Below are 944,206 nucleotides of genomic sequence, written 5' to 3' on the forward strand. Positions count from 1 at the left end.
AAGGCTATTGCTCTTGCTTTGTTCCCTGTTAAAATGCAAGAAACCCTGAGAAGGATCCCACATTGAGCTGTATTTGTCATTGACCGCCTCAGAGTGGACAGATTTCTCAAATTTTTCTTGAACACAGTACTTTTTGGAGAAAAGAAAACAAGACATTTTGGAGATCTGTGTGTCTAATAGAGAATATGTATGTTTGTGGGTTATGTGTGTCAGAACCTGCCTCCAGAAGACCCTTCTGGTCACCATTGCTTAGTTCTCTTGTACCTACAGAGACTGGTCTAACATCCACCCTACTTGATTTTATTTACTACTCAGCCCTTGCCTAAAGTGACAAGGTAGTTAGCATCCATCATAAATTTTCCAAGGAGTAGCAAAGCACAGAGGTCAGAGGGACAAGGGCATCTAGTGGATTAAAAGGAACCTGGAGGCCAGATCCCAATATGTGACTTGCTCATAGTCATATAGCCACGGTATAGCTAGAATTCTGACCTGCTGATTCACTATATGGTACTGGGTAACCCTCTGCCCTTTTCTGGATCTAGTTTTCTCATCCATGACATGATTATATGTGAAGATGTGCAGTAAGCCTAGATGAAATGGGAAGCACCTTCCAATATGGAAACCATGGTTATTACAAATTACTGTTACACCTTTCTTAATCATGACATAAAGGGGAAAGGAATGGGCTTTTTATTATCCCTAGAACACATAGTTTTGGAACTAAAATCCTATTTGTACTCAACAAAAATTTACTGAACACTTGGGAGAGCAGGGGATCAAAGCAACAATTGAGTCCTGTGTTGTGGATGCTATTGACCCCTTGATTGGTGGGGAAAGGGCTTGATTGGTGGGGAAAGTGAAATAATTTGTTTACCATTTAGATGATCTCATAAATAGCAGAGATAATTAGGAGTTAAGTAAGCCATGGTGCATGTTTTCAGCGAATTTACAGCCTATTAAATGCCTTCGGCCAGGACAGTCTGGGACTTTAACTTATCATATCCACCCCCAACCTTGTCACAACCATGTTTCAGACAAGATTAGGCTAATCTTTGATAATTTTTGAGCTACAAGGGATCTTAGAATCTAACCCAAACATTCTTCACATGAGGAAGCCAGGCAAAAAACTTTATAGATGTTATTGTGCATTAGGACTTATGGGCAAAGGACTGGCCCTAGATCACCCAGTTTATGGTCCCTTCATATGCCTGCAGGCAGCATACCAGTGTGGCACCTGAAAACTTTCACCATCCCTTTGCACACTGGTTCAGAGCCGTGGTGAGAGCTTCCACTTCTCATTTGTGTTTCTCATGTATACAGTTCAAGGATCTCTATTCCAACCACAGCACATACTTCACCTACCATCCACTCCAAGAGGTTTTCTTCATGCCACTGCAGGAGGTGATATGAGAGAAAAAGAGAATTATTGGAGCAGTAACTGCAGAAGCAATGAGAAACATTTAAACACACTGAAATATGAGAACATAGGTTTCTGAGTTAACAGATGCAGATGATTCAAATTCTCAGATTCTCCTGTCACCATTTTTTTTTTCAGGCCACAACTTCCCTGCTTCTCTCAACTAGTTTCCAGGGTACTTCAAACAAGGAGAAGGCCATTTGGAGAACTTGGAATGGCTGCCAACCAGGAAGACTACCAAAAAAAGCAGACTTAAGCCAGACTCTATGCAAATAACACCACCCCCAGGCCCATTGGGCACTTCAAATCTCATATCAGAAAATAGGCCAACAGAGCAGCAGATACTGTGAAAAGCACATCACCTGCCACCTGAGACACTTGTCCCCAAAGGAAATAAGCCCTTTTGATGCTTTTATATAGTTCTAAGAGTGGATAATGTCAGGATGAAATTTGGGAAAGAATCCCACCATCTCAAAAGACTCTTCACAGGGGCACAGTATCCAATTATTCCCTCATTCATTTGTTCTTTTATTTATTCACAAACTGTGTAACCATTATGTACCCCAAAGAGACATGGTCTCTGTCCACATGGAGCTTTCAGTATAGTAAGAGAGACAAACTAAGACACAGACAATTGTAATATAATGCAACGGGTACTATGGTGAGGAAAGTTCAAGGTTCTGTTGGAGTACAGAAGAATAATGCCTCACATAGACTAGTGGGAAACCTTCTTAGAACAGTCTAGGCTATGACCTAAATTTAAAGAAGATGGGAGTGAGGGCAGAGGAAGAGGAATTCTTCCTCCAGGAAGATACAACAAATAGTTTAGCCTGAGGGAAAAGTTGGAGAAGGGTGTGGGTGTGGGAGAAGAGGGTATAGAGGAGGCACAAGCAAAGCCAATGAGGGTCTTTGTGTCACAAAAGAGTTTTTGCCTTTATCCCAAGGTTAAAAGGGAGCCATAGAAATTCTTGCCAGCATTTCAATTCCCAGAACATATGATCTCATCTGAACCTCACAACGTTCTATAGAGGTAGGCATGTCAGAGATCAAACTCATTTTGCAGATAAGGAAACAGAGCCTCTACATGGTAAATAGTTGGCAAGGCTGCTCCTAAATAATTAAGGGCCCTAAGTATGAACTGAAAGAACTGAATCTTCTGATTTCCAGTCTCAGGCTTTTCACATTAGACCAATCTTCAGGAACTGATACAATCCTTAATGTGTTTAATCGTCTCTGTGGTGACAGTATGTGATACTATCTCACCTGTACCTACCATTGTTGTCCTCAGGTGACACTCATTGGCATAGGATTCCTATATAGCAGACAGGGCATCATCCCTGAGAGGATTGGTAGCAGCATTGTAAAGGGTAATGCAGGCTGTGGGAAGCCAGCCAAATTGGTGCTCTATGGGCATGGGGTGTCATTAATTCATCCAAAAAGGATTTCAGAAAAAAATTCTGAAGAAGATACAACATTCCACCTTCCTAGAGAAGATAGCATGTCCACACACGACTTGAACAATGAAAGGAAATTTTACAGGAGGGAAAGGTAGCTGAGCAGACAACTAAAGCAGAGGGAACCGCATAGGTAAATATCGAAGAGGCAGGGAAGAGTATGGCTTCTGCTTTGAGACAAAGCAAATAAGAAATTGCAGGGAGGGGCGCCTGTGTGGGTTAGTCTGTTGAGTCCTGACGCAATTTTGGCTCAGGTCATGATCTCACCGTTCATGAGATTGAGCCCAGTGTCTCCCTCTTCACTGACAGCCTGGAGCATCCCTGGAGGGAGAGCCTCTCTCCCCCTTTTTCTGCCCCTCCCCCACACTGGCACACACTCTCTAAAAATAAATAAATAAACATTAAAAAAAGAACTAGTGGGGAATAAGTGCTGGAGATGAGTCTGGGCTAGATGCCATTGTGTAAAGCCTATGTGTCCTGTCAACAAGTGGAACTTCTTCTGTAGGTCAGTCATTCTCAGTTGCCATGGGTGAAAGATAATGGCCACATGTGGCATACTCTCAAGGAAGCCTCCAGTGTTCTATGTCACTCCTCACACACAGCTATTGCTTAGCCCCTCCCTCCCAGTTTAGAAGGCAAATACAGTTAAGACTGACAGTATTAAAAGGAAAAATGTGAACATCCTATAGTATATTTTTAGGAAAATTATCCACCAACTTCAATGTTTAAGGTCTTAACAATTTTTTTTTCTGCCACATCTCACAACTGATTACAGAACATCACCTGAGATAAGGATTTTTTAACAAAAATGTAACATAATTAGTTTTGGGAGATGAAAGCCATGCTAAAATATATTGTATAAGAATATAATAAATGGTAAAAGAGATATTGATTCAAGGGAATAACACTAATAATAGAATGTACTTACCATGTGCCAAGAAATGCTAAGGCTAAACCTCTTATGCTGTGTCTTAGATAATCCTTACATCAAACCTATGAGTTGAGCATAGTTACTCTCATTATAAAAAGAACCCGAGGCTCTGACCCATTATTTCTGGGTCAGACCCAAGGTTATTTCTAAGTAGTAAAACTTGAACTCAAGCTAGAGTGTTTGTTGCCAAAGCCTAAAATTTTGACCACTGTACTATATTTTCTTTTTTGAAAGGTTGATTTATTTTTTACATCTTTACAAAGAGTCAGGGAACTCAAAACCATGCAGCATTATACATAGGAATAAAGAAGGTACTATATCACAATGAAATTGTCTTTACAACCACCCACTCCGAGAGAGTGACAGTGATGTCTGGTGTACACAAACCCATGATTTCCACAAAGCAACTACCTCTTCCCGAAACTTTAGATGAGTCCTTTTGGAGAAAAAATGGTCTTCTCCAGCCCCACTATCTCCCAAGTGTCTTGCCAAGTTTCTTGCTTTCCTTTCCTATCTCTACTTAGACGTACCTGGGCTACAGCAGTTTACTGAGTGTTCAGAGAATTTATGAACATATTTGTCCAGTAAAGGAAAAGATCACGGGATAAGGAAGCAGAATACCAACCTTTGCCACTAATCAGCAGGTAAACTCTAGCAGCCTCAGTGTCCCTATCTATAGAGGAAGGGAAATAAGGACTGGTCTAGTTTTCTTCTGTTCTAACATGCTTTCGTAGATTCTGTGAAACTTTTGGCTGAAACCAGAATTTTGTCAATCTCAGGAATTCCACCTTTATCTCACTCCAATGCCTATAATCTTACTTGTACATTTTAAGATCTGTATCATACAAAAATCCAATGATAGAGTTTGCTATACCTGCATCTTTCTACTCACCAGCCTCCTTGACAACACACCCAGTATTGCCTTGTCATTCCACAACAGCCTCCACTCCTACAGCATGCTGTCTTGCCTATCATTCACACACACCTGTCAGTCTTGGTGGGAGTATACTTTTAATGCTTCTTGAGTTATTCTGTACCTAGACAATTTTGATATAGGCCAAAGACATATCTTCTATCCAGAATGAATGTGGGCAACTGTGGCTGCTTGGGGAGTCTCTGAAGTCAGGGCATATGGATTCCATTAATGGTCTAAATCAGGGACCACTATATAGGCAGTACCCTTACATAAGCACTAATAGACAAGAGACCAGACATAAAGTCTCCCTTTGAGAATAGGGCACATTCTACTAGCTTTTGTTCATGTGGTGTCCTTCATATAAAATGCTCTCCTCCATTTAAGCCTAAGCAAATCTTTTTTAACAATTAAGGTTCAACTTAGAAGACAACTCCAGAATTTTCTTTCTGATTTCCTCAACTAGAAATGAACTCTCTCTATTTAACTTTGAATCCCCTCTCCTAAGCCCAAACCACTAGTTTGGCTTGCAGTTAGTTATAATAACAACCCACTGCCATTTAAGTTGTGCTTTATACCTTACAGCACTTTGATATCCACTATCTCATTGGGAACCCACAGGAAACCTATAAGTAAAGCAGGGCAGGAATTATTAATATCCCAGTTCAGGTCATGGTTCCAGGGGGCTTGAGGTCCGCATAGGGCTCCACACTGAGCATGGAGCCTGATTCGGATTCTCTTGCTCCCTCTCCCTCTGCCTCTCTTCCTGTCTCTCTCTCTCTATGTATATATATATATATATATATACACACACATATGTATATATATAGTATATATACTAGTATATATGTATATATATGTATATATGTATACTATATAGTATATATAGTATATACACAGTATATATATATATATATATATATATACACTAATTAATTAAATAAATAAAAGTTAGCTGGAGATTTCTATTTCTAGCAGTATGTCTACTAGCTACCCTGTATGACTCACCTAATGAAAACAAGATATAAGGTGAAATACAGTGTTGAATCACTACATTGTACACCTGAAACTAATATTAAACTATATGTTAACACTCTATATAGTGCTATATATATATATACACACACACACACACACACACACTATATATATATTTGAATTATCAAATTTGAATTAAAAACTTTAAGAAATAATAATATTTTAAAATTTGTTGCTGAACTAGTATGATAGGAAATAATCCACAACCAGAAAGTAAATGAAAGCAGAAACTCTGGAGGTAAATGATTGTCAAAGCCAAATGCCCTGAGAGACTGAATTTCTACATTGATGACTGTAAGAGGTGAGAGAAAAAATAAGATAAATACTAGGGCTTGCACAAGATGAGAAATCTTATGGGAAACTTCCACATAAGGCTGGTAAAGTTCTATACCCTTTAATGTAAGAGTAAGGAAGAATTAATTTGTCTCACAGGAGATAGCAAGGACAACTGCCTCAAACTTGGCACTGGGTGGAGAAGAAAATCAAATCTCTCATGAAATTTATAATCATAGATGGTCTTCATAGAATTTTGTAGTCCTAATTCAACATAGTTATGAGGTCTGAAAAAATAAAATATGAGATCTCAGATCAGCAGTCCCCACATGTGATGACAAAGGCAAATGCTTCAGGTAAGAATGCATGCAGGCCTCAAAAATTCCTATATAGAGAGGTCCAAAGAAAATGAGCATCTCACAGTCAAAAGTTGCAAAATACACACACACAAAATAAGATACTCTGACAGCTCACAGAAACAACAAACATCAGAATCAGACCCACAAACTAAAGAATGTAGAACTATCACACATAGAATATAAAATTAACTTTATTATTTTTAATGTTTATTTATTTTTGAGAGAGAGAGAGAATGAGCAGGAGAGGGGCAGAGAGAGAGGGAGACACAGAATCTGAAGCAGGTTCCAAGCTCCAAGCTGTCATCACAGAGCCTGATGGTGGGCTTGAACCCACAAACCCAGAGATCATGACCAGAGCCATGACATCATGACCTGAGGCTTAAGTCAAGACACTTAACTGACTGAGCCACCCAGGTGCCCCTAAAGTTAACTTTAAAGTGATTAAAGATATCTATAAAATGTTTGAAATATAAGCAAAGAACAAGAGACTATACTGGACAACCAAACCAAATTTTTCAAAATAAGAAAAGGAAAAGGAATAAAATAAAACTAAAACATAGATGATAGGATTAAATATAAATGAAAAGAGAATTAGGAAAATAAGATATATGCAAACAAATTATCCATAATGTAAAACAGAAAGACAATAAATGGAAATTATGAGAGATTAAGAGATATGAAGTTAGAACAGATCTAATATATACCTAACTTCCAGAGCACAGTCATGGAGCAGGAAAGAGGCATTACTCAAAAACACAATAGCTGAGAATTTTTTCAACATTGTTGAAAAACGTTTTTAAGACCTAGAATCCTGACAAGTCCAAAGGTAGTCAAATAAATCCACACTAGACACATCATAGTGATTTTACAGAACACTAAAGAAAAGATACAATAAAAGCAGTCAGTGAGGAGGGGAAAACAGGAACAAAACAGATCATCTATGAAAATATCCAGTTACACTTAAGATTAACTTGTTGAGGGAAACTGGGTGGCTCAGTTAAGCTTCTGAATTCGGCTCAGGTCATGATGTCATGATTCGTGAGTTTGAACCCCTGGGTTAGACTCCGTGCTGACAGCTCAGAGCCTGGAGCCTGCTTCAGATTTTGTGTCTCTCTCCCTCTCTGCCCTTCCTCATGCTCTGTCTCTCTCTCTCTCTTAAATGTTTAAATAAACATTTAAAAAAATAATAAAAAAGATTAACTTGTCGATAATAATAATGGCAATAGAAGACAGCAAAAAACTAACTGATGTATTAAGAGAATTTCCTACTTGGCAGAACTATATTTCAAGTTAAAATATATATATATTTTTTAAATTTTATTTTTTTAAATTTACATCCAAATTAGTTAGCATATAGTGCAACAATGATTTCAGGAGTAGATTCCTTAATGTCCCTTACCCATTTAGCCCATCCCCCCTCCCACAATCCCTCCAGGAACCCTCTGTTCTCCATTTTTAAAAGTCTCTTCTGTTTTGTCCCGCTCCCTGTTTTTATATTATTTTTGTTTCCCTTCCCTTATGTTCATCTGTTTTGTCTCTTAAAGTCCTCATATAAGTGAAGTCATATGATATTTGTCTTCCTTCTGACAGCCACTCTGGAAAACGGTATGGAGGTTCCTCAAAAAATTAAAAATAGAACTACCCTATGACCCAGCAATTGCACTACTAGGTATTTATCCAAGGGATACAGGTGTGCTGTTTCAAAGGGACATATGCACCCCAATGTTTATAGCAACACTATCGACAAAATAAAGATATTTTTAACCATATTCTCAATGAAAGAAATTCTAAGTAATATAATTCAGATAGATTGTAATGGATCTTGGATGGAAGGTCTGAGATGCAAGAGGTAGTAATAAGCAAAGATATTGATCAACATGCGAATAAATGTAAAAATACATTGACTATATTGACTAAAAAAGTAATATTTAATCTGTAAGAATATAAGAAAGTATTAAAGAATTTGACAACAGCTTTTATATTGAGAAAGTGTCATTGGAGTTACAAAAGTCCTTCAGCTGTTGAGGAAGAAGATAAAGGTTCTCATTAACTTTATTTTTTACCCAGTTGTTTTATTTTCCCCAGTTTTATTGAGATGCAATCAACATACAGCACTGTAAGTTTACAATGTGCAGCATAATGACTCAACTTTCAAATAATGTGAAATGATTACTGCAGTAAGTTTAGTTAGCACTCATCATCTCATATAGATGACAAAAAGAAAGGAAAAAATGGTTTCTTCTTTGTGATGATAACTCTTAAGGTCTACTCTCTTAACTACTTTCAAATATACCATACCACAATGTTAACTAGAATTATGTTTTACATTACATTTCCAGTACTTATTTATCTTATAATTGGAATTTTGTATTATTTGAATGCCTCCATCCTATTCCCCCATCTCTTGCCCACCACTTCTGGTAAATACAAATCTGATCTCATTTTCTATTATTTGGGTTTTGTTTTGTTTTGAGTTTCCACATATAAGTGAGGTCATACAATATTTGTCTTTCTCTGTCTGACTTTTTTCACTTAGCATAATGCCCCCGAGGTCCATTCATTTGTCACAAATGGCAGGATCTCTTTCTTTTTTTTATGTTTGAGTAATATTCTAACACATACATAGTCTATAACATCATTTTATCCATTAATCTATCAGTGGACACTTGTTTCCATGTCTTGACTATTATAATGTTGCTATGAATGTGGGGGTGATATCTCTCCAACATGGAGTTTTTGTTTCTTCAGATGTAGTTCCAGAAGTGCAATTGCTGGATCATGTTGTAGTTCCATTTTGATTTTTTTTTAATGTTTATTTATTTTTGGGAGAGAGAGAGAGCATGTTGGGGAGGGGCAGAGAGAGGGGACAGAGGATCTGAATTGGGCTCTGCACTGACAGCAGTGAGACCGATGTGGGGCTCGAACTCACAAACTGCAAAATCATATCCTGAGCTGAAGTCAGATGCTCAACCGACTGAGCCACCCACGCAGCCCAGTTCAATTTTGAATTTTTTGAAGAACCCCCATACTGCTTTCTGTAATGACTGCACCAACGTACAACCCCACCAACAATACATAAGGGTTCCCTTATCTCTGCATCCTTGTCAGCATTTGTTTTCTCTTGTCTTTGATGACAGATATTCTAATAGGTATGAGATGATACCTTATTGTGGTTTTGACTTGCATTTCCTTAAGGATTAATGTAGTTCAACACCTTTTCATGTACCTGTCGGACCTTTGTGTATTTTCTTTGGAAAAAAAAATGTTTATTCGGGTCATTTTACCATTTTGTAACGGATTATTTAGGGGTGGGTTGTTGTTTTTTGTTTGTTTATTTGTTGATATGGAGTTGTATGAATACTTTACGCATTTAGGTATCAGATATCAGATATATGGTTTGAAAATATTTTTTTCATTCCACAGGTTGCCTTTTCATTTTGTTCCTCATTTCTTCTGCTGTGCAGAAAGTGTTTTAGTTTGATGTAGGCCCACTTCTTTATTTTTTATTTTGTTGCTTGTGGTGTCATATCTAAAATATCATTGACCAAAGCCAACATCAAGGAGTTTTTCTTTTATGTTTTCCTCTAGGATTTTTATGGTTTTTAATCTTATGTTTAAGTTTTTAATCCATTTCTAGTTAATTTTTGTGAATGGTTTAACACAGTGATCTAATTTCATTCTTTTACATGTGACTATCCAATTATTACAGAACCATTTATTGAAGAGACAGTCTTCATCAAATGTCAGTTGACTATATATGCAGGTTTATTTCTGCACTCTCAATTCCTGTCCATTGGTCTATGTGTCTGTTTTTATGCCAATACAATCATTCCAGTTTTGATTAGGATAGCTTTATAATATAGCTTGAAATCAAGAAGTGTGATGCCTCCTTCATTGTTCTTCCTTCTCAGGATTTCTTTGGCTATTTTTTCGTCTTTTGTGATTTCATTTAAGTTTGAGGATTGTTTTTCTACTTATGTTTAAAAAAATCTTGAAATCTTGATAGGGATTGCACTGAATTGAATCTATAGAAGGCTTTGGGTATGGACATATAAACAATATTAATTCTTCCAACCCAATGAACATGAGATGGCTTTCAATTTATTTGTGTCTTCTTAAATTTCTTTCACTAATGTCTTATAGTTTTTAATTGTACAAATATTTCACCTCCTTGGTTATATTTATTGCTAAGTATTTTATTGTTTTGATACTATTATAAATGGGATAATTTTCTTTATTTATTTTCCACATAATTCATTGTTAGCATATAGACACACACATTTTTGTATGTTAATTTTCTACCCTGCAACTTTAATAAATTCATTGATTAGATGTAACAATTTTTTGGTGGAATCTTTAAGAATTTCTTTATATAAAATTGTATCACCTGCGAATAGAGATAATTCTACTTCTTTATTTCTAATTCAGATGCTTTTATTTCTTTTTCTTGCCTGATTGCTCTGGCTAGGACTTCTAGTATTATGTTGAATAAGAGTGGTGGCAGTGAGTACCCTTGTCTTGTTTCTGATCTTATAGGAAAGACTTTTAACCTTTCAGCATTGAGTATGATGTTAGCTGTGGACTTATCATACAGGCCTTTTACTATGTTCAGCTTCATTCCTTCTATACCTTCCATATACTTTTATATAATTTGTTAAAAGTTTTTGTCATGAATGAATGATGAATTTTTCTCATTAACTAAGTATCTACATAATATTTTTAAAATAACCAGAAGGTCAAACAATGGAAAAATATATACTAGGAAAATACCAACTAAAGAAAGCTTGTTTGTTTATATTAATAACAGACAAAATAAACTTATGATAGAAGCATTACTGTAAATAGATAATACATTTGTGATGATAAAATATCCAGTTTACTGGGAAGATAACATTATTTCAAATTTGTATGCCTCTCATAACAAAGTATCAAAATATATAATGCAAAATATGAAACTACAGCTGACTCCTGAACAATGCAGAGGTTAGGGGTACCGACCCTCCATACTATTGAAAATCCACATATAACTTTTGACTCCCCCAAAATTAGCTATTAATAGCCTACTATTGGCCAGAAGACTTACTGATAAAAATAAACAGTTGATTAACACATATATTTTATATTGTATGTATTATATACTGCATTCTTATAGTAAGCTAGAGAAAAGAAAATGCTAAGAAAATCATAAGGAAAGGAAAATATAGTTACACAATGATAATCCACATATAAATGGAGCTGTGCTGTTTGAACCCATGTTGTTTAAGGAAAGAGTTAACAGACTTAACATTATAGAAGGAAATTTTAACATATTACACTCAGGAATTTATTGAGACCAAAATAATAGTAAGGGTCTAGATTTGAACAGAAAACTTAAGCAAGTTTTTTTTTTTCTTCTTCATGTGTGGAACTTTAGACCCAGCATTGGAGAGTGCATATTTTTTCTTTCTTTTTTTTTTTTTGAATATGAATTTTATTTTTTTATTTTTTATTTATTTTTTTTAATATATGAAATTTATTGTCAAATTGGTTTCCATACAACACCCAGTGCTCATCCCAAAAGGTGCCCTCCTCAATACCCATCACCCACCCTCTCCTCCCTCCCACCCCCCATCAACCCTCAGTTTGTTCTCAGTTTTTAACAGTCTCTTATGCTTTGGCTCTCTCCGACTCTAACCTCTTTTTTTTTTCCTTCCCCTCCCCCATGGGTTCCTGTTAAGTTTCTCAGGATCCACATAAGAGTGAAACCATATGGTATCTGTCTTTCTCTGTATGGCTTATTTCACTTAGCATCACACTCTCCAGTTCCATCCACGTTGCTACAAAAGGCCATATTTCATTTTCTCTCATTGCCACGTAGTATTCCATTGTGTATATAAACCACAATTTCTTTATCCATTCATCAGTTGATGGACATTTAGGCTCTTTCCATAATTTGGCTATTGTTGAGAGTGCTGCTATGAACATTGGGGTACAAGTGCCCCTATGCATCAGTACTCCTGTATCCCTTGGATAAATTCTAGCAGTGCTATTGCTGGGTCTTAGGGTAGGTCTATTTTTAATTTTCTGAGGAACCTCCACACTGCTTTCCAGAGTGGCTGCACCAATTTGCATTCCCAACAGTGCAAGAGGGTTCCCGTTTCTCCACATCCTCTCCAGCATCTATAGTCTCCTGATTGGTTCATTTTGGCCACTCTGACTGGCGTGAGGTGATACCTGAGTGTGGTTTTGATTTGTATTTCCCTGATAAGGAGCGACGCTGAACATCTTTTCATGTGCCTGTTGGCCATCCGGATGGCTTCTTTAGAGAAGTGTCTATTCATGTTTTCTGCCCATTTCTTCACTGGGTTATTTGTTTTCCAGGTGTGGAGTTTGGTGAGCTCTTTACAGATTTTGGATACTAGCCCTTTGTCCGATATGTCATTTGCAAATATCTTTTCCCATTCCTTTGGTTGCCTTTTAGTTTTGTTGGTTGTTTCCTTTGCTGTGCAGAAGCTTTTTATCTTCATAAGGTCCCAGTAGTTCATTTTTGCTTTTAATTCCCTTGCCTTTGGGGATGTGTCGAGTAAGAGATTGCTATGGCTGAGGTCAGAGAGGTCTTTTCCTGCTTTCTCCTCTAAGGTTTTGATGGTTTCCTGTCTCACATTCAGGTCCTTTATCCATTTTGAGTTTATTTTTGTGAATGGTGTGAGAAAGTGGTCTAGTTTCAACCTTCTGCATGTTGCTGTCCAGTTCTCCCAGCACCATTTGTTAAAGAGACTGTCTTTTTTCCATTGGATGTTCTTTCCTGCTTTGTCAAAGATGAGTTGGCCATACGTTTGTGGGTCTAGTTCTGGGGTTTCTATTCTATTCCATTGGTCTGTGTGTCTGTTTTTGTGCCAATACCATGCTGTCTTGATGATGAGAGCTTTGTGGTAGAGGCTAAAGTCGGGGATTGTGATGCCTCCTGCTTTGGTCTTCTTCTTCAAAATTACTTTGGCTATCCGGGGCCTTTTGTGGTTCCATATGAATTTTAGGATTGCTTGTTCTAGTTTCGAGAAGAATGCTGGTGCAATTTTGATTGGGATTGCATTGAATGTGTAGATAGCTTTGGGTAGTATTGACATTTTGACAATATTTATTCTTCCAATCCATGAGCAGGGAATGTCTTTCCATTTCTTTAAATCTTCTTCAATTACCTTCATAAGCTTTCTATAGTTTTCAGCATACAGATCCTTTACATCTTTGGTTAGATTTATTCCTAGGTATTTTATGCTTCTTGGTGCAATTGTGAATGGGATCAGTTTCTTTATTTGTCTTTTTGTGGCTTCATTGTTAGTGTATAAGAATGCAACTGATTTCTGTACATTGATTTTGTATCCTGCAACTTTGCTGAATTCATGTATCAGTTCTAGCAGACTTTTGGTGGAGTCTATCGGATTTTCCATGTATAATATCATGTCATCTGCAAAAAGCAAAAGCTTGACTTCATCTTTGCCAATTTTGATGCCTTTGATTTCCTTTTGTTGTCTGATTGCTGATGCTAGAACTTCCAGCACTATGTTAAACAACAGCGGTGAGAGTGGGCATCCCTGTCGTGTTCCTGATCTCAGGGAAAAAGCTCTCAGTTTTTCCCTATTGAGGATGATGTTAGCTGTGGGTTTTTCATAATTGGCTTTTATGATCTTTAAGTATGTTCCTTCTATCCCGACTTTCTCAAGGGTTTTTATTAAGAAATGGTGCTGGATTTTGTCAAAGGCCTTTTCTGCATCGATTGACAGGATCATATGGTTCTTCTCTCTCTTTTTTTTTTTTTTTGTTAATGTGATGTATCACGTTGATTGATTTGTGAACGTTGAACCAGGCCTGCATCCCAGGAATGAATCCCACTTGATCATGGTGAATCATTCTTTTTATATGCTGTTGAATTCGATTTGCTAGTATCTTATTGAGAATTTTTGCATCCATATTCATCAGGGATATTGGCCTGTAGTTCTCTTTTTTTACTGGGTCTCTGTCTGGTTTAGGAATCAAAGTAATACTGGCTTCATAGAATGAGTCTGGAAGTTTTCCTTCCCTTTCTATTTCTTGGAATAGCTTGAGAAGGATAGGTATTATCTCTGCTTTAAACGTCTGGTAGAACTCCCCTGGGAAGCCATCTGGTCCTGGACTCTTAATTGTTGGGAGATTTTTGATAACCGATTCAATTTCTTCGCTGGTTATGGGTCTGTTCAAGCTTTCTATTTCCTCCTGATTGAGTTTTGGAAGAGTGTGGGTGTTCAGGAATGTGTCCATTTCTTCCAGGTTGTCCAATTTGTTGGCATATAATTTTTCATAGTATTCCCTGATAATTGTTTGTATCTCTGAGGGATTGGTTGTAATCATTCCATTTTCATTCATGATTTTATCTATTTGGGTCCTCTCCCTTTTCTTTTTGAGAAGCCTGGCTAGAGGTTTGTCAATTTTGTTTATTTTTTCAAAAAACCAACTCTTGGTTTCGTTGATCTGCTCTACAGTTTTTTTAGATTCTATATTGTTTATTTCTGCTCTGATCTTTATTATTTCTCTTCTTCTGCTGGGTTTAGGCTGCCTTTGCTGTTCTGCTTCTATTTCCTTTAGGTGTGCTGTTAGATTTTGTATTTGGGATTTTTCTTGTTTCTTGAGATAGGCCTGGATTGCAATGTATTTTCCTCTCAGGACTGCCTTCGCTGCGTCCCAAAGCGTTTGGATTGTTGTATTTTCATTTTCGTTTGTTTCCATATATTTTTTGATTTCTTCTCTAATTGCCTGGTTGACCCACTCATTCGTTAGTAGGGTGTTCTTTAACCTCCATGCTTTTGGAGGTTTTCCAGACTTTTTCCTGTGGTTTATTTCAAGCTTCATAGCATTGTGGTCTGAAAGTATGCATGGTATAATTTCAATTCTTGTAAACTTATGAAGGGCTGTTTTGTGACCCAGTATATGATCTATCTTGGAGAATGTTCCATGTGCACTGGAGAAGATAGTATATTCTGTTGCTTTGGGATGCAGAGTTCTAAATAGATCTGTCAAGTCCATTTGATCCAATGTCTCATTCAGGGCCCTTGTTTCTTCATTGACTGTGTGTCTAGATGATCTATCCATTTCTGTAAGTGGGGTGTTAAAGTCCCCTGCAATTACCACATTCTTATCAATAAGGTTGCTTCTGTTTATGAGTAATTGTTTTATATACTTGGGGGCTCCGGTATTCGGCGCATAGACATTTATAATTGTTAGCTCTTCCTGATGGATAGACCCTGTAACTATTATATAATGTCCTTCTTCATCTCTTGTTACAGCCTTGAATTTAAAGTCTAGTTTGTCTGATATAAGTATGGCTACTCCAGCTTTCTTTTGGCTTCCAGTAGCATGATAAATAGTTCTCCATCCCCTCACTCTGAATCTAAAGGTGTCCTCAGGTCTAAAATGAGTCTCTTGTAGACAGCAAATAGATGGGTCTTGTTTTTTTATCCATTCTGATACCCTATGTCTTTTGGTTGGCGCATTTAATCCATTTACATTCAGTGTGATTATAGAAAGATACGGGTTTAGAGTCATTGTGATGTCTGTATGTTTTATGCTTGTAGTGATGTCTCTGGTACTTTGTCTCACAGGGTCCCCCTTAGAATCTCTTGTAGGGCTGGTTTAGTGGTGACAAATTCCTTCAGTTTTTGTTTGGGAAGACCTTTATCTCTCCTTCTACTCTAAATGACAGTTTTGCTGGATAAAGGATTCTCGGCTGCATATTTTTTCTGTCTAGCACACTGAAAATCTCGTGCCAATTCTTTCTGGCCTGCCAAGTTTCAAAAGAGAGATCAGTCATGAGTCTTATAGGTCTCCCTTTATATGTGAGGGCATGTTTACCCCTTGGTGCTTTCAGAATTTTCTCTTTATCCTTGTATTTTGCCAGTTTCACTATGATATGTCGTGCAGAAGATCGATTCAAGTTACGTCTGAAGGGAGTTCTCTGTGCCTCTTGGATTTCAATGCCTTTTTCCTTCCCCAGTTCAGGGAAGTTCTCAGCTATAATTTCTTCAAGTACTCCTTCAGCACCTTTCCCTCTCTCTTCCTCCTCTGGGATGCCAATTATGCGTATATTATTTCTTTTTAGTGTATCACTTAATTCTCTAATTTTCCCCTCATACTCCTGGATTTTTTTATCTCTCTTTTTCTCAACTTCCTCTTTTTCCATAACTTTATCTTCTAGTTCACCTATTCTCTCCTCTGCCTCTTCAATCCGAGCCGTGGTGGTTTCCATTTTGTTTTGCATTTCGTTTAAAGCATTTTTCAGCTCCTCGTGACTGTTCCTTAGTCCCTTGATCTCTGTAGCAAGAGATTCTCTGCTGTCCTCTATACTGTTTTCAAGCCCAGCGATTAATTTTATGACTATTATTCTAAGTTCACTTTCTGTTATATTATTTAAAGCCTTTTTGATCAGCTCATTAGCTGTTGTTATTTCCTGGAGATTCTTCTGAGGGGAATTCTTCTGCTTGGTCATTTTGGATAGTCCCTGGCATGGTGAGGACCTGCAGGGCACTTCCCCTGTGCTGTGGTGTATAACTGGAGTTGGTGGGCGGGGCCACAGTCCGACCTGATGTCTGCCCCCAGCCCACCGCTGGGGCCACAGTCAGACTGGTGTGTGCCTTCTCTTCCCCTCTCCTAGGGGCGGGATTCACTGTGGGGTGGCATGGCCCATCTGGGCTACTTGCACACTGCCAGGCTTGTGATGCTGGGGATCTGGCGTATTAGCAGGGGTGGGTAGGCAAGGTGCACGGGGGCAAGAGGGGCAGGCTTAACTCGCTTCTCCTTAGGTGATCCACTTCAGGAGGGGTCCTGTGGCAGCGGGAGGGAGTCAGATCCGCTGCGGGAGGTTTGGCTCCGCAGAAGCACAGAGTTGGGTGTTTGCCCGGAGCGAGCAAGTTCCCTGGCAGGAACTGGTTCTCTTTTGGATTTTGGCTGGGGGATGGGCGGGGGAGATGGTGCTGGCGAGCGCCTTTGTTCCCCACTAAACTGAGCTCTGTCGTTTCAAGCACATATTTAACATTTTTGAAAATGTTACATGTGCTAGGCCAGGAGCCAGAAAAATTATAGCCCTTGGGCAAAATCCAGCCTGCTGCCTGAGTTTGGTTCTCCATTTTAAATATCTTTATTGAGATATAATTCACATACCACACATTTCACCCATTTAAAGAGTATAATTCAGTAGCTTTTAGTATATTTACTGAGTTGCACATCCATTAATAGCCAATTATAAAACACTTTACTCCAAAAGGAAAGCCCGCCCCTCTTAGTTATCACCCTCCCGATCTCTCCATATCCACTTCTTCCAGCCCTAAGCAACCATTAATCTACTTGTTTCCACAGATTTGCCTTTTCTGGACATTTCATATAAATGGAATTATAAAGTATTTTTCCCATGTGACTGGCTCTTTCACTTAGCCAAATGTCTTCAAGGTTCATCCACATTGTAGCCTGTGTCAGCAAGTCATTTTTTTTAATGTTTTTTTTTTTAGAGGGATAAACAGAGTGTGAGTGGGGGAGGGGCAGAAGGAGAGGGAGACACAGAATCTGAAGCAGGCTCCAGTCTCTCAGCTGTCAGTACAGAGCCCGACGTGGGGCTGGAACTCACAGATAGGAAAATCATGACCTGAGCTGAAGTCGGATGCTTAACCGACTGAGCCACTCAGGTGCCCCCACTAGTCATTTTTATTGCTAAATAATATTCCATTGCATGAACACACTGCATTTTGTTTATCCATTCATCATTTAATGAAAAATTGGGTTGTTTATACATTTTACCTATTATGAATAGAATTGCTATCAATATCCATGCACTAGATTTTGCCTGGACATCTGTTTTCATTTCTCTTAGGTGAATACCCAAGAGTGAAATTTCTGAGTCACGTGGCAACTGTACCCAAATGGTAACTTAATTCGGTTTATTCCAAGCCCTTGTTCATTTTCTTTATCTTTCTCTCTCATTCTTTTTCTCTCTTTATTTGTCTCTCTTTATCTCTGTCCCGTCTCTTGATCTTTTGGCCTCTTTCACTCCTGTTTCCTTTTTTAATCTTTCTATTCATCTTTTCTTTCTCTCTCTACTGCTTTCCTTTCCCTCTTCTCTTGATGCTTTTGTTATTTCTCTTTTCTACTTCCCCATTCTTTTCTCCATTTTTAGTCTCTTTCACTCTCTCCAATCTCAGACTCTCTCTCTCTCCCTTCCCCTACTCTTCAGCTCTGAGCTCTCCTAGGTCTTGTCTTTTAAGCTCTGACCAATTGCTGCTCAGTGCCAGTGCAAAACAATCCAAAAGATGCAGTTAGTTTTTTAAAATTATTTTACTTTATATTTTCTTTTAAATTCCAGTATAGTTAACATACAATATGATACTAGTTTCAGGTGTAGAAATTAGTGATTCAACACTTACAACACCAAGTACTCATCATGACAAGTGCACTCCTTAATCCCCATTGCCTAGTTTACCCATCCCCCCACCTCCCCTCTGGTAACCATCAGTTTGCTCTTTATGGCTAAGAGTCTGTTTGTTGGTTTTGTTTTTTTCTCTCTCTCTCCTTTTTTCCCCTTTGCTCATTTTCTTTTTGTTTGTTGTTGTCTCTCAAATTCCACATGTGAGTGAACTATGGAAAAAAGGTGAAAAATAGAATTACCCTGGATTACAATACAGTAATCCCACTACTGGGTATTTACCCCAAAACTACAAAAACACTAATTTAAAGGGATACATGCACCCATATGGTTATAACAACATTATTTATTTAAATTCCAGTTAGTAAATATATAGTGTAATATTATTTTCAGGTGTACAATTTAGTCATTCCATACTTTCATAATATAGAAGTATTATTTACAATAGCCAAAATATGGAAGCTGCCCGTGTCCATCGACTGATGCATGAATAAAGATGGGGTCCATATACACTATGGAATATTATTCAGCCATAAGAATGAAATTTTGTCATTTACACCAACATCGATGGAGCTAGAGATAATAATGCTAAGTAAAAGAAGTCAGTCAAAGAATGCAGTCAGTTTTGAATTATATTAAGGCCAATCTTTACATCAAATAAATCTCAGAATTTGCCTCAAATATTCCAATTCAAAAAATATTTATAGAGCAAGAACATGTATACACATTATGCTTGATTTCATTATGCATTATTTTTTTGACTCTTCACAACAGCTTTGCAAAGAAAAAAGGGGCTAGTATTCCCATTTTACAGATGAGGAAATTGAACGGAAAATTGAGGTTCAGGGAAAAAAAGGAGGCATGACTAAAATGGCTTACAAGGGAGATGTAGAATTAATATTTGTTTCTGGTTCCAAAATCCATGCTTTGGAACTGTATCAGGCTGGGAATGATTAACATCTACCCCTAGATCTTGAAATCAAGTGTAGAAGTGGAGGGTAGGTGTGAGAATAGGTTGGAAAGAAGAAAAATATCCTGGTAGTTGTAAGTCTTAGCTTTACCCTGGCTCAATTTTCCAACCCAAATTTGACCTCTTTCTCAGACCTTTTCCTGCCATAGATGCTAAGCCTGTCTTGTTCAAAGTGAAAGAATCTTAAAATTTTTGTACATTTCAATCAATGCAGTCTGGAAAGAAGTTATACTCCTCAGACCTGGAACCTGACATTTGGTTACTATATTGTGTCTACTGTTTTCCCCTGTCTTCTTTGTTTCTAATTGGATGACACTTGGTGAGTTAGGAGTGAGACATAAGCATCTATGTACCTTTAAGTTTCTGTATTCTGTTCCCTCACCTTATGTTTGTCCAGTGCATAAGCTTGGCTTCCTGCCTGGTTATCCTTTTTCATGTAGCTCTAGTCCTGGGGCTCATAGCCACCTCCCATTTCAGCCTTTCTCCTCTAGGAACAGGGTCCACTCCTGTGCTTCCCACTCCTTCCGTTACCCATAACCAGATCTCACTTCACCAACCGAGTGATAAAGTAGCCTACAGTTCTTCCCTGCTTTGCACTGCCTGGACTAACTACATTTACTGGACCTTAACACTACAGTCCGGATAGACTTCCCCAGGCTTTCTTCCCACCAGGCCCATGTTACAAAGTCTAGGGAACCTATAATTCTTGTAACTGAGTCATGAAGAAATTTGACTTTAGCCTTAAAATAAAGGCCTGAGCCTGGTCTCCTCCCCCATCACATTATCTTGCTTCCACAGCCATAATCCAGACTGGAATTAATTAGGTAGTACACATTTTTCAGGTACAGCATAACCTTTCCATGAGGAACTCTGACTGACAGATTCTAATTTATAAGCTTTATTCTGGTGAATAGACAAACACTGCAGTACTCAGACTGTATCTTTTGAAGGTTATAGCATTTAGACCCCAAAGCTCTTAATTTTATTGGAAATGAGAGGAAAATGTCATACAAATATTTCATTTTGAAGCATAATGATTCCAACACACACCTCTTACTGCAATAATTGCCACCCACCCACTTGCACCATGATCTGAGAGTCAGTCACAAGAGGACCCAGCTCCCTGCTATGTCTTTTTTCAGTGTCCCAGGACAGCAGAATTAGATTTCCTCTTCCCCCATGATGGTTTACATAATGAGCCCCTTTCAATGCAAGTTTAGTATTTCAGTATATTCAGTGTAAAGACAAAAGTGTCTTACAAATATAATGTCACCATTGAGCCTTATTTCTAGCCAAGAGTACCCCTCTGGCTGGCAGGCAGAAGCACCGTGATCATACCAGCCTATAAGGAGTAAATGCTGCTTAGAAGGAAAAGAAACCAACAAGCAGAGGAACACAAACATTTTGGTGTCAATAGAGCTAAGGGTAGACAACTGGGGATCCCAAGAGGGAAACTAAACAGACAGCTCTAGTCAGAAAGGCTGAAACTTAAGGGAAAAGACTATGTTGGTTAAAGCAGGAGTGAGATTAGAACAGAATGTGAATAGAATGGGGCAGATGTCTGGGAAACACATGAGTTGGGAGAAACACTGGACATGGAGAATAGAAAAGAGAGAATAGTGTACAAATCAGAGGTAGAAGAGCTGCCTGGGGGTGGGGGACAGTTGTAGCCAGAACTTTGGCTCTGGCATCCAAACATACCAGAAGGAGCCATGTTTCTTTGAAGATAAAAGGGGGAGAGTGAACAGACCTCAACAATGAACTTAATATAGAGGAAACGAGAAAGAAGACTTTAGTGTTTTTATAGCCACAAATTTGGTTTGAATTCTCTTCCAGAGTGAATACATGTGGGTCACCACAAGGAGATAATTTGTCTTTCTTGGCACAAGAGACCCTGGCTTTGCCTACCAAGACTCTAGTCAAAGGGGAGTTGGGCTCAAGGATTCAGGTGTTGAAGAGAAAAATGATGGGGAAGATTTTCTATATGGAGCCTTCTGTTTTAAGACTCCCCTATAAGTTTTCATCATAATCAGACATACCTTAGTTATCACCAGATGACTATTGATGAGTCACTTTATCTCTATGACCCTCAGTTTCCCCTTCTGTAACTGAGCATAATTTCACAATATTGCCATTGAGATTTCTCGATTTAAGTGTTAAGTGAATTAATGAAGTTCTGACTCTCTCCTTCTGGCCATGAAAGGGCAGACACAGTAAATCTCAAGACTATAGTACCAATTACCCTTTGCTACTGGGTGGTCTGGGCCATGGGCCAGCTGGCTCTTCCATTAGACAAGTGGAACAAGGGTCTGGTGACCCCTGCCAGGTTGAGGATAGGATGGATGAGAGGGTAATGGAAAATTACCAGAGTTAGACTATTCTCAAGTGGAAGTGGAGAGAAGATGGCAGCTAAAAGAATGCCCAATGCAGCTGAGAGATTACCTATTATCAGCTCCCCATATTTACTGCTTCCTACACTGAAGTAGAAAGTGTCCTTGATCTCTATTATTAGGTGGGAACTGTCCCTCTCTGAATTGTCTAGGTCTAACACTTGGCTCAAATCTCTCCACTGTTCTTTTCTCCCTCCCCTCCTTTCCTCTGCTTTTACTCCCACTCACTGGAATAGCTATGGGAACAATCCCCTATGGGGCTCTGCCAGGCCTCCAGATTTCCATTCTCTGTACCAACATTTATGGCTATGTTAGGGAGGATACCTGGTTTCAAACCTCTGCACTTGTCTTTTTATCCTAGACTTTAGTAAATGAAGGGGGTCATCAGGGACAGATTTGTTGAGTGCTAAGCGTTGAAAGGGTGGGCCTACGCCGGCCGACTCCATCTTGTTCTGTGTCCTTCACCTTGACCACACCTCCTCCCCTTGAGTAACCCCCCCCTCACCTGCCTAACAGGACTCGGACCCTTCCCCAGGACCCTTCCCCAGCCAATCGGCTGAGGCCATAGCCATTACCTCACCAACTGCCCCCAGGCCCCAATAAAACCTTTGTCCTTTTGAAACTCGCTCTCTCTCTGGTATCTCACCGCTGCGTCGTCGGTGCAGGTAGGGGATTGAGCTCGAGCTAGCTCGAATAAAGGCTCTTTGCTTTTGCATCGGACTCAGCTCCCTAGTGGTCTTTGGGGATCATGAATTCTGGGCATAACATTTGGGGGCTCGGCTCGGGATCCCCAAGACCCCCGAGGGACCCCCGACCTGGAGAGCCTGACTGGCCACGGTTAGTGTCTGTTTGTTCTGTCTTTTCTGTGTGAGCTCATTTCTGGAATTCTGGTAGTGCCCGACGCGGTCTAAGTGGACGCACTGGATGACCACGGGCCGGGAGTTTCGGAAGACGTTCCGATCCTCCCTTCTGGAGGGACGTGGAATCCCCTCAAAGGTCTGAGAAGAGGCGTGTCGCTCCCGCTGGTCAGCGTGAGGCCGTCGTCTTTGGAGGGACGTGGAATCCCCTCAAATGTCTAAGCTAGCTCTCAGTTTTGCTTCCATGGAGTTGGAAGACTTTCTAGGGGCCCTCTGTTTTTGTGTTTCTCTGTTTTGTTCTGTGGACTTACTGGACAGACGTTATGGGACAGACTCAGACTACTCCTCTAAGTATTATGATTGATCACTTTAAGGATGTGAGGGGAAGAGCTAACAACCTCAGTGTGGAAGTCCGAAAGGGTCGGTTGCAGTTTTTTTGTTCTAGCGAGTGGCCAACTTTCAATGTCGGATGGCCACCAGAGGGGACTTTCGACCTCCCTACCATCCACCGAGTCAGGAGTATCATCTCTCAGCCTAAGATGGGCCATCTTGATCAGCTCCCTTACATTATCACTTGGCAGGACCTTGTAGAAGACCCACCCTCTTGGCTTAAGCCCTTCCTAGCCCCGCTCCCTCTGGAGCCAAAACCCATTCTTGCTTTGCAGGAGACAGAGAAGAGGAAAAGTCTTACCCAGCCTTCAACACCCCTCTACCCTGTCCTACAGGGGGGTACTGAAGAAGAATTAATTTTTCCTCCCCTGTATAACCCCTCTAGGATGCCGGAAGAACACCATCCTCCCCCTCTGGGGGAGGCAGACGCTGTTCCGAGAGTGGGAGGCGGAAACGCTCCAGTGGGAAGCCTGCCCTTTACCAGACAAAGGGCTCAGAGGGAGCAATCCGCCTCCACTGCCCACTCCACTATTCTGCCCCCGCGAGCCACCGGACCCCCAGACACGGAGGGGAATCAACCCCATCACTATTGGCCTTTCGCCACTAGTGACCTCTACAATTGGAAAGCTCAGAATCCTAAGTTTTCCGAGAAACCGGCAGGGCTTATTGATTTATTAGACTCTGTTCTTTTTACCCATCAGCCCACGTGGGACGATTGCCAGCAGCTTTTGCAGGCCCTGTTCACGACTGAAGAAAGAGAAAGAATCCTCAATGGGGCCCGAAAACTAGTTCTGGGTGCAGACGGGAATCCCACCACCAACCAGGCTCAGATGCCTCCTTCCTCCTAACTTGGCCCCAGTGGGATTTCAACATGGCAGAAGGTAAGGAGAGGCTCCGGGTCTACCGCCAGACTCTAATGGGGGGTCTCCGAATGGCTGCTAGAAAGCCAACCAATTTGGCCAAGGTAGGAAATGTACAACAGGGAAAAGATGAATCTCTGGCTGCCTTTTTAGAACGGATCATGGAGGCATTCCGTACCTATACCCCCATGGATCCAGAGGCTCTGGAAAGCAAGGCAGCTGTTATCATGGCCTTTGTAAACCAATTGGCCATAGACATTAGGAGAAAATTACAGAAAATAGATAGACTAGGAGAAAAAAGTCTGCAGGACTTACTGGTGGTAGCCGAAAAGGTATATAATAACCAGGAGCCTCCTGAGGACAAGCAGGCTCGCGCCATGGCGGCTGCCAGTAGTAAGCAGACTCGAGACCTGGCCAGAATACTACTAGCTACCACTGCTGACTCCCCCAAGGAACGAGACTGCCATCTCCAGCAGCTGGCAGATGACACAAGAAAAGGTAAAGGAACCACCAAGCGGGGGAAGCAGAGGCTGCAGAAGGATCAGTGCGCATACTGCAAGGAGATAGGGCATTGGGCCCGAGATTGTCCAAAAAAGGCTGGTGGGAAGGGAAGCAAGACTGATCGAGTAAAAGTCCTAGAGCTGGATGAACTAAGTGATTAGGGGAGTCGGGGTTCGGACCCTCTCCCTGAACCCAGGGTAACTCTTAAAGTGGAGGGGACCCCTATTGACTTCCTTGTTGATACGGGAGCACAACATTCGGTCCTCCGCACCCCACAAGGAAAACTAGCCAGCAAGAAGTCCTGGGTACAAGGGGCAACTGGTATGAGCCAGTATTCATGGACTACCCAAAGAACAGTAGATTTGGGGACGGGCCGGGTATCCCACTCCTTTATGGTAATACCAGAATGCCCCTACCCACTGTTAGAACGGGACTTACCAAGATTGGAGCTCAGATAACTTTCAGACAAGGGGGGGCCTCAGGTCACCGATGGCAAGGGCCACCCCATCCAGGTCCTGACCATGAAACTGGAGGATGAATACCGCCTCCACCAGGAGGCGCTCCCGAGAGGATAATATAGACAGATGGCTACAAGAATTCCCCTCGGTTTGGGCAAAGACGGGGGGGATAGGACTAGCCGCTCACAGGACCCCGGTCCTGATAGAGCTCAAGCCAGGAGAGAGTCTGGTAAGGATCAAACAATACCCCATGTCTCAGGAGGTCTGGAAGGGGATCCAGCCACACATCCGGAGACTACGAAGCCTAGGGGTACTAGTTCCTTGCCAGTCTGCCTAGAACACCCCCTTACTGCCGGTCAAAAAGCCTCACACAAATGACTACCGACTGGTACAAGACCTCTGGGAAGTAAATAAGAGGGTCGCGGACATACACCCAACTGTTCCCAACCCATATACTCTCTTGAGCTCCTTGGCGCCCTCCAGGGTCTGGTATACTGTACTAGATTTAAAGGACGCCTTCTTCAGTCTGCCGCTGGCACCCTAACCCTTGTTCGCCTTCAAGTGGCATGATCCGGAGGAGGGCTACAGTGGGCAACTCACCTGGACACGGCTACCTCAGGGATTCAAAAATTCACCCACCATCTTCGACGAGGTACTACATGAGGACCTGGGTGAGTACAGAAGGGAGCACCCTGGCCTCACCCTTCTACAGTACGTAGATGACATCCTGATTGCTGCCGACATGGCCAAAGACTGTGAGTGAGGGACCCAGGACCTGCTGGCTACCCTGGGGGCCTTAGGGTACCGGGCATCCGCGAAGAAGGCTCAGATATCCAGGGAGAGGGTAAGTTACCTGGGATATATCCTGGAGGGCGGACAGCGGCAGTTATCAGATGCCAGACAAACTGACCCTAGGACAGGAGATCTGGATCACGACCCCACACGCCATTGAAGGGGTCCTGAAACAGCCTCCTGATATATGGATGAGCAACACACGTATGACTCATTACCAGAGCCTCCTACTCAACCCTCCACGAGTGCAGTTCCACCCCAGTGCAGCCCTCAATCCTGCAACCCTGCTGCCCGACCCTGACCTAGGTGCTCCACTACATGACTGTGAGGGAATCCTGGAACAAGTACATGGATTCCAGACGGACCTGACCGACCGGCCCCTCCCTGATGCCACTTGGTTCACTGATGGAAGCAGCTTTGTGCGGGATGGGCACAGGTATGCGGGTGCCGCAGTGGTCACCAAAAGGGACACGGTATGGGCGGAGACTCTACCCTCCAGAACATCAGCCCAGCGAGCAGAGTTCATAGCCCTCACCAAGGCGCTGATGCTGGGAGCTAGAAAACGGCTTAACAACTACCGGATTTGGGAGACCCAGTTTTACTAGACCAGCCCAAATACTCCCAGGAGGAGTTACAGCGGATCAAGAAACTCCCCATGGCCCAGGAGATAAAGGGATGGTGGTATACACCTAACAAGGGGCTCGTGCTGCCAGACCGGCTCGGAGTCTCAATATTAGAGCACATGCATCGGTCTACTCACATGGGGGCCCAAAAATTAAAAGACTTAATCCGACATGCCAGAATCAAGATTCACCAACAGGACACCAAAATAGAGCAAGGTGTATCTGCCTGCAAGACCTGCCAACTCACCAACGCGAGGGCTATGTCAAATAAAAAAGGAACCAGGCTGAGAGGCACCAGACCGGGAGCCCAATGGGAAGTCGACTTCGTTGAAGTCAAACCAGGAAAGTATGGTTTTAAATATCTTTTAGTATTTACAGACACCTTCTCTGGCTGGGTGGAGGCATACCCAACCAAGCATGAAACGGCTCAGACGGTGGCTAAGAAGCTACTAGAAGACATCTTACCCAGGTATGGTTTTCTTGCCATGGTAGGATCAATGGACCGGCTTTTATCTCGCAGGTAACACAGGCAGTAGCCAAGGCGGTGGGGGCAAACTGGAAATTACATTGTGCTTATAGGCCCCAGAGCTCAGGACAGGTAGAAAGAATGAATAGAACCCTAAAAGAGACCCTTACCAAATTAACCATGGAGACTGGCGGGGACTGGGTGACTCCTACCGTACGCCCTTTACTGGGTTAGAAACACTCCTTACACTCTGGGTTTTACTCCCTATGAGATCATGTTTGGCAGGCCACCCCCTGTTATTCCCAGCCTTCAAGCTGAACTTATTGCTGAGTTTAAAGATCAAGAACTTTTTCTTTCCTTGAGCGGGCTCCAGAGGGCGCACGAGGACATTTGGCCGCGCTTCCGTGCCATCTACGAGGCTGGCCCGATCCCGACACCTCATCAGTACAGGCTGGGAGACCGGGTCTACATCAAGAGGCACCACCGAGAGACTCTCGAGCCGCGCTGGAAGGGACCCTACATCGTGGTGTTGACAACCCCCACCGCTCTCAAAGTAGACGGCATCGCGACCTGGGTCCATCACACCCACGTTCGGCCAGCGGATCCCTCCTCGATCCGGAAGGACGTCGTCAGGCGATGGGCCATCAGTCGGGACCAACACAACCCGTTCAAGCTCAAGCTACAGCGCATTCGACCCACCTAATATTGGTAACTCTGTTAACTCTGCTTGCCATTGCTCATGCTGCCGGGAGTCCCCACGCCCCCCCAAACATCACCTGGCAGATCATAGACACCAGCTCGGGGACAATACTTAATCAGACCTCCCAGAGCCACCCCAGGGACACTTGCTTCCCAGAACTTTGTGTAAACCTCCAAACTCTGTTCCCCTTGTCACCATAAATGCAGCCGGTCCCATGATTGGGTCCCTAAGCTACATGACAAGGGGGGAATGAAAGGGCAGGCCTATGCCGGCCGACTCCATCTTGTTCTGTGTCCTTCACCTTGACCACACCTCCTCCCCTTGAGTAACCCCCCCTCACCTGCCTAACAGGACTCGGACCCTTCCCCAGGACCCTTCCCCAGCCAATCGGCTGAGGCCATAGCCATTACCTCACCAACTGCCCCCAGGCCCCAATGAAACCTTTGTCCTTTTGAAACTCACTCTCTCTCTGGTATCTCACCGCTGAGTCGGTGCAGGTAGGGGATTGAGCTCGAGCTAGCTCGAATAAAGGCTCTTTGCTTTTGCATCGGACTCGGCTCCCTAGTGGTCTTTGGGGATCACGAATTCTGGGCATAACAGCATATGCTAGATACACTACCAAATACATTACATTTGTTATCTCATGTAATCAGTGCAAAGGTCCTATAATCACTTTATAGATAAGAAACTTAAGGCTGAAAGTTATATACTGATGCAAAATCACAGTTAAGAAGTAACAGAGTTAGGACTTTGACTTTATGTCTCCAAATCCAATCCAATGCCCTTCCCACCATAAGCACCTCTTAGGAAAGCCTAACCCGCTGTCTCTATCTCAATCAGGTCTCCCCTTCTTGTATATGTAGGCCACCATGTGTGGTAGAGATGAGGAGACATCTATAAGTGACTTCCACTCATGCTCATACTAGGTATTCTTTTAGTTATCATGCCTCATCCAAGGTAATCAGGGAGTAGGTATTGATGACTCCTGTTTTCATTGCCACACTATGGATTGCTCAGCCTCTCAGCATCTTCGTGAATGTGGTACCTTCTTGGCCTAGACCAGCACCCCCTCTTCCCTTTTCCCATCCTGATGCCACTACTCCCTGGTAGAATCAGCTTGCACCCTTATTCTTAGCTGAGAGTATTCTGGTAGGCAGACTGGCAGAAGCACCCTGATTGTTCCAGCCTGGATAGAGTAAATGATTCTTGGAAGGAAAGCAACCTCAGCCCTGTACCCATGGATGCCATAAATAGAGCTTAAAGATGCACATCTCATGCCCCTCATTATTTTCCTTGTACAAAGCTAGTCAGGCCACCAAAGTCGACTAATTTTTGCTATCTGGCTATGGCTTGGCCCAAATATGCACCTTGAAAGGATGATGAGCCAGCCAGGCCTGAAAGCTTGGCCACAGCTGCTCTAGGAACCCACAACCTGTGCCTGGCCCTTTCCCTAGCCCTGCAGTTTTATTAGCTTCATTTTATGTGCTTTTTAACTCTCTGAATGAAGCCAAAACCAACATCAAATAACATCACGGAACACAAGGTCATGATTGCCCCAACCTCCAGTGTTCAGCCCCCCAAATCACTTAGGGGCGGGACAGGCAGAATGTGCTACAGTTTTCCTCCTGTTTGTCTTTCCAGAAGGTGGGGAAAGACTGCTGCTGCTCTGTAAGCTATTCTCAGACACTGCTGCCTCAAAATTCACTGTGAGACACATTTCAGGTCACCATAACCCAAGGAGGAGAAATGGGGGGGGGAAGGGAGGAAGAAAACCCAGCCAACAAACAATCTTCAAACCCCTACCTCTTTGAGGTCACAACTGCTGGGCCTAATGATTCTGGCCAGTACCTGCTGGGAGGGACAGTTGGAGAAACCACCTCCCTGTCTCTCTGCCTCCTTACCTCCTTCCTCTTTCCTTTCTTATTTCCTTCCAGGGCCAGCTAGGAGCAAGCATTCCAATAGGCCTCCCAGATGGGCTGCAAACCTGAGCCACCCCAAGGATTTCACCCATCCCTTCCCTTGAGCTCTTAGGGAAGCCAAGAGCTTCAGACAAATCTGGGAAGTTTCCCAGCACAGCAAGCTTGGCATTGAGCCTGAAACCAGATGCAGGAGTCAAACTGCCTGAATGGAAGGAGTTCCCCAGCCCACAGAAATTCAGAAAACAAGTTCAGATCATAGCTTTCCTGACCCATAGTGCTGGGAATAAGGACAGGACTCTAGGATTGACTAGACAGAGTCTTGTCCTTTCAGTCAGAAGTGTGTGTCCTTGAACAGTCTTTTTCCTCTCTTGGTCTCAGAATCTCCCAGAAGTATAGCAACCCCCTCCTGAATATATTCTCCTTAAGTGGAAGCTTTCTAATTTTTTAAAATAGATAATATGCTAACATTTTGTTTTCTAAGACTTTGATAAAGAGATCTTAAAGATAGCAATGTAAAGCAAGACCATGTGACAAAAGAAAGGTAATTCTAAAATTTTTGTTATATACTTTCTCCCTTAGCAAACAAGGGGTTGGGCACTGATGCTGTTTCCCACTCTGATAGAATCTGACTTTTTGGCATTCCCATCCATAATGTGGCTAGAGGGACACTAGGTGCCCTACCACCCTAACATTCTATTAACTAGCTTCTGAGTTTTTTCTCTGCCCTTCATAATGAGAATATTTAAAAGTTTAATATTTTCATATGTGTAAAATTATGAATATGTGTTTATAAAACCTCTATCTTTATCTCTATCTCTGTGTACCTGCCTATGTATCTATCTACCTACCTACCTATCTGTGTTAAGCATAGCATTTATTTTTTTAAGTTTGTTTATTGAGAGAGAGAGAGAAAAGAGAGAATGCACAAGAGGGGCAGAGGCAAAGAGAAAGGGAGAGAATCCTGAGTAGGTTCGGTGTTGTCAGCGCAGAGCTCAACGTGGGGCTCGAACTGATGAACCATGAAATCATGACCTGAGCCAAAATCAAGAGTCAGACATTGAACTGATTGAGCCACCCAGGGGCCCCTAAGCATAGTATTTAGAATATAAGTTCTTTATGCCAGTGAAGAATAAGATCAATTAACTACATGGCAATTCCTCTTCTGATTGTAATCTTTTTTATGGGCCTTTTGTTTTTTTTATGAAATGAGCTGAAAATGTAAGTTAATGAGTTCATTTTGTCCATTGGTAATAGGAACACATAAATAGCATTTCCTTCAAATGAGAAACTATGATGAATATAGAGTAGATAAAGCTAATTTACTATGGTCCATGAAAAATTCACCCCCAGTTGAGAAACTATAATAGATTCTTGGAGATCCAATCAAAAGCAATATTTCTTCCACAGATAGGCCAGGTATAGAAATGCTTGCTCAAGAGGCACCTGGGTGGCTCAGTCAGTTAACCAGCCGATTCTTGATTTCAGCTCAGCTCATGATCTCACAGTTCATGAATTTGAACCCCACATCAGGCTGTGTGCTGAAAAGGTGGAGCCTGCTTAGGACTCTCTCTCTCTCTCTCTCTCTCTCTCTGCCCTCTCCCGCTCTCTCATTCTCTCTGTCTCAAAATAAATAATGCTTGTTAAAGCTCCCTCCTGGGCCCCCAGGCAGTAAAGAGTTTAATACAGGGAAGGAAAAGTGGAACGAAGCTCTAGGCTGTCTTGGAGCCTATATCATAGAACACAGAGAAGGGTGGGTCATCTTCCCATCTATTTATTTTGGTTTATAAGGTTATATCAAAAGTTGTCAAATGTTCTTGGTTACCAATGCCCTTAGCTTGGTGAAAAAAAAGTTGTTAGAGTTGTCACAGCATCTCTGAGGCAAAATCAGTATCTAACAGTTCCATTTACTAAATTTTTAAGTTCAGACAACTCAATAAATATTTATACCTTGATTTAGTAGCTGCTTACAAAATAATACATATAAATAGAAAGAAAATATTAATAAACATATCAATATACAGTAGAATATTATTTTAATTTATCTTAGTCACATTTCAGGCAGTGCTAATTTCTCATATCTCTGAATCAGATTAAACATCACTATCCTCATTTCCTGTTCCATATGGATTTTCACACAGTACTTGCTTTTTATCGTGGCAACCATCAAAACAAATATGACCCAATATAATGCTGAAACTGTAAACTACGTGAAGCCAGTAGCTTGCAGGATGTCTGACAGATATTAAGTACTACAGTGTTTCACACAAAAAAATTAAAATATGCCACAAAGCCCCCGTGGCATGCTAAAGAACCTCAGCTCATTATTTAGGTCACAAATTCATGGACATTCTTAGTCATAACATTCACCTCTTCCCCTGCACTTGCTGAAATGCCTTTCCTTAGTTCTATTTTCCCAACACATTTTTTGTTGTAATAGCAGTCTAAAATAAGATGAGTATGTCAGCATCATCCATTAAAAATGTGTTCCTCTCACTCCATTCAATACATGCTTAACTTTGTAGCTGGGGAGATTCTTTTTTTTTCTTTTTTCCCCTTTTATTTATTTATTTTTGTTGAAGTATAATTAACATACAGTGCCTTATTAGCTTTAGGTATGCAATATAATAAATCAACAACCCTGTACATTACTCAGTGCTCATCAGGGTAAGTGTACTCCTGAACTCCTTTATTTCACCTATGCCCCACCCACCTCCCCTCTGGCAACCATCAGGTGGTTCTTTCTATTTAAGGGTCTGGATTTTTTTTTGTCTGTCTCTTTTTTCTTTGTTTCTTCATTTGCTTTGTTTTTTTAAATTAAAAATAAGAGTAAAATCATATGGTGTTTGTCTTTCTCTGACTAACTTATACCCTCTAGGTCCATCCATGTTGTTGCCAAAAAAGAACTCATTGTTTTTAATGCTAATATTTCATTAGTTGCTTTCATTATTTCAATATTTCATTATTTCATTGCTTCCATATTTTGGATATTATAAATAATTCTGCAATAAACATAAAGGTGTACATATTTTTTTGCATTAGTGTTTTTGCTTTCTTTGGGTAAATATCCAGCAATGGAATTACTGGATCATATGGTAATTCTATTTTTAATTTTTTGAGAAAACTGCATCCTGCTTTCCACAGTGGTTGCTCCAATTTGCATTCCCACTAACAGTGCATGAGGGTTCTTTGATAAATAAATTCATTAAAGTCACAGGATACAAAATTAATATACAAAAATTGGCTGCATTTCTTTACACTAATAATGAAGTAGCAGAAAGAGAAAATAAGAAAAAAAAATCTCATTTACAATTGTACCAAAATAATAAAATACCTAGAAATAAACTTAACCAAGGAGGTGAAAAAACTGTACTCTGAAAACTGAGACATTGATGAAAGATGAAGATGAAATTGAAGATGAAATAAACAAATGGAAAGATATTCCATACTCTTGATTGGAAGAACCAATATTGATAAAAATGTCCATAGCACCCAAAGCAACCTACAGAATTAGTGCAGTGTTTACAAATATACCAACATCTTTTTCACAGAGCTAGAACAAATAATATTAAAATTTGTATAGAACAACAAAAGATCTCAAATAGTCCAAGTAATCTTGAGAAAGAAAAACAAACCTAGAAGTATCACAATCCCAGATTTCAAGGTATACTACAAAGTAGTAGTGCTAGGCAGGAAACTAGGATGAGAAATATGAGGATGGACCTTAGGTGTCCTGATGGAGAGCCCCAACCGAGGACCACCCAGGAATCACCCCATTCCATCCATCTAGCAGTGGTGACAACATCCTGACAGAGGAAGAGTTAAGTTTGCTGTGCTTGCACTCATGTAGAAAGCAGCCACTTGTCCTTACTTGACTTGTATCTCTAGACTAGAAATAATGTTGGTTTCCTACCCTTTGCATGTATTTTGAGTACATTTTGGGAAAGGACATGGGTAGTTGGCTAATTATTTTAAAACACAGGCCTGTCACTGAAATGTTGCAACCCTAGGACTCACCCAAAAGAAAAAATTGATATAATCCCACACCCTGGAATTTCTGGGACCTTTGTCTCTCTTGATTGGCCATCTCCTCCCTTGGAATGTATTTCAATAAAACTTTCCTCTGCCTTTATTTAATTTTAGAGAAAAGGAGAGAGAGAGAGAGAGAGAGAGAGAGAGAGAGATTCTTAACCAGGTTCCACGCTCAGCACAGAGCCCCATGCAGGGCTTGATCTCAAGACCCTGGGAACACGACCTGAGCCAAAATCAAGAGTCACACAACCAACTGAGCTACCCAGGCGCCCCACTTTGCTCTGCTTTAATTTAATTTCACTGTCCTGTAATTCTTTACTGAGGTAATGAAAAGAACCAAGGCTTTTTTCCTTTTCCATCTCATTCTTGGTAATAGTAGTAATCAAAACAATATGGGGAAATCTTTTTAAAGAAGTGTATATGTAATATTCCCATCAGGTTGGAAAACATTTAGAAGCTTCACAATAGCAAATGGTGGTGATAGGAGCTCTCTTACATTGCTGGTGGTAGTGTGAATCGGTACAATCACTTTGGCAACATGCTTTTTTATTTACTAAGGACAGATATATGCATACTCCCATGTCCCAGATATTCCACAACTGGCATGACTTGAAAACTAATGTTTCTGTGCAACACGATACATATACCAGAATGGTCATGATAATATTGTTAATAATAACCAATAACCAATCTTGAATCAATCTAAACATTAATGTAGAGTAGAATGGATAGATTGTACTGTGTTTGTATGATGGAATATTATATGGTAATGGAAACAAAGAAACTATAGTTATATGCAACAACATGTATTGATCTCACAAGCATAACATTGAATGAAAGAAACCAAAGAATATTACTCAGGGATCAAAAATAATGAAATATTGCCATTTGCAACAACATGGATGAAATTAGAGGATATTACCCTAAGCAAAATAAGTCATTCAGAGAAAGACAAATATATTATTTCACTCATATGTGGAATTTGAGAAAACAGATGAACATAGGGGAAGGGAAGTAAAAATAAAATAAGATAAAAGAGAGAAGAGGAAAACTATAAGTGACTCTTTTTAAAAAAATATTTTAATGTTTATTTATTTTTGAGAAAGAGAGCATGAGTTGGGGAGGGGCAGAGAGAGAAGAGGACAGAGGATCCAAAGAAGGCTCTGCACTGACAGCAGAGAGCCCAATGTAGGGCTCGAACTCATGAACTATGAGATCATTACCTGAGCTGAAGTTGGACGCTTAATTGACTGAGCCAACCAGGTGCCCCCATAAGAGACTTAAAAACAGAGAACAAACTGAGGGTTGCTTAAGGGGAGGTGGGTGGGAGATGGACTAAATGGGTGATAGGCATTAAGGAAGGTACTTGTTAGGATGAGAACATGGTGTTACCTGTAAGTTATGAGTCATTAAATTTTACTCCTGAAACCAATACTACATTATATGTTAACTAACTTGAATTTAAATAAAAAATAATTTTTAAAAATGGAAAAAAAAACCAAAGAAGAATGAATATACACCATATGATTCCATTAATATAGTTTGTCAAAAGGCAAATATAGAGATATTTTAATGGATGTATATGCAGGTGGTAAAACTATATTTAAAAAGACATAATTATGGTTCTGCCAAAATAGAGTAGACTCACTCGGGCTGAGACTGAGCCTCCACACACACCTAGCAATAATGACTCTTTAAAAAAAAAAACGTTTATTGGGGCGCCTGGGTGGCTCAGTCGGTTGAGCGTCCGACTTCAGCTCAGGTCACGATCTCGCGGTCCGTGAGTTCGAGCCCCGCGTCGGGCTCTGGGCTGATGGCTCGGAGCCTGGAGCCTGCTTCCGATTCTGTGTCTCCCTCTCTCTCTGCCCCTCCCCTGTTCATGCTCTGTCTCTCTCTGTCTCAAAAATAAATAAAAGTAAAAAAAAAAATTAAAAAAAAAACGTTTATTTATTTTGAGAGAAAGTGTGTGAGTGGGGGAGGGACAGAGAGGGAGAGAGAGAGAATCCTTGAACTCATGAATCGTGAGATCATGACCTGAGACAAAATCAAGAGTTGGACACTCAACCAAGTGAGCCACTCAGGTGCCCCAACAATGACTCTTAAAGAAGCAATGCAAAGCAGTTAGGTTGCACTTCTGCCCCATTCCTGCACTTCCTTTTGTGCCAATAGGTTCTACTGGGAACTGAGCTTCCACCTCCATCCTGCAGCAATAGAGAAATTTTGATCAGCCCTCCATGAGGTTAGTGAATCAGGGGTTGATCTTACACCTCATTTAGAAGCAACAAATGTGTGCCCTGCTTTCACCAGGAAGATATCAGAGAGGTAAGTCTCTCCTCCACCCATAAGCAATGAAGCAGTATGAGTCATTGCATCACTTTTGCAGAGGTAGTGTCAGCAGGGCCCAGGAAGATGCTGAACATACACACCCTCCTGGCCCTTGCACTATACCTCAAAGGGGAGAGGAGTTGTCCACTTGAAAAAAAAGATGAAATGAAATAAAATATTTTAAAAAGACTCAGAATATCATCATATAATGCCCAAAACATCCAGAATCCAATAAAAAGTCACATATCATATCAACCAAGAACAATCACAATTGAATGAGAAAAACAAGCAGATGACACCTACATGGAGATGACTCAGATGTTGGAATTATCTAACAAGGATTTTAAAGTGGCCATCAAAAATATTTCAATAATCAATCAAAATTTCCCATGGATCAAATTTAAAAAAAAACACACAGAAAATCTCAACAAAGAAAAATAAGCTATAAAAATATTAAAGTTACAGAGAATGGAATCAGTAAAAGTGAGAATAAAACAATACAATTCACACCACATAAATAACAGAGAGAAAATAGACCAAAATAAAAATTAACAGAGCATTGGGAACCTGTGGAACAATAATAAAAGATCCAACATTTCTATCACTGGAGTCTATGAAATAAAGAATAAAAGAAACTGATTTTTTTTAATACTGAGAGAAAAGAACTATCAATGTAGATTTCTGTATCCACCTAAATTATACTTTATAATGCAAGAAAAATAAAGATATTCTCAAATAAAGAAAATTGAGAGAATTTGTCATCAGCACACCTACCTTAAAAGAAGAGCTAAAAGCAGTTCTCTTAATAGAGAGTAAATGCTAATGAAGAAAGGTTGAAACCATAGAAAGAAAGAAGAATATTAGAATGGGGGAAATATGGATGAGCATAATAGACTATCTTACCTGTAATTAGTTTCTTAAATCAATATTTGATAAGTGAACTAAAAATTATAAAATCTTATCGTGCCCAATGTATGTAGAAGAAATACTTAACAAATTATATTTTAAAAGTGAGGAGGGTGAGGGGACATAAAGAAAGTAAGGTTTCTTTACTTAAACCAAAATAGTTAAATGGCAATACCAGAAAATTGTGATAATTTATTTAGATATACTGTAATATCTAGAGCAAAACCCTAAGAAAAATGATACAAAGCAACATACTAAAAAAACCACAACAAATAGATCAAAATAGAATCCTTAAAAATGTTCAAATCACCCAGAAGAATTTAATAAAAGAATAGAAGAATAGGAAACAGAAAAATCAAACAGGAAAAAATGGCAAACTATCATATCAATAATTACCTTTTAAATATAAATGTCCCCAATATATTTAAAAGACAGAGATTCACAGAGTAGGAAAAAAATGATCCAACAAAATGCTTTCTATAAGACACTCATTTTAATACAATGACATTGCTAAGGTGAAAGACAAAGAAGAGTAGGATATGTCATGCAAACATTAGTTTAGAAAGCAGAAATATTTATATTAGTACAAAATATACTGCAGAGAAAAAAAAATGACTAGAGACAAAAAATTTCATTACATAATGATAAAAGGTTCAGTCCACTAGAAAGACATACTCCTAAATGTGTATGTATCAAACAAGTGTGCATCAGAACATAATTTGCAAAAAAATGAAAGAGCTAAAAGAATGCACAAAGTTACTACTGTAGTAGATAACTTCAACACCCTACTCTCAGAGCTTTATAGAACCACCAAGGAGAAAAGAAAATGAACAATACAATCAACCCAAATGATTATATATATACATATTACAGAGAATAATATCTATAAAGAACTCTCAAAGCTGGACAGTAAACAAACAATCCAACTAGAAAATGGGGGAAATACATGAGGTGGCATTTCACTGAAGAGCATATACAGATGGCAAATAAGCACATGAAAGGAGGTTCAATATAATTAGACATTTGGAAAATGCAAACTAAAACCACAATGAAACCACTGCAAATGTATCAGAATGGCTATACTAACAAATGGCATCAAATGTTAATGAGGATATGAACAAACTGGATAATTCATGCATTTCTGGTGAAAATGAAAATGATACAACTACTTTGAGAAAAAGTTTGGCAATATCTTAAAAAATTAAACATATACTGATCAGGGAAGATGGTGGCTTAGGAGGACGCTGGGCTCACAGAGTCCTGCTGGTCACTTAGATTCCACCTACACCTGCCTCAATAACCCAGAAAACAGCCAGAAGAATAGCAGAGCGGAGTCTCCGGAGCCAAGCACAGACAAGAGGCCACAAAAGAGGATAAGAAGGGCGGCAAGGCGGTGTGCAATAAACGGACTGGCGGGAGGGAGCCGGGGCGGAGGGGCAGCCCACCAGCCAAGCAGAGCCCCCAAGTCTGGCTTGCAAAAGTGGAAGGGCTGGACACAGTGTGTTTGGACAGCAAGCGGGACTTGACATCTGGAAGGTTATAAGCTAACAGCTCTGCTGGGAGAACGGGAGGGCTGGAGGACAACGGGAGGGAGACTTGTTGAGCCCCGGACTACAGAGCTCAGTTTGGCAGGGAACAAAGGCGCTCGCCAACGCCATCTCCCTCGCCCATCCCCCAGCCAAAATCCCAAAGGGAACCAGTTCCTGCCAGGGAACTTGCTTGCACCACACAAACACCCAATGCTGTACTTCTGCAGATCCATCCCTCCGCGGGTCTGACTCCCTCCCTGTGCCACAGGGCCCCTCCCAAAGCGGATCTCCGAAGGAAAAGTGAGCTGAGCCTGCCCCTCCCGCCCCTGGGCACCTTGCCTACCCACCCCAGCTAATACGCCAGATCCCAAGCACCACAAGCCTGGCAGTGTGCAAGTAGCCCAGATGGGCCATGCCACCCCACAGTGAATCCCACCCCTAGGAGAGGGGAAGAGAAGGCACACACCAGTCTGACTGTGGCCCCAGCGGTGGGCTGGGGGAAGACATCAGGTCTGACTGTGGCCCTGCCCACCAATGCAAGTTATTCAAGACAGCACAGGAGAATTGCCCTGCAGTTCCTCACCACTCCAGGGACTATCCAAAATGACCAAATGGAAGAATTCCCCTCAGAAAAACATCCAGGAAATAACAACAGCTAAAGAACTGATCAAATATGATCTAAACCATGTAACAGAAAGTGAATTTAGAATAATAGTCATAAAATTAATCTCTGGGCTTGAAAACAGTATAGAGGACAGCAGAAAATCTATTGTTACAGACATCAAGGGACTAAGGAACAGCCAGGAGGAGCTAAAAAATGCCATCAATGAGCTGCAAAATAAAATGGAGACAACCATGGCTCGGATTGAAGAGGCAGAGGAGAGAATAGGTGAACTAGAAAATAAAATTATGGAAAAAGAAGAAGCTGAGAAAAAGAGAGATAAAAAAAATCCAGGAGTATGAGGGGAAAATTAGAGAATTAAGTGATGCACTAGAGAAATAATCTATGCATAACTGGTATTCCAGAGGAGGAAGAGAGAGGGAAAGGTGCTGAAGGTGTACTTGAAGAAATAATAGCTGAGAACTTCCCAGATCTGGGGAAGGAAAAAGGCATTGAAATGCAAGAGGCACAGAGAACTCCCTTCAGACATAACTTGAATCTATCTTCTGTAGGACATATCATAGTGAAACTGGCAAAATACAAGGATAAAGAGAAAATTCTGAAAACAGCAAGGGATAAACATGCCCTAACATATAAAGGGAGACCTATAAGACTCGTGACTGATCTCTCTTCTGAAACTTGGCAGGCCAGAAAGGAATGGCAGGACAACTTCAATGTGATGAACAGAAAAAATATGCAGCCGAGAATCCTTTATCCAGCAAGTCTGTCATTTAGAATAGGAGAGATAAAGGTCTTCCCAAACAAAAACTGAAGGAATTCGTCACCACTAAACCAGCCCTACAAGAGAACCTAAAGGGGATCCTGTGAGACAAAGTACCAGAGACATCACTACAAGCATAAAACATACAGACATCACAATGACTCTAAACCCATATCTTTCTATAATAACACTGAATGTAAATGGACTAAATGCACCAACCAAAAGACATAGGGTATCAGAATGGATAAAAAAACAAGACCCATCTATTTGCTGTCTACAAGAGACTCATTTTAGACCTGAGGACACCTTTAGATTCAGAGTGAGGGGATGGAGAACTATTTATCATGCTACTGGAAGCCAAAAGAAAGCTGGAGTAGCCATACTTATATCAGACAACCTAGACTTTAAATTAAAAGCTGTAACAAGAGATGAAGAAGGGTGTCATATAATAATTACAGGGTCTATCCACCAAGAAGAGCGAACAATTGTAAATGTCTGTACGCCGAATAGTGGAGCACCTAAATATGTAAAACAATTACTCACAAACATAAGCAACCTTATTGATAAGAATGTGGTAATTGCAGGGGACTTTAACACTCCACTTACAGAAATGGATAGATCATCTAGACACACGGTGAATAAAGAAACAAGGGCCCTGAATGAGACATTGGATCAGATGGACTTGACAGATCTATTTAGAACTCTGCATCCCAAAGCAACAGAATATACTTTCTTCTAGAGTGCACATGGAACATTCTCCAAGATAGGTCACATATCGGGTCACAAAACAGCCCTTCATAAGTATACAAGAATTGAAATCATACCATGCATACTTTCATACCGCAATGCTATGAAGCTTGAAAGCAACCACAGGAAAAAGTCTGGAAAACCTCCAAAAGCATGGAGGTTAAAGAACATCCTACTAAAGAATGAATGGGTCAACCAGGCAATTAGAGAAGAAATTAAAAAGTATATGGAAACAAACGAAAATGAAAATACAATAGTCCAAACGCTTTGGGATACAGTGAAGGCAGTCCTGAGAGGAAAATACATTGCAATCCAGGCCTATCTCAAGAAACAAGAAAAATCCCAAATAAAAAATCTAACAGCACACCTAAAGGAAATAGCAGCAGAACAGCAAAGACAATCTAAACCGAGAAGAAGAAGAGAAATAATAAAGATCAGAGCAGAAATAAACAATATAGAATCTTTAAAAAAGGTAGAGGAGATCAAGGAAACCAAGAGTTGTTTTTTTGAAAAAATAAACAAAATTGATAAACCTCTAGCCAGGCTTCTCAAAAAGAAAAGGGAGATGACCCAAGTAGATAAAATCATGAATGAAAATGGAATTATTACAACCAATCCCTCAGAGATACAAGCAATTATCAGGGAATACTATGAAAAATTATATGCCAACAAACTGGACAACCTGGAAAAAATGGAAAATTCCAAACACCCACACGCTTCCAAAACTCAAACAGGAGTTAATAGAAAGCTTGAACAGACCCATAACCACTGAAGAACTTGAATCAGTCATCAAAAATCTCCCAAAAAATAAGAGTCCAGGACCAGATGGCTTCCAAGGGGGTTCTAACAGACGTTTAAAGCAGAGATAATACCTGTCCTTCTCAAGCTATTCCAAAAATAGAAAGGGAAGGAAAACTTCCAGACTCATTGTATGAAGCCAGTGTTACTTTGATTCCTAAAGCAGAGACCCAGTAAAAAAAGAGAACTACAGGCCAATATCCCTGATGAATATGGATGCAAAAATTCTCAACAAGATACTAGCAGATCGAATTCAACAGCATAAAAGAAGAATGATTCACCATGATCAAGTGGGATTCATTCCTGGGCTGCAAGGCTGCTTCAACATTCGCAAATCAATCAATGTGATACATCACATTAATAAAAGAAAAGATAAGAACCATATGATCCTGTCAATCAATGCAGAAAAGGCCTTTGACAAAATCCAGCACCATTTCTTAATAAAAACCCTTGAGAAAGTCGGGATAGAAGGAACATACTTAAAGATCATAAAAGCCAATTATGAAAAACCCACAGCTAACATCATCCTCAATAGGGAAAAACTGAGAGCTTTTTCCCTGAGATCAGGAACACAACAGGGATGTCCACTCTCACCACTGTTGTTTCACACAGTGTTGGAAGTTCTAGCATCAGCAATCAGACAACAAAAGGAAATCAAAGGCATCAAAATTGGCAAAGATGAAGTTAAGCTTTCACTTTTTGCAGATGACATGATATTCTACATGGAAAATGCAACAGACTCCACCAAAAGTCTGCCACAACTGATACATGAATTCAGCAAAGTTGCAGGATACAAAATCAATGTACAGAAATCAGTCGCATTCTTATACACCAATAATGAAGCAACAGAAAGACAAAGAAACTGATCCCATTCACAATTGCACCAAGAAGCATAAAATACCTAGGGATAAATCTAACCAAAGATGTAAAAGATCTGTATGCTGAAAACTATAGAAAGCTTATGGAGGAAATTGAAGAAGATATAAAGAAATGGAAAAAACATTCCGTGCTCATGGATTGGAAGAATAACTATTGTCAAAATGTCAATACTAACCAAAGCTATCTACACATTCAATGCAATCCCAATCAAAATTGCACCAGCATTCTTCTCGAAACTAGAACAAGCAGGGGCGCCTGGGTGGCGCAGTCGGTTAAGCGTCCGACTTCAGCCAGGTCACGATCTCGCGGTCCGTGAGTTCGAGCCCCACGTCGGGCTCTGGGCTGATGGCTCAGAGCCTGGAGCATGTTTCCGATTCTGTGTCTCCCTCTCTCTCTGCCCCTCCCCCGTTCATGCTCTGTCTCTCTCTGTCCCAAAAAATAAATAAACGTTGAAAAAAAAATTAAAAAAAAAAATAATAAAAAAAAAAAAAAAAAAGAAACTAGAACAAGCAATCCTAAAATTTGTGTGGAAACACAAAAGACCCCGAGTAGCCAAACTAATTTTGAAGAAGAGGACCAAAGCAGGAGGGATCACAATCCCAGACTTTAGCCTCTACTACAAAGCTGTAACCATCAAGACAACATGGTATTGGCACAAAAACAGACACATAGACCAATGGAATAGAATAGAAACCCCAGAACTAGACCCACAAACGTATGGCCAACTCATCTTTGACAAAGCAGGAAAGATCATCCAATGGAAAAAAGACAGTCTCTTTAACAAATGGTGCTGGGAGAACTGGACAGCAACATGAAGAAGGTTGAAACTAGACCACTTTCTCACACCATTCACAAAAATAAACTCAAAATGGATAAAGGACCTGAATGTGAGACAGGAAACCATCAAAACCTTAGAGGAGAAAGCAGGAAAAGACCTCTCTGACCTCAGCCGTAGCAATCTCTTACTTGACACATCCCCAAAGGCAAGGGAATTAAAAGCAAAAGTGAATTACTGGGACCTTATGAAGATAAAAAGCTTCTGCACAGCAAAGGAAACAACCAACACAACTAAAAGGCAACCAACGGGATGGGAAAAGATATTTGCAAATGACATATCGGACAAAGGGCTAGTATCTAAAATCTATAAAGAGCTCACCAAACTCCACACCTGGAAAACAAATAACCCAGTGAAGAAATGGGCAGAAAACATGAATAGACACTTCTCTAAAGAAGACATCCAGATGGCCAACAGGCACATGAAAAGATGTTCAGCGTCGCTCCTTATCAGGGAAATACAAATCAAAACCACACTCAGGTATCACCTCACGCCAGTCAGAGTGGCCAAAATGAACCAATCAGGAGACTATAGATGCTGGAGAGGATGTGGAGAAATGGGAACCCTCTTGCACTGTTGGTGGGAATGCAAATTGGTGCAGCCGCTCTGGAAAGCAGTGTGGAGGTTCCTCAGAAAATTAAAAATAGACCTACCCTATGACCCAGCAATAGCACTGCCAGGAATTTATCCAAGAGATACAGGAGTACTGATGCATAGGGGCACTTGTACCCCAATGTTCATAGCAGCACTCTCAACAATAGCCAAATTATGGAAAGAGCCTAAATGTCCATCAACTGACGAATGGATAAAGAAATTGTGGCTTATATACACAATGTAGTACTACGTGGCAATGAGAAAGAATGAAATATGGCCCTTTGTAGCCACGTGGATGAACTGGAGAGTGTTATGCTAAGTGAAATAAGCCATACAGAGAAAGACAGATACCATATGTTTTCACTCTTTTGTGGATCCTGAGAAACTTAACAGAAACCCATGGGGGAGGGTAAGGAAAAAAAGAGGAGGTTAGAGTGGGAGAGAGCCAAAGCATAAGAGACTCTTAAAAACTGAGAACAAACTGAGGGTTGATGGGTGGTGGGAGGGAGGGGAGGATGGGTGATGCATATTGAGGAGGGCACCTTTTGGGATGAGCACTGGGTGTTGTATGGAAACCAATTTGACAATAAATTTCATATATTGAAAAAAATAAAAATAAATAAATAAATAATTAAACATGTACTTACCATACATCCTAGAAATTGTGGGCATTTATCCCAAAGAAATTACAACTGTGCTAATTTGGATGTAAATTTTTAAAAAAATTAAATATAAAATTAAAAAATAAACATTAAAAAATAAACAAAAAAAAACTATGTTTACACAAAAACCTGTATACTACTGTGTATATTCTTAAAAACCCCAAACTAGAAACAACCTACATGTGTTTCAACGAGTGAATGGTTAAGCAAACTGTGCTATATCCATACCATGGAATCTAATAAAAAGAAGCAAACTATTGATACACTCAACAATTTGAACGTCTCCAGGGAATTATGCTGAGTGAAAATAGCTACTCCAAAAGGTCACATACTGTATGATTCCATTTATATAACATTCTTGAAATGGAAAAAAATTATAAAAATTGAGAACATAGAGAACAGATTAGTGGTTTCCAGGGTACAGGAATGGGTAGATCAGAGGGCAAGGAGGTAAGTGTGGTTATAAAAGGGGACCCTTGTAGTGACAGAACTATTCTGTATCTTGACTGTATAAATATGAATATCCTGGTTGTGACACTGTGTTTTATAAATTGCTATTTTTGAGGGAAATTTGGTACAGGTTTATCGCTATATCATTTCTTATAACTGCTTCTGAATCTACAATTACCATAAAATAGAAAGTTTAATTTTACAAAAAAAAGACATGGGTATCACAAAAGTCAGGATAGTAAATTACCTCTGGGGGAAGGGAGAGGATTATAAACAAGGAAGATTACATGGAAATATTTTTGTGGTTTTGGCAATGTGTAATTTATTGATTTGGGTGATGGTTATATGCATTTCACTTCATAAATATTCATTGAATTGTATAAGTTAGTTTTATGAAGTTTTCTGCATATATTCCATATATCATAATGGAAAAATATATTTTCAAAATATACATTAGATCATTTTACTTCCTTGCTTAAATTCTCCAATGGCTGGCTTCCTTTGTTCATAAGATAAAATCTAAACTCCTCATTGAGGACTACAGGGTCTTCACCAATTGTTCCCTTCATCCTGTTCTGTGCTCCTGACATAATGGATTTTTATGAGGTCTTACCATCATAGGATTTTTGCACAAACTCTTCCCTTGGCTTGGGATGATTTAGCACTCTCCCTACCATTCTTCAAGTACAGATTCAACTCAAACCTATCAGACTACATCAAAGCCCCCACTGATATGCTTTCCAAGCTCTCTGTATTTTCCTTTATCAATACTTCCATAATTTACAATAACATATTTTAAGTAATAATTTGAGTACTGCCAGTGTCCTCCTTAACTGCTTGGCCTCCAGACCATAAATTCCATGAGTACAAGAACCCCATCTACCTTACTTCTTTCAGTGCCAGAACAGGGCCTGGCACATAGAACACAACATATTTGTTGAATAAATGGAATAAAATTCCATTGTGTCATTCTATGTTATTTTTGGAGGCAACAGAGTATGTTGGAAAGGTTCTTTAGAATCAAATTGACCAAATCCTCATCAAATCTTAACTCTATCACTTACTAGCTATTGACCTCAGGCAGGATTTTTTACCTAATATTTATTTTTACCATCTTGAATATAGAACTAATAATTACTATAGGATTGTCACAAAGTCAAAAGGAAATAATTAATATCAAGATTTGTACCATAATGTAAAAACAGATGAATCATGCAGCAAAACTTTTCCTGCATAAATTCTTTTCCTATTTAATCCAGGAGAACCTTTGTTTCTCCAAAACAACTCACTTTATTTTCTCAAATATAGAAATTATATAGCCCATCATATTTCCCTTTTTGTCCCTCTAGCCTGGAGGAAGCTCAAGCACTACACTTCTCAGTGCAAGCAGTATACATGCCTCAGTTACACTAGATGATATTTAAGGACTCTTTCAGGGTTGTCTTTTCTGGTTCTTTCCATGATAGTGTTTGGTATAGATAGAAGAGCATACACTGAATGAACACCTATAGACTGCTTGCAGCTTTCAGTTAAAGGCTTTTGCATGCATGAAACAGTTGGTTGCCTATTTATTATGATCTGATAAGGCTAAGCAGGGTTGCAAATAGATATAACTTTTTCTTCCAATGCTTATCAATTGACAGAAGATGGTCCTGAAGCAGTATCTAATTTATGCAGAAGAAAATGGTATGATAAATTACTGATTTGTGCTCAAGCACAGAATGGAGGAATGGTGGTATTTTTACTCCATGATTATGATTCCATATCTTGTAATATATCTTCCCGCCACCTGACCCAAAGCCCAGAACTCCAGTATTGTTGTTTTATACCTCTGGGAGGGGCCAAGGGAATAACCTGAGGCTTGTTAGCAGGCCTAGACTGATAGCAGTAAATGATTGACAGACAGCTGGAACTCTATGGTAGTGGCACATAGGATAACACTGGTTGCCGAAAGTCCAGGGAATAGAAGAGAAATGAGGCTTCCATTCTGCAGGCCATGTTCATTGCTCCTCTGGTCCTTCTTGGGTCCCCAAACTCTTTAAAGTCACTTACAGACTCCAGTTCCATCCACGTTGCTACAAAAGGCCATATTTCATTTTTTCTCATTGCCACGTAGTATTCCATTGTGTATATATACCACAATTTCTTTATCCATTCATCAGTTGATGGACATTTAGGCTCTTTCCATAATTTGGCTATTGTTGAGAGTGCTGCTATGAACATTGGGGTACAAGTGCCCCTATGCATCAGTACTCCTGTATCCCTTGGATAAATTCCTAGCAGTGCTATTGCTGGGTCATAGGGTAGGTCTATTTTTAATTTTCTGAGGAACCTCCACACTGCTATAAGCCATACAGAGAAAGACAGATACCATATGGTTTCACTCTTATGTGGATCCTGAGAAACTTAACAGGAACCCATGGGGGAGGGGAAGGAAAAAAAAAAAGAGGTTAGAGTGGGAGAGAGCCAAAGCATAAGAGACTGTTAAAAACTGAGAACAAACTGAGGGTTGATGGGGGGTGGGAGGGAGGGGAGGGTGGGTGATGGGTATTGAGGAGGGCACCTTTTGGGATGAGCACTGGGTGTTGTATGGAAACCAATTTGTCAATAAATTTCATATATATATAAAAAAAACAAAACAATTAACTAAAAAAAAAAGTCACTTACAGAGAGGTGATATATTTGGAGTTAACTCTCACCTTGGTCCTTTAAATCATCTTATGTTCTCAGGTAAGTCACCTGATGCCTATGAGTATCAAAAACAAAATGACTGTGGAGAATATATAGACAACTCAGTTTCTACATACTAGCTAAGAAGACTTCCCTCCCTCTCTCCCCTATTCTTCCTTTCCCTCCTTCCTTTCTTTCCTACTATCCACCTTTCTCATCTCTTCCCTCCTGTATCCAGTTGTGTCTCTGACCTCTTTTATGCTGTCTCCTACCAAAACTCCCAACTATATCTCTTTTGTGGCATCAGGTTATGTCTCCAGTCCACCCTCCCCACCCTGGGTCCTTTTAAAAGCCTTGATTCAGTAGCTCTTATGGTTTGCAGATGCCAAGTGATTGTTCTCCAACTGTTTGAGACCCAGGGAAGGTTAGTGTGGTATTCCTGACCTTGATAAAGTGGGAGCTCTGTGAAAGAGAGATGGTGTCTTGATTATGTGGGGCCTGGCATTGAGTGACCATATTTGGATTCACTGAATGAATAAAGTGGAAGAAACTTGGAGTCAATATAGTTGAAACCCCTGGTCCATATCTCATTACATATTGTATTACGAATATGGAACCTGAAAGTAAGAAAAGGGAAGATTACTCAGTGACTTAACAGAAGAACTAGAGCTTAATTCTAATTCTTTAAATTATCAGACGAGACCTTGTTCTGCAAAAGAGAAACAGACATCATGAATTTAACCCTTGGTTCTACTGCTTCCTAACTGTGGTAATTTGGACCTTTCTCTATCCCTGTTCCTTCATATGTAAATGAAGGCTACAATAGTACTTAACTCACTGTACAAATGTGAAAATTAAATGAGCTCATACATGTTTAGCATGTAGAATACTCTTGGCTAACAGATAAATTCTTAATAAATGTTGGCTATTATTAAATTGCTTTCATTGTATATAACACATATTATTATATTGCTAAAATTCATCTTACTAGAACTGCCTTAATTCAATATGCTGTGGTCACAGCTGATAAAAGCATCTCTTTGGGGAAATTGGGAGACATTGAAAGGTCAAAAGTCAGGACGGAGCTCGGCTCAAGAGTTCCTTCTGAGACTCCTATGTGTAATTTAAGAAGCAAAACAAATGAACATAGCAGTGGCGGGGGGGGAGGCAAACCAAGAAACTTACTTATTTTTAACTGATAGTTAAACTGATAGTTACCAAAGGGGAGGTGGGTGGGGATGGGGCAGGGGGTTGGTTAAATAGATGATGGGAATTAAGTAGGGCACTTGTGACAAACACCAAGTGTTGTATGCAAGTGATGAATCACTAAATCTACACCTGAAACTAATATTGCACTATGTTAAGTAACTGGAATTTAAATAACAACTTAAAAAGAAAAGAGTTTCTTCTGAGAACCTACTTCCCATATTCCTTTTCAAGCACCTCTGCCCATCCAAATCCCCAGGAAACCCTGTAAACCAGATCCTTCAGGTGTACCCAGGGTATTAGAGGTGGGGGCAGAAAACCACACCCTTGTCCTAGAAGACTATCTTCCATATAGTACTGGATCAGACATATATATCCATGACCTCTGAACTTTTTCCACCATGTGAAATCTGCTGAACTCTTTCTATCACATGAAATCTGCAGAATGGTCGGGCTCTCTTGAGACAGTTCCGCTTTTGGGATGGAAACTTATACAGAGAATTTTTGGGTTGTCAGTCTAGCAATAGACTTATGGGGTAGACTGCCTTGTAATGTGTTGATGGTCTCACATTATGGTGTAGGAACAGGGACAGGAAGGCCCTTTGGCAGAGATATTGGAAAAGTGATTCTTGCTCCTTTCATCTCTGAGATTTGGTAAGTTTAAAAAACTTGGGGTGGCTGGATGGCTCGGCCGGTTGGGTATCCAACTTTGGTTCAGGTCTCCAGGATCTCATGGCTCCTGGGTTTAAGCCCCATGTCAGGCTCTGTGCTGACAGCTCAGAGCCTGGAGCCTGCTTCATATTTTTTGTCTCCCTCTCTTTCTGACCCTCCTCCACTCACATTCTGGGTCTCTCTCTCTAAAAAATAAACATTAAAAAAAGTTAACTCAATCTTCAGTGGACACTGCTGCCTAACTCAGTGTCTCTCAAAGTGTGGTTTATGAATCCTCTCCATTGCATAATGTGAGACACCTGTTAAACATTATGTTCCAAGCTCCACCCTATGCTACTGAATCATGATTGTTAGAAAATAGTCACCAGGAATTTGAATGTTTAATAAGTTACCTGGCTACTCCAGCTTGCTCCTACTTACTTGTTGGGCTTATTTGTAACCCCAAATCTATACCACTTTCCATTCCAATCACTGACTCCTTCCTTTCTGTATTTTCATAATTGTCCCTAACCTGTTGATGTCCTTTACTCTTCCCTTTAATTTTCTCTCAGGGGCTTATTCATCCTGTGATTTTGAGAAAGTTAACTCAATGTTTCAGAAACTAAGAAGCCTGTCATATGATAGGTACTCCTTAAATCTCGATTCCTTTCTGCCCTTTCATTCTTTCTTTAGCACTCTCTTCCATTCTGTACCCTTAGCTTTAAACTCTTTCTCCTCACTTGTTGTGATCTTCAGTACACTGATTCCCCACTTCTCCACCTTTATTAGCACATGTGCATTCATATATACATATCAAAAAAGAAAGAAAAATAATAGGGAAAAAACTTTAATCAATTATTTGGGTACTTACTATGTGGGAGACCTTCTGATAGGTACTGGATGAACATGGCATGGTCTGTATGTCAAAAGGATCACTTACTAGCAGAGGAGACGTTCATGTACACAACCTTTTAATCTCACATCCAGAATTTTATGGAAGCTGAGAAAAAAGGATCATGGATTCTGACCTGCATGTTGGAATAAAGGAGAATCAGGGAAGGCAATAAGGAGGTATATGTCAGAGTTGCAGGAAACAGTGCAGTGTGAGAGAAGATTGGAGATTACACCTGAGTAAGTAGAAAATGACCAGTGAAATTAAGGAATATTGACAGGTAGGTGGTTTGAAAAGTACTCTGAGATATCTGTGTATTCTCTAGGTGGAGATGGTAGGTAGACAGTTGGATCATACCTGTCTGAAGCTCAGGAGTGAAGTTAGGGCTGATGAACTAAATTAAGGACAGATCGACATATAGGTAAGACTTTGTGCCTTGAAGTAGAGGATGCCAGATGGTTACAGTGAGTTGGAAGGGAAGGCCTATTTCACAGAGGCCTCTCTTTTTGGAACTCTGATCATCCCAGAGGAATGTTTTAAATATTTCTTTCAAGAGGATATCTAGGGTCTCATCAGTGTTGCCCTGGACTATACAGTATGAATTAGAAAGAAAAATCTTCTTTGGGCAGACCCAGTACACAATGGTGTTACTTCTGGGTGCATGTAGCATTATGAGCAGAGTTTGATAAACAGGACAAGTGTAAGGCATAAATAGTACAACCATACAATGTGGCACTGAGTACCACCACCAGAAGGATGGGTATAAATGAAGTTCATTGGGTACCAGTCTAGCCTTTCCTGGAGGAGAGCTACCTAGATTCTCATAGAAGGAACAGGTTCAAGTCCTTTGCTTTGGCTGGAAGAAAAATGGAAGATTTCCTCGGAATCTCATGGTTCTTCTCTAAAGGCCACAGCCTTTAGCATTTGAGGTATTTCATCAGGGGGAAGCTTTCTGGAGGCAACTGTAGAATAATTGAACAAAAATGGTTGAGTTTTGGGTATTGATCTAAGAACTACCCATCAGAAGAGGCCTGTTTGATATGTTGCTCTTCTTTGAAGGTCCCAATACTAAGCCTCCAGCAGATACTTATGTGTTTCACTGAACCATTTGTGGCTGGGTGAAGGAACTTTATAGCAGCCCAGGAGCCCAAATACTCAGAGACAAATTCAGACCCCCTGGATCCAGTCATTATAAACATGCTGCCTAATCAGGCTCATAATCACCGAATAATGCCACTCCTAGGCTGGAGTCACAAGATAGGTGACCCAGGCAGGAAATTAAATGCCAGATTAGGAATCCCAAGATAGTAAGATAGCAGTAGAAAAAGGAAGGCAAGTAGCACTTATTTGGGGCTGGTACTAAAGTTTCAGTTCAAAACAGTCTGAGCTTACAGGTAGGGTCAAAGAGTCCTAACTACTCTTGGAGAATGGAGGCAGGGGCTGGAATCCAAGTAGGGTCTAATAAGAAAACTCCTGACAGCCAGTTTTCTATAGCTACTCCCATTAGTCCATGAGCCACCTCTTCCTTGCCCAAACCAGAGAGCTAGCTTGAGGGACAGTTATGCATGTGGGCTGCCTTCATCTTCCCTGTCCTTGCCTTAGCTAGGATGAGCATGTAACAGGACACTGGCTCTGCTGACAGGAGCTGTCAGCAGCAGAATAGGTTGCTGATGACAAGGCATGTCAAACAGGCTAGGGCTGATCCTCATGTACAGAATCCAACAGGAGAATGATTAAATCTTGACCATTGGCTCATGTGCTAGGACACAAATACTTGTGAATACTTAGTGCCAGCTCTGGCCTATGGAGATAGCTATGCCTGTGGGAATAAGCCCTGTATTGCCATGATTCCTCTTGGCAGGATGAAGCCCCAGACTTTAGGTCAAAAGCCTCAGATTCTACCCCTAGCTCTGCCTTTCCTGCTCTTTTCTCCCTCTCTCTCGTCTCTGATCTGCACATCCTCTGGAGGAACCTCTGGCCTTAACTTGTGGCATTATCTATCCCAAGGAAAATTCCTGTGTATTTTAAGAAAAGCCTTTAAGAGATAACATAGTAAACCAGTGTTTTTCAAACTATGATTCACAACAAACTAGTAAATTATGAAATCGATTTAGTGGGTAACAACTGGTATGTCTTGAAAATTAAATAGAACAAAATAGAAAATATCACAGTGATTACATACACCTAAGATCCTCATTGTTTAGTGAAACTTGTTTTTATTTTTGGACAATATGAAATTGCCAATGTTTACCAATTTTTGACATATAAGAACTACAATTCATATATACATGAAAATATATGTGAATATACACACAAATCCACACATAAGTGAAAGCATTTGCTGGTTCATATATTAAAATGTCTTCCTTACTATGGACCAATGGGTAAAAAATGTTTAAAGCCACTGCCTTAAACAGAGGAGATGGCCAGAGATAAGATATAGGCAGATCTCTGGGGGAAATAACTTTGGGCAGAGGTCTTTTGGGATTCAGCACTTCTCAAATAAAGGTAGCAACCTTCTTTGTTTACTGTAGAATCTTCTGATTTTATTTTTACATTATTTCTGGTGCATTTTAGGTAGTCCTAGCCTCCCCACCAAGACAATGAGTGTCTTCAGAGAGTCTTTTTCTGCAGAAACATACCTAGGAGGAGAAAAGAGCGATTAGGCCTTCTGGGATTGGTAAACAGGGGCTTTCATCTTTTGTCCTCAGTGTTTGCTTCTAGGATCCACTCACCCTGGTGTGCCACCAAGTTTCAATAAACCAGACAGGGCCTTCTAACACTTCCTGTATCTGCCTAGTTCCCAGAGCATAAATTCTTTTTTTTTTAATGAGGTATAATTGATATGTGACATTATATTAGTTTCAGGTGTACCACATAATGATTCAATATTTGTATGTATTGTGAAATTATCAAAATAAATCTTGTTAACATTCCTCACCAAACATAGATTACAAAAATTTTCTCTTATTATGAGGACTTTTAAGATCTACTCTCTTAGCAACTTTCAAATATACAATATATTAATTATATTCATCATGCTTTCTGTTAGATCCCTATGACTTACTTATTTCACAACTGGGAGTTTGTAACTTTTGACTACCTTCAAGCATTTCATGACAACCCCCCATGGCCTCTGTCAATTACCAACCTGTTCTCTGTATCTATGAGTTTGTTTTTATTTTTCAGATTGAATATATAAGTGAGATCATACCGTGTTTATCTTTCTTTGTCTGACTTATTTTACTTAGCCTAATGCTCTCAAAGTCCATCCATATTATTGCAAAGAACAAGATTTCATTCTTTATATGACTGAATGATATTCCATTGTATTCTTTATCCATTCATCAGTTGATGAACATGTAGGTTGTTTCCATATCTTGGCTATTGTAAATAATGCTGTAACAAACATGGGCTGAACATATATTTTTGAGTTAGATATTTCATTTTTCTTTGGATAAATACCCAGAAGAGGAATTTCTGATCATATGGTAGTTCTATTTTTAATTTTTCAAGGAATCTTCATACTGTTTTACATAGTGGCTTCACCAGTTTACATCAGCTCCAACACAAGGGAATTTTTACGTTCATAGGGGATTCCTTTCTCCATATCCTCAACACTTTTTCTTTTTCTTTTTTTCTTTGTCTTCTCTTTTTTTTATTTCCTTTATCTTTTCTTTCCTTCCTCCCTCCCTCCATTCCTCCTTCCTTCCTACCTTTCTTCTTTCCTTCACTCTCTGTCTTTTTTATAATTGTCATTTTAATAGGTATGAAGTGATAGCTCATTGTGGTTTTGATTTGCATCTGCCTGCTGGTTACTGATGTTGAGCATCTTATCATGTACCTCTTGACATCCATATGTCTTCTTTGGAAAAATGTCTATCCAGATAGTCTGCTCATTTTTAATTAGATTGACTTTTTGTTTTTTTTAATGTTTGTTTGTTTATTTTATTTTTTAATATGAAATTTATTGTCAAATTGGTTTCCATACAACACCCAGTGCTCATCCCAAAAGGTGCCCTCCTCAATACCCATCACCTACCCTCCCCTCCTTCCCACCCCCCATCAACCCTCAGTTTGTTCTCAGTTTTTAATAGTCTCTTATGTTTTGGCTCTCCCCCACTCTAACCTTTTTTTTTCCCGTCCCCTCCCCCATGGGTTTCTGTTAAGTTTCTCAGGATCCACATAAGAATGAAAACATATGGTATCTGTCTTTCTCTGTATAACTTATTTCACTTAGCATAACACTCTCCAGTTCCACCCATGTTGCTACAAAAGGCCATATTTCATTCTTTCTCATTGCCACGTAGTATTCCATTATGTATATAAACCACAATTTCTTTATCCATTCATCAGTTGATGGACATTTAGGCTCTTTCCATAATTTGGCTATTGTTGAGAGTGCTGCTATAAACATTGGGGTACAATTGCCCCTATGCGTCAACACTCCTGTATCCCTTGGGTAAATTCCTAGCAGTGCTATTGCTGGGTGGGAATGCAAACTGGATTTTTTTGTTATTGAGTTGTATGAGTTCTTTATATATTTTGGGTATTAACCCCTTATCAGATATATGATTTATAAATATTTTCTCCCATTCTGTAGGTTGCCTTTTCATTTTGTTGATGATTTTCTTTGTTGTGCAGAATATTTTAAGTTTGAGGTAGTCCCACTTGCTTGTTATGTTCTCTTTTGTTGTCTTTGCTTTTGGAGTCAGATCCAAAATATAAAAATAAAAAAAAAAACACATTACCACGACTAATGTCAAGGAACTTACTGCCTATGTTTTCTTCTAGGAGCTTTATAGTTTTACAACTTACATTCAAGTTTTGAATTGTTATGAATTGTGTAAGATAGTGGTGCAGTTTCATTCTTTTTCATGTAGTTGCCCAGTTTTCTCAACATCATTTATCTAAAAGACTATCCTTTCTACCTTGTATATTCTTGGTTCCTTTGTCACAAATTAATTGGCCATATATGTGTGGACTTATTACTGAACTTTCCCTTCTGCTCCATTGATATATGTATGTTTTTATGCCAATAGTATACTGTTTTTATTATTATAGCTTTGTAATGTAGTTTAAAATCAGGGAATGTGAGTAATTGCACTACCAAGTATTTACCAAAAGGATACAAATATACAGGTTTGAAGAGGTACACGCACCCCAATGTTTATAGCAACATTACCAATAATATCCAAACTATGGAAAGAGTCCAAATGTACATTGAATGATGAATGGATAAAGAAGATATGGTGTACATATGTATATACAGTGGAATATTACTCAGCCATCAAAAAGAATGAAATCTTGTCATTTGCAATGAAGTGGATGGAGCTAGAGTGTATTATGCTAAATGAAATAAGTTGGGCAGAGAAAGATAAATACCATATGATTTTACTCAAATGTGGAATTTAAGAAACAAAACAGATGAACATATGGGAAGGAAAGAAAGAGAGAGGGAATCAAACGATAAGAGAGTCTTTTAAAAAAAACATTTTTAATGTTTATTTTTGAGGGAGAGAGAGAGTGAGAGCATGAGTGGGGGGAGGGGCAGAGAGAGAGGGAGACAGAGGATCCAAAGTGGACTCAGTGCTGACAACAGACAGTCCGATGCAGGATTCAAACCCATGAACCATGAGATCATGACCTGAGCTGATGCCCAACTGGCTGAGCCACCCAGGTGCCCCAAAAAACTCTTAAGGATAGAGAACAAACTGAGGGTTGATGGAGGTAGGTGGGTGGGGGATGGGCTAAACTGGTGATGGGTACTAAGGGGGGCACTTGTGATGAGCACTGTTATATGTAAGTGATGAATCACTAAATTTTACTCCTGAAACCACTATTACACTATATGTTAACTAACTAGAATTTAAATGAAAATTTGAAAATTAAAAAAAATAATAATAAAAATAAAATTATGGAGAATGGTGCCTTTTACTTTGCTCTTTCTCAAGTTTGCTTTGGCTATATGGGGACTTTTGTGGCTCCATACAGAATTTAGGATTCTTTTTTTCTATTTCTGTGAAAAATGCCATTGTAATTTTTATAGGAATTGCATTAAATCTATAGATAGCTTTGGGAAGTATGGGCACTTTAATATTAATTTTTCCAAGTCATGAGCATGGAGTATGTTTCCATTTATTCGTTCTTTCTTTTTTCTTTCTTTCTTTCTTTCTTTCTTTCTTTCTTCTTTCTTCAATTTCTGTTATCAGTGTCTTATAGTTTTCAGTGTACAAGTCTTTCATGGATTCCTTTTTGGACAAGAAGAGGGAATCTTTCAATCCCAAGAATGAATAAAGAATCAACTCTGTATCCTGTATTATAAGAAGTGGGATTGTCATCAGCATCTCTGCAGGTGAGAGCATGCCAAGAACATGGTTATAAAGAAAAAAATAATGTTGTGGCATGAAAAGCTATCCTGAGGGGAGTGAGTAGAAGTGGCCATCTAGTTATTGCAGTTCCTAATCCTCACAAGACTTGATTCACTGGAAGTCATTTTCTCTTCTTGGCCTTCCCATGTGGAGAGGACACTGGTGACTGTTAGGAGGATAGGGCCTTTCTGGAATTGAGTCTGCTACTCTCCCTAACAATTCTCCAAGATGAAGCCTCTGAAGAAAATAAAACTAATCAAATCCCAGACACCTGACATATCATATTATCCCAGTGAAGGGGGATGACCAATAAGCTTTCACTTCTGTCAGGCTCTGAATGACATTATTTATTTCTTACCACAGAGGAAAAGTATATGCAATGGCTAGGCTAGAAATTATGGGACATTCAGGTAAGATAATCTTAATGTCTTGATATCATACTTCCCTGCCTCCATAGTTCAAGGCTTCTGTTCTGTTCTCCCCTTGGTTCAAAAATCTCAAGACCCACCTAGTTTCTATCTCATCTAATAAAATTTCCTTCCCCCATCCTGAAGTGACATCACCATTCTACATAGTGTCATAATACTTTCTCCGTCCCCTTATTATTCTCATCATTATCTGACTCATTTATTAGCTGGGTTTGCCAAGTCCTAACCAACAGAGTCAGCACTGAGTTCAAATCCAAGTTCCACTACTTATCGAATGATCTTGAACAAATTCTTTAACATTTCTGAGGCTCAATATCCTCATCTAGAAAATTGGCATGGCAATGAGGCAATTGAGCATGTGACTTTATCTCAGGTCATGATCTTGCAGTTCCTGAGTTCTAGCCCCACGTCAGGCTCTGTGATGACAGCTCAGAGCCTGGAGCATGCTTTGGATTCTGTGTCTCCCTCTCTCTCTCTAGCCCTCCCCTACTTGTGCTCTGCCTCTCTCATTCTCAAAAATAAATAAACATTAGAAAAATTAAAAAAAAGAAAATTGGCATGACAATAATAATATTCACCACAGAAGGCTGTTGTATGGGCCAAAATACACACTTAAAATGTTTTCCCAGACTTCTTGTTTCAGATGTTACATTGATCTCACCCTAACAATAGAAAAAGCTGAACAAACTGAATATCAGGGACTTTTCTTGGACCCATCAGAGAATTGATATTTCAACACAAACCACTATACCAAAATCTGGAAAAACACGTGATTCTACAGAATCACTGATCAGATCTAGAGCAACAGTCATTGGAGCCATAAACTTGTAAGAACACTTAAATGGTAACTTTGACAAATTGCTGGAATTTGAATGTGGATTAGTATGAGTTGGAACTTCAATGTTAGTAAGGAAACTCATAATTTTATAGTTTATCTCCAAGAATTCCATCATTTTCTCAGGGCATAAAGTCAATAAAAATCCCCTTTGTAGCTCTGGCAGGGTATGGCAAAAGTAAACATTTTAAGATGCACCTAGAGCATTTTCACAACAAAAAACTGTTCTCCATGGGAAAAGACTTTACTAGAGCCTTATCCTACTTATAGGGAAGGGCATTTACTCAACTCCAGTCCCTTCAAGTCTTTTTGTTTTGCATAAGGTTTTTTTAAGCTAAACAAAACAAAACAAAACAAAACAAAACAAAACAAAACAAAAAACACTTGTGAAGGGCATAGCCCAGTAACACAGGACCAATAAAAGATTGAAATGCAATCAAACAACTATAGAACACTACCCCTTCTCCATACCTTAGAACTACACCAACAGGGCTTCAGTATAATAACAGTGGATTACAGTAAAAAGAGTTGCTAGACACAGAGCCTATTTAAGGAGTAGGTCTTTGAGAAACCTAAAAACGGGATGGAAACGCAAGAAAACGAGGACTTTGAAGCCACTGGCACCTACTACTACAGAAAATATTAAACATAGCCCAACTTCTGGCCAGATAAATATAAAACCTCACACCAAAGCTCTGTTTATCTCCATTGCTGTTACCTGATACATCATTTCCTGCTTTCAGCAAAATATTACAAGGTACATTAATAAAAGACAGGGAAAAAAAACATGATCTAAAGAGACAAAGAAAGCATCAGACTAGGGTCAGATATAACAGATTTTTAATTATTAGGCAGGATATTTAAGATAACTGTGAATGATATGTAACAAATTCTAATGAAAAAAGTAGACAACATTCAAAAAGATAGTATTGGACGTATATAGATGGAAATTTTAATAAAGAAGCAAAAATAAATGTTATAAATAAGAACACTGCAACAGAAATTAAGAATCAGTAGAATGGACACAGCCAAGGAAAGATATAATGAGATAAAAAATATGTCAATAGAAACTTCCCACAGTGAAACACAAAGAGAAAAAGAAAAACAGAATATCCAAAAACTATGAGGTATTTCCAAAAGGTGGAAGATATGGTTACCTGGAATACCAGAAGAAGAAAGAAAGAATGGGACAGAAAAGTAATATTTGAAATATTAAAGGGTGAGAACTTTCCAAAATGATTAACAAACACTGAACCACAGACCTCAGAGGTACAAATGCCTTATACAACCAGGGTAAGTATTCCCTTATCAAGAGAAAATCTTGAAGGAAGCCATGAGTAATGATGGTGTGATATGGAAGATAACTTATCTATAGAGGAACAAGGGTCAGAATTACAACAGACTTCTCATCAGAAGCCATACAAGCAAGAAGAAAGTGAACAATTTAGGGGGTCAAAAGAAAAAAAATTCATGAACATAGAATTTTATATCCCATAAAATTATCTTTCAAAAGTAAAGGAGAAATAAAGACTCTTTTTAGACACACAATAACTGAGGGAATTTATTGCCAGCAGACCTTCCCTGCAGGAAATTTTGAAGAAGTTACTCAAGAAGTAAAACCATGTAGAACAGAAATTTGGATGCGCATAAAGAAATAAAGAGTATTGTAGAAAAAATAAATAAAAGTAAAATAAAATATTATTATTAATCTAAAGCTGTTTAGAGTGATATTAGTAACTGCATACTGTGTAATTTTAGCATATGGATAGATGAAATGAATGACAACAGTGTTATAAGGGATGGGAGGGAGGAATTGGGAATACTCTAAGATACACCAGCTTCACATGAAAGTCATATAGTGCTATTTGAAAGTGGACTTATATTAATTCTAAGTTAATTAAACTTAGATTAATTGAAAGTGGATTTAGTTGTACAGTCTAAAACACTATGTTAAAAAAGTGTAATTAATGTTTTAAGAGAGGAGATCAATTTTAATCATATAAAATGCTTAATGTAAAATGTTGAAATACAACCATAGAAGGCAGAAAAAGAGGGAAATAAAACAAAATAAATAAAAGGAAATAAAGAACAAGTGAAACAAATAGAAAACAGTTACAAACATTATAGATACTAATTCAACTATATCAATAATCACTTTAATTTTTTATTGTATAATTTTTTGGAAAAATAAATTTAATTTTAATTCCAGTATAGTTAACATAAAGGAGACAAACAAAACCAAAAAAAAAAAAAAAAACAGTCTCTTAACTACAGAGAACAAACTGATGGTTACTAGAGGGGAAGTAGGTGGGAAGATGGGTGAAATAGGTGATGGGGATTAAGGAGTGCACTTGTTGTGATGAGCATTGATTACTGTATAGACTTTTTGAATCTTAAGTTGCACACCTGAAACTAATATCAATAATTACTTTAAAGGTGGTCCAAATACACCAAATAAAATACAAAGGTAGTCAGAATGGATAAAAATAAATAAGCCCACCTTAAATATAATGACTCAAATTAAAATTAAAGGGATGGACCCAGAACTATATGCTCAACTAATCTTCAACAAAGCAGGAAAGCATATCCAATGGAAAAAAGACAGTCTCTTCAACAAATGGTGTTGGGAACACCAGATGCCAACATGCAAAAGAATGAAACCAGACCACTTTCTTACCCCATACACAAAAATAATTTCAAAATGGATGAAAGAACTAAATGTGAAACAGGAAACCATCAAAATCCTACAGAACACAGGCAGCAACCTCTTTGGCCTTGGTGGCGGCAACTTCTTACTAGACCTGTTGCTGAAGGGAAATGAAAGCAAACATGAACTATTGGGACTTCATCAAGATAAAAAGCTTCTGCACAGTGAAAGAAACAATCAACAAAACTAAAAGGCAACCAACAGAATGAGAGAGGATATTTGCAAACCACATATCTGATAAAGGGTTAGTAACCAAAATTTATAAAGAACCTACCAAATTCAACACCCAAAAAAGTAATAACCCATTAAGAAATGGACAGAATACACGAATAGACACTTTTTCAGAAGACCATGGGGAGGGGAAGGGGAAAAAAAATTTACAGAGAGGGAGGGAGGCAAACTATAAGAGACTCTTATACTGAGAACAAACTGAGGGTTGATGGGGTGTGGGAGAGAGGGGAAAGTGGGTGATGGGCACTGAGGAGGGCACCTGTTGGGACGAGCACTGGGTGTTGTATGGAAACCAATTTGACAATAAATTATATTTAATAATAAAAAAAATCCAGATGCCTAACAGGCACATGAAAATATTCTCAACATCACTCATCATCATGGAAATACAAACCAAAACCACAATGAGATAACCTCATACCTGTCAGAATGGCTGAAATTAACAACACAAGAAACATCAGGTATAGGCTATTATTGGGAGAAAGGGCAACCCTCTTGCATTGTTAATGGGAATGCAAACTGGTACAGCAACTCTGGAGAACAGTATGAAGTTTCCTCAAAAAACTAAAAATAGAACTTCTCTATGATCCAGCAATCGCACTATTAGGTATTTACCCAAAGGATACAAAAATACAAATTCAAAAGGGTACATGCACCCCAGTGTTTATAGCACCATTATCAACAATAATGAAACTATGGGGAGATCCCAAATGTCCATTGACTGATAACGGATAAAGAAGATGTGATATACATATACAATGGAATATTACTCATCCATCAAAAAGAATGAAAACTTGCCATTTACAAGGAAGTGAATAGACCTAGGATGTATTCTACTAAGGGAAATAAGTCAATCAGAGAGAGACAAATACCATATGACTTCACTCATATATGGAATTTAAGAAACAGAACAAATGAACATATGGGGGGTAAGAGGAGAGAGAGAAGGAAACCACAAGAGACTTTTTAAAATGTTTATTTATAGGGGTGCTTGGGTGGCTCAGTTGATTAAGTGTCCGACTTTGGCTCAGGTCATGATCTCGCAGTTTGTGAGTTCAAACCCTGCATCAGGATCTGTGCTGACAGCTTGCTCAGAGCTTGGAGGCTGCTCCAGATTCTGTCTCCCTTTCTCTCTGCCCCTCCCCGCTCACACTCTGTCTCTGTCTCTCTCAAAAATAAATAAACATTAAAAAAATAAAATATTTATTTATTTTTGAGAGAGAGAGAGAAGGAGAAAGAGGGAGAGCACACGTGCACATGAGCAGAGGAGGGGCAGAGAGAGAGGGAGTGAGAAAATCCCAAGCAGGCTCCACACTGTTAGCCCACAGCACAACTCGGGCTCGATCTCATTATGACCTGAGCCAAAATCAAGAGTTGGACACTTAACCGACTGAGCCACCCAGGTGCTCCACCACAAAGACTCTTAATGATAGAGAAGAAATTGAAGGTTGATGGAGGGAAGTGGTGGGAGATGGGCTAGATGGGTGATGGGTATTAAGGAGGGCACTTGTTTGATGAGCACTGGGTTTTGTATATAAGAGATGAATCATTGAATTCTACTCCTGAAACCAATATTGCATCGTATATTAACTAATTAAAATTTAAATAAAAACAATGTATGCAAAAAAATAAAAATTAAATTAAATTAAAGGGATGGTGTAAAAAGTAAATGATGGAGTAAGAATACAGGCACAGGCATACCTTGGAGATGTTGTGGGTTCAGCTCTAGATGACAACAATAAAGTGAATATCACAATAAAGTAGTTGAATAAAATTTTTGGTTTCCCAGTGCATATAAAAGTTATGCTTACACTATATTGTAGTCTATTAAGTGTTCAATAGCATTATGTCTATAAATGCAAGGTACATACCTTAATTTAAAAATACTCTACTAGGGCGCCTGGGTGATTCAGTCTGTTGAGTGTCCAACTTTTGATTTTGGCTCAGGTCATGATTACAGGGTCATGGGATCAAGCCCCATGTCAGGCTATGCACTGAGCATGGAGCCTGCTTAAGTTTCTCTCTCTTCCTCTGTGGTTCTTGCTCTAAAAACATACATACATACATACATACATACATACATAATTTATTGCTTAAAATGCTAACCATTATCTGAGCTTTCAGCGAGTCACCATCTTTATGATGGAGGAGGGTCTTGCCTCCATGTTGATGGCTGCAGACTGATCAGGAGCTTGGGGGTTTATAGAGAAGGGGAAGATATTGGTCAAAGGTACAAACTTTCATTTATAAAATGAACAATTTGTGGAGACCTACGGTAAAACATCATGTCCATAATTAATAATAATGTATATTTGAAATTTATTTAGAAAGTAGCCAAAAAAATTTATCACCACAAAAACAGTGGTAACTATGTGAAGTATGTAAAATGTTAATTAGCTTGATTGTGGCCATTGTTGCATGCATTAAAACATGTTGTACAACTCAAATACATAAAATTTTTATTTGTCAATCATACTTCAATAAAACTGGAACTTTTTTAAAAGAATTATCAAAATGTGATGCAGAGACACAAAATGAGTAAATCCTGTTGGAAAAAATGGACTTGATTGACTTGGTTGCCACAGTGTTGCCCCACACCTTCAGTTTGTAAAAATGCAGTATGTGTGAAGTGCAGTAAAATGAAATGCAACAAAAAAAGATATGCCTATATGTGAATATAATGGTATAATGCTTTCATGTAGTAAGAGCTCAATGAATGGTAGCTATGGTTATTTTGTTGCTGTTGCTGCTGTTGTTGTTACCAAATTTGTAGCTCCTAGAGGGCTGGGGCCTGATCTGCTATATTTCTGCCTCTCAAGTACCTGACCCAGAGAAAGTTGGAAGTAAGAGAAGTCGAATCAATGTATATAAAGCAGATTAAGTGACTACTCTGTGCCAGGCCTTGTTTGAGGATTAACGAAGTGATTTAGCCCCAGGTTTTGTCATTGAGTAGCTCACAGTCAAATGAAGAAAATGAACTTGCAGACCTTCAACATTTATCTGTAAATCAATAATGACAAGAACTATGTGGTAAATATTTCAAATTTTGACATGTTTGAGATTGTAAGGTATCTTGAGATTGACGGTGTCTTAGTAGTGTGTTGTGGTTTAACTGACAATATGTCTTTTCCCTCTGTGTTACATAAAATAATGGTGTGATTTCAACCAATGACATCTTAGATTTGATTAAATATGGCAATAGATTATGTGCAAGGCCTTCAACAACCTTAAGCCATTAGGTTTTATTTATGAGAAAACTGAGGTTTAGAGATGCTAAGTAATTTGATCAAGGTCACACAGATGATAAGTGGCATGTCATTGTGACTCTAAAACTCATTCTCTTTCTCTTCCAGTATAACTTTTTTTTTAAAGTTTTTATTTAAATTCTGGTTAGTTAACATACAGGGTTATATTAGTTTCAGGTTACAATTCAGTGATTCAACACTTCCATACAACACCTGGTAATCACCATAACAAGTGCACTCCTTAATCCCCATCACCTATTTCCCCCATCCCCCCACCCACCTCCCCTATGGTAACCATCAGTTTGTTCTCTATAGTTAAGAGTCTGTTTCTTGGTTTTCCTCTCTTTTCCCCGCAACTATGTTCATTTATTTTGTTTCTTAAATTTAACATCTGAGTGAAATCATATGGTATTTGTCTTTCACTGACTGACTTATTTCACTTAGCTCCATTCACTTAGCTACTTTCTAGCTCCATTCACATCATTGTAAATATAGTATTAAAATTAATTTTACTTTTTTTAACTTTAAGAAAACATGGCCACTAGAACATTTAAAATTATATGTGAGGCTTACATATGTATATTGGACAGCAATAAAATATCATCAAGCACTTTATTTAAAAGGCTGGCATTTACTGTTACTCATTTATTCTAATGCTCAAAATGATATTGATTGCCAAGTTAATTCTCTGTGTTTCGCTATAAGCCAAGGAACTCCCTGCCAATTAAAATCTCTATCTCATTTTTGGCAAGCCGAGAAACAGACTCTTAATGATAGAGAACAAGCTGAGGGTTTAGTGAGGGAGGTGGGGGTAGATGGGCTAAATAGGTGATGAAGATTAAGGAGGACACATGTGATGAGTACTGGGTGTTGCATGTAAGTGATGAAGCACAAAATTCTATACCTGAAACTAATATTACACTGTATGTTAACTAGAATTTAAATAAAAATTTGGAGAAAGAAAAAATAAAATAAAATCCCTACCTCATTTTTACAAGTGCTGCTACTGGGTCTTGACTTTCTGTCTTGTAATTGTACCTGTACTGTTATCCTCTAGCAAATCTTCCCCTTTATGCTGGGTCTTTATTACCTCATACTGAGATAGTTGTAAAGTCTCTTAACCAGTATCCCTGCCACCATTTTAGACTCCCTTCATTCTGCTGCCACTGAGTTTCCAAACTCTGAGAGAAGGGCCAACTGTTCATAAGCAGTCTCAGGGATATAGAATAGTCAGGGATAACTGTGAAAGGGCAGAGATGAGAGATAGTCACTTCTCCATCATAGGCATTTTATGGAGAAGGGACAAGCTCTGCTAACTGGTTTTCCTTCTTCCAGGTGTTCCCTTTCAACCAATCCTCTACCAGCCACAAGAGTGATCTTTGTAACAGAGATTCATATGTCATTCTCTTTCTCAAAACTTTGAGAGGTTTTCATTATCCTATAGAATAATGTTCAACTCCTGAACACAGCACTTAAGTCCCTCTAGGGTTTAGTCAAACCCTCTAGTGACTTCCCACCTCATTCAGAGTAAAAGTCAAAATTCCTATGGTCACCGATAAGATCCTACATTCTCTGCCCCCTCCCCTGCTTTATAACCCTGATCTCTTTGACCTCATGTCCAACAACTTGCCCTACCTCATTCTGCTTCAGGTATACCAGTTTCCCTACTTATTCCTTAAACATGAAAAGTGTGTTCCCATTTTGGAACTTTTGTACTTGTTACTCCTTCTGTCTGGAGCTCTCTATATCCAGATATTCACTGGCTCACTGAATTGGCTCACTCCCCAACTTCTTCCAGATGTTTATTCACATATTACCTCATCAGTGGTTACACCCTATTTGAAATTACATCCCTCATCACCATACATCTCATCTTTTATCTTGCTTTTTTTGCACCATAGCATTTAATATATACTATTTTTGTGTTTATTATCTGTCTCTCTCTTCTGGGATGTAAGTTACATGAAGGCAGTGATGTTTGTCCATTGTTCACTGCCATCCTTGACACTCCCTCAAACTTCCCATCTGGATGTAATCTTCCCCCATCTCAATGCAGTGCCTTGAAATTGTCTCTATGGTAGCACTTATCACACTGGAATATAATTTTCTATTTGTCTCCACCACTAATTATAGATCTCCTTGCAAGGTTTGCATTGTGTCAGTGTCTACTGTCTAATTGACTTTTACAGGCAGGTTTTGTACCTGAGGCGCAAGACTTTGCACTTGAATAAAAAAATGCATCTTGTTAGCTGTGCCCCAGAGCCTCAATTCATAAACAAAGTCCTTGGGCTGAGGATGCCTTCTGTGGTTCTTGTCTCCTGACTCCACCCTTTCCCAACTTCTTGACATTTGTGATTTTGATTGGCATGTTCTGTAGTTACTCAACAAAGTAATTTGTGAAATTATTGGACAGGATATTAAAGTCAGGTCACGGAAGGAATGTCTTGTGGCAAACCACCAAGGATATCATCTGGAAGGACTGTACTCTTTTCCCAAATGCTGTATGAATGTGCTCATTCAGTCACTCAAGGCATAACCTTCCTGAGCTAGTCTTTACATTTGTCTTGGATATTTCCTTAAATTGTCCACAGGGAGGCAAAACCCCCACATATGGATACAACTTCTGGCTTTCAACACTGATGTCTTAATCACTGGATGTTCGTAGGTCTGAGGAGCTGCAACAATAAGCACTTAACTTCAGCATATAGTGATGGAGACTACTGTGTCCCGGGACCTGTGAGGAGTAGCCTGGGAGCTTTTGAAGGGAAGTACCTTATCTTTTCCATCTTTGTATCCTTGAAATTTGGTAAGGCCATGGCACAAAATAAGCACTAATCTAGAGATGAATGATAAATGGATGAATGAAGGAATGAATGAATAAACCAATAAATGAAATTGTTCACAGTCTAGCATTTAAGAGGGTTAAAGAAAACTATTTCTTAGAAATAACTAACAGAATATATAAGAGGCTAGAAGCCAAAGACCAAAACTAGAAAATCATGTGAGGATTCTAACCAGCATGTGCTTTCCTTTTTTTTTTTTCAATATATGAAGTTTATTGTCAAATTGGTTTCCATACAACACCCAGTGCTCATCCCAAAAGGTGCCTTCCTCAATACACATCATCCACCCTCCCCTCCCTCCCACCACCCATCAACCCTCAGTTTGTTCTCAGTTTTTAAGAGTCTCTTATGCTTTGGCTCTCTCCCACTCTAACCACCTTTATTTTTTCCTTCCACTCCCCCATGGGTTTCTATTAAGTTTCTCAGGATCCACATAAGAGTGAAAACATATGGTATCTGTCTTTCTCTGTATGGCTTATTTCACTTAGCATAACACTCTCCAGTTCCATCTACGTGGCTACAAAGGGCAATATTTCATTCTTTCTCATTGCCACATAGTACTCCATTGTGTATATAAACCACAATTTCTTTATCTATTCCTCAGTTGATGGACATTTAGGCTCTTTCCATAATTTGGCTATTGTTGAGAGTGCTGCTATAAACATTGGGGTACAAGTGCCCCTATGCATCAGTACTCCTGTATCCCTTGGGTAAATTCCTAGCAGTGCTGTAGCTATGTCATAGGGTAGGTCTATTTTTAATTTTTTGAGGAACCTCCACACTGTTTTCCAGAGTGGCTGCACCAATTTGTATTCCCACCAACAGTGAAAGAGGGTTCCTGTTTCTCCACATCCTCTCCAGCATCTATAGTCTCCTGATTTGTTCATTTTGGCCACTCTGACTGGCGTGAGGTGATACCTGAGTGTGGTTTTGATTTATATTTCCCTGATGAGGAGCGACGTTGAGCATCTTTTCATGTGCCTGTTGGCCATCTGGATGTCTTCTTTAGAGAAGTGTCTATTCATGTTTCCTGCCCATTTCTTCACTGGGTTATTTGTTTTTCGGGTGTGGAGTTTGGTGAGCTCTTTATAGATTTTGGATACTAGCCCTTTGTCTGATATGTCATCTGCAAATATCTTTTCCCACTCCGTTGGTTGCCTTTTAGTTTTGTTGGTTGTTTCCTTTGCTGTGCAGAAGCTTTTTATCTTCATAAGGTCCCAGTAGTTCATTTTTGCTTTTAATTCCCTTGCCTTTGGGGATGGGTCAAGTAAGAGATTGCTACGGCTGAGGTCAGAGAGGTCTTTTCCTGCTTTCTTCTCTAAGGTTTTGATGGTTTCCTGTCTCACATTCAGGTCCTTTATCCATTTTGAGTTTATTTTTGTGAATGGTGTGAGAAAGTGGTCGAGTTTCAACCTTCTGCATGTTGCTGTCCAGTTCTCCCAGCACCATTTGTTAAAGAGACTGTCTTTTTTCCATTGGATGTTCTTTCCTGCTATGTCAAAGATGAGTTGGCCATACGTTTGTGGGTCTAGTTCTGGGGTTTCTATTCTATTCCATTGGTCTATGTGTCTGTTTTTGTGCCAATACCGTGCTGTCTTGATGAGTGCAGCTTTGTGGTAGAGGCTAACGTCTGGGATTGTGATGCCTCCCGCTTTGGTCTTCTTCTTCAAAATTACTTTGGCTATTCAAAGTCTTTTGTGGTTCCACACAAATTTTAGGATTGCTTGTTCTAGTTTCGAGAAGAATGCTGGTGCCATTTTGATTGGGATTGCATTGAATGTGTAGATAGCTTTGGGTAGTATTGACATTTTGACAATATTTATTCTTCCAATCCATGAGCATAGAATGTTTTTCCATTTCTTTATATCTTCTTCAATTTCCTTCATAAGCTTTCTATAGTTTTCAGCATACAGATCTTTTACATCTTTGGTTAGATTTATCCCTAGGTATTTTATGCTTCTTGGTGCAATTGTGAACGGGATCAGTTTCTTTATTTGTCTTTTTGTTGCTTCATTATTGGTGTATAAGAATGCGACTGATTTCTGTACATTGATTTTGTATCCTGCAACTTTGCTGAATTCATGTATCAGTTGTGGCAGACTTTTGGTGGAGTCTATCGCATTTTCCATGTATAATATCATGTCATCTGCAAAAAGTGAAAGCTTAACTTCATCTTTGCCAATTTTGATGCCTTTGATTTCCTTTTGTTGTGTGATTGCTGACGCTAGAACTTCCAACACTATGTTAAACAACAGTGGTGAGAGTGGGCATCCCTGTCCTGATTCCTGATCTCAGGGAAAAAGCTCTCAGTTTTTCCCTATTGAGAATGATGTTAGCTGTGGGTTTTTCATAATTGGCTTTTATGATATTTAAGTATGTTCCTTCTATCCCGACTTTCTCAAGGGTTTTTATTAAGAAGGATTTCTGAATTTTGTCAAATGCCTTTTCTGCATCGATTGACAGGATCATATGGTTCTTCTCTTTTCTTTTATTAATGTGATGTATCACGTTGATTGATATGTGAATGTTGAACCAGCCCTGCATCCCAGGAATGAATCCCACTTGATCACGGTTAATAATTCTTTTTATATGCTGTTGAATTCGATTTGCTAGTATCTTATTGAGAATTTTTGCATCCATACTCATCAGGGATATTGGCCTGTAGTTCTCTTTTTTTTACTGGGTCTCTGTCTGGTTTGGGAATCAAAGTAATACAGGCTTCATAGAATGAGTCTGGAAGTTTTCCTTCCCTTTCTATTTTTTGGAATAGCTTGAGAAGGATGGTATTATCTCTGCTTTAAACGTCTGGTAGAACTCCCCTGGGAAGCCATCTGGTCCTGGACTCTTATTTGCTGGGAGATTTTTGATGACTGATTCAAGTTCTTCGCTGGTTATGGGTCTGTTCAAGCTTTCCATTAACTCCTGATTAAGTTTTGGAAGTGTATGGGTGTTTGGAATTTGTCCATTTCTTCCAGGTTGTCCAGTTTTCTGGCATTTAATTTTTCATAGTATTCCCTGATAATTGCTTGTATCTCTGAGGGATTGGTTGTAATAATTCAATTTTCATTCATGATTTTATCTATTTGGGTCATCTCCCTTTTCTTTTTGCGAAGCCTGGCTAGAGGTTTGTCAATTTTGTTTATTTTTTCAAAAAACCAACTCTTGGTTTCGTTGATCTGCTCTACAGTTTTTTTAGATTATATATTGTTTATTTCTGTTAGATCTCTATTATTTCTCTTCTTCTGCTGGGTTTGAGGTGTGTTTGCTGTTCTGCTTCTTGTTCCTGTCGGTGTGCTGTTAGATTTTGTATTTGGGATTTTTCTTGTTTCTTGAGATAGGTCTGGATTGCATGTATGCTCCTCTCAGGACTGCCTTCTCTGCTTCCCACAGCGTTTGGATTGTTGTATTTTTATTTTCGTTTGTTTCCATATATTTTTAAATTTCTTCTCTAATTGCCTGGTTGACCCACTCATTCTTTTTTTTTTTTTTTTTTTTTTTTAATTTTTTTTTTCAACGTTTTTATTTATTTTTGGGACAGAGAGAGACAGAGCATGAACGGGGGAGGGGCAGAGAGAGAGGGAGACACAGAATCGGAAACAGGCTCCAGGCTCCGAGCCATCAGCCCAGAGCCCGACGCGGGGCTCGAACTCGCTGACGGCGAGATCGTGACCTGGCTGAAGTCGGACGCTTAACCGACTGTGCCACCCAGGCGCCCCGACCCACTCATTCTTTAGTAGGGTGTTCTTTAACCTCCATGCTTTTGGAGGTTTTCCAGACTTGTTCCTGTGGTTGATTTCAAGCTTCATTGCATTGTGGTCTGAAAGTATGCATGGTATGATTTCAATTCTTGTATACTTATGAAGGGCTGTTTTGTGACCCAGTCTGTGACCTATCTTGGAGAATGTTCCATGTGCACTTGAGAAGAAAGTATATTCTGTTGCTTTGGGATGCAGAGTTCTAAATAGAATTGTCAAGTCCATCTGATCCAATGTATCATTCAGGGCCCTTGTGTCTTTATTGACTGTGTGTCTAGATGATCTATCCATTTCTGTAAGTGGAGTGTTAAAGTCCCCTGCAATTACCACATTCTTATCAATAAGGTTGCTTATGTTTGTGAGTAATTGTTTTATATATTTGGGTGGCTCCTGTATTCGGTGCATAGACATTTATAATTGTTAGCTCTTCCTGATGGGTAGACCCCGTGATTGTTATATAATGCCCTTCTTCATCTCTTGTTACAGCCTTTAATTTAAAGTCTAGTTTGTCTGACTGGAGTATGGCTACTCCAGTTTTCTTTTGACTTCCAGTGGCATGATAAATAGTTCTACATCCCCTCACTCGCAATCTGAAGGTTTCCTCAGGTCTAAAATGAGTCTCTTGTAGACAGCAAATAGATGGGTCTTGTTTTTTTATCCATTCTGATACCCTATGTCTTTTGGTTGGTGCATTTAGTCCATTTACATTCAGTGTTATTATAGAAAGATATGGGTTTAGAGTCATTGTGATGTCTGTAGGTTTCATGCTTGTTGCGATGTCTCTGGTACTTTGTCTCACAGGATCCCCCTTAGGATCTCTTGTAGGGCTGGTTTAGTAGTGACGAATTCCTTCAGTTTTTGCTTGTTTGGGAAGACCTTTATCTCTCCTTCTATTCTAAGTGACAGACTTGCTGGATAAAGGATTATCGGCCGCATATTTTTCGTTTTATCACATTGAAGATCTCCTGCCATTCCTTTCTGGCCTGCCAAGTTTCAGTAGAGTGATCGGTCAGGAGTCTTATAGGCCTCCTTTTATATGTTAGAGCACGTTTATCCTTTGCTGCTTTCAGAATTTTCTCTTTATCCTTGTATTTTGCCAGTTTCACTATGATATGTCATGCAGATCGATTCAAGTTACGTCTGAAGGGATTTCTCTGTGCCTCTTGGATTTCAATACCTTTTTCCTTCCCCAGTTCAGGGAAGTTCTCAGCTATGATTTCTTCAATTACACCTTCAGCACATTTCTCTCTCTCTTCCTCTTCTGGAATACCAATTATGTGTATATTATTTCGCTTAATTGTGTCACTTAGTTCTCTAAGTCTCCCCTCATACTCCTGGATTTTTATTATCTCTCTTTTTCTCAGCTTCTTCTTTTTCCATAATTTTATCTTCTAGTTCACCTATTCTCTCCTCTGCCTCTTCAATCCAAGCCATGGTTGTCTCCATTTTATTTTGCAACTCATTGATTGCATTTTTTAGCTCCTCCTGGCTGTTCCTTAGTCTCTTGATCTCTGGAGCAAGAGATTCTCTGCTGTCCTTTATACTGTTTTCAAGCCCAGCGGTTAATTTTATGAGTATTATTCTAAATTCACTTTCTGTTATATTGTTTAAATCCTTTTTGATCAGTTCGTTAGCTTTTGTTATTTCTTGGAGATTCTTTTGAGGGGAATTCTTCCATTTGGTCATTTTGGATAGTCCCTGGAGTGGTGTGGACCTGCAGGGCACTTCCCCTGTGCTGTCTTGAATAACTTGTGTTGGTGGGCGGGGCTTCAGTCAGACCTGATGTGCCCCCAGCCCACCGCTGGGGCCACAGTCAGACTGGTGTGTGCCTTCTCCTCCCCTCTCTTAGGGGCAGGATTCACTGTGGGGTGGCGTGGCCCATCTGGGCTACTTGTACATTGCCAGGCTTGTGGTGCTGGGGATCTGGCATATTAGCTAGGGTGGACTGGCAAAGTGCACAGGGGCAGGAGGGGCAGGCTCAGCTAGCTTTTCCTTCAGAGATCTGCTTCAGGAGGGGCCCTGTGGCACCAGGAGGGAGTCAGACCCGCCACAGGGATGGATCCATAGAAGCACAGCATTGGGTGTTTGCGTGGTGCAAGCAAGTTCCCTGGCAGGAACTGGTTCCCTTTGTGATTTTGGCTGGGGGATGGGCGAGGGAGATGGCGCTGGCGAGCGCCTTTGTTCCCAGCCAAGCTGCACTCTGTTGTCCGGGGCTCAACAAGTCTCCCTCCCGTTGTCCTCCAGACCTCCCATTCTCCGAGCAGAGCTATTAGCTTATAACCTTCCAGATGTCAAGTCCCGCTTGCTGTCAGAACACACTCCGTCAGGTCCCTTCGCTTTTGCAAGCCAGACTTGGGGGCTTTACTTGGCCTATGGGCCGCCCCTCTGCCCCAGCTCCCTCCCGCCAGTCCGTGGAGCACGCACTGCCTCTCTGCCCTTCCTACCCTCTTTTGTGTGCCTCTCATCTGCACTTAGCTCCAGTGACTCTGTTCTGCTAGTCTTCTGGCGGTTTTCTGGGTTATTTAGGCAGGTGTAGGTGGAATCTAAGTGATCAGCAGGATGCATGGTGAGTCCAGTGTCCTCCTACGCCGCCATCTTCCCAGGATGCCTCCAGCATGTGCTTTCTTAACTCTTCTTTTAGTGGTTCCTCATTTCCAATTTCTTGATTAAATTATTAAGAAACAATTCAAAGCACAAAAGGAAACCTAATTTTGATGAAAATAGGAAAAATTAGCAGTCTCGTATTCTGTTGGAAACAGTGTAAATTGCTACATTATTTTTGGAAAGTAGTCTTGCCTCAGAAGTTTCATCTTTAGAAACTGAACCTAAAGAGACAGAATATTAGCCTACAACCTTCAAGATGACAGGAACTAGAGGTGTTTTGTACACCAGATTTTCCTACTAAGCATGATAAGTACCTATTAGTGTTCAACCAATATTAACTTGTTGAATAAATAAAAACTAGAAATCATGTATTTTATGCACAAAGATATTAAATATGTTGTTTATACTACTGAAAAATTAAAAGATACCTAAATATCCTCCCAAGAGTGGTACCTGTGGAATACAATGTAGTCATTAGTAGTGGTACTTTAGATCTATACATTTTTGTGTATATATATGCAAAACATATAGGTTTGGTATATATTATATGTAATATAATATATTAACGTATATAATACTGCTTCAAAGAAGTAGACTAAAAAGAATGTATAAAATGATCCATTTTATAAAAAATATTATATGTGTGTATGTGTACATGTCTGTCTGAAATATTTTCAAAATGTCAAAAAGTCAGTTATGTCTGGATGGTGAGGATGTAAGCATTTTGAACTTTCCTTTTTAAATGTTTTCAAATGTATGTATATTCTTTTAAAATGAGAAATTGACCCACAGCAAACGTTATACTCAATGGAAAAAAATTAAAACTCTTCCTCTAAAATCATCAAGTAGATAAGATGCCTACTCACACCACTCTTTTTTAATAAAGTACTGGAATACTGGATAGTACAGTAAGCAAGACAAAGACATAAAATGCATTCAAATAAAAAAGGAAGAAGTAAACTTGTCACTATTTTCACGTGATATGTTTTTGTATAGAAAAAATCACAAAGGTTCAACTAAAAAACTATTGTAACCAACCAGTGAATTCCAGAAAAGTCGCAGGATATAAAATCAACATACAGAAATCAGTTGCATTTCTACAAACAAAATAAAATGAATGAAAACTAACTAAATAAAACTCTTTTATTTACAATATCATAAAAAATAATAAAATATCTAAGAAAAAATTACCCAAAGAAGTGAAATATCTGTACAATGAAAACTGCAAGATTTTGTTGAAAGGATTCATAGACAACACAAACAAATTGAAAGACATCCCATGTTCATATATCAGAACTAATATTTTTAAAATGTCCATATTACCCAAAGCCATTTATAGATTCAATGTAATCATCATCAAAATACCAATAGCATTCTTCACAGAAATAGAAAATGCAGTCTTGTAGGTTATAGGGAAGAACAAAAGAACATAAATAGCCAAAACAAAATAGTTGGGAAAAAAACAATGCTAGAGGTATCACACTTCCTGACTTCAAACTATACTATAAGCTATAGTAACAAGAACGGTATGGTATTGGCATAAAAATAGACACGTAGACCAGTGGAACAGAATGGTGACCCAGAATTAAACCACTGCATGTATGGCCAGCTAATATTTGGAAAGGGAGCTGAGAACACCCAATGAGGAAATGATAGTCTCTTCAAAAAAAAGCTGCTAGGAAAACTGGTTAAACACATGCAAAACAATGAAATTGAGCCCCTACCTTACACCACTCACAATAATTAACTTGAAATGGATCAAAGACTTAAACATAAGACGTGACCCCATGAAACTCCTTGAAGAAAACAGGGAAGAAGCTCCTAGATGTTGGTCTTGACAGTGATTTTATGGATATGATACTAAAAACAAAAACAACAAAAATCAACAAATTAGTCTATATTAAAACTGAATTCTTCTGCACAGCAATGGAAACAATTAACAAATGAAAAGGCAACCAACATAATGGGATAACATTTTTGCAAACCATGTATCAGATAAGGGGTTAACATCCAAAATGTTAACAAACTTTACTCATCACCAGGAAAATTCAAATCAAAACTACAGTGAAATATCTATCACCTCACACCTGTCAGAATGGCTAAAATCAAAAACACAAGAAACAAGTGTTGGCAAGGATGTGGAGATAAAAGAACCCTCATGCACGTTCATAGGAATGCAAATTGATGGAGCCACTGTGGAAAACAGTATGGAGATTCCTCAAAACGTTAAAAATAGAACTACCTGTGATCCATTAATTGCACTACTGGGTATTTACCCAAAAAATACAAAAGCAAGAATTCAAAGAGATACATGCACCCCTATGTTTATAGCAGCATTCTTTACAATAGCCAAATTATGAAAGTAGCCCAAATGTCCATCAGCTGATGAATGCATAAAGAAGATGTAATTATATACACAATGTAATATTACTTAGCCATAAAAATAATAAAATCTTGCCATTTTCAATGGCATGTATGGAGCTAGACAGTATAATGCTAAGTGAAATAAGTTAGTTAGAGAAAGACAAATACCATATGATTTCACTCATATGTGGAAATTAAGAAACAAAGCAAAGGAGCAAACGGGAAAGTAGAGAGAGAGAGAGAGAAACCAAGAAACAGATGCTTAACTATAGAGAACAAACTGATGGTTACCAGAGGGGAGGTGGGTGTGGAGATGAGTGAAATATATGATGGATATTAAGGAGCGTACTTGCCATGATGAGATCTAGGTGATGTATGGAATTGTTGAATCACTATATTGTATGCCTGAAACTAATATAACACTGTATGTTAACTATACTGGAGTTAAAACAAAATAAAATAACAAAATACAAAAAAATCTATAAAGAATTCATACAACTCAACAGCAAAACAACCCAGTTAAAAATGGACAGAGGAACCAAATACACATATTTATTTATTTATTTATTTATTTATACTGTTTTTATTTTTGAGAGAGAGAGACAGAGGGAGACAGAGGGAGACCGAATCTGAAGTAGACTCCAGACTCTGAGCTGTCACACAGGGCTCGAACTCATGAAACACGAGATCATAACCTGAGCCAGAGTTGGACGCTTAACTGACTGAGTCACCCAGGCGCCCCTAAATAGACGGTTTTTAAAATAAGACACCCAACGTGCCAACAAGTATATGAAAAGGTCCTTAATATCACTAATCATCAGGAAAATTCAAAGCAAAACCACAATATTATGACTTCACGCCTGTTATAGTGCTTTCATCAAGAAGACACGAGATAGCAGGTGTGGGTGAGGATGTAGAGAAAAAAAGAACTCTCATATACTGCTAGTGGGAATGTATATTGGTGCAGCCACTATGGAAAACATTATGGAGATTCCTCAAAACATTAACAATTATTCTACCTTGGGGTGTCTGGGTGGCTCAGTCTGTTGATTTTGCCTCCAGTCATGATCTCACGGTTGGTGGGATTGAGCCCCACATGGGGCTCTAAACTGACTTTGCAGAGCATGCTTGGGATTCTCTCTTTCTCTCTTCCTGGGCCCCATCTCTCTCTCTCTCTCTCAAACAAAATTATTCTACCAAAAAAATGTTCTACCTTATGATCCAGCAATCTCACTTCTGAGTATATACCCAAATTAAATGAAAACAGTATATTGAAGAGATATTAGCACTCTCAAATTTTTTACAGCATTATTCACTATAGCCAAGATAGGGAAACAGCCTAAGTGCCCATCAATGGATAAATCAATAAAGAAAACATGATACACACACACACACACATACACACACACACTAGAATGTTATTCAGCCGTGAGAAAAAAGCACATCCTGTTATTTGCAACAACATGGATGGACCTTGAACACATTATGCTAAGTGAGATAAGTCAGACAGAAGAAGACACATCCTGTATATCATTTACACGTAAAATCTAAAAAACCCAAACTCAGGGGCATCTGGCTGGCTCAGTCAGTTGAACATGTGACTCTTGCCCTTGGGGTCTTGGGGTTGTTAGCTCAAGCCCTACATTGGCCATGGAGCCTACTTAAACATGATAAAACAATAATAATAATAAAAAATCCAAACTCATGAAAATAGGGAGTAAAATGGTGGTTATCAGAGGATGGGAGTGGGGTGGGAGGATATAACAAATGTTGTTTAAGGGTACAAACTTACAAAAAATAATAAATAAGTCCCAGAGATCTAATGCATAGTATATTTAATACAGACAATAATATTGTATTATAATCATCAAACATGGTAGAAACTAGTACTTAATTATTCCAACCACTAAAAAGAAATGATAATTATGTAACTTATGGAAATATAATTATATTACAATAAATAAATGTATTTAATTAACATGCTGTATACCTTAAATCTATACAATGTTACATTTCAAATGTCTCACAAAAGTTAAAATTAATATATTAACATGAAAGGAAATAAACTATTTAAGGGGCTAATAAGAGAGTGGTGTAGGATACCACATCCCTTGCTGTAGTCAGTTTTTGTCCAAGAGGTCATAAATAGGCCCATTTTTAAAGAGGGGATAAAACTAAGCTGTGCACTCAGCGCCAAGACTAGAGTTAGGCCAAGCCTTCTGGGAGAGAGAAGGGGTTGTAAACTTAGCTGATTGGAAGCCCATTAGACCTGACACCTTTTGAGCCATCAAAAGAGTCCTGTTGATGTGTTGGTCTGCCCTTGCTTGGCCTGAAATTCCAGAACCTACTCCCTGGCAGCCAACTGGAAATATTATTCTGTCCATTGCTGAATGAACCAGCTAATGCATGGGGTTCTCCCTGACAGAGACCCAGTTATACAGGGGAAAAGTCGTCATTACAGTTGCTTTTTCAGCTAATGCTGTACTGGTACTCACTGATCAAGGCCATTCCCATACTATAGTCCTTGAGAACTGTCCCCTAGAACACCTGGAGAAAGCGGCATCACCGTCCTAAAGGAATTAATGAGGGACTGGATGTTCCAACAAAATATCTAAATGGGCTTACATAGAGAGGGGAGAGATTACTGCTGAAATTTGAAAGCTGAAAGGAAGAGGCAGTATATTTCAAGCCATAGTGGCTTCAAAAAGATGTCAACAGCTTGAAACAAGTGGTTGAACCTGACTATATTATTGACAGTTACAAGTGGAAAGTCATGCACTTGATGCAGAAAACCAACTGGCTCTACACAGGATGGAAGAGACTGCCGTGTACCTAGTTAACAGGAAAGGGATTTGAGACTTTGCCTAACAAGCATCACTTTTAGGATGCTACAGCCAAAAAATTTAATCAGGACTTATGCTGCATTAAGACAAGTATAGTGTCTGGATCTTGAGAAGTAACAATCCCTTTTCACTCTGCCCTGGTTAGACTGACTCCTATTGAATGGCTGTATCAAGCTCTGAGTATCATACATTAATAGGTCATATGTGAAATGAGTCCCGAAGCAAGTGAGTGGTCAGGAGAGAGAGCTGAAACAGTTAGGACTGTGGTTGTTCATACTGGAGAAGATAATACTTAAGGGAAGTGGTCTCTGCATTCATACCTCTAAGGAGCTGTCATGGTCAGAGGGAGCAGATGGGGTCAGGAAACTTCAGAAAGCAGAGCTCATACCCATATAGGTACAAGCCACTAGGAGATAGATTTTAGCTCACCAGGAGGAAGAACTTTCTAACTGAAGGGATATAATTGTCATCACATGGAATGAGCTCCTTATCTGGGAGATTTTCAGGAAAGGCCTAGACAAGTGCTTTTCCAAGATGTTGCAGAGAAGTATGTGTCAGCTAGCAGGCATGGAAGTAGTCTAAGTGGCCTCTTAGCCTTCTCCTGGCCATGTATGTCTAGTTTTCTGGGCTCTGTTATGCTGGGAATTCTCTCTGAACAGGCCCAGCCATAGCCTCTGTGGTGGTATCTAGTAGCTGATAGAGATTTGGATACCAACTTCTCCCTGAGGAAATTCTGTGGCATACTCCACAGCCTTTTCTCTGGGAGTTAAGAAGCTTATGTACTGACATATCTACTGTTGAACCTGCTTTTCCATTCCTCATTACCAAAATAAAATCTACAAACTGTTTCTGAGGATGGGGACTGAAAACCAGAGGAAAAAAAAAAGAATTAGACAAATGTTATGATCAGGTCACCCAGAAAGGGCAGGTTGAGAGGAAACACATGTGGTGATCTGGAAGACAGGCAGACAGACAAGACACATACAACATGAAGCGGGTGAGGCAGATGAGAAGAGAGGTGGAGAGTGAACTGAAGAGGCCAGCCTGCTGAAATTGTGCATTAATTGATTTTCATTACAATGACAAAGCTGTCACCATTGTGTACTTAATAGTTAACCTCTTAATTTCTTTCTTTAAATATGAAATTTGTTGTCAAATTGGTTTCCAACCTCTTAATTTCTAAGAGCTTCATACCGATTACCTCTAAATTCATTCCACCAAAGGGGGCTCAATTGCCAACAAATCTGCCATAATTCTTCTTGGTGATTAATTTTTTTTAACAAGGAAAAGAACACAGCTACACCACCTCCACCCATGCAGGGATCTCATTATCCAGGGGAGGCAGATACCTGTCTAGCCTCCTGACCTCCTGCACCAGCTCCCAGCCTGCCCTCTGGACATGGCTACCAACCTTGCAACTGGAAATACCACTACCTCTCTTTGGCATGGGGTCGGGGGGGGGACAGTCAGCGGTTTTGAAGGCAAGTCAGTGAGAGGAACAGGTATTCAGCTACCCCACACATTTTCAAGCTCAGCGCATAAAAAGACCAAGAGAATTCTAAAGATAAGAATTTTCTGTAAACTGAGAACTCCCACTTATTCTCTTGTATAATTCTCATTTACTCATTTGACAGATTTTCATTGAAAACACACTATTGGTCAAACACTGTTTTAGGTGGTGGCATACAGAAGTTAATGAAGCAGCCAAAGATCACCCCTGCTTTTGATGGAGCTGACATTCCAAAGGGGAGTTGAGAAAACAATAAGCAAAGGAATTATAAAGTATGTAAAAAAGTGATAAAAGATATTAAAATGTAAAGCTGGGGAATAAAGGGAATTAAGAGTTGAGGTACTGTCCCCATTTCACAGATAAAATGTCTGAACTTTGAGAAGAGAGGTGATTTGTCTAAGGTCACTAAGCTGGTAAGTGTTGCATCTGGTATTGAAACCCAGTGTGTAGGAATTTTTCTATTTTGCCATACTGCATCCAAAGCACCTAAATAAGGAGTTAATAGCCAGAAGGTTGACCTGGTGGCCAGGGTGGGAGGTGTCCTGTACTCTAAGCACAAGATTGGGAAGAAGACTCTGGTGGGGCCTAAGAAACACCAGGCTAACAGTTTTGCTTGCTGACCAGACCTTCAAAATGAAAATTCTATCAGCACACCAGAGATGCCAAAAAGGCAATCAGGAGAAATGTAGCTTGCTAAAGAGATAGGATTCATATACACATGCTATACAGTTCTAGCTCCCTAAGTTTTTATGATGACAGTACATACCTTTTCTCTCTGAGCCATAGAATCCCATTTGTGTAATCAAAGAGTTGGAGTTAAGGAAGATTTTAAGTACCCTTCCTCCTTTGATGTTCTGTGGGTCATTTAGCTTAGTAACAATATGCAGCCAGTTACTCAGAAAATTCTGTAAACTTACCTACTTACTTATTGTGGCTCTCCAATGTCCTAGAAGTGAGTAGCACCAATAACTCAAGTTCCTTGATGATCACTTTTGAAGAAGGCAAACAAGGAAGAAGTTAAGGAGACAGTGTTTAAATCCACAGTTAAATTCCAACTGGTTACATGGGGGTAAAGCCAAAGGAAATTGAGTCAGTGAATGAAAAGAGAAGTAAGCAGATACAATCCTGGAGCCAGAGGAAGAGGAAGAGGAGTCCTCAGCCAGACATGGGTACTATGGAAACTTCCCCAGAAGGTTCTTGGATTCCCTGATAATATTCTCCTCACATTCTCCTCTCCAGCTCATCATACTACCTACAAATATAGTATGGGCTGCACTAGCTGCCCAGCTCTAGTTTACCACTCTCATCATCTTTTGTCCCTCTTCCTTGATGTGTCCAGGAAACCAAAGTTTGAAAGGAAAGTTTTAATTATTGCATAGTACAAGGAGTGTCTGCTTTTGTGTAGAAGCCCTGAAATCTAGTTCCAGCTTTGCTCCTGACTTACTCTGTGGCTTTGGCCAAGTCACCCCGACTCTCTTCTCAGGAACTCATCTGTAACTTAAAGGTTTGGTAATGCTTCTTAACTTTCTGTGGGATCACAGACTTCAAAGAATCTGATGAAATCTCTAATGCAAATGACATAATTTTGCATATAATTTCAGATGACTTATACCCTTAGGCTAAGAATTCTTGCCTGATACCTAAGGGCTCTTTCAGCTCTCAGTCTGTGCTTCTGTGATCTGAACATAAAGGCCAAGGTCTGCCTGCCCCTTCCAGAGAAAGCAGAGGAAGAATCCCACCTTCCAAATATATCCCTTGGCCTAAACTTCTAGTTGCTTTTGGCATTAAACCATGACACTTTCTGTGGCTATGGGGAGTTCTTGCTTCCCCACAAGGCCTGAAACTGAGTCACAAAGACAAAGGCAAGGTGTTAGAACTCTGTTTAAAACTCGGTTTCCCTAGGGGGCCTGGGTGGCTTAATAAGTTAAGCATCCAACTCTTGATTTTTACTTGGGCTCAGGTAACGATCTCAGGGTTTGTGAGTTTGAACCCTGCATCAGGTTCTGTGCTGACAGCATGTATCCTGCTTTGCATTTTCTCTCTCCCTCTCTCTCTCTCTCTCTCTGCCCCTCTACCCTGCTTATGTGCTCACTCTCTTTCCAAAAATAAATAAATAAATAAATAAATAAATAAATAAATATTTTTAAAAAGACACACACACACACACACAAAACAGTGCGTTTGAGATCCCTTCCTAGGCCACTAGGGTCCCAACATAAAATTAAAGGCAGTAAGAGGTGAGCCTCTAGTCCAGGCAGTAATTGACTCCAGGAACACTGGCTTGCATTGCTGCCTTGGAAGGCTTGTCCAGACTCTGCTGTCCTCTGGTGGCTGTGAACATGTATATAACCTTTGCTGGAGGCCGTAAGCTTTAATGGCAGTAAAAGAACAATGACCAGCTGATAGCAAACCCAAGGGGACTCCCACAAGATGCCTGTATTTGTTTTCCAGAGTTACTGCTATAAGTAAATCTCAGAATGTGGTCTGTGGGCAGTGAGAGGTGGGGACGGTACTACCAGCATATTCTGAGGTTAGCCTGAACAAGTAATGACTTTTGAACTTGGAAACATCATTACTGACTCTAATGAGTCCCTTCTTTTACAGATCCTTGTTATTCTTTCCTTGGAACCCTGAAAGAGAGTTCCCCTCTTATGACTCTGCCAATATATTAGGCATGAGAAAGGAGGGAGTGGTCAACAAATAGCCAAGGCTCTAACTACAAATGAGGATCAGGTCTCCTTCCCAAGTATCAAGAATAATCTCATATCTTCGTATGAGCTCAAACCTATATAGTCAACTGCCTGTTGGGTATCACAAACCTACATGTGCCACAGATATTTTCCCCAAATCACTATATCCTAACTTACCTCATCACTTTCTTTTCCTAAACTATTTGTATCACTTAGGAGGCTTTGAAGTGCAAGTTATGGAAACTTAAGAAAAATAGATTAAATTATGGTATAATGTATGAAAATTTATTGTCTTTAACAAATACTCTGAAGATAGTCAGTTATGATGTTCGTTGATTCAGTGGTTTAATAATATCAAGGATTCAGGTCCTTTCCATCTGTCTACTCTATTGTCCTCAGCGTGTCAGCTGACCATTTTATGGTCAAAAGATGGCTACAGCTGTGCCACACATCAAGTGTTTGTATAATGATGTCCATAGACTTAAAGACAGGATAATCCTTCCCCTTGATCTTTTTTAGAAGCAAAATATTTCCTAGGGACTCCACAGCCGACTTCTCCTCACATGTCATCCGTAAGAATTGCATCATATGACTTTATTCTTTAGAAGTCAGAATCAGGGTAAATTCTGGCCTAATATAATGTATTTGGAAGTCTTCCTTTCTTTTATCTTTTTTTGGAAAAGTTTGACCAGAATAGGTATTAACTCTTCTTCAAAATTTTTGGTAGAATTCACCTGTGAATCCATCTGGTTCTGGACATTTATTTTTTAATAGTTTTTTTTATTACCATTTCAATATTGTTACTTGTAATCAGTCTGTTAAGATTTTCCACTTATTCCTGCTTCAGTTTTGGAAGATTGTATGTTTCTAGGAATTTATCCATTTCCTCTATGCTGTTCAATTTGTTGCATATAAAATATTTAGTACTCTATTATGATTGTTCCCATTTTTTGTGGTATTATATTTACTTCTTTTTAATTTCTGATTTTATTTATTTGGATCCTTTCTCCTTTTTACTTCATGAGTCTGTCTAAATGTTTAAGAATTTTGTTTATCTTTCCTAAGAATCGGCTCTTGATTTCATTGATATTTTCTACTTTTTATTTTTTATATCATTTTTAAATTTTAAAGCTTTTATTTAAATTTCAGTTACTTAACATGGTGTGTAATATTACTTTCAGGTGTACAATACAGTGATTCGATGCTCATCACAATACAGTGACTCGATGCTCATCACAAGTGCACTCCTTAATCCCCATCCCCTATTTCACCCATCCCCCAACCCATATCCCCTCTCATAATGATTATTTTGTTCTCTATAGTTAAGAGTTCTGTTTCTTGTTTGACTCTCTCTCTCTCTTTTCCTTTTGCTCATTTGTTTTGGTTCTTAATTTCCACATGTAGTGAAATCATATGGTATTTATCTTTCTCTGACTGACTTATTTTGCTTAGCATAATACTCTCTAGCTCCTTCCATGTCATTGTAAATGGGAAGATTTAATTCTTTTTTATAGCTGAGTAATTTATAGATAGATAGATAAATAGATAGATAGATATAGCTATATATCCATTAATCAGTAAATAGATACCTGGGCTGTTTCCATAGTTCAGCTATTGCAGATAATGCTGCTATAAACATCAGGGTACATGTAACCCTTTGAATTCGTATTTTTGTATTCTTTGGGTAAATACTTAGTAGTGCAATTGCTGAATTGTAGGGTAGTTCTATTTTTCACCTTTTGAGGAACTTCCATACTGTTTTCCAGAGGGGCTTCACCAATTTGCATTCCCACCAACAGTGTAAGAGGGTTCCTTTTGCTCCACATTCTCAACAACATCTGTTGTTTCCTGTGTTGTTAATTTTAGGCATTCTGACAGGGGTAGGTGATATCTCATTGCAGTTTTGATTTGCATTTCCCTGGTCATCAGTGATGGTGAGCATCTTTTATGTGTCTGTTGACCTTCTACATGTCTTCTTTGGGAAAATGTCTATTCATGTCTTCTACCATTTTCAATTGGATTATTCATTTTTTGCATGTTGCATTTTATAAGTTCTTTATATAATTTGGATACTAACCCTTTATCAGATCTGTCATTTGCAAATATTTTCTACCTTTCCATTGGTTACCTTTTAGTTTTGTTGATTGTTTCCTTTGCTACGCAGAAACTTTTCATTTTGAGGAAGTCCCAATGGTATGTTTTTGTTTTTTTTTTCCCTTGCCTCAGGAGACATATCTAGAAAATACAGGCAATAGCTGATGTCAAAGTGATTACTACCTATGTTGTCCTCTAGTATTGTAATGGTTTCCTGTCTTACATTTAGGTCTTTAATCCAGTTTGGATTAATTTTTGTGTATGGTGGGCGTGGGCTTCTTGCTCCAGGGAGGGAGAGCAGGGCCACACCATTAGCACCCTGCCCATTAGCACTGACTGACTTTAGTGAGCAAAACAGTGTCACCAAGTGGTGGCCAGAGGTGCACAGACCAAACCCCGGCAACCTGCAGCCTGTAGGTGCATATCCACTGGGGCAAGTCCCCCTGAGAATCAGTGCAGCAGGCCCATTTCCAGATGACCAATATAAACTGCTTACATGAATGAAGTCTACTGATCATAGAGAGCTACAAAGCTTCAGCTCTTGGGAAAATATGATTTAGCTTTCTTTTTGTTGTTGTTGTTGTTGTTGTTGTTGTTGTTGTTTTTCTTTCTTGTGATACAGAAAAATAATTTTTTTTAATTTTATTATTTTTAAATTTTAATTTATTTTTTTTATTTTTGTTTTTTGGGGGTCTAGCATATTTTAACCAGAAGACCAAAACACACCTAGGATCTACCTTTTTTTTTTGAGTTTTACAATATGATAAGATGGAATAATTCATCCCAAAATAAAAACAGGAAGAAGTCACAACCAGGGATTTAATCAATACAGATATAAGCAATATGTCTGAACTAGAATTTAAAACAATAATTGTAAGAATACTACGTGAGCTGTACAAAAGCATACAAGACAGCAGAGAATTCCTTATTGCAGAGATAAAAGAAATAAAAACTAGTCAGAATTAATTTAAAAATACTATAACCCACATGAAAACCTGAATGGACGCTGTGAAAATGAGGATGGACAAAGAGAATTAGTGATATAAAAGATAAAATTATGGAAAATAATGAAGCTGAGAAGAAACGTATTGGATCACAAATATAGACTTAGGAAACTCAGCAACCCTTAAGGTATAATAACATTTGTATCATAGTAGACCCAGAAGATGAAGAGAGAGGAAAAAGGGACAGAAGGTTTATTTGAGCAAACTATACCTGAAAACTTCCCTAACCTGGGGAAGGAAATATATATCAAAACCCAGAAGCACAGAGAAATCTCATTAAATTCAACAAAAGTTGGCAATCACCAAGACAAATATTAGTGAAATTCACAAAATTCAGAGAAGGAAAGAATCCTGAAGGCATCAAGGCAAAAAAATTCCTTAACCTACAAGGGAAGACAAATCAAATTTGCAACAGATCTGTTCACAGAAAGTTGTCAGGCTAGAAGAAAGTGGCATGATATATTCAACATGCTGAGTGTGAAAAATATGCAACAAAAAATACTTTATCTAGCAAGGCTGTCATTCAGAATAGAAGGAGAGGTAAAGAGTTTTCCAGACAAACAAAAACTGAAAGAGGCCGTGATCAATACACCAGCTGTGCAAGAAATATTAAAGGGGACTCTTTGGGGGAAAGTAGACTAAAAGCAACAAAGTCTAGAAAGGAACAGAGAACCTCACGAGAAACAACAACTTTACAGGTAACACAAAGGCACTAAATTCATATATATCAATAATTACTCTGAAGTATATGGATTAAATGCTCTAATCAAAAGATATAGGGTATGAGAATGGATGGAAAAACAAGACAAATCTATATGGTGTCTACAAGAGACTTATTTTATAACTAAAGACACCTGCAGATTGAAAGTGATGGATGGAAGACAATATGTCATGCTAATTGATGCAAAAGGAAAGCCAGAGTAGCCACACTTATGTCTGACAAACTAGGTTTTAAACCAAATATTGTAACAACAGATGAAGAAGAGCATTATATCATAATTAAGGGTCGATCCATCAAGAAGATCTGACAATTGTAAATATTTATGCTGCCAACTTGGAAGAACGCAAATATATAAATCAATTAACAACAATAACATTGATAATAATAATAACATTGATAATCTCTTACAATAAGAGTAGGAGATTTAAACACCCCACTAACAGATCCACTAAGCAGAAAATCAACAAGGAAACAATGGCTTTAAATGACACAATGGGCCAGATAGACTTAACAGATATATTCAGAACATTTCCTCCTAAATCAGTTGAATATACATTCTTTTCAAGTGCATATGGAAAATTCTCCAAAGAGATCATACACTGAGTCACAAATCAGTCTTCCACAAGTACAAAAAATTGAGATCATACCATGAATATTTTTAGACTACAACGCTATGAAACATGAAGTCCACCACAAGAAAAAATATAGGAAGACCCCAAATACATGGAGGTTAAAGAACATCTTACTAAAGAATGAATGGATAAACCAGGAAATTAAATAAGACGTTAAAAAGTACACGGAAGCAAATGAAAATGAAAACACGACAGTTCAAAACCCTTGGGATTCAGCAAAGGCAGTTCTAAGAGGGAACTATTTTGCAATAAAGGCATACATGAAGAAACAATACAGTCTCAAATACACAACTTAACTTTACACCTACAGGAGATAGAAAAGGAACAGCAAATAAAGCCTAAAGCTAGCAGAAGGGAAATAATAAAGTTTAGAGCAGAAATAAATGATACAGAAAAAAAGAAAACAAAATCTTCAACAAAATGAAGATCTGTTTTTTTTAAAGAATTAATCAATTGATAATCCCCTAGCTAGACTTATCAAAAAGAAATGGGAAAGGACCCAAATTAATAAAATCACAAACGAAATAGGAGAGATCACAATCAATGGCACAGAAATACAAAAAATATAAAAAAATATTATGAAAAATTATATGCTAAGAAACTGGGTAATCTGGAGTTAATGGACAAATTCATAGAAACATAAGAACTACCAAAACTGAAATAGGAAGAAATAGAAACTTTGAACGGACTCAAAAACAGCAAAAAAATTGAATCAGTCACCAAAACTCTCCCAAAAAACAAAAGTCCTGGGCCAGATGGTTTCCCAGGGGAATTCTACTAGACATTTAAAGAAGATTTAATAGCTATTCTTTTCAAACTGTCCTAAAAAATTGAAATGGAAGGAAAACATTCAAACTCATTCTATGAGACAAGTATTACCTTGATTCCAAAACCAGACAATGACCCCACTAAAGAGGAGAATTACAGGCCAACATCCCTGATGAACCTGGATATAAAAATTCCCAACAAGATACCAGCAAATCAAATCCAACAGTACATTAAAAGAATTATTCACTATGATCAAGTGTGATTTATTCCTGGGCTTCAGGGTTGGTTCAATATTCAGAAATCAATCAATGTGATACACTACATTAATAAAGAAAGGATAACAATCATATGATCTTCTCAATTGTTGCGGGAAAGGCATTTGACAAAATACAGCATCCATTCTTGATCAAAACTCTCAACAAAGCAGGGATAGAGGGAACATATCTCAATATCATAAAGACCATATACAAAAGACCAACAGCTAATATCATTCTTGTGTGGAAAAACTGAGAGTTTTCCTCTAAGGTCAGGAAAAAGATATGGATGACCACTCTCACCATTACTATTTAACACAGCACTGGACTTCTTAGCCTCAGCAATCGAACAACAAAAAGAAATGTATAGAATTCAAAATGGCAAGGAAGGAGTCAAATTTTCATTTTTTGTAGATGAAATGATAATCTAGGTAGTAAACCCAAAACACTCCACCAAATAATTGCTAGAACTAATACATGAATTTGACAATGATGCAGGATATAAAATCAATGTACAGAAATCTGTTGCATTTCTATACACCAACAGTGAAGCTGCAGAAAAAGTGAGAAAGGAGAATTTAAAATGCTTTGAATTTAATGCAATTTCATATATGTATCTCTATGTGATTATTATTAAAGTAATTTGTGACTAATAAATGCTTATTGTTATATGATATTAAAATTCTATGATGGGGGAAAGGGAAGAGTAGAAGACCCTATCCTCTTCCTGTCCCACAAAAACAAATAGATAACTACCTAATCATCCTAAATACCCCAGAAATCAACCTGAAGACCAACAGAACAAACAGCCCAACTAAAGGGAGAGAAGAGGCAACATAATAGAAGGTAGGAAGGTCAGGGACATATTTTAGGGGAGAAAAGGATTGTGGCTGCTGAGGGAGCCATGGTGACAGAAAAGGATGAGTCAGAGGAGCACACAGGGGAACCCACAAGGAGAAGATTTTTCCCAAAACCATTGGATGGGAAAATGAGAGGGGATGGTTTTCATGAGTTCTTTCAACCAGTGGGGCTTTAATTAAGTAAGTAATTAATTTATTTATGTATATCTAACAAAATTTATTTATTTTTAATTTTTTTTGTTTTTTTAAACATAATTTATTGACAAATTGGTTTCCATACAACACCCAGTGCTCATCCCAACAAGTGCCCTCCTCCATGCCCATCACCCACTTTCCCCTCTCCCCCATCTCCATTAACCCTCAATTTGTTCTCAGTTCTTAAGAGTCTCTTATCGTTTGCCTCCCTCTCCCTCTGTAACTTTTTCCCCCTCCCCCTCCCCCAGGGTCTTGTGTTAGGTTTCCCAAGACCCACATATGAGTGAAAAAATATAGTATCTGTCTTTCCCTGCCTGACTTATTTCACTTACACTCCAGTTCCAGCATAATACACTCCAGTTCCATCCACATTGCTGCAAATGGCCAGATTTCATTTTTCTCATTGCCAAGTAGTGTTCCATTGTGTATATAAACTACAATTTCTTTATCCATTCATCAGTTGATGGACATGTAGGCTCCTTCCATAATTTGGCTATTGATGAAAGTGCTGCTATAAACATTGGGGTGCATGTGCCCCTATGCATCAGCATTCCTGTATCCCTTGGGTGAATTCCTAGCAATGCTAGCAATTGCTGGGTCATAGGGTGGTTCTATTTTTAATTTTTGAGGAACACCCACACTGTTTTCCAGAGCGGCGGTACAAGTTTTCATTCCCAACAGCAGTGCAAGAGGGTTCCCATTTCTCCACATCCTCTCCAGAATCTATAGTCTCCTGTTTTGTTCATTTTAGCCACTCTGACTGGTGTGTGGTGATATCTCTGTGTGGTTTTCATTTGTATTTCCCTGATGAGGAGTGACGTTGAGCATCTTTTCATGTGCCTGTTGGCCATCTGTATGTCTTCTTTAGAGAAGTGTCTATTCATGTCTTCTGCCCATTTCTTTAGTGGATTATTTGTTTTCCAAGTGTGGATTTTGGTGAGTTCTTTATAGATTTTGGATACCAGCCCTTTATCCAATATGTCATGTACAAATATCTTTTCCCATTCTGTCGGTTACCTTTTAGTTTTGTTTATTGTTTCCTGTGCAGTGCAGAAGATTTTTATCTTCATAAGGTCCCAATAGTTCATTTTTGCTTTTAATTCCCTTGCCTTTGGAGATGTGTCAAGTAAGAAATTGCTGCAATTGAGGTAAAAGAGGTTTTTTTTTTTTTCCTGCTCTCTCCTCTAGGGTTTTCATGGTTCCTTGTCTCACATTGGCATCCTTCATCCATTTTGAGTTTATTTTTGTGTATGGTGTAAGAAAGTAGTCTAGTTTCATTCTTCTGCATGTTGCTGTCCAGTTCTCCCCGCACCATTTGTTAAAGAGACTGTCTTTTTTCCATTGTATACTCTTTCCTGCTTTGTAAAAGATTAGTTGGCCATACTTTTGTGGGTCCACTTCTGGAGTCTCTATTCTATTCCACTGGTGTATGTGTCTGTTTTTGTGCCAATACCATGCTGTCTTGATGATTACAGCTTTATAGTAGAGGCTAAAGTCTGGGATTGTGATGCCTCCCGCTTTGGTCTTCTTCTTCAATATTACTTTGGCTATTTGGGGTCTTTTGTGGTCCCATACAAATGTTAGGATTGCTTCTTCTAGCTTAGAGAAGAATGCTGGTGCAATTTTGGTTGGGATTGCATTGAATGTGTAGATAGCTTTGGGTAGTATTGACATTTTGACAATATTTATTCTTCCAATCCATGAGTACAGAATGTTTTTCCATTTCTTTATATCTTCTTCAATTTCCTTCATAAGCTTTCTATAGTTTTCAGCATACATATCTTTTACATCATTGGTTAGGTTTATTCCTAGGCATTTTATGATTTTGGTGCCATTGTGAATGGGATCAGTTTCTTTATTTGTCTTTCTGTTGCTTCATTGTTAGTGTATAAGAATGCAATTGATTCCTGTACATTAATTTTGTATCCTGCGACTTTGCTGAATTCATGTATTAGTTATAGCAGATTTTGGTGGCGTCTATCGGGTTTTCCGTGTATAATAACATGTCACCTGCAAAAAGCGAAACACTGACTTCCTCTTTGCCAATTTTGATGCCTTTGATTTACTTTTGTTGTCTGATTGCTGATGCTAGCACTTCCAACACTGTGTTAAAAAAGAGTGGTGAGATTGGACATCCCTGTCATGTTCTTGATCTCAGGGAGAAAGCTCTCAGTTTTTCCCTGTTGAGGATGATATTAGCTGTGGGATTTTCATAAATGGCTTTATGATGTTTAATTATGTTCCTTCGATCATGACTTTCTCAAAGGTTTTGTTAAGAAAGCATGCTGAATTTTGTCAAATGCTTTTTCTGCATTGATTGACAGGATCATATGGTTCTTATCTTTTATTAATGTGATGTATCACACTGATTGATTTGCAAATGTTGAAACAGCCCTGCATCCCAGGAATGAATCACACTTGATCATGGTGAATAATTCTTTTTATATTAGCTGTCGAATTCAATTTGCTAGTATCTTGTTGAGAATTTTTGTGTCCATATTCATCAGGGATATTGGCTTGTAGCTCTCTTTTTTTACTTGGTCTCTGTCTGGTTTGGGAATCAAAGTAATGCTGGTTTCAAGGAATGATTCTGGAGGTTTAACTTCCCTTCCTATATTTTGGAACAGATTGAAGGGGATAGGTATGATCTCTGCTTTAAATGTCTGGGAGAATTCCCCTGGGAAGCCATCTGGTCCTGGACTCTTATTGGTTGGGAGATTTTGGTAACTGATTCAATTTCTTCGCTGGTCATGGGTCTGTTTAAGCTTTCTATTTCTTCCTGTTTGAGTTTTGTAAGTGTGTGGGTGCTGGAGAATTTGTCCATTTCTTCCAGGTTGTCCAGTTTGTTGGCATATAAGTTTTTATAGTATTCCCTGATAATTGCTTGTATTTCTGAGGGATTGGTTGTAATAATTCCATTTTCATTTGTGATTTTATCTATTTGCATCATCTCCCTTTTCTTTATGAGAAGCCTGGCTAGAGGTTTATCAATTTTGTTTATTTTTTCAAAAAAACAACTATTTGTTTCATTGATCTGCTCTACAGTTTTTTTTTTTAGATTCTATACTGTTTATTTCTGCTCTGATCTTTATTATTTCTCTTCTTCTGCTGGGTTTGGGGTGTCTTTGCTGTTCTGCTTCTACTTCCTTTAGGTGTGCTGTTAGATTTTGTACTTGGGATTTTTCTTATTTCTGGAGATAGACCTGGATTACAATGTATTTTACTCTCAGGACTACCTTCGCTGCATCCCAAAGGGTTTGGATTGTTGTATTTTCATTTTCATTTGTTTCCATATATTTTTTAATTCCTTCTCTAATTGCCTGGTTGACCCGCTCATTCTTTAGTAGGGTGTTCTTTAACCTCCATGTTTTTGGAGGTTTTCCAGACTTTTTCCTGTGGTTGATTTCAAGCTTCATAGCATTGTGGTCTGAAAGTGTGCATGGTATGATCTCAATTCTTGTATACTTATGAAGGGCTGTTTTGTGACCCAGTATGTGATCTATCTTGGAGAAGGTTCCATGTGTACTTGAGAAGAATGTACATTCTGCTGCTTTGGGATGTAGAGTTCTAAATATATCTGTCAAGTCCATCTGGTCCAATGTATCATTCAGGGCCATTGTTTCCTTAGTGATCCTGTGTCTAGATGATCTGTCCATTGCTGTAAGTGAATTTTTAAAGTCCCCTGCAATGACCACATTCTTATCAATAAGATTGCTTATGTTTGTGATCTATTGTTTTAAATATTTGGGTGCCACCAAATTTGATGCATAGACATTTATAATTGTTAGCTCTTCCTGATGGATAGACCCTGTAATTTTTATATAATGCCCTTCTTCATCTCTTGTTACAGGCTTTAATTTAAAGTCTAGTTTGTCTGATATAAGTATGGCTGCTCCAGCTTTTTCTGACTTCCAGTAGTATGATAGTTCTTCATCCCCTCACTTTCAATCTGAAGGTGTCCTCAGGTCTAAAATGAGTCTCTTGTAGACAGCAAATAGACGGGTCTTCTTTTCTTATCCATTTTGATTCTCTTTGTCTTTGGATTGCAGCATTTAGTCCATTTACATTCAGTGTTATTTTTGAAAGATATGGGTTTAGAGTCATTATGTTATCTGTAGGTTTCATGCTTGTAGTGATATCTCTGGTACTTTGTGGTCCTTGCCACATTTCACTCACAGAGTCCCCCTTAGGATCTCTTGTAGGGCTGCTTTAGTGGTGATTAATTCCTTCAGTTTTTGTTTGTTTGGGAAGACCTTTATCTCTCCTTCTATTTTGAATGACAGACTTGCTGGATAAAGGATTCTCAGCTGCATATTTTTTTCTGTTCATCACATTGAAGATTTCCTGCCATTCCTTTCTGGCCTGCCAAGTTTCAGTAGATAGGTCTGTCACTAGTCTCATCGGTCTCCCTTTATATGTTAGAGCGTGTTTATCCCTAGCTGCTTTCAGAATTTTCTCTTTATCCTTGTATTTTGCCAGTTTCACTGTGATATGTCATGCAGATGATCGATTCATTATGTCTGAAGGGAGTTCTCTGGGTCTCTTGGATTTCAGTGTCTGTTTCCTTCCCAACATTGGGAAAGTTCTCACCTATGATTTGTTCAAGTACACCTTTAGCCCCTTTCTGTCTCTCTTCTTCTGAAATTCCTGTGATGTGGATATTGTTTCATTTGATTGCATCAGTTAGTTCTGTAATTCTTCCCTCTTGATCTTGGAATTTTTTTTATCTCTCTTTTACTCAGCTTCCTCTTTTTCAATAATTTTATCTTCTAATTCACCTATTCTCCCCTCCATCTCTTCAATCCATGCTGTGGCTGCCTCCATTTTATTTTGCACGTCATTTATAGCATTTTTAATTACATCGTGACTATTTTTTAGTTCCTTGATCTCTGCAGTAGTAGATTCTCTGCTGTCTTGTATGCCTTTTTCAAGCCCAGCGATTACTCTTATGACTACTATTCTAAATTATTGTTCAGTTATATTTCTTATATCTGTTTTGATTAATTCTTTAGCTGTTACTTCTTCCTGGAATTTCTTTTGAGAAGAATTCTTCCCTTTCGTCATTTTGGCTAGTTTTCTGTTCCTTAATTTGTTTTAAAACTTGTTGTGTGCTCTGCACCTGCAAGCACTGGTATATTAAAAGGGGGTCATACACTGTCCAGGGCCTGGCCTTTCAGGAGATGTTTTGTGTATAGTGTTACTTGCTGTCTGTTGTTGTGACTTTGGTTAATTTATTTCTCTACTCGTAGTGATGTTTGGACCTTCCATGAGGTGTACTTTGATTTGTTCCTTGAAGTAGTCCTGGAAAAGAAAACAAACAGAGAAACAAACAGGAAACAAAGACACACAAACACAAAGACAAATAAAGCAAACAAATAGACACCCCCCCCAATACACACACAGCAGCAAAAGCAATCCCGAAGCAAAAAAAAAAAAAAAAAAAAAAAAAAAAAAAAAAAAAAAAAACAGAAACACCAGCTACAAATAAAGAACAGGGTGGAGGCAGTGCTGATGGAAGACCACATACAAAGAGAGAAGTGACAGGGGTGGGGACAAAGAGAAAGTAAACATTGACTGGGCAGAGAGACTAAATGGCTTAATTCAGAGAGAGAGAAAGGAAAATAAAGAAGGAGGCGGCAAAAACAATGAAGATGAAGTTAGGCAGAGAAACTATATGGCTTGATTATTCCAGAGAGAGAGAAAGGAAAATCAGAAGGAGGTGTAGAACATGTATCAAGAGAATGGATTAAATATGCCTGCTTAAACAAGCCAACAAGCAGAGTAACCAGCCTAGAGGAGGGAAGAGATAAGAAGGGAGAATATATCTAAATAACAAGAATTGTCCTGGAATTAATCCAGACTATGCAGCAGCACTGGTCTGGATGATGGAGCCGTCTGGTTCCACAGCCTCTATCCTGCACCAGCAGATACGTAGTTACCTGGTGTGGAGGGTCATGGTTTGGTGTAGGCTGGTCCCACCTCCACTATGGGACCTGGGGACCAATTCCGGAGTCCCTGCCTTGGTGATGGTGGTGGGGGGGGGAAATGGTGATCCCCCAGTCTCTTCTCCATGGGCCCAGTGGACTCCATTTGAGTCTTCCTCACTGTGCTGCAGGCACAGACAGGGTTGTCCTCATGCCACTGACTCCTCTGACCCGGTGCTTGGCTAGGATTCAATGTCCATCTCTGTGCACTCTGGTACAGGAGAAGCACCTCTCTGTGTGTTCCAATATGTGGTTCTACCTGGCTTTGTCTGTGTTGCAGCACTTCAGGGAGGACCACCTTTTCCTGCTGCGGACTGCTCCACTGACCTCGCTTCCCAACAGAGGGGTGGTGGATGCAGGAAGGCTTTGTCCTGCACCACAGCACTCCAGGAAGGAGGCCACTTTCTCCTACTGTGAACTACACCCTCGACCCAACCACTGAGCCCCAGGGATAGTGGACACAGGCAGGCTTTGTCCTATTGCTCAGCATTCCCAGAAGGAGACCGCTTTCTTCTACTGTGGACTGCACCCCTGACCTACCACAAACCGGGGGCTGCCTCCCCTCCACCCCAGGTGCACAAATGGGGCAGTGGCCCCAGTCAGAAGAAAACCCCACAATTAGATATCAGATCCCTCTCAGTCCCAGTCCAAGGTTTATCTTTTGTCCAGATACATTCCTATGCTTCCCCAGCTGCTCTTTCTCTTCCCTTTGTCTCTCTCCAAAAGGGGATCCCTCCCCTCCATGCCTTTGTGGCTCATTTTTTCTCCCCCATTTCGCAGTCACCCACCTATAGCCCATCAAGGATGTCCTGGTGTCTCCCTTTTAGACTCAGTCTTTTTTTCCTCCCAGATTCTTGGGTTAATGGTCCTTTGGCTTCAGCACTTCTTTATTTGAGAAATGAGGAAGTACAGATCCCCCTACTTCTCTGCCATGGTGGCCTGCCTATTTTATTTATTTTTGAGAGACAGAGACAAAGTGTGAGTGGGAGAGGGGCAGAGAGAGAGGGAGACACAGAATCCAAAGCAGGCTCTGATGCGGGGTTTGAACCCACAGTGAGATCATGACCTTGAGCTGACTGAGCCACCCAGGCACCATGTAGTTTTAAATCTCAGAAGGCTTTTCTGACGTCAGCTCAGGTCATGATCTCGAGGTCTGTGAGTTTGAGCCCCGCATTGGGCTCTGTGCTGACAGCTCAGAGCCTGGAGCCTGCTTTGGATTCTGTCTCTCTCTCTCTCTCTCTGCCCCTCCCCTGCTCATTCTCTGTCTCTCTCTGTCAAAACTAAATAAACATTAAAAAAAAAAAGCTCAGAAGGCTTTGCTTAAATAGAGTCATGGGGGCCAAGTGCTGCTCCTGGAGAGAAGGAAGGGAAACAACCCTGAGGCAGACACGTGGAAACCAATCTAAAAAACACCTGGGGCACACCAAGGGAGATTACTCACTATTCTAAGAGCACTTCCCTGACAAGCAGCATTTACAGAGATTCCTCTCTCTCAAAAAAGGAGCTGTCTGGTGCCATTTTGGTCCCTTGCCCCTGAGCATAAACACAGAGACACCTGAGGGAAGCTCAGTTTGGATACTGGATCTGTTACTTGCTTACAATAAGCCCCACCCCTGTGGGCTTAGGTAAGATTGACCTTTTCAGTCAAGCTTTCTTCAGTCCCACTTCATAAGACAAGCACAAACCTTTGCCCATACCACATCTCCTGACCAGCGAATTCTGCAAGACCTCAGTTTTGGTGGACTTGTCAGGTCTCATTTCAAATATAGACCACAGCACACCTAGTTAAAACTTGCCACAGTCAGGCCAGGGACCAAACACTTCACACAGCAAGCAAGGAGAGCCTCTGCATATAACTGGCCTGAAGGATAGAACAGCCAAAACACAAACGCAACAACAGAATTCATGCAGCATATACTAGAGGCAGTCCCTGAAGTGCCAGGCCCTGGGCACTACATGACTTTTTCATAAGGCCCTTACCTTCTGGAGCAGGAAACACAACTGGATTTTCTAATACACAGAGGAGGCAGAGTCAGACAAAATGCCAAGATGGAGGAAATTATCCCAAATGAAAGAACAAGATGAGGCCATGGCTAAAAATCTAATCAAAATAGATATAATTAACATGCCTAATGGAGAATTTAAATCAACAACCATAAGGATACATACTGGGCTTGAGAAAACAATAGAAGACATCAGAGAAACCCTTACCACAAAGATAAAATAGTTTAAAAAGATTGAATCAGAGATGAAGAATACAATAACTGAGATTGGAATCAGACTTGATGCAATGAACAGGAGACTGGAAGAAGCAAAAGAATGCATTAGTAACCTAGAAGACAAAATAATGGAAAATAATGAAGCTGAACAAAAAAGAAAAAGAAGAATCATGGAACATGAGAATAGACTTAGGGAACTCAGTGACTCCATTAAATTTAATAACATTCTTATTATAGGAATCCCAAAAGAAGAAGAGAGAAAAGGGGGCAGAAAATTGATTTTTATATATAAAAGCTGAAATCGACCCTAATCTGGGAAAGGAAACATACATCCAGATCCTGGAGGCACAGAGATCTCCCATCAAAATTAATAAAAGCAGAGCAACACTAATACATATTGTAATTAAATTTACAAAATAAGGAGATAGAGAAAAAGTCCTTAAAGCATCAAGACAAAATAAATCCTTACTTACAAGGGAAGACCCACATGGCAAGCTGGAGATTTCTCAACAGAAACATGGCAAGCCACAAGGGAGTGGCATGATATACTCAAAGTACTGAATGGAAACAATCTTAAGGCAGGCATATGATATCCAGCAAAGCTGTAATTCATAATAGGAGAGATAAAGAGTTTCCCAAACAAAACCTAAAGGAGTTTGTGACCACTAAACCAGCCTTGCAAGAAATATTAAAAGGGATCTTTGAGTGCATAGAAGAGACCAAAAGTGACAAAGACAGTAAAGGATCAGAGAAAATCTCCAGAAACAGTGACAAAACAAATAATTAAAGGGCAATAAATACACATCTATCAATAATTACTCTGAATGTACAATGGACTTAATGCTCCAATCAAAAGGCATAGAGTCAGGGCACCTGGGTGGCTCAGTTAGTTAAGCGTCCAACTTTGGCTCAGGTCATGATCTCACAGTTCATGAGTTTGAGCCCCACATTGGGTTCTGTGCTGATAGCTCAGAGCCTGGAGCCTGCTTCTGATTCTGTGTCTCCCCCTGTCTCTGCCCCTCCCCCATTCATGCTCAGTCTCTCTCTCTCTCTCTCTAAAAAATAAACATTTAAAAAAAATTTAAAGGCATAGAGTGTCAGAATGTATTAAAAAGCAAGACCCATCTAAATGCTGCCTATAACACACTCATTTTAAACCTAAAGCCACCTGTAGATTGAAAGTGAGGGGATGGAGAAACATTTATGACACAAATGGATGTCAAAAGAAAGCCAGAGTAACAATACTTATACAGTAAAACTTGTATTGTTTTTATCATGCTTTGGTACAAGAGTATTAGTGGCCACATAGAATGATTTAGAATGTGTTCCCATTATTTTATTATTTGGATGATTTTGATAAAGAATGTCATTAATTACTTTTTTAAATAATTTGGTAGTTTGGTAGAATTCACCAATGAAGCCATGTAGTCTTGGGCTTTTCTGTGCTGGGAGACTTTCAATTCCTAACTTTTTAATATTTTTAATGCTTATTTATTTTTGAGAGAGAAAGAAAGAATGAGCAGGGGAACAGCAGAAAGAGAGGGAGACACAGAATCTGAAGCAGGCTGCAGGCTCCAAGCTGTCAGCACAGAGCCTGACAAGGGGCTCAAACCCATCTTGTATTCACAATTCATGATCACTTGGTAATTTGCACATTGTTAGGAATTACGTGTTTTTATTTTTCTAAGTTATCAGACTTTTTAGTATATAATTGTTTATAATAATATCTTATTACGTTATGGATTCATGTGGTTATCTGTTGTATTATCTATTGTTTATTCCTCCGTTTCTCACTTTTTTTCATTTTTTCTTAGTTGATGTAGTTCAAGCATTGCCAATTTTGTATATTTTTTTGGAAAAATTGGTAATTATTTTCAATGTTATTGTTCATTCTGGCTCTATTTTATTTATTTCCACTTTTTCTTTGTTATTTCCTTCCTCTTCTAAATCTGACCTAAGTTTCTTTTTTTTCTAATCCTTTGTAGTGTAATGTTAAGTTGTTTATTTGATTTTTTTCTTAATACAAGCATTTATAGCTTAATTTTCACTTTAACATCTGCTTTTGCTGCATCTCATAGGCTTTGGAATACTGTGCTTTCTTTTTCTTTTGTTTGAGGCATACTTTGATTGGCTGTGTGATTTTTTATTTGGCCCATTGCTTGTGCAGCAGTATGTTGTTTAGTATTTACATATTAAATATTTAACATTTACATTGTAGATTTTCTAGCTTTGTTTTATTGTTTACCTTTAGCTTTGTACCATTGTGGTTGGAAAATATACTTGGCATGGAAGATCTAAGATGGCAGTGTAGTAGGAAGACACTAGGCTTGCCTTGTCCCTCAAACACAGATAATTAACTATTAAATCATTCTGAATACTAAAGAAATAAACCTAGGGACTGATAGAACAAACTGCACAACTAGAGGGAGAGAGGAGACCATTTCAAGGAAGGTAGGAAGTATGCAGAGGTGGTTTAGGGGAGATGCTGGAGAGAAGAAGGAGCCTTGGTCATGGAGAAAAGTGAGAGAGAGTTGAGCACACAGGGATATGTACAAAGAGAACACTTCTCCAAATCTATAGGCTGGGGAAATGAGAGGTACTGAACTTTGTGAGTTTTTGCAACCAGCGGGATTCAAAGACTGGAGTTTTAGAGGTCCACAACCTTGGCTGGAATAGAGACCTAAGGACGCTTCCCTACTCCTGTAGAGGACCCCTCTAGGGCCAACTGCATGATCTGAGGATTGCCTACGGGGGATGGGGAGAGACTGCTTGTACTTTTTGGAGTGCATCTGTAAGATGTAGCATTGCCTTTCTGGGTACAAAAGAACCTCAGGCACCATTTCCCTCCCCTGGCTCTCAGCAGAGGTGCAGAGATACCTGCTTAGGGTGGCTAACTAGGGCACTGGCTGTTGAGCTTGTTTGCTCTAAATCCCAGGACCCCGCGTTCTGGCATGACTGCCCTTTTGGGTCAAACTTGCATCAGTCCCAGTGCTTCAAGACCCCTTCCCAGAGTACCAGCACAGGTCCCTGCCACACCAGGTCCCTGAAGTTTGAAAGTTTAAAAATCAGCAGGCCTGGCAAAAGTAGAGCCCAAGGTACCCTGCATTGCTCCAGGCAAGCAAGTGGCCCAGAGACAGACAGTGTGAAATCATCAAACTAAATAACAACTGTGACACGCAAGGGGAATCATTCCCTCTTCTGAAAATGCATCCCTAAGAGCAGCAAGCATGGACTCACCTCTCTGGGGACAAAGGAGCAGACTGGAGCCATTTCCCTCCTCTGATCCTCAACATAAACCAACTTCAGTAAATAACACAGTGCTAACATTGGCTGACTAGCCTGTTTACATCAAGCCCCACTCCCCTGCTCCCCACTGGTACCAATTTTCTCAGGCAAGTGTGCCTAAAGACCAGTGAAGTTCCCCCCCCCCCAGAAGATCAGCACAAACCCTCACACGTGCCATGTTTGCTGATCATGGAGTTCAGAAAAGCTTTAGTCCTAGTGAAAATAGTATCATGTCTCTTACCGCAAACAAACCACAGAACACCTGGTTAAAATCACCACACTCCAGCCAAAGTTCAAACACCCCCCACTGCAGGCAAGGAGAAACTCTGCAAACCACTGACCTGACGGATAAAGCAGCAAAAACACAGCATCAGATTGCATGCAGCACACACCAGAGACACATCCTGAATCTCCAGGCCCTGGACACTATATGACCTCTTTTTCATAAAGCCATTACTCTCAGGAGTAGGAAACATAACACGATTTCCTAACACAGAGACACAGACAGAATGCAAAGGGAAAGAAATTCATCCCAAAAGAAAGAACAAGAAATGGTCACAGTCGAGGGAAAAAAAATCAAAACAGATATAAGTAATACACTTGATCCAGAATTTAAAGCAACAATCATAAGGAAACTATCTGGGCTTGAGAAAAGCATGGAAGACATCAGGGATATCCTTACCACAGAGATAAAAGAGCTAAAAAAGAATCAGGCCAAAATGAAAAATGCAATAACTGAGATTAGAAACTAATTGGATATAAGGACCACAAGGATAGAAGAAGCAGTTGAATGTATAAGTGATATACAAGATAGAATTATGGAAAATAATGAAGCTGAACAAAAGAGAGAAAGAAAAAGTTTGGATCACAAAAGTAGACTTTGTGAATACAGTGACCCCATCAAATGTGATAACATGGATATCATAGTCCCAGAAGAAGAAGAAGAGAGAGAAAAGAGGGTAGAAAATTTATTTGAGGAAATTATAGCTGAAAACTTCCTTAATCTGGGGAAAGAAACAGATATCCAGATCCAGGAGGCACAAAGAACTCCCATCAAAATCCACAAAAGCAGACCAATATCAAGACATATTGTAGTTAAATTTGCAAAAAATACTGATGAAGAAAAAATCCTAAAAGCTGCAAGACAGGGGTGCCTGGGTGGCTCAGTTGGTTGAGTGTCTGACTTCAGCTCAGGTCATGATCTCGTGGTCTGTGAGTTTGAGCCCTGCATTGGGCTCTGTGCTGACAGCTCAGAGCCTGGAGCCTGCTTCGGATTCTGTGTGTCTCTCTCTCTCTGCCCCTCCCCTGCTCATGCTCTGTCTCTCTCTGTCTGTCAAAAATAAATAAACATTTAATAAAAAGCAGCAAGACAAAGGAAGTCCCTAACACCAATAAGGTTAGTAGCAGATATCTCTGCAGAAACTGGGAAAGCCATAGGGGAGTGGCATGATATATTCAAAGTGCTGAATGGGAAAAACCTACAGCCAAGAATACTCTATCTAGCAAGGCTATCATTCACAATAAGAGAGATAGAGTTTCCCAGACAAACAAAAACTAAAGGAGTTAACGACCACTAAAGCATCCCTGCAAGAAATATTTAAGGGGACTCCTTGAGTGGGAAGAAAAGGCCAAAAGTGAGAAATACAAAAAAAAGAAAAGAGAAAATCTCCCGAAACAACAAGAAAACAAGTAATAAAGTGCCAATCAATACATATCTATCAATAATTACTCTGATTTTAAATAAATTAAATTCTCCAAACAAAAGACACAAGGTATCAGAATAAAAAAAAGAACACATCTATATGCTGCCTATGAGAGACACATTTTAGACCTAAGGGCACATTTAAATTGAAGGTGAGGGGATGGAGATACATTTACCATGAAAATGATGTCAAAAGAAAGCCAGAGTATCCATCTTATATCAAACAAACTAGATTTTAAACCAAAGTCTGTAATAAGAGATGAAGAATGGAACTATATCATAATAAAGGGTGCAACAAGATCTCACAATTGTAAATATCTATGCCCCAGATTTGAGAGCACCCAAATATATAAATCAATTAATAACAAACTTAAAGGAACTCATTGATAATAATACAATAATAAGAGGGGAATTAAACACCCCATTTGTATTAATGGACACATCATCTAAACAAAAAAACTCAACAAGGAAACAATGGCTTTGAATAACACATCAGACCATGTGGACTTAACAAATATATTCAGAACATTTCATCCTAAAGAAGCATAATACACATTCTTTTCAAGTGCACATGGGACATTCTCCCGAATAGATAACATACTGGGTCACAAATTAGGCCTCAACAAGTACAAAAATGTTGATATCATACCACGCACATTATCTGTCAACAATGCTGTGAAACTTGAAATGAACCATAAGGAAAAATAGGGAAAGACCACACATATATGGAGGTTAAGGAACATGCCACTAAACAATGAATGGGTCAGCCATGAAATCAAAGAAAAAATAAAAAATATACATGAAAACAAATGAAAATTAAAACATAACATTCCAAAACCTTTGGGATGCAGCAGAAAACAGTTCTGAGAGGGAAATGTATACCAATATAGGTCTGCCTCAAGAAGCAAGAAAAATCTCAAATAAACAACCTAATCTTACATTTGAAGGAGCTAGAAAAAACAACAAATTAAGCCTAAAGCCAGCAGACGAAGGGAAATAATAAAGATTAGAACATAAATATATAATATAGACTCTAAAAAAGTAGAATATATCAATGAAATCAAGAGCTTGTTCTTTGAAAACAAATAAAATTGATTATCCCCTAGCCAGACTTACCAACAAAAAAGAGAATGGGCACAATAAAAAATCACAAATGAGAGAGGAGAAATAGCAACCAACAACACAGAAATCCAAACAATTATAAAATAATAAGAAAAGGTATATGCCTAAAAATCGGATAATCTGGAAGTTGGAAAAATTCCTTGAAACCTATAAACTACCACAACTGAAACAGTAAGAAATAGAAAACTTGAGTAGGCCTGTAACTATCAAAGACATTGAGTCAGTAATAAAAAAATCTCCCAACAAACAAAAGTCCAGGGCCAAATGGCTTCACAACTGAATTATACCAAACATTTTTTAATTTTTTTAATGTTTATTTATTTTTGACAGAGAGACAGAGCCTGAGTGGGGGAGGGGCAGAGAGAGAGGGAGACACAGAATCTAAAGCAGGCTCCAGGCTCTGAGCTGTCAGCCCAGAGCCCAACACGGGGCTTGAACTCACAGACCGTGAGATCATGACTTGAGCCTAAGTCGGACACTCAACTGACTGAGCCACCCAGGCGCCCCTGAGTTATACCAAACATTTAAAGAAGAGTTAATACCTACTCTTCTCAATGTATTCCAAAAAATAGAAATGGAAGGAAAACTTCCAAATCCAGTCAATGAGACCATCATTGCTCTGATTCCAAAACCAGACAAAAACTAAACTAAAAAAAGAGAACTATAGGCCAATATCCCTGATGAACATGGATGCAAAAATTCCCAACAAAATATTAGCAAATCAATTACAACAGCACATTGGAAGAATCATACAGCACGTTCAAGTGGGATTTATTGCTGTGCTGCAAGGGTGGTTCAGTTTTTGAAAATCAGTGAATGTGATACACCACATTAATAAAACAAAGGATAAGAATGATATAATCCTATCAATAGATGCAGAAACATTTGACAAAATACAGCATCCATTAATGGTAAAGATACTCAACAAAGTAGAGAGAGAGGGAACATACCTCAATATCATAAAGGCCATATATGAAAACCCCACAGCTAATATCATCCTCAGTAGAGAATATCTGAGAGTTTTTCCTGTATGGTTAGGAACAAGACGGAGATATCCACCCTCACCGCTATTATTTAACAATAATGGAAGTCCTAGCCACAGCAAGAAGACAACAAAATAAGTAAAAAGTATTCAAATCAACAAGAAAGAAGTGAAACTCACTATTTGCAGATGACATGATACTTACTCTTTATCAAAAATCCAAAAGACTATGGCAAAAAACTGCTAGTACTTATGCATGAATTCAGCAATGTCACAGGATACAAAATCAATGTACATAAATCTGCTACATTTCTATATACCATAAGGAGGCAGAAGAAAAAGAGATCAAAGACTCAATCCCACTTACAATTGCACCACAAACCATAAAATATCTAGCAATAAGCCTAACAAAAGAGGAGAAAGATCTGTACTCTGAAGACTATAAAATATTGTTGACAGGGGCGCCTGGGTGGCACAGTCGGTTAAGCGTCCGACTTCAGCCAGGTCACGATCTCACGGTCCATGAGTTCGAGCCCCGCATCAGGCTCTGGGCTGATGGCTCAGAGCCTGGAGGCTGTTTCCGATTCTGTGTATCCCTCTCTCTCTGCCCCTCCCCCGTTCATGCTCTGTCTCTCTCTGTCCCAAAAATAAATAAACGTTGAAAAAAAAAATATTGTTGACAGAAATTGAAGATGACACAAAGAAATGGAAAACTACTCCATGCTCATAGATTGGAAGAACAAATATTGTCAAAATGTTTATACTACCTAATGCAATCTATACATTTAATACAATCCCTATCAAAATGCCAACAGGATTTTTCACAGAGCTAGACCAAGCAATCCTAAAATTTTTATGGAACCACAAAAAAAGGAATAACCAAAACAATCTTGGAAAAGCAAAGCAAAGGTGGAGTCATCACAATTCCAGACTTCAAGTTATATTACAAAGCTGTAGTGATGAAGACTGTATGGCACTGGCACACACACACACACACACACACACACAGAACAATGGAACAGAATATAAAATCCAGAAATGAAAGCAGAACTGTATGGTCAATGATCTTCAATAAAGCAGGAAAGAACACCCAATGGAAAAGGACAGTCTCTTCAACAAACGGTGCTGGGAAAACTGGACAGCAATATGCAAAATCATGAAACTGGGCTACTTTCTTACATCATACACAAAAATATATTCAAAATTGGAAAAAGACCTAAATTTGACACAGAAAACCATCAAAATGCTAGAGAAGAACACAGGCAGTAGCCACTCTGACCTAGCAAATTCTTACTCAATATGTCTCCTCAGGCAAGGGTAGCAAAAGCAAAAATAAACTATTGGGATTTCATCATTATAAAAAGCTTCTGCACAGTGAGGGAAACAATCAACAAAACTAAAGGGAAGGGCATCCTATGGAATAGGAGAAGATACTTGCAAATGACAGATCTGATAAAGGGTTATATAAAGAACTTATACAACTCAAACCCATAAAACAAATAATCCAGTTAAAAACTGAGCAGAAGACATGAATAGATATTTTTCCAAAGAAGACATACAGATGGTGAACAGACACATGAAAAGATGCTCAACATCACTGATCATCAAGGAAATACAAATCAAAACCATGATGAAATACCCTAATGGCTAAAATCAACAACACAGGAAATAACAGGTCTTGTCAAGGACGTGGTGAAGAGAGAACCCTCTTGTACTACTGGTATTGCAACTGGTGCAGCCACTCCGGAAAACAGTATAGAGTTTCCCCAAAACATTAAAAATAGAACTACCCTACGATCCAGCAACTGCACTACTATGTATTTACCCAAACTGATACAAAAGTACTAATTGAAGGGGTATATGCACCCCAATGCTTATAGCAGCATTATCAGCAATAGCCAAATTATTGAAGGAGCCCAAATATCCATTGGCCAATAAATGGACAAAGAAGATAAGGTGTGTGTGTGGAATATTGCTTAACCATAAAAAAATAATGAAATCTTGCCATTTGCAATGATGTGGATCGAGCTGGAGAGAGTTCTGATAAGAGAAATAAGTCAGAGAAAAACAAATACCATATGATTTTACTCGCATGTGAAGTTTAAGAAGCAAAACAAAAAACTTAAGGGCGAAAAAGAAGAGGAAAACAATAAAATAGACTTAACTATAAAGAACAAAATGAGGGTTACTGGAGCAGAGGTGGGCAGAGGGACAGGTTAAATGTGTGATGTGTATTAAGGAGGGCACTTGTGATGAACACTGGGTGTTGCATGGAAGTGATGAATCACTAGATTGTACACGGGTAACTAATGTTACACTGTATGTTAACTAACTGGAATTTAAAAAATTGAAAGATGAAAAAAACCCAAAAATATAATTGGGGTAATTTCATTCTTTTTAAATTTATAATATTTTTATGTCTATTTTTATGTGATTTAACCAGGGGATTTTTCTGTGTTTTTTTTAATATTTATTTATTTATTTATTTATTTAGAGAGATTGAGAGAGGAATCAGGGGAGGGTCAAGCCCAGTAATTAGTTTTATGACTATTATTCTAAATTTACTTTCTGTTATATTGTTTAAATCCTTTTTGATCAGTTCGTTACCTGTCGTTATTTCCTGGAGGTTTTTTTGAGGGGAATTCTTCCGTTTAGTCATTTTGGATAGTCCTTGGAGTGGTGTGGAACTGCGGGGCACTTCCCCTGTGCTGTCTTGAATAACTTGCTTGGTGGGTGGGGCCGCAGTCAGACCTGATGTCTGCCCCCAGCCCACCGCTGGGGCCACAGTCAGACTGGTGTGTGCCTTCTCTTTCCCTCTCCTAGGGGCAGGATTCACTGTGGGGTGGTGTGGCCCATCTGGGCTACTTGCACACTGCCAGGCTTGTGGTGCTGGGGATCTGGCGTATTAGCTGTGGTGGATTGGCAAGGTGCACAGGGGCGAGAGGGGTAGGCTCAGCTCGCTTTTCCTTTGGAGATCCGCTTTGGGAGGGGCCCTGTGGCACCGGGAGGGAGTCAGACCCACCAGAGGAATGGATCTGCAGAAGCACAGCATTGGGTGTTTGCGTGGTGCAAGCCAGTTCCCTAGCAGGAACTGGTTCCCTTTGGGATTTTGGCTGGGGGATGGGCGAGGGAGATGGCGCTGGCAAGCGCCTTTGTTCCCCACCAAGCTGAGCTCTGTCATTGGGGCTCAACAACTCTCCCTCCCATTGTCCTCCAGCCCTCCCGCTCTGGGAGCAGAGCTGGTAATTTATAACCTTCCAGATGTTAAGTCCCGCTTGCTGTCCGAACACACTCCGTCAGACCCCTCCGCTTTTGCCAGCCAGACTCAGGGGCTCTGCTTTGCTGGTGGGCTGGAATCAGGGGAGGGTCAGAGAGAAAGTGTGAGAGAGAATCCCAAGCAGGTTACACGGGGCTCAAACTCACAAACTATGAAATCATGACCTGAGCTGAAATCAAGAGTTGGACGCTTAACCAACTGAGCCACCCAGGCAACCCTGTTCTGTGTGCTCTTGAGGAAAATGTGTATTCTATTTTTCTTGGTTGGAATGTTTTATATATATATTTTAGAACCATGTATTATGAAATATGCTTCAAATACTAAGTGTTACTGTTAATTTTGCATCTGGATAATGAAATTTGTTGAAAATTAAAAAATAAAAAATGTTAATCAAATATACAATTTAGTGAAGAATAATTTACATTAAATACATTTTTCTTTTAATATTTTTAAAATAATTTTTAATTTGTTATTAAATTAAATATAGTAAGAAAACAAGATTCTGTGATTATTAGGCAGCATTAGTGTGGGCAGAAGCTGACTGCTAGACACCTCAACCCAACATTACCTAGATTCTGTTCATTTTACTGCCTAAATATCTTTCCTATCTTTTCCACTGACTCAGTTCTGACCTTCATAATGTTCTAACTGGTATCCCTGTTTCTATCCCTCCATTTTCCAGCCAATTCTTCACACTGCTTCCATAATTGTCATCTAAAACGTATCAAAACAACAAAAAAACCCACTATAATCCTGTTACTCCCCTGCTTAAAATTCTTTGATTGCTCTCCATTGCATCCAGAATAATATCCAAACCCCTTAGTTTGGCATTGCAGGCTTTTATTCTTTTCTTTTTCTTTTCTCCCTCTCTTTTTTTAAAAATGTGTATAGTTAACACAAAATGTTACATTAGTTTCAGGTGTGCAACATAGTGATTCAATATCTCTATACATTATTCTAAACTCACCACAAGTGTAGCTGCCATCTGCCTACTATGCAATGTGATTACAGTATCATTGACTATATTCCCTATGCTGTACCTTTTATTTCCATGACTTATTCATTCTATAACTGAAAACCTATTTATCCCACTCCCTTTCTCCCATTTTGCCCAATCTCCTACACCCTTTCCCTCTGGAAACCATCAGTTTGTGACCTTGGGTTGACCCTTTCTCCTCTACAGGCCTCTGCATCCGCATTTATAGCATGAGGGGGATTTAATAAGATATTTTACAAAGGTTTAGCTCCAGGACATGGTGTATCTATAATTCCATAACTACAAGGTGTGTTTGTGAGTGTGTATATATGTGTATGAATTTGGACATGGCTTTGTCCCTTGGGCTTCAGTTAATTTATAAAATGAGGATTTTGATCCAGATAATCTCTTTAAGGTCCTTCTAGTTTTTAAATGTCATAATCTCACAATTCTGAAGTCCAAGCCCTTTCCCTAAGTCAGATCCTAGGGTTCCTCCTCATATCATTTTTGGGGATATCTTTATCATACTCCTATACATTTGTTCATAGTCTAAGAACACTCCACATCCTGCTGCTCCCAGAATGAAATACAAAGTCTTCCAGGACTTGCCCCAGAGCTTGGGAGTCAAGTTCCCTTCTGGCCACACTCCTCTTAACTTCAAAGAACTATAAAAGATTCCAGCTGCTTAGAACTGTCTCCCACTGCTAAATTTTTTTTTCAGTTTCCTTGAGAAACGAAATTATTCTCCAAATAAGCTCTTGTTAGGTTTATAATAAATGTGATTTAAGTGAGAAAATTATTGCCTTCTCAGGCTGGAAAAACTACTCCAATCTCTCCAGAGAAGATATCCCTTCATTAACCAGGGCTTCTTCCAGAGTCTTCAAGGCAAGGACCTCACCTTGGTGTGGCACTCAGAGAAAAAAAGGCTATGGAGAGAGCTCACAATTATTCCCAGCCCTACTTGGGAACCCATATGAGAGAGAGAGAGAGAGAGAGAGAGAGAGAGAGAGAGAGAAACCAAGAAATAGACTCTTAACTATAGAGAACAAACTGATGGCTGTCAGAGGGGAAGTGGAGGGGGAGATGGGTAAAATAGGTGATGGGGATTAAGAAGTGCACTTGTGATGAGCACCAGGTGTTGTGTGGAAGTGTTGAATCACTGGCTTGTACACCAGAAACTAATATTACACTGTATGTTAACTAGAATTTAAATAAAACAAAAAGGGATAATAACTTGAGCCATACAAATATATAAAGCCCATCGGTAATGTGAATATGTGGACAAATATAAAAGTAAGTATGAAAAGACACTGAAGAACCAAAGCAATGTTGAAAAGGAAAACCAAAGCTGGAGGCACCACAATTCCAGACTTCAAGCTGTATTACAAAGCTGTAATCATCAAGACAGTATGGTACTGTCACAAAAACAGACACATAGACCAATGGAACAGAGTAGAGAACACACAAATGGACCCACAAATGTATGGCCAACTAATATTTGAAAAAGCAGGAAAGAGGGGCGCCTGGGTGGCGCAGTCGGTTAAGCGTCTGACTTCAGCCAGGTCACGATCTCGCGGTCCGTGAGTTCGAGCCCCGCGTCGGGCTCTGGGCTGATGGCTCAGAGCCTGGAGCCTGTTTCCGATTCTGTGTCTCCCTCTCTCTCTGCCCCTCCCCCGTTCATGCTCTGTCTCTCTCTGTCCCAAAAATAAATAAACGTTGAAAAAAAAAATTTAAAAAAAAAAAAAAAAAGAAAAAGCAGGAAAGAATATCACATGGAAAAAAGTCTCTTCAGCAAATGGTGCTGGGAAAACTGTACAACAACATGCAAAAGAATGAAACTGGACCATTTTCTTACACCACACACAAAAATAAACTCAAAATGGATGAAGGACCTAATGTGATACAAGAAACCAACAAAATCCTAGAGGAGAAAACAAAAGCAGCAACACCTCTTTAACCTTGGCCACAGAAACTTCTTACTAGATATCTCTCTGGAGGCAAGGGAAAGAAAATAAAAAATGGACTAATGTGACATCATCAATATAAAAAGCTTCTGCACAGTGAAGGAAACAATCAACAAAACTAAAAGGTAACCAACAGAATGGGAGCAGATATTTGCAAATGACATATCAGATAAATTCTCAGTATCCAAAATCTATAAATAACTCACCAAACTCAACACCCAAAAAACAAATAATCCAGTGAAGAAATGGGCCGAAGACATTTGTAGACACTTTTCCAAAGAAGACACCCAGATGGCTAACAGACACATGGAAAGATGCTCAACATCACTCAGCATCAGGAAAATACAAATCAAAAACATGATGAGATACCACCTCACACCTGTCAGAATGACTAAAATTAACAACTAAAGCAACAAAAGATGTTGGCTAGGATGCAGAGAAAGGGGAACCCTTTTTCACTGTTGGTGGTAATGCAAACTGGTGCAGTCACTCCAGAAAACAGTATGAAGATTTCTCAAAAAATTAAAAATAGAACTACCCTATGAGCCAACAATTGCACTCCTAGGTATTTATCCAAAGGATACAAAGGGTCACATGCACCCCAATGTTTGTAGTAGTGCTATCAACAATAACCAAATTATGGAAGGAGTTCAAATGTCCATTGACTGAGAAATGGATGAAGAAGATTTGGTATGTATTACAATAGAATATTACTCGGCAATGAAAAAGAATAAAATATTCCCTTTGCAACAATGTGGATGAAACGAGAGTATATTATGCTAGGTGAAATAAGGCAGTCAGAGAAAGATAAATATCAAATGTTTAGTCATATGTGGCATTTAAGAAACAAAACAGATGAACATAGAGGAAAGGATGGAAAAATAAAATAAGATTAAAAACAGAGGGAAGCAAACCATAAGAGACTGTTAAATATAGAGAACAAACTAAGTATGCTGGAGGGTAGGTGGGTGGAGGCATGGACTAAATAGGTGATGGGCAAAATGGGTGATGGCCGTTAGAAAGAGCCCTTGATGGGATGAACACTGGGTGTTATATGTAAGTGATGCATCACTAAATTCTACTCCTGAAACCAATACTACACTATATGCTAAATCCCTTGGATTTAAACAAACAAAAAAAATAATATAAGTATGATTATAACTTTGGTTTTTAACTGTACTTTTTAATTTTTCTTCAGATTTTGAAAGACAAATAATTATAAATTTATGTAGGGATACACAACATATACAGGAGTAACTTGTGACATTAACAGCAATATGGGAAAGGGTAGAGAATTAATAGAGTAGTATTTTTGTATGTGACTGAAATTAAGTTGATATCAGCTTAAAGTTGATTATTATCACTTTAGGACATGATATGTAATTACCTGGAAATCAGAAGGTAAATATCTTTAGAATATACATAAAAGTAAATACAAAAGGAATCAAAACTGCCACTATAAGAAAACAACTAACCACAAAGGAAATCAGTAATGGAGAAAATGAGACACAAAGAAGCTATAAGACTTAGATAAAACAAATAATTAAATAGTGAAAATAAGTCCATCCTTATCAGTAATTACTTTATTTTTAAGTTTATTTATTTATTTTGAGATAGAGAGCCAGCGAGAAGGAGAGGAGCAGAGAGAGAGAAAGGGAGAATCCCAAGCAGGCTCCATGCTGTCAGTACAGAGCTCAATGAAGGGCTCGAACTCATGCAACACAAGATCGAGACTTAAGCCAAAGTCAAGAGTCAAAGGCTTAATCAACTGAGCCACCCAGGTACTCCCTAATCAGTAATTATTTTAAACTGAAATGGATTGACATAGACCAATGGAATAGAATAGAAACCCCAGAACTAGACCCACAAACGTGTGGCCAACTCATCTTTGACAAAACAGGAAAGAATATCCAATGGAAAAAAGACAGTCTCTTTAACAAATGGTGCTGGGAGAACTGGACAGCAACATGCAGAAGATTAAAACTAGACCACTTTCTCACACCATTCACAAAAAATAAACTCAAAATGGATAAAGGAACTGAATGTGAGACAGGAAACCATCAAAACCCTAGAGGAGAAAGCAGAAAAAAGACCTCTCTGACCTCAGCCATAGCAATCTCTTACTTGACACGTCCCCAAGGGCAAGGGAATTAAAAGAAAAAATGAACTACTGGGACCTTATGAAGATAAAAAGCTTCTGCACAGCAAAGGAAACAACCAACAAAACTAAAAGGCAACCAACGGAATGGGAAAAGATATTTGCAAATGACATATCGGACAACGGGCTAGTATCCAAAATCTATAAAGAGCTCACCAAACTCCACATCCAAAAAACAAATAACCCAGTGAAGAAATGGGCAGAAAACATGAATAGACACTTCTCTAAAGAAGACATCCGGATGGCCAACAGGCACATGAAAAGATGTTCAACGTCGCTCCTCATCAGGGAAATACAAATCAAAACCACACTCAGATATCACCTCATGCCAGTCAGAGTGGCCAAAATGAACAAATCAGGAGACTATAGATGCTGGAGAGGATGTGGAGAAACAGGAGCCCTCTTGCACTGTTGGTGGGAATGCAAATTGGTGCAGCCACTCTGGAAAACAGTGTGGAGGTTCCTCAGAAAATTAAAAATAGACCTACTCTATGACCCAGCAATAGTACTGCTAGGAATTTACCCAAGGGATACAGGAGTATTGAGGCATAGGGGCACTTGTACCCCAATGTTTATAGCAACACTCTCAACAATAGCCAAATTATGGAAAGAGCCTAAATGTCCATCAACTGACGAATGGATAAAGAAATTGTGGCTTATATACACAATGGAATACTACGTGGCAATGAGAAAGAATGAAATATGGCCCTTTGTAGCAACATGGATGGAACTGGAGAGTGTTATGCTAAGTGAAATAAGCCATACAGAGAAAGACAGATACCATATGGTTTCACTCTTATGTAGATCCTGAGAAACTTAACAGAAACCCATGGGGGAGGGGAAGAAAAAAAAAGAGGTTAGAGTGGGAGAGAGCCAAAGCATAAGAGACTGTTAAAAACTGAGAACAAACTGAGGGTTGATGGGGGGTGGGAGGGAGGGGAGGGTGGGTGATGGGTATTGAGGAGGCCACCTTTTGGGATGAACACTGGGTGTTGTATGGAAACCAATTTGACAATAAACTTCATATATTGAAAAAATAAAAAATAAAAAAATAAAGCAAAAAAAAAATAAACCAAAAAAAATTTAAGAAAAAAAAAGGACTGAGAACAAACTGAGCGTTGATGGGGAGTGGAGGAGAGGGCAAAGTGGGTAATGGGCATGGAGGACGGCACTTGGGATGAGCACTGGGTGTTGTACGAAAACAAATTTGACAATAAATTATATTTAAAAAAGAAAATTAATAAAATCTTCACTTTAAAAATTAAAAAAAACTGAAATGGATTGGACTCTCCAATCAAAAGATATAAATTGGCAGAATTAATTTAAAAAACAGGATCAAATTATATACCGCTTACAAGAGAACTACTTTTGATCTAAGGGCACATATAAGTTGAAAATGAAAAGATGGACCAATATATTTTATGAAAATTATAACTGAAATAGCAGAAATAGCTACACTATTATCAGACAGAATAGACTTGAAGTCAAAAACTATTTCAAGAGTGAGTCGCCTGGGTTGTTCAGTCGGTTAAGGATGCAACTTCGGCTCAGGTCATGATCTCACGGTTCATGTGTTTGAGCCCTGTGTCAGGCTCTGTGCTGACAGCTCAGAGCTTGGAGCCTGCTTCAGTTTCTGTGTCTCCCTGTCTCTCTGTCCATCCCCTGCTTGTGCTCTATTTCAATAGATAAATATGGACTTTATATAATGTTACATGGATCACATCATCAAGAAAATGCAATAATTGTAAGTGTATTTGCATAAACATCAGAGGTTCTAAATGTATGAGGCAAATATTGAAAGAAATCATGGGAGAAATAAACACTACAATAGTAAAAGGAGTGTTCAATACCTCATGAATAATGGATAGAAGCAGACAGAAGACTACTAAAGGAACAGAGGACTTCAAAAACGCTATAGATCAATTGGATATAAAATACATATATAGAACATTTCATCCGAGAAAAGCAGAATTCACATGTTTCTCAAGTACACATAGAGCATTCTCCAGGATCAACCATATGTTAGCCACAAAATAAGTTTTAGTAAATTTTAAAAGTTTAATATACACAATATCTCTTCTCATAATAATGAAATGAAAGTAGAAATGTAATCACAAGTTCAAAAAACTCTCAAAGATGAGGTTCTAGGAAGTAAGATTCTATACTTAAAAATCCTAAAACATAGAAGGAAATAAGACACCATATATACAACCATCAGAAACAAGAAACTTAGGGTTAAGATTTTAAATAGTGGAATGATTAGATGCATAATACAAAATAAAAATTAGTGTTTTAAAATAATTTTTTAATGTTAATTTATTTTTGAGAGAGAGGAAGAGACAGAGCACAAGTGGGGGAGGGGCAGAGAGGGAGGGAGACAGAATCTGCAGCAGGCTCCAGGCTCCGAGCTGGAGCCCGAGGCGGGGCTTGAACCCACTAACCGCAATATCATGACCTGAGTTGAAGTCGGACACTTAACTTACTGAGCCACCCAGGCGCCCCTAAAATAATTTAAAAGACTGAAAGTAGTTCAAAAAATTATGGGGCGCCTGGGTGGCGCAGTCGGTTAAGAGTCCGACTTCAGCCAGGTCACGATCTCGCGGTCCGTGAGTTCGAGCCCCGCGTCAGGCTCTGGGCTGATGGCTCAGAGCCTGGAGCCTGTTTCCGATTCTGTGTCTCCCTCTCTCTCTGCCCCTCCCCCGTTCATGCTCTGTCTCTCTCTGTCCCAAAAATAAATAAACGTTGAAAAAAAATTATAAGAAGTTTTTAATGAACAAATTTTTAAAAATTTAATTAAAACTTCTGGAAATAAAAAATAATAATTAAATTAAAAATCTTTGGTAGGTTTAGCAGCAAATGAGGATTAGTGTCATAGATGATAAAATAGAAGAAATTATCCAGACAGCACAGAGAGAAAAAAGATGGAATTTCTTTTAAAGATTAAGAAGTAAATTAAGGAGACCCTGAGTGGGTCAGTTGGTTAAGTGTCTGACTCCTGATTTCAGCTGAGGTCATGATCTCACAGTTGTGTGATAAAGCCCCACATTAAGCTCCACACTGAGCGTGGAGTCTGCTTGGGATTCTCTCTGTCCTTCTCTCTCTGCCCCTCACCTGCTCAGGCACATGCTCGCACACTCTCTTTCTCTCTCTCCCTCTCTCAAAATAAATACATAAACATTAAAAATATATATATATTTTTTTCTTTGAAGAATTTTTTTTATTTTTTTATTTTTTTTTATATATGAAATTTATTGACAAATTGGTTTCCATTCAACACCCAGTGCTCATCCCAAAAGGTGCCCTACTCAATACCCATCACCCACCCTCCCCTCCCTCCCACCCCCCATCAACCCTCAGTTTGTTCTCAGTTTTTAACAGTCTCTTATGCTTTGGCTCTCTCCCACTCTAACGTCTTTTTTTTTTTTTTCCCTTCCCCTCCCCCATGGGTTCCTGTTAAGTTTCTCAGGATCCACATAAGAGTGAAACCATATGGTATCTGTCTTTCTCTGTATGGCTTATTTCACTTAGCATCACACTCTCCAGTTCCATCCACGTTGCTACAAAAGGCCATATTTCATTCTTTCTCATTGCCACGTAGTATTCCATTGTGTATATAAACCACAATTTCTTTATCCATTCATCAGTTGATGGACATTTAGGCTCTTTCCATAATTTGGCTATTGTTGAGAGTGCTGCTATGAACATTGGGGTACAAGTGCCCCTATGCATCAGTACTCCTGTATCCCTTGGGTAAATTCCTAGCAGTGCTATTGCTGGGTCATAGGGTAGGTCTATTTTTAATTTTCTGAGGAACCTCCACACTGCTTTCCAGAGCGGCTGCAACAATTTGCATTCCCACCAACAGTGCAAGAGGGTTCCCGTTTCTCCACATCCTCTCCAGCATCTATAGTCTCCTGATTTGTTCATTTTGGCCACTCTGACTGGCGTGAGGTGATACCTGAGTGTGGTTTTAATTTGTATTTCCCTGATAAGGAGCGACGCTGAACATCTTTTCATGTGCCTGTTGGCCATCTGGATGTCTTCTTTAGAGAAGTGTCTATTCATGTTTTCTGCCCATTTCTTCACTGGGTTATTTGTTTTTCGGGTGTGGAGTTTGGTGAGCTCTTTATAGATTTTAGATACTAGCCCTTTGTCCGATATGTCATTTGCAAATATCTTTTCCCATTCCGTTGGTTGCCTTTTAGTTTTGTTGGTTGTTTCCTTTGCTGTGCAGAAGCTTTTTATCTTCATAAGGTCCCAGTAATTCACTTTTGCTTTTAATTCCCTTGCCTTTGAGGATGTGTCGAGGAAGAGATTGCTACGGCTGAGGTCAGAGAGGTCTTTTCCTGCTTTCTCCTCTAAGGTTTTGATGGTTTCCTGTCTCACATTTAGGTCCTTTATCCATTTTGAGTTTATTTTTGTAAATGGTGTGAGAAAGTGGTCTAGTTTCAACCTTCTGCATGTTGCTGTCCAGTTCTCCCAGCACCATGTGTTAAAGAGGCTGTCTTTTTTCCATTGGATGTTCTTTCCTGCTTTGTCAAAGATGAGTTGGCCATACGTTTGTGGGTCTAGTTCTGGGGTTTCTATTCTATTCCATTGGTCTGTGTGTCTGTTTTTGTGCCAATACCATGCTGTCTTGATGATGACAGCTTTGTAGTAGAGGCTAAAGTCTGGGATTGTGATGCCTCCTGCTTTGGTCTTCTTCTTCAAAATTCCTTTGGCTATTCGGGGCCTTTTGTGGTTCCATATGAATTTTAGGATTGCTTGTTCTAGTTTCGAGAAGAATGCTGGTGCCATTTTGATTGGGATTGCATTGAATGTGTAGATAGCTTTGGGTAGTATTGACATTTTGACAATATTTATTTTTCCAATCCATGAGCAGGGAATGTCTTTCCATTTCTTTAAATCTTCTTCAGTTACCTTCATAAGCTTTCTATACTTTTCAGCATACAGATCCTTTACATCTTTGGTTAGATTTATTCCTAGGTATTTTATGCTTCTTGGTGCAATTGTGAATGGGATCAGTTTCTTTATTTGTCTTTCTGTTGCTTCATTGTTAGTGTATAAGAATGCAACTGATTTCTGGACATTGATTTTGTATCCTGCAACTTTGCTGAATTCATGTATCAGTTCTAGCAGACTTTTGGTGGAGTCTATCGGATTTTCCATGTATAATATCATGTCATCTGCAAAAAGCGAAAGCTTGACTTCATCTTTGCCAATTTTGATGCCTTTGATTTCCTTTTGTTGTCTGATTGCTGATGCTAGAACTTCCAGCACTATGTTAAACAACAACGGTGAGAGTGGGCATCCCTGTCGTGTTCCTGATCTCAGGGAAAAAGCTCTCAGTTTTTCCCCGTTGAGGATGATGTTAGCTGTGGGCTTTTCATAAATGGCTTTGATGATGTGTAAGTATGTTCCTTCTCTCCCGACTTTCTCAAGGGTTTTTATTAAGAAAGGGTGCTGGATTTTGTCAAAGGCCTTTTCTGCATCGATTGACAGGATCATATGGTTCTTCTCTTTTTTTTTGTTAATGTGATGTATCACGTTGATTGATTTGCGAATGTTGAACCAGCCCTGCATCCCAGGAATGAATCCCACTTGATCATGGTGAATCATTCTTTTTATATGCTGTTGAATTCGATTTGCTAGTATCTTATTGAGAATTTTGCATCCATATTCATCAGGGATATTGGCCTGTAGTTCTCTTTTTTTACTGGGTCTCTGTCTGGTTTAGGAATCAAAGTAATACTGGCTTCATAGAATGAGTCTGGAAGTTTTCCTTCCCTTTCTATTTCTTGGAATAGCTTGAGAAGGATAGGTATTATCTCTGCTTTAAACGTCTGGTAGAACTCCCCTGGGAAGCCATCTGGTCCTGGACTCTTATTTGTTGGGAGATTTTTGATAACCGATTCAATTTCTTCGCTGGTTATGGGTCTGTTCAAGCTTTCTATTTCCTCCTGATTGAGTTTTGGAAGAGTGTGGGTGTTCAGGAATTTGTCCATTTCTTCCAGGTTGTCCAATTTGTTGGCATATAATTTTTCATAGTATTCCCTGATAATTGTTTGTATCTCTGAGGGATTGGTTGTAATCATTCCATTTTCATTCATGATTTTATCTATTTGGGTCATCTCCCTTTTCTTTTTGAGAAGCCTGGCTAGAGGTTTGTCAATTTTGTTTATTTTTTCAAAAAACCAACTCTTGGTTTCGTTGATCTGCTCTACAGTTTTTTTAGATTCTATATTTTTTATTTCTGCTCTGATCTTTATTATTTCTCTTCTTCTGCTGGGTTTGGGGTGTCTTTGCTGTTCTGCTTCTATTTCCTTTAGGTGTGCTGTTAGATTTTGTATTTGGGATTTTTCTTGTTTCTTGAGATAGGCCTGGATTGCAATGTATTTTCCTCTCAGGACTGCCTTCGCTGCGTCCCAAAGCGTTTGGATTGTTGTATTTTCATTTTCGTTTGTTTCCATATATTTTTTGATTTCTTCTCTAATTGCCTGGTTGACCCACTCATTCGTTAGTAGGGTGTTCTTTAACCTCCATGCTTTTGGAGGTTTTCCAGACTTTTTCCTGTGGTTGATTTCAAGCTTCATAGCATTGTGGTCTGAAAGTATGCATGGTATAATTTCAATTCTTGTAAACTTATGAAGGGCTGTTTTGTGACCCAGTATATGATCTATCTTGGAGAATGTTCCATGTGCACTCGAGAAGAAAGTATATTCTGTTGCTTTGGGATGCAGAGTTCTAAATATATCTGTCAAGTCCATCTGATGCAGTGTCTCATTCAGGGCCCTTGTTTCTTTATTGACCGTGTGTCTAGATGATCTATCCATTTCTGTAAGTGGGGTGTTAAAGTCCCCAGCAATTACCACATTCTTATCAATAAGGTTGCTTCTGTTTATGAGTAATTGTTTTATATATTTGGGGGCTCCGGTATTCGGCGCATAGACATTTATAATTGTTAGCTCTTCCTGATGGATAGACCCTGTAACTATTATATAATGTCCTTCTTCATCTCTTGTTACAGCCTTTAATTTAAAGTCTAGTTTGTCAGATATAAGTATGGCTACTCCAGCTTTCTTTTGGCTTCCAGTAGCATGATAAATAGGTCTCCATCCCCTCACTCTGAATCTAAAGGTGTCCTCAGGTCTAAAATGAGTCTCTTGTAGACAGCAAATAGATGGGTCTTGTTTTTTTATCCATTCTGATACCCTATGTCTTTTGGTTGGCGCATTTAATCCATTTACATTCAGTGTGATTATAGAAAGATACGGGTTTAGAGTCATTGTGATGTCTGTATGTTTTATGCTTGTAGTGATGTCTCTGGTACTTTGTCTCACAGGGTCCCCCTTAGGATCTCTTGTAGGGCTGGTTTAGTGGTGACAAATTCCTTCAGTTTTTGTTTGTTTGGGAAGACCTTTATCTCTCCTTCTATTCTAAATGACAGACTTGCTGGATAAAGGATTCTCGGCTGCATATTTTTGCTGTCTAGCACCCTGAAAATCTCGTGCCAATTCTTTCTGGCCTGCCAAGTTTCAAAAGAGAGATCAGTCACGAGTCTTATAGGTCTCCCTTTATATGTGAGGGCACGTTTATCCCTTGCTGCTTTCAGAATTTTCTCTTTATCCTTGTATTTTGCCAGTTTCACTATGATATGTCGTGCAGAAGATCGATTCAAGTTACGTCTGAAGGGAGTTCTCTGTGCCTCTTGGATTTCAATGCCTTTTTCCTTCCCCAGTTCAGGGAAGTTCTCAGCTATTATTTCTTCAAGTACCCCTTCAGCACCTTTCCCTCTCTCTTCCTCCTCTGGGATACCAATTATGCGTATATTATTTCTTTTTAGTGTATCACTTAGTTCTCTAATTTTCCCCTCATACTCCTGGATTTTTTTATCTCTCTTTTTCTCAGCTTCCTCTTTTTCCATAACTTTATCTTCTTGTTCACCTATTCTCTCCTCTGCCTCTTCCATCCGAGCCGTGGTGGTTTGCATTTTGTTTTGCATTTCCTTTAAAGCGTTTTTCAGCTCCTCGTGACTGTTCCTTAGTCCCTTGATCTCTGTAGCAAGAGATTCTCTGCTGTCCTGTATACTGTTTTCCAGCCCAGCGATTAATTTTATGACTATTATTCTAAATTCACTTTCTGTTATATTATTTAAATCCTTTTTGATCAGCTCATTAGCTGTTGTTATTTCCTGGAGATTCTTCTGAGGGGAATTCTTCCGCTTGGTCATTTTGGATAGTCCCTGGTGTGGTGAGGACCTGCAGGGCACTTCCCCTGTGCTGTGGTGTATAACTGGAGTTGGTGGGCGGGGCCGCAGTCAGTCCTGATGTCTGCCCCCAGCCCACCGCTGGGGCCACAGTCAGACTGGTGTGTGCCTTCTCTTCCCCTCTCCTAGGGGCGGGATTCACTGTGGGGTGGCGTGGCCCGTCTGGGCTACTTGCACACTGCCAGGCTTGTGATGCTGGGGATCTGGCGTATTAGCTGGGGTAGGAAGGCAAGGTGCACGGCGGCAGGGGGGGCAGGCTTAGCTCCCTTCTCCTTAGGTGATCCACTTCAGGAGGGGCCCTGTGGCAGCCGGAGGGAGTCAGATCCGCTGACGGAGGTTTGGCTCCGCAGAAGCACAGAGTTGGGTGTTTGCGCGGAGCGAGCAATTTCCCTGGCCGGAACCGGTTCCCTTTGGGATTTTGGCTGGGGGATGGGCGGGGGAGATGGCGCTGGCGAGCGCCTTTGTTCCCCGCCAAACTGAGCTCTGTCGTCCGGGGGCTCCGCAGCTCACCCTCCCTTTGTCCTCCGGCCTTCCCGCTTTCCAAGCAGAGCTGTTAACTTATGACCTCCCAGACGCTAAGTCGCGCTTGCTGTCGGAACACAGTCCGTCAGGCCCCTCCGCTTTTGCCAGCCAGACTCGGGGGCTCTGCTTGGCTGGCGAGCCGCCCCTCCGCCCGGCTCCCTCCCGCCAGTCCGTGGAGGGCGCACCGCCTCGCCGCCCTTCCTACCCTCTTCCGTGGGCCTCTCGTCTGCACTTGGGTCCGGTGACTCCGTTCTGCTAATCCTCTGGCGGTTTTCTGGGTTATTTAGGCAGGTGTAGGTGGAATCTAAGTGATCAGCAGGACGCGCGGTGAGCCCAGCGTCCTCCTACGCCGCCATCTTCCCAGAATCTACAAAAATATATATTTAAAAAGGAAGTAAATTAAGAAGGACCAACATAGATCCAATTAGAGTCCCATAAGGGAGGAGGAAAAAATGGACAGGATAATATATAGAGATGATGGTTACAAAGTTTCAAAAATTATTAAAGACAAATTTGTACATTAAAAGACCAAGGAATATAAAGTAGGATAAATACAATAAAATCTTCACAAAGGCATACCACTTCTAGCAAATAAAATAAATAAAAAACAGTAAAAGCAGCCAGAAACAGTATATATCAATTATTCTTAGGAAAACTATAATTTCAGTGAAAGCCAACTTTTCAATTGTCAGGTGAGAATGGATTAATATCTTTGTTGTACTGAGAGAGCAACAACACAGAAAACAAATAATATCCATCAACTTAGTATTTTATATCTAGCAAATGAATCTTTGAAAATCAGAATAAAGATATTTTTAGCGAACAAAAAATGAGTTTGTCACCAATAGACCTATACTAAAGGAATATGTAAAGAAAATTCTTTAAGCATAAGTAAAATAATCCCATATAGAATGTGTGAGAAACAATAAGAAATGAGAATGAAAGAAGTCACAAATATATTGATAAATTACAATGAACAATAATGGTATAAAACAACAACCATAACAATGATAACAAAAGAACATTTTGTGTATTTAAAAGAGAGATAAATCTAATGAGAAAATTCAAATATGTCAGTAGAGGGGAATAAAACTTTGGTGTTCTAGGGTCCTCATATCTTTCAGGTGGATGGTAAAGATAATGATTAATCTTTCTAATGTCAAGACTAACTTTAAAATTCTCTGGTTTAGCAATGAATGAAATAAGAGATAATTTAACTTCCTAGCGGAGTGACAAAATGCACGGGGAAAATTATAATAATCTAAAAGAAAAAGGAAAGGAAATGAAAAGAAACTGAAAAAGTAAAAAAATTAGAAAGCATAAGATGTGTAAACTCCAAAAATATCAGTAATTACAATAAAAATAACTTGACATAATAGTCCATGTAATTTGAAAAACAATCTAAGGTTAAATTTTAATACTAATTATAGGCTGTTTATAAGATACATATAAACAGCATAAGGAAAAAATACATTCCAGACAAATGTTAACCAACAAGAATATCGTACAGCTATAATCATACCAAACAAAAAATAGACAAAAGCATTGCTGAACATAAAGATCACTCTATATTGAAAGAAGTTTCAGTTCACAATAATGATACACTATATTTCCATTAAATCAAGAATTACACAAGTTGTAGGATACATAGAAATGTGCCAAATTAAAAGAATGAAGCTAATAATTATTGTAAGATGCCATCAATTATCAGACACATTGATTTCAAAAATGTGAAAATAAGGAAGGATTGTGAATCTTAGAATGGTGAAATAAGGTAAAACCTTTTAATTTTTTATTTAGTTTTTAAATAATTTGTTGTCAAGTTATCTAACATACAGTGTATACAATGTTCTCTTGGCTTTGGGAGTAGATTCCCATCATTCATCGCTTACATACAACTCACAGTGCTCATCCCAACAAGTTCCCTCCTCATTGCCCATCAGACATTTACCCTCCCTTCCACCACCCCCATCAACCCTCAGTTTGTTCTCTGTATTTAAGAGTCTCTTATGGTTTGCCTCCTTCCCAGTTTGAAACTATTTTTTCTCCTTCCCTTCCCGCATGGTCTTCTGTTAAGTTTCTCACATTCTACATATAAGTGAAAACATATGATATCTTTCTCTTACTGACTTATTTCACTTAGCATAATACCCTCCAGTTCCATCCATGTTGTGGCAAATGGCAACATTTCATTCTTTGTCATTACCAAATAGTATTCCATATATATATATATATATATATATATATATATATATATATGCCACATCTTTATCCATTCATCAATCGATGGACATTTAGCTCTTCAGATGATTTGGCTATTGTTGAAAGTGCTGCTATAAACATTAGGCTGCATGTGTCCCTATGAATCAGCACTGCTGTATCTTTTGGATAAATTCCTAGTAGTGCTATTGTTCGGTTGTAGGGTAATTCTATTTTTAATTTTTTGAGAAACTTCCACACTGTTTTCCAGAATGGCTGAACCAGTCTGCATTCCCACTAGCAGTGCAAGAGGGTTCCTGTTTCTCCACATCCTCGCCAATACTGGTTGTTTCCTGAGTTTTTCATTTTAGCCACTCTGACCAGTGTGAGGTGGTATCTTAAAGTGGTTTGGAAATGTATTTCCCTGATGATGAGTGATGTTGAGCATCTTTTCATGTGTCTCTTGGCCATATGTATATCTTTTTTGGAAATGTGTCTACAAATGTCTTCTGCCCATTTTTTCACTGGATTATTTGTTTTTAGGATGTTGATTTTGGTAAGTTCTTTATAGATTTTTTACAGTAACCCTTTATCTGATATGTCATTTGCAAATATCTTCTCCTATTCCATCGGTTGCCTTTTAGTTTTGCTGATAAAAGTCAGCAAGACTTTTATCTTGATGAGGTCCCAATAGGTCATTTTTGCTTTTGTTTTCCTTGCCTTTGGAGATGTGTCTAGTAAGAAGTTGCTGTGACCAACATCAAAGAGGTTGTTGCCTGTTTTGTTTTGTTTTTTTCTAGGATTTTGATAGTTTCCTGTCTCAAACTTAAGTCTTTCATCTATTTTGAGTTTATTTTTGTGTATGGCATAAGAAAGTCGTCCAATTAATCTTCTGCTTGTTGCAGTTCTCCCAGCAACAATTTGCTAAAGGGACTGTCTTTTTTCCATTTGATACTCTTTCCTGCTTTGCCAAAGATTAGTTGGCCATACATTTGTCGGTCCATTTCTGGGTTCACTATTCTGTTCCATTGGTCTATGTGTCTGTTTTTTTTTTCTTTTTTGCCAATACCATACTGTCTTGATGATTACAACTTTGTAGTACAGGCTGAAGTCCAGGATTGTGATGGCCTCCCACTTTGGTTTTCTTTTTCAGCATTGCTCTGACTATTCAGGGTCTTTTGTGGTTACATAAAAATTTTAGAACTGTTTCTTCTAGGTCTGTGAAGAATTCTGGTGCTATTTTGATTGGGATTACATTGAATGTGTAGATTTCTTTGAGTAGTATAGACATTTAGCTATATTTGTTCTTCCAATCCATGAGCATGGAATGTTTTTCCATTTCTTTGTGTCTTCTTCAATTTCTTTCATAAGTTTTCTATAATTTTCAGCATACATATTTTTTACCTATTTGGTTAGGTTTATCACTAGGTATTTTATGGTCCTTTGTGCAATTGTAAATGGGATAGATTCCTTGATATCTTTTTGTTTTGCTTCATTATTGGTGTATAGAAATGCAACCAATTAGTGTACATTGATTTAATATCCTGTGATTTTCCTGAATTTATGTATCTGTTCTAGCAGGTTTTTGGTGGAATCTTTCAGGTTTTCAATGTAGAGTATCATGGCATCTATGAAAAGTGAAAGTTTGGCTTTTTCTTTGTCAATTTGGATGACTTTTATTTTATTTTGTTGTCTGATTGCTGAGATTAGGACTTCCAACCCTATGTTCAACAAGAGTGGTGAGAGTGGACATCCCTGTCATGTTCTTGATCTCAGAGGTAAAGCTCTCAGTTTTTTCCCATTGAAGATGATATTAGCTGTGGGCCTTTAATGTATGGCTTTTGTGATGTTAAGGTATATTCCTTCTATCCTGACATTCTTGAGAGTTTTTATTAAGAAAGGAGGCTGTATTTTGTCAAATGTTTTCTCTGCATCTATTCATAGGATCATATGGTTCTTATCTTTTCACCTATTAATGTGACATATCACATTGATTGATTTGTGAATATTGAACCAGCCCTGCAGCCCAGGAATTAATCCCACTTGATCACAGTCATTAATTCTTTTCATATACTATTGAATTAAATTTGATAGTATCTTGCTTTGCATCCGTGTTCATCAGAGATATTGTCCTGTAATTCTCCTTTTTAGTGGGGTCTTTGTCTAGTTTTGGAATCTAGGTAATACTGGCTCCACAGAATGAGTCTGAAAGCTTTCCTTCCATTTCTATTTTTTGGAAAAGTTTGTGAAGACTAGGTATTAACTCTGATTTAAATGTCTGGTAGAATTTCCCTGGGAAGCCATTTGGTCAAGGATTCTTATTTGTTGGGAGATTTTTGATAACTGATTCAATTTCTTCACTGGTTATGTGTCTGTTCAAATTTTCTATTTCTTCATGTTTGAGTTTTGGTGGTGTGTGGGTGTCTAGGAATTTTTCCATTTCTTCCAGATTGTTCAGTTTGTTGGCATATGATTTTTCATAGTATTCTATAATATTTTCTGTGGTGTTGGTTGTGATCTCTTTTCTTTGGTTCATGATTTTATCTATTTGGTCCTCTTTCTTTTCTTTTTGAGAAGTCTGACTAGGTTTTTATCAATTTATTTATTCTTTCAAAAACCCAGCTCCTATATTCATTGGTCTGTTCTACTGGGTTTTTTTTTTATTCTATATTGTTTCTTTCTGCTTTAATCTTTATTATTTTTCTTCTGCTGCTGGATTTGGGGTTTCTTTGCTATTCTATTTCTAGTTCCTTTAGGTGTGAAGTTAGGTTCTGTATTTGGGATTTCTTGTTTCTTGAGAAAGATCTGGGTTGCAATGTATTTTCCTCTTAGGACTGCCTTTGCTGCATCCCAAAGGGTGCAGTCTGTTGTGTTTTCATTTTTCTTTGCTTCCATATATTTTATAATTTCTTCTTTAATTTCTTGATTGACCCATTCATTCTTTAGTAGGATGTTCTTTAACCTCCATGTATTTGGAGGCTTTCCAGATTTTTTTCTTGTGGTTGATTTCAAGTTTCATAGTGTTGTGATCTGAATATATGCATGGTATGGTCTCAATCCTTTTACATTTGTTGAGGACTCTTTTGTTATCCAGTATGTGATCTATTTTGGAGAATGTTCCAAGTACACTAGAGAAGAATGTGTATTCTGATGCTTTTATTTATTTATTTTTTTGATGAAAATTTATAAATTTATCTGTTAAGTCCATCTGGTCTAATGTATCATTCAAAGCCATTGTTTCTTTATTGCTTTTCTGCCTAGATTATCTGCCCATTGTTATCAGTGGACTACTGAAGTCTCCTACAATTACCACATTATTGTCAATAAGATTGCTTATGTTTGTGATTAATTGATTTATATATTTGGGTGTTTAAATTGGGGGCATAAACATTTACAATTGTTAGCTCTTCTTGATGGATAGACCCCTTAATTATGATATAATGCGCTTCTTCATCTTTTGTTACAGTCTTTAAAATCTAGTTTGTCTGATATACGTATGACTGCTCCAGCTTTCTTTTGACTTCCAGTAGCATGATTGTTACCCATACCCTGCAGGTGTCCTCAGGTCTAAAATGAGTCTCTTGTAGATAGTATATAGATGGGTCATGGTTTTTTATCCATTATGATACCATATGTCTCCTGATTTGGGCATTTAGTACATTTACATTCAGAGTAATTATTGAAAGATATGAATTTAGTGTCATTGTGTTATCTGTAGATTTCATGGTTGTGTTGATGTCTCTGGTCCTTTGTTGTCTTTGCTGCTTTCCACTCACAGAGTCCCCCTTAGGATATCCTGCAGGGTTGGTTTAGTGGTCATGAACTCCTTTAATTTTTGTTTGTCTGGGAAAGCCTTTATCTCTCCTTCTATTCTGAATCACAGTCTTGTCAGGTAAAAGATTCTTGGTTGCATATTTTTCCTATTAAGGACATTGAAAATTTCCTGCCACTCCCTTCTGGCCTGCTAAGTTTCAGTGGACTGGTCTGCTACTACCCTTATGTGTCTATGCTTATAGGTAAGGCCGGTTTGTTCCTAGCTGCTTTCAGAATTCTCTCCTTATCTTAGTATTTTGCCAGTTTCATTATGACTTGTTGTGGTGTTGACCTGTTTTTGTTGATTTTGAAGGGAGTTCTCTGTGCTTTCTAGACTTGGATATCTGCTTCCTTTCCCAGATTAGAGAAGTTTTCAGCTACATTTTGTTCAAATAAACCTTCTGTGGACACATGCATCACAATGGTTATAACAACACTATCAACAATAGTCAAAGTATGGAAAAAGCCCAAATGTCCATCGATGAATGAATGGATAAAGAAGATGTAGTATATATATACAATGGAGTATTACTCAGCAATCAAAAAGAATGAAATCTTGCCATTTGCAACTACATGGATGGAACTGGATGGTATTATGCTAAGCGAAATTAGTCAGTCAGAGAAAGACAAATATCATATGACTTCACTCATATAAGGACTTTAAGAGACAAAACAGATGAACACAGGGAAGGGAAACAAAACTAATATAAAAACAGGGAGGGGGACAAAACATAAGAGACTCATAAATATGGAGACAAACAGAGGGTAACTGGAAGGGGTGTGAGAGGGGGGAGGGGCTAAATGGGTAAAGGGCATCAAGGAATCTACTCCTGAAATCATTATTGCACTATATGCTAATTTGGATGTAAATTTTAAAAATAAAATAAAATTAAACAACAACAACAACAACTAACTAAACTTTCTGCCCCTTCTCTCTCTTCTTCTGGAATTCTTACAATACGGATATTACTACATTTTATTGAATCACTTATGTCTCTAATTCTCCCCTTGTGGTGTAGTAATTTCCTATCCCTCTTTTTCCCAGCTTCATCATTTTCCATAATTTTATCTCCTATTTGAACTATTCTCCTCTCTGTTTCTTCCATCCTTGCTGTCACTGTATCTAGTCTATTTTGCATTACATTTACAATATTACTTAATTCATCATGACTATTTCTTAGGTCTTTGGTCTCTGCAACAATAGATTCTCTGCTGTCTTCTATGATTTTTCAAGCCCAGCAGTAAGTCTTATGACTACTATTCTAAATTCATGTTCAGATATATTGCTTACATCTGTTTTAAGCAATTCTCTGGCTGTTATTTCCTCCTGGAATTTTTTTTTTGAGAATTCTTTCGTTTCATCATTTTGGCCAGTTTTTTTTTTTTGTCTTTTACATGTTTTAATAGCTTGTTATGTCCTGCACCTGCAAGTACTACTATATTAAAGAGGGTTCATACACTGTCCAGGTCTTGGCACTTCAGAAAATGTTTTTAGAGTGTGTTGCATGCACTCTGTGGTTGTGTCTATGGTTGCTTTATGTCACTGCTTGCAGTGGTGGTTTGGACCTTCCACCAGTTGAGCTTGGATTTCTTCATTGAAGTAACCTTGGAAAAAAGGGAAAGGGGGTGGTGGAAGAAGCCTTAATCCATACAAAGAGAGAAATGACATGAGTGGAAAAAAATATCATGCTGAGAATCAAAAAACTATAAGGCTTAATCCAGAAAGAGAGAGAGAGAGGAAAATAAAGAAGGAGATACAGAAAAGGTGTAAAAAGAATAGAGTAAAAATGTCTGATTAAACAAACAACCAGAACACAGAAAGAAAGAAGAAGAAAAGAAAAGATATATACATATATGTGTATATGTGTATATATATATATAGGAGGAGAGGCCCTCTGGTTCTGTCAGTGTCAATCTCATTCAGAAGCAATTACCAGGTATGGAGGGGCGGAGTTTGGTGTAAACGAGTCCTACCTCCACTGGGGACAATGTCCTGATCCCTGAAGCCCCATCATGTTGATGATGGGGAAAAATGGCATCACCCCAATATCTTCTCCCCACACCAGGTTTCTAAAACCACATTGTTCAGGCAGCCCTCACAGAGTATGACAGATGGGCCAGCTTGTCCTGATCCACAGTCTTCCACACTTCCTAGGCACTCTGCTGGGATTCAAAACCCGATGACTTAAAAGATCCTGCTCCACATGGGCTTGGTTCTGGGATAGTGCCTCTCTGACCAGCTGACAAAGGGCCTCTGGCTGGCACCTGCAGAATCTTTTGCCCTTGAGCAGGGGGGAATAAACCCTCTTTCCAAAGTACTCAAGAGAGGGGACTGGTCTCTCCCAGTGCACCCCAGTGATTGCTACCCAGCCCTTGAGCTGGCTCCTCTCCCCCCAAGACACAAGCACCAGCAGCTACTTTAGTCCAGAGCAAGTTGCACAAGCCTGAGAACTCAGATCTTCACTCCTAAGGCTGTTTGCAAAGTGGAAACTGGCTCTCTGTATTTTTTGTTTCCTAGTCCGTGGTCCAGAGAGGTTTTTCTCTTGTCTAAATTCAAACCCACACTTCCACAGTTTCTCTTTCTCTTCCTTTTGTGTCTTCACTGAAGGGGTTCTGTTCCTCTGTGCCTATGCTGCCCATTTTATATCTCTCAATTCGCAAACAGTGCCTCTGTCCCACCAAGCTGTGTCCATACACCTGTAGAGATGTTTCTCTCATTCTGTAGCCTGGATTCCTAGAATTCCAAGTGTTCTGACCTCAATACTGCTGTGTTTGAGGGATGAGGGAAATTCCAGCTCTCCTACTTCTCTGCCATCTTGTCTCTCCCCAGTCAATGAAAACTTTTAAATCATATCCAAACATGTACAATAAACATTGAAAAATATAAAGAATAATAAACCCATCATCATTGTGAGTGATTTCAACTTATCTCACAATAACATAGAAAAAGCAGGCAAAATATCAGTAATGATACATAAGGACTGATCACTACAATTGACAAGCATGTGCAAAAAGATGTATATGTCAATTTATTTATACCTACATCTATATCTGCACTGATATATAAAACAATGCAAATATATGTCCACTTATATATGTGTGTATATATGTTTATATATATCTAATGTATATGTGTACATATTTATACACATATCTGTCATTATATATATATGTGTGTGTGTATATATATATATATATATATATGTAATTGCAGAGTATACATTCTTTCCGAGACTGCACAGAATATTTCTTTCTTTCTTTTTTTTTAAGTTTATTTATTTTTGAGAGAGAGTGCATACACATGCATGTGCAGGTGGGAAGGGGCAGAGGGAGAGAGAGAACCCCAAGCTCTGATGAGGTGCTTGATCCCACGAACCAAGAGATCATGATCTGAGCTGAAATTAAGAGTTGGATGCTCAACTAAGCCACCCAGGTGTCCAAAGACCACATAGAATATTTCTTAAAAATGATTACACATTGGTAAATTTTAAAGCATTGATGCCATTACAGGCCACACTTTTAACCCCAACAAAATTTAATGTTTATAATATATCTTTAAAAATCATAATTATATATATGCTAGAAAATTCCTCATGAATCTAGAAATCAAGAATCATAATTCTAAGTAAGTCATTGGTGGCACACCTGGGTTGTTCGGTCACTTAAGCATCCAACTTTGGCTCAGGTCACGATCTCACAGTGGTTCATGGATTTAAGCCCCACACCAGGCTCTGTGCTGTTAGCACTTCAGATCCTCTGTCCTCCTTTCTCTCTACCCTTCCCCTTCTGGTTTTCTCTCTCTCAATCTCTCTAACCAAATAAATTTAAAACATGTTTTAAATTTTAAAAATTATTTATTAAAAAAAAGGAATGCCTGGGTGGCTCAGTAGGTTAAGCATCCAACTTCAGCTCTGGTCATGATCTCACCATGGTTCGTGGGTTTGAGCCCCCCATCAGGCTTTGTGCTGACAGCTCAGAGACTAGAGCCTTTTTCCAATTATGTGTCTCCCTCTTTCTCTCTCTCTGCCCTTCCCCCACTCATGCTCTGTCTCTCTCAAAAATAAATAAACATTAAAAACTTATTAAATAAATCTTTGGTAAAAGAACATAATATAATGGATAATATAAGGTATTTAGATCTTGACAATGATAACAATGTTACACATAAAAATTGTGAGATGTATTTAAAGAAATAATTAGAGTAAATTTTATAGCCTTAAATGCTTTTATTACAGGGATGCCTGGGGGCTCGAAGGTTAATTGCCTGACTTTGGCTCGGGTCACAATCTTGCAGTTCGTGAGCTTGAACCTGAGTTCATGGCTCTCTGAGTTCATGAATTGGGCTCTGTGCTGACAGCTCATAGCCTGGAGCCTGCTTTGGATTCTGTGTTCCCTTCTTTCTCTACTCCTCCCCCGCTCATGTTCTCTCTCTCTCTCTCTCTCTGTCTCAAAAATAAATAAACATTAAAAAATGCTTATATTAAAAAAGGAAGGTTAAAATTTAATTAACTAACCCTTAAATTTAAGAAGTTAGAAAAGAGCAACAGAATAAAGTCAAAGTAGAAGAAAGAAAAAATAAAGATAATTACATTAATAAAATAAACTAAATACATAAAGAGTGTCAACAAACTCAAAGATTATTGAAAAGACTAATAATCTTAACAAATCTCTGGCAAGATACATAAAAGGAATAACATAAAGAAACAATTGTAAGAATGAAAAAGTGTACTAGTTACAGATTCAGAACATTAAAAGATAACAGGATATTGAGTTTATGCTAAAATTTGAAAATTTAGATTACATGAACAAATTCTTAAAAAAATATATAACTTACTGAAATGGAATAAACTAGAAACATAATATCTAAACAGTTTTATAACAATTATAGATATTGAATCTATTGTTTAAATTGTCCTTCCCCACCACACACAAATACCCTAGATCCAGACAATTTTACTGGGAAGTTCTAATAAACATTTGAGGAAAAAAATGTATATAATTTGAGACAACTATATTCTTGTAGTATGATAAGAAATATATTTAGTCTTTATCTTCTAATCCTGACACAGAGCTTCTAAAACTTTTGGAATTTCCTGAGTGACAGGAATATCTTTTGTTATTCATAATGAGTCTTTTAAAAAACACATCTGAGTATATGCCAATAAGGTGACTTAGAGTGGGACCCTTAGCCTCAAGATGGGGCTGGTCACCAGAAAGACCAAGTGATTATGTTACCAAAACCCAAGTTTGGCTGCCTGTGTTTCAAAAGGCCAGTATTCAAGAGATGAGTTTTGATTGGAAAAGAATATGAGCTTCATTCAGGAGTCTGGCCAAAAGGGGAGAAGTAGACTCTTGCCTAAAAGCCAACTCCCAGGTTTCTAATTTTTAAAAAGGTTTAATCAGTTAAGGGAGTGCAGTTGTCTGTGACATTTCTTGATTACATGTAGACTCAATGATGTCAGCTAAAGAGTTATCTTGGTGCTCAGAGGTTGTGCAAGAAGTTCTAGCTCCTTGGTGCCTGGAGCAAGGGGAGGGGTGGTTGTACAAGAGTACTCTGTTCTGAGGAGGACAAGGTCTACAGATGCGCAAAGGGAGGTCAGTAAAGTCACTTGTGTGACCTTAAAAAAGAAAAATATTTTGCTAAAAATTTGCTTGGCTAATCAGAAAGCTAAAGGGGCTTCATACAGAATTGCTGGTCTCTGTGGCCTGGGGACATTCTGGACCTTCATTCCCCAAGGCCAGTGGTTTGCAAATCTCAAAAAAGTAAATTAGTTCTGTTACAGTTCAAGGGCTTTAAGTCAGCAAGCAAGGAGTGTGTTAACTTGAAGAAAGTTAACCCTTAGGTCCAGCTAGAGTACTGTTATAATTAGAGGCTTGGAAATTTTGTCCCAACCCACCAACCTTCAGGGAAAAGACGGAGAAGCTGGAGAGGCAGGAGAAAAAAGGAGCTCTGCAGAAACTTTTGAACAAGATTTGATGAGTTTTGCATTAGTGAGCACACTGATGTTATGGAAAGATAACATGTCAGAAAGGGCATGGATGTTCTTGGCCCCTTCTCCTATACATTGCTCTAATCACCTCTTCCATTTAGCTCTTCATAAATTGCATCCTTCATCATAAACTAGTAATAGCAAACTGTTTTCCCTGAGTTCCATGAGACTTTACCAAATTATCAAACCTGAGAAAGTGGGTGTGGGAACCCCAATTTGTAACTAAGTTTAACAGAAATGCAAGTAATCTGGAGACCCACTACTTGCAACTGGCATCTGAAGTGGGGAGGGTCACCCTTGAGACTGAGTGCTCAAACTGTGGGATCTGCACTATCTCCAAGTAGATAGTATCAGAATATAGTTGACTTGTAGGACACTCAGTGTCTGGTGATAATTTGAGAATTGCTTGATGTAGAAAACCCACACATTTGGTGTCTGAAGTGTTGGTATGAGTAGAAACAACACTTTATATCTCTCCAATTCTATTAAGGGTAGGATAGCCTCAATTCCAAAATATGACAAAGAGACACGTGGGTGTCTCAGTTGGTTAAGAGTCTGACTTTGGCTCAGGTCATGATATCACAGTTCGTGGGTTCAAGCCCCATTTCAGGCTCTGTGCTGACAGCTCAGAGCCTGGAGCCTGCTTCAGATTCTGTGTCTCCCCCTCTCTCTGACCCCCCTTCTTGCACTATTTCTCTCTCTTTCTCAAAAATAAACATTTAAAAAATTTTTCAAAAACATGACGAGGAAAGGATGAAAAACAAAATTTCTGGTAATACTACTAATGAGTATAGATGAAAACTTCTAAACGAAGTATTTGCAAATAAAATTCCGCAATGTGTAAGAAAAGATAGTCCTCATCAATTTAGTTTATTCAGGAAAATACAGTTGGTTTAATTATTATTATTACCTACATTAACAGATTAGAGAAGAATAGTCATAACAGCATCTCAATAAATCTAGAAACAGTTTAGTTGAAGGAAAAGCTTTTGACAGACGCCTGGGTGTCTCAGTCGGTTAAGTGACTGACTTCGACTCAGGTCATGATTTGGTGGTTCATGAGTTTGAGCCCATGATTTCAGTCTCCGTTCTGACAGCTCAGAACCTGGAGCCTGTTTCTGATTCTGTGTCTCCCTCTCTCTCTGCCCCCCTGTTTCAAAAATGAATAAACGTTAAAAATTTTTATTTAAATTATTTTATAATTGACATCCAAGTTAGGATATAGTGTAACAATAATTACTGAAGTAGATTTCTAAATGCCCCTTACCCATTTAGCCCATCCCACCCCACAACCTCTCCAGCAACCCTTCGTTTGTTCTCCATGTTTAAGAGACTCTTATGTTTTTGTCTACCTTATTGTTTTTATAATATTTTTGCTTCCCTTCCCTTATGTTCATCTGTTTTGTATCTTAAAGTCCTCATGTGAGAAACGTCATATGATATTTGTGTTTCTATAGTTTTGCGCAACATAATACCCTCCAGTTCCATCCAGGTAGCTGAAAATGGCAAGATTTAATTCTTTTTGATTGCCAAGTAATACTCTATTGTATATATATACCACATCTTCTTTATCCATTCATCCATCAATGGACATTTGGGCTCTTTCCATACTTGAGCTATTATTGATAGTGCTGTTATAAACACTGGGGGGCGTGTGCCCCTTCAAGACAGCATACCTGAATCCCTTGTATAAACACCCAGTAGTACAATTGCTGGAATGTAGGGTAGCTCTATTTTCAATTTGTTGAGGAACCTCCATACTGTTTTCAATAGTGGCTGTACAACTTTGCATTCCCACCAGCAGTGTAAAAGAGATCCTTTTTTTCTCTGTATCTTCATCAACATCTGTTGTTCCTTACTTGTTAATGTTAGCCATTCTGACAGGTGTGATGTGGTATCTCATTGTGGTTTTGATTTGTATTTTCTTGATGATGAGTGATGTTGAGCATTTTTTCATGTGTCAGTTGGCCATCTGGATGTCTTCTTTGGAGAAGTGTATATCCCTGTCTTTTTCCCATTTCTTCACTAGATTATTTGTTTTTTGGGTGTTGACTTTGATAAGTTCTTTATAGATTTTGGATACTAGCCCTTTATCTGCTATGTCATTTGCAAATATCTTCTCCCATTCCATCGGTTGCCTTTTAGTTTTGATGATCGTTTCCTTCACTGTGCAGAAGATTTTATTTTGATGAGGGCCCAATAGTTCATTTTTGCTTTTGCTTTCCTTGCCTTTGGAGACATGTCAAGTTAATAAGTTGCTGTGGCTAAGGTCAAAGAGGTTTTTGCCTGCTTTTTCCTCGAGGATTTTGTTGGCTCCCTGTCTTACATTGAGGTCTTTCATCCATTTTGAGTTTATTTTTGTGTATGGTGTAAGAAAGTGTTCCAGGTTCATTTTTCTGCATGACGCTGTCCACTTTTCCCAGCACCACTTCCTAAAGAGACTGTCTTTATTCCATTGGATATTCAGTCCTGCTTTGTCAAAGATTAGTTGGCCATATGCTTGTGGGTCCATTTCTGGGTTCTCCCTTCTGTTCCATTGATCTGAGAATCTGTTCTTGTGCCAGTACCATACTGTCTTTATGATTACAGCTTTGTAATACAGCTTGAACTCTGGGATTGTGATGCCTTCTGTTTTGGTTATGTTTTTCATGACTGCTTTGGCTACTCAGGGTCTTTTCTGGTTCCACACAAATTTTAGGATTATTTGTTCTAGCTCTGTGAAGAATGCTGATGTTATTTTGATAGGGATTGCATTGAATACGTAGATTGCTTTGGGTAGTATTGACATTTTAACAATATTTGTTCTTCCTATCCAGGAGCATGAAATATTTTTCCATTTTTTTTTGTCTTCTTCAATTTCTTTCATAAGCTTTCTATAGTTTTCATTATATAGATTTTTCACCTCTTTGGTTAGATTTATTCCTAGGTATTTTATGGGTTTTGGTGCAATTGTAAATGGGATCGATTCCTTGATTTCTCTTTCTGTCGCTTCATTGTTGGTACATAGGAATGCAACCGATTTCTGTGCATTGATTTCATATTCTGCCACTTTGCTGAATTCATGAATCAGTTCTAGCAGTTTTTTGGTGGAATCTTTTGGGTTTTCCACATAGAGTATCATGTCATCTGCAAAGAGTGAACGTTTCATCTCCTCCTGGCCGATATGGATGCCTTTTATTTCTTTGTGTTGTCTGATTGCAGAGCCTAAGACTTCCAAAACTATGTTGAATAACAGTGGGAAGAGTGGGTATCCATGTCTTGTTCGTGACCTTAGAGGGAAAGCTCTCAGTTTTTCCCCATTGAGGATCATATTAGTGTTGGGTCTTTCATATATGACTTTTATGATCTTGAGGTATGATCCTTTTATGCCTACTTTCTTGAGGGTTTTTATCAAGAAAGGATGCTGTATTTTGTCAAATGCTTTCTCTGCATCTATTGAGAGGATCATGTGGTTCTTGTCCTTTCTTTTATTGATGTGATGAATCACATTGATTGTTTTCCAGATATTGAACAGCCCTGCAATCCCAGGTATAAATCCCACTTGGCCGTGGTGAATAATTTTTTTAATGTATTGTTGGATCTGGTTGGCTAATATCTTGTTGAGGATTTTTGCATCCATGTTCATCAGGGAAATTGGTCTATAGTTCTCCTTTTTAGTGGGGTCTCTTTCTGGTTTTGGAATCAAGTTAATGCTGGCTTCATAGAAAGAGTTTGGAAGTTTTCCTTCCATTTCTATTTTTTGGAACAGCTTCAAGAGAATAGGTGTTAACTCTTCCTTAAATGTTTAGTAGAATTCCCCTGGAAAGCCATCTGGCCCTGAACTCTTGTGTTCTGGGAGATTTTTGATTACTAATTTGATTTTTTACAGGTTATGGGTCTGTTCAAATTTTCTATTTCTTCCTGTTTCAGTTTTGGTAGTGTATATATTTCTAGGAATTTGTGCATTTCTTCCAGATTGCCTATTTTATGGCATATAATTGCTCATAATATTGTCTTATTTTTGTTTTTATTTCTTCTGTGTTGGTTGTGATCTCTCCTTTTTCATTCTTAATTTTACTTATTTATGTCCTTCCTTTTTTCTTTTTGATCAATCTGGCTAGTGGTTTATCAATTTTGTTAATTCTTTCAAAGAACCAGCTTCTGGTTTCATTGATATGTTCTACAGTTTTTTGTTTTGTTTTGTCTTTGTTTTTGTTTTTGTTTTGTTGTTGTTTTTTAGTTTCTATAACATCGATTTCTGCTCTAATCTTTATTATTTCCTGTCTTCTGCTGGTTTTGGGTTTTATTTGCTGTTCTTTTTCCAGCTCTTTAAGGCATAAGGTTAGGTTGTGTATCTGAGACATTTCTTCTTTAAGATGGCCTAGATTGCTATATACTTCCCTCTTGTGACTGCCTTTGCTGTGTCCCACTGGCTTTGGGCTGTGGTGTTATCATTTTCATTGGATTCTATGTACTTTGTAATTTTCTATTTAACTTCTGGTTTAGCTCATTCATTCTTTAGTAGGATGTTCTTTAGCCTCAAAGTATTTACTACCTTTCCAAATTTTTTCTTGTGGTTGATTTCGAGTTTCATAGCTTGTGGTCTGAAAATATGCATGGTATGATTTCGATCTTTTTGTACTTTTTTAGGGCTAATTTGTTTCCTGGTATGTGATATATTCTGGAGAACATTTCATGTGCACTGGAGAAGAATGTGTATTCCACTGCTTTAGAATGAAGTGTTCTGAATATATGTTAAGTCTATGTCCCAGTGTGTCATTCAAAGCTATTGTTTCCTTGTTGGTTTTCTGTTTAGATGATCTGTCCATTGTTGTAAGTGGGTGTTGAAGTCCTCTACTATTATGGTATTATTATCAATGAGTTTCTTTATGTTTTTGATTAATTTATTTATATATTTGGGTGCTCTCACATTTGGAGCATAAATGTTTACAATTGTTAGGTCTTCTTGGTAGATAGACCCCTAAACATTAATTTAAAAAAAGAAGAAATGCTTTTGATAAAGTTCAACCTTCACTTATAAGCATTAAGCAAAAGAAAACCTATTTGCAGACTAGGAATAGGAACAAACTTTCAAAACTAATAAACAGGTGTAAAAACCTGCAAAGGCCAAAACCTAAAACAAAACCCTAGAACAAAATAACTATGGTAAAACTATATGTAATGACAAATTATGTGTAATTATTCCTTTTAAGATAAGAAAAAAGTGTTCCAAATCCTGCCTATTTAATTACAGTTAATAGAATATGTCCTACTAAAAGCAGTAAAGTAATAAGAAGTGAAAAGCCAAAGGATTAAAAGTAAAGAAAACTGCAGTTATTTAAACATGATTGATTATATAAAATAAAATAAAATAAAAGTATCTAAGACAAATCATTGGAATTAGTAAAATAGCGTACCAAGTTTGCTGGATACAAAATGAATATGTGCAAGTCAACTGTATCTCTATTCTCCAATGACAAGCAGTTTGAAATTTTAATTTTAAAATGTACCATTTTCAAGATCATCAAAGCAAGCATTATAAACCAGATACTATAATAAATCTATAGGAATTACAATGTTGTATTAACATAGGAATAACAAACTATTCAATAGAAGAGAATACCTTTCCTGCACAGCTTTCATTAGATGGATCCCACATATATATCTCATAGGTAACTGATTCATGACAGAGAATACATTGCATATCAATAGAGAAAAGGATGGACTTTTCAATAAATTGTGCCGGGAAAATTATTCATATGTAAAAATTATGAAATTTGACCTCATAAAAACAAATTCTAAGTAGATTAAAAATATAAATGAGAATTGCAAAGTATACAACTTTTGAAGGCTCTATAGCAGAATAAATTTATGACTCGTGGGTAAAGAAGTGTTTCTTAAACATGACTACACTCTAGAGTAGTTCAAGATTGTGGCATAGGAAGATCCTGAACTTACCTCCTCCCATAAACACACTAAATCTACAGCCACACATAAATTCCTTATGAAAAGACCTGAAAACTAGTTGAAAAACTCCACAACAGAGAATAAAAAGGCCACATTGATACAGGTAGGAGAGGAAGAGCTGTATCTTACCCAAAACCCCACCCCAGCAATGCAACCCACAATAAGGTAGAATCTCACAGAGTTTCTCCCTGAAGAGTGAGAAATTATTACTCCATATCAGGCACCCCAACCTTTGGGTCCTACACTGGAGAAATGAGTTCTCTCCCCCCCAAAAAAAATTTCTGGCTCTGAAAACCAATGAGGCTTACTTTCTGGAGACCTAAAAGAATGTTGGTAATGGAAAGTCAGCTATTAAAGGCCCCACTACAGACTGACTTACCCAAGGATTCAGCAACAAAAGCAATAGTTTGAAAAGCACCTAGACCATACACAAAGAAGATTCATTGGTTAGTCTTCAAGATTCTGGCAGAGATGCAAGAGTATAGTGCATCCTGGGAAGGATGCATTGGTGGATGCAATTTTTATTCTCCAATCTACCTTGGTTGGGGTCAACCAAGACCCTGTGATCTCCCACAACCCCCATGAAGCCAGTGGACCTTGTCCTACCCCCAGTGTCCTACCCCCAGGCACAGCTTTAGCCCTGCTGCCACTGGCATGCTCATTCTGGCTCAGGCTCTCCTGTGGACCTGCTGCAGCTGGTGGGCTTGCAACTGACCCAGGTTTCCCCAAATCGCTGTTGAAGCTGATTGGGTTGGCCTGCCCCCACATACTCCCACAGCCTTGCTGCAGCCAGCAGGACTCTCTTGCCCTCAGCTCCCCTGCAGTTCCACTGAAGTCAGGAGGCCTGCCTGGGCCCAGGCTCTCCCATGGCCCTGCTGAAGCTTGTAGGCCTGCCCTGGACCCAGGCTCCCTGGTGTCCCTGCTGAAGCTGGCAGGCCTGATCCAGCCCTGGGCTCTGGACAGGCTGGTGAATTCCACAAAGGGGTCACCACTGAAACACCTCGCTCCAGTGGCCAGGGGCACTTAGCTTGCTGAGCCCCAGGGGAAACAATTGGTGAAGCAGTTCTTGGCAGGCTATCTACCAGGGCACAACACAGCACATTGAAACACACCTCCAGTCTTCCTGTGAAAAAGGTCTATTTACTTGTCCTGGAGCTCAGCCCAAGAAACAGGTTTCAAGTTAACCGTGTCTAGATGCTACAGAGGAGCTTTTAGAGAATGTAGGCCAAGGGACACCTGTTTTGCACTCTCCCTAGGCCTTACTACAGCTTGCTGGTACCTTTCAGAAAAGAGCTTATACACTCATCTGGAGCCCCAGTTTCTGCAACTGTTGCCAAAGGGCCACCTTTAAATTATCTGGTCTGAAGATAACTTCAAAAGCTGCTGCTGGTGAGCCTGCTTCAAATCAGCCTGAAATTACATGCTGTTATCCCTCCATTTGGAACACTGACTTGTTTGAGCACAACCTCAACAAGTGAAACCTATCAAGAATAAATCAAGCAACTGAGAAACATGAGGATATGAAAAATAGTGAGGAAAAGGAGTACTGAGGTGCCACACATAGGTGAAGAAGTCATCTTGGAAGGAGTCCTCCAGTCTCAGGTATCATAGCAGACATTGGGTAGATCAGAAATTACCCAACCCAAGTCCTTCCAAAATTCTGACCTAGAAAATCATGAGATATAATAAAAAATAGTTGTTTAAAGGGAACCTGAGTGGCTCAGTCAGTTGAGCATCTGACTTCAACTCAGGTCATGATCTCACAGTTCATGAGTTCAAGCCTGACATCGGGCTTGTTGCTGTCAATGCAGAGCCCACTTGGGATCCTCTGTCTCACTCTCTCTGCCCCTCCCCTGCTTGCACTCTCTCTTACAAAAATAAATTTTAAAAAAGATTATTTAAAGTCATTAAATTTTGGGGTGACTTAAGATACAATAATTGTCCACTTATTCCAACAATAACATAATTTATCCTTTAGTATGTCAAACTCACTTTATTTTTATTATTTTTAAAGTTATTTTTGAGAGAGAGAGAGACAGAGACAGTCACACTGATAGACATAATCCAAAGCAGGATCCAGGCTCTGAGCTCTCAGCACAGAGCCGGATGCCGGGCTTGAATTCACAGACCACAAGATCATGACCTGAGCCAAAGTTGGACGCTTAACTGACTGAGCCACCCAGGTGGCTTAAACCTTCTTTATCCTCAAATTCTCTTTTTCATACTTTTTTAGATGTATTTCCCATAAGCAGCATAGTTTGTGTCTTAAGCCAATATTACAGATTCTCTTTTGCTTGGAGAATTCAGAGTGCTTAGATTTATTTTGATAACTGAGACTTGGCTAATACTTCTACCTTATTTAATATTTGTCATATTTTATTGTCATTTCCTCTTTTCTGACTTTCTAACTGTCTCTGGCTAACTCATTTTTTACCATTCCTTATTTTTTCTGGTGTTGACAACTTTCATTTATTCCCATTTTCCCCATTGTTATTTTGAAATACAGTGTATTATTTTTTAATACAGTGTTGATAAAGGATTCATTTTCATGTCTCAAACCTTAAGTTTCTTGATTACTGTTAATTGATACTGAATAACTATATTTTTTCCAAGATGCTTTTCTTGCCCATAACTCTTCTCTCACCCACAGATTAAGTTGAGACCTTTGCTCACTTAAACTTCCATACTACCCAAGATTCATCTCTCTCTGCACTCTGACACAAACTTCCATCAGCTACATTCACCACCAATACCAATGAGAACAACAAAAGTAACTATTACAGTATTTGCAAAGACACTTAGACATTTTTATTCCAGGTAATCATTATGTTTCCCTTATATTATTTTCATTACTCTTCTGTTTGAACAATCTTTAATTAACATTTAAATATTTTTGGCAGTATAGTATCATTACTCACATAACATTAATTGTATACACACACGTTACAAGATTAATTGCTAACTACCCTTTTCTTATATTTTTCATCATAGACTAGCTTAAGAACACTGTTACAATTCCATTGGCATTTGTTGAGGGTACTTCCTCCAATATTTTCCTCAAACAGATATGTAAGTGGCACTCTGTGTCATAGTATATATGTACACTTTTTTTCATTTTCTCCATCAGATTAATGACATTTTAGCTTATTTCAGGATTCATTGTTCTTTTTCTTTTAATCATCTAAATATCTAAATATATTGGTTGTTTCACTGTCTTCTGGCTTTCTGTGTATAATAGGTAGGAAACAGATTAGATTGTTGTAATAAAGGGAACATACAGTTATCTAGACAAGATATAAGTTTATTTTTCTTTCATGTAAAAGTCAAGGTAGGTGATCTAATGTAGGTATGGCAGTTCAACAGTGCAAGGGATCATCCTTCTTGCATTTTACTGCTCTGTTATTCTCAAAGCAAGGCTTAAATCTCATGGTACAAGTCGGAATCACCAGCTTTCACTATCATATTAAATTCTAGGCAACAAAAAGGAAGAATAGAAAAGGGGAGAGCTTGTTTATTCCCTCTATAGGTATGACCCAGACTTTTCACAAGTTATCTCCATTCTCTCCAAAATAGTCACAATTTACTTTTATTACTGTTTACTAAGAAGGGTTAAAATGGATATTGGTGAACTTGCAGTTTTTTCAACATTTCACCCTACTGACCATCTAAATGTGTACTCCTATCACACATCAATATGTTCAACCCTGTCCTCAAGAGACACACTTGCATCAAGCTCAGAATATCTGAATAATAAGAAGTTATCTCCATCTTGTCTGGATGTGGCTTCCTGTAGCAGTGACTAATATATTAACAGACAAGCTATTGGGGTACCTGGGTGGCTTAGTCAGTTAAGTGTCTGATTCTTGATTTCAGCTCAGGTTATGATCTCACATTGGTGGGATCCTGTTCCACATCAGGTTCCACACTGAGCATGGAGCTTGCTTGAGATTCTCTCTCTCTCTCTCTCTCTCTCTCTCAGTCTCTCTCACTCTCACTCTCTCTCTTCTGCCCCTTTCCTGTTCATGCTCATTCTCTCTCTCTCTCCTCTCTAAAAAAACTAGACAAGTTAACTGTACCCACACAATATAAAGTGGAGAATAAGATACAATATGCCTGCAATAAAACACCAATGTGGAAGAGAAAAAGTAAACAGGAAATACGCAGAAGTCACTGGCCCATAAAAATTTATAAGACCCTACTGAGTAGAAATTGTAAAAATTCTCTTTCCTAATTGTTAAATAATCTTGGTTAACCCATGTTTCTTCAATCTTAGAGGCATTCATTCCCTTGTCCATCGCCTTTCTTTCTGCCTGGCTTTTCTTTTTGGAAGGTTCTCACATCAGTTATCTTCTCATGGGCATTATTGAGGATGTTTTCGTTTCCACTTCTAGAATATTGTCTCTCTACTGGTAGCATGGAAGAGTAAATCCCACACCAGCTCTTTCTTCCATAAATCTCAGAAGAACTTGCAGCCTCAAATGTATACTACAAGACCAGCCAACATGCCAATTGATAGTTGTGCTACTGCCAATAAATTACAGGGGAAATGTGCCCAGGGGTCATAACTTTCCAGAATCCTTATTAGCACTATTGTTTGTATTGTAAAAACCTTGAATTAATGAAATGCTCCGCAATATGGAAATGGTTAAATTGCAGTATATCCACTTTATGGATAAGCAGCCATTAAATAGAATGATACCAACCTATATGGGCTAGCATGAAAAAATGACTCATATACTATTAAGTAAAAATCATAAGTTTCAGAGGCATATGCATTGTATTTTTTCATTTATATTAAGAAAACTGTGTTCCCATACATATGTTAAAAGGCATAGGAAAGTATAAGAAATATACCAGAATAGTTAACAGTGGTTACCTCTGGTGAGGAGGAAAGAATAAGGTGGAAGTCAGGGTAGTAATAAGGTGGAAGTCAGGGTAGTAAAGGGGGAATATTCCATTTTTTAAGTATTCATATTATGGCAATATTTTAATATTAGACAACTCAGTTTTAGTCCTTTTAATTCCTGTTGTCCTACACTCTTCTTTTTAGATAATGTTTGGGAAATATTATCTTACTATCTGAAAAAGAGGCCACAGAAGAATAACAAACGACAAGAGTTAATTTTTAGATTCTGATTTTCAAAATTGGCTTTTGAATACCAACAAAGTATATTCAATAGTTTATAGATTAAGAAGAATTAATGAAGATATAAGAGCTGGTTATCCCACTCTAGTGATGGGAGTTTTCTATCTAGAGATAGAGATCCAGAGAAGGTAGTAAGAGAAACAGACTGGTGAGGGTCACTAAAAAAATGGACGCTAAAGTCAACCTGGTCTCTCTAAGAAATGGAGCATCAGAAACTTCCAGATGGGTTTGTGCAGCTGAGAAAATTATATTTATATTTTGCTTCTCACTGTTTTGTTAGGAGGTACTTGAGAGAGTAGAATTGGTGGCATGGTGTGCTTAGTACAAATGGGCCTAAAGTAGGCTCGTGGAGTCCTACTTTCTGTGTTCAAGGACTAAAAAGTTTGTACTGGATACAAATAAATTGAGGCAAGTCTCAGAGGCATTAAGGTCAGGATGAGAATTCCATAGATTTGTTAAAACTAATGAAAAGAGGTTGGTTGAGGTTCCACACTTTTTAGTAGAAGTCAATTGGCATAGATGTCAACTACTGAGGACAGATAGCTCCTCCCACATGAAATTTATCCCCTTGTTAATTTCCTGGAATTTAAAACCAACCCAAGAAAGATGGGAGAAAAATAGCCTTAAATTACCTTGGACTTAACTGAAAAAAAAAAAAAGCAACCCTAATTTGATAGGATTTTGATCTAGACATTAATCTCAGTTTTAGAAAATAATGTCATCATTTGCAACCAGAGTTTGTAGCCTGTAAGAACTACTTTCTTCATACTTCTACATTGTTTAATTTATTAAAAATATAGATTTGTTAACAATAAAACAAAATTTATTAACAATAAATATTAACAAGGAGAATACAAGACTATTTTAATTTTAAAACAATTAACAACAGAAAAAACTAACATAATTCTCTAACCAGAAAAAAAAAAAACAACAGAAATCTTATTATGATATCTAGGAGTCTAATAGTGTGGTGTTTAACAAAATAAATATTTTAACAAATCAACAGTTTTTTTCCACACTAGCAATAACCAACTAAAAAAGTAACAAAAATGACCTATTAATAATATCAATGAACAATAGAAAACATGAGGGTAAGGGCACCTGAGTGGCTCAAACGTCCGACTTCAGCTCAGGTCATGATTTCACGGTCTGTGAGTTTGAGCCCCGCGTCAGGCTCTGTGCTGACTGTTCGGAGCCTAGAGCCTGCTTTGGATTCTGTGTCTCCTTCTCTCTCTGCTCCTCTCCTGCTCATGATCTGTCTCTCTCTGTCTCAAAAATAAATAAAAACATTAATTTTTTTTTTAAAAAAGAAAACATGAGGGTATAAACTTAATCTGTCATATGTAGGAACTACATGAAAAAGCTACAAAACTTTGTAAAGGGATAAAGGCAAAATTGAATAAAGATGCACATAATGTTTCTGGATGAAAATAGAATGAAGATATTTCTTATCAGAAATGAAAAATATATTGTAATGTGACAGTATCAAGACCATGTGGTACTAGTGCACTCTCAATAGGATGGAGTATAAACTCAAAGTGAGATTAAAAATATATATTGTAAAAAAACAAAAAAGATGAAGAAGAAAATATGGTAGAGGAGTGACATTATCAAGATGGCAACATAGGTCATTTCCAACTTCAGCCTTCCCCACAAGAAGACCAACTAGCATAAATAAGACACCATTGTGAAAATCTCAGAACACAAGTTTGAGGATGAAAACAAAACCTCCAAGAACCACAAAGACTGATAAAGATCACATTCGAAGGGTAAAAAAAAAATAGCTATACTCTGACCTCCTAGGCCAGCATAGCACCACACCAACAGGACCCCCTGCAGTTTTTTTCTGTGGAAAAAAGCCCAAATTTGACATCTAGCTCCCATGGCATTGCGGGGTTCTTCTCAGGAGGCCAACCTGAATCTCACATCACAGGGATCATGGAAGGAAATCTGGAACTTGACTAGTGGAGATCACACTGGCATGGAGAAGTGGGACAGGACTTACAGCAACCAGTACTTGGATTTTGGCAGACCACATTCCTCCTCAAAGAAGGACCAGAGTATATATCCTGGGCAGCAGCTATGTATCCACCTGCAGAGCTGCACAAGTAATTCCATCTGGCTGGGGACTTGATGCATAATACTGCCCGATTCAAGTTTCCATCCTATAAGCTGTATAGGCCTTGGAGCTTGGTCTATTTCCCTGCCAACCAAGAAAGAAAATTTGTAGCTCCACCTATTGCTGAATACCACCTTAAGTCTTGCCCAACCAAAAAGCATACAGAGAGCACCTAAGAAGTTGCATAACCTATCTTACATTCCTACTTAAACCACACCATTCTAGAAAGTAGCCAAGACAGTGTCTCTGTCCACCTACAGAGCCAAGCCAGTGTCTCTTTTTTTCCAGAGAGTTTGGTGGGAAGTTCTGCCTGATTTGGGTCCCCAACCAAGGATCCATATCAATGTAGAACCTGTTCTGTGGCCTTGCCTGAAGAGGAAAGTGGATTAAAAGCCCCATATAAAGCTGAATGTAGCCTATAATCCAGCCTGTCTATGTGGCCTGACTGGAGTACCAGGTAGGCTGTGTGACCCATATTCCAGCCTTGCTTACAGAGGTGCCTAAGAAAAGAAGCCATTCAGCAGTTCTGTCTACAAACAGGACCAAAGAACTAAACATTGCCTGTCCAGGGAATTCAGTGGGAAGCTCTTCATGATTTTGGTGCCCAGCCAAATAGCCATACCAGCTGTGAAGTCTGTTATATGGCTGCACCTAGGCTGGTAAGCGAATTCAAAGCCTCATTTATGGCTAAATATAACCTTAAGCCCCACTTGACCAAGAAGTCAAACCAGAACATGTGGGAAACTGTGCAGTCCTCTTACACTTACATGGAATTCAAGAAGAGAGTCCACTTAGTGCCACCACCCATATCCAGAGCTGAACTGGTGGTTCTGTCTGGCCAGAGAGCATTGTGGACAATTATGTCTCATTCAGGAACCCAATCATTGAGTCATATTAGCCATTGAGTTAATTTTATTACACTTCCAAGGAAGGAAGCAAATTTAGACCCCTGTCAAATACTGAGTATAGCATCCAGTCCCTCCCAAGTAACAATTTTGACCAGTGAATCCAGGCAACTATGGATAAGGAGCCAAATCAGCAGTTTTATCGACCTTTTTTCAGCAAGCAGCACCCCTTAACCTCAAAACTTGGTCAGTGGCCTTGCCAAAATAAATACACCACCTTCCCAAAGATGCAAAAAGGCTACACATTGAGAACCCTAGTCTGAGCTGACAAATGAAGGCGTGCTCTGCCAGAGTAAACCTGTAAAGTCTGGAAGAGAAGACTGCTTACTCAAATGCAGAGACACCATGAATGGAATCAAGTAACATAAAAAAAATATCAGGTAAACATGACACCATTAAAAGAAGCTGATAAAGCTCTACTAACAGACCCAAAGAAATGGAGATCCATGAAATATCTGAAAAATAATTCATAAAAATCCTCCTAAAGGAGTTTAGTAAGCTACAAGAAAACAAACAACTAAATGAAATTAGGAAAATATTTTTGCTTTTAATTCCCTTGCCTTTGGGGATGTGTGAAGTAAGAAATTGCTGAAGCTGAGGCCACAGAGATTTTTTTCCTTCTTTCTCCTCTAGGGTTTTGGTGGTTTCCTGTCTCACATTCAGGTCCTTTATCCATTTTGAGTTTATTTTTGTGAATGGTGTAAGAAAGTGGTCTAGTTTCATCCTTCTGCATATTGCTGTCCAGTTCTCCCAGCACCATTTGTTAAAGAAACTGTCTTTTTTTCATTGGATATTCTTTCCTCTTTGTCAAAGATTAGTTGGCCATATGTTAGTGGGTCTAATTCTGGGGTTTCTATTCTATTCCATTGGTCTATGTGTCTGTTTTTGTGCCAATACCATGCTGTCTTGATGATGACAGCTTTGTAGTAGAGGCTAAAGTCTGGGATTGTGATGCCTCCTGCTTTGGTCTTCTTCTTCAAAATTACTTTGGCTATTCAGGGTATTTTGTGGTTCCATACAAATTTTAGGATTGCTTTTTCTAGTTTCGAGAAGAATGCTGGTACAATTTTGATTGGGATTGTATTGGATGTGTAGATAGCTTTGGGTAGTGTTGATATTTTGACAATATTTATTCTTCCAATCCATGAGCACGGAATGTTTTTCCATTTCCTTCTATCTTCTTCAATTTCCTTCATAAGCTTTCTATAGTTTTCAGCATATAGATCCTTTACATCTTTGGTTAGATTTATTCCTAGGTATTTTATGCTTCTTGGTGCAATTGTGAATGGGATCAGTTTCTTTATTTGTCTTTTTGTTGCTTCATAGTAGTGTACAAGAAGGCAACCGATTTCTGTACATTGATTTTGTATCCTGCGACTTTGCTGAATTCATGTATCTGTTCTAGTAGACTTTTGGTGGAGTCTATCGGGTTTGCCATGTATAATATCATGTCATCTGCAAAAAGTGAAATCTTAACTAAATCTTTGCCAATTTTGATGACTTTGATTTCCTTTTGATGTCTGATTGCTGATGATAGCACTTCCAACACTATGTGAAACAACAGGGGTGAGAGTGGACATCCTTGTCCTGTCCCTGACCTCAGGGAGAAACCTCTCAGTTTTTCCCCATTGAGGATGATATTAGCTGTGGGCTTTTCATAAATGGCTTTTATGATGTTTAAGTGTGTTCCTTCGATCCCAACTTTCTCGAGGGCTTTTGTTAAGAAGCATGCCGAATTTTGTCAAATGCTTTTTCTTCATCGATTGACATGATCATATGGTTCTTATCTTTTCTTTCATTGTGATGTATCACATTGATTGATTTGCGAATGTTGAACCAGCCCTGCAGCCCAGGAATGAATCCCATTTGATCATGGTGAATAATCTTTTTATATGCTGTTCAATTTGATTTGCTAGTATCTTATTGAGAATTTTTGCATCCATATTCATCAAGAGATATTGGCCTGTAGTTCTCTTTTTTTACTGGGTCTCTGTCTGGTTTATGAATCAAAGTAATGCTGGCTTCATAGATTGAGTTTGGAAGTTTTCCTTCCCTTTTAATTTTTTGGAATAGCTTGAGAAGGATAGGTATTATTTCTGCTTTAAATGTCTGGGACTTCATGAAGATACAAAGCTTCTGCACTGCAAAGGAAACAATCAACAAAACTAAAAGCAAACCAAAGGAATGGGAAAAGATATTTTCAAATGACATATTGGACAAAGGGCTAGTATCCAAAATGTATAAAGAGCTCACCAAACTCCACATCCAAAAAGCAAATAATCCAGTGAAGAAATGGGCAGCAAACATGAATTGACACTTCTCTAAAGAAGACATCCAGATGCACGTTGCTACAAAAGGCCATATTTCATTTTTTCTCATTGCCACGTAGTATTCCATGGAACTGGAGAGTGTGATGCTAAGTGAAATAAGCCATACAGAGAAAGACAGATACCATATGGTTTCACTCTTATGTGGATCCTGAGAAACTTAACAGGAACCCATGGGGGAGGGGAAGGAAAAAAAAAAAAAAAAAGGACGTTAGAGTGGGAGAGAGCCAAAGCATAAGAGACTGTTAAAAACAGAACAAACTGAGGGTTGATGGGGGGTGGGAGGGAGGGGAGGGTGGGTGATGGGTATTGAGTAGGGCACCTTTTGGGATGAGCACTGGGTGTTGAATGGAAACCAATTTGTCAATAAATTTCATATATATATAAAAAAAAAACAAAAAAAAAACAAAAAAAAAAACAAAAAAAAAAAAAAAAAAGACATCCAGATGGCCAACAGGCACATGAAAAGATGTTCAATGTCGTTCCTCATCAGGGAAATACAAATCAATACCACACTCAAATATCACCTCACGCCAGTCAGAGTGGCTAAAATAAACAAATCAGGAGATGATAGATGCTGGAGAGGTGTGGAGAAATGGGAACCCTCTTGCACTGTTGGTGGGAATGCAAACTGGTGCAGCCTCTCTGGAAAACAGTGTGAAGGTTCCCCAAAAAATTAAAAATAGACCTACCTTATGACCCAGCAATAGCACTGCTAGGAATTTTCCCAAGGGATACAGGAGTGCTGATGCATAGGGGCACTTGTACCCCAATGTTTATAGCAGCAATTTCAACAAGAGCCAAATTATGGAAGGAGCCTAAATGTCTATCAACTGATGAATGGATAAAGAAATTGTGGTTTATATACACAATGGAATACTACATGGCAATGAGAAAGAATGAAATATGGCCTTTTGTAGCAACGTGGATGGAACTGGAGAGTGTGATGCTAAGTGAAATAAGTCATACAGAGAAAGACAGATACCATATGTTTTCACTCTTATGTGGATCCTGAGAAACTTAACAAAAGTCCATGGGGGAAGGAAAGAAAAAAAAAGAGGTTAGAGAGGGAGAGAGCCAAAGCATAAGAGACTCTTAAAAACAGAACAAACTGCGGGTTGATGGGGGTGGGAGGAAGGGGAGGGTGGGTGATGGGTATTGGGGAGGGCACCTTTTGGGATGAGCACTGGGCATTGTATGGAAACCAATTTGACAATAAATTTCATATTTAAAAAAAGAAATTAGGAAAACAATGCATGAACAAAACAAGAAGCTCAATGAAGAAATAGAAACTGTAACAAATAGAAATCATACAGCTGAAGAATACAATAACTAAACTGAAGATTTCAATCGATAACTTCAACATCAGATTCTATCAAGCAGAAGAAATAGTCCATGAGCTAGAAGATAAGTAATTTGAAATTATCTAGTGAGAGGAGCAAAACAAAAAATGAAAGAGTAAAGAAAGCATGTACTTATGAAATATGATTAAAAGAAAAAAACGTAAGAATTATAGAATCCCAGAAGGCAAAGAACAAGAGAAGGGGACAGAAAATACATTAAAGTAATAATGGCAGAAGACTTCCCAAACATGAGCAGAAAAGTGGACATTCAAATTCATGAGACCCAAAAGATCTCAAACAGGTTGAGAGTCAAAAAGGGATATTCCAATAAATATTGTCATTAGCAAAAAGTCAAAAACAGAGAATTTTGAAACTAGCAGGGAAAAAGTGACAACACATATAAGGAAACTTCTGTAAAATTATAAGGAAATTTTTCAATATAAACTGTAGGCTAAGAGAGTAATGTATGATATATTCAAAATATTGAAATAAAAAACTGAATCAATTTTAGTATATTTGTCAAAACTGTTTTTCAGAAATATAGAAGAGATAGGGACGCCTTGCTGGTTCAGTCAGTTAAACGTCTGAGTCTTGATTTTGGCTCAGGTCATGATCTCATGATTATGAGATTGAGCCCCTCCTCACCTAATGCGGAGCCTGCTTAAGATTCTCTCTCTCCTTCTCCCTCTGCCCCTCCTCCGTGTTCGCTCTCTCTCTCTCAGGAAAAGAAAAAGAAAAAGAATAAAAGAAATGTAGGAGAAAGACTTCTCCAAACAAACAAAAGCTGAAGGAGTTTATCACTTACTTAAAAGAAAATGCTAATGGGCATTCTTTAAGGAGGCGCCTGGGTGCCTCATTCGGTCAAGCGCTCCACTTCACTCAGGTCATGATCTCATGGTTCATGGGTTTGGGCCCTGCGTCTGGCTCTGCCCTGATGGCTTGGAGCCTGGAGCCTGCTTCAGATTCTGTGTCTTCCTCTCTCTGCCCCTCACCCACTCACGCTCTGTCTCTCTCTCTCAAAAATAAGTAAACATTAAATAAATTTTAAAACAATAAAAAAGAGCATTATTCAAGCACAAATAGAAGAATGCTACTTAATATAAAAGTGTATCAACATATGTGTAAAACTTGCTGATGATGGTAAATATATAGTTAAAATCAGATTCTCTAATATTTCAATGGTAGGGCATAGTTCACTTAAAACTCTAGATTTAAAACTCTATAACAAACATATTCAATATAACTATGACACAATTTGTCAGTGGATCCACAATATAGAAAATATATAAATTGTAGTATCAATAACATAAAATGTGAGGGCTAGAAGTTAAACCATAAGGTTTGTGTATGCTAATGAAATTATCAGCTTAAAATGGGATGTTATAAGATATTTTTTGTAAGCCTCATGGTTACCACAAAGGAAAAATCTGTAGAAAATACACAATTTTGATTGGGATTGCATTGAATGTGTAGATAGCTTTGGGTAGTATTGACATTTTGACAATATTTATTTTTCCAATCCATGAGCAGGGAATGTCTTTCCATTTCTTTAAATCTTCTTCAATTACCTTCATAAGCTTTCTATAGTTTTCAGCATACAGATCCTTTACATCTTTGGTTAGATTTATTCCTAGGTATTTTATGCTTCTTGGTGCAATTGTGAATGGGATCAGTTTCTTTATTTGTCTTTCTGTTGCTTCATTGTTAGTGTATAAGAATGCAACTGATTTCTGTACATTGATTTTGTATCCTGCAACTTTGCTGAATTCATGTATCAGTTCTAGCAGACTTTTGGTGGAGTCTATCGGATTTTCCATGTATAATATCATGTCGTCTGCAAAAAGCGAAAGCTTGACTTCATCTTTGCCAATTTTGATGCCTTTGATTTCCTTTTGTTGTCTCTCTGGAAAGCAGTGTGGAGGTTCCTCAGAAAATTAAAAATAGACCTACCCTATGACCCAGCAATAGCACTGCTAGGAATTTACCCAAGGGATACAGGAGTACTGATGCATAGGGGCACTTGTACCCCAATGTTCATAGCAGCACTCTCAACAATAGCCAAATTATGGAAAGAGCCTAAATGTCCATCAACTGATGAATGGATAAAGAAATTGTGGTATATATACACAATGGAATACTACGTGGCAATGAGAAAAAATGAAATATGGCCTTTTGTAGCAACGTGGATGGAACTGGAGAGTGTGATGCTAAGTGAAATAAGCCATACAGAGAAAGACAGATACCATATGGTTTCACTCTTATGTGGATCCTGAGAAACTTAACAGGAACCCATGGGGGAGGGGAAGGAAAAAAAAAAAAAAGAGGTTAGAGTGGGAGAGAGCCAAAGCATAAGAGACTGTTAAAAACTGAGAACAAACTGAGGGTTGATGGGGGGTGGGAGGGAGGGGAGGGTGGGTGATGGGTATTGAGGAGGGCACCTTTTGGGATGAGCACTGGGTGTTGAATGGAAACCAATTTGTCAATAAATTTCATATAAAAAAAAAAGAAATAAAAAAAAAAGAAAATACACAAAATATTATGCTAAAGGAGTTAAAGCATACTGTTACAAATTGTCATCTAATCACAAAAGAATTTAGCAAGATTAGAAGCAAGGAAGAAATGATCTACAAAAGAGTCAGAAGACAATAAAAAATGGCAATAAGTCTTTACCTCCGAAAAAGTGGTTTAAATTAAATGGATTAATATATCTAATTAAAGCACATGGAGAGCCTTAATGGATTAAAAAACAAGATTCAATGATTTACTACTTACAGGTGACATTTTAATTTTAAAGACACACATAGAGTGAAATAATGGAAAAATATATTTTAAGCAAATTGTAGCCAAAAGAAAACAGGGATAGATATACTTAGATAAAATAGACTTCAAACTAAAAATGGTCAAAAGAGATTTTTTTTAAAAAAAGGTCATTGTTTCATGTTAAATAGATCAATTACCAAGAAGAAATAATGTTGGAAATATTTATGCTGTAACATCAGGGCAAATAAAAATATAAAGCAAATATTAAAAAACTAAAAAGAGAAGGGATATAAGAATAGTTAGGGAATTTCAATACCCCACTCAAAGCAATGGATGGATTATCCAAACAGAGAATCAATAATTTTTAAAAGATTTGTACAATACTATAGAGCATATGGACATAACTGGCATATACCAAGCATTCCACTCAAAAACACTAGGGTAGAAATTCCTCTAAAGTCTACATAGAATATGTTCTATAATAGATTACATGTTTTGCAAAAAAACAGAGAAAATTTAAGAAATTTGAAATCTTACCAAATATCTTTTAAGGCTACAGTATTATGAAATGAGAAATAAACAACAGAATGAAATATGGAAAATTCACAAATATGTAGAAATTAAACATACTCTGAGCAATCAATGGGTCAAAATAAAAATGAAAAGGGAAATAAAAAATATCTTGAGACAAATGAAAATGGAAATAAAATATAATATAATGTATGGGGTGCAGCAAAAGCAATTCTAAGAGGATGTCTTTTCCTCCTGTTTATTTTTTATTGATATATGATTGGTATATAACATTATATTATATTTGATATTTGTATATACAGGTAGATAATTGATCACTACAATAAGTTTAGTCAATATCGATCACTATACATAATTACAGTTGTATCCTTGTGGTGAGAACATTTAAGACTATATTCTCAGCACTTTTCACATATAGAATTCAGTATTATTAATGAATGTCACCATGTTGTATATTGTATCTCCATGATTTATTAATTTTAAAAATAGAAGTTTGTTCCTTTTGCCCACCTTTATGCATTTCTCCCACACACTACACCCACACCTGTGGCAACTACCAATCTGTCCTCTATATCTATAACATTTTTAAAAAGAAATTTTAAGACTATTTTTTGAACTTTATTTATTGCTTTAATTCCAGTATAATTAATATACAGGTTTATATTAGTTTCAGGCATACAATATAGTGATTCAATAATTGTATACATTACTCAGTGCTCATCAAGATAAGTGTACTCTTAATCCCCTTCATCTATTTCACCCATTCCCCCATCCACCTTCCCTCTGGCAACTACATTTGCTACCTATATTTAAAAATTTGTGGGTTTTTTGTCTTTTTTTCTCTGCTTTGTTTATTAAAATGCACATATGAATGAAATCATATAGTGTTTGTCTTTCTGTGACTGACTTATTTCATTTAGCATTATATTATCCAGATCCACTCATGTTGTTGCAAATGTCCATTGATAGATGAACTAATAAAGAAGATATATATTATATGTATATATGTAATACATATAATATATATACATATGTATAATGGAATATTACTTAGCCATAAAAAGGATGAAATCTTTTAATTTAAAAAAAAATTATTCCACATGTGAGATCATATGGTATTTGTCTTTCTCTGACTCATTTCACTTAACATAATACCCTCAATGTTCATTCATGTTGTCATAAATGGTAAGATTTCTTCCTTTTAATGGCTGAGTAATATTCTATAGTAAATAAACTACATTTTCATTATCCATTCATCAGCTGATGGACACTTGGGTTGCCTATATGTATTTGCTATCATAAATAAAGCTACTATGAATATGTTGCTGCATATGTATTTTCAAGTTAACATTTTCCTTCCCTTCAGGAAATGGACAGAGATAGAATTGCTGTAGCATATGATAGTTTTATTTTTTATTTTTTGAGGAATCTCCATACGGTTTTCCATAGTGGCTATACTAATTTAAGATTTTCACCAATAGTGCACAAGGATTATATGTTCTCCACAGCCTCATTATAAGAGGTCTGAGGTGATATTTCACTGTGATTCTGATTTACAATCCCTTGATGATTAGTAATGCTGTGCAACTTTTCATGTACCTGTTGGACATCTCTATGTCTTTTTGGAAAATTTCTGATTTCTTGCCCAAGTTTTAATTGAGTTGTTTTTATTTTCTATGTATATGTATGTATGTATGTATGTTATTGAGTTGTATGAGTTCTTTATATATTTTGGATATTAACCCCAAACAGATAAATTATTTTTAAATATTTTCTCCCATTAAGTAAGTAGTCTTTTCATATTTCTGATTGCTTCCTTTGCTGTGCATATGTGTTTTATTTTTTTTTAATTAAAGAATAATGAACATAGTGTTATAATAGTTTCAGGTGTATATATAATGATTCAACAATTGTATACATAATTCTATGCTCATCAGGATAAGTATACTCTTAATCCTCTTTATCTATTTTACTCATCCCCCAATCCACTTCCCCTCTGGTAACCACGAGTTTGTTCTTTATATTTCAGAGTCTGGGTTTTTTGTTTGTATCTTTTCTACTTTGTTCATTTGTTTTGTTTCTTAAATTCCACATATGTGTGAAATCATGTTTTTGTCTTTCTCTGACTGACTTATTTCACTAAGTATTATATCCTCTAGGTCCATCCGTGTATACACACACACACACACACACACACACACCACATCTATATCCACTTATCTATGGATGGGAATTAGTATTGCTTCCATATCTTGGTTATTGCAAACAATGTTGCAATAAACATAAAGGTGTGAATATCTTTTTGAATTATTGGTTTCATTTTATTTGGGTAAATACTCAATAGTGAAATTACTAAATACTATGGTAATTTTATTTTTAATTTTTAAAAATTAAAAACCATACTGTTTTCCATAGTGGCTGTCAAATTTGCATTCCCACCAACAGTTCCTGAGGGTTCCTTTTTATCCACACCCTCACCAACACAGTATTCTCTTTTCAATTCTAGCCATTCTGACAGGTGAGGGTGATATCTCGTGGTTTTGATTTCCCTAATGATCAGTGATGTTGAGCATCTTTTCATGTGTCTGTTTGTCATTTCTATGTCTTCTTGGAAGAAAATGTCCACTCACATACTCTGCCCATGTTTTAATCAGGAAAAACCTTTTTAGTTTGATATAGTCCCCACTTATTTATCTGTATTTTTATTGCCTTTGGTTTTTATGTTAAATTAAAAAAAATCATCTCTAAGACGAATGTCAAGGTTTACCTACTGGTTATGTTTTCTTCTAGGAGTTTTATGTATTCAGGTCTCACATGCTAGTCTTAGTTCATTTTGAGGTCATTTTTATAGAGGGCATTAGAAGTGGTCCAGTTTCATTCCTTAGCATGTAAGTCACCCAGTTTATTGAAGGGACTGCCTTTCCCAGGATGTATATTCTTAGATCCTTTGTCATAAATTAATTTAACATATTTGTGTGGGTTTGTTTCAGAGATATCTGTGTTGATCCATTTAATATGTGTTTGTTTTTATGCCAATACCATATTGTTTTTGATAACTATAGCTTTGTAATATATTATCAAATCATGGAGCATGATTCCCCCTATTTTGTTCTTTCTTAAGATTGTTTTGTCTATTGAGGGTCTTTTGTGTTTTTTTGGGGGGGGGTCTTTTGTGTTTTTATACAAATGTTACAATTGTTCTCTTTCTATGAAAAATACCACTGTAATTTTGATTAATATTGCATTGAATCTGTATATTTCTTTGGGTATTATGAAAATTTTTAGCAATATTAATTTTTCCAAACCATAAGCACAAAATATGCTTTATTTTTGTCTTCTTCAACATTTTTTAAATTTTTTTTTAACATTTATTCATGTTTAGAGTGAGAGAGAGAGAGAGAACATAAGCGGGGGAGGGTCAGAGAGAGAGGGAGACACAGAATCAGAAGCAGGCTCCCGGCTCCGTGTTGTCAGCACAGGGTCCGAAGCGGGATTCAAACTCACAGACTGTGAGATCATGACCTGAGCCAAGTTGGACACTCAACCGACTGAGCCACGCAGGCGCCCCTGTCTTCTTCAATTTTTTAATCAATGTCATAGTTTTCAGTGTATAGGTATTTCATCTCCTTGTTTAAATTTATTTCTAGGTATTTTAATATTATTGATGCAATTATGAAATGGGATTTTCATAATTTGTTCTGAAAATTCATTATTATATTATAGAATCACAAAAGATTTTTGAATATTGATTTTGTACCCAGCAACATTACTGAATGCATTCCTTAGTTCTAACAGATTTTTGGTAGAGACTTTTTTGTATTTTCTACATAATATCATGTAATCTGCAAATAGTGAGAATTTTACTTCTTTTCCAATTTGGATGTATTTTATTTTATTTTATTTTATTTTATTTTACTTTATTTTATTCTAATTATTATTTTTTGCCTAACTGTTGTGGATAGGACTTCCAATACTGAGTTGAGTAAAACCAAAAAGAGTGATCATCTTTGTCATGCTTTATCTTAAAAGAAAATCTTTCAGGTTTTCATTGTTTAACATGATGTTTGCTGTGGGCTTGCCATACATGGCCTTTATTATGTTGAGGTACATTCCCTTTATACATACTTTGTTGAGAGGTTGTACTATTAATGGATGCTGAGGTTTGTCAAATGCTTTTTCTACATGTATTGGGATGATCATATGATTTCTGACTTTCATTTTGTTGATGTGATAATTTTCACATTGATTGATTTGTGGAGGTTGAAACTTCCTTGCTTCCCTGATATGAATCACAGCTGATCATGGTGTATAATCTTTTTAATGTATTGATGAATTTGGTTTGATATTTTGTTGAGGATATTTACACCTAAGTTCATCAAGGATATTGACCTATAAGTTTTGTCTCTTGTGGCATCCTTGCTTGGTTTTCTTAATCAGGGTACTGCTGGCTTGAGAAATAAGGTGTTTTTTTTTAATGTTTATTTATTTTTAGAGAGAGAGAGAGAGAAAGAGAGTTGCAGAACATGTGTGCAAGTCAGGGTAGGGACAGAGAGAGAGAGGGAGAGAAAGAAACCCAAACAGGCTCTAGGCTGTCAGCATGGAACCCAACCAAGGGCTTGATCTTACAAACCATGAGATGATGACCTGAGCCAAAATCAAGAGTGAGACATTTAACAAACTGAGCCACCCAGGAACTCCTTGAAAATGAATTTTTAAGTGTTCCCTTCTTTCGTATTTTTAGAAGAGTTTAAGAAATATAGGCATTAATTATTCTTTAAATATTTTGTAGAATTCATCAGTGAAGCCATTTCATCCTGAACTTTTTTGTTTGTTAGGTGAATTTGGATTACTTATTTTATCTCCTTACTAGTAATTTGTGTGTTCAGCTTTTCTATTTTTTCATGATCCAGTCTTTGTAGTTTGTATGTTTCTAGGAATTTATCAATTTCTTCTAGGTTGTCCAATTTGTAGGTGTATGCTTTTTCATTATAGCCTTTTATAATCATTTGCAATTCTGTAATATCAATTGTAATGTCTCCTCTTCCATTTCTGATTTTATTTGAGCATTCTCTTTTGTTTTGTTAAGGCTAATTAAGATTTATGAATTTTATCTTTTCAAAAATCCAGATCCTACTCTCATTGATCTTTTCTATTGTTCTTTTTAGTCTCTTTTTCACTTATCTATTCTATTCTTCGTTATTTCCTTCGTGCTACTCACTTTGGGTTCCATGTGTTTTTTTTTTTCTCTAGTTTCTTGGGTATAAAGTTAGGTTAGAAATCTGAGATTTTTCTTGTTTCTTAAAGTAGGCACTTATTACTATAAACTTTACATTTAGAACTGATATTTCTGCATCCCATTATTTATGCTATGTACTATTTACAGATCCACATATTTCATCATTTTTTATCTTTTTATTTCTTTTTTGACTTATTGGTTGTTCAGTAACATGTTGTGTAAACTTGACTTATTTATAAACTCCACGTTTCCTTCTCATAATTTATTTTTAGTTTTATACCATTGTGGTTGGCATAGCTGCTTTAAAAAAAAGTTTATTTATTTTGAGAGAGTGTGTGTTTGAGCAGGGAAAGGGGCAGAGATAGGAGAGAGAGAATCCCAAGCAGACTCCATGCTGTCATTTTGGAGCCCAATGTGGGGTTCAATCCCACAAACTGTGAGATCGTGACCTGAGTTGAAGCCAAAAGTCATACACTTAACCTACTGAGCCACGCAGGCAACCCAGGATAGCTGCTTTATATGATTTCAATCTTAATTAATTTATTAAGAGTTGTTTTGTGGCCTGACATATGATTGTTCCTGGAGACTGCTTCATGTGCACTTGAGAAGAATGCACTTTTGGATAAAAAGTTTTGTGCATGTTTTTTAAGTCTTTGGTCTAACATGTCACTTAGGACTAATGTGTCCATATAGATCTGTCTGGATGCATTCATGGGGTTTTAAAGTTCCCTAATATTATTTTTTCATTGTCTATTTCTCTACTTAGGTCTATTAATATTTGATTAACATGTTTAATTTCTCCTATGTGAGTGCATAAACATTTATAAATATTATATTCTCTTTTTTGGATTGTTATTATTTGGATTATTATTATATAATGATTTTTTCTTGTATTACACTCGGGTTTTTTTTTAAGTTTTTGTATAAATTACAGTTAGTTAACATACAGTGTAATATTAGTTTCAGGTATAAAATTTAGTGATCCAACACTTACAATATCTGGTGTTCATCACAATAAGTGTACTCCTTAATCCCCATAAGACAGTGGTTAACCCACTGTTAACCATCAGTTTGTTCTCTATAGTTAAGAGTCTCTTTATTGGTTTGCCTCTGTCTCTTTTTTCCCCTTTGTTCATTTGTTGTTTATTCAATTCTACATATTAGTGAAACCATATTGTATTTGTCTTTCTTTGACTGACTTATTTCTCTTGGCATAATACTCTTTAGCTCTGTCCACATCATTGCAAATGGCAAGATTTCATTCATTTTTATGGCTGAATAATGTGCCATTGTGTGTCTGTATATAACACACCTTCTTTATCCATTCATCAGTTGATGGGTACTTGGGCTGTTTCATAATTTGTCTATTGTAGATAATACTGCTATGAACATCAGGGTGCATGTATCCCTTTGAATTACTGTTTTTGTATTCGTTGGGTAAATACCTAGTAGTGCAATTGCTGAATTGTAGGGTAGTTCTATTTTTAACTTTCTGAGGAACATCCATACTGTTTTCCAGAGTGGCTGCATCAGTTTGCATTTCCACCATCAGTGCAGAAGGGTTCCCTTTTCTCCACATCCTTGCCAACACCTGTTTCTTATGTTGTTGATTTTAGCCATTCTTACAGGTGGGAAGTGTTATTTCATTGTGGTTTCCATTTGTATTTACCTAATGATGAGTGACGTCGAGCATCTTTTCATGTGTCTGTTGGACATCTCTAAGTCCTAAAGTCTAATTTTCTCATATAAACATAGCTACCTTAGCTTTCTTTCAATTTCAATTTGTATAGCATATGTTTTTCCACCCACCACTTTTAATACATGTATATCTTTACATCGGAAGTAAATCTCTTGCAGGCAACATATAGCTAAGTGGGTCTTTTTAAATCCATTCAGTCACTCTAGGCGTTTTTATTGGAGAATATATTCCACTTATTCTAAAAGTAATTATCAATAAAAATTAATTATCTATAAATAATCATTGCCTGTTAATTGCTGGTAATTTTGTACTTAATCTGTCCTTTTCTTCTACTGTTTTCTTCCTCTTGTGGTTTGATAATTTTCTGTAGTAGTATGCTTAGATTCCTTTCTCTTGATTTTTTGTGTATCTATTAGTAGATGTTGCTTTCTGGTTATCATGAGGTTACATAAAATAACATATCTATAGTGGTGTGTTTCAAGTTAATAATAATGTAAAATTCATTTTGAACCTCTGTATTTTTACTTCCTTAATAAAGTCAACAGTATTGTAATAATATTGTATGGTGATAGGTGGTGACTACATGTATCATGGTGAGCATTGAGTAATGTATAGAATTGTCAAATCAATATATACCTGAAATTCATGTAACGGTGTATGTCAATTATACTTCAATTTTTGTAAAAAAAAAAAAAAGCTGTTGAGAGTCTTATTGGAGTTTATTTGAATGTTACAAGTTGTTTTTCTCTTGCTGCTTTTGAGATTCTTGCCCTGTTTTTAACTGTAATACTTTGATTACACTGTATCATGGTGTGTGTATTTTTGGGTTCTTCCAATTTGGAACTCTATAGGTCTTCTGGACATGGATGTCTGTTTCCAACCCCAGGTAAGGGAAAGTTTCAACAATATTTCTTCAGATAAATCCCCCCTCCTTTATCTCTCTCTTCTCCTTCTGGTACTTTTATAATGAGAATGTTGGTCTGCTAGATGTTGTCTCAGAAGTTTCCTAAGCTCTATTCACTCTTTTCATTCTTTTTTTTTCTTTTTGCTGTCTTGAGTTCCACTACCTTCTCTTTGAGTTCACTAATTTTTTCCTCTGCTTCACCTAATATCCTGCTTTAACTTTTTACTGTATATTCCAGTTCAGTTATTGAATTCTTCAGGTCTATGACTGCTAATTTATATTTTCTTATACTTTCACTTTGTTGGAATTTTCACTTCTTCATCCATTCTTATTCCAAACTCAGTAAGCATCTGTATGATTGTTATTTTGTACTCTTTGAAAGTAAACCACTTATTTCTGTTCCATTGATGTCTTTCTGTGGGTTTGTATTTATGATTAATTTGGAACACATTTCTCTGTTTCTTCATATCCCTTGACTCACTGTCCCTTGATGCATTATATAAAGCAGCCACCGCTTTTCCAGTCTTGAAGGAGTGGCCTCCTGTAGAAGCTGAATCATACTGTTCAATCCAGCCCTTGGTCTCTCAAATCTTTGTGATTCTACAAGGAGACTACTTTAATTTTTAGTGGCTCCCTGTAACTGAAAATGTGCTACATCTGTGAATGTCCCAATGGGGAGAGTCTTAGCACCTAGATTCAGGTTAATTGAAAGCCAGATCCTCAGACAGGCAGTTTTTAAAGTATGCAAATATATGTAGTCTTGTGGGACTTGAACATAAGCCCTGCTGTCCACCATATCCTGGAGATGTAGAGTTGTTCCCTGGGCATGAGCCACAAAAATCAGTGTGCAAGGTGAGGTTAGAAGTTCCTTTTCAGAAGATATCAGTGATCTTAAGTGAGGCAGAAGGATAGAAAAAAATGAGATCTACCAGCCACTTTCCCAAGAAAGCATCTCAGGAGGGTCCGAGATGTGTGCCAATCCAGTATTGTGCCCTTTAGGCCAAAGATCCAAATCCCACCTCCCCATAAAAAAATAAGCATTTTTCGCAGAAAAAGCAGGTGTGTGTTTCAGTCTGCTATTTGTGTTGTGCCTACGGGAAATGTCTCTCCATGTGTTCAACTCCCATGGAATACATGAACACAAGTCTTATTTATCACCAAGAATGAGATAAAGGGACATCCACTGTGTGACAGACACGAAAAACAAAGTATCAGACATAAAAACAAGGGCACAAGATGTGTGTGCAAGTTCCCCTCGAGGTGATAATAAAGGAATTTTATAGCAATAAATGCATGCATCAAGAAAAAAAGAAAGATCCCAAATAAGATATTTAAATGTATTCCTCAGGAGCTATAGAAAAAGAAGAAATTTAGCACAGAGTTAGCAGAAACAAGAAAATAGCAAATATAAGAGCAGAAGTAGATGAAGTAGAAGCAGAAAAATACAAAGTTCCATAAAAATTAGAGTTCTGTTTTTTAAAAAGATAAGTAAAGTTTAAAAACCTTTAGCTGAGCAGAGAAAAAGAAAACATGTAAATAAAAAAACACAGAAAAGAAAGATGAGTAATTACAACTGATACCACAGAAATACAAAGACTCATGGAAGTTTGCTTTGAATAATTATATATTTACAAAATAGAAAGCCAAGAAGAAATAGATAAATTCCTGGAACCATGAAATTTAAACTCTGAACAGACTAATAACGTGTAAGGATATTAAATATGTAACCAAAAACTTCCCATTACAGAAAACATGAAGGCTAGGTGGTTTCAGTGGTTACAAATGCACCAAAAAAATAATAAAATAGCCAGGTTTAAACTTAAGCAAAGAAGTAAAAGACCTGTACTCTGAAAGCTATAAAATATTCATTAACAAAACTGAAGATGAAACAATAAAAATATACACCATGCCCATGGATTGAAAAAATTAATATTGTTAAATTGTCCATATTAGACAAAGCAATATACAGATTCAGTAAAATCTCTGTCAAAACACCAACAGCATTTTTCACAAAACTAGAACTAATACTAAATTTGTATGGAACCACAAATGACCCAAAGCAACCTTGAGAAATAAAAACAAAACTGGAGATACCACAATGCAAGATTTCAAAATATACTATAAATCTGTAGTAATCAAAATATTATGGTAAAATTCCAGGGAAGATGGCAGCATAGGAAGATCCTAAGTTCTCCTTTTCAAATGAATACAACTAGATAACACCAATATCAATGTAAATAACCCAGAAAATTACCCAAAGACTAGAAAAACAGTTTTCCACAGCTAAATGTAGAGAAGAGGCTACAATAAAGAGGGTAGCAAAGTTGGAGACACAGAAGATAAATGGACAAATGTAACTGTCTGTGGGAAAGAAGGACTCCTCAGGCACTGAAAGGGGGGAAAATATATGATAACACCAGCACTTCAGGCACAGGGAACTCACATGGGGAAGACAAATCCACATAACATCTGGATTTGAATACCAGAGGGGCTAAATTTTGTGAGTTCCTATAACCAGATGGGCTTAACACCTGGAAACTCAAAAATTAACAGGCTCCACTCAGGGAAAGCCAGGAGGGTGAGAGGAAACGGAGTCCTCACCCTTAAAGAGAACACAGGAAACAGCCCCACAGAGATACAACATAAAAGCAGTAGTTTGAAAAACACCTGGGGTATACAAGAGAAAGATTTGCTTACTAATCTAAGATCATGGGCGGGAGGGGCAAGGATCATTGGGAAACTTCTCCATCAACAAAGGATATGGTGGGCACCATTTCCCTCCCCTGCCTCTCCAGCCTGGACACACAGACACTGAAGAAAGCAGCTATGCCCCAATACTCATTACCTAACTTGCTAAAAATCCACCCCACCTTTGCATTGTCCTTCAGAGATACCACTTCCAGCCAGACCTCTGCTTGAGGTCTACTACCATAGTACACAAATACAAACGTTGCTAACACTATGTGCCTGCCCCCCATATTTGTACTCCTGTGTATCTGCATGCTGCAATATACCCTTGGCCAGAGCCCATACAAAGAGATGCCACAAGACTGTCACTGTGCAAGCAGCCCCAACAGGGACAGCACCACTCTAAATTGACTTTTGCCCCAAGAAGAGGGGAAGATAACCACACACCAAAGTCCAACTCTGGCCCCAGGAGTCAGCTGGGGGAACAAAGATGGTCTAACAGAAGGCACCACCTACCAACAAAATCTTCTCAGGGGACAACACAGGAAAAGTGCCTGGTACTTCAGTGCTACTGCATTTCTGGAAAATGCCTAGTCTGACTCCACTCAAGCACAAGGTGACCCCAGACTGGGCCAATAAGAACAGAGGGACCAAACCCTGCTCACAGGGCAGACATTGCAGAGAACTTGACTAAAGACAAAAGCTGTTCAGCCACAACAGCAGGGTGCATGCAACACACATGGGAGACACTGCTGAAGGGGCAGGGTCTGGTGAACAGGGGACATTGCACTGTAAGGCATTATGGGACCTCTTTTTCATGAGACCACTACTTTCTTTTTTAATGTTTATTTATCTTTGAGAGAGAGAGTGCACATGCAAGTAGGGTAGGGACGGAGAGAATTTTAAGCAGGCTCTGCACTGTCAGCACAGAGCCTGATATGGGGCTTGAATTCACAAACCATGAGACTATGACCTGAACCAAAATCAAGAGTCAGACACTCCAGGGACTGAGCTACCCAGGTGCCCCATGACCACTACTTTCAAGAGCAGGAGACATACCTGACTTTCCTAACATTTAGAAATAGACACAGAGAGTTACACAAAATGAGGAGACAGAAGAATACATACCAAATGAAAGAATAAGATAAAAATCACAGCAAGAGTAAAAGGGAAATAAATAATATGCCTAATAGAGAATTTAAAACAATGGTCATAAAGATACTTACTGGACTTGAGGAAAACAGTGGAGGACATCAGTGAGACCTTAAATTAAGAAATAGAAAACATAAAAAAGAACCAATCATAGATGAAGAACTCAATAACTGAAATTAAAATAGACTAGATGGAATAAATAGCAACCTAGAAGAAGCAGAAAAACGGATCAGCATCATGGAGAACAGACTAATGGAAAATAATGAAGCTTATAAGGAGAGAGAAAAAAAAAAGTGAAAATAGACTTAGGAAATTCAGTGTCACCATTGAGCATAACATTTGCACAATACTGTTCCCAAAAGAAGAAGACATAGGAAAGGGGGAAGAATATATAGTTGAAGAAATAATAGCTGAAAACGACTAAAATCTAGGAAAGGAAACAGAAATCCAGATCCAAGAGGAAAAGAGAATGTCCAACAAAATCAACCAAAGGGGGGGCCCACACCAAAATACATAATAATAAAAATGTGAAAAACGTGATAAAAAAGGAATTTTAAGAGCAACACATGAAAAGAAAGCATTTACACACAAAAGAGCCCCGTAAGTATATAAGGTGACTTTTCAGGAGAAACTTTGCAGGCTAGAAAGTAGTGTCATGATATAGTCAATGTACTAAAAGAGAAAAGAAAAAAAAAACCTGCAACCAGCTTACAAAGTCAACATACAGGAATATGTTTCATTTTATACACAAATAATGAAGCATCACAAAAAGAAGTCAAGGAATCGATTCCATTTATAAGTTGTACCAAAAACGATAAAATACCTAAGAATAAACGTAACAAAAGAAGCAAAAGATCTGTACGGAACAGCTTGGAAGTTTTTTTCCATCTCTTGTCCCTGATATACAGCCAGATCAACACTAAACCATCTTTTACACCTAGAAAACTTATTTGAGGATTAACACAACAATCTGCACAACCTGAACCACAAAACTTGGCAGGTACATAGCGTGGAAAGGTGAACCAGGGGAGAAAGAAGCTGTGGAGGGCAGGGAGTTGTTTTTGCTTGTGGAGAGAGGATAGAGACAGAGAGAGAGTATGGGAAAGGCACCCTCCCCCCATGAAAGCAGCTGGAGAGAAAAAGGAAGAATGGAAACAGCTGCAGGGACTGAACAAAAAAGGGAGAAAGGAGAAAGGAGAGAGTTTAAATTCCATTAAGATTCCTTAAACAGTGGGAGTGCAGAGTCCGAAATTCTGCAGCTTGATACCTTCCAGTGCTCTAGTGGGAAGGGCAAATCCCCAGGAGCAGAGAGCAAGATCCCAGGGGTCCTCAGGCCACACAGGGAGAGGCAGTTCCCCTGATGGGAGGACATTTGGTAGAGGTGGTGTGGCCTCCCCACAGGAAAAGGTCCAGCAGAACCTGGAAAACAGCCACATTACTGGTGTTGGAGAAAAGACTTTAGGGGTGAAACCTGGCGCCAGATGTGTGTTGTGATTTGCCATAATACCTGAAACACTGTTGCTACACGATTGAACAAACTTTTTCTAGGGCAGGCTAGCACCAAGCTGCAGTCTCTGGGCATAAGCAGTGGTATGGTCTTGCAAACTCTCCTGGGGATAAGTCGGCACCCTGCCATTGTTCAGCAAGAAACTCTCCCAGAGAGTCAGAATGGGATAAAGCCACAGTTCCTCAGAAATGAAGGGTTAGAAACACAGCCCCATCTGAGATAAAACCCAGGAGGGAGGTGCTACTTGGCAGACTGATGGCTTGGTCACAGTGTAGAAGCAAAGAGTGGATGGAAGCTGGAAACAAGGAGGGTTGCTTGATTGCTGATTGGGGAGAGCAAAGAGTTCTGCTACTAGACACTGGGTAACTGGGTGACACCATTTTCACCCCTCCTGTGCATTTGTGTACAAGCCTACAAATGCCACAATAATCCACCCCAGGAAGCTAAGCAGTGCCACCTAGTGGAGAATGGAGCCGTTACACTAAGCCTGGCCCAACTGGGCCACCAAACTCTTGAAGAGTACCACAAGTGTCTCTGCCTGCTTAGTTTACAGACTATAAAGGGCTTCATACTTTGACTTCTAGGGGAAACGATGTAATTTCAATCATATTTGTTTCTGTTCACTGGGGCATCTATTCAATTTTTTTCTTTTTCTTTTCTTTTCGTATTCTTGAATACAGAAAGCGACAAACTTTTTATTTTTCATTTTTATTAAAAATATTTTTCTTTAATTTTTCTACTTTTTTTTACTTTTTTGTAATTTTTTTATATTCTATTTTACTGCTGTCATTTCATTTTATTCTATTGTACTCTTTTTTTTCAAACTTTCAAACGTTTTCCTCCCCCCCTTTTTTCCTTATCTTTCCCTTTTTACTCTAATCTATCATGTTTCTTTCAACAACCAGACCAAAACATACCTAGGACCTAGCATCCTTTATTTTTTGTGTGTGTGTTGTTTTTAATTGTTTCATTTTCATTTGTTTTAACTTTATTACCTCCTTTTCTACCTTCAAAATGATGCAATGAAGGAATTCACCTCAACAGAAAAACAGGAAGAAATGACAGCCAGGGACTTAATCCACACATACAAGCAAGATGTCTGAACCAGAATTTGGAATCATGATGATAAGAATACTAGCTGGGGTTGAAAATAAATTATAAACCCTTTCTGCAGAGATAAAAGAAATAAAAGGTGGTCAGTATGAAATAAAAAAAATGCTATAACTGAGCTGCAATCTTGACTGGATGTCACGGTGGCACAGATGGAGGAAGCAGAGCAGCAAACCAGCAATATAGATGACAAACTTACGGAGAATAATGAAGCAGAAAAAAAAGAGGGAGACTAAAGCAAAGGAGCATGATATAAGAATTAGAGAACTCAGTGACTCATTGAAAGGCAATAGTATCAGAAATCATAGAGGTCCCAGAAGATGAAGAGAGAGAAAAAGGGGTAGTAGGTTTATGTCTCCAAATCATAGTGGAAAACTTTCCTAACCTGAGGAAAGACACAGACATCAAAATCCAGGAAGCACAGAGAACTCTCATTAGATTTTTAAAAACTGACCATCAAGAAGGCATATAATAGTAAAATTCACAAAATACTCAGGCAAGGAAAGAATCATGAAAGAAGCAAGGGGAAAAAATGTCCTTAACCTACAGGGAAAGATATATCAGGTTTGCAGCAGACCTATCCACAGAAACTTGTCAGGCCAGAAAGTAGTGGCAGTATATATTCAATGTGCTGAATAAGAAAAATATGCAGCCAAGAATTCTTTATCCAGCAAGGCTGTCACTCAAAATAGGAGAGATAAAAAGTTTCCCAAACAAAAATTAAAGGAGTCCATCACCACCAAACTAGCCCTGCAAGAAATTTTCAGGGGGACTCTATGAGAGGAGAAAGGACAAAAACAAAAAACAGAAAACAAACAAACAAAAAATACCAAAAGGACAAAGACCAGAAATAACCAGAAAACACCACCAGAAATTCCAACTCTACAGGCAACATAATGGCAATAAATTCATATCTTTCAGTACTCATTCTAAATATCAATGGAATAAGTGCTCAAATCAAAAAGCATAGGATAAGGGAAGATAAGAAAACACGATCCATCTATATGCTGTTTAGAAGAGACCCATTTTATTTATTTTTTTTCAATATATAAAATTTATTGTCAAATTGGTTTCCATACAACACCCAGTGCTCATCCAAAAAAGGTGCCCTCCTCAATACCCATCACCCACCCACCCACCCATCAACCCTCAGTTTGTTCTCAGTTTTTAAGAGTCTTAGAAGAGACCCATTTTAGATCTAACAACACATTTAGATTGAAAATATGGAGATGGAGAATCATCCCATGTTAATGGTCGCCAAAAGAAAGTCGGAGTGTCCATACATATATTGGACAAATGATATTTTAAAATAAAGACCATAACAAGAAATAAAGAAGGGTATTATATCATAATTAAGGGATCTATCCACCAAGAAGACCTAACAATTGTAAATATGTATGCTACAAACATGGAAGCACCCAAATATATAACTCAATCACAAACATAAAGAAACTCACTGATAAAAATATCATAATGGTAAGGGACTTCAATACCTCACTTACAGCAATGGGTGGGTGGATCATCTAAACAGAAAATCAAAAAGGAAACAATGGCTTTGAATGACACACTGGACCAGATGTACTTAACAGATATATACAGAATATGTCATCCTAAAGCAGCAGAATAAACAATCTTCTCCAGTGCACAGGGAACATTCTCCAGAATAGATCAAATTCTGGGACACAAATCAGCCCTCAACAAGCATAAGAACATCGAAATCATACTGTGAATATTTTCAGACCACAATTCTATGAAACTTGAAATCAACCACAAGAAAAAATTTGGAAAGGAAACAAATACTTGGAGACTAAATAACACCCTACTAAAGAATGAATGCACTACCCAAGAGGATAAAGAGGAAATTAAAAAGTACATGGAAGCCAATGAAAATGATAACACCACAGCCCCAAACCCCTGAGATGCAGCACAGGCGGCCATAAGAGGGAAATATATAGCAATCCAGGCCTTGAAGAAAGGTCTCAGATACACAACTTAACCTTGCACCATAAAGAGCTGGAAAAAGAACAGCAACTAAAACGTAAAACCAGCGGAAGGTAGCAAATAATAAAGATGAGAATGGAAATCAATGGTATGGAAACCAAAAAAAAAAAAAAAAAAGTAGAACAGATCAATGAAACCAGAAGATGGTTCCTTGAAAGAATCAACAAAATTGATAAACCCATAGCCAGTTAAATAAAAAAGAAAAAGGAAAGGACCCAAATAAATAAAATCAAGAATAAAAGAGGAGAAAACACCACCAACACAGCAGAAATAAAAACAAACATGAGAATATTATTAGCAATTATACTCCATTTAAATGGGCAATCTGGAAGAAATGGACAAATTCCTAGAAACTTATCAACTACTAAAACTTAAACAGGAAGTAGAAAATTTGATCAGACACATAACCAGTAAAGAAATTGAATTAGTAACCAAAAATCTAAAAAACAAGAGTCCAGGGCTGGATCACTTTCAAGGGGAATTCTACCAAACATTTAAGAAAACTTAACACCTATTCTTTCGAAGCTGTTCCAAAAAAATAGAAATGGAAGGAAAACTTCCAAACTCATTCTATGAAGCCAACATTACCTTCATTCCAAAACCAGACAAGGACCCCACAAAAAAAGGAAAACTGCAGACCAATTTCCCTGATAAACACAGATGCATAAATCTGTGATTTTATCTATTTGGGCCCTATCTCTTTTCTTTTTGGGAAATCTGGCTAGGGTTTTACCAATTTGTTTATTCTTTTAAAAAACCAGCCTTTATATTCATTGATCGGTTATGCTGTTTTTCTGAATTCTATACTGTCTCTTTCTGTTCTAATCTTTATTATTTTCTTCTGATGCTGGCTTTGGGGTTTCTTTGCTGTTCTATTTCTAGTTCCTTTAGGTGTGAGGTTAGGTTCTGTATTTGGGAGTTTTCTTCTTTCTTGATATAGGCCTGTGTTTCAATGTACTTTCCTCTTACGACTGCCTTTGCTGCATCCAAAAAGTTTTGGGCTATCATGTTTTCATTTTCATTTGCTTCCATATATTTTTAAATTACTTCTTTAATTCCTTGGTTGACACACTCATTCTTTAGTGGAATTTTTTTTCTAACTTCCATGCTTTTGGAGGCTTCCCAAATTTTTTCTTGTGGTTGATTTCAAGTTTCATAATATTGTGATCTGAAAATATGCATGGTATGACCTCAATCCTTTTATATTTATTGAGGGCTGTTTTATGACCCAGTATTTGATCTGTTTTGGAGAATGTTCCATATGCACCAGAGAAACATGTGTATTCTGCTGTTCTAGGATAAAAAGTTCTGAATTCATCTGTTAAATCCATCTGGTCCAGGGTATCATGCAAGGTCATTGTTTCTTTATTGATTTTCTGCCTAGATGATCTGTACATTGCTGTCATTGGACTGTTAAAGTCACCTAAATTACCACATTATTATCAATAAGACTGCTTATGTTTGTGATTAATTGATTTATATATTTGGGTGTTTAAGTTGGGAGCAAAACATTCACAATTGTTAGCTCTTCTTGATGCATAGACCCCTTAATTATGATATAATGCCCTTCTTCATTTCTTGTTACATTCTTTAGTTTAAAATCTAGGTTTTTTTGATATAAGTATGACCACTCCAGCTTTTTCTGACTTCCAGTAGCACGATAGATGGTTCTCCATCCCCTCAATTTCAATCTGCAGGTGTCCTCAGGTCTAAAATGAGTCTCTTGTAGACAGCATATACATGGATCATGGTTTTTTATCCATTCTGATACCATATGTATCCTGATTTGGGCATTTAGTACATTTGCACTCAGAGTAATTATTGAAAGGTATGGATTTAGTGTCATTGTGTTATCTGTAGGTTTCATGCTCATGGTGATGTCTCTGGTTTTTTACTCTTTGCTGCTTTCCACTCACAGAGTCCCCCTTAGGATATACTGCAGGACTGGTTTAGTGGTCATGAATACTTTAGTTTTTTTGGTTTTTTTTGGGGGGGGGTCTGGGAAAGCCTTTATCTCTCCCTCTATTCTGAAGGACAGCTTTGCCAGATAATAGATTCTTAGCTGCATATTTTGTCTATTCAGCACATTAAAAATTTCCTGCCACTCCCTTCCGGGCTGCCAAGTTTCAGCGACAGGTATGCTACTACCCTATGTGTCCATGCTTGTATGTTAAGGCCCATTTGTCTCTACCTGCATTCAGAATTCTCTTTACCTTTGTATTTTGCCAGTTTCACTGTGATACGCCATGGTGATGACCTGTTCTTGTCGATTCTGAAGAAAGTTCTCTATGCCTCCTGGACTTGGATGTTTGCTTCCTTTCCAGGTTAGGGAAGTTCTCAGCTATAATTTGTTCAAATAAACCTTCTATCCCATTCTCCCCAGCTTCTTCTTCTGGAACTCCTATGATATGGATTTTATTACTTTTCATTGAATCATTTAAGTCTCTAATTCTCCCCTATTGGTCTTGTATTTTCCTATCTCTATTTTTCAGCTTTATCATTTTCCATAATTTTATCTTCTATTTCATTTATTCTCCCCTCTGCTTCCTCCATCTTTGCATCCCTCCATCATTGTATTTTATTATTTGTATCTCTTTTATAGAATTTCTTTTTATTTTTCAATGTTTTTATTTATTATTGAGAGATATAGAGACAGAGCACAAGCAAGGTAGGGGCAGAGAGACAGAGGGAGACACAGAATCTGAGGTGGGCTCCAGGCTCTGAGCTGTTAGCACAGAGCCTGGCATGGAGCTCAAAGCCATGAAACATAAGATCATGACCTGAGCCAAAGTCAGACACTTAACCGTCAGATTCACCCAGGAACCCTGCTTTTATAGCATTTCTTAATTCTTTGTGACTATTTTTTAGGTCCTTGATCTCTGCAGCAATAGGTTGTCTGCTGTCATCTGTGCTTTTTTCTAGCCCAGCTATGATTATTATGACTATTATTATAAATTCTTATTCATATATATATATATATATATATATATATATAAATTATCTGTTTTGAGCAATTCTCTGGATGTCATTTATTCCTGGAATTTTTTTGAGCAGAATTCTTCTGTTTCCTCATTTTGGCTAGTTTTCTGTCTTTTATGTGTTTTAAGAGCTTGTTATTTGTCCTGCACCTGTGAATACTAATATATTAAAAAGGGGTCATACATTGTCCGGGGTTGGCCCTTAAGGAGGTGTCTTTGGAGTGTGTTGTATGCTCTCTGTTGTTGGGAGTCTGGTTGCTTTATCTCCCTACTCATGGTGGTGGTTTGGACCTTTCACCAGCTGTGCTTTGATTTTTTCATTGAAATAACTCTGGAAAAAAAATTAAAAATTGGGGGATGGTGGAAGAAACCTTTTCCAATACAAAGAGAGAAATGAGAAATGACAGGGGTGGGGAAAAATGAGCAGGCAGCGTTTCGGAGAAACTATACGGCTTAATCCAGAGTGAGAGAGTAAAATAAAGAAGAAGGAGATACAGAAGAGCTGTAAGAATAGATTAAAAATATCTGCTTAAATAAACCAACAACCAGAATACAGAAGGGAGGAAAGAAGAAGAAGACGACGAAAAGGAAAGAAGAAAAAATGTATATATATATAAGACTTGACCAAGAATTAAATCAGAAAATGCAAAACAGCTGGACTGTTGTCTGATGGTGCTTTGGAATCAGTAGCAGTGCTGATTTGGAGGAGGGGCCCTCTGGTTTGGTCAGTGTCAATCTCACTCTGGTAGATATGCAGTTGCCAGGCACAAAGGGGAGGGGTTTGGTGTGAGCAAGTTCTGCCTCCACTCAGAGCCATTGTCCTGTTCCCTGAAGCCCCCCCCCCATTGGTGACAGGGAGAAAAATAGTGACCCCAATCTTTCGGCCCCTGACCAGGTGTCCCAATCCACACTTTTCAAGCAGTCCTCACAACACCGCGTGGGCATGAGTGGGCTGGTTTGTTCCACTCCACAGTCTCCTGTGCCTCCCAGTTGCTAGGCTGGGACTCAAACCCCAATGTCTTAAAATATCCTGCTCTGTGGGGCTCCTTCTGGGGTAGTGCCACTCCGCCAACCTGACAAAGCGCCTCTGGCTGGCACCTGAAATGTTTGTCCTTGGAACAGCAATATACCTTCTTCCCACAGCATTGGAGGAAGAGGACTGCTCTCCCAATGTACCTCTGAGCTTGCTACTGAGTCTGGGGATGGCTCCCCTTCCCCACTGGACCTGGCACAAAGACTGGCAGCCAGCTCTTGTCCTGGTCCAAGCAAAGTCATGCAACCCTGCATCATTACTCTTAAGGCTGTTTGCAAGTTAGATTCTGGGTCTCTCTGATTTTTTCCATCCCCCTGTGAGTGGTCCAGAGATGTTTACTCTTGTCCAAATACAATCCCACATTTCCACAGCCTCTCTTCCTCTTCCTTTTGTCTCTCCACCAAAGGGGTTCCCCCTTCTGTCTGTGCCTATGCTGCCTGTTTTATATCTTCCAATTTGCAAGCATGCACCTCTGTCCCATTAAGCTTTCCCTGTGGGCCCCTGGAGATGTTTCTGTCACCGTGTAGCCCAGATTCCTGGAATTCCAAGTCTTTTGGCCTCAATACTGCTGTGTTTGAGAGATGAGGCAGCTTTGGGCCCACTATTTCTCTACCACATTGACTCCTCCATTTACTCCCTCTCATCTATTTAACTCATCTCCTGACCTATCTACACTCAGGTAACCATTAGTTTGTTCTTTATAGTTAAGAGTCTGTTTTTTGAAAAGAAAAAAAACATTCTGTTTCATAGTTTACCTCTCTCTCTTTTTTCCCCATTTGCTCCTTTCCTTTGTTTCTTAAATTCCACATATGAGTGTAATTGTGTTTTTGCCTTTCTCTGACTGACTTATTTTGCTTAGCATGATACTCTCTAGTTTATCCATGTTGTTCAAAATGCCAAGATTTCATACTTGTTTATAGCCAGCCAATATTTCATTATATATGTATATATATATATATATATAGGCTGGCTATATATTATATATATCATATATAATATAACATATATATATAATATATATCATATATATATGATATCTCTCTTTCTCCATATATATATATGTATATATATATTCATCAATCAATGGCTACTTGGGCTGTTTCCATAATTTCACTATTGTAGAAAATTCTTCTATAAACGTTAAGGTTCATGTATCCTTTTGAATTAGTATTTTTTACTCTTCGGGTAAATACCTGGTACTGCAATCCCTGGATCATAGAATAGTTTTATTCTTAACCTTTTGTGGAAACTCCGCACTGCTTTCCACAGTGACTTGCTTTGGTTTGCTTTCCTACCAATAGTGCAGAAATTTTCCCTTTTCTCCACATCTTGCCAAAACTTGTGTTTTTGATCATGTTGTTGCTTGTGTTGTTGATTTTAGCTATTCTGCCAAGTGTGAAGTGATATCATATTGTACTTTGGATTTGTATTTCCCTGATGATCAGTGATATTAAGCATCTTTTCATGTGTCTCTTGGTCATCTGCCTGTCTTCTATGGAAAAATGTCTATTCATGTCTTTTGCCCATCATTTAATTGGAGTATTCGTTTTGGGGGTGTTGAATTATAGAAGTTCTTTATATATCATTGATACTAACCCTTTATTACATATGTCATTTGCAAATATCTTTTTTCATTAAATATGTTGCCTTTAAGTTTTGTTGATTGTTTCCTTTGTTGTGCAGAAGCTTTTTATTTTAATGAAATCCCAGTGTTTATTTTTGTTTTTGCTACCCTTGCCTCAGGAGATATATCTGGAAAGAAGTTGTTACTACAGATTCCAAAGAGGTTACTCCCTCTGTTCTCCTCTAGAATTTTTATAGTTTCAGCTCTCACATTTAGGTATTTCATCCATCTTGAATTTATTTTATGTATGGTGTAAGAAAGTAGTAGCTGAGTTTAATTCTTTTTTATGATACTGTCCATTTTCATCATTAATGATTGTTGAAGAGACTGTCTGTATCCATTTGGATATTCCTTCCTGCTGTGTCAAAGATTTATTGACCATATAGTTGTGAGTTCATTTCTGGATTTTCTATTCTTTTGCATTGATCTCTATGTCTATTTTTGTACCAGTAACATATTCTTTTGACTATATCTTTGAAATATAACTTGGAGCCTGGAATTGTAATGCTTCAGCTTTGCTTTGCTTTTCCAAGCTTACTTTGTTCTCCAATGCCTTTTACGGTGCCATACAAATTTAAAGATTGTTTGTCATAGTTCTGTGAAAAATGTTCGTTACTTTTTATAGGGATCGCTTTAAATGTGTAGATTGCTTTGGGTAATATACACAATTTAACAACATTTATTCTTCCAATCCATGAGCATAGGATGCTTTTCCATTTCTTTCTGTAATCTTCAATTTCTTTCATCAGTATTTTAAGTTTTCAAGTCCAGGTATTTCACCACTTTGGTTTTTATTCCTAAGCATCTTACGGTTTTTGGTGCAATTGTAAATCAGATAGATTTCTAAATTTTTCTTTATGCTGCTTCATTATCAGTGTAATGAAATGCAACATATTTCTGTACATTGATTTTGTTTCCTGTGACTTTACTGAATTTGTGCATCAGTGTTTGATGGAGTCTTTCAGGTTTTCTATGTAAAGTACTATATCATTTGCAAATAGTGAAAGTTTAACTTCTTCCTTGTTGATTTTGAGGCTATTTATTTATTTATTTTTGTTGTGATTGCTGGGGCTATGACTTCCAGTATTATGTTAAATAACAGTGGTGAGAGTGGAATCCCTGTCTTATTCCTGAATGTTGAATAAATGCTCTCAGGTTTTTCCTATTCAGGTTGATATTTGTGTTTTTTTTTTCGTATGTGATTCAAACCACTTAGATGCAGCAAATGTGGTCCTAACTGGTAATTATATAGCAATACAGGCCTACCTAGAAGCAAGAAAAATCTCAATTAAGCAACCTAACCTTATATTTAAAGGAATTATATAGAAATAGAGCAATAAACAAAACATAAAGCCAGCAGTAGTAAATAAATAATAAAGATAAGACCAGAATAAATGATAGAGAAACTAAGAAAGCAACAGAAAAGATCAATGAAAACAGGACATAGATCTTTGAAAAAATAAATTAACTCACCAGACTCATCAAAAAGAAAAAGGACTCATATAAATAAAATCACAAATCAGAGAGGATAAATACAACCAACACCACAGAAATACAATTATAAGAGAATATAATCAAAAAATATATACTAACAAATTGGACAACCTCAAAGAAATGGGTAACTTCCTATAAATATACAAACTACCAAAAACAAAACAAGAAGAAATAGAAAACTTGAATGTATTGATAATTAGCAAAATTAAAACAGTAATGAAAAATCTCACAAGAAAAAAAAGTCAGCCAGAATGCTTTACATGTGAATTCTACCAAATATTTAAAGAAAAGTTAATACCTTTTCTTAAACTAATCCAAAAGTAGAAAAGGAAGGAAAACTTCCAAATTCATTCTATGAATCCATAATTACACTGATACTAAAACCAAATAAAGACCCCCCCTACAAAAGAGAACTACAAGCCAATATCCCTAATGAACATGGATACAGATATTCTGAATACAATACTAGCCAACCGAATCCAACAATACATTAAAAAAATCATTCACCACAATCACATGAGATTTATTCCTGGGTTGCAAAGATGGTTCAGTATTTGTAAATTAATCGATATGATATATCACATTAATAAAATAAAAGATAATAACTAAATGATTATTTCAGTAGAAGCAAAAAATCATGTGACAAAGGACAACATCCATTCATGATAACATCTCTCAACAAAGTAGGCTTGTAGGGATTATCCCTCAACATGATAAAAGTCATATATTAAAAACCCACAGGTCATATCATCATAAAAGAGGAAACACTGTTGCATATCTATATAGTAATAATAAAGGGGCATAAAAAGAAATAAGAAAATAATCTCATTTACAATTGTACAAAAAAAATAAATACTTAGGAATAAACTTAACCAAGGAGGTGAATGTCCTGTACTCTGAAAATTATAAAACATTGATGAAACAAATTGAAGATGACACAAATGGAAAGACATTCATGGATTGAAAGAACAAATATTGTTAAACTGTCTACAATACCCAGAACAATCTACACATTTAATGCAATCCCTGTCAAAACACCAATAGTATATTTCACAGAGCTAGAAACAAACAATCCTAAATTTTTTTTTAATTTTTTTCCCAACGTTTATTTATTTTTGGGAGAGAGACAGAGCATGAACAGGGGAGGGGCAGAGAGAGAGGGAGACACAGAATCGGAAACAGGCTCCATGGCACAAAAACAGACACACAGACCAATGGAATAGAATAGAAACCCCAGAACTAGACCCACAAACGTATGGCCAACTCATCTTTGACAAAGCAGGAAAGAACATCCAATGGAAAAAAGACAGCCTCTTTAACACATGGTGCTGGGAGAACTGGACAGCAACATGCAGAAGGTTGAAACTAGACCACTTTCTCACACCATTTACAAAAATAAACTCAAAATGGATAAAGGACCTAAATGTGAGACAGGAAACCATCAAAACCTTAGAGGAGAAAGCAGGAAAAGATCTCTCTGACCTCAGCCGTAGCAATCTCTTACTCGACACATCCCCAAAGGCAAGGGAATTAAAAGCAAAAGTGAATTACTGGGACCTTATGAAGATAAAAAGCTTCTGCACAGCAAAGGAAACAACCAACAAAACTAAAAGGCAACCAACGGAATGGGAAAAGATATTTGCAAATGACATATCGGACAAAGGGCTAGTATCTAAAATCTATAAAGAGCTCACCAAACTCCACACCCGAAAAACAAATAACCCAGTGAAGAAATGGGCAGAAAACATGAATAGACACTTCTCTAAAGAAGACATCCAGATGGCCAACAGGCACATGAAAAGATGTTCAGCGTCACTCCTTATCAGGGAAATACAAATCAAAACCACACTCAGGCATCACCTCACGCCAGTCAGAGTGGCCAAAATGAACAAATCAGGAGACTATAGATGCTGGAGAGGATGTGGAGAAACGGGAACCCTCTTGCACTGTTGGTGGGAATGCAAATTGGTGCAGCCGCTCTGGAAAGCAGTGTGGAGGTTCCTCAGAAAATTAAAAATAGACATACCCTATGACCCAGCAATAGCACTGCTAGGAATTTATCCAAGGGATACAGGAGTACTGATGCATAGGGGCACTTGTACCCCAATGTTCATAGCAGCACTCTCAACAATAGCCAAATTATGGAAAGAGCCTAAATGTCCATCAACTGATGAATGGATAAAGAAATTGTGGTATATATACACAATGGAGTACTATGTGGCAATGAGAAAAAATGAAATATGGCCCTTTGTAGCAACGTGGATGGAACTGGAGAGTGTAATGCTAAGTGAAATAAGCCATACAGAGAAAGACAGATACCACATGGTTTCACTCTTATGTGGATCCTGAGAAACTTAACAGGAACCCATGGGGGAGGGGAAGGAAAAAAAAAAAAAGAGGTTAGAGTGGGAGAGAGCCAAAGCATAAGAGACTGTTAAAAACTGAGAACAAACTGAGGGTTGATGGGGGGTGGGAGGGAGGGGAGGGTGGGTGATGGGTATTGAGGAGGGCACCTTTTGGGATGAGCACTGGGTGTTGTATGGAAACCAATTTGTCAATAAATTTCATAAAAAAAAAAAGAAAATAGAAAGGCAATAAAGATTATCCATCGTCTTCCTGTCAAAAAAAAAAAAAAAAAAGGAAACAGGCTCCAGGCTCTGAGCCATCAACCCAGAGCCTGACGCGGGGCTCGAACTCACGGACCGCGAGATCGTGACCTGGCTGAAGTCGGACACTTAACCGACTGCGCCACCCAGGCGCCCCAGCAATCCTAAGTTTTTTATAGAACCACAACAGACCCCAAATAGCCAAAGCAATCTTGAAGAAAAAAAAGCAAAACTGGAGACATTAAAATTCCAAATTTCAAGTTATACTACAAAGCTGTAGTAATCAACACTATGGTACTGACATAAAAATAGACACATAGATAAAATGGAACAGAATATAAATAGAACAGAAATAAACCCACAATTATACTAAATTAATCTTTACTAAGGAAGGAAGAATATCCAATGCGAAAAAGTATTTTAAAGAAAGGGTGTTGGGAAAATTGGACATCTACATGCAAAAGAATGAAACTAGACTACTTACACCAAACAAAACCAAACTAAAAAAGGATTAAAGACCTAAGTGTGAGAGTTGAAACCAAAAAAATCCTAGAACAAAGCATAGGCAGTAATTTTCTGAGGTTAGTTTTCTAGATTTTTCTAGATATGTCTTTTGAGGCAAAGGAAGTAAAAGCAAAAATAAACAATTGGGACTACATGAAAATGAACATGTTATCCTCTGCAAACGAAGTAAACAATCAACAAACTAAAAGACAACCTACTGAATAGAAGAAAATTTTTGTAAGTGACACCTTTAATAATATGTTATCATCCAAAAAAATATAAAGAAGTTACAAAACTCAACATGCCAAAAAAACCCCAAATAATCCAATAAAAATAGGTAGAAAACATGAGCAGTAATTTCTCTGAAGAAGACATGCAGAAAGCCAACTGACACACAAAAAGATGCTCAACATCACTCATCATCAGGGAAATACTAATCAAAATCAAAACCACAATAGATAACACCTCACATTCATAAAAATGTGTGCATGGCTAGATAAAAAAAGAAAAAAACAGAAAAATCAACAAGTTTTGGCGAGGAAGTGGAGAAAAAGGAATCATCTTGCACTTTTGGTGGGAATGCAAACAGATGCAGCCACTATGGCAAACATTGTTGAAAATCCTCAAAAGTTAAAAATAGAACTACCCAAAGACCCAGTAATCTCACTAGTAGGTATTTACTTAAAAATACAAAAACACTAATTCAAAGAGCTACATGCACCCCTACGTTTATTGCAGCATTATTTACTGTAGCCAAATTATGGAAGCATGCCAATTGTCCACTTATTGATGAATGGATAAAGAGTCACACACATGCACACACACACACACACACACACACACACAGAGGAATATTAATCAGCCATATAAATGAATTAAATCTTGCCATTTGAAACAAAATGGGTGGATATAGAGACTATAATGCTAAATGAAACAAGTTAGTCACAGAAAGACCAGTATCTTATGATTTTACTCATATGTGGAATTTCAACACAAAACAAATGAACAAAGTAAAAAAGAGACAAACCAAAAACAGACTCTTAGTTATTGATACCAAAATGATGGTTATCAGTGTAAGGGTGGGTGTGAGGAGAGGTGAAATAAGTGAAGGAAATTAAGAGTACATTTGTCATGATGAGCACTGATTAATTTATAAAATTGTTGAATCACTATATTGTACTCCTGAAACTAATATAACACTGTATGTTAAATATACTGGAGCCAAAATTTAAAAAAATTAAAAAGCAGTATGGCACTGACACAAATATAGACACATAGATTAATATAACAGAATAAAGAGCCCAGAAATAAATTCCTAATTACATGTTTATTTTACAAAGAAAAATATGCATAATATATTACATAATATAATACATAACATAATAATACTATGAAGTGCTAATTTTTAAATGCTTTCAAAATAATGAAGAGAAGAGGAAACCCCTACACTTATTTTTTGAGGCAAATATTACCCTGATACCAAAGCCAGATAAGACAATACAGGGAAAAAAAATCTATATAATATACCTGGTGATATAGATTGAATAATTGCTCACAAAATACTAGCAAACTGAATTCAATAGCACATTACTAGTATCTTGATCAAATAGGATGTATACATGGGATGAAAGGATGGTTCAATATACACAAATTAATAAATTTGATACTTCATATTAATAAAATTAAAGATAAAAATCAAATTATCTGAGTTCTTGCACTTTCCCTCTGTCCTGCTAAAGCTAGTGAGCATGACTCACCCCTGTGCTCTCCAGATGCCCTTTCAAAGCCAGCAGATCCTCACATTTCTTGGATGCTCCAGGTGCCGGTCAAAAGCTGGAGGGTGCATATGGTTTCTAAGCTCTCCCTCTGACCTCCCAAAATGAGTGGATGCATGTGCTTCATGCACTCTCTTGAGACCTTGCTAAAATCAGTGTGACTTACCACTGAACCCTGTAGTTGACTTACTAAAGCCAGTAGGAAAATTCAGAACACAGAGGGACTCTGTTTATTCACCCAGCTCTGGTGGCCAAGGTAGCTTGCACATCTGTGTCTCTTGGGAACGTAACAATCATGGAGAAAATTCTTAACAGTCTATCACTCCCAGAGAATGGCACAGAAAGCAAACAAAAATATATTTCTGGTTTTCCTGTGGTGAAAAAAAAAACTATTTATCCTGTAGCTTCAGTTTGAAGAGTAGGCTTCAGGTTTGCCACATGTACAGAGGTTAGGGTAGGTGTTCTCAAATAATGTGGCCTGTGGGACAACTTCTTTGTGCTCTACCTAGGCCTCACTACAGCTCACCAGTACTTTCCAAAAAGGAGCATATGCACTCAATTGCATCCACAACTTTTGCAGCTGTTTCCAGAGAGAGAACTGTAGCTTACCTGGTCTGGAGGCCAGTAGGGTCTATGGTAATAGTCTAACCCATAGGACAATATATATTTACATACTTTATAAGCTGTATCATGATAGTTCCCAATCATCCCAAAACTAGATGATGACTGAGATCACTCACTTTGGATCACTGAGAGATCTTGGCCAACCCTCAACACCTGGAACTTATGAAAAATAAATCAGGATACTTAAACAAACACAAAGATTTGATAGACAAGTGACAGCTACAACAGAGTTAAGTGACAAGCTTCAACACTTACGTATAAGATTAAAGACTCGGAGAGGTAACTGTTTTACCTAAGAGTAGGAAAAAATACAGAAAGAAAAATAAAGAAAGAGAAGAATGTGCTCCAGATGAAAAAGCATGAATAAAAAGAAACCAGAGGATCAGGGGAAGAAGATGGCGGAATAGGAGGACGCTGGGCTCACCACGAGTCCTGCTGATCACTGAGATTCCACCTACACCTGCCTAAATAACCCAGAAAACCGCCAGAGGATTAGCAGAACGGAGTCTCCGGAGCCAAGCGCAGACGAGAGGCCCACGGAAGAGGGTAGGAAGGGCGGCGAGGCGGTGCGCGCTCCACGGACTGGCAGGAGGGAGCTGGGGCAGAGGGGCGGCTCGCCGGCCAAGGAGAGCCCCCAAGTCTGGCTTGCAAAAGTGGAGGGGCCGGACAGACAGAGTGTGTTCCAACAGGAAGCGCGACTTAGCTTCTGGGAGGTCATAAGTTAACAGCTCTGCTCAGAAAGTGGGAAGGCTGGAGGACAAAGGAAGGGAGAGCTGCTGAGCCCCTGGACTACAGAGCTCAGTTTGGAGGGGAACAAAGGCGCTCGCCAGTGCCATCTCCCCCGCCCATCCCCCAGCCAAAATCCCAAAGGGAACCAGATCCTGCCAGGGAACTTGCTCGCTCTGCACACACACCCAACTCTGTGGTTCTGCGGAGCCAAACCTCTGGCAGCGGATCTGACTCACTCCCGCTGCCACAGGCCCCACCTGAAGTGGATCACCTAAGGAGAAGCAAGCTAAGCCTGCCCCTCCTGCCCCCATGCACCTTGCCTACCCACCCCACCTAATACGCCAGATCACCAACACCACAAGCCTGGCAGTGTGCAAGTAGCCCAGACGGGCCACGCCACCCCACAATGAATCCCGCCCCTAGGAGAGGGGAAGAGAAGGCACACACCAGTCTGACTGTGGCCCCAGCAGTGGACTGGGGGCAGACATCAGGACTGACTGTGGCCCCGCCCACCAACTCCAGTTATACACCACAGCACAGGGGAAGTGCCCTGCAGGTCCTCACCACTCCAGGGTATATCCAAAATGATCAAACAGAAGAATTCCCCTCAGAAGATTCTCCAGGAAATAACAACAGCTAATGAACTGATCAAAAAGGATTTAATAATATAACAGAAAGTGAATTTAGAATAATAGTCATAAAATTAATCGCTGGGCTTGAAAACACTATAGAGGACAGCAGAGAATCTCTTGCTACAAAGATCAAGGGACTAAGGAATAGTCAGGAGGAGCTGAAAAGCACTTTAAACGAAATGCAAAACAAAATGGAAACGACGATGGCTCGGATTGAAGAGGCAGAGGAGAGAATAGGTGAACTAGAAGATAAAGTTATGGAAAAAGAGGAAGCTGAGAGGAAGAGACATAAAAAAATCCAGGAGTATGAGGGGAAAATTAGAGAACTAAGTGATACACTAAAAGGAAATAATATATGCATAATTGGTATCCCAGAGGAGGAAGAGAGAGGGAAAGGTGCTGAAGGGGTACTTGAAGAAATAATAGCTGAGAACGTCCCTGAACTGGGGAAGGAAAAAGGCATTGAAATCCAAGAGGGACAGAGAACTCCCTTCAGACGTAACTTGAATCGATCTTCTGCAAGACATATCATAGTGAAACTGGCAAAATACAAGGATAAAGAGAAAATTCTGAAAGCAGCAAGAGATAAACGTGCCCTCACATATAAAGGGAGACCTATAAGACTCATGACTGATCTCTCTTTTGAATCTTGGCAGGACAGAAAGGATTGGCACGATATTTTCAGTGTGCTAAACAGGAAAAAAATGCAGCCGAGAATCCTTTATCCAGCAAGTCTGTCATTTAGAATAGAAGGAGAGATAAAGGTCTTCCCAAACAAACAAAAACTGAAGGAATTTGTCACCACTAAACCAGCCCTACAAGAGATCCTACGGGGGATCCTGTGAGACAAAGTACCAGAGACATCGCTACAAGCATGAAACCTATGGACATCACAATGACTCTAAACCCATATCTCTCTATAATACCACTGAATGTAAATGGACTAAATGCGCCAACCAAAAGACATAGGGTATCAGAATGGATAAAAAAACAAGACCCATCTATTTTCTGTCTACAAGAGACTCATTTTAGACCTGAGGACACCTTTAGATTCAGAGTGAGGGGATGGAGAACTGCTGGAAGCTACTGGAAGCCAAAAGAAATCTGGAGTAGCCATACTTATATCAGACAAACTAGACTTTAAATTCAAGGCTGTAACAAGAGATGAAGAAGGGCATTATATAATAATTACAGGGTCTATCCATCAGGAAGAGCTAACAATTATAAATGTCTATGCGCCGAATACAGGAGCCCCCAAATATATAAAACAATTACTCATAAACATAAGCAATCTTATTGATAAGAAGGTGGTAATTGCAGGGGACTTTAACACTCCACTTACAGAAATGGATAGATCATCTAGACACACGGTCAAGAAAGAAACAAGGGCCCTGAATGATACATTGGATCAGATGGACTTGACAGATCTATTTAGAACTCTGCATCCCAAAGCAACAGAATATACTTTTTTCTCGAGTGCACATGGAACATTCTCCAAGATAGATCATATACTGGGTCACAAAACAGCCCTTCATAAGTTTACAAGAATTGAAATTATACCATGCATACTTTCAGATCACAATGCTATGAAGCTTGAAATCAACCACAGGAAAAAGTCTGGAAAAACTCCAAAAGCATGGAGGTTAAAGAACACCCTCCTAACGAATGAGTGGGTCAACCAGGCAATTAGAGAAGAAATTAAAAAAAATATGGAAACAAACAAAAATGAAAAGACAACAATCCAAATGCTTTGGGACGCAGCGAAGGCAGTCCTGAGAGGAAAATACATTGCAATCCAGGCCTATCTCAAGAAACAAGAAAAATCCCACATACAAAATCAAACAGCACACCTACAGGAAATAGAAGCAGAACAGCAAAGGCAGCCTAAACCCAGCAGAAGAGAAATAATAAAGATCAGAGCAGAAATAAACAATATAGAATCTAAAATAACTGTAGAGCAGATCAACGAAACCAAGAGTTGTTTTTTTGAAAAAATAAACAAAATTGACAAACCTCTAGTCAGGCTTCTCAAAAAGAAAAGGGAGAGGACCCAAATAGATAAAATCATGAATGAAAATGGAATTATTACAACCAATCCCTCAGAGATACAAACAATTATCAGGGAATACTATGAAAAATTATATGCCAACAAATAGGACAACCTGGAAGAAATGGACAAATTCCTAAACACCCACACTCTTCTCAAACTCAATCAGGAGGAAACAGAAAGCTTGAACAGACCAATAACCAGCGAAGAAATTGAAACGGTTATCAAAAATCTCCCAACAACTAAGAGTCTGGGACCAGATGGCTTCCCAGAGGAGTTCTACCAGATGTTTAAAGCAGAGATATACCTATCCTTCTCAAGCTATTCCAAGAAATAGAAAGGGAAGGAAAACTTCCAGACTCATTCTATGAAGCCAGTATTACTTTGATTCCTAAACCAGACAGAGACCCAGTAAAAAAAGAGAACTACAGGCCAATATCCCTGATGAATATGGATGCAAAAATTCTCAGTAAGATAGTAGCAAATCGAATTCAATGCCATATAAAAACAATTATTCACCATGATCAAGTGGGATTCATTCCTGGGATGTAGGGCTGATTCAACATTCGCAAATCAATCAACACGATATGTCATATTAACAAAAAAAAAGAGAAGAACCATATGATCCTGTCAATCGATGCAGAAAAGGCCTTTGACAAAATCCAGCACCCTTTCTTAATAAAAACCCTTGAGAAAGTCGGGATAGAAGGAACATACTTAAGCATCATAAAAGCCATTTATGAAAAGCCCACAGCTAACATCATCCTCAACGGGGAAAAACTGAGAGCTTTTTCCCTGAGATCAGGAACACGACAGGGATGCCCACTCTCACCGCTGTTGTTTAACATAGTGCTGGAAGTTCTAGCATCAGCAATCAGACAACAAAAGGAAATCAAAGGCATCAAAATTGGCAAAGATGATGTCAAGCTTTCGCTTTTTGCAGATGACATGATATTATACATGGAAAATCCGATAGACTCCACCAAAAGTCTGCTAGAACTGATACATGAATTCAGCAAAGTTGCAGGATACAAAATCAATGTACAGAAATCAGTTGCATTCTTATACACTAACAACGAAGCCACAGAAAGACAAATAAAGAAACTGATCCCATTCACAATTGCACCAAGAAGCATAAAATACCTAGGAATAAATCTAACCAAAGATGTAAAGGATCTATATGCTGAAAACTATAGAAAGCGTATGAAGGATATTGAAGAAGATATAAAGAAATGGAAAGACATTCCCGGCTCATGGATTGGAAGAATAAATATTGTCAAAATGTCAATACTACCCAAAGCTATCTACACATTCAATGCAACCCCAATCAAAATTGCAACAGCATTCTTCTCGAAACTAGAACAAGCAATCCTAAAATTCCTATAGAACCACAAAAGGCCCCAAATAGCCAAAGTAATTTTGAAGAAGAAGACCAAAGCAGGAGGCATCACAATCCCAGACTTTAGCCTCTACTACAAAGCTGTCATCATCAAGACAGCATGGTATTGGCACAAAAACAGACACATAGACCAATGGAATAGATTAGAAACCCCAGAACTAGACCCACAAACGTATGGCCAACTCATCTTTGACAAAGCAGGAAAGAACATCCAATGGAAAAAAGACAGCCTCTTTAACAAATGGTGCTGGGAGAACTGGACAGCAACATGCAGAAGGTTGAAACTAGACCACTTTCTCACACCATTCACAAAAATAAACTCAAAATGGATAAAGGACCTGAATGTGAGGCAGGAAACCATCAAAACCTTAGAGGAGAAAGCAGGAAAAGACCTCTCTGACCTCAGCCATAGCAATCTCTTACTCGACACATCCCCAAAGGCAAGGGAATTAAAAGCAAAAGTGAATTACTGGGACCTTATGAAGATAAAAAGCTTCTGCACAGCAAAGGAAACAACCAACAAAACTAAAAGGCAACCAACGGAATGGGAAAAGATATTTGCAAATGACATATCGGACAAAGGGCTAATATCCAAAATCTATAAAGAGCTCACCAAACTCCACATCCGAAAAACAAATAACCCAGTGAAGAAATGGGCAGGAAACATGAATAGACACTTCTCTAAAGAAGACATCCGGATGGCCAACAGGCACATGTAAAGATGTTCAACGTCGCTCCTCATCAGGGAAATACAAATCAAAACCACACTCAGATATCACCTCACGCCAGTCAGAGTGACCAAAATGAACAAATCAGGAGACTATAGATGCTGGAGAGGATGTGGAGAAACAGGGACCCTCTTGCACTGTTGGTGGGAATGCAAATTGGTGCAGCCGCTCTGGAAAGCAGTGTGGAGGTTCCTCAGAAAATTAAAAATAGACCTACCCTATGACCCAGCAATAGCACTGCTAGGAATTTATCCAAGGGATACAGGAGTACTGATGCATAGGGGCACTTGTACCCCAGTGTTTATAGCAGCACTCTCAACAATAGCCAAATTATGGAAAGAGCCTAAATGTCCATCAACTGATGAATGGATAAAGAAATTGTGGTTTATATACACAATGGAATACTACTTGGCAAGGAGAAAGAATGAAATATGGCCTTTTGTAGCAACGTGGATGGAACTGGAGAGTGTGATGCTAAGTGAAATAAGCCATACAGAGAAAGACTGATACCATGTGGTTTCATTCTTATGTGGATCCAATGAAACTTAATAGAAACCCATGGAGGAAGGGAAGGAAAAAAAAAAAGAGGTTAGAGTGGGAGGGAGCCAAAACATAAGAGACTGTTAAATACTGAGAACAAACTGAGGGTTGATGGGGGGTGGGAGGGAGTGGAGGGTGGGTGATGGGTATTGAGGAGGGCACCTTTTGGGATGAGCACTGGGTGTTGTATGGAAACCAATTTGACAATAAATTTCATATATTAAAAAAATAATAATAAAGCACATACAATGAAAAAAAAAAAGAAAAAGAAACCAGAAAAAAATGAAACAGAGATAACTACTTCATCTTAAAAAGAGTTCAGAGGCGCCTAAGTGTCTCAGTCAGTTAAGTATCCAACTTCAACTCAGGTCATGATCTCACGGTTTGTGAGTTCAAGCCCCATGTGAGGCTCTGTGCTGACAGCTCAGAACCTGAAGCCTGCTTTGGATTCTGTCTCCTTCTCTTTCTGCCCCTCCCCACTTGTGCTCTGTCTCTCTTTCTCTCAAAAATAAATAAAAATGCAAAAAAAAATTCAAATTAATAGTCATAAAAAAGCTTACCAAAATAGGAGAAAATGAGTAAATTCAGTGAAAACTTTAACAAAGAGACATAAAATATTTGTAAAAATACAAAACAGAGCTAAATACAACTAGAACTAAACTGAAATATACCCTGGAGGGGTTCAACAGCAGACCAAATAAAGCAAAATAAAAGATCAGTAAGCTAGAAGACACGGAAGTGGGACTCAACCAAACAGAGAAGCTAAAACAAGAAAATAATGCAAAAACAGTGAGGCTACCTTAAGGGACTTATGGGCCAACATCAAGTAGATCAACATTTGCATTGCAGCAGTCCCAAAGGGAGAAGAGAAAAAGGGAAAAAATATTTGAAGAAATAATGGCTGAACACTTCTTTATCCTGGGAAAGGAAATAGACATCCAGTTCCATGAATCCCAGAAATTTCCAAATAAGAAAAAAACACATAATCATGTCAGTAGATGCATAAAAGCATTTGACAAAATTTAGCATGTATTTATGATAAAAACTCTCAAAAAAGTGGGTACAGAGAGAAGATACCTCAACATAATAAAGGCCATATATGACAAGACCACAGCTAATATCAATAAATACAAACTTTTCTTTGGATGTTCACTATTTCCACTTTAATTCAACATAGTATTGGGAATCCTAGCCAGGGCAATTTAGTAAGGAAAAAAAAAAGTCATCCAAATCGGAAAGAAAGAAGTATAACTCTCAGTATTTCTAGTTGATATGATTATATACATATATATATAAATCTCTAAAGGGGCACCTTGCTGGCTCAGTTGGTAGAGCATGTGACTCTACAAAAAATAAAAATAAATAAATATACAAACATTTAATAATGAACTATCACAAAAAGAAATTATAAAACAATCTAATTTATAATTGCATCAAAAAGAATGAAATACCGAGGTGCCTGGGTTGCTCAGTCAGTTAAGTGTCTGACTCTTGATTTAGTCTCAGGTCATGATCACATGATTTGTGAAATTGAACCCCACATTGGGCTCTGTGCTGACAGCATGGAGCCTGCTTGGAATTCTCTCTCTCCTTATGTCTCTGCCCCTCCCCCAGTCATGCTCTCTCTCTCAAATTTAATAAATAAACTTAAAAAATGAATGAAATACCTGAAAATAAACTCAGTGAAAGAGGTGAAGGACCTCTATATTGAAAACAAGACATTAATAAAAGAAATAAAAGACACAAATGAATGGAAAGGTATTCCATGTTCATGGATTGGAAAAATGTTAAAATTTCTATACTACCAAAAGCAATGAACAGACTCAATGCTATCCTTATCAAAATCTCAATGGCATTTTTCACAGAAGTAGCATAGACTATCTTAAAGTCCGTATGTAGCTGATAAAGATCATGAATACCCAATATAATATCAAGAAAAATGAACAAACCTGGTGGCATCATACTCCCTTATTCATAAATGCATTACAAGGTATAATAATTAAAACAGCATGGTATTGTCAAAGAAACACATGCAGAAATCAATGGAACAGAATATAAAGCTCATAAATAAACCCACTCATGTGGTCAATTAATTTATGACAAAGAATCCACACATATACAGTGGGGGGAGTATAGTCTCTTCAATAAATTTTGTTAGGTAAACTAAACAGATTCCTGCAAAAGAATGGAACTAGATAATTATCTTTCACCATACGCAAAAATGAACTCAAAAGGTGTTAGACTTAAAAGGAAGACCTAAAACCCAAAAACTCCTAGAATAAAACACACACAATAAGCTTCTTATCATTGGTCCTGGCAATTATTTCAAACTGAAAAGCTTCTTCTCAGGAAAGGAAACCATTAAGAAAATGATAAAGAAATCTTCTGAATGAAAAAAAAATTTGCAAGTTATATTTGGTAAGAGATTAATACTCATAATATATAAAGAATTCATATAACTCAATAGCAAAAGAAATATCTGTTTGTAAAATGGTCAGAGGACCTGAATATACTACTTTTTTTGCAAATAAGACATATAGATGGGCAATAGGACCATAAAAAGATGCTCTGTGTCATTAATTATGACAGAAATGCATATCAAAATCTCAGGATATCACCTCACATCTGTTAGAATGGCTAGTATCATAAAGACAAGAAATAACAAGTGTTAGCTAAATGTTCAGAAAAGGAGAATTTCATGTACTGTTGGTGGGAATTTAAATTGGTGCATCCACTATTTAAAACAATATGCAGTTTCTCCCCAAAATTAAATATCTAACTACCATCTTATCCAACAACTCCAGTATTGTGTATATTTATCTGAAAAAAACACCACTTATAACAGATACATCCATCTCTATGTCCATTGAAGTATTGTTTACAATATCCAAGATATGGAAATAATATAACTGTCCATTGATGTATGAATGGATAAATATGTGCTATATAAATGCAACGTAATGGTACTCACCCATTAAAAAAGAATGAAATTTTGCCATTTGTGACAACATTGATGGACCTTGATGGAATTATTCTAAGTGAAATAAGTCAGACAGAGAAAAACAAATATATTTCAATTATATGTGAAATTTAAATCATAACAAAACAAAACCCATAGATATAGAGAACAGAACTGTACATGCTGGAGTGGAGATGACTTTGCGTTGGTTTAAATGGGTAAAGGGAGAAAAAAAAGACATGGGTAAAGGGGGTCAAGAGGCAGAAACTTTCAAATATAAAATAAATGTTATGGAGATGTAATGTACAGCACAGTGACTATAGTCAATAACATTGTATTTGAAAGTTGCCAAGAGAGTAAATCCTAAAATTTCTCATCACAAAAAAATGTAGCTTTGTATGGTGAAAAATGATAACTAGACTTATTGTGGTCATTTAACAGTGTAGGCAGTTATTGAATTACTATGTTGTACACCTGAAACTAATATAATGTTGTATGTCAATTATACCTCAATTTTAAAAAGACCTTCAGGTCACAGCAAAAAAAAGAAATTAATTGTCACCTAAGTGGATAAAGAAAGAGCATTTGAGAAAATTCATCATCCATTCCTAATAAACTCTCAATAGGTTGGTATAGATTAAAGCTAAATATGACAAACCCACAGTTAACATAATACTTAAATGGTGAAAAGTTGAAAAGTTTTTCTCTTAAAAGATCAGAAGCAAGATGTGGGTGGCCACTTGCACCACTCTTATTTATCATAATACTGGATGTCCTGGCCAGAGCAATCAGGAAAAAACAAGAAATAAAAAGTATCTAAATTAGAAAGGAGGGGGGCGCCTGGGTGGCGCAGTCGGTTAAGCGTCCGACTTCGGCCAGGTCACGATCTCGCGGTCCGTGAGTTCGAGCCCCGCGTCGGGCTCTGGGCTGATGGCTCAGAGCCTGGAGCCTGTTTCCGATTCTGTGTCTCCCTCTCTCTCTGCCCCTCCCCTGTTCATGTTCTGTCTCTCTCTGTCCCAAAAATAAATAAACGATGAAAAAAAAAATTAAAAAAAAAATAAGTTAGAAAGGAGGAAGTAAAACTGTCTTTGTATGCAGATGACATTATTTATATATACATATATATACATATATATAATCCTAAAGATGCCACCAAAAAACTTTTATCTAATCATAAATGCCATAAAGTTGCAGGATATAAAATAAAAAATACAGAAATCAATGTTTCTATACACTAACAACAAAGTATATTACAAAGAAATAAAGGAAACAATACCATTTATAAAACTTTCAAAAAGAAAATAAAATACTTTAGGAATAAATTTAACCAAGGAGGTGAAATATCTTTACACATAAAACTATGAAATTAATGAAAGAAATTGAATAAGACATAAAAGATGTATCATGTCCATGGCTTGTAGAATTAATCTTGTTAAAATATCCATACTACCCAAAGTACATTGAATGCAATCCTTATGAGATTGAAGTGGAATTTTTATACAAATAGAAAAAAAAAACCTAAAATTTGAATGGAAAGGCAGAGGATTGTGAACAGAAGATTGAGAAAGAACAAAGCAGGTGACATCATACTTCCTGATTTTAAATTATACTACAAATCTATAGTAATCAAAAAAGTATACTATTTTCATAAAAATAGACCTATGGGGGGTGTCTGGGTCTCTCAGTTTGTTGAGCACCTGACTCTTGATTTTGGCTCAGTTCATGATCCCACAGTTCATGAGATTGAGTCCCATGTCGGGTTCTGCATTGACAGTGCACAGCTTGCTTGAGATTCTCTCCCATCTCTCTCTGTCCATCCCCTGCTCTCTCTCTCTCTCTCTCTTTCTCTCTCTCTCAAAACAAATAAACATTTAAAAAGATAGATGTACAGAAGAGAATCAAGACCCTCCAAATAAACCCATGCCCATCTGTTCAACTAATACTTGACAGGGGACTCATGAATATTTACTGGCAAAAGACTATTCCTTCAATAAATGGTACTGGGAAAATTGGATATTTATATGAAAAAAGAAACTGGACCAGTATTTACACCACTCAAAAATTAACTTGAACTATATTACATATTTTTACGTATGAATGAAAGAGCAGAGAAATAGGAAGATGCTGGCATAGGAGGATGCTGAGTTCACTGCGCATCCTGCTGATTACTTAGATTCCACCTACACCTGCCTAAATAATCCAGAAAACTGCCAGAAGACTAGCAGAAAGGAGTCCCTGGAGCTAAGCACAGACAAGAGGCCCACAGAAGAGGGTAAGAAGGGCTGCGAGGCGATGCACGCTAAACGGACTGGCGGGAGGGAGCCAGGGTGGAGGGGCAGCCCACTGGCCAAGCAGAGCCCCCAAGTCTGGCTTGCAAAAGCGGAGGGGCCAGATGGAGTGTGCTTGGACAGCAAGCGGGACTTGACATCTGGAAGGTTATAACCTAACAGCTCTCTTCAGAGAACGGGAGGACTGGAGGACAACGGGAGGGAGAATTGTTGAGCCCCGGACAACAGAGCTCGGTTTGGCAGGGAACAAAGGCGCTCGCCAGCGCCATCTCGCTCGTCCATCCCCCAGCCAAAATCCCAAAGGGAACCAGTTCCTGCCAGGGAACTTGCTTGAACCATGCAAACACCCACTGCTGTACTTCTGCAGATCCATCCCTCCACGAGTCTCACTCCCTCCCGGTGCCACAGGGCCCCTCCCAAAGCGGATCTCCGAAGGAAGAGTAAGCTGAGCCAGCCCCTCCTGCCCCTGTGTACCTTGCGGATCGAACCTATCTAATATGCCAGATCCCCAGCACCACAAGCCTGGAAGTGTGCAAGTAGCCCAGATGGGCCATGCCACCCCACCCCAAGGAGAAGGGAAGAGAAGGCACACACCAGTCTGACTGTGGCCCCAGCGGTGGGCTGGGGGAAGACATCAGGTCTGACTGCGGCCCCACCCACAAATGCAAGTTATTCAGGACAGCACAGGGGAAGTGCTCTGCAGTTCCTCACCACTCCAGGGACTATTCAAAATGACCAAATGGAAGAATTCCCCTCAGAAAAACATCCAGGATAACAATAGCTAACGAACTGATCAAAAATGATCTAAACAATATAACAGAAAGTGAATTTAGAATAATAGTCATAAAATTAATCTCTGGGCTTGAAAACAGTATAGAGAACAGCAGAGAAGCTATTGCTACAGACATCAAGGGACTAAGGAACAGCCAGCCGGAGCTAAAAAATGCCATAAATGAGCTGCAAAATAAAATACAGACAACCACGGCTCGGATTGAAGAGGCAGAGGAGAGAATAGGTGAACTAGAAGATAAAATTATGGAAAAAGAAGAAGCTGAGGAAAAAAGAGATAAAAAAATCCAGGAGTATAAGGGGAAAATTAGAGAATTAAGTGATGCACTAAAGAGAAATAATATACACATAATTGGTATTCCAGAGGAGGAAGAGAGAGGGAAAGGTCCTGAAAGTGTACTTGAAGAAATAATAGCTTTGAAATTCCCTGATCTGGGGAAGGAAAAAGGCATTGAAATCCAAGAGGCACAGAGAACTCCCTTCAGACGGAACGTGAATCGATCTTCTGCACAACATATCATAGTGAAACTGGCAAAATACAAGGATAAAGAGAAAATTCTGAAAGCAGCAAGGGATAAACATGCCCTAACATATAAAGGGAGACCTATAAGACTCGACCGATTTCTCTACTGAAACTTGGAAGGCCAGAAAGGAATGGCAGGAGATCTTCAATGTATGAACAGAAAAAATATTCAGCCGAGAATCCTTTATCCAGCAAGTCTGTCATTTAGAATAGAAGGAGAGATAAAGGTCTTCCCAAACAAACAAAAACTGAAGGAATTTGTCACCACTAAACCAGCCCTACAAGAGATCCTACGGGGGATCCTGTGAGACAAAGTACCAGAGACATCGCTACAAGCATGAAACCTACGGACATCACAATGACTCTAAACCCATATCTCTCTATAATACCACTGAATGTAAATGGATTAAATGCGCCAACCAAAAGACATAGGGTATCAGAATGGATAAAAAAACAAGACCCATCTATTTGCTGTCTACAAGAGACTCATTTTAGACCTGAGGACACCTTTAGATTCAGAGTGAGGGGATGGAGAACTGCTGGAAGCTACTGGAAGCCAAAGAAATCTGGAGTAGCCATACTTATATCAGACAAACTAGACTTTAAATTCAAGGCTGTAACAAGAGATGAAGAAGGGCATTATATAATAATTACAGGGTCTATCCATCAGGAAGAGCTAACAATTATAAATGTCTATGCGCCGAATACAGGAGCCCCCAAATATATAAAACAATTACTCATAAACATAAGCAATCTTATTGATAAGAAGGTGGTAATTGCAGGGGACTTTAACACTCCACTTACAGAAATGGATAGATCATCTAGACACACGGTCAAGAAAGAAACAAGGGCCCTGAATGATACATTGGATCAGATGGACTTGACAGATCTATTTAGAACTCTGCATCCCAAAGCAACAGAATATACTTTTTTCTCGAGTGCACATGGAACATTCTCCAAGATAGATCATATACTGGGTCACAAAACAGCCCTTCATAAGTTTACAAGAATTGAAATTATACCATGCATACTTTCAGATCACAATGCTATGAAGCTTGAAATCAACCACAGGAAAAAGTCTGGAAAAACTCCAAAAGCATGGAGGTTAAAGAACACCCTCCTAACGAATGAGTGGGTCAACCAGGCAATTAGAGAAGAAATTAAAAAAAATATGGAAACAAACAAAAATGAAAAGACAACAATCCAAATGCTTTGGGACGCAGCGAAGGCAGTCCTGAGAGGAAAATACATTGCAATCCAGGCCTATCTCAAGAAACAAGAAAAATCCCACATACAAAATCAAACAGCACACCTACAGGAAATAGAAGCAGAACAGCAAAGGCAGCCTAAACCCAGCAGAAGAGAAATAATAAAGATCAGAGCAGAAATAAACAATATAGAATCTAAAATAACTGTAGAGCAGATCAACGAAACCAAGAGTTGTTTTTTTGAAAAAATAAACAAAATTGACAAACCTCTAGTCAGGCTTCTCAAAAAGAAAAGGGAGAGGACCCAAATAGATAAAATCATGAATGAAAATGGAATTATTACAACCAATCCCTCAGAGATACAAACAATTATCAGGGAATACTATGAAAAATTATATGCCAACAAATAGGACAACCTGGAAGAAATGGACAAATTCCTAAACACCCACACTCTTCTCAAACTCAATCAGGAGGAAACAGAAAGCTTGAACAGACCAATAACCAGCGAAGAAATTGAAACGGTTATCAAAAATCTCCCAACAACTAAGAGTCTGGGACCAGATGGCTTCCCAGAGGAGTTCTACCAGATGTTTAAAGCAGAGATATACCTATCCTTCTCAAGCTATTCCAAGAAATAGAAAGGGAAGGAAAACTTCCAGACTCATTCTATGAAGCCAGTATTACTTTGATTCCTAAACCAGACAGAGACCCAGTAAAAAAAGAGAACTACAGGCCAATATCCCTGATGAATATGGATGCAAAAATTCTCAGTAAGATAGTAGCAAATCGAATTCAATGCCATATAAAAACAATTATTCACCATGATCAAGTGGGATTCATTCCTGGGATGTAGGGCTGATTCAACATTCGCAAATCAATCAACACGATATGTCATATTAACAAAAAAAAAGAGAAGAACCATATGATCCTGTCAATCGATGCAGAAAAGGCCTTTGACAAAATCCAGCACCCTTTCTTAATAAAAACCCTTGAGAAAGTCGGGATAGAAGGAACATACTTAAGCATCATAAAAGCCATTTATGAAAAGCCCACAGCTAACATCATCCTCAACGGGGAAAAACTGAGAGCTTTTTCCCTGAGATCAGGAACACGACAGGGATGCCCACTCTCACCGCTGTTGTTTAACATAGTGCTGGAAGTTCTAGCATCAGCAATCAGACAACAAAAGGAAATCAAAGGCATCAAAATTGGCAAAGATGATGTCAAGCTTTCGCTTTTTGCAGATGACATGATATTATACATGGAAAATCCGATAGACTCCACCAAAAGTCTGCTAGAACTGATACATGAATTCAGCAAAGTTGCAGGATACAAAATCAATGTACAGAAATCAGTTGCATTCTTATACACTAACAACGAAGCCACAGAAAGACAAATAAAGAAACTGATCCCATTCACAATTGCACCAAGAAGCATAAAATACCTAGGAATAAATCTAACCAAAGATGTAAAGGATCTATATGCTGAAAACTATAGAAAGCGTATGAAGGATATTGAAGAAGATATAAAGAAATGGAAAGACATTCCCGGCTCATGGATTGGAAGAATAAATATTGTCAAAATGTCAATACTACCCAAAGCTATCTACACATTCAATGCAATCCCAATCAAAATTGCACCAGTATTCTTCTCGAAGCTAGAACAAGCAATCCTAAAATTCATGTGGAACCACAAAAGGCCCCGAATAGCCAAAGGAATTTTGAAGAAGACCAAAGCAGGAGGCATCACAATCCCAGACTTTAGCCTCTACTACAAAGCTGTAATCATCAAGACAGCATGGTATTGGCACAAAAACAGACACATAGACCAATGGAATAGAATAGAAACCCCAGAACGAGACCCACAAACGTATGGCCAACTCATCTTTGACAAAGCAGGAAAGAACATCCAATGGAAAAAAGACAGTCTCTTTAACAAATGGTGCTGGGAGAACTGGACAGCAACATGCAGAAGGTTGAAACTAGACCACTTTCTCACACCATTCACAAAAATAAACTCAAAATGGATAAAGGACCTGAATGTGAGGCAGGAAACCATCACAACCCTGGAGGAGAAAGCAGGAAAAGACCTCTCTGACCTCAGCCGTATCAATCTCTTAGTCTACAAATCCCCAAAGGCAAGGGAATTAAAAGCAAAAATGAACTACTGGGACCTTATGAAGATAAAATGCTTCTGCACAGCAAAGGAAAAACCAACAAAACTAAAAGGCAACCAACAGAATGGGAAATGATATTTGCAAATGACATAGCAGACAAAGGGCTAGTATCCAAAAATCTATAAAAAGCTTACCAAACTCCACACACGAAAAACAAATAACCCCGTGAAGAAATGGGCAGAAAACATGAATAGACACTTCTCAATAGAAGACATCTGGATGGCCAACAGGCACATGAAAAGATGCTCAACGTCGCTCCTCATCAGGGAAATACAAATCAAAACCACACTCAGATATCTCCTCACGCCAGTCAGAATGGCCACAATGAACAAATCAGGAGACTATAGATGCTGGAGAGGATGTGGAGAAACGGGAACCCTCTTGCACTGTTGGTGGGAATGCAAACTGGTGCAGCCACTCTGGAAAACAGTGGAGGTTCCTCAAAAAATTAAAAATAGACCTACCCTAAGACCCAGGAATAGCACTGCTAGGAATTTACCCAAGGGATAGAGGAGTGCTGATGCATAGGGGCACTTGTACCCCAATGTTTATAGCAGCACTCTCAGCAATAGCCAAATTATGGAAAGAGCCTAATGTCCACCGACGGACAAATGGATAAAGAAATTGTGGTTTATATACACAATGGAGTACTACATGGCAATAAGAAAGAATGAAATATGGCCCTTTGTAGCAACATGGATGGAACTGGAGAGTGTTATGCTAAGTTAAATAAACCATAGAGAGAAAGACTGATACCATGTGGTTTCACTCTTATGTGGATCCTGAGAAACTTAACAGAAACCCATGGGGGAGGGGACGGGAAAAAAAAAAAAGGAGGTTAGAGTGGGAGAGAGCCAAAGCATAAGAGACTGTTAAAAACTGAGAACAAACTGAGGGTTGATCAGGGTGGGAAGGAGGGGCGGGTTGGTGATGGGTATTGAGGAAGCCACCTTTTGGGATGAGCACTGGGTGTTGTATGGAAACAAATTTGACAATAGACTTCATATTTGGAAATAAATAAATAAATAAATAAATAATTATATCATTTAAAAAACTTTTTAAAAATATGTGGACATAAACAAAGAGATCATAAAAAAAAAAAGAGCAGACCTTGGCAGGCTGACTCCATTTTGTTCTGTGTCCTCCATCTTGTTCTTTGTCTTCCATCTTGTTCTGTATCCTCCATTTTGAGTGACTATGTCCCCGACATGGCCGCAGAAAGAAATTCCCGCTCAAACCTCAGACCTCGCCTCCTCCCCTTGACTAATTCCCCGATCAAACCATGCCCGGCAACCTGTGTAATGGGACTCTGACCCTTCCCCAGCCAATTGGCTAAGGCCATGACCATTACCTCACCAACTACCCCTAGACCCCTGTAAAACCTTTGTGCTTTTGAAACTCACTCTCTCTCTGGTATCTCACCGCTGCGTTGGTGCAGGTAGGGGATTGAGCTCGAGCTAGCTCGAATAAAGGCTCTTTGCTTTTGCATTGGACTCGGCTCCCTGGTGGTCTTTGGGGATCACGAATTCTGGGCATAACATGACCTGAAATCATAAAAGTTCTAAGGAAAATAAAAAAAAACAGGGGAACAGCTCGTTGACATTGGTAATGGAAATTATTTTTTAGATATGACACTTAAAGGATAAGCAATAAAAGCAAAAATAATTAAGTAGGACTATGTCAAAATGGAAAGTTTCTTTGCACATCAAAAGAATCAGATTCAGGAAGATGGTGTTGGAGTAGGAGAACTGTAGGCCTGTCTCTTCCCATGAATTTAACTAGATAACTATAAAATCTTCCTAAATACCCCAGAAATCAATCTGACACTGACAGAACAAATTCCACAACTAAAGGGAGAGAGGAGGCTACATTGAAGAAAGTAGAACATGCGGGCATGGATTGCAGTTGCTGTACTGCAGAGGGGACAGGGACAAGAAGGAGAGAGACATGAGCACACAAGAGAATGCCCAAGAAGAATGTTTTTCCAAAGCAGTTGGCTTGGAAAATAGAGAGGGTCTGAATTTTGTGAATACTTAAAACCAGCAGGGCTTAAAACCTGGATTATTAAAGAACAGTGGACTTGGCTAGTATGAGCCTAGAGGGAATTGCACTGCTTCAGGAGAGAAGGCAGGCAGACAGCCTGGGGGCAGGGAGTGATAACCACAATCTGTATAATGCTTGAGGCACACAGCTAGGAGATTATTCACTCTTCTGGGAGTGCTTACCTGAGAGGCAGCATTCATGGGGACTCCTCTCCAGGGACAAAGGAGCTGGCTGGTGCCATTTCCTTCCCCTGCTCCTCAGCAAAAATACAGAGCTACCTGTGGGAAGCAGCTCAGGGCTGACACAGACTGTCTAATTTGGTTATATCAAGTCCCACACCCCTGCACTCTGGTGTGATTGTACTTTTCTGTCAATCTCACCTCAGTCCCAGTGCCATGAGCCACTCCCTCAGAAGACCAGTGTAAGCCTGTTCCCACACCATGTCCCCAAACCCTGGAGTTTTAAAGGTCTGCAAGCTTGGCTGGGATAGAGCCAGAGGGGTATTGGGATACTGCTGGAGAGAAGGCAGACAAAAACCTGAAGGCAGAGAGCTTAGAAAGAGCTATGTGAAAAAATGCCTGTGATTCATGGTGTGGGGGAGGGGTGGAGATTATTTGCTCTTCTCCAAATGCTTCCCTGAATGGCAACATTCAAGGACATACCTCTCTGGGGACAAAGGACCTGGTTCCAGGACACCATTCCCCCCCACCCCACAACATAAACACAGAACCTCTTGCTGGTAGCAGCACAGAGCTCACACTGGCTGCCTAATATGCTTACACCAAGCCCAAGCCCTGCTCTCTGGTGGGACTGCCCTTCTCAGTCAAGCTTTAATCAGTCCCAGTGTAGAAGACCCCTCCCACAGAAGACAAGCACAATATCCCACCCACACTACATCTCCTGACCAGAGTTCTTCAATGCTTCAGTTTTAGCAAATGATTATCAGGTGCCATTTCACAAGCAGACCAGAGTACATCTAGTTAAAACTCACCACATTCAGACCAAGGAATACAAACTTCCCACAGTGGGCAAGGAGTGTCTCTGCAGATGATTGGCTTGAAGGACAGAGTAGCCAAAACACAATAGCAGAGCACATTCAACACACACCAGAGACTCCATGAAGCCCCAGGTCCTGGACACTACATGACATCTTTTCATAAAGTAATTACTTTCAGGAGCAAGAAGCATAACAGGCTTTTCTAACATGTAAAAGAAGAAGGCAGAAACTTGGACACAATGCCAAGGCAAAGGAATTTATCCCAATTTAAAGAACAAATTAGTGCCATTTCCAGAAATCTAATCAAAATAAATGTATGCAGATGAAATGATAACATGCCTGATGGGGAATATAAGGCAACAATCATAAGGATACTTGCTAGGCTTGAGAAAATAATAGAAGACATCAAGGAGACACTTATCACAGAGATAAAAGAGTTTAAGATAATCAATCAGTGACAAAGATGCAATAAACAATATTGGAAGCAGGCTTGATGTAATGAACAGCGGGCTAAAAGGAGCAGAGGAATGAATTAGTGACCTAGAAGGCAAAATAGTGGAAAATAATGAAGGTGAACAAAGGAGGAAGAAGAAGAATTATGGAACATGAGAATAGACTTAAGGATCTTGATGACTCCATCAAACATAACAACATTTGTATTTTTAGCAGTCCAAGAAGAAGAATGAAAAGGGGTACAGATTTTTTTCAGAAGTAATATCTGAAATCTCCCCTAATCTGGGAAGGGAAAGAGACATCCAGATCATTCATATCCAAGAATCACAAAGAACCCCCATCAAAATCAACAAAAACAGGTCAACACCAAGATATATTGTAATTAAATTTGTAAAATATAGTGATAAGGCAAAAATCTTCACAGCACCAAGACAAAAGAAGTACTTTACTTACAAGGAAGACCCATAAGGCTAGCTGCAGATCTTTCAACAGAAACTTGGCAAGCCAGAAGGGAGTGGCATGATATATTCAAAGTGCTGAATGCAAAAAATATGTAGTCCAGAGTACTCTACACAGAAACACTATCATTCAGAGTACAAGGAGAGATATAGAGGTTCACAAACAAAAACTAAAGGTGTTCATTACCACTAAATCAGCCTTGAAAGAAATATTAAAGTGGACTCTTTGGAAAGGAAAGACCAAAAGTGACAAAAACAAGAAAGAATTGGAGAAAATCTCCAGAAACAATGACAAAACAAGTAATAAAATGGCATTAAATACATATGTATCAATAATTACTCAGAATGTACATGGACTTAGTGCTACAATCAAAAGACATAGAGTGTCAGAATGGGTAAAAAAAAAAAAAAAAAACAAGACTCATCTATATGCTGCCTACAAGAGACTCACTTTATGTCTAAAGACACCAGCACATTGAAAGTGAAGAGATGGAAGGGCACCTGGGTGGCTCAGTCAGTTAAGCGTTTGACTCTTAGAATCAGCTCAGGTCATGATCTTGTGGTTCTTGACTTCAACCCCTGTGTCTGATAGCGGAGAGCCTGCCTAGGATCCTCTCTCTCCCTCTCTCTTTTCCCCTCTTCTGCTTGTGATCTCTCTTTCTCTCTCTCAATATAAATGAATACACTATAAAAAATTTTTAAAAAGAAAGAAAGTGAGGAGATGAAGAAATATATATCACACAAAGGGGTGTCAAAAGAAAACCAAAGTAGTGATACTTATATCGAACAAAATAGACTTTAAAACAAACACAAGAGACAGAGAAGGGTACTATATCACAATGCAGGGGACAATCTTAAAAGAAGATATAAAAATTAAATACTTATGCCCCTAACATAAAAGCACCCAATTATATAAAACAATAGAAAATATAAAAAAAACTCACTGATAATAATACGATAATAGTAGAGGATTTAACACCCCATTTTCATCAATGGACAGATCATCTAAACAGAAAATCAACAAGGAAACTGGCTTTGAATGATATCTTGGACCAGATGGACTTAACAGATATGTTCAGAACATTTCATCCTAAAGCAGCAGAATACACATTCTTTTCAAGGGCACATGGGAAATTCACCAGAATAGATCACATACTAGGTCACAAATCAGGCCTTAACAAATACAAAACTATTGAAATCATACAATGTGGCATTTCTAACAACAATGCTATGAAACTTGAAATCAACCATAAGAAAAAATATGAAAACACCATGAGTTCATGGAGGATAAACAGCATGCTACGAAAGAATGAATGGGTTAACCAGGAAATCAAAGGAGAAATTAAAATTTCTCGTAAAAAATAAAAATGGACACACATTGGTCCAAAATCTTTGGGAAAAGCCATCCTAGGAGGGAAAGAGAGGGCAATACAGTCCTACTTCAAGATGCGAGAAAAATCTCAAATGACCAACCTAAAATTACATCTAAGGAGCTAGAAAAAAGAACAAATGAAGCCAGAAGCCAAAACAAGAAGGAAGTAAATAATAAAGATTAGAGCAGAAATAAATATTATAGAAACTAAAAAACACTTGAAAAGATCAATGCAACCAGGAGCTGGTTCTTTGAAAAAAATAATAAAATTTTATAAAACTCTTGCCAGACTCATCAAAGAGAAAAGAGAGAGGACCCAAATAAATAAAAATCACAAATGAGAGAGAAGAAATAACAACCGACACCATAGATACGCAGTTATCAGAGAGTATTATGAAAGAATATATGCCAACAAATAGAAAACCTGAAATAAATGGATATATTCTTAGAAACATATAAATTAGCAAAACCAAAACAGGAAAAATAGAAAACATGAACAGACCAATAACCAGCAAAGAAATGGAATTAGTTATCAAAATCTCCCAACAAACAAAAGTCCAGGGCCAGAATGCCTTACACACAAATTCTACCAAACATTTAAGGAAGAGTTAATACCTATACTTCTCAAACTATTCCAAAAATAAAAAAGGAAGGAAAACTTCCAAACTCATTCTATAAGGTCAGTATTACCCTTCTAGGAAAACCAGAGAAACACACCACAAAAAAAGAAGCCAATATCCCTGTTAAACACAATACTACATTAAAAAATCATTCACCATAATCAAGTGGGATTTATTCAATATTTTCGAATCAATCAACATGATACAGCACGTTAATAAAACTAAGAACCATATGTGATTTCAATAGATGCATAAAAAGCATTTGAAAAAGTACAACATCCATTTATGATAAAAACTCTCAACAAAGTAGGTTTACAGGGAACATACCTTAACATAATAAAGACCACATGTGGAAAACACAGAGGAAATATCATCTGTAACGGGGAAAAACTGAGAGCTTTTCCTCTACAGTCACAAAAAGGCAGGGATGTCCACTCTCACAACTCTTACTTAACATAGTAAGGAAAGTCCTAGTCTAAGCAATTAGGCAACAAAAAGAATGGAAAACATCCAAATTGGCAAGGAAGAAATAAAACTTTCACTATTTGTAGATGATATGATACTCTGTATTGAAAAACCAAAAGACTCTACAAAAAATTTGCTAGAACTGATACAAGAATTCAGTAAAGTCAAAGAAAAGAAAAATCAACATACAGAAATCTGTTGTATTTCTATACATTAGTAATGAAGCAGCAGAAACAGAAATTGAGGAATCAATTCCATTTACAATGGCACCAAAACCAATAATAGCTCACCTGGGAATAAACCTAACCAAAGAGGTGAAGACTTATATTTTGAAAATTATAAGACATTGATGAAAGAAATTGAAGAGGACACTAAGAAGTGGAAAGACATCTCATGTTCATGGATTATAAGGACAAATATTTTTTAAATGTCTACACTACTGAAATCACTCACATATTTAACGTAATCCCTATCAGAACAGCAAGAGCATTTTTCACAGAGCTAAACAGACAATGATGAAATTTGTATGGAACCACAAAAGACCCCAAACAACCACAGAAATCTTGAAAAAGAAAAGAGAAGCTAGAGGCATCACAAGTCCAGACTTCAAGTTATATTGTAAAGCTGAAGTGATCGAACAGTATGTTACAGACACAAAAATAGACACATAGATCAATTGAACAGAATAGAAAACACAGAAATGTATCCACCACTATATGACCAATTAATCTTCAACAAAGCAGAAACGAATATACACCGGGAAAATTTCAGTCTTTTCGAAAATTGGTTCTGGGAAAACTGAACAGCAACATGCAAAATAATGAAACTGGACCACTTTCTTATACCATACACAAAAATAAATTCAAAATGGATGAAAGATCTAACTGTGAGATAGGAAACAATCAAAATTTTAGAGGAGAACACAGGAAGTAACCTCTTTGACATTGTCCATAGCAAATTCTTTTGAGGAAAGGGAACAAAAAGCAAAAATAAATAATTGGTACTTAATCAAAGTAAAAAGTTTCTGCACAGTGAAAGAAACATCCACAAAACAAAAAGGCAACCGATGGGATGGGAGAAGATATTTGCAAGTGACATATGGGATAAAGGGTTAGTATCAAAAAATTACAAAGAACTTATAAAACTCAATAACCAAAAAACAAATAATGCAATTAAAAAATGGTCAGAAGACATGAATAGACATTTTTAAATTTTTATTATTTATTTATTTATTTATTTATTTCATATGAAATTTATTGTCAAATTGTTTTCCATACAAAACCCAGTGCTCATCCCAAAAGGTGCCCTCCTCAATACCCATCACCCACCCTCCTCTCCCTCCCACCCCCGATCAACCCTCACTTTGTTGTCAGTTTTTAAGGGTCTCTTATGCTTTGGCTCTCTCCCTCTTTAACCTGTTTTTTTTTTTCTTCCACTCCCCCATAGACTTCTGTTAAGTTTCTCAGGATCCACATAAGACTGAAAACATATGGTATCTGTCTTTCTCTGTATGACTTATTTCACTTAACATAACACTCTCCAGTTCCATCCACGTTGCTACAAAGGGCCATATTTCATTCTTTCTCATTGCCACGTAGTATTCCATTGTGTATATAATCGACATTTTCTTTATCTGTTCGTCAGATGATGGACATTTAGGCTCTTTCTATAATTTTGCTATTGTTGAGAGTGCTGCCATAAACACTGGGATACAAGTTCCCCTATGCATCAGCACTCCTGTATCCCTTGGGTAAATTCCTAGCAGTGCTATTGCTGTGTCTTAGGGTAGGTCTATTTTTTAATTTTTTGAGGAACCTCCACACTGTTTTCCAGAGCGGCTGCACCAGTTTGCATTCCCACCAACAATGGAAGAGGGTTCCCGTTTCTCCACATCCTCTCCAGCATCCATAGTCTCCTGATTTGTTCATTTTAGACACTCTGACTGGCGTGTGGTGATATCTGAGTGTGGTATTGATTTGTATTTCCCTGATGAGGAGCGACATTGAGCATCTTTTCATGTGCCTGTTGGCCATCTGGATGTCTTCTGTAGAGAAGTGTGTATTCATGTTTTCTGCTGATTTCTTCACTGGAGTATTTGTTTTTTGGGTGTGGAGTTTGGTGAGCTATTTACAGATTTTGGATACTAGCCCTTTGTCTAATATGTCATTTGCAAACATCTTTTTCCATTCCGTTGGTTGCCTTTTAGTTTTGTTGGTTGTTTCTTTTGCTGTGCAGAAGCTTTTTATTTTCATGAGGTTCCAATAGTTCATTTTTGCTTTTAATTCCCTTGCCCTTGAGGATGTGTCAAGTAAGAAATTTCTGCAGCTGAGGTCAGAGAGTTTTTTTCCTGCTTTCTCCTCTAGGGTTTTGATGGTTTCCTGTCTCACATTCAGGTCCTTTATCCATTTTGAGTTTGTTTTTGTGAATGGTGTAAGAAAGTGGTCTAGTTTCAACCTTCTGCATGTTGCTGTCCAGTTCTCCCAGCACCATTTGTTAAAGAGACTGTCTTTTTTCCATTGGATGTTCTTTCCTGCTTTGTCAAAGATGAGTTGGCCATATGTTTGTGGGTCTAGTTCTGGGGTTTCTATTCTATTCCATTGGTCTATGTGTCAGTTTTTGTGCCAATACCATGCTGTCTTGATGATTATAGCTTTGTAGTAGAGGCTAAAGTCTGGGATTGTGATGTCTTCTTCAAAATTACTTTGGCTATTCGGGGCCTTTTGTGGTTCCATACAAATTTTAGGATTACTTGTTCTAGTTTCGAGAAGAATGCTGGTGCCATTTTGATTGGGATTGCATTGAATGTGTAGATAGCTTTGGGTAGTATTGACATTTTGACAATATTTATTCTTCCAATCCATGAGCACGGAATGTTTTTCCATTTCTTTATATCTTCTTCAATTTCTTTCATAAGCTTTCTATAGTTTTCAGCATACAGATCTTTTACATACTTGGTTAGGTTTATTCCTAGGTATTTTATGCTTCTTGGTGCAATTGTGAATGGGATCAGTTTCTTTATTTGTCTTTCTGTTGCTTCATTATTAGTACATAAGAATGCAACTGATTTCTGTACATTGATTTTGTATCCTGCAACTTTGCTGAATTCAAGTATTTGTTCTAGCAGACTTTTGTTGGAGTCTATCAGGTTTTCCATGTATAATATCATGTCATCTGCAAAAAGTGAAAGCTTGACTTCATCTTTGCCAATTTTGATGCCTTTGATTTCCTTTTGTTGTCTGATTGCTGATGCTAGCACTTTCAACACTATGTGAAACAACAGCGGTGAGAGTGGTCATCCCTGTCGTGTTCCTGATCTCAGGGGGAAACTCTCAGTTTTTCCCCATTGAGGATGGCATTCCTTGTGGACTTTTCATAAATGGCTTTTATGAGGTTTAAGTATGTTCCTTCTACCCGAGTTTCTTGAGGATTTTCTTTAAGAAAGGATGCTGAATTTTGTCAAATGCTTTTTCTGCATCGATTGACAGGATCATATGGTTCTTATCTTTTCTTTTATTAATGTGATGTATCACCTTGATTGATTTGTGAATGGTGAACTAGCCTGGCATCCCAGGAATGAATCCCACTTGATCATGGTGAATAATTCTTTTTATATGCTGTTGAATTCTATTTGCTAGTGTCTTGTTGAGAATTTTTGCATCCATATTCATCAAGAGATATTGGCCTGTAGTTCTCTTTTTTTATTGGATCTCTGTCTGATTTAGGAATCAAAGTAATACTCGCTTCATAGAATTAGTCTGGAAGTTTTCCTTCCCTTTCTATTTTTTGGAATAGCTTGAGAAGGATAGGTATTTTTTTCTGCTATAAATGTCTGGTAGAATTCCACTGGGAAGCCATCTGGTCCTGGACTCTAATTTGTTGGGAGATTTTTGATGACTGATTCCATTTCTTCGCTAGTTATGGGTCTGTTCAAGCTTTCTATTTCTTCCTGTTTATGTTTTGGGAATCTGTGGGTGCTTAGGAATTTGTCCATGTCTTTCAGGTTGTCCAGTTTGTTGGCATATAATTTTTCATAGTATTCCCTGATACTTGCTTGTATCTCTGAGGGATTGGTTGTAATAATTCCATTTTCATTCATGATTTTATCTATTTGGGTCATCTCCCTTTTCTTTTTGAGAACCCTGGTTTATCAATTTTGTTTATTTTTTCAAAAAACCAACTCTTGGTTTCATTGATCTGCTCTACAGTTGATCTGCTCTACATTGATCTGCTCTGAGCTGTCATTACAGAGCTTAATGCAGGGCTCAGACTCATGACTGCAACATCATGACATGAGCTGAAGTCAAATGCTTAATCGACTCAGCCACCCATGACCTCCTCATTTATCATAATTTCTAATAAAACTTTTTGTTTAATCCCTAAGTCTGATAGTAGCACATCCACTCCAGTTTTCATGTGGCTGTTATTTGCATGATATATTTTTCAATCATTTTACTTTCAAAAGATGTGTCTCTATTTTTTTATTTAAACAAATTTTTAATGTTTTTATTTATTTTTGAGACAGAGAGAGACAGAGCATGAGCAGGGGAGTGGAAGAGAGAGAGGGAGACACAGAATCTGAAGCAGGCTCCAGGCTCTGAGCTGTCAGCACAGAGCCCGATGCAGGACTCAAACTCATGGAGGACGTTGGGCTTACCACATCCTGCTGACCACTTAGATTCCACCCAGATCTACCTAAATAACCCAGAAAACTGCCAGAAGACTGTACCTCCATCTGCCTCCAAAAGGACATTTTTTTTTTAAGTAAGACGTCCAGATAGCCAACAGACACATGAAAAGATTATTAAACACTGGCAAAGAAATGAGGAAAAGGATACTTTTGTATACTGTTATTGGAAATGTTAATTTGTACAGCTAAGATGGAAAACAGTACATAAAGGCTTGAAAAAATTAAAAATCATGCTATCATATGATCCAGCAATTCTACTTCTGAGTATATATACAAAGGAAATTAAACCACTATCTCTAAAAGATATCTGCATCTTCATTGACACTGCAGTATTATTTGCAATCACCATGTCATGAAAACCTTAGTGTTCATAAGCAGATATATGGATAAAGAAAATGTGGTATAGGTATAGTTATATATATATAGAATATTATCAGCCAGAAAGAAGGAAATCTTGCCATTTGTGACAACAGGAATGAATCTTGAGGGTGTGATACTAAGTGAAATCTGAAAGAGAAATACCAATTCTGCATAATCTCACTTATATGAAGAGTCAGAAATATTGAACTTATAGAAATAGATAACAGGTTGGTAGTTGCCAGCATGGGTGGATGGGATGAGAGAAATGGGTGAAGGTGGTGAAAATTTATGAACTTCCAAGTATAAGATAAGTTATGAAAATGTATTATACAGCATGATGACTATAGCTAACAATACTACGTTGTATATTTGAAAGTTTCTAAAAGAGTAGACCTAAAAGTTCTTGTCACGAGAAAAATAATGTAACTATGTGACATGATGGATGTTAACCACAGTTATTGTGGTAATCATTTTGCAATATTAAATATATTAAATCATTATGATGTATACCTTAAACTTATATAATGCTATATGCCAATTATATTTTAGCAAAACTGGGGAAAAGGAACAAGAATATTTGTAATTCAGTGTAGAATCAAATCAATAGGAAAAGTATAGATTACTGAAAAATGGTACTAATAAAATTTATCATTAACTATATTTTATTATCATTATTTTTATATCTATGTCTGTAAAAAAATAGCTATATTTTATAATAATCATGCAAGATAAGCATTATAATCACTGTTAAGTTAAAAAAGATTCGTAGACTTAAGGTGAGTTGCCCTAATGCAGAGAGCATGCCTACCCTGTTAACTACTGTGTATTCATTACCTAAAATAATACCTGGCACATAGTAGCTCCCCCAAAGTATTTTTGAATAATTGAGGCTTATAATTGTTGTGAAAATCATATTCCATCTATACAATAATCAGCTTTTTTATATAGTAAGAGAATTATGATTTTTGTATGTAACAATTCTGTCAATTTTAAAAAGATGTACAATTGCGTAGAAGACCATGAGATACCTAGGAGTAAAACTAACCAAAGAAGTAAAATATCTGTACACTAAAAGTTATAGAAAGCTTATAAAAGAAATTGAAGACATAAAGAAATGGATAAACATTCCATGCCCATGGATTGGAAGAATAAATATTGTTCAAATGTTTATAGTACTCAAAGAAATCTATACATTCAGTGAAATCCTTATCAAAATAATACCAGCATTCTTCACAGAGTTAAAACAAATAGCCTAAAATTTGTAAGTAACCAAAAAAGACTCTGAATAGTGAAGTAATGTTGAAAAAGAACCCAAAGCTGAAGGCATCACAATTCCAGCCTTAAAGCTGTGTTACAAAGTTGTAATCATTAATACAGTATGGTACTGGCACAAAAACATACACTTAGATCTATAGAACAGCATAGAGAACCCAGAAATGGACTCACAAATGTATGGCCAACTAATTTTTGCCAAAGCAGCAAAGAATATCTAATGGAAAAAAGTCTCTTCAGCAAATGTTGCTGGGAAACTGGACAGCAACATGGAGAAGAATGAACCTGGACCCCTTTCTTACACCATACACAAAAATAAACTCAAAATGGATGAAAGACCTAAATGTGAGTTAGGAAACCATCAAAACACTGGAGGAGAAAACAGGCAACAACATTTTTGACCTCAGCTTCAGCAACTTCTTACTAAACATGTCTCCAGAGGCAAGGAAAACAAGAGCAAAAATGAACTATTGGAACCTCATGAAGATAAAAAGCTTCTGCACAGTGAAGGAAACAATCAACAAGGCTAAAAGGCAACCGATGGAATGAGAGAAGATATGTGAAAATGACATATGGGACCAAGGCTTACTATCCAAAAGATATAAAGATCTTACCAAGCTCAACACCCAAAAAGAGAAATAATTCAGTGAAGGAATGTGTAGAAGACATGAATAGACACTTTTCCAAAGAAGACATCCAGATGGCTAACAGACTCATGAAAATATGCTCAATATCATTCATCATCAGAGAAGTACAAATCAAAACCACAATGAGATACCACCTCACACCTGTCAGAATGGCTAAAATTAAGAACTCAGGCAACAACAGGGGTTGGCAAATATGCAGAGAAAGGGGAACCTTCTTGCCCTGTTGGTGGGAAGGCAAACTGGTGCATCTACTCTGGAATATAGTGTGGGGATTCTTCAGAAAATTAAAAACAGAACTACCTTACAACCCAGAAAATGCTCTACTAGATATTTATCCAAAGGATAAAAAAAAATGTGATTATAAACATGTACCCCAATGTTTATAGCAGCTCTATCAATAATAGCCAAATTATGAAAAGATCCCAAATGTACATCAACCGATTAATGGATAAAGAAGATGTGGTATATGTATACAATGAAATACTATTTGGCAATTAAAAAATGAAATTTTGCCATTTTCAACAATGTGGATGGAACTATAGTGTATTTTGCTGAGCAAGATAAGCTAGTCAGAGAAAGGCAAATATCATATTTTTTCACTCATGTGGAATTAAAAACAACAGATGAATATATGAGAAGGGAAGGAAAAATAAGATAAAAACAGAGAGGGGGCAAACCATAAGAGAATCTTAAATACAGAAAACAAATTGAGGGTTGCTGTAGGGGAGGTGGGTGGGGGATGGGTTAAATGGGTGATGGGCATTAAGGAGGGCACTTGTTGGGATGAGTACTGGGTATTACATGTAAATGATGAATCACTGGGTTCTCCTTATGAAACCAATGCTACACTGTGTATTAACTAACTTGAATTTAAATAAATAAATTTTTAAAAAAGAATAAAGAGAAAAAGATATACATTTCTCAGGCTTCTATGCAATTAGGAGTGGGCATGTGACACAGTTCAGGTCCTTGAAATGTAATGAAAGTCTCCAGATTGAGCTTCTAGAAAAGTTCTTTAAGTCAGGATGACTTTTGTGTATGTCTTTTGTTCTCTGCCCTTCCCTTTCTTCTTATCTAGTATATGTACATGATACAGGAAGTAGACTGTCTTATTGTTGAGACATGATTAACCATAGCCAAACCTTATAGCTTTTTTTTGTGACAAAGAGAAGATGTTACCTCTAAACATAGGGTCAATTTCGTCTTTCACTTAACTTCTTATTGGGTACCATTGGACAGTGAAAATTGTTAGAACCGTATGTTGCAGTCTACACTGAATAGAAGACAAGAAAAGGCTTAGATTTCTAAGGGCATCATAGAGTCACATACCTCTGGATTTCTCATGTGAGAAATGTGAAGTCTCTAATAAAAACAACCATTTGGAGATTTCTGCTATTCACAGGTAAAGACAATGCTTAATTTATAAAACTATGGACAGGTCTCTTTGGGGAGGACCATCATTGCCAGGGCATGAAATCCATATCTTTCGGGGGACACTTGGTAAATATAGATTTCCCTAAAGGCTTGTGAAACCCCTGTTTGAAAATTGCAGAAAAGAGGGACGCCTGGGTGGCTCAGTCGGTTAAGTGTCCAACTTCATCTCAGGTCATGATCTCATGGTTCATGAGTTCGAGCCCCACATAGGGCTCTGTGCTGACAGCTCAGAGTCTGGAGCCTACTTCAGATTCTGTGTTCCCCCCTCTCTCTCTGCTCCTACCTTCTCACACTCTGTCTCTCTCTCTCTCAAAAATAAAATAAACATTAAAAAATAAAAAAAAAATAAAGTTGCAGGGATGAGTTATCAGGCCTAGTTGTGAAAAAAACTAAAATAAATTATTTCCAAGAAGTTTACTTATAAAATGCCTAACAAGGAAAGAGGTATTGCTGGAATTAGGAGCTCTGATAATGGCCCAAGAGGTATTTAAGCCGGGCATGTAAACAGAGTTTACATAAAACAGCAAGTTTGTGTTCCCTTTATCCTATCAAGTCTGTTCTGCCACAGGACTGGATACACACAAGCCATTAAATGCATAACGGATGTAGCTTTCCTACCCTCTGCACCCTGTAGTTACTCCCTTTCCCCCCAACATATGCCTCCTAAACAAAGCCCTAAGTACTAGTAGTGACTGGGTCATGAAGTCCTCAGAAATTATTCAGTATTCAAGAACACAGGCTTTCCTGGGGCACCTGGGTGGTTCAGTTGGTTAAGCATCTGACTTGGGCTCAGGTCATGATCTTGAGTTTGGCGGGTTCAAGCCCCCTGTCAGGCTCTGTGCTGACAGCTCGGAGCCTGGAACCTGCTTCAGATTCTGTATCTCCCTCTCTCTCTGCCCCTCCCCCCGCTCATGCTCTGTCTCTCTCTCTCTTACTCTCTTTCAAAAGTAAACAAACATCTAAAAAGTTTTTAAAAAAGAACACAGGCTGTTCCAAAGTGAGTGGGACAAGTAAGAGTGATGGGGCTTGATCCAAAAGTCAGTATTTTAAATAATCCAATCAAAGTCAAGTACACTCTGAAACCATTTATTCAAAGCAGCTTCTCCTTGTCAACAAATCTATACAGACCTACAGACCACATACTGCCACTCACAATCCTTCAACAACCCACAGTCTCATGGTATACAGTCATGGTACTTTCTCCCACCAAGCCCAGGTAGAGCCATAAAACCCTTTCTACTAGTTCAAAATTCCAGTGGTGTATATGTAGATTAAGCCCTCTGAAATAATAATAACACATGTATAAATAATAAAGCTTTTAAGGCACACATGCCCATGATTTATTTTAGTACTTCCTTCTGAAATAAGAAGATCAGAGGTTATTTTCTTCATTTTCAAAAAAAAAAAAGAAAAGAAAAGAAAAAAGAAAAAAAGAAAAGAAAAGAAAAGAAAACTGTTCCAGAAGGGGTTTTGACTTGTGCAAGGACACATTGTATGACTATGTAATTCCCTCCCACTCACTCTAGTATTCTTTCTGCTTTACCATGGGCCTCTGAATCAGGGTAGCTTTCACCCACAGTGTAATTAGCCTTCTCTTAACAAGCCTTTTACCACAGCGAAGGAGCTGGCAGCCTTAAAGCCCATCTGGTCTCCAGTGGATGAAACTTTCAGTGATTGGTGACAAGCCCCACCCTCCAGTCCACTCCACTAGGGAATGTTCTGTCTGAACTGCTGGAGACATGCAAAGTTCTGTGGCATGTGAATGTGCAGTGGAAATATGCTTTGCATCTGCAGACTGCAAACCCCAGAACATTGGCATGGGGCTCAAAAACATGAGAATGTTTGAATGTGTCCACACTTTAATAAAGGGCAACATTTCTAGTGCCAGATTCCTTGAAGAAGACAAGGAAGATGTATTTAAAACAGAAACTAAAGAGATGGAAGTAAGTGGGAAAGAAGTTCATTGAAGCCCAATTTATATCTTTTTCTAGATGAGGGAACACTGAGTCTCAGAAAGATGAAAGGACCTAGTTGAGGTTTTAGTATCAATACTTGACACTGGTGGGATGTGAACTCACTCTGTGTGTCTCCAAAGCTGGTAATCTGTCCACTGTACTGCACTGCCATGCTAGGTGCTCTCAAAGAAAAGGATTTTTATTATTATTATTTTTTATTCTGGTTCTCTTCCTTCTTCCCCTTGAGTCAAGGCCTGGGGTGCTCAACTTTCAAGTTCACAAGAGAACTTGGTGATGAGGAACAAGGGAGCAGTGGTAAAATGACTCTGCCTTACCCTGCATGTATGATGAGAAAAAATGAGGGCTCTTATTTCCAGCATGCTCATAAGGGACACAGTTACTGCCGGCTTTCAGGCTGGCTTAGTTTTTATCACTTTTAAAGCATTTAATAATTCATTAGAGGTGATTGATCATGTGCCTGACTCAGAGGGAGAGATGAATAAGGAGAGATTTCCAATAAATTCAATTTGTAAATGAAATAAAAAAACAACTGAGTCTCAGTAAGTTATTACCTGAGGCCTAAGCTAGAGAGCTATGTGACTGCTTGCAGCTAAATGTCTGGAAGAGGGTGTTCTAGCTGGGTTCAGATCCTGAATGGGCTTTCCACTTGCTTTGTGAATTCTGAACAATTATTGAAGTCTCTGTTGCCTCAGAGGAGGAGAAGATGCTCTCCATTATTCCAGTACAGAGTTATAAAGGATCAGGATTAGGTTACATTTGATTTTGAGATATAACATAAATCTCTACCTCACTCTTTGGAATTGGTGAGTATAGATGATTAGTGTGGAGCCTGACATAGGGCTTGATCTCGTGAATTGTGAGATCATGACCTGAGCCAAAATCAAGAGTTGTTGGGCCCTTAACCAACCTAGCCACCAAGGCACCCCTAAGTATTTTAATTCTATCAATTGGCATATGGTGTTAAACCACTTGCAGATGTACAGCACAATGATTCAACAATTCCATACAACACCCAGTACTCATCACAAGTGCACCCCTTAATCTGTATCACCCATTTAACCGATCAAACTACTTGCCTTCTGGTAAAATCATTTTGTTCTATATTGTTAAGAATCTGTTTCTTGGTTTGCCTCACTCTCTGGTATTTGTCTTTCTCTGACTGATTTATTTCAGTCAGCATAATACTCAAAGTTTCATCCATCCTGTTACAAATGGTAAGATTTCATCATTTTTATGGCTGAAAAATATTCGAACACACACACACACACACACACTATGCCTTCTTTATCCATTTATCAATCCATGGACACATGGACTATTTCCATTGCTTGTCTATTGTAAACAGTGCTGCTATAAACATAAGGGTGCATATATCCCTTTAAATTGGTAGTTTTGCATTCTTTGGGTAAATACCCAGTAGTACAGTTGCTGCTCATAGAAAATTTCTATTTAAATTTTTTAAATATTTATTTATTTTTGGGAGACAGAGAGGCAGAGTGAAAGCAGGGGGGGGTCAGAGAGAGGGAGACACAGAATCTGAAGCAGGCTCCAGGCTCTGAGTTCTGAGCTGTCAGCACAGAGCCTGATGCGGGGCTCAAACCCATGAACTGTGGGATCATGACCTAAGCCTAAGACAGAGGCTTAACCGATTGAGCCACCCAGGAGCCGCAAAATTTTCTATTTTTAAATTTTGAAGAATACCCATAATGCCTGCAATATTTTATATTCCCAAAAACAGTGCAAGAGGGTCACCCTTTCTCCACATTCTCACCAACACCTGTTGTTTCTTATGTTATTGATTTTAGACATTCTGACAGGTGTGAGATGATATATCTCATTGGAGCTTTGATTTGCATTTTTATGATGGTATGTGATAAACATATTTTCATGTGTCTGTTAACCATCTATACATCTTCTTTGGAGAAATGTATGTTCAAGCTTCTACCCATTTTTTAATGGGATTATTTGCTTTCTGGATATTGAGTTTTATATGTTCTTTATTTATTTTGGATATTAACCTACTATTGGAAATATCATTTGCAGATATCTTCTCCAATTCATCAGGTTGCCTTTTAGTGTTGATTGTTTCCTTCACTGTGCAGAAACTTTTTATTTGTATGAAGTCTGAATACTTTTTTTTGCTTTTGTTTCCCTTGCCTCAAGATACTTTTATAGAAAAAAATTGTCACAGCCAATGCCAAAGAGATTACTGCCTGTGTTCTCCTCCAGGATTTTAGTGGTTTCAGGTCTCAAACATAGGTCTCTAATACATTTTGGATTTATTTTTGTGTATGGTGTAAGAAATTCTCTAATACATAGAGACTCACACATAGGTCTCTAATACATTTTGAATTTATTTTTGTGTATGGTGTAAGAAAGTGGCCCTAGTTTAATTCTTTTGCATGTTGCTGTCCAGTTTTTCCAACACCATTTGTTGAATAGACTGTCTTTTTTCCATTGGATATTATTTCCTGCTTTGTTGAAGGTCAATTGGCCATTCAGTTATGGGTTCATTTCTGTGTTTCCTATTCTGCTCCATTGATCTATGTGTCTATTTTCATGCCAGTACCATACTTTTTTGATTACTACAGCTTTTCAGTATAGTGTGAAGTCCAGAATTGTGATGCCCCAGCTTTGCCTTGCTTTTTCAAGATTTCTCAGCTATCTGGGGTCTTTTGTGGTTCCATAGATATTTCAGGATTGTTTATTCCAGCTCTGTGAAAAATGCTCTTGGTATTTTGATAGGGTTTGCATTAAATGTATAGATTACTTTGGGTAGTATATTTAAAGAATATTTGTTCTTTCAATCCATGAGTATGGAATGTCTTTACATTTCTTTGTGTTATTTTCAATGTATTTCATTACTATTTCATAGTTTTCAGAGTACGGGTCTTTCACCCGTTTGGTTATATTTGTTGCTAAGTATGTTATTGTTTGGGTACAATTGTATGTAAATAGGACGTATTCCTTAATTCTCTTACAGCTGCTTCATCATTGTGTATAGAAATGCAACATATTTCTGTACATTTATTTTGTATCTTGTGACTTTACTGAATTTATGTATCAGTTATAGCAGCTTTTATGTGGAGTCTTTCAGGTTTTCGATATAAAGTCCCATGTAATTTGCAAAGAGTGAAAGTTTTACTTCTTCATTACCAATTTGGATGCCTCTGATATCTTTTTGTTGTCTGAAAGCTGTGGCTAGGACTTCCAGTACTATGTTCAATAAAAGTAGTGAGAGTGGACATCCCTGTCTTGTGCCTCTCCTTAGGGGAAAAGCTCTCAGTTTTTCACCATTGGGGAAGATACTGGCTGTGGTTTTTTCATATATGGCCTTTATTATGTTGAAGTATGTTCCCTGTAAACCTACTTTGTTGAATTTTATCATGAGTGGATGTTGTACTTTGTCAAAGCTTTCTGTATGTCTATTGAAATAATTGTATAGCTCTTATATTTTTCTTTTTGATCTGACTTATCACATTGATTTATTTGTGAATATTGAACCACACTTACAACCCAGAAATAAATCCCACTTGATGTGGTGAATGATTTTTTTTAACATATTGTTAAAATGGGTTTCCTAGTATTTTATTGAGGATTTTTGCATCTATGTACATCAGGGATATTGGCCTATAATTTTCTTTTTTAGTGATGCCTTTGTCTTTTTTTTGGAATAGTTTGAGATAATTAACTATTAACTCCTTAAATGTTTGGTAGAATTCACCTCTGAAGCCATCTGGCCCTGGACTTTTGTTTGTTGGGCGGTTTTTGATCACTCATTCAATTTATTTATTTATTGCTTGCCAGTGTGATAAATTTTTCTATTTCTTCCTGTTTCAGTTTTGGTAGTTTATAGGCTGTCTATTTTGTTGGCATATAGTTTTTCATAATATTATCATTTAATTGTTAGTATTTCTGTGGTGTTAGTTTTTATTTCTCCTCTCCCCTTTGTGATTTTATTTATTTGACTCCTTTCTATTTTATTGTTGATAAGTCTGCCTGGAGGTTTATCAATTTCATTAATTTTTTAAAGAACAAGCTCCTGAGGTTTCATTGATCTGTTTTATTTTTTTAGTTTCTATATAATTTATATCTGCTTTAATATTTATTATTTTCTTCCTTCTGCTGCCTTTAGGCTTCAATTGTTTTTCTTTTCCTAGATTCTTTAGGTGCAAGATTAGGTTGTTTATTTGAGATTTTTCTTGCTTCTCAAGAGGGAGGCCCCTTTGCTGTAAACTCTCTTACAACTTTTGCTGTATACCAAAGGTTTCGGATCATTTTGTTTTCATTTTCATTTGTTACCCTGTACTTTTTATTTCCTCTTTCATTTCTCATTTGACCCATTCATTGTTTAGTAGCCTGTTATTTAACCACCATGCATTTGTGAACCTTACTTTAATTTTCTTCTGCTTGACTTTTAGTTTCATAGTATTGTCATCAAAAAGATGCATTGTTGTGGTTTGTTTTGTGGTCTAATATGTGATCTTTTCTGTAGAAAGTTCCATGTGCGCTTAGACAGGATATGGATTCTGCTGTTTTAGGAATGAATGTTCTCAATATATGTTAAATCCATCTGGTCCAGGGTGTCATTCAAAGCTCTTGTTCCCCTGTTGATATTATATTTAGAAGATCTGTCTATTTATGTAAGTGGGATGTGAAAGTTCCCTACTATTTTAAAGTTATTATTGATTAATTTCTCTATATTTGTTATTAACTGTTTTGTGTATTTGTGTGCTCCTATGGCAGGTGCATGAATATTTTATATCTTCTTGTTTGACTGTCCCCTTTATGATTATATAGTGTTCTTTGTTGCTTACTGTTACAGTTACTGCTTTAAAGTCTAGTTTGTGCAATATAAGTATTGCTACTCCAGCTTTCTTTTGACATCTATTTCCATGATAGACATTTCTTCATCCCCTCACTCTCAATCTACAGTTGTCTTTAGGTTTATGAGTCTCTTAAAGGCGGCATAAAGACAGATCTTGCTTTTTTATCCATTCTGTCACCTTATGTCTTTTGATTGGAGCGTTTAGTTCATTTACATTGAAAGTTATTATATATATATAGTCAATTTATTACTTTTTTGTGGTTGGTTCTGAAGATTTTTCTCTGACAATTTCTTTCATTCATTCATTCATTCATTCATTCATATTTTGCTGATTTTCCTCAGTTACATATTTGGATTTATTTCTCTTTATTTTTTGCATATTTATTAGTGGTTATTCATATATGCTTACCAGTAGTTTTGTATATAACCTCTTCTGCATATAGCAGTTAATATTAAGGTGATGGTTGTTTAAGTTTGATCCATTCTTTTTTCCTCTCCTCACATTTTAGGCATATATTATTATATTTTAATCATTTTTGTGAATTTCTTGACAGATTCTTTATAAAAATATTTGTCTTTACTGCTTTTCTGTTTCTTATCTTCATACAGTCACTTTTGGCCTCTCCTTTACACTCACAGAGTCCCCGTTAATATTTCTTGCAGGGCTGTTTTAGTGTTTATGAAGTCCTTTACATTTTGTTCATCTGGAAACTATCTCTCTTTCCTTTCTGAATAATAGTCTCGCTGGATAGAGTATTCTTGACTCCAGATTTTTCACATTCACCACTTTGAATATATCATGTCATTCCTTTCTGCCTTGCAAAGTTTCTGTTGAAAAATCTCCTGCTAGCCTTATGGGTTTCCCTTTGTAAGTTAATGACCTTTTTTTTCCTTGCTGCTTTAATGTTTTTTCTTTATCACTATATTTTTTCCAATTAAATTACAATATGTCTCGGTCTGGGTTTGCTTTTATTGATTTTGATGGGGATTCTCTGTGCGTCTTAAATCTGGATATCTGTTTCCTTCCCTAGATTAGGGAAGTTTTCAGCTATTATTTAATCAAATAAATTTTCTGTCCCCTTTTCTCTCCCATAGTCTTCTGGCACTCTTGTAAAATGAATGCTATTATGTTTGATAGAGTCACTGAGTTCCTAAGTGTATTCTTATTTTTCATTTTTCTTTTTTCTCTATCTTGTTCAGTTTAATTACTTTCCATTACTCTGTCTTCTGGGTCATTAATGCATTCTTCTGTTTCTTCTATCTTGAAGTTCATTACATCAAGCATGTTTCTCATTTAATTTATTGAACACTTTATCTTTGCTATGTTATTCTTATCTCTGTGTTCAGGGCTTCACTCATGTCTTCCACTCTTTTCTCAAGTTCAGTGAGTATCCTTATGATCATTGCTTTATATCCTCTTTCAGGAATGTTACTTATATCTGTTTCACTTAGATAGCTGAACATGGCCTTGTGCTGATCTTTCATTTGAGATAAAACTTTCTTTCTTCTCATTTTGTTGGCCTTGCTGTATCTGTTTCTGTATGTTAAGAAAGTCAGCTGTACCTTCTGCTCTTGAAAGTAGTGACTTTGTGAGGACAGAAGTCCAGGAGTCCCCTGCATACAGTGCCCCCTATTCACCAGAACCTGGCACTTCAGGATAGCATCCTGTGTGTGTTGCTTATGCCTTGCTCTTTCTTTTGTCTGAGTCACTTTTCCTTTCAGTGCAGTCATTTGCACCAACTCTCTGCTTTTTTAGGGGCTGTGTTTGTTTTCTGTTATGTTAGTGGGACTCAGGAGGGGCAGCTCTGGGGGTGCATGCCTACTGAAGAACTTGGGAGCAGAGCAGAGGTGTTAGCAAAAGTTATCCAGGCCACTAGTCCTAAGCCAAGTACATCAAAGTCCTGTTGTGGCTGGAAGCTGTGCACTGGTTATGGCTGTGCATGAGGCTAGGTGCAATGTGTGGTCATGCCTCAACATAGTTTGGTCCAGTGCAGGATGGGGGCTGAGGTATCTGGCTGGGTGTAGTGGAGGGGCATGGTGCATGTGGGGCTTTAACAGAATTTGCCTTGAACCCAGGACTGAGGCTAGCAGTCTTGCAGTGGGGAATTTTGCAGGAAAACTCATATCCATGGTTTACTGCTAGCAGGTTAGGTAACAAGTGTCTGTGCAGCACCAACTCATGCAGATGGCTCTGTGTTTATGCTGGCGGTTGGGGGGAAGAACGTGGCCCCTGCCAGCTCCCTCATTTTCAGAGACATCCCCCAATATGCTCTTAAATCAGTATGAACAAATCTGTCTCCCGTTTGCCCCCTATATTATGTAAACTGCCCTTTTAATGTTGCATCTCCTCACAGGCTGTTGTCTAAGGGAAGTGAACCAGCTATCACTCACCTTTCCTGCTTGCCTAGTGCTGAGTTAGCTGACTTTTAAAGCTTCAGTCTCCAATACACAGTTGTTATACAAACTCATGGAATTCAGCCCCTCCAGTTTGTAAAAACAAATTTTATAGGGATTAGGCTTCCCCGTGTGAGCTCCTTGGTGGAAGGGTCTGTTTCTGTGTCCTCTCCATGCTTGCAGCTCTCTTTCTCCTGTGAGCAGCCTCCCTCAGGCTTTCTGACACTTGTAACCTTTCAGATGTAGTTTCTTCTCTATATTTAGTTTGTTCTGTCAGTCTTTGGATCACTATCTGGATTGTTGACTTGAATGTGGATGATACCTCACTGTAAACACGAGATGGGTTGAACTCATGGTCCTCTTAACACTGCAATCTTCCCAAGCTTTTAGAATAGTTATTAACATAGAAAAAAATTGGGGGTGACATATATACTGGTGGGCAAGGTTACATTGCTTAAAAAGTAGTATCCTTCTTTCCTTTCATTTCCAATGCCTATGCACATTGTTCTATGCACTTCTGGCCTTCCTCCACAGTCAGAACACTGTAAGATAAGAACATTAGGCAGAAAATCTAAACTTGCTCTTTATCTTTCCCACTCTCTTTTTTCTGCCTGTAATTGATTTATATGGCAGACTTTAATTTTCATACATAGAACTTGTTGGGTAAAGGTATCCAGACCAGTTTCAGATGCAAGAGAGTGTAAAATGCAGCAATTCAGCCTCAAACCTACACTACTTTCTCTAAACCATAGCTTTACACTGGGGGTATAACAATTTTGCCTAAGGGAATACAATTAGCATGTGTTTCTCATTTGGGTAGTGATATTCATGTGTGCTTTCCATTTGCCAGAAATCTGGAGAACAAAAAAGGTGAATGATATTCTGATATCTAAAAGTGATGATCTTTCAATAACTACATTTCTATATTGTCATTTAACCAGCCACAGGATATCTCATTGTAAAGATGTTTCATATTTACATAAACAATTCCCTATAAACTGTTTCTTTTTTCCCAGGCTATAGAATCTGTATGCTGAAAATTATAAAATTCTGATAAAAGAAAGCAAAGAAAACATAATAAATGGAAAGAAGTATCATGGTAATGGGTTGGAAGAATTAACACAATAAATATGCCAATTCTCCCCAATTTATATACAGGCTTAACATAATTCCTGTAAAAATCCGAGCAATATTTTTTGTGTATACAGAATATTCTAAATTGTGTATGAAAAGGTAAAGAAAATATAATACCTACAATTTTGAAAGAGAAACATAAAGTGGGAGTAATAACTTTATCAGATATGAACTCTTCATATATAGCTACAGTAATCAAGACTGTGTGGTATTGGAGGGTGGACCCAAGATGGCAGAACATCATGGATATATTTTTGCATCTCACATCCATGAAATACAGCCAGATGAACACTAAACCATTTTGCACACCTAGAAAAAGTAGTTGAAGATTAACACAACAATCTGCACAACCTGAAACACAGAATTCAGCAGGTACGTGGTGTGGAGAGGTGAACTGGAGGAGAGAGAAGACGTTGAGGGCAGGGAGCTATTTTTGCTTGTGGAGAGAGGATGGAGACAGGGAGAGAGTTCTGGAAAAGCACCCCCCTCCAAAAGCAGCTGGAGAGAAAGTGGAAAAGTGGAAACAGACACAGGGACTGAACTAAAAATGGAGAACGGAGAAAGGAGAGGGTTTAAATTCCATTAAGACTCTATAAACAGGGGGAGTGCAGAGTCTGAAACTCCACAAGTCAGTACCTGGTGGTGCTCTGGTGGGAAGGGCGAATCCCAATGAGCAGAGTGGGGTCTGGGAGGTTCTCAGGCCACACGGGGAAAAGCAGTCCACTGTTGGAAGGACATTTGTTAGAGGCTGTGAAGCCACCTAGTCCCAGCAGATCCCAGAGAACAGCCACATTCACTGGTGCTGGAAGATCATTAAGGTTGAAGCCTGGTGACAGATGTGTATTGTGATTTTCCATAATCCCTGAAATGCTGCTGCTATGTGATTGTGTGAACTTTTAATGGGGTGAGCTGGGAACCAGCCACAGTCTCTGGGAATTGGCAGAGCATGCTCCCTCGAACATTCCTGGGTGCTTCCAGGCCCAGCCATTGCTCCATGAGACCCTCCTCAAGAGGATCTGAACAGGTCAAAGCCACAGTCCCTCAGAAGAGAGGGGCTGGGAAACACAACATTTGAGATAAAATTCAGGAGGGAGGTGTTGCCTGACAACCTGACAACTTGGTCACAGACATCGTAAAAGACTGGAGTGGATAGAAGCTAGAGACAAAGGACAGGTGCATGATTGCTAGTTTAAGGAGAGCACAGAGTTTCTATACTAAAGACTGGGTAGCTGGGTGATGACATTTTCACTCCTTGCTCGCATGCACATACACACCTGCAAGAGCCACAATAATCCACCCCAGTAGGTGAAGCAGCACGATCTAGTGGAAAACGGAGCTGTTACACTAACCCCCGCCCAACGAGGCCAAGCAGGCTCTAAAAGAACACCAAAAATCTCTCCACCTGCTTAGTTTAAACACTATAAAGTGCTCCACAGTTTGACTTCTAGGGGAAACCTATATAATTTCTTTTTTTTTTAATATGAAATTTATTGTCAAATTGGTTTCCATACAACACCCAGTGCTCATCCCAAAAGGTGCCCTCCTCAATACCCATCACCCACCCTCCCTCCCTCCCACCCCCCATAAACCCTCAGTTTGTTCTCAGTTTTTAACAGTCTCTTATGCTTTGGCTCTCTCCCAATCTAACCTCTTTTTTTTTTTTTTTCCTTCTCCTCCCCCATGGGTTAAAAGGCAAAAGCTGAGGGGCCGGAAGAATGGCTAAAATTAACAACACATGAATGACCAGTTGTAAGTGAGGATGTAGAGAAAGAAGAACACTCTTAAAATGTTGGTGGGAGTGAAAACTGGTGTAGCCATTCCTATATAAACTAAAAATAGGATTACCCTACAAGCCAGCAATTTCACTATTAGTTATTTACCCAAAGGAGGAGTACATGCACCCAATGTTTACAGCAGCATTATGAACAATAACAAACGTATGGAGAGAACCCAAATGTCCATAGACTGATGAATGGATACAGAATATGTGGTATGTATGTATGTATGTATATATGTGTATGGATGTTTATATATACATGTATGTATATACATGTATATATACATGTATGTATATACATATGTATGTATATATACATATATCTATACATATGTATATACATATGTATATATGTATATATATATAACTCAGCCATCAAAAAGAATGAAATCTTGCCATTTGCAAGGAGGTGGATGGAACTAGAATGTATTATGCCAATCAAAATAAGTTAATCAAGAAAGAAAAATACCATATTATTTCACTCCTATGTAGAATTTAAGAGACAAATCAGATGTCATATGGGAAGGAGGGAAAGAGAAGAGAGGGTAACAAACCACAAGAAACTTAATGATAGAAAACTGTGGATTGATGGAAGGAGGTAGATGGGAGATGGGTTAGATAAGTTATGGGTATTAAGGAGGACACTTGTTGTGATGAGCACTGGGTGTTTTGTTTAAGGGATGAATCACTGAAATTCTACTCCTGAAACTAATATTGTGTTGTATGTTAACTAATATATAAATAAAAATTGCAACAAAATAAAATAAAATATCCAGTTCCCAAGGAAAAAAATATATAAGGAATGAAAAGAAACATGAAAATATGACCAACACACCAGAAAAGAGAGAAATCAACAGATAGGACATGTAACAGTGACGGTATGCCAAATTTAAGAGGAAAACATTTCAAACTATCCATTATAAATATGTTAATAGAACTAAAAAACACACAAGAAACACTTGTCTAAAGAAGTAAAGAAGGTATGACATTGTTGATCAAAAAGATAATAAATAGAATTAAAAAAACAATTTTATTTTTTATTGTTTTTTTTTTTAATTTTTGAGACATAGAGAGACAGAGAGTGAGCAGGGAAGGGGCAGAGAGTGAGCGGGACACAGAATCTGAAGCAGGTTCTGGGCTCTAAGCTCTCAGCACAGAGCCTGACACAGGGCTCAAACTCACAAACTGAGAGATCATGACCTGAGCCGAAGTCGAACATCCAACTAACTGAGCCACCCAGGTGCCCCCTAAAAAAACAAATTTTAAATGAACTTACTGTAAATTCTAGACTTGAAAAATACTATAACTGAAGTAAACTAGTTACTACAAGGGATCAAGAGTAGATTTATTACTGAAAAAAATAATTAGCAAACTTAAATATAAATTGATAGAGATTATGCAAACTGAGCAACAAAGAGAAAAAAATGAAGAGAAATAAAGTTTCAGAGAAATGCAAGACATCATTGAGAATGTCAAAATTCACCTAACAGAAATATCAGGAGAGAGAAAGAAGCTGAAGATAAATATTCAAAGATACAATAGCCAAAACTGTTTTAAATGTATTTTAAAAATGACAACACACATATCCCAGAAGTTCTGTGAAATCCTTGTATGATAAACTCAGAGACTCACAGACACATCAGAGTAAAAATGCTGAAAATCAGCAAGGAGAAAATCTTGAAAGCTTCAAGCTTCAAGCTTCAAGCTACATATCATTTATAAGGGAACTCCAGTAAGATTAAGAGCTGATGTGTCAAGAGAAATAGTGGAGGTCAGAGTCAGTGAGATAGCACACTTAAATTTCTCAAGGAAAAACACTGTCAAACAAGAATTTTGTATCCAGCAAAGATAATGTGTAAAAAATAAGGCAAAATAAACACTTTCAGATAAAAATTAAGAAAATCCAAATTTCTGGAAAGAAGTCAGAGTAGGAGGATCCTGAGCTCACCTCCACCCATAGACACACTGAGATAGCTACATTAGAGAAACTAACTCTGAAATGAGATAAAGAGTAGAACAGACTTTTCACAGTTAATCAGAGAAAGGAGGCAACATTGAAAAGGATAGGAGGGATAGAGACTCAGGAACCAAATGCCCAATGACACCAACTACAAATGGAAGGGATACCACAAGCACAGAGAAGCAACAAGATCAGACCCCACAGCAGGTACCACAGGCACAAGGGACATGCATTAAGAAGACAAGCCACCATAACATCTGGCTTTGAAAAACAGTGGGGCTTAACATTGTGACTTTGTACAATCACAGAGGCTTAGCTCCAAGTAAATTCAAATCAGTGACATTCGCTCCAGGAGAACCAGAGGGCAGCAGGAGACAGAGTTCCCACACTTAAAGAGTCAGCATAACAAATAACCTGACTCAGACATGACAGAGAAACCTTAGGTTGAAAATTATTTGGAGTAGTGAAGGAGATATATTCACTAGTCCCATAACATGTGCTGGAGGGCCAGGAATCTTTAGGAGACTTCACCAAGAAGAAAAGTGCTGGTGGGTGCCATGTATCTCAACCCCCTTACCCCAGCCTAGATAGCCAAACAGTTATAGGAAACAGTGCTAGCACTTCCCACCTATCTTGCTAGCACATCATGCCCTGACACATGTTCCTCTGAAAATTCAACACATCTAACTCTTCCTACTCCACAGTCATTCCTCCAAAGCAACACAGAAAGGAAGATGATTCCTCATAGGAAATGGCTTGGGAAAGTGAGATAGGCCAAATTTTATGAGTTCATGCAAACAGTGGACCTTGAGTTGAAAAGGTCATTAGTCTTGTCTCAGTGATAACCTGGAGGGCATTGTGCAGCTCTTGGGAGGGAAGGTATGGAAAACATCCCATTGACATACAGCATGCAAACAACAATCTGAAGAGTGATTGGGGCACACAGTGGGGAAGTAATTTACTTTTTTATCAGCATGTTCCAGAGAGAGATATTCACCGAGAGACCCCTCTGGGAACAAAGACACTGCCCAGCACCATTTCTGTACCTAACTCCTCAGCATAAGCACTGGGCCACCTGTGGGAATCAGCACAGCATTGACACTCACAATCTAACTTGCTTACACCAACCTCCAACTCTCCATGTTCAGATGGAACTGCTCTTTCCAGTCACATTTGCTTCATTCCCAGTGTGGCAGACATCCTCTTCCAGAACACCAGCTTAAACTCCTGCCAACACTGAATCTCTTGAACTGGGACTTTTGCAGGGCCTCAGTTCTAGCAGCAATGACAATGGGTTTCATTTCAGAAGCAGACAAGAACACACCTAGTCACACCTGGCCATGAAAATTCATGCCAGCGACAAAACACTGCCCACAACAGGCAAAGAGAATCACTGCAGAGAACTAGTCTGAATGATAAAGTAGCTAGGACACAACAGCAAAGTACATGCAGCACATATTGGAGATACTCCTAGAAGAGCAAGGTCCAGGGGAACAAAGGGACACTACACAGAAGGGTACTGTAGGACCTCTTCTTCATAATGCATTTCCCCTCAAGAATAAAAGATGTAGCTTAATTTCCTAACACATAGACACAGGCACAGACACAGACACTTAGAAAAAATGAGAAGACTGGGGAATTTGCCTCAAATGAAAAAACAGGACAAGGCCACAGCCTTGTGAAGACCTAAGTGAAACAGATATTACTAACATGCCTGAAGAAAATTTAAAGATATGATCATAGAGATACTCACTGAAATTGAGAAAGAGGGGAAGGCATCAGTGAGAACCTTAACATAGAGATAAGGAATAACATGTCAGAGATAAGGAATAACATATCAGAGATAAAGGGTACAATAAAGTGAAATAAGAAACACACCTGATGCAATGAGTAGCAGACCGGAAGAAGTAGATTAACTAATGACCTAGAAGACAGTAATAATACATAATACATAATGGAAAGTAATAATTATGAACAAAAGGGAAAAAAAGAAATATGCAAAATGAGAATAGACTTAGGGAACGTGGTGACTCCATCAAATGTAATAACATTCATATTATAGGAGTCTCAAATAAGAGAGAAAAAAGAAAGAGATAGAAAATTCATTTGAATAAATAATAGCTGAAAATATCCCTAAACAGATATCCAGATCCAGTATGCACAATGAAACCAAAACAAAATTAGCAAAGGTCTGAACCAAGATATATTGCAATTGAAATGGTAAAATATAGTGATACAGACAAATCTTGAAGGCAGCAATAGAAAATAAGAGTTGTATACAAGGGAAACTTGAAACTTCATAAGGCTATCAATGGATTTGTCAGCAGAAACTTTCTAAATCAGAAGGGATAATATACTCAAAGTGCTGAATGTTAAAAATCTGCATCCAAGAATATTGTATCCAGCAAGTCTATCATTCAGAATAGAGAGAAAAAGCGTTTCCCAAACAAAAACTAAAGGAATTCATGACCACTAAATCATTTGTGCAAGAAATATTAAAGGGGACTATATGAGGGGAAAGGAAGATAAAAAAGTGACTGTATGAAGGTAAGAGACAGAAAAGCAGTTAAGAAGAATACTTTCATAAAAAAATCAGTGAAGGAACTCACAAAATTAAAGGATGTAAAATATGACACCGTATACCTAAAATGTGGTGGGTGGAGGAGTAAAGAAGTGGTTCAAGAGTCATCTGGCTGGCTTAGGTGGTTAAGTGTCTGACTCTGGCTCGGGTCATGATCTCATGCTTTGTGGGTTTGAGCCCCACATCAGGCTCTGTTCTGACAGCTTGGAGCCTGGACTCTGTTTTGGATTCTGTGATTCTGTGTCTCCCTCTCTCTCTGCTCCTCCCCTGCTCAAGCTTGCTCTCTCTCTCTATCTCTCTCTCCGTCTCTCTTTCCTCTCTCTCTAACATAAATAAAAAAATTATAAAAACAAGAATTGGTTCAAATTTAAGCATTCATCAACTTAAAATTGACTGCTGTATACAGAATATATATACAAACCTAATGGTAACCACAAAACAAAAACCATTGATAAATACACAAAGAATAAAGAGGAAGAAATCCACATATATAAATAAAGAAAACAAGCAAACTATGAAAGAAAGACAAGAAAGGATGAGAGAAAATATTCACAAACAACAACAAAGTAATAAAATGGCAATAAATACATGTTTATTAATAATTATTTAAATGTAAATGGAATAAATGATCCAATAAAAAGACATAGGAAAACAGAATGTTAAAGAAACAACTATCTCCATGCTGCCTACAAGAGACTCAATTTAGACATACAGACATCTGCAATTTGAAAGTGAAATATGGAGAAATATCTATCACGCAAATAGATGTCAAAAGAAAGCTGGAGTAGTAATACTAATATGGGATAAAATACTTTAAAACAAGGACTGTAATGACAGACAAAGAAGGGCATTATGTGATAATGAAAGGGACAATCCAAAAAGAAGATATAACAATTTTAAATATTTATACAGCCTACATGGGAGCAGTCTAACACATAAAACAGTTAATAACAAAGGAAGTAATCAATAATAATACAATAGTAGCAGGGGTCTTTAACACCTCACTCAAATCAATGGACATATCATCTAAACAGAACATCAGAGGGTCACCTGGGTGGCTCAGTTAAGCATCCAACTTAGGCTCAGGTCATGATCTCATGGTTCATGGGTTTGAGCCCCGCGTCAGGCTCTGTGCTGACAGCTCAGAGCCTGGAGCCTGCTTAGGGTTCTGTGTCTCCCTCTCTCTGCCCCTCTCTGCCCCTCTCTGCTTGTGCTCTGTCTCTCTCTGTCTCAAAAATAAACATTAAAAATTAAAAAAACAAACAGAACATCAGAAAGGAAACAAAGGCTTTGAATGACATACTAGGCCAGATGGATTTAACACATATATTTAGAACATTCCATCCAAAAACAGCCAAAAACACATTCTTTCCAAGTGCACATGGAACATTCTCCAGAAGAGATCACATATTAGGCCACAAAATGAGTTTCAACAAATACAAAAAGATTAATGTCATACCATGCTTCTTTTCTGAATACAATGCTGTGAAGCTAGACGTCAACCACAAGAAAAAATCTGGAAATATCACAAACACATGGAAGTTAAATAACATGCTACTAAATAAAGAATGGGTCAACCATATAATGAAATAATTAAAAATAAACATGAAAATAAAACAGAATGGTTCAAAACATTTAGGATGCAGCAAAATCTGTTCCAAGATGGAGGTATATAGCAATTCATCAAAAAACAAGAAAAATCTCAAATAAACAACTTAACCCTACACCTACAGAAGCTAGAAAAAAGAAGAAACAAAGCCAAATCAGGAGATGGAAGTAAGCAATAAAGATTTGATAAAAAATAAATGATATAGAAAGTAGAAGCACAATAGAACAGATTAATGAAATCAGGAGCTTGTTCTTTGAAAAATCAATTAAATTGATCAACTTCTAGCCAGTCATATCAAAAAGTGTGAGAGAGAGAAGAGAGAAGAGAGAAAAGAGAAGAGAGAGAGAGAGAGAGAGAGGTGGAAAGGACTCAAATAAATAAAATAACAAAGGAGAAAGGAGAAATAACAACCAACACCACAGAAATACAAGCAATTTTAAGAGAATATTATTAAAAAGTATATGTCAACAAATTGGACAACATAGAAGAAATGTATAAATTACAAAAAAATATATAACCGACCAAAACCGAAACAGAAAGAAATAGAAAATTTAAACACACTAATTACCACCAAAAAATTAAATCAGTAATCAAAAAATGAAAACAAAAACAAAAAAACCTCAAAACAAACAAAACTCATGTACCAGCTGGCTTTACAGGAAATGTCTGCAAAACATTTAAAGGAGAGTTAATATTTATTCTTCTCCTACGTTTGCAAGAAATAGAAAAGGAAGGAAAACTTCCAAATTCATTCCATGAGGCCAGCATTACCTTATACCAACATCATATAAAGACACCACAAAAAAGAGAAATACAGGCCAATATCCCTGATGAACATGTGCAAAAATCTTCAACAAAATACTAGCAAGCTGAATCTAATAACAAATTTGAGAAATTATTCACCATGTTCAAGGGGCTTTTATTCCCATGTGGCAAGGGTAGTACAATATTCACAAATCAATCAACGTGTTACATCACATTAATATGAGAAAGTATATGAACTATATGATCATTGCAATAGATGCAGAAAAAGCACTTGACAAAATATAATATCAATTGATGATAAAAACCTTGAAAAATGTAGGCTTAGTGAGAACATACCTCAACATAATAAAGGTCATTTATAAAAAACCCACACCTAACATTAATGAGGAAAAACTAAGAACTTTTCCCCTAAGGTTAGAAATAAGACAAGGACATCCACTCTCACCATTTTTATTAAACATAGTACTGGAAGTCCTAACCACAGCAATCAGACAACAAAACGAAACAAAAGGCATCCAAAACAGTAAAGACGAAGTAAAATTTCACTCTTTGTAGATAACATCATACTCTAGATAGAAAACTCAAAGACCCCACTAAAAAACTGCTAGAAATTATAAATTAATTCGGTAAGGTTGCAGGATGCAAAATCAATGTACAGAAATCTGTTGCATTTCTATACACAATGATGGAGCAGCAGAAAGAGAAATTAAGAATACATGCCCATTTACAATTGCATCAAAAATAATAAAATACTTAGGAATACACCTAACCAAAGAGGTGAAAGACCTATGCTCTGAAAACTATAAAACACTGGTGAAAAAAATTAAAGATGACACAAAGAAATGTAAAGACATTTCATACTCGTGGGTGAGAAGAACCAATATTTCTAAAATGTCTATACTACCCAAAGCAATCTACACATTTAATACAATCCTTATCAAAATACCAGCAGCATTTTTCAGACCTAGATAAAATCATCCTAAAGTATGTATGCAGATAAAAATGGCACCAAATATCCAAATCAATCTTGAAAAGAAAAAGTAAAACTGGAGGCATCACAATTCAGGACTTTAAGTTATATTACAAAGCTGTAGGGATTAAAGCAGTATAATGCTGGCACAAACATAGTCACATAGATCAATAGAACAAAATAGAAAACCCATAAATTAATCCAAAACTATATGGTCAATTAATCTTTCACAAAGCAGGAAAGAATATCCAATGGACAAATTTAAATTGATGAAACACTTAAATGTGAGACAGGAAACCATCAAAATCCTAGAAGAGAACACAGGAAGTAACCTCTTTGACATTGCCAGTAACAACTTCTTTCTAGGTGTGTCTCTTGAAGCAAGGGAAACAAAAGCAAAATTAAAGTATTGGGACTTCATCAAAATAAAAACTTCTGCACAGTGAAATAAACAATCAACAAAACTAAAGGACAACCTATGGAATGGGAGAACATAATTTCAAAATAAAGTTCTGCTAAAGGGATACTATACAAAATATATAAAGAACTTAGAAAACTCAATACCACAAAAATGAATAATCCAATTAAATATTGGCAGAAGACATGAATAGACATTTTTCCAAAGAAAACATAAACATATCAAACAGAAACATGAGAACATGCTCAGCATAAGTGATTATCAGGTAAATCCAAATCAAAACTATAATTTGATATCATCTTACTCCAGTCATAATAGCTAAAATCAGCAACACAAGGAAAAATGAGTATTGGTAAGGATGCAGAGAAAAGGGAACCCTCCTTTACTGTTGATGGGAATGATAAGTGTTACACCCACTCTGGAAAACATTACAGGTGTTCCTCAAAACTTTTAAAATAAAACTACCTTACAACCCAGCAAATGCATTACCAGGTATTTACCCAAAGAATACAAAAACCAGTAATTCAAAGAGATACATGAACCTTATTTCTATAGCAGCATTGTTTACAGTATCCAAGATATGAAAGTAGCCCAAGTGTCTATCCAAAAATGAGTGGAGACAAAGAATATTATGTGATATATATGTGTGTGTATATATATATATATATATGCCATAAAAATGGCTAATAAAAAGGCTATATATATATATATATTAGCCATAAAAAAGAATGAGAACCTGCCATTTGCAACCACTTGGATGGACCTAGATAGTATAATGATAAGTAAATTAAGTGAGACAAAGAAATACAAATGCTATGTGATTTCATTCCTATGTGGAATTTTGGAAACAAAACAAAGAAGCAAAAAAACAAAAAGAGGCAAATAAAGAAAATGGACTCTTAAATTCAGAGGACAACCTGGTGGTTTCCAGAAGGGATATGGGTGGGAATGGGTGAAAATACATAAAGGGGTTTCTTTAAAACACTTAATATGATGAGCACTGAGTAATACATAAATTGTTTGAATTATTTTATTGTGTACCTAGAATTAATGTAGCACTATATACTAATCATACTTCATTTTTTAAAAGAAAATTATGTAGCTTGAGAAGGATGTCTACATAGTAGAGAAATATTGAGAATTTTCTCAAGGAAAACTGTCACCACATTCTGTTACTTCCTTTACTGATGTTATGCTCAGAAAATTATTTTATCTTTTGGAACAATTACCTCATTTGAAAAATGGGAAAAACAACAGAAGAGGGTGTTATGAGGAATCAATGAAATAAATTATGTGACAAAGAATATGAAAATAAAAAAATTAAAAGGACTAATTGCTACCAGACCTGCCTTACAAGAAATATAAGAAACCATTTTTTAAGATGAAATGGATGTGACTCTAGATGGTAATATTATAAGTTGAATTCACATAAAAAAGAGAAGATCCCTACGAATGTACTTTTGTAATTATAGTAGACAGTACTAACACATAGTTTACTCCTTTTTTCTTATGTTATATATCAATAGTATAAAGTTACATATAATATGTTATTGTCTAAAACTATATATTATAGATATTGAATGCATTTATATATATTATAATACAAATTGTATACATTGTAAAAATACATAATTTATATGTATTCTTTTAGATAATTGCTGTATTACTGAGTTCAGAAAAAAAGGGGTATGGGTGCCTGGGTGACTCGGTTAAGCTTCTTACTGTAGATTTCAGTTCAGGTCATGATTTCATGATTTATGAGATCAAGCCCTGAATCAGACTCTGTGCTGACAGTGAGGGGCCTGCTTACGATTCTCTCTCCCTCTTTCTCTACACCTCCCCCACTCACATGGTGCAAGCACTTTCTCTCTCTCTCTCAAAATAGATAAACTTCATTTTAAAAAGGAAAGAAAAAAGGAGTAAACATAGGCATATACGCATATAGAATTTATATTAATATAAATATTTATAAATATAATTATGTAATGTATTTCTAGGACTGTAATATACAGAAATTCAAATATTGGTGATGTATTTTCCGTTAACAGGATAAAAAAAGAGGTTGGAGCAAAGATATAATGGGCTAAAAATGAGAAAATATGGTAAATTAAGAGTAATTTTAAAACATAAAAATGTATTAATAAAATTAAAATTCTACATTAGAAAATGTTCACTCATTATAAATAAGTCAGCAAAGGATGAATAATGTAAATGGGAAGATATGAGACATGTGGAAAACAGAAAGATGGCAGAGATAAATACAACAATATTTATAATAAAAATTAAATTTAAATGTAAGAAACCATCCAAAGAAAGATAGACGTTGTCACACTGGATTAAAAAATATGATCCAATTTTTTATTGTCTATAGGAGTCACACTTTTGATTTAAAGACAAAGATACTTTTTAGGGGTGCCTGGGTGGCTCATTCAGTTGAGCGTCTGACTTCAGATCAGGTCATGATCTCACACTCCATGAGTTTGAGACCCGCATCGGGCTCTGTGCTGACAGCTCCGAGCCTGGAGCCTGCTTCAGATTCTGTGTCTCCCTCTCTCTCTTCCACTCCCCTGCTCATGCTCTGTCTCTCTCTGTCTCAAAAATAAATAAAAACATTAAAAATTTGTTTAAATAAAAAAATAGAGACACATCTTTTGAGAGTAAAATGATTGAAAAATATATCATGCAAATAACAGCCACATGAAAACTGGAGTGGATGTGCTATCAGACTTAGGGATTAAACAAAAAGTTTTATTAGAAATTATGATAAATGTGGAGGTCATGGGTGGCTGAGTCGGGAAAGCATTTGACTTCAGCTCAGGTCATGATGTTGCCGTCATGAGTCTGAGCCCTGCATCAAGCTCTGTGCTGACAGCTCAGAGCCTGGAGCCTGCTTCGGATTCTGTGTCTCCCTCACTCTCTGCCCTTCCACAGATCATTTATATTCTCTCTCTCTCTATCTCTCTCTCTCTCTCTTTTTCAAAAATAAATAAGCATTTAATAATTTAAAGAAATTCATGGAAGATGTCAGTGTAGGAGGACGCTGGGCTCACCTCGTCCTGCTGATCACTTAGGTTCCACCCACATCTGCCTAAGCAATCCAGAAAACCACCAGAAGACTACAGGACAGACTCTGTAGAGCCAAGCATAGACAAGAGGCCCACGGAAGAGGGTAGGAAGGGTGGAGAAATTATGGGCACTACACAGATTGGCAGGAGGGAGCCCGGGTGGTGGAGGGGCAGCCCACTGGGCAAGGCAGAGCCCCTGAAGACTGGCTTGCAAAAGTAGAGGGGACAGACTCCATGAGTTCTGACAGCCAGTGGGACTTAATATCTGGAATGTTAAAAGTCAACAGCTCTGCTCTCAGAGAGCAGAGACAGCGAGAGGACACCAGGAGGGAGAGTTGCTGAGCCCCAGAAGACAGAGCTCAAATCAGCAGGGACTAAGGCTCTGGCAAGTGCCATCTCCCTCTCCCATCCCCCAGGCTAAATCCCAAAGGGAACCAGTTCCCGTCACTGAACTTGCTTGCACCGTGAAAACACAACTTTGTGCTTCTGTGGATCCATCCCCCTGACAGGCCTGCCCCCTATCCAGTGCTGCAGTGACCCTCCCGCATGGGACCACTTAAGGCAAAGTGAGCTAAGCCTGCCCCTCCCACCCCTGTGCACCCTGCGGATCAATCCCAGCTAATACGCCAGATCCCATTGAAGCAGCACCACAAGCCTGGCACTCTGCAAGCAGCGCAGACAGGGACCACACCACTCCACAGTGAGTCCTGCCCCTGGGAGAGGGGAAGATAAGGTACACACCAGTCTGACTGTGGCCCCAGCAGTGGGCTGGGGGCAAACATTGGGTCCGACTGTGGCCCCACCCACCAATACAAGTTATTCTAGACAGTATAGGGGAAGTGCCCTGCAGTTTGGAGCCACCCCAGGGACTATCCAAAATGATGAAATGGAAGAACTCTCCTCAAAAGAAACTCCAGGAAGTAGCGACAGGTAACACATTGATCAAAAACGATTTAAGCAATATAAGAGAACGAGAATTTAGAAAAAGGAGTCATAAAATTAATTGCTGGGCTTGAAAAAAGCATACAAGACTGTGGACAATCTATTACTACAGAGATCAAGGGACTAAAAAATACTCGTGAGGAGCTAAAAAATGCTATAAATGAGGTGCAAAATAAAATGGAGCCAGCCATAGCACAGATTTAAGAGGCAGAGGAGAGACTAGGTGAATTAAAAGATAAAATTATGAAAAAGGAGGAAGCTGAGAAAAAGAGAGATACAAAAAAATCCAAGAGCATGAGGGAAGAATTAGAGAACTAAGTGATGCAATCAAATGGAACAATATCCATATCATAGGAATTCCAGAAGAGGAAGAGAGAGAGAAAGGGGCTGAAGGTGTACTTGAACAAATCATAGTTGAGATCTTCCCTGATCTGGGGAAGGAAAAAGACATGGAAATCCAAAGGCACAGAGAACTCCCTTCAGATGTAAGTTGAATCGATCTTCTGCATGACATATCATAGTCGAACTGGCAAAATACAAGGATAAAGAGAAAATTCTGAAAGCAACAAGGGATAAACATGCTTTAACATGTAAAGGGAGACCGATAAGACTAGACTATCTACTGAAACATGCCAGGCCAGAAAGGAATGTCAGGAAATCTTCAACGTGGTGAACAGAAAAAATATGCAGCCAACAATCCTTTATCCAGCAAGTCTGTCATTTAGAATAGAAGGAGAGATAAAGGTCTTCCCAAACAAACAAAAACTGAAGGAATTCATCACCACTAAACCAACCCTACAAGAGATCCTAAGGGGGATCCTGTGAGACAAAGTACCAGAGACATCAGTACAACCATGAAACCTACAGACATCACAATAACTCTAAACCCATATCTTTCTATAATAACACTGAATATAAATGGACTAAATGCTACAACCAAAAGACATAGAGTATCCGAATGGATAAAAAAAAACCAAGACCCATCTATTCGCTGTCCACAAGAGACTCATGATAGACCTGAGGACACCTTCAGATTGAAAGTGAGGGGATGGAGAACTATCTATCATGCTACTGGAAGTCAAAAGAAAGCTGGAGTAGCCATACTTATATCAGACAAACTAGATTTTAAATTAAAGGCTTTAACAAGAAATGAAGAAGGGCATTATATAATAATTACACGGTCTATCCATCAGGAAGAGCTAACAATTATAAATGTCTATGCGCCAAATACAAGAGCCCCCAAATATTTAAAACAATTAATCACAAACAAAAGCAAATTTATTGTTAAGAATGTGGTAATTGCAGGGGACTTTAATACCCAACTTACAACAATGAATAGGTCATCTCGACACGGGATCAATAAAGAAACAAGGGCCCTCCCTGAATGATACATTGGATCAGATGGACTTGACAGATATATGTAGAACTCTGCATCCCAAAGCAACAGAATGCACTTTCTTCTCGAGTGTACATGGAACTTTCTCCAAGAGAGATCACATACTGGGTCACCAAACAGCCCTCATAAGTATACAAATATTGAGATCTTACCATGCACACTTTCAGACCACAATGCTATGAAGCTTGAAATCAACCACAGGAAAAAGTCTGGAAAAACTCCAAAAGCATGGAAGTTAAGGAACACCCTACTAAAGAATGAATGGGTAAACCAGGCAACTAGGGAAGAAATTAAAAAATACATGGAAACAAATGAAAATAAAAAGACAACAATCCAAATGCATTGGGATGCAGCAAAGGCAGTCCTGAGAGGAAAATACATTGCAATTCAGGCCTATCTCAAGAAACAAGAAAAATCCCAAATACAAAATCTAACAGCAGATCTAAAGTAAACAGAAGCAGAACAGCAAAGACACCCCAAACGCAGCAGAAGAGAAACAATAAAGATCAGAGCAGAAATAAACAATATAGAATCTAAAAAAACTGTACAGCAGATCAATGAAACCAAGAGTTGTTTTTGTGAAAAAGTAAACAAAATTGATAAACCTCTAGCCAGGCTAATCAAAAAGAAAAAGGAGATGACCCAAATAGATAAAGTCATGAATCAAAGTGGAATTATTACAACGAATCCCTCAGAAACATAAGCAATTATCAGCGAATACTATGAAAAATTATATGCCAACACTGGACAACCTGGAAGAAATGGACAAATTCCTAAACACCCACACACTTCCAAAACTCAAACAGGAAGAAATAGACAGCTTGAACAGATCCATAACCAGCGAAGAAATTGAATCAGTCATCAAAAATCTCCCAAAAAATAAGAGTCTATGACCACATGGCTTTCCTGGGGAATTCTACCAGACATTTAAAGCAGAGATAATGCCTATCCTTCTCAAGCTATTCCAAAAAAATATAAAGGGAAGGAAAGCTTCCAGACTCATTCTATGAAGCCAGCATTACTTTGATTCCCAAACCAGACAGAGACCCAGTAAAAAAGAGAACTACAGGCCAATATCTCTGATGAATATGGATGCAAAAATCCTCAACAAGACACTAGCAAATCGAATTTAACAGCATATAAAAAGAATTATACACCAAGATAAAGTGTGATTCATTCCTGGGCTGCAGGGCTAGTTCAACATTTGCAAATCAATGTGATGCATCATATTAATTAAAGAAAAGAAAAGAAAGAAAAGAAAAGAAAAGAAAAGAGAAGAAAAGAACCTTATGATCCTGTCAATCGATGCAGAAAAAGGATTTGACAAAATTCAGCCTCCTTTCTTAATGAAAATCCTCAAGAAACTTGGGATAGAAGGAATATACTTAAACCTCATAAAAGCCATTTATGAAAAGTCCACAAGTAATATCATCCTCAATGGGGAAATACTGAGAGCTTTCCCCCTGTGATCAGGAACACGACAGCGATGTCCATTCTCACCACTGTTGTTTCACATAGTGTTGTCAGTGCTAGCATCAGCAGTCAGACAAAAAAGGGAAATCAAAGGCATCAAAATTGGCAAAGATGAAGTTAAGCTTTCACTTTTTGCAGATGACATGATATTATACATTGAAAACCTGAAGATTCCATCAAAAGTCTGCTAGAACTGATACATGATTCAGCAAAGTCGCAGATTACAAAATCAATGTACAGAAATCAGTTGCATTCTTACACACTAATAATGAAGCAACAGAAAGACAAATAAAGGAACTGACCCCATTCCCAATTGCATCAAGAATCATAAAATACCTACGAAAAAACCTAACCAAAGATGTAAAAGATCTGTATGCTGAAAACTATAGAAATCTGATGAAGGAAATTGAAGAAGATACCAAGACATGGAAAAACATGCCATGCTCATGGATTGGAAGAATAAATATTGTTAAAATGTCAATACTACCCAAAGCTATCTACACGTTCAATGCAATCACAATCAAAATTGCACCAGTATTCTTCTCGAAACTAGAACAAGCAATCCTAAAATTCATGTGGAACCACAAAAGGCCCCGAATAGCCAAAGGAATTTTGAAGAAGACCAAAGCAGGAGGCATCACAATCCCAGACTTTATCCTCTACTACAAAGCTGTCATCATCAACACAGCATGGTATTGGCACAAAAACAGACGCATAGACCAATGGAATAGAATAGAAACCCCACAACTAGACCCACAAACGTATGGCCAACTCATCTTTGACAAAGCAGGAAAGAATATCCAATGGAGAAAAGACAGTCTCTTTAACAAATGGTGCTGGGAGAACTGGACAGCAACATGCAGAAGATTGAAACTAGACCACTTTCTCACACCATTCACAAAAATAAACTCAAAATGGATAAAGGACCTGAATGTGAGACAGGAAACCATCAAAACCCTAGAGGAGAAAACAGGCAAAAACCTCTCTGACCTCAGCCGCAGAAATTTCTTACTTGACACATCCCCAAAGGCAAGGGAATTAAAAGCAAAATTGAATTACTGTGGCCTCATGAAGATAAAAAGCTTCTGCACTGCAAAGGAAACAATCATCAAAACTAAAAGGCAACCAACGGAATGGTAAAAGATATTTGCAAATGACATATCGGACAAAGGGCTAGTATCCAAAATCTATCAAGAACGCATCAAACTCCACATCCGAAAAACAAATAATCCAGTGAAGAAATGGGCAGAAAACATGAATCGACACTTCTCTAAAGAAGACATCCTGATGGCCAACAGGCACATGAAAAGATGCTCAACGTTGCTACTCATCAGGGAAATACAAATCAAAACCACACTCAGATATCACCTCACGTTGGTCAGAGTGGCTAAAATGAACAAATCAGGAGAGAATAGATGCTGGCGAGGATGTGGAGAAATGGGAGCCCTCTTGCACTGTTGGTGGGAATGCAAACTGGTGCAGCCGCTCTGGAAAACAGTGTGGAGGTTCCTCAAAAAATTAAAAAAAAAATGTACCCTATGACCCAGCAATAGCACTGCTAAGAAGGGGTACAGGAGTGCCGATGCATAGGGGCACTTTTACCCCAATGTTTATAGCAGCACTTTCAACAATAGCCAAATTATGGAAAGAGCCTAAATGTCTATCTACTGATGAGTGGATACAGAAATTGTCATTTATATACACAATGGAATACTATGTGGCAATGAGAAAGAATAAAATCTGGCCTTTTGTATCAATGTGGATGGAACTGGAAAGTGTTATACTAAGTGAAATAAGTCATACAGAGAAAGACAGATGCCATATGTTTTCACTCATATGTGGACCCTGAGAAACTTAACAGAAGACCTGGGGTGAAGGGAAAGAAAAAGAATAGGTTAGAGAGGGATGGAGCCAAAACCTAAGAGACTCTTAAAAACTGAGAACAAACTGAGGTTTGATGGGGGGTGGGAGGGAGTGGAGGGTGGGTAATGGGTATTGAGGAGGGCATCTGTTGGGATGAGCACTGGATGTTGTATGGAAACCAATTTGACATTAACTTTCATATTTAATAAAAAGAAAAATTCAACAGGGAAATAAAAACATCAGAACTAATGAAAGTGGAAAAACAATATACCAAATATAGTTGGGGAATTCCAATCAGTTCTGAAAGGAAATTTATAGAAATAAATGCAAATATTAAGAAATAAGAAGGGAGCTTGGGAAGATGACAAAGTAGGAGAATCTTAAGCCCACCTTGTCTCATGCATACAACTAGATAACAGACACATTAATGTAACTAACCCATAAAATGAACTAAAGCCTGGCAGAACATGCTCTCCACAGTTAATTTTATACAGAAGACCACATTAAAAATCATTAGAAGGGCAGAGAGCTGCTCAGTAACAAAAATAGCCTGTGAGACTAACCACAAATGGGAGAATCACCACAAGTACAGAGAAGGGAGAGGAACAGACCCACTAGGCATCCCAAAAGTAGGAAACCTACACTGGGAAGACAAGTACCCATAACATTTGGCTTTGAAAACCAGAGTGGCTTAACTTTGAGAGTTTTTTTTTCACTCAATGAAGCTTAACACTTAGCACTTTAAAAAGAAGTAAGGCTGGCTCTGGGATAGCTGAGGGCTATAGGAAACAGTCCCAGTCCTGAAAGACCCAGCGTAACAAACAAACCCATTAAGATACAGCATAGAAGCAGTAGTTCAAAAAGTGCCTGGGGTATATTGGAAGGAGATTTATTTACCAATCTCAGGACATGAACTGGTGGGGCAGGGACCTGTAGGAGACCTCTCCAAGAACAAAAGACCTGGTGGGCACCATTTCTCTCCCTCCCCCCTCAGGAGCCTAAATATCTGGACATCTTCTGGAACCAGTGCAAACACTCTGGTCCTAGCTTGATAACATTGTGGATCCCACCTCCATATTCTCTTGCAGGCTTGCCTCATCCAATCTGCTCCACTTAGCAGGAGTCTTCCCAAAGTGGTTTCAGTTCTCATCCTGCAGTCAGACCAGTGCATATCTGTCTAATACCACACTCCCTGCCACCATGCTCTTGTGGACTGCCCCATCCAACCCATTTCACTTGGCAGGAGCCCATCCAAAGCTACGCCAGACATGTCTCATCCTTAAATTGACCCCAACGGTTGCCAGGACCACTCCAATGTGACACTAGCCCCAAGAAGAGGGAGAAGACAGCCATGCACATCAGTGAGACTATAGCCCCAGCAGTGGGATGGGGGAAGGCATCTAATCTGACTTCTGGCTGCTCCATCAACAGAAACCTCACATGGGACAACACAAACAGACAGCTTTTTATTTCAGGGTCACAGCAACTCCAACAGATAGACTGGGGGCAAATATCTGCTCTGACTAAAGGCCCAGCCACCAATGAAAGCCTCATAGGAAAGAACATAGGAAGAGCACTCACTTGTTTGGTGTGTCCACAGTTACGGCAAATGGACTGAAGGCAGGCATCTGGTCTGACCCAACTCAAGCCCAAGGAAGCTCAAGACTGGCCCCTCAATAGGATAGTGACAAAACCCTGTCCACAACAGACAAAGAGGGCTATTCCAGCTGACTGGATTGAAGGCAAACATGAATAAACCACAGTAGTAGGTCACATGTAACACACATAGGAGACACACCTTAAGTGCCAGCTTCTGATGAACAGGGGACATTGACTAGAGGGCACTACAGGATCTCTTTCATGAAGCCACTACTTTCAAAATTGGGAGATGTACCTGAGTTTTGTAATACATAGAAATAGACACAGAGAGTTAGACAAAAGGAGGAAACCAAAGAATATGTCCCATATAAAATAACAATTAAAAATCATAGCAAAACAGCTAAATAAAATAGAAATAAGCTATATTCTTGTTAGGGAATTCAAATTAATGGCGATAAAGATACTTTTTGGACTTGAGAAAAGAGCACAGGATCTCAGTATGACCTTTCACAAAGAAGTAAAAAAATATGAAAAAAAAAACATCAGAGATGAAAAACTCAATGATTGATATCAAAAATACACTAGAGGGATTAAGTAGACTAGAGGAAGGAGGAAAACGGATTAGTAAAATGGAAGATAGAGTGATGGAAAGCAATCATGCACAACAGAAAATAGGAAAAAAAAAGAATAACAAAAGAGAATAGAGTAAGGGATCTCAGTGATACCATCAGGCAAAATATTTACATTATAATGATCCCAGAAAAGGAAGAGAAAGAAAAAGGGATAGAGAATTTATTTGAAGAGACAATAACTATAAACTTCCCTAATCTGGGAAAGGAAACAGAAATCCAGATGCAGAAGGCACAGACATTAACCTCTGGGACACAGCAAAGTCAGTCATAAGAGGAAAGTATATAGCAATCCAGGCCTTCCTAAAGAAGGAAGAAAGATCTCAGATACACAACCTAAACTTATGCCTTAAAGAGATGGAAAAAGAACAGCAAATTAAACCCCAAACCAGCAGAAAACAGAAAATAATAAAGATCATGGCAGAAATTAATCCTATCGAAACCAAAAACCAAAACCAAACCAAACCAAACCAAAACAAAACAAACAAACAAACAAACAAACAAAAAAAAACAAACAGTAGGACAGATCAATCAAACCAGAAGCTGGTTCTTTAAACGAATTAACAAAATTGATAAACCCATAGCCATTTTGATCAAAAAGAAAAAGGAAAGGAACAAAATAAATAAAATCAAGAATGGAAGAGGAGAGATCACAACCAACACAGCAGAAATTAAAAAAATAATACGACAATATTATGAGCAATTATATGCCAATAAAAAGGGCAATCTGGAAGAAATGACCAATTCCTAGAAACATATACATCACCAAAACTGAAACAGGAAGAAATAGAAAATTTGAACAGACCCATAACCAGTAAGGATATCGAATTAGTAATAAAAGATCTCTCAAAAAAACAAGAGTCCAGGGCCAGATGGCTTTCCAGGGGAATTCTACTAAACATTTAAGGAAGAGTTAACACCTATTCTCTTGAAGCTGTTCCAAAAAACAGAAATGGAAGGAAAACTTCCAAACTCTTTGTATGCAGCCAGCATTAACTTGATCCCAAAACCAGACAGACACCCCACTAAAAAGGAGAACTATAGACCAATTTCCCTGATGAACACGGATGCAAAAATCCTCAACAAGATATCAGCCAACTGGATCCAACAATACATTAAAAAAATTATTCACAACGACCAAGTGGGATTTATACCTGGGATGCAAGGCTGGTTCAGTCTCTACAAAACAATTAACGTGTTTCATCACATCAATAAAAAAAGGACAAGAACCACATGATCCTCTCATTAGATGCAGAGAAATTATTTGACAAAATATAGCATCCTTTCTTGATAAAAACCCTCAAGAAAGTAGGCATAGAAAGAACATACCTCAAGTTCATAAAAGCCTTATATGAATGACCCAATGTTTTTTTATATATATATATGAAATTTATTGACAAATTGGTTTCCATACAACACCCAGTGCTCATCCCAAAAGGTGCCCTCCTCAATACCCATCACCCACCCTCCCCTCCCTCCCACCCCCCATCAACCCTCAGTTTGTTCTCAGTTTTTAACAGTCTCTTATGCTTTGGCTCTCTCCCACTCTAACCTCTTTTTTTTTTTTTCCTTCCCCTCCCCCATGGGTTCCTGTTAAGTTTCTCAGGATCCACATAAGAGTGAAACCATATGGTATCTGTCTTTCTCTGTATGGCTTATTTCACTTAGCATCACACTCTCCAGTTCCATCCATGTTGCTACAAAAGGCCATATTTCATTTTTTCTCATTGCCACGTAGACCACTTTCTCACACCATTTACAAAAATAAACTCAAAATGGATAAAGGACCTAAATGTGAGACAGGAAACCATCAAAACCTTAGAGGAGAAAGCAGGAAAAGACCTCTCTGACCTCAGCTGTAGCAATCTCTTACTCGACACATCCCCAAAGGCAAGGGAATTAAAAGCAAAAGTGAATTACTGGGACCTTATGAAGATAAAAAGCTTCTGCACAGCAAAGGAAACAACCAACAAAACTAAAAGGCAACCAACGGAATGGGAAAAGATATTTGCAAATGACATATCGGACAAAGGGCTAGTATCTAAAATCTGTAAAGAGCTCACCAAACTCCACACCCGAAAAACAAATAACCCAGTGAAGAAATGGGCAGAAAACATGAATAGACACTTCTCTAAAGAAGACATCCAGATGGCCAACAGGCACATGAAAAGATGTTCAGCGTCGCTCCTTATCAGGGAAATACAAATCAAAACCACACTTAGGTATCACCTCACGCCAGTCAGAGTGAATGACCCAATGTTAATATGATCCTCAGTGGGGAAAAACTGAGAGCTTTTCCCCTAAGGTCAGGAACAAGACAGGGATGTCCACTCTCACCACTATTATTCAACATAGTATTGGAAGTCTTAGGCTCTGTAATCAGACAACACAAAGAAATAAAAGGCATCCAAATCGGCCAGGAGGAGGTCAAACTTTCACTCTTCGCAGATGACATGATACTCTATATGGAAAACCCAAAGATTCCACAAAAAAATTGTTAGAACTGGTTCATGGATTCAGCAAACTTGCAGGATATAAAATCAATTCACAGAAATCGGTTGTATTTCTATACACCAACAATGAAGGGACAGAAAGAGAAATCAAGGAATTGATCCCATTTACAATTGCACCAAAATCCATAAAATACCTAGGAATAAATCTAACCAAAGAGGAGAAAAATGTATACACTAAAAACTACAGAAAGTTTATGAAAGAAATTGAAGATTTCTTCAATTTCCATAAAAAATGGAAAAAGATTCCATGCTCCTGGATAGGAAGAAAAAATATTGTCAAAATGTCAATACTACCCAAAGCAATCTACATATTCAATGCAATCCCTATCAAAATAACACCAGCGTTCTTCACAGAGCTAGAACAAATAATCCTAAAATTTCTATGGAACCAGAAAAGACCCTGAATAGCGAAAGCAATCTTGAAAAAGAAAACCGAAGCAGGAGGCATCACAATCCTGGACTTCAAGCTATATTACAAAGCTATAATCATGAAGACAGTATGATACTGGCACAAGAACAGATACTCAGATCAATGGAATAGAATAGAGAACCCAGAAATGGACGCACAAACGTATGGCCAACTAATCTTTGACAAAGCAGAAAAGAATATCCAATGGAATAAATACAGTCTCTTCAGCAAGTCGTGTTGGGAAACGTGGACAGCGACATGCAGAAGAATGAACCTGGACCATTTTCTTACACCATACACAAAAATAAACTCAAACTGGATGAAAGACCTCAATGTAAGACAGGAAACCATCAAAATCCTTAAGGAGAAAGCAGGCACAAACCTCTTAGATCTTGGCCACAGCAACTGCTTATTCAACACGTCTCTGGAGGCAAAGGAAACAAAAGCAAAAATGAACTACTGGGACCTCATCAAAATAAAAAGCTTCTGCCCAGCGAAGGAAACAATCAGCAAAACTAAAAGGCAACCAAGAGAATGGGAGAAGACATTTCCAAACCACATATCAGATGAAGGGCTAGTATCCAAAATCTATAAGGAACTTATCCAATTCAACACCCAAAAAACAAATAATCCAGTGAAGAAATGGGCAAAAGACATGAATAAACACTTCTCCAAAGAAGACATCCAGATGGCTAATCGACACATGAAAAAGTGTTCAACATCACTCACCATCAAGAAAATACAAGTCAAAACCACAATGAGATATCATCTTATACCTGTTCAAAATGGCTTACATTAACAACTAAGGAACAACAGATTTTGGCGAGGATGCGGAAAAAGAGATCTCTTTTATATTGTTTGTGGGAATGCAAGCTAGTGAAGCCACTCTGGAAAACAATATGTAGGTTCCTCAAAAAACGAAAAATAGAACTACCCTATGACCCAGGAATTGCACTATTAGGTATTTATCCAAGGGATACAGGAGTGCTGTTTCAAAGGGACATATACACCCTCATGTTTATAGCAGCACTATCAACAATAGCCAATGTATGGAAAGAGCCCAAATGTTCATTGATGGATGAATGGATAAAGAAGATGTGGTATATATATACAATGTAGTATTACTTGGCAATCAAAAAGAATGAAATCTTGCCATTTGCAACTACGTGGATGGAACTGGAGGGTATTATCCTAAGTGAAATTAGTCAGGGAAAGACAAAAATCATATGACTTCACTCATATGAGGACTTTAAGAGACAACAGACAAATATAAGGGAAGGGAAACAAAAATAATATAAAAACAGGGAGGGGGACAAAACATAAGTGACTCAAATATGGAGAACAAACAGAAGGTTACTGGACGGGTTGTGGGAGGGGGGATGTGCTAAATGGATAAGGGGCATTAAGGAATCTATTCCTGAAATCATTGTTGTACTATATCCTAACTAATTTGGATGAAAAAAATTTTAATTAAAAAAAAAAGAAGAAGAAAGCACAGACCCCCCCCCAAAATCAACCCAAGTGTGACCACACGGAGACATATAATAAAATGACAAAAAGTAGTGATAAAGCGAATTTTAAAAGCAGCAAGAGAAAAGAAAACAGTTACATACAAGGGAAACCCCATAAGGCTATTATCTAAGTTTCAGCAAAAACTTTGCATGTCAGAAGGGGTGGCATGATATTGTCAAAGTACTGAAAGGAAAAAAAAAAATCCCTGTAACCAATAATACTCTACCCAGTAAGGCGATAATTCAGAATTGAGGGACAGAAAAATGGTGTGTCATACAAACAAAAGTTGAAAGAATTCATTATTAATAAACTAGACCTACAATAAATGTTAAACAGAATTCTTTGAATGGAACAAAAAAGCCAGTAAATGAAAAAAAATTTCAAGGGTACATGCCAACATAATAAAAGTAGTATATTAAGCACCTATAAAACCAGTACAAAAGGTTAAAGCACAAAAGCAGTAAAATCAATTACATCTATAAAAATTAGTCAAGGCACTCACAAAATAAAAATATATAAAGTCTGACGTTGTATACATAAAAAAGGGAAAAGGAGTAAAAATTGAGTGCTTTTACAGTATGTTCAAACTTAACTGACCATCATCATAATATAGAATGTTATATGCATAGTATGTTATATATAAACCTTGCATAATATGTTACATATAAACCTAACGATACACACAAATCAAAAATATGTAATGACATGCAAAAAACAAACAGAAAATAATCCAAAAATATCACTAAAAAAACCCACTAAACCAGAAAGGAAGAGATAAAGGGAAAAAAGAAACAGGAATGAAGTACAAAAAAAAAATGATAAAACAAGTAACTAAATTGCAATAGAAACACACCTATCAATAATTATTTTGAATATGAATGGACAAAATACTCCAACCAAAAGACATAGTGTGGCTGACTGGATAAAAATGTAAGATACATCTATATGGTGCCTATAAGAGATTCATTTCATACCTAAAGACACATGCAGATTGAAGGTGAAAGAATGGAAAAACGTCATGTAAATGGAAGTGAGAGAAATAGAGTAGCAATACTTACATCAGAAAAAAATAGACTATAAAAAAGACTGTAACAAGAGACAAATAAGGACACAATAGGGGAAGTAAGAAAAAAGAAAGAGAGTGGGGAGACTATTAACTGTAGGGAACAGAGATACTGGAGGGGAGATGGGTGGGGGATGGGATAATGGGTGATGGGTATTAAAGAGGGCACTTGTGATGAGCCCTGGGTATTATATGTAAGTGATGAATCACTGAATTACTCCTGAAACCAGTATTACACTATATGTTAACTCACTAGAATTTAAATAAAAACTTGAAACATTAAAAAAAATAAAAATAAAATACATCCTAATACCCTTTAGCACCACATGGACTACCTCTATACCTTTTTCAGTTATTCCCTTGGGAATGGGAAGTAATAATAAAAATATCTAACATCTAAAAAAAGACAAAGGACACTATGTAATAATAAAGGGAGCAATCCAACAAGAAAATATAATAATTGTAAATATGTATGTAGCCAACATAGGAGCACACAAATACATAAAGCCACTGTTAACAGACATAAAGGAAAAAATTGATAGTAATAGAATAATAGTAGATGACTTTAACACCCACCTAACATCAATGGATAGAACATCAACAGAAAATCAACAATAAAACAGTGGCTTTGAGTGACACATTGGACCAGATGGATCTAACACATATATTCAGAACATTCTATCTTAAGACAGAAAAATACACTTTCTGTTCAAGTGCATATGAAACGTTCTTCAGATCAGATCACATGTTTGGTCACAAAACGTCTCAACAAATTAAAAAAATTGAAACTATATCATGGATCCTAGCTAGTCACAATGGTGTAAAACTAGAAATCAGCTGCAAGAAGTAAATCTGCAAAGAACACAATACATGCTACTAAACAATGAATTAATCAACCAAGAAATCAAAGAGGTAATAAAAAATACATGGAGACAAATGAAAATGGAAACACAATGGCCCAAGATCTTAGGATTCAGCAAAACCTGTTCTAAGAGAATAAACTATAGCATTACAGGTGTTCCTCGAGAAGAAAAAAAATTCTCAACAACTTAACATTACACCTAAAGGAGCTAGGAAACGAATAACAAACAAAGCCCCAAACCAAAAGAAGGAAGGGAATAATAAAGATTAGAATAGAAACAAATGAAATAGAGACTAAAACAACAACAACAACAACAACAACAATGTAACAGATCTATGAAAACAAGAGCTAATCCTTTGAAAAGATTGACAAAATTGATAAAATTTTGGCCAGATTTAACAAAAGAAAGAGAGGACTCAACAAATTACATCGGAAATGACAAAGAGAGATTTTATGGCTGGGAAAAAGCTTGCCTCCCCCAAGCATAAAACTAGATAACACTCACATTGGCATAAATAACCCAGAAAACAATCCAAAGACTGGCAGAACAAACCACAACTAAAGATAAAGAAGACACCACATCAAAGAAGAAAGGAAGGGTGGAGACATGGTTTGGTTGTGAAACAGACCATGAGTGTCCACAGTGTGGAGGGAGTAAGTGTAGCACAGAAGAGCAAAAAACAGCCTAGCACACTGGGGAGTCTGCAGAAGGAAAATGAATCCCCATAACACTTTGTTTTGAAAACAATAGGAGCTGAATCTCATGAGTTATTCCAACCAGTGGGATTAAAGCCTGGAATTTTAAAAATTGGTGAACTCTGTTCTCAGAAGGCCTGGAGGGCATTAGGAAGTTAAGTCCCTGCACTTAAAGAGACTGCAAGACAGCCAGTGGAGATGCAATCTGGAAGCAGCAGTTTCAAAAATACCAGGGACAGATAGGAGGGATACTTATTTATTCACCTCAGAGCATGGCCCAGGGAGGCAGGGATGATGGGGAGAGTCCCCCAGAAACAAAGGGGCAAGCTTGTGTCATTTATCTCCCTTGACCCCAGTATAAACATCTGGCCATCTGTGGAAACCAGCCCACATGGATGCTCCCTATCTAAATTGCATAAACCAAGGCCTGAACCCCCGCCATTCAGTTGATCTACCCTTCTCAGTCATGCTTGCCTCAATCCCAGCACTGTAGGCATCTGCTGCCAGAAGACCAGCAGAAACCCAATCAACACTTCATCTCCCAACCTCAGCATTTTGTGGGACCTCAGCTCCTATGACATCAGTGGCAGTGGCACTGACAGGTAATACTTCAGAAAGAAACAGCACACACCTTGTTAAAATGTGCCCCACCCATCCATGTACCAAACGCTGCCCCAAACAGATAAATGAACCAAAGAAAAAAGCAGTCAGGAATCAACAGCAAGACATACACAACACATGTAGGAGATGCTTTCTGAAGCACTAGGTCCTGGGGAAAGGGGGACAGTGCCCTGCAGGGCACTATAGGACCTCTTCTTCCTAAAATCATTACCTTCAACAGCAAGAGATGTAGTTGACTTTCCTAACCCACAGAAACAGACACAGAGAGTTAGACAAAATGATAAGAAGAATATGTCCCTAACAAAAGAACATGACAAAAAACCACAGCAAGAGAGCTAAGTGAAATGGATATAAGTAATATGCCTGATAAAGAATTTAAAGTAATGGTCATAAAGATACTCACCATACTTGAGAAAAAATTGGAGGACATCAGTGAGACCCTTTAGAAAGAGATAAAAAAAGAACCAATCGGAAATGAAGTACACAATAAATGAAATTAAAAATAAACCTGATGGAGTAAAGAGCAGGCTAGATGAAGCACAGAAACAAATTAATGACCTAGAAGACAGAGTAATGGAAATTGATCAAGTTCAGTAAATGAGAGAAAAAAGAATTTTGCAAAGAGAACAGACTTAAGGAACCCAGTGACTCCATCAAGCATAATAATGTTTACATTATAGAAATCCCAAAAAAGGAACAGAGAGGAAAACAGGCAGAAATTTTATTTGAAGAAATAATAGCTGAAAACTTTCTTAATCTGGGAAAGGAAACATATTTAGATCCAGGAGGCACAGACATCGTCCAACAAATTCAACCCAAGGAGGTCCACACCAATAAAGATACATAGTAATTAAAATGGCAAAAAGTAATGAAAAAAAATCAGCAAGAGAAAAAAGACATTTACATACAAAGGAAACCCCATCAGCTGATTTTTCAGCACAAATATTGCAGGCTGGAATAGAGTGGCACGATATAGTCAAAGTGCTGAAAGGAAAAAAATCTGCAGCCAAAAATATTCTATCCAGCAAGGCTACCTCTCAGAATATAAGGAGAGATAGAGTTTATCAGACAAGTAAAAGCAAGGGAGTTCATGAACAATAAACAAGCCCTGTATGAAATGTTAAAGGGGATTCATGTAGTGAAAAGGAAAGACCATCAGTGATAGTAAAAAAAAAAAAAAAAAAAAAAAAAAGTTGGAATGGAGGAGACTTGAGAATATGGTGGAATAAGGGGACCCTAAGCTCACCTCGTCCTATGCTTACAACTAGATATCACTTACATCCAAGTAAATAAGCCAGACAGCAATCCAAAGACTGGAAGTACACAGGCCACAAGTAAATGTAGAGAAGTCATATCATAAAAGTTAGGAAGGACAGAAACACTAGTCACAAGCTCCCCACAGGAGGGAGCTGTGGGTGCAAAGATGGGAAAGTACCAGGGAGTCCACCTGTGAAAAATGAATCCCCATAATATGTGCCCTTGAAAACCAGAGGGGCATAATTCCATGGGTTTGTATAACCAATGGGATGAGGTGCCTGGCGCTTTAAAAGTCAGCTGGCTCAGCACTGGGCAACCCAGAAGGGCAAGCGATAGCAGGGTTGCCTCTCTTAAAATGACAGCCCAAGGAGAGGCAACATAGAAGCGAGTTTACACAAAAGGAGGGAGATCTGTTTGTAGATCTTGGAGCATGTTGGGGGACTTTCCTGGAAACAAAGGAGCTGACAGTCAACATTTTCTTCCCCTACCCACAGAGTAAACACAGAGCCACCTGTGGGAGGCAGCTCTGCACAGACACTTACTACCTAGCCTTCTAGCAGTGGGCGCCACCCATGAGTTCTCCAGAGGACTCTCCCAGCCCAAGCTTGCTGGCCTAGGCCCTGGGTTAAGTGCAAGTTTTGTTAACTCCAAGTATGCCCCATGTAGGTGTGGCCTCCTCATACTAAACCCATGGCAGGTACAAGGCTTCAGAGGATCCAGCATAGGACTAATGGTTGGGTTTAATTTTACTAACTCTGTACATGCCCTACCCAGCCACCCTGCACACAGATGTCTTGAGCCCCTGCCACTGACATGCTCCATGACCAGCTTCCATGCACACAGACACCATGTGTGCCCAGCTGCCACACTCCACACACAGCCACCATGTTCAAAGATGTCCTGTGCCATTGGTCACTGCCAAGCCTTGGGGTATTTTGCCTAAGAATGGTAGCTCAGCACCAATTTTAGTAATGCTGCATGTGTGCCCTGCCCAAATAGATGACATACACTTCTGAAATGTCAACACCACCACCACATGCTGTACACCTGGCAGCCATCAGGCTGTGGGAGATCCAGCCTAGGACTAGTGGCTCAGTGCAAATTTTGCTAATAACATCACCCTGCCCTGAAGCCATTCAGAGTTCATAACCCCTCAGAGCCAGCCTGCCTGAATCTCACTAACCTCACAGAAAGTAAGCACTGACCTCACCAGGCAGCATCAGTGCAGTTATCTGGACTGAAAGGAAAGGTGACTCACACAATAGGATGCAAGCAACACACATAGGAGACTTCCCTGACATAATAGGTTCTGGTGAGCAGGGGATATTGCACTGCAGGCAGTAGGGACCTTTTATTCATAAAGCCACTACTTTCAAGAGCAGGAGACGTAGCTGACATTCCTAACACAGAGAAATACAGAGAGGTGCAAAAAATGAGGAGAGAGAGAAATATGACCCAAATTAAAGAACAGGACAAAATCACAGCAGAATAGAAATGCATGATATGCCTGATAGGGAATTTAAAGTAATGATCACAAATATACTCACAGGATTTCAGAAAAGGGCTGAGAACATCAGGGAAAAAATAACATATTACAGGTGAAGAACTCAAAAAATGAAATTAAAAATACAATAGATGGATAAATAATAGGGTACAGACAGAGGAACATATCACTGACCCAAAGGGGAGACTACTGGAAAGCAGTCAAGCTGAACAGGTGAGAGACAAATACTGCATAATGAGAATTTACTTAGAGAATTAAGGTAGTCCATCAAATGTAATAATATTCGCATTATAGGGATCTCAGAAAGAGAAGAGAAAAAAGGAGGAGGCAGAAAAGATATTTTAAGAAATAATAGCTGAAAACTTCCAACATCTGATGAGGGGGACAGAGATCAAGATTCAGGAGGTACAGGGATCCACCAACAAATTAAATCCCAGGAAGTCCACACCAAGACACATAGCAATTTAAAAAAACAAAACAAAACAAAAAAGTGATAAAGAAAGAATTTTAAAGGTTGCAAGAAAACAGTTATATACGAAGGAAAGCCCATAAGGCTATCAGCTTAATTTTCAACAGAAATTTTGCAGGCCAGAAGGGAATGGCATGATATATTTAAAGTGCTAAAATGGAAATCTCCTCAGCCAAGAATACTCTACCAAGGCTATCATTCAGAAAAGAACGAAGGTTAAAGAGTTTCCCAGACAAACAAAATTTTAAAGAAGTTCATGACCACCAAACCAGCCTTGCAAGAAATGTGAATGGGGACTGTGTGAGTTGGAAAGAAAAACCACAAGTAAGAGTAAGAAAAATAGGGGCGCCTGGGTGGCTCAGTCGGTTAAGTGACTGACGTCGGCTCAGGTCATGATCTTGTGGTTCATGAGTTCGGGCCCCACTTCTGGCTCTGTACTGACAGTGTGGAGCCTGGAGCCTGGATCCTGCTTTGGATTCTGTGTCTCCCTCGCTCGCTGCCCCTCCCCCACTCACATGCTGTGTGTCTTTCTCTCAAAAAAGTAAAGAAACATTAAAAATTTTTAAAAAGTAAAAAAAAATAAGAAGCACAAAAGCAAAGCAAATTAAGTATATCTGTAAAATAAATCAGTCAAGAAAAGAACAAAATAAAAGGATGTAAAATATGATAGCAAATATCAGAAAGGTGGAGGGCAGAAGAGAAAAGAATTTCAGTTCTAGCAACTTTTTGTTGGGTTCTTTCAGGTTTTCTACATAGAGTATCATGTCATCTGCAAATAATGAAAGTTTTCCTTATTTGCTGATTTGGATACCTTTTATTTATTTTTGTTGTTTGGTTGCTATGGCTAGGACGTCCAGTACAATGTTAAATAACAGTTGTGAGTGGACATTCCTGTCTTATTCCTGACCATAAATGAAAAGCTCTCAGTTATTCCCCATTGAGGACAATATTATATGTTTGTTTTTCAGAAATAGCCTTTATGATGCTGAGGTAAGTTCCCTCTAAACCTACTTTGTTGAGTTTTTTTTTTCTTATCATGAATGGATGTTGTACTTTGCTCAATGATTTCTGCATCTATTGAAATGATCATAGAGTTCTTATATTTCTTTTATAATGCTGTGTACCAAGAAGATTGGTTTGTTAATACTGAACCACCCTTGCAACTCTGGAATCAATCCCAATTGATTGTGGGGAATGATTTTCTAATGGATTGTTGAATTAGGTTTCCTACTATTTTATTGAGAATAACACAGGCAGTAACCATTTTGACATGGGCTGCAGAAACTTCTTTCTAGACATGCCTTCTGAGGCACGGGAAACAAAAGCAAACATAACATATTGGGACTTCATCAAAATAAAAATCTTCTTCAGAGCAAAGCAAACAATCAGCAAAACTAAAGGTCAGCCTGCTGAATGGGAGAAGATATTTGTAAATGACAGATCTGATAAAGGGATAGTATCCAAAATATATAAAGAACTTATAAAACTCAACATACAAAAACCAAATAATGCAATTAAAAACGGGAAGACAATATAAATAGACATCTTTCGAAAGATTTTCAAATGGCCAACAGGCATATGAAAAGATGCTCAACATCACTCATCATCAGGGAAATGCACATCAAATCTACAACGAAATATCACCTCACACCTGTCATAATGGCTAAAATCAACAACAAAATAAACATCAGGTATTGGTGAGGATGTGGAGAAAAGGGAACCCTCTTGTCTTGTTGATGGGAATGCAAACTGATGGAGCCACTCTGGAAAACAGTATGGAGTTTCCTCAAAAAGTTAAAAATAGAACTACCCTATGATCTAGCAATTGCACTAGTAGTTAATTACCCAGAGAATATAAATACAAACACACTAATTCAAAGGAATACAGGCACTCCAATGTTTATAGCATCATTATCAACAACAGCCAAGTTAAGAAAAGAGCTCACATGTCCATCAACAGATGAATGGATAAAGAAGATGCGGTATATATATGAGTTATTACTCAGCCATAAAAAAAAGAATCAAATTCTGCCATTTGCAACAATGTGGATAGAGCTAGAGAGTATTACGCGAAGTGAAATAAGTGAGACAAAGACAAATGACATATAGCTTCATCCATATATGGAAATTAAGTAACAGATAAAACAAGCATAGGGGGCCAAAGAGAAAGAGAGGTAAACCAAGAAACAGACTCTTATCATAGAGAACAAACTTATTGTTACCAGAGGGGGGGTGGGTGGGATTATGGGTGAAATAGGTGATGGGAATTAAGGAATGAACTTGTGCTTGTGATGAGCATTGTGTGTTGTATGTAAATGTTGAATCACTAAATTGTACACCAGAAGCTAATATTACGCTATATGTTAACTACCTGGAATTTTTTTTTTCAACGTTTATTTATTTTTGGGACAGAGAGAGACAGAGCATGAACGGGGGAGGGGCAGAGAGAGAGGGAGACACAGAATCAGAAACAGGCTCCAGGCTCTGAGCCATCAGCCCAGAGCCCGACGCGGGGCTCGAACTCACGGACCGCGAGATCGTGACCTGGCTGAAGTCGGACGCTTAACCGACTGCGCCACCCAGGCGCCCCATCTACCTGGAATTTAAATAATTAAAAAAAAACTACTTTGCCAAAGATTAGTTGATCATATGGTTGTGAATCCATTTCTAAGTTTTCTATTCTGTTTCTTTGATCTATGTGTCTGCTTTTGTGCCAGAATCTTACTGTGATGATGACGGCAACTTTGTAATATAGTTTGAAGTCCAGAACTGTGATGTCTCCAACATTGTTTTTTTTTTTTTTTTTTCCCAATTGCTTTGGCTGTTTGTGGTCTTTGTGGTTCCATACACATTTTAGTGTTGTTTGTTCTAGCTCTGTGAAAAATGCTAGTGGTATTTTGATACGGATTGCATTAAATGTGTAAATTGCTTTGGGTAATATGAACACTTTAACAATATTGGTTTTACCAATCCATGAGCATGGGATGCTTTTCCATTTCTTTGTTTCCTCTTTAATTTCTTTCATAAGTGTTCTATAGTTTTCAGAGTACAGGTCTTTCACCTCTTTGGCTAGCTTTATGCCTAGATATCTTATTGTCTTTGGTACACTTGTAAATGAGATTGATTCCTGATATCTCTTTCTGCTGCTTCATTATTGGTGTATAGAAATGCAACAAATTTCTGTATATTGATTTTGTATTTTGCCATGTTACTGAATTTGTGTATCAGTTCTAGCAATTTATTTTTTACTGGAGTCTTTCAAGTTTTCTACATAATCATGTTGTCCACAAATAGTGAAAGTTTAACTTCTTCCTTGCCAATTTGGATGCCTTTTATTTCTTTTTGTTGTCTGATTGCTGAAGCTAGGACTTCCAGTATTATATTAAGTAAGAATGGTGACAGGGGCCATCCCTGTCTTCTTCTTGACCGTAGAAGAAAAGCTCTCATTTTTTTCCACTAAGGATGATATTATCTGTGGGTCTTTTGTATATAGCCTTCATGATGTTGAGTTATATTCCCTGTATCCCTACATTCTTGAGGGTTTTTATTAAGAATGAATGCTGTACTTTGTTAAATGCCTTCTACATCTATTGAGAGGGTCCTATGGCTCTTATCCTGTCATAATGACTAATATTAACAATACAAGAGACAACAGATGTTGGTGAGGATGCAGACAAAGAGGAACCCTCTTACACTGTTGGTGGGAATGCAAACTCGTGCAGTCAATCTGAAGAATAGTATGGAGGTTCCTCCAAAAGTTAAAATAAAGCTACCCTGTGACCCAGCAATTGCACTATTAAGCATTTACCCAAAAGACACTAAAATACTAATTTGAAGGGGCACACGTACCCGAAATGTTTTAGCAGTGTTATCAACAAAAGTAAAATTATGGAAAGAGCCCATATGTCCATTGACTGATGAGTTGATATAGAAGATGTGGTGTATATAGACATAGATTATATAGATATAGATATAGATGATATAGATATAAACATTATAAAGATAAAAACATATAAATATATATAAATATATATATATATATTACAAATACCATATTACTTCACTTATATGTGGAATTTAAGAAACAAAACTGATGCACATAGGGGAAGGTAGGAAAAAAGAGAGGGAGGCAATCCATAACACTATTAACTATAGACAAGAAACTGAGGGTTGCTGGAGGGGACATGGTGGGGGGTGGTCTAAATGGATGGTGGGTGTTAAGGAGGGCACTTTGTGTTGAGCACCGGGTGTTATATGTAAGTGGTAAAACACAAAAGTATATTCCTGAAACCAATGCTGCACTATATGTTAACTAAGTAGAATTTAAATAAAAACTTGAAGGAAAAAAAGCATAAGAATCTACAATCAGATATTACTTCACACCTTTCAGAATTGCTAAAATCAAAAGCACAAGGAAAAACAAGTTTTATCAAAGATGTGGGTTAAAGGAACTCTCTTGTACTTTTGGTGAGAATGCAAACTTTTGCACTAACTGTGGCAACAGTATGGGGTTTCCTCAAATAATTGAAAATATATCTTCCCTACCATCCAGTAATCACACTAATGGGCATTTAACCAAAAAATGCAAAAACACTAATTCAAAGTGATACATGGACCCCATGTTAATTGTAGCATCATTTATAATAGCCAAATTATGCAAATGCCCATTGTTTGATGAATACATAAAGAAGGTATGAGGTTTATATACTAATATTGTTATTATTTATCTATAAAAACGAATGAAATCTTGCCATTTGCAGTTGCTAAGCAAAATAAGCCAGTCAGTGAAAGAAAAATACCATATTGTTTCACTTATATGTGACATTTAAGAAACAAAACAAATGAGCAAAGAAAAAAAATATAGAAGAACAAACTAAGAAACAAAATCTTAACTATAGAGAGTAAATTGATGGTTACCAGAGGAACGTGGATGGGAAATACATGTTAAATGTTAAATGTTTTAAATAGGTGATGGGTATTAAAGAGTACACCTATCATAATGAGCACTGAATAATGTGTAGAAAGTTTGAATCACTGTATTGTACACCTGAATCTACTATAACACTGTAAGTTAACTATACTAGAATTACAAAAACATAAAAAGCAGTGGCAGAGGAGAATTAACAACCAACACCACAGAAATGCAAAGGATTATAAGAGAATATAATGAAAAATTATATGCCAACAAATTTAACAACCTAGAAGAAATGGATAAATTTCTAGGATCATATAATTCCCAAAGCTGAATGTGGAAGAAATAAAAATTTTGAATAAACAAGTTACCAGCAATTAATTGAATCAATAATGAAAGAAAAAGAGAGACAGAGAGAGAGAGAAAGAAAGAAAGAAAGAAAGAAGAAAGAAAACCTCTGAACAAACAAAAGTATAAAACCAGATGATGTTGCAGGGGAACTTTAGCAAAAATTTATAGAAGAGTTAATACCTACTCTCAAACTTTTCCAAAAAATAGAATAGAAAAGAAAGCTTCCAAATTCATTTTCTGAGGTCAACATCACCCTGATAACACAACCAGATAACATTATATAAAAAAAGAAAACTACTTGCCAATATTCCTGATGAACTTAGATGCAAAATTCAACAAAATATTAGCAAAAAATGCAAAAATGCATTATATATATATAACTATATATAACTATATAACTATAACTATAACTATAACTATATATATAGTTATATATATAACTATAAGTATATATATATATATACTATAAGTATATATATATAAGTATATATATATAAGTATATATATATACTGTATATATAAAAATGCAAAAATGCATTATATATACATAACTATATATATAACTATATATATAACTATATAACTATAACTATATATATATATATATATTAGAATGACAGAGAGAGAGGAGGAGGTGCAGGGAGAGAAGGAGATAGAATCCCAAGCAGGCTCTATGCTGTCAGTGAGGAGAGCAATGTGGGGTTCAATACCACAAAACATGAGATCACGACCTGAACTGAAATCAAGAGTTGGACGCTTAACTGACCAAGTCACCTAGGCACCCTGATTAAAAAATTATTCAACACCATCAAGTGACATTAATTCCAGGGATGCAAGGGTGATCCAATCTTTGCAAATGAATCAACATGATACATCACATTAATAAGAGAAAGGATAAAAGACATGTGATCATTTCAATAGATACAGAAAAAGAATTTGACAAAGTATAACATGTACATGATTAAAAAAAAACTCCCAACAAAGTAGGTTTAGAGGAAACATACCTCAACCATACCTCAATATAATCGAGGCCATATATCAAAAATAGCTAACAGCTAAACTGAGAGCCTTTTTTTCTAAAATCAGGAACAGATATGATGTCCACACTCATCACTTTTATTCAACATACTACTGGAATTCTTAGCCACAGCAATCAGACAAGAAAATGAAATAAAAACCATCTAAATTGGTAAGAAAGAAGTAAAATGTGCACTATTTGCAGAAGACATGATACTATATACAGAAAACTCTAAATGCTCCACTAGAGACTATAATAACTGATAATTGAATTTAGTAATATTGCTGGATATAAAATAAATATACAGAAATCTGTTGCATTTCTATACACTAATAATGAGAGAGAAGAAAGAAAAATTAAAGAAATAAGCCAATTGACAATTGTATCAAAGAAAGTAAAATACCTAGGAATAAACTTAACCAGAAGATGAAAGACCTGTATTTTGAAAACAATAAAATATTGATGCAAGATGGTGAGGATGACACAAAGAAATATAAAGACATTCTATGCCTGGGAGGAGCTATTTCCTCATCTCTCAAATACAGCTATATTGAGACCAGATTATTTTCAACACCCAAGAAATTTATCTGCAGTGTGGCGAGAGGATCTCCCCTGTTGGAGAAGACAGCTTGGCAGGTGTGAGGTGCATGGAAGTGAATAGAGGTAGAGAAAAATGGTGGTGCTGTGGAGGGGAGGGAAGCATTTTTGTGAAGAGACCAGAGAGAAAGAGAGAGGGGTTGAAGTGTGGCATTGAATTATCACAAGAGGAAAACCTCTCTGGACCATGGACTGGGGATCAAGAAGTAATGAGGGTCCCAGTTCTTTTTTGCAAACAGCGTTTGGAGCTCAAAGTCTGAGGTTTTGGAAGTGCATTACTTTTTCCAGAGTGGAGCTGTGGCACACACCCCTGGGGAGGAGGGAGCTTGCCCCATAGGGTGGAGTAAAGATCTCCGGGGTGCACTGGGAGAGAACATTCTCCTCTGTGGAATACTTTTGGAAGAAGGATTATTGCTACCCCAAGGATAAAGACCCTGCAGGTGCCAGCCAAATGAAGGCCTTTCATCAGCAAGGTAGAGAGGCTGTACTTCAGAGTAGGGGAAAAGATCTATGCAGTGCAGAGGCACTTAAGACTTTGGGTTTTGTATCCCAACCATGTGCCAAATTAAAAATACAGGAGAGTTGTGGCACCAGGCAAGCTGACTGCCCTCACTATTCTGAAAAGGCTGCCTGAACTGTAGGGGGTATGAGATCCTTGGGGTGGGGATGAAAGATTGGGGTGGTGCCATTTTCCTCCCAACACCAAAAGGGTGGGACTTCAGAGAACAACACAGCAGTCCCCAGTGGATGTGGTACTCACACCAAACCCCATTTCATCCCTCCACCCATTGTGCCTGGAAACTGCTTATATACTAGGGAAATACTGACTCTGAACCGGTGCAGTGGGCTTCTCCTCCAAAAGACTAGCACAGCCATGCACCAAGTGCAATGAAAACTGAGTCCCTCAAAACGACACTGAGAGTTCTTCTTTACTATTGAAATCAGGCTCATAGTTTCTTGTTTCTTGGTTGGTTGGTTGGTTGGTTGGTTGATTTTCATTTCCTTGTCTCTTTTTGGGGGGATCAGAATTTTTTTCTTTTCTTTTTTTCCTTCTGTTTTCTTCCCTTCTTCTGTTTCTTCTTTTTTCTACTTTGTCTTTTTCTTTCTTTGGAATCAGCCTTATAGTTTTTTTTATATTTTCTTTTTGGCTTTTATTGGTCCCTTTCTTTTTCTTTTTCTTTTTCTTTTTTTTTTTTTTTTTTTTTTTTTTTTTTTTTCGATCAGGCTCCCCCCACACACACACCCTTATGCCCAGGGTTACTTCAACAAACAAATCAAAACACATCTATTTCAAGGTTCAAACACTTCACCACTGCAAGCAAAAAGGAGTTCTGCAGAGGACTGACCAGTTGGAAAGAGCAGCCAAAACGCAACAGTTGAGTACACACAACTTTCACCACAAACACTTTCTGAAGTGCCAGGCCCCAGACACTATATGATCCCTTGTTAATATAGCAGTACTCTTAGGCACAGGAAACATAACAAGATTTAAAAACACGCAAAAAATAGAAAGGTAGTCAAAATGACAAAACAGAGGAATTCTCCCCAAAAGAAAGGTCAAGAAGAAATCACAGCTAGGACCTTGCTCAAAACAGATATAAACAATATATTTGAACAATAATTTAGAGTATAAGTCATAAGAATAGTAGCTTGACTTGAAAAAAGCATAGAAGACACCAGAGAAACCACTGCTGCAGAGATCAAGGACCTAAGAACTAGTCAGGAAGAAATAAAAGATGCTATACTTGAGATGGAATACCAACTGGATACAGCGACAACAAGGATTGAAGAAGCAGAGGAGAGAATAGGTGAAATAGAAGATAAAATTACGGAAAATAATGAAGCAGAAAAAAGAGGGAAAGGAAATTACTATATAACAAGGGGAGACTTAGAGAACTAAGCAATCCCATGAAAAGAAACAATTATCTATATCATTGGAGTCCCAGAAGACATAGAGTGGGAAAAGGGGGCAGAAGGTTTATTTGAAGAAATTATACCTCAGTACTTCTTTAATCTGGAGAAGAAAACAGGCATCCAAGTCCAAAAGGCATAGAGAACTCCCCTCAAAATCAACAAAACAAGTCAACACTGTGACATATCATAGTGAAACTTGAAAAATACAAAGATAAAGAGAGAATTCTGAAAGAAGCTAATGAGAAAATGTCCTTAACTTACAAGGGTAGACACATAAGGTTAGTAGAAGACCTATCCACTGAGACTTGATAGGTCAGAAGGAATTGGAAGGAAATATTCAATGTACTGAATGAGAAAAATGTGCAGCCAAGAATCCTTTATCTAGAGAGGCTGTCATTCAGAATAGAAGGAGAGATAAAGAGTTTCTCAGACAAAAAATAAAAGGAATTCATGACCACAAAACCAGCCATGCAAGAAATTTTAAGGGGAACTCTCTGAAGGAGAAAAAACAGAAAACAGAAGAAGAAGAAGAAGAAGAAGAAGAAGAAGAAGAAGAAGAGGAAGAAGAGGAGAAGGAGGAGGAGGAGGAAGTGGAGGAGGAGGAAGAGGACCAGAGCAACAAAGGCCACAAAGGACAACAGAACATCGCTAGAAACACCAACTCTACAGGTAACACAGTGAAACTCATTTTGGATTGTAACAAGAGATGAGGAGGAGCATTATGTCATAATTAAGGGGTAGATCCATCAAGAATATCCATCAAGAATATCTAAAAATTGTAAATATTCATGCCCCCAAATTGTGGCACCTAAAGATATAAACAAATTAGTAACAAACATAAGAAAATTACTTATAATGCCACAATACCAGGAGATGTTAATACCTCACTTATAGGAATGGACAGATCATCTAAGCAGAAAATCATCAAGGAAACAATGGCTTTGAATGAGACACTGGACTAGATGGACTAAACAGATATATTCAGAACATTTTATCCTAAAACAGCAGAATACTCATCCTTCTTGAGTGCACATGGAACATTCTCCAGAATAGATCACATACTAGGTCACAAGTCATCCCTCAACAGATTACAAAAATATCAAGATCATATGATGCATATTTTCAGAACATAATATTATGAAACTTGAAACCAACCAGAAGAAAAAAAAAAGGAAAACCCTCATGGAGGTTAAAGAACATCTTACTAAAAAATGAATGGGTAAACCAGAAAATTACAGAAGAATTTGAAAAAATACATGGAAGCAAATGAAACTAAAAACACAACAGTCCAAAACTTTGGGATGCTGCAAAGACAGTCTTAAGATGAAAATACAGTGGAATTTAGGCATATCTTAAGAAGCACGAAAGGTCCTAAATACACAACTTAACCTTACACCTAAAGTAGATAGAAAAAGAAGAGCAAATAAATTCTGAAGCCAGCAGAAGAAGGGAAATAAAGATTAGAGCAGAAAAAATGGTATACAAAGAAACTAATAGCTGGTTCTTTGAAAGAATTAACAAAATTATTAAGCTCCTAGCCAGATTTATCAAAAAGAAAACAGACCCAGATAGGTAAAATCACAAATGAAAGAGTAAAGATAAGAACAAACAACACAGAAATGCATACAATAATGAGAGACTATTATACAAAAAAAAAAATCTATACACCAACAAACTGGGCAATCTGGAAGAAATGGAAAAATTCAAAGAAACTCGCACACTACCAAAACTGAAACAGATAGAGATAGAAATATGAACAGGCCTATAACCAGCAAATAAATTGAATCCATTATCAAAACCTCCCAATGAACAGGAGTCCTCGGCCAGATGGTTACCCATGGGAATTCTACCAGACATTTAAGGCAGAGATAATATCTAATTTTCAAATGTTCCAAAATATAGAAATGGAAGGAAAGCTTCCAAACTCATTCTATGAAGCCAGTATTACCTTGATTCCAAAACCAGATAAAGACCCCACTAAAAGGGAGAATTACAGGCCAACATCCCTGATGAACCAGGATGTAAAATTCTCAACAATATACTAACAAATTGAATTCAGCAGTATATTAAAAGAATTTTTCACCATGATCAAGTGGGATTTATTCCTGGGCTGCAGGGCTGGTTCAGTATTTGCAAATTAATTCACATAATGAACCACATTAATAAAAGATAGGATAAGAGCCATATGATCCTGTCAATAGATGCAGAAAAGTATTTGACAAAATGCAGCATCCTTAATAAAAATGCTCGACAAAGTAAGGAAAGAAGAACCGTACCTCAACATCATAAAGACTATATATGAAAGGCCCATAGCTAATATCATCCTCAACTGGGAAAATCTTAGAGCTTTCCCCCTAAGGTCAGGACCGTGACAGGGCTGTGCACTCTCACCACTGTTGTTCAACATAAAACTGTAAGTCCTAGCCTCAGCAATCAGGCAACAAAATGAAATAAAAGGTATATAAATTGGCAAAGAAGAAGTAAAACTTTCACTCTTCACAGATGACACGACACTCTACATGGAAAACCTGAAAGACTCCACCCAAAACCTCCTAATACTGATACATGAATTCAGCAAAGTCTCAACATATAAAATCAATGTACATAAATCAGTCGCATTTCCATACACCAATAATGAAGGAGAAGAAAGAGATATCAAGGAACTGATCCCATTTACAATTGCACCAAAAAACATAAGATATCTAGGAAAAAAACCTCACCAAAGAGGTAAAAAATCTGTATGCTGAAAACTATAGGAAGCTTATGAAACAAAATGAAGACATGAAAATATGGAAAAATATTCCATGCTCATGGATTGGAAGAACAAATATTGTTAAAATGTTGATACAACCAAAAGCAATCTACACATTCAATGCAATCCTTATCAAATAACACCAGCATTCTTCATAGAGCTAGAACAAACAATCTTAAAATTTGTATGGAACCACAAAAGGTCCTGAATAGCCAAAGTCATGTTGAAAGAAAAACTGAAGCTAGAGGCATCACAATTCCAGACTTCAAACTGTATTAGCTGTAATCATCAAGAGAGTACGACACTGGCACAAAAACAGACATGTAGATCAATTAAACAGAACAGAGAATCCAGAAATGGACCCACAATTGTATGGCCAACTAATCTTTGATGAAGCAGGAAAGAATATCCAATGGCAAAAAGTCTCTTTAGCTAATGGAATGAGGAAAACTAGATAGTGACATGCAGAAGAATGAAACTGGACAACTTTCTTACATGATACACAAAAATAAATTCAAAATGGATGAAAGACCTAAATGTGATACAGGAATCTATCAAAACCCTAGAGGAGAAAACAGGCAACAACCTCTTTGACCTCACCCGCAGAAACCTCTTACCAGACTTATCTCTGGAGGCAAGGAAAATAAAGCAAAAATAAACTATTCAGACCTCATCAAGATGAAAAGATTCTTCACAGTGAAGGAAAAAACCAACAAAACTAAAAGTCAACCTAAGGAATGGGAGAAGGTATTTGCAAATGACATAACGGATAAAGGGTTAGTATCTAAAATCTATTAAAAATACTTATCAAAGTCAACCCCCCAAAAAAACAAAGAGTCAAGTGAAGAAGTGGAAGAAGACATGAATAGACACTTTTCCAAAGAAGATATGCAGATGACTAACAGACACATGAAAAGCTGTTCAATATCACTCATCATTGGGGACATACAAATCAAAATCACAAAGAGATACCATCTCACACCTGTCAGATTGGCTGAAATTAACAACATGGAAAACAACAGATGTTGGTGAGGATGCAGAGAAAGAGGAACTCTTTTGCACAGTTGATGGGAATGCGAACTGGTACAACCACTCTGGAAATCAGTATGGAGGTTCCTCAAAAAATAAAAAATAGAACTAACCTATGACACAGAAATTGCACTACTAGGTATTTATCCAAAGAATACAAAAATGCTCATTTGAAGGGGCACATGCACCCCAATGGTTATAGCAACACTATGAACAATAGCCAAATTAAGGAAAGAGCACAAATGTCCATTGACTGATGAATGTATAAAGAATGTGTGGTGTATATATATATATATATATATATATATATATATATATATAATATTATTCAATGACCAAAAAGAATGAAATCTTGCCATTTACATCAATGTGGATGGAATAGAGTGTATTATGCTAAGTGAAATAAGTCAATCAGAGAAAGACAAATATCATATGGTTTCACTCATATGTGGAATTTAAGAAACAAAATAGATAAACACAGAGAAGGGAAGGAAGAATAAAATAACATAAAAACAAAGAGGGAGGCAAACAATCAAAGATTTTAAATACAGAGAATAACTGAGGGTTTCTGAGGGGGAGGTGGTGGGTGGATGGCCTAAATGGATGATGGGAATTAAGGAGGGCACTTAATGGAATGAGCACTGAGTGTTATAGGTAAGTAAGGAATCACTAAATTCTACTCCTGAAACCAATACTACACGTACATTAACTAACATCAATTAAAATACATACATACATACATACATACATTCTCTATGAAAAAAAATACATTCCATGCTTATGGCTGGAAGAACAAATACTGTTAAAATGTCTATGCTACCCAAAGGATTTTGCACATTTAATGCAATCAGTATAAAAATACCAACAGCATTTTCACAGACTAGAATAATACTGAAATTTGTATTAAACCACAAAAGATCCCAAATATCCAAAGAAATCTTGAAAAACAAGGACAAACTGGAGGTATCACAATCCCAGATTTCAAGATATACTCTAAAGCTGTCATAATCAAAACAGTATAGTACTGGCAAAAAAAAAAAATTGGAACTTAGGTAAATAGAACACAATACAGAGTCCTAAATATACTCAGATTATATGGTCAATTAATCCATGACAGAAGCAAGAATATACAATGAGAAAATTACAGTCTCTTCAACAAACTGTGTTGGGAAACTGGAAGCTACATGCAAAAGAATGAAATGGAAACCACTTTCTCTCACCCTATACAAAAACAAACTCAAAATGGATTGGGGACCTAAATGTGATAATTGAAACCATAAAATTCCTGGGAAATAAAGAGGCAGTAACTTCTTTAACATTGGCTGTAGCAACTTTTTTCCTAGACATGTCTCCTAAACAATGGAAACAATGGAAACAAATAAACAAAAAAATTAAACTATTGGGACTACACCATAATGAACATCTTTGTACAGCAAAGGAAATGTCAACAAAACAGAAAGACAATGTTTGAAATGGAGAAAGATATTTGCGAATGATATATGTGATTAGAGATTAATTTTCAAAATGTATTAAGAACTTATACAACTCAACATTATAAAAACACATAGTGCAATTTAAAACATGGGCAGTGGGGTGCCTGGGTGGCTCAATCAGTTAAGTGTTCAACACTTGGTTTTGGATCAGGTTATGATCTCATGGTTATGAATTTGAGCCCAACATCAGGCTCTGTGCTGACAATGCAGAGTCTGCTTTGGTTTCTCCCTCTCTCCCTCTCTCTGCCCCTCCCCCCTCTACCTCTGAATAAATAAATAAACTTTAAAAAATAGTATAAAACATGAGAAGACATGTGTCCCCAGTACACAACCTAACCCTACACCTAAAGGAGCTAGAAAAGGAAGAGCAAATAAAACCTAAAGCCAGCAGGTGAAGGGAAATAAAGATTAGAGAAGAAATAAATTATATACAAACAAACAACAACAACAACAACAACAAAAACCCACAGTAGAACAAATCAAATAAACTAAGAGTTGGTTCTTTGAAAGAATTAACATAATTGATAAACTCCTAGACAGACTTCTCAAAAAGAAAAGAGAAATGACCCAAATAGTTAAAATCATGAACAAAAGAGAAGGGATCACAACCAACATCACAGAATTACAATTTTAAAACAATACTATGAAAATTATATGCCAACAAATCGGGCAATCTAAACATGGGCAGAAGACATGAATAGACATTTTCCCAAACAGATAAATAGCCAACAAACACATGAAAAGATGCTCAACAGTAAAAATCATTAGGTAAATGCAAATCAAAACCACAATGAGATATGATCTCACACCTGTCAGAATAGCTAAAATGAAAAGCACAAGAATTAAACAGTCTTATATTGGTTTTCTGGTATACAATATAGTAATTCAACAATTTTATACAATACTCAGTGCTCATCATGGTAAATGCACTCTTTATCCCCTTCAACTATTTCACCATATATTAATTATACTGGAATTTAAAATATAAATAAAAAAATTTAGAAGGAACCTTTGTGCACTGTTGTTGGGAATGCAAGCTGGCACCACCATTGTTGAAAGAGTATGGAGGTTTCTCAAGAAATTACAAATTGAATTATTATATGGCCCCGTATTTCCACTACCAGATATTTACCGAAAGAAAATTAAGACACTAATTCAAAAAGATACATGCACCCCTATATTTGTTGAGCATTATTTACAAAATCCAAGATATGGAAACAACCCAAGTGTCTACCAATAGAGCAATAAATAAAGAACTGTATACACATACACACACACACAATGCACACACACACCACATATACATACACATACAGTGTAACATTACACAGCCATAGAAAAGAACAAAATATTGCCATTTACAACAACATGGATGGATCTAGGGGTTATAATGCTGAGTGAAATAAGTCAGAGAAAGATGAATACTATATAATTTTACTTATGTATGGAATTTACAAAATAAAACGAAGAAAGAAAAACAAACAAAACAAAAAACCCAGTCTCTTAAATATAAAGAACAAAATGGGGGTTGCCTGAAGGACATGGATGAGAGGATGGATGAAATAGGTGAAAGGGATTAAAAGAACACTTATGGTGTCAAACACTGGGAAATGTATAGAATTGTTGAATTGCTATATTGTACACCTACACTAATATAACTCTGTATGTTAATTATACTTGAATTTAAAAATAAATATATAAGATAAATAAAATAGAAAGATCTAAAATAAGCAACCCAACTTTACACCTCAAGAAACTAGAAAAAGAAGAACAAATTAAATACCAAGTTGGCTTAAAAAAGGAAATAAAAGGATCAGAGCAGAAAAAAATGAAATAGCTACCAGAAAAATAACAGAAAGGATCAATAAAACAAGAGGTGATTTTTGGATATTAGCAAAATTGACAGAGCTTAGCTAGATGAACTATAAAAAAGAAAGAAGACTGAATAATAAAATTATATTTAAAAGAGGGAGATATCACACAGATACTACCAAATACATAGGATCATAAAAAGCTACTATGAACATTACATGTCACAAAGTAGATAATCTAGAAGAAATGTGTGAATTCCTGGAAAGATACAATTTACTAAGACTGAATCAGGAAAAAATAGTAAGTTTAAATAGACCAATAACATGTAAAAAGGACTGAATCACTAATAAAAAAAATCTCCCAATACATAAATATTCAGGATCAGATGGATTTATTGGAAAATTATACCAAATTTAAGAATTAATGTCAATTACTTTCAAACTTTTTCAAAAAATTGAAGAGAAGGGACACTCCAAAAATCATTCTACAAGGTCAGCATTACCATGATATCAAAGCCAGTTAAGGACACTACAAGAAAAGAAAACTCTAATAGGCCACTACATTGATGAATATGGATGCAAAAATTATGAACAAAAAAATAGCAAACCGAATTCAATAACACATTAAAAGGCTTATAAACCATGAATATGTGGGATTTATCTCTGGGATGCAAACATGGTTCAACATATGCCAATCAATAATGTTATACATCACATTAATAGATGAAAAAAATCACATTACCATTGTAATAGATGCAGAAAAAACATTTGAGGAAAATAAATCTTTTCGTGTTAAAATCCTTAACAGATTGTTTATAGAAAGAACATATTCAAATAATAAGGCTATCCACAACAAACCCACAGGTAACATTATACACAATGGTAAAAGATGGAAATCCTTTTCTCTAAGAACAAAACAAGAATGCCCTCTCTCACCAGTCTTATTCCACATAGTATTGGAAGTCTTAGGTAGAGCAACAAACCAAGAGAAAGAAATAAAAGACATCAACTTAGAAAGGAAAAAGTAAAAAATGGTAACTATCTGCAGGTGATATGATTTGTATATAGAAAATCCCAAATACTCAACCGAAAACTGTTGGAACTAATCAACAAATTTCAGTGAAGTTGCAGATTTTAAGATCAATGCAGAATACAGTTGCAATTCTACACACTTAACAATGAAATATATGAAAAGGAAATAAAGAAAGCTTTTCTATTCACAGTAGCATTGAAAACAATAAAACATCTAATGATACTTTTAATCAAGGAGGTGAAAGATCTGTACAGTAAACGCTACAAGACTTTGCTGAAAGAAAAATAAGAAGACACCCAAATGGAAAGATATTCCATGTATTGGATTGAAAGAATTAATATTGTTTAAATGTTTATGCCACCCAATATCATCTATAGAGTCAATGAAATCCCCATCAAATACCAGTAATACTCTAGAAATAGAATAAACAATCCTATAATTTGTATGGAATCAAAGAAACCCCACAGATAGCTAAGCAATCCTGAGAAAAAAGAACAACGCCAGAGGTATCACACTTCCTTATTTCAAATTATATGATGAAGCTATAGTAATAAAATCAGTACAGTATTTTGATAAAAATAGACCATAGGTCAATGGAACAGACTATAGAGGCCAAATTAAAGGCTTGTACATATGGCCAACTAATATTTGGACAAGGAAGCCAAGAAAATGCAATGGGGAAGGATAGTCTCTTCAGCAAATGGTGCAGAACAAATGAAATTGATCCCTATCTTACCCCACTCACAACAATTACTTGAAATGGAATAAAGACTTGAACAAAAGACCTGAAACCATAAATTTCAAGAAGAAAATGTAGGAAAGAAGCTCCTTGACATTAGTCTTGGCAAAGATTATTTGATCAATACCAAAGCACAAACAACAAAAAGCAAAAATCAACAAATGATACTGCATCAAGCTTAAAGCTCTTAACAGCAAAAGAAGCAATTAACAAAAAAGGCGATCTACTGAATGGAAGAAAAATTTGCAAACCTTATATTGGATAAGGAGTTAATATCCAAAATGTATAAAGAACTAACACAACTCAATGACAACAAAAAATCTAATTAAAATAGGTAGAGGAACTAAATTGACATTTTCCCAAACATCCGAAGTGCCAACAGGTACATAAATAGATGCTCAACATCACTAATATCGGGAAATGCAAATGAAAACCAAAGATATCACCTCACACCTGTTAATATGGTTATTATCAATAAGACAAGAGATAACAAGTATTGCAGGAAGTGGGGAAAAGAGATCTCTTCTACACTGTTGTGTTAATATAAATTGGTTCAGCCATTACAAATGCAATATTAAGGTTCCTCAAAAAATTAAAATAGGTCAAGCACACGATCCAACAAACTCAACTTCTGGGTATATACCCAAAGGAAATGAAAACAATATTGAAGGAATATATTCACTCCCATGTTTATTGTAGCATTATTCATAAGAGCCAAAATATGAAACAACTTAAGTGCTTATCAGTAGATGAACAGATACAGAAGAAATGGCATATATATTATTATATAATATTATGACATCCAAAGGACCTCAACTGTTTGATGAATGACAAAGGAACTGCACATAATACAATGTGATACTACTCAACAATAAGCATGCAAAATGTAGATTACTTCATTATGTTAAGCAAGAGGAGTATATACAAAGACTGCATACTGTAATTCCATTTAGACATTCTGGATAAAGCAAGTATAGGAATGGTTTTCAGGGATTGGAGATGGGCAGATGTGACTACCAAGTGGCAACACAATTGTTTTTCAGTCTAAGAATTCTACATCTTTTTTTTTAAATGTTTATTTTGTATTTAAGAGAAAGACAGAGAGAGAACCATGGGGAGGGACAGAGAGAAAGGAGCAAGATAATCCAAGCAGGCTCCACACTGTCAGCACAGAGCCAGCGGCCGGGTCCATCCACGAAATGTGAGATATGACCTGAGCTGAAATCAAAGTCATGCATCTCTAACGAGCCACCCAATCTTTGGACCTCAATTTTATGACACAAAGGATGGATGAAAAGGATCAGAACCTATGTGAAATGATATGTATAATCATGCAATTAAATCAATCAAGATCTCCTTCTCACTTTGATAGTGTAACCATGACATTTAAATAGAGAAGGACCTAAGGAGAAATGGCGATTTTCTTTAGGGAGGATCTGGGCCATTGGAACTGTGGTTATATCTTGAATGATGCTGAGTCATTACTCTCATTCTCCTGAGGTCACACAATTCTGTCTTACCAACATGGCCTCCATATACTCCCAAGACACCTCTACAAAACAAGATATTATCCAGGTACTCATTTTCCTTGCAACTTAAAACTTCTGATAACTTTAACATGAAAGGAAAGTAAGTAATATTAAAGGTATCATTTACCTTCCAAAACTTATTCTATGATCACCTATGGTGATGGACCCTATCCCCACCTTGAGGCATCTACAGTTTTCTTTCTTATATTAAACTCAAATATGTTTAATCAAGCTCCCATCCATAGGTCTTATCCCTCTTCTAACTAGATGATGCTTTGAAGTGATGTATTAGACCTACATTTTAATTTTGGTTTTCTAGGACAAATTATTGGGATTTTCAAGTTATCTATTTGTGTATCCTTCTAACGAAGACATTAGCTATCATTTAATTAAGCAAAACTTTCAGACCAGCCAGAGATGATAAATATGTTACAAGGCATCAGAACAAGCACTCTTGTAGCCAGAGCCAAAACCCAGATTTGTGATGTACTCAGAGAAAACCCAGGAGTCCACTGGTGGGTTCCCATGTAAGTCTTACTTTTATCTGACAGAGTTTTGTGGCATGTGCTTTATGCATGGTATCTTTTGAAAGAGGTCTCAATCTTCTGCGCCCCTCTACCCTCCACTTTCTCCACTGTCAGGGACAACTGTGTAACTGAGTCACTTCATTTATCCTGTAATGCCCACTTGATTTTCAACATCTAAAAGCAAATGCTGGTAGAGTTTAGATATATTCAAGTCCCAATGTCTCATGTTGATTTGGGGAAATTGAAGTTTAGTGTGCTAGGAGTGTTTCCAGGACCACACAGATAGCCAATAGATCTCTCTCACCAGAGATGCTTATCCTTAGACTTCATAGATTACTTCTGGCTGTGACTCTAAGAGCTCCAACTTGGTCAAAATGAATCTCTAGATTATTTTTTATTCTCCATCTGTGTTTACTTTCACTCTTGTTCTCCTTGAAGTCTATTTATTCTGTTACTTAGCTTCCTTCCTTGCCCCTCCAACAGGCCATTGCATTCCTCACTTTTCTTTCTTCACAGGCAGGTTTTCTTCATGTATTCCTCTCTCAGCTTTCCCTACTCAGGACTACTTCCAAGCCATTTTCCTCTATGTGGGGGGCAGCAGTTCAAGAAGGAAGGGGTAGTGGTTTATCCTGGCATAGGGCAAGCCTCTGGCCAAATATCCTTCAGGAAGCATAGGGACCCTTTTGCTGAGATCATAGGGACAGTCAATATTGAATTCTGAGACCATTTTCTTTGACCCAAGTTAAAAATTATGCAAATATTGAGTATTCCAGAGACCCCTAGAGGTTTCATTATAACACTGTCATGAATTTGCCATCTGCTTTAGGCCAATCTTCCTCGCGAGGAAAGGCTATACCTTTTCATCATATATCAGGGTTTCAATATACTTAGGGATAACCCTCATGAGACCACTGGTTATTCCAAAGAAAAGAGAAATGGAAATGAAAATTAAGCATAGAAGAAGTCTCAGAGGTTGATCGTCTCCCACGGTTCCCTTAATTGAAGCAATTGCCATCTAAGGTATGGGAGAACTGGGCATTAGGTTTTGTTTTGTTTATATTATTACTGAAGTGTAGGGGAACTCACATTTCCAGAGCACCTTCTATGGGCCAGGTGCCAGGCATATTACATATATTGGGAATGTTCTTATTGGTAGCAACACCCACTTCCCAGACAAAAAAAGGAATGTAGAAGCCTTCCTGATTTCCTCCCTCACCATCACCCCCCACAGACAACCTATCAGTAATCCTCTTATTTTATCTCTAAAATATTTTTAAAAATTAATATTTATTATTTATTTTTGAGAGAGAGAGAGACAGAATGCTAGGTGGGGAAGGGGCAGAGAGAGGGAGACACAGAATCCAAAGCAGACTCCAGGCTCTGAGCTGTCAGCACAGAGCCCGATGTGGCTTTGAACCCACAGACCGTGAGCATGACCTGACCCAAAGTCAGACACTTAACTGACTGAGCCACCCATGTCCCTAAAATATTTTTATTCCATCTTCTTTCCTCCATACATTCAGTTAGGAATTCAGGCTAATTCACTATCATCTGGCTTAATGAAAAAGTCTCTTAATCAATCAGCTTATAACTGTTCTTATGCCCCTGCAATTCTTCACACATTAACCAAAATGATCTTTTAAAAGTGAAAATTTGATTGTATCTCTTCCTGCTTCAATGTCTTTCAAATGCTCATTGGAGAATGCCCCAAATACTTGACCCAAGAAGTTAAATTTTGTTGTCCAGCTTTATCTATCTCCACGTACAACCTTTTCTATTTCCACTCCAGTCATATTAGAACTCTCTCAGTTCCTTCAACATGAAATGCTCTCCTCCATCTTACAGCTTGAAAACATGATATTATTTCCATTTGAATATTCTCCCATCTTTTTTTCCCTAGTCAATTCCTACTTATCCTTAATATCAATTTAGGTATTATTCCTTAGGAATATCTACCCTATACTTACCCCCTAGCCTCATGCCGCTCCCATTTTCACCAAGAAAAGGTTGGATTTAACTGTAGTGTAGATGTATGAATATTTAGAAGTGTATAGTGAAATGGAAGTGTATAGAGAATTCCTGATACTAATTACACTTGTAATTATTGTTCAAATATATTTTCTATGCTTTGTTATAAATTTCAAGAGAGCAAAAGCAATGTCTTCAACATTCCATGTAGAATTAGTACAATTTCCTCTGTAAATATTTACTATAATGCTATAGTGAAACCATTTGAACATGAAGATTTTTTCCACATACTTTTACATTTTGGACTCAATTTTCTTCGGACTATTAACTTATCTATTTCATATTGGATGAGTGTTAGTAGTTTGTGGATTATGAGAAATTTGTCCGTTAAGCTGTTGAATTTATATGCATAGATCTCTTTATTCCTTTTTTTCACTTTAATGACAGCAATATCTGTAGTTATATACCCTGTTTCACTACTTATATTGGTAATTTTGTCATTTTCTTCTTTATCAGTTTTAGTGGATATTTGTCAATGCTATTGATATTTTCAAATAAGTACCTTTTTGTTTCAAAGATTTGCCCTCTTGTTTTTCAATTTCTATTTCATTGTTTTCTCTTTTTTTGGAGGTAACAGATACATTTATTATTTTGATTGTGACTATGGTTTCATGGGTACATACATATATCCAAGTTTATTACATTGTATACATCAAATCTATCCATTTTTTAATATCAATAATACCTTGAGGCACCTGGGTAGCTCAGTTAAGTGTTTGACTTCAGCTCAGGTCATGATCTCATGGTTCATTAGTTCAAGCCCCGCATCAGCATCTGTACTGACAGTGCAGATCCTATCTAATATTCTCCTTCTCTTCCTCTCTGTCTCTCTGTCTCTCAAAATAATAAACTTTTTAAAATACCTCAATAAAGTTATTTTAAAAATACAAATATTAGTAGGTCTATGCTGGAGTTTGGAATTATTTATTTATTTATTTACTTATGATATAATTGACATATAATATTGTTTAATTTCAAGGTGTTTTAACTTCAGCATTTTATTTTGTGTCTCTTTTTTTCCTTATACTCACTTGTTTTGTTTCTTATATTTCACATGTGTGTTTTTAATTGATACATTTATACATCTCAATATGATCACCACTGTAAGATTAGCTAACACTTCTATCACATCATGTATTATCATCTCTTTTTTGTGGTCAAAACATTTAATATCTAGTTTCTTAACAACTTTATACAACACAGTATTGTTTACCTAAATCACTATGCTGTGTGTTAGGTTTCCAAAACTTATTCATCTTCTAGTTGCAAGTTTTCACCTTTTGATCAACATCTCCCAATTCACCAACCCTCCAGCCCCTTATATCATATTTTACTCTCTGGTTTTACAAGTTTGGTTCTTTTAGATTTCACATATAAGTGATATCATACAGTATTTGTTTTTCTCTGACTTAACTAGCATAACCACCTCAAGGTCCATCAATGTAGTCACAAATGGCAGAATTTCCTTTTTTCTTATGGTTGAATAATTTTCCCCTGTAGAAATATATACCACAGCTTGAGGGAAGGTGAAGGTGGCAGTGTAGGAAGATCTTGAACTCACCTTCTCCCACAGACACACTGATTATTTACTTACATATAGATCAATTCCTCCTAAAGGATCACTAAAGGCTGATTAAAAACCTGTCACACAATGGGGAGCCTGGGTGGCTCAGTCGGTTAAGTGTCCAACTGACTCAGGTCATGATCTCATGGTTCATGAATTTGAGCCCTGTGTCAGGCTCCGTGCTGTCAGTTCAGAGCCTGGAGCCTGCTTTGGATTCTGTGTCTCCCTCTCTCTGCCTCTTCCTCAGCTCTCTCTCTCTCTCTCTCTCACTCTCTCTCTCAAAAATAAATAAACATTAAAAGTTAAAAAAAAACTTTCACACAACAAAAGATAGAGGGACCACATAAATAATTGCAAGAGAGATGGAGACATGGTAATGATGGGAACCCCACTCCCAATACTGTGAACTGCAGTGGGGATAGTACTGAAGGACTCTGTGCAGGTATGTTTGTGCTGGAGCACAGAAAAAAAAACACAATTTAAAGACAATACTACAAGTGAACTAATTTTGGAGTGTCTTCCAAACAGTGAGTAAATACTTTAATATCTTCAGGGTTAGATGTGTTGGTAAGTGTCATTATTTATGTGCCCCCTCCACCTTAATAGCACAGAAAGGAGTAGGGTCCTGGTGCTCTAGCTGGCCTGCTACCTCAGAAATCTCTAGATTCATAGCCCACACTAGTTCCAGGCACATTGGAGCATAGAAAAAAAAACCCTGTGATATAAAAGGTAGCTAGACTAGAATTTAACTAACCCTAAAGGATCTGCCAAATGGTGGGGTAAATGCTGGAAATCTTTCCAACATTAAAGGTGCTGACAACACCACTGTTTACATTTCCCATCCACATTTATGGCACAGACAGGAGCAGGATCTGGATGTCTAGCAAGCCTGTTGCTTCTGTGAGCACCAGGACCCTAGTCTATACCAGCCCCAGCAGTCCCCCTAAAGTGGCCCCCACACCCACATACATCTCCAGCTCCACTAAGTGACCACAGTGTGGTACACGCTGGGACACCTTCAGACTGCAACTAATACAACTTCAGACATCTTACAAAGTGACAAAGGTACAAAGCAATTCAGTAAACCACAGTCCCACACACACTGCACCTCCAGCCAATTTGCCAGAAAATCCCCTATTTGGAGCACCCCAAGACACCCTGGCCCACATCTACTTCATCTCCAGCTGTCTCTCATGGCACCTCCATGATCAAATGCCCTGGAAATCCCTGGCCCATACTTGTGCCTTCTTAAAATACACCAATCCCAGCAGGGTGCCTCCTGTAATAGAGCACACTGAGACCCCCCATCTGGTGCTTACTTCAACTCCAGTCATCCCACAAGGGAGAGCCAGCATAAAGTACCCAGCAAACTCCAGCTAGCACCAACTACAGCTCCAAACAGACTGCAAAAGCCACCAGGTACACACAGTATACTGAGGAAATGTTTTTCATAAGGTCATTTCTTCAAGATAGGGAGACGTAGCTTTCTACTGTAATTTATAGAAACAAACACAGGAGGTAAAAAAAATAAGCAGAGAGAGAATATGCTCCAAAAAAGAACAACACAAAACTTCAGAAACAGAAATAACGGACATGAAGATAAGCAATCAACTTGATGAGTTCAAGATGATCACCAAACTTGAGAGAAACGTGGAAGAACTCAGAGATAATTTCAACAAATAGATCAAAAATATTAAAAAGAACCAATCAAAGTTGAAGAATACAATAACTGAGAAATAAAATACAGTAGAATGAATCAATATCAGGTTACAGGATGCAGAAGAACAAATTAGCCATCTGCAAGACAGGGTTTAGCACACAAACTAACAGCAAAAAAGATAGAAAGAATTAAAAAGAGGATAGATTAAGGTATGGCTAGGACAACACCAAACATACTAGTATATAGATTATAGGGGTCCAAGAGAAAAAAAAGACAAGAGTCAAGAATTTTATTTGAAGAAATAATAGCTGAAAACTTCCCAAACCTGGGTAAGGAAACAGACATACAGGTCCAGTAATCACAGAGAGTACCAAATAAGTAGAACCCAATGAGATCCACACTAAGGGATATAATTAAAATGGTAAACTTTAAAATAGAGACTCTGAAAGAAACAAGAAAACAATGAATACTTAAGTACAAAGGAAAACCCATAAAACTACCAGATGATTTTTCATCAGAAACTTGGCAGGCCAGAAAGGAGTGGCATGATATATTCAAAACTTACAACCAAGAACACTCCGCCCAGCAAGGTTATCATTTGTTAATGAAGGAGAGATAAGTCTTTTTAGGTTTTTTATATAATACCAGTTAGCAAACATACACTGTAATATTAGTTTCAGGTGTAGAATTTAGTGATTGTGCTCATCACAAGTACCATCCTTAATATCAATCACCTGTTTAACCCATCTCCCACCCACCTACCCTGTAGTAATGAACAGTTCTCTAGGGTTAAGAGTTTGTTTCTTGGGGCACCTGGGTGGCTCAGTCATTTAAGCATCCAACTTTGGCTCAGGTCATGACCTCATGGTTCATTAGTTCGGGCCTTCATCAGATCCTCTGACCCCTCTCTCTCTGCCCCTCCCCGGCTCATTCTTTCCTCTCTCAAAAATAAATGAACATTAAAAAAATTAAAAAGCCTCTGTTTCTTGGTTTGCCTCTCTTTTTTTCCCCTCTGTGTTCATATGTTTTGTTTCTTAAATTCCACATATTGGTGAAATCATATGACATTTGGCTTTCTCTGACTTTCTTTTTAGCATAATACAATCTAGCTCAAACCATGTCATGGAAAATGGCAAGATTTCGTGAACTGAACCCACAGCAAGGGTGGGTCAGAGGGAAGGCAGCAAAGCCCAAAGGAGGAGAGGAAGATGGTGGCATAGGAGGACGCTGGGCTCACCGCGCAACCTGCTGATCACTTAGATTCCACCTACACCTGCCTAAATAACCCAGAAAACCACCAGAGGATTAGCAGAACGGAGTCTCTGGAGCCAAGCGCAGATGAGAGGCCCACGGAAGAGGGTAGGAAGGGCGGCGAGGCGGTGCGCACTCCATGGACTGGCAGGAGGGAGCCGGGGTGGAGGGGCAGCCTGCTGGCCAAGCAGAGCCCCGAGTCTGGCTTGCAAAAGTGGAGGGGCCGGACAGAGTGTCTTCCGAAAGCAAGCTGGACTTAGCATCTGGGAGGTCATAAGTTAACAGCTCTGCTCGGAAAGCGGGAAGGCTGGAGAGACAAAAGGGAGGATAGTGCGGACCCCGGACACAGAGCTCAGTGGAGGGGAACAAAGGCGCTCGCCAGCGCCATCCTCCCTCGCCCATCCCCCAGACAAATCCCAAAGGGAACCAGTTCCTGCCAGGGAACTTGCTCCCTCCTCGCAAACCCAACGCTGTGCTTCTGCGGAGCCACCCCTCCAGCAGCAGGTCTGACTCCCTCCCGCTGCCACAGGGCCCCTCCTGAAGTGGATCACTTAAGGACACAAGCAAGCCTGCCCCTCCTGCCCCCATGCACCTTGCCTACCCATCCCAGCTAATACACCAGATCCCCAGCACCACAAGCCTGGCAGTGTGCAAGTAGCCCAGACGGGCCACGCCACCCCACAGTGAATCCTGCCCCTAGGAGAGGGGAAGAGAAGACACACACCAGTCTGACTGTGGCCCCAGCAGTGGGCTGGGGCAGACATCAGGGCGGACTGCGGCCCTGCCCACCAACTCCAGTTATACAACAGCACAGGGGAAGTGCTCTGCAGGTCCACACCACCCAGGGACTATCCAAAATGACCAAATGGAAGAATTCCCTTCACAAGAATCTCCAGGAAATACAGCTAGTGAACTGATCAAAAGGATTTAAATGATATAACAGAAAGTGAATTTAGAATAATAGTCATAAAATTAATTGCTGGGGTTGAAAACAGTATAGAGGACAGCAGAGAATCTATTGCTACAGAGATCAAGGGACTAAGGAATAGTCAGGAGGAGCTGAAAAACGCTTTAAACGAGATGTAAAATAAAATGGAAACGACCACGGCTTGGATTGAACAGGCAGTGGAGAGAATAGGTGAACGAGAAGATAAAATAATGGAAAAAGAGGAAGCTGAGAAAAAGAGATAAAAAACAAATCCAGGCATAAGAGGGGAAAATTAGAGAACTAAGTGATACACTAAAAAGAAATAATATACGCATAATTGGTATCCCAGAGGAGGAAGAGAGAGGGAAAGGTGCTGAAGGTGTACTTCAAGAAATAATGGCTGAGAACTTCCCAGAAGTGGGGAAGGAAAAAGGCATTGAAATCCAAGAGGCACAGAGAACTCCCTTCAGACATTACTTGAATCGATCTTCTGCATGATATATCATAGTGAATCTGGCAAAATACAAGGATAAAGAGAAAATTCTGAAAGCAACAAGGGATAAACGTTCCCTAACTTATAAAGGGACCTATAAGACTCGTGACTGATCTCTCTTTTGAAACTTGGCAGGCCAGAAAGGCATGGCAGGAGACCTTCAATGTGATGAACAGAAAAAATATGCAGCCGAGAATCCTTTATCCAGCAAGTCTGTCATTCAGCATAGAAGGGAAGATAAAAGTCTTCCCAACAAACAAAAACTGAAGGAATTCATCACCACTAAACCAGCCCTACAAGAGATCATAAGGGGAATCCTGTGAGACAAAGTACCAGAGACATCGCTACAAGCATAAAATACAGACATCACAATGACTCTAAACCTGTATCTTTCTATAATAACACTGAATGTACATGGATTAAATGCGCCAACCAAAAGACATAGGGTATCAGAATGGATAAAAAAACAAGACCCATCTATTTGCTGTCTACAAGAGACTCATTTTAGACCTGAGGACACCTTTAGATTCAGAGTGAGGGGATGGAGAACTATTTATCATGCCACTGGAAGCCAAAGAAAGCTGGAGTAGCCATATTTATATCAGACAAACTAGACTTTAAATTCAAGGCTGTAACAAGAGATGAAGAAGGGCATTATATAATACTCACAGGGTCTTCCATCAGGACCTAACAATTATAAATGTCTATGCGCTGATACGGGAGCCCCCAATATATAAAACAATTACTCATAAACATAAGCAACCTTATTGATAAGAATGTGGTAATTGCAGGGGACTTTAACACCCCACTTACAGAAATGGATAGATCTTCTAGACACACTCAATAAAGAAACAAGGGCCATGAATGATACATTGGATCAGACGGACTTGACAGATATATTTAGAACACTGCATCCCAAAGCAACAGAATATACTTTCTTCTCCAGTGCACATGGAACATTCTTCAAGATAGATCATATACTGGGTCACAAAACAGCCCTTCATAAGTATACAAGAATTGAAATTATACCATGCATACTTTCAGACCACAATGCTATGAAGCTTGAAATCAACCACAGGAAAAAGTCTGGAAAACCTCCAAAAGCATGGAGGTTAAAGAACACCCTACTAAAGAATGAGTGGGTCAACCAGGCAATTAGAGAAGGAATTAAAAAATATATGGAAACAAACGAAAATGAAAATACAACAATCCAAACGCTTTGGGACGCAGAGAAGGCAGTCCTGAGAGGAAAATACATTGCAATCCAGGCCTATCTCCAGAAACAAGAAAATCCCAAATACAAAATCTAACAGCACACCTAAAGGAAATAGAAGCAGAACAGCAAGGATACCCCAAACCAGGCAGAAAAGAGAAATAATAAAGATCAGAGCAGAAATAACATATAGGATCTAAAAACTGTAGAGCAGATCAACGAAACCAAGAGTTGGTTTTTTGAAAAAATAAACAAAATTGACAAACCTCTAGCCAGGCTTCTCAAAAAGAAAAGGGAGATGACCCAAATAGATAAAATCATGAATGAAAATGTATTATGACAACCAATCCCTCAGAGATACAAGCAAGTATCAGGGAATACTATGAAAAATTATATGCCAACAAATTGGACAACCTGGAAGAAATGGAAAAATTCCAATACACCCACACTCTTAATCTCAATCAGGAGGAAACAGAAAGTTTGAACAGACCCATAACCAGCAAAGAAATTGGATCAGTTATCAAAAATCTCCCAACAAAAGAGTCCAGGACCAGATGGCTTCCCAGGGGAGTTCTACCAGACGTTTAAAGCAGAGATAATACCTATCCTTCTCAAGCTATTCCAAGAAATAGAAAGGGAAGGAAACTTCCAGAGTCATTGTATGAAGCCAGTATTACTTTGATTCCTAAACCAGACAGAGACCCAGTAAAAAAAGAGAACTACAGGCCAATATCCCTGATGAATATGGATGCAAAATTCTCAATAAGATACTAGCAAATCCAATTCAACAGCATATAAAAAATTATTCACCATGAGCAAGTGGGATTCATTCGTGGGCTTCAGGGCTGGTTCAACATTCACAAATCAATCAACGTGATACATCACATTAATAAAAGAAAAGAGAAGAACCATATGATCCTGTCAATCGATGCAGAAAAGGCCTTTGACAAAACTCAGCACACTTTACTAATAAAAACCCTTGAGAAAGTCGGGATAGAAGGAACATACTTAAACATCATAAAAGCCATTTATGAAAAGCCCACAGCTAACATCATCCTCAATGGGGAAAAACTGAGAGCTTTTTCCCTGAGATCAGGAACACGACAGGGATGCCCACTCTCACCGCTGGTGTTTAACATAGTGTTGGAAGTTCTAGCATCAGCAATCAGACAACAAAAGGAAATCAAGGCATCAAAATTGGCAAATGAAGTCAAGCTTTCCTTTTTGCAGATGACATGAAAAATCCGATAGACTCCACCGAAAGTCTGCTAGAAATGATACATGAATTTAGCAAAGTTGCAGGATACAAAATCCATGTACAGGAATCACTTGCATTCTTATACACTAACAATGAAGCCACAGAAAGACAAATAAAGAAACTGATCCCATTCACAATTGCACCAAGAAGCATAAAACCTAGGAATAAATCTAACCAAAGATGTAAGAGATCTGTATGCTGAAAACTATAGAAAGCTTATGAAGGTTATTGAAGAAGATATAAGATATGGAAAGACATTCCCTGCTCATGGATTGGAAGAATAAATATTGTCAAAATGTCAATACTACCCAAAGCTATCTACACATTCAATGCAATCCCAATCAAAATTGCACCAGCATTCTTCTCGAAACTAGAACAAGCAATCCTAAATTCCTATGGAACCACAAAAGGCCCCGAATAGCCAAAGTAATTTTGAAGAAGAAGACCAAAGCAAGAGGCATCACAATCCCAGACTTTAGCCTCTACTACAAAGCTGTACTCATCAAGACAGCATGGTATTGGCACAAAAACAGACGCATAGACCAATGGAATAGAATAGAAACCCCACAACTAGACCCACAAACGTATGGCCAACTCATCTTTGACAAAGCAGGAAGGAACATCCAATGGAAAAAAGACAGTCTCTTTAACAAATGGTGCTGGGAGAACTGGACAGCAACCTGCAGAAGGTTGAAACTAGACCACTTTCTCACACCATTAACAAAAATAAACTGAAAATGGATAAAGGACCTGAATATGAGACAGGAAACCATCAAAACCCTAGAGGAGAAAGCAGGAAAAGACCTCTCTGACCTCAGCCGTAGCAGTCTCTTACTCGACATATCCCCAAAGGCAAGGGAATTAAAAGTAAAAATGAAATACTGGGGGGGCGCCTGGGTGGCGCAGTCGGTTAAGCGTCCGACTTCAGCCAGGTCACGATCTCGCGGTCCGTGAGTTCGAGCCCCGCGTCAGGCTCTGGGCTGATGGCTCGGAGCCTGGAGCCTGTTTCTGATCCTGTGTCTCCCTCTCTCTCTGCCCCTCCCCCGTTCATGCTCTGTCTCTCTCTGTCCCAAAAATAAATAAAAAACGTTGAAAAAAATTAAAAATGAATTCCTGGGACCTTATGAAGATAAAAAGCTTCTGCACAGCAAAGGAAACAACCAACAAAACTAAAAGGCAACCAACAGAATGGGAAAAGGTATTTGAAAATGACATATCGGACAAAGGGCTAGTATCCAAAATCTATAAAGAGCTCACCAAACTCCACACCCGAAAAACAAATAAGCCAGTGAAGAAATGGGCAGAAAACATGAATAAACACTTCTCTAAAGAAGACATCCGGATGTCCAACAGGCACATGAAAAGATGCTCAATGTCGCTCCTTATCAGGGAAATACAAATCAAAACCACACTCAGATATCTCCTCACGCCAGTCAGAGTGGCCAAAATGAACAAATCAGGAGACTATAGATGCTGGAGAGGATGTGGAGAACAAGAACCCTCTTGCACTGTTGGTGGGAATGCAAATTGGTGCAGCCACTCTGGAAAACAGTGTAGAGGTTCCTCAGAAAATGAAAATAGACCTACCCTAAGACCCAGCAATAGCCCTGCTAGGAATTTACCCAAGGGATACAGGAGTACTGATGCATAGGGGCACTTGTACCCCAATGTTTATAGCAGCACTCTCAACGATAGCCAAATTATGGAAAGAGGCTAAATGTCCATCAACTGATGAATGGATAAAGAAATTGTGGTGTATATACACAATGGAGTACTACAGGGCAATGAGAAAGAATGAAATATGGCCCTTTGTAGCAACGTGGATGGAACTGGAGAGTGTGATGCTAAGTGAAATAAGCCATACAGAGAAAGACAAATACCATATGTTTTCACTCTTAGGTGGATTATGAGAAACTTAACAGAAACCCATGGGGGAGGGGAAGGAAAAAAAAGGTTAGAGTGGGAGAGAACCAAAGCATGAGAGACTCTTAAAAACTGAGAACAAACTGAGGGTTGATGGGGGGTGGGAGGGAGGGGAAGGTGGTTGATGGGTATTGGGGATGGCACCTTTTGGGATGAGCACAGGGTGTTGTATGGAATCCATTTTGAGAATAAATTTTACATATTAAAAAAAAAGAAAATGGAAGATTTCATTCTTTTTGATACCTGAGTAATACTCTAAATATATATATATACACATATATAAATATGTATATATGTATTATGTATATATGTACACATATGTATATATATGTGTGTATATATACACACACATATAATATATATATAATATGATACATATATAATGTGATATATATGTGTATATGTATATATATGTATACACATACACATTTACATTCACAACTTCTCTATCCGTTCACCAGTCAATGGACATTTGAGCTGTTTCTGTAATTTGTCTATTGTAGATAATGTTGTTATAAACATTGGTATTCATTAGAATCTGTATTTTTGTATCCTTTGGGTAAATACCTAGTAGTGCAATTGCTGGTTTGTAAGGTAGTACTTCTTTTTTAACTTTTAAGGAAAAAAGTTGTCCAGAGTGGCTGCCCCAGTTTGCATTCCCACCAACAGTTTAAGAGGGTTACGCTTTTTCCACATCCTCATCAACACTTGTTGTTTCCTTGTTGTTATTTTTAGCCATTCTGATGAGTGCGAGGTGATATTGTACTTTTGATTTGTATTTCCCTGATGATGAGTAATGTTTAGTTTGGTAGCCATCTGTATGTCTTCTTTGGACAAATGTCTATTCATGTCTTCTGCCCATTTTTTTTTAAATTTTTTTTAATGTTTTTTTATTTATTTTGAGACAGAGAGAGACAGAGCATGAACGGGGGAGGGGCAGAGAGAGAGGGAGACACAGAATCGGAAGCAGGCTCCAGGCTCTGAGCCATCAGCCCAGAGCCCGACGCGGGGCTCGAACTCACGGACCGTAAGATCGTGACCTGAGCCGAAGTCGGACGCTTAACCGACTGAGCCACCCAGGCGCCCTCTTCTGCCCATTTTTAAGTGGATTATTTGTTTTTGGGTGTTGAGTTTCATAAGTTCTTTATTACTTTGGATACAAACCCTGTATCAGATATGACATTTGTAAATACCGTTTCTCATTCTTTAGATTGCATTTTAGTTTTGTTGATTGTTCACTTTGCTGTGCAGAAGCCTATTATTTTGATGAAGTCCCAATAGTTTATTTTTGTTTTTGTTCCTCTTGCCTCAGGTGATATATCTAGTAAGAAACAACTATGGCAGATGTCAAAGAGGTTCTCCTCTAAGATTTTGATGGTATCTTCTCTCACATGTAGGTTTTCGATCCATATTGAATTTTTTTTGTGTAAGGTGTAAGAATGTGGTCCAGTTTCATTGTTTTGCATGTTGCTGTCAACTTTTCCCAACATCGTTTTTCCCATTGGGTATTCTTTTCTGCTTTGTCTAAGATTAATTGACTATTATTGTGGGTTCAGTTCTGGGGTCTCCATTCTCTTCCATTCATCTGTGTGTCTGTTTTTTTCCAATACCATACTGTCTTGACGACTACAGCTTTGTGATCCATCTTGAAGCCCAGAATTGTGAGGTCTCCAGCTTCAACTTTCCTTTTCCAGGCTTCTTTGGCTATTTGGGGAGTTTTGTGGTACCATACCAATTTTAGGATTGTTTTCTTTAGTCCTGTGAAAAATGCTGGTGATAATTTCTTTTTTTTATTTTATTTTTATTTTTTTATTTTTGGGACAGAGAGAGACAGAGCATGAACGGGGGAGGGGCAGAGAGAGAGGGAGACACAGAATCGGAAACAGACTCCAGGCTCTGAGCCAACAGCCCAGAGCCTGATGCGGGGCTCGAACTCACGGACCGCGAGATCGTGACCTGGCTGAAGTCGGACGCTTAACCGACTGCGCCACCCAGGCGCCCCGAAAAATGCTGGTGATAATTTCATAGGGAATGCATTAAATGTGCTGACAGCTCAGAGCCTGGAGCTTGCTTTGGATTCTGTGTCTCCAGTGCTCTCTGCTCCTCCTGCACTCTCTCTCTCTCTCTCCCTCTCTCAAAATAAAAAATAAAAATAAAAAAATAAAGTGTTATAGCATTCCTGAAAAGTGTGGTTTTATGTCTTACTGTAGTATCCCAACATTCTGAGCCATTATTTTTTCACATGATATTTCTGCTCTCTTTTGTCTCCCCTCCTTTTCTGGAAATTCATTTAGACCCACATTAGACCTTTTTATAGTTTCCTATACATCTCTTATCCTCTTCTTGCTATTCTGATCTTTCCATTATCCATGCTTTTGTTTATTTTCTACTGACCTATCTTAAAGTTCATTAATACTCTCATTAGCTATGCTTCTGGTCTGCTGTTAAATCCATATATTGAGTTGAATTTTATTATTGTAAGTTTAGTTCTAAACTGTCTATTTTAACTCTTTTTGTAGATTTCATTTCTCCACGGAAATTTTATTTTAAAGTCCAACTGTAATAACTGCAAAACATAGATCAAATGTAAGTGTTTTTTACTGCCATTTTCCTCTTAATTCTATCTCCTGTGTGTTGGTAATTTGTATTCAATACTCTGGAATTAAAAACTTATAGAAGCTATTAGTATTACTTTTGTGTCTAGCAGGCAGATAGAATAAAGGGTGGAAAATTTAATGTAACCTGGGATTGAACTGATTCAAAGTTGTATTTATGAAAGCTGGCCTATTTCCAGTTCACTTTTGCTCCTAAGGACCAGTCCTTCAAGTGTCACATCATAAAGTCTGAAAGTTTCATCAAGTCTCTCAATCTTAATAGGCTATTGAGGTAAAATGTTTCTCCTTTCTGCTCTGTGAGACTGTTTTAGCTCTGTTTATCTTTTCAACCTTGTGCTTAAATTTTCTGCTGAGCTTTTAACCTCTGAGTTTGTGCTAGTTATGAATGAGTAAAAACCCTGAAGGGGGGAAAAAGGGATACAAATGTCAGATTTACTTCTCTTTGCATCAGGTTTACTTTTTTGTCTTCCCAGTATCTTATCCATTCAAGTCATGGCTGCCTTGGCAGTTCTCCAATTCCATTAGGTTTATTTTTTCTGTAATCATGTTGTTTATTTTAGCACATTTATTTGATTTCTTTCTGAAAAGGTCAAATGTATATGATAAAACTGATATGTAGATAGACTTTTAAAATCATTTTAATATGAACATGAGTCTTTAATTTTTAAATATTAATCTTGATTGTATAATTGTAAAATTTTCGGATTAAAAATTGAGTCACTTGATAGTCACTTATTTTTCTTCTATTTCCTTGGCGTATTTTTTTTAATTATTGTGATTAAAAAACACATAACATGAGACCTACCATCGTAAAAAAATTGTAAGTGTATAGTACAGTATTATTAATATGCACATTTTTGTAACAGAGTTCTCTAGATTTTTTTATCCTTCACACTAAATCTGGTGTATTACATTGATTTGACTTTTATATTAAACCATTTCCACATCCCAGATATAAACCCCACTTGGTCATGGTATATGATGTGTCTAATGTGCTGTTGAATTTGGTTTGCTATTACTTTTCTGAGGATCTGAATCTATATTCTTCAGGAATGGCTTATAGTTTTCTTTTCTTACAGCACCTTTGCCTGGATTTGGTATCAGAGTGATATTGAGCTCATAAAAGGAGTTGGAAAGTATTCCTTCCTATTCAAATTTTTGGAAGCAATTGGGTAGACTAGACCTCGATTTTTCTCTAAACGTTTGATAGAATTCACAGTGAAGCCATCTGGACTATGGTTTTCTTTGTTATGAAGTTTTTTGGTTACTGATTAAATCTCTTCACTAGTCTATTCAAGTTTTCTGTTTATTCATGACTCAGTCTTGGTAGGTTTATGGTTGTAAGAATTTACCCATTTTTAAAGGCTATGTTGACAGTATTCTCGTATAATCCTTTTTATTTCCGTAGAATCAGTTGCAATATAACATTTCATCTTTCAATTTTATTTTTATTTGAGTCTTCTTTTTCTACTATACATAAAAATGCATTTTTAAATCATTTCCAAAAATAAATTTAGTTTTTATTTACTTTTCTATTGTTTTTCAATTCTCTATTTTATTTATTCCTGCTCTAATCTTTATTATTTTCTTCCTTCTGCTAACTTTTGGTTGTATTTCTTATTATTTTTCTAGTTCATGATGTTTACAATTATACTTTTTATTTGAGGTATTTCTTTTTTAAATATAGGCATTTACTGTAACAAACTTATTTTTTAATACTGCTTTTAGGGCGCCTGAGTGGTTCAGTCAGTTAAGGATCTGACTCTTGATCCTGGCTCAGGTCTTGATCTCATGACTTGTGAGTTCCAACCATGCATTGGGCACTGCACTGGCAGCATGGAGCCTGCTTGGGATTCTCTCTCTCCCCTCTCTCTTTACTCCAACCCCACTCATGTGCTCACTCTCTCTCTCTTAAAATAAATAAAAAACATTAAAAAATACTGCTTTTGCTGCATCCCATAAATTCGGATAAATTATGTTTTATTTTCATTGGTTTCATGATAATTTTTACTTTCTCATTTACTTCTTCTTTGACCAGTTGGTGGTTCAAGAGTGTGTTGTGTAATTTCAACATATCTGTGAATATTTCAGTTTCCTCCTTTTGAATTTCCCAGTTTTCTTTCCTACTGATTTCCAGCTTAATTTCATTGTGTTCAGGAAAGGTACTCAGTATGATCTCAATCTTTTAAAATTTTAAGCCAGTTTTATAGCTTAATACATATTTTATTCTGGAAAATATTCCATGTACACTTGAGAAGTGAGTATTCTACTGTTTCAGGTTAAACTATTCTATATATGTCAGTTATGTCTAGTTGGTACAGAATGTTGTTCAGGCCCACTGTTTCCTTATTTATCTTCTCTCTAAAGATTTCTGCATTATACAGAGTGGAGTATTAAAGTCTTCACTTTAATTTTTTAATTTTGTCTATACATAGAAGCTCTTTTTGTTGTTCCTGTATGTGCTTATAGTTTTTATATTATCATGATGTATTGATCCTTCTGTGAACATATGATACCCCTTTTTGTCTCTTGTAACAGTCTTTGACCTAAAGCCTATTTTATCAGATTTAGTACAGCTACTTCAGCTCTCTTTTGGTTATTATTTACATACAATAAGTTTTTTTGGTATTTTCATTTTAAATCTCTCAGTTTCTTTCAATATAGGTGTTTTTTTATTTTATTTTTTAAAATTTACATCCTAATTAGTTAGCATATAGTGCAACAATGATTTCAGGAGTAGATTCTTTAGTGCCCCTTACCTATTTAGCCCATCCCCTCTCCCCTAACCCCTCTAGTAACCGTCAGTTTGTTCTCAATATTTATGAGTCTCTTCTGTTTATAAGGTGAGTTTCTTTACACATGAAAAGATGCTCAAAACACTAATCATCAGGGAAATGCAAATCAAAACCAAAAATAAATATTATTTCATGCCTGTCACAATGGCTAAAATCAAAACACAATAAATAACAAGAATTGGAGATGTGGAGAAAAGGAAACCTTTGTACACTGTTGGTGGGTATGCAAATTGTTGCAACTACTCTAGGAAACCTTTTTGATGTTCCTCAAAAACTTAAAATAAAACTACTATGTGATCTTGTAATTCTGCAACTGGGTATTTATTTATATAAAGAAATGAAAAAAAACTAATTCCTGTAATATATGAATTATATATACATATATATATATTACAAAGCTTTAATAAATGAAATCTTGCCATTTACAACAACATAAATGGACTTGGAGGGTATAATACCAAGTGAAATAAGTCAGTCAAAGAAAGACAAATATTTGATTTCACTCATTTGTGGAATTTAAGAAACAAAACATGATAGGAGGGGAAGATAGTGGGAGGGTAGGAGGATCCCAGGCTTGCCTCATGCCACAAATACAAGATAACTATGAAATCATCTTAAATACTCCAGTAACTGACCTAAAGACTGGCAGGAAAACTCCACAACTAAAGGTAGAGAAAAGCCCTCACTGAAAAAGGTAGGAAATGTGCAGACATGGTTTGGGAGAGAAACAGATGGGCCACTGTGGTGGGGAAGAAGCCTTGGTCACAGAGAAGGGTGAAAGACAGACTAACACACAGGACAATGCATGAAGAAAGTAAATCCCTTGGAAAGAAAAAAGGGCAAATTTCTTGAGTTCTTGCAACCAGTGAAAGTTAGAGCTGGGTGTTTCAAAGGCCAGCAGGCTTAGCTTGGATAGACCCCAGAAGTATAGGGTTGCTCTTGGAGGGAAGGCAGGGCAAACAGCCCACAGGCACAAAGCATGGAAACAATGATCTGAAAAGCACCTGGGGCACACCATGGGGAGGTTATTTGTGTCAAATTGTGTCCCAGAGAAGCAGCATTCACAAAGAGACACCACTGGGAAAAAAGAAACTTACAGGCTCTATTTGCCACTCCTTTGCCTCAGCATAAGCACAGGGCCACCAGTGGCAACCAGCCTAGCACTGACACTCACAACCTAGCTTGCTTACACCAATCCCCACCCTCCTATGCTCAGATGGAACTATGTTTCCCAGTGACACTTGTTTCAGTCACACCACAGTTGGCCCCCTGCCTGAGAATACTGGCTCAGACCCCTGCTCAGAATGCATCTCCTGACTTGGGAGTTTTGTGGTGCCTTGAATCAGGCAGCAGTGGTGACGGGTTTCCTTTCTCAAGAAGACCAGAGCACATCTAGTTAAAATTCACATTCAGACCAGAGACCAAACACTGCTCACAACAGGCAAAGAGAACCTATACAGTAGACTGGCATGAAGAATAAAGCAGTAAGGACAAAAACAGCAGAACACATGTTAAAGACATTGGAAACAATCCTGGAAGCACCAGTGCCTGAGGAACAGGGCACACAACAGGGAACTACAGAATCTTATCTGCATAAGACCAATACCCTCAAGAACAGGAAACTTAGCTACTTTCCTAACACAGAGAAAGGCACAGAGACTAGGACAAAATGAGAAGACAGAGAAACTTCTCTGAAATGATAACACAGGACCAGCCCACAGCCAAATCTCTAGGCAAAACAGAGATAATTAACATGTTTGATGGAGTATTTAAAGCAATAATCATAAAGATACTCACTGGACTTGAGGATAAGTGGAAGACATCAGTGAAACCTTTAACACAGAGATTTAAAAAAGCCAATCAGAGATAAAGAATGCAGTAAATGAGATGAGAAACGTGCTAGATTTAATGAATAGCAGATTGGAAGAGGCAGAGGAATTAATAACCTAGAAGACAGAATAATGAAAATAATTGGTCTGAACAAAAGAGAGAAAAATAATTATGCAGAATGAGAATAGACTTAGGAAGTTCAGTCCCAGAAGAAGATGAAGAGAGAAACGAGAGCAGAAAATTTATTGTAGAAATAATAACTGAAACTTTCCTAATCTGGGAAAGGAAAAAGATATCCAGATACAAAAGGAACAGAGAACCCAAAGGAAAATCAAGAAAGGCAGATTCACACTAAGACATTTTGTAATAAAACTGAGCAAAAAATAGTGACAAAGAAAAAAAAAATTAAAGCAGCAAGATAAAACAGTAACACAAAAGGGAAACCTCATAAGACTCTCAAGGGATTTTTCACCAGAAAATTTCCAAGCCAAAATGGAGTAAAGTGATATATTCAAAGTGCTGAATGACAAAAATATGCAGCCAAGAATACTCTATCTGGCAAGGCTATCTTTCAGAACTGAAGGAGAGATAATGAGTTTCCCAACAAACAAAAACAAAAGGAGTTCTTGGCCACTAAACCAGCCTTGCAAGAAATATTAAAGAATACATTTTGAGTGGAAAGGAGAGACCAAAAGTGACAGTATGAAGATAGGAAACACAAAAGCAATGAAAAGGAGTATTTCTGTAACATATCAGTCAAGGAACTCACAAAATGGAAGAACGTAAATATGATAACATACCTAACATAGGAGGAGTAGAGGAGTAAAGAATGCATTCAGAGTGAAATCACCATCAACTTAATATAGATTGTTATATGCAGAGAATGGTATATACAAATCTAATGGTAGCCACAAATCAAAAACAACAAATAATATGAAAAAAAAAGAGACAGAGAGAGAGAGAGAGAGAAATAAATGCAAAGACATTACTAAAGAAAACCAGGAGGGAAGATGGTGGCATAGGAGGATGCTGGGCTCACCTTGTCCTGCTGATCACTTAGAGTGCACCCACATCTGCCTAAATAACCTAGAAAACCACCGGAAGACTAGCATGATGGACTCTCAGGAGCCAAGAGTAGACAAGAGGCCCACGGAAGGGAGTAGGAAGGGCAGAGAGGCAGTGTGTGCTACACAGACTGGTGGGAGGGAACCAGGGTGGTGGAGGGGCAGACCGCCAGGCAAGGCAGAGCCCCCAAAGTCTGACTTGCAAAAGCAGAGGGGCCATACTCTGTGAGTTCTGACAGCCAGTGGGACTTAACATCTGAAATGTTACAAGTCAACAGCTCTGCTCTCAGAGAGCAGCTGGGAGGGAGAGAGGACGTCAGGAGGGAGAGTTGTTGAGCCCCAGAAGACAGAGCTCAGCTCAGAAGGGGAACAAAGGTGCTGGCAAGTGCCATTTCCCTCTTCCATGCCTCAGCTGAAATTCCAAAGGGAACCAGTTCCTGTCATGGAACTTGCTTCACCATACAAATGTCCAACGCTGTGCTTCTGTGGATCCATCCCTCTGACAAGCCTTCCTCCCCTGGTGCTGTAGGGCCCCTCCCATATGGGTCCACCAAAGGCAAAGCCAGCTAAGCCTGCCCCTCCCGCCCCTATGCACCTTGAGGATCCACCCCTCTGATACGTCATTGGCTAGATCCCATTGAAGCAGAACCACAAACCTGGCAGTGTGCAAGTAGCCCAGACAGGGGCCACACTACTCCACAATGAGTTCTTCCCTTGGAGAGGGGAAGATAAGATACACACCAGTCTGACTGTGGCCATAGTGTGGGCTGGGGGCAGACATCGGGTCTGACTGTGGCCCTGCCCACCAATACAAGTTACTCCAGACAGTACAGGGGAAGTGCTCTGCAGTTTGGAGCTACTGCAGGGACTAGCCAAAATGACAAAATGGAAAATTCTCAAAAGAAACTCCAGGAAGAAGCGACAGCTAACAAATTGACCAAAACTGATTTAAGCAATAAACGGAACAAGAATTTAGAATAATAGCCATAAAATTAATCACTGGTGTGAAAAAAGCGTAGAGAACTGGAGAGAATCTATTGCTACAGATATCAAGGGACTAAGATATAGTCATGAGGAGCTAAAAAATGCTATAAATGAGGTGCAAAATAAAATGGAGGCGGCCATAGCACAGAATGAAGAGGCATAGGAGAAAATAGGTGAATTAGAAGATAAAATTATGGAAAAAAGATGAAGTTGAGAAAAAGAGAGATAAAAAATCGAGCATTATGAGGGAGAAATAGAGAACTAAGTGATGCAATCAAACGGAAAAATATCCGTACCATAGGAATTCCAGAAGAGGAATAGAGAGAGAAAGGGGCTGAAGGTGTACTGGAACAAATCATAGCTGAGAACTTCCCTGACCGGGGAAGGAAAAAGGCATGGAAATCCAAGGGCACAGAGAACTCCCTTCAGACTTAACTTGAATCAATCTTCTGCAGGGCATATCATAGTGAAACTGGCAAAATACAAGGATAAAGAGAAAATTCTGAAAGCAGATAGGGATAAATAGGCCCTATCTTACAAAGGTAGACACATAAGAGTAGTGGCAGACCTATCTACTGAAACTTGGCACGCCAGAAAGGAATGGCGGGAAATCTTCAATGTAATGAGCAGAAAAAAAAAATGCAGCCGAGAATCCTTTACCCAGCAAGTCTGTCATTCAGAATAGGAGGTGAGATAAAGGTCTTCCCAAACAAAAACTGAAGGAATTCATCACCACTAAACCAACCCTACAAGAGATCCTAAGGGGGATTCTGTGAGTGAAATGTTGCAAGGACCACAAAGAACCAGAGACACCACAAAGAACCAGAGACAAGCATGAAACCTACAGATATCACAACGACTCTAAACCTGTATCTTTCAATAATAACACTGAATGTAAATGCACTAAATGCTCCAACCAAAAACCTAGGGTATCAGAATTTATAAAAAAAAAAAAAAAAAGACCCATCTATTTGCTGTCTACAAGAGACTCATTTTAGACCTGATGAAACCTTCAGATTTAAAGTGAGGGGATGAAGAACTATCATACTACTGGAACTCAAAAAAGCTGGAGTAGCCATACATATACCAGACAAACTAGACTTTAAGTTAAAGTCTGTAACAAGAGATGAAGAAGGCATTATATAATAATTACAGTATCTATCCATCAAGAAGAGCTAACAATTATTAATGTCTATGCACTGAATATGTAAGCACCCAAAAATCAAACAATCACAAACATAAGCAACCTTATTGATAAGAATGTGGTAATTGCAGGGGACTTTAATACCCTACTTAAAACAATGGATGGATCATCTAGACACAGGATCAATAAAGACACAAGGGCCCTGAATGATACATTGGATCAGATGGACAGATCTATTTAGAACACTGCATCCCAAAGCAACAGAATATACTTTCTTCTTGAGTGCACATGGAACATTCTCCAAGATAGGTCACATATTGGGTCACAAAACAGCCCTTCATAAGTATACAAGAATTGAAATCATACCATGCATACTTTCAGACCACAATGTTATTAAGCTTGAAATCAACCACAGGAAAAAGTCTGGAAAACCTCCAAAAGCATGGAGATTAAGGAACACCCTACAAAAGAATGAATGGGTCAACCAGGCAATTAGAGAAGAAATTAAGAAATATATGCAAACAAACGAAAATGAAAATACAACAATCCAAATGCTTTGGGATGCAGGGAAGGCAGTCCTGAGAGGAAAATACATTGCAATCCAGGCCTATCTCCAGAAACAAGAAAAATCCCAAATACAAAATCTAACAGCACACCTAAAGGAAATAGAAGCAGAACAGCAAAGACACCCCAAACCCAGTAGAAGAAGAGAAATAATAAAAATCAGAGCAGAAATAAACAATATAGATTCTTAAAAAAGTTGTAAAGCAGGTCAACGAAACCAAGAGTTGGTTTTTTGAAAAAATAAACAAAATTGATAAACCTCTAGCCAGGCGTCTCAAAAAGAAAAGGGAGATGGCCCAAATAGATAAAATGAATGAAAATAGAATGATTACAACCAATCCCTCAGAAATACAAGCAATTATCAGGGAATACTATGAAAAATCATATGCCAACAAACTGGACAACCTGGAAGAAATGGACAAATTCCTAAACACCCACGCTCTTCCAAAACTCAAACAGGAAGAAATAGAAAACTTGAACAGACCCATAACCAGCGAACAAATTGAATCAGTTATCAAAAATCTCCCAACGAATAAGAGTCCAGGACCACATGGCTTCCCTGGGGAATTCTACCAGACATTTAAAGCAGAGATCATAGCTACCCTTCTCAAGCTATTCCAAAAAATAGAAAGGGAAGGAAAACTTCCAGACTCATTCTATGAAGCCAGCATTACGTTGATTCTGAAACCAGACAGAGACCCAGTAAAAAAAGAGAACTACAGCCCAATATCCCTGATGAATATAGATGCAAAAATTCTCAACGAGATACTAGCAAATTGAATTCAACAGCATATAAAAAGAATTACTCATGATCAAGTGGGATTCATTCCTGGGCTGCAGGGCTGGTTCAACATTTGCAGATCGATCAATGTGATACATCACATTAATAAAAGAAAAGAAAGGAACCATATGATCCTGTCAATTGATGCAGAAAAAGCATTTTGCAAAATTCAGCATCGTTTCTTAATAAAAACCTTCAAGAATCTCGGGTAGAAGGAACATACTTAAACATTGTAAAAGCCGTTTGTGAAAAGACCACAGCTAATATCATCCTCAATGGGAACAACTGAGAGCTTTCCTCCTGAGATCAGGAACATGACAGGGATGTCCACTCTCACCGCTGTTGTTTAACATAGTGTTGGAAGTTCTAGCATCATCAATCAGACAACAAAAGGAAATCAAAAGCATCAAAATTGGCAAATATGATGCCAAGCTTTCAGTTTTAGCAGATGACATGATATTATACATGGAAAACCTGATAGACTCCACCAAAATTCTGCTAGATGTCATACATGAATTCAGAAAATTTGCAGGACACAAAATTAATGTACAGAAATTAGTTGCATTCTTATACACTAATAATGAAGCAACAGAAAGAAACTGATCCCATTCACAATTGCACCAAGAATCATAAAATACGTAGGAATAAACCTAATCAATGTAAAAGATGTAAAAGATCTGTATGCTGAAAACTATAGAAAGCTGATGAAGGAAACTGAAGAAGATACAAAGAAATGGAAAAACATTCCGTGCTCATGGATTGGAAGAATAAATATTGTCAAAATGTCAATACTACCCAAAGCAATCTACACATTCAATGCAATCCCAACCAAAATTGCACCAGCATTCTTCTCAAAGCTAGAACAAGCAATCGTAAAATTTGTATGGAACCACAAAAGACCCTGAATAGTGAAAGTAATTTTGAAGAAGAAGACCAAAGCGGGAAGCATCACAATCCCAGACTTTAGCCTCTACCAGAAAGCTGTAATCATCAAGACAGCATGATATTGGCACAAAAACAGGCACATAGACCAATGGAATAGATCAGAGACTACAGAATTGGACCCACAAAGTATGGCCAACTAATCTTTGACAAAGCATCAAAGAATATCCCATGGAAAAAGATACAGTCTCTTTAACAAATGGTGCTGGGAGAACTGGACAGCAACATGCAGAAGAATGAAACTAGACCACTTTCATACACCACTCACAAAAATAAACTCAAAATGGATAAAGGACCTGAATGTGAGACAGGAAACCATCAAAACCCTAGAGGAAAGCAGGAAAAGACCTCTCTGACCTCAGCCGTAGCAATCTCTTACTTGACACATCTCCAAAGGCAAGGGAATTAAAAGCAAAAATGAACTATTGGGACCTTATGAAGATAAAAGCTTCTGCCCTGGAAAGGAAACAATCAACAAAACTAAAAGGCAACCAACAGAATGGGAAAAGATATTTACAAATGACATATCAGACAAAGGGCTAGTATCCAAAATCTATAAAGAGCTCACCAAACTCCACACCCGAAAAACAAATAACCCAGTGAATAAATGGGCAGAAAACGTGAATAGACACTTCTCTAAAGACATCCAGATGGCCAACGGGCACATGTAAAGATGCTCAACATCGCTCCTCATCAGGGAAATATAATTCAAAACCACACTCAGATACCACCTCATGGCAGAGTGGCTAAAATGATCAATCAGGAGACTATAGATGCTGGAGAGGATGTGGAGAACGAGAACCCTCTTGCATTGTTGGTGGGAATGCAAACTGGTGCAGCCTCTCCGGAAAACAGTGTGGAAGTTCTTCAAAAAATTTTTCAAAAAATCTACCCTATGACCCAGCAATATCACTGCTAGGAATTTACCCAAGGGATACAGGAGTGCTGATGCATAGCGGTCTTGTGCCCCAATGTTTATAGCAGCACTTTCAACAATAGCCAAATTATGGAAAGAGCCTAAATATCCATCAACGGATGAATGGATAAAGAAAGTGTGGTTTATATACACAATGGAATACTACATGGCAATGAGAAAGAATAAAATCTAGCCTGTTGTAGCAATGTGGATGGAACTGGAGAGTGTTAAGTGAAATAAGTCATACAGAGAAAGACAGATACTATATGTTTTCACTCTTAATGTGGATCCTGAGAAACTTAACAGAAGACCATGGGGGAAGGGAAGGAAAAAAAAGTTAGAGAGGGAGGGAGCCAAAGCATAAGAGAGTCTTACCTCCTGAGAATAAACTGAGGGTTGATGGGGTGTGGGAGGGAGGGGAAAGTGGGTTATGGGCTTTGAGGAGGGCACCTGTTGGGTGGGATGTGCACTGGGTGTTGTATGGAAACCAATTTGACAAAAATTTCACATTAAAAAAAGGCGTGGAAAAAATACTTGTAGAGCTTCATTTCCACATATCTCACATTAGGATAGCACTCTCTCTCCCAGAGCTTTTATAGTAATAAATGAGGAATTTAGTGTAAAAGTGCCTAGCAGAGGGTTTTTACCTCCTCCATTGCTTAATTCTTTCTCTTAGCTACAAGTCAGCCTTCTAAAGCTTTCAGAATTTCAACGTGAGTTAGTAATATAAACTTAAACCCTACTTTCCCTCTAACTAAGCTTCCATAATCCGTTTCTCCTTGGAATCATATAGGCTTTGATATATATAATAACCTTCTAGGTCTTAGATGGATCTGAGGCATGCTCTTAATGCCTCTGTTAGTTCCGTGTTTATTTCACCTTCTTTGTACTTTGGGTCACCTTCTTCCTAAGGCCAAATAATGCAGTTGTGATGGCCACATCTAGAGGTGCCTTTCACATTTCAATTGGCGATTTGTGTATTTATTAATATTTTCTGGCAGATGACCATAAAGTGTTTTGAGCAATGGGTGTTTTTTTTTGTTTGTTTGTTTTATTCACACAAAGCCTCCATATAAACTACAGTTTTGTACTTTCTTATCCCCAATTTCTTTCAGGTACTGGCTTTACACTTACTATTCCCCTGCCCCACCTTTTGCAGCACCATAAATAATAAGTTTCTTTTCCAGGTTGGAGCTCATCTGAGTTTGGAGGCCCTCAGCGTCAAAAAAAATTTTCAGTAATGAAAATATACCATCTGTATACAGGCTAATGAGTCCTACAGGTCTCCATTCCTATCTTGGCTTCTAATATTTAATCTCTGTGTGACTTTGAGCAAGCAGCAATTTTTCTGGATCTCTTTATTTGTAAAATGTGACTAAAATGAGTTATTCGTATGTGCATGTAATGTGCCTGCCAGGTGGTAGTACTGTTTGTTTGTTTGTTCGTTTTCACAGAGTTACCACCCTAATTCTTATCTCAGATCTCCTGAAAAGGACCTAGAATTCAAGTCTTTCCCATTTCATGCTTGGCACATGATAGATACTCCACAGTGTTTGTTTCCTTCCTTAGTTTCAGGAAACCCCCAACTCCATTGTGGGCTTTGTGTCAACTCCCAAGGACCTGAATTCTAGAAGCACAAATTATGCAAAAGCTCTGGATATGATTCTCATAACCTATCTGATTTGTGGTCAGGGCGGAGTCCTTTTCCCCCTTTGTCACAGTGGGATTGGCCTATTTGGCTGACAATGCTTCTTTCCCAGAGCTCTTCAAATTTATTTAAAGACTCTTTAGGCCCATTCCTAAGGCATTTTGTGATGCCTTCTTCGCTACAGGGAAGATAATGTGATATTTTTCTGGACATACATACACTCTGGACAGCCAAGACCCCAGGATTAATTTCCAATTAAGTGTGAATTCAGCCAGTAGTAGAATAGGGTTTCTTTCTATTTCCCCTGTAGGACTTTCCCACCCTTTCACGGAGTGTCTTTGAGGAAGTACCATAAGCACCATTGTAATTATAGTAGGAGTAAAAAATGTAAGAGGTAGGGAGAGTAAGGGAGTGTGAGAAAGATGGCTGCTCCCCAGAATAGCATAAGGTGTGCTCAAAAAGGTGAAGGTACCCAAGCCACATCACCAGGGGCTTGTCATGAGAAGAAAAAGCATCTGTCAGACCTCAAGACATATGAATCCTCCAGATTCCTCCTGCCCTGGCAACTTCACAGAGCAAAGTAGCTCAGACTCAGTGTTTGGCCTGAAGCTCTTTTATGAGATAAAAAGTATGAGTGGAACTGAGCCTATTATGGGAACAATGTACATAGGGTTATAGGAGTCACGATGGCTGGTCACAAGGCCAAAGGACATAACAGTTTCCAAACAAACAGGTTACACTGCATTGAAGAATCTAAAAATCAAGTTGCAGATAAAATTTGAGAAGATTTTAAATGACAGAGCATGATCCATGAGATCTGAATGGGTGTAGAGAAGATTCTATTCCTGAATAGCAACTGAGGCAGCTGCCGCCACCACCACCACCATCAGTATTTCTACTACTATGACTGGCTAATATTGATTGAGCATTTAGTAAGGGCTAACCACAGTTATTTGGGTGAAATAAGTTTCCAATGGTGACTGAGACATGAATATGGATAATAGTGTTTGAGTTCCTTCCACAAGAATTACAGGCCAGGGTCTTATCTGCAATGGCTAGCAAAAAAAGACACAGAGAACAAAAGAAGAAATCAGTCTTTATTTAATCCTTCTAGATCTTAGCCAAATAAAGGATATAGAATTCTGAGTCCTGCAGGATGATAGTAGGGGTGGAGAAAAGTTGAGGAACAGTTAGGACTGAGGTTGTTCCTACCCTACCTACCTCATATCTTAATAGCTCTGGGAACTACAATAGGTTGGTAGCATCATAAGACCCAGGTGGGAGTAGCTGAGGAAGCAAAATCCAGTTCTCACGGGCTTGCCAACTGCTAGGAAAGGGCCAGCATAGAGAACACTACTGCTTAGCTTTGTTTTCCAGGACCAGGAAAGCCCTCTTTTGCAGTCTTAATTTTAGGCACCTTCTTTTGGGCATTTTGAGGGCTTGGTCTTCAGGAAATGGGCTTCACAGAGAGTCAGATAAACTAATACAACTTCCATTCATACCAAAACAGGGAGATCTACTCATGCAGAGGCTACCAAGTGGAAATTCTGCTCTGGAGAGAGCATTCCTGGGGCCAACCTATCTTTGTCCCATTCACATGGACTGACAGTCTCCTTTTCTTCCAGCCTATGAAAAAGATTGGGACATTCACTGTGCAGTCCACTGGCCACATAAAATCCATTAAGTCTAAATTTAACCTACTCTTTCAGAAAGTTCACCTGTGCTGATTGGGTTTCAAGAATTCTGGAACCCTGAGAGCAAAGCTTAGAGAATCAAAGGTGCAAGGGAGTTTTAAATCAACTTGGCCTCAATGTCTCTTCTAGGAGATTTTTCTCTGTCTGGTGGAAGCCACTGGGGATTAGTTAAGAGAATAAATCCCGAATTCCCATTTCCAGGGCAAATGGCATAACCATCTGTGCCTCAGTTTTCTCAGCTATGAAATGGAGCTAATACCACTACTTACCTCAAAGAAATATTATCAGGATAAATTCAATAAAGCCATTCAAAAGCATACAGAAACACATTTGGCATAAAATATACTATATAAGTGTTACCTCTTCTGGTCAAGTTATATGGGGAGTACATATCTCATCTTGGATCTTTGGGGAAACTTCCTCTCCCCATTCCTAGATAGATGAGACTAGTTAAGGAATTGGTCACCAGCATCAAAGATGTCATCTAGGAGTACCATCAGCTTCCAAAGAGCCCCCTTTGCCTTCTAGCCACCACTTTCTTTGTTGTGCCACCCAATTGTGTCTGAGTGTAATTGAAAGATGGGAGAAATTTAATGGCACCAGAGTTTCTAGCTGCCATGTAAGTGGGATGCAAATGGTAAATTTTTTCTTCCCAGAATGAAGATCTTGACAACCATGTGTCTTGATGCCGAAAGGTTGGACTTCTGTAGGTAGCTGCTCCATGCCGTTGTAAGCAATATTATGACCTCCAAGAATATTTTATGTCATAATCATTAGAATTGTGATTATATGGCAAAAGAGATGTGAAGATGTGATTAAGGTTACTACTGACTTTTAAAACAGGAAGGCTATCCTGGATTATCTGTGTGGGCCCAATGAAATCACTGCAACAAAAAATAAGGCTGTAACAGCAGAGGCAAAAGAGGAAGTCAGAGAGATGCAAAGAGGGGAAGCAAAAGGATTTTACATGCCATTGTTAGCTTGAATATGGAGAGGGGCACATGTCAAAGAAATGATGACCTCACTCCTGCAATGAGGGACTAAATTCTGCCAACAACCATTGAGCTTGGAATAGGATTCTGTGCCCCAAATGACAACCACATGTCTAGCTTATATGTTGATTTCAGTTCAGTGAGCCCCTAGGAAGAGGATCCAGCCACACTATGCTGAATTTCTGACCTACAGAAACGGTGAGAGAATAAATGGATGTTGGTTTTAAGCTGCTAAATTTGTAGTCATCTGTTACAGCACCAACAGAAAACTAATACAATGCTTTGGGCCTCGATTTGTACATCTGTAAAATGCGGGCAAATACCTTCTCTTACCTACTTTTTGAGGCTGTTATGAGAACAAAATGATGGATCCTAGAGGACTCTGCAGTTTCAAGTTATAAAACTGTTAGGCTATTCTCCAACAGAAAAAAAAGTTCATCTGTTTTGAAGTAATTGGATTAAACCAATTGAGAGTTTAGAGCTGACATTTCTTAGAAGTTCTGAGGGTTTGGAGGGTTGCTTCTCCTCTCCTAGAGAAGCACTACAATATGGATGAAATCAGAAAACTTAGGTCCAAGTTTATTTTCTACTTGCATGTCCTTGGTCATGTTTTGTCACCTCTCTGAGCCTCAATAAAATGAGGGTAATCATCTCTGCCTAGATCATATGGTTGTCTGAGGCTTAACTGAAGCAATGACTGAAAACACGTGATGGAAACAAAATACCCAGATGTAAGGCCTATTAGTCATCCCCAATGTGTGCCCTGCTGCTGGAAGCAGATTTCTTGATTTGGGTAAACTAGTCACCCAAAGAAGTAGAATTGACTCTGAGCACCTATTTTCTGTTATTGTTTCTGGTACATGGCCTTAGACAAGTCCCTTCTCTATGGGTCTGATTTTGATTTTAAGAGTTTATATTATAGCCAGTTAATTGTCTTCAGCTAATAGGTATCAGAATCTGGAGAGTGGCAGAGGATAAGTAGAACTTTTCCCCTTTTAATATTCCCCTTCTACTCTCAAGAAACTATCCCCTAAAAGCCCAACTCAGAGGGAATTTACTGTATAAATCATGCAAAGTAAGCCCCATTTAGGATATAGGAATTGATTTCTAAGTATGTGGTTTGAAACAATTGATTCTAAAATTTCATATTTTTTAAAATTTAAAAATTGTCTAGCCAATTTCAAGCTGGTTAACTAGAGTCATGGCGCTCCCAGTTCCTTGCAGTGCCCATTAATGTTGCTTTGTCATGACTGTGAGATTTTCTCTCAGAATAACCCTTATTATGTGAACTGAAGATGTTAAACTAAGGCCTGACAAAACCCTATAGAGTTATCCATGTTTTAATTAAATGTAAGCTGTAGCAAAACCCATAGCTTAGAATAACAGAACATCAAAACTTAAAAGTACCTTTGAGACTACCTTGTTTAAAGACAATTTGAGACCTAGAGAGAGCAAGGTACTTGTTGAGCATTACAGAGAGTCAGTGACAGAGGCAAATCTGGATCCCCCTACCAGGGCTTCTGAAAGTAGGTCTTCCTACGGCCACATGTTGCCCTTTCTACTGCCTTTAATGGTCAGAAATTTGAAAATCAAGTGATTTTTCAGTCTTTTCCCCCAGGCTGGTTTCACTGTTCTTTGAAGTGGAGAAATTTCATTCACATGTCATCAAAGTACAAGGCCACGTACAAAGTAGTGCAAGAAGCAGGCAGCTATGGAGACAATCTTTTGTAAACACTCTCAACATACCAGAATGCTCTTATCCACCATTTTTGGTCTTTGCCTCACTAAAAAATCTCCTTTCTCAACCCTTTTTTGGTCTCAAATGCCTTATATCAGTGTTTCTCAAACTTTAATGTACACTGAAATATCAAGATCTTATTAAAATAAAAGTTATGATACAGTTGTCTGTGGTAGTACTCAAGAATCTGCATTTCTAACAAGCTCCCAGGTAATGATGATGCTGAGGCTGATGATGAACCACATTTGTAGTAGAAATACTTATAGATGTTGTTTCCATCAGTCTCATTTCTAAAGCATGTTCTCCCATTTACCATCAGGATTTCTTTACTCCTAAGGGGTAGTGTGATGTAGTAGAAACTGTAAGACCTCTGTAGTTTCCAGTCCTGTATTTTTATCAATCCTTAGCTGTGTGATCTTGGACAAAGTCATTTCTCATTTCCTTGAACCTCAAGTTTCCTTATCCATAAAATGGGGTTATTACCCATCCTGCAGTGATGTTGTAAGGCCTGAGGAGGAAATGACAAGGGCTTGGTGCAAAGTAGACTATAGCTGAGAATCTTGGTAATAAAGATTCTGTGCCTGTATGTCCTTAGAATTGCAAAAGACAACACGAGCAGTGCATGGCAGCTACAGCATCATGTCTAATATGCTCAAAGATTGTTTCCATGAAAAAAATGCAGATAGAGGACATCAATACTAGAGAGTCTGCATATTTTATTGAAAGTCACATGAATGGGCCCAAGGACCTCCTTCTTTTGTCTGTCACATATGTATTTCACATAGGCAGTCTTTCTAGCATCTATTAATGTCCTTGGCATCAAGTGCTTCATGAAAATGAAGGTTTCTTCTTCATGAGAAACATCTTTTCAAGGTATCTTGCTTCCGTCTGAAATTTTTAAATGCTTCTGAAGCTTTTGGGGATTGTAATGTGTCAAGGCCATTTGCTTGCAGCTACGTTAAAACTAATATCATTGATCTACGTTCTTTGAAAGCAATGTGTTTTCTGGCCACAGAGATACATCTTCTACTCTATTCTAGTTATTACATAATCAAGGAAGTTCTAGAAAGGGAAGAATCCTTTCCCACGAAACCAGTTATTTTATACTCTATATGACACAGTTTCATTACTGAAATCAGATGCTGAATTTTACATCCACACCCTGTAGCTGGACAACCTCCCCACATTTTTTAAGCAAAAACTTCAATAACATTTCTTATTCTACACTATCTCTTAATTTTGCGATCACCAGAGAAAACATTGTAACGATTTTACCCCAAGGTAATAAGTACCAGAGAGCCACAAATACCTTTTTTGATTCTTAAACGGTGTGATATCTCCAATCTCTTGGACTGAAAATACGCATGCTACAGCCTTGGTAAAGTACATAGACACATACAAGGATACTTTTTCCTTTGAAAAACAGCTAAGCCAAGGACTCAACAACTACCAACTAAAAGTAAACCATTCATTTCACAAGGTAAAATTGAATGATCCTTTTAAAAACATTACAGAATGCATAAATGGAAGGTGAGGAGAAAGCCCAACTCAGAAATCTCTTCGGCCCAGTTTTTGTTCCCCTGTAAACTAGACCTGCATCCCCAAATTCCCCTCAAATTCTGGCCTTCTAATATTTTATTAGGGAGAAAAGTCATAGAGTCATGCCAGTTCCAGTAATGTAGCTTCTGTGTGACAAAGGGAAACCAGCATGGAGTCAGAGAGGCTTGGATTTCAAGCCACGGTCCTGTCATTTACTTTCTGTGTGAATTTGAGCCAGTTACTTTAGCCTCCTGGGCCATAAATCTTTTATCTGTAAATGAGGAGAATAGCATCTCTGCATGATTGTTGTAAGGAGAAAGGAGATTATGTATATAAAGCACTTAGAACTTAGTAGGTGCTTAATAATTGTTATTACTGTCAGTTCAAGATTTACAGTTCATCCACTGACAGTTTATCTAACCTTCTGGCCAAGGTATGTAGGTAATTTCCCTATAGTTGTCACTCTTCAATTATCATCCCATTCCAATAGCCTCTTCTGAATAACTATTCATCCATTAAGCCTGAGCCAAGACAGTCTCATTCCATGATGGTGTGCCTCACCACAAAAGTTTTTGCTCTTTAAATCAGAGTGCAAAAGAGGAGGCTCTGAGGTTCATTTGGGGGCATTCTTTGGGTATAGACTAGGGCAGGGGCAGAGCTATCCAGTTACTGCTTCCTAACATCCAGCCATACTGGGGGTCCCAACTTTCTAGCTCAGGGTCTTGATCTATATATGTCCCAGAAAACACACAGCAATCTCATGGTCACATTTCTAGGACACCTATTCAACTGGGACTGCAGTGGCTTTCTCTGGTTATCAATAATCTTTCAATATGTGGCCAAAATCTACACACCCGCTTGCTTTAATCATTCATCTAATGGGGGCAGAGCAAAGACGCCACAGCTCTGAGACCAGGGCTCAACAAGAAACTTCCTGGGTGAGGCCAGTAGTCTCACAGAAAATTCCTTTGGGGGTGAGTAGCAGGTAGAATGATGGCTACTTGGCTTTCTTGCTACTGGTTCTTATTAACTTGGTCTTTGAGACTGGGTAGAGCTGAGAGAGTTTTATGTGGCTACTTAGGCATGTCTTTATTGGGAATGGCATCAAGTTTCCACTCAATAACTTCCACAAGGGCTCTCAGTGTGTTTAGCCTACATGTTACTAATTCACCAATAAACCATGTTGAGTTCAGTCTTGAAAGTGACTATCACCTTTCAGTAACACTGTTTCAAAGGCATCTCAGAGTCGGTTTGAGAATGTGTGTTTCTCTCTCTTCCCCTTCATCCATCTCCCTCTCCTTCCTTCTCTCCTTCCCTCTTCCCACCCATGTCTATGCTTCTCTCTCAGTTCCATAGTCAGGGTCTTGCTAGAAGGGTCCAAGTAGGAAAATCCTTTCTGTCACACTTGGTCACATTATAAATATACAGACTCTAAAGACAGGCTATGGTTTAGACACCTGCATGGGAACACAAGCAATGACACTTTCTCCAGCAGCCTCCCATCAACAAACAAGACTCAGAGATGTCTACTCAGATTTTTGACTACTCAATAAACCAGTTGTGTTTTAGTACTTTTCCAATGACTGAGATGGCAAATGGAACACCAGGAGCTTATGTCTTAAAGTTTTCCACTTGATGAAAAATATGTGGGATTCAGTAAAGAGGGTAAAAACCAAACACTCAAAATGATGACCACTAAAGCCACCAATCATAAAGCCTCTTATTAGACAAGTGTTGTAAAATGGAAAGAAACTTGCATGGGAACCCAGGTACCTAGGATCTTGTTTAGGCCTGGCTAATAACTTACATTGTTTCAGTTTCTCCAAAGGTAAATTAGGCAGTTAGAGTAAATAATTTTGGAAGGCTCTTCCAATCATATACTTATGGGTTGTAAATAGAATCTTTTATCTCAAGTGCTGTGGTTCTTAACCTTATTGGGTCACAGGTCCATCTGAAATTCAGTAGAATGCTATGGACCATCTCCCAGAAAAGGCACATTGTCTTGGAGTTCTGCATACCATTTCAGAAGCTTCGTGGAGTTTCTGAATCCACGGACACTGGGATAGGAGTTGTTTCTTGGAGGAGATAAAAGAGCTTGCTTATCTGCATAAGGCAAACATGAAGCAACAGTGCCAGCTGCCTGGACTCAATCCATCTTAACAATTTTTCCCAGTATTTGACCCAGGAATGGAACTCGTGCAGGACTAATACAGCCTGCATTTTTAAAAGAACTGTTTTTCAGCTTTTGTATCTTTCTTAATTGTTTGGAAATAAAGTTGTCAGAAAAAAAAAAACAGGAAAAATAACTCAAACAAACCTAGGCTTCAACATGCAAAATATTCTTTGTAGATTTGTCCTATGTGGCTATATGTAAAAACAGGAAGGCCACTTTTTGAGGTCCACATGAAGAGGTTGTGTTGTCACCACTCATGCTGTCTGGCCCAATAGGAGCAGACAGGTTCTTGGTAATATACTGCAGTGCCAGAACTCCAACCCTAGTACCAGCCTCCTTATCCTTAGTAAGAGACATGTTAATATTCTCCAATGTTCAGCAAACATTCCTACTCTTCTACAATGGGCAATGGCCCCCAACTCAAGTAGCTTCTACTTTAGGGTAAGACCTCTGAGATCAGTCTTTAGTCCAAAATCTTTCAGAGTTCCATGGTCTTCTGAGGAGGCAGGAAATTCAGAGAAGAGCTGAAAACTAAGCTCCTTTCTTCAACTCAGGTCAGTAGATAGCTTGGTTTCTGCAGTCTGGCTTGAGGGTGTTCAGCCATTCACAGTCATATAGTAGCTCAACATAGATCTTCAGAGGGAATGAAGACAGAATACATAGGAGAAATAAACCTGTGTCTAAGATATGTGCCCCTTATTTTATAGCATCCTAGAGCCTGAAGATGCAAGGCCAGGAAGAAGCTGCTCTCCTCAGCACAAAATGACTCAACACACAATGGGTTTGAAGAAGACCCTTCCAGAACCTGTGGAGGATCCTCTGAGACCAAGGATTTCAAAACCTAAAAAGGAAAGAAGAGAGTAGGTAATAGCTAGAACTGGTCAAGTACTTACCAGCCACTGAGGAGTGACACCTCTCTTGTTGGGTAGCTAAACATATAATTGGTAGCTAATCTTCTGAGCAACAGAGGCTGGCTAGGAAAAGGCCCTTACAACTCAGATCCTTTGAGACAGGCCTAAGATGGTGCTATAATCAGGACTGGAAACTGTGTCCATTTGACCTCAACCCTTATTCCCTAAAAGTCCACAGGAGATGAAGCCTGATACCTCTGAGGTTACCCACCTAGCGTAGCCATTGCATTTATGGTACTACAATAACTGAACTGATTTCTGGGACTTCACCTCCATGAGGGCTGCTAAGGAAAAGCTTATCAACCCATGGACCACATAGGACTGGCAGTGATAGGAAGAAAAAAGAAGGCTAGGAGACAAATGGAAAGTTCTTCTTCAGATACCCAGATCTCATTTATGTTTATATTGGTTAATGTCATGCCAGCAACCTGATAGCCAATTAGAACTCCTTGGTAGAGAAAAAAAAATTCCATGATCTCTGTGACTCTTGTGACCTTACCAAGTTACTTATCCCCTCTGAACCTCAGTTCCTTTTTTAAAGTTTACTTATTATTTTGAGAGAGAAAGAGAGAGCAGGGGAAGGACTAAGAGAGAGCCTCTCAAGTAGGTTCTGCACTGTCAGTAAGGAGACTGATGTGGGGCTCAAACTCATAAATCATGAGATCATGACCTGGGCTGAATTAACAGTCAGATGCTTAACTGACTGAGCCACCCAGTCGCCCCTGAACCTCAGTTCCTTTATGGCTGAGTTAAAATACAATTATTCTCCTTATTCTGGCATTTAATATGGATCAAATAAAATAATGGAAGTGAAAGTATTTTGCATAATGGAAGTGGAAGTATTTTGCATTAAATAAATACACAGGACTAAGGATAAAGGATTTGGGGGGTAGGACTTAAAATAGTGATTTGTTCTAAAGCTGCGAAGTCTCTACATGATACTGAAGTGGACTCATGGTACTTGCTATAATACCAAAGAGAGCTTACTGATTTCTTATAGATCGAAAGAATGTCAGAGTTAGACAGTTCCAAACTTTTCATTGTACAGATTGGGAAATTGAGGCTAAGAGAATGAAATGTACTTGCCCCAAATGTCACAGTCTAGGATTTCTAATGAACTTTATCCAAAGGCAACTTGTAAAACCATGCTGTAGTTTGGTTGGAGGAGAAAGGAAGGAAAGAGGAAGGAGACTTAAAAACACAGGGAACCTGAGAATTAGAAGGCAGTAAATATAAGGGTCATGAACTGAGACAGGGAGGGAGCTCCTACCCTCTGGACCCTCAAGACTAAAGTCCTCAAAAGTTCAAATTCCATAAAGAAGGCTTATATTTAATAAGGTTTTGTAATCAGGGGTGAAGAATACATACCTGAGGCCTCAACTCTCATCTCCAGGAAGTCTTCCTTGAGGACTGTGGGTAAAGGAGGAAAAATATTCACTAAGTCTCTAGAAATCAGAACTGGAAAGGCAAAGCAAGGGGATGGGTGACCCTTCCAGGCCAGTGTCAAAGAGTCCATTTGAAAAATGGGAAGTAATCCATCCAAATGTTTCAAAGCATCTAGATCTATGCTTATAAGTTGGGATGCCTCTCGGCAGTTTTAGAAAGCCCAGTAACCTAAATACAAAGACATCTCTCAGGTGTCAGAATAATCCTTTTAGTGTTTAGGCAATGGGAGGCTAGGGGAGCCCAGAGAAACTGGCCCAAGACCAAAACCTGTATTCTGTGATTGTCTCTCATAGGGATAAGGACAAGGTAGAATGGCAAATGCCATTCAAAACATTAATCACCCTTTGCCTTAAAGACCAAACCAACGTTCCCCAGCCCCTTAATATGCTTAGATCCATACTAAGTTAGCCTTGTCTGGGAAGAGCTGGAGGGAAGAGACAATCCTAAAGAATGAAGGCCTATATAGTTTTGCCAGAACATCCCAGACAATAGATAGAATGACAATAGGGCTAATTCCATAGCATTGTTTTTCTGTCCTTTCCTAAGTCTATTTATACCTACTTCCTGAGTGATCTTACTCCCATTCATGGTTTAAATCACCACCAAATACTGAGAACCCACCAAGGGGCCACTATTCACATCGTAGTATATGTAAATGTCCCGTGAAGTTGCACAGTGGCTGTATTCAACAGTTCTACCCCTAAATCTCTGTGGATTCAACCTCAACTACTAGTCTAAGTTGCAGTTACCTACTGGACATTTCTTTTTTTAATTTTTTTTAATTTTTTTTATTTTATATATGAAATTTATTGTCAAATTGGTTTCCATACAACACCCAGTGCTCATCCCAAAAGGTGCCCTCTTCAATACCCATCACCCACCCTCTCCTCCCTCCCACCCCCCATCAACCCTCAGTTTGTTCTCAGTTTTTAACAGTCTCTTATGCTTTGGCTCTCTCCCACTCTAACCTCTTTTTTTTTTTTTTTGTTCCTTCCCCTCCCCCATGGGTTCCTGTTAAGTTTCTCAGGATCCACATAACAGTGAAACCATATGGTATCTGTCTTTCTCTGTATGGCTTATTTCACTTAGCATCACACTCTCCAGTTCCATCCACGTTGCTACAAAAGGCTCTATTTCATTTTTTCTCATTGCCACGTAGTATTCCATTGTGTATATATACCACAATTTCTTTATCCATTCATCAGTTAATGGACATTTAGGCTCTTTCCATAATTTGGCTATTGTTGAGAGTGCTGCTATGAACATGGGGTACAAGTGCCCCTATGCATCAGTACTCCTGTATCCCTTGGATAAATTCCTAGCAGTGCTATTGCTGGGTCATAGGGTAGGTCTATTTTTAATTTTCTGAGGAACCTCCACACTGCTTTCCAGAGCGGCTGCACCAATTTGCATTCCCACCAACAGTGCAAGAGGGTTCCCGTTTCTCCACATCCTCTCCAGCATCTATAGTCTCCTGATTTGTTCATTTTGGCCACTCTGACTGGCGTGAGGTGATACCTGAGTGTGGTTTTGATTTGTATTTCCCTGATAAGGAGCGACGCTGAACATCTTTTCATGTGCCTGTTGGCCATCCGGATGTCTTCTTTAGAGAAGTGTCTATTCATGTTTTCTGCCCATTTCTTCACTGGGTTATTTGTTTTTCGGGTGTGGAGTTTGGTGAGCTCTTTATAGATTTGGATACTAGCCCTTTGTCCGATATGTCGTTTGCAAATATCTTTTCCCATTCCGTTGGTTGCCTTTTAGTTTTGTTGGTTGTTTCCTTTGCTGTGCAGAAGCTTTTTATCTTCATAAGGTCCCAGTAATTCACTTTTGCTTTTAATTCCCTTGCTTTGGGGATGTGTCGAGTAAGAGATTGCTACGGCTGAGGTCAGAGAGGTCTTTTCCTGCTTTCTCCTCTAGGTTTTTGATGGTTTCTTGTCTCACATATAGGTCCTTTATCCATTTTGAGTTTATTTTTGTAAATGGTGTGAGAAAGTGGTCTAGTTTCAACCTTCTGCATGTTGCTGTCCAGTTCTCCCAGCACCATTTGTTAAAGAGACTGTTTTTTTTTTTCCATTGGATGTTCTTTACTGCTTTGTCAAAGATGAGTTGGTCATACGTTTGTGGGTCTAGTTCTGGGGTTTCTATTCTATTCCATTGGTCTATGTGTCTGTTTTTTGTGCCAATACCATGCTGTCTTGATGAGTACAGCTTTGTAGTAGAGGCTAAAGTCTGGGATTGTGATGCCTCCTGCTTTGGTCTTCTTCTTCAAAATTACTTTGGCTATTCAGGGCCTTTTGTGGTTCCAAATGAATTTTAGGATTGCTTGTTCTAGTTTCGAGAAGAATGCTGGTGCAATTTTGATTGGGATTGCATTGAATGTGTAGATAGCTTTGGGTAGTATTGACATTTTGACAATATTTATTCTTCCAATCCATGAGCAGGAATGTCTTTCCATTTCTTTAAATCTTCTTCAATTACCTTCATAGCTTTCTATAGTTTTCAGCATACAGATCCTTTACATCTTTGGTTAGATTTATTCCTAGGTATTTTATGCTTCTTGGTGCAATTGTGAATGGGATCAGTTTCTTTATTTGTCTTTCTGTGGCTTCATGTTAGTGTATAAGAATGCAACTGATTCTGGACATTGATTTTGTCTCCTGCAACTTTGCTGAATTCATGTATCAGTTCTAGCAGACTTTTGGTGGAGTCTATCGGATTTTCCATGTATAATATCATGTCATCTGCAAAAAAGCGAAAGCTTGACATCATCTTTGCCAATTTTGATGCCTTTGATTTCCTTTTGTTGTCTGATTGCTGATGCTAGAACTTCCAGCACTATGTTAAACAACAGCGGTGAGAGTGGGCATCCCTGTCGTGTTCCTGATCTCAGGGAGAAAGCTCTCAGTTTTTCCCCGTTGAGGATGATGTTAGCTGTGGGCTTTTCATAAATGGCTTTTATGATCTTTAAGTATGTTCCTTCTATCCCGACTTTCTCAAGGGTTTTTTATTAAGAAAGGGTGCTGGATTTTGTCAAAGGCCTTTTCTGCATCGATTGACAGGATCATATGGTTCTTCTCTTTTTTTGTTAATGTGATGTATCACGTTGATTGATTTGCGAATGTTGAACCAGCCCTGCATCCCAGGAATGAATTCCACTTGATCATGGTGAATAATTCTTTTTATATGCCGTTGAATTCGATTTCCTAGTATCTTTTTTTTTTAATTTTTTTTTCAATGTTTTTTTTTTTATTTATTTTTGGGACAGAGAGAGACAGAGCATGAATGGGGGAGGTGCAGAGAGAGAGGGAGACACAGAATCGGAAACAGGCTCCAGGCTCCGAGCCATCAGCCCCGAGCCTGACGCGGGGCTCGAACTCACGGACCGCGAGATCGTGACCTGGCTGAAGTCGGACGCTTAACCGACTGCGCCACCCAGGCGCCCCAGCGATTTGCTAGTATCTTATTGAGAATTTTTGCATCCATATTCATCAGGGATATTGGCCTGTAGTTCTCTTTTTTTACTGGGTGTCTGTCTGGTTTAGGAATCAAAGTAATACTGGCTTCATACAATGACTCTGGAAGTTTTCCTTCCCTTTCTATTTCTTGGAATAGCTTGAGAAGGATAGGTATTATCTCTGCTTTAAACGTCTGGTAGAACTCCCCTGGGAAGCCATCTGGTCCTGGACTCTTATTTGTTGGGAGATTTTTGATAACCGGTTCAATTTCTTCGCTGGTTATGGGTCTGTTCAAGCTTTCTATTTCCTCCTGATTGAGTTTTGGAAGAGTGTGGGTGTTCAGGAATTTGTCCATTGCTTCCAGGTTGTCCAATTTGTTGGCATATAATTTTTCATAGTATTCCCTGATAATTGTTTGTATCTCTGAGGGATTGGTTGTAATCATTCCATTTTCATTCATGATTTTATCTATTTGGGTCATCTCCCTTTTCTTTTTGAGAAGCCTGGCTAGAGGTTTGTCAATTTTGTTTATTTTTTCAAAAAACCAACTCTTGTTTCGTTGATCTGCTCTACAGTTTTTTTAGATTCTATATTGTTTATTTCTGCTCTGATCTTTATTATTTCTCTCCTTCTGCTGGGTTTATGCTGCCTTTGCTGTTCTGCTTCTATTTCCTTTAGGTGTGCTGTTAGATTTTGTATTTGGGATTTTCTTGTTTCTGGAGATAGGCCTGGATTGCAATGTATTTTCCTCTCAGGACTGCCTTCGCTGAGTCCCAAAGCGTTTGGATTGTTGTATTTTCATTTTCGTTTGTTTCCATATATTGTTTAATTTCTTCTCTAATTGCCTGTTGACCCACTCATTCGTTAGGAGGGTGTTCTTTAACCTCCACGCTTTTGGAGGTTTTCCAGACTTTTTCCTGTGGTTGATTTCAAGCTTCATAGCATTGTGGTCTGAAAGTATGCATGGTATAATTTCAATTCTTGTAAACTTATGAAGGGCTGTTTTGTGACCCAGTATATGATCTATCTTGGAGAATGTTCCATGTGCACTCGAGAAGAAAGTATATTCTGTTGCTTTGGGATGCAGAGTTCTAAATAGATCTGTCAAGTCCATCTGATCCAATGTCTCATTCAGGGCCCTTGTTTCTTTATTGACCGTGTGTCTTGATGATCTATCCATTTCTGTAAGTGGGGTGTTAAAGTCCCCTGCAATTACCACATTCTTCTCAATAAGGTTGCTTATGTTTATGAGTAATTGTTTTATATATTTGGGGGCTCCGGTATTCGGCGCATAGACATTTATAATTGTTAGCTCTTCCTGATAGATAGACCCTGTAACTATTATATAATGTCCTTCTTCATCTCTTGTTACAGTCTCTTTTTTTTTTCAACGTTTATTTATTTTTTGGGACAGAGAGAGACAGAGCATGAACGGGGGAGGGGCAGAGAGAGATAGAGACACAGAATTGGAAACAGGCTCCAGGCTCTGAGCCATCAGCCCCGAGCCTGATGCAGGGCTCGAACTCACAGACCGCAAGATCATGACCTGGCTGAAGTCGGACGCTTAACCGACTGCGCCACCCAGGCGCCCCTCTTGTTACAGTCTTTAATTTAAAGTCTAGTTTGTCTGATATAAGTATGGCTGCTCCAGCTTTCTTTTGGCTTCCAGTAGCATGATAAATAATTCTCCATCCCCTCACTCTCAATCTAAAGGTGTCCTCAGGTCTAAAATGCGTCTCTTGTAGACAGCAAATAGATGGGTCTTGTTTTTTATCCATTCTGATACCCTATGTCTTTTGGTTGGCGCAATTAATCCGTTACATTCAGTGTTATTATAGAAAGATATGGGTTTAGAGTCATTGTGATGTCTGTATGTTTTATGCTTGTAGTGATGTCTCTGGTACTTTGTCTCACAGGGTCCCCCTTAGGATCTCTTGTAGGGCTGGTTTAGTGGTGACAAATTCCTTCAGTTTTTGTTTGTTTGGGAAGACCTTTATCTCTCCTTCTATTCTAAATGACAGACTTGCTGGGTAAAGGATTCTCGGCTGCATATTTTTGCTGTCTAGCACCCTGAAAATCTCGTGCCAATTCTTTCTGGCCTGCCAAGTTTCAAAAGAGAGATCAGTCACGAGTCTTATAGGTCTCCCTTTATATGTGAGGGCACGTTTACCCCTTGCTGCTTTCAGAATTTTCTCTTTATCCTTGTATTTTGCCAGATTCACTATGATATGTCGTGCAGAAGATCGATTCAAGTTACGTATGAAGGGAGTTCTCTGTGCCTCTTGGATTTCAGTGCCTTTTTCCTTCCCCAGTTCAGGGAAGTTCTCAGCTATTATTTCTTCAAGTACCCCTTCAGCACCTTTCCCTCTCTCTTCCTCCTCTGGGATACCAATTTTGCGTATATTATTTCTTTTTAGTGTATCACTTAGTTCTCTAATTTTCCCCTCATACTCCTGGATTTTTTTATCTCTCTTTTTCTCAGCTTCCTCTTTTTCCATAACTTTATCTTCTAGTTCACCTATTCTCTCCTCTGCCTCTTCCATCCGAGCCGTGGTGGTTTCCATTTTGTTATGCATTTCGTTTAAAGCGTTTTTCAGCTCCTCGTGACTGCTCCTTAGTCCCTTGATCTCTGTAGCAAGAGATTCTCTGCTGTCCTGTATACTGTTTTCAAGCCCAGCGATTAATTTTATGAATATTATTCTAAATTCACTTTCTGTTATATTATTTAAATCCTTTTTGATCAGCTCATTAGCTGTTGTTATTTCATGGAGATTCTTCTGAGGGGAATTCTTCTGGTTGGTCATTTTGGATAGTCCCTGGCGTGGTGAGGACCTGCAGGGCACTTCCCCTGTGCTGTGGTGTATAACTGGAGTTGGTGGGCGGAGCCGCAGTCAGACCTGATGTCTGCTCCCAGCCTACCGCTGGGGCCACAGTCAGACTGGTGTGTGCCTTCTCTTCCCCTCTCCTAGGGGTGGGATTCACTGTGGGGTGGCGTGGCCCATCTGGGCTACTTGCACACTGCCAGGCTTGTGATGCTGGGGATCTGGCGTATTAGCTGGGGTGGGTCAGCAAGGTGCACAGGGGCAGGAGGGGCAGGCTTAGCTCGCTTCTCCTTAGGTGATCCACTTCAGGAGGGGCCCTGTGGCAGCAGGAGGGAGTCAGATCCGCTGCAGGAGGTTTGGCTCTGCAGAGCGCAGAGTTGGGTGTTTGCGCGGAGCGAGCAAGTTCCCTGGCAGGAACTGGTTCTCTTTGGGATTTTGGCTGGGGGATGGGCAGGGGAGATGGCGCTGGCGAGCGCCTTTGTTCGCCACCAAACTGAGCTCTGTTGTCCGGGGGCTCAGCAGCTCTCCCTCCCTTTGTCCTCCAGCCTTCCCGCTTCCGAGCAGAGCTGTTAACTTATGACCTCGCAGACGCTAAGTCGCACTTGCTGTGGGAACACAGTCCGGCAGGCCCCTCCGCTTTTGCAAGCCAGACTCGGGGGCTCTGCTTGGCCGGCGAGCAGCCCCTCCACCGCGGCTCCCTCCCGCCAGTCCGTGGAGCGCGCACCGCCTCGCCGCCCTTCCTACCCTCTTCCGTGGGCCTCTCGTCTGCGCTTGTCTCTGGAGACTCCGTTCTGCTAATCCTCTGGCGGTTTTCTGGATTATTTAGGCAGGTGTGGGTGGAATCTAAGTGATCAGCAGGATGCGCGGTGAGCCCTGCGTCCTCCTACGCCGCCATCTTCCGGAAACCCTCTCTTTTTTATTTTTATTTAAATTCCAATTAGCTAACACACAGTATAATAATAATTTCAGGTGTACAATACAGTAATTAAACATTTCCATAAAACACCTGGTGCTCATCACAAGTGTTTCCTTAATCCCCACAATGTATTTACAACATCCCCTACCCCCTTCTCTTCTGGTAACCAGCAGTTTGTTCTCTATAATTAAGTCTGTTTCTTCCTTTGTCTATCTCCAATCTCCCCCCTTTGCTTGTTTTCTTAAATTCCACATATTAGTGAAATCATATGGTAGTTGTGTTTCCCTGACTTATTTCTCTTATCGTAATACTCTCCAGCTCCATCTATGTTGTTGCAAATGCCAAGATTTAATTCCTTTATATAGCTGAGTAATATGCCATTCTATATATACCATCTCTTCATTATCTATTCATCAGTTGAAGGACATTTGGGCTGTTTCCATAATTTGGCTATTGTTGATAATGCGGCCATAAACATTGGAGTGCATGTGCCGCTTCGAATCAGTATTTTTGTATCCTTTGGACAAATACCTAGTAGTGCATTTGCTGGATCATAGGGTAGTTCTATTCTTACCATTTGATGAACCTACATACTGTTTTCCAGAGTGGCTGTACCAGTTTGCATTCCCACCAAAATTGCATGAGGGTTCCCCTTTGTCCACATCTTCATCAACACCTGTTGTTTCTGGTGTTGTTGATTCAGACATGTGTGAGGTGATATCTCACTGCAGTTTTGATTTCCATTTGATGTTGAGTGATATTGAGCATATTTTTATGCATATGTTGACCATATGTGTGTCTTCTTTGGAAAAGTGTCTATTCCTATCTTCTGCCCACTTTTTTAAATGTATTATTCATTTTTTGGGTGTTGAATTTCATAAGTTTTTTAAAATATATTTTGGATACTAATTTTTATCAGATATGATATGTGCGAATATCTTCTCCCATTCAGTAGGCTCTTTTTCAGCCTTTTAGTTTTGTTTATTGTTTCCTTCACCGTGTAGGTTTTTATTTTGATGAAGTCCCAATAGTTTATTTTTTATTTCCCTTGCCTCAGGAGACATATCTAGTAAGAAGTTGCTATGGCTGATGCCAAAGGGGTTACTACCTGTGTTCTCCTCTAGGATTTTAATGGTTTCCTCTCTCACATTTAGGTCTTTGATCCATTTTGAATTTATTTTTGTGTATGGTGTAAGAAAGTGGTCTAGTTTCACTATTTTGCATGTTGCTGTCCAGTTTCCCCAACACTGATTGTTGAAGAGACTGTCTTTTTCACATTGGAAATTCTTTCCTGTTTTATTGACCATATAGTTGTGGGTTCATTTCTGAGGTTTCTATTCTGATCCCTGATCCATTGATCTATGTGTATATTTTTGTGCCAATACCATACTATCTTAATCACTACAGATTTGTAATATAACTTAAGCTCCAGAATTGTGATACTAGCAGATTTGCTTTTCTTTTTCAAGGTTGCTTTGGCCGTTCAGGGTCTTTTGTGGTTCCATGCAAATTTTAGGATTGTTTGTTCTGGCTCTCTGAAAAATGCTGGTGGTATTTAGATAGGAATTGCATTAAATGTGTAGATTGCTTTGGGTAATATAGACATTTTCACAATACTTGTTCCTCCAATCCATGGACATGGAATGTTTTTCCACTTCTTTGTGTCCTCAATTTCTTTCATCAGTGTTTTATAGTTTCAGAGTACAGACTGTTTACCTCTTTGGTTAAGTTTATTCCTATGTATCTTATGGTTTTTGGTGAAATTGTAAATGGGATTGATTCCTTGATTTCTCTCTCAGCTGCTTCATTATTGGTGCATATAAATTCAACAGATTTCTGTATGTTGAATTTGTATCCTGCATCTATATTGAATTTGTGTATCAGTCTTTTGAGTTTTCTATACAGAGTATCATGTCATCTGCAAAGAGTGGAAGTTTGGCTTCTTCTTTGATGATGATTTTGTTGCCTTTTATTTCTTTTTGCTGTGTGCTTGCTGTGGGTAGAACTTCCAGTACTATGTTAAATAACGGTGAGAGTGGAATCCCTAATTCTTCACCACAGAGGAAAAGCTCTCAGTTTTTCCGCATAGAGGATGATATTAGCTGTGGGTTTCTTGTATGGCCTTTATTATTTTTTTTTATTATTTTTTTTCAACGTTTATTTATTTTTGGGACAGAGAGAGACAGAGCATGAATGGGGGAGGGGCAGAGAGAGAGGGAGACACAGAACCGAAAACAGGCTCCAGGCTCTGAGCCATCAGCCCAGAGCCCGACGCGGGGCTCGAACTCACGGACCGTGAGATCGTGACCTGGCTGAAGTCGGACGCTTAACCGACTGCGCCACCCAGGCGCCCCTTGTATGGCCTTTATTATGTTGAGATATGTTCCCTGTAACCCAACTTTTCTTGAGGGTTTTTAATGAATGATGTTGTACATTGTGAAATGCTTTCCTTGCATCTATTGAAAAAATCATATAGTTCTTATTATTTCTTTTAATAATGTGGTATACAGTATTGATTGAATTGTGAATATTGAACTACCTTTGAAGCCCAGGAATGAATCCTACTTGATTGTGGTGAATGATTCTTTTAATGTAGTGTTAGATTTGGTTTGCTAGTATTTTATTGAGAATCTCTGCATCCATCTTCATCAAGGATAGTGGCCTGTACTTCTCTTTTAGTGGAGTCTTATTCTGGTTTTGGTATTCAGGTAATGTTGTGGCCCTATAGAATGACTTCCTAGGTTTTCCTTCTTTTTCTATTTTTTGGAACAGTTTGTGGAAAAATAGGTATTAATTCTTTCTTTAATGTTTGGTAGAATTTCTCCATGAAGCCATCTGGCCCTGGACTTTTGTTTGCTGGGAGATTTTTGATTACTGATTCAATGTCTTTGCTGATTATCAGTATGTTCAAGTTTTCTATTTCTTCCTGTTTCATTTTTGGTAGTTTATATGTTTCTAGGAATTTATCCATTTCTTCCAGTTTGTCCAATTTGTTGGCATATAGTTTTTCATAATATTCTAAGTGTTTGTATTTCTGTGGTGTTGGTTGTTATTTCTCCTCTATCATTTGTGATTTTATTTGTTTGTGTCTTTTCTCTTTTCTTTTTGGTAAGCCTGGCTAGAGGCTTACCAATTTTATTATTTAATAGGAGGAGTTAAGATGGCAGAGTAGTATGAGGATCTTATGCTTGCCTCATCCCTTGAACATAGATAGGTAATTATCAAATCATTCTGAACACCCAGGAAATCCATCTGAGGACTGAGAGAACAAACTACACAACTAGAGGGAGAAAAGAGGCAATATTATGGAAGGTAGGAGGTTTGGAGATGTGATTTGGGGCTAGAAAAGAATCGTGGGTGCTGCAGAGAGGAGGGAGCCCTGATCACAGAGAGAGAGAGGAGAGATAGACAAAGAGAAAGAGAGAGAGAGGACAAATGAAAGCAGTATGCAAGGGGGTTGCAGAAGAAAAACACTTCCCCAAAACCAGTGACTTGGGAATACAAGAGGAGCTGATTATAGCCAGTTTTTACAAGCAGCCAAGCTGATAGTCTGAAGTTTTAGAAGTCTGCACCATCACCAGGGTCAAGCCTGGTGGGTATAGTGTTGCTCCTGTGGAGAAGGAGGCCAAAAGCCAGAAAGTAGTCAGTGTTCTCTGAGGATCTCCTGGGTTAAACTGAGAGAGAAAGTTCTTCTTCTTGGACTGCATTTGGAAGAGGTGGCACTGCCTCTCAAGGGACAAAAGAGCCAGTGGGCACCATTGAGCTGTCCCATTCATTAACATAAAGGCTGCTGAGGGCACCTAACCTGGATGAGGGCTTTTTGTTGAATTTTACCATAAAATCCAAGCCCCTGTGTGATCATGTGACTATTTTTCTGGGAGAAACTGGTACCAGCAGAAAGCAGTGAGTCCCTCCTAGAGAATCAGTGTGGGTCCCTGCCACACCAAGTCCCTAAAATTTGCAGTTTTGAAACCCAGCTGTGCACCTGAGATAAAACACAGCAGCACTGCACTGCTGGGTGGACAGAAGGCCAGTAAATAGGATGAAGGTAGGGATCTGATGGAAGCCTGGGACACAAGAGGGGAGATTGTTCACTCTTCTGTGAGGGCTTCCTGAAAAGAAGTGGAAGCAAAGTCACCTCGCTGGGAAAGAGAGTGGGCTAACACCATTTTACATCCATCATATGAGCAATGAAGGAATCAGCTAGTGGCATAGCCCACACAGCAGAGGCTTGAGCTGCTTATACCAAGTCCTGCCTCCCTGAGATCTGCAGGTGTCTTTTTTTACTAGGGAAAGTATGACTGAAAGCCAGAGAAGCAGTGAGCTCTTGCTCCAGAAGTGAACACGAACCCCCCCTCCCTTCGCCCCACGCTGTCCATGGCCTGGAGCTTTACAGAGTGTCTCTTGTGTGTGCTGCATGTTTTCTGTTGTGTTTTAGGTGCTCCATCCTTCAGGCCAGTCCTCTGCAGACATTTTCCTTGCCTACATTGGACAGTGTTTGGTCCCTGGTCTTAATGTGGTGAGGTTTAACTAGGTGTGCTCTGGTGTGCTTGTGAAATGAGACATGATGCTACTTCCAATAGAAATGAAGCCCTGCAGAATGCTCTGGTCAGGAAATGCAAACTGGACAGGGGTTTCTGGTGGTCTTCTAGGGAAGGGCCTCACCATGCTGTGCCTGATACAAGCTTGACCTAGAAGGGCAGTACCTCCAGAGCACAGGGGTGAGGGACCTGGTGTAAGCAGGCTAGGAAGCTAGTGTTGGTGCTATGGTGCTTATTGCAGGTGGCTCTGTGTTTATGCTGAGGGGTGTGAATGGGAGAAATGGCACCAGCTATCTCCCTTGTCCTTGGAGAGGTGCCTCCATGCACACTGACTCTGAGGGAAGCACTCTGAGAGGAGCAAATAATCTTCCCCTATATGTCCCAGGTGTTTTTCAGATAGCTGTTTCCACACTATCAGACTTGGGGGTGTATACTGCCTTCTTTACAGGAGCAGCGCAGTGCCCCCCAGCCTCTATCACAGCAAAGTCCACTCTCCCTTAAAACTACATGCTTTAAGCCCCACTTGTTGCAAGAACTCAAAAAATTCAGCCATTTTCATTTTCCAAGACAACAACCCTGGGGAAATGTTCTCCTTGTGCATTCTTCTGTGATCCTCTATCTCTTGCCCTTCTCTGTGAGCACTGATCCCTCCCCTGCACATACCAGCGATCCATTTCTGCCCTAAACGCCCTCTCCACACTTCCTACCTTCTTCAGTGTGGACTATTTCCTACCTTTATTTGTAGAGTTTGTTCTGTCAGTCTTCCTGTCTATTTCTGGGGACATTTAGGATGATTTTTAGTTATCTAGTTGTGTTTGTGGGATGGGTGAGCCGCAGGTCCTCCTACTCTGCTCCTATCTTCCTCTCAACCCCCACTGGATATTTCTTTCTGGATATTCCACAGGGTCTTAAAATCACTGTGTCCAAAATCGAGGGGAGCAACATTTTCCCACAAAAGTTGTTCCTCCATGACTCATTATTGTTATCATACACTTAATTTTCTAGAATAGACTTTTACCCCCTTTTAATCGTTCTCCAATGCTCCATGTTTGAAAAATCAGCAAGGTCTCATTGTGTCTATCTCAAAACTGTCCATTTTATTCCATTGTATTGGCAATGTCATAGGTTAAGGCCTCATTAACTGTTGCCATGATGATTATCCTCCTAATTAGTCTCTCTATCTCCAGTCTTTACTCTCCCATCTATCTTTCTCAGTACTACTAGAATGATTTTTTTACAATTCAGTCATCTCAGACTATGCATTGTCATGTTTAAAAGTTCCATGACTCATCATAGAGGATAGTATAAAGACAAAAACCCTTTGTATGTCATATAAGGTCTTTAAAATCTGGCCCCAAAGTATCTTTCTGGCCTCACCTCCAAGTAAGTTTCCCTCTCCTCACCCCCACATTGTAGCCAAAGTGTAACACTAATGACTTACTGAACTTGTCTTGCATAAGCTGTCTGCCTTGGTGAACTATCTTCCCCTCCCTTCTCTTCTTGATGAACCACTTCTCTCTGTCATTTGAGATTTAATTTTTTTTTATTGGTTATGGAAAGGAGATGAATGAGGAAGTGAGGTGATTCAAATGTCAGGCTACAGTCAGGGGTACAAATGGGAAGCAAAAAGGAGGATAAACAAAGGATAAACAGATGATTATTTTCATCAGAGATGAGAGAAGAGCTTTTCAACAATGTCTATAGATGGTACTGATGTAGATGTACTAATACAAATGGGGGTTACAAGGTGGGAGCCTAGACAGAAGTGTTGTTTTTTCTACATGGATACTAAATGGGAGGAACCTGTGGATACAGAGTATGTCTCTATGGCTCATGACACACTGGAGGATAGGTGTATCCATTTTGGTGTTGCCCACACCTCTGCCAAGATGGTATCTGGAGGTAAAGTACAGAATTAAATCTAGGTTCCAGAAGCCTAAACATAGGATAAGTAGAGTTGTTCTCTAGCCTGAAATGCCTGGTTTGGCTACAGCCCTCTCATGTTGTAAGTTGGTCCAGGAATTCCCTGAGCAGTAGCTGACATAGCTGACATAGCTCAGCCAGTAGTGACAGTAGCTCAGACAATGTTTCCATACTCTCAACATCAGTTTGGCTATAATTTCCTTTTAGAAGCTGGCCTGCCTTCAAGATTCTACTGGACTTTGTTCATGCCTCTTACAAATTCTCTCTCATTGTCTCGGTTCCCTGTCCAAGGCTACCAATGAATTCTTTATATGTTTTGGTGTATTTCTACTCATCTTTTAAGCTCTAACTTAGATATCACTTCCTCTAAAAAAGTTTTCCTTTAAAAAATGTTTTAATGTTATTTTTGAGAGGGAGAGAGGCAGAGTGTGAGTAGAAAAGGGGCAGAGAGAGAGGGAGATACAGAATCCAAAGCAGACTCCAGGCTCTGAGCTGTCAGCACAGAGCCCAACATGGCACTTGAACCCAAGAACCTTGAGATAATGACCTGAGCCAAAGTTGGATGCTCAACCTGAGCCAAAGTTGGATGCCTAACCCACTGAATCATGCAAGTACCCTGTAAAAAAAGCTTTCCTTTAGATGTACCCATTTCATTCTGTTAATTCTAGTTTACTTCATTACATTTCCTTGGTAGTTATTTCTCATATAGCTTATTCTAGGGAGGGAGGAAGAATCACCAAGGAAATAGGATGTGATCCTGCTCATAGGCAGGTGCTATATTAAGAGTCTCTCTGTCTCTGTCTCTCTCTCTCTCTCTTATTTTTTTTTTTCAAGAGGGACATTTGACTAAGCCTGTTTTAAAAACATCCTAGGTAAAAATTTTATTGTATTGGAAGAGAAATCTGGGACTGTAACATCATTTTTATCTGTTATGGTAGAATAAATGGTAAATTATTGTCAAAGGAGAATTTGGCTTGGTCTAATGGCTGACTGCCAAGCAGAACGAGGGTGACTTGCTGTGCAGGGTCATGTCCTAGTGAGTTAGGTCTCACACCGTTGACTAGATAGTGTTAAGCATACCCCAGTTCCATTGTTGGTAAAGGCACATTTTTCTTTTAACTGACCACCTAGAAAAGCTATACTCTTATCACCCATCAGGAAGCACAATTTCAAACTCTCTGATAAGCAACATGGAGCAAGCTCACAAAAGAGTCCCTAAAGGCTATGCAGCCACTTCTCTAGATGTTATAGCCTAAAGGGTCTCAGATGCCAGACTCTGGACAATCTGTATCAATATCTTAGAAGTTTTAAAAACAAACTGGAAGGAAGGAAGGAAGGAAGGAAGGAAGGAAGGAAGGAAAAGAAAGAAAGAAAGAAAGAAAGAAAGAAAGAAAGAGGAAAGAAAGGAAGTAAAAGGAAAGGAAAGGAAAGGAAGAAAAGAGAAGAAAGAGGAAAGATAAGAGAAGAGAAGAGAAAAAAGAAATATACTCAGGTCTTACTCCTGGAGATTCTGTTTCAGTGGGTCTGGAGTCAAAGGCAAATCTATTTGTTTTTTGTTCCCTCAATTTTTTCCAGGTGATTTATATCATACCACCTAATGTTTGCTTATTCTAAGGCTGCTTATGTTAGAGTGTTACATTATGTGTATTCCTATCAGCTGCTCTTTTAGAATATAATAGAGTCTAAGTAAGTAAACTAACAAAAAAAAGACTTACGTTGAGTGTAATATTTTTTGTAGTGTTACTTAGTATGTGAGTACTGTTTGTATATCTGCGTCTGAGAGAGAGAGAGAGAAAACAAAAGAGAAGAAAAGAAGGGGAGGAGGTGGAGGAGGAGGAGGAGGAAGAAGAAATGGAAAACAGTGCCAGAGACTCAATGGCACAACAGATACGGAGATAGGCAAAGAAAGAAAGACATGAAGAAAGACAGAAAAAGAGTGAAATATACAGATAGGAGACAGAGAGACAAAGACAGAAACAGAGATATAAGTAGAAAAACACAAAGAGAGAAAGAGACTGAGAATGACAAAAACAGAGAGAAAGAAAGTGTGAGAGAGACAAATAGAGTAACAAAGAGAAACACACATGTATATAGACAAAGACAAATATACAGGGTGAGAGATGAGGAGACAGAGAGAACTAGGAGAGAGAAAGGGACACAGAGACAGAGACAGCTACAGAGAAACAGAAAAACAGAATGTAAGAGAGGAAATGAAATGCTCATGATCCATTAAATAAAAAGTAACTTGGTTCTTCTTCTGTCACTTATATGGCTTACCTTCCTGTTTTTCGGGAAGCTGTTTCAAAGAACCTGGTCCTGGAAGCCACCCTGCAAACAGAAGCCAATCAAGTCCCATGAGTTTCTCTGGAATACATATGAGAACCAATAGACAATGAGCAACACAAAAACTATAAACCAGATGGGCACCAAATGAAGGGTCTGCCTTAGCTTGCAAAGGACCTGGGTCTGAGAAGAAACCCAAGCATCAGAATGTGAAATGACTCAGAGACCGTAAGCTACTGCAAGGCTATGCCTAATGCCCTTTGCTTTCCCTTGGTTCAGAATGGTCTGAGTATGTTGTTGGTTCAGGCTATTCTTGTGAGAAATAAGTGAAACAAGTCTTTGGTTTCAAAGTATAAATTTTTGCCATTTTTGTAAATACACTTAGCTACTTAATTAACATGGTAGAGTCTTTCTTTTTCATATTTCCCCCATTTTACAATTATGGAAAACAAGAGACATGAGAAAAAGGAATACAGGAGGCAGTATATGAGAGGGATCCCAAGCACTGGCTGAAGAGAGACCAGTCAGGCTAACTGTGGCCATGAAAGGCTGATCTGTGAGAGCTGCTATGCTCCTACCTTAGCCACTCTATGCCTGGTTCCTTGGCTTCACAGTCCCACCTCAGGAAAAACTGCTAGAAATCAGCTCAGTTCCTACTTTGCAAGAGGTTCTCTGGAGAATCTGAGACATTTTGGAAGATTTTTAAAAATGTTTTATTTATTTTTGAGATAGAGAGAGACAGAGCATGAGCAGGGGAGGGGCATAGAGAGAGGAAGACACAGAATTCGAAGCAGGCTCCAGGCTCTGAGCTGTCAGCACAGAGCCTGACATGGGGCTTGAACTCACAAACTGCGAGATCACGACCTGAGCCGAAGTGGGACGCCCAGCCAACTGAGCCACCCAGGCGCCCCCATTTTGGAAGATTTTTAAAAATCATAACCTTGATATAAAAAAAAGCCTAAAGGCACAAGTACAATAAATAAATCTGTTCATTAAATTACTTTAAAAACCAGTAGCAATAACAAGAAAATACAAAAAAATTTCCAAAGGGAACATGAAAACAGAAGGTAATCTTATCACCCTACAGAGATCAGGGCAGCTTTAGTGAAATCTGTCAGCCTGGAGTGATGAGTGCAACACGCCAAACAGGACTTGTCTGTGACATTTCCCTAGACTATTAAGTGAACTAAGCCCTGGGGTCGTAGACTGTATACTCTTCATAATCATAATGGTGATCCTGAAAGAACTCCTGATGGCCTAACATGACCTTTAGGTCAAGGATGAGGAACAACACTACTTACACAGACGATGAGATTCCCCCTGCATTGCTAACCACAATATCTGGCTTTGGTTCTGGCTTTTGGGGAGTAGCTGCCCGGCACGGAGGATCTGGAGGCCTCACCGGAGGACGGACAATGGTTGGCTTTTCTCCTAGAGGCCGCACTTTGCTGAAACTGTCAGAGTCTCCTGAAAGAGAACACCACCAAGAACTTGAGTGGTTAGCCAATTGGAACACTATTCATGAACAGGCACCCAATATTGGAGTTATCTTGGCTACCTCCCTTGGCCCCCACTTACTTTTGGTCACTAACAACTATGCATTTGTTTTCCTTTCTTTCTATCTTTTTTTTTTTTTTTGGTTGGTTGATTTTGGTTTTGTTTTGTTTGTTTGTTTGTTTGTTTTTGTTTTGTTTTGCTTTTCATTCTTCCAGCAGCTTAATCCTTCAGAAAGTCTATGTTTGAAACCCAGCTCTAGAACTTCTATTTGTGTGACCTAGGGTATGTTACATCAACTTGATAATTCTTAGTTTCCTCATCTATATAATGAAGACCAATAATACTTTAACTTACAGAGATAAAAAAAAAATTAATTAGGTACTAGGGTGCCAGGTGGCTCAGTCAGTTAAGCATCTGACTCTCGATTTCGGCTCAGGTTATGACCTCACAGTTCAGCTATGCACTGACAGTGCGGAGCCTGCTTGGGATTCTCTCTCTGCCTGTCCCCCACTCATATGCATGTGTTATTGCTCCTCTCTCTTTCTGTCTCAAAGTAAATAAACTTAAAAAAAAATAAGCACTAATATATTTAGTACAGGCCTGGCACATAATAGGCACTTAGTCAATGTTTTATAATGAATTTGAATCTGTTAGTTTTGTAATTACCAAAACTCAGGTCTTTTTTACTTAGACCTTGACTATGGTAGCAGTATTCCAACTTGCCTCCCTGCCTCTATGTCTCTGGTTTCCAGGTCAGTCAGTACAAAATAAATATACATAATTATTTATGAAATGGTTCTGGCAGGAGTTTATGACATGGATGCACTTACACATTGCTAGTAGCACTGTACACCAGGCTAATTCTGTCTATATAGCCATAAAGAATTCTGGAAAATGTGGATGCAAAATCATACATAAGGCATAGTTTATACTTATTGATCCAATTGATCCACGTTGGGGAATAAGCCCAAGGGAATTAACCCCTCCCCAAAATAGGAAAAAACAATCATAACAAAAACATGCTTCTTAATAGCAAATACTCGGACCCAACACAAAGAATAAGCAAACCAATTTTTATAAGCACTTAACCAGTAAATATTACACATGAACTGACAAAGATTTGGGGCAGGTTAAAAAATATACATGCATTTAGAATAATATTAAGTAATGGGGCACCTGGGTGGCTCAGTTGGTTAAGCATCTGACTCTTGATTTCAGCTCAGATCATGATCTCATGGTTTGTGAGTTAGAGACCCACGTCAGGCTCTGAGTTGACAGTGCAGAACCTGTTTGGGATTCTCTTTCTCCTTCTCTCTCTGTTTTTCCTTCCCTATCTCTCTCTCTACCAAAAATAAATAAACTTTAAAAAATAATTTTAAAAATTAAAATTAAAATATTAAGTGGAAAAAAAAAACGCTAAAAGTACTTATGGCCTGCAGAACATTATAGGGAAATAGACACATGTGCAACTAAGGGTGTTATCATGGAGGAGCTAAGATGGCATTAGAATAGGAGGACTCTAGGCTCATCTCATCCCTCAAACACAGCTAGATAACTATCAAATCATTCTAAATACCCCAGAAATCAACCTGAAGACTGACAGAGCAAACTCCACAACTAAAGGCAGAGAAGAAGCCACATTGAGGAAGGTAGAGGTGCAGAGACATGGTTTGTGAGAAAAAAATAGATGGCAGGTGCTGCAGAGGGGAAGGGGCATGGTCATGAAGAAAGGCAAGAGAGAGAGAGGAGAGCACAGAGGAATGCACAAGGAGAACATTTCCCCAAAGCCATTGACTGGGAAAATTAGAGGAGCTGATTTTCATGAGTTCTTGCAAGTGGGGGGGGGGAGGGTTAAATGTTGGTGTGCTTGGCTATGATACAGACCTGAGTGTACTGCTCTAATTCTGGAGAGATGGCAGGCAAACAACCAAGGGGCAGATGGCATGGGAAAAGTGATCTGAAGAATGCTTGGGGCACACAGGGGGAGATTACTCCCTATTCCTGGAGTACCTCCATGAGAGTCAGAGTTCAGGAAGATGCCTCTCTGAGGACAGAGGAGCTGGCTATCAACATTTCCCTCATCTGCCACTCAGTACAAACACAGGGCCAACTACAGAGGGCACCTTGGCCCTACACTGGCTGCCTAACTTGCTTAAACCAGGTCCCACACTCTTGTGCTCTGGAGCAACTGACCTTCTCAATCAAACTTGCCTCAATTCCAGCTTGGTAGGCCCTTCACCAAGAAGACCAGTGCAGACCCCTGCCCACACCATATTCCTAAAGCCTGGAGTTATAAAAGTCAGCAAGCTTGGCTGGGATATAGCCCAGAAAGCACTGTGCTGCTCCTGGAAAGAAGGCAGTATACACCCCAGGGTCTGATAGTGTGGAAACAGCTATCTGAAAAGCACCTGGGACATATAGGGGAAGATTATTTGATCTTCTCAGAGTGCTTCCCTCACAGACATTATGCATGGAGGTACCTCTCCATGGACAAGGGAGATAGCTGGTGCCATTTCTCCCTACTCACACTCCTCAACATAAACACAGAACCACCTGCAATAAGCACCATAGCACCAACACTAGCTTCCTAGCCTGCTTACACCAGGTCCCTGTGCTCTGGAGGTACTGCCCTTCTAGGTCTAGCTTGTATCACTGACAGCATAGTGGGCCCCTTCCCTAGAGGACCAGCAGAAACCCCTGTCCACATTGCATCTCCTGGCCAGAGCATTCTGCAGGGCTTCATTTCTATTGAAAGTAGCATCATGTCTCATTTCACAAAGAGACCAGAGCACACCTAGTTAAACCTCACTACATTAAGATCAAACACTGACTAATGTAGGCAAGGAGAATGTCTGCAGAGGACTGGCCTGAATGATGGAGCACTTAAACACAACAGAAAACATTCAGCATATACCAGAGTCATTCCCTGATGCTTCAGGCCATGGATAGTATATGACCTCTTCTTCCCAAAGCCATTACTCTCAGGAACAGAAAACATGACTGGATTGTCTAACACAGCAAAGAAGACAGAGACTTATAAAAAACTGTGAAGATGGAGGGATTTATCCCAAATGAAACAACAAGATAAGGTCAAAGCCACAGATCTAAGTGAAACAGATATAAGTAACATGCCTGATGGAAAATTTAAAGCAACAATCATAAGGATACTTGCTGAGCTGGAGGAAAGAATAGGAGACTTCAGGGAGCCCCTTACCACAGAGATAAAAGAGTTAAAAAATAATCAGTCAGAAACGAAAAATGCAACACTGACATTGGAAACATGCTTGTGCAATAAACACAAGCTGGAAGAATTAGAGTAAAGAATAAGTAATATAAAGAATAAAATAATGGAAGATAATGAAGCTGAGCAAAAGAGAGAAAGAAGACTTATGGAACACAAGAATAGATTAAAGAACTCAGTGACTCCATCAAATGTAATAACATTTACATTATAAGCGTCACAGAAGAAGAAGAGAGAGAAGCGGGCAGAAAATGTATTTGAGGAAATCATAGCTTAAAACTCCCCTAATCTAGGAAACAAAACAGAAATCCAGATCCAGGAGGCACAGAGATGTCTTATCAAAATCAACAAAAGCTGGACAACACCAAGATATATTATAATTAAATTTGAAAAATAAAGTAATTAAAAAAATCTTAAAAGCATCAAGAGAAAAGAAGTTCCTAACTTTCAAGGGAAGACCCATAAGACTAGGTAAAGATTTCTAACAGAAACTTGGCAAGCCGGAAGGGAGTGACATGATTCATTCAAAATGCTGAATGGGAACAATATGTAGCCATGAATACTCTATCCAGCAAGGCTATCACACACAATTGAAGGAGAATTAAATAGTTCCCCAGACAAACAAAAACTAAAGGAGTTTGTGACCACTAAATCAGCATTGCAAGTATTAAAGAGGACTCTTTAGGTGGAAAGTAAAGACCCAAAGTGACAAAGACAAGAAAGGAACAGAGAGTATCTCCAGAAACAACAATAAAACAAATAATGAAATCACACTAAATACATATCTATCAATAATTACTCTGAATGTAAATGGACCAAACATGCCAAGAAAAAAACAGAGAGTGTCAGAATGAATTTAAAAAAACCCAAGACCCATGTAAATGCTCCCTACAAGAGCCTCATTTTAGACCAAAAGACACCTAAGATTGAAAGTGAGGGGATGGAGAAAATTTTATCATGCAAATGGATGTTAAAAGAAAGCTGGAGTAGCAATACTTATGTTGGACAAAGTAGATGTTAAACCAAAGACTGAAGAAAGGCACTATATTATAATAAAGGGGATAATCCAACAAGAAGATCTAACGATTGTAAATATTTATGCTCCCAACATGGAACAGTCAGATATATAAAACAACAACAAAAAAGGAACTCGTTGATACTACTACAATAATAGTAGAGGATTTTAACACCCATACTTACATCAATGGACACATCATCTGAGCTGATAATCAACAAGGAAATAATGGCTTTGAATGACACCCTGGATCAGATGGATTTAACAGATATATTCAAAACATTCCATTCTAAAACAGCAGAATGCACATTCTTTGGAAGTGCACATGGGACATTCTGCAGGTCATAGTTCAGGCCTCACCAAGTACCAAAAGATTGAGATCATATGCATATTTTCTGAACACAACGCTAGGAAACTTTAAGTCAACTATAAGAAAAATATTGGAAAGATACATGAGTGTTAAACAGCATGCTGTTTAAACTTCAGCATATACATGAGTGTTAAACTAAACAATGAATGGATCAACCAGGAAATCAAAGAAGATATAAAAAATACATGGAAACAAATGAAAATAAAAACACAATGGCCCAAAACCTTTCTGATGCAGCAAAAGCAGTCCTAAGAAGGAAAGAGATAGCACTACAGGTCCACTTCAAGAGGCAAGAAAAATCTCAAATAAACAGCTTAACTTTACACCTAAAGGAATTAGAAAAAGAACAAGAAACAAAACCTATAGCAAACAGAAGGGAGTAAATAATAAAGGCTAAAGCAGAAATAAATGATATAGAATCAAAGAAACCTAGTAGAACAGATCAATGAAAGCAGGAACTGGTTCTTTAAAAAAATATAATAAAATGAAAAACCTAGAGCCAGACTTACCAAAAAAGAAAGAACCCAAATAAATAAAGTCACAAATTGGAGAGGAAAAACAACAACCAACACCACAGAAATACAATTGGAATATCATGAAAAAAATATATGTCAACAAATTGGACAACCTAGAAAAATGGATGAATTCCTAGAAACATAAACTATGAAAACTGAAACAGGAAGAAAACAGAAAACTTGAATAGAGTGATAAACCAGCAAAGAAACTGAATCAGTAATCAAAAAATCTCCCAAAAAACAAAAGCCCAGAGCCAGATGGCTTCACAGGTAAATTCTACCAAATATTTAATGAGGAGTTAATACTCATTCTTCTCAAACTATTCCAAAAAATAGAAAAGGAAGGTAAACTTCCAAATTCATTGTATGAGGCTAGCATCACCCTGATACCAAAACCAGATAAAGACTGCACCAAAAAAGAGTATAGGCCAATATCCCTGATGAACATGTAGGCAGAAAGTCTCAATAAAATACTAGCAAACTGAATCAAACAGTACATTCACTATAATCAAATGGGATTTATTTCTGGGCTTCAAGGGTGTTTCAATATTTGCCAATCAATCTATGTTAATAAAAGATAGTATAAGAATCATATGATCCTTTCATTGGTGGAGAAAATGCATTTGACCAAGTACAACATACATTCATGATAGTTACCTGTAACAAAGTAGGGTTAGAGGAATCATACTTCAACATAATAAAGGCCACATATGAAAAACCTAAAGCTAATATCATCCTCAATGGGGAAGAACTGAGAGCTTTCCCTCTAAGGTCAGGAAGAAGACAGGGATGCCCATCTCACCATTATTATTTAACACAGTATGGCAAGTCCTAGCCACAGCAATCAGACAATAAAAAGAAATCAAAAGCATCCAAATTGACAATAAAAAAAGTAAAATGTTCATTATTTGCAGATAACATGATACTCTATATAGAAAACTTGAAAGATTCCACCAAAATATTGCAAGATGTTATACACAAATTCAGGAAAGATGCAGGATACAAATTCGATGACAGAAATCTGTTACATTTCTATACACCAATAATGAAACAGCTGAAAAGAGAAATTAAAAGAATAATCCAAATTGTAATTGCAAAACCATAAGATACCTAGGAACAAACCTAACCAAAGAGGTAAAATATCTGTAATCCAAAAACTATAAAACACTTATGAAAGAAATTGAAGATGACATAAAGAAATGAAAAAATATTCCATGTTCATGGATTGGAAGAACAAATATTGTTAAAATGTCTATTTTTCCCAAAGCAATCTAGACATTTAATGCAATCCCTATCAAAATACCACCAGCATTTTTCACAGAGCTAGAATAAACAATCCTAAAATTTGTATGGAACCACAAAAGACCCCAAATAGCTAAGCAAACCTTGAAAAACAAAAGCAGACTGGAGGCATGACAATTCCAGACTTCAAGTTATATTACAAAGCTGTAGTTATGAAGACATTATGGTACTGGCACAAAAATAGACATATAGATCAACAGAACAGAATAGAAAACCCAGAAATCAACTCACAAGTATATGGTAGATTAAACTTTGATACAGCAGGAGATAATATCCAATGGAAAAAAGACAGTCTCTTAATGATAATGGGAAAAGTGAACAGCAACGTGCAAAAGAGTGAAATTGGTCCTCTTTATTACACCATACACAAAAATAAATTCAAAATGGATGAAAGACCTAAATGTGAGACAGGAAACCATTAAAATCCTAGAGAAGAACACAGGCAGTGACCCCTATGACATCATCCACAGCAACGTCTTACTAGATATGTCTCCTGAGGCAAGGGAGACAAAAGCAAAAATGATATATTGGGATTTCATCAAAATAAAAAGCTTCCACACAGCAAAAGAATCAATCAAAACTAAAAGGCAATCTAAAGAATGGGAGTAGATATTTGCAAATGATGTATCTCATTAAAGGTTAGTATCCAAAATATATAAAGAACTTATAAAACTCAACACTCCAAAAACCAAAGAATCCAGTTATAAATGGACAGAAACATGAATACATTTTTTTTCTAAAGAAGACATCCATATGGTCAACATATGCATGAAAAGATGTTCAATATCACATATCATCATGGAAAGACTAATCAAAACCATGATGAGATACCACCTTACACCTGTGAGAATGGCTAAAATTAATGACACATGAAACAACATATGTTGGTGAGGATGTGGAAAGGGGAACACTTTTGCCCTGTGGTGGAAATGAGAACTGGTGCAGCCATGTTGGAGAACAGTATGGAGGTTCCCTAAAAACTCATAAATAGGGGCTGAGCCTGGGTGGCTCAGTTGGTTGAGCTTCCAACTTTGGCTCAGGTCATGATCTCATGGTCTCTGAGTTCGAGCCCCGCATCAGGCTCTGTGCTGGCAGCTCAGAGCCTGGAGCCTGCTTTAGATTCTGTGTCTCCCTCTCTCTCTGACCCTCCCCCATTCATGCTCTGTCTCTCTCTGTCTCAAAAATAAATAAACATTAAAAAAATTAAAACTAAATTAAAAAAAATATAAATAGAACTACCTGATTATGTAGCAATTGCACCCTTAGTTATTTACCCAAATTATACAAAAATGCTAATTTGAAAGGATACATTCACCCTGATATTTATAGCAGCATAAGAAAATGGCCAAATTATGGAAAGAGCCCAAATGTCCATACCCTGATGAATGGATAAAGAAGATGTGGAATGGATATATATATTACAATGGCATAATACTCATCAATAAGAAAGAATGAAATCTTGTAATTTGCAATCATGTGGATGGAGGTAGAGAGTATTATGATAAGTAAAATAAATCAGAGACAAAAACCATATTATTTCACACATATATGGAATTTAAGAAACAAAACAAATGAACATGGTGGGGGGGAGGAGAGGAAAAGCAAGAAAGAGACTCTTAATTTATACAGAACAAACTGACGGTTATTGAGTGGCAATGTGTTTGATAGGTGATGGAGATTAATGAGTGCATATGTTATGATGAGCACAGGGTGTCATATCTAAGTTTTGAATCACTAAATTGTACACCTGAAACTAATATCATACTGTATGTTAACTAATTGGAATTTAAAGAAAAATTTGGGAAAAAAAGAGGTTTTATATATATATATATATATATATATATATATATATATATATAATGAAATATTACTTAGTCATAAAAAAGAATGAAATCTTGCCATTTGCAATGATGTGGATGGAGCTACAGATTATTTTGCCAAGTGAAATAAGTCTGTCAGAGAAAGACAAATACCATACGATATCACTCATACATGGAATTTAAGAAACAAAACAAGTGATCATGGCAAGAAAATTGAGAGGTACACAAAGATACAGACTCTTAACCCTGAGAACAAATTTGAGGTTTTACTGGATGTGAGGTAGGTAGGGGGATGGGTGAAATGGGTGATGAAGATTAAGGAGTGTACTTGTTTTGGTGAGCACAGGGCATCATATATAAGTGTTGAATCACTAAGTTGTACACTTGAAACTAATATTACACTGTATGTTATATAAATGGAAGCTAAATAAAAGCTAAAAAAAGAGTAATAAAAAGTGTCAGTAGACCTTGATATATATTAATTTTTTAAAAGGACATCTTGATACTTTCAAGTTTTCTTCTATAAAACGTTAAGGTAGAGGAGGGGACAAGATGGCAGAACAGCATGGAAGCTTTTTTTTTTTTTTTAGTCTCTCATCCCTGAAATGCAGCTAGATCAATGCTAAACCACCTTGTACACCTAGAAAACTGATTTTAGGATTAACACAAAAATCTGCAAACCTGAACCACAGAATTCAGCAGGTATGTGGTGCAGAGAGGTGAACTGGGGGAGAGAGAAATCTCAGAGGTCAGGGAGCTGTTTTTGCTTGTGCAGAGAGGATGGAGACAGGGGGAGAATATTAGAAAAGCACTCCCCCCTCCCAAAAGCAGCTTCAGAGAAAAGTAAGAGTCAAAACAGCTTCAGGGGCTGAGCAAAAAAGGGAGAAAGGAGAAAGGAGAGGGTTTAAATTCTATTAAGATTCCATAACCAGGGGGAGCACAGAGTCTGAAACTCTGCAGCTCAATACCTGGAGGTGCTCTGGTGGGAAGGGCAAATCCCTGGAAGCAGAGAGCAAGGTCTAAAGGGTCCTCAGGCCACACGCAGACAGGATGTTCCCCTGTTGGGAGGACATTTAGTAGAGGCAGTGTGGCCTCCCCACTGTCAAAGGTCCCAGAAGACCCAGAGAATGGCCACATTGATTGGTGTTAGAGAGGAGGTTAAGGGTGAAGCCTGGCACCAGATGTGTGTTGTGATTTGCCATAATCCCTAAGACGCTGCTGGTACATGATCACAAGTACTTTTTCTGGGGAAGGCTGGCACCTGGCTGTAGTCTCTGGTCATAGGCAGTGGCACAGTCTTGTGAATATTCCTGAGGGCAGGCCGGGACACGGCCACTGCTTAGTGAGACCCTCTCCCAGAGAGTCATAAAGGGTCAAAGCTGCAGTCCCTCAGAAGTGAGGGGTTGAGAAACACAGCCCCATCTGAAATAAAACTCAGGAGGGAGGTGCAGCCTGGTAGCCTGACAGTTTGGTCATGGACAGTGTAGAAGTGAGGAGTGGACGGAAGCTGGAGACAAAATAGAGCTGCTTGATTGCCGGGTGGGGAGAGCACAGAGTTCCGATACTAGAGACTGGGTAGCTGGGTGACCACGCCTACACATGCCACAACAATCCACCACATTAAGCTAAGCAGCACCACCTAGTGGAGAACAGAGCTGTTACACTAAACCCCACCCAACTGGTCCACCACTATCTTGAGAAACACCACAAATGTCTTCGCCTGCTTAGTTTATGGACTATAAAGTGCTTCATACTTTGACTTCTAGGGGAAACCGGATGTAATTAAATCATATTTGTTTCTGTTTGCTGGGACATCTATTCGATTTTCTTTTCTTTTTCTTTTTTCTTTTTTATTCTTGAATACAGAAAGAAAAAAATTTATTTTTACTTTCCATTTTTACTAAAAAATTTTCTTTAAATTTTTTCTATTTTTTTTTACTTTTTTGAAATTTTTATGTTCTATTTTACTCCCATCATTTCATTTTATTCTATTTATTGCATTCATTTTTCCAAACTTTCAAACATTTCCCTTTCTCCACTCTTTTTTTATCTTTTCCTTTTTTCTCTAATCTATCAATTTTTTCAACAACCAGACCAAAACACACCCAGAATCCAGCCTCATTTATTTGATTTTTTGTATTGTTTTGTTTAATTTTTAGTTGTTTTTTTTACTTAAAAATTTTTTTCTTAATGTTTATTTATTATTGAGAGACAGAGAGAGACAGAGCATGAGCATGGGAGGGACAGAGAGAGGAGGGGACAGAGAACCTGAAGCAGGCTCCAGGATCTGAGCTCTCAGCACAGAGTCTGACATGGGGCTTGAACTCACAAACCATGAGATCATGACCTGAGCTGAAGTTGGATGCTCAACAGACTGAGCTACCCAGGCGCCCCTTTATTTTTTACTTTATTAATTACTTCTCTACCTTCAAAATGACTAAACGAAGGAAATTCACCCCAAAAGAAAGAACAGAAAGAAATGACAGCCAGGGACTTAATACACAGAGGTGCAAGCAAGATGACTGACCAAGAATTTAGAATCATGATAATAAGAATACTAGCTGTGGATGAAAATAGATTAGAATCCCTTTCTGCAGAGATAAAAGAAGTAAAAGCTAGTCAGATCCCGAATGGATGCCATGGTGGCAAGGGTGGATGAATCAGAGCAGAAAATCACTGATATAGATGACAAACTTATGGAGAATAATGAAGCAGGAAGAAAAAGAGGGAGACTAAGGCAAAGGAGCATGATATAAAAATTAGAGAACTCAGTGACACATTGAAAAGGAATATCAGAATCATATAGGTCCCAGAAGATGAAAAGAGAGGAAAAGGGGTAGAAGGTTTATGTGAGCAAATCATAGTGGAAAACTTTCCTAACTTGGGGAAAGACACAGACATCAAAATCCAGGGAGCACAAAGAACTCCCATTGGAGTCAACAAAAACCGACTATCAGCAAGGCATATCATAGTCAAATTCACAAAATACTCAGGCAAAGCAAGAATCATGAAAGCAGCAAGGGGAAAAAAAGTCCTTAACCTACAAGGGAAGACAGATAAGGTCTGCAACAGACCTATCCACAGAAAGCTGGCAGGCCAGAAAGGAGTGGCAGCATATATTCAATGTGCTGAATTGGAAAAATATGCAGCCAAGAATTCTTTATCCAGCAAGGCTGTCATTCAGAATAGAAAGAGAAATAAAAAGCTCCCAGACAAACAAAAATTAAAGGAGTTTATGACCACCAAACCAACCCTGCAAGAAATTTTAAGGGGTACTCTATGAATGGGAGAAAAGACGAAAAACAATCCCAAAAGACCAAAAGCAATAAAGACTAGAAGGGAACATAGAACACCATCAGAAACTCCAACTCTACAGATGACATAATGGCAGTAAATTCATATCTTTCAGTACTCACTCTAATCTATCTTTCAGTACTCACTGTAATCATCAATGGACTAAACGTTCCAATCAAAAGACATAGAGTAACAGAATGAATAAGAAAACAAGATCCATCTATATGCTGTTTATAAGAGACCCACTTTACACATAAAGACACATTCAGATTGAAAGTAAGGGGATGGAGAACCATCTACCATGCTAATGGTCCCCAAAATAAAGCTGGAGTAGCCATAATTATATTATCTAGATTTGAAAATAATGACTTTAACAAGGGATAAAGAAGGACATTATATCAAAATTAAGGGGTCTATCCACCAAGAAGATGTAACAATTGTAAACATTTATGCTCCAAACGTGACAGAGCCCAAATATATAAGTCAATTAATCACAAACATAAAGAAACTCATTGATAAAGTACCATAATAGTAGGGGACTTCAACACCTCACTTGCAGCAAAGGACAGATCATCTAAACAGAAAATCAACAAGGAAACACTGGCTTTGAATGAAACACTGGAATATATATATATATATATATATATATATATATATATATATATTATCCTAAAGCAGCAGAATACACAATCTTCTCCAGTGCACATGAAACATTCTCCAGCATAGACCAAGTACATAGCACTCCAGGCCTTCCTAAAGAAGGAGAAATGTCTCAGATACACAACCTAACCTTACACACCTTAAAGAGCTGTTAAAAGAACAGCAAATAAAACCAAAATCAGCAGAAGACAAGATAATAATAAAGATTAGAGCAGTAATTAATGCTATCTAAACCAGTAGAACAGATGAATAAAACCAGAAGCTGGTTCTTTGAAAGAATTAGCAAAATTGATAAACCACTAGCCAGTTTGATCAAAAAGAAAAAGGACCCAAATAAATAAAATCAAGAATGAAAGAGGAGAGATCACAACCAATACAGCAGAAATATAAGCAATAATAGAAGAATATTATGAGCAATTATAGGCTAATAAAATGGGCAATCTGGAAGAAATGGACAAATTCCTAGAAACATATAAACTACCAAAATGAAACAGGGAAGAAATATAAAATTTGAACAGACCCATAACCAGGAAAGAAATCGAATTAGTAATCAAAAATCTCCCAAAAAACAAGAGTCCAGGGCCAGATGGCTTTCCAGGAGAATTCTACCAAACATTTAAAGAAGAGTTAACACCTATTCTTTTGAAGCTCTTCCAAAAATAGAAATGGAAGGAAAACTTCCAAACTCATTCTATGAAGCCAGCATTACCTTGATTCCCAAGCCAGACAAAGACCCCACTAAAAAGAACTATAGACCAACTTCCCTGATAAACATGGATGCAAAAATCCTCAACAAGATAGTAGCCAATCGTATCCCACAATACAATAAAAAAAAATTATTCACCACGACCAAGTGGGATTTATGTCTGGGATGCAGGGCTGGTTCAATATCCACAAAACAGGCAATGTTATAGATACATCACATCAATAAAAGAAAGGAGAAGAACTAGAACAAGATCAAGAACAAGATCAAGAACAAGATCAAGAACAAGAACTGCATCCTCTCAATAGATGCAGAAAAAGCATTTGATAAAATATAGCATTCTTTCTTGATAAAAACCTTCAAGAAAGTAGGGATAGAAGGATGATACCTCAAGTCATAAAAGCCATATATGAAAGACCCACCGCTAATATCGCCCTCAATGGGGAAAAACTGAGAGCTTTCCCCTAAAGTCAGGAACACAAGAGGGATGTCCACTCTCCCCACTGTTATTCAACATAGTATTGGAAGTCTTAGCCTCAGAAAGCAGGCAAAACAACTGAATAAAAATATCCAAGTCAGCCAGGAGGAAGTCAAACTTTCACTCTTCAAAACAAACATGGTACAGTATACGGAAAACCGGAAAGAATTCACCAAAAAACTGCTAGAACTGATTCATTAACTCAGCAAAGTCACAGGATACAAAATCAATGCACAGAAATCGGTTGCATTTCTAAACACCAATAATGAAGTAACAGAGAACTCAAGGAATCAATCCCATTTACGATTGCACCAAAACCCATAAAATACCTAGGAATAAACCTAACCAAAGATGTAAAAGATCTGTATGCTGAAAACTATAGAAAGCTGATGAAGGAAATTGAAGAAGACACAAAAAAAATTTAAAAAAGTGTTCCATGCTCCTGGATAGGAATAACAAATATTGTTAAAATGTCAATACTACCCAAAGCAATCTACGTATTCAATGCAATCCCTATCAAAATAACCACAGAATTCTTCACAGAGCTAGAACAAACAATCCTAAAAGTTGTATGGAACCAGAAAAGACCCCAAATGTTCAAAGGAATCTTGAAAAAGGAAACCAAAGCTGGAGGCATCACAATCCCAGACTTCAAGATGTATTACAAAGCTGTAATCATCAAGACAGTATGGTACTGGAACAAAAACAGACATATAGATCAATGGAACAGGATATAGAACCCAGAAATGGACCCACAAATTTATGGCCAACTAATCTTCAACAAAGCAGGAAAGACTATCCAATGGAATAAAGACAGTCTCTTCAGCAAATGCTGCTGGGAAAACTGGACAGCGACATGCAGAAAAATGAACCTGGACTGCTTTCTTACACCATACACAAAAATAACTCAAAATGCATGAAAGACCTAAATGTAAGAAAGGAAGCCATCAAAATCCTCCAGGAGAAAGCAGGCAAAAACTTTCACCTTGGCTGCAGCAAATTCTTACTCAGCACATCTCCAGAGGCAAGGAAAACAAAAGCAAAAATGAACTATTGGGACCCCATTAAAATAAAAAAACTTCTGCACAGGGAAGTAAGCAATCAGCAAACCTAAAAGGCAATTGATGGAATGGGAGAAGATATTTGCACATGACACATCAGATAAAGGGTTAGTATCCAAAATCTAAAGAACTCATCAAACTCAACACCCAAAAAAACAAATAATCCAGTGAAGAAATGGGCAAAAGACATGAATAGACACTTCTCCAAAGACATCCAGATGGCTGACAGACATGAAAAAATGCTCAACGTCACTCAACATCAGGGAAATACAAATCAAAACCACAATGAGATACCACCTCAAACGTGTCAGAATGGCTAACATTAACAACTCAGGCAACAATGTTGATGTTGGTGATGGATGCAGAGAAAGAGGATCTCTTTTGCACTGCTGGTGGGAATTCAAACTGGTGCAGCTACTCTGGAAACCAGTATGGAGGTTCCTCAAAAAATTAAAAATTGAACTACCCTATGACCCAGCAATTTCAGTACTAGGTATTTATCCAAGTGATACAGGTGTGCTGTTTCAAAGGGGCACATGTACCCCAATGTTTAGAGCAGTGCTATCGACAATAGCCAAAGTATGGAAAGAGCTCAAGTGTCTATTGATGGATGACTGGATAAAGAATATATATGTATGTATATATATGTGTGTATATATATATATGTATATATATATATATCACATCTTCTTGTAATATGCCATTATATATACACATATGTATATGTATATGTATACATATGTATATGTATATATATACATATGTCTATGTATATGTGTGTGTATGTGTATATATATATATATATATATATATATATATATATAAAATGGCATATTACTCAGCAATCAAAAAGAATGAAATCTTGCCATTTGCAACTATGTGGATGGAACTAGAGGGTATTATGCTAAGCGAAATTAGTCAGAGAAAGACAAAATATGACTTCAATCATATGAGGAATTTAAGATACAAAACAGATGAATATAAGGGATGGGAAGCAAAAATAATATGAAAATAGGGAGGGGGACAAAACATAAAAGACTCTTAAATATGGAGAACAAACAGAGGGTTGCCAGAAGGATTGTGGGAAGGGTGATGGGCTAAATGGGTAAGAAGCATTAAGAAATCTACTCCTGAAATCATCGTTGCACTATATGCTAACTAACTTGGATATAAATTCAACAATAAATTAATCAATTAAAAAAATTAAGGCAAATATAAAAAATTATTAACTTAATCTATTACTTTAATTATTACTTTATTACTTACTGTTATAATTTTTAATACTGTTATATATTTTACCTTAAGTATTTTAACAGTTTTTTCTTCTTATAGTTCTTTTACATGGCTATAAAATGCACAGGACAAAGTTCAAATTCCTTAATATAAATTCAAGGCCCTCTATGAGCTAGTCCCAAATTATGAACCCAGGCAGCAACTCTGGACCTTATCTTCAAGCTCTACTCTAGTCAAACTGGACTACTCACTGCCCTATCAAATCAAGCCCTTGAGTCTTATTTCTGTGTGAGACAGTATGGTATAGTGGAAAGTACAAAAATCTGGAGTTGGGTAAGCCTGATTTTGAGACCTTGTTCTGCTACTTCCAAGCTATGGGACTCTGGAGAGTTATTTCACCCCTTTGACCATCAATGTCTTCACCTGGGAAGTGAGTCCAATAACCTCTCCTCAGCAGATGATTGTAAGGACTAAACTAGATAGTCTGTTTAGAATGCCTAGCATATAGTATGGATAAGTTAATGTTAGACTCTGTTTTGCTTCCTACCTGATACATGCCCCAGTTCTCATGTCTTATCTGTATTGTAACCATCCCTTAAAACTCAGTTCAAATCTCATCCCTCTGAACACTTCAGGTGGCATAGCAGATTTACATTCATGTAAACACTCATTAAGTGCTTATATATTGTCTTGTGGTTCTTTTTAAATTTACCCAGGTAGCCATTCTGGTGAGGGAGACATGGATGAAAAGAGCTAATGACAATACAGTGTGATTGGTGTTCTAATGGAGGAATTATTTGTGTATACACATACAAATTCTGTCTCCCCATATAGACTACATCTTACATTTCTGAACATGCCATTCCCCTTAACAGCAAGCTGGGCACAGAGAATTTCAGCTAAAAAAATGACCAAAATTATAATAATTGATTTTTCTAACACAGTTTATAGCATTCAAAGCATTCTTCCAGATAATTATTTGATGTTCACAATAAGCTTGGGAGGGAAGATGTTATGGGTCTTATCTTCTCCATTTCATAGAGAATAAAACTGAGGTTCAGAAAGGTGAACTAATTCACCCCAAGTCACATAGTTAGGTAAGTAATAGAGTGAGAATTGAAATTCCCATCTCTTTTTGCTGTACCCACTGTTCTTCTTAGTGTCTGCTGTTTGTAATTTAAGGCATATAAAATTATAAATGGCAAAAATAAAGTAATGGTAATAACTGTTAAAAATTTAGCCATCATTTATTGAACACCTGCTCCATTCTAGATATTGAGATCCTGTACTTAGTACTTTATGCATACATTCTCATTTAACACTGGTCATAACCTTCCAAGGTAGAAAGTATTATCCCTATTCTACAGTTGAGAAAACAGAGACACACAGATGAGACATAACTTCATGGGTAATTGGCAATAGAATCAGGTACATGTGATTTCTTAAGTCAATGTAGTACCAGTACCAGTGGTTTTCAACCCTGGCTACACACTGGGAACATTAAAATCATACAGTACCTGGGGTCCATCCCCCAAGCTTCTGGTTTAATTGATTGGGGTAGGACTAGGGTATAGGTATTTTTTTTATTTTAATTTTGCTTTATTTTTTTTGAGAGAAAAAATGAGCAGGGTAGAGGGACAGAGGGGGAGGGAAGGAGGGAGAGAGAGAGAGAGAGGGAGAGAAAGGATGAGAGCCTTAAGCAGGTTCCATTTTCAGCTCAGAGCCTGATGCAAGCCCAATCTCACGACTGCAAGATCATGACCTGAGCCAAAATCTAGAGTTGGTCGCTTAACCAACTGAGCCACACAGGAGTCCCAGGTATGGGTGTTTTAAAAAGCTCCTCAAGTGATGCTATGTGTAGTCAGAGTTAGGAATCAATAGGTCACATTGTGCTACTTGGTTATTGTAGATCAAAGATTACCAGAGTTGACAATGCCATACCATTTCTACTGTATAGTAGAGGTGGTGTTGGAAAAGAAGTGCATGTTGTAGTCTGTGCCAAAAAACACTTCTACCCAAAACTGTGTCCATTTTAGAGCTATCGCTTTTCTTGATGAGAGAACCAGATAATGCCCACTAAAATATGAATCCCATTCCTTTCCAACTAACAGCCACATCCAAATGGACATCACCCCAAGGCCTTAGAAAGGAAACATCATTAGGCTTGCATTCTTAGTCTCTTTCTTGATGATTCATTACAAATAAAACTTTGAAGTCACAGCAAAGGGATTTCTTGAGTGAAAAATTCCAACGTTCTCTCTTATCTCTAATTTGCCACAATAAAACTGCAATGTCAAACTGAGGAGGCAGAGATGGAAGAGTAATAAAATGGAGTCATTAGATCTAGATTCCAGTCTTAGTACTAAAACTACCTTGCTGTGTGACCTTGACAAGATCACTTCAGTACCTGTACAATGTGGACTTGGACTCTTTTACAGATCAATGTGTCTGTGATATAAGTCTACAGGCCTAGACCTCTCCTTACTGCCTTTTATTTATTATTATTTTTTAATATGAAAATTATTGTCAAGTTGGTTTCCATACAACACCAGGGCTCATTCCACCCAACAGGTACCCTCCTCAATGCCCATCACCCACTTTCCCTTCCCTCCCACACCCCATCAACCCTCAGTTTATTCTCAGTGTGTAAGGGTCACTTATGGTTTGGCTCCCTCCCTCTCTAACTTTTTTTTCCTTCCTCTCCCCCATGGTCTTCTGTTAAGTTTCTCAGGATCCACATAAGAGTGAAAACATATGGTATCTGTCTTTCTCTGTATGACTTATTTCACTTAGCATAACACTCTCCAGTCCCATCCACATTGCTACAAAAGGCCATATTTCATTCGTTCTCATTGCCAAGTAGTATTCCATTGTATATATAAACCACAATTTCTGTATCCATTCATCCGTTGATGGACATTTAGGCTGTTTCCATAGTTTGGCTATTGTTGAAAGTTCTGCTATAAACATTGGGGTACAAGTGCCCCTATGTATCAGCACTCCTCTATCCCTAGGATAAATTCCTAGCAGTGCTATTGATGAGTCATAGGGTACATTTTTTTAAAATTTTTTGAGGAACCTCCACACTGTTTTTCACCATGGCTACACCAGTTTGCATTCCCACCAAGAGTGCAAGAGGGTTCCCATTTCTCCACATCCTCTCCAGCATCTATAGTTTCCTGATATGTTCATTTGAGCCACTTTGGTGTGAGGTGGTATCTGAGTGTGGTTTTGATTTGTATTTCCTTGATGAGGAGTGACGTTGAGCATCTTCTCATATGCCTGTTGGCCATCTGGATGTCTTCTTTAGAGAAGTGTCTATTCACGTCTTCTGCCGATTTATTTACTGGATTATTTGCTTTTCCGGAGTGGAGTTTAGTGAGTTCTTTATAGATTTGGATACTAGCCCTTTGTCTGATATGTCATTTGCAAATATAGTTTCCCATTCCGTAGGTTGCCTTTTAGTTTTGTTGATTGTTTCCTTTGCAGTGCAGACGCTTTTTATCTTCATGATGTCTCAATAATTCATTTTTGCTTTTAATTCCCTTGTCTTTGGAGATGTGTCAAGTAAGAAATTGCTGCGGCTGAGGCCAGAGAGGTTTTTCCCTGCTTTCTCCTCTAGGGTTTTGATAGGTTCCTGTCTCACATTCAGGTCCTTTATCCATTTTGGGTTTATTTTTGTGAGTGGTGTAAGAAACTGGTCTACTTTCATTCTTCTGCATGTTGCTGTCCAGTTCTCCCAGCACCATTTGTTAAAGAGACTGTCTCTTTTCCATAAGATATTCTTTCCTGCTTTGCCAAAGATTAGTTGGCCATACTTTGGTGGGTCCAATTCTGGAGTCTCTATTCTATTCCACTGGTCTATATGTCTGTTTTTGTGCCAATACCATGTTGTCTTGATGATTACAGCTTTGTAGTAGAGGCTAAAGGCTGGGATTGTGATGCCTCCGACTTTGGTCTTCTTATTCAAAATTACTTTGACTATTCAGGGTCTTTTGTGGTTCCATACAAATTTTGCGATTGCTTGTTCTAGCTTTTAGAAGTATGCTGGTGCAATTTTGATTGCGATTGCATTGAATGTGTAGATTTCTTTGGGTAGTATTGACATTTTAACAATATTTATTCTTCCAATCTATGAGCACGGGATGTTTTTCCATTTCTTTATATGGTCTTCAATTTCCTTCATCAGCTTTCTATAGTTTTCAGCATATAGACTTTTTACATCTTTGGTTAGGTTTATTCCTAGGTATTGTACGATTCTTGGTGCAATTGTGCATGGGATCAGTTTCTTTCTGTTGCTTTATTATTAGTGTATAAGAATGCAACTGTTTTTTGTAGATTAACTTTGTATTCTGTGACTTTTCTGAATTCATGTATCAGTTCTAGCAGACCTTTGGTGGAGTCTATAGGGTTTTCCATGTATAATATCATGTCATCTGAAAAAAGTGAAAGTTTGACATCAATATTTGCCAATTTTGATGCCTCTGATTCCCTTGTGTTGTCTGATTGCTGAAGCTAGAAATTCCAACACTATCTTAAACAACAGCGGTGAGAGTGGACATGGCTGTCGTGTTCCTGATCTCAGGGAGAGAGCTCTCAGTTTTTCCCCATTGAGGATATTAGCTATCGGCTTTTCATAAATGGCTTTGAGGATGTTTAAGTATGTTCCTTCTATCCCGACTTTCTCAAGGGGTTTATTAGGAAAAGATGCTAAATTTTGTCAAATACTTTCTCGGAATCGATTGACAGAATCATGTTTCTTATCTTTTCTTTTATTAATGTGATGTATCACATTGATTGATTTGCGAATGTTGAACCAGCCCTGCATCCCAGGAATGAATCCCACTTGATCATGGTGAATAATTCTTTTTATATGCTGTTAAATTCGATTTGCCAGTGTCTTGTTGAGAATTTTTGCATCCATATTCATCAGGGATATTGGCCTGTAGTTCTCTTTTTTTACTGGGTCTCTGTCTGGTTTAGGAATCAAAGTAATACTGGCTTCATAGAATGAGTCTGGAAGTTTTCCTTCCCTTTCTATTTTTTGGAACAGGTTGAGAAGGATAGGTGTGATCTATGCTTTAAATGTCTGGTAGAATTCCCCAGGGAAGCCATCTGGTCCTGGACTCTTATTTGATAGGAGATTTTTGTAACTCATTGAATTTCTTTGCTGGTTATGGGTCTGTTCAAGTTTTCTATTTCTTCCTGTTTGAATTTTGGAATGGGTGGGTGTTTAGGAATTGTTCATTTCTTCCAGGTTGTCCAGTTTGTTGGCATATAATTTTTCATAGTATTCCCTGGTAATTGCTTGTATTTCTGAGGGACTGGGCATAATAATTCCATTTTCATTCATGACTTTATCTATTTGAGTCCTCTCCCTTTTCTTTTTGAGAAACCTGGCTAGAGGTTTACAATTTTTTTTTATTTTTTTCAAAAAAACAACTCTTGGTTTCATTGATCTGTTCTACAGATTTTTTAAATTCTGTATTATTTCTGCTCTGATCTTTATAATTTCTCTTCTTCTGCTGCATTTGGGGTGTCTTTGCTGTTCTGCTTCTATCTCCTTTAGGTGTGCTGTTAGATTTTGTATTTGGGATTTTTCTTGTTTCTTGAGATAGGCCTGGATTGCAATGTATTTTCCTCAGGACAGCCTTTGCTGCATCCCAAAGCATTTGGAATGTTGTATTTTCATTTTCATTTGTTTCCATATATTTTTAATTTTTTAATCTAATTGCCTGGTTGACCCATTCATTCTTTCATAGGGTGTTCTTTAACCTCCATGCTTTTGGAGATTTTCCAGACTTTTTCCTGTGGTTGATCTCAAGCTTCATAACATTGTGGTCTGAAAGTGTGCATGGTATGATCTCAATTCTTGTATACTTATGAAGGGCTGTTTTGTGACCCAGTGTGTGATTGATCTTGGAGAATGTTCCATGTGCACTCAAGAAAAAAGTATATTCTGTTGCTTTCGGATGCAGAGTTCTAAATATATCTGTCACATCCATCTGATCCAATGTATCATTCAGTGCCCTTGTTTCTTTATTGATCCTATGTCTAGATGATCTATCCATTGTTGTAAGTGGAGTATTAAAGTCTCCTGCAATTACCACATTCTTTTTTTTTTTTTTTAATTTTTTTTCCAACGTTTATTTATTTTTGGGACAGAGAGAGACAGAGCATGAACAGGGGAGGGGCAGAGAGAGAGGGAGACACAGAATCGGAAACAGGCTCCAGGCTCTGAGCCATCAGCCCAGAGCCCGACGCGGGGCTCGAACTCACGGACCGCGAGATCGTGACCTGGCTGAAGTCGGACGCTTAACCGACTGCGCCACCCAGGCGCCCCTGCAATTACCACATTCTTATCAATAATGTTGCTTAATGTTTCTGATTAATTGTTTTATATATTTGGGGACATCTGTATTTGGTGCATAGATATTTACAATTGTTAGCTCTTCCTGATGGATAGACCCTGTAATCATTATATAATGCCCTTCTTCATCTCTTGTTACAGCCTTTAATTTAAAGTCTAGTTTGTCTGATATAAGTATAGGTACTCCAGCATTTTTTGACTTCCAGTAGCATGATAGATAGTTATCCATCCCCCCACTTTCAATCTGAAGGTGTCCTCAGGTCTAAAATGAGTCTCTTGTAGACAGAAAATAGATAGGTTTTGTTTTCTTATCCATTCTGATGCCCTATGTCTTTTGGTTGGAGCATTTAGTCCATTTACATTCAGTGTTATAGAAAGATATGCATTTAAAGTCATTGTGATGTCTGTAGGTTTTATGCTTGTAGTGATGTCTCTGGTTCTTTGGGGTCCTTGCAACATTTCACTCACAGAATCCCCCTTAGGATCTCTTGTAGGGCTGCTTGAGTGGTGATGAATTCCTTCAGTTTTTGTTTGGGAGAACCTTTATCTCACCTCTTATTCTGAATGACAGACTTGCTGGGTAAAGGATTCTCGGCTGCATTTTTTTTTTTTTTTTTGTTCATCACATTGAAGATGTCCTGCCATTCCTTTCTGGCCTGCCAACTTTCAGTGGATATGTCTGCCATTACTCTTATGTGTTTACCTTTGTGATTTCGGGCCTGTTTATCCCTATCTTCTTTCAGAATTTTTTTTTATCCTTGTATTTTTCCAGTTTCACTATGATATGTCATGCAGAAGATCGATTCTAGTTATGTCTGAAGGGAGTTCTCTGTGCCTCTTGGATTTCAGTGCATTTTCCCTTCCCCAGATCAGGGAAGTTCTCAGGTATGATTTGTTCAAGTACACCTTCAGCCCTTCTCTCTTCTTCCTTCGGCATTCCTATGATACAGATATTGTTCCATTTGATGCATCACTTATTTCTCTAATTCTCCCCTCATACTCCTGGATATTTTTATCTCTCTTTTTCTCAGCTTCCTCTTTTCCATAATTTTAGCTTCTAATTCACCTATTCTCTCCTCTGGACCTTCAATCCGTTCTATGGCCGCCTCCATTTTATTTTGCACCTCATTGATAGCAATATTTTTTAGCTCCTCATGACTATTTTTTAGTCCCTTGATCTCTGTAGTAATAGACTGTCTGCAGTCCTCTATGCTTTTTGCAAGCCCAGCGATTAATTTTATGACTATTATTCTAAATTATTGTTCTGTTATATTGCTTAAATCGGTTTTGATCAATTCGTTAGCTGTCGCTACTTCCTGGAGTTTCTTTTGAGGAGAATTCTTCCATTTCATCATTTTGGATAGTCCCTGTGGTAGCTCCAAACTGCAGAGCACTTCCCCTGTGCTGTCCAGAGTAACTTGTGTTGGTGGGCAGGGCTGCAGTCAGACCCAATATCTGCCCCCAGCCCACCGCTGGGGCCACAGTCAGACTGGTGTGTACCTTATCTTCCCCTTTTCCAGGGGCAGGACTCACTGTGGAGTGGTGTGGCCCTTGTCTGGGCTACTTGCACACTGCCAGGCTTGTGGTGCTGCTTTGATGGGAAATGGCCAAGGGCATATCAGAGGGATGGATCCGCAAGGTGCACAAGGGTGGGAGGGGCAATCTTAGCTTGCTTTGCCCTTGGTGGTCCCCTGTAGGAGGGGCCCTGCAGCACCGGGAGGGAGGCAGGCCTGCTTCAGGGATGGATCCACAGACGCACAGCATTGGGCATTTACATGGTGCAAGCAAGTTCCGTGATGGGAACTGGTTCCCTTTGGAATTTCGGCTTGGGGATGGGAGAGAGAAATGGCACTTGCCAGTGCCTTTGTTCCCCTGCCTAGCTGAGCTCTGTCTTCTGGGGCTCAACAACTCTCCCTTCTGGCGTCCTCTCGCCCTCCCCGCTTTCCGACAGTAGAGCTGTTGACTTTTAACATTCCAGATATTAAGTCCCACTGGCTGTCAGAACTCACGGAGTCTGGCCCCTCCGCTTATGCAAGCCAGACTTTGGGGGCTCTGTCTTGCCTGGTGGGCTGCCCCTGCACTGCCCAGGTTCCCTCCTGCCAGTCCATGTAGCATGCAACCCCTCTCTGCCCTTCCTACCCCCTTCCATGGGCCTCTTGTCTACGCTTGGCTCCAGAGTGTCTGTTCTGCTAGTCTCCTGGCATTTTTCTGGGTTATTTAGGCAGATGTGGGTGGAAACTAAGTGATCAGCAGGAGGAGGTGCACCCAACCTCCTCCTACGCCACCATCTTCCACCCATATCCTGTGTTTCCCCCTGCTGGCTTTTAAATGATGCTTTTGGAGTACTCTAGAAATCTGTTCTGTTCATGTACTTAACAAACTTGAAAAAAATCTCTCTATAGATATAGATTTAGATTCCATAGTTTCCTGTTGCTTGAAAAAGAAACTGAAGTTGTTGTTTTTTTTTTAACCTAGAAGTTAGTATCCACTTCCATTTGGCTTCAACTGATATTTCCGATATACCTTTCCACTATTTATCTTCACATACCCTGCAGTCCACACAAACAGTACTATTTGTTGTTCCATATACATGTCTTACAATTAATCATATTTTCCCCACATTCCCTTTACCCTATTCCCATATGCCCAAATTTACATCATCCATCAAGACTCAGCTTAAGTGCTCCAAGCCTAAGATGCTCTAAATTCTTTTCTCTGACTCCTAACGCACTAATCATCTTGTACTATTAAACCACGTTCCTTGTTTTGGTGGCTCTATGTCTCCTATTAGAATGCAAGCAACTCGATAGCAACATACAGGTGGGATTCATCTCTGTATTCCCCAAAAGCCCAAGTAAATTTCTTTGCACATAACTGATATTCAATAAATATTTATTGAGTAAAGAAACACATAGTTCAGTCCATTAGAAAGACAATGTAAAGAGATTTTCTTTTTTAAGTTCCCAGTTGTGACCTCTTTGAGACACACACAAACAAACATGATATGTCCAAATTTTATGTCCAGATTTCAGGGCTATTCTTAAAGCTGAATGGAAAGGTTTTAAATATACTGAGTGTTTCTTGAGGGCTTTTGTGCCCAGCCTTATGTTCTTACAAGTGATCTGACAAAGACCTTGCCCTCCAGGGACTTAGAACAGAGGTGGACAATGAAGTCATACATATGGGAAATAAGTGTGAATACTGTACCTCAGGACCCACATTAAAGGGTCAAACTTGAATGTCAAAAAAAGTGAAGTATTGGAGATTTCCCTGAGGCAGAATTGTCAGAAGGTTTCAAGGAAGGAATAGTACTTGAGCTGGACCTCAAGATGGTTAAAAATCCTTCCTTGCCCCCTTCTCCTCAACAATAGTCTTCCTTTTTCTCAGTGTTTGGCAGGATCATAGAAAGTCTGAGGGTGGAAATAGTAGCTTTGAGCTCGATTATGACACCTACATTTGAGGCTTGAGGCTTCTCATAGGCTCCAAAATAGAGAAGAGTAAACACCTACTATCTTCTATGGATGCCATTTTCTGAGAGGTTGTTATCCATTTTGAACTTCTATTGTATTATAAAATGTTTTGTATACCTAATCTTAGTTTACAACCACAAAACATTTCCTATAATGTAGGCATTGTCTCCATTTATAGGTAAGAAAACTGGCTCAAATAAGTTAGATTTACCTAAGATTATGTAGCTAATAATTATCTTCCTGGAAAATCAAAACAACTGCTACCACTTACTGAGTATTCATTATGTGTCAAGCACATAGATACCTCAATTCATTGTTGTAGCAATCCTATGGGTACAATTATTATCTTCATTTTACAAATGAGAAAACTAAGGCTCAGAGAGGTTGTGACTTGATGAAGGTCCCACAGCTCTGAGGCAGAGCTAAGTTTCAAAATCACACCTGGGAGACTTTGGTGCCTGTCACATCTGAGACTTCACTAAGCCTTTTGAGGTTATGATCTTTATACCAAACTGTACTTCTCTTATTTTCTTTTTAACTTTCTCCACAACCTGACTTTTACTACAAATTTGACCTCCCTCTCCAGCCCAACCTCTTCTTTCCCTCCCCATTCTCTGTCAAATGACCATAACCAATCTTAGCACTTGTTGATTTCTCAGTACCTCATGACCATCAGTCCTCAACATTTAGCAACTTTCTTTCAGCTTTCCTTATATCTATATATACCCAACCAAAGGGTAAATAAGGAGAGATTCTTTCTTTTTGTAGATTCCCCAAGTTTTCTAGAATCATCTCTTACTTTCTATGAAATTCTGCCATGCTCACCTGAAAGCCTCTCTTCTCCTGTAGCCACCAATTACTCTTTTGGATCAATTGGGAGTTAGGCTCCAGGAAAGGCAGAGAAAGAAGATAAAACACAGTAGATTACTAAAGCATAATTAATCTAAACAAACAAATGTGGATAATGGCCAGCACAGCCAATTACTGAAAGAGCAAGTCTGTTTCTAATACTTCTAGAGCAGATACAAATGTCACTGACTGCATGTCTTAGCCCAGTGGAAAATTGGTGGACCTGTGGCTGAGCAAGACTTTACAAGCTCTCTTCTCCAAACTCTAGAACACATCACCAGAATGAAGTCTTTTATTTCTTGTCAAGACAGAGAAAAAGAGCTAAGAAGGGCTCTAAACACATGTATTGTATTTTACAGTATGGATGTATTCTTTACTTTTATCAAAGAACCTGAGGCAGAGTGAAGGTCTCTTTGCCCCATGCTCCTACAGGAATTTATTCACACCAGCTTTAGAACATGGATCACACTGGACTGGGACTGTTTTCTTACATGCCAGCCTCACCATGAACACTTGGAGGGCAGGTACCATGACCTTTCATCATTGTCCTCCCCGGTGCATAGCACTATACCTAAATAAATGAACAAATGCATGTAAGTAGATGTTTTATCCACCCCACTCTCCAAAGGAAAGTCCCAAGTCCTTTTGTAGAAACTATCCAGAGGAAAGTCCCAAGTCCTTTTCAAAGCCAGGCCTGATTAGAGGCAGTGAGATTAAAGGACAGTATATTGGCTTGTATATTTTTCTCTCCTACAAGTTAATGCTTCTTAGAAAATAGAAATAAGAAGGTAGCTAAAACCATTTAAGAAATTAAAATTTGGTACCCAAGAAGCCTAGGTTCAATCTCTGTCTCCACATCTTACAATGTGGGTGGCTCTGGGAAGTTGTTTCACTTTTATGAGCCTCAATTTTTCCTTAATGGGGAAATAAATGTGAAATGAGGGAGGAAACCTACTTCATAGGCCTATCATAATGATTAGATACAACAGAAAAAGAGAAAATATCCAGTTCTATGTCTGGAACAGAAAAGAGCCCTTGCCAAAATTATCTCAGAAAACAATATTGATTTTATGGTAAGTTGACTGCCATGGAACAAAGCAATTTAACATGCGCTTTGTGTTTGCTAGCTTTAATTGCCAAGGAAAAATGTAAAGAATATCAAGCCCACTCAATGTCAAATCCAAATGTTGGATTGATGCAAGGGGAGGACATCGGGGACAGGGAAATGGCATAGTTGGATCACTAAAGAAATGAGGACTGTGCATTGACCTTTGACATGGTAGGCAAAACTCTGAACAAAGAGCTGAAATGGGGTGACAACTGCAAAGTGCAGAGTGGGTCAGCTGAGGTGACTGTCATTAAGGCTGCTGGCCAGTACCTGGGGCCAACAACTCTTAATTATAGCTCAGGGTCAGAGGTGTTTGCAGCTTTTGCTTAGTTGATATCTGTTCTGATGCCTGGAATCTACTACTGGAGTGGTGGTCAAAATAGGGAGGAAGCGGGGGGGAATAAGAGGTGAGGAGGTGGGAGTGAGTGAAGTACAAACAGGCAACTATAGAGATGTAGTTAGTAAGAAGTTGCTATGGGCTGATGTCAAAGAGGTTGCTGCCTGTGTTCTCCTCTAAGATTTTGATGGTTATAGCAGCACCATCAACAATAGCCAAATTATGGAAAGAGGCCAAATGTGCCCACTGACTCATAAAAGAATAAAACAGTTTTGGGGCACCTGTGTGCCCCAGTTGGTTAAGTGCTGACTTCAGCTCAGGTCATGATCTTGTAGTTCATGAGTTCAAGCCCTGCGTCAGGCTCTATGCTGACAGCTCAGAGCCTAGAGACTGTTTTGTATTCTGTGTCTCCCTCTTTCTCTGTGCCCATCCCCCACTTGTGCTCTGTCTCTCTCAAAAATAAAACCTTTAAAAATTAAAAAAAAATAAAGGATAAAAAAAGTTTTGAAATATACACACACACAATGGAATATTACTCAGCCATAAAAAGAATGAAATCTTGCCATTTGAAACAACATGGGTGGAACTAAAGGGTATTATACTAAGAGAAATCAATCTGTCAGAGAAAGACAAATATCATATGATTTCACTCATATGTGGAATTTAAGAAACAACACAAATAAGCATAGGGGGAAGAAAGAGAGGCAAACCATAGAACAGACTCTTAACTATAGGAGAAACTGAGCGTTGTTGGAAGGAATGTAGGTAGGGAGATGGGTTAAATGGGTGATAGGTTATTAAGGAAGGCACTTGTGATGAGCACTGGGTGTTATATGTTAGTGATGAATTACTAAATTCTATTCCAGAAACTAATGTTACACTGTATGTTAAGTAACTGGAATTTAATTAAAAACTCCCCCCCTCCAAAAAAAGAGGCAACTACATCATAAATTTGGCTCATTTTTCACCAAGGCCAGGATTACAACCACAGTTCTGTTTTCTGTAGCTAAGGCTGGAGGCATGGATCTTTGAAAAAAGCTACATAACACTAGCCTGTTGCTGACTAATTTAAGGTAAAAAGCAAAAACCAAGCAATGATGTGGCCCAGATTTAGACAGTCTGACTGATAATGGACAGTAAGATCATTATATTAACTGAAACTATTAGATCAGAGCAGCTGTTGCCAGCAGCCTGGAGCAGGACTGTGGAGGAATGGGAAGGGGAAATGCCTCTAGATTTTACTCTACAGTAGGCAATAGTTAGGGAGGGCTAAATTGTGGTGTGCTGACCTTAGAGGATCTGGCTGACCTCAAGGCTTAGTAGCAGGCAAAACAAACTTCTCTGTGAATAATATATCTTGAATTACCCAACTCTACCAGATTGATGTGAAGGTCAATACATGACTTATAAATTGAAGCAGTGTCTACATAGAAGTCTGGTGTTAATTGGTTATTTCCCTAAATAGGCAAATCTTAGAAAGGGGAAGAGCAGGGTAGGGAATTAATAACATATTTTGAATATTGATTATATGGCAGAAATTTTGGTATTTCTTTTTTTTTTAACGTTTATTTATTTTTGAGATAGAGACAGAGCATGAATGGGGGAGGGTCAGAGAGAGAGGGAGACACAGAATCTGAAACAGGCTCCAGGCTCTGAGCGGTCAGCACAGAGCCCGACACGGGGCTCGAACTCACAGACCGTGAGATCATGACCTGAGCCGAAGTCGGACGCTTAACCGACTGAGCCACCCAGGCGCCCCTATATTTCTTCTAACCCTACCAATAATTCTGTTAGATGAGCTGTTTCTCCTATTTATAGATTTAGAAACCTAGGTGCGCAGAGGTTAAATAACTATTAATCATACAGACAGATGGATCAGTGGGCCAAGACAAATAATTCACAGAGTCAGTTACTTAGTGGAAATCTTACCAGATTCCCAAAGAATAGCTTTTACAGAATTGTGCTCTGAGACAATGCCATCAGCCCATGTTAAGGTTGTTATATGCAACAATTCTTGAGAGAAAATGCTTCTTAGAAGTATTCTCTTGCCTCAAAAATGGATGAGTTGTACTTTTACTTGAACAAGTGGCTTGTTGTTACCTTAAGAGCATAGACTTATATTACCATTAAGTTCCTCCTCTTTTCATTTTCTCTAGAAAGTTTGGAGACAAATATGTGACACTGCTCCAGCAAGTATGTAAGGCTTCACAGCAAACATTTTGTGTATGAACTCCATTATTTCCATATCCTTACTATACTACCTTTTTTTCTCTCTTGACCTCATTTTTTCTCACCTGTATTCTCTAGAATCTAAGGCAGAAGTCAGCAAACTTCTTCTGTAAAGTATCAGATAGCTAATATTTTAGGTCTTGTAGGCCATTGGAAGGTCTCTGTTGCTACTACTAGATTCTGCTGTTGTAGTATAAAAGCAGCTTTAGACACTATGTAAGTTAAGTGGTATATTATGGACGCAGAAATTTGAATTTCATATAATTTTCATGTGTCATGACATATTATTTTTCTTTTGATTTTTTTCAACCAGTTAAGGCCATAGTTTGCTAAGCCCTGATATAAGGCTCAAGAGAGTAGGGACCTTGTGTCTTATTCATTCTTGTGTCCTCAACACTTAGAATGAGGCCAGGCATACAGTAAGTATTACATAAATACTTGTTGAATAAATTATTCTTACTATTTTGAGTTCTTGTATTTTCTATATTGTGAAATGCCTTAAATCCTTTTTGGAATAGGACAAGATAAAAAAACAAGGCATATTTTTAAAAGGTCATCTATCAAGAAAATAAAATATCCACAATTTGGATCCAAGCCTTTGTGATATCAAAGTCTATATTCTGTCCAGTATACCATACTATCTTCATAGAATTATGTACCCTTCTCCAGATACCCTCTGGATTAGCTCCAACCTCCAAACATGAGTCTCCACATGTAGTAACCAATTAAATTTACAGAAGTCAGCCACATCTTGAATTTGTAATTTAAAAATCCTATAGTTTTGCAGAAGTTGTGCCCTTTTGTCCTTATTTTGATTAATCTGGCAAGTGAGAATGCAGTTCACCAATTTCAAAGTTTCTTATAGAAACATAAAGTGATAGTTCTGCCTTATTGGAAATAAAACAGGCTTTTGTGCCTGTCAGACTTGGTAAGATTGAGATCACAGCTCGGCTAGTTACTAGCTATGAACGTTTGTCAAGTCACTTAGCTCTAGGATCCTCAGTTCTAGTAGGAAAAAAAATAGTAATACATTCTCCATAGTAAGGCTGTGAAGATCAGAAATAATTTGTCAATACCTAGTACAGTGCCAAGGACATAGCAGATACTTAATGGCAACAGTAGCAGTAATAATATTTATAAAAAATATTATTATTAATTTATTATACAAGTAATAAGTGCCTACCTTGTGATAGTCAGGCAATGTTCTAAACACTTGGATATAGAAATAAATAAAACAGGCCCCAAATCACCACCCTCATTAAGTTTACATTCTAGTGATTATTGTGAATGGGTTTTATGTTCTTAACCATCATTCCAATATTAGTGGTAGTAAACTGGAACAGATTCCTATTTAAATATCTCCAACCTCAGAAAGATCTCAATGTACAAAAGAGTTGGTTTCAATTCTGGTTTCAATGGGATTCCCAAGCACTTACCCTCCTTGTGGTGAGTCAGGGGACGAGGAGCTGGTCTCTTTATTTGGAAAGAGGGTGCTTTGGTGGGCCCAGAGCCTGGCACAGGTCCATTGGTGGCCTTTGATATGGCCTTGGTTCCTCCATCTTGCAGCCTAGACACCAGCTTCCCCACATCCACTTCAGGACAGGACTCCAACTTGCCATCTGAAACAAGCCTGCTTGGGGACTGCCTCTCAGTATCAGCTTCCCCACTCCTCTGAATAGGCAGTTTGGGGTATTGTGGTAGCTTGGGGGGTTCTATACTGCTGGTGATAACACCATTGGGTGTTTGATGTTGGATTTCATCTAGGAAAAGTTGGTGCAAAGAGGGAAAATTAATAACTTTATTACCATTTCATTTTTATACACACATAATATTGAAATATTGTACACATTTTCAATGGGGTTATTATTGTGGAACAAATCACTGATATCTCACAAAATCAGTCTCTACCTACCCCAATTCATGTCGAGTCACAGATTCCAACAAATAGGGAATTCAGTTCAAGATCTGAGTATGATTTTCACCACCACAATTCAGTAACACCACAGTACACCAAGATGCTATATTCAAAGGGATATGTAATTTAAAAAGGACTTAAGAGTTTCCGATCAATTATAATTCTATTCTTTTTTAAAAATTTTTAAAATGTTTTTATTTCTTTTTGAAACAGAGAGAGAGCATGAGCAGGGGAGGGGCAGAGAGAGAGGGAGACCCAGAATCCAAAGCAGGCTCCAGGCTCTGAGCTGTCAGCACAGAGCTGGCGCGGGGTTCGAACTCATGGACTGTGAAATCATAACCCGAGCTGAAGGAGGATGCCTAACCGACTGGGCCACCCAGGCACCCCTATAATTCTATTCTCTTTAAAGTGACACCAATTAATCCTTAACTATTTATATTCCTCTCAAAAGTAATTTGTTAAATTCTCTTAAATTTCAAGTTAATACACTTAACAGAATTTAACTTCATTCTCCATCCTCATAAACTCCCAACTCTAATGAAAGCCAAGGGTATTCTCCTAAGACAAATTAACCAACACAAATACATGCAAAATTTTAACAACTAATTTTAAGAGATTCATAGCTTCCCTTAAAGCTGTTACTCCCTAATTTAGAACTCCTGCTCTAAGGAAAGTGGCACCTTTCTTCATAGTAGAAACCCTAGATCAGAGTGTAGTCATTAATAACAGGTTCTAGATGGCTAAATGAGACTTGAGAACTATGTCAAGCAGTTGTAATACATGCATCTTATTTATATCCTGATTTTTTTTTAAAAAAATGACAGGAAAATTTGAACACTGACTGGACAGTGATCTTAAGGAATTACTGTTTGCTTTTCTTTCAGGTACAATGATGGTATTGTAATTTTGGTTTAAAAAGGTCTTTATCTTTTAGAGATATATACTGAAACATTTATGGATAAAGTGACATGAGGCCTTGTTTGGGGATGTGGGTGGGGTATAGATGAAACAAGAATGGGCATATGGTGGTAAATGTTAAAGCTGTGTGATAAGCACCGGGGAGTATGTTATACTTTTTTTTTTTTAAGTTCAGTTTATGTTTTAAACTCTCCATAGTAAAATGTTAAAAGAAATGCAGGCTTTGGAATCAAGTGGCCAAGTCTGAATCTCAGTTCTGCTTCCTATCAACTGTAGGACATTTGGCAAGTCCATGATCTCTCTATACCTCAAGTTTTCTCCTCAGTATAATGGGAATAATAATAGTACCTACCTCATGAGGTAGTAGTCAGGGTTACATGAGATGGTATACTTATTTCAGTGTGTGGTACATAATAAATACTCTAATTGCTAGTCATTACTTATGCTATTATGCTCCAATTAGGCAGTGAGGCAAGAGTTTTTATGTGAGAAAGAAGGGCTAAGTTTTGCTGCAAAGACTTTTCCCTCCAGAGAGCTTTCTTCTATTTGAGAACCTGTTACCAATCACTCCTGTTACCATTATAGGGATCAGGGCCAAAAGGATTCCCTTTATAGTTTCCCTACTTTGTCCCAAGGTAGATAAATAGTCCCACTTTCATAAGCCTAGCACTAGGACATTAAAAAAAAATCAGATTAGAGCATTCAAACAAAAATTTACTGAAGGCTTACAACTAATAGGGACATAAGCACAAGAGAGACATGTAACTAGATCATATGCTTCTGGGACATGCCTTGTGGCAGAGGCTACCTGTACACCTCCAGCACTTAGGAGTAATCTTAAGCACATTTACCCTCTCAAAACAATGAAGTGAACAGTGACATGAATTTCTTCTTTCAGGTGCTTTAGGCCCAACATCTCATTTACATGTTTCTATTTGAATACTTTCTTCTAGTATAAAGACCCTAGGAAATTTCACCCCTGCTCTACTTTAGAAGACAACAGGGATGGACTGTGCCCTACAGGACATAACAGCATTATTGCCATCTTAATACAGTACAAGAGGTCCAATGTCATAAAGATGAGCCACATATACAGTCTCACAGAGGCCACTACCTTCTACATAGGAAAGGATATTTTTCTGATTCAAGGAAATAGGGGATAGAATGATAGTAGCAATGGGGACTTTGGAACTAGACCCTCCGCCAAGGGAAAATATTTCCAGGTTCTGGGATATGCTGAATAATAATGACAAAATGGTAGTGATGATAATAATGACTGTGATGGTAATGGTAACAGATACCATTATTTGGGCACTTTCTCTGCGCCAGACCCTGTTCTAAGTGCTTTACATGGATTATCTCACCATTATTTTCAAAACTGCTCTATAAAGTAGTGAACTCTTTATTAGTCCTACTTTACAGATAAGGAATCTAAGGCACTGGGAAGATCAGTGTCACAAAATTAACGTGGCAGAGCCAATTTTCAAAGCTAGAAGTTTGTTTCTAGAGTTCACACTCTTTCTGAAGAGAGAGTTTATTGCTCTCGTCAGGTAAAAAGTGTTCAGTATCATTCCCTTTCTTTAGCTAGTCATCTATTTCCACCAGAAAACACATAGCCCGCTTCATAAACTGCAGAAAACTGAGAGTGAATCAGGAAAGACAGGGAGGCCTCACAAATAGGCAAGTAGCCAACTGGGGCCCTCTCTTCTACGTGTGGGTAAGTGGTAGGGAGAAGCTTTGAGATGTATCATACTAGTATAGCAGGAGAAATATATCAATTATTATAATACAAGTAGAATCATGCAAATAAGTGCTATGAGGAGGACAGTGCTAATTCTACTTGGAGGGGCTGAAGAAGATCTTTCAAAAGGAGTAACATTTGAGTTGGGCCTTGAAGGATTACAATAGGTAGAAAACGAGGGAAAGGGAACTTCAGACAGAACACCTTAGAGGAGTGAAAGATCATAGTTTGCCTAAGAAAATGTAAACTAAGAGTAAAGTTTAGTGTGGTTTGAGCATAGGAACCAATTTTAGATAAGTGTGGGTAGTTGGAGATGAGGTTGTTAAGGTGGGTTGGGGCTGTATCATGAAGGCAATGAATGAATGCCATGAGTATGAACTTTATCACTGGGCTGAAGTGAGTATGACCACAGGGAAGTGGTATTATCAAATGCATTTTTAGAATATCCCTTTAGGTTTATTATTAAAAGTTGACTAGACTAGAGAGACTGAGGTAGGGAGACCAGATAGGATACTACTGATGAGAAGGATCTAAATTAGAATATCAGCAGCAAAGAGAGATAGATTCAAGAGATATTAAAGAGGGAGAACGGACAGTGCTTAGATATGGAGGTGCGAAGGAGTCCATGATGTTAGTGAGCAGACTCATTGAAATACTTTATACAAGAGGAATAACAAGTTTGGGGGTAAGATAATAGGGGTAAAGCACAGTGGTGAATAAAAGGATTTGGTGCCTTCTCAGAAGAGTGTTTAGACATTATACAGTAGACAAATGAGCTCTGGAATGAGATGGATGCAAATTGCTGCACTGTTGTTTAGAAGTAATGTGGATTGGGCAAAATACTTTCCCTCTGAGCATCCAAGGACCTCACTATAAAATGGATCTCAATTTACCAGCCTCAAATGGGAGGTGATAAGAATTAAAGGAGTATAAATTCATGTCTACTTATGATGGAAAGAATTAAAAAGATAACAAGATATGTAAGCTAAGTGTCTATTAAAGGATGAATGAATACAGAAAATGTGATATATATATATATATATATATATATATATATATATATTCACATATGTGAATACTATTCAGCCTTAAAAAAGAAAGATATCCTGGGGCTCCTGGATGGCTCAGTCGGTTGAGCATCCGACTTCAGCTCAGGTCATGATCTCGCAATTTGTGAGTTTGAGCCCCGCATCTGGCTCTGTGCTGACCGCTGAGAGCCTGTAGCCTGCTTTGGATTCTGTGTCTCCTTCTCTCTCTGCCCCTCCCCCACTTGTTCTCTGTCTATCAAAAAAATAAAATAAAAAAAGAAAGATATCCTGCCATTTGCAATGATATGGATAAACCTGGAAGATATTATGCTAAAGGGAATAAGGCAGACACAAAGAAAAAAACTGCATGATCTCATTTATATGTAGAATCTAAAAAACTCAAACGTATAGAATTGCATTGAGCCTGTAGATATCTATGGGTAGTATGGACATTTTAACAATATTAATGTTTTTAATACATAAACACAAAATATCTTTCCACTTATTTGTGTCTTCTTCAATTTATTTATCAATGTCTTCTAATTTTCAGTGCATAGGTCTTCAACTCCTTGGTTTAATTTTTTTATTAAGTATTTTTTGAGGCTACTGTAAATGGGAAGGTTTTTAAAATTTCTTGTTACTGAGTTTTAGGACTTCCTTATATATTTTGGATATTAACCCCTTAACAGATATATGGCTTGCAAATATCATTTATTATGTAGGTTCTCTTCACTCTGTTGTTTCTTTGCTGTGCATAAGCTTACACAGGTCTTCAACTCCTTGGTTAAACTTTTTCCTAAATATTTTTGATGCTATTGTAAACGGGATGGTTTTCTTAATTCTTTTTTACTTTTTTCTTTTTGGATAGTTAATTGTTAGTATGTAACACAAGTGAATTTTGTATACTGATTTTGTACGCTACACTTTACTGAATTTTCTTATTAGTTCTAACAATCTTTTGGTGGAGTGTTTAGACTTTTTTTCTATATAAAATCATATCATCCAGGGGCGCTTGGGTGGCTCAGTCAGTTAAGCGACTGACTTCAGCTCAAGTCATGATCTCACAGTTTGTGGGTTTGAGCCCTGCATCAGGCTCTGTGCTGACAGCTCAGATCCTGGAGCCTGCTTTGAATTCTGTGTCTCCCTCTCTCTCTGCCCCTCCCCAACTTGTGCTCTGTCTCTCTCTCTCTCTCTCTGTCTCTCTGTCTCTCTCAAAAATAAATAAACATTAAAATAAAATTTAAAATCATATCATCTACAGATAATTTTACTTCTTCCTTTCTTGTTTGGACACTTATATTTTTTCTTTTTCTTGACTAACTTCTCTGGCTAGAACTACAAGTATTATGCTGAATAAAAGTGGACACAGTAGACATCCTTGTTCCTGATCTTAGAAGAAAAGCTTCCAGCTTTTCAACTTTGAATATAATGTTAGCTGTGAGTTTGTCATATATGGCCTTTTTGATATTGAAGTACATTCTTTCTACACCTAATTTTTTGACAATCGTTATCATGAAATAATATTGATGAATATGCTTTTTCTGGATATATTGAAATTATCATATAATTTTTATCCTTCGGTCTATCAATGTGATGTGTCACATTTATGGTTTGTTATATAGAACTGTCCTTGTATCCATCCTAGGGATAAATCTCCATTGACCATGGTGTAAGATCCTTTTAATCTGTTGCTGAATTCAGTTTTCTAGTATTAATGTTGAGGATTTTTGCATCTATGTTCATCAGGGTTACTGACCTACAGTTTTCCTGTTTCATATTGTCCTCATTTGGCTTTGGTATCAATGTAATGCTGACCTCATAAAAAGAGATATGATTATTCCCTCTTCTTAAAGTTTTTGTAATGGTTTAAGAAGGATTGGTATTAATTCTTCATTAATGTTTGGTAGAATTTTCCAGTGAAGACATTTGACTGTGAAACTTTTCTTGGTTGGGAGGTTTTTGATTGCTGATTTAATTTTCTTACTCATTATTGGTCCGGTCAGATTTCTTATTTCTTCATACTTCAGTCTTGGTAGCTTGTATGTTTCTAGAAATTTAGCCATTTCTTCTAGGTTATCCAATTTGTTGGCATTTAATTATTCACAGGTATCTCTTTAGGATTCTTTAGATTTCTGTGGTATTAGTTATAATGACTCCTCTTTTATTTATAATTTTATTTGAGCCTACTCTTTTTTCTTAGTCTAAATAAATGTCAATTTTGTTTATCTTGTAAAAAAACACTTAATTTCTTTGAATTATTTTTCTATTTTTTTCTGGTCTTTATTCCCTTTATTTTCACTGTGATATTTACTTTCCCCTTTCTTCTGCCACCTTTGGCTTTATTTTGTCCTTTTTTCTAGTTCCTTGAAATTTAAAGCTAGGTTGTCTATTTGTGATTTTCTTTTTTCTTAATGTAGGCGTTTGACACTATAAACTTCCTTCTTAGAACAGCTTTCACTTTATCCCATAAGCTTTTGTATATGTATTTCTATTTTTATTTGTCTCATGATAATTTTTGTATTCCAATTTGATTTATTCTTTAATTGGTTTCCAAATATTTGTAATTTTATTCTATTTTTCCCCAGTTATTTATTTCTAGTTTCATACCATTTTGGTCAGAAAAGATACGTGGTACAACTTCAACCTTCTTAAATTTGTTAGGCTTTGTTTGGTGGCCCAACATATAATCTATCCTGGAGAATGTTCTGTGTGTGCTTTAAGAATGTGTATTCTTCTGCTGTTGAGTGGAATGTTAGGCATAGGTCTTTTAGGTCCATGTGGTCTATATTGTTGTTCAAGTCAACTACTTCCTTATTTTCCATATGAATGAGCATTTTTAAAAGTAAGTTATTAAAATCCCCTACTATTATTTTATTGTTCTATTTCCCTCTTTATTTCTGTTAATATTTGCTTTGCATTGGATATTGTGTATATATGTATTTACAATAGCTATATCCTTTGATAAATGACATAATAATTACTATATAATGACCATTTTTTTCTCTTTTGACAGTTTTTGACATATAGTTCATTTTTCCTTATATATAGGTATTGTCATTCTTACTCTTTTGTGATTAACACTTACATAGAATACCATTTCTAGTCCTTCATTTTTAGCCTATTTGTGTTCCTAATGCTAAAGTGAACCTCTTGTGGCCAAAATAGAGTTGAATCTTATTTTTTAATCTACTCAGACACTGTGTCTTTAATTGGAGAATGTAATCCATTTCCATTTAAAGTAACTACAGGCATAGCAGATATATTGCAGGTTTGGTTCCAGACCACTGAAATAAAGTGAATATTACAAGTAAAGCAAGTCAAATAAATATTTTGCTTCTCAGTACATAGAGAAGCTATGTTCATACTACACTACATTATATGCAATATACATATACATATGCACTACATTATGTGCAATGGCATTATGTCTAAAAAGACAATGTGCATACCTTAATTTAAAAAGATTTGATTGAAGGAGGAGGGGAAGATGGCGGCGTAGGAGGACGCTGGGCTCACCGCGCGTCCTGCTGATCACTTAGATTCCACCTACACCTGCCTAAATAACCCAGAAAACCGCCAGAGGATTAGCAGAACGGAGTCACCAGACCCAAGCGCAGACGAGAGGCCCACGGAAGAGGGTAGGAAGGGCGGCGAGGCGGTGCGCACTCCACGGACTGGCGGAAGGGAGCCGGGGCGGAGGGGCGGCTCGCCAGCCAAGCAGAGCCCCCGAGTCCGGCTTGCAAAAGCGGAGGGGCCTGATGGACTGTGTTCCGACAGCAAGCGCGACTTAGCGTCTGGGAGGTCATAAGTTAACAGCTCTGCTCGGAAAGCGGGAAGGCTGGAGGACAAAGGGAGGGTGAGCTGCGGAGCCCCCGGACGACAGAGCTCAGTTTGGCGGGGAACAAAGGCGCTCGCCAGCGCCATCTCCCTCGCCAAAATCCCAAAGGGAACCGGTTCCGGCCAGGGAAATTGCTCGCTCTGCTCAAACACCCAACTCTGTGCTTCTGTGGAGCCAAACCTCCTGCAGCGGATCTGACTCCCTCCGGCTGCCACAGGGCCCCTCCTGAAGTGGATCACCTAAGGAGAAGCAAGCAAAGCCTGCCCCCCCTGCCACCTTGCACCTTGCCTACCCACCCCAGCTAATACGCCAGATCCCCAGCATCACAAGCCTGGCAGTGTGCAAGTAGCCCAGAGAGGCCACGCCACCCCACAGTGAATCCCGCCCCTAGGAGAGGGGAAGAGAAGGCACACACCAGTCTGACTGTGGCCCCAGCGGTGGGCTGGGGGCAGACATCAGGTCGGACTGCGGCCCCGCCCACCAACTCCAGTTATACACCACAGCACAGGGGAAGTGCCCTGCAGGTCCTCACCACACCAGGGACTATCCAAAATGACCAAGTGGAAGAATTCCCCTCAGAAGAATCTCCAGGAAATAACAACAGCTAATGAGCTGATCAAAAAGGATTTAAATAATATAACAGAAAGTGAATTTAGAATAATAGTCATAAAATTAATCGCTGGGCTGGAAAACAGTATACAGGACAGCAGAGAATCTCTTCCTACAGACATCAAGGGACTAAGGAACAGTCACGAGGAGCTGAAAAACGCTTTAAATGAAATGCAAAACAAAATGCAAACCACCACGGCTCGGATGGAAGAGGCAGAGGAGAGAATAGGTGAACTAGAAGATAAAGTTATGGAAAAAGAGGAAGCTGAGAAAAAGAGAGATAAAAAAATCCAGGAGTATGAGGGGAAAATTAGAGAACTAAGTGATACACTAAAAAGAAATAATATACGCATAATTGGTATTCCAGAGGAGGAAGAGAGAGGGAAAGGTGCTGAAGGGGTACTTGAAGAAATTATAGCTGAGAACTTCCCTGAACTGGGGAAGGAAAAAGGCATTGAAATCCAAGAGGCACAGAGAACTCCCTTCAGACGTAACTTGAATCGATCTTCTGCACGACATATCATAGTGAAACTGGCAAAATACAAGGATAAAGAGAAAATTCTGAAAGCAGCAAGGGGTAAACGTGCCCTCACATATAAAGGGAGACCTATAAGACTCGTGACGGATCTCTCTTTTGAAACTTGGCAGGCCAGAAAGAATTGGCACGAGATTTTCAGTGTGCTAGACAGAAAAAATATGCAGCCGAGAATCCTTTATCCAGCAAGTCTGTCATTTAGAATAGAAGGAGAGATAAAGGTCTTCCCAAACAAACAAAAACTGAAGGAATTTGTCACCACTAAACCAGCCCTACAAGAGATCCTAAGGGGGACCCTGTGAGACAAAGTACCAGAGACATCACTACAAGCATAAAACATACAGACATCACAATGACTCTAAACCCGTATCTTTCTTTTTTTTTTTTTCAACGTTTTTTATTTATTTTTGGGACAGAGAGAGACAGAGCATGAACGGGGGAGGGGCAGAGAGAGAGGGAGACACAGAATCGGAAACAGGCTCCAGGCTCCGAGCCATCAGCCCAGAGCCTGACGCGGGGCTCGAACTCACAGACCGCGAGATCGTGACCTGGCTGAAGTCGGACGCTTAACCGACTGTGCCACCCAGGCGCCCCAACCCGTATCTTTCTATAATAACACTGATGTAAATGGATTAAATGCACCAACCAAAGACATAGGGTATCAGAATGGATAAAAAAACAAGACCCATCTATTTGCTGTCTACAAGAGACTCATTTTAGACCTGAGGACACCTTTAGATTCAGAGTGAGGGGATGGAGAACTATTTATCATGCTACTGGAAGCCAAAAGAAAGCTGGAGTAGCCATACTTATATCAGACAAACTAGACTTTAAATTCAAGGCTGTAACAAGAGATGAAGAAGGACATTATATAATAGTTACAGGGTCTATCCATCAGGAAGAGCTAACAATTATAAATGTCTATGCGCCGAATACCGGAGCCCCCAAATATATAAAACAATTACTCATAAACAGAAGCAACCTTATTGATAAGAATGTGGTAATTGCAGGGGACTTTAACACCCCACTTACAGAAATGGATAGATCATCTAGACACACGGTCAATAAAGAAACAAGGGCCCTGAATGAGACATTGGATCAGATGGACTTGACAGATATATTTAGAACTCTGCATCCCAAAGCAACAGAATATACTTTCTTCTCGAGTGCACATGGAACATTCTCCAAGATAGATCATATACTGGGTCACAAAACAGCCCTTCATAAGTTTACAAGAATTGAAATTATACCATGCATACTTTCAGACCACAATGCTATGAAACTTGAAATCAACCACAGGAAAAAGTCTGGAAAACCTCCAAAAGCATGGAGGTTAAACAACACCCTACTAACGAATGAGTGGGTCAACCAGACAATTAGAGAAGAAATCGAAAAATATATGGAAACAAACGAAAATGAAAAGACAACAATCCAAACGCTTTGGGACGCAGCGAAGGCAGTCCTGAGAGGAAAATACATTGCAATCCAGGCCTATCTCAAGAAACAAGAAAAATCCCAAATACAAAATCTAACAGCACACCTAAAGGAAATAGAAGCAGAACAGCAAAGGCAGCCTAAACCCAGCAGAAGAAGAGAAATAATAAAGATCAGAGCAGAAATAAACAATATAGAATCTAAAAAAAACTGTAGAGCAGATCAACGAAACCAAGAGTTGGTTTTTTGAAAAAATAAACAAAATTGACAAACCTCCAGCCAGGCTTCTCAAAAAGAAAAGGGAGATGACCCAAATAGATAAAATCATGAATGAAAATGGAATTATTACAACCAATCCCTCAGAGATACAAACAATTATCAGGGAATACTATGAAAAATTATATGCCAACAAATTGGACAACCTGGAAGAAATGGACAAATTCCTGAACACCCACACTCTTCCAAAACTCAATCAGGAGTAAATAGAAAACTTGAACAGACCCATAACCAGCGAAGAAATTGAATCGGTTATCAAAAATCTCCCAACAAATAAGAGTCCAGGACCAGATGGCTTCCCAGGGGAGTTCTACCAGACATTTACAGCAGAGATCATACCTATCCTTCTCAAGCTATTCCAAGAAATAGAAAGGGAAGGAAAACTTCCAGACTCATTCTATGAAGCCAGTATTCCTTTGATTCCTAAACCAGACAGAGACCCAGTAAAAAAAGAGAACTACAGGCCAATATCCCTGATGAATATGGATGCAAAAATTCTCAATAAGATACTAGCAAATCGAATTCAACAGCATATAAAAAGAATTATTCACCATGATCAAGTGGGATTCATTCCTGGGATGCAGGGCTGGTTCAACATTCGCAAATCAATCAACGTGATACATCACATTAACAAAAAAAAAGAGAAGAACCATATGATCCTGTCAATCGATGCAGAAAAGGCCTTTGACAAAATCCAGCACCCTTTCTTAATAAAAACCCTTGAGAAAGTCGGGAGAGAAGGAACATACTTAAAGATCATAAAAGCCATTTATGAAAAGCCCACAGCTAACATCATCCTCAACGGGGAAAAACTGAGAGCTTTTTCCCTGAGATCAGGAACACGACAGGGATGCCCACTCTCACCGCTGTTGTTTATCATAGTGCTGGAAGTTCTAGCATCAGCAATCAGACAACAAAAGGAAATCAAAGGCATCAAAATTGGCAAAGATGAAGTCAAGCTTTCGCTTTTTGCAGATGACATGATATTATACATGGAAAATCCGATAGACTCCACCAAAAGTCTGCTAGAACTGATACATGAATTCAGCAAAGTTGCAGGATACAAAATCAATGTCCAGAAATCAGTTGCATTCTTATACACTAACAATGAAGCCACAGAAAGACAAATAAAGAAACTGATCCCATTCACAATTGCACCAAGAAGCATAAAATACCTAGGAATAAATCTAACCAAAGATGTAAAGGATCTGTATGCTGAAAACTATAGAAAGCTTATGAAGGTAATTGAAGAAGATTTAAAGAAATGGAAAGACATTCCCTGCTCATGGATTGGAAAAATAAATATTGTCAAAATGTCAATACTACCCAAAGCTATCTACACATTCAATGCAATCCCAATCAAAATTGCACCAGCATTCTTCTCGAAATTAGAACAAGCAATCCTAAAATTCATATGGAACCACAAAAGGCCCCGAATAGCCAAAGGAATTTTGAAGAAGAAGACCAAAGCAGGAGGCATCACAATCCCAGACTTTAGCCTCTACTACAAAGCTGTCATCATCAAGACAGCATGGTATTGGCACAAAAACAGACACACAGACCAATGGAATAGAATAGAAACCCCAGAACTAGACCCACAAACGTACGGCCAACTCATCTTTGACAAAGCAGGAAAGAACATCCAATGGAAAAAAGACAGCCTCTTTAACAAATGGTGCTGGGAGAACTGGACAGCAACATGCAGAAGGTTGAAACTAGACCACTTTCTCACACCATTTACAAAAATAAACTCAAAATGGATAAAGGACCTAAATGTGAGACAGGAAACCATCAAAACCTTAGAGGAGAAAGCAGGAAAAGACCTCTCTGACCTCAGCCGTAGCAATCTCTTCCTCGACACATCCCCAAAGGCAAGGGAATTAAAAGCAAAAGTGAATTACTGGGACCTTATGAAGATAAAAAGCTTCTGCACAGCAAAGGAAACAACCAACAAAACTAAAAGGCAACCAACGGAATGGGAAAAGATATTTGCAAATGACATATCGGACAAAGGGCTAGTATCTAAAATCTATAAAGAGCTCACCAAACTCTACACCCGAAAAACAAATAATCCAGTGAAGAAATGGGCAGAAAACATGAATAGACACTTCTCTAAAGAAGACATCCAGATGGCCAACAGGCACATGAAAAGATGTTCAGCGTCGCTCCTTATCAGGGAATTACAAATCAAAACCACACTCAGGTATCACCTCACGCCAGTCAGAGTGGCCAAAATGAACAAATCAGGAGACTATAGATTCTGGAGAGGATGTGGAGAAACGGGAACCCTCTTGCACTGTTGGTGGGAATGCAAATTGGTGCAGCCGCTCTGGAAAGCAGTGTGGAGGTTCCTCAGAAAATTAAAAATAGACCTATCCTATGACCCAGCAATAGCACTGCTAGGAATTTATCCAAGGGATACAGGAGTACTGATGCATAGGGGCACTTGTACCCCAATGTTCATAGCGGCACTCTGAACAATAGCCAAATTATGGAAAGAGCCTAAATGTCCATCAACTGATGAATGGATAAAGAAATTGTGGTATATATACACAATGGAATACTATGTGGAAATGAGAAAGAATGAAATATGGCCCTTTGTAGCAACGTGGATGGAACTGGAGAGTGTGATGCTAAGTGAAATAAGCCATACAGAGAAAGACAGATACCATATGGTTTCACTGTTATGTGGATCCTGAGAAACTTAACAGGAACCCATGGGGGAGGGGAAGGAAACAAAAAAAAAAGAGGTTAGAGTGGGAGAGAGCCAAAGCATAAGAGACTGTTAAAAACTGAGAACAAACTGAGGGTTGATGGGGGGTGGGAGGGAGGGAGGGTGGGTGATGGGTATTGAGGAGGGCACCTTTTGGGATGAGCACTGGGTGTTGTATGGAAACCAATTTGTCAATAAATTTCATATATATATAAAAAAAATAAAATAAAAAAATAAAAAAATAAAAAAAAATAAAAAAAATAAAAATATTTTATTGAAGTGACTCACTGAGTAGAAGGGAAAGACCATAAATAAAAGTATGAAAAATTAGTATATCGGTAAAAATCAGTCAAGGGATTCACAAAATAATAGGATGTAAAATATGATACCAGATACCTAAAATGTTGGGAGGAGAGGAGTAAAGAATGGGTTCAAACTTAAGTGATGATCAAGTTAATATAGACTGCTATATGCAGAAGAGGTTATATATACAAAGGTAAGGTAAACATATATCAAAAACCACCAATAACTATGCACACAATAAAGAGAAGTGAACCCAAGTATATCACTAAAGGAAACCATGAAAGAGCAAAAGAAGAATGGATCAGAGAAATAACTCCAAAACAAGTTACAAAATGGCACTAAATACATATCTATCAATAATTACTTTGAATGTAAGTAGACTAAATGCTCCAATCAAAAGAAATAGTGTAGAAAAATGGATTAAAAAAACCAAGACCCATCTATATGCTGCCTACAAGAAATTCATTTCATACCTAAAGACATCTGTAGATTGAAAATGAGGGGATAGAGAAATATTTATCATTAAAATAGATGTCAAAAGGAAGCCATAGTAGCAGTACTTATATCAGACAAAATAGACTTTAAAAAAGACTGTAACAAGAGACAAACAAGGACACTAAATAATAATAAAGGGGACCATCCAACAAGAGGATATAACAATTACGAATATGCACCCAACATGAGAGGGACTAAATACTTGAAACAGTTAACAACAAAGGAACAAATCAATAGTATTACAATAATAGTAGGGTACTTTAAAACCACACTTATATCACTGGACAGATTATCCAATTAGAAAATCAACAAAGAAATCGTGGCTTTGAATGACACAGTGAATGAGATGGACATAACAGATATATTCAGAACATTCCACAAAAATAAAATACCAGAATACACATTCTTTTCAAGTGAACATGGGGCATTCTCCAGAATAAATCACATATTTTGCCAAGTGCATATAGAACATTCTCCAGAATAGATCACATATTATGCCACAAAACAAGTCTCAACAAATTAAAAATGATTTAAGTCATATGATGTATCTTTTCTGACAATGCTATGAAATTAAAAATCAATCAAAAGAGAAAATCTGGAAAGAGCACAAATACATGGAGGTTAAATAATATACTACTAACCAATAAATGGGTCAACCAATAGATCAAAAAAGAAATAAAAAATTACATGGAAACAAATGAAAATGAAACACAACAGTCCAAAAATCATTGGGATGTAGCAAAAGCAGTTCTAAGAGGGAAGTTTAGTGCAATACAGGCCTGTCTCTAAAAGACAAATACTCAAATAAACAACCTAACTCTACATATAAAGGGGCTAGAAAAAGAGGAAATAAAACCAAAACCCTAGCAGAAAGAAGGAAACAAAGATTAGAGCAGATACAAATGATATAGAAAAAAAAAAAACTAAAAAAAAAAAACCCTATAGAACAGATCAATGGTTCTTTGAAAAGAAAATCAAAAATTGGTGAACCTTTTGCCATACTCATCAGAAAAAAAGAGAGACAGAGAGAGAGAAAGGTCTCAAATAAATAAAACAATAAATGATGGAGGAGAAAGAGCAACCAACACCACAGAAATACCAACAAATGTCAGAGAATATTATGAGAAACTATATGCCAACAAATTGAACAACCTAGAGGAAATAGATAAATTCCTAGAAACATATAACCTACCAAAGCTGGATCAGGAAGAAATAGGAAACTGGAAGAGACCCATAACAAGCAAAGAAATTGAATCAGTAATAATAATGATAATAATAATAACCTCCCAAAAAACAGAAGTCCAGGACAAGACAACATTTAAAGAAGAGTTAATACCTATTCTCCAAATACTCCAACAAATAGAAAAGGAAGGTAAACTTCCAAATTCATTCTATGAAGCCAGCATTACCATGGTACCAAAACCAGATAAAGACAGCACAAAAAAGAGAACTACAAACTGATATCTCTGTTGAACATAAATGCAAACATTCTCAACAAAATACTAGCAAACTGAATCCAACAATACATTTAAATAATCATTGACCACTATCAAGGGGGATTTATTCCAAGGACGGTTCAATGGTTCAATATTAGCAAATTAATCAATGTGATACATCACATCAATAGAGGAAAGAACAAAAATCACATGATCATTTCAATAGATGCAGAAAAAAAAACATCTGACAAACTACACACCCATTTGTGAAAACAACAAGAACAACAAACCTCAACAAAGTAGGTCTAAAGGGAACAAACCTCAACATAAAGGTCTCATATGAAAAACTCACAGTGAATATCACACTCAATGGAGGGGGGGACTGAGAGAACTTTTCTCCTAAGATCATGAACAAGACAAGAATCTCCATTCTCACAAATTGTATTTAACATAGTACTAGAAGTCCTAGCCATAGCAGTCAGATGAGAAAAATAAATAAAAGGCATTCAAATTGGTAAGAAGTAAAATTTGCACTGTTTCAAGATGACATGATATTATATAGAGAAAAATCTGAAGACTCCACCAAAAAAACTGCTAGAACTGATAAATAAATTTAGTAAAGTTGCAGGATACAAAATCACTGTTCAGAAAAGTTGATACATTTCCACATAATAATAATGAAGCAGCAGAAGGAAAAATTAAGAAAACAATCCCATTTAAATTTGCGCTCAAAATAATAAAGTAGGTAGGAATAAACTTAGCAAAAGAGATGAAAGCCCTGTACTCTGAAAACTGTAAAACACTGATTAAAGCACTGTTCTTTAGATGACACAAAGAAATGGAAAGACATTCCATGCTTAAGGACTGGAAGAATAAATATTGTTAAAATGTCTATACCACCCAAAACAATCTAGACATTTAATGCAATCCCTAACAAAACATCAGTGGTATTTCTCAAAGAACTGGAACAACCCTAAAATTTATATGGAATCACAAAAGACCCTGAATAGCAGCTACATCCAAAATAATGAAACTGGACCAATTTCTTACACCATAAACAAAAATAAACTCAGCATATATTAAACACTTAATGTGAGACCTGAAATCCTAAAAATCCTAGAAGAGAGCACAGGTAGTAATTTCTCTGACATTGGTCAGTCACAGCATCATTTTTGTAAATATGTCTCCTGAAACAAGGAAAATAAAAGCAAAAATAAAGTATTGGGACTACATAAAAATAAAAGGTGCTGCACAGTGAAGGAAACAATCAGCAAAATTAAAAGGCAACCTGCTGAATGGGAGAAGATATTTGCAAATGACATATTCAAATAAGGGTTAGTATCCAAAATATATAAAGAACTAATACGATTCAACACCTAGAAAACAAATAATCCAATTAAAAATGGGCAGAATAAATGAATAGACATTTCTTCAAAGAAGACACCCAGATGGCCAACAGACACATGAAAAGATGCTCAACATCACTCATCAGGAAAATGCAAATCAAAATTACAATGAGATATCATCTCAAACCTGTCAGAATGGCTAAAATTAAAAATAAAAGAAAGGATTGGCAAGGATGTTCAGAAAAAGGAAACCTCATTCACTGCAGGTGGGAATGCAAACTTGTACAGCCACTGTGGAAAACAGTATGGAGGATCCTCAAAAAGCTAAAAATAGAACTATCCTATGGTCCAGTAATCACACTACTGGGTATTTGTCCAAAGAATACAAAAACACTAATTCAAAGATACATGCACCCTTAAGTTTGTAGCAGCATTATTACAAGAGCAAAATTGTGGAAGCAGCGTAAGTGTCCCTTGATAGATGCATGGATAAGGAAGATGTGGTATATATACACAATGGAATATTACTCAGCCATAAAAGAGAGTGAAATTTTGCCATCTGCAATGATATGGATAGAGCTAGAGAGTATTTTGCTAAGGGAAGTCGGAGTCAGTCGGAGAAAGAAAAATACTATGTGATTTCACTCATTTGTGTAATTTAAGAAACAAAACAATCCAGCAAAGGGAGGGGGAGAGAGAGAAAGAGAGAGAGAGAGGTGCAGGCAAACCAAGCAACAGACTCTTAACTGTAGAGAATAAACTGTTACCAGAGGAGAGGTAGATGGGGGGATGGGTGGAAAAGGTGATTAGGATTAAGGAGTGCACTTGTGATGAGCACCAGGTGTTGTATATAAGTGTTGAATCACTATATTGTACACCTGAAACTAATATAACACTTTATGTTAACTATTTTGGAATTTAAATAAAAACTTAATAAAAAATGCTTTATTGCTTAACAAATGTCAACCATCACATGAGATTTCAGCAAATCATAATCCTTATGCTGGAGGAGAGTCTGGGTTTATTGTTGATGGCTGCTGACTGATCAGGCTGGTGGTTGCTGAAGGTTGGGCTGGCTGTGGCAATTTGTTACTTTTTTTAATATAATTTATTGTCAAGTTAGCTAACATAAAGACTATACAGTAGTTATTGGCTTCGGGAGTAGGTTCCCATGATTCATCACTTACATACAACACAAAGTACTCATACCAACAAGTACCCTCCTCAAAGTCCACTGCCCATTCCCCTCCCCCCCCCGCACCCCCTCCATCAGTCATCAGTTTGTTCTCTATATTTAAGAGTCTCTTATGTTTTGACTCACTCTCAGTTTGTAACTGTTTTTTCCTTCCCTTCCCCCATGGTCTTCTGTTAAAATTCCTCAAATTCCACATATGAGTGAGAACATATGGTATCTGTCTTTCTCTGATTGACTTATTTCACGTAGCATAATACCCTCCAGTTCCATCCACGTTGTTGCAAGTGGCAAGATTTCATCCTTTTTCATTTCCAAGGAGTATTCCATTGTGTGTGTGTGTGTGTGTGTGTGTGTGTACCATACTAATTTTATCCATTCATCAGTTGATGGACATTTGGGCCCTTTCCATAATTTGGCTATTGTTGATAGCACATTGGGGCACCTGTGCCCCTATGAATCAGCACTCCTGTATCCTTTAGATAAATTCCTAGTAGTGCTGGGTCATACAGTAATTCTATATTTAATTTTTACTATTTATTTTTTATTATTTATTTTTAATACTTTGAGGAACCTCCATACTGTTTTCCAGAGTAGTTACACCAGTTTGCATTCCCACCAATAGTGTAAGAGAGTTCCCCTTTCTCCACCTCCTTGCCAACATTTTTTGTTTCATGTGTTCTTAATTTTAGCCATTCTGAAGAAGTGAGAGGTGATATATTTCATTGTAGTTTTGATTTATATTTCCCTGATGATGAGTGACATTGAACATCTTTTCATGTGTCTGTTAGCCATCTGGATGTCTTCTTTGGAAAGGTATCTGTTCATGTCTTCTGGCCATTTCTTCACTGGATTATTTGTTTTGTGGGTGTTGAGTTTGGTAAGTTTGTTATAGATTTTGGATACTAACCCTATATACAATATGTTATTTGCAAATATCTTATCCCATTCCGTTGGTTGCCTTTTAGTTTTGTTGTTTCCTCTGCTGTACAGCTTTGTATCTTGATGAGGTCCCAATAGTTCATTTTTGCTTTTAATTCCCTTGCCTTTGGAGACATGTCAAATAAGAAGCTGCTGTGGCTGGGATAAAGAGGTTGTTGCCTCCTTTCTCCTCCAGGATTTTGTGTTTTCCTGTCTCACATTTAGGTCTTTCATCCGTTTTGAGTTTATTCTTGTTTATGGTGTAAGAAGGTGGTCCAACTTCATTCTTCTGCATCTGCTGTCCCATTCTCCCAGCACCACTTGCTAAGGAGACTCTTTTCCATTGGATATTCTTTCCTGCTTTGTCAAAGATTAGTTGGCCATACATTTGTGGGTCCAATTTTGGGTTATCTATTCTGTTATAGTGGTCTATGAGTCTGTTTTGTGCCCATACCATGCTGTCTCGATGATTATGTCCTTGTAGTACAGGCTAAAGTCCAGGATTTTGATGCTTCTAGCTTTGGTTTCTTTTTCAACATTACTTTGGTGATTTGCGGGGTTTTTTTGGTGGTTCCATACAAATTTTATGATTGTTTGTTCTAGTTATGAGAAGAATGCTGGTGTTATTTTGATTGTGATTGCATTGAATGTGTATATTGCTTTGGGTAGTATTGATATTTTAACAATATTTGTTCTTCCAATCCATGAATGTGGAATGTTTTTCCATTTCTTTGTGTCTTTTTCAATTTCTTTCATAAGTTTTTCTATAATTTCCAGGATACATATCTTTTACCTCTTTGGATAAGTTTATTCCTACGTATTTTATGGTCCTTAGTGCAGTCGTAAATGGAATCAATTCCTTGATATCTCTTTCTGTTGCTTCATTATTGGTGTATAGAAATGCAACAAATTTCTGTAAATTGATTTTATATCCTGCAACTTTGCTGAATCCATGTATCAGTTCTAGTAGTTTTTTTGGTGGAGTCTTTTGAGTTTTCAATGAAGAGTATCATGTAATCTGCAAAAAGTGAAAGTTTGACTTCTTCTTTGACAATTTTGATGCTTTTTATTTCATTTTGTTGTCTGATTGCTGAGGGTAAGACTTCCAACACTATGTTAAACAACAATAGTGAGAGTGGACATCTCTGTCATGTTCCTGATCTCAGGGGGAAAGCTCTCAGTTTTTCCCCATTGAGGATGATATTAGTGGTGGGACTGTCACATATGGCTTTTATGATATTAAGGTATGTTCCTTCTATCCCGACTTTCTCAAGGTTTTTTTTTTTTTATCAAGAAAGGATGCTGTATTTTGTCAAATGCTTTTTATTGCATCTATTGACAGGATGTTTCTTATCTTTTCTTCTACTAATGTGATGCATCACATTGATTGATTTGCAGATATTGAACCATCCCTGCAGCCCAGGAATGAATCCCACATGACCATGGTGAATAATTCTTTTAATATACTGTTGAATTCGATTTGCTACTATCTTCTTCTGAATTTCTGCATCCATGTTCATCAGGGATATTGGCCTGTAATTCTCCTTTTTAGTGGGGTCTTTGTCTGCTTTTGGGAATCAAGGTAATGCTGGCTTCATAGAATGAGTCTGGAAGCTTTCCTTCCATTTCAAGTTTTTGGAACAGCATGAGAAGAACAGGTATTAACTCTGCTTTAAATGTCTGGTAGAATTCCCCTAGGAAGCCATCTGGCCCAGAACTCTTATTTGTTGGGAGACTTGATAACTGATTCAATTTTTTTTGCTGGTTATGGCTTTATTCAAATTTTCTATTTCTTCCCGTTTGAATTTTGTTAGTGTGTGGGTGTCAACGAATTTGTCCATTTCTTCCAGGTTGTCCAGTTTATTGGAATGTAATTTTTCATAGTATTCTCTAATATTTGTTTGTATTTTTGTGGTGTTGGTTGTGATCTCTCCCCTTTCATTAGTGATTTTACCTATTTGGGTTCTCTCTCTTTTCTTTTTGAGAAATCAGGCTAGGGGTTTATCAATTTTGTTTATTCTTTCAAAAAAACACTTATTAGATTCATTGATATGTTCTACTGTTTTCCTGAATTCTATATTGTTTCTGCTCTAATCTTTATTATTTCTCTTCTTCTGCTGGCTTTGGGGTTTCCTTGCTGCTCTGCTTCTAGTTCTTTAGGTGTAAGGTTAGGTTCTGTATCCAAATACAGATTTTTATTGCTTCTTGAGATAGATCTGAATTGTAACATATTTTATTCATAGAATGGCCTTTGCTGCATCCCAAAGTGTTTGGATTGTCATATTTTCATTTTTATTTGCTTCGGTATATGTTTTTAATTTCTTCTTTAATTTCCTGGTTCACCCATTCATTCTTTAATAGGGTGGTCGTTAACTTCCATGAATTTGGAGGCTTACCAAATTTTTTCTTGTTGTTGATTTCATGTTTCATAGTGTTGTGATGTTAAAATATGCATGGTATGATCTCAATCCTCTTATATTTTGTGACCCAGTATGTGATCTATTTTGGAGACTGTTCAATGTGCACTCAAGAAGAATGTATATTCTGCTGCTTTGGGATGAAAAGTTCTGAATATATCTGTCAAGTCCATGTGGTCCAGTTTATCATTCAAGGCCATTGTTTCTTTATTGATTTCCTGCCATATGATCTGTCCATTGTTGTAAGTGGAGTATTAAAGTCACTTACAATTACAGTATTATTATCAATAAGTTTGCTTAGGTTTGTGATTGACATATATTTGGGCTTAAAAGTTGGGGGCATAAACATTTACAGTTATTAGCTCTTATTGATGGATAGACCCCTTAATTATGATATAAGGCCCTTCTTCATCTCTTGTAACAGTCTTTAATTTAAAGTCTAGTTTGTCTGATATAAGTATGGCCATCCTGGCTTTCTTTTGACATCCATTAGCATGACAGATTGTTTTCCATCCCCTCACCTTCAATCTGCAGGTGTCCTCAAGTCTATAATGAGTCTTTTGTAGACTGGCTGTGGGAATTTCTCAAAATAAGACAATCATGAAGTTTGCTGCATTGATTGACATTTCCTTTCACAAACCATTTCTCTTTAACATGCAATGCTCTTTGATGGCATTTTACCCACAGTAGAGCTTATTTTTTTCCTGATAAATATGGAGTTTATTGGTATTGTTTGGTATAACTTTATCCCAATCTGGGCGTGTTAACAATCCTTTAAAAATCATGCTACATTACTTTGGAGGAAGATACCTCCAGCTTAACGTGTTTAATGTCAGATAATTGTAATCTTTTAAAACATTTTTCACTGCCTCTGATTTTTAACACAGTGAGCATCAGTCTAATGTCAATGTGAATGCACATTAACCAGGTAATGGCTTTCTAAAGTGATTCCTTCACAGATAGCAAATGGCATAATCCTGGAACTGTGTATGAGAGGCAAAAGGGAAGCTGCGTGTGCTGCCAATATTTTATGGATTACCTCCCTCTTGTAAGTAGTGCCCACTCTTTTTTTTATTAAAATTTTTTAACGTGTATTTATTTTTGACAGAGAGAGAGACAGAGCATGAGCATGGGAGAGGTAGAGAGAGAGGGAGACACAGAATCCGAAGCAGGTTACAGGCTCTGAGCTGTTAGCATAGAGCCCGACGTGGGGCTTGAGCTCACAGACCGTGAGATCATGACCTGAGCTGAAGTCAGATGCCCAACCGACTGAGCCACCCAGGCACCTCAAGCAGTGTCCACTCTTTGATTAACAATTGCAAATGACCCAACTGGAGAGAACACTCAAGAGAATAAGCAAAGAGAACTGGAAAGCTATGAAAATGCAATGCCTGGCTGAGCCCTGAGGGGCATCCTAGGTTGGATATGTTGATCACAATGACCATGATATTGTTGTACAGAGGCTGACACGGACACCAGGAAGGGGGGACATTGAAGGCAGATGAGAAACGGATGTGACTGCATCCTAGAAACCTCCCAAAACACACTTTGGGTGTTGGTGGGGTTATTTTGTGTGAAACTTGATCTCAATCTGTCTCACACTGAGCTAAGGAAATAAGTATAACAGGGAGTTTTCCTGTTTCTTGATTTCTCCTATATCTGGGTTTACAGTTAGGTGGAAGACAACTTTAAAGTGAACACAGTAAGCTTCCCTATGGTGGTGGTATTCAGAAAGGAAGAATGAAAGAATAAGCTGGCCTGAAACAGTGCACACTAACATGGTCAGGAGAACTTAGAACCCGTGTGAGCATTTTTTACCCAGGGAATGAATGTATTCCTGCTACTTTTCTCTGTTTCATAAATTTCCTGTGGCTTTGGCTCACCACTTTTACATAAGACCATATTGCAAGAGTTGCACGGGCAAACTAATTGCACATTCAGTTTATTACCATATGCAAGTACTGTGCCAATACATTTATGTGGTAAGTAGGAGGCTGAGAATATCCCAAAAGCCCAGGAAGCCATTGGCTGCCAGGTAAGACAATCTCTCAAGGAACTCAGCAGGAGTCATGCTCAGTAAGGGCCACTCACTTATTCAAGACTCCTTGATTAGATCCAATATGTGGAGGGCACCAAAGAAGTCAGTCTATCCTTCTAGTTGACACTCTTCTAGTTAATACAGTTCTTCATGATTTTTCAACCTGTGTCCCCCTGTCAGATACTTTCTTTAACATTAATGGTGACTTCTTTTGCAGACATTCACTTAGCATCTCTTTTAGTCTCTGTGATCTGAAGGCTATTATGTTTCTGGGTCAGAGAGCCTGAGTTGAGGCTCTGGGGATTCAAGCACTGGGTTCCACGGCTCATCTTCTTCTCTGGGGCCATAGATCAGGGCATACCATTGAAAGACAGTCCATCTTCCAACACATCTGAATGCAGGCCACTGACTTCATAGCCATTGTCAGTGGCAGAGACATCAGGTGGCACACCCAATTTGGTATAGGTAAGTCGGGTGGACTCAGACTCCCTGATCCAGCTCTTGTAGTAACAGGACTTGCTGGCATTGACCCAACTCCTACCACAGCTTATGCTCCCATGCTGCCAGTGCGCCCTGTGACTGGAGAGCTCAAGGCTCCGAAGGTGCTTAGCCCCTGTGGTGCATCCCAGGCCCCCAATCAGGTAGCAGTGGCTGTGACTTCAGGTCCCTGTGCCCGCCTGTGCAACAGTCAGGCACCCAGCTCCTCCTGCACTTGCTGCACCTCCCACAGAAGTTCCTTCAAAATTGGACTCAATCCTCTCAAACATTGTCACTACTTTATCAACTAAGTTTATTGATATTCAAAATCCTTTGTTGTCATTTCAAAATCTTTACAGCATCTTCACCATGAATAGATTATCAAGAAACCACTTTCTTTGCTCATCCATAAGAAGCAAATCCTCATCTATTGAAGTTTTTCTTTAAAAAAAAAAAGTTATAATGTTTTATTTATTTTTGAGAGAGAAAGACAGAGAATGAGCAAGGGAGGGGCTGAAACAGAGGGAGACACAGAATCTGAAGCAGGCTCCAGGCTCTGAGCTGTCAGCACAGAGCCCGATGCAGGGCTCAAACTTGTGAACCAAGAGATCATGACCTGAGCCAAAGTCAGGTGTTTAACTGACTGAGCCATCCAGGTGCCCCTCATCTGTTGAAGTTTTATCGTGAGATTGCAGCAATTCAGTCACTTCCAATTATAGTTCTCTTACTATCTCCACCACACCTGCAGTTACTTCCTCCACTGAAATTTTTTTTTTAAAAAATTTTTTTTTTCAACGTTTATTTATTTTTGGGACAGAGAGAGACAGAGCATGAACGGGGGAGGGGCAGAGAGAGAGAGGGAGACACAGAACCGGAAACAGGCTCCAGGCTCTGAGCCATCAGCCCAGAGCCCGACGCGGGGCTCGAACTCCCGGACCGCGAGATCGTGACCTGGCTGAAGTCGGACGCTTAACCGACTGCGCCACCCAGGCGCCCCCCTCCACTGAAATTTTGAACCCTGAAGGGGTTCAAATTGAAATGTCATCCATGAGGGTTGGAATCAACTTCTTTAAAACTCCTGTTAATGTTGACTTTTTGGCCTCTTCCCATGACCAAAAATGTTCTTAATGGCATCTAGAACAGTGTTTTCTTTCCAGAAAGTTTTCAATTTACTTTGCCCAGGTCCGTCAGAAGAATCACTCTGTATGACAGCTATAGCATTACAAATGTATATCTTAAAGAATAAGACTTGAAAGTTAGTATTACTCCTTGATCCAAGGGCTGCAGAATGGATGTCATGTTAGCAGGCATGAAAACAACATAAATCTTATTGTACATCTCTAATATACACAGCTTTTGGGTGACCACTGGATACTGACAATGAGCAGTAGTATTTTGATAGTATTCTTTTTCTCAGTGTATGTCTCAATTGTGGGCTTAAAATACTCAGTAAACCATCTGTTTATAAAAACAGATGTGTCATCCAGACTTTCTTGTTCCATTTATAGCGCACAGGCAGAGTAGATTTAGTGTAATACCGAAGACTGCCTTAGGATTTTTGGAATTGTAAATGAGCATTGGTCTCAACCTAATGGCACCAGCTATATTAGCCCATAACAAGAGTTAGCCTATCTTTTGAAGCCAAGCATTGATTTCTTCTCATCTAGCTATGCTACATGGCATCTCCTTCCAATATAAGGTTGTTTCATCTACACTGAAAATCTGTTGTTTAGTGTTGCCACCTTCACTAATTATCTTATCTAGATCTGGATGACTTGATGCAACTTCTACATCAGTGCTTGCTTCTTCACCTTCCTCTTTTATGTTATGGCAATGGCTTTTTTCTTTAAACCTCATAAACCAAAGAATATCCAATGGAATAAAGACAGTCTCTTCAGCAAATGGGAAAACTGGACAGTGACATGCAGAAGAATGAATCTGGAACACTTTCTTACACCATACACAAAAATAAATTCAAAATGGATGAAAGACCTAAATGTAAGACAGGATGCCATGAAAATCCTTGAGGAGAAAACAGGCAAAAACCTCTTTGACCTTGACTGTAGCAACTTCTTACTCAACACGTCTCCAGAGGCAGGGAAAACAAAAGCAAAACTGAACTACTGGGACCTCATCAAAATAAAAAGCTTCTGCACAGTGAAGGAAACAATCAGCAAAACTAAAAGGCAAGTGACAGAATGGGAGAAGATATTTGCACATGACACATCAGATAAAGGGTTAGTATACAAAATCTATAAAGAACTTACCAAACTCAACACCCAAAAAACAAATAATCCAGTGAAGAAATGGGCAAAAGACATGAATAGACACTTCTCCATAGAAGACATCCAGATGGTCAACCAACACATGAAAAAATGCTCAACATCACTCATCATCAGGGAAATACAAATGAAAACCACAATGAGATAGCACCTTACACCTGTCAGAATAGCTAACATGAACAACTCAGACAAAAACAGATGTTGGCAAGGATGCAGAGAAAGAGGATCTCTTTTGCATTTTTGGTGGGAATGCAAGCTGGTGCAGCCACTCTGGAAAACAGTATGGAGGTTCCTCAAAAAACTAAAAATAGAACTACCCTATGACTCAGCAATTGCACTACTAGGTATTTATCCAAGGGATACAGGTGTGCTGTTTTGAAGGGACACTTGCACCCCCAATGTTTATAGCAGCACTAGCAACAATAGCCAAAGTATGGAAAGAGCCCAAATGTCCATCGATTTTTGAATGGATAAAGAAGATGTGGTATATATATACAATGGAGTATTACTCGGCAATCAAAAAGAATGAAATCTTGCCATTTGCAACTACTTGGATGGAACTGGAGGGTATTATGCTAAATGAAATTAGTCAGTAAGAGAAAGACAAAAATCATATGACTTCACTCATATGAGGACTTTAAGAGATGAAACAGATGAACATAAGGGAAGAGAAGTAAAAATAATGTAAAAACAGGGAGAGGGACAAAACATAAGAGACTCTTAAATATGGAGAACAAAATAGAGGGTTTCTGGAGTGGTTGTGGGAGGGGGGATGGGCTAAATGGGTAAGGGGCATTAAGGAATCTACTCCTGAAATCATTGTTACACTTTATGGTAACTAATTTGGATGTAAATTTAAAAATAAATAAATAAATAAATAAATAAATAAATAAATAAATAAAATTAAAAACAAAACAAAAAAATCCTCATGAATGAACCTCTGATAGTTTCAAACTTTTCTTTTCAACTTCCTCGCTTCTCTTAGCCTTTATAGAATTGAAGAGAGAGTTAGGGCATTGCTCTTGATTAGGCTTTGGCTTAAGGGAATGTTATGGCTATTCTGATCTTCTATCCAAATGAATGAAACTGTCTCCATATCAGCAAGAAGGCTGTTTTGCTTTCTTATCATTCATTTATTCACTGGAGTAGCATTTTCTATTTCCTACGTTTTGTTTTGTTTTGTTTTTGCATTCAGAACATGGCTGTTTGGCACAAGAAGCCTAGCTTTCAGCCTATCTTAGCTTTCAACATGCTTTCCTCACTAAGCTTAATTATTTCTAGCTTTGATTTTAAATGAGAAATCTTCAACTCTTTCTTTCACTTAAATACTTGCAGGTTATTGTAGGGCTATTTAATTGGACTCATTTCAGTATTGCTGTGTCTCAGAGAAGAATGATGAGAGGAATAGATATGGGGGAATGGCCAGCTGATAAAGCAGTCAGAACACAACATTTATCAATTAAGTTTGCCATCTTATATAAAAACTATTAATGGTGCCTCAAAACAAATACAAGAGTAACATCAAAGATCACTGATCATATATCACTGTAACAAATATGAAAATAATTAAATAGTACAAAATATCGCAAAAATTACCAAAATGTGATACAGAGACATGAAGTGAGCAAATTCCATTGGGGAAAAAAATGATGCCAATAGAGTTGCTAAATACAGGGCTGCCACAAACCTTCTATTCATAAACAACAACAACAACAACAACAACAACAACAAAAACAACACAGTACTTGTGAAATGCAAATAAAGTGAAGCACAGTAAAATGAAGTATGCCTATATTGGTAGTTAAGAACTTACTATTGGCATTTTGTTAATTGTTTCTCATTCCTTTGTATTCCATTTCTCCTGTTTGCTATCTTTCCTGGTGATTTTTTTGTAGTGTATACTTTGACTCCTTTCTCCTTATCTTTTGCGTATCTACTACAGATTTTGTATTTGTGAGTAGCATAAAGTTTAAAACTTTGTACAGTTATAGCCATTGATTTAATCTAATAACAAAGTAACTTTGTTTACAAAATCTCTGCACTTGGATATAGAGAAGATGGAGGTGTAGGACGGTGGGCTCACCTCATTCCACTGACCACTTATATTCCACCCATAGCTGCCTAGAAATAACCCAGAAAACCGTCAGAAGACTAGCAGAACAGACTCTCTGGAGCCAAGCATAGACAAGAGGCCCACAGAAGAGGGTGGGAAGGGCAGAGAGGCGTGCGTGCTACACGGACTGGTGGGAGGACAGCCAGGGTGGTCGAGGGGCAGCCTGCCCAGCAAGGTGAATCCCTGAGTCTAGCTTGCAAAAGTGGAGGGGCCAGACTCCATGAGTTCTGACAGCTAGCGGGACTTAACACCTGGAATGTTATAAGTCAACAGCTCTGCTCAGATAGCGGGAGGGCAAGAGGACACTGGGAAAGAGAGGTGTTGAGCACTGGAAGACAGAGATCAGCTCACTGGGGAACAAAGACGCTGGCCAGCACCATCTCCCTCTCCCATCCCCCAAACTAAATCCCAAAGGGAACCAGTTCCCATCACCAAATGTGCTTGCACCTCACAAACACCCAATGCTGTGCTTCTGTTGATCCATCCCTCTGACGAGCCTACCTGCCTCCCTCACGGTGCTGCAGGGCACCTCCCTCAGGGGACCACTGAACACAAAGCAAGCTAAGCCTGAGCCTCCCGCCCCTGTGCACCTTGTAGATCCACACCAGATCCCATCAGAGCAGCACCACAAGCCTGGAAGTGTGCAAGTAGCCCAGACAGGGTCCACACCACTCCAGTGAGCCCTATCTCTGGGAGAGGGGAAGATAAGGTACACACCAGTCTAATTGTGGCCCCAGCGGTGGGCAGGGGGAAGACATCAGGTCTGACTGTGGCCCCGCCCACCAACACATGTTACACCAGACAGCACAGGGCAAGTGCCCTGCAGTTCCCCGCCACCCCAGGGATTGTCCAAAATGACGAAATGGAAGAATTCTCCTCAAAAGAAACTCCAGGAAGTAGCGACAGCTAACGAATTGATCAAAACCAAATTTAGCAATATAATGGAACAAGAATTTAGAAAAATAGTCATAAAATAAATCGCTGGGCTTGAAAAAAGTATAGAGGGCAGCAGAGAATCTATTGCTACAGAGATCAATGGACTCAGAAATAGTCATGAGGAGCTAAAAAATGCTATAAATAAGGTGCAAAATAAAATGGAGGCAACCACAGCCTGGATTGAAGAGACAGGGGAGAGAATAGGTGAATTAGAAGATAAAATTATGGAAAAAGAGGAAGCTGAGAAAAAGAGAGATAAAAAATATCCAGGAGTATGAGGCGAGAATTAGAGAACTAAGTGATGCATCAAAAGGAAAAAATATTCGTATAATAGGAATTACAGAAGAAGAGACAGAGAAAGGGGTTGAAGGTGTACCTGAACAAATCATAGCTGAGAACTTCCTGATCTGGGGAAGGAAAAAAGCATTGAATTCCAAGAGGCACAGAGAAGTCCCTTCAGACATAACTTGAATCGAACTTCTGCAAGACATATAGTGAAACTGGCAGAATACAAGGATAAAGAGAAAATTCTGGAAGCAGCTAGGGATAAACAGGCTCTAACATATAAAGGGACACCGATAATACTCGTGGCAGACCTATCTACAGACACTTGGCAGGCCGGAAAGGAATGGCAGGAAATCTTCAATGTGATGAACAGAAAAAATATGCAGCCGAGAATCCTTTATTCAGCAAGTCTGTCATTTAGACTAGAAGGAGAGATAAAGGTCTTCCCAAACAAACAAAAACTGAAGGAATTCATCACCACTAAACCATCCCTACAGGAGATCCTAAGGGGGATTCTATGAGTGAAATGTTGCAAGGACCACAAAGTACCAGGGACATCACTACAAGCATGAAACCTACAGACATCACAGTGACTCTAAACCCATATCTTTCTATAATAACACTGAATGTAAATGGACTAAATGCCCCAACCAAAAGACATAGGGCATCAGAATGGATTAAAAAAAACAAGACCCATCTATTTGCTTTCCACAAGAGACTCATTTTAGACCTGAGGACACCTTCAGATTGAAAGTGAAGGGATGTAAAACTATCTATCATGCTACTAGAAGTCAAAAGAAAGCTGTAGTAGCCATACTTATAACAGACAAACTAGAGTTTAAATTAAAAGCTGTAGCAAGAAATGAAGAAGGGCATTATATAATAATTACAGGGTCTATCCATCAGGAAGAGCTAAAAATTATAAATGTCTATTTGCTGAATATGGGAGCCCCCAACTATATAAAACAATTAATCACAAACATAAACAACCTTATTGTTAAGAATGCGATAATTGAAGGGGAATTTAATATCCTACTTACAACAATGGATAGATCATCTAGACACAGGATCAATAAAGAAACCAGGGTCCTGAATGATACATTGGATCAGATGGACTTGACAGATCTATTTAGAACTCTGCATCCCAAAGCAACAGAATATACTTTCTTCTTCAGTGCACATGCAATATTCTCCAAGATAGATCACATACTGGGTCACAAAACAGCCCTTCATAGGTATAAAAGAATTGGGATCATACCATGCACACTTTCAGACCACAATGCTATGAAGCTTGAAATCAACCACAGGAAAAAGTCTGGAAAACCTCCAAAAGCATGGAGGTTAAAGAATACACTGTGGAAGAATGAATGGGTCAACAAGGCAATTAGAGAAGAAATTTAAAAATATACAGAAACAAATGAAAATGAAAATACAACAATGCAAACATTTTCGATGTAGCAAAGGCAGTCTTAAGAGGAAAATACATTGCAATCCAGGCCTATCTCAACAAACAAGAAAAATCCTGCATACAAATCTAACAGCACACCTAAAGGAACTAGAAGCAGAAGGGCAAAGACACCCCAAATCCAGCAGAAGAATAGAAATAATAAAGAGCAGGGTAGAAATTAAAAATATAGAATTCAAAAAAAAAAAACAGTACAGCAGATCAAAGAAACCAAGAGTTTTTTTTTTTTTAAATAAACAAAATTGATAAACCTCTAGCCAGGCTTCTCAAAAAGAAGAGGGAGATGACCCAAATAGGTAAAATCATGAATGAAAGTGGAATTATTACAACCAATCCCTCAGAAATGCAAGCAATTATCAAGGAATACTATGAAAAATTATATGCCAACAAATTGGACAACCTGGAAGAAGTGGACAAATTCCTAAGCACCCCCACATTTCCAAAACTCAAACAGGAAGAAATAGAAAACTTGAACAGACCCATAACCAGCGAAGAAATTGAATCAGTTATCAAAAATCTCCTATCAAATAAGAGTCCAGGACCAGATGGCTTCCCAGGGGAATTCTACCAGACATTTAAAGCAGAGATAATCCCTGTCCTTCTCAAGCCGTTCCACAAAATAGAAAAGGAAGGAAAACTTCCAGACTCATTCTATGAAGCCAGCATTACTTTGATTCTTAAACCAGACAGAGACCCAGCAACAACAACAAAAAACCACAACTACAGGCCAATGCCCCTGATGAATATGGATGCAAAAATTCTCAACAAGACACTAGCAAATCGAATTCAACAGCATATAAAAAGAATTATTCACCATGATCAAGTGGGATTCAGTCCTGGGATGCAGGGCTGGTTCAACATTCACAAAAAAATCAATGTGATACATCACATTAATAAAAGAAAAGAAAGGAACCATATGATCCTGTCAATTGATGCAGAAAAATCATTGGACAAAATTCAGCATCCTTTCTTAATAAAAACCCTCGAGAAAGTCGGGAGAGAAGGAACATACTTAAACATCATCAAAGCCATTTATGAAAAGCCCACAGCTAATATGATCCTCAATGGGGAAAAACTGAGAGCTTTCCCCCTGAGATCAGGAACACGATATGGATGTCCACTCTCACCGCTGTTGTTTAACATAGTGTTGGAAGTTCTAGCATCAGCAATCAGACAAAAAAAAGGAAATCAAAGGCATCAACATTGGCAAAATGAAGTCAAGCTTTCACTTTTTCCAGACCACATGATATTACACATGGAACCCGATAAACTCCACCAAAAATCTGCTAGAACTGATACATGAATTCAGCACTCGCAGGATACAAAATCAATGTCCAGAAATCAGTTGCATTCTTATACACTAACAATGAAGCAACAGAAAGACAAATAAAGAAACTGACCCATTCACAATTGCACCAAGAATCATGCAATATCTAGGAATAAACCTATCCAAGATGTAAAAGATCTGTATGCTGAAAACTATAGAAAGCTTATGAAGGAAACTGAAGAAGATATAAAAAATAGAAAAACATATTCCATGCTCATGGATTGGAAGAGTAAATATTGTTAAAATGTCAACACTACCCAAAGCTATCTACACATTCAATGCAATCCCAACCAAAATCGCACCAGCATTCTTCTCAAAGCTAGAACAAGCAATCTTAATATTTGCATGGAACCACAAAAGACCCTGAATAGCCAAAGTAATTTTGTAGAAGAAGACCAAAGCAGGAAGCATCACAATCCCAGACTTTAGCCTCTACTACAAAGCTGTAATCATCAAGACAACATGGTATTGGCACAAAAACAGACACACAGACCAATGGAATAGAATAGGGACTGTAGAATTGGATGCACAAAAGTATGGCCAACTAATCTTTGACAAAGCAGGAGACAATATCCAATGGAAAAGAGACAGTCTCTTTAACAAATGGTGCTGGAAGAACTGGACAGCAACATGAAGAAGGATGAAACTAGACCCCTTTCTTACACCACTCACAAAAATAAACCTAACATTGATAAAGGACTTTAATGTGAGACAGTAAACCATCAAAACCCTAGAGGATAAAGCAGGAAAAAAATGTCTCTGACCTCAGCCGCAGCAATTTCTTACTTGACACATCCCCAAAGGCAAGGGAATTAAAAGCAAAAATGAACTATTAGGACCTCATGAAGATAAAAAGCTTCTGCACTGGAAAGGAAACAATCAACAAAACTAAAAGGCAACCAACGGAATGGGAAAAGATATTTGCAATTGATATATTGGACAAAGGGCTAGTATCCAAAATCTATCAAGAACTCATCAAACTCCACACCCGATAAACAAATAATCCAGTGAAGAAATGGACAGAAGACATGAATAGACACTTCTCTACAGAAGACATCCAGATGGCCAACAGGCACATGAAAAGATGCTCAAGGTCGCTCCTCATCAGGGAAATACAAATCAAAACCACACTGAGATGCCACCTCATGCCAGTCAGAGTGGCTCAAATGAACAAATCAGGAAACTATAGATTCTGGAGAGGATGTGGAGAAATGGGAACCTTCTTGCACTGTTGGTGGGAATGCAAACTGGTGCAGCCTCTCTGGAAAACAGTGCAGAGGTTCCTAAAGAAATTAAAAATAGATATATCCTATGACCCAGCAATAGCACTGCTAGGAATTTACCCAAGGGATACAGGAGTACTGATGCATAGGGGCACTTGTATCCCAATGTTTATAGCAGCACTTTCAACAATAGCCAAATTATGGAAAGAGCCTAAATGTCCATCAACGGATGAATGGATACAGAAATTGTGGTTTATATACACAATGGAATACTAGGTGGCAGTGAGAAAGAATGAAATATGGCCTTTTGTAGCAACGTGGATGGAACTAGAGAGTGTTATGCTAAGTGAAATAAGTCATACAGAGCAAAACAGATAACATATATTTTCACTCTTATGTGGATCCCGAGAAACTTAACAGAAGACCATGGGGGAGGGGAAGGGAAAAAAAAAGTTTAGAGAGGGAGGGAGCCAGAACATAAGAGAGTCTTAAAAACTGAGAACAGAGTGTTGATGGGGGTAGGAGGGAGGGGAAAGTGGTTGATGGGCATGGAGTAGGGCACCTGTTGGAATGAGCACTGGGTGTTGTATGGAAACCAATTTGACAATAAATTTCATATTAAAAAACAACAACAACAAAACAAAATCTCTGCACTTGACTACAGTTCAACTTCTTCTCCCTCTACATTTTATGTTATTGATGTCATACTTTATATCTTTTTAAATTTTGTATTTACTAAAAATTACTAGAGCTCTATTCATTTTTAATACTTCTGTATTTTAACTTTTGTACTAGAGTTAAAAGTGATATACACGTTAAGGAAAATGTCAGAGAAAGACAAATACCATATGATTTCACTCATGTGGAATTTAAGAAACAAAACAAGCAAAGGGAAAAAATTTAGAGACAGACAAATCAAGAAACATACTCTTAATTATAGAGAACAAACTGATGTTTACCAGAAGGGAGTGGGGGATGGGTTAAATAGGTGATGGGGTTTAGGGAGTGCATTTGTCACGATGAGCATGGAGTGATGTATGGAAGTATGTAATTACTATACTGTACATCAGAAACTATCATAACGCTGTATGTTAGCTAACTGGAAATAAAATAAAAACTTTTAAAAAGTTATTTACCCATCAGTATTATACTATTAGAGTATTCTCAATTTGACTATACTTCAATAATGAGTTTTATACTTTCATGTTTTCTTCTTGTTAGTCTTCATTTGTCTCAACTTGAATAATCTTTTTTTTAGCATTTCTTATAAATTAGGTCTAGTGGTGATGAGCTCCCTTAACTTTTGTATTTTTCTGGAAAAGTTTTCTCTCTCCTTCATTTCTGAAGGATTGTTTTGTCTGGTATATTATTTTTGGTTGGCAGGTTTTTAAAACTTCCTTTCAGTACTTTAAATATATCATCCCACTGTCCCCTGGCCTGCAAAGTTTGTGCTGAACAATTGCTCATAGTATTATGGGAGTTTGTTTTTTATTTACTTGTTTTTATTTCTATTTTTTTTTTTGAGAGAGAGAGGGAGAGAGACAGAGAGAGAGAGCAGGGGAGGGATAGAGGGAATGGGAGAGAGAATCTCAAGTGGATTCAACACTCAGTGCAGAGCCCAACATTGGGCTCAATCTCACGACTGTGAGATCATGACCTTAGCTAAAATGAAGAATCAGACACTTAACTGACTAAGCCACCCAGGCGCCCATGGGAGTTTCTTTGTATGTGATGACTCATTTTTCTCTTGTAGTGTTCAAAGTTCTCTGTCTTGGAATTTTGAGAATTTTATTATAATCTGTCTTGGTGAAAAATATGCTTAATCTATTTGGGTTTATTTGGGCTTTGATGATCTGGATGTTCATGTCCCTCTCTTATTTATGAAGTTTCTCATTATTTCTTTAAATAAGCTTTCTCTACCCTTCTTTCTTTGCTCCTTCCAGGACTCCCATGATACGTATATTCGTTTGTTAGACAATGTTCTATAAGTCTCAAGTTTTTTTCACTTTTTTTCAATTATTTTTCTTTTTGTTCCTTGACTGGGTAATTTCAAGTGACCCATCTTTGAGCTCGATGATCCTTTCTTCTTCTTAGTGATAAAGCACTCTATTGAATTTTTCAGTGCACTCATTTTTCAGCTCCAGGTTTTCTGTTTGTTTTTTTCCCTATGGTTTCTATCACTTTCTTGAACTTCTTGTGTATTGTTTTCTTGATTTTATTTAGTGGTCAATCTGCATTGTCTTTTAGTTCACTAGGCATCTTACAGACAATTATTTGGAATTCTTTGTCTGACAGTTAATAGATCTCTACTTCTTTTGGGTGAGTTTCTGATGCTTTATTTTGCTCCTTTATTGGTGCAAATATCCATTTCCCCTGGATATTCCTGATTCTTGTGTCTTGTGGTCTTGTGTCGGTGGTTGTCTATTTGAAGATGTAGGCACATCTCCCTGTCATTACAGATGATTGGAAAGGAAAGCCCTTTAGAGTCAGAGCAAACAGAGATTTTGGGTGGCCCAGCTGATGGGCTACACAGGTGGGATCAGTGTTGGAGTCCTTGGGTAGGCTGGTCTGGTGCCTGGATCAGTTGGCCAAACTTTCAGCCTGGATCTTCAGGGGCAAGCTTGCAGTCTGGGACCAGGGGGCTGGTCTGGCACTGGGGCAGACCTGTAGTGTGGATCTACAGGAGGTCTGCCTGGAGGCTGGGTCTGTGGTTGCATTCTATAAGATAGGGCTGCAGGGGCCAGGATGGGGCCACAGGGACATCCTGGTGCTGTGTTAGTCCTGAAGCTTGGGGTTCCAAGTAATAGCTGGGGCAGGCCTAGAGCCTAGGTCTGTGGGTGCCACCCTGGAGATGGATCAATGGAAGATGGGTAATTGGGTTCACTGGGGTGGGTCTGCTGCTGGGGTTGTGAAGTCAGGTGTTCACTTTACTCTCCTTCACCCATGCAGAGGTTGGCTATCTCTCTCTGTACTGTGCTGTGTGAGCTTAGGAGAGGGGTGATATGTTTAATATTAAAATGTCCTCCCTACCCTTTGCAATGCACTATTTCTTATTTCTGTGCTCCCCTCAGGTGCTGTAATCTCTCAGCTGGATTGTATAGTTCTTATGAAGGGATTTTCATGCATGAAAGTTTGCTCAAATTAATTTCACCATGGGGAAACAGCAAAGAAAACTCCTATTCAGTCAACTTGCTGAGATCACTCCTCCATGGAAACTAAACTTGAATTTAAAATCTGAGAGTATTCATGGTGCTTGGCTAGTTTAGTCGGTTAAGCGTCCAACTTTAGTTTAGGTCCTGATCTCAACATTTATGAGTTCAAGCCCCGCATCAGGTTCTCTACTGTCAGCGCAGAGCCTGCTTCAGTTCTGTCTTCCTTTTTCACTGCCCCTTGCCCATTCTCTCTCTCTCTCAAAAATAAAAATAAAACATTAAAAAAAATGTCAGAACATTCAGAACGCACATTGTCCACCCATTTCAATGCACTGAGGTACATATCTTAGAACACTTTGGATCTTCCACTGTCCTCCTTAGGGATCATGGTATCTGGCTTTACATGTTCATCTCTGTCCTATCCACTAACGATTTCTCAGTGGCACAAATTTTGCAAACCTTGCTTTGCCTGGCTCAGGTACTAGAAAAAGTCTATATTTATATTGAGAAATATGGCTCCACTTCTGCTCTTCGATATACTTTTTGTGTCTAATCACTATTAAGAAGCTCAGAGTGTACCTCAGTACCGACCTTCACTTTCATCCACAGAAGAAGTATAAAAAACTGTTCTTTCTCGCAACAAGCGCTTTGAAATTGTGATTGGTTTGTGCCTTCTTGCTGTCACTCGAGGTGGAGGCACTGGAGGTGTAGCACTTTCTTCAGGTGGACCTGAATAGATCTGTAAAAGGAGGACATTTTCAGGAAACAATTAGAAAGACTGAATTTTTGTCTCCCTAATGCTAACTAGCAACTGGTGCTCACTAGCATTACATCTAGAGTCTGCCATAGCAATTCTAATATGACTAAAGGAATTGGGGGGGATTTTTAAGAATCAATTTAGCTACCAGCAAGTGTTTAGAGGTCTTCCTTCCTGTTTACCACATAGGACTTGGCACTTTACAATGTGGAGGAAACAATGCAGACAAGAACTGCAATATCAGTCCTGGATTTTTCACTTAATTCCTGAAAAACCGTAGGCAAATTACCTCCTATCTCTAAGCTTTACATTTCTTATCTGTAACATGGGAAGACCACCTACCTCACAGTGTGACAAAAATAAGGTGAAAAGGGCAGTCAAGGTACATTGTATGGGTAGGGGTGGGTTGTGGAGGGTTACTAAATGCACCAAATATTTCGGAAAGAATACCAAATAAACTGGTTAAAGTATTCCTGCTTCAAGACAGGAATAATGAATGGCTGAGGAAGGGATGGAGGAAACCTATTTCTCACTCCTATATCATTTTGATCTTTTAAAATTTCATACCATGTATGCACTACTTATTCAAAAAGGAAAGGGGAAAACCAAAATGTCTTATATGATATAAAAAGTGCTGAACAAAAGAAGAGAAGCTATGATTACATTTTTATATAGTATCTCATATGTATTTGAGAATCTTTCTTGTCTCTGGGGAGACTGAGCTTTGGGCCAGAGTGGACCCACTTTGGGAGGACACACGTGTGGTGAGGGAAGAAGGGGACCATTGAATAATGCAATAATGAAATCAACCCCAATGATTAGTGCAAAGAGAAATGTCAGAGCCCAACATTTCATCAGGCTGCATAGTCACAGAAATTAAATGATTGGGAACACAAACGCTGGTAAAAGCTGGACAATAATAGAAAGCAGTGCAAGCACAAAGGCACTACATGTCTCAACATTTCATGACATAGGAAAGAGACAATATGACATAGTAGTAAGCAGAGGAGTTTTGAGGCCATACAGTTTCACAATGATTAGTAATAATATTTTAAATAGCTACAATTTTGTGAGCATAGGCTTAGGTACTGTAGAGTTTCTTAAGAATATTCTTTGCTAGACCTATCCACAGAAACTTGGCAGGCCAGAAAGGAGTGGCAGGATATACTAAATGTGCTGAATCAGAAAAATATGCAGCCAAGAATTCTTCATCCAGCAAGGCTGTCATTCAAAATAGAAGGAGAGATTAAAAGTTTCCCAGATGAACAAAAATTAAAGGAGTTCATGACCATTAAACAAGCCCTAGAAGAAATTTTCAGGGGGACTCTCTGAGGGGAAAAAGATGAAAATAAATAAATAAATACCAAAAGCAACAAAAACTAGAAAGGACCAGAGAACAACACCAGAAATTCCAACTCTGCAAGCAATATAATGGAAATGAATCCATATCTTTCAGTACTCACTCTAAATATCAATGGTCCAATAAAAAGACATAGGGTAACAGAATGGATAAGAAAACAAGATCCATCTGTATGTTGTTTACAAGAGACCCACTTTAGACCTAAAGACACATTCAGATTGAAAATACGGGGATGGAGAACCATCTATCATGCTAATGGTCAACAAAAGAAAGCCGGAGTAGCCATACTTATAACAATATAGACTTTAAAATAAAGACTGCATCAAGAGATGCAGAAGGGCATTATGTCATAATCAAGGGCTCTATCCACCAAGAAGACCTAGCAATTGTAAATATTTATGCTTCAAATGTGGTAGCACCCAAATATATAAATCACTTAATCACAAACATAAAGAAACTCATTGATTATAATGCCATAATAGTAGGGGGACATCAACATCCCACTTACAGCAATGGATGGATCATCTAATCAGAAAATCAACAAGGAAAAAATGGCTTTGAATGACATACTGAACCAGATGGACTTAACAGATATATTCAGAACATTTTATCCTAAAGCAGTGGAATATACATTCTTCTAGAGTGCACATGGAATGTTTTCCAGAATAGACCAAATACTGGGACACAAAGCAGCCCTCAACAAGTACAAAAAGATCGAGATCATACTGTGCATGTTTTCAGACCACAATGCTATGAAACTCAAAATCAACCACAAGAAAAAATTTAGAAAGGTGACAAATATTTGAAGACTAAAGAACATCCTACTAAAGAATGAATGGGCTAACAAAGGAGTTAAAGGGGAAAGGAAAAGTACATGGAAGCCAGTGAAAATGATAACACCAGAGCCCAAAACCTCTAGGACACAGGAAAGGCAGTCATAAGAGGGAAGTATATAGCACTCCAGGCCTTCCTAAAGAAGGTAGAAAGATCTCAGGTACACAACCTAACCTTACACCTTAAAGAGCTGGAAAAAGAAGAGCAAATAACACCCAAAACCAGCAGAAGAAAGGAAATAATAAAGATTAGAGCAGAAATTAATGCTATTGAAACAAACAAACAAACAAACAAACAAACAACCAGTAGAACATATCAATGAAATGAGAAGCTGGTTCTTTGAAAGAATTAACAAAATTGATAAACCACTAGCCAGTTTTATCAAAAAGAAAAAGGAAAGGACCCAAATGAATAAAATGAGGAAGGAAAGAGGAGAGATAACAACCAACACAGCAGAAATAAAAATGATAATGAGAATATTATGAGCATTGATACACCAATAAAATGGTCAATCTGGAAGAAATGGACAAATTCCTAGAAACATATAAACTACAAAAACTGAAACAGGAAGAAATAGAAGATTTGAATAGACCCATAAACTGTAAAAAAAATAGAATTAGTAATAAAAATCTCCCAAAAAACATGAATCCAGGGCCATATGGCTTTCCAGGGGAATTGTACCAAACATTTAAGGAAGAGTGAACACCTATTCTCTTGAAGCTGTTCCAAAAAGTAGAAATGGAAGCAAAACTGCTAAACTCTTTCTATGAAGCCAGCATTACCTTGATTCCCAAACCAGACAAAGACCCCACTAAAAAGGAGAACTATAGATCAATTTCCCTGACGAACATGGATCCAAAAATCCTCAACAAGATAACAGCCAACTGGAAACAACAATACATTAAAAAAATTATTCACCATGACCAAGTGGGATTTATACCTGGGATGCAGTGCTGGTTCAATACCTGCAAAACAATCAATATGATTCATCACATCATTAAAAGAAAGGACAAGAACCATATGATCCTCTCAATAGATGCAGAGAAAGCATTTGACAAAATACAGCATCATTTCTTGATAAAAGCCCTCAAGAATGTAGGAATATAAGGATCATACTTCAAGATCATAAAAGCCATATATGAAAGACCCACTGCTAATATCATCCTCAATGGAAAAAAGGTGACAGTTATCACCCAAAGGTCAGGAACAAGGATGTCCACTCTCACCACTGTTATTCAACATAGTATTGTGGAAGTCTTAGCCTCAGCCATCAGATAACACAAAGGAATAAAAGGCATCCAAATTGGCCAGGAGGAGGTCAAACTTACACTCTTTGCAGATGACATGATACCCTACATGGAAAACCCAAAAGATTCCACCAAAAAAACTGCTAGAACTGATTCATGAATCGGAAAAGTTGCAGGATATAAAATGAATGCACAGTGATCAGTTGCATTCCTATACACCAACAATGAAGCAACAGAATGTGAAATCAAGGAATCGATCCCACTTACAATTGCACTGAAAACCATAAAATACCTAGGAATAAATCTAACCAAAGAGGTGAAAAACCAATGTGCTGAAAACTATAGAAAGTTTATGAAAGAAATTGAAGAAATCACAAAAAAATGAAAAAGTATTCCATGCTCAAGATTGGAAGAACAAATAATGTTAAAATGTCAATACTACCCAAAGCATTCTACATATTCAATGCAATCCCTATCAAAATAACACCAGCATTCTTCACAGAGCTACAAAAAACAATCCTAAAATTTGTATGGAACCGGAAAAGACCCAGGATAGCCAAGTCAGTCTTGAAAAAAAAAACAAAGCAGGAGGCATCACAATCTCAGACTTCAAGCTATATTACAAAGCTATAATCATCAAAACAGTATGGCACTGGTACAAAAGCAGACACTCAGATCAATGGAACAGTACAGAGAACCCAGAAATGGACCCACAAGCATATGGCCAACTAATCTTTGACAAAGCAGGAAAGAATATCCAATGGAATAAAGACAGTCTCTTCAGCAAATGGTGCTGGGAAAACTGGACGGTGACATGCAGAAAAATGAACCTGGACCACTTTATTACACCATACACAAAAATAAACTCAAAATGGATGAAAGACCTAAATGTAAGACAGGAAGCCATGAAAATTCTTGAGCAGAAAGCATGCAAAACCTCTTTGATCTTGGCCGCAGCAACTTCTTACTCAACACGTCTCCAGAGGCAAGGGAAACAAAAGCAAAAATGAACCATTGGGACCTCATCAAAATAACAAGCTTCTGCACAGTGAAGGAAACAATCAGCAAAACTAAAAGGCAACTGACAGAATGGGAGAAGATATTTGCACATGACACATCAGATAAATTGTTAGTATCCAAAATCTATAAAGAACTTATCAAACTCAACACCCAAAAAACAAATAATCCAGTGAAGAAATGGGCAAAAGTGGGGCGCCTGGGTGGCTCAGTTGGTTAAGCGTCCGACTTCAGCTCAGGTCACGATCTCGCGGTCTGTGAGTTCGAGCCCCGCGTCGGGCTCTGGGCGGATGGCTCAGAGCCTGGAGCCTGCTTCCGATTCTGTGTCTCCCTCTCTCTCTGCCCCTCCCCCGTTCATGCTCTGTCTCTCTGTCTCAAAAATAAATAAAAAAAAAGTTAAAAAAAGAAATGGGCAAAAGACATGAATAGACACTTGTCCAAAGAAGACATCCAGATGGCTGACAGACACATGAAAAAATGCTCAACATCACTCATCATCAGGGAAATACAAATCAAAACCACAATGAGATACCACTTCACATCTGTCAGAATGGCTAACGTTAACAACGCAGGCAACAATGTTAATGTTGGTGATGGATACGGAGAAAGAGGATCTCTTTTGCACTGATGGTGGGAATGCAAACTGGTGCAGCCACTCTGGAAAACAGTGTGGAGGTTCCTCAAAAAATTGAAAATAGAACTACCCTACGACCTAGCAATTGCACTACTAGGAATTTATCCAAGTGATACAGGTGTGCTGTTTCGAAGGGACACTTGCACCCCAATGTTTATAGCAGCACTATCAACAATAGCCAAAGTATGGAAAGAGCCCAAATGTCCATCGATGGACGAGTGGATAAAGATGTGGTATGTTTGTATGTTTGTATGTGTACACACACACACACACACACACACATACATACATACAACACAGTGTTACTTGGCATTTAAAAAGAATGAAATCTTTCCATTTGCAACTACATGGATGGAACTGGATGGTATTATGCTAAGCAAAATTAGTCAATCAGGGAAAGACAAATATCATATGACAGTACTCATATGAGGACTTTAAGATACAGAACAGATGAACACAAGGGAATGGAAGCAAAAATAATATAAAAACAGGGAGGGGGACAAAACATAAGAGACTCTTAAATATGGAGAACAAACAGAGGGTTCCTGGAGGGGTTGTGGGAAGGGGTATGGGTTGAATGGGTAAGGGGCATAAAGGAATATGCTCCTGAAATCACTGTTGCTAACTATTTTGCATGCAAATTAAAAATAAATAAAAATTAAAAATAAAAAAAGAATATTCCTTGCTATTTATTACACACCAGGGTCTTTGCACTGAGTGTTTCATCTACCTGGAGTGTTCTTCCTCCAGATATCCGTATAGCTTGCTCTCTTGAATTCAGTAGGTTATGATAAAATATATTCCTCTCAGTGAGTCCCTCTATGTGAATGTATCTAAAATTTTGACACACCTCCCTGTATGCAGTGCCTCCTATCCCCCTTCCTTAAGTTTTTTTGTCCCTAGCATTTCTTATTACTTTCTATCAAGATAAATTGTAGTTACTTATTTTTTGTCTACTGCTGTAATCTATTGTAAGCTATTTGGAAGTACATTATAATGTTCACTGCTATATCTCCAGCAACTAGAACACTGAGTGAAATTGCTGACTGCCTGAAATTCAAACACTGACTGAAATTCAAAAGAAAAACCCATTTAAAACAGTGATATAAAAGGCCAGACTGTCCTCTGAAAAGACAAAACAGCTACTTCCATTTCCAGCCAAAATAGGACAAGAGGTATTAGGTTTACATCTTCAGCCAGGAATAATTTAAAAACTAGAAAAAATACATGTAACAATGTTATGTGCCTTTTTCAAGGCATTAGAAATCTGGCAATGAAAGTCAGTGATCCGTGAGAGACAGTAAAAAGAAAAGACAGTGATCCATGAAAGAGAGTAAAAAAAAAAAAAATGATCCCCATATTTCCAGCTTACAGCCTGGAGAAAGTCTGAAAGTCATAATATGTGGAGGGAAACTCGGGGGGTGGGCATCAGTCTGCTTAAGTTGAGGACACTGGGTTGCAAGTATGGAGAGAAGAAAGTGAATTTTCCAGGCAAAATATCAGAGAGGAGGTAGCTGCACAAAGAGCTCTAGAGAGCTGCAGGGATCTTCTTTAAGACTTTAGCTGAGTACTAGTCAATACTTATGTGTGAGGCAAGAACCACAGAATTGAATTAGAAGGACTAATTACCTAAAATCACACAGTGCCTTCAAGAGTTCCTTTTCTCACCACTCACACTGGAAAATCAAATAATTAAGTGCTGTGGTTGGTGGGCACTGAAGATGTGGAGCATGCAGGCAGCTGACCAACTCCAGCAGCACAAAGGCTGGGTGGGAGCTTGGGTGCCATTTTTCTTTTGTCTTAATGTAGGTGCTAACATAAAATTCCCTCTTAGAACTGCTTTTGCTGCATCCCATAAGTTTTGATACAGTTTTTTCACTGTAATTTGTTTCAAGATATGTTTTAATTTCCCTTTTGATGTCTTCCTTTGACCCCTTGGTTGTTCAGGAATGTGTTTGTTTAATTACCACATATTTGTGAATTTCCAGTTTTCCTCGTGTTATTGATTCCTAGTTTCATATAATTCTAGTCAGAAAGGAAACTTGATATAATTTCAGTTTTCATACATTTGTTAAGGATTGTTTTGTGACCTAGTATATCATCTATGCTTTGAGAAAGCTCCATGTGTACTTGAGAAGGTGTGTTCTGTTGCTGTTGGATGCAATGTTCTATAAACGTCTGTTAGGTTTACTTGGTCTAAGGTATAGTTCAAGTCCAATATTTCTTTATTAATTTTCTGTCTGGATGATCTATATGCATTGTTAAATGTGGCGTATTAAAAGTCCCCTACTATTTATTTATTTTTTCTATTTCTCCCTTCAGATCTCTTAGTATTTACTTAATATATTTCAGTGCTCTAATGTTGGGTGCATAATACTGATAATGGTTATATCCTCTTGGATACTAGACCACCCTATTATTATATAATGATCTTCTCTGTCTCTTGTTACAGTCTTTGGCTTAGAGTTGACCTTGTCTCATATAAGTATAGCTATCCTTGCTCGCTTTTAGTTTCCATTTGCATGGTATCATCTTTTTCCATCCCTTCACTTTGAGCTTATGTGTTCCCTTAAAGCTGAAGGGAGTCCCTTTTAGGAAGCGTATTGCTGGGTCTTATTTTTAATCCATTCAGCACTCTATGCTTTTTGATTGAAAATTTTAATCCATCTACATACTTGTTGATAGGTAAAGATTTACTAATTATCTCTTTATAATTGTTTTCTGGCTCATTTGTAATTCTGCTGTTCCTTTCTTCTTCTCTTGCTACCTTTGAGTGAACTGATCATTTTCTGTATGGGTATGTTTTGATACCTTGCACTTTATCCTTTGTGTATCTACTTTAGGTTTTTGTTTTGTGGTTACCACGAAGCTTCCATAAACAAAAATATCAATGTAACAATCTCTTTTAAGCTGATAACAATTTTGATCACTTACAAAACCTCTACAATTTTACATCTCCCTATATTTTGTTTTTGATGTCACAATTTACCTCTCTTTATATTGGTTACCTATTAATAAATTATTGTAGCTGAAATTATTTTAACACTTGTGTCCTTTAACTTTTGTATTAGAGTTACATGGTTAACACACCACCATATTACAGAATCCGAACATACCTAATTTGAGTATATACTTACCATTACCAGTAGATTTTATATTTTAATATATTTTTATATTACTAGTGTCCTTTCATTTCAGCTTGAGGAATTCCTTTCAGTATTTACTGTAAAGTAGATCTAGAGTTGATAAACTCCCTTAGCTTTTGTTTTTTTTTTTTTTGTTTTTTTTTTTTTTTATGTCTTTATCCTTCATTTCTGAAAGATGACTTTTTAGGTAACATATTCTTAGTTGGTATTTTATTCCTTCAGCATTTTGCAACATCAACCAACTCTCTCTTCGCCTGATAGGTATCTGTGGGAAATCTGTCCATAGCCTTATAGGTTCCCTTTATATGTGAATATTTTCTTCTCTTTTTCCTTTTTTAATTTTTTTAACATTTATTTGTTTCTGAGAGACAGAGAGAGGCAGAGCATGAGCAGGGGACAGGGAGAGAGAGGCACAGAATCTGAAGCAGGCTCCAGGCTCTGGGCTGTTTGTTAGCACAGAGCCCAACGCGGGGCACAAACCCACGAACTGTGAGACCACGACCTGAGCCGAAGTCGGACGTTCAACCAACTGAGCCACCCAGGTGCCCCTTTCTTCTCTTTTTCTTACTGCTTTGAAAATTCTTTTTTGTCTTTAATTTTAGACAGTGTCTTGGAGAAGATTGCATCGGGTTGAAATTTTGAAGTGCTTATTAGCTTCATTAAATCTCTCCCCAGATTTGAGAAGTTCTCAGCCATTATTTCTTTTTTTTAATTTTAATTCCAGTATAGTTAGCATACAGTGTTATATTAGTTTCAGGTATAAAATATAGTGATTCAACAATTCCATACATCACCCAGTGTTCATCATGACAAGTGCCCTCCTTAATTGCCATCACATATCTCACCCATCCCCCACCTACCCCCCTCTAGTAATCATCAGTTTGTTCTCTATTGTTAAGAGTCTGGAGGTGCCTGGGTGGCTCAGTCGGTTAAGCCTCCAACTTCGGCTCGAGTCATGATCACACGGTTCGTGGGTGTTAGCCCCGCGTCGGGCTCTGTGCTGACAGATTGGAGCCTGTAGCCTGTTTCAGATTCTGTGTCTTGCTCTCTCTCTGCCCCTCCTCCACTCATGCTCTGTCTCTTTCAAAAATACATAACACACTTTTTTTTTTAAAAGAGTTTGCTGTTTGATTTCTCCATTTTCCTTTGCTCATTTGTTTCTTAAATTCCACATATGAAAGAAATCATGTATTTTTCTAACTAACTTATTTTTTTGTCTTTTCAAATATTTATTCAAATTCTAGTTAGTTAACAATGCAATATTGGTTTCAGGAGAATTTTGTGATTCATCACTTACATACAACACCAATGCTCATCATTACACGTGTCCTCCTAAAACCTATCACCTATCTAGCAAATCTCACACCCACCTCCCTCCAGCAACCCTCACTCTGTTCTCCATCATTAAAAGTCTCTTATGGTTTGTTGCCCTCTCTCTTTTTCTTTCTTTCTCACTCCCTTATGTTTATCTGTTTTCTTAAATTCCACATATGAGTGAAATCACATGGCATTTTTCTTCCTCTGATTTATTTCACTTAGCATAATACATTCTAGCTCCATCCACATTGTTGCAAATGGCAAGATTTTATTCTTTTTGATGGCTGAGTAATATTTCTGTGTGTGTGTGTGTGTGTGTGTGTGTGTGTATGCACCACATCTTCTTTATCCATTCATCAGTTGATGGATATTTGAGCTTTTTCTGTAGTTTGGTTATTATTGATAATGCTGCTATAAACATTGGGGTGTGTGCACATCTTCGAATCTGTATTTTTGTATCTTTGAATAAATGCCTAGTAATGCAATGGCTGGATTGTAGGGTAGTTCTATTTTTAACCTTTTGAGGAAACTCCATACTGTTCTCCAGAGTGGCTGTATCAATTTGTATTCTTAGCAACAGTGAAAGAGGGTTCCCCTCCGCATCCCCACCAACACTGTTGTTTCTTGTGTTATTAATTTTAGCTATTCTGAAAAGTATGAGGTGATAGCTCATTGTGGTTTTGTTTTGTATTTATCTGGTGAGGAGTGATGATCTGATGTTGACCATCTTTTCATGTGTCTGTTAGACATCTGGATGTCTTCTTTGGAAAAATATCTGTTCATGCCTTCTGACCATTTCTTAACAGTTTATTTGTATTTGGAGATTTGGATTTGATAAGTTCTTTACAGATTTTGTATACTAACCCTTTATCAGACAGGTCATTTGCAAATATCTTCTCCCATTCCAATACACTGCCTTTTAGTTTTGTTGTTTGTTTCCTTCACTGTGCAAAAGTTTTTATCTTGATGAAGTCCCAAAAGTCCATTTTTGCTTTTGTTTCCCTGGCCTCTAGAGATGTGTCTATTAAGAATTTGCTATGGCCAAGGTCACAGAGGTTGCTGCCTGTGCTCTCCTCTAAGATTTTTCTGAGAGAGAGAGAGAGAACGAGCAAGCAAGCACACACAAGCAGGGGGAGAGGCAGAGGGAGAGAGAAGATCCCCAGAAGGCTTCCATTTTGTTAATTTGTATGTTTCTAGGAATTTATCCATTTCTTCCAGATTGCCCACTTTGCCAGCATATAATTTTTCATAATATTCTCTTATGATTATTTGTATTTCTGTGGTGTGGCTGTGATCTTTCTTATTTCATATGTTATTTTATTTTTTGGGGCCTTTATCTTTTCTTTTTGATAAATATGGCTAGGGGTTTATCAATTTTGGTAATTCTTTCAAAGAACCAGCCCTTAGTTTTGTTGATCTGTTATATTGGGTATTTTTTTGTTTCTATATAATTTATTTTTGCTCTAATCTTTATTATTTCCTTTCTTATGCTGGATTTAGGCTTTATTTGCTGTTCCTTTTCTAGCTCCTTTAGGTGTAATCGGAGGTTGTGTATTTGATACTTTTCATGCTTTTGAGGTAGGCCTGCATTGCTATATACTTCCCTTTTAGGACTGCCTTTGCTGCATCCCAAAGGTTTTGGACTGTTATATTTTCACTTTTAATTCCTTCCATGTACTGTTAAAATTTCTTCTTTAATTTCCTGGTTCACCCATTCACTTTTTAGTAGGATGTTCTGTAACTTCCACATATGTGTGGTCTTTTCAAATTTTTTCCTCATGATTGACTTCAAGTTTCATAGGGTTGTGGTCTGGAAATTTGCATGGTATGATTTCAGTCTTTTTGTACTTGTTGATTGGATTTGTGATCCAATATGGGATCTATTCTGGAGAATGTTCCATGTGCACGTGAAATGAATGTGCATTTTTCTTCTTTAGGATGGAATGTTCTGAATATATGTTAAGGCATCCAGTCCAGTGTGCCATTCAAAGCCATTGTTTCCTTGTTGATTTTCTGTTTAGATGATCTGTCCATTGTTGTAAATGGGGTGTTAAAGTCCCTTACTATTTTTGTATTATTATCAATGAGTTTCTTTATGTTTGTGATTAATTGATTTATAAATTTGGGTGCTTTCAAGTTGGGGGCATAAATATTACAATTGTTAGATCTGGTTGGATAGATGCCTTAATTATGATATAGTGCCCTTCTCCATCTATTGTTAGTCTTTGTTTTAAAATCTAGCTTGTCTGATATAAGTATGGCTACTCCAGCTTTCTTTTGACCATCATTAGCATGATAGATAGTTCTCCATCCCCTCACTTTCAATCTGCAGGTATCTTTAGGTCTAAAATGAGTCTCTTGTAGGAAGCATATAGATGGGACTTGTTTTTTTTTTTAATCCATTCTGATACTCTATGTCTTTTTATAGGAGCATTTAGCCCATTTATATTCAAAGTGAGTATTGAAAGTTATAAATTTAGTGCCATTGTGTTACCTGTAAAGCTGGTGTTTCTGGTGATGTTCTCTGTTACTTTCTAGTCTTTGTTGCTTTTGGTCTTTCTTCCCCCAAAGAGTCTCCTTTAAAAGTTCTTGCAGAGCTGGTTTAGTGGTCACAAACTCCTTTAGTTTTTGTTTGTCTTGGAAACTCTTTCTCTCTCTCCTTCCATTCTGAATGACAGCCTTGCTGGATAAAATATTCTTGGCCACATATTTTTCCATTTCAGCATGTTGAATGTATCCTGCCATTTCCTTCTAGCCTGCCAAGTTTCTGTGGACTGGTCTGTGAGCCTGTTCTGTCTTCCCTTGCAGGTTAAGGACTTTTTTTCCTTTGTTGCTTTCAGGATTCTTTCTTTATCTGTGTATTTTGTTAATTTGACTATGTTATGTCCAGGTGATGGGTGGCTTTTGTTGAATTTAATGTGAGTTATCTTTGGTTCTTGTACTTCTATGTTTGTGTCCTTCCCCAGCTTGGGGAAGTTTTTAGCTAAAATTTTCTCAAATAAACCTTCTGCCCCCTTTTCTCTCTCTTAATCTTCTGGGACTCCTATGATATAAAGATTATTATGTTTTAAGAAGTCACTGAGTTCCCTGAGTCTACCTTCATAATTCAATACCATTTTTTCCCTCTTCTTTTCAGCATCATTATTTTACATAATCTTATCTTCTATATCAGTGATTTGTTCCTCTGCTTCATTCATCCTCATTATGACATCCATTCAGGTTTACATCTTGGGTACCACATTTTTAATTTCAGCATGACTAGATCTTAGTTATTTTCTCTCTGAAGTATTGGATTCTCTAGTGTCTTCTATGCTTTTTTTCAAGCCTAGCTAGTATCCTTATAATTGTTTTAAATTCTAGTTCAGACATCTTACTTATATCCGTATTGATTAAATCCCTGGCCATTACTTCTATTTCCTGTTTTTCCCTTTGAGGTGAATTTCTCTCTCTTGTCATTTTGTCCAGAAAAAAAAAAATGCTATATCCTAGGTGTGTTTAGTCTGCTTATGAAAAGACGCTAGATCTAAAAAAAGTTTAAGTAAAAATTATATGTAAATAAAACAAAAAAATTAAAAATTGAAAAAAGAAACAGAAAAAATAAAATAGTAAAAAAAAAAAAAACTAAAAATATAAATGAAGTTAGTTCCTATTTCCCCTAGGGCTAAAGCTTTTCAGCACTCTGTGATCAGTAGACTTGGTGTGTGGGAGTGGTTTGTGCTAGTCGTCTGGGGGAAGGGCCTGTTACACTGATTCTCAGGCAAACCTGCCTTCATAGAGATGCACCTGCTGCACGCAGTGGGGCGGGGTTTAGTGTAAGTGGCTCTGGTCTCCACTTGGTGGCTCTCTTTAGCTCACCGAGGTTGGTCAGTGCTGATGGCAGAGAGGGGAAAAAATGGCTTTGCCCAGCTTTCTCCTCCTCAGAGTGAAGAGCTAATTCTATTCAGGAAGCCCTCACAGAAGAGCAAATAATCACCCTTCTTGTGTCCCCAGCTTCCATCAGATCCCTTCCTTTACCCTGTGTCCAAGCTGTTTTATCTCAGACTCATAGCTAGGTTTCTAAATTCCAAATTTTAAGGAATCATGCAGCTCAGACTGTGCTGATCCTCTGGGGGAGGGTCTTGCTCTGCTTTTGCTGTTTGCTGGCCCATCCCAGGAAAGCAGTTGCACAACTGCTCAGAAGTTTGGAGTTGCCACTGCCACTTCTAAAAGCACTTCAAGCCTGGTACTGTCTGGTTCCTGGGTCAGCAGATGGGCAGGCCTAATGATAGGTTCAAGAGGGTGGGCCTGTAGTCTGGATTCACTGGGGTGGGTATGGTGCTTCAGTCTGTGGTGATGGACCTCTAATCTCAGTTTGTGTGGGTGGACCTGAGCCTGGACCTGGGTCTATCGGGGTTCACTAGGCTCAGGGGATTACTGGGGTGGGCCTGGCATCTGGGTCAACAGGAACTGGCATGATGCTGGGTGGGCCAGGAGCATGGTTTCATAGGAACTAGCTTAAAGGCTAAGACCATAGGGGCTGGCCTGCCACTAAAGTACACCTGCAGCCTAAGGGCATGAAAGTTGACCTGTTACTTGGGGCCTTGGGGTCCATCTTGGAGATTGAGTCTATGAGGCCTGGACTGGTACTAGGGCAGACAAGGAGCCTGGGTCCATGAGAGCCTATAGGCTGAAGCTGCAGGTGCTGGCCCAGCACTGAGGCAGACCAGGAGGCTGGGTCCACAGGAGCCCACAGGGAGCCTGAGCCACAGGGGCAATCTGAGTGTTGAAGCAGGCCAGGGGTCTGGGTCTGTGGGAACTGGTCTAGGCGGCTAGTTCTGTAGATGCTGGCCAGTTATGGAATTAAACAGGAGTCTCTGTATACTGGAGCCCACCAGTAGACCAATGCCTTGGGAGCTTCCTGGGGACATGGGGTCTGCGTAATGCTAGTGTGGCTTGGGGGCTTGGGTTCACAAGAACCTGCTGAGCCTGATTCTGTGGGAAATTTCTGGGGCTGCAAGACATGCCTGGGGCCATGGAAGCTGGAAGTGTGTCAAAGGACTGGGTTTTCAGGAGCCCACCTGGAGACTAGGGCTATGGGAAACACCCAGGCTTGCAGGAATTGGCCTGGTCCTGGGGAGGCCAGAAATTGGATCTATGGTGAAGTCAGGTGCTCATTTTACTCTCCTCCCATGGGGAGGGTGTCCTTTTCTGCACTGGGCTGTGAAGTATTGGGGGGATGGTTAATAGGGATAACGTGATTATCTTTCCTCCTTGGTGTTTCTTTTCTTATTTCTGTGCTTCATCCAGGTGTTGCAATCCCTCATCAGGTGCACACAGTTGCTCAAATTTATGTTGCTGAAAAAAGACTTGTGCTAGAAATTCCTATGCTGACATCTGGCTGATGTCACTCCACAATCTTCTGGCCTCCACTTCATATCCCATTTCCTCTCAATCTGATCTCTGCTCATACCAATCTTCTGTACCTGTTTTAATAACGATCACCACTAACTTCCTAATTGACAAATCCAATGGGCCCTTCTCAATCTTTATTTTGACTTTGCTAAAGCATTTGACACAGCTGACATTCCTGTTCTAAAAATGCCTTACCTTTTACATTTCTGAATGAGCATATTCCTGTATCTCTAAACACTGCCAAGACTCTCTCACTGGCTCTTCCTAAATGTTGATCTTCCCCCAAATTGTGTTCTCAGTCCTCTAACGATCTCACTAATCGATACTCTCTCTCAACAGTTTCATCTCTCATGGCTTTTACTATTAGTTTTCTGTAATTATTTCTATACCAGTATATCTAACTGTCTGCTGAATACATGCCATTTGGATATCTTAATCTCAATATTATGAAAATTAAACATATTTAGTTCTATACTTATAATTTTATTACTCAAAATGATGCTAATGTCCAAGCCAGAGGGATTGACATTATTATCCTGGTATCCTCCCTCTCTCTTGCACCCCACATCCATTTAGTCACCAAGTTCTATCAATTATACTTCCTTGATTTCTCTAATATATCCTCTCTGTTTACAGCCACTGCCTTGGTTCCAAGTCTCATCATGTCTCTCAAATATTGCTACAATGGTCTTCTGTTTTCTGTGTGACTGAGTTTTAGCTGGGTACCCACGCCTACATTTTCTAGCCTCCTTTGACACTAGGTAAGACCATGTAGTTAAGCATACTTTTAGATAATAGATAATAGAATACAAGGGAAAACAATGTAGCTAAACTTCTGTGTCATGTTTTTATAAAGAACTTGTCTGTATTCTATTCTGTCTCATGTTTTTATAAAGAACTTGTCTGTATTCCATTCTGTCTCTTTTCGCCCTCTCTTTGGGTGGTAATGGAGACAAATGTCCAGGACCCAGAGATTGAGGCCAAGTGGTGAGGTTGGGAGGGCTGCCCCACAAATTTTGTACTGTATATCTATGGACTCCTCCATGACAGAAATGAATTTTTCTCTATCTTATTTATGTCACTGAATTTGTGGTCTTATTTGTTACAGAAAGTTAGCCTGTACCTTAATTAATCCACTCCTCTTTAACTTTCAGGACTCATCTCTTGCATTACCCAGTGTATGAAGCCTTTTCTAACTCCCAGAGATATATTCATCTTCCATGTGTTCCCATAGTGTCTGATATATATCTTCATCACAGTAGTTATACTGTATCCTGAGTGTTAGCTGGTCCAAAATCTCTGCCAGGATAATGAATCTCCTGACAATATAGATTTTTGTCTCATTCATCTTTAGAAGCAAGGGTGCTACTAGGGCACCATATAAAAGGTAGCAGCTTAGTGGCAGTTTTCGGAATTAATAAATGAATCTTGGCCACCAGGACCCTCAAGGTCTATTAAATCAAAGAGCCTATTGTCACTTATTCCTTCTCCAATTGCAATCAGGAAAAGAAAGCACAGCATAGAAATTAAAGTAAGCTTTGAATCAGAATCAGTTGTGTTGAGGATTTGCCACTTGCTAGCTGAGTGACTTCAGGGACAGTACTTAAAGTATATGAGCCTGACACTTGAGGCTCAATTTGAATTTTGCAAACAGTTGCAAAATGAGGATAAAAGTACCACCTACCTATTAAACACTCGAAAACTGATAGCGACTCTGTTAGCAATCCTAAGAAGGTCTTAAACCCATGTTTTCTTGGATATGGGTAATAAGGAGCTGGGGAAGGAGGGAAGTTGAGATTGGAGCAATAATGGAGTGAAGCAGTTATGTGATATGCAAATCAGGGGATGTGAACTTATTGGCTCTTTAAGGTCTCTGCCAGATTAAATAATCTTATTTCCCTCTTCCAGTTTCACAAATTACTCACTTCTCATTTACAAAGGTCCTTCCTCACAGCCTGCTCTTTAAGGAGTTATCCAGGCCCCAAGATAGATATGGGCTCACCAACTTCTAGGGTTTATAAGGAGAGATTCCAAATTTACTTGAACAGAGGTTGTCTACAGTCCCTGTCTCCTCCAAATAGACTGAGGCATTGGTTTGGAGCCTTTTGAGATCGCTTCTGCCAATGTGCCAGTAGGTAGAACTCAGAGAAGATGCTTGTTAGGCTTAAATTCAACATTTTCTCTCGAAATGAGAAAGGTCTAGAAAAACAGAAAGGACACTTCCTGTTGTGTATCATGTCTAAAATTAAAACATGGCCATTACAACCCCACAGTCAATGTGGATTGCAACATCCTCCCTAAAGCTGGCTGACACTTGTAAACCTTAGAGTGCGGTTTTAATGTGGAAATACTGGGAATTACTGTGGTAGGAAGAATCTACTTACCTCTTTCTGGACTGTGGGCGTTCCAAAGGTCTCATTTCACATCTTTTATTTAAAAGTTTATTAATTTATTTTGAGAAAGACAGAGACAGCAGAGGAACAGAATGAGGGGGAGAGGGGAAGAGAGAGAGAGAGAGAGAGAGAGAGAGAGAGAGAGAGAGAGAGAGAGGACTCCTAAGCAGGCTCCGTGCTGCCAGCACAAAGCCCGATGTGGGGCTCAAACTCATGAACCATGAGATCATGACCTTAGCTGAAACCGAGTTGGATGTGTAACTGACCAAGCCACCCAGGTGCCCCTCATATTTCTTTTTAAATGAGTTTAACCAGGGTCCCTGGCTGACTCAGTCGGTTATGCATCTGATTCTGTCAGTGCAAAGCCTGCTTGGGATTCTCTATTTCCCTCTCTCTCTGCCCCTCACCCCTCTCTCTTTCTCTCAAAAATAAGAAACAAACATTAAAAAAATAAATAAATGAGCTTTAACCTATGTGTTACTGTTATACACTTTAAAAAAAGAAATGGAGTAAATGGTCCTGCTTGCTCATTCAATTCTAGCCACTTTGGCCTCTTTGCTGTTCCACATGCCAAAAACTTCTGCCTCAGGGTCTTTGCACTTGGCTGTTCAATATTTTTGGAGCAGCTCTTCCCTAAGATATCCACCATGGCTTGTACCCTTAATTTAATCACTTTTTTACCTAAGTATTATGTTAACATCACCTTCTATAAGATGAAAATCCCTTATCTTGTGTTTATTTTTCTTCAGAGCACTTATCATCACCTGGCAAATATATCAAATTATCATTTATCTTTCCAAATAGAATATAAGATGCATGAAATAAGGACCTTTATTTTGTTTACACGTATATACAATAAAAATTTAGTAAGTATTTATTTAATTAATGGATATCATCAGCTCTTTGAAAATAGAGCTCTAACCTACAGACTAACCAGTGACCTTGGGAAGGAAATTGTGGAAAAATCTCCATAGTTCCTCTTAAGAGAGAAGAAAGGAGAGATGATAGGACCATGATCTCTGGACTTACTTTTGGCGGCCCAATTTTAATGAGGGAAAAACTTTTAAAGATGAAGAGAGTTAAGAAAGGAACAAGAAAAGAAACCCAGTCTGCCTATTCAATTCCCTATCAACTTCTTGAGTATCCATGAAAATATATTCTAACCATGTTCTGAGAAAGGAATAACAATATACCCTTTGAAGGAAGAAGAAATAAATCCTAAAGCAATAGGAAACACGTAGTCCATGGGGGTCTCCTAGGTGTTGATGGGGCCAAATACAAGGTGGCATAGGATACAAAAATACCTCCTCTATATCTCATGTAATCATGCAAAAGGGAAGTGATAGCAATGGCAGGAAAAAGCCTAAAGGATGGGACCAGCTGCTAACCTAGAAGACTGACAAAAAAATGGCTTTGGTGGAACAAACATTTTCCAAGTTCAAGCCATAGGTCAGAGCTGTTTTTAATGATCAACTCCTATACAGTGTTTACTATGTATCAAGCACAGTTTTAAATGTTTTACATATATTAACTTATTTACTGATTGTTTACAAATTCTTTCTCTGAACTTCCAAAGGGAATTTAGGGTGAAAAGACATTGATGATCAACTAGCACATTAGGGTAATCACAGAATAAATCCTCCTATCCACCCCTTTCATAGGACAAAAAAGGGGAGAATAATTGGCAATATAAATGGAAAGTTGAAGAACTATTACTAAAACTTGACAGGAAATAAGCCCTTGTTTTCCCCTCTTTGGACACTGGATAAGAGTCTTCTATAGGTGAAAAATCAAGCTGGAATTCTTAACTCGTTGATAGACTAGATCAATTAATTAGGGAGAAGACTAAAGAGAGGATCTGAGGCCAAAGAGTTGGATAGGAATAAAGAGTGTACATTTTCTAAGGTACCCGGATCGTAAATGACAGCACTATGATATGAACTCAGCTGTGTGTGACTTTAAGGTTAACATTCTTTCTACTATATAATATAGAAGGAAACATTTTAAGTTTGAAATATAATTCCTTGGTGGGGGGCGCCTGGGTGGCTCCTTGGTTAATCATCTGACTCTTGATTTCAGCTCAGGTCATGATCTCACAGTTCGTAAGATCTAGCCCCACTTGGGTTCTGTGCTGATAGCATGGAGCCTGCTTGGGATTCTCTCTCTCCCACTCTCTCTCTCTGCCCCTCCCCCCACTCACATGTGCTCTCTCTCTCAAAATAAATAAATGGGCTTAAAAAATTACAAAAAAATCCTTGGGTGGAAAGAGTATTAGCCAAAACTCAAGATAGAGAACATACTGATCTGGCTTTCTGTGGATTTGTTAAGAACTTAGGGTTTTGTGATCTTTGATAGTGACTTCAGGAAAAATCCTAGAGGGTAGCCAGAGCAGAGTCTTGGGCTAAACCTGTGCTTATTTGTTTGCTGGGCACATGGTTAGCACTGAATGAATGTTTGCTGAGTTGAATTCTGAAGGCCTGGTCTAATAAAACTCAATATTCAAGGGATGCTATTTCACACAATTGGGCCTTGTCCATTGTCTGGGGTTGTAGTCGAGAGTCCAACTGAGAATCCTTCTTCTGAAGTCTCCTAAAGGCTAACACTTGATGATAACATTTGTTGAGCTTTGAGGCACGGCCAGAAAGGAATCTCCTACAACTGGGAAGGGAGTTCATGAACTACTTGCCTAACTGGTCACATATTAACTGTCTTCTGGTTTCTTCTTTTTCATGTTTTTAGGAGTTAAATAAAGAATAAATGTAACATAAGGCAATTATTTTTCAATTGCTAAAAGCCATGAGGTCCAGACTCATTCAAACTGTTCAAAATTTTGGCAGAGCTGAACACCAATCCAGATTCTTCCCAGATGCTGCCTCAGGGCTACAAATATCAGATTGTACAAAAAGTATCTTGCCTTTCTATAAATCAAAGCTACAAGACTTGGACTTGATGAAATCCAGCTTTCCACTGAGTCTCCCTTTACACTCTGGCTCAGCCTGTGTTGGGCTTTCTTGGGTGTGGATATATTAGCAAAATCTGCACTCTGAACTTCGTTAGAAAAAAAAGATGGTGATGAGGTTAAAAATAATGAGCTCTTAGCATTTGGCAGACACCACTTTAAACATCAACTGTGTCACCAAGTCTTCTTAGAGTATGCACAGAAATTTGAAAATATCATGTCTGTTGTTATCAAGAGCCAACTATTTTTAAAGAGGGCTCTCATCAGCTATCTTTGGTCTCTTCAACACATAGTTTTAAGGCCCTTCTATATGGAATATTCTAGAATCCTATCTAGTCTTACCCATACATTATACTTATGTGAAAACTAATATCCAAATAGGGGAAGTGATTTGCCCAAGGCTCCAAAGCTAGTAGCTGGTAGAACTGAGAGAAGAACCCAAGAATACTATCCTCAAGCTATCCCCTTAAAACATGGTACTTCATATATAAACCAATTGTATTCTCCCACTGATTATATCTAATAGGTCTATAATCCATGTTCTGTCAGTCCACTCCCCTGTCCAGTTGACTTGGGAAGACAATACTGAGGGAGAGAAACAATAAAGTCAGATTCTGCTAAGGACACCTCCATCTACTTAGCATAGGTTATGTTTTCTACTAGGAATGAGATAGCATATTTCAAATGGAGTTTTCCTTTTAGATCTATTTAGAATGATTTTAAGCTGGATTTTAGATGTATTTAGAATGATTTTAAGTTTTTGTATCATTTAACAACCAATAATTAACAACAGTCTAAAGACATCTAAGGAAAGTCCCTTTCCTTATTAAAGACTTACTAGATACCAAGGAAAAAGGATTATGGAAGAAGGTCATCATGAAGATAAAGTTAATTTCTTGTCAATATAGTAAAGAGGTAGTAGTATATGGCAAAGGGAGGTATTAAAATTTGGTGGGCAATACTACATACAAAGAACTTGACATTTTATCTCACTGAATCCTGAAAACAACAGAGTGAGGAAGGTCTAATTCTTAGCCTAGTTTTAAAAATAAGGGTAACCAGGATCAGGGAGGTAGACTAGCTTGTTGAAGACCACCCAGCTAGCAAAGGATGGAGCTGGGATTCAACCTTAGGGCTGTCTTGTTCCAAAGCATTCTTTCCATTCTTTCCATAATACACTTACCTCTAGGGATATTTGGCAAGCCTACAGAGTTGGTATTGGCATTTTCAGGGTTATTTTAAGAAGTTTTAATCCAAGAAATTAGCAGTGACCCAGCCATCAGTTCCAAATAATCAGAACAAAGAAAAGTCCACCCAATCTCAATGCTCCTCCCCTGATTCCTGGTTTTTGAAATTTCCATAGGCAGTACCACCAGACTGAGGAAATTCAGTCTACTTCAAGTCTAGCTTGCCATTTAGCACACTGGTCCCAGTTTTACTGTATTATTTAGACTCTGATGTTCAAACCTGAGACTCAGACCACTCAAAGGAGCATATGAGAACATGACTGGCTATTGAGGGTAATGAACTATATCATCTTAGAGATCTTTTTAAACTCTCAACATTCTCTAATTCTATATTTCTCTTTCTCATACTTTCAACAAGCACACACATGCACAAACACAGACAAGCAAACTAGAAGCCTACAAAAATACAATAAAAACAGATATTTGATTTTGATAGTCCATAACAAATTTAGCCCTTGTAGGCCTCAGTTTGCCTGAAGTAAAATAAGGAAATACCTCATAAAAGTTGTAAAGATTCAATGAGATGTTGAATGTCAACTGTTTAGCATAGCACATGGAATATAGGAAGCTCTCAATAAATGCTATCATTTTTAATGTTGTAATTATTATTTCAATGCCAGCTGAAGAAAGAAAAAGGAAGGGGAAAGTATTTCCATCTTCTGCTGAATCTTGAAGATAATTCTCAGTGTGATCAGAATGAAAAGGGTGACTCATGGGCGATGTTTCAGCTCTCTGAATGTTGAAGGGTAAACCCCAGCTTACAGCTGCATCCTACACTTATCACACTATCTCATCAGGCTTAGACATGTTTATTCACTTCACTTCAAAGCTAAAACAAATAGGCTTTTGGAAATTGTGTGAAGATCTTCTTGATTTAGCCAGAATTGAAAACTTGAAGCTGTATTTTCAAAGATTCACTATGACTAATAAACACATCTGAATTTCTCAGTTTTAATAATTCTCTGTTCAAAGATGTTTTCCTTCAGGTTAAACTTTGCTCTTAATATTCACTACTTAAAGATATTTATTCTGAAGATTCATTTGAAAATGTTTGCCAAATCCCCAGATGACTACATATTAAACTGAAAATGTCTTCACACGTACAGGCTAACAAAAATGTTATTTTTGATGACTTTTAGGTTAACTTTATCATTTCAGAGATTAATGGTAATGAAGTAGAGACTTGGCTTAATTAGATTCTCTTGTCTCCATATGTATGTATGTGTGTGTGTACACATATATGTATATATGTACTTAGATACATAGAGTATATTTTTAAAATATATAAAAAATATGTAAAGTATAAATCGATATGTATATTTACTTATATTTTAAAATATTTATCTATCTACTTATTCCAGAAAGCAGAAGTGTAGAGAAACATTCATCTATTCTCTTGCTGCCCTCTGGTGGCAGACCAAAATTCACAGAAGTCACATTTCAGAGAGAAAGGAGGAACAAACTAGAAGAGTTTGTTTCCGCAGAGATGCTAGACTGGGTGTCTTAAAAATACATAAATCAGAGCTGTTCCTTAAAAGGGTATCTTTCTTGCTTTCCCAAATCCATTACATTGCTACAATTTTGAGTTTTTCCTGGACAAGGTCCTGTTTGGCCATTTATGGACATAGACAACATTTGAGTTCCCTCAAATTTCACTGAGAACAACCCAGCTTTCTCTGGCCAATTTACAGAAAGAACTGCCCTCAGCCATAGACATTTGTAGCAAAGACTGTGCTGTTTGGTTTCCTCTAAATAGTATGGCTTCTAACCATACATATTTAGAGATAAGAATAAAATCCATTTTTACATACATTGATAATAGATTTTCTAATTATCTTGAAAATAATTAATTATTTTCCCAGAAAATTATACTTAACACAGTAAAGCACGATTATGTGGGATTAAAAATCAGCTTCCGGGAGTCTCCGGAGCCAAGTGCAGATGAGAGGCCCACGGAAGAGTGTAGGAAGGGCAGCGAGACAATGCGCGCTCCACGGACTGGCAGGAGGGAGCTGGGGCGGAGGGGCAGCCTGCCAGCCAAGCAGAGCCCCCGAGTCTGGCTGGCAAAAGCTGAGGGGCCGGGTGGAATGTGTTCCGACAGCAAGCGTGACTTAGCATCTGGGAGGTCATAAGTTAACAGCTCTGCTCCCCGGAAGGCTGGAGGACAACGGGAGGGAGAGTTGCTGAGCCCCGGGATGACAGAGCTCAGTCTGGCGGGGAACAAAGATGCTCCCCAGCGCCAACTCCCTCGCCCATCCCCCAGCCAAAATCCCAAAGGGAACCAGTTCCTGCCAGGGAACTTGCTCGCTCCATGCAAACAACCAACACTATACTTCTAGGGGGCACCCCTCCGGAATCGGGTCTGACTCCCTCCCGCTGCCACAAGCCCCTCCTGAAGTGGATCACCTAAGGACAAGCGAGCTAAGCCTGCCCCTCCTGCCCCCCTGCACCTTGCCTACCCACCCCAGCTACTACTCCAGGTCCCCAGAACCACAAGCCTGGCAGTGTGCAAGTAGCCCAGACGGGCCACACAACCCCACAGTGAATCCTGCCCCTAGGATAGGGGAAGAGAAGGCACATACCAGTCTGACTGTGGCCCCAGCGGGGGGCTGGGGGCAGACAACAGGTCTGACTGCGGCTCCGCCCACCAGCTCCAGTTATACACCACAGCACAGGGGAAGTGCCCTGCAGGTCCACACCACTCCAGGGACTATCCAAAATGACCAAATGGAAGAATTCCCTTCAGAAGAATCTCCAGGAAATAACAACAGCTAATGAACTGATCAAAAAGGATTTAAATGATATAACACAAAGTGAATTTAGAATAATAGTCATAAAATTAATCACTGGGCTTGAAAAGAGTATAGAGGACAGCAGAGAATCTCTTGCTACAGACATCAAGGGACTAAGGAACAGTCAGGAGGAGCTGAAAAACGCTTTAAACGAGATGCAAAATAAAATGGAAATGACCACGGTTCGGATTGAAGAGGCAGAGGAGAGAATAGATGAACTAGAAGATAAAGTTATGGAAAAAGAGGAAGCTGAGAAAAAGAGAGATAAATCCAGGAGTATGAGGGGAAAATTACAGAACTAAGTGATACACTAAAACGAAATAATATATGCATAATTGGTATCCCAGAGGAGGAAGAGAGAGGGAAAGGTGCTGAAGGGGTACTTGAAGAAATAATAGCTGAGAACGTCCCTGAACTGGGGAAGGAAAAAGGCACTGAAATCCAAGAGGCACAGAGAACTCCCTTCAGACGGAACTTGAATCGATCTTCTGCATGACATATCATAGTGAAACTGGCAAAATACAAGGATAAAGAGAAAATTCTGTAAGCAGCAAGGGATAAATGTGCCCTAACATATAAAGGGAGACCTACAAGACTTGTGACTGATCTCTCTTTTGAAACTTGGCAGGCCAGAAAGGCATGGCAGGAGATCTTCAATTTGATGAACAGAAAAAATATGCAGCCGAGAATCCTTTATCCAGCAAGTCTGTCATTTAGAATAGAAGGAGAGATAAAGGTCTTCCCAAACAAACAACAACTGAAGGGATTCATCACCACTAAACCAGCCCTACAAGAGATCCTAAGGGGGTCTGTGAGACTTTTGTCCTGTGAGACAAAGTACCAGAGACATCGCTACAAGCACAATACATACAGACATCACAATGACTCTAAACCCATATCTTTCTATAATAACACTGAATGTAAATGGACTAAATGCACCAACCAAAAGACATAGGATATCAGAATGGATAAAAAAAAAAAAAACAAGACCCATCTATTTGCTGTCTACAAGAGACTCATTTTAGACCTGAGGACACCTTTAGATTGAGAGTGAGGGGATGGAGAACTATTTATCATGCTACTGGAAGCCAAAAGAAAGCTGGAGTAGCCATACTTATATCAGACAAACTAGACTTTAAATTAAAGATTATAACAAGAGATGAAGAAGGGCATTACATAATAATTACAGGGCCTATCCATCAGGAAGAGCGAACAGTTATAAATGTCTATGCGCTGAATACGGGAGCCCCCAAATATATAAAACAATTACTCATAAACAGAAGCAACCTTATTGATAAGAATGTGGTAATTGCAGGGGACTTTAACACTCCACTTACAGAAATGGATAGATCATCTAGACACACGGTCAATAAGAAACAAGGGCCTTGAATGATACATTGGATCAGATGGACTTGACAGATCTATTTAGAACTCTGCATCCCAAAGCAACATAATATACTTTCTTCTCGAGTGCACATGGAACATTCTCCAAGATAGATCATGTACTGGGTCAAAAAACAGCCCTTCATAAGTAAACAAGAATTGAAATCATACCATGCATACTTTCAGACCACAATGCTATGAAGCTTGAAATCAACCACAGGAAAAAGTCTGGAAAACCTCCAAAAGATTGGGGGTTAAAGAACACCCTACGAAAGAATGACTGGGTCAACCAGGCACTTAGAGAAGAAATTAAAAAATATATGGAAACAAACGAAAATGAAAATACAACAATCCAAACGATTTGGGATGCAGTGAAGGCAGTCCTGAGAGGAAAATACATTGCAATCCAGGCCTATCTCAAGAAACAAGAAAAATCCCACATACAAAATCTAACAGCACACCTAAAGGAAATAGAAGCAGAACAGCAAAGGCAGCTTAAACCCAGAAGAAGAGAAATAATAAAGATCAGAGCAGAAATAAACAATATAGAATCTAAAAAAACTGTAGAGCAGATCAACGAAACCAAGAGTTGGTTTTTTGAAAAAATAAACAAAATTGACAAACCTCTAGTCAGGCTTCTCAAAAAGAAAAGGGAGATGACCCAAATAGATAAAATCATGAATGAAAATGGAATTATTACAACCAATCCCTCAGAGATACCAACAATTATCAGGGAATACTATGAAAAATTATATGCCAACAAATTGGACAACTTGGAAGAAATGGACAAATTCCTGAACACCCACACTCTTCCAAAACTCAATCAGGAGGAAATAGAAAGCTTGAACAGACCCATAACCAGCGAAGAAATTGAATCGGTTATCAAAAATCTCCCAACAAAGAAGAGTCCAGGACCAGATGGCTTCCCAGGGGAGTTCTACCAGACATTTACAGCAGAGATCATACCTATCCTTCTCAAGCTATTCCAAGAAATAGAAAGGGAAGGAAAACTTCCAGACTCATTCTATGAAGCCAGTATTACTTTGATTCCCAAACCAGACAGAGACCCAGTAAAAAAAGAGAACTACAGGCCAATATCCCTGATGAATATGGATGCAAAAATTCTCAATAAGATACTAGCAAATCGAATTCAACAGCGTATAAAAAGAATTATTCACCATGATCAAGTGGGATTCATTCCTGGGATGCAGGGCTGGTTCAACATTCTCAAATCAATCCACGTGATACATCACATTAATAAAAGAAAAGATAAGAACCATAGGATCCTGTCAATCAATGCAGAAAAGGCCTTTGACAAAATTCAGCATCCTTATTTAATAAAAACCCTTGAGAAAGTCGGGATAGAAGGAACATACTTAAACATCAATAAAAACCATTTATGAAAAGCCCACAGCTAACATCATCCTCAATGGGGAAAAATGAGAGCTTTTTCCCTGAGATCAGGAACACGACAGGGATGGCCATTCTCACCGCTGTTGTTTAGCATAGTGTTGGAAGTTCTAGCATCAGCAATCAGACAACAAAAGGAAATCAAAGGTATCAAAATTGGCAAAGATGAAGTCAAGCTTTCACCTTTTGAAGATGACATGATACTATACATGGAAAATCCGATAGACTCCACCAAAAGTCTGCTAGAACTGATACATGAATTCAGCAAAGTTGCAGGATACAAAATCAATGTACAGAAATCAGTTGCATTCTTATACACTAACAATGAAGCAACAGAAAGACAAATAAAGAAAATGATCCCATTCACAATTGCACCAAGAAGCATAAAATACCTAGGAATAAACCTGACCAAAGATGTAAAAGATCTGTATGCTGAAAACTATAGAAAGCTTATGAAGGTAATCGAAGAAGATATAAAGAAATGGAAAGACATTCCCTGCTCATGGATTAGAAGAATAAATATTGTCAAAACGTCAATACTACCCAAAGCTATCTACACATTCAATGCAATCCCAATCAAAATTGCACCAGCATTCTTCTCGAAACTAGAACAAGCAATCCTAAAATTCATATGGAACCACAAAGGCCCCGAATAGCCAAAGGAATTTTGAAGAAGACCAAAGCAGGAGGCATCACAATCCCAGACTTTAGCCTCTACTACAAAGCTGTCATCATCAAGACAGCATGGTATTGGCACAAAAACAGACACATAGACCAATGGAATAGAATAGAAACCCCAGAACTAGACCCACAAACGTATGGCCAACTAAACATGAACAAAGCAGGAAAGAACATCCAATGGAAAAAAGACAGTCTCTTTAACAAATGGTGCTTGGAGAACTGGACAGCAACCTGCAGAAGGTTGAAACTAGACCACTTACTTTCTCACACCATTCACAAAAATAAACTCAAAATGGATAAAGGACCTGAATGTGAGACAGGAAACCATCAAAAACCCTAGAGGAGAAAGCAGGAAAAGACCTCTCTGACCTCAGCCGTAGCAATCTCTTACTCGACACATCCCCAAAGGCAAGGGAATTAAAAGCAAAAATGAATTACTGGGACCTTATGAAGATAAAAAGCTTCTGCACAGCAAAGGAAACAACCAACAAAACTAAAAGGCAACCAACGGAATGGGAAAAGATATTTGCAAATGACATATTGGACAAAGGGCTAGTATCCAAAATCTATAAAGAGCTCACCAAATTCCAGACCCGAAAAACAAATAACCCAGTGAAGATATGGGCAGAAAACATGAATAGACACTTCTCTAAAGAAGACATCCACATGGCCAACAGGCACATGAAAAGATGCTCAACATCGCTCCTTATAAGGGAAATACAAATCAAAACCACACTCAGGTATCACCTCACGCCAGTCAGAGTGGCCAAAATGAACAAATCAGGAGACTATAGACGCTGGCGAGGATGCGGAGAAATGGGAACCCTCTTGCACTGTTGGTGGGAATGCAAATTGGTGCAGCCACTCTGGAAAACAGTATGGAGGTTCCTCAGAAAATTAAAAATAGACCTACCCTATGACCCAGCAATAGCACTGCTAGGAATTTATCCAAGGGATACAGGAGTACTGATGCATAGGGGCACTTGTACCCCAGTGTTTATAGCAACACTCTCAACAATAGCCAAATTATGGAAAGAGCCTAAATGTCCATCAACTGATGAATGGATAAAGAAATTGTGGTTTATATACACAATGGAGTACTACAGGGCAATGAGAAAGAACAAAATATGGCCCTTTGTAGCAATGTGGATGGAACTGGAGAGTGTGATGCTAAGTGAAATAAGCCATACAGAGAAAGATAGATACCATATGGTTTCACTGTTATGTGGATCCTGAGAAACTTAACAGAAACCCATGGGGGAAGGGAAGAAAAAAAAAAGAGGTTAGAGTGGGAGAGAGCCAAAGCATAAGAGACTGTCAAAAACTGAGAACAAACTGAGGGTTGATGGGGGGTGGGAGGGAGGGGAGGGTGGGTGCTGGGTATAGAGGAGGGCACCTTTTGGGATGAGCACTGGGTGTTGTATGGAAACCAATTTGACAATAAATTTCATATATTAAAAAAAAATCAAGATGATTACTTCAAGAGTAAAAAAAGTAAAAAAAACAATTAAAAACCATGCATAATGGGACAATACAATCTATGGCAAACATATATACAATTTTATAACTGACAGTTTAAGGATGACATAATACTGATTTTTATACTATTGTTACTATCAAGCAAAAAACAGGTATGTGATGCACTTCTGTGTTTGTCATGGAAAATATTGTACATACATATGTCTATATATAAGTCTCAAGGCAAATAAAATCTCAATGTAGTACATAAAAAAAAAAAACTGAGAACAATGAGGGTCGATGGGGGGTGGGAGGGAGGGGAGGGTGGGTGATGGGTATTGAGGAGGGCACCTTTTGGGATGAGCACTGGGTGTTGTATGGAAACCAATTTGACAATAAATTTCATATATTGAAAAATAAATAAATAAATAAATAAATAAATAAATAAATAAAAATCAGCTTCCCACCAAGTAAAAGGAAAAGATTGGCGATGTGGAGGGAGCTCAAGGGAGGTTAGAAAAGCTAAGTCAAGGGGCGCCTGGGTGGCTCAGTCGGTTAAGCGGCCGACTTCGGCTCAGGTCACGATCTTGCACTCTGTGAGTTCGAGCCCCGCATCGGGCTCTGTGCTGACAGCTCAGAGCCTGGAGCCTGTTTCAGATTCTGTGTCTCCCTCTCTCTGACCCTCCCCCGTTCATGCTCTGTCTCTCCCTGTCTCAAAAATAAATAAATGTTAAAAAAAAAATTTAAAAAAAAAAAAAAAAAAAAGAAAAGCTAAGTCAACATCAGTGATACAAAGACAAGTACAACAACTCACTGTTGTTTTTAACATCTCACATAAAACAGATCCACATTCCCTGAGGTACAGGCTTACTCTGACAAATGTAGATTTTGGTCGCAGCTTTGTCACTGACCATAATCAATGCCTAATCCAAAAAATAGTAATATCCATTATTCACAGAGCTATAATAAGGAATAAATGAGACAAAAAGTACATTGCCCTACACTGGTCACATAGTCTGATTCCATGTTCCTTGAATACAAATCAAAATCTACAAAGGCCAAATTGCTGGTTCCTAGATTGAATATAATGATCTCAGTAGTAGTAAAAGGAAAATGCTAGCTTGTGTAACTGAGATGAGTTTGCAAAGCACAAATGGGAAAACTGGTAAGACTTTGGGGCTGGTACTTGATTTCTTTTATAAACTAGTTGGGAAGAACTGTGAGAGTAGGTGAGTGGGGGTGGGCTTAAATTCTAAAGAGTAAATGAGTGGGAATAGAGCTGGACAAATGCAAATTTGTTACCACTACTGCAGCCTGCAAAAAGGGACTTAATTTAAATGAAGCACGTGGAGCAGAAGGTATTCAAGATCTCTTTCCAAGTACTAATATTCAAATAGACCTATCCTATATTTTGTCACCTTAAGTGAAATAACTTGCTGTCCTCAAAACTAAATCGATAAGAGCTGATCTGCCTTCCTCTGTATTTCCTGGAAGTTTCCCAAAACAAAATGTTCAGAAAACTGAAGTCAACCTTCTTCTATCAGTCCAAATTGTCTGTGTCTCAAGGCAGCAGCATCAGCTTTGGGCACCTTGACACATACTGCTCAATGAAGTGGGTAGAGAGAGAACTTAAGAATGATTGATGCTGTTCTAGGGATCAGAGCAGAGGCAGGTATCTTCCCATCATTTACCTACCTACCAACTTAGAAAATAAATAATTTAGACAAGATGATTCAATTGCTTTAAAAATTCTTTAAAAAAGACTTCAGAATGGACTCCTTAAGTATCAATTTTTTGATGAATTTAAATTTTATTTACAAACCCTGGTTGTTCTTAAAAGAGAGGTTGAAGGAAGGGAATGACAGAGAAACTTAAAACCAACATGTATAAGCCCTTTTCTATTAAAGAGCAAGTATAAATGGAAAAAAAAACATATTACTGAAATTATAATATATGTCACCTGAAAAATCATATCCTATTAACTGAACAACTTGGCAGGAACATATAATCCCTGATATTTGTAGAGCAGTATCAGTTCTCATATATATTATCTCTTTTAATCCTTAGAACTGTCCTATGAGGGTACACCTACAGAATGTTCAGAATTTCTGAAACAATCTCACCCACACATCATTTTGCTCTTTTTTTCTAAAAAGGCAATCCAATATAAATGTATACAAAACTAGGACTTCATTTCATATCTCTAAAAAGATATTTCATGTGAAATAAATTTATACATCTGGAAAGATCCTTGGTTACCATGTCTTTGTTTGGAAAACATGGTGAGACTATATCTTTGGTATCACACAAAGGTCGGAACTTAAATCATTTAACACATATTTATAGGCTACAGGGGTATAACAACTTCACTCAAAAGCTGACCATTGCTTAGTAGAAATAATCTCTGATTGGATCCTGGAGATAACAGATTATCAGTACTTTCATTGTTCTTTAAATCACTCCACAGGATATGCCTTATGCCTGACCAAAAGCATACCAAAATCACACTTGAATACACTCAGCAGGGCTTGAGGTCATTCATTTAAAAAATGGACTTTATGGTAAACTGAAGTTGGCATTTTCCCTAAAAATTATATAGAATAACAACACAAGAGGCCCGATTTTGTTAGATTAATGATGAGAGACTAAGCACACTGTGTCAATCTTGTATCCGTTTGTTAATTTATTAGAACACTTAAGGGCGGGACAGCATGGAAGTTTTTTATGTGTCTCACGTCCATGAAGTACAACCAGACCAACACAAAACCATTCTACACACCTAGAAAACTGATTGGGGGATTAACATAACAATCTGCACAACCTGAACCACAGAGTTCAGCAGGTATGTGGTGCAGAGAGGTGAATTTTGGGAGCAAGAAGCCATGGGAAGGGAAGTGCTTTTGCGGATGGAGAGAGGATGGAGACGGGGTGGGGGAGAGAGAATACGGGAAAAGCACCCCTCCCCAAAAGCAGCTGGAGAGAAAGTGGAAAGTTGGAAACAGACGCAGGGACTAAACTAAATAGGGATAAAGGAAAGGGTTTAAATTCCATTAAGACTGTAAACAAGGGGAGTGCAAAGTCTGCAACTTCACAGATTGATACCTGGCAGTGCTCTGGTGGGAAGGGCAAATCCCCAGGAACAGAGTAGGGTCGGGGAGGGTCTCAGGCCACACAGGGAAAAGCGATTCCACTGCTGGATGGACTTGGTAGAGACTGTTGAAGCGACCTGGTCCCAGCATACCCCAGAAGGTGGCCATATTCGCTGGTGCTGGGGCAAGTTCATTAAGGGTGAAGCCTGGTGCCAGATGTGTGTTGTGATTTTCCATAATCACTGAAACGCTGCTGCTACACTGTCTAGCAAGCATTTTCTGGGACGGGCTGGCACCTGGCCACAGTCTCGGGGCACCAGCAACAGCAGGGTCCAGCCGGCATTCCAAGGTGCAGGCAACATTCAGCCATTGCTCATTCGGCCATTGCTTGGTGAGACCCTCCCACAGAGGGGCGGAACGGGTCAAAGCCGCAGTCCTTCAGAAGGGGCCAGGGAAAACAGCCGCATCTGGGACAAAACTCAGGAGAGAGGTACTGCCTGGGGCCTGGTCACAGACAGTGAAAAAGCAGGGAGTGGACAAAAGCTGAAGACAGAGGACGGGTGTGCAATTGCTGATCTGGGAGAACAGAGTTCCCATACTAGAGACTAGGTACCTGGGTGATGCCATTTTCACCACTCCCGTGCATGCACATATGCACATACCAAGGCCAAACACTCCACCCTAGTAGGCTAGCAGCGCCATCTAGTGAAGAACGGAGCCATTAAACTGAGCCCCGCCCAACTGGGCCAACCTCCCTCTTCAAGAACACAAGTCTCACTGCCTACTTAGTTTATGGACTATAAAACACTTCATAGTCTGACTTCTAAGGGAAAACGAAGTAATTTCAGTCCTATTTCAATATGTTAGCAGGTCCATCTATTCAATTTTCTTTTTTTTCCTTTTTCACTTTTCTTTTTCTTGAATACAGAAAAAGAAAAATCCATTTTTATTTTCAATTTTTATTAAAAACATTTTTTATTATTTTAGTATATTTGTTTTGCTTTTGTGTCATTTTTTTCAAATTCTATTTTACTTCCACCATTATATTTTAGTCTACTTCAGTATATTCACATTTTCAATTTTTCAAATGATTTCCTTTTTCTTTTTCGTTAATTTTCTTTTTCTTGAATGCAGAAAAAGAAAACCTTCACTTCTACTTTCAATTTCTATTAAAAATATTTTTATTTAATTTTTTCTATATTTTTTGCTTTTATGTAAATTTTTTCAAATTCTATTTTACTTCCATCGTTTTTTTAGTCTACTACAGTGTATTCACTTTTTCAAATTTTCAAACGATTTCCTTTTTTCTCCCTGTTTCTTTTTTTCATTTTTCTTTTTCTTGAATACAGAAAGAGAAAAAATTCATTTTTATTTTTAATTTTTATTAAAAATATTGTTCTTTAATTTTTTCTACTATATTCTTTACTTTTGTGTAATTTTTTTCAAATTCTATTTTACTCCCATCATCTCATTTTAGTCTACGTCAGTGTATTTATTTTTTAAAATTCTCAAACGATTTACAGTCCCCCCTTTTTTTTCTCTAATCTGTCAAACCACTTTCAATTCACAGACCAAAACCCACCTAGAATCTAGCATCATTTATTCGATTTTTTGTGTGTGCATGTGATTTTAATTTTTTATTTTTAATATTTTTTAAATTTTATATTTTTTAATTTTAATTTTTCTACCTCATTAATTCCTTTTCTCCCTTCAAAATGACAAAACGAAGGAATTCACCCCAAAAAAAGAGCAAACATCAATGACAGCCAGGGATTTAACCAACACAGATAGAAGCAAGATGTCTGAACCAGAATTTAGAATCATGATAATAAAAATACTAGTTGGAGTCGAAAATAGATTAGAATCTCTTTATGCAGAGATAAAAGATGTAAAAATTAGTCAGAATGAAATTAAAAATGCTATAACTGAGCTGCAATCATGGATGGATGCCTCAGTGGCAAGGATGGATGAGGCAGAACAGAGAATCAGTGATATAGAGGACAAACTAATATAGAATAATGAAGCAGAAAAAAAGAGGGAGATTAAGGCAAAAGAGCATGATTTAAGAATTAGAGAAGTCAGTGACTCATTAAAAAGGAACAATATCAGAATCATAGGAGTCCCAGAAGGGAAGAGCGAGAAATAGGGATAGAAGTGTTATGTGAGCAAATCATAGCAGAAAACTTTACTAACCTGGGGAAAGACACAGATATCAAAATCCAGGAACCACAGAGGACCCCCATTAGATTCAACAAAAACCGACCATCAACAAGGCATATCATAGTCAAATTCACAAAATACTCAGGCAAGGAGAGAATCATGAAAACAGCAAGGGAAAAAAAGTCCCTAACCTACAAGGGAAGACAGATCAAGTTTGCAGCAGACCTATCCACAGAAACTTGGCAGGCCAGAAAGGAGTGGCAGGATATATTCATTGTGCTGAATCAGAAAAATATGCACCCAAGAATTCTTTATCCAGCAAGGCTGCCATTCAATAGCAGGAAAGATAAAGTTTCCCAGACAAACAAAAATTAGAGTTTGTGACCACTAAACCAGCCCTGCAAGAAGTTTTAAGGGGGACTCTGAAGGGAGAAAATATGAAATATATATATATATATATATATATATATATATATATACACACACCAAAAGCAACAAAGACTAGAAAGGACCAGAGAACACCACCAGAAACTCCAACTCTACAAGCATCATAATGGCAAAAATTCATATCTTTCAGCACTCACTCTAAATGTCAATGGACTCAATACTGCAATAAAAAGACATAGGGTAACAGAATGAATAAGAAAACAAGATCCATGTATATGCTGTTTACAAGAGACCCACTTTAGACCTAAAGACACCTTCAGATTGAAAATAAGGGGATGGAGAACCATCTATCATGATAATGGTCAACAAAAGAAAACCGGAGTAGCCATACTTATATCAGACTATCTAGACATTAAAATAAAGACTGTATCAAGAGATGCAGAAGGGCATTATATCATAATCAAGGGGTCTATCCACCAAGAAGACCTAACAATGGTAAACATTTATGCACCAAATGTGAGAGCACCCAAATATATAAATCAATTAATCACAAACATAAAGAAACTAATCAATAGTTAATACCATTATAGTAGGAGACTTCAACACCCCACTCACAGCAGTGGATAGATCATCAAATCAAAAAATCAACAAGGAACAATGGCTTTGAATGACACACTGGACCAGATGGACTTAACAGATATATTCAGGACATTTCATCGTAAAGCAGCAGAATATACATTCTTCTCCAGTGCACATGGAATGTTCTCCAGAATAGACCATATACTGGGTCACAAATCATCACTAAGTAAGTACAAGAAGATTGAGATCATACCGTGCATATTTTCAGACCACAACATTATGAAACTCGAAATCAACCATAAGAAAAAATTTTGAAAGGTAACAAACTTGGAAACTGAAGAACATCCTACTAAAGAATGAATGGGTAACCTAGCACTTGAAGAGGAAATTAAAAAGTACATGGAAGTCAATGAAAGTGATAACACTACAACCCAAAACCTCTGGGACGCAGCAAAGGCGGTCATAAGAGGAAAGTATATAGCAATCCAGGCCTTCCTAAAGAAGGAAGAAAGATCTCAGATACACAACCTAAACTTACACCTTAAAGACCTGCAAAAAACCAGCAAATAAAACCCAAAAACAGCATAAGACAGGAAATAATAAAGATTAGAGAAGATATTAATGCTATGGAAGCCAAAAACAAAAACAAAAACAGTAGAACAGATCAATGAAACAAGAAGCTGGTTCTTTGAAAGAATTAACAAACTTGATAAACCACTAACCAGTTTCATCAAAAAGAAAAAGGAAAGGACCAAAATAAATAAAATCAAGAATGAAACAGGATAGACCACAATCAATACAGCAGAAATAAAAACAATATAATAGCAGTACTATCAACAATAGCCAAAGTATGGAAAGAGCCCAAATGTCCATCGATAGATTAATGGATAAAGAAGATGTGGTCGTTACTTTGGAGGGAATATTGCAGTGTAGGAGGACGCTGGACTCACCTCGTCCTGCTGATCACTTAGATTCCACCCACACCTGCCTAAATAACCCAGAAAACCACCAGAAGACTAGCAGAACAGACTCTCCAGAGCCAAGCGTAGACAAGAGGCCCATGGAAGAGGGTAGGAAGGGCAGAGAGGCGGTGCATGCTACACAGACTGGTGGGAGGGAGCTGGAGCAGTGGAGGGGCAGCCCAACAGCAAGGTGGAATCCCAGAGTCCGGCTTGCAAAAGCGGAGTGGCCTGAGTTCGTGAGTTCTGACAGCCAGCGGGAATTAACATCTGGAATGTTATAAGTCAACAGCTCTGCTCAGAGAATGGGAGGGCAAGAAGACACCGGGAGGGAGAGGTGTTGAGCCCTGGAAGACAGAGATCAGGTCAGCAGGGAACAAAGGCGCTGGCCAGCACCATCTCCCTCTCCCATCCCCCAGCCAAAATCCCAAAGGGATACAGTGCCCATCACTGAATGTGCTTGCACCTCGCAAGCACCCAATGTTGTGCTTCTGTGGATCCATCCCTCCTAGGGGTCTGCCTGCCTCCCTCCTGGTGCTGCAGGGCCCCTCCCGCAGGGGACCCCTGAAAGCAAAGCAAGCTAAGCCTGCACCTCCTGCCCCTCTGCACCTTGCAGATCCACCCCGGCTATATGCCAGACCCCATCAAAGCAGCACCACAAGCCTGGAAGTGTGCAAGTAGCCCAGACAGGGGCCACACAACTCCGCAGTGAGTTCTGCCCCTGGAAGAGGGGAAGATAATGTACACCCCAGTCTGACTGCGGCCCCAGTGGTGGACTGGGGACAGATATTAGGTCTGATGGCGGCCCCACCCACCAATACAAGTTACTCTGGACAGCACAGGGAAAGTGCCCTGCAGTTGGGAGCCACCTCAGGGACTACCCAAAATGACAAAACAGAAGAACTGTCCTCAAAAGAAACTCCAGGAAGTAGCGACAGCTAACGAATTGATCAAAAACGATTTAAGCAATATAATGGAACAAGAATTTAGAACAATAGTCATTGAATTAATCGCTGGGCTTGAAAAAAGTATAGAGGACAGCAGAAAATCTATTGCTACAGAGATCAAGGGACTAAGAAATAGTCATGAGGAGGTAAAAAATGCTACAAGGGAGGTGCAAAATAAAATGGAGGAAACCACAGCTCAGATTGAAGAGGCAGAGGAGAGAATAGGTGAATTAGAAGATAAAATTATGGAAAAAGAGGAAGCTGAGAAAGAGAGACAAAAAAATCCATGAGTATGAGGGGAGAATTAGAGAACTAAGTGATACAATCAAACAGAACAATATCCATATTATAGGAATTCTAGAAGAGGAAGAGAGGAAGTGGCTGAAGGTGTACTTGAACAAATCATAGCTGAGAACTTCCCAGATCTGGGGAAGGAAAAAGGCATTGAAATCCAAGAGGCAGAGAGAACTCCCTTGAGATGTAACTGGAATAGATCTTCTTCGTGACATATCATAGTGAAACTGGCAAAATACAAGGATAAAGAGAGAATTCGGAAAGTAGTTAGGGATAAACAGGCTCTAACTCATAAAGGGAGACCCTGCAGATCTATCTGCTGAAACTTGGCAGTCCAGAAAGGAATGGCAGGAAATCTTCAATGTGATGAACAGAACAAATATGGAGCTGAGAATCCTTTATCCAGCAAGTCTGTCGTTCAGAATAGAAGGAGAGATAAAGATCTTCCCAAACAAACAAAAACTGAAGTGAAAACATCACCACTAAACCAGCCCTACAAGAGATCCTAAGGGGGATTCTGCAGTGAAATGTTGCAAGGACCAAAAAGTACCACAGACATCACTATAAGCATGAAACCTACAGACATCACAATGACTCTAAACCCATATCTTTCTATAATAACACTGAATGTAAATGCACTAAATGCTCCAACCAAAAACCTAGGGTATCGGAATGGATAAAAAAAAACAAGACCCATCTATTTGCTGTCTACAAGAGACTCATTTTAGACCTGATGAAACCTTCAGATTGAAAGTGAGGGGATGGATAACTATCTATCATGCTACTGGAACTCAACAGAAAGCTGGAGGAGCCATACTTATATCAGACAAACTAGACTTTAAATTAAAGGCTGTAAGAAGAGATGAAGAAGGGCATTATATAATAATTACAGGGTCTATCCACCAAGAAGAGCTAACAATTATAAATGTCTATGCACCGAATACGGACACCCCTAAATATACAAAACAATCACAAACATAAGCAATCTTATTGATAAGAATGTGGTAACTGCAGGGGAATTTAATACCCTACTTACAACAATGGATAGATCATCTAGACACAGGATCAATAAAGAAACAAGGGCCCTGAATGATACATTGGATCAGATGGACTTGACAGATCTATTTAGAACTCTGCATCCCAAAGCAACAGAATATACTTTCTTCTCAAGTGCACATGGAACATTCTTCAAGATAGATCTACTGGGTCACAAAACAGCCCTTCAAAAGTATAAAAGAATTGAGATCATATCATGCATACTTTCAGACCACAGTGCTATGAAGCTTGAAATTCACCACAGGAAAAAGTCTGGAAAACCTCCAAAAGCATGGAGGTTAAAGAACACCCTACAGAAGAATGAATGGGTCAACCAGGCAATTAGAGAAGAAACTTAAAAATATATGAAAACAAATGAAAATGAAAAGACAACAATCCAAATGCTTTGGGATGCAGCGAAGGCAGTCCTGAGGGGAAAATACATTGCAATCCAGGCGTATCTCAAGGAACAAGAAAAATCCCAAATATAAAATCTGACAGCACACCTACAGGAACTAGAAGCAGAACAGCAAAGACACCCCAAGCCCAGTTGAAGAAGACAAATAGTACAGATCAGAGCAGAAATAAACAATATAGAATCTAAAAAACTGTAGAGCAGATCAATGAAACCAAGAGTTGGTTTCTTGCAAAAATAAACAAAATTGATAAACCTCTAGCCAGGCTTCTCAAAAAGAAAAGGGAGATGGGAGATGACCCAAATACATAAAATCATGAATGAAAGTGGAATTATTACAATGAATCCCTCAGAAATACAAGCAATTATCAGGGAATACTATAAAAAATTATATGCCAACAAACTGGACAACCTGGAAGAAATGGACAAATTTCTCAGCACACACACACTTCAAAAACTCAAACAGGAAGAAATAGAAAATTTGAACATACCCATAAGAAGCAAAGAAATTGAATCACTTATCAAAAATCTCCCAACAAATAAAAGTCCAGGAACAGAAGGCTTTCCAGGGGAATTCTACCAGACATTTACAGCAGAGATCATACCTATTCTTCTCAAGCTGTTCCAAAAAATAGAAAGGGAAGGAAAACTTCCAGACTCATTCTATGAAGCCAGCATTACTTTGATTACTTTGGACGTGAATTTAAAAAAAATAAAAAATAAAATAAAAAACCAAGGGTTCCTCTCCTTCCTTCTGGGCATTTGTTTATGGTTTTGCCATAACCTACTTGTCTGGGATTGTAATTCTCTGCTTTTTCCAAATAAACCCTTTTTTGCTGCTAAAAAAAAAAAAAAAGAACACTTAAAATGCAATGAATCATGCAATGAGCTTCCATGTCTCCCTACTACCTTCAAAATAAAGACTGACCACTTAGTCAAGCATACAAGATGCATGATCTGACTACCAAATGCTAAAATTAGAAGAATATCTTCTAATAAAACTTGTCATGGTCTGTGTAGGTGACCCTTAAGCAACTCTCGACTCAAAGTTCCTTGGTCTTTTGATCACCAATGACCTTCACTTCCAATTCAGGTACATATTTTCATGAATGTAACGAAGATCTTGAGGTGGTAACTGCCTGATCCTGATCTCAGGTTCTAAATCTGAATTCCAATACTCATTCTGTGACCATAGACAAGTCACAACTTCTCTGTGTCTGGGATTTTTCCTATGTGATATTAGGTGTAAATTTCCTAATATGTTTCAAGTGCTGCAAACAGCACTTGACAAAAATAGTAAGGGCCTTCTAAGTATTAGCTGATACCTTCTTGTCATCACCTGGAAATTTGCTTTATCTTTGACATTTAAATAGTAGTATTCAACTTTGATAACAAGTTATTCTTCTAGCAAACTCATGCTTTCACTTTCTCTATTCCTGGTCTTTAATACTGATATCTCTACTTCCTTGATAATTCCACTTTCTCTGAATTTACTAATTACCTCACTTCCTTCCCCTCATTGTCAGATTGGTCTAAATGTTGGATCATAAACAACTAACTCAACATTTTTGGGTCTTGTTCATTTTCTGCATTTCCTGTGTATTGAATTTTCTGCAATACACCAGTGCTGAAGGCACATAATTATTCTTTTCCAGATCTACACACTTGCTTTTGAGCAGTCCTGCGTGGGGAAGTGAAGACCCACCATGGATGGTACCACTGTAGATTTATAGTATATATAGTTGTTTTTTTTTTAATAACAGCCCTGTAACATGTCCTTGGTCAGCTCTTTCCATTCCCTAATAGACCGTTCTAAACTTTCTCTTACTCTTTTCAAGCCTCCACCTCACACCCATTTACCTTTGCTGTCAGAAGATAAGATAAACTTACATTTTACTTCAGAAAATAGAGTACAGTAATCATTATGTTTCTCAGTTTTCACAGACACTGCTTCCTCATGCCCCCAGCTTGCAAACTCATATGCATCTATTCCTATTTCCTTTATTTTGTAAAAGGTCATTCAAAGCAATCCTTCTTCAAGTAATCTGGTAGCCATGTGCTCAAAGCTCCTTAAGGACCTCCCTCCATCAATTATCTTCTCACTTGGATCTTCAATCACTTCCATCATACTAATTCTACTCCCCCTGGTTTATAAACATGTACAAATTTACCAGCCTTAAAAAGATTATCTCCTGAGCAAATATCTTTTAGCCATTGTTTCCAATTTTTCTCTCCTTTTACAACTAAGCTACTTGATGCTCATTTCCTCACCTACCACTAAATATTTAAAAATAATTTATTATTAAATATTTAAGATAGATAAGGGATTAAAAATATTATAACAAAACCTGTGTAACTACCACTCATTTTAAGATCAATAACCCTCACCAATTGCACTCCCTTTTTCCTCACAGCAGAAACCACTATAATGTAATGAAGTTTTTGGTGACTAAAGATTAAATAAGTGCACAAGGATAATACACGTACATTCAAATTTTAACCTAGTAAAAACAATCTGCCACCCATCTCTCAAATTAAATAGACACCTATTATGGACTAAAATGTGCTCCCATTCATATTTTGAAGCCTTTACCCCTAAGGTGACTGTATTTGGAGACAGAGCCTTTAAACAGTAATTAGGGTTAAATGAGGTCATAAAGGTGGAGCCCTAACCCAATATGACTGGTGTCTAAATAAGGGCACAGTGATAAGGCTACCATCTGAAAACCAAGGAGAAAGGCCTCAGAAGAACACAACTTCCTAGCACCTCAGCACCTTGATTTCAGACTTTCAGCCTTCAAACCTGTGAGAAAATAAATTTCTGTTGTTTAAGCCACTCAGTGTGTGGCATTTTGTTATTACAGCCCTAGCAAACTAACATAACCATGAAAAGATAACCAATCTCATTCATAATTTCAAAAATTGAGAACAATGAAATGTAATTATTCATTTATAATTCAGATAACATTAACATATTTGTTATTTGGTAAGTTTATTGAGAATGTGAAGAAATAGGCCAAATACTGATGGTGCCAATGTAAACGTGTTTTTTAACTTTTCATTTTCGAATGATTTTAGACTTACAGGAAATATGCAAAGATAGAACAGAGTTTATGTATAACTTTCATCCAGATTCCCCTAATGTTAACATATTTCATAATCATAATATAATTATCAAAAAGGAGATTAACACTGACATAAAAATATTAACCTACAGTTTTTATTTGAATTTTGTCAGTTTTCACATTAATATCTTTTTTTCATGGTTTAGAATGCAATCCAGGATCCCATGAAGCATTAAGCTATCATGTCACTTTAGTCTCTTCCTGTGATACTTACTTAATCTTTGTCTTTCTTGACCATAGCACTTTTGAAGAGCAGTGATGTGGTAGACATATTAATGATACCCAAGATGTTCATGTGTTAATCCCCAGAAACTGCTATTATGTTACCTTATGTGGCAAAAAAGACTTTGCAGATATGATTAAGGTCAGGATTTTGAGATGGGAAGATTATGTTGGATTATCTCCATAGGCCCAATATAATCACAAGGGTCTGGCAGGAGTGTCAGAGAGATAAGGTGATGTGATGACAGAGCAGAGGTGAGTTAGTGAAGGAGAGAGAGAGAGAGAGAGAGAGAGGGAGAGAGAGAGAAATTAATCTGAAGATGCTGTGCTTTGGAAATAAAGGAAGGAGCCACAAACCATGGAATGCAGACTTCTAAAAGCTGGAAAGGGCTAAGAGAGATGCAGCATTGCCAACTAATTTATATTTGTGACCTCCAGACCTGTTAAGACAATACATTTGATTTCTTTTAAGCCACAAAGTTTGTGGTTAATTTTTTACAGCAGTAATAAGAAATTAATATAAATTTTGGTACCTATAAACGATGTGATGTCACACAAAATACGTTAAAATTGTGGAAGTCAAAATTGTAATAAAATTGTCGAGGTGGCTTTGTAATCAGGCAGTGATCAGAATTGGTGGAGAGTATGATAGAAATAGTCTAGACTGCCTTGAACAAATTGTGAGAATGTTCATATTAACAATTCTGCTATTGAAGGCTCAGAAGGAAGTGAAGACCACAATATAGAAAATGTATATTGTCTTAGGGCACACTGAAATTCTTATAAACAGACTATTGGTAGAATTACAGATTTTAAAGATACTGCTGACAAGGGTTCAGAAAAAAAATGAACATTTTATTAGAAACTGAAGGAAAAAGGATCTTGCTATAACAATGGCAGAAAGCATAGCTGAGTTGTGTTCTACAATTATGTGGGAAGTAGAACTAATAAGCAGTGAACTTAGTTATTTAGCTGAAGAGATTTGCAAGCAAAGTATCAAAGGTATAGCCTGGTTTCCTCTTGCTGTTTATACTAAAACATGAGAACAAAGACACAAATTGAGTAAAGAACTGTTAAGCAAAAGGGGAGTATGTCTTCTAGAAGTAGATAATTTAGGAAAGCCTATACAGATTTCAAAAAAATTCTAAAATTAGGAGATTCATTGTAAGTAAAACATGTTCTGAAGAGAAAGCCAAGGATATGGCTAGATAGCCTTTTGCTAGTGACTCAGAAGGATCAAAAGATCACAGTAGTTACAAAGCGGGCTCTTAAAAGAGATTATACATGTGGCTCCTCAATCCCTTTATCTAGTTCAGTAAAAGCCAAAATTATAGATGGGATGGCTAAGGGGATTATTTAGGAAAGACTTTTGGAGAACCTTCTTGCCTAATGGAATGAATCTCAATGACATACCTGGGGTACCCACAGAATTTTGAGGATGTTATACCAACATTTATGTTGGCTTCAAAGGGACAGATAGTAGATGAAATGAAAGAAGGTGGTCAGACCTTCAAAATTCTACAAGCAGGAAACAGGCTGATATAGCTACTCAGCTTCAAACACATGCTACTTTTCAAGAAAAAGGAAGGCTGACTCAGAGGGTGGAGATACAAGCCCAAAGGATTGAGCCACACAATTCACAGAGAATTATTCCAGGCCTTGAAACCTAAAAAAAAAAAAAAAAAAAAAAAAAAAAAAAAAAAATGTGCCCATTTGATTTTCAAAATTGCTTGGTATTGGTGGCTCATTTTTCCTTCCATTTTCTCCCCTTTCTAATGGGAATATCTATAACTACTATCTTTTATCTGTCCTACCACTGTATTTTGGGAGCAAATTACTTGTTTTCTAGGTTCATAGGTGAACAGATGGTAAGAAATTCCAACCTAGGATGAATTATAACAAGAGATTCACCCATATCTAGTTTAGATTATTTAGATGATGAGATTTGTGACTTCTGAGCAGATAATAATTAGATGACATTTTGGACTTGAGTTTATGCTATTATCAGTTGAGACTGTGGGGGAACATGGAATAGTCTGGATGTATTTTATATGTGGGATGGATGTAAATATTTTGGGGCCAGAGGGTGAATTGCAGTGGACAGAATAATCATCCCCCAAAATGTTCCTATCCTAATCCCCAGAACCTGTAAATAGGTCACTTTACATGGAAAATGGGCACACAACTGGTCAGTTATTTTGTGTGATTCAGTCAACTTGGGGTTTTAAATGTCTTCTCATGGTTAGATTTAGGCAATGCACTTTTAGGAAGAAGTGATGCTGTACCCCCTCAGTGCATCATATTAATGGTACAAAATATTAATACATCTTATCACTGGTGATGTCAGACTTTTCCACCATAAAAACACTATTTTTCCCTGTCTCATTAATAAGTATCTTGCAGAGAGATATTTCGAGACTATGTAGATATTCTGATTCTTGCCATATTTTGATCAACTAATTTCAGTATTCTTTCATGATTCTTGCCTGCAAATACTGTGTTATTTACTGTAGTGATTTGCTATTTTTCTTATTCATCCTATTTTGTTAAATAAAATTCTATGATAAGAAAGAGCTGTTAATTCTTCCTCCCCTGTGTTTGTTTGTTTTATATCAGTATGAAATCATACATGTTTACTTTTTTTCTCTGGATTATAATTCAATACTATCATTATTTTTTTGCTCAAATATTCTCATTTTGACCATTGGGATCAATTTCATGTTGGCTCCTGTGTCCTTTCATTGTGTCCCTGCAATTTGTTAGTATTTCCTTACTTTCTGGCACCAAAAGACATTCTAATATCATTTCTTATTTCCCACGCTCCAGACCTGGCATCCGCTATTTCTCCAAACAGTTCTGGTTATTTTATTGGAGAATGGTATTTAGAAACCAAGATCTGGCTACTAAATGTGCTCATTATTACTGGAATGGCACTGCTTCTAGGCCCTCTTAGCAGACACAGATACATAATTATCTATATTTACTTCTATGTTTATCTGTATATTTCTAAAAAATGAGTTCCCATTCTTTCCATTCCAATCAAATACCACAGATATAATTGTAACCTTCACCCTTTGTTTATTTTTAATGTCTGTCTCCAGTAGCAATAAATCTAGTTTTTAATATTAATAATATTTATTTAATCCTAGAATATAAAAACATTAGTTTCAGAATTGCTAACCCATACCTGTTGACTTTGTTATCAGCATTCTGTAATTTTTCAGCATATAAATCCTATACATATTTTATTAGACTTACGCCTAAGTATTTCACTTGTTTTGAGAGTTTGTAAAATGGACTGTATTTTTAATTCATTTCCTACACATTCATTGCTAGTATATAAAAAATACAATTAATTTTTGCATGTTGGCCTTGTACCCTGTAACCTTGATAAATTCCTTTATTAGTTTGTAGGAGGTTTTCTTAATAGATTCCTTGTGATTTTCTATGTAGACAATCATCCCAGCAGCAAATAGAGAAAGTTATATTTCTTCTGTTCTGATATATATGTGTTTTATCTTCTTTTCCTGCCAAATTGCACTGGGTAAAAATTCTATTACTATGTTGAATAGCAGTGGTGAGAGAAATTGTTCATATGTATTCTAACTCTTAAAAGGAAAGCATTAATATTTCAACATAAAGTCTGATATTAGCTATAGGGTTTGTTTATTATCTATTTATTTATCTATTTATTTTTGTAGATGTTCTTTACCAAGTTGAGGACGTTATCTCTATTATTAATTTGCTGAGTTTTTGCTTGTGTGTTTGTGTGTGTGAATGTATGTTGATTTCTTCAAATACTCTGAATAAATAGGTATGTTCATGTGATTTTCCTTCTTTAACCTGTTAATTTGGTAGATTATATTGATTGATTTTCAAATCAATTCCGCTTCCTTGGCCATTATGTGTACACACACACACACACACACACATATATGTGCTAACATATTGTATGAATTTCTAAAAACGTATTTATTTAAATTCTAGTTAATATACAGTGTAGCATTGGTTTCAGGAGTAGAACCCATCAGTAGATTCATCACTTACATATAATAACCAGTGCTCACCCCAACAAGTGCCCTCCTTAATGCCCATCAGCCATTTAGCTCATCCCCCACCCACCTCCCCTCCAGCAACCCTGTTTGTTCTATTTAATGTTCTCTTATGGTTTGCTTCCATCTCTGTGTTTATCTTATATTTACATTCCTCCCCCTATGTTCATATGTTTTGTTTCTTAAATTGCAAATATGAGTGAAACCATATGATACTTGTCTTTCTCTGATAGACATATTTCGCTTAGCATAATACAATCTAGTTCAATCCACGTTGTTAAAATGTCAAGATTTCATTCTATTTGATTGCTGTGTAGTATTCCAGTGTGTGTGTGTGTGTGTGTGTGTGTGTGTGTGTGTGTGCCACATCTTCTTTATCCATTAATCAGCTGATGGACATTTGGGTTCTTTCCATGATTTGGCTATTGTTGATGAGCGTGCTGCTATAAACACTGGGGTGCATTGCCCTTTGAATCAGCATTTTTGCATCCTTTGGATAAATACCTAGTGGTGCAATTGCTGGGACATAGGGTAAGTTCTATTTTTAATTTTTGAGGAATCTCCATACTGTTTTCCAGAGTGGCTCCACCAGTTTTCCAAAGTGGCTGCACGAGTTAGCATTACCACCAACAGTGCAAAGCCCCTCTCTGCATCCTTACCAACATCTGCTGTTTCCTAAGTTGATAATTTTAGCCATTCTGACAGGTGTGAGGTGGCATATCATTGTGGTTTCGATTTAGATTTCCTGTGCTGTTAGCATCTTTTTATGTGTCTGTTAGCCATCTGGATGTCTTCTTTAGAAAAGTGTCTATTCATGTCTTCTGCCCATTTCTTCACTGGATTATTTATTTTTGGGGTGTTAAGTTTGATAATTTCTTTATAGATTTTGGATACTAACCCTTTATCCAATATGTCATTTGCAAATATCTTCTCCCATTCTGTCAGTTGCCTTTTAGTTCTGTTGATTCCTTCACTGTTTTTATCTTGATGAAGATTTTTATCTTGATGAGGTCCCAATAGTTCACTTTTAGCTTTTGTTTCCCTTGCCTCCAGAAACATATTTAGCAAGAAGTTGCTGTAGCCGAGGTCAAAGAGGTTGTTCTCTCTTTGTCTACTCCTCTAGGATTTTGATGGTTTGCTGTCTTACATTTAGGTCTTTCATCCATTTTGAATTTATTTTTGTGTATGGCATAAGAAAGTGGTCCTCATCCATTTTGAATTTATTTTTGTGTATGGCATAAGAAAGTGGTTCAGTTTCATTATTCTGCATGTCGCTGTCCAGTTTGCCCCACACCATTTGCTAAAGAGACTGTATTTTTTGCATTGGATACTCTTTCCTGCTTTGTTGAAGATTAGTTGGCCATAAATTTGTGGGTCCATTTCTGAGTTCTATATCCTGTTCCATTGATCTATGTCTGTTTTTGGGCCAGCACCGTACTGTCTTGAACATTATAGCTTTGTAATACAGCTGGAAGTCTGGGATTGTGATGCCTTCTGCTTTGGTTTACTTTTTGAACATTACTTTGGCTATTCAGGGTCTTTTATGGTGCCACAGAAATTTTAGAATTGTTTTTTCTAGCTCTGTGAAGAATACTGGTGTTTTTTTGATAGGGATTGCATTGAATAGATTGCTTTGGGTAATATAGATATTTTAACAATATTTGTTTTTTCAATCCATGAGCATGGAATGTTCTCCCTTTTCTTTGTGTCTTCTTCAATTTCTTTCAATAATCTTTCTATAGTTTTCAGCATACCAATCTCTACTTCTTTGGTTCCATTTATTCCCAGATATATTATGGGTTTTGGTGCAATTGTGAATACCCTCTGCTTTTCTTTCTTTTTCTTATACAGCTGTATACATCTCAGTTTTGCTCATCTGAGTGGGGTGAGATTGTAGTTAGATCTTCATAGTGCTCTGAGAGGATGGAGAAGCTGGTTGCTCACTTCATTCTTCCTTTCCTGGTGAGGGGAAGGTTTTCTAGCTGGGAAATTCCTTCTTGGCACTGAACAACACTATCTTGTAGAATGGGATGATGTAAGCAAAATGAAGTTAGTTTTCTTTCTCTTCTTATGCAGTTATTCTCAGATTTTTTAGTTCCATTGTGTTGCTAAAACTACCTATGTGAATTCTAGAGGTCTCCAAGAGCTATTTTTACTCACAGACATCTATACAATCATTGATAACATTGGAGGATGGGGTAGCTGGGTTCTTCAATCTTGCCATTATTCCCTCCAAGCCTTATGTTGCTTTTTTGTTAATGATTTTTAGTTTTATTCCATTGGGATCAGTAAAACACCATGCATACTTTTATTTTTTAAGGTTTTCGGTTTGTTTTATGGCCCAGGATATGGTCTATCTTGGTATGTGTCCCATGGCTACTTGAAAATAATGTATATTCTGCTGTTGGTGGCTGGAGCATTGTTTAAATCCTGTTGGTTGATAGTGTTTTTGAATTCTTCTAAATATTTTATGATTTTCTATCTAGTTGCTCTTTCAATTGTTGAGAGGGTTATTAAAGTCTTCAAGTATAATTGTGGATTTTTCTATTTTTCCTCTCAGCTCTACAAATTTTTGTTTCATGTAATTTGAAGGTTTATTGTTACTACATAAACATTTAGGATTGCTATGTCTTCTTGAACACTTTTTAGAATTCCAGTTTATCTACAGTGTTTCTGAGTGTACCTCTTTGTATAGATTTTTAGTGGTTGCATTAGGTATACATATATACTCATCACAGGTTACTGGTGTCAATATTTTACCTGTTTGGTTAAATGTACAAACCTTACCTCCTTTGATATTCTTTATGCTCCCTCTTTTATAAAACAATTGTCTTAAACACTTCTTTCACATACATTACACATCAGATCATACTGTAAATTTTATTTCAATAAAGCTGGAAAAATTGCTTTAACCATCAAACATAATTGAGAACACTCAAGAGGAAAAGGAAAGTCTATTAAATTTACCCATATTTTTGTTTTTTCTATTGTTTATTTTTCCTTCCTGATATTCCAAGATTCCTTCTTTTATTCTATCTTTTTTGTTTAGAGAACTCCCCTTAGCCATTTTTTATGATAGGACTGCTGGCTACATTTTCTCTTAGTCTTCTATTGTTCTAGCCTTAGTCTTCTGTTTTTTGGATTCTGTTATTTTAACAGTTCAGTTTCTTTCTTTCTCTTTCTTTCAGAGAAGAGAGAGAGAGAGAGAGCGAGAGAGCGAGCCAGGGAGGGCCAAAGAGAGGGAGATAATCTTCACACTGGGCGCGGAGCCTGATGTGGAGCTCAATCTCACGACCATGAGATCATGACCTGAGTTAAAATCAAGAACCACTGGGTTATTTGTTTTTCGGGTGTGGAGTTTGGTGAGCTCTTTATAGTGGATCCTGAGAAACTTAACAGGAACCCATGGGGGAGGGGAAGGAAAAAAAAAAAAAAGAGGTTAGAGTGGGAGAGAGCCAAAGCATAAGAGACTGTTAAAAACTGAGAACAAACTGAGGGTTGATGGGGGGTGGGAGGGAGGGGAGGGTGGGTGATGGGTATTGAGGAGGGCACCTTTTGGGATGAGCACTGGGTGTTGTATGGAAACCAATTTGTCAATAAATTTCATAAAAAAAATAAATAAATAAAAAAAAATAAAAAAAAAAATCAAGAACCAGACACTTAACCAACTGAGCCACTCAGACACCCCTTAGTTTCTTTCCCCTGTCCTCCCCCATTCTATTGTTAAGCCCATTCACTGGATTTTAAAATATCGTTTATTGTATTTTTCAGTTCTATAATTTTCACTTGGTTATTTTTTATATCTTTTATATCATTTTTATACCCTCTATTTAGTTGCTGAATCTGTATTTCTTTAAAGAAACTTTTTATTACTTTGCTGAGATTCTCTCTTTTTTTTCTTTCAAATGTATTCCTAATGGTTCATTAAAGCATTTTTATAATGGCTACCTTAAAATTCTTGTCAGATAATTAGCATCTGTGTCATCTTGGTGCTGATATCCATTGATGGTCTTTTCTCATTCATGTTGTAATCTTCCTGGTTCTTGGTATTATTTTGACAAATGATTTTCAACTGAAGCCTGCAGATTTGGGGTATTATGTGACTCTTGTTCTTACTTGTATCTTCTGTTATAGCCAGCTTCTTCTGACACTGGCACTATAGGGAAGGAGGAGCACTGCCTCATTACTGCCAGGACTGAGTGAAAGTCCAGGCTTCTATCGACATCCCAATGGAAGGGAAGAACTTCTTGTTACTGATAGGTAGGAGTTCAGACTTCCCACATAGGCCTCTGCTGATACCTCTCTGGCTGGAGGGAGAGGGATATCTCATTATTCTTCCCAAAATGGTATCCTCTACACTGACACTACAGTGTGGTAGCCATATTACCACTGGATGGTGGTTAAAATTCTGTATTTCTACCAGGCCTCCTCTGATGCTACTACAGTGCCAAATAGGTATGGTTGTCCAGGTGCTTCATGTGGTCTCCACCGACATGATTAGGAGTGTGGGAAGGTGTCTCATTACCACCAGGTGAGGATGAAATTCTGGCTCCTCACTTGGTCTTCTTGACACTACCACATGGAGTTGGGGGAGGGAGGCTCAGATGCCTTGTTACAGACTTGCAAAGGTAGAAGTCTACCTTCCCTGCGCAGTCTTTGCTGGAAGGGGTGGGAGTGGGGCCACAATTTTTCTGTGCTATTTTGCTGGAGTAGAGATGTTATTATCTAAACATTTTCTGTGTTGTGGGGCTCTCGCTTTCCTGGTCCTTTGGCTAGAGAGAGTAGGCTTTTGTTGATACCTTTTTTTGACTGCACCTGTTGGTGTTCTTAGGCTGTCAGCTTCTACACTACCCAATCTGGAAGACATGAGGCAAAAACAAAATCCAGATGACTCAAGGCCATGTCATTCCTCAGATCCTAAGGTTCTGCCTTCCTCCCTCCATATTTAGAGTATTCTTGTGATTGATTATGTGTGTGTGTGTGTGTGTGTGTGTGTGTGTGTTATTCTTTCTTTATGGTATTTTTTGGCATGTACATCTATTGCTTATATTTTTAAAAAATTAACAACTTTTAAAGCAGTAGATTCTTTTCAGTGCTTGTCCTACATAACATGTCTTGATAAATTGAGACTACTGTTCACTCTTTCCTTCCTAAGACTCTCCTTTCCAGGGGTCTGTGGCTACCTTATCTCCTCGTTCTTTCACTGACCATTCCTTCTCAATGTGTTTTATAATCTCTTCTATTGGCCCTTCAAACATTGGCACTCCTTACATTTCAATTCTTTGTCTAATATTTATTCTCTCACTACACGTATTCCATAGGCAAGAATATTTACTCACATTGTCTTAAACACCATCTCTATGCTGTTGACGTCAACACTATTTCTCTAATCCTTCTTCTCTGACCTCAGATGTTTCACAGGCATATCTATGTTAACTTGTTGTAAACTGAGTTTCTCCTCTCCCTCACCCTTATGTATCTCGGTAAATGGCAATCTCATCCTTCTAATTGCTCAAATTAAAAAAAAAATCTTGAAGTTACCCATGACTCCTCTCTCTCTACAACATTTCACATGTGATTTGTCAGCAAATCCTGTTGGCTCTGACTTCAAAATATGTTTAGAATGTGACCACTTCTTACCATCTCCACTATTACTACCCTCATGCAAGATACAACCATTTTTGATTGCATTACTGAAACAGCTTCCTAATCAGTCTCCTTCCTTCTACCCTTATATCCACACAGCATCCAGAATAGTCCTGTTAAACATAAGTCAAATAGTGTTATTTCTCTGGTCAAAAACCTCCTTATATCTTACTCAGAGCAAAGTCGCAAAGTACTTCCAATGGATTCTAAGGACATATTGGAATCTACTCAGCTTCCCTTCTCTATTTTCTTTCTGACTCCATCTTCTTGGGTTTTTTGTTTTTGTTTTTGTTTTGTTTGTTTTTGTTTTTGTTTTTGTTTAATCCTTTCTAGCTAATCAGGCCTCCTTTTTGTACTTTGAACATGATAGGCACACTTCTGCTTCAGGGATAATATACTTACCATTTCCTCAGTGTAAAATGCTTTTCCCTCAGATATCTGAATGAAATCACTCCTTTATTTCCTATGGATCTCTGCTCAAAAGTTGTCTTCTCAGTGAGGTCTTCCTGTATTTAGAATTGGAAAACCACTTTCCAACCCTTCCTATTCCCCTTCTCTGCTTTATTTTTCTTCTTAATGCCCATTACCATCTAACATACTATGTATTTTACTCATTTTAAATACTGTTTTTCTACTTCTTTTAGAATGTAAATTCCATGAGGGTTGTATCTCTAGGCCCAAAAATAGTAACTGGCAGGGGCACTTGGGTGGCTCAGTCTGTTAAGCATCTGACTCTTGATTTCGGCTCAGGTCATGATCTCATGGTTCATGAATTCAAGCCCCACATTGGGCTCTGCACTGATAGCATAGGGCCTGCTTGGGATTCTCGCTCTCCTTCTCTCTCTGCCCCTCCCCCACTTGCACTTGTTCTCTCTTTCTCTCTCTAAATAAATAAATAAAATAAATTTAAAAATAAAAAATAAAATAGTACCTGGCAAATAGTAGTTACTCAATACATATTGGTTGAATGAATATCAATTAGTCAATTAATTAATAAATTAAATTTGGGCTTTAGATCAAGAGTCAGGAAATTACAGCCCATAGGCCTGCTCCCTGTTTTGTAAATAGAGTTTTATTGGAATACTCATTTGTTTACATACTTTTCCAATACAAAGGTAGAATTGAACAGTTGTGAAAGATTTCTATGATCTGCGAAGCCTGAAACATTTACCATATTGTTCTTTAAGAAAAGTTTGTTACTCTTTATATAGTCAACTACTTCCTAGATAATGCCTTCTGGATATCCTTCAGGAATCTCAAGTCCAACCTGCCCCTAATTAAGTTTTTTTCCCCATCTTTCCCAAAACTTTAACATTCTGTATTTTTATATGTATGAAGGACAGTCCCATCCATCTAGTCAGCCACATCAGAAATCCATAATTCAGACATCTTCCTCTCCCACACCACAGTCAAGATAATGCCTTCCAAATGTAAGTCTGTCCATCATACTATTCTACTTTTATGAAATGCTTTCCCAAGCTTGCAGGAACAATTCCAAACATTCCAAACTCCTCAACTAGGCAGAGTTTAGTCCTCTTAGGACCTGGCCCCTGTCTGCCTCCAATTACATCTCTGGCCACTGCTATTTTCATTTCATGTTCCAACAATACCAAATTACTTGAAGTTTTAGGCCCTTGGGCCTTTGTTCACACTGGGTCATCTCCTCGAAAATTCCTTTTCCTATTTTCCTTTATTTCCACCTTCAGTATTAACATAAGCTGTACTTCTCTGAAAGTACCCATCCTTGACAATCCCAAAGTGCCCTCTATGCCCAACAATATCACTGTTCAAAAATTATGGGTGAGGCAGCACTGATTAAGGATTAAGTGATTAAGGATTTCTATGCTACTTGGATTTAAACCCCAGCTCTGTTATTAGCTAAATGACCTTGGACATGTGTCTGTCACATAGTACAGGTTTATTATCATCTTCACATTTTAGCTGAAAAAATGACTATCATAGAAGTTGTTTGATGTAACACAGATAATATAACAGAAAGTGCCAGCTGTTATCCAATATACATTCTCTCATTTTTCTTTTAGCACAAGAACTAAAGTCTTATCTTGGCATATGAGTGTCCAAAATAAAAACTACACTTCTCTAATTCACTTATAGCCAGATGTGACCAGGGAACTAAATTCTGAAATGGTAAATAAAAGTGGTATATGGGGCTTCCAGGTCATGGGCTTAATGGAAAGGTTTGAATCCTTCACTTGACTTTCTTTCAACCTTTTCAAATGATATAACACAGAAGGTATTTGGCCATGTAGATGAAGCAGCACATTAGAGATGGCAGAACAATAAGAAAGAAAGAAGGAACCTGAGTTTCTGCTCATGTCAAATCACCATACCAGCCCTGAAACACTTCACTGGACTATTCCACAATCAAATAATAAGTGTCTCTTTTGTTGGAGCCATTGTGTTTGTATGTGGAGTCTTAGAGGCCTACCTGTATCCCACCAAATACAGCTAGTAAGTGGCAGAGCTTGGATTTAAACTGTGGATGCTATCTGGGTTATATTATTAGCCCCCTCCCCTGCAAAAAGTTTTTATTGAATTATGTTTTTCTAGGATGGTACTGGCTGCTAGAAAGCTTAGAGGTTGATGATGGGCCATCTGTAACAAGTGTACAGGACTTGTCAATAAATATTTCTTGTCTAGCCTCATTCCTGGGTACATTTTCTGTCTCTATCCTTATTTCTCCTTTTCCATTTGACCTAATTATTATGTACAGTACTTCATATTTTACATGCCATATAAAATATACAACCCTAAATTTTTTTGAAATGAAATAAGGTTTAAATAAGTATTAGTATTGCTTTATTTATGGTTTCGTTGTACATGCACCACTTTTATATCTATCATTTTCATTTGTTTATATGGCTATCACCATATTACACTGTTAGTTCCATACAGGCATGAATAGTTTTTGTTTTTTCTTCTTCTATATCGTCTAGCCTGGTGCCTAATAATAATTATAGAATTGAGCAATATTTTCTAAATGAATGAATTTCACAGTGTGAGAAATGTTATTAAATGCAATTGTGTCAAAATGGAATTTCCTTCCATTATCAATTTGAGCCAGGGAGGGAGACACAACTCTAAAAGGTGCCTAGGGGAAAGTGTCACATGTTTGGAGAAGTGATGGTGAGAACAGGGAATGCATACCTTGACAAAGTGCTCAATTAGGATTTCCACCACGATGTTCTGGAATTTGATGTTCATCATGGCAGCAACAGTGTCCTCCTGAGCTCTCATCAGAGTGGGCCCAAAGATCACCCCCATGTTAGAGGGGGTCATAAGATTATCTTTGCTGTGCTCACATACACTGCCAAAAGAGAAAGAAAATGATTAATAAGACTTTCTCCAAGACCCCTTGTAACCAACCAAGACTGTGTTAGGTGATATAGGGGGTAAGAGAAATTAAATAGTAAGGAAAAAAAGGAGAGTCCAAAATATATATGAGAATAAAATACTACAAAAGAAGCAAGTAGCAAAGAATAAAAGTTAGTATATAATTAGGGGCCAAAGTGAGACACATCTAACTTAGTAGCACTGTACGAGTTAAGAGAAGGAGGGTGGGCAGCTATAGTTAGAAAGTATTTGGAAAGACAGGAGAAAAGCAAGACAGCATTCCAGGCAAGAAGTACAGCATGTATAAAGCACATATAAAAAACAATAAAGCACATAGATAAATGTATACCAGCTTCGCCAGCCAGGAATCTAGCATTTTCCCCACCCCTAGTTTGAAAGCAAAAAACTCTAAGGGCTGGAAGGGATACTTTTTTTTTTTTCCAGTATATGAAGTTTATTGTCAAATTGGTTTCCATACAACACCCAGTGCTCATCCCAAAAGGTGCCCTCCTCAATACCCATCACCCATCCTCCCCTCCCTCCCACCCCCCATCAACCCTCAGTTTGTTTTCAGTTTTTAAGAGTCTCTTATGCTTTGGCTCTCTTCCACTCTGACCTCTTTTTTTTTTCTTCCCTTCCCCCATGGGTTTCTGTTAAGTTTCTCAGGATCCACATAAGAGTGAAACCATATGGTATCTGTCTTTCTCTGTATGGCTTATTTCACTTAGCATTACACTCTCCAGTTCCATCCACGTTGCTACAAAGGGCCATATTTCATTCTTTCTCATTGCCACGTAGTACTCCATTGTGTATATAAACCACAATTTTTTTATCCATTCATCAGTTGATGGACATTTAGGCTCTTTCCATAATTTGGCTATTGTTGACAGTGCTGCTATAAACACTGGGGTACAAGTGCCCCTATGCATCAGCACTCTTGTATCCCTTGGGTAAATTCCTAGCAGTGCTATTGCTGGGTCATAGGGTAGGTCTATTTTTAATTTTCTGAGGAACCTCTACACTGTTTTCCAGAGTGGCTGCACCAATTTGCATCCCCACCAACAGTGCAAGAGGGTTACCGTTTCTCCACATCCTCTCCAGAATCTATAGTCTCCTGATTTGTTCATTTTGGCCACTCTGACTGGTGTGAGGTGATACCTGAGTGTGGTTTTGATTTATATTTCCCTGATGAGGAGCGACGTTGAGCATCTTTTCATGTGCCTGTTGGCCATCCGGATGTCTTCTTTAGAGTAGAGAAGTGTCTATTCATGTTTTCTGCCCATTTCTTCACTGGCTTATTTGTTTTTCGGGTGTGGAGTTTGGTGAGCTCTTTATAGATTTTGGATACTAGCCCTTTGTCTGATATGTCATTTGCAAATATCTTTTCCCATTCCGTTGGTTGCCTTTTAGTTTTGTTGGTTGTTTCCTTTGCTGTGCAGAAGCTTTTTATCGGAAGGGATACTTTAAACTAGCCCTTTATCACTGTCCTCATTTTACAGATGAAATCACACACACACACGCACACACACACACACACACACCAAAACAAACAAACAAAAGAAACAAAAACAAAAAGAAAACAAAACAAAGAGCTCCAAAGAAGGAAAGGGATTTCCCTGAAATCACCATCAGTCTCATCAGAGTAGAGCCTGTAATCACTAATGTTCTAATCCCTAGTCACTCTCCTTGCTTAAATTCTCTTTAGGGGTTTCCTATCATTTATAGGATAGGACCAACTCTTCAAAGTTGCAACTTGATGCCTGTTTCTAATCCCAATGCACAGCTTGGACTCTGAAGCTGATCTGGGTTTGAATCCTAACACTACCACATAGCTGTGCAACAGTGTTAGTAACCGAACCTCTCTGGGATTCAATTTTTCCACATGCAAAAATAGTATCCACCTTAGAGGGAAGTTGCATAGAGCTAAATTGCTTTAGCATGGTATCCTGAAATACTGCATCAGAAAGATCTGATGTTATTGTTACCTCTACAGGAGGCTCCATTCAGGCTGTGCTGACCTTTGACACTCTTGATATATTACACTGCTTAGATTAACAACATGGCTGTACCATTTGTTACATGCCACTCCTTCTGCTTAGAATGTCTCCTTCTTCCTGGATCTAAAGAATGTCTATCCTTTGAGATACACTTCAGATGACATATCCTTCAGAGCTGTCACAGCCCATTTTCTTCTTGATTGATACCATTGGCAAGCAAGTATGTTACGATTTTCTGTTTTTTTTTTTTATCTGCCTCCTTTACTAGGTGGTAAACAACTTCCAAGTGTGTGTGACTCATACACATCAGGTGCCAATTAATTATTTTTCATGGAAATGAATGCTTCTAGTGCTTTTTCAAATACTACTGGAGGAACCAAATGAAAGATGAACAGCTGTTTGGTCAGTTTGGCTGTGGGGTGGGGAGGTAAGGCTATGAGACAACCCACCACAAACACTAATTTTCAAAACTCCCTGCTCAGGTAAAGACCCCTGAGAGGTTGACCCCATCAACAGGTTCTTGTTACTAACTGGGTAATTGGGAGGGACAGAATCCTTAGACAAATCCTAATGTTAAGCCAATGACAAAGGCTGGTGAAATTCACATGATGATGAACAGCAACAATGCATAGGCATTTGTTATTGCTGGGCTGGCTATGGGTCCCTTTTAACAGTTTAAATATTTCTACAATTAACCCTTATTTTTTAATTTTTTTTTACATTTGTTTATTTTTGAGAGACAGAGAGAGAGACAGAGTGTAAGCAGGGAAGGGGCAGAGAGAGAGGGAGACACAGAATCAGAAGCAGGCTCCAGGCTCCGAGCTGTCAGCAAAGAGCCTGACGCAGGGCTCAAAACCACAAACTGTGAGATCATGACCTGAGCCGAAGTCGGACGCTTAACTGACTGAGCCACCCAGGTGCCCCAATTAACCCTTATTTAATGACAGAATTTTTTGAAATGTTAAAATGGAAAAACAACTCTATACAGCCACCAAGAGATACAGAATGGCTAAACCACTAGTAGCAAGGCAAGAACACTCCTGAGAAGATAGCCTCCAACATGTGTGAGTGCTTATCTCCTTATGTGAGCTTTGAAAGGAAATGACTTTGGTTGAAGGTGCCAAAGCTTGCTTAATCCTCCCAACTCCAAAAAAGGCAGAGTGTTTTATCTCTGAAGCCTAGGTTCATAGAGGGTAAAGCACTTAATCAAGATCACAGAGTTTGTGAATACATGAAAATACAGGGATTCAAACCTATATTTGTTTGGCCACAAGTCTTACAGTCATTCTATTGCCTCCCACTGCCTGCTTAATTCCTCTCAAGAAATCAAAACCCGTGTGGGGGCCCCTTTAAGCTAAAACCACCTTCTATGTCTCTAAGGGAGGTTGCTGGTGATGTGGGAAACAAAGGGAAATGAAAAATTAAATTTCCTTACTGCCTATTGACAAGTCCTTGAAACAGGCAGAGTGATATTCCTCTAGGAACTGAGCGGCTTCAATGATGATATGTTGCTCAGGGAAAAAGGCAATCTTAGCTTAACATTATCCTGACCCCCCAAGGACACTGTAAATCTACTTTAACATATAAAAATTCCTTTGGAATCTTCCTTTATCTCTACCCCCCAAGATATATGTTAGTAAACATCCTCCAAGCATATGGCCCACTGATATACATCTTAAGGGTCTCCTGACTGAATTTTTACTAAACAATAATGAATGACCTTTTCCTAACAGCAGCTAGCCCCTCAAGGTCCTGGAAACCTTGTTTCCAAAATACCTTAGAGACTTATGCTATCCTTGACCCCCCTCCCAACCTGAAGGTACATAATCACTCACTGTTCACAACCCCAGTGCAGCTATTTCTGTCCACAGGTCCTGTCCCTGTGCTTTAATAAAATCACCTTTTTCCACCAAAGACATCTTAAGAATTCTTTTTTTGCACCAAAGACATCTCAAGACTTCTTTGTGGTCATCAGATCCAGACTCCCACCACTCCAAAACCCCATCACTGGTATCCCATTTAGGACATTCTTTTACTTCTTGGCCTTCTTATGATAGGAAAAGATAGGATAAAATAGGCAGAGAGGGAAAGATTAGGACCTGAGGTCCCTGGGTGGGGAAAAACAAATTTTGGAACAATTCTAGGAATGTCTAACTGCAGCAAAACCCCTCGGATATAAGGTCCCTCTTAAGAATGTAACAGATACCACCTACTCCCTCTCATGTTCCCCCCAGGAATTTGACAATCAACATACATAACTAAAAAAAGTAAACCATAAAACTTATGTTATATGAGGGACAGTCTGACCAGTCTGACTCCTCACACAATAGAACTGAACCAATCAGGAATGGACAACCCAGCACCTAGAGTTGTCAAGCCAATAACGATGAGACCTGAGAAGAAAGGGGGAAGGGAAGGGAGGTGACCAGAACCCTATAAAACAAGGACATCCCCTCTCTATAAAGACAGTTTTAATAATATTCTTCTTTCCTAATGTTATACCCTAATAAACTTTGGCCTGCTGCTCATTTTGTGTTCACCTCTTCATTCTTCGAAGTGGCGAGACAATGAACCCTGGGTATTGACATAAAAAATCCCACAACACTATAAGATTTGGAAGATAACCTATTTCTGGGTAGATTTCTTTGCATTTGACATATTTCCTTTGATTATACATTTTGAGAACCATTAAGGGGCATAAGTCACACCCCAAACCATAAGATGAATAAAACCAAAAGGGCACTGTGAGTAGTGAATTAGGTAGGAGTTTGTGATATGATTTGACAGCAAATAAACCTTAAATTCTCTAGTCCACATGGACTAAAAACAATGGGTACAAATTCTTGAACATCAATATTTTTTTAAAAAGTGGATATCAGAGGGAAGTTGTAAGAAGCTTCCAGTTGAGGGAAAAATAATTTTGATTTGAGAGTCTATAAAATAGAACAACCTTATGATCCAGCAATCCCATTTCTGGAAATATATCCTGATGAGACAAAAACCCTCTAAAGGCCTATATACAAGGGAAGCCATTTTAGATTTCTTATTTAGCATGAATGTACATAAACTTTGTTAAAATCAGAAGCCTGATTTATGGCTTACCACACATACATTGTACACTTGCTTTCTGAATGAGTAGCATAAAGGAAAACCATCTTGTCCTTGAGATATTGGTCAATGTTCCTACTCCCTATGATGAGGAGAACAAAGGCAAGAAAAACATAGATAAAATTAAATTTTCTTACAACTTGCAGCCCATTGATAAATGCCTGAGACATGCAGAGTGTGAAATTCCTCAAGAAACTCAGGGCTGACTTAATCTTGGTGTTCTGCTAGAGACTAAAAGCAACCTTAGCTTGACAATAGTCAGACCTCCAGGATCCTGTAAGTCTTCTTTAACATATGGAAATCATTTTAGAGACTTCCCTTATTCCTACCGCCCAACTTGAAAGTATATAGCCAATCAATCCTCACAGTCACAGTGCATCTCTTCCTGCCTGGGGGTCTTGTCCCATGCTTTAATGAAAACATCTTTTTGTACTGAAAATGTCTCAAGAATTCTTTCTTGACCATTTGCTCAGTGGCCCTACATCACCTGTATTCATGATAAAACTCATGATTCCTGCCTATCTTCAAAATATATAATATTTTGAGCTTTTATAAGATGTAAAAAACTATATAGCCTTGTAAAAACTGTTAATTTCCTGGAGCACTTTCTTCCTTGTGAAGACTGTTTCCTGAGCAACTGTCCTTATCTTGGGCTCAAATAAAACTCTATTTCTACTTCTGGAGATTCCTTTTTTAAAGTTTATTTATTTATTTTGAGGGGGGGGTTACACACATAGTGGGGAGAGACAGAGAGAGAGAGGGAGAGAATCCCAAGCAGTTTCCATGCTTGTGCTGAGCCCAATGCAGGTCTCATGACCTGAGCTGAAACCAAGAGTCAGACGCTTACACTGACTGAGCCACCCAGGCGCCCCTACATTTAGAGATTCTAAAATGTTTGTTCATTTTGCATAGACAACCCAAATGAAATTAAATCATTATCTCAAAAAGATATCTGCACTCCCATTGCAGCATTATTCACAATAGCCAATATTTGGGAGCAACCTAAGTGTCCAACAATAGACAAATAGGTAAATACATACAATGGAATGTTTATCAGCCTTAAAAAGGAAGCAAATTCTGCCATTTGCTACAACATGGATGCACCTAGAAAACATGTTAAGTGAAATAATCCAGCCACAGAAAGACAAAATTATCTTGCTTATATGCGGAATCCAAAAATAGTCAAACATAGAAACAGAGAGTAGAATGGTGGTTTCCAGGAGCTGCGGGAGGGGGAAATGGGGACATGGTGGTCAAGAGGTGCAATGTTTCAGTTATATAAGATGATTAAGTTCTGGAGATCTAATGTATAGCAATGCGAATAGAATTAACAATACTGTATTGTACACTTGAAATTTGCTAAGAGGGTAAATCTTATGTGTTATCACTACAACAAGAAGAAAGTGAAATTATGTGAGTTGATAGATGTTGTTGTGGCAACCATTTCATAAGATATATATATATATATATATATATATATATATATATACATATATATATACACACACACACACCAACCATCAAGTTGTATATGTATCTTAAATATATATAATTTTATTTATAATTTCATATATAAATTTTATTTGTCAATTATATGTCAGTAAATATGGAAAACATAAAAACTGAAGAAGTTCATTAAAGCTGGTTTCATCACTTATGTGCTGTGTGAATTTTGGCATATCTTTTTCTATCCTTAGATATCTATTCTCTCATCTGTAAAATGAGCAAGTTATTAGGTGAACTAAAGAGGCTTCAAGATCTGCCATCTAATGAATCTAAGAAACCTGTCTCTTGAAAGTAATGGGGAAAAAAGAAAGCCACACATTATGTATCTACTGTTGGAAGAACACAGGACAATGTATAAAGTGTGCTTGTCTTCCCCACTCTAAACACCACCACCACCACCATCACCAAAAACCCAAAACAAAAAAAGCACACACAAAAGAAAACCCCAAAACCAAATATCTCAAAAAAAAATAAATAAATAAAAGAACTGGAATCAGAGCAAGCCTCTTGATCCAACCATAGCAAACTTTGAAAAACAAATGATCTGTTTCCATTAATCAAGAAATTACAAGAAAAAAAAGATGAAGAAACTTTTATATTGGGAACATGGTAAAAACATAGAAGCCCTATCCTATATTGTATTAAGATTTGGCCTCTGTGTTCATTAGCCCTCTAAGTGCTTATGATATACACAAAAGCTTCAGAACTACTGCTATAGATTGGGGGTCATCAAACTACGGCTGTTGAGCCAAATGTAACCTACCATCTGTTTTGGTAAATAAAGTTTTATTGGAGCATAGCTCTGCCCATTTGTTCACATATTATCAATGGATACTTTAGTACTGCAAAGGTAGAACTGAGTAGTTGTGACAGCATCTATATAATTCACAAAGCCTAAAATATGTACAATCTAATCCTTTGTGGAAAACATTTTCTGACCTCTGTTAAAGATTAAAATAGGTTTAAAAAACATTTCAATAGATACTATGTATGTATAATATTTGCATCCTGATTCAAGGAAAAACCACATGACATATTTGAGACTACTGGAAATTTGAACACAGAATAAATAATAATATTAAGTAATTATTACTAACTTATGTTTAGGCATGATAATTATATTGTATTTATATGTAAAAATAGTTTTTATTATTTCAATATACATGCTAAAATAGTTATGGATGAAATAATATGATGTCTTGGATTTACTTCAAAATAATACAGGGGAAGGTGGGTAGAGATATAGATGAAACAAGATTGGCCACATCAGTTGGCCACAAAAGTTGATAACTTTTGAAGCTGGGTGATAGACACATGAGGGTTCCTTACACTATTTATTCTATTTCTGTATACACTTGAAATTTTGCATAATAAAAAAGAATTTTTAAGAGACAAGATACTAATAGAGGGAGAGAGTGAGTCAGTGTCTGTCACAAAGTGAGCAGTTTCCATGGGTGCCCTTAAGGCTAGATAGGTTTGGTTTCCTGTATTGATGTTATATTACCTGTAAATTTTTTGCTTTACTTTACTTTTTATTTTCATTTCATTTCTTTTCATTTTTCAACTGTAATTTACTTTAAAAATACTTCAACACAGTGAGTGCAATGTCCTGAATTTCATCAATGTCATCAATTGCAACCGCATCATCATTTTATGGGTCACTAAGTATGAAAAACAATGTTTATTGTCAAATTATATAATATCGTAAAACATTTTAATAGAACCTAAACTCAACAATGAACATCATTTAACCAAAAGACTACAAAATGAGTGGCTATGACCAAATTCATGCATGTAAAGGTTACGACATTATATCAAAACTGCTCTGCTGCCTGACAACAGTAATTTTAAGAAACTATTGATTCTTTTTTAAAAATGTTTTTAAAATATTTTAATGTTTATTTTTTGTGTGTGAGAGAGAGAGAGAGAGAGAGAAAGAGACAGAGACAGACAGAATGAAAGTGGGGTGGGGCAGAGAGAGAGGGCGACACAGAATCCGAGGCAGGCTTTGAGCTGTCATCACAGAGCCCAATGCGGGGCTTGAACTCACGAAGTGCAAGATCATGACTTGAGCCAAAGTCAGATGCTTAACTGACTGAGTCACCCAAGTGCCCCAATAAACTATTGATTCTAAGATGCATTTGGAATTCAGGTTACAACTAGAAAAAAAGTGCCCCTTAGAATTGATAAAATTTGATATATGTTTGTTAGTTTTCATGCATACTCTAGGATAGGTTAGTGTAGTATTATAATTGTAAATACATGCTTACATACAGTAGGAGTGATTGATTACTATTTTAAAAACTCTAATCAGAAGGCAGAGGGATTACTATAAGCTTTAGACAACTGCACCTCCAATCAACACCAGAGGCTTTTTAAATTAGCATGATTGGGGGCGCCTGGGTGGCGCAGTCGGTTAAGCGTCCGACTTCAGCCAGGTCACGATCTCGCGGTCCGTGAGTTCGAGCCCCGCGTCGGGCTCTGGGCTGATGGCTCAGAGCCTGGAGCCTGTTTCCGATTCTGTGTCTCCCTCTCTCTCTGCCCCTCCCCCGTTCATGCTCTGTCTCTCTCTGTCCCAAAGATAAATAAACGTTGAAAAAAAAAATTTTAAATTAGCATGATTGATGGTAAAGTGATTTTTCATTGCTTAGATGTGTCAAGATACTATATATGGAGTGACTACAAATATTGTATGGACACTACCAAACTTGCATAGATAGGTTAGAAGAATAGAGCAATGGTCAATCATAACATCAGTAGGGTGGACCAACAAATATGCATCTTCAAATGTGATATACCATATGGGATACAACACTGCCTATTATATGTTCTAGTCAAAAAATAGTTAATTTGAATTCAACTAGTCTTTAAATATAATCTCTACTTTAGCAGAAATAAAGGAGATATGGGAATAAGCTGAACAATATGACACTAAAGAAAGTAGACACAAGTAGTAAGGCTCTGCAGGAAAAATGGTGGATCTAGTCTTATCAATAAGCCGAAGTCAATAAAAAAGGGACTGTGCTAGAATTTTTGAATATGAAAATAATATATGAGGTAGATATAATGTGTGGCACTCTATGGAGTACTAGATTGAACACACCATCTACACAGGGAATTTTTGGTTCAATGGGAAAATGCTAATATTTCTGAAAAGTAGAAATAGTTGAACTGAAAAAAATAAGTTGCAGAATACCATAATCTAATTTTGGTAAAAAAACGCAAATTGTGTGTGTGTGTGTGTGTGTGTGTGTGTGTGTGTGTATCAATACACATTCACAGAATGATCTGAAAAAATGCACTAATTATTAATAGCAGTGGTTTTGGATACTGGGGATAAAGAGATTTTACTTTTAATTTTTTTCTGTATTTTCTAATCTCTATAATGTACAGTATTGCTTCAGAAGTAACAGACGTGTTATTACAAAAATAAGAATCTAGTAAGCCAAAGAGCCACACCTTTTAGAATCATAGCCCAGGCCTATGATTACAAAGTAGTCTTTCATTTGAGCATAGATCACAGGATTTTATTGCCTGACTACAGTTGTGTTGCTATATTATTTATCTCCATCCAGTGAACATTTGATGCAAATGCAGTCAGAGCATCTGAAAGGAAAGAGAACTGGGACTTCATGGAGTTTATAGAAGAGGTTGTTTTTATGCATGAGTAGCAGAAAAAGGCCTGAGTATCACTTCCATTGTAATATTCCTCTGGTAGTGATGTTGTGGGGAAGGTAACCTGTAGCATTCTCCTACCTCTGATTAATAGTAACTGTAAGTATTATTCAAAAAGAACTGGATATTTGGGAACCTCATATTGGCTGAAGAGAGTTTGTGTCTTTCTGTTATTACCTTAGAAAATGGGTTGGCAGTGGGAATACTTTACAAAGGCAAAGATATAATTATATATAGATTAGCAAAGCAGCGGTTGGCAGGCAGAATAATTATGTGAATTTTAAAAGTACATGGATTTTCCTCTCATGTGTGTATTTCCCTATTAGAATGAAGCCTATTTTTTATTTGAATTTCCCCTACAACTTTTGGTTTATAATGTTTACAAACATACAAAATACTGAAACATTTGTATTATGAACATTCATACTGTCATACCTACATTCAAGAATTAGCATTTTACTACACGTGCTTTCTGTCTCTCTCGATATTTTTCTAAATCCTTTAAAAGTAAATTGATCAACTCCAAATACCTCAGTATTTATCTCCAAAGAAAAAGTACACAAAGGGCTACACAAAGAGCTAAGTACACAAAGAGCTAAGATGGCAGGGTGGTAGGAGGGCCTTAGGCTTGCCTGGTCCCCTGAACTCAGCTAGATAAATATCAAATCATTCTGAATATCCAAAAATAAATCTGAGTACTAAAAGAACAAACGGCACAATTAGAGGGAGAGAAGAGGACACAACATGAAAGGTAGGAAGTGCACAGACATGATTTGGGGGAGAAGAGGATCGCGGGTGCCCCAGAAGGGAGGGAGCCCTGGTCATGGAGAGAGGAGAGAGAGATGAATGCATAGGGTATCGCACAAGGAAAACATTTCCCCAAAGCTACTCACTGGGAAAATAAGAGGGGCTGATTTTTGTGAGGTTTTACAATCATGGGGCTCAAAGGCTAAAGTTTTAGAAGTGTGTGGCATGGCAAGTGTAGAGGCTAGAAGGCTCTGCAGTGCTACTGTAGAGAAGGAGAGCAAATAGCCTAGAAGGAAGACAGCCAGATGGGCAGATGGCATGATCTGAACATCACCTGGGATGCACTGCTAGAGATGGTTCCCTGTTTTTGGAGTGCATTTGAAAGAGGTGGCATTGCCTCTGCAGGGATAAAGGAGCCTGAAGGCACCATCTCTCTCATTCTCCTCAGCATAAACTGACTTCAGGAAGCAGCATAGTGCCAACACTAGCAGCATAAACCCCTTACACCAAGCCCCACCTTCTTATGCTCAACAGGTGCTGCTTTTTTCGGGTAAGTGTGCTGCTGAAGCAGCACAGCTGGCCCCTCCCCCAGAAGATCAGCACAACCCCCTCCCCCCACACACACACATACCATGTGTACAGACCATAGAGTTCTGCAAAGATTTAGCTCTAGTGGAAATAGCATTAGGTCTCTTTTAGCAGGCAGACCAGAGCAACCTAGTTAAAACTCACCACATTATGGCCATGGACCAAACACTCCCCACTGCAGGCAAGAGGAAACTCTGCAGAGGACTGACTTGAGGGGTAGAGCAGCTATAACACAGCAGCAGAGTGCAAAGCATACTCCAGAGACACTTCCTGAAGTGACAGACCATGGACGTTATATGACCTCTACTTCATAAAGCCATTACTCTAAGGATCAGGAAACATAGCAGGCTTTCTGAACATACAGAAGAAGACAGAGACTTAGACAAAATGCCAAGATGGAAGAATTCATCCCAAAAGAAAGACCAGAAAAGATCATGGCCAGTGATTTAATGCAAACAGATACAAGTAATACGCCTGCTATAGAATTTAAAGGAACAATAATAAGGATACTATCTGGGCTTGAGATAAACATAGAAGACACCAGGGAGTCCCTGACTTCAGAGTCAAAGACCTACAAACTAATCAGGCCAAAATTTAAAAAAAAATGCTAGGGAAGATGGCGGCGTAGGAGGACGCTGGGCTCACCACGCGTCCTGCTGATCACTTAGATTCCACCTACACCTGCCTAAATAACCCAGAAAACCGCCAGAGGATTAGCAGAACGGAGTCACCAGACCCAAGCGCAGACGAGAGGCCCACGGAAGAGGGTAGGAAGGGCGGCGAGGCGGTGCGCGCTCCACGGACTGGCGGGAGGGAGCCGGGGCTGAGGGGCGGCTCGCCAGCCAAGCAGAGCCCCTGAGTCCGGCTTGCAAAAGCGGAGGGGCCTGACAGACTGTGTTCCAACAGCAAGCTCGACTTAACGTCTGGGAGGTCATAAGTTAACAGCTCTGCTCGGAAAGCGGGAAGGCTGGAGGACAAAGGGAGGGAGAGCTGCGGAGCCCCCGGACGACAGAGCTCAGTTTGGAGGGGAACAAAGGCGCTCACCAGTGCCATCTCCCCCGCCCATCCCCCAGCCAAATCCCAAAGGGAACCGGTTCCGGCCAGGGAAATTGCTCGCTCCGCGCAAACACCTAACTCTGTGCTTCTGCAGAGCCAAACCTCCGGCAGCGGATCTGACTCCCTCCAGCTGCCACAGGGCCCCTCCTGAAGTGGATCACCTAAGGAGAAGCGAGCTAAGCCTGCCCCCCTGCCACCTTGCACCTTGCCTACCCACCCCAGCTAATACGCCAGATCCCCAGCATCACAAGCCTGGCAGTGTGCAAGTAGCCCAGACGGGCCACGCCACCCCACAGTGAAACCCGCCCCTAGGAGAGGGGAAGAGAAGGCACACACCAGTCTGACTGTGGCCCCAGCGGTGGGCTGGGGGCAGACATCAGGACTGACTGCGGCCCCGCCCACCAACTCCAGTTATACACCACAGCACAGGGGAAGTGCCCTGCAGGCCCTCACCACACCAGGGACTATCCAAAATGACCAAGCGGAAGAATTCCCCTCAGAAGAATCTCCAGGAAATAACAACAGCTAATGAGCTGATCAAAAAGGATTTAAATAATATAACAGAAAGTGAATTTAGAATAATAGTCATAAAATTAATCGCTGGGCTGGAAAACAGTATACAGGACAGCAGAGAATCTCTTGCTACAGAGATCAAGGGACTAAGGAACAGTCACGAGGAGCTGAAAAACGCTTTAAATGAAATGCAAAACAAAATGGAGACCACCACAGCTCGGATGGAAGAGGCAGAGGAGAGAATAGGTGAACTAGAAGATAAAGTTATGGAAAAAGAGGAAGCTGAGAAAAAGAGAGATAAAAAAATCCAGGAGTATGAGGGGAAAATTAGAGAACTAAGTGATACACTAAAAAGAAATAATATACGCATAATTGGTATTCCAGAGGAGGAAGAGAGAGGGAAAGGTGCTGAAGGGGTACTTGAAGAAATAATAGCTGAGAACGTCCCTGAACTGGGGAAGGAAAAAGGCATTGAAATCCAAGAGGCACAGAAAACTCCCTTCAGACGTAACTTGAATCGATCTTCTGCACGACATATCATAGTGAAACTGGCAAAATATAAGGATAAAGAGAAAATTCTGAAAGCAGCAAGGGATAAATGTGCCCTACCATATAAAGGGAGACCTATAAGACTCGTGACTGATCTCTCTTTTGAAACTTGGCAGGCCAGAAAGGATTGGCACGAGATCTTCAATGTGCTGAACAGAAAAAATATGCAGCCGAGAATCCTTTATCCAGCAAGTCTGTCATTTAGAATAGAAGGAGAGATAAAGGTCTTCCCAAACTAACAAAAACTGAAGGAATTCATGACCACTAAACCAGCCCTACAAGAGATCCTAAGGGAGATCCTGTGAGACAAAGTACCAGAGACATCACTACAAGCATAAATCATACAGACATCACAATGACTCTAAACCCGTATCTTTCTATAATAACACTGAATGTAAATGGATTAAATGCGCCAACCAAAAGACATAGGGTATCAGAATGGATAAAGAAAACAAGACCCATCTATTTGCTGTCTACAAGAGACTCATTTTAGATCTGAGGACACCTTTAGATTGAGAGTGAGGGGATGGAGAACTATTTATCATGCTACTGGAAGCCAAAAGAAAGCTGGAGTAGCCATACTTATATCAGACAAACTAGACTTTAATTTAAAGGCTGTAACAAGAGATGAAGAAGGGCATTATATAATAATTACAGGGTCTATCCACCAGGAAGAGCTAACAATTATAAATGTCTATGCGCTGAATACGGGAGCCCCCAAATATATAAAACAATTACTCATAAACAGAAGCAACCTTATTGATAAGAATGTGGTAATTGCAGGGCACTTTAACACTCCACTTACAGAAATGGATAGATCATCTAGACACATGGTCAATAAAGAAACAAGGGCCCTAAATGATACATTGGATCAGATGGACTTGACAGATCTATTTAGAACTCTGCATCCCAAAGCAACATAATATACTTTCTTCTCGAGTGCACATGGAACATTCTTCAAGATAGATCACATACTGGGTCACAAAACAGCCCTTCATAAGTATACAAGAATTGAAATCATACCATGCATACTTTCAGACCACAATGCTATGAAGCTTGAAATCAACCACAGGAAAAAGTCTGGAAAACCTCCAAAACCATGGAGGTTAAAGAACACCCTACTAACGAATGAGTGGGTCAACCAGGCAATTAGAGAAGAAATTAAAAAATATATGGAAACAAACGAAAATGAAAATACAGCAATCCAAATGCTTTGGGATGCAGTGAAGGCAGTCCTGAGAGGAAAATACATCGCAATCCAGGGCTATCTCAAGAAACAAGAACATCATACTAAAGAACAAATGGGTCAAACAGGAAATCAATGAAAAATAAAAAAAAAATGCATGGAAATAAATGATAATGAAAACATGATGGTCCAAATCTTTGAAATGCAGTAAAAGTGGTCATAAGAGGGAAGTATATAGCAATACAGGCTATACCAAGAAGCAAGAAAAATCTCAAATACACAACCTAATATTATATCTAAAGGAGATAGAAAAACAACAGCAAATGAAGTCTAAGGCCAGCAGAAAAAGGGAAATAATAAAGATTAGAGAAGAAACAAATGATATAGAAACTAAAGAAACAGAACAGATCAATGAAGCCAGGAGCTGGTTCTTTAAAAGAATTAATAAAATTTATAACCCCTAAGACAGACTTAACAGAGAGAGAGAGAGAGAGAGAGAGAGAGAAATGACCCAAATAAGTGAAATCAGGAATGTGATATGACAAATCACAGCTAACACCACAGAAATAAAAACAATTATGAGAATAGTATGAAAAATTATATACTGACAAATTGGGCAATCTGGAAGAAATGGACAAATTCCTAGAAACTCACAAACTATGAAAATGAAACAGGAAGAAATAGAAAACTTGAACAGACCGATAACCAGCAAAGAAATGGAATCAGTAATCAAAAAATTTCCAAAAAGCAAAAGTCCAGGGCCATATGACTTCCCAGGAAAATTCTACCAAATATTTAAAGAAAAGTTATTACCTTTCTTCTGAAACCATTCTAAAACTAGAAATGGAAATAAACTTCCAATCTCATTCTATAAGGCCAGCATAACCTCGATTCCAAAACCATACAAAGATCCCACTAAAAAAGAGAATCACAGGCCAATATCTCTGATAAACATGGATGCAAAAATTCTCAACAAAGTAGTAGCAAATCAAATCCAACAGTACATTAAAGGAATCATTCACCACAATCAAGTGAAATTTATTCCTAGGCTGCAAAGGTGGTTCAATATTCATAAGTCAATCAATGTGATATACCACATTAAGAAAAGAAAGGATAGGGGCACCTAGGTGTCTCAGTTGATTAAGCCTCCAACTTTGACTCAGGTCATGATCTCACAGTTCCTGAGTTCGAGTCCCATGTAGGCTCTGTGCTGACAGCTCAGAGCCTGGAGCCTACTTCAGATTCTATGTCTCCCTCTCTCTATGCTCCTCCCCCACTCATATTTCTCTCTCTCTCTTTCTCTCTCTCTCTCTCTCTCTCTCTCTCTGCCTCTCAAAAAATAAACACTAAAAAATTAAATTAATAAAAAAAGAAAAAAAGGATAAAAACCATATGATCCTCTCAATAGATGCAGAAAAAGCATTTGGCAAAGCACAACATCCATTCTTGATAAAAACCCTCAACAATCTAGGGACAAAGGGTACATATATCAACATCACAAGGCCATATATGAAAAAACCACAACTAATACAGTCTTCAATGAGGAAGAACTGAAAACTTTTGCTCTAAGGTCAGAAACAAGACAGGGATGTCACCTCTCACCATTGCTATTTAACATAGTAATGGAAGTCCTAGCCTCAGTAATCAGACAACTAAAATAAATACAAGTCATTCAAATCAGCAAGGAAGAATTCAAACTTTCAGTATTTGCAGATGACATGGTATTCTACATGGAATACTAAAAAGATTTCACCAAAAAATTACTAGAACTGGTAAACAAATTCAGTAAAGTCACAGGATATAAAATCAACGTACAGAATCTCTGGTATTTCTATGCACCAATAATGAAGCAGCTGAAAGAGAAATCAAGGAATTGGCCTCATTTACAGTTGCACCAAAAACCATAAGATACCTAGGAATGAACCTAACCAAAGAGATTAAAGATTTATACTCTGAAAACTACAGAACACATATGAAAGAAATTGAAGACTACACAAAGGAATGGAAAAACAGTCCACGCTCATGGAATGGAAGAATAGATATTGTTAAAATGCCTATATTACCCAAAGCAATCCACACATTTAATGCAATCCGTATCAAAATACCACCGGCATTTTTCACAGGCTAGAACAACCAATCCTAAAATTTGTATGGGAACACAAAAGACCCCAAATAGACAAAGCAATCTTGAAAAATAAAAGCATAGCTGGCGGCATCACAATTCTGGACGTCAAGTTATATTACAAAGCTGTAGTGAGTAAAACAGTATGGCACTGGCACAGAAACAGACACATAGATAAATGGAACAGAATAGAAAACTCAGAAATGAACAAAAAAACTACATGGCCAACTAATCTTCTTCGACAAAGCAGGAAAGAATATGCAATGAAAAAAACATAGTCTCTTTAACAAATGGTTTTGGGAAAAGTGGACAGAAATATGCAAAAGAATGAACCTAGACCATTTACACCACACAAAAAATAAATTTTAAATGGATTAAAGACCTAAATGTGAGACAGGAAACCATCAAAATCCTCAAGGAGAACACAGGCAGCAACGTCTTTGACATTGGCTGAAGCAATTTCTTATTAGATGTGTCTCCAGAGGCAGGAGAAACAAAAGCAAAATTCAACTATTGGGATTTCATCAAGATAAAAAGCTTCTTCACAGTGAAGGAAATCAACAAAACTAAACAGCAATCTGCAGAATGATAAAAGGTACTTGCAGATGACATATCTCATAAAGGGTCAGTACCAAAATCTATAAGGAACCCATCAAACTCAACACTCAAAAAACAAACAATCCATTTAAAAATTTGGCAGAAGACATTAATAGACACTTTTTCAAAGACATTCAGATGGGTAACAGACACATGAAAAGATGTTCAACACCACTCATCATGAGGGAAACACAAATCAAAACTACATACAACTATACAATGAAATATATCACCTCATACTTGTTCAGCACAGGTAAAATTAACAACATGGGAAACAACAAATGTTGGCAAGGAGGCAGAGAAAGGGGAACTTTCTTATACTATTGGTGGGAATGCAAACTGGTGCAGCCACTCTAGAAAACAGTATGGAGGTTCCTCGTACAGTTAAAAATAGGACTACTCTATAATCCAGCAATTGCACTACGATGTATTACACAAAGATACAAAAACACTGATTCCAAGGGACACATGCACCCCATTGTTTATAGTGGCATTATCAACAATAGCCAAAGTATAGAAAGAGCCCAAATGTCCTTCGACTGATGAGTGGATAAATAAAATGTAGTGTGTGATACACACACACACACACACACATATATATACAATGGAATATTACTCAGCCATCAAAAAGAATGAAACCTGGCCATTTGCAATGAAGTGGTTGGAGCTAGAGTATTTTATGCTAAGTGAAATAAGTCTGTCAGAGAAAAAAACACCATATGATTTCATTCATATGTGGAATTTAAGAAATGAAACAGATAAACATGGCTGGAAAAAAGAGGCAAACCAAAAGAACAGCCTGTGACTACAGAGGGTCGGTGTAGGGGAGGCGGGTGGAGGGATGAGTTAAATGGGTGATGAAGATTAAGGAAGGCACTTGTGATGAGCATCTGGTGTTGTATCTAAGTGATGAATTACAAAATTCTACTAGTTAGTAGAAATAGTTACACTATATGTTAACTAACTGGAATTTAAATAAAAAGTTAAAAAACACAGAAAAAGCACGTTGTTCTGCGAAATCACAAAATATTTTCATACCTAAGAAAATTTACAATATCATACAATAATTAGTTCATATTCAAATTTTCTGAAATGTATTGCAATAAAAATCATTTTATAGTCAGGCTTTTACAAATCTAGGTCCATAGTTCACACACTGCACTTATTTCTCTTTTGTTTCTTAATGTAAAACAGTACCCCTATCTCTGTTTCCCAGGATTTTGACTTTTTAAAAACTCCAAACTAGTTTCTTATAGAATGTCCAGAAGTCTGTATTTTTCTATACCCTATATTTTCTATAAACTGCAAAGGTCTAATTTGATTGAGGTTAAATATTTGTGGCAAAATTACTTAGGTTACATTGTGCACTTCTTTTTGTATCCTATCAGGAGGCACATAAAGTCAGTTTGTACCATTCTTAGTGATGCTAACTTTGATCAGTTAATTAAGGTGGTGTTTGTCAGATAGCTTCATTGTAAGATATATTTTTTCACTTATAATTAGTAAGCAATCTGTGGATGAAACATTGAAATTATTTCAATATTTTTTTGTGAACAATCTTTTATTCAATAGTATTGATGTATGCCTGAAACAGGACATTGAGATTACAAACTACTGGTTTGTCTAATTCTATTATTCCTCCTAACACTTATTAGCTGGCATTCTTCTGCAATGAAGGGCTTTCCTTAGTCTACCTATCTCCCATAAATTTTTATTTATTCAAAGTGTTGTATTCAATACAGTATTTATTGTTTTTGATTTTTATTTTGACTCTAGATTTAATCAGTGTCAGCCTTTTCAAGCAGGTTCCTGTGCCCTTGTGACATGACCATATTAGTACTTGAGGTCTTCTTTGCTTACAAAGGTAAAATTTTCCGAGGCTTACCTTGTATTTCCCTTGCTTAAGACCTGGAATCAACCATTTCTCTAAGAAGCCTTGGTAGTTTTGAAAAGTCAAGATACTGTAGAAACAAGGATCTGGGCATTATGTGTGTTCACTGCTTTTTTAGAGTAGAAGCACTTCAAGACTGGTTCAGTGAATAGAAGCTTTGTTGTTTTGTTTTTTAAATCATTAGCTCATATGGCATTAATTCAACTTAACTATTGTAGGCTTTTTATCTTAAATTTTATATCATCTCTTTTTCTTACACCATAAATTTTGTCTTCTGATAATATTATTTAATTTTTGTTTTATCCTTGTGATATACATTGCGGGGAATAACTTTAGAAATACCCTTAGCCTCTACTGATGGGTTAAGGCAAAAAGATTTACAAAGCCATAGGATGCTCACACCCAAGTTTGAGTAAACAAGATTAAGTAAATAAGTATAAGGAGGGTAGGGCCAAGGCCAAGAGGATAGAGAGGGTGGGGCAAAGGCCCCATTACAAAGGTACATGAGGTAAACAAGAATAGGTATTCAGGGTGAAAATACCCCCCAATTTAGTACTATAGCAGAAAGCTGCTTTCACAGAAGGAAGGACCAAATTAGGTAAATAGGTAAATAGGGCTATAGACCTCTGCAGGTGAAGATGCCCAGAGAGGAACTAATTAGCAAAAGAAAGGTGCCTTGTTAACCCTGAGGTTGAAGGCTCTGTCATATCCCCTAGGCTGGCTAAGATAAACAGACATGGGGCCTCCTGTCTGCTGTTAACATCCATCTGGCTGGTGCCAGGATTTTGGTTTATATTGATACAAACCCCTAACACCATATATCATCAAAACCCCTTCCCTCATGCCCATGAGTTAATGTTCATAGATTCATTGTCTCTTTGTGCATGCCCAATCACGTCTGTAAGCCTTCTGATCTTAATAAATACGGAGCAAGGACCCTTATTCAGGGTTACTGTCTTTTGCCAGACATTAACCATCTCTTGCATTTTAATCCTGTGTCCACTCTCTTGCTGGACAAGAGAGAACTTTAGATCCAGAGTTTATGACAATACATAAACACAAAATGGTTTCAAATTTATTTATATTATTAATAGTGTTAGTAAACCTACTGAGTGATGTTTACTACTTTTTTTGTAGCTTATCCTGTTTTCAGAATATATCTCATTAAGGATAAGTCAGAGGATCGTGTTTATAAGTTAGGTGAAATAACTTGTCCTTGTTTTATCAATTTGATAGACAGATTCATTTGCCTTTTTATCATCAACTTTAGGGTTTGTAATTCTTGACTCAATTTTACTTTTTAGGTATGTAAAACATTAATATGGCTCAAAAGTAAAAAGCATTCAAGGAGATGGACTTAGAGGAATGTAGCTTTCATCTATATCCCTTCTACTGTATTCACCACCCTGTAGTAATCATTTTCATTCTTTTTTTTTCTTTTGGACAGTTGTACCTCTTAATGCCCTTCATTCATCTCCCTCCCACCTTCCCTCTGACAAACACCAGTTTGTTCTCTGTATTTAAGAGTTTTTTTTGTTGTTGTTTTTTAGATTCCACATGAGTGAAATCATGTAGAATTTGGCTTTCTCTGATTGATTTATTTCACTTAGCATAATACCCTGTAGGTTCATCCATGTTGTTTCAAATGGCAGGATTTCATTTTTAGGGCTGAGTAATATTCCATTACACACACATATCCATCATATATAAATATCTATATCTATATAGCTATATCTATATCTATCTATCTATCTATACATACATGTATTCCATATATACATGTATTCCACATATACATGTATTTATATTCCACATATTTATATATTTCATATCTTTTTTTATCTATTCATCTATGGATAGCCCTTTGGGTTGCTCCCATACCTTGACTATTGTAAATAATGCTGCAATAAACATGGGGCTGCATGTATCTTTTTGAATCAGTATTTTCATATTGCTTGGTTAAATCCACAGTAGTGGAGTTACTGAATCATATGATAATTGTATTTTTACTTTTTCAAGGAACCTCCATAAGGTTTTCCACAGTGGATGCACCAATTTACATATCCACCAATAATGCATGAAAGTTATTTTCTTTCCACATCTTCACCAACATTTGTTATTTCTTGTCTGTTTGATACTAAACATTCTGAGAAGTGTGAGATGGTATTTCATTAGGGTTTTGACTTGTATCTCCCTGATGGTAAAAGTGATATTCAGCATCTTTTCATGTGTCTGTTGGCCATATGTATGTGTTCTTTGGAAAAATGTCTATTCAGGCCTACTGCCCATTTTTCAATCAGATTGAGGATTGTTAGTGTTGAGCTGTATGACTTCTTTATAAATTTCGGATATTAAATCCATATCAGATTAATATGTTCTCCCATTCGCTAGGTTGGCTTTTTGTTTTGTTGATAGTTTCTTTACTGTGCTTGTTTTAATAATACCTTTATTAAAATATATTTCACATTCCAGGGGCGCCTGGGTGGCGCAGTCGGTTAAGCGTCCGACTTCAGCCAGGTCACGATCTCGCGGTCCGTGAGTTCGAGCCCCGCGTCAGGCTCTGGGCTGATGGCTCGGAGCCTGGAGCCTGTTTCCGATTCTGTGTCTCCGTCTCTCTCTGCCCCTCCCCCGCTCATGCTCTGTCTCTCTCTGTCCCCCAAAAAATAAATAAACGTTCAAAAAAAAATTTTTAAAAATATATTTCACATTCCATACAATTAACCCTTTATTGTTGTTTTATGTTAGTATATTCACAGAGTTGTGTAACCATCATCACACTCTAATTTCAGATCATTTTCACTACTCCAAAAAGAAACCCCATAGTAGTCACTCCCCATTTCCTCCCATGTCTCCACATGCCAGCCCTAGGCAACCACTAATCTACTTTCCGTCTTTATAGACTTCTCTGTTCACATTTTATATAAATGGAATCATATAATATGTGGCTTTTTGTATCTGGCTTCTTTCACTTAGCATAATATTTTCAAAGTTCATATTTGTTGTAGCATGTATCAGTGCTTCATTTCTTTTTATCCCTGAATAATACCCCATTGTATGTTTATGCTACATTTAATTTTTTTCATTTATCAGTCGATGGTCTCTGGGTTGTTTCCACCTTTGGGCAACTATGAATAATAGTACTTTGGATATTTGTGTATATGTTTTCATTTCTCTTCAGTATATATATAAGAGTGGAATTTCTGGGTCATATGGTAAGTATATATATAAGAGTGGAATTTCTGGGTCATATGGTAAGTATATATATAAGAGTGGAATTTTTGGGTCATATGGTAAGTATATATATAAGAGTGGAATTTCTGGGTCATATGGTAAGTATATATATAAGAGTGGAATTTCTGGGTCATATGGTAACTCTATGTTTAACTTTCTGAGTCATTCGTTTTTTTTTTCTAATTAATTACTTAATTAATTAATTTTTAAATTTTCATCCAAGTTAGCATATAGTGCAACAATGATATTAGGAGTAGATTCCTTAATGCCCCTTACCCATTTAGCCCATCCCCCTTCCCACAACCCCTCCAGAAACCCTCTGTTTGTTCTCCATATTTGAATCTCTTATGATATGTCCCCCTCCCTGTTTTTATATTATTTTTGCTTCCCTTCCCTTGTGCTCATCTGTTCTGTGTTTTAAAGTCCTCATATGAGTGAAGTCGTATGATATTTGTCTTTCTCTGACTCACTAACTTTGCTTACCATAATAGCCTCTAGTTCCTATCCACGTAGTTGCAAATTACAAGATTTCATTATTTTTGATTGCCAAGTAACACTCCAGTGTGTGTGTGTGTGTGTGTGTGTGTGTGTGTGTGTGTACACACATATATATACATATACCATATCTTTATCCATTATTCCACTGATGGACATTAGGGCCCTTTCCATACTTTGGTTATTGTCAATAGTGTTGCTATAAACATTGGGGTATATGTGCCCCTTCGAAAGAGCACACCTGTATCCCTTGGATAAATACCTAGTAGTGCAATTGCTGGGTCGTAGGGTAGTTCTATTTTCAATTTTTTGAGGAACCTCCATACTGTTTTCCAGAGTGACCACACCAGTTTGCATTCCCACCAACAGTGCAAAAGAGGTCCTCTTTCTCCACATCCTTGCCAACATTTGTTGTTGCCTGAGTTGTTAATGTTAGCCATTCTGACAGGTGTGAGGTGGTATCTCATTGTGGTTTGATTTCTATTTTCCTGATAATGAGTGATGTTAAGCATTTTTTAATGTGTCTGTTAGCCATCTGGATATCTTCTTTGGAGAAGTATCTATTCATGTCTTTTACCCATTTCTTCACTGGATTAATTGTTTTTTGGGGTGTTGAGTTTTGTAAGTTCTTTACAGATTTTGGATACTAGACCTTTATCTGATATGTCATTTGCAGATATCTTCTCCCATTCCATCAGGTGACTCTTAGTTTTGCTGATTGTTTCCTTCACTGTGCAAAAGCTTTTTATTTTGATGAGGTCCCACTAGCTCATTTTTGCTTTGGATTCCCTTGCCTCCAGAGATGTGTTGAGTAAGAAGTTGCTGCAGCCAAGCTCAAAGAGTTTTTGCCTGCTTTCTCCTGTAGGATTTTGATGGCTTCCTGTCTTATATTTAGGTCTTTCATCCATTTTTAGTTTATTTTTGTGTATGGTGTAATAAAGTGGTCTAAGTTCATTTTTCTGCATGTCCCTCTCCAGTTTTCCCAGCACCATTTGTGAAGAGACTGTTTTTACTCCATTGTTGTTTATTTCCATTCCATTGATATTCTTTCCTGTTTTGCAAAGATCAGTCAGCCATATGATTGTGGGTCCATTTCTGGGTTCTCTATTCTGTTCCAATGATCTGAGTGTCTATTTTTGCACCAGTACCAAAGTATCTTGATGATTACAGCTTTGTAATACATCTTGATGTCCAGGATTGTGATGCCTCCAGCTTTGGTTTTCTTTTGCAAGATTGCTTTGTCTATTCAGGGTCTTTTCTGGTTCTGTACAAATTTTAGGATTGTTTGTTTTAGTTCTGTAAAGAATGCTGGTGTTATTTTGTTAGGGATTGAATTGAATATACAGAGTGGTTTGGGTAGCATAGACATTTTAACAATATTTGTTCTTTCAATCCAGGAGCATGGAATATTTTTCCATATTTTTTGTGTCTTCTTCAATTTCTTTCATAAGCTTTCTATAGTTTTCAGTGTATTGGTCTTTCACCTATTTGGTTAGGTTTATTCCTAGGTATTTTATGTTTTTTACTGCAATTGTAAATGGAACCTATTCCTTGATTTCTCTTTCTGTTGCTTTATTATTGGTGTATAGGAATGCAACAGATTTCTGTACATTGATTTTATATCTTGTGACTTTGCTGAATTCATGAATCAGTTCTAGCTGTTTTTTGGTGGAATCTGTTGGGTTTTCCATGTAGAGTATCATGTCATCTGCGAAGAGTGAACGTTTGACCTCCTCCTGAACGATGTGGATGCCTTTTATTTCTCTGTGTTGTCTGATTGCAGAGGCTAAGACTTCCAATGCTATGGTTGAATAACAGTGGCGAGAGTGGACATCCCTGTCTTGTTCCTGACCTTAGGGGGAAAGCTCTCAGTTTTTCCCCACTGAGGATGATATTAGCGTTGGGTCGTTCATATATGGCTTTTATGATCTCAGGGTATGCTCCTTCTATCCCTAGTTTCTTGAGGGCTTTTATCAAGAAAGGATGATGTATTTTGTCAAATGCTTTCTCTACATCTATTGAGAGGATCATGTGGTTCTTCTTGTTTCTTTAATAGATGTGATTTAACTCATTGATTGTTTTGTGGATGTTGAACCAGCTCTGCATCCCAGGTATAAATCCCAGTAGCTTGTGGTGAATAATTTTTTTAAATGTATTGTTGGATCTGGTTGGCTGCTATTTTGTTGAGAATTTTTGCATCCATGTTTATCAGGGAAATTGGTCTATAGTTCTCCTTTTTAGTGGCATCTCTGTCTGATTTTGGAATCAGGGTAATTCTGGCTGCATAGAAAGGGTTTGGAAGTTTTCCTTCCAGTTCTATTTTTGGAATGGCTTCAAAAGGATAGATGTTAATTCTTTATATGTTTGGTAGAATTCCCCTGGAAAGCCATCTGGCCCTGAACTCTTGTTTTTTGGGAGATTTTTGATTACTAATTTGACTTCTTTACTGGTAATGGGTCTGATGAAATTTTGTATTTCTTCCTGTTTCAGTTTTGGTAGTTTATATGTTTCTAGGAATTTGTCCATTTCTTCCAGCTTGCCCATTTCATTGGTGTATAATTGCTCATAATATTATCTTATTATTGTTTGTATTTCTCCTGTGGTGGTTGTGATCTCTTCTCCTTCATTCTTGAGTTTATTGATTTGGATCTTTTCCTTTTCCTTTTGGATCAAACTGGCTAGGGGTTTATCAACTTTGTTAATTCTTTCAAAGAACCAGCTCCTAGTTTCATTGATCTGTTCCATTGTTTTTTGTTTTTGTTTGTTTGTTTGTTTCAGTAGCTTGGATTTATTCTCTAATCTTTATATTTTCTGTCTTCTGCTGGTTTTGGGTTTTATCTGCTGTTCTTTTTCAGCTCTTTAAGGTGTAAGGTTAGGTTATGTATCTGAGACATTTCTTCCTTTTTCAGGAAGGCCTGGATTGCTATATACTTCCCTCTTATGGCCGCCTGTGCTGCATCCCAGAGGTTTTGGGCTGTGGTGTTATCACTTTCATTGGTTTCCATGTACTTTTTCATTTACTCTTTAACTTCGTGGTTAGCCCATTCATTCTTTAGTAGGATGTTCTTTAGTCTCCAAGTATTTGTTATCTTTCCAAAATTTTTCTTGTGGCTGACTTTGAGTTTCACAGCGTTGTGGTCTCAAAATATACACGGTACAATCTTGATCTTTTTGTACTTGTTGAGGGCTGATTTTTGTCACATTAATTGTTCTATTTGGAGAGTGTTCCATGTGCACTGGAGAAGAATGTGTATTCCACTGCTGTAGGAGGAAATGTTCTGTATATATCTGGTAAGTCCATCTGGTCCAGTGTGACATTCAAAGCCACTGTTTCCTTGTTGATTTTCTGTTTAGATGATCTGTCCACTGTTGTTAGTGGGATGTTTAAGTCCCCTACTATTATGGCATTATTATCAATGAGTTTCTGTATGTTTGTGATTAACTGATTTACATATTTGGGAGCTCCATGTTTGGAGCATAAATGTTTACAATTGGTAGACCTTCTTGGTAAATAGACCCCTTAATTATTATATAATGCCCTTCTTCATCTCTTGTTCTAGTCTTTATTTTAAAATCTAGATTATCTGATATAAGTATTGCTACTTTGGCTTTCTTTTGGTGACCGTTAGCATGACAGATAGTTCTCCATCCCCTTATTTTCGATCTGAAGGTGTCTTTACACCTAAAATGGGTCTTGTAAACAGCATATAGATGCATCTTGTTTTCTTATGCATTCGGTTACCCGATGTCTATTGATTGGAACATTTAGTCCACTGAGGTTTAGAGTTAGTACCAAAAGATATGAATTTATTGCCATTATGTTGCCTGTAGAGTTGGGAGTTTCTGGTGGTGTTCTCTGGTTCTTTCTAGTCTTTGTTACTTTTGGTCTTTTTGGTTTTGTTTTTCATCTTTTCTCCCCTCACAGAGTCCCCCTTAAAATTTCTTACAGGGATGGTTTAGTGGTCACAAACCCCTTTAGTTTTTGTTTGTCTGGGAAGTTTTTTCTCTCATTCTATTTTGAATGACAGCTTTGCAGCATAAGGAATTCTTGGCTGCATATTTTTCTGATCCAGCACATTGAATATATCCTGCCACTCCTTTCTGGCCTGCCAAGTTCCTGTGGATAGGTCTGTTGCAAACCTGATCTGTCTTCCCTTGAAGGTTAAGGACTTAAGTGATCATGTAGAAGCAGCATTTCAGGGATTATGGCAAATCACAACACACATCTGGCACCAGTCTTCACCCTTAGCATCCTTGTTCCAACACCAGTGACTATGGTTGTTCTTCAGGGTCTTTTGGGACTTTTGCCTGTCGGGAGGTGGCACAGCCTCTAACAAATGTTATCCTAGCAGGGGAACCGCCTCTCCCCATGTGGCCCAAGGACCCCTTGGACCTTGATCTCTGCTGCTGGGGACTTGTGCTTCCTACCAGTGCACCACCAGGTATTGAGCTAGAGAGTTTCAGACTCTGCACTCCCCCTGTTTATAGTCTTAGTGGAATTTAAACCCTCTCCTTTCTCCTTTCTCCCTTTTTTGATTTCCATCCCTTGCGGCTGTTTCCACTCTTCCTTTCTCTCCAGCTGCTTTTGGGGGGTGGGTTGCTTTTCCGATACTCTCCCCCTGTCTCCATCCTCTTTCCATAAGCAAAACAGCTCCCTGCCTTCCATGGCTTCTCTCTCTCTCAGTTCACCTCTCAATACCCTGTACCTGCTGAGTTCTATGGTTCAGGTTGTGCAGATTATTGTGCTAATCCTCAAATCAGTTTTCCAGGTGTACAAGATGGTTTAATGTTGATATGGTTGCATTTCATGGATGAGAGACACAAAAAAATCTTTCATGCTGTTCCACCATCTTGGTCACTCCTTGAATCATTAGTTTTTTATTTATCTTACTGTGTGTTTAATTTGACAGAAGAAAATATGTGTTTAATATTTTCACATATTCTTTTCTTAATGTTTATTTATTTATTTTGAGATAGAGAGTATGTGAGTGCATGAGACGGGGAGAGGCAGAGAGAGAGAGAGAGAGAGAGAGAGAGAGAATCTCAAGCAGGTGCCACACTATCAGCTCAGAGCTCAATTGGGTTGCTTAATCTCAGGAACCATGATATCATTACCTGAGCCAAAATCAAGAGTCAGGCACTTAACTCACTGAGCCAGCCAGGTGCCCCAATATTCTTATATATTCTTATTTCCCTCATTTTCTTTTTACATAAAAGTTATCATACTAATATAATGTTTTAAACTTTGGGTTTTGTTGCTGTTGTTGTCTGACATATAACCTCAAATTTTTTTTTTTTTTAAATTTTTTTTTTCAACGTTTATTTATTTTTGGGACAGAGAGAGACAGAGCACGAATGGGGGAGGGGCATAGAGAGAGGGAGACACAGAATCGGAAACAGGCTCCAGGCTCTGAGCCATCCGCCCAGAGCCCGACGCGGGGCTCGAACTCACGGACCGCGAGATCGTGACCTGGTTGAAGTCGGACGCTTAACCGACTGCGCCACCCAGGCGCCCCTAACCTCAAATTTTTAATGCATCTTGGAAATCACTACAAAAGAAGTTCACAGATATTTTCCTAATTATTTTTAGGTTGTAGAATGCTACATTATTTGAATAGACCATTATCGACTCAACTAGTCCCCTATTGTTGGACACTTTTGTGTTTCCAACCTTTTGTTATTAAAAAAATATGCTGCGATGATGAACCTTCTACATATGCTATTTGGTACTTGGGGAGGTGTGTCCTCAGAGTAAATGTCTAAAAGTAGAATTGCTTGGCACTGGGTAAATGAATATACAGATTTGTTAGATATTGTCAAATTCTCCTCCTGTCATATATATTGCATTAACACCAGCAATGTAGTACAGTATCCATTTGCCCCAATGTCTCATCAACAGAGAATACAGTCATGCCTTAGGTTTTTCCCAATAAATGGCATCTCAGTGTAGGTTTAATTCATATTTTTCTTATATGAGTGAACTTGAGCAGTTTTTCATATATCTAAGTGTATTTGTCTTTCTATTTCTCTTCCTTGCGTGTTTGTGTCTCTTGTTCCTTTTGTTCTAGAGTTTTGAAGGACGAAAATTCTTGAAATAAGGCAGCAGTCAGCGTTTGAGTGCATGGTAGCAGGTGCTTCTCACTAACTGCTGGTAGGATAATTCTCATCTGAGTCCCTGCCTCCCAAAACATACAAGACTCTTAGAATGTCAGAGCAGAAATAATCCCTTAAGATTAGCTAGTTCAGTCCCCTCATATTAGAGATGAATAAACTGATGTCCAGAGAGTGGGAGGGACTTTCTTTAGTTCAAACAAAATTAGTGTCAGTGTGGAACTTGAACTCAATTTCTCTTTCCCCCAGGGCAGCTTCAAATTAATATGCAAATGATTTATGTATTGATTGTTGTACTTTTACTGAGATTATCACAAACAACTATTTGGGAAGAAACTGCTCTTAATGTTCTGTATTAGCCCAAATTGGAAACATTGGCAATAAATGTAAAAGGCATCCTCTTGTTAATTCTGCCTATTTATCTTCCTTAGTGTATTTAATGCTCATTTGTTATAGAAGTATAAAAATACATAGACTGTCAGAGCTCCATTGAATCTTGGTGGGATCTCATTATGTCATTAGGGAAACCTGAGATCCAGTGATGCAGAATTTATCATAGGGGGAGACCAAGAGGATCATTTAGTCTGGAGCCTCAACTTTACTAGGGGCTTCAAGTTTAGGTATTTGAGATCCTCTTCAAATGAGGTTAAAATGTATAATTACTGTACTTTTGTAACTTTGATGATAGCTTTATTTTTTAATAGACACTCTTAAAATGCATCATGATTTTTCTAAGCTTGTCTCATTTCTGTACTTTTAAAAATATCAGGAGGAGCCTTGAGAGTGATCTGCTCATGATCATCAAGAAAGCCAGTAGCAAAACGGAGCACCTGTGTGGTTCAGTCAGTTAGGCAACAGACTCTTCAGCGGGCTCAGGTCAACATCTCATGGGTTAGTTCATGAGATTAAGCCCTGTGTTGGGCTCTGAGCTGACAGTGTGGAGCCTGCTTGGGATTCTCTCTCTCCTCTCTCTCTCTGACTCTCTCCAACTCACGCTTACACTGTCTCTCTCAAAATAAATAAATAAACTTTAAAAAAGGAAGCTAGGAGCAGAACTAACACCAGAACACAGGTTTGTTGACCCCTAGACAGAGTGCTTTCTGCTGCACCATACTGCTTCACAAGAGCTACTTGCTGTACTTTTACAAGGCACGTCAACTTACTTTTATTCCAATCATTAAGCTCTCTGGCCAAAAAGCACCACCACCCCATGCCACTTAAACCCACTATCTTGGAGCTCATCACCGGGCCTACTCTTTCAAATACTTGTCTTTCCTGCTTGCCATACTCAAGCAAAGAGTTGACCACAATCCTAATAATAACTCCCATTTCTTCAGAATCTTCTATGTGCCATGCACTTTACCTGTGTTCATTCAAATCCACAGAACAGTCTTGCATGGTGGGCAATACTATTCTCTTTTTAGAGATGACTAAACAGAGGTTAAGAGGTTTATCTAAGATCGTACAACTAAGTAAGTGGTAGCTGGTATTTGAAACCAAGTTTATCTGACTGCAAAGTCTGTGTTCAGTCCAATTCACCTCATGTTACCTCTTAACTGAGATGCATGATAAGCCTGAGAGGATATATACAAGGTTCAAGATAAAATCATCTTCATAGAGCACTCAGCCTTCCAGGATGAAACAGCTGGTGGCTGGGACTTAATGAGTTGATAAACAGTTCCTCTGAGGTACTACCCTATGGGCCAGTCCTTTAATAGCAACTCCTCCTGAAAATCCAGAAGTTACTTACTTGACCAAGTGTCTTATAATAAGTTCCAGCATCTCTCGGTTCTTTTCAGGTAGCTTATATACCAAGGAATGAATAGCTCCCAGCCGGTAATCCAGGTTGTCAGACTCTGAGATAGAACAGAGAGAGACAGTTTTGCCTTTTGGGCAACTGTATCAAGTAAACTCTCTCTCTCTCTCTCTCAATCTCTCTCTCTCTCTCTCTCACACACACACACACACACACACACACATGCACACAAAGACAATTAGAGACACAAAGAGACAAAAAGAGACACAGAGATACATAGGCACTATGAAATAATGGTAAAGAGAGACCAAGAAAAAAGACTGAGATGGAGAGCAAAAGACAAAGAGACCAAAAGGCAAAAAGAGAGATAAAAACAAAGAAATAGGCCTATAAAGTTGAAGTAGACGACAGAACAGAAAGATGAGAACATAAGACTATCTCTGAGGAAGTGTGAGTTCTAGGTACAGCAGGTTGTTCCCAAAGTTCTGCATGTAAACTTCCACTGGAAACCCTTGCCCACACATCTTCTTTTTTTTTTTTTAAATATATTTTTTTTCAACATTTATTTATTTTTGGGACAGAGAGAGAGACAGAGCATGAACGGGGGAGGGGCAGAGAGAGGGAGACACAGAATCGGAAACAGGCTCCAGGCTCCGAGCCATCAGCTCAGAGCCTGACGCGGGGCTCGAACTCACGGACCGCGAGATCGTGACCTGGCTGAAGTCGGACGCTTAACCGACTGCGCCACCCAGGCGCCCCCCCACACATCTTCTTATGGTGATGGGGATATGCTCTTTCTCCGGGTTCATGTGAAAATCACTGAGACATCTCAGAGTAAAGATCAAAGGTCCCTTGCCTCCACAAAAATTCATTATGAGGACGAGTCCTATGAATCTTTTTCCTGCACACCACAGAGGGTACCAAGCAAGAGAAAGGTCATGTAGAGATAGGGACAGATGCTCATACATACAGTGGCCTCAGCCAAAATTTTTAATACTTATTCAGCTGCCAAACATTTTAGGGTGATTCTTTATGTCTCATTTCCCATGCAATGTTTCACCTTAACCCTCAGGTTTATCATCTAGAAAATGTGATGCTAGCACTAACAGATTAGGAGTATTAATTCACAGCACAATTGAAAAGCATTTGAAAAGGAAAAGTGATGAAAAAAAGCTAAAACAGCAACTGTAAGGGAACAATTTTGTTGTCTCCTAGTAACATAAGCCAATGCTCTTGTTCTGATAGAAGAGGCATAGTCAGTAAAGCCCTCATACCTGTTACATTTCTCATATTAGCCAGTTTTGTCCAAACTACTCAACTTACATTGATTTATGAAAAATAATAGAACATTTGAGTTAGACAACAAGTAGGAAGACTCTCATTTAGCAGTGGACACAATCTGTGGATGTATTTTTGTTTTCTCCCCTCACTTTCCCTCAAGCAGTCTTCTAGGTTTATTGCTATGAACATTAAGAAGGCAAGACAACACAATTAACTAGTAACATAAATACTTACTGGCAGCAGAGACCAGCTCTTTGTGAAGTCTGTAGGTCATGACAGGTTCAGAAAGATTCCTGAAATAAAGGAACACTGTAAGTTCCTTTGGGGTGGGAATAGCCAGGCCTTGGATTCTCAGTTTTGTGGGCAGCAAGGCTTAAGTTTCTGAGCCCCATAGCTTAGTGTGACCATATACATTTCTCTCTTCACCTGAAACTTTGTCAGAGGAATCCTAGTTACTAGTAATTCAATGAAAAACCTGCAAAAGTATAGGCAAATTAGTCTAGTAAGGTCTCCCAATTAGTTCTCAAAAGTGAAAGGAGTTTCAAACCAGTTCTGAAAAATTCCAAAGTAGACCCACTCTGAATTCTGCTATAAAGTTCTTGCAGTTGGATAGTTCTTTAGTTTTCAAAGTGCTTCATATCTGTCCTACCATCTGATCCTTCCAATGATCCTGTGAGATGGAGCAGTTATTCCAGTCCCAGTTTAATGGAGGAGAAAATTGAGGCCCAATAGATTTCTTTATTTGGTAAAAAAAAAAAAAATGACTGAGCACCTATGGGTACCTAGCATTGTGCCAGATGTTGGGGATCCAGCGATGAGTAAGAGAGACCCCAAACCTCCAAGGAGCTAATAGTCTAGTTGAGAAGAGTGTCATATACAAAACTTTCAATGTAAAATGACCAGTGTGATGATAAAATAAAGGTAGGTGGTGGGTGGCTCAGAAGAAGTAATTCACTTATAATAATAATAGTAAAGTCTTCATTGTTCTAAGCGATGTGCATATATTTACTAATTTAATCCTCATACCAACTCTGTAAGGTGCATATTGTTATTATTTCCATTTGTATGAAATGGAGATTCCTCCATGTATGATGAGGAAACTGAGGTTCAGAGAAGTTTAATTTATCCAAGACTACACATGCCTAGTAAATGGCAGAACTAGTCAGTCTGTCCTGAGTCTATGCTCTTAATCACTGTTATACTTCCTCCCACTGTTATTATTGTAGTAATCCAGTTGAGAGTTAATAAAGGCCTAAACAAAATTAGTGGCATCAGGGATAGAAAGAAATGATGAGAATTATTTAAAAGACATTAAAGACAGAACTTCTTCAATCATTGGGTATACTGGTGAGGGAGAAAGTCATCTGGTTTGGAAGACTGGATAGAATAGAAATTTATTCAGAAGGAAGTGTAGATCTAAGCTAGAGGGACTTTTAGGATAGCCAAAGGGAGATGTCTATTAGGCAGATGGAAGGAGTTCCTTCTAAATTTGAGAAGTGGAAATCACAAACCTAGGTGAGTGACTAAAACCATGAGAACAGATACCACTGCTCAAGGAGAGAGGACCAAGTCACAGCCAATAGCTACATGAGGACTTTAATTTATTATTTGTCCAGAATAGTGTATAAAAAAGAAATGGAATTGAACCAGTCATCAGAATATAAAAAATTTGAGATATTTCACATAAAATCCATTATTTTCTAACACTACTGAAAAACTGAACGAGTTGGCTATATTGGGCCTATATGGTTATTTGTGGAAGTAAATAATATTGCTTATTATACATAAACAAAGGTATCACTATGCAAATACAGGTTCAATATGTAATGTGTTTAATATGAAAGGAGTCTGCTTCATTCATCTTCACATCCTGGCCCCTGTGGATATTTGAATTTTCCCTCCCTCCAGTATAGCAAAAAGAGGGGAGAGTCCTGGAATATATCAGGTAGAAAGTCCATAAAGGGAACTGCTAAAATGGTTGAAAAGGTGTGAGGAAAGCCAAAAGCAAGAGATACAGTAGAATCCAAAAGAAGATAATGTTTCAAGGAGGGCTTGGTAACACCTCCAAATGCTACAAAGAAATCAAGTAAGGTAAAGACTGACAATTGTCCATTGTGTTTAGCATTGAAGGAGTCACTAGTGACCTTGGCAAGAGCAGCTTCAGTGGAACAGAGTTGGTGGGAGGGAGACTGCAATGGGTTAAGGGGTAAACTAGGAGGTTAAGAAGTAGAGACACTGAGTGTATATTACATCATATACTGAAGCTTGAATAGGAAGACATGAAGTATCTCTCTTATTAGGCAATCTCATCCAAGATCCTGCCTCCAATTGTCATCTATATTGTCAATGATTCACAATTTTTAGCTCAAGCTCAGAACTCTTCTCTGAGTTTATTCCCATATATGCAATGCCTTGCTTAATACCTTGTTCTGATTTCTTCAAAGACACCCAAATGTGAAATATCTAAAACCCAACTTGCCATCTCCCTTACATTTAGTCTTTTTCTTGTGTTTCTCAAATCACTGAATGTATGACCACCATTTGGTTGTATGGGTCAGAACCATGGAAATCATTCTTTTATCTCCCTCTCCCCCATTCTCATATCTAAATTTACTCCCCAAATTTCTTTATTATGCTTATTTCTACAAATCGATATTCCTATTCCCTAATTCAAGAAGAAGCATCATCTTTTTCATGGACCACAGCAATAGCCTGCTAATTGGTTTCTACCTCAACGTATTTTGATTCCCTATAATCTGATCTCTATATATTTTTTTTCAAAATTCAAACCTCATCATGTAACTTGTTTAAAATCTCTCAATTTATTCCCATTCTTTTTAAAATAAATCCATACTCCAATTCTTAAAATGTCCCATACAGCCTTGCAATGTCTGGCTCCTACACATCTCTCCCTCCCTCTCTACACTCAGTACTCCACCTATACTAGTACATGTGGTTTCTTGAAGGGGTCATCCCCTCTTTTGCTTCAAGGCCTTTGCACATGCAGTTCTCTTTGTCTGCAACTGCCTCCTCCCAGTTGACTCCAAATTATAATTTAAACCTCAGTTCAAACGGACAACCAGAATACAACAGGTCTTCCTGTTGTAAGCCTTCATACCACCTTGTGCCTTCCCTTCAGAGTACTTATTATAGTTTATTATATTTGTTTGATTACCTGTTTTTTTTTTTTCTGCCCCTCACTGGATTATAACCTTTTTAAATTCAGAGATCACATCCATTCACAATTGTATGCCTCCTGCCTAGCACCATGCTAGACATAGACTAGCTATACAGGAAATGTTTACTGATCCAGTAAATGGTAAAATGAATAAATGAAAAAAGACACAAAGTCAAAGAGATGTGCTTTATGGTACCATATTTATATGCTGAGAAGAAACAGCCAGTCGAAAAAGAGACATTAAAAATATAAGAGAGAGAGGATAGTTTTTGGAGTACTTTTCTGAAAATGTTAGAGATAAGGGTTGAGCTAGGTACCTATAACACAGATGGAAGAGGCCCTCTTTGAAAATATTAATGTATTTGATAAACTTAATGGGTGTTGATTGGCTCATGCATATTAAAGGCCCATACATAAGTCTTAAGGAAAAATCTCTTACTAGGGGTATTGCTCATTCAGGCTTTAAGGCCTGACCCTCCCATCTTTCAAAAGGGCCACACTGGTTATTATGGGATGAGCTGGGAAACATATAATGTGTGGATGTATTTAACCTATATAAATCTTTGAAAAAACTTGACTCCTTTGAAGAAGGCTAAAGACAGAATCATTTACTCTCACTATTATCATCATCAGTATTCTAAAAACATACATAGTAGATTGCTCTCTATCGTCACTAAAATTACCCAAGTAACTCCAAGGAGGCCATAACCCCTGGGGGTAGGAAATAGAGGAAAAAGATGCTCCAATATAAGTGGCCTACAAGTCATAGATACTTAGGTTCAAGTAATATGAGCTGTGAGCATGGATAGTACTAAATGGGGAAGGGGATGCCTTTCAATTTTCTCATCTATAAAATAGTATGGTACTACCTACCTTATAAGGTTATTGTAAAAAAATGACATTGCCCATGTAAGCAACTAGAACACTGCTTAGCACTGAATAAACCCTCGGACAACAGTACCTTTCTTCTTTTGCAGATGCAGGAGAAATACTCCTGGAAAAAGCATCCATGTTTATATAAAGTTCTAAGATTATACTACAGCAGGAAGTCATTTAACAGCAATATCTGAGACCCAATTTATTTTGGATTAATGATATTCAAGTATCTATCTTAATGTCTGAAGAGTACAATAATTGAAAAAAAAGACATTTATTTAATAAAGTATGGTACATAATATTGCACATAAAGAATAGTAAGAAATGAGTGAGTTTAAATGTATATGTCCCAAATACTTTTACATAATATAAATTTATGGCAATTAACTAAATGATATATTCATTACCATCGCACATCCCCATATTTTGCTGATAAGGTAAATTTTGTTTTCCTACTTCTGTCAATTCATTCAGTTTTAACATTTTTATGGTTGTACTTTCTTGTTTTTTTTTATTTCTATTACATGGATTAAAGCATGGAATATGGCATATAAACATACAAACACATGTATTGTTTGTGTAAATGCAATTTAACGTTTCAAAATAGTTATTATTCACCAAAACATGTTAACAACCTTGAATTGTCATAAATCCTGATATTACTAATGAGCACATTGTGACAGCATTACATCTATGCACAATGGGCAAACTTCCATTATTTTAAGGGTATGAGTTTTAAAATAATCATTTCCCTAAGAAAAAGCAATTTTTCAATAACAATCCTATTATTTTGATCCTTCACTTGCGTAAATTCCCAGATTAAATGTCTTCTAATGCACATTCCTTGTTTTGACAGAAATCCTTTTCACTCTTTTTTTCTTTAGCATTCCTATCCAACCTCCAGAAACTATGACCACATAAGCTCCAATATCCACCCAGACAAATTTCATCAAGTGTGAAAAACAAAGTTCCAAATCATATCAGGCATACCTGAGGTAGAATTTCAAGGAGCTGGTAATTGTCTTAATGTCCCAGTCACTATAATGAAAATCAACATCTCCTGGACATTTAGGATCTATTTGAGAAAAAAAAAATATGAAAAAAGTTAATGTTCCAAAAGTTCTTACTTTTTACCCCTTTAAAAGAAAAGTAAAGTTCATTAATTAAAATATGATTATGTTACCCAGTTTTCAAGAGATGAAAACTTTGTACAACAAACGTCTTTGATGCCTCAAAAATTTCCTTGCATTCCAGTCAGTCATGTAAGAAGTGTGGAAGTCATCTCTTCTACCCACACAACAAGAAAAAAGGTGTAATAAACCAAAAATCAACTCCTCTTAGATCTATCAGAGAACTGAGGTCATTGAACTACTGTCCCCAAACTGAAGAAATAGACAGGCATATACAGAAAATCAAAACTTATTAGAGCAGGAGCCCAGGAGCAGAAAATTCCTTGGGAACCAGTACAAGTTTAGGAAAACCTAATCTACAATTGATGAATTGCTAGAGGTTCAGTGTGGACAGGTTTGAGAGTTAAAAATTCTCAGGGGGCCTGGTCCTATGGGGACTCCCACACTTTTGTGAATTTTACTTCCAGGAGCCCTATCAAGTTCTCATGGTGAAGATGTGAGAAAAATTTACTCATGTTTCTGTGCTTCTGAGAGGGCAAAAGAGGAAAAGTAGCTCTTTAAAAAATATGCACAGCACATTTCATTCTTCTTAGTGAAGCCTACCATTAAGAGAAACTATTTTACCAGATCCTAATGTGATGGGGTTTTACTAGAACTTAACTGAACTAGGAAAATGAAAATACCCAACTCCATACCTGGACTGCCTTCCTGTCTAAGGGGAAAAACCGAAATCATACTGAGAAGTACTTGTGAAGGTCACTGGCCATCGGCAGAGACTCACTAAAAGACATAATGATAGGATTATAGAATGTTACCCTCCCCCCCCCACAAATTACCACAACATCAATAGTCCTCCTGAATAGTAACAGGGGAATGCAATTAAAAGAACGGTGCTTCTTAGATAATATTTAAGAAGTCTCTAGGGAAAACCGAAGACAACAGAGGAAATAAAAACAAGGTCATCAGAGATAACTGTAGCCTCTGACACATATGGTTACAGCAAACATAAACACAGGCTAAATTCTAGCAGCTAAACAAAACCTCACAGGATAGGCTTATTCACTTCAGTTCTTTTTTATCATTACATCGTGTAAAGCTTACAACAAAAATTGTAAGACATACTAAAGACAAAAGACCAAAAAAAAAACAAAAAACAAAAAACAAAACCAAAAACACAGTTTGAAGAGACATAGCATACCAAGCATCAGAACCAGGCTCAGATATGGCAGAGATGTTGGAATTATCACACTGGGAATATTAAACAAGTATGATTAATATGCTATGGACTGTAATGGATAAATGGACAACATAAAAAAGGAGATAAACTAGGTAAGCAGAGAGATAGAAGCTTTAAGAACCAAAAGGAAATTCTAGAAATCAAAAACACCATAACATAAATGAAGAATTCCCTTAATGAGCTCATCTATGAACTGGACACAGTTGAGGAAATAATCAGTGAGTCTGAAGAAATGTCAATAGAAATTTTTTTTCAACGTTTATTTATTTTTGGGACAGAGAGAGACAGAGCATGAACGGGGGAGGGGCAGAGAGAGAGGGAGACACAGAATCAGAAACAGGCTCCAGGCTCCGAGCCATCAGCCCAGAGCCTGACGCGGGGCTCAAACTCACGGACCGCGAGATCGTGACCTGGCTGAAGTCGGACGCTTAACCGACTGCGCCACCCAGGCGCCCCAGAAATTTTGAAAAGAAAAGAGGAAAAAGAAAGAAAAAGAATATCCAAGAACTGTAACATAATAACAAAAGGTGTAACATACATGTAAGGGGAATATCAGAAGAAGAAAAAAAAAGGAATAGCAGAAATATCTGAAATAATAATGATTGAGAATTTCCCCAAACCAATGATAAACATGACAGCACAGATCCAGTAAGCTCAGAAAACACCAAGCAGGTTATACACCAAAACAATCCACACTTAGGTATAACATATTCAACTAAACAAAATCAAAGACAAAACATCTTGATAGAAGTCAGAATGAAAAAAAAAACAAAAACAAAAATGAACTTGCCAAAGTTGGAGAAGGATAAGAATTACATCATACTCATCTTTCAGAAACCATGCAAACAAGAAGAGAATGGAGTGAAATATTTAAAGTATTCAACGTTTATTTATTTTTGGGACAGAGAGAGACAGAGCATGAACGGGGGAGGGGCAGAGAGAGAGGGAGACACAGAATCGGAAACAGGCTCCAGGCTCCGAGCCATCAGCCCAGAGCCTGACGCGGGGCTCGAACTCCCGGACTGCGAGATCGTGACCTGGCTGAAGTCGGACGCTTAACCGACTGCGCCACCCAGGCGCCCCAATATTTAAAGTATTCAAAGTAAAGACCAGCCTGAATTCTGTACGCAGTAAAATTATCTTTTAAAAGTGAAGGAGAAATAAAGACTTTTTCAGATACAGAAATATGGAGGAACTCTGTCAACGGTAGACCTGCCTTGCAAAAGATATTTTTTTTTTATGAAATTTATTGACAAATTGGTATCCATACAACACCCAGTGCTCATCCCAAAAGGTGCCCTCCTCAATACCCATCACCCACCCTCCCCTCCCTCCCACCCCCCATCAACCCTCAGTTTGTTCTCAGTTTTTAACAGTCTCTTATGCTTTGGCTCTCTCCCACTCTAACCTCTTTTTTTTTTTTTCCTTCCCCTCCCCCATGGGTTCCTGTTAAGTTTCTCAGGATCCACATAAGAGTGAAACCATATGGTATCTGTCTTTCTCTGTATGGCTTATTTCACTTAGCATTACACTCTCCAGTTCCATCCACGTTGCTACAAAGGGCCATATTTCATTTTTTCTCATTGCCACATAGTATTCCATTGTGTATATAAACCACAATTTCTTTATCCATTCATCAGTTGATGGACATTTAGGCTCTTTCCATAATTTGGCTATTGTGGAGAGTGCTGCTATGAACATTGGGGTACAAGTGCCCCTATGCATCAGTACTCCTGTATCCCTTGGATAAATTCCTAGCAGTGCTATTGCTGGGTCATAGGGTAGGTCTATTTTTAATTTTCTGAGGAACCTCCACACTGCTTTCCAGAGCGGCTGCACCAATTTGCATTCCCACCAACAGTGCAAGAGGGTTCCCGTTTCTCCACATCCTCTCCAGCATCTATAGTCTCCTGATTTGTTCATAAAATCTATAAAGAGCTCACCAAACTCCACACCCGAAAAACAAATAACCCAGTGAAGAAATGGGCAGAAAACATGAATAGACACTTCTCTAAAGAAGACATCCAGATGGCCAACAGGCACATGAAAAGATGTTCAGCGTCGCTCCTTATCAGGGAAATGCAAAAGATATTAAAAGAAGTTCTTCACAAGAAAGTTGAGGTCAAAAACTCAGATCTATATGAAGAAAGAAAGAGCGTTAGAGGAGGAATTAATGATGGTAAATAAAACTTTGTATTTGACTTAATCTTTCTTGGCCTAACAGGTAAAGTTCAAAATAATATAAACAATGTATCCAGTAATTATAGCTTATGAAAAAGTGAAATGAATGATAATAATATTAATGAGGATTAGAGACAGTAATTAAGAATAATACTTTGTCATAAGGTACTGGCACTACTTGCGTAGTAGCATAGTGTTTTGAGAGAGAGGATCTGAATAACATGAATGTATATTAAAAATATAAGGGCAACCACTAAAAAAAGTTTTTAAAAGAATATAATTGATATGCTAACAGAAGAGAAATCATACAAAGTACTCAGTTAAACCCAGAGAAGGAAGAAAAAGGATGGGAGACAAAAAAGAAGCAAATAAGAAAGACAATGAATAGAAAACCGTAACAAATATGGTAGATACTAATCCAGCTATATCAATAATAACTTTATTTTTTTTTGTTGTTGAAGGAGCTTCTGCTGTTTATTTTTTTTTTTTGTATGAAATTTATTGACAAATTGGTTTCCATACAACACCCAGTGCTCATCCCAAAAGGTGCCCTCCTCAATACCCATCACCCACCCTCCCCTCCCTCCCACCCCCCATCAACCCTCAGTTTGTTCTCAGTTTTTAACAGTCTCTTATGCTTTGGCTCTCTCCCACTCTAACGTCCTTTTTTTTTTCCTTCCCCTCCCCCATGGGTTCCTGTTAAGTTTCTCAGGATCCACATAAGAGTGAAACCATATGGTATCTGTCTTTCTCTGTATGGCTTATTTCACTTAGCATTACACTCTCCAGTTCCATCCACGTTGCTACAAAGGGCCATATTTCATTTTTTCTCATTGCCACATAGTACTCCATTGTGTATATATACCACAATTTCTTTATCCATTCATCAGTTGATGGACATTTAGGCTCTTTCCATAATTTGGCTATTGTTGAGAGTGCTGCTATGAACATTGGGGTACAAGTGCCCCTATGCATCAGTACTCCTGCATCCCTTGGATAAATTCCTAGCAGTGCTATTGCTGGGTCATAGGGTAGGTCTATTTTTAATTTTCTGAGGAACCTCCACACTGCTTAATAATAACTTTAAATATAAGTGGTACAAATATGTTAATTACAAGATATAGACTGTCAAGAGTGTATTAAAAAACAAGAATCAATTATATATCGTCTACAAGAAACCAACTTTAAATATAAAGACACATATAGATTAAAAATTAATGGATAGAAACAGGTATGTCATACTAACAACAATCAAAAGAAAGCTGGAGTAGCTGTATTCATTTCAAACAATGCAGACTTTAGATCAAGAAAAATTATAAGGTATAAAGAGGGGCATAGCATAAAAAGGAGTGATTCTCAAGGAAGACTGAACATTTCTTAACAGGTATGCATCCAACAACAAAGTATCCAAATATGTGAGGCAAAAACTGATAAAACTGCAAGAAAATGAATCTACTATTATCGCTAAAGACTTCAACACACTTCCTTCAGACAGACGCAATAGGCAGAAAGTTGGAAAGTATACAATTGAACTAAATAAGACCACTGATCATTTGGACCTAATAGACATTTGTAGACTACTTCATCTAACAATAGCAGGATAAACATTCTTTTCAAGTCCATATAGAACATTCACCAAGACAGACCAAGTCAGGGCAAAAACACATACCTGAACATATTTAGAACAGAAATCACATAAAATATGCTCTCAGAAAATGAAATTAAACTAGAAATCAATAACAGTAAGATACCTGAAAAATCCCCAAATACATGGAGATTAAACAACACACTTCAAGTTATTTAGGTGAGTCAAAAAATAAATCTCAAGAGACATTTTAAAATATTTCAAGTGAAAGGAAAATAAAAATACAAGTTATAAAAATTTGTGGGGTGTAGCAAAAGCAATGTTTTAAAGGAAATACATAGCACTGAATGCATATATTTAAAAAAAGAGGGATGAGCTAAAATAAAATGAATCACCTCAACTTCCACCTTATGAAACTACAAAAAGAAAAGCAACCCCAAAGGAAGCAGAAGGAAAGAAATAATAAAAGTTAGAGTAAAAATCCATGAAATTGAAATAGGAAATCAATAGAGAAAATCAATAAAACCAAAAGATGGCTCTTTGAAAAAATCCAAAATAAAGATAAACGTCTAGCCAGTTTAATTAAGAAAAAAAAAGAGAAGACATAAATAACTAATATCAGAAGAGAGATAATCAACTACTGATCCTGTGGACATTGAAAGAAAAAATAGAGAAATATTATGAATAGTTCTATGCCTATAAATTTGATAATCTTGATGAAATGGACCAGTTCCTACAAAGATGAAATTTACCAAAATACAAACATAAGGATATAGACAATCTGAATAGATTGGTAGCTATTAAAAAACAAACAAAAAACTGAGTCCGAAATGAATTACATGCTAAAACAGAAACCACCGGGTCCAGAGGGATTCCCTGGTAAATCTGACAAAACATTTAATGAAAAAAAACCCCATATCATTCCTATATAATGTTTTCCAGAAAATAGAAGCAAAGGGAATATTTCCTAAATCATTCTTTGAGACCAGCATTACTTGAATACCAAAACCACAAAAGTCATTGTGATGAAGGAAAACAACAAATGAAATATCTCTCATGAAAATGCAAAATCCTGAATTAAATATTAACAAATAGAATACAACATAGTATAAAACCCATGAACAAGTGGGATTAATTGCAGGTATGTAACGCTGATTCAATTTTCAAAAATCAATTACTGTAATTCATCACATCAATAGGTTAGTTCTTCTTTAGAGTAAGCATATGATTGTATTAATAGATGCAGAAAAAGCATTTGAAAAATGCAATACTCATTCACAATAAAAAAAACCATCAGGAAACTAGTGATAGAAATGAACTCAATTTGATAAAGAGCATCTACAAAAAACAGGAAGCTAACATATACTTAACAGTGAAAGATAGAATGCTTTTCTCCAAAGATCAGGAACAAAGCAAAGATGTCCTCTCTCACCACTCCTATTAAACATCAAACTGGAAATCTTAGTTAATAAAATAAGAAAAGGGAGTATAAGGTATACAGTTTGAGAAGGAAAAATGAAAATTGCCTTTGTTACAGATATAATGACTGTCTATGCAGAACATCCCAAACAGTCAACAAGAACAACAAAAATCCAGGGAGAAGAGAAGATGGCGAAGAAGCATGGAAACCCTTACCTTGTCTCATACCTGAAACACAGCTAGATCAGCACCAAACCATTTTTGCACACCTTGGAAACTGATCTGAATATTAAACACAAAAATCTGCAAAACTTGAACCACAGAACTTGGCAGGTACAGAGTGCGGAGAGGAGAGTTGAACTAGGGGAGAGAAAAGCCTTGTAGTGTAGGGAACTGTTTTTGCAGAGAGACAACAGAGAAAGGGGGAGAGTGAAGCACATAAGGAGAGTGCAGGAAAAACACTCCCCTGAAAGCAGCTGAAGAGAAAGAGAGAGAAAGAGTGAAAACACAGGGGATGAAAACAAGAAATCTGTTCCCCAAAACCACTGACAGGAAGAAAGGAGAAGGTTTCAATACCACCAGGATTCTATAAACAGTGGAGGTCAGAGTCTGAAGTTCTGGAGCTCAGTGCCTGGCAGTACCCTAGTGAGGAAATAGGGCAAATCTCCAGGAACAGGAAGAGGGGTCTGAGAGGTCCGTGTGCCACATGGGGAGAACTGTTTCCCCTGCTTAGAGAACCCTTTGGTAGAAACCATACAACTTTACCACACGTAAAGGTCCCAGGAGACCCCGAGAGCATCCATGTTTGCTGGTACTGGGACATAGATGCCAGGATACTGTGAAACCTGGCACAACCTGTGTGTTGTGATTCACCACAGTCTCTGAATCTCTGCCACTGCGTGATTGCATGAACATTCTCTGGGGTAAGCCAGCATCACTGGCCATTGCTCAGTGAGACCCTCTGCCAGAGAGTCAGTGTGGGTCAAGCCGCAGGGGTCTCTGAAGTGTGGGGTTTGAAACACAGCCCCATCTAAGATAAAACTCTGGAGGGAGGTGCCACCTTGCAGGTGGATGGCTTGGACATGGACAGGGTAGAGACAGGGAGTGGACAGAGACCTGATACAAAGGAGGGATGGTAAATCATGGGTCGGTGAGAGCGTAAAGTCCCTGGGCCAGAGACTAGGGAATTGGGTGAAGACGTTTCCACCTTTCTGGAGCATGAGCATGCGCATGCATGCTCACTCATACGTGCACCACACTGATCCACCCCAGTAAGATATGCAGTGCCACCTAGTGGAGAACAGAGCCATTACACCAAACTCCACCCAACTGCACCCTCCAAGCACAATACCCTAGAAGACCAACATAAGTCCCTCCATCTGCTTAGGGTATGAACATGGACTATAGAGTGCTTGATAGTGTCAGTTCTAGGGGAAAGCGGATGTAACTTCATTCAAGTTTCATTCTGTTTACTGGCTCATTTTTTAGTATTTTGCTTCTGTTTTTGTTTAAGTTGTGTTTTTTTCCTTCCTTTATCTTGGATACAGAAAGAGAAAAAATTATTTTTTATTTTCTTTTTCTTAATTTTTAAAATTATCTTTTACTTTATTATATTTTTATTCTATTCATTTTATTTCATTTTATTCTCTTTTATCATATTTTTTTTTAATTTTTAAATTTTTCTTACCTTTTTTTCCTTTCTTTCCATTTTTTCTCTATTCTATCAAGCTTATTACAACAAGCAGAACAAAATACACCAATGATCTAGCTTTTATTTGATTTTGTGGTTGGTTTTTAATTTTAATTTTATTAATTTTTTTCTTCCTCCAAAGTGACAAAATGATGGAATTTACCCCAAAAAAGAACAGGAAGAAATGACAGCCAGGGTCTTAATCAACACAGATATAGGCAAGATGTTTGAACTACAATTTACAACCATGATAATAAGAATACTAGCTGGGGTTGAAAAAAGCCCTTTCTGTAAGGAAAAAAAGTAAGAACTCAAATAAATATAATCATGACTGAAAGAGGAGACATCACAATGAACCCCACAGAAACACAAACAATAATAAGAGAATATTATGAGCAATTATATGCCAACAAATTGGGCAATCGGGAAGAAATGGACAAATTACTAGAAACATATAAACTACCAAAACTGAAACTAGAAATAGAAATTTTGAACAGACTCATAACCAGTAAATAAATTGAATTAGTAATCAAAAATATCCCAACAAACAAGAGTTCATGTTGAGATGGCTTTCCAGAGGAATTCTACAAAACATTTAAAGAAGAGTTAACACCTATTCTTTTGAATATGTTCCAAAAAAATAAAAATGGAAGTAAAACTTCCAAACTGATTCTATGCGACCAGCATTACCTTGATTCCAATAACAAAGATATCACTAAAAAGGAGAACTAGAGACCAATTTCCTGTTGAACATGCAAAAATTCTCAACAAGGTATGAGCAAACTGGATCCAACAATACATTAAAATAATTATTCACCAGGATCAAGTGGGATTTATTCTTTTTTTTTTTTAATTTTTTTTTCAATGTTTATTTATTTTTGGGACAGAGAGAGACAGAGCATGAACGGGGGAGGGGCAGAGAGAGAGAGGGAGACACAGAATCGGAAACAGGCTCCAGGCTCTGAGCCATGAGCCCAGAGCCTGATGCGGGGCTCAAACTCACGGACCGCGAGATCGTGACCTGGCTGAAGTCGGACGCTTAACCGACTGCGCCACCCAGGCGCCCCAAGTGGGATTTATTCTTTGGACACAGGGCTGGTTCAATATCTGAAAATCAATCAATGTGATACATCACCTTAACAAAAGATAGGATAACAACCATATGATCCTCTCAATAGATGCAGAGAAAGGATCTGACAAAATACAGCATCCTTTCTTGATAAAAACCCTCAAGAAAGTAGGGATAGAAGGATCATACCTCAACATCCTAAAGGTCATATACGAAAGACCTACTGCTAATATCATTGTCAATGCGAAAAAAAAAAAAAAAAAACCAGAGAGGTTTCCTCTCAATGTCAGGAACACGACTAGGATGTCCACTCTGACCACTCTTATTCAGCATAATGTTGGAAGTCTCAGCCTCAGGAATTAGACAATACAAAGAAATAAAATGCATCAAAATTGGCAAGGAGGAAGTCAAACTTACACTCTTCATAGATGACAAGATACTCTTATGTGGAAAACCCAAAAGACTCCACCAAAAACTGCTATAACTGATACATGGATTCAGCAAAGTCACAGGATATAAAATCAATGTACAGAAATCGGTTGAATTCCTATACACCAACAGTGAAGCGACAGAAAGAGAAATCAAGGAAGCGATCCCATTTACAATTGCACTGAAAAACATAAAATGCCTAGGAATAAACCTAACCAAAGAGGTGAAAAATCTATACACTGAAAACTATAGAAAGTTTATGAAAGAAATTGAAGAAGACACACAAAAAATGTAAAAACATACCATGCTCATGAATTGGAAGAATATTGTTAAAATGTTGGTATTACCCAAAGCAATCTACACACTCAATGCAATCCTATCAAAATACCAGCATTCTTCACAGAGCTAGAACAAATAATGCTAAAATTTGTATGGAACCAGAAAAGACCCTGAATAGCCAAAGCAATCCTGGAAAAAAAAAAAAAAAACAAAGCTGGAGGTATCACATTTATGGACCTCAAGCTCTATTACAAAGCTGTAATCATCAAGACACTATGGTACTGGCACAAAAACAGACACACAGATCAATGGAACAGAATAGAGGAACCAGAAATAGACCCACAAATGTATAGCCAACTAATTTTGATAAAGCAGGAAAGAAAATTCAATGGAAAAAAGGCAAGTGTCTTCAGCAAATGGTGCTGGAAAACTTGGATAATGACATGCAGAAGAATGAATCTGGACCACTTTCTTAAACCATACACAAAATAAACTCAAAATGGATGAAAGACCAAAGTGGAAGACAAGAAGCCATCAAAATCCAAGAGGAGAAAACAGGCAACAACATCTTTGACATCAGCCACAGCAATTTCTTACTTGACATGTCTCCAAGGCAAGGTCAATAAAAGCAAAAAATGAACTATTGGGACCTCTTCAAGATAAAAAGCTTCTGCACAGCAAAGCAATCAGCAAAACTAAAAGGCAACCAATGGAATGGGAGAAGACAAATGACATATGACAAATAACATATCAGAAAAAGTGTTAGTACCCAAATCTATAATGAACTTATCAAACTCAACACCCCAAAAAAGCAAATAATCCAGTGAAGAAGGGGCAAAAGACTAAAATAGACACTTTTCCAAAGAAGACATCCAGATGCCTAACAGACACATGAAAAGATGCTCAACATCACTCATCAGCAGGGAAATCAAAACCACAATGAGATACCACCTCACACCTGTCAGAAGGGCTAACATTAACAACTCAAACAACAACAGATATTGGTGAGGATGTGGAGAAAGAGTAAACATTTCACACTGCTGGTGGGAATGCAAACTGGTGCAGCTACCCTGGAAAACAGTATAGAGATTCCTCAAAAAATTAAAAATAGAACTACCCTATGACCTAGCAATTACACTACTAGGTATTTATCCAAAGGTTATAGGACTGCTAGTTTGAAGAGCACATGCACCGCAGCATTTATAGCAGCACTATCAACAAGAATCAAAGTATGGAAAGGGCCCAAATTTCCATCGACTGATGAATGGATAAAGTAGATGTGGTATATATATACACAATGGAATTTGACTTGGCGATGACAAAGAATAAAATTTTGCCTTTAGCAACAATATGGATGGAAGTAGTGCATTATGCTAAGCAAAATAACTCAGAGAAAGACAAATACATAATTTCACTCATATGTGGAATTTAAAATACACAACAGATGAACATTAGGGAATGGAATCAAAAAAACAGAGAAGGAGGCAAACCATAAAAGACTGCTAAAAACAGAAGAGAGTACAGGAAGATGGCGGCGTAGGAGGACGCTGGGCTCACCACGCGTCCTGCTGATCACTTAGATTCCACCTACACCTGCCTAAATAACCCAGAAAACCGCCAGAGGATTAGCAGAACGGAGTCACCAGACCCAAGTGCAGACGAGAGGCTCACGGAAGAGGGTAGGAAGGGCGGCGAGGCGGTGCGCGCTCCACGGACTGGCGGAAGGGAGCCGGGGCGGAGGGGCGGCTCGCCAGCCAAGCAGAGCCCCCGAGTCCAGCTTGCAAAAGCGGAGGGGCCTGACGGACTGTGTTCCGACAGCAAGCGCGACTTAGCGTCTGGGAGGTCATAAGTTAACAGCTCTGCTCGGAAAGCGGGAAGGCTGGAGGACAAAGGGAGGGAGAGCTGCGGAGCCCCCGGACGACAGAGCTCAGTTTGGTGGGGAACAAAGGCGCTCGCCAGCGCCATCTCCCCCGCCCATCCCCAGCCAAAATCCCAAAGGGAACCGGTTCCTGCCAGGGAAATTGCTCCCTCCGCGCAAACACCCAACTCTGTGCTTCTGCGGAGCCAAACCTCCGGCAGCGGATCTGACTCCCTCCGGCTGCCACAGGGCCCCTCCTGAAGTGGATCACCTAAGGAGAAGCGAGCTAAGCCTGCCCCCCCTCCCGCTGTGCACCTTGCCTTCCCACCCCAGCTAATACGCCAGATCCCCAGCATCACAAGCCTGGCAGTGTGCAAGTAGCCCAGATGGGCCACGCCACCCCACAGTGAATCCTGCCCCTAGGAGAGGGGAAGAGAAGGCACACACCAGTCTGACTGTGGCCCCAGCGGTGGGCTGGGGCAGACATCAGGACTGACTGCGGCCCCGCCCACCAACTCCAGTTATACACCACAGCACAGGGGAAGTGCCCTGCAGGTCCTCACCACACCAGGGACTATCCAAAATGACCAAGCGGAAGAATTCCCCTCAGAAGAATCTCCAGGAAATAACAACAGCTAATGAGCTGATCAAAAAGGATTTAAATAATATAACAGAAAGTGAATTTAGAATAATAGTCATAAAATTAATCGCTGAGCTGGAAAACAGTATACAGGACAGCAGAGAATCTCTTGCTACAGAGATCAAGGGACTAAGGAACAGTCACGAGGAGCTGAAAAACGCTTTAAATGAAATGCAAAACAAAATGCAAACCACCACGGCTCGGATGGAAGAGGCAGAGGAGAGAATAGGTGAACTAGAAGATAAAGTTATGGAAAAAGAGGAAGCTGAGAAAAAGAGAGATAAAAAAATCCAGGAGTATGAGGGGAAAATTAGAGAACTAAGTGATACACTAAAAAGAAATAATATACGCATAATTGGTATTCCAGAGGAGGAAGAGAGAGGGAAAGGTGCTGAAGGGGTACTTGAAGAAATAATAGCTGAGAACGTCCCTGAACTGGGGAAGGAAAAAGGCATTGAAATCCAAGAGGCACAGAGAACTCCCTTCAGACGTAACTTGAATCGATCTTCTGCACGACATATCATAGTGAAACTGGCAAAATACAAGGATAAAGAGAAAATTCTGAAAGCAGCAAGGGGTAAACGTGCCCTCACATATAAAGGGAGACCTATAAGACTCGTGACTGATCTCTCTTTTGAAACTTGGCAGGCCAGAAAGAATTGGCACGAGATTTTCAGTGTGCTAGACAGAAAAAATATGCAGCCGAGAATCCTTTATCCAGCAAGTCTGTCATTTAGAATAGAAGGAGAGATAAAGGTCTTCCCAAAAAAGACTGCTAAAAACAGAGAACAAACTGAGGCTGCTAAAGGGGTTACAGATAGGGGGATGGGCTAAATGGACAAGGGGCATTAAGGAGGACACTTGTTGGATTGAGCACTGGGTGTTATATATGAAATGAATCAGTAAATTCTATTCTTAAAATAATTATTATACTATATGTTAACTAACCTGGATTTAAATTTAAAAAAAAATAATAAAGTGAAATGAATCTGAAAAAAAAAGGAACAACAAAAATCCTGGAAGTAATGAAAAATTATAGCAAAACTGCAGGATACAAGGTTAATAGAAGTCAACTACCTTCTCATATACCAACAATAAACAATTTGAATATGAAATTAAATACATAATACCATTTATATTAGCACCATAAAATGAAAAACTTAGGTGTAAATACAATAAGAGATGTGCAAGATCTATATGCAGACTGCAAAATCTTGATAAAATACAGATCTAAATAAATGGGCAGATAGTCCATATACATGGATAGGAAGACTCAATATGTCTTTCTTCCCAGCTTTCCAATTATTTTATTTATTAAATGAAATATAAATAAAATCCAAGCAAGTTAATTTATGGACATCAAGAAGTGACATGAAAGTTTATATGAAAACACAATAGATACAGAATAGGCAATGTAATAATGGGGGAGAAAAATAAAGTCTGAAGAGTGACACTATCCAACTTCAAACTTATTATAATTCTATAGTAATCAAGGAAGAAAATGAGTGTCTAGTTCAGGCTACTATAACAAATTACCATAGACTGGGTAGCTGATAAATGACATAAAGCTATTTTCACTGTTCTGGAGGCTGGAAGTCCAAAATCAGGATATATGGTCTGGTCAGGTCGATAAGACCCTCTTCTAAGCTGCAGCCCACAAACTATCCAATGTGCCCTCACATGGTGGAAGGGACAAGGATCTCTCTGGAGTCTCTTATAAGAGTACTAATCACCTCCCAAACGCTCACCTCCAAACACTATCACTTTGGGGGGTTAAGATTCAACATGAATTTTAGGGAGACATATTCAAACCATAGCATTCCACCTCTGGTTCCTCAGAATTTGTGTCCTTGTTACATGCAAAACACATTCATTCCATCACTAGAGCCCCCAAAATTAACTCTTTCCAGAATCAACTTAAAAGTCTAAGCCCATTTTTAATTTTTTTGAGAAATCTCCATACTATTTTCCACAGTGGCTGTACCAATTTGCATTCCCACCAACAGTGTATGAGGAGGGTTCCTTTGTCTCCACATCCTCACCAACATTTGTTATTTCTTGTCTTTTTTATTTTAGCCATTCTAACAGGTATAAGGTTATACCTTATTGTGGTATTTATTGGCATTTCCCTGATGATTAGTGGTGTGGAGCATCTTTTCGTGTCTGTTGGCCATCTGTATATCTTCTTTAGAAAAAAAAAATGTCTATTTAGTTCCTCTGCCCATTTTTAATTCCATAGTTTGTTCTTTTGGTGTTGAGTTGTATAAGTGCTCTATGGATAAGGAAGATGCTAAAGTTTCCTGGAACATGCTAAAGTTTACACAAGACAATGAACTAAGACAAATGACTAAAATAATTCCTTCAAAAAAGAATAAATGAGAATTTGTGTTACTTGATAAGAAAATGGTTAGTGGTGCTACAATTGTAGCAAGATCATACTAGTATAAGAACAGTCATACAAGTAGAAAAAATGAAAAGTCCAGGAGAAAAACCACATGTGAATATAACAACCTAACACACAATAAAAACAGAATTATAAATTAGTTAATAAGATGTGTTCAACACATGGAATTAAAAAAAAATAACTCTTTAGGGGAAAAGTTAGATCCCTATTTCATAATGGAACAATATACTTAGTTAGGGAATGACTTTTTGAGCATGCTAGAAAATAAAGTTTTGAATGCACCCTGGAACATACTATGGGTATATTGCAAAGGTGTCAAGTTCTAGAAACTGGAATAGAGATGACCACTTGAGACCTGTACTGGGGTCATGACTTGATGTGGAGCATGCACTAAAATGAAAGTATGCATTCTCAAAATGAGCCTATAGTAAGGTGCCAAACTGCAACAAATTTTATTGGGGAGCCTTGCAAAAATGTTGATCCCTGGATCTCAAGAGACCGAATCATTGAGTCTAGAATTAGACCTATGAATTTGTTTGTTCATTTGTTTGCTTAATAACAATTTCTCAAAGATGATTGTAGGCTGAGGCTGGTTTTCTGTCATGTAATGTGATAGATAATCAGATTGGGAGTAAGAATAATCATAGAAATATCTTGAACAAAGTTCTAACCAACACTTCAAATGAGTACCATGATCTTTTGTTACATGTAGAGGCAAAAAAAAAAAAAAAACAACCAACAAAAAAACAAAACCAAATCCAAAACAAAAACAAAAAACTCAACAACCCATAACAGCAAGAAAGTTACAATCGTTCTTCTGAAACACATGAGTTATGCCAGAGTGTCCCAATTAATTAAAAATAAAAGTTAATAATATATTACTGTGAAAATCCTGTTTGCATAAATAGTAAGATCAGTTTTGATGCTTTATAGTTGATAAAACTGATCAAGTGAGAAGATGCAACAGACGTGATTAATAGAAAGTATAGTCAGAAATAAGCCCATCAGGCTCTGATGCTAGCTGGAAAGCAGCAATTACTAATGTGAGAATTGATCAGTTTCATGAAGTTACAGTTTTGATAGCTGTATTTTAGGATCTTACTCATCCTCATATAAAACCCAGAAATGCCAGACTAAAGAATAGCTAAAAGAAAGGTCACTTGTTCTTTTATTGTTGCTGTATATAAGATGCGTGTGTCACCAGTGCAGTGATAAAAAGAAAATCCACCTGTAGAAGAACAAATGTTATATAAACTATGGCAGGGGAAGATGTTCAAATACTTAATAATTAGTAATGGCACAATTTCCATTAATTGGCAGAGATACTGGTTATAAACTCCAAAAATAGCCACACTGGTGCCTCCCAACTATTTCTGACCTGGATCCTGTTGTATATGTAGGAAAGAGGTGTGTGACCTCATAAAAAGGTGGAAACTACCTTATCAGCTTAAAGTAAATCCATCTGTGGCCTACTGGTTCTCTTAGATTCAAATTATAGAAAGATTATTAATAACATTTATAACCCTAGAGCAATAATTCTACTTCAGCAAATCTACCCAAAGTATACATTACAATTTATTCTACAAATATGTCATCACAAAAAAGGAAGCAAGTTAAATGCTCAAAAGGAAGGAAATGACTTGATAAACATTGGTTCTTTTATTTACCACAATATTATGTAGCCATTCAAATATTTACAAAGTATTTTTAACTATATGAGAAAATGCTTATGTCAAGGTAATGCTGGACATGTAAATCTACATCTCCCTACACATACCCCATAAAACAACATGCAACCACCAGAAAAAAACAGGGCTACACAAAGCCATGTACCCCACATAACAAATACATAGAGAATAGGCAAATTCCAAATCACCTGAAAGTAGAAAAATGGACACCAAATCCCAGGGAGCTATCGCTAATATTCCTTCTCCACAAACCATTGCAGGGAAAAAGTGCAATGCTGGAAAAAGTATGTTCATAAGAAAATAAGGGGTCTAGAGGCATAAAATTAATCTAAAACTAGCACCAGAAAGACAAAGTCTACACAAAGTATAAAAATACTGAAAAACACGGTAAATCAGAGCACTTTTGGAAGAGTGTTCTAAATGATCTTCAAAAGGAAGCCATGGAAATATATTGCTCCTAGGAAAGGAAAGCTCAAAACATAAGGGAGAGACATCAGCCAAAGGGAAGTAATGAAAAAGAGGAACATTTAGGAATGGGCAAAGATCTACTAGGCAAATGGAATCAATATCAGACAAAGGAAATTTCAAGCCCAAAAGCACTACATGAGAGTAAGAACACTTTTTAGTGCTAAAAGCCATGCTCAGAATGAAAATAAAATAGCTATGAGCATCTGCACATAAAATAACATAGCAACCAACATTCTAAAGCAAAAAAGGGTATAAAAGAAGCCATCAATAGGGACTTCAAGGAGATATGGTGGAGAAGGAAGACTCTAAACTCACCTCTTCCCAAGGATACAATTAGATAACACTTACACCAGAGCAAAAAACCCAGAAAAGGACCCAAAGACTAGCAAAATAACTCCACAACTAAATGTAGAGAAGAGGCCACATTAAAGAGGATAGGAAAGGCAAAGATTTGGTGAGAACCTAAACCCTGCAGGTCTGAATGCTGGATGGGCGGGGGGTGGGAGGAGCTGCATGCACAGAGAGGAGCAAGAAACAGACTAGCACACTGGGGCACCTAGAAAGGGAAGACAAATCACCACAGAATTTAGCTTTGAAAATCAGAGGGGCCAAATTTGGTGAGTGCTTACAACCAGCAGGAATTAAATCCTAGAACTATAAAAATCAGCAGGCTTGGCTCTGAGATGGCAATAGGAAGCTAAGCGCCTATCCTTAAAGAAACAGCACAAAAAACAGCCTGTGGAGATACATCTTGGAAGCAGCAGTTTGAAAAGCACTTGGGTTACAAGAGGGAGAGCTAGTTACTAATCTCAGAGTTCACTGAGGGACTTCACCAGGAACAAAGGAGCTGGCAGGCAATGTTTCCCTCCCTGGCCCAACATCATAAATGCACAGTCACCTGTGGGAACCAGAGCAGCACCAACACTCACTACCTAACTGACCTACACCAACAGCACAAATCACCAGCCAGACCTGCCTCAATCCTGGTGATATAGATGCCCACTGCAGAGGACTCATGCAAACTTTGCCAACATTGGGTCTATCGATATCCCACAGAGAATGAGCACACCTTGTTAAAATTACACCCCCTGACCACCATGTTGTGTTGAGCAACTGGCCCAGGTCTCTGTGGCAGATGTGAATCCCCAGTGGAAGAGGACCAGCACATATGGCACTGTGGCCTGTTCAATCTGCTTGAGTTTTGTGCAATGGTCCTGGCCATTCCCAGTCTCCACAGTGGCTGTGCATCCCTATGGAGGAGGACAAGTGCCACCTAGTTAAAAGTGCACATCCCGACCACTACTTTCAAGAGCAAGAGGTAAAACTGACTTTCCTAAAACACAGAAACAGACACAAAGAGATAGGCAAAATGAGGAGACAGAAGACTATGTCACAAATGAAAAAATAGGGCAAAACCACTGCAAGAAACCTAAGCAAAAAGGATATAAGTAACATGCCTGATAAAGAATTTGAAATAATGATCATAAAGATACTCACTGAACTTGAGAAAAGAGTGGAGGACATCAGTGAGACTCTTAACACAGAGATAAAAAAGAACCAATTAGAGATGAAGAAGACAATAAATGAAATTAAGAATACAACTGATGGAATAAATAGCGGCTGGAAGAAACAGAGGAATGAGTAAATGACCTAGAAGACAGAGTAATGGAAAGTAAATAAAGATAAACAAATAGAAAAATAATTATGCAAAATTAGAACAGTCTTAGGGAAGTCACTGACTCTATCAAACATAACATTCACATTATAGCATTCCCAGAAGGAAAGGACAGAGAAAAGGGGGCAAGGCATTTATTTCAAGAAATAATCACTGAAAATGTCCCTAATCTAAGGAAGTAAAAGGGTATTCAAATTCAAAGGAAACAGGGATCTACAAGACACACAGTAACTAAAATGGAAAAAGTAATGATAAAGAAAAAGTTTTGAAATTAGCAGAAGAAGACAGTTACATACTAAAGAAACTGCATAAGGCAACCAGCAATTTTTCATCAGAAACTTTACAAGTCAGAAGGGAGTGGCATGATATATTTAAAGTGTTGAAAGGGAAAAATATACAGCCAAGAATAGCTATCCAACAAGGCTATCATTGAGTAGGAGAGAAAAAGAATTTCTCAAACAAACACTAAAGGAGTTAATGACCACTAAACTGCCCCTACAAGAAATATTAAAAGGGATTCTTTGAGTGGAAAGGAAAGACCACAAGTGAGAGTATGAAAAGAAGGAAACATAGATGCAGTAACAATAAGTAATTCTGTAAAGGGATTCAAAAAAATAAAAGGATGTAAAATATAATGACATATACCTAAAATGGTGGGGGGTGGAGAGCCAGAGGAATTAAGAAAGTTTTCAAATGAAAGTGACCATCAACTAAATATACACTGCTCTAGACATATGTTATATACAATCATAATGGTAATCACAAATCAAAACCAATTAATCGTTATGCAAAGAATAAAGAAATCGAGGTTTATCACCATAGAAAACCAAGAAACCATGAAAGACAGAAAGAGAAGAAAGGATCAGAAAAACTACAAAAAAAAAAGACAAGTAACAAAATGGCAATAAGTACACATTTATCAAAAGTTATTTTGAATGTAAATGCATTATACTCCCCATTCAAAAGACACAGGGTGACAAAATGGATAAGGAAAACAAGATGGACTTATATGCTGCCCACAAAACATTCATTCCAGACCAAAGACATTTGCAAATTGACAGTGGGGGTTGGAGAAACATTTACCAGGCAAATGGATGTCAAAAGCCAGAGTAGCAGTACTTTGACAAAATAGACTTTAAAACAAAGTCTGTAAAGAGAAATAAATAAATAAATAAATAAATAAATAAATAAATAAATAGACAAGGATACTATATAATAATAAAGTGTACAATCCAAGAAGAAGACATAACCATTTTAAATAATTATGCACCCAACATAGGACCACCCAAATAAATAAATAAAACAGTTAATGACAAACCAAAAGGAACTAAACAACAGTAATACAATAATTGTAGGGGAATTTAACACCCAAGTACAACAATGGACAGATTAGCCAAACAGAAAATCAAGAAGGACACAGTGGCTTTGAATGACACACTGGACCAGATGGATTTAACAGATATATTCAGAACATTCCATTGTAAAGCAGAAGAATACACATTCTTTTCAAGAGCACAAGGAACGTTCTCCAGAATAGATCACATATTAAGTCACAAAACAGGACTCAAAAAATACAAAATGATTGAAATCATACCATGCGCCTTTTCTGACCACAATGGCTAGAGTCAACCACAGGAAAATTTTGAAAACACCACAAATACATGGAGGTTAAACAATCTGCTATGAAACAGTGAATGGTGAAACAGTGAAAGCAGGAAATCAAAGAAGAAATTTAAAAAATAGGTGAAAACAAATGAAAATGAGAACACACAGTTCAAAACCTTTGGAATGCATTGAAAGTATTGAAAGTGGTCCTAAAAGGGAAGGCTATAGCAATACAGGTCTGTATCAAGAGGGAAGAAAAATTGCAAATAAACAACCACATTACACCCAAAGGAGCAAGAAAAAAAAACACAAACCTCAAACCAGCAGAAGGAAAGAAACTATGAATATTAGAGCATAAATTGATTTGCAAATCAATCCATATGATGCATCAATCACATCAATAAGAGAAAGGATAAAAAACATATAATCATTTTAATAGATGCAGAAAAAGCATTTGACAAAGTACAGCATGCATTCATGATAAAAAAAAACCTCAATGAAATAGGTTTAGAGGGAACATACCTCAACATAAAAAAAACCATATATGAAAAACCCACAGCAAACATCATACTAAATGGAAAAAAACTGAGAGCTCTTACACCTAAAAAGTCAGAAAGACAAGGATGTCCACTCTCACCACTTTTACTCAACATAATACTTGAAGTCCTAGGCACAGTAATCACAAAACAAAAAGAAACAAAATATATCTGAATTGGCAAGGAAAATGTAAAACTTTCACTATTTGCATAATACAGGATACTCTATATAGAAAACACTAAAGACCCAACAAAAAGCTACTAGACTGACTGATAAATTCAGTATGGTCACAAAATACAAAATCAATGTGAAAAAATATGTTACATTGGCATACATTAATAATGAAGCAGCAGACATGGAAATTAAGAGAATAATTTCATTTACAATTGCAAGAAAAACAGTAATATGCCTAGGAATAAACCTACCAAAGAGGTGAAAGACCTGTACTCTGAAAACTATAAAGCACTGAGGAAAGAAACTGAAGATGACACAAATAAATGGAAAGATATTCCATGTTCATGAATTTGAAGAACAAATATTGTTAAAATTTCTATACTACCCCATACAATCTACACATTCAAAGCAATCTCTATCAAAATACCAACAGCATTACTCACAGAACTAGTACAAAAATCCTAAAATTTATACGGAAGAAGAAAAGACCCCAAATAGCCAAAACAAACTTGAAGAAGAATAGCAAAGCTGGAGGCATCACAATTTCAGACTTCAAGTTATATTAGAAAGCTATAGTAATAAAAACAGTAGGGTACTGGCACAAAAATAGATGCTTACTTCAATGGAATGGAATAGAAAAGTGGGAAATAACCCCACAAGTGTATGGTTAATTAATCTTCAACAAAGGAGAAAAAGATATCTAATGGAAAAAAGACAGTCTGTTTCACAAATTGTGTTAGGAGAACTGGACAGCTACAGGCAAAGAATGAAACTGGGCACTTTCAACATACACAAAAATAAATTCAAAGAAACACTGAACACACAAATGTGAGACCTGAAACAATAAAAATTCTAGAAGGGAGCACAGGCAATAATCTCTCTGACACTGGCTTTATTAACATTTTTCCTAGATATGTCTAGGAAAGGGAAATAAAAGCAAAAATAAACTATTGGGATTGCAACAAAATAAAAAGCTTCTGCATACCAAAGGAAAAAATAAACAAAACCAAAAGCAACCTTGGGAATGGGAGAAGATATTTGCAAATGACATATCTGATAAAGGGTTAGTATCCAAAATATAAAAAGAACTTATAGAACCCAATATGAAAAAAAAAATAATGCAATTAAAAATGGGCAGAAGACATGAAGACATTTCGCCAATGAACACATACAGATGGCTAAGAGACACATGAATAGATGCTCAAGATCATTCATCATCAGGGAAATTCAAATCAAAACTACAATGAGGGGGGTGACTGGATGGCTCAGTTGGTTAAGCATCCAACTTCGGCTGAAGTCATGATCTCACTGCTCATGAGTTCAAGCCCAGCATCACAGCTCAGAGCCTGGAGACTGCTTCAGATTCTGTCTCTCTTTGCTCCTCCCCTGCTCTCTCTCTCTTAAATATAAAATTAAAAAAATTAAAAAAAAATTAAAAAAACCTACAATGAGGTATCACCTTACACTTTCAGAATGACTAAAATAAAAACAAAACAAACAAACAAAAAACAAGCAAACAAAAAAAGCCAAGAAATGACAAGTGTTGGCAAGGATGTGGCGAAAAAGGAACCTTCTTACACTTTTGGTGGGAATGCAAACTGGTGCAGCTACTCTTGAAAGCACTATGGAAGTTCCTCAAAAAATTAAAAACAAAACTACCCTATGATCCAGTAATTGCAGTACTAGAAATTCATCCAAATAATATGAAAACAGTATTTCAAAGGGATACACGTATTCCTATGTTTATAACATAATTAATTACAATAGCCAAATTATGGAATACATTCAAGTATCAATTGATAAATGGTTAAAGAAGATTTGGTATATATATATAATGGAATATCATTCTGCCAAGAAAAAGAATGAAATACTGCCATTTGCAATGACATGGATGGAGCTAGAGTATAATGCTACTGACATAAGTAAGCGAGAAAAAGACAAATATCATATGATTTCACTCATATGTGGAATTTAAGAAACAAAACAAATAAGCAAAGGGAAAAAAGGGAGATAGGGACAAACCAAGAAACAGACTCTTTTTTTTAACGTTTATTTATTTTTGAGACAGAGAGAGACAGAGCATGAATGGGGGAGGATCAGAGAGAGGGAGACACAGAATCGGAAACAGGCTCCAGGCTCTGAGCTGTCAGCACAGAGCCTGACGGGGGCTTGAACTCACGGACTGTGAGATCATGACCTGAGCCGAAGTCGGACACTTAACCAACTGAGCCACCCAGGCGCCCCAAGAAACAGACTCTTAACTACAGAGAACAAATTGATGGTTACCAGAGGGGTGAGGAGTGGAAGCATGGGTTAAATAGGTGATTAGGATTAAGGAGTGCACTTGTGATAAGCGCCAGGTGATGTATATGTGTTCAATTACTACAATGTACACCTGAAACTAAAATGATAACTGAGATTAAAATAAAAACTTTAAAAAAAGCAATTGTAAGAAAATACCTGGAGAAAACAAAAACATGTGGAAGCTAAACTATATGCTACTAAACAACCAATACCTCAATGAAAAAAATCAAAGAGGAATTCTTAATATATATTATATATATACATTACATACTACATATTATATAATATGAACATACACACACAAATGAAAATAAAAACACAATGGTTCAAAATCTTTTGGACACAGCAAAAGCAGTTGTGAGAGGATAATTTATATCAGTACAGAACTATTTCAAGAAACAAAACTCAACAACATTCTAACATTACCTCCTAAGGAACTAGAAAAAGGAACAAAAAACAAAGCCCAATGTTAGTACAAGATAGGAAATAATAAAGATCAGAGTACCAGGGTGCCTGGGTGGCTCAGTCGCTTAAGTGTCTGACTTCAGCTAAGGTCTTGATCTAGTGGTTTGTGAGTTCAACCCCCACATCAGGCTCGCTGCTGTCACCATGTCAGTGCAAAGACTGCTTCAGATCCTCGGTCCCCCTCTCTCTGCCCCTCCATTTCTCACACTCTCCCTCTCAAAAAATAAAGAAAACATTGTAAAGAAAAGATCAGATTGGAAATAAATGAGATAGAGACTAAAGAAACATTAGAAAAGATCAATGAAACCAAAAGCTGATTCCTTGAAAAGGGAAACAATGTTAAACATTTAGCCAGACTCATCAAGAAAAATGGAAAAAGACCAAGTAAATAAAATAAAAAGGGAAATAGAAATAACAAACAATACTATAGAAATACAAAGGACTATACAGACTACTATAAGAAATTATATGTCAACTAAGTGAACAGCCTACAGGAAATGGATATATTTCTAGAAACATGCAATCTAACAAAATTGAATTAAGTGGAAATAGAAATTTTGTTACCAATTACTAGAAACAAAATTGAATCAGTAATATAAAATTCTAAACAAACAACAAAAAAAGTCCAGGAGAAGATGGTTGCACAAGTGAATTTTACCAAGTATTTAAAGAAGAGCTAAGGGGAGCCTGGCTGGCTCAGTCAGTGTTGCTTATGACTCTTGATCTTGGGGTTGTGGGTTCAAGCTCCACACTGTGTGTACAAATTGCTTAAAAATGAAATCCTAAAAAAGAAGAGTTAATACCTTTTCTCCTCAAATTACACCAAAAAAAAAAAAAAAAAAGAATAGAAAGGAAAGCTTCCAACTACAATCTATGAAACCAGAATCACCCTGTCACCAAATCCAAAGACACTACAAAAAAAGAAAACTAAAGGCCAATAACCCTGATGAACATAGATGAAAAAAAATCTTAAGAAAATATACGCAATCCAAATTTGGCAATATTTTAAAAGGATCATTCACCAAAATCAAGTGTGCTTTAACTTAGGGATGCAAGGATTATTCAATATCTATAATCAATCCACTAGGCACACCACATTAACAAAATGACAGATAAAAATCATATTAATATCTAAATAAATGCAAAGAAAACCCTTGACAAAATGTATTATCTGTTCATGATAATAATTCTCAACAAACTAAGTTGAGAGGTAATATAACTCACCATAAAAAGTCTATCTATGACAAACACACAACACACACCCCAGGGACTATCAAAAATGATGAAACTGAAGAATTCTCCTAAAAAGAAACTCCAGGAAGTAGTGACACCTAACAAATGGATCAAAATCGATTTAAGCAATATAATGGAACAAGAATTTAGAATAATAGTCATAAAATTAATCAGTGCACTTGAAAAAAGCATAGAGGATAGCAGAGAATCTATTGCTACAGAGGTCAAGGGATGAAGAAATAGTCATGAGGAGCTAAAAAATGCTATAAATGAGGTGCAAAATAAAATGGAAACGTCCACGGCTCGGATTGAAGAGGCAGAGGAAAGAATAGGTGAGTTAGAAGATAAAATTATGGAAAAAGAGGAAGCTGAGAAGAGAGATAAAAAAAATCCAGGAGTTTGAGAGGAGAATTAGAGAACTAAGTGATGCAATCAAACAGAACAATATCCATATCATAGGAATTCCAGGAGAAATGAGAGAGAGAAAGGGGCTGAAGGTGTACTTGAATAAGTCATAGCTGAGAACTACCCTGATCTGAAGAAGGAAAAAGGCATTGAAATCCAAGAGGCACAGAGAACTCCCTTCAGACGTAACTGGAATCAAACTTCTGCATGACATATCATAGTGAAACTGGCAAAATACAAGGATAAAGAGAAAATTCTGAAAACAGCCAGGGATAAACAGGCTCTAACTTACAAAGGTAGACACAAAAGAATAGTAGCAGACCTATGAACTGAAACTTGGCATGGCAGAAAGGAATGGCAGGAAATCTTCAATGTGGTGAACAGAAAAAATATGCAGCCGAGAATCCTTTATCCAGTAAGTCTGTCATTCAGAATAGAAGGAGAGATAAAGGTTTCCCCATACAAACAAAAACTGAAGGAATTCATCACCGTTAAACCAGCCCTACAAGAGATCCTAAGGGGGATTCTTTTAGTGAAATGTTGCAAGGACCACAGTACCAGAGACATCAGTACAAGCATGAAACCTACAGACATCACTATGACCCTAAACCCATATCTTTCTATAATAACACTGAATGTAAATGGACTAAATGCTCCAACCAAAAGACATAGGGTATCAGAATGGATAAAAAACAAGACCCATCTATTTGCTGTCTATAAGAGTTAGACCTGAGAACATCTTCAGATTGAAAGTGAGGCGATGGAGAACTATCTATCATGCTACTGGAATTCAAAAGAAAGCTGGAGGAGCCATACTTATATCAGACAAACTAGACTATAAATTAAAGGCTGAAACAAGAGATGAAGAAGAGCATTACATAATAATTACAGGGTCTATCCATCAGAGGAGGTAACAATTAAAAATGTCTATGTGCTGAATACAAGTGCCCCCAAATATATAAAACAATCACAATCATAAGCAACATTTTTGATAAGAATGTGGTAATTGCAGGGGACTTTAATACCCCACTTACAACAATGGATAGACCATCTAGACATAGGATCAATAAGGAAACAGGGGCCCTGAATGACACATTGGATCAGATGGACTTGACAGATATATTTAGAACTCTGCATCCCAAAGCGACAGAGTATAATTTCTTCTCAAGTGCACATGCAATATTCTCCAAGATAGATCCCATACTGGGTCATAAAACAGCCCTTCATAAGTATACAAGAATTGGGATCATACCACACACAATTTCAGACCACAATGCTATGAAACTTGAAATCGACCACAGGAAAAAGTCTGGAAAACCTCCAAAAGGATGCAGGTTAAAGAACACCATACTAAAGAATGAATGGGTCAACCAGGCAATTAGAGAAGAAATTTAAAAATATATGGAAACAAATGGAAATTAAAATACAACAATCCAAATGCTTTGGGATGCAGTGAAGGCAGTCCTGAGAGGAAAATACATTGCAATCCAGGCCTATCTCAAGAAACAACAAAAATCCCAAATACAAAATGGAACAGCACACCTAAAGGAAATAGAAGCAGAAAAGCAAAGAAACCCTTAAACCAGCAGAAGATAAATGATAAATATCAGTACAGAAATAAACAATATGGAATATAAAAAAAACAGTAGAACAGATCAATGAAACCAAAGAGTTGTTTTTTTGAAAAAAATAAACAAAATTGATAAACCTCTAGCAAGGCTTCTCAAAAAGAAAAGGGAGATGACCCAAATAGATAAAATCATGAATAAAATGGAATTATTACAACCAATCCCTCAGAGATACAAGCAATTATCAGGGAATACTATGAAAAATTATATGCCAACAAACTGGACAACCTGGAAGAAATGGACAAATTCCTAAGCACCCACACACCTCCAAAACTCAAACAGGAAGAAATAGAAAACTTGAACAGACCCATAACCAGCGAAGAAATTGAATCAGTTACAAAAATCTCCCAACAAATAAGAGTCCAGGACCAGACAGCTTCCCTGGGGATTTCTACCAGACATTTAAAGCAGAGATCATACCTATCATTCTCAATCTGTTCCAAAAAATAGAAAGGGAAGGAAAACTTCCAGACTCATTCTATGAACCCAGCATTACTTTGATTCTGAAACCCGACAGATACCCAGTAAAAAAAGAGAACTACAGGCCAATATCCCTGATGAATATGGATGCAAAAATTTTCAACGAGATACTAGCAAATCGAATTCAACAGCATATAAAAAGAATTATTCACCATGATCAAGTGGGATTCATTCCTGGGATGCAGGGCTGGTTCAACACTCGCAAATCAATCAGTGTGCTACATCACATTAATAAAAGAAAAGAAAAGAAGCATATGATCCTGTCAATCGATGCAGAAAAAGCATTTGACAAAATTCAGCATCATTTCTTAATAAGAACCCTCGAAAAAGTTGGGATACAAGGAATGTACTTAAACATCATAAAAGCCATTTATAAAAAGCCCACAGCTAATATTATACTCAATGGGGAAAAACTGAGAGCTTTTCCTCTGAGATCAGGAACATGACAGTGATGTCCACTTTCACCGCTGGTGTTTAACATAGTGTTGGAAGTTCTCGCATCAGCAATCAGACAACAAAAGGAAATCAAATGCATCAAAATTGGCAAAGATGATGTCTAGCTTTCAATTTTTGCAGATGACATGATATTATATATGGAAAACCCGACAGACTCCACCAAACGTCTGCTAGAACTGATAAATGCTTTCAGTAAAGTCACAAGACACAAAATCAATGTACAGAAATCAGTTGCATTCTTATACACTAACAATGAAGCAACAGAAAGACAAATAAAGAAACTGATCCCATTAACAATTGCACCAAGAAGCATAAAATACCTAGGAATAAACCTAACCAAAGATGTAAAAGATCTGTATGCTGAAAACTATAGAAAGCTAATGAAGGAAATTGAAGAAGATAGAAAGAAATGGAAAAACATTCCCTGCTCATGGATTGGAAGAATAAATATTGTCAAAATGTCAATACTACCCAAAGCTATCTACATATTCAATGCAATCCCAACCAAAATTGCACCAGCATTCTTCTCGAACCTAGAACAAGTAATCCTAAAATTTGTATGGAACCACAAAAGACCCTGGATAGCCAAAGTAATATTGAAGAAGAAGACCGAAGTGGGAGGCATCACAATCCCAGCCTTTAGCCTCTACTACAAAGCTGTAATCATCAAGACAGCATGGTATTGGCACAAAAACAGACACCCAGACGAAAGGAATAGAATAGGGACTCCAGAATTGGACCCACAAAAGTATGGCCAACTAATCTTTGACAAAGCAGAGAAGAATGTCCAATGGAAAAAAAGATAGTCTTTTTTTTTTTATGAAATTTATTGACAAATTGGTTTCCATACAACACCCAGTGCTCATCCCAAAAGGTGCCCTCCTCAATACCCATCACCCACCCTCCCCTCCCTCCCACCCCCCATCAACCCTCAGTTTGTTCTCAGTTTTTAACAGTCTCTTATGCTTTGGCTCTCTCCCACTCTAACCTCTTTTTTTTTTTTTCCTTCCCCTCCCCCATGGGTTCCTGTTAAGTTTCTCAGGATCGACATAAGAGTGAAACCATATGGTATCTGTCTTTCTCTGTATGGCTTATTTCACTTAGCATTACACTCTCCAGTTCCATCCACGTTGCTACAAAGGGCCATATTTCATTTTTTCTCATTGCCACATAGTACTCCATTGTGTATATATACCACAATTCCTTTATCCATTCATCAGTTGATGGACATTTAGGCTCTTTCCATAATTTGGCTATTGTTGAGAGTGCTGCTATGAACATTGGGGTACAAGTGCCCCTATGCATCAGTACTCCTGTATCCCTTGGATAAATTCCTAGCAGTGCTATTGCTGGGTCATAGGGTAGGTCTATTTTTAATTTTCTGAGGAACCTCCACACTGCTTTCCAGAGCGGCTGCACCAATTTGCATTCCCACCAACAGTGCAAGAGGGTTCCCGTTTCTCCACATCCTCTCCAGCATCTATAGTCTCCTGATTGGTTCATTTTGGCCACTCTGACTGGCGTGAGGTGATACCTGAGTGTGGTTTTGATTTGTATTTCCCTGATAAGGAGCGACGCTGAACATCTTTTCATGTGCCTGTTGGCCATCTGGATGTCTTCTTTAGAGAAGTGTCTATTCATGTTTTCTGCCCATTTCTTCACTGGGTTATTTGTTTTTCGGGTGTGGAGTTTGGTGAGCTCTTTGTAGATTTTGGATACTAGCCCTTTGTCTGATAGTCATTTGCAAATATCTTTTCCCATTCCGTTGGTTGCCTTTTAGTTTTGTTGGTTGTTTCCTTTGCTGTGCAGAAGCTTTTTATCTTAATAAGGTCCCAGTAATTCACTTTTGCTTTTAATTCCCTTGCCTTTGGGGATGTGTCGAGTAAGAGATTGCTACGGCTGAGGTCAGAGAGATCTTTTCCTGCTTTCTCCTCTAAGGTTTTGATGGTTTCCTGTCTCACATTTAGGTCCTTTATCCATTTTGAGTTTATTTTTGTAAATGGTGTGAGAAAGTGGTCTAGTTTCAACCTTCTGCATGTTGCTGTCCAGTTCTCCCAGCACCATTTGTTAAAGAGGCTGTCTTTTTTCCATTGGATGTTCTTTCCTGCTTTGTCAAAGATGAGTTGGCCATACGTTTGTGGGTCTAGTTCTGGGGTTTCTATTCTATTCCATTGGTCTGTGTGTCTGTTTTTGTGCCAATACCATGCTGTCTTGATGATGACAGCTTTGTAGTAGAGGCTAAAGTCTGGGATTGTGATGCCTCCTGCTTTGGTCTTCTTCTTCAAAATTCCTTTGGCTATTTGGGGCCTTTTGTGGTTCCATATGAATTTTAGGATTGCTTGTTCTAATTTCGAGAAGAATGCTGGTGCAATTTTGATTGGGATTGCATTGAATGTGTAGATAGCTTTGGGTAGTATTGACATTTTGACAATATTTATTTTTCCAATCCATGAGCAGGGAATGTCTTTCCATTTCATTAAGTCTTCTTCAATTACCTTCATAAGCTTTCTATAGTTTTCAGCATACAGATCCTTTACATCTTTGGTTAGATTTATTCCTAGGTATTTTATGCTTCTTGGTGCAATTGTGAATGGGATCAGTTTCTTTATTTGTCTTTCTGTGGCTTCATTGTTAGTGTATAAGAATGCAACTGATTTCTGGACATTGATTTTGTATCCTGCAACTTTGCTGAATTCATGTATCAGTTCTAGCAGACTTTTGGTGGAGTCTAACGGATTTTCCATGTATAATATCATGTCATCTGCAAAAAGCGAAAGCTTGACTTCATCTTTGCCAATTTTGATGCCTTTGATTTCCTTTTGTTGTCTGATTGCTGATGCTAGAACTTCCAGCACTATGTTAAACAACAGCGGTGAGAGTGGGCATCCCTGTCGTGTTCCTGATCTCAGGGAAAAAGGTCTCAGTTTTTCCCTGTTGAGGATGATGTTAGCTGTGGGCTTTTCATAAATGGCTTTTATGATCTTTAAGTATGTTCCTTCTATCCCGACTTTCTCAAGGGTTTTTATTAAGAAAGGGTGCTGGATTTTGTCAAAGGCCTTTTCTGCATCGATTGACAGGATCATATGGTTCTTCTCTTTTTTTTTGTTAATGTGATGTATCACGTTGATTGATTTGCGAATGTTGAACCAGCCCTGCATCCCAGGAATGAATCCCACTTGATCATGGTGAATAATTCTTTTTATATGCTGTTGAATTCGATTTGCTAGTATCTTATTGAGAATTTTTGCATCCATATTCATCAGGGATATTGGCCTGTAGTTCTCTTTTTTTACTGGTTCTCTGTCTGGTTTAGGAATCAAAGTAATACTGGCTTCATAGAATGAGTCTGGAAGTTTTCCTTCCCTTTCTATTTCTTGGAATAGCTTGAGAAGGATAGGTATTATCTCTGCTTTAAATGTCTGGTAGAACTCCCCTGGGAAGCCATCTGGTCCTGGACTCTTATTTGTTGGGAGATTTTTGATAACCGATTCCATTTCTTCGCTGGTTATGGGTCTGTTCAAGCTTTCTATTTCCTCCTGATTGAGTTTTGGAAGAGTGTGGGTGTTCAGGAATGTGTCCATTTCTTCCAGGTTGTCCAATTTGTTGGCATATAATTTTTCATAGTATTCCCTGATAATTGTTTGTATCTCTGAGGGATTGGTTGTAATCATTCCATTTTCATTCATGATTTTATCTATTTGGGTCATCTCCCTTTTCTTTTTGAGAAGCCTGGCTAGAGGTTTGTCAATTTTGTTTATTTTTTCAAAAAACCAACTCTTGGTTTCGTTGATCTGCTCTACAGTTTTTTTAGATTCTATATTGTTTATTTCTGCTCTGATCTTTATTATTTCTCTTCTTCTGCTGGGTTTAGGCTGCCTTTGCTGTTCTGCTTCTAGTTCCTTTAGGTGTGCTGTTAGATTTTGTATTTGGGATTTTTCTTGTTTCTTGAGATAGGCCTGGATTGCAATGTATTTTCCTCTCAGGACTGCCTTCGCTGCGTCCCAAAGCGTTTGGATTGTTGTATTTTCATTTTCGTTTGTTTCCATATATTTTTTGATTTCTTCTCTAATTGCCTGGTTGACCCACTCATTCGTTAGTAGGGTGTTCTTTAACCTCCACGCTTTTGGAGGTTTTCCAGACTTTTTCCTGTGGTTGATTTCAAGCTTCATAGCATTGTGGTCTGAAAGTATGCATGGTATAATTTCAATTCTTGTAAACTTATGAAGGGCTGTTTTGTGACCCAGTATATGATCTATCTTGGAGAATGTTCCATGTGCACTCGAGAAGAAAGTATATTCTGTTGCTTTGGGATGCAGAGTTCTAAATAGATCTGTCAAGTCCATCTGATCCAATGTCTCATTCAGGGCCCTTGTTTCTTTATTGACCGTGTGTCTAGATGATCTATCCATTTCTGTAAGTGGGGTGTTAAAGTCCCCTGCAATTACCACATTCTTATCAATAAGGTTGCTTCTGTTTATGAGTAATTGTTTTATATACTTGGGGGCTCCGGTATTCGGCGCATAGACATTTATAATTGTTAGCTCTTCCTGATGGGTAGACCCTGTAACTATTATATAATGTCCTTCTTCATCTCTTGTTACAGCCTTTAATTTAAAGTCTAGTTTGTCTGATATAAGTATGGCTACTCCAGCTTTCTTTTGGCTTCCAGTAGCATGATAAATAGTTCTCCATCCCCTCACTCTCAATCTAAAGGTGTCCTCAGGTCTAAAATGAGTCTCTTGTAGACAGCAAATAGATGGGTCTTGTTTTTTTATCCATTCTGATACCCTATGTCTTTTGGTTGGCGCATTTAATCCATTTACATTCAGTGTTATTATAGAAAGATACGGGTTTAGAGTCATTGTGATGTCTGTATGTTTTATGCTTGTAGTGATGTCTCTGGTACTTTGTCTCACAGGGTCCCCCTTAGGATCTCTTGTAGGGCTGGTTTAGTGGTGACAAATTCCTTCAGTTTTTGTTTGTTTGGGAAGACCTTTATCTCTCCTTCTATTCTAAATGACAGACTTGCTGGATAAAGGATTCTCGGCTGCATATTTTTGCTGTCTAGCACCCTGAAAATCTCGTGCCAATTCTTTCTGGACTGCCAAGTTTCAAAAGAGAGATCAGTCACGAGTCTTATAGGTCTCCCTTCATATGTGAGGGCACGTTTACCCCTTGCTGCTTTCAGAATTTTCTCTTTATCCTTGTATTTTGCCAGTTTCACTATGATATGTCGTGCAGAAGATCGATTCAAGTTACGTCTGAAGGGAGTTCTCTGTGCCTCTTGGATTTCAATGCCTTTTTCCTTCCCCAGTTCAGGGAAGTTCTCAGCTATTATTTCTTCAAGTACCCCTTCAGCACCTTTCCCTCTCTCTTCCTCCTCTGGAATACCAATTATGCGTATATTATTTCTTTTTAGTGTATCACTTAGTTCTCTAATTTTCCCCTCATACTCCTGGATTTTTTTATCTCTCTTTTTCTCAGCTTCCTCTTTTTCCATAACTTTATCTTCTAGTTCACCTATTCTCTCCTCTGCCTCTTCCATCCGAGCTGTGGTGGTTTGCATTTTGTTTTGCATTTCCTTTAAAGCGTTTTTCAGCTCCTCGTGACTGTTCCTTAGTCCCTTGATCTCTGTAGCAAGAGATTCTCTGCTGTCCTGTATACTGTTTTCCAGCCCAGCGATTAATTTTATGACTATTATTCTAAATTCACTTTGTGTTATATTATTTAAATCCTTTTTGATCAGCTCATTAGCTGTTGTTATTTCCTGGAGATTCTTCTGAGGGGAATTCTTCCGCTTGGTCATTTTGGATAGTCCCTGGTGTGGTGAGGACCTGCAGGGCACTTCCCCTGTGCTGTGGTGTATAACTGGAGTTGGTGGGCGGGGCCGCAGTCAGTCCTGATGTCTGCCCCCGGCCCACCGCTGGGGCCACAGTCAGACTGGTGTGTGCCTTCTCTTCCCCTCTCCTAGGGGTGGGATTCACTGTGGGGTGGCGTGGCCCATCTGGGCTACTTGCACACTGCCAGGCTTGTGATGCTGGGGATCTGGCGTATTAGCTGGGGTGGGAAGGCAAGGTGCATGGCGGGAGGGGGGGCAGGCTTAGCTCGCTTCTCCTTAGGTGATCCACTTCAGGAGGGGCCCTGTGGCAGCCGGAGGGAGTCAGATCCGCTGCCGGAGGTTTGGCTCCGCAGAAGCACAGAGTTGGGTGTTTGCGCGGAGTGAGCAATTTCCCTGGCCGGAACCGGTTCCCTTTGGGATTTTGGCTGGGGGATGGGCGGGGGAGATGGCGCTGGTGAGCGCCTTTGTTCCCCGCCAAACTGAGCTCTGTCGTCCGGGGGCTCCGCAGCTCACCCTCCCTTTGTCCTCCAGCCTTCCCGCTTTCCAAGCAGAGCTGTTAACTTATGACCTCCCAGACGCTAAGTCGCGCTTGCTGTTGGAACACAGTCCGTCAGGCCCCTCCGCTTTTGCCAGCCGGACTCGAGGGCTCTGCTTGGCTGGCGAGCCGCCCCTCCGCCCCGGCTCCCTCCCGCCAGTCTGTGGAGCGCGCACCGCCTCGCCGCCCTTCCTACCCTCTTCCGTGGGCCTCTCATCTGCACTTGGGTCCGGTGACTCCGTTCTCAAAAAAGATAGTCTTTTTAAGAAATGGTGCTGGGAGTACTAGACAGCAAGATGCAGAAGATTGAAACTAGACCACTTTCTTACACGACTCACAAAAATAAACTCAAAATGGATAATGGACCTGAATGTCAGACAGGAAACCATCAAAACCCTAGAGGAGAAAGCAGGGAAAAACCTCTCTGATCTCAGCTTCAGCAATTTCTTACTTGACACATCCCCAAAGGCAAGAGAATTAAAAGCAACAATGAACTACTGAGACCTCATGAAGATAAAAAAAATTTCTGCACTGGAAAGGAAACAATCAACAAAACTAAAAGACAACCAATGGAATGGGAAAAGATATTTGCAAATGACATATCAGACAAAGGGCTAGTATCCAAAATCTATAAAGAACTCACCAAACTCCACACCTGGAAAACAAATAACCCAGTGAAGAAATGGGCAGAAAACATGAATAGACACTTCTCTACAGAAGACATCCACATGGCCAACAGGCACATGAAAAGATGCTCAACATCACTCCTCATCAGGGAAATACAAATCAAAACCACACTGAAATACCACCTCACGCCAGTCAGAGTGGCTAAAATGAACAAAACAGGAGACTATAATGCTGGAGAGGATGTGGAGAAATGGGAACGCTCTTGCACTGTTGGTGGGAATTCAAACTTGTTCAGCCACTCTGGAAAACAGTGTGGAGGTTCCTCAAAAAATTAAAAATAGACCTACCCTATGACCCAGCAATAGCACTGCTAGGAATTTATCCAAGGGATACAGGAGTGCTGATTCACAGGGGCGCTTGTACCCCAATGTTTACAGCAGCACTTTCAACAACAGCAACTTATGGAAAGAGCGTAAATGTCCATCAACTGATGAATAGATAAAGAAATTGTGGTTTATATACACAATGGAGTACTATGTGGCAATGAGAAAGAATGAAATATGGCCTTTGTAGCAACATGGATGTAATTGGAGAGTGTCCTGCTATGTGAAATAAGTCATACAGAGAGGGACAGATACCATATGGTTTTACCCTTATGTGGATCCTAAGAAACTTAACAGAAGACCATGTGGGAGGGGAAGGAAAAAAAAGTTAGGGAGAGATCCAAACCAAAGAGACTCTTAAAACCTGAGAATAAACTGAGGGTTGATGGTGGGTGGGAGGGAGGGGAAAGTGGGTGATGGGCATTGAGGAGGGCACCTTTTGGGATGAGCACTGGGTGTTGTATGGAAACCAATTTGTCAATAAATTTCATAAAAAAAAAAAAAATTTCATCTTAGAAAAATAAAGAAAACAAAACAGCTAAGTACTGAATGGGAAAGGATATATGCAAATGATATATCTGATAAGGGATTAATATTCAAAATATATAAATACAGAATATATAAATTTATATATTTTTAAAATAAAATTTATATATATAAATAGTATTTGTAAATATATATAAACATACATACAAGTCAATACCAAAAAATCATAAATAATCACAATAAAAAATGGGCAGAGGGCCTGAATAGACATTTTTCCTAAAAAAAGACATACCAATGGCCAACAGACACAGGAAAAGATGCTCAACATCCCTAATAACCATGGAAATGTAAGTCAAAACACCAATGAGGTATCATCTTATGTCTGCCAGAATGGCTAGTATCAAAAAGATAAGTATAGTAATGTCACTTCCTAGTATATATCCAAAAAAATTGAAATCAGTATCTTGAAGAGATATCTGCACCCCCATGTTCATTTGAACACTATGTACAATAGCCAAGACTTAGGAACAGTCTTGTGTCTTAAGTGTCCTTAAACAGATGAATATGTAAATAAGATTATATATATATATGCATACACACACACACACACACACACACACACACACACACACTCATACATAAAGGTAAACTGTGTAAAGGAAGTCTGCTTCCACCCCTGGTTCTCAATCATCCAGTTTCCACCTCAAGAAGCAACCACAGTTACCATTTTCTTTACCATCTAGTTCTTTTTTTTTTTTTAATTGAAGTATAGTTGACACATAATGTTACGTTAGTTTCAGGTGTACAACACAGTGATTCAGCAAGTTTATACATTTTGCATTTTGCCTTTTTTACAAGTATAGCTAACATCTGTTACTACAGAATTCTATTATAATACTACTGACCATATTCCCTATGCTGTACTTTTCATCTTCATGACCTTTTCATTCCATAACTGGAAGCTTGTATCTTCCACTCCTCTTCACCCATTTTTGCCAATCTCCCCACCCCTCTCATTCCTGGAAACCACCAGTTTGGTCTCTGTATTTATAGGTCTGTTTCTTCCTTTTGATTTATTTGTTTGTTCTTTTGTTTTATTTAGTTTGCTTTTTAGATTCCAAATGTAAATGTTAAGATCTCATTTCTTATGGCTGAGTGATATTCCATTGTATGTATATGCCACATCTACTTTACCTATTTATCAATGACAGTTGTGCTACTTCTATATCGTGGCTATTGTAAATAATTTTGTAATAAATATAGGGATGCATATACATTTTCCAGTTGACGTTTTCATTTTCTTTGGGTAAATACCCAGTAGGTGAATTACTGGATCATATGTATTTCTATTTTTATTTTTTTGAGAAATACTCATAGTGTTTACCACAGTAGTTGCACTGATTTACATTCCCGCCAACAGTATACAAGGGTTACCTTTTTCTCCACATCCTCACCAAAATTTGTTATCTCATATTTTTGATAAAAGCCATCTTAAAAGGTATCTTAAAAAACTTAACTCATAAACATAGAGAGTAGAATGGTGGTTTACCAGGGGCTGAGGTTGGGGGAATTAGGAAAATGCTGTTTAAGGGAAAATCTTACAACTACAAGATAAATAAGTTTTGGAGCTTTTATGTACACCATAATGATTGTAGTCAACAATACTGTGCCATAAACTTTATGGTTGCTAAGAGGCTAAATCTTAACTTCCCAATGCAAAAAAAAAATGATAAATGTGTGACATGATAAAGGTGTTAGCCAATGTTACTTTAGTAATAATATCACAATATATACATGTATGAAACCAACTGTTGTATACCTTAAACTTATACACTATTATATGTAAATTATATCTCAATTTAAAAAAGAGGGGGGAGACAAAACCTCATCTTGGGCAAGGCCCTACCAAGAAAGTACATGTTGGCTACTTGCTCTCCCAAGAGGAGATGGTTACAGAAATCTCTATCCAGACACCAACCTTTTGAGGATAACTTAACTACGAGGGAAGAAATAACATGTTCTGTTTAGACCTAGCAAGGGTCAGCTGACACATTTTCAGTTGGAACTTTCCTTGAGCTATATAATTGCTATGTGTAAAGAGAAAGATAAACCCTGAGGCAAATCCACTGGACTTGCTACATATAGTTCCTTTAGAAACCTGACAAAGACAGATGCAACATATTAGATCCACACACTAGAAAGAAAACCTTAGAGGCCACTGACGAGGCCATGAAAGAGATGAATCAACTTGAAGCAGCCATCCCAAACAGGTTCATTGGGCATAGTACAAAATGATCATCCAGAGGGGCACCTGGATAGCTCAGTTGGTTAAGCATCTGACTCTTTGGTTTAGTCTCAGGTCATGATTTTGTAGTTTGTGTGTTCGAGCCCTGCATTGGGCTCTGTGCTGGCAGCATGAAGCCTACTTGGGATTCTCTCTCTCTCCCCCCCTTTTTCTGACCCTCCCCCACTCACACTGTCTCTGTCTCTCTCAAAATAAATACATAAAAAGAAACTTCAAACAAACAAAACAAACAAAAAAAGTAAGAGTTCTTTTTTTTTCAACATATGAAGTTTATTGCCAAATTGGTTTCCATACAACACCCAGTGCTCATCCCAAAAGGTGCCCTCCTCAATACCCATCACCCACCCTCCCCTCCCTCCCACCCCCCATCAACCCTCAGTTTGTTCTCAGTTTTTAAGAGTCTCTTATGCTTTGGCTCTCTTCCACTCTAACCACTTTTTTTTTCCTTCCCCTCCCCCATGGGTTTCTGTTAAGTTTCTCAGGATCCACATAAGAGTGAAACCACATGGTATCTGTCTTTCTCTGTATGGCTTATTTCACTTAGCATAACACTCTCCCTACGTGGCAATGAGAAAGAATGAAATATGGCCCTTTGTAGCAACATGGAAGAGTTCTTTAAAAAAAAAAGTAATCGCCCGGAATATTTCCTTCCATATGGAAGAGAAAAAGACTGAGGAAAAAAGATTGAGGAACCTAGATACCAGAGGAACAACTGCATGATCTGACCTATGATCAGTACAATTTATAATGCTAATGAATCACACTACCTTAAAAGAGTATATAATGAAAATAAGCAAGAAGTATGTCTGGTTTGCTCATATTTCTATCCTTAGCACTTATCACTATGTTTGGCACATAGAAGATATTCAAAACACATTTAATGGAAGGACTCAAGAAAGGCCTATAGAACAGGAAACACTCATAGGCCAGCATGAAGAATATCTACAGCATAAAGCAATGTGGTAAGGTCAGGGCAGAAACAAGGGATTACATGTAAACAAAATTTCTGTATGTGAAGGTTACCATTATGCCTTCGTATACTTTGTAAAATTACTGCTACTTCAAATCTAAGATACATTTAAATGTAATTTCTTCCATTATTGTTGTATTATTAACAAAGAAAAATACACCTGCCAGTTATACAGTGACATACCATCAAGTACGAGAAAAATCTCAATTTAATAAATGTGAAATGTGAAAAATGTGTGATTCTCAGAATCAATGAAATATGATATTTATGGTTGCTGGGACTGGCTCTTTCCCAATGGGGATACAACAGCTCATAAAGAAGGTCAATGGCTGAGACTTATGTTGACGTCAAGGGAGGTCCTAAAAGAAACCAGAGGTGCATTCTGGCCAGGAAAAGAAAAGCCAAAAGAGGGAAAGAAAATGAAGATAGTGACAACATGGTGTTGCTAAGAGAAAAGCAATTAGAGAGGTAAGGGCCCAGCTTGGAAGACTTACAAATGAAGACAAGTGCCCATGGATCTGGACAGTCCTTGAGATGATGACCACAACTGGGCCCTGGGCAAAGAGCCCCTCAGTCCTGACATTGTCCCTTTCCCCTAATGTTCCTACATGGTTTCCCAAATGTTGATGACATTTATTCAGCTGACTGAAGTATAAGAGTGCCTATTCCAGGAGCACCTGGGTGGCTCAGTCAGGTAAGTGTCCGACTTCGGCTCAGGTCATGATCTCGTGGTTTGTGAGTTCAAGCCCCGCGTCAGGCTCTGTGCTGATAGCTCAGAGCCTGGAGCCTGCTTCGGATTCTGTGTCTTGCTCTCTCTACCCCTCCCCTGCTCATGCTCTGTCTCTCTCTGTCTCAAAAATAAATAAAACATTAAAAAAGGAGTGCCTATTCCATGGTTTAGATGGTGCTGACACAGGACCTAGGACACAAACAACAATATTCCAGGCCATGATACCCCGAGGAATTCTTGTAAGAGCATGATGACATAGGTGTTATACAAATGTAGATGATAAAGGATTATTCAAATTCTTAAGAACATGTAGTGTAGTGTAGGAGTCAAACATGAAGATAAAGTATTACTATACAGTGGGCTAGGGACAAGTATGCAATTATTAGTTAAAAGGAATAAAATATTTTCCCCAGATGGTTTAATTTGGGGATAGATGGATATTTTATTGGTAAACAGAATCATTATTTTAGAAATTTATGATATAAAATCTTGAGATAAATTATCCATTCTCTACTTGATAATTTGTGGTGAAAAAATAAAAAACTGGAGAACAATTATGTAGTTGTAAAGTTATGTTTGATTTCAATTGATTAGTTTCTCCATATTAATAGTTGGGCATGGTTTGTGGCCTCTTACCTTCTATGTTAACCTTTCTAGAACAAGCATTCTCTGTGAGTTCTTTTATCCTGGATTAAGACTTGAAAACCTCTTTTGCTATGGAAATCTGGGCTCTCCATGAAGATTCTCCAAGCCCCCATGGTGCTTAGAGTAAACAAGAAGATACATTAATACCTTTTGGAATCATACCCTATCTCTAGCATATAACCAGACTGCAAGGAGAAATTGCCCAATGCTAGGCCTCAGTAGAAACTTAAAAAAGAAAAGAAAACATATTGTATGTGTAAAACTTTACTAAATATAAAATCAATAAGCTGCATTGTGGGATAGGAGGTAAGAAAAGGAACCTTCACATTAGTTAAAGAGTGAAGCTCATTACAAGAAGTATGATGCTATGCTTAGTGGTAAAGGCTTTTAACTGAAGATATCTGGGAGGGGAAAAAGACACCAAGTGACAACAAAATAAATTTGGATTTCTTCAACTTTGGGAAATTGGTGCTTGGTGATGGCAGGGGCCCATTTACATCTGAGACAGTGACTAAAAGAGAAGACAGTGAATACTAGAAATGGTACTATGGACTATTGCTGGGACCATATTGAGAACATCTCAATAGAACCTAGACTACCTATGCAAACACTGTGGCTTTTGCTGAACATTGCTTTCCTCTTGTAGTCTAAAATTTTGGTACGTCCTGGGCAGAGGATGCCTGCATGATCCGCCATCAGTAAAAACCTTAGTCACTTAGTCTGTAATGAGCTCCTATAGTAGACAACACTTCACACACGTGGTCAAAATTCCATAAGGGAAGAATTAGGTGTATCCTATGTGAATCCACTGGGAGAGGACTCTTAGAAACTTATGCCTGTTTTACTCCAGACTTCACTCAATGTACCTTTACCCTTTTCTAATTTTGCTTTGTATCCTTTGACTATAATAAATCATAGCCATGAAAATGACTATATGCTCAGTCCTATGAGTTATTCTAGCAAATGACCAAACCTAGAGGTAGTCTTGAAGATCTCCAACACATATGGGTAATACATTTTCAGAACTTTCAGGAAGAGAAACAATTTCTTTTTTTAGTCTTTCAATAACTCAACTGACAATGACTATGGTACTGTACCATAAAGAGTGACAATTATAGAGAGTAATGTACTAACACAACATTGAAATAATAACAGCATAGATATATGCATAAAAATTAAAAACAAAGTTTGCAAAATCCCACAAACAAGTTTCAATTAAGTAAAGAAACCAAAAAGGTGGCATGTAAATATAAAGGTTTATAAAACATATTTACACATGAAATTGGGTAAGGTAATAAAATAGCATATTACATAGAATCTGATACATGCATGTTGCATATGAAAAAAAAAATAAACAGGAAACAGGATATGATAAGTAAAATTATACTAAAGTAAGAAATAAAAAGGGAACCAGGGTGAAACTCCAAGCTAATCACAAACTCAGAGCTTTGAGTTTCCTCTCTGTCACTGTGGTATCTAAAGCTGCCTTTGGAATAATCCCACATCTCACCAGAAACCATGCAGAACTATGCCCTCTGAGAAGAATAGCATAATTCATTTATTTATTCAATACCTGCTTCTGAAGTAATTTTTCCATGCAAAACACTATATCAAGGTTCTAAGAATATAGCAGTAAATAAAGCAAAATTTCTGTCTTCATGGAGCTCAATATAGGGTTCGTTTCATAACTCACCAAGCAAGTTCAAGGTCAACAGAAAAGCATGCCAGCCTTGATCTTGCAACAAGAAAAACAATGGTTATGAAGCATCATATTATTTAAAAAGTCACAATATACGCCAGGTTTAATAGGATAGTTCTGATGTGGCCAGAGGCAAGTCTGAGTAAAGGCTTCCATGATGAGGAGAGGTGGTTAATTAGTTTATTAAATAACTAGATCTAACTGGAACAAACTGTACCTTTTTAAGAGTCCACAAAACCACAGAGGAAATAAAAATAAAATGAAATAGGCTAGAAAAAAAAGTTATAAATGTAATTTGTATATGTTGTCAAGGAGTTATGCAACAATTTTGTAAAGAATGAAATATTATACATTGACAAAAACCATCTTGATTAATATCCAGATGATCTATCATAAACTGCTATTACATTAAGTCTCCAGACATAAATGCAGTAGATTCTAATTTATTGACATAAAGATTTATCATTTTCCACCATGCTGATATTCCTTAACAATTCGTGCATGCATCAACAGCAGAGGTGGCAAAGTGACAGTATCTGAGTCAAATTCGCCTTGCAAACATGTATTGATTGGCTTATACAGTGTTTTTTTTAATGTTTACTTATTTATTTCAAGAGAAAGAGAGAGAGAGAGAGAGCAAGTAGGGGAGAGGCAGAGAGATATATAGAGAATCCCAAGCAGGCTCTGTGCTGACCATGCTGTCCACGCAGAGCCTGACGTGGGGCTCGATCTCATGAACCATGAGATCATGACCTGAGCCGAAATCAAGAGTCAGATGCTTAGCCAACTGAGTCACTCAGGCACCCCCCACAGTGTTCCCTAAATTGTAAAATGCTTCACACATAAAGACACAAAGAGAAAAAAATATAGCAAAAACCAATGTACTAATCATATCATATTATGCCATATGTCTATCAAATCACTTTTATAAAGAAATTAAACACTGTAATTACATTGATTCACTGTGTACCCATCCCTCCCTCTTCAGAGATAATCACTATCATGAGTACAATGCTTATCATTCCCATATGTACACATGTGCACACATACATGTCTATAAACATTATGTTGTTTTTTGCATCTTTAATCTTTATCCAAATGTTAATAAGACGTATGAATCTTTCTACAACTTAATTTGTTTATTCAAATTATTTTTCTGATATTTATACATGTTGATATATCCTACTTTAGATCAAGAGTCAGAAAATTATCATGCTTGGTCCCAAATCAATCTGCTGCCTGTTTTTATAAACACAGTTTTATTAGAACATAGCCATTGGAACATTCTCATTAGATGACATATTGTTTATGGCTGCTTTCTCACAATAGCAGTGGAGCTGAGACAGATGATGTGGCTCTCAACACTTCAACTATTTACCATCTGGTTCCTTACAGGAAAAGTTTACCAATTCTCGTAATAGTTAATTCATTGTAATTGTTTTGTGTAGCATTTCATTGTGTGAATTTATAACACACTGATAGACATTTTTATTTCTTCAATTTTTTCACTATTTAAAATGTCACTTGTGTGAAGTCTTCTTTATCAGCCCGTGTTCCTGTCTCCTCAATGCTACAAGTGGAGATCAAATGGACACTGACTTTAACCTTCTGAAACATACTGAGCCAAAAACTGTTATGCCAAGCCAAAGGCCTTATTTGAGAAAGGCTTTCCAATAGTGGAGAGCTCAAATGGTACCAAGCACAGTATGAAGTGGAAGATAAAAATAAAAAGGAACAAGGAGAAATTGTAAAGCCCATGATTAAATTGAGGCAAAAACACAAGTTTAATATAACCTGAGTTATATAAGACAGATATTTCAAAGTAGTTGTAGAGAGCTCATTTTTATCAGGAATTAATCACTGTAACTGTTAAGAAATCATATGCCAATGACAGTGAAAATCACAAAGGACTATATGATATCAGTAGGGATGTATCCAAATATCCAGGGCTGACATCCAGTGCACACGGTAAGCACAATGCCTAGGGCCCATTATACTTTCAGAGGCTCAAGAAATAATTTATTTTTTAAATCAAAAGAAAATATTAATATAATTCAGTCTCTATAATATTTGCCTTTATGCCAAAACAGTCATAAAATAGAACTTTTAAAATTTTAATGGAAAAGGTGTCCAATGAAAGAAAAAGTGCCTAGGACCCATGAAAACTGTAATGTGGCTCTGCAGATAGCTTTTAAGAATTCCCAAATTCATGAATATTATTATGAAGAATAACAAAGCCACAGCTTACATTTAGATGATTAATATTCTGCCAGACTCACTCGACTAAAAAATTCCTTGCCCCTGAGGCTTCAGCCTTGAAACCCATACCACAGAAACAACTAATTGAACCAAGCAAAAAATCACCACATACGCTGACTATTGCAAATTCCTTGGAAAGAATCAAAATAATTATTATTATATGCCTGAGTGGCAGGCTCTAATGAATATGGGAGAAAGCAATTTTAAAAAGTTATACCAAAGTTTTAGTCAACGTGCATTAAAATAACCTCTAAGTAACATTGTTCATGGCAAGTTGTAAAGCCACTGACATGAAAGCTCAGAATTTACTACCAGTATGATTTTTCTTATAATTACTGTATTTATATGCACCCCATTCCCTTCATTTGTGATAGAAAAGAAGAAATTTGTACAATACATCAGTAAAGACCACATACAAATGGCGAACAAGCACATGAAAAAAATACACAAATTATTAATCATTAGAGAAATGCAAATTAAAACCAAAATGAGATGTTATTTCAGACATAAAGTGATGACTATAATAATTAAAAAAAGAGAAAATTTCAAGTGTTGGCAAGGATGCAAAAAAGTCAGAACACTTGCATGTTGCTAGTGGGAATGGTTCAGCTACTGAAGAAAACAGTTTAGCTTTCCTCAAAAAGTTACAGAAGTACCATGTGACCCAGAAATTCTACTCCTAGTCATATAACCAAAGAATTGGAAACAGGTGTTCAAACAAGTACATGCACATGCATGTTTATAGCCACACTATTGACAACAGCTAAACGATAAAATCATCCCAAATATCCATCAAGAGAATATTAATCTGTCACAAAAAACATGAAAAATGTATATATGCTACAACATAGATGAAACTCAAAACCATGCTAAGAATCCAGACAAAAGATTATATATTATAAAGTTCCATAAATATAGAATTCCTAAATATATAATATGAAGAATAAGCAAACCCATACAGACAGAAAACATGTATGAGGGTACCAGGAGCAGAGAGAAGGGGGAAATGGGGAATAAGTGCTTAATGGGTATTGGGTTTCCTTTTAGGGTACTGAAATGTTTTAGAACCAGAAAAAGGCTGTGGTTACACAACATTGAAAAGTTACTAAATGCAACTAAACTGCTTACTTTTAAATGGTAAATTTTACATTAGGTGAATTTTGCCTCAATAATAAAAAAAAGAAGGCATTAAGTCACTTTGAAATGTTTAAGTCATTCTCTACATTCATTTTGAAGAGAGCACACAATGTGGGGGTAGAGTGGGCTAAAATGGAACAAAATAACAGAAAATTATAGCACAAATCTAACACATTCCTATTTTAGTAGTAAAGTACAACAACAAAGACATGTTCAGTAGTGACGAAGAAGACAATTACCAATAACAGCTGAATCTATAGCAGGGAGGTTTATAGAAAAGGAGAAAGAATTTACAAAAGACTGAGAACTTGAATTGTCATTTCTTTAGTTAAGACTAAAGAAGATGAAAACTCAATAGATTGATGACTGCCTTTGGACTTACCATAGATTGATTGATAAAATCAATTAGCAATGGTAAGTCAGTCAGTAGAGACAGCTAAGTAAAATGATTCTAGAACCATGAATGAATGGCTGCAAAAACAGAGTTTTTTAAGGCTTTAATTTTAAATCTAAACCACCCCTTGAAGGTGATACTACAAGTTGACACTCTGAAGAAAATGAAGTAACTAAGAAAAGTCTGGATAGAAGAATGGTTACATATTTGTGAATAAAATTCTATGATAAGAAATCACTTCAAAATTGGAATTCTATTATTATTCTTTTTTTTTTTATAAATTTTTTTTAACGTTTATTTATTTTTGAGACAGAGAGAGACAGAGCATGAACAGGGGAGGGGCACAGAGAGAGACACACAGAATCTGAAACAGGCTCCTGGCTCTGAGCTGTCAGCACAGAGCCAGACGCGGGGCTCGAACTCACGGATCGCAAGATCATGACCTGAGCTGAAGTCGGACGATTAACCGACTGAGCCACCCAGGTGCCCCTCTATTATTATTCTAACACATCCTATTTAAGACTTCACATTGGTATGACTTAGAAGGTAAAAATTTATATATATATATATATATATATATATATATATATATGTAACAGAGGAATTGAAAATATATGAATTATATCTAAATAAGAAAATGGATTATAAACCATAAATGGAGGACCATTATACCACCTGAGTGAAAGAATGGCAGCAAGTAACCTACAGCATAGCCGTGGCCTCTTGATTCAAACACCTGGTATCAGGAAAGGGTTCAGCAAAGTTTTTGTATAAAGGACTAGAGAACAATTACATTAGATTTTTCCAGCTACATAGTTTCTATTGCAGCAATTCAATTCTGCCACTGTAGGGCAAAAACAGCCAGAGACAGGGGCGCCTGGGTGACTCAGTTTGTTAAGCATCTGACCCTTGATTTCAGCTCAGGTCATTATCTCATGGCTTGTGGGATTGAGCCCTGCATCAGGCTGCACACTGACAGTGAGGAGCCTGCTTAAGATTCTACCCATCTCTCTCTGCCTTCCCCCACTCATTCACCTTTTCGCTCTCTCTCTCAAAATAAATTTAAAAAAGAATTATTTAAAAAAACAAGCCATATAAGGAAAATAATTGGTGAAGCTTTACTTCAATAAAATTTTATTTTCAATAACAAGCAGTAGACCATAGTTTGTCAAAGTGCCCAAAAGGTCAGCTATCTATAAAATAACTTTCTTGTCTCTTAGTAGGCATGAATCTACTGAGGTTGAAAGATTTATGTTGAAACCCATTCTCCACCAAACTATGATGAAAATAAAATGATTCTGAGTGAAAAGAGACCCTAAAATCCATAGGCAGTAACATTCACACCTATTATTACACTACACAGTTTTTAGGACACCACAATGGGGAAAGCCTAATAGTAATAGGTCTTCCCGATTGAGGTAAACCTAGCACTACGTAGTCCTGCACAGGAGCAGGTGCACTGCTTCACTTTTATCCATGAAGGAAACTGTGTAATTGGACATCTGGGGATAGCTAAGAACAAAGATAAAGGATGAGTTGCCTACTACAGCTGACTTGCATTTGCAAGACTGGGAGAAGGTACACAACCCTGAGGCATTTCTCCCAGGAGGAAGGGGGAAGAGTGAGGAACACACATCCATAGAAAACTTTAAGTTTTCCATGTATAAAATCATGTCATCTGCAAAAAGTGAAAGTTTGACTTCATCATTGCCAATTTTGATGCCTTTGATTTCTTCTGTTGCCTGATTGCTGATGCTAGAACTTCCAACACTATGTTAACCAACAGCGGTGAGAGTGGACATGCTCGAAATGATACAAAAATTCAATGAAGTCACAGGATACAAAATTAATGTACAGAAATCAGTTGCATTCTTATACACTAATAATGAAGCAACAGAAAGACAAATAAAGAAACTGATCCCATTCACAATTGCACCAAGAAGCATAAAATACCTAGGGATAAACCTAACCAAAGATGTAAAAGATCTGTATGCTGAAAACTATAGAAAGCTAATGAAGGAAATTGAAGATAGAAAGAAATGGAAAAACATTCCGTGCTCATGGATTGGAAGAATAAACGTTGTTAAAATGTCAATACTACCCAAAGCTATCTACACATTCAATGCAATCCCAACCAAAATTGCACCAGCATTCTTCTCGAAGCTAGAACAAGCAATTCTAAAATTTATATGGAACCCCAAAAGACCCTGGATAGCCAAAGTAATATTGAAGAAGAAGACCAAAGCGGGAGGCATCACAATCCCAGACATTAGCCTCTACTACAAAGCTATAGTCATCAACACAACACGGTATTGGCACAAAAACAGACACATAGACCAATGGAATAGAATAGGGACTCCAGAATTGGACCCACAAGTGTATAGCCAACTAATCTTTGACAAAGCAGGAAAGAATATCCAATGGAAAAAAAAGAGAGTCTTTTTAACAAATGGTGCTGGGAGAACTGGACAGCAACTTGCAGAAGAATGAAACTAGACCACTTTCTTACACCATTCACAAAAACAAAGTCAAAATGGATAAAGGACCTGAATGTCAGACAGGAAACCATCAAAACCCTAGAGGAGAAAGCAGGGAAAAACCTCTCTGATCTCAGCTTCAGCAATTTCTTACTTGACACATCCCCAAAGGCAAGAGAATTAAAAGCAAAAATGAACTACTGAGACCTCATGAAGATAAAAAATTTCTGCACTGGAAAGGAAACAATCAACAAAACTAAAAGACAACCAATGGAATGGGAAAAGATATTTGCAAATGACATATCAGACAAAGGGCTAGTATCCAAAATCTATAAAGAACTCACCAAACTCCACACCTGGAAAACAAATAATCCAGTGAAGAAATGGGCAGAAAACATGAATAGACACTTCTCTACAGAAGACATCCAGATGGCCAACAGGCACATGAAAAGATGCTCAACATCACTCCTCATCAGGGAAACACAAATCAAAACCACACTGAAATACCACCTCACGCCAGTCAGAGTGGCTAAAATGAACAAAACAGGAGACTATAGATGCTGGAGAGGATGTGGAGAAATGGGAACGCTCTTGCACTGTTGGTGGGAATTCAAACTTGTTCAGCCACTCTGGAAAACAGTGTGGAGGTTCCTCAAAAAATTAAAAATAGATCTACCCTATGACCCAGCAATAGCACTGCTAGGAATTTACCCAAGGGATACAGGAGTGTTGATGCATAGGGGCACTTGTACCCCAATGTTTATAGCAGCACTTTCAACAATAGCCAAATTATGGAAAGAGCCTAAATGTCCATCAACTGATGAATGCATAAAGAAATTGTGGTTTATACATACAATGGAATACTACTTGGCAATGAGAAAGAATGAAATCTGCCCATTGGTAGCAACGTGGATGGAACTGGAGAGTGTTATGCTGAGTGAAATAAGTTAGACAGAGAAGGACAGATTCCATATGTTTTCACTCCTATGTGGATCCTGAGAAACTTAAGAGAGGACCATGGGGGAAGGGAAGGAAAAAAATGGTTAGAGAGGGAGGGAGCCAAAACATAAGAGACTCCTAAAAACTGAGAACAAACTGAGGGTCTATGGGGTTTGGGAGGGGGTGGGTGGGCAATGGGTATTGAGGAGGGCACCTGTTGGGATGAGCACTGGGTATGGTATGGAAACCAATTTGACAATAAATTTCATAAAAACAATAGATCTACCCTATAACCCAGCAATAGCACTGATAGAAATTTACCCAAGGGATACAGGAGTGCTGATGCATAGGGGAACTTGTACCCCAATGTTTAAAGTAACACTTTCAACAATAGCCAAGCTATGGAAAAAGCTTAAATGTCCATCAATGGACGAATGGATACATAAATTGTGGTTTATATACACAATGGAATACTACGTGGCAATGAGAAAGAATGAAATCTGGCCTTTTGTAGCAACGTGGATGGAACTGGAGAGTGTGATGCTAAGTGAAATAAGCCATACAGAGAAAGACAGATACCATATGTTTTCACTCTTATGTGGATTCTGAGAAACTTAACAGAAGACAATGGGGGAGGGGAAGGAAAAAAAATGTTAGGGAGGGAGAGAGCCAAAGCATAAGAGACTGTTAAAAACTGAGAACAATCTGAGGGTTGATGGGGGTGGGAGGGAGGGAGGGGTGGGTGATGGGTATTGAGGAGTGCACCTATTGGCATGAGCAATGGGTGTTGTATGGAAACCAACTTGGCAATAAATTTCATATTAAAATAATAAATAAATAAGAAAAAAAAATAAGTGGGCCTTTACTCAGACAGCCAGAGGGCTACAGGAAACCAGACCACACTCTTAAAAAGACAGCACACTAATAATTTTGCCTGAGACACAACAAAGAAACATCAATTTAAAAAGCACCTGGAAACAGAGGAAGATGGTGGTAAGTAGGAAGACCCTAGGCCCACGAATACAACTAGATAATTACCAAGTCATCTTAAATAACCCAGAAATTGACCTAAAGACTGATAGAAAAAACTCCACAAGTAAAGGGAAGAAAGAGGCCACCTCAATGTAGGTAGGAAGTGCGGAGTCATGGTTTAAGGGACAAGGGGATCATGGGTACTATGGAGGAGAGGGAGCCATGGTCACAGAGATGGGCATGTGAGAGAGGAGCACACATGGGAATACATGAGAACATAATCCAAAGCGACTGGCTTGGTAAATGAGAGGGGCTGAATTTTGTGAGTTCTTGTAACCAGTGTGGCCTAAAGCCTAGAGTTTTAAATGACAGTGGGCTTGGCTAGTATGAGCCTGGAGGACATTGCACTGCTCCTGGAGTGAAGGAAGACAGCTGGCTGAGGGCAGAAAGCTTGGAAAGAATGATCTGAAAAACACCAGTGGCACACATGAAGGAGATTATTCAGAGTGCATCTCTCATAGGCAGCATTCACAGAGATGCCTATACTGGAACAGGGGAGCTGGCCAGCACCATTTTTCTCCCCTGCCCTCTCAGCATAAACATAGAGCCATCTGTAAGAAATAGTGCAGCACCAACACTAGCTCCCTAACTAGCTTACCTTGAGTGCCACCCCCCTGCACTCCAGTGGGACTGCATTTCTCAGTCATGTTTGCCTCAGTTCCAGTGTGGTGGGCCCCTCTTCAAGAATAGCAGCACAAAACCCTGACCACAGCATGACTCTGGATCTGAGAGTTCTCCAGGTTTTAAGTTCTAGTCCAAGTGGTGTCAGGTCTCATGTCACAAGGAGACCAGAGCACACCTAGTTAAAACTTGCCACATTCAAATAAAAAACTGTCCAGTGCAGGCAAAAAGAGCCTCTGCAAATGACTTTAATGAAGGATGGAGCAGCTAAACCACAATAGAACACATGCAGCACACAACAGAGACACTCCCTGAACCTCCAGGCCATGGATAGTATATGACCTCTGCTTCCCAAAGTCATTACTCCCAGGAGCAGGAAACATGACTGGCTCATCTAACACAGAGAAGAAGACAGAGACTTAGAAAAAATGTGAAGACAGAGGGATTTATCACAAATGAAACAGATAAGGCCATGTCAAGAGATCTAAGCAAAAAAAGATAAGTAACTTGCCTAGTGGAGATTTAATCATAAGGATACTCACTGGCCTTGAAAAAAGAATGGAAGCCTTCAGGGAGGCCTTTATTGCAGAGATAAAAGCATTAAAAAAGTGTCAGAAGAGAAAAATGCACTAACTAATATTGGAAACAGACTTGATGCAATGAACACAAAGTTGGAAGAACAAGAACAAATAAGTTATATACAGGACAAAATAATGGAAAATAATGAAGCTGAACAAAAGAGAGAGAGAATTATGAAATCAAGAATAGACATAGGAAACTCAGTGACTCCATCAAATGTAATAACATTTGTATTTTAGCAGTCCCAAAAGAAGGAGAAAAAAGGGGCAGAAAATTTATTTGAGGAAACCATAGCCAAAAACTGCCCTAATCTTGGGAAGGAAACAGACATCCAGATCCAGGAGGCACAGAGAATTCCCATCAAAATCAAGAAAATCAGACCAACACAAAGATATATTGTAATTACAGTGGCAAAATATAGTGACGAAAAAAACCTTAAAAAGCAATAAGACAAAAGAAGTTCTTAATTTACAAAGGAAGACCCATAAGGCTAGCTGCAGATTACTCAAAGGAAACTTGGCAAGCCAGAAGGGAGGGGCATGATATATTCAAAGTACTGAGTGGGAAAAATCTGCAGCAAAAAACACTATACACATCAAGGCTATCATTCAGAATAGGAGAGATAATGAGTTCCCCAGACAATCAGAAACGTTTGTGATCACTAAACCAGCCCTGTAAAATGTATTAAAGGGGACTCTGCAAGTGCAAAGGAGAGACAAAAAGGGACAAAGAAAATATCAGAGAAATCTCCAGACCTAGTGACAAACAAGTAATAAAATACAAAAAAATACATATCTATCAAGAATCACTTTGAATATTAATAGACTAAACTCTACAATCAAAAGACATAGTGTCAGAATTGATTAAAAAAAGACCATCTATATGCTGCCTACAAGATATTCAATTTATGTCTAAAGACACCTGCAAATTGAAAGTGAGTGATGGAGCAATATTTATTAAGCAAATGGATGTCAAAGTAAGCCAGAGTAGCAATACTTAAATCAGACAAAATAGACTTTAAAACAAAGACTGTAACAAGAGACAAAGAAGGGCACTATACAGTAATAAAGGGGAAAATCCACCAAGATATAACGACTGTAAATATTTATGCACCCAACAAGGAAGTTCACAAATTTGTATAACAATAACAAACATAAACTCACTGATAATAATACAATAATTGTAGGGGATTTTAACACCCCACTTCATTCTTTTTTTTTTAAATATGAAATTTATCATCAAATTTGTTTCCATACAACAACCCAGTGCTCATCCCAACAGGTGCCCTCCTCGATACCCAGCACCCGCCCTCCCCTCCCTCCCACTCCCCATCAATCCTCAGATTGTTCTCAGTTTTTAAGAGTCTCTTATGCTTTGGCTCCCTCCCTCTCTAACCTCTTTTTTTTTCCCTCTCCCCCATGGACTTCTGTTAAGTTTCTCAGAATCCACATAAGAGTGAAAACATATGGTATCTGTCCCTCTCTGTATGACTTATTTCACTTAGCAGAACACTCTCCAGTTCCATCCACGTTGCTACAAAAGGCCATACTTCATTCGTTCTCATTGCCACATAGTATTCCATTGTGGATATAAACCACAATTTCTTTATCCATTTATCAGTTGATGGATATTTAGGCTCTTTCCATAATTTGGCTATTGTTGAAAGTGCTGCCATAAACATTGGGGTACAAGTTCCCCTATGCATCAGCACTCCTGTATCCCTTGGGTAAATTCCTAGCAGTTAACACCCCACTTCAAAACAATAGATCATCTACATGGAAAATCAACAAGGAAACAATGGCTTTGAATGACACACTGCACCAGATTGATTTAACAGATATATACAGTACACATCATCCTAAACCAGCAGAATACACATTCTTTTCAAGTGCATATGGAACATTCTCCAGAATAGAGCACATATTAGTTCACAAAACAGGCCTCAACAAATACAAAATGATTGAAATCATACCATCATGTTTTCTGACTACAACAGTATGAAACCAGAAGTCAAGAACAAGAAAGTTTTGGAAATACCACAAATATGTGGAGGTTAAACAACCTGCTACTAAAGAATGAATTGGTCAACAAAGAAATCAAATAAGAAATAAGAGAATACATGGAAACAAATGAAAATGAAAACACAACATTCTAAAACATTTGGGATGCAGCAAAAGTGGTCCTAAGATGAAAGGATAAAGCAATACAGGCCCACCTCAAGAAGTAAGAAAAATCTAAAATACACAACCCACCATTACACCTAAATGAGCTAGAAAAAAGAAAAACAAATAAAGCCTAAATCCAGTGGAATGAAAGAAATAATAAAAATTACAACAGAAATAAATGATATAGAAACTAAAAAACAATAGAACAAATAAATGTATTATGAGATAGTTCTCTGAATAAACAAAATGATAAACCTCAAACCAGACTTACACAAAAGACCAGAGAAGGGTCCAAATAAATAATATCACAAATGACAGAGAAGAAATACAAACTAGCACCATGGAAATACAAACAATTATGAAAGAAAATTATTAAAAACTATATGCTAACAAATTGGACATCCTGGAAGAAATAAATTCCTAAAAATATATGTGTATATATATATATATATATATATATATATATATAATCAAATGGAAACAGACATAGAAAACTTGAATAAACCAATAACCAGAAATTGAATCAATAATGAAAAAGCTGCCAAAAAACTCCATGGCCAGATGGCTTCAGAGGAAAATTCTAAACATTTAAAGAAGAGTTACACTGATTCTTCTCAAAATATCCCAAAGAAAAAGTACAGAAATGGAAGAAAAACTTCCAAATTCTATGAGGCCAGCATTAGGGTGATACTAAAACCAGATAATGACTCCATTAAAAAAGAAAACGACAGGCCAATATCTCTGATGAACATAGATGCAAAATACTAGCAAATCAAGTCCAACAATATATTTAAAAAACTCATTCACTACCATCAAGTGGGATTTATTCCTAGGTTGCAAGGGTAGGTCTATATTTGCAAATCAATCAATGTGATACATCACGTTAATAAAAGAAAGGATAAGAACCATATGATCCTTTCAATAAATGCAGAAAAAGTGTTTTACATAGTACAACATTCATTCATGATAAAAACCCTCAACAAAGTAAGTTCAGATGGGATATACTTCAACATAATTAATGCCATATATGAAAAACCCACATCTAGTATCATCCTCAATGTGGAAAATCTGAGAGCTATTCCTCTACAGTCAGGAACAAGACAGGGATGTCCACTCTCATTACTGTTATTTAACATAATCCTGGAAGTCTCAGCAACAACAAACAGAAATAAATGGCATCCAAATGGGCCAGGAAGAAGTCAAATTCTCAGTATTTGCAGATGACATGATTCTCCAGGTAGAAAACCCAAAACACTCTCACAGAAAACTGCTAGAACTGATAAATTCAGTAAAGTCACAGGATACAAAATCAATGTACAGAAACCTACTGTATTTCTGTGTACCAATAATGAAACAGCAGAAAGAGACATTAGAAAACAATCATGTCATATAATCCCAGAAGTAATTACATCACAATAGGAAATGCACAATAATAGAAATTGTGTGAAGTATAGAACTAGTAGAGAAGAGGAAGTGATTACCTGTTTTGGGTAAGATGAGATTTGGCTTCAGTGGACACAGAACATAAATCTAATAGATGAACAAGAATTCAAAAGGTGGACAAATATGGAAGTATGGCCAAACTGCCTGAACTTAGAATGCACATATTTTTTTTTCTGAGATGACAGTTTCCCCAGTAGAGGGAGACCACAATATGCTCTAAAAAAGGAATGAATCAAGTGGGTGATGGGCATTGAGGAGGGCTCCTGTTGGGATGAGCACTGGGTGTTTTATGGAAACCAATTTGACAATAAATTTCAAATTAAAAAAAAAAGGAATGAATCAAAAAATAAATGGGGTGGGAAGAATAATAAAAATTGAACTACCTAACCAGGTAAGAATAGCCTGAAGAATAGCCAGAAGAGTGAAACATTTATTGCTTTACTTTAATTCTGAGCAATAAAAATGCTTATTGTTAAATGTTTCTATTATTTTTGGATTTCATGCTTTTAGTCATGATTTATTAGTTCTCTTGTCTGTATTCTATATAATTTTGAGTTATTAAGAATTTTAAGTTAGTAAGTCCATGTTAACAAAGTGAGACTTAATTACAGTTTTGGCTCTCAAAGAAATGGAATTTTTAAACAATCAGGAATTACCTTAACAGCACTAGTTAGGAAATTTGCCTAATAAACCTCTGTCATCCTTTAAAGTGAAGTAACCTTGTAATAGGAAATCTGCCTAATAAACCTCCACCATCCTTTAAAGGGAAGTAACCTTGTCATAACCAACATGCTTTTTTTGCCAATATAACTTCCTTGTTCCCACTTCCTTCTGCCCATGAATGTCTGTTATTTTGTACAGCTCCCCTGAGCTCCTTTCTATCTTCTAGATTGGATGATGTCTGATTTGAATTGACTTTTACTCAAATACACATAAAGTTATTAATATGCCTCAGTTTATCTTTTAACAGTTCTTGTGTCAGAAATGGGATTTGAAGAGGAAAGCCACCCCCAAAGACCTCCAGGAACAAGCAACCACACAAAGGTACCCACTGAGTCCCCTGAGCTTGCTGCTTTCTTGCTGCCTCTGGAGGTTGTGGGTAAGTTCTTCTTGGATCCTAGCTCTGCAGCCTTTGCATTGAGGGATTTCAGACTTTGAACATTTATTTTTCTGGACTGAGTCTAATGTAGAAACCAGCCTGGGTCCAGCATTAGACTGATACTGACTTGGAAACCAGACTAGATGGGGTCAGACTGAGGCTGACTTAAGCTGGACTGGGTCCAGTATTAGGCCTCAGATGAATGAAATTGTATTCAAAGGATGAACAAGTATGTTAAACTTAGTAAAATATTCTTGAATTTCAATGGCCACAATGGAGAACTTTTAACCTAACTAAGTTTATCCATGTAGGTAGGTGGTGTTCTAGAGAAAAATGGGATCTAGCCAAGCACACATCATAAACAGTGGAAGGAGAATTATTTTTCCCCCTCTACAGTTTGTGGCCATGATAACACCCACTGGGACACCCCACTCACTCCAGAGCCTGGAGCCCATCTCCAGATGGGATCCTAGAAAAATGGGCAGAAGCCAGAAAAGGGTGAGAATTCTTACCAAATTCAGCTCTCACAGAACTCTATCTGTAGTGTCTGGTTGAGAAAGAAAGGTAAACATTTACAGTGTCCCTTCATTATTAAATTTAGATTGGTAGTATTAAACATTTGTAAGAATTAAAATTGTGAATTGTGATTCATGACTTTGCTTTCAGATACTTTTGCCATTGGTTGTTGATCTTTAGCATGGACAGCCATTGCCTTCTTCTTTTGTGTTGTTTTGTGACCTGAGATCTTGGCTTGGCAATAGTCAGGTTGGGGATCTCCCAAATTTGGCCAGACAGAAATGTGGGCTGTACTCCATTTATGGCTAACTATGGCTGAAGAGAAATTCAGGTCACATTCCATTTGCATCTAGGGTCCTACCAACTATTACCTACTCTCAGGGGAATTGCCTGTTTCTTTCTTTTGGCAATTTTGAGAGTAGCTCTGGATTGTGGGAGGATAGTATCCTTTGCACCCTCTTTTAAGACACCTCTTATGCCTAAAGGGTTATTCAAGACTTCCAGGAATATTTGCTATTTGCCCCAGTTGAAGCCTGGCAAGATATTTGAAAGAATTTTTTTAACTCTATGGTCAGAAGGTGGCCAAATTGGAAGTTTATATTCAGAACCTAATAGAAAGGTTTTTTTTTTTTTTAGGCCTTCTCTCCTAAGCTAAAATGAAAGATGTAAGACCTCCTTTTGTGTCTGTCTTCACAGTTATGAATGTCTGTGTATATATGTTACAGATGTGTGATATTTTTTTGACCTCTAGGTGATATTGCCAAAATTAATTTATAAAGAGCTCTATTTAACTGGCTTAAAGACAAACAAGAATTTATATAAATCAAGTATACTCTCAGAAGTACAGAAGTAACCCAAATGTTTTTCAAGTTCATATGATCTAGGAAAATATTCAGTAAATAAAGCTCTTTTAAGTTTGGTTTAATTAAAATAGGAATGTCTTTAATATTATCAGCATTAAATATAATATTTTATTGCACTTAGGTTTACTAAAAGTCAAATAAACTCATGTTATTTCTGTTACAGAATCTATCAGCAAGAAAGAGAACTTAATATGATTGTTAGCTATGTAATAACTCACAAAATTTTCCATGACTGATTTAAACATAACTGTTAAGAACAAGTAAATTAAATAGATGTAAGGAAAAAGTTTATAAACAGGTTTCTAGTTATGGAATGAATAAGTCATAGGAATAAAAGGCGCAGCATAGGAAATATAGTCAATGATATTATAAATAGAGTATTATATGGTAAAATATGGTAGCTATAATGGTGAGAATAGCATAATGTATAGATATGAGAAATCACTATGTTATACATCTGAAACTAAGATAACATTGTGTATCAACTATACTCAAAAATAAATAAATAAATAAATAAATAAATAAATAAATAAGAAATTTAACAATAATTATACTTTATGGTATGTCTATTTAAAAACAGTTTCCTGGGGCGCCTGGGTGGCGCAGTCGGTTAAAGCGTCCGACTTCAGCCAGGTCACGATCTCGCGGTCCGTGAGTTCGAGCCCCGCGTCGGGCTCTGGGCTGATGGCTCGGAGCCTGGAGCCTGTTTCCGATTCTGTGTCTCCCTCTCTCTCTGCCCCTCCCCTGTTCATGCTCTGTCTCTCTCTGTCCCAAAAATAAATAAAAAAAAACGTTGAAAAAAAAATTTTTAAAACAGTTTCCTAAATCTTTTTGGTAAGATAAAACATTGAAGTTATACTGAGATAAGTTAAGTAATGGATATTCACTGAATATCCAGATCATTTCCAAATAAGATAAAACAGTGAAACTCAATTACTAAACATAGGTTTATCTACCTTTGGCTTGCTTCTATAGAGGAGCACATATATGAGTCTATAATTAAACATGTTTTATGCCAGTCTGGAAAATTCACTATGAGGAAGAAATCATGAAATGTATTTATAAATTTTCCAGTTTATTACTGTTTACATCTTGGTTTTTACTAGAAATTAAGAATTCTCAGGATTAAGAATTCTAATTAATATATGTAATTAAAACTACTAGAAATACTAAGGGTTTTAAAATTTTTTTTTTCAACGTTTATTTATTTTTGGGACAGAGAGAGACAGAGCATGAACGGGGGAGGGGCAGAGAGAGAGGGAGACACAGAATCGGAAGCAGGCTCCAGGCTCTGAGCCATCAGCCCAGAGCCCGACGCGGGGCTCGAACCCACGAACCGCGAGATCGTGACCTGGCTGAAGTCGGACGCTTAACCGACTGCGCCACCCAGGCGCCCCTTAAAAACAAGCTATTAGGGCACCTGGGTGGCTCAGTCACTTAAGCGTCTGACTTTGGCTCAGGTCATGATCTCATGGTTCATGGGTTTGAGCCCCGCATCGAGCTCTTTGCTGACAGCTCAGAGCCTGGAGCCTGCTTCAGATTCTTTGTCTCCCTCTTTCTCTGCTCCTCCCCTACCCATGCTTTTTCTCTGTCTCTCTCTCAACAATAACCATTAAAAAAATAAAAGAAGCTATTATATCAATAGTGTACTTATGTAAAACTAAAGCTAAAAATTTTCCTTCATATGCTAAAAGGACAAAATTTTCTTAGATTATTGGTCTGTTCTTGATAATAACTTATGAAAAGACTTTCTTTACCTTTTAATAAAGTACTTCACATGGAAAGCAAAGATTTTGTTTCTAATCAAAATAATTTACTATACTTCAAATTGTCTTTATCAGGGCTTTCATCAAGAAAACCTAGTCTTCTCAATATTAAGAAAGTTAAGTTTTATTCACAACTATGTAGCCTTCTGTGTTTGCTTTATTCATCTTCTATATCACTTTGGCTAAATATATAAAGTATTATTTCATAATGATCTTTGATCCTTTTTAATAAAATGTCTAAACCTTTGACATCTTCTCAAAATCAAATTCTAAATGGAGTCTTTTTGACCTCAAACTAACTTTGATATTTCTCTAAGGGTCCTTGGAAAAATCTCAAAGGATTTGTCTCTCACCTTGTATAAGAGAAATGTTTAACTAATTAGGCTTATTTGATATGTTAAATTATATGTGGAATATTGTTAAATGATGATAAACCTTCTTAGGGTATATTGTATGGATGCATGTTATTGATATAACTGATCTAGAAATCACGTGAAATTCTTAAAAATCTGATACATCTTGGTATAATGTCATCAGTCCTCATTGTAGTAATTATCATATAATGTTATATGTTACAGAAATAACCAAATTTCCTTGACAATTCTATTATAATGAACTATCATCAGATTGTTAACCATGGGCATTTGTAAGTCTTTTGCCATTTACAGACATTTATTCTGATGCTTTTGCAAAAGCACTTCATCTTGAGAAAGATTCATGGAAAGAACTCTGACAATTACTCTAGAATACAGGCTTCTGATAACTTTAACATAATAAAACTGAACTGTGCAAGAATGTCCAGAACAAATGGAAAAGCAGGATACAAGCAGAACAACAATAACATGAGGATGGATGAACTGATGAGGATGATTATAATTTTTAAAAACTTTTTCTTTAAAACATTGCTGATTGTTCCTTAATGTTGTTTTATCCAGATTTAAGGAAAACGTTTTCTCTTTTCTCTTAAGCTACCTATGACTTACAGTAGAGTAAGTCATTTTGTAGAGTATCAATTTTTAAGCAGAATTTAAACATTTACTTTTTCTCTCTACCTGATTTCTCCAGAATTTGGAAACTTAATGAATTTTCTTATTTGCAAGGCAATATAGTTATTTAAGTAATTTCAATAAGAATCTGTTCTCCTCCTGGGACTCCTGGGTGGTTCAGTTGGTTAAGCATCCTATTCTTGGTTTTAGCTCAGATCATGGTCTCAGCGTTCATGACTTTGAGGCCTGCATCAGGCTCTGTGCTGACAGCTGACAGTGCAGAGACTGCTTGGGATTATCTATCCCCCTCTTTCTCTGCCCCTCCCGTGCTCGCTCTCTCTCTCTCTCTCTCTCTCTCAATATAAATAAACTTAGAAACAAGAATCTGTTCTCTTCAGACACAACTGGAAGACATTGGTTATGTTACCAATGCTTTGACTAGAATGTTATATTTAAGAATATGCATAGAACCAAATATGAACAGACAGCTTTAAGAAACTAAGGTTGACTTTATGCAATCAATAAAGCCCTTGGGAAAAACCAGCCTGGGACCTTATTTACAGGATTCTTGCCAGTCTAACAAGGTGAGTAAAGAAGGTCACTTCCTGACAGGCCCAGGGACCTCAGGATCTCCTGGGGATTTCATGAAGAAAGGAATCCATCCAAATCTAAAGGTATTCCAGAAGTCTGATGGTGAGTGTTTGGCTTGGTTTCTTAGCCTGGAGAGGGTTTTAAAAGTCCAATCTAAGATTCTTTATGAAAAGTTCCAGCATAGCAGATTTAAAAAGAGCCTATACAGTCAATCACTATTTTTGCTGTACTTATGCAAATAACCAGGCCAGTGGAATGAGACTAAATTTATTTTGCAAACAAATTAGTCTTACTAGGATTATCTTTGATAGAAATGAGGGTGATTGTAGAGAAAAATAATGTTTCTGTAGAAAATTATGACAAAAGTCTGTAAATGTCAACTTATAGCCCTGCTCATTGCCATTGATATTTTGTTATATAATTCTACACTGGACTGGATTCTAAATTCTGCTAGTTTCCTCAATTATCCAGGCTACAAGCTACAATTTTCCAGACATTTATAATTTTCTCTAACTTTTCTAATTTGGAATCATTTAGAATAAAGAGTGCTCTTGAACCTCCTTGAAAGGGACTATACCAGGTCCTCCTCACTACCCAGACAGAAATAAAACTTCAGGAACCTGAACTTTAGGTCCAAAACTACCAATTAAAAAAAAAAATCCCCAAACTCTTGGAGCTGCATACCAGCTGCAGATATAAAATTAACACTGACTAGGGAGGTTCCCCCACAGAATCAGATTGCATCCTGAGGTAAACAGCTGTCCCAAGATTGCAGATCGAGATCTTCATCTCCAACAGTAAGCTTTTATTCCTTTTGCTTTTCACTTCTTACTTTTCTTCTCTGTTAATGCACAGGAAGGTAATGCTCCTTAACTCTGGTGACTATACCTGAATCTACTGCTCAAACAATAGCTGCCAAACAAAAATCCCTAGACTCTATGGCCAAAATTGCTTTTAATATCCCTTGATTATCTTTTAGCTGTAAAAAGAGGTGTTTGTGCTATGGCCAATACCAAATGCTGCAACTGGACTGACACTTCTGGGGAAGTTGAGATTCAGCTACAAAAGATTACTGAACAAGTTAGTTGGATTAAGAGATCAACTTCTTCAATGGGGTCTTTTTTGACTTATTTGATTCTGATGGGTTTGAGTCTTGGGAACCACGGCTCTGATGTACACTCCAGACCTTGGGAATTATCTTGCTTCTAATAATCATAGTAGTTTCCCTGTACACGTGTATTCTCTCAAAAGCTTTAAGTGCATGCTCACATCTGCTAATCACCAGGAAAATTACCTACCTAAGATCAGAATGTCAGAAAAGGAGTGAAGAGAATGACCAACTTAAAGCATGTGAACCTGATGTGACCTGTGAATACCAGATAGATTCAGCAAAAAAACAAAACAAAACAAAACAAAACTGTGAGCACTCCAAAGCAGTAGCTGGGAATAGCACTAATGCCTTAAATTTTGATCACATCCCTCAGTTAGGCTGAGAGTCTATTCAAAAGGGGGGGACTTGTTTAAGAAAATAAGACAACAGGCCAAAAATGAAGTCACTTGTGTTAATCACCACATTCTCAAAACTAAAACTTAATTATTATTTTGGCTTTCCCAGTAATGGAATCTTAAACAAGTCCATCAGGAATCACCTGATTAGCACTAGTTAGGTTATATGCCTGACAGACCCCTGTCATCCCCTAAAGGAAAGTAACCTTGCAATAAGCAACCTACTTTTACCCAATATAACTTCCTGTTGCTGCTCTCATCTGCCTATAAAAGTGTTTGATTTTGTACAGAGCCTTGCAGCTCTTTTCAATCTGCTAGACCGAATGATGCCCAATTCAAATTGATTTTTGCTCAAATTAGCTCTTAAAATTTTTAGTATGCCTCAGTTTATATCTTAGCAGTAGGTGTACTGACCATGGAATGTAATATTGTAAGTGCAAGTACAGGCTGATTAATCTGTGAAATCAATTTAGAATGTATACTCACACAACAATGGGACACACTGAGTATTTTTATTCTACAAATTTTGCTGATTTCTAATTTTTAATTTATTTGAAAAAGTATGTGGAACTCTGCTAAATGTAACTGACAATTAATTACTTGTACCACTACTAAAGGTACATGAAAATATATGAATATGGAACTATAGTTGGATTTTGCTGTGGCCAGTACTGTGTCATAAGCTATGTGTCTTTTAAGGTTATCATTATAGCATTCATTCATTCCACAAATATTTTCTCTATCAGCCATTGTGCAGGATACTAGATTCCTAGAGATCCAAGCATTTGGTTAAAAAAATACAGATAGAAAAATACTAGAGCATGTACTAGCTACCTGAGAATTCTGTAAATTCAGTTTTCCCAGATGACAGCTAGGTTTGATCCAGAGAAAACTAGTCTCTCACTTCTGATTGACTTGTTACTTGTAACTAAAAGGGTCTCCAATGTGAGGTAATGGGAGAAATTTTATGAAAGTAAATTGACAAAGTATATCAGAATGGAAGGCAAGGAATATGTGAAGAATGAGACACACACAAAAAAAACAAAGATAAAGCGAGGTAAACAGCAGCCATAAACACTAATGTCTATCATACAGTAGACATTCAATAAACACTGGATGAACCATTGAAAGAAATGGGGTGAACTGTAATACTGGTCTAAAATGAGAAAGGGGTTCATAAATCAAGATAGGAGGAGGCAGAAGACAAGCAAAAACAGTGGGAAGAAAATGAGAAGCAGTGGAGTTCAGATAGAGGAAACGAAGTATATACTCCACATCAGAAAAAAGAATACTTTTACATTACCTCAAAGTTAATATATTCTTCTTATGTGCTTCATATAAATAGTACAAAAGACATTGGTTCAAGAAGCAGTCTGTTTTTTCAAAAGGGAATTCAAAATATTCAAAAGGGAATACTGTGATTTCTCTTTTCCAATTGCCTGTAATGCTTTATGTGCTAGTGATGCCAAAACAAATATATTTGGAGCTTGATGTTAAATAGATGCAATATGCCAACCCTACCACTTTTCATGATATGTGAACCAAATTGTATTGCTATGTATGATTTGAGGGAACCATTTCAGGCCTCTTGAAGCCTGTAACAAAATCAGTAGGATACTGAGAATGGCATATTTTTTAGCTTATTATATATTAGGTAAAAGAACATAGTGATACTATACACAGAATTCTAAACAGTTAATAGTTATATTGCACACAGAATTCTAAACAGTTAATCTGAGTTCAATAGTTTTTCAGAGACTAAATATTCTAGGCCATGCTATAAACCCTTTTATATAAAAAAAAGTGTCCTTTGGCTTACAAAATAGGATGTAAATGGCTAGGAATAAGACAATGTGAATTTTTAAAAGTCAAGAATATAAAGAGATAAACACAAGCAAATATTGAGGCACTAATGATGTAATACGTAATGCAAAAACTCCATACTTGACATTACTAGATGTTGTAGCACTCTAAAATACTAACAGGGTTGGTTTGTCATGGCTACATGGTTATGGAAGGTAAGCTATGCATCAAAGACAAAAAATACATGCTTTATCCAAACTGCAGCTTTCCACACTCAATTTGTTTTCTGACTCTGCAAAAATTTTGCTTACCAGATAGTTCACTATAATTCACAAAAGAAAGAATAGCAAGTTTGCAGACAGATAAAAACAATTAAGTTTAATTTTGGACATGTAAAATACACATATCTTTGGAACATCTACATACAGAGAGAGTCTGCAACAATTCCAGTTCTGATTCCTTCAGCCCTTGGAGCCTTATTACCTCAGGCATGATGAGTTTTGTTAATTTATCAAAGTGTGCTATACAGATACGATCATTCCAATGTGTCATGACATAAATATGTTTGGGAAGCACAGATCCAGTGAGAAACTGAATAAATGACTTTAGAACTCATGAGATGATGTCTAGACTAGAGATTTTTGGGTGCTTCCAGCACAGAGGTGCTAGCAAACCCACACAGAAGGATTTCAACTCCAGGCCATGATGGAGTAACTGGTACTAGACTTGCTTTTCTACTTTAACAATTAGAACCCTGGACATAATATTAGAAAGAGTTGTTTGTAGTCATTTAGCTATGAAGCATAGAAGTATGACTCTCAAAAAAAGGGGAAACAAAGTCCTACCATTACCACAGGTTGCTACCTGAAAGCACTTTCTGAAGGATAGCACAGCAAATGAGAACTCAAGCTGACATAGAAGTCTTATTAAGTAGAAGAGACAAAGTTTAGAGTTCAGAGAGACATGGGCAGAAAGAATTTGCATGGCAGTGTACCAGAAAAGAGGGAGCTATATAGAGGAAGAATATTAAAAAAAAAAAAAGAAAGAAAATGAAAAACACCTTATTCTATGGGCCCTATGGATACTATCATTGAATACCAAGCCATGAATGGCCAAGATACAAATCTTCATAGATTTTATCAGGGAATTTAAACTGAACAATTCCAAGAAGCGACACAGAGTTGGGAGATGTTTAAGTTAAAATCAATAAGAATGAAGAGACAAAAGAAGTCAGGCCTTAGTAGTACACCTAACCTAGCCAGTAAAAGATACTTTATATTTGTACTAACAAGCTTAAAAAGAAGCCCCTAATGAACCAAGCTGATCTACAAATAGCTACCTATAAAAGAAAATTCAGTAGTCTTTAAAAGAAGTCAACAAAATCAGGACATGCAAAACCCATAATTTTATAATTTAATAAAAATTACTAGATATAGTCATAAGAGGAAAGTACATAGCAATAGAGGTCTACCTGAAGAAGCAAATTAAATGTCAAATAAACAGCCTAAATTTACACCTAAAGGAGCTAGAAAAAGAACAAATGAAACCTCAGCCCAGCAGAAGAAGGGAAATAATAAAGAGAAGAAATAAATTATAGAGAAACAACAACAACAACAACAAACAATAGAACAGATCAATGAAATAGATCTTTTAAAAAATTAATGAAATTGATAAACCCCAACCAGACTTATTAAAAACAAAAGACAAAAGACCCAAATAAATAAAATCACAAAAGAGAAAGGAGAAATAACAACCAACACCAAAGAAGAACAAACAATTATATGAGAATACTGTGAAAAACTATATGCTAACAAATTGGACAACCTGGAAGAAATGGATAAATTCCTAGAAACATACAAACTACCAAAACTGAAACAGGAAGAAAGAGAAAATTTGAACAGACCAATAAACACCAAAAAAATAGAATCAGTAATCAAATGTCTCCCAACAAACAAAAGTCCAGGGCCAAATGGCTTCACAGGTGAATTCTCCAAACATGTAAAGAAGAATTAATAACTATTCTTCTCAAACTCTTCCAAAAAACAGAAGTGGAAGGGAAACTTCCAAATTCATTCTTGAGGCCAGCATTACCTTGATACCAAAACAAGATAAAGACTCCACTAAAAAAAGAGAACTACAGGCCAATATCCCTGATGAACATGGATGCAAAAATTCTCAATAAAATACCATCAAGCCGAATTCAACAGTATATTAAAAGAATCATTCACCATGACCAAGTGCGATTTATTTATACCACATTAATAAAATAAAGGATAAGAAACATATGATCCTTTGAAAAGATGCAGAAAACGCATTTGACAAGGTACAATATTCATTCATGATAAAAACTCTCAAATAAGTAGGATTAGAGGAAACACTACTCAACATAAGAAAGGCCAGCCATGTAGGAAAAACCCACAGCTAATATCATCCTGAATGGGGCAAAACTGAGAGCTTTTCCTCTACAGTCAGGAACAAGAAAAGGATGTCCACTCTCACCACTGTCATTTAATATAGTACTGGAAGTCTCAGCCATACCAGTCAGACAACAAAAAGAAATAAAAGACCCAGATTGGCAAGGAAGAAGTCAAACTTTCACTATTTGCAGATCACATGACATTCTATGTAGAAAACCTGAAAGACTGTACCAAAAACTTTCTAGAACTGATACACGAATTCAGTAAAATCACAGGATATAAAATCAACATTCAGAAATCTGTTCCATTTCTATACACCAACAGTGAAGCAGAAGAAAGAGAAATCAAGGAATCAATCTTATTTACAACTGCATCCCAAACCACAAGATACCTAGGAATAAACCCAACCAAAGAGGTAAAAGATCTGTACTCTGAAAACTATAAAATACTGATGACAAAAATTAAAGATTACACAGAGAAACATTTTGTGCTCATGGATTGGAATAATAAATATTTTGAAAATGTCTATACTCCCCAAAGCAATCTACACATTTAATTCAATCCCTATCAAAATACCACTAGCACTTCTCACAAAGCTAGAACAAACAATCCTAAAACTTCTATGGAACCACAAAGACCTGGAATAGCCATAGCAACCTTGAAAAAGAAAACCAAAGCTAGAGGCATCAGAATTGTGGACTTCAAGTTATATTGCAAAGGTGTTGTGATCAAGACAGTATGGTACTGGCACAAAAAAATAGACACATCAATCAACAGAACAGAATAGAAACCCCAGAAATAAATCCACAACTATATGGTAAATTAATCTTTGACAAAGCAGGAAAGACTATCCAATGGAAAAAGGACAATCTCTTCACAAATGGTATTACAAAAACTGGTAATCTACATTCAAAAGAATAAGACTAGACCACTTTCTTACACCACACATAAAAATAAGTTCAAAATGGATGAAAGGCCTCAAAAAAAAAAAACATAAAAATCCTAGAGAACACACCTAGAGAACCACTTTGACATCAGCTGTAGCAACTTCTTACTAGAATGTCTCTTGAAGCAAGGGAAACAAACGCAAAAATAAACTACAAGGACTTCATGAAAATGAAAAGCTTCTGCACCGTGAAGGAAATAATCAACCAAACTAAAAGGTAACCTAGGGAATCAGAGAAAATATTTGTAAATGACATATTGGATAAAGGGTTAAAGAACTTATAAAACTCAACACCCAAAAAACAAATAATCCAGTTAAAAATGGGCAGAAGACAGGAACATTTTTCTTATTTCTTTAATTTTAAAACGTTTATTTATTTTCGAGAGAGAAAGAATGCAAGAGGGGAAGGGGCAGAGAAAGAGGGAGACGCAAAATCTGAAGCAGTCTCCAGGCTCTCAGCTGTTAGCAACAGAGCCTAACGTGGGGCTCGAACCCATGAACCAGGAGATCATGACTTGAGCCGAAGTCAGTCAGTCAACTGACTGAGCCACCCAGGCACCCAGAACAGACATTTTTCTAAAGAAGACATCCAGATAGCTAACAGAAACTTGAAAATATGTTCAACGTCACTCATCATCAGGGAAATACAAATCAAAACTACAATAAGATATCATATCACATTAGTCAAAATGGCTAAAATTAACAACACAAGAAACAACAAGTGTTGGCAAGGATGTGGAGAAAGGGGAACTCTCTTGCTGTTGGTGGTGATGCAAACTGGTGCAGCCACCATGGAAAACAGTATGGAGGTTCCTCAAAGAGGTACAGGTAGAAATATACTATGATCCAGCAATTGCACTATTAGGTACTTATCCAAAAAATATGAAAATACTAACACAAAGGGATACATGCACCCTGATGCTTATACCACCATTATGAACAATGGCCAAATTATGGAAACAGCCCAAATGTCCACTGACTGATAAATGGAGAAAGAAAAGGTGACACGCGCGCACGCGCGTGCGCGTGCACACACACACACACACACACACACACACACAGGAATATTACTCAGCCTTAAAAAGGAATGAAAACTTGCCATTTGCAACTATGTGGATGGAGCTAGGGAGTATTATGCTAAGCAAAGTAAGTCAGTCAGAGAAAGACAAATACCATATGTTGTCACTCATATGTGCAATTTAAGAAACCAAACAAAAGAGCATAGCGGGAAAACCAGAGAGGCAAACCAAGAAACAGACTCTTAACTATAGAAAACAAAGTAATGGTTTTTAGAAGGGAGGTGCGTGGGGGGATGGGTGAAATAGGTGATGGGATTAATGAGTACACTTGTGATTAATGAGTATACTTGTGTATGGAAGTGTTGAATCACTATATTATGCACGTGAAACTAATATTACACTGTATGTTAACTGGAATTTTGAAAGTTAAAAAAATTACTAGACATACAAAATTGAAAAAAATGTGACAGATAACCAGGTTAATATTTATTCATTAGGAAAACATGTAGAAGAAGTAAAGGGGGACAGAGATGGAATGCTTGAAAATACCCAGACAAGATTGAGAAGATGGGAAGAATAAAAAGATGCTGACAAGAGTCTCTTGAAAGGTTTCATAGAAGATTTTAGAAAAATCAAAAGATGTTGAGTCACAGAAGTCACTTAGGGAGAAAGCTACAAAAAGGAGGGAGTGGTCAACAAGGAGATCAAGCAAGATAGAAACTGAAAATTGTCCCCTAGATTTCACAGATGATACCTTCTAAGCCTGGTGAAAATATTTTCAGTGGAGAGGCTGGGGTAGAAGCCAGATTGCAAAGGCTTTGATGAGTGAGTATGATGTGGAGAAGAGATGCTAGTTGTTTCTTCAAGGCAAGATTGTCTCTGACAGAGGATTGGCAAATATGTGTACATTTCTCCTTTGAAAATATTTTTAAAACATTCTACAACCATTGCTAAAGCAATGTCTCATTTTTTTTATAGTCACATTTCTTTCAATACACAATTTCCAATGAGAATAATGAAATTAATTTGTTACCAAAAAAGGCATTCAGCAGCTTCTGAACCTGGATATTGCTGCCCACAGTACGGTACAATCCTTCTGTCTTGATCCCTAGGGAAAAGAAAATCAGGTCAGTTTTGTTTATACAGCTAGAGCTTTCATTTCCCTCTAGGTAGAAAAAATAGGTACTTTCACCCTGGCATCAGTTCAAACAAGAAAGGGTCTCCCTACTCTCTCCTAGCTTTCTAGCCCTCCCCTGCAATAGGGGGCCAGTTTTGAAGCAGCTCTCCAAATTATTCTCTCCATACTTTCATTTGGATTATACGGAGGTTTCATTAGTGTGAACAGAAGAGAATATACACTCTAGTAAATAGAAAAATATGCTTAGTTTGATAGCAGCAGATGGCTGAGAATAGTGCTGCCATCTTGGAAAGGAGCTAGAGTTTAACTGAAAAAGGAGGAAATACCAATCATCAAGCTGCCCATGAGCAGCAATATAAAGGAAGAAAGGCCTGAACTATGGCAAATGTGAAACAAAGGCTATTTTGTGTATGGGGAAAGATTAAAGCAACATTTCAAGGAAAAAAAGAGGCTTGGCTCATATACTACATGCCCACATTCTAAATATTTTCAGAGAGAATCTAGAGAGTATCATGAACATGGAAAAACACTGATTCCCCATTTGTCTGAGTTAAGCTTTGCACCCCATCAATTTTTTAAAATTTATTTATTGAAATTCAAGTTAGTTAACATAGAGTATAGTGTTGGTTTCAGGAATAGAACCTAGCGATTCACCACTTAACATATAACACTCAGTGCTCATCCCAACAAATGCCCTCCTTAATGCCCATCACCCATTTAGCCAGAAATTTTTAAATCAATATGTATTATGGCAGAAATTGAACTCTTATTTATTTGTGATGGAACCATCATAACACTACTTGAGGAGTGCCCATTAGTAGTTCAGAATACTTTAAAAGCCATTTGAAGCTCTTTGCCTTGTTTTCGAAATACAAGAAGCTGTACATATTTAATAGATATAACTTGGTGAGTTTGGAGATAAATGAAACCATCACCATAATCTATGCATAAACATATCTATCACCTCTAAAAGTTTTCTGCTGTCCTCTTTTTTCTTTAGTATTTTTTCCAATAAGAACTCAATACAAAATCTACCATCTTAGCACATTTAAGTCTGCAATACAGTATTATTTTTTTTAATGTTTATTTATTTATTTATTTATTTTAATTTTTTTTTAACGTTTATTTATTTTGGGGACAGAGAGAGACAGAGCATGAATGGGGGAGGGGCAGAGAGAGAGGGAGACACAGAATCGGAAGCAGGCTTCAGGCTCCGAGCCATCAGCCCAGAGCCCGACGCGGGGCTCGAACTCACGGTCTGTGAGATCGTGACCTGAGCTGAAGTCGGACGCTTAACCGACTGAGCCACCCAGGCGCCCCTAATGTTTATTTATTTTTGAGACAGAGAAAGACAGAGCATGAATGGGGGAGGGTCAGAGAGAGAGGAAGACACAGAATCTGAAGCAGGCTCCAGGCTCTGAGCTGTTGTACAGAGCCCCACGCAGGGCTAGAACTCACGGACTGTGAAATCATGACCTGAGCCGAAGTTGGACGCTTAACCGACTGAGCCACCCAGGCGCCCCTGCAATACAGTATTATTAACTATAGCTTTATGCTGTACAGCAGATCTCTTGTATAACTTAGAACTGTGTACCATTTGATTAATTAAGCTATTTCTCTTTAAAAGGAGGAAACCACAAATTATTCCAATATGCTTGGATACCACTGGTTTGGAACTTGCTGGAATTTTACAAATTTGTGTCTAGTGTTCAAGGTATATAGTCTTCATTCCTAAAATGAGTCCTGAACAATAAATGACATCATTGCTACCTTCAAGAAATTGACCCAGGATAAATTCAGAGTGACCAGATTCAAATACTGCCAATACTCCGGTTCAAATCTTACCTTTTGTCTCAATGACATTGATGCACTTTCTAACAAACTTGAACCCTATGTCATTCAGCTCCACTGTTTCAAATAAAGGAAAACAAAGTTAGATCCACTATAACAAGCTTTACCTACCAAGTATTTATTGATCATGTTAGGAGACTGCAGTGAGAGAATAAGGGGTATGGTTTTTCATCTCCAATACTCTTAAATGGAAAGGTCTTTGTATTCAGGGGGAACTTAGAGTTTTTACTCTTATTACACAAAATGCTTTAATTATCCCTTTGCATTATGTTTGTTTTAGGTAGTAGCAACATCAAACGTGAAATGGTAGGCTAGAAATGCACATAATTTCTATCATGTGTTTAGAACAAGAAAGAGATAATGTTCTTCTCTATATTAATATTACTGCCCACAACATGAGCCAAGATAAAGTGACTTCCTTATTTCAATAAGTAGACATATTTAAAAAAAAATAGGTCTGAATTCTACTCCACACAGTTGCATCCATAAACACACTTGAATCAATATTACATATCACAGATGATAGGAAAACTGGCAGTTTGTAATGTCAATAGATTGTAAATTTGACTCACTTTCTTCCTGTTTTGTTATGGGGCTGTGGTATATCTACAAAAGAAGAGAAAGAAAGAGCCATGTCTATTGTGAATCACTATAGGTAAGTACAGCAAATAATACTAACTCTCTTTCCCCAGAAAGTCCATCAAAACCATTAGTGACTCTAAGGCTTTAATGGAAAAGTGGGCTAAACAGAATCATCTTTGACTAGGTCCCTAGAAAACTGATTTAACAAATCTGAAGACTAAACTAGATTCCAAGTATCTCACTGTAGCTGAAGTTGTTGCCTACCTATTTTAGAGATTTACTTATGTAAAACTTGGAGAATTTTTCTGATAGAGCAAGAGAAACAGTCTTCTAATGGGACCTGGGTAGTGGGCATTGATGGTAAAATTTAAATGTGCCCAATACCAACCTCCTACCTCAAAGGCTAATTAATGGGTATTTCTCTGTAGAAAAGCAAGTGTCTGTCTGAAAGAGATCCACACACTGACCAAGATTTCTTTGAGTTATCGTGAAATACAAATCATGATAGCTATGTGAGAGGCCAAACAGGAGATCCTTGACTCTTGAAGTCTAGACTGGTTCTACCTTTAATTCATTATAAAATCTTGGGCATGTCCTTTTCATTCTCTATTCTTCAAACTTCATATCTCTAAAATGATTTGAGTTGGAGTAGATGTTCCTTAAAGTCCTAATCTTCTGTGATACTTTAAGCAAAGGCATGCATATCATGTATAAAATTAGTGAAATGGGGTGTTTAGCAAGGCAGCAACAATAACAATGTGAAACTGCAGGAAATAAACCTTCTGTATGGTATCTGTTAGAGTCCACTTTAACAATCTCTTCTTTTAAGAGAAAACTTTCTGCATATGTGTGTATACCCATGGATATTTCAATGAGAGAGATTTCTGTTCTGGGAAGCCCTTGCTGCCACTTTTATAAACAAGTTATTTGTGAAAAGTCTAGCATAATCGAGTTGTTAATGATCCACATTCAGTGGACCCATGTTCTAATATCATTCTCCACAAAAAGCCATCTGCATCCTTCAATCTTTAAAACTTAAAGCGAGAACAAGTTCCAATGACGGAATAAAAAATAAAATGTTTCACTGAGCCTGCTACCATCTTCCTCGAGAAACATCATAGGCATGCAATAGTTAAGCTGCAATCTTCTGGGAAGGAGGGAGGAGCAACAGGTCATGGGCTACTTCCTGTATGACAATCCTCATAACACCCCTTCTCTCTTTGCTACCTTCTTGGTTGCTATAAGTACATTCTGAAATCTGTGCACTTCTCTTTAGTTTCCAGGGCACCAAGGAGACACAGAAAGAAAACCTTGGAGTATTTCCCCTCTTAGCACATTTTTGCCTTGAACAAAACAAAGATATTAGACTGTACACAAATACTATGGAATCTCAGTAGCTTCACACTCATTCTTTATCCCACTTCCATTCATTCAATTTTTCAAAGCAACTCTGTGAGGTAGATAGAATGGAGATGATTCAACCCTTTTTACTGAAGAGAAGAAAACTGAGTCTCAGAGAGATAGAATACCTTGCCCAAAGTCACACCACCACTGATGGCACAACTGGGATCCAAATTCAGGCTTTTGTAAATCTAACAGTAGGAAGCTAATATTATATCATACACCACTAGAAGAAATTTACTTGGAAGATACTGAAGAAAAAAAAACTCTCTTCAGGAATTTCTGACTCTTCAGATTGGTCTTTCTATGACAATCACTAAACCCTTTAAGGTATTGCTTGTCCTCCTGTGTAACAATGTTCTAAATGGAGTGGTACATCTTGGGATATAGGATGGTAGCACCATCTTCTCCACCAGCTGTACCCTTAAAGAGAGTAAGCTGACATGGGAATGTAAAATAGGGGCAGCAAAACTGTTTTGAATAAAATCTTAATAAATCCTTATTCACAGTTATGAAAATTATTTTCCACCTTTCTATGTGAACACATTAATTTTATAAACTGACAAAAGGGCTTAATTTTCTTTAAGAAGATCTTGTAGGCACAGCTGCATAATCTAACACTGAAGCAAGCAGCTAAGAAACCTGGATTCTATCTAGGCCCAATTTTTATGTCTTTTCAGATAGTAATCCTAGAGAAGTCTCTCATCCTCTATGGAACTCAAATTGCCTTACTTTTTAAACAAAAAATGTTGAGTAAACAATTCCTTCTAACTCTAAAATTTTGAGTCTGAAGATCTGACTCTTTAAATGTCCTAGACCCACTAGTACCACTAAAGGTACTCATACATTGGACTATATTGCTAATTTTCTACAGTGTCCTCACGTAACTTACAGGTTCTTTTCCATCCATGGCTTCCATCCATAGCCTTCTGTTAGCTTCCGAAAGAGCTTGCAAAGTTATGGTTCCTGGCCTATAGAAAAAAATGACAAGTTTAAAGCAGAAAAGTCACCTAAAGAATGGAACCTGGTTCTACCAGGAACCTTATAAAGCAGCCTAGAGAGGCTGATCTAGGGTCCCTATCAGCCCTGGAAGGTGTCACACCGAGCAGACACATACAGAATTCCAATTTTTCAAAATCTCCTTTACTCAAAAAAACAATGGAACATTTACAAAACAGTATCTTTTGGAACCCTGGAGAAGGTGGTATCTTGGCAGCCTCATGCCAGAGTCAGGCAAGGAAATAGAGTCAGATGTCAAGACACCTCACCATTATACATACTTAAATTGGCTCTATTGCACTTGAGCCTAACTGTGGCTCTCTCTGCCTTTCTCTCTTGGAAGCTGGAAGTTTGTTCTGGGCACTAGGAATAAGCATGTTCAGCCACAAAAAAGATGTCTGTGCTACTTCCACCACCTATGATGTCCAAGGAGTATTTCTAGTGGGAAATAATTCAACAACATGCACACTGGCTCAGTACAGGGAGAAGGCCTTTTTGCTGACTTAAGCAATTTTATGACTAATAATAACTAACAGTTATTGAGTGCTCAATATGTACCACATTCTGTTCTAAGTACTTTATAGGTATTAATTCATGAAATCTACCAGGAACCTTATAAAACAGGTACTATATAGTAATCCCTATTTTACAGAAGGGGAAGCTGAAGCACAGAGCTCTTCCCTATGTTCACACAGTGGGTAAGTATAGAGCCAGAATTTGATTTTAGGAATTCTGGTCCAGCAGTCTTTCTTTTCTTTCCTTTTCTTTTTCTCTTTCTTTTTCTTTTCTTCCCTTCCCTTTCTCCTCCCCTTCTTTTCCTTTCCTTCCCTTTCCTTTCCTTTCCTTTCCTTTCCTTTCCTTTCCTTTCCTTTCTTTCTGCCATCTTCTTTCTTAACCACTATGCTACAAGGCTTCTCCTTCGAAGATGGCCTCAAAACCATTTTTTTGTATTTATTGTAGGCTACCTTTAACCAGAGATACTCCAAGTTGATATACTCTGTATGGCCTTTTTAGACCTTCATGACTAAACTGGGAATTGCAGATTGGCCATATCATTGCAAACATAAATCTTCCTCACATTATCTGTGTATCTGCACCATTATGAGAAACTGGTTCCTCTTGTTCCTTCTATGTTAAGACTCTCAGAGTCACAAAATGATAAGAATAATGTCAAGAGAGCTCAGAGAGCCTAGAAAAGTAACTGGGGCTCTATGGGCTTCAGTTTCTGTATCCATAAGGGTGTCGGACAAGATGAACTGGAAGGTCCTTTCCAGTTTTGATATCATAGGATTCCTATTCTATCTTGCATTCTTTTATTCCATTAAAGTACATTTTAAAAAGGAAAGTCTCCAAATCTTCTTTAAGTCAAATCAACTGAAAACCAGGACTTGGCGTTGGGAACTGGATTCTTTCAAGTTTACCTTTCTCTAACAAATAACCAACCTTCTGGATATATTACATGGGGATAGAAAGTTTAGAAATAGTTTTGGAAAGACAGGAGCGCAGCTGAATCCTGAAGGCAAAAAGAAGGAGAACAAGTAAATTGGGAACAGACTTAAAAGCAGACAGTGTAGATCAGGTATGATATTAATTCCATTCTGGAACTCAGCTTCCCTATCTGGGAAATCAAAAAGGCAGTGTGTGTCTTCCCTTAACTGTAAAGAGAAGCTGAAATAAATAACTATTTAAGAAGCATTTGAAGATTCTTAGGTGCTACAGAAAGTCAAATTCAAAGAATACTCATAAGAACAGGATGACAAAGTAGAAAGAACATTGACTTCTAGTCCAGGTTCTTCCATTGACTATCTTTATCATCTAAGACAAATCCCTTGCCCTCACCAAGGTCCCAGTCACTCAATCTGGAACAAAAAGGCATATACAGCATATGTGCAGTACAGTGTAATGGTTGAGTGTGGGCTTGGAAACTAAAATTCCTGGATTCCAATCCTGGCTCTACCGTTTGCTAGCAGTGTTACCTAAGTTGCTTAATTTCTCTCTGTCTCCTTGTCTTCCTTTGTGAAATTGTGAAATACAGTCACCTCATATGACTGTAGTGAGGAATAAAGTAAATTATACAATTTCAAGGGCTGAGAATGGTACCTAGCACATAGAAGTTACTCTGCAAATGTTAGCAGTTGTTGTTTGTTATTGTTATTATTATTATTGCACTTCAAGCTCTATGAGCTATAAGTTTGTGGTTTCAAATACTGGCAGCAAAGCTAATTAAAGAAAAAAGTTATCCTCTATTCCTTAGATAGAAAAAGGGACTCAAAGAGCTCTTTGCTCTCTGTGCTTCAGGGACATGAGTAGAGGTACCCAATGCCTGCTGGGAAGTCTGACTTTGTTTTTTATATCAGATTTACTAGCCAGTAAAGCAGATGTCACATCCCTCAGATAACTCCATGTACACACATGTATCTCATCACCTGTTCATTATTTTATTTGATCCTTTATTTCACAGCATATTTATTCTCATTCTAAGATGATGTAGCAAAATTAAAAAGAACATGGACTTTGTAAACCTCTAAAGAAGTGTTTGAGCTCAGCCTTGCCACTATGTGACTTTGGGCAAGTCACTTAATGTAGTCAAGTCTCAGTTTCCTCCACCTGTAAAATAGGGGAGGGATTCAATGACTGAATGTTTTCTATGTGCCCAATATGTGGTAACTTAAATCACAGACACATCAAAACTTTAATTCCTGGGTTCTAGTCTAAGAATTCCTTAGTGTTAGGAGGGGGAAAATACATTTAAAAATAAACACCAAATGTTGTACCTACCATGAGCCATGCATAGTACTAGGTACAAGATATATGAAGATAAACTGGTCCCAGCCCCTAACCTCAGGGCCAAACTGTCTGCAACTGCTTTGGGTATATGGGAATATTATTTGCAAGCAGCTTGCAAATTTAAGCTGAAAGGGGAATCAGAATGAAACTAGACACACATAAAAAAATTTAATTTCTTTTAAGCACCTTGATGTTGCTGAGCCAGAGACACTAAAAGTTCATGAAAGAGAAGCCACAGCCAACAGTCATTTTCCCCAATAAATAGTATAGTTCCCCCTTCCAACTAGGCCTGAAGTTATTGGAAAAATGAGTGACAGCCTTATGGTTACCAGTAACAATGTTTACTATCACAACCATCTTTGGTCAGGACCATCCATTTTTTTTTTAAATTTTTTTTTTCAACGTTTATTTATTTTTGGGACAGAGAGAGACAGAGCATGAACGGGGGAGGGGCAGAGAGAGAGGGAGACACAGAATCGGAAACAGGCTCCAGGCTCTGAGCAGTCAGCACAGAGCCCGACGCGGGGCTCGAACTCACGGACCGCGAGATCGTGACCTGGCTGAAGTCGGACGCTTAACCGACTGCGCCACCCAGGCGCCCCATGGGACCATCCATTTTTAAGAAAGAAATCACATAGATTAAAAAACAGAAATTTCAAATGGGGAAAAGGACTTCCTACTTTTTTCCAGACTGAAAAAAAGAGCCCTCATCTCTTAGTCTAATCTTTATGATTCCAGTCACTGATAATTTTGTTCATATGACACTGTAATTCAAACTTCAAGCCCCCTTATAGGAAACTGACCATTTTGTTAAATTCTATTCTATTAAACAGTAACAAAAACATAGAAATAATAGACTGAAATAACACATAGAAATATTTATTCACTGAATTTTAGATCAACTTCCCAACTATATAACATGCTTTTCTCCAAAATAACTCCAAATGCTCTCATTCTAAAATCTCAATATTAAATTTCCCTCTGATAAAACTACCAAGATCCAGAAAATGAAAAGAGGGTAATGGAGAAAAACAAATGAACAAAGTTTGAAAGCCTTACTGAAATCAGAAGGTTGATAATCAAACTATCTCCAGTTTACAAAAATATCTGCAAAGTAGGGAAAGTCTGTATTATGTTTGCACCAAGTATGGAGAAAAGACTCTTCAATACCACTACCATCCTGCATTCCTTCTATCTCTCATTAAAAATGTGTTCCAATTCACTTGTTCCTGTATGTTATATTAGGAGATAAAAGAATGAGTTTTGCTAAATGGGCTAAGACATTTGCAAATGATATATCTGATAAAGGATTAGTATCCAAATCTATAAAGAGCTTATCAAACTCAAAACCCAAAAAACAAATGCTCCAGTTAAAAAATGGGCAGAAGTCATGAATAGACATTTTTCTAAAGAAGACATCCAGATGGCTAACAGACACATGAAAAGATGCTCAACATCACTCATCAGGGAAATACTAATCAAAAGCACAATGAGATATCACCTCACACCTATTGGAATGGCTAAAATTAACAACATGGGAAACAACAAGTGTTGTCAAGGATGTGGAGAAATGGGAACCCTGTTGCCCTGTTGGTGGGAATGCAAACTGGTGCAGCCACTCTGGAAAACAGTATGGAAGTTCCTCAAAAAGTTAAAAATAGAGCTACCCTATCACCCAGAAATTGCACTACTAGGTATTTACCCAAAGTATACAAAAATACAGATTTGAAGGGATACATGCATCCCAATGTTTATAGCGGCATTATCTACAATAGCCAAAGTATGGAAAGAGCCCAAATGAATAAAGAGGTTATGGTGTGTGTGTGTGTGTGTGTGTGTGTGTGTGTGTGTGTATAATGTGGTATACACACACACACACACACACACACACACACACAATGAAATATTACTCAGCCACCAAAAAGAATGAAATCTTACTAACTGCAATAATATGAATGGAGCTAGATTGTATTATGCTAAGCAAGATAAGTCATTGAAAGACAAATACCACATGATTTCACTCATATGTGGAATATAAGAAACAAAACAAATGAACATATGGGATGGGGGAAAAGAGAGAGGCAAACCATAAAACAAGAATCTTAACTATAGACAACAAACTGAGGGTTGCTGGAGGGGAGGTGGGCACAGGGAATGGGTTAATTGGGTGATGGTATCAAGGAGGGTACTTGTTATGTTAAGCACTGGGTGTTGTATATAAGTGATGATGAATCACTAAATTATACTCCTGAAACTAATATTATACTATATGTTAACTAACTGGAATTTAAATAAAAACTTCAAACTACAAAAAAACTTTTAAAAAATGAATTTTTGTATGCTGTCCTTGCAGCATCACCAAATGTTGACCTCTGCATATCTGATAGCAAATTAAATCCTAGGAGTGATTTATTCTTCCTAGAGTAGGTGAGGTGAAGCTGATTGAAGTTTCCCCAGAGGGAAACAGCTCTGGGCCAGGTCTAACAGGGATTCCTCCGAATGGCAGCCAGAAGAGCCAAGACGATGATGTCATGAACAGATTTTCTCACTTTCATCAATAAGAGATGACAAAGGAAAATAAAAGATCTACTCAGTCTCAGTATCTGTCACATGGGGACATTGCCAATTCATACGATCACAGCTTACCTTTCATTAGTTTCTATATCAAAACAGAACCTTTTGTCGATAGACTCTGTCTTCCTCCTCACGCAGTACTTCAGCGTTAAGTCCAAGGGCCCCTGCTATAAGAGAAGGATTAATAGCCAATTTGAAAAAAAAATGCACAGAGGCTTCTTCTGCCTCCTTAATTATCCTCAGGGTCACTTGGAAGGCATCTGTCAGGGCAGCAGGAGCAATGTGTAGTCTCACTGAGAACAGTAGTTGCAGAAAGGTGGCAGATGGTTTCTTCCTGCTCCAATAATTAATGGCTGAGACCAGGAGAAAATGCTCAGGGTAGATGACTATTCTTTTCCAAGCATGGTAGATTAAATAGAAAGCTCATTACACATTAACATAAGGGGAGTATTGGAGAAATCGGCTGACCAAAAGGCATTAAGTGTACCAAATAAGGTAAGAAGTGGCTTTATGAAACCCTCCTTCCATTAAATTGGCAGATAGAGGAGAGAAGGCAAACATTTTCATTCCCCACCTCCAGACTCTTCAGGAAGACAGGAATCACGAAAGCAATCTCTCCAAAGATAGATCAGGGAGTAAGCAAATTTGAGTTATTTCTCAAAGTGCATTTGTTATTTCATACATGAAGAATAGTGTAGCCCCCTTAGTTTTATGGACACTTAATAAGGCCATTGAAATCCACTCTGTTCATAGATTAAAATCCCCCAGTCCCATATTGTTCAGTTTCCCTCTATTATCTCAATAGAGACAATGTAGTATAGGAAAGAGAAGTAACATTTATCCATTACCTACTATGTGCCACATATTATGCTAGGTGTCTTCAAACCAACTTTCCTCACAACAATCCTTAGAAAGAACTGAAGCTCAGAGAGATAAAATGACTTACCTAAAGTCACTTGAGTCGGTATAGTGATAGTGGAAATAGCAATAAACTAGGAAGTCCATCCCAGTTATACCATTTAGTAGCTTGCAACCCAGGGCAAATCATTTCTGTCACTGAATCTTAACTTCACAATCTATAAATAGGGATAATGCTAACTAACCACCTTGTTCCCACCAAGTCAGAAACACTTCCCAAATGCCAGGTCTGTGTTTAGGTACTCTGCCCTCCAAACTGGACCATAGAGTTGATCCAGCTGATCGAAAAAGAATTCTTTCTCACTGGCACACTCAACCCCCTTTCAGGCCTTTTTGCTGCTCCCACACTATAAAAACTCAACCCTGAATTCATCCTTCAATCTGCCTTCCTTGCCCCAGTACTGAGGGTATCAAACATTACTAGCCTTTCAAGAGGACAGTGATTAACAGTATCATATACTGACCCTCCCTCTTTAAACTCATCTCCCTCAGGTTCAGAGGCATCATGGCTCCTTGGCCTACACCCTGCTTACTACTTCAGGTTTACTTCTAGCCACCCCAATCTGTTTTATGCCCCATCCATGCATAAGTACTCTCATTTCACACATATGTCATAGTCTTTCATGGCTCCATAACTGCAAATAATGTTTCCTCCACCTGAAATGACTTTATCTATATTCTTTGCCTGGAAAAACTCTTAATTGTTCTACAAACTGCAGTTCAGCTTTCATTTCCTCCAAAATTCTTCCCAATCCCGCACACTGTTCACTATGTGTTTTCTGCATTATTTCTTTCCCCAATTGACTGAGAACTCAAGGGGATGGACATTTTATTTATCTTTATCTCTCTAGCACCTAGTGAAGAATTAGTGCTCCAGAAATTTTTATGAACTACAGTATTATTCTTGTCATTTTTCTGATGAGTAAAATTATATTAAGCAACATTATACAATTTACTTGGGGTCAAAAAGCTACTAGGCCACAGAGCTCAGATTTAAACCCAGTTTTTGAAACTCAAAATACAGCACTCTTTCCTCTTACCATAACTGCCTGACATGGAAATGATGGGGATCTTCTAAAATAGCATTTAGGGGGGCGCCTGGGTGGCGCAGTCGGTTAAACGTCCGACTTCAGCCAGGTCACGATCTTGCGGTCCGTGAGTTCGAGCCCCGCGTCAGGCTCTGGGCTGATGGCTCAGAGCCTGGAGCCTGTTTCCAATTCTGTGTCTCCCTCTCTCTCTGCCCCTCCCCCGTTCATGCTCTGTCTCTCTCTGTCCCAAAAATAAATAAACGTTGAAAAAAAATTAAAAAAAAATAGCATTTAGGAAGATAATTCATAAAGTGAACAGAACAACACAGGTGGAAGGTGATAGGCTGAACTAGCAGGGTTAATTCCTCTATCTTCAAATTGAACTAATAAAATTTCACAGGGCTGCTGAGAAAATAAATGAGGCACATGGCAAAAAGTGTCTAGCTCAGTGCCTGGTACACAGTAGACATTCAATAAATAGTGGATTATATGGTGTTATTATAGTCTCACTCGTATGATTTACCTTTCTAAAACACAAACCAGTAATAGGAACTAACAGAACTGACAAGAAGAAACCATTTTCAACTTCATTTTATGGAAATTCAAGTTACTACTTTACCTCCCTTTCCTTCTAAATAGAGAACCCAGTTCCTCTTCCCACTCCGTAAGGAATCCCATATTAAAACTGCTTAGGCTAACACTACTGCAAGTTTTGCAAGCAGCCTCTTAATGAAACGGGACGAGGAAAAAAGAACTAAAATGAGAGCTTGCACTCATCTGCTAGGAGGATATGAAAGTGGCATCTACTGCTTCTGTCTTGAGCTTTCCAGTATGTGCCTGAGCAAGAGAGAAAAGGCCTAAATGAGCTTACTGTCTAAGAGAGTAACGTTAAAGGCTGGGATCTGGAAAGTGATGTGTGTAGAAAAAGAAAAGGAAGAGACCACAGGACAATGCTTCTTATAAGCACTAGCCAGTCAGATACATCAGTTGCATTCTGACAGAAATGGAACAAATTATGTGATAGTGCACCAGATAAATTTATTGAAACCATACTGAAAGGTGCCTTGGCAGACTGGAAACTAAGGAGAGTTTTGGAATCATGAATGAGTAACTGGCCTACATAGAAGCATTGGATGAGGGTTCTGGAAATCCCATTTAGTACACTTCATTAGAGGTGATTTTCATCTCCAATACACATCCAAAGCAGAGTAACAAAATTTTTGGTTAAAGACACAAAAAAGCAGTTTTCAAGAGCCTGCCACCAAATCTCAGACCTCTCTAATTTTCTGTGGACAAGTAACACAAGAGAGATCTTCCATGGAAACCAGCAGCAGTGGAGAAAAATTGGCCCATTTTTTCTCCAAATTTCTGCCTACCTCAATTGGGTCTACTTATACCACCAAGGTCCAGCATTAGTAAATGAACCTTGTTTCATTTTTTAAACAATTTGTAAAGAACAGAAATCCTTAAAAACCCATGCATTAACACCCAGTTTGAGAGGCAGTTTAAAGGACACATTAAACTACTTTTAGAGTATGAAACGTTTGTCTATCAGCTTTTATCTTAATAAACCCTTGAGTGAGTGTGTGTGTGTGTGCGTGTGTGTGTGTGTGTGTGTGTGTGTGTGTGTGTATTTCAAAAGCCTCTACAAATACAGGCAAAAGTGAGATGACAGAATAAAAATTTTTGGCTGTGTGGTTATTATATTATATTATATTATATTATACAGTATAGTATGTAATATATAAGATTAAGTTCTTCCGGTAAGTAAATATCTTCTCAGTATGTTAAACTCATCTTGACATTTTAGGGAATAGAGGAAGGTTTGGAGGACAGAAGAAGAGGCATCGACTGCTTAAATATATCTGAACATTACATAGAATATGGGGTATAGGTTATTCCATTATTCCAACTTTAGGAAACAGACATATTTATCTAAAAAAGCAATTTTGGAAAATGATATTTAAACACTTGCTATTTAAAGGAATACTACAGTAGAAACTTATTAAAAGCAAGTAATAAATACTATCCTCCTCCAATTCATCCATATTCTTGCAAATTTTCTTGTACAATGTGACAGGCACTTTTAATAATTTAATAAATGATCTGAAAGAGTATAGGCACTTTCAGAAGGCTTGACATAATAGATATCATTTTACTCAACTGAGTAGTATCTGGTCCAATGCAAACTTAGGCCAAGAAGAACACACAGAGTCATGATTCACGTGACAGTGATGAACTTGATTCTTTGGCACTAAGTCAAGGTATACTCTTTTCTGAGATGCAGGCACAGATGCATTTCAAAAAATATGGCACACCAAAGAACTGACCTGCTTAGCACCTGGCTTCTGCTCCATAGGTGTCATGGTGAGCGTTTTGGTCTCTTTCTCATACTGGCAGTAATATTTGACCCAGGATATTCCCAAAGCCCCTACAATGATAGGCAAAAGTGAGCTGGCAGAATATATTTTTAGGCAGTATGGTCAATACACTCCTAAGATGGAAAGGCTGTACAGTCTGCTCTTCATAGTCATAGTGCTTCAGATCCAGCCCTAACCCTCCCCTGAACTCCAGCAGCCCTGCAGTGCCATCAACACACAGAACATATGGAGATCCTAAAACTCATCAACTACTTTCCACATTGGCTCTAGCTTGCTCCAAATCACTCTCCTTGCCATGTCCCCTATGAATGCTTCTACTACTTATCTTATTACTGTATGAGTTGGATACAACTGTAATCTTCTGCTCGTCTTTCCCTGTAACCTGCCATTTGACTGGTGGTTGGGTTCTGTCCATTCATTCCTTACATCTCTCTCTTCCAGCTGCTTCATCCTCTCCATCCCTTTTAGACCTGAATTAGTTCAGGACCCTATTGCTGAATTACTTTTAATGTTTTATGAAGTATTTCAGACAAAACAAAAATTCACTATTTCTCCACAATTAACCATGTCAGTGGTCTTCTCTCTGATTTCCCCTATCTCTGATCACTCTTTTCTAGTGCATTCTCCACTCTTTAGCTAAAGGAGTATTCTTAAAACACATATCTCTATATCATTTCTCTTATAAATCATGCATGGCTTTTCCACCATCTTTAAACTCAGGTTGGCCCACAAAATCCTTCATAATGTGATATTTACCTTTCCTACTTTGTCTTTTGCCACCCTCTATGGTCCTGTCTCATTGAATTACTTTCAGTTATCAAACAAAGAGTTGGTCATATATTTTTAGTCCAAATTTTCAAGACATATTTAAGACTGAATGGGTCACCATTAATAATTACAAAAGGATTACAGGTATAAACCAGGGTTATTCTTGGCAAACCAAGAACCTGAAAATAGATTACATCCTCACATACCTCTGTGCCTGAGTAACATGCAATGGTATATACACGGGAATTTCTTCCTCCTTTTTTTTTTTTTTTTTTTCCTATCAAACTCCCACTCATAATTCGAGTTCTAATTCAAACATTACTTCCTCAGTGAAGCCCTTAGATATATGCCCCAAATGCAATGCTCAGCACATTTCCTTATAATTCTTGACATAGTTGTCTATCTTCCTCCTCAGACTGTGAACTTGAAGGCAAAAATCAAGATTGATTCAGTTTTTAAAATCCCCCAGTGCACTGCATATTGTCTGGAAAAAAAAGGATGCTCAATAAATATTCAACTGAGTAGCAATGTCATATCCATTTGACAAATTAGAAAACTGGAGCTAGTTGATATTATAGCCAAGATTACAAACTCATTATTTCCACCTCTTTTATAATATAGCAGTAGTTCTCAACCAAGGGAAATTTTGCCTCCCAAGGGACATTTGGCAACATCTGGAGACATTTTAGGTTGTAGTACCTAGGGAGTGCTTTTAGAATAAAGTGAGGACAGGGCATAGCTGCTGCTAAACACCCTAAAATGTATATGATCCACCCCCCCCCGACAAAACAAAGAATTACCCAGCCCAAAATGTCAATAGCACTGAGATTGAGAAATACTGCAATATAGAGTTGAAGGGATACATCTGAAAAGTGGAAGAACACATCTTTGAAAAATATCAAAAGTTAATTTCTCAAAGAGAGGAAAAGCATGATAATATCAATGCTTAAATGCCATGTTTGGTGAATTGCAGTAGTTTTTTGCCACTGGTAACATCTGAGTAGCTTCTTCTTCCTACTTCTCAGGTACAATAATTATGGGCAGGGCTGAAATCACAGGTTTTGGGAGCACTGGGTCATAGTTCATAAGGAAAAGCAAACAGCACATGCAGGTTTTCATGATGTTATTTAGGAGGTAGGAAGGGTTGAATCTTCTGCAATATTCAGTGAGTGGATAAGTTAACTCATTTTCCTTGGTCAGCAATGAACAACTGTCATCTCATTGAAATCACAATGGTTGTTGTTTAGTGCTTTAAGAGCAACCATGTGCTCCTAAGGCAGTGAGAAGTATAGAGTATAGTGATACGAGCATAGGTTTTGGCATTTCACAGAATGGAGTTTACTCTTAGGGCTGTTACTTGATAGTTGGGTGACTTTCAACTAGTGATCTCTCTAAACCTCAGTGGCCTCAAGTAAAATGGGTATGATAAGTGGTTTTAATGATCAAATGAAATAATGTATTTAAAGTACTTAGCACCATGCCTGCCTGGCACATAGCAGGTGTAATAAATATTATTTTTCTGCCTCTTTTCCCTTACCACTTTTTCCCCCCATCAGAGCCATCAGAAGGATTAAACAATTAACAATCCCCATTTTGAATCACAGAGAAAAACCTTAAATCTTATCATCCCAGACCCTTTGTAAGACAAATTCCTAACCTCCCCCTCCAACTTCCCCTTCATTTTTTTTAATCCACTATTTCCAGACTGTTCTCCAAAGAGGTGTAGCTGTCAAGGGTCTGTGAACAATATAGGTGCCTGGAGTTTGGAGAGTGGCAAGTAGGTGACAGTCTACTGAAACCCAATGGGGATCCCTATATTCCCACACACATTTCTCTTGTGTATAGAGATAGCCTTCGATGGTTGGCTGTCCTGGAAGTTTGCATGTCTGGGGAGCTTCTTTCATCCTTTTCTTAAGTTCTTCCATCTCTTCCCGAGTACTGGAGAAATGATTTCTTGTCTGTTAAGACATTATCATCATAATTATTATCATTATCACCATTATGATATGATATTATGATATCACCATTATCACCATTATCATTATCACCATTATCACCTTATTAAAAAGCATTTATTGGTCAGAGATCCAGTGCAGAGTTTTCTTGGTTTTCATTATATGCTACAACACAGCAGAAAACAAATGTTGAACGGCATAGTGACGAGAAAACAATTTTATGGAGTGTAACAGTACTAAAGACTAAAAGGGAAACAGAAACATAAATAATATAACAATAAAACACATGTGGGAGACTTTTATTTTCTAATGGGAATGACATAAGGCTCCAATAAACAAGGGCTCTTAGAATTCTGAGCACCAGACTGACTTCCACTTTACAAGAAGGGAGACTATAAAGAAGGTTCCCAAAGATAATATTATCATGGCAACTTTTACGTTTTGCCTCAAGTAAAGTTACTGCCTATTTGACTCTGAATCAAATTCTAGCCATTAGGATAAAATACATGACAATGTGCTCTTTGAAGATAGATCAACTGAAAAGTTATGTTTTCATATTCATGAAAAACAAAAGCTAATGGTAAGAAATAATATATGTACAACTACACAACTAAACACAATAGCAAAACACTGTTTGAAATATGGGTAAGAAAATCACTAGAGATAGGTCCTTAGCATCTAGCCTCAAGATTGTTATGTCAGTCAAAATGGTGATCTGGGCTGCCCTATCTTTTTGGGCCTACTCTATTGATCATCCTGTGAATGAATTCATCATGTACATAGATACAAGGGGTTTTATTAAACTCATACTTCTCAATTTCTTTTTTGAGGAAGATTCAAATGATTAACCTGGTTATAGGGATATTTTATAAATCCAAAGACACGGGCTCTCACATTCTGGTGAAGGTGAGTACCCAGCAAGAAATTTAAAAAACTACTCTAAGTCAAGATCCTCCTAAACAACCAAGTGAAGTTTATGTCCACTACAACTTACCAACCTATTTAATATAAAAATACTCTGTAAATTTTATGCAATGTAACAACTAGTCCAAAATCACTATCTCAGTGATGCCTTCTCTAACTGCATGAGACAGTCAATGTTCTACTTTCTGTGCTGCTTTAAAAATTTTGGTCGTAACACTATTGAAACACTTATCACAAGGAATTATGATGTGTTCGTGTTTATGTCTCCTTCATGCAAGAAACTGTATGTACCCTGAGGAAAGAAAAACTAACATGCATCATTATGGTATGTCCAGTGTCTTGTAAAATGTCTGGCACAAAGTATATATTATATCCATAAGTATTCATTAAATGTAGTTAAATAAATGAATGAGAAAAAATATATATGTTACAAAGATGGGAAGACTGTGCCTATGCCATCTATAAGAACTAGCATTTGAAAGAAGGTGAATAAAACCTTTAGATATAATTTATTTAACTCTAGTATTTAATGAGAAAAGGAAGAGAGGGGAAAATGGACATTTGTGGTCATAAAACTCTTAAGTGTCTAGACTGACCAACACGGAAGTAGCATAAGACCTGTGCTTAAACAAGCCCATAGCTGGTTTCTGATCTGGAAGAGATGTGGTAAATTAGCAACATTTAATAAATATTGGATAGATAGAAGTATTAGTGGGTGGAGGGGTAGGTTTGAGCAACAATAAGCCTCAAAGACTGGGGAGAGTTGAAACTGAAAGAGCAAGAACAGTCTAGCACACAAAAATATTTGTGATCCATACCAGTATGTCCTGACAAATTGGCTAGACTGCAATAAACTGGGATTTCAAGGTTAAAGTTATTGGGGCTAAAATCCAACTGGAATGTGGGGGCAGGTGAAGAAACCCACATGGAAACTCACATTCTGCAAACTGAGCTGGAGCTGCTGTTTGTATGGGAGAAAATCCTGTGTGAGCTCTACAGTCAAGCTGTTGGAAATGAAGAGGCTATGAAGAAAGGCCAAGACCTAGGGAAAACATGTAAAAATAACTTTATCACCAGCATCTTCTCATTATCAAATAAAGGAAAAAGAAACACGGAAAATAAATTCCATAGCGTTACACAGTATAGTGTTAAAAGTAATCATGAAAACAAAAACAGGTGTACATAAATCCATTCTCTTATTAGGTTAAACATTTACACTGGAATTAGTTCCATAAAATAAGAACTAATAACAAATTTGTTCATTCAGATCATTTTCAGATAGCATATAAAACCATTCATAATTTGGATAATATGGGAATAGACTGTGTCTTTTCTCTTTATATCTTCAGAATTGTCACAGAGTAGGTGCTCAATTAATATTTGTTGAATAAACAGATAAGTGAATAAATGAATAAAGTAAGATTCTGTACCTTAATGAAGACTGTCATAATGCTAAAATATTCATGGAGTGTGAACCCATTTTTGAGTTAGAAATGTTTCAGGGAGGTTTCAGAATAAGACATACAAATGATCAATCAAACATTTTTAATGTTAAAAATATTCAACCTCAATAATCAAATACACACAAATAAAAACAAAGAAAATATGATTTCAGCTATCAAAAACCTTTAAAAAATAATACTCAATTCTGCCAATAGTAAAGCGTAATAAGAAGTAGTAATAATTGTTCTATTCTTTTTAGAAAATAAACAGGTAGGTGCATATAAATATGCACACAGTTAACACCATATGCATATAGACATGCATATATGTATAAATACAAAAACAAACTATATATGTATATATACATAAATACATATAAAAACTATGTACATATACACACGTATGTGCTGCATATATATGTGCATGTGTGTGTGTATAAACGTATATGGGTGTGTATACCACATACATTGTCATATACACAATCTTTCTGTTTCTCTCCCAAGCTTTCTCATCTCAGGAAATGACACTACTACCCACTCAGTCAAGCCAGAAAGTAAAGAATCATCCCTGATTTCTCTTCCACTCACATCTGAATCCAAATTGTGTCAGTTTTATCTCCAAAACATAGCTCTAATCCAGCCATTCTTTTCTGTTTGAACTTCCACCACCCTAACCGAAACCAACATCTTTTCTTGCCTAGACCACTGTAGTAGCCTCCTAACTGGTTTCCTCACTTTCACTGTTGGTCTCTTTTAAGCCATTCTCCACACAACAAAATCAGCTCATGTCATATTCTGTTTAACACTTATCAGTGGTTTTCCACTACACTTAGACTAATATCCAAACTTTTTACCATGCTTACAGGTCATGTGCCTTCCTATCATACATTAATTACTTCCTGCCCCTCTCCTTTTCTATTGCCAGTATCTAGAGGCACTAATCTTTTCATTCTTCAAGCACACCATTCTTTCCTAACTTAAGGACTGTGCACATGTGTTTTTCTGTGTCTGGAGTATTATTTCTCCATTATTCATGTGGCCTCATCCTCTCTTTCTTTAGATCTTACCATAAATGATACTTTCAGAGGTCTTCCTTGACCATCTACTCTAAAGTAGCTGCCCATTCTTGTTATTGTTTTAGCCGTTATCACAACTTACAATTAATTTTATTTATCTGTATCCTTGTTTCCCTTCTGTCTACCCAATATGAATGTAGTCCTCATAAAGACAGAAACAGAGTCCATCTTATTAATTATAGAATACCCAGTGTTTAGCACAGTGCCAGTCATAGAAGTTCAATTAATTTTTTTGTATAAATGAATACACACTTGATTGCATACATATATATACAGATACATACAAATGTGAGCACAGATACACGTGTATATAGATATACATGTTCATGTGCAAAACATACATGTGTACACACACCCACATAAGTACAAAGGCATACACAAATAGAGAAAGAAATACTGTAGATACACAGAAAACTTAGAAGGAAAATGCCACAATATTAACAGTGATTACCTCTGTTTTGGAAATTTATTCTTTTTGTTTTATTTTTCCTATAGTTATTTTTAGCTTTTCTGCAATAAAAGTACATTTTTTATGCTAGAAAATAAAAGTTGTTAAAATTCCACATAGTTGTCAAATCAAAGCACATCACTTTTATGCTCAAAGAGATGTAAGTAGAAAAAAATAAAGAAGATAGAAGTAAAAACAGTACATAAGTAAAAACAGTACAATAGGAAGTCATTGAGTGCAAGGGACATGAGCTTGTAGCACATTGACTGGTATCTGATAGGCCCTTTAGAAGCTTTATGAAAGCATGAGAGCAAGGAAGGGAGGAGAGCAAGATAAAATGAAGGGTGACCGAGAAATCAAAGGAGGGAGAGAAGGAAAGAGGAAGCAAAGAAAGAGAAAGAAAGGAAAATCATAGCTAGGGAGACAAAATGGAAAAGAAGGGATGCTTGGGTGGCTCAGTCGGTTGGGTGTCCAACTCTTGATTTCAGCTCCGGTCATTATATCCTGGTTTGTGGGATCAAGCCCCACATTGGGTCTATGCCAACAGCATGGAGCCTGCTCAGGATTCTCTCTCCTTCTCCCTCTCTTTCTCTGTCTCTCTCTCAAAATAAATACATGAACATTAAAAAAAAGAAAATGGAAAGAAAAGAAAGGCAGAAGGGGTGGTAAGGAAGAGAAAATGTTAGTAAGAAAGCAAGAACAACACAAGCTGGTGTGTCTATTTTCTTGACATTCATTATTAAGCATTAAATATCCTTCGCCATCTTTGAGATTTCAATTTTATGATCAAAGTTCTCTGCATTTACCGGGAATTTGGTAAATATTTTTAGACTATTCATCAACAGATAGAACTTACTGGCTCCACAATATTGAACTTCTTGGACTCCTGAACTTCCTGGATTTGATAAACATAATCAAGGGAGGACTCAAAGAAATTATGCCTCTCTTTGTCCACCTGGAGGTCTGCCTGTAGAAGAAGAGCAGCAAAAGTCACATAACAGCATAATCATTCACACAAGTCACTGCTTATGCACTCAACAGAATGCTAGAGCTAGGAAATAATTTAGCCACCAAGTAGTGATCTTACTCCTTTATTTTACAGATAGGAATTATAAGTCAAGAAATAAAAAGCGATCAATGGGAAACTTCTGGTTTCTGCTCGAACAATTAAAAAGCTTGCAAGTTATCATAACCATCCTCACAAAAAAACAATGCTGAACAAGTTGAAAATCAACATCTTCTCTTAGAAACAACAGAGAATTGAAATCAGAGGGAAAAGAGCTGCCTCAAATATTGGACAGACAGGTCAAAATGGAGAATCAGAGCTTATGAGAGCAAAAGCCCCGAAGCAGAAACCCGTTGCTATAGCCAGTATCAGACTATCAGTTATTTAAGAACAACTCTATAAGGAAATCCAAAGACAACAGGGAAGACAGAAACAAAAATACCACAGGAAATTTTGGCCTCTGAGAACAATATCTAGAATAAACCAAACATAGCCTAACAGCAAACTAAGTACAGCCTAACTCCTATCTATATAAACATAAGGCCTCATGTTAAAGATCTATTTACCTCAGTTCCTTTTACCCAGAACATTACACCTGGCTTTCAACAAAATATTATAAGTCATTCAAAAGGGGAAAAGACAACAACAACCAGTTTGAAGATAAAAAACAAACATAAAAACCAAACAGATAAGGCAGAGATACTGGATGGTGGAATTATTAGACAAGAAATTATAGTGAGGGCTCTAATGGAAAAGGAGGACAATACACAAGAACAGATGGGTAATACAAGTGGAGATATGAAAGGTAGGGGAAATAATCAAAAGGAAATGCTAGAAATAAAAAACATTAGCAGAAATGAAGAATGCCCTTAATGGGCTTATCAACAGACTGAACAAGGCTAAGGAAAGGATCAATGAACTTGAAGATATGTTAATAGAAACTTCAAAAACTGAAATGCAAAAAGAAAAAAAAAAGAATGAAAAAGATGGAGTAGTGTATTTAAAAGGTGTTGGACAATTATAGAAAGTGGAAGATACGCATACTAGGCTTTCTAAAAGGAGAAGAAAAAGAGGAACATAAATACTTAAAGTGATGACTAAAATTTTTCCAAAATTAGACAGATAAGAAACAAAAGATTGAGAAAGCTTAGAGAACAATAGTATAAATACAAAAAAATTACATGTAGGCATATCATATTCAAATTGCACAAAGTCAAAGGCACAGAGAAAATCTTGAGAGAAGCAGGAGAAAATCTACCTTATCTAAAGAGGAGCAAGAATAAGATTTCTCTTAAGAAACCATGCAAAAAGAAGAGAGTGGAGTGAGATGTTTAAGGTACTGAAATAAAATCACAAATTTATACTTCTGCATCCAGTAGTTATTTTTCAAAGGTGAAGAAAAATTAAAGATTTTCTCAAATAAAAATTTAAGGAATGTTTGAAGTAAACTTGTGACTGAAGAAATATTACAAGGAGTTCTTCAGACAGAAGGAAAACTATATAAATGAAAAATGTGTACCAAAAGAAAGAAAAGAAGAGTACTAGAGAAGGAATAAATGAAGGTAAAATAAAATCACATTTTTCTTATTTTTAACTAATCTTACAGATAAGAGTTTGTCCAAGATAATAATTGTAACAACGTATTTGGTGAATATAGATTATCAAATAGTGAAATGAATGACAATATTATAAGTGACTGAAGGGAGAAATAAGAAATATTCTGTTATAAGGTTCCTGTACCACCCATGAAGAAGCATAATGTTATATGAAAGCATAAATGGATTAATTGTAAATGTGTATGGGAAACCAGAGTAACCACTAAAAAAGTTTTAAAAAGTATAAATCATATATGCTAGAAGAGGACATAAAAGGGAATCATACAATTTTAAGTTAAAAAAAGAGAAGGCAGATAAAAAATAAAGACAAAAATAAGCAAAGGGTAGCCAACAGTAACAAACATGGTAGATATTTATCCAACTATATCAATCACTTCAAAGGTCAATGGCCTAATCACACCAATTAAAATGTAGAGACTGTGAGAGTGCATGAAAAATAAGAGCCAACTATATGCTATGTATAACATATCACTTGAAACATAAAAGACATAGACTAAAAGTAAAGGTATGGAGAAAAAAATTCCATGCCAACAAGAATCAAAAGAAAGCTGGAATAGCTATATTAATTTCAGAAAAAGGAGACTTTAGAGCAACAAAACCTGTCAGGGAAAAAGAGACATAACATAATGATAATGGTAAATTCTCTAAGAAGATATAACCACCCTTATTGTGTAATAGGACATCAAAACATGGGAGGCCAAAAACTGATAGAACACCAAGGAGAAATAGGTGAATCCACAATTAGAGTTGGAAATTTCAACCTTCCTGTCAGTAATTGAGGCAGAAAATCAGTAAAGACAATCGAATTGAACAGCACCATCAACCAACTGGATCTAATTAACACCTGTAGAACATTTCATCCAACAACAGCAGGATACACCTTATATTCAAGCTCACACAGATCACCATGATCAACCACGTTCTGGGACATACAATATACTGGAATAAATTTACAAGAACAGGAATCATGAAAAGTATGCTCTCAGACCACAAATAAATTACACTAGAAATCAATAACAAAAAATAGCTAGAACCTGCCAAAATACTTAGAGATTAAACAGCACATTTCTAAATGACACATGGGTCAAAGAAGAATTCTTATGAGAAATTAAAAAGTATTTTAGACTAAACAAAAATGAAAATATAACTTAGTATTTGTGGATGCTGTGAAGGCAATGCTTACAGGAATGTTTATAGCATTAAAACCATATATTAGAATAAAATAAATCTAAAATCAATAATTTAAGCTCCCACCTTAGAAAAATAAGAGCAAATTAAAACCAGAATAAGCAGAAGAAAAGAAATAATAACAATTTTTAAGGAAACCAATAATATTAACAATAGGAAATAAACAAAGAAAATCAACAAAATCAAAATCTGGTTAATTTAAAACATCAAAAAAATAGATAAGACTATAGCCAGATTAAGAAAGAAAAAGAAAACACATACATTTAAAATGTCAGAAATGAGGAGCGCCCATGTATCTCAATCAGTTAAGGATCCAACTCTTGATTTTCTCACAGGTCATGATCTCATGGTTTGTCAGATTGAGCCCCATGTCAGACTCAGTGCTGACAGCACGGATCCTGCTTTGACCCTCTCTCGTTCTCTCTCTGCCTCGCCCCCACTCACGCTCTTTCTGTCTCCTTCTCTGTTAAAAATAAATAGTAAATAGCCTTAAAGAATAAAAAAATGTCAGAAATGAAAGCAGAGTCATCACTATTGATCTCATGGATATTAAAAGGATAATAAAGGAGTATTAATAACAACTCCATGCCTTAAATTTTGATAACCTAAATGAACTAATTCCTTGAAAGACACAAGCTTCCAATACTCACACAAGATGAAATACACAATCTGAATAGATTTATATTTATTAAAGGAATTGAATCAATAATTAAAATCCTTCCAAAAAAGAATGCACTAGATGGGTTCACTGGTGAATTTTACTAGATATTTTAAAGAAGAAATGATACCAAATTTTTACACTCTCATCCAGAAAACAGAGGCAGAGGGAATATTTCCTAACTCATTCTCTGAGGCCAGCATTACCCTGATACTAAAACCAAAGACATTACAATAAAGGAAAAGTACAAACTAGCATCTCTCATAAACATAGATATAAAAATTCTCAATAAAATATTAGCAAATCAAATCCACTAGGGTAAAAAAAATATACACCAGGACTGCATGTGATTTATTTCATGTATGCAAGGCTGGTGCAACATTCAAAAATCAGTTGATATAATTCATCACATCAACACCTAAAGAATAAATATTAAATGACAATACCAACAGATATAGAAAAAAATATTTGACAAAATCCAACACCCATCCTTTGAGAAAAACTTTCAACAAGCTACAATTATAAGGGCACTTCATCAACTTGATAAAGAATATCTGTAAAAAAAACCTACAGCTAACACCATATTTAATTTTGAGAAACTAGATATATTCTCTCTAACACCAGGAACAATTCATATTCAAATCATAGTGGAATTCTAAGCAAATGCAATAAGATAAGAAAAGGAGATAAAAAGTATATAGATTGGAAAGGAAGAAATAAAACTATCTTTTTTTTCCACACATGACACAATTGTGTGTACAGGAATTCCCCCCAAAAGTCAACAAAAATCTGTTGGAAGTCATAAGTAACTAGATAGCACAACTGCAGGATACAAAGTTGATATAAAAAATCAATTGTTTTCTTACATGCTAACAGTGGACATTGAAATTGTAAATTAAAAACACCAAACTATATGGGTGCCTGGGTGGCTCAGTCAGTTAAGTGTCTGCCTTCAGTTCAGATTATGATCTCATAGTTCGTGGGTTCAATCCCCACGACGGGCTCTGTGCTGACAGCTCAGAGACTGGAGCTTGCTTCAGATTCTGTTTCACTCTCTGTCTGCCCCTCCCCTGCTTGAACTCTGTCTATCTCTCTCTCAAAATTAAATAAACATAAAAAAACACTGAAGTATTTGAATTAGAAGAAAATTTGAAATGCTTAGTCATAAATAAAAAAATTATAAGATCTATATGATGAAAATTATAAAACCAGTAAATCAAAGATCTAAATTTATGGAGAAATATTACATGTAGATGGATATAAAATATTATTAAGATGTCAGTTCTTCACAACTTGATCCATAGATTCAGTGTTATCCAATTCAAAATTAATGCAAGCTATTTTCTGGATATCAACAAAGTGACTCTAAAGTTTATATAGACAGGGAAAAAGGCAAGAAAAGCCAACACAATATTGGGAGAGAAGAACCAATTGAAGTATTTACACTATCTGATTTCAAAATTCCCATAAAGTTATCATAATCAAAACAATGTGGTACTGGTGAAAGAACAGACAAATAGATCAATGGAACAGAATAGAAAGTGTGAAAATTATATTTACACATAAATATAGTCAATTAATCTCTGACACAGTAGCAAAGACAATACAATAAAGCAAAGGTAAGTATGCATATACTAGGACATGATTTAAGATACTGTTCTGACTCACTATAGTAAAAAAAAAAAGAGTATTGTCAAGTTTAATAAAACACTACAGATGATGCACTAAGATTTTTCCTTTTTATTCTTTCATTTTACAAAATGTAGGGCATGAATCACTAAATTGATATCATGACCTACTAAATGAGTGGCAACCTGCAATTTAAAAATTACTGCTCCCATGAACAGTATTAGCAGATAGCTCACCAATCTTATCCCAGAAAATAACACAAAACAGATATTGTTTTCTAGTATCATATTTCTTGTATTCGAAGGACCTACTCTTGAGACATCTTTTTAAAGCATCACCTTTATTTTTGCCTCAACGATCCAGAGGTCAATGTAGATATTATATAAGAAAATCAGGATCATAATCTTCCTTCATTGTTTCTGACACCAGCCCTAGATTCTGAGCATCTACTTCATCCCCCCAAATACTTCCTAAGGTAAAGTCTTTATAAAAACTGGTTGGGGGTGCCTGAATGGCTCAGTTGGTTGAGTGTCCGACTACAACTCAGAACTCACGTCATGATCTCGTGGTTCACAAGTTCGAGACCCGCAGCAGGCTCTGTGCTAACAGCTCAGAGCCTGGAGCCTGTTTTGGATTCTGTGTCTCCCTCTCTCTCTCTGCCCCTCTGCTGCTCGCACTCTGTCTCTTTCTCAAAAACAAATAAACATTTAAAAATTAAAACAAAAACTGGTTGGGAATTTATCTAGCCTGGGCTATGACTCAGGTTGTTTACCTGCAGAGGATCTCATTGGACCAGAAACGGCTTGTGAAGTAATGAAAAAAAAAAAAAAGGGACTGTTTAAATATCTATGGAAGTTAATAAAATGAAATACAACACAACTATGGGGGAAAAATTTCAGTATGTGTGCTACGAACCAATATTCAAGGTATATTCTTAGGTTAAAAAGAGTAAGATAAGCACACTGTGTATAGTAGCCTTCTAGACTTCTGGAAAGTTTCACAAGCTATTAGTAATGGGAACTGCCTCTAAGGAAGAGAAGGAAAGGAACGGGAATCTTGAATGATAAGGATTTAATATTTTCTATACCTTTTTATAGTGTTTGAAGTTTTTATTTTGTGTATATACATACTTTATACTTTCAATTAAAAATAGATAAATTTAAATAATATACCAAGATAGTCTTTTAAACAAATGGTGCTTAAGCAACTGCACATTATCATGCAAAAAATTAATCTAGAGACAGACCTTAAACTTTTCCCAACAATTAATCCCAAATATATCATAGAGCTAAATGTAAAAATCAAGGCCCTAAAACTCCTAGAAGATAATATAAGAGAAAATTCAGGTGACCTTTGACTTGGTGATAACTTTTTGGATATAACATAAAAGCATAATCCACAAAAGAAAAACCTGATAAATTGGATTTCATAAGAATTAAAAATTTCTTCTCTGTGAAAATCTTGGTTAAGAGAATGAAAAAACAATCCATAGACTGGGAGAAAATCTTTGCAAAACATATCTGAGAAAGGGCTGGTATCTAAAATAGACAAACAAGCAGCATTATCAACAATAGCCAAATTATGAAAAGAGCCCAAGTGTCCCTCAACTGATGAATGGATAAAGATGTGGTGTATATGTATATATACAATGGAATATTACTCAGCTATCAAAAAGAATAATCTCTTGCCATTTGCAACGTCATGGATGGTGCTAAAAGGCATTATGCTAAGTGAAATAAGTCAGAGAAAGACAAATACCATGTGATTTCACGCATACGTGGAATTTAAGAAACAAAAACAGATGAATATAGGGGGAAAAAGACAGTGAGACAAACCATAAAACAGACTCTTAACTATAGAGAAGAAACTGAGGGTTGTTGGAGAGGAGGTGGGTGGGGGGATGGGCTAAATAGGTGATGAGTATTAAGGAGGGCATTTGTTGTGAAGAGCACTGGGTGTTGTTATATGTAAGTGATGAATCACTAAATTCTACTCCTGAAACTAATATTATACTGTATGTTAGCTAACTAGAACTTAAATAAAAACTTAAAACAATACAAATTCCAAGTTAAAATTTTATTTTTTACTCCTAGAAAGTTGAAATAAATATCTTTTACCCCAAGGGGCGTGGAGGGGGTGGGGATAAAACAAACAAAGAAGTAGTAGGGTATCTTTTTTTTTTTACATTTATTTATTTTTGATTGACAGAGAGAGACAGAGCACAAGTTGGGGGGTGGGGCGGCAGAGACAGAGGAGACACAGAATCCAAAGCAGACTCCAGGCTCTGAGCTGTCAGCACAGAGCCTGACACGGGGCTCCAACTCACAAACTGCAAGATCATGACCTGAGACGAAGTCGGATGCTTAACCGACTGAGCCACCCAGGTGCCCCTAGTAGGGTACCTTTTAAAAAAATAAAAATAAAATAGACAAACAGCTCTTAAAATGAAACGATAATAATCCAATTAAAAATGGCAAAATATATGAACAGATACCTTACCAAAAGAGATATACAGATGGCAAAAATGCATATGAAAAGATGTTCAACATAATATGTCATTACGGAAACGAGGATTACAATGAGAGATCACTACATACCTATTAGAATGCCTAAAATCCAAAACACAGACAACACCAAATGCTGACAAAGAGAGCAACAAGAGCAATAAGAACTTTCATTCATTGATGATAGAAATAAAAAAATGTAGTCACTTTTAAAGACAATATGGAAGTTTCTATAAAAAACTGTAAGAAACTAAATATACTTTTACCATACAATCCAGAAATTGTGCTTTTTGGTATTTACCAATATTATTTGCCAAGTTATGTACACAAAAACCTGCATTCAAATATTTACATAAGCTTTATTAATAATTCACAAAGTTGAGAGGAAGCCAAGATATCCTTCAATAGGTGAAAAGATAAACTGTGGTAAATACACACAATGGAGTATTATTCAGCACTAAAAATAAGCGAGTTATAAAGTCATAAAAAGACCCAGAAGAACCTTAAATGAATACTGCTAAATTAAATAAGCCAAAATGAAACTGCTACATGCTGTATAATTCCAACAATAAAACATTCTGGAATAGGCAAAATATGGAAACCATAAGAAGATCAACAGTTACTAGCAGTTTGGGGGGTGTGGCTGGATAGAGGGATGAACAGGTGGTGCCCACACATATTTTGGGCAGTGACATATTTTCTGCATGATAGTGTAATGGTGCATTTATGTCATTATACATTTGTCAAAACCCCCAGATGTATAATGCGTTGGCTCATCATTCATGCAAATGTTAATAGTAGGGGGAACTGTATGCTGGAAATTAGGGATATATGAGAACTCCGTACTTATAATTAATCTTTTCTGTAAACCTATAACTGCTCTAAAAATAAAGTCTCTTAATATTAAAAAAGTGACCCAAGGTCCCCCAGATTATTATTTTTTTATTTTTTTAATGTTTATTTATTTTTTAAATATGAAATTTATTGTCAAATTGGTTTCCATACAACCTCAGATTATTTTTAATTGAAGAAGTTCAAAGGCTGTATCCTTGCTCTTTAGTAAAGTCACCAGGGACCTCTACATACAGCAACCAAACTACTAGGACATTCCAGAAGCTTTCATTGTAAAAGTTTCCAAAAGAACAAAGTTTGGACTGTGCCAAGGGTCCCAACCCCCTAGAGAATTGGTAATTCACTAGGAGGACTCAAAGGACTCCAGCATAAAGTCATACTCATGGCTAAGATTTATTTTAGTGGAAGGATATAAAGCAAAATCAGCATAGGGAAAAATACATGGGATGAAGTGTAGAAGAAACTAGGTGAAAGCTTCCAAGAGTGTTCCTTTAGTACAGTCACAAAAGACACAGTTAATTCCTTCAGCAACAAGTTATAACAACACATGTGCAATATGGTCTACCAGGGAAGCTATTTAGACTCAGTGCCCTAGGTTTTTATTAGTGCCTGTACACAGGTACTGGCTGCTGAGCATATACCAAGACTCCAGACTCCCAGAAGAAAATAAGACATTCAACATAAACCATATTGTTTGTACAGGCAGTCTAGGCACAGTGAGTCATTCTTACCATTTAGGAAAAATTTTATATCTGTGTAAGAAACTGCCCACTAGCCTAGTTCCCAGATACCAGCCAAGAGTTAATCTTATAGTCAGATTTTCTTAATCAAAGTAGACTCAGGCCTTTTATGTTAACTATCTTTTACCTAGGAACCCAAAACAGAATAGATGGAAAAGGAAGAAAACAAAGGTATGCAGAAGAAAAAACGACAGAAGACCCCAGACTAGTACTTCATTCCAGTTTATGGAAGAAAAGTAGTCCTTCACTTTTTCAATACTAACTCTATCCACCACTGAGGCTCTGATTTATCACCTTGAAGCACCTTACATGATGTAATGGACACTCACCAAATCACATATCAGCTTTGCCACAATCTATATAACCTTGGACAAGATGATTTCTAAGAAATTTTACAGCTCATGTCTATGACCTTATTCAATTGAATATCTCTTTTTATACTTGAATCTACAATATATCTATCTTTTACTTGATCTATTATCCAACACACAGATCCATTCTTCCATTAAAAGCAGTTTTAATCAGTTAATTCCTTTCCTCCCTTCTCCAGGGCCACCCTTGTGACTTAGACCTTTTCCTCTAGATCATTGTACTACTTTCCTAAACTGATTTTTGTTTGTTTGTTTGTTTCCCAGTCTCTCCCAGGTCTAATTCATCTTATAACCTCATACAGTTTAAGATTTCTAAATCAGAATTCCACTCATATTGCTTATACAACCAAAAGGTCTTGTTAATCTCCCCAGAGCCAATAGAATTCAATACAAACTCCTGAGCCTATCACTCCATAATATAGCCTGAACTTTCCTGATCATATTTTGTCTTTCACTACTCTGCAATAGTAATGAAAATTCTGGTCATACTATTTCCCAAACGTACTCCATGTTTTCCATTCTTGGGGCCATTGCCCTCCCTGTGAAAGGTCCATTTCTCCATTTCTATCTGTCAAAGACTTCACTTTTTGTTGAATGACCACCTCAAATTGAATGGGCCCCATTATTTTACAAAGGCAAATCTCCACATCCAAATGTAAGTTTTTTATTCTCCAAACACCTCCCCACCCCTATAAGGATACCACATACAGATACATGTTACAGTATGTAAAAAATGCTACTTGTTTAAGTGTCATGTGTATTCTTATTTTAGCATTCCAATTATAAGGACAGGAAGGACAGGAAGGAAGGACAGGAAGTATGTCTCATTGTCTCTCTAGTCCTATTGAACCCAGCTTAATGCCTGACATGTGGTATGCATTCATGGAATAGTGATTTATTCGAACTAAAGTCCCTGAAAGCCCATACAAAAAAGTTAATGTTAGAATATCTTGGGGGAAAAAAGGAGAAGATCTGCTCCTGATCTACCAAATACAGTACTAGTCTAACTTTATCCTCATGTGGATTTTGGAATCAAAAACAGAACTGAAAGGGACTCTGGAGATCATTGCATATCACTCCTCCTTTGAAAGAAAAAAAATATGTTATCCAAAGTCACACCATGAAAATGTTGGAAATGTTATTTCTTGTAATAACAAGTGTTGGCAATGATGTGAAGAAAAAGAAACCCTCATGTATTATTGGTGGGATGCAAACTGGTGCAGCCACTGTGAAAAGCAGCATGAATATTCCTAAAACAATTAAAAATAGAATTACCACATGACCCAGTAATTCTACTACTGGGTATTTAGGCAAAGAAAATGATAACACTAATTCAAAAAGATACATGCATCCCTATCATAGTTGCAGTATTATTTTCAATAGCTAAGATAAGGAAGAAACCTAAGTATTCATTGATAGATGAATGGATAAGGAAGACGTGGATTTTGGTATAATATGCAGCCATGAAAAAGGATTACATCTTGCCCTTTGTGACAATATGGATAGCTCTGGAAGGTATTGTGCTAAGTGAAATAAGTCAAACTGAGAGAAATTAATACCATATAATTTTAGTCATATGTGTAATCTAAGAAACAAAACATGAGTAAACAAAAAGAATAAGACCTATAAATAAAGAGAACAAACTGATGGTTTTCAAAGTAAAGGAGGGTGAGAAGGATGGACAAATTGGGTGAAGGGGAGTTGAAGAGATAGAATTCTACTTATGGAATGAATAAGTCACAGGAATAAAAGGCAGAGCATAAGGAATATAGTCAGTGATACTATAACAGTGTTGTATGGTAAAATTTTATTTTCTCAAACTTGCATGTTATTGTTTACATAAAAATTATTTATATATTAAATTATTTATTTTAAAGTCCAAAAAACAAATGAACAACAACAACAAAAAAGTCACACAGTTAGTGAGTGGAGGAGCTAGTTTGGGAACTCAAGACTCCTCAGTCCCAGGCAAAAGGTTTTAACTGTAAGACTACTATTATAGTGGTTCCCTGCTGAGGCAGGGTATTAAGGAAAACCTTGTAATAGGAAGATACCAATGTTACCAAGGCATATCTGGCAGCAGAAGGTAGGAACAGGCTTTTTGAACATACCTCTTGTAACTGAGATTCTTTCTTTTTGGAAGACAGATGTAAATGCCGATCCAGCAAGGAATAAAATCTTTCACCATCCTTTTCAAATTTCTTTTTCCGTTCCTAGATATGAGAGAGAAAGCACAGATTAAGATGTCTATAGTTTTTAATTCACTCTGCTCAGAACTGAGAATGAAGGATGCAGTGTCACATTCTCCATATTTCTAGTCTCTGGAAAGAACAAATAAACAGAAAATTTACTTTTGCATTGGTCTCAGCAGTTTTGATTACCTCAAATATAACCCTAAACCATTCCACCTAAACACAAGGCAGTTCCTATTGGTACATTTGATGGCCCTGGGAGCTGCTGCTCAGAAAATGGCACTTAAAATGGCTCTGTACAGTTGTTACTTTTTCTTCCTTCCAATATCTTTCTTTTTTTTTATGTGCATTAACTACTCATTCATTTTTTAAAAATAGAAATAAGGAACAATGGTGAACCAAATATATGCCTTTAAAAGTCATATACAATGCATTTAGACAGCCTAATAAGCAAAACATTTCCAAGGCAATAGGAACCTTGGACTGCTTCTATAAATTATGAATTCTTTGGTATTGTTTAAATATTTTACTACTGCATGTTAAAAGATGATGTTTAAAATGAGGAAACAATCCTGGAAAGTGTGGCTTGGAAAGCAAGAATCAAAAACTTTACAGGAGGATGCGCCTGGGTGGCTCAGTAAGTTAAGTGCCTAACTCTTGATTTCGGCTCAGGTCGTGATCTCATGGTGTCATGAGGTCAAGCCTTGTGACAGACTCTTCAGTGCTGGACATGGAGCCTGATTAAGATTCTCTCTCCCTCTCTCTCTGCCCCTCCTCTGCTTGCATTCTAGTCCTCTCTATCTCTCTCTCTCAAAATAAAAGTATGAAATTTAATTAAGCTCTCTGCCTCAATACAACTTAATTAAGCTCTCTGCCTCAGCACAACTGGAAGTCACACAGCCCCAAAGGAGCACTAACAATGTCCATTTGTCACATACTAATGCTGACACTCTGCAATCCTCTGAACATCATGCTGGGAAATTCATGGAAACAGCTTGTACTGTGTCATGGTAAATCCAAATTCACTGAGCATCTACAGTGTGCCAGTTACTAGAAGAGGCACAGAAAGGGACACACAGGAAAAATAGAAAAAAAAACCTCATCCATGATTGATTTCTAGAGGCAATCTGTTCCTGGGCAAGAAGCTTAGACCATTTGTGACCTCTGACCTGTAAGAAACGTGCTTTTTTCCAAAGGTAAAGAAGCAGAGAGGAAGCTAACACTAACTGAGGATTACAATAGGCCAGGAAGTATGCTATATACTTATAATCCATTATTTCATTTAGTCTTCACAACCCTGAGTAGTAGATATTGTAAAGGAACTTAAGGATCAAAAAGAAGAATTAACTTATCCAAAGTCATATAATATACAGATCTACTTGATTTATTACATACAGTCTAATAAAGCCCAGATGATCATGAGAGGAATTGCACTCAGGAGGCCTGTAAATAACCAGGAAACCTTGTGAATAAAACTCAAGTAGGTCTACAGCCCTAGCCCAAACTCAGATACCAAAACACAATAGAAATATTCACACAAAACATATAGGTAGGACAAACTGTACCTCCAGCTGGTAAGTCTATTTAAAGTAGCAATTGTTTGAAGAGAGCATTAGATCCAGAAAATGTCAGTGACTTCTCCAGGAAAAGATAAAGATCTGTTGATCATTTACCCCTCCAATTCCATTTTTAAAATAAAAACTATGAAATATAATTCATATATCATAAAATTTACCCTTTTAAAGTAGACAATTCAGTGGTTTTTAATATATTTACAAAGATGTATATCCATCATTGCTGTTTAATTCCAGATTATTTGTCACCTAAGAAAAATCCTATAACTGTCAGTCATTTCCCCCTTCTCCCAAATCTGCCCCCCAAGAAGCCACAATTTTTTTTGTCTCTATGGATTTGTTTATTCTATAGATTTCATATAACTGGAAGCATGCAATATGTGACCATTTGTGACTGTCCTCTAACACTTAGCATAATGTTTTCAAGGTTCATCCATGTTATAACATGCATCAGTACTTCATTCTTTTTTCATGGCTGTATAATGTTTGTATGGATACACCACATTTTCTCTATAAATTCATCAGTTGATGGACATTTGAGTTACTTCCATTTCCTTGGCTGTTATGAATAGTGCTGCTCTGAACATTTATGTACAAAATTTTCTGCAGTCATGTTTTCAACTCTTTTAGGAATACACACACACACACACACACACACACACACACACACATATGCAGTGGACTTGCTGAGTCATATGGCAACTCTATGTTTAACTTGCTCAGAAACTGCCAAATTGTTTTCCAAAGCAGTTGTATCATTTTACATTGTCAACAGCAATGAGTGAGAGTTACAATTTCTACACATCCTCACCAACACTTACTTATCTTTTTGATTATAAACAACCTTGTGGGTGTTAATTTGCATTCACTGTGGTTTGACTTGCACTTCTCAAATGATTAATGATGTTTTTTCATGTATCTGTTGGCCCTTTGTGTATATATGTATATATATTTTTGAGTTAAAAATTTATTGTATAATTCTGAATACTAGCTATACTGTATTTTCTCCCATTCCTTGGATTGTTTTGGCACTTTGTTGATAGTGTCCTTTGAAGCAGGAACATTTTTAATTTTGTGAAGTCTAATCAGTCTATTTCCTTTGATTTCTTGTGTTTTTGCTGTCATATCTCAGAAACTGTTGCCTGATCTAAGGTCATGAAGATTTATACCTATGTTTTCTTCTAAGAGCTTTATATTTTTTGTTTTTATTTTTGAATATGGTGTAATATAGGGCTCCAACTTCATTCTTCTTCATATGGATGTCCAGTAGTCCCAGAACCATTTCTTCTTTCCCTATTGAATTGTTTTGGCATTCTCACAAAATATTGATTAGCTATAAATGTATAAATTTATTTCTGGACTCTCAATTCTATTATATTAATTTATATGTCTGTCTTCTTCATGTCATTACCACACTCTCTTGATTATTATAGCTTTGAAGTAAATTATGAAATTAAAGATTATGAGTCTTTTTTTCAATATTTCTTTTTCTATCTTGGTCTTCTATGTGGACTTTAGGATCACCTCATCAATCTGTTGAAAATGGCCAGCTGAAATTTTGGTACAGATGGCACTAAATCTGTAGATCAATTCTGTGACTATTATCATCAATAATATGAAGTCTTATAATTCATGTACATAAGACGTGTTTCCATTTATCCTTCTATTTATTTAGATCTTCTTTAGCTTATTCCATTAATGTTTTGTACTTTTCAATGTACAAGTGTTGGACTTTTTTTCTTCTTCTAATTTACAACTAAGGAGTTCCTGGATGGCTCAGTCAGAGGAGCAAGTGACTCTTGATCTCAGGGTCATGAGTTCAGGCCCCATGTTGGGGGTAGAGATTACTTAAATAAATAAAATGCTTTTAAAATTTAAACCTAAGTGCTTTAATCTTTTGATACTATTATAAATGGGAATTTCTTAATTTAATCTTGGGACACCTGGGTAGCTGAGTTGGTTCAGCATCTGATTCTTGATTTTGGCTCAGATCACGACCTCACGGTTCATGAGATCGAGCCCCATGTCATGTTCTGTGCTAAAAATGTGGAGCCTGATTGGGATTCTACCTCTCCCTCTCTCTCTCTCTGCCCCTCTTTTCCTCCCTCTCTCTCTTCTTCTCTCTCTCTCTCAAAATAAATAATTAAATATTAAAAAAAGAAATATAATTTATCATCAGCCATTATACCATGGCTCAAGTCCAAGCCCATGCCTACCATAGGTTATTCCATAGATAACATGAACTAAGTAATTCATGAGCATAGGTAGGATCTAACCCTTAAATATGCATTAACTAGATATGGGTTAGCTGTTTTCAGCATAGCCAGAAAGCAGTATAATCTGTTCCCTATAATCTCCTCAACCAGAAAATAGCTATTTGATTTCCCACATATTAGCCTTCCTCTCACCTCTCTTGACTTGTGGAGTCTTGAGTAATCCTCTTTGCCATCCTTAGCTTTGCTGGACAAAGCTGAAAGCCAAACCCACAACTAATGACCCTAACATGATAAGCTGAACCCACACAGAATCAGACACTGAATAGAGAAAATAGACCCAGGAAACTTTCCTGCAGCATTACACTCATAATGCTCAAGTGATCACTTAAAAACCATTCATGTGTAAGACTTTTAAAACTTCATTTATTCACATGATCATTTAGTTCCATGCAGTAAATTAAGAAATGCAGCTATCCCCAGTCACCTTTCTTCTATTTCCCCTTCTCCAGAAATAAACTTTTTCATCTCTAAGCCAATTATTCTAGTATTTGCTTTAATATTTCTAATATCTCAAAACAAAGGTTTACATTGCTATTACTAATTCTTAAGTTTTGTGCATTATCTATTAACTTCCAAAAAAAGATGAGGATTTAGCCTTTTCCTCTCCCTGTCTCATTATCACCACTATCTCTTTTGTCTCCCAACCCAAACTCATGTCCTGATACTCCTATTAAACTTATATTGCAATTTTGCTTTGATTCATATTCAATAATTAAATTATTATGACCATCTAAATATTAATTATAGATTAAACATGTAATACAATATTATTAATGTTATTTTCCTGTACAACTAGATAACCATCAAATCATCTTAAATACCCTAGAAATTGATATAAAGATGGACAGAACAAACTCCACAATTAAAAACAGAGAAGAGGCCACATGAAAGAAGGTAGAAAGAATGGAGATGTGGTTTGGGACAGAAACAGATCACAGCTGCTGCAGTCCAAGAGAAGGGTGAGAGACAGACTAGCAAATAAGGAAGCTCACAGGAAAAATGTATCCCTATAGCAATAGGCTTAGAAAACAAGAGGGGCCAAATTTCTTGCATTCTTACAACCAGCGAACCTTGAAGCCTGGAGTTTTAAAAGTCGGCAGGCTTGTCTGGGATAGAGCCCGGTAGGCATTGTTCTGCTAATGGAGAGAAGACAAGAAAACAACATAGGGATAAACAGCATGAAAACAGCAATCTGAAGACTTTGGGGCACACTGTGGGGGAGGTTATTTGTTCATCTTGGAGCACACCACAGAGAGACAGCATTCCAGGAGAGAACCCTCTGGGAACAAAGGAACTGGCCAGTACCATTTCCATGCCTTGCACCTCAGCATAGGCACAGGGCCATATGCAGGAACCAGTGCAGCACCAATACTCCCTACCTCACATGCTTACACCAAGCTCCCAAACTCTGGTGGAACCACTGTTCCCAGTGATGCTTACCTCAGTCCCAATGTTTTGGGACCTGCCCCCTGGAGGGTGGCCCAAATTCCTGCTCAAACCATGTCTTCCAACATGGGAGTTTAGCAGAGCTTCAGTTCCATGAGTGGGGGTGACAGGTCTCATTTCACAATCAGACCAGAGCACACCTAGTTAAAATGTACTACATTCAGGCCAGGGACTACATACTGCATGCATCAGGCAAAGAAAGTCCCTGCATACAACTGGCCTGAAGAATAAAGCAGACAGAACAAAACAGCAGAACACACGGAGAAAATATTAAAGACACTCCTGGAAGTGCCAGGCCCTAGGGAACGGGGGACACTACACAGTAGGGCACTACAGGACTTCTTCTTCATAAGGCCACTAACACAAAGAAATAGGCACAGAGACATAGAAAAAAGAGAAGACAGAGAAATTTATCCCAAATGAAAGAGGAAAAGGCCATTACTAGAAATGTAAAAAAAAAATTATAAATAACATATATTATAGATAACTTAAAGTAAAGATCATAAGAATAATCACTGTACTTCAGGAAAGAGTGGAAAACATGACTGATACTCTTAAAACATGGATAAGAAATAACATAGCAGAGATAAAAGGCTTACTAAACAAAATGAGGCACATGATTGATAGAATCAACACCAGGCTGAAAGAAGCAGAGCAATGACATAATGACCTAGAAGACAGAATAATGGAAGGCAATTGAGCCTAACAAAAGAGAGAAAACAGAATTATGCAAAATGAGAAGAGACTTAAGGAACTCAGTGACTCCAGTAAATGTAAAAACATTTATGTTACTGGGGTACCGGAAGAAAATGGGATACAAAAGGGGGCAGAATATTTATTTGAAGAAATAATAGCTGAAAACCTTCCTAATCTGGGGAAAGAAACAGACATCCAGATTTCGGAGGGACAGAGAACTGCCATCAAAATCAACAAAAGCAGATCCACATCAAGAAATATTCTAATTAAATTATAATAGTGATAAAGAACAAATTTTTGAAAGCAGCAAGACAAAAGAAGACAGTAACTTACAAGGAAAACCCCATAAGGCTATCATCAGCTTATTTTTCAGCAGAAACTTTCTAAGTCAGAAGGGAATGGCATGATATATTCAAAGTGCTAAATGGGAAAAATCTGCAGCCAAGAATACTCTGTCCAGTAAAGCTATCATCCAGAAGATAAGGAAAGATAAAGTCTCCCAGACAAACAAAAACTAAAGGAGTTTAGTACACTAGGAGTTTACTACACTAAAGGTGTAGTAAACTACACCAATCATAAAAGCAGTAAAAATGACTTTCTATTTTTAAAAATTCAAGGAAATCACAAAACAAAAGGATGTAATATGACAACATATACCTAAAATGTGGAGAGGGGAGGAGTAAAGAATAGGTTTAAACTTAACTGACCATCACATAATATAATTGCTATATGAAGAAGAGCTTATAAACAAACCTAATGGTAACCATATATCAAAATCGACTGATACATGTGCAAAGAATAAGGAGAAATAAGTCTAAATATAAAACTAAGGAAAATCAGCAAATCATAAATGAAAGATAATAAAGGATTAGAGGAAAGCTTTAGAAACAAACACAAAATAATAAAATGACAATAAATGCACATCGATCAATAATTACTTTGAATGTAAATGGACTTAAATGCTCGAACAAAAGACACAGGTGACAGCATGGATTAAAAAAAGAGAGACCCATCCATATGCTGCCCTCAAGAGACTCACTTTAGACCAAAAGATGCCATCAGAGTGAAAGTGAGGGGATGGAGAAACATCCATCATGCAAATGGAAGTCAAAAGAAAGCCAGGGTGGCAAGAATTGTACCAGCAAAATAGACTCTAAAACAAAGACTATAAAGGAGGAGTTAAGATATTTGAGAAGTAGGGGGATCCTAGGCTTTGCTCATCCCTCAAACACAGCTGTATTGAGGTCAGATCACTTGGAACACCCAGGATATCTATCTGCAGAGTGGCAGAAGTATCTCCACAGCTGGAGAGAGACAGTGTGGCAGGTGCAAGGTGCATGAATTGAATCAGGGGAGAAAAAAAAATGGCAGTGCCATGGAGGGGAGGCAATGTTTTCTCTGGAGAGACAAAAGGGACAGAGAGAGAGGGGTTGATAAAGTGGGGCATCAAGTTCACACAAGAGGAAAACCTCTTGAGACCAGGGACAGGGGCGTGAGAAGTATTAAGAGGAAAACCTCTTGAGACCACGGACAAGGGCATGAGAAGTATTGAGTGTTGTGGCTTTTCTTTGTTTGTATGTTTGTTTGTTTGAAAACAGCATTTGGAGCTCAAACTCTGAGGCTACGGAAGTATGCAACTTTCTCTAAGGTGGAGCTGTAGCACAATCTGGGGAGGAGGGAGATGACCCCACATTGCATAACAGGGTGTAGGGATCTCCATGGCTCATAGAGAGAATATTCCCCTTCCTGGAGTGCTTTTCAAAGAGGGTATATTACCTCCCCAAGGACAAAACACCCTACAGGCAACAGAAAAAAGGCCTTTCATCAGTAGAGGACATAGGTGCACCCAAAGGGAATATAACCTTTGCTGCTATCAGTGGCATTACGCTTTAGATTCCTTAAATTCCACAGACTGCACAGGTATGGGACTGTTTTTCAGGGCAAAGGATTACAGACACAACATGGAGAGGCTCTACTCCAGAGTAGGGGTGGGCGTGGATCCCAGTAGTGCCAGGCCCTTTAAGACTTTGGGTTTGGAATCCAAGCTGCATGCCAAAGAAAAAATGCAGGAGAGTTGTGGCACACAAAGAAGTGACTGCCCTCAATATTCTGTGAAGCCGTCTGAACAGATGAGGGGGGTCAGTTAGTTCCCCCATCTGGGGAAGAGAGATTGGAGTGGTGCCATTTTCCATCCAACAACACTGTAGGACTTTGGAGAGCAACATAGCAGCCCCCCAGGGGAGGCTGGAGGCACTTACACCAAACCCCACCATCTGTGCCTGGCAACTATTTATTTAGTGGAGCAGGACTGATTTTAAGCCAATGCAGCAAACCCCTTCTTCAGAAGACCAGCATAGGCAGCACCAAGCACACACCAAATGTACTGAAAATCTAGTGCTTCAAAATGACACCTGCAGTTCTGGTGGAAATAGGACTAGGCTTACTTTTTTTCTTTCTTTTTTTTAAATTTTTTTCTTTCGGAATCAAGCTCATATTCCCTTGTTTGTTTTTTTTCCATTTTCTTTTTGCTGTGTTTGGAGCAGACTTTTTTATTCTTTTTCTTTTGTCTTTTCTTCCTTTTTCTTCCTACCTTTTTCTTTGGAATCAGCCTTGTACTTTTTTTGAGTCTCTGTTTGGTTTTTATTGTTCCATTTTCTTTTCTCTTTTTGGGTATCAGGGTTCTCCCCCCTTTTTTGACAAACAAATCAAAGCACACCTAATTAAAGGTCCCAACACTAACCAGTGCAAGCAAGGAGGAGCTCAGCAGATACTGACCAGTGAGAAAGAGCAGCCAAAACGCAACGGTACAGTACACACAGCATACACTAGAAACAGCTCCTCAAATGACAGGCCCTAGACAATGTATAGCCCCTTTATAATGTAGAAGTACAATCAGGTGTAGGAAACAATACAAGCTTTTAAAATACACAAAATACAGAAACTTATTCAAAATGACAAGATGGAGGAATTCTCCCCAAAAAGAAAGATCAAGAAGAAATCACCACTAGGGACTTGCTCAAAACATGCAAGCAATATATCTGAACAAAAATTTGGAACAACAATCATAATACTATTACCTCTACTTGAAATAAGCATGGAAGACACCAGAGAAGCCCTTGCGGCAGAGATCAAAGACTTAAAAACTATTCAGGCTAAAATAAAAAAATGGCATACTGAGATGCAAAACTGACTGGATACAGTGACAACAAGGATTGAAGAAGCAAAGTAGAGAATAAGAGAGAATTCTGAAAGCAGCTAGGGACAAAAGGTCCTCAATCTAGAAGACTAGACACATAGGGTTGGCAACAGACCTGTCCACTGAAACTTGGCAGGCCAGAAGCAAGTGGCAGGAAATATTCAAAATACTGAAGTGGAAAAATATGCAGCCAGGAATCCCTTATCCAGCAAGGCTGTCATTCAGAATAGAAGAAGAGATACTTTCCCATAAAAACAAAACCTAAAGGAGTTTGTGACCACTAAACTGGCCCTGCAAGAAATTTTAAGGGGGCAGCTTTGAGTGGAGAGGAAAAAAAAAAGAAGACCAAAGTAACAAAGACAGCAAAGGACCAGAGAACATCATGATAAACACCGACTTTGCAGGTAATGCAATGGCACTAAATTCATACCTTTCAATAATTATTCTGAATGTAAATAGACTAAATTCTCCAATCGAAACACATAGGGTATCAGAATGGATAAAACAAAATAAGATCCTTCTATATACTGCCTACAAGAGACTCATTTTAGACCAAAACACACGTGCAGATTGAAAGTGAGGGGGCAGAGAACCATCTATCATGCTAATGGACATCAAAAGAAAGACAGCGTAGCCATACTTACATCAGACAAACTAGATTTAGAAAAAAGACTGCAACAAGAAATGAAGAAGGGCATGGTATAATAACTAAGGGGTCTATCCATCAAAAAGACATAACAATTGTAAATATTTATGCCCCCAATGTGACACCCCAAATATATAAATCAATTAATAACAAATATAAAGAAATTAATTGACAATAAAACCATAACAGTAGGAGACTTTAACACCTCACTTACTTCAATAGACAGATCATCTAAGCAGAAAATCAACAAGGAAACAATGGCTTTGAATGACATGCTGGAACTGACGTTCTTAACAGATATATTCCATTTTATCCTCAAGCAGCAGAATACACATCCTTCTCGAGTGTACATGTAACATTCTCCAGAACAGATCACATATTGGGTCACAAATCAGCTCTCAACAGATACAAAAAGAAAGATCATATGATGCATATTTTCAAAACACAACATTATGAAACTTGAAATCAACAGGAAGAAAAAAAAAATTGGAAAGCCCTCAAATACATGGAGGTTAAAAAACATCCAACTAAAAAAAGAATGGGTTAACCAGGAAATTGTGGAAGGTAAAAAAACAAAAACAAAACAAAAACAAAAAACAAAAACAAAACAAGGAAGCAAAGTGAAAACATGACAGTCCAAACTTTTTGGGATGCAGCAAAGATAGTCCTAAGAGGAAAGTACATTGCAATTCAAGTGCAGGCTCTGTGGTGCAATGGGTAGCACATTGGACTTCTAATGTGAGTACATTGCAATTCAGGTGTGTCTCTAAAAGGAAGAATGGTCTCAAATACACAATGTAACCTTGCACCTAAAGGAACTAGAAAAGGAACAGCAAATAACAACTAAAGCCTGAAGAAGATAAATAATAAGATTAGAACAGAAATAAATAATATATATAAAAAAACCCACAGTAGAATGGATCAATGAAACTAAATGCTTGTTCTTTGAAAGAATAACAAAATTGATAATACCCTTGCCAGACTTATCAAAAATAAAAGAGAAGGGACCCAAATAATAAAATCACAAATGAAAAAGGAAAGATCACAACCAACACCACAGAAATACAAATAATTATAAGAGAACACTATGAAAGATTATGGGCCAACAAACTATACAACCTGGAGGAAATGGACAAATTTCTAGAAATTCATGCACTACCAAACCTGAATCAGGAAGAAATAGAAAATTTGAACAGACCCATAACCAGCAAAGAAACTGAGCCATTTATCAAAAATCTCCCAACCAACAAGAGTCTTGGACCAGATGGCTTTCCAGGGGAATTCTACCAAACATTTAAAATAGAGTTAATATCTATTCTTCTTCAATGGTTTCAAAAAATAGAAATGGAAGGAAAGCTTCCAAATGCATTCTGTGAAGGCAGCATTACCTTGATTCTAAAACCCAAGAAAGACCCCACTAAAGAGGAGAATTACAGGTCAATATCCCTGATGGACATGGATGCAAAAATTTTCAAAAAATACTGGCAAATCGAAGTCAACAGTACACTAAACGAATTATTCATGATGATCAAGTGAGATTTCCTGGACTACAGGGCTAGTTCATTATTTGCAAATGAATCAATGTGAGTCACCACATTAATAAAAAGATAAGAACCATATGATCCTCTCAATAGATATAGAAAAAGCATTTGACAAAATACAGCATCCTTTCTTGATAAAAACCCTCAAAAAAGTAGGGATAGAAGGAACATACCCCAATACCATAAAGGCTCTATATGAAAGACCCATAGCTAATATCATCATCAATGAGGAAAAACTGGGTGGGGTTCCTCTTAAGATCAGAAATACAACAGGGTTGTCCACTCTCACCACTGTTGTTCAACATAGTACTGGAAGTATTAGCCTTAGCAATTAGACAGAAAGCAATTAAAAAGGCATCGAAATTTGTGAGGAAAACCTCAGACTTACACTCTTTGAAGATGACATGAAACTCTACATGGAAAACCCAAGACTCCACCAAAAAACTGCTAGAATTGATAAATCCATCAAAGTCACAAGATACAAAATCAATGTATAGAAATCAACTGCATGTCTATACAATAGTAACTTTAGGATATGTGCTGTAGGGGCAGCTTTTTCCAGGAACAAAAGTGGGGGTGGGTGACTTTTTTCTTTTCTTTCTTTTTTTTTTTTTTACTTTCCTTCTACCTAGCTGGCCCAGCATTGGAGAGCACAGTTTCTGAAAATTTCCATCTATTTTGCTGGCATCACTTACCCTGCCCCAGAATTCTCCTGGAAACCCAACACACTCAACCTGCCTTCCCTGGCAGATGCACCTCCAAAGCTGCACCTGCTGTAACACATCCTGTGGGCAAGTTTGCCTGCAACTGGCAATCCCTGAAAAGTTGCTCCTGACTCACCAAATCAGGCAGGTCACCACAACCAAACCTGGGGTCCCCTCAAAGTGCCTCTCATGCTGCCACACCCAGCAGGTGGACTTGGCCACAAAAAACACTCCTGCAAAGAAGCTCCTGTTTTATCATACCACATGAGTGGCCTCCACTTGGAACCATGCCAACCCAAAACATTCCGATCACTGGGGTGGGGCAACCCCACCCACCAGCATGCCTGCAACAGTCCTGGCCAGGCCATGCAGCTAGCTGCACCAGAGGGCTAACCCCACCCAAAATATGACATCAGCATCTACAGCCAAGGCTCTCAGCTAGCCTCATTGGAAGCCAACCCCACCCACCAATGCAACCATAGGCATAGTAGGAATTGCAGCCAGCCAGTTTGGGGGCCAGTCCTACACATCAGCACATCTACACTAAACATAATCCAACCACAAGAGAAAAGTGCATGAAGCCAAGAAAGGGAGCACCTCTGGAATTCCTGGTTCTTGTGACTGGGGGAAATTATATTTCTGTACTCCTCAGGACATGTTGTAAATATGCTCACTCCTTAAAGACTGGGAGATATAGTTGAACTACCTAATTCATAGAAATAAACACAGAGTCAGGAAAAATGGGGAGGCAGAATAATATGTTCCAAAAAAACCCAATACAAAACCTCAGAAAAAGAACTAAACAAAACAGGGATTAGCAATGAGCCTGATAAAGAGGTCAAAATAATGGTCATAAAGATGTGAAGGGAACTCTAGAGAAGAAAGAATAAAACAGTGAGAACTTCAACAAAGAGGAAGAAACTATATAAGAAAAAAAGCAAATCAGAGCTGAAGAGTACAATAATTGAAATGAAAAACTATATATAGTTAACGGAATCTATAGCAGATTAGATGATGCAAAACAATACATCAGTAATCTGGAAGACAGGTTAGTAGAAGTCACCCAAATAGAATAGCAAAAAAAAAAAAAAAAAAAAAATTAAAATAATGAGAATAGTTTAAGGGATTTCTGAGACAACTCTAAGTATAATGACATTTGCTTTCAGGGGTCTAAAAAGCAGAAGAGAGAAAAAAGTGGGGAAAGAAAGCATATTAGAAGAAATAGCTGCTGAAAATTTACCTAATCTGTAGAAGGAAACTGACATCCAGGTCCAGGAATACAGAGAGCCCCAAACAAGATGAAGCCAAAGAGGTCCACATTAAGACACATTATAACTCCAATGTCAAAATTTAAAAAGAGAATCTCAAAAGCAGCAAAAAATTAACTAGTTATGTATAAGAGAACCCTCATAAGACCATCAGCTAAACTTCCAGCAGAAATTTTGCAGGACAGAAGGGAACGGCAGTGATAGATTTGAAGTGGAGAAAGCGGGGCACCTGGGTAGATCAGTCTCATGTGCACTGTGTCAGGCTCTGTGCTGACAGCATGGAGACTGCCTGGTATTTTCTCTCTTTCTCTCTCTGCCCCTCCCTCTCTCATGCTCACTCTTGCTCTCTCAAAATAAATAAACAACAAAAAAAAAAGTGGAGAAAGGAAAAAAAAAACCCTACAACCAAGAATATTCTACCCAGAAAGGTTGTCAGTTTAAATTCAAGGAAAACTAGTTTCCTAGACAAACAAAAGTTGTTAAAGGACTTCAACAACTTTAAACCAGCCTTACAAGAAATGTTAAAAAAAAAGACTTCTTTGAGTGGAAAAGAAAGGCTATTACTGGAAGTAATAAAATTATGGAAAAAAAATCTCACTTGTAAAAGCAAACATGCCGGAAATGACAACCACTTACTTATAAGCTACTATGAAGGTCAAAATACAGAAGTAGAAAAATTAACTGTATCTACAATAATTAGTTCCCAGATATTCAAAATAAAGATTTAAAATATGGTTTCAAAAACAAAGTCTGGGATGGGGAGAAGGCAGTAAAACTTGGGTGCTTTTAGAATGCATTTAAACTTAAGCAACCATCAACATAAAATAGACTATTGTATACATAGATTGTTATATATAAACGTCATGGTAGCCAAAACCCAAAAATCTATAATACACACACACACACACACACACACACACACACACAGAAAGGAATACAAACACAACATTAAAATTTTTAATAACAAAGGAAGAGAACAAGAGAAGAAAGGAACATAGAACTACAAAAACATCCAGAAAACACTTAACAAAATGGCAATAAGTACATACTGATTAATAATTATTTTAAATACAAATGGACTAAATATTCCAACCAAAAGACACAGGGTGGCTGAATGGATAAAAAAACAAGACCCATTTATAGGCTGCCTATAAGAGACTCACTTCAGACCTAAAGACACACAGACTGAAACTGAAGGAATGAAAAAAGGTCTTCCATGCAAATGCATACAAAATGAAAGCTGGTGTAGTTATACTCATATCAGAGAAAAATACACTTTAAAACATACTGAAATTTGAATAAAAATGAAGAGCACTACATAGTGATAAATGGGTCAATTCAGCAAGATCTAACATTTATAAATACATATGCACCCCCAAATGGGCAGTAAATATATAGAGAGAATATTAACATACCTAAAGGGAGAGGTTGAGAGCAATACAATAATAATGAGGGATTTTAACATCTCACTTAAATCAATGCATATGTCATCCAGATAGAAAATCAATAAGGAAACATCAGTATTACATAACACATTAGACCAGATGGACTAGCAGATGTATACAAAGAATTCCATCCAAAAACAACAGTATACACATTCTTTTGAAGTGCACATAGAACATTCTCCAGGATAGATCACATGTCAAGGCACAAAACAAGTTTCAATTAATTTAAGAATATTGTAATCATATCAAGCAACTTTTATAACCATAATGGCATGATACCAGAAATTAATTACAAGGAAAAAACTGAAAGAAAAAACACGTGAAGGATAGACAACATGATACTAAACAATTGACCAATGAAGAAATTTTAAAAATGCCTTGAGGCAAATGAAAATGAAAACACAAAATTACAAAATCTAAGGGATACAACAAAAGCATGCCAAGAGGGAAGTTTATAGTGATACAAGTCTCTTTTAAGGAACAAGAAAAATCTCAAATAATCTAACCTTACACCTAAAAGAACTAAAAAAGGAAAAATAAACGAAGCCCAAAGTTAGCAGAAGGAAGGAAATAATAAAGCACAGAGTGAAAATAAATCAAATAGAATCTAAAAACACAACATAGAAGACCCATGGAGCTAAAAGCTGGTTCATTAAAAAGATAAATGAAACTTATAGCTGGAATAATCAAGAAAAAAAGAAAGAGGACTCAAATAAATAAAGCTAGAAATGAAAGAAGTTACAACTGACACCACAGAAATGCAAAAAATTAAAGAGACTAGTAGGAAAAATTATACACCAACAAATTGGACATCCTAGAAAAAAAATGAATACATTCCTAGAAATATACATCTTCTAAGATGGACTCAAGAAGACATAGAAAATATGATCAGACTTATTACTAGCAGTGAAATTGAATTAGTCATAAAAAAAAAACTCCCAAAAAACAAAAGTCAAGAACCAGATGTCTTCACAGGTGAATTTTACCAAACATTTAATTAAGAGTAAATATTCTTCTCAGACTAAAAATAATAAAATTGAAAAGTCAAGAATGCTTTCAAACTTATTCTATGGTGCCAACATTACCTTGACAACAAAACCAGATAGAGATGATAAAAAAAATTTAGAAACCAATTCCTTGATAAACATAGATGCAAATAATATTGAATAAAATATTAGAAAACTGAATTCAACAACACATTACAATGATCATATACTATGACCAAGTGGGATTTATTTCCAGGATGCAAGGGTGGTTCAATATCTGCAAACTAATCAAGGTGATGCAAAACATTAAAAAAATGAAGGTTAAAAATCATGTTGTCATCTCAATAGATGCAGAAAAAGCAATTGACAAAATTCAACATCTATTTATAATTAAAAACTTTTAACAAAGTGGCTCTAGAGGGAACACATCTCAACACAGTAAAGGTCATATATTACAAAGCCATAGCTAACATTGTATGCAATTTTAGAAAGTTGCAAATTTTTCCTCTATGATCAGGACCAAAACAAGGGTGATGTTCTCACCAGTTTTATTAAATATAGTATTGTAAGTTATAGCCACAGCAATTAGACAAGAAAAAGAAATAAAAGGCATCAAGACTGAAAAGAAGCAAAACTCACTATTTGCAGATGATATGATATTATATATAGAAAACCCTAAAGACTCTACAAAAAATTATTAGAATAAATGAATTGAGTAAAGTTGAAAGATACAAAATTAATATACAGAAACCTGTTGCATTTCTATATACCAAAAATGAGTTAACAGAAAACAATCCCATTTACAATTGCCTAAAAAAACCCAGGAATAAATTTAACCAAGGAGGTGAAAGACCTATACCCTTAAAAGTATAAGGCACTGATAAAAGAAAGATATACTGTGGTCATGGATTGGAGGGATTAATATTGTTAAAATGTCCATACCACCTAAGGCAATCTACACATTTAATGCAATCCCTATTAAAATACACAAAGCATTTTTTCACAGAACTAGAATAAACCTAAAACTTGTATAAAATCACACAAGATCCCAAATATCCAAAAATCTTAAAAAAAGAAAGGCGAAACTGGAGGTATCACAATCCTACATTTCAAGATATACTACAAAGCTATAGTAATCAAAACACTACAGTACTGGCACAAAACCAGGCATACAGATCATGGAACACAATAGAGACCCCAAAAATAAATCTGCACTTATATGGTCAATTAATCTATGGCAAAGGAGACAAAAATTTTACAATGAGGAAAAGACTGTCTCGTCATAAAATGGTGTGGAGGACTACATGCAAAAACAAACAAAAAAGAAACTGGACTACTTTCTTACACCATATACAAAAATAAACTCAAAATGGATTAAATAAATGAGACCCCAAACCATAAAATTATAAGGAAAACATAGATAGTATATTCTTAGGTATCAGTCTTAGCAATATGTGTTTTTGGATCTGTCTCCTCAGGTCAGGGTAATAAAAGCAGAAATAAACTATTGTGACTACAACAAACTAAAAAACTTTCACGTAGTGAGGGAACTGTCTACAAACAAAAAGCAACCTACTGAATAGAAGAGGGTATTTGTAAATCACATATCTGATATAAAGGGCTAATATTCAAAATAAAGAATTCATAAAACTCTACCTAAAAAATAATCTGATTTAAAAGTGGGAAGTGGGCATAGACATTTTTCCAAATAAGAAATACAGATGGTCAAAAGACACATAAAAAGATGCTCAACATCACTAATCATCAGGCAAATGCAAATCAAAACCACAATGAGATATCACTTCACACCAGTCAGAATGGCCTTTAATCAAAAAGAATAGAAATAACAAGTGTTGGCAAGGATGTAGAGGAAGAGGAATGCTTGTGCACAGTTGACGGGTGCAGCCATTGTGGAAAACATTATGGATTTTCCTCAAAAAATCAAAAATAGAACTGCAGTATGACCCAGCAACTCTTAGTATTTATCCAAAGAAAATAAAAACATTAATTCAAAAACATACGTGTAGCCCTTTCTACATTACAGCATTATGTACAATAGCCAAGATATGGAAGCAACCCGTGTCTATTGACAAATGAGTGGATAACAAAGAAGTTTTACACACACACACACACACACACACACACACACACAGGAATATTACTCAGCCATAAGAAGAACAAAATATTAGCATTTGTGAGAACATAATGTGCCTGGATGGTATTATGCTAAGTAAAGTAAGCCAGATACAGAAAGACAAACACTGTATGAATTCACTTATATGTGGAATCTGAAAAATAAAACAAATATAAACAAAACAAACAAACCAGAAACAGACTCATAAACACAAAGAACTGGTGATTGCCAGAGGGGAGGGTGAAATAGGTGAAGGGTATTAAGAAGTACAAAACTTCACTTACAAAATAAATAAATCACATGCATGTAAAGTACAGTACAGTATAGACAATAAAGACAGTGATATTGTAATAATACTTTATGGTGATAGATGGTAACTAGACTTATTGTGGTGATAATTTCATAATGTATATAAATGCCAACTCACTATATTGTACATTGAAATTAATATAATATTGTATGCCAAGTATATTTCAGTAAAAATATAAAATCAATGTAATATACCACATTAGTAAAATAAAGAAAAAACATTTTAATTGATGCAGAAAAGTCATCTGACAAAATTCAAAACCCTCTGATAATAAAAAACATTCAGCATTTAGGAACAGAAGGGAATTTCCTCAACATAATGAAGGGCATTCATTAAAAATGCACAGGTAGCATCATACTAAATGTCAAAAGGCTGAAAGCTATCCCTTTAAGGTCAAGAAATAAGATAAGGATGCTTAATTTCACAACTGCTATTCAACATTGTACTGGAAGAACTAAACAGGGCAATGAGGCAGGAAAAATAAATAAAATACATCTATATTGGAAGGGAAGAAGTGAAACTATGTCTCTTCAAAAATGACATGATTGTATATATACAAGTTTTTTAAAAAATCCACAGGAAAGCTACATGAGCTAATAAATGAATTCAGCAATGTTATAGGAGACATAATAAACACAAGAAAAACAGTTGTGTTTCTATACCCACCAACACACAACGTGAAAAAGAAAACTAATGAAACAATTCCATTTCCAATAGTATCCAAAAGAACTACCTAGAAATAAATTTAACAAAGGAGTTGACTTTTCCACTTAAAGTTGTAAAATGTTGTGAAATAAATTGAAGAAGACCTAAATAGATTACAGACTAATTATTGTTAACATGACAGTACTACCAAAACTGATCCACAGATTACAGTAATCTCTATCAAAATCCAAACTTTTTTGAAGAAATGTAGAAACTGATCCTCACATTCATAGGAAATTGTAAGTAGCCCTGAATAGCAAAATATTTTTGAAAAAGAACATAATTGGACTATGCAGTAATACAAACAGTGTGGTACTGGCATAGGATTATCATATGGAACAAATGAGAAGTAACAATCTAGAAATAAACTCAGACATCGGTGGCCAAATGATTTTTGACCAAGGGTATCAATATCATTCAATAGGGGAAGTAAATTATGTCTTCAATAAATGGTAGTGGGACAACTGGATTTCCATATGCCAAAGAATAAAATTGGATCCCTCATGTCATATACAAAAATTAACTCAAAATGGATCAATCGCCTAAATATGATACCTAACATCATAAAACTCTTGGGAAAAAACATAAAGGTAAATTTTCATGACCTTGGATATGGCAATGGATTATCAGATGTAACTCCAAAGTCATGAGCAACAAAAGAAAAATACAAACTAGATTTCACAAAACTTAAAAACTTCTGTGCATCAAAGGATATTGTCATGAAAGTAAAAAAACAATCTACAGAATGAAAAACTATATTTGCAAATTATACATCTGATAAGGATATAGTGTCCAAAATATATAAAGAACTCTCACAACTGAACACTCACACAAATCACTCAATTTTTAGAAAATATGGGCAAAAATATATAGGACAAATTTGAATAAACTTTTCTCCATGTCTTCAGATATACAAATGACAATAAAGCCAAGAAAAGATACTCAACATCATTACTCATTAAAAATGCAAATCAAAACCACAAGGTACTACTGCATACCTACTTGGACGGCTATAATAAAAAATATGGAAAATAACAAGTGTCAGCAAGGATGTGGAGAAATTGAAAACACTGTGCACTGCTGACAGGAATATAAAGTGTTACATTCACCTTTGAAAACATTTTGCCGTTTCCTTAAAAATTTAAACATACAATTCCTATGTGACCCAGCAATTCCCCTCCTAAGTATATATCCAAAAGAATTGAAAACAGGGACTCACACAGATACTTGGTTGCCATTGTTTATTAAAGAATCATTCACAATAGCCAAAAGCTGGAAACCATCCAAGCATTCAACAATGGATGAATGAATGAACAAAATGTGGTATATACATACAATGTAATATTCAACTATAAAAATGAAATTCTGATACATGCTACAACATGGATGAACCCTGAAAACATCACACTAAGTGAAGTCAGACACAAAAAGACAAGTATTGTATGATTCCACTTATATGAAGTATGTAGAATAGAAAAATTCATAGAGACAGAAAGTAGTTTAGAGTTTGTTAGGAGCTGAGGAGAGGATAGAAAGGTGAACTATTGCTTAATGTCTACAGTTTGTATGTGGGATGATGAAAGGGCTTTAGAACAATGTAGTGGTGGTGGTTGCACATAACTTTCAATGTAATCAATAGCACTCAACTGTATAGTTAAAAATGATTAAAATAGCAAATTTTGTTATAGATACATATTTCCTTTTAAATCACAATAAAAAAATAGTAGGTGCACGGATCAGACAGACCCGAACTCAAATTCTGGTTATATCAATTACTAATTTCATGACTTTTGAAAAGTTAACCTCCCTAAACTTCAGATTTCTTAATCATCAAAATAATTTTAAAAAACCATAATACCCTATTGGATTTGGATTATTTGAGGATTAAAATAAGGCAAATACATGTAATGTGCTTATCACTGTATCCAAAAAGCAAAAGCTATTATTATCAAAAAATAGAAATCCAGGGCGCCTGGTTGGCTTAGGTGGCTAAGCAACCGACTCTTGATTTCAGCTCAGGGCATGATCTCACAGTTCATGAATTCGAACTCCACATCAGGCTCTGCGCTGACAGTGCGAAACCTGCTTTGTGTTCCCTGTCTCCCTCTCTCTCTGCCCTGACCCCACTCACTATCTCTCTCTAAATAAATAAATATTTAAAAATAGAAATCAATCACATTACTTCCTTCAGCTTAAAACCTTCCACCATTCTCTGTTGTCCTTAGAATTAATTTAACATTTCTTACTATGACCTATAAAACGCTACATGATCTGATCCCTGTCTGCTTATCAAACTACGTCTTCTACCACTGTCCCCAGTGTCCACCCCAGCCACAATGAACTTCTTTCAGTTTCTTAAACATACCATCCAACTTGCTCTTATCTCAGAGACTGGAACTTATTGTTCTTCATGACTACAACATTCTTTCCCCAGCTCTACCCAAAGCTGGCTCTTTTTCAACATTTAGGTCATACCTACAATGTTACCTTTTTAGAGGGTTTCTAGCATAAACCCCTTTAAAGTTGCCCAGTAGTATCTCCAACCCCAGCAGTCAACTATTAACAAATTGCACATTTTATTGTCTTCATAGCATTTATCATTTTCTCAAGTTATTTATCTATTTTTTACCTAAAAGTAAATAATTTATCTAATTATCTGCCTCCCGCTCCCTGCCACACCACTATAATGTAAGCTATACATGGGCAGAGACTTCATCTGTCCTGTTCACTGTACATGAAACAGTCTCTGGTATATAGTGGGACCAAATAAATATCTGTTTAATGAATCAATGGAGCTTCTTGCAATTGCACCTGCAGAACAAGCATTACTTTGGATCCAAATACGACCACAGCATCAAACTTCTGGGCATGATTAGAAATAACTAATGTTAACTACCTCCCCATAAGTATATCATTACATCAACTCCTTTTAGTCAACTATTCTGGGCCACTTTTGCAAGTAAAATAACATTTTTATCTAAATTATATATAATACTATAAAGTTACCATTTATTGAGGACCATTTGCCAGTTGTTATATTATGCATTTTACATGCATTACTTCTTTAATTCCTCACAGAAGCCTCTGTTACTACTGTTATCTGCATTTTATAGATGAGGAATGAGCCTGAGGCTGAGAGAACTAACTTTCCCCAGGTTGCACAGCTAGAGATGAGGGAGACAAGATTCAAACCCAGATGTGACTCAAAAGTCCTTGCTTCTTTTTTTAAATTTTATTTAAATTCCAATTAGTTCACATAAAAGATAATATTAATTTCAGGTGTACAATTTACTGATTCAACACTTCCATACAACACCTGCTGCTAATCACAGTAAGTGCACTCCTTAATCCCCATCATCTATTTAATCCATCCCCCATCCACCTCCCCTATGGTAAGCATCAATTTGTTCTCTATAGTTAAGAGTCTCTTTTTTGGTTTGTCTCTCTTTTTTCCCCTTTACTCATTTGTTTTGTTTCTTAAATTCCACATATAAATGAAATCATATGGTATTTGTCTTTCTTTGACTTCTTTTTCTTAGCATAATATTGTCTAGCTCCATCTACATCATTGCAAATGGCAAGATTTCATACTGTACACACACACACACACACACACACACACACACATCCACATCTTCTTTATCTATTCGTCAGTCAATGGACATTTAGAATCTTTCCATAATTTGGCTATTGTTGATAATGTTGCTGTATGTCCTTGCTTCTAACTGAATACTATACTAGATTATGTTAAAGAAACTGAACCAGATTGAAATTCTGCCTTTTCAATTTACTACTTATTCTACCTTAAACAAAAAACTTCACTTCCTGGCTGCCAATTTTCTAATGTGAAAATAGACAATCTTGTGAAGCATCTATCATATATTTCATAAGAAAAAACAACAGCACACCACTGAATCACATCCCAAGACCCCAATTATGGGGTAGCAATCGTAGATTTAATTCAGTACCAAGTTACAAACTCTTTAGCCTGGCATTCAAGGCCCTCAGTCTCATCCCAATCTACTTTCTAGTCTCATATCCTGCACTCCTTGTATGAACCACTCATGCTCTAGCCATACCAGAGTATTCTATGTTCTTTGAATATCCCACACTTTTCATACTGTGCTTTTTCCTCATGTTATTTGCTCTACTTTTAACATTCTTCCTCCAACATCTCCTTATTGAAATTGCAAGACCTTAGCCAGTTGGTTCCTTCTCCTTCCGAGAGTGGGGGCTACTTGACATGCTCATATAGATCTAGTTGCCTCTCATTGATAAGAATAGATCTGCCGTGGGTAAGACAGATTGAGCATTATGGCCCCAAACACTGAACTCACCACTGCGGCAATGTGGCTACTAGCCTGACTTTGACTTTGTGTCTCGTTTGAGATATCATGATTTCCACCTGGTTCATAATACCCAGTTTCCACCTTGCATCTCAGTTGAGTCCCATACTAATTTACTATGCCTTAGTCCCTACATTGATAATCAGGTTTTCTAGAACTAGATCCTATTTGGTTCTTGACAATATTGACCACTACTATCACTCTCACACTCCTACCACCACTAAACTAGGCACCTTTCACCCTGCTAACAGATCATCCTGAAATCATCTATCTCCATTTCTAAATAATGCTGATTCCTGAGTCCCTCTTGCTACAAGGCTTTGACTAACACTAGATGGACCAACGCTGTTATGCTGTGGTCTCTCCAGGCCCTAGGAATAAGAATGGGGCTATATTTTTAATACAGGAAAGATTTAAGTATGTTTCTACATGGAGGGGGAAAGTGAGAAAAGACAAGTGAAGATGATAGATACCAAGCTTGTATGGAAAGATAATGGGTAGGAGAAGGGCTCAGATGTTGTCTGACAGATGAAGGAAGAAGGTAAAGATGGATGGGGATAGAGAGAAGTTTGAAGATGGCTAGAGAATGAGTTGGTTTCATAATGGCATAGAGGAGACAAGAAACCATGGTCTTTTGATTATTAGAGTAAGGTACATACCTCTGAGCTCCTTTAAGCCAAGGATTGTCTTATTTGACTATATCCCTAGGGCCTAGAACTGGAACTGGCTCAAGGTACACTTGTTAAACTACCATATAATGTCGGAAGTCACAGATGAGTACAAAGGAAAGAGAATAAAATAATTTGTGAGTAGCTCTAATACATCACGCATAGTCTGGGCATGTAGTTGACTCCATGTAATCATCAGAGTTACCTTATAATATACATGATGATTGTTGTTTTACAAATGAAGAAACCAAATGTTAGAGAAGTTAAATGGCTTGCCCAAGGCCACACAGACAGTAGGAAATGGAATGAACTATCTAAAATCTACCCAAATCCCCTGCCTAAAAGCTTTCAGTATTGGCTGCAAGTTTATACACCTTGACAGGACATACAAGATCCTTTGTGAGATGATCAGTGTGCACCTTGACAGCCTTCTGTCTTTGCACAAGCTATGCCCTTTCCTCACACTCCATTCACTAGCTAAATGTACTTCATCCTTCAAGATTCTATTCCTGTGTCATATTCTCCAAGGTTTCTTTTCTAAGTTTTCTTCCATGCCTCATAGCCTACTCTTGGTTTGGGATTCCTCCTGTGCTCCCTCAGCACTGTGTATATAATGACAGAATTGAATACAGTGTGCTGTAATTGTCTATTTGCTGGTCTAGATTGTGAGTTCTTTGAGAGCAGGAACTATATTTTATTTATCTCTGTACTCCCAGAGATATGTAAGTAGCAGAGGTTGTTCTAAAGAGCAGGCGCTCAGTAAATGTTCAGTGAGAAAGAGAGTGTGAGAATAAAAAAGAATGGGAAAAATAAAAGGAGATGGACAAATAAGACTTGTTATGAACAGAATTATATGTATTATATTAGTATTTTAGTCATTCTAGGACATCCAATTACTAGAAATATTGTCACTGTACCATTTTTAATAAGAGGATGCTATAATACCATTTACACACAAAACTGTTATAGAAGGAGAATAAATCATCATAGGAATTAAGTCCATAGGCAAACAACAGCTTTCTTTTTCTTCTCTAGTTTCATTTCTTAAGTATAATTTCAGCATTCCAGTCATAAAATTATTTTCTCTATTCCAGGCATAAACTTTGAAGAGGAAACCAGCCTTCAATACTCATATTTCCAGCAAGGACAAGAGAGTTACCCCAAAAGTCCAATATTTCTTTCAGTTGTAAAAGAAACGCTGAGGTTAACTAATGTGGTGGCAATATCTTTCATAAATAAACAGAGTTGGAGTAAATAAAGAATAAATCACTTATGGAGATTGCTATTTCTTATCTTTCTTTGAGGATTTTTTCAGACATATATATATATATATATATATATGTGTATATATACACACATATATACGTGTATATGTATATATGTGTGTATATATATGTGTGTGTATATATATATATATATATATATACACATAATTTAGTTTATGTGTATTTAGTTTATGTGTGATTGAAGGGGACACTGAGGCAAGAGTAACTGTCCAACCAGAAGTCTGAGTGTAATGTGGGCTTTGTACTCTTCCACCATGACAGCTTCCTATAGACAAACAACTAGATGAAGACCATACAAAATGCCTAGAGAACACCATGTCCAGACAGCCAGAGCCAACAAACATCTGTCTTAGCTAGAGGAAGTTAACATAAATTTCCAAAGGTTTAAGACATTGGATCTGGTTCAGCAAATCTCCCTGCTATGTGATGAGGAGGCTTTTTCTCTGGGATCATTTGGGCTGGCAAGACCAGCTGTGTAATTGACAGCTGTTGTCCTTCTCTTCCTTCCACTTAGATGGGAATATGAGCTTATATAACTCTTCCACCACTTGTACCATTCCCTGGGGATCCCAGCATGCAGCACATACAGGGGTGTGAGCTTTTTATAGATAGTGTATTATTATTTGTATAGGAGGATGATGCTTCTGTCTGCAGGACATGGGACTCTGGCATTTAGCAACATATTCAGACTCTTCTTAATAAAAGCAGCAGCAATGATTTAATAATTTCTTGTTGGTGGTACAGAGAACAAATAAAAAACATAATAAATTAGCAAACTCAAAGCCATAGTATAAGATTTACTCTCAACACTACATACAAAATTCAGATTCAGTACCATCTTTAAAGTAAAGATAAATTAGGAAAAAGGAGATGGCACAGCTCAGCAACTTTCCAGACAGCCGTAACATATGGGGTCAATGGTTTTCAATCTCTTCCCTGAGGGAAATTGCCTTACTGTTTTTTGCCTTTTGTCAAACAGAGATGGCAATACCACATGATCTTGCAGAGTTGAAGTCACTCATATAAATAAGACTAAGGTTATGAAGGGTTAAAAGAAATACTTACATAGACATTTTAAAAAGTGATAAAAGTGTACCTCAATAAAATGGAAGTAATGTTTCAGTCCCAAGCATGTTTTATACACTATCTCATTTAATGCTCATAACAACCCTGTTAGGTAAGTATAATGATCATCTAGGTTTTACAGATGAAACTGAGGCTCAGAGAGGTGAAATAATTTGTCCCATCTCACAGAACCAGTGAATGTAGCAGAGCTGATCTGTTTAGTTCTGAGTTCTGTGTGCCTTGATACTTGGTACTGCATATCACAATAGTTACAGACATGGACTATGAAACCAGACTACCTGTATTTACCTACCAGTTCTGTCCCTTTCTACCACGTGACTGTGGCATTTATGTAACCTCTCTGTGCCTGAGGCTTTGGTTTTTTCATATTTGTTATTGTTTGTTTTTTAATTTATTTTACTTATTTTTTTTCTTTTTTATTAAAGAATAATTAACATACAGTGTTATGTTAGTTTCGGGTGTTTAATATAATTCAACAATTCTATACATTTCTTAGTGCTCATCAGGATAAGTGTACTCTTAATTCCCTTTATCTACTTTACCCATTCCTCCTCCCACCCTCCCTCTGGCAACCACCAGTTTGTTTTCTGTATTTAAGAGTCTAGTTTTTGGTTTGTATTTTTTGTTTGTTTGCTCATTTATTTTCTCTCTTAAATTCCACATATGAGTGAAATAATATGTTATTTGTCTTTCTCTGACATATTTCACTTAGCATTAAACCCTCTAGGCCCAACTATGTTCTTACAAATGTTTATATTAATTTTTTAAAAAGGAATAACTAAGAGTCTCTACCTCATAGTTTTAAGAATTAAATGAAATAATATCTGTGAAGTACTTAGAAGAGTATCTGGCACAAAATAAGCACCATGTAAATGTTTAACAAATAAACAACTATACATACAGAGTTGAAGTACCATAAAGTTAGAAGAGGTCATGAATCCTATCAATAACTCCACTTAACATACAACATAGCAACAGATGTCTTTCTGAAAGATCTTTGAGGAAAGCAGTGTTGACATTTTCCCAAACAACACAGAGCATTTAAATACTATTCCGTTCAGGAAGTAACTATCTCAGCTTGAATTTCAATCCCTCCTATTATGATTTTGGACTACTTCCTCTTGTTCATCCCTTGGAAAAAATGGAAAACAGATGAGAATTGTAATGTGGGAAATGGAATCACAGCAAAACAACTTCAATTTTATGAGGAAAGGAGGCGGGCTGAAACCTCTCTCCACACCACTCCCAATTACCTCTTCTGTAATGATGAAGACAGGAATAGAAATAAAATCCTAGGTTTTAGTCCTGGTTCTGCTTCCACCTAGTTATTTGAAATAAGGCTAATTACTTCACCCCTCTTGCTTCAGCATTGTTATCTAGAAAATGAAAATAATTGATAAAGAGACCTCATCAATACTTAATGTTAAAATATCTTGAGAGAGTATGACTTCATTAAAGTCCTACAAGGTAGTGTAAAGGTTAGTACTCAAACCCAAATGTCTTGACCCCAAGGCTCTTCTTACCACACATCTTCATTTCCATCAAAAGATCTTTTTTTTATATATATATGAAATTTATTGACAAATTGGTTTACATACAACACCCAGTGCTCATCCCAAAAGGTGCCCTCCTCAATACCCATCACCCACCCTCCCCTCCCTCCCACCCCCCATCAACCCTCAGTTTGTTCTCAGTTTTTAACAGTCTCTTATGCGTTGGCTCTCTCCCACTCTGACGTCCTTTTTTTTTTTTCCTTCCCCTCCCCCATGGGTTCCTGTTGAGTTTCTCAGGATCCACATAAGAGTGAAACCATATGGTATCTGTCTTTCTCTGTATGGCTTATTTCACTTAGCATTACACTCTCCAGTTCCATCCACGTTGCTACAAAAGGCCATATTTCATTTTTTCTCATTGCCACATAGTATTCCACTGTGTATATATACCACAATTTCTTTATCCATTCATCAGTTCATGGACATTTAGGCTCTTTCCATAATTTGGCTATTGTTGAGAGTGCTGCTATGAACATTGGGGTACAAGTGTCCCTATGCATCAGTACTCCTGTATCCCTTGGGTAAATTCCTAGCAGTGCTATTGCTGGGTCATAGGGTAGGTCTATTTTTAATTTTCTGAGGAACCTCCACACTGCTTTCCAGAGCGGCTGCACCAATTTGCATTCCCACCAACAGTGCAAGAGGGTTCCCGTTTCTCCACATCCTTTCCAGCATCTATAGTCTCCTGATTTGTTCATTTTGGCCACTCTGACTGGCGTGAGGTGATACCTAAGTGTGGTTCTTATTTGTATTTCCCTGATAAGGAGCGACGCTGAACATCTTTTCATGTGCCTGTTGGCCATCTGGATGTCTTCTTTAGAGAAGTGTCTATTCATGTTTTCTGCCCATTTCTTCACTGGGTTATTTGTTTTTCGGGTGTGGAGTTTGGTGAGCTCTTTATAGATTTTAGATACTAGCCCTTTGTCCGATATGTCATTTGCAAATATCTTTTCCCATTCCGTTGGTTGCCTTTTAGTTTTGTTGGTTGTTTCCTTTGATGTGCAGAAGCTTTTTATCTTCATAAGGTCCCAGTAATTCACTTTTGCTTTTAATTCCCTTGCCTTTGGGGATGTGTCGAGTAAGAGATTGCTACGGCTAAGGTCAGAGAGGTCTTTTCCTGCTTTCTCCTCTAAGGTTCTGATGGTTTCCTGTCTCACATTTAGGTCCTTTATCCATTTTGAGTTTATTTTTGTAAATGGTGTGAGAAAGTGGTCTAGTTTCAACCTTCTGCATGTTGCTGTCCAGTTCTCCCAGCACCATTTGTTAAAGAGACTGTCTTTTTTCCATTGGATGATCTTTCCTGCTTTGTCAAAGATGAGTTGGCCATACGTTTGTGGGTCTAGTTCTGGGGTTTCTATTCTATTCCATTGGTCTGTGTGTCTGTTTTTGTGCCAATACCATGCTGTCTTGATGATGACAGCTTTGTAGTAGAGGCTAAAGTCTGGGATTGTGATGCCTCCTGCTTTGGTCTTCTTCTTCAAAATTCCTTTGGCTATTCGGGGCCTTTTGTGATTCCATATGAATTTTAGGATTGCTTGTTCTAGTTTTGAGAAGAATGCTGGTGCAATTTTGATTGGGATTGCATTGAATGTGTAGATAGCTTTGGGTAGTATTGACATTTTGACAATATTTATTTTTCCAATCCATGAGCAGGGAATGTCTTTCCATTTCTTTAAATCTTATTCAATTACCTTCATAAGCTTTCTATAGTTTTCAGCATACAGATCCTTTACATCTTTGGTTAGATTTATTCCTAGGTATTTTATGCTTCTTGGTGCAATTGTGAATGGGATCAGTTTCTTTATTTGTCTTTCTGTGGCTTCATTGTTAGTGTATAAGAATGCAACTGATTTCTGTACATTGATTTTGTATCCTACCACTTTGCTGAATTCATGTATCAGTTCTAGCAGACTTTTGGTGGAGTCTATCGGATTTTCCATGTATAATATCATGTCATCTGCAAAAAGCGAAAGCTTGACTTCATCTTTGTCAATTTTGATGTCTTTGATTTCCTTTTGTTGTCTGATTGCTGATGCTAGAACTTCCAGCACTATGTTAAACAACAGCGGTGAGAGTGTGCATCCCTGTCGTGTTCCTGATCTCAGGGAAAAAGCTCTCAGTTTTTCCCCGTTGAGGATGATGTTAGCTGTGGGCTTTTCATAAATGGCTTTTATGATCTTTAAGTATGTTCCTTCTATCCCGACTTTCTCAAGGGTTTTTATTAAGAAAGGGTGCTGGATTTTGTCAAAGGCCTTTTCTGCATCGACTGACAGGATCATATGGTTCTTCTCTTTTTTTTTGTTAATGTGATGTATCACGTTGATTGATTTGCGAATGTTGAACCAGCCCTGCATCCCAGGAATGAATCCCACTTGATCATGGTGAATAATTCTTTTTATATGCTGTTGAATTCGATTTGCTAGTATCTTATTGAGAATTTTTGCATCCATATTCATCAGGGATATTGGCCTGTAGTTCTCTTTTTTTACTGGGTCTCTGTCTGGTTTAGGAATCAAAGGAATACTGGCTTCATAGAATGAGTCTGGAAGTTTTCCTTCCCTTTCTATTTCTTGGAATAGCTTGAGAAGGATAGGTATTATCTCTGCTTTAAATGTCTGGTAGAACTCCCCTGGGAAGCCATCTGGTCCTGGACTCTTATTTGTTGGGAGATTTTTGATAACCAATTCAATTTCTTCGCTGGTTATGGGTGTGTTCAAGCTTTCTATTTCCTCCTGATTGAGTTTTGGAAGAGTGTGGGTGTTCAGGAATGTGTCCATTTCTTCCAGGTTGTCCAATTTGTTGGCATATAATTTTTCATAGTATTCCCTGATAATTGTTTGTATCTCTGAGGGATTGGTTGTAATCATTCCATTTTCATTCATGATTTTATCTATTTGGGTCATCTCCCTTTTCTTTTTGAGAAGCCTGGCTAGAGGTTTGTCAATTTTGTTTATTTTTTCAAAAAACCAACTCTTGGTTTCGTTGATCTGCTCTACAGTTTTTTTAGATTCTATATTGTTTATTTCTGCTCTGATCTTTATTATTTCTCTTCTTCTGCTGGGTTTAGGCTGCCTTTGCTGTTCTGCTTCTATTTCCTTTAGGTGTGCTGTTAGATTTTGTATTTGGGATTTTTCTTGTTTCTTGAGATAGGCCTGGATTGCAATGTATTTTCCTCTCAGGACTGCCTTCACTGCGTCCCAAAGCGTTTGGATTGTTGTATTTCCATTTTCGTTTGTTTCCATATATTTTTTGATTTCTTCTCTAATTGCCTGGTTGACCCACTCATTCGTTAGTAGGGTGTTCTTTAACCTCCATGCTTTTGGAGGTTTTCCAGACTTTTTCCTGTGGTTGATTTCAAGCTTCATAGCATTGTGGTCTGAAAGTATGCATGGTATAATTTCAATTCTTGTAAACTTATGAAGGGCTGTTTTGTGACCCAGTATATGATCTATCTTGGAGAATGTTCCATGTGCACTCGAGAAGAAAGTATATTCTGTTGCTTTGGGATGCAGAGTTCTAAATAGATCTGTCAAGTCCATCTGATCCAATGTCTCATTCAGGGCCCTTGTTTCTTTATTGACCATGTGTCTAGATGATCTATCCATTTCTGTAAGTGGGGTGTTAAGTCCCCTGGAATTACCACATTCTTATCAATAAGGTTGCTTCTGTTTATGAGTAATTGTTTTATATATTTGGGGGCTCTGGTATTTGGCGCATAGACATTTATAATTGTTAGCTCTTCCTGATGGATAGACCCTGTAACTATTATATAATGTCCTTCTTCATCTCTTGTTACAGCCTTTAATTTAAAGTCTAGTTTGTCTGATATAAGTATGGCTACTCCAGCTTTCTTTTGGCTTCCAGTAGCATGATAAATAGTTCTCCATCCCCTCACTCTCAATCTGAACGTGTCCTCAGGTCTAAAATGAGTCTCTTGTAGACAGCAAATAGATGGGTCTTGTTTTTTTATCCATTCTGATACCCTATGTCTTTTGGTTGGTGCATTTAATCCATTTACATTCAGTGTTATTATAGAAAGATACGGGTTTAGAGTCATTGTGATGTCTGTATGTTTTATGCTTGTAGTGATGTCTCTGGTACTTTGTCTCACAGGGTCCCCCTTAGGATCTCTTGTAGGGCTGGTTTAGTGGTGACAAATTCCTTCAGTTTTTGTTTGTTTGGGAAGACCTTTATCTCTCCTTCTATTCTAAATGACAGACTTGCTGGATAAAGGATTCTCGGCTGCATATTTTTGCTGTCTAGCACCCTGAAAATCTCGTGCCAATTCTTTCTGGCCTGCCAAGTTTCAAAAGAGAGATCAGTCACGAGTCTTATAGGTCTCCCTTTATATGTGAGGGCACGTTTACCTCTTGCTGCTTTCAGAATTTTCTCTTTATCCTTGTATTTTGCCAGTTTCACTATGATATGTCGTGCAGAAGATCGATTCAAGTTACGTCTGAAGGGAGTTCTCTGTGCCTCTTGGATTTCAATGCCTTTTTCCTTCCCCAGATCTGGTAAGTTCTCAGCTATGATTTCTTCAAGTACCCCTTCAGCACCTTTCCCTCTCTCTTCCTCCTCTGGGATACCAATTATGCGTATATTATTTCTTTTTAGTGTATCACTTAGTTCTCTAATTTTCCCCTCATACTCCTGGATTTTTTTATCTCTCTTTTTCTCAGCTTCCTCTTTTTCCATAACTTTATCTTCTAGTTCACCTATTCTCTCCTCTGCCTCTTCCATCCGAGCTGTGGTGGTTTCCATTTTGTTTTGCATTTCGTTTAAAGCGTTTTTCAGCTCCTCGTGACTGTTCCTTAGTCCCTTGATCTCTGTAGCAAGAGATTCTCTGCTGTCCTGTATACTGTTTTCCAGCCCAGCAATTAATTTTATGACTATTATTCTAAATTCACTTTCTGTTATATTATTTAAATCCTTTTTGATCAGCTCATTAGCTGTTGTTATTTCCTGGAGATTCTTCTGAGGGGAATTCTTCCGCTTGGTCATTTTGGATAGTCCCTGGTGTGGTGAGGACCTGCAGGGCACTTCCCCTGTGCTGTGGTGTATAACTGGAGTTGGTGGGCGGGGCCGCTGTCCGACCTGATGTCTGCCCCCAGCCCACCGCTGGGGCCACAGTCAGACTGGTGTGTGCCTTCTCTTCCCCTCTCCTAGGGGCGGGATTCACTGTGGGGTGGCGTGGCCCGTCTGGGCTACTTGCACACTGCCAGGCTTGTGATGCTGGGGATCTGGCGTATTAGCTGGGGTGGGTAGGCAAGGTGCACGGTGGCAGGGGAGCAGGCTTTGCTCGCTTCTCCTTAGGTGATCCACTTCAGGAGGGGCCCTGTGGCAGCGGGAGGGAGTCAGATCCGCTGCAGGAGGTTTGGCTCTGCAGAAGCGCAGAGTTGGGTGTTTGCGCAGAGCGAGCAATTTCCCTGGCAGGAACCGGTTCCCTTTGGGATTTTGGCTGGGGGATGGGCGGGGGAGATGGCGCTGGCGAGCGCCTTTGTTCCCCGCCAAACTGAGCTCTGTCGTCCGGGGGCTCAGCAGCTCTCCCTCCCTTTGTCCTCCAGCCTTCCCGCTTTCCGAGCAGAGCTGTTAACTTATGACCTCCCAGACGCTAAGTCGCGCTTGCTGTCGGAACACAGTCCGTCAGGCCCCTCCGCTTTTGCCAGCCACACTCGGGGGCTCTGCTTGGCCGGCGAGCCGCCCCTCCGCCCCGGCTCCCTCCCGCCAGTCCGTGGAGCGCGCACCGCCTCACCGCCCTTCCTACCCTCTTCCGTGGGCCTCTCGTCTGCGCTTGGGTCTGGCGACTCAGTTCTGCTAATCCTCTGGCTGTTTTCTGGGTTATTTAGGCAGGTGTAGGTGGAATCTAAGTGATCAGCAGGACGCGCGGTGAGCCCAGTGTCCTCCTATGCCACCATCTTCCCTCCCCTCCCTCCAAAGATCTTTTCTAACTCTCACCTTCTGACTATCACCACTAACACTCAGCCAGGTCACAGCAGGTTGAATTATTGTTCCCAAATCTTCCCCCTTCCCTGTGTCATTCTACTTAATCATGTGACTTTGCAGTCCTCCCACTAGAGACAGAAATTATTGTACTGCTTAACTGATGTTAGTCTTAGCCATATACTTTGTTTTGGCCAATGTAATTTGTGAGAACGTAACACTGTGAGAGTTTCAAACCATAAAAGACCTCACATGTCTCTTGCTTACTAACCAAGGACTTCTGTCCTCATCTTGAGAAGAATATGTCGCAGTAACCCCCTGATCTTTGAAAAATAGAGACACATAGAGCAGACTTAAATAGCATTTGTGGCCTGAGCCAAGCCATTTAAATCCATATGAGGTCAAGAGAACTACCACAATCAACACATAGACATGTGAGCTAGAAATAAATGCTTAATGCTGTGTTCCACTGAATTTGGGGATATTTTGTTATGCAGAATTATTAATGCAATAGCTAACCAATATGCAAAGTTCCAACAGCTCCCAGAAAAGAATTTGGTGACTATTATAAATTTCTTCAGGGGATAACAATCAGAGGCCAAATTAAATTGTCATTCATATCAGCAGGCAACTTTATCTGGCAAAAATTTCCCATTATTTCCTAGTATGAGAATTTACCCTTGAACTCAAACACCAGCTTACTGCAAACTGAGGCAGCCACTCTGGAAAACTGTGGAGGTTCCTCAAAAAACTAAAAATTATGCTATGACCCAGCAATAGCATTACTGGGAATTTATCCAAAGGATACAGGAGTGCTAATTCATAGGAGCACATGTACACCAATGTTTATAGCAGTGCTATCAACAATAGCCAAATTATGGAAAGATCCCAAATGTCCATCAACTTATGAATAGATAAAGAAGATGTACACACACACACACACACACACACACACACACACACACACACACTGGAATACTACTCAGTGATTAAAAAGAATGAAATCTCGCCATCTGCAACAACTTGGATGGAACTGGAGGGTATTATGCTAAGTGAAATAAGTCAGTCAGAGAAAGACAGATAATCATATGATTTTACTCATATGTGGGATCTGAGAAACTCAACAGAAGACCATAGGGGAAGGGAAGAAAAAATAAGTTACAAACAGAGAGGGAGACAAACCATAAGAGTCTCTTAAATATAGATAAACTGAGGACTGATGGGGGTAGGGGGTTTGGGGTGGGGGAGGGGGGTGATGGGCATTTAGGAGGGCATTTGTTGGGATGAGCACTGGGTATTGTATGTAAGTGATGAATCACAGGAATCTACTCCTGAAGCCAAGACTACACTGCATGTTAGCTAATTTGACAATAAATTTAAAAAAATGTTCTTTTTCTTAAATGGGTATCCTTGTACTGTTATTCTTTAAACTGTAGATAAACTAGGGGTGCCTGAGTGGTTCAGTCAGTTAAGTGGCTGACATCGGCTCAGGTCATGATCTCGCAGTCCATGAGTTCTAGCCCCGCGTCGGGCTCTGTGCTGACAGCTCAGAGCCTGGAGCCTGCTTCAGATTTTGTGTCTCCCTCTCTCTGCCCCTCCCCTGTTCATGCTCTGTCTCTCCCTGTCTCAAAAATAAATAAACGTTAAAAAAAAACTGTACATATACTACACTATAAATATTCTTTCATATGGATTAAATATTCAATGAAGAATGACATTACATGTGTTGGAAAAAAAAGAAACACCAGCTTACTTAAAGTTCTTATTTCCCTGCCTCTCAATTTCCTCATCTGCAAAATGAAGATAATAATACCACCTATATCAGAGTTATTGCAAAGCTCAAAAGAGACAATGTATAAAGTCCTAGTTTGGGCTTAAAGATTTTTCTTTTCTTTTACTGCCTCATAATGTCAACTCCTTGTATATAAGAGAGAAGTGTTTAAGAAGCAACTCAGAGGGCACCTGGGTGGCTCAGTCCATTAAGCATCTGACTCTTGATTTCGGCTCAGGTCATGATCTCGCAGTTCGTGGGTTCAAGCTCCACATTGGGCTCCATGCTGACAGCTCTAACAGTGTAGAGCCTGCTTGAGATTCCCCCTCTCTCACTCTCTCTGCCCTTTCCCTGCTCATGCTCCCTCTCTCTCTCTCTCAAAATAAATAAACTTTAAAAAAAGAAGCAACTCAGTACACTTTCTCTCTCATGCACAGAAGCTACACAAATAACTATGTTAAAGAAAAAATCTGTGGACATGCCATCCTGGGAGAGTATACTTTACTATGTGGAGATTTGTTTGCCAGGGAGTCTTCTTGGAGGACATCTGTCTTTGGAATATCGACTCCTCAAGAACCATTGTACTTGTTAGGACTGATGACATAATGCCTGTTAAAAGAATCCTTAGATATCTGCTTTAGTTACAACATAGGAAAACAGGGGGTGCCTGGCTGGCTCAGTCAGTAGAACATGCAGCTCTTGATCTCAGGGCTGTGAGTTCAATCCCAATGTTGGGTTTAGAGATTATCTTTAAAAATAATAAAATTGGTACCATGTTAAAAAGAAAACCATAGGAGAAGAAATGAAAAGTATTACTAATTAAGTTGTCTGGAAAGATACTGGCTTAAATTAAAAAGAGACTTCTTGATTTTAAGACAAGTAATCTACAGACCTAGCCACTGTTTCCAACCTTGGTTTGTATTATTCATAAAACTTCAGAAGTGAAATAAACTATGTCGCTCATTCCCCTAATTTTTTTTCCAAGTAAGGAATCTATAATGTACAGAGGTGCACCTGGTTCTGTATAAAAGGAAATGACTGAAGTAGGAAAGTGTTAAACAAAGGCCATGACTTTGGGCCTAGAAGGTTATCACAGCAGTATCCCCCTACATGAATTTTCAAAGATGTTGTTAAGATTATGAGTGATTTGGGTACACATAGTAGAGCTGAGCTCTGTCTAAAGTATCATAATTATTGAATATATATATTTTTTTACATTTATTTATTTTTGAGAGACAGAGAGAGACAGAGCACAAGTGGGGGAGGGGCAGAGACAGAAGGAGACACAGAATCTGAAGCAGGCTCCAGGCTCTGAGCTGTCAGCTCAGAGCCCGATGCAGGGCTTGAACCCACAAACCACGAGATCATGACCTGAGCTGAAGTCGGACGCTCAACTGACTGAGCCACCCAGGCGCCCCAATTATAGAGTATCTTTGAAAGAAAGGTGTTTACATCTGAATAAGAGTAGGGTGACTTGGTGGGGCGCCTGGGTGGCGCAGTCGGTTAAGCGTCCGACTTCAGCCAGGTCACGATCTCGCGGTCCGTGAGTTCGAGCCCCGCGTCAGGCTCTGGGCTGATGGCTCGGAGCCTGGAGCCTGTTTCTGATTCTGTGTCTCCCTCTCTCTCTGCCCCTCCCCCGTTCATGCTCTGTCTCTCTCTGTCCCAAAAATAAATAAACGTTGAAAAAAAAAATTAAAAAAAAAAAAAGAGTAGGGTGACTTGGGTTCTGGTCCCATTTTGCCCATTAACAAGCTCTGTTCCTGGGGATGGTCATTTAAGCCTCTGTTTCCTCATTTGTAAAGTGACATGAGACTAATACCATTGAAGGTCCCTTCTGCTACCAAATATAAACTACAGTGTGAATGAAGAAAAGCAAGTCAAACTAGGTTATTTATTTTAATGGAAAACCACAACATGGCTATTATGTATAGGCAGGAAAAACTCCATATAGTTTCTTTTCTTTTTTTTAACGTGTATTTATTTTTGAGACAGAGAGAGACAGAGCATGAACGGGGGAGGGTCAGAGAGAGAGGGAGACACAGAATCTGAAACAGGCTCCAGGCGCCGAGCGGTCAGCACAGAGCCCGACGCGGGGCTCGAACTCACGGACTGCGAGATCATGACCCGAGCCGAAGTCGGCCGCTCAACCGACTGAGCCACCCAGGCGCCCCTCCATGTCGTTTCTTAAAGTGATTAAGAGATTTTGCATCAGGACCAAATGTAATACAAAAAGCATGAAAGAGTCACAAGAATATGGGTTCTTTTTCTAGCTCTACCATTAGCTTACTGTGAGACCTTAGAGGAGTCACATTGCCTCTCTTGTTCTTTCATGTAGTCTTGCTTTGGAAGACAAGATACGATAAAAGTTCTACTGTGATTATTACATCAAAGTACTGTAGGCATACAACCAGAATTTTTCTATTTCCTGACCTTTGAGCATATTCCAGAGGTTTCTGGTTAGGACCCAAAATCTCTATTCCTAAAAGTCCATTTTGGAAGTTAACTGTAACCTAACAGCCATTCTTCTTCTTCCTTAGTAGTTTTTCAGATATCAGGCAGGTAGTAGTGTCCTCAGGGAAAGTAAGGCCAAGGGTGACTCCTTCTCTTCTTCAATTATTGCCTAGAATTTGGCTTATGACTCACTACTTGCCAATAAGAAATAAGGGGAAATCTGAGGGTGACTTTAGGAAGAAATATTTCTGTCTGGATAAAATACAAAATATGTCATATGAGAAAATCCTTCCTCTTAGTTCCTGCTTGAAATGTTAATATTTAAGGGCGTGATGTGTTGAGCTGTGTCAGCCATATTATGACCTTAAGACAAAGTCCAAGAGAATCACAGCAAGAATATCTAGAGGCCACTGATTGCAACATGGAACTGCCTAGCTCCAGAGTTCTTAAATCAACAACAAATAATGTTATGAGGTATGATGGTTAGTTTTATGTGTCAATTTGGCAAGACCATGGTACCTAGACATTTGGTCAAGCACTGGTCTAGACATTGCTGTGAAGGTAATTTTTAGATGCAACTGACATCTAAATCAGACTTTGAGTAAAGCAGACTACACCTTATAATGTGGATGGATTTCATCCAAGGTTTCAGGAGAAAAAAGTCTGAGGTTCCCCAAGGAAGAAGGAATGCCTTCAGACTCGAGCAGCAAATCAACTTTTCACTTATTTTCTGGGTTGCTGCCCTGTCCTACATATTTTGGATGTAACTGCCTGCACAATCACATTAAACAATTATTAATATAAGTCTCTCTCCACATAGACATGCATACAAATATGTATACATACATAGATACATCCTATTGTATCTATTTCTCTGTTTCTCATGAAAATTCTGACTGATATATAATCTAATTTGAGGAATGATGTTTTTTTTCATGATTAGAAACACGTATACTTTTTTATTCAAATTTAATATACATTTGTTAATTAACACAGGGTATAATATTAGATACTCATGTAGGATTTAGTGATTCATCACTTACATACAACATCCAGTGCTCATCACAACAAGTGCCTTCATTAAGACCCATCACACATTTAACCCATTCACCTGCCCACCTCCCCTCTGGCAACCCACAATTTGTTTTCAATAGTTAAGAGTCTGTTTTATGGTTTGCCTCTCTCTTTTATCTTCCTTGTATGTTCATCTATTTGGTTTCTTAAATTCCACATATAAGTAAAATCCTATGGTATTTGTATCTCTCTGAATGCCTTATTTCGATTAGCATAATACTCTCTAGCTCCATCCACATCCTTGCAAATGGCAAGTTTCATTTTTTATGGCTTAGTAATATTCCAGTCTGTGTGTGTGTGTGTGTGTGTGTGTGTGTGTGTGTACACACACACCACATCTTCTTTATCCATTCATCAGTCTACGGACATTTGGGCTCTTTCAATTATTTGGCTATTGTTGATAATATTGCTATAAACATCAGGGTGCATGTAGCCCTTCAAATCAGTATTTTTGTATCCTTTGGGAAAATATCCAGTAGTGCAATTTCTAGATCATAGGGTAGTTATATTTTTTTTAATTTTTGAGGAACCTCCATACTAATTTCCAGAGTGACTGCACCAGTTTGCATTCCAACCACTAGTATAAGAGGGTACCCCTTTTTCCGCATCCTCCCCATTTTGATTTATATTTGCCTGATGATCAGTGATGTTGAGTATCTTTTCATGTGTCTGTTAGCCATCTACATGTCTTCTTTGGATATATGTCTATTCATATCTTCTGCACATTTTTTAACTGGATTCTTGGTTTCAGGGTGTTGTTTTATAATTCTTTATAGACATTGGATAGTAACCCTTTACCAGAAAGGTCATTTGCAAATGCCTTCTTCCATTCCATACGTTGCCTAGTTTTGTTGATTGTTTCCTTTGCTGTGAAGGAGATTCTTTTTATCTTTTTTAATTTTTTTTAATTTTTACATTTATTCATTTTTGAGAGACAGAGAGAGACAGAGCATGAGCAGGGGAGGGACAGAGAGAGAGGGAGACGCAGAATCTGAAGCAGGCTCCAGGCCCTGAGCTATTAGCACAGAGCCTGACGCAGGGCTCGAACCCATGAACCGTGAGATCATGACCTGAGCCGAAGTCGGACACTCAACCAACTGAGCCACCCAGACACCCCAAGACTTTTTTATCTTAATGAAGTCCAAATGGTTTATTTTTGCTTTTGTTTCCTTACCTCAGGAGACACATCTAGTAAGAAGGTGCTACAGGCAATGTCAAAGAGGTTACTGCCTGTTTTCTCTTCTAGAATTCTTATGGTTTCTCATCTCACATTTAAGTCTTTAATCCACTTTCAGTTTATTCTTGTGTATGGTTTAAGAACGTGGTCCAGTTTCATTCTTTTCCATGTTGCTATCCAGTTTTTCCAATACCATTTGTTGAAGAGACTATTTCCATTGGATGTTCTTCCTTGCTTTGCCAAAGATTAGTTATCCATATAGTTGTGCATCTATTTCTGTGTTTTCTATTCTGTTCTATTAATCTATGTGTCTGTTTTTATGCCAGTGGTATGCTGTCTTGATCACTAAAGCTTTGCAATATAACTTGAAGTCTGGAATTGTGATGCCTACAGCTTTTCTTTTCAAGACTGCTTTGGGTATTCGGGGTCTTTTGTGGTTCCAGACAACTTTTTGGATTTTTTGTTCTAGCTCTGTGAAAAACACTGATGGTATTATAATAGATTTATAATAGATGTGTGGATTACTTTGGGTAATACAGACATTTTAACAATATTTATTCCTCATGAGTATAGAATGTTTTTCCATTTCTTTGTATAATCTTCAATTTCTCTCATAAGTGTTTTATATTTGGAGTAGAGATCTGTTACCTCTTTGGTTAGGGTTATTCCTCAGTATCTTATGGTTTTTGGTGCAATTGCAAATGGGATCAATTCCTTGATTTCTCTTTCTGCTGCTTCATTATTGGTGTATAAAATGTAATGGATTTCTGTACATTGATTTTGAATCCTGCAACATTAATGAATTTGCATATCAGTTCTAGTAGTGGTGAGAGATAACATCCTTGTCTTGTTCCTTACTGTAGGAGAAAGAATCTAAGTTTTTCCCCATTAAGGATTATATTAGCTATAACTCTTTAATATACGGCCTTGATGATGTTCAGGTATGTTCCTTCTAGCCCCACTTTCTTGAGATTTATTATCAAGAATATATGATGTAGTTTGTTAAATACTTTTTCTGCATCTATTAAGAGGATCACATGGTTCTTTTCCTTTCTAATGTAGTGAATCACATTAATTGATTTGGGAATATTTAACCACTTTTGCAACCCAGGAATGAATTCCACTTGATCATGGTGACTGAGTCTTTGAAAGTACTGTTAGATTCAACTTGTCAGTATTTTATTGGGAATTTTTGCATCCATGTTCATAAGGGATATTGGCATATAATTTTCTTTTTCAGTGGGGTCTTAGTCCCGTTTTGGAATCAAGGTAATATTGGCCTCAGAGAATGAGTTTGGAAGTTTTCCTTCCATTTCTATTTTTTTGAAACAATTTGAGAAGAATACGTATTAACTCTTCTTTAAATGTTTGGTAGAGTTCCCCTGGGAAGCCATCTGGTCTGGGAATTTCCTTTATTGGGAGATATTTGATTACTGGTTCACTTATTTTGGTGGTTATCTGTCTGTTCAAGTTTTCTATTTCTTCCTGTTTCAGTTTTCATGGTTTATAGGTTTCTGGCTATTTATCCATTTTTTCCAGGTGGCCCAATTTGTTGGCATACAATTTTTCATAATACTCTAACTGTTTGTATTTCTGTGGTGTTGGTTGTGATCTCTCCTATCTCATTTGTGATTTTATTGATTTGGGTCTTTTCTCTTTTGTTTTTGATAACTCTGCTAGGAATTTTTCAATTTTATTAATTTTTCCAAAGAACCAACTCCTGGTTTCATTGATAGGTTCTATTGTTCTTTTTGGTTCTGTATCATTTATTTTTTTAGACATTTATCTATTTTTGAGGGACAGAAAGAGACAGAGCAGGAGCAGGGGAGCAGAAGAGAGTGAGAAAGACACAGAATCCGAAGCAGGCTCCAGGTTCTGAGCTGTCAGCACAGAGCCCAACGCGGGGTCAAACCCACGAACTGTGAGATCATGACCTGAGCCGAAGCCGGACGCTCAACCGACTGAGCCACCCAGGCGCCCCAACTATATCACTTATTTCTACTTTAATCTTTATTATTTGCCATCTTCTGCTGGATTTAAATCTCATTTGTTGTTCTTTTTCTATCTCCTTTAGGTGTAAGGTTAGGTTGTGTATTTTCAGATTTTTCTTGAGGTAGGCCTGATATACTACATACTTCCCTCTTATGACCACTTTTGCTGCATCCCAGATGTTTTTCATTAGTTTCCATGCACTTGTTATTTCTTCTTTAACTTCTTGGTTAACCTATTCATTCTTTAGTAGCATATTCTTTAACCCCCATGTATTTGCAGTCTTTCCGAATACTTTCTTGTGGCTGAATTCAACTTTCATAGCATTGTGGTCTGAAAATACACATGGTATTATCTCAATCTTTTTGTACTTGTTGAGGCCTAATTTGTAAACTAGTGCATGATCTATAGTTTAAAATCTAGTTTGCCTGATATAATTATGGATACTCCAGGATTCTTTTGATGTCCATGTGCATGAAAAATATTTCTCCGTCTCTTCACTTTCACCTTCAGGTGTGTTTAGGTTTAAAATGAGTCTCTTGTAGGGGCGCCTAGGTGCCTCAGTTGGTTAAGTGTCCAACTTCAGCTAAGGTAATGATCTCATGGTTTGTGAGTTCAAGACCTGCATCAGGCTCTCTGCTGTCAGCAAGCAGCCTGATTCAGATCTTCTGTCTCCCTCTCTCTCTGCCCCTCCCCACTCACACGCACATGTGCTCTCTCTCTTTCTCTCTCAACAATAAACAAATACTTTAAAAAATAAATAAATGAGTATCTTATAGGCATCATATAGATGAGTCCTGTTTTGTTATCCATCTGACACCATATGTCTTTTGATTGGAGCATTTAGTCCATTCACATTCAGAGTAATTATTGATAGATAAAAATTTAGTGTCATTTTATTAGTTCTTTTTTCATTGTTTCTGGAGATTTTCTTTGTTCCTTTCTACTCTTCTTCACAATCAAAGAGTCCTTTTAGTGGATGTAAACTCCTTTAGTTTTAGTTTATCTGGCAAACTCTTTATCTCTCCTATTCTGAATGACAGCCTTGCTGGACAAAGTATTCTTGGCTGTATAATTTTCCCATTCAGCACATTGACGCCACTCCTTTCTGGCCTTCCAAGTTTTGGTAGAGAGTTCTGTTGCTAACCTTGTTTGTCTTCCCTTGTAAGTTAGGGACTTCTTTTTTCTTTCTGGTTTTAAGATTTTTTTCCTTATCTCTATTATTATGTCTTGCCAATTTATTTGCAGCACATTTTGTTGGTGGTCTGCTTTACTTGATTTTGATGGGAGTTCTCTGTACCTAATAGATTTGTATGTCTGTGTCCTTCCCAAAATTACAGAAGTTTTCAGCTTTAATTTCCTCTAAAAAAAATTCTGCCCCTTTTCTCACTTTGCCTTCCCCTTCCCCTTCAAGGAGTCCTATGATATAAATGCTATTACATTTCCATAAGTCTGGTTTCATGATCCAAGAATTTTCTTTCCATCTTGTGTTCATTATTTTACATAATTTTACAAAATTCTATTTTCTGTATCATTAATTCATTCCTCTGTTTCTTCCATCCTTGTGGGCATTGCATTCAGTTAGTTTTAAATTATGATTATTCAGTTTTCCATTTTGACCTGATTGGTTTTAAACTCTTTTATCTCTGAGATAAGGAACTCCCTGGTGTCTTCTATGATTTTCTTAAGCCCGGATAGTAAACTTATGATTGTTCCTTTAATTTCTATAGCAGATATATTATGTACATCTGTTTCCATTAGATCCCTGGCCATGACCTTTTCTTGTTCTTTCTTTTGGGATGAATTCCTCCATCTTGGCATTTTGTGTAAGTCTCTGCCTTCTTATGTGTGTTTGGAAAGCCTGTTATGTTTCCTCATCCTGAGAGTAATGGCTTTATGAAGGAGAGGACATATAATCTCCAGGGTCTGGTGCTTCAAGAAGTGTATCCTGGGTATGCTGCTGTGTGTACTCGGGTGCTGTGTTATGGCTGCTCCATCCCTTAAGTCAGTCCTCTGAAAACTTTATTCCTGCTTGCAGTGAGTAGTGTTTGGTCCTTGACCAGAGTGTGGTGAGTTTCAACTAGGTTGCTCTGGTCTGCCTGTTAAAAGACACCTGATGGTATTTCCACTAGAGTTGAAGCTTTACAGAACCCTATGGTCAGTAGATATAGTGTGTGTGGGGGGATTTGTGCTGGTCTTCTGAAGCTGTGCTGAAGAAGGACCCTGCTGTGCTGGTTCTCAGGCCCACCTAGGAGTTGGTGGAAGAAAGTCAGGCAGCCAGTGTTGGCACTGTGCTGTTTATTGAAGATAGCTTATGCTGAGGGGCTGGGAATGGAAAGGGTACCAGCCAGTTCCTTCGTCCTGGAGATGAGAGCTTATGCTTCTTGCTGTCAGGGAAGCCCTCCCAAAAGACTGAACAATTAAATCTGTGCATCTTAGCTTTATTTTATTTTTTTTCTTATACAGCTTTTTATTTGTGTACATTTATTTTACACAGTGCTTATTTTATACATTTGGTTTTCTAAATTTTATTTAAATCCAGGTTAATTAACATATAGTATAATAATGCTTTCAGGAGTAGAATTTAATGATTCATCTCTTACATATAACACCCAGGGCTCATCCCAACAAGTACCCTTCTTAATGCCCATCACCTATTTAGCCCAACACCCCACCCAAACCACTAAAGCAACCCTTAATTTGTTCTCTATATTTAAGAGTCTCTTATGCTTTGCCTTCCTGTTTTTATCTTATTATTCCTTCCCTTCCCCTATGCTCATCTGTTGTGTTTCTTAAATTCCACGTATAAATGAAATTATATGATATTTATCTTTATCTGACTTTTTCACTTAGAATAAATTCTAATTCCATCCACATTGTTGGAAATGGCAAGATTTCATTCCTTTTGATTGCCAAGTAATATTCCATTATACACACACACACACACACACACACACACACACATACACACAAAACTACATCTCTTTCCATTCTTCAGTTGACAGACATTGGGGCTCTTTCCATAATTTGGCTATTGCTGATAGTGCTGCTATAAACATTGGGGTTCATGTGCCCCTGAATCAGCATTTTTATATCCTTTGCATAAATACTTGGCATAATTGCTGAGCTGTAGGGTAGCTCTATTGTTATTATTTTTTTTTTATACTCAAGTTAGTTCAGATACAGTATAGTTTTGGCTTCAGGTGTAGAACCCAGCAATTCATCTTTTACATATGACATCCATTACACATCCTGAAAGTTGCCCTCTTTAATACCTGTCACCCATTTAACCCACCCACCCCCATCAACCCTCAGTTTGTTCTCTGTATTTAAGAGTCTTTTAAGGTTTGCCTCACTCTCTGTTTTTTATCTTATTTTTCCTTTCTTTCCCCTATGTTCATCTGTTAAGTTTCTCAAATTTTAGACAGGAGTGAAATCATATATCTGCCTTTCTCTGACTAATTTCACTTAGCATAATACATTCCAGTTCCATCCACGATGTTGCAAATGACAATATTTCATTCTTTTTCATCACCAAGTAGTATTCCACTGTGTGTGTGTGTGTGTGTGTGTGTGTGTGTGTGTGTACTCACATACATACACCACATCTTCTTAATACATTCATCAGTTGATGAACATTTGGGCTCTTTCCATAATTTGGCTATTGTTGGACATTTGGGCTCTTTCCATAAATTGGCTATTGTTGATAGCAATGGTATAAACATTGGGGAGCATGTGCCTTTTCTTAAGGAACCTCTATACTCTTTACTAGGGTGGCTGCAGCAGTTTGCATTCCCACCAACAGTGCAAAAGGGTTCCCCTTTCTCCACATCCTCACCAACATCTGTTTTTTCCAGAGTTGTTAATTTTCACCATTGTGACAGGCGTGTGGAGGAATCTCATTGTGGCTTTGATTTTTATTTCTCTGATGATGAGTGACGTTGAGCATCTTTTCATGTGTCTGTTAGCCATCTGGATGTCCTCTTTGGAAAAGTGTCTGTTCATGTCTTTAGCCCATTTCCTTACTGAATTGTTTTTTGGGCGTTGAGTTTGAAAAGTTCTTTATAGATTTTGGATACTAACCCTTTAATGGATATGTCATTTGCAAATATCTTCTCCCATTTTGTATATTGCCTTTTAGTTTTGTTGATTGTTTCCAAAACTGTGCAGAAGCTTTTTATATTTATGAGGTCCCAATAATTTATTTTTGCTTTTGTTTCCCGTGCCTCCAGAGACATGTCTAGTAAGATGTTGCTATGGCTAATGTGAAAGAGAGTTTTGCCTGTTTCTACTGTAAGATTTTGATGGTTTCCTGTCCTACATTTAGTCTTTCATCCATTTAGAATTTTGGTGTCTGTGTGTATGGTGTAAGAAAGTGATCCAGGTTCATTCTTCTAAACGTCGCTGTTCAGTTTTCTCAGTATCATTTGCTAAAGAGACTGTCTTTTTTCCCATTAGATATCATTTCCTGCTTTGTCCAAGATTAATTGGCTCATTTATGTGTTCTGGATTCTGTTCCATTGGTCTATGTGTCTGTTTTTGTGCTAGCACCATACTGTCTGAATGATTAGAGCTTTGTAATACAGCTTAAAGTCCAGAACTGTGATACCTTCAGCCTTGGTTTTCTTTTTCAACATCATTTTGGCTATTAGGGGTCTTTTCTGGTTCCATACCAGTTTTAGAATTGTTTGTTCTAGCTCTGTGAAGAATGCTGGTGTCATTTGAACATGGATTTCATTGAATGTATAGATTGCTTTGGGTATAATATACATTATAACAATATTTGTTCTTCCAATCCATAAGCATGGAATGTTTTTCCATTCCTTTGTGTCTTCTTCAAATTCTTTCATAAGTTTTCTACAGTTTTCAGTATACAGATCTTTTACTTCTTTGGTTAGGTTTATTCCTAGATATTTTATGGGTTTTGGTGAAATTATAAACAGGATTGATTCCTTAACTTCTTTTTCTGCTGCTTCATTATTGATGTATAGAAATGCAACCAAGGAGCACCATCTGGATGGTTCAGTTGGTTAAGCGTCCAACTTTGGCTCAGGTCATGATCTTGTGGTTCATGAGTTTGAGCCCTGTGTCAGGCTCTGCCTAGAACCTGCTTGGGATTCTGTGTCTCCCCCCCGCCCGCCTCTCCCCAACTCATTCTCTCTCTCTCTCTCTCTTTCTCTCTCTCAAAAATGAATAAACATTTTAAAAATTTTTTAAAAGAAATGCAACTGACTTTCTGTACATTGATTTCATATCCTGTGACTTTGATGAATTTATATATCAGTTCTAGCATTTCTTTGATGGAATCTTTTGGGTTTTCCATGTACAGTATCATGTCATCTGCCAAGATTGAACATTTGACTTCTTCCTTGCTGATTTGGATGCCTTTTATTTCTTTCTGTTGTCTGATTGCTGAGGCTAGGTCTTACAATACTATGTTGAGGAGGCACAGGAAGATGGCGGCATAGGAGGACGCTGGGCTCACCGCGCGTCCTGCTGATCACTTAGATTCCACCTACACCTGCCTAAATAACCCAGAAAACCGCCAGAGGATTAGCAGAACGGAGTCACCGGACCCAAGTGCCGATGAGAGGCCCACGGAAGAGGGTAGGAAGGGCGGCGAGGCGGTGCGCGCTCCACGGACTGGCGGGAGGGAGCCAGGGCGGAGAGGCGGCTCGCCAGCCAAGCAGAGCCCCCGAGTCCGGCTTGCAAAAGCGGAGGGGCCTGATGGACTGTGTTCCGACAGCAAGCGCGACTTAGCGTCTGGGAGGTCATAAGTTAACAGCTCTGCTCGGAAAGCGGGAAGGCTGGAGGACAAAGGGAGGGTGAGCTGCGGAGCCCCCGGACGACAGAGCTCAGTTTGGCGGGGAACAAAGGCGCTCGCCAGCGCCATCTCCCCCGCCCATCCCCCAGCCAAAATCCCAAAGGGAACCGGTTCCAGCCAGGGAAATTGCTCGCTCCGCGCAAACACCCAACTCTGTGCTTCTGCGGAGCCAAACCTCCGGCAGCGGATCTGACTCCCTCCGGCTGCCACAGGGCCCCTCCTGAAGTGGATCACCTAAGGAGAAGCGAGCTAAGCCTGCCCCCCCTCCCGCCGTGCACCTTGCCTTCCCACCCCAGCTAATACGCCAGATCCCCAGCATCACAAGCCTGGCAGTGTGCAAGTAGCCCAGACGGGCCACGCCACCCCACAGTGAATCCCGCCCCTAGGAGAGGGGAAGAGAAGGCACACACCAGTCTGACTGTGGCCCCAGCGGTGGGCTGGGGGCAGACATCAGGTCTGACTGCGGCCCTGCCCACCAACTCCAGTTATACACCACAGCACAGGGGAAGTGACCTGCAGGTCCTCACCACACCAGGGACTATCCAAAATGACCAAGCGGAAGAATTCCCCTCAGAAGAATCTCCAGGAAATAACAACAGCTAATGAGCTGATCGAAAAGGATTTAAATAATATAACAGAAAGTGAATTTAGAATAATAGTCATAAAATTAATCGCTGGGCTGGAAAACAGTATACAGGACAGCAGAGAATCTCTTGCTACAGAGATCAAGGGACTAAGGAACAGTCACGAGGAGCTGAAAAACGCTTTAAAGGAAATGCAAAACAAAATGCAAACCACCACAGCTCGGATGGAAGAGGCAGAGGAGAGAATAGGTGAACTAGAAGATAAAGTTATGGAAAAAGAGGAAGCTGAGAAAAAGAGAGATAAAAAAATCCAGGAGTATGAGGGGAAAATTAGAGAACTAAGTGATACACTAAAAAGAAATAATATACGCATAATTGGTATCCCAGAGGAGGAAGAGAGAGGGAAAGGTGCTGAAGGGGTACTTGAAGAAATAATAGCTGAGAACTTCCCTGAACTGGGGAAGGAAAAAGGCATTGAAATCCAAGAGGCACAGAGAACTCCCTTCAGACGTAACTTGAATCGATCTTCTGCACGACATATCATAGTGAAACTGGCAAAATACAAGGATAAAGAGAAAATTCTGAAAGCAGCAAGGGGTAAACGTGCCCTCACATATAAAGGGAGACCTATAAGACTCGTGACTGATCTCTCTTTTGAAACTTGGCAGGCCAGAAAGAATTGGCACGAGATTTTCAGGGTGCTAGACAGCAAAATTATGCAGCCGAGAATCCTTTATCCAGCAAGTCTGTCATTTAGAATAGAAGGAGAGATAAAGGTCTTCCCAAACAAACAAAAACTGAAGGAATTTGTCACCACTAAACCAGCCCTACAAGAGACCCTAAGGGGGACCCTGTGAGACAAAGTACCAGAGACATCACTACAAGCATAAAACATACAGACATCACAATGACTCTAAACCCGTATCTTTCTATAATAACACTGAATGTAAACGGATTAAATGCGCCAACCAAAAGACATAGGGTATCAGAATGGATAAAAAAACAAGACCCATCTATTTGCTGTCTACAAGAGACTCATTTTAGACCTGAGGACACCTTTAGATTCAGAGTGAGGGGATGGAGAACTATTTATCATGCTACTGGAAGCCAAAAGAAAGCTGGAGTAGCCATACTTATATCAGACAAACTAGACTTTAAATTAAAGGCTGTAACAAGAGATGAAGAAGGACATTATATAATAGTTACAGGGTCTATCCATCAGGAAGAGCTAACAATTATAAATGTCTATGCGCCGAATACCGGAGCCCCCAAGTATATAAAACAATTACTCATAAACATAAGCAACCTTATTGATAAGAATGTGGTAATTGCAGGGGACTTTAACACCCCACTTACAGAAATGGATAGATCATCTAGACACACGGTCAATAAAGAAACAAGGGCCCTGAATGAGACATTGGATCAGATGGACTTGACAGATCTATTTAGAACTCTGCATCCCAAAGCAACAGAATATACTTTCTTCTCGAGTGCACATGGAACATTCTCCAAGATAGATCATATACTGGGTCACAAAACAGCCCTTCATAAGTTTACAAGAATTGAAATTATACCATGCATACTTTCAGACCACAATGCTATGAAGCTTGAAATCAACCACAGGAAAAAGTCTGGAAAACCTCCAAAAGCGTGGAGGTTAAAGAACACCCTACTAACGAATGAGTGGGTCAACCAGGCAATTAGAGAAGAAATCAAAAAATATATGGAAACAAACGAAAATGAAAATACAACAACCCAAACGCTTTGGGACGCAGCGAAGGCAGTCCTGAGAGGAAAATACATTGCAATCCAGGCCTATCTCAAGAAACAAGAAAAATCCCAAATACAAAATCTAACAGCACAACTAAAGGAACTAGAAGCAGAACAGCAAAGGCAGCCTAAACCCAGCAGAAGAAGAGAAATAATAAAGATCAGAGCAGAAATAAACAATATAGAATCTAAAAAAGCTGTAGAGCAGATCAATGAAACCAAGAGTTGGTTTTTTGAAAAAATAAACAAAATTGACAAACCTCTAGCCAGGCTTCTCAAAAAGAAAAGGGAGATGACCCAAATAGATAAAATCATGAATGAAAATGGAATTATTACAACCAATCCCTCAGAGATACAAACAATTATCAGGGAATACTATGAAAAATTATATGCCAACAAATTGGACAACCTGGAAGAAATGGACACATTCCTGAACACCCACACTCTTCCAAAACTCAATCAGGAGGAAAGAGAAAGCTTGAACAGACCCATAACCAGTGAAGAAATGGAATCGGTTATCAAAAATCTCCCAACAAATAAGAGTCCAGGACCAGATGGCTTCCCAGGGGAGTTCTACCAGACGTTTAAAGCAGAGATAATACCTATCCTTCTCAAGCTATTCCAAGAAATTGAAAGGGAAGGAAAACTTCCAGACTCATTCTATGAAGCCAGTATTACTTTGATTCCTAAACCAGACAGAGACCCAGTAAAAAAAGAGAACTGCAGGCCAATATCCCTGATGAATATGGATGCAAAAATTCTCAATAAGATACTAGCAAATCGAATTCAACAGCATATAAAAAGAATTATTCACCATGATCAAGTGGGATTCATTCCTGGGATGCAGGGCTGGTTCAACATTCGCAAATCAATCAACGTGATACATCACATTAACAAAAAAAAAGAGAAGAACCATATGATCCTGTCAATCGATGCAGAAAAGGCCTTTGACAAAATCCAGCACCCTTTCTTAATAAAAACCCTTGAGAAAGTCGGGATAGAAGGAACATACTTAAAGATCATAAAAGCCATTTATGAAAAGCCCACAGCTAACATCATCCTCAACGGGGAAAAACTGAGAGCTTTTTCCCTGAGATCAGGAACACGACAGGGATGCCCACTCTCACCGCTGTTGTTTAACATAGTGCTGGAAGTCCTAGCATCAGCAATCAGACAACAAAAGGAAATCAAAGGCATCAAAATTGGCAAAGATGAAGTCAAGCTTTCGCTTTTTGCAGATGACATGATATTATACATGGAAAATCCGATAGACTCCACCAAAAGTCTGCTAGAACTGATACATGAATTCAGCAAAGTTGCGGGATACAAAATCAATGTCCAGAAATCAGTTGCATTCTTATACACTAACAATGAAGCCACAGAAAGACAAATAAAGAAACTGATCCCATTCACAATTGCACCAAGAAGCATAAAATACCTAGGAATAAATCTAACCAAAGACGTAAAGGATCTGTATGCTGAAAACTATAGAAAGCTTATGAAGGTAATTGAAGAAGACTTAAAGAAATGGAAAGACATTCCCTGCTCATGGATTGGAAAAATAAATATTGTCAAAATGTCAATACTACCCAAAGCTATCTACACATTCAATGCAATCCCAATCAAAATTGCACCAGCATTCTTCTCGAAATTAGAACAAGCAATCCTAAAATTCATATGGAACCACAAAAGGCCCCGAATAGCCAAAGGAATTTTGAAGAAGAAGACCAAAGCAGGAGGCATCACAATCCCAGACTTTAGCCTCTACTACAAAGCTGTCATCATCAAGACAGCATGGTATTGGCACAAAAACAGACACACAGACCAATGGAATAGAATAGAAACCCCAGAACTAGACCCACAAATGTATGGCCAACTCATCTTTGACAAAGCAGGAAAGAACATCCAATGGAAAAAAGACAGCCTCTTTAACAAATGGTGCTGGGAGAACTGGACAGCAACATGCAGAAGGTTGAAACTAGACCACTTTCTCACACCATTTACAAAAATAAACTCAAAATGGATAAAGGACCTAAATGTGAGACAGGAAACCATCAAAACCTTAGAGGAGAAAGCAGGAAAAGACCTCTCTGACCTCAGCCGTAGCAATCTCTTACTCGACACATCCCCAAAGGCAAGGGAATTAAAAGCAAAAGTGAATTACTGGGACCTTATGAAGATAAAAAGCTTCTGCACAGCAAAGGAAACAACCAACAAAACTAAAAGGCAACCAACGGAATGGGAAAAGATATTTGCAAATGACATATCGGACAAAGGGCTAGTATCTAAAATCTATAAAGAGCTCACCAAACTCCACACCCGAAAAAACAAATAACCCAGTGAAGAAATGGGCAGAAAACATGAATAGACACTTCTCTAAAGAAGACATCCAGATGGCCAACAGGCACATGAAAAGATGTTCAGCGTCGCTCCTTATCAGGGAAATACAAATCAAAACCACACTCAGGTATCACCTCACGCCAGTCAGAGTGGCCAAAATGAACAAATCAGGAGGCTATAGATGCTGGAGAGGATGTGGAGAAACGGGAACCCTCTTGCACTGTTGGTGGGAATGCAAATTGGTTCAGCCGCTCTGGAAAGCAGTGTGGAGGTTCCTCAGAAAATTAAAAATAGACCTACCCTATGACCCAGCAATAGCACTGCTAGGAATTTATCCAAGGGATACAGGAGTACTGATGCATAGGGGCACTTGTACCCCAATGTTCATAGCAGCACTCTCAACAATAGCCAAATTATGGAAAGAGCCTAAATGTCCATCAACTGATGAATGGATAAAGAAATTGTGGTATATATACACAATGGAATACTACGTGGCAATGAGAAAAAATGAAATATGGCCTTTTGTAGCAACGTGGATGGAACTGGAGAGTGTAATGCTAAGTGAAATAAGCCATACAGAGAAAGACAGATACCATATGGTTTCACTCTTATGTGGATCCTGAGAAACTTAACAGGAACCCATGGGGGAGGGGAAGGAAAAAAAAAAAGAGGTTAGAGTGGGAGAGAGCCAAAGCATAAGAGACTGTTAAAAACTGAGAACAAACTGAGGGTTGATGGGGGGTGGGAGGGAGGGGAGGGTGGGTGATGGGTATTGAGGAGGGCACCTTTTGGGATGAGCACTGGGTGTTGTATGGAAACCAATTTGTCAATAAATTTCATAAAAAAAAAAAAAAGAACAAGCAATCCTAAAATTCATATGGAACCACAAAAGGCCCTGAATAGCCAAAGGAATTTTGAAGAAGAAGACCAAAGCAGGAGGGATCACAATCCCAGACTTTAGCCTCTACTACAAAGCTGTAATCATCAAGACAGCATGGTATTGGCACAAAAACAGACACACAGACCAATGGAATAGAATAGAAACCCCAGAACTAGACCCACAAACGTATGGCCAACTCATCTTTGACAAAGCAGGAAAGAACATCCAATGGAAAAAAGACAGCCTCTTTAACAAATGGTGCTGGGAGAACTGGACAGCAACATGCAGAAGGTTGAAACTAGACCACTTTCTCACACCATTTACAAAAATAAACTCAAAATGGATAAAGGACCTAAATGTGAGACAGGAAACCATCAAAACCTTAGAGGAGAAAGCAGGAAAAGATCTCTCTGACCTCAGCCGTAGCAATCTCTTACTCGACACATCCCCAAAGGCAAGGGAATTAAAAGCAAAAGTGAATTACTGGGACCTTATGAAGATAAAAAGCTTCTGCACAGCAAAGGAAACAACCAACAAAACTAAAAGGCAACCAACGGAATGGGAAAAGATATTTGCAAATGACATATCGGACAAAGGGCTAGTATCTAAAATCTATAAAGAGCTCACCAAACTCCACACCCGAAAAACAAATAACCCAGTGAAGAAATGGGCAGAAAACATGAATAGACACTTCTCTAAAGAAGACATCCAGATGGCCAACAGGCACATGAAAAGATGTTCAGCGTCGCTCCTTATCAGGGAAATACAAATCAAAACCACACTCAGGTATCACCTCACGCCAGTCAGAGTGGCCAAAATGAACAAATCAGGAGGCTATAGATGCTGGAGAGGATGTGGAGAAACGGGAACCCTCTTGCACTGTTGGTGGGAATGCAAATTGGTGCAGCCGCTCTGGAAAGCAGTGTGGAGGTTCCTCAGAAAATTAAAAATAGACCTACCCTATCACCCAGCAATAGCACTGCTAGGAATTTATCCAAGGGATACAGGAGTACTGATGCATAGGGGCACTTGTACCCCAATGTTCATAGCAGCACTCTCAACAATAGCCAAATTATGGAAAGAGCCTAAATGTCCAACAACTGATGAATGGATAAAGAAATTGTGGTATATATACACAATGGAGTACTATGTGGCAATGAGAAAAAATGAAATATGGCCCTTTGTAGCAACGTGGATGGAACTGGAGAGTGTAATGCTAAGTGAAATAAGCCATACAGAGAAAGACAGATACCATATGGTTTCACTCTTATGTGGATCCTGAGAAACTTAACAGGAACCCATGGGGAGGGGAAGGAAAAGAAAAAAAAAAGAGGTTAGAGTGGGAGAGAGCCAAAGCATAAGAGACTGTTAAAAACTGAGAACAAACTGAGGGTTGATGGGTGGTGGGAGGGAGGGGAGGGTGGGTGATGGGTATTGAGGAGGGCACCTTTTGGGATGAGCACTGGGTGTTGTATGGAAACCAATTTGTCAATAAATTTCATAAAAAAAAAAAAAAAACAATACTATGTTGAACAACAGTGGTGAGAGTGGACATCACCGTCATGTTCCTGACCTTAGTGGGAAAGTTCTCAGTTTTTCCCCATTGAGGATATTAGCTATGGGTGTTTTGCATATGGCCTAGGTTTTTTTTTTTAATCACTGTTCTCATACTATCTGTGTCTGAGTTGCTTGCCTGCCATGAGAAGTGTAGTGAACTTTGGGCTCTACCCCAGCCAGGCTGGCTAACTTTTAAAATTCCAAACTTTAGGTACCCAGTGTGGCCGGGACCTCCACTGGTCTTTGGGGGGAGGGTCTTGCTGCACTGGGATTGATGCAGGTTTGACCCAGAAAGGCAGTTACACCAGAGCACAGGAATTAAGTTTGGAGCAAAGCCCACTTAAGAGACAGTGTCCAGGTTAGGCACCCTAAGCAGTCATCTCTGCACCCATGCTGTGGGGCAGGGGAGGGAAATGGTGCCCAGCAGCTACTTTATACCTGGAAAGGCAATGCCACCTCTCTCAGATGCTCTCCAAAACCGGGGGAACCATCTCTTCCAGTGTGTTTCAGGTGATCCACAGATCGTACCCTCTGACCCCAGGTTACCTGCCTGACTTCTCTACAGGATCACAGCACTGCTGTGAGGGCTCTATACCAGCCATGCTGCGGACCTCTGAAACTCCAGTTTTTGAGCCCCACTGGTTGCAAAAATCTCAGACCCTCTCATTTTCCCACTCAATCGCTTTAGGGAAATGTTTTCCTTGAGTGATTCCTTATGTGCTCCTCTCCCTCACCTCTTTCCAGTACCACCTCCCCCTCCCCTCTGGGACACCCTGAGATACATTTCTCTTCCAAACCAAGTTTCCTATACACACCTTCTACCTTTTGTGATGTGGCCTCCTTTCTCACTCTAATTGTGTAGTTTTTTCTGTCAGTCCTCAGATCAATCTCATGGGTAATCAGAATGATTTGTTATTTATCTATTCAAGGGATGTTATTTATCTGTTCAAGGGATGAAGCAAGCCTAAGGTCCTCCTAATACTCTGCCATCTTAGGTCACCAGGAATGATTTTTTGCTTCAAGTTAACAAGAAGCCTAATTGATTCATTCAGTCACTTTGTTCTTGGCTAGTTATTATTACTCTTGAACATCTTACTAAGGAAAAACATCTTCAACGCCCATGGAATTTAAAGTATCAACAAATCAAATTATTCATGCAAATTAGCAGTTAAGAATTTACCTGCTACCTGTGCTGCAAGGCATTCAATTTTAAGCTTTTCTGGTTAATAGCTAGAGCCAAACAGCAAGAACAGAACTGTACCCACACAATACAAGATGAGTAAAATGACTTTGGAATTGGAAGCCCAGACAAACCTGAGTATTAGTCTTGGCTGTACTATGTGTGACCTTGGACAAATCCTTACCCTCTCTGGTCCTTGGATTCTTCATCTGTAAAATAGGCATAATATAGTTTTCACAGGGTATTATGAGAACTAAATGCCAGTACAGACTGCAATGCATAGTACTACTGAACAAATGTTACCTCCCATACTTTCCCCTACACACAAAATTTTTTTTTATATTGAAGTTTATTTGGAACACAACATTACATTAGCTTCAGGTGTACAACTTACTTATCAAATCTATACATTATGCTATGCTCACCACAAGTGCAGCTAGCATCTGACACCATACAATGCTATTAAAATACCATTGACTATATTTCCTATGCTGTACATTTCATCCATATGACTTATTAATTCCATAACTGGAAGCAGTTTTCTGCCATTCCCCATCATTCACTTTACCCTTTTTCCTACCCCTTCCCCTCTAGCAATCACCAGTTTGTTCTCTGTATTATGTATTTGGTGTTTATATTATTTTTAAGATTCCAGATATAAGTGAAATCATATGGTTTTTGCCTTTCTCTGATTTCACTTATCACAATAAACTCTAGGTCCATCTATATTGTCACCAATATAAAAGCTCATTCTTATCATGGCTGAGTAGTATTCCACTATTCAACAATAGTTTATAGTTTTCAGAGTACAGGTCCTACAATTCTTTGGTTAGGTTTATTCCTAAGTATCTTATGGTATTTGGTACAATTGTAAATGGGATTGATTCCTTAATTTCTATTTCTACTGTTTCATTATTAGTGCATAGAGCTACAGCACATTTCTGCACATTGATTTTGTATCCTTCAACTTTACTGCATTCATTTATCAGTTCTAGTAGCTTTTTGGTGGATCTTTCAGGTTTTCTACATATAGCATCATGTCATCTGCAAACAGTGAAAGTTTTACTTCTTCCTTACCCATTTAGATGTCTATAGGACATGCAGTACTATGTTGAATAGAATTTGTAAGAGTGAACATTCTTGTCTCGCTCTCAATATTAGGAGAAAAGCTCTGTTTTACCCATTCATGATGATATTAGCTGTGAGTTTTTCATATATAGACTTTACTAAGTTGAGAGATCTTGAAAGCTTTTACCATGAATGGATATTATAATTTGTCAAATACTTTTTCTGCATCTATTAAGATGACCATATGGGTTTTATGCTTTCTTGCATTGATGTTATGTATCACATTGATTGATTTGAAAATATAGAACCACTCTTGCAATCTGGAAATAAATCTCACTTGATCAGGGTGAATAAATTTTTTCAATGTATTGTTGGATTCGGTTTGCTAGTGTTTTGTTGAGGAATTTTGCATCTATATTCATCAGAGAAATTGGCTAATTATTTTCATTTTGTGGTGTCTTTATCTGGTTTTGGTTTGGTATCATAGAATGAATTTGAAAGTCTCCCTTGTTCTATTTTTTGGAATGGTTAGAGAAGAATAGGTGTTAACTCTTCCTCAAATACTTTACATAAACCGCTAGTGAAGCCATCTGGTCCTGGATGTTGGTTTCTTGGGAGTTTTGTGATTACTGATTCAATATCCTTGTTGCTAATTGATCGATTTGAATTTTCTATTTCTTCCTGTATCAGTTTTGGTAGGTAATATGTTTCTAGGAGTTCATCCATTTCTTCTATGTTGTCTAATATGTTGGCATATTTTTTGTAATATTCTCTTACAGTTGTTTGCATTTCTGTATTTTTGATGCAATTTCTGCTCTTTCATTTTTTAACTTATTTGGTTTTCTCTCTCTCTCTCTCTCTCTCTCTCTCTCTCGATGAGTCTGTTAAGAGGTTTATCAATTTTGTTGGTATTTTTAAATAACCAGCTCCTGGGTTTTTTTTGACTATATATATACTTTGGTTTTGCAGTTTCTATATCATTTATTTATGGTGTAATCTTTACTATTTCCTTCCTTCTGCTGCTTTAGCATTTTTCTTTTCTAGCTCCTTTAGGGTTAAAGTTAGATCTTTTTGAGGATTCTTGTTTCTTGACATATGCCTGTATTGCTATGAACTTCCCTCTTAGAAATGTTTTTCCTGCATCCCGAAGGTAATGGACTATTTTGTTTTTATTTTCATTTGCTTCCATCTACTTTTGTTATTTTCTTTAATTCATTTAATCTTAAATCTACAATCTAATTCAAGGGGTTATGGGCTCTTGATTTTCCTCATTTCTTTTCCTCTCCAGGGGTAAGTTTGGAACCAGCTGCTATCAGGGACAGAGTTGCAAGCTCACTTAGGTCCAGTTCATTTGAACACAGTCCTGCTTGTAATTACATACATGCCTTTAAATAGTTCAAGTAGAAAGGTAACTAAGGTGAAAAGGATGGGAATATTCCTCTCATTTTGATTACAAAATGAAGGAAAAATCTTTAGATGTCACTCTCTTCTATGATGCAACTTCCTTCAGCTCTAGTGAATGATGGCAAGGAAGATGAAAAACAGATGTGATTGCCTTCTGAGATATAGTCCTTTCAACATCACAGACAGCTAAGATGATATTCCCCCTTTAATTCTCTCCTCTTCAACCTAAATGCAGACATTTTTCTATTTTGGGGGATAGGTTACCTTATAAAAATTTTTTATCAGTAACATTATCCTAAGAGAAGTAGGGGGATCCATACTTCCCACGTCTCTCAAACAAAGATGTACTGAAGCAAAAGGACTTTGAACACCAGACCCTGGGAGGAAAAGAGACTGAATCTACCAGGAAGAAAATAGGAAAACTGGAGGAAAGCTAGGTGGGTGACTGCAAACTGGGGTAGACAAAAAAGGTCCTGTGAGCACAGAGGGGAGGGACCCTCTTCTAAGGAAAGACAAATGGAAGCTAGGAAAGTGTAGGACTGTATCTGGACAGGATAAAGACCCTGGACTGGGACTGAGAGGGATCCTATCTCTAACTTCGGGGTTTTCTTAAGTCTGGGACTGGCTCCCTGTTCCTGCACCTGGGGAGGAGGTGAGCCAGGCCTGGGTGCAGTGGTAGCTCAGGGGCTCAGTATGCAGTTGGAGAAAGTAGTCCCCTCGCTGGAGGGCTGCACAATAGTACAAAGCTTGTGTCCACCACCCCCGGGGTCAGTGGCTGGGCCAAAGGCACAGTCCACAGTAGGAGAAAGCTGCCCCCTCCCTGGAGTGCTGTGGGAGAAGACAAAGCCAGCCTGTGTCTGCCTGGGTCTGCCATCCCCAGGGCTCCGTGGCTAGTTCTGCTGCACAGTCTGCTATATTAAAGGGGGGGGGGGTCATATACTGTCCAGGGCCTGGCCCTTCAGGAGGTATTTTTTAAGAGATTGTTACTTGCTCTCTATTGTCATGACTTTCATTATTTTATTACCCTACTCGTAGTGATATTTTGGACCCTCCACCAGGTGTGCTTTGATTTGTTGCTTGGAGTAGCCCTGTAAAGGAAAAACAGATAGACAAACAGAAGACAAAAACATGCATACACACATACAAATAACACAAACAAACAAATAACATAGTCAAAAAACTAAAAACAAAAAACCCCAAAACACTGATTACAAGTAAAGAACAGGGTAGAAGTGGGGCTGGTGATATAGCAAAATACAAGGATAAAGAGAGAATTCTGAAAGTAGCTAAGGATAAACGGGGCTTAACATACAAAACCAGACTGAAAACAACTAGAGACAAATGGGCCTCAACATACAAAGGGAGACACATAAGGGTAGAAACATACATGAGTAGACTGAAAACAACTAGGGATAAATGGACCTTAACATACAAAGGGAGACACATAAGGGTAGTAGCAGACCTATCTAATGAAACTTGGCAGGCTTGAAAGGCATGGCAGGAAATGTTAAATGTGATGAACAGGAAAAAATGTGCAGCCAAGAATCCTTTATCTAGTATATGTCATTCAGAATAGAAGGAGAAATAAAGGTTTTCCCAAACAAACAAAAACTGAAGGAATTCACCACTAAACCAAGAGAGATCCTAAGGGGGACTCTATGAGTGAAATGTTGCAAGGACCACAGTACCAGAGACATCACTACAAGCATGAAACCTACGGATATCACGACTCTAAATCATATATTTCAATAAACACTGAATGTAAATGGACTAAATGCTCCAATCAAAAGTCATAGGTTATCAGAATCAATAAAAAAAAAATGACCCATCTATTTGCTGTCTACAAGAGACTCATTTTAGACCTGAGGACACCTTCAGATTGAAAGTGAGGGGATGAAGAACTGTCTATCATGCTACTGGAACTCAAAAGAAAGCTGAAGTAGCTATACTTATATCAGACAAACTAGACTTTAAATTAAAGGCTGTAATAAGAGATGAAGGAGGGCATTATATGATAATTACAGGGTCTATCGATCAGGAAGAGTTAACAATTATAAATGTGTATGCACAAAAATTAGTAGCACCCAAATATATGAAGCAATTAATCACAAACATATGCAACCTTATTGATAAGAATGTGGTAATTGGAGAGGACTTTAATACTCCACTTATAACAATGGATAGATCATCTAGACAGAGAATCAATAAAGAAACAAAGGCCCTGAATGATACATTGGACCAGATGGACTTGATAGATATATTTAGAACTCTGCATCCCAAAGCAACAGAATATACCTTCTTCTCAAGTGCACATGGAACATTCTCCAAGATAGATCACATACTGGGTCACAAAACAGCCCTTTGTAAATATAAAAGAACTGAGATCATACCATGCACACTTTCAGATCACAATGCTATGAAGCTTGAAATCAACCACAGGAAAATGTCTGGAAAACCTCCAAAAGCATGGAGGTTAAAGAATACCCTGTGAAAGAATGAATGGGTCAACAAGGCAACTAGAAAAGAAATTTAAAAATATATGGAAACAAATGAAAATGAAAATACAACAATCCAAACGCTTTGGGATGCAGCAAAGGCAGTCTTAAGAGGAAAATACATTGCAATCCAGGCCTAGCTCAAGAAACAAGAAAAACCCCAAATACAAAATCTAACAGCACACCTAAAGGAACTAGAAGCAGAACAGCAAAGACACCCCAAACCCAGGGTAAGAAGAGAAATAATAAAGATCAGAGTAGAAATAAAAAATATAGAATTAAAAAAAAAAACAGTACAGCAGATCAATGAAACCAAGTGTTGATTTTTGAAAAAATAAACAAAATTGGCTACAAAACCTGTAGCCAGGCTTCTCAAAAAGAAAAGAGAGAGGAACCAGATAGAAAAAATCACGAATAAAAATGGAATTATTACAATGAATCCCTCAGAAATACAAGCAATTACCAGAGGAAACTATGAAAAATTATATGCCAAAAAACTGGACAACCTGGAAGAAATGGACAAATTCTGAAAAACAAACACACGTCCAAAACTCAAACGGGAAGAAATGGAAAATTTGAACAGACCCATAAATAGTGAAAAAATTGAATCAGTTTTCAATAATCTGGGTTCAAAGACCCCGAATAGCCAAAGTAATATTGAAGAAGAAGACCAAAATCGGAGGCATCACAATCCCAGACATTAGCCTCTACTACAAGGCTGTAATCATCAAGACAGCATGGTATTGGCACAAAAACAGACACATCGACCAATGGAATACAATAGAAACCTCAGAACTAGACCCACAAAAGTATGGCCAACTAATCTTCGACAAAGCAGGAAAGAATATCCAATGGAAAAAAAGACAGTCTCTTTAACAAATGGTGCTGGGAGAACTGGACAGCAACATGCAGAAGGATGAAACTAGACCACTTTCTTACACCATTCACAAAAACAAACTCAAAATGGACAAAGGACATGAATGTGAGACAGGAAACCATCAAAACCCTAGAGGAGAAAGCAGGAAAAAACCTCTCTGACCTCAGCTGCAGCAATTTGTTACTTGACATATCCCCAAAGGCAAGGGAATTAAAAGCAAAAATGAACTATTGGGACCTCATGAAGATAAGAAGTTTCTGCACTGCAAAGGAAACAATCACCAAAACTAAAAGGCAAACAATGGAATGAGAAAAGATATTTGCAAATGACATATCAGACAAAGGGCTAGTATCCGAAATCTATAAAGAACTCATCAAACTCCACACCTGGAAAACAAATAATCCAGTAAATAAATCGGCAGAAGACGTGAATAGACACTTCTCTACAGAAGACATCTAGATGGCCAACATGCACATGAACAGATGCTCAACATCGCTCCTCATCAGGGAAATACAAATCAAAACCATACTGAGATACCACCTCATGCCAGTCAGAGTGGCTAAAATTAACAAATCAGGACACTGTAGATGATGGAGAGGATGTGGAGAAACAGCAACCCTCTTGCACTGTTGGTGGGAATGCAAACTGGTGCAGCCACTCTGGAAAACAGTGAGGAGGTTCCTCAAAAAATTAAAAATAGACCTACCCTATGACCCAGCAATAGCACTGCTAGGAATTTACCCAAGGGATACAGGAGTGCTGATGCATAGGGGCACTTGTACCCCAATGTTTATAGCAGCACTTTCAACAATAGCCAAATTATGGAAAGAGCCTAAATGTCCATCAACGGATGAATGGATAAAGAAATTGTTGTTTATATACACAATGGAATACTATGTGGCAATGAGAAAGAATGAAATATGGCCTGTTGTAGCAATGTGGATGGAACTGGAGAGTGTTATGCTAAGTGAAATAAGCCATACAGAGAAAGAGAGATACCATGTTTTCACTCTTATGTGGATCCTGAGAAACTTAACAGAAGGCCATGGGGAAGGGGAAGGAAAAAAAAAGGCTAGAAAGGGAGGAAGCGAAACCATAAAAGACTCTTAAAACCTGAGAACAAACTGAGTGTGGATGGGGGGGTGGAAAGAAGGGGAGGGTGGGTGCTGGGTATTGAGGAGTGCACCTGTTGGGAGGAGCACTGGGTGTTGTATGGAAACCAATTTGACAATAAATTTCATATTAAAAATAAATGAATAAATAAATAAATTAATTAATTAATTAAATTTTTAAAAACTAACATTACCATATTAGCCTGTGTAGGTACATTCCTAAATTGATTGAGGAAAAGGGCCTACCGTATGCCAAATACTTTATGTACAGGATCTCATTTGGTATTAAGTAGAGTTGTTTTCTGTTTTTAAGACAGATTTGTTTCTAGGATAACTGTTTTTTTCCATACATGGGATAGAGACAAGTTTGCTGAAACAAACTTTCTTACATCTTTCTGAATCAGCCTACCTTTTGTTTTCCTTGGATGGGGAGCACTGAAAATTCATTAACACTGCTGGTCATACCTAAGTTGGTATAACCACTTTGGAGATCAATTCGGCAATATATCTAGGAAAGATGTACATGTCCTATAACCCAAAATTTCTATTTCTAAGCTTCTACTGTGGAAAAAAATGAACGTGCAAAAGACATGTACAACACTTTTTGTGGGAGTATTGTTTGTACTAGCATAAAAAAGAGAAGTAACTTTTTTATCAATCAACAAAAGAATGCTTAAAGAAATCACAGTATATTCTCACAATGGAATACCATATAGCAATAAAAATGAAGGAACTTATGTTAAATATATAAACACAGATGAATTTCACATACATAATATTGAGTGGAAAAACAGAGTACAAAAAGAATAAATGAATTATTTCTTTTTTATAAACATGGAAAGCAATAATAGCAAACACACATAATGCTTACTGTGTATCAGATACTGTTCTAAGCATTATATACAAATTAAAACTTATTCACAATAACTCTTTTAAGTTTGATACCATTATTCATGTCATACAGATAAGTAAATTAAAGCCCAATATAAGTGACTTGCTTAAGTGCAACAGATAGTATGTCGAAGAGCCAGGATGCAAACCCAGGTGGTCTGGCTCCACAGTCCAGTTCAACCACTATATTATGCAAAATAATACTATATATTGCTTAGGGATAGTCACATATGGAGGGGAAGGAAGGGAAAGTCCTAGAAAGGGATGAAACTCCTTACATAAATATAATCAGAAAAATAAACCCACAGATCTTCCCTCAACCACTGTATCCTTATATGTATGTACACATAAGACTTTCAGTGAAAGATATGACGAAAGGAAATTTTAGTATTTTAACATTGTTTTATGAATCTTTCCAAAATTGTAACATATAAAGAGGCTTGGGAAGATGGTGTAGTAAGAGAGCCCTAAGCATCTCTTGTCCCACAGATACAATTAGATAACATACACATGAGCAGAAATAACCCAGGAAACAACCTAAAAGCAGGCAGAACAAACTCCATAACTAAAAGGAAATAGGAGGCCACATAGAAGAAAGTAGAAAAGGTGAAGATGCAGTCTGGGAGCAAAATGGGCCTTGGTAATCTGCATTGGGGAGGGTGCTGGTGCTACACAGATGGGAAAAAACAGATTTTCATACCAGTGGGCACACTTGGGAAAGAAGAATCCCCATATTTGGCTTTGAAAGTGAGAGTAGCTGAATTTCATGAATTCCTACACGAGCAAAATGTAAAGCCTGGAATTTTAAAAATCAGTGGGCTCAGCTCTGGTAGCACTCTGAGGGCATGAGGATAGCCCCAGAAGGATAGCACCAAAATCAGCATGTACAGATGCTGCATTGAACCAGTAATTTGAAAAATGCTGGGGGCAGACGGGAGTGAGAGTGATTTACTCATTTCAGAGCAGAGCCTGGAGAGGCAGGGATCACAGAGAAACCAGTCCAAACACAATGGACCTATAAGTGATATTTTCCTCCCCTGCCCTGCAGCATAAATATAGTGCCACTAGTGGGGACTAGCATGACATTCATACTTACTACTTAACTTACCCCAAATCCCATCCTATCACATTTCAGCAAGATCTGCCCTTCCAGTCACACTTGCCTCAGACCTGGCACTTTGGGCCCTCACCCCCAGAATACTGGTGCAAACCCCACCAACAGCCATCTACCAACAAGAATGTTGTGGTGAAAGTTCTCATTTCCCAAGCAGACCAGCTCCAAGTTTCTAAAATGAGTGCCACCCCTTCTGGGGACCAAAAATAGCCCACAACATATAAAGACAGCCTCAGCAGTCAATTAGACAGAAGGAAAAAACAACACCAGCACTCAACAGTAGAGCACAACCAAAAGACACATAGGAGACAATCCATGAAGCACAAGGCCTTGGGGAACAAGGGACACTGCACTGCAGGGCAAGACAGGAACTATTCTTCATAAGGCCATTACCATGAAGATAAGGAGACATAGCCTTTCCAAACAGAGAAACACACACAGAGTTACACAAAATAAGGCACAGAGACATATGCACTGAATGAAAGAACAGAACAAAACCACAGCAAGAGATCTAAGCAAAACAGATATAAGTAAAATCCCTGACAGAGAATTTAAACTAATGATCTTGAAGACACTCAATGGACATGAGAAAAGAGTTAAGGACATAAGTGAGACCTTTAAAATAGAGATAAGAAAGAACCAATTAAAGATGAAGAACACAATAAATCAAATTAAGAATACAACTGGTGGAATAAATTGGTTGGAAGAAATACAGGAACAAATTAATAGCCTAGAAGACAGAGTAATGGGAAGTAATCAAGATGAACAAATGAGAGAAAAAAATTATGAAAAACTAGAATACACTTAGGGAACTCAGAGACTCCATCAAGGGAAATAACATTAGCATTATAGGGATTCCAGAAAAAGACAAGGAAAAGTGGCAGGATATTTACTTGAAGAAATAGTAGCTGAAAATCTCCCTATTCTGGAGAAGGAAACAGATATCCAAATTTCAGAGGCACAGAGATACTCCAACAAAATCAACCAAAGTGTGGGGAATAAGCTTAGGAATTCCCTGAGCCTGCACTGATGGGTTAATAAGGCATAAAGAATTACAAAGCCATAGGATGCTCACACCCAAGCTTGGGTGAACAAGATTAGGCAAATAAGGATAGAGAGTGGGGGGGGGGGGGCAAAAACCCCCAGGATAGAAGCGGGGGGGGGGAGGCCCCCAGAATATTGAGGGTGGAGCAAAGACCCCAAAACAAAGGTACATGAGGTAACAAGATTAGGTATTTAGGGTGAAAATGCCACACAATTTAGTACTATAGCAGAAAGCTGCTTTCACAGGAAGGAAGGACCAAATTAGATAAACAGGTAAATAGGGTAATAGACCTCTTCAGATGAAGCTTCCCAGAGTGGAGCTAATCAGCAAAAGAAAGGTGCCTTGTTAACCCTGAGGCAGCATGCTTTATCTGTCTTATCCCCTAGACTGGCTAAGATAAACATACAAGGTGCCTACTGTCTGCTGATAACATCCATCTGCCCAGCTCCAGGATTTTGGTTTATATTGATACAAACCACTAACACCATATATCTTCAAAACCCCCTTTCCCTCATGCCCATGAATTAATATTCACAGACTCATTGTCTCTTTGTACATACCCATCACAATTGTAAACCTTCTGATCTTAATAAATACTGAGCAAGGACCCTTATTTGGAGCTCTTGTCTTTTCCTGGACATTAGCCATCTCTTGCATTTTAATTCTGCATCCTCTCTCTTGCTGAACAAGAGAGTACTTTAGACCCAGAGTCTATGACACCAAAAGAGATCTAGAAGACAAATAGAATTCAAAATGGAAAAAGTAATGATACAGGAAAAATGTTTAAATAAGCAAGAGAAAAGAAGAGAGATACATAAAAGGGAAAACCCATTAGGCAGTCAATGGATTTTTCAACAGAAACTTTGCAAGCCAGAAGGGAACATAATATATTCAAAGTGTTGAAAGGGAAAAATCTAAACCCAAGAATACTCTACCATGCAAGGGTATCATTCAAAATAGAGGAAAGTTAAGACTTTCACAGACAAAAACTAAAGGAGACCATTACCACTAAACAAGACTTACAAGAAATGATGAAGGGACTTTTCAGTGGAAAGATTATAATTGAGAATATGAAGAGAAGGAATCACGGTGGCAATAAAAATAAGTATATCTTCAGAAAATTAGTCAAAGCATTAACAAAATAAAAGGACTCAAACTATGACAAACATACATATAAAACATGGCAGGGTGGGGGGAATAGAAATAAAGAAGGTATTGAATTTATGTGACCATCAACCTAATATAGACTGCTATATGCAGATGTTATATACAAACCTAATGGAAACTTCAAATCAAAAACCACTTATAGATATGGAAATAATAAAGAGAAAGGAATACAAGGTTATAACAAAATAAAACCAGCAAACCATGAAAGAGAAAAAGATATGAAAGGATCAGAGAAAAACTACAAAAACAACCACATAACAAACAACAGAATAGCAATAAATACATATTTATCAATGATTACTTTGACTGTAAATGGACTAAACTCTCCAATCAAAAGACATAGGGTAACACAGTAGATAAAACAAAACAAAACAAAACACAAGACCGACAGCCTACAAAAGACTCATTTCAAACTTAAAGACATCTGCAGATTAAAAATGAGAGGGCAGAAAAATATTTGTCATGCAAATGGTTGATAAAAGAAAGCTGGAGTAGCAATATTTATATTACACAAAATACACTTTACAACAAAGTCTATAACTAGAGACACAGACTATATAATAAGGGGACAAACCAACAAGAAGACATAACAATTATAAATATTTATGCACCCAACAGAAAGCGCCCAAATAACATAAAACTGTTAATACCAGGTAAAGAAATAATGAATAGTAATACAAAAACAGTATAGAACTTTAAAACCCCACACATATTGATAGGTCATCGAAACAGAAAATCAACAAGAGTGGCATTGAATAACACACCAGAACAGAAAGATCTAACAAATATATTCAGAACATTCTATCCTAAAACAGCACAGTATACATTTTGCTCAAAGTACACATGGAACACTCTCCAGCACAGATCACATATTAGGCCACAAAACAAACATCAAGAAATGCAAAAAAAAAAAATAAAAGGCATACCATGCATCCTTTATGACCACAATGGTATAAAATTTGTGAGTAACCACAAGAGAAAATATGGAAAAAGCACAAATATATGCAGGCCAAATAAACAATGAATGGGCCAAGAAGAAACAAAGGAAGAAATAAAAAATTACATGGAAACAAATGGAGATGAAAACACAATGTACAAAACCTTTGCAATTAAAATTTATATGGAAACAGAGATGAAAACACAACAGTCCAAATCCCGTAGAATACAGTTCTAAGAGGGAAGTTTACAGCAACACAGGCCTACCTAAAGAAGCAAGAAAAATCTCAAACAACCTAGAGCTAGAAAAAGAAAAGAAAGAACCTAAAGCCAGCACAAAGAGGGAAATAATAAAGGTTAGAGCAGGAATAAATGGTATAGAAACTAAAAAAGCAGAAGAAATCAATGAAATCAAGAGCTGGTTCCATGAAAGAGCAACAGAATTTATAAACGTCTAACCAGTTTCATTAAAAAAAAAAATGACTCAAATGAACACAACCACAAAGGAGACAAGAGAAATAAGGACCAACACCATAAAAATGCAAACAATTGTGGGGTGCCTGGGTGGCTCAGTAGGTTAGGCTTCTGACTCTTGATTTCCGCTCAGGTCATGATCTCATAGTTTTTGAGATAGAATCCCATGCTCTCAGTGTGGAGCCTGTTTGGGATTCTTCCTCTCCCCTTCTCTCTGCACCTTCCCTGCTCTCTTTCTCTCTCTCTCTCTCAAAATAAATAAACAAACATTTAAAAAATATAAACAATTAGGGGTGCCTGGGTGGCTCAGCTGGTTGAGCCACCAACCAGCTCAGGTCATGATCTCACTGCTCATAGGTTCGGGCCCCATGTCAGGCCCTGTGCTGATACCTCAGACCCTGGAACCTGATTTGAATTCTGTGTCTCCCTCTCTCTTTCTGCCCCTCTCCCACTCGTGCTCTATCTCTCTGTCTCTGTCTCTCTCAAAAACAAATAAACATCAAAAATATGCAAACAATTGTAAAAGAATATAATGAGGGGCACCTGGGTGGCTCAGTTGGTTAAGCATCCCACTCTTGATTTCAGCTCAGGTAATGATCTCACAGTTCATGAGATTGAGCCCTGTGCTGTCAGCATGGAGCCTGCTTGTGATTCTCTCTCTCTACCTCTCTCTCTGCCCCTCCCCTTCTCTCAAAATAAATAAACTTGGGGCGCCTGGGTGGCGCAGTCGGTTAAGCGTCCGACTTCAGCCAGGTCACGATCTCGCGGTCCGGGAGTTCGAGCCCCGCGTCGGGCTCTGGGCTGATGGCTCAGAGCCTGGAGCCTGTTTCCGATTCTGTGTCTCCCTCTCTCTCTGCCCCTCGCCCGTTCATGCTCTGTCTCTCTCTGTCCCAAAAATAAATAAACGTTGAAAAAAAAATTAAAAAAAAAATAAATAAATAAACTTAAAAAAAAGAGAATATAATGAAAAATTACATGCCAACAAATTGGTCAAGCAGGAAGGAAAGGTTAAATTCCTAGAAATATATAAAGCACCAAAACTAAAACAGGAAGAAACAGAAAACTTGAGTGGACCAATAATCAGCAATGAAATTAAATCAGTAATCAAAAAACTAACTAAAGTCCCAGGCCAGATGGCTTCACAGGTGAATTCTACCAAACATTAAGAAAATAATTAATACCTGTTACTCTCAAACATTTTGAAACAATAAAAAAGGAAGGAAAATTCACAAATTCATTCTTTGAAGCCAGCATTATCCTGATAACAAAACCAGATAAAGACTCCACTAAAAAGGAGAACTACATGCCAATATCTCTGATGATCATAGATGCAAAAATTCTGAATACACCAAAACCAAATCCAACAATAAATTAAATGAACCATTCACTATGATTAAGCGAAATTTCTTCCTGGGGTTCAAGGATCATATAATATTTGCAAATGAATCAATGTGATACATTACATTACATTACTAAAAGAAGAGATAAGAGCCATGTCATCATTTCAATAGATACATAAAAAGAATTTGAGAAAGTACAACATCCATTCATCATAAAAACCTTCAACAAAGTGGGGTTAGAGAGATCATAGCTCAACATAATAAAGGCCATAAATGAAAAAACCCACAGCTAATATCACCCTCAATGGGGAACAACAACGGCTTTTCCTCTTTGGTCAGGAATAAGATAGGAATTTCCATTCTCACCACTGTTATTTAATATAATACTAAAAGCCCTAGCCATGAAAATCAGGCAACAAAAAAGAAAAAGTCTTCTATATCAGCAAGGAAGATGTGAAAATGTCATTATTTGCAGATGGCATGATATTCTATATAGAAAACTCAAAAAAAAATCCATCCCAAACCTGCTAGAACTGATAAATGAATTCAGTAAAGTCACAGGATACAAAATCAACAGCAGAAATTTGTTGCCATTTGTATACACCAATGATGAAACAGCAGAAAGAGAAATTAAGGAATCAACACCATTTACAATTGCACCAAAAACAATAAAATACCTAGGAATAAATGTCACCAAAGAGGTGAAAGAGCTGTACTGTGAAAACTATAAAACACTGATGAAAGAAATTAAAGATGACAAAAAGAAATGGAAAAACATTCCATGCTCATGGACTGGAGAAATAAATATTGTTAAAATGTTTATGCTACCTATTCTACACCTCTAATGCAATTCCTAACAAAATACCACCAGCATTTTTCTGAGTTGAAACCAACAACCCCAAAATTTGTGTGGGACCACAAAAGACCCTAAACAGCTGAAGCAACCTTGAAAAAGAAAGGCAAAGCGGGAAGCATCACGATTTCTCACTTTACTTTATATTACAAAGCTGTGGTAATCAAAACAGTATGATACTGGCACAAAAAGAGACACATAGACCAATAGAATGGAATAGAAAACTCAGAAATGAACCCACAACTCTATGGTCAGTTAATATTTGATGAAGTAGGAAATAATATCTAATGGGAAAAAGACAGTCTCTTCAATAAATGGTGTTAGAAAAACTAAAGAGCAGCATGCAAAATAATGAAACTGAAAAACTTTCTTACAACAAACATAAAAATAAATTCAAAAATGAATTCAAAACTCAAAAATAAATTCAAAATTCAGAGACCTGAAACCATAAAAAATCCTAGAGGAGAACACAGGCTGTAAACTCTTTGACATGGGTCATAGCAACTTGTCATTAAATATGTCTCCTGAGGCAAGGGAAACAAAAGCAAAAATAAACGATTGGGAATTCATCAAAATAAAAAGTTGCTGCACAGCAAAGGAAACAATGAACAAAATTGAAGGGCAGTCTATGGAATGGGAGAAGATATTTGAAAATGGTACATCTGAAAACAAAAGAAAGAAAATGGTATATCTGATAAAGGGTTAGTATCCAAAATATATATAGAACTTATAAAAGTCAAAACTACAAAAATGAATAATCCAATTATAAAATGGGCAGAAGACATAAATAAACATTTTCAAAGGAAGACATACAGATGGCTAACGACACATGAAAAGATGCTCAACATCACTAATCATCAGGGAAATACAAATCAAAACTACAATGACATATCACCTCACACCTGGCAGAATGGCTAAATTCCACAACACAAGAAATAACAGGTGTTTGTGAGGATGTGGAATAAGGGGAAACTTGCAATGTTGGTGGGAATGCAAACTGGTGCAGCCACCCTGGAAAACAGTATGGATTCATCAAAAAGTGAAAAATAAAACTACCCTACTCAGCAATTGCCCTACTAGGTATTTACCCAAATAATACAAAAATACTAAATCAAATGGATACATACACTCAGATAATTTTAGCATTATCTATAATAGTCAAATTATTGAAAAAGCCAAGTGTCCACTGACTGATAAAGATGTGGTACACACACACACACACACACACACACACACACACAGAAAATGGAATCGAGAGAGAGAGAGAGAGAGAGAGAGAGAGAGAGAGAGAGAGAGAGAGAATGAACACAGGGGAATGCACAAGGAGAACAATTCCCCAAAGTCATTGACTGGGAAAAAAAGAGGGGCTGATTTTCATGAGTTCTTGCAAACAGCAGGGCTTAAAGACTGGAGTTTTAAAGGTCTACCAGCTTGGCAGTGCCCTTAGGGCTCTATCCCAGCCAAACCTGCAGACCTTTAAAACTCCAGCCAGTGGCTTTGTGGAATTGTTCTCCTTGTACATTCCCCTGTGTCCTCCTCCCTTTCCCTCTCCTCTCCCTCCCCGTCTCCCTCTCCCTCTCTAGCTCTTACCTTTCTCTGCAACCAGGGCTCCCTCCCCTCTGCAGCACCCATGATTCTTTTCTTCCCCAAACCAAGCCTCTGCACTTTCTACCTTCTTTCATGTGGCTTCTTGTCTCTCTTGCATTGTGGAGTGTGTTGTCAGTCTTTTGGTTTATTTCTGGGATGCTTAGAATGATTTGATAGTTATCTAGCTGTGCTCAAGAGAAGACAGGAAACTAGAGTCCCCCTACTCTAAAGCCATCTTAGCTACAATCTCCCAGACTCTACCTTTCTATTTGAATGACAATTAGGTTGAAAACAGGTTACTATGTTAGAATTCATTTCCATCAGAATTTTGAAGGCATTGTTCCATGGTCTCATAGCTTATTGAAATGTAAAGTCATTTTGATGTCTAACCCTTTGTTTGAGATCTGTTCTTTCTCTCTGAAATCTTTTAGATCCTTCCCTTGTTCTCCATGTTGTAAAATTTCACACTGCAGTTGTTTTTAATTCATTGTATTGTGCATTTGGTGGGCCATTTCAATCTAGAAAGTGATAACTTTCAGAACAGGTAAACATTTTTGAATTTTTTCTGTTGGTGATTTTCCTCCCACTTTATTTGTTCTGTGGATTTATTAGATTAATAAAACTGTAGATTTGTTAGGATTAATAATTTTTTAAAATTAGAATAATTTATTAGAATTAGATTAATACATTTGAATTTCCTTCAATGTGAATTTTTTCCTCATTTCTGCCATCTTATTAATTTCTAAGAGCTCTTTTCTTGTTTTCTGTTCTATGTCCTGGTTTTCTGGATGTGAATTCCCTTATCTCACTGAAGATATTAAAGTTTTTAAACTTTCTTCTTCCTGCATAGTATGTACCCTTCAAATCATTTTGCTGTGTTTTTTAGTCTCAGCCTTCCATGTTGCAGGATTCCCTCATATATCAGGTAATCCTTGGCTGTCTGTTCACAGGGAAGAAGGTCTAAAACAATGAAAGGAAACCGGGTGTGTGGATGAGTCTTGTTGACTTTAAGCTTCACTCAAGGGTGATCTAGGCAGGCCATCTAGTGAAAAATCTGATTCAGGATCTTTAAGTCTTTCCTTTTGGATTGGTCATGTTCCCCAGCATAGTCTTCTTGATGACTTCTTTGGAAGATGAGGGTCTGAAGCTGATAGGCCAGATCAGCCTGTGCTAGACAAGTGTTGACCTCTATGTCATATACAGCCTTCTTTAGCTCATAGTTTCTCTGCAATTTGGCCATCTTGATCCCACACAGGTACTGAGCAGACACCTTTTACTGCTTGGCATTGGCATCCTGGATCCCAGCCCTTCTTTTGGCATCTACTTGCCCAGTCCGAGCACCTTTTTGCATTTGAGCTATTTGACCATTTCCTAAGGAGTGCAAATAGTCCTGATCATTGTGAATATCCGTCAGACTATAGGTAACCACACTGATTCACATGTTTACCAAATCTGAGGAGTTCACTTTAAAAACTTGCTCCAAGAATTTCTGCCTGTCCTAGGGGCACCTGGGTGGCTCAGTCTGTTAAATGTCCCACTTTGGCTCAGGTCATGATCTTGCGGTCCATGGGTTCGAGCCCCGCGTCGGGCTCTGTGCTGACGGCTCAGAGCCTGGAGCCTGTTTTGGATTCTGTGTCTCCCTCTCTCTCTGACCTTCCCCCATTCATGCTCTGTCTCTCTGTCTTAAAAATAAACGTTAAAAAATATTTTAAAAAAGGCATTGCATTTAAGAATTTCTGCCTGTCCCAACAGATTTCCTCCATAGTCATGTATGCCATAATAGTCCTTTGTCTCCAGCGCAATGTGAGCAATCTCAGTTAACAGGGAAATTTATAGCAATACTGGCTTATCTCAGAAGAAAAATCCCAAATAAAAGTGAAATTACACCTAAAGGAGCTACAAAAAGAAAAAACAAAACAAAACTCCAAACCAGAGAATGAAGGAAATAATGAAGATAAGAACAGAAATAAATGCTATATAAACTAAAAAAAAAAAAAAATAGAATAAATGAATTAAAGCAAGAACCAGTGCTTTGAAAAGATCAATGAAATTGATAAACCCCTACCCAGACTCATGAAAGGAAAGAGAGAGAGAGAGAGAGAGAAACACAAATAAACAAAATCACAAATTAAAGAATAGAAATAACCAACACCAGATAAATAAAACAATTCTAAGAGAATATTATGAAAAATTATAAGCCAAAGAACTGAGCAACCTAGAAAAAATGAATAAATTCTACAAAAACTGAAGCAGAGAGAAATAGAAAATGTGAACAGACTGATTACCATCAATGTAACCTAATCAATAAAAACTCTCACCAAACAAAAATCAAGGACCAGATGGCTTCATAGGTCAATTCTTGAAAATATTTAAGGAAGAGTTAACACCTATTATTCTCAGACATTTCCACAAAATAGAAGAGGAAGGAAAACTCCCAAGTTTATTTATGAGGCCAGCTTTACATTGACACCAAAACCAAAGTCACCACAAAAAGAAAACTGAAATCCAGTATTTCAGTTGAATATACATGCAAAAATCCCAAACAAAACACTAACATAAAGAATCCCACAAAACATTTTTAAAATCATGCACCACAATCAATGTAATTTAATCCTGAGATGCAAGGGTGGTTCAATATTTGCAAATCAATCAACGTGATACATCACATCATTAAGACAAAGGATGAAAAATAGATCATTTCAATAGATACAGAAAAATCATTTGACAAAGTACAACATCCATTAATGACAAAAAAACAAAAAACAAAAAACAAAAAACCACACCTCAGCAAAGCAGGTCTATAGAGAACATATCTCAACATAATAAAGGCCTTATAGGGAAAACCCACAGCAAACATCATACTCGACTGGGAAAATGTAAAAGCTTTTCCTCTAAGGTCAAGAACAAGACAAGGATATCCACTCTCACCACTTTTATTCAACATAATACTGGAAGTCCTAGCCACATCAATTAGACAAGAAAAAGAAATAAAAGGCATTCAAATTGATAAGAAAGAAGTAAAACTTTCACTATTTGCAGATATGATACTATGTATAGAAAACCCTGAAGACACCACCAAAAAAACTACTAGAACTGATAAATGAATTCAGTAAAGTCGCAGGATACAAAATCAATGTACAGAAATCTGTTGCATTCCTATACACTAAAAATAAAGCAACAGAAAGTAAAATTAAGAAAACTATGCCATTTACAATTCAACAATATCAATAAAATATGTAGAAATAAACTTCACAAAAGAGGAGAAAAGACTTATACTCTACAAACTCTAAAACACTGATGAAAGAAAGTGAAGACAACACAAAGAAATGGAAAGACATTCCATACTCATGGGTTGAAAGAATAAATATTGTTAAAATATCTATACTACCAAAAACAATCTACAGATATAATGTAATCCCTATCAAAATACCAATAGCATTTTTCACATAACTAGAGAAAACCCAAAATTTCTATGGAACCACAAAAGACCCTGAATACCCAAAGCAATCTTGAAAAAGAAAAACAAAACTGGAGGTATTACAATTCCAGACTTTAATTTATATTACACAGTTCTAGCAATCAAAACAGTATGGTACTGGCATAAAAATAGACTCATAGTTAAGTGAAACAGAATAGAAAACCGAGAAATATACCCACAAATATATGGTTAATTTATCTTTGACAAAAGAGGAATGAATATCCAATGGGAAAAAGACAATCTCTTCAACAAATGGAGGTGGGAACACTGGACAGCAACGTGTAAAAGAATGAAAGAAACTGGACCACTTTCTTTCACCATATAAAAAAATAAATTCAAAATGCATTAAAGACCTAAATTTGAGACCTAAAACCATAAAAATCATAGAAGAGAGGGGAACCTGGGTGGCTCAGTCAATTAAGTGTCCGACTCTTGGTTTCTGCTCAGGTCATGATGTCAACATTTGTGAGTTCGAGCCCCAGGATAGGCTCTGTACTGACAGTGCAGAGCCTGTTTGGGTCTCTCTCTCTCTCTCTCTCTCTCTCTCTCTCTCTCTCTCTCCCTCTCTCTCTCTGCCCCTCCCCCATTCTCTTGCTCTCTCTCTCTCTCTCTCTCTCTCTCTCTCTCTCAAAATAAATAAATGAATATTTTTAAAAAATAAAATAAAATAAATCAAAGAAGAGACCACAGGCAGTAATTTCTGTGATATTGGCCATATCAATATTTTCCTAGTTATGTATCCTGAGGCAAGGGAAACAAAAGCAAAAATAAACTATTGGGACTTCATCAAAATAAAAAGCTTCTGCCCAGCGAAGGAAACAATCAACAAAACAGAAGGGCAATCTATAAAATGGGAGAAGATATTTGAAAATGGCATATCTGATAAAGGGTTAGTATCCAAAATGTATAAAGAACTTATAAAACTCAACACCAAAAATAAATAATCCCATTATAAAATGGGCAGAAGACATGTATAGACATTTTCCAAAGAAGACATACAGATGGCTAGCGACACATGAAAAGATGCTCAACATCACTGATCATCAGGGAAATACAAGTCAAAACTATAATTAGATATCACCTCACACCTGGAAAAATGTCTAAAATCAACAACACAAGAAACAACAGGTGTTGGCAAGTATGTGGAGAAAAAGGAACACTCCAGCACTGTTAGTGGGAATGCAAACTGATGCAGTCACTCTGGAAAACAGTATGGAGATTCCTCAAAAAGTGAAAAATAGAACTACCCTATGACCCAGGTATTGCACTACTGGGTATCTACCCAAAGAATACAAAAATGCTAATTCAAAGGGATACATACACCCCAATGTTTATAGCAGCATTATCTATAATAGCCAAATTATGGAAAGAGCCCAAGTGTCCATCAATTGATGAGTGGATAAGGAAGATGTGGTGTGTACACACACACACACACACACACACACACACACACACACACACACAGGAATATTATTCAGCCATAAAAAGTAATGAAATCTTGCCATTTGCAACAACATGGATTGAGCTGGAAAGTATAATGCTAAGTGAAATAAGTCAGTCGGAGAAAGACAAATACCATATAATTTCACTCAAATGTGGAATTTAGGAAAAAAACAAATACACACATCAAAAAAGAGAGGGAAAGAGAGAGAAAGCAAGAAAGAGACTCTTAACTATAGAGAACAAAATGATGATTGCCAGAGGGGAGGTGAGTGGGGGATTGGTCAAATAGGTGATGGGGATTAAGGAGTGCACTTGTTGTGATAAACACTGGGTAATGTATGAAATTGTTGAATCACTATATTATACACCTAAAACTAATTTAACACTATTGTTAACTATACTGGAGTTTAAATAAAAAAAACTTAATAAAAAATTGTAACATGTAACCTGAAAAATACTCTGCACAAGTTTCAATATTCACAAACTGAACATGCGTGTGCAATCAGCACTCATATAAAAAGCCAAAATATTACCAACTCCCTTAAAGTGACACTTGTGCCTGACTTTGTCACTAATACCTCATTGTGGGGTAACCAGTATACTGGCTTCTAACACCATCACTTATTTTTGCTTGTTTTTGAATTTTATAAAAATATGTACACACAGCAGGTAATCTTTTGTGACAAGCTTCTCCCCCCTTGACCTTATATTTGTCAGATTCATTCATGTTGTTGTATACAACAGGTCTAGTTCATTCATTCTCATTGCTGTAAAAGTACTGTGAATTTATTGTGAATTTGTTTACCCATTAAATTGTCAATAGGCATTATTAATCTATCTTTTTAATTTTTTTCATAACAAGCCCACAAAATCTGGGTTCAGAGTGCATAAAATGGAAAGAGTACAATTTCTGGAATTACGAAAATCTGGTTGAAGCTTACTTCTGTTAATAACTTTGTGTCCTTGGACAAGTTATTTGGCCATTATGGGTCTTGAATTCCTCATCCGTGGTATGTAGATAATAATGCTTAACTGAGTTAATATACAGCAATTACCTAGTATCTGGTAATTATTATAAATCATGTAAAATATTTAATATTGGCTTGGAAACCACTTATGGATTACTGTCACACAGCTTAGCTCTTGAGCACCTTGAGTATTTCACTCTTCTGGTTAATACATTATGGGGCCATTGAGATTCAAACAAGGATGAGTGGGTGTGATAATTCAAACTCTTTGTAGCTGTTGAAAGTTCTTTGCTCCTGTTTCCTTCCTTTCTGTCCCAGGGTATACTCTCATATTTGGAATGCAGGGCAGACTGATATACCCTTGGTTTCACCTATCCTATTAGGTTGCATTTTGTTCCATCCTCTTAATTTTTTCAACCTCATCTGCTTCCAGAACAGGATCTTTTCCTAAAGTTCTTCCTATGATCTCTGTTCATGGAGAAGAAACAGCAATAAGACTGGCAACTTCATACATTACTGTCAATGTCTCTTGCCTGACATCTGTTGGGTGAGAACACACTAATATCATAGCTTCCACAGAAGCTCTAACTCTCCAAAAAGTGAGTTAAATGCAGATTCAGATGTCTTAGGCAATTTGGCCCTATTATTTCCAGAGAATACACAAAGTCTCAATTCAGCGACAGTTCTTTGGCAAGGGAATCCTTGAAAAAGAACTGAAAACATAATACTGTGGACAATTCTGACAAGTCCAAAAAATATGAATCAAAGGGTACAAATACTTTCTCTGTCATGGGTCTACGGGAGATGACTAAGTCTTTATTCTGCCATCTCCAATGGACAGTCCAGCATTCTACACTGCTACATGAAAGACCCATTATGAACAGAATTGGACTGAGTTTTGTTTGTCCTTCCTTGACCTTGGTGCAGGATGTTGGGGGGGGTTGTTGCATGGTGGTTAGAAGGGGAATAGTGGTGGGAAGGCTTCTGTTAATCAAGTGATAGCTAAAATATACACATGGAAAATGACTCACAAAGTTTGCATGTACAGTTACTTTTAAGAGGTAAGAGGAATAGAAGGAGTTAACTAAACAGGAGTCTAGAGTAGGGTGCCCAAAAAAACTCTAAGCCTAGTAGACAAGAAATTAAGAGAAAAGGGTAAAGAAGGGGTCATCCTTGATCTATCCCATCCACCAGAAATTAATACTTATATTAATCCAATATAAGACATGTGAAAATTCATGGACTCAGAGCCAAGAAACTTGTGTTAAAATTCTGGAAATTTCACTTGCATTTGCCACTATAAAATGAGCCTAATAATAACCAAAAACAAGATTAAATTAAGGTTCCAGACTAGAATAGTACTGTTATCAACGTACCAGTGAAAAGTAAAGGTGTGTCTGACAGGAGTCGAGGCTTTTAGTAAAGCAAGACAGAAGTGTTAATACTTTCATCTTACAAAGTCAGTCAAAAGGTGATGGAGTAAGAAATATGGGTTAAGTATATTATTTAAACAGTGGTGAACAACAGAAGGTAAAAGTATGTTACAGTTATTAAAAATTATAAGTGTTAGAATAGGCAGTTAGGCTTTAACAGGATGCCTGGAGGCCAGCAAAGGGCATATCATGCTCCATTATCAGGAAAGTTAGAGACCTGTCCTGACAGCACTCCAAAAACAAAGCCACAAGAAGCCATATCAAAACTACACAGGCCCAAGGCAAAGAAGGCCTGAGACCCTCACCAAGTGAGGGAGAAAAGGCATGAAACCCTGCTCCCAAAGAAATCTCCTCCACAAATAATAAATATTCCATCCCTTAGTTAATAACTATCTATAAAATATAAAGACCCAAACCTGGGGCACAGAGTTCACTTGAGCTTGCCTGCTCTCAGATCTTAAGAGTGTACTCTCATTTTACTAAACTTTTCCACCAGCACTGCTCAACCACTGTGTCTGGTCCATCCTTGAATTCTTTCTGGTGATGAGAATAAGAGCCTCTGGCGACAACCATTCCCAGAGACAGGCTAGGTGGAGGCCTCAGGATCTGGGGATCTCCCCAGTCCACCCAACAACAGGAGGGGAGGAGAAGAAAGAGGTATGAGCCATGATCCCCTCTGTTTATAGCAAGACAAATTAAATAATTTCCCAAGTAGATAAATAATGCAATAGCAATACAAGCATATTTTTTTAAAAATATGAAAGTAACCACCAAATGGTGGAATATAAATGGTTAAAAATGAATGTCTTCTGAGGAGTAGGGAAAGAATGAAGACTATTAAGTTTTTAAATAGATTTGATTGCATTATTTTTTCAATTGCATATAAGTTCAATTTTACAGTAGAAAAAATAAAAGCTATTTTTGTCAAAACTTAAGGGTTGTAAAATGGGATTAGTCTGATTACATTGCAGATTACACACTAAAATCTGAAGAAAACAAATTTTCATCTAATTGCATATGTCCTAACTGCCATACAGAGATTAAAAGACATATCCTATTTAATTGGAAAAGGGAGACCAATAGAGTTTTAGCATAAAGAGTTGGTGTTCAAACTTTTTAGCCAATAGAATCCTATTATAAATGCAAGAGAAACTGTTCTGGCTTAAGTAGGGAGTTAGGAGCCCTACCAAGACAGTTTCTCCTAGGGAAAAAAATCCTCTGATGGAGACGATACCTGGGAAATCATCTGACCCATGATTCCATGCTTAGGAAGCCAACCATCTGAGACATTTAGAATCTATTGTATAACAAAAGATAGTATCCAAGGCATCACATCAGAGTGGCTAATCAGATAGAGAATCTGTTGTCTTTGTGAAATGACTCTGTTACAAAATGGCCTTTTGAGATTCTGATTATTGAAAGAGCCTTTCCACTAGGTCTTGGTTAGCCAAGCTGAACTTACAACAGAGTTCATTGGCCTGCAAATGGACTCTGCAAACAGAGTAACTTGCATTACCCAGGAAAGCCAACCCAGACCAATAGCTCAAAATCTATCACAGGAACCACAGGAGAAGAGTACCATTTGATTATCACACATCATTCCCCTCCATGCATGACCATTCACCTTTCCACAGATTTCACACAAGACATTTATTATTTCAAGAGGTAGTATCATCAGCATCATTTGAAGAGGCTAATCCTCTTTGAACAAGATGAGTTTATTCCGAATATGTCCCCTCTCAGTTCCCAGCACTCTCTTTTATTTACCCCGTTTGTTTGTTTGTTTGTTTTACTTTCTATGATAAGAAGACATCTCCCACATCCTGCAGAGCCAGAGACACAGATCTAGTGAAATGAAACTTCTCCATATACCAGTAGTCACTTGGGAAACATTCATTGACCCTATCCTTCTCTTCCTGCCTAACTCACTAACGTCTCTTCTTGTGATTTTTTAAAATTCTTTTTAAATGTTTATTCCCTTTTGAGAGATGTAGAGAGACAGAGTGCAAGCAGGGAAGGGGCAGAGAGAGAGGGAGACACAGAATTTGAAGCAGGCTCCAAGCTGTCAGCACAGAGCCCGGACGCAGGGCTTGAACCCATAACCGCAAGATCATGACCTGAGCCAAAGTCTGCTGCTTAATCAACCAAGCCACCCAGGTGCCACTTCTTGTGATTATTTTAATCAGAGTAAGACCATCACCAATTGGACAATTTCATGCAGAGTGTTCTATTCTCCCAGTTTTGCTGCCAATAACAATGATAATGATGATGATGATAACAAAACACTAACATATATTATTTGCCAGGTGCTATTTGAATAACTTTATGTGTGTGTGTGTGTGTGTGTGTGTGTGTGTTAACTAATTTAATTAATTATATATCTATGTGTATATGAATTTTCTTCAAATGCTGCCTTTCTGTTAATTCTGAATCCAGAAAATCCACGAAATGTCAGGACCTTTCTATCAAAAGCAATTACTTGGACCTAAATGTAAGACCTGAAACCAAAAGCCTCCTAGAAGAAATCATAGGCAGTAACCTCTTTGACGTCGGCCATAGCAACATTTTTCTAGATATGTCACCTTGGGAAAGGGAAACAAAAGAAATATTAAACTATTGGGACTTGATTAAAATAAACAAATTTTGCATAATAAAGGAAACTGTCAACAAAACTGTCACTGAACAAGAGAAGATATTTGTAAATGACATATCTGATAAGGGGTTAATATCCAAAATATATACAGAACTTGTAAAAGTTAGTACCAACAATTAAATAATCCAATTTAAAAATGGACAGTGAAGAGATATTTTTCCAAATAAGACATCTAGATGGTCAATAGTCACATGAAAAGATGCTCAACATCACTCACCATCAGGGAAATACAAATGAAAACCACAATGAGATATCACTTCCCACCTGTAAGAATGGCTAAAATCAACAACACAAGAAACAATAGGTGCTGGCGAGGATGCAGAGAAAGAAAAAGCAAATGCTGTTGCACTGTTGGTGAGAATGCAAGTTGGTACAGCCACTGTAGAAAACAGTATGGAGGTTCCTCAAAAAATCAAAAATAGAAATGCGATATGATCCAGTAATCCCACTGCTCGGTGTTTACCCAAAGGGGGGAAAAACAGTATTTCAAGAAGATATGCACCTCTATCTTTATAGCAACATTATTTACAATAACCAAGATATGGAAGCAACCAACCATTCATTGACAGATGAATGGGTAAATAAGATGTGATATATATTATCAGCATTAAAAAAGAAAGATCTTGCCATCTGTAACAACACAGATGGACCTGGAGGGTTATTATGCTAAGTGAAATAAGTCTGACAGAGAAAGACAAATACCATATAATTTCACTTACATGTGCAATCTAAAAAATAAAACAAATGAACAAACAAACCAAAATACAAAATCTTAAATACAGAGACCAAACTGGTGGTTGCCAGAGGGGGGTGGGGTGGGGGCATGGATAAAATGGATAAAGGGGAACAAGAGGTACAAACTTCCAGTTATAAAATAAATAATTCAACTGTAATTACTTTCTCTTGTTCAGTGCTACCAAATAGAAATGTAATGCAAGCCACATTTATAATTTTTAACTTTCTATAAGCATATTAAGAAAAGGAAAAAGATTCTCAGGATCCATAACAGAAACCCATGGGGGAGGGGAAGGAGAAAAAAAAGAGGTTAGAGTGGGAGAGAGCCAAAGCATAAGAGACTCTTAAAAACTGAGAACAAACTGAGGGTTGATGGGGGGTGGGTGATGGGTACTGAGGAGGGCACCTTTTGGGATGAGCACTGGGTGTTGTATGGAAACCATTTGACAATAAACTTCATATATTGAAAAAAATTAAAAAAAAAAGGAAAAAGAAACAGGTGAAATTTATCTCAACAATATATTTAACACACTATATCCAAAAGAGTACCACTTCAACATGTGATCAATATAAAATATTAGTGATATTTAAAATTTTCACACTACCTTCAAAATCTAGCACATATTTTACATTTATAGCACACTAAATTCTGACTAGTCAATTTCCACTACTGATAGATGCACATTTAATCACCCTTAGAATTTCACACAGAATATTAGATTAGGAATTATTTGCCCATCATTTTTTGTACATATGACAAAACTGAGGTCCAGAGAGAAGTGAGATCTCTCATAAAGTGAAATGAGCCCCAGACGTACAATCAAGAAAACTGAACTCAAACCCAAGCTCTGCCACTTCCTGGCTGAATGGCTTTTGACACTACACCTCACTGAGCCTTAGTATCTTCATCTGTAAAAAATGGATAGTAACTTCTACTTTACAAGGTTCTGAGGTTCAAATGAGAACACACACCCCTCTTTGTAACGGCCTGGCAAAGCACATACCACTACCAATTAAGTCACAGAGCCAACTAGCAGAAGTGCTGGGTGTATCAGTCTGGGCCCAGACAAAAGACAAAAACCACTACATAGAATTATTAAACTACAAACTTGTTACACTAAAAAGAAAGTAACTATAATATATAAGGAAACTCTTTACAGTACCCTGAGGCTGAGAGAAGGCACACAAGGAAGGGGAAATCTGGAAGGGGTTCCAAACTCATTGGAAAAGGTATAATTTAAGCAGAGAAATTAGTTTAAATTGGTTTGGCCTGGTGGTCCACACTTACTAGGTAAGCAGGAGGCAACTCTCCAGAGAGCAGGTAGTACTATAGAGAGAATGGGAACCTTCTAGGTTGCAGATAAGCATTGCAGGACCAGCCTGCCTCAGGAGGAACCTCCTAGAATTCAAATAGGCTGTGTGGGAGCTGGCAGAGAAATCATGGAGCAGCAACTCTGTTATGGACCTTCAGTCAGCTGGTGGGATAGGTGGGGACCCTACAGAGGGAAGCTAGGGGACAACATGAGTGGGGAAGCTTTCAGGGAGAGACCTAAACTGAGAGACCAGCAGGAAAGTTATCACCAGGCCAGGCAGAGAGGCTTCAAGGTCACTGAGGGACTATGTGTTTTGGATGTGTGAATGGTTCAGAGCCCCACCAGATAGCTCATTCCCTCTCTACTGACGCCCACTTGCAGCAGCTGAAAACTTCAGGAGAGTCCCTTCTCCCTGCAATATCCCTCCAGCACCCTCTACTGAGAAAGCTTAACAGCATGTATAAAGGAGCGATGCTTAAAGGAATTCTGTCCAATTTCATAGAACAGGTATTAAGAAGTGCTGGAACTGAGAGGCAATAATTGGAAAACACACAGAGGTAGACTGAAAGCTGTATTTTCTAGTCTTTAGTTCAGTGCTCTATTACCCCAAATTTTACTACTAGGATAATTCTAGACAGACTGAAAAACAACACTCATACTGAGAGTTGGTCACTTTCCTTTTAGGTGTGCAAGTTGACCCTACCAGTAAAGAAGTAGGAGAAAAAGACTGATAGGAATATAGGAATTTAAGCTTTCTGAGTCTCTGTTTCTTCATTGGGATAATGAATATTATACATCCCACCTCATAGATTTGCTGTAATAATTAAGGAAGAAGCATATGTAAAATCCTCAGCACAGGCCTGGGACATAGGAAATATATATTAGAAATTTGTTTCCCTCAGATGATATGGGGTCAACCAATGCAGCATATTTTTACTGTGCTTTTTCCTAATATCATTCAGGAGTGAAAGTAGACTGTGAAGATTCTCACATTGTCTATGCTTCTTCATACTCTTTATTCATTGTTATGTAACAACTGTCACATCACTTAGTCAGTGGTTAATTACTTCCATACCACACTTGTGATTTTAAAGGTTCTTCTCTCCTTCAATTATATACTTTCCCAATTAAGTATTTATGTTAATGAGATTCCAGGTAAACTGAGTGGAATCCAGAATTACTGGGCTATCCAGATAACTCATTTAGCCTTGATGTCAGTCACTCAAATAATGCCCATGTCAATCTGACTGATGATATCCAGCTATGGTATCACAGCCACTTAGTCTCCTCTGTTTTCCTACTTCCATATCTTCAATCCAAACTGCTTGTCACAATATTCTAGATAATAACCAGATGGTGTGTTCTTAGTCCTTTTTAGGACTACATGCTTGGTCAAGATGCTACATTTAGTTCTGGAAGACTATTTAGGTTACATGGCATACATATTGGAGTTCAGAAAATAGGTCTACACCTAGCTGAAAAAGAATAAATTTGACAATTTTTCATATCCCTTTATGAAACACTGGGGAATCAGATCCATGAGTAGTCAAGCTGGAAATAATCTCAGATTATCTGGCAAGGTGCTGTCCAGCAGAAATTTCTACAATGATGGAATGTTCTATATCTGTGCAATCCAATATAGTAGCTACTAGCCACATGTGGGTACTGACTACTTGAAATGTGACTAGCATGACTGAGAAGCTGAGTTGTTAATTTTAATTTATTTATATAGCTATAGCTATAGCTATAATATTGGACAGCAAAGATCTACATAGTATGGCTTAATGGAAAGAATGTGGGATTTGAAGCTAAAAAACCCTAAAGTCTAAATCCTGGTTACTGTCACTAACTATATAACTTTGATCAAGTTCTTTATCATGCCCAAACCTCAGTTGCCTCATTTGTAAAATGAGATACTACCAGAAACTCACACAATTGTTGTAATTACAGAATTAATGTAAAGCATGAAGCCCAATGCTTAGCAAACATAATAGTAATTACCCTTTAAATAATATTTGTTATTATTGAGCTCCTCATTTTCCAGATGGAGAAATGGAAGCTCCAAAACGAGAACTGACTTGTCAACAGTTGCACAGCTAGTTGGAAACATGACCAGGCACCAATTCCAGATTTTCTCACTTTTTTGAATGATTCTTATATATATATGAACCCTCCTCGCCCCTAAAGAATGAAGGGTGGTAGCCCAAACAACTACTCAACTGCCGTAAAAAATATCTTATGTGGAGAAAATGTACCTTGGTGAAGCCTATTTGCTCCTTCCGAAAATTTTCCAGGGGTTTAATCAGCAAATCACTAGCATTGTGTACCTAGAAAAAAAAAAAAGAAAACATATAAAACAACTTTCAGATTAGAAAAGATCAGATTCAAGTTTCCTTGTTACTAAGGCATTTCACTGTAATACATCAGCCTGCAAAATGTAAATTGATTTGCTGGGTTTTTTTTTCCCATTGTTGTTACTTTCCCCCCCCCCCATATTGGTCTCTTAAAATCAAATGATTTGAGAGGAAATGAGAGAAGGAACACTAGGGGCATTTCTCTGTATTTTTACTGGCAGTCTGATCTGAGTTTTTAATCGATAAATATCTATAGTCATGTCCAGAAACAGATATGGGGGCCTGAAGTATATGTGGAAAAGAGAAGATAAAGGGAATGGAAAATGCACGAAAATACCAATTGCATCAAGTGCAAATAATTTCATGAGAGGGAAATGAGTTAGCAATAATAGCATCAAGATAAATTGTTTCCAGTCCTGCCAGTGTGTGTCATAAAACCAGAACATTTCCTTCAGAACTTGGAGTGTATTACAGCATCACAGAGAACACTGGACTAGGCCTTCAAATTACCTAACTATAGATGCTCCAAAGCTGATAAAAACAGCCTGCCCAAATACTAAAACATTGACATTAATATGGTTCTAGAGGTATAAAAACCCCATTTACAAATTGGACCCCTTGCTTAGTGGTCAGGCAGAGATACACAAAGTTTTGTCTTCAATATTAACCTCTTGAAAAATTACACCTGTCCAAGGCAGCAAGTGGAGTTTGTTTTCTTCACTTGTGTGAATCAGCTGTATTTTAATGGAGGACCTAAAAGAATACATCTGAAGGGCTGGATTTTAGGATCCATTGCATTAATTTTGATATGTTATAAGACAGGAAAATGAGGGACTGCCTTCCTTGGCAAATGAGACATAAAGTGTCAGTAAGACAAGATATATATTCATACCAAAAATAGAAAACAGAGTAAAGAGCCAGTTTTGACCAGTCCTGTATTCTCCATATTAAGAAGCAGTTTTTAAACTACCCACCAAAATGCATGGCAAGTTGGGGCATTAGTACATATTTTTTAGCTATGTCCTGCAGGCACTTTGGGCCTCCTGTTTTGTGTCTAGGTATGATTCAAAGTTCAACTAAATGGGCAAACTCTCACCCAATCAAAGCTCTACCAGAAGCCCTAGCACCAAAAATAAAGACACCAGTGATTCTGCTTGATCAAAAACAAGAATTAGTCTATTAAAAGTACTAGCACATCTCTTTTGCCCAACACACTCTACAGTTATGAATTGTGAATTGTGTGACATCAACTTTGTGTACCTACCTGGAAACAAATTATGTCATTGGTATCATAGATCCAATACAGAGAGTCATTTTTCTTCTTTCCTTTTGTGGAACTTTTAAAACATGGCTACAAATTTTGTGACACTTCTCCTATTGAGGTGAGGCCTCTGCCCCCTCTACCTTTAATGAGAGTGAGTTCATTACTTCTTTGAACCAATAGAATACAGCAGAAGTGACACAATGTGACTTCTCAGACTAAGTCATAAAAGGCCAGCAACTTCCACCTGGTTCTCTTGGAACACTCCCACTGGGGAGCCCTGAGCCACTCTCTAAGAAGTTAGACTGCCCTGAGACTACCAAACTAGTGAGGCCAAACATACACATTCTGGTAAAAGTTATGTTCAGCCCAACCTTCCAGCCATCCCACTGAGGTGCAAGATGGGTAAGCAAAGCTGCTTTGGACTCTCCACATCAACCCACCTCCCAGGTGAACACCTCCATATGAAGCAGAAGAATCACCCAGCTGACCCCTGCCTGAATTCCTGAACCACAACATAATGAGATAAAATTAAATGGTTTTAGGTTAAGCCACTATGTTTTGAAATAGGTTTTTATGCAGCAATAGATAATTAGAAAAATTATTTCCACTTTCACCAAGGTAACACAAAAAAAGTGGTTACCTGGGACACACTGAAGAAGTTTGCTGTTGAATAAGAAGTGAACATGCCATTTCTAAGGAGAGTAATATGTGTCAAACCTCTATATGGATATTCAGCTGAGCCCTTGCATACACAGGCAACACAAGGATGGCACAGTACCAGTTTTCGTGATTCAAAGGGGATTTTCTTGCATAAGCAGGTGTACCAGCAACCTCTCACACAGGGTCCATAAGACCACTGCTTTTTGTATGTTTGGCCCTAGGAAACTAGCATATGATTCACTGAAATTGGAGACCATAGATTTCCCTTAATCACATTGGCAATATTGCTCCCAGTCTCCTACAACACAAATAGATACTCTGAGCCACTTCCTTTTTTTGACACTCATTGGTAATTATACTACTTTCTGCCAGAAAACAGAGCTAGAGATATAGGAAATGGTCACACTGAAGCTTGGCTTTTTTTTTTTTTTTCATTTTGTTTTATCCTTAAATCCCTTAGAAGTTCAGCATCTACTCAAAAAAAGCCCTTTTAATTAAATATGACCTTTATTCCCCTTTCTGATCACTGCATCCATTTCATAAATTCTCTAGGAGAAAAGCTCCTACCTTCTAACTCAGGGTAGAATACCCAGCATGATAACTGATATTCTAAACATCTTAGGGAGTTTAACTAATCGGATTCTTATTGCATGAATCCCAAATTAACATTAGATAAAACATTTAGCAGATTAGAGATGGTACACAATCCAGCAGTGTAGGATTGTTTGTGAATCTTTTATTGTTAACTAATTACCAAAAAAAGGATTTGAAGATACACTGTTTAAAATAGCATGGGTCTCTTTAGGTCATTCTTGGCAGTCCTCAAAGACAGACCTTGCATATTGCTAATATGGTCCCCTTTAGAGTCAGAAAGGCACATAGGCGAGACTCCTATCCTTAATCATACAGGAAGTCTTTTATCCAGACTTTTCAAGGCCAATTTCTGAGGTTAATACAACATCCCACAGGGTACTATTTAAGAACACCACAGTTGGGAAATGCTTCCCCTCAATTCTTTCCTCCATAATTCCTTCAACAGTTTAAGTTCATTACAAGAATGACTAGACATTTGCAATTATCAGATGCTAGGGCTGTGAACTTCCTTCCCGTTCTTCTAAAGCTTCGTTTGGTCTCTTCTTATAGAAAGGATAAAAAGCTGTTTAATACCTCAGATAACCCAGATTATCTATACTGGGGTAAGGAGTCCTTTTACCACAGTTCTAGGAAAAGGGAGAGGTGCAGTCAAACAATGAATTCCTGGCACGTTGTGAAAGGCCCTCATTGAGCTTAACCTTCACAGCATTCCTAGAATTAAACGGGAAGTGGGGAGCTAAAAGTCAATACATGATTGAAAAGTTGTGGGCACAAAAGGGCACAACAGTGAAAGACAGAAGAAAATGAGTCATTCCTGTGGAAAAGATCTAGCAAGAAGGGTGAGAAAAACAATATCTCAAAAGATGAGTCCTACTTTAATATTTTAGAGCTTTATAATTGGGTAAATAAAAGAGATAAACAACTAGGGTTGAAGGAAGTACAGTTGAGCTTTCTAGTGGTATCTGAATGAAAAGGAGTTGAATGCCTTTGAGATCAACATTGGCAATAGTCCACAAACTCTTCAGGCAGAAGAAAACAGTTAGTAGAGTGTAGATTAGCTAGTGGGGGAATATCTACCAGACTCCAGAGAAGCTACCGATATTGGTCCCTCCTTAGAATCCCTAGAAGCAATTCTCTTAAACTAAGAAAATTCCCAAGTCAAATTTCCACAAGCAGAATCTTGGGGGTAACAAAAGATAACTACAAACAAGACTTACTTAATAAGTGTTTTTTGCTACATATAGAACACCTCATTATATCATTTGGAGCTCTTACAACAACTGTGGGAGGTAGGGATTATTTTCCTCATTTTACATATGAAAAAAGAGAGACAGCAAAATACCATGATTAGTCTGAAATCAACAATTAGTGGCACTGCCATTATTGGAACCTAAGTCTGTACTTCCCCTACCTCCAAGCCCTGCAACCCCACTTCTCTAGGAGCCTAGATAAAATGGTAGCACTATTCTGAAAAGCCAGTACCACACTGCTGGGAAGGATGAGTAATGACAGATTGAAGAACTCTGGCTATTGGATAAATGGACTTCACAAAACTGAACTGCCCACAGGAAGACAACTTATCAAGAAAGGCAAATTACACCTCTCTTTGCTCTCTACAAAGTTCCAACTTTACCTTTACACCCCTAATCAAAATAAATATTGACCAACTTAGGTACGTTCACATTAGGTACAAATAGGTCTGGGTTGGGGCCAAGGACTTCCATTTCTAACAATTTGCCAGGTGACATTAGTGCTGCAGATCTAGGGTCCACACAAAATGATTACTTTTTAAGCTGCTAAAATAGAGCTCACAAAAAAAGAAAATACTTAGGAACATATCTAATAAAATGCATACAAGAGCTATGTAAAAAACTCTGATAACAGAAATCAAAGAAGGGCTTAATAAATGGAAATATAATCCATGTTCATAAATAAGAAAATACTTTTAAGATGTCAGTTTATCCCAACCTGTTCTATAGATTCAATGTAATCTTGATCAAATCCCAGCAATTCATTTGGTGGATGCTGACAAAATGGTTGTAAAGTTCACACCTAACATTAAGTCTTACTACAAAGCTATAGGAATCAAAATAGAAGAAAGGGATTATATGAAATCTCTGTTTCTATAAAACTAAAATTGCTCTAAAAATAAGTATATTATTTTAAAAAATAGACTTTAAATGTAAGGAAAGTTTTCACACAGATTTAAATAAAACAATTATATGTCAAATATAAATAAAACCCATATTATTTTTACAAACAGAGAAACAGATAAATAAATGGATAATATGTTTAAGAACACTAAAGGCCACAATTTCTTTGCACATGTTCAATAGCCTAGTTTAATGTCCTTTGAAACCCTTTCTCACTGATACGAAGAGGAATGGAATTTCTACAATAATCTAACTCTAGCTAATGTTAAATTCCCAGGGTAAAAGCTTGAGACAGAATAACCAGATCTAGTTCCTAAATATCTTTACTGTACTAAACAGCCATGAGACAAAATGGAAACAACAGAGTACCAATCCAATGAATAAGGTCATGGCCCAGTGTTAGAGACCTACCATCATCATCCTTTCATTTTCTACTTCATTGAGCAATTCAGCAAATTCCTTGAAGGATTCAGCTAGAAGGATAGAATAAAAGATAAGACAAATTAATCACAGTACTTGATAGGGAGGTGGGCATAGACCTGTGTGATATGAGGTAGGGGCCAGTGCTCTGAGCCTGCCTGGACACTAGAGGAAGGTACCAACCAAAGGCTAACAGAAGAATGTGTTCAGTGCCTGTTGAATATCTTTTTGTTTTCATTTTCTTTCTTCTTTTTTTTCCTTGCCAACCCCTACCAAAGAGATTTTTTTTCCTTCAGTTTTACTGAAATATAATTGATATACATACCACACAAGTTTAAGGATAGGATCTATTCTCTTAGCAACTTTCAAAATACCACATAGCCATACTAATTATAATTATCATGTTGTACACTACATACTCAGTTCTTATTTATTTTATAACTGTAAGTTTGTACCCTTTGATTGCCTTCATACAATTAAAACAACCCCCACTTCTGGCCAACCACAAGCCTGATTTCTTTTTCTATGAGTTTGTTTTTCAGGTTCCACATATAAGTGAGATCATACAGTATGATTTTGTCTGATTTATTTCACTTAGCATAATACCATAAAGATCCATTCATGTTGTGACAAGTGGCAAAATATCCAACTATTTTATGCCTGAATAATATTCTAATATACATATATATGTCAATATACATATATATGTATATCACAACTTTTTAATCCATTCATCTATCAATGGTCATTTGTTTCCCATGTCTTGGCTATTACAAATAATACTGCAACGAACACAGGAGTGCAGATATCTCTTCAACATAGTGATTTCATTTCCTTTGGATATATACTCAGATGTGGAATTGCTGCATCATAAGGTAATTCTATTTTTAATATTTTGAGGGACCTCCACTCTATTTTCCTGAGTGGTTGTACCAATTTACATTCCTATCAACAGTGTGCAAGGGTTCCCTTTTCTCCACATCCTCACCAGTATTTGTTATCTCTTGTCTTTTTGATGGCAGTTATTCTAACCACAGTGATATCTCATTGTGATTTTGAATTGCATTTCCCTTATGATTAGTGAAGTTAAGCAAGTTCCATGTACCTCTTGGGTATTTTAATATATTATTTGGAAAACTGTTGATTCAAATTGTTTGTTCATATTTAATTGAATTATTTGGAGGTTGTTTGTTTTGCTATTGAGTTATATGAATTGTTTATACGTTTTGGCTATTAGCCCTTTATCAGATATATGATTTGCAAATATTTTCTCCCATTCCATAGGTTGCCTTTACATTTTGTTGACTGTTTCTTTGGCTGTGCAAAAGAATTTTGGTTTGACATAGTCCCACTTGATTTTTTATGTTGTTGTGCTTTAGGTGTCATATCAAAAAAAAATATTTGCCAAGACCCATATCAAGAAGCTTTTCCTATATGTTTTCTTCTAGGAATTTTATGGTTTCAGGTCTTACATTTAAGTCTTTAATCCATTTCAAGTTAACTTTTATGAATAGTGTAAGATCAGAATCATACTTTTCCATGTGAATATCCAGTTTTCCCAGCACCATTTATTGAAGAGACAGTCTTTTCCCTATTGTATATTCTTGCCTCCTTTGTCTTAGATTAATGGACCATATAAATGCAGGTTTATTTCTGGGCTGTCTATTCTGTTCCACTGATCTATATGTCTGTTTCTGTGCTAGTACCATACTGTTTTGATTACAACTTTGTAATATAATTTGAAATCAGGGAGCATTAATGCCTCTAGCTTTGTTCTTCTTTCTCAAGACAAATTTTAGGATTATTTGTTGTAGTCTGTGAAAAATGCTATGATATTTTGTTAGGGATTAAATTCAATCTATAGATTGCCTTGGGTAGTGTGGATATTTTAATAATATTAATTCTTCCAATCCATGAGAACTATATCTTTCCATTTATTTGTTTCATCTTCAACTTCTTTCATCAATGTCTTATAGTTTTCACAGTATAAGTCTTTTAGCACCTTGGTTAAATTTATTCCTAAATACTTTGGTTATTATGCCCTTGCAAATGAAATCATTTTATTTATTTCTTTCTCACATAATTTATTTTTTGTTTTTTTTTTAAACTTATTATCCCCTTCACTCATTTCTTTCACCTCGTACCCCACATTTTTTTTTTTTTGGTGAAGTCTTTAGGATTTTGTCTAGTTAAAATCAAATAGAGATAATGTTATTTCTTTCTTTCCAATTCTGATGTCTTTTCTTTCTTTTTCTTACCAATTAATATGGCTAGGACTTCCACTACAATGTTGAACACTTGTCTTGTTCTTGATGTTAGAAAGAAAGCTTTGGAACTTTCACAACTGAATATGATGTTAGATGTGGGCTGTCACATACTGCCGTTATTATACTGAGGTACACTCCTTCTATATCTACTTTGTTGAGAGTTTTTACCATGAACACATATTAAATTTTGTCAAATATTTTTATCTATTATTTTTATTGATGATTAATCATAATGCAAATAGTTTTTATTTGTTATGTTTACTTTACCATTATGAAATATTCATTTCAGGATACCTTTAATTACTGAACTTTCCTAACAAATTTGAAGTGTTATTTGATTTGTACAAATTTCCAAACTTTCCAACTTTCCAAAACACATCAACTTTGTTGAGTAAGGTACTTCCAAAGCCCTGACTTATGACTAAACAATAACAATGAGATGATGACTGGCATTTATTTAGTCCTGATGACCTTAGTCCAGCATTTAGGTCCTATAGTGCAATTACTGTAAAATTAATCTCTTTACCCCACCTTTTTATCATTTTATTTTATTTTACTTTTTTTTCATGATGATGTGTATTATTTAATCCCCATATCCTATTTCACCAATCCCCCCCCCATAATCCTCCCCTCTGGTGACCCTCAGTTTGTTCTCTATAATTAAGAGACTGTTTCTTGGTTTGTCTCTTTTTTCCTTTGTTCATTTTTTTTTTGTTTCTTAAATTCCACATACAAGTGAGATCATATGGTATTTGTCTTTCTCTGACTGACTTGTTTCAATTACCAATATACTTTCTAGATCTACTCATTTCATGGCAAGATTTTCTTCTTTTTATGACTGAATAATATTTCATTACACACACACACACCCCACATCTTCTTTATCGACTTATCTATCAATGGACACTTGGACTGCTTTCATAATTTATCTATTGTAAATAATGCTCCAATAAATATAGGGGTGCATATATACCTTTGAATGAGTGTTTTTTTGTATTTTGGGGGGTAAGTACCAGTAGTGCAATTACTGGATAATTGGATAGTTCCAGTTTTAATTTTTTGAGGAAACTGAATACTATTTTCTACACTGGCTGAACCAGTCTGCTTTCCCACCAAGAGAGCAAGAGGATTCCTTTCTCCACATCTTCACCAAGACTTATGTCTTGTATTTTTCTATTGTAGCCATTTTAACAGGTGTGAGGTGATATCTCATTGTAGTTTTGATTTGCATTTTCCTGATGATGAGTGATGTTGAGCATCTTTTCATAAGTCTCTTGGCATTTGTATGTCTTATTTGGAAAAATGTCTATTCAAGTCTTCTGACCATTTATTACTATTTTTTAAATTTAAATTCAAGTTAGTTAACATACTATAGTCTTAGTTTCAGGAGTACAAGAATAGGTATTAGCTCTTCTTTAAATGTTAGGTAGAATTCACTTCATATATGAATTATGGTCCTGGACTTTAGCTTTTGGGAGTTGTCAAATGGCTTTTCTGCATTGATTGAGATGATCATTGACTTTTACCTTTCATTCTATGAATGTAATACATCAAATTTATTGATTTGCACTTATTCAACCATCTTTGCTTCCCAGGGATGAATCCTACTTGATCCTGATTATTCTCCTTTTAATGTGAGTCTGAATTTTGTTTTCTAATATTTTGTTGAGAATTTTTGCATCATCATGCATCAGTAATATTGGCCTATGGTTTTCTATGAATTCTTTCATAGTTAATATTTTATTAATCCTCACAGGCACCCTTAGGAGTAGCCAGGACTTCTCTCATTTCATAGACAAGCAAAATGATTAGCAAAGTGGGTTTTCCATGTAAATGGGTTTTCCGTGAAAAAAAAAAAAGTGGAACTAAAATCTTGAGATTTGAGTTTGAGTCCCTGCTCCACTACTTACCAACCTAGACAAATTTCTCAATTTAGTCTTTCTATGCCTCAATTTCGACATAAAAATGAGCATATTAGGAATTATTACATCAGAGTAGTTATGGAGATATAATTGATGAATGAGTTGTGTTTTTTTCTTGTTTTTTAGAAGCACTATGGTTGAGTAAAAAGCACATTTGATGTACTAACTGTGACCTTTGATAAGTTACTCAAATTCTCTGAGACTCACTTTCCTTACCTAGAAATAATAATTCCTATCTCACAGGGTTCTTTGATGAGTAAACAAGATAACATCAAATATAGCTCCCAGAACACATGATAGCCAATCAATAAATGTTAGTTGTGTTTCTTCCTTGGTATAAGGCAGTTATGCTTCACCCTGGCAACACGTTAGAATTATCTGGGAATCCAATAAAAAAAAACAATAGGGTATCAATATAATAAAAAAAAAGACTCAACTATATGCTGCCTACAAAAGATTCATTTTAGACCTAAAGACATCCTGAGGCTGAAAGTGAGGAGAGGGAGAACTATCTAACATGCTAACAGACACCAAAAGCCGAAGTAGCCATACTTATATCAGACAAGCTAGATTTTAAACCAAAGACTGTAACAAGAGATGAAGAAGGGCACTCTATCATAATTAAGGTCTATATTGATCAAGAAGATCTAGTGATTGTAAATATCTATGCCCCCAATTGGAAGCAGCCAAATATATAAATCAATCACAAACATAAAGGAAATCATTGAAAATAATAAAATAATAGGAGACTTTAACACCCCACTTAAAGCAATGTACAGATCATACATGCAGAAGATCAACAAGGAAACAATGGCTTTAAATGACACACTAGAGCAGATGGACTTAACAGATATATTCAGAACATTTCATTCTAAAGCAGTGGAATACACATTCTTTGCAAGTGCACATGGAGCATTCTCATGAATAGATCACATACTGGATCACAAATCAGTGCTCAACACGTACAAAAATACTGAGATCATACCATGTATATTTTCAAGCCACAACGATATGAAACTTGAAGTCAACCACAAGAAAAAATTTGGAAAGACCACAAATATATGGAGATTAAAGAACCTCCTACTAAAGAATGAATGAGTTAACCAGGAAATTAAAGAGGAAATAAAAAATATATGTGGAATCAAATGAAAAAGAAAACATGACAGTCCAAACTCTTTGATAGCAAAGGCAGTCAGAAGGAGGAAGTATATAGCAATACAGACTTAACTCAAGGAGCAAGAAATGTCTCTAACACACAACCTAACCTTACACTTTAAGGAGCTAGAAAAACAACAGCAAATAACGACTAAACCCAGGAGAAGAAGGGAAAAACTAAAGACAAGAGCATAAATAAATGATATATAAAAAAATAAGAGAACAGATCAATGTAACTAAAAGCTGGTTCTCTCAAAGAATTAATAAAATTGATAAACTCTAAGCCAGACTTATCAAAAGAAAAAGAGAAAGGACCCAAATAAAACCACAGATGAAAGGGGAGAGAATACCAACACCACAGAAATACAAACAATTATAAGAGAATATTATGAAATATTATATGCCAACAAACTGGGCAATCTGAGAGAAATGGACAAATTCCTAAAAACATACAAACTACTAAAACTAAAACAGGAATAAATAGAAAATTTGAACAGATTCATAACCAGCACAGAAATTTAATCATTAATCAAAAATCTCCCAACAAAGTCCAGGGACAGATTCCAAGGGGAATTCTACCAAACAGTTAAAGAAGGCTTAATACTTATTATTCTCAAACTGTTCCAAAAAATGGAAATGGGAAGTTTCCAAATTTATTCTAGGCCAATATTACTTTGATTCCAAAACCAAAGACCCCACTAAAATAGAGAATAACAGGCCAATATCCCTGATGAACCTGGATGTGAAAATTCTCAACATGATAATAGAAAATCGAATCCAACAGTACATTAATAGAATTAATGTAATAGAATTGACCACAATCAAGTGGGATTTACTACCTGGCTGCAGGGGTGGTTCAATATCTACAAATCAATCAACATGATACACCACATAATAAAATAACGGATAAGAACCTCTTTATATCCTCTCAATAGATGCAAAAAAAAAGCATTTGACAAAACACTTTCTTGATAAAAACCTTCAAGAAAGTAGGGATAGAGGAAACATAACTCAACATCATAAAGGCCATATACAAAAGGCTTACAGCTAATATCATCCTCAATGGGAAAAAACTGAGAGCTTTACCACTAAGGTCAGGAACATGACAGGGATGTCCACTCTCACCACTGTTATTCCACATACTACTGAAAGTCCTGGCCTCAGCAATCAGACAACTAAAAGAAATAAAAGGCATTCACATTGGCAAGGAAGATGTCAAACTTTCACTATTTCCAGATAACAAGATACTCTATGTAGATAATCTGACAGACCCCACCAAAAATTTGCTGGAACTAATACATGAATTGAACAAAGCTGCAGGACATAAAATTAATGTACAGAAATCAGTTGCATTTTTATACACCAATAATGAAGCATCAGAAAAAGAAATCAAGGAATCACCCCCAGTTACAATTGTACCAAAACCAATACGATATTTAGCAATAAACCAAACCACAGAAGTAAAAGATATGTACTCTGAAAACTATACAACACTTATGAGAGAAATTGAAGAGGACACAAAGATATTGGAAAAAATCCCATGCTCATGGATTGGAAGAACAAACATTATTAAAATGTCTATACTACCCAAAGCAATTTACACATTTAATGCAATCCTTATCAAAATACCACCAGCATTTTTTACAGAGCTGTAACAAACAATCCTAAAATTTCTATGGAACCATAAAAGTCTTTAAATAGCCAAAGAAATCCTGAAAAAGAAAAGTGAAGCTGGAGGCATCACAATTCCTGACTTCAAGCTATATTGTAAAGCTGAAGTCATCAAGACAGCTTGATACAGGCACAAAAACAGACATATATGTCAATGGAACAGAATAGAAAACCCAGATATGGACCCACAATAATATGGTCAACTCAGGGGCGCCTGGGTGGCGCAGTCGGTTAAGCGTCCGACTTCAGCCAGGTCACGATCTCGCGGTCCGTGAGTTCGAGCCCCGCGTCAGGCTCTGGGCTGATGGCTCAGAGCCTGGAGCCTGTTTCCGATTCTGTGTCTCCCTCTCTCTCTGCCCCTCCCCCGTTCATGCTCTGTCTCTCTCTGTCCCAAAAATAAATAAACGTTGAAAAAAAAAATTTAAAAATAAAAAAAAAAAATATGGTCAACTCACCTTCAACAAAGCAGGAAAGAGTATCCAATGGAAAAAGGCAGTTTCTTCAACAAATGATGTTAGGCCAACTGGACAGTAATATGCAGAAGAATGAAACTTAACCACTTTCTTACACCATACACAAAAAGAAATTTAAAATGGATGAAAGACCTAAATGTAAAACATGAAACCATCAAAATCCTAGAGGAAAACACAGGTAGTAAACTTTTTGACCTCAGCCAGAGCAAATTCTTACTAGACACGTTCTTGGAGGCAAAGGAAACACAAGCAAATATGAACTATTGGGACTTCATTAATATAAAAAGCTTCTGCACAGTGAAGGAAATAATCAACAAAAATAAAAGGCAGCCTATGGGATGGGAGAGGATATTTGCCAAAGACATATGTGATAAAGGGTTAGTATCTGAAATATATAGAAGACTTATCAAATTCAATACCCAAAGAACAAATAATCTAGTTAAGAAATTGACAGAAGACACAAATAGACACTTTTCCAAAGAGGACAAACAGATGGCTAACAGGCACATGAAAAGATGCTTAACATCACTCATCATCGGGAAAAACACAGCAAAACCATGAGATACCATTTCATACCTGTCAGAATGGCTAAAACTAACAACACAGGAAACAACAGATTTGGCAAGGATGTGGAGAAAACGGAACACTCTTACAATGTTGGTGAGAATGCAAACTGGTATAGCCACTCTGGAGAACAGTATGGACGTTCCTCAAACAGTAAAAATACAACTACTATATGATTCAGCAATTGCACTACTAGGTATTTACCCAAAGAATACAAAAATACAGATTCAAAGGGGTACATGCACCACAATGTTTATATTGTGTATAACAGCATTATCAACAATAGCCAAACTATGGAAACAGCCCAAGTGTCCATCCACTGATGAATGGATAAAGATATGCTGTGTATGTGCTTGTGTGTGTGTGTGTGTGTGTGTGTTAAGCTTTCATTACTTTTGAAGGCTGAGTAATATTCCATTGAAAGCTGAGAAATATTCCATATTGTATATGTGTTATATATGTAATATAATATATGGAATATTTTATATATATATATAATGGAATATTACTCAGCTATCAAAAATAATGGAAGCATACCATTTGCAACAACGTGGATGGAGCTGGAGTATATTATACTAAGTGAAATAAGTCACTCAGAGGAATACAAATACCATATGATTTCACTTGTATGTGGAATTTATGAAACAAAACAGAAGAATATATGCAAAGGGAAAAAAAGACAGAAAGGGAAGCAAACCATATGAGACTCTTAAGGATAGAAAACAAACGGAGGGTTGATGGATGGACATGTGTAAGGGATGGGCTAGATGGGTAATGGGTATTAAGAAGGGTACTTCTTATGATGAGCATTGGGTATTAAATGTAAGGGATGAATCACTGAATTCTACTCTTGAAACCAACATTACACCGTATGTTAACTAACTAGAATTAAATAAAATTTTGGAACAAAAAATAAATACATAAAATGTTTTAAAGAACAAAAAGAGCAAATAATCTGAAGTAAATACAAAACTTTAATTTTTGAATAGTAGGCATATGTGTATTAATTGTATCTTTGTAATTATATTTTATTTATATATTATCTTTCATTTTGTTTCCATATAATTACAAAAGAAATACAGCAAAGCAGGAGTTTAAAAGATAAACATAATAAAATCAAATAAGCAAAAAAACAAACCACTTGAAATAGAATATACAACTGTGTACTAGCCATTGTTGATTTATCCAAGAGGGGTATCTTCCAGTCATTAGAGGAGGGATCTTTCAGTGTCAACAACTCAGGTCTTCATTAGTCTACTTAGAATCCTAAGCTAGTGGTATACACTGCTAGGTGTCAGCAGATCTCCACTCAACCTGATAATACAAGGCCAGTCAATAGTACCATGCTTCACATCCTTGTAAATCTTATATAACATATTCTTATACCTATGAGGGTCTGTGCTTCCTCTCAACCACCTCCACAGTGATCCTTAAAACCCCTATTCATTACACAGAGATCTTCCCTTAACCTGATACTCTTCACAGAATTCTCCTTTCCTGTCCTTTCCTGAAGCTAAGACCTGACTTTTTCTTTTCTCCCTGAAGCTGTCTTAAGGGAAGGAGGATGTTCATTTTCCCATACTTTATGCACCTCTGCACAAAGAGATAATTTTGTTAGTATTACCTTAATGTTTCATGCCCACTTCCAGGTAATTTTTCCTTAAAAAAATAGCATGAAGTTAGTTAAGCTTAAAGACTCTGAGATCAGATTGCCTGATCTTGAAGTCTGGCTACACCATTTTCATAGCTATTTGATCTGGGGAAATTAGTAATTCTTTTGTATCTCAATGTCCTCATTTAAAAATCAGAGATTAGGGGCGCCTGGGTGGCTCAGTCGGTTAAGCAGCCGACTTCGGCTCAGGTCATGATCTCACGGTCGGGGAGTTCGAGCCCCGCGTCGGGCTCTATGCTGACCGCTCAGAGCCTGGAGCCTGTTTCGGATTCTGTGTCTCCCTCTCTCTCTGATCCTCCCCCATTCATGCTCTGTCTCTCTCTGTCTCAAAAATAAATAAACATTAAAAAAATTAAAAATAAATAAATAAATAAATAAATAAATAAATAAATAAATAAAAATAAAAATCAGAGATTAAAGGGGCGCCTGGATGACTCAGTCGGTTAAGTGTCCAACTTCAGTTCAGGTCATGATCTCACGGTTTGTGGGTTTGAGCCCTGTGTCGGCCTCTGTCCTGACAGCTCAGAGCCTGGAGTCTGCTTCCGATTCTGTGTCTCCCTATCTCTCTGCCCCTCCCCTGCTTGTGCTCTGTCTCTCTGTCTGTAAAATAAATAAACATTAAAAAATTTTTAAATAAAAATCAGAGATTAAAAGGATACTAAACTTCTAGACTTGTGAGAATTAAATTAATTGATACATAAAGCACATAGAAAGTATTTTTTTGAAACATACACTGATTGTAATTTTTTTCACATATATTCATTACTATAATGTTTACTAGAAGAGCCTAAACTGTATCTTTTTTTAAAATTTTAATATTTATTTATTTTTGAGACAGAGAGAGAGACAGAGAGAGACAGAGCATGAGTTCGGTAGGGTGACACAGAATCCGCATCAGGCTCCAGGCTCAGAGCTGTCAGCACAGAGCCCAACTCAGGGCTTGAACTCACGAACCACAAGATCATGACCTTAGCTGACGTCAAATGCTTAACCGACTAAGCCACCCAGGCACCCCTAAACAGTATCTTTTAATTCCCACTATTGGTTTCATATATGATCTCTGTAATAGCACAAAATCTCAAATATTTCAACATTTTTAAATAAAATTCTGGTATTTCCTTTAAAAAAAAAGTATCTGGCAAGCTTACATACCAATGCCAGCCCCCTTCCCAGACTAGTTAAAGCCCAAATTCACCTGCTAAGTATCAGACAGCTTGATTGGCACAACAATATAATTGCAGGGATGAACACTCAGAGGCTGTCAGAAAATGAATCATAACTACCTGAGAATATATTCTTATATTGAAATAAAACAAAAAGGAATGAACAAAACAACAACAATGAAACTATGTTCTAGTAGTACAGAGAAGTACTACTCTCTGTAAGAGAGTAAGACTCAAGTATTCCCTTGTTTCTATTTTGTGTTATTATATTTAACTTTCAGCCCTCTGACCTAATTTTATCAGAATTTGGACCTGAGCTCCAAAAACAAAAACAACAAGGTAAACATCTTATTTCACAGTAACAGAAGAATCTCAGATGGTCTTATGCAACTCTTCAAGTCTGAGGAACCATCAAATCTCTGCTCATACACCTCCAGTGAAAGGAGTGATGACCAACTTGTCTTGGTGTCCCCGGAACTATCACAGTTATAAAATTGGAAGCCCCTTGTTCAAGGAAAACCCCAAGTCCTGGTTTTCCCAGGACTGTTAGTCATCCTGCTTGCAGTGTCTCTATTAAAATCTCCTTCCTTAGTTGGGATGAGCAGTGGGTGCTCTACATAAGCCAACTTGACAATAAATTATATTTAAAAATAAACCTTTTTCCTTAATAGATAGATAAATTCCATTTCCCTGCATTCTACTTTTGTTTCTCCTCAGGTTCCTAATGAGTGTGGGAATGTAGGTAAGAAAGCCATGTGACATGTTAGAAAGAACATTAGGGTGACAGAAAATGAGGATTCTACTTTAGGGGATGAAATAAAAAAGCATGACTTTGAGAGAGGGCTAGACTTGCAGCCATATTTTGTCATCTTCTTGCTGTGAAACTTTTGATAAATGACTTACCCCCTATAAGTTTCAGTTGCCTCACTTGTCAAAGAGACATGATAATATATCTACCTGAGAGTGTTGTAAAAACTAAATCAGAAGGGGCGCCTGGGTGGCTCAGTTGGTTGAGCGTCCGACTTCGGCTCAGGTCATGATCTCACAGTCTGTGAGTTCGAGCCCCACGTCGGGCTCTGGGCTGACAGCCCAGAGCCTGGAGCCTGCTTCAGATTCTATATCTCCCTCTCTCTCTGCCCCTCCCCTGCTCACGCTCTCTCTGTCTCAAAAATAAATAAAAACATTTAAAAAAAAACTAAATCAGAAGATAAATGTAAAGTGCCAACACATAGTAGAAAATAAACCTTACCACTTCTCCCCCCCATCCCAACTTTCTACACTTTTAGTGCCAGTTCTGTGATCTACTGGTGAGGTGACTGGGCAAGTAACTTCTCCTTCCTAGACTTCATGGTCTCCAGATATTAAAAAAAGAGAAGTTAAATAGTATTAAGCGTCCCTTCAAATTCTGGTAACTACTAGTTTAAAGTTCAAAACTTCTCACCAGAAACAGGAAGAATATTATCAAATGGTATCTGATTTAAAGAAAACTTCTTGAAAGCCTAGAAAACAAATATAGTCATATTGATATTTTAAATCAAAAATAGATTTCCCTTCCCAAGAGAACTGGATAACTAATGAAGAATTCCTAGCACCAAAGAAACTAAGTGCTGGGTCAATATAGGACACCAGATAATGGCACTCTTTTCTTCTGAGGATCAAATTGCTCATATTCAAGGAAGTCACCTTTGGAAACACTGCAAATTAAAAGCTCAAGCTCAACATAAAGAAAAAAATAATTTAATCAGGAAGAGTAAATAGGAAAACACAGAAATGTTTGCAGAACTCCTGTCCCCAAATACTGTATGCTACTGAAAAAAATTAATAAAGGCAAACCTCATTAAAGTGGACTCAGGATTCTAGAAGGGGAGGCTGGAAAGGTGGGGGGAGGCATATTCAATGTCAATTACAGGAAATATCATCAGTTACAGACCTCATAACAGAAGAATCCTCAGTGGGAAAGAATCATCAATTACAGGCCTCAGCAGGGAAAGATGTATATTGCATCTACTACAAGAAATCAACTACACACGCAAATCGGCCAAGGGGAAACAGCTATCACCCACTTGCTTTTCTCCAGTGGACTTTAACAGCCCCTCCCAACTTCCTTCTTATCTATAAAATGTTTCTTTCCTTTGCTTGTTGAATTTGCTTATGGTTTTTCCATAACCTCCTTTTCCTGAATTGCAATTCTCTCTTATTCCCGAATAAATCCATTTTTGCTGGTAAAAAAAAATGGCTGTTTTATTGTTAAGGTTAACACTACAAAAGGAGTCAGATTGTTTCTTATTTGAGCATTTTTCCAGGCAAGATCAGTTTGACTCTAAAAGAAATGTGATGCATATAATATTGGAGCATTTAAAGGAAAAGGTTAATTTCATGAAACATAAATGGATAAAAGCCCTTTGGTTGACAGCTTAATACTCATAATAACTTTATGAGGGACATGTAATTATTCCTAAATTGAACATGAGAATACGAAGGTTCACAGAAGCTAAGCAACTTGTTCAAAACCATACAAGAAGTAAATGACAATGCTACATTACAAATTCAGACCTGCCTTGCTGCTAGAGTCTTGCCATTGTCACACTGCCCACAACTCTCCAGGTAGAGGTAACCAAAGATTAGGTTACTAAATATCATCTGAATAGATTATCAGAGATGGGGGAAGCTACTACCAGCAGGTATGTGTTTAAAATTAGTCAGGCTTAACAGGCACATGAAAAGATGCTCAACGTCGCTCCTCATCAGGGAAATACAAATCAAAACCACACTCAGATATCACCTCACACCAGTCAGAGTGGCCAAAATGAACAAATCAGGAGACTATAAATCAGGAGAGGATGTGGAGAAATGGGAACCCTCTTGCACTGTTGGTGGGAATGAAAATTGGTGCAGCCACTCTGGAAAAGTGTGGAGGTTCCTCAAAAAATTAAAAATAGACCTACCCTATGACCCAGCAATAGCACTGCTAGGAATTTACCCAAGGGATACAGGAGGACTGATGCATAGGGACACTTGTACCCCAATGTTTATAGCAGCACTCTCAACAATAGCCAAATTATGGAAAGAGCCTAAATGTCTATCAACGGATGAATGGATAAAGAAATTGTGTTTTATATGCACAATGGAATACTATGTGGCAATGAGAAAGAATGAAATATGGCCCTTTGTAGCAACATGTATGGAACTGGAGAGTGTGATGCTAAGTGAAATAAGCCATCCAGAGAAAGACAGATACCATATGGTTTCACTCTTATGTGGATCCTGAGAAACTTAACAGAAACCCATGGGGGAGGGGAAGGAAAAAAAAATGAGGTTAGAGTGGAAGAGAGCCAAAGCATAAGAGACTCTTAGAAACTAATAACAAACTGAGGGTTGATGGGGGGGTGGGAGGGAGGGGAGGGTTGATGATGGGTATTGAGGAGGGCACCTTTTGGATGAGCACTGGGTGTTGTATGGAAACCAATTTGACAATAAACTTCATATATTGAAAAAAAATAAAATAAAATTAGTCAGGCCTCATCATTCATGAGGAAAAAAATATTTGACAATATTTATATTTGGCTAAATAGTTACATAACTTTTTAAAATTGAGATATTATTTATATACCATAAAATGTACCATTTTAAAGTATACAACTCATTGGTTTTTAGTATATTCTCAAAGTTGTGCAACCACCATTGCTATTCCAGATCGTTTTATCACCCCTAAAAGAAGCATTAACTCATTAGCATCACTCCCCATTCCAATCTTCCTCCTGTATTCAGTCAACCACTCACCTACTTCCTATCTCCATGGATTTGCCTACTCTAGACATTTTACATAAATATGAAATCATACACTATGTGGTCTTTTGTGACTTTCTTTCACTTAGCATAATATTTTCAGGGCTATTCCATGTTGTACTATCAATACTTCATTTTTTATTGCCACATAACATTCCATTGTATGGCTATATCAGATTTATTCAACCATTTATCAACTGAAAGACACGGTGTTACCATTTATTGGCTATTATGAATAATGTATCCATGAATATGTATGTACAAATTTAGTGTGGATTTTTTTTGTTTTAGGGGCGTGCATAGCTAGGCATGGAATTGCTGAATCTTATGGTAACTCTATGTTGAACTTTTTGAAGAACTGACAAAATTGTTTTCAAAATCATCTACACAATTTTCTATGAACAAAGCAACGTATGAAGTTTCAAATTTCTCCATGTCCTAACCAAGATTTGTTATTACCTGTCTTTTTGTTGCCCACAATCCTAGTGGGTTTGAAGTGGTATCTCATTGTGGTTTTGTTTTACCCTAACTCCTAATGATACTGAGAATCTTTGTCTGTGCTTATTGGTCATTTAATTATCTCCTTTGTATGGAACTAGAGTGTATTATGCTAAGTGAAATAAGTGAGAGAAAGACAAATACCATATGATTTCATTGATATATGGAATTTAAGAAACAAAACAGATGAACATATGGGAAAGGGGAGAGAAATAGAGAGAGGGGAACAAGCCATAAGAGACTCTTAAAGATAGAGAACTAACAGGATTGATGGAGGGAGATGGGGGGGGTGTTAAGTAGATGATGGGCATTAAGGAGGGCACTTGTTGGGATAAGCACTGGGTGCTACATCTAAGTGATAAATCACTAAATTCTACTCCTGAAACCAATACTACTACACTATATGTTAACTAACTTGAATTTAAATAAAATATTGCAAGAAAAAACATTTATCCAATCACTTTGCCCATTTTGTAACTGGGCTAATTGTCTTTATTATTGAGTTGTAAGAGTACTTTATCTACTCTGGACAAAATGTCCCCCTTATCAGATAGATAATTTGCAAAATTTTGGGGCACTGTGTGTGTGACTTTCACTTTCATTATGGTGCCCTTTGAAGAACAAAAGTTTAAAATTTTGTTGAAATCCAATTTATCTACCTTTTCTTTTATTGCTTGTACTTTGTTGGTCTTATGTAAGAAACCACTGCTTAGTCAAGGTTGTGAAGACTTATATCTTTTTTTTCCTACTAAGAGATTTATAATTTTAGCTTTTACATTTAACTGTTTGATCCATTTTGAGTTAACTTTTGTATGCTATAAAGGTCCAACTTCGTTTTTTCACTTGTATTTATCCTATTATCTCAGCACCATTTATCAAAAAGACTATTCTTTCCCCTAATTAATTATCTTGACACTCTTGTCAAAAACCAATTGGCCATATAATAAGGGACTGTATTTGTACTCTTATTTTTATTCTATTGATCTCTGTATCTGTTCTTATGCCAATACCAAACAATTGTGGTAATAGTAAAGAACATACAAAGGAGTAATGAGTTTTCAAATGGGGAAGTATGAGTTATCCAATATTGTTCTTTTTCAAGATTATTTGGCTATTCTAGGCCCCTTGAATTTCCATATGAATTTTAGTACCACCTTGACAATTTCAGAAAAAATAGCTGCTGAGATTTTGATAGGTACTACACTGAATGTGTAGATGGATATGGGGATTGTTGCCAATTTAACAATATTAAGTCATCTGACACATGAACATGGGATGCTTTTGGTTTTTGTATCAGGGTAATGCTGGACCTACAGAATGAATTGTGGGATATTTTTCAATTAAAAATTAAATCGCTTTATTTGTTATAGGTCCAGTAACATTTTCTGTTTCACCAGTTTTAGTAGTTTGTATATTCCTAGGAATTTGATTTCACTAAGGTTATCTTATTTGTAGGTATAGACATGTTTATACTATTTCCTTATAATCAGTTTTACTTCTGTAAGGTCAATGGTAATGGCCTGTACTTCATTCCCAATTTTAGTAATTTAGTATTGCTCCTGGTTAGTCTAGCTAAGGGTTTGTCAATGTTGTTTAACTTTTCAATAAGCAAATGTTTGGTTTTGTTGTTATCTATTGTTTTCTTATTGTCTACTTCATTAATGTCTTCTCTATTCTAATTTCATTCATTCTGTTTGTGTTGGACTTTGCTCCTCATTTTTTTCAGTGACTTAAGATAAAATGTTCTGTTATTGATTTGGTACCTTTGTTCTTTCTTAAAGTAGGAAATTTGAAGCTACAAAATTCCTTCCATTCATTGTTTAGCTGAATTCCATAAGGTTAGATATACTATGTTTTTTTTTTTCTATTTGCAAAGTATTTTATCATTTCCTTTGTGATTACCTCTAAATTTAATCAATTGATTAATTTGGAGTATGCTGTTTAATTTCCACATATTTGTGACTTTTCTAACTTTCTGTTATTAATTTCTAAATTCCTTTCATTGTATTCAGCAAATTTATTTTGTATGATTTTCATTCATTTAAGTTTATTGAGGCTTGTTTTATGGCCTAACGTATGGTCTCTCCTGGACAATATTCCTTGCACACATGAAAAAATATATATTCTACTGCTCTTGGGTAGGGAAATGTGTTAGGTATAGTTGATTTATGGTATTGTTCATGTCTCCTATTCTTTTTCTTCCAAATTTGGCTGTAGTATGTTTAAGCATGTATTTGAGTTTTCCTTCCCTTGGTTTGTTGAATTTGTTATATGAGCAGACTAAAGTTTTTCATCAAATTTAGCAAGGTTTTTACCTTTGTTAACTCAAATATCTTTTCTATCTTTTCTCTCTATCCTCTTCTGAGACTGCCATTATGTATATTCTGTTATGGGTCTCTGAAGTTCTGTTCATTTTTTAATTTACTTTTTTCCACAGATTGTATGATCTCAATTCATCTATCTTAATATTTATTGATTCTATCTTCTACCAGTAAACATTTGAGGTTAAGCCCCTGTTGTGAATTTTCATTTCAGTTATCGTACTTTTCAACTGCACAGTTTTAAATGGCTCTTTTTTATTAAGTAAATATGTTTCTAATATTAGAAATACATCATTGAAACTCTTTTCCCAGGAAGTGCAATGATTTGTTTTCCTCAGGGACAGTTTCTATTGATTGTGGACTTTTTTCCCTTATTCATGGCCCATTTTCGTATTGCTTTTCTTAAAAATATTTATTTAATTTGAGAGAGAGAGAAAGAGAGAGAGAGCAGAGGAGGGGCAGAGAGAGAGAGAGAGAGGCAGAGATAGAACCCTGAGAAGGCTCTGTGCTGTCAGCACAGAGCTCAAAACAGGGCTCAATCTAAAATACCATGAGATCATGCCCCGAGAAAAGATAAAAAGTCGGACGCTTATCTGATTGAGCCACGTGCCCCAATTTTCTTATTTCTTGACACTTCTCATAATTTTGTTGAAAAGAGAACATTTTAAATGATGTAATGTGACAAATCAGAAATCAAAACCTGTCTTTTCCCCAAATTTGTTCTTGTTGTTGCTGTTTGTTTAGTGAGTTTGTGGCTAATGCTATAAAGTCTGTATTCTTTATCATATGAAGCCACTGACATCTCTGGTCAGTTAGCTTAGTGGTCAGCTAATGATTAGACAGAGATGTATTTAAATGCATTGAACCATTAAGTATCCCAGGCTTTGTTGAAGGGCTCTTGTGTGTGTTGGTGAGTGCCTTCAACACTCAGCCAATTAGTTTATAATTCTGCCTTAATCTTCCCTCCCAGAGCTTCAAGGTCAGCCAGAAGTAAGACAATATAGCCTTCTAAAATCTTTTCTAGACAGGCACAAAACAATACATATAAGCAAAGCCCTAAATGTGCATGTGATCTTCCATACTTATAGGAATATGTAGCAACTTTTCAAAGCTCTCTATGGACATTTCATTCTCCAGTTTTTCTTTTTAAGTTTATTGTTCAGCTTCTTGGTTGCTATCACAATTTATGCTGCCTAAGAGAACTGCAGTACTGAACAATCACTACTAATTGATTGTTTTGAAAAGGAAACTCTAAGGAAAAATCCATTTGCAGTAAGCCAGCTATGAGTCAATTCAAATAAGGCAACCCATAAGAGTAATATATTTCAGCTCTAGGGGAGCTACAATCCCCTTCTGCCCTCTGCAGTGGCTACTAAAATCATGATATTCACAGCTTCCAAAACTATCCAGCTCACAGTTTTCAAAGCTACTATGGAGCTGAAGAAAGGGGTATAGAATACAGGGCAAAAAACCACAAAGCTCACTGTTCTATTAATTACTCAGCTATTTTCCTTGAACAAGCACACCTTCTATTATTTCAAATTTTGGTTAATGTCCAGAGATCTTAAAAAGTTGATTTTGAAAATGTCTATTGGTGTTTCTATTGCTTTTATTAAAGAGCAGCATTTCAGAGGTCATTTCTCAACCATTCCACTGAAGTAATCTGGTCACCTCAATTAATAAATATTAATAAAATAATTAATAAAAATAAATTATTTAAAAATAAATTATATAAATAAAAATAAAATAAAAAATGAGTTACTCTCAATAAAAATTCTGTGATTGTTCAATATATTATTTTTATTTTATTTCATTTGAATCCAAGTTAATTAACATATAGTGTACTAATGGTTTCCAGAGTAGAATGTAGTGATTCATGACTTACATGTAACACCCAGTGTTCATCCCAAAAAGGGATCTCCTTAATGACCATCACCCATTCAGCCCATCCCCTACACCAACACCCCACAGCAATCCTCAGTTTGTTCTCTGTCTTTAAGAGTCTCTTATGGTTTGCCTCCCAGTTTTTATCTTATTTTTCCTTCTCTTTCCCTACGTTCAGCTGTTTTGCTTCCTAAATTCCAGGAGTGAAATCATATATTTGTCATTCTCTGACCGACTTATTTTGCTTAGCATAATATATTCTAGTTCTATCCATGTTATTCCAAATGCCAAGATATAAGTCTTTATAATCGCTGAGTTATATTCCATTGTATATATATACCACTCCTTCTTTATCCACTCATCAGTCAATGGACATTTGGGCATTTTTCCATAATTTGGTTATTGTTGGGAGTGCTGCTATAAATTTTGTGCATGTACCATTTCAAATTTTTATTTTTGTATCCTTTGGGTAAAAACATAGTAGTGCAATTGCTGGGATAAGGTAGTCCCATTTTTCATTTTTTGAGGAACCTCCATGATGCTTTCCAGAGTGGCTGCGCCAATTTTTATTCCCATGAACACTGTAAGAGGGCACCCCTTTCTCCACATCCTCACCAACATCTGTTGTTTCTTGAGTTGTTAATTTTACCTATTCTGATAGGTGTGAGGTGGTATCCCATTGTGGTTTTGATTGTATCCCATTGTATTTCCCTGATGATGAGTGATGTTGAGCATGTATTCATGTGTCTGTTACCTATCTGGATGTCTTCTTTGGAAAAGTATATGTTCATGTCTTTTGCCCATTTATTCGCTGGATTATTTGATTTTGGATGCTGAGTTTGATAAATGCTTTAGAGATTTTGGATACTAACTCTTTATCCAATATGTCACTTGCAAATATCTTCTCCCATTCTGTAGTTTTGTTGATTGTTTCCCTCACTGTGCAGAAGTTTTTATCTAGATTCCAATAGTTCATTTTTGCTTTTATTTCCCTTGCCTCCAGAGACACGTCTAGTAAGAAGTTGCTTCGGCTGAGGTCAAAGAGGTTGTTGCCTGTTTTCTCCTCTAGGATTTTGATGGCTTCCTATCTTACGTTTAGGTCTTTCATCCATTTTTAGTTTATTTTTCTGTATAGTGTCAGAAAGTGTCCATGGTTTTTCTTTATGATGGATTCTTGGAAGGTAGCAGCGTAGGAGGACGCTGGGCTCACCGCGTTCTGCTGATCACTTAGATTCCACCCACATCTGCCTAAATAACCCAGAAAACTGCCAGAAGAATAGCAGAATGGACTCTCCAGAGCCAAGCGTAGACAAAAGGCCCACAGAAGAGGGTAGGAAGGGCTGAGAGGTGGTGCGCACCACACGGACTGGTGGGAACGAGCAGGGGCAGTGGAGGAGCAGCCCGCCTGGCAGGGCAGAGCCCCCGACTCTGGCTTGCAAAAGCAGAAGGGCCAGACTCCGTGAGTTCTGACAACCAGCATGAATTCACTTCTGGAATGTTATAGGTCAAAAGCTCTGCTCAGAGAGCAGGAGGGCTAGAGGACAATGTAAGGGAGAGTTGTTGAAACCTAGAGGACAGAGCTCAGCTCGGTGGGGAACAAAGGCGCTGGACAGTGCCATCTCCCTCGCCAATTCCCCAGCCACAATCCCAAAGGGAACCAGTTCCTGTCATGGAACTTGCTTGCACTGCGCAAACACCCAGCGCTGTGCTTTTGTGGATCCATCCCTCTAATGGGTCTGCCTCCCTCCCGGTGCCTCAGGGCCCCTCCCACAGTGGACCATCGAAGGCAAAGTGAGCTGAGCCTTCCCTTCTGGCCCCTGTGCACCTTGCAGATCCACCAAGGCTAATATGCCAAATCCCATCTAATCAGCACCACAAGCCTGGCAGTGTGCAAGTAGCCCAGACAGGGGCCGCACCATTCAGCAGTGAGTCCAGCCCCTGGGAGAGGGGAAGGTAAGGTACACACCAGTCAGACTATGACCCCAGCGGTGGGCTGGGGGCAGACATCAGGTCGGACTGCGGCCCCACCCAGAAACAAAAGTTACTCCAGACAGAACAGAGGAAGAGCCCTGCAGTTCCGCGCCACTCAGGGACTATCCAAAATGACAAAACAGAAGAATTCTCCTCAAAAGAAACTCCAGGAAGTAGTGACAGCTAATGAACTGATCAAAAATGATTTAAGCAAAGTAACAGAACATGAATTTAAAATAATAGTCATAAAATTAATCACTGGGCTTGAAAAAAGCGTAGAGGACAGCAGAAAATCTATTGCTACTGAGATCAAGGGACAAAGAAATAGTTGTGAGGAGCTAAAAAATGCTATAAATGAGGTGCAAAATAAAATGGAGGCGACCACAGCTCAGATTGAAGAGGCAGAGGAGAGAATAGGTGAATTGGAAGATAAAATTATGGAAAAAGAGGAAGCTGAGAAAAAGAGAGATCAAAAAAATCCAGGAGTATGAGGAGAGAATTAGAGAATGAAGTGATGTGATGAAACCCAATAATGTATGCATCATTGGGATTCCAGAGGAGGAAGAGAGAGAGAAAGGTGCTGAAGGTGTACTTGAAGATTTCATAGCTGAGAACTTCCCTGAACTGGGGAAGGAAAAAGGCATTGAAATCCAAGAGGCACAGAGAACTTCCTTCAGACATGACTTGAATAGATCTTCTGCATGACATATCATAGTGAAACTGGCAAAATACAAGGATAAAGACAAAATTCTGAAAGTAGCTAGGGATAAACGTGCTGTAACATATAAAGGGAGACCGATAAGACTCGTGATGGATCTCTCTACTGAAACTTGGCAGGCCAGAAAGGAATGGCAGGAAATCTTCAATGTGATGAACAGAAAAAATATGCAACCGAGAATCCTTTATCCAGCAAGTCTGTCATTTAGAATAGGAGAGATAAAGGTCTTCCCAAACAAACAAAAACTGAAGGAATTCATCACCACTAAACCAGCCCAACAAGAGATCCTAAGGGGGATCCTGTGAGACAAAGTACCACAGACATCACTACAAGCATGAAACCTACAGACATCACAATGACTCTAAACCCATATCATTCTGTAATAACACTGAATGTAAATGGACTAAATGCTACAACCAAAAGACATAGGGTATCAGAATGGATATAAAAAAAAAAAAAAACAAGACCCATCTATTTGCTTTCTACAAGAGACTCATTTTAGACCTGAGGACACCTTCAGATTGAAAGTGAGGGGATGGAGAACTATCTATCATGCTACTGGAAGTCAAAAGAAAGCTGGAGGAGCCATACTTATATCAGACAAACTAGACTTTAAATTAAAGGATGTAACAAGAGATGAAGAAGGATATTATGTAATAATTACAGGGTCTATCCATCAGGAAGAGCTAACAATTATAAATGTCTATGCACCAAATACAGAGCCCCCAAATATATAAAACAACCACAAACAAAAGCAACCTTATTGATAAGAATGTGGTAACTGAAGGGGACTTTAATACTCCACTTACAACAATGACTACATCATCTAGACACAGAATCAATAAAGAAACAAGGGCCCAGAATGATACATTGGATCGGATGGACTTGACAGATCTTTTTAGAACTCTGCATCCCAAAGCAACAGAATATACTTTCTTCTCAGTACACATGGAACATTCTCCAAGATAGATCACATACTGGGTCAAAAAACAGCCCTTCATAAGTATACAAGAATTGTGATCACACCATGCACACTTCCGACCACAATGCTATGAAGCTTGAAATCAACCACAGGAAAAAGTCTAGAAATCCTCCAAAAGCATGGAGGTTAAAGAACACCCTACTAAAGAATGAATGGGTCAACCAGGCAATTAGAGAAGAAATTTAAAAATATATGGAAACAAATGAAAATGAAAAGACAACAATCTAAATGCTTTGGGATGCAGCAAAGGCAGTCCTGAGAGGAGGAAAATACATTGCAATCCAGGCCTATCTCAAGAAACAAGAAAAATCCCATTACAAAATCTAACAGCACACCTAAAGGAAATAGAAGCAGAGTAGCAAATAAACCCTCAAACCAAGCAGAAGAAGAGAAATGATAAATATCAGTGCAGAAATAAACAATATGGAATATAAAAAAAAAAACTAGAACAGATCAATGAAACTAAAAAGTTGGTTTTCTGAAAAAATAAACAAAATTGATAAGCCTCTAGCCAGGCTTCTCAGAAACAAAAGGGAGATGACCCAAACAGATAAAGTCATGAATGAAAACGGAATTATTACAACCAACCACTCAGAAATACAAGCAATTATCAGGGAATACTATGAAAAAGTATATGCCAACAAACTGGACAACCTGGAAGAAATGGACAAATTCCTAAGCACCCACAAACCTCCAAAACTCAAACAGGAAGAAATAGAAAGCTTGAACAGACACATAACCAGCAAAGAAATTGAATCAGTTATCAAACATCTCCCAACAAATAAGAGTCCAGGACCAGATGGCTTCCCAGGAGAATTCTACCAGATATTTAAAGTAGAGATAATACCTATCCTTCTCAAGCTATTCCAAAAAATAGAAAGGGAAGGATAACTTACAGATTCATTCTATGAAGCCAGCATTATTTTGGTTCCTAAACCAGACAGAGACCCAGTAAAAAAAGAGAACTACAGGCCAATATCCCTGATGAATATGGAGGCAAAAATTCTCAATAAGATACTAGCAAATCGAATTCAACAGCATATAAAAAGAATTATACACCATGATCAAGTGGGATTCATTTCTGAGCTGCAGGCTGGTTCAACATTCACAAATCAATGTAATACATCACATTAATAAAAGAAAAGAACAGACCTATATGAGCCTGTCAATGGATGCAGAAAAAGCATTTGACAAAAATCAGCATCTTTCTTAATAAAAACCCTCAAGAAAGTCGGGATAGAAGGAACATACTTAAACATCATAAAAGCCATTTATGAAAAGCCCGCAGCTAATATCATACTCAATGCGGAAAAACTGAGAGCTTTTTCCCTGAGATCAGGAACACAACAGGGATATCCACTCTCACCGCTGTTGTTTAACATAGTGTTGGAAGTTCTAGCATTAGCAATCACACAACAAAAGGAAATCAAAGGCATCAAAATTGGCAAAGATGAAGTTAAGCTTTCACTTTTTGCACATGACATGATATTATACATGGAAAATCCGATAGACTTCACCAAAAGTCTGCTAGAACTGATACATGAATTCAGCAAAGTCGCAGGATACAAAATCAATGTACAGAAATCAGTTGCATTCTTATACACTAATAATGAAGCAACAGAAAGACAAATAAAGAAACGGATCCCATTCACAATTGCACCAAGAAGCATAAAATACCTAGGAATAAACCTAACCAAACATGTAAAAGATCTGTATTCTGAAAAGTATAGAAAGCTTATGAAGGAAATTGAAGAAGATATAAAGAAAGGGAGAAATATTCCATGGTCATGGATTGGAAGAACAATTATTGTTAAAATGTCAATACTACCCAAAGCTATCTACACGTTCAATGCAATCCCAATCAAAATTGCACCAGCATTCTTCTCTAAGCTAGAACAAGCAATCCTAACATTTGTATGGAACCACAAAAGACCCCGAATAGCCAAAGTAATTTTGAAGAAGACCAAAGCAGGAGGCATCACAATCCCAGCCTTTAGCCTCTACTACAAAGATGTAATCATCAAGACAGCATGGTACAGGCACAAAAACAGACACATAGACCAATGGAACTCAATAGAAACCCCAGAACTAGACCCACAGAAGTATGGCCAACTAATCTTTGAAAAAGCAGGAAAGAATATCCAATGGAAAAAAGACAGTCTCTTTAACAAATAGTGCTGGGAGAACTGGACAGCAACATGCAGAAGAATGAAACAAGACCACTTTCTTACACTGTTCACAAAAATAAACTCAAAATGGACAAAGGACATGAATGTGAGACAGGAATCCATCAAAACCTTAGAGGAGAAAGCAGGAAAAAACCTCTGACCTCAGCCACATCAATTTCTTACTTGACACATCCCCAAAGGCAAAGGAATTAAAAGCCAAAATGAACTACCGGGACCTCCTGAAGATCAAAAGCTTCTGCACAGCAAAGGAAACAATCAACAAAACTAAAAGATAACCAACAGAATGGGAAAAAACATTTGCAAATAACATATCGGACAAAGGGCAAGTATCCAAAATCTATAAAGAGCTCAGCAAACTCCACACCCGAAAAACAAATAACCCAGTGAAGAAATGGGCAGAAAACATGAATAGACACTTCTCTACAGAAGACATCCAGATGGCCAACAGGCACATGAAAAGATGCTCAACGTCGCTCCTCATCAGGGAAATACAAATCCAAACCACACTCAGATATCATCTCACACCAGTCACAGTGGCTAAAATGAACAAAACAGTAAACTATAGATGCTGGCGAGGATGTGGAGAAATGGGAACCCTCTTGCACTGTTGGTGGGAATGCAAATTGGTGCAGCCTCTCTGGAAAACAGTGTGGAAGTTCCTCAAAAAATTAAAAATAGATCTACCCTATGACCCAGCAATAACACTGCTAGGAATTTACCCAAGGGATACAGGAGTGCTGGTGCATAGGGGCACTTGTACCCCAATGTTTATAGCAGCACTCTCAACAATAGCCAAATTATGGAAAGAGCCTAAATGTCTATCAACGGATGAATGGATGAAGAAATTGTGGTTTACATACACAATGGAATACTACGTGGCAATGAGAAAGAATGAAATATGGCCTTTTGTAGCAACGTGGATGGAACTGGAGAGTGTGATGCTAAGTGAAATAAGTCATCCAAAGAAAGACAGATACCATAAGATTTCACTCTTATGTGGATCCTGAGAAACTGAACAGAAGTCCATGGGGAGGGGAAGAAAAAAAAAAAGAGGTTAGAGTGGGAGAGAGCCAAAGCATAAGAGAGTCTTAAAAACTGAGAATAAACTGAGGGTTGATGGGTGGTGGGAGGGAGGGGAGGGTGGGTGATGGGTATTGAGGAGGGCACCTGTTGGCATGAACACTGGGTGTTGTATGGAAACCAATTTGACAATAAATTTCATATTTAAAAAAATAAAAAATTAAAAATAAAAAAATGAATTTGCAAAGAAAAAGTGTCCATGCTAATGTTTCTAGATGTTACTGCCCAGTTCTCCCAATACCATTTGCTGAAGAAACTGTCTTTTTTCCATTGGATACTTTTTCCAGCTTTGTTGAAGATAGTTGGCCATACATTTGTGGGTCCATTTCTGGGTTCTCAATCTGGTGCATAGATCTATGTGTCTGTTTTTTTTTTTTTTTTTTTTTTTTTGCTAGTACCATACTGTCTTAATGATTATAGCTTGAAATACAGCTTGGATTCCAGAATTGTGATGCTTCCAGCTTTGGTTTTCTTTTAACATTACTTTGGCTATTTAGGTTTTTTTCCGGTTCCTTAAAAATTTTACAATTATTTGTTCTAGCTCTGTGAAGAATTCTGGTGTTATTTTAATTGGGATTGCTTTGAATGTGTAGATAGCTTTGCATAGTATAGACATTTTAACAATATTCATTCTCCCAATCCATGAGAATAGAGTGTTTTCCATGTCTTTGTGTCTTCCTCAATTTCTTTCATAAGCTTTCTATAGTTTTCAGCCTACACATCTTTTACCTCTGTGGTTAGGTTTATTCCTAGATATTTCATGGGGTTTGTTGCAAATATAAATGGGATCAATTCCTTGACTTCTTTTTCTGCTACTTCATTAATGCTGTATAGAAATGCAACTGATTTCTACATTGATTTTATATCCTGTGACACTGTTGAATTAATGTAGCAGCGTTTCTAGCAGCGTTTTGGTGGTGTCTTTTGGGTTTTCTGCGTACAGTATCATGTTGTATGTGAAGAGCAAAAGTTTGACTTCTTCCTTGCCAATTTATATGCCTATTATTTCTTTTTGTTGTCTGAATGCTGAGGCCAGGACTTCCAGTAGAATGTTGAACAACAGTGGTGAGAGTGGAAGTTCGTGTCATGTTCCTGACCTTAGCAGTAAAGCTCTCTGTTTTTCCCCATTGAGGATGATTTTAGCTGTTGGTCCTTCATATATGGCCTTTATGATGTTGAGGTATGTTCCTTCTATCCCTACTTTCTTAAAGGTTTTTATCAAGAAATGATGTTGTGTTTTGTCAAAAGCTTTTTCTGCATCTATTGAGAGTATCATGAGGTTCTTATCCTTTCTTTTATTAATGTGATGTATCACATTGATTGATTTGGGGATAATGAACCACTCTTGCACCTGAGGAATAAATCCCACTTGATCATAGTGAAAAATTATTTTAATCTATTGTTGTATTCGATTTGCTAGTATCTTGCTGAGAATTTTTGCATCCATGTTCATCAAGGAAATTGGTCTATAATTCTCGTTTTTAGTGGGGTCTTTGTCTGGTTTTGGAATCAAGCTAAGGCTGGCCTCATAGAATGAGCTTGTAAATGTTCTGAATCAACCTAAAATTAAGTAACTGAATCAAGGAAAACCATTATATTCCATTACTGGCCTCTAAAAGACCTTATAAGTTTATTTATTAGGTGATCAAAATACTTTAAAAACACACCAAAGTATATGTCAACAGGCAAGAAGTAAAGATTTTTTTTTGTATCTGGTTACCCACCATCAAAAGCCTCAAACTTCTCCATATTATCTATCATAGTCCAACTACTTTCATTAAATCATAAGGAGAACAGAGTCCATAGAAGGGAACTGCCAAGGTCACAAAGCTAGCTACACAAAGAGGACATGAATTTAAAGCTCTGTCTAACCACTGTAAGATAATAATGTGACTCCTGTCACAGCCACAGTATCTATGTCACATATGTTTCTTTAATTGTCTCCCCCTCCTCAGAATGGTGTTTTCAGTTTTCAAATGGTCTCATATTCACCATTCTTTGCTCATGTCCATGGTAAGTTGGAAAATACATATGAAACGTTAAAACAAGAGGTTTGGGCAATGGTTATTTCTGGCTCTGAGATACGAAGTCCTATAAGGCTTCTTACTCCTACATTTTAACCAAATATTATGGATCATTACAGTACCTTCTAATAGCTAACCCTGCAAATGCTTGTTTAGGGTTAATTTTTATAAAAGCAAAAGACACAGTAAGGTGAGATTATCCACAATACTTAAAATGTCCAAGATTAAAGATAAAAACAGAATCTTCAACAAAAGAAAAGCTAACAGTTTCACACAAGAGAAACACCCAAAAGGTTATCAACTGATTTTTTCAGCAGAAACAGCACACACACAAAAAAAAAACTACATACACACAAAAAATAAAGACAAAGGAACATGAAAGAAAGCCATCAAACAACAGGGGATGCAGCAAAAGAAGAAAGGAACAGAGGAAGACTACAAAATCAACCAGAAAAAATTAACAAAATAACAGGAAGTACATACTTATAAAAAATTACTTTAGGTGTTTACACTAATAAAAGCCTACCTCAAAAAGCAAAACAAACTTCAAATAAACAATCTAACCTTATATCTAAAGGAACAGGAAAAAGAATAAGCAAAACACAAATTTATTAGAAGAAAGGAAATAATAATAAAGTAAAATGGAAATAAGTGAAATAAGGCTAAAACAATTTAAAAGAGCAATGAAACCAAAACTAGTTCTTTGAAAAGCTAAACAAAACTGACAAACCTTTAATGCACAATCAAGAAAAAATGAAAGGACTCAAATTAATAAAATCAGAAATGAAAGAGGAAAAAATGACAACTGACATCAAAAACAAAATGGATTATAAGACAATATTATGAAAAATTATATGCCAACAAACTGGACAGTCAAGAAGAAATGGATAAATTCCTAAAAACATACAATCTTCCAAAACTCAATTAAGACAGAGAAAATTTGAACAGACCAATTACTAGGAAGAAAATTTAACTACTAATCAAAAAACTCCCAATAAAGAAAAGTCTAAGACCAGGGGTTTTCATGGGGCAATTCTACCAAACATTCAAATGAGAGATAATGTTCACGCTTTTCAAACTATTCAAAAAAGGAAATGAAGCATAGAGAACTCCCAATAAATTCAACCAAGGCTGACCATTGCCAAGACATATCATAGAAACCTTTACAAAATACAAAAAGAAGGAAAGAATCCAGAAAGCAGCAAAGGGAATGAAGTCCTTACCCTACAAGGGAAAACAGATCAGGTTCACAGCTGATCTGTCTAAAGAAACTTGGTAGGCCAGAAGGGAGTGGCAGGATAAATTCAACATGCTACATGGGAATAATAAGCAGCCAAGAATACTATCTCCAGTAAGGATGTAACTCAGAAAAAAAGGAAAAATAAATACTTTCCCAGACAAACAAAAACTAAAGGAGGTTTGTGACTACACCAGCCCTGCAAGAAATATTAAGCGGGGGAGGAGGGTTCCTTGGTGTGGGACTTGAAAAAAAGCAACAAAGACTAGAAAGGACCAGACAACATCATCAGAAACACCAACATTACTGGTAACAGAATAGCACTAAACTCATATCTTTCAATAATCTCACTGAATGTAATTGGACTAAATGCTCCAATCAAAAGACATTGGGTATCAGAATGGATAAAGAAACTCATTTATATGTCTATATGCTGCCTACAAAAGACTCATTTTAGACCTAAAGACATTGACAGATTGAAAGTAAAAGGATGGAGAACCATCTATCATGCTAATGGATGTCAAAAGGAAGCTGGAGTGGCCATATTTATAGCACACAAATTAGATTTTATTTTATTTTATTTTATTTTATTTTATTTTATTTTATTTATTTTATTTTTGCAATTAAAATTTTTTTAATGTTCATTTATTTTTGAGAGAGAGACAGAGACAGAGTGTGAGCTGGGTAGGGGAAAATAGAGAGGGAGACACAGAATCCAAAGCGGGCTCCAGTCTCTGAGCTGTCAGCACAGAGCATGACACGGGGCTCAAACCTGTGAACTGTGAGCTCATGACCTGAGCTGAAGTCAGAAGCTTAACCAACTGAGCCACCCAGGTGCCCTGAGGCTATGCATTTTTGGCAAAATAACACAAAAGTGGTACCATAACCTTCCCAGTGTATCACAGTAAGGGATTCTTGGTATCAATATTCTTATTACTAGTGATATTTATCTTTTTTTTTTTAGATTTTAAATGAAAGACTGAAATAAGAGATAATGAAGGACATTATACCATAATTAAGTGGTCTACCCATTAAGAAGATCTAACAATTATAAATATTTATGCCCCCCCACTTGGAACACCCAAATATATGAACCAACCAATCACAAACATAAAGAAACTCGTTGACAATAATACAATAACAGTAGGGGACTTTAGCACCTCACTTACAGCAATGGACAGATCATCTAAGCAGAAAATCAAAAAGGAAATAATGGCTTTGACTGACACACTGGACCAAATGGACTTAACAGATTTATACAGAACATTCCATCCTAAATCAGCAGAATACACATTATTTTTTTTAGTGCATATGGAACATTCTCCAGAATAGATCACATACTGGGTCACAAATCAGCACTCAACAAGTACAAAAAGATCAAATTCATACCATGCATATTTTCACACCACGACACTATGAATCTTGAAGTCAACCACAAGAAAAAAAATGGAAAGAACATAAATACTTACAGGTAAAAGAACATCCTACTAAAGAATGAATGAGTTGGGGCGCCTGGGTGGCTCAGTCGGTTAAGCGTCCGACTTCGGCTCAGGTCATGATCTCGCAGTTCGTGAGTTCAAGCCCCGCGTCAGGCTCTGTGCTGATGGCTCAGAGCCTGGAGCCTGTTTCAGATTCTGTGTCTCGCTCTCTCTCTGACCCTCCCCTGTTCATGCTGTGTCTCTCTCTGTCTCAAAAATAAATAAACGTTAAAAAAAATTTAAAAAAAAAGAATGAATGAGTTAACCATGAAATTAAAGAGGAAATTAAAAATGCATAGAAGCAAAATAAAATGAAAACACTACAGTACAAAACCTTTATTATGCAACAGAGGCAATCTTAAGAGGGAAGTATATTGCAATACAAATCTACATCAAGAAGCAAGAATGGTCTCAAATACACAACCTAACCTTACCCCTGAAGGAACTAGAAAGGGAACAGTCAATAAAGCCTAAAGCTAGCCTAAAGTGAAATAATAAAGACTAGAGCAGAAATAAACAATATAGAAACAAACAAAACCAGTAGAAAAGATCAATGAAACTAAGAGCTGGTTCTACTAAAGAATTAATAAAATTCACAAACCCCTAGACAGACTTATAAAAAAGAAAAGAGAAAGAACCTAAAGAAATAAAATCATGAATGAAAGGGGAGAGATCATAAACAACACCACAGAAATACAAACAATTACAAGACAATATGATAAAACATTATATGCCAATAAACAGGGCACCCTGGAAGGAATGGGTAAATTCCTGGAAACCTAGAAACTACCAAAAACTGAAACAGGAAGAAATAGAGAATTTGAACAGACCCATTACCAGCAAAGAACTGAATCAGTAATAAAGTATCTCCCAAAAAACAAAATTCCAGGCCCAGATGGCTTCTCAGAGGAATTCTACCGGACACTGAAAGAAGAGTTAATACCTATTCTTCTCAAACTGTTGCAAAAAATATAAAAGGAAGGAAAACTTACAAACTCATTCTATAATCCAGCATTACCTTCATTCCAAAACCAGACAAAGACCCCACAAAAAGGAGAATTACAGGCTAATATCCCTGGTGAACATGGATGTACAAATTCTCAACAAGATACTAGCAAATCAAATTCAACAGTACGTTAAAAGAATTATTCACCATGATCAAGTAGGATTTATCCCTGGGATGCAGTTCTGGTTCAATATTCACAAATCAACCAATGTGATACATCATATTAATAATAGAAAGGATTATAATTATATGATCCTCTCAATAGATGCAGAAAAAGCATTTGGCAAAGTACAGCATCCATTCTTGATTAAAAACCCTCCACATCATAAAGGCCATATATCATCCTAAGGCTAATATCATCCTCAGTGGGGAGAAATTAAGAGCCTTTCATTTCCCCTATACTCAGGAACAAGACAAGGATGTCCACTCTCACCAGTATTATTTAACAAGGAAGTCTTAGCCTCAGCAATCAGACAACAAAGAAATTAAAGGCATCCAAATCAAAGAAAAAAGATAAACTTTCACTATTTACATACAACATGATACTCTATGTAGAAAACCTAAAAGACTCCATCAAAAAATTTCTAGAACGAATACAAGAATTCAGCAAAGTCACAGGATATAAAATCAACGTACAGAAATCAGTTGCATTTCTATGCACCAATAACAAAGCAGTAGAAAAAGAAATCAAGGAATTGATCCCATTTGCAATTGTACCAAAAACAATTAGAAACCTAGGAATAAACTTAACCAAACAGGTAAACGATCTTTACAGTGAAAACTATAGCACACTTATAAAACAAATTGAAGATAATACAAATAAATGGAAAAGTATTCCATTCTCATGGTTTGGAAGAACAAACATTGTTAAAATGTTTATACTACCCAAAGCAATCCACATTTAATGCAATCTCCATCAGCATACCACCAACATTTTTCACAGAGCTAGAACAAACAATCCTAAAATTTGTGTGGAAGCCCAAAAGACCCTGGATAGTCAAAGCAATATTGTAAAAGAAAAATAAAACTGGAGACATCATGATTCCATATTTCAAGTTATATTATTAAGCTATAATATTCAAGACAGTATGGTACTGGCACCAAAACAGACGCATGGACAAATGGAACAGAATAGAGAACCCAGCAATAGACCCAAAACTGTATCATCAAGTAATTTTTGACAAAGCAGGAAAAAGAATCCAATTGTAAAAAGACAGTCTCTTCAACAAATGGCATTGGGACAACTAGACAGCAACATTCAGAAGAATGAAACTGAACCACTTTCTTACACCATAAACAAAAATAAATTCAAAATTGATGAAAGACCTAAATGTGAGACAGAAAACCATCAAAACCCCAGAGAAGAATACAAGCAGCAACCTCTTTGACCTCAGTCATAGCAACTTCTTACTAGACACATCACCAGAGGCAAGGGAAACAAAAGCAAACATGAACTAGTGGGATTTCAAGAAGATAAAAAGCTTCTTTCTACACAGGGAACAAAATGATCAACAAAACTAAAAGGCAGGGTAAGTAATGGAAGAAAATATTTGCAAATGACATCTGATAAAGGGTTAATATCCAAAATCTTTATAGATCTTAGCAAATTCAACACCCAGAAAACAAATAATCCAGTTAAGAAATGGGCAGACAATATGAATAGGCACTTTTCCAAGAAAGACATCCAGATGGCTAACAGATGCATGACAAGATGCTCACTCATCATCAGAGACATACAAATCAAAACCACTGTGTCATACTACTGCATACCTGTTAGAATGGTTAAAATTAACACAAGAAACACATATTATCTGGTAAGGTCTACCAGATAATACTCAGAGTTTTTAAGGTTAAAGCAAATCTTTTGGGTATCTGCCTAGGTCTCCTGCTTGATCATTTGTCATTTGGATATTACTCCCCATAAGCTTCAGGATACAATCCAAAATATTTCATGAGGTATTCCAGGCCCCTTATTGTCTAACCCAGGCAACAGCATCACAAACCCATGCAGTGTGTTCGGCCAACAGGTATGCTTTGTTTGGTTTGCTGTGTTTTCAATTTTAATTTACTGGTGGCACTTAATACTAGGCATAAAATATATGGGTGTCACTTTCTGGAAAAAAATAAGAGATTATGGCAATGTAGACCCACATATTTTAGGTGGAAACAATCACTGGAGCCCAGTCAAAGATGCTGCTCTTAGATGGAGCATGTCTTTTTTTGTTCGCCACAGCCCTACCTCTCATTACCTAGTCACAGAGACAGAATATCAATTGCCATCCTATATCCAGCCTGCTTTGCTCACTTTTATTACCTGCCAAGACTCTAACTTAGCCTTTATGCAATCTCTAGGTCTTAATCTCTGACTCCTCCCTACTCTTTCCAGTCACATTCAATGTCCTCCATTATCAAGAGAGATAATCTCACTCCCCTCAACTGTGCCATTTTTATGTGTTTTCTCTCCCCTCTTTAATTCTCATTCATCCTTTAGAAATTCAACTCAGATCAGGACCAAAACAGAAAAGAGGCAGGTGAGGCACTTAGGGTACAAAATTTAAGGAGGCATTCACACTCTGGTGCCCACCTGTACTTTCCATGAATCTGAGAATAAGTGCTTTATTAAATGTTTGCCTTAGAAGCCTCACTTGCCTCACCCTAGCCCTGGATCTAACTTAGATATAATCTTTCTCAGAAGCCTTCCTTGTTTATTCTCCCCACCACTAATACAAGACATACAGACAGACACATGCACATACACACATGCACACACACACACGCGCACACGCACACACACACACACACACACACACACAGTGTGGAATAGGGGCTACTGTGTGCCTACCTCTACCACAATACTTACATTGTATTGCAATTGTCTGTTTATTCATCTGCCTCATTTTTTTTAAATATTATTTATTGTCAAATTGGCTAACATACAGTGTGTAAAGTGTGCTCTCAGTTTTTGGGGTAGATTCCCATGGTTCATTGCGTGCATACAATATCCAGTGCTCATCCCAACAAGTGCCCTCCTCAATGCCATCAGCCATTTTCCCCTCTCCCCTACCCCCCCATCAACCTTCAGATCCTTCTCTGTATTTAAGAGTCTCTTATGGTTTGCCTTCCTCCCTCTCTGTTTGTAACTATTTTTTCCCCTTCCCTTCCCCCCTGGTCTTCTGTTAAGTTTCTCAAGATCCACATATGAGTGAAAACATATCTGCCTCCTTTAATAGACTATGATATCCTGGAGGGCAGAGAGATACATTGTGTACCTGAAACCCCAGTCTATGGCATTTAGTGAACAATTTCTACCTATTTACTAATGAACAAACACATAGCAGTGTTCCTCAGAAAAGAGCAGGGAAGTTCTCTGAAGCCTATGTGGGAAGCATTCTTCTTTCTTGCTCCTAGTACTGCAATGATATAGGAAGTTATTTGCTTATACTTCTTCCTAAAACTTTTCTCTTAATTTTTTAAAGTTTATTTAGTTTTGAGAGAGAGAGAGAGAGAGAGAGAGAGAGAGAGAGAGAGCAGGGAAGGAGCAGAGAGAGAAGGAGACACATAATCTGAAGCAGGCTCCAGACTCTGAGCTGTCAGCACAGAGCCTGACACGGGGCTCAAACTTAACTGACTGAACCACCTAGGCACCTGTACTTCTTCCTAAAATTTAACTGAAGCTCCATGAAGGTAGAGTTCACAGCAGATGCTCAGTAAAAATTGGTTGAATAAATCAATTGGGCTTTAGGAGACCTTGGTTCCAGTAATAAACCTGGCACTACTTAACTGTGAGAGACCTTCAACAATCACTAGCCCACCTCTGGACATCAATTTCCCTATCTTTAGAATTGGCAGGAGTGGTGGTGGGGAGGTTGCTAAACTAGTCTAGTATATTCTCCTCTCTCCCTCTCTCTTTCCTTCTGTGTGTGTGTGTGTGTGTGTGTGTATGTGTGTGTGTGTGCGTGCGCGTGTGCACACACACACCTTTCAGTCACTGTCTTTCTGACTTTCTCTCATTAGTTTATGTAAAGTTCTTAGAATAAGACCTCTTACTCAGCACTCTGAAAATATCAGCTTATTTTTTAATCTGAAATTCGAATTTTCAAGTAAATTCTTGCATGCTTCATTTGAGCTTGGGTGGATAGGAGACATTGAAGATCCAAGGAACAGTTTGAAAATCCCTGACAACTAATGAGTTCCAAAATGCTCACTGATGTTATGATGACTGTACAGAAATCAGAGACCTGGGATCCACTACAGAGATTCTGATTCATTTGATCTAAGAGAGGTCCTGAGACAGGATCAGTAAGATCTTCAGGTGCCTCTGACATAGATTAGAAATAACTGAACTAGATATCCTCTAAGGTCCCTGGAACACTAACATTTTATTTTATATTTCTTGTAGTTATTCAGGAAATCAAATCACAAGCTGACATTCTCAAAAAATTGGGTTCTACTACCTTCCTGCTAAGATTAATAACGACCATGAGATATTGAGCACCAATCATATGCCAGACACTGAGCCAAATGATTTACATATACTCTCTGTTATATGTATTTATCTGATTTGCTCTTTACAGTCTTGTGAAATAGATTATACTTCCTACTTTCCAGATGAGGAAAACAGGCCCAACAAGTTTAGGTAATATTGCTAAGATCCTATAGCTGATAAATCTGAAGTATATACAAAACTACCTAAACACCTGAGATTTCCTTTAGTTATTGAGCTCTAGAGGTAGAGAAAAAGTCATACAATGCCAATTGAAGGCACAGATGTCTTACTCTAAGAGCAGGAACAAATGTCATCTTCAGGGCAGTGAGACACTTTCTCCCACTTGTTCCTGTTGTACGCAGACTGCTCAAGTTAGGTACTAGAGCTGATCATCAACGGAAGGGACTCTTCAGAGAAGCCTCAGGCTTTGCCTCACATCCTCTAGGAATCACTATCATTTCTGTTAGACAAATAGTATCTACAAGGGGCTTAATGGTACTGAGTCACCTTTTGCAGCCATCATGAAAAATGCATTATGGAAAGAACTGCAAGGCCCTCTTCACATGCAATGTGAAATCTAAATCTCAACCCAAAATTGTATTGCAACTGTCCTTCTACCAATATTTTCAGTTAAATGGAAGATCTACTGACTCAGGGCCAGTAGTATTGGCAACTGGAGGGCATGGCACACTCTGCTGTCTCAACTTCAAAGCAACTGTTCTTTCCCAACAATACTCTCCCAGTATGCTCTCTAATATTTCTTCTTAAAGCCTCCAAAAAGCCTCACCTTAAACTGTTGGAGCATTGGGTGTTACTGTCACTACCACCACACATCCCAGTTCTCAAAATGACAAATTCAACAAGGACAGTGAATATGACAGGCCAATTAAAATCTCAAAATCTTTTTTTAGTCCCCATCAATAAAGGTCAGTTCATGAGTCAACAGCCCTAAAAGCAACGATCAGTTGATAACCAAGAATATCTGGAGTTGGCAGGCAAATAGAAACTGAGTTAAGAGGTTGTTGTAAAGCATACATTAAGAAGCAAATATGTCCAGCTAACACCTTACATGGAGCTCACAGACACCCACAAGAACCTGACATATCAGGGGGTCATTTTTATTTTTGTTTATAAGCCATCATGCTCAACCTCACCCACTTTATTTTTCCTTAATGGCACTGGTTGACACTTATGGTAGGGTAGGTGTTATACCCTCAGTAGGCCCAATCCTACAGCTCCCTGGGTATTGGTCTTGCCCTTTCAAATCTAAGAGTAGGCCCCCAAAGCCTATGTACACTATGTATATGATAGGAGTGGCAGCCCTGATGATCTCAGAAGTGGCTTCAGAGGCCTTCTTCTCTTATCTTGAAGAATAGTGCATGTTCATAGCCAAATAGCTCTATGGTCTGGTCTAATAGGGTCTAAGAAGTCAACCAGTTTTTCTTCATTTTGTCACATTTTTTGTTTCCTATATTCCCAGCTGGTGGTATTTCTGCTCATATAATCCCATCTCTATTCCTGGCTTCTGCTGTGATAGTTGATTATATCCATGGTTACATCCATATTGAGCTCTTTATGCAATGGTCAGTCCACCACACCCTTGGTGTTCTCTTCCAAATACACTTTGCCATTTTTTGTAATATGGGCAAGCAGAGAAATGTCCAAATCTTGAAGTTCTGTTTCCATTTTGTTTAATAATTCCATCTCCAATTCATTCTCTCCTCTCAGCTTTTACTATAAACAAAGAGAACAAAGCCATTCTTCCAACACTTTGCTTAGAAATTTCCTCATCCAAATATTCCATTTTATCACTCACAAAATACTACTTCCCACAAAACACAAATACAATTCAGCCAAGTTCTTTGCCTACTTTGTAACAAGGATGGCTTTTCTCCATTGTCCATTCTTCATGGAAGCTTTCTCTATGGCTCTCCTTTTTTCTTTCTGAGCTCTCACCACAATTGCCTTTAAAATTCTATTCATGGCAATCTAGGCTTTTCCTAGCATGCAGCTCCAAATTCTTGTACTTTCTTCCCATTACTCAATTCCAAAGCTACCTCTACATTTTTAGGTATTTGGTACAGCAGTTCCCCCCACCTCTCAGTACTGATTTCCATCTTACGAAGTTTTGTTACAGGATTCTGTAACAAAATACCATAGACTGTGTGGCTTATAAACAACAGAAATGTATTTCTCACAATTCTGGAGGCTGGAAGTTTGAGATCAGGGTGTCGACATAGTTACATTCTGGTGAGAGCCCTCTTCCAGGTTGCAGACTGACAACTTGTTGTATTCTCACGTGATGGGAGGAAGGTAAAAGAGCCCTTTGAAGTCTCTTTTATGAGGGCACTAATCCCATTCATGAGGGGCTCCACCTTCATGACCTAATTATTTCCCAAAGGCTCCAGCTCTTAATACCATCATACCAGGGGTTAGGATTTTAACATATGGATTTTGGGAAGGACACAAAAATATCCAATCCATTGCAGAGTACAAATACATCAAATTTTATGTTAACAACAGTTACATAGATAAAATGTATTTAGGCACTGTGTACACTTGAAATTGATCACCTCATCCCCATTTCAAAGATGAGAAAAATTAACACTCAGGGAAAGTCACTTGCCAAGGTTACACTGATAATAAGGTCCAAAGCTAGAGTTCAAATTTGGCCTATCTGACTCTACAGCCCATGAAATTAACTTTTAAATAAGTCATGCCCTTTGACAAAAATAGATTTGCAAAAGTAAAGTGAAGTGGAATGAGTAAGTAAATAATCTAAATGCAAATGTGTGCCTCACTAGTTACACCACTACATTTACCAAAACAAATAGTCACCAATCATAATCTCATAAAAGCACTCATTGCAGTATTATTCATAATAGTGAAAAATTGGAAATAAGCTAAATAGTTGAATATTATGTACAGTATGGCTCCAATGATAATGAGATCTGAATGCATCCATTATTTAGTCAGTAAACATGAATCGAGTATCTACTACATCCTAGGCACTCCTCTACCTGCTGGGGAAATAGCAGTGAATAAAAACAATGTCCTTGCCCCCCATGAAACTTAAAAAGAATTTGAATTGATATCAGAAGATAATTATGATAAAAGGTAGGTTAAAAAGTTAAAATTATGTATATACTATGAACTAAATTGCATACATATAAAAGAGGTACATGTAGAAAAAAGAATTAAAAGATAACATGCCAATACCATCTAATACAAAGTTTCTGTGCTAGAGTATCCTATTATCATAGGTAATTTTATACTTTTATATATTATACTTACTACAAATGTCATTTAATAATAATAATAATAATAATAATAATACATTTTATATTTTAATGCTGGGGTTCATAAATAGAACTGTGTAACTAACTTGTTTCAGTGACATTAAATCATTTGCAACATTTCTGTGATTCAATGTTCTTGTCTAGCAAATGCTTTACACTAACTCTTCAATTCAGTGTTTACCAAACTTTTTCTTAAATGGCCAGAGAGCAAATATTTTAGGCTTTGAAAGCTATCCAGTCACTACTACTACTCAATGTTGTTTTCCTACCACAAAAGTACCTTTAGAAAATATTTAAACAAATAAATGTGGCTGTGTTCCAACAAAATTTTATTTACAAAAAGAAAAAAAAAGGTGGCAGGCAAGTTTGGCACAAGGGCCATGGTTTGCTGATACTACTTTAACTTCATTACAACTAACACAAACACAAAGTTCTTTACCCTCCACTGTTCGATCTCCTCATGGTAACAGTCTTGCTATTAATATTAACCACATTTTACAGAGGACAAGACTAAGGCTCAGAGAAAAGAAATATCTGTCCAAGATGACACAGCTGATAGAGTGAGTTGTTAAATTCAGTTCCAAGAGAGATGCCAAATGTCCTGTTGTCTGAAAAGCTGTACATATATAAATGCTAATTTTAAACTTTCTAGGGGAGTTTATTCCTTAGAGGACTCTTACTCTAAATCATTTTGGAAATTTTTTTAAAATCACTCTTTAATTTATCCCTTACACAAATACCTATTTTCATGTATTATATTCTTTAAAGAAAAATTCTCCTGCAGACTGATACAAAGGCTTCAGTGGAGGCTTCAGGGATATATTTTTATTGCTTTTGTGTGAGTGGGGAACAGGACTGACAAGCAGTGTTTCTTTATCCTTCATAAGCAGCTTCCCATGAGCTTGGCACAAGACCACAGAGGATAAAGGTGCCCAAGTTCTCTGTATCTACAAACCTAGGAGACTGAATGGTCTCCGAATCGCCTCAAGAGGCGCATGACCACATGTAGGTGAAGACTTACCAATGTTAATTTCATCATCAGTCAGAGTATCTCCAATGAAATCGAACTGAAAGGACTGAAGTGTCTGAGAAAATTTCTGAACAGCTGAAGAATAATCTGCAAAGTAAGAGAAACAGAAGAAATGGTCAAAATTTCTGTCCTTTAACTGATTTACTCATCTCTGTTAGGGCGAATAGGAGAAAAAGCAAAGTGCTCCTGGGAGTTAGCAACTTGCATTTAATAAAGTTAAACAAAAGATCTCACCCTCAGTAGAAGATTTGAGCAATGAAAATCATACATTAAGGAGGAAGGAAGGCATCTTAGTGAATCCTTTTAAGTTATGGGACATGTTTTAATCTCACTCCCTGTCCTTTCTGACTCGTTCTACCCAAAGCCTGTAAAGACCTAAAACTACTTAGTTTTACTTCTAAAAGAGGCTCTTTTGAGCACCAATTATGGGCAATGGACTAAATGCTTTCTCACCTCTCACCAAAGAAATATCCACAATCATTCTACAAAGAAAGATGTAGCTGAATTTTATAACTGTGGTAATCAAAGTCCCCAAGCTAGCCGGCAGAGCCAAAAGTAGAAGCCAGATGGCCTGTCTCTTCAGGGCCTTTTCCATGGCAACACAGGCACAACATGGAAATGTTACACATTAACCATATGGAATCCTGGGTTAGAATACTATCTGGCAGGAGAACAAATTTAAGTTGCTCACATAGTATTCACCGAGAGACCTGAACTACGAAGGCACTTAATAACAAACTTCAGGATGGTATGGCCAGACAAATGCTTTTACTTTGGGTGAACAGTTTTGAATTTTATTATATAAAAGATTAATGCAGGTATAAAACTAAATCACATTTAGCTAACCTTTTGACAAATTCTCTTTATGGATTTAGTTTAAATATGGCCTTCATCAAGTGGTCTGGCCAAACTCTCCAGCCTCGCTACTCTGAATGGTTCTCAGGTCAGCAGAATCATCATCATCTAGGAGCTCGATGGAAATACACATTTCCAGGTCACAACCTAGACTTCCTGAATAAGAAACTGCATTTTAATATAATCCCTAGGGGATTCATATGCCTTTGAAAGTTTGAGGGGCACTTCTCTCAACAACTCAAGTAACCCACTGGACAATCTTCTAGGAAAGCTCAAGCTTTAGGTTATCTTTGGCTCCCTTTTCCTATTTCTTCTCTAACTCCATAGTTTCATCATTCCCCACCTTCACATCTATCAGAAACACAGGGTTATGGGAGTTTTTGCTCTCAGACTAACAGAAAGGGAGACAATGCAAACAGCACCTATCCCTTTCAATGAAAAACTATCATGGTTAAGCACAAACACAATAAAACATGTTCAGACATTTGGTGGAAACAGATTAAACTGCCTAGAATTTTATTGCCATCTTATCTGTGTCCCATTTCCAGAAGAACTTATTTTCAGTATTTAGAGCCCTGACCCTTTGAATACATGATTAGTGAGTAGGACGGGGGAAGGAGAGGGAGGGGGAGGAGGAAGTGGAGGAGGAGAAAAGTTTTACAAAAATTGGAGGCTGCAGACCAGGTTACCATGCCTTCTCAAATCTCCACATTTTGGATAGCATTTTCTATTTCAAATCTGGTCCACATAAATGTGAGAGGAGCATGCCCACCCTGCTTTCCATATTCCATCAGCAAAGAAAATACAAAACCAGCTCCATGGCTGGAAAACAATCACTTTCCTCTGCCCTCCTTAGCCAGTAGCAGAAAAGGGCAAGCCCAGAATTCTGCCATGCACTTTCTGTTTCACTCAGAAAGATTAAATAAAAATATTTATTATATTCCCTTTTCACACATACCTGGATTTCTTCATTATTTTCTTGAGACAAGCAAGGTACAGTTATTAATAATTCCTCTTTTAGAATAATCTGAACTTTTCCGAAACAACCAATACTCTAATTTTTGACATTTATATTATTTTGTAAGTAAAAGCATAGAATAAGAAAGGAGTGGCATTTATTCCCTTTTTCACTATTCGCACCAATGTCTCTTCTCCAGACTTCTGATTTTCTTTTTTTTTTTAAACATTTATTTAGTTTTGAGAGACAGATAGAGACAGAGCATGAGCAGGGGAGGAACGGAGAGAAAGGGAGACACAGAATCCGAAGCAGGCTCCAGGCTCTGGGCTGTCAGCACAGAGCCCGACGCGGGGCTCGAATTCATGAACCGCGAGATCATGACCTGAGCCAAAATCAAGTCGGACACTTAACCAACTGAGCCACCCACGCACACCAGACTTCTGGTTTTCAAAACGCTACTTTACATTTGCATAGAACTTCAAAAAGTATATGAAGAACTTTCCACACTGTCACTGACTCCTCTCCAATACCCCAATGTAGGTATTACTATGTTCACCTTATAAACAAGCAAATAAAAAATGAGACAATGCAGACAAATCACATTTGCAAATATGAACAAGCACAAATTAACAGCTCTTCATTGAAACAAAGTCTCAATATTTAGACTCTGTACTAAGAGATGTACCAGGAATGAGTCATCTATTTCAGAAAAATGAGTTGGGTAACTTTTGGACTCCAAAGAATCAATAGATAACCTAGAAATGCTTGCAGTATATGGGGCACTTATTTCTTTATTACACTAAAATTTACTGCATCACTCTAAACCATGTAAAGTCATTATTTTATCCTTCCTAATACTTCTGCATCCCTGTCCAACAAGCCATTATCTCATAATTTTTCAAGCTATCTTTGAAGGTTCTCTCTATACCACCTTCTTATTTACCTTCTATAATGTTTTTCCCTCACCTTCCCCTTAAACGTAGCTAGATAGTGTTTTTAGGCAATTGAAGCTTTCTGAATAAGGTAGAATGTAAACAGAATTAATTAGTCAGGTAGTTAATTAATGTTGTATACACACCACTTTACTTTTATCACTATTATCTGACATGGAATCATATAGAATATACCCTGATGTCTACATTACTTTGGTCTGCACAATGTCTTAGAAATTCATCTATCTGTAATTCATTATTTTTGTTGCTGAGTAGATTGCATTGTATAAATACACCATAATTCATTCATTCACCTATTTATGGATATTGTGCTGTTTACAGTTTTTCACTATTGTGAAGAAAGTTACTTTAAACACTCATGTATGAGCCTGCCTAGAACATATATTTTCATTTCTCTTTGGTAAATACATAAGAGTCCAATAAATTGGTTATATGTTTAGTTGGAAAGTGTATATTAAAATATACAAGAAGAGGTCTAACTGCTTTCCAAATTCATTGTACTATTTTGTACACCTATCAACAATATATGAGAATTTCAGTTGATCCACATATCTTCCAACATCTGGTAATTTATTTTAAAATCTTTTTATTGCAGTATAGCTGACATACAATATTATATTACTTTCAAGTGTACAACATAGTGATCCAGCAACTCTATACATGATGATATGCTCACTACAAGTACAGCTACCCTCCGTCACCATACGATGCTATTACAGTGCCACTGACTATATTCTTTATGCTGTACCTTTCATCCCCATGACTTACTCATTCCGTACCTGAAAGCCTGTACCCCTACTTCCCTTCAGTCATTTTTTTTTCATCCTCTCATTCACTTACCCTCTGGTAACCATCAGTTTGTTCTCTGTATTTGTGGTTCTGTTTCTGCTATTTTTGTATCCACATTAAGTGATATCACATGGTATTTGTGTTTCTCTCACCTATTTCATTTAGCAAAATCCTCCCTAGGTCCATCCATATTGTTACAAATGGCAAGATTTCATTCTCTTTTATGACTAATAATGCACTGTATATATATACCACATCTTTTTTATCCATTCATCTACTGATGGACACTTAAGTTTCTTCCATATCTTGGCTATTGTGAATAAACATACAAGAAAAAGCTGGTAAGTTACTTTTTTATTTTAACTATTCAAATGGATGAGTACTAGTATCTCCTTGTAGTTTTAATTTGCATTTTCCTGATGACTAATGGCATTAAGTAGTTTATCATGTACTTATTAGACATTTATAGTATCTTTTTTTCCTGAAGTGTCTGTTCAAATTCTTGCCTGTTTTATAACTGGGTTTTTGTCTTCTTATTATTGAGTTATAAGATTTCCTTATATATTCTGGACACAAGTTTTTGTTATATATATATATATATATATATATATATATATATATATATATATTTTGAGAGAGAGAGAGAGAAATAGATACCAAATATTCTCTAAATAAACTAAAGGTGTAACAATCTAAGGTTCTCTCTTCAAGATAAAATACTGAATCTTGATAATACCAGTGTACTTTGTGATACATTAAGTAAACCTAATCAAACCACTCTCTCCCCGTCTCTACTGTAGCATTGAAAAACAACAGCTTTACAACTACAGTAGCTGTGAAAAACAATAGGTTAGCAGCCACCAGAGAGGGCAGAATGGGGTGGAGTTTTACAAGGCTGTGTTCTTAGACAATTATCACTATTTGCCCATTTTGAGAGGTCCTGAAAATTCCGTTATTTTTTTTTTATTTTAAAATTTTTTTCAATGTTTATTTATTTTTGGGACAGAGAGAGACAGAGCATGAACAGGGGAGGGGCAGAGAGAGAGGGAGACACAGAATCGGAAACAGGCTCCAGGCTCTGAGCCATCAGCCCAGAGCCCGACGCGGGGCTTGAACCCACGGACCGCGAGATCGTGACCTGGCTGAAGTCGGACGCTTAACCGACTGCGCCACCCAGGCGCCCCTGAAAATTCCATTATTAAGAATAGTCTCTCTCCTTACCCAAAGCTCATTCTGTGTAAACAGTGCTGCTATTGGGGCATTTGTCAAAAACAATTACCTGAAATTTTTAAAAATTGTGGTGGCCTTAAGCAATGTAAAAGTTGGAGTTATCAAGAGGTTGATCAAAGTATTTGGTGTGATATTGTGATTTATAAGAAATATATTTTGAGGGGCACCTGGGTGGCTCAGTCGGTTAAGCATCTGACTTCAGCTCAGGTCATGATCTTGTGGTTTGTGAGTTTGAGCCCCACATCGAGCTCTGTGCTGACAGCTCAGAGACTCAAGCCTGCTTCAGATTCTGTGTCTCCCTCTCTCTCTGCCACTCCCCTGCTCACATTTTCTCTCTCTCTCTCTCAAAAATAAATATATATATATATATATGTGTGTGTGTGTGTGTGTGTGTGTGTCTGTATTTGATCATTTAGATGACAAAAATACATTTCTCATATATATTTTGTCTTTATCCACAGTTCCTGGCTGACAACTCCCAAAACACTTGGAATACTGAAGTGATGACAGCCATAAAATTGTCTTTTGTTAGGTTATTAGAATGACTTTTGGACCACACCTAAAAATGGAGACTGATTTCCAGGATAACTAACTATGTGATTAGAGCATTGGAACTTTCAACGTTTATTTATTTTTGGGACAGAGAGAGAGAGAGAGCATGAACGGGGGAGGGGCAGAGAGAGAGGGAGACACAGAATCAGAAACAGGCTCCAGGCTCTGAGTCATCAGCCCAGAGCCTGACGCGGGGCTCGAACTCACGGACCGCGAGATCGTGACCTGGCTGAAGTCGGACGTTTAACCGACTGCGCCACCCAGGCGCCCCTAGAGCATTGGAACTTTCATTCTCACTCCCCTGACCCCTGGGTCCCTCTGACCTCTGGGAGGAGAGAGGGGCTGGAGGCTGAATCAATCACCAATGGCCAATGATTTAATCAATCATCCCTAGGTATCCATAAAAACCAAAAAGGATGGGGTTCTGGAAACTTCTAGGTTAGTAAATATATGGAGGAGAAGTGGGGAGAATGGTACACTCAGACAGGGCATGGAAGCCCCACACCCTCTTGCATAATATGCTCTATACATAATTTCCATATGGCTGTTCCTATGTTATATCCTTTTATAATAAACCAATAATCTAGAAAGTAAAATATTTTAGCTCTGTGAGCCACTCTAGTAAATTAATCAAACCTAAGAAGGGCATTGTGGAAACACTGGTTTATAATCAGTTGGTCAGAAGCATTGGACTTGTGACTGATACCTGAAAGTAGTAGTGTAGTCTTGTACGACTGAACCCTTAACCTGTAGAATCTGGTTTCCAGGTATATAGTGTTGTAATTGAGTTGAATGGTAGGACATCTAGCTGATGTCCAGAGAACTGCTTGTTACTGTGGGGAAACCACTCCCAAAAATAAATTGGAATTGGGTCCAGGAACCCAAAACCCTTCATAAAAAAATTAGAGAATGACAATTTGGAGAATGATATGCACAGGGCCTTTGCAAAAGTACAAACTATTCCTAAGAATCTAGAAAGACATGTGCATTCAAAGGAATGTGTGAACACCCCAGGCTGTATCTATGTCCATTAAAGATTTAAGAAGGCCCTAATCTCTCAGTTCTATCTGAACTTGAGGCCCTGAACAAGCAGGGAGAGAATGGCAGGCAGAGTTGTAAACTGACTGGCTGAATGTTGAGGTCATACCATAACACACACCAACAAAGCCCTTCACCAAAGGCTGAGAAACTTGCTGGCTCAAGATATTTTATGGAATCCTTGTCCACTCATTAGCTGGTCACAGAGGTAACCTACAAAAGACCTCAGCAGCTTCACACAACAAAAAATACAGACTTTAATACAGAATTAGCTCAGGAAACCAATAAATAAGCAAACAACAACAGACAGAGCAAACCATGGGCAAAGAGAGATGATCTTATTTCCAGAGTTGTCACATTATATAATATTAATGTACACTTCTCAACAAGAAATGAGGAAACACACAGAGACAGGAAAAATTAGCTTATACTCAAAAAATGTAGGGGCACCTGGGTGACTCAGTTGGATAAGCCTCCAACTGTAGCTCAGGTCATGATCTCACAGTTCATGGGTTCGAGTCCTGCATGGGGCTCTGTGCTGACAGTTCAGATATTTAGAGCCTGCTTCAGATTCTGTGTCTCCCTCTTTCTCTGCCCCTCCCCAGCTCATGCTCTGTCTCTCTCTCTCAAAAATTAATAAATATTTTAAAAAATTAAAAATGTAATCACCTGAACTGTCCATGATGAAGATATTGGACTTACTAGACAAAGATTTTAAGTTCGTTATTCTTATTTCTAAATGTTTTTATTATTTATTTTTCAGAGACAGAGTGTGAGTCAGGGAGGGGCAGAGACAGAAGGAGACACAGAATTCAAAGCAGGCTCCAGACTCTGAGGTGCACAGCGCCTGATGCAGTGTTCAAACCCACAAACCATGAGATCATGACCTGAGCCGAAGTCAGACACTTAACTGACTAAGCCACCCAGGTGCCCCTTAAGTTAGTTATTCTAAATATTTCAAAGAATTAAAGGGAACCATGTCTAAGAAAACTGAATGAGAGAATAAGAACAATGTCTCATCAAATGCAGATATCAACAGAGTTGGAAAATATTTTAAAAGAACCAACTAAAAATTCTATAATTAAAAAATACAATAATAAACATGAGAAATTTACTACAGAAGCTCAATATTTGATTTAGGCAGAATCACTGAAGTTAAAGACAGGTCAATTGAGATTACAAAGTTTATGTAACAGAAAGAAAAAAGAATGAAGAAATTATCAGAGCCTCAGAGACCTAAGAGGCACCATAAACATAACAAATACAGACAATGGGAATCCTACAATAGAAGAGGAAGAAGAAGAAACAATATTGTCACACTTGATAAAAATAAAACTCATCTTCACTACCAATAAGCTCAATATAGTTAAAAGAAGATAAAATCACATATATACACCTAAAAGCATCATAGTCAAGTATTGAAAGATAAAGGGAGAGAATCTTTTAAAAAGGAAAAAAAAGACTCACCATGAACAAGGAATTCTCAGTAAGATTAACTGCTGAATTTTTCATCAGGAATCATGAAGGATCAGACAGTAAAGGGAATGCTTGGGAGGAGGGAGTGTCTAGGGGACTCAGTTGGTTAAGTGATTGAATCTTGATTTTGGGTCATGTCATGATCTTGCACTTTGAGGGATTGAGTCCTACATTGGACTCTGTGCTGACAGTGCAGAGCCTACTTGGGATTCTCTCTCTCTGCCCCTCCCCCACTTGCACATGTGCACTCTCTCTCAAAATAAACTTTTTTAAAAAATGCTTGGGGTGGATTATAAAATATTCTACATCTACCAATATTAACCTCCTAAAAAATAAAGAGGAAATTAAGATAAACAAAAACTGAATTTGTTGCTGGCAAATTTGTCCTACAATCAATCAATCAATCAATCAGTCAGTCAATCAATCAATCAATAAAGGGAGTCTACCAGGCTAAAATCAAAGAAAACTAAATCAGGAGGGTGAAAGATGGTGTCAGAGTAGGAGGACCCTGGGCTAGTCTCAACCCATGAACACAATGATACAACTATCAAATTATCCCAAATACCCAAGGAATCAACCTGAAGACTGACAGAACAGACTCCAAAACTAAAGGGAGAGAATAAGCCACATGGAAGAAGGTAGGAAGTGTAAAGACATGGCTTCAGGGAGAAAAGGATTATGGGTGCTGTAGAGGGGAGTGAGCCATGGTCACAGAGAAGGGCAAGAGACAGAGAAGCACACAGGGGGACACAGAAGAAGAACATTTCTCCAAAGCCATTGACTGGGAAAATGAGAGGGGTTGACTTTCCTGAAATCCTGCAACCAGCAAGCCTCAAAGTCTGGAGTTTTAAATGTCATCAGTTTTGGTTGAGATAGAGCTGAGAGGGAACTGCACTGCTCCTAGAGAGAAGGTAGGCAAAAAGGGGGGAGGTAGACAGCATGGAAAGGCCAATATGAATAAACTCTTGGGATACACAGTGGGGAGATTACTCATTCTTCTCTGAAAGCTTCCCTGAGAGGCAGCACTCACACAGATGCCTCTCTGGTGACAAAGGAGCTAGCTGGTCCCATTTCCCTTCCTCCCCTCAAGATAAACACAGAGTCACGTGCAGAAAGCTGCACAGGGCCAAAACAAGCTGCCTAATTTGATTACAATTCCCACACCCCTGAATGCTGTAAGGAATACCCAGCTCAGTCAAGCTTGCTTCAGTCCCAGCATGGCAGTCCCAGCATGTGTCCCCTAGAAGTCCCACACAAGCCCCTGCCCACACCACATCCCTAAAGCATGCAGTTTTAAACATCAGCAGGCTTGGCAGAAATAGAGCCCAAAGGGAACTGGGCTGCTCCTGGTGAGAAGTCAGGCAAAAAAAACACAGAGACAGACAGCATGGAAACAACAATCTGAAAACACCTGAGTCACAGAGTGGGAAGATTATGTGCTGTTCTCTGAGTGCTTCCCTAAGAGGCAGCATTCATGGTGACACTTCTCCAGGAACAAAGATGCTGGCTGGAGCCATTTCCCTCCCCTGCACCTCAGGATAAACACAGAGACACATACAGGAGGCAGCTCAGGGCCAACACAGGCTACCTAACTTGCTTACACAAAATCTCAGACCGCTGCACTCTAGCAGGACTACCCTTCTCAGTCAAGCTAGACTTAGTCCCAGCATGATGGGCCCCTTCCCCAAAAGACCAGAAGAAACCCCTGCCCACACCATGTCTCCCGACCACAGAGTTCTGCAAAGCCTCAGTTCTAGTGGAAGAAGGATCCAGTCTCTTTTCACAAGCAGACCGGACCATACCTAGTTAAACCTTGCCACATTATGGTCAAGGACCAAACAATGCCCACTGTAGGCAAGGAGATCCTCTGAAGACAATTGGCCTGAAGGATAGAGCAGTCAAAACACAGAACAGAGTGCATGAGCACATGGCAGAAACACTCCCTGAAGCTCCAGGCTCTGCACACTACATCATCTCTACTTCATAAAGCCATTATTCTCAGAAACAGGAAACAGAACAGACTTTTGTAACACAGAAAAAGACAGAGACTTAGACAAAATGTCAAAATGAAGGAATTTACTGCAAATGAAAAACAAGATAAGGCCCTGGCCAGAGATCTAAGCAAAACAGATATAAGTAACATGACTGAGAATTTAAAGCAATAATCATAAAGATACTCACTGGTCTTGAGAAATGAATGGAAGCCATCAAGGAGAATTTTACCTCAGAGAAAAAAGGTTAAAAAAGAATCAATCAGAAATGAACAATGCAGTAACTGAGATTGGAAACAGGCTTGACACAATGAACAGAAGGCTTAAAGAAGAATTATAGAACACAAAAATAGACTTAGAGAACTCAGTGACTCCATCAAATGTAATAATATTCATATTACAGGAGCCCCTGAAGAAGAAGAGAGAGAAAAGGGGCAGAAAATTTACTAGAGAAAGTAATAAGTGAAAATGTCACTAAGCTGGGGAAGGAAACAGACATCTGGATCCTGGAGGCATAAAGAACTCCCATCAAAATCAACAAAGTCAGGCCAACACCAACACATAATGTAATTAAATTGACAAAATATAGTGATGGGGAAAAAGTCTTAAAAGGCAGAAAGACAAAGTAAGTCCCTAATTTACAAGGGAGGACACATGAGGTTAGCTGCAGCTCTCTCAACAGAAACTTGGCAAGCCGGAAGGCAGTGGCATGATATATTCAATGTGCTGAGTGGAAAAAATCTGCAGCCAAGAATACTCTATCCAGCAAGGCTATCATTCAGAATAGAAAGAGAGATAAAGAGTTTCCCAGAAAACCAAAAACTAAAGGAGTCCATGACCACTAAACCCAAACTGCAAGCAATATTACAGGAAATTATTTGAGAGGAATGAATAGAATAAAAGTGACAAAGACAAAAAAGGATCAGAGAAAATCTCTAGAAACAATGAAAAACAAGTAATAAAGTAGCACTAAATACAAATCTATCAACAATTACTCTGAATGTAAATAGACTAAATGCTCCAATCAAAACACACAGGGTGTCAGAAAGGAAAAAAAAAAAAACAACTAGATCCATTTATATGAGGCATACAGGACACTCACTAGAGATCTAATGACACCAGCAGATTGAAAGTAAGGAGATGGAGAAACATTCATCATTCAAATGGACATCAAAATAAAGCCAGTGTAGCAATATATATATCGGACCAGCTAGACTTTAAACAAAGAATGCAACAAGAGAAAAAAGGGCATGATATAGTCATAAAAGGAACAATGCAACAACAAAATCTAACAACTATAGATGTTCATACACTCAAAATGGGAGTGCCCAAATATATAAAACAATTACTAATAAACATAAAGGAACCAATTGATAATAATACATAACAGTAGGGAATGTTTACACACCATTTACATCAAGAGGAAAATCATCTAAACAAAATCAACAAGGAAACTGGCTTTGAATAACAGACTGGACCAGATGGACTTAACAGATACATTAAGAATATTCCAACCTAAAACAACAAAATACACATTCTTTTCAAGTGCACATGGGACATGCTCCAAAAGAGATTACATACTAAGTCACAAATCAATACACAACAAATACAAAAAGACTGAGATCACACCATGCATTTTTTTTTATGACAATGCCATAAAACTTGAAGTCAACCACAAGAAAAATTTTGGAAAGACCACAAATACATGGAAATTAAAAGATACTAAATAGAGGATGGGTCAACCAGAAAGTCAAAGAATAAACAAACAAACAAAAAACATGGAAAGAAATGTGTGAAAACACAATGGTCCAAAACCTTTGGTATGCAGCAAAAGGGGTCCTAAGAGGGAAGCATATAGCAATACATGCCTATCTCAAGGGGCAACAAAAATTTCAAATAAACAACCTAAGATAAACCTAAAGAAACTAGAAAAACAACAATAAATGAAGCCTAAAGCTAGCAGAAGGAAAGAAGTAATGAAGATTAGAGCAGAAACAAATGATATAGAAACTAAAAAAACAATAGGAAAAAATCAATAAAACCAAGAGTAGGTTCTTTGAAAAAAACTAATAAAATTGATAAACTGCTAGCCAGACTTACCAAAAAGCAAAAAGAAAGGACCCAAATAAAATCACAAATGGGAAAGGAAAATAACAACCAACATCACAGAAATACAAACAATTGTAATAGAATATTAAAAAAAAAACTATATAGTAAATAATTGGACTACCTGGAAGAAATGGATAACTTCGTAGAAATATATAGGGGCACTTGGGTGGCTCAGTCGGTTAAGCATCCAACTTTGGCTCAGGTTAGGATCTCACGGTTTGTGGGTTTGAGACCCGAGACACGCTCTGTGCTGACAGCTCAGAGCCTGGAGCCTGCTTCGGATTCTGTGTCTCCCTCTCTCGCTGCCCCTCCCCCACTTGCGCTCTCTTTCTCTCTCCCTCAAAAATAAAGCATTAAAAAACTTAAAAAAAATTTTAACGTTATTATTGAGAGAGAGAGAGAGAGAGATAGAAAGAGAGAGAGGGAACAAGTGGGGGAGGGGCAGCGAGAGAGGGAGACACAGAATCCGAAGCAGGCTCCAGGCTCTGAGCTGTCAGCACAGAGCCCAACGCGGGGCTCAAACTCTTGAACTGCAAGATCATGACCTGAGCTGAAGTCGGACGCCTAACCGACTGAGCCACCCGGGTGCCCCTAAAAAAACTTTTTAAAGAAATATATAAAGTAGCAAAACTGAAACAAGAAATAATAGAAAACGTGAAGAAATTGAATCAGTAATGAAAAATTTCCCAACAAACGAAAGTGCAAGGGCAGCTGGCTTAACAGGCAAATTCTACCAAACATTTAAAGAAGACTTAATAAAAAGAGACTGCGACCCCGCACCTCTGGCAACATGGCGCTATGAGCGGCGTAGAGCATACAGTCTGTGGCCTGCAGCCTGCCGAGGCCCTGGGGGCTGAGGGCGGGTGCCCTCTGGATGTTTCGCATGGGCTCCGCTCTGCTGTCTGTGCGAAAATTCACAGACAAACATGAGTGGATAATAACAGAAAATGGTATTGGAACAGTGGGAATCAGCAATTTTGCACAGGAAGCTTTGGGAGATGTTGTTTACTATAGTCTGCCTGAAGTTGGGACAAAATTGAACAAGCAAGAGGAGTTTGGCGCTTTGGAAAGTGTGAAAGCTGCTAGTGAACTCTATTCTCCTCTATCGGGAGAAGTAACTGAAATTAATGAAGCTCTTGCAGAAAATCCAGGACTTGTCAACAAATCTTGTTATGAAGATGGTTGGCTGATCAAGAAAACACTCAGTAATCCTTCAGAACTGGATGAATTGATGAGTGAAGAAGCATTTGAGAAATACATAAAATCTATTGAGGAGTAAAAATGGAACCCCTAAATAAACTATTATGAAACAACTTAATCTAGCATAGTTGTTTTAAATTAGTGGTGCACAGAGGATTTAAAATGGCAACTTTTAGCAATACCAGTGCAAAAAGAAACTACTTGCAACAATGTTAATGAAAGAAAACACCCCTTAACTTTCTAATGATTGCAGATAAACACAATATGGATCTTTTTTGCAACACCCTATGATTTTTAGGCTAGGCTCCAGTTATAATATTCAGAATCCTGAAATTATCTGTGGTTAAAAATTAGTTATAAAAACTATGTAATTCAAGGATAACACTGTCATCTTAAACTTTTGGGAATTTTCACTTGCTTACATCTATCCCTGGGTTGGGATCAAAATACTTAAATGATCTGTCCATTGGAAATAAATGGCAGTGGAGAAAGGTTGTTAGTTGTATAGTGTCAGATAAAGAGCAATATTATCTTAATTTTGTAATATACTGTGCTTGTTGGTGCTATTTTTATATGGTGAAGCAACAGCCTTGCAGGAAGATAAATAGTTTAATAATAAAACATTCAACTTAAAAAAAAAACAGAGAGGGAAGCAAACCATAAGAGACCCTTAAAAAAGAGAGAGAGAGAGAGAAAACTGAGGGTTGCTGGAAGAGAGGTAGGTGGGGGGATAGACTAAATAGGTAATGGACATTAAAGTGGGCGTTTGTTGGGATGAGCACTGGGTATTATATGTAAGTGATGAATCACTGAGTTCTACTCCTGAAACCAACACTATGTTAATTAATTTGTATTTTAAAAAATAAATAAAATAAATAAGGAAGACTTAATACTTTCCTTTTCAAACTATTCCAAAAAATAGAAAAGGAAGTAAATCTTCCAAATTCATAGTAAAAAGCAGGCATAATCCTCATACAAAAATCACATAGAGATTACACAAAAAAAGGAACTCCAAGCCAATACTTCTGATGAACATGGATGCAAAAATTCTCTATAAAATAGTAGCAAATCAAATCCAACAATATATTAAAAATAATCATTAACCATAATAATGTGGGTTTCAAGGGTGGTTCAATATTCACAAATAAATCACTGTGATACATGACATTAATAAAAGAAAGGACAAGAACCATATGATTGCTTCAATAGAAGGACAAATAGCATTTGAAAAAGTACAACATTCACTCATGAAAAAGACCCTCAACAATGTAGGTTTACAAGACACATACCTCAAAATAATAAAGGCCATATAAGAAAACCACAGCTAATATTATCAATGGGGAAAAACTGAGAGCTTTTCTTCTACAGTCAAGAACTAGACAGGGATGTCCAATATCACCACTGTCACTTAAAATAGTACTGGAATTCCTAGCAAGCAGGCAATAAAAAGAAAGAAAGGGCATCAAAATAGGCAAGGAAGAAATCCAACTTTCAGTATATGTAGATATGTAGATACATATGTAGTATAGGTAGACTCAGTCAAAAACTTGCAATATCTGATACACAAATTCAATAAGGTCACAAGATACAAAATTAAAAAAAAAACCTGTTGCATTTCTATTTATCAATAATGAAGAAGCAAAAAGAGAAATTCAGGAATCAATCACATTTACAACTGCACCAAAACCATAGGATACCTAGGAATAAACCTAACCAAAGAGGTGAAGGAAGTGTAATCTGAAAACTGTCAAACACTGATGAAAGAAATTGAAGAAGATACAAATAAATGGAAAAATCATTCCATGATTATGGACTGGAAGTACAAATATTATTAAATTTTCTATACTACCCAAAGGAATGTACACATTTAATGCAATCCCTATCAAAATACCACCAGTATTTTTCACAAAGGTAGAACAAACAATCTTAAAATTTATATAGAACTACAAAAGACTCCAAATACCCAAAGTTACCTTGAAAGGAAAAGCAATGCTGGAGCCATCACAAATCTAGACTTCAAATTATATTACAAAGCTGTAGAGATCAAGACACTGTGGTACTAGCACAATAAACGACACAATGGAACATAATAGATATCTCAGAAATAAACTCCAAACTCTATGGTCAATTAATCTCCAACAAAGCAGGAATGAATATCCAATGTGAAAAAGAGAGTCCCTTCAAAAATTAATTCTGGGAAAACTGGATAGAGACATGCAAAAGAATGAAGCTGGACCACTATCTTACACCATCTACAAAAATAAATTGAAAATGGATGAAAGACCTAAATGTGAGACAGGAAACAATCAAAATCCTAGAGGAAAACACAAGCAGTAAACTATTTGACATCAACCCTAGAAAGTTCTTTCTAGATACATCTCCTGAGGCAAGGGAAACAAAAGCAAGAATAAATTATTAGAACTTCATAAAAAAAAAAAAAACAAACTTCTGCACAGTGAAGGAAACAATCAACAAAACCAAAAAGCAACCTACAGAATGAGAGAAGATACCTGCAAATAACATCTGATAAAAGGTAAGTAACCGAAATATATAAGGAACTTATAAAACTCAACATACAAAAAACTAATAATCCAATTAAAAATCTGAAGAAGACATGAACAGACATTTTTCCAAAGAAGACACACAGATAGCCAAGAGACACATGAAAAGATGCTCAACATCGTTCATCATCAGGGATAGCACATCAAAACTACAATGAGATATCACCTTATACCTGCTGGAATGACTAAAATCAACAACACAAGAAACCAGACGTGTTGATGAGAATGTGGAGAAAGGGGAACCCTCTTGCACTCTAGGTGCCAATGCAAACTGCTGCAGCCACTCTAGAAAACAGTATGGAGGTTCTTTAAGAGGTTAAAAATAAAACTCCCCAAAGATCCAACAACTGCACTACTAGGTACCACCAAAGAATACACAAATACTAATTCAAAGGGATACATGTACCTCAATCTTTATGGCAGCATAATCTACACAGCCAATTATAAAAATAGTCCAAATGTCTATTGACTGATGAATGGATAAAGAGAAGAGGTGGTATATATATACAATGATATTACTTAGCCACCTAAAAGAATAAAATCTTGCCATTTGCAATGATGTGGATGGAGCTAGAGTATATTATGCAAAGCAAAATAAGTCAGAGAAAGACAAATACCATATGATTTCACACATATGTGTAATCTAAGAAAAACAACAACCATAGGGGAAATAAAAGAGGGAGAGAGTCAAACCAAGAAACAGAAACCTAACTATAGAGAACAAATTGATGGTTACCAGAGGGGAGGTGGGTGAGGGAATGGGTTAAAGAGTGATGGGGATTAATGAGTGCACTTATTGTGATGAGCACCAGGTTTATTGAATCACTAAATTTTACACATGAAACTAACATTTTACTGTATGCTAACTAGCTGAAGTTTAAATAAAAACTTAAAGAAAAAACAAAAAACACTAAATCATAACTCGATCCACACAAAGAAATAAACGGTACCAGGAAAGGAAATACACATGCAAATATAGAAGACAGAATAAATACATTTGATTTGAGCTCACCAAACTCCACACCCGAAAAACAAATAACCCAGTGAAGAAATGGGCAGAAAACATGAATAGACACTTCTCTAAAGAAGACATCCAGATGGCCAACAGGCACATGAAAAGATGTTCAGCGTCGCTCCTTATCAGGGAAATACAAATCAAAACCACACTCAGGTATCACCTCACACCAGTCAGAGTGGCCAAAATGAACAAATCAGGAGACTATAGATGCTGGAGAGGATGTGGAGAAACGGGAACCCTCTTGCACTGTTGGTGGGAATGCAAATTGGTGCAGCCGCTCTGGAAAGCAGTGTGGAGGTTCCTCAGAAAATTAAAAATAGACCTACCCTATGACCCAGCAATAGCACTGCTAGGAATTTACCCAAGGGATACAGGAGTACTGATGCATAGGGGCACTTGTACCCCAATGTTCATAGCAGCACTCTCAACAATAGCCAAATTATGGAAAGAGCCTAAATGTCCATCCACTGATGAATGGATAAAGAAATTGTGGTTTATATACACAATGGAGTACTACGTGGCAAAGAGAAAGAACGAAATATGGCACTTTGTAGCAATGTGCATGGAACTGGAGAGTGTGATGCTAAGTGAAATAAGCCATACAGAGAAAGACAGATACCATATGGTTTCACTCTTATGTGGATCCTGAGAAACTTAACAGGAACCCATGGGGGAGGGGAAGAAAAAAAAAAAAAAAAAGGACGTTAGAGTGGGAGAGAGCCAAAGCATAAGAGACTGTTAAAAACTGAGAACAAACTGAGGGTTGATGGGGGGTGGGAGGGAGGGGAGGGTGGGTGATGGGTATTGAGGAGGGCACCTTTTGGGATGAGCACTGGGTGTTGTATGGAAACCAATTTGTCAATAAATTTCATATATAAAAAAAAAAAAAGTTAAAAAAAAAATAAATAAATACATTTGATTTGTAGTTCATTTCCTCTTATATGTGTTCAAAAGAAAACTGTATATCAATAATTATAAAATTATATTTATGGAATTATAATGTATAAATTATAATTTGTATGAATATACAGATACAAAGGAAAGGGGAGGTAAGTTGCCTGTATTGGAGAAAAGATTTTTATACACAATTGGAACTGATATTAATCTGCTACACATTGTATCATTAAGATACTAATTGTAATTCTGATGACAACCACTAAGAAAATAGCTAAAAATATATAATAAATCGAACTAACCTAAGGAGTCTACTAGAAAATCAACTTTACACAAAGGAAAACAATAGTATTAGAACAGAGGAACAAAATATATATGAGGCATACAGAAAATAAATAGCAAATTGCCAGATGTAAATCCTAACTTGTCTGTATTAATTTAAACATGAATATAGTAAAAACCCCAATCAAAACCAGGGAGTGATAGAATGGATTTAAAAGTGATTACAGAGGAGGAGTTAAGATGGTGGAATAGTAAGGGGACTCTGGGCTTGTTTCATCCCTTGAACACAGCTAGATCAACATCAAACCATTATGAAAACCTAGGAAATTGATTTGAGGATTAGAACAATCTGCATAATTTGAGGGAGGGAATGCAGGTATGCAGGTATGCAGTGAGGATTGGTGAATTGCTGGGGAGATCTGTGGTACCACAGAGAGGAAGGAGCCATTGTCACTGAGAGAAGAAACACAGAGCTGGAGAGAGAACAGCACATGCAACTTGCACAAGAAAGCACTGCCCCAAAGGGCAGCTAGATAGAAAGAGTGAAAACATGCACTGGTGCCTGCACAAGAAAACTGTTCCCAATACCACTGACAGGGGAAAAAGGAGAGGGTTTCAATACTGCTTTTTTTTTTTTTTTTTAATAAACAGCAGAGCACAGAGTCGTAATTTTCAGAGGTCAGCCCCTGGTGGTGCTCCAGGGAAGAAACAGAGCAGAGCCCAGTAAAGAGACAGCATGGTCTGAGGATACCCTGGGTTGCACTGGGAGAAGCAGTTTCCCCTGCTTGGAGTGCATTTGGTAGAGGTGATACAGTGGCTCCATGGGCAAAAGACCTGGCAGGCACCATCAAACTGCCACATTCACCCATACAAAAAACAGAGTGGCTGAAGGCAGCAAACCCTGGCACTGGCTGTATGTTGTGAATTACTATAAATTCTAAGCCTGTGCTCACTGGTACCAGCGTTTCCTGGAACAAGTCTGTCTTGGCCACAGTGCAGTGAAACCCTCTCCCAGAAGATAACTATAGGTCAGAACCTTGGGGGTCTCTGAAGTGTGCGGTTTTGAAACACAGCCTCACATGAGATAAAACTCTAGAGGAAGGTTACACCTGGTAGGCAGACAGCTGGGTCACAGACAAAGGGAAAGTGGGGAGCTGATGAAGAGGGGGACACAAGAGGGATGATTGATCCCCCATCTGTGAGAGCATGAATTCCTGCTCTGGAGACTAGGGAGCAGAGTAAACACATTTTCGCCATTAACCCACAAACACTGATCAACCCCAGTCAGCTAAAGAGCGCCACCAAATGGAGAATGGAGATGTTACACGAATCCTGGCCCCCTGTGCCCTCCAGGCACATCTCCCTAGGGCAAGTTGGCCAGAGAAACAGAGCAGCAAGCCCCTCCAAGACCAGCACAAACCCCTTCAAAGAGCTTAGTCTACTGCCCATAGACGGTTGCAAAGTTTCAGCTCTACGGGAACCTGGATCTAGCTTCATTTCAGTTTTTTTGTTTGTTCTTTTGTTGTTGTTATTGCTTTTCTTTTCTTTTTAGTTGTTGTTACTGTTGTTTATCTTTTGTTTCATGGACACTGAAAGAGCAAAATATTTTATTTTATTTATTTTTTTCTTACATTTTATATTTTTAATTTTTATTTATTTTTCTCTCTTTTCTCTTTTCTCCTTTTTTTCTATCAAGATACTCCAAAAGAACACGGAACCACACCAAGGATCTAGCTTCCTTTATTTGATTTTTTTTTAACTTTTTTAAAAAATTTTTTTAATGTTTATTTAGTTTTGAGAGAGAAACAGAACCTGACTGGGTGAGGAGGAGAGAGAGAGGGAGACACAGAATCTGAAGCAGGCTCCAGGCTCTGAGCTGTCAGCACAGAGCCCAATGCAGGGCTCGAACCCACCAACCATGAGATCATGATCTGAGCCGAAGTCGGATGCTTAACCAACTGAGCCACCCAGGCACCCCTTTTTTTAACTTTTTAATTTTTATTTCATTCTATTATTATTGTTGATGTTGTTTCCTCCAAAATGACAAGATGGAGGAATTTACCTCTCAAGAAAGAACAGGGAGGGGCGCCTGGGTGGCTCAGTCAGTTAGTTGGGTGTCCAACTTTGGCTCAGGTCATAATCTGGAGGCTTGTGGTTTCGAGTCTCATGTGGGACTCTGTGGTGACAGCTCAGAGCCTGGAGCTTGCATCGGATTCTGTGTCTCTCTTGGACCCTCCCCCACTTATGCTCTGTCTCTTTCTCAAAAATAAACATTAAAATTTTGTGCCTTAAAAAAAAAAAAAACAAAGAACAGGGAGAAAGAAAGCCAGGGATTTAGTCAATGCAGATATAAGATATAAGATACCTGAAATTAGAATTTAAAACAGTGAGTATAAGGATACTAGCTGGCATTAAAAAGCATAGAACATGAGATTCAACATGGAAGATGGCAGTGTGGGAGGACTGGGCTCACCTCATCCTACTGATCACTTAGATTCCACCCACATCTGCCTAAATAACCCAGAAAACCGCCAGAAGACTAGCACAATGGACTCTCTGGAGCCAAGTGTAGACAAGAGGCCCATGGAAGAGGGTAGGAAGGGCTGAGAGGCGGTGCACGCTAAACATAACGGCGGGAGGGAAGCAGAGCGGTGGAGGGGCAGCCTGCCCAACAACACAGAGCCCCTGAAGTCTGGATTGCAAGAGTGGAGGGGCCAGACTCTACGAGTTCTGACAGCCTGTGGGACTTAACATCTGGAATGTTAAAAGTCAACAGCTCTGCTCAGAGAGTGGGAGAGCTAGAGGACACTGGGAGGGAGAGTTGTTGAACCCTGGAAGACAGAGCTCAGCTCAGCAGGGAATAAAGGCATGGCAACTGCCATCTCCCTCTCCCATCCCCCAGCTGAAATTCCAAAGGGAACCAGTTCCCTTCACCAAACTTGCTTGCACCCCACAAACACCCAATACTGTGCCTCTGTGGATCCATCCCTCCTACAGGTCTGCCTCCCTCCCGGTGCTGCAGGGCACCTCTCAAAGGGGACTGCTGACAACAAAGCAAACTAAACCTGCCTCTCCTGCCCCTGTGCACCTTGCAGATCCACCCTGGCTAATATGCCAGATCCCATCAAAGCAGCACCACAAGTCTGGCAGTATGCAAGTAGCCCAGACAGGGGTCACACCACTCCACAGTGAGTCCTGCCTCTGGGAAAGGGGAAGATAAGGTACACACCAGTCTGATTGTGGCCCCAACAGTGGGCTGGGGGCAGACATTGGGTCTGACTGTGGCCCTACCCACCAACACAAGTTACTCAGGACAGCATGGGGGAAGTGCCCTGCAGTTTGAAGCCACCCCAGGGACTACCGAAAATGACAAAACAGAAGAACTCTCCTTAAAAAAACTCCAGGAATAAGCAAGAGCTAACGAATTGATCAAAACTGATTTAAGCAATATAACAGAATAAGAATTTAGAATAATAGTCATTAAACTAATCACTGGGCTTGAAAAAAGTATAGAAGACAGCAGAGAATCTGTTGCTACAGAGATCAAGGGACTAAAAAATAGTCGTGAGGAGCTAAAAAATGCTACAAATAAGGTGCAAAATAAAATGGAGGTGGCCATAGCATGGATTGAAGAGGCAGAGGAGAGAATAGGTGAATTAGAAGATAAAATTATGGAAAAAGAGGAAGCTGAGAAAAAGAGAGAAAAAAAATTCAGGAAAATGAGGGGAGAATTGGAGAACTAAGTGATGCAATAAAATGAAACAATATCTGTATAACAGAATTCCAGAAAAGGAAGAGAGAGAGAAAGGGGCTGAAGGTGTACTTGAACAAATCATAGCTGAGAATTTCCCGGATCTGGGAAAGGAAACAGACATTGAAATCCAAGAGTCACAGAGAAGTCCCTTCAGACATCACATGAATTGATCTTCACAACATATCATAGTGAAACTGATAAAATGCAAGGATAAAGAGAAAATTCTGAAAGCAGCTAGGGATACACAGGCTCTAACTCATGAAAGGAGACCTAGCAGATTCATCTACTGAAACTTGGCAGTCCAGAAAGGAATGGCAGGAAATCTTCAATGTGATGAAAGGAAAAAATATGCAGCTGAGAATCCCTAAGTGTGTCATTCAGAATAGAAGGAGAGATAAAAGTCTTCCCAAACAAAAACTGAAGGAATTTGTAACCACTAAACCAGCCCTACAAGAGATCCTTAGGAGGATTCTGTGAGTGAAATGTTGCAAGGACCACAAAGAACCAGAGACATAACCACAAGCATGAAACCTACAAACATCACAATGACTCTAAACCCATATCTTTCTGTAATAACACTGAATGTAAATGTAATAAATGCTCCAACCAAAAGACATAGGGTATCAGAATGTATTAAAAGAAAAACCCATCTATTTGCTGTCTACAAGAGACTCATTGTAGACCTGAGGACACCTTCATATTTAAAGTGAGGGGATAGAGAACTATCTATCATGCTACTGGAAGTCAAAAGAAAGCTGGAGTAGCCATACTTATAACAGACAAACTAGACTTTAAATTAAAGGCTATAACAAGAGATGAAGAAGGGCATTATATAATAATTACAGGGACTATCCATCAGGAAGAGCTAACAATTTTAAATATCCATGCACCAAATATGGAAGCCCCCAAATATATAAAACAATTAACTACAAACATTAGCAACCTTATTGATAAGAATCTGGTAACTGGAGGGGACTTTAATACTCTACTTACAACAATGGACAGATCATCTAGACACAGGATCAATAAAGAAACAAGGGGGGCGCCTGGGTGGCGCAGTCGGTTAAGCGTCCGACTTCAGCCAGGTCACAATCTCGCGGTCCGTGAGTTCGAGCCCCGCGTCGGGCTCTGGGCTGATGGCTCGGAGCCTGGAGCCTGTTTCCGATTCTGTGTCTCCCTCTCTCTCTGCCCCTAACCCGTTCATGCTCTGTCTCTCTCTGTCCCAAAAAAAAATAAATAAACGTTGAAAAAAAAAATTAAAAAAAAAAAATAAAGAAACAAGGGCCCTGAATGATACATTGGATCAGATGGACTTGACAGATATATTTACAACACTGCATCCCAAAGCAACAGAATATACTTTCTTCTCGAATGCACACGGAACATTCTCCAAGATAGATCACATACTGGGTCACAAAACAGCCCTTCATAAGTATAAAAAAAATTGAGATCACACCATGCACACTTTCAGACCACAATGCTATGAAATTTGAAATCAACCACAGGAAAAAGTCTGGAAAACATCCAAAAGCATGGAGGTTAAAGAACGCCCTATTAAGAATGAATTGGTAAACCAGGCAATTAGACAAGAAATTAAAAAAATATATGGAAACAAATGAAAATGAAAAGACAACAATCCGAAAGCTTTGGGATGCAGCGAAGGCAGTCCTGAGAGAAAAATACATTGTGATCCAGGCCTATCTCAAGAAATAAGAAAAACCCCAAATACAAAATCTAACAGCACACCTAAAGGAACTAGAAGCAGAACAGCAAAGAGACCCCAAACCCAGCAGAAGAAGAGGAATACTAAAGATCAGAGCAGAAATAAACAATATAGAATCTAAAAAAAACTGTAGAGCAGATCAATGAAACCAAGAGTTGGTTTTTTGAAAACATAAACAAAACTGATAAACCTCTAGCCAGCTTTCTCAAAAAGAAAAGGGAGAGAACCCAAATAAATAAAATCATGAATGAAAATGGAATTATTACAACCAATCCCTCAGAAATAAAGGAATTACCAGGGAATACTATGAAAAATTATATGCCAACAAACTGGACAACCTGGAAGAAATGGACAAATTCCTAAGCACCCACACACTCCCAAAACTCAAACAGGAAGAAATAGAAAGCTTGAACAGACCCATAACCAGCTAAGAAATTGAATCAGTTATCAAAAATCTCCCAACAAATAAGAGTCCAGGACCAGATGGCTTCCCAGGGGAGTTCTACCAGACATTTAGAGCAGAGATAATACCTATCCTTCTAAAGCTTTTCCAACAAATAGAAAGGGAAGGAAAACTTCCAGACTCATTCTATGAAGCCAGCATTACTTTGGTTCCTAAACCAGACAGAGACCCAGTAAAAAAATGAGAACTACAGACCAATATCCCTGATGAATATGGATGCAAAAATTCTCAATAAGATACTAGCAAATCGAATTCAACAGCATATAAAAGAATTATTCACCATGATCAAGTTGGATTCATGCCGGGGCTGCAGGGTTGGTTTGACATTCACAAGTCAATCAATGTGATACATCACATTAATAAAAGAAAAGATTACAACCATATCATCCTGTCAATAGATGCAGAAAAACCATTTAACAAAATTCAACATCCTTTCTTAATAAAAACCCTCAAGAAAGTTGGGATAGAAGAAACATACTTAAACATCATTAAAACCATTTATGAAAAGCCCACAGCTGATATCATCCTCACTGGGGAAAAACTGAGAGCTTTTCTCCTGAGATCAGGAACATGACACTGATGTCCACTCTCACCGCTGTTGTTTAACATAGTGTTAGAAGTTCTAGCATCAGCAATCAGAAAACAAAAGGAAATCAAAGACATCAAAATTGACAAAGATGAAGTTAAGCTTTTACTTTTTGCAGATGACATGAGATTATACATGGAAAACCCAATAGACTCCACCAAAAGTGTGCTAGAAATGATACATGAATTCAGCAAAGTCGCAGGATACAAAATCAATGTACAGAAATCAGTTGCATTCTTATACACTAAAAATGAAGCAACAGAAAGACAAATAAAGAAACAGATCCCATTCACAATTGCACCAAGAAGCATAAAATACCTAGGGATAAATCTAACCAAAGATGTACAAGATCTGTATGCTGAAAACTATAGAAAGCTTATGAAGGAAATTGAAGAAGATAGAAAGAAATGGAAAAACATGCCATGCTCATGGATTGGAAGAATAAATATTGTTAAAATGCCAATACTACCCAAAGCTATCTACACATTCAATGCAATCTCAACCAAAATTGCAACAGCATTCTTCTCAAAGCTAGAACAAGCAATCCTAAAATTTGTGTGGAACTACAAAAGACCCCAAATAGCCAAAGTAATTTTGAAGAAGAAGACCAAAGCAGGAGGCATCACAATCTCAGACTTTAGCCTCTACCACAAAGCTGTAATCCTCAAGACAGCATGGTATTGGCACAAAAACAGACACATATGCCAGTGGAATAGAATAGAAACCCCAGAATTAGACCCACAAAATATGGCCAACTAATCTTTGACAAAGCAAGAAAGAATGTCCAATGGAATAAAGACAGTGTCTTTAACAAATGGTGCTGGGAGAACTGGACAGCAACATGCAGAAGGATGAAACTAGACCACTTTCTTACACTGTTCGCAAAAATAAACTCAAAATGGATAAAGGACCTGAATGTGAGACAGGAAACCATCTAAAACCCTAGAGGAAAAAGCAGGAAAAATCCTCTCTGACCTCAGCCACAGCAATTTCTTGACACATCCCCAAAGGTAAGGGAATTAAAAGCAAAATGAATTATTGGGACCTCATGAAGATAGAAAGCTTCTGCACTGAAAAGGAAACAATCAACAAAATTAAAAGGCAACCAACGGAATGGGAAAACATATTTGCAAGTGACATAGTGGACAAAGGGCTAGTATCCAAAATCTATAAAGAACTCACCAAACTCCACACCCGGAAAACAAACAATCCAGTGAAGAAATGGGCAGAAAACATGAATAGACACTTCTCTACAGAAGACATCCAGATGGCCAAGACACATGAAAAGATGCTCAACGTCGCTCCTCATCAGGGAAATACAAATCAAAACCACACTGAGATACCACCTCATACCAGTCAGAGTGGCTAAAATGAACAACTCAGGAGACTATAGATGCTGGAGAGGATGTGGAGAAACGGGAACCCTCTTGCACTGTTGGTGGGAATGCAAACTAGTGCAGCCACTCTGGACAACAGTATGGAGGTTCCTCAAAAAATTAAAAATAGATCTACCCTATGATCCAGCAATAGCACTGCTAGGAATTTACCCAAGGGATACAGGGGGTCTGGGGCATAGGGGCACTTGTACCCCAGTGTTTATAGCAGCAATTTCAACAAGAGCCAAATTATGGAAGGAGCCTAAACATCTATCAACTGACGAATGGATACAGAAATTGTGGTTTATATACACAATGGAATACTACTTGGCAATGAGAAAGAATGAACTATGACCTTTTGTAGCAACGTAGATGGAACTAGAGAGTGTTCTGCTAAGTCAAGTAAGTCATACAGAGAAAGACAGATACCATATGTTTTCACTCTTATGTGGATCCTGAGAAACTTAACAGAAACCCATGGGGGAGGGGAAGGAAAAAGAAAAAAAAAGAGGTTAGAGTGGGAGAGAGCCAAAGCATAAGAGACTCTTAAAAACTGAGAACAAACTGAGGGTTGATGTGTGGTGGGAGGGAAGGGAGGGTAGGTGATGGGCATTGAAGAGGGCATCTTTTAGGATGAGCACTGGGTGTTGTATGGAAACCAATTTGACAATAAATTTCATATATTGAAAATAAATAAATAAATAAATAATAAAAAATAAAATAAAATACAAAAAAATAATAATTCAACTATGTGACCTTTACATTTGTCTTTGAAATCTTTTATTGTCACAGTGTTAAATAATAATTAGATATTGTTACACAATGATCTGTGATCCTATTTGGTCAAGTATCTAACAATTTTTGATATTTTTCACAAGCTTCCCAAAATCAAATTCTAATAATCTTTTTTTGTAACATTTTTAAAATATGAGTATACTTGACACACAATGTTACATTAGTTTCAGGTTTACAATATAGTGATTCAACACGTTTATATATTATGCCATGTTTACCACAAATGTAGCTACCATCTATCCCCATACATGGCTATTACAATATCATTGACTATGTTCCTTATGTTGTGTCTTTTATTCCCATGACTTATTCATTCTATAAATGGAAGCTTATATCTCCCAGTTTTTTTACCCATTTTTCCCAACCCCCAAATAATAACTCTCAGCCCAATAACTTGGAGAGATTTAGATGGTCCCTGGAACTTTTCAAAAGATTTGTTCTGTCTTCTTATAAAAAATGAGATGTTACAATAATTATGATTACCTAATATGCTAATTTACATAGGAAGCGTTGTCAGAAAGTAATACTTCTTTATGTTATAATTTTACAAGTGTTGTAGAAATTATATAAAATTCCTAAAATCCTAATATGCCCTGGGGTAAAGATAATTCTAGTTATTATCATGAAATAGTGTGTCACAGAAATAAGCAAATCTCCTTGTCAATTACATCAAAATGAACTTTCTTCAGATCTCTAACGATTGCTATTTTTTAAGTCTTCTGTCATTTCTGGACAGTTATTGTTTTAAGTGCTTCATTTTCAAAGAGATTTATAAAAAAGACTTTGACAAATACTCTAAAACACAGGTTTTGATAAATTTAAGATCATTGAAGTAGATAAGAATTTCTAAAACTCTAATACAAAACTGATTTCTTGAATGTTTTGTTTTCCAGATTTAAAGGACCCCTTTTTCTCCTCTCCTTTAAGCTATGTATAACTTACAATTTGGTAAAGCATATCTTTACAACAAAGGTTGAATGAAGCATTTTTTTTCTCCCAACCTTATCCCTCCAGAATTCTGAAACTCTTTTAAATATTCTTATTGTCAAGGCACCTGGATGGTTTAGTTGGTTGAGCATCTAACTCTTAGTTTCAGCTCAGATCATGATCCCAGGGTCATGGGATTGAGCTATGCATCAGGCTCTGCACTGGGCATGGAGCCTGTTTAAGATTCTCTCTCCCTCTGCCCCTCTTCCCACTTGCGCTCTCTCTCTCTCTCTCTCTGTCTCTCTCTCTCTCAAAAAAAAAAGAAAGAAAAGAAAGAGATATTCTTATTTTCTATGACAATGTATGATTTGCATAAGTTCAATAAGACTCTGTTCTCTTTGTAACAGGATGCCCCATGCATGTAGCCATTGATTACTTGCTGAACAAGGAGGCATTTTTTTAATAGAAATACCACCTGTTGCACATGGATAAATTCCTCTGGGAAAGAAGAAATGCAATTGCATAAAAGCAGAACACAAGAACATTTGGCCTCAATGACTTTCACCTAAAGACCCCAGGTCTTTTCATCTATTTAACTGGTTACCTTCAGATTAAGGGAATTTCTTTTAGAATTATCATACCAATTGTACCTGTCATTACTTCTAATTCTTCTTTACAGAATTATTTTAAAACTTTGTACCTATTGACTGTCAAATTTCTGCAAAAGCAAAGCAGCAATAGGGCAATGGTAGCTCAGTGCTTTGAGATGATCTACAATGCTTATGACCTTGATAAGATATACACTTTACATGGGAAATACCTGAAAGTTCTCCCTACTACCCTTCCTTGTTACTTAAATGTGACCTCAGTGGTTTCCAATCATTACGTACTAAATTTGTTTCATTATGCTTCTTATAATGCTTCTTATATGCTTCTTATACTACTCCATAATTTAATGATTCTTAAAAGCATATCTAAACTTATTCTTTCTGCTATACCCAGCTCAGTCACATGCCTTGTTTTCCCACATGACCATGCTTGGCATTACTAAAATTCACGAAGCTGACAACCCATATGAACATACCTTCCTCACTTAGGATACCAGAACAGGATCACTAATGTCCTACTCTGAGGTACATGATGGAATCAGAGCAGGTATAGGTGACCACAATGGCAATGAGGAGTCAAATGTTGACTGTGATGTTTTACAGAGGAAATATCTCAGTCAAAATGGGGGAAATGTAAACTTGTATAAAACCTCTGAACATGAGAGACTCTATTTTAGGACTAAAAACTTCATCTTTATTTTTTGAAATAGGGACTACATTGAACTTTCAAACTGGGCAGAAGTATATGACTGAACACAAGGCTGCTGAACCCACATTTTTGACAAAAATTGGGCACTCCACAAATATATTTTCCTGGTAACAGACATAGTGTACTCAGAAAACCAATGAATTATATAATGTAATTATATCTTCTAACCATAATTTTTGGAAAACAACTTCCACGCATTTCCTAATAATTCCACAATTTACTAATGAAGACCCCTGAGTTTTATTTGACAGGACACATTTATGATGTGTGCAAATGGGTGCTCCCTGAATTGTAATTCTAAGACTCCAAATAAATGCTTTAATTTCAGTACTTCTTTTCTTGGCTGACAACAGACTAATAGACATGCCACATTTTATTAGTTTCCGCTGTACAACATAGTGATTTGATATTTATAAATATTATGGAATGGTCACCGCAATAAGCCATTACTATATATCACAATACAATGTAGCTACAGTAGTATTTACTAAACTCCCTATTCTGTACATTATATCATCTCGTATTATTTATTTTATAACTGGAAGATTATACATTACATTTAGTAGTCATGTCTCACTAGGTACCTTTTAGCTGTGACAGTTACTCAGCCTTTCCTTGTATTAAATGACCTTGATGATTCTAAAGAGCACTTAGGTATTTTGTAAAATCAGAATATTCTAATATTTCTCCCATAAACTAGAGTTATATGTTTTGGGGAAAAAAACACAAAAGTGCCATTCTTATCACATCATATCATGGGCACACACTATCAACTTGACTTACTATTGCTAATATTCACATTGTTTACCTGGATGAGGCAGTATTTGTCAGAATTCTACACACTAACATTACTGTTTCTTTCCTTTATTCCATACTGTGTATTTGGAAGGAAATCACTGTATACAGCCCACAATTAAAGAGAAGGGAGTTATACTCCACCTCCTTCAGGGTAGAGTATCTACATAAATTATTGCTGAACTTATTTTTATCGAAAGTGTAAAAATTATTGAATGGAAAGAAGGATAGCTTTTTCAAGTGCTGGAACCACTGAATATGAAGCATAAAAATAAACCTGAACATAAACCTCAAACTTATATAAAAATTAACTCAATATGGACCATTAACTTAAACCTAAAACAATAATTTTTTAGAAGAAAACTTGGAGAACATCTTTAGGTCCTAGCCCTTGCTGAAAAGTTCTTTGACTTGGCACTCAAAGCAAGATCTATAAAAGAATTATCTATAAATGGAATTTCATCAAACTTTTAAACTTAAAAAAATTCACTCTTCAAAAGACCCTATTAAAGGGATGAAAAGACAAGTTATAGAATGGGGAAAATATTTACAAATTTTATTTAAAACACCATAAAACCCAGCAATTGTATTCCTGGGCAGTTACCCCAGAGAACTGAAAACATGTCTACCCCAAATCCTCTACATGAATATTTTTAGCAGCATTATTAGTCAAAACCTGGAAACAACCCAGATATCTTTCATCAGATGAATGGTTAGAAAAACTATGATATATCCATACAAGTAATGCAATTCAGCAATAAAAAGGGGTAAACTATTGATACACACAACTTGAAAAAAAATTCCAGAAAATCATGCTGAGTGGGGGAGGGGAGGGGGAAAGCCAGTCCCAACAGATCATACACTATATGATTCCATTTTTATAGGATTCTCAAAATGACAAAAATATAGAGATAGGGAACACATCCTTGGTTGCCAGGGGATAAAGATGGTGACAGGAAGATGGGTAAGTGTCAATTCAAAGGGGTGGCATGAAGGAGATATTCATGGTAATGTGCTAGCTATATATCTTGATTAAAGTTATAGTCACACAAATCTCCAAGTATGATGAAATGCATAGAACTTTATGTACACATTGTACCAATGTCACCTTCCTCGTTTTGATACCATATAATAATTATTTAAGAAGTAACCACTGTGGACACGTTTAAGTAGCTCAGTTGGTTAAGCATCTGACTCTTGATTTTGGCCCAGGTCATGATCTCACAGTCGTGGGATTCAGCCCCACATTGTGTTCTGCACTGACAGCGCAGAGCCTGCCTGGGATTCTCTTTCTCCCCCTCTCTCTCTGCCCCTCCCCTGCTCTCTCTCTCTCTTTCTCTCTCAAAAATAAATAAATAAACATTTAAAAAAAGAAGTAGCCTTGTGATAAACTCAGATGAAAGGTACAAGGAACATTTTTGTACTATCTTTGCAATTTCCTGTGATTCTATGATTATTTCAAAAAATACATTTAAAAAACAAATGAGAAAGCTATTCAATCATTTACTGGCCTAATAGAAAAACCAGTGTTAGCCACAGTAGCTTCCTTTCTGGTCTGTGAACTCACCAGAAACATGCAAACTTCAGGGCCATTAAAAGTTATCTTCCTGCAGATGTCTTTACTAAAATGTCACTTTACCAGAGAGCCTTCCTTATAAATCCTTATCTAAGACTGCACAAGGCAATCAACGGAATGGGAAAAGATATTTGCAAATGACATATCAGACAAAGGGCTAGCATCCAAAATCTATAAAGAGCTCACCAAACTCCACACTCGAAAAACAAATAACCCAGTGAAGAAATAGGCAGAAAACATGAATAGACACTTCTCTAAAGAAGACATCCACATGGCCAACAGGCACATGAAAAGATGCTCAACGTCGCTCCTCATCAGGGAAATACAAACCAAAACCACACTCAGATATCACCTCACGCCAGTCAGAGTGGCCAAAATGAACAAATCAGGAGACTATAGATGCTGGAGAGGATGTGGAGAAACGGGAACCCTCTTGCACTGTTGGTGGGAATGAAAATTGGTGCAGCCACTCTGGAAAACAGTGTGGAGGCTCCTCAAAAAATTAAAAATAGACCTACCCTATGACCCAGCAATAGCACTGCTAGGAATTTACCCAAGAGATACTAGAGTACTGATGCATAGGGGCACTTGTACCCCAATGTTTATAGCAGCACTCTCAACAATAGCCAAATTATGGAAAGTGCCTAAATATCCATCAACTGATCAATGGATAAAGGAATTGTGGTTTATATACACAATGGAGTACTACGTGGCAATGAGAAAGAATGAAATATGGCCCTTTGTAGCAACGTGGATGGAACTGGAGAGTGTGATGCTAAGTGAAATAAGCCATACAGAGAAAGACAGATACCATATGTTTTCACTCTTATGTGGATCCTGAGAAACTTAACAGAAACCCATGGGGGAGGGGAAGGAAAAAAAAAAGAGGTTAGAGTGGGAGAGAGCCAAAGCATGAGAGACTCTTAAAAACTGAAAACAAACTGTGGGTTGATGGGTGGTGGGAGGGAGGGGAGGGTGGGTGATGGGTATTGAGGAGGGCACCTTTTGGGATGAGCACTGGGTGTTGTAGGGAAACCAATTTGACAATAAATTTCATATATTGAAAAAAATAAAAATAAAAATAAATACATATAATTAAAAAAAAATAAAAAACAAAATAAATTAATAGTTTAAAAATTATAGAAACTGGTCCGAGATGGTGAAGTAAAAAGACCCTGAAATCTCCCACTCCAGGGAACACTCTAAATTATACCTATATATGGAAAAATTCTTCCTTATATAGAAAAAATCCTCCTTAAGAACTGAGGGCCAACTGAATAGCATCTTCACAATAGAAAACACAGAGAACAGCAAAATAGAACACCAAGAGAGGTGGAAACATGTAACAAAGAGAAACCCTAGCCTGATGCTGAGAATGGTAGTAGGGAGGGATAATACTACAGAACCAGGAACAGCTTCCTCTGTGCTGGGCCACAGAGAAAAGGCATGGTTTAAAAGAGTAGCTGGTTTATCAAAGAGACAACACTAGAACTTCAACAAAGGGCATGAACTTTAGGAATGCTCTTCTGGTCAGACGGACTGGAGATCTACATAGAGCTTACATTCCCCCTCCACCTTAAATGCCCAGGCCAGACTGAGTCTGATCTCCATAACAGGAGGGTCCAGTCCACACGGTGAGCTTGATACCTCAATGCATTCCAGGTCTGCAAACCCACACCAGCACAGGTCATGCTGAGGCACAGGAGAAAAAAAAAAGCAACAACTTAAAAGGACCTAAGAGCTGCAGGAATGCTGTCTCCACTTTCACATTAAAAGCCCAGGTGAGAACAAACTCCAGTGGACACACTGAGCTTGCTGACTCAGTGAGCTCAGAATCCATAAGCCCACAACAACCCTGGTCACTCTGGAGTACAGAAAATAATCCAGGAATTTTTCTTTCCTTCCTTTCTTTTTTTTTTTTTCCTTTTTTATAGTCTTTTATTTTAATTCCAGTATTGTTAACATACAGTGTCATATTAGTGTCAGGTGTACAATATAGTGATTCAGGAATTCTATATACATCACCCAGTGCTCATCATAAGTGTCCTCTTTAATCCACACCACAGATTTAAACCATCTCTCTTCCCTACCTCCGCTCTCCTATCATTTGGTTCTCTATAGCAAAGAGTCTTTCTTGTTTTGTCTCCGTCTATTTTTCTCTGGTCATTTGGTTTATTACTTAAATACTACATATGAGTGAAATCATCTAGTATTTGTCTTTCTCTGACTGATTTATTTCACTTAGCATTATGCACTCTAGCTCCATCCATGTACTTAAAAATAGCAATTTGTCAATAAATTTCATATATATAAAAAAAATAGCAAGGTTTCATTCTTTTTGTATAGCTGAATAATACACACACATATATATCAGCTCTTCTTTATCCATTCACCTATCAATGAACATTTCCACTGCTTCCATAATTTGGCTATTATGAATAATGCTGCAATAAACATAGGAGTGCATGTATCCCTTTGAATTACTGTTTTTGAATAACCAGTAGTGTGATTACTGGATCAGAGGTTAGTTCTATTGTTTTTAACTTTTTATTTATTTGTTTTGAGAGAGGGAGGAGGGCCAGAGAGAGAGAGGTTGAGAGAGAATTCCAGCACAGAGCCCAACGTGGGGCTCAATCTCATGAACCGTGAGATTATGATCTGAGCCAAAATCAACTGTACCATGCTCAAGCAACTGAGTCACCCAGGTGCCCCAAAGGTAGTTCTATTTCTTAAGTTTATGATGGCCTCCATACTGTTTCCACAAGGGCTGCACCTGTTTCCATTCCCACCAACAGTGTGGGTGTTCCTTTTTTTCCACATAGTTGTTTCTTGTGTTTTTTATTTTAGCCATTCTGACAGGTGTGAGGTGATATTTCATTATAGTTTTGATTTGTATTTCCCTGATCGTGAGTAATGTTGAGCATCTTTTCATGAGCCTGTTGGTCGTCTATGTATCTTCTTTGGAGACATGTCTGCTCGTGTCTTCTGCCCATTTTGAAACTGGATTATTTGCTTTTTGGGTGTTGATTTGTATCAGTTCTTTATATGTTTTGGATACTAACCCTTTATTGGATATGTCACATGGAAATATCTTCTCCCATTCTGTAGGATGCCTTTTAGTTTTGTTAATTCCTTTGCTGTGCAGAAGATTTATATTTTAATGTTGTCCCAAAAGTTTACTTTTGCTTTTATTTCCCTTCCCTCAGAAGACTATTTAGAAAAAAATGTTGTTACAGTTGATGTTAGAGAAAGTAATACCTATGCACTCCTGTAGGATTTTTATGGTTTCAGTTATCACACTTCAGTTTTAAATCCACTTACAGTGTGTTTTTGTGTACAGTGTGAGAAAGTGGTCCAGTTTCATTCTTTTGCATGTAGCTGTACAGTTTTCCCAACACCATTTGTTCAAGAGAATGTCTTTTTTTTTTTCCAATGCATTTTCTTTACCCCTTTGTCAAAGTTTAATTGACCATATAATTGTGCGTTCATTTATGGATTCTCTATCTGCTCCATTGTTCTTTGTGTCTGCTTTTGCACCAGTACTATACTCTTTTGATTACCGCAGCTTTGTAATACAACCTAAAGCATGGAATTGTGAGATTTCCAGTTTTGCTTTTCTCTGTCAACATTGCTTTGGCTATTTAGGGTCTTTTGTGGTTGTATACAAATTTTAGGAGAGTTTGTTCCAGTTCTGTAAGAAATGCTGTTAGTAGTTTGGTAGGGATTGCATTAAGCTTATAATGGTGTGGACATTTTAACAATATTTGTTATTCCAATCCATGAGCACAAAATATATCTTAACGTTTTTTATGTCATCTTTAACTTATTTTATCACTGTTTTGTTGTATTCAGAGAACAGGTCTTTCACCTCTTTGGTTGTTTATTTCTAGCTAATTTATTTTTATAGTGCAATTAAATGTGATTGTTTTTTAATTTCACTTTCTGCTGCTTCACTATTAGTGTTTAAAAATGCAAGAGATTTGTGTACGTTGATTTTGTATCCTGCAAATTTACTGAATTTGTTTATCAGTTCTAGCAGTTTTTTGGTGGAGACTTTAGAGTTTTCTACATATAGAATCATATCATCTGCAAATAGTGAAAATTTAATTCTTCCTTAACAATTTGGATGCATTTTAAGTTTTAACTCATTCTTTACTCCTGTCCCCTGTATGTTTTAGATATATAGATTCATATTTTGCACCCTTTTATTTTGTGAATCCCTTGACTGATTTTTACATAGTTGTTTTTATTGCTTTTGTATTTCCTACTTTTTATACTCCCATTTATGGTCTTCTGTTTTCAGTCAAAGTGTTCTCTTTAACACTTTTTGTAGGGCTTTTTTAGTGGTCATGAACTCCTTTAGTTTATGTTTGTCTGAGCCACCCTTCATATCCCTTCTATTCTGAATGACAGCCTTGCTGGGTATTATAATCTAGGTTGCAGATTTTTGTCTTTTAGCACTTTGAATATATCATGCAACTCTCATCTGGCCTACCAATTTTCTGCTGAAAAGTCAGCTGATAGGGGTTTCCCTTGTATGTAACTGTCTTCTTTTCTCTTGAGGCTTTTAAAAATTTTTTCATCATTGTTTTTGCCATTTTAATTACTACATATCTTGCTGTGGACCTCTTTGGGTTTATTTTGTTGGGTGATATCTGTGCCTCCTGTATATAGATATCTGTTTCCTTTCCCAGAGTAGAGATGTTTTTTTGGTACTATTTCCTCCAATAAATTTTTTGTCCCCTTTTCCCTCTCTTCTTCTTTTGGTGTCCCTTATTATGCTTTATGGAGTCCCTGAGTTCCCTAAGTCTATTCTCAATTTGCATATTTTTTTCTCTTAGTTTCTCAGTTTGACTGCTTTCCATTACTGTGTCTTAAGGTCATTAACTCATTCCTCTTTTTCCTCTAGCCTATGTGTTCCATCAAGTGTATTTTCAATTTCATTTATTATGTTCTTCATCTCTGATTGGTTATTTTCAATTTATTCTTTAAGGGTTTGTCTCATGTCCTCCACTCTTTTCTTATGTCCACTGAAAATCTTTTTGATCATTACTTTAAATTCTCTATCAGGTGGGGAACCTGGGTGGCTCAGCCAGTCCACTGTTTAACTCGATTTTAGCACAGGTCATGATCTCATGGTTCATAGGTTTGAGCGTTTCATCAGGCTCCACGCTGACAGCATGAGGCCTACTTGATATTCTCTCTCTCCTTCTCTCTCTGCCCTTCCCCAGTCGCACTCCCCCCTCCCCTCAAAAATAAACTTTTTAAAAAAGTAAATTCCTGGAGCAGCTGGGTGGCTCAGTCGGTTAAGCATCCAACTTCGGCTCAGGTCATGATCTCACAATTTGTGTGTTCGAGCCCCACATCAGGCTCTTTACTGTCAGGGTGGAACCTACTTTGGAGCCTCTGCCCCCCCCCCCCCGCCCCTTCCCTATTCGTTCTCTCTCTCTCAAAAATAAACACTTAAATTTAAAAAAAGTAAATTCTCTATCAGAAATATTACTTATATCCATTTCACTTAGGTCTCTTGCTGTGGTTCTGTCTCTGATGTCTCTTATGTCTTATGTTCTGTTTCTCATGTCTTTGATTTGGGACATATCCCTCTCTCACCTCATACTGTCCAACTCTCTGTGTCTGTTTCAGAGTATGAAAGTCTGCTATGTTTTCTGCTCTTGAAGGTAATGGTCTAATGAAGAAGAGGTCCTGCAATTCCCTGCAATGCAGTATCACCTGCTCCCCAGGACCTGTCACGTCAGAAACTGTCAACTATGTGTGTTGCTTATGCCCTGCTATTGTGTCCTAGCTGCTTTTTCCTTCAGTCCAGTCATCTACAGAGGCACTCTTTGCCTGTTATATACAATGTTTCATTCCAGCCAGGGTGTGGAATGTTTTAACAAGATGCACACTGGTGTACTTGACAAGTGAGACCTGCTGCCACAGACACCAGATCTGAGGCCATGCAAACTGTAAGGGTCAGAGGTGGTGTTGGGGGCATTTGTGCGGCTTGTGGGGGGGTGGACCCACAGTATTCTGGACTGAGACAAGCGTGACTTTGAAGGCCAGATCTGCCAAAGCATATGGTGGCAGGTCCTGGTGCAAGCCAGTTAGGTAGCAAGTGTCAGTGCTTGCTGGTTCCTGCACCTATTGGTGTGGTGGGCACAGAGGTAAATGGCATCTGTTAGCTCCTTTGTTCCTGGAGGTGTCTCCTTGCAATTCCTTCCTCTGAAATGAGTAAATAACTCTATCTCCCATATGCCCCAGGTGTTTTTTTGGCAGGTCCTGGTGCAAGCCAGTTAGGTAGCAAGTGTCAGTGCTTGCTGGTTCCTGCACCTATTGGTGTGGTGGGCACAGAGGTAAATGGCATCTGTTAGCTCCTTTGTTCCTGGAGGTGTCTCCTTGCAATTCCTTCCTCTGAAATGAGTAAATAACTCTATATCCCATATGCCCCAGGTGTTTTTCAAACTTGTAGTTCTATGCTATATCTCCATATCTCCAAGGAATGTTTGTCACACTATCTTTTTAAAACCTGGGACTCAGATTCTTAGTGCCCTCCAGGCTTTCCCTGAGCCAAGTCTGCTGATTTTTAGAATTCCAAGCTTTAAGTCTCACTAGTTTTAATAACTCACAAAACTCAGCCTCTCTCCCTTTCAAGGGCAAATATGGGGATTTGTCTTCCATATGCCGGTTCCCCAGTGTGATAGTCTTTTTCTCACCCTTTTCTGCACCACTGCATCCCTCCTGACCATGGAGAGCCATAGTCTGTTTCAGTCCCAAACTGCATGTCTGCCCTTTCTGCCTTGTTCGATGAGGCCTCTTCTCTACCTTTAGTTGTGGAGTTTGTTCTGCCAGTCTTCAGGTCATTCTCTAAGTTATTTACTCTGATGTAGTTCTATGTGTGAGATGAGGAAAGCTTAGGGTCCTCCTACTCTCCCACCTTCCCTGCCTTGCTCTCACTTTTTCTCTTTTATCTTTTTTTTTCATTTTTCTTTTTTTCCTCTTATTCCTTTTTTTTCTTTGCTCTTATTATTCTTTTTTTTTTTCAACGTTTTTTTTTTTGTTTTTCTTTTTATTTATTTTTGGGACAGAGAGAGACAGAGCATGAACGGGGGAGGGGCAGAGAGAGAGGGAGACACAGAATCGGAAACAGGCTCCAGGCTCCGAGCCATCAGCCCAGAGCCTGACGCGGGGCTCGAACTCACGGACCGCGAGATCGTGACCTGGCTGAAGTCGGACGCTTAACCGACTGCGCCACCCAGGTGCCCCAACTCTTATTATTCTTTAAAAAGACTTAGTTTGTAAAAATAATTGTCATATAAAAGCCTCAGCCCTTGAACTCCACCAAACAACAGTGAGGTAGCTGCTGGAACACTTTGGGAGGGGCCAAAAGACATGGTCTACCCTACCCCTCAACCTTGAAAGCACAGACCAGTGCATAGTCTGGGCACCCTAACTGGCTGGCTGCCTCAGTGAATCCCAAGGCCTCTAACCACAGCCATCCAACCAAGGTGGTCATGGGTTGGTGCACATTGGAACACCACTGGTTAGTACTCACTATAGTCCCAACTTCATGCCTAGTTAACATGGATGCAAAGTACCACAAAACACTCCAGGTCCACACTACTTTGGTTTCAGACAGCTTACGAGGGCACCCTTGGTGCAGAGTGCTCCAGAGCCTCTTGAATGACATCAGCCTCAGATTCAGTCACCCAGAAAGTGTGCCCCCAATATGGAAGGCTCTGGAAATCCCAAGCTCATGTCTGCATTGATTTCAGCCACTTCACCAGGGCAACTCCTCTGGGCTCTATGAGTGTCTTGGAACATACCTGCCTGTACCGGCCTCAGCTGTAATCAGTCAGCCAGGGAGTCCCTGTGATAAACACCTTGGGACACTACATCTTGTACCCAATTCAGCTTCAGCTGTCTGACCAGGTTACCTTCAGCATGGGAACATGATGACAACCCAACCTGCAACTATTTCAGTTTCAGCTGTCCCATAGGGAGACATTCATGGAGAGCTCAGGGACCATACTGGCTCACACACATTTTAGCTTTAGTTGTCCTGTCAAGATGTCATCTCTGCAGAGCACCCTAAGACCTTCCAGCCTGTACCCTGCCTAAGCTTTATCCATCTCTTTAGGGCACCCTCTTTGTGGAGAGTCCAGGAAGACCCCAGTTTACATATAATTCAGTTTTGATTATCCTACTTAGGTACCCTTTGGCTGTAGAGTCCTAGGGTACCCATGTTCACACCCAGTTTAGTTTCACCTATCCTGCCAGGGCATCCACTGCACAGAGAGCCCAGGGAATTCCCAGCACACACACTGCCTTGGCTCCAGCTTCCAGACAAGTGCATCCCCTGCAGAGAGCACACTGGGACACCATGCATTGCACCCATTTCAGTCTCAGCTTCCTGACAGGGCATCCACTATGTGGAAAGCCCAGTGACCTCCAGATCCCTACAGCCAGCCAGGAAAAGTCACCAAGCACACACAACCTACATACAGGACAATCATACACAAGACCATTTGTTCAAGTTTAGGAAAGGTAGCTGGTCCACCTAGTCCATAGAAAGAAATACAGAAAGTCAAGCAAAATGGGGAGATGGAGAATATGCTCCAAAAGAAGGAACAAGAGAAAACTTCAGAAAAATAACTACATTAAATGGAGATACATCATACGCTTGATAAAGAATTTAAAGTAATTGTCTTAAAAGATGCTCACTAGGCTGGAAAGAAGAGTGGAAGAACTCAGCGAGACCTTTAATAAAGAGATAAAAATATAAAAAAGAACCAATCAGAGTTGAATATAATAACTGAAATAAAAAACACACTAGAGGGAATCAACAATAGATTAGCAGATGCAGAATGTATCAGCAATCTAGAAGACAGGGTAATGCAAAGCACCCAAGTTAAACAGCAAAAAGAGACAAGAATAAAATAAAAGGGGAACAGCTTAATGGATCACTTTGACAACATCAAATGAACAAACATTTGCAATATAAGAATCACCAAAGAAAATTTGCAATATAAGGGTCACCCTGACATAGAGAAAAAAATAAACATCCAAGTCCAAGAAGACAAGGGAGTTCCAAACACAATGAAGCCAAGGAAGTCCACACCACAACACAAAATAATTAAAATATCATTCACCACAATCAAATAGGATTTATGCCAGGAATGCAAGAATGGTTCAATATTCACAGTCAATGTGATACATCACATCAACAAAAGAAAGGATAAAAAAATATGATCATCTCAATAAATGCAGAAAAATAATTTGACAAAGTATAATATACATTCATGATAAAAACTCTCAACAAAGTAGGTTTATAGGGAACATACTTCATGTTAATAAAGGCTGTAAATGAAAAACCCACAGCTAACATCATAGTCAATGGTGAAAAACTAAGAGTTTTTCCTCTAACAACAGGAAAAAGGCAAGGATGTCCATTCTTACCACTTTTATTCAACATAGTACTGAAAGTCCTAGACACAGTAATGAGATAAGAAAAATAAGTGGCACCTAAATTCCTAAAGAAGTTAAACTGCCACAATCGGCAGAAGACATGATACTAATAACAAAAGAGCAGAAAGAGAAATTAAGAAAACAACACCATTTACAATTTCACCAAAAAATTAATAAAATACCTAGGAATAAATTTAACCAAAGATGTGAAAGACCGGTACTCTGAAAACTAGAAAACACTGATGAAAGAAATAGAAAATGACACAAACAAATGGAAAGATACTTCATGCTCATGATTAGAAAAACCAACGTTATTAAAATGTCCATGCTACACAAAGCAATCTACAGATTTAATGCAATCCATGTCAAATCACTAAAAGCATTGTTCAAGAAACTGGAAAAAAATAATCCCAAAATTTGTATGGAACAAAAGACCTGAATAGCCAAAGAAATCTTCAGAAAGAAGAACAAAGCTGGAGGTATCACAATTCCACATTGCATAATATACTACAAAGCTGTAATAGTCAAAACAGTATGATACTCCCATAAAAACAGAGAAATCAATGCAACAGGATAGAAAGCCCAGAAACAAATCCATGATTATATTTGTCACTTAATCTATGACAAAGGAGGCAAGAAAATACACTGGGGAAAAGACAATCCCTTCAATAAATGGGGCTAGGAAAACTGGACTGCTTTTTAACATACAAAAAAAACCCTCAAATGGTTAATTTAGGTCTTTAGTAGACCTAAATGTGATACCCAAAACCATAAAAATATTACAAGAGAACACAGGTGGTAATTTCTCTGATATCAGCCCTGGAAACATCTTTCTAGATAGATCTCCTAACACAAGGGAAACCAACAACAAAAAAATATTGGGTCATCATCAAAATAAAAAGGTTTTTCACAGGAAAGGCAACCATCATCAAAAGGAAAAAGAAATCTACTGGATGGGAGAAGATATTTGCAAATGATATATACAATAAGAGGTTAAATATATAAAGAACTTATACAACTCAACAACAAAACAAATAAGCAAACAAACAAACAAAAAATCCAATTTAAAAATGGGAAGAGGACCTGAATAGAACACATCCAAATGCCCAACAGACACGTGAGAAGATGCTCAACAACACCAATAATCAGAAAAATTAGAATTAAAACCACAATGAGACACCACCCTACACCTGTTAGAATGGCTGGGAAAAAAAAAGACAAGAAATAACAATGTTGGCAAGCCTAGAAGAAAAAGGAGCGCCCCATACACTGTTGGTGAAAATGTAAATTGGTACAGGAACTGTTGAAAACAGAAAGAGGCTTCTCAAAAAATTTAAGATAGAAATATATGATTTAATAATTCCACTATTGGTATTTACCCAAAGGAAAAAAAAACAGGGGTGCCTGGGTGGCTCAGTTGGTTAAGCATCTAAATTCAGCTCAGGTCATAATCTCACAGTTTGTGAGTTAGAGCCCTGAATTGGGCTCTGTGCTGACAGCTCAGAGCCTGGAGCCTGCTTCGGATTCTGTGTCTCCCCCTCTCTCTGCCCCTCCCCTGCTCACGCTCTGTCTCTCTCTCAAAAAGAAATAACCATTAAAAATTTTAAAAAAAGAAAAACCATAACTTGAGAAGATATATGACAACAGTCAAAATATGTAAGCAAACTAAGTGTCCATCAATATGTGAATGGACAAGGAAGATGTGGTGTATATATACCCAAGCACATGCGCAAGCACACACACAGGAACATTACTCAGCCATAAAAAAGGTTGAGATCATGCCATTTGCAACAACATGGATGCGCCTACAGAGTATTATGCTAAGTGAAATAAGTCAGAGAAAGACAAACACCATATGATTTCATAATCATATGTGGAATCTAAAAAAACAAATGAATATATAAAGGAAGAGGAGAACCACATCTACAAATACAGATAACAAACTGATGGTTACCAGAGAGGAGAGGGGTTGAGGGCATGAGAACAAATGGGTGAAGGGGAGTAGGAGATACAGGCTTCTAGTTATGGAATGAACAAGTCATGGGAATAAAAGGCACAGCATAAGAAATATAGTCAATGATATTGTAATAGTGTTATATGGTGACAGATGGTAGCTACATTTGTGGTGAGCACAGAATAACATATAATAAAGTTGAATCACTGTGTTGTACACCTGAAACTAATGTAACTTTGTGTGTCAAATATAATCAAATTTTTATTTTTTAAGTTTATTATTTGTTGAGAGAGACAGAGACAGAGACAGACAGACATAGAGATCTGGGAGGGGCAGAGAGAGAGGGAAAGAGAATCCCAAGCAGGCTCCACGCTGTCACCATGGAGCCAGATGCAGGGCTCAAACCCATGAACCGTGAGATCATGATCTGAGCTGACACCAACAGTCAGACACTCAACTGACTGAGCCACATAGGCGCCCCTATACTCAAATTGTTAAAAATAGGAAGATAAAAATTAAGCAATAGTGAGATTCCATTTCATACTCATAGATTGGCAATATTTTTCAGGTACAATATCGAGTGTTGATGTGGACAAATGGAGAATCTTATATTTGTTGATAAAATATATAAATGGATATAACCAGGTAGGAGTATAATTTGGAAATATCTGGTAATGTTAAAAATTTTCATTACCTGAGAAATTCTTGCATATTTCCCAGGAAGGCATATAGGAGGATGTTCGTTGGCATGTTTTGGCAATAATGAAAAATTATAAACAGCCTACAATCCCATAAATAGAAAATTTAATAGGTAAATATGTAGTATATTGTACAATTGAATGTTCCTGGTTGCCACAAAGGAAAGACCTTTTCCCCTGTCCCTTTTCTTAATTTCCTTATGAAAATTTAATTGTAAAGCTGCCTTCTGTCCCTTTGATACGTATGCAAATCTTTGTGAAAGCTAAATAAGCATTGTAACCCAGTAATATTTTTTCTTAGAAGCCTAACAGCCATCTCTTTGAAATATTAACATCAAGGAAGATAAGGCCTTACCTCTCTGTTACCTTGGAAGTTTATGCTAGGTACCTTGCTTCAAGTTTTAATTGCCTGTTTGTCATAGAAGAAAAGTTTTATTTTTTTCCTTTTGATAAAGGCAATTTAAATGCATGGCCACTTCAAATACTAGGTGAATTCTGGATGAATTATGTAAATATAATAGTGCTGTCAAGTCACTTTACTTGAGGACAAGTTATGGTTTATCTTACAACATGTACATAATGGATTTTATCTGCTTGGCTATATAAAAGGATGAAATTTCTTTCTCTCCTTGCAATCTTAGTAGTGGATTGCCTATCAGTTACAGCCCAGTTTGGTTTAAAGCTTATTCAATAATAAAATAATTTTCTTTCTTTTCTATATTTACAAAAAGGATTTTGTGGGTTAGCAGATTTTATTTTTAGTTTTTCCAACAATATTCATAGCAGAAGTATACTATCCATTATTAAAAGTGAATAAACTATATATATATATACACATATATATGTATGTCAACATGGAAATATCTAAACATCTGAGTGAAAAATGTAACTTCAATGGTACATATGGTATGATTTCATTTGTGAAAAAATTTAAATAAATATATAAATATATTATAAACAATATTTATATTTATAAATAAATACGGTTTATAAATATATATAAAACTACTCTGAGATATCTATCTATCTATCTATCTATCTATCTATCCTGAATATATAAAGAAAGAGAGTATGGCCAAGAAGGATACACACCCAATTCAAGATTGTGGTTGCCTGTGTTGAGGACTAGAGAGAGGGGTAAAAGCAGACTTCACTAACTCTGCAATGCTTTATTTGGAAAAAGAGAGCAATGAAACTAACATCACAAATTTTCATCTTCAAGAAGTGGGTACAAAAATGTTTATTATATGACTCTATACTTTTTAATTCACATTAATAATAGTACTCTTAATAATAATAATAAGTAGTTGTTTTTTTCCCTGTGTCTGCTGTTCACTTTCCAAAGCACATATTTTTTTTTCCAATTTCCCCACACGTTTGTGGCAGCAACTACCAGTTCAGCACTCGCTAGCAGCTGCAGTTAGAGACACAGAGAGAAACCCAGAGAAAATGTGAAAATCTGGCACCCAAATAGGCACCAGTACTTTTTGCTGCTTGTGACTTTTGGAAGTTGTATGGAATTCCAAGTTCAGAGAAATGCCTTCTGGTGGAATTCTACCTTTGACAGCTGGTGGAATTCTACCTTCGTATAGTTATCACCAATATTAAGAATCTGGCCATCAGGGAGGGACAGGTTATACCGCTTGGGTATTTAATCTGTCCTTTGTACTGCAGGGTCCTGCTTAGTCTTATTAACATTTGAAAAGATTGTCTTTTTCAGATTTACTGAGTACTGCTGTTCTCTGAGTCCCAAGGGAAAACTCCAATTTCCCTTGGCAAAGCCTCTGCAAAAGACTCAGCCTTTGAGAGAACAAAGGAGGAGACTTCTAGGCCAAAAAGGACTGAAGAAAAATGTAAGGTCCCCACTATTTTTTCTCTTCTAATTGGTCATTTGTGGAAACTTTTTAAAAAGCAGAGAGCTTAAAGCTTTCAAATCATAAGAATATAGGCTGCTGCTATGCCTGTGCAGAGACCAACAGGATGTAAAGCAAAACAGAATCTGCTGCCTGGATGTAGGAACAATAGCCAATGGTCTCTTAGGGCAAATTTGTTTCTTTAGCACAGATAAACAATATTCTTCAGAGACTCACTACTCTATCACTGCCTAGCTTCTAGGTCCAGTCAAACTTACAGAGAAAGGAACCAAAATACTGCAACTTTAAGCTGACATTCTAGCCTCTGTTAAATTACAGTTCGTATAATGCACGTAAATGTGATACAACGTAATAATATGCAACCAATAAGATTGGTACTTTAAAGTAAATATACTTGTGAACATATACACACTCGTACCCCACATATGAAAGGGCTGTGACAAAACAGTTCAACTGAATTTTATATTAAGTACCTCTATCAGAAAATAAGTGTGTCATTATCATGAAAAAATGCTCAACATCATTCATCATCAGGGAAATACAAATCAAAACCACAATGATACCACCTCACCCTTGTCAGAAAGGCTAACAGTAACAACAACTCAGGCAACAACAGATGTTGGCGAGGATGCAGAGAAAGGATTTCTTTTGCACTGCTGGTAGGAATGCAAACTGGTGCAGCACTCAGGAAAACAGTATGGAGATTCCTCAAAAAATTAAAAATAGAACTTCCCTAAGACCCAGCAATTGCACTACTAAGTATTTATCCAAGGGATACAAGTGTACTGTTTTGAAGGGGCAAATGCATCCCAATGTTTATAGCAGCACTATCAACAATAGCCAAATCATGGAAAGAGCCCAAGAGCCCAAATGTCCATCAATGGATGAATGGATAAAGAAGATGTGGTATGTATATATATATATATATATATATATATATATATATATACACACACACACATACACATACAATGGAGTATTACTCGGCAATCAAAAAGAATGAAATCTTGCGATTTGCAACTACATGGATGGAACTAGAGAGTATTATGCTAAGTGAAATTAGTCAGTCAGAGAAAGACAAATATCATATGACTTCACTCAGTCAGAGAAAGACACATATCATATGACTTCACTCATATGAGGATTTTAAGACATCGAACATATGAACATAAGGGAAGGGAAGCAAAAATAATATAAAAACAGGGAGGGGACAAAACATAAGAGACTCTTAAATATGGAGAACAAACAGAGGGTTACTTGAGGGGATGTGGGAGGGAGGATGTGCTAAATGGGTAAGGGCAATTAAGGAATCTATCCCTGAAATCATTGTTGCACTATATGCTAACTAACCTGGATGTAAATTTTAAAAAAATAATAATAAAAAAATAAAATAAAATAAAATAAAATAATTTTTTTTAAAAAAAGAAAAGAAATATGTCCTTAATTTGAAAACCCCTTCACCTGACTTTCAACAGTCTGTAATCACATTGCTAAGGATCAATATTTTTAAATTTTTTTTTCAACGTTTATTTATTTTTGGGACAGAGAGAGACAGAGCATGAACGGGGGAGGGGCAGAGAGAGAGGGAGACACAGAATCGGAAACAGGCTCCAGGCTCCAAGCCATCAGCCCAGAGCCTGACGCGGGGCTCGAACTCACGGACCGCGAGATCGTGACCTGGCTGAAGTCGGACGCTTAACCGACTGCGCCACCCAGGCGCCCCGCTAAGGATCAATATTGATAGACAAATTTTAGCTACATCAACTGGTATTTTCTAATCAGGTCCAATACAATCCAATCATTTCTAATCTGATATTGATTTTGATAGTTAAACCAATCTAAAAAGATACCTTAAAGGTTCAAAAGGAAAGCAGTTTTTATAGCTTTTAACAATGACTAAATTTCACACGTAACCATACATCTTAAGTTAACAGACTAAAGTGTAAAAGATATTTTAAAGGGTGGGGTTTTTTTCGTAAAACTGCTTACTTTAAAATGAAGACTAAAGTCAAGAGAGGAAACACAATTTCTCTGATGTTCCCTATGTCAAAGCTAAGTATTAACATGTTCTAACTACTAATAGGACAAGATCTCATGTGCTCTTCTCAGTGAGGAGGTGAGTGAATGCAACAAAATACTCAAGTATTTTAAGAAACAGCATTCATTCTTTAGCTTTCAATATCGAATTTTGATGAACTGGATTTTTACACAGTTAGACTTTGATATAAGATACAATTTGATTTATTTGGATTTTGATGTAATTGTATTTTGAATCTGGGTTTCAATGTGTGGATTCCAATACAGTTGGAAAACTAAACTGAATTGCTAAATAATTCTAACACTACTTGTAGAGTGGCTAAGGATTAAATGAGACAACATATACAGAGTGCCTGGCATAGATTAGATGCTCAGTAAATTTTAGTTTCCTTTGATTATAATGATGGCTTACACTGCATATAGGCTTAATAGTTTATAAAGGAGCTTGGACATAAACTCTCTGAGTAGTATCACAACAACTATGTGAGTTATATAGAGCAAATATTATTATCCTTAGAAAAAAAGTAAAAGTGGCTCAAAGGAGAAGTTGCCCAGCAACAACCCAAAATTGGTCAGTGAGATCTCCAAAACTCACTAGAGTCACCATACCACAAAGCCCACAGTATTCTTTTCCTATGCCAGTGGTTCTCAAACTTCAAAGTGATTCAAAATCAATAGGAGAGATAGAGCTTGCTAAAACAGTCTACTGTGTTCCACCCCTACAGCTTCTGATTTAATAGGTGTGGAGTAGTAGCTAAGAATTTGCATTTCTGACATTTTGCCCAGTGATGCTAATGCTGCTGGTCTAGGGAACATACTTTGAGAACTACAAGCCTATACTATACCAGCAAGTCAAGAATATGTCTTAACATGGGTTAATAATCTCAGGGAGAACATTTATCTTGCTTACAGTATCGCAGAATGTCAGAGCCACAAGAGACCTCAGAAAACCCTAGTCCAGTGGTTATAGCCGCTGGTTTATTATTAAAATAACATGGTACAATTTTTTAATCAACTTTTCCTGGCTCCACTCTCAAAAATGATTTAAATTACACAGGATAAGATCCATGTTCTACTGAGAGAATCCTTGCTATTAGATTCACCTTACAAAAAAATTTTTAAAGGACTTCTTCAGGCTGAAAGCAATTGAACATACACAGTAATTAAAATTCACATGAAAAATTCACATCTCTTGCAAATTCTGTAATTATAAAAGACAATATACACATCTTTCTTCTTTGTTCTCTTAACTAATATACAAAGCAACTGTAGGGGCGCCTGGGTGGCTCAGTCGGTTAAGCGTCCGACTTCACCTCAGGTCACGATCTCATGGTCCGGGAGTTCGAGCCCCGCGTCGGGCTCTGGGCTGATGGCTCAGAGCCTGGAGCCTGCTTCTGATTCTGTGTCTCCCTCTCTCTCTGCCCCTCCCCCGTTCATGCTCTGTCTCTCTCTGTCTCAAAAATAAATAAACGTTAAAAAAAATTTTTAAAAAGAAAGCAACTGTATAGGGGTGTCTGGGTGGCTCAGTTGGTTGAGCGACTGACCAGCTCAGGTCATGATCTCACGGTTTGTGAGTTTGAGCCCTGCATCTGGCTCTGTGCTGACAGCTCAGAGCCTGGAGCCTGCTTCTGATTCTGTGTCTCCCTCTCTCTCTGCCCCTCACCGACTCATGCTCTGTCTCTCTCTCAGAAATAAACAAAAAAAAAGAAAGCACAAAACAATATGTACATGACTGTATTTGGGGGCCTGCACAAAGGAAACATAATATATTTTACAATAAAATCACAAAGAAGGAAAGTAAAAGCAAAGCTATAATAGAGTATGAAATGATAAAAAAATGGTAACTTAAATCTACAAAAGCAAATAAAGTGAACCAGAACTTGCACCCAAGAAGGCTAATATAACAAATTCTATAAATGTAAGCCTATTCTCATTCCCTCAACTTCTTTAAAAGACATACAGTTGGGGCACCTGGGTGGCTCAGTCTGTTAACCATCCAACTCTTGATTTCAGCTCAGGTTATGATCTCATAGTTTGTGAGATCAAGCCCCTCATTGGGCTCTGCACTGACAGTGCAGAGTCTGCTTGGGATTGCCTCTTCCTCTCTCTGCGTCTCTCCTGCTTGTACTCACTCTCTCTTTCTCTGTCTCAAAATAAACATTTTAAAAAAGATAAACTTTTATAAGTTAATTATTATAACAATGTAATAAAGTTTTATAAGCTAATTATCATAACAATGTAATATTGTTTTTTAATACAATATGTAATGTGTACAATAATAATAACAATGATAGCATTTAATACAAAAGAAAGCAGTAAAGGAATATATGAACAAAAAAGGCACGACACATTAAAAAAGTAAAATACCAGACCTAAATCCAACTACATCAATGAATACATGACATGAGAATTGATCAGATAACCTAATCGAAAGAAAGTGAGTGAAAAGTGGATTTTTTAAAAAATTGAACAGTATACTGCCTATAAGAGACACATATTACATTCAAGACACAAATAAGTCAAAAGTAAAAAAAAAAATGAAACAGATAATGGGGATGCTTTAGTGGCTATACAAGCATCAGATAAAATACATTTCAGAGCATAAATTACACTGGAAATAATAAAGGACATTTTATAATGATAAAAAGGCCAATTCGTGAGGAAGGTATAACCATTATAAACACATATGTACCTCACAATAGAGCCCCCAAAGTACATATAACAATGACAAAACTGAAAGGAGAAACAAACAATTCAACAATAATAGTTGGAGAATCCAATAATCTATTTTCATTAAAGGTTAGAACTAGACAGATAATCAATAAAGAAATATAAGGTTTGGACAACATCATAAGCTAATTAGACCTAACATACCTCTATAGCACACTCCACCCAACAACAGCAGAATATACATTCTTCTCAAGTGGACATAGAATATTCTCCCACATTGGGGCACCTGGGTGGCTCAGTCGGTTGAAGGTCTGACTTCAGCTCAGGTCATGATCTGTTTATGAGTTCAAGCCCCACATCGGGCTACGTGCTGACAGCTTGGAGCCTATAGACTGCTTCAGATTTTGTGTCTTCCTCTCTCTCTCCTCCCCTCTCCTGCTCAAGCTCTGTCTCTCAAAAATAAATAAAAGTTAAAAAAATAAAAATAAACACTATCCTCCCACAGACTATATACTAGTCCATAAAAATTCCTCCCACATAGACTATATACTAGTCCATAAAAATTCCTAAATAAACTTGAAAGAACTGAAATGATAGAAGTATGAAATCATAGAACTATGACCACATGGAATATTAGAAATTACTAATGGAAATAAAGTTGAGAAACTTGCAAGTATGTGGAAAATAACACACTACCAAGTAGTAAATGGGTAAAATGACAAATCACAAGGGAAATTAGAAAATATTTAAAGATGAATGAAAATGAAGGCACAACACGCAAAAACATAGGGCATGTAACTAAAGCAGTGCTTACAATCAAATTTATAGCTACAAATACTTATATTAAAAAAGAAGAAAGATGTTAAATAATTAACTAAACTTTCCTCTTTAGATAATGGAAAGAGAACAAAATAAAGCCAGTATTAGCAAGAAAATATTAAAGATTAGAGCAGAAAACAATAAAATAGAAAAATAAAAACAGGATTGAGGGAAGATGGCAGCTTAGGAGGACTCTGGGCTCACCGCGTCCTGCTGATCACTTAGATTCCACCTACACCTGCCTAAATAACCCAGAAAGCTGCCAGAAGACTAGCAGAATGGATTCTCTGGAGCCAAGCACAGACGAGAGACCCATGGAAGAGGGTAGGAAGGGCGGAGAGGCGGTGCGCGCTACACGGACTGGCGGGAGGGAGCCAGGGGGAGGGGCGGCCTGCCGGCCAAGCAGAGACCCTGAGTCTGGCTTGCAAAAGTGGAGGGGCTGGACAGAGTGTATTCTGACAACAAGCGGGACTTAACATCTGGGAGGTTGTAAGTTAACAGCTCTGCTCAGAGAGCGGGAAGGCTGGAGGACAACGGGAGGGAGAGTTGTTGAGCCCTGGAGGACAGAGCTCAGCTTGGTGGGGAACAAAGGCGCTCGCCATCGCCAGCTCCCTTGCACATCCCCCAGCCAAAATCCCAAAGGGAACCAGTTCCTGCCAGGGAACTTACTTGCATCCCACAAACACCCAACGCTGTGCTTCTGCGGATCCATCCCTCTGGCGGCGGGCCTGACTCCCTCCTGGTGCCTCAGCCTCCCCCCCGCCAAGCAGATCACCAAAGGATAAGCGAGCTGAGCCTGCCACTCCTGCCCCTGTGCACCTTGCCGATCAACCCCACCTTATAAGCCAGATCCCCAAAACCACAAGCCTGACAGTGTGCAAGTAGCCCAGACGGGCCATGCCATCCCACAGTGAATCCTGCCCCTAGGAGAGGGGAAGGGAAGGTACACACCAGTCTGACTGTGGCCCCAGCGGTGGGCTGGGGGCAGACATCAGATCTGACTGCGGCCCCGCCCACCAACACAAGTTATTCAAGACAGCACAGGAGAAGGGCCCCACAATTCCGCACCACTCCAGAGACTATCCAAAATGAAAAAACGGAAGAATTCCCCACAAAAGAATCTCCAGAAAATAACAACAGCTAACGAAATGATCAAAAAGGATTTAAACAATATAACATAAAGTGAATTAAGAATAATAGTCATAAAATTAATCACTGGGCTTAAAAACAGTATAGAGGACAGCAGAGAATCTATTGCTACAGGGATCAAGGGACTAAGGAACAGTCAGGAGGAGCTAAAAAATGCTATAAACGAGCTGGAAAATAAAATGGAAACAACCACGGCTCAGATAGAAGAGGCAGAGGAGAGAATAGGTGAACTAGAAGATAACATTATGGAAAAAGAGAAAGCTGAGAAAAAGAGAGAAAAAAAAAATCCAGGAGTATCAGGGGAAAATTAGAGAACAGAGTAATGCACTAAAGAGAAATAGTCTACGAATAATTGGTATTCCAGATGATGAAGAGAGAGGGAAAGGTGCTGAAGGTGTACTTGAAGAAATAATAGCTGAGAACTTCCCTGATCTTGTGAAGGAAAAAGGCATTGAAAAGCAGGAGGCACACAGAACTCCCTTCAGACATCACTTGAATCGATCTTATGCACGACATATCATAGTGAAACTGGCAAAATACAGGGATAAAGAGAAAATTCTGAAAGCAGCTAGGGATAAACGTGCTCTAACATATAAAGGGAGACCGATAAGACTTGTGACCGATGTCTCTACTGAAACTTGGCAGGCCAGAAAGGAATGGCAGGAGATGTTCAATGTGAGGAACAGAAAAATATGCAGCCGAGAATCCTTTATCCAGCAAGTCTGTCATTTAGAATAGAAGGAGAGATAAAGGTCTTCCCAAACAAACAAAAACTGAAGGAATTCGTCACGACTAAACCAGCCCTACAAGAGATACTAAGGGGGATCCTGTGAGACAAAATACCAGAGACATCACTACAAGCATGAAACCTACAGACATCACAATGACTCTAAGCCCATATCTTTCTATAATAACACTGAACGTAAAAGGACTACATGCGGCAACCAAAAGACATAGGGTATCAGAATGGATAAAAAACAAGAGACACATGAGGAAGATGGCGGCGTAGGAGGACGCTGGGCTCACCGCGCGTCCTGATGATCACTTAGATTCCACCTACACCTGCCTAAATAACCCAGAAAACCGCCAGAGGGTTAGCAGAATGGAGTCTCCGGAGCCAAGCGCAGACGAGAGGCCCACGGAAGAGGGTAGGAAGGGCGGGGAGGCGGTGCACGCTCCACTGACTGGCGGGAGGGAGCCGGGGCGGAGGGGCGGCTCGCCGGCCAAACAGAGCCCCCGAGTCTGGCTGGCAAAAGCGGAGGGGCCTGATGGACTGTGTTCTGACAGCAAGCGCGACTTAGCGTCTGGGAGGTCATAAGTTAATAGCTCTGGTCGGAAGCGGGAAGGCTGGAGGACAAAGGGAGAGAGAGCTGCTGCGCCCTCCGGACGACAGAGCTCAATTTGGTGGGGAACAAAGGCGCTCGCCAGCGCCATCTCCCCCGCCCATCCCCAGCCAAAATTCCAAAGAGAACCAGTTCCTGCCAGGGAACTTGCTCGCTCCGCGCAATCACCCAACTCTGCGCTTCTGCGGAGCCAAACCTCCGGCAGCGGATCTGACTCCCTCCTGCTGCCACAGGGCCCCTCCTGAAATGGATCACCTAAGGAGAAGCTAGCTAAGCCTGCCCCTCCTGCCCCTGTGCACCTTGCCTACCCACCCCAGCTAATACGCCAGATCCCCAGCATCACAAGCCTGGCAGTGTGCAAGTAGCCTAGACAGGGCACGCCACCCCACAGTGAATCCCGCCCCTAGGAGAGGGTAAGAGAAGGCACATACCAGTCTGACTGTGGCCCCAGCAGTAGGCTGGGAGCAGACATCAGGTCTGACTGCGGCTCCGCCCACCAACTCCAGTTATACACCACAGCACAGGGGAAGTGCCCTGCAGGTCCTCACCACGCCAGGGACTATCCAAAATGACCAAGCGGAAGAATTCCCCTCAGAAGAATCTCCAGGAAATAACAACAGCTAATGAGCTGATCAAAAAGGATTTAAATAATATAACAGAAAGTGAATTTAGAATAATAGTCACAAAATTAATCGCTGGGCTTGAAAACAGTATACAGGACAGCAGAGAATCTCTTGCTACAGAGATCAAGGGACTAAGGAGCAGTCACGAGGAGCTGAAAAACGCTTTAAACAAAATGCATAACAAAATGGAAACCACCACGGCTCGGATTGAAGAGGCAGAGGAGAGAATAGGTGAACTAGAAGGTAAAGTTATGGAAAAAGGGGAAGCTGAGAAAAAGAGAGATAAAAAAATCCAGGAGTAGGAGGGGAAAATGAGAGAACTAAGTGATACACTAAAAAGAAATAATATACGCAAAATTGGTATCCCAGAGGAGGAAGAGAGAGGGAAAGGTGCTGAAGGGGTACTTGAAGAAATAAGAGCTGAGAACTTCCCTGAACTGGGGAAGGAAAAAGGCATTGAAATCCAAGAGGCACAGAGAACTCCCTTCAGACGTAACTTGAATCGATCTTCTGCACGACATATCATAGTGAAACTGGCAAAATACAAGGATAAAGAGAAAATTCTGAAAGCAGCAAGGGGTAAACGTGCCCTCACATATAAAGGGAGACCTATAAGACTCGTGACTGATCTCTCTTTTGAAACTTGGCAGGCCAGAAAGAATTGGCACGAGATTTTCAGGGTGCTAGACAGAAAAAATATGCAGCCGAGAATCCTTTATCCAGCAAGTCTGTCATTTAGAATAGAAGGAGAGATAAAGGTCTTCCCAAACAAACAAAAACTGAAGGAATTCGTCACGACTAAACCAGCCCTACAAGAGATCCTAAGGGGGACCCTGTGAGACAAAGTACCAGAGACATCACTACAAGCATAAAACATACAGACATCACAATGACTCTAAACCCGTATCTTTCTATAATAACACTGAAGGTAAATGGATTAAATGCGCCAACCAAAAGACATAGGGTATCAGAATGGATAAAAAAACAAGACCCATCTATTTGCTGTCTACAAGAGACTCATTTTAGACCTGAGGACACCTTTAGATTGAGAGTGAGGGGATGGAGAACTATTTATCATGCTACTGGAAGCCAAAAGAAAGCTGGAGTAGCCATACTTATATCAGACAAACTAGACTTTAAATTAAAGACTGTAACAAGAGATGAAGAAGGACATTATATAATAGTTACAGGGTCTATCCATCAGGAAGAGCTAACAATTATAAATGTCTATGTACCGAATACCAGTGCCCCCAAGTATATAAAACAATTACTCATAAACATAAGCAAGCTTATTGATAAGAACGAGGTAATTGCAGGGGACTTTAACACCCCACTTACAGAAATGGATAGATCATCTAGACACACGGTCAATAAAGAAACAAGGGCCCTGAATGAGACATTGGATCAGATGGACTTGACAGATCTATTTAGAACTCTGCATCCCAAAGCAACAGAATATACTTTCTCCTCGAGTGCACATGGAACATTCTCCAAGATAGATCATATACTGGGTCAGAAAACAGCCCTTCATAAGTTAACAAGAATTGAAATTATACCATGCATACTTTCAGACCACAATGCTATGAAGCTTGAAATCAACCACAGAAAAAAGTCTGGAAAACCTCCAAAAGCATGGAGGTTAAAGAACACCCTACTAACGAATGAGTGGGTCAACCAGGCAATTAGAGAAGAAATTAAAAAGTATATGGAAACAAACGAAAATGAAAATACAACAATCCAAAAGCTTTGGGACGCAGCAAAGGCAGTCCTGAGAGGAAAATACATTGCAATCCAGGCCTATCTCAAGAAACAAGAAAAATCCCAAATATAAAATCTAACAGCACACCTAAAGGAAATAGAAGCAGAACAGCAAAGACAACCTAAATCCAGCAGAAGAAGAGAAATAATAAAGATCAGAGCAGAAATAAACAATATAGAATCTAAAAAAACTGTAGAGCAGATCAACGAAACCAAGAGTTGGTTTTTTGAAAAAATAAACAAAATTGACAAACCTCTAGCCAGGCGTCTCAAAAAGAAAAGGGAGATGACCCAAATAGATAAAATCATGAATGAAAATAGAATTATTACAACCAATCCCTCAGAGATACAAACAATTATCAGGGAATACTATGAAAAATTATATGCCAACAAATTGGACAACCTGGAAGAAATGGACAAATTCCTGAACACCCACACTCTTCCAAAATTCAATCAGGAGGAAATAGAAAGCTTGAACAGACCCATAACCAGCGAAGAAATGGAATCGGTTATCAAAAATCTCCCAACAAATAAGAGTCCAGGACCAGATGGCTTCCCAGGGGAGTTCTACCAGACATTTAAAGCAGAGATAATACCTATCCTTCTCAAGCTATTCCAAGAAATTGAAAGGGAAGGAAAACTTCCAGACTCATTCTATGAAGCCAGTATTACTTTGATTCCTAAACCAGACAGAGACCCAGTAAAAAAAGAGAACTACAGGCCACTATCCCTGATGAATATGGATGCAAAAATTCTCAATAAGATACTAGCAAATCGAATTCAACGGCATATAAAAAGAATCATTCACCATGATCAAGTGGGATTCATTCCTGGGATGCAAGGCTGGTTCAACATTCGCAAATCAATCAATGTGATACATCACATTAACAAAAAAAAAGAGAAGAACCATATGATCCTGTCAATCGATGCAGAAAAGGCCTTTGACAAAATCCAGCACCTTTCTTAATAAAAACCCTTGAGAAAGTCGGATTAGAAGGAACATACTTAAACATCATAAAAGACACTTATGAAAAGCCCACAGCTAACATCATCCGCAACGGGGAAAAACTGAGAGCTTTCTCCCTGAGATCAGGAACACGACAGGGATGCCCACTCTCACTGCTGTTGTTTAACATAGTGCTGGAAGTTCTAGCATCAGCAATCAGACAACAAAAGGAAATCAAAGGCATCAAAATTGGCAAAGATGAAGTCAAGCTTTCGCTTTTTGCAGATGACATGATATTATACATGGAAAATCCGATAGACTCCACCAAAAGTCTGCTAGAACTGATACATGAATTCAGCAAAGTTGCAGGATACAAAATCAATGTACAGAAATCAGTTGCATTCTTATACACTAACAATGAAGCAACAGAAAGACAAATAATGAAACTGATCCCATTCACAATTGCACCAAGAAGCATAAAATACCTAGGAATAAATCTAACCAAAGATGTAAAGGATCTGTATGCTGAAAACTATGGAAAGCTTATGAAGGTAATTGAAGAAGATTTAAAGAAATGGAAAGACATTCCCTGCTCATGGATTGGAAGAATAAATATTGTCAAAATGTCAATACTACCCAAAGCTATCTACACATTCAATGCAATCCCAATCAAAATTGCACCAGCATTCTTCTCGAAACTAGAACAAGCAATCCTAAAATTCATATGGAACCACAAAAGGCTCCGAATAGCCAAAGTAATTTTGAAGACGAAGACCAAAGCAGGAGGCATCACAATCCCAGACTTTAGCCTCTACTACAAAGCTGTAATCATCAAGACAGCATGGTATTGGCACAAAAACAGACACATAGACCAATGGAATAGAATAGAAACCCCAGAACTAGACCCACAAACGTATGGCCAACTCATCTTTGACAAACCAGGAAAGAACATCCAATGGAAAAAAGACAGCCTCTTTAACAAATGGTGCTGGGAGAACTGGACAGCAACATGCAGAAGGTTGAAACTAGACCACTTTCTCACACCATTCACAAAAATAAACTCAAAATGGATAAAGGACCTGTATGTGAGACAGGAAACCATCAAAACCCTAGAGGAGAAAGCAGGAAAAGACCTCTCTGACCTCAGCCGTACCAATCTCTTACTCGACACATCCCCAAAGGCAAGGGAATTAAAAGCAAAAGTGAATTACTGGGACCTTATGGAGATATAAAGCTTCTGCATAGCAAAGGAAACAACCAACAAAACTAAAAGGCAACCAACGGAATGGGAAAAGGTATTTGCAAATGACATATCAGACAAAGGGCTAGTATCCAAAATCTATAAAGAGCTCACCAAACTCCACACCCGAAAAACAAATAACCCAGTGAAGAAATGGGCAGAAAACATGAATAGACACTTCTCTAAAGAAGACATCCGAATGGCCAACAGGCACATGAAAAGATGTTCAGCGTCACTCCTTATCAGGGAAATACAAATCAAAACCACACGCAGGTATCACCTCACGCCAGTCAGAGTGGCCAAAATGAACAAATCAGGAGACTATAGATGCTGGAGACGATGTGGAGAAATGGGAACCCTCTTGCACTGTTGGTGGGAATGCAAATTGGTGCAGCCACTCTGGAAAGCAGTGTGGAGGTTCCTCAGAAAATTAAAAATAGACCTACCCTATGACCCAGCAATAGCACTGCTAGGAATTTACCCAAGGGATACAGGAGTACTGATGCATAGGGGCACTTGTACCCCAATGTTCATAGCAGCACTCTCAACAATAGCCAAATTATGGAAAGAGCCTAAATGTCCATCAACTGATGAATGGATTAAGAAATTGTGGTTTATATACACAATGGAATACTACGTGGCAATGAGAAAAAATGAAATATGGCCTTTTGTAGCAACGTGGATGGAACTGGAGAGTGTGATGCTAAGTGAAATAAGCCATACAGAGAAACACAGATACCATATGGTTTCAGTCTTATGTGGATCCTGAGAAACTTAACAGGAACCCATGGGGGAGGGGAAGGAAAAAAAAAAAAGAGGTTAGAGTGGGAGAGAGCCAAAGCATAAGAGACTATTAAAAACTGAGAACAACCTGAGGGTTGATGGGGGGTGGGAGGGAGGAGAGGGTGGGTGATGGGTATTGAGGAGGGCACCTTTTGGGATGAGCACTGGGTGTTGTATGGAAACCATTTTGGCAATAAATTTCATATATAAAATAAAATAAAAAAAAAACAAAAACAAACAAGACCTATCTATTTGCTGTCTACAAGAGACTCATTGTAGACCTGAGGACACCTTCAGATTGAAAGTGAAGGGATGGAGAACTATTTCTCATGCTACTGGAAGTCAAAAGAAGGCTGGAGTAGCCATACTTAGACAAACTAGATTTTAAATTAAAGGCTGTAACAAGAGATGAAGAAGGACATTATATAATAATTACAGGGTCTATCCATCAGGAAGAGCTAACAATTATAGATGTCTATGCGCTGAATACGGGAGCCCCCAAATATATACAATAATTACTCACAAACATAAGCAACGTTATTGATGAGAATGTGGTAATTTCAGGGGACTTTAACACTCCACTTACAGAAATGGATAGACCATCTAGACACACGGTCAATAAAGAAACAAGGGCCCTGAATGAGACATTGGATCAGATGGACTTGACAGATCTATTTAGAACTCTGCATCCCAAAGCAACAGAATATACTTTCTTCTCTAGTGCACATGGAACATTCTCCAAGATAGATCACATACTGGGTCACAAAACAGCCCTTCATAAGTATACAAGAATTGAGACCATACCATGCATACTTTCAGACCACAATGCTATGAAGCTTGAAATCAACCACAGGAAAAAGTCTGGAAAACATCCAAAAGCATGGAGGTTAAAGAACACCCTACTAACGAATCAGTGGGTCAACCAGGCAATTAGAGAAGAAATTAAAAAATATATGGAAACAAATGAAAATGAAAATACAACAATCCAAACGATTTGGGACGCAGCGAAGGCAGTCCTGAGAGGAAAATACATTGCAATCCAGACCTATCTCAAGAAATAAGAAAAATCCCAAATACAAAATCTAACAGCACACCTAAAGGAAATAGAAGCAGAACAGCAAAGGCAGCCTAAACCCAGCAGAAGAAGAGAAATAATAAAGATCAGAGCAGAAATAAACAATATAGAATCTAAAAAAACTGTAGAGCAGATCAACGAAACCAAGAGTTGGTTTTTTGAAAAAATAAACAAAATTGATAAACCTCTAGCCAGGCTTCTCAAAAAGAAAAGGGAGATGACCCAAATAGATAAAATCATGAATGAAAATGGAATTATGACAACCAATCCCTCAGAGATACAAGCAATTATAAGGGAATACTATGAAAAATTATATGCCAACAAACTGGACAACCTGGAAGAAATGGACAAATTCCTGAACACCCACACTCTTCCAAAACTCAATCAGGAGGAAATAGAAAGCTTGAACAGACCCATAACCAGCGAAGAAATGGAATCAGGCATCAAAATCTCCCAACAAATAAGAGTCCAGGACCAGATGGCTTCCCAGGGGAGTTCTACCAGACGTTTAAAGCAGAGATAATACCTATCCTTCTCAAGCTATTCCAAGAAATTGAAAGGGAAGGAAAACTTCCAGACTCATTCTAGGAAGCCAGTATTACTTTGATTCCTAAACCATACAGACACCCAGTAAAAAAAGAGAACTATAGGCCAATATCCCTGATGAATGTGGATGCAAAAATATTCAATAAGATACTAGCAAAGCAAATTCAACAGCATATAAAAAGAATTATTCACCATGATCAAGTGGGATTCATTCCTGGGATGCAGGGCTGGTTCAACATTCGCAAATCAATCAATGTGATACATCACATTAATAGAAGAGAAGATAAAACCATATGATCCTGTCAATCGATGCAGAAAAGGAATTTGACAAAATTCAGCATTCTTTCTTAATAAAAACCCTCGACAAAGTCGGGATAGAAGGAACATACTTAAACAGCATAAAAGACATTTATGAAAAGCCCACAGCTAACAACATCCTCAATGGGGAAAAACTGACAGCTTTTTCCCTGAGATCAGGAACACGACAGGGATGTCCACTCTCACCACTGTTGTTTCACATAGTGTTGGAAGTGCTAGCATCAGCAATCAGACAACAAAAGGAAGTCAAAGGCATCAAAATTGGCAAAGATGAAGTTAAGCTTTCACTGTTTGCACATGACATGATATTATACATGGAAAATTCGATAGACTCCACCAAAAGTCTGCTAGAACTGATACATGAATTCAGCAAAGTCGCAGGATACAAAATCAATGTGCAGAAATCAGTTGCATTCTTATACACTAATAATGAAGCAACAGAAAGACAAATAAAGAAACTGATCCCATTCACAATTGCACCAAGAAGCATAAAATACCTAGGGATAAAACTAACCAAAGATGTAAAAGATCTGTATGCTGAAAACTATAAAAAGCTGATGAAGGAAATTGACGAAGATATAAAGAAATGGAAAAAGATTCCATGCTCATGGATTGGAAGAATAAATATTGTCAAAATGTCAATACTACCCAAAGCTATCTACACATTCAATGCAATCCCAATCAAAATTGCACCAGTATTCTTCTCTAAGCTAGAACAAGCAATCCTAAATTTCATATGGAACCACAAAAGGCCTCGAATGGCCAAAGTAATTTTGAAGAAGAAGACCAAAGCAGGAGGCATCACAATCCCAGACTTTAGCCTCTACTACAAAGCTATAATCATCAAGACAGCATGGTATTGGCACAAAAACAGACACACAGACCAATGGAATAGAATAGAAACCCCAGAATTAGACCCACAAACGTATGGCCAACTCATCTTTGACAAAGCAGGAAAGAACATCCAATGGAAAAAAGACAGTCTCTTTAAAAAATGGTGCTGGGAGAACTGGATAGCAACATGAAAAAGACTGAAACTAGATCACTTTCTCACACCATTCACAAAAATAAACTCAAAGTGGATAAAGGACCTGAATGTGAGACAGGAAACCATCAAAACCCTAGAGGAGAAAGCAGGAAAAGACCTCTCTGACCTCAGCCGTAGCAATTTCTTACTTGACACATCCCCAAAGGCAAGGCAATTAAAAGCAAAAATGAACTACTCAGACCTTATGAAGATGAAAAGCTTCTGCACAGCAAAGGAAACAACCAACAAAACTAAAAGGCAACCAACGGAATGGGAAAAGGTATTTGCAAATGACATATCGGATAAAGGGCTAGTATCTAAAATCTATAAAGAGCTCACCAAACTCCACACCCGAAAAACAAATAACCCAGTGAAGAAATGGGCAGAAAACATGAATAGACACTTCTCTAAAGAAGACATCCGGATGGCCAACAGGCACATGAAAAGATGCTCAACGTCGCTCCTCATCAAGGAAATACAAATCAAAACCACACTCAGATATCACCTCACGCCAGAGTGGCCAAAATGAACAAATCAGGAGACTATAGATGCTGGCGAGGATGTGGAGAAACGGGAACCCTCTTGCGCTGTTGGTGGGAATGCAAATTGGTGCAGCCACTCTGGAAAACAGTGTGGAGGCTCCTCAAAAAATTAAAAATAGACCTACCCTATGACCCAGCAATAGCACTGCTAGGAATTTACCCAAGGGATACTAGAGTACTGATGCATAGGGGCACTTGTACCCCAATGTTTATAGCAGCACTCTCAACAATAGCCAAATTATGGAAAGAGCCTAAATGTCCATCAACGGATGAATGGATAAAGAAATTGTGGTTTATATACACAATGGAGTACTACGTGGCAATGAGAAAGAATGAAATATAGCCCTTTGTAGCAACGTGGATGGAACTGGAGAATGTGATGCTAAGTGAAATAAGCCATACAGAGAAAGACAGACACCATATGGTTTCACTCTTATGAGGATCCTGAGAAACTTAACAGAAACCCATGGAGGAGGGGAAGGAAAAAAAAATAGGTTAGAGTGGGAGAGAGCCAAAGCATAAGACACTGTTAAAAACTGAGAACAAACTGAGGGTTGATGGGGGGTGGGATGGAAGGGAGGGTGGGTGATGGGTATTGAGGAGGGCACCTTTTGGGATAGGCACTGGGTGTTGTATGGTAACCAATTTGACAATAAATTTCATATATTGAAAAAAATAAAATAAAATAATTAAATCATAAGAAAAGAAAAATAAAAACTGCAGAAAAACAACAAAAGCAAAGGTTCGTTTTTTAAAGAAATCAACAAAATTAACTAACTTTTACCTAGACTAACCCAGAAAAAACAAAGAAAGCTCAAATAACCATCATCGTGACTGAAAGAAGGAATATTACTATAATTTTATAGGAATGAAAACAATTAGGGGCACCTGGGTGTCTCAGTCAGTTAAATGACTGACTCTTGATCATGATCTCAGTCATGAGATGGAGCCCCACATTGGGCTCTGTGCTGAGAGTGGACCCTGCTTAAGATTCTCTCTCTGCTCCCCTCTGCCTTTCTCCCCAACTCGCGTGCTCACTCACTCTCTCTCTGAAAATAAACATTTAAAAAAAGAAATAAAAATTATTATTAGGGAGTTTTATGAACGACCGTATGCCAAAAGTTAGATCACATGAAGCTAAAAATTCTTTGAAAGACACAGATTGCTAAAACTAACTCAAGAATAAAGAGAAATCTGAAAATACCTACAACCACTATGTTCAGGGATTAAATTTGTATTTTTAAAAGATTAAGTTTGTAATTTTATAATTTTCCATGAAGAAAAGCCCAAGCCCAGAAGGCTTCACTGGTGAATTCTACCAACATTTAAAGAACACACACATGTGCACACTAACAGACACACACACACACATACACACACACACACAGAAACCAATTTATAAATACAGAGAACAAACTGGTTTTGCCAGGGGATATAGGATCGGAGTATGGGTAAAATACGTAATGGAGATTAAGACATAGAAACCTCCAGTTATAAAATAAATGAGTTATGGGGATGAAAAGTACAGCATAGGGAATATACTTAATAAAGTTGTAATAACTTTGTAAAGTGGCAGATAGTAATTACTCTTATTGTAGTAAGCACTGCATCATGTATAAAACTGTTGAATCACGGGACTCCTGGGTGGCTCAGTTGGTTAAGTGTCTGACTTCAGCTCAGGTCATGATCTCGCAGTTTATTAGTTCGAGCCCCGCATCGGGCTCTGTGCTGACAGCTTGGAGCCTGGACCCTGCTTCAGATTCTGTGTCTCCCTCTCTCTCTGCCCCTAACCCACTCGCATTCTGTCTCTGTCTCTCTCAAAAATAAATAAACATTTAAAATCAAAAAAAAAGTTGAATCACTATGTTGTACACCTAAAAGTAATATAACATGTGTCAACCATACTTCAATTTAAAAAAAATATTTTTTTATTTTCAAAATCTAATAAAATACTTTATGAAAAGCAGAGTGACAGAGAATGAACTCAACAGGCAAAACTACATAAAGAAATAATAATACAAAGTCTTAACTTAAACTTTCTAGGTTGAAAAAAAGGAAAGGTTGAAAAAAAGGTTGAAAAAAAAGAAAACAGTTCCCAACTCACTCTATAAGGCCATTATTACTCTGATATAAAAGAAAAGTCATCATCAAAAACCCCTTATAAATATAAAAACACTATAAAAGAAACTCTTATAAATATAAAAGCAAAACCCTCAATTACAATAAAAACAAAAGCAGCAAACTGGTTCTAGTAACATATAAAATGGATTATGCACTATGGCCAAGTGGGGTTTACTTCACAAATGCATGGTTGGTTCAACATGAAAATTAATGTCATAATCACATAATTAGAATAAAGAAGAAAAATAACATAATAATCTCATTTGACAAAGTATTTGATAAAATCTAACAATTTTCATTATTAAAACACTCAACAAACTAGGAATAGAGGAAATTTCCTCAACCTGATATAAAGCCTCTATAAAAAAAACAAACATACAGTTCACTTCATACTTAAAAGTGAAAGACTGAATAATTTCCCCCTCATTCAATGATGAGAAAAAGATGTCCACTCTCACCAGTTCTATTCAACATTATTCTGGAGATTCTAGCCAGGGCATGTAGGAGAAAGGAGAGGAGAAGAGAGTGGAGGGGAGGGGAGGGGAGGAGAGGGGAGGGGAAGGAGGAAAGAAAGAAAGAAAGCAAGAAAAACAGAAAGAAAGAAAGAAAGAAAGAAAGAAAGCAAGGAAGGAAGGAAGCAAGGAAGGAACGAAGGAAGGAAGGAAGGACAAGCTATCCAGATTGGAAAGGAAGTGGCAAAACTATATTTGCAGATGACATGATCTTGTATAAAGAATATTCAAATGGAATCCAGTTAAAAATCATTTACAACTAATAAACAATTTCATCGAGGTCGCATATCACAAAATATATAAAAACAAATCATATTCTATATACTAGCAATGAACAATTGAAAAATAAAATTAGGATAACCATTCCATTTACAATAGTAACAGATTCTGGACCCAATTTCAATGTGTACGTGTGTTGCAGGAGGCAGGTTCCCAAAAAAAGAAGAATTTTACTATGACACTATGTACCTAAAGATAGAATCAGATTCCACAGGTTAAGCAATCAGTCCCACAAGACTGCCCTCCACCTCAGAGGCCCACTGCAAGTCAAGAAGTTCCCATGACCCCCTTCTAGGGTTTAACTTGATAGAGCTGCTCACAAAACTCAGGAAACTCATTTACTCAACAGATTATCAATTTATTACACAAGATATGAAAAAATACAAATCTTATTTCTGGGGAAGATGGTGAAATAGGAAGACCCTAAACTCACATCATCCAATGGACAGAACTAGATAACACCCATATCAGTACAAATAACCCAGAAAACACCTCAAAGACTGGCAGAACGGACTCCACAGCTAAATGTAGAGAAGAGGCCATATGGAAGAGGATAGGAAAGGCTGAGACACTGTCAGGAGTTAAATGACCCAAGGGACTGTCAGGGGGAGGGAGGGATTCCACAGACAGGCAGAGGGGAAAGAAATGGACCCTCACATCAAGCACCCCAGGCACAGGGAACCTGCACAGGGAAGATGAACCTCCATAACATTTAGCTTAGAAAGCCAGAAGGGCCCAATTTCACAATTTCTTAGAATCAGCAGAGCTGATTAGAATGTTAAAATTCAGCAGGCAGGCTGTGGGAAGGACAGGATTGGAAAAGGAAACTGAGTCCCTACCCTTAAAGAGCACAGCAAACAGCCCTGGGGAAACACAACAATAGAACCAGTAGTTTGAAAAACACCTGGGATATACAGATGGGAGATTTGTTAACGAATCTCAAAGCTGTGCTGGAGTGGCAAGGATCTTTGGGATATTTCTCTAAGAACAAAAGAAGTGACAGGCACCATTTCCCTCTCCCACACCCAGCCTACAGCAAAGCACAAAAGTCACTACCTACTTGCTAACATGCCCTGACCCGTATTATCTTGTTGACACACCCTCTCCAGGCAAGCCTCAGCTTCAAGTACCCTCCACAGCACATGTGAGCAACCCTTGCTAACACCACGCATCCAGCCCCATGTTCTCCTGCAGAACTGCCCCCACTAATACACTTTTGGCTGGAGCCCATCAAAAGCAGTGCTACAACCAACAGACACATGAAAAAATGCTCATCATCACTTATCATCAAGGAAATGTAAATCAAGTCTATAATGAGATATCACCTCCTACCTGTCAAAATGGCTAAAATCAACAACACAAGAAACAACAGGTGTTGGAGATGGAGAACAACAAACACCTGTGCACTGTTGGTTGGCCTGCAAGCTGATGCACTCACTGTGGAAAACAGTATGGAACTTCCTCAAGAATTTAAAAATAGAACCACTGTACAATCCAATTGCACTGCTGGGTATTTACCCAACTAATACAAAAATCCTAATTCAAAGGGATGTATGCACCCCCAAGTTTACAGCAGCATTATTTACAATAGCCAAGATATGGAAACAGCCCAAGTGTCCATCGATTGATGAATGGATAAAAAAAATGTAGTATATATATATATATATATATATATATATATATATATATATATGTGTGTGTGTGTGTGTGTATACAATGTAATATTATTCAGCCATAAAAAGAAAGGAAATCTTGCAATTTGCAATGACATGGATGGAGCTAGAGTATTATGCTAAGTGAAATAAGTGAGTCAGAGAAAGACAAATACCATATGATTTCACTCATATGTAGAATGTAAGAAATAAAACAAATGAAGCAAAGGGGAAAAAAACAAGAGAGAGAGACAGAGACAGCAGGAAACAAGACTCTTAACTATAGAGAACAAGCTGACGGTTACCAACGGGGAGGTAGGTGGGAGAATGCGTTAACTATATGATGGGGATTAAGGAGTGCACTTGTCTTGATGAGCACAGGATGATGTATGGAAGTGTTTAGTTACTATATCATACACCTGAAACTAATATAGCACTGTATATTAACTACACAGGAATTGAAGTTTTTAAAAAAGTGAGTAATGTTAACATGTGAAGAACCTAGGTGAAGAGTATCAAGTTTATATAGAAATCCCGTGTACTATTTTTGCAACTATTCTATAAATTTAAAAAACTGGAATGAAATGTATCATTTCTTTTTCAGTTTGTACCTTTTGATCACCTTTACCCGATTCTCACACCCCTCACCCCTGCCTCTGGCAACCACCCAACCTGTTTTCTGTTGTTATTAGTTCAGATCCTTAGATTCCACAAATGAAATCATACAGTATTTGTTTTTCTCTATCTGTCTTATTTCACGTAGCATAATTCCCTCAAGTTATAGTAATGCTATCACAAATAACGGACATCCTTCCTTTTATGACTGAATATTCCACTGTGTATGTGTGTGCATGTATGTGTGTGTGTGTGTGTGTGTGTGTGTGTGTGTGTGTGTGTGTTTATATACCACCACTACTTTATCAATTCATCCACCACAGGACATTTAGGTTATTTCCATCTCTTGGCATGGGACTACTGAACATATGGTAGTTGTAATTTTTAATTTTTTAAGGAACCTCCATACTGTTTTCCATAGTTGTAGCAGCAATTTACATTCCCATCAATAGTGCAAGAGGGTTCCCTTTTCTTCATACCCTCCCTTTTCTCCATATCTTTTGTCTTTTTTGATGAAACTGATTCTAACAGGTGTAAGGTGATATCTCACCACGGTTTTGATTTTCATTTCCCTGGTAATTAGTGATGGATTAATAGTGGTTGAACAAGAGTGATGGCATTTTGAAGAGATTTGCTTTCCTCTTCTTATTTTCAAAATATTTTCTATGCAGTTACATTACCCTTGTATTGGAAAAATGATTCAAAAACATGATTAAAATACATATGGGCAGGGACACCTGGGTGGCTCAGTCAGTTAAGCCTCCAACTTCTGCTCAGGTCATCTGATCTAATGGTTCATGAGTTCGAGCCCTGCATCGGGCTCTCTGCTCAAAGCACAGAGCCTGCTTCAGATCCTCTGTCCCCTTCTCTCTCTTCTCTCTCTCTCTCTCTCTCTCTCTCTCTCTCTCTCTCTCTCTCTCTCTCTCTCTCTCTCCCCCCTCCCTCCCTCTCTCTTTCTCACTCTCAAAAAAATAAAAATATTTAAAAGAAAAAGAAAAATTACATATGGATAAAACTGGACAAGAACATAGAAAAATTAAAAGCTAAGCTTATAAATAAAAATTTTTCATTATTACAATAATATTTTAATGACAAATGAATACCCTTTTTAAAGAAAGCACAGAGACTATTAGCAGAGGTACAAGCTGCATGACCTTGAAATACACATACTGTTATATTTGGTAGTGTTCCAGCTAAAATAAAATAGAGGAGTAGAGTCCTCCAGCACTGAATGGTTTTCAGAACTGAGGAGTTGAGAAATGACTAAGAAGACAAACCTCTATTAATAAGAAAACAATAGGGTCTGATGAGAAATGAACAAAGAAACTGTGAAATTCAAGAGAAAACAAAGGGATCTACAGAAATGACAAGTGCAGCATGCCCATTAGTCTGTAGCATGAAACAATCTAATTAGGCAATAGGGAGAGAATAAGGGCCTCTCCTGGAATGCAGCAGATAGCTAGAAGGAGGGGCTACTTCAGCAGAATGTTAAAAATGCCTTCAGAACCTAGCATATCAACACAAGAATATTCATGAGAGGAACCCATGTAAGGGGATTTTATGTAAGGGGAAAACAAAGCCCAGAGAACAGAGTAAGGGCCTTATGAAAAGTCCACAGTGAGATCTGGCAGTGCTAGGACTTAATCCCAGGCCAGAACTCTTTCCATCAACACCAGCTGCTTTCCCCAAATGTGTATGCTGAGAATGTTACTATTTTTATGAAGGGAATCTAAAGCCCCCAAACAAGCATACAGTTGACCCTTGAACAACACAGGTTTGAACCACATGGGTCCATTTATACACAGCTGTTTGTTTTGTTTTTTTTTTTTTTCATAAATATGGTATAGTACTCTAAATGTATTGTCTCATGATTTTCTTAATAACATTTTCTTTTCTTTAGCTTACTTTATTGTAAGAATACAATATATAATACATAAAATGTTATAAAATATGTGTTAATCGACTGTTTTTTGTTATCAGTAGAGCTTCCAGTGAACAGTAGGCTATTAGTAGTTAAGTTTGGGGGAAATCAAAAGTTATATGTGAATATTTCACTGCACAGAGGAGAGGGGTGGGTGCTCCTAATCCCCATATTGTTCAAGAGTAAACTGCACTCCATATTGGGTTCATTGTAAAAAGCTGGCAATGTAATCTCAATTTCTTTCCAGAGAATTTTTAAGAAAAAACAATCCAATTCCTTTAACTTGAGATCATTTCTCCTGTGTATGTACAACACAGGACTAAGGTGTAAGAAGCAAATTCATTTCTGTGGACCACTGCATGTTTGTAAATATGATACTTGCTATGTGTCACAGGAAAGACACATATCCAAAGCCCATCTCCTTCACCTACCCATTGGCTTTGCCTAGACATATTCTCTAGTGTCTTTTAGTACAAACGGCAGGAGGCCTGAGCTCCTGGTAGCTTCTCTGCCATTTTACAGCTAAGTGAATTTTCATTCTATTTCCTTCATCAATAAAAAAGGGGGTTGTACTACAAGACTTCAAAGGTCTCTCCAAGTTAGAGCTGGAGCAACATGCAGATTCTTCAGCAACATGCAGAAGAATGAAACTAGACCACTTTCTTACACTGTTCACAAAGATAAACTCAAAATGGATAAAGGACCTGAATGTGAGACAGAAAACCATCAAAACCCTAGAGGGGAAAGCAAGGAAAACCTCTCCGACCTCAGCCACAGCAATTTCTTACTTGACACATCCCCAAAGGCAAGAAAATTAAAAGCAAAAATGAACTATTGGGACCTCATGAAGATAAAAAGCTTCTGCACAGCAAAGCAAACAGTCACCAAAAGTAAAAGGCAACCAACAGAATGGGAAAAGATATTTGCAAATGACATATCAGACAAAGGGCTAGTATCCAAAATGTATAAAGAGCTCACCAAACTCCACACCCGAAAAACAAATAACCCAGTGAAGAAATGGGCAGAAAACATGAATAGACACTTCTCTAAAGAAGACATCCACATGGCCAACAGGCACATGAAAAGATGCTCAACATCGCTCCTCATCAGGAAAATACAAATCAAAACCACACTCAGATATCACCTCACGCCAGTCAGAGTGGCCAAAATGAACAAATCAGGAGACCATAGATGCTGGAGAGGATGTGGAGAAACGGGAACCCTCTTGCACTGTTGGTGGGAATGCAAATTGGTGCATCCACTCTGGAAAGCAGTGTGGAGGTTCCTCAGAAAATTAAAAATAGACCTACCCTATGACCCAGCAATAGCACTGCTAGGAATTTATCCAAGGGATACAGGAGTACTGATGCATAGGGGCACTTGTACCCCAATGTTCATAGCAGCACTCTCAACAATAGCCAAATTATGGAAAGAGCCTAAATGTCCATCAACTGATGAATGGATAAAGAAATTGTGGTATATATACACAATGGAATACTACGTGGCAATGAGAAAAAATGAAATATGGCCTTTTGTAGCAACGTGGATGGAACTGGAGAGTGTAATGCTAAGTGAAATAAGCCATACAGAGAAAGACAGATACCATATGGTTTCAGTCTTATGTGGATCCTGAGAAACTTAACAGGAACCCATGGGGGAGGGGAAGGAAAAAAAAAAAGAGGTTAGAGTGGGAGAGAGCCAAAACATAAGAGACTGTTAAAAACTCAGGGGCGCCTGGGTGGCGCAGTCGGTTAAGCGTCCGACTTCAGCCAGGTCACGATCTCGCGGTCTGTGAGTTCGAGCCCCGCGTCGGGCTCTGGGCTGATGGCTCAGAGCCTAGAGCCTGTTTCCGATTCTGTGTCTCCCTCTCTCTCTGCCCCTCCCCCGTTCATGCTCTGTCTCTCTCTGTCCCAAAAATAAAAAAAAAAAAAAACGTTGAAAAAAAAAAAACTGAGAACAAACTGAGGGTTGATGGGGGGTGGGAGGGAGGGGAGGGTGGGTGATGGGTATTGAGGAGGGCACCTTTTGGGATGAGCACTGGGTGTTGTATGGAAACCAATTTGTCAATAAATTTCATATATATAAAAAAAATAAAAAAAAAGAAGATTTAGTTTAGTTGAGAAAATTTGTTCCTGTAAAAAGACTTTAGAAGGTTTATTTTTTTATTGTGAGAAAGATAGAGAGACAGAGAGAGAGCACGCACATGTGCAAGCGAGGGAGAGACAGAATCCCAAGCAGGCTCCCTCACTGTCAGCACAGAGCCCTAACACGAGGCTTCATCTCATGAACCATGTGATCATGACCTGAGCCAAAACCAAGAGTCAGACACTTAACCAACTGAGCCACCCAGTGGCCCGTAGAAGTTTTTTTATTTCATATGAATTAACAAAAGAAATGGGCAAAAAATACAAGCCCTCTCCAAAGCACATTACTGTTGATAATAACTAAATTATCAGCAGAGCCCACTGACTTACTGTGCACACATTTCTCCTAAGCTTTAACCTCTACATGAAGGAATAGTATCACCACAGCTACAATTACAATGTGAGAATTCACAGGCAGAAAGATGGGACAAAGCCTAGACACTTAACCTCATCTATGGGAAAACAGTCCCTTATTAAAATAAACACAAGACCTAGAATGGAAAGCAACTTAGGTTTCATGGGGGATTCTGATGAAACTAAAACACAAAATCTTTCATAAAGTCTTTTCAATGTCAGAATTAGGGCTTTAATGAAAATAGGAGAGAGAGAGAGAGAGAGAGAGAGAGAGAGTATGTTTTCAAGCTAGTTCTAGGAAAGAGCAGCCTCTAAGTGCAGAGGACCTTCTCAATGCTTTGGGATAAGGAAAGTTTCCGCATTAGAAAGTCATAAACAAATCAGAGTAACAGGGAGATTAAGTGGAGTTTTTTAAAAACACCTTTGTGGAGATATATTTCACATACCATAAAATTCACCCATTTAAAATGTAAAAGGTAAATTTATGTTGTTTTTTATTTCCTACTTAAAAATAAATTATACTCTTTTTAGAACATTAAAGCATGGCATCTTCAAATAATGCCAAAAAAGATCATTCCTTATCATTCCCCTCAGATGAAATTTTTCTATGATTCCATTTTACCCTAATAATTTTCACTGTATAACTTCTTCAATGCAATGTCCATAATTGTTTTAACATACGCTCACTTGAGCTATACAACAAAGAATGCAGCAAGTCTTTTTTTCTGGCTGAGATACAATCTTGTAAAAAGTTAGCAGGGAAGCAAATTAGGCAGCCAGATCTTTCAATGATATCAATTCAACACTGCAAATCATAGTGATGAAGATTCAGCAAAATGGATGCTCAACTCCAAAAAGTTACAAAAAGTACACTATTTCACAGAATCAGACTTCTGATTCACAAATATACTTTTTTTAAAGGCAAACTTCCAATCTTTTTTTTTAGTTTTTTAATGTTTTTATTTATTTTTGAGAGAGAGACAGCGAGTGGGAGAGGGGAAGAGAGAAAGACGGGACAGAATCTGAAGCAGGCTCCAGGCTCTGAGCTGTCCTCACAGAGCCCGACACAGGGCTCGAACTCATTGGCTGTGAGATCATGACGTGAGCCAAAGTCAGACGCTTAACTGACTGAACCACCCAGGCATCCCTCACAGATATACTTTCTGAATTCACAACTATACAAACTCAGTATCTCCTCTGACAAAACAGCATTACAATGATTTCAGTCATTAATAATGCCTCTGGACAAGGCACTGTTGGACAGTATCTGAAAAGCCATGATAAGATAAAAAGAACACTGGCTTTGTAGTCCATCTTCTGGCCACAGTTTTTACTGTCCGTGTGACCTTACAGCTGTCCTTATCCCTAATATTCCATACCTCTAGGCTAAACACTCCTTCAAATGACATAGGCACACATATCCTAAGTACATTTCAGGGGGGAGGTACTGTTATAAACAACCAGGTTCTTTCTCCACACAGAATTGTTGAGCCCAGGAGAGTGCTCTTAAGTCTGTAGCATAAGGCTGGAGAATTTGAGGAGTAGAATAGTTTCCCTGCATATTATTCAGCCTACATCTGTTCAAGCTCCATAGAACTCCTTTACTTACAGATCCTGAAGTATTTTACATTTTACATGTCTGTGACTAGAAAAGCTTCCTCTTGAAATGCAGAAACAAAGGGAAATCTTTCTATCTCCACCAGTAAATCTGGTAATTGCAATCTAGAATCTGCAAGAAAATGGATTCATCTTAAGAAACAAATAGTGGAAACTGATAGGACTGGGACAGGTATAAAATAGAGAAGTACCTAAAAATGATATCTGTTCAATGGGGAAGATTATTGTCTGCTATTGAAAGTAGACCAATGAAACCTGAACATGGTCCTGACATTTGATAATATGAGTTTCTGGCTGATAAATGTGGCTTAATCTCTCCCTTTCGGGTTTATTTGGATATAGGCTATCCATGGCAGGAACAAAGGCCCAGATGCTTTCAAGATGAAATATTTTCCTATTTCAAGAAGATGGAAGAAAAGAAGGCCTTTTGGGGTGCCTGGGTGGCTGAATCGGTTGAGTGTCCGACTTTGGCTCAGATCATGATCTCGCGGTTCGTGAGTTTGAGCCCCCCATCGGGCTCTGTGCTGACAGCTCAGAGCCTGGAGCCTGCTTCAGATTCTGTGTCCCCCTCTCTCTCTGCCCCACCCCTGATTGTGCTCTGTCTCTCTCTGTCTTTCAAAAATGAATAAACATAAAAAAAATTTAAGAAAAAAAGTCCTTTCTTAGCTAAGCTTTGAGACTGCTGTACAAGATCAGTACTCTTCTTTCTGGGTCATTTCAAAAAGTCATGTTTTATCTCAGAGAGTTGGTTACAGAAAGAGTCTCAAAATACAGCAATTTCTGGTGCTCATTTTAAATTGTGTGTTTCAAATGAAGGCAACCCCCAATGTTGTTTATTTACCTATTTACCAGATAAAAATAGACTGATCAAGTGTAATAGTTAATTATATATGTCATCTTGGCCAGGCCACAGTGCCCAGATATTTGGTCAAACATTTTTCTTGATGTTTTTGTGAGGGTATTTTTGGATAAAATTTACATTTTAATCAGTAGACTCTGAGTAAGGCAGACTGTCCTCCATATTGTGAGTGGGCCTCATCCAATCAGTTGAAGGCCTGGATAGACCAAAATGCTGACCTCCCCCACTCCTAGCAAGAGAGAATTTTCCAGCAGACTGCCTTTGGACTTTATTTTCAACATTGGCCCTTTCTGATTGCTATAATGTTTGTGTTCCTCCAAAATTCATATTTTGAAACCTAATGCCCAGTGTAATGGTGTTAAGAGGTAGGGCCTTTGAGAGGTGTTTAGGTCATGAGGGCAAAGCCTTCATGAATGTAATTGAACTCTTATAAAAGAAGTACTAGAGAGCTCACTTGCTTCCTTCTGCCACTTGAGGTTGTAACAAAAAGACACCACCTGTGAACTAGAAATCAGGCCCTCACCAGACACTGAATCTACTGGCACCATGATCTTGCTCCTTCCAGCCTCCAAAACCAGGAGAAACAAATTTCTGTTGTTTATAAGCTACCCAGTTTATGGTTTATTTTTGTTACACAGAAGTCCAAATGGACTAAGACACTGATTCTACTGCAGACTGCCTTTGCACTAGAACTGCAACTCTTTCCTAAGTCTCCAACCTTCTGGGCTCCCCCATCAGATTTTGAATTTGGCAAGCCTCCACAATTGTGTGTGCCAATTACTTAAAATAAATATCTTTCTATACATATATACAGCCTATCACTTCTGTTTCTCCAGAAAACCCTGACTAATACAGGAAAGTATCACCTTCAAATAGAGATTTTAAGAATAGCCTCCAGAATGTGACTAAACCTTGAAAATATGCTAAGTGGAAGGAAGGAAGGAAGGATGGAAGGATGGAAGGAAGGAAAGAAGGAAGGAGGGAAGGGAGGGAGGGAGGATGGGTGGGAGGAAGGAATTAAGTCATATTTATCAGCCAGAAACTCAAATATTCAAATGCCAAGGCAATATTCAGGTTTTACTGGTGTACATTCCACTTTTCAGCCCCACCCTTTTTTCCCTTTTTTTCCCTCTACCTAGTGACACAAATACTATACATTTTATTATAATCACAAAGGTCCCTCAGGCCCAGGGCATTTTTTTTTTCCGTCTACTTTTTCTCTCTTATGTTCAGATTGGTGTTTCTATTGTTCTATCTTTAAATTCACTGATTCTTTCCTCAGTCCTCTCCATTCTGTTGTTGGCTTTATGCGTTGAGTTTTTAATTTAAGTTATTTTTCAACTTTAAATTTTCATTTTGTTTTTCTTGCATTATCTATATTTTGCTGAGGATTTCTATTCATTTGTTTCATGCATATTAACAATTGCTTATTAAAGCATTTTTATTATCGTGTTTAATGTTTAATGATTATTGATATAACAAAAAAAATTCTATTATATCATGGACATTTAAGGTATTCTGTTACAAGATTCCCTGATCTCACTAAACCTTGTGTTTTTGCGGTCCTACTCTGACACCTCTCTGATGTGTGAAGGGAAGCACCATTACTGCCAGGTAATGGGGAAAATCGAGGATCCCTACTTGGCCTTCAATGATACCTAGAAGAGGAAGTGTTCTTCCTTATGGCTACATAGATGTAAGAGTTCAGGTTCCTTAGTACCTCACTAAGCTTCCATTGACACTACTCTAGCTGGAAGAAGTAGTTAGAGTGTTTCATTCATTTCATGCAGGCAAGGGTGGTCTAGATTCCCTAGTTGTTCTTTCCTGGCAGTGATGGAGGTAGAGCCATAGATTTTTCTCTGGTTTTGGACTTAAGGAGAATAGTTGTTGTCTAAAAGTTTTCTGACTGGCTGGGCTTCCCCTAGAGAGAGCACACTTAATTCTTAAGTTTCTGTTTTTGTTTTTGCTTCTACCTATTGGCATTATCTGGTTGCCAGCTTGTACAGCTACCAGACTGGGATATATAAGACCAAAAGGACACTCAGGAACTTGCCACCATGCACTTTCTCAGGTCAAGGTTATTGGTCAGCTTGTCTACTTATCTCCACATTTCATAGTCTTCTTGTACTGGTTTTATATATAATGTCCAAGATTCTTATTTGTACATAGCAGGAGTAATAGGAAAAAGTGCATCTCCTCCATTTTTCCAGAAGGGGAAGTCCAGTGTGTGGTGTGTGTGTGTGTGTGTGTGTGTGTGTGTGTGTGGTGTGCGTGTTGTACAATCTTCTCTAAATTTTATATATGATAAATACTTTCACATTTTAATTTTCAAAGAGGTATCTATTATAATAATCAACACAAAGAGTCACGCTAGATTTCCATTCTTACCACCAGGTCATAAGCTCCATTTACAACTTCATGGCTAGTCAAAAGAACCTACTCTGGGCCTAGCACAGTGTCAGAAGCTATAGCGATACAAGACAAATAAAATGTGATTCTGGCCATGGGGAAGTTTACAATATATAAAGGAGAAAAGCAGAACAGAAACCATCACAATCCTGAATGAAATCAAGACTATAATAGAGTTGTTTTGTGGTAGTAACCTAAGAAAGAATAATGAACTTGGCCTAGGGTGCTTGTGAAAGGTTTCCCATTGGTGACCCATCTGAAGGGAAGAAAGAAACAACTGTAAACTGATTTCCTATTATGTATTAGGTACTTCCCTGGGTACTTTATTTCATCTCATATCATCCTAACAATACTATGTGGAAGTTGATATCCTATATTACAAATGAGCAATCTAAGGCTCAGACATGAGTTCTCATCACTGGAATAAATAAAGTTCATACAGCAGAGATCTGGATGCAACTTTATAACAGAGCATGTTGCATTGTTGGACACAAGTAAAAAAATGTACATGAAAAACTCATTCTCAATTAAAATCTGGTTTGATAAGATGGTGGAGATACAAGAAAGCCTAATACTGCAGGTTAAAACATCTTTGCCTACCAAATACAACAGCAATTTGTTCAGACTCTTTAAAATTATTTTTATTGTGGGGCGCCTGGGTGGCTCAGTCGGTTAAGCGTCCGACTTCGGCTGAGGTCATGATCTCACACTCCATGAGTTCAAGCCCCGTGTCAGGCTGTACTGACAGCTCAGAGCCTGGAGCGTGCTTCAGATTCTGTGTCTCCCTCTCTCTCTGACCCTCCCCTATTCATGCTCTGTCTCTCTCTGTCGCAAAAATAAATAAACAATAAAAATGTTTTTATAAACAATAAAAGTAATGTTTTTATAAACAATAAAAATGTTTTTATTTATTTTTGTGACAGAGAGAGACAGAGCATGAATAGGGGAGGGTCAGAGAGAGAGGGAGACACAGAATCTGAAGCACGCTCCAGGCTCTGAGCTGTCAGTACAGCCTGACACGGGGCTTGAACTCATGGAGTGTGAGATCATGACCTCAGCCGAAGTCGGACGCTTAACCGACTGAGCCACGCAGGCACCCAAAGAGACCGACTCTTGATTTTGGCTCAGGTCATGATCTCACATTTCGTGGGTTCGAGCCCCTTGTCAGGCTCCATGCTTATAGTGCAGAGCCTGCTTGGGATTTTCTCTCTCTCTCTCTCTCTCTCTCTCTGCCTCTCCCCTGCTCATGTTCTCTCTCTTAATAATAATAATAACAATAATAATAATAATAATAAACTTGAAAAAACAAAGCAAAAAAGAGTTGCATAATGAAAAAATATGACATAAAATAGAATTCAAACAGCATTTAGTATACAGGACTGAAAATATGACTTCATTTAAGTTCCATCACCAGCATCTTCCAAATGTGTAACCTTAGTCAATTAAATCTTTATAAGCCTCAATTTCCTCACCTTTAAAAAATTTAAAAAGAGGATAAAAATATCTCTTGTTGCTTTATGATTCTGTCATAAGGATTAAAATGAACTCTTCCATGAAAATACTTTCTTTTGGGGCGCCTGGGTGGCGCAGTCGGTTGAGCGTCCGACTTCAGCCAGGTCACGATCTCGCGGTCCGTGAGTTCGAGCCCCGCATCAGGCTCTGGGCTGATGGCTCAGAGCCTGGAGCCTGTTTCCGATTCTGTGTCTCCCTCTCTCTCTGCCCCTTCCCCGTTCATGCTCTGTCTCTCTCTGTCCCAAAAATAAATAAACGTTGAAAAAAAAAAAAAAGAAAATACTTTCTTTTTTAAAATATTTTTTTAACATTTATTTATTTTTGAGACAGAGAGAGACAGAGCATGAACGGGGGAGGGTCAGAGAGAGGGAGACACAGAATCTGAAGCAGGCTCTAGGCCCCGAGCTGTCAGCACAGAGCCCGATGCGGGGCTCGAACTCACGAACCGCGAGACCATGACCTGAGCCGAAGTCCGATGCCCAACCGACTGAGCCACCCAGGTGCCCCGAAAATACTTTCTATATCAGTACTGAACAATAACAAATGATATATGTCACAAATGCAAGCCATGTATGTAATTTTAAATTTTCTAGTAATCACATTAAAAAGGTAAAAAGAAATTAATTAATTTTAATGATTTTATTTCACTCAATTTACACAAAATGTTATAATTTCAACATGCAATCAATATAAAACATGATATTCTGTACCTACAGATGTAAAAATGAGATATTCTATTTTATCATATTAAGTCTTTGAAATCCAGTATATCTTTTACACTTACAGTACATCTCAATTCAGACTAGCCACATTTCAACTGCTCAATAGCCACATGCAGTCAGTGCCTACCATAGTACACAGGGTAGTTCTAGACATAACAATATGCAGGACTGCCTGGGAACAAATCCCACTCCACTACTCAGTTGTCACTTAGTGGACTTCCCTTACACCATCTTTAGGCTCTCTTTATAAAGGTAGTAAAACGTAGTGCTTAAGAGCACAGACTCTGGGGGCGCCTGGGTGGCTCAGTAGGTTGTGCTTCCGACTTTGGCTCAGGTCATGACCTTGCAGTTTGTGACTTCGGGCCGAGTCCGGCTCTGAGCTAATAGCTCGGAGCCTGGAGCCTGCTTCAGATTCTGTGTCTCCCTCTGTCTCTTCCCCTCCCCTGCTTGTGCGGTCTCTCAAAAATGAATACATGTATAAAAAATTAAAAAAGAAGAAAAGAGCACACACTCTAGAAATAGCCTGCCTGGGTTCCAGCTCTACCCATTACAGGCTTTTTACTTCAAAGCAAACTCTTTAATTTTTCTTTGCCTCAGTTTACTCATCTACAGAATGAGGATAATTTTTATCTACCTCATAAAATCATTTTGAGGATTAAATTAATATTATAAAAAATACTTCATACAGTACCTAGAATATAATAGTGCCCACTCATATTGAGCTGTTATAACTAAAATATGAATTATTCTTTTCTCTCTAAGCCTTATAAAATAAACTATCATAAACTGCATTTTATTCTATTGTATATATTATTATAGTAAAGTTTTATTAAACTTAGTCTAAATACAAGGCAGTATATGGAAGTACAAATGGAGGCTGCGAAAGTGCAAGCAGAGAAGTGCAAACAGGAATTGTTTCCACCGGGTAAATCACATGAGGCTTCTTTGAGGTGGCTTTTCATTGGGGCTTTAAAGATCTGTATAATTTCAGCAGCTAAAAAATGGGGAGGGTATACCCAGCAAAAATATATATTGGCCAAAGAATTGATGTAAGAAAGTGCACTTTCAAAGAGTAATAGATCTAGATTAACAAGAGCAGCTTCACATTGGAAAGTAATGGAAACATAACACGCAGAAAAGCTGACTAGGACAGGCCTGTTCATGAAGGTGTTTGAACACGAGGCTCAGATGTCTATATTTATTGAGTGCATAATGGAGTCAATGAAGGTTCTGACAAGGGATGCATTAGGGCAGTGTTCTCAACCCTGGATACACATTAGAATAACTTGGGAGTTTTAAATTTTCCAGTGCCCAGGCTGCATCCCTGATCAATTAAATCAGTATTTCTAGTTCCATATCCCAGGCTTTTATTTAAATTCCCTTCCTGATTTCAATGTACAAGGAAGGTTAAGAACTACTTCTCTCAGGAGGCTTACTCAAACAGCCATCTTTCTTGGCAAGGATACCAGTTGAAGGGAAAAAATATCTCTTCTAGGGTCCAAACAAAGGATCTGCTTTAGGGAGACTCTGGTGAAAACAAGTGGTGCTTTTGACCAGAAAAATCTTAATCCACAGTTAAAAGCAAAAAGGAGTCTAAAACCCATGCTAGAGGTAGTCCAGAGTCAAAGGAGGTCATAATTAAGATATATAAGTTTAGAAATATATCATCTGTCTACAAATAAAACAAATAACCATCTCTTCTCAACTTTAAATATTTACTGAATTACAAGTACATGTTAGGCAAGTTCTATCCATGTTAATATAAGAAATATCAAGACTAAATACACTAGAATGTATCAATCACTAAGATAAATGGCTTAAAAGCATTCTCTAGTCTACTCTTCCTAACTGCATTGTAATAGGAACCACTATTAGTTCCAGTTAAGAAAATGAAGCTCAGAAAGATTAAGTAACTTCCTCAAGGTCAAACAAATAGTAAGTGACAGAGCCAAGATTTTAATTCCAGTCCATCTGACTTCATGCTAGCAAAACCTGAGTTCCTAGACAACTTATTTGTTGTCTTATGTATTTTGTGATTTACTTTGTGTATTAACAAATACATTTTCAGATAAAGAAATTTAGAGCCAGAGAGATTGAGTAACTTGTCCAAAATCATACAACTATTAAACAGTGGGAATGTGATTCCAATTCAAGAATACAAATGCCAAAAACCCCTAGGTTAATACTCTTGGTACCACTTCACATGTCTTCTTTTTCTATTCCCCAAAAATGGCAGCCCTTGACAGTTTGGAAAACATTTTCTCATTTTAGAGAAGAAGAGCCAATGAGGCTAGGGTTTCCCTTTCTAACCAAAGGTTTTGTTTTCTACTTATCTCTGTTCTATTATTTCATTCATACTCATTGTCTCTCCTTAGCAATGGTTACCCCCTTCAACTATAAAAATTTTTTGATGCACCCCCCCCCCAAATTTTGGACCCTCTCATGTGATTGTAGTTGTAATTTATAATATTCACCAAGTAAGAAAATGCAAGTACACTGTTATTTATTATTTATTCACTTTAAAAATAGTGTTCATGCTATTATTCTACAGATAATGTTTGGGGTACATATGGCATTGTAGATGCTTTACAATAAATACAAGCTTCCAGGCATCTCATACTCATAGGACCTATGGCTTTTATAGAACAGTGACTGGAAGGGGAAATAAGTAGTTTCTATTTTTGTGAGGAAGCACAAGAGATCACAGAAGGAAAATAATAGAGATGATTAAAAAGGAAATTCCTCTGAAACATGACCTTCCTGGGGCATAGTACAGACAGGCCCCCAAAATGGAATATTCAACACCTATTCTACATTCAGTATTAATACACATCACTTTCTAGGAATCAGCTAGAAGAGAAGACCCTGATTGTCTAAGTTCAAATCTCTACTCTGAAAAGTAATATCTTTCTGGCCTTAGGCGACTTACTTAACTTCTCTGTTCTTCACCTTCCTCTTCTGTAAAATGAGCATCATATTATCACAGTAACCTTACAGGTTTTCTAAAGTACTTGTAACAGTGACTGGCATATAATAAGTGTTTATAATTTACAAACTACTTGGGTTACATGAGGTAAATCATCTTAACTCTATTAAAATGAGTGGTTCACGCTATAAAAAGTTTGAAAGAACTTCCTGGTTTCCAGTCAGGTATGTAAGGAGCATGGAAGACATCACTACAATTTTCGCAACAAAAAAGGTGAACAAACTGAAAATCAATATTTCTTCTTAGATTCATCAGATAATTGAGGTCACTGGACAAACTGGGGCCCCAAATTTGGAGAGACAGATGAATACAAAGATTCACACCTTGGTATAGCAGAAGCTCAAGAGTACGAACCCTCATTGGAGCCAGTACCAGAGTAGGAAAACAAAATTATAATTGATAAATTTCTGGGGAATCAGTTTGGACAAGTTTGAGATTTAAAAGCTCTGGGGGGGCAGTTTTAGGGAGTCCCCCAACAATTCTGTGAGTCTTAGTACCACGAGCCTTACCAGGTTCTCACAATGAAGATAAGAGGAAAGCTCCCTTATGTTTCCATCAGGAGGAGGGAGAAAATAACCATTTCAGATACAACCAGAGCACTGTTTTCTTAACAAGACCTAAAGTCAAAGGAAAGTATTTTATCAGAGCCTAACAACTAGGGTTTTACCAAAGCCTAACCAATCCAAAGAAAGGAAAATTCCCAACTCCAACAAACTTTAGCCATTCACATAAAGGAATGAAATTATTCAACTCCAGTGACATCTACTTTTTCATATGGGAAAAGAAAATTACCAACTCCAGGACCCACTAGCATCCCTCTCTAACTTAAGGTAAGAGAACTGAGAAGCACCTGCAAAGATCACAGGCCAGGGGCACAGGATCACTAAAACACTAAATTCTAAACATATGACTACTAAATGCTTCTCATCTTCCCCTCCCCCCAAAACTTAGCACAATACCAATAGGGCTTATATATGATACCAGGAAAATATAACTGAAAGTACTTAAATAAGTACAAACCTTATTTAAGAAGGTATCACTAGGGAAACCCAAAGACAAAAAAGTAGACAAAAACAAGGAAACCAAATGAGGTTTTAGCTTCTGACACCCACTGCAATAGCAAATAGTAATACAACCCAACTCTTAGTCAGATGAACATAAGGTCTCACACTAAAGGTATATTTACCACAGCTCCTTTTATCTAGTACATCATGCCTTACTCTAAACAAACAAAAAAAAATTACAAGATGTACTAAAAGTCAAAAAAAGCAGTTTCTTTTTTTTTTTTTAATTTTTTTGTTTTTTTTCAACGTTTATTTATTTTTGGGACAGAGAGAGACAGAGCATGAATGGGGGAGGGGCAGAGAGAGAGGGACACACAGAATCGGAAACAGGCTCCAGGCTCTGAGCCATCAGCCCAGAGCCCGATGCGGGGCTCGAACCCACGGACCGCGAGATCGTGACCTGGCTGAAGTCGGACGCTTAACCGACTGCGCCACCCAGGCGCCCCAAAAAAAGCAGTTTCAATAGGCACAGCAAGCTTCATAACTAGACTCAGATATTGCACAAATGTTGTAATTCTTAGATCAGGAATTTTATTAAAATATTAGTAATGTGCTAAGGGCTCTAAAGAAAAATGTGAGCAACATGCAAGAACAGGTGAATAATGTAAACAAAAAGATGTAAACTACAGAAAAGAATTTAAAAAATGCTAGAAATCAAGAATAAAAATGACTGGAATAGGCCAAGGAAGGATCACTGAACTTGAAGATAAGTCAACAGAAACTTACAAAATTGAAATGCAAAGACAAAAAAATAATTTGCAAGATTGAACAGAATATCCAAAGACTGTAGGGCAATTAAAACTGGTGTGACATATGGATAATGGAATTACCACAAAAAAATGACATAAAGGAACAGAAGAAGCAAAAATGACTTAAGAATTTCCCCCAAATTATTATCAGACCCAAAACCACAGGTCAAGGGGAAGCAATGAACACCAAGCATGGTAAATACCAAAAATTCCTACCCCTAAGAATATCATGTTCTAACTGCAGAAAATCAAAATAAAGGGGGGAAAAGAAATAACAAAGCCAGAAGGGGGAAAAAAAACACCTTACTTATGGAGGAGGAAAGATAAGAATTATACCCAAATTCTCTTTAGAAACCATGCAGGCAGAAAACAAGTGGAGTAAAGTATTTATCATGCTGAGGGAAAAAAAATCAACCTAGAATTATGTGCAATGCAAAATTATACTTCAAAAGTAAAGGCGAATAGGTTGTCTCAGAAAAACAAAAATTGAGGGAATTATTTTGAGTAGACCTGTTTTTGAATAAATGTTGGAAGTTGTTCAGAAAAAGAAAATATTGGTCAGAAACATGGACCTACAAAAAGAAAGGAAAAGCTTTAAAGAAGGAGTAAATGATGTTAAAATAAAACCTTTGATCTTTCTTATTCTTAGTTGATATAACATAAGAGTTTGCTCAAAATAACAATCAAGACTATGTATTATGTGGTTATACTGTATAGTTAAGTGAAATGAATGACAGCAATGTTATAAGGGACTAAGGAAGGAGTTAGGAATACTATACTATATAAGTGCTTGCATTGTATATGAAATAATAGTGTTTGAAAGTGGACTTCGATTATTTATAAATATATATTGTAGGGGTGCCTGGATGGCAAAGTCGATTAAGTGTTCGACTCTTGATTTTGGCTCTGGTCATGATCTCACAGTTGTGAGATCAAGCCCCATGTCAGATTCCACTCTGAGCATGGAGCCTGATTAACATTCTCACCCTCCCTCTGTCTCTGCCATCCCCTGCTTGTGTGAGTGCACTCTCTCAAAAACTATAAATATAAGTGTGTGTGTGTGTGTGTGTGTATACATAAGTGTGTGTGTATCTATATATAATCTCTATGGAAACCATAAAAATAAAGTTTCAATATAAGTATAATTGAGAGGCTAAGTCAGGAGAGAAAATGGAATCATATAAAATGCTCGATTAATACCACAGAAGGCAGAAAAAGTACAATACAAAAAATAAAACTAAAAAACAAAGGCAATGATTATACAGTAGTCCAACTATATCAACAATCACACTGAATATCAGTGATCTAAATAGAGCAATTGAAAGATGGAGTCTGTCAGAGTATAATAATAATAAAAAAAGACCCAAATACATATTGTTTACAAGAAACCCAATTTAGGGGCGCCTGGGTGGCGCAGTCGGTTAAGCGTCCGACTTCAGCCAGGTCACGATCTCGCGGTCCGGGAGTTCGAGCCCCGCGTCGGGCTCTGGGCTGACAGCCCAGAGCCTGGAGCCTGTTTCAGATTCTGTGTCTCCCTCTCTCTCTGCCCCTCCTGTTCATGCTCTGTCTCTCTCTGTCTCAAAAATAAATAAACGTTAAAAAAAAAAATTAAAAAAAAAAAAAAAAGAAACCCAATTTAAATATAAAGACACCAACAGATTAAAATTAAAAGTGTGGAGGAAAGTATACCATGCTAACACTAATCAATAGAAAGCTGGATTAACTATATTAATTTTAGATAAAGATGACTTCCAAGCAAGGGAAATTATTTGGGATAAAGAGGGGCACTATGTAACGATAAAGAGGTCAACTCTCCAAGAAGACATAACAATCCTTAATGTATATGCATCTAACAACAGGGCATGAAAATATGAGAGGCAAAAACTAAAAGAACTGCAAGCAGGGGCGCCTGGGTGGCTCAGTTGGTTGAGCATCTGACTTTGGCTCAGATCATGATCTCATGGTTTACGAGTTCAAGCCCCGCATTGGGCTCTGTGCTGATAACTTGGATCCCAGAGCCTGCTTCTGCTTCTGTGTGTCCCTCTCTCTTTGCCCCTCCCCTGCTTGTGCTCTAGCTCTCTCTCAAAAATAAATAAACATTAAAAAAATTAAGAAATGCAAGCATAGACAAATCCATTAATTACTATTGGAGACTTCAACACTACTTTATCAGTAATTGACAGAGCCAACAAATAATCAGTAAGAACATAGTTGAAATGAACAGCACTACCAAACAATTGAGATTTACATAATATTTCATCCAACAATAGCATGATACACATTATTCTCAAACTCACAAGGAATATTCACCATAATATACTACATTTTGAGCCATATAATACACGTTAACAAATCAAAAAAAAATGGAAATTATACAAACTATGCACTCAAGCTGCAATGGAATTAAACTTTAAATAAATGATAGCTGAAAGATAAAAAAAAAAATATGTGGAGATTAAACGAAAACCTCTAAGTAACACACAAGGCAAGAAACAAGTCTCATGAAAAATTTTAAAATATTTTGAACTAGGGGCACCTGGGTGGCTCAGTTGGTTAAGCATCTGACTCTTGATTTTGGCTCAGGTCATGATCTGACAGTTCATAAGATAGAGCCTCATGTTGGGCTCCGTGCTGACAGTGTGGAGCCTGCTTGGTATTCTCTCTCCCCCTCTCTCTGCCTCTACTCCTTTCTCTCTCTCTCTCTCTCTCTCTCTCTCTCTCTCTCTCTCTCAAAATAAGTAAATAAAATTAAAAATAAAATAAAATATTTTGAACTAAATTAGAATGAAAATACAATTTACCAAAACATTGTAGGATATAGCAAAGTAGTGCTCAGAAGGAAATTTATAACCCTAAATGTATATATTTAAAAAAAAGAAAGATTGAAATTCAATCATCTATGCTTTCCTTTAGAAAACAAGGAAAAGAACAAGATTCACTAGAGTTAAAAAAGAAAATCAATGAAATTCAAAAAAGAACTCAACAGATAAATCAAAAAAGCCAAAATCATATTCATTGAAAAGATTAAGAAAATGTATTAATTTCTAGCCAACTTAATGAGGAAAAAAGAGAGAAGACACAAATTAGTAATGTCAGAAATGAAAGAACCACCATAATAATCCCATGCATGTTAGAAAAATAAAGAATTATTACAAACAATGCTATGCCCACAAATTTGATGACCTAAATGAAATGGACCAATTCCTTGAAATACACAATTTGCCAAAACTCATGCAGAGAGAAACAGATAATGTAAATAGGCCTATGTCTATTAAAGAAATTGAATTAATAAATAATAAACTTCCAGGGTGCCTGGCTGGCTCAGTCGAAGTGTGAGGAACTCTTGATCTTGGAGTCATGGGTTTGAGACTCATGTTGGGTGTAGAGATTACTAAAAACAATAAACACTAAAAATAATAACAATAATAAAAATAATAAACTTCCAAAGGTAAAAGTACAAGACTGAGATGGATATATTGGTGAATTCTAACAGACATTTAATAAAGAAATTATGTGGGGGTGCCTGCGTGGCCCAGTCGATCAGGCATCCAACTCTTGATTTCAGTTCAGGTCATGATGTAACTAGTTTGTGGGTTCAAGCCCTGCAATGACAGCGCAGAGCATGCTTGGGATTCTCTCTCTTCCACTCTCTCTCTCTCTCTCTCTCTGCCCCTCTCCCACTCGCACGTGTACTCTCTCTCTCAAAATAAATAAACTTTAAAAAACATAAATTACACAAATTTTCTATGATCTCTTCTAAAACTTAAAGGCAAGGAAAATACTATCTAACACATTCTATGAGACCAGCAAACCTTAATACCAAAATCAGACACTGGCATTAGAAAAAAGGAAAATTACAGACCAATATCTCTCATGAACATAGATGTAAAAATCCTCAACACAATATTAACAAGTTGAAACCAACAATGTGTAAAAAATAATGATAGACTGCAATCAAGTGAGATTTATTCTAGGTATGCAAGGCTGGTTCAACATTTGAAAATCAATTAATGTAATCCATAACATCCATAGACTAAAGAAAAAATATATCATCATACCAATAGGTGCAGAAAAAAACATTTGACAAAGTCCATCACTTTTTGATAAAAACTCAACAAACTAGAAACAGAGGGGAACATCCTCAGCTTGATAAAGAACATCTATAAAAAGCCTACAGCTAACATTACACTTAATGATAAGAAACTAGAACTTTTCCCACTGAATCAGGAACAAGACAAGGATGTTTCCTCTCACCACTCCTTTTCAACTGGAAGTCCTAGATGATGCAATGAGACAAGACAAAGGAAATAAAAGGTATACAAATTGAGAAGGAAAAAATAAAATTATCTTTGTACACAGCTTACATTATGTAGATACTATCTATCTATTTATGTAGAAAATCCCAAATAATCAAAAAAATCTCCTGAGACTAATAAGCAATTATGGCAAGACTGAAGGATAAAAGCTAATCTACAAAAGTCAACCACTTTTTATATATCAATAAACATTTGGAATTTGAAAGTTAAAATATTTACATTAGCACTAAAAAATATTTAAGAACAAATATATTTAAGAACAAATATAACAAAATATGTACAACATCTGTATGAGCAAAATTATGAAATTCTAATAAAATAAATAAATAATCTAAATAAATGAGATATTATATGTACATGCATGGAAAGACTCAACATTGTCAATATGCCAATTCTTCCCATTTGACCTACAGATTCGATGCAAAGTGATTCTAACAGTTAGATGAAAAAGCAAAGGCCCAGATAGCCAACATAATATTTAAACATAACAATAAGGTCAGAGGATTGACTACCCAACTTAAGACTGACTGCAGAACTAAATTATCAAGACTGTCACCATGGCAAAAGGATAAATATATCAATAAAACAGACCAGAGAACCCAGAAATATATCCACATAAACATAGTCAACTGATCTTTGACAAAGAATAAAGGGAAATTTAATAGACAGATAACAGTCTTTTAAAAAAAATGGGGCTGGAACAATTGGATATCCATATGCAAAAAAAAAGGTGGGGGGAGAGGGGATTTAGACCAAGACCTTACACCATTCGCAAAAAATAACTCAAAATGGATTGCAGACATGAATATAAAACACAAAACTATAATACTTGTATTAGATGAGATAGAAAAAAAATCAAGGTTGTCTTGGATTTGGCAATGACTTTTCAGATATAACAGCAAAAACACAATTCATGAAAGAAAAAAACTGTTAAGCTGGACTTCATTAAAATTAAAAACTCCTTCCCTGTGGAAGACACTGTTAGGAAAATGAAAAAAAAACCCCACAGACTAGGAGAACATTTGTATAAAACACAGACATCCAAAATATACAAAAAACCCATAAGCTCAACAATAAGAAACAAACCAATTTTAAAAGGGGTGAAAGATCTGAACAGACAGATCACCAAAGATCTACAAATGGCAAATAAGCATTTGAAAAAAACATTCAACATCATATATCATTAAGGAATTACAAGTTAAAACAACAATGTGAGACCACTACACACCTATCAAAATAGCTAAAATAAAGTTCAAAACACTGACAACTCCAAATTCTGGCAAAGATGTGGAACACTGCTCTTGGAGAGAAGGCAGGGCAAACAGCCCCTCAACACACAACAAAGAAACAGCAATCTGAAGAGCTAAAGTGGCACACAGTGGGGAGGTTATTGGCAGCTTTCACAGATTCCAACAGGCACAAAGGAACTGGCAGGTACCACATTCCTCCCCCACCAGTCAGCATAAGCACAAGGCCACCTGCAGTCACCAGCACAGTACTGACACTACCTAATGTTTTACATCACACCCTGCACCACTATGCTCTGGTGGAACCACTCTTCCCAGTCATGCTTGCCTCAGTTCCAGCACAGTGAGCCTCCTCCCTCAGAAGACCAGACCAAACCCCAGGGGAATTTGTCCTAAATGAAAGAACACGTAAGACCATGGCCACAGATCTAAGGGAAACAGATATGATATGCCTGACAGAGAATAAAGGTAATGATCATATTCACTGGACTTGAGAAAAGATATGATTGAGACTGTTAATACAAAAATAAGGAATAACAAAAGTGCTCAATAAAAGAAAAGAGAAACACGCTTGATGGAATGAACAGCTGCTGGAAGAAGCAGAGGAATGAATTATGATCGAGAAGACAGAGTAATGGAAAGTAATCAAGCTGAACAAAAGAGAGAAAACAGAATTAGACAAAATAAGAATAGACTTAGGGAATTCAGTGACTCCAGCACATGTAATAACATCTGATTACAGGAGTACCAAAAGAAGACAGAGAAAAGGGGGCAAAAAATTATTTGAAGAAATAATAGCTGAACACATCCCTAATCTGGAGAAGAAAACCAATATCCAGAACCAGGTGGGACAGAGAAACAAAATGAACAAAAGAATATCTACACAAAGATAGGTGGTAATTAAAAAGGCAAAATACAGAAATAAAGAAAAAAATTAAAGGCATCAAGACAAAAGAAGACAGTTACATTAAATGGAAACATAAGGTGACCAGACAATTTTTCAGCAGAAACTTTCCAGGCCAGAAAGGAGTGGCATGATATATTCAAGGCCCTCAAAGGGAAAAATCTGCAACCAAGAATACTCTATTCAGTAAATCTATAATTCAGAATACAAAAAGAGATAAAGTTTCCCAGACAAGCAAAAAATAAAGGAGTTCGTGACCACTAAAACCAGACCTGAAAGAAATATTAAATGGGACTCTCTGAGTGGAAATGAAAAGACCAAATATGAAAGTATCAAAGTAGGAAAAACAAAAGCAGTAAACTATAAGTCAAGGAACTCACAAAATTAAAGAATGTAAAATATGACACCATATGCCAAACACATAAGGAGAGTGGTAAAGAATAGGTTCAAACCTAAAAAACCAATGACTCAATATAGACTGCTATATGTATAAAATGTTATATACAGACTGAATGGTAACCACAAATCAAGAACCACTAAAATACAGACTAAGAATAAAGAGAAAGAAATCCAACTATATCACAAAAAAAAAGCACCAAATAATGAAAGAGAGAAAGAGAAACAAGGATCAGAGAAAATATTCAGAAACACAAAACAAGTAATAACACTACATACATATGTATCAATAATTACTTTGAATGTAAACGGCAAAATACCCCAAATAAAATACACAGGGTAACAGAATGGATAAAAAACCAAGATATATAGATATATATATATATATATATATATATATATATATATATATATACTGACTATAAGGGATTCGTTTTAGACCTAAAGACACCTGAGGATTGAAAGTGAGGGAATGGAAAAACATCTATCTTGCAAACAAGATGTTAAAAAAAAGCCTGACTAGCAATACTTACATCAGACAAAATAGAGTTTTAAAAAAGACTGTAAAATGAGACAAAGAAGGACACTATACAATAAGAATAGGGACAATCCAACAAGAAGACTTAGGCACCCAAAATAGAAGCACCCAAATACATAAAACAGTTAATTACAAACATAAGGGAACTAATTAATAGTAATATAATAACTGTAGGGGTCGTTAACACCACACTTATATCAATGGAAAGATCATATAAACATGAAATCAAAATGGAAACAACGGCTTTGAATGACACACTGCACCAGAAGGATTTAACAGATATATTCAGAACACTCCATCCTAAAGCAGCACAATACACATTCTTTTCAACTGCACATGGAACATTCTCCAGAAAAAATCCCATATTAGCCCATAAAACAAGCCTCAACAAATTCAAGAAGATGGAAGTCATACCATGAACATTTTCTGATCACAAGCCATAAAACTAGAAGTTAACCACAAGAAAAAAATCTGGAAAGACCACAAATAAATGGATGTTAAATAACATGTTACTAAAAATGAATGGGTCAGCCAGTAAATAAAGAAGAAATTAAAACGTACATGGAAACAAATGAAGATGAAAACACAATGGTCCAAAACTTTTGGGATGCAGCAAAAGCAGTTGTAAGAAGGAAATTTATAGCAATACAAGCCTAACTCAAGAAGCAAGAAAAATCTCAACCTACCTTTACACCTAACGGAGCTAGAAAAAGAAAAACAAACAAAACCTAAAACCAGCAGAAGGAAATAATCATGATTAGAGCAGAAAGAAATGGTATAGAAACTAAAAAAAATAGAAAATTTCAATGAAACCAGGAGCTGGTTCTTTGAAAAAAAAATCAGTAAATTTGATAAACCTCAAGCCAGACTTCTCAAGAAAAGAGAAAGGACTCAAATAAATAAAATCACAAATGAGAAAGGATAAATAGCAATCAAAAGCACAGAATTAGAAACAACTCTACAAAAATATCATTAAAAACTACATGGCAACAAACTGGACAGCCTAGGAAAAATGGATAAATTCCTAGAAATATATAAACTACCAAAAATGAACCAGGAAGAAATAGAAAATTTGAACAGACCAATTACCAGCAAAAAATTGAATCAGTTATCAAAAACTCCCAGCAAACACAAGTCCAGAACCAAATGGCTTCACAGGCAAACTCTACCAAATATTTATAGAAAACTTAATATCTACACTAGTTTTAGAAGTTAATGCCTACACTTCCAAAACTATTCTAAAAAATGAGAAGAAGAAAATTTCCACATTAATTCTATAAAGCCAGCAATAAATACCCTAATACCAAAACAAGATAAAAATACCACAAAAAAAAAAATAAAAGAGAGAGAGAACTACAGGCCATTATCTCTGATGAACATAAATGCAAAAATCCAGAAAAAATACTAGAAAACGAATCCAACAATACATTAAAAAATCATTCACAAAGATCAAGTGGGATTTATTTCTGGTTTGCAAGAATGGCTCACTATTTGTAAATCAACCAACAGGGTACATTATGATAGGAAAAAATAGGGAGGGAAAGGATTAGGACCTGAGGTCCCTGGGTGGGAAAAAACACATTTTCAAACAATGCTGGGAATGTCTGACCACAGCAAACCCCTCAGGCTTAAAGTTCCTCTTAAGAATGTAACAGACCCCATCTACTCCCCCTCAGGTTTCCCTCAGGAATTTGACAAAAGACCTCTAAGTATGGCCATAGACCACCCATCATACTATGAAAACAAGCCAATCAGGAATGGATAACCCAGTACCTAGAGCTATCAAGCCAATAAGGGTAGAACCTGAGAAGGAACAAGGGGGAAGGGTAAGGGGAGGGCTGAACAGAACCTTACAAACCAAGGACCCTTGCCTGTAGTCCTTAGACATTCACTTTTGAATGTCCCCTCTGTAAAGAGAGTTTTCTACTATTCTTCCTTTCTGATCTAATATTTTTTAAAAAACCTATGCCTGCTGCTAATTTTGTGTCCACCTCTTCATTCGTTGAAGTGGCAAAACAACAAATCCCTGGTATTGAGGTAAAAAATCCTGCAGCAACATCACATCAATAAGAGAAAAGATAAGAACCAAATGATCATTTCAATACATGCAGAACATTCATTTGACAAAGTACAACATCTATTCATTATAAAATCCTTCAACAAAGTAGGTTTAGGGAGTACGTATCTTAACATAATAAAGGCCATTTATGAAACACCCACAGCTAATTCCATCCTCAATGGGGGAAAACTGAGAGCTGTTCCACTAAGGTCAGGAACAGGACAAGGATGTCCACACTCACCACAGTTATTCAACATGGTACTGGAAATCCTAGCCACAGGAGACAACAAGAAGGAATAAAGGGCTTCCAAATCAACAGGAAGCAGTAAAACTTTCAATAATTACAGATAACAGAATACTATATTCACAAAAACCTAAAGACTTCACCAAAAAACTACCAGAACTAATAAATGAATTCAGTAAATTCACAGGATACAAAAATCAATGTACAGAAATCTATTGCATTCCTATATACCAATAATGAAGCAGCAGAAAGAGAAATTAAGGAAACAATCACATTTAAAATTTCTTTGATATTGGTTTTTGCAACTTTTTTCTACATAGTTCCCCTGGGGCAAGGCAAACAAAAGTAAAAATAAACCATTGGGACTTCATCAAGATAAATAGCTTCTGCACAGCAAAGGAAACAATGAACAAAACTGAAAGGCAACCTACAGAATGGGAGAAAATATCTGTAAATGACATATCTGATAAAGGATTAGTATCCAAAATCTATAAAAAGCTTATAAATCTCAACACCCAAAAAAACACAAATAATCCAGTTAAAAAAATGAGAATACATAAACAGATATTTTTCCAAAGAAGACACAGAGATGGCAACAGACACACAAAAAGATGCTCTGTATCACTTACCATCAGGGAAATGCAAATCAAAACCACAATGAGATATCACCTCGCTCCTGTCAGAATGGCAAAAATAAAAATCACGAGAAACAAGAGGCATTGGCGAATATGTGGAGAAAAATGAACCCTTATGCACCATTTGTGGGAATGCAAACTGGAGCAGCTAGTCTGGAAAACAGTATGGACGTTCCTCAAAAAATTAAAACTAGAAACACCTTATGATCCAGCAATTGCACTACTAGGCATTTACCCTAAGAATACAAAAATAGTAATCCAAAGAGATGCATGCACCCCAATGTTTAAAGCAGCATTATTTACAATAGACAAGTTATGGTGTTACAGAACCAGGCTGGATCGCTGGCGGAAAAACCAAGCGGCACTTGGAGATCTTGGTGGATCAGTTTTACTTTACATCGGAGGGCTCAGAGGAGATCCTTCTCCAGAGATCTGAGACCCAAGCACAAGCATGGTGGACAATTTATCGTCTGTTACTTCCGCATTCCGCATTAGTAGTAATTTGGCACACATGGCAAGCAGGGCAGGAAGAAGAACCTGGAAGAGGAGTCTCTAAGCTAGGAACTAGAGCTTATGTTAGTACCATAGGCCATCTTATGGTGCATAAATTTACTTATTTTCCCAACATTCCCCCCTCTGATGTCTTTTCTAAAAATCTTTTTTAGTAGGCATCACCCTTTAGCTCTAGGGGTTGGTACCCTCAGAGGGCTAAGATGCATGTTGCAGTTTCCAGGTAATGTTGAGGGACCTGGTCAGGGTTTGTATAATGTCCACCACAAATGCAGGTCTGTTGTCACTGTGTATGGTTAAAGGCAGACCAAAATGAATGCACAATTTCCCGTAGAAGAGCTTTGGCCACCTCATAACTTCATTCCATCCTGGTCAGGAAGGCTTCAACCCATCCTGAATATGTTCTGATTATTACAAGGAGGTACCTGAATCCTTTGCTTGGTTGTATATCTGTGAAGTCCACCTCCAAGTCTTTTAAAGGGGTGGCCCCCGTCCTTTGAATAAACCAGATCTCCTGGGTTTATATGCGATGGGTCTCTAGTAACTGTCACATCAGGTTTAGGGAGGATATGGTTTGCATATTTAGAGATTTATGAATTAACCAGGCCTCAAGTGAATAATAAAGCATGAAAATATTTACCTATTGATAGGTCTACAGTGAGAAAAGTCTTTGCATACTATTGGTGGGGGAATCCATCCCATTTCCCAGTTGTTTAAATAATCATATGCCCATGGGTCTTATTGTTATCCCCACAGAATAACAAGCACAGCAGATTGTCTATACATGAAATACTGTGACAATTTTTCTGAAGTTTACCTCAAGTTGTCTAGTTTAGGCAAACAACAAACATTTAAAGACAATACAAACTAGAATTTAACATCCATAATGGTGCGTTGTTGAAACAGTTTTTCTCTCTAAAAACCCCCATTTCCAGAGATAGCTAAATTAAGAACAATCTTAACAAACCTGGCCTAATTGTTTACATAAGCTCAGCAAGAATAGCGATTGATCATGAGGATCTTTTAAAGTTTGCTTTGTTGGACCTTTTATAAGGAATATCCAGGTTGAACTTTCAGTAGGCTCTCCAGGCCAGAAGCCAAGCTAAATACTTGCCATCAGAAAGGCCTGCAATACCTATAGAATTGGGCAAATTCCTCTTCATGAGGTCCTCAAGATATCCTGATTTCCTGCACTTGCCAGGAAGTGACCTTCTTTACTCACCTGGTGAGGCTGCTGGGAACTCTGTAAGCAAGGTATCAGACCAACATTTCCAAGGGGCTTTATGGCTCCATGTTTTATAAAGTCAACCTTAGTTCCTTAAAGCTGTCTAGTTATATGTAAGTCTATGCATGCCACTCTCAAATATGACATTCTAGTCAAAGCCTTGGTAAAATAACCAGTATTTCCAATGGTGACCTGTTACAAGATGAACAGATGCTTATCAAACTTATGCAAACAATTGTAATTGCCATGAAAGAAAGAATACTCACTAAGAGGTTTTGAATTTCAGATGGTTTAGGTAGGGAGAAAAGATAAATGCTTCAGTTTACAAATGAATACTTCATGACATTTCTGTATATCATAGATATCTTAAGAGAAATCTTCCTTAATCTGAAAGAGCAAACACTAAAGAACCAGCAATATTTACAAGACTCACAAAAGTATAATCTTCCTCAGTTCATTTAGTCCCATGTTCCTAATTCTTGTTCAGTTTGAATGCAACTTTTCAGTCCTGGTAATTCTTACCCATTTTAGTATTAATCTTAACGATGTCAAACACCTGTATTTGTCCCAAAAGTCCTTTTTATAAATCTCCTTGAAGAAGAAACACATTTTGTAAGAGAAAAAGAACAATTATAAATGACAAAATCTCAGAAATGGACATTGTTAAAGATCTGATGACAGTTCATTATGATGCAATTGACAAAGAAATTCAGTTATTTCTGACACATAACACTTCAAGTAATCAGAATATTAAGTGATGACCTTATACCAAAACACTAAAACTTTAGGAATTGCATATCTATTTTGGCAGTTACAACATTTACCTGTGCAATGCAACCTAAGGTTTACCATGGTACGACTGTGCTCTTCCAAGTAACTTAGCATCCCAAATAAAAGGGCCTAATTGGTCAAAAAGACTTCACTTACCATTCAAATCCTGGGAAGTTTGTTAAAACTTTAGGAAGTTATAAGTACATCCTAAATAGGATTACAGATCATTACAAATGTTAAAATCTTATTCAACCAAGGTGGCAATAAAAGATCCTAAAGGTGAATGTATAGCATTACATAGTTGTTAGCAAAACCTAGCTCCTTTAACATTGAGAAGTTTTAACTAAGCAATCAAAGACCTGATAAAGATGAAACTTAAAGCTTTGGTTTTCCTGGCAGACAAAAGAGAAAAAAAACCTTTGTCTACACTGTCTTATCAAAAGCGATCAACAGTCCAATAAAATGTTCTTTTGAACAGAGAGAAAAGCAGAATTTCAATCTTATACCAGTGTATTTTAAATTTCCATTCATCTCAACCTTAGTCTATCCTTAGCACACATAAAATTCCTTTCCAAAGATTTCCCTTAATGAACCTTCTACAACTTTCCTTTGCCTTTAAGCTTTGTCCCAAAGCCATTTCTCTCCAAACAACCAGTCTCATTTAGGACAAAATTACTTTCTTTTACCCTCAACAAATATGTATTTCAATTACATATATATATATATATATATATATATATATATATTCTTTTTTTTTTACTTATATCTTTCTTACATACCTCCAACTTTCCTACATACAGGGTTGCTTTCCTTATTTCCAGTCTTAAGTACACTTAGCAGAATTTTAACTCTTAGGAAACCTTAGTCTCCTATTGAGGACTTAGTAACCAACTGAGAGGTGTTTACACCAGAATTTTTTTAGATGGTAAATTCATGAACCAATTAAGCACAAAGCATGTTTTCCAATAGGTCCAAATAGCCTTAGTTTCTCTGCAATAAGTTAAAAACACAAACCTATTTTCAGTAATCAAAGCTTTAGCACTCTATCCTATTTGGAAAAGACCTAGATGTCCAATGAATTTAATCTTATTTATCATGCAATCAAAACTTTAAAGTTTCAGGTTACCAAAGATCTTGAAAGCTATCTTAAGAATTACCCATGAAGCAGCACTCTCAACAATAGCCAAATTATGGAAAGAGCCTAAATGTCCATCAACTGATGAATGGATAAAGAAATTGTGGTATATATACACAATGGAATACTATGTGGCAATGAGAAAAAATGAAATATGGCCTTTTGTAGCAACGTGGATGGAACTGGAGAGTGTAATGCTAAGTGAAATAAGCCATACAGAGAAAGACAGATACCATATGGTTTCACTCTTATGTGGATCCTGAGAGACTTAACGGGAACCCATGGGGAAGGGGAAGGAAAAAAAAAAAAAAAGAGGTTAGAGTGGGAGAGAGCCAAAGCATAAGAGACTGTTAAAAACTGAGAACAAACTGAGGGTTGATGGGGGGTGGGAGGGAGGGGAGGGTGGGTGATGGGTATTGAAGAGGGCACCTTTTGGGATGAGCACTGGGTGTTGTATGGAAACCAATTTGTCAATAAATTTCATATATAAAAATAAATAAATAAATAAATAAAATCCACCCTAAAAAAAAAAAAAAGAATTACCCATGAAAACTCTGAGACAGATAAAATTAACTACCATTTTAAGTCATCTTTTTGCTAACAAACTGCAACAGAGATAACATGAGCTTATTTGACCTTTGGTCAACTTTGGTAGAGTGCTGATAACTTTAGAGACAGATCCAACAAACATAAATAGTTTAAACACTGAATATGTTTCATCTGTATCTGCTTAAAATCAAATTTTCTCCATTGTCAGTTTTCACCTAGGACACCAGTGGGGGTATCTGAAGTGGGTGGCCCAAGGGGGTGCTCTTCACCCCTTGACCTTGAGGGTGGGGGGGAAGGAGCCAATGGTGCCTGAGGCACTGAGGATGGTATAGGAACCAGTTATATAGACCATACCCAAGTTGGTGCAGAAACAGGAGGGGGAAAGGAAGGCAGAAGAGGCAAGGTGCCAGCAGAAGGCAGAGAAGGAAAACTGGATTCAAAACCAGCTCAGACAGAGGAGCAGGTGCCATGTTTTTACCACCAAAGTGGAAATATGGAGTCCATATCAGGACAGAGAAGAAGGGGAATGTCCTCAAAACAAATGGAGCTTCAGCAACTGCTTGGGAATATTCCTTAAAGTCCCTGTCCTGCGGTAGACTAAACACAGTTGGCTCCAATTATAGCCGTTAACCCAGGAAATGAATGAGGGAGAAGCCCTCACATCTATTAGGCAGAGGAACAGAGAGAGAGAGAGAGAGAGAGAGTCAGCATCCCCCTCAGTCTGATTCTATCTCAGCCAGACTAATAAGGTCCCCTTCTCAAGGTTCCTCCCGATATTGGCTGGGATTCTGGGACTTTCCCTGGTTGTGACATTTATCCCCTTAATGTCCTTTCTTTTTGCAGTAGGCTCAATGACCCCTTGCTAAGGAGGTTCTGGGCCTCCCCCCTTTTGGCAGCTGCACCTCCCCCATCCTTTTGTCATGGCTCTCTTGTGCCTTGGGATCAAAGGAGGTGTAAGCCTTGCATAGCCTCTCATAATAATCCCCCGGGGATTCCTCTTGCTGTTGGGCATATTCATGGGCTTCTTAGCCCCTGCTTGGGCCCCCCAAAGGAGAGCCTCTTGGTACCAGCAGGTGTGGACCTGCATCTGGAGAGTGCCTGCACCTGACCGAAGGCACAACCTGGCCACTGGTCCAGGGGACAGAGGATCTGCCGAGTCTGGAAGTGGTGAGGAGACCGAAGGTGGCAGAGTATCAGGAACTGGGGGGTTCATATGGTGGGGGCAAGATTGGTTCTTCCTCCAGGTCAACGGCGAGAATTTGTGGAGGTCAGGACTTCTGTTGGCCTTTCTTGGGCTGCTTTGTTGAGGCGACTAAGACCCTAGCCTGTCCCTGTTTGTTGCAGGTAAATCATGCCCAAGGGGGAAGGGTTTGGGCAATCTCTAACCAGGAGTCAATATATGGGAACTTATATGGGTCTCTGGTGACAAAACGCCAGACACAGCAGACCATTGGGACATCTAAGGTTCCCTCCGAGGGCCATCCTACACCAAAAGTGGTCCATTCTAACTCACATAGGGTCCTTAACTTGCCAGGGGATATCTTAATTCCATAGTCTCCCAAAAACCCCTTCTTTGCTCTGTTCCGACTCCATAATGTTCCCATGAGACAGAGTCACAAAGACAGAGGGGTAGGGGTGCCAACTCTAATGATGAGACCAGTCAGATGCCCGTCTGGCCATGTCCTGAAGGAACTTAGGTGATGCTTAGCCGTAGCAGTCTCAGCTTTATGACTTACAATTGGAAACTATTCTGATGCCGCCACAGACCATAGGCCATTCAACACAGAATCACAGATGGGCCCATTCAGACTCCGTGGCCTTTTGGGAAACTTAAGGGTGCCTGTCCGTGGAGCCACAGAATGGAACTTGGCAGATGCACCAGACTAAGTCACACATTCCAACTCACATACACACAAGAGGTTATTACATTCCCTCCCACAGAATTTCTACCTGTGAGACCTCTGAGGTCTCTGAGGAGTTATCAGGTCCCCCTTCCACAGTTATGGGTTGGCCGGACTGAATTGGGGCCCCATACCTGTGAGACCTCTGAAGTCTCCAGGGAGTAATCAGGTCCCCCTTCCACTCTTGCAAGTGGGCCTGACTAGATTGGGGCCCTGGCCTTACCAGATCTGACGTCGGGTCCAGGTCCTCATCTGCCAAGTCCCCTTGAGTCTGGCAGGAATGGCAGAGTGGGGCTGGCCTGAGACAACCAAGTGGGAGACTGCCAAAAATCAGGCAGAGCATGCTTTCTCCATAGCGATTCCTTGTCCCGACACTGCCTCGCCATTCTGCCAACTGGTGGCAACAATGGGCCAGCACAGTTGGGTTTCCCAGTCAGGGAACCAAATATGTTACAGAACCAGGCTGGATCACTGGTGGAAAAACCAAGCAGCACTCAGAGATCTTGGTGAATTGGAGTTTTATTTTACATTGGTGGGCTCAGAGGAGATCCTTCTCCAGAGATCTGAGTCCTGAGCACAAGCATGGTGGATAATTTATCGTCTGTTACTTCCACATTCCACATTAGTAGTAATTTGGCATGCATGGCAAGCGGGGCAGAAAGAAGAACCCAGAAGAGGGGTCTCTAAGCTAGGAACTAGAGCTTATGTTAATCCAGGTGGCCATGTTACAGTACATAAATTTACTTATTTTCCCAACAATGGAACCAGCCCAAATGTCCATCTATTGATGAATGGATAAGGAATATGCGATACATGGACTTCAAGCTGCATTACAAAGCTGTAATCATCAAAACAGTATGGTGCCGGCACAAAAACACATACAACAATGGAACAGAATAGATAACCAGGAAATGGACCCACAAACATATGGCCAACTAATCTTTGACAAAGCAGGAAAGAATATCCAATGGAATAAAGCCAGTGTCTTCAGCAAGTGGTGCTAGGAAAACTGGACAGCGACATGCAGAAAAATGAACCTGGACCACTCTTACACCATACACAAAAATAAACTCAAAATGGATGAAAGACCTAACCGTAAGACAGGAAGCCATCAAGATCCTCGAGGAGAAAGCAGGCAAAAACCTCTTTGATTTTGGCCACAACAACTTCTTACTCAACACATCTCCAGAGGCAAGGGAAACAAAAGCAAAAATGAACTATCGGGACCTCATCAAAATGAAACGCTTCTGCACGGGGAAGGAAACAATCAGCAAAACTAAAAGGCAACTGACGAAATGGGAGAAGATACTTGCAAGTGACATGTCAGATAAAGGGTTAGTATCCAAAATCTATAAAGAACTTATCAAAATCAACACCCAAAAAATAAATAATCCAGTGAAGAAATGGGCAAAAGACATGAATAGACACTTCTCCAAAGACATCCAGATGGCCAACCGACACATGAAAAAATGCTCAACATCACTCATCATCAGGGAAATACAAATCAAAACCACAATGAGATACCACCTCACACCTGTCAGAATGGCTAAAATTAACAACTCACACAACAACAGATGTTAGCGAGGATGTGAAGAAAAAGGATCTCTTTTGCACTGCTGTTGGGAATGCAAACTGGTGCAGCCACTCAGGAAAACAGTATGGAATTTCCTCAAAAAAGTGAAAATAGAACTACCCTACGACCCAGCAATTGCACTACTAGGTATTTATCAAGGGATACAGGTGTGCTGCTTTGAAGGGACACATGCACCCCAATGTTTATAGCAGCACTATCGACAATAGCCAAAGTATGGAAAGAGTCCAAATGTCCATCGATGGATGAATGGATACAAAAGATGTGGCATATATATATATATATATATATATATATATATATACATATACATATATATGTGTATACACACACACACACACACACACACACATACACACGCAATGGAGTATTAGTTGGCAATCAAGAAGAATGAAATCTTGCCATCTGCAACTACATGGATGGAACTAGTGGGTATTATGCTAAGCGAAATTAGTCAGAGAAAGACAAATATCATATGACTTCATTCATTTGAGGACTTTAAGACACAGAAAATATGAACATAAGGGAAGAGAAGCAAAAATAATATAAAAATGGGAGGGACAAAACATAAGAGACTCTTAAATATGGAGAACAGAGGGTTACTAGAGGGGTTGTGGAAGGGGGAATGGGCTAAATGTTACCATAAGGGGCATTAAGGAATCTACCCCTGAAATCATCATTGCACTATATGCTAACTAACTTGGATGTAAATTTAAAAAAGAAAAGAAAAAAAAAGTAAAGGAAAAAATAGGGCAACCCAGAGTTCCCTTTCTTTCAGTCTTTCCTTAATCATTAGAAAACTGGAGAGCGTTGATGGAATATATGTGCATATTAAGAAGCAAAATAAAAAGTTGAGTTAGTTTAAAAAAAAAGAAGGTGTGATACATACACACACACACACACACACACACACACACACACACACACACAATGGAATATTATTCAACCTTAAAAAAGAATGAAGTTTTGCCATTTGAAAAGATATTGATGGAGCTAGAGAGTAATATGCTATGCAAAATAAGTCAGAGAAAGACAAATACTCACGTGGAATTTAAGAAACAAAACAAATGAGCAAAGGGGAATAAAAAGAGAGACAGAGAAACCAACAAACAGACTTTTAACTATAGAGAGAAAATTGATAGTTATCCAAGGGAAAAATGGAGGGGAGATGGGTGAAATACGTGATTGGGATTAAGGAGGACACTTGTGATGAGCAGTGGGTGATGTATGGAATTGCTGAATCACTATATTGTACAGCTGTAACTAATATAACACATATATTAACTGAAATTAAAATAATATTTTTAAAAAGCATAGTCAGAAAGTAACATTAGCAAAATGGCAGAGTAGGCAGATCTAAGCTCTTGCCCCACTCCCTCATCCAGGAACATCACAAAGCAAGCAGAAAATGTCAGAACCAATTTCGTACAAACTCTGGAAAACAGTCAAAAGTTTACACCAACCAAACAAATGCTAAATCAAAAATAAGGCAACCTCACAACAGTAGGAAAGTTTTGTGGGATTTTTAACTGCCCTCTTCCCCACCCCATCTTTGATGCAGTAGCATTTGCAGTCTTAAACCGGTGGCAGCCTGTGCTCCTAGTGTGTAATCCTAGCCCCTGATTCTAGAAGGTGCAGATCAGATTTTATTCACAAATCACCATGTATACCTGTTTGAATATGTCTGGGGGATACTTGAAAGACTGAAGTCAGCTGCTTGTGTTTGTTTCACTTAAAACTCAAAACTCAAGAAAGTGGTGAGCAATTCCTGAAAATACTGCAAGCTGAACTAACAATGTTCTGATGCCTAAGGCAGGATTGTATGTTGAAACATAATACACTGCCTAAGGCATGAGAGTAACCTGAGGGGGGTTCCTTGCAAAATTAGAATATTCAAAAGCAAATGTGTATATGGGGCATTAAATTAAACCACATTCATGCCCAGGGCAATATGCATATTCAGAAAAAATCTGAGAAGACTCTAGTCTTTCACGTTGGGCCAATTGCTAGTAAGCCCAAGCCTGGCTAATTGTTCAAGGATGGCCTAAGCACAAGGCCAATCAAGAAAGATTGGGAGAGGTGTTTGTTTATTTGTTTTTAGCTTTGGCATTCAAGATCTGTGTCAAAATCCTAGTTGTACACAAGCTAAGGGACAGAGACATCAGTGACCCCACAGGAAAAGGACAAAGGATTTAGTCTTTGCCAAAATAGCTTAAAAAAAAAAGAGAGAAGAAAATCCTGTGGTAGAAGATCTAATTTCCAGAGTTACCACCTTATAATATTCAAATGTTCACTTTTCAACAACAAAATCACAATGTATATGAGAAACAGGAAACTATTGTCCAAAGGAACAAAATAAATTGTCAGAAACTGTCCCTAAGGGTGTCTACATATTAGATTTACCAAAGACCTAAAAACAATAACTTTATTAAATATGCTGAAAGAGCTAAAGGAAAACACAGAGAACTAAAAACATCAGGAATATGATATACAAACAAAATGAGAATATCATTAAAGATATCAAAATTAAAGACTGAATAGAGTCTAAGAGACCTAGGGGACACTATTAAGTGGATAAGAATATACACTATAGGACTTCTAGAAAGTGAACAGAGAATAAGGGGCAGAAAGAATATTTAAAGAAATAGTACCAAAAAACATGCCAAATTTGATGAAAGATAAAAATCTATACATCCAAGAAGCTGAACAAACTTCAAGGAGGACAAACTCAGAGGCTCACACTGAGACACCTTGTAATTAAACTTCCAAAAGCCAAAGATAAAGGGAAGACCTTGAAAGCAGCAAGAGAGAAGTGACTTGTCATGTAAAAGGGATCCTCATTTATAATTAATAGCCAATTTACCTTCAGAAAACATTGAGGCCAGAAGACAGTGAGAGGACACAAAGTTTAAAACAAAAAGAAAACTAAAACCAAGAATTCTACATTTGGCAAAACTATCCTTCAAAATGAAGGAGAAAATAAGACATTCCTAGGTAAAGAAAAACTGAGGGAGTTCATTACCAGTACACTTTCCCTACAAGGCATGCTAAATGGACTCCTTAGGTTGAAATAAAAGGACACTAGAAAGTAACTCAAAATCATATGAAGATACAAAGATCTCCTGTAAAGGTAACTATATATGCAAATATAAAAGCTAACATTATTTTATTTTTGGCTTGTAACCCAACTTTTTAATTTCCTACATGATTTAAAAGACAAATGCATACAAAGAATTACATATCTATGTTCTTAGACACATGGTGTATACAGATGTAATTGTGACAATCCACAGGTGAGAGACAGAGCTATAAAGAAGCCGAGATTTGTATGCTATTGGAACTAAGTTGGTATCAATTCAAACTTGTTTGCTATAAATTAAGGATGTTAAACATAATCCCCAAGATATCCACAAATAAAATATTTCTAAAATATACATAGAAGGAAATGAGATGGGAATAAAAATGGTCACTACAAAAAACTCAACTAAACACAAAAGAAAGTAGTAATAGGAAATGAAAGAGAAAAAAGTACAGGACATACAGAAAACAGAAAAATGGCAGAAGTAAGTCCTTACCTATCAATAATTACTTTAAACGTAAATAGATTAAACACTCCAATAAAAAGGCAGAATCCATAGAATGGATCCATATAATTAAATAATCCCATAGTGTTTTAACCCATAGATTTTTATCCATAGAATGGATTAAAAAACAGGATCCAACTACATGCTATCTACAATAGACTCACTTTAGATCCAAAAACAGAAATACATCTGTCACGGAACCAGGCTGGAATGCTGGCAGAAAAACCAAGCGGCACTTGGAGATCTTGGTGGATTGGAAATTTTTTTTAATTTTTTAAGCTTTTATTTCTTTTTTATTAAAAAAATTTTTGTTTAATGTTTATTAATCTTTGAGACAGAGAGAGACAGCATGAACGGGGGAGGGTCAGAGAGAGAGAGACACAGAATCTGAAAGAGGCTCCAGGCTCTGAGCTGTCAGCACAGAGCCCGAGGAGGGGCTCAAACTCACAAACCACAAGATCATGACCTGAGCTGAGGTTGGACACCTAACTGACTGAGCCACCCAGGTGCCTCTCGGAGATTTATTTAACACCGGTGGGCTCAGAGGAGACTTTCTCCAAAGGTTTGAGTGCCCAATGCAAGTGGGGAGGGTAATTTATAGTCATCAATTTCTGTATCTGTGGGGGTTTTTGTGCGCACAGCAAACAAAGGAAGAAGAACCTGGAGGAGGGGTCTCTAAGCTAGAGACCAGAGTCGGTTTTAGCCCTATCGGCCATCTTTGGCGTAATCACTTCTCCGACATTGCCCCCTTTGATGCCTTTTAAAAAAACTTTTAGTAGGCATCGCCTTTCAGTTTGATAGGTTGGTATTCTAGGAAGGCTAAGGTACGTGCAGTAGTTTGGGGAGCAACAGTGTTTTCAATAAAACATACCACGGCATTCAGTATAAAGGAGCCGACGGATAAAAGTAAAATTATGGAGAGGAGGAGCCCCGCCAGGGCAGGAAGCCAGGATGCCCAATCTGTGAGATCCCATCCTTTCCATTGATTGATACTTTCCTGTTGTCTACGTTGAATTCTTTCCTTGAGTTCCTTAACCTTAGTTGTAACTATTCCTGACTGGTTCCGGTTTCCCCAGAAAGATGCAAGTCCCTCCTTTTTCTGAAGTGAGGAGGTCGAGGGCTCACCTATTTTGGAGGGTCACTGCCACCAGAGAGTTTATTTGGTTTTGTAAGGTTACCAGAGAATCTGCCACCTGTTCCATGTCTTCATTTATCACTTGAGATAGTCTAAGGTATAGTCCTATGGATGAACCTATGCCCCCTATTGCAGTTCCTATTCCTGTCGCAATTCCTGCTCCTACCAGAACGGGTAGCAGGACTGCCTGTTTAGCCCAGGACTTAGGGCTAAAGCTGTTAGGAGCTGATTTTCAGTGTATATGGATATCTCAGGGGTTAGGAAGACAGAATAACATATCTGAGTCCAGTTGGCCTCTAAGCATCAGTAGGCCAAATTAGAACACAGATAGAACAACCCAGGGGTTGAACACAGGGTTGCATTCCTCTTTAAGGTTATATTTCTTCCACATAGAGAGGTGCTGTTCATACCTTCAGGGACTGTACAGATTAAATTGTCGGCATTTGTGAGACGGACCCCAGTGGCCAGGGGTCCAATTAAGACGGAGGTGTTAGTTTTGAGATTTTCAGGAGCTTCCCAGGTCAAAGGGATGGGAGTGGCTAAGTAAGCCCTACAGCTGAGGGGCAAGCACATCCAGCAGGTTTGGGTGTGATTGTCTATTTTATGGAGGACTCGTAGAGTAGTGTTGGCCCAATGCTGGAGTGGGGAATTGGTAAGCATCCGATTGAGGGCTGAAAGGTTCAAACCTTGGCAGACTGCAGGGGGAGTGGTCACCTTTATGACTTGTATTACCCTATCCTGGGTATCCTTTATAACTTTTTGAAGGACCCTGTCTTGCACCACTCCCCCATCTGAGATCTCCCATTGAGGAAGGTAAGTGTAACAAGCCTCCCTCTCTGGAGGCTCTTGTTGTGACATGGGTTCCTGACATTTTGGGTTATCTCTATGGTCCAATACTTAGTCCTTGGGGCACTGGGTGACTCACAGAGAGTGGGTGTTTTTCCCTTGTAGCAATCTTTGTGGAGGGAGGTAAAGGCACTGAACGCCCTTGACCCCCTTATTGTCATATAACAATCCTAGGGGCAAGGTGGGTAAGCGGCAGTTGTGAGGGTAAGAGAGGTTATCATAATATATAGGCAATACTTAACAATCCTCCCATCCATAGGCGGTATGTGAAACCCAGCATGCATCTTTTGTCCCATGTCCAGCTTGTTGGTGCAGTCTCTATCAGCCCAACAGTAAGAAATAAGATCAGGGCTATGACACCAGTAAGGAGCAAGGGCTGGCAGAGTTGCATCTAAACCCTTGGGCTAGGTTCATGCGTTGATTCCTCGAGCTTCTGCCGTGTGCAAGCCAGCCAGTTTCTGGGGTGTGTCTGGAGCAGGGCTGGAGGTCTCAGGGACCAGTTTCCCTTTTGAGGGTCAGTTTAAGCAGGTTGACTGGATCTGGATCACTTTGCCAGGTTGTGGGTTCTTATGAGTTGGCCTTCTTAACTCTGGAGTGATGGACCCATGGGGTAATACCTGAAACTTTAAGAGCTGTAGGAATTGTTAGAATAACAGTATGAGGCCCAGTCCACCGTGGTTTAAGAGGTTCCCTCTTCCAAACTTTGACCCACACAGAGTCTCCTGGTTGAAAGGGGTGAACGGAGGTCCCTAAGGAAATTGGGGCCCTCTCTATGGTATATCTCTGTAACTTATTTAGGACTACCCCCAAGGTCTGGAGCTGTTCTCTTATTCCCTTGTCTCCAATCTGGTGTAGGTCTCCTGGGAGTTTTCCTAAACATGAGGGGGTCGCCCATATAATACCTCAAAAAGGGAGAATCCCAATGCCCCACACATGCATCGGGTATGCAGGAGGGCCAGTGGTAGTAAATCTGGCCATGGAGGTTAGTCTCTTGGTGGAACTTAGCCAGGGTTGCCCTGAGGGTGCGATTTATCTGCTCTACTTTCCCTGAGCTCTGGGGTAGGTAAGCAGTGTGTAGTTTCCAGGTAATGTTGAGGGACCTGGTCAGGGTTTGTACAATGTCTGCCGCAAATGCAGGTCCATTATCACTGTGTATGGTTAAGGGTAGACCAAACCGAGGCACAATCTCCCATAGAAGGGCTTTGGCCACCTCGCGACTTCATTCCGTTCTGGTCGGGAATGCTTCTACCCATCCTGAATATGTGCAGATTATTACAAGAAGGTACCTGAATCCTTTATTTGGTTGTATGTTGGTAAAGTCCACCTCTGTCTTCGAAAGGGGCGGCCCCCATCCTTTGTGTGCCAGGCGGGGGCCATGAGGCAGACCAAGCATTATTTTTGGCACACGTTACACATTGTTCACTGACAGCTCAGCATAATGCCAGCAGCTGGCTGATACAGTAGTTCTTTTTGAGGAGGGCCTCTAGTGCAGTTTTCCCTAGGTATGTGAGTTGATATTCCTTCACTGGGTGCTTTCCCATAGACAAGGGGACAAAGATGTGTCCATTTGGCATGACCCATCAACCCTCTTTGCTTAGTCTGCCCCCTTCTGTCAAGGCCCAACTTCTTTCTTCCTTTGTGTACAGGGGCAGGGAAGCTTCCCTCTGGGACGCAAGAGTCACAGTGTAGGTAGGAGCTTCACCTGGGTCACCACAGGCTGCCGCTCTGGGTGTTCTGTTGGCCAGGCGATTTCCTTGAGTTATGGGGTCGTCTCCTTTCTGATGTCCTTTACAGTGTAGAATAGCGACCTTGTCTGGCAGCCATACGGCCTCAAGAAGCTTTAGTATTCTTTCCTTGTTTTTGATAGTTTTACCTGCAGCAGTAAGGAGGCCTCTTTCTTTATAGATGGCCCTGTGTACATGCACAGTAGCAAAGGCATACTGGGAATCAGTGTAAAGTTAACCCATTTACCCTTGCTAAGGATGAGGGCTCGGGTTAAGGCTTACAGTTTAGCTTGTTGTGCCCACCATCCTCCTGGCAAGGCCTTGGCTTCCAGAACTTCGGTGGTTGTGGTTACCACATATCCTGCTCTTCAGCTGCCCTCTTGTAAATAGTTGCTCCCACTGCTGAACAGGGTGATCTCCAGGCTTGTTATAGCCTGGTCTTAGAGGTCTGGGTGGCTGGCATAGACTTCATCCACTACTTCAGAATGGTCATGGTCAGGTTCTCCCTCCTCCGTGGGAAGGAAGGTGGCCGGGTTTAGTGTTCTTACTGTTTCGAGAATGACCACTGGATTTTCACAGAGAAGGCCTTGGTATTGTGTCAGCAGAGAATTGGAGAGGAAACAATATCCTTGGGTGCTCATGAGGGACATGACCGTATGTGGGACCTTAACATTAAGTGTTTGTCCCAGAGTGAATTTGTCTGCCTCCTTGAGGAGCAGGACTGTGGCTGCCAGTGCTCTGAGGCACAGTGGCCATCCTGCAGCCACAGGATCAAGTTTTTTTTTGATAGGCAGGCCACTGGCCATTGCCAAGGCCCCATACTCTGAAGGAGCACTCCAAGGGCTATTTTTCCCTTTTCATGTACGAAGAAGTTAAAGGGCCTTTCTATGTCAGGCAAACCCAGGGCTGGGGCTCGTCCCAGATCCAACTTTATTTCTATGAAAGCGGCCCTTGCTTCCTCAGTCTGTGCGAGGGGCTCCTGGTCTGGCCCTCCCAACAGCTCATAGAGGGGCCTCGCTATGGCTGAGAATCTGGGAATCCAAATGTGACAGAACCCTGCAGCCCCTAAAAATTCACGCAAGCCTTGTTTTGTTTGGGGCTGTAGCAGTGTGGTGATAACTTTCTTCCTTTCCAGTCCTAGTTCTTTTTCCTTTTGTGAGGAGGAAGCCTAAGTATCAGCCCTGCTGCTGACAAATCTGTGCCTTTTTCCAAGAGGCCCAGTACCCCGAGTAGGAGAGGAACTGCAGGAGGGCCTTGGTACCTTTCATATAGTCTTCTTAGGTGTCACTGGCAAGGAGGAGGTCATCTACATATTGGAGGGCACACACACCCTGTGGTTTCCCTCAGAACATCGGTGAGGTCTGCAGCTAGTGCTTCCCCAAAAACAGTGGGCGAGTTCTTGAAACCTTGGGGAAGTCGTGTCCAGGTCATCTGCATCTGGCGCCCTGTAATGAGCTCAGTCCATTCAAAGTCAAACAATGGTTGATTTAGAGGAGCCAGGCAGAGGCAGAAGAAAGCATCCTTTAGGTCGAGGCATGTAAACCATCTGGTTGACCCCGGAATTTGGCTGAGGAGAGTATACGAGTTCAGAACCACTGGGTGTAAGGAAACAGTCACTTTGTTAATGGCCCTCAAATCATGTACTGGTTGGTATCCTCCTCCTGGCTTTTTTTTTTTAATGTTTTACTTTTTTTTGAGACAGAGAGAGACAGAGCATGAACAGGGGAGGGGCAGAGACAGAGAGAGACACAGAATCTGAAGCAGGCTCCAGGTTCTGAGCTGTCAGCACAGAGCCCAATGCAGGGCTCGAACTCATGGACCGTGAGATCATGACTTGAGTCGAAGTAGGATGCTTAACCGACTGAGCCACCCAGGCACCCCTCCTCCTCCTGGCTTCTTGACTGGCAAGAGCGAGGTATTCCAAGCTGATTGGCACTCAATTAGAATACCTGCTTCTCTGAGCTTGGTCAGGTGCTCTTGTATACCCATTCTAGCCTCAAGTGGAAGGGGGTACTGCCTTTCTCTCTGAGGTTGGGCTCCAGGGAGCAGGTCAACAATGATGTGGGCCCGATTCCAAGCTAGTCCAGGTGGGTTATCTTCAGCCCATATGGAGGGGAATGTAAGCCTGAATTCTGAGGGGCTACAGGGTAAGACCTGGGCACAGAATAGTCCCCATTCTTCTTCCCTTGGCAGGGTAATCACCAAGACCAGGGTTTCCTTCTGCCTTGGGTTTAATTGGAGGCTAGTGTGTCCAGTGGGTTCAAAAGTTATCTGGGCCCCAAGTTTGGAGAGCAGAACCCATCTCAGGAGAGGAATCGGGCAGTCAGGTAACTAGAGGAACTCATGCCAGACCTTGTGACCCCCAAGTTCACATTGTCGAGCTTGACAGAAGGTGTGCTGCAATCATCTGTGTCCCAGTAGCCTCAAGTATGGTTGCTGTCTTTTGGCTTAAGGGAGCCACCGGGGAAGTAACAACGGAGTATTCAGCCCCAGCGTCAATCATGAAAGTTATTGTTCAGCCCCCTACCTTCATTTCGAACGTGGGCTCATGGGGGCCAAGAGAGAAAGAGCCTGGTCCCCCTCAGTCCGATTCTACCCCAGCCAGACCAACTAGGTTCTCACCTTGAGGTTCCTCCCGGTATCAGCTGGGTTTTGAGGGCCCCTTCCGATTCGGACATTCATTCTTCCAGTGTCCCTTCTCTTTGCAGTACAGACATTGGTCCCTTGCTAAGGGGGCTCTGGGCTTCCCCCCTTTTGGTAGTTGGGTTCTTCCCATCTTCGCAGCAACTGTTTCTTATAGTGCTGCTGTGAGAAGGGTGGCCTTCTTTTTTAGTCTTCTCTCCACTTCTCTTTTGGCTGCGACTTCTCTGTTCATGAAAACTTTATTGGCGACCTCTATCAGCTGAGTGATATTCATCCCGGCAAAGCCTCCAACTTCTGGAGTTTTCTTCTGATATCTGGGGCAGCCTGTGCCACAAAAGAGGTATTTACCATCTGTTGACTTTCTGGTACCTCGGGGTCTAACGGGTGTATACATGGTATGCTTCACATAATCTTTCATAATAGTCTCCGGGAGACTCCCCAGGGTGCTGTGTGACTGACAGTATTTTAGTCATGTCCATGGGCTTTTTGGCTCCAGTTCAGACTCCCTGAAGGAGGGCTTCCTGGTATCATTGGATGTAGGCCTGTCCTTCTGTGGTGAAATCCTATGTTGGGCATTCTACAGGCGCGGCAGCTTGAGCCCAGACAGCAGGGTCATTGATCCCTGGAGGTGCATGATCTTCTAGATACTGTTGTATTTCTCTCATTCCTCTTCTTTCTTTTGTATTAAACAGAGTATGGAGTAACTGTTGACAATCTTCCCAAGTCAGTCGGTGGGTCTGGAAGAGGGACTCCATCAAGTCGACCATTGCTTATGGCTTTTCAGAGTATTCTGAAGTGTTCTGTTTCCAGTTGAGGTCAGTTGTAGAGAAAGGTTGATAATACATCATGGAACAGGTGGGCTGGACTATTCTGTCCTCATTCTACCTTTCAGGCTCCCTTGTCTCCCTTACAGGCATTTGTAGAGCGTTAGGTCTGGGTCTGGGGCACAGTCTGGTGGCTGGCTCCTGTTGGGGAGGGTCTCCGGGTGAGAGAGGGGCTGGAAGATGGATGGCGCCGACTGCAGCGGCCACCTCAGCAACTGAGGTGGCGGCAGCAGAGAGACAGACGGGGCAGGAGTTTCAAGCTCAGGGGGAGCTGGGAGGGAGCTTGGCGAGTCATAATGAGGTGGAAAGACAATATCTTCCTCCGTGTCTCCTTTAAATATTAGAGGAGCAGTGGGTCGCTTCTTTGGCTCCTTGGGTGAGCCTCCAGATAAAGTGGCTAAAACCTGGCTCAGTTTGCTAACAATGAATTGCACCCAAAGCGGGGGATTTTGGGCAATTTCAAGCCAGGAGTCGATGTATGGAAATTGATCAGGGTGGCCTGGGTTCCCAGTGACTATTAGCCAAACCCGCTGTACTATTTGAGGATCTAATATCCCTTCTGGGGGCCATCCTACATTAAATATGGGCCATTTTAGTTCACAAAAGGTCCTTAACTTCCTGGGTGTCATTTTCACCCTGTAATCGCCTGAAAATCCCTTTTTAAAATTTCTGAGCATGACCTGTAAAATCATAGGCTTACTCTGTTTTGATCCCATTATTAATTTCTTTCTTGTGTTCAGTGTTGCAAAGACAGACAAAGGGAGGGTATCCCCTTGGATGAGAGGACCAATCAGATACTCCTCTGGTCGCATTCTCGAGGGAAACTTTAGGTGAGGTTTGGCCATAGTGGACTCAGCTTTGTGACTTGCAATCAGAATCTGATCCAATACCACCCTAGACCTTATACTCTCACCACAACACACAACTTTTGGGGACCTTAAGTGTGCCTGTCTATGGAGCCACAAACTCGAACTTGACTGGCAAGCCTGGCCAAGCCGCACATTCTCTCTCTCTCTCTCTCTCTCTCTCTCACACACACACACACACACACACACACACACACACACACACCAGAGTCTATTACATTTCCTTCCACAAAATTTTCTACCTGGGACACCTATTAAGTCCTCTGGGGATTGATCATGTCCCCCTTCCGCTCTTTTGCGTATGCCTGACTTCTTCGGGGCCCCGGCCTTACCAGTTCCAACATCGGGTCCAGGTCCTCACCTACCAGGTCTCTTTGAGTCCTGCGGAAACCACGGAGCAGGCCGGCCCGAGGCAACCGAGAAGACTGCTGAAATTCAGGCAGGGCGTGCCTTCTCCCTTGCGATCCCTTGCTCCGTCACCACCTCACTGTTCTCCCAAACTGGTGGCAACAATGGGCCAGTGTGGTTGGGTTTCCCAGTCAGGGAACCAAGTATGTTACGGAACCAGGCTGGAACACCGGCAGAAAAACCAAGCAGCACTCGGAGATCTTGGTGGATGGGAGATTCATTTAACAATGGTGAGCTCAGAGAAGACTGTTTCTCCAAAGGTCTGAGTGCGGAATGCAAGTGGGGAGGGTAATTTATAGTCGTCAGCTTCCATATCTGTGGGGGTTTTCACACATGCACCAAACAAAGGAAGAAGAACCCAGAAGCGAGGTCTCTAAGCTAGAGACCAGAGTCTGTTTTAGACCTGTGGGCCATCTTTGGCATACTTTATTCACTTCTCCAACACATCCAAAGAAATAAAAGATAGAAAAAGCTATTCCATGCAAATAGTAATCAAAACAGTATGGTATTGGAATAAAAAAAGACACACAAATCAATGGTACTGAATAGAGAACCCAGAAATAAACCCATATATACGGTCAAATTAATTTACAACAAAGGAGGCAATAATATATAATAGGGAAAGGAAAATCTCTTCAATAAATGGTACTGGGAAAACTGGACAGCCACATGCAAAAGAATGGAACAAGACTACTACTATCTTAACATCACACGCAAAAATTAACTCAAAATGGATGAAAGACTTGAATGTAAGACCTAAAACCATTAAACCCCTTGAAGAAAATATAGACTTATAAGCTCCTTGACATCAGTCTTGGCAATGACTTTTTTTGGGGGACCTAATTCCAAAAACAAAGGCAACAAAAGAAAAATAAACAAATGCAACTACATCAGACAAAAAGCTTCTGAACAGCAAAAGAAATCAACAAAATGAAAAGGCAACCTACTGAATGGGAGGAAACAATTGCCAATCATATATCTGATAAGAGTTTAATATCCAAAAAAATTAAGAACTCATACAACTAAATAGCGAACAAACAAAAAGCCAAACATCTGATTAAAAAATGGGCAGAGAATCTGAATAGACTCTTTTCCAAAGAAGAGCTACAGATGGCCAACAGACACATGAAAACATGTTCAACATCACTAGTCATTAGGGAAATGCAAATCAAAACTACAATGAGATATCACCTCATAACTGTTAGAATGCTAGTATCAAAAAGACAAGAAATAAATGGTGGCAAGGATGTGAAGAAAATGGAAAGTCTTATGCAATGTTTGTGGGGCCATAAAATGGTACAGCCACTATGGAAAACAACATGGAGGTTTCTCAAAAGATTAAAAATAGAACTACCATATACTCTAGCAATTCCCATTCTGGGTATTTATCTGAAAAAAATGAAACATATAACTCAAAAAGAAATCTGCACCCTTATGTTCATTGCAGCATTACTTAAAATAGCTAAGATATGGAAACAACCTAAGTGTCCATTGATGGATGAATAAAGATGGTGTGTGTATATATATGTATGTATATACACAGTAACCAAAAGAGAGGTGAGGTAGATATACTAACACACAAAAGTAACTTTAATTCAGGAACTGACAAAGATGCCAAATCCATTCAGTGGAGAAAGAACGGTCTGTTCAACAAATGGGGCTGCAACAAGTTTATTTCCACAGGCAAAATAATGCATTTGGACCTTTATATCGTGTCACATCCAAAATTTACTCCAAATGAATAAAACCTGAAATAAGAGCTAAAATCATAAAACTCTTAGAAGAAAATATGGGGGTAAATCTTCATGACCTTGGACTTGACAATAAATTCTTAGATATAACAACAAAATCATGAGCAACAAAGAAAAAAAGATAAATTGGATTTCATTAAAATTTAAAACTTTTGTGTACCAAAGAACATCATCAAGAAAATGAAAGACGGCCTACAGAATGGGAGAACATATTTGGAAATCATATAGCTGATAAAGGTTAATAGCCAGATCATAGAAAACTCCTATAGCTCAATAACAGAAAGATAAATAACCCAATTTAAAAATGGGCAAAGGACTTGAATAGACATTTCTCCAAAGAAGATCTACAAATGGCTAATAAGCATATGAAAAGATGGTCAGTCTTAGTCATTAGAGAAATGAAAATAAAATCTGTAATAATATATTTTATTCACACCTACTAGGATGTGGTTTTAACAAAAGAATAACTAGCAAGTGTTGGTGAAGATATGGAGAAGTTGGAACCCTTGTATATTGCCAGTGGGAATGTAAAATGGTACCGCTGATGTAGAAAAGTTTGAAACTCCTCAAAAAGCTAAACATAGAATTACCATATGATCCAGCAAATCTATTCCCAGGTATATAACCAAAAGAATGAAAACAGGTATTCAAACAAAAACTTGTTCACAAATGTTCCACAGTAGTCAACATGTGGAAGCAACCTAAATGCCTATCAACAGATGAATGGATAAACAATATGTGATATATATACAGATTATAATATAATATATATATAAGTATACATATATATGTATATAAGTATATATATATAAGTATATATATATAATATATATAATCTGTATATATATGTGTATATATATGTGTGTATATATATATACACACATATATATGTGTATATATATATGTGTGTATATATATATATATATATATATATATATATATATACATACATATACACATACACCCACACCCCACATGGAATATTCATTACTTGGCAATAGGAAGAAATGACATAGTGATTGATACATGCTACAAAATGAATGAACCTTGAAAACATTATGCTGAATGAAATAAGTTATCTATAAAAGGACAAATACTACATTATCCCACTTATATGAAATATCTAGAATAGACAAATTCATACAGACAGTAGATTAGAGATATTAGAAGTTACTAGGGACTGAGACTGAGGGTAGGGCTGATGGGGAGTTGTTTAATGGCTATAGAGTTTTTGTTTGGGATGATAAAAATATTTTAGAAACAGTGGTGATGTTTATACAACATTATGCATGTAATGCCACTGAATTGTACACTTATAAATGTTCAAAGTCACAAATCTTATGTTATATATATTTTACCAAAATACAAAAACTTAAAAAGAAGTAGGCAATCTGCCACAGAGCCTATGCTTTTGATCACTATGGATGATATCTCAGCCCCCTCCAGCTCTAAGTCCCTGACAGCTTCCATATCTGTAAAATATGAATAATAATCTCTGCCCTGCCTCTCTCATCCTTGTTGTAAGAATCAATTTAAATAGGGAACAACACAGGGCTTTCTAAACTGCAAAGGACTGAAGTCAGATGCCTCTTGGAGCTTACACATAAACCACCACAATAAGTTGATACTCAGTACTGTGCTATAAAACATATTTGTTTTGCCATATCTTGCAGCTCAGAGGCAATTTCAATTACACTATCAGTTTCCAATGACACTACCTCTAGCCCGTAAAACTTCATACTTGACCAGACTGGTAGGAATCTCTGGTCTGGCTGATTGTGGTTACAACTTTCCCAATAACAGTATACTTTTTCAAGGTATCTTACACATGCCTATCACAAAAGATTAATTCATGTAGGATCTCAGAACACAGATCAAAGAGGAAGTAAAAAGCAAACAAACAAACAAACAAAAACATTGAAGCTTCCAGCTCTTTCTCAGGGACACTAAGGAGAGTTCCTGGGGAGCCAACAAGGTATGCAGTGCCAGAGAGCATAGTGGGAATCAACAAAGTGGCAGTGGTATCCAGCTTTCGAAACAGTTTCCAGACCAAGACCTACCACAGGCACAATCAGCTTCCTGAGAAGGTTCTTCAGCCTTTTCAGATCTGCTAAGCAGAATGTTTTAGAAAGACTTCCCAGAGGGTACCTGGCACATCACCCCACTGTTGGCACCAAAGCAAGAGAGTTCACAGAAAAACACGGTCTTGGACTAAATTCGCTTAGAGAAGAGAAGGCAAAAGACTCCCCACACAGCTAGTAAAGAGCATCCTGAAGTGAAAAGCCAAGGCCAAGACCTTTAAACAAGGCTGTGAGGCCACAACTCAGTAACAGTGTATCTCAGTATTCTGCTTTATACACACTCAAAGTCCAGAACCGCATTTGCCCTTACCTATTCAGAAGAAAATTCTTGAATTCTTTCTGATTTCCATAATATCTAACTTCATTTCTTATTTCCTGTTTTTGGCTACACACTTTTGACTTGTACTGAACTGGCCTTGGCCTCAGCGCCCCTCCCAACTGGGAATTGCTGTCATTTCCTCACTACAAGTACTTTCAGCCGTCATCTCAGTAGAACCCATCTGCCAGAATCTATCTTAGCACTGATCCATGTTCTCCAACATCCATGGAAGGGATTAAAAAGAGACAGTGTATTATATGTTATCAAATTTTGTAAATCGTAATGTAAGATACCAAAATTTGAAGCTCTGTAAGTAATAATAATGGCTACTACTATCTACTGTGTGCTAGGTGTTTACACATAGAGTCTGGAATCCTCACTTCATCCTTAGAGGTTAGGTCCTATTATCATCTCCATTTTTGAAGAAAGAAAAGTGAGGCCATGAGAGGTTAGATGATTTCCCAAGGTGTCACAGTTAATAAGTAGCAGAGATTTTTCAACAAATGTTGTGGAGCAATTAGATACCATAGACAAAAACAAACAAACCACTTTAACCTAAACCTTGCACCTTATACAAAAATGAACTCAAAGTAGACCATAGATCTAAATGTAAAACCTGGGGGTGCCTGGGTAGCTCAGTCGGGCGTCTGACTCTCGATCTTAACTCAAGTCTTGATCTCAGGGTTGTGGGTTCAAGCCCTACACTGGGCTTCATGCTGGGTGTGATGTCTACTAAATAAATAAATACCCTAAAACTATGACACTTCTACAAGAAAACATAAGATAAAAATTTTAGTAATCTAGGGTTATGTGACATGTTCTTGGACACCATAAGCACAATACATAGAGAAGTAAATACATTGGGCTTCACCAAAACTAAAAACTATTGCTCTATTGAAGACTCTAATGAGAAAATTTTCAATATTAAGCCACAGAGTAGAAGAAAGTATTTTCAAATTACGTATCTGATAAAGGACTCATATCCAGAATACATGAATAATTTACTAAACCAAAAGTTAGAAAACAGGGCCACTTGGGTGGCTCGGTAGATTAAGCGTCTGACTTCAGCTCAGGTCATGATCTCACAGTTCAGGAGTTCAAGTCCCATGTTGGGCTCTGTGCTGACAGCTCAGAGCCTGGAGCCTGCTTCAGATTCTGTGTCTCCATCACTCTCTGCTCCTCCCTCACTTGTGCTCTGTTTCTCTCAAAAATAAATAAACATTAAAAATAATAATAATAAAAAAGTAAGCTAACAAACAACCCAATTAGATATTGGCAAAACAGTTGAACAGACACCTGATGAAAGAAAATATACAGATGGCAAACAAGTACATGAAAAGATAATCAGGGGCACCTGAGTGGCTCAGTCAGTTGAGCATCCAACTCTTGATCTTGGCTCAGGTCATGATCCCAGGGTTGTGGGATTGAGCCCCACATCAGGCTCCACACTGAGTGTGGGGCCTGCTTGAGACCCTCTCTCTCTCTGTCTCTCTCTCTCTCTCTCTCTTTCTCTCTCTCCCTCTCTCTCAAAATAAAAAGATATTAACATCATTAGCCACTAAGGAAAAGCAAGTTAAAGCCTAGATAAGATATACTACCCACCTATTAGCATGGCTACACTCAAATATAGTGACAATACCAAGTGCTGGCAAAGATACAGAGAAAATGGAATTATCATACATTGCTCAAGAGAATATAAATTGGTATAGCCACTCTGAAAAATGGCTAGTAATTTCCTTATAAAATTAAACATGTACATATATGAGCCCACAATCCCATCCCTGGGCATTTACACTATAGAAATGAAAACTTGCATTCACATGAAAACCTATATGACAATGATTAAAGCAGCTATATTTGTAATCACCGAACTGTACAAACAATCCAAATGTCTCTCAACTGGAGAGTGGATAAACAAACTAGTACATCCATACAGTGTAACACTACTCAGCAAAAAAAAAAAAAAAAAGAAAAAAGGAATAAACTATTGATACACTTGGAGGGATCATAAGGGCATCATGCTGAGTGAAAAAAGCCAATCTTAAAAGTTCACATACTATATGATTCCATTTAATGAATATTCTCAAAATGACGAAATTATAGAAACAGATCAGTGGTTTCCCGAGGTAAAAGAACTTGAAATTGAGATCTTAGGAAAGCCTGCAGACATCTTCGAGAAATACATCAGTAGCTATAGCTGTATGCAGAAGAAAAAACTCTTCGTTGAGTAATCACATAGTGAACTACTGAAACTTTTACAAGAAACTCTTATGAGAGATGCTAATATGATGTGTAACCAAAATCTTAGAATATCAAGGACTTTCAGCAGGAAAAAACTTTCAAAACAAGAAGGAAAGATCCTAAAGACAGCAGACACCAAGTTTTATCCAACTGTCTCAGTACCTCGCTCATAGCAGGCACTTAGGAAATGTCTGTTTTCAGTAGTGTTGAAGTTAAAGAGATCACTAGACTTCTCCCAAACTGCCTTGTCCATAGATATGCCGGGTTAGTCTATTTGATTTTGGGAAGAAAAGCTAACATTTAAAGAGCATTTATTATGTACTAAGAAATGTCAAATATTTTATATATATTATTTCATGTAATTCTCAAAATAACCCAATGAGGTGTAGGGATGATTATGATCCTCATTTTACAGATGAGAAAAATGAGTAACAAAGAGATTAAAGTACTTGCTTCCATGTCCAATCACTAAGAATAGAAGGAGCTACAATGTAATCTGGATCTAGAATTATATTCTCATAATTATTATATAACCTTATTACTATCTTCTACAGTCTCTCTCTGATACACCCTTCAGTCACTAGGCCTTTGATTATGTTTAAGTTCATTAAAGATGCATAAATATAGCACTGTTGAAAACTTTCTTAGACAAGACAACTAAGACATATTTTCTTAGATAAATCATATAGTTATGATTTCTTCAGTCAGCAAGCATTTATTTAATACTAATTTCAGCGATAAGCACCAGGACCCAAAGAGACACAAAATATAATCCTATCTTCAAGGAGTTCATTCTGGTGAAGGTGATTCACAAGGATCAAATGCAATTCAGTCCAGTAACTCTGACAGTGGGAAAAATATCAGGGAAGGCTTCCTGGAGGAGGGGAAATGTTAGTTGAGGATGTGAAATTAGAGGTTGTTAAAAAAAAATGGCAGGTGTCATAAGTTAACAGCTCTGCTCGGAAAGCGGGAAGGCTGGAGGACAAAGGGAGGGTGAGCTGCGGAGCCCCCGGACGACAGAGCTCAGTTTGGCGGGGAACAAAGGCGCTCTCCAGCGCCATCTCCCCCGCCCATCCCCCAGCCAAAATCCCAAAGGGAACCAGTTCCTGCCAGGGAAATTGCTCGCTCCGCGCAAACACCCAACTCTGTGCTTCTGCGGAGCCAAACCTCCGGCAGCGGATCTGACTCCCTCCCGATGCCACAGGGCCCCTCCTGAAGTGGATCACCTAAGGAGAAGCGAGCTAAGCCTGCCCCCCCTCCCGCCGTACACCTTGCCTTCCCACCCCAGCTAATACGCCAGATCCCCAGCATCACAAGCCTGGCAGTGTGCAAGTAGCCCAGACGGGGCACGCCACCCCACAGTGAATCCCACCCCTAGGAGAGGGGAAGAGAAGGCACACACCAGTCTGACTGTGGCCTCAGCGGTGGGCTGGGGGCAGACATCAGGACTGACTGCGGCCCCGCCCACCAACTCCAGTTATACACCACAGCACAGGGGAAGTGCCCTGCAGGTCCTCACCACACCAGGGACTATCCAAAATGACCAAGCGGAAGAATTCCCCTCAGAAGAATCTCCAGGAAATAACAACAGCTAATGAGCTGATCAAAAAGGATTTAAATAATATAACAGAAAGTGAATTTAGAATAATAGTCATAAAATTAATCGCTGGGCTGGAAAACAGTATACAGGACAGCAGAGAATCTCTTGCTACAGAGATCAAGGGACTAAGGAACAGTCACGAGGAGCTGAAAAACGCTTTAAAGGAAATGCAAAACAAAATGCAAACCACCACAGCTCGGATGGAAGAGGCAGAGGAGAGAATAGGTGAACTAGAAGATAAAGTTATGGAAAAAGAGGAAGCTGAGAAAAAGAGAGATAAAAAAATCCAGGAGTATGAGGGGAAAATTAGGGAACTAAGTGATACAATAAAAAGAAATAATATACGCATAATTGGTATTCCAGAGGAGGAAGAGAGAGGGAAAGGTGCTGAAGGGGTACTTGAAGAAATAATAGCTGAGAACTTCCCTGAACTGGGGAAGGAAAAAGGCATTGAAATCCAAGAGGCACAGAGAACTCCCTTCAGACGTAACTTGAATCGATCTTCTGCACGACATATCATAGTGAAACTGGCAAAATACAAGGATAAAGAGAAAATTCTGAAAGCAGCAAGGGGTAAACGTGCCCTCACATATGAAGGGAGACCTATAAGACTCGTGACTGATCTCTCTTTTGAAACTTGGCAGTCCAGAAAGAATTGGCACGAGATTTTCAGGGTGCTAGACAGCAAAAATATGCAGCCGAGAATCCTTTATCCAGCAAGTCTGTCATTTAGAATAGAAGGAGAGATAAAGGTCTTCCCAAACAAACAAAAACTGAAGGAATTTGTCACCACTAAACCAGCCCTACAAGAGATCCTAAGGGGGACCCTGTGAGACAAAGTACCAGAGACATCACTACAAGCATAAAACATACAGACATCACAATGACTCTAAACCCGTATCTTTCTATAATAACACTGAATGTAAATGGATTAAATGCGCCAACCAAAAGACATAGGGTATCAGAATGGATAAAAAAACAAGACCCATCTATTTGCTGTCTACAAGAGACTCATTTTAGACCTGAGGACACCTTTAGATTGAGAGTGAGGGGATGGAGAACTATTTATCATGCTACTGGAAGCCAAAAGAAAGCTGGAGTAGCCATACTTATATCAGACAAACTAGACTTTAAATTAAAGGCTGTAACAAGAGATGAAGAAGGACATTATATAATAGTTACAGGGTCTATCCATCAGGAAGAGCTAACAATTATAAATGTCTATGCGCCGAATACCGGAGCCCCCAAATATATAAAACAATTATTCATAAACAGAAGCAACCTTATTGATAAGAATGTGGTAATTGCTGGGGACTTTAACACCCCACTTACAGAAATGGATAGATCATCTAGACACACGGTCAATAAAGAAACAAGGGCCCTGAATGAGACACTGGATCAGATGGACTTGACAGATATATTTAGAACTCTGCATCCCAAAGCAACAGAATATACTTTCTTCTCGAAAGCAACAGAATATACTTTCTTCTCGAGTGCACATGGAACATTCTCCAAGATAGATCATATACTGGGTCACAAAACAGCCCTTCATAAGTTTACAAGAATTGAAATTATACCATGCATACTTTCAGACCACAATGCTATGAAGCTTGAAATCAACCACAGGAAAAAGTCTGGAAAACCTCCAAAAGCATGGAGGTTAAAGAACACCCTACTAACGAATGAGTGGGTCAACCAGGCAATTAGAGAAGAAATCAAAAAATATATGGAAACAAACGAAAATGAAAATACAACAATCCAAACGCTTTGGGACGCAGCGAAGGCAGTCCTGAGAGGAAAATACATTGCAATCCAGGCCTATCTCAAGAAACAAGAAAAATCCCAAATACAAAATCTAACAGCACACCTAAAGGAAATAGAAGCAGAACAGCAAAGGCAGCCTAAACCCAGCAGAAGAAGAGAAATAATAAAGATCAGAGCAGAAATAAACAATATAGAATCTAAAAAAACTGTAGAGCAGATCAACGAAACCAAGAGTTGGTTTTTTGAAAAAATAAACAAAATTGACAAACCTCTAGCCAGGCTTCTCAAAAAGAAAAGGGAGATGACCCAAATAGATAAAATCATGAATGAAAATGGAATGATTACAACCAATCCCTCAGAGATACAAACAATTATCAGGGAATACTATGAAAAATTATATGCCAACAAATTGGACAACCTGGAAGAAATGGACACATTCCTGAACACCCACACTCTTCCAAAACTCAATCAGGAGGAAATAGAAAGCTTGAACAGACCCATAACCAGCGAAGAAATGGAATCGGTTATCAAAAATCTCCCAACAAATAAGAGTCCAGGACCAGATGGCTTCCCAGGGGAGTTCTACCAGACGTTTAAAGCAGAGATAATACCTATCCTTCTCAAGCTATTCCAAGAAATAGAAAGGGAAGGAAAACTTCCAGACTCCTTCTATGAAGCCAGTATTACTTTGATTCCTAAACCAGACAGAGACCCAGTAAAAAAAGAGAACTACAGGCCAATATCCCTGATGAATATGGATGCAAAAATTCTCAATAAGATACTAGCAAATCGAATTCAACAGTATATAAAAAGAATGATTCACCATGATCAAGTGGGATTCATTCCTGGGATGCAGGGCTGGTTCAACATTCGCAAATCAATCAACGTGATACATCACATTAACAAAAAAAAAGAGAAGAACCATATGATCCTGTCAATCGATGCAGAAAAGGCCTTTGACAAAATCCAGCACCCTTTCTTAATAAAAACCCTTGAGAAAGTCGGGATAGAAGGAACATACTTAAAGATCATAAAAGCCATTTATGAAAAGCCCACAGCTAACATCATCCTCAATGGGGAAAAACTGAGAGCTTTTTCCCTGAGATCAGGAACACGACAGGGATGTCCACTCTCACCGCTGTTGTTTAACATAGTGCTGGAAGTTCTGGCATCAGCAATCAGACAACAAAAGGAAATCAAAGGCATCAAAATTGGCAAAGATGAAGTCAAGCTTTCGCTTTTTGCAGATGACATGATATTATACATGGAAAATCCGATAGACTCCACCAAAAGTCTGCTAGAACTGATACATGAATTCAGCAAAGTTGCAGGATACAAAATCAATGTCCAGAAATCAGTTGCATTCTTATACACTAACAATGAAGCAACAGAAAGACAAATAAAGAAACTGATCCCATTCACAATTGCACCAAGAAGCATAAAATACCTAGGAATAAATCTAACCAAAGACGTAAAGGATCTGTATGCTGAAAACTATAGAAAGCTTATGAAGGTAATTGAAGAAGATTTAAAGAAATGGAAAGACATTCCCTGCTCATGGATTGGAAAAATAAATATTGTCAAAATGTCAATACTACCCAAAGCTATCTACACGTTCAATGCAATCCCAATCAAAATTGCACCAGCATTCTTCTCGAAACTAGAACAAGCAATCCTAAAATTCATATGGAACCACAAAAGGCCCCGAATAGCCAAAGGAATTTTGAAGAAGAAGACCAAAGCAGGAGGCATCACAATCCCAGACTTTAGCCTCTACTACAAAGCTGTCATCATCAAGACAGCATGGTAGTGGCACAAAAACAGACACACAGACCAATGGAATAGAATAGAAACCCCAGAACTAGACCCACAAACGTATGGCCAACTCATCTTTGACAAACCAGGAAAGAACATCCAATGGAAAAAAGACAGCCTCTTTAACAAATGGTGCTGGGAGAACTGGACAGCAACATGCAGAAGGTTGAAACTAGACCACTTTCTCACACCATTTACAAAAATAAACTCAAAATGGATAAAGGACCTAAATGTGAGACAGGAAACCATCAAAACATTAGAGGAGAAAGCAGGAAAAGACCTCTCTGACCTCAGCCGTAGCAATCTCTTACTCAACACATCCCCAAAGGCAAGGGAATTAAAAGCAAAAGTGAATTACTGGGACCTTATGAAGATAAAAAGCTTCTGCACAGCAAAGGAAACAACCAACAAAACTAAAAGGCAACCAACGGAATGGGAAAAGATATTTGCAAATGACATATCGGACAAAGGGCTAGTATCTAAAATCTATAAAGAGCTCACCAAACTCCACACCCGAAAAACAAATAACCCAGTGAAGAAATGGGCAGAAAACATGAATAGACACTTTTCTAAAGAAGACATCCAGATGGCCAACAGGCACATGAAAAGATGTTCAGCATCGCTCCTTATCAGGGAAATACAAATCAAAACCACACTCAGGTATCACCTCACGCCAGTCAGAGTGGCCAAAATGAACAAATCAGGAGACTATAGATGCTGGAGAGGATGTGGAGAAACGGGAACCCTCTTGCACTGTTGGTGGGAATGCAAATTGGTACAGCCGCTCTGGAAAGCAGTGTGGAGGTTCCTCAGAAAATTAAAAATAGACCTACCCTATGACCCAGCAATAGCACTGCTAGGAATTTACCCAAGGGATACAGGAGTACTGATGCATAGGGGCACTTGTACCCCAATGTTCATAGCAGCACTCTCAACAATAGCCAAATTATGGAAAGAGCCTAAATGTCCATCAACTGATGAATGGATAAAGAAATTGTGGTATATATACACAATGGAATACTACGTGGCAATGAGAAAAAATGAAATATGGCCTTTTGTAGCAACGTGGATGGAACTGGAGAGTGTGATGCTAAGTGAAATAAGCCATACAGAGAAAGACAGATACCATATGGTTTCACTCTTATGTGGATCCTGAGAAACTTAACAGGAACCCATGGGGGAGGGGAAGGAAAAAAAAAAAAAAAAAAGGACGTTAGAGTGGGAGAGAGCCAAAGCATAAGAGACTGTTAAAAACTGAGAACAAACTGAGGGTTGATGGGGGGTGGGAGGGAGGGGAGGGTGGGTGATGGGTATTGAGGAGGGCACCTTTTGGGATGAGCACTGGGTGTTGTATGGAAACCAATTTGTCAATAAATTTCATAAAAAAAATAAATAAATAAAATAAATAAATACTCAAAAAAAAATGGCAGGGAAGGGTGCTTTGGCAGAAGGTAATACAGCTGCAAAGGAATAAATGATAGAGACAGACAAAGAGAAAGACAAAGAGAAATATCAGGGTTCAATGATAACATGGTTCACTGAAGGGCTGGTTGCTAGACAGGGCAAGGTTGCAGGAGTATGGCCAGCACTGTATATTTATACTACCTACTCCACAACCGAGTTTCCCATCTTTCATGCTGGCAGCCTTCAACAAGGAAGAAAGAAAACTTCCTGGGGTAAGAACAGTATTGGTCACCACTGCACTCCCAGTGCCTAGGATAGTACATCTTATAGGGTATCTTATATTAATTACACTTTGTGATTTAGAATTTAACTTAGGACTTTGTTGTCACAAAAAATTAAATGCTACTATCAGAACTGTAGATGGACTGAAAAGAATGAAAATTCAATTTTCACAGGCACTGTCTGTAACTTTTCACATTGTACAGTGTTACACAACTAATAAAATTTTTATTCATATTATGCCAAATAATCCAGAAAACACTCATTAGTTTGGTATTTCTAACGCTACTATACAGAAGAAGAAACAAAGCTTAGAGAATTGAAGTGACATTAGGTTACTGGCAGAGTCCAAACCATATGGATTCAAATCCAGTGGTTTTTTCCACAATACCACAACTAGACTCAGAGTAACAAGCCAGACCCAGCTCCAACTTGCCCTTGACCTTCCTGCCTGCCTCTATGCCTCTCCACACCTAACTTCTCACTTCTAAATCATTTCTTCCCTTGCAATCCCTAGGATAAATGCTTTGCCAAAACATAATATGGAAGTTTGTTAACTTATCTAAATGAAAAGTTAAAACTATAAATTTGCAGCCACTACCTCTTACATCTGACAAACCCTGTCCCAACCCCTTGACTGATCATACCATCGGATTATATAACTGACTTACTTGTCATCTACTTTCTCAAACAGAATTTAAGTTCTTTGAAGACTAGGATTTTTGTCTTCTGCCTTCAGCTCTACCCCAGTGTCTACATAAGTGCTTGGTGCATAGTAATTTTTCAATAAAGATCCATTAAATGGGAGTGCCTGGGTGGCTTAGTCAGTTAAGCATCCGACTTAGGCTCAGGTCATGATCTCACCGGTCCCGAGTTCAAGCCCCACATCGGGCTCGTGCTGACAGCTCAGAGCCTGGAGTCTGCTTTGGATTCTGTGTCTCCCTCTCTCTCTGCTCCTCCCCCACTCATTCTATTTCTCTCTCACCTTCTCTCTCAAAAATAAATATTTTTAAAAAGACGCATTAAATGAATGAATTTACTCTTTGGCTAATATTCAAGGCCTTTCACAGTTTGACTTGCACAACCGTCTCCCTCACCATTTTCCAATCTCCAACCTATCTAAAGATTCTCCTGACATGCTTCTAGGCCTTCCTACCCCTATGCTTGTTTGTTGTTCTCATCTACATTTAGGTAGAACCTACTTCTTTCTATAAGCCTCCTTTAATCACACCAGCCCACATTAATCTCACTTTCTACTAAGCTTAACAGTATCAACCATCTGTGACATGTGTATGGCATTCTCTAAAGTGTGGTGCTATATTATAAACCAGCAATCAACTAAATTGGGAACTTCTTGAGGATATGATTTCTGTTTCAGTCTTCTCTGCATGCCACTTTGCTTCTGTACCAGTACTTGATATATAGTAAGTAATCAATAAATACTAATTTACTCACAACTTTGAGTATAGTTGAGACACAATGTTAAATTAGTTTCACATGTATAACATAGTGATTTGATAAGTGTAAACATTATGCTATGCTCACCACAATTGTTGCTACCACTTCTTACCATACAATGCTATTACATGATTATTGACTATGTTCCTTATGGTGTGCCTTTTATCCCATGACTTATTCATTCCATAACTGGAATCCTGTATCTCCCACTGCTCTTCACCCATTTTGCCTATCCTCCCAACCCCCTTTCCTCTGGCAACTCAGTGGTTCACTTACCAGTTTATGATAGAACATCTCAAATCATGGGTCACATTGACAAAAAGGAGGGAAGACTATGCTTGATCCTATCACATGACTAAAGTGTTAAATGCTATGGAGTCAGGGAAGAGAAGGAGAAGATGGTGGCAGTGTAGGAGCACCCTAGATATTCCTCATCCCATGAACACAAATTACTATCAAATCATCCTAAATAGCCCTAAATCAACCTTAAGACTGGCAGAACACACTCCACAACTAAAGACAGACAAGAGGCCACATCAAAGAAGGTAGAAAGTACCTTTTGTCTTGGGAGAAAAAAAGACCAGGGCCACTGCAGTGGGGAGGTAGCTGCAGCATGGAGAAAGGTGATAGACCAGCACACAGGGGAACTCAACACGGGAAAAATAAATCTCTATAGCAGTTGATTTGTAAAGTGAGAGGGGCCAATTTTTTGTGAGTTCTTGCAACCAGAGGAGTTTAAAACCTAGAGTTTTAAAGGTCAATGGGCTTGGATAGAGCCTGAAATGCATTGTGCTGCTCTTGGAAAGAAGAAAGGCAAACAATGCCTGGACATTCAGCATTGAAACAGTAATCTGAAGAGTACACACAGTGGAGGGGGTATTTGCTCATTTTGGAGTATGTCCCAGAGAGGCAGCATTCATGGAAAGACCTCTCTGGGAACAAAGAAACTGGCAGTCACTATGTCCCTCTGCTGTCTCTCAGCATAAACACAGAGCCACCTTTGGGAACTAATGCAACATTGACACTTGCTACCTAACTTGCTTATATCAAACCCTGCCTACCCATGCTGTGGTGAAACCACCATTCCCAGTCATACTCTTCTCAGTCCCAGAGTGGCAAGCCCCCTCCCCTAGAAGACCGGCCCAAACCCCAGCTCACACCATGTCTGCTGACCAGGGAGTTTTGCAGAGCCTCCGTTCTGGTGGTGGTGACAACAGATCTCATTTAACAAGCAGACCAGGGCATACCTAGTAAACACTTGCCATATTCAGGCCAGGGACCAAACACTGCCCACAACAGACAAAGAGAGCCTCTGCAGACAACTTGCCTGAAGGATAAAGCAGCCAGGACACAAATGCAGGGCACATAGAGCACACATTGGAGACACTTCTAGAAGCACCAAGCCCTGTAGAACAGGGGACACTACAAGGAACAGACAGCAAAGACCTCTTCTTCATAACAAGAAAGAACAGGAAATATAGCTGACTGTTCTTACCTTCAAGAACAGGAAATATAGCTGACTTTCCTAACACAGAGAAACAGGCACAGAGACTTAGACAAAATGAGAAGACAGAGAAATTTGTCCCAGATCAAAGAATAGGATAAGACCACGGCTAGAGACCTAAGCACAACAAATATAAGTAACTTGCTTGATGGAGTATTTAAAGCAATGATCATGAGGATACTCAGACTTGAAAAAAGAGTGGAAGACATCAGAAAGACCCTTAATACAGAAATAAAAAAGAACCAATCAGAGATGAAGAGTGGAATAAATGAGATTAGAAACATGCTTGGTGCAAAGAACAGCAGGATGAAACAAGCAGAAAACTGAATTAATGATCTAGAAGATAGAGTAACGAAAAGTAACCAAATTGAACAAAGAAGAGAGAAAACAGAATTACATAAAACAAAAATAGATTTAGGGAACTCAGTGACTCCATCAAACAGAGAACAGAGAAAGGGGGGAAGAAAAGTTATTTTAAGAAAGAGCTGAAAATTTTCCCTAATCTGAAAAAAGATACAGATAGCCAGATCCAGGAGGCATGGAGAACCTCCAACAAAATCAACAAAAGGATATCCATACCGAGACATATTGTAATGAAATTGCCAAAAACAGTGATAAAGACAAAAAAGTATTAAGTTTAGAGGATATATATCTAAACCTAATAAAGGCCATTTATGAAAAACCCATAGTTAATATCATCCTTAATGGAGAAAAACTGACAGCTGTTTCTCTAAGGTCAGGAACAAGACAAAGATGTCCACTCTCTACTCACTTCTACTCAACACTTCTACTCAAATTAGTACTGGAGGTCCTAGCCACAGTAATCAGACAACAAAAATAAATAAAAAGAATCCAACGTGGGAAGGAAGGAGTAAATCTTTCTCAATTTGCATAGGATATGACACTGTATACAGAAAACCCTAAAGATTTTACCAAAAAAAACTGCTACAACTGATCAACGAATTCACTCAAGGTGCAGGATACAAAACCAACATACATAAACCTATTGCATTTCTATATACCAATAATGAAGCAGCAGAAAGAGAAATTAGGAAAACAATCTCATTTACAACTGCAACAGAAGTAAGATACCTAGGAATAAACCTAGCCAAAGAGGTGAAAAACCTGTACTCTAAAAACTATAAAATACTGATGAAAGAAATTCAGGATGACACAAAGAAATGGAAAGATATGCCATACTCATGAACAGGAAGAATGAATATTGTTAAAATGTCTATATTATGCAAAGCAATCTACACATTTAATGCAATCTCTATCAAAATACCACCAGCATTTTTCACAGAACAAGAACAAACAATCCTAAAATATGTATGGAACCACAAAGGACCCTGAATATCCAAGGTAACCTTGGAAAAAAAAAAAAAAAAGCAAAACCGGAACCATCACAACTCCAGACTTCAAGTTATATTGCAAAGCAATATAATTTAATTTTAGTAATTAAAACAGTATGGTATGTGAAAAAAATAAAAACATAGACCATTAGAACAGAATAGAAAACCCAGAAACAAATCCACAATTATATGGTCGATTAATCTTTGACAAAGCAGGAAAGAATATCCAATGGGAAAAAAGTCTCTTCAACAAATGGTGTTGGGAAAACTGGGCAGCAACATAAAAAAGAATGAAACTGGACCACTTTCTTACACCACACACAAAATAAATTCAAAATGGATCAGCTGTCCTAAATGTGAGACCCAAAACCCATAAAAATCCAGAAGAAAACAGGCAGTAACCTTTCTGACATTGGCCATAACAACTTTTTTCTAGATAGGTCTCCTGAGGCAATGGAAATGAAAGCAAAAATAAACTATTGGGCCTACATCCAGATAAAATACTTCTGCAGAGTGATGGAAACAATCAACAAAACTGAAAGGCAACTTAAGGAATGGGAAAAGACATTTGTGAATTATATATCCAATAAATGGTTTATATCCAAAATATATTTCAGAAACATAAAACTCAACACCCAAAAAACAGATAATCCACTTTAAAATGGGCAGAAGACAAGAGTAGACATTTTTCCAAAGAAGACATACAGATGGCCAACATGAAAAGATACCTGGCATCACTTACCATCAGGGAAATGTAAATCAAAACTACAGTGAAATATCACCTTACATCTGTCAGAATAGCTGAAATTCACAACACCAGAAACAACAGCTGTTGGCAAGCCATGTGGAAAGAAAGGAACACTCATGCAGAATGGTAATGCAAACTTTTTTGGCCACTGTGGAAACAGCATGGAGGTTCCTCAAAAAGTTAAAAATAGAATTACCCTACAATCCAGCAATTTCACTACTGGGTATTTACCCAAAGAATATAAAAATACTAGGGATACATGCACCCCTATATTTACAGTGGCATTATTTACAATAGCCAAGATATGGAAGCAGCCCAAGTGTCCACCTATTGATGAAAGGACAAAGATGTGGTGTGTGTGTGTGTGTGTGTGTATGTGTGTGTGTGTGTGTATATATATATATATATATATATATATATGATGTATGTGTATATAATACATACACAAATGTATATGTATGTATATATATATACACACACATATATACGTATGTATGTATGTATGTGTGTATATATATACACACACACACACACACACACACACACACACACACATATATACACACACACATACAATGCAATCATATTCGGCCATAAAAAGGAATGAAATCTTGACATTTACAACGACATGGATGGAGCTAGAGTGCATAATGCTAAGTGAAGTCTGTCAGAGAAAGAAAAATACCATATGATTTCACTCATATGTGCAATTTAAGATACAAAACAAATGAGCACAGGGAAAAAGAGGAAGGGAGGGACAGAGAGAGAAAGATAAAGCAAGAAAGAGACTCTTAACTATAGAGAACAAACTGATGGTTACCAGAGAGCAAGGTGGGGAATGGGTTAAATAAGTTATTGGGATTAAGGAGTGTGCTTGTAGTGATGAGCACCAGGAAGTGTTGAATCACTATATTGTACACCTGAAACTAATATTACACCATATGTTAACTAACTGGAATTTAAATAAAAACTTTTAAAAATGCTATGAAGTCAGATAGCCTGCATTTGAATCCAGGCTTTACTACTTAAAACCTGTTTGATTCTGGGCACCTGGGTGGTTCAGTGGGTTACGCATCTGACTCCTGATCTCAGCTCAGGGTATGATCTCACAGTTTGTGAGTTCAAGCCCCGCATTGGGTTCTGCACTGACAGTGCGGAGCCAACTTGGGATTCTCTCTCTCTCTCTCTCTCTCTCTCTCTCTCTCTCTCTCTCTCTCTCTCCCTCTCTCTCAAAATAAATACATAAAATTAAAAAAATAAAAATAAATCCTGTTTGATTCTGAACAAGTTTTAAATGTCTCCATGCCTCAGTTTCCTCATTTACAAAATGGGGATAGTATTAGCCCATACCTTATAGGATTGTGACAAATTTTAATTGAGATAATACATGCAAATATTCAGTCCAGTGCACAGAATAAGCTCTCAACAAACATTAGCTGTAATTATTGGCAACAACCCAGGCTTAAGAGTAGGACTTTGTAAGGGTACAAGGTTTCTTTTTGGAATATTGAAAACATTTTGAAATTGACTGTGGTAATGGTTGCACAACTCTATGAATATACTAAAAATCACTGAATGGTATGAATGGGTGAATTGTATGGTATGTTAATTATACCTCAATAAAAATATTTTTAAAATAACCCCCAAAACAAAATAGGCCTTGGATCTATTCATGAATTGGAACAGATGGTAGAACCTAAAAAGGTCTCTGCCCAAAAGCAAATTATTAACTCTATTTGCCCAAAGCATGTAGAATCTAGGAGGTTCACTTTCTTTTCTGATCTTTGTAGTTGTGGCCCACCTAGGAGGAGGGATGAGGGTCACCATGTTAAACTTAAAGATTACATTAAAAATGCTACTGAATGGAATCAGAGATAAAGGGATAGAAAAACATCACTTCTCATCTCAGACCAAATGCAGACTGCCTAAATGTACTCAGGAAACATTTTGGCATCATTAAAATGGAATTAAACAGGCAGATGAAGGAAAATCCTCCAAAGCGAAGCTCAACATGGAAAACAACAGGAAAATATAGGGAAAACAACAGTCTGTCCAGAAGAGGACAAGTCCTCAGAGATCCTCAGAAAGCTCCAACTTATTCTTTCAATTCTTTCTCTTATCCATCAGAGATCTAATCACATTTGGTAATCTCAAGCAGAAACCTCATGGCAGAGAAGGCTGTTCTGTGTTTGTTTGTTTGCCTCAATGTCACCAGTGACAAAGGCAAGACCTAGATGCCACCACTTGACCTGGTAATAAGTTCAGAATCATTTCCCCAAGCAGGAACATTTCCCAGGCACCTGATGAGTCCACACTCTGACCTGGGCTAAATAACTAGAAAATGAGAGGTTTATATGTCGTCTACAACTTATGTGGGAAGAGGTGACTGAAGAAAAAATACAGAAGCTGGTGATTATACCTGATTCCTAGTGAATACCAGGAAGAAGCTATAGAGAGAAAAAGAGAGAATGGATTGCAAATATTTCATTGTATTCAACTTAAAAAAAAGCCCCCTTTTAAGATATTTAGATAATTTTCTTCGTATCACCACCCTTCCCATTTATATTATTTCCAAAGTAGAGGCCCATGAGAGTTACCAATTTTCCAAGCTGCCATACAGCAAACATGAACAAAATTTCATAGATGAATAAAAATTAGAATATATTATTCTTTAATTAAATTCCAGATTCTACTACCTTTGGACCATATGTATGCCATGGAATACCTTCCCACCAGTCAAAACCCCTAAAAGTACCAAAGACATCAGCCTAAAGTATTTAAATGAGCCTTCAAAATATATGGCAAGAAAGGACACTAGGCAAAATTCAGGAGAGCTGAGTTTTAGTCTAGTTTTGCCACCAGTTGTATAATTTTCAGCCAATCTCTCTAGTCCAGTCTCCTGCTCTAAAATATGGGGAGTTGGGGCGCCTGGGTGGCGCAGTCGGTTAAGCGTCCGACTTCAGCCAGGTCACGATCTTGCGGTGCGTGAGTTCGAGCCCCGCATCAGGCTCTGGGCTGATGGCTCAGAGCCTGGAGCCTGTTTCCGATTCTGTGTCTCCCTCTCTCTCTGCCCCTCCCCCATTCATGCTCTGTCTCTCTCTGTCCCAAAAATAAACGTTGAAAAAAAAAAAATTAAAAAAAAAATAAATAAAAAAAAAATAAAAATAAAAAAATAAAATATGGGGAGTTTAAAATACATCAGTAGTTCTCAATCTCAAGGCAGTACTGTATGCAGGGTAGACTTGGAAATGTGTGGAGGTGATTTTGTTTGGAATAATGACTCGGGGATAACTGCTGTCATTTATTATATGGTAGGGAGGGACAGCTAAGATATTGGACAACTAGCAATGCCCGGGAAAAACACAATGAAGAACTATCCAAATGTCCAAAATGTCAAGAGCATATTAATTTCCCCTTCCCAGAAATAACAGGGCAAAATAATTAAGATCTTGTCAACCCCTAAAATCCTTTGCTATATACAAATGTAACAAAGAATACTGCAACACTGTGTTTACGCTATTGAAAATGAACAGTGGAGAAATTTCAGTCATCTTTTGCTTGGTAAATGAGGAGAAATGAAAACTAAATAAATTACTTTGCACTTCACACTCTAAAATGTGTAATTAACAAAATCTCTTCTAGAAAAGATCTGAATCTGGAAATGAACTTTGTAAGTGAAGACATATTAGACACACACACACACACACACACAACCATTAACTACAACCAGATGTTCCTTAACAACCATTTGTTTAAAAAAACACAAACAATAAATTCCATTAGACTTTGTTGTTCACATTTGAAATCCAAGTGAAACTCAGTTAGGAGCAAGTAAGAAAAGGGGTTGGAAAAGTGTTCACAGAACAGCAAAATGTTTACTCTGCTGGATCCATGTGTTTCAGGCCAATAAAAAAAACATGGCTGTTTATCAGCTGCATCCCAAGAGTCAAGAGGGTGGAGTTGAAGAGGCTTTACTTATTAATATAATTCACTAATTTTAATGCCTGCTCTGAAATTCTTCCCACAAATCTGCATGATATACTCTGCCTTATGGATCAGAAACAATGAGCTATTTCATATCTTTTATTTATCAATCTGAAGGTAAATGGGTTGGGATAAAAATTCTAATTCGAGTCTTAACCACAAACTGTTATAAGATGATAATTAACAAACTGATAACAATACCAGCAGCAAGGGTGAGAATATCAAAGCCTCCAGAATGCCAACAGAAGAAGGGCCAACAGATAAATATGATCTTTTGAGAAAATAGCTTTGAGAAAAAATAGCTTTTCTGATTTTTCTGTACACAAACTATAACAACTCCATCCATACCCATTACCCATCAAAGCCAAATTTAACCCTTCCTGAAACCAGCCAAGAGATTATAGCAAACAAACCCTTTCCTTTTAAGGATATATTTCAAAAAGTAGTTATTTCCTGGGGCAGAAAAAGCAGATCTCTGTGGCAAGCCCCATCTTGGCAGCAGTCTCCTAGAATATAGCTGAGAGTTCCAGAAATTTAAAAATCCTGAATCTGCACTAGCAGTTTTTGCCAGTGGCCTTCCTGGGCTGATATCCAAACTCTAGGGTCTAATGTTTCAAAAAAAGCCAAACACAATACTGAACAATCATCCTTACTGTTTAGCAGTGTCTTCTAAGAATATTTTGATACCAACAACTTCTCATCTATACTGGGAAACTAATATCTGTATTTGGTTCTGACTAATCAGTCCTTTTCCCTGCCACCCACCATTGACTTCTAGCCAATCTATCCACAACTGTTATTAACCTTCAAAGACCATCATGGCTCTTGTTAAGGGCCAGTTGTGTGGGTCAGTTTATTTTTAAAACTGAATGAGGAACGGGAGGGGCAAACATCTTGTCTCCATCTAACATTTGCAAAAGGTAAAACAGAAGAAAAACCTAGGTAAACTCCAGCAATTTTTAATGCATAAGGAAACTAAATTTTAATTGTCAAAATGCTTCCCTTCCCTCACTTTTGCTTTCACAAATCAGAGAAATATGCATAGGGGAATGAAGTTTTGCTTCTGCTACACAGCTGATAAAAATTCTAGACTGACAAAAGCTACCCTTGTTTTATCCATTTCAAATAGGCATCTCAAGTTTTATTATGTCCAAACAAAACTCTCAATATCTTCTCTCACTCACTCGCTCTTGCTTTTTCTTTCCTCTCCTTTCTCTCTCTCTCTCTCTCTCTCTCTCTCTCTCTCTCTCTCTCTCTCTCTCTCACACACACACACACACACACACACACACACACACACACACACACCATCCAGATGATCAAGGCAAAAACACTTTGTGACTCATCCTTGATCTCTCTATTCCTCCCTTTCCTTCCCTCTCTCTCCCTGTCCCTTCCCCTCTCTCTCTCTCTCTCATCCAATTCACTGGCAAGTAATAAATAATGATGGCTCCAGTTTCTAAGCATATCCTGAATCCCTATGCATGTCTCACTGCCTCCAACATGACTTGAGTCCAGGCCACCTTCATCTCTTAGTCATATTATTGCAATAGACCTTCAACTGATTTTCCTTCTTCCACTCTTACTCCTGTAATTCATTAAACTTACAGAAGCTATAAGTAACTTTTAAAACTATATTTTCTATCCCATTATCCTCTTGTATTCTTTATACAACTAATAACTATCAATAAATATCTTATTATGGAGAACAAATCGATGGTTACCAGAGGGGAGGGGTGGGGGGATGGATGAAATGAGTGATGCAGATTAAGGAGTGCACTTGTCCTGATGACCACCAGGTGATGTATGGAACTGTACTGTACACCTGAAACTAATAAAATGTGATATGTTACCTAACTGGAATTAAAAACTTAAAAACTTAAAAAAATATCTTAATTATTTACTACTATATTTTATGTTTCTCCTCATTATAATACAAGCTCCATAAGAGAAAGGGTTTGGTCTGTCTCTTTCACCCCGGAATCTACAATACCTAGAACATTTCATGGAATACAGGAAATGTTCACTAAATACTTGCAGAATTAATGAATAAATAATTATCCAATAAACTTTTAGTGAGCACTTACCTCAAAAAATGATTCTAGGTGCTATGGATGATGGAGAGAAAGAAGACATGGTCCCTGACCTAAAAGAGCTCACATGAGGGACACAGACATTAAATAATTACAAAACAATGTCACGAATATAATACTTAAAGTATAAACCAGAGGCACTGGAAAAAATAGAACTGGGGGTCATCTGACTATGTTTGGGTGAGACTCAGAAAGTGTCACAGAAGAGAATAAATTTGAGCTGTAACTTGAAGGATGCATACATTCCCCAGACTTAGAAAACGTGCAATGTGTAGGACAGGTAAAGGGAACAACACAGGCTGAGAATGCAGTTGTAGGCAAGGATATGGGGCATAAAAATGACAGCTACATTCAGAAAAAATGAAGTAGTTTGGTGACTCGAGTGGAGGATATATATGGGAGGAAAATCTAGGAATGGAATCTTGAAAAGATGGGCAGCTGTCAGAATATGAACGATCTTCCATACTTTAAGAACTGTGGTATTAGGGGCACCTGGGTGGCTCAGTCAGTTGAACGTCCAACTCTTGATCTCATCTCAGGTCATGATCCCAGGGTCATGAGATCAAGGCCCTTGTCAGGCTCCACGCTGAGCATGGAGCCTGCTTGAGATTCTCTCTCTCTCCCCCACTCTGCCCCTCTCCCCTGCTTTCTCTCTCTCTCTTTCTCTCTCTCTCTCTCTCTCTCTCCCCCTCTCTTTCCCTCTCTCTCCCTCCCTCAAAATAAAATAAAAAAAATAAAAAAAATGTAAAAAGTGTGGTATTCATTCTTGTACACAGGGAGGAATCAAATGCAAGTAAAGAGTGAAAGGAGTTCATCCATTCAACATATATTTATTGACGGTCTGAACAAATTTGTTTTTAAAGAAACCCAGGTAATAAGGGCAAAAGTGCACCAAAGTTGAGAATAAACTAAAGGGAGGCAAAAAATTTAGAGAGGTGCTAGCAATACCATACTGTTTTGATTACTACAGCTTTGCAGTATATCTTCTCTTTATTTTTTAAAAATGTTTTATTCAAATTCCAGTTAGTTAACATAGAGAGCAATATTAGTTTCAGATGTACAATATAGTGATTCAACAATTCCATACAACACCCAATGCCCATCACAAGTGCACTCCTTAATACTCATCACCTATTTAACCTACCACCCACCACCTTCTCTCTGGTAACCATCAGTTTGTACTCTATAGTTAAGAATCTTTCTTTTTTCTCCCTTTGTTCACTTGTTTTGTTTCTTAAATTTCACATATGAGTGAGATCATATGGTATTTGTTTTTCTATGACTGACTTTTTTTACTTATCATTATATACTCTAGCTACATCTATGATATTGCAAATGGCAAGATTTCCCCCTTTTTATAGCTGAGTAATATTCCATTGAGTGTGTGTGTGTGTGTGTGTGTATACACACATACACACCACATCCTCCTCATCCATTCATCAGTTGATGGACATTTGGGCTCTTTTTATAATTTGGCTCTTGTGGATAATGCTTCTGTAAACATCAGAGTGCATGTATCCCTTTGAATTAGTAGTTTTGTATTCTTGTAGGGTAAATACATAGTACTGCAATCACTGGATCCTAGGGTAGTTAGTTCTATTTTAACTTTTTAAGGAAATTCCATGCTGTTTTCCACAATGGTGCACCAGTTGATATTCCCACAAACAGTTCAAGAGGGTTCCCCTTATGGTTTGCCTCCCTCCCTCTCTGTTTGTAACTATTTTTCTCTCCTTCCCTTTCCCCATGGTCTTCTGCTAAGTTTCTCAAGATCCATTTATGAGTGAAAACATATGATATCTGTCTTTCTCTGACTTATTTCACTCAGCATAATACCCTCCAGTTCCATCCACGTTGCTGCAAATGGCATGATTTCATTCTTTCTCATTGCCAAGTAGTATTCCATTGTATATATAAACCACATCTTTGTTGTATGTAAGTGATGAACCATGGGAATCTACCCCCAAAACCAAGAGCACACTTTACACACTGTATGTTAGCCAATTTGACAATAAATTATATTAAATAAGTAAATAAGTAAGTAAATAAATAAATAAATAAATAAAGAGGGTCCCCCTCTCTCCACATCCTCACCAACACCTGTTGTTTCTTGTTAATTTTAGCCATCTTAAAGGTGGGGGGTGATATATCATTGTAGTTTTGATTTGTTGTTTCCCTGATAATCAGTGATGTTGAGCATCTTGTCATGTGTCTGTTGGCCACCTGGACGTCTTCTTTGGAAAAATGTCTATTTATGTTTTCTGCCCCTTTTTAATCGGATTACTCATTTTCTGGGTGTTAAGTTTTTTTTTATAAGCTCTATATATATTTTGGATACTAACCCTTTATGGGATATGTCATTTGCAGATACCTTCTCCCATTCAGTAAACTGCCTCTAAGTTTCGTTGTTGCCTAAGTGTACAGAAGTGTTTTATTTTCATGTAGTCCCAACAGTTTCTTTTTGCTTTTATTTCCTTGCCTCAAGAGACCTTTCTAGAAAGAAGTTGTGGCAGACAATACAAAAGACGTTACTGCCTGTGTTCTACTCCATGATTTTTATGGTTTCAGGTCTGACATTTAGGCCTCTGATCCATTTGGAATTTATTTTTGTGTATGGTGTAAGAAAGTGACCCAGTTTCATTCTTTTGCATGGTGCTGTCCACTTTTCCCAACCCCATTTGTTGAAGACTGTTTTTCCCCATTGGATATTATTCCTGGCTTTGTCAAAGATCAATTTACCATATAGTTATCATTATTATTATTATTATCAGCTATCTATGGCAAGAGCTACTTTTAAAAAAGCATAACATTGGGAAAAACTTAATATATAAAATGAAATAAAGGTAACATAAATTATAGCATATTCATTCATTGATTTACTAAATAAATAGCTATTAAGGGGCCACTGTGGAAAAGACTTTAGAAATATGATGGTGTTCAAGACATATACAGAAGACAGCAATGCTCACCACTATACAAAAATCAGCTGTTCCTATAAAATTGCCAATAAACTATCTGAAAAAGAAATAAAGAAAACAATCCCATTTACAATAGCATCAAAAATAATAAAATAATTAAGAATAAATTTAACTAAAAAGATAAAAGATCTGCACACTGAAAATCATATGCATTGATTAAAAATTGAGGAACATACAAATAAATAGAAAGATATCTTGTGTTCATGGATTGGAAGAATTAATAGTGCTAAAATGCCCATACTACCCAAAGCCATTTATAGAATCAATGAAATCTCTATCAAAATTTTAATGGCATTTTTATAGATATAGAAAAAGCAATTATAAAATTCATATGAAACAACAAAAGACCAATAGCCAAAGCAATCCTGAGATACAAGAACAAAGCTGGAGGCATCACAATACTAATTTCAAACTTTATTACAAAGCTATAGTAATCAAAATAATATGGTATGAGCATAAAAACAGACACATAGACCAATGGAACATAAGTGAAAGCCCATAAATGAACCCACACATATTTATGGTCAACTAATATTTGAACAAGGGAGCCTAGAATACTCAATAGGAAAACAATAGTCTCCTCAATAAATGGTTTTGGAGAAACTGGATATATACATCCAAAGGAATGAAACTGCACCCCTACCTGATACCATTCACAGAAATTAACTCAAAATGGATTAAACACTTAAATGTAAGATACAAAACTAAAATCACCAGAAGAAAACATAGGAGAAAAGCTCTTTGACATTTGTCTTGGCAACAATTTTGGATATGACACCAAAAGTACAAGCAACAAAAGAAAAATAGACAAATGTAATTGCATCAAACTAAAAAGCTTCTGCGCAGCAAGGACAATAATCAAAAGAGTGAAGAGACAACTACAGAATGTGAGAAAATGTTTGCAATCCATATATCTGATAAGTTAATATCCAAAATATATAAGGGATTCAAACAACTCAATAGCAAAAAAAAAAAAAAGTAACCTGATTGAAACATAGGCAAAGAACCCAAACAGATATTTTACCAAAGATAAACAAATGCCTAACATGTTTATGAAAAATGTTGTCGATATCAGTAATCATCAGGGAAATGCAAATGAAAACCACAATAGGATATCACCTCACACCTGTTAAGATGGTTATTATCAAAAAGAAAAAGGACAAGTGTTGACAAGGATGTGGAGAAAAGGGAACCCTTGTGCACAGTTGGCGGGAACATAAATTGGTATAGCCACTATGGAAAACAGGATGGAGGTTCCTCAAAAAATTAAAAGTAGAACTACCATATGATCTAGCAGCCCACTTCTTGATATATATCCAAAACAAATGAAATCACTATCTCAAAGGGATATCTGTATCCCCAAGTTTGTTGCATTCAAAATAGCTAAGACATGGAAAAAACCTAAGTGTTGCATGGATAAAGAAAATGTGGTATAAATATTAGTATGGTATGTGTGTGTGTGTGTGTGTGTGTGTGTGTGTGCGTGCACGTGTGTGTGTGTAAAGAGAGAGAGAGAATATTAATATGAAATATTATTCAGCCATAAAAAAGAAGGAAATCCAGCCTTTTGCAACAACATGGATAGATCTTGAGGGCACAGTGTTAAGTGAAGTAAGTCAGGCACAGAAAGACAAAAACTGTATGATTTCACTATCTAAAAAAGATGAACTCAGAGAGCGACTGGTGGTCGCCAGGGGGTAGGAATTGCAGGAAATAAGGAGATGTTGGCTGAAGGCTATAAACTTCCAGCTTTAAGGTGAATAAGTTCTGGGGGTGCCTGGGTGGCTCAGTCAGTTAAGCATCCAACTCGATTTGGGCTCAGGTCATGATCTCGTGGTCATGACATCAAGCCCTGTATCAGGCTCTGAACTGGGCATAGAGCCTGCTTGGGATCCTCTCTCTCCCTTTCCCTCTGCCCCTCCCTTGATCATGCTCTCGCTCTCAAAAAATAAAAAAAGGTTGAGTAAGTTCTGAAGATATACTATACAGCATGGTAACTATAAGACAGTACTGTATTATATACTTGAAAGTTGTTTAGAGAATAGACCTAAAATGTTATCACCACACACCAAAAAGAAGGCAAATATGTAAGGAGATAGAGGTGCTAACTAACTTTATTGTGGCAATTATTGCACAATATATATGTGTATCAAAATCATCACATTGTACACCTTAAATGTGCATATATGTCAACATCTCAATAAAACTGTGTTAAAAATACATCAATGTCCCTGCCCTTGTACAACTTACAGTATAGAAAATAAGACAAACAAGTGATAATATTAAAGGGCCATACAGTGTTCACACAAAAAAAGTTAAAAGCGCATGGGGAAATGCTTATCATTTAAAGATCCTGCACTAGTTTCCTAATGCCAATGTCACAAAAACAACACAGTCAGTATTGTTAAACGACATAAATTTATCCTCTTATAGTTCTAGAGGTCAGAAGTCCAGGAATTCAGTCCTTCCCTTTTCCAGCTGTGCACATTCCTTGGCTCCTGAATGCATTACTCAACCACTGTTTCCATTTTTATATCACCTTCTCTCTCTCTCTCTCTCTCTCTCTCTCTCTCTCTCTCTCTCTCTCTCCCTCTCTCTGACCTTGTTGTCTCCCTCATATAAGGGTATCTGTGACTACATTGAGTGCCCCCCAGATAATCCAGGATGATCTCCCTATCTCAAAACGTTTAATCACATCTATAAAATTTCTTTGGCCATATGTGGTAGCATATCCACAGGTTCTGTGGATTAGGGCTTGGACATCTTGGGAGTTATTTACTCTGTCTACTACAGACATAACTTTGAATCTAAAAAAATAGAAGGAAATATAGAAAAAATATTAACAGTATTGATCTGGGTGGTTGGATTATGATTTATATTTTTATGTTTTTCTCTTTTACAACTTATAAAAGCTCTAACAATGAGCATATTTCACTTTTTTAAAAAAGAGTGAATACAGACAAACAAACACAAAAAGTACAAAGGGGCATACAGTAAACTGTCTTTGTCTCACCCTTGTCCCTCAGGCCCCAGGTTCCTCTCTCCAAAGGCAATTATCATTAACAGTTTCTTACTCTTCCAGAGATAGGATATGCAAGAACATGTCCACGGTACGCTAATTAATGGTCCCTCAAAGATGTTCATGTCCTAATCCCCAGAACCTGTTAATGTATTACCTTACTGGCAAAAAGGGACTTCACAGATATGATTAAGTTAAGGATTTTGAGATGGGTTGATTATCACCATTTGTCTGGATAGGCCCCATATAATGACAGAGATCCTTATAAGAAAAGGCAAGAGCAAAAGATTAACAGAAGTAGAGACTGGAGTGATACACTTTCAAAATGGAGGGAGGCCACAAGCCAAAAAAAAGAGGTCACTAGAAGCTGAAAAAGGCAAGAAGACAAAATTTCCCCTTAGAGCCTCCAGAAGGAACCAGCCCTACTTATGCCTTGACTTTAGCCCAGTGAAACTTATTTTAAACCTAGGACACCCAGAACTGTAAGAGAATAAATTTCTGTTGTTTTAAGCCACTAAATTTGTGGTCATGTGTTACAGTAGCAATGTAGATCATCTTTATACATATATCTTTTTGTACATGTATGCATATACTGGATATATCTATACAATAAACTCAAAGAATGAGAATTCCTGAGTTAAAGTATGTAATTTTTCATTTTCATTTAAACTGCCAAACTTCCTACATGCAGGTTGCACCAATTCTACTGCAATGATGTAGGGGTGTAATTCATTTGACTTTTGACTTTATCATGATGCTCTTTTTCCACACAGAGGTTTGCGTTTCATGCTCTTAAAGATATCATTTTTTCCTCTTACTGATTCCTAATTTTGTATATTTTAGAAATAGCCACTCTAAACTTAATTTTTAAGCACTCCCATTTTCTCCTATTGGTTTTATGGCCCAATATTTTACTAACTGCAATTTATTCAGTGGTTAACTATGAAGTATGGATGCTACTCATTTTCCCAAGTGGCTACCACGGTGATCCAACAATATTTGTTAAGTAATTCATCTTTTTCTCACTGTTCTTAAGTGATATCTTTATCAGATGTGAAATTTCTATATGACTTCAATCTATTCCTAGACTTTCTGGTCTGTTTCATTGATTTGTCTATAAAATCCTGTAGCAGTACCACACTGTTTTAACTACTGTAACTTAAGATGTCATTTTTAATCTCTGATAAAACTAATCTACCCTAACCACTTCCCTTTTCTAAACTGATAAAACTAATCTCCACTAACTACTCCCCTTTTCCAAAACTATCTGGGTTTTCATGCTTGCTTGTTTTCACGTATGAATTTTACATCCAGCTTCACACACAAAAAATGTACCTTTACTTGAACTGATTTTAATTTACCCTAATATTTACTTAAGTGAATGAATATATTTCATATTATTTTTCCATTTAAGAATATGCTATGCCTTTCTATTACTCTAAGTCTTCTTTTATGTTCCTCAATAATATTTATTTTTTCATTCAGGTAGAACTTGCATATTGTTTATTGAGTTTATGTTTTGGTGTGACCACTAAACCAGCCCTGCAAGAAATTTTAAGGGGGACTCTCTGAGGGGAGAAAAGATGAAAATATAAATAAATACATACATACATAGCAAATAAATACAAAGATTAGAAAGGACCAGAGACCTCATATGAGTGAAGTCATACGATTTTTCTCTTTCTCTGACTAATTTCACTTAGCATAATACCCTCCAGCTCCATCCACATAGTTGCAAATGGCAAGATTTCATTCTTTTTGATTGCTGACTAATAATCCATTGTATATATATACACCACATCTTCTTTATCCATTCATCCATCAGTGGACATTTGGGCTCTTTCCATACTTTGGCTATTATTGATAGTGCTGCTATAAACATGGGGGTGCATGTGTCCCTTCGAAACAGCACATCTGTATCCCATGGATAAATGCCTAGTAGTGTAATTGCTGTGTCATAGGTAGTTCTATTTTTAGTTTTTTGAGGAACCTGAACATAAGGGAAGGGAAACAAAAACAATATAAAAACAGGGAGGGGGACAAAACATAAGAGACTCATCAATATGGAGAACAAAGTTAGGGTTGCTGGAGGGGTTGTGGGAGAGGGGATGGGCTAAATGGGTAAGGGGCATTAAGGAATCTACTCCTGAAATCATTGTTTCACTATATGCTAACTAATTTGGATATAAATTTTAAAAAATAAAAATAAAATTAAAAAAAGAAAAATATAAAAGCCTTGTTACACATATTTATGTATAACCTGCATGCATTAAAGTTCAATCAAAAATTAAAAATAAATAAATAAATATTTCCTTAAGAAAAAAAAAAAAGGACCAGAGCAGAGAACACCACCAGAAACTCCAACTCTACAAGCATCATAATGGCAATAAATTCATGTCTTTCAGTACTCACTCTAAGTCTCAATGGACTCAATGGTCCAATCAAAAGACATAGGGTAACAGAATGGATAAGAAAACAAGATCCATCTATATGCTATTTACAAGAGACCCACTTTAGATCTAAAGAAACTTTCAGATTGAAAATAAGGGGACTGAGAACAATCTACCATGCTAATGGTCAACAAAAGAAAGTCAGAGTAGCCATACTTATATCAGACAATCCAGACTTTAAAATAAAGGCTGTATCAAGAGATGCAGAAGGGCATTATATCATAATCAAGGGGTCTATCCACGAAGAAGACCTAACAATTGTAAACATTTATGCACCAAATGTGAGCACACCCAAATATATAAATCAATTAATCACAAACATAAAGAAACTCATTGATAGTAATACCATAATAGTGAGACTTCAACACCCCACTCACAGCAATGGACAGATCATCTAATCAAAAAATCAACAAGGAAACAATGGCTTTGAATTACACACTGGACCAGATGGACTTAACAGATATATTCAAAACATTTCATCCTAAAGCAGTGCAATAGGATTCTGGGAAGATGGCGGCGTAGGAGGACGCTGGGCTCACCGCGCGTCCTGCTGATCACTTAGATTCCACCTACACCTGCCTAAATAACCCAGAAAACCGCCAGAGGATTAGCAGAACAGAGTCACCGGACCCAAGTGCAGACGAGAGGCCCACAGAAGAGGGTAGGAAGGGCGGCGAGGCGGTGCGCGCTCCACGGACTGGCGGGAGGGAGCCGGGGCGGAGGGGCGGCTCGCCGGCCAAGCAGAGCCCCCGAGTCCGGCTTGCAAAAGCGGAGGGGCCTGACGGACTGTGTTCCGACAGCAAGCGCGACTTAGCAAGCGCGACTTAGCGTCTGGGAGGTCATAAGTTAACAGCTCTGCTCGGAAAGCGGGAAGGCTGGAGGACAAAGGGAGGGTGAGCTGCGGAGCCCCCGGACGACAGAGCTCAGTTTGGCGGGGAACAAAGGCGCTCGCCAGCGCCATCTCCCCCGCCCATCCCCCAGCCAAAATCCCAAAGGGAACCGGCTCCGGCCAGGGAAATTGCTCGCTCCGCGCGAACACCCAACTCTGTGCTTCTGCGGAGCCAAACCTCCGGCAGCGATTTGACTCCCTCCGGCTGCCACAGGGCCCCTCCTGAAGTGGATCACCTAAGGAGAAGCGAGCTAAGCCTGCCCCCCCTGCCGCCGTGCACCTTGCCTTCCCACCCCAGCTAATACGCCAGATCCCCAGCATCACAAGCCTGGCAGTGTGCAAGTAGCCCAGACGGGCCACGCCACCCCACAGTGAATCCCGCCCCTAGGAGAGGGGAAGAGAAGGCACACACCAGTCTGACTGTGGCCCCAGCGGTGGGCTGGGGGCAGACATCAGGTTGGACTGAGGCCCCGCCCACCAACTCCAGTTATACACCACAGCACAGGGGAAGTGCCCTGCAGGCCCTCACCACACCAGGGACTATCCAAAATGACCAAGCGGAAGAATTCCCCTCAGAAGAATCTCCAGGAAATAACAACAGCTAATGAGCTGATCAAAAAGGATTTAAATAATATAACAGAAAGTGAATTTAGAATAATAGTCATAAAATTAATCGCTGGGCTGGAAAACAGCATACAGGACAGCAGAGAATCTCTTGCTACAGACATCAGGGGACTAAGGAACAGTCACGAGGAGCTGAAAAACGCTTTAAAGGAAATGGAAAACAAAATGCAAACCACCACGGCTCGGATGGAAGAGGCAGAGGAGAGAATAGGTGAACTAGAAGATAAAGTTATGGAAAAAGAGGAAGCTGAGAAAAAGAGAGATAAAAAAATCCAGGAGTATGAGGGGAAAATTAGAGAACTAAGTGATACACTAAAAAGAAATAATATACGCATAATTGGTATCCCAGAGGAGGAAGAGAGAGGGAAAGGTGCTGAAGGGGTACTTGAAGAAATAATAGCTGAGAACTTCCCTGAACTGGGGAAGGAAAAAGGCATTGAAATCCAAGAGGCACAGAGAACTCCCTTCAGACGTAACTTGAATCGATCTTCTGCACGACATATCATAGTGAAACTGGCAAAATACAAGGATAAAGAGAAAATTCTGAAAGCAGCAAGGGGTAAACGTGCCCTCACATATAAAGGGAGACCTATAAGACTCGTGACGGATCTCTCTTTTGAAACTTGGCAGGCCAGAAAGAATTGGCACGAGATTTTCAGGGTGCTAGATAGCAAAAATATGCAGCCGAGAATCCTTTATCCAGCAAGTCTGTCATTTAGAATAGAAGGAGAGATAAAGGTCTTCCCAAACAAACAAAAACTGAAGGAATTTGTCACCACTAAACCAGCCCTACAAGAGATCCTAAGGGGGACCCTGTGAGACAAAGTACCAGAGACATCACTACAAGCATAAAACTAAAGCAGTGCAATATACATTCTTCACCAGTGCACATGGAATATTCTCCAGAATAGACCACATACTGGGACACAGATCAGCCCTCAACAAGTACAAAAAGATCAAGATTATTCCGTGCATATTTTCAGACCACAACACTATGAAACTTTAAATCAACCACAAGAAAACAATTTGGAAAGGTAACAACTACCTGGAGACTGAAGAATATCCTACTAAAGAATGAATGGGGGGGCGCCTGGGTGGCGCAGTCGGTTAAGCGTCCGACTTCAGCCAGGTCACGATCTCGCGGTCCGTGAGTTCGAGCCCCGCGTCGGGCTCTGGGCTGATGGCTCAGAGCCTGGAGCCTGTTTCCAATTCTGTGTCTCCCTCTCTCTCTGCCCCTCCCCCGTTCATGCTCTGTCTCTCTCTGTCCCAAAAATAAATAAAAAACGTTGAAAAAAAAAAAAAAAGAATGAATGGGCTAACCAAGAAGTTAAAGAGGAAATTAAAAAGTATATGAAAGTCAATGAAAATGATAACACCACAACCCAAAACCTCTGGGAAACAGAAAAGGCGGTCATAAGAGGAAAGTATATAGCAATCCAGGCCTTCCTAAAGAAGGCAGAAAGGTCTCAGATACACAACCTAACTGTATGCCTTAAGGAGCTGGAAAAAGAACAGCAAATAAAACCCAAAACCAGCAGAAGACAGGAAATAATAAAGATTAGAGCAGAAATCAATGCTATTGAAACCAAAAACAAAAAACAAAAAAACAAAAACAGTAGAACAGATCAATGAAACGAGAAGCTGGTTCGTTGAAAGAATTAACAAAATTCATAAAGCACTAGCCAGTTTGATCAAAAAGAAAAAGGAAGGGACCCAAATAAATAAAATCAAGAATGATAGAGAAGAGATCACAACCAACACAGTAGAAATAAAAACAATAATAAGAGAATATTATTATAAGCAATTATATGCCAATAATATGGGCAATCTGGAAGAGATGGACAAATTCCTAGAAATATATACACTACCAAAACTGAAACAGGAAGAAATAGAAAATTTGATGAGACCCATAACCAGTAAGGAAATCGAATTAGTAATCAAAAATCTGCCAAAAAAAAAAAAAAAAAAAAAAAAACAGAGTCCAGGGCCAGATGGCTTTCCAGGGGAATTCTACCAAACATTTAAGGAAGAGCTGACACCTATTCTCTTGACGCTGTTCCAAAAAATAGAAATGGGAGGAAAACTTCCAAACTCTTTCTATGAAACCAGCATTACCTTGATTCCAAAACCAGACAGAGACCCCACTAAAAAGGAGAACTACAGACCAATTTCCCTGTTGAACATGGATTCAAAAATCCTCAACAAGACATTAGCCAACCAGATCCAACAATACATTAAAAAAATTATTCACCATGACCAAGTGGGATTTATACCTGGGATTTATACCTGGTGCAATATCCACAAAAAAATTAACTTGATTAATCACATCAATAAAAGAAAGGACAAGAACCATATGATCCTCTCAATAGATGCAGAGAAAGCATTTGACAAAATACAGCATCCTTTCTTGATAAAAACCCTCAGGAAAGTAGGGATAGAAGGAGCATACCTTGAGATCATAAAAGCCATATATGAACGACCCAATGCTAATATCATCCTCAATGGGGAAAAACTGAGAGCTTTCCCCCAAAGGTCAGGAACAAAACAGGGATGTCCACTCTCGCCACTGTTATTCAACATAGTATTGGAAGTCTTAGCCTCTGCAATCAGACAACACAAAGGAATAAAAGGCATCCAAATCGGCCAGGAGGAGGTCAAACTTTCACTCTTCGCAGATGACATGATACTCTATATGGAAAACCCAAAAGATTCCACCAAAAGACTGCAAGAATTGATTCATGAATTCAGCAAAGTTGCAGAAATCAACGCACAGAAATCGGTTGCATTCCTATACACCAACAATGAAGCTACAGAGAAATCAAGTAATCTATCCCATTTACAGTTGCACCAAAAACCATAAAATACCTAGGAATAAATCTAATCAAAGAGATGAAAAATCTATACAATGAAAACTATAGAAAGCCTATGAAAGAAATTGAAGAAGATAGAAAAAAAAAAATGGAGAAAGATTCCATGCTCCTGGATGGGAAGAACAAATATAGTTAAAATATCAACACTACCCAAAGAAATCTACATATTCAATGCAATCCGTATCAAAATAACACCAGCATTCTTCACAGAGCTAAAACAAATAATCCTAAAATTGTATGGAACCAGAAAGACCCCGAATAGCCAAAGCAATCTTGAAAAGAAAACCAAAGCAGGAGGCATCACGGTCCCAGACTTCAAGCTATCCTACAAAGCTGTAATCATCAAGACAGTATGGTATTGGCACAAGAACAGACACTCAGATCAATGGAACAGAATAGAGAACCCAGAAATGGACCCACAAACATACGGCCAACTAATCTTTGACAAAGCAGGAAAGAATATCCAATGGAATAAAGACAGTCTCTTCAACAAGTGGTGCTGGGAAAACGGGACAGTGACATGCAGAAGAATGAACCTGGACCACTTTCTTACACCATACACAAAAATAAACTCAAAATGGATGAAAGACCTAAATGTAAGACAGGAAGCCATCAAAATCCTCGAGGAGAAAGCAGCAAAAACCTCTTTGATCTTGGCCACAGCAACTTCTTACTCAACACGTCTCCAGAGGCAAAGGAAAAAAAAAAGCAAAAATGAACTACTGGGACCTCATCAAAATAAAAAGCTTCTGCACAGCGAAGGAAACAATCAGCAAAACTAAAAGGCAACCGACAGAATGGGAGAAGATATCTGGAAATGACATATCAGATAAAGGGTTAGTTTCCAAAATCTATAAAGAACTTATCAAACTCAACACACAAAAAACAAATAATCCAGTGAAGACAAGGGCAAAAGACATGAATAGACACTTCTCCAAAGAAGACATCCAGATGGCCAACCGACACATGAAAAAATGATCAACATCACTCATCATCAGGGAAAGACAAATCAAAACCACAATGAGATACCGCCTTACACCTGTCAGAATGGTGAACATGAACAACTCAGGCAACAACAGATGTTGGCGAGGATGTGGATAAAGAGCATCTCTTTTGCATTGTTGGTGGGAATGCAAGTGGGTGCAGCCACTCTGGAAAACAGTATGGATGTTCCTCAAAAAAACTAAAAATAGAACTACCCTACGACCCAGCAACTGCACTACTAGGTATTTATCCAAGGGATACAGGTGTGCTGTTTCAAAGGAACACATGCACCCCAATATTTATAGCAGCACTGTCAACAATAGCCAAAGTATGGAAAAACCCAAATGTCCATCGATTGATGAATGGATAAAGAAGACGTGGTATATATACACAATGGAGTATTACTCATCAATCAAAAAGAATGAAATCTTGCCATTTGCAAATATGTGGATGGAACTGGAGGGTATTATGCTAAGTGAAATTAGTCAATCAGAGAAAGAGAAAAATCATATGACTTCACTCATATGAGGACTTTAAGAGACAAAATAGATGAACATAAGGGAAGGGAAACAAAAATAGTATAAAAACAGGGAGGGGGACAGGGGCACCTGGGTGGCTTAGTCAGTTAAGCATCCAACTTCAGCTCAGGTCATGATCTCATGGTTTGTGAGTTCGAGCCCCATGTAGGGCTCTGTGCTGACAGCTCAGAGCCTGGAGCCTGCTTCGGATCTGTGTCTCCCCCTCTCTTGCGCGCTCTGTCTCTGTCTCTTAAAAAATGAATAAACGTTAAAAAAAATTAAAAAACAAGGAGGGGGACAAAACATAAGAGACTCATAAATATGGAGAACAAACTGAGGGTTACTGGAGGGGTTCTGGGAGGGCATGGGATGGGCTAAATGGGTAAGGGGCACTAAGGAATCTACTCCTGAAATGACTGTTGCACTATATGCTAACTAATTTGGATGTAAATTTTTAAAAATAAAAAATAAAGTTAACAAAAAAAGTTTATTTTTCGATATTTTCTCTTTTCTTTGAAGATTTCTGGGAAGATGGTGACTAAAAGCATCCTGTACTCAACTCATCCCATGAACACACCTAGTCAGCAGCCACATCATGGCAACAAATCCAGAAAATGACCCAAAGACTGGCAGAACTGACTTTCCAAAGTTAATCATAGAGAGGAGGCCACATCAAAAAGGATAATAGGGGTGGACATGCAGTCAAGAACTAAACTCCCAGCAAGACTAACCACAAATGAGAGGGACACCAGAAACACAGCAAAGGGAGAGGAACAGACCCCATACCAGTTACTCTAGACATGGGGGACCTGCAGTGGAAAGACTAGTCCCAATAACATTTGGCTTTGAAAACCAGTGGGGCTTAACTTTGAGAGTTTTTACAATCAGTGGTGCTTAACTCCCAGTACTTTAAACTCTGGCAAAGCTAGAGGGTGAAGGAAACAGTTGGAGCCCTAAAGGAGACAGCATAACAAACAACCCAGCTGAGATATAGCATAGAAGCAACAGTTGGAAAAGTTCCTGGGGTATACATGAAATAAATTTATTTACTAATCTCAGAACATGTCCTGGAAGGGCAGCGATCTTTAGGAGACTTCAAGAACAAAAGATCTAGCAGCACCATTTGTCACCACCCTCTCTACCAGCCTAGATGGCTGGACACTTGCAGGAACCAGCACTAATACCCATCACCTAACTTACTCACACCCTCTACTCCACCACCTCCAGGTTTTCCTAAAGGTCCACCCCATCCAACCCACTACACTCAGCAAGAGTCCCTCTAAAGTGGTTCCATGTCTCATACTATAAGCAGTACCAACAGGGACTGAAGCCACTCCAAAGTGACTCCTACTTTGGAGAGAGGGAAAAATAACCACATACACCAGTTCGACTGCAGCCCCAGCAGACAGATTAAGGGCAGATATCTAATCTGACTGCTGGTTCTGCCCACCAACAAAAACCTCTCAGGGGGGCAGCACAGGGAAAGAGCCAAGAAGTTCGAGGTCACTGTGGCAACAGCAGACAGACTGGGGACCAGCACCTGCTCTGACTGCCACCCCCACCCACCTACAAAATCCTCTCAGAGGATAAGGTAGGGAGAGCACTCTGCAAGCCAGTGCTATGCAGCCCCAACAAACAGACTGGGGACAGGCATCTGGTTGGACTGCTGAAAAAAGCCATTAAACCACAGGGAAGAGAGCAAAAGAAGAAAGGAACAGAGAAGAACTTCAAAAACAATCATAAAAGAAGCAACAAAATGGCAATAAGTACTTACCTATCAATAACTACATTTTAAAGTTCATTTCTTTATTTTGAAAGAGAGAGAGAGAGAGAGAGCAAGCACACTAGCAGTGGAGGGACAGAGAGGAGAGAGAATCCCAAGCAGGCTCCACACTGTCAGCATGAAGCCTGTTGTGGGGCTTGAACTTACAAACTGCAAGATCATAACCTGAGTCAAGAGTTGGACACTTAACCAACTGAGCCAGGCACCCTATCAATAACTACTTTTAATTTAAATGGACTAAATGCCCCCATCAAAAGAAATAGGGTGATGGAATGGATAAAAAAGGAGGACCCATGTATGTGCTGCCTAAAAGAGATTCACTTCAGCCCTAAACACACATGCAAATTGAAAATATAAAGGGATGGAAAAAATATTTACCATTCAAATGGAAGCAAGAAGAAAGCTCAGGTACCAATACTTGTATCAGACAAACTAGACCTCACAACAGAGACTGTAACAGTGAAAAAGAAGGTTACTACATAATCATCAAGGGAATAATCCAAAAAATGAATATAACAATTATAAGTATTTATGCACCCAACAGAGAAGCACTAAACACATAAAGCAACTATTAACAGACATAAAGGAAGAAATTGGCAGTAATATAATAATAGTAGCAGACTTCAACACACCACTTACATCAATGGACAGATCACCCAGACAGAAAATCAACAAGGAAACAGAGGCTTCAAATGACATATTGGAACAGATGGGCCTAACAAATATATTCAGAACATTTCATCTAAAAACAGCAGAACAAAAGCGCCTGGGTGGCTCAGTCGGTTGAGCGTCCAACTACGGTTCAGGTCATGATCTTGTGGTCCGTGAGTTCAAGCCCCACATCAAGCTCTGTGCAGACAGCTCAGAGCCTGGAGCCTGTTTCGGATTCTGTGTCTCCCTCTCTCTGCCCCCCTCCCACTTGTGCTCTGTCTCTCTTTTTATCTCTGTCTCTCAAAAATAAACATTAAACAATTAAAAAGTAAAAATAAAAACAGCAGAATACACATTCTTTTCAAGTGTACATGAAACGTTCTCCAGAGTACGTTACATGTTAGGACACAAAACAAGCCTCAAAAAATGCAAATAAATTAAAAATCATATTATGCATCCTTTCTGACCATAATGATAGGTAACTAAAAAATCAATTAGTAGAAAAAATATGGAAAGAAGACAAATACATGGAGGCTAAATAGCATGCTACTGAACAATGAATGGGTCAACCAAAAAATCAAAGAGAAAATCAAAAAATACATGGAGACAATTGAAAATGAAAACACAACATTCCAAAATCTCTGGGGTACAGCAAAAGCTGTAAGAGGGATTATACCAATACAAGCCTGCCTTAAGAGGCAAGAAAAACCTCAAATAAACAACCTAACCTTACCTTACCTATAAAGAAGCTAGTAAAACAACAAAGACCAAAACCTGTTACACTTTTAATACAATCCCTATCAAAATAACAACATTTTTAACAGAATTAGAACAAATAATACTAAAATTTGTATGGAACCACAAAAGACCCCAAATAGCCAAAGCAATCTTGAAAAAGGAAAACAAAGCTGTAGGTATCACAATTCCAGACTTCAAGTTATATTACAAAGCTGTAGTAATCCAAACAGTATGGTACAGGCACAAAAACAGACACATAGATCAACACAACAGAATAGAGAGCCCAGAAATAAACTATGAGGCAAGGAGGCAAGAAATAAAGCAGGAGGCAAGAATAAACAAAGGGGAAAAGACATTCTCCTCAATAAATGGTGCTGGGAAAACTGGGCAGCTCCATGTAAAAGAATGAAACTGGACCATCTTTTACACCATAAACGAAAAAAAAAACCCACAATGCATTAAAAACCTAAATGTGAAACCAAAAACCATAAAAATCCTAGAGAAGAACATAGGAAATAATTTCTCTGACATCAGCCCTGGCAACATTTTTTGGATATGTCTAAGATAAAGGAATCAAAAGCAAAAAGAAACTATTAGGACTACATGAAAATAAAAAGCTTTTGCACAGCAAATAAAACCATCAACAAAACAAAAAAAGCAACCTACTGAATGGGAGAAGATATTTGCAAAGGATATATCCAATAAGAGATTAATATTCAAAATATATAAAGAACTTCTATAAGCCAACACACACACAAAAAAACAAATAATGTGATTAAATAATAGGCAAAAGACCACAACAGACATTTTTTCAAGGAAGACATACAGAGGCCAACAGGCACATTAAGAGATGTTCAACATCACACTAATCATCAGGGAAATGTAAATTAAAGGCAAAATGATATACCATTTTACACCTGTCAGAATGACTAAAATCAAAAACACAAGAAACATCAAGTGTTGACAAGGATGTCATTAAAAATGAAACCTTATGCACTGCTGGTAGGAATGCAAATTGGTACAGCCACTGTAGGAAACAATATGGATTTTCCTCAAATATTTAAAATAGAATTACTATATGATCCAATAATTCCACTGCTGCATATTTACCCAAAAAGATATGTGCAACCTTATGTTTCTTGAAGCATTATTTATAACAGCCAAGATATAAAATCAACCCATGTGGCTATCCATAGTTAAATGAATAAAGAAACATTGTATATACATATACATCTATATATACACACAATGGAATATTATCCAGCCTTAAAATAGAATGAAATCTTGTAACAACATGGATGGACCTAGGGGGTATTATGCTAAGTGAAATTAAGTCATTCAGAGAAGGACAAATACCAAATGATTTCACCCATATGTAGAATTTAGAAAACAAAACAAGTGAACAAAGAACAAAAAGAGACAAAAAAACTCTTTTCTTTTAATTCAAGAATAGTTAACATACTGTGTCATATTAGTTTCAGGTGTACAATATAGCAATTCAACAGTTTTGTACATTACTCAGTGATCATCATGATAAGTGATCCCCTGTAACAGATACTTAAATATAGGAAACTGAAGGTTGCCAGAGGAGAGGTGGGGGCGAATGGATGAAAAAGACAAAGGGGACTAAGAGTACCCTTATCCTGATGAGCACTGAGTAATGTATAGAATTGTTTAATCACTATACAGCATACCTGAAACTAATATAACACTGTATGTTAACTATACTGGAATTTAAAATAAGACATAGGTAGATAGGTAGGTAGGTAGGTAGATAGATAGATAGATAGATAGATAGATAGATAGGGTTTTTCCTTCCCTTATATATTCTGATGGTTACTACTTTACATGAAGGTAATTTCAGGATGACTGCAGGAAAGGTGTCTAGGATCCTTTCTTTGAATTTGTATCAAAGATTCAGATCAACAGATTATTACTGAGGGTGGAGGCTGGCTGGTAGGACCTTCAACCATTCCTCCCTGAGACAGAACAAGGCAGGACTTCCCTGTACAGGCAGTAAGCATCAAGGATGTGAAGGCTAGGTGAATATCCATGCCCTCACCCTATGTCTATGGTTTAAGGACTTATATGAAGGACTACCTGGGAGTTACTGACTCTGAATACTTGTCTTGGAGGTTGAGCCCCTGGACAGTAGTAACTAGCTATAAGTTTACCCAACACTCCCTGCCTTCCTAGGAGAACTTGCTCTCAGAGGCATGTGACTCTGTCTGAACTATGGGAGCTCAAAGAAACTGCAAATAACTGGATCCTGTTGTTAATCTTTCTGGGTGGCTAGTGAAAATTATGTCCCAACTGTGAGCAAATCTTGTCTTGGAAGCAATCCCAGGGCTGTTTTACAAGAGCTATGTTGAAACAGCCTCCAGCACAGTTCACTCAGATTTCTTTTCATCTTCTCTAAGCCTATAATGGAAGTTCCATTTAGATAAAATCATAACAAGGTTAACAACCTTTTCCTCTTTTTTTATTTCTAATATATAATTTGCTGTGAACTAGGGACCACATGCATTTGCTACAGGAATCCCCACAAATTTACAAAACAGGCCTCCCCCAGTGCCTTTCAGTACAAGCCTGCAGCTTCTCAGGTAGCTGAATTCACTTCCACACTGTGGCCTCAACATAGCCTGAGAGTGTATTTCCTTTGGCTTTTTTTTCTCTGTTAGATTAACCAGTTAACCTCTTCTTAATTCCCTGAGATGCTTGGATTTTGTTTTTGTCTTTTGTTTTTATCACCACCATCTTCCTTTTGGCACTGGCATATCTCACACTGCTCTTGCTTGCTACTTTTTCTTCTCGAATGAGGCTACTTCTGTCCTCTAACATTTATAAAAAGATAATTTAATCATCTTGCTTGGGGTTGGGAATTGAATCAAAGAAAGACAAAGAGGATATTCCAGACCAAAATATCTCCAGGAAAACTAACAGATTGGAGCACAAAGGACTGAAAAGAAACTGGAGCTGACTTCAATCTTATGTTGCCTCCTGCCTTTTCTCTGCCTTCATTTACTAACTTTGACTTGCCAGTATTTTTAGGAGACACTTATATAGTTGCGCCTGGGTGCATCTGTGTGCATTTTCTTCAACTTATTTTCTATCCAACAAGAGAAAGGTCCACCATCTTCTATAGTGCCCAAATACTTGAATGATCTATGGATGTTTTGGATTTTCATCTGCTGCTCCATTAATTGATTTCAGCTGCAGCTATAATAACCCTATGGAACAGTTGCCAAAATTTCAAGCCAACATATTTTTCACTTGAAATTTTCAAGCCCACAAAAATGTTCTCCAGCCCCTTCTACGTGTTCCATTCCTGCAGTAATGATGCATTTAATAGTGAAAAGGAAACCACATATGGCTGTCAGGCTTATAAAGAAGTCAGTTGCCCTGGTCGCCCTGCCTTGAATGAAGATCACATTTACACAGTACCAGAGAGCTGAAGCCCTAACCTAGAGGCAGTATGCCTATACTATGTGTCAGGAAGGCTCCTCAATATGTTAGTCTAATGCCCAATCTTTTCCACAAAACTGGTCCTCTGTAGGATTCCCCATGTCAGAGAATGGCCCCAACATCCATTTAGAAACCAGATATCTGTGAAATTTCCCTCTTCCTCATTTTCCTTATCTAATCCATCACCAAACCCATTGATTTAAAGTTCTAAATATCTCTCTAATATACTTTTCTCTATCTCTAACCGTAATCTAAGCCATCGTCATCTCATGTGCACTAATTACTGCACCTACCACCTAACCAGTCTCCCTTTGTCCACTCTTGCCCATCTTGAATTCATTATCCACAATGCAACCAGAGTAAGCTGAAAATAAAAATCACATCACTTGAATCTTCCTGTTTTAAACTCTCTAATGGGTTTACACTTTATAACCCTACCTTTTCTACAGGCCCTCAGTGAACAGGCAACTACTCAATACCTTCTAACCACATTGTGCTTCTTTTAGTATCTTGAAGGTGAAAAAAGGAAGCTCTTTGCAACCTCAGAGTGTTTGCATGCACCGTTCCCTCTGCCTGTAATGTTCTCCTAACCCCTTTCCCAGAACTTTGTGTGGTTGGTGCCTTCTTATCATTCAGTTCCAAATTAAATGCCACCTCTTCTAAGAAGACTTCCCTGACCATGCTGCCAAATAAAGTTTCCCTCCATTATTTTCTCATCCTTTGTTTAGAGACATATTAGTCTTGCACTCTATCCCAGTGCCCAGTACATAAAAGGTACTCAGTATGTACCTCTGAAGGACTGACATTCTAACTGAGCTAAATACTTCTTTATCCTTTTTCTCTACCCTCCCTAAGTATCCTGGATTAAGTTTTTATAATATTATTTTTTCATGAAGTCTTTACTATGTATGGTAGATATTAGTGATGCTCACCAAATATTGCTGGTTCCTCCTTCAAAGTAGCTGGTAGGGTTGCACTTTCCCACCTTTTCTAAAGGCAGCTTTGACCACGTGACTTACTTTGGCCAATGTAATATAAGCAGAAGTGACGCATACCATTTCACGCAGAAGCTGTAAGAGATGAACCAAACCCTCATTTTTCCCCTGCCCCAGTGATTATGAAAAGCATATATGAAAATGGAAGTCCTTCAGCCTCAGTCCATGAATATCTATGATAAACAGGGCACCCAGACAAGCTTCCATGGATATGGATCAGAATAAAGAAATAAACCTTTGTTATTATAAGCCATTGTGTTTTTTGTAGATTGTTTGGTACTGCAGGCATGAAGTAGACCATCCTCACTGATATATATTTCACTGATTGTTAATATGATACTCACAGATTTTTTAATGTCATAACCTTTCACTCTTGCACACAACATCAACCCCAGATGTGTTTATACAGCTTCTACTTTACAGTGGATATTAGAACATCACCATTCCTGACCATGACAAGAAAAGGTTCTTACAATGGGTCTCAAATAATTGGGAGAAAAGTTGTTCTATATACTAATCTCCCTATGAATGTGGTAGATTGATCCTAAGAATAACTTTCTTGAAAAGAAGGTGAAATAAATGTAAACTTCAGAATACATAGTTACTCAATTCAACTAATAGTCACTGAATATCTTTCTATGAGTCAAGCACTGTACTTACTGTCATGAGATTTACACAGGTGAATCAGAACCAATCCCTCTCCCAGAAAGGGAGGGAAGATATTCACAAATATGGCTAACTTAACAACAAGATAGATGGCTGTAAATACAATATAAACAACATATAGGGGCACCTGATGGCTTAGTCAGTTAAGTATCTGACTTTAGCTCAGGTCATGATCTCATGGTTTGTGGGTTTGAGCCCCGTGTCAGGCTCTGTGCTGACAACTCAGAGCCTGGAGCCTGCTTCGCATCATGTGTCTCCCTCTCTCTGTTTGTCCCCCCTCCCTGCTCATACTCTGTATCTCTCCTTCAAAAATAAATACACATTAAATTTTTAAAAAAACATATAAATGATCACCAGTGCAAGTAGTGCTAGTTCTAATTGAGAAGGTAGCATTTGGGCCTGGCCTAGTAAGATTTCAGATAGACTACTGGAACAATAAAGACAACCAAAGAGAACTCTATTCAGTATCACAAATAATTTTAGAAAGCCAGATATACACAAGGCCCTAGGCCTCATATTATTCAGTAATATAAAGATTATTAAGAAACAACTTTTGTCTTCCAATGACAGCATACAATGAAGCAGTGAAGATGAGTACATAAATATGTATAATATCAAGAATCATACAAGCATCATGGGACATAGATAGTCCCATGAGAGTTCAAATGAGGAAGAAATCACATTCATTTGGAAGGATCTCGGAAGGAGGAAGAAGGTGAGATTTGACATGAGCCTTGCAAGATAGAAGGATCACAAAGAGAGATGATGGAGGCAAGATCAAAAGAATGCCTGGAGCAAAAAGGACTAAGGTGGATCAGAGCTGAGCATAGGTTTGGAGAACAGTATGAAATCCAACTTAGTTTGAAAACAAAGGGTAAAAATGGACATAACAGGAAATGAGGCTGGAGAAGATAGTTGGGTACCTAATCTGGAAAAACTTGAAGGTCAGACTGAACATTTTTTAAAAGAAGTTCACAGTATGAGAAGCTATTTAATATTTCTAAACAGGAAGTGGCATGATGGATGCTTTGGTTTGGAACAGTTCAACTGGAATCTGTATAGGATGAACTAAAGGGAAGAAAAGATAAACATTTTAGAACCAGTTTTTGCTCAGGCAAAAAGTAAGAACGGTTTGAAATGCAGCCAGAAGAAGAGCAAGAGAAAGCCATTTATTGGATGTGAGGGCCATGGGAGAAAAAAAAGAAAGAAAAGCTGTCTTTGAGGTTCCAAGTCTGGCCAACTGGCAAGCTGGGGATACCATGAACCAAAATAAGGAAGTCAGCAGGACTTGGGGAAAATGCTTAGCTGGGTGTTGCCAGAGAGGCGGTGGATACGAGGATGGGTGACATAAATAAATAAAGGGGATTAAAAATACACTTATTGTGATGAGCACTGAGTAATGTATAGAACTGTTGAATCATTATATTGTATACCTAAAACAGATATAACACTGTATGTCAACTATACTTCAAGGAAAAAGGGTTTATTTATACCTGGGGCTTAATGGATATTCTTTCCTGTTTTGTCAAAGATGAGTTGGCCACACGTTTGTGGGCCTAGTTCTGGGGTTTCTATTCTATTCCATTGGTCTTTTGCATTTAACTCTGTCTTTCTCTTGCTCTTCTTCTGGCTGCATTTCAAACCGTTCTTACTTTTTGCTTGAGCTTGTCTTAGAAGCTTTCACACCACTAACCTCAGAGACCAGATACAGAACCAATATCAAATGCCTTTCACTTTAGCAAAAGAGAATACTAAGATGATCCTTATGGAAGAAGAAAAAGTCATCAAATAAATTGAAAACAAAATCTAAAAAGCTCAAATCAGGGAGACTCAACTGTGGTAGGAAGCATTCATAGAGAGAGGGGTAATGTTTGCTACAACTGAAATATAAAAATCATATGCCTTTTTTATACAACTGCCTGTCTTCCCTACAGATGAGCAACCTTTTTGCATGTGTGCAGCCATGTTATTTTTGAAGGTGTTGCTATTGAAATAATACCTACTTTAAATCAGCAGAAATCTAAAGGGGCGGGGTCAGTGCTCAGCAACTAAATCAAAGAGTAATTGTGCCTTTCAACTTTATAAAGGAAAATTCCCTATCACTGAGCTAGTGCCATAGAGACTTTCAGAGCTGTGCCAGTTGGCTGCTTTCTTGTATGTGATCCCAAGCTCAAGAGTACAAGGCAAAGGAGCAGTGATGAAGCCTAACTGAGGCAGCATTCTGAACTCCCAAGAAGTTAGGTACTGCACCAGACACACTGTTTGATGGTGGGACATTTCTTGAGCAAAGGGGACAGCTGCACCACACAGAAAATTCTAAAACAGAAGTGCCACGATCACGTCTGAAGAGCTCTGGAGGAATGACACGAGGAAGGGAAGGAAGGCACAGGAAAGTAATAAAGGAGGAAATAAGATACTGAATGCAGAGTAAGATGATGTGGATGCAAGTCTCAGCTTTACCACTGTGTAACTTTGTGTATTTAAATTATTTTGCTTCTTTCTCTGTATTACAGGGTTAATGACAACAACCTTATTTCAAATAATTCATACAAGATGCAAACAGGATCATAAAAGTAATGCATATTATTTACTTTGAAATAATAAAGTCCTATATAAACGTACAACAGTTCTTGTCCATCATGCATTCCCCTATTCCACTCATTATAGTCCCTTAAATTATTTTCTTTTTCTTTGTTTTTTTTAAATGTTTGTTTATTTTTGAGCACAAGCGGGGGAGGGGCAGAGACAGAGAGGGAGACACAGAATCTGAAACAGGCTCCAGGCTCTGAGCCGTCAGCACAGAGTCTGATGCAGGTCATGAACTGAGCTGAAGTCAGACGCTCAATGGACTGAGACACCCAGGCACCCCTTTTTCTTCTATCTTTAAACAGCCACATTCCTGTAATACAACTGACATCAGACCCGTACATGACTGGGATTTCCTAGGTGTCAACAGGAGAGCTGGAAGATGCCCAAATCCTTGCCTTGTTGAAAGCAGAAGCTGCTGCAGAATAAATGATCTCTATCTTCATCAGGTCCAGGTGGTAGGTGAAGTTTCACAAAGTGTGCAAGCAACCTGAGGTGAGTGCCAAGGAAAGAGGGTGCCCATGTTCCCATTTTTGTCCTTTAATTCATTGTATGTACCTTTCATCCAAGAGATGTTTCCTAATTTTATGACATAGTGGGCTAAGGGAAGCAATAAGATATTATATAAAGAGTAACGATCCAATGATAACTAAATGCAATTCATAATCTTGGACTGGTTCCTGAACCAGAAAACAAATAGCTATAAAGGACATTATTAGGACAACCTGACAAATTTTGATCTGGACTTTAGATAACAGTATCAATCAATGTTAAAATGTCTTGATTGTAATAGGTGTACTAGAGGTATGTAATAAATATCCTTGTTATTGGGAAATACACACTGAAGGATTCAAGGAAAAGGATCCTGATGTATGCAACCTGCTCTCAAATGATTCCAAAAAAATAATACCATGTAAATATTCAAAGGCGGAATAAGGCAAATGCAGCAAACTGTTAATAATCAGTGAATCTGACTAAAAGATACACTAAAGTTCTTTGTACTATTTTTGAAACTTCCCTGTAGATTTGGAAATATTTTTAAAAATAGTTAATGGTCCAAAATTTAATAAGCCTGGGTTCTAGTCATCATGTGACCCTTAGGAAAGTTACTTGGTACCTTTCAGTTCAATTTCTTCAGATGATAAAATGGGGGCAATGATACCTATATGTCCTACCTACTTTCCAGAATTGTTCTAAAATGCAGAGCATAATGATGCTTCCATGAGGAAGACTTGAATAAAACAAAAGCTTTATAGTCTAAAGACAAGATGTAAATCCAGTGCTCTAACACTTATATGAGCAGATTTCATGAATCTTAAGCCTCAGTATTCCTGAGGCTATAAAATGGGAGTAACAATATGTACCTCAATGAATCACTGTGGAGTTTGTAAAATGAGGCAATGCCTATAGGAAAACCCTTTATTTATAGCGGTTGGTAACATATCAGAAGAGATAATAACCATGTGTTCCTCTCCAGATGATGCCACAAATTTGGCATACCAGTACCCTGTCAAGGTCCTCTATCTATAAATTAGGTATAACAATACTAAAGTATCCAACTTGGAAAAATAAAAATAATTTTATAATATAATGATCCATAAAATATTAATAATGCCCTATTTGTTCAACATTATTAGATAATGCATCATTAAATAAAGTTAATTTTCAATTTGAAAATGGCTTAACTCTTTAAGCACTAATTACTTTTTTTATTTTAACCACTTTTATGGAAAGCTAACATTTAACACTTTACTTCCTTCTAAGGAGATTCTGGATGACTCAACTTCATCATTACCACCAATTAATCTGAGATTGTCATATACTCAAAAAATTGAGTATTACTTCCTTAATACCACCAATTAATCTGAGATTGTCATATACTCAAAAAATGCTCAGGTATGTAGAACTGTTTACCCCTACACAAAATCAGCCCAAACACAATGTTTTATAGACTTTATATCTGTTTTTCAGATATTTTCAGTTTCCTCCCTAACCTCAACTCAATTAAATTTGATTATCACTTATTCTTCATATCAAAGTTCTGTTTCTAGACACCTTCCTACTTCACCATCACATCCCTAGTTTCTGCCTCGAAATTCCTGAGGAGTAGGAAACCACATGCTCTCTCAAGGAGTAGAACGCCCAGTGAAAACCACATTAGCTATTTAAAACCATTTTTTGCCAACCTCTAGACTCCCAGTTTTATTCTGGATATTGAGATTAGACAACTGATCTTCAAATATGTAGTGCTATTACTGCAATTAGGAAATGAGAGCAGTTTTATACATATTACTCTAATTAGCAACTGATCCAATGGCTTATAAATAAGAGGAAATTAAGTCAGGGAAGCAAAACTATTTGATATACCCTATGATTAAGTTTCAATTAATCAACATTTCCCACCAGTGCATACCACTTAATGAAAAAGTATTCTAACTTCTATTATTTCACTTGATTGTCAGAATAATCTTGTGGGGTGGACAGGGCAGATGTTGTTGATTCCATCTCACATAAACAGAAACTAAGGTCTAAAAGATAAACTATACTTAATATCTGGTTAGCAAAGATTTAGGACTTGACTCCTGGTTCTAGGAATGCTAGGCCAGTGTTCATTGTGCAAGACCACAGTGACACTCATGAACACACTGAAGCATCTCTGTAAGTATAGAAACTCTGAAGAACATTTTATCAGCTACTATCCTAAAAGGGAGGAAGTGTGGACTATTTCCAAAATATATGAGCCCCCAAAAATGGTGTATCACTAGGCAGGTAATTATACACCTTGCATACTAAAATCTCCTCCCTAGGCTTCAGTATTGCCCTGGAATGCTGAGCACAATGTTCAGAATATCATATGAAACCTGGAGATGATCCAGAAACAGAGGACAAAATATTTCCAAGCAAATGATGTGTTTTAAACTGAAATTCTAATAGAAAAACTAAAATTATTTTATCTGAAAAGATGAAGACTGATAACTGAAAATAGAAACCAGCATAGACACACAAGGTAAGGAGATGTTAATACTTGTTTTGTTTTGTTTTTCGTCCCAACTTTGGCTCAGGTCATGATCTTGCACTCCATGAGTTTGAGCCCTCCATTGGGCTCTCTGCTAACAGCTCAGAGCCTGGAGCCTGCTTTGGATTCTGTGTCTCCCTCTCTCTCTGCCCCTCCCCAACTCGTACTCTGTCTCTCTCTCTCTCAAAAACAAACATTAAAAAATTTTTTTAAAGATTAGAGCAGAAATAAATGAAATAGAGACTAAAAATAACAATACACCAGATCAATGAAACCAGGGGCTGGTTCTTTGAAAAGATCAACAGAATTGATTAACCTTTATCCAGACTCATCAAGGAAAAAAAATGACTCAAGTAAATAAAATCAGAAATTAAAGAGGAAAAATAATAACCAATACTACAGAAATACAAAGGATTATAAAAGAATACAATGAAAAATTATATGCAAACAAATTAGAAAACCTAGAAGAAATGGGTAAATTCCTAAACACATCTAACCTTCCAAAACTGAATCAGGAAGAAATTTTTAAAAAATGAACAGACCAATTACTAGCAATGAAATTGAATCAATAAACAAAAAATTCCCAACAAACAAAAGTCTAGGACCACATGGCTTCACAGGTGAATTCTACCAAACATTTAAATAGTTAATTCCAATTTTTCTCAAACTATTCCAAAAAACAGAAGAGGAAGAAAAGCTTCCGAATACATTGTACAAGGCCAGCATTACCCTCATAACAACCAGATAAAGACACTACAAAAAGAGAAAACTACAAGCTAATACCTCTGATAAACATTGGTGTAAGAATCCTCAACACAGTATTTGCAAACTTAACCCAACAATATGTTCCATATTCACAAATCAACACACGTGATACACCATACTAAAAAGAGAAAGGATAAAAATCATATGATCATCCCAATAAATGCAGAAAAAGCATCTGACAAAGTAAAACATCCATTCATAATAAAATCTCTCAACAAAGTATGTGTAGAGTGAAAATACCTCAACATAGTAAAGGCCACGTGAGAAAAGCCCACAGCTAACATCATACACGATGGTGAAAAACTGAGAGCTTTTCTCCTAAGTTCAAGAATAAGATAGGGGCACCTGGGTAGCTCAGTCAGTTGAGCGTCCAACTTCGGCTCAGGTCATGATCTCGTGGTCTGTGAGTTCGAGCCCCACATCGGGCTCTGTGCTGACAGCTCAGAGCCTGGAGCCTGTTTCAGATTCTGTGTCTCCCTCTCTCTCTGCCCCATCCCCACTCGCACTCGGTCTCTCTCTCCCTCTCTCTCTCTCTCTCTCTCTCTCTCTCTCAAAAATAAATAATAAACATTTAAAAAAAAAAGAATAAGACAAGGATGCCTACTCTTACCACTTATATTCAACATAGCACTGGAAGTTCTAGCCACAGCAATCACATAAGAAAAAGACATAAGAGGTATCCAACTTGGTAAAGAAGAAATAAAACTTTAACTACTTGCAGATGACTTACTGTACATAGAAAACCCTGAAGACTCCATCTAAAACTACTAGATGCAATGAATGAATACAGTAAAGTTGCAGGATAAAAAATTAATACCCAGAAATCTATAGCATTTCTATACAGTAATAACAAAGTAACAGAAAGATAAATTAAGAAGACAGTACAATTTACAATTATGCCAAAAGGAGTAAAATACCTACAAAAAATCTTAACCAAAGAGGTGAAAAACCTACACTAAAAACTATAAAACACTGATGAAAGAAATTGAACATGACACAAACAAATGGAAAGATATTCCATGCTAATGGATTAGAAGAATGAATAGTGTTTAAAATTTCCATACTACTGAAAGCAATCTACAGATTTAAGGCAATCACTATCAAAATACTAACATTTTTCACAGAACTAGAACAAATAATACTAAAATTTGTATGGTACCACAAAAGACCCCAATAGCCAAAACAATCTTGAAAAAGAAAAATAAACTGCAGCTATCACAAGCTATCACAGCTATCACAATAAACTGCAGACTTCAAGATACATCACAAAGCTATAGTAATCAAAACAGTATGGTAAAGGCATAAAAAACAGACACATAGATCAACAGAACAAAACAGCAAGCCCAGAAATAAGTCATGATTACATGGTCAATTAATCTATGACAAAGAAGGCAAAAATAAACAATGAGCAAAAGACAGTCTCTTCAATAAATGGTGCTGTGAAAACTGAATAGCTACATGTAAAAGAATGAAACTAGTCCATCTTTTACATAATAAACTCACAATGGGTTAAAATAAACTCACAATGGGTTAAAGACCTAAATGTGAAACCCAAAACCATAAAAATCCTAAAAGAGAACACAGACAGTAATTTCTCTGACATCAGCTTTGGCAACATTTTTCTAGATGTGTCTCCTAAGGCAAGGGAAACAAAAGCAAAAAGAAATTACTAGGACTACATGAAAATAAAAAGCTTTTGCACAGCAAATAAAACGATCAACAAAACAAAAAAAAGCAACCTACTGAATGGGAGAAGATAATTGCAAATGATATATTTGATAAGGGATTAATATCCAAAATATATAAAGAACTTTTTAAAACAAATTTAATGTTTATTCGTTTTTGAGAGTGATAGAGAGAAAGCAGGGGAGGGGAAGAGAGAGAGGGAGACAGAAGATCACAAATGGGCTCCATGCTGACAGCAGAGAGGCCGATGTGGGGCTCAAAGTCACAAACCGTGAGATCGTTACCTGAACCAAAGTTGGAGGCTTAACTGACTGAGCCACCCAGGTGCCCCCAAAATATATAAAGAACTTCTATAAGCCAACACCAAAAAACAAATAATCTGATTAAATAATAGGCAGAAGACCAGAACAGACATTTTTCCAAAGAAGACATATAGATAGCCAACAGGCATATTAAAAGATGCTCAACATCACACTAATCATCAGGGAAATGCAAATAAAAGCCACAATGAGATATCACCTCACACCCGGCAGAGTGGCTACTATCAAAAATATCAGAAATAACAAGTGTTGGCAAGGAAAAAAGGAATCCACATATACTGTTGGTAGAAATGTAATTTTGTGCAGCTACTATGGAAAACAAATGGAGGTACCTCAAGAAACTAAAAATAGAAGTACCATATTATCCAGCAATTCCATTTCTGCATATTTACCAGAAGAAAATTAAAACGCTAATTCAAAATGATATATGTACCCCCATGTTCTCTGCAGCATTATTTACAACAGTCAAGAAATGGAAATAACCTAAGGGTCCAATGATGGATGAATGGATAAAGATATGGTGTGTGTGTGCATGTGTATATGTGTGTGTAATGAAATATTACATAGCCATAAAAAAGAATGAGATCTTGATATTTGCAACATGGCTGGACCCAGAGGGTATTGTGCTAAGTGAAATAAATTAGTCATAGAAAGACAAATCCCATATGATTTCACTCATATGTGGAATCTAAAAAACAAAACAAAATTTTATATAAGCAGAATCAGACCTATAAATATGGAGAACAAACTAATAGTTGCCAGAGGGGAGGGGGATGGAGCATGGTCAAAATGGGTGAGGGCTAGTGGGAGGTATAGACTTCTAGTTATAAAATGAATAAGTCATGGGGATGGATAGTACAGCATTAGAGAATACAGTCAATGATATTGTAATAGCACTGTATGGTAACAGACGGTAGCTACACTTGTGATGAGCATAGCATAACAAACAGAAATTGAATCACTATGTCATACAGCTAAAACTTATGTAACATTGTGTGTCAACTATACTTTAAAAATGTTTTAAAGGAAAAAAACAAGGAAGAAAAGAGCTGCTGCAGTGACTCAAAAGCAGACAGGAAGCAAAGAGGAAAGGCAAACTGGTCAAATAACCCGCTATCAAATATGAAATTATTTCTCTCCAACTTGTCTAGGCCCAGTGTAACAGAACCTGTTTATGTATTTCCAGTGGGGTTTCCAAATTACTTCAGCAACAACTGGGGCACAGTGAGGAGTTCAAAAAGGGGCCAGCTTTCTAGAGTGTCATAAACTCTTGGTCTGGAATTGTCTCTTGTCCAGCAAGTGAATGGATGCAGAATTTAAATGCAAGAGAGGCTAATGTCTGGGAGGAGACAAGAGCCCCAAGTAAGGGTCCTTGCTCTATTTTTATTAAGATCAGAAGGCTTACAAGTGTGATGGACATGCGCAAAGAGACAATGAAACCATGAACATTAACCTGTGTGTGTGCGAGAAAGAGGGTTTCGAACATATGCGGTGTTAGGGGTTTGGATAAATACAAAACAAAATTCCTGCACTGGGCAGATGGTTGTTTACAGCAGGCACAAGACACAAGGCACAAAGCATGGTGTCTGTTTTTCCTAGCTTGCCTAGGAGGTAAGACAGAGCATGCTATCTCAGGGTCAACAAGGCACCTTTCTTTTGCTAATTAGCTCTGCTCTGGGCAACTTTGCTGTGGTCTATAGCCCTATTTATCAGTACACCTATTTTGGTCCTTCCCTCCTGTGAAAGCAGCTTTCTGCTATTGTACTAAGCTCAGGCGCTTCTGCCACGATTGCCTAGCCTTGATTACCTAATCTTGGATGCTTTCATCCTGTGGCTTCCTATTCCTCTATGCCTTGTTAACCCAACAGTGCAAGCTCAGGGAATTCCTAAGCTTATTTCCCACAACAGAGAATCTCTATACATTCAGGGAGAGGATTTCTATACATAGTTTTATTAATGTACATTAGCCCTACCATGTGGCTCTATCAAAGTAACTGATTTTAATCAATGCCACATCCCTGAAGAATATAGTCAGATTCAAGGATTCGAAGCTGTAGAATGAGACATAACCCCTATACCTATATCCACACATCACTGTTACTGTGCTTTTCTTGAAAGCCAACACCATCTCCCTATAAAATCCATGCCATGACACCTATCCTTCTCCAATCTCCCACCTCAGCCCTTTTGTTCAACCTCTTCTCCAATTAAGTAGACAAAAAAAAAGATTCTCCCTAATTTTTTGCAATTTCAACAACTATGAAATCCTGGATAAAAAAACTGTACTTTGAGTTGCCATATAACACTCTCATTGAATTTTTAACCCACTCTCCTAATTTAGGTAGAAGCTAATCACCCGCTGGTGAGGAGGAAGGAAGTCCCTTTACATTACACTGCATGATATACATGGAGCAAGAGGAAAGACACACTGGAAAGGGAAGAATTTGTGTTAATATACCAAGACAGGAGACCAGGTCCCCTTAGGGACAAGGCCACAACCTCTGCGTTGATTCTTGGAGAAGCCACTTAACTGTTCCTTGTCTCAATTTACCTGATGTTAAAATGGCTCTCATCATTCATTCAAATAAAATACTTAGAGAATACAGAGGGCCAGGCACTTTATTAAGCATTTTGACCAGACCTAAAGAGTGTCCCCTTTCTCAGAGCCAGTAGAACTACAGCAAAAATATGACATTCAATGGCACTGCAAACAATGCTAATCTTTTTCAAATGATTATTATAGAAAAGGAGACTATGATAGGTCACACTGATACTTTGTTAGTGGAATTACTTTTATATCCTATCTCAGGGGGCTTTCTGATCAGTCCCTACTTTACTCACATTGGGGCATCTTCAAGGCTGTCTGTCTTCTCTTTGTAAAATATATTCTTGAATTCTCAATTAGTGGCCCATATCCAAACTCCAACCAAATTGTTGATTACTACAATTGAAATTTATGGCACAAGCATTGCCACAAATATGTTTTTAAAAAATATACTTGGATAGCAGATCCTAACATTTATTAAGAACATGTTACTTTTAAATACCTTACTTCATTAACACACTCAGTGACTAAGGTTGCCATTACTATCTCCATTTATAGTTGAGGAAACAGACTTGAGAGGCTGGTAGCTTGCCAAATGCCACCCAACTAGACAAAGGCATATATGGAATTTGAACCCAGGTCTATGTGCCTGGAATTCCAATGCCCATTCCCAAAACATCACACCACTGTGCTAAGAATTGCCATGTCATTCTTTGCTGATGAACTCTATTTCCTAGATAGAGGATATGCTGAAACCTAAGCTTAATAACCTAACTTCAACCAAGAGCATATCTTTAACAACTTTAGTCCCAAGTGTCCTTTAGGGAAGAATGAAAAAAACATAGAAGACTTAATTAAAGCCCTGGGATCCAAAAGTTATATTTTCCCTAACAAACTAGTATCCATTATTCCCAAAAGGACATAAAAAAATGATGGAAAACATCCCCAAGGCAACAGTCTAATTCCAGTCTTTCTCTAGCTCTCATCTCTCTTGGCTGGTTTAGGTGCCTGGAAAACAGAGTTGTTGACTCCATGACCTCCCAGACCCCTTCTAACACTAGAATTCTGATTCTCTTTGCCCTACTTACATAGGGGGAATTTGTGGCTATTCTCTAAAACTACGTTTTAGAGCCCAGACTGTTCAATTTTAGTAAAGGTACCACAAATAACATGAAATTGCATCTAGTAATTGCCATGCTTTTTAAAACTCACATAAAATCATACCAAAATGCCAAAATCATACCAATTAGTCACAAGGAATAAATAAGAACCAGGAAAGCTGAGAGGTATGCCTGTTCGTTTCATTTCTTTGGACCTCCATGAAATAATATCTTACCAGTTGGACAAAGCCTGACTGGGTGGCACGCCCAGTTGTGACTTTTGTGGTTCCTGTCCTGTCACCTTCATTACTAACTATCAAGGGAACTGCTGTCTGGACCTTTTAATGAACCAGAAGTTCCAAAATCTGTCATAGAGAAGAAAAGATTCCTGTTATCTTATGACAAATAATACACCAGAAATCATGGGTTTCCCTTCCAGTAAAGCCATAGATTACACCATAGGGCTTCATATGCCAGTTCAAAATTCAAAATCAACAAATACATACAAACTATTCAAATACATACAAACTATTCAACTATTCTTTGTAAAAGAACCCAATGATGGTCTATAATGGGAAGGAGGAAACAGGGGTTCATGGCCAAATACTGAAAGGAAATCAATTTCTATACTGGAGAAGCAAAGTGTTTCTGATTGGTCACTGGAGAAAGCAAAACCCATGGATGATAGCTTCTTGAGACCAGAGCTGAGATTGCCTCACGCCCTGGGCTAGGCACTAGGGATGCATCACTGATGATGGAGATTTTTACCCATTCAAACAAACACGTAGTGGCACCATATGGATTCTAAATCTTCATTGTGTGTTAGGAAGGAGGCTATTTCTAAAACCACTTCCTTGCATACCTCTCTACACAAACTGAGCTGAAGCTAAACAAAAAGGTCCAAGGAATATTGGAGGAACTATCTTGCCCTATCCAAGAATAGCCAATTAAAGTTACACAGGCTATTTTAGTCCTCAAGGCTATATTGTCTCTGCTGAAACTACTCAATTCTGCCATTTTAGCACAAAAGCAGCCTTAGGCAATATGTAAACAAGTAGGTGTGCTTCTGTGCTAATAAAATGTTATTCACAAAACTAGATATTGTTTACAAAAGCAGGTGGTAGGCAAGATTTGGTCCATGAGCCATAGTAGGCTGACCCTTGCTTTGTTGCAAACAAAGCACTGAGACCTCTTTGAGAGATCAAGTACAGTAAAACCTTGGGTTTCAAGTAACTTGTTCTGCAAGTGTTCCACAAGATGAGCAAATATTTCTAATAAATTTTAACTTGATAAATGAGCAATGTCTTGGAATACTATAGTATGTGACACCGAATATCACATAATCACAACTGAACCAATGGTTCTTCTCTCTCTCTCTCTTTCTGAAGAATTGTGGGTAATCCTCTCATGCTCAGATGCTTGGTCTCAGGCCACAATGTTTGGCAGAAATCAGTGATTTTTCAGAACGTTGGAAGATGCCCACAACTGGCACTTGTGTATTTTTTGTCACTTCAAAGCACCTATTGACAGTCCTTTGATTTTCCAGACAAGAGTAAGCTTAGGAATGCTTTGCTTCATTCTAGGTCATTGGATAGGTTCCTTGTTAAAGTTGCATGAAAATAGAAAGATTCCATTGAGCCAATAGATAGCAGTAATTCTGTTAGTGATAGTGAAAGTCGTCCTACACAATAACCCTGCTCTTTCTTGTCTCCCTCACACCAGCTATGAAGGTTTTCAAAGGTATGTGCATGTTAATTTATTTTTCTTTATATTTTATTACCTTGTATTATATTACAGTATTGTAATCATTTTTATGTGAATATTTCTGGGTTGTGGAACGAATCACCTGAATGAATTTCCATTATCTCTTACGGGGAAATGTGCTTCAATACACAAGTGCTTTTGATTACAAGCATGTTTCCAGGACAAATTATGCTCACAAACCAAGGTTTTGCTGTAATTCCATATCCCCTCTCCCTTCTTCCCAGGAAGGAGCAAAGAGCAAAGGTACAAGGCTAGAAAGTTTCCCTCAACCACTTATTCTTAAGGTTAAAGCCTAGAAAGCACTTCAAAGTAAACAATGCCTGTGAGTATCCATTATACCTACTTCTACTTGTCTCCATTAAAAAATAAAAGTCTTTGGGGCACCTGGGTGGCTCAGTCAGTTAAGCATCTGGCTCTTGGTTTCGGCTCAGGTCAGATCCCGCAGTTCATGGGTTCAAGCCCAACATCAAGCTCTACACTGACAGTGCAGTGTCTGCTTGGGATTCTCCCCACCCCACCCCCCGCCTCTCTCTCTCTACCCCCTCCCTGACCCTCCCCTACTCTTTCTCTCTCTCTCTCTCTCTCTCTCTCTCTCTCAAAATAAATAAACATTTAAAAGAAAAGTCTTTGCTGGTCCAATGAAGGGACCAGAGTGACCTTCTCTGTCAGGCCAGTGTCATACATACATGTATGTTATTAACTCTTACCTGATGCAGAAACTCAGACAGTATCCCGTAAGAAACATCAAAGGCACAATTGCCCAGCAGCCTTCAGAACACACAGAAGCTCCTGGAGGGCCAAATTTTGGGAAAACCAGTCCCAAAAGGGACTACTAACTCCTTGAGAGTGAGAGTGCTACTGAGAAGAATTCTCCCTAGAAAGAAGACTTGTCAAGCAAGTGCCTCCTTGCCCAGTGACTGGTTCAATGCTTTACTCATCCAGATCATGCAGGACTTGTTAGACCTAACAAAACAACAGCAGTAGCTTTGGTAATTAATTCCAGACATTGGCAAGGGCAAAATTGCCTCCTGTAAAGGAAATCTATCTAATGGGCTTTGCCTAGGAAACATGCCAATTATTCCCATATTACCAGGAAAGCAGAAACTGATTAAAGGCACAGGAGTAAGAGAGAGGCAAAAGGATTGGTCCAAAATTTCACTATGGCACACCTATATTTATTATTGAATGGGGGCTGCCTAACATGAGGCATGAGTGAAGGGCCCAAAAGACAATTTGGAGGGTGGCAGGTGAGTCATCAGGGCAGGGACAGATGACTAGGCATAAAAACAAGGCACAGTAAGGCAAGGTTTCTGGGAAGGCTTCCTAGGGTCTGGCAGGTAGCAATGGGCAATGCTGAGGAGAGTGAATAGTAAGAGTTTTACAGATAGTGAGATACATAAGGAAATGGTGTTAGAAGGACAGGCTCAAGGAGCAGAAAGGGTTGAGTACAAAGCCAGGCCAGAGCTGGGACATACATCAAGGAGAATCGGGTAACTACCATGGCGAGAAACTCTGTAAGGAAGCCCAGAGACACAGATTTCTCAAACCCATCCTGAAAGGTATAACCACTGACCTCATTCTACAGAGAATACATTAGAATACAGAAGAAAATTTGCAGCCCTTGGAAACCAGAAAATCTGGGTTTGGACCACAATTTGCCACACACTCAGCCAAATAACTGAGCAAATCACCTAACTTCCCTGAATTTCAATTTCCTCATCTGTAAAACTGGGAGACCATTATCTGCCCTTGGTTACTTCACCTGAATAAGAGGGACACTAATAATACCCTGCCTGATTAGCTCATCGAGTTGTAAAGATCAAGTTGAAATCAAAGGTAAAACAGGTGAACTAAAAAATATGAAGATGTTATACTCCCATTATTTTTATGAAGCATTATTATGTATGATATCAGTGCAAACACACAACTCCATCTAAGGATCACAGTGGTTTCAAACAAGATGGGTATTAGCCCTAAAAGTCAACATTCACATAACTTGGGATGAAATAATGCCTGCACCACCTATGCAACCTCTAGAACAGAAAACTAAGTGGCCTATTAAAATATGCCCCTATTTTTCTTCCTTATTAACTAATTTATAATTTTAAGCTTTATTTTATATCTCAAAGATGTAACGAATATTGCCCAGGATCACCCCCTCCCCCATCATCAATATGACGCTTCTTCAATTTTTTTTAACCACCTCCATTGGCTTCAGAGAATTCTCCCTTAAAGACCTCTCTACCTTGGTCTGAACTGTCTTCACGGCAGCCTTCCCAGAATAGCACACAGTTAGTTGATAATGCCAAAAACTCTACCACAAGCTCTGGGCTATCAGCCCTGCCAGCTACCCATTTCTTTACTGCTGTTCTCCAGCTTTCAAACCTTTGTTAATGGCCAATTTCCCTGTACATGCATACTGGTGGTTGCTCCTGTTTCTCTACAAAAGGCTCCATATCTCTTTTTCACATCTATTCTTTCTAAACTATCTGTTCATCTGAATAACACATATCCTCTTTCATCACTAAAAAGAATAAAAGCAATGTGGAACAGTGGAAAGAATATTCAGAAAATCTAAATCTTAGCTCTACCACTGACTTAGCAGTGGGAAAGGACTTAAACTCTTTAAGCCTTGGTTTCCTCATCTACAAAATGGAGATAATAACATTTTCCTTCTCAGATTAAGTTATATATGTGAAAATGTCTTGTATACTATAAAGTGCTTCACAAATGTTAACTTCTATCCATATCTATATCCACACCCAAGTACTTGATCAGCCTAAGATCACATTCACAGAACCTAGCCTTGCTGTTGTCCAGTACAAGCATTACCATACCTAAAACAACCCAATTTGTATTAGAATTACTTCTTCCTCATTCATAATTGGATTCTCTAAACTCCACATTTCTGAAGGGGAATTCTATTACAAAAGAGAAAGCTCTTGATCTTCTATTTCACCAAGCTCCTACTGGGCAAGAGCCAGCTAGAAAAAGTACAGCAGTAACTTCAGACTCCCTGAACTTTCTTTCCCCTACTCCATTCCTGCAGGTCTGTGAAATGCATGTCTGTCTTCAGGCCAACACTGGAGGTGCATTCTTAGCAAAAGGCTGTAAAGAAAAAACAATTCTTTTCTTTCACAATCTGAAAGTGATTCTGAAAAAAAATCACAGGCTTAGCAAAAGGAGGTTGTAAAGAGTAGAGACTGCTTTGTGAGGCACAGTGATACTGCACAGAGCCCAGGACTGGGACTAGTTATTGGGTTCTAGTACTGACTCTGTGATTAACTGGCTCTGTGATCTTGGACAAGAACATTCCCTTTTAAGTTTGTTTCCTCATCTGAAATATGAAAGAGTTAAATGTTCTCTTAAAGGCCCTTAGAACTCTATAAGTTCATTTCCAGCAAGACAGTGCCATTAGTCAAAAAGGAAAGGAAATAGTTAAACAGCATCTGCTTTTCACAAAGGAAAATCAAACAAAATGCCAAGAAGCCCCAGCTTTCCTTCCCCTTTCTGCTAGTGCAGCCATACAATCCCTGGCTGAGCTGTTACTAAATTAGCACACTGATAACCTTTTGCTTTCCCATTTGGTACTATAACAGAATAATCATTCCCATAAGCCATGAAATATTGAGCATGGGCATGGATTGTAGAAGACAAATCTCTCCAGACAAACCAAATTTGAAGATATATCAATATTTCCCATATTAAGAGCAAGAGAAATTCAGCATGGTGACAATGGTAGCAGGGACATTCTCTTTAAAATTCCCTTTCCATTTTTTTTTTATGCTTTAAGCAAGAGTTGTAAGGGGCAGCTATAAAAACACCTTGATGGCTTGTTACCCATCAACCTTCCCCCACCTAATCAATTCAGGATGGATGAATTCAGGATTAGGCTCCAGCTGTCAACTGCCACATGCATAATACATATTTTTCCAATCACATGGAAAGGCTTTTCCACAATAGCCTGGCTCTGGAAAGAGAACTGGAAGCTGAAATGTGGCCCTCCTATTTCTGGGAAGTCATTAATGAAAACCTTTTGTAAAGAACTCCCTTGAAATTCCTAATATGGTACTAAAGTGCAGGGCCTAATGCTTGCCACTTATGAGAAATTTCACACTGCTTTATGATAAAAATAATATGGGGGGAGGACTTTGTCACCCTTTAGTAATGCCACACATTTCCCAATTATACACTACACTACATGAAAAGCAGCTACATTTGCTAAAAGACATCAACAAATGAGCAGAGAAGAGGGAAGCCATCTGGAACTGCCCAACCAGCTGGTATAGACTCTCAGTGAAGGAAACAGAGGACAGGTGTCACACCATCAAAAGTTATAGCCATTCTTCTATGACAAAGGAAAGAAAACACAACCAGATCCTAATTAAATTGAGGCTAGACTTCTCAACAGGGAAAACCCCTTGTCAACAAGGAAAATTCCAGCCACGATGGTGGGGTGGGGGAGGGAATGAAAGGAAACTACAAGTACAGTTCTTTACTGCTAATGGGGTCATTTCAAATAAAAGCACTGTCAGCCCCAATAAAGAATATCCAGGCAGTTTTGATGCAAGATACCTTCTTAAAGTACAGCACAGAAAGAACCTTAGAATGGAAAACCAGGAAATCTGATTCTGATCCCAACCTGAACTCCAGCTCTAGGTCCCTGGAGAAGCCATTTCTCTCTCTTGGCTTCCTTTTCCCTGGATATAAACCCCACAGAGCGGATGTAAAGTTTCCTAAACAACCTTCCAGGTCTGTTATTCCATAAGAACCAAAAGAAAATGTAGGTATATAACCCAAGCACCTGTTTCCATGCACAATGTTAAAAAAAATTGACTTTAACATATAACTCACATATCACTCATTAAAGTGTACAATTAAATGGGTTTTAGTATAGTCACAGAGTTGTGCAACTATCATCACAATCTAGTTTTAGAAAATTTTCACAATCCCAAAAAGAAATATTTTACTTATTAGCAGTCATAATATGTCCTAACCCTCTCCTCCAGCCTTAAACAACTACTAACCTGATATACCTAGTTTGTCTAGTGTTCTTTTAACATAATAAAGTAATAAGCTTTTTAAAATATCTGTATCTATTAAGATAATAATATGCAATTTCTTCTTTATCCTAATTATTTGGTGTATTACATTAATTAATTTTCATATGTTAAACTAATTTTATATTCTTGAAATAAATTCCATTTGATTATGGTATATAATCCTTTTTACATGTTGCTGGATTTGATTTCCTAGCATTTTGTTGAGGATATTTGCATCTGTATTATTAAAGGAATTTGGTCTATAGTTTTATTTTCTTGTGATGTCTGGTTTTGCTATCAGGATACTACAGGCCTCAGACAATGTGGTAAGAAGTGTTCTCTTCCCTTCTGAATTTTGGAAGAGTTTGCAAAACATGAGTATTAATTTTTCTTTAATTTTTTTAAAGTTTATTTATTTTTGAGAGAGAGCATGAGCAGAGGAGGGGCACTGCTTTTCCTGCATCCCATAATTTCTGGCACATTTTTTTTCATTTTTATTCATTCCAAAGTATTTTCTAATTTCCCTTATGATTTCTTTGGCTCACAAGACACTTAGGAGTGTAATATTTAATTTCCATACATTTGTGAATTACCTAAATATCCTTTTGTTACTGATTTATAATTTCATTACACTGTAGCTAGAGAATATACTTCATATGAATAAATATATTCAGTCATGTTTTGTGACTTACCAGAGGGTCTATCCTGAAAAGTGTTCCATGTTGCACTTGAGAAGAATGTGCACCTGCTGTTGTCATGTAGAGTGTTCTACAAATGTCTGTAAAAGGTCTAGTTGGTTTACATTATTGTAAAAATATTCTATTTCCTTGTTGATCTCTGTCTAGTTAATCTATCCCTTACTGGCAGAGAGGCGGTGCGCTGCACGGACTGGCGGGAGGGAGCCAGGGCGGAGGGGCAGCCTGCCTGCCAAGCAGAGCCCCGGAGTCTGGCTTGCAAAAGCGGAGGGGACTGACGGACTGTGTTCCCACAGCAAGCGCGACTTAGCATCTGGGAGGTCATAAGTGAACAGCTCTGCTCAGAAATGAGGGAGGCTGGAGGACGAAGGGAGGGAGAGTTGCTGAGCCCCGCAACCACAGAGCTCAGTTTGGCAGGGAACAAAGGCGCTCCCCAGCGCCATCTCCCTCGCCCATCCCCCAGCCAAAATCCCAAAGGGAACCAGTTCCTGCCAGGAAACTTGCTCCCTCCCCACAAATACCCAACGCTGTGCATCTGCGGAGCCACCCCTCCGGCAGCGGGTCTGACTCCCTCCCGCTGCCACAGGGCCCCTCCTGAAGTGGATCACCTAAGGACAAGCAAGCTAAGCCTGCCCCTCCTGCCCCCGTGCACCTTGCCTACCCACCCCAGCTAATACGCCAGATCCCCAGCACCACAAGCCTGGCAGTGTGCAAGTAGCCCAGATGGGCCACACCACCCCACAGTGAATCCCGCCCCTAGGAGAGGGGAAGAGAAGGCACACACCAATCTGACTGTGACCCCAGTGGTGGGCTCGGGGCAGACATCAGGTCTGACTGCAGCTCTGCCCACCAGCTCCAGTTATACACCACAGCACAGGGGAAGTGCCCTGCAGGTCCGCACCACCCCAGGGACTATCCAAAATGACAAAACGGAAGAATTCCCCTCAGAAGAATCTCCAGGAAATAACAACAGCCAATGAACTGATCAAAAAGGATTTAAATAGGGGCGCCTGGGTGGCGCAGTCGGTTAAGCGTCCGACTTCAGCCAGGTCACGATCTCGCGGTCCGGGAGTTCGAGCCCCGCGTCGGGCTCTGGGCTGATGGCTCAGAGCCTGGAGCCTGTTTCCGATTCTGTGTCTCCCTCTCTCTCTGCCCCTCCCCCGTTCATGCTCTGTCTCCCTCTGTCCCAAAAATAAATAAACGTTGAAAAAAAAAAAAAAAAAAAAAAAAAAGGATTTAAATAATACAACAGAAAGTGAATTTAGAATAATAGTCATAAAATTAATCGCTGGGCTTGAAAACAGTATAGAGGACAGCAGAGAATCTGTTGCTACAGAGATCACGGGACTAAGGAGCAGTCACTAGGAGCTGAAAAACGCTTTAAAAGAAATGTAAAACAAAATGGAAACCATAAGTGAACTAGAAGATAAAGTTACGGGAAAAGAGGAAGCTGAGAAAAAGAGAGATAAAAAAATCCAGGAGTATGAGGGGAAAATTAGAGAACTAAGTGATACACTAAAACGAAATAACATACGCATAATAGGTATCCCAGAGGAGGAAGAGAGAGGGAAAGGTGCTGAAGGGGTACTTGAAGAAATAATAGCTGAGAACTTCCCTGAACTGGGGAAGGACAAAGGCATTGAAATCCAAGAGGCACAGAGAACTCCCTTCAGACGTAACTTGAATCCATCTTCTGCATGACATATCATAGTGAAACTGGCAAAATACAAGGATAAAGAGAAAATTCTGAAAGCAGCAAGGGGTAAACGTGCCCTCACATATAAAGGGAGACCTATAAGACTCCTGACTGATCTCTCATTTGAAACTTGGCAGGCCAGAAAGGATTGCCATGAGATCTTTAATTTGCTGAACAGGAAAAATATGCAGCCGAGAATCCTTTATCCAGCAAGTCTCTCACTTAGAATAGAAGGAGAGATAAAGGTCTTCCCAAACAAACAAAAACTGAAGGAATTCGTCACCACTAAACCAGCCCTACAAGAGATCCTAAGGGGGATCCTGTGAGACAAAGTACCAGAGACATCACTACAAGCATAAAACATACAGACATCACAATGACTCTAAACCCGTATCTTTCTATAATAACACTGAATGTAAATGGATTAAATGCACCAACCAAAACACATTTTATCAGAATGGATAAAAAAACAAGACCCATCTATTTGCTGTCTACAAGAGACTCATTTTAGATCTGAGGACACCTTTAGATTGAGAGTGAGGGGATGGAGAACTACTTATCATGCTACTGGAAGCCAAAAGAAAGCTGGAGTAGCCATACTTATATCAGACAAACTAGACTTTAAATTCAAGGCTGTAACAAGAGATGAAGAAGGGCATTATATAATAATTACAGGGTCTATCCATCAGGAAGAGCTAACAATTATAAATGTCTATGCGCCGAATACAGGAGCCCCCAAATATATAAAACAATTACTCATAAACATAAGCAACCTTATTGATAAGAATGTGGTAATTGCAGGGGACTTTAACACTCCACTTACAGAAATGGATAGATCATCTAGACACATGGTCAATAAAGAAACAAGGGCCCTGAATGATACACTGGATCAGATGGACTTGACATATATTTAGAACTCTGCATCCCAAAGCAACAGAATATACTTTCTTCTCTAGTGCACATGGAACATTCTTCAAGATAGATCACATACTGGGTCACAAAACAGCCCTTCATAAGTTTACAAGAATTGAAATTATACCATGCATACTTTCAGTCCACAATGCTATGAAGCTTGAAATCAACCACAGGAAAAAGTCTGGAAAACATCCAAAAGCATGGAGGTTAAAGAACACCCTACTAACGAATGAGTGGGTCAACCAGGCAATTAGAGAAGAAATTAAAAAATATATGGAAACAAACGAAAATGAAAATACAACAATCCAAACGCTTTGGGATGCAGCGAAAGCAGTCCTGAGAGGAAAATGCATCACAATCCAGGCCTATCTCAAGAAACAAGAAAAATCCCAAATACAAAATACACCTAGGGGAAATAGAAGCAGAACAGCAAAGGCAGCCTAAACCCAGCAGAAGAAGAGAAATAATAGAGATCTAACAGAAATAAACAATATAGAATCTAAAAAAACTGTAGAGCAGATCAACAAAACCAAGAGTTGGTTTTTTGAAAAAATTAAAATTGATAAACCTCTAGTCAGGCTTCTCAAAAAGGGAGATGACCCAAATAGATAAAATCATGAATGAAAATGGAATTATTACAACCAATCCCTCAGAGATACAAACAATTATCAGGGAATACTATGAAAAATTATATGCCAACAAATTGGACAACCTGGAAAAAATGGACAAACTCCTAAACACCCACACGCTTCCAAAACTCAATCAGGAAGAAATAGAAAGCTTGAACAGACCCATAACCAGCGAAGAAACTGAATCGGTTATCAAAAATCTCCCAACAAATAAGAGTCCAGGACCAGATGGCTTCCCAGGGGAGTTCTACCAGACGTTTAAAGCAGAGATAATACCTATCCTTCTCAAGCTATTCCAAGAAATTGAAAGGGAAGGAAAACTTCCAGACTCATTCTATGAAGCCAGTATTCCTTTGATTCCTAAACCAGACAGAGACCCAGTAAAAAATGACAACTACAGGCCAATATCCCTGATGAATATGGATGCAAATATTCTCAGTAGGATACTAGCAAATCGAATTCAACAGCATATAAAAAGAATTATTCACCATGATCAAGTGGGATTCATTCGTGGGATGCAGGGCTGGTTCAACATTCGCAAATCAATCAACGTGATACATCACATTAATAAAAGAAAAGATAAGAACCATATGATCCTGTCAATCGATGCAGAAAAGGCCTTTGACAAAATCCAGCACCCTTTCTTAATAAAAACACTTGAGAAAGGAGGGATAGAAGGAACATACTTAAACATCATAAAAGGCATTTATGAAAAGCCCACAGCTAACATCATCCTCAATGGGGAAAAATGAGAGCTTTCTCCCCGAGATCAGGAACACGACAGGGATGCCCACTCTCACCGCTGGTGTTTCACATAGTGTTGGAAGTTCTAGCATCAGCAATCAGACAACAAAAGGAAATCAAAGGCATCAAAATTGGCAAAGATGAAGTCAAGCTTTCGCTTTTTGCAGATGACATGATACTACACATGGAAAATCCGATAGACCCCACCAAAAGTCTGCTAGAACTGATACATGAATTCAGCAAAGTTGCAGGATACAAAATCAATGTACAGAAATCAGTTGCATTCTTATACACTAACAATGAAGCCACAGAAAGACAAATAAAGAAACTGATCCCATTCACAATTGCACCAAGAAGCATAAAATACCTAGGAATAAATCTAACCAAAGATGTAAGAGATCTGTATGCTGAAAACTATAGAAAGCTGATGAAGGAAATTGAAGAAGATATAAAGAAATGGAAAGACATTCCCTGCTCATGGATTGGAAGAATAAATATTGTCAAAATGTCAATACTACCCAAAGCTATCTACACATTCAATACAATCCCAATCAAAATTGCACCAGCATTCTTCTCGAAACTAGAACAAGCAATTCTAAAATTCATATGGAATCACAAAAGGCCCCGAATAGCCAAAGTAATTTTGAAGAAGAAGACCAAAGCAGGAGGCATCACAATCCCAGACTTTAGCCTCTACTACAAAGCTGTACTCATCAAGACAGCATGGTATTGGCACAAAAACAGACACATAGACCAATGGAATAGAATAGAAACCCCAGAACTAGACCCACAAACGTATGGCCAACTCATCTTTGACAAAGCAGGAAAGAACATCCAATGGAAAAAAGACAGTCTCTTCAACAAATGGTGCTGGGAGAACTGGACAGCAACATGCAGAAGGTTGAAACTAGACCACTTTCTCACACCATTCACAAAAATAAACTCAAAATGGATAAAGGACCTGAATGTGAGACAGGAAACCATCAAAACCCTAGAGGAGAAAGCAGGAAAAGACCTCTCTGACCTCAGCCGTAGCAATCTCTTACTCGACACATCCCCAAAGGCAAGGGAATTAAAAGCAAAAATGAATTACTGGGACCTTATGAAGATAAAAAGCTTCTGCACAGCAAAGGAAACAACCAACAAAACTAAAAGGCAACCAACGGAATGGGAAAAGATATTTGCAAATGACATATCGGACAAAGGGCTAGTATCCAAAATCTATAAAGAGCTCACCAAACTCCACACCCGAAAAACAAATAAGCCAGTGAAGAAATGGGCAGAAAACATGAATAGACACTTCTCTAAAGAAGACATCCGGATGGCCAACAGGCACATGAAAAGATGCTCAACGTCGCTCCTCATCAGGGAAATACAAATCAAAACCACACTCAGATATCACCTCACACCAGTCAGAGTGGCCAAAATGAACAAATCAGGAGACTATAGACGCTGGCGAGGATGTGGAGAAATGGGAACCCTCTTGCACTGTTGCTGGGAATGCAAATTGGTGCAGCCACTCTGGAAAGCAGTGTGGAGGTTCCTCAGAAAATTAAAAATAGACCTACCCTATGACCCAGCAATAGCACTGCTAGGAATTTACCCAAGGGATACAGGAGTACTGATGCATAGGGGCACTTGTACCCCCAATGGTTATAGCAGCACTCTCAACAATAGCCAAATTATGGAAAGAGCCTAAATGTCCATCAACTGATCAATGGATAAAGAAATTGTGGTTTATACACACAATGGAGTACTACATGGCAATGAGAAAGAACGAAATATGGCCCTTTGTAGCAACGTGGATGGAACTGGAGAGTGTGATGCTAAGTGAAATAAGCCATCCAGAGAAAGACAGATACCATATGTTTTCACTCTTATGGGGATCCTGAGAAACTTAACAGAAACCCATGGAGGAGGGGAAGGAAAAAAAAAAGAGGTTAGAGTGGGAGAGAGCCAAAGCATAAGAGACTGTTAAAAACTGAGAACAAACTGAGGGTTGATGGGGGGTGGGAGGGAGGGGAGGGTGGGTGATGGGTATTGAGGAGGGCACCTTTTGGGATGAGCACTGGGTGTTGTATGGAAACCAATTTGACAGTAAATTTCATATATTGAAAAATAAATAAATTAATTAAATAAAAAGAAAAATAATCTATCCCTTATTGTAAGTGGAATATTGAGGTCTCCTGCTACTATTGCTAGAGTATCTATTTCTCCCTTCAATTCTGTCCACTTTTGCTTCATGTATTTTGGAGCTCTGTTGTTAGATGCATATGTTTATAATTTTATATCTTCCTGATATATGGGCTGTGTTTACCATGATAATTTTGTTCTTTGTATATCAAAAATATTTTGTCTTAAAATCTATGTTGTCTGATATTAGTATAGCCACCACAACTCTCTTTGGTTACTGTTTGCTTGGCACATTTTTGCATCTTTTTATTCTCACCATTTGTGTCTTTCAATCCAAAATGTGTCTCTTAAAGACTGTATATATGTATATGTGTGTGTATGTATATATAAATATATATGTACATATATATGCACATATATACACATATATACACACATATTTATACGTACATATATATACACATACATATACATACATATGAGAGAGAGTACATGCACTAGTGGGGGAGAGGCACAGGAGAGATAGAATCTGAAGTGGGCTCCATGCTCAGTGTGGAGCCCAAAGAGGGGTGCAATCCCACAACTCAGGGATAGTGACCTAAGCCAAAATCAAGAGTTGGATTTTCAACCGAGTCACCCAGACACCCAAGACAGTATATATTTTAATCAATTTATCCATTTTGCTAATCCCTGCCTTTCTATTGCAGTGCATTCCATTCACAATATAATTGCTGATAGGCAGGATTTATGTCTACCATTTATTTTATTTTCTATATGTCTTTTCTTGTTTCCTCTATTCTTCCATTACTACCTTCTTCTGTGTTAAATAGATATTGTCTATTATACTACTTTAATTCTCTTGTTGTTTCTTTCACTATAATCTTTTAGTTATTTTGTTAGTGGCTGACCTCAGGATTACAATTACCATCTTAATTTAAGACAATCTAGTTCAGATTAGTTTTAACTTAATTAGAAAGTATGCAGAAACATGGTGCCAGTATAAATGTTTCCTCTCCGCTGTATTGTCATATGTGTTACATCTTTATATATCATTAGCTCATTGACATAGTTTTATAACTATTGCATTATGCAGTTGCCATTTAAATCAGGTAGGGAAGAAAAAGAGTTACTAACAGACAGTGATACTGTCTTTTATATCTACATATATCATTAATTTACTGGTACTCTTCGTATTTATTACAGATTTGAGTTATCATTCATCATTATTTCATTTCATCCCAAAGGACTCCCATTAGTATATCTTATAGGGCAGGTGCTAGTGACAAATTCTCAGTTTTTGTTTTTGTTTATCCCAGAATGTCTTAATTTCTCCCTTGTGTTTTGAAGGATAAAGGATAGTTTTCATGAATACAGAATGCCTGGTTGCCATTATTTTTCTTTCAGCACGTTGAATATGTCAGCCCACTGCCTTCTGGTCCCCATGATTATTTATAAGTTAACTTTTAATATTATTAAGGATTCCATTTATCTGATGAGTTACTTTTCCCTTGCTTCTTTCAAGATTTGGTCTCTGGTTTTCATCTGTTTGAATATAATGTATCTAGGTATGGCTCTCTTTGAGTTTATCCTACTTGGAGTTTTTTGAGCTTCCTGAATCTGGAGATTAGCGTTGTTCATCAAAGTTATGAAGGTTTGAGCGATTATTTTTTCAAGTATTCTTTCTGCTCCTTTCAATCTATCTTCTCCTGGGACTTCCATTATGCATATGTTGTACACCTGATCGTGTCCCACAGTTTCTGGGGTTCTGTTCATTTTTCTTCATTTGTTCCCATCTTTTGCTCAAACTGGATAATCTCAATTGACATATATTCAAGTTCTACTATCCTATTTTTTTATTATTATGATTATGATTATGATTATTATAGCTCAAATCTGCTATAAAGCCTCTCTAGTGAATTTTTCATCTATTTTACTTTTCAATTCCAGAATCTCACTTGTTTTTTTTATAATTTTTATCTCTTTATAATAACTCTTTGGTGATACATTGTTCTCATGCATTTCTTTAATCCTTAGACATGGTTTCCTTTAGTTCTTTGACTATGTTTATATTAGCTGATTTAATATTTTTGTCTAAATTTTAACATTTAGGCCATATTAGGGACAGTCTATACTGATTGCTTTTTTCCTGCATATAAGCCATACATTTTTGTTTTGCATGCCTAATAATTTTTTTGTTGAAAATTGGGCATTTAACACAATCTACTATGGTACCTCTAGAAATCAGATCCTGAACCCTAGGATAGCAAAAGTTGCTATTGTTGTTTTGTTATCCTTGTTGTTGCTGCTGCTTTGTTTGGTGTCTTTCTTGGACTGATTATGTAATGTTTGTATTCCTTGCCACTGACATCTCTGCTTAGTTAGCTTAGTGGCCAGCTAGTGATTTTTCAGAGATCTTAAATGTCTTGAACCATTATGTCTTCCACCTTTTGCCAAAGGGCTCTATGTATATTTTGGGGCATTCCTTCAATACTCAGCCAGGCAGTTTACAACTCTGCTTCAAGTTCAGCCATTGGGAAGAAATTGGAGCCTTCTCAGGTCTTTTCTAGGCACATGCACAGCCCTGAGCATGCATGTGGCATTCTAGATTTCCAGGAATATGTCAGAGTTTTCCAAAGTCCCCGATGGGTATCTCATTCCCCATTTCTTCTTTTCATGTTTTTGGCCAGACTCTTGCTTACCCTACTGGTATTGCAGTCTCAGGCAGCTATAACGTAAAACACTCTGGGGATAGAACTTTGCACACCGAGCTAGCTATAAGTCAGGTAAAGTAAGGAGAAGCCCTGCAAATGTGGTTTTTCTAGGTAGCTTTGAGACAGGTTAAATAGTGACAAGACTCTGGGTGTGTCAGGTTTTGAGGAGCTACAAACCCAGTCTTTTCTGACAGCACAGAGCCCAACGCAGGGCCTGAACCCACAAACTGAGATCATGATCTGAGCTAAAGTCAGACACTTAACTGACTGAGCCACCTAGGTTCCCCTCTGATGTCTTTAATCTACCATTCCTTCCAAACACAATCTTTACGAAATCTTACCCCAGTGTGGCTAGAAATGTGCCTACAGTGAAACACACTCTTGAGGAAGCAGAAGTTAAAAGAAGCAATGGGGTAAAGTCTTTTTAAAGGATAAACAGCTACCTGTTGTTGCCTCTAGGGTGGAGAATGGGGGAATTGAGACATAAGAGGAGGGAGAACGTTTAGCCTTTTGTACCTTTTGAATTTTGTACCATGTTCATGTGTTATCTACCAAAAAAAATTTAATATACTTATAAAAGAAGAAGGAAATAGTAGGTACTTTAAATTTTCCCTAAAGTCCACATGAGATATACATACCCTGTCTGTTTCTGAGAAAATCTCCATTAACTTGAAGAGTCTAGCTCATTATCAGAACTATTAACTACCAAGAGAGTAAAACAGGTAGCTTTGACTTCGGAGCTCTTCCTTTTCAGTTTATTCTTTTTCCTATGGACGGTTACATCCCTATGATCTAGCTCCCTTTTTTCCCCCACAAAGCCCCTCTTTTTAACGTGAAAGAATATTCATCATACCCTGAACTTCTTCATAGCTCTTCTCACAACTGTAATTAAATTATTTAAGTGAGTAATCAGATGTTTAATGTATGCTCCAAGAGGGAGAGCCCATAGCAGCCTTATCGACCATTATATTCCCAATTCCCAAGATAGTACCTGACACATATAGGTGCTTAGTAAATCCATGTTGAATTAAATTGAATTGGCTTTATATTGTGCAAGGCTTTAGCACTTGATGCAAGCCCAACAAAGCATCATGAGGACACTCTACCCCACTAGGAAAAAAAAATTGACTCAAGATTTCCAGGGTGCTTTCCTGGTAAACCATATTTCTTTCTAGGTCTTTGTAGGCTTTAGAAATTTTCTGTAGTAGGGAGCCTGGGTGGTTCAGTCAGTTAAGTGTCCAATTCTTGATCTCAATTCAGTCATGATCTCACAGTTTTGGGTTTGTGCCCCACGTCAGGCTCTGCACTTACAACACATAGCCTGCTCGGAATTCTCTCTCCCTCTCTGCCCCAACCCCTCTCCAGCTCACTTTATCTCTGAAAATAAACTTAAAAAAAAAAACTCTAGAAACTTTTGTAGTAACTGATTAGAGAAACAGATGCTATATTAAACGAGTCTGAGGCTATGCTTTAAAAAGTAAGGCTACATTGGGGGCGCCTGGGTGGCTCAGTTGCTTAAGCATCCGACTTCAGCTCAGGTCATGATATCATGGGTCATGAGTTCGAGCTCTCTGCTATTGGATCATCTGTCTCCCTCTCTCTCTCTGCCCCTCCCCTATTTGTGTGCTCTTTCTCTCTCTCTCAAATAAACATTTAAAATTTTTTAAAAATAAAAATAAAAAGTGAGGCTATAAAAATGAAGCTGAAAAGTAACTTCCCTTCATCACTATTAACTTTGATTGAAAACCCTTCCTTAGGGGCGCCTGGGTGGCGCAGTCGGTTAAGCGTCCGACTTCAGCCAGGTCACGATCTCGCGGTCCGTGAGTTCGAGCCCCGCGTCGGGCTCTGTGCTGACTGCTCAGAGCCTGGAGCCTGTTTCCGATTCTGTGTCTCCCTCTCTCTCTGCCCCTCCCCCGTTCATGCTCTGTCTCTCTCTGTCCCAAAAATAAATAAACGTTGAAAAAAAAAAAAAAAAAGAAAACCCTTCCTTAACAAGCAAGTCAAGCCATAATGTTCCCTACCCCATGACAGTACCATTCCCCCTCCCCAGCACAAAAAATCTTATAAATGGTCACACTGCAAGGCTGGTTTGGTTCATTTTTCCACCCTACTGCCTACAGCACTACTAGTCCAACTATTTTAGACATTGGAATCTAGTCTTCTGAGGACCCTCAGTGAACATGACAATAATGCCTCCACCAAATTCCCTTTGACACTGGTTAATATCTACTAACAGCAATATCATATGACATACCCATTACATTGATCTGACTTCGGAGAATATCTAACATAACCCCATGTGTTCCAAAGTACAAATACCACCAGCATAATGACAGGATATCTGCTGAGAATGTATATTACATCACCAACTCCTCCCTGCACACCATTACACTACACCCACCCCAAAGGGATTAAAAGCTTTGGTCACTCTCACTACAGAGCTATTCAGGACAGAACTAAAGGGCATCAGGTTGACATCTTTCAAGAAGCATTCATCAAGAAGATAATCAGAGGGCACCTGAGTGGCTCAATTGGTTAAACATCTGACTTAGCTCAGGTCATGATCTCATGGTTCATGAGTTTGAGCCCCACATCGTGCTCTGTGCTGAAAGCTCAGAGGCTGGAGCCTGCTTTGAATTCTGTGTCTCCCTCTCTCTCTGCCCCTCCCCCACTCACACAGTCTCTACTTCAAAAATAAATATTTAAAAAAAGAAGATAATCAGATAAGTTAACATGATTCAAGTCATCTATGCATACTGGACATATCAGTTTGATTTTCCCCTTGCCTGCTCATCCAGAATAAAGATTATTTGGCTCTAAAGTTTATAACAGAACCAATTTAGGTTGCTTGACTATTTGAGCAAGATAGGTACAGCCCAGAAAGTAGAGAACGATAAAACCAAGAGGAACTCTAAAGCTTACTGACCCAAACTCCAATTTTAAAAATGGGAAAACTCTGGCTCACAAAGCTAAAGATGTATTCAATACCATACGGCAAACTAGTGACAGAGTTGGAACTAGCAACCAGGTTATTTCTGTGTCAAGGTAGAGATGGCTCCACTAAGGATATTCAAGATCAAATTTGCCTCAAAGATGGAATCAACCCATCCTTCCAGGAAAGCACTTATCACATAGGTGCCCCAGTTGTCAAAGCAAGAGCTGAACAAGCACCCCCAAAAGGTTTACCTTACTATAAACATCTAAAACTCTTGTCTTTAAAAGTATAGGATATGGGGCGCCTGGGTGGCGCAGTCGGTTAAGCGTCCGACTTCAGCCAGGTCACGATCTCCCGGTCCGTGAGTTCGAGCCCCGCGTCAGGCTCTGGGCTGATGGCTCAGAGCCTGGAGCCTGTTTCCGATTCTGTGTCTCCCTCTCTCTCTGCCCCTCCCCCGTTCATGCTCTGTCTCTCTCTGTCCCAAAAAAATAAATAAACGTTGAAAAAAAAAATTTAAAAAAATAAATAAATAAAAAATAAAAGTATAGGATATAAGAAAGTAATTTTTTTTTTTAATTTAAGACTAGGTTATAAAACCTATACAAATTATATTATTTCTATTTATCAACCTAATGTACATTTTTAGTACAGAATGCATCTTTTGCATTCTTTTAAAACATAAGTTTTCATTAGTCCTAGACAGCCTATGTATGTGTGGTTGTACATGTATATGGGTGGGCTTAGGGAAATTATTTTTTTTTTCTGACATCTGTTTTATATATACAAACATACATAAAGTATGTTATCCTTGGTTTTTGAAAGACTAATATTTTTGTTTAATTTTTTTCTATTTAAATACTGACATGTACATTAAAATAATGTGAAAATTTACATAGGGATAAAATAACTTCCTATAATTGGGTTAGTCATTCCTTTCCCAAATGATTAAACTACAATATGCGATGCAAAAAAAAAAAAAGTCATGGAATGTTAGAGCTGAAAGTGAGCTTATAGATCTCCTGCCTACCCCTACCTTTGTAAAGCTGCAGACCTGGGGCCCCAGCAAAATGACTTCCCAAGGTCACAGACCCCATTGGTAAGAGAACCATACCCAACTATCTAGTCATCATGTCTAGAGTTTTTTCCCATTATACTATCATTCTGCCTCTGCTCATTTGCAAACAGTGGCCAGTAGTCCTTCCCCAGAGAAGTCTCTATCTGGAGACTATTGTCTTTCATTTCCCTAGCCCATTAGTGTCCAAGACTCATAGACTAATAGAGTTAGATCATCTAGCTCTGGAGTTGCAACCTGATTAAATATAGGCTGTGGATGTATTTTATCACATTTTTTTTTAAAAAAGAAGGTAAAGTCCATTTGAAAGGGGTGATATTTTACCCCAATCACTCCAGTCCTATTAACCCATGTCCAACAGCTTTATACTTTTCTGTTTTCTCCTTGGCCTCTGACCACATTTGAGCCTATGATCCCTGAATCCAGATCGGGCATAATTAACAGCACACCAAGGTAAACCTAGTTGATGGAAATGTGAAATATGGCATTATGTTCTACCATTAGCTATTTTCAGTGCCTTACCAATAAAAATCCATTTGGGGTTTTTAGGTTAACTAGTTATATCAAAGGTCTGCCAACTACCACCAGTGAGACAAACCCAACCTGCTGCCTATTTTTGTTTGCCCCCCCACCCAGCTGAGCTGAGAATGATTTTTCTATTTTTAAATAGTTGAAAAATTCAAAAGAATATTTCATGACATATGAAAATTAACTGAAACTCATGTATCAATGTCAATAAATAAAGTTGTATTAGACCACAACCACTTTCATTTCATGTACATATTATCTATGGTTGCTTTTTCATGACAATGGCAGTTAAGTAATTTCCACAGAAACTGTATGGCCTGCAAAGCCTAAAATATGACTCTTTACATGGGGTGCCTGGGTGGCTCAGTCAGTTGAGTGTCCGACGTTGGCTCAGGTCATCATCTCGAGGGTTGGGGGTTTGAGCCCCGCATTGGGCTCTGTGCTGACAGCTCGGAGCCTGGAGCCTGCTTTGGATTCCGTGTCTCTCCCTCTCTCTGTCCTACCCCACTCATGATCTCTCTCTCTCTCTTTCTCTCTCTCGCTTCTCTCTCCCTCTCTCTCTCAAAAATAAATAAGCATTAAAAAAATTTTTAGGGGCACTGGGTGGCTCAGTCTGTTGGGCGTCCGACTTCAGCTCAAGTCATGATCTCACAGTTCCTGAGTTCGAGCCCCACACCAGGCTTTGTGCTGACAACTCAGAGCCTGGAGTCTGCTTCAGAATCTGTGTCTCCCTCTCTCTCAGCCCCTCCCCCACTCTCACTCTCTTTCTCAAAAATAATGAACATTAAAAAAATTTTTAAATAATTTTTTTTCAAATATGGCCCTTTATAGAAGAGGCCTTCTGACCCCTGAGCTATATCAAAGAGAATTTAAAGCTGCCAATTAACTTCTAAAAGTCACAAATATTTGTGTGGAGTTGCTCGCACCCTACATGTCACGCTCAGATGAATCTTCCTAAAGCACAGCTCGAACCATGCCTCTTTCCTACCAAAAACATCTTTATGCTATCTACAAAGGAAAATCTGAAGTACTTAATAGGTTCCTGCACAGTCAAGTCCTCAACCTTCTATTCCAACCTCATCTCCCAAAACTCCTTCCTGCACCCTACATATTGCAGATGACTTGAATTATCTGCTGGTCCTTTACATTCTTTATATCATTCCTACTACAAGAAATCCTTGCCCTGAATACAGTCCAACACAGCAAAATAAGCAGGGCCTTTAGAGTCAGGTCTGGGTTCTAATTCAGACTTTTGCCCCTTTTAGTTGAGAAAGTTACTTAATACCTCAGAACTTCAGTTTTCTCATCTATAAAATGGGAATATAATCCTTACCTCATAAGCTGTTATGATATTTTAATGCCTGGCACATGGGAACAGTTAAACAAGCAATAAGTGTTATTAATTCTGCCCAATTCCAATGCTACTTCCTCCTTTACTTTTCCTTGTCCTCCCACCAAGAAATAAGCTCTCCTGCTAGTGTCATGTGCCACAGTAGCCACCTGTTCCACTCTTATGACTCTGATCCATATCTATGATATACATGATAGTGAACTCTACCCATGTCTTGTCTCTCCTACTAGTCTAGGAACTCTCTCATGGCAGGATCCATCTATGACTTACTCTGCCGCACCTGTGATAGCCCTGAGAACACTGGCTTGAATACAGTATGGGCACAAGTATTTACTGAATGAATGGTATGTGTTCAGTGAACTATATATAGCATTTATTAAGTGTATTCTATTGCACTGTGATATAAGAAGGAACCACATCACTTGTTCTGAATAATACCTAGTGTGAGTGCTTAGAAAATATTCAAACATCAGGGACCAAACTCCCAACAGAAAAACAAAGGACAAACAGAAAAGCAGGAAATACATTCACCTTTCAGTGATGGTGTTTTTATTTTCCATTAGTTTATGTTATAATCATCATCTTGTACTCCAACAATTATAAATAGATCACATTTAAAGGGGGGAAATAAACCACTTCCCCAAGGGAGAAACGGTGAGTATTATTCATAACATCAATGACCTATGAGTACAAAAGTAAATGTAAATATTCAAAAGGGACCTACATTTAATGAATAAATCATCACAAACAGTTGTGACTAAAACCTCATCTGGAGCTCTGTACAAAATCAGACACAAGCAGAATAAACATAGAAATCAAGTTCCACCCAGGTTAACAACTCTAACAAAAACTGCAACTAGTTTTTGCAGCACAATGCACCAAGTTTCATTGGTTCCTAGGAATACTAGCCATTTGATCTGATAGTCAGTTTAGTAAGTTAAATATAAAGGTGTCTATAATTCTTCATGACTTTAATGCCAGACTCCAACTGCCAAAACAAATCCCCACATATGAATACAAAATTAACTGCTGACATATGCCAATCAATGAAGGGAGTGACATTTTCCAATAAGATGATAGCAAAAAATATGCTTCCAACTACTTCTGCTTATGCATTTCCCTTCAGAAACCTCACTAAAAATACACATTCACCAGCAGATACATTATTAGCCTAAAGACATGTTATCAACAACTTCCAATGCTTAGCTGTTTCCATTTACAAAACACTTTCATAATCTATTTACTCCCTTGAGTCTCACCACAACCCTGTGAGGTGGGTATAATTCCCCCCATTTAACAGATAAAGTCAGCAATTTGTACCATCTTATCCCAAGATGGTGAAGCCAGGTCTTCTAACTCCAGCTCCAGTGTTCTCTTTTCCTATTTCCTCCACACAAAGCAAAAGTATACCTTTGTTTTGCTTCCCCACTTATTCTCAGAAAGCTAGCACAGTGTGAGGAAGTAGAGTGGGAGTATCAACATTACTGTGGTCAAGACAGCAGGAAACATCCCGCTTGTGCCTCTACCTAATCATGTTTTTAGAATCGTGCAACTTAAAGGAAAGAAATGGAGTGTGGGTTAGCTGCTTTGTTTTATTTCCTACCTGTCCTATTTTGGCTTTCTATGTATATTCACAAACAGAAAACCACCCTGAATATCCAGAAGCCCCATGGGCCAAAATGATTTCTTGGATCTTCTACCCATCTGCAAAAGTTTAGGCCTGCATAATTATTGACTCTTACCACTCTTAGTCTCAGAAAAGAAGGAAGGAATAAAAACCATGACTTGCCCGTAGCTTACAAAAATTTGCCCTTCCTCAAATGTTTTATTGCACTGTTTATTTTTTCTTAAAAATCTGAATCTCTCTGCTGTGCCTTAGCAGGTCACTTTTTAGCACAAACACTTTCTGCTTAGCATACACTTCTCAAAACCATCCCCTTCCTGGGGCTTATGACAAGCTATATTTGACTGCAGAGGCTACACCAAGCAGTTTATCACAGTAAGTAATTTTTTTTAATCCAAATATTCTCCTCTTTCCTTTTTAATGAGCCCTCAACCTTTCTAACTACTTCTGTGGTATAACCTGCATACCTTTAACCTCTCAATAAATTTGATTAAGTGGCAACATACTCCAAAAGCTGGCCTAGAAGTCTCTAAGGATCAGTATTTCAAAATACCCCATCTTTAAGGTGCTGCCAAGAGTGTGCTCTTATTTAGACCACAATAATACAAAGCGTTAAATAATCAAGCTCAATCAAGTGACTGGCAGGAACTTGGACAATTCATATATTCTGACCAAATGTGCAGACAACACCAGCAGTGAAAGCGGACTCCCAGGAGCAAATCAGTAAGAGCTGCATAAAAAAGCAGTTACCACTGCCTTTTTCCCTGTTCTTCATTGGCTGTATTTGCCTCAAAGGAGGTCACCACACTGGACTTAGACACAGTCTTTTGGGGATAAATCCATTCAGAAAAAAGTTATAAATATATAGGACATATTTACAAGTAACTCTGACCAGTGACTTTATTTTTCGCAGTCATTTTTCAGCCAAGAAGGGAAAAAATGATCACTCCACCCAATCACTGCCCCCCATTCTTCTGGGTACACTCTGGCACAAAAGGCTAGCTTGCTTGCACTCCTGTCAGGAATGTTTATTATTCTTTCTCTTACTCTAAGTCTTCTGCCAACTAGCAGAAATAAAAATTCCACAAGTAGGGAAAGGGGGTAGGGTCCCACAGCTGTTAGCTGTGACCACTGGGAAAGCTAAGTTAGGTGAGATTCCTGCAGACCAGTGGCTCTTAACCCTGGCCCTATAATATGCTCCCTGGGGGGGGGCTGGGATCCTTGTGTCAGGTGCTAGGCAGGTCTTTATTTCACCCCCAAGCAAAATGCAGTGGAATGTGAGGCCATCCAATAATTCTGAGCTTAGACTGACTTTGACCAAAACCTTAGCTCAGTAACTTAAAAAAAAAAAAATCACTGGGGCAAGGGTGCTTTCCTTAGAAAACAAGTTGAGATAGGGAATTTTTTTCTGCCCCCATCTGTATCTGTAGCGACTACGGGCTGGGACAAATCATTACTCAAGCTGCCGGCCTCAATCCCCTCCTCTCTAGGAGGTGCTAGGGGCAGTTCCTTGGTCAGCTTAGATGTCTCCTTACCCAACATGTCTGACAGTACAGGCAAATTGCCCCCTGGGAACAACCTGCCAAGTAAGAATAGGTGCAGAGTAAGAGATTCCTTGGCACAGGTACAGATCCTGTCTTATAAGGTCAAGGCCACTAAAGGGAAAGGCCCAAAGTTCTAGTTACAGCCACCACCTTCCACTTCTACTGACCCCACTGCCGAAGTGTTCAGAAACCCATTCGCCTAAGAGAACAGGATTGGGAATCACCCTGAATCTTCCCTTTCCCTGTAGTGTCGAAGAGCTTAAAGGCCAGAGTCACTGGCTCAAGGAAACGGCTCATCCATCGAAGCCTTCCACTTACTTCTCATTGCGCTGATAAGCGCGTTGCCATCTTTGATCACGTCCTTAATGAATTTATTGGTCCTCTCCAGCTCCAGCTCATAACACTTGAGCCTCTCGCGGAAATCAGGGCTGTCCAGGTAGCAGTCGCTGAACTCCAGCGGGGGGTGCCCCATGGTTCTGATGGCGAGGGTTGAAAGAGAAGAAAGACACAAAGACCAAGAGCATCAGCGACACAGTAGAGGGGAGTAGATGGGAAAGATTGAGTGTGGGTCCCGCCTGGGAAATTCTTAGCCTCCCTCCCTTTGGAGGACAGGTACCTGTTCGGTTGAGATTCCCGGGTAGAGCCGGCTGGCCTGTACCGGAAGCGGGAGGCCGGCAATTGCTTCAGGTGACACGCAAAGCAAGCTAATGCAGTCCGACCCGGGCTGGCTTCTTTTGCCTAGCAAGCAGCATGCCCCCAAGGCATTGCCTCCCCAGACAGGCGGCCCAGCTTGCCCCCGGAGAGCAGCGGGATCCTTCCAGAGCAACTGCAAACGTGACACTTCTGCCCGCCCAGGGTGTAGGCTGTGGTGAGCGCTGGGGCTGGAACTCTCCTCTCCTCGCTCCTTGTTCCCGAGCTAGCTGAAGATTTCCTTTGCCGAACTCCGCGGGCAGCCCTGACTGTACTGTCCCCTCCCCCTTCTTAAAGCCAGAGCTGCCGCCCAGCCCCAGCGAACCCTTGTGCCGAGCCTCAGCACTCCGGCTCCTTCTCCAACTGTTCTCCACGCACCCTGGGATTGCGTTACCAAAGTGTTCTTGCTCCCAAGAGTTCTTCCTGGTCCAAGGGAGCCAGCCTGCTGTTCTGTTAGTCTCCGGACGGGTTAAGCCTAGGAGGCAATAAAACGTAGCCTTCCACCCTAGACATCCGAGAGGGAAGAGGAGGGCGATATCACTACGCACAATAGCTGCAGTAGCCCGGCGCTTCCCTACGGAAACTGGGGAGCCGCGGGCGCCCTGGGACTCCAGCTGGAAAGCATGGCGGCCTGGGAGATGTAGTCTTTCCGTTTCTCGTCCCATGACTCCTCCCTGCGATCTCCGCACCACTCAGCCAGGGCGGCGGCTCTCAAAGCAAGACTTTCCCAGCCTGCCCCAGGTTCATTCCTCAAGCCCAGCCTCGAGGGACAAGTGCGCTGCTCTGGAGCTTCTAAGTGGAAAGTTTCCAAAAAGAGCGAGAGAACAGGGAGGCATCAATGGTGGGAGGCCATCTCTCACTTCCCATTACTTGGCTGTATTTTTTTTCCCTTGCTCTTTTCACCCTCCCTCTGAGGAAGCAAGTTCTTTTCCTCTTCCCTTGCCCATTTTTCCTGGTTCTAGTGTTCTAATCCCCATGAGCCTTAGACCTGAACAACCTGAAGGGTTGAGTGCTACTCTAGCATCTCATTGTTACGCTCAGAAATCCCCTGCCAAAGGAAAGACCATACTTAGGAGTTCACTTTTTTCTGAATAGGACCTCAGAATATGGATTTGTGACTCAACTCACTGTATAGGTTTTCCATTAAAGCACATGATTTTCAATGTGTAAGTGGAAAATCTAAGAAGAGGTTGTTATAAATTGTCTTGCAGCTTACCCAAGAGATCTCTTGTTCATTGTCCAAGGTAGAACTGAGGCCACTGTTACAGGCCAATGCCTTGAGATCAAAAGTAGTTACGGGTTGGAAAATCATGTGTACATGGGAAAAGGGATCCATTTTTATTTTGAAGAAGTGTTTAGATTACATTGCCCTGTGATGAAAGCCAGGAAAAGCCAGAACTGAAGAGAGTTGTAAATAGAGTAATAATGACCAAGCCACCTGTATTGCTGTTCTATTTCTTATAGTTCTATCTTATCTTATGGTTCCGGAAGTCAGAAATCAGAAATGGACCTCACTGGGTCAAAACCAAGATGTCAGAGGGCTGTTTTCCTTTCTGGAGGCTCTAGGAAAGAATTCACTTCCTTGCCTTTTCCAGCTTCTAGAAGCTGTCCACATTCCTGGGCTCATAGCCTCCTTCCTCCATCTTCAAAGGCAGTAATGGCTGATCAAGCCTTTCTCCTACTGCATTGCTCTGAACTGACTCTCCTGCCTCCCTCTTTCACTTATAAGAACCAACCAAATAACACAGGATTATCTCCCCATCTCAAGATCCTTAACTTAATCACATCTGCAAAGTTGTTGTTGTTGTTGTTATTGTCCTTACCCTGTAAGGTAACATATTCACAAGTTCCAAAGATTAGGACATGGGCATATTTGGCAGGAACATTCTTCTGTCCGCAAACCTATAATCCTATAAACCCACTTCATTAATCCTCAAAACAATCCTATGAAGTTAGTATTATTATTATTATACCCATTTAAAGATACCTGAGTTGAAGAGAAGTTAACTGACTTGCCCAAAGACACACAGCTAGTTAAGTGACAGTTTTTGAACTTGAGCTTAACCTGGCTGGTTCTAGAGCCACTACTTTTAACCACTGTACTATACCACAGTATAATAGAGTCCAATGAAGAAACACCTTCAGAAAATTAATGAGTAGCCACATCCCAGCGAAGGATTTTATTTCCTACTCCTTTTACCTTCATGAGAAAATGCAAGAAATGGGCTTTAAAAACACCAATGCACATACTAAAGAAGGTGCCCACTAAAGAGTATATGGTCTCTCATTCTACCAAGGTTCCTTATAGCATTCATTCACTAATTTGACAAGCATTTATTGCATATCTGCTATAACAAAGTCTGTACCTGGTTTCATCACTATAATCAATACCATTGATATTACTGATGTTAGGTACACTCATGCTTGTCTAACTTTCTATATTCAAAGTGTTTGTATAGCCTTCTGTTTTATCCTTTATCCAGACAATGAGGCTAAAGTGCAGAGGAAAACATATGCCCTGTATCAAATACCAGATAAGAAAGAGGGTTAAAATTAGAATTCAGTCCTTCAAATATTAGGTGCATTAATTGAGCATTATCCTAGAAGCTTTTCACAGATTATAACTAACCCTCACAACAACCCTAAAGGATTGGGATCTTCAAACTTTTATCCACATAACCCCTAGAAGAATTTTGAGAAGCTATGTACTACCTCACATATTTTTAGGTTGATATCTAAATTTTTTCATCATGTTTAAATAGTTGCAAAAGGTATAATATCTAGCATACTATACATATGGACAACTTAAAATAAAACTGTTATATTACACTTTCATTGGGGGGCATCTGGGTGGCTCAGTCGGTTGAGCGGCCAAAGTCGCCTCAGGTCATGATCTCACGGTTTGTGAGTTTGAGCCCTGCGTCAGGCTCTGTGGTGACAGCTCAGAGCCTGGAGCCTGCTTCTGATTCTGTGTCTCCCTCTCTCTCTGCCCCTCCCCGACTCATGCTCTGTCTCTCTGTGTCTCAGAAATAAATAAACATTAAAAAAAATTAAAGGTTTTCATTGGTTTCTAAATACCAGAGCAATTTGATGCCTACTATCAAACATTAAACACGAAAGTGTAAACTTTCCTTTAACCTTCAGAAAACTTACATTGTTTCTTTTTCTTCTTGAAATCAAATGTCCATCGCATTCTCCGCACAGAATTGTATTACAATATATTTTTATACTTGAAAGTCTCCTATTGATCACCATATTGAATTTCTCTGCAAAAAAGACATGTCCATAAATAGATATTGAATTATTTTTATTTCCTTGTGATCATAGGCTCCAAGTATAGAAAGTTTTCTAGACTGAGTTACAATTGCTATTGTTATTCATACACAATACATAAAAATAGCATGAAATTTTTTTCAGATCTCATAAATTGTATTTGTAGCAACAAACCTCAAATAGCCATTATACAATTAGGGTATCCTGAAAACCAACATCAAGGTCATAAACCCTTCTGTCAATATGAACCATAGAATAGGATTGTGCTGCTATCCTTAGGATATCTTGTTTCATGGATCAAAGATTTGAGTCAATTAATTACCTTACATTATTTGACTGGGTAAGTTTGGTCATTCAGGGTTTTTTTTAAGTTTTTTATTTAAATTTCAGTTAGTTACCATACAGTATAATATTTAGTTTCGGGTATACAATATGGTGATTGAACACTTCCATACAACACCCGGTGCTCCTCATAACAAGTGCCCTCCTTCATGCCTATCACCTATTTAACCCATCATCCAACCCACCTCCCCTCTGATAACCATCATTTTTTTTCTCTGTAATTAAGAGTCTATTTCTTGGTTTGCATCTCTCTCTCTTTTTTTCCACTTGCTTATTTTGTTTCTTAAATTCCACATGAGTGAAATCCTATGGTATTTGTCATTATTAAACATAAAACATAAACTTTATTGGAAATGCAGGTCTTAGTGAGGTGGATGGGGAAGGGGTAGTTATAGGGCCTCAACTTAAAGAAGATTCCTGGACATCAATTTGTGAAATTGTTGCTTTGCTTAGCACCAAGAGTTATTTACACCCTGGGTCAATATACCATAGTAAAATTCTTGACCTTTGAAAAGTATGCTTTCATTTTGAGAAACTTGGAAAAGCAAGTGGGAAAGACAAAGAGAAGATGAGTTCTCAGGCAAATAGTTTTTTTAGGAAACAGTACTAAAGGATGTTGAGTATTTAGAAATTGGTCCTCTTTCGGCTGTCTCAGCTTTGGTAATTCAGGATTACCAAAACTTGGGAGGACCCAAGAGGTCCTTCCGTAGGTAAATGTACAAATAAGCTGTGTTATATCTGTACAATGGAATTTCATTCGTTGCTAATAAGAAAGGAGCTATCAAGACAAAAAAAATATGAAGGAAACTTAAATGCATATTAGTTAAAGAAACTAATCCGAAAAGGCTACCTACTGTATGAAGCCAACATTATGACATTCTGGAAAAGACACAACTATGAAGACAGTAAAAATATGGTTTGGGCCAGAGGGTGTGTAAAGGGAGAAGAGAGATGAATAGATGGAGTAAAAGAGGATTTTTAGGGCAGTGAAAATACTATGTATGCTGCTATAATGGTGGATACATGCCATTATACATTTGTCCAAACTCATAGAATGTACAACACCAAGAGTGAACCCTAATGTAAACTGTGGACTTTGGGTGATTATGATGTGTTAATGTAGGTTCATTAACTGTAACAAATGTGCCACTCTGGTGGGAGATGTTGATTATGAGGGAGGCTGTACATGTGTTGGTGGAGGGCTTTATGGGAAATCTCTGTACCTCCCTCTCAATTTTGCTATGACCTTAAAACTGATCTAAAAATAAACTTTGTAAAAAATATTGGGGAATACAAATCCCATTTTCCCTATTTCTTGTATGTAAAGATAACGCCACCTCTAATACAGGACAGAGTCTTAATACAGGGCAGAGATGAGGAATCACTCTATTTTAGCTGTGATGCTGTGGGAAGAACACAGAGCTTCGAACAATATAGGTAATACAGAGCTGAAATATGGTCTAACTCCACCCCTTAGAATCTCTGTGACCTGAGTAAGTCATGTATACTCTCCTTGAAATAATATATTCGTAAAAATTTTTTCTAAGAATTAACTATAGTAATGTATGTGAAAGCGCCTGGAATATAATAACCCCTCAATAAATGTTGGTTGAGTTCAAAGCTTTTTCATTGCTCTTGTTCCAATGAACAGCATCAGAGGCAGAAAGGAGTGAGATTGCTCACAATGATATTCCTAGAGAAACATTACTATTTATATAAAACCACAACTTGGTCCCTGTTCATCATCATTATAGGAAAACAAAAACAAAAACATTCTCAGAGGAAATTTACACTTCACCTAACACAGAAACTCTATCCTGATTTGTGGTCTGGTTAAATATGTTTCTCAACTTTTAGGACATTCAAAGAGTCCGCAGCATAACAACACAGCCAAGACTCCCTTTCAGGTTTTAAGAACCAAAACCTGAAATCCTGGAGTTAATCATTTTAGTGGATTACTCTAATGTGGAGTTGCAGGACAGCTATAAGTCTCATCAGCTTAGGTTCATCCAGGATAGGAGCTTATCAGCTTGATGTGTCTATCTGTCCTTCATGCTGGAATCAGAACCATAACCGTTAACCCAAAGAAGCAGATCAGCCTCTTATAAATTTCAAATTGTTTTCACAATTTGCAAGGTATAAATAGAAGGAAAGTAAAGAAACCATATGTGATAGATTTTTAGGAAAGGCAATATACGTCCCCAAGAAAATAAAATAAATATCCAATATTAATTTAATATGCCAGCTTCTGCTTCATCTCTCCCATCTGGGACCACAGCTGGCTTCATTAAAATATTTCATTACAATACTTGTTTGTCATTTGCTCTTATCCACATGTGGAAATACATATATATGGAAAGGGTTTTTTAAAATATTTATTTATTTTTGAGAGACAGAGAGGCAGAGAGAGAGAAGGAGACAGAGGATCTGAAGCAGGCTTTGCCACTCAGGCGCCCCAGGAGGGTTTTTTAAATGCTCTGGGAGCCTGGAAAGAAAGGTAATTTTCCAAAAGGTGTTTCTTAAGCTTCAGTAATTTGTGAGATAGGTTTTAAGAGAGTTTTATATTGATGATATAAAGTAATATTTTATAACCCTTGTGTTTCTTGTAAAAAATCTTAAGTGTGTTTGTCCTAAAATGTTACAGTTCTTCTTTCACAAAAAGGGAGAAAAGATGCATAAGTTAACTGGGATATATCAGTAACAAGAAGAGAAACCAGACGGGAAGTAAGATTAAGAAATAGAAGGCTATAGGGGCACCTGGGCAGCTCAGTCGGTTGAGCATCCCACCCAACTTCGGCTCAGGTCATGATCTCAAGGTTCATGAGTTCGAGCCCCACATCAGACTCTGGGCTGACAGCTCAGAGCCTGAAGTCTGCTTCGGATTATGTGTCTCCCTCTCTCTCTGCCCCTCCCCTGCTCACACTCTGTCTGTCTCTCCCTTTCTCAAAAATAAATAAACATTTAAAAATTTTTAAATAAAAAAAAAAGAAGTAGAGGACTAGGGGATAGCATAGGTTGATGACTTCTCTTATGCCAGGTACTTTACATAAATGGTCTCCTTTACTTTGCATGACAACTCTGTGAGAAACGTTGTATTGTCACCTTCATTTTACAGATGAAGAAACCAAAACTCAGAGAATTTAAGCTACTTGGCCAAGATCACCCAGAAATTAAATGATGTACTAGAGATTTAAATCCATGTATGAATCTGAAGCCACTTTTTGCCATTGCATTACAATGCCTTCCAGGCTACGGGTGCCTGGTTGGCTCAGTCAGCTAAGCATCCAACTCTTTTTTTTTAAATATGAAATTTGTTGTCAAATTCGTTACCATAAAACACCCAGTGCTCATCCCAACAGGTGCCCTCCTCAATGCCCATCACTCACTTTCCCCTCCCTCCCACCCCCATCGACCCTCAGTTTATTCTCAGCTTTTAAGGGTCTCTTATGGTTTGGCTCCCTCCCTCTCTAACTTTTTTTTTCCCTTCCCATCCCCCATGGTCTTCTGTTAAGTTTCTCAAGATCCACATAAGAGTGAAAACATATGGTATCTGTATTACTCTGTATGACTTATTTCACTTAGCATAACACTCTCCAGTTCCATCCACGTTGCTACAAAAGGCCATATTTCATTCTTTCTCATTGCCAAGTAGTATTCCATTGTATATACTTTCAACAATAGCCAAATTATGGAAGGAGCCTAAATGTCCATCAACTAATGAATGGATAAAGAAATTGTGGTCTATTTCATTTTTTAAAAACTTTTTTCTTTCAAAGTTTCAATTAAGTTCTAGTTAGTTTACATATACTGTAATATTGGGTTCAGGAGTGGAATTTAGTGATTCATCACTTACATACAACATCCAGTGCTAATCATAACAAGTGCCTTCCTTAATGCCCATCACCCATTTATCCCATCCCCTACCCAAATTCCTTCCATCAACCCTCAGTTTGTTCTCTATAATTAAGAGTCTCTTATGGTTTGCTTCCCTCTCAATTTTTCCCCTTCCCCTATGTTCATATGTTTTGTTTCTTATATTCCACACATGAGTGAGATCATATGGTGTTTGTTTTTCTCTAATTGACTTATTTTGCTTAGCATAATACACACTAGCTCCATTCATATTGTTGCAAGTGGCAAGATTTCATTCTTTTTAATGGCTGAGTAATATTCCATTGAATATGTATACCCCATATTCTTTATCCACTCATCAATCAATGGATATTTGGGCTCTTTCCATAATGTGGTTATTATTTATAATGCTGTTATAAATATTGCAGTTCATGTGCCCCTTCAAATCAGTATTTTTTGTATCCTTTGGGTAGATACCTAGCAGTACAATGGCTAGATAATAGGGTAGTTCTATTTTTAACTTTTTGAGAAACCTCTGTACTATTTTCCAGAGTCACTGCACCACTTTGCATGCTCACAAACAGAGTAAGAGGGTTCCACTTTCTCCACATCCTCAACAACATCTTTTGTTTCCTGTATTGTTAATTTTAGTCTTTCTGACAGGTGTGAAGAGGTATCCCATTGTGGTTTTCATTTGTATTTCCCTGGTGATGAGAAATGTTGACCATGTTTTCATGTGTCTGTTGACAATCTGGATGTCTTCTTTGTAAAAATGTCTATTCATTTCTTCTGCCAATTTTTTTTTACTGTATTATTTGTTTTGGTGGGTGTTGAATTTTGTAAGTTCTTTAGAGATTTGGATACAAACACTTTTTTGTTTATTTTAGAGAGCGAGAGAGTACACAAAAGTGGGGGAGAGGGGCAGAGGGAGAGAAAAAGAGAATCTTAAACAGGCCCCACACTCAGCACAGAGCCTGACTTGGGGGTTGACCCCACAACCCTGGGATCATGAGCTGAGCTGAAATCAAGAGTCAGATGATCAACCAAATGAGCCACCCACGTGCCCCCTCTTTATCAAATAGGTCATTTGCAAATATTTTCTCCCATTCCTAAGGATGCCTGTTAGTTTTGTTGATTATTTCCTTCACTGTGCAGAATCTTTTTAACTTGATGAAGTCCCAATACTTCAAGCTGGCTTGTGTTTCCCTTGCCTCCAACAACATGTCTCATAAGAAGTTGCTTTGGCTGAGGTCAAACTGTTTACTGCCTGTGTTTTCTTCCATGATTTTGATGGTTTTCTGTCTCACATTTAGGTCTTTTATCCATTTTGAATTTATTTTTGTGTATGGTGTAGAAAGTGGTCCAGATTCATTATCCTACGTGTTGCTGTACAGTTTTCACAACATCATTTGTTGAAGAGACTATCTTCTTTCCTTTCAATATTCTTTCCTGCTTCATTGAAGATGAGTTGACCATAGAGTTGTGGGTCCAATTCTGGATTTTCTATTCTGTTCCATTGATCTATGTGTCTGTTTTTGTGCCAGTGCCATACTGTTTTTATGACAACAGCTTTGTAATACAGCTTAAGGTCCAAAATTGTGATACCTCCAGCCCTGCTGTTTTGTTTTGTTTTGTTTTGTTTTGTTTCAAGATTGCTTTTGCTACTCAGGGTCTTTTGTGATTCCATACAAATTTTAGGATTATTTGTTCTAGCTTTGTGAAAACTGCTGGTGGTATTTTGATAGGGATTTCATTAAATGTGTAGATTGCTTTTGATAGTATAGGCATTTTAACAATATTTGTTCTTCCAATCCATGAGCAAGGAATGCCTTTCCCTTTCTTCATGTAATCTTCAACTTCTTTCATAAGTGCTCCATAGTTTTCAGAGTACAGATCTTTTACCTCTTTAGTTAGATTTATCCCTAGGTATCTTATGGGTCTTGGTGCAATTGTAAATGGGATCTATTCCTTGATTTCCCCTTTTGCTGCTTCATCACTGGTATATAGAAATGCAACCGATTTCTGTATGTTGATTTTATTTCCTGCTATTTTGCTGAATACATATATTAGTCCTAGCAATTTTTTAGGTAGAGTCTTTCAGATATTCTACATAGAGTATCATGTTGTCTGCAAATAACAGTTTGAGTTCTTTGCTGATTTGGATGCCTTTTATTTCTTTTTGTTGTCTGATTGCTGAGGCTAGGACTTACAGTACTATATTAAATAACAATGGTGAGACTGGACATCCCTGTCTTGTTCCTGACTATAGAGGAAAACCTCTCAGTTTTTCCCCATTGAGGATGATATTAGCTGTGGGTCTTTCGTATATGGCCTTAATGATTTGAGGTATGTTCCCCCTACCCCTATTCTATTGAGGGTTTTTTTTTTCTTTGCTGGTTATGGGTCTGTTCAAATTTTCTATTTCTTCCTGCCTCCATTTTTCAGTTTATATGTTTCTAGGAATTTATCCATTTCTTCCAGTTTTCCCAGCTTGTTGGCATATATTTTTTATAATACTCTCTTATAATTGTTTGTATTTCTGTGGTGTTGGTTGTGATCTCTCCTATTTCATCTATGATTATATTTATTTGGGTCCTTTCTCTTTTCTTTTTGATAAGTCTGGCTAAGGTTTATAAATTTTGTAAATTCTTTCAAGGAATCAGGTCTTAGTTTCATTGATATGTTGGACTGCTTTTTTTGTTTCTATCTCATTTATTTCTGCTCTAACCTTTATTCCATCCCTTCTTCTGCTGGCTTTAGACTTTATTTGCTCTTCCTTTCCTAGCTCCATTAGGTGTAAGGTTAGGTTGTGTATTTGAGACGTTTTGCTTCCTTAGGTAGGCCTGTATTACTTTATATCTCCCTCTTATAACTGCCTTTGCTTCATCCCAATGGTATTGATCTGTTGTGTTTTCATTTTCATTGGCTTCTATGTATTTTTTTTGAGAGAGTGATTAAGAGTACAAGTAGAAGAGGGCCGAAGAAAAAGGGAGAGAGATAATCTTAAGCAGCCTCCACAGCACAGAACCAAAGGCAGGCCTCAATCTCACGACCATGAGATCATGACCCGAGCTGAAATCAAGAGTCAATTGACTCTTGAAATCAAGCTCAATTGACTTTTGTGGTCTTCCAAATTGTTTCTTGTGGTTAACTTCAAGTTTCATAGTGATGTGGTCAGAAAACATGCATGATATCATCTCAACATTTTTCTACTTGTTGAAGCCCAAATTTTGACCCAGTAAGTGATCTATTCTGGAGAATGTTTCATGTGCACTCGAGAAAGAATGTGTACTCTGCTGCTTTAGGATGAAATGTTCTGAATATATCTATTACATCTATCAGGTCAGCGTGTCATTCAAAGCCATTGTTTCCTTGTTGATTTTCTCCTTAGATAGTCTGCCCATTGTTGTAAGTGGGGTGTTAAAGTCTCCTACCATTATTGGGGGCACCTGGGTGGCTCAGTTGGTTGATTGTCCAACTTTGGCTCAGGACATGACTCACAGTTCATGAATTCAAGTCCAGCATTGGGCTCTGTGCTGACAGCTCAGAGCCTGGAGTCTGCTTCAGATTCTGTCTCCCTCTCTCTCTGTCCCTTCCCCACTTGTGCTCCATCTCTCTCTCTCTCTCTCTTTCTCCCGAAAATAAATAAACATTTAAAAAAGTTGTTAAAGTCTCCTACCATTATTGAATTATTATCAAGGAGTTTCTTTATGTTTGTTATTAATTGATTTATGCATTTGGGTGCTTTCCAGTTGGGAGCATAAATAGTTACAATTGTTAGATCTTCTTGATGGATAGGTCTCTAATTTTATATAATGTCCTTCTTAATATCTGTACAGTCTTTGGCTTAAAACCTAGCTTGCCTGATGTAAGTATGGCTACTCTGGCTTTCTTTTGATGTCCATTAGCATGACAGATGGTTCTCTATACCCTCACTTTCAATCTGGAAGTGTCTTTAGGTCTAAAATGACTGTCTTGCAGATACCATATGTTTTCACTCTTATGTGGATCCTGAGAAACTTAACAGAAACCCATGGGGGAGGGGAAGGAAAAAAAAAAGAGGTTAGAGTGGGAGGGAGCCAAAGCATAAGAGACTCTTAAAAACTGAGAACAAACTGAGGGTTGATGGGGGGTGGGAGGGAGGGGAGGGTGGGTGATGGGTATTGAGGAGGGCACATTTTGGGATGAGCACTGGGTGTTGTATGGAAACCAATTTGACAATAAATTTCATATATTGGAAAAAAATGCATACAATAATAAAAAAATAATAAATAAATAAATAAATAAATAAAATGAGATAGAACTGAATGTGGAGGTGAATAAAATAGCAAAAAAAAAAATAAAAAATAAATAAAATAAAATAAAATAAAATAAAATAAAATAAAATGACTGTCTTGTGGGCAGCATATAGATGAATCTTTTTTTTTTTTTATCCATTCTCGTACCTGATGTCTTTCAATTGAAGCACTTAGTCCATTTATATTCAAAGTGACTATTGATAGGGCGCCTGGTGGCTCAGTCAGTTAAGCAGCTGACTTCAGCTCAGGTCATGATCTTGCAGTCCATGTGTTCAAGGCCTATGTCGGGCTCTGAACTGCTAGCTCAGAGCCTGGATCCCACTTTGGACTGTGTGTCTCCCTCTCTCTCTGCCCCTCCCCAGCTTTCAGTCTGTCTCTGTCTCTCTCAAAAATAAATAAATGTTACAAAATTTTTTCAAAGTGATTATTGATAGAGATGAATTTCTGCCATTCTATTACCTGTAAAGTTATTGTTTCTGGAGATTTTCTCTATTCCTTTCTAGTCTTTGTTGCTTACAGTCTTTTGCTGTCAACCAAAGAGTCCCCTTTAATATTTCTTGTAGGGGTGATATAGTGGTCACGTGCTCCTTTAGTTTTTGTTTGTCTGGGAAACTATCTCTCCTTCTATTCTGATTGATAGCCTTTCTGGATAAAGTATTCTTGGCTGCATAGTTTTCCCATTCAGCATGTTGAATACATCATGCCACTCCCTTCTGACCTGCCAGGTTCCTGTGGAAAGATCTGCTTCTAACCTAATTTTCTTCCTTTGTAGCTTATGGATTTCTGTTCCCTTGTTGCTTTCAGGATTCTTTCCATACCTCTGTATTTTGCAAATTTTATTACTATATGTCTTGATATTGACCAGCTTTTGTTTATTTTGATGGGAGTTCTCTGTGCCTCCTGAATTTGGATGTCTAGTTCCTCCTCAATATTAGGGAAGTTTTCAGTATAATTTACTTCAATAAGCCTTCTTCCTTTTTTCCCCTCTCTTCTTCTGGGACTCCTATGATAAGAATGGTATTACGCTTTATGGAGTCACTGAGTTCCCTAAGTCTACACTCGTGATCCAGTATTTTTTCTTCCCTTCCTCATTTCAACTTCATTATTTTCCATAATTTTACCTTCTATATCACTTATTCATTCATATGTTTCTTCCATCCTTGTGGTCATTACACACAGTCGGTTTTGCATCTAACATTTTCTATTTCAACCGGTCTAGTTTTTAGGTCTTTTATCTCTGTAGTGAGGGACTCCCTGGTGTCTTCTATGCTTTTCTCAAACCCAGCTAGTATCCTTATGCTTGCTGTTTTAAATTCTGGTTCAGGTATATTACTTATATCTGTTTTGATTGCCTCCCTTTTTGTAGCCTGTTCTTGTTCTTCCTTTTGGGATGAATTCTTCCATCCATGCATTTTTTCTAGGTCTCAATCTTTTTGTGTTAGGAACACCTGTGCTTGGGTCTATTTCCACTAGAGCTGAAATATGTTCAGGACTCTATGTTCAGTAGACCTGGTGTGTGCAGGGGGTTTGTGCTGGTCTTCTGGAGAAGGGTCCTGCTGCTCTGGTTCTCAATCACATTTGTCCTACTTAAAAAGGCACTTGCAGATTGCAGGGGCTGGGAGCTTGGTTTAAGCAGTTCAAGCCTCTATGTATGCACTGTGAGCTTGCTGAAGTCTTTCAATGCTGATGGGAAGGGTGAAAAATGGTGACAGCCCACTCTCTTCCATGGAGTGGAGAGTTCATGCTAGCTGCTGTGCAGGGAGCCCTCACAAAAGAGCAAACAATCTCCCTTCTTGTGTCTTAGGCTTCTGCCAGATCTTTGCCTTCACCTTATCTGTGTCTGAGCCATCTACCTGCCCTGCAGTGTAGTGCTCTTGTATTTTATCTCAGGCATGGAGCTGGGTTTCAAAACCCCAAATTTTAGGTGTGTTAAGGACCTGTGATGGTCCTCTCGAGGAGGGTCTCACCATGCTGTGGGTGGTGCTAGTTGTCCCCCCCAAAAAACAGTCACAGTACCACAGAAAGCCTTGGAATTTATTGTAAAGTGTAACAAAAATCCAGCATCCAACATCCCAGTTAGCTGCCCTGAGCAGCTGCTTTTGTTCCTATGCTAATGAACAGGGAAGCTCACTGGACCCTGCTGGCTCTTTTGACCCCTGAGATGCAATGTTGCCTCTCCTTAATGCAATACCAGAAGGGGAACTATCTCTCCCATTGGATCTTCAAAGCATGCGGTCTGCTTCCAGGCCTCTGCCTCCTCCACAGGAACACTGCTATGTCCACCAGGCTCAACCCTGGTGATGGTGCAGACTTCTAAAACTTCTGACTTTGTGAAAAATTTGTGATAATAAGCCCCTCTTGTTTCCCAGTCAATGGTTTGGGGGACTTGTTTTTCTTATGCAATCCTTTGTGTATTTCTCTCTCTGTCTCTCTCTGTCTCTCTGT

General features: G+C 38.1%; 2 protein-coding genes across 2 annotated transcripts; one reads left to right on the forward strand and one right to left on the reverse strand.

Annotated features, from left to right (window-relative positions):
• Nucleotides 1–309,246: 309,246 nt before the first annotated feature.
• Nucleotides 309,247–930,541, reverse strand: OPHN1 (oligophrenin 1). Its single transcript, XM_030305317.1, has 25 exons — nucleotides 929,923–930,541; nucleotides 929,625–929,782; nucleotides 731,225–731,320; nucleotides 690,349–690,410; nucleotides 685,168–685,239; nucleotides 598,043–598,144; nucleotides 586,224–586,334; nucleotides 583,339–583,443; nucleotides 581,351–581,480; nucleotides 578,704–578,804; nucleotides 574,500–574,594; nucleotides 568,960–569,038; nucleotides 566,657–566,690; nucleotides 566,079–566,141; nucleotides 564,129–564,203; nucleotides 494,270–494,354; nucleotides 489,460–489,518; nucleotides 487,939–488,044; nucleotides 456,631–456,790; nucleotides 401,118–401,265; nucleotides 363,548–363,871; nucleotides 331,861–332,026; nucleotides 330,554–330,604; nucleotides 314,539–314,580; nucleotides 309,247–313,100 (listed from the first exon to the last, which is right to left on the reverse strand). The coding sequence occupies exons 2-24, from the start codon at nucleotides 929,776–929,778 to the stop codon at nucleotides 314,547–314,549; spliced, it is 2,412 nt and encodes an 803-aa protein (XP_030161177.1). The 5' UTR covers nucleotides 929,779–929,782; nucleotides 929,923–930,541; the 3' UTR covers nucleotides 309,247–313,100; nucleotides 314,539–314,546.
• LOC115507682 (glycine cleavage system H protein, mitochondrial-like) lies at nucleotides 742,879–744,502 on the forward strand. The gene is made up of 2 exons (XM_030306143.1): nucleotides 742,879–742,895; nucleotides 744,019–744,502. The coding sequence occupies exons 1-2, from the start codon at nucleotides 742,879–742,881 to the stop codon at nucleotides 744,461–744,463; spliced, it is 462 nt and encodes a 153-aa protein (XP_030162003.1). The 3' UTR covers nucleotides 744,464–744,502.
• Nucleotides 930,542–944,206: the final 13,665 nt, after the last annotated feature.

This window comes from Lynx canadensis, chromosome X, assembly GCF_007474595.2.
Source record: "Lynx canadensis isolate LIC74 chromosome X, mLynCan4.pri.v2, whole genome shotgun sequence".
Lineage (NCBI taxonomy): Eukaryota > Metazoa > Chordata > Mammalia > Carnivora > Felidae > Lynx > Lynx canadensis.

Bases quoted from the DNA above. Each gene is read 5' to 3' on its own strand.
- OPHN1 (XM_030305317.1), bottom strand. From the start codon at position 929,778: ATGGGGCACCCCCCGCTGGAGTTCAGCGACTGCTACCTGGACAGCCCT. The intron at 690,411-731,224 runs GTAAGTCTTCAC...CTATCCTTCTAG, and splicing joins TGATGATGAAATTAACATTG to CTGAATCCTTCAAGGAATTT. The intron at 685,240-690,348 runs GTAGGTCTCTAA...TTTTTTTTCTAG, and splicing joins AAAATGAAAGGATGATGATG to GTACACAATGCTAGTGATTT.